This window comes from Ochotona curzoniae, unplaced genomic scaffold (genome assembly GCF_017591425.1).
Source record: "Ochotona curzoniae isolate NIBS_2020 unplaced genomic scaffold, NIBS_Ocur_1.0 contig_908, whole genome shotgun sequence".
Lineage (NCBI taxonomy): Eukaryota > Metazoa > Chordata > Mammalia > Lagomorpha > Ochotonidae > Ochotona > Ochotona curzoniae.
In genome coordinates, this window is record NW_024466607.1 from 24,102,308 (window position 1) to 25,109,696 (window position 1,007,389).

General features: G+C 41.9%; 3 protein-coding genes and 1 pseudogene across 6 annotated transcripts; 3 read left to right on the forward strand and 1 right to left on the reverse strand.

Annotated features, from left to right (window-relative positions):
• Positions 1–193,396: 193,396 nt before the first annotated feature.
• Positions 193,397–194,155, forward strand: LOC121166002 (annotated as a pseudogene).
• Positions 194,156–234,455: 40,300 nt separating this feature from the next.
• On the forward strand, positions 234,456–912,503 carry PTPRG (protein tyrosine phosphatase receptor type G). Of its 3 annotated transcripts, XM_040994746.1 has the most exons (30): positions 234,456–235,272; positions 422,948–423,052; positions 635,380–635,559; positions 647,240–647,388; positions 713,530–713,625; positions 764,355–764,421; positions 784,036–784,193; positions 796,770–796,962; positions 815,630–815,814; positions 818,540–818,648; positions 824,138–824,187; positions 825,807–826,578; positions 838,566–838,698; positions 852,024–852,107; positions 863,891–863,982; positions 876,184–876,275; positions 884,213–884,309; positions 888,132–888,214; positions 888,407–888,541; positions 889,466–889,600; positions 890,708–890,880; positions 892,616–892,751; positions 893,195–893,341; positions 895,151–895,244; positions 895,928–896,004; positions 896,495–896,623; positions 900,194–900,340; positions 901,005–901,147; positions 907,542–907,677; positions 908,168–912,503. In XM_040994746.1, the coding sequence occupies exons 1-30, from the start codon at positions 235,188–235,190 to the stop codon at positions 908,312–908,314; spliced, it is 4,329 nt and encodes a 1,442-aa protein (XP_040850680.1). In that variant the 5' UTR covers positions 234,456–235,187; the 3' UTR covers positions 908,315–912,503. The 3 variants fall into 3 exon arrangements, with proteins under 3 accessions (XP_040850680.1, XP_040850681.1, XP_040850682.1); XM_040994747.1 differs by lacking the exon at positions 852,024–852,107; XM_040994748.1 differs by lacking the exons at positions 234,456–235,272; positions 422,948–423,052; positions 635,380–635,559; ... (9 more) ...; positions 838,566–838,698; positions 852,024–852,107 and adding an exon at positions 863,160–863,288.
• Positions 912,504–931,728: 19,225 nt separating this feature from the next.
• On the forward strand, positions 931,729–950,588 carry CUNH3orf14 (chromosome unknown C3orf14 homolog). The gene is made up of 5 exons (XM_040995054.1): positions 931,729–931,808; positions 933,358–933,441; positions 934,822–934,945; positions 947,788–947,862; positions 949,706–950,588. The coding sequence occupies exons 2-5, from the start codon at positions 933,386–933,388 to the stop codon at positions 949,826–949,828; spliced, it is 378 nt and encodes a 125-aa protein (XP_040850988.1). The 5' UTR covers positions 931,729–931,808; positions 933,358–933,385; the 3' UTR covers positions 949,829–950,588.
• A 34,888-nt stretch (positions 950,589–985,476) lies between these two features.
• On the reverse strand, positions 985,477–989,419 carry FEZF2 (FEZ family zinc finger 2). 2 transcript variants are annotated; one of them, XM_040995057.1, is made up of 5 exons: positions 989,149–989,419; positions 987,874–988,769; positions 987,410–987,544; positions 987,045–987,177; positions 985,477–986,146 (listed from the first exon to the last, which is right to left on the reverse strand). In XM_040995057.1, the coding sequence occupies exons 2-5, from the start codon at positions 988,714–988,716 to the stop codon at positions 985,887–985,889; spliced, it is 1,371 nt and encodes a 456-aa protein (XP_040850991.1). In that variant the 5' UTR covers positions 988,717–988,769; positions 989,149–989,419; the 3' UTR covers positions 985,477–985,886. The 2 variants fall into 2 exon arrangements, with proteins under 2 accessions (XP_040850991.1, XP_040850989.1); XM_040995055.1 differs by having other exon boundaries at positions 985,785–986,146; positions 987,874–988,763; positions 989,139–989,195.
• Between the last annotated feature and the right edge of the window lie 17,970 nt (positions 989,420–1,007,389).

Here is a 1,007,389-nt window from a genome sequence, read left to right on the forward strand (position 1 = left end):
ACATAGATCAGCACGTCAAATTTTCCATAGACAAGAGTCATGATGTTAAACCACATCTACAACATCTTTTCATCCTTATTTTGAATGTAGGGTGACTTAGAGACTCAGTTCTAACAGATAAAATATACAGAGGCGCCAATGTGTAACCTTCAAAATCAAATCATAACATTCATTTCAGCTTCCACATGGCTCTCTCTTGGAACACTTCCCTTAGGTTGTGGAAGTGTGGCTCCTCAAAAAAAATGAAGGATTGTGACAGTGAAAACATTTAAAATCATGCAGAAACAGGATCATTTTCTGCCGTTTCTTCATTTGCCTGAAAACAAGACCAAGTTTTCCAAAGGCAAAAGACCTCTGTCTGTACTCTACTCTGCCATTGAGAAGAAAATTCAACCAGAAAGAACAGCTTTTAACCCTTCTCAGCCCTGCATGTAGAAGAATTTCTATTAACTTTCCACATACCAGAAAGGGAAGGTGTGATACCTATACTATCCCATCAAAAGGATCATGACCAACACTCCTAGAACAAGACATGTCAACAAGAGAAAGCATATTAAACTTATTATATGATAAGTTTATATGGCATAGTAACCTTTACGGTGAAAGAACCAGGGAAAACTGTCTATTTTTACACTTAGGTTTGATAAAGAAAAGACAGCTGTGTAGAAATGTGATTGTACAAAAGGATGTGATTCAATTCTAAGAGACTGGATTAAAAACAACAACAACAACAACAAAACAACCCCTGTTGAGATTCACCTTGTCCTCTCTGCATGGCATTCCTGCCACTCCACTATGGGGGCGGGATGTCCCTGGAACGAATGTCCACGAGAAAAGGGATAAGTGGAAGCATGAGCTTTCTAAGTTCACAAGGCCCTTTATTATTATGTTCTGAACCCCGATTTAAACATTGGACTTCTGCCTCCCCCAACCCCAACCTGCCCAAGCTAAGGTTATACAGAATCAAGATATTTTGGTCCTTCTACTACTCTAAACTGCGCTGTTCTTTGTAGATACTATGCAGGCATAAGCTGAAATTGAAAGTAACCACTTTGCCAAGTGCTCATTCTGTACAAGTCTTTCGTGTCTGTCTGAAACACAGAAGTTAAAAGCATGTGCTTCTTTTTCTGGTGTTAATCTGTCAGTTTAACAGAGTTTCCTTCCAATTGTGCCTCCCTGGGAGATATTATTTCCTTCACAGGTTGAACCACTCACCATCACATAAAACAGTCCTTTGGAAAAGCCCACATGATGAAGCACTAAGGCCTTTTATTATCAACCATGTAAACAAACCACCTTGGAAATGAGCCTTCTAGCCCCAGTAAAGATTTTAAAATACAGTCCTAACCTATGTCCTCTTCATTTGTCTGAGGGACAGAGACAGAGAAGGACATAGACCCAGAAGGGGAAAGGTCTCCTTCGTTGGTTCATTCTCCAAAAGCCTGCAACAGCCAGAACTAGACTGATTTGAAGTCAAGAATTGGAAATTCAGAATAGGTGTCCCTTACATGTGGAAGGAACCCATCTATTTTGGTCATCTGTGTACTCCTAGGTATGTATTAACAGGAAGCTGGAATTTGAGCCTGAGCCAGGTATCAAATCCAGGTATGCCTGAAAGAATGATCTAATAAATATGTGAACTTTGAGTGAGAATATATGTTTTACTATGCAAGACATCCACCATTTTATCGTAACAGTAATCAAGAGCCTAGATTATTGCATTATTGTCTTCACCCATCCAGGATGTTTTTACAGCTTTGCTAAAATAGTGGAATATTTTTGATGTGGAAACTTAATCTCAGCTGCACCCCAAATGTTCCTCCTGTGGTGAACTTATTTTACATTATAATGAACTTACTCGTACCATCACTTATCAATTTCATTCTCTATTAATCTCATAAAAGCTATAAAAGTCTTAGTAAGTTGTGGTGGAAAATTATTCAAAACGTCTTTGTCATTAAGGTAAAGGAATGATTTTATAAAATCTGTATAAATTTCTGAAATAAACTATGTGCAATTATACCCAATCTCAAAAATAATGTAACAAAATGTGAGCTAATCATAAAAAAATTTTTTTTGTCAAAATACTTTAGTTTTCACATCAACAGTAACAATCAGAAGTGGTTTCTTACATTAACAGGTGAATGATGAACTTCAATAAAAGTTAGTGACCCTAAGTGAATTATTTCCAGAAAGATATTATTGTGTTTGTTTCTGTAATTTCTTATTTTTTTAGTTCAATGGCTAAAAGGATTTTTTAATTTTCTCAACAATGGAGCTTACTGTTTCAATTTTTTTAGAGGTATGATTCTTCATAGTAACTGATTTTTTTCCTTTACATTTTAATTTGACACTACAGATTGTTCAATTTGTTGAAATACAGAAGGCTTAATAAACACATTAATCTGTTTTTCCAAAACTGTGCAGCTCCTATAGTGTCTTCTTAAAATTTGCATAATAAAAAGTACATCTGTAGTATTTCTGAGGAATAAAAAAAAATTCCTGATTTAGCTATTAGGAAAGTTCTTCTATACTTTTATAACAAAAGAACTTCCTGAGAGATAAAGCTAGGAAAATACAAGCACCATAAAGTCGGTTCCTCTACTCCCTCACTGTATTGCTACGGAATTATTTGTACACATGGCTGATTTTCTTCCATGCTAGAAAAAAATAACTATATAAGCAGACCTATGCTTTTACATGTTTAAAATTTCTTTAAGTCCCAACTGACTCTCTCAAATTAAATATCTCTCAAAATAAAACAAGTTTTTCATGGACTTTTAACCATATAAGGCATGAGTGAGTGATATGTGAAAATCTTAAAGCTTTTCATTTACTCATCCATTCATCGAAAGCATCTATGATTAGATTTTTGTAAGTTTTCAGTCTTCTGTGATAGAATTATACATGAAATTTCACAAGTCTTTTTCGTTGTAAGAAAACATACTTCTGTTCCTTGCTGATATCCAACTTGGTCAATGATATGGAGAACTCAAATGTGCTTGCATAATTTGCCTCGTCTCTCTCACTCCTGTTGTTCCCCATGAGTTTCTCATGTGGGTATCTGCTATCTCAAATGGGGATATGAGAAATGTGGAATAAATTTGAACCCAATATGTTCATTTGATTCAAGCTCAACTGGGTTTAGATAAGCATAGCAAAACCCCAGCCAAAAGTAGATATGTGAGCAAAACAAGATGAAATGCTTTCTTTTGTCAGGAACTGTTATTGTTACACAGCTTTATGGGAACAATGAATGTTATTCACATGGCTAGTATATCCTACCCCATTAATTCTCATATCTTTGTTAAAAATATTAAGTGAGTTACACATTGCAAACATTCAATATGTGTTGGTTGTTGTTATTCTGCCTAACCTGCCTTATGGATATAAGTTATAAGTTGCGAGAATCAAGATCCCAACTGCTCAGAAATATGCCTATTCCTCTGCTATAAAATGCCATTCACTTGTACTTATAATAGAGTATATAGTACATGGCATAGATGACTTCAGAGACAAATGAACTTCATTATAGGAAAATTAGGATTCAAGAAAAAAATCTGAGCCCCACTTCAAATGTTGAGAAATATATTTCATGAAATCACAGGCAAGTATATATTTTTTAGGCGAAACAGGAGAGTTAAGATAGATGATAACTATGCCTCTATTTATTAATTCCATTTCAAAAATCTACCTATAAAATTTTAAGAATGAATGTCTATTCTACCTGGACATAAAAAAATATAGTTATCTCAGCATTGCTTTAGAAGCTGACTGAAACAACTTAACTCTGCACAAGGGATTCATAAAGAAATTATGAAATGGACATACAATAGGATAATGGGAAACTGCAACTTTCCAGGTGTAGAAAAACATAATAAAACATGGAAGGGTGTCCATTGTATGAGTCACAAACTGATAATTCCAAATTAATCTCTCTTTTTTTGTCTTGTTTTAGATAACACATGAATAATAAGACACAAAGAAACCCAACTTGACAAACTTAAGGAAAACACAAATAAAAACTATATCGAGGAGGCCAGTCTCTAGCCTAGACGTGAAAGCATTCATCAAGATACCAGCATCCTTAATAAAGTACCTACGTTCTAATCCTAGCTTTGGACTCCAGTTTCCTATTTATACAGACCCTGCGAGGCAGGATGCTGGCTTAAGTAACTGGGTTTTTCCTACTCCAGTGGGAGACCTAGATTCCATTCCTGCTCCCAGCTTTGATTTCAGCATCTCTCTCTCTTCCTCTCTCTTCCCACCCACTGATTTTCTCTCTTTCTCTCTCTCAAATGAAAAATAAAATAAGCTATTGTGGAATGCAAAGTCCCTACCTAGATTTATTTCAGGTTTTGTCTCCATGTGAGGTTACCGAGACACTGATAAAGTGCAAGAACAGGATCAGAATTTATTATTTTGGGGGGGGGGTAAATGTGGGCAGCCCCATGAGGAAAGATGCTACTAATGAGTTGAGAAGTACAGCCCACCTCATTATATGTTATGATGTCTTCTCCCTGGAGGCTAAGGTACATCATGAGAAGGTGGGTGGGCTGAACTGGCATGGAAGACAGTGGAGTTAGGAGTACAGGGCTGCTAGGAATAAACTACTAGAGACCTCTCTACTCCTTTGTTCGCTCACACCTTACCAGCCCATATAAAAAACACATCAAGAACCATTTTTATCTTTTAGATTGTCTAAGTCCAAAGTTCAATATTATATATTAAAGAGTTGAGAGAAAATATACGATTACCTACATAATTTGGCAAAATGTATCAAAATTGTACATGTACATTTTTTGACTGAGCGATTCAATTCACATTTTAAAATATTTGTTTCAATTTTAGACATTTATCCCAAAATACATCTTAGTATGGGTAATATAACAAACATACATAGTGCTTTGGGTTGAAATATATTCCCTCCAAATGTGTATGTTTAAGTTTTAAACCCCCAACACCTCAGAATGTAACCTTATTAGGAAATAGGGTCTTGAAAAGGTAAATTAAAATGAAGTTATTAGAGTGGACTCTTGCCCAATGTAAGCTTAGAAGAGAAAGAGGTGTTGGGAGACGAGGACGAAGCTCCTGGCTCCTGGCTTTAGATCCGCTCAGCTCTGGCCATGGCAGCTATTTGGGGAGTGCACCAGCACATAGATCTTTCTCTATACCTCTATTTCTCTCTGTAAATCTGCCTTTCCTTCTAATAAAAATAAATAAACCTTTTTAAAAAGTCGGGGCTGGGGGGCCCAGCGCGGTGGCGCAAGTGGTTAAAGGTCCTCGCCTTGCATGCCCGGGATCCCATATGGGCGCCGGTTCTAATCCCGGCAGCCCCGCTTCCCTTCCAGCTCCCTGCCTGTGGCCTGGGAAAGCAGTCGAGGATGGCCCAAAGCTTTGGGACCCTGCACCCGCGTGGGAGACCCGGAAGAGGCTCCTGGCTTCGGATCGGCATAGTATCGGCCCGTTGCGCTCACTTGGGGAGTGAATCATCGGACGGAAGATCTTCCTCCCTGTCTCTCCTCTCTGTATATCCGCCTTTCCAATAAAAAAATAATAAAAATAAATCTTTAAAAAAAAAAGTGGGGGCTGGGGGAGAGAAGTTTTAAACACAGAAACACAGTCACAAAGGGGAAAATATAAGAAACACAAGAAAAAACATAATCATTTACATGTCAGAGAGAGCATCCTGAAAATGATCACCCCTCACAGTTCTCCAAAGAAATCAATCCTGCTGACACCTGACCTTAGATTTACAGCTTCAGAACTGTGAGACTAGGGTCTGGCATCAGGGCTCAACAGGCTAATCCTGCACCTTCAAGTGCCAGCATCCCATAAGGGTATCGGTTCATGCCCTGATTGTTGCACTTCCCATCCAGCTCCCTGCTTCTGGTTGGGAAGGCAGTCAAGGACGGCCCAAAGCCTTGGGACCCTGTCTCCATGCAGGAGACCCAGCAGAAGCTCCTGGCTCCTGGCTTTGGACCGGCTCAGCTCTGTCCATTGTGATCATTTGGGGGAGGGAATCAGCAGAAGGAAGATCTCTCTCTCTCTCATTTTCTGTAAATCTGTGTGGTCTCTGGTGTTTTTTTTTTATGAGTTTATTCATCACTGACTTGCAAACAAGCAAGGTTTGGAATGATTCAAGGAGCCATTATATACATTAAGGTTATAATCTGTATCTGTACATATGTAGTGATGTATACATTTTCAGTTTTATACCTCGTTTTAAACAGAGGATGCTTTCACCATTAATTTAGAAATATGCCCAAAGCAGATGGTTACATGGAAAGACACGGCACAATATTAACCTACCGTTATAGGGAGTGGGGATGTCAGGAAATACCTACACAAATAACTCTTTTGATCTAGTTAACCACTATAATTGTGAAGAAACAGAAGCCTTACCTTTCTGTGTAGGATATTATTAGTCAACTCTTTTTTATTTGAAAGGCTGTTTCTCAGAGGAGAGAAATTAAATTGAGGGCCCATATTTTAGCTTTTATCCGTTCATTAACAAACCAACAAATCTGTCTGTATAATGAATAACACTGCAGGACTTTCAGTGCTAAGACAACAGCGATGTTATTGTACATGGAGCACAACATTTCCCATAGCCATGCTCTGAGATAAACCAAAAGGAAAGCTCTGAATACTGTGAATTTTCATGTTGATCTTGGGAAGATTTTCTTTTTCTGTAGGATAATTTAGGTCAGCAATAGACCTTCACAGATTTGCTCATATTAAAAGTCTACAGAAAGAAATTGCTTACATATAAAAGGCTGCACAATTTTATTCCCTTGATTTTACAGAGCAGACAACATATCATTCATAGCCATGTATTTATCTTTAATATGTGGCTATTCAAAAGTGAAGTAGTTCAAATGGATTTTTCATTTGCTGAGTTAAAAATAGAATCTTGTCAAACTCAGTAGAGAATTTACAGAACACTGGATTGGTTTTACATTACAGGTGGATTTAACATCCTAATTTTTTGAGTCATAGCCAAACAATTCTCAGTTCTTATTCTTCTCACCCTGTAGCAATTGGGATAAAATTCTTGGCTTTCCTTCAGAAAAGACATATTTTAAGCTAAGCCTAAGTGAAGAGCACTGAAGTGGAATCATGTATCTGTAATGCTGTCCATCATGAAGAATATTGAACCATCTGAATGGTAGATTCCCCCCAAGAAATTACCTTGGACAACAAGAGGAAGTTACTTCCAAGTCTCTGCAGAAGACCTTTCATGAGGATTTTAAAAACCTGTCTACAACTTCTTTACCATTGATCCTAAGAGAGATGATGTGTATGTCCCTTCCCTTTGAACCTAGACTGCTATTAACAGTTTGTGTGTAACCAGAAGGTACGTGCCATAGAATTAATACTGTGCAGTTTTGAGACAAGGTTAGATAAGGCTATGTAGCTGCTGCTGATTCCATTGACATATTCACACTGGGAAAAACCAAGTGTGATTGTTACTCTGACATCACTACTTCTGTGGACAGCCTCACTGAGCTCCCAGCCAAACATCAGCATCAGTTCAACCATATAGATGAGTCATCTCAGATACCCTGCTCAGGTAAATCTCCAGATGACTAAACCCCTAAGAGTTCCCAATGGAGAACTGCCCCACCAAGCCCTTCTCCAATTTGTAACCTACAGAGCAATGAGAAAAGTAAAACAGTTATTTAAGCTGTTTAGTTTTGAGTTTGTGTATTAGATAACAATAACAATCACAGCAAGCCTCTACACAAACCATGGGAGAAAAATATAATATATAAACCTTTTAATGTCTCTAAGATATCCAATCAGCAACCAACCTTTGGCCCTTAAAAAGTATCAGATATCTTTCCAATCTGCTCTGATACTTCAGGGCTCTCAACACTCCGTTGACACTCGAATCTGGAGTTTAAACTAGGTTTAAAAAGATTGGGCAGACATGCCAATAGTTTCAAGAACAATTGTTGGTCTCATTTACCAGCCAATGCAATAGATTTTTCGTAAAAGCTGAGCAAATGCTACTTTAGCAGATCAGCACCAAGGAACCCATTGTTCAACACATGCTTAAGGGTCTAACAATATTGACTATTTTAAACAAAGAAAAGAAAAACCTCACTTGAATTGTGGTGCAGTGGGTTAAGCTTATTTTTACAATGCCAACATTGCATTTAAGCTCTGATTCAAGTCCCACATACTCTACTTTCAATACAACTGTCTGCTAATATATTTTGGAAGGAAGAAGATGGTCCAACTCTTACAGCCCTTACCACACATGTGACAGACCCCAGATGGATTTTCAAGCTTCTAGCTTTAGTCTCGCCTTGCCCAAGCCATTGTATCAATTTGAACAAGTGGATTGAAGACCTCTCTCCGTTTCTGTCTTTGCCTATGCCTCTCTCTCTCACTTTTTCTCTCTCCCTCCCTCTAAACTGTGTCTTCTAAATAAATAAAAAAAATTTAAGCAAACGTAACTTAAACACAAGCATGATCTTCATGTCTTCTCTTGTTCCTAAACTTTTTTTTTCTCTCTCTTTTTATATTAGTCAGTCAGACTAAAGTTTTGGTTTGATTTGGTTTGTATTGGCATCATAATAGCCAATTTTAAGGTTCATAACATAGGGTACATCTAGAGATGGTAGAGTTTGCAACAAAACTTAGCATGTGGTCCACAGTTTATCCACAAAATTGATAGTCACAGGACATTTTAAGCCCCTAACCTAAGATTATCCTACCTAAAGCTGGGATGATTACACCTATTCAACAAGGTTCAGTTCTCACTTGATTTGCAAGTGAAGGTAAGAACTTCCTGAGATGGGTGAGCATTTGTAAATGATAAATGGCAATGCACCCTGACCACATGCATTTCAATAACCTTCACATGGTATTAGGATGAACTCAGGCAAAACAGACTGACTGAATTTTACAGCTCTGGGTCCAGTTCACTCCTGACACTTGTCTCATCATACTGATAAATTCTCAAGCAGATAAGCAGGGGACTCATACCTATATCTCAGCTGAGAAGTGATTTTAAGAATCTTTCCTGAGTTATAATATTCTATGTGAATAATGTGCTGCTTCAAAGTATTCTATTGCAAAGAAAATTCAAATTCCTTCCTTACAGCATTTTAATGATTTTCAATCACCTAACTTCTTCCTAGATCACTTTCTTTATAAATCAAGTGAAATTCAAGTTACTGGATAGAAGAGGTCATTGAAAACTATTCAAAAGCAGAGGTTAATCAAAATTACAAATTGGTTTTGGTAATCGGAGACTCTCGATAAAAGAATCCTATATGCTAACAGTTATGCGTACCACCCCCTCTGAATGGTTGATACAAGACAGACATCTGCTACATTTTCCTGAACAGCATTTACTTCCCCTTATTATGGTTAAAAACAATCCTTGATTTCCTTGGGAATAAGTGTCCCTCCCTCATCTTTGGACACTATATTTTATGCAGGCTAGATCCCATTCCTATCTCTAGTTTCATTTGTGGGAATGTGACACAGGTCTTTGTAAATCACAACTTTCTGGTAATAGTATCAGGGACCCATAGACAATGGTGACTGCACAGTGAGCTCTTTGGCCAGCAGAATTCAGCAGACAGAGTGAGGGATTGAACCCTAGGATGTCTGGACTTTGTTCTGGTGCCATCTAACAAGAGGTAAGGCAGGGAAGATATAAGATCATTTTTGTGCATTGTCGTGAATGTGTGTCAGAGCTCAAGAAGGAATCAAGAATGCCAGTTGGAAACTGCTATAGAAATCCCAGCACAAGATGTTTATGTCCTGAATCAAGGATGTGGTTAATGAGGATGAAGACAAGAAATACTAGGGAGGCAAGAACTGACTGTTAGTTGAGAAGATGGGAAGACAGACTCTGGCTGCATATTCATGAATACTATTCGATCAGCATTGTTTTCTGGTATCATCCATTTCTGATTTACTTCAGTATCATTTAAGCAGGTCTTGTTTGAGGGACAGGTGTTTGGAACAGCATTACATATGCTCCTTGTGAAGTACACAGCCTTTTTGGAGTGTCTGTGTTTGACACTCAGCTCTAGATCCCGAATTCAGCTTCCTGTTAATGCACACACTGGGCAGTAGGGGCTACGGGGCAAGAAGTGGGGTGGGGGGGTCTCTATCACTCATGCAGGAGACCTGGATGGGGTTCCTAGTTCCTATAAGCAGCCTGTTCCAGTCTGGGTTATTATGTGCATTTGGAAAGTGAAACAGTTGTTAAAAAAGACCTCTGCTTCTCTCTGTCTTTGTGTCTCTCTGCTTTTCAAATACATGAAATAAGTAACATCTACAAAACAAAGAAGTCTTACTTAAACCCAATGTAGGGTGAGTGCCTGGTTTGGAGTCATACCTTTACCACTCATTTGTTGTGTAACTCGTACAACTTAACAGTTACCTTTGTGCCTCAAGTCCATAAAGTGCAAGAAGGAAATAATCATACACATCTCACAAAATTGTTGTAAATATTAACTGAGCTATTCTATATATGACACCTAGGAGAGTTGTAGAACATGTGCAACATGTGCAAAGTCAGTGTTAGTTGCCATTATTAATATTATATTTTAGAATAAATATTATAATAATGAGCTGACATTGTCCCCCCAAGTAAAAACATTCCAGAGGAAAATGAAAAGATACTCTGTCACATAATTTATCTTGGTTACCTGTTCCTTAGTGCTGAAATGAAGAAGGGCTACAAGCTACTTCCTGTTCAAAAAATATTACAACAATATTTTAACAAGACCAAAACCAAATACCCTGACAGAATAAAAAATCACTATTAACAGGCCAGAGTCAAATTGGGAAAAGCAGGGTGCCAGCAGGCAAAAACAGAAGCACATGCTATTTAATATCTTTATTAATGATCTGAAGCACAAATAAATTGTGCATTATTCTTATTTGCAGAAAAATCATATACAGTGAAAAATAGCTCAACAGCATGGAATAAACCAAAGACCTTGGAGAGGCACACCAGTTTAAGTGTGATGAGTTCAATTTACAAGAACATAAAACAATACACTTTGGGAAAAATACCATGAAGCCCAGACATAAACTTAGAGTTCCTCTATAGAATAAAAATGCTTAACAGGAATTGAGGGTGATAGTCAACTACAAATTCGCAAGAGCTTACAATATTATACAAATAGAAAAAAGGCAGAGGAGGTAAATATTCTAAAAGAGGAGTAACATGAAATTACTGGTATTGAGAATGAGGAATAATACATGTAGTAATCTAAGGTATTCTGAGTCACCCCATGGTTTCCCAATTTCTGACTTAGAAAAATACATAGTAACATACTCCTCACTATAAAAAAAAAACACTTTGTATTTATATTTCAAAAATAGCAAAGAATCATAAGAAATAAACCAAAGAAAAGCAACAATAGTAATTTTCACAGTAGAAATAGGGTTTCTAAATAAAACCAGTCCTTTAAAAGAATTTGAATAAACAACAATATAACAGAGTTGTAAGTTAGTTGGCTATGAAAGAGGTGATCTTTGTTCTAGACATTGAGTTTAGCGGTAGTTATCTGTAGTGAGAAATCCAAGGAAAAGCAAGTATGCATCCATCCATTTACTCACTCAGTAAATGTTATAGAGCAGCATTATAATAATAATGAAATCAGGTGTTGTGCAATGCCTAGAGTCATGGGCGTATTAAGATAAAATTCACTTGCAACCAACAGTCCCTGTAGTTTTTCATTGTAATACAGTGTGGTAAACCCAGTGGGGACATAGGCTTAAGCACCCAGGCAAAGTGACTTCTGATCCCAAGTGACCAGAAAACAGGGCAAAACTAAGGTGGAAGATACTTCAGGCCCTTTTAAGACTGGAACATTATTTTTGGGCTGAGTGACTTGAAAATAAACACCAAAAAAAAAAAAAAATCAGATGTTTAAGGGGTCACTGGAGTGCAAATAAAGGCAGGTGAAGAGAGAGGCATTTGGGCTTTTTACGAGGATAACACTGGCAGCTAATGTAGAGTTGAGGTTGATTGAACAACTGAAGAGAGCAATGGTACCTTCGAGACCAGAAACCAGGTGTGGGTTGCTGTCAGTGACAGCACCTCCTCCACAGGTGATCACTTCCCTTTGGGAACTGCATCTTAATTTTCCTTAAAGATTTTTCTCCACTTGTTGCAGGCTTGAGGGAAGACAGAGGCAGGAATTTTAAGCTATGCTAATCCCACTCAATTCAGTTCACTATTCCATTCAAGCTACACTATTCATTTTTCTCCTTTCACTCAAATTTAAATCATTAGCCAAAGCACAAATGGATTAAAAAAAGATTGGAGACATTTCTCCATAGCATGATCTCTGTTATCTGCACCTTTACATTTCTTTCTTGCGCTTCCACATGCCTTCTTGCTCCTGAAGCTTCAGCATCTTTTCTGAATTCTGAGACCTTTTTCTTTTTCTTAAGTGTGCCAAATTTCCATTCTGTGCCTTGCAACCCAAAAAGGCAAATAATAAAGATCTAAGAATTATGAGCTAAAAGAAGCAGTGCATAATTGCTGTACATCAAAGTACTTTTTGATTAAGAAATATGATGAGGACTATAATCGTAAAAAAACATCAAACTGCAAATATTAAAAAGTCCTAAAACTAGCACCAAAAAATCTTAGCAAACACTTACAAGTTCTTCAAATGAATCACTGAAAAAAAAATTTGTGTAATTTCAATTTTTAAGACAGAAATCAATTTAACTTTAAAAAACATTGGGTTTCCCCAATTAACATCCAAAAATGTTTAAAGTTCTACTCCAAATCTGTTAAAATCATGTTGAAGAGGCACATAGAATCAAGTCATGACATCAGGAGAACTATTGAACAATGAGCTCCCCAAGCGGTTTCCCTTAGGGGAAGTGGGTAGAGTACTTAAGCTGATTTTTTCCCATTAGGTATGGCAATGAATCAACTTGAAATTATTGAGTAGTCGACATTGTAACACAGAGAAATAATGTGCTGGAAGTCTCACTCAAATAACTGACATCAGATATTTGAAAATGAATGACTATGAAATCTGCCCACAGGTAAGATACCATGTATGCAATTATTCTTTCAATTTCAACTAGTGAGACATGCTTTTAAGCTTAAAATGAAAGTTTTTTGTAATTATACTGCCCATTGTACGTATAATTGTACAATGATGGACACTCTATTTCTCTTGTAATAGGGTATATTAAAATGAGGACCACTTTCATTCAGGAGTCAGGCACCAGGTAAATACAGTAACTCTAGCCACACTCCTTTTTGAAAATCTTATTTTTTAAATATAGAGAAGGATGGTGGGGAGGGCTGAAGAGGAGGGCAGTAGTGGAAGACTGGAGAATGCCTTTGATCTGCAGGTTCACTTACCAAATGTCTACAATAGTCAGAACTGGGCTAGAAGTAAGTCAGGAGCAAGGAACTCCATCCACAGAGCCCACATGAGTAGAAGGGAACCAAAACTTTGGCAACTTCTGGTGGTTCCCAGGAACATCAGCAGAAAGCTAGGTCTGAAGTAGAGCAGAGTGGAATGAGCACTCTGGTATGGGGTGCAGGTATCCCAAGCAGTGGCTTAACCCTCTGTGCCATGCTTCTCACCTTCCTGCCCACAAATTGAGAATTCTTCATTTTCTAAGGACAAGTCTGCACAATTGATGCACAGCTTTCAAAGATACCAATCATCAGTCATCAGGGTACAGCATCTTTCAAATTCCAAACTGAAGAACTCACCGAAGCATTTGCAGCCGTAATCTACTCTTGCCTTGCATCCCCTTCTTGTATAAATTTCCCACATTACCATGATCTGTCTTCCTGTCTATCCAAACCCAGTGAGCACTCGAAGCTCACCTCAAAGTGTATCACTTCTACCACCATCACCGCAGCCACCAAGTCCACCTTAGCTTCCTCCTCTTCCAATCCCCCTCTGAAGCTTATATCCATACCCTTCACTGGTGTTGATGGGACATCATCTTCTGTCTTTCTCCTGTTACCTGTTTACCCAGCACTGCTCTGGCTAGAACATACATTCACTCACAAATTAATTCCAAAATCACTACTACTAGCTGACATGATCTTCTGTACACAGAAGTGAACGATAAGTAAATAGGACATAGGTGTGGACTAGTAAGAGGACGGATGCTTTTATTATTCAGACAATTGCACAGCTGAGAATAGAATTAAAGACTCCATTAAGATAGCTCTGCTTGCAGTAATAAAAAATCTGCACTTCACATTGACAAAAACAATATGACCATGCGCCACCTCCCCTGGGAAATCCAGCGCCAGGTGGCTGTACTTGCTGGCAAGTGTGTCACAGCTGCCCTCCACTCTCTGTGGACCGCATTCTGAGGCTGGTTTCAAGATAACTGTAGCCGCTCTAAGCAGCTCATCACGGTCAGCAAAGACCAAAAAAACCGAAGTTTCCTTCTCAGTCCTCTTCTTAACATTAAGAAATACCATTGCCACAGTCACATAGTATACATTTTTTTGGTCCCATTGCCCAAATTGGATTATATACCAACCTCTTTACCTACAATATTTATTATGAATAAAAAAATTCCCATTCCCCAGGTCACATAAGAAATAGTAGAAGAGGCTAGCATTGCTGTATAGCGCGTTAACCTGTCATTTGCAACATCAGCATCCCATATTGGAGAGCCGATACAAGTACTGGCTATTACACTTATGATTTAGCTTTCTATAAATGTGCCCATGGGACAGCAGCAGATGTTCCAAGTGCTTGGGACCCTGTCACTGATGTGGCAGGTGCAAATGGAGTTCATGCCTTCTGGCTTCAGTCTGATTCAACCATGGCTGTTGTTGTGATCATTTGGAAAGTAAATCAGGGCATGGATGGATGGAAGATCATTGTCTCTCTCGCACGCGTGGGCTCTCTCACTCACTCTCTCTGTCTTATATTGCTCTCTGCCTTTCAAGCAAGAATAAATAAATCTTTCTAAAAAATGATGAATACCTATAAAAAAAAAGTTTGTGACTACAGAAGAGAGGTGATGATGAAGGATAAGCAGTCATCACCTGGGCCTGAAGCAGTTAGCTACTAAGTATTGATTAGAGCTGACAAAAGGAAGAAACGTGATTCCTTGAGAGGCAAGCAGGGGAAAACAGGACCTGGGCTGCGGTACAATGAAGGAGGTGGTCACATGGGTAAGATATTCAAGAGGTAACATTGCCAGGTCTTGACAATGAATTGCATAGCCCAGCTAGGAATTTGGCAATCGCAGAAATTGGCTCCAGAGCCCAACATGGTAGCCTAGTGGCTGAAGTCCTCACCTGGCACATACCGGGATCCCATATGAGCGCCGGCTCCAATCCCAGCAGCTCCACTTTCCACTCAGCTCCGTGCTTGTGGCTTTGGAAAGCAACCTAGGATGGCCCAAAGCCTTGGGACCCTGCACACGCATGGGAGACCAGGAAGAGGTTCTGTGCTCTTGGCTTCGGATTGGCACAGCTCCGGCTGTTGCAGCTGCTTGTGGAGTGATTCAACAGACAAAAGATCTTCGTCTTTGTGTATCTGACTTTCCAATAAAAATAAAATAAATCTTAAAAAAAAAAGAAAAGAAATCAGCTCCGGCTTTCTGATTGGTATTTGCCTTGAGTGTATCAGATGGATGCTGAGGCATTTCCTGAGATGGGAAACTCTGGAACAAGACTGCATAAGAAAATTGAGTCATAATTCCAGTTCCATGCACGTGCCATTTTTTTAATCCTTTGAGACATCTAAGAAGCAATGTCAGCAAGGTAGTTGGGTATATGATCTGGTCCTAGAAGAGTAATCTGAGATGAAAATATACATTTTGGGGGCTAGAACTGCAGCATTTCAGGCTAATCCTCCACCTGCAACGTCAGCATCCCATACGTGTGTCAGTTAATGTTCCAGATGCTCCACTTCCAATTTAGCTCCCTGATGACGGCCTGGGAATGCAACAGAAGATGGCTCAAGTCCTTGGACCTCTGTATCCATGTGGAAGACCCAGAAGAAACTCCTGGCTCCTGGGTTCACACAGACTGTTGTGGCCATTTGGGGAGTGAACCAATAGACAGAAAACCTCTGTGTGTGTGTGTGTCTCCTCTCTCTGAAAAATCTATTTAAAAAAATATAGTTTTGAAACATCTGCTTATTTAAACTACAGAGATAAATAAGATTTTTTTTTCCAAGTAGAGATGGGAAAGAAGAGAGCTCTGGACTGAGACTTCAGGATCTCCAATATTTAATGACCTGAGAGAAAAGACAGCTGAAAAGAGGATGGAAATGAGTTTCCTAAAGGGCAGCAAACTTGGACAAATACCTTTTCATACTCTACTGTTGCTCCCACAATCCCTAGCACATGCCTGACTCGTCGCAAACACTTAACTAATGCTTTGGTTTGGTTACAGTTACTCATCCATGTTAACTTCACTAATTAATGATCCCCAGAGTTCACACCTGTAAACCAATGTGGCTGCTCTCCAGTTCTCACCAGTATACAATTTAGCACTGCAGTCCACCCATGCTTGCTGAAGTTGTGAAAACCTGCACTTTCCCAACAGTCAGTCGATCTCCTTCAGCACTGGCCAGCAGTACAGCCTCCTTCTCAAGATCTCGGCACCTTGTTCTGCTGACAACAGTAGTCTTTCAGTGGATAGTTCTGGAGTTTACTTAAATGCATTCTGTCACTCACCACACATGTATAACATCCTTAATTCCAGGCAATGGAGAAGTCCTATTGTTCTTGTACTGAGTATAGAGCCAGGCCTACCTTACATTGTAGTTTATAAAGCAAACTAAGATGAGAAACCCAACAATCCATTTCTGCGGTCGAAATTATAAAAAAGCTTTTTTTAAAAAAAAAACTATGCCTTTTCCATTTAATACGCAGCTTCTCATTATTTTTTAACAGAATGGTTAATAATTTACCAAGTAAAAAAATGAGGCTTGTGACTTAAAAGAAACATGTCCCCCTATTTTTTTTTTAACCAGCTAATTGCTAATATCATTAGACTACTGTCAATCAGTCGACACCATTCTAATTTTGTGCTCCTAAGTGCATTAAGGTTCATTTATTCTACATCCATCTAATGGCCAAGATTTGAAATTAATTTTGGAAGTTCAACAGATAGAAACTTTAGGCTGCCCCACTAAGATTTATTTTACTTGAAAGGCACAGTTATAGAGAGGGAGATAGGGAATAAGGGGAGAAAAGAGAGAGAGAGAATCTTTCATCAGCTGGCTCATACCCAAAAAGGCTGTAACGCCTGGAGATGGGACAAGTCCAGGTCAAGAGCCAGGAGCTTTTTGCAGGTTTCCATGTGTGCTCAGGCACCCAAGAATCGAGCATGCTACTGCTGCCTTCTCAGGCATACCAGCAGGAAGCTAGATAGGAAATAAAGCAGCTGAGACTCAAACCAGTGCCCTCTGGGCTGGTGGCTTCGCAAGTGCTGCTTTTACCTGTTATCGCAGCATGTCAGCCCCCAGCTTCCCCACTTCTAAGAATCTGGGACATGTGGGCCCAGTGCGGTAGCCTAGTGGCTAAAGTTCTCACTTTGCACATATCAGGATCCCATATGGGCACCTGTCCTAATCCCAGCAGCCTGCTTCACATCTAGCTCCCTGTCTTTGGCCTGGGAAAGCAGTCAAGAACACCTCAAAGCCTTGGGACCTGCACCTGTGTGGAAGACTTGCAAGAAGCTCCTGGCTCCTGGCTTCAGTTCGACGCAGCTCTGGCCATTGTGGCAGCTTGGGGAGTGAACCAGAAGATGAAAGTTCTTCCTCTCTATGTCTCCTCCTCTCTGAATATCTGACTTTCTGATAAAATAAATAAATCTTAAAAAAAAAAAAAACAAGACTTGTGATCCCCCAAAGAATACCGCTCTTCCTTGTGCTCTCCAAGAGAGACTTGACATTGGCAGTTGGTGTGTGAACCCACAAAACTGTTTTAAATAAATAAGTAAACAAAATCTATGCAAACAGGAAACAAAAAAAATATTGCTATGTGACTATTATGAGGAAAATGTTTTGACATTTATAGTCAGAAAGACAAAGGCAGGGCCTAACCATTAATGCACAAGAGAATTGATCAGTACCAATAATACATTTTGCAAATAAAATAAAATAAAATAACCAAAAACAGAAAGGAATTCCAGAAGAGTTCTTTCCAAGTCTCTGTTGGAATTTCAAAGAAACATTAGTAAAAAACCTTGCGCCTTACCTTCACCATTTGTGGGTTCAATAGGAAAGAGCTAGGTGTGTTAAACGAACTGCACATCAAACTACACAATTTACCTGCTTTGTATCCTAAAGTTTTGTGCCTAGGAGGCTGTCAGGCTGTCAATCAATCAACCCATACTGAGAGCCTTCTGCAAGGCCATGTGGAGAGGAGGCGAGGATGGGTAGCAAGCTTCCCAATCTGGTGCCTTTGTCTTTGAGTCTCTATATTAAGATAAATCATTTCATGTCCAGTCTCTCCTTTAAAGAGTGACAGAACTCAACCATGCAATATTCATGAATTCCTTTTGGCAACTCCATTTTGTTCATGGAAAATCAGATAAGTTCATGAGCAATTGTTAGACAAATTATAAATGTCCAACTTTTCTTTTCACTGCATACACGTACCCTCCTCGGTATGACTCCGCAGTTACAGAAAAAAAGCCATGCAGTTGCCATGAGTCAGTCAATCCCCACATAAGAGTCAGTTTTCCGGTTGCAGCTGCTATATGTGGTATGATAAGCAACTAGGTGCTAGAACTTCTTTGTCATATTTCTTCTGATGTTTCTTCCCTGCAAAGTTGTACACATAGTCCTCACGTATACTTACCCAAAGGAGTGGGAAGTTTTGGAGGATGGAAACTATGTATCACCTTTACAGGACCAGAGTTAAATTTAAGTGTCAGCTTGACTGGATTATAGGATACCCAGCTAGCTGGTAAAGCACTGTACCAGATGTGTCATGTGAGATAGTTTCTAGAAGAGACTTGGCATTAAAACCACTGGGTTCGGTAAAGAACCTGGGTCTTCATCTTCTCTGGGTGAGCCCTATTCAATAGCCGAGGGCCCAGACAAAGCAAACAGGTGAAGGAAAGTTCAATTCTCTGTTCTTTTGTGTATGAAGATGGACATTCTTCTGCCTTTGTATAACAGAAAAAGTTTTTGTGAGGGTTTTTAGACTCTGATCCTGGCACCAACGATCCCCCCAGAACCTCAAACTTGTAGCATCAAACTGAGAGTAACACCCACAGCCCGCCCTGGTTCTGAGACCTTCAGAGTCTGAGCCCTGTTTCTCACTTCTCAAGTTCTTTGGCTTCTAGATAACCTACCGTGAAACTTCTCCGCCTCTACTTACAAAAGCCACTTCTCCGTGTAAATGCATTAACCATCTATCTAATCATCTATTCACCTGTCTGCCAACTATCTACTTACCTATCTTCCTAACTCATGTTTGTTCTGTTTTGTTTGTTTTATTTCAGAATCATCCATATATTTTTCTGACCAGCAATTAAGAAAGAACTCTATAGTGGTGAATGTAAGTGCAGGAGCAAGGATGAGGAGCGCTCCAAGAACCCAATGGTCAAGTTAAATAAAATTTTCACACAACATTTTTTGAATGCCAATTGGTGTCCTACAACAGCCTTTGATTTATAAAGTCTTGTTGGAACCAAAGCCAGCATTAGGGTGAAATGACTGAGTTTGTATCACACACATGCAGTCAGGCTGGTGTCTTTATTCAAAACATTGATATTCTGTTCAGTATAAACTTGTCCAAATTCATTTTGAGTCCTCAAAGTATTGTAATGAGAAAAAAAAAAAAGTTATCCCAATCACTGAGTTGTACGGTGTCTCTCACGACCTTAGTCCTATTCTTGACATCAGTAGCCGCCCTGTGGTATTTGAGGTGAGATGCTGTACCCACACCAGGCCTGTCCCTTGAAACTTTCACTCTGCTTCCTTTCTTCTACATGCCTGCTTCACATACTTTATTCCTGTGTGGTTACACATTAGCATCTCAAGTACCCAAGGCCTCTTTTTCTTCTCCCGCAGAAAGAAGTGAACTTGTACAACAAAAGGGTATGGTATTCTGAAATGCCAGGAATTTAATGTTTCAAGCAGGAGCCCTCAACCACAGAAACAGTAGTTTGTTAAAAAATGCCCACAGTCTATACATGGATATTTCTTCTCAAAGGTTGCTGACAAACAAGGAACTTACAAGACTTGGATGAAGAACAGAGCAAGGCACTTGCCCCTCAAGCAAAATTTAAAGGGACAGAGGTACTCAAAATTCAGCATGGGAATGTATTGTATTTTAATGCAATTTCTAAGACACCATGCACTCCAAAGCTTAAGGATCCTGTAGTGATCCACTGAGAACCCTAGGTTTGTTATGAAAAGTATTTTTCTGTGGAAACATTTGGGATTCAACAAATGCAGACAGAAAGCTTTTCACAGCTTCCCTTGTCTGAATGAAAGCAGAAACTCCTAGGAAATGAGACTGCCATGAATTCCCTCTTTGAGGCAGCACCTGCCATAAATCCCTACTCCAGGAGAGTTTCATGGCAATGAAGAAGGAAAAAGACCACTTACCCCAGCACGGGCCAAGCAATTTCACAAGCTTTATTAACTCATTTATTTTTCTAGAATCTCATTAGTCTGTCCTGAAGCCTCTAACTCCATTCACTTTTCATTTCCCAACCACATTTTTGGTAAACTTCTGTAGGCATATAAACAAATGAATTTTTCTCATGTTAAGCCTTCTTTTGTTAGTTAAATTCACAAGCCTTCAAGTAATGCATTTGTTAGGACAGAAGAAAAGTTTTTCTCCCTTCTTGTTCCACATTAAAATCAACATTGGGGACCATCCCATATGGGAACCATCTCGTGTACTGGATGTTCCGCTGCCCATCTAGCTTCCTGCTATTAGCCTGGGAAAGCAGTGGAGGATGACTCAAGTCTTTGGAGTCAGGCACAAAAATGGAAGCCCGGAAAGAAGCTCTTGGCTCCTGGCTCCTGGTTCCTGGCTTTGGACTAGCCATGCTCCTGCAGTCACAGCCTTTGTTGCAATTTGGGGAGTGGGCCAGAGGATGGAAGGTCTCTTTTGCTCTTCCCTATCTGGAACTCTATCTTTCCAATAAAAATAAATATTTTTTAAAGAAAAGAAACATTTGGTTCAAAGAGATAAAAGTCTTAAGCTCTGCATCAGAGCACTTCAATCTCAAAGTAGGGCTAGAAGCTTGAGTTTCAGAATGTAATAGTAGAAAAAGGGACTAAAAATGAAGAAAGAAGTCTTGTTCAACATGAGATGAACAAAAAGATTCAACTTGCCAGAACTCTTTATATTTCCATTCCCAATATCATAACACTTCTTCCTAACAACAGATTACTTACTTTATATGAAAATGATGACCACAATAGCTTTGAAAAACAGACAATGAGGTATAACCATACACATTTGGCCCAAATTTCATTTTTTCCCCTGTTAGGCAAAAGCATTTTTTACTTCTTTGTTAAGAGAGGAAAATAAATCCAAATATGGAAAGCAAGGAAAGTACTTCTATGTATTTTAGTTAACTTGCTGTTCCTACTCAACCTCATTCTTAAAAGAAAGCCAAATAAAATCTGTAAAGAGCATGGGGGAATGCCTACTTCCGTGTCTGTTGGAAGAACTCACTTTTCTTGTTTATCCTCCAAGCGTTACAACGTAGTAAATGGAAACGTAAGATTTTCTCTCCATAATCTTTCACAGCTACACAAGATTTTAATATCTCCCTGTCCTCGCCAGTTTTACCTCACTTCTTCATTGAGCCAACTGCTTAGGAAAATGTGTGGCAGTGCCAAGAGGGATTGGAGAGAGGCTTTCTGGAACAGAGACGCATGGGAACTGTAGTTTGTTTTGTATTTTGCTCTCAAAGCTTCCATAAAAAAACACTTTATCCTAAGGCAAACAACATACCAGGCTTGGAAATACAAAGCATCTGTCTTTGCCCTGTCAGAAGTACTGCATCTTCTCTTACTTTTAATCTCCATGCTATTTTCTCAGAGAACTTATATCCGCTTATGTTAGCATCTCACCGAGCTGCTTCTGTTCCACCTGGGATACAATCTTCCTCCCCCTTCTCATATCTGCATTTCACCAGTACTGCCTCTGTGATTATAACATGCACTTGCTAGCATTTTTTTTTAACTGTACCGATACCTACCAGTCAAACAGACGTTAGGCTTCATTCTATTTGCTTCTAAAATCTAGAGGCACATTCTCAGGAAAGCCCATGCAGAAAACACTAATGAAAGTCAATAATAAGTACAAATAGCCTGGGCGGCCCACTAAAGTCAGCAATCCTCAGATAGCCTTCCTGGAAATAAGAATACGCAGTAAGGGGATGTTTTTCCTCTGAGTAAAATTCCAATACATTTTATTGAACTCCATGAGCAACTCAACAAGAAATTAAAAGATGAGCAAGATTTCTTATTTTTTCCCCTCAGCAAATATCATATCCTATTAAGCTACATTAACTGACTATAAAACAAATCCCATTTTAATATAAGTTAGATATCAAAGAGCAATAACGTTTTTAAGGATCAAGAAGTACGTTATTCAAAGTGCTAACCATATTGTGTGAAGACCAAGGAGTGGGTGTTGGATTGTTAAAATGCGTAAAAGTTCAAAGAGCTTACTCAAGCATAAATGTCGCCGCTGAAGAAAATATTGAACAATTTTACACACCTTGAAATGTAAGTCATGCCAAAGTAATTTAAATCCTGGTGGAGAACACCTGTTGGAAAATTAATCCTAAAAACAAGTAATGAACTAGTGCTATTAAAGTGAAATATTCATTATAAGAAATTGATCCAATTTTTACAAGATTGTATAAAAGGGTCATAGTGGAAAAGCTGTTTGTCACTTTACCAGTGTGCTTGCAAAAGTAGAATTCCCTTTTAACATTTCAAAGTCCCTCATATATGTTTTTAAAAAGCAAATCCAGGGAAGGACTTACCACATTGCTCCAGGAATGACACATTCTGGTCAATTTAATTATCTAGAAATCTCTTTGCTCCAACCTTAATGTTGAGATCCTTACTAGATTTCATTTCCAAAAAAAAGTGTGCTGTGCTTCATCTAGAACTAAGAATCTGTCATATTGGCCTACATTTAGAACTCTACTAACAATACCCACTGGCATGGATGTGGGAAGAAAGGCACCCTCCTTCACTGTTGGTCGGAGTGTAGATTAATACAATCACGGGAAAGTCACTATGGTGAGTGCTAAGAGAAATGAAAATTGGTCTACCGTGTGACCCAGCTATCTCACTTCTGGGCTATACCCGAAGGAAATGAAATTTGCCTATGAGAAAGGAATCTGTAATCCTATATTCATAGCAGCACAATCTATATGCAAAGACATGGAAACAGCCCAGATGCTCATTCCAAGAGAAGCGGATAGAGAAACTGCGGTACAACTACTCCATGAAATACTATTGAGCCGTTGAAAAGAATTAACTTCTACCATGTGCAACCATATGGTCCCAACTTGAAACTATAATGGTCAGTGAAATAAGTCAATCCCCAAAGGACAAATATCATATATCCTTTCTGATACAAAGCAGTCTTCATGCAAAACACAAGATCATTAACCCTTTCAATGATGTTTTTGCTATATCTCAGGGGGTTTAATATTTTCGTTTTCATTAATTCATTAATTCAATAACTTTTTTTAAATTAATTTCCTACTGACTCATAGGTCACACACTAGCATCATTTGCTTCAAGAAGGTTCTTGATTTTCTTTCTTCATTTCTTCAGTGACACATTGGTCATTCAGTAGCATGCTATTTAACTTTGTGTTTTTGTTAATTTGCTATTTTTCCTTTCTGTTGTTGATTTTGTTTTGTGGCTTTTCATTTGAGGGGATGTGTAGTAACTGTAACAGAGACTATCAAGTTCAGATGTGAAAATACAGTGCAGTCTGCATCCCTACTTTCAAATCAAAGATGGGCTCCCAATTAAGCTGTTAAATATATCTCAACAATAGGATGCTGAACTCTCTGCGATTGTCCATACCTACAATGCCAGGACACATTTAAATAGCAGAATGATGGACTTATGACTGCATAATGAAGGATTATACTACTGTAATGATACAGGTTTAGGAAGGAGGGTAAGGGAATTCCCAAAGCCTATGGAACTGTATCATAAAATAATAAATAAATGAATGAATAAATAAATAAATAAATAATCTATCATGTTGAGGACCCAGCATGATAGCCTAGTGGCTAAATTCTCACCTTGCATGTGCTGGGATCCCATATGGGCACAGGTTTTTATCCTGGCTACTCTACTTCCCAACCAGTTTCTTGCTTGTGGCCTGGGAAAGCAGCAGAGGATGGCCCAAAGTCTTGGGACCCTCAGAATCAGCTTAGTTCCTTGGGGAGTTGCACTCCGGCAGGGAGTGAACCAATGAACAGCAGTTTTTCTCTCTGTCTCTCATTCTCTCTGTAAATCTGCCTTTCCAATAAAAGTAAATAAATCTTTGAAATAAAAAATTTGGGGATCTTTTCCTGCCAGCAGACCCCTAAGACGAACGAGTAGGTGAGGCGATGATGTTCTCAGCCACAAGAACAACTGGGGACAGTCTGATGGAGCAAGTCCATTTATTGTAAAGTGAGCACAACTCATAAACACTAGAAAAGGGGATTGCAGAAGGGTGTTCCCCAGTGATCCTCCCACTTAACAATGATACTGTCACTAGCTAGAAAACATATCTGTCTCTCTGGAACCTCCAACCAAGTCACAGGTCATTTTCTGCAAGCACGGCTGGAAGCTGTGCCTCAGGTCACATTTGCCACGTGTGGCTGGTGAGCAGGCTTTGGGTTGCATTTGACTTCTTACAGTTACTCATCAAAGAAGCTCCAGCACAGCTTGTCCAAGGACAGAGAGGAGAGACTGGGGTGCAGCTCACCACTCTCAGTGTATGCCCAGTTAACAGGCCAGGTTGAGGTCTTGGTTAGCCAAAACAATTGTCAGGGGGTTTCCCCCGCACACAGTGTGCCATGTGCCTATGGCTTTCCACATGGACTAAGCAGGCAGAGATCCAGGGGTGATCTCCCACAAAAAAAAAAAAAAAAAAAACTTGTCATGTTGAATGCCTGAGTATTACACACAACTCTGAAATAAGCGAAGTATCAGTTGTATTACTACAGATACACTCAATTTAGTGGCATGGGGGAGCATTATTAGGCCATATTTCGGCCCCTTCTTCTCCTTTGGTCCTACTGAAATATACAAACCTGTCTAGCACAAAACAGGAGACAGTAGTGGGTGTTCAGTGCAGAGTTTAAGCCACCACATGAGATATTTGCATGCCACATCAAAGTCATGGGCTCCATGCTGGGCTCTGTAACTGACTCCAGCATCAGACTGATGTGCATCTTGGCGGCCAGCAGGTGATGGTTCAACTTGGGTCCCATCATATGAGAGTTGAAACTAAATCCCTAAGCCCTGGCTTCGTTCAACCCTGACTGTTGCAGACTCTTAGAGAGTGGACTAATGGAGGCAAACGCACACACACACACACTCTCAGAAAAACACAAACATATATTTTTTTAAGGAATTGGATTTATTTTAAGGAATTGGCTATGTTAACTGTGGAGCCTAGTAAGACTATAATTTGCAGGTTAGGTGAGCAGACTAAGCCTGAGGAAAGTGTTGATATAGCAGAGTCCAACATCAATCTGTTTATCTCCCTCTTAAGACCTTCAATGGATTGGGTAAGGACAACCAAATATTAAGAAAATCATCTCCATTACTGGATAGCTACCAATGCAAAAGTCAGTCTTTGAAAAAAAAAGAAAAAAAAGAATACCTTCACAGCAACATTTACATTACCATTTGGTCAATATTTGGCTACTGGGAACTGTCTACATTGGTAAATGAAATTAATCACCATTAAGTGGGACATTCTTGAAAACATCACAATATCCTCATCAGGTGGAAAAAATACATGGAAGAGAAAGAGGGCAAGTTCATTAGTTTTATCCAAATAGCAAGATAAGAGTAAATAAGACAGAAAGGTTGCTTTTATGCAAACTAGCCAATTTCTTTTCTTATTACTTGCCAGCTGGCTTAAGTATCCACTTAAATGCTGAAAGTATCAGTCCACATAATCTGCTCGTTGCTCCATAGGTCTGCTCTGTAAATCCTGTAAAACGTATGAGGTGTGACAGAATGATCCCCGAAAGGGCAAAAGTAGCAAAAATGATTAAATGTTAGACCCTTATTTTATTTCGCCCTGATAAGTGCACATTGAAGTGATTATTAATGTATGTATCGTAGTTTCAAAAATAAATAAATGGAGGACCAGAGGTGTAAAATGACTGGATTAGGATTGTCTAGCAAGGGAAAGGCAGAATAGTAATTTATAGCCCATGCAAATCCCAGATCCGTTTTCCCACACGCTACGTCAGACTGCGTGTCTGGGTGTTTTGTTGTTTTTTGGTTTTTTTTTTTGTTCTTTGTTAATCCTGAAGCACATCTCAACTGTGTACTACAGATACATTTATGTTATTCTGGCTGGAGACAAACAGGATATGACAAATGAGATTGCTGCTTGTCTGCTGTTTATCTGTTTCTTCAGTTTTCCTACTGAAGAAACTCAGCCAAGCAGCAGGTGTTGTGGGCCAGCTGGTTAAGGCATCACTTGGGATGCTCACATCCAGTATTGGAGTACCTGATTTGAGTCCCTGGCTACTCAACTTTCAATCCAGCCTCCTGCTAATGTGCTTGGGAGATAGAAGAGGATGGCTAAGTAGATCGGTCCTTGCCATTCATGTGGGATACGGGAGTGGAGCTCCCAGCTCCTGGTTTCTGCCTGGCCCAACTCTGGCTTCTATAGGTACTTGGGGAGTAAGCCAGCAAAGGGAAAACGTCTTTCCCTCTCTCTTCTCCTTTTGTTCTGCCTTTCAAGTAGATGAAAAGACAACGTTAAAAGAAAAAAACAGAAACAGAAACAAAAACCTCTGCCAAACCATAATGCGTGCCAACGGTGTTAGTCACTTCCATATATATTTCCATCACTGGAAAATGAAAATTTCCATCACAGTAAAATGAAATCATCACTTAGCCACAGAAAGGCAGTTCAGTTATACACTGCCAAAATGGCCCAGTGAACAGTATAATGTGAGGTACTATGGGACAGTATAAAAAATTTGCCATCACCCAAAGTCTACATTGCAGACACATTCAAATAATTTCATTCCTTTATTCTGCTCATAACAGTGAACTTAGCAGACACTCAATTGTACTTTGAAGTACACACTTGCTGGAGAAACAACACTCACACACTTGGAGAAATAAAACTCCAAAGACAAAAGAACTATTCCAATGAAATGAAGCACCAGAAGTAAATGTTTCAAAGGCTCTGAGGGGTAAGACAAGAAGATGTAGGTGAAAAATTGCACTTAATAATGCAGCTCCTTCAAGAGAACTCTAACAAAAGTAGGATGCCAGCCAAAAGGTGAAAAACACAGTCAATAATACCTTTCCAAAGGGGCTAGCTCAGCCAGGGACTTCAATATTGATTAAGTTCTGATGACAATTTATCAGACAACAACTTTTCATGACTTCCTAAATAGCTCAGCTGTACAAACTTTTCCTCCACAAGCATCATCTAAGGAGATACAGGACCATGAGTTTTATCAACAGTATGTGATACCATAGCCAGGTAGACAGTGGCTGCTGGCTCAGCTAGGTAGCACCTGTGGATGTAGACACAGTCCAGGGAACCCTGCCTATGTGTTATTTCTTTTACTTAATAGCTTATTAAAATTATGTATAGATAGATCAATTTTGATATATTTGAAAAGCAGAATGACAAAGAGGTCTCCCACATAGGTGATAGAGGAACAACTATTTGTACCAATTGCTTCCTAAAGTACACATTAGCAGGATGCTGGAATGGGAGCAGAGCCAGGTATGAAACCCACACTTTTTAGTGTGAGATATACATGTGTTAAGCAACATCCTAACTGCTGTGCCAAACACTTGTTCATGTGTGTTTCTGCCTTCTTGATGGCAGGCTTTGTATTTGCTTCTGTGCCTCTAGTATCTCAGGCATTGCATGGCATACAGTAAGCACTTATTTAAAAAGGAAGCCATTAATCAGATGAAAAATGAGAGTTAAGGGAGGATGGTATTCACTGCTGCACATTCTCCCTTTGTCTTTGCAGTCATTTTGAAACAAAGTCAGACTTTTGGTTTTGTTGTTTTAAAGGAAAGTCTGAAGTTAGCAGCCATTTCTGGCTTAGATAAAAACCTGAAATCATCTTAGCAATTGTCATGGTTTTCTGGAGATGATGGGGAAGACAGAAAGTAACTAGAACAGCTGTAGGAATGAAGAAGTTGTTATTTCTTAGGGAAGATGGAGAAGCTGACAAAGAATCTTACAGAACCCGGATTTAAGGTCTATCTGGGGAGCTATAAGCTGGACACCAAGGGGTTTTTTAATTAATATTTTTAAATTTTATTTTTATTGGAAAGGCAGATATATACAGACAGGAGGAGAGAGAGAGGAAGGTCTTCCATCTGATGGCTCACTCCCCAAGCAGCTGCAACGGCTGGAACTGAGCCAATGCAAAACCAGGATCCAGGAGCTCTTCCAGGTCTCCCATGAGGGTGCAGTGTCCCAAAGTTTTGGGCCATCCTCAACTGCTTTCCCAGGCCACAAGCACAGAGCTGGATGGGAAGTGGGGCTGCTAGGATTAGAACCAGTGCCCATATGAGATCCTGGCTCATTCAAGGCAAGGGCTTTAATTGCCATGCTATCAATCCGAGCCCAACACCAAGGTTTTACCTCAACTTCAATGTGAGCACTCCAAGTCCAAGAAGGTGATGCAACCCAATAGAAATGGTGTCTGTCCAACATGTTCAAGCTCTTCGTGGGACAATGTGATATTAGGCAAACCTTGGTACAAAACCCAAGTTGGGGAAACATGGGGAAGAAAAGTGTCCCAATAATGCCAAGAATGAAACTAGACTCACCCTGGGAAGATAAGAAGACCTGAGAAAAGATTTAAGGAAATCAAAATGGCAATCCTTCTTCCACCTATGAGGCCACAGATACAAAGGCATACCTGCTACAGAAATTTGGTTTACAAATTACAAAAAGAAGTATAAAGCACTAAACTGGCATTTTATTATCTGATGAAGCCCAGTGAGTTAGTAAACCATTTATCAAGAAATACATCCACGTAGAGCCATGAGGGGGTGTGTGGATGCTAACATCAAACCTGCTGTGGAAAGGCCTTATGACCCTAGAGCTCTAATTGGGAACACTGGGGCAGGAAATATCCATTCACAGTCACATTCAGCATTTTCATCAGTCTCTTACCCTTGTGTTACTATTCAAATTAATGTCAGCTCCCAGGACTTATAACTTGTTTCACTGCTAAGGTTTCTGGTTCATCTTTTTAGGCATACTATGGCCTACTGATTGGCACCAAACTTGTGCTACTCATAACAATGAAATCAACAAAAATCATGATGAAAATAACAGAAACAAAAACAGTGATATTATTCCATGCCATTCCAGAGTTTTCACAACCTTCCAGAAAATAGCCAATCTCTTGACACACATACCATTGGGCTGAAAAAAAAAAGGCCTCTTAAGTTGTCATTGTACACAGAAGATTCTTCTATGCCTGTTTTATAGTTGAGGAAACAGCCTTAGAATAGTTTTAAACTTGCCCAGGAGATGGCAAATGCCAGATTACAATTTAGGAGATACGACTCCAGAGTCCAAGATCTTTTTGTGTGTGTGTTAGTTTTGTTGTAAGCACAGTTCATGTGACATCTGTCCCCTGAACCACCTTTTAAATGCACAATATAATGTTGTCTAGAGTTACAGAGCTCTCCAGAATGTATTCATCTCGCAAAGCTAAACTTTGTACCTGTTCATTAGCAGCTTCCCATTTCTAACTCCCACCAGCACCTGGCAACAATTCTATTCTCTGCTCCCATAAATTTAACTATTTTAAATACCTGATATAAGTAGAATTATATAGTATTGTCCCGTCAGTGGTTTGTTTCACTTAGCATAATATCCTCCTTCGTTCCTCAAGTGGTTGTATGTGATAAGAATTCCCACTTTTGATTAAGAGTGAATTTTGTATTATGCATGTGGTATTTTTCTAAATTTGCTCAGTGTTTGACAAACATTAAAAATGTTTTGATAGGTTGTTTACTGTGAATAGTACTACAATAAACATGGGACTGCTAGTACCCTTCATAATCCTAGTATCAACAACCACAAGTGGGATTGTTAGGTCTATGTTACTTTCATATTTAATTTTTTAATAACCTTTGTAGAGTTTTCCATAGCAGCTGCACCATTTTGCATTCTTACTCACAAAGTCACAAGTGTTCATGTTTCTTTATATCGTCATCAGTACTTGGTATCCCGTGTTGCTGCTACTTAGTCATTCTAACAGGTATGAGACACTATCTTGCACTACATTTTCCTGATGACTGGTGACATCAAGCACTTTTTATTGTATCGGTTGGTTATCTTTATGTTTTCTTTGGAGACATGTTTATTCAAGTTCTTTGCTCATTTTGTAATTTGACTTTTTTTTTTTGCTGTTAACTTAAACAGAGCGTATATTTTAACTGCTAAAAATACTGCCTTACGATTTATTAGCAAACCAATTCTAGGTACTAAAAGAAGGTTCCAGGTTTGAAGTAACAAACTCTCCAGCCACGAAGAACCAGGGCACCAATTTTGATATAGCCTCTGTGGTCCCAGATTCCTGATGCTGGAGATACAACAATCACAACCACCTGTTTCCTTGCTTTCAGGTCAACTCCCCTAGAGTTAGAGTACTCTCTGCCCAGACTCCTGGTACTGCATACTCACAACAGTTGGATTTTTCCTGCTAGATCTAAAGTACTCTACCTTAGAGGTTCCCAAAAGGGTTTAGAGCAGCTGGCCTGAGAAGAGACATTCTATCTGTAGGACTTGTAATTTAAATATTAAATATGGGCAAGCAGGGTGACATGCAGGCTAATCCTCCTCATGCAGCCAGCATCCTAAATGAGCACCAATTTGTCGCGGCTGTTTCACTTCTGATTAACCTCCCTGTTTAAGGCCTAGAAAAGAAGTGGAATATGGCTCAAGTGCTTGGAACCCTGTACTCCTGTAGGAGACCCAGTGGAAGTTCCTGGCTCTTGATTCTGGATTGGCTCAGGTCTGGCTGTTGCAGCCATTTGAGGAGTGAATCAGTGGATGGAACTACATATTGTTTTCCTGTCCTCTTACATAAACCTATTCAAATACACGAACATTATCCTAGGTGATAGGAAGATCTGCAAGATTGGTGATTTTCAAAAGATGTGGGGATAGCTTTGCTCAAGAGAGCCAATATCCTTTATTGCCAGACCTTTTCTTTGAAGTGATCCTTGTCTCATTTTAGGTTTCCAAAATGAGAATCATAAGAGTTACAAAGGGTTTCCAAAGATTCAGGAAGTGGCATAGAGAAAGAAAGGGAAGGAAGTCATACAAGCCAAGTCTTACTTCAGGAGACTGTTTAGTCCCTTGCAGGAACTCTGGACGTTGTGTGGATAGGGACAGCAACATAGGCATCACCTGGGAATTTGCTAGAAGGGAAAATTCTCAAGCTCCACCAGTGACCTGCTGAGAAACTCTGCTTTCAGAGCCACTCTTCTTACAAAAACACCGGCATGAGAGGAAAGGACAGAGACACTCTCTTGCCATTCATTGCTCAGGGCCCCTGCTCTCTCTCTGAATTTTCACAGAATAATTCAATCATTCAGATTAAAATACCAATTATGCATATTTACACAGCAGTCAGCTTATCAAGCAACAAAGCTGTTTCCCTTGTTTAAAGAGCATCATATCACTAACCTAACAAGTCAGTAAAGCATAAGAATTTCTTAGAATTTTATGGAGACAATTCATTCTAAATAGAAAATCAAAAATGGAAAAGCTGGCCTTCTAGTACAATCTGTACTGGTATCTATTTATATATTCATGAAAGGAAGCATAGGAAATGAAGATTATATAAATTTGTTTTGTGAGTAATCCAATATAACTGCTTGGGAAGAATCATGATTGATGGATTTCTAAATAATAGCCTTTCTTTGTACCAATGTAGAAACACTTACAAAACTTGGAGAAGAGCTACTTCATAAACGTGATTATTTAGTGCAACTCATTTACAAGCTGCCATATGATATGTAGCGTAGCTTCTCTCAATTTTGCTTTCATTGTTCCTCCAGAGTCCAAAGACTTTATGCTGCAATTTATGAGTTGCACAAATTCTTTATATTGCCACTTAAATTGCCATCAAAAACTGGTTTTTACCAGATAGAGAAAGAAAACTCAACTTTGTACTCACAATATTTTTCTCCAAATACTGGTTTGTAATTGAAAGCTTAATAGAATTAGATCCTAGATGGTCACTATGCATCTGCAGTTAAAGTCATCATGTATATTTCAGAAGGTTCACCAGTTTTTCTTGAACAGAGTCCTTATAATCCACAAATATGTTTAACACTATGCAGTAGAGATCAACTCTTGCTACTCATAATTCCTTGATCAGCAGCACTGGCAGCACTTTGGGGACTATTAGATATGCACAATCTTGGACTCTCTATGCCTCTTCTCCCATTGAAGTATAAATCAGGCCAAACTCTTACTTAGTTTCCAAGATCAGGAGATATCAGGTACATGCAGAGTGGTATGGTCATTGACTCCATCCACACCTTCTGAGTAAGAATCTGCACAGTCCATCCCAGACAGATCTTGGGATGGACTCTAATGCCAATGCTTAATCACATGTGTTATTTAATCTACCCAAACTTCAGGATTCTCTTCTGTAAATGAAAATGGTCATGTAAATCCCCACTTAAAAAAAATTTAAGACAGGGATTAAAGAAAAAGGAATGAACTGAAAAGGTGTGAGTCAGACAGTAGAACTCAGAGCACCAAATAAATATTAAAGAGTACATAGAAAAATCTCATTATTCAAGGTGGTTTTACATTTTAGCCAATAGAAGACACATGTTCAAAAACGCTCTTGGCTGGCAGTGCCTTCGATGTCTGGAGAATACACTCGATTTCCTACTAATTTGTTAATGGATAATAGACCCAATATTGATTTGCTTAATGGCAATGTGTAACCTGAGAGTTTATCAAATTCTCTGTGCAGTGTAAGTAGAATTCCAGAAACAGAACTTGAACTCTACTAGATAGAAAAGTGCTTCTGATTGCTGGTGAAACGAAGAGAATAAGTTGGAAAGTCTCCAACCAACAGAATTGCACTCAAAAGACAACTTAATCCCTACAATTTATATCTTCTCTTTAAAAAAAAAAAACCCTAAAATATTGGCTAATATTTTAAAATGTAACATTGAGTCCATTTTAATGTGACTGAAATTAAGCCTCATGCATGGACTCATCACATCATTATGGCAAGTTCTCATGTAACTGTCTTTTTAGTCATTGAACAATTGACAATTTGACACTTTTCTTGCTTTCCGAGGAAGCCCCAGTTGAGGTTCTGAGAAGTCTCGCTCTTGTATCAAGGAATCTGCAGGACAGACACTGTAGCACCTGAAGTTAAGCAAAGTGCCCCTTTCCATCATCAAAGTGCCTATAACAGAGTCCCAATTACACTCCCAATTCTAGATTTCTTTTATGAATCTTAGGAGGAAGGGGATGATGGCTCAGGCACTTGCATTGTTGCCACCCATGTGGAAGATGCAAATGAACTTCCTGTTTTCTGACTGTGACCTGTTCTCAGTCTGGCTGTTAGTGGGCATTTGGGAAGTGAACTAGCAGGAGAAAGAAAGAAAAGGACAAATACATACATACACAAATAAATACGTACATACAAAAAAGTCTCAAAAGAAGGGAAACTGTTTAGGATAGAGATGAAAGTACCCAGGATAGTGATTGTTAGTTCACTTAGCAACTCCTGTTACGCATCAGCATAATGATGTGCTTTCCTGTTTTCTGATGGGTTCACACACTTTACTGGTACTACTTGGAACTTTGCTTTGCTTCTAAAACTTGGATGACACAAAACTTCAAAATCTTTTATCAAAGAGACATATTTTCAAATGGAAACTCTCTCTTCTCTGCATCCTTTGAGAATCTGGTTAGCATGTCTATTAGATGAATGACGCAGAATCACTGAAATTCTGAAACATTTTATTCTACTCTTTTCCAGGGTGGACAAAAATTATTTTGATGTTTTACTTTTTAAGAACTAAAACAGAACAATTCACAAAACAAATCAAGCACAGCTGACTGCTATAGCAGGAACCACGCCTGGAACTTGGAAGGTTCCATAAAGATGTATGAAACAAAGACCTTTCTTCACTACACACTAGAAAGTCCAAAGAGTCATTCCAGACTCGAAGAGACATAATAAGTAAATACATCATGGGATTCCCAATTGAATGTGGATTGGAAGAAAAAGCAGTTATAAAACATATTATTGAGATAATTGGAAAAATTTAATATAAGCAATAAATTAGATAGGGGTCTTAAAGTTAAATGCCCAAACACAATCATTGTATTGTAGTTATTTAACAGGATTTCCTTGTCCTTAGAAGATGATCGTTGGAGTATTTGTTCAATAAGTCTCCAATGGCTCTCAAAAGTTTTACATATATATATGAAACTTATATATGTGTGTGTGTATACACATTTACATTTGTGTATATAAAAAATAAATTTATTAAATGTGGGATGAGTGGCATAGCACAGTGGGTTAATCCACAACCTATGATGCCAACATCCCATATTGGAGTACGACTCCAAGCCCTGCCTGCTTTGCCTCACATCCAGTTCCCTGCTAATGTGTATGGGATTTCAATAGGCACAGCTCAGTTTTGCCTACTCTGGAACATCACATACATTTACTAGCCCAGGGTATACTCTTTTATTTATTACTATTTTGCATGTGATATAAGCTATGTTTTCCTTCGAAAGCACACTAAGGCTTCCAGTAGATTTTTGATTAGGTAGATTCCTAATCTCTTCCTGGAGTCTTTTCATTAGTGCTTTTGTTACTGGAAATCCCTTGTCTTATTTGTTAGTCACTTATTTGTTTCAAATCAATTTTCTGGATGTGTTATGAAGCTAATGGGCTGTTTCTAACCATCTTTTAGAAACCAAGTGATTACTACTGTGTTGTTCTACTGAAAGAAAAAGCATGGGTGTGGGCATTTAAGTCCATCCTCTAGAAAAAGAACACACAAGAAGCTGCAGGGTGCTCTTATATAACCACCAAGCATTATTTTGCTATTCAAGGTTTAAAGTACAAATGTTTCCTTTTGGTGGAAACAAAGCCAAAAATCCAATTTTATAGAGTTTTGGGAAAAAGAATACTCAGTATGAAGAAAATATGACTCCAAGAGATAGAGGTTGAAAGGGCAGAATTAGAAAGAGAAAAGAGGTAAGAAATTATGGTGAAGCTTTCTAAAACCACAGTAAGACATTATGCCCAGGAAAACTAAGACTACTTTTGCAAAACCAGGCTGAGAGAAGATAATGAAAGATGCCAGGGAGAGTGAATATGAAGTTACTATTATGTTTCAGCCTTTACCACAAAGAAAGAAGGAAGCAGAAGCTGAGTGAGATAAATATTAATGAGTCTCTGGGAATATCAAGAAACAGAATTAATGAGAGGCAGGTAAAAGAATACTTACACAATTTAAATATTCATAAATCAGCAGAGCTGGATGAGATTCGTTTGAACATTTCCAGTGAACCGGCTAAGGCAGGATGCACCTCCAATACTAGTGTGTGTGGTAGAGACTTATGTACCAGGGAAATTTTAAGCAGGCTGATTTAATGTTCAAGATAAAGCGGCCAAAAGCAGGTCCTGGAAAAGGTGGGCTAGTTAGCGTATCCAAACTACCAGTCAAAACTCTAAATGAAATCATAAATCAGTCCATGAGTACCTTGAGGAAAATAACATACTAAGTAACAGCCAGAGAGGTTCATAAAAAATAGAACCTGTCAAAGCAACTTCATCTATTTTTGTATATGCTAAGAAACCTGGGGAAGGTAAAGGATGTTATCAACACAGTTTAGGGAGGTCCTGCTGAGGCCACTAGACAATTCACATGGACCATTTCATTGATACAAAGACAGATGCTTTCATCATTTCCAGCCTAGAAGGGCAATTTCATTCGCACATTTATTATACAACTGCAAGCCTCTCTATTCATGCCCCATGACACTCCAACGGGAAATTTAGCTAGTGAATAAAAAAGTCAACGCCCCAAAGTACTTGTTACAGCAGAGTGAGAGATATGGATAATTTTGGAGTAAGCTGGACTGACAGCTCTTGAGAAAAAAAAAAAGTACATTTTTTTTTTCTTGCTTGAATTGTTCATGTAATTATGAAAATGAAATGCATGTGAAAACAAAGACGCTTTTGCAGAATATGAAGACATGGTCATTTCACCAAGCTCTGCTGAGGCTGTCCAGTAACTTCCCGCTGTACTTGGCCCAGCTTCTTTGCCTGCCCAGGTAGCCTGCACCCATATTTCCCCTCACTCTGGGCAAGACAGGTAGCTATTCTCACTTTCTTTCAGTTTTTCCAAGATTCCCCGTTGTTCATACCTGTGCCTGTCCACAGGCTTCCCTGTATGTCACCAGAAGTTATTCATTCTTCAGCTTTCTACTCAAATCTCCCTTTGGATTTGTTGGGAAGGAGACCTTTCTGACCTTCTCAGACTATCAGATTTTCATTGCATCTTGATAAAACCACATTTAATTTTCAAAAGCCTTAATTTTACAATATAACTTTACGCTCCCTTTAAAAGGGGTTACACCATCCTCTGCCATTAGACTTGCAAGCACTACAAGAGTAAGGAATGAGAATAGTTTCATTAAGGATTGCATGCCCAAAGGGACCAGCACTGTGGCACAGCAGGTCAAATGGCTGCTTTCAACACAAGCATCACACAATGGTTTCCAGGTTTGAGTTCCTGAAGCTCAACTTCTAAGCCACCCACCTGCTAAAGCACCTGGGAAATCAACAAATGATGCCACAAATATCTGGACCCTCATCGCTGACATGAAAAACTGGATGGATTGCTGGCTCCTTGTTTGGCTTGGTTCATTTCTGGCTGTTGCAGGTATTTGGGGGGGGTAAATCAACAAATGGATGATAACTCTTGTTCTCTTTCTTTCTATCTCTCTCTCTCTCTCTCTCTCTCTCTCTGTCTCTCCCATTCTCCCGCTCTTTTGCGCTCTTGTGCTCTCTCTGCCAGTCTGCCTTCAAATAAATAAGCAAATCTTTAAAAGAAAAAAGGTTGCATTGGGCCCAGCACAATAGCCTAGTGGCTAAAGTCCTCACCTTGTATGCGCCAGGATCCCGTATGGATCCCATTTGTGTCCTGGCTGCCCAACTTCCCATCCAGCTCCCTGCTTGTGCCCTGGAAAAGCAGTCAAGGATACCCCAAAGCCTTGGGACCCTGCACCTGCATGGGAGACCCAGAACAATCACGTGTCTCCTGGCTTTGGATTGGCGCAGCTCTGGCCATTGTGGCCGCTTGGGGAATGAATCAGCATACGGAAGATCTTCCACTCTGTATCTCCTCCTCTCTGACTTTCAAAAAAAAAAAAAAAGATTGCATTGGGTCTGGAGCGACAGCTGAATTAGTTAATCCTCCCCTTGTAAGGGCCCAGGAATCCATATGAGTACCAGTTCATGCCCCAAGTGCTCTACTTCCAAACCAGCTTCCTGCTTGTGGCCTGGGAAGACAGTGGAGGATGGACCAAAGCCTTGGGATCTGGCACCCATGCAGGGATCTGGAAGAAGCTTCTGGTAACTGGTTTCAGATTCACTTAGTTTACCTATTGTCGATATTTGGGGAGTGAACCAGCACATAGAAGATCTTCGTTTCTTTCATTCTTGTGTTTGTAAATCTGCTTTTCCAATAAAAATAAAATTTTTAAAAAAAGATTGTACCCTCAGGACCTAGCACAACATCAAGTGCAATAACTAGCCATAATCAGACCAAAAATAAATAAATACATAAATAAGCTAATAAAGAACATAACTACTTCTATCTATGGATAACACACATGTCAACATCTCTATCTTTATATCTATTTCTGTCTAAGCCCCCTTCATAAAAGTTTAGCCAGAGGGCTTGGCATAGTAGCTTAGTGGCTAATGTCCTCACATTGAATGCGCTGGGATCCCATGTGGGTGCTAGTTCATGTCCCAGTTGCTCCACTTCCCATCCAGCTCCTGCTTGTAGCCTGGGAAAGCAGTTGAGATGGCCCAAAGTCTTGGGGCCCTGCACCTGTGTGGGAGACCCAGGAGAAGCTCCTGGCTTTGGATCAGCTCAACTTTAGTCGTTGTGGCCACTTGAGGAGTGAACCAGTGGATGAGTTTTTCTGTGCCTCTCCTTCTCTGTATATCTGACCTTCCAATAAAAATAAATAAATTTTTAAAAAGAGTTTAACCAGAAAATACACTTTCGTATTCTGAACACATCGTAATTGTTCAGTTTTCCTTTCAAGTAAAATAATAGGGAAAAGTTTTTAATGAGGGTCTTGTTGACAGAGGTGTAAACACACAAGGCAGGTAAAACTTGAATTGGTGAATTCTACATTTGCACATTATCTTTATCTCTGATGTGTTCCAAAATTTCATTTCATGGTGATAATGAATGTGTGGTAAATTAGCATTCTATCATACAGGAGAAAGTTAGTGAAGATTTTCTAGACTATGTATTGTGTAGAAAACAAAACATTTGCCACAGGTTCAACTTTGTAACACAACCTTATTGCCTTAAAAATGTTCATCTTCACACTTCATGTAAAAGTATACCTGGGATTGGATTCCAAGGTCAGTCACTGTCAGGGAATCCTTTCCTTGCACCATAATGCTTGGATGGTTATATTTTTAAAATAGGAGTTTGGAAGTGAACAAACTAACCAGTCCTCTGTAAGCTTAGTTTTGCTGTTTCTAAGGTCATATTGACTAAGATGCACTTAGCAAGGACTAGACCTTAGATTACCTGTTTCGGTCCATTTTTTTTCCTTCGTGCACTCAGTAAATGGGACACTGGTTCCCAGGAATATGACACCGTGCTGATCACAGGAGAAACAAAGATGGAGAAACTGCCTTTGTCCATGTGGGATTCACTATTCAATGAGAGAGATCAGGCAAGAAGGATGATAATGCAACTGTGGTGAAAGTTGTTTTTATGGCCACTCCTAGTGCCCTGGGCTGTCTGCCCTCAGCTCTCGCTCAGTTTCAGTCACAGCTCTGGGTAACAGCACCTGTGCCTGCAGACAGCTTCCTCCTGCTCAGAGATTCCTTCTAGAGACGCTTGCTCACTTTATCCCAGGCAGCCTAGACCAAGTGATGATTGAGAATATTCCTTTCGCAGAGAGAGATGAGAACAGGTGGATCATGGTCCATACTTCTCTCCCATCCTTCAGGAAGATAACACAGATGGTCATTACACATTTCCTGAAAGGGTTCTCCTCTACAATGACCTCCTCATCAGAAGATCTTACTAACTTTTCCCCTTCCTATTTATTCTCTCTGTTCTCCCTCACTTCTGCTTGCTACGATCATCCTCCAGTCAAACTTGCTGCACTAAAGTCCTTGTTAGGTGCTATGATTTTAGGAGAACTAATGTCAATATGTAACATTAGTGAATGAGTGAATGCGGAAGTCTCCTTACAGCCATGATTACAAACTTCAGCATCCTAGTTATTTGAAAGATAGATTTACAGCGAGACAGGGAGGAGACATAAAGAGAGGTGCTCCAAATTGCCACAATGGCCTTCCCCAAGTTGGGTGACTGGGACCCAAACACTTGAATCATCTTTCTCTGTTTTCCTCATGTAGTTAGCAGGGAGCTATGTTTGAAGGTGAGCAGTCAGGACTGAAAGTGGCACTCAAATGAGATGCAGACACTGCAAACAGCAGTTTAATTTGCTGCATAACAGTGTCAGTCCCATGGAGTTTTGCTTTGTTGTTGCTGCTGCTTTTATTGTTGTCTGACCCACTTGAAAATCACACTAAGTACTGAAAATAGGGACCCAAAGTTTGAGAATCCAGGTCAGTGCTGAAGTGCTTCTTGACAAAAACAAAGCAACTTAAGTGTAGACAGAAACATCCAGATTTAGGAAGATTAGGCTGCTGCATAGATAGTCTAGGCAGAAAAAGCAGAAGAGACGGCAGAAGAGAGGCAGAAGAGACAAGGGTTGCATGTGGAGAATTGCTTTGGGTAAAGGCGATGTTTGGATGCTGCAGCAGAACATCCCCTGAGCTTTTGCCATTAGACACTATGTGCCTCCCATGCTCTGAGGATCACGCACTCAGGAACATGACTTCAGAGTCAATCCACTCCTGGGAAATGCTGCCACTCACCAAGACCGTCACTAATAAAGGACAAGGACTGAGAATTCAAACAGCAAAGTGGAACAAAAAGCCAAGCAGGGCTTGTATTGCTCAGACTAATTTTTTTTGTAGGTGTTTTTAAAATGTACTTTGTTATTATTGACTTGAAAGAGAGAGAGCAAGAAAGAGATTTATCTTCCACCTGCTACTTCATTGCCCAAATGGCCTCAACTGATGTGGATAGGCCAAGTGGAAGTGGGAAGAGTGACATTCAGTCCAGGTCTCCCTTGTGGATGGCAGGTACATCACTGCTATATCCTTGAGGCACATTAACAGAAAGCTGGAATAAGAGGCAAAGACTTGAAGCCAGGTACTGGGATGTTTGGCTATGGGATGTGCACATTCCAAGAACTGCATCAAACACCAACTCTATTAAGCATTTTCATAAAAATTATTACTTATTTATAAGTTGTGTTTTACAAACCAGAATTGAGATTTGGAATGAGAAGAATGCATCCAATCAAAATGAATCACATCCAGTTTCTTCCCAGTGATGCTTCCCACTGCACTAGGATGATGTCTATGTTAGAACCCTGGCACCCAGCACAGTATCTGGCACACAGAGTTTTCAATACAGACTTATGAAAGAAAATTTGGAACAAAAAGAAGGAATGAATCATATAATCAGATGTTCAGTCAGTAAGTCATCAACCAAAAGGTTCTAACAGCCGTGCAAACTCAAGATGAAGGACAGAACCCAGGCAATTAAATCAGCACGAGGATAAAGGGGATAATGCAATCCAGGATCACTCCGTATCCTTTTGATTAGGAATGGTCATGGACTTTGAGAACAGGCTCTAAGGGAAGGAGATTATGTTCACCTTAAGGAAGTGGGAAAGTTTTTTCTTCCTTTGGAAAACATAAGTAGGTAAAATGATGCTGTCTTCCAGGTAATGAGTTATGGTTTCCTTCCAGAAAGTGACAGATCCTTCCAGCAAATCCTGGGGCTTTTGATGTGAGCACTGCTAAGAAAATATCTACAGCAGCGCAAGCTCAGAAGAGAAAGTTGAAGAATATATTTCATGTTCTTCTGTACTGTGACTTTGATAAGCACAAAGGATTGAGTCCCCGAAGATGAACACTTTCCCCTGAGTAAAGCTTTGTTCCATATTCCCCATTGAGCCACAGTACTGGTGAAGAAGTGATAATTATAGGGTATTCTCGTTGTCCAAATATTCATTACTCAAATTCCCATAGGCAATAGGTTTTTAAGAAAAACAAAAGTCACATAACCCAAAAATGTTGACCAACAAACATAACATTCAGAATGTTGATACTGAGTTTAAAATTTCTTGTTAAGGACATTTATCTACATTGTACGACAAATTCCAAGTAAATCAATTACTAAGACAAATTGCAACTTTTATCAATGATATAGTTTCATGAAGTCCACTTCTGTGGTCATCTGAGCCATCGATGAAATACCTCTCTCCTCTCTCCATCTCTCTTGGCACACACGCGCGTGTGTGTGTGTGTGTGTGTGTGTCCCTGTCTCCATGTAGCTTTGACTTTCAAATAAAAAAAAATACATCTTTTAAAAATCTGCATTGAAAAATCATGCAATTCTGATTCAAAAATGTTTTAATGTATACAATGTATTCACTTGAAAGGCAGAGAGAAAGGGGAAGAGAGAGACACACACAGAGAAATTATCTTCCATCAGGTGACTCACTCCCTTGGATGTCTGTAACAGTAAGGCTGGGCCAGGCCGAAGCCAGGAGTTCATTTGGCAGGAACCCAAGTATCCAGGCTGTCACCTGCAGACTCGAAGGCATATTAGCTGGAAGATATACTAGACGCAGAGACAGAGCTTAATCCCAGACACTCCATTATAGAATATGGGCATCTCGAGCATCAGCAAACTGCTTTCGCTATGATGCCTGCCCTCACTCTTAAATCATAGTTTGTGACTACAACCTAAATATTTACTGATGTGATTCAAAAACAGGAGTTTAAAAACTAAGTTTAGTTTTCAAGCTGTTCCAATCAAGTCTTTTCCCCAATATTTTACTTGGAAAAGTGGCCCCCTTATTAAATGATTTCATTCTTAGTGATTTCTTCAGATATACACTGTACTAGCATTGAAAAAAAATACTGTTTCTCTACTTCTACATCCATGGTCATTTCTCATTGAATTATTACTGTGGCCTCCTAACACCCCCTGCTTCCCAGTTATCTTCCGTCCTTCATCCCCAATGTTACAACAGGCCATGTTTTCACATGCAATTGGCGCAAGGTCACTAGCCTATCTGTAACTCTTTCATGAAACTCATTTGCTCTTGATATGCACACTTCTTGGCATATAACGCAAGATGCTTTACAAACGAGCTCCTTTCAATGGTCAAGTATATTCTCTCCCCAGCATTTGAGCAACTGTTCTGTTCACTCCAGCTACTCCTCTTTCTTGAATTAACTACTGTCCTATAGTCAGGCAGTTCTACCTGATTAATGCCTTCCTAGCTTTCAGTTCTCACGTTAGAGGCTACTTCTGTTAGGGAGATTTTCTGGAGAATCCGTATTGTGTGTCCTTTTTTTTTTTTACAACTCCGCAGCACTGTATGCCAACTGATTATGATGACGCTCTTATGATGTTGTATCGCACTGTCAGAGGAGAGAACACCTGACACTTCTAGTGTCTTGCTCCTACAGGACCAGAGCAGACATCTAGTAAATGCTTAAGAAAGGAATGAATTGGGCCCGGCACGGTGGCGCAGTGGTTAAGGTCCTCGCCTTGCACGCCCGGGATCCCATATGGGCGCCGGTTCTATCCCGGCAGCCCCGCTTCCCTTCCAGCTCCCTGCCTGTGGCCTGGGAAAGCAGTCGAGGACGGCCCAAAGCCTTGGGACCCTGTACCCGCGTGGGAGACCCAGAAGAGGCTCCTGGCTTTGGACCGGCATAGCATCGACCGTTGCGCTCACTTGGGGAGTGAATCATCGGACGGAAGATCTTCCTCTCTGTCTCTCCTCTCTGTATAACCGCCTTTCCAATGGAAAAAAAAAAAAATATATATATATATATATATATAAAAGAAAGGAATGAATCAATGAATGAATGAAGCACCAAGCAAACCCAAGAAAAATGAGTGAACCCATATTATGAAAAGAGTGAAACCACATAATTAATCTGAGATAGACTGAAGTCTCAAGGATAAGAAATCTGAAAATTAAGACATCAAAACTGTTCCTTGTGCTAACTTCTAAAGAGCGTAGTCTGGGAACTATGAGAAGGGAATTTCATCTTTTACCATAAAATATTGAAAGCTTGTTTAACATTTTCGCAAGTATGCCATGTCATGATAATGAAAACATTTAAAAACAAGTACCTCTGTTAAGTGCTCATTGTTTGTTTTTTTTCTAGAGTTTATTTACTTATAGATTGATTCACATGAAACCCAGAGTGATACAGAGCAAAAGATGACTTTCATAGGCTGATTCATTCCTCCAAAATGGCCCCAATATTGAGGACTGAGTCATGCTAAAGCCAGGAGCCAGGAGCTTCACTGGATATTCCAGGAGGGTGGCAGGGACTCAAGTGCTGGACTCATCACGTTCTGCCTCCTGGGGACATCAGCAGGGAGCTGTATCAGAAGTGCAGCTGCTGGAATTCAGCACGGGACTCCAACGTGTCTGGTGGCTTAATCTGCCCCTGCCATTAACTTAAAATCACAGGGGATGAGCCTCTGGTAACCTTCCACTTCTCAATTTGAACACTTGTTTTTCTCATAAATCACTCAAAGATACGAAAATTTAGAAAGGATACAAATTATCTTGGGACGACATTTGGCATAGCAATTATAAAATCATTAAGGAAGCCTGAATCCATGTCTTGGCTCCACTTTCAATTCCAACTTCCTGCCAATTCACACTCAGGGAAGCAACAGATGATGATAGCTTAAGGACTAGGTCCCTGGCATTCAAATTTAAACAAAAGATTGTACTCCGAGCTTCTGGTTTTGGTCTGGTCAAGCCCTAAGTACTGCAAGCAACCTGGTACATACACTAACAGGTGGAAGATTTCTCTCCTTGTGCTTCTCTCTCTTTCCCCTGGAATCTCTCTGCCTTTCAAAGAAATGAAAATTAAATCAAAATTTACCATACATATTGAAAAGTTGTCAAAGAAATGAATTATTCTAGAAGTTTTAGCTGATTTAGCGTATATTTATATGACAGCTCAAGAATCATTGCCTGATTTGAAACTTGGGATGGTTCTAGAAATAATATGTCCCCAAAATTCAATGTTATTTCTTTAAGAGAGTGAGATTGATCAGGGATAAGATCAACGTTGTATTGTTTTTAGAAAGAGACTTCAGCTTTTTACTCTATATTTTTCTGCACTTACCAAAATTTTTACAAAAAACCCATATTATTTTTACAATAAAACAAAAGGTATTTTAAAATGCAAAAGAAAATATTGGCAAGAATATTTTACAGCTTTTAAAATGCATTAAAGTGTCCGGTGTGGTAGCCTAGTGGATGAAGTTCTAATCTTGTATGTGCTGGGATCCCATATGGGTGCTTGTTCTAATCCCTGGTGACCCTGCTTCCCATCCAGCTCCCTTTTTGTGGCCTGGGAAAGCAGTCAAGGATGGTCCAAAGACCCATAGGAGGCTTCTGGCTCCTGGCTTCAGATCAGCTCAGCTCCAGCCATAGCGTCCACTTGAAGAGTGAAATAGTAGATGGAAGATCTTTCTCTTTGTCTCTCCTCCTCTCTGTATATCCGACTTTCCAATAAAGAATAATAAGTAAATCTTAAAATAAAAATGCATTAAGATTCTTGGTACCTCAAGGTGGATACTATCTTCAATTTTAAAATGAAGACAGTAAGATTCTGAGAGAATTTCTGCAACTTGTCCAAAGTCATAAAGTTAATAAGTGGCAGACTGAGGACTTAAATACAAATCTGACTTTAAACCAAGATACAGCTCTTTTAAAAATGTAATACATAATCTTTTTCTTTGTTTTATTAAACAAGGAGATAGTGGTTTGCTTGGAGGATAAATGTGTTACTTTAAGGATGGAGAGAGATTTATTTTTCTTAGTTTATGGCAGCAATAAAGCTTAGAGCTACAAAATAAATGCTTTCCTGGACTGTAGGACCAAAAGAGGAATCATATTAGGTGCCAAATTGACAACAAATTTCCTGCTAACACTATTAGTAGTATCTTAAGTATTATCGTATTTCCTAAATATTATCTGCCAGCTCTGGCCACAAAACCTTAACCATACAGCCTTGCATATAGGAAGTAATCAATGCTTATTTAAAATGTGTTTAAAGGTATGTGTGTATGAATATTTACATCCATATCCATATACATGCAGATTTTCCTAGGAATGTGTATTTGGTATATTATGGAAAATAATACAATTACTTTTCATTGTTAATGTCATTGAATGATAAGCACACAATTAACTCCTCTGAAATGCCTTACACATTCTCTGTTGTCTACAAGGGATATTTCTTGCGTTTGTAAAAATAAAAATGGTAGAGCAAGTGCTCAGGCTAGTGGTTGGATCATCTGTGTCCCATGTACACATCTGCGTGTGGAGTACATGGGTTCATTTTCAGACTCTGATTCTAGATACCCAACAATGCAGACTGTGGGAGGCGGCTGTTATCACTCAAAGAGCTGCCACCCAGGTGGAAGACCTGGATCGAGTCCTTGCTGCTAACTTCAAGCTGGCCCAACTGCAGCGACTGCAGGCATTTGGTGAATGAGCCAACAGATAGGAGCTTTGTGTCTCCCTCTCCCTTTTTGCCTCTCAAAATATATGTTTTTTTTTCTTTTAAAAAAGTAGGACTTTTTCTAAAAGATAGGAAGAACTACTGTAAAACCATATTAATTTTTCCTGGCATGGTAGCCTAGTGGCTAAATCCTCACCTTGCATTCCCAGGATCCTATATAGGTGCCAGTTTGTGTCCTGGCTGCTCCACTTCCCTTCCAGCTCTCTACTTGTGGCCTGTGGTAGAGGATGGCCCAAAACCCTGGGACCATGCACCCATGTGGGAGAACAGGAAGAAGCTCCTGGCTCCAGGTCCGGATCAGCTCATCTCTGGCCATTGTGGTCAGTTTGGAAATGAACAAGTGGATGGAAGGTCTTTCTCTTTCTATCTTCATCTCTCTGTATATTTGCCTCTCAAATAAAAATAAATAATTTTTAAAAATTAATAATTTGGTGCTTTATTTGAATAATAGACAAATTAAATAATGGAACAAAATAGAGTCTAGAAATAGGCACGACAATTGAATATATGACAATGGTGATGGTAGTAGTGTGTGTTTAGTGGTGGGGGAGATCCAGGTGGAAGATAGATCAAGAAAATTCAAAACACTTCACTGGAATAAAAGAACTGTTTTCCATAACAGAAAATACAATTTTGATTCATGACCTCAAATCATACTCAAGAGACAAACATATGCCTATTAAGAATTTGTATTAACAATAAGAATTAAGAATTAAGGAAAAGCTTTAAACTAGAAAACAGGAAAGCTGGAGAAAGACTTATTAAATATGACACAGAGTATTAATCATTAAACAAAAGACTGCTAAATTCAACTCTATCAGAAGAGTGAACCCACTGTAAGAATACCCTAAGGAAGGTGAGCGAAAAACCACAAGCAGGGTTTTGCAAGGGACACTTGCAATGACAAAATGAACTCCTATACATCAATATGAGAAGCAATGAATTCATTAGAAAAAATGGGCAAACAGCATGAATAAAGATTTCACAGAAAGGAGACACATATGGCCAATTCATACAAAGAAGGAACAACTTATTTCAAATAAGAGAACTACAGATCAATCAAAGCTAAAATGCATTTTTATGTAACCTATCTTAAGAAAAATAAGAATACCAAATGTAAGAGACAACGTATTTCAGTGCAAAGCTATATACAGTCTGGAAGAAGGATAAATTATCACAGTCACACCAGAAAACAATTTCATGTTACTTCTTAAAGCTAAATATTCATATGCCACCAACCTAGCAGCTCTACTCCAGGTGTCCTTCCAAGAGACAAAGATCTGGTTCACATCCCCCTAAGGACATGTTTGAGAACATATATGGTAGCATATTTAAGCACAAAAATGGAAACAATCTAAATGTCTATTGGCAAGAAAATAAATCAATATGCCTACAACAGTGCTTGGAGTATAGTAAATGTTCACTGAACAGTAGCCATCATTATTAGCTCTGATCATATTTGTTTATGGATCATTTGGCAACAATAAAACTCATTCTACAACAATATACAAAGAATTAAACAAGGAACATATGTAAGCTGTTGGCACATGGAATACATGTGGTAAATGTTATGATTTTCTTACAAACTTGAGACAGGGAGGGTGCCATCATGTTTGGATGGATGGATGCAAGGCAATTTTACTACAAATCAAGGCCTACCATGTATTACACTTTCAGTGCTACCTGTTTGAGTCAACTGTTCAATGTTTACTGTATACCTGGAAATCAGTTTCTGAGTACTACTCCTCTTTGCGTTATAAGAGCTGGGCCGTTTTACACACTTGCAAACAGTGCTTGAGACCTGAGCTGACTCTGTCCTGGGGCGTACCACCTCAGAAGGAGTACATCCACACTTGAATTCAGACTGGCTCATGAATCACTCGCAAAATCAGCATTCTCTACTTTCTTTATGCCAGGAGAGCTCAGTGCCATTGAGGGTACCTGTTAACCACAGTAGAAAGCCAAGAAAAACACTCAACTGACAGAATTCTTCTAATACTCAATATCCCAGCAATGGGGTGTGTGGGGTGTGTGTGTTGGGGTGAAGAGATACACCCAGGTAGACTAGTTCAGTCCCCTCGGTCTTGACAACCAATGGGATAAACTGGACAAAACTTTAGGAGCAGAACCTGCACAGAGTCAAAGGCGTTATTCCCTGAAGGGCATCAGAAAGGCAAGTAAGCAATTCTTGACCTTTCAGAAGCTATTACGAAGAAAACATAAAGAAACAATTTTGCAGGCTTAATGAAGGAATGCTGAGAAAAGTGTAATGGGCTATTTGTGCACATCTCAAAAGCATCATATAATTTGGCCCAACTGGCAGCCTATTCTTTAGCATGACCAAGCAGGGTGTTGCTACTTAGACCAAAGTGCTTTGACCAATTCAGGTCCCCACCTCCATCTCTTCTCTTACACCTAGGGTTTCTATGACTTGATTTCCAAGCTTTACACATCAGCGGCCAAAATGCGACATGGCACAAACACACCATGTTTCAAAATATGAGGCTTATTTTGGTTTGTTTTGGTTTTGTTCCTATATAAATATAGTTTTTTTCTTAATTAAATTTTCAGGGGATTGGTTCTCTAAATTGACGCAACTCTTCATTATTTTTGCCAGGGGCTGGTAGAAGAGAAAGGTAGTAGAATATGTCATTATTTTTCAAACTGGCCTTTGGTCATGTTTGATTCCCATATTTAATTGCAAGTTTCATAATAACACTTAGTATGCAAAGTCTGTGTGTAAGATCTTCAGTGGCTACATTATTAGCACAATGACACTATTAGAGTCATGCCAGTCTACCATGGAAATAGTCCATGAACTATACAAGTTTATAAGGCTAGAAATATGTACAAATATATTTTAACATTTTCAGTAGAAAATTTATTCCTCATTAGGCTTCCTCCCCTTTTTCTCTGTTCCTGAACACACATGCAAAAATAACAAACAAAGCCAAGAAGCAACATTCCCAACTATGTTTAAAGCTAGGAGAAGGTTGGGGCAGTAGTTCCACCAAAGCAATGATTCTCAGTTAACCCTGGGGCTCAGTCTAGGTTTGGCTTCCATACGGTTTCTGTTGCAGAGTCCCCAGAGCCTTCTCATTCCCAATGCGTGAATATGGAACATGTGCACAGAAAAAGGAAATAACATTGCACTTTATAAACACTGTATCTAAGTGACAAATGCAATGTCTTAAAGAAACCTATATTTTAAATTGGCAAAAAAAGGAAATAAAAGAATAGCATATGGCATTGGGGGTTAAGGGTTTTCTGGCTTCTGGAGGACTGTGTTATGACTTTATGTTACTATCTTTGTGCTGTGTGTGTGCCTATTTCAAGCTTTGGAACATATTGAAATTGAGTGATAAACGCAGGATGAAAAACTGGCACATGCATCTGCAAAATGTTGACCTTTGATAATCAGCTTCATTAAGGCATGGAAAACCTGACCTCAGACAGACAGAGATCACAAGGTGGAGAGCAAACTTCAATGCCTTCAGTGGCCCCCATGATAGACAAAAACAGCAGTGGAGTAAATTTAAATGACAACAGCAACATGCCCTGGACATCTGTCACTGCTTGATTTAGATCATTCCTTCTTAGCAGGACAGCCTTGCTCTTCACTTCTGGCACCAGAAGATAGACTGTGTTCTTAGAAACAGAATATTCAAGCTAATGGTATTTTTTAGACATCTAGAGAAAGGCATGTTCTAGGAGGAGAGCACCAGCCATCAGCATTTGTCATCTGTCCCTGTCAAGACCCAAGAAGTGATTGTAGAAATCCATAACCAAGACAAGCACAGAACAGGCAGGGAGACATCAGTGAATAAGATATCTCAGCACATTTCTCATATGGAGGGTGAAAGCTGGTTCATGTATGAAAACTAAAGAAAGGCAGAAGTGCAGTGCATGTAGGAGTGACTATAGAGAAAAGAAATAATTGCCCAGGGGAAGAGTGAGGATGGTCAGAGTCAGCTCAGGATACGAATGAGGAAAGGGGAAAATGGAAATGATCTTAAGAAGGATGATTTCATTCCCATTCACCCTCTTAAGGATTTATTTATTTGAAAGTCAAAGTTACAGAGAGAATAGACACACAGAGAGGTCTTCCATTCGTTCCCATCCACAAATGGCTACAGTGGCAGGGACTAGGCCAGAATGAAGTTAGTGGCCAGGAGCTTCATCCAAGTCTCCTATATGGGTGCAGGAGATCAAAGACATGGACTATCGTCTAATACCATCCCAGGTACATCAACAGGGAGCTGGATCAGAGGTGGAGCATCACGGACTCAAACTGGTGCCCATATGGGATACATCATAAGTAGCAGTCCAACCCACTATGCCCCCATTAGCTCCCTCTCCACCTTTCCTATTCCAAGCAATGCAACTCTTGTACAACCAGCAACAGTGCCTCCGTAGGCTTTCCAACCCCCAGCTGCAAGCAAGCAAAGTTAGATTTCATTCTACTGCTACCACCTTGCATTTGGAGCATTGACTGCCAGGCTGTGAAACCACGTGACTCTGTTTAAGGAGTTAGTGTAACTGTCTGGAGAAGACAGAATGGTAATATGTATGCAGACTCTCCAACAGCACATATTGCCTCGTTTCTAGTATTTGAGACCCTTTAGTCTAGAGGCCAGCTCCCTGTCAGGTCACTTTGAGATGAAGCCAGCTGAGCAGTAATCTTTGCACACTTCCTCAGAGTTCCCAGGGAGCCTGTTTATAGGATGATGATTCTGACACTTACATGGGCAATAGTTGGTCATCACTGGAAATACAATTTAGCCTAGCAGTTAAGATACCCCATTCCACAGTGGAGATCTGGCTCTGGGTCCTGACTCTGGTTTTTTGTTAATGCAGACCCTGGGAAGCATTACGTCTTGTTAATTAAGACCCTGGAAGGCTCGAGTCATTGGGTTCCTGCCATCTACATTGGACACCTGAATTGGGTTCCCAGTCCTAGCTTCAGCCCTAACACATTCGTGGCCTTTTCTGGCATTTGCTAGGTAAACCAGCAGATAAGAGCTCTCCTACTCTCTCTTGCTTTCTCTGACTTTTCCTCACTCCCTCTTTCCTCCCTCTTTCAAATAAATAAACATGTTTTAAAAATTCAGGTCATCCCTGAAGATGTTGGGGGCTATATCATAATTTTCCACCAATTTTGTAAATTAGCTGTTCTCTCCTGATAAAAAGCAATTCCCCCTAATTCCTCCCAGCCAAGACAACACATTCCAGTGGAAGCTGAAGACTTTGGCACAGGTTCAGTTTAAAGAATTCTAGCCATGGTGTCTGTCCTTTTTCTCCATCTCCAGGTTCCATCAGAAGATATGAAAGCCTATCTAGTTCTGGGTAGCAGTTTAGCGCAAATGATCACAAGCAAGGACCAGCATTTTTAATGCTACATCTCACAAGAAACTGGGTTTTTAAAGTTTTCTAATACTGTGAAGATTCGTTCAGAAGGAATATCACACTCTCCATGTGAATCACTGACTTTAAAACATGTGTATGCAGTGATGAAGGAAAGGGTATCCCAAGTTTCATGATTCCAACATTCCTAGAATTCTGTGTGGCAGTCTTCTTTAAGGAGTTGGATTTATTTCCTCTAAAGGAGCTTGAATTTTGGGCCATCCTCACAGAAATGCAATATTTAACATTAACCTTATTACAGGAGGAATTCCTGGAATAAACATAATAGAATCTAAGAATTAGTGTAGTCAAGCTGCAGGTCACTCTAATTAGGAAAGTAAAGAGTAAATGGAATGCAAACAATTCTATTTCACACTAAATGGCTCAACGAGGGAAATCATTTCAACATAATGACATAAGACAGATTACATTCTCAGATGCACAGGCACAACCCCACTGACACTGGTGCGTGTCTAGAAACAGTTCTGGGCCTGGAGTCTGTTGAAGTAAATTGTGGGAATCAGTTCAAAATACTTCCAGATGTTTTTTGTTTGTTTTTTTTTTTTTTTTACTCTGAAGATGAAAAGACACTGGATGAGTATGGGGAAAACCCCGCAGCCCACTTGGCCAAAGAATAGCAGATGAAGTTTTATATATTGGGTTCCATTGACTTCCTTTCATATCTTACTAGCTTTATGCGGAGCCTCCCCCACAATCTACACCCAGTTTCACTTTCCTTGGTTTGTTACTCACAGTCAATTGTGAACCAAAGGCACTACCGTGGAAAATTCCAGAAAACAATGCACTGTTTTAAGTGTTATGCCATTTTGAGTGGTGCGATGAAATCTCACACCTTCCTGCCCATGTGGCATGAATCATCACTTTCCTCCACTGAATTTACACTATATATGTCATCCATGAGCTATTCACTTGGTAACCTCCTTAGTAATTAAATCTATTGCTTCATTATTGCAGAGTTTGTGTTCAAGTAACCTTTATTCTACTGTATAACATTGCCAAAGTATAAAAAAACAAACCAAAACACTTCATAAGCCAATGAGAAACCATAAACTGAACCATAAAGTGAAAAGATGAAAGTATATTATTTTGAATGGATAAAAGCCTAGCATATATGATTTACGATGATCCATTGTTCCAGACACCCATTGGAGTTCTTAAAATATACCCCTTGCGGAAAACGGTAAATGGTATCTATCTTTTTCTTTTGTTTCTTTCATTTCTCTTCTTTTTCTTTCTTTCTGCATCCAAGAGCTGACATAATGACATAACTGTCTAATTGTCCACCTGCATTGCTGATACCCCGTCTGGACAACAGTTCCTGTCCTGGCCACTCCACCTTCTGATCCAGTTCCCTGCTTAGCCTGGGAAAGCAGCAGAGGATGGTTCAAGTTCCTGAGCCCTAAGCACACACATGGAATACTCAGAAGAAGCTCCTGGCTCTTGACTTCAGATCAGCTCAGTCATTACCATTGTGGTCATCTGGGGCGTGAACCAGTAGATAAAAGATCTCTCTGTTCCTATCTTTCTGTATGTAAGCCTGAATTCCAAGTTACATAAATTGAGTCTTTGAAAAATATCCAAGACATTCTTTCAACTGAAAGAATTTTAGAAAAACCTCTAATATTACAGAACTTTGAAAAAGCCAAAGATACGTTAACATAAATTTAAATATTAAGAACCTCTAATTTTTTATTTAGAAAAGAAACTAGTTTCATATTGTCAGAATTAAATCAGGGCAGACATAAAGAAATAACCACAGAGGTTTAAAAAAAGTTGCCTCCAGGGATTTTATGAAAGCATTATTGTAGTGAGAAACTGCATTAGATATGGAATAGTTAAAAAGTATTTTTTAATTACCTATTAGTGATGATAGAATAGTTTGTATCATTAAAAAGGATGTTGCGGGAACTATTTAAGAACTTGGAAAATTATTAGCTGAAACAGCACATAAATAAATACCATCCACTTTGGAAAGAAAAGAAAAATATCTTTACATTACTTTGTTTGCAAAAGGAAAAGAAAAATATTTATCAAAATATTAGTAATGCATATTTCTCAGTGGTATAATTATGAATGTTTGTTTTTCTCTATTTTTTTCTGGCTAAACTATACTTTTCAGAATAAACATTCATTATTTTTAATACTAAAAAAAGAAGTAAGTACAAACAGTTTGGGTTTTAAAAAAAAAAAAAGATTTATTCCTTTAAAAGTCACAGTTACAGAAAAGGAATGACCTCCCACGCGCTGGTTCACTCCCCAAGAGAATGCAACAGCAACAGCTGAGCAAGCCGAAAGCCAGGAGCCAGGAGCTTCTTCTGAGTCTCCCACATGTGTGGGCCAAAGTGGCCAAAACACCTGGGCCATCTTTGGCTACATTTCCCAGACTATTAGAGGGAATTGAATCAGAAGTGGTGCAATCAAACTAGCACATACATGGGATGCAGGCAGTGCAGATGATGGCTTTATCTGCCATGCAACAATGCCAGCCCTGAACACTGAGCTTTAAGAAGGTATGGATAGAACAGAAAATATTAGAAAAGGGATAGAAGTATATTGAGACAGAAAAAAAATCAAAGAGTAGAGTTGGAGGAAATTATCTTGGAGCTGAAAAAATAGTGCAGAAAAAAATGAAAGCTAAGATCCTATCATGGATTTGTCACCAAGGTTCTGACCATGCCCTTTGTGGAATCTTATTCTAAAAGAACCGCAGTCCCCTTCTGCATCCACATGCTCTGCTTCAGTGAATTATACCAACCACAGAGCAAAAACACTCAGAAAAAATCCGGCCAGTAGTAAACATGGATATATCGTTTCCTTGCTGTTATTCTTACATAAAATACAAGAATTATTTAGACAGCATTTGCAGTTCACTAGGTGTTGTAAGAAATCTAGGGATGAGCTATATCAGCATTATGCAAAATCATGTCTGGGATTTGAGCATTCTTGTATGTTTCTATCCTTGGCAGGTTGGAACCAAGACACTGAGAGGATACCAAGGGTTCAGTACCTGCAAGGCTTCTGTGATGCGTGATTTTGAAGGGCAACGTCCACGTATAAATCACCCTCCACAGTGATGCAACCTACAGGCTTGCAGGCAATGTTCTTATTCTTCCTTAAATCTAACAAAAGAAAAAGGAGGCAGCCTGGCATGGTAGCCTAGTAGCTAAAAGTTTTCACATTGCTTGCGCCACAATCCCATATGGGATCCGGTTCATGTCCCAATTGCTCCACTTCCATTCTACCTCTCTGCTTGTGTCCAGGAAAAGCAGTAGAGGACGGCCCAAATCTTTGGGACCCTGCATCCCCTTAGGAGACCTGGAAGAAGCTCCTGGCTTTGGATGAGCTCCTCTCTGGTCACTTGGGGAGTGAATCAGCAGATGGAAGATCTTTCTCTCTATCTGCTTCTCTCTGTAAATCTGCTTTTCCAATAAAAATTAATAAATCCTTTTGAAAACAAAAAGGGGGGTAAGGAGAGGAAGAAAGAGAGAAGGAAAGAAAGAGGAAAGGGCAGGGGAAAAGAGGCAAGGGAAGGAGACAGAATGGAAGGAATGTGAAAGGAAAGGCAAGGCAAGGAGAAACAAACCAGGGGAAATCTGACCAATACATTGCTCTAGATCAGTAGAATTCTACCAATCTGCCTCAAAGGCATGTGATCGAGGTAGGTTTCTGAAATGGGATTTGAACTTCTCTGTCTCTCCCACCCACTCCACCCCCAGGAGCCACAGTCAGCTACACATTTTCCGGGGTTAAAGCTGTGAGCCCTCTCCTGCAAACTCTGGATATGAATGTGGTGGCAAGGGCCGGGGGGAGGGGGTGTGTGCAAAATACATGAAGGAATCCAGACTGTGCTACTGTGGTATAGCAATTAGTTTGTGTTGTAGGCTGTGGAAATCAACAGGTGTCAGTTGAGCTATTGTTTCCTGCCTAAAAATCAGAGATTCCTAACAGAATTCAACTCCCTGCCAGAATAGCCTTTTGTATCAGAGAATTAGTGGCTCATGTCACCAGGGATTAGATGTCTATGCCTGATAAGAAATCAGCTAAACAGACCTTACTAAAGTTAACTTCACCTTCCAATTAAATGCCCCACATTGGTTTTTCCTCCATCATTTCCTACCTTCTCTGGTCCCTTGAAACAGTACTCAATCTCATTAAGATGTTGTGTGAGCTCCAAATCCTACACACCTTTCTGAATCACATTTTTCTTTGAGCTCCCACATACTAATATGAGTAGAAACCTGCCCATTTTCCTCCTAATGTGTCTTTTAGCAGTTTAATTCCCAGGCTCCCAATTAATGAACTTAAGAGTACAGAAGGAAAGTTTTATCACCATGACAATTTTAAAATTTAAAAAAAAAAAACCTGAGGACAGGCATTTGTCATAGCAGCTAAGATGTGGCTTGAGATGCTTGTATCCCTTACCACAGTGCCTGAGTCCGAGCGTCCACTGTGCTTGTAAGCCAGCATTCTGCTGCTGTAAACCCAGGGTGTAGCAAATGATGGGTCAAGTGCTTGGGATCCTGCCACCCACTTGAGATGCCCAGAATGAGTTCCAGATTCCAGGCTTCGGCGTGACCCAGTCCTGAGTGTTGTGCGCATTTAGGGCCATGAACCTGTGGAAGAAGTTTGTCTCTGTCTTTCATTCAAAGAAACAATACTGAAATTTTTTTAAAAGATTTTTTTTTAATTGGAAAGGCAGATATACAGAGAGGAGGAGAGATAGAGAGGAAGATCTTCCATCTTTGCTCCCCAAGTGGCCACAATGGCTGGAGCTCAACTGATCTGAAGCCAGGAACCAGGAGTTTGTTCCATGTCTCTCATGCGGGTGCAGTATCCCAAGGCTTTGGGCCATCTTCTACTGCTTTACCAGGACACAAGCATGGAGCTACCTGGGAAGCCAGGTTACCAAGATCAGAACTAGCGCACATATGGGATCCCTGTGCGTCAAGGCAAGGACTTTAACTGCTAGGCTACCGTGCTGGGCCCACAATATTGAACATTTTATGGACTTTCCCTATTGATTTGCTTTTGTGTTTATTTGTTTTCCTTTTAGTGCTATTTTAAGTAAAGAAAAATTCGGGGTTTAAATTATTAGCATTAACAGTAAAGTTCATCTGTGTAATGTGCAATATAGTTTAAATTGTAAATGTAAGAGCATTTCATTCTTACACAAAATCAGCAAAATTACACAATTTGTAATTTGCAGCTTGTTCATGCATTATGTATTTAGTTCTTACAAGAACATCCATTTCTGTCAAAACAGTGCACAAAACTGTCTCAACCATTTCTAAATTTTACTGCTTGATATACATATATTCTACCAATATTCCTAACCAAGGACTTACAGATGATAAGGAAGAATTGCAGAAATGAAAGCTACTGGTTGCTTTATCTTTCTCTTTCCCTTTTTTCATCATTTGCAGTGCAAGTGGAGGCTGACACAGAAAAGCAACATGAAAAGGAAAGAGTATGATCATGTTCCTTCGTTCTTATGTTGCTTAGAATCTCATTGTCTCCTGAGTTAGAAGCAAGTTTTGGTTCAAATACAAGGTGTAACTTTTAAGCCTCTATCATCTCAGCTTCAGAAGCAACATGCTTACTTTCTCATGGCTTTGAGCCTTGCTGAAATTCCACACATAGAGAATCCCACACTCTTTGGGCAGCAGCCAACCTGGCATGCATAGGGGGCAGCTATGTGCAAATCGAAGAACAAGAGATGCGCTTCTAGCATACCATGCCCATGTGCTCCTGTGCGTTATTCCATTGTCCCCTTGGCTTTCACTTACAAGATGTAAATTTAAAACAGAACCATTAAAAATCTTGGGGTAGTGATAGCAGCCTTTTAAGCTATGCAGAGAACCCAACGAATGAGGGACTCCGTGCAATTGCACACGCAAGATACGCCCAGAAGCTGGCCCTGTCCACATCCACCGCAAAGCTCCACATGGGGTTGTGCTTAAAATGTCAGCTGAAAATCAGATTTAAATAGTTTTTAAAGTGGTAATCTAACTTAGCTGACAAATTCGAATACCTATGGGATTGGGAAGGTTACACAAAGAGCCAAGCCATTTTTTTTAAGTCTCTCCGTGTATTGAGAGATGGGGGACATTTACTTCCATTTCTTCTTAACTGTATCCTAACAAAAACAGAAACTCCAATGTTCCGAAAAGCAGCAGCTAGCCCTCAGTTTCTGTGTCCAAGGACACTGGGGATTGTTGAGGGACAAGGAGACAGCAGTGGGCACTTGTTCTTCCAATCATTGCTCAGGTGAAGCTATTGAATGTCATGGGAGAAGCAAGCCCTGTGTTGTTAAAGCATCCAATTTTTCAAACAAGACTGGAACTCCAAACTCTCATGGAAAATATCCCAATTTTCCATTGTTATCAATTAATAAAATGTACTTTTCTATGGTAAACCTTAGCAAACAAGAACCTGGAACCAAGGGCACTGTGCAATTCAGTGGGGGAAAAATGATCTGCTTAATAGATGGTGCTGGGAAATTAGCTCTTCCTGTGGAGAAAAAAATAGTATTAAACCCAAGAAAAATAAAATGCAGCCTTGACGGGACTCCATACATGAAGAATGGGACAGTGAACACAGAAAAAGTAATAGGAAAAAGAAAAAGAAAAATATCATGGATAAAGACCTCTTTAACAAAATTTCAAAAACATCCCTCATAGAAAAAATTGTAACTAATGAATATGATTACAACAAAAGCCACTAAGAACAAACATTGAAAGGTTTATAACATATTAAAAGATAATTGGAATGGATAAAGCAACAAGAGTTTCATCTATAAAGCAACTCTGTTCAATGGAAGTATTATGTATAAGACACACACACAATTTTACTGCTTAATATGGCTGTACTAGAAGAGTAACTAAAAATGCACATAAATTATTTTAAATATTTAGATCATTTCAACATATAACTCTTATGATTTTTGAGATATTTTATCTTTTCTAAATACTATATTTAGCAAATCAAGTGTATTTTACACTTAAAGTATATCTGAATTCAAACTAACCATGTGTGAATTATTAAAGGTCACATTAGGCTAATAGTTACCACAGTGGACAACAGAGTTCTAGAACACAAAAACATTCTTTTAAGTAAATGATGAACCTTCATGTTAATTCCCATCAAAAAATGGGCAAAGTATATGCACAGGACATTTAAAATACAGGAAGTACTACAAAGATGCAAAGAGCTATTCAAACTCACTACCAATTTTTTTTAAATACCAAATTAAATCTCTGTACACCTGGAAAAAAAATCACAAAGTTGGGTGATGTTAATACTGGTGGGCATGGAGTTGTGAAGAGTCCCCATCTATGCTAGGAAGGTAGATGTATACAGACTTTATGAATGGGTTTTCATCAAGGTAAACAGATGACAGCACTTCACCCTGCTACTAGGCACTGATCCTAAAGAAATTCTTGTCTTCTGCACTGGCCTAGAGGGATATTGTTTTGGCCTTCTATCTCCAATGTTGGGCTAGTGTTGACACATAGTAGGTGCCACTTAAAGATTTGTAGAATGACTGGATTATGTCACAATCAAAGAAGAAATTCAGCCAGGTATGTATTTCATAACAGAGGACTTGATGAAAATGGGAAGGACCCTCCACCAAAAGGCTAACATGTTGGCTTGGAGTATCCTCATCCCTATCCCAGTGACTAGGTATGAGGTTCCAAACCTCATTTCAGTGGGAATAACATGGAGCTTGAAGGACACTGGCTTTGGAGTCAGCACTAAGCTAGAATCCTAGTTTTCCTTCCAGCTATGGGACATTATGTGGATTACATAAGCATTCCAATCCTTGGGGTCCACAGCAATCAAATGAGGAGCCTAAGTGCCAAGGGTAAAACGTATTTGGTACAGAAGTCAAGCTTCCACTCCGGATTTGCTGATAATGCAGACCCTAGGAGAAAGCAAGTGATGGCTCACGTGCTCGGATCCCTGTCATTCATGCGAGACCTGGTACGAGTACCTAGTTTCTGGCTTTGACCGAGCACAGACTCAGCAGATGGGATCTCTTTCCCTCTTCTTTCTCTTCCTCTCCATCCCCGTGCCCCATCTGTTTCTGTGCCTCTCAAAGAAACAAATTTTAAAACTAAACTTGAAAAACCTGAAGTTCAAGGAAAGTATAATTAAAAGATTTGAGCACAAATTTCAAATTCATGCAAAATATTTTTCATAATACACATTCCTCATAAATTTAGTTGAAAATCCCTCATAGGAGAGGAAATAAATTCTCAAACATTGCATGAGTGGTCACCAATTGAGATGGGGTTGATGCATGGCCCAGCAGCCAGTCTGACTCCTAGGCATTATCCATTCACTCTTTCAACTTTTCTCTTTGGGTATCTCAAAAGGAAAATCAATCTCCATTTTGAAAAGAGAAACCGCATTATCACATTTGCAGGATCGAAGCTATAATATGACTACATACAGTCTAAAGCTATTTGAGTAGGATTCCCTCTAAATTTCTTTAGATGTTCTTGATCATGCCTTTCCAGCAAACTTTTATTTTAAAAGGAGGGGGAGGAGCAGAAAAAAGAAGAGGAGAAAGAAAAGCAGAAGATGAAAACACAGAGTGGGGAGGCAGGTAGGGAGGACCAAGGAAAGAAAGGAAGACTTAGGAACTGCAATACACATACAGCCTTTGTTCTACAGATTTACACATTTAATAACAAAACAGGCAATATCCAAGAAAAACAAGTCACAGCTTCACTTTACGGTTTTATTGTTATAAAGGCTTAACATTTACCCACCTGCTTGCACACTTGTTGGGTTGCTTTCCTGTTCTCTTCTAGCTCTGATGAGTTATCTTCAGAAGATTATTTGAGTACTTGCCTCATTTTCTCAGTTCTTTTGGGCCCCCCATTCCTTGGCAGGTTTCACCCTATTTGACTATAAGTACCCATTCTGTATCTCCTCTACATTTGCTATTTCATGAATAAGTGCTAACTAACTTTGTAGCAAAACAAATCCATCTGGAAATTGGCATTTCCACGAAGTGTTTTTAAAACTGCTGTTCATCATTCCCAGCATGTACGCATGTGTGAAAAATTCAGAATACATTTAAGCAAGAAGCTCTGGAAGGACCTGGTGCACATTTAGAAGCCAGAATGCCTGACACAAAAGGAGGCTGTGCTCTCAACACTCTTAGAGTTGACAGCTGCTTGTGACAGGCATGCTAATATTTGACCATTTTGACCAAATGCTATTAGTCTGAAATATTTCACCTCCTCTATTTTATCAAAATATTATTTCCCAACTGGAAAAGGACTACAGACATAAAAACAAAATACATACATCTTTTTGTTCATTAGTTAGCTCACAGATACACAGCTCTCCTAGTTGCAAAAAGGGTTTGCTATACCTAGTAAGCAATTTCATGGAGTGGAGTATCCTGGGGAAAACTGCTTTCCTGTGTGAATTCCTATTTCAAAATGAATGAAAGCAGTAAAACTAAGAACAAAGTAAAGATTCAGAATCACTAACATGCTTTGAGTGTCTAGCAATGCCGAGTACTTTCCATACATCTTCTCTTTTAACCCTCACAATCTTTTGATGAAACACAATGTGGATCCCACTTCATAAACAACAAAATCAAGTTTATAGAAGTCCAAAACAATGTGACTTCTCAAGGAGGAAGTTGAGATTGGAAGCCAAGTCTTTTTCGCTAAGTCTCCACCTCAGCAACCCTTGGCTACTTTTTGTTGGAAGTTTTCCTAACTAGTTAAAAAGTTCCTAGTCACATGAGTCCAAGTGACCCTTCAGTGACAAAGCACAGGAGATACAAGACCAGGACTGAAGGTACTGAGATAAAACACACAATTATCAGACCCAGCACAGTAGCCTAGTGGTTAAAATCCTCACCTTGTTTCCAATGGGATCCCATTTGGGCGCTGGTTCATGTCCCGGCAGCCCCGCTTCCCATCCAACTCCCTGCTTGTGGCCTGGGAAAATGATTGAGGATGTCCCTATGCCGTGCGATCCTGCACCCACATGGGAGACCCAGAGGAGGCTCCGGGCTCCTGGCTTCGGATCAGCACATCTCTGGCTGCAACAGCTACTTGGGAAGTGGATCAATGGACGGGGAATCTTTCTCTCGGTCTCTCCTCCTCTCTGGTGTTTGACTTCCCAATAAAAATAAAACAAATCTTTAAACACACACACTATTAACTGAAGCTGGCTATTCATATCCCATAGTGGGGAGCAAAATATAAGTAGCTCCTATGCGCTCTTGTTCCCCAAGCCTTTCCTAGGACCTTATGCTTATGATCAACCTATTTTATTGCCATATAGACCCAATCCATTGCACACGCTTGGTATCCACAAATGCCTACTATTCTACTAGTAAGTCTTCCAACTCAGAAAAGAAACCTTTTAAGAATATTTATAGAGCATGTCTGGAGAGATACTACCTTCAGAAACTAAAGCCTGGAGCAGGCGGCTTAAAAAATTCATCTTTGATTGGCAAACTCGTAGATGGCACCCTGTGATCCCACCTCTGGATAATCACTTGTTATTTTACCTCTTCTTCTTGATGATAAGCCAGACTTACTGATTTAGTTCTAACAAATAGAATACGGCACACATGATAGAATGTCATTTCCAATATTAGATTTTAATAAGACTGTAGCTTCTGACTTGCACTAGTTCCACCTCACCCATGAGGAATAAGTTCCATCCACTCCCAGTGGATGCCTTGAATCGTAGACAGCATTGAACTCTTCCAGAAATGTGACAGCAATTTCCTCATCACTATATGCAGCTTATTCAGTCATTTTTATATTTTCAGTCCAAACCATTCCTGAATTTGTATACCATCCCCTATGATAAATGGTCTCATGTAACTCATTTCAGGAAATTCCTTGCTAAAGTCCTCCTATAGGCTCAATGTTTCAACACATTACTCTCAGTCAGGACACATTTTCTATTCATGCCTCCTCTCATAAATGTGCGTCTTTCCATCCTAACCAAGTATGGATCACACACTATGGCCATGACTATTTAAATCTGAGATGTGATAGTAAAGCCAGCATGAAATTCTGTTTCCTTGTTCACAAGTTTATGGCTAGAAGATCCATTCTTAATAGTGATGGTATTTCTTAAGTTGAGAGCTTTTCCTTTTCAAGTAAAAGAACATGAGGCAGCCTCTCTAGCATAGCCAATTTGCCAGCATCACACATCTTGCATTTAGGGGCCATTATTAAATAAAACAGGGATTACTCAAATACAAAAGCTATGATATCAAGATGTAGACTTGCCAACTAAGATGTCAGCCAAACAGCCAATACGCAGATACTATATGAAGTGTGACAGCACTGGACAAAGCAGTAATTAGCGTCCAAGAGGGCAGCAAGCAGGACAACGTAAGATCTCCTCAGAATACTCAAAATTGATTATAATTTAAAATTTAGGGCTTATTTTGGTAAACATTTCCTCACATTATTTTCAGACCCCAGTTGATGAACATAACTAAAACTTCTAAAGCAAATTCAAAATTGTTGATAACATGAATTCTGCAATCTCTTTCTGATTCTTTCTCTCTCCACCTTCCCCTCTATCTCAGCTTACCACTGTCACATTATGTGGACATCCAGATAGCCAATGGAAAAAAGTATGCAAACAAAACAAAACAAAAAAAAAAACAAATTAAAAAAAGGACTAAAGCCTGCAGTGTTAGCCAGCAACCAGACAAGGAAACTAAGCAGTAGATCCTAGGAGACCTGTCAGGGACAACATGCATACACTTGGAAGTGGATATTCCAGCCCCCATATGTGCCTTGCAATGACTACAATCTAAGCTGTAGACACGCTGCCTACAACCTCCCAAGACACTGAAACCAGAGGAATCAGGATTCTTATTCCTGACCCACAATAATTTTGAGACAGAATGTGCTTATTCTTTTCAAGCTGGTAGGTTTTGGAGGAATCTGTTATGCACCCATAAATAACAATTATTATTTTCTGATAACTTCCAGGGAAGTGAATCAAAGAATATCTGTGAAAACTACAGCTATGAAATGGATTAGGAAGACTTAATAACTTTTGTTTGCTTCTTTCTGGTTGGTTTCCCCATGCCGATTAGCTATAAATATACAGAAGGAATCACGTGTGAGGGAAGCAAAGAAGTGGGGGAAGGCTGACAATGTTTGGTCTCATTCCACAAAATGGGCTTGAAAAGAAAGGATATTCACTAAATGAATATGTATTCAGTTTTGGAAAGACAGACAGGAAAACTCAAAGAACATGCCCAGAATTTAGTTAGTCCTGTGAAAGACTCATTTTGTTTCCCCAAAGCTTCTAACACCAAAGTTGGGTGATCTATCAATTCAGATTAGTTTCAGTTATGTGGTCAGTAAGACCCTGAACAATAATGAAAAACCAGTGTAAGGCAAGTCATGTGAGAATTCTCTCTCTCTCTCTCTCTCTCTCTCTCTCTCTCTCTCTCTCTCTCTTTCTCTGTCTCTCATATCCTGCGACTAGTTCTTGGCATTCTTCTTCCACATCCAACTTGTCTATTTGGTTCTTGCACTTAACCCTCATTAATCAATAGATGTGGGAAAAGGCAAAGAATAACACATCCATTCTTTGAAATGGACCCAGTGCAGCCCCCTAGTGGCAAGAGTCCTTGCCTTGCACATGCCCTGGATCCCATATGGTTCTTTTTATTTTTCCCCATATGGTTCTAATCCTGGGGGCCCTGCTTCCCATCCAGTTCCCTGCTTGTGGCCTGGGAAAGCAGTAAAGGATGGCACAAAGCCTTGGGACCGTGCACTTACGTGCGAGACCCAGGGGAGGATCCAGGCTCCTGGCTACAGATTGGTACAATTCCGGACATTGTGGCAGCTTGGGGAGTGAATCAACAGATAAAAGGTCTTCTTCTCTGTTTCTCCTCTTCTCTGTATATCTGACTTTACAATAAAAATAAAATAAATCTTTAAAAAAATAGACTTCTTGATCTCCTATCATGATTTGTTTATATCTCACTGCCCATAATTTACTCAAATGATACACTTCATTGCAAAGGAAGCTGAGAAATCATACTAACTGAAATCCAAGTTTCCATTACCAAAATGAAGAGAGACAATAGCAATTGGTTCTGATTTTTTGATGGAATTGTACACGAATGAGCCCATCATTGTGGGCTGAAAATAATATAATTTAGGGGTTGACATCGTACAATGGATGGAGCCACTTCTTGGGGTACCCACATCCTATATTGGAGTGTCAAATTTGAGTTCTTGCTCTGTGCTTCCAATGTACCCTCCTGCTTAAACTGCCTGGGAGTTGGGTCATGGGGGGCAAAGATGGTCCAGGATTTGGATTCCTACCCTGCATGTGGGAGATCTGGAGAGAGTTCCTAGTTCCTGTGTCTTCAGCCGAACCTAACCCTGCATGTTGTTTCCATTTGGAGAGTGAACCAACATATGGAAGATTGGTCTCTTTCTGTTTCTGTGTCATTTTGCCTTTCAAACAAATATATCTTTAAAAAGAGAAAGTAGGGCCTAGTACAGTAGCCTAATGGCTAAAGTCCTCACCTTACATGTGCCTGGATTCCACACCAGTACCAGTTCAAGTTCCGACTGCTCCACTTTCCTTCCAGCTCCCTGCTTGTGGCTTAGAAAAGCAATAGAGGACAGCCCAAAGACTTGAGACCCTGAACCTGCTTAAGAGGCCGGAAAGAGGCTCCTGAGTGCTGGCTTCAAATCAACTCAGCTCTGGCCACTGCGGCCTCTTTGGGAATGAAGTAGAGGATGGAAGCTCTTTCTCTCTGTCTCTCCTCTCTGTAAATCTGACTTAGCAATAAAAATAAATAATATTTTAGAAAGGAGAAAACACAGTAAAAATGTATTCAATTCATAATGGCTAAGCAACATAGTGCAGTGTAGTATGGTCATTTACTCCTGGGACTCAGAGCTGCCTGGGAGCTGAGGCTCACTCTCCCTGCGCACCATCAGGAATGACTATTTACCACTGATCACTAGTCTGGGAAAAGAGCAAAAGGAATAATTTAAAGGATGGTTCTACTGAGTAAAGATGGTGCAAAAGCGTCATCTTGAAGTTACAAAATGTTCATTTGAACCACTGTCATTTGGGGCTACAGTAAGCTCTACTTCAGTTCACGAGAATAAAATACCAAAAGGTTTGTCACTGAGCTCACCATAATTTGACCGTCTTCAAGTATTCCTCTGCTTTTCAATTTCATCACACGGAATTAGGCACCATTTTCCAAGCACCCTCAAGTTCACACCTTTGCTCTGGGGTTCCTGTCACCTACATGTACCCAGCCCCAATGGCACTGCTCTGAGATTCTTTGTTCCTTCACCTCGTTCCTCTGGAAACACACTGCATGATTTGCACTTTTGTCTAATTTACTATGTAACACATACTTTTCAATGATGCAAGAACGCAAATGGGAGTAAGATAAGGACCCAATCTTCAAAAACCCCACAATAGTCAATCAATGTTTGTTGAATAATGGGTGGTTAATCAGCTTTACAGTGTTGTAGCAAGTTTTATAATGGTTTTGATAACCACACACATCACAGCAAGCAGACTGTGTTCCTTGAACATCTATTTCAATAATTCTGAGATACTTGACATAATATTTCACATTTGATCCTCCTGTCCCCCATTCACATGTTTATTTAGTATACAATGTGCAGGATGTGGTACACAGCTCTGAGCATAAAAAGAAAGGCTTGCTCCCTTTCCTTGAGAACTTGCAGAGGGACTAATAATAATAGCAACAACAAAATAGAGCATCACAATGCAGTAACTACAAAACCAAATCAGTGATCACAGTGATTAAAATATCCCATATTAGAAAAAGTCATTTAAGTTTCCAGGAAACAATAACACTTAAGAATGAAAGAGAAACATGATTTGATCAAGCTTAGAAGAGATAGAACTGCATCCCAGGGCAGAGGGAATATCATCTATAAAGACACGAGAGGTAGAAAACAAAATAGAACACAGAGATTTTTATAATACAGAAAGTAATTTAAGCAGCCAGAATTCAGCACATCAGGTAGGGAAGAAATAGGACAATATTGAAGACAGAAAGGTGTGCCCAAATCAATAAGAACCTACACTAAATTGGACTAACAGATTTCCAACAAGAGTGCTTTAAATGAGCAAGCTTTGCTACAACAAGGACTTCAGAGTGAGCAGTCAACGGTTTTGCATGTAGTCACAGTGCCATGAAGGACTTAAGGTCTTCCCATTGCTCTGCTCAGCATTAGCTTAGCATGTTCTGGATTCTTTTGGTTACAAGAATGTGCAGAGACTAGAGAGAGGAAGTAGGGAATAAAGCAAAAGATACATACCAGCTGAATCTTCCTACCCATCATAGAATTCTGATCTCACTACTTGTTTCCTATTGGCCAAAAGAATGCCAATTGTCCCCAGCAAGAACAGCAACTACTGCCAATGCATTTTTAGCTGGGCCGTTGCCCATAATTACCAGGGCCCTTCCAGAAGGAGAGAAGGGATGGTGGGAAGAAAAACATTCCTGTGTTCTCTAGCTGCTCTAGGAGAGCCTTGGTGGTCCAGAGGGTGGGATCTAAGAAGTAACTGACTAGATTTGCATTCTGCACAGGTCCTGAACATTAAGTAAAGTGTGAACTGGAAGTCAGAATAACAAAAAGAGTCAAAGATGATCATCAGGAAGCTGTTGTAGGAACTGGCATCATGGCACAGTGGGTCATGATGAATTCCATATCACACTACCAGTTTGAGTCCCAATGCTCTACTTAAAATCCAGTTCCCTGATAAAATGCCTGGGAAAGCAGAAGATGATCCAAGTGCTTGGGTCCTGTCACCCATAAAGGAGGCCCTGTTAGAGTTTCAAGCTACTGGCCTCAGGCTGGCCCAATCCTGGGCATCACAACCATTTGAAGAATGAAACAGAAGAAACAAGATTTTCTTTCTCTCTAGCACTCTGCTTTTTAAATAAAATAAATAAATCACAGAGAAGAAGGTGACATTGAAGATGGAAGTGAAGGCAAAGAAGGTTCAAGGACACAAGCCCCTCAAGACACAAGCAGTTTTACCTTAGATCTACTAGAAGGAACCAACTTCAGTGACACCTTCAGCTGTGACTTCCTGACTCTGGAACTGTGAGAAAATCCACTCCTGTCATTAGAGCCACTAAATTTGGGACACTTGGTTACAGATGTTCTAAATAATGATACCAATTTTAAGAAAAATACTAAGATGCAGCATGAACAGGACCGAATGGGTGCCAGAAGAGACTGGTTTCTGATCTAATCAACTGGATGAATAGTGATGGTACTTTCAGTGAGATAAGGGGCACAGGAGAAAAGACAGCACTGGGAGAGAAAAACAGATACTGCTGCAAGCAAGTTGCTTAGGAGGTGCCTAAGGGACATACAAGGGCAGATCTGCAAGGGGAATAAGCTTTAGCTATGCTTGAAATTATAAAAGTGGATTCTGTCTCAAATTCCGAATATTTTTCCAGTGATATGAGACTTACAAATTGAACACAATTCACAAACTTGTAAGAGAAGATGTGTTAAATTGCTAAAATGCCAGCTATGACTATTTCTACATATTAGAAGGAATTAATGGAAGGTGGATAAATGACCCACACCTACACTAATGAGCAAGGTTGAGTATTTTTCCATGTGAGGTTGCCCAGGATTTTGCATGTATATATATTCACTCCTCACTTTTAAATAGATCCTGCTCTCAGTTGTGCACTGTATTTATGCTTCAAATTCTTTTTTTTTCCTCTCTCAAGATTTATCTTTATTTGAAAGGTAGATTTACAGAGAGAAGGAGAATCAGAGAAGAATATTCCATCTGCTGCTTCACTCACCAAGTGACACAATGGCCAGAGCTAAGCCGACATAAAACCAGGAGCCTGGAGCTTCCTCCCAGTCTCCCATGCGGGTGCAGAAGCCCAGGAACTTGAGACATCCTCTGCTGCTTTCTCAAGCCACTAGCAGAGAGTTGGATTGGAAACAGAGCAGCCAGGACATGAACCAGTGCCCACAGGGGATGCTGGTGCTAGCAGGTAGAGGATTAGTGTGCTACACCACCACCATACCTATGCTTTGAATTGTTATTTCTATGAGGGCAAAGACTTTATAAAAATTGAGTTACTTATGCCCATAACAAACTCACTATAATATTAAGGAGTGTGAGAACCCCAGAAATAAACATTGGAATCTCATTCTCCTGACTTTCATAGAAGGCATTCCACATTGGTGCACCAGAACAGGAAGCACAGGGTACAGTCAGCTGCTGGTGACTTCCATAGGATGGAGCAGAAACCTGAGGCAGAAAGGGTGGAGAGCCAATTTGGAGAAGGCAGAGAGAAGACATCCAGAATACTCCATTTGGCAGATGAAGAAACTCAGATCTGAGAATGTCAAATCAATCCTCCGGTACATATGTCCTTAATCACTATACTATGCAACCTCTCAAAGCAAGCAAATGCTAGGCAGAGTTCCTGATAAAAAATATATGCTTCACAGATGTTCTTTTCCACTTCATTTTAGCTTCCTCTGGAAAAGAGAAACCATTGATAAAAACCAATGCCAGACCTTCACCAGGCAGGGTGCTCCCCCCAGCGAAGACACTAAGGCTCCTTTTCCCCCCCTGGGGAGTTAATTCACATCTCAAAGTCGGTAGGGCTCCACAGCACCTGAGCCAGCACAGCAGACATGTAAAAGACGTGCTGCTCTTCCTCTCTGTGCTTCTAAGCCAACTTGAACTGCAGACTGAGCCATGAAAATAAATCAAAAAGTGAGAGTCTGTGAACAGTTCCCATTCAAGGTTCAATTGATTTGTTACACAAAGCACACATGGTAGCCAGAGCCCCACACAGACTCAGTAAACAGAGTGACTGACAATATGCACATATTCCTGCAAGCAGAGCCTGCATCTCCCCTCTCTCCAAGAAAATCAAAAAGTTCGACTTGCTTCTTCCGAATCCAATTCATGCTAACTGCGCTCTTGTTAAGAAAGGTGGGGGGTGGATATTATTTATCATGCTGGTGTCACTGGTGGGCTGAGAAGAGTGACATGATTTACCTATTGTCAAACAAGTTTTCCTTACAACCTAACTCTGTTTGACACATTCTTTTTAGCAAGCCAAATATGCTGTCGGTCCATACAGTGAATGTGTCAAAAGAATTCACACCCACATCCCTGTCCCATTTGATACAGTAGGGCTAGTCACTTGGAAGAATTGATGCAAAGGTTATTCAGAGAGGAATAATGCTGAAAAATTGCAGCTATAGGGGTTTCCTCTTTCATGGCTGAAGCTGATAATTAATTATAATCCTGCTACATATATAGTGCCAACAACGGATATGGAACTGCTACAAAGTCCTGTGCTTCTGTGAGCTTCTTAAAAGCTCACAAGTATCCCAGGAAGAAGAAGTTCCACCTTTATTAGGTTCCAGGAAGGAATGTGAATCTAAAGAGATTAAATAACTTTCCTGGAGGAAGGACCCTGTGACCTTGGAATGGATCTGCTAAAATTTTCAATAACTTTTTCACAATGGGACCAATATTTCCCAATGCACTATGCACATAACATAGCTGGTCCTGCCTGGAGATACATCTTCACAAAGACCCACATAGTACATCTTGGGCACTGTGCTAAACAGAGGGGATCAACAGTGAGCAGACATTCAATTTCATGGAGCTGCCTTTGCACCAACAGAGAAAGAACTATGAAAGGAGCAGCAAGGTGATGACAGATTTGTAGGGGTGCTGTGAAGAAAATTAAGTGGAGATAACGAGGAAAAGTAAGCAGGCATAGAGCTGTGCAGCCGTGGGAAAATCTCAGGAGAAGAAGGGACGATTAAACAAGAGGAACACTCAGAGGAGCCATCCTGGCAGGAATGTTGAGTATGGGTAAAGGACGCATTGGATGAAAGACCAGAGAGGAACCTCAGGTGTGTTACCTGTCTGATAGGAACTAACACACAAACACACATTCTGAGCAAAAGTTTATAGAGCTAGTAAGTGGCAGTATTAGGAGGAACTCTGCAATCATCCAGCTAGAGAGTCTTTGGTGTAAGCCAAACTTGGCAAAGTGGGTTGGTTTACTATGGCCATGGGCCACATCCATCCCTTTGTTGGTTTTTGTTTTTTTTTTTTTTAAGATTTATTTTTATTATTTTTTGATTGGAAAGGCGGATATACAGAGAGGAGAGACAGAGAGGAAGATCTTCCCTCCGATGGTTCACTCCCCAAGTGAGCGCAACGGGCCGATACTATGCCGATCCGAAGCCAGGAGCCTCTTCCGGGTCTCCCACGCGGGTGCAGGTTCCCAAGGCTTTGGGCTGTCCGCGACTGCTTTCCCAGGCCACAGGCAGGGAACTGGAAGGGAAGCGGGGCCGCCGGGATTAGAACCGGCGCCCACATGGGATCCCGGGCGTGCAAGGCGAGGACCCTTAACCACTTGTGCCACTGCACCGGGCCCCCTTTGTTGGTTTTTGTAAATTCAATTGTATTGGAATATAGGCATGCATTTTCACTTTTTTTCTTTGAGAGACACTGTGAGAGTGAGGCAAATGATTGACAAATGAGAGAAATCTCATCTATCTGCTAGTTCATTCCCCCAATTGCCCATTACAGTCAGGACTGAGATATGCGAAACCCGGGCCTGAGTGAAGCCAAGGACCAATCACTCAATCCAGGTCTCCCAATGGGTGATGGAAACCTAGCTACTCTAAACATCACTTTTATACCCTAATGTTTGCATTAAATTGGAAGCTGAAGCCAGGCACTGAGCCCAGGTATTATGAAGTGGAATGCAACCATTTTAACTCATGCCTTAACCACCAGACCAAACATCTAACTACTCCTGTCCATTCATACTGTCCACACTTCTTGCTATACCAGCACAATTGAATAATTAGGGATGGCAGTCATGAAAGGACATACAAAAATATTTACTACCTTGTCTGTTATAGAAATTTTGCTGACCTCTATTCTAAACCATCATTCTACAAAGCATAAATATGATATGCAGCTATTGATGTAGGCACTAGGGTTATGGTAGCAAACAGCACTAAATGAGGATCCCACTTTCACAGTACCAATCATTAAAGAAAGGATTTGTGTGTGCACAGTGAAAAAAAACAACAATTTAAATATAGATAATCCCTGACATCTTATTCTCTTCTTTCAAATAAAAATTCAGTGGCAGCATATCCTTAGGTGTCTTAAAATGACTTTGGAGGAGAAACTGATAAGATTTCAGGGACTTGTGCTTATAGGTAAGAAACAAAGAGCCTGGCTGTAATTCAGCAGGATAATTTTTGCATACAAAAATATACATGCCTATTAAAAGTGTAAATTTGGCTCATGCTTAGCAAGTATGATAATGATAGAATAAATAATAGAAAAAATTACTATAATTGGTAAATATTTATAATAATCCAAACTGAGCTTACAACTAAAAGGAGACCTGGGTAATATTACAGCAGTTAAATGGTTTTGCGTCAACTCGCATCTACAATAATTACTTTGCCCCCTCATCCTCAGCAGATTCTGTTAAGAATATATGATTGTCAAATTACCATGGCAACCTGTTTGAGAAGGGCTGCAAAAATATCCCGATAGCTGTCATTCACCAATAATGCTTATCTTTGACTAAATGGATAAAGTATATAACTTCTTGATGCAAGCTAGACCAAAACATTTGATTTGTGGGTTTTGTTTTCTTGTTTTTGGCAAAATATCAGATAAAGAAGGAATTCATTGCATTCCTAACATGAGCCAAATCCTCTAAGATGTCATATCTGTAATCAAAACACGTTGAAAATCCATCAATAGACAATAGTTTGCTGATTATATTATCCTAATTATTGACTGACTGATAGATGACATTATCAGTCTAAACACACATTTTCTTCTCTTTTTAAAAAATCACTCTGAATTCTAACTTGTGGCCTTCCTTTTTCATGAGTTTTATGGCCATTAATTTGGATTTGTGATTCAAATTAAATCAAAATGTATCGAGTACCTACAAGGTGCCACCACAGGTATCTTTCCTTTAATTCTCTTAGCTATGCACACATTTTGAGAAGGAGGTCTCATCATAACTAGTTTGTACATGTGTAAACCTGAGCTCAGAGCACTTCAGTAACTTGCACATGATTACTCAGCAAGGAAAAAAACCTGAACAAAGAGATGAACACATCTCTATTACTGACATCTCCAAGCCCAGATGATATCTACCAGTGGTTAGCAGCATTTTCTTCAAAGATTTCAGATATATAGAATGGAGGGTATTTTAGCTATAAAAATAAGTGAACCAATTATTTTTGAAACATAACTTCCCTACTCATACCCTTAAAATGTTTGTGTTTATGAATAAGTCTGATTCAAAAAATGTTTCCAGACAGTATTTGATATACCATTTAAGTTATTTGATAACTTTGAAAGAAACTGCTAAGTATCTTTCAAACACACTAACCCCCTTACAGCTGTATTCTGTGCTCTGGGAGGACTTCCTGGCCCAACAAGGCTTTCTTGTCCTCTGGCTTCTTAATAGGTTCAGTCAATGGGCTGCACCATTGGAGGTCAAAAGAGTAGAAAGTTACTCAGGATGGCTATTAAGTTCCTGGCTTCTGTCCTGTGCTTTGGCAGTGGTTCCATTTCTCTAAAAATAACAAGCTTCTGCCACTCCATTTCATCCTAGAGTTAGAGTTCTTACAGGGTTCCTTAAAAGGTCTCTTCCCTTTTGTCTTAAGACCTAAAAGTTGCTGCATTTTCTACTGATGCTGAACTTGAATGCTTCACAATCCCTTGCTGGTTTCCTTTGAGACTGCTCATCAACTTCTCCCCATTCAAAACATAGGTTCTTGATGTGTGACTTCCCTCTTTCCTAATACAACATTAAAGCCATAGATTTTCCTCTCAGCACTGCTTTGGCTGCACCCTGCCTATGTTGATATGCTGTGTTTCATCAGTTCATTTTTTCTTAAAATTTCCCTTGAGATATCCTCCTTGACCTGTGTATTATGAAGAGATGTATTGTTTGGTTCCAAGAGATACTTTTGTTTTCTTTGTTATTTATTTCAGTATGAGTTCATTGTAGTTTCGTAACACATTCTATAATGTTTAATTCTTTTAAACTTCTTGAAATGTGTTTTATAGCTCACTGTATGGTTTATTTTAGTATTTGAATATACATTGTGAGTACATTACAAGAATATGTATTCCACTATTGTTGGACAGAATGTTCTATAAATGTCTAATAGGTGCTGTTGGTTGATGGTATTGTTGAATTATTCTGTAGTCTTGCTGATATTTTGTTGAGCTAATTTGTCAACTGCTAAGAGAGGGATGTTGAGGTTTTTCACCTTCAATTCTGAATTTGTCTATTTGCCATCTACTATCCTTTTTTAAAAGCATGGTTACTAGCTATGTTGATTGACACTGTAATGACAGACTGCCAAGGACAGGATCCTGAGTTTTCACTAATTTTCGCTGGTGGGGGAGTTGTGTGTATGAGACAACACATTTTTTTTCTGTGTTATTTAACTACTATAATGATTGGTTTCTAAAAGTTTTCCTTCTTCCTAAGTTGCCCTTCTCCCAGTGTTTTAATTAGATAAAGTGATTTTTAGGTTTTTTTTTTCATCTACACCCATTGGCAATTTAGAGCTGCCAATTTGTCCAGTATCCAGTATCAGACATATGAGGCAAAAAGAAAATTATAGAGATGTATCATCATATTGTTAAATGAGTTCTGATACCCCTGACAGGCCTTCCTTCTTCTCTTTGTCTTACACAGTCTTTTTGTTGTTTAATGCAAATTGTCTAGGCATTTTAATTATACCTACCAGAAGAAACAGGGTAAAGTATGTCTATTCCATCTTCACAGAAGCAGATGTCTTCCTGTTATGTCATTTTGTGAAAGAATGTAACACAGGAGCTATTTAAAAGCCTGAAAGAAGTGTAGCACATATACTAACATACAACCTAAATAACCACAATATCATCAAGTGGCTACTTCCCTAGGACTGGAGGCAGAAAAAAAAAGTTGATGGACCAAGGAGGAAGGAGTTTACCACTGAGAGCCCGAATCATGAAGGGGACACAACCAGTCATAAACTTCCACTCGTCATCCCAGGTTGAAACAAAGAGTTATATACGCTCTTTCCTTCCATAACCACCTCATTTCCTTCCCAGTGCCTTCCCAGTCGCCAGGGGGAACAGAATCAGCAGGCATCAGCAACTGGATAATGAATAGAAGTAAGAAGCAGGGTTAGTAGAGAACAGGGGAAAGGAAAACAGGCAGATAATTAGTACATAGTTGTTTACGAGTTTTCATAGAAGCCCTCATTGGATAACAGCAAGACATAGTAAACAGACAAGTGGCCACGGGAAAATACCACAGGATGACCTAGACTGTGCTTGCAAAAGGAGGAAGAGCAGTCTGCGGCCCTTAAAACATCCAGGTAATCTTAACATCCACTGTCCTCCAATTCCAACTGCCTGGCTTGAAAAATAATAAATCTGAATCAATTGATTTTAGAAGTCTATTACCCTTAGACTCCAGCATGTTGATAACTGAGAAGAAAAAACAACCCTATAGATCTCAGATGGGCCTTCCTCAGGGATTCTTCCCGGCACTAGACTGCAATGGCTTTTTCCTTCAACCATTGGTAGAAGCAATTGTCTGCATAGCAGTTTCCATATATGCAGGTGATCTGAATAGAAGTGAACTGTGCTTTCACTTTCAGATGGGTAAATGAATTTGAAGAATTTAAAGAACTTGAGTACTTCCACAGGGTAAAGTGAAATCTGCTACCAAAATGTATCCTATGCCTAGAAATTCCATGAGTAGAGAAATTACAGAGGAAATCAACAGGCTGCTGACAGACACCACCAATACATTGAAGATATTAATTAAAATTTCTCATACATGGAAGGGAGCTACAGAAAAGATTCAATCAGTAGAACTCAGCACAAAGAATGACAATTGGAAGCACCTATTCAAACGTTTTCATGAATGCTTTTGAAACATCTGTTTTAATAATCAAAATTCAAAGCATTTTACCTTACTTGGGAAATCTATTTCCAAACCTGAAGGAACTAAATCGATATTTATATAGAAATATTTGGTACCTTAGATTTGTTAATGTATTTCTTTCAATGGTATTGGGGTTTAGTTCCAAGTTATAGGAAGCAGTTTATGTACAAGACAAGTAAGTATTATCTATTCTCTTAAGGGAGCGACTTCTTTGAATGACAGATTTTTTTCTAATTAACATAGCAAACTGTATCTGACCCTACTAGTATTGGAAGCCCAGTACATGAAATTATGCTTCAATTGTCATTAAAAACAAAATTCAAGAAGGAACTAAACTTCAAGTAGAGGGGAAGAAATACAGCACCCGTAGCTTATTAATAATGTACAAGGATGGCCAACACAGCACTTGGATGAGATGGAGGTGACTAAAGTCAATTAAAATCTTGCACCAGCTTTTGAGATACGGTATATTAATTAGAGAAAGTAACTGCAGAAGACTGGCATAACCAGACACACATTTGAAAATCTTGTTTGTAGCTCAAGAAGCCATTTTTTTTAAAGAGCATTTGAGAGACTGAATAGATGCAACTAGAAAGAAGCAATTAAAATAATTCAGAACTGAAAGATGTCAGGTCAACTTGGCCTGTGTAATTCCAAAGGATACGCTGGTCAGCAGGGCACTCCAGGAAAATGACTAGGACAGCTACTTTAACTTCCATGGGATTCTTTAGTACTTTTGTGGGTTTTTTTTCTGGTAAAGGCCACTTGGAATACACAACCATGCAAAAGGCAGTTACAAGCATATAGTGTCACAAACTATTATGAATTGCCTCTTTCAAGCAGAATTGAATGAAAGGCCATTTCCGCTCTGGTTAAGCAAATCATATTTGTCTTCAATAGGATTAGAGATGTCACAGACTTGGGTATTTCTGTGACAGGATGTCTGCCGTGTGAAAATAAAAATAACATCATTTAAGAGCCTGTTTGTGTATTAGGCACTGCAAAATGCTTTCTAAATGGTTATTTCTTCCAGAAAGTATGCTACATGAAAGCAGGGTATTTTGTTTGTTGGGAAAAATACTGTATCCCTCATATCTGTCACACAGTAGCTACTCAGTAAATATCTTTACCAGTGAACGGTGTATGCTTATATGTTTTAATTTTCTAGGTCTGTAATACTTTCACAGTTGAAAAAAAAAATTAAACAGTGGCTGACCACCTCTTAGTGATTGTGTCCTTGTGAAAGCTCTTGCCCTGGAGGATAGGCAAGACCCACTGGTACAATGGAAACAATACTGAAAATTAATAGGATGTCACTTCAGAGAATCAGTGACAAAACAACTCTGATTTTTGTCTTTGTCCTCTCCTTTTCTTTCACCTGCTCATCCAGATGGAAGTCAGCTACCATGTTTCAAACTACTGAGTAGAGGCCCAGGTGCCAGCAAACTCAGGGAGGGGCGTGCTCAACCACCACTGAGGTACTGAAGTCACTAGGAACTGGATCCTACCAGCAATCCCATGGAGGAGCACAGCAAATTCTCCAGCCCATGCTGAGCTTTGAAGTGACTGTGGCCCTGGTCCTGTAATCTAGTGGGAAACCCAGAGCCAGGATTACTTACCCAACCCATGTCTTTATTCCTGACAAACAAACTATGAGATAATAAATATAGGTTTGTTATAAGCTGCAAAGTGTATGGGATTCACTTCTTACATAGCCATAGATACTTAACATATAAATCTACAAAACAGTGTGGTTTTTTTTTTTCGATTTGATGGGTTTTTTTGCAGTGGCATTAAGAATATACTTTCTGCTCTTCATGGAATATATCATTGTTTCTCAGGAATTGACCCTGATTTGGTAATGTGAAAATAGCTGCTTCTTCCATGACTAAGGAAAAAAACAGGTACCATTTTGACTGAAAAGAGGTTTTCCCATTCTAATATGACAACCAAGCATACTGATCAGAGAGCCTTGAATGATTCCAAGAAAATTTTAGATAGTTAAAGTGGAAAAAAACACACTTTTAAGCCCATTAGGTTGATTCAACACAGCATTGTGCATTCATAATGATCCTAAGTGCTAAAATTCATCTCTAGGTATCTTCCTATTGAATTTGAATGCATGGATCTCCATCTAGTTGTGTCTATGGCATTCTCTCTCTCTCTCTATTTCTCTCCAATATCCAGCAACAACTATACAAATGAGTTCTGTAGATTTATATCAGTTCACTACTCCAGTTTAAAAATAGTTAATTTGGGCCTGGCCTGGTAGCCTAGTGGCTAAAGTCCTCACCTTGCATGTGCCAGGATCCCATTAGGCAACGGTTCTAATCCTGGTGTTTGCTCTTTCCATCGAGTTCCATACTTATGGCCAGGAAAAGCAGTTGAGGACAGCCCAAAACCTCGGGATCCTGCACCCATATGGAAGACCTGGAAGAAGCTCCTGGTTCCTGGCTTTGGATGGGCTCAGCACCAGCCATTGAGGCCACCTGGGGAGTGAATCAGCAGACAGAAGATCTGCCTCTCTCTCTCTCTCTCTCTCTCTCTCTCCTCCCCTCAGTATATCTGATTTTACAATAAAACTAAAATAAATCTTTAAAAAAATAGGTTATTCATTTTTTGTCCCTCAAATTCCAAAATCTCCTGGGCATTATAGCTAACACAAAATTCTATTGGATATACATCATGCAATATTAAAAACAAGATAATGTATTCTTTGAAATTTTAAGGCTCTTAAGAACTATGATTATGTATAGCATGTACACACCTAACCAGTTAACATATACCACTTACATAACTTTACATTGGCCCTTTCACTCATCTTCCTTCAGAGTGGAAGTATTCTGTGCTATCACTGAAGAGCACCTGGCATAGAAGAGACACTCAAAAGTATAAGCCTAATAAGCCAGCGTCAGGATTCTGCTCTCATTTATTCATTCAACAATACTCCAGTGCGGTCTAGCATTAGTAGACAGAGGAGCAAGTTCACAAATATTCATGATAGTAATTACTCTGGGAAATATTCAAAGTTATATATTGGAGATTTATTTAAAGATATGCAGATTCTCAAGCTGTGGTCCCTGGATGAGATATTTCATTTAATGCTAAATGTTTAAATTTAGCATAGTTTATGAGCCATGGCATAGATCAGAGGTTGGCAAAGATTTTCCAGAGAGGCCTAAAAGCAAATGTTTGGGGCTGTGCAGGTCACATAATCCTCACTGCAGCAACTCAATTCTGCTATTATATTACAAAAAGCTACTACACACTCTATATGAATGATTGGACATGCACCCTTCCAATAGAACTTCACAAATGGTAATTTAAAATTTGAATTCATTAATTCCATATAATTTTGACACATCATGAAATATCCTTTTAAATTTCTGACAAACTTTTAAAGATGTAATAATCATTCTTGACTCTTGAGTTGTAAAAAACAGACAGCTGGCCATGACGTTTGGACCACTGACCACAATTTGTCGGCCTCTGGCATAGATGAAAGAGCACGGACTCTGAGATCTGCCTGACCAAAGCTGATGTTCCCAGCACTGTCCTTCAGTAGTCGGTGACTTGGGTGAACTACTTATGACAACTGAGTTTGTTTATTCTTCCTCTGAAATGTGAGGAACTTCAGTAATAAGCACTTCATCCTTGAGATGTCAAGAAGTTGAAGTTAGAAAACCAAAAAATAGACACAAAGAGAAAGAGGCTAGAAAGCATATGTGCTAAAACAACAGCTAAGCTACTTGAACTATCATAGTCAACATGTTTTCTTTTTATATGCCAATCAGGGAACTAATTTGGACATGGGATTTAATTAAATGCAGTTGGCTGCATCACTAATATACTCCTCTCTCTTCATCATATTCTATTACATAGTAGCAGTCACTTCGTTTTGCCATTTGTTATTACAATGTGATGAGACCTCAACACAACGTGTCATGGAGTGCACAGGAAGCATCTTTTATTCTTATATGACGAGGTTTTAATGGGATTTCACAATTTAGTTCTAGGATGTCTAGCCTGCCAAATCAGTCAGCAAATGCTAAGGAAGTTGTCTTAACTAGCACACTGCAAGTAAACGGTTCAATTTAATATATCATAAAAATAATTTTAAAAAAGGGAAATACAACGGGCAGAGGAAAAACTATTTTAGAAGAAAGCCTGGCTTTCTCCTAAATTAAGATTTTAGGAAACAAATTTTTATCTTTTACTTACGACAGGCATTACAGTTATTGCACTGCTAGTTTCTCTCCACCATCATTCCCCGCTTCCCAAAAAAAAAATACATTCAGAGTTTAATCGCATTTCTTTTAGAACAGGCCTAACACGTGGTCAATCACCCAACCGTATTTCAACAACTTTTCCCCAAGAAAAGAGAGTCATGAAAGAATTATGCCTTAAATGAAAAGAATAACTATCTCAGCAAGACTGGAGGCAAAGTGGGCGGTGCTGGGCATAATGAAGCAGTAGAATGGACGCTAAAAAACAAGCCCATTCCTTTTATTTGCTCTCCTGGGCAAGAGAACAAACAGCAACCACAGAATATGATGAGAGAGAAAGTGGGAATCAATCCAAATCCCACCCTAGACCCTGCAGCCAATACATGACTTGTCCAGCTTGAAAGCTTGAAGCCTGCTGGACCCGATGCTAGCACAGATACGCTTTACAGAAAAGGGTGCTAGACCCAGGCTCAGTCCCAGGACATCCAGGTAATGTCTGCAGTAAAAAACTATCAGAACTCATATTCACATCCAGCAAGATTTCAGGAAATAAGACCAAATACAAATATCAACTACATTTTTTCCAGTAGCGATGAACACTGAAAACCAAAACAGAGTATCATTATTGTTTCTCAGCATTTTGAATAAGATAAATTGCAAAAATGAGTGTCAAAAAGAGTGAAACACTTAGTGCAAGTTTCCACTGCCTGTGGTGGTATCATATACGTAAGTATTTGAATCCTAGCTGGACTCTGAACCAGCTCCCTGCTGATTTGTCTGGGGAAGCAGCAGATTACGGGACTGCTGACATTACCGGAAGCAGGTTGACCTGCTGCACCACAAAATCAAACCCCATATTCATTCTTAAGCTGTAAAATTATAAAACTCTTATAAGAAAACATGGTAATAAATCTTAAAGACCTTGGCTTAAGCCAAGTATTTTTAGATGCAGTATCAAAAGCATAAACAGCTAAATATTAGGTAAATCAGACTTGATCATAATTAAGACTTATGTGCTTCAAAAGATACCATCAGGGACAAATAACAACCCACAGGGTGGGAGAGAATATTAGCAATTGAAGGGTGGCAGAATTTACTTCTTCAACTTATGCCACTCTGGGATAAGGATTATTTTGACCTGAAGGCAATTGAGAAGAAGCAGATAACAGAAAAGCTCTCTTTCTTCCCCCGTTCCCTAAACGCAAGACATTTATACAGAAGTCAATCATTCACAGCCATAGAGCCTTATCAGTAAAAGATGCAACCAGAGGGCTCCATGTGACAAACTTGGGGACTAGCCCTTACCCTACATTAATTCCCACATACTTACCTTCACACATTTGCTTATGGTAAACAGATAAGGCCCTTCTTCTTTGTAAGTTCTCTGACAATTTATTGTTGTTTGTACTTATACTTAAGATGCTGTGTAATCCTACATTCTAGGTACCTATTCCAGTTACTTAGATTTCTTCTTCGTGTCTATGAAACATATATGCGAATACATTCTGTTTACAATACTCATGTTAATGTCTTTTGCCACATAGTCCCAACCTAGAAACTAAAGGTATAGAAGAGGTAAAAAATCTTTCTCTCCACCTCCTACACAATTATATATCTTTTAAGTGATATGTGTCCAGAATATATTAAGATTTCTTACAACTCAATCTTAAAAAGACATTATTTTAAATATTTCTAATACAAAAAAAATTTAAGTGGGCAGAGATTTGGATAAAATTCCTGCAAAGAAAGTTCAGAAATGACCAATAACTTATTTACTAGGGAAATGAAAATTCAAGCCACATTGATATACCAATTCACATTCATTAGGAAGGTTATAATCACAAAAACAGAAAACAAGTGTTGACAAAGATGTGAGGAAATTGGAAACCTCATACATTTCCAAGTAAGAATGTACAAAGATGCAGACACTTTGCAAAACATTGTGGCAGTTCTTAAAAAATGTAAACAAGGAATCATCATATAACCTAGCCATTCTACTCCTCCATATCCCAGGAACATGGAAAAGCATACCCACATATACTGAACTTGAATGTTCATAGTAGTGTTATTTTTATCAGGCAAAAAGAGAAGACAACACTGATGTTCACTAATGGATAGGTGGACAAGGGAATATTATTTGGTAATGAAAATGGATAAATGATTAACCCATGCTGTAATGTAAATGGACCTTCAAAAAACCTGCAAGAATTTATTTTCAAGTAAATAAAAGAAGCCAATCACAGCATTGTTCTGCCCATGATGCCGATATCCAATATGGGTTCCAGTTTGCATCCCAGGTGGTCCACTTCTCATCTAGCTTTCTGCTACTGACCTGAGGCAAAAAGAGGATGGTCCAAGAGTCTTTTCCCCCGACATTCATATGGAGAAAGGGACAAAGCTCATAACTCTGGCCTGGCCAAGCACTTGCAGTTATCTGGATAGTGAACCAGTGGGTGGAAGATATTCTCTCTCTCTCTCTTTCTAATTCTGACAATAATGAAAAATATAAAAAAATATTTTAAAAGAAGCTAATCACAGATACCAGTGTTACGGTACACAGGGATAAGCCACCACCTGCAAAGCTGGCCTGTCTGCTAACATGCCAGGGAAAGCAGTAAAAGAGGGCCAAATGCTTGGCCTGGCCAGTCACTTGGGATACCTGGATAGAATTCTCAGCTTCTGACACTGACCAATAAAGCTAAACGTGTAATGACCCAGCACTTGGAAGATCCCTCTTTCTATCTCTACCTCTCTATATATATCCAGAACCCTTTCAAATAAATAAATAAATCTTTATTTAAAGCCAACCACATAATACCACATACCATATGATCCTATTTATGTAAAACATCTAAAATAGGTAAATCTGTAGAGATGACAAATTTGTGACTGCTTAGAACTGAGAAAAATGGGGGGTGATAACATCTTCTAAAACTGGGATGATGGTTGCAGAAGTAAAAAACCACTAGAAATCATCAGACTTAAATGGATAAATATTTCATGCTACATAAAAATATCTCAATAAATTTGTTTTTAAAGAATTGTACCAGAACTGGCATTGTGGTACATTGAATAAAACTGCCATCTGTGATGCCAGCACCCCATACGAGCACCAGTTGATCTACCTGCCATCCAACTCCCTGATACTGTGCCTAGGAAAGCAGCAGAAGATGACCCAAGTCCACAGACCTCTGCATCCATATGGGAGACCCAGAAGAAGTACTTGGCTCTTGGCTTTGGATATACCCATTTCCTGTTTCACAGTCATTTGGAGAGTGAACCAGTGGATGGAAGATATCTCTCCACAACCAGCTCTGTCCCATCTCTCCCTCTTTCTTTCTGTAATGCTGCCTTTGAAACAAATAAATTTTTAAAAAAAGAGTTATATAACCACCCAGTTACCTGAGGAGTCCTCTACAAAGACAGCTGCTTAGAGCGACTCAGGAAACAACTTGAAACAAAAGCCATCATGGCTTTCAGCCACAGTGATGTAGTGAGTCAACGAGTTGCCCTGACCCTCACACTCTTCACCAATGCACATGGCTTAAGATCAGGTATTTTCCATTTTAATGTATTTAATGTATACTCTATGTCAACCTAAAGGGTCTAGGACATCAATCGCCAAACTTCTTAAAAAGAAAAAGACAGGTAGCAAGTATTTTAGGCTTATAGACCATACATAGATTTATATAGTCTCTGACTAGAAAACAGTTTGTCAACTCTTGGTCTAGTGAAACCTTGAGCTAACTAAAAGAACTGTAAGACATAGATAGTTCTGGGAAGAATAAGAATTTCAACCTGGAACTCTAATTACACAACCTTTGACTTCCACTACTGTGGGTGGCAGACTACGCTGGAACTATCCATGCCACTGAGAGAGGATCTCAAAAATTGAAGGGAAAGAAAGTAGATCCTTTAGAAAGTTAGACATCCCCCAAATCAGAGAAATTGAAAGACTCAATGAAGACGTTGACCCATGTCCCATTCCCACACAGAAGCTGATGGGTTGACAAGCGATTCGATAGAATGTGTGAGTCTGAGAACTAAACACACAGATTAACACTAGCAAAAGATGGCATGAGGTCCCAGCATCCATGTCCTACCAGGAAAAGGAGGAAGGAGGATCCTCAGAGCTACCCTTACTTCCAGGGACACAGTTAGGGAAAAATAGAACAATCACCACTAACTGGTTTACCTTGTCCTCACTGAGTTCCTAAGACCATTGTTCAACCCTTGGAAAAATGCTGAGGTATGAGTGGGACGTGGCTTCATTTGAAAAAAAAAGAGGGGGGAGTTTTCTTGTAACCAAAGAAGAGCAAAGGGAAACTGTAATGATGAACCCCAAATAAGAAGCATAAATTTCTTATTTAAGGCAGAGAGGACCATTGAAAAGATTGATTTTGAGGGGTACATGGTAGAGAACAATTGAATTTCAAATTGAATTTTATGATAAATGTGTCTACCCAAATAGCTTTATTAAACCATGTGTGCATGCATACTCATCTGAAAACTTAATAAAACTTCAAAATATATATTAGTTATAAATGTAGTGGTTACTAGGCCATTTTCCCCAACCAAAGAAGCTATCATTTGTCTTCAAGGATTTAGCGCTAAAATCAATGTAATAATGAACTAACAAACATCACAAGCTGTGTCCTCCATTTGTGTTGCATTCACCTCAAAGTCACAGGTTAACAGGAAGACTGTACAGGCACAGAGATGAGGCCAAAGAATAAACAGTATTTCCAGAGCCCATGCATCCTTCATCTGTCATTCAAGGATTTCCTGGTTAATGACTGTCTATGAAGAAAGCTAAATGAATTTGGGATTGGGTCCCAATTCTACTCTCCCAACCATGCCTGCTTCCACCACACACTTTCCTAACCAATTCTTACACTTATTTCTTCTTCAAAAAGGAAATAACATAGGAGAAGTAATTCTTGTACCACAGACCTTTTCTTGAGTCCCAATTACTTTTCATATTTAAGCTTTAGAGAGGAAATTCCCTTTTCAGATTGGAAACCACCACACTTTCTGCCTAGCTGCATCTTGAATTTACATATGAAGCGCTTTGCTTTGAGGGTCTGTGATGGGGTAAGCACTTAAAGACTTGGAGGAAAAGCTGTGGAAGTCACAGGAGAGATATGGAAGAGTAAATGTGAACACACTTCTTTTCAGAGAAACATAGGTCTATGAAGAGTTTCTTTGAAAATGCGTTTCTAGTGGACCAATGTTGGGCCACCAGTCAAGTTGCCAGTGAGGAAGTGCATGCATGTCCCATATCAGAGAACCTGGGTTTGAGTAATGACCCTAGCTCCCTATTCCAGCTTCCTGCTAATACATACACCACAGTAAACAACCAGCGATGACTCAAGTAACTGGGTCCCTGACACTCACATGGAAGATGTGCATTGCATTCCTGGATGCTGACATCAGTCAGGCTGTTTCAGCTGCTGTTAGCATCTGGGGCATGAGACAGCAGATAGGTCTCTTGTACTCTCTCTCTCTCTCTCTCTCCCTCACAATAAATAAATAAATAAATAAAACTGAAAGTACATCTCTGGATACACACATTCACATAAGCATCATATACAAATCCCTTCTTTGATGACAGAATATAAAACAAGTTGAGTCTGGTTCCCATTCCCTTAGTCCTTGAAACAAAAACTGAGTCAAATTTCTCACCCCAACTCAGAAGGCAACCTCAGAAATGGCTAACATATACTTTTATGACATTGATGGCCATTTTTTTTTTCAACCTTAAATCCCTGGTCCGGGTGAAGTTAGTAGAAATGCTAGTAGATTTTTACTCAGTATCCACTCATTCAACAGTATCTGTAGGACAGCAGCAGAGGATGCCCCCAAGTCCATGTGCTTTTGCACCCATGTGGAAGAACTGGAAGGATCTATACACACCTGGATTCCAGGTGGCCCAGTCCCAGCCACTGCAGCTATATGGAAAGTGAACCAGTGTATAGAAGATTTCTCTCTCTCTCTCTCTCTCTCTCTCTCTCTCTCTCTCTCTCTCTCTCTCTTTCAAGTAATTAAATTAAGTCTTTAGAAAAACACAAAACTCTGCTTTGCAGTGTTAACATGCCTGTGGGCATCAGTTCTGGTTCTGATTGCTCCACTTCCAATCCAGCTCCATGTTTATCACCTGAAAAAGCAACAGAGGATGACTCAAGTCATTGGAGTCCTTGGGTCACCATAGCTATGTGAGAGACCCAGAAAGAGTTCCGAGACCCTGACTTCAGATCGGCTCTAGTTATTGCAGCTATCTGGGGAGTGAACCAGTGGAAGGAAGACCTCTCTGTCTCCATTTTCTCTGTAACTCTGCCTTTCAAATAAAAATAAAATAAATCTTTTTTTTTTAAATGTGATGACTAAACATATATAAAGAAGTGTGAAACTAAGTTCAAAATATAATTTAAAAATCACAGTTAGTGGTAGACTTTCTGATTCTCTTTAAACATGTCTTTAAATGCCAACAAAAAACTAAATTTGGGGTAGGCATTTTATGCAGCAGATAGGATGCCTCTTGGGGTGACTGCATCCAACGACAGAGTACCTGGTTTCAAGACCTGGCTCTACCTCCAGCTCCAGCTTCCTGCTAATGTGCAGTCCAGGATACAGCAGTGCTGATTCAAATTCCTGGGTCCCTGTCACATATGTGGGAGAACACATCAAGCTCTAGGCACTTGGCTTGAGCCTGGCCTACTCCCAGCTTGTTACAGGTGTCTGAGGAATGAAAATTGCAGCAAGATTTCTGTGTCTATTTTTCTCTGCCCGTCTTTCTCTGTGCTTTCAAATAAAATAATAAAGTTAACAGAGAGTAAGTAACTTGAGGAAATATACAATGGGAGAAAATTTCTATGGTTCTAAAACCTTAGCGAGAAAAAAAACAATGCAAAACTCTATGTACACTTTGTAAACAAAAAAGCATCTAGTGTTTCAAAGAAGGAAAAGATATTTTATGAAATAATCCAAAATATTAACTATTTAAGATTTGAAATTGTTTTTATAATTTTACTTTTCCATTTTTCAGTTTTTTGTATTAAACATTTATCTTTAAAAAAAAAAGATTTATTTATTATTGCAAAGTCAGATATACAGAGAGGAGGAGAGACAGAGAGGAAGATCTTTCATCCAATGATTCACTCCCCAAGTGACCACAACGGCTGACACTGCGCCAATCTGAAGCCAGGAGCCAGGAACTTCCTCCAGGTCTCCCACACGGGTGCAGGATCCCAAGGCTTTGGGCTGTCCTCAACTGCCTTGCCAAGCCACAAGCAGGGAGCTGGATAGGAAGTAGAGCTACCAGGGATTAGAACCGGCACCCAGCTTGTTCAAGGTGAGGACTTTAGCTGCTAGGCCACTGTGCCGGGCCCTCAACATTTATCTTTTTAACAGAGAAAAATAATCATTATGTTAATTCTGCATCTAGTAATACAACTAAAACTAAGAAATGTTCAGAAAATACCCTGGACTGACAGGCCAAGCAATTTCTATCTAACCTATCCTCAATAATACAGAAGTTGTGATGCTGATATTTCTCAGATCTTGTATCTAGGTGGTATGAGAGTTTTGGTCCTCTATTTCCAGGAGGAAAGCAGAAGAAACCTCTGGAGCAGCACAGTCCAGGCAATAACAATGAACTTGTTTAAGCCAATGTACACCTGGCACTGCAGGAGCTCAAACTCACACACATTTGGAAATGTTCAAACAGCTTCTTATTATTTTTATTTCATCACTTCATGAGCTCATGAAACTTGTAATATTACATACCATCTTTAGTTTCTGTAAAAGAGAGTTTTCCTTAAACATAAATAGTAGGCATCATAAATACAACTAGGAAAGCAATTCAAGGGAGTTTGTGGAAAATAAAATTTAAAGGTAAATATATTTTGGCACAAAAAGCATCTGAAACCCATGCACTAGCAAGAATTTTCAAAAAGTTCATGGTAAATGCAAATTATGAAATATCATGCACGGATTTCAATTTTTTTGGTACCAATTATGTTTTAATTCCATTTTCCACAAACTTTAAGCTATCATTAAAACCATAATGATTGCAGTGATTGTTAATAATCTTGCCATGTTCACTATGTTCTACGATTGTGTTATCCATTATCCGGGCATTATTTTACTTAATTATGAATTCATCATTACTATACTTAGAGAGACAAAAAAAACTGAAGAACTCACTCAAGACCACAATGCTGGGTAGAAGAGGTGACCATAAGCCTGTATCTAGCTGTGTCTCAGACCTGTGATAGCCAAACCTCTTAGTTACTGATTGCTGTTTACTCTTTGTCACCAATACAAAGATCAAGAGGAATATTCAAAAAAATTTTTTTCCCAAAAACTAGCAAGGGAAAAAATGCAAAGTTTTGGGACTTGCAGGGTGGCTCAATTGGTTATTCCTTCACTGGAAAACATCTGTATCCCATATGGACACCAGTTCATGTCCTAGCTGCTCCATTTCTCACCCAGCTCCGGCTAGATGGAAAAGCAGTAGAGGATGGCCCCAAAGCTTCAGAACCCTGCACCCACAAGGGAGATTCAGGCAGCTCCTGGCTCTTGGCTTCGGACTGACTCAGCTGCAGCAGTTGTGATCATTTGGGGAGTAAATCATCAGAGGAAAGATCTTTCTTTCTGTCTCTCCTTCTCTCTGTAAATCTGCCTTCCCAATAAAAAAATATAAATCTCTTACAAAATACAAAATTTAAACTTTAAGAACTTCTAATAACCTTTTGTCTTCCTTTTCTTAAGAACACAAACGTGACAGCTTAAGAAAGTAGGTCTTGGGAGAAGGAAACACCCTGAGATAACTTATTAAAGGCTGGAAAAAATCAGCTGTTACATGTCACTTAATCCTCTCCCCTCACTTCTTCTTATTCACCTTATACTGAAAAAACACCTGCCACACCACCTTTGTTATCTCTTTATCAGTCTCAGGAGGTTCCACCAAGAAAAATTGTGTAGGCAGAATCATAATATTTCTGATGAATTTACTATTTTAACTTAGTACTCTAAATGGAGTAGAAAGAATCAATAGGCATATATTATTGGGAGTCAAAATTATTTAAACAAACTCAATATTTCTCTTGCGTATATGTTCAACCCATCAACATCTTGTAATTGGCTGGAAAAGGATCTATATATACCTTAAACATCTCAGGTAAAATAATAGCTCATGGGAGATAAACTACGTCAAACTATGACACTTAGTGCACACTCAAGGAGCATTATTCTCTTCTATTATTTGACATTGGGTAAACTTGGCACTTCATTTATTTAGATAAGCTTTCACATTTCTGTTCAAACTCATTACAGCAAAAGAGACCTTGAAGTCCCTCAAGAAAATTGAGCATCACAGACTCTAAATTCAGAGGCTCTGTGTATTCTGAGACCATGGAAGTGTCTACCGGACAAGCTTCCTCCAAGATTTGGACACAGGAGACACATGATCCATACTTTGAGAAATACTGTTGTGAACCACAGTGAGCATGAGCTCTAGGATGGTCCCTATCGTGCTGTGAATTATGGTCTTCACTCAAGCACAGGGTGTCCTTTGTCAAGCAATCTGTCTCTTGGTCTCAATTTTTATACCTAAATGGGGAGGACAACAACAGGTGTCTTTCAGAATTACAGAGAGAGTTTTTAAAAATTATGTATTGTGGAAATACAATTTATTAGTTCAAAGGACAGGTCCTCAAATCTCTATAGGCAATTTGCTGGCTTGTTTCCTTTACAAAGTCTTCTGACTCTCCTCTCAAAGAATGCTGGTTCGTCTTTGCATTTTCTCATAGTTAAATATTCCATGAGTTCATTTCAGCTTGCTTTGGATAGGATGTCCCCATTTTTGTAAAAGCCTTATTAGGTATTCAAACAGTTGTCTACTTTTCAAAATGTTATAAATCAGGAGAGTTTATTGTCTAATTTGGTTTTAGTTGGTACAATAATTGTAACTCCTCTCACCAGATCTGCTCATGCAGTGAATAAAATAAATCCCAAACCACAGAAGACCAATTAAATTGATGCAAAGTATTGTGCAGATGTTTTCTAATAAAAATATTCTACATAGCTATTTGGTTTAAAAGACGCACACACACACACACACACACACTAAACTCCCTTATCAGTTAGTACTATGTTAGTTGGATTTTCAGTTTCTAAAATGTGCAACAGTATTTGCAAAATCATTATGCAATAGTTTTGTAATGGGTGAAAACATTTTAATATCGAAATTTAGATCTTCAGGGGATTTGTCTTTTTTATTTTTTCATTGGAATACTCGTGCAATATGCACACAGTTAACAGCACAAACCTTAAAGGCACTGCTGAAAGAACTGTGACAAAATGAGCACACGCCTGTGAACCTTACTGAGATGCAGAGCTCGACTACTACCCACAGCAAAGATGTCTGCTTCTTGTCCTTCTCCATCATTACCTTCCCCACAGGTGAGTATTACTCAGGCTTTCACCACCAATGATAAATTCCAGTTATTTGTAAACTTTGGACAAATAGAGTTACAAAGTATGTACTCTTTTCAGTCTGCACTTCGCCATCAATGTTATGTCTGTGACCTTCATCCACACTAGCTTTCATTTCATCATCCATAGAAAATATCCTATTGTGTGTCTGAATACAGTTTATGGCCACAGAGGTTGTTTCAATTTGGAGTTATGATGAATAAACTGACAATGAAACACAAAGTTTTTGGCGCACATGTGTAGCTAGAGTAACCACTAGAGTAGGTATTTTTAGTTTTAGTTGGCAGTGCCCTCTTCCCAAATTTAAATACAATTATTTTGTCATTTCCCAACCAATAAGAGTACATTCCTACAACATGTCCACATCTTAGCATTTTCTGTTTCCCTTGAAACCGTAGTCAAAAATGTATAATGAAAACACAGTAAGATTTTAACTTCAATTTTTCTCATGGTTAATAAAGTTAATGTCTTGTCTGTATTGAACATTTTGATGTGTGTGGGGTTTTTTGTTTGTTTGGTTGATTAGTTGGTTGCTTAGATTTTATGTTCTTCTCAAAGTTTTACTCTGTTTTCTTCTGAGTTACCTTTTTCTTTCTCAACAGCTTGGGGATAATAATGTTAGATTTACAGAAAACTGATCATAAAGACAGAACAAGGCTTTTCCATATACCTACTTTCATTGAATGCTAACATTATACATTACCACAGTACATTTTTCAAAATTTCAAAATCCGTGTTTGTGTATTACTGTTAACTAACCTTCAGGCTGGAAGAGCCTTTCTCTACTTTTCTTTCTGACTGTAATATCCTTCTTCTCCTATAATCTAGTCCAAGATATCACATCACACTTAATCATTGTACCTTCCTGGTTTCCTCTGATCTTTAGTAATTCATTAGTTTTTTCTAATTTCTCATGTCCTTGACGGATTTGGGAATTATCAGTCAGGTGTTTTTTACAATGTTCCACAATTTAAACTTTTCTGATTTGTGTTCATAATTACATGGATATTAAAGATTTTGGAAGAAATATCACACAGATATTTATCTATGTTTAAGACATAGATAAACACATTTCATGTATTTTATATATTATATAAGTGAACTTTTTACTAACATCCCTGTTAGTGTTATGTAATATCAATATGACACCACAGGGATATTAGCTTTGAACTGTAAGTTAAGATAGTGTTTACTATAATTACGCTTCTCTGCAAAGTTATATTTTCCTTCTTACACTCTGTTCCTTCGAAGGGAATCATTAAACATAGCCAACTCTGAAAATCTTTTCCTGTAATATTTGATACATACACGTTACTTATCTATATTATGCACAATGAGAAAGTAAATATATTATTTCAATTCTTTGACATTTGTCAGTACTTTCTTTATGACTATATGTGATTTATTTTAAGAAATGTTCTATGTACACCTAAAACAGGAAAGTGTGCGTTTTTCAATTGTTGGGTGAAGAGTTACATCACACACACACACATTTACTAATAATGTAATAGTCTCTACTTATCTGTGAAGGGTATACTGCAACACCTTAAACGGGTGCATGAACCATGGATAATACTGAATTCTATATATACCATGTTTCTTCCTACATGCATCTTAGGTTTGTCATATAGTACCACAGTTCATCTCTCTTTCCATGTTTTATACTCTGGGGCCTCATTTCCATCAACATTCTTGCAATCTGAGACTATTATTAGGTAAAATATACCTTAATGAAACAGTAACACTATAACATTATAATAGCAGATCTGATAACCAAAGTAACACTAAGGGATGAATGGGTAGTGTACACAACATGAGTATGATGGACAAAGGGATTATTCATATCTCAGGGGAGCTGGAGTGACACATCATTCAGAATGGTGTGCAATTTGAAACTGAAGAGTTACTTCTGCAATTTACCATTTGATAGTTTCAAACTACGGTTGACTGCAAGCAATCAAAACTGTGCAGACTGGAATCTCCATGGATAAGGAGGACTGTTGCTTTGTTCAATTATTCTCTATCCATACATTTTTTCCTGGGGGATGTGCTGAAAGCTGTCATGAAGACTGCCATATCTTCTGATAATCACTATGAAATAATCCTCTTGGCAACAATTTTTGTCTCAAAATTTACTTCGTCTACTTTGGGTATAGACAAAACACCTTTGGTTTAATGAGTAATTTTATATTCCATATAATTTTCCAACTTTTGAATTCCATCTTTCGTAAGTGCTTATGTTTTAGGCATGTCTCTTATAAACCTATATACCTGGATTTTAAAAATTCAGTCTGACAATCTTTCCTTCAAATAAAAATTTCTTGTTCATTTACATTTAACATAACTATTATTTTCTGCATTTAAATCTGACGTTCTTACTATTTTTTGAGTTCCTTTTTTCTAATTTCTTGCATTCTTAATAATGAATCAACTGATCATTTCATTTTCTTCCTTCTGTTAGATTGCTAGAAGGATTTTTGGTCCATTTCATAGGCAGCCTGAATATTATTATATCTACCTTGGATTTATTAATCTACCTTGAATTAATAATTATATTACTTCCCAGTTATTATAAGAATGTCCTGGTACTCTAATTCCAATTACTCCTCTTCTACCATTTGTGCTATTTTAATTCCACATGTAGTTTAAACATGCAATACCTTACTATTGTTGTTGCAAAGAATCAACACATATTTTAATCTACTCATATATTCACCTTTTCTACTGTTCTTTCTTCTGTATCATATTTCCAGGCTTCCATCTAAGATCAGAACCTTTCTACCAAACAACATTCCCTTTCCTTTTTTTAATGTGGGCGTGCCAGCAATAATTCCTCTCCTCTTATTTAAATAAAAATGAATTTATTTCGTCTTCATTTTGAAAGGATAGTCTCACTAAAGATTCACAAATATTTGGTCATTTGCTTAAGCTCTTGAATATCTAAAATGTGCAAAATTCCCTATTTCAAAATCTCTTTTGCCTATTAATTACATCTAATTTTATACTATATTTCTGTTTACCTCGATATATACTTATGAGTCAATTACTATTGCGGTATTTTCTACTTTCTTGGCTTTTGTCATCTGATTCGATTTCCCAGCAGAGCTGGTATTTTGACAAGGAATCCTGACGTCATGCCTGGGTGATTGGAGGGACTCTGGAGGGTGTTATAACCTCCAGAGAGATGTGCTTGTCTTCTCCCTGAGAGTCAGGAGATGCGGATCCAATCACAGACTGAAATCATTGGAGGCAGTTTTTAAGACCTTGTGGAGGCCGATCTATTACTGATTTATCCCTCTCATCAACCATAACACCTAGAGGTCTGATTTAAAAGCCTGGGGAATTTATTGGAATCTTTGGCAGGTTCTAAATTATCATTTTTGTTTCTCCCAGCACTGTGAGACTGCCAAAAGTTCTGATGAGCCTTTTAACCTTTTAACAACTTTTTTTTTTCTCTATGAGTTCCTTAGCCTCTCACTCCGTTCATTCCCAGTTCAGGAATCAGTTAATTTCTCCAAGGGAAATTGGAGAGCAAAACCTTGGGATTCCTCACCTGCAGGATGCTGATTGCCTGAAGTCTGGAGCTCTGGTTTGATTGCTTCACCTTGATGAAGTTCCTGCAGACTCTAGGTCTCTACTTTCTCTTCAATCACTCTGTCCTGAAATGCAAATGAACAATTGTTTCAAGGACAAAAATGTTAGGAAACTTAGGACTCACCTTGTGTTTTTCCTTTTTCTGTGAAAGCTTGACCTCCCAAGTGCTGGCTAACTTTGTTATTGCCTGATGGCCTCAAACAGCTGTGATGTTGTATTTTGTTGAAATTTTATGATTCTTCTCTATGGGAAGATTAATCCTAGGGAGTTTGAATTGCACAGTTCAACCACTAAGGAAGTGGAAATCAAGTTTTTCAAAGGGTGATCTATATCACAGATGTTTGGGATGGCTCTGGTACTTGCTTTTTATCTAAGAGTATTTTTACAACACCCTATTATAAATAAATTTCATAATTCCCTAATGCTAAGGGTGAATTTTCCTTCTTCCTGTATCCATTAAAATAGCTATTACTTAGTTTTCAGGAATAACAACGTCACATGAGTAAATTATATAAAAAAGAGAGATTTCATTATTATGTGTACATGTCCTATAATTAGCATTTCTATTTACTTGCCTAAGTGTTGTACTACTGAGTCCAACAAAATTCACTGCTAAAGATCAAGGAAATATTCAAATCTTCGAGTACAATTAGTACAATCTATACCTATTCACAAAAGTTAACTGTTTTCGTGCCTGTATAATTTTCAAAAGCTTTAGATTCAAAGAACCTGTAAAGACCATTAACTTAGCCATACAACTCTGTCCCTTTGCACAGAAACATTTAACTCCCCCTAATTAGTTTATGAAGACATAACGTATAAATCCAACATCACAGACAGATCCCAAAATCATTTGCTCCCAGTATGATGCAATTTCTTTCTTAAATATTGCCCCGCTCAGTTTTTTTCCCTTTCAGCAAATTCTTCCTACTCCTACAACAATAAATATTCCCTGTTTCCATTTCCCCTACACAAGGACAAAAAGATTTGGAAAGCCTTTCATAGCTACATATAGAAGACAAGATATCTACTTCCTTCAAATTGTCTCAAGTAGCCATCTATATTTTTACTCGTATTTTTTTCTGACATACCTGTTGGATAGCCCCCAAGGATTCAGAAATGCAGATGGTTCATTAGGATTCTTTGTTTATCTCAACTGGAAGAATTTACAGAGCATGTGATTTATTAGGTAGCTGCAGTAGACACATCTGGTGCCCTGAGTTACATTTGCCTAGTCTTACATCTGGTTGGAACAGATAATTCAAGACAACCCTAGACGTGTTTATCTGATAGCATCTCACCTCTAGCCCACAGGGAACATCTTTAGTTTCTGTGCCACATCTGTCTTAGATTTTCGTAGCAGGGATTTTAAAAAAATTTTTGTTGTTGTTGTTGTTTTGTTTAGCCCATACACATGCACAGAGAAATATCAGGGAGAAATCTTGACCAAAGGGCAAGAACTAACGAGAAACCTTCTTGTCTGTAATCCATTGTGTGTATGCTTGTGGGGGTTGTTGCACATGCTTGTTAGAAGTTCTAGTAATAGCCAGCCTAATACCCTTAGCAACATTCTTGAAACATCACCCTCATGTTTCTCCTTTGTTTCCTTTCCAATCACTTCCTACCAGTTCCCTTATTCCTATGCCCAATATCACCTTTTGGGGATAACTGAAGCCACATAAAATCCAAATGTTAACTTCTAAACCTTTTAAGTCTTCTATCTTCAGTGAAAGCTTCTCCTGGGGCTCCTGTTTCTATGGCATGTCTTCCTAGACAGCAAAGGATAATAACTACAATAAATGTGTTCTATTATAGTGCCATCTAGTGGCAAGGATGAATCAAAGTTCATGGCATCTAAGTGAACATGGTGTAAATATTAAACACTGATAATTTCGCATTAAACAAGATGGATAGGTGCACTCAAGAGCAGGAGATCTTGCTACAATTCTACTGAAGGTCAAAAAGATAAATGTTTGTGGCATAATGTTAAAAGGTGGGAATAATTTTATGATATGTAGTCAGCATAAGCTAAGATGATGAAAAGATAAATAAAGTTCCATGCATGAAAAGCCCAAAGTTAATCACAGACAAGGTCAGGTAGAGCTTTACCTCTGTGTTTTGGATCAGCTGAGCAGAAAACCATGTTAAACACTCAAAAATGGTTCTCACAGTACAGAATTCTGTCCAAGCAAGCAGTACTAATGAAACATCAGGACAGAAAGCATGAGTAGCCTTATGAAGCAATAACAGCAGCTACCATTTAATGAATGATTATTTTGTTCCAGACTCTATGCTAACAATTTTACCCATGTGATCTCATTTAATTTATATTACACAGCTACTCTAAAAGGTAGACATAGTGATAACCTCATTTTACAGATCAAGGAAAAGGGAAAAAGAAGCTTAAAAAAAATAATAAAAAACTTAATACTTCCTAAACCATACAATCAGTAAAAGGCAGAAAGGGATTCAAAGGTGATCTATTTGATTATAAAGTTTATCCACTTAATTAATTCATGTTTCATTCTGCATCATAAATCAGAACTAATTCCATCCCAAGTACAAGTGTATTGTTCGTGATCAGTGTTATTTATAATTAGGACTTCTCTGTTTAGTAGATGGAATACTGAAGTAGCCACAGTTATATGTTGCCTTAGGTCAGTTGAAAAGCAGAGGTCTGCTTGAATTATGAGTTTTTGCTCACTGGACTCTCATCAAAATAGATACGCTTTCTCTTGACTGATTTCTGCCAGCAATTAATTTATAACCTCAAGCAAAAGCTCTGATTGCCTTATCCTAGATTGTGTAACTGAAAATGCTATGAATAGATAAGATTTTCTCCAAAACTACGGGAAAAATCTATTCCAGAGATTTCAATTCTGTACCACTATTTGACAGTGAGTTCACAGGTCTGCCAGCATACAGGATCCTAACAGCTCACTCTAACACTAGAATCAGAGAAGGATTGCATTTACCATCACGGCACATATGAGCCTGATCACAATATGAAATATAATCTCCCCAGTTACAAACATGTCTTTGCTTTTTTTAAAAAGATTTATTTTTATTTATTTATTTTTTTATTGGAAAGGTGGATATACAGAGAGGAGACACAGAGAGGAAGATCTTCCGTCCAATGATTCACTCCCCAAGTGAGCGCAACGGCCAATGCTATGCCGATCCGAAGCCAGGAGCCTCTTCCGGGTCTTCCATGCGGGTGCAGGGTCACAAAGCTTTGGGCCGTCCTCGACTGCTTTCCCGGGCAACAGGCAGGGAGCTGGAAGGGAAGCGGAGCTGCTGGGATAGAACCGGCGCCCATATGGGATCCCGGGAGTTCAAGGCGAGGACCTTAACCACTTGTGCCACCACGCCGGGGCCAACATGTCTTTGTTTTAAAGAAAGATGAAAAAAGTTTTGGGATTCAGTTGAGTAACCATTGGTGCAACTTTGGATGGGATATTCAAACTTTCTGAGATTTGATTTTTAACATCTGAATATAAAAAATAAACTTCACAGAGAGGTATTGAGGATTTATCTACATAAATAACCAAGAACAACACAATGTACAAAGTAAAACTAAGACATTCTTTTTCTTCTTGTTGATTCCATAAAGAATTTGAACTTCCATCAGTCTAGAAATTAAGATATTGCTAGGCTGGAATACTCGTGGCCCATATCACAGGCTTCATTGGCTCCATTCTCAATTCCAGTTTCCCATTAATGTGGATGCAGGGAGGTAACAAATGATGATTTAAGTGGACGCATTCCTGCCACACGTGCGCAGGATCAGGACTGGACAGCTGAATCCCAACTGCCATGTGATCCTGCCTTGGCCACAGCAGATGCAAGCAGAATAAACTAAGAGATGTCTTCTCTTTTTCTCTCTCCAATTAAATAATACGTATATGTTATTCCTCCCTTCCTCTGATTCAGTGAAGAAAAGTTCTTATAGCAAGTTGAACAGCCTATAGGACTTCATCAAGAAAAAAAATACAAATAGCATGTTATCAACAATTGTAAATGGAAAACAATGGAAGCCTTGGAAATGCTAAGGCTTTTTATTTTTATATCTTTCATTATTTCCCATCATATGACTTGTGTAGGTATAGGGATCCCCCACCAATTTTTCTTCTTCTCTTCCTTCAAAAACAGTCACAAGCCCAACTTTCTGCTATTCAAGTGTAACATGGCATTTTTGGTGTAGAAAAGGGTAGAAAATCCAGTATCATATTGTTAAAATACACTTAGCAGTTTCATTGGGAATCCTCCTTTTATTGGTAGTAAAGATGCATGCTGCAATTTATCTTCACTTCCCAGTATGCTAGTCTCCATTATACAGTTCATCTATGAAAATATGTATATACATGTTTACCTAAATACTTTTTGGTCTGCATTTTGCACGAATGTTGCCTTATATCAGAGGGAACGTATAATATTTGTCCTTTTGGGATTGGCTTATTTCATTGAACGTAATGGACACTAGTTGGGACCAACTTGCTGCAAATAGTAGTATTTCATTCTTTTTAATGGCTGAGTGCTATTCCATGGGGTAGATGTACCACAGTTTCTTTATCCATTCCTCTTTCACCAGGCATCGGAGATGTTTCCATGTCTTTCCTACTGTGGATTGTACTGATATAAATATAGGGTTGTGGGTCACTTTTCATATGCAGATTTCACTTCCTTTAGATGTATTCCCTGGTGCGGGATATCTGGGTCATGCAGTAAACCAATTTTCATTTGCCTTAGCACTGTTCATACTAACTTCCATAGTTGCTGCACTAGTCTAAGCTCCCACCAACAGTGGAATATAGTACTGCTAAAGCATTTTGATCTAGTAATTCTATGTGTGGTAATTATCCTATATATCACTGATTTTTGTACAAGGTTATTCATGACAATACCACTTTTAAGAGGAAATTGCATGTGTGTTTGTGTATATTTATCCCCACATGTTTAACATTGCATTAGGTAACAATGTTAATAAATGGCAAGTACCAAATAATAATAACAAAGAACTGAAGAAAATAAGCAAACAAAAAATCAGCTACTATAATTTCAAAAGGAATTTTTTGTTAAATCTGAGAACAGAATTCCAGTTACATAAATTTGGTACAATATAATTTTAGAAAAGGGAATATCATGCAGCACCAAGAAATGCCAGGATATATTTTTAAGTGATGAAGGCAGAGAATGGTACACAGCATAGTATGCCACATTATACAAAACAAGATGCTTGTTCACACTCGCAGAGACACTGGAAAGATTTATCAGAAACGTGTGGCTTCTGGTACACAGCAAATGGGAATCAGGAGTGAAACAGCTAGAGAGAAGATTTTCACTCTATTTCACCCTTTTTCAAAAACCAATAACAAAAATTATTCAAAGTAGTAGAACTTTTAAAATATATTTAACTTGGCTTTAAGTTGCAAAACCTATGAAAACTTTGAAATACATGTTATCTCACGGAGCTGCTGACAGACAAGTGGGCATTCTGAGCCATAAGCTATACTAGATTTTCCGTATAAATCATCACATCCCCAAAACAAAGAGCTACCCATGTCTAAGACAAATCCCATTTTTTCCGTTTTCATCACAATTGTATTCTCTGATGTTCTTCCAGAAAGAGAATTATCTCATTGCCATTCTTAAGAAGAACACAGTTTTACCACTAACTTTCAGCATAACTGACAACACATGCCACACACCAATTAGCTCCTCGTTAGTCCAATTTAACACAATGAAACTGTGAATCACATTACTAATCTATGAATACGGCAGAAGCTTGCATTTGCTGTGAAACAAAGCTCAGAGAATTCCACGGCAGGCCATCCTGGGATGGTATGTTGTAAGACCTCCTCCTTTTCCCCTCATGTGATTTACTTCAGCATGAACGGTATCTCCACTTTGAGATCCTGGAGACAGCCGTTTCTCAAGGTTAGTGACCACATACATCCATCTCCCTCAAAATGCACACAATTGTTTCCTTGACTTCTTACACTCAGTTTGTTGCTACTCAAGAATTCCCTGTGGTTATGCAGCACTACCATTCACACAGTCATTCACAGGAAAAATCTTGGAGTTTAGCTTAATTACATGCTTTCCCTCATGCCCTTTATTTAATCTACTAGCAAAACTTGCCAACTCAATAATAGAACATAAAAACCATAAATTTAGAAATTAAACAATATACTTCTAAATACTCTATAGATCAAGGGAGAAACTTTCCATATTTCAAATCAAAACAAAGAAAATTTGTGGGATCCAATCATAGCGCTAAGAGGAGAATTTATAGCTTGACGATGACACTAAAAAAAATTTTTTTAACCCAGTGATTTAAATTTTCATCTTAAGACTCTAGAAATCAAGCAATTTAAGTCCAAAATAAAGCCACAGAAGAAAGCAACAGCAAAAACAAATTAATGAAATAAAATACTGAAAATATTAAAACTAAAAGTTCTATTAAAAAACTAATCAGATAAATAAGGTTTTTTTCAAGATGGATGAAATAAAGAAAAATGCAGAAGTCATTGAAATCACGAAAAGTTTTCACAAAAGTCCTAGAAACACTAAACTAGTGAGATTATCACTAGCCATTTAATGTCCATACACTTGGCAAGATACATAAACTAAAAATTTTTTATTTAAAAAAATAGCAAATGATAGAGAAAAAATAAAATTCTGAGCACCTCAATAGCTAGTACAGAAACTAAAATTAAACCTATAAAAAAATCTTTTCATAAAGAGGACGCTAGTTCCAGATGGTTTAACATTCAAGCGTTAAAACAAAATCTTAAGCAAAATTTTAAAAGTAGGAGAGGGAACACTTTGCAACTCATTTTAAAAGGCCAATATTACTTGGATATTAAACCCTGGCAACAACACTACAAGAAAAGAAAAGCACAGGCCAGTATCTCTTGTTAATACAGACGTCAAAAATCTTCAACGAACACATATGGCCCCTGACCTAGTATTAGACATAATTTTTGAACTCTTGGATACTGTGAGAATCATAAACATTCAGTGAAAGTGATACTTCACATTTTAAATTCTGACCTCCTCTGAGGGTTGTGACAGGCAGTAGGCTAGGTGTTCATGTCACGGTCTGCAACAGCAAGCAGTATCTCCCAGGCATAAACGCCTTCACCAATGTGTACTGTGTTGCTAAGCCGTGATATTCTGTGGGTTAGGTAAACTAAATTCATTTTTTTTACTTAATAACTGCAAACTGAGTACCATCTGTATTTGTAAATTTTTAAAAAAGATTTATTTTTATTATTTTTTTATTGGAAGTATTTGTAAATTAAACCTAGGAGTACCCAGAAAGAATTTCATATTATGACCAACCGCATGAAGTTCATCTCAGGAACTTCATTATTGGAATATTCAAATACTGGAAAAGCAAGCTAAAAAGAAAAATCCTACAATTCTACAAATGGAGCATTGCAGACAATTCTGTAGAGGCGTCAGAAGACAAGGAATCTAGGAAACCTGAACTTAAACTTCCTGGAGCATAATTAAATGAACGTGACAAAAATACCAAAAAATGAAATGTAAACAATATAGGCCATGCTTGCGAGATCTCAGGAGGAAACCTTTACAGAAATTGAAGCAAAGGCTTCCTTTCTCATCCCACTGAAAAGAGCTTGACTATTTGATTCATGCCCTATGGTTATCCAGAAGGAATTATGTAGGTACTTTTGGCCACTTTCAAAGCAACTGAGAGCAAAAGCAAACAGGGTGAGGAAAATGGAAAAACTCACAGCCTCACAAGGCAAACAGCAAACAAAGAGAAAAAAACAACCCTATAGATCTACGATGGGTCTACGGCCATACCACCCTGAACACGCCCAATCTTGTCTGATCTCGGAAGCTAAGCATGGTCGGGCCTGGTTAGTACTTGGATGGGAAATCTCAGATGGGCCAGTGACAGCCACTGTCTGAGGCAGAAAGTGAAAGGCCAGCATCTTGCCCACATGTGCAGCAGTGAAATCACCTGGGCAGGCCAGAGAAATCAGGGACGAGCTAGATCTAGGGGAGGAGGTTGTGACTGAGGAACAGGGTCAGATCTAACAACCAGAGGGAGTTGGGACGACCCGAGTGGGAAGAGGCTGTGGGCACTAGAGCAGCTTACTAACCCTGGTCTTCCAGGGGTTGGCCCACTATGATCATTTCACAGCTTTCTAGGGCCTCAAAGGTTGGACAAAACATACCTCTGTTCCCACACTGAACCACTAGAATAGAACTTACTGCATTCAACAGGTAGATGACAATGAGCTATGGAAGAGGTGACAGAAAACAGTATGAAAAAGCAATTAAAAACACATTCAAGTCCTGCAGGCCTTCCTGGCTTCGGGACCTTTGCACTTTCTATCCTCTCAGCCTGGGGTGCTCTGCCCACTGCAATATTACTCTCAGTGTCTTGCTTCTGGTCCTTCCAGACTTCCTTTTCGCATAAGGGCCACACCACCATGTGGTGGTGTGTATTTGATGCTGTATGCTCCGTCTCCCATGCTAGGCTGGTTTACCTGTGCCTACTTGCCTTCCAAATCAGGCCCTGCAGTATAGGTAATCCAGGAACACCATCCAGGTAGAAGAATTCTCAAGACTGTCAACATGTCTCAGATGGAGGTAAGAGCTGGGTTTTTGTTTCTGTTTTGTGTAGTTTTTGCTGTGAGTTGAGCCTCTGGCATATGCCTGACACAGCAGGGAGGGAGCCCAGAGAAACAAAATGAGGTGACACCATGGAGGGGACACACAATGAAGCTAACACACTGTGACAGAATTGCTCAGGGCCACAAAGACCAAGTCAAGCTCAGGGGACAGGCATGCAAGGCTATGCTGGAGTGGGCTGAGATTGGGCCGCAGTGTGATAGGAGATAGCAATGTCAAGGACTCTGTGGCTACTGTGAGGACTCTGGGTCATGAGGGGAAGTGCAGCAGGTGCTGGGCAGAGGGAGCACAGAACCTGAATGCCATGAAGTGGGCAATGGGGAGGGGCAGCTAAGGTGAGGAAGGTTATTACTGTAGATCGGACAGGTAGGGAAGGTTTCTCTGAGGAGCGAGCATTTGGCGAAGAGTCCTTGGATTGACCATGTTTCTTGCTTCTCTAAGCATAAAGTTTAAATATCTGCCCTAGTTGCACATCATAGACTCCACTGTGGACAAACCAGGGTTGACATGGGTCTCCCTGTCTCCCTCATCACCCTCTAAGGCCCCCACCTGCAGTGAGCCCACTGCCTGCAGGTGCACAGCTCAAACACAAGTCAGTCAAGTGTCCCTCCAAGCCCTTCCTCCACTATGCTACCCTGGTGGGGCCACTCTCTCGGCCTAGTCCTCATAGGGCAGGAACAGACCACTAGGATACCTTTTGTCTGGAAACATTATTTGCTCAGCCTGGACCCTCCTATGCCTGCTCATGTCACCAGCCCTGTACCTTTCCAGGGACGCATAACAAATGCTCCTGTCCTCCGTCCCCTCTCCCTTCTGCCTGCTGGAGTCAAGTAGTTCTACAAATAAAGAATATACATATATGATCTATGTTATATATCTATCTACACTATTTGACCTTTTGGCTAAGATCAAGTGAAGGATGTATAAGCACTAAATCTGATTTCAAACCTGTTTTAATGCACATCTGTGCCAGACCCTATATTGGCAAGCACACACAAAAATCAGATTAAAAAATCAGGGATTACCTCAGATAAAGTTTCTATAGTGATCCCCCCAACTTAATTGCTGGACTCAGAACCACAACCATGAAGAGAACTGCAGGTTCCATGACCTCACCGTGGAGTGCATGTGTCAGAGCTGGACCTCCTTAGTGGCTTAAATGGAGCAGTGGACAGCATATCCAGGTGCACATGGAGGATATGGCAGTACACTGGAGTCTGCAGAGGACACCTGGTACCACAACAGAGAATAGAGGGCAGAACAAATTGATCAACTACTCCAGCCAAGTATTGGCAGTGATTAACTGGGCAGAAACTCTATGGTGGACTGTGTCAACCGTGAGTTCTATAGAGATTTCATCATGCTTGGAGTGGCGATACCAGCAGTAATTTGGAACTGTTGAACTATCAAAATCTCATGAGCAGGACCCTCAGAGCATGCCCCACATCGGGGACCCTGGGGTGGTGCTCGGTGGCAGTCCTCCATCCCAGGGTGCAGAGGCATTTGGGAGGCTTCTCTTCTTGTCTCCCCCTCCCCCCCAGATGCAGGAAGGAAAAGAGAATGTAGAAATGGTGATCTCACCCACCTTCCTGTAGTCCTTGACCCTAATCATTCTAATCAACTATGTAAAAATCATCAAAAGTAAAAAATAATTCATAATCTTTTTAAAAGAATGAACAAGCCAATGGAAAATCTCTGCCCTTTTCTGTGCTTGTATGTGAGTGTGTGTTATACACGTTTGCCTGGCTTCCAAATTAAAAACAAATACACACTTTTCTAATATCAGAAAACATTTCACAAATAAATAAAATTGGAGCCTGCATTGTGACATGGTGACTAAAGCTGTATCTGGCATATGCTGATTTGTATTCTGATTGTTCCATTTCCAATTTAGCTCTTTACTAACAACCTGGGAAAAACAAGCAAATAAGCAACATACATGATAGATAGATAGATAGATAGATAGATAGATAGATAGATAGATAGATAGATCGCAGTTAAAATGCACTTGACATAAAATTTACTGTTCTGTTTTTAGTCGCACAATCCAATGACACGTCCAGGTCATGTAAAAGGATGGTTCCAAACACTATCAATGCAGCTCATTCTCTATAGCTTGTCTGCTTTTGTTCTTTGAATGTGTACTTCTGCTTTAAATACATTTTGCTTCTCTACTCTCCTTTGTCTATGTTTCCTGAATTATGTCTTGCATGTAAACAAGAACTGAGTTCAAGCCTAGTCAGGGGTCACCCCAAAACAGTACATGAAAAGTATTCCTGATACATTTTTGAAGGAAATTAAGTTTGAAATGTTCAATCATGGACTTATCAAAGATGCCACTTGCATGTCTCCTCTGATTGTCTATTGATGGTTATCTGCAGCATTATGTCAAGAAGGGTTCTGAAGTCACATAGAGGCCTAGCAGGAAGGGGCATTAGAACTAACAGTATAAGTGCAGTCTGGAAAGATCTATTTCTAGCATGGGTGCTAATTACTGCAGTTCTAACATTCCATAGAGAAAAATGTCAGTCATTTTTGCCTTCAAACGTCATCCTTAATATTTTAGTCTAAACATCTTATCCCTTCTTTATTAGTAAGTTGACTGTAACTATGTTGCAGAATTCACTGGCAATATTCCCTCTTCAGTCTACATTCATAGTCCTAGAGCTTACCAAGATCAAAAGTTCCTTGTAGAATTCTTCATGGCTTTTACAAATCAACGTGATTTTATGATAATATAAGGCTGTTAGATTTGAAATGAATCACACTGCTTTCATCTGGGGATGCATTTTTATCCAAGTAGCATTCAGAGACAAATATATACAGCCCACATTTTCATTTTATTTCTAGTTTTATGTCTGGTTTTATTTATAAAAACCTATGCATTGTTCAAAAGTGAAAACCACTTGAATATGTTTTATTAGATTATTTTTTTCCTTTTTAAGTGGTCAGTTACTTACTAAGGAATTACTGGCTATACTAAAAAAATTAATGATGTCTCAGAAGGAAGACTAACAGGACACATTTGATTGGGAATCAGCAGTTGCTATAGCATTCACTTCAGAGAAAAAGGCCAGATAAGTATAAATTAAATGTGGGTATGTTATTATCCAGGTGGGTGACATAATCTGTTGGTTTGTCGCAGTATTAATTTACCAACAGACTGAACAAAATGTGCTGAAAACGGACTGGCAGTGTTGCTCCCAGAGAGATATTTTCATTCGTGTTGTTCAGATTTCTGCAAAGATGACAAGAGCTACCCTCTTCCTTAAACTTGCCCCAGAAAGGAGTAGAAACAACAAATAAGGAATTGAAAATCTAAGTTATATCACCTTCATAAAGGAAGGGAAACAATTACTGTTTCTTGAGCCTAGGGAAAGAATACTATAAATGCATTTGTCACATGCATATATGTAGAGAGGAGCAGATAAACAGTGAATAGGACAGAAAATAATTTTGCAACCAAGGCACAAAAAAATATTTTTCCCTGAACTTTATAGCACTTTTTTTTTTTTTGCTTTTTAAAAACACACTCACATCCATTATTTCATTTTATCCTCCCAAGAAACCTGTGAAGCAGGTAAGTCAGTTTTCATTATCGCCAAGATTTATCTAACACTCTCACCACCATGACTTTATTATAGGGTTCATGGATCCAGGGAGAAGTATTACTTGTATTATGGCTGTATCTGGTGACTCACAAGAACTGGAGAAATGAATTAGCTAGAATACATTACAAGGACCAAGGACATTCTTTCTGACTCTGCATTCAGATTTCCTTCATAAACATCAGAGCAATTGGTGCTAAACATATTTGTTCTACTGTATTGAAATGAGGATTTCCAGACAAATTTCTCTTGATTTTCCATAACAGGAGACACTAAGATGTGATCTCAACGATTTTTAAGTACACTGGGCCATAACTCTCTATATTTTTCTTAATAGTGCTTCATTTTTAACTCTTTTTTGGTCTCTAAAAGATTAAAAAGCAAAAGGTAAGAATAGAAACTTTTTGGGTGAAACAATACCCAGTGTCGATAGAACTCATATTTCCATTAAAATTGAAATTAAGTATGTCTTGAAAGGTACTGTGGCCTAGCAGGTGAAGCTACCAGCTGCAATTTTATTCCTCTATATGTGTGCCTGTTTATGTCTTGTCTGCACTGCTTCTGCTCCAGCGCTCTGCTAATGGCCTGCGGAAAACAGCAGAAGGTGGCCCAAGTGTTTGGACACCTGCATCCAATGGGGGAGATTCAGAAGGAGCTTCTGGCTCATGGCTTTGGCCTGGCCACATCTTATTCAATAGGGCCAGCTGGGTAGTGACGTAGCAGATGAAAAGTTTTTCTCCTTTTACCACTGTCTATGAAACTCTTTAAAAAATTTTTAATTAAAAAATCAAAATAATATGCCTATTATTTTCCACAAGCCTTTTTAGAAAAAAAAAAAAAGAAGAAGTGAAAAATGCCAGCACAGTAGCATAACCTGTGACACCAGCATTTCATACAGGACTGGTTCGAGTTTCAAATGTTCCTTATTGGATCCAACTCTCTGCTAATGCACTTGGGAAACTAGCAAAAGATGGTTCCAAGATGGTCCTAGCCCCTGGTTCATTCTGGTCATTGTGGTCATCTGAATAGTGACCCAGTGTTTGGAAAACCTCTCTCTCTCTCTCTATCTCTATCTATCTATCTATCTATCTATCTATCTATCTACCTCTCTGTGAATCTCCTTTCATCACCTTGCATAGGGAGGGGTGAGGGGTGGTTGTTGCTCCAGGGTCAATTAGGTTCTGAATCCCTAACAGACTGCCATAGTCATGAGGATGTCATCTGTCCTGGATCTGAATATCAAACTCAGTTCTTTGGCACTAAGACTGGATATCATATTACATAATATTACTCAAGTGTAAATCTGGCAACATTATAGGATTCCTCCACTGACTACTGCTGTGCCACAACTCAGCAAACCTTACAAACTCTTTTCCTGCTCCCTGTCTTTCCAGTCATCTCAGGTTGGGTGGGCAATACGTTGGAAGACCACTATTTGAGTTCCACCTATCAGTAGTGTACTACTTGGCAGTGAGAGGGGAAAGGCTGTACTTCCCAGCGCCATGGTTAAAGACCTGGGTTCGGCAGTCACAGGAGCCCAAGATTTGTATTCAGCCTTGTTCCCTTTTAAACTGAATGATGGCAGAAACAATGAATTATGTGGGCCTTACTTTCCTGATTTCTGAAATACAGATGCTAAGAACCTGTGTAAGAAGGTAGTGTGAGAAATGAGAAATGCTGAGGGCACAGGGTGCAGCAAGTGCTAAGCTCTAGTAAGTATTACAAGTACACATTTATACCTATCAAACACTGACCTTAACTCTCAGCCATGATAGTCAGCAACTGTATAAGTAGAATACACTAGTCTAATCTCTCTCTCTCTCTCTCTCTCTTTCTGCCTCAAATACCGACAATAGTGAGGGCTGAGTTAGGACAAAGTCAAGAGCTGAGAACTCAATCTAGATCACCAGTGCATGTGGCAGGGACCCAACTAACTGAGCTATCAACACTGCCCCCAAAAATCTGCATTAGCAGTAAACTAGAGACAGGATTCAGAACTGGATAGACCTGAATTAAATTCTCAGCTTTGTTCTCCAGTTCCATCAACCCTGGACTTTGGGAAGTGAACCAGCAAAAGAGAGCTTTACTTGTCTGACTGTCTCCCTTGCTTTGTCTTGCTGCCTCATAGATAAATAATACATGCCCATGCTTGCCACTGTTACAGACTTCGAATTCGTTGATTTATCTGCTCACTTCTGTAACATTCACATTCTAATGTTTTTGAATTGACATTTATAATCTCAGTAGTTGTAATCATCACCAAATATGGTGTGTGAGGGATTATCCACATAGTGTAACTGGGTAGATCGTGTGTACTTACAAACATCTCCCCATACACTGGCTTTTGTAGCTCAGGTTCCCACATCCTTTTATACGTATGGCTTAAAGAAGAACTTGTTTAATTATATTCTGAAAATGTGTAAAGATTTCCGGACTGTACTTCAAGGACAACAGTGTTAAGGAAAGTGAGGAATGATCAAATAGTCTTTGGGTCATTCACCTGCCACTGACACCAGAGAAGTTTTACTTTTATCTGTTGTATGTACTGACGTCCATATGTGAATTGCTTTGATGAAGAGTTCTGTCAGAAAGAAAAAAAAATTCAGGGCTTATAGTGTCAAGGCATCCAAGGCCCTATTAAAGCCTTATTATGTCATCTGGGAAGGCATCATGATTGTTTTGCTTGAAGGAGAAATATCGTAAGCAGGACGGCACTGGTTCTCCTATATCAGAAGGCGGTCACCCTGTGGGTCCAGAGAATCAACAAAATGCAGATTTCAATGTGAGAGATAGATGGAGAAGTATTGCTAGGATTCCAGCTCTGCTTCCAGCAATTCCTACTGGGTGCACTGCAACCCTGATGTCTCTGGAAACTTCCTAGCAAAGGTTTTAGGCAGTGAGGGCTAATGCGAACTGATTGTCTCTCAAGGATAGCATGGTGGGTTCTGGTGGCCAAAATGAGATCAAAATTCTAAAATTCTGTGATTCTAAACAGCATAGCAACACTAATGTACTATGCCCTGGTGAGCTTCTTAGTGAAATTTTAAGCCTGTGTTTGATTCCAAGAGTGTGGCTTTAAAATAATGTGCCATGGGCGGCTTCATTTTGAGTTAATTTGATGTTTAGGGCAAAGTTTTGAAAACATTATGAAACTTTTTCAATATTCCTCCTGTAGCTTTTCTAATTGCTAACATCTTACTCCACTATGCCATGACACAGATCTCTAGAGAATCTACTTTCACGACTAACATTTCATTAAAATGCTGAAGTCTGGACAACAGCACCAAAGTCATTAACAAATGAGTTCTCGCAAGGATATATGTTAATAAATTGTAAGGGAACCAACACTGTGGCACAGCAGTTAAGCAGCTGCCTCCGATGCCTGCATCAAAGTTCTCTGGCTCTGGTAACTCTGTTGTACTCTCAGACACATAATCCTAAGGATGATAAAGACTCCTTGTGTTGTAATACCCGGGACACTACAACATTGTGAATTTCCCTAAACTATGTTGATCACCTGGAAAATAATCTGTCTCTTTCTGAAGTATCATGATTCCACGCACCATCTAACACTCTGACAGACACACATTCAGGAGGACAGCAGCTGTAGTTGTACTGTATGACCCATAATTTATACATTAACTCAAATTTTCTCATTTAGTTTGTGATATAAGTATTGTAACTTCCTGTGTGACAGATGAGAGAATGGACACTCACAGATGCAGTAACTTGAACAACATTCCACTGCTATTAGTGACCTAACTGACATGAGAAGCAAGATCTCACTGGTCATAGTGGGTGTCCAAGATACCTTATTCCTGTCCTGGACTAAAACTTCCACTCTTGATGTCTAATAGTTTTGCTCTACAAAGCAGCTGAAATGTTTGGTCTATAGAGCTAGTAAAACTGTTATGAGAAGCCAATGAAATAATAAGCTTAAAAAAAAAAACAGAGAAGTTTGAATAGAAAGTCTTGGAAGGAGCTGGTATAGTTAGTTAAGTGAGCCAGAAGAGACAGCTTTTGGCCTTCCTTCATTTCCCTGCCTCCTTGATAAACTCAGCAATCTCAATACGAGGCCAGGCATGTGGACCATCATCTCTCCTCTGTTCATGTCACAGACAGGAGCAAGTTTTAGAAACATGCGGAGTGACTATACAGAAGCAGATGCAAAGTGTTTGATTTAATGCATTGTAGGTAAAAGGTAACAATATGAGAGAAAGATCATTTGGCTGGGGGTGACACCCCAGAAGAATTCAATCCACTTCTCTAGCTCTTTTTTCAGTTTGTCCACCTGCCCCTGGCTCTTGGTCTATCATTTAACTGGAAAATTTAATGGACAATTGTGATTTTCCCTGTCTACATTCTCTTTTCTTCAAGCTACAAGACTTGCTTTCCATTTAGGGGTATGTTCCTCCCATACTTTTCATCTGTATGTTTCATGTGGGAATCTATCTTCCAGGGAAAAGCAGGTGACCCACACTAAAGCTGTATATTCTGACCATTATAGTTGGCCTGTAATAGGACACTTGGTCAATTAAAAGTGAGACACATTTGTGGGGTTCAGGGGCAAAGAAGTCACTAAGTTAATAAGATGGCGACTAACAGTCCAGGTCACTGGTGGGCAAAATGGCAGCCAAGGACAGAGCCCTGAGCATGAACCAGGGCAGGAGTAACATCTTTTCAAAGAAATAGCGACTGGCCAGGGCCTTTTCACTCACCTACTCCTGGCCTATGGGAGGTGGCTTCTGCAGTCATGCTCCTAGTAATTGGCACCTAATTTCTCCCTTCCTGGAATTCCTGAAATTCCTGGTCTGAGGCTATCCCTTACCCTATATAAGAATCTGAATTTCCCCAATAAATCGGAACTGCTTAGACAGAACCCCTGTCTATCTGTTTGTCTCTCGCGGGCCCTGAGCCTGGGTAGCCGGCAGCAGGCTCATCCCCTCCAGCAATGGGGTACTTGAAGAATCTGTGGAGGAGACCCCGCACACAGTGAATTTTTTCCTTAGGAGAATCAGAGAAAGAAACAGTAGGAACTACTGCTTCCATATTACCATTGGAAGAGAGAAACTTGAGCCTGAAAATGAAAATAAGCTACCAGAATACAAATTGGAAAGCTTTGGATTTAGCTGTGCCTGAAGATGGCACTGGAATTGTACTTTGTATTTATTAAGCCAAAAAATTTTGCATTTTGTCATATCATAAAAAGTCCCAATATGAATAATGAGTCCACACATTTTTCCATAGAAAAAGTCTGAATTTAAAAATAAATAATAGGCATTTTTGCAGTTACTAAAAGCTGTTCCAGAGCTGCATTGCTCTAGCCTGTGCCCCATGAAGGAACAATGTTAGTGATAGTCTGGTATAACACAAAGGCAATTCACGTGATAATCACTTCTAAATGGAATAATGGGGTGGTTGAGGTTTGTGTTTTTAAACACATTCTTGTACAATTACTTCCCTATGAAGTTTGTATAGCAACGTGAGATTGGAAATCAAGACTAATCTCATATAACTACTAAATGAATGAGTAGAAAATCAACATTGCCAGTGAATTGACAATGTAACAAAATTCCAATATAACTAATTTCCAGTGGCTGATGCTTTCATTATTTTTTTAAAAGCCATTATTTGAAAATTTTGGAACTGTCAGTCATTTATTGATTAGCTGTTATTTAAATCATTCTTTAAAAATATTTATTATTTATTCATGTATTTATTTCAATGGCAGAGCCAGAGAAAAAGAGAGAAGTTCATCTGCTTGTTCACTCCCTAAAAGGCCATGATTCTGATGTCTGAGCCAGGATGAAGCTAGGATCCAGGAACTCCATCCTGGTCTCCCCTCTAGTGCTGCCTTCCCAGCTGTATCAGCAGAAAGCTAGACTGGAGCTGGAGTGGCTAGGACTCTAACTAGCTCTCCAGTATTCGATACTAGAAAGCCAAGTTGAGGCTTAACCTGCTGTGTCACAGTGCTAGCACCTAAACGCTTTCTGTTCAATTTGATTCCTAAATTTTGACTCTTTGAATTTTAGAATACAAATGCTATAGGGCCTAGCACTGTGGTCTAGCAACTGAAGTCCTCACCTTGAAAGCCCCGGGATTCCATATGTGTGCCGGTTCTGATCCTGGTGGGCCTGCTTCCCATCCAGTTCCCTGCTTGTGACCTTGGGAAGTGGTTGAGGACAGCCCAAAGCCTTGGGACCCTGAACCCACGTGGGAAACCTGGAAGAGGTTCCTGTATCCTGGTTTCAGATGAGCATAGTACCAGCTGTTGCGGTCACTTGGGGAGTGAATCATCAGACAGAAGATCCACCTCTCTGTCTCTCCTCCTTCCTGTATATCTGACTCTCCAATAAAAATAAATCTTTTTTTATTGTTTTTTAAAATTTTTTATTGTTAATAACATTAAAAATAAATCTTAAAAAAAAAAAAGACTACAGATGCTGTAAAATAAGCCAGCACTTTGGTTTTACTTGGAAGATTTACAACTGTTTTTTCTTGAAGCATAGTAAGACAAATTGTTCTGTATTTTTCATATAAGCTCACTAAGGTATAATTACAAGGTGTCCAACATATGGCCTTGGTTTATTAATAAAGTTACACAACCATCACCACTGTCTAATTTTAGTACATTTTCATCTTTTCCCAAAGAAACCTCATATCTATGAGTGCTCACTCCCTACTCTCCTCACTTTGGATCCCGGCAACTCCCTATCTAATTGATATGTCCATGGATCTGCCTGTTTGAACACTGCATAAGGATGTAATCACACAATAGATGGTCTTTTGTAATTGACATCTTTCTCTTAGCACAGTGTTTTCAAGATTCATATATGATGTGGCCATCATTCGGATGAGACTTGAGTGCACCGCTGCTAGCAGCTTGGTCTCCAGTGTGGTAATATGCAGAGGCTTGTGCGGTAGTTCAACAAGCCAATCCTCCACTGGCAGCACCACTATCACATATGGGAGCTATTTCTAGTCTCAGCTGCTCCAATTCTGATTCAGCTCTCTGCTTACGTTCTAAGAAAGCAGTAGAGGATGGCTCCAGTTCTTAGACCTCTACACCCACGTGCGAGACCAGAAGAACCTCCTGGCTTTGAATGGGCTCTGCTCTGGGCATTGCAGACATTTGGGAAATGAACCAACAGACGGAGGATCTCTTTCTCTATCCTTTTCCTCTGTGAATTTGTCTTTCAAATAAAAAGAATTTTTTTTCAAAAAAAAAAAAAGTGGAGCAGCCAGGACTCAAGCCAGGGCACCATTGTATGGGATACTGTTGTCTCAGGTGATAGTGTAAGCTATTGTAACACAAGACTGGTCATCAGAGTGGTTTCCAAAACAGGGAATGAATAGATGGAGCTTCAATCTGCCTTCAGCTTAGCTCATCACACCAGTCTACCCACCAGCCCTGGCAGGTGCCCTCTTCTCTTCACTCAGTTCCCAGTCATACTCCTTCCAGTCAAATATATCTCTTCATTCCATCCCCAGCCGCAGCTGTTCTTCTGTCTCTTTTGGTTAATTCTTTCAGATTTCAATTCAAGTGTCACCTCAAGTCTAGGTCATGTTCCTTAATTACTTTTCTGCCTAGCATTTACTCAATCTGTACTTATGCCCTCAGTGCTGTGACTATTTCATTAATTTTTATATCCCCCAACTAGACTATAAAGTTCCAGATTATAGTGATGATGTCTGTGTGGCTCTTTTTTTTTTTCTTTTCAAATCACCACTTTTAGCACATGGAAGTGCTCCCTTCGGCTGAAACTAAAATATTTTAGTTTTGTTTTTATGACTTTTGAGTTTATTACTGGAAAAATGCCTTGAATTCTAAAAACTGTCAACTAGAATATTGGTTTAACTTTTTTCTGACCAGGTTGTGTAACATAATTTGCCATTCTTAGTTTACTGTTAACCATGCCGACCAATAATGGTTATTTAGAATCTTGCTGAGAGCTAAGGAAACGTGTTAACAAGAAAAGCACCTGAAGTTTTGGGTTAAACACCTCCACGTCTTCTCTCTCTCTCTACCCCCTCTTCTCCATTCCCACCTTCTCTCCTAGCCAGAGAACAGCTTTCAGATTAATTTTTAGACCTCTTTCATTTGCAAATGAGAATCACCACATGCATATGTTTTTTAGAAAACAACCCTACATTTTTATAGAATAATAAATGACATGATCTCATCTTTTTATAAGGTAATTATATTAGAAAAACACTTAAAAGTTTTATGTACAGGCTATTAAATGCCTTTACAAACATTATGAACTATGGCATATTTGTTCCTACAAGGGCTAATTAGTATCCCAAGGGACCAAAAGATAAGTTATGGGAATTTCTGCCATTACAGGTATTACACAATTCAACACCGACATTGAATATCATTTTATACCATTGGACAATCCCATCTTCCTCATCCCTGTCTCTAAGGAACTTAGGGAAATGTTGGGGATCCTTTTTTGCCACAAATAGTAGGTACAGGGAGGTTCTGTCATCAGTTCAGTAGAGGCCAATGACACCTCTAAATACCCTACACTTTTCAAGACAGATTCCCCAACAAAGAATTGTGAATATAGCCAAAGTCAAAATACTCCGATCTGTATCTAGTAAAGTATTTTGAGCAGCTGTTAAGTGGTCACTTAATGAGCAGGCACTTGGCACCGTGGTTGAGACGGCACTTGGAATGCTAACATCCCATTATCAGAGTGCCTGGATTTGAAGGCTGCTTCTATTTCACTTTCAGAATATTGTTATTGTATACCCTGCAATACCGCAGGTGTTGGCTCAAGTGCTTGAATGCTTGTCACCCACAGGAGAGGAGACAGGTGGAGTTCTGAGCACCTGGCTTCTACCTGTCCTAGATCTGATTGTGACCGGCACCTATGCAGTGAATCAGAGGGTGGTAATATCTCCGTGTCAAATAAAAGTGAAAATAAATAAATAAAACATTTAAAAGGTGGTCATTAATTCCTTCACTAAGGACCACTTTATAGAAATTCTAGAGTAACAAAATAAGCTTTTGATTAGTCCAGCAGCATTTTTTTTTTAAAGATTTGCTTATTTTTATTGGAAAGGCAGATAGACAGAGAGGAGAGACAGAGAGGAATATCTTCCTTCCGATGATTCATTCCCCAAGCGGCTGCAATGGCTAAAGCTGAGCCAATCCGAAGCCAGGAGCCTGGAGCTTCTTCCAGGTCTCCCATGCGGGTGCAGGGTCCCAAAGCCTTGGGCCGTCCTCAACTGCTTTTCCAGGCCACAAGCAGGGAGCTGGATGGGAAGTGGGGCTGCCAGGATTAGAACCGGCGCCCGTATGGGATCCCGGCTCATTCAAGGCGAGGATCTTAACCACTATGCTATTGCGCTGGGCCCTCCAGCAGCATTTTTAAAAGCAACTTACTTATTTATTATCTTACTGAAAGCTAAGGAAATGGGGCGTTAATAATAAAAGCCCCTCAATTTTGGGGTTAAATATCGTGTCTTCTCTCTACCTTCCTCTCCTCCACTCATGTCATAAGCTTAGTTAAACACTACAAACAATTTAAAATACATGAAATTTACAACTCAGCTACTTCTAGTTAATAAGACAGAAGAACTTGGGTTTTGAAATACAAGGGTGATTAAGAACGCAGCATAGTTGGGATATTTTCCTTACATTTAAAAAGAGCTTCATCGCCTGAGCTTCAAAAAAGTTTCTTGGAGGACATGATATATATGGAGCACCCCTGAAGGTGGATAACATTTAGACGAGGGAAGAAAGGGCCCGTCTGGCAAAGAGACTAGTACAGCCGATGGAGGGGGGTGGAAGTCAGTAGCAGAATCAACCGTGCAAGTGTGTTTATGCTAACAACATAGCATTAAAAGTAAAGAGAGGCAAGAAATAAAGCTGAGAAAATATTTAAGGTAGGTCATAGAGAGTCTTGGATGGAAGTTGAGAAAATGCAGAGAAGCAGAAGAGAGATACAGATTTTAAGCATTGGATTAACATCCAATAGGTATTTTATGTCAATATCTCTGGCAACCTTGGAAGTGATGTATGTAGCAGAATGAGGTTGGATGCAGGGAGACCGATGAACGGCCATTATATTGGCCAAGAAAAGATCACCAGTGCTCAGACTTGAACAATGACAATGTGATGGAGGAGAAATCCTGGATTGAGTGATAATAATGAGGCAGGATCTGAGGGCTGAGGAAGACCATCTCTGCAAGGGCTCCCAGGTTTCTGGTGCGAGTGAGGTTCTCAGTGTGCATTTGGAATAAAACAGGGAAAGCTAGTGACAATTCTGCTTGATGCATCCTTCTGGTATCATATGAGAAGGGGTTGAAGAGGAAGGACTAGAGCTGTTGGTCTGGGAGTCTTCAGTGTAGATTCAAGACATAAACTCAAGAGAATATGAATCCGCACAGACATGTCTGTCTCCTGGGGCTGCAGAGCCGAAGAGTACATGCTGGGGCTTGAACTCAAGTCACGTGTTTTCTCACAGTTTTAGAGGCTGGAAGATCAACATATCTGTTAGTATGGTTTCTCCTGAGCCCTCTCTTCCAAGCCTACAGATGGCCACTTCACTGTGTCCATCTGGCCTTTCCCTTATTTACTGGTATCCTTTGTAGCTCCCTCTTCTTAGAAGGACACAATTATATGAGTTTAAGGCACCCACTTTTACAACTTTGTTTCACAACCCAAAGAACCTATTTCCAAAAATAAACACTGCAATGAATCAAATATTTATGTTCCTCTGGGATTCATGTGTTAAAAACCTCATCTTCCATGTGATAGCATAAGGAAGGGCGGTCTTTGGTAGGAAATCAGGTCATGAAGGTGAAGATCTCACACATGGGATTGGTCCCCAAATAAAAGAGATCCCAGAGCTTTTTTCCTGTCTCCTTCATGCAAGTAAAAACACCAGATGTGGGCAGTCTGGTGCCTGGAGAAGGACCCTCACCAACCATGTCAGTGCCCTGTTCTGGGGTTTCCAGTCGGCAGAACTATGACAAGTAAATCTGCAACTTAAGCCACCTCATCCCAGGTGTTAGTAGTTTGAGCTAAGATACAGGGGAGGTTAGGGTTTCAGTGTATGAACTGGGGCCAGGAGGACACAATTCAATTTATAACATGGAACAAATAGAAAGAGAGGGCATTGGCATTTGCCCTATTGCTTACAATGCCTCTTGAAAGGCCCACATCCTACATCAAATGGCCTGGGTTTGAGTCCTGACTGCATCTTATTCCAGCATCCTGTTAATGTGGATCAACAGAGGCAGAAGGGATGGCTTAAATCTTGGGATTCCTGCCACTCATGTGAGACATATTAATACTGAGTTCTCATCTCCTGGCTTGAGTCAGGGCCAATCCTGGCATTTGGGTTGTGGGCATTTGGGAAGCAAATCAACAGACAAAAATATCTCTGCCTCTCTTCTTTTCTCTGTCTTTCTGGCTTTTTAATAATACAAATAAATAAGTAAATAAATTTTAGAAAAGAAGAGGAATAATAATTTAAAGATAGAGACCCTAGGGACTGGTTCTGTGGCTCAGTGAGTTAATCCTCCACCTTCAAGTGCTAACTTCCTATATCGGTGCCAATTCATGTCCTGGCTGCTCCACTTCCCATCCAACTCCCTGCTTGTGGCCTGGGAAAGCAATGGAGGATGGTCCAAAGTGTTCCCACTGCACCCGCATGGGAATCCTCAAGAAGCTCCTGGCTCCTGGCTTTGAATCAGCTCAGCCTCAGCCATTGTGGTCACCTAAGAGTGAACCAGCCGATGGAGATGTTTTTATCTATCTGTTCTCTCTGTAAATTTGCCTTACCAATAAAAATTTAAAAACTAAAAATAAAAAAAGGAATAACCTTAACTTATGTATACATGCCCAGCCATGAGAGCCTTTTAAATCTGTTCTCTATGATTCCAAAATCATCTATTTTCCTCTTCTTGGGAAATGTAAATAGAGGGACTGCGGACACTCGAGCCACTCACCACACATCCTTACCTGGTCACTAGTCACTGGCCACTTGGCAGCCCAGGGGTCATCTGCAGAGGCCTTTACAGGGAACCCATTTCCATTTCATTCAAACAGTTGGTCCCTCCAGTCAATACTTTGCACACAAAGACATTTCAAAAGGTTTGTGGGAAAACAAAAGTGAAATTTCAAATCCATGTACAATCTTTCCATTACTGGGATTTTTGAGGAGAATTATATGGAAGCCAGAATTAATTTAGGGAGAATTGACATCCTGATAACATCAAGTCTTGTAACCCATAAGTGTTTCATTTACTTACATTTTTTAAAGATTCAGCAAGATTTTATAATTTTCAGTAAAAGGTTTTGAGTTTCTTTTTTAAAATTACAACTAAGCATTCAGGTTTTTTAATGTTGTTGTAAACAGTCTTGTTGTAATTTTAATTTTCATTTGTCTATTCCTAGTGGATTCTCTTTCTCATTCTTTGTTTCATTTCTATTTAAGAGCATACTTGAAAAAGCCAAATTTTCTCTTAAAGTGCTAGACTAAGCCCACAAGAAATGAGTCTAGTCCAGTGAGTTGTAGTTTGGTCCGGAGTCATACATTACAGATCTTGGTTCTCTCCCGCTCCCAAGGTCTGCCTAGGATTACTAACCCTAAAGTGGGATAGTCCTTAACTAACTCACTCCATACATGGGGTAACATCATCACTAACAAATCAATAAGAATATTTAAGCAAAGTGTTAATGTTGTGTTTTTAGGTACCACAGCAGGAGATCTCTCTGTGGCTGTGGGGGAGGACCAATTAAAAAAAAAATCTCACACTAAAAGTGAAGTATTTATTTCTCTTGGTGTCTCTAAATACAACCATATGGTCCTACAGGCCAGAGTGTTACAAATTCCACCTACTACAGGAAAGACTCAGTTCCTAGGAGACCATATGTCTAATGATGTCTCTCAGCCCTTTAATTTACACTGTAGTCTGTCAACAACTTTGCTTTTAACTGGTCTGCTGAGCATGGAAGACAGTACAGTTCAAGGGGTGCGCAGTGTAACCAAGAGGGATCTCTGCTGAGCATGTCTCATCGAGGAGAACTGGAATTTTGTGAACAGGCCACAATCTACAAAGAAGTACATCTGGACTGTATGGTAGTGTTAAAGACAGGCATTTAAAACTCTAATCAACTTGGCTAATGAGGATGTGTTTCACATAGTTTTTGTCCCTTGATTTTGTCTTTTTTCTTTTGTTCATTCAACAGATATTCATGAGGAAATTCATCGAGTCTCAATGTAAAAGAGTCAGCCTAGAAAAGAATATGCAAAACTTACAATGCAGAATTCTCATTTTTAAGTAGAGGATGCACAGAGGCAAACCAATATAACATGAATAAAGATACAAAGTAAAATATTTGACATAAATTTTTGTAAGATATAAGGCACAATCCAATGTCTGTTATTTGCAGCTTGAAAGAGGAGAAAACCTTAAGGACAGTAAGGAAGGTGTCACAGTAGATGGGAAGGGACTGGACCTGCTTTTGCAGGTGAACAGGCATTCCTTTACCATGTGAGAGGACATGTTTTGTTGGCCCACTACTCCAAAGAGTTTAGTGCATTATAGTTCATTGAAAATGGAAAGGAAAGTCTGACTGGGAGGTATGATCACACCCTCCACTAAGAGAGGGAGTGTGCGCCCTCCTCTTGAATGTAGGCTTCATAATTCCTATAATGTCAATCAAGAGCTTGGTAGATACAACACTACTTGTAAGGTTAGGTCACTGCCTTCTTTTTCTGACCATTTTCCTGGAATACTCATAAATGAGTCCATGTAAGCATTGTCAGTAACCTAAAGGTGCCATATTGTAAGAAAGGTCAACTCAACCCACACAGAGAAACATGGCTAGCCCCTAGCTATTCAGGCTCCTGCCACTTTCTGAATATACATGCATGACAGACACCAATGCAGAACTGCCCAGCTGAGCTCCTCCCAAGTGACCTACCCACAGATAGCGTCAAATAAAAAAAAAAAAAACAAAGCAAATACCCCTGCTATATGGTAATGCATTAAAACATGCCTGATTGCATTTTTGAAAGACACAATAGTATGCAGACATGTAAGTAACACTGAAAAATGATCATACCACAACATTTGCAATAGCTACAGCCATAGCTAAAAGGGAAACAATCCAAAATTTAATAAAGCAATAGATAAAATGTATTACTGGATGAAGTGAAACATTCCCAAGACTTATTTTAGCTTATAAAAACATCTTAAAAGCAGTTGCTAGATATTTGTGCTTTTAAACAAGTCTGTAACAATTAAAATATTGTCAGGTCTTCAAGAAATATGACTGATTATGAATTTTATAGATAATCTTCAATGAGGATCTAATATGTGTGAGGATCTAATTTGTTTTCAAGTCCTCTCGTATCACTGAAAGATATATTTGAGAAACAAAGCATTTGGTTAACAATTACTTATCAAATAAGCTTGAGGTTGAATATTTTCTTTTGATTATTTATGTATTTACTTTCATTTCATCTGAAAGATGAAATGAAAAAATGAAGAGATGCCAAGACAGGCAGACACAAGGAGGCGTTTTGTCTGTTTGCTCATTTCCCAAATGCCTGCAGCAGCCCAGATTAAACCGAGCAAAAGCCTAGACGGAATCTGGAACTCCAACTAGGTCTTGTACTTGTGTGACTAGAACTTAATCACATCAATCATCACTCTCTGGTTCTCAGGATACACCTCAACAGGAAGCTAAATTACAAGTGGAAGAGTTGGCTTCCAAATCCAGGCACTTCCACATAGAATGTAGATGTCTGAAGAAGTGTTTCAAATCAGTGCCTGATGACCACTCCTACAAAGGGAATTGATAATGATACTTTCTGCTGTGAAAAAAATTCAACTTGAGGTGGGTGCAGTGGTTAAGACACTACTTGATATTGAGATAACTACAGGCCATGTTGGAGTTTTGGGGTTTGAGTCCCTGCTCTGCTTCCCATTCCAGCTTCCTGCTAGTGCACATTCTGGCACACAGCCATGATGACTCAAGTACATGTGCCCCTGGCACTGACTTGGGAGACAGGCTGAGTTTCCAACCTAGGTCAGCCCTGGCTGTTGCAGGCTTCTGAGGCTAAAACCTGTAGATGAAGGATCTTTTTGTCTCTCTTCCTCTGACACTATGCATTTCATATAAATAATTATTTTTCACTGTAAATATATTACATTATCCATTTTCTCTCCCTACTTCTTGGATGTATTTGCTTCAGCTCATCATAATTTGCTATGAATTACTTTAAGTCTGTCTCGGACATACACACACAAAAAAATACTTACCATCAGCAATGAGGACAAAATGAGAGTAGAAAAACTAATGATAAGCTCCTCCTGGAGAGAGTTTCCATCTCATGCTGTTTCTTGGTTGTATCTGGCCTCCCTGAAGACCCTCAGCTCTCAAGCAGGATTAACACTACACACACATTTGCCACTTGAAATGGGGACAGCGCCAAGCAAGGCGTTATTTCCCTCCCGCACCTCCTCCTTTTCTCTGACAGCCCAGGGACTGAGGACTGATTTGAAATGTGGATGGTGGGAGAGTGGGAGGTGTTAACCAAAATCCACCCTATCGCTCCCCCTCCATTTCTGCACTGTGCCACTGCATACATTATGCCCCTCTGCCGCTGTGCACCATCCAAGGCGAGAGCATATGGAAACTCCCAACGTGTTTTATTCAGTTCTCCCTTCTTTCTCACACTCAGGAGGAAACCAGTAAGGTTAGATAAAATGGCTACTTAATAAGGGGTTACTGCATGTGTAATTGCTCTCAGAGTGTTTTTAGACTGATGGTCCATTTATAGCAGTCAAGCTTACTATAAAGAATCTCGCTAAACTGCCCAAAGACTGTGACTCTGTTCATTGGCAGTTATGTAAGTAACACATCAAAGACTGAGGAGCACCATAAACTAAAAGACTTTCCCTCTCACCTCATCTCAAAAAAGGTCAGCTAATTCAGAAATTCAAGGTCTCCTTCCTTGGATTCGGGAATGATTGGGACTGAAGTTAGTGCCAAGATTTCTTCAGAACCGCAAGAAAATGTAATAAGCAAGTAGGTAGGATATTTGTATTAATCTCATGTAAATTTTTAGAGCTGAAGTGAGCTTCAGAATCAAAACCATGTTCACAAACTAGATCATCCAGTTGAGTGCAAAGTTCTGCCCAGTACTGATCTGCTGTTTTTGCTACATTCTCCCAGGATGGGTGTGGCCTCATCTGACCTGTGCTACAGTAGTCGAGGAGGGATGGGCACAGTGTGACTCGGCAGGTAGCTTCTGTCAAGTTCTCACTTGGCATTATTATTTCTCTTTAAAGACTTACTTGTTTGATAGAGTTACAGACAGAAAAGACAGAAAGAGAAATAATTCTTTCATTGCTGGTTTATTACCCAGATGCCTGCAACAGCCAAGGTTGGGCCAGGCTGAAGCCAGGAGCCAGGAGCTTCTTCTAAGTCTACCATGTGGATAGTACAGTCCCAACATGTAGACCCTCTTCTGGTGCTTCTCCAGGCCATTAGCAGGAATCTGAATCAGAAATGGAGCAGCCTGGACTCAAACAGGCACACAAGTGGGGTCTTGGCACACAGTAGTTTTACATACTAGGTTCCATTGTTTCTCTTCCTGAAAATTTTGCCAGTTTCTCATTTTCCTAGTACTAATAGGATATTTTCCCCTGCTTCCCCCATTTTTCATTATTTTTTTAATTGATGTATTCTTATTTGTGATGCAGAGTGACTCAGAGAACAGAGAGATCATGCATTCACTAGTTCAACCCTCAAACACCCATAAAAGGCAAGAGTGTGCCAGATCAAAGCCAGAAGCTAAGAATTTCATCCTGTTGTTCCATGTAAGTGGTATTGATTCCCAAGTATCCCAAGTGATGACTTAACCCACATAGTCGTCCTCAAGGTTTTCCATTCAATACAAGTCTAAGGCTATCAGAAGGAGATGGGACAGATCTTTATATTTTCTCACGGACATTCATGGAGGTCATGTGAATCCCTCAGCAGTGCATGCTTCCCTGTGTGATTAAATCACCCGAATCCACATCACTCCACCAGTACAGGGCTGCCTAGTACAGAAGTGAGTGCACTTGTATTTCCTGGAGTTTTTTCACAATGGATCATGGGATTCCTACTTCCTCAGGAGAGGCAACCTAGTCAGTCATGCTCACTTCACCTTCTTTCCCAGAACCACGCTCAACATGCTTTGATCAGGACAGCAACAAAAATAAGGAACCCCTTGGTGTGCTGGGTTCTCCATATTCAATTGGTGATATGTGTTAGGATTTTGTGAACTCTACAGTCAATGTTTGAAGTATTGGAAACGTAAAGGCCAGCCTCAAGCCCAGCACCATCCTTCCTCTCACTTGAACCTTGGAAGGTGTTTTTCCTGGTGATAATTCTTCCCCTGGTGCTACTATTCTGGGAGTATATTATCTATGAATGAAAATTCTCACAAAATGACAGGCAGCATTAGAACAGAATAACCACCCACCCTGTGGTGTCAGCATCCCACAGAGGGACCAGTCCATAGATACTCCACTTCTGATTCAGCTCTTTGCTTATAACCTGGGAAAGCAGTAGAAGATGACCCAAGTCCTTGGGACCCTGCACCTACATGAGAAACTCAGAACAAGCTCCCAGTTACCAGGTTCAGATCCGCTTAGCTCCAGCCTTTGCAGCCATTTGGGGAGTGAACCACTAGATGTAAGGCCTTCTCTTTCTTTCCTTCTCTCTGTAAAATCTGCCTTTCAGATAAAAATTGTAAAAATCTCTTTAAAAAATAAAAGCAACCTACTCAAAGGAACTCAAATGAAAATGGGTTGTGGGGGTGTCTTGGGATGCTCCTGTATTGTTATAAGAAGAGGCAACAAAGGAGACTTGGACATGGTGCACACAAGGGAATGGAGAGCAGAATAATCACTGCTTCTCTGTGTTGCTCTCCTCCATTCTGTATGTCAGAGTCAGCATATTCCTCTTCCTTTCACTTGACTTCTGCTTACACATATGGTCCAGGTGTGATATGCTAAGGCCTCAGACAATAAAACTTGGCTGTTTTATTTCCCATCTTCAGTGATAACTGGTTTGACCAAGTCTCTGAGCAGACAAACTCATCTATTCTGGGCTAGTGTCTCAGAAGCCACAAGTTGTTGCCCAAATAATGAAATATAAACTTTTCAGTCCAGTGTTCATCTCCAAGCCTATCCTCAGTGGCCAATGGCAAGGGGAGTAGTAGTAGACATATCATCTAGAAAGCTTCAAGGAAAATAGTGAAACACATCTAGTACTTTTACACCTCACATAGTCTACAAACTTGACGTTACAGATACAATTTGTTCCTCTTTGCATACTTGACAACTAATACAGGGGCTGGTGCATGGTAGATATTCAGCAGTCATTTGGTGAACAGCTAAATAATATAAAGATTATATGGATGCCCACTAAATTGTAGAAGAGAGCATGGCACACATATAAGAATAGCTATTATCAAAAAGACAGAAAAACTGAGCCGCCACGCACTGATAGCAAGAAGAAAAATGCTACAGCCTTTTTGAAAAAACAGTAAGTCTCTTTAAATGCTAAATATAAATTTACCATATGACACAGCAAAAATCATTCCAAGGTGTCTAACCAAGAGAATCGAAAGCATATGTCCACATAGTAGCTCACATACAAATGTTCATTATAGCATTATTCACAAGAGCCACAAAATGGAAACAATTCAATATCTATCAACTGAGCAATGGAAAAACAAGATATAGTACATTCACAAGGAAACACTATAAAAGTGATCTACTGATGAATGCTACAATGTAGATGAACCCTAAAAATATTACACTCAGTGCAAGAAGCCAAATCCAATGACCACTTACTGTATGATTTCGTTTATATAAAATTTTCATAAGAAAGGAATCTACAGAAACAAAAAATCAGATTCCTCATGGCTGCCTAAGGATGAATATGGAACAGAGTAAGGTAACAAACAAGCATTTCTTTTTGAGAACATATCTGGCAAAAATGTCTGAAAATTAGATTGTTGTATAGTGACCCAATCATAAATTTACTGAAAATCATAGGATAATATACTTAAAATGAGTGAATTTTATGGTCTGGAAATTTTACCTCAATAAAATTCTTATCAAAAACTCTATGGGATTGGGCCCAGCACAGTAGCCTAGTGATTAAAGTCCTTGCCCTGCATATGCAGAGATCCCATATGGATGCTTGTTCACATCCTGGCTGCTCTACCCCCTTCCAGCTCCCTTGTGCATCCTGGGAAAGCAGTAGAGGACGGCCCCAAGCCTTAGGACCCTGCACCCACGTGGGAGATTCAGAAGAAGCTCCTGGTTCTTGGCTTCAGATTGGTTTGCCTCTGCCCATCGCGGCTACTGGGGAGTGAACCAGTGAGTGGAAGATCTTTCTATCTCTCCTCCTTCTCTCTGTAAATCTGACTTTCCAATAAAATTGTATAAATATTTGAAAAAAAAAATCTATGGGACTAAAAATGGCCTTACAGGCTATCTCAGATAGCCAGAACATTTAGCTGAGTCTGTATTTTATTTTACTCTGCGTGGGGAACAGATTTACCCAGTTCACTATTCATTTTACATTCTGTGTGCAATCTAGCTTGTGCAAAAGTGATACTGACAAAGTAAGAGTGGACAGACCACTCATTTGAGGCTGTAAAGGGCAACTGAATTGTGTCCAGATCATATCACCAACTGCAGCTGAGATAGTATTGTTTGCTGTAGCCTGTCATTCATCTTCATGGCCTGCATGCACAGTGAAACCATTCCCCACAATACAGACATCTTCCTTACTTGGGGAGGTATTATACACTGATACAATATGGGCCATTACAGCCATTTTTATATAGGGCCAGCTGGCCATTTGAGGCATCCATAAAGACTATACTGTAATTGCTCAATGAAGAACAGAATATTACCATATAGAGAATTCTAAATATTACACTTTTTTTTTACCAATACGTATTGTCTTCTATCCTCTTTAGCAGAATTTTCCATATGGAAGCTGTTAAGCGATAACATGAAAAAATATAGCAATAGTCAAATTTTTCTATAGCCAACAGTACTATCCTTTTTTCTGAGTGTTACAGGAGGGTGATACTCAGTAAATGACATTTTTGAAAGATTTATTTTCATTCTCTGAAAGGCAGAGTTCCAGAGAGAGAGGGAAAAACAGAGGGGCGCAACAGAAAGAGAGAGAGAGAGCATTTCCATCTGCTAGTTCATTCCCCTAATGGCAGCAACAGCTAGGTCTGGTCTGTACCTAAACCAAAGGCTTCCTCCATGCCTCCCACATCAGTCATCTTTCACTGTTTCTCAAGCTCATTAGCAGAGAGTATTAGATCAGAAGTGGATCAGTCAGGACTCGAATCAGCACCCCTATGAGATGCTGGCATCACAGCCAAAGGCTTTATCCTCTATGCCATAATGTTGATCCCAGAAATAGCAGTCATTTAAGATAATAGCATCATGGAGCTGGCATTGCCCAGGTTAAAAAAGTTAAACCATCTATTTACAATCCTGGCATACCATATCAGTGTGCTGGTTTGAGACCGGCTGCTCTGCTTCTGATTCAGCTCCCTGGGAGAGTAGTAGAAGCTGGCTCAAGTACTTGGGACCCCTACCACCTGTGTTGGAGAGCCACTTGGAATTCCTTGAACTTGACCTCACCCTGGTTCAAATCCGCCTACAATTAAAAAAAAAAAAATAACAACAGCATCATTAGAACTTTATATATTTATTAGCTTTCAGGCTTTAGAAAAAAAGTACACATATGCCTTCAAGAGATCACAATTTCGTCCTTGTCATCCACATGGGGCATGTATGCAGGACACATAACTCTAGATGATGTAATGTCACTTTGATAAGCCAATTGAGCCAATTAATGCTTGTCCATTACAAATAAGAAAGTCATGGGCACACTATAAAATAAAGTCATGGACAGAAAAGATAGTGATGGGACATCCTATTTAAGCAGATGACCTTGAGTCAACAGGACGCAGCCAAGTACCAAGCAAAAAAACACAGAAGCAGTACCAATAGAAAATGAAAGCCTAAAAGCTTCTGGCCAGCAAAGGGTTAAGGATTCTTAAATGGAAATAACATGATAAAATGTTTCCTGATTAACCAGAGCACTTTATAGGAATTGATTCTAACTTAGGAAAATAATAAACATATTCATCATAAATCAAGGCAGAACATAATTCTTAAGGCATGATGAATGGACAAAAAATGGGCTGTATTTCTTAAAAGTTCAATGCAAAAATAAAAAGGATTTCAATAATAAATTATTTATACTTCCTGTTTATCATGTGATTTCTTAAATGACATAGCTCTTGAAGTGTAATTTTCAGAAGCGGAGATACTGATCTTATAAAACTAATAGAAAAAGAAAGGAAGGAAGAAGGAAAGAGGGAAGAAAGGAAGGAAGTGAGGGAGGAAGGAAGGGAAAGAAGGACGAAAGGGAAAAAAAGGAAACAATCACTCAAAACATTTCATGACTCAATATCTTAAGGAGATAATGAGAGAATTAATAATGAAATTTTGATTCCAATTTTTTATTTTTGCTGTAAATAGAAAAAAGACTGAAATTGAGGTGTCTGCCTTTAAGAGTTTTCGTGCAGGATGGGTCTCTTTATCATGATTCTTTTAAAAATACCTTTGCTCAAAATAAACAGAAACAATTGCACGTCTAAAAACCTAAACTAAGAGAATAGCTTTTCAGTCATGTGAAATAAAAAAGCAAGTATTCAAACATGCGTAATATTAATTTGAATTAATCAGAATGAGACAGTCTAAATTAGTAAAATATTAACAGAGACAATACTTAAAAGGGAAACAAATGTGTTTTTCTACTACAATCCTTTAAAAATGGAAAAAAAAAAGTAACAATGCGCTTGACCTGACAGTATGGTTGGTTTTAATGGATGAAATTTGTTAGTGAATATCCATTAATCTGGTTATGTGGCTGAATCAATCAACTGTTTCTGAACTCTCTCCTACTTACTATCTGGGAGGAGAAAGTAAAGGACTTTGTACAACTGGCTGCTTTTTTAGGGAGTCATTAAAGTTACTGAGTGACTCCTCAATTGGTGGAGTAAGTACTTCAAACAAGTCAGAAACTCCCTCCCATCCCAGCTCACATTGCAAAAGCAACACATTTCACAGAGACATTGTTAAGGGCATTTGTTCCCTGTGCTCTCCTCCCATGATACCTGCAGCAACTCTGAAGGAAGGCAGCATCTTTCAGGCACTTCCAGCCAGTCTCCTCCAGCATCTTCAACGGTTGCTGTTCTGCTTCTGTCACCACCTTGACCCCTTCTCACAGAGCCTCCACACTACAATGCCTGAGCTGTACTGTCATTTTAACCTTTCCTGAAGTCATAATTATAACAATAAGCATTCCTATATGCCAGCCTCTAGGTTAACCTGCTGTGGTAGCCACACATCTTTTTTGCCTGAGGGCTCCATTTTCGCTTTCTCTGGAAAGTACATTTAGATTTGGCTTTGAAGAACTTCTCTTACCCTGCCTATGGACACTCTTTTCCTTGACACAGACACATACTTACAACTCATAATTTAAGTCACTGGATATGGGACTCAGGCTGGACTTCTCAAAACAGGTCATCTCCCAGACATAGTTATTATTCTGATATGATGCAGAATGATTCAATGGGAACTGGATTCAGTTTCACTGAAACTATTGACAACTAGATTGTAAGGATAATAATACATGCCTAAGGGAGAATTGAGTCAATAGGTAGCACTTATCTCCCATTTGGAGCACCTAGGTCCTATACCCACATCTAATGTTCAATTCCAGTTTTGTGCTAATAAAGATCCTAAGAGGTAGCAGTATGGACTCATATATTTGGGTCCCTGACACCCATGTGGTATACCTGGGTTGAGTTCCTACCTCCAAGTTTTGGTGCTGATCTAGCCTGTACCATTGAAAGCATGTGGGGAGTAAACCAGCAGATGGATGATTCGCTATCTTGCCTTTCTCTTTCTCTCTCTCCATCTAACCCTTCCTTGTTCCTTCTGTTCCACAAAATATTTAACTAATATTAAGTTATTGCAAATGCTTTATTGAAATGATTTTTAAAGTTATTCCAAGGCATTTCAAAACATTCATGGAAAATAGAATTGAAAGTTAATAGGAAACTCTGGTTTCCTAGTAATTAGGAAAATGCAAACAAAAAATATATTGAGGTTCCACCTAACTTCAGTGAGACAGGCCCATATACAGAAATCTACTAAAAACACCTGCTGGCATAGATATGGGGGAAAAGATAGGCTATTCCATTGTTGGTGGGAATTTAGACTAGTGTGGCCACTATGAAAGTCAGCATGGACAGTGTTAAGACAACTGAGAATCATTTCTCTATCTGACCCTGCTATCCCATTCCTGGGAATATATCCAAAGGAAGTGAAATATGCATATTAGAAAATGCAATCTTATAACAGCATGATCCGCAATAGAGAATAGATGGAAACAACCCAGATGTCCTTCAAAAGAGAAACAGATAAAAAAAAAAAACTGTTGTACATCTACTTCATGCAATACTACTCAGTCATTAAAAAAAAAAGTCTACCATTTGCAACAAATTGGTCTCAATAGAGACTATTACGCTCAGTTAAATAAGCCAATCCCAAAAGAACAATTATTATTTGTTCTCTCTGATATAAGGCAACATTCATGCAAAATACAAAGCAAATAGATATATAGGTAAGCATGCATAAACATATATGCTCATACATGAACTGTATAAAGAGCACTAGCATATTAGGATATAAAGACACATTCCAATATGCATCTCTATTCCTGAATAAAAGCAGGCTGTCCAATAAAACTCTTACGTATATGTTGAATTATGATACTAAATTTTTCTACCATTGTCTATATCAACGATGCCATGATACACTTAAATAGTAGAAAGTTAAACGTATAACAATTACTAAAGTACTATACTTCTATAATAGCATGAAAGGAATGGTGGGGGGGGGGGAGAAGGAGGAGGGGGGGGAAATATCTTTACCTACCAAACTGTATCATGGAAAATAGTAACAATAATTTTCTTAAACTTAAACATTTTATTCCAAAAAATAAATTCCCGAGTAGCTTTTTCATAATAAACATTTCCTATGAACTTTTTGAAGTGCTCTTGCATGGAAGAAACCAGAACCTAGAGATGGAAAAAGGCAGAATTTTTAACATTAAGTTCCCTGGATTCAGCTATTCCTACAGAACTTTCAAGCATATGAACCATTACAGTCTGTCTCTCTTTTTTGATTATGTCATTTTAGGTTCTGTTTCTGACCCCTGCAACTAGGAATATCTATCTAATAGACAATTGATCTCATTTCATTCGCATAGCAATCCTCCAGAGAAAGATACTAGAATTACCCATACCAGAAATCAAAGCCACTAAGTGACAAAGTCACTGCTAAAACCTAAGTACACGTAACATCAAAGTCCATGATCTTAATCCTTGAAGTCATCTTCTATGATGCATCATTTCTCTCGGTGACCTCAGGGTTGAACTCTGGCTATGACATACCCCAGGGCCCCATTTATATTTAAGGCTTAGTTGACATCACAAGAAAGATGAAGAGGCTTTCCTGACTAATGAACAAAAGCATATAATGAAATAGCTAAAAGAAAATAAATTGGAACATGGCATAAGAGATGGAGGAGAGGAATAAGAGAAAATTTGACTATCAATCAAATTTAGGAGAAATTCTGGAAAGCAGCTCAGCTAAACCCATGAAATGTTTTTTATTTTTTTGATTCTCAAAAGCGGGTTAAACATATACCTAATGCATATTATTTAGCTGATGCATTTACTAAATAAAGCATGCTTCAAAGAAAATACAAAAGCAAACTTCAGAATGGTGAAATTTATCTAAGTTTTTAATTAATACGGCAGATCAACATATTTTCCACAATATTTAAGACAAGCCTTTCCATTATGCTAAAAAAAAAAATCCAAAAAAATGACATGATTTCTTTTTTAACTCACACTAGTTAGTGTTCCCAAAAGAGCCAAGTTTCTGTTCATGTTCTAAGACATTTGATGCTTATCTGAGAACAAACTTCTTGCAGAGTTCAAAGGGAACTACCCCCAGATATGCTCTGTGGAATTATGTAACAAGACAAGAAACAGCTTCTTAAACAGGAATTCAGACACATGTGTCCTAATTAAACAATATCCCACGTAGTCTCTAGCTTCATGGTACCACAAGATGCAGCTCCAAACACGACTGGCCACAAAATATACACAGACACGTGAGGGCCAGGACTGCAGAGCAAGGCAAAATCGTGCTGTATGAAAAAGGCTGCCAAAAGTATATCTATGTCATGGATCTCTGCCAAGAATGGCTGACAAGCCTCACCTGTCTGTTTCATTTGTGCTTTGCAGGTCTGAGTCCATTAGGCAGATGATGGGGGAGTGAGGCTAAAGCAAACTGAAGACATTAAAACCCTACATGTCCATGATGATTGCACCAAGACTCCATCCCAAGTGATAACCCAGGAAGCAAAGAACTCACTGTGAAACCCCATACATTGCCCTTATTATTTAGCATATGTAAACTATGTGAAACCTTATCTCCTTCTCATGAAATCCCCCGACAGAGTTGTTAAACTGGTGTCATGCCATTTCCAAAGCAAGGGTTAAGTAACCTGTACAAGGTCACACACCTTGTAAATGACAGGGTGGGGTTCAATTTCATGCCTAGCTGTCTCTGGAATGAGAGCATTTAACCTACTGCGTTATACCATCACCACTAAAAATCCACACACTAAGATGTTCTCTAAAAATGTGATTCCATTCAATTGCACTTCTTTTGATCTTTTTATCATCATAAAAAATACATGATATAAAGTTTCCAATTAAAGCCATTTTTAGGCTTACAGCTAAATAGCATTAAATACATTCACACTGTGGTGCGGCCATTACCGCCTTCCATCTCCAGAATCATTCATCACCCCGTGAAACTGCACACATTTCACAAGGACTCCCTGCTTCTCCCTCTGCACAGCCTTCCCCCCATATTCATATTCAATTCCATTCTCTACCTCTATGAACTTGACTCCTCCAGGTCTCTCACGTAAGTGGAAACATAAAAGACATGTTTTTTTGCATCTGGACTTTTTAACTTAGCATGAAGACTTCAAAGATGTGTTCACATTTTAGCATGTATTGGGATTTCATTCCCTTTTAAGGTTGTATAGAACTCCACTGTGAATGGTACCCATTTTGTTTGTTCTTTTCATCTGTCAATGGAAATTGGGATTTCTTCTGACTACTGTGAATTGCACTGCCATAAACATCAACATATAAATTAAAATTTGAGTCCTTGCTTTTACTTATCTTGGGTATATACCCAGAGAGGGAATTTCTGGATCATACGGCAATTTTGTTTAACTTTTTGAGGAAACTCTGAACTGCTCTGTAGTGGCTACACCATTTTAATTCCCACTATCACAGACTAAGTGTTACACTGTACCCACATCCATGGCAATATTTGCTGTCTTCTGAGGGTTCTGTTTGGGGGGTGTGGTGATGTTGACGTGACTGATATCTCATTGTGATTTTTACTTATATTGTCTCCCTAATGCATCACCATGTTGAACATCATTTTGGATCCTTATTTTTGTCACTGATATATCTTTGAAGAAATGTCTCTTCAAGTCTTTTATTTCTGTTACTATGGTTGAATTGCAAAAGTGCTTTATGTATCTTGGATATCTATATTAGTGAATTTTTTGCTTCTGCAACTAAATACATGATACAGACTATTTATGAAGCAAAGATTTTGGTTCATGATTTTAGATGTTCCCGATTTAAGACCAATCAACTCCTTTGGTCTGGCATTTGATGAGAATGGTAGATGTGGAATGCATTCAAAGGAAGAATTACATGCCAGACAAGAATAAAAAGACAGGGAGTACATTGATCCATGTCTAAATGGTCTCTCCCTATAAAGCCACCATGATTCTATCAAGGGGACTCCAGCTCAATAACCCAACTCATTACCACTCCTTTCCAAAGGCCTCACCTTTGGGGACACTGATTAGATTAAGTTGCCACACTTAATCCATTAACATTCATCTATGAGCCATTAACATAAGACTTTGGGGACAGTGTCTTTAGCACCTGAGCCTTTAGGAGACACTCAAACTGATCCCTACTATATCAAAAAGATCCCTTACTATAAATATGATTGGCATTTTTTTCCTCCCATTCTGTGGGTTGCTACTGCCTTAGATGTAAAAGAGTTGTCCAATTGCACTTTAATGAAGACATGTTCATCTCATACAAACACAGCACTGTGAACAGGAAGAGATGGTAAGGTGGGTGACAGAAATCCTGCCCTTTAGACAGTCAATTAACTAAGCATAAAAAAATACTATTAAGGCCAAGTGGGAACATAAAAGGTGTTTGGAACAGGAGGGAGAAAGTAGCAGCTCATATCAACAATATTGTTCTGAAACGCCTTCCAACAGTCATCTCAGGGAGGAACTGCTGTGAAGAGGGTATAGAGAAGGCGGACAATTGATGGCTGCACAGGATTTAGCAGGAATGTGGTGAAGGAAAAATTGAAAGAATCTGTTGAGAACTGTACAGTACTGCTGTGTACTCTGGTCGATGTTTGTGGGGGTTGGGGGAAGTGTATACTTAGCATGAAAAGACCAGCAATGAAGTCCAAATTCTACCAGGAACCAAGTGTGAGGTCTGGACTAGTCATATAACATTCCCAATTCTAGTCTTCTCATCTCAAAATTGGGGCAGGAGAACCTATTCCATCTACATTTGGGTTAGGTGAGGTCATGCAGTCATAAATCACAACACAGCATGCTTACAGAACTGTGAAAGGCAAGAAAAAAGAAACCAAGTAGCAGGACAGGCTCAACTGTTTAATACTTGACACAGAGTCTAGTAATGGAAGACAGAGATGTGGTCATCTAGAGGTGCTCAGAGTCTAGGCAAGTTTCACCAATGGCAGAACAGTAGGAAGCAGACACCCTACTTCCTAGGTGGAAGAGCTCCTAGGAGCAGAAGAACTGAAGTCCACTGAGATGGAGAAAGTTTTCAAGCTATTTGGTGATGGTAATTCGGGAAGGAAGGAGGATGGTGGGAAAGTTACTTTCCCCAGCGATCCCATAATGGATAGATCCCATAATTTGAATGATATACAGTTATCCTCACAAGAATCTTTTTTTAAAAAAAAATCATTATTAAGATAATGTACACAGCATAAACATTCACTTCTACCTGCTTGGTTTTAAGGTTAGAAAAGCTTCAGAGGAAAAACAACACTGGCTTGGTTATACAATGAATCACAAATAGGATTCTGCTAGCTTCTTGGGAAGGCACGTGGCTAGCCACATAGGAACTAGACATCATAGGGCTCTGCATTTTGGTTTAGTGTCCTGCTATCACAAATTCTGAGAATCTTAATCAGTTCAAAACAGACACTATCGTTTTCATTTTCCATAGCATTCTGAAAATGATGTCACTGATGCTGGTACCACTCAGCCTCCCAACTCTACACATTACCCTTTTCTGATCACAATGTATTTCAAGAGTGTAATTTTCAATCACCTTAGCAAACTCAGATTATAGAAGTTGACATTAGAGCAGCCTCCATGTTTGAATTTCAATATCCTTTAGAGTCAAAGACATACACTTTTTGTACTGTACTAGCACAACTAAATTTCTCCAAGATTTAACTAAAATAGCTATAATTTTGTTTTTCCCGTGATTCAATCATTCTCAGCCCAACTGTTGTCTGGTATTTGTTTCAGATTTCACATTTCTCCAGGACTGGTAAAACATAAGAAAACGATTCAGTAATTCTGCAAGTTTATAAATTAGGGACAGGTTCTTTAAAGTGGTGTCTATTTTTAAGACATCTTTCTGTGGTGATAATTGAAATGAAAGCATCATAATGAAGCTAGGCTTGAGGCAAGTCATTTTTAGTAAAATGCTGACCACAGATTAAGTTGCTTCCTCCAACCTAAAACTCTGTCCAAAATAATTTAATCCACAAAACTGAATTTAGGATGGTCTGGCTTTGCGGCATAGCATATGGGTACCAGTTGGTGTCCTGGTTGCTCCCTTCCAATGGAGCTTCCTACTAATGCATGAGGGAAAACAACAGAAGACAACTTAAGTAACTTGGACCCCACTAGTCATTTGGGTGACCCAGCAAAAGCTCCTCGTTTCAAGCTTCACCGTGACCCAGTCATGGGTGTTGCAACCATTTGGGGAGTGGACCAGTAAATAGAAGATCTCTCTTGGTATCTCTCACTCCCTCCCTCTCTCTCTCTTTCCCTATAACTTTACCTTTCAAATAAAATAAGTAAAACTTCAAAAGGCTTTTGAACTTAATATATACAAAAAGAAGACAAATTTAATCACAGGTGTCAGTACAGCCTCCCATTTTCTGAAATGTTAACACATTCAGATAATGTTTGATTTTTATGTGGCCTAGGATTCTAAATTGTCCTAAAACATTTTAAGTAGCTTTTCTTTCTTGCTCTTTCTCATTTGCATTCTTTCTTTCCATTCCTCTCTCCCTCAATCTCTCCATCTCTTCCTTCATTCCTGTCTTCCTTCCTTTTCCTTCTCCCTTCTCTCCTTCCTTCTTCCCTTCTACGCTCTTCCCCTGTTTCCTTCCATCCTCTTTTCCTTCTTTCCTTTTATTCTATACCTCTCTCCTTCTCTCCCTTTTCTTCTTTGGAACTTTTGCCATTTTTGTAAACGACCACAGTAAGTGCTTACTATAGCATATTTCTAAAGCAAAGGTGAAGGAAAATAAAAACATAAAACAACCTATCATCTACCACTCACTGGGAACCATGGTTAACATCCATTTTCATCATTACTAACATTTCAAATATGTCTTTTCTAGTCATTTTCCTCTGCATACATAAAACTTTTAAAAACAGAATCTTATTATGTACTGTTAAAAATTTGTTTGTGAATATATTCCCTTGTCTTTATTGCTCTGCTACATTGCCATTTTAATTGCTATAGTTCACATCATTTATTTAACCAATTCCTCTTGTTACGCATTGGTGTTATTTTTAACTTTCAGCCATTCAAAAAAACACTGCAATGATCATTGTCATAGGTATATTGATGCACACACCTGTGTTTCTTTTTTATTTCATTTTACATTAAAGGCTGAGAGAAATCGTTTTTGATGTCTGTGATTACACAACATCTCATTTCCATAACACTATTGACAAGGGAGCTTGGATAAAAATATACTCTCATATGTAATTTCAAACAGTTGCCTAGCGCGGTACCTACATATAGTACTTGCTCAACAAGTGATTACATGAACAGTATCAAGAGACTATAGCCTCACTGGCATCGATTTCAAAGGGAATTATTCTTGTGTGCCATTTATAAATCTCAATAGACTCTTTTTTAAAGAGAACTTAAACAGTTGTTTTTTTTATCACCTCTTAGAAATACAGGTTTCATCATTTTAATACTTATGTGAAAAAATAGAAAATCGTTTTATTCCACTTTTATTTTAACATCCTCTTCATCCTCAGATTTCAAGATTGAATAAATCTGTCTTCAGTATTGGAAAGATTTACAAACACTTCAATATTTATAAGCAAATCAGGACACGTTCATCTATAGAGTTCCTTTGCTATTATTCTCTACTATTATTATTATCCTGAAAGGCAGACAGATAGAAATTTCCCAGCTACTAGTTTATCCCTCAATTGGCTGATATGGTTGGGAATGGGCCAGGCCAAAGCCAGGAGCCAGGAACCCAATCGAGGTCTCCCCCTTTGATTGGGGGTGGGGGGACCCAGCTCCTTGAGCATTCATCAGTGACTCTTCATTGTGAAAACAAACAAAAAATGGAATCTGGAGGGCAGCTGGGACTTGAACCCAATCACTCCAAAATTACCCAAAGACATCCCTGGTGGTATTTTTGTAAAGGAATTTATTAATATATTAGATTCTCAGGGTTAAGCAAATGCTTGACAATTATTACAACACAATACTCATCAGTTTGCATGCTAATGTGATAGTAATACAAAGAGGACAAACTCAGTAGTTTGTAGACACAATTCTTTTTTAAGATTTATTTATTTTTATTAAAAACTCAGATATACAGAGAGAAGGAGAGACAGAGTAGATGATCTTCAGTCTGCTGGTTCATTCCCCAAGTGTTTGCAATGGATGGAGCTGAGTCAATCCAAAGCCAGGAACCAGGAGCTTCCTCCAGGTCTCCCATGCAGGTGCAGGGTCCCAAGGCCTTGGTTCGTCTTCAACTACCCTCCCAGGTGACAAGAAGGGAGCTGGATGGGAAGTGCATCATCAGGGACACAAACCGGTGCCCACACGGGATCCCAGCATGTGCCAGGCAAGGACCTCAGCCACTAGCCCACTGCGTCACACACCTCCCCCAGACACAATTCTAAGGTTATAATATTTCCCTCTCTTCCTTTTCTCTATTCCATCTTTCTTCCTCCATTCCTTCCTTTCTTCTTTCCTGCCTAAGCGCTGCCTGAACCACTGTACCAAACACCTGCCTCACTATTCTTTTGGAAAAATTGCGAAACTTTCAGAAACAAAGATCTAATCCCTACTTAATGAGGATTAATAAGTGGAAAGGATTTTCCATTTTTATGTTAAATACATCTAAGATATTTATTACAACTGGCAGGTAATTTTAATTTCAAGAAAATAGATTAAGTTCTAATAAGAATATTACATTTCCTCCCTGCTTGTTCCAATATTCTACAACGGACTTGAGTATTTTAGCCTTTCCAGCAACCAATCTTCAACCATGGCAAGTTTTCATTTAAGTGTCAGCAGAAGGGTCCTGTGTAACAAAGGTTTTCTAAACGTGTCTAAAATAATCATCTCATACACATTAAAGACTACCTTGTCTCATGTTGTAGTTTAGCACACAATTTAAAGCTGAATATATAGATTACAATCTTAAAAGTACTAACAAAGAAGTTAATAAATCAAGGTCAGCAGGTATGGCTTTTGCTCTTAATCCCTGGGATAACTTTACTTAGAATCAACACTAACTCATAACATCTCCAGTCTTCGTCTATAAAATGGGGATAGTGCCTCAGAGAATTCTTGTTCAGTAATTTACTATATATAAAGTATCTGCCACCAAGCATGGCATTTAAAAAGCCCTTGGCAAATAATGAGCAGATCCTGTGTTAGCATAATCATCATCATTGCTTGCATCATGATCTTGCTCCCATCATCACTCTCACCATCCTCATCATCATCATCTGTGGATGTGAATTCCGTCTTCCCTGGTACACTTTTAAGTTAGGAATAAACTTTAGTTTCTCCTTGACAAAAAAAAAAAATTAGTCTACTAGAATTGAGTCTTCAATACATTCCTTTCCTGAGGGTACAATGTAAGAGGGAGCAGAGGGAGAGAGGAAGCCTGTTCATTTGGGAAAAGCAAGATGTTCCAGAAAACCTTGGCCTAGCATATGAGAAAAAAAAAGGACTTAGCAATTCTAGTTGATATGAAACTTGTGTTTTAGGAAGCCAAAGGCTGGAACCATACAATAAAACAATTCCAAAATATCAAAAGACCACATTGGGTAGCCTGCCAATGGATTAGAGGTATGACTTTTATATTGAGAGAGACTGTCTGGCACTCGATCAGAGGAATTATATGATTTGAACAGCAGGGTTTCAGCAGCTAGTTTGGTTTTAAATTTAAAAAATCAAAAGTAGCAAATCAGTATAGCATAAAAAAAACCTAAAAGATTTGTTTTGTAAGGTGTAAAGGAAGAACAGGTCCTATAAACATCAAACTCTGCAAGAGAATGCTGGGGGTTTTCTTTCTGTCACTTCTCCCAGTGCAATGAAATTTCTCTTGGAAATAACTGATTTCTAGGAAGACATTTAACATTGCAGTCTGGATGGGAACATTCTTTGAGATAATTTAAAAGCAAATTCATCATAAAAGCTCATTTTCTCATTATCAAGGGGAAAGTAAAAGATTGCAGGTTGGAATGAGATGTATCATTGTCCAGGGGAGGGAGAGGAGAAATTCCAATTTCCTAACAGGAAAACAGGAGGGTAACGTAGAAATGTCCTTTGAAAACTACACTTCCAAAAGCTAATGAAAAGCTACTACATCTACACCGATGGCTAATAAATAACTAGTATTAGATATCTACTGGTTCAAAATGGAAACAAAAGTATGTACACACTCTAGCCCAAAACTGCTAAGAGTCCAGTGCTGCTTCCAGAACTCAGTTGCTTGCTGCTCCCACTCTTGAAACAGATTACCAAGCCATGTTCAGTTCAAGTTCTAAATTCTTTTTTGTAGCAACCACAGCCATTTTTCATTCACAAGAATGCAACATATACAAAATGTACAAGCAGCAAAATGGAATTCTGTTTTAAGATGTTGAAGAGCCAAGCCTTCTGCTAAAGCAGGTAAATTATGAAATACAAGAGGAAATCAGCACTCAAACCCAACACAAATAATCCATCATTTCTCCCTGGGAGCTTTCAAAATGATTCTGTCAATGAGTTACTTCAGGCTAACAAAGAACACACTTCTGATCACTGTAGAGGATGTTGCTGCATGTGCAGAAAGCTTCTTCAGGAAATGGATCGTTAGGTTACGAACACTTTTACTGTTTAGGATTGGAGTTTGATCTACCTGTGGGGTTAAACATGTAAGACAAGCGATACTCTTTTATGCCGCCATGTCTTGCAAACAGAACATGTCTGACTGGAGATGCTTCTACTCCTGACCTTTCGATTATTGTAGAGAGAATGTGTGAATGACTCCTGATTGTGGCTAATGATCTCATCTCCTGCCATATATTTATACACTTTTCTCACTCAGCTGACACTGAGCTTTCCATCACCAATCTCACTTCATTCTGTTAGTCCTACACAAGTAATACATGTGTTCTAAGTCATATTTAATCTCAAAATCTCAGGATCATTTTTTTTAAATCAATGACAAACCTCTTACTGGATCCAAAATCTTGATAACCACTTTTAAGAATGTAGATGTTGGACATTTTGTAAACACTCCACTAATTTTTGTAACAACTGTAATACTTTAAAATTGTTAAACCAACACTTTCAAATTTATCTTAAAGCACCTATACTGTGGCTCTTCAGTGACTGAGTAAGCAATATTAGTTTTTCCTGAGTACAGCAAATACATGCTGGAATAACTGTTTTCAACGAGATATAATTAATCCTTCAGGGGACATTTGGCAGTGTCTGGAGATACATTTCATGGTCACCCCAGGAAGGATTAACCTTCATCAACAGAGGACATCTAAGGATGCTGCCAAATACCCCCCTATGGCAAAGGACAGACAAAAAAAAAATCAGACTCCATAAGAAAATAGGGCAGAGTTAAGAAAATCTGGGGGAAAAAAAGAAGATATTTTGCAACTATGACCATGAAGCCCAGGTTTAGAGATTCATTCTACAAATTAGAAGCCAGAGATTGATGGAGCAGTGCTTCTTGGAACTGCCTTTGACTTCATTTAGGATAACACCAAATACTAAAGGAGGAAACAGGACACCACGCTGCCAAGGAGGCACACCTGGGAAAGTCGACTCAGCTTTTAGGCAGAGGAAGGGGTAAAAGAAAGGAAGGGGTCAGAAAGAGTTCACCAAAAAATTCAAGAGTGAATGACGTTGTAGTGCACTGTGCTAAATCCTCATGTGAAGCACTAACATTCCATATGAGAAATAGTTTACATCCCAGCTGCTCCACTTGTGATCCAGCTCCCTGCTAATGCACCTGGGAAAGCAGCAGTTGTTCCAAGTGCTTGAGCCCCTGCCATCCATGTGCAAAACCTCTGTGGAGTTTCAGGCTCCTGGCTTTGACCCGGCCAAATCATGGATGCTACAGCCATTTGGGAATAACCAGCAAATGGAAGATCTCTCCGCATCTCTATCCCACCTTTCAAATAAGCAAGAATTACAAAAATAAAAAGGAAGTTTTCCCACCTAACAGACTTCTCAGCACAGGAAGCCTAATCCTGTAATGTTCATCCTCATGAAGACAAGGAGGTCCTGAGAAGCCACTCTCTGTGAGCTTATACTGACAAATTCTTCTGCCATTTCATATTCTAACACCCTCCAACTTCACCTCTTGGTATAGTCATTCATCACCACACCTTCAGCACAAAGACACACTTGGGAGCCAGGCTGAGTTAACGTGGGAAAAGGATTGCTATAATCACCATTTCATATATGTCAAAACTCAAACCTTAAGATCTGAATGGGCTTTTCCTTTTTTTTTTTTTTTTTAACCTTTGGAGATGGGCTATGACATAAGCTAATTTCACAAGTGTCCAGACAGGCAGTAGAGTGTGTCTGCACGGTACAGAATTTGGCAAGAATGTGGAGGAAAAGGAAATGTCAGGCACAATGGTACTGACTTCCCTACAGGGTCAAAAGTCCAAGTGGGGAGATTTTTGGAAGACAATAAAAATATCACAGAGCATGAAGCAGAGGAAGAAGCCTCAGGGATTTGGGACTAGTTTCCCACTTACACTTCCTGAAGGAGGTAACTTTTCAGAGTACCTCTGCAAATTTGCAACAGTGAAGGAAAAGGAAATGTGACATGTCTAGGGCAAGGAGATGGCCTGGAAGGATCCAGAGATTCCTACAGGTCCCCAACAAGAAATCGAAAACAGCTCAAGGAGAGGTGATTTTACAGGTGGACAGACTTTGGATTCAGAGGCAGGCAGCAGCTGAGACACAAGAGATCCACACCAAGAGGGCTCACATTCTTATGAGAAGCGAGAAAAACAAAACTATCCAAGAAAATAACACAGGTGTTTTACTACCTCTAAAAGTCCATTGGTGAGGGCCAAGCACATCCTCAGGAGGCCAGCAAAGACTTGAAGGAACCAGGCTCATGGACAAGAGGTCCAGCCCCAGTCAATGAGAAGGCAAGCAAGATGAATCACAACCTTAGCCTAAGAGGAGGAAGAGGAAGGGCAGATTTGATACATGCAAGTCTCTTCCGATGTCTGAGCAACAATAAGGGGATGGACCGGCATGAAGTTTAAATAGATGATGAGAAATAGAAATGCTGAAACACTCTGCACATCTAAATTGTATTGACTTTCTTTCCACCAGGAAGCTTGAGCCTACAGAGTGCAATTATGAGGAAACGAAAGCCCAAAAACATAACTGAACTCACCCAGGGTCACAGAGCCAGTAGCAGAGCAGCCCTGGCTCCAAAGGCCGGGAGCTTTAATCTGCCTCTTCTTATCACAACATCCAGCTCACCGGGAACAGTCTGGCCCCACCCTACATGACTGGCCATGGCCACCATTTTCTCCCTTGGCTTTACTCACAGATTATTTCTCAAGCATGCCACATTTCTCTCCTGCATGATTTAAAACAAGTTTTATTTGTTCTGTTTTGCTTTGTTGTTGCTGCTTCCACTAACATCAGAATTACTCTCTTTGCTCCCACAGTGTATTTTCTTTTCTAACCATCTTAACACTTTTGGGTAGGCAAGAACTTTGTTGGTGGCAAAAAATGGGAAACACTGAAGAATCAGCTGTCAAAGTTCAATGTTATCATCCCACGTGATACGGGTTTCCTGGATAAATGTGCTGCCAGCTTTAGGAAGCAAAGCAGCATGGACTAACAATTACACACTTGACATTCACTGGCTGCAACCATATAAGCATTCAGATCAGTCATTTCCCCAGCTCTGAAGACAGTTTCAACTCTTCTGTCAGACATATATCTGCATGACTTTTAAATCTTGTTCCTCTTCTACACACCTTCCCAATTTCTCCCAAATTTTGCACCATGCTGAAACTAGCCAGACCACCCACAGTTCCTGTGTATCTTATTTGCAAATGGATTTTCTTGCATCACATCCTTAACATGAAATGGAAATCTCTCCATTAGACTTAATGAGAAGTGCCTCAGTTGGATTGATACTGTGGCACAGTGAGCTAAGCTCCTGCCTGTCTCCCATATGGGAGTACTTGTTCAAGCCCCACACTGCTTTGCTTCCAGTCCAGCTCCTAGCTAATGTGCCTGGGAAGGCAAGACACTGGATCCCAAACAACTGGGTTCCTGATTTACACGTGAGGGACTGGAATGGCGTTTTAGGATTCCAGTTTCAGCATAAACCAGACCCAGCCACTGTAAGCATTTGGAGAGTGAACCAGCAGATGGAAGCTCTCTCTCTCTCTCAATCTCCCTACACCCCCACCCCACTCTCTCTCTTTTTCCAATAAATCTTCTGTGATGATAGACTGACTACTCTATGTCTATGCTATTCAATGAAGGACACAGGTGGCTACTGAGTCCTTAACAGTGTTAGTAGGGATTAAATGTTAAGTTTTATTTAATTTTAATTAATTTGAATGCAAATATCTAAATGTGCTTGGAGGCTATAATGCTAGACAAGCACAGGAGTGTAAGTGTATGTCTAACAATGCAACACATAGAATATTTCCAAACATATACATCCACCATATACATTTGTATGCCTACTAACCAGTCCGTCTAATATACTTTGTACTTAGTGTGGTTTCCATCCACCAATACAGATTTCCCTTTTGTTAAGTAATATTTATCAGCTATTATAGCCAAACCAGAAATTACTCCTTCGAGGAAACTTTGTCACTATAGAAGTAGCTATCACTCCTTTTCCAAGACTTGCCCAGCATTTATTTCTATATCATAGAACCCATAACATTGTATCAATTCAATATTTATACTATTTTAATTACTTACCTTGTGATTGATTTGAGATACAGAGACACAAAGAGAGATCTGCGATCTCGATTCACTCCCCAAATGCCCACTCAATGTAGAAACTCAATGTAGGTCTCCCACATGAGTGGCATCAAGAAAACCACATGAGCGGCATCAAGAAAACCACCTGAGCCATCACTGTTGCCTCCTAGACTCTGCATTAACAGGAATCCACAGTCAGGAGCCAGGACCAGATATCAAACCCAGATAACTGATTAAATGCTCAGCCTGTTATTTGTATTTTCCCCTGATTCTGTTGAATTATGCCCTCTGTGAAGGAGAGGAGACTCTCTTTGCCTTTATGATTTGTTACCATATAGGGCAACCATGGACATATATTTTATACAACTAATGGATAAATAAACAAATAAAAATAACAATAGATTTGTAGAAAATCTACAGCTATTTATTTAAGTAGGCATTGGAAGAATAAGAATTAGCAGGACAGACAACAAATATTTTATCATTTTTGCACTTTTTTTCTTTCCACATTTCTTTTTATGGAAGTCACTGTGATCTATTTGATGGGTGATGTAGAGTTCTAATCACTAATGAGGCCTCTGAAGAGGCCAGCATTAGACACAGTATTTAGTTATCAGTTATCAAATGTTGGTAGCATATGTGAGACAACATGCCTGGTGGAACAGTTCTCACCACAGTTGTCATCCGTACACACATCAACCCAGAACATGTTTCTGTCGGTTTCTGAGTCACAGTTACTCTGCTGAGTGTTGCCGTCACTCTGGGTCCCCTCCAAATCCTTCTCCAAACCACTACTTCATTTTGAATTTAAATGCAAATGCTGCTGAGTCATGTTCATGACAAAACCCACTTTGAGGGCCCGGCGCGGTGGCGCAAGTGGTTAAAGGTCCTCGCCTTGCACGCCCGGGATCCCATATGGGCGCCGGTTCTAATCCCGGCAGCCCTGCTTCCCTTCCAGCTCCCTGCCTGTGGCCTGGGAAAGCAGTCGAGGACGGCCCAAGGCTTTGGGAACCTGCACCCGCGTGGGAGACCCGGAAGAGGCTCCTGGCTTCGGATCGGCATAGTATCGGCCTGTTGCGCTCACTTGGGGAGTGAATCATCGGACGGAAGATCTTCCTCTCTGTCTCTCCTCTCTGTATATCCGCCTTTCCAATGAAAAAATAATAAAAAAATAAATCTTTAAAAAAAAAAAAAAAAAAAAAAACCCCACTTTGATCCAAACTCTTTACCATGAGTTACAAGAGGCTGAGTAATAAGACAGCCCACCCAAATCTTGGCATCATGTCAGTTCACACTCCCTGCTTCAACCACATTGGCCCTTCCTGGAGGCCTCATGGTCAGCATGAAGGTCCTTCAATATCAGAGCACATACACTTTGAGCTCATGTTCCCTGAAATGTCTCTTCATTCTCTCTGCTTAGTTAATGCCAGCTCATCCATCAGTTCTCATCTCAGACATCAATTAGCAGGCGATAAATTTCCTGATATCTGAATAAGACCAGCTCCTCCTCTTATAAACAACACTTACCTCTTCATAATATGTATCACAAATGAATTCATGTGAATGCATATATATATAGTCTGTAAATTCTGTAAATATATATAAATAATATATAATATATTATAAATATATACAAATATATTCTGTAAATTCTGTAACTATATGAACACACACACATATATATATATATACACATGAATATTTAACACATTTCAATCTCCACTCCAAATGATTATTTCCATGTGGACCTGAACTATGTTAACTTATATTTACCATGTGACTCCCTGGCCTCTAGCTCCATCCTCAGCACATAATGGACACACAATAAATACATAGGGCATGAATGGAACAATGAATTCCTCCTTAATATAAATATGTTCCCTGAGCAGTATAGTCTCAACATATAAATATTGTTAAAGATCACAACGCCGAGCACCATAAAGAATAAACAAACCAACCATAATTATTAATGCAAAAGCAACAACAGTATCAATCACTCTCCAAAGAATAATAATAACCTATAAGGTCCCTTAAGAGAGTCTAATTCACCAGAGGTGAGTCAGCAGAGATAATAGACCACAATCTGCAGTGACAAGTTCAATCCTCCTCAGGTACATGAGAAGCATCTATGTTAAAATACCCAGAGATTATCACAGTGGATTTTACTTAAGTGATTAAGAGTATGCACTTGTTTAGTTTAAATGTTTCTTAATTATTGAGACAAACCCAGGAAAATGGAAAGTTTCACTTTTTAACTTCTTTGTTTCTTCTTGTGAATATATTGTGTACCCTCTAATTTTAACAAAATCAATTTATCTACCCATGATATTCTTCAAACTATGTCTCTTAAGTTAAAGTTCATATCTGTTACTTCCAACTCAGGAAAATTGTCATTGAAAAGATAACAAAAGAAGCTGAGAAACAATGTCAGACCAGCTAAAAGACAGTAATTAGGACACAACCCAATTCTAGAGCCCTCTTCTCGTCTCGGAAAATGATGTACCCCATAGTGCTGTGGTTCACAGGGTAAATTCAAATGGTTTTGAGCTCCTCTAAAACTTCACTAATGTGCCAAAATCACTTGAAAAGCATCCACTCTTCCTGTTCTTCATCAATGGACTAAAAGGGTTTCCTAGATTACAGTATGGGAGTGTCTACAAGGAATGGGTAACAAGAGGTTTGTGAGTAGAATCAGCCAGAACCTCTCAAGCATCTATAACTATCAGTTCAAACTGATATAAAAGTAGATGAATGGTCACTGGCAGTTTCATAGGGTTCTACTACCTAGAAATGACCTGGGAACCAAATCAGCTTCCAGCCTGAATACTGCCCCTGGATTTTCTCTCCTGTTTCCTAGCCAGAGGTTTGTCTAGTTTGGAGGAGCAGGAATATTCACCTTGCAAACATGGCATCTATACCTTTGGACCAAAAGCCTCTTGCACCAAGTCTTGAAGTTTTTGTGGTCACTTCCAAAATGAATGACAACCCTGGAGGAAGAAAACGGCCTCCAGAGAATAAGTGAGAAAGCACAGAAAGAGAGACAACACTCAGTGAAGGTCTTACTGTGTCTCATGACCTTACCCTAAAGACACACAGTGATACTTGTGTCTTATAATCGCATAAGCATCTGAACTCTGTATAAAAAATACACTACTGAGTTCAGTGAAGAATCCAAGAGCATTTCTTCGACTGTGTTGGTTATGAATTTCTCACACATACAATAACAAGTTTCTAGCTTCTCTGGCACATATGTTTGAGCAATGTGTTGCTGTATCTATGACAGTTGGTGACATTTCCTTGCAGTCAGCAGGATTCTCAAAGAGGATGTGTGTCCAATGAAGAAATTAACATCCTGAGTCCTTCAGTTTTCTATTTGTCATCATTGGTGTCTTTATCAAAAAAAAAAAAAAGAAAGAAAGAAAGAAAGAAAAAAGAAACACTAAATACCTACTGTTTGCTCTGCCTCACCAAAGGTGAATCTGAAGTTGTCATTGCTCCCTCAAAGAAGCAGGACATAAACTTAAATAACAGTTCAGCTCAGTAATAGTATTAATAAGCACAACAATAATTATCATTTATTTGAGACCTTATACTATGCCAGCAACTTTTCTGTTTTGCATGGGATATGTCTTATCTCTCATCCTTGTGGCAATTCTGTTATCATATCCATATAAAGATTAACAGAATTGATAAGTTATGTATTCCCAATATCACATTAGTACAAGAACAGGAAAGATGTTGATCTGAGGAGGTTTGCTGTGAAGACAGTGTGTGCGAGTGTACATGTCTGCAATTACATTGTATTGTGAGCTAGTGTGAAGAAAATGTGAGTGAATTTCTTCACTCAAAAATCATTGTGAAAAAGAACAGAAAATAAAGAAAAGGACAGGAGAGAAGTGGAGCCGGAGAGGGAAGTGGAGGGAGGGTGAGGAAAAGAGAGGACAGGAAAACAAAGGCATTAATGTGAATCTACCTCTGTCATCTCAGGATTGCTTATGAACCTGCAGGTAGTGATAATAAAGAGCTTAGAATTAAATCGATCTCTCTTCAGTGCTCAAGAATGTACATTATGTTGGTCTGCTGTGTTTGAGATCTGGCAATTCTGTAAATTGATTAAACCAAATGAAAATTCTGCCAGAGAAAAGGTTAATAAAAAAATCTGATACTTAATTTACCTTTTGGCCAAATCATTATTTTTCAACTGGGTAAGACTTTACATACAAGCTGATCTACCACTTTCAACTTCAAAATAAAACAATAAAGGAACCTAAATGTAGAAAAGCTTGTCCAAGTACACAGACTTCAGATAGAAGCCCAAACTGACCTTCTTCTTAAATAGAAATGAAGCTATTTTCTATTTAAGAAAAAAACTTGATTCAGTATAACAAATACATGAAGTCATGCTTGACACATACACATTTTTCATTTTGAAAATATGTGTTTACCTGTGAAATCATGACCGCAATACAGATAATTATTTCCATTCTGCTTAAAAACATTTTGTCTTTGTATCCTTCCTTCCACCTCTATTTCTAGGTAATTACTGATCTCTTTTCTGCTACTCTAAATTTGCATTTTCATCAAATTTATATATATTAAATTATACAATATGTACTCTTGCTGATTGGCTTCTTTTGTTCCTATAACTGCTTTGAGGCCCATCCATGCTGACGCATCATCTTGCTCCTTTCTTGCTAAAGAGTATCATAGGGCTAGAACACAGCTGTACACTCATTCATCTGTTAATGAATATTGGGTGATTTGTAGTTTCAAAGTATTATGAATAAAAATTTGACAAACATCATTGTACAAGTGTTTATGTAGATCTAGTTTCATCTCTCTTAGATTAATATCTGGGAATAGACTGATTAGCTCGTAAGTATATAACTTTTAACTATCAAATTATTATCCAGAGTTATTCCATTTCACATTCCCACTAGAAGTATATATGAACTCTAGTTGCCCAATACCCTCTCCAACATTTAGAATCAATTTTTGTTTCATTGTTACTTTCAGAGGCCAGGAACAATTCCCTTGATAACTAGCTAGAAAAGTCTAATGCTGCATTAAAAAATAGTGAGGCCTGGCATGATTTACTTACAACTCTACACTTTCCTTGGCTCTACTCATCAGTTTTCAGGGGGATAGTTCTTGGTAAAATATAATTTTAAAAGAGCAGATGTTTCTACACATGATGTCATTATGCTTAACAGAAGTGAATATGAAGGAACAGAACTGTAACATTATCACCAAACTGGCATTGCAAGCAGCACTCAGAATCTCCAGCACTTGGTGTCAAGATCCCAGAGCATACAAGGAAGGGACTCAAGAAGGAGGCTCTGGGGCCCAGTGCAATGGCCTATCAGCTAAAGTCCTCACCTTGAACGTGCAGGAATCCCATATGGACACCGTTCTAATCCTGGAAGCTCCATTTCCCATCCAGCTCCCTGCTCATGGCCTGGGAAAGCAGTCAAGACAGCTCAAAGCCTCGGAACCCTGCACCAGAGCGGGAGACCTGGAGGAAGTTCCTGGCTCCTGGCTTCGGATTGGCACAGCACCAGCCATTGCAGCCACTTGGAGAGTGAATCATTGGATGGAAGATCTTCCTCTCTGTCTATCCTCCTCTCTGTAAATCTGACTTTGCAATAAAAATAAGTAAATCTTAAAAAAAAAAAAAGGAGGCTCTGGTTGGCCCATTTCACATGCTCTTCACCAAGCACAGTGACTTTCCTTCCCCCAGATCCTGAGAGTAAACATCTTGCCTTGGCCATGCACATTAGCAATCCATAAATACATGGGATTAGTTATTTAATCATCATAACCACTAACTAACTAACAGCATCAAGGGTCACAAATTGTGCTATGAATTTCACATCCATTGTCACATTTTAATGTTCAGAATGTTCATTTGAGATTGAGATGACAAATTCTGTTTTACACAGAGGAGAATGAGTCATAGAGTCACTGGGTCATGATCCCCAGAGTAACCTACCAAGCTCAATTTGAATCCAGCATACAATGGGAAAATGAAGAGAGAGAAATTGAGAGAGAGAGAGAAAAAGAAAATCTTCCATCTGATAGCTCACTTCCCAGATAGCCACAACAGCCAGGGCTGGGCCAGCTCAAAGCCAGAAGCCCAGATCTTTTCCCAGGTTTACCATATGGGTACAGAGGCCCAAGTAGCGAGCTAGATAGTAAGCAAAACAACCATGTCTCAAAATAGCTCCCATGTAAAATGTCAGCATCGCAGGGAGAGACTTATTACACACAATGCCTATCCAAAACTAATGGTTTTAACCTCTGAATTCACCTATGTTTAGATGATTGAGTATAACATGAAAGTTGCAATACAAGTGAATAGCAAATGAGAATGAAATGCATTCTAAAGCTAACTTTCACTAAGCCTATTGTACTATCATTGATTGATGGCAGTCATTGATTATCAATTATTCAAAGAATTTCTGCAATCTTTCAATGGCCACCAAGAGCAGGTCTGTTCTCTTTGTTCCTTCTGTAGAGAAGAGGAATCCATGTTTAGAACCTTGATAACAGATCACAGCAGTCTTGTCAACTCTAACAGCAGACAGGAAACCAAGTACTTAAGCTGTCACGGCCACTTTTATATATAAGTATTGGCAAGAAGCTGGAGTCAGGAGCTGAAGCTAGGAATTGTACCCACGCATTCTGATTTGGGATACATGTATTGCTATCATGAGGCTAAATACTCATTTCCTGCTCATCAGTTTGATGCTCATAACAGCATCATTACCCCAGTACACCTCAGACAATTTTGAAACAAATGAATCAGCACAGGTCAGCCACTGAGAAACACTGCTCTTACTTTTCAGGGTTTTCTTACTTGATCATGTTGGGAAAGGATGTGCTACTACTACTAGCACTATCCAGTCATCAAGCCTATGTAAGCGAACTTGTCAAAATTTTTCAAAAACTTTTGCAACATCTTATTCTTCCTCTTTCACATGCATTTAATGTGGATTTTTTTTCCATATTCACTATTAAGCTCGAGCACCAAAATACTGCTTTTGGACTGGCTAACTCAAAGTTATGCTTGCTAGTTTTTCTATAATTTGTGTATCTCAAGAACCTCTGTTAGTCTAAATGTAGAAGAGTTGGGAGAACCAAGGAGACATGTGACAAGCCACTAATTATCTTCCTAGTAATGTGTTGTTGTGGACCATGACCTCAGTGGACTGATTATACTGCAGAGATGCATAGGAAAGCTTGGAGAACCAAAAGAGCACCATTATTAGCAGCACTGTATGAAATGATGACATTCCAATGATAGCAATAGATGCTAATTGTCCCCACAAAGGAAGTTTCTATGGTAATAAACCATGGTCACGGATTTCTAGATAAAGAGTTAGTCATTGCCGAATAAATCATAGCAGAAAGAATAAAAGCTGTGGCCATTTTTTCCCAGCTAAGGCCAATGGACATCATTTGATGTCATCTAATGTCACTAACAAGCAAGTTCTAGATGCAGCAGTAATGCTGATCTTCAGAAAAAAGGACATCTGGTAGGAAGCAGACTTTTGAGGCCTGTGTCTAATAATTCATTATTACTCTGAGAGTAGCATTTCAGTATAGGTCTGGAAGAGTTTCATTCCAAGATCACAGTCCACATAGTTTCAATGGGATTAAAATCATCTCCTTAGCTCCAGGGGTGGACACACACCCAGACCTCCTAAGTTAAAACATTAATTTCCCTGGCCACACTGATACAGCCAAGATGGACAAATGACACATACAGACAAGGGAGGCTTAGAACTGAGTTTTTACTGAAGCCATTAGAGGTGTTTTCTTCTGAAATTGTTTAGCTAGTCAGATCATTAGGAGTCAGTCCACTTAAGAATTAATGGCCAGAAGAATGTAAGGCCAAGACATTGAACAAGACATATCCCTGAACCCTTGAATCCAACCATGAGTGAAATAGCACTGCTCACTGGGATTTTCAAATGCACTAGTTGATACTTACTTTCGGGCTGCCCTTAAATTGTTTTTGAATTGAATTTCTGTCACATGCAACCACAAAAATCCTAACACAGATAGGAAGCAATTGAATGACTTTCACATGGGATTTTTCATGAGGAAGTTAGCCTATTATTTATCTGGAACCTTCTAGATGATTCTTTCAGGTCTAGGAGGAAAAGTGATAAAGGCATGAGAAAAGGACAGGAAGCTTATATAACGGCACCTTCTTGATGCAAACACTCTCCAACACATTTCATAAGCTATGCAGTAAAATTCTGTTTCCTTGCCTTCCTTACACACAATGTTTTCAAATTCAGAACATATGCTGAAACATTCTAAATGAACTTGACTTTTTCTGTTTCCTTTTTGGGAAGCCATTTTATTTTTTGTGGATTGAGCAGATTCTCCGAGCACTATGATGCCTTCCTTCCAGTAGTGATTTCTTCAAGAAATCCTACCAGGGCAAGTTCAGGTCAAGCACTGCCATTCCACACCTGAAACAAGTCCTCCATCAGAATGAATCAGAGAGAAGACAGGTCAGGGTTGCCTACATGGACTCATTCTGTTGTACATACTCTGCTCCTAAATAAATTCACACCCCAGAGAGGGACTCTAGTATATTCATATTTAATGGCCTTTATGATACGATGCAATAGAACTCTCAGCATTCCAACATGCCTCACTAGTGTGAAGTTATAAAGTCAATTTGCAGCTTATCACCACCCTTGACTTCTCACAAGCGATTTATTGCCAAATCCTGTGATCTCTCTCTTCAAGGAATTTAAAATGAAACTCAAGTGAGTTAAAGAAAATTCACAGAGATTTTTAACACCAATGGTTCAGGGTGTAAATGACCCCAAGATCATCTGCTTTAGATAGGATTTTATAAAAACTCTAAAAACTGTGTGGACAATGGCTAGAGTCAAAGGAGAAAACTGTGGAAATGGAAATGGAAAATGGGGAAATTATTACATGTGTGACTTCAAAGGAAAATGCCAGGAGGGAATCATGTTGGAGTTTCTTGCTTGCTTAGGAAATCAGACATGAAATGAAAGAGAACCATGAATAATATCTGCCAAATTTTTTAAGTATTACTTTGGTTCACTACAAATATAATAATGATTCATTGTAGAAACCAAACTTATGCTGCCCATGGATGAACACAATTTCATTAATATATTTCTTTTATGCCTAGACAGACACCTGAGTTCATGTGATTTATTATAATCTGTTTGTTTAAGCATAGTATTTTCCAGCATTCTTGTACATTATTAGTAATTCTATACATGACTTAAAGTTTCCTCTTCTAGTTAGTCAACATTTCAGATATACTAAGACAAATAAGGAATGAACGTTCAACTTGAGAAAGGAAACACTGTACACGCAATTGAAGTTTTACATGCCTTCCTCTCACGTGGAATTCTATTCTCCAATGGTAACCACTTGACCAGTAACAATGATTTCTTCTTTTTTCACAATGTTCCATCATGAAAATGCACCATAATCTATTTAACCAATCTCTTGTCGTTGGGCACTTGTCTTCATTATTAGTAACACTGCAATAAAGTCATCATGTACACATTTTTGGCACACTAATCTATTTTTACTTCCTTAAGGCAAAATCAGAGAAGTAAAAATCTTGTTGGCTGGAGGTAGTACCATTTTGTAGCCTCAATTACCATTGATGTGCCCTCCAGGAAAGTTCTAAACAAGCACATGCCTATCATAATCTCCACTTTATGAAACAGCTTATAAATTGCTGCATCTGGAACATGGGACAAGCCTCATAAATTGCGTTTATAATTCACATGTTCCGTGAGCAAACAGTGTCCATTCTGTGCCAGGTTGTGTGGATACAAAGGCAAGTGAATCCATCAATCTAGTGGAAAAGAACAATACTGGAGCAGGTAGCCTCATACAGTCCTTCAGGGCAATAACTACACACCTGCAGCTTGGACAAATTATTTAATTCCCCTCTGCCCTAATTTCTCTATATGTACAATAGGAGTCATCAAACTTGTTCAGCATAATACTTAAATGTAAAAATCCAAAACGCACAATGCACAGTGTAGGTCACTTAAGACATAATATTAACTCAACTCTATGCAAAATCTCTTAGCAAATAGCAAAGGATAGCAAGGGAAGCCTGAAAAACTCATCCAAGTCTAAAAACAAGCAGGAGAGCAACAAGGTCTGTGTTTATTGCACAAAACACAATTACCATCCCAAGCAAGAAGTCCCAGGAAATGTCCTATGCCAGGTTTCCTGTGTTCCTGTTAGTATGTGGACTTCAAAATGGATTAGCAAAATGCTTCCTGACTGTGATCCATTCAGCCTGCTTGAGGCTGCATCTGAGTCATACAGAAGACAAGTCACTGAAGAAGCCTGGCCTACTGCATAGAAGTGTGTGTTTGCTGTTGCCAAGAAAGAAGGAAAAATGCTTTCTCTCATCACACATCCAGGATAATCTATGTGTACTGATATATTCCACATTTCATCACAGAGAGAATAGCACATTGCAGACATCACACTGCAACCATTTATATATACAAGGTAGTTTCAAAAAATGCATAGAAACATGAAGTACATACTAAGCTTATTTTGCTGCAAAGATATTGAAACTCAAGCATTGTTTTTTTAATAATATCCATTTTCCATAATTTTATGCAGATTCCTCATCCATATAAAAACAATAATTCATATATTCATATGCTGACTCATAAAAATATTCATCATATAGTAAAGGCAATGCTAAATCCTGGAGCATATAATGGGAACAATAGGATACTTCAAAACTTTCAGGGAAAGGAGAATTCTAAAATGAGTTTATTTTAGAGCAAAATAAGTTTGAAATTAAGGAATACAAGGGATCTTCAGAACATTGATGAGGAGCACACTTTAGAAAAAAAACAGACAAGGATATCAAAACTTTTTTGCAGCTAAATGGGCTGGTCTTCCAAACATATCCCCAAACATCTAGTTCCCTTGTAGGGTTCTTGCCCTCAGTAACTTTCCGTTCTAGCAACAGAAATGGACAATAGGTATTTCTAGATTGCAATAGTGTTTGATATTCTTTCTGATAATAATTAGGTATTGTTAATGCAATAAAAATGTTGTAGATTTGAAATGATTAGTGTTTTACAGCAGGTACAAGACAGAGGCAGACAAAAGATGAAAATGCAATAAAGTATTATTACATCAAACAGCAATGATCTAAAAAGAAAAATACAGGGTAGAGAGTTTGATCCAGTGATTAAGATGCTTGGGAATATACCTGTATCCCACATCACATCCACATCCCAGTGCCTAGACGCTACACCCAGCTCCAGGCTCCCAGACAACCATGTAGAAGATATGCACTGAATTCCTGGCTTCAGCCTATGCCCCAATCCAGATATTACTGGCATTTTGGGCTTGAACCATAAAATGGGATATCCAGCTCTCCATCTCTTTTCCATAAATAAATAAATAAATAACTTTTTCAAAGTGCAGAAACATCAGGAAGGACAGTGAGTTAAACGAATTTAAGGGCCTAGCGCAATGACTCGGTGACTGGATCCTCACCTTACAAGTGCCAGCTCCACTTCCCAGCTGCTCCACTTCCCATCTAGCCCCCTGCTTGGGGCCTGGGAAAACAGTAGAGGATGGCCCAAACCCTTGGGACCCTGAAGCCACATGGGAGACCCAGAAAAACCTCCTGGCTCCTGGTTTCGGATCAGCTCAGCTCTGGCTGTTGCTGTCACTCAATGTGTGAACCAGTGGATGGAAGATCTTTCTGTCTCTCCTCTCTGTAAATCTTCCTTTCCAACAGAAAAAAATGTTGATACCCTTGCTTGTTTTTTTGTAACACATGCTCCTCATCAATGTTCCGAAAAAAATAATAAATCTTCAGCAAAGAAGAGTCTCATTTAATAGTCTATTCTACAACAGGAATTGGCAAACTTTTTCTGTAAAGGGCTCAATAGCAAATATTTCAGGAATATGCAGTCCATCGGATGTTACATAAAATCAACCAGAAAATCTGCTAACAGGCGAAAGATAGGAAGTTCATATAATTTTCATGTGTTGCAATTATCATTGTTTCATTTCATTTCTTCTTTCAGTGATTTAAAACTATAAACCAACACCTAACTGAAGGTGCAATAGTCCATTGTGTAGCTTTTCCAAAATATTTATTCACTCCTTGGTGACATTTTGACCATTTCTAGCTTCTACCTATTGCACAATGCAGTGACGGATATCCTTATGTGTGTATTTTTGCACTCTTGAGTGTATAAATGCTTATCTTCTTCCTGGCTCAGAATCCACACCCATATCCCCCATCTCAACCTATTTGAAAGAATTACTTGGGAAGGGATCTTGGGATGAAGGTCCCGCCGAACTGGAAATACAGAGGCTCCTTAATGGCTTTTATTCACCAACCTAATAATTCTGTTTTTAAAGGGCTGTCACATTGCCCGACATGAGTTATTCCTCATGAACCTGCTGCTTGTTTTCGGTGATTCATCGTCCTCAATGTTTATGAAATGTTCTGGGATGGACTTGAAGAAGCTCAGCAGGCGCTGCTGGAAACACTCCTCAGCCATGAGTAACCCTCGCTCGCAGAAGAGGCCTTCTCCCAGGCTCCCCACCCTACTCAGTGTGATGTAAGGCTTCCTTCCTGCTGGCCCTTCCTGCTGGCCCTGGTATTTGGGACATTATTAGAGTTTTTCCCCCCAAGAATCCTGAATTTCTATTTATGCACATAGCTATCTCTGTCCTGTTTACAAGTCTCTAGCTTTTTTTTCCCTTTGTCCAAATTACTTCTGATTTTTAAATAGGTGCCTTTTAAAAGCATTTTGGTAAGAATACAGTGTTTTTGAAAACAAACAAGAAACAGATAGAAGTCCATTAACACCACAAAACAGGGGCCCAGCGCGGTGGCGCAAGTGGTTAAGGTCCTCGCCTTGCATGCCCGGGATCCCATATGGGCGCCGGTTCTATCCCGGCAGCCCCACTTCCCTTCCAGCTCCCTGCCTGTGGCCCGGGAAAGCAGTCGAGGACAGCCCAAAGCTTTGGGACCCTGCACCTGCGTGGGAGACCCGGAAGAGGCTCCTGGCTTCGGATTGGCATAGCATCAGCCCTTGCACTCACTTGGGGAGTGAATCATTGGACGGAAGATCTTCCTCTCTGTCTCTCCTCTCTGTATATCTGCCTTTCCAATAAAAAATAATAAAAGAAAATAAATCTTAAAAAAAAAACCACGAAACAGACTGAAAGACCTCCCCACCCGTAATACCCCACAGAGACTGCAAAAATGCTTATCTGTGTGAACTTGGCCAAGTCACTTCAGTTGTCTGAGCCTCAAGTTCTTGATCCAACAGAAGAATAATTCTTACTAAAAACCTCAGAAGGAAATCCTGCCTACAAGCATTCAGCATTTAGTTCAAATGTAGGCGTGTACTAAAATACTCAAAAAACAACAGCCAGGTTAATACAGCCACTAAGAGTTTCATATTATCCTTCTTGTGTACAAGTGCTATCATAATATTGAGCATGATGTACAATAACAAATGACATCATTCTAAGCATGTTTCACTTTTTTATTTGTTTTTCTCACTTTTGTTTCTCTCTTTTTTTTTTTTTTTTAAGTCTGGAATGCCTGGCTTGTTTCTAATAATGACTATAGAGTTCGAATGCATTGATTCTCCTCTACTTGTCTCTTCATTTCACTAAGTTTTCAATTCATATTTTCAAACCTGAAGAAAACGTTCCTGAAAATACAAGTCTGCGACTTTATAGGGATATTTTCTTAGGATGAATTCCCAAAATAGAATTGCTGTATTAATGTATCTTTATTAATACAAAGATACAGATATAGATATAGATATAGATATAGATATAGATATAGATATAGATATAGATATAGATATAGATATAGATAGACATCTTTATAGTAATTATGCTAAAAGATTTGCTCATCTTCCAGAATGTTCCTGGATTTCTGCTTCCCTGAGTCTTACAGGGCTGTCTTTCCTAGCCTCTTGTTTACAGAAAGGTCTTGTGACGTAGCCAGTAAATTGCGAGCACAGAGAACATACATCATCACCATTTTCTTCCCAAGTTGAAACCTTCCAGAACTGCCTCTATCAGTTGCCACAATGTTCAGCAATGCTCCAAATAGCAACTGCTCCACCTGTCTGAGTTCTATAGTGAGGTTCTCATGGGACTGTGTCTCAATTGACCTGCCTAGGTGTATGAAACAAGCAAAAAATGAAAGCACATTACGACACCCTCATTTGGGGGATGTTGCATTCACTGTGACATAGCCTGAGTGTTGCTCCATTAAAAGCTCCTCCACCAAACTGCATCAATTAATCCCCATTCCCACGCCAAGCCTGCTTGCCGACATTCTCCCTTTTAGTTATTTATTTATTTTTGCAATTTTTCTTCATTTTGCAAATTTTTCCATTCCATTAGTCTTATTGGAGAGGATTAGGAAGGAAGGTGTGAAATACTTTAGTCACTTACTGAGGACCCATTAATTTCACACCAATTCTTATTTATTATCAAATTCCATTTTCTCAAAAAATATCTCTCCATGCTCATATGTAGCTAAAAGCCCTTCTCATGCTCTTAATTGCTTTTTTTTTCTCTCAACATTAACTAAGTTCTCTTTTTTTTTGCTGTGCTCAATCAATAGCTTAACAAGTGTACTGTCACCTTGCCTGTATCTCTGTTCCCTAGCTCAATTTTCTACCCACACATAAAAGAGCAAAAGTGGCACTTTATATATGACTATTTTGAACAGTCCTGTTGAAAAACTCATGTTAGGGTCCAGTGCAGTAGCCTAGTGGCTAAATTTCTCGCCTTGTCTGCGCCAGGATCTCATATAGGTACCAGTTCATATCCCTGCTGTCCTGCCTCCCATCCATCTCCCTGTTTGTGGCCTGGAAAAGTAGTCGAGGACGGCCCAAGATCTTGGGACCCTGGACTTGCAAGGGAGACCTGGAAGAGGCTCCTGTCTTCAGATTGACTCAGCTCAGCAATAGGCCGATGTGGCTAGTTGTAGAGTGAGCTAATGAATGGGGAATCTTTCTATCTGTATCTCCCTCTCTCTGTACATCTGCCTTTCCAATAAAAATAAATAAATCATTTTTAAAAAGAAAGAACAAAACACTCATGTTAAATCCTCCATGTCTCTTTTCACAGCAAGGGAAAATAGCTTTAGATGCCTATCCTAGTGATTCTTGAGGGACTAGCTCCAATGCTCAGCTTAAGGCAACAACTTCTTCCTTGAAATCTGTATATGCTTTTCTCCTGTTGGCATCACTCACTGTTTTGACTCACAGTTAGAAGGGTCTGTCCTAGGTCCCTGTTACAATCACAGCATCTCCATTTATACGGAACAAATTTCACTAGCATTGCATCACATAGCTCTATCACTGCATAGCAGCTCCTGCTGGGCACTAGGCAAACATCAGAATATCAGTGTAAAAGCAAGATCTTCCAAAAGATCTGGAAAAATTCTAGAAGCCTTAATATATGAATGCTCAAATTCTCAAACCCCAATTGCATTCTTCATTTTTTCCCTTACAAACTAAATGATCCTTCCACCAATGAAATCCATCATAAAGGGAAATAGAAAACATATTTTACAATCAACTTTGGTGTGTATACATTACTAGAAAGCTGGTTCCGGAGGGAGGTGGAACTCAATCCCACTCCAAGCATCTTAGGAGACATTTTCTCCTACTAGAAACCCTTATGTAGAATGTTATTACGTAAAATGCAAATTCTTGTATATAAAATGTACATTCCAAGAAGGCATGCAGTAGTTGTTTCATAATTGTTTAATACATAATTTAGTAGACTACCTTCACTGCAAACCTCATTGCAGTAAAAATGAGCCTAGTCCCAATCTGTCACATATTCATTACATAAGCATACCTCAGATAACAGAAATTAGAAGTCACATGACCTTGTTCAACAAATTCTCAGAGCACATTCTTTTTTTTTTTTTTTTTGCACAAAACATTCTTGAGACAGACACAACAACATTCTTAAGGAAGTGTTTGGCTAACCCCATAGGCAGCATCAGGTAACCAGAAGCCCCTCAAACTAATGGAAGGAATCAGGAGCATATTCGAATCAAGCTGGAATAACCATTCCAAAAGCTGGAGGGTAAAAAGCTGTCCAGAGTCTAGACTGTCTAGAACTAGTTTCCTGTTCATAAAAGATTGGGAAGTCTCTCTAGAACATTTTTTGTACGTCTAAATATTTTTAATGCCAGTCATTTAACCAATGAAGACTCATTTCTAATATCTATTAAGCTAATTAACAAGGCTAAGAATAGTGAATCACCTGTGCTCGATTCAGCTGCAGAGTGAACTGAAGAATAAATGCGAACTGGCCGCCTGTGGAGTATATTATCAAACTGGGAGACAGTCTGCCTCTCGGGTATAGATTAAAATTAACCAACCACATATTAGATCACACACTCTCCACTGACATAATTTTCAATCAATTCCAGAGATCAAAACAGATGCAGTCACTCAAGTAAGATTCTCTTTTATTACTTTTTTTAAAGAAGCCTCTGTTTGCTTTTGGGCATGAGTGCTGGCAATTCAAAATCTCTTGTTCCTTAGGATTGATTGATTTACATGGAAGCGTGACAGAAGAGAGATCTTTCATGTGCTGATTCACTTCCCAAATGGCCATAAAAGACAGATCTGAGCCAGGCCAGAGCCAGGAGCGAGGAACCCCATCCTGCCCTTCCATATAGATGGCAGAAGCACCAGTACTAGGGCTGTGCCTTCCCAGGTGCATCAGTAGGCAGTAGGATCAGAAGTGGTGTAGCCAGGACTCGAACTGAGACTCCATACAGGATGCCGGCATCATAAGCAGTGGCTAACCACACTGCACCACAATATCAGCCCCTCACATAAGATTTTAAAGCACAACAATTAGGATAGGATTGAACCCAGCTCTTATTTATGCTGTGGTGACCAATAAGAGGCTCTTTAGCTAGCTCCCTGTGCATCACTGGCCATACTCACTTCTGTGACCATGAAATTAAAAGGCAGTTTATACTATCTGTATATATAGTGGGGAGCCCTACCTGGTGAGCAACAAGACACCATCTCTGGCAGGGAGACTCCACCTTATCCCCAACACTGTTTCACAAACATAGGAGCAGTAAAAAATACACCAAACTAAGACTGAACATGAATAGCAGTAGACAAAGTATTTCTTTTCTTTTTTTTTTTTAAGATGTTATTTTTTAGAGCTATTTTTTTTTTACAGACTCACAGGAAGTCATTTTACCACCCTAAAATTTCTCTGTGCTTTGTCAATTCACACCAAGGATCTTGTTAGCTTCTTCAGTTTTACATTTTCAAAAATGTCATATAGTTAGAATCAGCCAAAACAGAGAGCTTTCAAAAAGTTTGTGGAAAATAGAATTGAGGATAATGCTAATTTTTGATAAACATTTTGAAGCCTGCCCATAAGTATTCTCTCCAGACTAGCTCCTCTAGTTCCTTTGTAAGGGATATCAAAAGGGGAAGACCTCTTGGGCCCTCATTACATTCTTCATTCTCATCCCAAATCTGCATCTCACTTCCTCATTACCATATGCAGCTGACACAGATGTGCAGTTGAAAGAGGGGGTTCTGAACAATCCTCACTGTCCTCTCAACCCTCCTCCTCCTCATCACAGCTTTTCTCACTAAATAATGTCGTTCTGTGGCTATGATATTTCATGCAACATCTCTTTGTATCTCCTTAATTCCTCCATTAAGGCAAGTGTAGACATTTGAAGGTACAAATGATGGCTCATGGCCTTTTATTATTTCTGCAGTATTTACATAATGCCTGTTAAGTGTTTTCAAAGTGTGCTTTAGGTCAGTGTTAATGGATTTAAAAAAGTGTTGAATAATGGCTCTCAATAGGTATCTCAGTTTTTCACAATAATTCTTATGGAAATCATTTTCCATTATAAATTCTTGTATTTTTCATGGGATGTAGCCATAACAAGTGATTCAGACCTACTCCTCTCCCTTTCCCCCACATACACACATTTACAGGCCTAACTTCTCTCCCCAATAGAGATGGGATCTATAGCTCTTTCAAGTCTGTATGTTCAACATCTGGCTCAATGTAATGGAGCATGACAAACCTTGAATAGCTATTTCTTAAGCAGGCAGAGGGGTGCTTGGGTGATCACCAGCAACCTCCATTTGTATGTGCTTAGTTTGGCTGCCCTTCTGGCCATCTTTAGATTTACCATTGTCCTGAAATTAAGTTAGTATTCTAGTGTATTTAATGGTATCCTAAGGACACTTCAAAGACATGTGGAGTGTAGCATATTTTTTTCTCATACTACATCTTCAATCTTACAAAAGGGTGGGTGGTGGGCATTATGCCAACCTTACAGAATTTTTGCCTAAAATTAAGTCAGAAGTTGCCATTTTTTAAAGGATTCTGAATCACAGGAATTGGTAACTAAGCAGCTTTAGAACCAGAAAAAGGCCTCAGAGAAGGGTCAGTAAGACTGGCTTTATACTTTGCATACTTACTATGTGCCAGGCTTTGTGCCAAGTATCCCCAAGCATGATTTCATTTTATCCTTTTATCTTTTGGTCTCAGGCACCAACATGACTTGGCAGAGATCTGTTATTGAACCTTTCCTTTTCAAAACTATTGACATATCATACATTACACATTTGTTGTATTAACATAATTTTTAAATTACAGTACAAAAACACTATACATTTAGCCTAGAAGTTAGGACAACCATATACTACAACTGAGTCCCTGGATTCAATTCCTTGTTCTGGCTCTGATTCCATCATCTCACAAGCACAGACCTTGCAGGTGGCAATGATAGCTCAAATAACTGGGTCCCTAATGCCACAAAGGAGACCTGGACTGAGTTCACAACTCCCAGCTTTAGCTTGGCCTAATCCAGGCCAACACAGATATCTGAAGAGTGAACCAGAAATACAGCACTCTCTCTATCTTTTTCTGTCGTGTATGTGTGTGTGTGTGTGTGTGTGTGTGTGTGTGTGTGGACCTCTCAAATTTCTAAAACTCTCAGAAATTTTAAAATGCATATTATTTATTTTGATTGCTGCTTTCTTGCCCTTCACCTAAAACATATATCTTGGAAACGGATTTAGACGGCTGACACTACAGACATCTACCAGTAGTTGCAGGGGATTTGTTCCAAGATCCCATCCCTCAGATACCAACGTCCCTAGATACTCAAGTCCCTTACATAAAATCATGTGATCAGGGCTGTTACTGTGGCATAGGCAGGGGGTCCTTGTCAAGACTCCACTAGTTGGATGAAACTTGGACCCTAGCGCGCTGGCAATAAAATTCCTTTGCATTTGCATTATCTCGTGTGGAACTCCTCTGTTTAAGGCGGTGGGATAAATTCCGGACCCAACACTGGCTGCTGCCAGCATTTGAGCAGTAAACCAGCGCATGGAAAGTCGCAGTCTTCCTCTCTCTTTCAATGACACAAAATAACTAAACACTTAAAAAGAAGGAGGAGGAGGAGGTAGGATAAGTACTTCTAACTTAGAAGTATGTCTTAGAATTTAAGTAAGGACATGTATGATACCCTGCCAATATAAGGTCTTGAGAGCTTGTTTTTCAGCTTCCGAGCTACTTTACTGGAGGCTTATTTTGAGCCTCCGCGTGCTCTGTGGCGTGACCGTTCCTACCTGTGGGGAGCTCCAGGGACGATCTGAGGAGACCCGGAAGCCAGGTAGGGTGAGTTGCCGTCCCAGGTAGGGTGGGTTGTCCTCATGGGGTATCCTGATAAGGGCCTGTGAAGAGGGTGAAGTCGGCGGCGGGAAGCGCCTGTGGCGGGACGTGGCTTACCTCGCGTCAGCCCCGGCACTCAGCTACCTCAGGTCAGTGCCCCCCAACCCAGGAACTCACCTACCTCACGTCCGAGGCCCCCCACCACCCCAGCGCTCGCCTACCTCAAGTCAGCCCAGGCATTCAGCTACCTCAGGTCAGCGCCCCCCCCTCCGCCCCGCACTCACCTTCCTCAGGCATGGCGCCAGCTGGGAGCTCCGGGTGTGTGAGTTCAGCCTGTCCCGGGCATTGTCTGAGCAGCCCCGGCCCTCAGGTGCGTCTCTTGCAGGGATTGTTCGGTGAGGGAGGCCCGGGGCGGCCGTCGGGGAGAGCCTGGTCTGCGGGGTGAGGGGAAGCAGTGGCTCCGCCCTGGCACGCTCTGCACTCGACCTCGCTCTCGTCGAGTCTTAGTGAGCTTTCCGGTGCTGAGAAGCAGCACGTCTGGCCGGTCCGTCACCTGGACAGGCCTCGGCTGAGAGCGCTGCGCGAAGCTCGGGCGTCCTCAGGGATTCCCGAGGAGAGCGGGGCAGCCGCCGGGACCGAAAGTGCGAGAAACTGAAGCCATTCTGCCTCCGCATTCTGTTGTTGGTTCCATGAACCGATAGTATTTTTCACAGAAGGTTGTTCTCAGTTTGTGAACATTTTAAGGGAAAGGAAAGCAGAAAAACTACTGAGGAGCTGATATAAAACGAGAGATTTTTGTGCCTTCATTTGTACCTTCTTTACGTTGGAACTTTTTGTCAGAATGGGTTTGGGTTGAGGTTTCCCCTCCTGTCCCTCCCCCCCCTTTTTTTTACATTTCAAACCATTTTATTTCGTTTTATGATATAGTTCTATAGGCTCTGGAGTTGCCCCTGCCCCTCCCCAAGGTCCCTCACCCCCACCTCATTGATTCCCTTCTAGTTTTACAATAGTCTGTCAGGCTGTCACTGACGTGTTCCCCGACAATGTAGGCATACACATTATCAGAGAGTCCGTCTTCTTACTGTTAGGATGTATTCAATTCTTTCACTGGGCATCCATCTTTATGAGGGGGCCAGCGCTTCCCTCAAAAATGCACAAAAGGTCACATCAATCCTAGAGCTGCAGGATAAAAATAATGAGGAGCTCCCAGATAGAGAATACAAAAAAAAAAAAAAAAAAAAAACTTGTCATGAAACTTAAGACAATGAAAAGCGTTGGGTTCCCCGTTCTTATTTGACAAGCTGGTGTGTCCTTGTCTTATTCCTTATGGTTTCCTTGTCCTAAGTTCAGATTTATGTTGCCCACAGCTGCATTTGTGATGGGTAGTGAATTTCAGCATCTTGTGTACTCACTCAGAGTGAGTGAAACATGAGGCTGGGCACTTCAGTGAGGCAGCTGGAAGTCCTGAGCCTGATGGACTCTCCTGATATTCCCCTCATCTAACGACCTAACTCCTGGAACAGTGGTCTGGCCTAGTCCCACTCATTGGATCTAATATGGGAGTGAACCATTAGACAAGTGGATGTGTGTGTGTGTAATTGCATTCCAAATAAACCTGAAAATAATAAATAATCATATAGACTTAATGCCTTAGAATATTAGGCTTCTCTTCTGGCAAAAAAAAAAAAAAAAGAAATTTGCTATTCAGTCTTTTGCTAGTTTAATCTAGAATAATAAAACTCCAGCCCTGAAAAGTTAAATGTAGATATATATAAGGGCAATTCAATAAGTCCATAGAAAATGGAATTAAAAGGTAAATTTTAGATTAAGTTTATTTAATAGGTACTAAGTTGTAAAAGTAAGGAAGTCTGATGTTATATTGGACAGCAAAATAACTATAGATGAAAATAAGGCACTATATATCTTAAATTTTTACAATAAAATATTTTGAATGTTTTCACTATAAAAATGTTTAGTTTTATACATATATATGTGTAAACTGACAGACCATGATATAATGCATTCATGTATAAAACACCAAGATGATATCACACAAATAAATGTAATTTTCACATGTCAGTTGAAATATTTAAATTTACTTCTTAAAGAAGATAAGTTCGTTTGAGTGAAAAAATTTTGTGGGATCTATGTATATTTTTTTCCTAATGTGCATTTTGTTGAACTTTTGATTCCTCATATGCATAGGCTTCCAATTCTTTTGCACCAAAATAAAATCTTTTAAGAGCCAGTGTTATAGGTAGGTAAAGCCCACATACAGATACCAGTTCCTGCTGCTCCATTTCTGATATAGCTCCCTGCTAGTGGCCTGGGAAAAGCAGCAGCAGACGGCCCAAAGACTTGGGGCTGCCACCCACATGAGACACCTGGAAAAAGCTCCTGGCTTTGGCCTGGCTCAGTGTTGGATGTTGGGCCATCTGGGGAGTGAGCCAGTGCATAGAAGATCTTCTCTCTATGTAACTCTGAACTCCAAAATAAATAAATATTTTTAAATTAATTTTCAATTCCACATTACATAAACTTTCTAAAACACCCTCATATATGTTCTGGCTCCAACACTAGGATAAATTAGTGAAGTCTTCAAATGCACAAACACACCATTGCTTCATCTGAAAATCAGAAATGTCCACAATATCCAGGCTAACAAGTTGTCCTGTTGATTAAACCCAATGATAAAAGCTATGGTTAATATCCATAGGGGTATTTACCCTCAAGGTAGAGCTTGCTGTAGAGCTATGGGGATTCAGAAGCAGACAACCCAGAGGTCAGTCCTCTGGTTTAGCCTTAGCTATAGGGAGCTATGACACAAGGCCAGGCTCTTCCCTGTGCAGCTCAAATCTTGTGATTTGTTCAAGATGGAGCAAAGCATTAGTATAATGAGGTGACTGTCTCAACATAACACAGACCATCTGAGAGTCAGCATTCAACTCAGAACTCCTTAGCAGGGCAAAAGTTTTCAAACTCCAATCAGGTTCAGCTTGTTCCTCTACTTTGCCCAACTTCCTCCTCTACCTTTCATGGTGTTAAATACTTTGTGCTCCAAATTCCATCTCAGTCTCGGCCTCCGAAGAGCCCCACCAGAGACATATCAAGTGCCCAGCACGGCACATAACACCTGGGACTTAAATATTCAACAGAGGCTTACTCAGGGGCCCACACGTTAACTCATCACCTGTGACACCACCATCCAGTTTGGGTTCCAGATTGAAACCAAGCTGTTCCGCTTATAATCCGGCTCCCTGCTAATGCGCCTAGAAATGCAGCAGAAGATGGTCCAAGCGTTTGGCCTCCTGAATTCACATGAGAGACCCAGAAGAAGCACCAGGCTCCTGGCTTCAACCTGGCATGGCCTTGGCTGCAGTCATCTGGGGGAATAAACCAGTAAATGGTATGGCTCTTTTGCTTTTTTCCCCCTCTGTCTCTCTGTAGCTCTGCCTTTCAAATTAAAAAAAAAAAAGTGAATCTTAAGAAGTTATTCCATATAATTACTATCCTCAGTATCATCATACCTAATGGAGAGAGTAAATTTTTTGCTCGTTCTCAATATGATATTCTTCAATGTCCTGAGATGATAGTTTTTTATTGTTGTGTCAAGGATGTTTTAATCTAATCCTCTTTCTCTAGAACTGTGGATTGACTCATTCATTCATTATAAAGTATGAGTGACTACTATGAACCATGCTCTGAGATAAATGCTAGAAAGAAGATACAACTAGACTTCCAAATGCATTTTAATCCACATCAACTGATCACAAAGGTGAGGACGACACTTATTGCTCTACCCACGTAGCCTTGTGCGTGTTTAGCTGCTTCTCCCGGAAACGAGAGTCTTCAAAGAAAATGAAAGAGAAGCGGAAGTGTAGGTGCACCACAGAGCATGGCAACAGCACATTTTTGCACTTCTACTTGCAGAAAGGGAAAATCTACAAACAGCACAAGCAATTGCGTCTTTTACTGTCTCCAACACTTTACTCTGGCACTTCTATACAGAGATGGAGAAAGCACACAGCTCAGAGAGTGAATGAGAATTTTGGTTTCAGCAATGCCTCACATTGAAAAAAAATAATGTGGCTATGGCCCAAAATATACAAGACCCATTGCAGAGACAGGAACACTTCTGAGGTAACCAACTATTTCATTCAGTCATTTCCTGAGCATATTTAAGGCAAAACCCAGTTATGACACTGAAAGAGACACAAAATAAATGAGAGGATCGGTCTTTAGTCTCAAGAACCCCACAATCTCCGAGTAGAAAGACCTATACACACTATGTACACAAAACATAGAGTATCCTAATGAATGTTTGAGGAAGAACACCAAATATGCGTAAAATAGGGATTTTAATTTCCTTTCAAAAATTTATATGCAAAAAAAATGAGCCTTAAATCTCAGTCCTTATCAAATCTCTCATTGAAGGATATGCACCCAAATTTTTTTTAACTACTAGGGTTTTTTTTTTAGATTTATTTTTTATTGGAAAGGCAGATAAACAAAGAGGAGAGACAGAGAGAAAGAACTGGTTCATTCCCCACATGGCCACAAACACTGGGCTCAGTCAATCTGAAGCCAGGAGACAGGAGCTTCTTCCAGGTCGGCCACATGGGTTCAGGGTCCAAGGCTTTGGGCCAATCTCTACTGCCTTCCCAGGCCACAAGCAAGGAGCTTGATGGGAGGTGGAGAAGCCAGGACACAAATGGGCACCCATATGGAATCCTGACACATGCAAGGTAAAAATTGAGCCACTAGGCTATCGCACCAGGCCCCTGCATCCAAATTCTTAACTTGGCAAATGAATCACTAAGCAAAATATGAACTTCAAGTTGCTGCTTCAGAATGATTATGGGGGCTGGAAGGATGTGATCATCTGATTTTTTTTTTAAACTTAAGTGGTACACTAAAGGTAGTTTTTTGTTGTTTTTTTTTTTTGTTTTTTGGGTGTTTTTTGTTTTTTTTTTTAAGATTTATCTTTATTTGAAAAGCAGAACAGATTTACAGGGAGAAGGAGAGACAAAGATTGTCCATCTTCTGGTTCACTCCCCAAGTGGCTGCTAATTGGCCAGAGCTGAGCTGATCCAAAGCCAGAAATCTGGAACCTCCTTCAGGACTCCCACAGGAGTGCAGGGTCCCAAGGCTTTGGGCCATCCTCTACTGCTTTCCCAGGCCACAGGCAGGGAGCTGGATGGGGAGTGAAACATCCAGGACACAAACTAGCACCCATATGCGATCCCGGAACTTGCAAGTTGAGGATTTGGCCATTGAGCCATCACTCCAGGCCCATGACTTTTTTTTTAAATAACTAAGATTTAAGTCAGATTTTAAAACCATGCCTCGATTTACAACCTCATAGATCCAAGAGCCAGATTATCAACAAATCTTTGCAAGGCCAATTTATAAAACAGTTCAGGACCTGCATGACAGCAGGGCATATACAAGATACACAGCAATGCTAAATTAAATAAGAAAAAAACCTGAATTACAGACACAAAATGTCTGTTCAAGTATTTTGCTGGACAAAGACAGAAAGAATGATTCTCAGGAGGCCAAGACCAAAAAAAAAAAAAACTGAGGTTCCCAGGAAACACTCTTCTAAGAAGAATGACCTTGAACTTTGGCACAACCAGTTGCTAGTACTGAGCACTCGAGGAGCTAGGGTGGCGCAAGATGCCAATTTGTTATTCCCACAAGAAGTTAACACCAAACTGTGCAAGAAGCAAGAGAGAATAAGCCTACTTCAATGGTGGAAACCAGAAGAACAAAGCCCTGGGTAAGGCAGGTAAAAATAATTCCCCTGAGAACTTGTAACTGTTCAGCCTTCACTTGCCTTCTATGTTCTATCGTAATGATCCTCAAATATTTCTGGAATAAAATAAAATAGAACATAGGATGGGGTAATTTAAGGTTATATCTTTTTCAAACATAATATTACAATAATTTTTCAAAACATTAATGTCTTTGTTACACATGCATACTAATCAACTATAAAAAAATACACAAAAGAAAAATGATACTTAAATGTTCAATAAACTCTAAATATCCATCTGAATCAACAAGAAACCATAGGGGCTGGCATTGTGGTTCACCAGGGAAGGGTTAAGCTATCACCTGCTTATACTGGCGTGCCTTAGCAGTGCCATTTCAAGTCCTGGCTACTCTGTTTCCTAGCCAATTTCCTGCTAACATTCGTAAGAAGGCAGCAGGTGATAAGCCAAATAATTTGGCCTCTTTCACTCAAGTGGAAGACCAGGATAGGTTCAGGGCTCTTGGTGTTAGCTTTAACTAGCTCTGACTCTTGTAAAAATTTGGGAAATAAACCATCAAAAGCAAATCTCTTTGTCTCTTCTTCTAGCTCTGTCACTTTGCCTTTCAAATAGATAATTAAAAAAAAAACACAAACCATAGAGTTTTAAAAACAATGTTAGCAAAATGCTTTAAGGCTGAAGCAGGTAAAAAAAATATAATTAATTTGCACATCTTTTGTTCTTCTATTTTTATTTCATAATGTTTGGGAATATGTTGGAACAAACTGACATAATGTTGCTGTCTAGTTAACTAAATTAATGACAAGAGATAATTCTCTTAAATGCTATCAAGAGGCAAGCTCCACAAGAGTGACATAAGACTTCCCCTGGATGCCATGGGACTGAACCAAGCACTTGACATTGAGAAGATGTCAAAAGCATCTACAAGACAAATGGGCGGAAGAGATTCTAACCTGGTAAATACTGAAATCACTCAGGACAGTTCCATGAGCACAGTCATGTGTTTCTCTAATCATCAACCCCTAGTCTTCCAGATATCCAGATTTGCTTTCATTGTTCAAAGTAAACCAGCAAGGTCCATAAAACACATCGTTTAAGTTATCAGGCTCCAAATTTCATCCAAGATGGTTTTTTTTTTTTAACTCTCTTCCACTTTCACCTCCCTGTCAACATTCTTTTTGTGCACAAATTCCTCCTATATAGACAATCAAATAATTTAAGCATTGCCGTATATTTAGCTGTTGACAGTGAGAAGAGACAAATGGTTATTACCAATGCCTAAATAATCAGAAACTCTATTAGAGGACTGGTATTCAGCTTGAGATGATTTTAAATTCCACATCAAAATGCCTTGATATGGTTCCCTTCAAGTCATGATAATAGGTCTGCCTAGCATATCATTAAACATCATGACACTTGTTTGATAAATCAAAACTAATCACCTTTCTTTCTGAAGGATGTCTTTAATAGAAAAAGTTGGAGCCCACCCTCTTAATTTATTTTCAGGCAATCCATAATAAGTGGGAGGATGACTGTTCTCTAACTAAAGTCATATTTCTAGACACACCAAAAGCTGGCAGAAAGATTACACCGCACTGAAATTTGAAAAACATTAAAAAGGATTGTACCTGGAAATACAAAACAGCATTTTGCAGAGAAACATTTCTTGGTATCCTCTTCTGCATATGTTGTAATCTTCTTTAACACAACCTCATATTTCTCAAGCATGAGTTTTGCTTAAAAGGGAAATTTCCCAGGAATCTGAAGGTAGGCTCTCACTGGCTTGTGTCAGTCAGTGTACCTTTTATCAGAGTGACTTTAGGGATGAATCCTGAAAAAGATGTGCCCTGGCTTTCTGGTGAAAACTACCAACAGAGTACATTCGCCATCTCTGATACAGCAAAAAACTTTGCCCCTTATCCTAATACCAGCCTTTTGTGACTGTGAAGGATGTCAGTCTTTAAATGAAATAAATGAAATTAATAAAGAAGATGGAGATGAACAATTATAAAGGATATATGATCTCTAATGATAGAATTGAGCCAATGGTTCCAGCTTGATCTACCACTGCACTAAATTCCTCTTTATTTTTTACACGTGCATCTGTGTTGAGTGGTTTGCTACTTGCAACCAAATCATTCTCATTCATTACTAATGAAGGTTGGGCTTAGGTTAGACAACAGTCATCATTTGGAAAGGTAAGGGGAGCATTGAGATGCAATGAATTAACCTGCCGACTTGAGACACCCATATCCCTTACTGGAGTGCCTGAGATCAAGTTTAACCTTTGATTTCAGTCCAGCTTCCTAGTAATCCCCATGGGGAGCAGCAGATGATGGTCCAAGTTCTTGGGTCCTGGCCACCCATGTGGGACACCATTATGGAATTACTGGATCTTAGATTTGGTCTGACTCATCCCCAGCTTTGTAGGTACAACTTTGTGTCACTATAAAAACCTATATATCTTTTAAAAATAATTAAATTAAAAAGATAGGCATCCTTTTAAAAGATGCTTTTTTAAATTATTTTCCATTATACAGTTTTGTTGTTATAGGCCTTCCCCTCTTTCCCCCTCTTTTCTCCTTTACCATTCCCCGCCTTTCCATTTTATTATTGCAATAATATAATCCTTCAGCTGCATAAAAGATAGAGTTTAACAAGATTATATATTTTAAATATTCATAACTTGGGTGGTAAATAACTGTAGCATGGTGCTTAATAAAGTTGAATCTATTACAAAAATTTTCAGCCTGAAATTTAGAAAAGTCTATTATTGTTGGCAGAGTGACAGATTTTGTTAAAATGCTTCAGCATGGAAAAAGAGCTGAGGCTAATACCTCAGTCCATTTGTATGCAAAGGCTTCAAAAGAAAGAAAAGAAAGGCCAAGATCATCTCCAAAACAATTTACACATTCTCCATCATGACGTGTTATTAAACAACACTGTTAGTTTTTGTTTTCAAAAGAAAGATATCAATACACAAAAATATTTTCAGACAGTCAAGAGGCAGTAATTTTGTTCCCTTTTCCTTTCCTATAAAATGGTGCCAATGAAGTGGCTCCTTCTGAGATTTTCTTGATATACTATATACATCTCAGTGAGTCTAGCTATACATCTGTCTCCCTTTCTTCCATCCACAGCAGACCAACATTGTTTTCCTGGCAGCTCTGATTAGTTAACAAGTCGCTGTCCAATGGCTTCGGGTTACTGGATCAGGCATAATTACCTGTTCCATTAAGACATACAATCTCTTTCCCAGAAGTTAGAATTTCAACTAAAGTGGTGTGAAGTTCTTGCCCTAGACTCCAGAAGATAAGGTTAAAAAAAAAAAAGCAGGAAGTCAGTAGGATTGAGGGGTCATTTTTAAACTGTGTGGATTGGCAAGTTAATAAATGAGAATTCCAGTGATGTGCTGTAATAGTAAAAGTCCAAGAACAAGACAAGTAGTTACTAAGTGCTTACTAAGTGGCAGGCACTACAATAAAATCCTTTAATGTATAAACTACTTAATGTTCCCAGCTACCTATGAAAAAGCGGCTAATATCACATCCATTTTTAAAAATGAGTCCACCAAGTGATTAAGTAAAACCTCCAAAGATCAGAGGTCTAGGGTCAGAACAAATGTTCAAACTCCCCCCAGCTGCTTTCAGACCACCAAGTTCCATTCTTCATGTCATCTTGTACTTGAGGTTTAGATGTACCTCTCTGAATTCTGTAAAATTACTCATTATTTCTACACTAATGTTTCCTTTTAGCTTAGTTTAAATTGGCTTCTGTTTCTTGGAAGCAAAAATGTCCTAAGAAGTACATTACTGACAATCAAGAACAAATATTCACAGTTCCCAGGAACTCAGCTAACAGTGGGCAAGTGGAAAAATGGACACCACAGAGTCCCCTCTGCAGTGAGCTGCTCAGTGTCACCATTCACGCCAACTTCAGACTCAGTCACTGAGCAATGATTCTTGTTTGTGCCCTGCACACAGCAGATGCTCCATCCTTGGGCCTTTTGGGAGTAGGTGGATGATTTCCTGGAACTGGAACATGTTCTTGAGATGAAGCACAGAAAATGCCTTCCCCTACAGTCCTGGCATTTTGAAGGACAGATGTAAGACTCTGTCAGTACTTAGAATACACAGGAAAATCAGATTGAGATTGAATTTTTGAAAAATAGTCATACTACTTATGGCAAGATTAGTGCAAGGCTGAGAATATGGCTTCAGAGTCAAACAAATCTGACTTGGGAGCCCAAGGCAGCTTCAGACCACACAGTTTTGTGGCAATGCACAACTTTCTTCATGTTTCTGAGTTCTATAATTTTTTGTAATAATACTTTGGGAACTGAAAAATTGCACAAAGGATGCATAAAAACAGAATCATTTCTCCCTGTACTAATTGTCATTATGTCTTAGTATTTTTTGCCTTCAATTTCTTAGCACTTCTCATTAGGTTAGTTGGCTGAGAGATGAAAAATCATATAATAATACTAATAAAATGATACACATTCATTATGAAGAATCCAAATAATGCAGAAAAGTAAGAGGAACACTTATATTAATCACCCAAATTCTGTCATGTGTGAATGAATATTATCCATATTAGGTAAGCACTATTGCAGAAATTTTTCTGTGTACAGCTAGAGGTTTGACCAAATAAATAAATTGGTAAATAGATTACACAGATGGCTAGAAACATTTTCACTAAAGATCTACTTAAGTTTTTTATTTTCCTTTTGAAGGTTTATTTACTTGAATGACAGGGAGAGAGTCATAGAGAGAAAATGAGATCTTCTAGTCACTGGTTTGCTCCCCAAATACTGCCAATAGTCAGGGCTAAGCCAACCTGAGGGTAGAAGCCAGAAACATCCAGATGAGTACAGGGTTCCAGCAAGTTGAGCCAGCCTCTGCTGCTTTCCCAACCCATGAGAAGGGAGATAGATCAGAAATGGAACTAGGAATTTTCCTGGTTTTCCACATGGGTGGTAGGAACCCAAGTACTTAGGCCATCATATGCTGTGTCCTAGGCACATTAAACTGGAAACTGGATCAAAAGCATAGATCAAATAAGGCACCCCAATATAATGCCAGGATGCCAAGAAGCAATTTAACCCACTGTGCCACCATGCCTATTCCTCCCAGGTTTTTAAATGAAATATTAACTTTAATTTATTTTATTTCAAAAAAAAATTTTTTTTGGAAAAATAAGCTAAAGAACAATAGGATGTTACTGCTGAACAATGTAGTTTCAGCTTCCTTTATTTAAAGTCCAAACTGGGGTTAATGCAGTGGCCTAGCACACCTATCCTCTGCCTGCGGTTCAAGCATCCAATAGGGACACTAGTTCATATCACAACTGCTCCACTTTTGATTCAGCTCCCTACTAATGACCTACAGAAATGGCAGAGGATGGACCAAAGCCTTGGGCTCTAGCACCCATATGGGAGATCTGGAAGAAGCTCCTGACTCCTAGCTTCAAATCAGTATACTTAAGTCATTACAGCCATTTGGGGAATGAACCCACAGATGGAAAGTCCCTGTATCTCCTTCTCTCTATATATAAATATACCTTTACAATAAAAATAATTATTTTTTAGATAGGGTCATATAGTACTGTCACTTTCTGTGTTGAGTTTTTTTCATTTAGCATTTTTTTCAAGGTTCATTCATGTGATAGTAAGTATCTGTACTTCACACTTAATGAATGAATAATATTTCATTGCATGAATGTCCCACATTTTGTATATCTGTAAATACTATCAGTTGATGATGGGCTTTTAGTTTATTTCTATCTTTGGGCTATTGGTAATGAAGCAGCTATGAATATCCACATATCAACTTTTTTCTAAGATTTTATTTATTATTTATTGGAAAGGCAGATTTACAGCAAAAAGGAGAGACAAAAAAGAAGATCTTCCACCTGCTGATTTCACCTCCCAAGCAGTGGCAACAACCACCAGGGAACAATTCCAAAGCCATAAGTCAGGAGCTTTCCCAGGCCACAAACAAGGAGCTGGATGGGAAGTGTAACAGTCAGGACATGAAGCATGAATTGGCACTAATATGGGCTCCCAATGCATGCAAAGCAAGGATTTAGCCACTAGGCTATGGCCCCAGGCCCCGTATATCAACTTTCTCTATTTTCAGTTCATTGGGGATATATACCAAGGAGTGAAGTTTCTGGATCGTATGCCTAACATACTAGAAAACCAAAAAACTTTTTTCAGTAGCAATTTCTCTATTTTACATTCCATGGTCTCTTTTTTCATCATTCCTTCCACACCTTCAAGGACTTTCTTTTAAAATAAGTTTTAAAAAAAAACCCTAAGGCCAGTTCCAGTCCTAATATCAGTTCTAACCATATTTTGTATGTCACATGACTGTTGTCACAGTCTTTTAGGCAAATCTTACCCAAATGTGTGACATATTTCTATCTAATTGGCCTGCCTGAGGCATACACTGCCAATTGCTTGGCCCCTTCTCTAATCTTGGAGCAGCTTCAGAATTCCCAATCTTGTACCCCTAACTATCAAAGAGGAACCTTATAATTTAAATGTTTTGTTCACCTTGCCTTAAGCCTCCTGTTATCCTGTTATCCTGTGATGATGAAGTCTTTCTTCTCACTTGGAAAATGCAACCCGCATCCCTGAACTCTGACGGCCCCACGTTAAGACTCAGATCAGACCCTCACCATTTTCTTAAGCACTCCAGGACCCCTAGTGTGGATCGCAGAACTCCATTTGCCTGTACTCCATAGTCAGTGCCCTCTCTGTACCTCTTAATGTTGACGACTCTAGGTACGCGCTCTGCACAACTCTTACCGCTGCGCGGGTTCAGAGAGTAAAAGACAGTCAAGCAAAGTGAGTAGAAACTGAATCAGATGAGTCGGGTAGCACATGTCTTGAGCTGCACACAGCCCCAAGACAGATCCACTATTTCACCTCCAAGAGCCGTGTCCACTTCATCTCATTGGCATGGAGAAGAAGCTGCCATTGTAGATTATCCTCCACTACCTCCCACCAGACTGCATTTCTAGAATGATTTGGAAGCATGCAGAATTTTACCTCATCAAGTACAACACAAAACTGTATATGAAGAAGAGGCATCAAGGAAACTGTCTTTAGCATATGTTTTTTTTAAAATACCTATTTCTATTTATTTGAGAAGCAGAGTGACAGAGACACATTGAAAGAGAGAAAAGAAGACACACTGATTTCCACCCACTGGTTCACCAGTCAAGTGGCCACAACTACCAGGGCAGGCAAATGATGAACCCTGAACTCCACACGTATGTACCACACGAATGGCAGAGGACCAGGGAGTTGGGCCATCGTCTGCTTACTTCCCAGGCAGATTAGCAGAGAGCTTGATCTGAAACAGCAGCGGGACCCAAGTCAGCATTCAGATATGAGATGTTGGCCTCACAAGCAGAAACTTAACCTCCTACACCACGAAACAGGCCCCCAACATAATCTAGGGAAGAGAAGTGAAAATGAAATGCCATAAATGCTCACATACCCTATTTAAGAGTGTCACCGGAATTTAGGTAGTGCTGATGAAACTGTGTTACGTCAATGAGCAACAGTTTTCACTTCCTCTTCTCATGAACATTGACAAAAACCCAATGTGATTGTACAGTCTTTTAATCGGTTAACTGATACTTATAGAACACAATTTTGTGTGAAGCGTTATGTCTGGCAAAGTATCCTTGAAATCTGTTAGAAGAGGGTTTATGCATAGATTTCACTAAGAGATGTATCAAGTGTTTCTCAAAATCATAAAACTTGCTTCAAACATTATCATGTTCTTCTAAATAGAACTGGTAATTAGGTACTAGGAATGAGGTTAAAGAGAAACTCGAGTTTTTATTAAAATTGTAACACTTTCATCAATATTATTATAATTTGACTAATAGTTATCACTCTTCCAATGTGAAAATTAAATGTCTTAAACATCAGGAGTTCACTTTTTTTTTTAATCAAGTCAAGATGGAATAACTCAAACATGTTGTTAGAATAAGAACATACGGGCCCAGCACAGTAGCCTAGCAGCTAAAGTCCTCGCCTTAAATGCACCTGGATCCCATATGGACATCAGGTCTAATCCCAACAGCTCCTCTTCCCATCCAGTTCCCTACTTGTGGCCTGGGAAAGCAGCCAAGGACGGCCCAAAGCCTTGGGACTCTGCACCCGCGTGGGAAACCCAAAAGAGGCTCTGCCTCCTGGCTGTGGATCGGTGCAGCTCTGGCCGTTGTGGCCATTTAGGGAGTGAATTAATGGATGGAAGATCATCTTCTCTGTCTCTTCTCTCTGTATATCTGACTTTCCAGTAAAAGGGGAAAAAAGAATGAAACCATACATACTACATGTTCTTACATTCTTGCAGTAATGGACAAAATAACAACCGTCTAAAGTGTCCACATCTTCACCGTGGAACCCGGGAACAGTTGTTCTCAGGGACTTTAGAGGTGTTAGAGAGTATCATGAGACGGAAGATGGTCCTGGCTTAGCTGAATGGACCCACATGATTGTAAGTGTCCTGATTAAGCAGAAAGCAAATGTGATGACAAAAGCAGAGGTTGGAGTGAAGTAGGACTCCACTGACACTTGTTCCCAACACAAAGAACTGTGTGCAAAAAATATAAAGGGCACTGAAGATAGAGACCTGCCTGGGCTCTCCATTGTTAATATTCTTTCTGTAACAATGGTGTCTCCCTGACCAAAGAAACAAAAAAATTCATGCTGTCTTAGAAGTGAGGAAAGGGGAAATGCTTATGATCAGCAGGGTGGCTCAAACCATGGTGTGCAAAAAAAAAAGAATGAAAAATCTAATTTATGTGTAAGTCAGTGTTCCTAACTTACATACAGTGTCCCACAGTATGTTTCCATACTGTGACCTCCCATACCATAGATGCCTTGACTTTTTCAATATATAAATTATAAGAACCATTTACCTGCTCTAAGGGTACATTGCCCAAGAGAAATATATTTTACAAACATGAACATTCAAAAAAAAAGCACAGAAGAAATTTAGTAAAACTTTGTGTTCAAGTGCTGAATGGTGTAAGTTTCAATTAATGTGGTTCAATATTCAAAATTTTTATTAAGTAACTTTTTCAACGTGTAAGACAGAAGATGACCTGTTTTCAAAAATGCCTCATTTTTATTTTGATAACGATCAAGCTCTTTGCATTTGGTTGCAAATACAGGATTTCAATGTCTTTTAATTGTGATACAAATAAAATGTATTATTATTAAGTGCACAGTGCAGCAGAATTATCTTCAGATCATTGTGCAGTGGTTGCCACCAAACTCCACAACTTTTTTTAATTTGCAAATTTGAAAACTCTTCCATTAAAGAAGCATGCCCCATTCACACTCCTCTCAGTAGCCAGTAAACACACTGCTATTTTGTCCTTTTGTTCCTTGATTACAGTTCTTAGTGCAATGTCTTCAAGATTCACCCATGTCGTGTCATACGTCGACATTTCTTTCCTTTTGAAAGCCAGAATCCCATTGAGGGACATGGCATGTCTTGCTTCCTCATTCTTTGGACACTTATGTCAAACTTACCTTTCAGCTATTGTGAACAACAGCCGATGAATGTAGATATAGCAAATATGGTTTTTACATGTTCAAGTCATGGTCACTGAAGGACTCACTCATATTTCCTTGAATTCTGTGCATATTTAACACGGAGTCCAAAGCCATTATGAATATTCTTCATGGGCTGAATATCATCACAGATGAACCAAATTTGGTAGTTACAATCATTGGAAGTAATCAACCTAGACCAATTTGCTACTTCTGTTAAGACAAAGTGAATAGCTTTCTGTTTTTATCAAAGCTATTTATAAAAGTCCACAGGGATGTAGATTAAGAATCAAATATTAGAGAATTGGCAAAATGTAGCTATCATGGGCTGGAATCCAGAAATGAGGAGTTCAACTCAAATGTTGACAGGGGCCCTCTATGTCACATTGGAGAACTGAATGACACACATTAAGAGAAAAGAAACCACTTATAGTTAAAGATCAGAATCATCAGAGTCAATACAAGCAAAAATGTCAACTGGCAAGCAGTATTTACCATGAATAATTAAACCTGGGATTGGCTGAAGCCAGATTCTAAGCAATCCCTTGATGTAAAACCAAACTCACTGAATAATCTCAAGGGAAGATCTGCATATGTTAAGTGCAAACTTGTGTTCTAAGATCTGGACCATGCTCTTGGACACAGAAAAAGCTGGTTACATCTCTGATAGTATCACCAGAAAGTCTTGATCACCTGCTCAGAAGCTGAAATGCTCAACCTTTCTGTTATCTCAAAGACATATAAGGAACCAGCATTGCAGACAGTGAATTAAACCTGGATAACACTTTTGTTTCTAATCCAGTTTCCTGATAAAGGATTTTGAAGGAAATAGACTATAATCCAAATACCCTGGTTCCTGACATCCATGGGGAAGACCCAAATGAAATTCTTGGCTTCAGCCTGGCCCATTACTGACTTTTGAACATTTAGGGAATAAGTCAACAGCTGGAAAATCCTGTTTCTCACTATGTATTATAGACAGATAGATGGATAGATGGATAGATAGATAGATATCTTTAAGGATATCAAACTCTACCATTGTGGTACAGCAGGTTAGGTAGTTGCTTACAATGACAGCATCCCATCTCAGAGTTTAAGGGATAATGTAGACAATTATGAGAGAATTCTTTTCATCACAGAGCACACAATGTAGAGAGACTTCAAAACATAAGTGGGAAAAGGGGGATTACAAGACACATTTTAGTGAAATAAAAGTTTTGAACATTCCCTCATCCTAAAAATAATTACAAGGGTAGGTGTGTGACGTAGCTGTTGAGATGTCTCTTGGGTTACCCATATATCATTGGAGTGCTTAGATCTGACTCTTGTCTCCTTCTCTCTGTCTGTGTGCACCCTGAGAGGTAGCAGGTAATGGTCAGAGATTTAGATCTCTGCCTCTCGTGAGGAAGACCTAGACAGAGTTACCAGCTTCCAGCTTCACTCTGGCGTAGCCTTAAAGGTTGTGGGCGTTTGGTGCGAGCAGCATCATGAACTTTTGGGAAACGAACCAGTGGGATTTCCATCTGTCTTTCAAATATGTAACTTTTAAAATATATACATATTCATTTAGGGGATTGCATGGTGACATAACAAGCTGATCTTCCGCCTGCAGTGTTAGCATCCCATATGGGCTCCGGTTCGTGTCCCATTTGCCTCCCTTTAGACCCAGCTCTCTACTTATGGCCTAGGAAAGCAATGTGGGATGGCTCAAGTTCTTGAGCCCCTGTGTTCATATGAGAGACCCAGAAAGAGGCTCCAAGCATCTAGCTTCAGATCTGCTCAGAGAGTGAGCCAACAGATGAAAGATCTCTTTCTTTCCTTTGCTCTGTAAATCTACCTTCCAAATAAAAATAAATAAAAATTTAGAACAATATTTACTTCTTTGATAAGTTACAGAAGAAGGAGAGGAGAAAGAAGAGGGTGGGGAAGAAAGAAAGAGAGAGAGAGAGAAATTAGGAGCCAGAAGCTTCTTCAAGGTCTCCCATGTGGATAGCAGAGCCCAAACACTTAGACCTTCCTCTGCTCCTATCCTACGCACATTAGCCTTGAGATGAATCAGAAGTGGAGAATCTAGGACTCAAATTGGCATCCATACTGGATGCTGGCAGCATCTTTACCAGCTGTACCACAATGCCAGTCCACAAATAAATAAAATTTGAAAAATATTCAAACATAAAAGGAATTACATTAAACTATAATAAATACGAAACAATGCGTTTTCCTGTCCAATGATAGCAAGAATTTTCTTACAATGTAGACTATTCTGAGTCATTTGAGTCTACATTTTTAATTTTTACCTTACCTGAAAGGCAGAAATACAGAGAAAAACAGAGATGGAAACAGAGACCTTCCATCTACTCGGTTTTTCCCACAAAGACCACAGGAACCAGGACCATGCCAGGCTGATGATACAAGGTGTCCAGAACTACATCTGCGTCCCCTGTGTGGGTGGCGGTGACTCAAGTACTTGAGCCGTCATGTGCTGCCTCCCAAGATGTCCACTAAAAGACAGCTGAGCAAAAACAGAGTACCCTGTTAGGAGATAAGGACATCCCCAAAAGTGACTCTAGTTCCTGTGCCAAACACTCACACTCCCACACTTAAATCTCATTTTTTTTAAGGTTTATTTATTTTTATTGCAAAGTCAGAGAGGAGGAGAGAGAGGAAGATCTTCCTTCTGATGATTCATTCCCCAAGTGACTGCAACGGCTGGTCCGAAGCCAGGAGCCTGGAACTTCCTCCGGGTCTCCCACACGAGTGTAGAGTCCCCAAGCTTTGGGCCATCCTCGACTGCTTTCCCAGGCCACAAGCAGGGGACTGGATGGGTAGTGGAGCTGCTGTGATTAGAACCGGTGCCCATATGGGATCCCAGTGCGTTCAAGGTAAGGAATTTAGCCACTAGGCCACCGTGCCAGGCCCTAAATCTCCTTTGTGAATATGAAAGCTATGACTAAAAGTTAGGTGAGATTATATTGAATGTATAAAGTAACTTGGAGTAGATTATCACCTTAATAATATTTCATTTTAGAACTCACATGTAAGCACTGTGGCATAGTAAGTTAAGCCTCTGCCTGTGATGCTAAAATTCCCATAAGGGAGCTGGTTCATATCCTAGCTCCTTGACGTTCAGTCCAGCTCCCTGCTGATGAGCTGGGGAAAGCAGAGAGTCCTTGGGCCCCTGCACCCATGTAGGAAACCTGAAAGAACATCCAGGCTCCAGGTCTTGGACTGCCCCAGCTCCGGCTATTGCCACCATTTTGGGAGTGAATCATCAGATGAACGATCTCTCTCTCTCTGTAAATGTCCATTTCAAATAAAAACAAACAAATCTTTTTTAAAAAATCATGAATATTGTGTGTGTATGTTTCCATTTATTTGTATCTTCTTTTTTTTTAAAAAAAATGCTTTATTTGCATTTATTTTAAAGGCAGAAAGAAATTTCATCCACTGGTTCACTCCCCAACTACTGAGGTTGGGCCGAACTGATGTCAGGAATCAGAAACACCAAGTTTCCCATGTGAGTACTGCAGACCCAAGTTTGAGATCTCACCTGATCTCTCCCAGGAATTTCACTAGCAGAAAGTTGAATTGCAAAACAAACCTGGGACTCTGACATAGGAAACAGGTTTCTCAAGCTACAACCCAAGCACTGTGTCAAAGCCTCCCTTAATGAGGATATAACATATGTGTGCATATGTATCACAAAAGCAGATATAATTTTTACTATACATGGGATAAGTTACCCTGATTTTTTTTAAATTTTATTTTTGATGTTTACATGGTTGATCAGGGTGGAAAGGGTCAAGGATCATGGGAAAGTGGGCAAGACCAGTATTTACATATTTTCTTTTCCTTCTTCCTGTTTCTGGGGAAGAGGAGGGTACAATGGGAGAAACCACACCCAGCCTCCCCAGTACCCAGTGTCATCACAGGGTCCCCATTGTGGAGCATATTTTGAGGGTTACCCTCAAGAGACTTCAGTAGTTCTGAGGTGCTGTTGATATGGCCGCTCCAAGGATAAGGAAATCCTTCCAAGGTCAGTTGGCTGACATAGGCCACCTTGAAGTCTCCATTGGCCCACAAATGTGCTGTCAAATTTCATTGGGGTAGTTGGTCAATTTGTTCCACCCTCCTTCCTCTGCAAACCAATAGGTGCTGCAGCCAACCCAACCCTGCCACTACACGCTCAGCCCTCATATACACCAGGGGAAGCTGCAGCCCAGTCACAGTGACCCCAGTAACCCTCACTGGACCAGTCCACTGATTGATTTTTTAATGTTGAATCAGTTTTGCATTCCTGTAATAAATCTCACTGAATGTGATATAAAAAAATTATATATTGCTGCATTTGCTATGTTAACATCTTCTTGAGAATTTTTCTCTCTAAGCCTATGAGGAATTCAATTTTCTTGCTAGGGTGTTTTGTTTTTGTTAGGGTGTTTTGTTTTGTTTTGTTTTGATTTAATTGGTTTGGTATCAGAGTAATACTAGCCTCAAAAATGAATTGGAAAATTTCTTTGTCTGCTTTCTAGAATAGTTTGTAAATAATTGAACTTAACCCTTCTTCCGATTCTTTGTAATATCCACCAATGAAGCTATTTGAGCCTGAAGATTTTTCAGAAATCTCTTCATTATAAATTTAATTTTTTTAATAGGCATAAGCTACTAAATTTTCAGTTTCATACTAGTTGAACTTAGGTAGTTTGTGATTTCTAGGGAACTGACCCATTTTTCTGAAGTTGTCCAATTTATGATAATAAATTCACTGATATGATTATCTTATTTTCTTTTTAACAAGTAGGATCTTTAGCGATAGCTTTTTAATCCATAATACTGGGTATTTTTTTTCTTATTCTTGTCATTTGCACCAGAGGATTATGTACGTTATTAATATTTGAAAAGACTGAGAGGGATTTTGTCCCTGTTGGTTTTCTGTATTATCTTCCTAGTTTTAATCTTTATTCGTGTCTTTCTCAAGTTTGGGTATGAAGTGGTTTTATTAGAAAGGCAGATTTACAGAGAGAAGGAGAGACAGAGAGAAAGATCTTCCATTTGCTGGTTCATTCCCCAAGTGACGATAGAGGCCAGAGCTGAACCAATCCAAAGCCAGGAGCCAGGAGCCTCTTACGGGTCTCCCACGCAGGAACAGGGCTCCCAAGGCTTTGGGTCATCCTCTACTGCTTTCCCAGACCACAAGCAGGGAGCTGGATGGGAAGTGGAGCAGCCAGGACATAAACCGGTTCCCAGCACGTACAAGGCGAGAACTTTAGCCACGAGGCTACTGCGCCAGGTCCTGGGGATTAACTTTATGTTGGAGTCATAAAATTAGTAGGAGAGTATTATCTTCTGTCTTTTCTGACAGAATATTGGTTTCATATCTTCCTTAACTGTTTGATAGAAAGCAACCATAAGGGCCAACAAGGCACAGCGAGGTAAGCCATTGCGTGCAAGGCTGACATTCCATCCAAGCATCGTTCAAATCCTGGCTGTTGCACCACCATTTTAGCTCTTTGCTGATGTGCTGAGGAAGGCAGCAAAGGAAAGGCCAAGTGCTGTGTCCTTGCTTCCATGTGGGAGACCAGGGCGGAGTCCTGTGCCCCTGGCTTCAGCCTGATTCGGATCAGTCCCAGGTGCTGTTGCCATAGAGTTAAAAGTGAACCAGAGGATAGAAGATCGCCTTCTCTTCGCTCCTCCCTTTCCCCATCCCCTCTGTGTGTAAACTTGCCTTTGAAATAAATAGATACTTCTTTTTAAAAAGATAGAAAATGAAATCACCAGTGAGAGCATCTGAGTCTGGAGGGTGATTAATTTGTGGAAATATTTTTAATAATGCATTCAATTTTTCTAATAACTGTGGGGCTATTAATATTTTCTATTTCATCTTATGTCAGTTTAAGTAGGTTATATTTCTAAGGAAACACACCAATTTTACGTAGCTTGTCATATTTATTAGCATAGTATTGTTGTAATGCTGTATTATCTTTCTTATACCTATAAGATCTGCAATAAGAACATTTAGTTCTTGACATCAGTAGTTTTATCTGATCTTTCTATATGGGGTTTTCAATTTTGTTGATCATTCCAAAGAACCAAACACTTTAAAATTATCTATTTGCTTATTTGAGAGACACAGATGCAGACTGACAGATTAACTTTTTGAATAGATGTTTGGAGCCAAGAATACAGTCCATGTCTTCCATATGGATGACAGGAACTCCAACACCTGACATACCACCATGGCCTTCCAGGGTCTGCATTAGCAGGAAACAGGATCCAGGTGACCAAGCTATGCATCCAACTCAGCATCTTCACCATGACATGTGGATATTTTAACTGGTCTTTTAACCACAGACTATGACACTGGATCCAGATTCAACTTTTCAATTTCCTTATTTCATTTGGGTTTTAAAAATTGATCTGCTCTTCTTATTTTCTTCTATTTATTTTGGTCTACTTTGCTCCTCTTCCACTAACAATGTAAATGTACAGCCTTTGGTGATAAGATTTTTTTTAAACATTTATTTACACAGTCAGGGAACTAGATGGGAACTGGAGCTGCCAGGATCCAAAGCAGCAGTCATGCAGGAGGTCAACACTCGAAAGTGGAAGGTTAACTAGTTGAATCATGGTACTGGCCACACTGGTATAAGAATTTAAGGTGATATCCTTTTTTTTTTTCCAAAGATGTGTTTATTTTTATTGGAAAGGCAAATCAGATTTATGAAGAGAAGTAGAGACAGAAATATTCCCCATCTGCTGGTTCACTCCCCAAGTGGCCGCCAAAGCCAGAGCTGAGCCGATCCGAAGTTAGGTACCAGGAGCTTCCTTTGGGTCTCAAGTGTCGGCGCAGCGTCCCAAGGCCTTGGGCCATCCTCCACTACCTTTCCAGGCCATTAGCAGGGATCTATGTGGAAAATGGAGGAACCAGGATACGAACCAGCGCTCCTATGGGATCCCGGCACATGCAAAGCAAGAATTCAGCCATTAAGCCATTGTGCTGGTCCCTTAAAGTGATATTTTTACATATTCCTCCAAATACTGTTTCAGCTTCATTCCACAAATTTCGACATGCTATATGTTCTTTGTCATACAAATTCAAACTATTTCCTAGTTCTCCCTGGGATTTATTTATAAATATTTATTTATAAATATTTCATTCAATTTATAAATGTTCAGAGTTTCCCTCTGTATTGTGACATACATTTAATTTCATTTCACTACAGTCAGAAAATATAGCTTATAAGATTTAATGCCTTTAAAGGTGTTGAGACATTTTGTGGTCTTATTTATGGCCTGTTTTTGCATTCACATACTAAGTCCTTGGAAAATTAAAAGGTGTACTTCACAGCTTCTGATCTAGTAATCTATAAACATCAGTTGGACCACTGTTATTGATAGAGTTATACAAATTTTCCCCATCTTTACTTCTTTTGTCTATTTCTTCCATTCGTTGTCACAATGGATCATTAAAATCCAGTACTTTAGCTGAGGAGTCATCTTTCTCCTTTTAATTCTGTCAGTTTTTCTTTGTGTGCTTTGAAGCTTAGAAGTAGAAAACAGCAGGATGTAGTCAGGAAATCTACATTCAGAACTGAGTAAGGCTAGGCCTGAAGCGATGCTGGAGTTATTAATTTTCATCTTTATTAAATAATGACTGTGTGGGTAGTAATAACAACAATATCAAGCTGTTCCTGACTAATGCTGTAAGACATTATTACAATAAAAATGGTGTTATCAGAAGGATCTCCAGGCACTTCCAGAACAAAATAATATTTAGATGGAGTTTGAGTGAGATTCTTTATAGAAAATTGGCTTAAAATGCATACACACATGTAGGAGGCATAATCATCATCACCATTAACAAATCAGAGAGGGAGCCACTTCTAACCAATTTCATGCTGCAGAAAGTTATGTTCCATCAAGATTTTAGGATTAATAAAGTTTATTAGAACTGTCTTAAAACTCTGTAAAGATTCACTATAATGTTAGTAAAGGGAAGATCTTCCATGAAAATAAAAGGAAAAGTATGGGAGATAAGAAATATTCTGAGACTTACAAAAGGTATCTTTTATAAAATATAATATCATAATAAATGATTAAACAAATCTGTGCATTAGTATATGCAGAGTTGATCAAAACAGTATAGAAGAGTATAGAACAGCATAGAAGGGTGCTCAAAAGATTCATAAAAACTTTGGTGCAGAAACAAGTTAATATCCATGAATAGTTTTTTTAAGTTAATTATTTTGTTCGTTTAAAATGCATATCTACAGAAAAAAGGAAGAAGAGAGAGACATGGTGAGAGTTTCCATCTGCTGGATTACTCACCAAATGACTACATTCACCAAGGCTTGCCCAGACCAAAGCCCGGAGCCAAGCGCCTTCTCTGGATCCCCCATATGGGTGCTGGAATATAAGAACTTGGGGCTTCTTCTGCTGCTTTATTAGGCACATGAAACAGTCAAAAAGGAAGCAGCCAGGACTCGGATGGGTGCCCATACAGGATGCCGGTGTTGCAAGCATTAAGTCTTATCTACTGTGCTATAATACTGACCCCAAAGGTTTTACATATTTTTTTTCAATTAACTTTTTGAAGACTTCCATTTGCTTGAACTTCAAAAATTTTGCACCAAAGTAAAGTTATCTTTAATTTCATTTCTAAGATATTATTTAGTTAGTTGTGTGTGTATTCGTTTGAAATGCAGAGTGACAGAATGGGGGAGAAAGAAAGACAGATTGTCCATCGAATGGTCCATCACTTAAATGCCCACAATAGGCCAGACCAAAGCCAAGACATTCATCGGACCTACCACATGCCTGCAGAAACTCAAGTACTTGAACCATCATCTACTGCCTCCCAGGCCTTTAGAACATGAAATAGAGGAGCCAGAATTGGAGCCAGTGCCACGTAGGAAATAGATGTCCCCAGCAATGGCCTAATCCACTGTGCTAAATGTCCACCTGCCAAGACATTTTTAAGAGATTCATATAATGTAGATCATCAAAAACACACAACTCTGGGCCCAGTATGACAGCCTAGTGGCTAAAGTCCTTGCCTTGCACACGTGCTGGGATCCCATATGGGCACTGATTCATGTCCCGGCAGCCTCACTTTTTCCTGCCCAGCTCCCTGCTTGTATCCTGGGAAGGCAGTTGAGGATGGCACTAAGCTTTGGGATGCTGCACCAATACAGGAGACCCATAAGAGGCTCCTGGCTCCTAGCTTCGGATCGGCTCAGCTCTGGTCTCTATGGTCACTTGGGGAGTGAATCAGCAGACAGAAGATCTTCTTCTTTGTCTCCTCCTCTCTGTATATCTGATTTTCCAATAAAAAATCAATACAACTTTATAGATACATATAGTATAACTAGATTTATTTGCTCCAGCCTAGTTCAGCCGTAAAGTTGTTAATGGTGATGCCTCCGGGGAGGAGTACTCAGAAGGGGGAATTTGTTGATAAGGAGAATGAGGACAGGAAGTGAAAGGGGTCAGGAGAGATAAAGAAGGGGATACTTTCACTTCTCACGTTCGACACTTTTATGCTCTTTGTGTCTCCTTTTGTAACCAACAAAAACTATCAAACAATAACTACTGTCTTTTAAAATTTGACCAATAACAGTAGGAAGTGCATATCCACAAAGGGTTAAACGTTCTACCACTAGGCAGAACACATTTTTACAGGAATGTGCCTCTCTAGAGCAGGGCTGGATAAAATCAGTGAGTTTTGTTTTTGAGGTTTTTCTTTTTCATAAACCCACGAAAATAATCTGCACTAAGATTAATGATAATGACATACTATACCCTATTTGTTTTATTGGATTTTTAATCAAACTTTTAAAAAAAATAAGCAAATACAAAGCTATCCCCTGAGCATGGCAGAACAAAGACAGCCCTTCTCTTGTGCTGTCCTTTATTAGATTAATTAAATTAAATTGGTTCTTAGGGGATCAGAAATTGCATAGAAACCTAAAGGGAGAAGATACAGCGGCCTCTCCAGCTGCTGCAATATTGAATAGGGATTGATTTTGATCTGGTGGTGAGTGAGAAATGAAAGAATGGCACACAAACACTAGCGTATCTGTCGCAAGATACGCTAGTAAGGGGCAGGCATGTAGCCTAGCCATAAAGGCATGGGTTAAGATGCTCATGTCCCAGCACCACCTCCTGACTCCAGCTTCCTACTAATGAGGATGCATGCTACCCACATGGGAGACCCCTGTGAATTCCCAGCTCCTTCCTCTGGCCTTGCCTGGCACTGTCGTAGCTGTGCAAGACACTTGAGAAACAAACTCTCAAACCTTGTCACTCTTGGTCTCCTATTCAGACACACACACACACACACACACACACACACACACACAGAGCCAGCACTGTACCACGGCATGTAAAGTCACCCTCTGCTGTGCTGGCATTGCATATGGGTGCCAGTTTGAGTCCCAGCTGCTCCACTTCTGATCCAGCTTCCTGCTGAGCAGCTGGGAAAACAACAAAAGATGGCCCTGGTCTTTGGCCCCTTCACTATATGAGAAAATTAGAAGAAGCTCCTGGCAACTGGCTCCTGGCTCCTGGCTCCTGGCTCCTGGCTCCTGGCTCCTGGCTCCTGGCTCCTGGCTCCTGGATTCGGATTAACCCAGCTCTAGTCATTGTTGTCACTAGGGGAGTGAACCACAGGATAGATCTCTCTCTCTGTAACTCTGCCTTTCAAATAAACGAAAGAATATCTTTTTTTAAATGCACATTAATTCTTTATTAGTTGTGTAATTTGCAAATATTTTCCCTCATTCTGTCAGCTACATCTTCATTTTGTTGAGGGTTTCCATTGCAGTGCAGAAATTTCTTAGCTTGAGGTAATCTCATTTGTCTTTGCTCTAGTTGCCTGTGTCTGGAGTCTTTTCCAAGAAGACTTTGCCTATGCCTGTGTATTGCAGAGTTTCCCCAATGATTTCCTCTAGTAATTGGATAGAATCAGGCAGTAGATTTAAACTCCTGATCCATTTTGAGCTGATTTTTATGTAAGTTGCAAGGAAACTTATTTCATACTTCTGCATACACAGATTAAATTTTCCCAGCACCATTTATTGAAGGGACTGTTCTTTCACCAGGCATTGATTTCAGCTCAAAGATTAGTTAGTTGTGCATGCATGGATTAATTTCTGGGGTTTCTCTTTTGTTCATTAGTCTACATGTCTACCTCTGTGGCAGTCCCAAATAGTTTTGATTGTAACTATCCTGTATTAGGTCTTAAAGTGATGCCTCCAACTTTGTTTTTGTTTAAGATGATTGCTATAGCTATTTGGTGTTCCTTGTTCTTCTATCCCTTGCTTTAATGCTTTAAAATTTTCATTCTTTTACCTCCTCGGTTAAGTTTATTTCAAGAAACTCACATTTTTTGTAGCTATTGTGAATGTGACTGATCTTGCAAGCTCTTTCTCAGCCACAGCATTGTCTGTACATAAAAATACTATTGATTTTTTTGTGTGTTTTTTTTATACTGCAACTTTATCAAACTCTCTTTTTGAGTTCCAATAATTGCTAGAGATAAGGTGTTGGGGGGAAGGTACCATAATCCACTGTTGGTAGAAATGTAAACTAGAGTAACCATTGTGGAAGGCAGAGATTTAAAAATAGATCTAGCATATGAGGCAGTCATCCCACCCCCTGGGAATTTACCCAAACAAAATGAAGCATCTGAGGCAGTTCTTCATATTCCCATGATTGCTGCCACTCAATTCACAATAGCTGAGGTATGGAATCAACTGAGATGTCTATCAGCTAATGACTGCAAAAGAAAATGTGATATAAATAAGGACAGAATACTATTCAGTCATTAAGAAAATGAAATCTTGTTTTGCAACAAAATAAATTCATCTGGAAATCATGAAGTTTAGTGAAATAAGTCATATGTTCTCTCTGATATGTGGAAGCTAATATCAAACACAAAAATTGTACAGGAATGAAACGGTCACTTTGGGATATGATTATCTATCTTAGCCCATGTTTATACTCCAGTAAGACTGTGGTATTCCAGCTTTTTTTTTTAAAGATTTATTTATTTTTATTGGAAAGGCAGATTCACAGAGACACAGAGAAACAGAAAGATAATTCATCCACTGGTTCACAAGTGGCCACGATGGACAGAGCTGCACCTATTCGAAGCTAGGAGCCAGGGGCTTCTTCCGAGTCTCCCACGCAGATGCAGTATCCCAAGGCTTTGGGCCATCCTTGACGACTTTCCCAGGCCACAAGGAGAGAGCTGGTTAGGAACCGGGGCTGCCAGAATTAGAACTAGTACCCATATGGGATTCTGGCCCATGCAAGGCAAAGATGTTAGCCAATAGGCTACCATGGCTGGCCAGAAAGAAAGAAAGAAAGAAAGAAAGATTCTTAAGAGAATTTTCCAAAAGGTAAAATCTTATTCTTACATAAATATGATATGAACTGTCTACCTTGATCAATTCATCAATAAAGAAGCCAGCAACACATCAAAGCTAGTTTAAGAAGTATTTGAAAAGCTAAATATTTATCGACAGTATTAATATGAGGTTGTTATATTAGATACAAAACTGGTTAATTTCATTCAGCAAACCAACCTACAGATTCAAATCCCCATTAAAATCCCAAATGACTCTTTTGAAGAAACAGATAAAGCCTATCCTAAAACTCAAGTGGAATTTAAAAAAATCAAAGTAATCTTTAAATGACAGAACAAAGATGAAGGACTTAACACTTTCTGATTCCAGGTCTTATTTATTCCTACAAAATTGTGGCAATCAGAAAAGTTTGTGACTGCCATACGGATATATTAATGAAACTGAATATAGATTCCAGAAACCTATATGTCTACCAGGCAGTCCTTTAAAATTTGCAGATAGCTTTGTGGCTCCAGAAAGATTCCCAGGTGAAAATAAAACACCTACTCTTTGTAATGTTGAACCAACCAGAAAAAGCAAGCTAAATCTGTCAAAAAGCTCTATTGCAGCTAGTCCAGCTAACCCAGCCATAGGCAATGTCCTAGTCTATAGCTTCCGAATTCTTGAAAAGTTCCCCAAGTATATCAGATTGCTCTCTTTGATTTCAAGATTTCCCAAAATGAGAAAATCAAATTGGACACTGGGAAGAAAACATCAAAGAGGAGAGTTTCTTCATAGAATTTCTTTTTTGGAGTTTCATTATTTTTAACTGATTAGCCAACTATTCATTTTGGGAAAAAAAGTATTTTGGCTTTTCTCTGCCACATTTATTTGCTTAGTGTCTTTCTTATGTACACAGATTTCTGGCTAATGAAAAGCTTTATCCAGCGTGCAGTTCAGTTTTAGGCTAAAAACTTAATGAAGTCTATAATTAATCACCATCACTTTTTTCTCAATGTGAATACTTTTTATGTGTCTTTAAGTCCCTCCTACTCACAAGCACATTATTTTCATTGGCTAATTCACTTTTTAATTACTTATTCCTGCCATACTATGAGAAAAACTTTTAATTGTTCTTAATAAACCTTGGACTACTTTAAAAAATTTTCAGAATGGCATTTTTTGAAGGGGTCTAAATCTAAAAATAAAATTGACTTGGCATGCATCATTAAAGGGAATAAATTTCCCAGCTTCAGTTAAGAACATAATAGCATCAAATGTCATGGAAATTCCTTTTCTATGCCACTTTTGTCATTATAAAGTTTAAAGCACAATTTAAGGTATGTTTTAAATGTCATGGAGTTGATGAACAACATTTCTGGAAAGATGAAGAAAGAGCTGTAAAACAGAGCTGGGGTGATCACTTACCATGCACCAATACCCGGTGTGAGTTTAAAACATCAAAGCTTTGTCCTTTCTCTCTGACCCAGTAACTACTATGGTTGTTCTGATACTCAGTTCTGATTGGCTGGAAGTCTGGGGTGATCAATTGCTCTGGCCTGAATATAATTTGTACCCACTGAAACTCATGTTGAGCCTGAATGCTCAGTGTAATAGTACCGAAGTAGTGAGGAATTTGTAGATCTGCCCTTCTGAATGGATTAAATCTTTTCCTGAGAGCCTGGGGTAGTTTTCTAAGACTGAGGCAAGTCTTACAGCATTGGATTAATTAAGAAAGCCAGATGTGGAGGGGGCATGTATGTCAGGACCTTCTTCTGCCTGGACCCACAATGCCCAGGCTGGGTCCAGGGTGCCAAGGGCTCAAGCACTGGCCACCCCACCAGAAAAATGAGTGGTAGATTAACTCCAAGCAAAAGCACAGTGTATGTCTCCAACTTGCCTTTTTCCCTAACAATGATTTGTGATGGATATTTCCAAGTATGGAAAAGTTGTAAGTGACTACAATGAAAGATAAAGATATGAGGAACAGTGAAGGGGTTACATTCACTTTGGTTTTAGATGAAGACTGCACAGAACTGCAAGAGGGCAATACACAACAAGCAGTTACTTAATACAGTGATTTAAACCAGCATCGCTATCGACAATGGAAGGGCAGCTGAGTTCATCCAAAAGCAAAACTGCTTTGATAAATGCAAGTGCTATGACTGTGGGGAAAGTGGACACTAAAAATATGCTTGGAGAACATCAAAAAAATATGCTTGGAGAATATCAATCAAGAAAGGAAGGAAGGAAGGAAGGAAGGAAGGAAGGAAGGAAGGAAGGAAGGAAGGAAGAAAGAAAGAAAGAAAGAAAGAAGGAAAGAAAGAAAGAAAGAAAGAAAGAAAGAAAGAAAGAAAGAAAGAAAGAAAGAAAGAAAGAAAGAAAGAAAGAAAGAAAGAAAGAAAAGTCCCTGAACCAGAACAAGAAATGGAGGAAGTAGAACAAAGTAAAGATGACAACCTCAGCCAGGCTATCACCTTCCAAAATCAAAGAAGAACAAAACAGATGGAACCCCAGTTCAGGGGGTCCCTCAACATGAGATGACTCAAAACCATGAGGATAAAGAAAAGCACATATTTCAGCTGCAATGAGGAGCTCAGTGGCTAAGAAGATATTTGTTGTGTAAATATTCTAAAACAAAAAGATCTTGGAACACAGCATTCAGCTGAAGATTGAAGTTGCTATTAGAATTTGAGCATAAGAATTCTTAAAACCAAACAGTATTTTACTGGCAAATAGTTCACTGGGAATTTTAAAATACATAAAAGGTATCATGTTTCCATGTTAACTTAGCACAGTACAGTTTGGGTAGCCCTAATCTGGAATATGCTACAAAATCTGGCAGATTTTGAATGCCAACACAATGTCTCAAATAGGACTTGCCACACCGTGAAGCTCTTAGATGGTATTGATAGCACATGTCCTGTGCACAGTTACCTCTAGGCTGGGTATGTGACGTTTACATAAAGCACAAACGAAGTTCATGCTTAGCCCAAGTCCCACTCCCACAATAGTTCATTATACTTATGCAACCACTCCAAAATCCTGAAAACTGGTGTTCAAGGTACTGCCAGTCCCAAATATTTCAGATACAATACATACAATCTGCGCCACATATCAGAACTTGCTAGTAATAATCTCGAAAAGAACTCGTTTTGATAAAAAGATAAGTAATGCTACTAGTTACAACCAACAAGAAAAAGCTCTTAAAATCATTTAATATGCTCATTATAAAATTTTATTCCTGTCTGATTGCTTTATATGGCTTTTCAAATTTAATCTTCAAAAAAACTTGATCAAATGTTAAACTTTTCTTATTTTTTTTTTAAAAGATTTATTTATTTATTGGAAAGTCAGATATACAGAGAGGAGGAGAGACAGAGAGGAAGATCTTCCGTCCGATGATTCACTCCCCAAGTGAGCGCAACGGCCGATGCTATGCCGATCCAAAGCGAGGATCCAGGAACTTCTTCTGGATATCCCACACGGATGCAGGGTCCCAAAGCCTTAGGCCGTCCTCGACTGCTTTTCCAGGCCACAAGCAGGGAGCTGGACGGGAAGTGGAACTGCCAGGATTAGAACCGGCGCCCATATGGGACCCCGGGCGTTCAAGGCAAGGACTTTAACCATTAGGCCACACCTCCGGGCCCTTAAACTTTTCTTAAAAAGAACTTTGTTTCTGAAAAACGTAGAGAGAGAGAGACAGATGTAAGGCTGGGATTATGACTGACACTGTGGATTAAGGGCACAGAGCAACCATCCCATATCGGAGCAATGGAAAGTAGTCTAAGATGTTCATGTACTTGGGCCTCTGCCACCTCTGTGGGAGACTAGGATGGAATTCCAGGCTGCTAACTTTGGCCTGGCCCCAAAATGAAACTGTGTAAAGAAAATATTCTCTCTCTATAGTGTTCTCCTATATGGAGTGTGTCTCTCTGTCTGTCTTTCTGTTTGTCTGTCTGTCTTCCTATCTCTATTTCTCTCCTCTCTGAGTAAATCAATAAACAAATCTTTAAAAAAGAGAGAGAGAACAAGACGCTGAAAAGCAAAGCGTTCAGCTTTCTAGGACTCCCTCTCCTTCCCGTTTCCTCTATTACAATAGGATCTCTCTGAATCCCATCCTCTCTACTCTAGAGCAACTGACACATGATGCCATCTACCCTAAAGTGCTCACCAGAAGTCAGTGCCAATGCCAGGGTCAGCTTCCATAACTGAGAGCTAAAGAAATCCCTTTCCTTTACAAAGGTCTTTGATCAGAGCAATGCTCCATGAACAAATGCAGCGACTCATCCCTGGCTGCAGGAGTTACTTTTAGCACTGAAAGTAAGGTATCCCCTTTGGGTAAAGGAAAATGGGGACAACCTGCGACCCTAATTACTCTTCTCAGAAAAACCCAACATTACTAATTTCAAAGTACCTTAAGCTATACACTCTAGATTTTTTTTATAAAGATTTATTTATTTTTATTGGAAAGGCAGATAAACAGAGAGGAGGAGAAACTGAGAGGAAGATCTTTCGTGCAATGATTCACTCCCCAAGTGGCCACAACGGCCGGAGCTGAGCCAATCTGAAGCCAGGAGCCAGGAACTTCTTTGGATCTCTGATGCGGGTACATAGTCCTGAAGCTTTGGGACATTGTCTACTGCTCTCCCAGGCCACAAGCAAGGAGCTGGATGGAAAGCGGGGACACAGGAACATGAACCGGCACCCATATGGGATCTCGGCGCATTCAAAGCGAGGACTTTAGCCACTAGGCTATTGCGCCAGGCTATATATATATCTTTTTTAGTATACTCAAAACTCACTTAAGAACAGAATGGAAATTATATGAGTATTATATCAGAAAAGCTTGAAAGCTGGAAGGTTAATTTGCATTGGAATTTACAATGAAGAAAATTTACATATCATTCATGAAATCAAAAAACAAAGGTTTTTTTTTGTTTTGTTTTGTTGTTTTGTTTTGACAAAAAAGCAGATTTGGAGATACCTAAAAGACACTCATTTGAGGAAAATATAGAATTTCTTCGATATCTAAGAGATGTTATTGTTCTTAAGTTTGAAATGTATAGATTCCAACAGGTAACAAATTTACATACTACAAAAGTTCAAAGAAAAACTGTTGTACTACCATAGATTAAATCGCCTGTGACACAAACATCCCATATGGGTACCAGTTAGTACTCTCCTCCGTTTCTGATTTGGCTCCTTGCTAATATTCCTGATAAAGCAGTAGCAGATGCCCCAGGTGCTTGGATCACTGCCACCCATATAGGAAACCTTGGTGGCGTATGTCTGGGTGAACCATGGTTGTTGTGGCCATTAAGGGGTGAATTACAAGAAGAAAAAATCTCTCTTTATCTGTAAACGCCTTTCAAACACATAATTTTTTTTGCAAAAGTTAAAAAAAAGAAAAAGCACATAATGACACATCTTCCTCCCATGTGTTCAACCACCCCCAAAAATCATGCATATTTCCAATATCCTGTGCAGAAATACTCTATTCCAGTATAAATAAATAAGTAACCATTTCAGAGATAAAATGATCATTACTGAAGATGAGTTTGGAGGACTAATCTGGAGCAAGTGTTGGAGACACCTCCTGTATAGGCTGGCGTCAAGCTGGAGGACAGGAGTTAGCTAAGTCAGGAAAGCAAGGAAGAGCAAAGGTGCAACACCAAGGCGACACGGAGCATTGAGGGAACTCAAGCCGTCAGTGGAAAAGGTCCCCAAACAGCAGTGACATGGAGAGATTAATCTCAAGAGGCAAGCAGGATCAGAAAGCACATTCTCTTTTTGAATGACAAGAAAATTTTTTGTTTCAAATGCATCAGTCAAAGCATAGCAGATTACTTCTGTCTGGAGGTATAGGGGGAAAAGGCAGTTAAAGGTATTAAGAGGCCATCCATTCTCTTGATGCCAAACGCAGTTGAGAGCAACCTCTGAATAAAGTGTTAGGTGCTATAGTGTAGAGGAGAGAGAAAAAGATTTATATTCAAAACCAAACTGAGTTAGTTACTCATGTCCATCTCTACTAAGAGACCCTCAGTAAGACTTTGACAAGGGAAGACACTAGGAGGAATAGTTTCAGCAAAGGCCCCCACTTCCACTCATGTCACAGTGTATAGATCATTTTTTAAACTGTGTAAAAGGCAGAGTTACAGAGAGAGCAGGAGGAACACACACAGAGAAAGAGATCTTTCATTTGCTGATTCACTCCCCATATGTCCACAACAGCCAGGGCTGGGTCGGGCAAAATCCAAGAGCCAGTAACTTCTTCCAGGTCTCCAACACTATGCTGGCATCCCAGGCACATTATCAGGGAGATGGAAATGGGATAGCTAGGACTTGAACTGGTGTCTATATAGGATGCTGGCCTTGCAACCCAACCCACTATACCATAACATGGATACCTATAAATCTTTAGCTGTTTGGAAAGTGTTCTCTTACATAGTTCTCATCAGTCCTGCCTCCTACTCACATAGTCCAACAGGTGTCAAAAATGGGATCTTAAGAAGGCTCTCTCCAGGGGCCAGTGTTGTAGCACAATGAGCTAAGCTGCCTTCTGCAACAATGACAGCAATCCATATGGATGCTGCTTCATGTTCTAGCTATCCCACATTCTATCCAGCTCCTTGCTAAACACACCTGGGAAAGCAGTACAAGATGGTCTGAGTACTTGGGCCCCTACCAAAATGTAGGAAACCTGGGAAAGGCTCTTAGTTCCTGGCTTTGTCCTGGCCTAGCCCCAGCCATTGTGGCTTTTGGGGACTGAACCAGCAGATTAAAGATTTGTGTGTGTGTGTGTGTGTGTGTGTGTGTGTGTGTGGTGTGTGTGTGTGTGTGTGTGTGTGTGTGTCTTTCTCCCACTGTAACCTTTTGAACAAATAAATGCATAGAAAAAAAAAGAAAAGTAAAGGTTCTCACTTTGGGGCTGTCAGTCTCTTGAACAAGTGTAAGAAACAGGTGTCTCTCCCTCTCCTTTCGAGAGGCACCCCACCTCCTGGCTTTCTCTTGGGAGCTGCTTTCCCCTTCCCTCTCCCTTCCTGCTCACCTAGTCCTTTTGCAAATGAAAACAAGTTTAAGAAACACCACCATCAGTCATATAGTCTATCTGTATATCAGGCTTCAGATCATCACAAACATGTTACTGTTGCTGAACCAGTAACTAGGAACTTCTGTCCTACAGGAAATGTCTTGTGTTTCTGCACAGCAACTATTTTTCTTTTAAGATCTATTTTTTATTTGAAATGCAGAGTTACAGAGAAAAGGGGAAGGAGAGAGAGAGAGTTCTTCCATCTGCTGTTTCACTCCACAAATGGCTGCAACAGTCAGAGCTGAGCTTATCTGAAGCCAGGAGCCAGGAGCTTCTACCAGGTCTCTCACATGAATGCAGGGGCCCAAGGACTTGAGTTACTTGTAATTATGGAGTTGGATCAGAAGTGGAGCAGCTAGAACTTAAGCCAGCACCCATGTGGAATGCTAGCACTGCAGGCAGAAGCTTAGTATACTGTGCCATGGTGTTGGCCCCACAGCAACTTCTAATCAAGTAAAGGGAATTTCCAAATGATATAAGATACAAGTTCCCTGAATTGGCACTCTTTCATTGTCATTTGGAGAACTGAAATGAAAAAAGTAATTAGGGTACCAACTTTGACTTACCAGCTCAGAACAAGGGAAGAGTGATAAAGGAATGTCTTCATTTGTAAGACATTTTTGGAGAAGAAGTGAGATAGACTGATAGAGCTCCCATCCGCTGACTGGTTCTCCAAAATCCCTGAGGGGCCCTGGTAGAAGCTAGAAGTCAAGAATGCAATGGAGATCTCTTACACAAGGATAGGGGCATCACCAGCTGCCCCCCAGGATTTGCAGCAATGGGAAGCTAGAATCATGAGTGTAGCAGGGAAATCAAACTTGGATATTCTGAAACTCAGGCATCTTCACTGGCTGTGTCTCAACTGTAGGCCAAAAGCCTACTGCTGTCATTTTTGTTTGTTTTTAAAGTTATCTCTGGGTTATAGTGATCAGATTTGTTAGGCTCCGCCTGCTAATCCAGAACGGGACTGAATCCTCCATCAGTCTTGTATAATCACAGAACACTTTTCAAATGAGCCTGATTGCATTGAGATAATTGGAAGGTTTCTGCAGACGGGTTGGGAGACTAACTACCCAGCAATTTGCTAGCAGAGGAAATGACCAGTGCAAAGTAACCCAAGAATGATAGATCATTTAACCTCCCTGGTGCCCTTTACGTGGCAAATGGATTTCAGGGGGAAAAAATGAGGGGGAATGGCGGGAGGAGTAAATAAAAACTTCAGAAAATGTTTAAATGTACAAGGAGACCCAGAGATCTAATGTGTTGTATGAGGCATTTTCAAACCAATATTACACTTTCAATGTAGCAAATGCTCAAGGTAAAAAAAAATGCATATAGAAGAGAGGGAAGTAAGAGCTGACAATTACTTCTTCCCCTTCCAAACAATCATTTGTAGCCCTTTCCGGTTTCACAGACATTGTCAGTGCATATTCCATTATGTCTTGATAAAATTTCTTCACATCTTTTCCTTATCTACCCATACATGAGATGGTGATTGCTCTGTTAGGAGGAAGAGAACCCCATTACTCTAACAGTGACTGAATAGTTGCATCACAATATGGATGAGATATGGAGCCTATTTCAGAATCTGAATGATTTTCTCTCTCTCTCTTTTTCTCTCTCTCACACACATACTTGTGCTCCCATGAACATGATAAATACATCCTTGTAAATAAATATTTATAATATACAAATATAATATACATACACACACATACAGGATAATTTCCTGAAAGTGAAAGACTTTATGCAGACAAACTTGGTAGACACTGCCAAAGAGTATTCTCAAAAAAGACGCACCAACTTCCACCCCCAGCAATGAAGTATGACAGTCCCTCAGTTTAGGCCTCCTGACATCTTCCAGTTACCAATGTGCTTGATCCTGAACTGATGAATAAGTGACAGGAGCATCTCATTCTTACTTGAACTAGCATTTTAGTGAGTGAAAAAACTCAGGGTCCCAGCCTGTCATTTACTTGCATTTGGGTTCTACTGACAATGTTTTCACACAGCGGGAAGACATTCTTAAAAGGGATCCTTCAGCTGCCATGAAAGATCCAATTCTAAAGTTTGAGTTGTCAGAAATCGGCCAGAACAAGTCATCTTCAGGGGATAATCATACATAGGTCACCCTTATTTTAAAATAGCCATTATCTGCACCGGTTCTATCCCCGTTTCTCACCAAGGCTTTTCTGACAAGAGGTTGATGCTCATTGTACCCCACCCTCATAGAGCTCCCTTGCTTGCCCAAGTTCTAGCATCCAGCCTCACCACTCTATTGAATGTGTATTCTGGAAAATCACCAAGGTTTCCTGACTGCTAAATTCCTAAACTTGTGCTGTGCAATTCTCCTCTGTTTGTAGGAGGCACTTGGAGACCCCACCATTCTTTAGTCCCTGTAATTCAGATACCTCCAGAGGTACTCATAAGAATACCCACTCTATTTTAGGTTTTGTAGAAATTTTAAATGAGAAATAGTAGCATGCTTTCAATGTTAGAAAACCCTACATAACTACAAATAGTTATTATGGTGCACAAGGGACCCTGCTGTTTCCAGCACAAGTTTAAACTTAGAGAAAATCATTGTTATTAATATCCAAAAAAAAAAAATCTCTCAGTTCTCTCTCTCTTTCAGTTTTCTCTCTCTCTTTTACTTATATTATATACCTAGCAACCTACTGGGTATTGGGGAAACAGCAGTCACCATTAACAGGAAATTTTCCTGAACTGTTTACAGCGTCTGTGCCACAGTCGCACCTCCCAGAGCATGGGATAACGAAGCCTGGTCAGTGGGACAATTCTCAGAGGCAAATATCATTTTTATCCCTATCTAAAACATAAATATATGACAACTAGGGAGGTTAGTAATGTATCCATTGTTACTAGGTTAATAGTGGGCAAGCTGGTTTGAAGCCTTTAAAACTCTACTAGAGATTACTATTATACAGCACACCCAATGGGATGATGTAGCTGTGTAGGTGCTAATAGAAGGTACACTCTCCCTAGCTCCAGGATCAAGAATGTCAACACGGATCTCTCTGGTAAGAGCAGGTTCTAGACAGGATTGACAAGAGTCAGTGCACAGGCCTGGGGGCACTTTGATTTTCCAAGAGAGCACAAATGATGATGAGTTTATGCCACAGCCAATTACCCGTTTCCTCTTTCTGACACAGGAATCCACAGCCACACAGGTTTCATGGCCTCTCACTTGAGGGAATAACAAGGTCTGGTGTCACATTATAGACCAGAGCCTGGAGAAAGGCTTTCAAATCAGGTCCCCACAGGCAGAGAGTTGAGTCGGCCTCCATGGGAGTGGAACTTAAGCATATATTGTGTGAATGGCACCAAGAATGAGAGATTCTGGATCATCATGCAGATCTATAGGATAAGTCAAGGAGAAAAACTCATCACCAAACCATCATTCCAAAAAAAAAAAAAAATGGACAAGTTACCCATCAGAGTAGTTCAATCAGAGTCCACACGACTCAAGTACTGTGATGCCAATTACCACTGCCATTTCCCATAAAAGGCAACATAGGTCACACATGGCACTTCTACCGAACAGCTAAGGGAAAAACTCTGCTAGTTAAGCTGCAACACACATCGCATTCTAAGATGCACCCTGATTTTGGAAAAGGGTAAGAACATGAGAAATATGGTTCAAAATTAGCAGAATCTGTACTAGTAAGAATTGGAATGTTTTCCCCATGTTGCAGCATCCCAGGTGGTTCTTTTACCTCATTTCATTTGACGTTCATGACCCTGGGAAGGAGACATTACGCTCCTTCTTTCACAGGCAAGGGCAAGGAAAACTGGAAATCACAAAAGGAGCCACATCCCACGTTCAGTATTGGATTGTATCACCACATCTCCATATCCAAGTGCACTGTGGTCACCAGTCCTGGTTGGTTTTAAAAAAAAAAAAGATAGCATGTTATTGAGACCGTCTATCTCACAACACCCAATCACTAAGAGCAAGTTGGAGAGTGAATGTCGGTAGGAATGTTGCCTGGAGTAGCCACCTGCCGAATCAGACTGGGATGTGCTATAGAAGACATGTTTGGCTTCCTCCGTTTCACCAAGGTCACCGAATATCTGAGCACACAAGAAAGGCCCAAGGCAAGCACAAGAATATAGTTTAGGAACAAACCATTGCTAATCTATAGCAGTGATTTGACAGTAAGAATGACAGCAGTGAAGGAAGAGGGACTCCCTCACACATCCTTGCTTCATCCAATGTGGCTTAAATCTGGAATGCTAGGAGCACCTGCAGCTTAAGCTGCTGGCCACTGCAGAAATAGAAAAGTTCTTTTTGGGCCCAGCACGGTGGCCTAGTGGCTAAAATCCTTGCCTTGAACTCACTGGGGTCCCATATGGGTGCCAGATCTAATCCCGGCAGCTCCACTTCCCATGCAGCTTCCTGCTTGTGGCCTGGGAAGGCAGTGGAGGATGGCCCAAAGCCTTGGGACCCTGCACCTACATGGGAGACCTAAAGGAAGTTTCTGGTTCCTGGCTTCAGATCAGCATAGCTGTAGCTGTTGCGGTCACCTGGGGAGTGAATCATCGGATGGAAGATCTTCCTCTCTGTCTCTTCTATCTGTATGTCTGACTTTGCAATAAATAAATAAATTTAAAAAAAAAAAAAGAAAGAAAGAAAGAGAAAAGCTCCTTTGAGCATATTCCCTGAGAAACCTCCACAGAGTGCCCAAAAACATTTCTTGGAAATAAACTCATCTGCATATCCCGCACTACCCATTACTTTCAACTGCTCAGTCCCTCATCCCCTTAAATGAGGCTGTCCTACCCCTGCGTTCATTGGTTGAGGAAATAGACCAGAAGAAAGTCAGGCATATAGGGATCACAGTCAAATAACAAAGTCTCTACCCAATCCCATTCAAACCAGTTTGTCATCCTAGAAGGCAGCTGGATGCTTGGACTAGGGAAATTATTCTTGTGATTAATAAGGGACAGCGACGTCCTCAGGTAATACTCTGAGCACACAAGACTTAGAATTCACCTGGGACATCTCATTAAGAACGCTGAGCCCTACACCCTCTTCCTGCAGACATACTACATCAAATCATTCAAGAGTAGATTCAGGAAAAAAAAAAAAGGAGTAGATTCAGAACCTGTACTTTTAAAAGCTTAAAGCGTACTAGGTTGAGTCTCCTGAGCAGGCAAGTTGGAAAACTCAACCTGCAGGAGGTTCTTGCTTCAGTGACGCCAGTCATCCAAACAGGCTTCATCGGAGAAAGCCAAGTTGATAGACCATTGATTGACTTCTTGAGACAAAGGGATCATTGAAAGACTCCTGTTTCTCACCTATTTTCTCTCTTAAAAAAAAAATGCCTCCTCCAGCTCATTTTCCAGAATTGCTTAAGGAGGTCCTGGCATTGCCCCCCCAAAGGATGCAGGAAAAACAGGAAACTCAAGAACTTTGCATTAGACAGTCACTTCAGTGGCTCTTGTGAGAGGGCCCAAGAGCAGGTGTGTTTCGCATTTTATAAATGAGGATTCCAACTGCTGATCATAGAAGGTAGTAACTTTCTAAAGAGTCAAATGAGATGAAGTTGATGGCAAAGGATGAGATAGGAGGTGTCTCAGCTGGAAATAGCCAATTGTGTAAATATAATTTCAAGCTGTAAATGTTACTTTAGGCCTTTTAAAAAAATCATTAAGAGAGCCAGCATTTGGTTTATGAGTTAAGATGTCAGTTATTGAGGCCCTGGCACAATGTCTCAATTGGTTATCTTCCCCCTATAAGCACGAGGATCCCGTAAGGGCATGGTTTGTGTCCCAAATGCTCCACTTCTCCCTGTTTGTGGCCTGGGAGAGCAGCAAAGGATGGCACAAGGCCTTGGGACCCTACACCCACGTGGGATACCTGGAAAAAGCTCCTGGCTTCTGAGTTTGGATCAGCTCCAGCTATTGGAGTCACTTGGGGAGTGAACCAGCACAAGGAAGATGTTTCTGTTGGTCTCTCCTCTGTGGCAATCTGCCTTTCAATAAAACAAATACATTTAAAAGAAAGAAAGGGGAAGAAGCGGAAACCGTTGGAGTGATTGAGTCCTTGCCATACACATCAGAGTCTAGGACTGAGTCCCCAGCAACTGGCTTCAGCCCCAGTGGGGAATGAACCAATGGAGAAGAGTTCTCTGCCTCTCTGATAAGCAAACAAATCATTAGGCTTTGAGATAGAAAGGAGTGAACTCTACTCAAAAGAAAGTTAGATTCTAGGTCTGCCCTTTAAACTCAAACAAAAAAGATACCAACTCCAAACATCACAGGTGTCATGTAGCATATTTGTTTAAAATTCATGCTTATTTCCAAGTATGGAAAACCAAACATTGCATTTTAGCTACACTCATCAGCAGTGCTAATTGTCAAGGATCAAAGGCATAAGCAAAGACTTTATCGTCTCAAAAAAAAAAAAAAACCTGCTCTGTCCTTGGGAGTGTTATTAAAATAGTTCTTTACCTCTGCTGATCAAATCTCAGGCTGCAGAAGAAACTCTCTTACAGCTTTTTAAAAATTAGATTCCTGGGGGCCCAGCGCAGTGGCGCAAGTGGTTAAGATCCTCGCCTTGCACGCCCAGGATCCCATGTGGGCGCCGGTTCTATCCCAGCAGCCCCGCTTCCCTTCCAGCTCCCTGCCTGTGGCCCGGGAAGGCAGTCGAGGACGGCCCAAAGCTTTGGGACCCTGCACCCGCGTGGGAGACCCGGAAGAATCTCCTGGCTTAGGATCAGCATAGCATCGGCCGTTGCGCTCACTTGGGGAGTGAATCATTGGACAGAAGATATTCCTCTCTGTCTCTCCTCTCTGTATATCCGCCTTTCCAATAAAAAAATAATAAAAATAAATCTTAAAAAAAAAAATTAGATTCCTGGGGCCTGGTGGCGTGGCCTAGCAGCTGAGGTCCTCGCCTTGAACACACCGGGATCCCATATGGGCATCGGTTCTAATCCCGGCTGCTCTACTTCCCATCCAGCTCCCTTCTTATGGCCTGGAAATACAGTGGAGGATGGCCCAAGGCCTTGGGACCCTGCATCCATGTGGGAGACCCGGAAGAGGTTTCTGGTTCCCGGCTCTGGATTGGCACAGTACCAGCCGTTGCGGTCACTTGGGGAGTGAGTCATTGGACAGAAGATCTCTGTTTCTCCTCCTCTCCGTATATCTGACTTTGTAAAAAAATAAATAAATAAATCTTTTTTTTTTTTAATTAGATTCCTGGACCTAGGATCTTAGCCTAATTGATAAGATCTGAGGTGAGGCTCAGAAAGGTAGTTTAAAAAAAAAAAAATAGCCCAGGTGAGTCAAATAATGGAAACCCATTTATGAGATTCTGCTTTAGTAAAGCTCATTTGCAAAGGCTTTGCTCTCCTCCTCTCTTTTACTCTGAGGAAGCCTATTTTTTGTATTGCATGCAAGATTGTGACAAGAGGCTGAAAGAGTTCCAACTTTCAAGAAAAACAGGTGAATTACCAGCAGAGATTTATAAAGTGAAATAACTTACTCATCTAGGCCAATCAGCTCCCCCTTGTGGAATGTCTTCGATGGCAAGTACGGGCCTCGTGCTTGAGCCACAAGTCTTGGTGCTGAGTTGATTGATTCAATTCCTGTGCTATTGGAGCTGGAATTCTGTGAAAGTCCTTAAGTTTCCTGTTTCCTATTTCACTTGATTTCTTGCATCTGATCTGATGTTTGGAGTTCCTGTCTCATGGATAGCATTATAGAAATTAATTGAATTAGCCTGTCTCCAATTTTCATCTGCATAAACTAGCTTAGCATTTAATGCTGCTATTTCTGCTTTCCTCAAAGTCCTCTCTTTCTAGAAGTAAAATCCCTAGATAAACAAACCACCAACAAAAAGATTTTCCCCTTGACTAAACAAATTTTGTGAAGCAGGTTCTCTCGTCATTTCTAAAACAAATACTTTTTTTCCAAAATCTTTTAATTCTATGATAATCTCTTCTAATGTGTGTTTACTGTTTTATTAAGATTACTCAATTCTGCAATGGGAAGTAAGAGAAGCAAATAAGAAGAGATGAAACTAAGCATACAAACAAGCTGCTTATAAGACACTTTAGGAATTAATAAGGAAAGTGAACAATATATAGGCTAAACATAGATAAGAAGAGATAGAAAGATCAAAAGGCATAAAATGTTTCTGCTGCACAAGTTAGTTTAAAAGAGGGTGTTCCATAGAAAATTACATTATTGGGATGGTTGCTTCCAAGGATACATGATGTTGCATCGTCAATGTATAGCTCTGGGAGTTTCATATTGGAAACACCCATCCCCTCCCCAAATATCTGCCCAGAATATACCCACCATTGCTTATCAAGATTTTGTCCAAGCTGCAGATGTTGGCCAGGGAGTATTTACAAATGTACCTCCAACTGAGCAAGTATATGCTATGGTTCCATACATCTGTTGGGTGGATCTCACTGAAACCAAACCTATGGTTTTTGTAAAGACGCTCTCAGTGGAAAGATTGATGTAGCAGAGAAGGATGGTGGAAAGGTTTATCAAAATTCAGTGATTTCAGGTGGTGTAAGCCTTTCACCCCTGGTTCTGGAGAATGAATATGTCCACCTACCACATCCCTCCTCCCATTCGTGATGCCGCTTGAATTAATTTGCCTTGTTGAACAACAGAATTTAAATATCTTGACTTGTGACACTTGGAGATAATGCCCTCTTAGCTTGCCTGATCGTATATTTGGTAGCTCTCCTTGCATCCGGATAATTTCCCATATGACATCTTCCACTTTCGTCTTATCTGTAATTTGTTCTAAAGCGTTACAGAGACAACATGTGTGTTTAAGCTAACCTTCCTCTCACACCCCAGTTTGGCGAGTTAACAGCCAGTGTGCCCTGCTGTATAGAATCCATGCTCAGTCAGCTCTTGGAACACCCTAATCAGTAATAAACACACCCAAGAGCTTCAAACAGCCCCCTCTGAATCAGCACCAAAAGTTTTATTAATTAGCACAAGAAAGGTTAAAAATAAGTTTCCATGTGTGAAATGACATGGAGTTGGCAGGAAACTTCAAGCATCTTCACTCTGGCATGAAGGAGTGATAATTGGTGGTGAGCCTAGAAACTCAGTATTCTTAAAGTGGCACCAAATATCTATACCTAGCTCAGCTCTGTCATTTCAACTAACTTGCTAAAGGATTTTTTTTTCCACCTGATTTGACTGGAAGGTTCTTGGGTCCTGCTACCAACTACAGTTAAATTGGTCTCAGAATATACCTTTCATACCAAATGCTAACAAAGGGACTAAAGTGACAGGCAACATGGACTTTGCTGAGTTCATGCAACTCTGTGATCATGTTGTGTCTGCTCATTTGGCTGGCAGAATTAGATCAGAGACTTTCCGTCACTGTGTTCACTTAGTAGTATGGCCCGGAAATCAAGCTAGCACCCTTTCCTACCCTACTGTAGGGGAAAGGTATCTATGAAAAAAAAAAAAAGAAGAAGAAGAAGATACACATTATGGCAACTAAATTTGCACAGGTTAATTTGAGGAATAAAGTTAGCTATCTATGGTTTTGCCACTAATTATTCCAAGACATAATGGCTTGAAACAATGACCATTTATCTTCTCATGGTAATGGGAGTCCAGCAATGTCTTCACTAGTGATTTCCATTCAGGCTCTTCATGATGTTTCAAATAAGAAGTCAGCCAAGGCCTCAGTTGTCTGAAGGCTTGAGCAGGCTGCAGACATCTTCATATGCCTGGCAAAAAGACACTGGCTGGAGACAGAAGTCCTTAATTCCCTTCTGTGTAAGGCTGGATTTAGATTAAGGGATCCCAAGAAAACAAGGTGAAAGTGTCACTGTCTTTTGATAATGTAGTCTCAAGCATCACATTAATTGTCCCTGCAGGGAATAATTCAGTCCACATTTGCAGGAAGTCTCTACAGTTCACAGAAGTGCCATGTACTTTGTGGTTCTATTTTGTAGCTTACATAAGGCACTTACTTATTCCTCAGCTTGCAAGTTCAGTGGAATTTGTCCCAACCCCTCCACATTCTCACAAATGTTTTTTGAACACTTTCCACATCCCGGAGTGGGCTACAAGTGCCAGGAAAACAGCTGTAAGCAAAGCAGATGATGTTGGGGTGGGCAGGATGGAGGTAAAAGCCTGTCTCCCACAAAGCAAGCACAACTGATGCAGCTGTGCAGTGTGAAGGTATAGAATTGTGTAGACAAAATCACAGATAATTGAAAAAGGCATTCTCTACCATGTCTGGAGACAACCATTTCTAGATCTTCTGAGTTTTCAAGAAAAGGTAGAAATAAGTACACATATGGATATTTCTTGAATTAAGAACACGTATGTTTCAGTGAGAGAGATTGAAAAAAGTTCCCATCCACTGCTTTGTTCCAAAAATACCCACAACTGCCAGCACCAAGGCAGGGTCAGAGCCAGGAGCTGGAAATTCAGTTCAGATCTCCCACATGGGTATGCCTCACAGCATCTGCATTAGAAGAAAACAAGTCAGGGATTAGAACGTACGCTCAAACCCAGGCTCTCTATTGTGGGAACTGAACAACTTAACTCCTAAACCCAACTTATATTTCCAGAAATTTATCATTAGTAACATACCCAAAATACTATGAGCAAAAGAAAGTCAATGGGTTAACTTGAACCGAAGTTTGCCATTTTACAATGTCTAAACTTCAACATATAACCTGAGCCCATTTTCATTTGCTGTAATTGAATACCACCAAGTAGTTATTTTATATTTTAAAAAAAGGAAGAAAGAAAAAGAGAAATATAAATCCTATTACTCTGGAAACCTAAGAGCATGATATTAATACCCACTAGGTTTCTGGTAGGGCCCTTCTACTAGAACCATGACCTTGGGCGGAGCATCACCTGGGCAGAGTACAGGCCTGCAAGCTCAGACTCCTCCTTACAACATGACTAACATCATAGGAGCCCTACTCTCATGGAAGCACCTAATACTTTTTTTTAAAAGATTTATTTGTTAAGCCGGGGGGGGGGGTACAGTGTAGTAGGCGAGTGGCTAAAGTCCTCGCCTTGCATGTACTGGTGAGATTTATATCAGATGTAAATCTGATTTGCCTTTCCAATAAAAAAGTAAATAAGTAAATAAAGATTTATTTATTGTTATTAGAAAGAGTTACAGAGAGAAGAAGAAACAGAAAAATATCTTCCATCTGCTGGTTCACTCCCCAAGTGACCACAACATCTAGAGTTGAGCCAATCTAAAGCCAGGAACCAGGAGGCTCCTTCAGGTCTCCCATGCAGGCGCAGGGTCCCAAAACTTTGGGCCATCCTCAGCTGTTTTCCCAGGCCATAAGCAAAAACTGGAAAAGGAAGTGAAGCAGTCAGGACACAAACCAGTGCCCATATGCAAGGCGCTTGTGCAGGCAAGGCGAGGACTTTAGCCATTGAGCCATCGTGTTGGGCCTGAAACATCTAATCTTAATCATCTCTCAAAGGAAGCCCCTGCCTCCAAATCGCAAAGATTAGGGTTCCACCCTTCTCATAGTTCTCAAAAGCAATTAAAGTTCAACATTTAACTGTCCGTAGCACAATGCAAAAAGGAAAAAACAACCTCAGGGTGATGCATGCAAAAGTAACAGACTGGTTAGCCATTCCAAATAAGAAAGGAACACGTTAGCTAAGAATTCAAAGATGAGAGCTCCATCTAAAAGTATCAGTAGACAAAAGTGTTCATATAAAATAATGAAGTCTTACACAAAAGTTCAGATAAAAGCTCTGTTGTTACCTTTATACTGCTGGTAAGCTGGAATACTGATAGATTTTTATACTTCAAAATAATGCCAGTATTTTTTTTTAAGCTTCAAAACAAAAATCTCTGGGAAATAGAGTAGAAAAATGCTGAAGTAGTAGAAATTCAGTCTGCATTCAAATTAAATGAATTTTTCTAAAGATTTATTTTTATTCGAATGGCAGGTCAGATTTATGGAGAAAAGGAAAGACAGAAAGATCTTCCAGCCGCTGGTCCACACCACCTCCCTCCCACCCGTGAATGGCTTCAACTGGAGCTGAGCTGATCCAAAGACAGTATCCAGGAGCTCCTCTGGGTCTTCCACATGAATGCAGGGTCACAAGGCTCTAGGCCATCCTCCACTCTTTTCCCAGGCCATAAGCAGGGAGCTAGATGGGAAGTAGAGCAGCCAGGACGGGAAACAAAGCCCATAAGGGATCCCAGTGCTTGCAAGGTGAGGATTTAGCCAATTGAGCCATCACACCAGACCCCATAAAATGAATTTATAATCAACTATGAACGCCCGGGATCCCATATGGGCGTCGGTTCTAATCCTGGCAGCTCCACTTCCCATCCAGCTCCCTGCTTGAGGCCTGGAAAAGCAGTCAAGGACGGCCCAAAGCCTTGGGACCCTGCATCCGTGTGGGAGACCTGGAGGAAGTTCCTGGCTCCTGGCATTGGACCGGCATAGCATCGGCCGTTGCAGTTACTTGGGGAATGAATCATCGGACGGAAGATTTTCCTGTCTCTCCTCCTGTCTGTATATCTGACTTTGTAATAAATAAATAAATCTTTATAATCAACTATGGATAAAATATCCTGATAACTTTTTGTCCTTTCCCTTAATGGTAAATAAAAGAGTGTTTATTGAAGTAGACAGGGGCAGGCATTGGGTACAGAAGTTAAGTTGTCAGAGGATGTGCACATGCCACATAGGAGTGCCCCATTCCAGCTTCCCACTAATGAGTACCCTAGGAGGAAACACAATGGCTCAAGCACCTGGGTCCCTGCCACCCACATGAGAAACCCCGATTGAGTTCTGGGCTGCTGGCTTCAGCCTACCTGGGCCCTAGCTACTGCAGGATATTGGGGAAGTGAAGCAGCAAATGGAAGATTTTGATATTTATCTATCTCCCTCCTTTCTTCCCTGTATCATTAAAATGAAAATAAATTTTTAAAAGATCAATATAAGGATCCAGAGCAGTGGCCTAGCAGCTAAAGTCCTTGCCTTGCACACCTGGGATCCTATATGATCGCCGGTTCTAATCCCAGCAGCTCCACTTCTCTGTTTGTGGCCTGGGAGGGCAGTCGAGGACAGCCTAAAGCCTTGGGACCCTGCACCAGCATAGGAGACCTGGAAGAGCTCCTGGCTCCTGGTTTCGGATTGGCTCAGCACCGGCCATTGCGCTCACTTGGGGAGTGAGTCATCAGACGGAAGATCTTCATCTCTGTCTCTCCTCTTCTCTGTATATCCACCTTTCCAATAAAAATAAATCTTTTTTAAAAAAAGATTAATATAAGAAGAATGATCAAAATTCTTACTTCATCATTCAATTTTCCCCAAAATTATTTTGTTCTGTTCTAAGTTTGAAGTGTACAAATGAGAAAATCGAGAGAAATAGCACATCTTGCTTTAATAACGTAAACTTAAAGTCAAAAAGATTTAAAGTATCAGTTTTAAATTCATTTTATGGCTGCTTTATTTAGTTGAAATAGAGAGAAATCTCCTGCCTCCTGGTTCATTCCACAAATTGCCACAATAGTCAGAACCAGACCAGGCCAAAGTCAGGAAGCAGGAATTCCATCAGAATCTCCCGCCCAGGTGGCAGGGGCCCATGTACTTGTGTCATCATCCACTGCCTTCCCAGGCATACCCACAGGATGCTGGATCAGAAAAAGAAGCATCTGGAACTACAGTTTCAGATCCTTAGTTCAAATTGTAACCTTTGACCTTCAACAAATCATTGCATCTTCAAAGTCTTTTATTGTTTAGTTTGTAAGATGGAGATAATTAGAAAACATACTTCAAAGTATTGAGGTAGTAAACTTATGCTGATCTTTTTTTTTAAGATTTATTTATTTATTACAAAGTCAGATATACAGAGAGGAGGAGAGACAGAGAGGAAGATCTTCCGTCCAATGATTCACTCCCCAAGTGAGCGCAACGGCCGATGCTATACCGATCTGAAGCCAGGAGCCTCTTCCGGGTCTCCCACGCGGATGTAGGGTCCCAAGGCTTTGGGCCATCCTTGACTGCTTTCCCGGGCCTCAAGCAGGGAGCTGGATGGGAAGTGGAGCTGCCAGGATTAGAACCGGCGCCCATATGGGATCCCAGGCGTGTACAAGGTGAGGACTTTTTAGCCACTAGGCCACACCGCCGGGCCCAACTTATGCTGATCTTATACAAATTGTCGATACTCAATAAATGTCAGCTATTGTCAGCAAAGGGTCACATGCCTTCCATTTGGCCGCCCCCTCTAAAGGAGAAGGCCACTCACTTTATCAGTGTTATTATTATTATTATTATCTTACAATTTTGTATAGACTGGGATTCCCCCCCAAACTTCCACCTCGCATCACACTTTTCCCATTTTGTTACAATAGTGTAGTCCTTCATAAGAAATCATAATTCTATCAGTGTATTATTTAAGTGTCTTCCTTATGCTTAGGATTCACTGGATTCCTTGTAGTGCACAACGTGGGCCCACAGTTCCTTTCTTCAAAGGTAACTTAACATCATCAGGTAGTTATTTGTCAAGTCCCTGAATAAAGTACCTTAATGGTCGCTGTACAGGTTCAAATCTTGGAGTTCTTTCTGTGACCTCCTCTCCTGGAAAGGTTAAAATACTTAAACTCTAGCTTGTTTGCCTAAAGAAAAGCATGAAAGGCACTTTCCCAACTGTGATACTAATTAGTACAAGTAAAATGTTCTAGAAATGCAGAGCATGGTTACTTCTGAAAGGGTAAACCATAAATGTGAAGCTCGCTGGGGGTTTTATCATACAGTAGAAGGAGCCTAGCTGTCTTAATGCGTCTTTGCAGGCACACATTAGATGGTGGTGGTAATGCTGAGCTTTCACAGACCTGGGTCTCTTTGCAGCTGAGTTATGTAGAAGCTGGGGAGATGAGCCATCTTTTTAAAAAAAAAAAATCACAATTAAGACAGAAACCAAGGAATTTTTTTTATAATTGCTTTCCTTACGAGATCTCTCCAGCAAAAAGTAAAGTTTGTTTACGGCTTCCAAAGACTTCCATTATTGAATATTTGTATTCTTTACTATGGGCATAACAGCACTCAAATTTCCTCTTTGTCAGTAGGGGCCTTTCTGTTGAGGATTAAATTGCTCATTTCACTTGTGGAAGCGAGGGTCCCTGAGTCACCAAATCAATGTAATGAATTTTATGAGCTGGTTTATATCAGTGAGGTGCTCTAGAATAACGACTTGCATATGGAACTGTTTGGCTTTGCGAAATGGAAGCATTATCCTTCTGATCAATAAAATTCACAGAAATTTCCAAGGTAGAAATAATTATTATGGCCTGCATGGAAATAAAAATTGAAAGTGAACAAAGATATTGGCTTATTTTTATTTTTTAAAGAATGCTGATTTGAGAAGGTGAGGTTAGTGTAGCAGTTCAGTTATGTTGCTGCTTAAGATACACATATTCTGTGTCCACGGATGGTCCCAGGACCAACTCCTCCACTTTCCAATCCAGCATCCCTCTGTCCTGCCACTGCAATCCCTGGGAGGCAGCAGATGAGGGCTAACATCCTTGAATTCCTGCCACCTATGTGGGAGACCTGGGTAGAGTTTTGGACTCCCAACTTCAAGCCTGGCTCAGCCCTAGCTGTTGTAAGGTCTTTGGGAACTGAATCAGCAGAAAGAAGTTTTTTTTCTCTGCCTGAATCTCTCTGTATCTCTGCTTGTCAAATAAATTGAAAATGGATAGAGAGATAAATAGATGATAGATAGATATGTAATATTTTTGCCAGTGTTTAGAGTACACATTCAGCCTTGAGTTAGGATACCTACATCCTGTACTTGCGTGATTGTTGGATTCCCAATTTTGACTCTTGACACTAGCTTTATGCTAACACGGACCATGGAAGGCAGTCGTGACTGCTCAGTAAGCCGGTTCCTGATACCCTTGTTAGAGACTTGGGTTGAGTTTCCAGCTTCAGCCCCTGCCTGTCCATACCATTGCAGGTATTTGAAGAGTGAACCAAAAGAAGAGACCCTGCCTGGCCCCACTATCGCAGGTATTTGGAGAGTGAACCAATAGAAGAGAGAGCTCTCAACTTCATACTCACTCTATACTCCTCTCTCTCACTCTGCCCAAGTAATGTTTTAAGAAGCTTATTGATTTTTATCACAACTTTTACAGCTCCCCAGAGCAGTATAGTAGAGAGCCATTATGCCCACCATGTGCAGGAAATTGGGGCAGTTGGGTTTGGTGGTTGACTTTTCCTGGGTTTGTGATGGAAGCCAAAATTAGAATCCTTGAGTTCCTGCCCACTCTCCCTGCTCTGCTGAATCCAGTTCATTCCAGGCAAATGCACTTCACTTTACCATTTCCTGTTTGGTCTCCGAGGAGCCCAACCCCTCCCTATTCCTTTTTCTTTTGTCTGACCTTCCAAAGACAGGGATATTTATCAATGTCCTCTCTCCAAAGATCTGCCCAGCAGCAGCCGTTCTGAGATTTTACAAAAAAGAACAGATTGGTGACACCCCGTGCTTTAGTGAATTTGTCTCTCCGAAAAGGGACAGACGATGCTTCCGAGGACTGGGAAATGAGTCCTACGTGACAAGGTTGGAATTAGCTGAGAAAAGGGAAGCACAACCTTAAGAAGGCCTAGAAAAGGGCTGGGTTCCGCAAGGACTAAGAACAGGAGCTGGAAATTGAAGCCTCCATGGCAGGAAAGAGGCTGAAAGAGGAGGAGAAGATTTGTTTCCTAGTTCTGAGTCGCTGGGTAGGCGGCCTGATGATGCTGATCTACTTGGAGAATTTGAATGCCATATTGCCTGGGGCGAGGGACCTGACTAGAGGAGCCTGCTAGGCCTCTGGGAGTGTCAGGGTTTAAGACTAACTGAACCTGAGTGGCCCACAGAGGTACAGGGATCTTGATCAGAGAAGACAATCTGCGTTTCTAACAAAATCCCAGAGCATATTGTCATTCCAAGTCAGTGCACCACGGTGTAAATAGCTCTAGAATGACACTGTTCAATAGAAGTATAATGTGGGCTGGATACAGAATTAAAATGTTCTTATGGCTATCGCACAAAACTGAAATAGAAAAAAAAAATGATGTATTTTATGTAACACAGTATTTGTCAAATGTTATATTCTTATCATGTAACTAATATAAAAAGTATTGATTTTTTTCATACCAAGTCATCGAAATCTGGGGTGTATTTTATAATCACAGAACATGTGTTTGGCCAGAGCCATATTCTGCTAACCACACATGATTAGTTGGTGGCTTCTGAAATTGGTATGCAAATCTAGACAACTGCAGCAAAATTTTAGGATTGTCAAGATGCTGTTGGCATTCTGTGAAAATTATGCTTTTGTTATTTTATGTAAAAGGCAGAGAGCCAGAGATCTGTTGGTTCACTCCCCTGGAGTGCTCACCACAGCCAGGGCTGTGCCAGCCTGAAAATAGGAATCTAGGATTACATCCAGGTATCCCACATGGGTGGCAAGGACCCAGGTGTTTAACCATTGTCTGCTGCCTCCTGGAGTGTATGTTAGTGGGAAGCTGGATCTAAAGTTACAGGAGCTGATCCTTGAATCAGGCACTACAATTTGGGATACAAGTGTCTTAATTAACTCCTGCACCAAATGCCCACCTCGCCACTGCACTTTTAGCACTGGAACCCAGTTGCACGGAATCCGAGCAAACTCGGGGATATAATGAATTCATTGTTCTAAATTTAATCATTTACCAGGATGCCTGAGGACAAGGTTAAATTGCAGATTTCTGGACTCCACCTCTGGAGATTAAAAGGGGAAAGAAAAAAAAAACCTTCATATATATATAATTTTAAGAAGTGAGCATATATACAATTGAACCTCTTCTCCTTCTTCAGTCTCTCTGCTAGAGAACCTGGGGCGTCTGTCCTTCATTCTCAACTTGGTTGACTCATCCCAATAGAGTAGTTTCACTTGTTGGTGTAGTCCCTCTATTCCCACCAAAACAGGCTATTATTGCTGAGTGCTGATGAATTTAGAAGTCCCAGCGATTGTGATTAGAATACAGATTTTCAGGCCTGGTGCAGTAGCCTAGCAGCTAAAGTCCTTGCGTTACAGGCGCCTGGATCTCATGTGGGCACCTGTTCTAATACCCGGCAGTCTCGCTTCCCATCCAGCTCCCTGCTTGTGGCCTGGGAAGGCAGTTGAGCACAGCCCAAGGCCTTGGGACCCTGCACCCGCATGGGAGACCCAGAAGAAACTCCTGGCTCCTGGCTTCAGATCGGCACAGCTCTGGCTCTTGCAGCTGTTTGGAGAGTGGATCAACGGACAGAAGATCTTCCTCTCTGTCTCGTCTCCTCTCTGTATATCTGACTTTGCAATAGAAATAAAATGAATTTTTTAGAAATAGAGGGTTTCAATCCTGGTTCTACCTGAGAATCTCTTGGGAGCTTAAAAAAGTACTGAAGCCTGCTCCCTCCCCAGAGTTTGTCATTGAACTGGTATGGTATATGGCCTACACACCAAGACTTTTTAAAGCTTCTGGGTGGTTCTGCTGTGCAGCTGGGCGATATGCTATTAGATTATTACTAATTCTGGTTTGAAACAAGACAAGGTTTCATAAAGGGCTCTAAGCAACTTCTCTGTCTCCTACCTTGTTGTTCTCTTCTGGCTGCTGCTTCAAACCGGAGCAGATACCACTGAAATGCTCCCAGAGCAAACCCTACAACAGGCTTATAGGTCTTAAATTCACATTTTTTTAAACATTTTTTTTCTTTTTTTGGAAGACAGAGTTATAGAGAAATAGAAAGACCTACCACCCACTGGCTCGCTCCCCGATGACTGCAACTACCAAGGCGAGGTCAGGCCAAAGCCAGGAGTCTGGAACTCCTTCCTGGTCTCTCATGCAGTGGCAGGGGTCCAAGTACTTGAGCCATCTGCTGCTGTCTTTCCAGGCACGTTAACAAGGGGTTGCATTGGGAGTAGAGCAGAGGGACTCAAACTGGCATTCCCGTAGGGGATACCAGTATCATAGGCAGTGGCTTAACCCTTTACAACATACTACTGGCCTCAGTGCTTAAAATCTGAGTCACCTGCAGAGTGGAAAAAATACCAGCATCTACACTTCATCCCCATGTCATTTGAAAAATTGTTCAGGCTGGGCTCTAATATCTTTGCTTTTAACGTGAAACTTGGTGGATTAGACATCTAGTCTGCTGGTTAAAATACCCATGTGCCTCATTAGAGTACCTGGGTACTGTTTGCAGCTTTAACTCTGATTTCTGACTGTAGCTTCCAACCAACACAGACCTGGATGGAGTGCCTGACCTGGGTGGAGGTCCAGTTCCTGGTCCCAGGCTCAGGTATGGTTTTTGCAGGCATTTGCAGAGTAGATAAGAGCTCTCTGGTTTTCTGTCTCCTCACCAAAAATTTAAAAAATGAATAAATAAAAATTAAAGTTTCCCCCCTCATAATCCTAATGTATCAGAAATTATTATTTGGGGCATTTCCTCTCTGCTATTCTATTCTATTCTATTCTTTTCTTTTCTATTCTTTTCTATTCTATTTTTTGAGAGGCAGGCAAAGAGAGAAAATATACCCACCTAGTTATTTATTTCCCAAATATCCAGGAACTGGGAGGGAAACCTGGGAGTAACTCACATCTCACAAGTGGGTGGCAGGGATGCAACTATTGATTAATTACAACTCAAACCAAAGTACTCAGGGATGGGAGGTAGGCACTTTAATCCATAGGCCAAATGCCAACCCAAGTTCTTCTCAAATATGAAGGAACATCTGAACCTTCTGGGAATCTCATTAACATGCAGATCTGGGCTCTGCAGATCTGAACTAAGCCCCAGGTTCTTCCTTCTTGTTCCTGGGTTCTTCATTCGTCAGGATGCTGATGCTGCTTGCTGCAAATTAAGTGGCAAGAGTGCAGAAGGTCATAACACATTAGAACCTGTGAAAGGATCACCTCCACTTTCTGTTTTTGAAAATTACTAGGTTATGTGACTTGAGGCAAGTCACTTCATCTCCGAGCCTTTGTCTTCTCCAATAAGATGGTGATGGTGCTAATACTGTCTACCTTTAGCACAAAACCTTGATGGGTGTTCAGTGCAAAGTGGCCTAGAACAGCCTGGCATGAACAGCTCAGGGTTGTGGCTATTGAGTCTCTGAAATCTTTTCCTACCAATGCAGCATCATTTTCAGGAAGTTTAGATCCTTTGTTAAAAGCATCAGATCGGCGCGTTTAAATATTCTGAGGCAGCATCTGTATTCTGTTTGGAGCCAGACTTGGTGCTTGACAAAGCAGAATTGGAAGTTATCCATGACCAGCGATGTCTCTTCCCTTCTCATGCTCATTACCTCTGATCAGATTCTCACCCACTTTGCTTCCCGCAGGGCTCTGGATTAATTGTCTTTAGGGTGTCATAAATCACAGCCAGCACCACGTGCTTGTGTGACTTTGTAGAAATAAAAATCCCTCTTTTCTCACCATCTGCCTGACTTTCCCACATGTCTGAGTCTCAGTGGGCTCTCAGTGCCCTAACTTTCAGCACCCAGAACACACGCCAGGAGGAGCACATCTTTCTGGAGCGTGAGAAACTCCTGTTAACTTCTGAACGACAAGTTCGGATCCTCTATTTTTAGCCATTAAGAGCAATTTGGAAGCCTGTACATCACATGATTACGTAAATGAGTTCTTTTGTGCATTTTGTAAAAAGCTGGTGTTTACTCTGTTTTCCAAAGTTGGCAGATCAAGAACAGCATAAAAAATGGTTTGTTCTGGCTTCCTGGATTCACACATATGCCATACAAGAACTTGTCAGTCTTGTTCTGAGTGCTTACAGGAGAACTTGATCATCACCATTATCCGTTTTCCACTCTAACAGTTGGCGCTCTGCTTTTCTTTGAATATTTGCCTGTTCTCAATGTCAAGCTCCCATAGTATTTTTTACTTTGTGGGAGCAAATAAATTAAGACTTTGTTTGTTGCCTTGTAAAGATGTCCTAACTCTGAGTTAAATGACTGAAATGTGTTTTCTGTTCAAATTAGAGGAAGGGGGAAGGAAATATCAGCATTTTTAAAGCCAACTATGTATTAGCTGACTCAATAAGCAATTACTGTGTGTTTTGCTGTGTTAAAAACACCATGCTGGGTACTAGGGAAGGAACCTACAGAGATGAAAATACATAATCTCTGTTCGACAGGAGCTGAAAACTAGAGAGAGAAAGAGAGGGAGGAGAGAGGAATCTACAAATATGCCCACCTACAATATGAGTCTAGTGGAAAGGTGTTTCTCAGTGCCTTCTCAGGTCCCCTGGAATAACCTTTTCAGGGTCCATTCACATGCTAATAGCACTCAGTGTGTCACAATCAGCTATCTGTTTCCAGGTAGTGGCATACAGGTTGTAAGAAACCTTATCCCAACATCACTGTAATCAAAATAGGGTTTGGTAGACAAAGAGTGTTTGATGCGGGGCTAGCATTGTGGCAAAGTGTGTTAAGTCACTGCATCCTGTATCAGAGCTTCAGTTCAAGTCCTGGCTGCACTTCCCTGCTGATGCACCTATCTTCAGGAAGTGGGTTTGCTATTGGCATACAGTGAGTAGAGGCCTGAGTTGCTGCTGAGCGTTCTACCATGCGCAGGACTAGCCCCACAGCCAAGAATTATCAGGCCTACAATGTCAGCAGTGGTTAGAGCAGTAAATCCTGAACCAATGTGATAGACCCTGGCATGAGACTTAACTATTAAGTCAAGGAATGAAAGACAAGGTTGATGAGCCTGGAGCATGGAGCATCATGAGGTGTCAGGAGATGTGGAAGGTTTTAGAGAGAGAGGTGGGGGAGACATCACGTGGGGCCTTCTTGGCTAGGGCAACAAACATACCTGCACTGTGGTGGCTGAGCACAACAGACATGTCCCTCCCCACGTGCCACACTCCTATTTTAGGTGGAGAAAGTATTTTCTTTAATAACATAATTAAGGTGTTGTTTATTATTGCTATCCTCAGCTCTTTTGCATCCCAACAACGGAGCAAAAATTAAAACAAAAGCAAATATGATTTCAGGACCATTTTCTTCTAAGAACTCCCAGAAAATTGGCCCCTTCTTTCTTCAGATCAACAAAATTTCTGCAGCAAAGAGGGACCCCAGAAACAGAAACTTATTTAACCTTGTTTAATCCAATGCTCCAGTCTCCTGTCATCCATCTTTATGGCTCTTTTGCCCACCCAAAGTGCTAATGTGGAAAGAAAGACACGTTCATTACTGGGAACTCAGAGGAGATGGATGATGATGTAATGATTGATTTGCTGTTGTTGGAAAACACAGCTGTACATGTTAAAACCTCAGTAGGGAGAATCAAGATTGAACGGGAACACGGCTATTAATGGGATTGCAGAGAAATATGAAATAATGTGTCTTTAGTGGCTTTTGATGTACACAAAGGGGTAAGTGCTTAGTTATCACTCACCTGCATGCAAATGACTATTAATGAGCACCTGGAAAATGCATATGATATTAAAATCTGGGAAAAAAGAGCCCTTGGTTTCAAAGATTTTGTGGTTTGCAGGTAAGATGTCACATAGTCCACAGAATTGAGGAAATGCCAAGAGGGAGTCAGGGGTATCTATAGTTTCTGTTTTGTTTTACAGCAACTTGATTTTTTTTTTTTTTTTTGAGAACTGCTGCTCAAGAAGTTTCAGAGCACATGGCTTAGTTTAACACTCACCTTCTTTTTTATTTTTTTTAAAGATTTATTTATTTTCATTGCAAAACCAGATATACAGAGAGGAGAGACAGAGAGAAACATTTTCCGTCCGATGGTTCACTCCCCAAGCAGCTGCGACAGCTGGAGCTGTGCCAATCCGAAGCCAGGAGTCAGGAGCTTCTTCTGGGTCTCCCACATGGGTGCAGGTCCCAAAGCTTTGGGCCATCCTCTACTGCTTTCCCAGGCCACAAGCAGGGAGCTGGATGGGAAGCGAGACTGCCGGGGTTAGAACCGGCATCCATATTGGATCCCGGCGTGTTCAAGGCGAGGATTTTAACCACTGTGCTATCGCGTCCGGTCCAAGATTTGTTTTTTTAAATGTTTATTTATTTATGTATATTTATTGAAAAGGCAGAAACAGAAAGAATAATCTTTCATTTGCTGGTTCATTCCCCAAATGGCCCCAACATGCAGTGCAGAGCTGAGTTGATCCAAAGCCAGGAACTAAGGGCTTCTTCTGGGTTTCATACACTCCATCCAAGGTCCCAAGGAGTTGGCCATCCTCCACTGTCTTCCCAAGCCTTGAGCAGGGAGTGGCATGGGTCGTGGAGCAGCCAGTACACAAACGTGACCATTTCGAATCCTGGCATTTGCAAGGTGAAGATTTAGCCAATGTATCTAATGTATCAGGTCCGCTGAAAGCATTTGTTAACAAGTCAGTCTGAACTACAGTTTATCACAGTTTACTATTAGCTAATGTCATTGCTGTGATATCATTGGTATGCTGCTCTTTATTCTGTATTTGCTTTGAATATTCATAATTAGATCTAGAAGCTTGAGCAGAGTCACAGTTATCTTTTGGGAGCTTATGGGTGTTGGTGTAGCCTTCCCTCAGAGGCAGACATTTGCTAACCCCTTTAAAAGTAAAATTTCTCCAGATACTCTGCCTACGGAGTCTTCCACTTTGGTCTATTGCCTAGAGCTTAATCATGGGATTCTCCCTAGTTGTGAAGATAGATGGAAAAGCAGCTACAAAATGACCAGACCTGGGGTTAGGAGCTTCAGCATTCTTCACCAAAGCATATGACGTTAGCCAGGACAGAGGGGCAAAGAGGGATGGTGTGGCTAGTGAATATGCTTGATGATAACCTGTCATACTATTCCTTGTATTTGTTGATGCTTCAAATAAATCCACCTGTATTTAGTGACATGTGGTAAGTACACTCAAAATGGCAGCTTTCACTTCATTTGCGTAAAGACAATTTGCTCTTCTAAAATGCCCCCTAAGCTTCTCAGCATTCACTAGTTTGATGTGCTGAAAGGGATGTGTCTTAGCTTTTTGAGAATGCCCTAATGAGTACTAGTCAAGCAATAAAATTCATGTTTTCACACAAGAATAAGAATTAAGTGGGTTTACTGTAAATCTAAGAGAACTATAGTTTGACTTTCTAATTTTTCTCTGTTCACATAAATTTCATGGCATTTTATTGAGATAACACTTTTGAAGCATTTTAAAATATATATGGCTTTGCTCCTTTGTGGCTAACATGGAGCACTGGATGGCATGCCCAGATGCACATGGAGGATATGGCAGTCCACTGGGGCCTGCAGAGGACACCTGGTATCACTGCAGAGAAAGAAGGGCATAACAAATTGATTAACTGTCCAAGCTAGGCATTGACAGACAATATCTGAACGAATACTTACTTTAAGGTGGACTGTGTCAGCCGATGGACTGTAGAAGGGTTTCCTCATTCTTGGAGCAGTGAGATTGACAGCATTTCAGAAATAACAAAACAATTTGAGCAGAACCCTCAGAGCATGCTCTACATTGGGGACCCTGAGATGATATCAAGTGGCTGTTCCCCATCCCTGGATACTAGGGTGGTTGCGAGATTGGGTATGACCTCTCCCCTACTCTCCCCTGACCAATTCTGTTCCCACAGATACATTAGGAAAAAAGGGAAAAATTTGGGGGCCCAATGTGGTGGCCTAGCAGCTGAAGTCCTCACCTTGTATATACTGGCATCCCATATGGCAGCCAGTTCTAATCCCAGCAACCCTGCTTCCCATCCAGATCCCTGCTTGCAGCCTGGGAAAGCAGTCAAGGACAGCCCAACGCATTGGTACCCTGCACCCATGTGGGAGACCTGAACAAGCTCCTGGTTGTTGCCTTTGGATGGGCTCAGCTCCAGTCTGTGCAGTCACAGTGAATCACTGGATGAAGATCTTCCTCTCCTCTGTCCTCCTTCTGTATATCTGCCTTTCCAATAAAAACAAATAAAATCTTGTTTTTTTAGAAGTCTCTATATATTGTTTTGCTTTGAAATTTTCATTTTAGAAAAGCTTAGAAGGGTAAGAAATAGGAGTAGACATGTACTCAAGCAATGAAGACATTCATGTCCCAGCTTGGCCCCAGCTGCCTCCAGCTGCTTGCAAATGCAGGCCCTGGAGGAGCAGTGACAGCTGAAAGAACTGATTTCATGCCATCCATGTGGGAATTCTAGATTGCATTCCCATCTTTCAGCTCTGGCCCCAGCCCAGCCTTAGCCATTTGGGGCAGTTGGGAAGTTAGCTATTGCTTGAGAACTCTTTCTGTCCTTGAAATCAATAAATTAAAATCATGAAATCATGAAAATAAATGAAGAAAACCCAGATCCCTGGCAATTTACCATCCTGGAATGATCATTCTAATATTAAGTGTATGTCCTTCTAGTCATTTAAATATGTATGCGGATTTTTTAACATAGGAGAATGCGTTTAAATTTATATGTTGACTTTACCATTTAAACTAAAGTGAGTATTTTTCTCCATTTTTATAAATAATAATTTAATGTCTATAAAGCAACTTATTATGCTGGTAGCAGCTTTTCCAACATATTTGGTATATATTTATAATTTGCCATCGTGAGTGCTATTTCAAGGAAAAGCTTTGCAAGATTTTTTGGGAGGTTTCCATTTTTTATTGTTTGTTTAAAACCTATTTATCAGAAAGGCAAATTACAGAGCGAAGAGACACAGGGAGAGATCTTTCATCAACTCATTTGTTTTCCACATGGTCATAATGGCTCGACTTGGGCTTGTCTGAAGCCAGAAACCAATAGCTTCTTCCAGATCTCCCACATGGTTGCAGGCACCCAAGGCTTTGGACCATCTTCTCCTGCTTTCCCAGGCCACAAGCAGGGAGCTGGATGGGAAGTGGAGCAATTGGAACTTGAACTAGCACCCACATGGGATGCCAACCCTGCAGCTGGAGGCTGCCCAGATTCTTTAAGAAAGAACAGCATAGGTTGGGCCCGGCGCGGTGGCATAAGTGGTTAAGGTCCTCACCTTGCACGCCCGGGATCCCATATGGGCGCCGGTTCTAATCCCGGCAGCCCCGCTTCCCTTCCAGCTCCCTGCCTGTGGCCTGGGAAAACAGTCCAGGACGGCCCAAGGCTTTGGGAACCTGCACCCGCGTTGGAGACCCGGAAGAGGCTCCTGGCTTCGGATCGGCGTAGCATAGGCCGTTGTGCTCACTTGGGGAGTGAATCATCGGACAGAAGATCTTCCTCTCTGTCTCTCCTCTCTGTATATCTGCCTTTCCAATGAAAAAATAATAAAAATAAATCTTTATAAAAAAAAAAGAAAAAAAAAAAAGAAAGAACCAAACGTTTAATTTTTGGATCAAAAGATACAAAGTGTTTGGACCCATCTTGCTTATAAGACATTTATAAGAAAAAAAATAAAAAAATAAATAAATAAGACATTTATACCAATTCATATACTACATGTAGCCAATGGATTCCCATTTCACTGCATATTTCCCAATTTTCCCTATTAGTAATGAATGTTTTACATGTGAACTTGTTTCCTTCTTTCGGAGGTGGAGGGTTGAGTGTTTTTTTCTAAGGGGTTGTGTTGCAGAAACTTACTTGTGGAAAACCAGCCATTTCAAGAAAATTCAGCAGGCCATTTTCTTTTAAAAATACAGAAAACCTTAAGCAGAAAATCCATGCAGTTTACATTCATGGTTTTGAAGTCCAACTTAATTTCTGCAATAGTGGAAATTATTATTATGCTAATATGAAAACTGTTTCAGGTTTTAACAATTTAAAAATCATCATGAATGGCAGTATAATATTTTCTTAAATGGCTATATAATTTTGTAATTGACCCCAGATCAATGCTCCTTTTCTTCTATTTGAAAACCAGGTACACACACATATATACACACATAGAGAGAAGAAAGAGTGCTGCCATCAGTTGCTGGGACTAGGGGCAATCCAGTCCTTCTTATGTGTGACAGGGACTCAACTACTTGAACTACCTCTCAGGGTGTGTGCAGCTGGACTTTAGAGTGGAACAGAGATGCGAACAGGCACTCTGGTAGAGGATGCTGGTGTGCAAGCTGTTTCTTGAGTTCTGTACCACATGCTTACCCCGGGCTTCACACTAAAGTAGAGGCAGTGCTGTGGTTTGAGTGTCTAGCAAGAGCCTATTCTAATTGAAGGTTTTGTCTGCAAGGTGGCCCTGTGGGTATTTGGTAGAACCTCTGAGCGCTCCTTGGTCACTGGCAGTGCTTTAGAAGGTAGTTCTTATGTAATGCCTTGAGTACTTGAGAGAAAGTAGTCCTAAAAAGAGCAAGCCTGGCTGTACCTGGACTTGTGCTCCCCAATCCCATTGGCTTGCTCCTACGTCAGTTCTACAAGCCTACCCTTACCAGGAGGTGCTTCTCAGATCTGAGCTGATGGCAGTGCCATGCCTTTGGATCTCTGAAACTGTGAGTTAAACAGACCTCTCTTTCCCAGGGAACCTGTGGCAGACATTTCATTTCAGCATTGAATAGCTGATCAATCTAGACAGTAATAGATCCCACTTTATAGCACTATGGCTGAAGCGTAAACAGTATTGCAGCTTCTCCCGTTTGCCTGTTGCTACGTATCCTGATGTCCCTCCAGCATGTTGATAGGAGTGAGTGCTGTCTTTACCACCAGCTTGGCAAAATCTAGGACCCCAGTCCAGACAATGTACAATGTTGATCAAGGTACAAGTTCGGGAAGCATTATGAACAATGGGAAAGAACAGTAGTCTCTGGGAAGCAGGGGAGGAAGCCAAAGCCAAGGAAAGCAGAGCCGTGGGAGAGTCAGAAGGAATCTGGAGTCAGGGTTGGAGCTGCTGAATCCAGCCCTACCTGGAGCTTTTTACTTCCTGCCAGTAATATGAATCAGTAACTTCCTCTCTTTGTTCTAGTGGGTTCATTTTGGGCTTTTGTTTTTTGTTACTGGTAACCAACCCAAAGAGCCTTATCAGTCATAATTGCCATGATTACTTAATTGTTCTTTTTAAGTAGTCTATTAACTAGCACAACATGTATTTATTCTTTACAGCTACTAACCGTGGACTTGATGTCACAACAAACAGTAGTATCAGAGGGTTTTGAGGTGAGGTTTTTTTTCTTTGTTACTTTTTATTTAGTTATTTATTTTTTTTGGAATCAACTTGCTTTGTAAGAGCTTATGTTCCACTCAAATAAATATTACTCTCAAATGTAACTTCAAGATGCTTAAAATGGGTTTGTTGTTGGTGTGGTTTTGTAAGCCATTCACTAACAGGATGAAAACCATCTATGGGGAAAAACTAATAGGTTTTGTGCTAGCTTCCTAGTGCCTCTCTAACAATGCAGCATACGCACCACGGGGCTGCAGAAAGCAAACACAAAGCTCCACGCACACTGGGTAGCTTCCAAAAGCAAACATTGACTGTCTCACAAGATGGAGGCTGAGGTGTCCAAAAATCAAAATGTCAGCAGAGTGGCGCTCCCTCCAAACCCTGCAGGGAGATTTCTTGCTTCTTCCTAACTTCAAATATCTGCCAGCAGTCTTCAGTATTCCTTGGCTGTAGCTTCATTATTCCAGACAGGGAACTGGGTTTTTGCTGTGTCTTCTCCTCCTCTTCTCAGTGTGTTTTTTGTTTCTGTGTCCAAATGTTCCCTATTTATAATGATAACTATCATATTAGTTGAGAACCTACTGGGATGACCTTATTTCAACTTGATTACCTCTGAAAAGCCCCATTTCCGAATAAGTTCATGTTTCTTATCTACTGAGGGTTAAGACTTTAACCTGTTTCAACAATTCAACTCACCAAAGGTGCCATTAAGTTTTTTTTTTTTTTAAGATTTATTTTATTTTTATTGCAAAGTCAAATATACAGAGAGGAGGAGAGACAGAGAGGAACATCCTCCATCCAGTGATTCATTCCCCAAGTGATTTGCAATGGCCAGTGCTGCGCCAATCCAAAGCTGGGATCCAGGAGCTCTTCTGGGTCTCCCACATGGATGCAGGGTCCCAAGGCTTTGGGCCATCCTCAACTGGTTTCCCAAGCTACAAACAGGGAGCTGGATGGGAACAGCTGGAAGTGGAGCAGCCAGGATTAGAACCGGCGCCCATATGGGATCCAGGCGCTTTCAAGGTGAGGACCTGAGCTGCTAGGCTATCGCGCTGGGCCTACCATTCAGTTTTTTAAAATTACTTTACATTTTAAAAATAGTTATTTATTTGCGATACTGCTTACCTATCTGTTGGTTCACTTCTCAACTGCCCCAGTGGCAAGGACAGATCTGAGTTGAAACTGGGAGTTGGGAATGCAATCTGGATTTCCCATGTGGTTGTCAGGGACCTAGAGGGGAGCCATCTCCACTGTCTCCTGAAATCTGCCTTAGCAGGGATCTGGAGCCAGGAGGTAGAACCAGGTACTGTGTATACCAACAAGAGCCATGAGTATCTTAACTGCAAAGTTAAACACCTGCCCTACAGTTTTAACAGTTGATGTAAAGGATTGCTTGCAAAGAAGGCCACAGTTCCTCTCATCCTTAAAGGCAGTTCCTTTTGCTGTGTGCCTCAGCTGTATCAAAATTTGGAGTATTCCTACCTCCTCTTGAATCTGATCTGAGATTATGATTTGAGTTGACCAAATTAAGCGCGGTGAGGTCATGGATCTGCTGCATTGAGGTCTCAAGAAACCTTCCCGGTATTACTGTCATCATCTCCCTGTCCTGACATCTTTTTTGTGAGTAATTCTAATGGACTGCTGCAGGCTGCAGTGAATGAGGACGAAGGTCCCCAAGTCAACAGCCAACACCAGTTTGCCAAGCATGGGTCTGAGGCCCTGTGAGGCCACACAGAGCCAGAGGTCAGCAGAACTGCCCGGCTGAGCACAACCCTGGGGAATGGCAAACGAAATGGTCGTTCAAACTACAACATTTGGAGCAACTTGCTACACAACCATGAATTGTGGTTAAATAAACCTCTCCTTCCCAGGGAACCTGTGGCAGGCATTTCGTTTCAGCAATGAGTAGCTGATCAGTCTAGACAGTAATAGTTCCCACTTTATAGCACTATGGTTGCTACATGCTGTCTGGGGTCTGAATCTTGCATATTTGTTGTTTAACCTAGAACTTCTCAATTAGATCAGTCACCTTGCAAGGCCATTTTAATTCTTTTTTTAAAATTAATTAATTTATTTTTATTGGAAAGGTGGATATACAGAGAGGAGAGACAGAGAGGAAGATCTTCCATCCGATGGTTCACTCCCCAAGTGGCCGCAACAGCTGGAGCTGAGCCAATCCGAAGCCAGGAGCCAGGATTATTCTGGGTCTCCCACGCAGGTGCAGGATCCCAAGTCTTGGGCCGTCCTTGACTACATTCCCAGGCCACAGGCAGGGAGCTGGATAAGAAGCAGAGCTACCGGGATTAGAACCGGCGCCCATATGGGATCCTGGCGAGTGCAAGGCGAGGACCTTAACTACTATGCTATTGCACTGGGCCCAACGTCACTTTAATTCTAATAGCTCCTGTTTTTCTCTTTTCTTTATAAAATTGTGGATAATTTACTTACTCGTCAGCATCTATTCCAGGTTTTCCAAGTTTCAAGTTTCAAATAATAAAACTTATCTCAAAGGGCATAAGGAGGAAGAGGAATTTCTCAGTTAAAGTAACTGAAAGTCCAAGGTTTGAACTGGCTTCAGGCATGACAATAACCCAAGAAATCAAATGAAGACACCATAGGTTTGGTAGCTCCCATCTCTCCATTCTGCTTTCCAAATTGGGCTCTTCCTGTAGTTCAAGGCTTAAGTTCATCCAGCTTGGCAAATACAAGAGGACATTTGATACTCATTGGGTCAGCCTGTGAGAAGCACAAGGTAGTCCTAAGTTAGGCAAACTAGGGCTATGAAATGTTGCTGACAGTCAAGGTCTGAGGTGGCTGCTCTGTGCTGAGCCTGGGAGGTGGGGAGGCACAGAGGCCAGAGGGGTGGGGGTGGGGAGAAAGGGTTAAACTCATCAGGATCCTCTGGGGAGACTAATGTGAAGGAACCTGGGGCTCTACTGCTCAAAGCAATGAAGGCTGAGCAGGTAGCAAATAACAGATGTTCACTCCCTATCACATAGCTGGGTGCACTGATAACAGTAATAGCTTACATTTGTTAAATGCTTATTAGGTGCCTGGCACTGCTTGAAGTACTTTATGTATATTAATTCCTTTTAATCCTCTCATTTAGAAAGAGGTACAGTTATTATCCCCACTTTACAAACAAGGAAGTCAAGGCACAAAGTGGTTAAATGGCCTACAGTCACATATGTTGAGGTAACACCAGAACCCATCAGAATGGCTTACGGGTTGCTGTGTGTAGCCCCCACAGATGGTACTGGATTTAGGGTCAGTTTTCTTGAATTTACTATAGTGCTGAAGTTTATGCCCTCTGTAGAAATGGTACTCCAGATTCTGAATCTGCAACGTTTTGCTGTCTGGTAATGCGTTGTTAGATACTCTCTTGCAAAACTGGGCAGCAGCAGTAAGGCAGCCTTTAGTCAACCCTTTGATCACAGGGGCCAATCATCCATACTTTACAATGGGTCACATTGCTATTCTTCAATGTTTCATAGGTTAGGGATATGAAACGGATGTTTCACTTGTGATATTGGGCCACAACCCATTGTCAAGCCAGGTAAGACCTATACTCAAAATAGGTCGCCAGCATTTTTGCAGGTAGAATTCTAGTTTGCTCTCCAAGATTCCCTCTGTGTTCTGTGGACATACAATCCCCCGTTTCTTTCTTTCTTTTTTTTTTTTTTAAGATTTATTTTTTATTACAAAGTCAGATATACAGAGAGGAGAGACAGAGAGGAAGATCTTCCATCCGATGATTCACTCCCCAAGTAAGAGCAACAGCTGGTGCTGTGCTGATCCACTGCCAGGAGCCAGGAACTTCCTCCAGGTCTCCCACACGGATGCAGGGTCCCAAGGCGTTGGGCCGTCCTCGACTGCTTTTCCAGGCCACAGGCAGGGAGCTGGAAGGGAAGTGGAGCTGCCAGGATTAGAACCGGCGCCCATATGGGATCCAGGTGTGTTGAAGGCGAGGACTTTAGCTGCTAGGCCACCGCGCCAGGCCCAATCCCCCCTTCCTTAAAAAACAAAACAAAACAAAACACACACACACACACACACACACACAAAACCCAAAAAGCAAAAACCAAATTTTAATTGTTTTTAATAGAAAGGAAGATTTTATAGAGAGAAGGTCTTCTATATGTTGCTTCATTCTCTAAATGAATAGATTCTCCATTATCCAAATGAATTCATTCTCCACTCACTGCTGTGACTCTAACAAAACCAGGAAGCACCGAATTCCAATGCAAACAAACTCACAATGGCCAAAGCTGAGCTGATTTGAAGCAAGGAGCCAGGAGGCTCCTTTGGTCCCCCACATGAGTACAGGTCCCAAGTACTTGGGTCATCCTCTGCTGCTTTCCCAGGCCACAAGCAGAGAATCGGATCAGAAGTAGAGCAGCTGGGATTGAACTGGAGCCTATGGGATGTCAGCACCAGAGGGTGAAGGATTAGCCTGCTTCCTGTGAAAGTCAGGGAATTGCTACTCCCTTGAAAGGTCAAATTGTATGGCCACAGTGATCCTCTGTCTGTGGAATTCTTCACAGTCACCTGTACAGGATTTTCTTGCTGGCCTTTTGTGAGAGGACCACATGGCTGGCACTCCTGAGAACAACCATTGCCAACAGTCAATGAGAAAAAAAAAGATGGCAGGAGTGTGACCTCAAGGAACTATCTTCTGGCCATCACTTGAAAAAGAATAGAAGTGGAACCACAGTTGCAAATGGCATATAGCTTGGAGTGTAACTTGATGTCAGTGAGATGATGCCTTGAGCAGAGGATTCAGAGAGCTGGGAGACACTAGGCATGTCGTTCTGAGGGCTCTTTGTGGCCAGCCCCTCCCAGCTTGGGCACTGTCAACACCTTCCTACCTCCACGGCTGGCAGTGTGGTGCAGGCCTCACATCGCCTGCAGGGAAGAGCTGTAATCACAGGTGGGGGCTTGGCAGTGCACTGTCAGCTGACTTTTGGGCTGCCAGCCCTTGAAACAACATCTGATGGTTTGCCCTGTAATTGCCTGTAGAAGCAATGATAACAATCTATGATATATGCCTGTATAATTTTATAGGAACTGGTGGGGTGCTTCCAAGAGAATTTTGGGGATGCATTTCATATTGGGAGTCCCTGCAACATTCATCCACTGAGACCTACTTTTTTTTTTTCCCTTTAAACATTATTTTATTTGAAAGTCAGAGTTAGGTAAAGAGGGAGAGAGAGAGAGAGAGAGAGAGAGAGCCAGAGAGAGAGATATCTTCCATCAGCTGATTCACTCCCCAAATGAGTGCAATGGTCTGTGCAGCAGCCAGGAGCTTCCTCCGGGTCTCCCATGGGGTTGCTGGGGGCCCAAGGTCTTCAGCCATCTTCTGTTGCTTTCCCAGGTCGTAGCAGGGAGCTGGGTCAAGAGCAGCTAGGATTCAGAACAGCAGCCATATGGGATGCTGGAGCGCCAGGTAGTTTGTATATCACTCTGTCAGCCAGAATGAGACCTGTTTTAATGTGAATATGTTACTATACAATCTCCTGTACCTCACCCATGTTAAATAGCTCTCAAGCTCTTTCATTTGTTTTCAAGCTATCTGCCCTTCTCCCCCTTGTTTTCACAGCAGAGGAAACAAACACGCCAGTGGGTTCAGAATCTCAGCTTGGCTACTCACAAATTGGACAGTCCTCATTTTACTGCCCTGAGCATGTTTGCTTTGTCTAATGGGGAAAATACCGGCGGCAGGATTATGGGGACTGCAGGAGAGGACTACAGAATGTACACGTGCTTGAGGAGGTAAGTTTTCCCCCAAAGAACCCTGGGGTCTTGCTGCTTTTGTTCATGGCTGTGTTCCCAGTATGCTCCAGCACACACAGCAGGTGCCCAACACATCATGGGCTGAACAGACATTCGGATTCCGTAGGGTCTGCTGCATCGCGAGCCATGCACAAAGGGCAGCGTTTCCTACCTCCATTTCACCGAGCACGAAGCTCACCTGGGGATGGTGGCCCACACTTTCGGCTAGTTACGTGCATTTTTTTGCCATTTTATTACTCAATGTCTAAGAAGATAGTCGGGCACTCCGGTGTCATTTTAATCTGCTTTGAAGCTCTTTAGGGCGAAAAAGAACGGTTCGTGATTCCAACACTTTTAAGAAAACCGGTCCTCGCCGACATTTAGGAGGGAGCCGCCGCGATTCTAACAAAACCAGGAAGCACCGAATTCCAAAGCAAACAAAACTCGCCTGGCTCCTCACCCTGGGGGCGGGTGTTCACCCCCATCCCGCTAAAGATAGTGCCTGGGCCCTCACCGGGAACTTCCTGTCTTTTATTAGTTTCTAACTTTTCAAAGGTCTTTCTCTTGGAAGTGTGGGTGTGAAACTGCTTCCCTAATCACATCTCCGAACATCTGTATGGTATTTGAAACCTAGCATTCGGGTGGGAATGTGCGGGTGGGTGTGGGACCCTGCTGGGGTGGGACACCACACACACACACACACACACACACACACACCCCCAAGCAAAAAAACCAGGTTTAAGACCACGTTTAAATCGAGACAGAAAAATTAGACAAAAATTATAAATGGCTAATTACCTTGGCTCCATTACATTATTCATTAAAAAGGCCGCCTCCTCCTCTTTTTGCACCCCGGTACAAGGGAAAACGGGGTGCTCAGAAGCCTTAAGTGGTAAAGATCGCTCAGACAAGGCTCATTTCAGATAAAGTCGGGTCCCTCCCATTTCCCCGGACGCCTTTCCCGGCCCGCTAAAGCAGCAGCGGCTCCCTGGGTAGCGGCCAGTTCAGCTCTGCCCCGCGGCGCAGCTCTCGCCGGGCTCGCGGCCAGAAGCGCACTTCCTGCAGCCTGAGCGGGGCCCGGGGACCTTCTCCCAAGGAGTTGCGAGTTGGAAAAAACTCAGCCACCGATCCGCCTAGTGGGGCTCCAAAGGGCTGGATTTTGCAAGCCCGGGATCGATCCCAATCCCCTCCCCCTTCTCCCCTGCCGCGGACTCGGCCAATGGAAGCCCGAAAAGGGTTGGGGGTGGGGAGAGGTTGGAGTGGGGGAGGGAAGGGAATCAAATCCCAACATAGCCCGAGTGCAAAGGCCGCTCACTCGGCTTTGTTTCCAGGCGGGAGAATTCGCTGGGCTGTGGGCGCGAGCAGGGGGGCTCGAGCGGTGCGCCCCGCCGCGGCATTGCCAAGGCGGTGAAGCTGAACACGAACCACTCTGGCAATAAAAAGACGGCTAGCTGGCCCCCTTCTTTCCCTAGGACCGGGCTAGCTTCCTCCACCCCGCTCCCACCGCCCTCCAAGTCGCAGATCTGTGAGCTGCGTGGTCGCGGGAATTAGCCAAACCCGCTCGGCGCGCGGGGTCTTTGAGATCTTGCACAACGTAAATTTGACCAAGACGCTCAGGGTTGCTCTAGAAGGCAGTTTCCCCCTCCTCTCTGCAAAATCCAGCCGGAGTTGTGCCTAGTCCCTTAACTGCCCCTGCGGAGCTTGCATCCCCAGGGGCCCGCTGGCCACCGGGGAGCAGCTGGACCCTTGGAAGGCGGGAGTCGAGCGTGGCTGCTTTAAGAGCGCGGGGCGCGCGCCCGCCGCCAGCAGCTCAGTTCTGTGCGCCGGCGCCGCCGCGCGTCCCCGACGCCAGCGCCGTCGCGCGCCCCGCGCTCGTTCTCTCGCTCGCTCGCTCGCCGGCTTTAAAGTCTCAGCCAGGATCCATGCTCACATGTTACTTCCTGTATGGAGGCATGGCCAGTTTCCAGCCCCGCGCTCTCCGTTCCTCCCCAGCCTGCGCCGGAGCCACAACTTTCAGGAGCATGGACTGAAGGCGCCCTCGCCCCAGCGCCCCTCTGAGAGCCTTCGTGGTTTCCTCCGTTTCCTCCGGCCGTTTCTATTTTGGGGGGCTGCTCGCTCCTCCCGCCGCTCTCCTCCCCTTCCCCGCTCGCAAACATGCCTCCTTCCTTCCCGGGGCCCTGGAAGGAGCTGCCTGCCTGAAGCCGGGAGACACCGCGCCGCGCTCAGCCCCGCCGCCGCCCGCCGGCTCTCGGGCTGCGCGGCGACTCAACTTGGGGATCCTTGGCCGCTCGCTGCCGCCGCCGCCTGCGGTCCCTGCCTGCCCCGCGCCCCGGGCTTCGCGGCCGCCTACCGCCTCTTCGTCCTGCTCGCGGCTCGCTCCTTTTTCAACGGAACGCAACCTTTCTCCTCCGAGAGGATCATCTCCAGCGTGACTTCGCGTTCCCGGTCACTTTTTTGAGAGGAAAAAAAAAATTTTTTTTTTTTCCGGAGTCGCTGGGTTGCTTCCCGGATTCCAGGGAGACTCGGGTCGCCGAACGAGGGGGCCCGTGGAGCAGGAGAACCGGAGAAGCGCCCAGGCTTAGGGGAGGCTTGTACAGAAGCAAGAACTTATTCAACAAGTTTACCCCCCCTGCTTTCCTCTTTTCGATGTGCGTTTTCGGACATGCGGAGGTTACTGGAACCGTGTTGGTGGATTCTGTTCCTGAAAATCACCAGTTCTGTGCTCCATTATGTCGTGTGCTTCCCGGGTGAGTGCTGGCCTCTGAGGGGACGCGGCTCCAGCCGGCGCGCGCGGGAGATGCAGAGTTGTTACCGGGGCGCGGAGCTCGGCGGGCGTCGGTTCTGGGGACGCTGTCGAGGGTGGAGGGGGATCGGGAACCCCGCACCAAGAGGGATCTGTTCCGCCGGCTTTGGAGATGCTTAGGGAGTCTGGTAGTTGGGGAGGGTGGAGACTGAGACTGGACTTGGAGGAGAAGTAGGGACCCGGGGGTCTCTTGCTCCTGCTTCCGTTTGTGGGGCATTGAGGGAGCAAAGGCGACTTGGCTTTACTGGCCAGTGGCCATTCAAGAGGACTACAGTTGTGGAGTGGTTGGGGAGACTGGGGCCTTAGGGGGATGTTTCTATAGGTTTGGTGGGGCTGGGGTGCGGATGGGAAGAGCTCAGAAAGGGTGGTTGTTTTTCTAGTCCATGACCCTTGGGGAGGGCTGAAATTTGGGATGGAAGTCGGAGGCTGGCTGCGGAGGATTGAGGATGTGGAAAAAAGGTGTCGGAGGCGGGCCCCTTTCTAGCCCCCAACTCGGGGCCAGGGGCATGGGCTGTTTTTGGCTACTGGCGCCAGCCAGACTCCCTGAGCACGGGGGAAAGACGGGGAGCAAGCGGTTTAGGGGGATGCAGTCTCATCCTAAACCTCGGCTCCAGGCCTTCGCTCCTCCGCTCTGCTCCTCGGGGCCATGGGGGTCTGGTCGGGGTGGGGAGGGGGGCGGGCCGGCCCTGTGGCTGTTCCGTGCTGGGGTGAATTTTCTCTTTTCTCACGCGCCTTTCCTACCTTCATGTTTGCCTTTTGCAGGCTGTTCGCGGCTGGCAGACCCAGACCCGCTGTCTTCTGGCCAGGTTAAGACAGGAACAATATTGGCCATTGATGACAATAATAAGTCATTGCACGTAGCCGTGTGCAGCTCGGCGACCCCTTCACTTCCAGCCCTGAACCAGCAGACCCATCCTTCCCCTCCAGGAGGGCAGTGGCCATCCGTCCTGCCCTCCTCCCCTTTTTGTGGGGACTCGGGACTACATTCCTGATCTGCTATGAAGCTGTCCAGCTTTCTCTTTGGGGATGGAGGCCACATCTCCTGTCCTCCTCTGGGGAAGGGGACACTTCCATTTTCACCCCTTGTTCCTCTAAGGACGAACAATCCCTCCAAGCCCCCATCTCCCTTCACACGTTTTTCTGTTGTCTATCAGCTCTGGGGATACATTTAGGCGTGGGTTACCTAAAGCTGAGAGAATTGGATGCTTTCTGCTTTGCCCAGTTCTAGCCGCCTGTCCGCAGGCGGTCAAGTGCCCGGCTTTGGTGCAGCAGATTGCCTAGCCCCGTGCGTGCTCCCTGGAGCGGTGCACAGGCATGCTCACTGTCCCCACGAACCTGCAACAGGGACACTGGCAGCAAGTGCCCACTTTGCAGGCCCCGGAGTGGCCTCGGGGAGCAGAGAGCCAAGGAAAGCCTCATCTTGGACACTCCCCCCCCCCCCCCCCATCCTCTTGGCGCAGCATCCTCCTGTCCCCGGAGCCGCACCAAGCTCCTGCCATGGTCCAGAAATCCCCAGCCGGAGGTTGGACAGGGACTTGGACGTGTGTCCACACTTGTTTGGAGGCCTGGGTGTGCCCAGCTTGGGGTTGGCATGCAAAGGAGTGGGATCGTCGGAGCTCTTCCCTGAGAAACAGCTACCTGCCCTGTCCCGTGAAGACGGCTCAGTGTTGGCATTAACCGTACCCCCTGCTACACGTGTAGTGTGTCCCCCATGTACCCTCCTGGTCGTGGACTTGCCCGCCGAGTGGACTCAGGTGTACATGGGGACAAGTTTAGCGATGGGCACGCGGTATTGGGGTCATGGGAGGTAGCGGAGGGCAACGTTGTGAAATAGGAGGCTTTGCCGCTGCCGCCTCTGGCTTCCTTACGTTCGGGAATGCAAGCCAGTGGGCCCACCACGATGTTCATTTTCTTGGTGGCCGAGGAAGCTGGAAGTCCAAAATATGACCACCAGAGATGCTGCTTTCACGGAGCTTGGACCATTTTCATCTTCCTCATTCTCTTTTCGTGCCCACGCTGTGAGGTAAATAGCCCGTTCTTTCCTCCAGCTGCTCCGTCGTGTTGGAGACGAAAGGGGCAGAGGTGGGAGGTGCAGGGTGGGGGAGAGGGCAATTGGAAAAAGTGCCACCCGAGAGGGTACCGCCGCCTTTGGAGCCAGGCAAAGTAATAATGCCACAGTCCTGGGAGAAGCCGGCTTTTCCGGTAATTTTCCCCCCCATTACTGAGGTGCCGCGACGCCATTGGACCTCAGGGGGCGCCTCAGAGTCACTGGTCGGGCTACTGGTACCTCCAGTGGTCAGCCGTGGCCACCTCTGCGCGGCAGGCATGGGGTACGCGCCCGGGTTTCAAGGCCGGTGGGGTGGGGTGGCGGGGCAGCTGCCGACGTGTCTTGGTGAGAGGAGGTGGCCTTGACTCTGCCTGTTTCTTACCGCCCTGAAACCGGGGAGCTGCACTTAGCTTTGGAACTCCCACGTTCTGTCTGCCAGAGCTTGGAAAGCGTTTTATCTGTTTGACACCAAGGAGAAAAATGTTTGTGATTTTGTATTAGTGCTTGTGGGCTGTGGATTCAGATCCCTTGTTACTTACTTTAGATCCTAACCAACTTTTCCCTTGCATGGGAGTCCTCCGGCCAGAGTGCAGGATAGCAGTAGTTTAGGGGAGTGTTTTGGAACCACAGCCTGACTTGGGTGCTTTCCCAGTGGATGGGAAACAGTAGTGGCCTTTAATCTTTCAACAGCACTACTGCAGGTGTAAAATCAGTCATGATTAGTGCTTCCAACACTGCTTTCCAAGTGTGAAACGGAAGTATCATCAGACATGATACTAGGCGCATCACTAGCCCCTGCATCTTTTAGAACACATAAAATTAGAAATACATCATGGACCCCACTCCTGATTCTTCTTTCATCTGTACCCCAATCTCCCTAGTACCTTGTTATTTTATTATTTCACAGCAACTTCTAGCTAGAGCTCTTTTTACGTGTTTGAAATGTCTCTTCATTTATTGGGAATGTAATGGCTCCTGACAGTTATAAAATGTTGCTTGGGAGGGTTAACCTTTTATCTGTTTCTCATTCAGTACAATCTTATTATTAATTTTTTTTTTTCAGTCTTTAGAGTAAAACTTTTCTCTTTGTCTCTGATACATTTTGATTCATAAAGCAATCACAGCTCAGATGCTGCTCCTGGAAAACCTACGGTCGGATCAGGCCAGCTGTGTACCTGGGCTGTGTCCACTTTGGGCAGATCCATGATTGATGTCTGGCGAATCACGTATCTCCTGCTAAGCTTTGTTCTTTCTCTATATGCAAGCTTCGCCCTCTTGGGCTTTCGTAGTAAAAGACAAGAGTGATATCTAGAAGTCAGCCGTGTGACTCTTGGGAACAGGGTGAAAGATCATACACTTTTTTTTCTGCCCCTCCTCTTTAAAAGACTTGCTTGAAAAGAAGGAATCTTATCCAGTCTCTGAACTGGGTCCCTCCGACACAGTTAGTGGATAGAATTTATAACGTTTCCTTGCGATGGATGCATGACTGGGTTGGTGAAATTAGGACATAAATACGAGTAAGCTGTCTGGGACCCTTTGGAACTAAGGCATTGTACTTGTTGCAGGTTGCAAAGGCCACAGAGGCTGGGCCAAGCTGTGAGAAAAGGGACTGTGTCTTGGAGAGGCTTTGTGTGTGTCTCACCTGAATCGTGGACTTGTTTTTCACTACGTAAGAGTTGGTGTTGTTTATCTGGAGAGATCCGAGGAATGCTAATGATTTCGGTGATGCACCGGCAGCAAATGAAAGTCCTTTAGGATTTACCTTTCCCGTTTTCTGGAAAACTCCAGGTTTAACAGCATGATCACTTCCATCCCTGCACCAGCAGATGGAAACTGTCTTGCCCTTGGCAACACATCTCCTTAAAATGTTCTAGAGCACTTCCTGAGGAATCTATTTTGTCCCTTTGCTAGGCATGTGTTTAAGAAGATGGTCTAGGCCCTTAACAATACCTTTCTGTAGGTGAAGAAAGCAGAAGCAGCCCAGCTAGAGGGTGTTGGAATACTTCTTTCCCTTTACAGTGGAAAGTGGGTTGCTTTACTGTTTATGATTTTCTTTGAAAGGGAGAGAGAAAGAAGGAAGTCCTCTTTTACCTATCAGTTGATTTCTCAAACACTGAAGGCAGGATGAGGAATTTGATCTGCTCTCCCGTGGGAATGGCAGGAACTGAAATACTTGAGACATTGTTATCGTTGTTTATTTGTTTGTTTTTTAATCATATGACTTAGGCTAAACGTAAATGTGACAGTGTCAGGTTATTTCAAAGCAGGATAAGAATTATAATATGAACATCCGTTCTGCACTGATAGATTGCAGGAAGTTGGATGAAGGTTTTCATCTCGGGGACACATCTTTCATGGAGTCCTGTTTTATAACCCAGAGAGCTAAACAGGATGCCTTCAGGGTATGATAACTTCCCTTAAAAGCATTTGAGGCCCTCAAACTACGCCGGGTATGCTTTGCTGTTGGATGGGTGGTCACCCAGATGTGGCATTTTGTGCTCTGTCCAGAAGAAAGGGCCTGCGTGCTCATAGCTAATGATGGAACAGAAGCCAGGAAAGAGTGCTGTTGAGGTTCGTCGTCCTCCATCTGGACTTTAGGAAAGGCCAGCCACCACTCTGAGCTCAAGAGGAAAGCTTGGAAAGTTTGAAGGACCTTCCAACTGGCAGTGAGTTTCTTGGGCGATGTGACAGCAGTGACTATCCCCAGACAAGCTTGCCGTCACACACTTATACCATGGTTGCTTTAGGCCTGTAGTAAATATTTGCAAGTGATTCAAAGGCCAAATACCTGTGTCTCCCTGCCTGGGAAATAGAACGACCACGTCGCTTGGAAAAGAATGAATACAGGACCATGGCGGTAATGTGTGCCCATTGAGAAATCAACTGTACAAATGGAACAAAGTGCCTTGTTGTTGACTTTTCTTTGACTTGTTTGTATATTTCATTGACAAGGAGTTGCAGCCAAAATAATCACTCCGAACAACAACAACAAAAAGCTTAAATGCATCTGAAAAATTAATCTTCACTCTCTTTTTTATTCCCTCCAGTTTTTCTGTGTGATGTTTCCCAATGTAGGTGGAATTCACTTTCAGAAAAGTCTGTGATGAGTGCAGTGTTCTGCATGTAAATCCGTGGTGTACGCCTGTTATGAAAAGGATTGTTAAACTTGAAGCTGATGACTGTGCTGGATTGCTTGAAGTAGCTAGAGGGCTCTGTGAGCAATTGTCCGCTCCTGTAGGGACACCTGCTCTTGGAAGGGCTATTTCTCTTGTCATCATTTGTAGTAAAATGGTTGGTGCTTTGACAGAAAACTTATCTAAATGAGGCAACTTGCCAGGACTGTGCAGGCTCAAGGTTTTATGATTGCATCATTTGATGATGTGTCTTAACATTTTTAAAAAGATGTATTTATTTATTTGAAAGGCAGAAAGCATGAGCAAAAGAGCTTTCATCTATGGGTTTTCTGCCTAAATTGCTGTAACTGCCGGGCCTGGACCAAGCCCAAGTCACAAGAGTGGAGTTCCATCCTGGTCTCCGACATGGGTGGCAGAGTCCCACATATTTGGGCCACCTTCTGTTGTTTTTTTCAGGCACATTTGCAGGGCGCCGCACCGGAAGTGAGGCGACCAGGATTTGAACCAGGATTGTTGGGGGATGAGGCATCAGAGGAGGCTGCTTACCGCGCTGCTCTGCACCACTGGTCACTGAACTTTTATTTGTTTATCTGTGAAATGCTCCTGTGTGTTCTTGGTTTTCCTTTTGGAAATTCCCTGAGTAAATACAATGGTGTTAGTATTTTGCTTGGGGTGAGTAGGATTGGGAGGCAATTTACACCTTGAATTAGAACTTTGGCATCTGTCTGCCTGCTTATGGGTGTCTGTTTTGTCAGCAACTAGCAAGGAGAAATCTAGGAGCCTTGAACTTGTTAATGTTTTAATTGTTTTCTAAGCTGAGAGTTAGGCAGAGTATTGTGAAGGGGATAACAGCATGCCCTCTGGTGCCAGCCTGCCTCCTATTACTAAACTGTGTTTCCTCTGAAATGCGGTACTAACTCCTAAGTCTTAGGCTTGAATGTTTGTGAAGAGACCACAGTGCACAAGGTTAAATGGACTCCAAGAATGAGCTGTTTCTTTTTTTTTAATGCATGTTGAAGAGGTGTGGTTTGGGGATGGTATAATTGCGTAGCAAGCTAATCTTCTGCCTGTTGCAGTGGCATCCCACATGGACACAGATTTGAGCCCTGGCTGCTCCACTTCGGATCCAGCTCCCTGCTTATGGCCTGGGAAAGCAGCAGAGGATGGCTCAAGTCCTTGACCCCTGTACCAGGTGAAAGTACCAGAAGAAGCTCTTGCTGTTTTTTTTGACCATTTGGGGAGTGATCCTGCAGATGCAAGATCGATCTTTCTCTGTCTCTCTTTCTCTCTGTAACTCTTATTTTTTTTACCTTTTTTTTCCAAGTAAAAATAAATAAATCTGAAAATAAGAGCAAGATGTGATAGGGTTAGATGGCAAGAGGAAAACAGAATTAAAAAACGGCACCTGTGGACCTGGTGTGATTGCTCAGCGGCTAAATCCTTGCTGTGCATGCGCTGGGATCCCATGTGGGTGCCCATTGGTGTCCTGGCTGCTCCGCTTCCCTTCCAGTTCCTTACTTGTGGTGTGGGAAGGCATAGAGGATGGCACAAAGTTGTGGGATCTTGCACTCGTGTGGAAGACCTGGAAGAAGCTCTTGGCTCCTGGTTTCAAATTGGCTCCATTCTGGCTGCTTTGGCCACTTGGGGAATAAACCAGTGGATGGAAAATCTTTCTCTGTAGATTTGCCTTTTCCATCATAATAGTAAAATTTTTTCAAAAAATGTCACCTGTATGTACAAAAAATTTTTAATATATACAAGAATGTATGTTGGGGTTTTGTTCCTGCCTTGGCGGTTTTGAAGGTGGAGAGGGAGGGACTGGCATGAAGGGCTTGGATGTGTAATCATAATGGTTACATCGTGAGGCCTGAGGAAGTGTGACTCCTCATTGGGGTCTGATAGCTGTTTGGCTGCACCACAGGACAAGGCTCCACTCTCTCGCTCAGAACGAATGCTCTCTGCAGGCTTCCAGTGTTCTGCGTAACTCTGATGGCTGCATGGAAGGGTGTCCTGGCCCACTCTGTGCTGCTGTCATGATGGGGTTTACATTGGGTTCCTCTGATCCCTGTGCATGTTCCGTCCTTACCTGGAATGTGACTACACTTGTGTTCATGTCTCTGTACTTTGGTTTCAGTTCTGAAGAGTGTGTGACAGGGAACCACATACCCCACTACAGCTCCGGTTTTCTGATCTTTTTTTTTTTTTTTTTTCCAGACTGAAATCAGCGTGATGATTTTCTGGTTGAACAACAAGATGTGGCTTTTAAGACACTCACTTTAGCTATTTTGGGGGAATAGCAAAGTGACACAGTTGGCTGCTAAGATCTGGTGACGCAAAAAGGAAGGCAGGAAGGCAGAGTTCATGGAATATGTTAACACTTCTATGTAAAGAAAATAGGACAACTGGTCTTATTTTTGGGTTGTGTTACTATTTTGCTAATGAGGAGTGTGAAGCAGGTTGTTATGTAATGTAGTGGGTCTACTTTTGAGGAATTCCTTATCAGTCACTGTATGAATCTAACATATTGTTGATTTCACTGCTGCCAGGTAAATCTGCAATGTGTTAAATCACACGAAGTCACTACTTTGGAATAATTTGTAGAAAGAGACAGAGCATAAGCCATTTTATGGATTGGTGAAGGATTGTCATTGATTGCAAACAATTTTTTTGTTTGTTTTTACTTACTCATTTGGAAGGCTGAGATGAGAGAGAGAGAGGGAGAGAAAGGTCATCCATTTTTTTGGTTCATTCCTTGAGTGCCTGCATCATCTAGGGTGGGGCTGCGTTGAAGCCAGGACCTATAACTTAGTCTGGGTCTCCCACTGGCAGGGACTTCTGTGGCCATTACAGGCAGCTGGATCACAAGCCAGGAAGCCAGGAAGCCAGGACTCGCAGTGCTCTATTATGGGATGCAAGGATCTTAACTGCTGCACTGAATGTCCATGCTTCGTTGATTTTAAGGTTGTCTTTAAGACTTCTTGTCAAAAGGACTTATTTACAAAGCAGTGGTTATTAACAAAGGAATTCTACCTAGTTAAAGTGTGACTGTTACCGAAGTGGATTTGGAGGTCAAGAGCTGCTGTCTGGAGTCTTTGCTCTGTCACTGGGTAGCTGGGTCTTCTGAGAGAGTTACCTGTTGTTTTGTGCAGGTGTGGTCAGGCAGTTCTTGGGTCTGGGAGTTCTGTATATATTGACCCCTTATTCAGAAACCACAACAGCACCCTGGTAATCAAGGTTGAAATTCTTGGCCCATTGCAGCAGTTATCTTGGGCACATGGGCCTCATCTTTTAATCTCTAGAAACCATCTTTACTCCCACTGTAACATTTTGCTTTTAATGTTTATTTGTGCATTTCATTTTATTTGAAAGAAGACGGAAAGATAGATGGAGAGATCTTATGTTCGCTGGTTCCATTCCACAAATGGGTGTAGTAGGCAGAGATGGCCAGACTGAAGCCAGAAGCCAAGAACTTAGTCTGGGCCTTCTGTGTGATTCACAGGTAACTAGGTACTTGAAGCATTGCTTGCTGCTTCCAGAGTATGCGTCAACAGGAAGTTGGAGTGTCCTGGACACAAACCAGGAATTCTGGTGTGGGACAGAGGCATCCTAAGCTGGAATCTCCATCGCTGCACCAAATCTGGCTCCTTAGGTTCCCTTTAAGTTGAGAATACTGGTGAGCTGGCATTGTGGTCTACTGGCTTAAGCTGCCACCTGTGATGCCAGCATCCCATAAAGGCATCAGTTTGGGTCTTCACTGTTCCACTTCCAATTCAGCTACCTGCTAATAGGCCTGGAAAACCACAGAAGATGGACCAGACACTTGGGACCCTGCCACCCAAGGTGGGAGACCTTGGCTTTTGGCTTCCGCCTGGCCCAGCATTGGCTGTTGCTGCCATTTGGGGAGTGAACCAGCAGATGGAAGAACTCTGTCTCTCTTTAACTCTGCTTTCCTAATTAATTAATTGAAAGGAACCCCAAATCTGAGGGAGATTTGCACTTCTCTAAAGTTACATGGGTGACACCAGTGGCTATAATGTTTCTTTAATCATCTCCTAGATTATTTGAAATTTCAGACCAGTTGCTTTTTTAAGACAATTTGAAAGCTGTTTTTCTTAATAGCACAGGATGGCCTATTGAAAGACAGACTCAGCATTTACTGTTACTTTGTTCAAGTGAGTACCATTGAAACTGAATGAAATAAAGGTGTCTTTCTGTGTTTGCTACAATTAAATAAGGAAGTAATACAATTAGCATTGGATTTGATTTGGTTGCTTTGAAGAGAAGACCTTTCAGCAAATTACTTTTGCTTCTGAATAAGCTGATAATAACTGTGGATAGAGTGTGAGTTTGTGGGTGAGGTTGTCTTTTGGACTCTCCTCTTCAAAATAACTTAATCAATTTGGCTTGTAGCTCTAGAAGTTTTGTTGGGGCCTTGAATATAGTCACCATGTGATAATGTGGTATTTCACTATTCTGTGGACCATCTGAGTGTGGGCTGCAGGCTCTGAATCACCACTTCAGGAATGGTCTGAGGGGGTTGTGTTTGGCAGTGGGTTGGTTTCTGGATTTTTTTCCTCCAGAGTTTAGAATTAGTTTTGTTGGCCAACGAGGCCAGCTGTGGGATCTTGGGGTAAGATCCTCAACTTTGGGGGCTGGTATGGTAGTTTAGTGGCTAAAATTCTTGCCTTGAACATGCCGGGATCCCATTCGGGTGCCAGATTCTATTTTTTTTTCCTTAAGATCCCATATGGGCACTGATTCTAATCCCGGCAGCTCCACTTCCCATCCAGCTCCCTGCTTGTGGCCTGGGAAGGCAGTAGAGGATAGCCCAAAGACTTGGGACCATGTACCTGCGTGGGAGACCTGGAGGAGGCTCCTGGCTTTGGATTGCTGTAGTTGCAGCCATTGCAGCCACTTGGGGAGTCAATCAACAGAGAGAAGATCTTCTTTTCGGTCTCTTCTCTCTGTATATCTGACTTTCCAGTAAAAATAAATCTTTAAAAAAAAAGATCCTCAACTTTGCGGTTGTTTTCCTAACTCTTACCTAAACAACTTCCAACATTTTTTGGAAATTTCAGGAATTTCTGATGCCAAGCTGGAATGTTGAGAAGATTTTTGGAGTATGCAGGTCAAATGCCCTGTGTACCTTGTGAATTGTGAAGTGCATGTCTTATTGATTTTTTTTTTTTCTTGTTGCTTCCTATGGTGCTAAGAATCCTTGGACTATCTTGTTATCCTTGCTGCAGTTTCACAGGGGAGAATCTCGCAAGGCTGGAAGAAGATTGGGGTTATTGACATACCTATAAACCACTTACTTTTTTTTATTTTTAAGATTTGTTTATTTTTATTTGTAAGTCAGATTTATAGAGAAGGAGAGACAGATCTTCTGCTGGTTCACTCCCCAAGCTGCCACAATGGCTAGAGCTAAGCCAATCCAAAGCCAGGAGCCAGGAGCCAGGAGCTTCTTCCAGGTCTCCCACGCAGGTGCAGGGTCTCAAGGCTTTGGGCTGTCCTTGACTGCTTTCCCAGGCCACAAGCAGGGAGCTGGAAGGGAAGTGAAGCAGCTGGGACATGAACCAGCGCCCATATAGGATCCCTCTGCACATGCAAGGTAAGGACTTCAGCCACTAGGCTACTGTGCCACGCCCAACTACTCAAAATCTTTTTAAAATTATTTACCTCATGAGTCAGGTGTTGTGGCACTGTTTGTTGAGATGCCACTTGAATGCCCACATCCTGTATAATGGTGCCTTATTGTTGTGCTGGCTACTTGCCTTCTGACCAAGCTCCCTTATGATAGGCCTAGGATATAGGAGGTGGTGGGCTGAAAGAGTTGGGTCTCTGCTTCTCACATGCAAAACCCACATGGAGTTTCTGGGTCTCAGCTTCTGTACCTTGGAAGGTGAACCAGCATGTGAAGATGAGAATCTCATCTGTCTCTTTGCCACTCTGCTTTTCAAATAAATAAATCTATTCATTTGAGAAGGGGGAAGGAGAGAGAGGGAGAGGGAAAGAGAGAGAGAGTGCTCTTGTCTGCTGGCTCACTCCCAAATGACTGTAATACCTGGAGTTCAGCCATACCAATGCCAGCAGCGGGGAATTCAGTCCAACTCTCCCGGGTGGCTGGTAGGGATCCAACTACTTGAACCATCCCATGCTGCCTGGTAGGGTGCATGTTGGCAGAAAGCTGGATCAGAAACAGAACCTTGGACCTAGGCAGTGCAGTGTGGGATGTGGTTGTCTCAAAGGGCAGCTTAACCATCATACCTAGTGCCTTCTCTGAATTGTTGTATCTTACTGTAAGCGTCATTTCTTGTAGAGCTCATTTGAAGAAATCAAGTCCTGCTCATATTGCATCAGACTAGTGAATGGCCTTTCAAACTGTTGTGTGATTGCATTGGAGTGGTGGAGACTGGAGTTTCTGCCTAGGAGAAGATCACAAAGCTAATTTTAGATCTTGTGTTCTGCTTTGAAAAAAGGAATTGGAGAAAGACAGACATTTGTATTGTCACTGGGGCATCCGGCCAGGTCTTTGCTGAAGACCTGCTGTGTGCCAAGCGCTGGGGTGGCAGTGGTGACCTGCAAGCACCTGACTTCATGATGACTTCCTGCAAAGCTCAGGGTCGCCCTTCAACACTCTGGAGGCGCTGTAGCCTAGAGCCTGTGCTCTTGCTTGGCAACAGCAATAACCCAGAGTTAGTGCCTGCCCCTTGGGATGGGGTGCACACCTGCCTGCAGTGGTTATTTACAATTCCCAGCTCTTCCCTGGAGGTGTTGCCAGCCACACTGAAGTGCTTGCTCCTCCTGAGACACGGACATTTTATGTATTTCTTGTTACTGTTGCTTGTTGTGGGACTTTGTATTTCTTGTGTTGGTTGTGTACAGGTGTGTGTGTGTGTGTGTGTCAGTAGATGGCTGCACGTGGTGGGTGGATTACATGGTGTCATTCCTAATAGTGTGCCCATGAAGCTGACACTCAGTTATGGTGGTTATTTCCTTTCCATACAACTTGTTTATTTTTGCTTATTGGAAACGCAGCGTGTCAGACGTTTTCTGTTCATTGGTTGGTTCTCCTAGTGCCCACAGCAGCCGGGGCTGAACCAGGTCGGCGAGAGAGAGCGTTGACACGACAAATCGTGGCTGACCACCTTGTCTCATTACCCTCAGTTAGACAGATGTTGACTGTTGCATCAAGGTGATTCCAGATGTGTTAGAGCAGAAGCAGAGTATTCTGGAACATGTTGCTAGTCAATACCTGCTCTGTTTTATCCCTCTTTCAGCAAGTCATTTTTTAAGACTTGTCATTTTGTCTTATGTGTGTGTGTAAAGGCCATGAGTAGAAGGTGTGGAAGATCTCTTTGACAGCCTTTCATTTTCTCAATTGGTCCATTTGGGCAGAAGCTGCTCAGATTGTTCAGTGTAATAAAGAAGGTGGGCATGAGAGTTCTTTCAGGACATTTTTTTTAGGTTGTGCATTTTGGAAGAAAAAATCATTTGCTTTCGAACTATCTTGCCTGCTATGATGATGCTGCTGGTTTTTAAAACATTTTTCCCTTTGTTTGTGATATGAAATGGAGGAGAAATTGATTTCTAGGAAAAAAAATGTAAGCAATTTAACCACATTAACAGGAAAGTTTGAGGAAATGACTCTTCTATGCCCTGGGACCGTTCCATTGAGTGTTTGAGAAGGGGTGAAATTTGAAAATGGGTGGATTCTGACGAAAGAAGTTGTCTAACACTGAGTGAGTCCCCGCTTTTTCATTTACAGATTTAGGCTATTCACTTTGTTTTCCTCATCTGTAACAAGGGTATGCTCAGTACTACAATCTCCTAGGGTCTTTGTGAAGATGAAATAATTAGCGGTGGGAAAAATTATAAAAGCATTACATGTACAATGTGAGAAGCACTACCTCAAGACTTATTTTTTTTTTTTTAAAAGGTGACATAAATGCATTAAATGTTCTCATTTAATGCAATACAACTTGTGAAGAGATGGAAAGCTGAAGGGGTGTGGAGATCTCAATATTAATGAGGTGGTAGGACCAGAATCACAACTTATTTTCCAGGTGCCAGATAAGTTTCAGGTGTTTAGAAAAGCTAGCTGTTTATATATTTGTTTATATTTATGTATGTGTGTATGTAAACTGAGAGGTGAATAGAGATAGACTCCCCTGCTGGTCATCCCAGGGCTGGAGCCAGGGCAGCCTGGAGTAGGGAACGCAGTCCAGGTCTCCATGGATGGCAGACACAAAGCCCAGTATCTGAGCTGTCATCACGGCCTCATCTGCCCCAGGAATTTTTTAACAGGAATGTAGCACAGATGCCTATCAGGGTTTAAATGATCCTGTAGACTCCCAGCTTGAAGGAAAAGATGTGGAAGCTCACCTTAGTCGTCTCATTGCTGATATTGCCCATGTCTTACTGTGTTTCTTTTTTAGTTTAATATTTATTTTTAAAAATTGGAAACACACAGAAAAAAGGAGAGACAGAGGCAAAGATCTTCCATCTGCTGGTTCACTCCCTAAGTGGCTAAGATGGCTAAGCCAGGAGCTTTTTCTGGATCTCCCATGCTGGTGCAGGGTCTTAAAGCTTTGGGTAGTCCTTCACTGCTTTCCCAGGCCACAAGTAGGGAGCGGGGTCAGAGTGAGTGGAATAGCCAGGGCTTGAATTGGCATCCGTATGGGATGCCGACGCTTACAGGTGGAGGATTAGCTTGTTGAGCCATTGTGCCGGCCCTTCTATGTTTCTCTCTGTTTATGCAGGCTCTGTCACATTCCCTGGGTGGCTGTGAGTGGGAACATTTAATGAAAGAGATCAGTAGGCATGTTCTTGCTCTGTGGTGTTTTGTTTTCTTTGTAGTTTTTCTACAGGAAGATTCAGAATTGGCATTTGAGCTGATGATCCCCTTTCTTGTATCTGTGGCAGATATTGCTAATCACGTTTTTTTTTTTGTTTGCTGGTAAAGGAAGAGTTGGCCTCAGCTAGGCTTCTGTGCCACTTGTATGCTCTCCAAAGACAGAATGGCCAATAATAATAAGTATATCTAAGAGGCTTATATCCTTGCAGATAGATATGCTACTCAACTGGCAATTTTTAAGGCTTCCTAGGTCATGAAAGTGGTTTAGGCTCATATTTAACTTATATTTATTTATTCAGGCAAAAAAAAATCCACCTTCCTGATAGTGTTACATCATATTCTAATTGGCGAGATTCACTAATGGAGGTTTAGGGAATCTGCAATTACTTGCTCATTTTCCTTTCCTCAGAGCCCAGAGGTTTTAACATCAGAGTATGACATTTATAGGACTGTTTGTGTTCCAAAATGACACCTTTCTGAATTCTTAGCTATTTAAGTAAGTGTTAAGTATGGGCTTGGTGACAGCAGTTGTGAAAACTGTGACTGACTGAGTGGATCTGTTGCCCCTGCTGTTTATACCTGGTGAAGCATCTTTGTTTACTGAATGCAGTGACTCTTAACCTTTAGAGTCATTTGTTTCCATATTGGAGAGCACTGCTGTTTTTGATAAGGAAACTGGACAAGAGAGATGAAAGGGGAAAGGGACTGTTTGGAAACTGACAGCAGCTACGTGTTTGGTGTTGGGTAACCTGGCGAAGTACTAGGAAGACATTGAGGAGTCTCAGATCTGCTTCCTGGATGTGACTGTTTCCCTGAAGGTCCCTTCCGCTGGTGAGCCTTAGGTGATTTTCTGTGAAGTATCTATAGTGCTGCCATGTGCAGCCTCCCTGCTTCCAAGTGCAGCCGCCCTGCTTCCAAATCACGTATGGTTGTTGAGCATATCAAGTACGGCTGTCCCAGTTGAGATGTGTTTGAGGTGTAAAACACAGTGGTTTTCAAAGATATGCAACATTTTTGCATTGATCGCCTATGAAATGTTAAGGATCTCTCATTTGTTCATGCCCCCAGCGTCTGTAACAATCGAAGCTGGGTGATACCCAGAGCCAGGAGCTCTGTCCAGGTTTCCCCTGTGGGTGCCATGGATCTAAGTACTTGAGCCATCATCTGTTGCTTACCAGGGATCATGTTAGCAGAAAGCTGAAGTGGTAGTGGAGCTGGGATTCAAACCCAGGCACTCTAGTAGTGTGAGACATTAGTGTCCTCAGTCGTGTTTTAACTACTGCTCCAAATGCCTGCCTCTGGAATGCTAGTGTTTTAGATATATTGAGTAGAAAGTACTCAGGTTTATTTTGCTGTTTCACGTGACATCCATAAAATTCACAGTGCCATCTTTTTATTTTAATTTTAAGTGAAATCGTAATTGTGGATTGCATTGTATTTTTTTGACAGTGCTTCTCTGGGGTACTCCTCCTGACCTTATCCCAGTTCTCAGCTGTGGGCTGCTGTGTGGCATTAATGACCTTTTTTTCCTCCCCTACGTCTAACAGAGGACCAAGAGAAACTGGGTTCATTGTCAGAGAGGCTGCTTTCTGGAAAACTCTGTTGCTAGCAAGCATTCTGAGTCCCATGATAATAAGTTGGGATCATTGGATTTTATGGGTTTGTCTGTCTGTGAAATAGGATCCCTGTCCCAGTCCCGGGGGATGATTGGAGTGAATGAGGTGAACCATGGCAGGCATTTGGCACAGGCTGGGCATATAGGTATGCATTTGAAATAATAGCCGCTCTTGTAACTTATTTGGTACTGGGCTTGAAGGAGAGTTGCTGGAATTGATTTCTTTTTGCGACTGCTGTGGTTGATGCATTGTGGGGCCTGTGCAAGGTTGCAGACTGGCCTCTGGTGCCCAGAAAATCCAGGGATAGCTGGGATACCTTGAGCTTTCTGTTGGAGCTCATGCACAGAGCAGAGCTTGGAGGCTTTCAGGGGTTGCCCTTAACTCACAGAAGTTCCTTAACAAGGGGCTCATTCATTGTAGTGCTTCATTTCCTCCTGGCTGGAAGTGGAAATTAAAACCAATTATTTTGGGGTAAGATTTATTAATTGAACAGTGGTGTGCCAGAGAGAAAGGCAGACAGATTATCTGTCATCCACTGGTTCGCTCCTCAAGTGGCTCCAAAAGCCAGGAGCCTTGAACTCCATCGTTGCTTCCCACATAGGTCACACAGGCCCATAGACTCAGGCCTTCCTGGGCACCTCAGTAGGGAGCTGTATCGGAAGCAGTAACATTGGTGATCTGATCTGTATTACATGAGTGGTCTTGGAGGTGCTGTACGTTTTTTTTCCTTGTACAGCATCTTCGGTCCTTGGATTTTTCTATAGTGAACTCCAAGTTTCCATTTTTGGTTAATAGGTTCATATGACATCCAGGCCATGGCCTCTGGGTTATTACCTGGGGTACAGGCTCGAGGAGAGCATGGATCTCTTTGGTCACATGGCCCGGGGTGTGGTCTCTACATCCACACCATATGGAGACTGCTAGCAACTCGCTTGTTAGGCTTTTAGGCTCTTCCTCGGAATGTAAATCAATTTTTTTTTCCCCAAGTGGAATTGGTACCTGGTACTCCCCTCTGGCCATTTAATGTGGAGTGGGGAAAATGGGAGGATGTAAAAGACCCATCCTGTGCTCTTAGGAGAAAGCACCATTAGGGCTGCCAAGGGCTCCTTTTGTGTTGCTCAATGGGTGTGTCTGGAGGGAAGGGTGCTGTCCAGAATGCCGGCAGAGATGTTGGTGCCAGCGAGGGAAGTGGATGGAAAGCTGGGAAAACCCAGCCCTGCCTGTGTAATTGTTTTTCAGGTTCCCCTTGGGAATGCTTCTCTCCTAGAGAAAGCCAGGCAGCATGGACTTCAGCCTGCTGTTTGCTACAGGTGGTAGGAATCTGGCTCCTAGTTTTAAGTTCTCTTTTTATCAGGAGAGATCAGCAAGGGTATTGGCTTCTGTCAGGGAGGCTGTGGAAGGGGCAGGTGCTCCAGGATCTTTACACAGCATGTGGGCAAGCCCATGGGAGAGTTTCCAAGGGCAGCTGTGCATGTCCACAGGGGAAGAGAAGAGCAGGTGCGCTGCCAGGATTCTAATTCTGCAGTGAAGCCAGAGTGGCTGTCAAAGGAGACTGTGCCCCCAGACCTTTCAGTCTGCGCATGGCTTTGGCAGTTTCCCTTGTCATCTTGTGAGGCAGACTTTCCTTTAAAGGAGTTTTGTTATCAACTGTTTCTGCTGCTGGTAATGCCTCCCACCCTTTTTGACCTTGTTTTCGAAGCACAGAGCCCTGGAGGTTGGGGGAAGGGGAACATATCCCTCTCCAGCCGGTCTTGGGGCATGAGAGAGGTATCCTCAAATCCTCCTGTCATTTTTTCTGCAGGTGATGTTACAGTGTGGCTAACCACAAACCCCCAGTTACTGAGAACCCACTGTGAGCATGAGCCATTGAAATAAAATAATAGACTGGTTTTTGGGACTGGATACAACCTAGTCTGTCATTTATCCTTGCTTTTCCCAGAATTGCAAATAGGACATTTGCTAAGTGAAGGAGCTTGCCCAATATGGGGTCATCAGGAAAGTGGTAGACCCAGCCTTGAGACATTGAAGCCAGCTGCCTGTAAGAACACCCATTCTGCTTGTTCATAGATAACCCATGTGCATCTTGTGAATTCATGGAACACTGGCTACCCTAGGATTTCATCACCAAATTTTGAAAAAGGGAAATGGTTAGGTTGAGAAAGGGCCAAAGATGTACTTAGACCATTGTCTGAGTTCTGTGGCACCTGGCTCCAGTACGGATGCCTGATGGGATCAAGTTTTGTGTGCCTTCCAATGGACTACCTTTGGAGTGTCCTGAAAGATACATGTGTTAATAAAAGTGTTCCGATGGGCCCAGCAAGGTGGTGCAAGTGGTTAAGGTCCTCGCCTTGGACGCCCGGGATCCCATATGGGCGCCGGTTCTAATCCCGGCAGCCCCGCTTCCCTTCCAGCTCCCTGGCTGTGGCCTGGGAAAGCAGTCGAGGACGGCCCAAGGCTTTGGGACCCTGCACCTGCTTGGGAGCCCCTTATTAAGAGGCTCCTGGCTTCGGTTTGGCATAGCATCGGCCGTTGTGCTCACTTGGGGAGTGAATCATCGGACGGAAGATCTTCCTCTCTGTCTCTCCTCTCTGTATATCCGCCTTTCCAATGGAAAAAATAATAAAAATAAATCTTTAAAATAAAAAAAAATAAAAGTGTTCCGAAAGCTCTTACCAAGTATTTGTGTTTCTGTGACTGAGAGTAAAGTGAATGGACTTAGAGGGGATTATTTTGTTTGGGCTGGAGGACCCTTTTGAGTGTTTTTCATAAGTTACTTTGGGTAATAGGATGTTATCACACCCTCATCTACAGAAGGCGTGTCAAAAGGCGACTGTCCAAGTTATACTGGTTTCCGGAGCTTTCCAGGTAGTTACAGAGAAATAACATCTGTCGACAGAGAGGAAATATTTATGTTTCCCTCACTGCTGTCTTAGTGCTGGAGCATAGCCCTCTGGCTTCTTGCAAATTTCAGGACTTGGGCCTTTCAGGTGTTTTCTGGTCAGTGGTGTTGGTGACCTGTGTCTGTTATTGGGGAAAACAAGCGAGGAACCCAGGATGAAATATTTAGTTTTAACTCCGCCCCTTCCGCCCCCCAGCGATGCATGTTTTTCAAGGATGCAAAGGTGGCTGCTGTTTGAATAATGAATCCCATCTCGTGTTCTCAGTCCTATCCTAGAGGGGCTGTTGTAAATCCAGAGTCAACAGTTCCCTGCGAGATAGTTGCCAGGTTCCCTTCTTTCTTGCCACACTTGTTAATTAGTTCCCAGCACTGGCTAATGATCAGACTGTGAGTGTGAAAGCTCTGGGAGTGGGAAGCCAGGTCAGATCAGGTGTCTTCACACAGCAGCTGAAGCTGCTGTTGTAGTAGAAAGGTTTCTCGATGTTTCTTTCTGCCCTTGGTTCCTTGGTTCAGTATGTGAATCTTTTCTGACTGCAGGCTCTGCATAGCCACAAGGCTTTCCACTCCTGTGACGTTAGCTTTCTGCTTCCCAATTTGAGCTCTTGTGGCTGTGGGAATGTGAGTGGGGCATGATGGAGGCCAAGAGGTGCAGAGTCAACGCCAGAACCCAAAGTGGCTTGCTTCTTTAACTTGGCAGTGGCAATGCCCTTGTTTACTTTTAGCTGTGAGTACTGAATATATAAATGTAGATATATCATAAATGTAGAGGTTTAGTGTCTTATCTGAAGTGATTGAGACCGGAAGTGACTTGGATTCTGAATTTTTTGCCCCACGTTTGAGAATATCTGCATATTTGAAGGCATTTTAAAAAAATTCATGAAAATGGGGTCAGTATCATGGTATAGTAAGCTAAGCCTCTATGGCGCTGGCATCCCATATGGCCACCAGTTTGCATCCTTGTACTCCACTTCCAGTCCTGTGGCCAAGTGAATGAAAGATCTTTGTCGTCTCTGTAACTCTGCCTCTCAAATAAATAAAGTTCACGGCAGGATGAGTGTTTCGTGTAGCAGGTAAGATGTGACTTGGAACGCCTCTTGGAGACACCCGTGTCCCACACTGGATTATCTGGGTTTGATATTTGACTGTGGCTGCTGACTCCATCTTCCTATTGATGTATATCTTCAGGGATAGTTTTGATGGATCAAGTAGCTAGGTTCTTGTGGCCCCCAAGTGAAATAAGTGAAACGTGCAGTGAATTCTTAGCATTTATCTTCGTCTCAGCCTGGACCTGGCCATCGCGGACATCCAGAAGGTGGGAACTTTCTTCTCTCTACATATCTCTTTATTGCTGGCCCTCAAAAAAAAAAAAAAAAAAAAAGAAGTAAAGGTGCCTAGAAGAGACTGCATACCTTGCTTAGCTGGATATCGTAGAATGCTGGAACATGGATTCAAAACACACATACTCAGGAACGATAGAGAAATGAGGTAAGATGCCTTCCTAGGACTAGGTACTTAGCAAACCTTTGTAATCTCAGCTGGCATTTTATGTGTTCTATGAAGTAGGGGAACTAAGGTGCAGAGGTGATAATGAGCTTGTTAAGGCAGTTTGTTGATCAGTAGGTAAATGGACCTCTGGCTAGGGCAGACTGAAGCATGTCTGGGCCGTGGACAGTATGGCTTGTATCTTAGCTGCTTGCTCCTAACAGAAAGCCCTTAGTCACTGCCGACTTGCCATGATTCCAGAGACACATGTGCCAATGTGTTGTCTGGTCCCTGAACTCCAGGCAGAGGAGTTTGAACTTCATTCTGGCATCCGTAGAAGATCACAGGAAAAAATTTAGTGACTAATTTGTGGTGGTCTTGTGCTTGGAGACTGTAGTTTCTCTGTGCTTTGTGGTGGATGAATTAGTTCTGTGTTCTTAGTTTCTGATTTCCTCCTTTATAAGATGCGAGAAGGGTTCCTGTCAGAGTTGCTGAAAGAGTTAAATAATGGTCGGTTGTACCATCACCTATCATGTTTGGTGTCCCATATAACTGGTAGTTCAAAAACCCAGATGCTCTAGTTTGAATCATGTGAGAGACCCTGATGGAATTCCATGTTCCTTGATTCAGCCTGGCCCTGCCCTAGCCATTGTGAACATCTGGGGAGTGAACCAGCTCTTTCCCTCACTCCTAACCTTTCTTCACTTTCTGCTTTTGCTTCTCTTTCTTTCTCTATAACTCTGCCTTTGAAATAATCAAGTAAATACGTATGTATTTTTAAAAAGGCTGACATGAAAATATATGTGAAATGCTGGTTATTAGCAAGCATCTGACTGTTGCATTGCTGTTGTTTTGTGTGCTTAGCATCGCTTTGCCATGTTTTCATAAAGCACTTTTGTTGTTCTTGAGATTTTAAGATCTTCTTTGATCTTGAGGGGACCATCTCTTGGTCCAGGCTCTGTCCTCTGCTATTTGAGAGAAGAAGAAAGCCCGTGCTAGGATGGTCACTCTTTTTGAGCCAGACTTGATAGCAACGTCATTGTTTGCTCTCTTGGTTCTCAAGGACCACGCTGGTTCTTGGCCTTGCCTGAAGCTGGACTGTTTGGCTGTTGATTGGATTTTTTGACATGGCCATGATCCTTTAAAAAATTTTTTTTTGATCTCATTAACCCAGGGATGATTTTTTTTGTAAGTCATTTTATACCAAGAACACCAGTATCAGCTGGAAGCCCTTAACAGGAGAATGGCTCAGTATGTCGAGGACAGCATCCTTCTCCCCTAGATGCCCGTCCTAGTGGTTTTATTTCTCCTCTTGGCTTTTTAGGTTCCAAGGACTTTTATTTTGGAGCTAGAGACAGGCTCTCTTGAAGAGACATGCTGATAACACTTAGCCTTAACTGCTTCTCTTTGATTTTATTTGTAAACTAGAATCCTAAGGATCTGTAAGGAAATGAGTAAAACTTAATTGGACCGCATTTAGAGCCTGGATTTACAAAAATAATAAAAGAGATCTAATGTAAGAGGCCCTGGAGGAGGCGCTGGAATGCCAAGCTGTGAGTCACACCCAGTCCTCAGGGCCACGTTTAACTTCCTTGGAGAGGGGAGGTCAGCCGAGGGTCTCATTGCTTCCAGAGTTCCTCGTGCTTATCGCCTCTCTCTCCCTGTGCATGGTTTCTGTTTACTGGCATTATTGGACAGCAAGTGTTCCAGCCTAAATTAAAATCAATAAGAAGCAATTTCATTTGTGTTTAACTACGAAGACAAGTGCTTCCAGCAGAGCACTGTACTTTCAAGGAAAGCTCAATTCTGTTGTTTTCATCTTGGTTTGGTTTTATTTTACTCTTTCAAGCAGGTGGCCCAGGTACGTTCATTTTTCAGCGTAAGACTGTGCTGAGGTTGCTCTGCTTTGCCACAAGACCTTGCTGCCACGATCATTTCTTTAGAAATGGGATTGTTACAGTGGCTGTCTGGCCTGGTGGTTAAGAAGCCCGTGTCTGGTCTGCTTAGTGCCTGGGTTTGATTCTCATCACTGGGTTTTATTCCTGCTTCCAGCTGCTGACTCTGGCTTCTTGGCTCAAGGGGATGCCTCTCTGCCATCCCCCTGGGAGGCCTGAATTGAACTCCTGGTTCTTAGCTGTGGCAGACTTTGGGGAATGAACCAGTGGATGATGGGAGCTCTCTTTCTGTCAGTGTGTCTCTCTAATACATAATAATAAGAAGGAAATTGAAAAAAAAAAAAGCCCTGGGATTGTTGGCATCTGATTTATTTTTGTGTTTTACAGATCCTTAGCAATCAGAGCACACTGGGATTGCTAGCTCTGAGAGCCAGGTTGTTACAAATGCAGGCTGTCTGCCCTGCCCTGCCCAGTGGAATCATCATTTGCATTTCAACAAGATCCCCAGGTGATCTGGGGCCTCTTGGACTCTGACTGCTGCCATCTCTGTGTTTGAGTGGGAATGTTATTTTAATCTCTTTGTTTTTCGTAATTTTTTTCTCTGATTATTGGAGTGTAACAAATGTTCTTTATGACAAACAGGAATTTACAAAGGGACATGGAAGGAGATAGAAGTCACTTATAACTTAAACATAATGACTTCATGTTTGGTTTAATCACCTTGGGTGGACTGCTAACACATTCTAATAACAGTATTAGAGTCCTATTGTGAATGTTAGACATCGTTTATTTGGATTGGAGCTTAATTTTTAGTAAAAGATGAAGATTGAGGTTCTCCTTTGGTCTGTGACAGAATTTTTTTTTCTAAAAATAATGATTGCTTATTTAAAAAAGTTTACTAGAGAAATAGAGAGCTAGAGAGGGAGGTACCATCTGTTGCATCTCTTCTCAGATGCTTGCAACTGCACCTGCCCTCCCCCCCCCAGCTGAATAGTCCACGTGTCCCACCTGGGTGGCAGGGACCCTGTTATGTCAGCTGTCACCTCTGCTGCACAGGATCACAGGATCTGCATCAGTGGGAAGCTGGACTCAGGAACCGGAGTTGAAATTGCATCCCGGCTCTTATAAGCAGGTGGTGGGCGTCCTAAGTGCCAGGTGGCCCCATGGCAGATTATGGAAGTAAAGCCTTCTGTTCTGCCAGACTCACATCAATGGTTAGAGACCTACTGTGTGCCAGCTAGTCTTGCATGCCTGTGGAGCCATCTGGTCTATAATCACAGAGGAACATGGAAGCAAAGGCACTGATTAAGCACTTGAATCCTAACATAACAAAAACAAAGTTTATTAGAGAGTGATGACAGAGAGAGAGAGAGAGAATCTTTTTTCCACTGTTCACTCCCCAAAAGCCTATAATAGCTGAGGCTGGGGCAGGTTGAAACCAGGAGCCACATTCATAAAAATTTTATTTGTATCACCTATATGAATGACAAGGGCCTAAGTACTACGGCTGTCATCTACTGCATCCCAGTGTGTATATTAACAGGAATATGGATGATAAGTAGAGGTGGGACTTGATCCCAGGTACTTAATGAGATGTAGATGTCCTCAGTGGACAGTTAACCTGCTGTGCCACAATGATGCTCCTTTGATGAAATGACCAGACAGTTGAGGCACATGAAATTATTAGTATGATTTGCTTGTCCTTGCCCATCCTACTTTTTTTTCTGTTTTGTTTTGCCAGTGTGTAATTTTTAATTAATTGCTTTCATTAGGTGATAGGGTCTTTTGGTTGATGAGACAATTTCTATCCCCAGGTGTTCAAAATTTGAAACTTGAGGTCAGTCAGGAAGGACAAGATCTTGAAGGGAAGAGCCATGGCTGTGTTGCTAGTAGAAACTTACTAATTACACTGCCGGTTTGTAGTATCTGGATGGTGGAGGCACTGGGGACCCAATTAGCAGATCGTTTTCATGAACGAGTTTTGGGATTTGACTCTGGTGTATGCCAATGATATGGCAACCAGCAAACAATTTCTCAGTGCAGGCGATTTGAAGATGATTTAGATGTTTTTGCCGTGGTCACCATAGGTCATGGGTAGGAAACTAAAGCTTGACTTCATCCGAGTCAGAACTGGCATCTGAACCAGCAATTTTTTATCCTTTTAAATAATTTTAATTACTGTCATTTTATTTGAAAGGCAGAGAGACAAGGAAAGAAGGTTTTTCCTTTCCTTACTTCACTCCCCAGTTCCCATAACCGGCAAGGCTTCGCTATGTTGAAGCTGGGAGCTAGAAGCTCCATCTTGGTCTTCCACATGGGTGGACAGGACCTCAATACTTGGGGGTCTTCTGCTGACTGCTAGGTGCTCTGGTAGCAGCTGGATTGGAAGTGGAGGTTTTGGGGCTCATGGAGTGCTGCCTCTCTAAGCTCTGGCTTGTCCCGCTATGCCACAATGAGTGCTCCAATTGTTGTTGTTTTTGTTATTGTTTAAATGTCTTCCTGGCTTAGCATCCAAATTCATGATGTTTCATGGCTTTGGGGTGTCCCGTTATTGTTCTCAAGTCCCTGTTTGTCCTTCCTGACCTTGTCCTTTGAAGAGACTAGACCAGATATTTGTGGACTCTTCTTCCTTTAGAGGGCTGGGATCTTGCTTCAGGCTAATGTTCAGGTTGTTCTTCTCCCTAGTCACCTGCTTGTTTCTGAAGCAAGGCTTGTAGAACTTGCCCCACCTCTTTCTGATTGGGTACTTTTTTGTAAGAGAAAGTTTTGGATATATGCCCTTAATGTGGCTGTTTTTTCTAAATTGCAGCTGTACTGTTATCAAAGTCTTACATATTGAGCAATCTCTTGCTATCCACTGATAATTGATTCCAGGACTCTTGCACCCCTTCTAGATAAATAAAATCTGGAGATTCTGAAAATTGTGTAGTTTTAGCATTGACAGTACATGTACTTCTGTGCAACGTATATCATCTTTCGATTACTTGTCATGCTACAATATAAATACTTTGTAAATGGTTTTTATGTTGTATTGCTTAGAGAATGATAACAGGGAAAAAAGTTTGTATGTTTTTTTGTGAAGATACAACCTAAGTACAGAGTATGATACCAGCTGGTGGAGGAACCACAGATCTGGAGAGCTGACTGTGCCTCCTAAAACATCCCAAGTATCAAATGTAAGGGAAATTAATTAATCTTGGTGTATCTGCATGCATAGTCTCAGATACATATATATACACACATGATGGTTCTTAAAAGTTCACAGAGGATTTTCATTTGTCTTTCAAATAGATGACTGTGGGTGCATAAATGTCCTTTTTTTTCCCACTTTTTTGGAGGGGGGTAGCCCATTGCTAGGAACTTGTACAACCAACAGCAAGGCAGTCAGCTACTACAGGAAGTAAGCAGTCATAGCACTGGGGCTGGGTTTTTTGTTTTGTAAGTTGTAGGATTGCGTTTAGTGCAAAGGTTGGCTGATTGTTATATGTGACTGCATCTGGCCCACTGTTACCATTGCACAGTCAGTGAGCTCACAATATTTTCCCACCTATAGATTGTGGGTAATAAGGACCCAATTCTTTGAATCATCACCACCCTGCCTCACAGGGTGTGTATTGGCAGAAGTTGGAGTCAGGAGCTAGAGCTGGGATTGAACTGAGGCTGACATTCTGATGTGAAAATGGGCATTTTATTTCAAGATATATTTATTTTATTACAGAAAGAGCGAAGCAGAGAGCTCTTCCATCTTCTGGTTCACTTTATGGATTTTCTCCACAGCCAGGTCCGAGTCTAGGCAAAATCAAGGACCAGGCACTCCATCTGAGCCAGCACTCTAATATGGGAAACCACTGCAGTACAACACTGACTCTGACTTTGTGGGTCTTAACCAGCATCTCAATGGTTATACTAAACAGCAACTCCATATTTATTATTGGTTGAGACATACAATATTGTGAGACACATTAAGTCATAATGTTCACATTTCAGATCCATAAGCATTGTTTTATTGGAATACTTCCACATTCACTGTGTACAAATAGTGCCACAATAGCAGGGTATGATAGAGTCTGTGTTCCTAAGATCTTTGTTATATGGAATGTTTCAGAAAGAGCTAGCCAACTCCTACTCTTCCAACCAAAACTAACACTTGTTGTATGATATGTTCCAGGCTGTCCCCTTATCTCTTTAGAAACCAGGGTGTTTCAGAGGATTTGTGGAAAATGGAATTTGAAGATAAGTTTATTTTGGAGCAAAATCTTAAAATCTGTGGATAATTTTCTCATACTAATGTTTCAATGAATTTTGTGAGGTAGAAAATCAAAAATTGTGGCACAAATTAATCAGAAATACACGAATTGTTTTTACATAACTAATACACTATATATAATTTGTTTCTTTTAATTAGATTTTAAAAGGATATTTCATGTTGAGCCTTGATACATTTAGCGTAATTCTCTTAATAACAGTATAGTATTCCACTGTTACAATATACCACAGAAATTAATTAGTTAATTTCCTGGTGATGATCAACTTTAGAAAACTATTTTCATTGTACTTGACACACAGTTAGGAATCTTTTTATCTCCCCAAATGCCTATAACAATATGGACTGAACCAGCTCCAAACCAGGAGCCAGATTTCAATCTGTGTCTGCACGAAGATGTCAGAGACTCAACTAATTGAGCCATCACAGGCTTCCTTCCTAGGATGCACATCAGCAGGAAGCTGGATTGGAAGTAGAGCTGAGATATAAATCGGGCAATCCATTATAGGATGGTGACATCCCATCTTAACTTGTGTTTTGATGGCCAGCCCTACAGAGAACAATCTTTACGTTTATCTTCCCTGTACTTTTGCATGTTTTGTTAGATAACAGGATCTTCAGAGTCACAGGATCATAAAAACAAGTGTCTTGGCAAGCGCTTCCCCTCTCTGATCCTGGGGTGTCTAGTGTATGCTTCCGTTCTTTCCTGTTATTCCTTGTATTTCTTTTTTGAAAGGTATATATATTTTGTTTGGAAGGCGGAGTTACAGAGAGAGGGGGAGATGGAAAACTTCCACCTGATGGTTCACTTCCCAAATGCCCACAAAGGCTGGAGCCAGCTGGTATGAACCGAAAAGCTAAGGAGCTTTTCTTGGGTCTCCCATATGGGTGCGGGGCTCCGAGGATGTGGGCCATCTTCTGCTGCTTTCCCAGGCACATTAGCGGGGAGCTGGATCAGAAGTAGAGCAGCTGGGACTCAAACCAGTGTCTATATGAGTTGTCAGAGTTGCAGGGAACAACTTTACCTACTATGCCATAGTACCCCACCAACCAGTTCCCCCACTAATGCTTTTTTAGTTGTACTGTTTGTAATATTTCTGTTTTTTTTTTTTTTTTTTTTTTGCATGATGAAAGGGCACAGACCTGAGCTTGCTGTGCTACTTCCAGGCTCAGTGCACAGGAATGCAGGCACATTTGCATTTTGTATCATCAGCTTCTGGATGGTGTTTCCTCCCTTCTGTTAGAAGTGACAGAAAAAGGCATATGGAATTGGTTCGTGACATGCTTGCTCAAAGTCCAAGTTTTCTTTGAAACAGGCAGAGCCGATGACATTCTTTCCAGGTCAGTGGTCTGCAGTCCAAGTAGGGAAGCTGTGGCAAAAAGGAAAGGTCAGTAGGAAGGATGAAAGAGCTCCGGAGAATCCTGTGGACATGGTTTTGATTTTGGCAATGGAAGTGTAACGTGCTCCTCCTATTTGGAAAGAACCACAGCAGCACTGTGTATACTTACTGGGAATGGAAGGGCAGTGGTGTTGGCTTTGGAAATGAGTATATAGATTTTTAAAAATTAATTAATTTTTATTGGAAAGACAGATTTATACAGAGAAACAGAAAGCCCTTCCGTTTAGTGGTTCACTCCCCAAGTGGCCGCAGCACCTGGAGTTCAGCTGATCTGAAGCCAGGAGTCAAGAGCTTCTTCTGGTTCTCCCACACTGGTGCAAGGTCCCACGGCTTTGGGCCATCCTCCACTGTATTCCCAGGCTACAAGTGAGGAGCTGGATGGGAAGTGGAGCTGCCAGGACATGAACTGGCACCCACATGTGACCCCAGTGCTTGCAAGGTAAGGAAATAAGCACGGAATCATGGCGCAGAGCTCTGGATATACAGATTTGGTTTCAGTTTTGTTTCTAGGCGTAAGCAGCCTGTCCTGAACCTGGCTTTCCTGAAGCTACATCCTCAGAGGGAGCAGAAAGTTATTGCAGAAGCTAATGAGTGTGAAATGCCACACATGAGGCAGGCCACTTAGTAGGCGCTCATTGTTGATTCTCTGCTATGTGCCTGTTAATGTGTTTTGTGTGACATTGGAGAGACTAACTATGATGTACTGAGGCCTTTGAGTGCTCACAAGAGAGCAGAATCGAATGTTGCCGAGTCTTCAGTGCTTTGAATGTGTAGGTAAAGGCACAGGTGAAGAAAAAGGATCACCCAGGCTTGTGTTTCTCTAGAAATTAAACTGTGTCATAGCAAGTGGGCTACTGCAGTATGCCATTCTTGTTACCATTCAGAATGATTTCAAGCTTTTTTTCTTTCCAAAACATTTTATTTACTCAAGAGGTGGTAGTGAGAGAGAGAAACCTTCTGCTGGTTCACTCACCAGACAATGACAATGACTGGAGCTGGGCTGAGTCCAAAGCCAAGAGCTGGGAATTCATTCCAGCTGTCCTCCTAGGGAAGTGGGGACCCAAGTACTTGAGCCATTGTTGTTGTTAAGGTATGTGTATGATATTTATTTCCTAGGTTCTTGCCTCTTAGTTAAAAAAAAGTAAGGCACTGACACCATTTAGGCAAGTGGTAAGAGAATCAGTTTTTGCCTGCAAGTTCCATCAAGAACCTTGTGGCTGACTCTTCCTGGACTCAGTGGGGGCATGACTCCATCCTTGACCTAAAGGATTGAAGGCCAGGGCATTATGCTGAAGGGCTTTCAAAGGGAGGATGCGTGCTCCCAAAACAACATAGGATCTCCGTGGGCTGAGAGAGTTGTGTTGTTTCTCCAGTGTCAGCGGTAGAAGCGTTAGCTGGGAGCTTAGGAGACACGCACCATCTTAGACTCTGAGCTTTCCTTTCAGGTCTCTTGGATCAGAATCAGTGTTTAATCAGATTGTCCAAGGGCACAGTGAAATTTGAAACACACAGGGCTGGGACAAGTCCGGGCAGATTTGCTCACAAACATGCATTCCTGCTTTGCAGTGCATCCTGTTAACTCCTCAGGTGTCTCTGTAACCCTCAGGACAAACACTTTTTAAATCCCAAGACTGGATACGTGTGTGTCAAGAGAGCCCTGCTAGAGTGAACTGCTTTTGGGTGGCCCTGTAGTTTCATTTCATTCTGAGCATTTCCTTTGTTAATGAGATTTACAAAAAAAAATTCTAAGTTTTCCTCAGCAAAATAACTGTGGTTACATGGTTAAGAATTGCTGCTCAAAGGCTTAAAGTTGATTCCTTAAAAATCAGCTGTGTATACAGTTCTCTTTTCTTAGTGCAACATTTGAAATGGATTTCCAAAATTGTACAGGAGCGAGGTTTTTTATAATAATCACTTGCATTTACTCATCAGCTTTTGGGCCTTCATTTTCTTTCAGATCAAGGCATTTTAATGAGGAGAGGATTGAGAAGAAAAGAGGGTCAGGGAAACAAAAAGACAGAAAGAAAAATTTCTGTTGAGCTCTGTTGCTATTCTCAGTTCTTTAAAGTGCCTGAAAAGTAATATTTTGTTGCTACTAAATCTAATTAATAGCTAGCTGGTGCTCATCAAGACCTCCTTTCTTTCAACCTTGAAGGCAGTTGGAAAGATATGCAGTTCTGTGTATTATCACAACCAATGAGTTCTCTTTTTCCCTTAATCACTTAGAGCTTTATCATCATGTAGACAGCAGACGGACAGCTGTGTTTAAAAAATAAAATGCATCTCATGGTGCTCACTGCGGCATGTAATGAATGTGTATTGATTGTTACAATCACTTTCTTTAAAAATATGATTTTGAAAACAGAGCCTAAACTTTGTACGTACCAGGACTTTTTAAAAAACTGATTATCCAGTCTGTTCCTGAGTCATCTGAACTGAATGAAGCAGTATTTGAGCTTGCTTGCCTCTGTGTGGCGTGTACCCATTAGAATGCCCTGGACCACAATGGATTTGAATACTAAATGAGGGTGAAGATAATTGTTCAGGGCGGGGGTGACGGTTGGACTTCACAGTGAAGCCCTTGCTATGTGCCTGTTGTAGGGGGCACCTGTGGATGATTTGTTATCTGGGCATTGCTTGCATTTGTTGATGGAGGGGTCAGGCCTTCATTGTTGCTGGCACATGCAGACAGTCCTAGCAAAGAGGAGGCTGTGTTTGCAGAGGCTGTTTATTTAGAGGACAAGAGCAACTTCAGAGGGATGGGTAAGTATCTTCTTGTCCAGATCAGTTGTTTCCACTCTAGTACACCCAAGACTTGATACAATTTTTTTAAAAGAATTGCTTATTTGAAATGCAAAATAGCAGGGTGGGAGGGGAGGAGGCAATGAGAGAAAGAGAAACAGAGAAAGATCTCTTTTCCACTGGTTCACTCACCAAATGGCTGTAAAAGTCAAGACTGAGTTAGACTCCATCCTGGTCTTCCCTTTCGGTGGCAGGGGCCCTATCACTTGGGCCATCTTCTGCTGCCTTCCAGGTGCATCAGCTGGGAGCTGAATTGGAATCTAAGTAGCTAGGATTGTTACTGGCACTCTGATATGAGATTCTAGCATTGTAAGTAATGTCAGTTGGCTGGGCTGTAGCTCTGACCTGAGGATTGATAATGTTTTCTGTTTGATAGGAAGAATTCTTCTCAGTCTGCCAACTGCTTTTTATGTAGCTATTTTGTGCCAGGTCCTTGGTTTGGATTGCCAGCGTGCTATTTGGTTTTAGCAGTGGCACCCACATCCATCAGCAGGTCCCTGCAGGACACCATGCTAATCATCTGGAAACCCAGCTTTCAGGCTGGCTGTTGACAATAAAACAATGGAGAAATCTGTATGATGAGTCTGGGGATATTGTGTGCAGGAAGCAATGCAGTGTTGCAGGAAGATCAGTCTGATTTAAACCATAGTCAAGATTTGAAATATGCAAGGGATTATTACAGTTAGTACACTGTCTTACTCCACCCAAAACCACTTTGAGTCTCTGGAAAAATGAGTATGTTCTTCATCTGAATGGGAAAAGTGAGAAAACTGATGTGTGTGTTTACAGATGTTTGTCATTGCATCAAAACAGCCAGATGACAGTAACTTGATTTCCATCTGGACTTGTTGCACAAGTCTGCATGTGAAGAGCAACAGTCCCCTCCCCCCTCTGCACTAACCAAGTCAGATGGGCTTGCTTCCTCTCTGACCTGAGTGTGGAGGCTTTGCCCCCAGTCTTTGCCGATGATATTCATTTCCATGCTAGGCGGGTGGTAGGATTAGCAGTTGCGTTCACATGGAAAGGAATCTGTTCATTGTACTTTGGCAGGAGAAATATCTGAGCCCTATTATATCAACTCATCAAAGAACTGAAGAGAAGTAAAACATTAGGAACATCAAGGTGACTTTTGTTTTTTAGAGACTTATTTATTTATTTCGAAGGCAGAGAGAGAGTGGGAGAGACAGAGATCTTTCATCTGCTAGTTCACCCCCCAAATGGCTGCAACAGCTGGAGCAGAACAGGTCTGAAGACAGTAGCTAGGGACTTGTTACGGGTCTTCCCTGTTGCTTGTGCCATCCACTGCTTTCACAGATAAATTAGAAGGGAGCTGGGTTAAAGTAGAGGAACGGGGACTTGAACCAGTGCCCATATGGGATGCCAGTGCCACAAGCAGCAACAGTGCTACATCAAAGTGCCATCCTGAAGATGTCTTATCTTATAATTGGGAATTTGTTCTCACAGTCAGTGTGCACCCACGAGTGCCAATAATGTTACAGTTCCAAGAAAGAAGTTTGATGTCAGGATCTGGGTAACATAGGCATTTCCAAAGGCTACATGAGGGAAGGAGATAGAAAATCTCATTTGTAGCTTAATATTTTGGCCCTAGGCCTTGACCCTTTTACTGAGTAAAATAACGTCATGCTCATAAGCTGGTGGACTGGGCACTGTCTCCATACACAACAGCTGTCACGCTGTGTGGGGGACTGTGTGGAGACTCACATACACAGCTGGATAGGGTCTTTTGAGTGTTTATCAGTTTAATAGATTTGGGTAACTGGTTTATATAATAGCATGAACCGAAAGTAAAATTCTAATCTAGTAAATGTTCATTCCAGGGGAAAAGATTAGATAATTTATGTGCTGTCTTTCTTCAATCTGTTTTCTCACAGCAGAAGTCTGAGGCTGCTGTACACTGAAGCGATAGCATTGTATTCTTGAGCAAGGCTGGCAAAAGCAGAAGATATTTTTGAGAAAAAATACCCCCCCCCCCGAGCCCATCCATTGAGCCTTAAAAATCCATTTAAGCAGAAGGATAATTCATTTTGAAAACATTTGAATCGTCTTGGTTTTAGAAATGGAAAAATGTATTCTTTTTGGGTCAGAACAATGCTTGAGGACCGAAAATATTCTTCACAAGTTGCTTATTGGGGTGATCGACATTTTGGCCTATGGAGAAATTGGTACTTGGAGATGCTTGCGTTCAGGACCCAGCTCTGTTCCAGACCCCAGCTCTGTTCCAGACCCCAGCTTCCTGCTAATATGCATTCTGGGAGGTGGCTGGTTGAACACTCCAGTACTTGGGTCCTAAAGTAAGTTCCCAAGTCCCACCTTTTTTCTGACTTGCCCTAACTATTGCTTCCTTTTTAGGGGCATAAAACAGTAGATAGGAGCCCTTGTGTCTTGCAGATAAATTCAAACAAACAAAAAAAAAAATCAAAAAAGTTCTGTATCCTTGAAAGACTTTGATAGAAGTAAAAAATGGATACATGGTCACCCCCTGAGTCTTGGAGTCCTTATAGTCATTTTACTTTGTGTTAAAACCCTGGGTATGTGCAATTAGCTTAACATTTAGTAGAATTTTATTTTAGGTTCATACTGCTTTTATTAAATATAGGTAAGATACATACTTATGTATACAAGCAGTAGAATTTTTTTTGTCCAAAAAAAATTAAATAAAAACAAGACCAGATGTTACTAGTACTTTTTAGACTTTTTTTTTTCCTTTTTGAAACAATCCTTTCTTAAGTTTGATTTTTTTTTTTTAAACATCTTTTCTTTTTGATGAAGCATGGTATAGGCAGCAGGTCGCAGAACCTCTTAATTTGACAAATGGTTGGGTGGGTCAAAGTGGTTGGTATCTTGGACTTTTAAAGACGTTGGTTGTCCCAGGACAGTATTTCTCTCATTCCTGGTGAGAAAGCTGGGCTCCAGGAAATCTGAGACCATTCGAATTCACTGTGCTTTGCTAGTGGAAAATGGAATTGAAACCCTGATGAGAACTGCTTCTTTGTAATTGTTACCACTTTCTCAGATAGATGAGCAACAGTAATCATTGCATGAGTAAGAGTTTAATCCCAGGTTTGTTTTGAAAGCAAATAACTTTCTCAATAGTTTTGCACAGTGTAACTTTTAGGAGGTTGTGTGCAATAGAAATCAGTGGCATCTAATACAATGTTAAGTGTCAGTTTCTGTAGTGTATTACTCGAATCCTGCCACCTGCCCAAATTGTCTAATACAGTCAAGTTCATTCATGAAAGGTCTGATCCAGTACTATCAGAATTTGGGTTTTAGGTTGTTGTCTTAAATTTAATCAATCTATCTGTTTGCTTACGTCATGGTTAATTCAACATATAAAAATCAGCAAACTTACAAGGACCTTGAAGACCTCGTGTATCTTTGAAAATAGCTTTGTGAGCCATTCACTTTAATTTTTTTGCTATGTATTGATATTTATGTGAAGACAGATCGACAGGGTGGTTTATGTTAGCTGTAATTAGGGTCATTTTGTTAATAGGAAGTTTATTGCCCTAAAGTACTTGAAATTGTTATCACGGAGTATAAAACAAAACAAGACATCATTCTAGCTTGAAAGATCCAGTGAAAGGGCATAGTTGTTGCCACGGTTTGTTTTTCCTTCCCTACCAAGATACGACTTTAAAACTAAGGGACACTGGCCTTGGGAGGGAGGTATTGGCACTGAATGAATAGACATTGTGCACATGCTTGTTTTGAAACTTGGCTACTTCTGTTCAGGGTTGACTAGTCTCAGTGGTAAAGCTTAGAATAAAATAGTGCCTTTTTGCCAGCACCATCTTGATTCTTCTTGTATGGACTTCTTGAGCCAATGTAACACATAATGTAGAGCAAAACAAGGAATCGATAAAGCCATTAAGCAGCTCACTGTCTGGCTGGGAATGTTGATGAATGGGTCTGCGTTTCCCCCTGGGTGTTTTTATTCACAGTGGGGAGAAAAAAAGTCAACAAATTGGAGAAATGGAGACCGGCCTTTCTCACCTGGGTGAGGCAGGATAGCCGGTGTCGCCGTCTTCTGCTTTGGAGAATCCTTCTCTTGTCTATGAACTTGGTTATGAGGTTGTGTCATCTTGTACAGTCTCTCTCCTGTCACTCACTTTCTGGCCTTACTACCTGAGAGAGTGAGGAGATGGGAGACACACTCTGAGTTCAGCCATCGTTTAGGATGCAGTCCCGTTGAGAATCCCGAGAACCTGAGTGATGGCTGTATAGTGGGGCCACAGGAGAAAGTATGAGCTTGTATGGTATTTATGGAGCACCAGCTAACAAAGTACAGCAATTTTGTGGCTTATAAAATAGAAACTCAACTACCTCAAAGCCAGGATTTTGAGTTTTAAGATGTGACTTTTGCTTTACTCTGAGGGCTGTGGGGCCGACTTGGGGACAGTGAAGGACCAAGGCAGGGAGTACTGTTACCTGCTACTTCACTCCCCAAATAGGTCAGGCTGAAGCTGCGAGCTAGAAACTCAGTCTGGATCTCGCCCATGAATCAGGCTGGGAACCAATTCCTTGAACTATCTCTTACTGTCTGCTCATGGTCTCTACTGAGAGAAGATTGGAGTTAGAACTGAGGCACTCTGGATTACAAGTGTCTTGGTTTTTTCTTTTTTTTTTTAATTTTCAAAATATTTATGTATCTATTTCAAATGCACAAGTGTAGTTAGATAGATAGATAAAAGTCTTATCTGCTGGTTCACTCCTCATATGACTGCAACAGCCAGGGTTGGTTCAGTCCCAAGCTAGGACCAAGGAACTTCATCTGGGTCTCGTATGGCGGTGACAGTGGTCCAAACACTTGAGCTATCATTTGCTGCTTTCCTAGGCATATTATCAGTCACTTGGACTGAAAGTGGAATAGCTGTGACGCTAGTTGGTATCTCTGTGGGCTGCCAGCACTGCAGGTGGTATCTTAATCCCTGTGCTAGAGCAAGTCCTTCTTAAAAGATGTCTTAACTGCTCTCCTAAGCACCTGCTGCTGGAGTCTTCACGGCTTATGTCTGCAGCGACCCTATCTCCCAGGAAGGTTAAATTCTGGGGTGTTGGGGGTTAGGTGCTGGGTTTTAGGACATGGAGATCTTTTGGGGACACAGTTCAAAACATAGTATGATAGCTAGTTTTATATCCCCAGCATCTCAATTCTGAATGACTCCAGTCAAACAGCCAAAAGATTCCAGATGAGTAACATCTGTTCCATGCCAGCTGCAGTTATTTCCTGGGTGCTTTCACATATCCTGCCTTCCTTACAACAGCAAACAAATGTACTTCTTGTCTGTGAGGTTGCAGAGGCTTTATATTAAAATGAAAGAGTATGAGCCCCACAGAAGAGCAGGCACACTTTAGAATCTTTGGCTTTTCTGTTCTCCTTTAGCTGCTGAAAGGCATAGTAATGCTAATCCTCAGTCACCTGCTTGAAGACTTTGATTTTAATCAAGCTCAGTGACTGGCAAATAGTGGCATTACACAAAACTTGTGCTCTGTGGTGATCTAAAGCCAGAACTGTGTTTATCTCTTTGGGTGAATGAAGAAATAGTTTTTTGTTTGTTTAAAATCTGTAAATTTTTTTTATTTGAAAGAGAGACATGCATGCATATAGAGAGAGGTATCTTCCACTCACTGCTTAACTCATGAATGGATGTAAAGGCCAGGGGCCTGGAATAGGATGAAGCCTGCAGCTGGGGAACTTCATCTGGGTCCTCTACTTAGGTCCCAGGGGTCCAAGGAATTGGGACATTTCTCCTATTTTCTCCAAACACATTATCAAGGAATTGAATTTCAAATGGAGGATCTGGGTCTTGACGTAGCACTCCTATGGGATGCTGGCATTGCAGGTGGTGGCTTAACCCACTGTGAAGGGGTCTTTTAAATGTAATGTTTCCTCATGAAGGGGTGTTTCAAATGTAATTCTAACTGACTGGAACCTTGTGCACTGTCTTTTAAAACACGCTTTTAATGCTAAGTTATCCTTGAAAGATCTTTCCAATCTCTCCTATACTGATGCTCTCTGCAAATGTCTGCAACAACTGCATCTGTACTGGATAGAAGGAGTTCCCTCCTGGTCTCGCTTGTGGGTGGTAGGGGCCCAGAGTGCCTGAACTGTGTCTTTGACCTCCTTTGCAGACGCTTTAGCAGAGCTGGACTGTGAGCAAGCAGCCGGAGCCTGAACCGGTGCTCCAATGTGGAATACCATCATCACAGGCAGAAAAAACTTGTTGTGCCTCAGTGCCAGCACCTGTGCACTGACTTTTAAACTTCTTTCTCAAGTTTGACGATATTTTTTTTGTTGTTTTTATTTCATGTTGTAGGGAGAATAGGCCATGTTGCATCACCTCTCATGTGTCAGTGCACGTGAGAATGTGCTTTAGTTGGAGGCTGAAGGCGGCAGCCCGCGAGACCAGTTCTCCTGTGTGATTTGCTGAAACCTGCTGTTGGAGGCATCACTGCTGCCTCCCAGAGTTTACATTACCAGAAGTGGGAATCCAGAGCTGAGTCAGAACTTGAATCTAGACATTTGGAAGTGGATTGCTAGAGTCCCAGCCACCTTCTTCACTGGCCAAACGTTCATCACCTAGGCGTTGTGTTTGTTTTTTTAGGATTTATGTATTTTTATTGGAAAGGCAGATTTACAGAGAGGAGAGACTGAGAGAAAGATTTTACATCTGTTGGTCCACTCCCAAATGTTTGCAGTGGCTGGAGTTAAGCCAATCCAAAGCCAAGAGCTTCTTCCAGGTCTCCCACACAGATACAGGGTCCCAAGGCTTTAGGCCATCCTCCTCTGCTTTCCTAGGCCATAGACAGGGAGCTGGAAGGGTAGTGGAGCAGTTGGGACACAAATCAGTGCCCATTTGAGATCCCGGGACATGCACTGTGAGGATTTAGCCACTGAACCATTGCATCTGGCACACTCAGGTTTAAGATGTGTTAACTTTGGGTGTATTCAAGCCTGCTTTTAGCAGCACAACCTGTTTTGCAAGTAAAAATCAGAATGTATTGAATAGATTCACAAAGAGGAGTTTTGTGATTGAATCATGGTAGAGGATTCTGGTCAACCTTGTTTCTGGTAGAGCTCACGCGGTCAGAATGCAATTGGAGCAGACATTGAGAAACCAGAATATGAATGTGTGTATCTGCCGCGTGAGGAGTTTTATCACCTAGAAGTTGTAACACATAATGGTATTACATCCTTTGTGTAATGTCAGGTTATTTATGGCCTCAAATCAGCATTCATGATGTATGCCTTTGTTCATTTATTGAGTGTGATTCCTGTAAGCTGCTGAAAATTCCATTATCAGTGAGGTACAGTGTTTTCCATTAGAGGTTTTTGTATCCATTCATTTGTGCCTTGCTTACATTTAATGAAGGAGTGCCCCTATATGCCAAGTCCAGTTTGAAGCACTTGGAAAAGTTAGAAAACCAAGAAAGTGGCCTTTGTTTAGGGAGACCAATGTGTATTAGAATATGATGAGTCTCAGAAAAGAGGAAAGAAAATAATAGGGGAAATGGGAGTTTTTGGAGGTGGGGAATGGATAGTTTCCACTTATTCTTTTAATATTTTTGAAAGATTTATGTCTTTGAACTACAAAGTTATACATATAGAGACGTGGTGGCTTAACCTAGTATGCTACAGCACTGGCTCCTGTTTATTTATTTGAAAGTTAGACTGATAGGATGGGTTGGAGATGGAGATAGGTGGGTAAGTACTCCCCAAATGCTTATAACAGCCATAGCTCTCTGAATCAAAAACTAGGAGGTACCTAGACCTGCAGCTTGGTCTTTACATGGTTAGCAGGGACCCATATATGAAGACCATCATGCACTACTTTCACAGTACATTAGCAGGAAGTGTAATTGGAAACAAAGCACCTGAGACTCAAACTGTTACTCTGCTGCAGGAGGTTGGTGTTGCAGGAAGTGTCCTAATCTGTAGTGCCCTGCCGTTTTCAGTAGGACCTCTTTGGAAACCGATAGCATTTGAGCAAACCATGATGGAGGAGAGTTAAGCATAGAGTATATGTGAGTGGAGGGGACAAGCCCATTTCTAGACAGGCCCATCCCATGCAGGATCTCATCTGGGCCCTTCAAAGACAGGTACCAATGTGGTCAGCATTAAACCAAGGCTAGAATTGTCTGCTGGACAGTTGTTGGAAAGTCCCCACCTGTGAATAGTGTCTTTGTGAGATGCAGCTGGCTGAGGAGCCCCGCCTCTGTGCACGTGTGGGCGTGTTCATGTGCCTGTGCCATTGGGGCCTTCCAAGGCTTCTGTGGCAGGTGCTGTCTGGCTTTTGCCATCATGGTGATGCCAGAAGGACCCAGGCTTTGACTCTCTAGCTCCCAGGGGTCTCAGAGTGCCTAGCTCATAGCTATTGAGTGGCGAAGGATGAGATGTGGCTCCTACCTTGTGTGTCAGAGAGCAGTTCAAACAGTGAAGGCTGGGGCGGTAACCCACTCCAGAGAGGAGGGAGACCTGCTTCCTTATAGTGGTACCAGTCAACCATGCAGCTCTGCTCTGCTGGGGGTCCAGGTGGCTGCCTCACAGATGCAGGATTCCCATTTTCTCTGTGGGTCACACTGAACAGTCCATTGTTCATCAAGGAGGGCGGAAATTGATTTCAAATTACTCCAGTATTGGTTAAAAACCCAACTGCCACAAATGCTTTATGGGTTCAGGAAGAAGATAGGCCCAGGGTTTTAGCTGCAATAAAACCTGCTTAATTAAGCGCACACTGTTGCCACCTGACAGCGAGTGTCACCCCCTCCCCCATTACTGCAGAGGGACTCGGTTGCCAAGGCCGGGTTCCCAGGGTCTGGTGTAGTTCAGATCTGGGAGGATGGGATGTTTATGCTTCCAGCACATCTTTTCTGCTCTTTGTCTTAGTCCTGAGTCACAACTTGTTTAGACTCAGGGAACCTGATTGTTGCATTTTCAGGATTTTTGAGCTGGTTATTAAACAGAAGCTTTCACACAGTTGGGTGAACTTAGTATTAATCAAGTTATCTTTAAGAAGTAATAAATAAACCATATCTCTTCCTAATTACTTCACCTCAAGTTACTAATAGTTATGCTCTGGGGGTTAAATGTCTATGTGTGATAAATGCTAACAGGTGCTGTCATGATTTTTACATTGCATTGGTCATTTGAAATTGAGAATGACATATTGGCAAGCAAGGAAACCAGGGCAGAGGGCTGGCCTGGTCAGGGTTATTGGGAGTCTCCCCAACTAGGCTGCAGCTCCACTGGTTTACATGGCCAAGTGTGAAGTGGGCAGGTTTGAAATGGGCTCCAACACCAATTGTTTTGTGTAGAAGACGGGGCCAGAGGCAGATGTGACCCAGCAATTGCAGCCACCAGAGTATGCATAGGCTGATTCGGGGGATGGTCTGTACTGGACCCTATTGGCAAGCACAGACAAGAATTTGGTCTGAGATCACTTCAGACGAAGTTTCTTTGGGGTTCCCCCCAGTCGAACTGCCAGACTCAAAACCCCAATCACGAAGAGAATTTCAGATTCTATGGTCAGGCTGTGGAGTGCATGTGTCAAAGCTGGGCCTCCTCAGTGGCTCAGACGGAGCAGTGGACAGCATATCCAGGTGCACACGGAGGATATGGTAGTCCATTGAAGCCTGCATAGGACACCTGGTACCACAACAGAGGACAGAATAAATTGATCAACTAGCCCAGCCGAATGTTGGCAGTGAAAATCTGGGCAAGTGGAGACACTAAGGTGGACTATGTTAGTTGGTGGATTCTGGAGAGATTTTATTGTGCTTGGAATGGCAAGATTGGCAGCAGTTCAGCACAGTTGAACTATTGAAATGACTTGAACAGTGTCCTTGGAGCATGCCCCACTTTGGGGACCCGGGGTTGTTGGGATGGTGGGTGTGGCTTCTCCCTTTGTCTCTCCCCTTCCCCCAGATACAGGAAGGAAAGAAGAGAATGTGGAAACAATGGTCTTGCCCACTTTCCTGTAGCCCTTGACCCTTTGAGCCCTAATCAGTTATGTAAAGATCATCAAATTGAAAAAAAAATTGAGAATGAATTTTTCGAAGTTTATTATGTATTTGATTTGAAGAGAAATAAAAGGAGATAGAGACCAAAAAGAGATACCCTATTTGCTGTTTCACTAAGTGGCTGCAACAGCTGAAACTGGAGTTGGGTCAAATCAAACCCAGGAGCCAGGATCTCTGTCTTCTGTGAAGGTAGCAGGAACCCAAATACTTGGGCCATCATCTGCTGCCATTCGGGATGGACATGTGCAGGAAACTGCATCAGAAGTAGGGGAGGGAATTGAGCCCAGGCACTCTGAAATGGATGCAAGTGTCCCAGTGACCAACTTAACCCCTGAGCTAAATGCCACCCCAGTGTTGGGAATAGTTACACTGTAAATCACTCCTAATCAGCTGCCCTCCCAGAGCTGGATGGTAAATATTTACCAAAATACCACTGACTGGCCTTTCCTTTCTCTTCCCCTCCCCACCCCCAAGGGCTGCTAGCAAAATGTGCCAAACTGGGTACCTAGGATGGCAGAAATGTATTACCTGATAGTTCTGGGGAGCAAAATCCAAAAAAATACAAGTCTTGGCAGAGTTGGTTCCTTTTCGAAGGAAGCTGTGTTTGTTGCATCTTCCAGGCTCCTTGTCCTAGCCAAAGCCCTTGGCATCCTTTGTGAGGCAGCTGTGTCCCTCCATGTCTCTGCCTCTATTGATGCGTGGCTTTCTTTTTCTGCCTTCCTTGGGGCTAGCTTCCTTCTCTGTCTCTCTCCCCTTATTATAAGAGCAGCCAATGCAGTGGATGAAGTGCTCATCCTACTCTAATGTGGCCACATCTCATTATGTCATTATGTCTATTATGACCCTCTTTACAAATCACATCATATTTGAAGGTACTTGGGTTTAAAATTTAACATGCCTTACTGAGGGGTGACGAATTCAGTTTTGTGGGGGTGGGAACACAATGTAACCCTTGTGCCGTCTGCCTTTGCCTGCTGTGTGGCTGTCTCCACCTAGGGACATTTGCTTCTTCAAGGCCAGTGGGAGTGGGATGGGTGGTGTTTTTGCTCTCTTAGTTCTAAAAACTCATCTGATCATGCTCATGCTGGGTACATCTCCTTTCCATTAAATTAAAGCCAGCTGAATAGGGACATTAATTCCTTTTGTATATACTTTCATCTTTGCCATTAAAGGTGTCAACGTTTCCATCCCTAGTCCAGAGGAAGGGCAAGAGGAGGTACTACAAGGGGTGATGCACCAGGGGTTTTGTGGTAAGTGAAATAGAAAGACAAGTCCTGCTTGTTCTCCTTCAGGTGTGGAAAGTAGAAGTGTCAGATTTACACACACTGCCTGGAACTCTTTCCCAGGAGGCTGGGCTGGGTCATAGAGGGGAATGGAGAGATGTTGGTGGAGTGTATACAATTTAGAAGATGGCTAAGATCTGGGGATTTGTTGTACAACAGGGTATCTGTTGTCGACGATATTGTATTGTAGACTTAACAGTGGAGTGTTCCACACATACACAAAAGGTATTTGAGGTGATAGATGTGTTAGCTGTCTCAATGATGATAACCATTTGACAGTCTATTCTTATGTCAAGTGTTGTGTACACTTTATATTTGTACAGCTTCATTGGTTAGTTTCATCAGTGAAGCTGGAGACAAATGCCAGGCGCCATGCTGGAATCCTGTGGGTTATCTGGAACGCCCTTCTGCCTCTTCAACCATTTTGTGTGTGAACCCATGTTTTCCACTTAGTTCCTTCCCTTCCTTAGCAAGATTGGCCACAGGGCTCCTGTTCAAGTCCCATCTTGAGGACCCTGGATACTTAGACCTTGGCAGGCTTGTTGGGAAACACCTCTGCTATACTTTGCACTTACTATCAAGTTTACATAGCTTCTGTGCATAGAGTATTTGTTCTCCGAATACAGTCTCTTGAGGTGTTTCTGCTTACAATCATTTAAATATTCAGAATTTCACAAAATGAAGGGACCTGTGCATTGATTTCTCAGTTGAAAGAGAAGTCATCACCAAATAGCTCAAGCACATAAAAAAACTTAAAAAAAAGAGATACATTTATTTTTATTGTAAGGCAGATATACAGAGAGGATGAGAGACAGGTAAACATTTATGTGTGCTGAGTCATTGCAAGTGATTGCAATGGCTGGAGCTGAGCCAATTCAAAACCAGGAGCCAGGAGCTTCTTCCGGGTTTCCCATGTGAGTGCAAGATCCCAAAGCCTTTGGATCATTCTCTGCTGCTTTCCCAGGCCACAAGCAGGAAGCTGGAAGGCAAGTGGAGCAGCCGTGGCAAGAACCGAAACCATATGGCATCCCTGTGTGTGCACAGTGAGGGTTTAGCCACTAGGCTCTTGTGCCAGGCCCACATAGAAGAACTTGTTAGTGCCGTAACGCAAGGAAGTGGATTCAGATGTGGCTGTGCCCAGGTTTTCAAACCCTGGATCAGGGCTGTGTTTTGTTTGGACTCCTAACAGTTCTTGTGATACAGTAGAAGATGACCAAACTCGCACTCTTAATACCTGCAGACGTGGCTCCTTAATCTGTGGAGAGAAATCTCCTAGATTTTATTGTCACTTATGGCTCTACACCTGTGGACCTGTGGGAATCCCTTTGACTCGCCTCAGCCTCACAAAATGTTTTTTCTTAGGAAAGAGGAATTTCTTCTAAGTAAAATAAAACAGAACAAAACAAAACAAAGCAGTTGGAACTTGGAGGTACTGATGCTTTCTGTGCAGATCACCTTGATGTGATTTCAGGCATCTGGAATTGAGTTTCCGTGATCCTCCTCCCTAGACTTCATAGTTCGTAACACAGGAAGTGGCATGGACAGACCCCTGTGCAGTAAAAGCCTTGGGTTAAGTACCAGTTCCTGCTAGGTTTTCATTTTGGTGTCATTCCTGTATCTTCTTGATGTGGGCATTCTTTAAATACTTTTGAATATTATCCTGAGAAGATGCTCACGACTTTGGAAGTCAGATCAAAGCACCTTCTTTGGGATTTGTTCAACGGAAATGCCTGGAGCCAAATGCTAGCCAGCTGCATCCAGTGCTGTAGTTGATTGGAGCCATGTCACTCTGCAGCTCTGATTTTATGGAATTCTCTCTTTGCAACAAAAAGACGTTTCCATAAACTCTGTAAACTGCACAGTGCTTGCTTGCTTGCTTGCTTCCTCAGGGAAGGCACCTGAATGTGGCAAAGACACCAGAATGTGGCTAGAAGTCTAAATACGAATTTGACGATCCTCTCCTGATTCTCCTTGGAAATAAATTCTGTGGAAGCAGCCTGGTGATGGGAGTTCTGGCTAGTGAGTTGGATGCATTTGAGGGCCCACTTCTTTAGGGGTGGGAGTTGTCTGTGAGAGTTGTAAATGCAAATAAATGTTGTCAGGCTCAGGGAGCCAAAGTCCAGGAGTGAGGTAGGAGAGCAACAGGGAGTGGCTTGCCTTGAATGACTGGACACAACTTCTGCCGCCTCAGTGGCCAGCCCACAAGGAGGAGGAATGATTACTGTGCTGTGAAGAGTTTGAGCCAGAACTGCTGTTAGAGTGTTCTCAAGAGAAACTGGACATCTAGAATTTCACCTAATTACTCTTAGTTTTTAAATTTTGATTCTGAATTCAGTGTTTTTAAAAATTTTATATATATATATTTAAAGTTTTTTTTTAAATTTTTATTGGAAAGGCGGATATACAGAGAGGAGAGACAGAGAGGAAGATCTTCCGTCTGATGATTCGCTCCCCAAGTGAGCGCAACGGCCCATGCTATGCCGATCCGAAGCCAGGAGCCTCTTCCAGGTCTCCCACGTGGGTGCAGGGTCCCAAAGCTTTGGGCCGTCCTCGACTGCTTTCCCAGGCCACAGGCAGGGAGCTGGAAGGGAAGCGGGGCTGCCGGGATTAGAACCGGCACCCATATGGGATCCTGGGCGTGCAAGGCAAGGACCTTAACCACTGCACCACCTTGCTGGGCCCCTGAATTCAGTGTTAATTACTATAGTTTTTGTTTTTTAGCTTGGCTCATCCCCTGCGGGCCAGTTCTGATCTCTGGTATGTCTCTTGCCTAGATTGGAAGTTATTCTGTACCTTGGCAGTATTTGGCTTTTTGACTGCCTTCTTCTTGATGGGCCCTTGGTTTTGCATAGGTATCGGCCTGCTCCATGAAGCCTTGTAATTGAACAAAAGCTAAATTCCAGCTCCCAGGTTGGGTTTATTTGGTTTGTGCTCCTTATTGTTGGTTGATTCAGGAATGACCTTGTGATCTATCTCCACCCAGTGGAATGCAGTGGGTGCTGGCTCCTGCCACAAAAAGCCAGCTTTCGTTGAAACCTGCAAGCTATGTTCTTTCTGGTTGCTCTGGTACTGTCAGGGTGTGCCATTCACAGCTGCTACATCTGTCTGCTGCCAGGCTGAGGATGAACTTCACGTTGAGGAGAAAATACTGGGTTCTGCATGTTGACATCCTTGACCTAGTCAGTCAGCTGGCTCTGAAGCCTGCCCTTCTTCTGGGCTTGATTTGTGTGAAATGATGAATTCTCTGTTGTCTTTCCTTACTAAGGCAGCCTGAGATGGCCTAGAAGCAGGAGCCCATCCATTTTTAGACCCCAAGAGCTACAGGTGATAGTGCACTCCCTGTGGCTGGGCTGGGCTCTCATTGACTCAGTGAAGAATGATGTCTCTGCAGCTAGCTGCCCCTTGCTCATGGCCCATCCTGGGTGACTTTTCAAGACAATACTTTATCCTTCTGTGGAGAGGGAGACCTTCCTGCTGGGCTTGGTAGGAAAAGGGAGTAAGATTGCTTATATCTGCAGCAGGGACTTCAGGGTGAGTAGTGTTTGCCATACATGGCTTGGGTCACTCTGAACTTGGTAGTGACTCTTAGTACTGGCTGAACTGTGGCCTTTTCCATGTGTGAAAATCATTCTTCAGGATGCAAAACCTGCATGGAAAGAGCCTCACCATCAAGGAAGACCTGAATTGCATTCAGTATAATTGGAAAATTTCAGGCTCTTCTAGGCGCTTGACTTCTGGTTTTCTGTGAAGGAAATCACCTAGCAGCATCTCGCATTCCTATCTAGACAGGTTTCCCCTTATCCTTTGTAAAAGTAGTAAATACCATTGCATTTTAAGAAAAACATTTTTTCCCACATATGTAGTTTGTTTCTCCCAATCTTTTTGCAATTGGTTAAAAACTTAAGATGATCTTTGTATGAATAACACAGGTGAGTTTTGAGCTATCATTGATTTCCACCCTTACGCGTTTTTATTTGTATTTGGTGTGGAGTCACAGTGAAGTATGTGAATAAGAGCAAACTCCAGAGTAACTTCTTCCTGGAATTTCTTGCCTGTGGGACCTTGTATATAGCTCAGTCCTTTTGTGGCTCAGTGTCCTCATTGGCAAAATGAGGGTGATTGTGGTAGTAGGTAACGCTTTGGTGCCTTAGGACATTTTAAGTCCTAGGAGCAGTGCATCATACATTGTAATGATGTGTTTGCTACTGGGTGTGGTGACAGTAATGATAATGAAATCTGCAAAACCATTTTTGGCTGTGTCATCTGTCTTCATTAAGAGATTTTGGAAGACCCAAATCGTTTGATAGATGCAGTGTCATTGTCTCTGGGATTTTAAGTGATTTATTGCTGGATAGAAACAGTTGCCCTGGAATAGAAATTTGAGGGTGGGAGGAGGAATTTTTCTGGGGCAAGGAGGAGAGTGGCCAGCAGTCTTCAAAGCAGATGAGTGGAGATTCTATAAATTAGCTTGCCTTGGTGGATTTGATGCATCCAGGATGACAGTCAGTATTGGGACTGAATGTTATTGAAGCACTCAACACGAAAGCCGGTGGCAGTGACCGAGACAAACATTTCTCTGTTTAAACGGTCGCTGCTTTTATAGGTAGGTAGCTCTTTCACTTCAATACTGTTTATTTTTTCCATGCTCTGTTTTTCCTAGTGGCCAGAGCTAAATGAGTTTTTGAGCAGAAGTCAGAGTGTTAAGAGTTGAAAGGGATAAAGTTTAAGGTGGCTGGAAACTGGGCCTAAGCTCTGAAGAGGTTATGTATTGCTGGGAACTTGTGAATGCATGATTCGAATTCCTTTGGTCTCAGTCTTTTAATCTATAAAATGAGGATAGTCACCCCTCCTATCCTTGCTGTGAAGACCAAATGGATCATATATGCAGAGTGACCAGCAGGGTGCCTTCCTCAACATCTTTTATTTTCATTTTTTTTCCCCTGCTCTATTTGTAACCAAGCATCTTGGCTACCAAGACAGAAAACTCAGAATCTTTTTTGAGGGGCTTTGTGTAGGCTGTGCTGTTTTTGATTATTTTTGCTGGTGGAATTTTCTGAGAGAAGCCTATTTGGAAGGAAAAGAACCTTATTTTTTTCTTCTTGCAGTAGTCATTATATTCTGCAGTAGGGCTTTATTTGGAGCTAGTTTCCTGCAACCTGAAGCTGAATGAAGACAAGCATTGTTATTTCTGAGAAGGGGCAGTTAATGGACATTTGGGGATGATGTGTTTGAATTGTATCTACTCTCTACATTGTAGTGCAGAAGTCACCACTGGCAGCACATTGACAAAGATGGCTGTGCTCCAATGCATCTTTTAAAATGGACATTGAAATTGGAATTTCTTATGCTTTACATGTGTCCCAAAATGTAAAAATTGGAGACTATAGAAAAGAGGGCAGTCAGTTGGAGTTTATTGAACCCTGCATGAAGGTTTTGATGAACTGCGTCATAATCTGTGCAGAGAGCCTGTCTGGGAGCTTATGTTGTGGCACAGGAAGTTAAGTCGCTGCTTGTAATGCCACTATTGCACTTGAGCTTTGGCTCAAGCACTGGTGGTTTTGCTTCCATCCAGACTCCTGCTAATGCACCTGGAAAGGCAGTGGATGATTGTCCAAGGACTTCAGCCCTTCCCATATATGTGAGACCCAGAGGGAGGAGTTCCTGGCTGCTCGATTCAGCCCCAGCTTTTTGGAGAGTGAACCAGCAGATGGAAACTCTCTGTTCTCCTCTCTCTGACACTTTGCCTTTCACGTTAAGAGAGAGAGAGAGAGGGAGAGAGAGACAGAGAGAGAGAGAGAGAGAGATCATGTCTGGCTGGCAAGTAAAGAGTCTTAGAAAGCAGAGCATTTTTTCTGGAGCGTTTACACAAACTGGGCACTTTGCTTGAATTGAGAAACTGTTTCCACAGATGGCCTTTGCCCAAAGCCCGCTATGCACACACGCTTCCGGTTTGGTTCCAGGTAGTTTGGGCAGTGCAGCATGTGCCTGGTTTCCAGGTAGAAGTGTTAATGCTGTGAGCCTGGGTAACTGCTGTGCATGAATTGCCTGATTGTCTCCCTGAGAAGCCGTTAACATCTCACTGCTTTTGAAAGGAACTTCAGCTTTATGCCTTCTCCTGTCTCTTTTTGTTCCTTTGGCTCCTTGCCCCCTCCCTTCTCTACATTAAAGGTGCATTAATGTATTCTCAGCGCAACACTTTAGAGTTCTTGGAATGGGCCGAGAGCAGTTATATCCCATAATGGCAGGATAATCAATGGAAAGAGATGGATTGCCAGGTTGTAAATCTTTTGAGAGGGTCTGATGGTATCAGCTTCAGGGGAATGGGATCCTGTTACTCCTTCCGAATTCTTTGGTTCCTGGAATTAATTTTTTCTTTTGGCTGGGGGGGGGGGGAGGAGGAAGATTGAAGAGTGGAGTACTTGTAATCATTTGGTGGGACAGCCTCTGCCATGAAGAGGAGGGTGACAAAGAAAAGCGCAGCAGTGTCCCGCACTTTCTGCTCCTTCTGGGGGAAGTCCTGACTCCACCTTTGCTGAGAGCTATTTTCTCTGTAGCTGCAGGCAGCTCTGCAGAATGGCTCATGCTTGGACTGTGTGAATCAGAACATTTATTCTAACATATTCAGAAGTGAAGAAAATCACACCCTGTAGTCTAGGGCACTCAGAAAACCTAGCAGCTCCCCAGTAAATGCAGTTGCTGGCAGTCGCAGTGGACTTTCTGTATTTTTAGGAGACATCAACTGTGCCTTTTACTTTCTGACTTAAAGCAGAAGGAGAAAATTTTGCTAAAGACACGTTTTTGTAAAGGCGTAGGCCAGAGAGTGTTTTAGGACCTTTTCATCTTGTAAAAACCAGCTTCCCTTGAAGCGAAATATCCAGATTGCTTCAATATTTAGGTATTAATATTCCCTCGCGGCTCAATCAGCTCTTTGCAAATGAATTTCTCAGCACTGCTGTCACAATTAAAGACAGACATGCTGAGGTGAACTGGAGTTTGTGTGTTTCTGAGATTGGAAGGATGTGTTGATTCAAATGAACACTCTCTCAAGGTTAAATTATCTATTTAAATCCCTCCCAATTACAATGCCAGGTACAATCTTTGATGAGATTCAGGGAGGAAAAAAATGACTTAACCTGTGGGAGAGAGACATTTTCTTTGTGTGAAGGAAAGTGATGAAATCAGACTGAACTGGACGTTGTTTATTGTCAGGGGAAAATGGTTACATAAATGGTACACGGTGTAATTTCAATAAAACATGAGCCATTATTGGGCTAGTGAAGGCTCCTAATGGGAGATAGGAAAACGACGGGGCTTATTTTCTTACTGACTGCATATATGTGTTTTGAAAATGATCATGAGGTCCCCAGAATCAACACCCAGTGGCAGCAGTCACTGTGACCTCTCAGTGTGGAGTCTCCCCCAAGGCATTTGGGTGGTGACTGCAGCGTTATTTAGTAGGTGACCTCATGGCTTGATTTGCAGAATAATCACTTAGGTGCTGATGGCTGTAGCTCCAGAAGAAGTTTTGAATCTTTCTGGACAATGCTCTTCATCTCTACTATGGCCAACTTGGTAGGCCATGATCCTACCTGAGTTAAGGCATGGTGGCAGCTGTCTGTACTAAGAAACATCTTCCTATTACAGGCTCTAAGCCATGGGCCAAACTCCACCCTTCACCCCTTGTAGTGTTCTTCTTTCATTCACAAACTTCACTCTTCAGGACTTGGGTGGTCCAAGGAGCCTGACTGCAAACTGCCTCAACATTGTTTACAGTTCAATTGCTTGAGGCAGGCTTGATGATACAGTTAAAGGACTGTGGCGCCAGATTATAGGTTCAAATCCAAGCTGTACTGCTAACCAAGCCTATGACCTTTGGTGGATTTCTGAAACCTTTTTTTCCCTCATTTTTTATTCTTATTTGTTTTGTTTATAAGAGAAAGAATATGAATGAGCATGCCTACCCTCTGGTTCACTCCCGTAATGCCTTTGGCTGAACGGGAATACGGTCCAGTTCTATCTTGTGTATGCCAGGAACCCAATTGCTTAAAGCATCCCCTGTCCCTTCCAGGGTCTGCACTAGCAGAAGCTGGATACTCCCATGTAGATTAGAAGCAATCCTAACCACTAAGTAACACTACCTGCTTTCAGAAACATCTTCCTTTTCCAGACTCTTCCCCCAGGAACTTGTGTATACCCTCACGTGTCTCATACTGTTCATCATCTGCTCACTGGCTTTGCTCTTTGTGTCTTGGGTGCTCCAAGGGACTTGGATTCAATCTGTCTCAACACTCTTTTTGCAGTTCATTTGCTTGGGGTAACCTTGATGTTATGCATTCCTCATTTTAGGTTGGGTATCATTGTAATTCTACCATGACAATACTTAATAATTTTACTTAGGCTTGTGTTGAGATGTAAATAAATCAAACTGTGGAGAGAACTCAGATTACTGGTTTATATTTGAGAAGCACTTTACAGATGGTATTTTGTTATAAAATCAGTATTGTAATCTGTGTCTCTTGGATTTCTTATATGGCAGCTTCTTCTCTTAGGTGTTTCAGCCCAAGTGTCCTTGTTCTGAATGATTACCTCCCGCTCCACACACACACACTTTGTAAAGAAACTCACCACTTCCAAAATCTCCTCCCAGCCTACCCACAACAGGTCAGATAAAGAGCAACAACATTTTGCAAGAACTTGAAAAAACTTTCTTTCTTTTTTTTTTTTTTTGTGAAGCTTAGATTCATTCCCAACTTGGTCCCTTGTCACCTTTGAAGATTTTAATGTGTATTTCAGACAAGCAGGGGCATTCTCATTCTGTATCCCAAAGTATCCATCGACACTGGGACATTAATGTGATCGCACGCTATTGCCCGGTCCTCAGATGGCATTCTGATTTGCCCTGATGTCCCAGGACAAAAGGAACTGTTGAGCTTTAATGCCCACCATTACTCTCCATCAGATGTGGAACAGTGTCTAAAACTTTCCATAACTTTGATGACCTTGATACTCGGATGCTAACAAAACAGTAGTTGTGTAGACCATTCCTCATATTTTGTTTGTCTGAGGTTTCTTCACAATTATATCCAGCTTATATACCATGATAGAAATGTCAGAGATGTGATTTTTTTTCCTTTTGAATCATCTTAAGAGGCACATTATTTTTTTTGTCCAATTCTGATGACATTAATTTTGATGACTTGATATAGGCAGTGTTTGTTAGACTCCTCTTTTTTAAAGTTGTCTCCCCCCCCAATTTGTAATAAGTCATTTATAGACAACTACACTTGAAAATTTCAACTTATTTATATCAACTAATTAAAGTTGAACCCATGGACTGTTATTGTGATATGTTACTACCGTTGTTTTGATGATCAAGTTTCCTTACATTTATTTAGAAAGTAGAAGGTCCTTTCTGCTGTTTGCCTTGTGCTTTCAAATGCCTTCTACGTTATTGGAGTAGCTCCTCACTTGCTGGAACAAGGAGTTCTGAGTATGTCTTGTATCTTGCTGGCCCCAGCTGTAGAATTGGCCAGGGAACTGATTGTCTTTCGAGAAGGAGATTATTTAAAAGCCAAGACTTGAACATTAAGTGTGTCTCTTGCTTCACTCTGGGGCTGAACGAGAATACAGAGAACAGAACAAGGTATTAAATAGGTGTTTTATCAAGTTTGCGGAGAAATGCAATTAGAAGATGCTGTTTTGATGTAAAATATAACCTATTCATAGGTTTTTCATGATAACGTTTTCCACAAATGTTTTGAAGACTCTTTGTGTATGGGTTGGAGTTTTATATGAAAATAATCTCATCTTTTAGTTCTGTATTCTATTAACTTTTTGAAGTATCATCAATCCAAATCTCTACATACACATTTAAATTTGTTTCTTTTTGCATTGTTATGAGTTGAAAGTCATTAACTCATACTTAAATCTCCAGTTCACTTCCATAATCCATGATTTATTTTTAATTTTCTGTTTTGCTCTTTTTTAAAATTAGTTTTTGTTTACTGGAAAAGGTTGAAAGAGAGGGAGAGTGATAGGAAAAAAATGTTACATCTGTTTCCCTCCCTCAGCACCTGCAAGAGCTGAGACGGGCCAGACCCAAGTCAGCAACCTGGAGCTCCGTTCGGGTCTTCTAGTGTGTGAGGCAGGTATCCAACTACTTGAACAGTCACCTGTTGCCTGCCAGGGTGCTCATTAGCAGAAGGATAGAATTGGAAGCATGGCCAAGATTCAAACCTGGGCACTGTGATATGGGGTTTGGGTGTCCCAAGCACATCTTAACAGCTATGCTAAATGTCTTCTTTCAAATTTTTTCAGATGTTTCTTGAATGCCTTATATAGTAAGGAAAACTTGGTCATTACTCTTTTGAGAATATGAAGGCTTTTCAAAAAGTTGATGAAAAATGTATGCTTTGAAAAAAAACTACATGGATTTAATTTTTTTTTTAATGACATGGATTTGAATGTTTTCACCAAAGTAAGGTTATCTTTTAATCTCCCTTTTCTTTATTTGGGAAGCTAAGTAAGAGAAAGAGAGAAAGGAGAATAAGAAAGGGAAACTGAGAACTATTTTGCTTCCATTAGGTCACTTCCCAACTGTTCACAATAGCAAGAGCTGGGCCAGGTTCAAAGTTTAGTCATGAACTCCAGGCCCTCTTTCTTTGCCTCGCAGCAGTGTTATCACAAAGCCAAACTGAAAGTGTGGAATAGCAAGGACTCCAAGTAGGCACTTGAATATGGTTGGCTGCAGGTGTTTCAAGCAGCGGCTTAGTAGGCTGTGCCATTATCCCCACCTTTCTTTTTAATTATCTGAGAATCAGAGAAATAGACATTGAAGGAGACAGAAAGCTTCTGTCTGTGGAGTCCCTCCTCAAATGCATGAAGTGGCTAAAGCTGGGAGTGAGAAACTTCTCTGAGTCCCAAGTATGATTGACAGGAACCCAAATCATTTAACCCATCACTACTTCCTCCTGGAGTAGCAGGAAGCAGGAGTCAAGAGCCAGAGCTGGGCTTCAGTCTCAGGTATTTTGATATGGGACACAGACATCTCAACTGTTGGAACCTGGTGTCTGAATGGCTAGGCTAGACACCTGCTAGTTCCATGCCCCTGTGTTTGTCTATTCAGTACATCCCATTACATGTAGGTTTACTCTTCCATGTAAAAATCTTTCTCAGTTTGCCTAGACATAGATTTTCCACACCCAGTGCTCCCCCACTGACTACAGATGACTTCAGATTCCTCTGGGGTGCCTCTCCAAAGCACTACATGCCTTTGTGCAAAATAAGTAAGTAAGTAAGTAAGTAAATAAATAAATAAATAAATAAATAAATAAATAAAATAAGGCATGTCTTTCTCCTGGTGGAGCTCAGCCTCCAGTTGAGGTGTTTATCTTGCCAAATGGGATATGTGGGTGGAATTGACTACAGCTAATTGGTTGAGGGTTGACTCCACACCGATTTTGGGAATGAATTGCAACTGCCGCAGATTTGCTGTTGTGTGTTGAACCAAAGTTTGAGAAGGAGTCTTGTTGATAGTTGACTTTCTGACATTGATTCTAGAGGATGGAGAAAGCTTGATTCCATAGGGTGGAAACAGAGTGGAGAAGTGTTGGTAAAAAGTGGGGATTTCATGGAAGGACTGAGTGCCCAATGCTGGTTTGTGTTTGAAGGTAGCTGTATTCATCCCTGACCTTGATGCATGAGGGACAGTCCCATATTCTTATCTTAGCTCCCAGAGCAGCTGCAGATTACTTGATGATTGTCAAGGTCAAGGGACAAGGAAGTTCACTGTGGGAGGAACTGCGAAGTTCACTGACCCAATAACCGAATACAGGGGCTGGTTACTCAGTCTGCTACCGAGAGGTCAAGTTGTTTGACAGATGCTTTTTTTTTTTTTTTCTTTTGCTCATTTTAAAAGCTTTATTTGATAGAGAAATAGAACTGCTCCATCCACTGGTTCCCTCCACAAATGCCTGTAAGCCAGGAGTGTAATCCAGGACTCTGACAGGTTATAGGAACTCAGTTCCTTGAGATAACACTGTTGCCTTCCAGAGTCTGCTTTGGCAGAAAGCAAAAGTCAGGAATCAGTGCCAAAAATCAAACCTAGGCTCCAGTATGGAACCTGGGAATTAAAAAGAAAAAAAAAGCTTTTATTTATTTTCCTCTACTGCTTCATGCTCGATGCCCACACCAGCCAGTACTAGGCCAGACTGAATCCAAGAACATAGAATCCCATTTAGGTCTCCCACGTGGGTGGCGGGGTCCAAGCACTTGAGTCATCATCTGTCGCCTCCCAAGATTGATTAGCAGGAAGCCAGTAGCTGGGAGCTAGAATCAATAGTCTCATATGTGATGCAGGTGACCCACGTGGTGACTTAATCTGCTGAGTCCCAGTGCCCACCCTAACGTGCACATATTAACCAGAGTTAACTGTTAGGCTAAGCACCACGACCACCTTCCTGTTAAGTGATGGAGTTGGGAATCGGTAGGCCATCTGCTGAATTAAGCGGTCTGCATTTGATTGGTCTTCAGTTGCTTCAGGAGAAAACAGTTGGGGACTTAACCTTCATGTGGATTTACCATGATACAGGGGCAGTTTAAAAGGGATTTCCACTCTTGTCTTCTCCTGGCATTTTGTATGTCGGAAGTTTACTTAGAAGAAGACAGTGTTAATCAGATACAGAATTTCCATGAACCAGATGGCCTTCATTTCTTTCTTTCTGATTAGCTATATAAAGCTAATTGTCCAACTGAGAAAGGCTTAATTTTACAGGCTTACGGGGAGGCAAGCTTTTTGTTTACAGCTTTCTGCCCCCCTCATGCCTTGCTTGCCACAGGCTTTGCTCCAGCAGGGAAACCAGACTCTTAACACTCAAGGATTGTTTGCAAGACCTTGGATTTTCTTTTTTTTTTTTTTTTTAAACCATGAATTGCCTCGTAAGGGATAGGTAGAAAAATTTCTGTTCTCAAAGTTAAAAGTATGCTGTCTGGTTCTTATAGCTTTCATGCTTTCTCCTTTGTCATGTTTTAAATGACTTTGACCAACAACAGGAGTGTGTATAATGTTTCTCTGATAATGCCTCCATTAATATCCTATAGGCAAAAGCATGGTAGCGCTCAAGGCCATATTAAGGAATTGTAACATAAAAATTACATTGAATTATAAATGTGCAAGGAAACATTGTGATAAGTAATTATTATGCTTACAAAAAAGGCCAAGTGGTACTTGGTGAAATTCATTATTTAGTGTGGTATAAAACCTACTTTTACATCTATGGAAATATTAACCAAAGTTGTGCCTTTTCTGAAGAACAAAGATAATAGTGGCTGGAACACAGGATTAGCCATGTGTTGTGTGGAAAGTGGTAGGCTTAAAAAATTCATTTGTATTTCTGGCAAATTATTTTAATATAATCCACATGCCTTTCTAATTTAAAATCTAAAAGTTAAATGAAGTTTATACTGAAGCTATTTTCATTAAGAAACTGGTAAAATAGTATGTCTCTCAAGCTTAGACTAAAACATGAGATGTTTGTGTGTGTGTGTGTGTGTGTGTGTCCTGCTAACATTTGAATTGTGAATTCAGATTGCATTCCCTCGCAAGGATATGCCATTTTTAATTAAGACTAAAACATGGTGGGTATTCTAAATTAGGCCTGATTATAATTGCAGATGGCAATTGAGCTTTTGGAAGCTGGTTTCTTTAACTGTTAAATAAAAATTGTCTTTTTTTTTTTTTTTTTTTTGCCAGTATTGGTTTGCTGAAGTTCAGCAGTAGTAGTTTAAAGGAAAAATAATCTCTCAGCTCGTTATTTCCTTTAAGCTAAATAGGCAGCTTCTAATAAATGCATTTGACTGTGTAGTAATGTTTAGGATTTTACTAACAGTTGAGCAAATAAAAATTATTGTTACATAAAGTTGAACTTTGTGGAATCCTTTAATAAATAAAAAAAGGTTAGAATAGAATTTTCCGGGCATTCTTTGGATGGTCATTGAGTTCATGCAGTGACAAAATGGATATACTTTTTTTTATTATTAAAAGTACATTTTACCATCATGAGACTTTGAGAATACAAAATCAGTACCTTAGCTTGGCAAAACTTTCTTCTCTTGGTGGGCCAGCTTTACTTTATTCTGTGCTTGGGAAAAGTTTACCAATATGGTAGACTACAGCATAGGCATGTGATGAATTTTTGTACGGAGTTTCTTTGTAGAGAAATCCTGTTCATACAATATCTGTCTGCTGTTGTCTGTGTGGACACACTCGACTGACCATTGATTCTCAACTGGGGTTTCACAGCTTTGACTTCCATCAGGACAAGTATGTTTGGGAATATACTTGATTGTCAAGATCCAGGTGATCTTGTTACCTGGGTTGGGTGGGTTGACTGTAGGATTGCTGCCAAATTTCTTGTATTGTATTTAACAGCCTCTGCAGGAAAGACTTAATGCAAGTTAAGACTGTGGCTGTTGAGAATCAAGTACCAGAACTGTGAACCTAAAATGACTTCATTGGTAAACCGTTACAAAAATGGGGATGGGTTATATCCCTTCAGTATAGTACTGGTGAGTGGTGTCTTAAGTTTTGAGCTGAAAATAAATAGTATTTCTTGGAGGTATTAACAAGGAAGTCAAAAGTTAATGAGCAATCTGTGATGGATCAGGCAAGTGGTACCATGGACAGAGCCAGAAGTTTGCTATAGGTCATGTGATGGATTTGTTTATGGACGTTTGGCATGTAGACTGCTTGAAGTTTTAGAGAGTCAACATTTGTTGGAGGGACGTCACCTTTTAAATGCTAGTTCTTAAAAGTTTTGGGCTGGCGAAGTGGTATGGTATGCTAATCCTCTGCCCTGTGGTGCTGGCTTCCCATATGGGTGATGGTTTCTGTCCCAGCTGCTTCACGTCCCATCCATTTCTCTGCTTGCGGCCCGGGAAAGCAGCAGAGAATGGCCCAAGTCTTTGGGACTTGCACCCATGAGGGATACCAGGAAGAAGCTCCTGACTTCTAAACAGTTTAGATCTGGACATTGCAGTCTTTTGGGGTGGGAACCAGCAGATGAAGGCTTGTATATCTCTGTGAAAATCTGCCTTTGCAATAAAAAATAAATAAATCTTAAAGTGAGGTGTCAGCACTGTGCATCAACAGGTTAATCCTTTACCCTATGGCAAGGCATCCTATATGAGTGCCAGTTTGTGTCCCATCTACTCCAGTTCCAGTCCAGTACTCTGCTTATGGCCTGGGAAGGCAGCAGAGGATGGTCCAAGTACCTTGGACCCTGTTCCCGCATGAGAGATCCGGAAGACGTTTCGGGCTCCCAGCTTCAGATCATCTCCCCTCTGCCCCTCTGCAACCATTTGGGGAGTAAACCAGCAGATGGAAGACTCTTCTTCTCTCTGTGTGTCCTTGTCAATATACTTGATCTTAGCCATAAGGCCGAGAAGTGATGTGTCTTCTCTATAAACCTGCCTTTCATGAACCAAACAACCAACCTTTAAAAAAACTAGTGATGGGTTTTTTAAAAGATACCCCAAAATGCATTTTAAGAAGTAGCATCACACAGTTGTGTTAGTCATTTTGTTTAATGAAGATTGACTGTGTATAACCACTGCTGATTAATTTTGTTGCATTTTGTATACACAGCTCAGAAAATTAAGAGACCAGTGAACTAGTATTGAGAGGAATAATAAAAAGACTCTTCTTTAATGGTGGCACTGTTGATTTTTCCCCCTGCCTTACGTGACTGGAAGAATAAGGGAGAAGGATGTCACGGGGGCCTCTAAACAGCTGATAACAACAGACTTCATTTATACTTTGTAACTTGTGTATCCAACCCCCCTTCCAGCACATGCGTGGGGAATTGAAATTGCAGTTTGCCTATTATGTGTTGGCAGTCATCTTTCAGAAAAAATTTTATGTTTCAAAATCAGGCAGCCAACAGCAGTCGCCAGTGATATATTGGGCTATTGATGTGAATTGAATTTGCAGAGGGAAAATGGGATTTGGTTGCAGTATGAACTCGTAATGAGGTGGCCCCACAGATTTGTAATGGTCAGCCATTGTTTGTGCCCAGAATCAGCTAGGAATCAAATGCCTTTGGAGGACAAACTGAGAGGAATTTTTTTGTTTTCCACAATGAATACAGCAGTCTCAATGTGGGATCGATTTGTTTTGCTTTGAGGGATGATCGAAGGAAGCAAAGTTACCCTTTTAGTAACTGTAATGTGGATTAGTGGTCTCTATTCAACCCATTGTCTTTATCAGAAAAAAAAATGAGGCTCTTGCTTCCCATGTATGTATGTTTCTTTTTTATCAGTTATCCAGATGTGTTCTTACCCTATGGATCTTATGTAAGTTCTCAAGCATACGAAATGAACAACTTTAACTTATATGGAGAAAATAGATGCTTGCGTATTTTTTCTCACATCCTCAGTGTCTTTTGTACCTCTGCATTGTCAGTGCTGGAAATGCTGCCTCCTGACAACACTGTGGGTAAAAGTGTGACGTACAGGGTCTGCCCTTCCATCCATAACACAGGCATCTCACTAAACTATATGCCCTTATTTTGAACCTTTATTGTCATTATTGGTGTGAGTGGAGGTGGAGTTGGATTAGTACTAAAGACTCAGAACCATTCTTCTCCCTGGATGGAAAGTATGGACTACTAGAAAGACACCGAGTGCACTGAAACGCCCCTTCCGGTGTTCTCTGGATGCCGAGCCCTAACAAGATTTTGCAGTGATTTTCTCTTTTCCTCTCCCTCCAACATTCTCTCTTTCTCCTTCACTCCCTCACTGCCTTCTTGCCTTCTTTTTTTTTGCTCCCAGGGGAATTGTGACACAATATCAATCCCAAGTGGATTTCTTCCCCGATGTCAGAATTTGTGTGATATAGGTATGGGGTTTATAGTTGGAATAATTACAGTAGTTGAGTAAGTGAATGAATGACTCAGTATATTTGTGCTTTAGTGTAATCTGTATTGGTTAATTGTTCTTGAAGATCAAGCTGGTAAATTTTTGATTTTCTGCTTTCTTATGTGTGAGATGGAAATGAGTGCTAACGGCTGCAGTTTTCTGTGGGGTCTGAGTAGATACCTGTGAACTGGCTAGGATGGGCTCTGCCAGAGTGAAAGTGCTCATTTAGTTTTATTCTCATTGTTCTCTCGACACTGTCCCTCTCCTTCTTAGAGGTCTTCAAAGTGTTTCTGGAAAGTCTTCACCCAAGTTTAGGGCGTCACACAAAAGAAAATGACAAAGCGCTGTGGGACTAAGACTGTTCTTTCTTCCTTCCTCCCCAATATTGCTCTGGGTCATCAGAGAACTAACCAATGCAGATTAAACTAAAGAATGCCATGTGTCAGGTCCAGTGAGATTTTTGTGTTTAAGTGTTTACCTTTTGGTTGAATCTGAAGATCTGCTTTCAAATGATGGAAGATGGATGAGGAAGGATAAGCTGGGAAGATTTCAAGCAGGGCAATTTCTTAATTGTAGTTAATGTCGGCCAGAAGTTGGTGTTTATGTAATTTTTCCATCGTCAGTCACTTACGATGATATGTTTTTTGGTTATTTATTTATTTTTTCTGAACTTTTATTGTAAAGCTAAATATACAGAGAGAAGGAGATACAGACAGAAAGATCTTTACTATCCAAGTTGCCTCAATGGCCAGAGCTGAGCCAATTTGAAGCCAGGAGCCTAGAACTTCTTTTGGGTTTCCTGTGTGGCTTTAGGATCCCAAGGCCCTGTGCTGTCCTCTACTGCTTTCCCAGACCACAAGCAGGGAGCTGGAGCTTCCAGGATATTGAACTGGTGCCAATTTGAGATCTTGGACATACAAGATGAGGACTTAGCCACTAGGCTACTGCACTGGGCCCTTTGTTATTATTTTTAAGCAACACATTACACTGCATATTTCAAGACCTACCACCCATTTGGATTTGGAAGATTAGGTTGTCACAACTTCAGATACTAAAAGTAAAGACTTAATTTTTCTAACAGGAATATAGGAATGTTCAATGTTGTTTTCCTCTTTTGGCTCAAAGTGATTTTCTCTGGTTTATTGTACAAGTGATTGCACATCTTATAACAAAGCAAAATAAACCTTTTTGTGTCTGAATAATCTGTTTTCTAGTGGGTTACCAAGAAAACATGGAGGTTGGTTTTTTTTTTTTGTAAATTTCAGTGAGCAACTGCGTCTTAATGAATCAGATTAAGTGCCTCTGTCATTTCTTTCCAAGTCATCTAACATAGTTAAAGGGAGGCTGTTATTTTTCTGGAGTAATGTTCTTATTTTCCTGATCTAGTGTTTCAGGCATCATCCCTTGCAATTGAAGGAGATACTGATTTCATATTATGTATTTTTAAAAATTGTTTCAAACTCTGGGGGCGTAGGGGTAGGGAGGGAGGGAGGGCGGTGACAGAGGGAGACCAAGTTCTCTCTCATCTGCTTCATTCTCTAAATGCTCACAACGGCTCAGAGTGTTCCAGCCGGAAGCTGGGACCTGGAAGCTGGAAACTCAATCCAGGCCTTCCCTGGGGGTGGCAGGAACCTGATTACTTAAGCCTTCACTGCTGCCTCCCTGGTCTGCGTTATCATGTAGCTGGCATTGGGCCAGAAGGCAGAGCCGAGTCCAGGTGACTGCTGTGGCGTGTGTTTTCCTAACCGGTGAACCAAATACCGGCTGTCTACCCCCTCGCTCCCTCTGCGAGTCTTAATATCTGAGGAATATCTCACATGCATGTTTAGCAGATACAACAGGTTTCTTGGCTGCAAGCAGTGAAGTAGCTTTTGAGTGACATAAGCCTGGGGTTGGCTTTGGAAGGGCACCGGGAGTTTGTCCTCAGTGGAAAGGAACAGTGAAATAATCAGATCTTGGAAAGGGAAGGATCCAGGACCGTGGGAATCCATGGCCAGCTGGTATTGTTACAGTGAGTTGCTCTTTCATGTGTGCTGTTTGGAAGGCTCACATGCCTCCCTGTGAGAGGTTCTGATCATCTTGTGGGAAGGACATGGCCTGTGCGTGGCTAACAGAGGAATACAGGGTACCAGAACATAGAGAGATATAGGGGAAAGTACCTTCAGGTTGGCTGTAGCTGTGACCTGCTTTCTTTAAATTTTTCCAATAGAGGGCTTTTTGTCACAGATAGGAGCATTAAATGTTGGTGCAGAAAGGAGTGTAGACTTCCTCAGAAAAGCTCTGAAGGAGTGACTTGGGTCAGCTGGTATAAACAGGCACCACTGTTCTACCTTGGTGCTAGGCTATAGAACTTGGTTCCAGAGTGATGCTATGTTAATTAACATCGGGAAAGAAAATCTGTTTCAAGTAGCAGAGAACAAGTACCTTGTTGCAGAGTGGATACCTGTAAATACAGACCTTCTATAATTGGAAAGGAACAATTAAAAAGGACACAAAGAAAACCTCCAGTTGTGTTTGTGGAAGCCAAATAAAGGGCTACCGAGCAAAGGCTTCCCGGCTTGTGTGTTATGAATAGCATTTGAACAAACAGGACACCTGAAAGGCCGGCAGCAGGCAGGCTGAGTCTGTTCCCAAGTTTTAATGCCAAGTACTTAATGTGGTCTTTGTGTTTTCTTTAGAGAATACTGATGTTTGGGGACACATCAGATGTCCTGCTGGCATGTGTGCTTGCTTGAAGTCATGTCTTTAAAGGGCCTCAGTCTACCTTGAAATCCAAAAAGAGATCTGCTCATCAGCTGAGTACCAACTCTGGGGGTGGGGGTGGGAGGCAAATCTCTCTCCAGCCTTTGCTCACTCAAGACCACCCCTTGAAAAACAACTTCTGGGCCCGGCGCGGTGGCGCAAGTGGTTAAAGGTCCTCGCCTTGCACGCCCGGGATCCCATATGGGCGCCGGTTCTAATCCCGGCAGCCCCGCTTCCCTTCCAGCTCCCTGCCTGTGGCCTGGGAGAGCAGTCGAGGACGGCCCAAGGCTTTGGGACCCTGCACCCACGTGGGAGACCCGGAAGAGGCTCCTGGCTTCGGATCGGCATAGTATCGGCCCGTTGCGCTCACTTGGGGAGTGAATCATCGGATGGAAGATCTTCCTCTCTGTCTCTCCTCTCTGTATATCCGCCTTTCCAATATAAAAATAATAAAAAATAAATCTTTAAAAAAAAGAAAAACAACTTCTGCTTTTTTCTGGGGGCTTAGGTTAGCATGATTTCAAGCATGGGTTTGGGGTTAAGGAGTTGTATTGGAGTTATATTCGTTATTTTCTCTCTCTTTATGAGACAGTTCCATAGGCTCAGCTATTTCTCCTCTCACCCACCCCATTCTACCTCCCTCCCACTGATTTCCCCTATATTATTACAATAGTATAAGGTTGGAATTCTTAATCTCCCACTTTAAATGTTGTGAATTTGGGCAAGTGGGTCTCTGTGGAGTTGCCTCATCAAAATTTATTTCCTCTTTTCGTCTTAAGTGAATCCTCATGTTGTTGGGGGTGGTAATGAACCCGTCTTAAAAAAAGAAAACCCATGCACATCCCAGCTTTCTATGCCAGTAGGGCTGTTGATGAGTTACATGTGGAAGTCATTGTTTGAGACTTCCAGGAAAGTTGTTCTCCAGGGATTCATTCATGTGGGAAGTATGCACATTTTTATTTTATTTTTTTTTTCACATTTTGTGCTTCACATGTGGAATACAGATGTGATGGCTTGGGGCTGCAGCATTGATTTTGTGCCTGTGAGAGAAAGGTCAAGGTTGTTGCAGAGGCTTGACCATCTGGGAGCTCGTGTATCTACCTGTAGGCGCTCACTTCTACACTTTTCTCTCTGTTCAAAGAAAATGAGACTCTGTGTTTTTGAAGCCCTGGGAATTGGGGTCTTGTAGCAGCTGCAGAACTAGAGTGCCTGGTACCACAGATCTCATCAAAAAGGTGAGGGTAACAGCTTACCTGTAGCATCAGTGTAAGGCTCTGGGGACAACAGGGGCAAAGCTGCTTTGCATGACTTATTTCTTTATTTAAATCTTTGTTACCATTTTCACATAGTTTATAGCACTTCACGTGTTAGTTTGTAGACGTTCACGTGTTGGTGACTATATTTGGAGTTCTAGAGACTAAACGTTCCGTCTGAGTGTGTTGGCAGGACTGGTTCGTTTTCAAGGCTGAAGGGTCTGTTTCAGTTCTCTATCCTTGACTTGTTGACAGCCATTGTGCCCTTGTCCCTTCACATCTTCCTCTGTGCTTGTTGCTGAGTCTGAATTGCCTGTTTTTACACAAACGCCAGTGGTAGTGGTGTAGGGTCCCATCTACAGGACCTGATTGTATCCTGGTTACCTTTGTGAACACCTTGTCTCCAAATAAGGTCCCATTCTCCAGCACAGTGTCCAGGTCTGCGACTTTGGGGCCACACGGTGGAGCCTGTGAAGTCTTTGAGCAGCATATCATCAGTGATTATTTACTCTTATTGTTTGTTAGCTACAGAAACTCTTCCTAGAGAAATCAAGTACTTCCTGAAACATTTCCCTCTTCTTACCCAAAAAAAGGATGTTCTGTTTTATAAATGACTGTTCTGGATTCTGAATAATAAGGACTTGCAAAGAGGACATTTGCATTGGAGTTGTGGTTTTGGGTGGCAGCTCTTAGGATGTTGTGACTTTGGGTATTCATTTGGTTGCATTTCAAGGCTAAAACTAAGAAATAGAAGAGGCTGCATTATTATATTTAAAGATTTATTTAAGTACCTGAAAGGCAAAGTTACAGAGAAAGAGGGAGAGGGATCCAAAAATAGACATCTTCTGTCTGCTAATGCACTCCCCAAGTGACTGCAATGGTCAGAGCTGGTTTCATTCAGAGCCAGAAGCCAGGAGCTTCTTTAGGGTCTCGCACATGGGTGCAGGAACTCAAGTACTTAAGGCCTTTTGCCTTCCCTGCTTTCCCAGGGATTTTAGGAGAGAGCTGGATTAAAAATTTAGCACCTGGGCATTGGACCTTGGAAGGATATCCTCATCCTTGGAGCTGCAAGATCGACAGCTTTTCAGGACTACCGAAACCACTTAAGCAGAACCCTCAGAGCGTCTTCCGCATCGGGGACCTTGGGATGACTTTGGGTGGCCATTCCCCGTCCCCGTGTACTGAGGCAGTTGGGAGCCTGGGTATGGCTTCTTCCCTTTTCTCCCCCTTCTACCAGATACAGGAAGAAGAAAAAGAAAATACGGAAACAATGGTCTCACCTACTTTCCCCTGATCCTCAGCCCTTCCCAACCCAGTTAACTAAAAATAAAAAAAATTTTTAAAAGGAACCAGCACCTATATGGAATGCCAGCGCTGCAGGTGGCTTAACCTGCCACCTTGCTGCTGGCTCCATGATATTTTATATTTAAAAAAAATAGATATATATTTTAGAATAAATTGCCAGTCTGGTCACACACATAGATGTTGTGACGTGTTGGCTGTGTTGTGTGGATTTGAGAGACAGGGTAATTTTCTGTTACATTGCGCTGTAACCAGGACCAGAGTTGGGAGACGGTCTCTGTGACCCACCTGCCACCTGTGACTAACCTCATTTGCAAGAAGATGGAGTCATGGGCCAGAGCTGAAGGACAAACCCAGGAATGGCAGTGTGAGACAAGGCTGTCTTAATGCTGGATCAAATGGCCACCCCCTCTGAACAGGGAAAGCGTCTGATCCCTCGTAAGCATTTCAGTCTGCAACAGGAATTCATAAGGTGGGACTTGCTTAAATCGTGATTCCACATATTGAAACTTCAAATTGCTGACATTTTTACGTTTTTAAAGAATTTCTTGAACTCTGTTGAAATCTGGAATTCAGTGTTCCCAGGACTGCTGTCTCTTTTCCTTTGCAGATACTTCAGGCATTGAGACCAGCACCTTCTGAGTGAAGCAGAGTAGCCCATGCATTAAATAAATAAATTTCCTGTCCCAACAGGACTTTTTTTTTCCAACTCACTTTTAAGAGGCATTATATGTTTGTAGGGTCTTGTCTTGAAATAAAAGACATAATTGTAACACAGCTGAATAGAATTCAAGAGTGTGATTGAGTGTAAGGAAAAATTAATGACTTCCTTTACTACTTTATAGATGAATTACTTTATGGTGGCCTATTTCCTGATAAAGCTCTTTTTAAAAAAACTAAAAATGCATTTTTCTATATACTAATTGTCCATCCTGACAGCAGCAGAAAAGAAACTCCTCCACTTTTTTGCCTTGCTTTAGCAGTGGTTGTAGAAAGTGCTTATTGCTTGAAAATCTATATTTGCCTGCTGGTATGCCATTAAAAAGGGATTTGGTAACCTGAATTCCATTTTTTACTTAACAGAGGACATTAGAGGCTGTGTTTCTCATATTGGCAGACTGGTATGGGTGGGTGATTTGAATGTGATCCTTTTCACACGGATTATTAGTATTCACAATCAGTTATGCCAGGGAACTGGGGACATTTAAAGATGAACTGGCAAGATGACATTGGGATTAGTTCTGTCCGCAGTCGCTCAACAGTAACCTGCTCACAGTCATGAGCGCAGCTAAGGAAGAAGTAAATTCACAGCTGGTGACTGTTGTCGTGTGAATTCTACAGCTGGATACTGGGGCATCCTATTGGAAACTGCCATCCGTGTCAAGGGTGAAGGCTGGGGGCTGTGTGTGTGTGTGAAGCTGGGCCGTGGGAAGCTCATTGACAAATCGTCGTTTCAACAGTTCCCATCTAGTTCTTCTGATCTGTGTGACCTCCTGCCACATGTTCTTGGAAGGATTAGTCACTTGAATCAGATCAGGCAGCTTGATCAAATGTTTAGATCAGGCATACTGTACATGGATACACCTGAAATACAGTCATGAAAACCCATCATGAAGGACATTCCGTATTGTGGACAACCTGTTTGGGTCTACAGGTACCTTCTCTGCTCAAAAAGGAAGAGAAATACAAGTGGAATAAGAGATTAAGATACTTAAAACAGATGCACTGTGGAGACGTTGAATTCTGATTTAAACAAATATGATGTTCAACTTTCACAAGAAGGAGTTTTGGATAGTGAATGCTAGGCTGTTGGTTGCATTTTCCCACTTGTGAGGTGTAGGCAGGAAGATGGTGTTAGGATGACACTTTTACAAGCGTCCTTACCTTTCAGTGATGGATGCTGAATTAGCTGCAGGGGGAAGTGAGGACATCTGTGGTTCATTTCAAGAGAACTTAGCTGTAGTAGGGAATGGGTTGGAATAAAAAGAAATAACATTGATCCTGTGTGATCATTGTGGAAGGTAGAGAATGGGTTTGGGGGGAGGATGCATCTATCTTTGAATATAGGAAATTTTCATTATAGAAAAAAAGTAACAATGACTTACCTGCATTCTGATATTCATCATGATTGCTGAGTCACATGACCTACATCTTAGGTGTTTGTGGGGTAATGCATATTATATATATATATATAATTTTTGTTGTTTTTTGATACAATTTAGTTGGCGGTGGGCTCTTCCCTCCTCTCTGTTCTCTCTAGAATCATAATGTGGGTAACAAGTATTTTACTCTATAGCCTTTTGCCTCCTCCCAGTAATCTGGGTCTGACTGTGGTCACCAACTGCAGCAAGCAATTCTTGCAGAATTGACAGGTTTTATTTAATGACCCTTTCCCCTTTATTTGAACTCAGCCCTATGGAGAAACTTGGATGTTTTATTCATTAGATTCTTCTTCTTTTTTTTTTTTTTTTTACATTTTTAGAATGCCTTTGTAGGAATTAGCAGGTGTTTAATTATCAATGGGAGGATTCTGAATTTGCTGAATCTAGTAGAAAGTCATTAGAAGAAGCTGAAAATATGAAAGAGTCAAGTTGGAGGATTTGGGGGGGGGGAAAGAATAAATCTGTTCTCCCGTGTGCTGAGTTTATTAGTGTCAAGTGAGGTGTGGTTTAATGTTCTACAGCTTCATTGTAAGCCAAACTAAGGCAAGAACTCACTACCCTCTGGCCAGACATTCCTGAGTAAAGAGAACACCAGCTGAAAAGGAACAGTGCCAGGGTTTTGAGGTTATACCTTAGAGCTTAAGCCTCGGTAGTTGAGATAAGCCAGGATTTATGGACAGACTGATCCCATCTCAGGGTTAAGCCATTAGTTCCCGTTTTGCCTTTCCTTGCATGTGATGACTGCATTTTATAGTACCTGTGGGACATTTAACTCTGTGCCTGGCACTGGGGGATAAGACAAACAAAACTTATAGAGGAGGTCTTCAGAAAACTTCATGGCAATACATTAGCTTTGATTTGCTCTTGTCTTAAATAGCTTATATTTTAATTCTGTTTTCCAAGAACTTTTTGAAGTTACCTGATACAGATTTTGCTCCTCATACAGATTTTCTCCTATTTAAGTTGTCACTATCTACTCTCCTTTTTAACCCGTCTCCCTTTTATTGCTCTATCAGCTTCTAATTGAATTTCCATGGTGATGGCCAATAGTTTGAGTTTGGGAAAAAGATATAGTTCAGTTGGTATAGCATGGTGGGGAGGTGAATAACTACCATTGATTCAGCACTGTCCCTGTGGCTTATCCTGCACAAATAGAGGTCTAGTTTATTCTATTCCCCAATCCTGCAAGATAAGATTGAGTCTCTTTTTACAAGGAAGGAGAAAGAATAACTAAGTAATTTGGTCAGGGTTTTAGGGATAAGTGTGTTAGATAGTAAATATCCAAGTCTTCGTGAAGTTGTGCTTGTAACCAGCATCCTGTGTGTGGTCTCCATGGGGGTAGGGAGTATGAATGGTTGTCAGTGAAACATGCCCAGCTCTTTTTACGGTGTTGCTTGTTACTGATGCTGCTTGGGAGGGAGGGGTAGGGGCAGCTAGGGAGAAAACTGAGAAAAAGGGGCATCCGTACGTATCTTCAGGCGGCTTGCTCAGGGATACTGCATGGACTTTAAAATACTTTAAATTAAATCTATGGTTCCAGTACGTGTTGCGTACAAGAAAACCTGAAAGGACAGACTCTGTGGGGCAGGAGAGCTGGTGAAAGGACTTCACCATCTCATTTTCAATATTGTTGCTTAATCTTTAGCCTCCAAGTTGAGGAAGACTGCATACTGTAATAGAACAAAGCTTTCTGCAAGCCTGGACAATGCCAGGAAATCGCTATCTTCCGAATGCTTGTAATTGAGATTGTTTTGTGGTTTCAGGTAAGAGATAAAAAGGATGAAGGCTTTCTGTAGGTTCTTTTGAGGGCTGTGGGGTTGATGAAGTAAAAGATACAAGACAGATTGCAGCTGAACTCCTAAAGACTCGCCTTGTTCACCAGCATTTTGGTGAGCTTGTCTCGGCTTTGCCGCCCACTGCCATCCAAGGACCCTTCTGTCCAGTGGATGCAATACACAGCGGGGAATAGAGTCTGATGTCAAAATCAAGTGTTTGTGAAAAAGAAGGTGGATGAGAAGCAACATCTTCAAGTAGTGGGCAGTTCATCAGAGACTTGGAGCACTGACCTGGGCCGAGAAGTTGTACCCAAAGACGCTGAGTACAGCCACTGGCAGAGATAGGCATTTGAGTGGTGTTTCTTGGTTTTAGTGTGGTAGCCATGGATTGGCTGGGCCTTTTCTTTTTTGCCTTTGAGTTTCAGGCTTTGAATTCTTATGTTGTTTATTTCATTTGAAAGTCAAAAAAAAAAAAAAAGAGAGAGATTTTAGCTTCATTATACAAATGCTTGCAACAGTCGGGGCTGGGTCAGGCTAAAGCTGGTAGGCAGGATGCAATCTGATTGTCCTGTGTGGATGGCAGGGACCCACCTGTTTCGGAAGTCACCTGCTGCCTCACACTATGTGTTTCACCAGGAATGGGAAGAGGCAGCAGAGCCAGGACTTTACTCAGGGCACTCTGACATGGAGTGTGGGCATCGCAAGCAGTATGTGTAACACTGTGCCCCAGCATCTGTGTCTGCATGTGCGTTTTCAATGGATACTGTTATTGGTAGAAGGTAAAATGATGAAGGAGAAAACAGTAGTCTTGCTTCTTGGGCCTCATTCCAGTTGTTTTAAATGGAATTCTTAACCCGGAACAGATTTTGCAATAAGCAGTCAGCTATTTGAAGGGATTGTCATGAAATTCATTGTCTGAGAGGCGACTTGAGCTATCTCACTGTGAACAAATTCCATTGTTCTCATTTTCCTCTTCCTTTCTGAAATTGAAAGCCATGTAAAATAAACCATTTAAGTTTTCTTTAGTGTTTTTAAGTACTAAACTACAGAGTATCTGGTTGACACTTTAGTATTTTTTGTTTTCCTATTAAGAGTAACCTTTTTTCCCAGGGCAAAGATGTGTTGTCATCTTCCCAAAGTTAGAAAAAAGAAACAAATAATTGCTGTCTTTCTTTGGAGAATTCTTTAGCTGATGTTCTTTAAAGATTGACTGAGTCAAAGGAATGTTTTAGGTCAGCTAACATTCTTTGCCATGTGTATGTGGTTTGGCCTGGTTAAAAATATATTCATCGTCTTAAATTTCTTTGATAGTAAAGGAAACAGAGAAATAGTATGCCTTCCTGAAAATGTTATAGTAATTGCCAACTTCTTAAAAAACTCTACTTTTAAAATTCAAACCTTCTGTCTTTTGGGGAGCAGGGACCATTACTAAGAGTGAAGAATCAAAGCTGACCACTGCTTGTTTCGCTACTTTGAAATTTTGCAATTATAGTAATAAAACAGTATCAGCAGAATTTTACTGATGTAATGATCTTCGAAGTTTTTCAAATGAGCATTAAATTTAAAATTAAGATTTTAAATTTGAAGTGTAAAGGGATACAGACAGAAGGAATAATTTTCTGTTCACTGGTTCACTTCCCAGATGCATACGACACCCGGTAATGGGCCGTGCAAAAGCCAGAAGTGTGGAATTCAGTTTGCCATCTCTGATGTGGATAGTAGGGACCCAAGTACTTGGCCTATCGCCTGCTGCCTCCCAGTGTGTGCATTACCAGGAAGCTGGAATGGGAATAGGACTGGGATTTCATGCAGAGCACTCCAGTAAGGGGACATAGCCATCTCAAGCAGCACTATGACTGCTGTGCCTAATGCCCACCCACAGCTGACCACGTTATTTTCTTTTAAAGATTTATTTTTATTATTATTATTTTTTTATTGGAAGGTGGATATACAGAGAGGAAAGACAGAGAGGAAGATCTTCCATCTGATGATTCACTCCCCAAGTGAGCGCAATGGCCAATGCTGTGCCAATCCGAAGCCAGGAGCCTCTTAAGGGTCTCCCACATGGGTGCAGGGTCCCAAAGCTTTGGGCCGTCCTCGACTGCTTTCCCGGGCCACAGGCGGGGAGCTGGAAGGGAAGTGGGGCTGCCGGGATTAGAACCGGCGCCCATATGGGATCCCGGGCGTGCAAGGCGAGGACCTTAACCACTGTGCCACCGCACCGGGCCCGACCACGTTATTTTCTAAGAATTGTTTGCTACCTACAGATCTAATTTTATACAGTGCTTAAGTCCTTTGTTTTATTTTTTAAAAAATTTTTCTAAAAATAGCTGTAGTACTATTAAGGTGTTTATATGAGCTGAGAACGTAACTTGTTCATTGGAGAAAAGGGGAAATTGCATGCATTTGATAAGCTTCCCTTGGGTGGTTCTGTGCAGGCAGTGTAGGTACGGGAACTGCACACACAGAGGAGATGTGGAGCGTCCCTTCAAGGAATTCAGAATTTAGTGAGAAAGAGATTAGCAACTCATCACTGGGCAACAGCAAGGTAGCTGCTCTCCTTTAACTGGCTTTGGGGTCAGTAAGCAGTTCTGCAAATGTGAGATCTGGGCCAGAATATGCTGTTTACCGGAAGTGATAATTACTAGATAATGCATATGTTATTTTTAGTTTTTAAAAATTATTACTATTTTTATTGGAAAGGTAGATATACAGAGGGGAGGAGAGACAGAGAGGAAGATCTGTCCAATGGTTCACTCCCCAAGTGAGTGCAACAGCTGGAGTTGAGCCAATCTGAAGCCAGGAACCTGGAGCTCTTCCGGGTCTCCCATGTGGGTATAGGGTCCCAAGTCCTTGGGCCCTCCTCGACTGCTTTCCCAGGCCACAAGCAGGGAGTTGGATGGGAAGCAGGGCTACTGGGATTAGAACCGACGGCCATATGGGATCCTGTTGCGTTCAAGGTGAAGATTTTAACCACCATTCTATCATGCTAGGCCCATCCTGGCGCTTTCAAGACAAGGACTTCAGCCGCTAGGCTATTGTGCTGGACCCTATTATTATAAAAACAGTTTACATTTTATATGAGAGGCAGAATTATCAAAAGGGATTGAGGGAGGGAGAGAAAAGAGAGGAGAAAGAGAGAGAAAAAGAAATGAGTCTTCTGTGGGTTCAATCCCTAAATGGCTGCGATGGCAAGGATAGGCTAGACTGAAGCCAGGGATATGGCACATCATCCAGGTCTTCCATGCGGGTACAGAAGCCAAGCATGTGGGCCATCTTCACTGCTTTCCCAGGTAACTTCAGTGGGGAACTGATTCAGAAGTGGATTCTGGCATTGCCAGATGTAGTTTAATCTGCTGGTCACAGTGATGGCCTGAAACACAGGTTGAGAAGTGATACTAAATAGGTCAGCAGACAAGGAATATTTCATTTCTTGTTGTCTATGAATGTGTGTGCAGGAGCTTGATTCTAGGACTTTATGTGGATGCCCAAATCTGTGGATGATTGAGTCACTTGTACAATAGTTCAATGTTTTTATATAAACCATGCACGTTTTCCTGTAGGCTTGAAATCACCTTGAGATATTTTAATGCCTAATAAAATGTAAATGCTACCTGAATAATTATTGGTTGTTCCTTTGGAAAAAATGACAAGAAAAAAGACCTAAGTACAATGGTGTCTATTCTCACGTGGTTTCCATCTGTGGTTATAAAACCTGCAGGTAGAGCTGATTGCACTTCTGTTTTAGTAGGTCTGTGCAGACCTCAATGAAGGTGACGATGATTTTGCTTTATCTTCAGCAGCAATTTTCTGTTTGCAAAGAGCTTTCAAGTTAGTCATTTGCGCGTCCTGTGGAAAACATGGGGCTCAAATGAGATAAATGAGATAACGGCTCTGAAAGGTAGAGCAAGCATCCCCCGGGACACACTTTTAGTGGTTATGTGGATGTAGTTTGAGTTGAGCATTTCTGATCCTTCATTCTAGGAAGGACCACAGTCATGACATCACGACTTTTCCTTCGTCTCCTTTGTCAGGCTCGTCTCTTTGGCCTGGCCCAGCCCTAGCTGATGTGATCACTTGGGGAGATAACCAATGGAAGCCTTTCAAATAAAGAAGTAAACAAACAAATGAACCTTTAAAAAAAGTCTCCTACTTTGTGATTTGGCTCCCTGTCAGAATATTTCCTGTCTAGGGAGATTTCTCAGACTTTCCAAACATTCTCAATCTTCGAACAATCTCTTTCATCCCATTCTATTTGGTTATGGCAGTTCTTACTATGAGAAACTACAACTATCTGTCCATTTGTTTATTGTCTAGTATTGATAAATAGAATACAAGCTTCGTGAGGTACAGTGGCAGGGATTCTTTTTTGACTTAACTGTTACATTTCCATATGCCTGGCTGTGGGAAACATGTGATTAGCTTTTATTAAGCCAATAAGTGAGGTTTTCGCGGCTTAAGAGGTGATCCAGCTTGTTTCACAAGAGTGAAATACGAAAATTATTGCTGGTGACGGGGCACATCATTGTGCCATAGTGGGTTAAACCACTGCCTATGATGCCGGTATTCCATATGGTCAGTGATTCGAGTCCCAGCTTCCCATCCAGCTCCCTACCAATGTCCCTGGGAGGGCAGTGGCAGATGCACCTGTACCCATGTGGGAGACCTGGAAGAAGTCCCTAGCCCCTGGCTCCTGGCTTTGGTCTACCCAGCCCTTTGAAAATGACCTGGTATAGCCATTTGGGAAACTAACTAACAGATGGAAGATTCTCTCTCTCTTTCTCTCTCTCTCTCTTTCTCTCACTCCACCTTTCAAATAAAATAATGAATCCTTACAAAAAATTATCTAGTTGACTTCATAGTTTCTATGTTACAGATTAAAAATTTGGAATTTATTTAGGATTGAGTGATTTGAAACATAAGCTTTTAGTTTCATTTTTCAGATTGACCTCTGCTGATGTGTAGAAATACACGTATTTTGTACATTTATCTTATATTTTGTAACCTTGGGAAATTCTTACGTATGATTTGATCATCAGCAAATACATGTGACTTTGCTTCTGGTCTGGATGTTGTGTATTTTTTCTTGCCTTATTATAGGGGCTAGATCCTCTAGTGGATAATCAAAGTGGTCAGAGCCGGATGCACTCACCTTAGTGACTCATAGCCTGTTAGGAACCTTAGGAACACCATAGCCTGTTAGCGTTGATGACCAAGCTAGTCATAGGTTTTTCCTAGGTGTCCTTTATTAGGTTGAGGAGTTCTCTTTTATTTTTAGTGAGCTGAATGTTTGTTTGATCACACATGGTGTTAGATTTTGTCTTGCTTTTTCTGTGAAACCATGACTTTCACACTAAAAAGTATCTTATAGCACAGATTACAGGACAAAAGTTTTCTCCTGACTGCCCCTCAGCTGAGCCTTGAGAGCTTTCTCTTCTCAGGAACTGCCTGTGTGAGGCCACATTTGTTGCAGGGCTAACTGTCCAATCAGGGCACCCTGTGTTTGCTCTCTGGAAAAACTTCAGTGATAAGATGTTTCTCTGTCAACCTCAGACACAAACTGTTAGACTGTGTTGCCACATCTGTTGCGCTCACCTTCACCATCGGTGTGTTTGCTTTGCAGGTGTGACATTGTCACAGTCCTGTTGAGTGGACAGCTGATAGAGCCGAGACTCTGATAGTTGTCTGATCTTGAAGCTTTAGTGTTTGGTTGCATTTGTTTGCCCTGCAGATAGTTCATGGTGTTCGTGATCTCAAAGTGAGACTATATCTACAGCCTGCATGTGTAACAGACAAGCTTCCCAAGAACTGCATCCACATCTCTCACTTGGGTGGTAAAGTCCCAACTCCTTGAGCTGTCGCTTGTTCCTTCTCAGGATGCATTGGGAGGGAACTCAAACAGAAGCAAAGTAGTCTGGCACTCTCATATGAAGGCAGGCATCCCAAGCAGCAGCTTCACCCCCCCAGTGCCAGTCATGTCCACCCTGAGAACTGTTAGTGTTCATGTAGAAATAGCATCAAGTAAAGTGAATCACTGAAGAAGAAAAAAGCTGTCATGCCCGAGAATGAAGGAAACATGGGATATACTTTAAAAAGAAGTGTTGCGTTGTCAGTGATTTCATTCATTGGAAGTGTGTTAGTTTTTTTTTTTTTAATTGGAAGAATTCTGTCTCATACACTCACACAATACCTGTATGCCTTATAACTTTTTTTTTTAAGATTTATTTTTATTATTTTTTTATTGGAAAGGCGGATATACAGAGAGGAGAGACAGAGAGGAAGATCTTCCGTCTGATGATTCACTCCCCAAGTGAGCACAACGGGCCGATACTATGCCGATCCGAAGCCAGGAGCCTCTTCTGGGTCTCCCACGCGGGCGCAGGTTCCCAAAGCTTTGGGCCGTCCTCGACTGCTTTCCCGGGCCACAGGCAGGGAGCTGGAAGGGAAGCGGGGCTGCCAGGATTAGAACCGGCGCCCATATGGGATCCTGGGCGTGCTAGGCGAGGACCTTTAACCACTTGCGCCACCGCGCCGGGCCCTAACTTTTGGATATTTACTGGAAAAATGTAATGCCCTGTTATTTGGGTCTATGTTTAGCATGGGATTCTGCCGCTTTTAGTCAGTCAGTGAATGGTGTTAGATGCAATTTTTGTATTAGTAAAACATTATATATAGATCACAGTAGAGTTACTGAAAGTGGTATTCCAGTGAGGTGCTATGAGAAGAATCTTTGTTGTTTAGTTTTTACTCATTATCCTGTAAAGTATTAATTTAGCTTATTACTACTGAGCTTATTTTGCAAAACAAACAAGTCTTAGGCTGATGGCTTTCCTAAGGCTAAGGCACATTCTGAATTTAATTCCATGTTTCTCAAATATGTCCTAATTCAGTGGCTAATTCTGTACTGACATGTGATAGCTCTACTGAGAGATGTCATAGGATTCTAGCCAAATGAAATGTTTCCTTTGTAATATTCTTGACCCAGAGTTAGGTAGTCCTTGCTTGAAGGCTTCCAGTTCTTCCTTATGTCGATCCATTCATAAAGTCAGGTTTACTTTCCTAGCAGTTATAACATTTTGCCATATCCAGGAAGACCGCTAAATGCACCAGATACTTTTTTTTTGGTAGTGGCTTGGTTGAAAAGCATGCAGTCGTACAACCATTTAAAACTGTTTTCACGTTCATGGTTGGACTTTTACACCACTAATCATCAAAATGGCCTTGGACAAGACACTAGAAGCTTGGCTAATTTTCTCATCTGGAAAGTGAGCATAAGACTTTACTCACAAGGCTCTTGAAAACTCTAAATGAACTGTCTTCATGTAACCCTTGTTGTGTGCTGAGCCCACTGGGTATGCTGTATTTCAGGAAAGAAAATGGAAACCAGAGAATTTTTTTGTGCCCAAGCTGGAGTTAACACCCACTAAGCTGAACACTCACTGTGCCTTCTTGAGCTTGAACCCTTCAGATTTCAGTCTCCGTAAGCAGTGAAGCTGGAATACACTTGTGGACTTCAGACTTGTTAGGAACTAACTGACCAGGGTTGATTTCGTCTTCCTTCCTCAACAGTGTTGTCAGCAAAGGATTTGGCTGTTAAGTTTTTTTTTTTTAAAGATTTATTTTTTTTATTATTTTTTATTGGAAAGGTGGATATACAGAGAGGAGAGACAGAGAGGAATATCTTCCGTCCGATGATTCACTCCCCAAGTGAGCACAACGGCCGATACTATGCCAATCCGAAGCCAGGAGCCTCTTCCAGGTCTCCCACGCGGGTGCAGGTTCCCAAAGCTTTGGGCCATCCTCGACTGCCTTCCCGGGCCACAGGCAGGGAGCTGGAAGGGAAGCAGGGCTGCCGGGATTAGAACCGGCACCCACATGGGATCCTGGGCGTGCAAGGCGAGGACCTTAACCACTTGCGCCACCGCGCCGGGCCCGGCTGTTAAGTTTTATATTTTCATTTTCATTGTATTTTTAAGGCAGAGACACAGAGAGAGGTGTCCTATGTGGGAGACAGTGATCCAAGTAGCTGAGCTAACTCCTGCACTTTCCCAAAGTGTGTATCATCAGGATGCTGATTTGGAAACAGAAAAGCCAGGACTCAAACCAGACACTCTAAAATGGGATGCATTCTTCCCAAGTGGCGGTTTAACCACTGTGCTAAAGTCTGGCTTGATCCTGTACCATAGGCAAAGACGGGTCATATCTGAAACTCTTGCTTTTACCTGATAGAGAAACTCCTCGCATCAAGCCCAGACATACCTTTAGTGACATGGATAAATTAAGATGGTCATCTTATGATTCAGGTCTGTGAATTATTATGTATTCACACTGTAACAATCTCATTAAGAAAACTGTGTGTAACCTCTGCACTGTAATCAGGTTTCAGTAATCACTTGGAGCTGTGCTATCTTGAGGGTTTTATTATGATGTAATTTTTAAAAATTCTGTTTACAAAGGAGTTTATTGTTCTGAGACCTACTGAATCTTCAGGTACTGTTTTTAAAATTGTACAAAGTTCTTACAGGTAGGCTGTCCTTAATCTGAAATGCTGTGTTAGATCTTGGGATGTTTGCTGGATTTGGGGTGGTTCTGAAAATTGCAAAGATGCCATAACTCAACCTTTGAGTAGTCACATTTCTGCTCCAATAGTTTGAGATTTTGGAGCATTTCAGAAACAAGAAAGGCCCCTTTTTGCTCATTCTCTTCACATACTGTTATGAAAGTGACATTGACATGTTCTGTATTCAATCTGCATCCAGTAACATGATATTTAGATTAATACTTGTGTGTCATTGTTTTCCTGTTTTGTTTATCAAAATGTCAAAACTGTACTCTAGAGCAATATTCCTCAAATTTAATTAATGTGTAGATCCCTTCTCAAAGGAAAGAATATCTTAACAAGAATCCTCGAACTTCATCTAAGCTTCATAAGCATAAGATATTCCAGATTCATTTTTGAATGCAAATGTCATTTGCTTGCCAGTTATCAGGGTTCCGGACTGACTTGGTATTGATAAATGGGAATATTCTCATTTTACATGATCACAAAAATGAACTTTTGGACATGGAGAATACCTTGGTGGTCTTCCAACTCTGCCTTGAAATACTCTGTTCTGATGAGGAGCACCACGTCAGAAGGGGGGCTGGAGAACCCCAGGAAGACAATGCACATTGGCCATTCATTGAGCTCTGTGGTTCAGCTACAAGACATGATCTGTTCTTCTGGGATTGTTGCAAAGTTTGTGCAGAAATAAGATGATAGTTGAATATATATACTTGTCTGTAATTCAAATATGCATTGTATTTATCAGCTTCAAAAAGCAGGTTCTTATCCACCACTGACATCATGACTCCTTAAACTCCTCAAAACCATGCTTGCCATCCTGTTCTGTTCTTGCCCCTGTTACTCTGGACTTTCCAATTGTTGGTCATTTTCTGACAATGCCTGGTCCCTGCTGGTTCAGTTGCTGGCTCTTGCAGCATGTCAGAAAACAGGATTTGACTTGCCTGAGTGTATACTTAGTGTGTGAGGTGGGCTAACTTGTATTACTTTTCTGGGACTGAAGAGCAGGTTATCTTGAACTCGGTGACTTCAAACTGTCTTGACGGTTCTGAAGAGCTGAAACCAGCAGCCAAGGCGTTGGCAGGACAGCGCGCTGCCCGGAGACTCTGCAGGAGAATCTGTGGCTTGCTTCTTCTGGTTTCAGATGGCTTTGGGAATTCCTGGACTTGATTTCTCCCCTTTCACCTGTCACTACTCCCTTGTTTGCAAGGATCTGGATCCTTGTCATTGAATTTAGTGGCTGCTCGGATCACTGTGGATAAATGCTTCCTCAAATGCCCCGTGATGGGTGGTACTTACTCTTCCACTGTATTGGAGCACATTGCCAGGTTCCAGGCAGTAGGACTTGGACTTCTCTTTCAGGAGGCGGGTTGCACTACTTGAAACACTACGGTGGACTAAACCCCTGGTTTGCTTGCTTTTATTTGTCCAAAGGACAGGAGAATGTGACTCACTCTCTGTTGCTGCCACTTGCTCTTCAAGGGAAGTAGGCCGTGTGCTGATTCTGCCTTTTTTTTTTAATTAATTAATTTATTTATCGGAAAGGCAAATATACATAGAGGAGGAGAGATGGAGAGGAAGATCTGTCCAATGGTTCACTCGGATGGTTCACTCCCCAAATGACCGCAACAGTTGGAGCTGAGCCAATCCGAAGCCAGGAGCTTGGAGCTCTTCCGGGTCTCCCATGCTGGTGCAGGGTCCCAAGACCTTGGGCCTTCCTCAACTGCTTTCCCAGGCTACAAGCAGGGAGCTGGATGGGAAGCAGGGCCACTGGGATTAGAACCAGTGACCATATGGGATCCTGACACATGCAAGGCGAGGACTTTAGCCACTATGCTATTGTGCTGGGCCCTGATTCTGCTTTGAATCATTCAGTTGTTCATTCAGCCAGAGCTCAGTGTGTGCTCACTAATGCTGTGTTTCTCTTTAATTGGGTTTGCATTCCAGTAGAGACTGTGTTTGGTGCCTAACCTTTTATTTTGAATCCCAGCCCCTTGCCAGATATTTCCCTTGCTCATTTTGCCCTCCTACAGTCCTGCCTAGGGTGCATGATTGACAACCTGGCTTCCCAGTTGCAAACTTTATGTGAACATGAAAATTCATAAAAGTCTTCAGGGAGAAATGAAGCTAATGCAACTGATAGGCAAGGGACAGCTAGCACTGTCTTGTCTTTTCCCTTTACCAAAGCTGCCCTCTGGGGAATCCAAATAGGCCAAGGGGTGTGCAGCCTGGCCCCTGTATCACGGAAATGGACTTTCCCCCCAGGGTGTGATTTCTCATCATCTCCCTTACCACCTCTTTTTCCACGTCAGAACATAAACCAAAAATTAGACTCTGGTCCAAGTGCTCTTGGCACATCACTGTGTTTAATTTTCACACAGTTAGCTCCTGTGGAACATATGAGGAAAGCAATATTTTGGAGAAGTCACCAGCTTACCAGCTGTGTGGTGGGCAAGTGTCTTAGCTATCATGTCTGGGGCCTGATATTACCATAAAACAGTCCTGCAGTTACCTGCCAAGTGGAGCTTCAGATCTTAAGAAAACAAAGTGTGGGCCCAGCATGGTGGTCTAGCGGCTAAAGTCCTTGATTTGAACGTGCCGGGATCCCATGTGGGCGCCGGTTCTAATCCTGGCAGCCCTACTTCCCATCCAGCTCCCTGCTTGTGGCCTGGGAAAACAGTCGAGGATGGGCCAAAGCCTTGGGATCCTGCACCAGCGTGGGAGAGCTGGAGGAAGTTCCTAGCTCCTGGCTTCAGACCAGTGCAGTGCTGGCCATTGAGGTCACTTGGGAAGTAAATCGTTCAACAGTAGATCCTCCTCTCTGTATATCTGACTTTGCAATAAAAAAAAAAAATCTTAAGAAAAGGAAAACAAAGTCTTCAGCCTGACACAATGGTTTAATTGGTTAATCACCTCCCTTCAAGCATTCAGATCCCATATGGGTTGTGGTTTGTGTCCTGGCTGCTCCGCTTCCTATCCAACTCCCTGCTTGTGGTCTGGAAAAAGAGCAGAGGATGGCACAAAACCTTGGGATGCTGCACCCATGTGGGAAACTGGAAAGGAGCTCCTGGCTCCTGGCTTCAGATTGGCTCAGATCCGGCAAGTGTGGCCACTTGGAGAGAGAACCAGCAGACCAAAGATTGTTCTCTTTGTCTCTTCTTCTTCCTGTGTATCTGACTTTCCAATAAAAATAAATGAATCTTAAAAAAAGTGTCTGTAGTTACTTTAAAGGCAGTTCACTGTTCGATTCAAAACCCAGTCACTTCTGGATGTTTGGTGTCTTCACTTCTGGCTTTTTCCTGGGTCAATTTTGGGTGATACAATGGGTGTTAGGGACACAGAGCCCCAGTCTGAGTGGTTTGTGTTGTCTCCCTTTAGGACCTTCCATGAACGGGTGTTTGCAAATCAGTGGAGAAGCAGGTGGACTGCGTGGTGCCTTTTTCTGTTAGTGGGACTCTCGGGAACTTGCTGTGAATGTGGGAGGAGATCAAGGACAGACTCTTCCAGCCTAACGGGCATGTACAGAAAGATGATTTCCTGATGATGTAAAACTAGAACCATTTTTTCATGGAAGAATTTGGAGCTTGCCTTTTTTTTTTGATCGTCTCCTTTTGGTGTCCTGTGAACTTTGAAGTACTCTTGGTTCAGAAATGAATCGAATTCCTACTTCCTCTTCCTTCTTCCTTCCTCCCACTTTCCCCTCCCTCCTTGGGATTCCTATATAGTAGTGCTTGTAGGGTCTTGTTCTTGTACTGAGAGTATCACAATGAGAAGAGAGGTAAAACCCTTGCCACTGGGGGTACTGCCCGAAAATCTCCCAACATTTCTCCTAACTTTCTTTGTATGCCACCCTCTCCATTGATGTCTTTGTTTAAAATTTTAGTTAATTAATTTGAGACACATTGACAAACAGAGGTCTCCCCTTTGCCTTTTTATTTCTTACATGCCCATGACAGTCAGAGTTGGCCAGACTAAAACCAGGAGTCCAGAATTCAATCAAGTTTCCCTTGTCAGGGTGGCAGGAACCCGACCTCTTTGAGCCATCACCTGCTGTTTGTAGGAAGCATAACAGCAAGAAGTTGGATTCAGCAATGGAGCCAGATGCAAAGCCGGGCACTGCAGCATGGAATACAGGCCATCTAAGTGATGTCTTCACTATTATGGCAAGCACCTGTGTCCTTATTGCTTCCCTACTGAAAGAAAATCTCATGTTCAGGTCTTGGTCTTTTAGGTAGATGGTTCCATTTCACTGGAGGCTTATTGGCTTCTGTGATTTGTCACACCACAGATGGGCTTGTGTTTCTGTTTAGAAGATAGGCCATCAGTACCTACACAAAAACAGTCCAGGTGTAGGAGTGTCAACAGATGTCCTCATGAAATCTGGCAGCATTGAAAAAAAAAAAAGCCCCACATTTTGTTTGTTTAGTTTGGAAAGGGTGATACCAAATCTGGAAACACAGCTAGGAGTTATAATTTGTAGTGTTTCTACCTTCCAGAAAGATGAGAAGTAGGGAATCAACCCTGCCTGCTGCAGAGATTTGAGCTGTAGAATGGATGGGCCTCATTTTATCTGGTGTTCTATTTAATGGCCCCAGGGCCCTTTGCTGGGAGTTGGTTCACTTAGCTACTGAACACCCTCTGGGAGAATGGTCCTCAGTAAGGAGGGCATGCCCAGCCTTCCTATCTGGAAACCCCAGGGAAATTCAGTGAGGCCATTGCAAGCCTTACCTGTGGAGTTGTTTTTCTGCTCCCTGCCAGCCTGGATTGTTAGTTTATAAAATTTAAGGGGGAAAAAAAAAGGACCAAGGCAGAAGCCCAAGTGTCGACCGTGAGTTATTAAATTGGTTCCCCCGGCCATTTTTCTCAGCCATGGAGCGGCGCGCTAGCCAGAGGCCCTGATCCCGTGCAGTGGCATGTGCTGTTCTTTGCCTGAGGATCCTCAGACTTCCAATTTGTACAGCTATTGCTCACTGAACTGCAGAACAAGGATGCCATTTTCTTCTTGTGCAGATAACAGTGTGTTCTGCTTTGCTGCCCTTGTGCAAGGATCTTTCTTGCCCAGCCTTGCTCCACTTTCTGTTCAAGTCACAGATGTAGTTCAGGGTGGCCCATCAGAGCCTGCAGTCTTCAGGCAAGGTCTGTGTTGAGCTCCAAGTGCAGCAGAATTAAAAGAGGGTGGGAGTTCTCTGCAACTCCATGTGTTCTTTCTGCAGCGAGTGAAGAGTGAAGAGATTTGGTTATGTCCATCTTAACTCTTGAGGAAACCCTTTGAATCCCAGATTGATCTTGAAATACTGATACTTTTGGATATGACTCTGGTCATGCTATTTGTAGTGGAAACTTAAATGTGGAATATGTACGCATTTAAATGCTTACTTGGTTTTGTTTGTTTGCAATCCCTTCAACAGGTGGGGCTGAGGCAGGCCAAAGCCAGGAAGCAGGAGTTCTGTCCACATACCCCATGTGGGTGGTAGGGATCCAAGTACCTGAACCATCACATACTCACTCCCAAGATGCTTGTTATCAGGAAACTGAAACAGAAGTGGAGGCAGGACTGGACTCTGGGCATTCATACTGGATGGGAACAACCCAAGGGCCAAATTAACCAGCTTTGTGTCTACTTTCATCCATATTCTAAAAATTAGGAGTAGTTTTTATGATTGGGTGATCAACTGCAGGTGAGGGGAGGTTTTTGTTTTGTCACATTGTTCTAACTAGGAATGAGGACACATTGATGGAAACAGAGGATCAGAATTCTGTAGCCCATTAGTGAACTGATAGATGCAGGCATGGGATATCCATATCAGTTACATCCCCAGAGAAACAAACAGCTGCTATCTGCCTCTGGTGGTACGAAATTAAAAATTACAGAGGGCAGCAAAACATGGTGAACAGCTTCATGGGCAAACAACTGTCCAGTTCCTGACTACAAGAGACTTGGTTTTCTTACCAAATATATTGTAAGAGATGAAAAACTATAGACCATTTAAGATACTGTCTGTAGGGGACTTGTTTGGATACTTATTCAAATGAATTTAGTAGTGCAAATTGGGTGTTTGACAATTGGATCCCTGATTAGAAATGGGACAATATAAAATGTTGCTCAATTTTTGGTTTTGTGCTTTTGTTTTTAAAAGCTCCCATCTTCTCAGTGCATACATGTGAAATGTTGTAGCTTTTATCTGTTTTAAGTAGTAGGGAAGGGAGAATGCGGCTGATCTTTGTGCAAGGATTGGCCATGGGCTTGTCATTATTCAGGGCTGGCAGTGGGGATGGATATGGGGACTTGTTTAGATTGATTCTAAGTTTTGGAAATTTTCCATAATTTAGTTAGAATGAGATATAGTGAAGTGTCACCAGAAAAGCTTTTATTTTCCTAAAACAAAAGCTTCATCTTCATGTGTTTAAGGTAATGCATATAGGCAGACTAAATCTATTTTAGTAAATTATTTTGAATACCTTGGCATACTTGTGTGTGCATACATATCTCAGCTTTTCCTTTCAAAGAACATGATTATTCTGGTATGATGTTGCAATCTGGCCTTTCCAATGAACCTTTTGAAGCCATTAAGCACTCTTTAGAAATCTTTGGAATGGGCTGTGAAGAGATGTTTGATTTAATGGCTATATTCTCATTTTGTTTAGCCATTCTCTTATTGTTAAGTAAACATTATTTTCAATTTTGGATATATTAATAACTGCTGTGAAAAAAAGTAATTAAATGTCAGGCCTTTTTTTAAAGTAAGTTTCTTGGAAATGCTAACGCATTATTGGTCCATTCTGAGAGAGGCCCTTTTCATTTGGAGTCTCTTTTCCTTCCAGAATTGGAAGCTTCTTGAAATTGAGTCCCCTCTTTTCCACACCCCTGGGGTTCCATCAGCTGTGCTCCCCTTAATCTTCATTCTTGCTCTAGGTCAGCAACACAGATGCCATCTTTGTTGCTTAGGTGTGGTTATGCAGCAACTGTAAGAGAAAAGAACATTAAACATTTCTTGAAATCAAACTAAACCTGATCAAACTAGAACTGAAACTAGTGTTGGAGCACCAATTCTACCTGTAATCTGACACGGGTTAGTCTGGAAGTAAAATTTCCCTTGTCACCTAGGATGCAAGTCTGTACGGTTCCTCTTCCCTGCATGCTTGGAAAAAGAACTTTTCATTAAATACCTTCATTCTTTTTAAAATTCTTTTGCTTAGGTGGCTTAGGGTATAATCAGAGTGAGTGGTGGGGTGTGTCTTCCCCTACCTTTAATTTTTGTTTTTCCTGTTTTCATGCTGCCTGTGTGGCATAGAATTGGTTTAGGTTGCCAGATTTTACCTGATTTTTCATCTCTCTAAAGAAAGTTTAGTACAAGGTTGAACATCTCCAATTCCCAAACCTGAAAACTCCAAAGTCTGAGATTTTTTTCAGTTCTGACAGGCTGCCACAACTGGAAAATTTCATGTTTGATTTCCTATGACAGGTCATAGTCAGAACTTATTTGCACAGAAGCATTCTGTGCAGTGACCTGCAGGCTGCCTATAAAGTGTACACAAAACACAGATGAGTCTTCAGTTTAGATCTGAGGTTCCATCCTCAAGATACCTTGTTACCTGGGCCCAGTGTGGTTAACTAGTGGCTATAGTCCTTGCTTTTCATGTGCTAGGATTCCATATGGGTGCTGGTGTGCATCCCGCCTGCTCTGCTTCCCTTCCAGCTCTCTGCTTGTAGACTGGAAAAGCAGTCAAGGATGGGCGGAAGCCTTGGGACCCTGCAACTATGTGAGAGACCTGGAAGAAGCTCCTGGCTCCTGGCTTCAGATTGGTTCAGCTCTGGCCATTGTGGCCCCTTGGGGAGTGAATCAGCGGATGGAATATCTTTTTCCCTGTCCTTTTCTCTGCAAGTGTGACTTTCCAATAAAAATAAAATATATCTTTTTAAAAAAAGATAGCTTGTTACTTATAACCGAATCTTCCTATGGACTAACTGAAAGCTGAGATATTTCTCTTCCCAGTCATTTTGGGTGAGGAGTACTCTACGTGTAATGGTGCAATGAGATGCTTGCTTTGGAGAATGAGTCCATGGCGAGTTGTCATTTGTAGAAAATGGAAATACAAGTTTTGTTTTAACAATGAAAATAGGGTTGGGTGCTGTGTGGCAGTGGGTTAAGCCAGCATACAGTGTGCTTATGATCGAATTTTGCCTTTGCTTCCAATCTTCTTCTTGCTAATGTGACTCAGTGGTAGAAGATGATGACTCTTGGGCCCTTGTCACTCACCTGGGAGACCAGGATGAAGTTCCTATCACCTGGCTTCAACCTGGCCCAGCTCCAGGTGTTAAAAGTAGTAGGTGGGCCCAGGGCAATAGCCTAGTGGCTATATCTTCACCTTGCATCTGCCAGGATCCCATAGGAGCACTGGTTTGAGTCCAGGCTGCTCCACTTCCCAACCTGCTCCCTGCATGAGACCTGGGAAAGCAGTAGAGGATGGTGCAGGGCTTTGGAACCCTGCGCCCATATGGGAAACTCAGGAATTGCTCTTGGCTCCTGGTTCAAATCAGCTCAACTCTGGCTATTGCAGCCACTTGGGAAGTGAACCAGTGGATGGAAGATATTTCTCTCCATCTCTCAGTGAATCTGACTTCCCAATAAATAAATAAATCTTAAAAAAAAAAAAGAAAAGAAAAAGCAGTTGGTGAGTGAATGAATGATAGAAGAAATCTGTCTCTCCTTCCCTCTCTGTCATACAGCCTTTCAAATAAATAAATACATCCTCTTAAAATAATGAGAAAAAAATATGGTCTAGAGATGAAGTCATTCAACTCAAACCACTCAATGGAGAAAAGGAAGCTCCCTATCCCTCACCCAGTCTTATGTGAAGGCAGCCAAGTGGGCTGCAGTGCTTAGGGGAGAGCTGCTTCGCCTTGCAGAAACTGTCCTGTGTGGGGTGTGGCACAAGGCTGTAGAGAAGAGGCTGACTCTAGCTGATGATGTAAGGGAAAATGCTGTTGAGCAGCACTTAGCCTAGCAGGTAATATGCTCCAGTTCCTGACTCCAGTCCCTGCTTCCAGCAGACACTGGGAAGCAGTGGTTGGATGGCTTGCAATCCTGTGGGAGACCTGGATTGTGTTCCCAGCTCCTGTCATTGACCTCGGCCCTGCTGTCACATTAGAGGCATTTGAGGGATGAATCAGCAGATGGCAGGTGTCTGTCTCCGAAATAAGTGATAGTAAGTGAACACTAGAGTATAGACAGCACCGAGTTTGAATCCTAGCAGCATCTCTAAGTTCTGTCATCTTAAAAAAAATGATGACACTCTTGCCTCATTTTCTCCATTTGTAAATGGTAAATATGAAGAGATCTGCCTCAGAATGTGGCTGTGAGGGATATATGAAGTAAGAAATGAAGTAATACATATCTTCAAAATGATTAGGATAACTCCTGATAACAAATAGTCATTGATATACTGACTTTTTAAGAGGCATTTTGAGACACACAGCACAGGAGGTCAATAAATACTTGATACATACCTGGACGTGTTGGTGTTCAGTGCAGTGGTTAAGCTGCTACACTGATTCGCCACAGGAGAGCATTGTCCAGTTCCTGCACTGCTCTGTGTACACCCTAGGAGATGGCTCAGATTCGGCCCCCCAGCTCTGGGGACCCAGCTTTGGCTGAACTGTTGCGGGCATCTGGGTAGGTAACTAGAGAGTTACCTTTCTCTCTTCCTATCTATCGAATAATGATAACAGTTCAACCTGTTTATATGTAGTATATCTGTATATATTACATTTCTATAAGATGTGTCTGTAGTTGGAAGAGGAATTTGTCTTTTTTTCCTAGGGTGACCATTTATACCCTGTAATAATAAATGGATTAGGTTTTCATTCCTCCCCCCCAACGAAATCCATTATGTGTACAGCACCTAACCTAACGGAGACAGTGATGATCACATTTAAATTACGCTGTTCACCTACTGAGTTTCAGCAGATGTGTGAATATTCAGTTATTAATATCTAATTGGGTGCTAATTATGTGCCCTGGAGTTCTCAGAGTTGATAAAGAGGTGTCACCTACTGTGTCAGGCCTCTGTCTTGTCAGCTTTGGAAAATCATTTTTGGCAGATGTACTGAAGTTAACTTCTGAGCATTCAGTTTTGAATATCACCTCCCACAAGTTTTTTTTTGCTGTATTTTTATGTGACATGTGAAACCTTCCTGTGAAGCTGATTCAATTTCTCATCAGGAGAACTTTCACGGACCATTCTTATTTTCAGGGGAGACCAGTATGTGGCCATATCATCTCATTTCTAGGGGAGATAAAAGAACTAGGTTTATTAAGAGTAGTCCCAGAGAAGAACTTAGTGTTGTGAACAGGAAGTGAGAGGTGATTCTGAAGTTCAGTGGGATTTTGTTCTGTTTTTAGAGATCCCTTTTTTTCTTCTTTATTTATTTGAAAGGTGGAGTTGAGAGAGAGAGAGAGAGAAAATGAACTTTGTATTTTCTGGTTGACTCCCCAGATGGCTGCAGTGGCCAGGGCTGGTTTGAAATCAGGAGCCTCTCTCTGGGTCTCCCATGTGGGTGCTTTCCCAGGTATATTAGCAGGGAGCTGGATCAAAAGTGACTCGAACTGATGCCCATATGGGATGCGTTCATTGCAAACGGAGGCTTAACTTGCTATACCACTTCACCATCCCTGAGACACCTGTGTTCTTAAAGGGCTGTGAACTTGAATCTTGGAAAACTCAGCTGCAGCACCCAGGATATATGTGTTAGATTTGTGCCCTCTGCCTAGTGAACTGTGTTCTCCATTCCAGTTGGAAATGGCTTGCTGTTGGTTGACTGAAAGGAATCCTTGAGTTAAAAATCCCAAACGCAAGCTGGGTACTAGTAACAGACTGTGATGTCTCTGTTAGGACATGTGTACCATGTGCAAGAGATATTTTGAATGAGATTGTCCTTGAAGATACCACCTGTATCAGTCTGATTTCTTTTCCCAAAATGTCAGAGAGGAGGAACACCTCAGACAGGGAGAGAAGCTTTGTTTTCATTTTCATTTTAGGCCATCACAGTCCAAGCTCGGGTGGCTGTAGTGGTTTGGCTGCTGATAGAGGTTGTCAGTGTTGGGGGATGTGTAGACGAATGAAGCAAAGGAAGAAGCTGGACTTAATGTAGCTTATGTAATCACTTCTTACCCAGGTACTGCCTTCTGAGAGCATGGCCCCATAACCTGAAGACCTTCCACTCAGCCCATTTCCTAGATACCATGACTGGCTTATGTTAACACCTTCACTGTACCAACCTTAACCTGTTAGCCATTGATATGAGACTTTAAATGTCTGCATGGGATATTGGGAGTCAGATTCTGCCCACACCATCATGCTACTCTCTTCCCCTGCTTTAGTTCTAGCTTTGTAAGCTTTGAGTTGCAAGGACTTTTTACCTCTTGCTGTGAACAGACAAGATGTTCCTTTGTCTTTAAGTCAGTTTAAAGAGGAGAGAAGGTGTTGTTTCATGGTTGATAGAACCTGTTTGCTGCTAGAGGGTGGTTAGAACATTAGGGCTGCCTGGCTTGCTTTGTCTTTTAAAATTAGCTTCAAAAACACAATTTGAGAGACTCTTGAACTACCAAACGAAGAGCATTACAAGATAAATTTAAGCTTTAAACGTAAAGGTAAAAAATGTAGCGTGAGAGAGAATGTGGCAACAATCGTCTTGCTATGTAAAGATTATGAAAATAAAATAATAATTTAAAAAAAGTAGCATGAGAGGCATCAGGGAAAACTGAAGTAGAAAGTAAACAAATAGAAGTCCAGGCTTAGCAAACATTGCCCATGATTAACAGCTCCTGCTGGTCACGTTGGCAGAAAACTTGGTGTTTGGTTTGAGACACAGAAAGTAAAAGATGTCCCATTTGTGTTATGGCTAATAGTTTTGTTCACATTCAGCATACCTTTTATCCTGTGATTTTTTTTTTCTTCCTTCCTCCTTTCTAAAACTGCTTTTTAGAATCTGGCCTTGTCGACTAGCACTGAGTCTTAGTGGGACACAGAATCTGTTTGGTGTTGAGGTTTTCAGCCTCCCTTGCAGTTAGTATAGAGGCATGTGACCTGGACTTGACCAATACAAGCGTGTACCCCTAATTTTGGATGTTTTGGTAGTTTCTTCAGATATTAGCACAGAGGAAAAACCGTTTTTACAATAGCTACAGTAGTGGAGCCTCATTTTCTCAGCTAGTCAGATTTCTGAGCTTGGCCAACTAGCCTAGACTCAGACCTTCGTGTGTGTGTGTGTAATACGTTTACTTTGGTGGGAAATTTTCAGATACCATGCGTTGTTTTTTCATAAAAATATATTTTTCATGTGAACTCTTTGAGAAACTCTTATATGCTTGGACTTCAAATATTTTTTTGCTTACAATAGCCTTACCTTTTAATTGAGTTTTAAATAGAACTTTTAAGTTAAATTTCATGTATTTAAAAGACACACAGAAGCATAGATACCTCATTTACTAGTTCATTCTCCCAATTTTTCCAAGAGCTGGGGCTGGATCAGGCCAAAGGCAGGAGCTAGGATTTCAACCTGACTCTTCCACATAGGAGTCGGGGACCCAGTTATGTGAGGCATCACCTGCTGTCTGCTGAAGTACACCTTGGTAGGAAATTAGAATTAAGAGTGTAATTATGTATAAGATGTGAGTGTTTCAGGTGGCATATTAACAATTATACCATGTGCCTCCCTTGCTGCTTCCATCAACTTTTGAAGGACCCTCATGCAGTTATTGCTGAAACCATTTAGCTGTATGGTAGTAAAAGCTGCCATGGACGACATGCGCTTGAACGGCTCCTGGCTTCAGCCTCCTCCTTAGGACTTTTGGGAAGTGAACCAGTAGGTAGGAGCTCGCAGTCTCTGCTTGTCACTCTGTTTCTGGCTTCTGAGGAGTGAGCTGGCAGGTTACTATTTCTTTTCTGTTGATTAGACAAATAAATAAGAAAGAAGCAACATATACAAGAAAAAGAACGTAGTTGTGGAGCTGTTACCGTGCCGTCCTTGTTCTGTGCACAGTTGTCATCATTGGCTGTCAGCTGAATTCCCTGTCGTCATTATTAATTCATCTTTTTCACCCTTGCATACCTTCCTGTGTTTCAGGCACAGTGCTAGGCTCCACAGATCCAGGTATATGACACTCATTCTGCCCCTTGACGTACAGTTCATGGAGGAATAACTGGTCAGCATGAGAAAGAATTTGTTGTGGAATTGCACCTCTTGAAATATCTTAGTTCCCTCAAACAGAAGGGAAGCTCTCCCATTTTGTGCTGGCAGCGAAATGCAGGGTGTTTTGAGGGTGAATCAGGCTAGTGCTACCCAGGAAATACCAGCTCTTCCTCAGCTTTATGCTGAAGTACAGGAAACGCACACTTCTGACACATTCATTTAAAAAAATTTATAGTGTATTTGAAAGGTGCGGAAACAGAGAGAAATTCGCCATCCACGGTTGACTTTCCAAATGCCTGTAATAGCTGATCTGAGCCAGACCAAATCCAAGAACCCAGAACTGAGTCCCCATGTGCCATATGCAAGGCAGTGAGTGACCTGAGTATTTGAATCGTTTGCTGCTGCCTCCTTGAGTGCATGGCAACAGGAAGCCTGAGTTGTAATGGGAGTCAGGCGTCAACCACAAGCACGCCCAGATGGGTTGCAGGCTTCTCTAAGCAACATCTTTGCTGATACACCCAACACTTATGTGGAGACATATTCATTTGGCTGCCATCTGGGATACACTCAAGGAGAAAGGGTGGACATTTGGAGTTTTTTGCTGCCCAGTGCTGGAAAACTAATGGCACGTTGCTTCAGTGTATTCTAAGATGTCTTTGTGTGCTTCATGTTTGTTTCAAATTTAAAATAAAAAGAATAACAAGGGCGATAGTGGTGTTTGTGAGTGTGAATATCCTGTTTCAATATTATGATCTTTGTTGGGTAATTATTTATGTGACTAAATAAAGAATGGCTTTTCCTTGAACTCTTTCAACAAGACTTCCAATGTAGGAATGCGTGCAAGATGAATGTGTGTTTATCACTGAGATTAAAAAATCCAGGTGATAACCTTAGGTTTATCCTAGTCCATTTGTGTTGTTTCAACACAAGTTAAAAGTCCAAGTTTCAGAAAATGATTTCTCTCTGTTGTGGAGGCTGAGCTGTCCCCGAACAAGTTGCTGGCAGGTTCTGTGTGTGCTGAGGCGAAGCTGCATTGCTGCATCCTCTGCAGGAAACCAATGCTGTGTGGCCACCAGGGCCACGAACCCAATCCTGTGGGAAGCCTGTCTGAGAAGGGCCTCAATATCATTTGCGAGGGAGGGCCCTCAAGTTCTAAGCATTTCCTTTTCATTTTTTACTTTAACTTTTTATATAAAGGGAGCAAATTTCGTGTGTTTATTGCGTAGAGTTTTTAGAACATAATGATACCTCCCACCCTGTTCTGCCTCCCTCCCTTGTTTCCACTCTTTCTCCTCCTTCCTTTTATTTTTTTTCTTCTAATTTTTACAATGACATCCTTGCAGTTATAATCACGGGCTTAACCCACCGCTAAGGAAAGAATTCAGTAGGCAATAAGTAGACAAAGCACTGTCCCTCAAAGAATACAGACAAGGGATATGAAGAATAATCACACCCCAGAATGTCAGTGTTGCTCATATACATTATGATTTGCTTTCTTAGTCACCTCTTTAATGGCCTACCTACCCCACTGGTGACATCTGAATTTTGCATGAGAAACATTCACACAGAACAGGGCTCTATCTGAATAATGTAAAGTAGGGTTTCATTGCGTTGCGTATCATGTAAGTTACTTTGCTTGAGTCTTCTTAGACCGGAATTTTATTTCATAGAGCAGACGGACACTTCAGAAAGTTTTAGTTTGTTGCTCTAGACTACATGACTGGTGAAAGAACTTGTAATTGGTAGAGCCTGTGTTTCAGGCTCAAATTCTCTTATTCTCTTCCTAAGTGCATTGTTTCAGCCAGTGTGCTTGCTATGTTGTGGCTCAGCAAGTCAGCCAATAAAGAACACCTTTTACAAAGAGCAGACTCTTAAATAAGAGACTGATGGAATTATGATTTCTTATGAAGGACTGCACCATTGTATTAAAATGGGGAAAGTCTTTTGGGGGGTGAGGGTTTGGGGGGAATCCCAATCTATATGATATTGTACTACATAATTCAAAAATTAAAAAGAAAAAGGGTAGACTCAGTGCCCTCATAAGCTTGTGTATTAGACCACTGTTCATTATGTTAAGTGAAACACCCAAGAGGAGATTGTTGGGAAAGAAGAGGTTCGTTGCAGTTCATGCCTTGAAGGTTACAGCCCAGGGTTGTGTGGATCCATCTTCTGGCATCTGTAGAGGCTGATTGTGGTGGGAGGTGGAGCCATCATCGTGGTGAGCCTGGGAGAGGGAGGAAAGTTAGACACAGAACCTCAACTCAACCCTGTTGTGGGAACCACCCTCACAGCATGTCCCTTCCACCAAACCTGCTGATCCTGTTTCCTCACCACCACAATTAGATCAAGTCTTTCTGCTTAACACATCAACCAGCAGCATTAAGGCATCAGAATGGAAACACCTTCATGAGGTTTGTTCAGACAAGGCCTGCTGGACCCATAACAGCATAGTACTGCCTTTTAGGATTAACCTTATTGATTTCTCTTTCTCCTTACTTCTCCCCTCACTCTTCCCTAAAGGGACAAGTAAACCTATGGCATCAGGGATTAAAATGGTGGTAATTTTTTCTCCCTGTGTGCATGGAATACTACATAGTGAAAAACATGAAAAGCAGAGCTGTGCATGCTGCTAAGAAATTACCTTCCAATGCACTAGCCTTTTTAAAAAAAGATGTATTTTTAATTTTTATTGGGAAGTTAGATATATAGAGAGGAAAAGAGACAGAGAGGAAGATCTTCTGTCTGATGATTCACTCCCCAAGTGCCTGCAATGGCCGGAGCTGAACCGATCTGAAGCCAGGAGCCTGGAGCCTCTTCCAGGTCTTCCATGCAGGTGCAGGATCCCAAGTCCTTGGACTGTACTCAGGTGCCTTCCCAAGACACAGCAGGGAGTGGGATGGGAAAGCACGGCCCCTGGGATTAGAACCAGCATCCACATGGGGTCCAGGTGTGTGTAAGGTGAGGACCTTAGCTGCTAGGCTACCGTGCTGGGCCTTGCACTAGGCTTTTAAAACCAAGTCAAGGAAGCCAAGAGAGCGGGATTCTGTGTGCAATAACCTCACAGATGTCAAATGCTAACAAAGCATTTTGGAATTGGCCTTGGCTGCTCCTTGGGAACATTCAGGGGAATGTGTACAAGACTTCTGTGGACTGAGGCTTGTATCCAAAGAGCATCGTGGCGTATACTACACGGAACTGCGGAGATACAGCCAGAAACAGAGCACATGACTGATTGAGCTCTGGCCAGGGGAGGGAAATCTGGTACCTGTTGGATTAGGAGGCAGTAGTTATCCAGGATTTGGCTATCTTTGTAGTTTTCTGGGGGAAGTATCTAGGACTTATCTAGGAAGTATCTAGGAAGTGTCTAGAAGTTTTGGGTTTCAATTCAGATGTTCCTGACCAGCCGTCTGCTTTTCTGTAGAATAAATGCCTCCCAACACCAGTGCGAACATTTCATCAAATAAACATTTCATCATCGGATGCAGAGTCAAGTTTTATTTTAAAATTTATTCATCTGGGCCTTCTTGGATGCTGTGTGTTTTCAGTCTTGATTTGCTAAATGAGCTGCGCTGTGATATTTGTATGGCTGCAAGGGTCTTTCACCACTGTTTGCCTTTATAGCTGCTGCTCTAGTTTCCTTTATGTTGTAAACTAATTTTAACTACCAATAGAAGTTTTAGGAATCCTATTTACATCTGAACAATGATTCAGCAATTTGAACCTCTGGTTTCTTTCTTTCTTTTTTTTTTTGCTGTGGAGTTGTATAGTAAAGAGTTTATAAGACTCTGGTGGCTCTTAATGGCTCAGATAAATTACGTATTTATCTGCGTGTATGTTTATATTTCTTTGCTCACTGCCTACACTTTTAGAACCCTATTCATCAACCTCAGTTACACGGGTGTATTTGGATACTCTCTTCTCTCTCTTTTTTTTTCTTAAAGGAAAAAAACATGATTTCTATATGCTACCAGATGGGACTGTTGGCTGCAAGATAAAAATCCCAAAATACTTAACTGGCCATCTGGTATCTTGGTAAGGTTTATTTGATTAAGTTCTTGTGTATTGATTTTTCAGTCTTATCAGAGGTAATCTTATCCCACTCTGGGTTCCAACTTTTAAAAAATATTGTTAGTGGTTTTCTTTTTTTAAAAGAACTTTCATCCCCACCTCTCTTAAACCCAAAACAAAGCAGACCAAAATACACACACACACACACACACACACACACACACACACACACACACACACCCCAAGCAAGCAAAAAACCACTGGTGGTAGATGACAGCAGCCAAAAATTAATTAATTAGAAGCTAGAGTTATACGGAAGAAGCAAGACTTAGAGATCTTTAACCCACTGGTTTATTCCCCCAAAATGGCCACAACAAGAGTTAGGAGCTTGATTTGTGTCTCCCATGTGGATACAGGGGCCCAAGCACCTGGGCCTTCCTCCACTGCTTTTCCAGGTGCATTAGCAGGAAATTGGATTGCCAGCGGAGGAGCTGGGATAGGGAGTGGGGTCCATTTGGGGTGCCAGTGTGCCGTGCGTGGCTTACCAGGCTAAGCCAAGACTGCGGCCATTTATCTGTAAGCTGATGCAGTCATCTGTTGAGTCGTGGTAGGCTGACCTGAACAGGCTTGACGAGACTAATGATGATGCTTGATTTATGGGCCAGCATTCTGCAGATGATAATGGATCCCTATGGAAATGAAGCTTGCTTGGATTTGCTGGCTTTCAGCTTGAAGTAGCACTAAACCTAACTTCCATACTCTGGCTTGTTGCAAGTTTTTTGGTGTGTTCATCGGACTTAGTGGGCCACCTCCTAATGCTGCACTATGTTGGGCCATGTTAGAAGCTTTCTTTGTATTGACACATCTAAGTCATGCAGGAAAGAAATAGCTAGGACTGTTGTTGGCACAGTGTGTCAGGCGTGGTCAGAGCTAATTTTCAAGTCCTGATGTAGGCTGCCGGAGGCTGGAGTTGGCATTTCCTCTGTGGTGCAGCTGTGTGCTCCCATGTGGACAAGATTCTTGCTTACCCCTGCAGTGAGCCAAAAACTGTGTTAGGAGTTAGTTGTTCTGTGAGAAACAAATGTTCTCCTTCTCTGGGCTACTGAACCCTTGTTCTTCTAGTAATAATGTAAATAGTGTTAAAAATACGGTTTCTGGCTACACCGCAGTACCTGATGCGGTACTGCAGCATGCTAATCCTGTGATGCAGTGCTGGCATCCCACTGGGCACCTGCTTGAGTCCTGGCTGTCCCACTTATGATCTGGCTCCCTGCTTGTGACCTGGGAAAGCACTGAAGTGTGATTTCAGTTGTTGAGATCTTGCTGCTGCCTGTTCCTCCTCCTCTTTCCTTTCCCCTCCCACCTCTTCCTCCTCCTCCTTCTAAAGATTCATTTATTATAAAGGCAGAGTTACAGAAAGAGGAGGAGAGTCTTTCCACCCATTGTTTCTCTCCCTAAGTGTCTGCCATGTCCGGGACTAGGCCAGGCCCAAGCTAGGAACTAGGAGTTTCCTCTGAGTCTCCCGTTTTGGTCAGAGACACAAGGACTTGAGCTGCTTTCCCAAGTCGTTAACGGGAGCTGTATCAGAAATGGAGAAGCCGGGACTTGAAGTGGCTACAGAGTGACCCTGTCAAAGCATAGTGAAGGGAGGCTGTACAACACAGTCCCTCAGTATTGTGCATATAGAAATGTCAACCTTGGGCCTGGCGCCATAGCATAGTGGTTAAGGTCCTAGCCTTGCATGGGGATCCCATATAGTCACCTGTTCTAATCCTGGCAGCACTGCTTCCCACCCAGCTCCCTGCTTGTGGCCTGGGAAAGCAGTCAAGGACGGCCCAAAGCCTTAGGACCCTGCACCCTTGTGGGAGACCCAGGAGAGCTCCTGGCTCCTGGCTTCGGATTGGCTCAGCTCTAGCCATTGCAGCCACCTGGGGAGTAAACCATCGGATGGAAGATCTTCCTCTCTGTCTCTCCTCCTTTCTGTATATCCACCTTTTCAATAAAAAAAAAAATCTTAAAAGAAAAAGGAAATGTCAACCTACAGATTGGTATTCCCTGTAGAATATAAGTACATTAAGAAACTCAAATTCAGTTTAAATAAATGCTTATGAGCAAACAGGAGGAATATTACAAAATTATCTTTTTTTTTTTAAAGATTTATTTATTTATTGGAAAGTCAGCTGCGCATGCTGCCAAGAAATTACCTTCCAATGCACTAGCCTTTTAAAAAAGATTTATTTATTTTTAGTTTTTATTGGAAAGTCAGATATACAGAGAGGAGGAGAGACAGAGAGGAAGATCTCTGTCCGATGATTCACTCCCCAAGTGAGCGCAACGGCCAGTACTGTGCCGATCCAGAGCCGGGAACCATATACCTTTTCCGGGTCTCCCACATGGGTGCAAGGTCCCAAGGCCCTGGGCCGTCCTTGACTGCTTTCCCAGGCCACAAGCAGGGAGCTGGATGGGAAACGGGGCTGCCGGGATTAGAATCGGTGCCCATATGGGATCCCGGTGTGTGCAAGGTGAGGATTTTAGCCGCTGGGCTACTGCTCTGGGCCCACCCTTCTCTCTCTCTCTCTTTTTTCTTCTTTTTTATATGTGTATATAATTTGAGAGGCAGAGAAAATTTCCACTCACCAGTTCATACCCCAAAGCTGAAAATGACCTAGCTCAGAGACTAAAGCCTGGGGTTGGTCATTCATTCCAGGAATGTCACATGGGTGGCAGGGACCAAGATACTTTGGGGCATGACCTATTGCTTCCCGGGGGCATGTGAAGATAGAACTGTGACCTCAAGTGCAGCCAGGGCTTGACTACAGGCTTTCTGATGTGGCATGTGGGCATCTCTTGCACTGTCTCATCCCTTGGTCCAAATGCTCAAACCCTTCTTTTTCATCATTGCAATATTGATAATTTAATGTGTCAGTTCTGTTCAGAATGACACTTTGATTTACTTCCCAAATATTCACCCATGTGCTGTTGTGTGACAGAAATTTCTGCTTTAGGGATCCAGGGTAGAACAATGAATAAAACAGATTTCTGACCTTGTGGATTGTGGTCTTGTTGCATGCTTGTAGCTAAGTCCTTGTTTGTATCTTTGCTTTGTTTGCTTGGGACTCATTATCTTTTTGGTGGGGGGGCTGGTGGGAAGTATTTGCTTACCTCTAACCTGTTAGCCCTCTTTGCTCATCAGGTCAACCCCTTCTTCTATAAGGGCCCACCTCAATAGAAAGCTCTACAATCTGTTTGCTTAGGAGATTAACATTAACCTTGACTTCAATTGCTCTCCGTTTTAAAGTGAAATAAGCCAGTCTTTCACAAGCAGGCTCTGTGTACATTGATAACTGTGGAGAACTGTAATGCAACATGGAAGGCTGAATGATAATGATAAAAGAACAAAATCTGCTCAATGGAGAATTGACTGAACTGTGTCTTTGTAATGGACATCATCATGAGAAATCTAGTGCAGCCTGGGAAGGATAAGTCTGGGCAGGTGGTTATGTTTTCCCTCCTTGGGTGCTTTTTCTTTTTCTTAAAGGTTTGTTTCTCTCAACATTGGTTTACTCCCCAGATGGCCACAGGGGCCAGGAATGGGCCATAGCAATGCCAGGAGGCTAGAGCTCTATGCAGATCATGCACATGGGTGACAGGGGCCCAAGCACTTGAGCCATCCTCTGTTATTTTCTCAGGTATGTTGGTATGGAACTGAATTCAAAGTGCCGAACCTTGAACTCACACTCATATGGGATGCTAGTTGGCATTGCAGGTTGCAGATTAATCCACTTCAACACAGTGCCCGTCCTCTCATGGATTCTTCCTTGGGGCAAAGTGCTTCATCTCTGTGGAGCTTAGTCTGCCATTGAGTCCCAAAGCATGGTCGTGAGAACTACAGTAGACTGTGGAGTGGTATTTGCAATTGGAAGTTGGAGTTGCCCTAACGGTACCATTAGACAATGTGGGAATGGCTCTGGTGGTGCCTGCTGTGTGCTGGGTACTTGATGTGATGAGTCTTCTTGGTGCATTTAAAAAGAGGTAGCAGGAATTCTGTTAGCTTTAGCTTCAGATATCTTGAGGCACCTTGGTTCAGTAGATATACATGTATCCCTCTTCTGATCCCCCAATAATTCTCCCTGGAGTCTTGCCTTTGGCTCAGGGTTTCATTGTTTGAACTTCCTGTTGGTGACAAAGGATTCATCTGTCAGTTTTGTTGCTGTTTCTGTTTTATTAATTTATTTATGTATGGTTGGGTGTAGAGAAACAGAAAAATAAAGCTCTTGTCTGTTGTTGTTCTTGCCAAATGCCTGAAACGGCCAGCTGAGGCTGGGGCAGGCTGAAGCTGAAAGGTGGGAATGTGGTCCAGGTTTCCCATGTGGGTAAAGGAACTTAGCTACTGCGCCGGTGCATGTAGTAACAGGAGCGAGAGCTTTTATGGGACACGGACATCTTCACAGCCAGGCTAAACACCCTGTCTTGCCTGTATTTTTTGATGAGTCTGTAGAACTGTGGTATAGGAGCTTGTCTTGGTGAATGATCTTGCAGGTAGAAATGTTGGTTCTGAGTCCTATGACAGATCCATCTGAAAATGTGCATGGGAGGCAGCCCTTCTTAGCGACAGGAAACAGACATTATTTCCTCCTCCTGTGTCTCCTTACTTCATCCCTGATTTCTGGGCATGGAGCCATATTTGAAAGGCACCATTTTTATTTATTTGTTAACCTGTTCATGATATGCTCTGCCCTCAGATTAAGGTCAGATTTGCAGGAACTGTATCAGTGTTATTCATTGTCTTGTCTTACATTCGTAATGCAGTGCGTGACACATTACAGATACTTTGAAAGCTGAGTTTGAATGAATATTATGGTTGGAAGATCTCAGATGTTTATTATATAAACCTTGTACTGTTATGTTTGCTCATTTATCAAAGATATATACAAATTATTGGTGCTGCAGGTGGTTGCACATTTTGACTGTTTCACTTTTAAAATTTGATAGCAGTTGTTTCATGAAGGCTTTTTAAAAAAAGTGTTTTCTATTTTTGCTTTGAGTTTGTATTTCCAGATCAATGCTATTATTTTAAAAAATAGCAACTTTATTTTTAAGTGATTTTTTTTAAAAAATGTTTTACTTTTATTGGAAAGTCAGATGTTCAGAGAGGAGGAAAGACAGAGAGGAAGATCTTCTATCCAGTGATTTGCTTCCCAAGCAGCTGCAGTACCTGGAGCTGAGCCGATCTGAAGCCAGGAGCCCGGACCCTCCTCTGGATCTCCTACGTGGGTGCAGGGTCCCAAGGCTTTGGTGCCATCCTCCACTGCTTCCCAGGCCACAAAAGCTGGGAGCTGGATGGGAAGCAGGGCTGCTTGGATTAGAACTGACACTCATATGGGATCCCATTGTGTGCATGGCAAGAACTTAAGCCACTAGGCTACCACACTGAGTCAAGTGATTTTTAATTAAAAATGAGTCTCACAAAGAAGGGAGAACATGTGATGCTTGAACATCCTCGTGCAAGAGAGGTGAGCTGTCACAGAGAGCGGCCTCAAGTCCCCTGTCCCCATCTACATGTGAAATAGATAAGAACGGTCATCTTAGAAAACAGGAAATTGCTAGAAGTAAGTTTGGGAATAATCCTGAAGTGAGTGAGTTTTCAAACAAACTCTAATAGCAAGACTTGGAGTTAAATAATCTTCATACACTGTTACTCTAAGTTCAGGCCTTCTCTCTATGTCCTCTGTAGTTTGGTTGGCTTCAAGATTCAGAGGCTGCCAAAGCAGCCAAAATAGGAGTGTTCTGCATTCGCTCAAATATATCTGGGCTCCTGTGTATTTGTAAATGGTCATGCTGAAGCTGCATGCTGAGCATGGATGTGCATGACCAGAGAGTGATTGAGTTAGGTCCCAGGATCAGGTACAAGGCATGAGGAGGCAATGCATAGTCATAACCAAGAGTTTGGGTTGCCCTACATTCCGGTAACTATAGATTCACATACCAGCTCTGGCCATTGATTGATCTGTGTGCGTAGCAGAGTTAGTAACAACTTAAGCTTGTCTCCATCTTTTAAAGGGGCTTCTAATGTTTAACTTAGCTTCCTGGTTTCTGTTTTGTCTACCTTACCTGCATTACAATTTTCTTTAGTTTTCTTCTCGTCACGTATCTCTGAGACAGTAGTTTGTTTTATTCTTTGTTTCCCACAGCTAAATACATGTTCTTTGATTCATCTTGTTTCTTGCGTATTCCCCACACCTAGCAAGGCAAACTACTTACAGAATGAGAAGATGAATTTTCTAGAGGCTTTTGGCCATGACCTTGTGCTTTCTGGCCCATATTTCTTGGATACATGCAAGAAAAGATCATCTTCAAGGGAGAATACACTATGTGCCTGTAAAAGTTGTCGACGTCATGGATTCTTCTTACTATGCCCTTTGTGCTTGACTTCTGAGTCAGTGTTCTGAGCAAGAGTGTCGCTGGACTGTTTCTCATACCTTGCCTGGGAAGATGCTTTGTGAGAGTTGTTGCTGGCAGCCACTCTACTCAAGAGTGTGAGCTTTGCTGGAGTTCTCCCCACACTGCCTTTCTCTGTTCGCTGTGCCTCTTTCTCAGACAGTCCCCAAGGCCTGAGTGGGACACGCTATGACTCTAGTAGCCTGAGAGCCCTGGCAATCCCTGCTTTTTTCATGTGCTGAGCATGGCCACAGCCTAATAAACATCAAAGACAGGATGCTGATTGTTTCTATTCTTGCAGCTCCAAAAGTGTCAGCCTGATTAGATGTTCTGAGGGCTCTGTACAGGCATACCAAATGTATATTTTCTTTGCTCAACAAAGGCTGTGACTGTGCAAGTCCAAACAGTGCCACTCAGTTGAATATTTTCTAGTTCAATTTTGGGAAGTTCTTGACTGACTGTATTCTGCTTCACTGGAGAGGAAGATGGTTTGATGATGCTGCACTCAGTTCTTGAAGTGGAAAAAGCCTTTGCATTGTACAGATACTAGGATAGAGCAGGAAAAAATTAGAGGATAGGTATCTACGCCCTGATTTTAAAATTTGGCCCAACTCCAACACTTAAGGCTGCTTGAATATCAACTTCCTCTTTTTGTCCAGGGAATTTTATTAGAGGCAGTGGTATAGCTAGTAGATTTCATTATGCGTATCACTAATGATTAATCGATAGAGACTGCTCAGAACACTGTGTGGAGATGGATTTTGAAGTCACGTCTGGCACCAGTGGGAAAATGTTAAGATAGACTTACTATTTTAGGTAATTGCATAATCTATACCAAATGATACTAGTTGTTTGTATTTATTTTATTGGAAAGTCAGATATAAGGAGAGGAGGAGAGACAGAAAGGAAGGTCTTCCGTCTGTTGATTTACTCCCTTAGTGGCTGCAATGGCTGGAGCTGAGCCGATCTGAAGCCAGGAGCCCAGAGTCTCTTTCCAAGCAGGTGCAGGGTCCCAGACCTTTGGTGCCATCCTCGACTGCTTTCCCAGGCCGCAAGCAGGGAGCTAGATGGGAAGTGGGGCCGCCAGGATTAGAACAGGCGCCCATATAGGATCCTGGTGTGTGCAACGTGAGTACTTTAGCCACTAGGCTTCTGTGGTAGGCCTAAATGATTTTGGTTTTAAACCTCTTTAATGATGAAATTTGCTTCAAAGATAAATTAATCTGATTGAATGGAGTGTGTCAATTTCAAAAATAAGGAGTAAGTTAAAATATAGAGAACATGTGGGAATGTTAGAAATTGTGAACATGTTTTAAGAAGGCATGACATTCTAGAAACACCAAGGAGATGTATGTTAACCTGCCTCACGGAATTGATTTGGGGATTTTCATGTAATAGCAGGTAGTTGTGGTTTCTGAGGGCAGGATTCAGGTATTGAACTTATAGTTAGATCAGGAGGAAAGCAAGAGTGAACCCACAGCCTACCCATACACCCTTGGAGGCTTTGTGTGTGGGGGTGAGCTACTGTGTAGAATGGTGGTCTCAGCCAAGGTAGTAAACCAGCTTGCCTGGGTTGGAGCACCCACTTGACAACGCTCATGCAGTTTGTGGGTGGTAAGTGATTTAACTTCCTTGAACCTCAGTTTCCTCTTTGGTAAGAAGAAGTAATAGTATGACCCTCTTGGTGTTTATAAAAGGATTAAAGGGGCCATATCTGAACAATCTTACAATGCAGGACCTAGTCCAATGTGATGGAGTGTCTGCAAGGTGATAATGATAGTGATTATTACACATGGGAAACCTTGTTAAATAGTTTTGAATATTTCCTACCCCTCCCTTATTTAAAAATATTTGTTCATGCAACATGGAGAATGTTCAGAGTCACATGATTGGGCTGGGCTAGAGCTGGGAGCCAACAATGAAACACAGTAGGCACTCTACTGTGGGATGATGGTATCTTACACATTAGACCCATCCTCTTTTCTACCATGTTTTTGAAGAGGGATGATTGGACTTACTGATGGCTAAGATTGTTCTGGTCTTATACTTTTAGAAAATTATAATTTGAAACATTCTGTTTGAAAGACTTAAGAGAGAGAAACACATTCATACAGAGATCTCTCTTCCATCTACTGCAAGATTATTCCTCAAATGGCAAGTGGCCATGGCTGGACCAGGACTGGGCTAGGCCGAAGCCGGGATCTAAGAATTCCATCTGGGTGGCAGATGTCCAGTTACTCAGGCATCATTGGCTGTTTTCCTCAGCATATTACCAGGGTGCTGAATTGCAATTACAGGGGCTGCCTGTACTTGAACCTGTATTCTACAATGAATGAAGGCATCAGAAGTGGCAGCTTAACTTGATGTGCACGATGTTGGCCCCTAAAAGGTTTTTTTTCCCCCAAAGTGATTTCTGAGTGGAGGAGTAGCAGAACTTGACTTTGCTGTGTATCCTGTTTCTGTATGCTGTTTCTTGTGCTGTGTATATGATTAATCTGGGTGCCTGAGGCAATTTAGAATGTGTAAAAACTTGTGTGCCTGAGTATTTCTTAGAATTATAGCAACTTTGGTGATTAACTCCTTCTAGGCTGATATTTTGTCATTCTATAAATACTGAAGGTACTAATAATTAAATAAGAACTTTGTTTATTAATGCTCTTTCTTTTATTTGATGTCAGAGACTGGACTTGGTTTATTGGTTAGTCACTTCTTTTATCTTGCTGTAGAGTAAAAAAAAAAAAAAAAACCAGACCTTGCTTTGTGCCTAAATATGACCATTCTTATATAAAGAACACAGCCCCGCGTGTAGAAAAACCCAGCATGTGTGAGCTACTTTTGGAATAGCGTTAGGGAAAGGAGAATAATGGTTTTTGGCTTAGGAATACTGGCCTGTCTCAAATAAACCCGATCCTGTAGAGCTTCTCTTTATTTAAACAATATATGTATTTATTTACTTTTTGCTTATTAGAAAGACAGAGAACAAGATTGAAACTGAGACATCTTCTGTGATATCCAGGGTGCAATCAGATTCATGTTGAGAGTCTGGAGTCCAGTCTGGCTCTTCCACAGGCGTAGCAGCACCACAGGCCTCAGGGCATTCCTTGCAACCTTCCAGGATCTTCCTGAGCAGGAAGCTAGAATTGAAAGCAGAGCAGATTCATACCCGGGCCCTTTGGTATGTGAGTTTCTTAAGTGATATATTTTTTTAATTAAAATGATTTATCTTTGTTGGAAAGACAGAGTTACAGAGAGAAGGAGAGCGTTCTTACATCTGCTGATTCACTCCACAAATGGCTGCAGTTGCCAGAGCTGGACTGAAAAGCCAGGAGCCTCCTCTGTGTCTCCACATGGGTAAGGATGCCTGAGGACCTGGGCCATTCTCCACTGCTTCCTCAGATCATGCTGACATTGACGGTCTAGGCTTAGAGTACTATATGCCCTGGCGTGGGTTCCCTTAAGGGGCATCCCAACTGCTGCATCAAACGCTCACCTGTAGTTTCTCTTTCTCAGATAAACAAGTTTGTAAGTTTTAGTTTGTATACTGAGGATTAATGACTGCCATCTTACAAGGTTATTGTAAGGTCTTGAGCTAGTGTGTTTAAAATACTTTGTAAAATGTCAAACCTTTCATCACCTAGTATAGATTTCTCTAAATTAAATTAATTCTGCTTCTGATGGCCATAGAATGAATGTGGAATTAGATCATGTTGTAATTTCTGTTTCCTCATAAGTTGATCTGGGTAGTTCAGTTTCTTAAGTTGTTAGTGATGAGTTAAGAAAATGAGCTGTTGTATTTGGCTCCACTGTTGGATCTTATTAAGTGGGTGATCGCCAAGCTCTCGCTCTTCATGCTCCTTGTAGTCAAGCTGATGTCACACCCACTCTCATTTCCAAGAAGATAACATTACAATTGTGAGTCATAGTTATTTAGCAGAAAGCCCCATTTATTGTGCTGAGCTTTCTTTATACATTTGAGAAGCAGGGACTCACACATACACACAGCACCTCTCTCTGCTAGTTCACTCCACAACTGCCCTCGACTACTGTGACTTGGCCGCACTGAAGCCGAAAGCCAGGATTCAATCCAGGTTTCCAGCATAGATGTCAGAGACCCAATCTCTTGCATGATCTTCTGTTTTCCAGCTTGTCTAAGGAACCAGAGGTGGATATTGACCCCAGGTACTCTCCTTTGGAATGTGGGCATCTGAACTACTAAGGCTAACTCCTATCCCAGATTCAGCCCTTTGCTCAGCAGGACCAACACTCCTTGGTTATTCACTAAAAATGGTTCAGTTCTGTCTTTATGCTGTGAATCCCATTTATGGATGACAACATTGTTGTTGAATAGAGCGTAATGGGAAAACAATGAGCAGGAAGCTTTTGTCTAAAAGACTGTGTGGAGCTGAACAAGTCATATATCCCTTGTTTTTTATTAAGGTGAACTATGTATTAATGGAAGATGATAGAGGAGAGAGGGAGAAATTTTAAAAAGAGAGAGATTTGCTACCTGCTGGTTCACTCCCCATACATCGAATTATTTTTGCAAACCTGGTTCAACTTGTGGCTTATGAGTCCCTATCAGAGACACTGAGTTTTATGGAGATGATGCCATGAAATAGTAAGCTAATCCTCTGCTCTGTGGTGCTAGTATCCTGTCTGGGCACTGACTCGCACCCCAGCTGCTCTGCTTCTAATTTAGCTCTCTGTTTTTGGCCTGGGAAGCAGCAGCAGCAGGTGGCCCAAGTCTTTGGGCTCCTTCACCCAAGTGGGAGACCTAGAAGAAGCTCCTGGCTCCTGGCTTCTTATCAGCTCGGCTCTGGCTAGTGCAGCCATCTGGGGAGTGAACTGGCACAAGGAAGAGTTTTTCTATCTCTCTTCTCTCTGCAAAATACTGCTTTTCAAATAAAAAGAATCTTTTCTTGTTACCAAAAAAAAAAAAGATTGAATTTTAATAAATAAATCAATGCCTGGAAGTTTATGTCTGTCTGGAAAGCAAATGTTCAGATGAAGCTCTTTAAGTGAGAATTTGGTGTAACGCGTTTTTGACAAGTCTGGAAAATGAAGGAAATTAGGGTATACATTGAAAAGTTTTTTTTTTCTTTGCGAAAGAAGATGGTTAATTATTCTGGGAACCAAAAAGCAGTGGCTTTTTATCATACTCGGTGAATAAAGAACGATGCTAACCTCTGTGGAATGCTCTTGGCTATTGAGTTTGGGCCGAGAAATCCTATAAAGGAGAAAGAGCTGCAGAATGTAATAAACTCCCAGGTGCTCAATAAAAGCCCCATTCGTCTTAGGCTGCCTGGTCAAGATCAAGGGCTCTGCCGCAGAGCTGCTGAAGGGGCCTTACCAGTGTGGAGGTGATGAGATTTCTCTTCTGCCATCTGTCGGAATTACTTCTGAGTCTGACAGGCGTGGGGACTCTGTTTCATAGCAGTTCTGAGACTTTGACTATCTTATTTCCTTCAAGTTTGAGCTACTAGTCTTCATTTGCCCAGTAATTTCAGCTTCTGGGGAGCATGTGTAGTAGATAATTAGGTTCTGTCCAATCCTCTACTGTCAATGTGAGGTTGTGGGGCCTGGAGCTGGCAGTGAAACTTCCCTGTGCCACCTAATGTGGCATCTCCCAATGAATCAAGGGAAGACCAGCTGGGTAGGGTTGTTAGGAAACAAGGTGATAAACCCAGAGGAGGTGCCCAGTGGTTATCCTGCTGCTGTTTTTGTGTGCATGGAAGCCATGGTTGCTTCAGCTGATCACTATTCACATGTTGGGCCAGATAATTCTTTGCTGTGGGTCCATCCTGTGCGTGGTACGTGACTCAGCAATACCCACGATCCCTCTCCCTTTCCAGTTTGTGATACCGAAGATGTCCCCAGACGAATATGTCCCTGATCCCTGGTAGAAATGTACTTAAGAAAGACTGATGTCAGATCTTCCTTTGTTTAAAAATGTTGTAGAACAGTCCTTGTAATGAATAGGTGACTTCAATTTAGTAATTGCCTTTACATTTAATAAAGCAATTGTATAATGGTAGCAGGTCCCTCTTCCACCCTCTCCATTCATTGAAGTGATGATTTAAAAGGTGCTTTTAAAACTTAGGCTCGGCCATCTGCTTTTTCCTGTTGCCTTCAACTGGCTTTAATCACTTTAGGATGGCTTGGGAAACAATTGCAGAAATGGTCACCCATGACCCCAAATCATAACAGAGGACCTAAATCCTAAGAACACCACACACAGCTTATGGATAAGCTCAAATTTTTAATACGTCCCAAGCAATTTAAATGTTGATTGCATAGCTGATATATTTGATTTTTCATTTGAATGTCTGTAAGCTCTTTAACGTGCTTCTGCTTTTAGGGTGCCTAGCTATTCACATAGTAATGTGGAAAAACCTTTTCCCTGAGGGTCATGGAGTAAGTTGCATTGAAAATAAGGCTCGTAGGGCCCGGCATGTGGCCTAGTGGCTAAAGTCCTCCCCTTGAATGTGATGGGATCCCATTTGGGCACCTGTTCTAATCCCGGCAGCTCCACTTTCCATCAAGCTCCCTGCTTGTGGCCTGGGAAAGCAGTTGAGGACAGCACAAAGCCTTGGGACCCTGCACCCGCATGGGAGAGCTGGAGGAAGTTCCAGGTTGCTGGCTTCGGATCAGCGCAGCTCCAGTTGTTGCAGTCACTTGGGGAGTGAATCATCAGATGGGAGCTCTTCCTCTCTGTCTCTCCTCCTCTCTGTATATCTGACTTTGCAATAAAAATAAATAAATCCTTAAAACAAAACAATGCTTGTAGTAGATAATAGACATTACTTATGCTGTTAGTTTAAGTACTTTCTCAGTTTTAATTTTTCTGTTCCTAGCAATAATCTACCTGAAGATCCTAATATGCCTGCCTTTTCCTTTGTATTTTATAAACGTTCTGAAACAGTTTAATAACTTATTGTCAGTTATTGCCCAACTAATAAATGTCATTCTGGCCATGTGTCTTGAATGTCATTTTGGTGATTTTAAGACTGAATTTACAAAACCAGGCTTTGGCAAATCGAGAGAGAGATGGAGAGAGAGAGATAGGGAGAAGAAGCAGCAGCAGCAGCAGCAGCCCCTACCCCCCTTCTGTTAGTTGATTCTTTAAATGGTTGCAGAGACTAGAGCCAGTATGGGCTGGGCTGACCCTGTGGAATGGAAGCTCAGTCTCCTCCATAGGAGACAGGGACCCAAATAGTTGAATCATCATCACTGCCCTTACAGGATCTGCATGAGTTACAAGCTAGATTTGGGAATTGAAGCCAGGACTCAAACCCAGGTAATCTGATGTGAGATATGGTTGTGTTAGTTGCAAGGCCTATGCCCACTGCGGTATGTGCAGTTTGTCTGGCAGTCTCACTCAGCCATTCACTGCCTGAGGGACCATGGCTGCTTTCTGGCTACAGTGGTGTAGCTCACTCATACTGCAGAAAGCACAAGATTTAACAAAGGTTTTGTTATCTTTTCATCGTTATACATGTCCATTCTCACCCATATGTATGGTCCAAAAAAAAAAGGCAGGAAAATTAAGACAAAATCAAACTATAATTCCTCAGACCTCCAGATTCAATTTTGTTAAAGTTCCTGATGGTCTTAGTGTTTTGCTGCCATTCTGTGTTAAGACGGTTGTTTAAATTTTCACAGGACACCTTGCTTGCTCAGGACATTCCCACCTGTTTTACCAGGAAGAGAAAGAAGGATCATAAAGTTAAACCTAGGGAAAGTGGGAGAGAAGACATCTCTGTCTTCCTCTTGCTGTCTCTTGCTTTCGAATGGATGAAAATAAACGAATGTGAAATAAAAAAATTCTAATTCTTTCTGTCCTTCTGCAGCAGCTTCCTAAGGCAGTTGGCCTGCTGTTATAAGGAATACATAGCGATATACAGGCTTACTCTTTCAAATACAGCAGCTCAAGGTGTGGTGGGAGGAGGTCAAGAAGTGAGTTTCTTTTGTCCTGTGGGGAATTATGTGCATTTTTACAAAAAGTCGTAAAGAAAATGTGTAAAGCTCTAATTGGTTTTATGGTTCTGTCGCTTTCTTTTTTTTTTAAGATTGTTTTGTGAACATTATCCTCTGCTGAATATTGTCAACAATATTGTCAACGATGAGATCTTGGAGCAGATTCACAACAAATGTGGTTCTCCCATATTTTCTTGAGAGGGAATCTTGGGCTGGGGATGTGCTGCGCTGAGGCTCTCCTGTATTCCGAGGCTTCTACTCCACCGTGTAGGCTTCTTTTCATCTAAAATTACTGGGAGCTGCCACAGAAAGCCTTTTGCTCAAACCAGATTCACAGAATACTTATTTAGCATATTCTAAATCAATGATGGCCTAGTTTTTTAGACTCATTTATTATGCTGAACTTTAGTTAATATAGCAATGCTTTATAATTACAGTTTTGTCCCCTGGTAAAAGTAATACTGTGCATTGCATTTTTATTATTGACATTTTCTCCCAGGCCCTGGTGAGTGAAGGATGTTGGGCTGCTCTCCAGGACAGATTAGCTTAAATTTTGATTTTTGTTGAAGAGTTGACTGAACTCATGTAGATGAAAATGAAAGCACTGTCGTTTGGGGCAGAGATTTTTTTTCAGTGCCTTATTTGCTACTGAGCTGATGGGTGATTTTTTTGTTGTTGTCGTTGGGGAGCAGGGTGGGGGCTGCGGCTTAGAGCTGGAGATGTGAATGAGTAGTTTGGTGATACCGAGAGTCAAGGCGGAAGGGCAGATTCTAAGCTGTGCAGTGTGCTTGGCTGCTGGCCCCTGGATTAAGAGTCAAGGCCTGGGTGGACATGGAATATGGGATAATAGTGCACTCATGTCACCAACCTGCCTGGAATTTACAGTGTCCCTAGGATTGGCCATGCCTGTTCCTCCTCACCCTTTCTACTTTTTTTTCATAGACTTGACCCTGTTAATTACTGTTATTACAGTTCTATGTCCATTCCGAGAGAGTGTGCTTGCCCAAGTTTGCTATCAGACAGCAGTGTCTGTACAGTGTATTGTTGAAGGAATGAAGCCTTTGATTTTTCTTCCCTTTGATGCAAGCAGTTTCCTGCTGGGACTCACGTTGTGCAGCCTCTTAACATTCTGTGCTACCTTCAAGGCTTTTGTGGTGCGTGTCCGTCATTGCTGCCAAAACTGGTAGCACAGAACAGGAAGGGATCCTGGCCTAGCTGGGTGGGTGTTCACCTGCTGAAAGGTCTCTCAGAGGAGAACAAGGCTGTGCGTGCATGCAGGCAGAGGCCAGTGTGTGTAGGAAATAAGCCATTTGATAGGGTGTTACAGACCAGTAGATGGATTATTAGGTCCAAATTCTGCCTCACTGGCTCTTTGACCTTGGACTACCTTGATCAACCACTCTGAAACTTAGTTGCCTTTCCTATAGCCACCTTCCCCATCTCCCCTTTTATTTATTTGAGGTAGAACTGAGTACCATCTGCTGGTTCACTGCCTAAGTGTTTGTAACAACCAGGGCTGGGCCAGTCTGAAGCCGGAAGGTGAGAATTCAGTCTCTATCTGCCTTGTGGGTAGTAGGGACCATACTACATTAAATATCTCTTGCTCTACCCTCTGGTGCACATTAACAGGAAGCTGGAATCCAGAAGAAAGATTGGCTCTAAATCCAGCCTTTGTATATGGGATGCCAGTATTCCGACTAGTGGCTTAACCACTTGGCCAAATGGTTATACCTTCTTATCTTTTTGATGGGGGTAAATATCTTATTCTTTCACAGTCTTTTGGGCCTGGTACACAGTATATGCTTGGTGTCAGCTTTTGTTGAGTCTGATGTTAAATGACTGAATTACACTGGGACTCAGTCTAGAATCAGTAGCTAAGAAAATGTAGGAAGACCCATGAAGCAATTGACTTTTCCCCCAAATCAGATTCTTTTTGAAGTTTTGGTAATGCTTTCAGGCTAGCAAGGTGTCATCTAAGAGTGCCAAAGAATTAAGTAGTTCCCAGGAGTCTTAAAATATCACTGTGGCCTCCAACATGCTTGAGTTATTCTTCAGAGCACCTTGCCTGGTAGGAATGCATTTTGTAACATTTGTTTAAAATTATGTTACAGCGCATTGCAGACTTGTAATCTGTTTTCAAAATGGTATAATCTGTCCCTGTATTGATCAGTGTCACATCTTTTACTTTCTTATCTCTGCTTCCCATATGGTCATACTCCAAAGCTAGACATAGAAGAGACCCTCTAATTCATTAGCCTTTCTGACACAAAATATAAACCTTCCAGAAGGAGACTCTGCTGTGGGAAGCCAAGTGTTTCAAATCTCTTTAAGCCTTACTGCACTTCCCTGAGTCTTGGTTATAGACCATAAGCATGGTGTGTTTTCGTGGGGGAATTTGTCACAGTTGAGCTCATGCTGTCATTTGAAAATTATCGCATAGTTCCTTGAGAAATAATTAAGGAGACTTGCCAAAAAGAACCCCTTTATTGGCAATTTTTATTGTATTAGGGCTGATGAAATCCCAACCTGTTAGACTATTGATTTTGGGTAGATGTGAAGCAGAAATTCTGTAAAACAGAAGCAATCATGCTATGAAAACACCATGTTTAATTTGGCTTCAGTTGAGAACATAATACAGCTTGAAAATATATTGATACCCGGGCCTGTTGCAATAGTGTCGTGGTTTAAGTCCTCGCTTTGCACGCGCTAGGATCCCATATGGGTCACTGGTTCTAATCCCAGTGGCCCTGCTTCCCATCCAGCTCCATTCTTGTGGCCTGGGAAAGCAGTTGAGGAAGGCCCAAGGTCTTGGGACCCTGCACCTGCATGGGAGACCCAGAAGAGCTCTGGGCTCCTGGCTTTGAATTGGTTTAGCTCCAGCCGTTGCAGTCACTTGGGGAATGAACCATCGGATGGAAGATCTTCCTCTCTGTCTCTCCTCCTCTCTGTATATCTGCCTTTCCAATAAAAATAAATACATTTTTAGAAAAAATTAAAAAGAAAATATGTTGATACCGATTCAGGTCTGTCACGTGGTAAGGGAGAGAAAGAAGGGGGAAAGTCATATGGGTCCAGCCTTGAGGAGCAAAGGTAGCTTTGAATGCTGGCATTCCATTTTGAAGTTATGGTTCAAATCCAGATTCTTCCTCTTCCACTAGGTTTTTGCTATTATACCTGGAAAAGCAATGGTCGAAGGCTCAAGTAATTTGGCCTCCCATGGGAGAGACCTGGATGGAGTTCCAGGCTCTTGGTATGGTCATGTGGGAGTGAACCAGCAATGGAAATTCAACCACCCACTACCATGTTCTTCATTTAAAATAAATAAAATTTTCACCAGATGTGCTTTTTTTTAATTGCAAAGGCAGAGTTAGAGAGAGAGAGGCGGCGGGGTGGGGGGGGGGGGTAGGGGGATGGGTGGTAGTATCTTCTATCCACTGGCTCACTTCCCAAATGGCTACAGTGGCCAGAGCTGAGCTCAGTTGAAGCCAGGAACCAGTAGTTACCTTCAAGGGCTCGAGCCATCCTTTACTGTTTTTCCCAGGCCATAAGTAGGGAACTAGATCAGAAGTGGAGCAGCTAGACCTGAACCGGTATCTAGTTTGGATGCTGGCACCACAGGTAGAGGCTTAACCTATCTACCACAGTACCAGTCCCTGAATTAAATAATTTTTTTTTTTACATGTGATAGAAGAAATGACATAATTTGTGTGTCTTAGTCGTTGTTGTTGTTGTTTCTCCTCCTTTGATAAGATACCTGGGAATGGATAATTGATAAAGCAAAGAGCTTTAATATATTACATTCTTAAGAAAAAAAAGATTTACTTGGCTCACAGTTTTGGAGCTTCAAAGCCCAAGTTTGGGTCATTGCCCTCAGTTTGGCTTCTGGAGACGCGCCCCACTCCTTGATCTGTTCCATCGCAGGGATAATATCATGGCAATAGTGCTTGAGGAGGGAGAGATCTCATAGAACAGCAGAGGGTCTGAGAGATTGTGGATCCGGCTAGCTCTTCTCTAATAACTCCTTCTTAGGGAAGAATGGCCTTACTCCCTTCTCAGGACAGTGTACAGGTGAGCAGGACACCTCCCACCCTTTTAAAGGTTCCACTGGGAACGGATCCTGAGACACCTGAGCCCCCAGACACAGACAACATCCTTGGCCACTGTGCCGTGGGTATGTTGGGTGGAAAGATTGGAGTGCTGTTCCCCCTGTGTCCTACCTCATTTTGGGGTTTTACTTAAGGCAAACTCTTTTAAGTACCCTCACTTATGAACGAAGACAGGTGATAAGAGGAAAAGATCCCTCGCCCCTAGTTCTCCAAGAATGTAGATTGATGTGCTGTTGAGTACTGTTCTGTTGTGCAGGTGATTGTGAAATGTCTGTATGTACAATTGTTTGAAGCTAAATCAAAACTAGTTTTTTTCTTGCCTTTTTGTCTACGTTTACATCACCCGATGAGATGGCTGGAAAAAACTTGGAATGTCTTTCCGACTCTGGGTGGCAAATACTGTTTAGAAGTTATCAACCATTGTCACTAGGTGATAATAACCCCTCTGTGTGAATGTCATGGTTACAGTCTGCTTTTTTGCCTATATTTTTTTTTTTTTGCATTTAAAAGAACAATTATATTCAAGAAATTTCCTAGTGCATTTAAAAACAGCTGGGTGAAAGTCATTTTAAATCCCCAAATCCAACACATTAGTTCTTTTATGCATTTAATTAAGCAGAAGTTAAAATAAATTGGAACAGAAGAGATTCAGTGCTGATTGTTGAATCAACAAAGCAAGAAACAGCCTAGCATTACCCTACCACAGATGTCTGTCACTCACTGCTGTTGCCTTATAAATTTGTATCAACCCTTAACTTTTTTTGAATAATGATTTCTAGTAAAATCTGGCACGTGATGTATAGCAGAACAGTGTTCTTTACTTAGACTGTATCCTTGTGTCTGTGTTTGTGTATATAGTATATATATATATATATATATATATATATTTTCTCTTGCTCATGATATTTTTACATTGCTTAGCTTGGGTAAAATTTTTTTAGGGGTACCAGGAAGCAGGGTGTGGGGGCAGAGGGATGGATGAGTTGGGCTAAAATGGTAAAGTTTAGGAAAATGTAGAAAAATAAGATTAGTTGATAAATTTGAATATTATCAGAGGAAATTGCTGTTGATGTAGTTGCACCTCTAGTACTGCCATTGTTAGGGGACCAAAGTTAGACCCCAGGCTACCGGACACAGAGATAGGAGTTGACTTGGGCAGTTTGTCTAAGACCAGCTGGTGGAAGGCTGTGCTCTTGTCCCAATTTGCAGGCTAACAGGATGATTTCTCTCTCTCTCTCTTTCTCTCTTTCTTTGTTCTAAGGTTATTCCTTTTCATTGGAAACACAGATTTACAGAGAAGGAGAGATAGAAAGATCTTTATCCGTTGACCACTTCCCACAGGGCTGCAAAAGCTGGAACTGAGCTGAGCTGAGCTGAATCTGATCCAAACCCAGCAGCCAGGAGCTTCTTCTAGCTCTGTCCATGCTTGGACAAGGTCCCAAAGCTTTGAGCTGTCCTCTACTGCTTTCCCCGGTCACAGGCAGGGAGTTGGATAGGAAGTGGAATAGGAAGACATGAACTGGCCCCCATGTGGGATCCTGGCATGTGCAAGGTGAGCATTTAGCCACTAGGATAATGTGTTGGGCCAAAAATAAATAAATCTTAAAAAAGAAATTAGTCCCAGGATCCCAAGACCAGTAGTTAGTTTTGTTTGCTAAAATGTGAGGAGGGGACCTGGCATGGTAGCCCAGCAGCTAAAGTCCTCACCATGAATGCACTGGGATCCCAGATGGCTGCAGAATCTAATCCTTGCGGCCCTGCTTCCCATCCAGATCCCTTCTTGTGGCCTGGGAAGGCAGTTGAGGATGGCCCAACGCCTTGGGACCCTGCACCTATGCGGGAGACCTGGAAGAGCTCCTAGCTTTGAATTGGCTCAGTTCCAGCCATTGTGGTCACTTTGGGAATGAACCATTGGATGGAAGATCTTCCTCTCTGTCTCTCCTCCTCTCTGTATATCTGACTTTCCAATAAAACTTAAAAAATCCTTTCTAAAAATGTGAGAAGGAGGAAAGGGTTTGCTATATAGTATACCCTTCTGAAGGGCAGAGTGAGATTAGCTTATCTTGCGATAAGATGTGGTTCACATATCAGCCAGGAACTGACCCTCTACCCTTAGTGCTCCTGAGTGTCATTGTTAGCATTGTGTGTAGAGCCTTCGTGGTGTGTGTGCATTTGGTTACTTATTTATTAAATAGGATTATGCTTTGTAGGCAGTCTTCCTGCTTTCCCCCTATTTCACAGAATATCTTGATTGTTACGGTATTGACTGTTGAAAATCAGGAGGCAGGTGCAAAGGTATGACTAGTAGTCCAAGGGCAACAAAGTCAGCTAGGGTTTGGGAAAACTTTTGTAACTGGGTTATGCACACATAAGGTTTGACTATACTCTGACACATTCTACATTTTTAGTTTTTCTTAAAAATTTTTGCGTCATTCACTCATCAGTATCTACTCAGGCTTCTGCACTTATATTGATATTATCATTATTAGGAGATGTATATCCTTGCATTGTGGCTTGAACCCTAATGTAACCATCACTGTTATTGTTCGTTATGCCTTTTGTCAGTGTTTCATGTAATCGTCCTGGCTGAGCATCATTTTCCTTTTGAGTTTCTGGATGAAATTTTTTACTTTTTTCATTGTCTAACAAAGAATCCAGAATTATGGTAATCGAAGAGATTGTTCAAATTTTGTCTTGCAGCTAAAACAAATCCAGAAGTCTTTATTTGAAAAAGTTATTAATGTCTGTGACATTATAAGTTTTCTGAATATTTAGTTGTAATTCGGTTTAATCTTGTAGTTTCACATACAGCACACGTACAAACATACACACACACACACACACATTTGAATATAATGAATAGATTTTTTTTTTGCCAGATGTTTTGGTGACTAACATATTTTCACATGTAATGCAGGTGCATCTGACTCTTCCGGAAATGGAGCATGAGTAGTTCATGTAGGGTCTGTCCTCTTCGTGTTGTTTATTTTCCACCAGCTGTTAATTTGCATTTCTCCACATGGAGTTGGTCTGGACCTTCCCTTTGTCAATGCAGTGTAGCCAGCTGGAATTGAGACTGAGTAGCTGTTCCAATGTGGGCCACATGTTTCTTTCCATTTTATTTCTAAGTTGTTAAAACTGCTACTTTTTGATTTTTAAAATCCATTTATGAATTTAGTACAAGAGATTAAACACAAATCATGGTGAACCTGGAACCAAGAAATTTCACTGCTTTTTTTCTTGTCTGCTTCTCTGGGTAGTAGCTTGAGAATTCTGAGTGAGCGATACTATGTGTTCTGTTCTGTAAGTCTCTATTATTTTCAGTAACACTGTTGTATGGAAACTTCCTACCTCAGGGCAGGTATTGATCTGGTGGTGATAAGGTCTACTCAGTCCACATCACAGTGACTGGCTCCTGACTCCAGTTTCCTGGTGGATTGTCATGAGGGCTCGAGAGGATTGAGTCCCCTGTGTCTGCTGTTGACTCCAGTGCATAGTTAGCCATTATAGGCAGTTGGGAAATAAACTAATGTGCATAAGATTCCTCTTATTTGCTCTGTTTCTCAAATAAACAAAATCATTCCCTTATGTGTGCTTAACATGGGAGAATTGATGTGTGCGGTCTGGCACTTGCTTATCTAGCTGAGCCTTGAGAACAACCATCAGAGGCCATCCTTGTTAGTCTCCTCATTTTATAGGTAAGGAAGGGAAGCATATAAAGATAAATCAACTTTTTCAGCTAAGGGCCTACAACTAGAGGAAGGTTTTTTTTTTTTTTTCCTTTTCTTTTGTTGTTCTTGTTGTGAACCTCTCCAGCAGCTGGGATCCACATCCCAGTGAATCAGTAATAAATTTGTTTTGTAAAGGTGTATTTACTTAATATTATGGTGTAGGCAAAGGAAAGTCCTTGACAGGTATGAAAATCTGCCCATACATAGCTTATATCTAAAAGCTTATTTCCTCTTGCCTCAATAGCAATAATTTGCCAACTTTCCATTTTCTTTCTCTTCTTAATTTGATCTGGAGCAAACAATGTCTTGAATGCACAGGGTTCCAGGGTGGTGGAGTGGTGTGCTGATTTGATAAATTTCTTTGGTTAGCAAGTTCTGAAAGCTGGCAACACCTGTTGATGTGGAACACCAAGACCATATGCCAATTATAAGGAGTTTTTAAATGATTGGTGGGCTGCAGAATGTGAGGGTCAGGGAAGTGACCTGTTGAGTTTTGGAAGTGGTTTGTATATCGTCCGTCCTAGTGACTCAATATTTATGAAAGCTGTTTGGGAAATTCAGTACTGAGAGGTACAGATGCTGTGTGTAGAAACACAGCATGTTTTGTGCAGAGTCTGAGCAGAGAGTCTTGACGTTGGATAGATTAGGATACTTTATCATCATTAGACAAGGAGTTCTAAGCCAACCAGGAAGGAAGGGGACCATGGCTGAGAAGAGCAGCTTCCAGCTGCAGCCTTGTGTATAAGCCAAAGGCACGCATGTGGCTGGCTTCCCCCAGGACGAAGGAAGATGGATGATGACTGTTGCTTCCAAAGACTTAAAAACCATCAGCTAAGGGGACTATTACAAATGCCTCATGTGGTAACCTGATGGGTTTCAAAAAGTAAAAGAAGAAATATGTTTTACGGAAGAATGAGCCCACGTGTGTTTTAAAATATCTACTTAAGGGCCATTATTGTGTCACAGTGGGTAAAACCATCATCTGTAGTGCCATGATCCCATGTGAGCACCAGTTCAAGTCTCAGCTGCTCCACTTTTAATGCAGCTCCCTAATAATGGGAAAAAAAGTTGAAGTCAAACCAAACTGTTGGACCTCAGGTAGGAGACCTGGATGAAGCTCCTGGCTCCAGGTGGCCACCTGAGGAGTGAGCCAGAGGATGCATGATTGTCTCTCTCATTTTCTGTAACTTAAAAATGAACAAATAAGTCTTCTTTAAAAATGTCTTGGTAACAATCTAGTCTTTGTGCAAATTTACACCTGGGTGGAGTCAGGTGGGATTGAAATCAGCAGGTGCAGTCAGCTGGTGTTTCCCCTCAGCCCCTTCTTGTTTAGGAAAAAGTGCAATCTGTGGGCGCTCTCCCCTCTGTCTTTGCATCTGTTATCTCTCCAGTTTGGAGCATCCATCCCCAGACAGGAGGACCATCTCCCTGATCAAAGATTCAGTGGCTGAAAGCCCAAAGTGAGCTGCTTATTATGGCTTCAAGGTTTCTCTGCTTGGCACCCTTCATGTCTGGAAAAAGATGATCTGAGCAACTTAACAGTCATGTTACAACCATGTCCCATTTTTGATATTTAAAAATAACTCCAGGCTCACCCATTTTTCGGTTGGCTGTTTGAAACTTTATTTTTGTTCTCCAGCAGTGAATACCCATGGTAATTCTCAGTGTGCTCTTTCAGAATTGTTTCCCATACCTCACTTTTGGGGTGCCTCTGAAAATCTGTCACTACATTAGAGACCTCTGTGTGAGATGAGTTTTTACTGCTTTCCTTTTGCTTTCTCTAAAAAGCTTTTCTGGAATGCTTTTTTCCCCAAAAGGGGAAGATAATCATCCTTACGTTTATGACACTAGGAGATGGAGTGAATGGAGTGAATGGATGCCCTTCATGCAGGGCACCCATCTCCTAGGACTGGAAAGACTGATAGACACACCACCAGATTGCTGTGCCGTGAACTTGGATTTTCTGGAAAGCTCACTGCCTCAGAGTTGGATGTCTGTCTAAGCTCCCAAACGATACATTAATTGATTTTGATAATGTGACTCCAAAGCTGGAGCATCTCAAATTGTTTTCAAACTAATGGCCCCCACAGTTAGCAAGGAGCCCAACTGTGCACTAGGTTCATTATAAAAGGAGGTCTTGACAGCTGGTCAGGAGATTGGGATTCATGCTAGGTGTCTGAGAATTTGCCCAGTTTCAAGGGACTTTCTTTTGTTTTTCCTTAAGAGGTACAGGAAAATGAACATCCCCACCAGGAAGCAGGTCTGTAAATGACAGCATGGCCCTTGATGGGCACACATGGGCCAGGAACCATGTGATCTGAAGGTCTGCTTATAGATTCTAGCTAATCAAACGTCTGCTGATCAGAGCTTCACAGTGCTTAATGGAATTCAATGAGATTTCATGAAAGATTCCCCAGGAGAGGTTGAGCCCGTGACACCTTGCCTCCTACTTGTCCCACTTTCTCAGAACTGGCCCTAGGACTGCAGCGTTCTCGCTGTCTCCATTTTGATCATCCCCTTAAGCGATTTACTAATTAGACTTTAAAGCTTCCTATTCTCTCAGTCCCCATGCAAAACTGATGAGTGCAGCAAATGAAACTGTCCAGCTAGAAAAGAACAAAGATGTATCTGATATGGACCATCAAATACAGAGTCAGAACTGGAATCCCAGTGGAACTCCCCAGGAAGGGCAGGTTGCCCTGGTGGTGGTGTTTTCAGTCTAAGTTTAGGTCTCGTTTAGATACTTCATCAGGAAATCCCTCTAGGAAAAGGTGTTGGTGAGGTGAGCAGAGGACTTGTCTTGGGACAGCTTCTACCACAGTGCTGGGTGAATGCAAAGTCGCTGTCACCCCACTAGCATTTTAGTGGATTCTGGGGTGTCAAACTTTTAAAGTGTTGGCAGTTATCCAGCTTTATGCAAAACTACAGGGGGCTCTCAAAATAGGCCACAAATCGATTGGTTGCTTTTGAATGACTTTCTTCATTCTTTCCTTCAAAACAAACAGTGAGTGACCAAAGGTTCGGGAGAGAGTTCATATTAGTGTGCTTTTTCTCACTACAGCTAAAAAGGGAGCTACTTACAAAGGGACGTTTATGCTCATGGCTTTGGGAGGGTCACAGTCCAAGGTCAGGTGGCTTGTGCTCAGTCTGCTAGGAATCCAAGGGGAAAGATAGAGATAGAGAGAAAGAGAGAGAGAGAGAGACAGAGACAGAGACAGACAGACAGAGAAAGGGCAGGGAGGAAGGTAGCACACCTTTTCTCTTTTTCTGAGGTATAAAATCACCACGATTTACACCAGTCTACATACCAGAGGCCTGGTACTCTCCAACCCCAACCTCAGCAGAGGGCATGGAGACACCAGCACCTGCATGGGGTGTGGTGATATAACAGTGAGCAAACTGCTTTTGTAGCTCCCTCTGATTGTAAGGTTGCAGTAATGGGGTCTTAGGGGTGACGGCTATGAGTGAAGTATGTAGAAGAATAATTGTTGGATCTAGTTGGTGTTTGGTGCTTCCAGGTGTCACTCGCCAGATGATGCAAATATATGTTGTGTCCATGGAGGAATGTGGCTAATATGTTGGAAACAAAAGTGACATAGGAATCATTCTTTTCCCATGTGGTCATGGCTTTTATGTGAATCTCTTTTCCCTTCTACAGCCAGTTTAGATAAGACTGGTTTTGAGTCAGGTTGGATTCACCTCTTATCTTTATGTTCTTTTAAATGTGATAATGCCTGTTCTACCCTGAAGCCCCATCTGCTTCTATGAAACAGGCGATTTAGGGCCCTTTCTATTCTAAAAGCTTTTAGCTTGTGAAAAGCTGCTTTTCTTGCTTTTAAGGCCTTCAGTCTATGTTTAGAATAAATGACATTCCCTGGATCAGTTAAATAGGCAGTTAACAGCCCCAGAAACCACCCAGTGCACACCCAACCGTAAACACCTTGCTCGGGGTAGGGGGGAGTCATATTGGGGTATTGTGTGATGATCAGCTGCTGAAATGTTACAGTCAGCTGTGACCCTGCAATCTGCATGCTTAATCACTGTCTGCATTTACAGTGGGGCATTGATCCGCACTGAGCTTGCCCTGCAGGTTGACTGGGTTTCCGTAATCTGTTCATGTCAGGCTGCCTGTGAGGACGAGTTTGAAGTCAGCTCTTAAGGGCAAGCATTGTCATAGGGATCAGACTCGGCTGTTTCACCTCGATGCATTTTCCAATATCTGCTTCATTCTCTGGGTTGGCTTTCCTTCCTCTTGTATTAAACACGGGTTAGAAGGACTCAATACCCCATGACATTTTGGGGAGGTTTTAAGTGGGTTAATTCAAGCCAGATGCTTCATGCGGGCATATTCTTAGGCATCTAAGAATAATAACTTGAAATTTCTCCTGTTGTTTTGCATTAGTGACATAGGTGATCAGGGAGACAGTTATACAGAGCTGTTGGTTTCTTTCTTTTCTTTTTTTAAGATTTATCTATCTTCATTACAAAGTCAGATATACAGAGAGAAGGAGAGACAGAGAGGAAGATCTTCCGTCTGATGATCCATGGCCCAAGTGGCCGCAATGACTAGAGCTGAGCCAATCCGAAGTCAGGAGCCCAGAGCTTCATCTAACTCTCCCATGCTGATGCAGGGTCCCTGGGCTGTCCTCGGCTGCTTTCCCGCCACAAGCAGGGAGCTGGATGGGAAACGGGGTTGCAAGGATTAGAACCGCTGCTGGTATGGAATCCCAGTGCTCAAGACGAGGACTTTAGCCACTAGACCACCACGCCAGACACAGTTGGTTTCATTATTGAGGTGGCTGAAAAGCACATGGGTCATGAAAACAAATGATGTCAAAGAGATTGGGGGGCAATAATTTATAAAATGTGAACAGTGTACTAAATATTAGGTCTTTTATTTTTTATCGGTGTTAAAGTTCTGGTAGCGGTGGTATGATTAGGTGAGGAATGTTATTATAAGAAATGGCACTCAAGAATCTGTGTTTGTGGTGCAGTTAACTAAACTGCCTCCTACAATGCTGCCATCTCCTGTCACAACAGTAATTCGAGTATTGGCTACTCCACATCCAGTGCAGCTCCTTGCTAATATCCCTGGGAAAGCAATGGAAGATGGCCCATCCATTTAGGCTCCTGATACTCATGTGGGGAACCTGGATGGAGCTCCTTGCTCCCGACTTCAGCCTGGCCACATGCTGACCATTACAGCCATTTGAAGAGTGAACCAGTCGACAGAACATCTCTCTCTCTGAGCAGATGGAAGATCTCACTCGGTATCTCTGATACTTTGTTGTTCAAATATATAAATCAGTCTTTAGAAACAAAATCCTCCAAAAGTTTTAAGTAGAAAGAAATTTATTCAGATATTGGGATTGAAGATACTCTGAAATATTTGATGTTTATGTATTTGTATATAAGCACTATGGCTTAGTGGGAAGACTATCCCATACCTATGCTGGTTTCAGTTTCAACTGCTTTGCTTCCAATCAAGTTCCCTGCTAAATGTGTCTGGGAATGCAATGAAAAATGACTCAAGTACTTGCGCCCTGTCACCCACCTCGGCACCCTGGAAGAAGCTCCTGTCTCTTGATTTCAGACCAGCTCATCTCTGTTGTGGTCATATGGAAAGAGAACCAGTGGATGAAAGATTCCTCATTCTCCATCTCTCCTGTATTTCTCTTTCTGTAACGCTGCCTGTCAAATAAATAAATAAATCCTTATTTTAAAAAAAGCGATTGGAAGCAGGCACTGCCGCATGTTGGCAGTCGTGGCTGTAGGTGAAGGGCATGTAGGCGAGTGTTCAGCATAAAAAGCTTTTAGATGAAGATAAGTGTAGCTGATGAAAAGTTCTGTTTCTTCACCAGGTGAACTGCTGCTGGTTCTCATAGAAAGTGCCTTCCACAGCTAGATTTCTCTCAGTTTCTTCATCCTTTCATTCCCCCTGTGTTCCTATTTGTGATTCCTGGGGAGGGTTATTGGGAAGGAGGAAGCCCCTGCACCACGGTGAGTGTCCCTGCTGTTTTGTTTCCAATTCCCAGCCCTAATCTTTTGTTCACGACATTATAATCATCACCACTAGTGGCTAATTGTGATGTCACAAACGGAGGATTAGGACTCAAATGAGGAATAAACAGCAGGGTTGGATTAATTCCTAAGCAACGAAAGAAGATTCTGTTTGGTGTCAATGCCCTAGGGTAATAAAATTTAAAACCACAAAAAGGCAAGGGAAAGACAAAGCTGAGCATATGTGACCTATTAGCCAAACTGTCTGATTGGAAAGCCTGTCCCCTGCTCATTATTTATCTTCCACTTGGTGTGAACAGTTCTTCCATGGTCGCTAAATAATAACTTTGCTGTTTAGGTCTAAGGAAGTTCAAGGTGTCTTTCTGCCTAATTACAGGGATGGCCCCCTTGGGCTGAAGAGTGGGTCATGATGGAGCCATTGAGGCATTTTTGTTTACCATAAAGTTGAATTGTTTTGCAGGCAGCTTTGCTAAAACCAGGCTCTGAGGATCATGGGGGCAGAAGACAGCTGCGTGGAGAAGTGACAGCTCACAACCTGGAAGGCCTGGATGAGCTAGGATGCCAGGCGTTGCCCAGGAGATGAAGCAGTGGGAAACAGCTGTTGGCTATGGATTGGCCTTGAATTAGCAGTCAATTCTCAGTGGAACTGTAATTTCCAAACCCATGTCCAGGGTATATTTTCTCCCCTTTTAGGAAATACGAGGTTCCCATGCTGTCTGGTTAACCTAGCATCCACATTCTCCTCCACAGATGACCTAACACTCTTGAATTTGTTTGCCTGTCTTGGAAGTACTTATGAGTTTGTGGTCTCCTCTGAAACCATGGCTTCAGTGGCCAAACTAAATGGGAAATTCCGTTGAATTGTTTTCCTCTTCGTAGGACATAGCGTTCCCTTTTCCTGCCCATTATATTTAGTTCTTTTTCGTGCTCTCTTGACTTATAACTTAACCTTCAGTATCGGAAACTGTTTTGAAAAACATCAGTGAACAACTCTAGACCACGATTTGGTGTTTGTGGTAGAGCAAATAAACCCACATCTAAAACACATGGTATATTTAGCTGGAAAGGAGACTTCCCATTTGAGTCTAGGCTTTTAATAATAGCCTCCATGCACAACATAGAAATTATGCGATTATTATCTTGGGCTGTGCTGAGTCTGTTGTATCGACGATGCAGAGAAATGTGTAGCTTCAGTCCTGGCAGGCACAGCATCAGCATGCTCTTGTAGTAAGGAGCTTGCGGCTCCCTGTAGAACAGGATGCTTTGAGAAAGTCTTTCTTTTGTCTCTTGGGACATTCTCCCTTGTGTTCCAAAGTGGTCAGAGAGGTTTCCTGGTTTTTAAGAGCTGCTCAGACATTTTGTCTTTTCATTTGTCCACCAGGGGTCACAGCCTGTCTGTCCCCTTTCCCAGCTGGTGATATATGTTTGGTTTTGTGCCATGTCCATGTTCATATCCTGCAATCAGGGTCTTGTTCATGATGCCTTGGTCAACACACCTGTAAACTCAGGTGTGCGTCCACTGAGTGAGTGGTTGACTTTTCTTCCAGAGTAAGCATTGAGTGTTTTGAAAATCTCATGGGCAAGCCTTTATAGCAACTCACAAACATGTAGTTACTAGATTGCCTGTTCTGAGACAGTGTTTGCCATGCTCCAGTGATCCTGGGACATGTCCAGTCCTAAGGGTTAGTCTCAGCATGTGACACAGATACTCCCATGCCTGAGGTCATGGCTGTTGGAACTGCATTAGCCGGACTGTGGGAAACACAAAAATCACAGAAGCAGTGACCTCTGATCCTGGGGGCATTTACAGCTCAGTTGGGAGCCAAAACCTGGCCTTGTGAAACAGCTTAGCACGATTTCTAAACCAGGAATTAGCACTCATGGATTAATACGAATTAAAATTTGCTGTAAGGTTCCAAGGGATTTAAGTATTGCACTTGTACAGTTTACAAAGGGAGACTTGTTTCAGTCACTCACTGTGGGAACCAGACTTTTAATAGATCCAACACAGTGTGGTGAAGGTGACCATGATTTTCACCTCCAGAGGCATTTGGAAATGACTCCCTTCCCAGCCATCGACTGGCTTCACATACGAATCATCTTAGATTGCTAGTGGGGATCTTCAGTTGGTTCTGCTTCTGTGAAGGTGACAAGGTTGTATGCAACACTGTCACACACACATAACCTCGTTTGATCTGGCAGTTCTGCTCCCAGGTGCTTATCCTGCCATTGTACTTGTCCACAGGTGCAAAATGACTTATGTCAAGGTTATTCATTGCAATCGTGTCTGGATTTGGAAAGAGTTGGAAATAACCTGACAGCACATTAATAGGGGCTGCTTTTAATAAATTAGGCTATGCAGAATGATGGCACATGTGCAGCTGTTACAATCAGTGGCTTGTCTCCTTCTAAACAGGTACATATGGTTGTCAGTATAGCTATCCTTTCGTAATATCTTGCTGAGTAAAAGAGGAAAGGCAAGGGATACCCCAGAGTCTTTTGATTAGGCTACTTTTTACTTTTAATTATTTATTTTTAAAGGTCGTATTCATTTGTTGGAAATGCAGAGAGATGGAGAGGAGAAGAAAGGGGGGGATGATGTTTTTCCATTGACTGGCTCATCCCTCAGATTCCTTGTCGTAGTTGCATCATGCTAGGCAAAAAGCCAGGAGTCCAGAACACTTTCCGTGGCTGGGATTCGATCCAGCCACCTCCATGTTGCAGTGCTGCTGCTCTGCTCCATGAGCCACTGCTGTCTCTTGAGAACACTGTCTAGCTCTCCCATGTGGGACAGGGACCCAAATAGTTGCTTCTTCCCATGCATATTAGGCAAAAGCAGAAACATGAATCATTCCTGATGTGGACTTTGGGCATTATAAGCAGGGGCTGTCAGGGTTAGAACCAGCACTCATATGGGATCCTGCTGTATTCAAGGCAAGGACTTGAGCCACTAGGCTACTGCGCAAGACCCAGCTACTTTTTAAATGGGACACATTTTTTAAGTGGGCCATTAACATTCTGTGGTAGAAGTTGCTGTTATTGGTGTGGGGATAGAACAGCAAAGATGTAATTTTATCATTCAACATTTTGTACTTTTGACTTGGATTTTTATATTATGTTCCTGTGTTATAAAGAAAAACCCATAAATAGCTAACCAGAAATGAGTTAAGCACTGGCTGTTGGGAACAAGAAGATCAGGTGAAACTTCCTGCTAGACAATAACTTCTGTGAAGTTAAAGGAAGTATTATTAATAGGTGAAAGAAAAACACCTTGGAAATCTTTAGAAAAAGTTGAAATTCAAATTATTTGGAAGAATGAGAGAAAAAGTACTCTTAGCATCTGTCAGAATCTCTCTCTTTGTAAGGATTTGTTTATTTTTATTCAAGAGGCAGCTTTAGAAAGAGAAAGATCTTCTGTCTGCTGGTTCACTCCCCAAATGGCTGTCCTGGCTGGAGCTGAGCCTATTAAGCTGTAAGACAGGAGCTTCTTCCAGGTCTGCCAGGTGGGTACAGTGTCTCGAGGCTTTGTGCCATCCTCCACTGTTTCTCCAGGGAGGATGGCACAAAGCAGTGAGCTAAATGGAGCAACTGGGACATAAACCTTCGCCCAGATGGGATAATGACCTTTGCAGGTTGAAAATTAGCTTGTTATGCCATTGCACTGTCCTTCCCAGCCCCCCCTTTTCATTTTTTAGGGTTAGATTTTTTTTTTTTAAATTTAAAAAGCAGAAATCCAGAGAAAAGGAAAGACTTGGAGAGAGATATTCCACCCGTTTGTTCACTTACCAAATGGCTGCAATGGCCAGAGCTAAGCTGGTCCGAACTAAGAGCCAGAAGCTTCTTTTATGTCTCCCACGTGGATGCAATTGCCCAGGTACTTAGGCCATCCTCCGCTGCTTTCCCAAACAAGCTACCAGGGAGCTGTAGCAGAAGTGATGCTCTGGCAGCAGCCCTCACCCATCTTCACATCTTCTGGTTCACTCCCCAGATGTGCACAACAGCTGGGGATAAACCAGGCCAAAGCCTGTAGCCAGAAACTCGATTTAGACTTCCACGCAAGTGGCAGGGACGCAGCTGCCTGAGCCATTATGTGGTGCATTCAAGGATGCACATTAGCAGGAAGCTGGAATGGAGAGCACAGCCAGGATTCCTATGGCATGTGGGTTATTGCTGGGTGCTAGCAAGTTCAAGCCAGAAATGTCTAAGGTATATTAAGGAGTCTTTATTAACCAAGTTTGGTGATAACAGGGCCCACTAGAAATAGCAAATAATAAGTCCATATGGCAATCCAATCAATTGTAACCCCAAGAGGAACAAATGGTCATTACCCTGAAGTCCATCTGTTAAACTAAAGACTTACGTCCCAGCTTCCCCAACACTAGAAGTTATCCTAAGAGACATGCAACAAATAACCTGGGCACACTTACAAAGCTGCAGACACTCACCTTTCCCTGGCTTCTCTGCCCACATTGCACTACTGTTAGTTCTCACCTCTCCTGGAACTCCTGATAGTACACACATTAGAAATACAAAGCATCTCAGTATTGCTATCTCCACTGTCCCTCCCAAGCAGTGAACAGAAGGTGAGGAATACAGACACACAGGGGCCATGCTCAAGGGATACCTGTCCTCGCAGGTGCTGGGGAGGCCAAGAGTCGGAGTGCCAGAGCAACAGAAGCACAGGACCAAGAGAGTGAGCCCCTCCTTATGATGAGCCTTCATAGGGATTTGTGAGGGGAGTGATTACACAGCAGTGCGATACTGTCCCCCTTTCAGGTGACAGGTGAGAGTCACAGGTGGGCAGGAGGGAGCATCTAGGTGGTGGGGGAGTGGCTTCCAAGCTCTGACCCTGAACGAGCTGCCTACCTCACCACAGGGTGTTTGCAAGAGAGGCTTGGAAGCAAACACTTCTATACACTTAGAACATGTTTGTCAAATCTGTAGGGAATGCTGTGCATGATACCACTGGAAAATCATTATCTTAGGATGAAATTTGCTTTAGGGGACCTTCTTTGTCACCCCACTTTGATCCTTAGCCATTTGCCAAGATACCCACAGACTAGAGTTGCAGTGGAAAGCAATGACCATGTTAACTGTTCAGGACAACGGAAAGGTTTATTCAGAGAACCTTGACAAATGATTCTTCTGGGCAGCTTCTTCCAGGTACTGTTTGTCAAGGCTTCAAATGGACTGTAAGGGCAGACCGGAGAGACACCTGCTTGACACCACTCAGCATGGTTTGGGGGAGGTCTGAGAGTTGCCACTGACACTTGGGTTCCCCCAAACCAAGAGATTACAAAAAGATGAAGCAAAACTATTCATGTTCATTATGGGAGTGTTCAGAGTGAGGAGTTAGGAAAAGCTTCAATTATTTTTAAAGCAGGACTTCGTAGGTTCATTGGTCATGGAAATCTTTTTATTAACACATTAGACAAATTCTTTAGAGGCCAATTTGCATTCACTTTGAGAAACATTTGTGGGGGTGGAATATGAATGTGGAGCAATACCCACTCTTTTTGTAGCAAATCAGTGGGTTGACTAGCTCTCAGAATATGACAGCTCTATGGTTGGATTATGACTTTTTTTGTTTGCCTGTCTGCTAAAGGACTAACAGAATAAGACAGTTTAATCACATGCCATTATGTTGATAGGGGTATAGGAGCTCAGACTTGCTTCTAAAAGAGCAATTGGGACCTGACTTTTGTATGCTTTTTTTCTTAGCAGAAGAATGACAGGCTTGGGAGAGCTTCTCACCCAACCCCTTCTCCTAAGGGTGTGGCTCTCTAAGCTGGAGCTGACATCACCTTTTGTACCTCAGGTCTGTTCAGGTTGTCAGGGGAGGTGTGTTGCCAGGTGAGGAGGCTGTCTCCAGGGAGACAGAGGGAGAGAGATTACCCAAGGGGAAATCCCCATTTTCAACCACATTTGTATTACTTACAGGGGGTTCAGCTGGGACCAGGATTTAGAAGAGGCATAGAGAGCCCTGAAACTTTGTTTTCAGACCTCTGGTCCAAAGGAGCTTCCTGTTGACCACCCTACCAAGCAGCCTGCGCTGTGTGCAGGCATTTGTCACCTCAGCAGGGGCTCTTCAGCCCTGATGGACCCTGAGACCGCCTCTTCCCAGAGGCTCTGAGGCCACCTGCAGAGGCAGCAGGGCTCAGCTTTGTGGGTGATTAGCTGCACAGTGTGGAAGGCTCTTCACATTCCTCTCTGTTGTGGAGCTCCTTGTTGGATTGGCTCAGTCTAATCTGGCTCCTTACTGAGCAGCATGCAGGCAATTCAGTCAAAAAAAGGACCCCATATCTCCTGTGTTTTCCATAGCGAAGGAATTACTGCCTGTGTTTGCAAAATCCCATTGTCAACGCTCTTGGCAGCTACAGCTTCAAATTCTCTATCCTTTGCTTACTTGGGGGTCATTTCCTCCTAGCAGTAAACACTGTGGCAACCCGGGTTTCTTTTCCTGGGTTGTCTCCTGGGGCCCCTGTCAATGCCTCACGATTATGAAGGGTAACCTGACCTTGACTGACTTACCATATTCACATGTGCCTGTTGGCCTTCTCTCTGCACTGGTGCAAAAGCAAGATGTGCAGCATGACATTCACCATGAAAGGAAGTGTAGAGGTTGAAGAATTTCAGCCTTCTGCACCACACCTAGCCTGGCCCAGATTTCTTGGTTTTTGTTTGAGGGTTGTTTCCACTGCCACAGTTCATTATTCTGAAGTTTGTATTATAGAATTCAAAATTGTGCTTACTAGTAGCATAACCATTTAAAATTCCTGTTTGGGCCTACTGTAGTGAGTTCTGTTGCTAGCCAGCAGCGATTTGATGATTGGAATGAATGATTTGGGGCGAATTATTCATATAAATGCACTATGATCATCCTCTGTAATAATTGCTTAAACTCCTTATACATGTGTACATTCACACATGCCTACAAAAATCCATCTGGAATTTGTTACTGGGTCTTACAAAAAAAAATTCCAGATGGATTTTCACTAAAAGTTAATGTGTATTTGCAGTAGGGAGAAATAAACCATGTGCCAGGTGTGAGATCCTCTTTTTAGGGGATTTTAGAGAGCACTGTAAATTAAAACAAAATTAAGATTTATTTGATTTTATTGGAAAGTCAGATATACAAAGAGGAGGAGAGAGACTGAGTGGAAGATGTTCTGTCCACTGAGTCATTCCTCAAGTGGCCCCAATGGCCGGAGTTGCACTGATCTGAAACTAAGAGCCAGGAGCCTCTTCTGTGTCTTTTACTCTTGGGTACAGAGTCCTAAGGCTTTGGGCTATCCTCGGTGGCTTTCCTAAGCCACAAGCAGAGAGCTGGATGGGAAGCAGGGCCGCTGGAATCCTGGCACGTTCAGGCTGAGGGCTTTAGCCACTAGACTACTGCACCAGGCCCAGTAAATAAAGCAATTCAAATAAATAATAGATGTTGTCTTTAAAAGAAATTGAAACTGAACTACAGTGATTGATGGGGCTTCTTCCTCCTCTAGAAAAGCCAGTTTCTACTTTAGAGCCAGAGAACTATGGTGTTTTTGGAAATTTAAGCTTCAAAAATGAAATTTGTAGAGTGGGATTGAGTTGTAGGCATTGATGAGAACTGGGGTAGCATCTCAGCAAGGAGCATCTTCCGGGTCTCCCATGTGGGTATAAGGTCCCAAGTCTTTGGGCCGTCCTCGACTGCTTTCCCAGGCAGCAAGCAGGGAGCTGGATGAGAAGCTGGGCTGCCAGGATTAGAACTGGTGTCTACACGGGATCTGGGTGCATTCAAGGCGAGCACTGTAGCCACTAGGCTACCGTGGCAGGCCCAGCATTAACATCTTTATTGTCCTTCCCAAGCAGTGAGCACAGGGTGAGGAAAACAGATGCTCAGGGGCTCCCTGTCCTGGAGTCTGCAGGAAGCCAGAGAGCAAGCAGGTCCTGAGGAGGCTAAGAGTCAGAGTGCCAGAGCGATGGAAAAATGTGACCCAGAAAGAACTCTTCCCTATCATTGGCCTTTATGCTGACTTGCAGGGGGAGTGGCTACTCTACAATGCAGTCTCTTCCCCCTCTCTGGTTCCAGATGATGATAAGTGAGCATCGTAGATGGGCAGGAGGGACCCCATAGGTGGTGGGGGAGTGGTTTCCAAGCTCGTGACCCTGAACCAGCTGCCTACCCCAGAACACAACAAGAGGACCCAGTCATGAGAACATCAGCGTAGAATATGGGCATCGCAAATGTTGGTGTTTCAGGAAACTTGACAAAAAGGATGGAGACAACCTTGGTTCTTGTCTCACCTCCAAGAATTTTCATGTGAACGATTTCAGTGAGCACAGTGAGATTTATTAAAGATAGAAACGTCTTGTGGCAGCATCAGGAGTGGGGCGCAGAAAGAGCAAAGGCATTGAGAAAGTAGTGAAAGTGGTGTCTTTTAAGCACAGTTCAGTTGAGTAAAGCAACAGTTAGTAGTCAGTCAGAAGGTGGGGACAGAAAACTCAAAATGTTATAGAGAATTCAATGTGAAAAGAGAAAAACCAACCATGTCTCTTGTATCACATGAAAGAAGAATTTTCTTGCGGAAAAACTTTAGTGTACACAGCAGGATTTATTTAAGAGAATAAAAGGAGGTCTTGCCACAGCAACAGGAGGGGCCTTCAAGGAAGGAAAGACCCCAGGAAATGGTGGAAGTGGTGTTTTCAGGGAGCTGGACAAAGGGTAGAGAGGGAAAAACTCATTCACAATGGGGCTGTAGTGCCTTGTCCAGAACCTAAGGACTTCAGAAGGGCTGGACTGTGCGTTCTGCCTCCCATTCTGATGATAAGCTGAAAATTCAGGCCCCATCTCTTTGAGAATAACCCACAGGTGGGATTAGAATGGGCTGTTTCTCCTTGCTTTTGTCATGACAACTCTAAGACATGGGAAGTGATATGTTGATTCTGTTCTCCCTCGAGGGGCAAGCAGTGCTCTGGAAAGGGTAAGAAACAGGGAGAAGCATGATTCTATGTCTTAAAAGGTAACTTCACAGGGACCAGAGACCCTAACTGCCTATTATCCCATCTGATTCCTTACAAAATGGTAGAATTGTAGCCTTATCTGGCTTGCTCAAAAACAGAAAGGCATCAGAAGAATATGGTTGGTTAAATGTTTTCTGTTCTAATAAGCTCCACAGTTACTGACAAACACAGAACAGAAAAATCTTTAAAATTTAAAAGTTTTATTTTTAATATTATTTACATATTTGGGATGACTGTGTGCCCATGAAGAAGGTGAGTAGATGGGTGGGAGAAAATATTTTTTTTTTCCTCTTGTATTCACAGGGCAAGAGGAGTTAGGGAGCTAGTTCTTGTTGTCAAACTACATCAGAATCTGGCCAGGCCTTCAACCCCTTCCTGGCTCGCACTGGTGCAGATGTGCTGTGGACTGACTCTGCCCAGTCCGCCCCCCAGACCAGGCTTACATACGTGACGGTGGGTGTTGTGGCCTGCCCTGCTTTGCGCCCAGGCCCTCTCCAGAGGGAGCTGCAGCGTATAGAGGAATACCCCAAATTTTCCTACCAAAGCTGTTCCCAACCCTAGATCTCATGTGTGCCAGTGGGTGCTTCTATTCAGTTTGACATGGTACTCACCAGCAGGTTCCATGTTCTACTCTGAATGGTCTGTACCCATTCTGGCTCTCACTGACAGATGCTACAGCCTGGCCCAGCCTGGCCCACCCCCTGTTCTGGCTCTCATGTAACTTGGCAGGTACACTGGCCTAGCCCAACCTGTCTCATACCTATTCTAGCTTTCACAAGTACCACTGGGTGCTGGAACCTAGTCCAATCTGCCTCTAGACCCAATCCACATGCTTGTGGATGGGTGCTGCAGTGTTGCCTAGTCTGGTCTACCCATAGCCCTATTGTGGACTGCGAGCAAGATCACACCAGATATTATTTATTTATTTGCTTTTATTGCAAAATCAGATATACAGAGGGGAAGAGAGACACAGAGGAAAATCTGCCATCCGTTGATTCACTCCCCAAGTGGCTGCAGTGACTGGAGCAGCGCCAGTCCGAAGCCAGGAGACAGGAGCTTCTTCTGGGTCTCCTACACAAGTACAGGGTCCCAAGTCCTTGGGGCATCCTTGACTGCTTTCCCAGGCTGCAGACAGGGAGCTGGATGGGAAACAGAGCTGTTGGGATTAGAACTGGCGCCCATATGGGATCTGGGTGCATTGAAGGCAAGGATTTTAGCCTCTAGGTTACCATGCTGGGCTACAAAGTGGGATTTCAGGCCATCCTAAAGAGGGTTTTAGCCAGCTTGAACTATTTACTTCTGCAAGCATTTTTAAAATCTCAGTTGATTTGTTCTAAAAACGTTGCAGCTAGTCAGCATTATCAGGGTTTAGAATAGTGTTTTTCTCTTCTGTTCTGGTAGGAACGCATTTCATTGGAACACCATTAGTCTTGGAGCCCAAGGCTAGAGAATCTCGTTTTTGTTCCCGTGGTATTGTTCCTCTCCCCTTCCTTTCTCTCTGTGAACTGCCTTATTCCCTGACTAGGTGAGGTGAGCAGGAGGAGCTTTGACAGATGTCATCCAGGCATTGGCCCCAGCCATGCAGTGGGTTTGAAGGCTTTGTGAATATCCCCAGTTCCCTTTGTTGGCAGTGAATAGCCTGCAGTGCAAATGCAGTGATTCTCAGACTTTGAACTGAAGTGCAGAAGCTTCAGTGAGAAAGGTGAGAATGTGAGATTACGGATACTTCCAAGAGGCAGCCCCAGGTTATTCCTGGGTGCTGCCAGGTGATTCATTCATTTGCCTGTCTCTCTGTAGTACTAAAGCCAATGCTGCATACAGCTATCTCCTGGACATCCTATCCATGCAAAGTGGAGGCAGTGTGGGGAAGGGTTGGAAATAAATTGGACAAACAACAGATAAAATAGTAAAGGTTGTATCTCTTAAACAGTTTTTTAATCTGGGCCCAACGCGGTAGCCTAGTGGCTAAAGGCCTCACCTTGCACGCACTGGGATCCCATATGGGCACCAGTTCATATCCTGATAGCCTCACTTCCCATACAGCTCCCTGTTTTTGGCCTGGGAAAGCAGGTCGAGGGCAGCCCAAAGCCTTTGGACCCTGTACCATGTGGGAGACCTGGAAGAGGTTCCTGGCTCCTGGCTTCGGATTGACTCAGCTCCAGTGGTTGAGGCTGCTTGGGGAGTGAATCATCAGATGGAAGATCTTCCTCTCTGTGTATCTGACTTTGCAATAAAAATAAAATAAGTCTTAACAAAAGAAAACACTGTTTTAACCTGAGGTCACTGCTGGAGTAAATTCCCTCCCTCTCATTGTGCTTTTTCTGTACTCCATATCCTGGAAGAAAAGCATTTACTCGCATGATTTCTGCTGGTTGACGCCTGCTCACGTTGAAACGTCCTTCTAAGTATTTGGCCAGAAACAGCCCTTTTTGGGTAGCAGCAAACCTCTCTTGGCTTCTAGTCTTGTGTCAGACTTGTGCTACGGAGTGATTTTTGTACTTCAAGGAGATTAATAGACGAGACGCTCCTTGCCAGACAGTTTCAGATCTCAGAGCTGTCTTCCTCGACAGGCACATTATTGTTTCTTTACATCTCTCAGATGAAACTGCTCACGGAATGATTGATTTTTGGAGAGAATTGCTGTGTTTTCACACGGACAAGGTAAAACTGCGCAAGCTTTCCAGGGAGTCGCTAAAGATGGCGTTCCTAAAAGGAGGAAGGTTAGGTTCCCACAAAATGTGTATGCTAACATGGGAGAATATTTAATTTGTCGAGTGATTAAAAACAAGTTGCAGAACATTAGGCAAAATGATTCTGTTTGTGCTATATAAATGGATGTCAGGACCAGCCTAAATGTGTGTGTGTGTGTCTCTGAATGTGCATGTAATTACTTAGAAAGACAATATGAACAAAACTGTATTCCTTTAGGAACATGGGGTAGGGTTGGATAATAAAGGATAAAAGGTGAGCATTGTGCTTTGTGGAAATCCATATGCTGTCTTAAATCTCATACAGAGAGAATATATTGATGCATCATAGATATGGAAATTCTGAAAACTGTCCCAGCAGGGTTAGTAATGCAGACCCTAGCTTTTCTGAGTTTACCTCTTCTCTCTGAGGACAGAGGGTCACGTTCCAGAAGGTTTTAATTCCATGGAAAGCTTTCCTGAGTGAGATCTGATCGGTACCGTAGAGTCACATAGAGAACTTGGGTTTGAACCCTTGATTCATAACAGACCTAATGATGGGAAGGCACAGAAGGGTTGTTTATGTGTTCATAGGTTGAAGCTAAATGCATTTTAGTTTGTATAAAGTACATAAGGTAAGTAGAATAAAGAATGAGCGTTCCACTCTGCACACATGGTATGTGTATGTGTGTGTTTGTATACAATTCTATACATTATGGTGCTAAGCAGCGAATTATACATACTAAATAATGATTTTTTTTTTCCTGCACCTCAGTAGTACCTCCTCCCTAAGGATTCCACTGCCCTTCGATGGTTATGATGCAATTAATGCTTTCATGGAGAGTTTTATGTTGCACAAAAGTTGAAGAAAACACTTATTCTGTTTGCATACCCCATGGGATTGGATAAACTGGCATTCAAGTCTCCATTGTGTAATGTAGTAGCAGCACATACTCATATTATGTTTTATAGTTATAGAATCTTAATAATAAGGTTGCCTAACTTGTAAAGTTGATATATTAAATGTAATAGTGCAAAAAAATCAGAAATATCTTTTTTGCACATGTATTGTTTTAAGATTTTTTTTTTTAATTGGAAAGTCAAATTTACAGAGAGAAGAGACACAGCAAAATGTCTTCCGTCTGCTGGTTCACTTACCAAGAGACCACAATGGTCAGTTGAGCTGATCTGAACCCAGGATCCAGGAATTTCTTCTGGGTAGAGAATTTCTTCTGTGTGGGTGCTGGGTCTCTAGACTTTGGACTGTCCTGTACTGCTTTCTGTCCACAAGCAGAGAACTGGAAGGGAAGTGGAGCAGGTACGCTACGAACCAGTGCCCACATGGGATCCAGGTGCATGCAAGGCAAGGACTTTAGCCACTATGCTGCTGCGCCGGGTCTGGCACATGTGTTTGAATAGATACTGGCCTCTGCTACTGTTTGTTATATTGTTAAAACGAATTACAAGGTATGTGGCAAAACACACACGAGAGCACTTGAGTGACTGTGGCTGGGTTGAGAGGTAGTAGTATTTGGAATAGCAGTTAAGATAGCTTTAAGACACAAGAGTCCTATAGTAGAGAACTTGTGTTTGTGTTCTGGCTCCCAATTCTAGGGCTGCTTCTATTCCCAGCAGCCCTGCTTCCCATCCAGCTCCCTGCTTATGGCCTGGGAAAGTAGTTGAGGATGGCCCAAAGCCTTGGGAAAAGCTGTACCCTTGTGGGAAGACCTGGAAAAAGCTCCTGGCTCCTGGCTTAGGATTGGTGCCGCTCGAGCCTTTGCGGTCACTTGGGGAGTAAATCAGTGGATGGAAGATCTTCCTCTCTGTCTCTTCTCCTCTCTGTATTTCTGAGTTTGCAATAAAAATAAATAAATCTTTGAAAAAAAAGTTTCTTTGGGTGAAAACAATTTTGAAATCCAAGCATATAAGGGGTCTTCAAAAAGATAATGGAAAATGAATATCAGTACAAATTTGTCCTTGGATTTTAGTTGTTTTAACCCATAAGTATATTCTGTTTTATTTCAGTTTCCCATGAAATCTTTCAGTTTCCTCAAATTTTTTTTTTGTGTGTTGCAAACATGCTTTTCCAATACATATTAACTGTTTTAGTCACTGTTGTTTTTGTAGGAATTGGATGCAATAAAAGACTTTAGATTTTTATTAATTAGTTGCTCTTCTTTGGGATAAGAAATGAAAAAAAGATTAATAGTGGAAGAATATTAAAAATGCAGTTTTCCCTTTCATTACATCAGATGGTTCAGTTTTATGGAGAGGAAGGAATCCCATTAAAGTTCACCTATTTAGTAAGATGTATAATTGATTAATATATGAGCAATTGTGAATTTAATACCTCTCCCCAACTTGTAGAATAAATGATTTTTATGTTTCCATTAAGTTTTGTGATGGGAAATAATATATTTCATGTAAGAGAAGATTCAAATATTTCTGCTTACTACCCAAGAAGTGTCCTTAAACTTGGCACTGCATTCTTTTTTTTTTTCTAATATAGTCTGAACTCTTAGAGTTACATTTGTAGATAATGTGTTATAATTGAATATATGTCCATATCGGTAGTGCCTGTTCACTGGTGTACAGTTGATTCTGCAGATAATCTGTGGCTGGTCTTAGCATCAGTGTAGCATAAAGAGAGAGTTGGGTTCATGCTCTGGGAAGGTAAGTTCCAAACTCAAGGGAAAAAAAGGAACTGAGTGGTTCAGGGCAGAAACTTAGAAAGGTATCTATGTTGAGTGAATCATGAGAAGATGGTGTAATGAACTTTGATTCTGGATTCTTGTGTGGGGAGGAAATAAAAGAGGTGAGACTCTGAAAAGCAGAGGAGGCTTGGTTGGGCTGGAGAACTAGGTAAGGAAAGTGATTTAGATACAGGGAAGAGCAAGTACCAGATAAGTGTTGGGGTGTTAACTGAGCCTGCATGAAGATGAAATACAAGGAAGGTAGGCAAGGGCTCAATTCATGATTAGCTTGCGAATCTTTCATTAAGAATGAATATTGTGGACCCCTGAGGTAGCCTGCAGGCTAAAGTCCTCACCTTACATGCACTGGGATCCCATGTGAGTGCAGGTTCTAATCCTGCCAGCCCTGCTTCCCATCCAGCTCCCTGCTTGTGGCCTGGGAAAGCAGTCAAGGACGGCCCAAAGCCTTGGGACCCTGCACCCTTGTGGGAGACCCAGAAGAAGCTTCTGTCTCCTGGCTTCGGATCAGTTCAGCTCCAGCCATTGTGGCCACTTGGGGAGTGAATCATCAAATGGAAGATCTTTCTGTTTCTCCTCCTTTCTGTATATCTGACTTTCCAATAAAAATAATAAATAAATCTTTAAAAAACCAAAATGAATCTTGTAAAGAATTATCATAGGAATAAGTTTGATCAAGGCCTGTATCTATTAAAACCACAGGAAGAAAAAAGTCCTTATTAATTGGCAAACATTAGCATGTTTGATTAAAAAGGAAAGAAAAACCTTATGATTGCAGTAAAAGTACTGTAGGATTCCTTTATGTAAATCTGCAGTGAGACTCATGGGTGTGTACTTTTGTGGTGGAAATCTTTGAGAGGCAACTTTTCAGTTTTCAAAAAAAGTAAAACTAGGTGTTTATTTGACTGTGTGATCCTATTTCTAGGAATTCATTCCTTGGAAAAATACTTATCATGACTTATGAATGAAGCTGATCATTGCATTGAGTATGGGAATAGCAGAAAATTTTAACCTATCTGTGATTTGGATGGTTTTAAAGTGTGAAACATAGTTAGGTATTGTATAATGATATCTTGCTCAACACAGACCACGTGCATGTAAGATTGTGTCTCCTAGTGATGTCGTCATAGCTCTCTTGGTTTGTGGAAATACACTCTGTGATATTTATGCATCTACAAAATTGACTAATGCAAAAATGCCTAATGCTTGGAACATCTTCCCTGTATTCATGCAATGGGGCTTTATGTAGCCCTTTTAAGGAAAGAGGCAATTTTGTGTGGTTGGATTTAGAATCATTTTTCATCTATAATATTGAGTAAAACATACAACCTAAGGAATTTGTATGAGATTTTGTTAAAAGTTTGTGGGAGGGGAAGGATTTAGAAAAATTATTAGCAAAGGTTGCTTCTGGAATGGGGCGGTATTCTTATAGCCACAGACCTTATTGTACTGTTTGCATTCTTACAAAATCTTACATTTGTTCAGAAACAGAAAAAGTCTTGTGTTAACACCAGGCTCCCTAATGTCTTCTGAACACTGAAATGGGTGAATCATGAGAGCCTCCAGTGCTTTGGTTGTTCTTAGTTCTCAGATATGGCCTGTGAGAACAAGTTCATTTTGCACAAGTGTCTTCCCTTTCTTTGCCACCTCTGAAATTCAGAGACTTTTCAGGGTTTGTTGTTATACCCCTTGATTTTTAGGCAGGCATTTGAGATATTAAAATTCATTTTTTTGCCTGCTGAATATATTTTTTATAAAATCTTTTTCATCTTCATTTTTCATGTTATGTTTCTATTGGCTCAGGGATTTACCCTTTCTACCCTTCCTTTTCCCCTCCCCCACTTTGATTTCCTCTGTGTTGCTACTATAGTGTAGTCCTTTAAGAATGCTCACAGGTCCATCTTTTTGCTATTTCAGTGTGTCTTGATATTAAATTGTGTATTGAATATTTAAAAGTTTTTTTTTAGAAATTTATTTCTAGCAGTAATAAGTAGGGAGGGAAAGGCACAGTGATAGAGATCTTCCGTCTACTCGATCGTTTCCCAGATAGCATCAACAGCCCGGAATAAGGCAGCCACAGCTGCTGGAGCTGAGCTGATCCCAAGCCAGCAGCCAGGAGCTTCTACTGGATCTCACACACGGGTGCTGGGTCTGAATGCTTTGGACGATTCTTGACTGCTTTCCTGCGCCACAAGCAGGGTACTGGATGGGAAGTGGGACCACAGGAACATGAGCTGGTGCCCATATGAGATCCTGGTGCATGCAAGGCGAGGACTTTAGCCACTAGGCTGCCTTGCTGAGCCTGGGTTATGATATCTTTAAACTAAGAGCTTGAGGGAAGTATGAGAACAACCGTATCATTTGGTATTCCATGTACTTTGGTTTTTCTGGTTACTCCTGATGCTTATGTGATCTTGCTGTTTTGGTGTTGTTGGAATGGGTCTCTAAGGATATCTTAAAGTGTTTTTCCATTTAAACGATTTCTAACCATATGCTCATTTCTAATTTGAGCCCATGCTTAGATTTATAAGGCTTTCTCCCCCATGGGCTTTGTCTTAGTATCCACACTGGTTGAGTCCATTAGTGAAGGGGTGCAGGGAGGAGCAGGTGGCTGGCCTTCAGAACATTTCTTTATGGTGTAATGGTGGTGTTTTACTCTGCTTGCAGTCCTCTGCTATCTTTCATGGGTAAATTCCTCCTCTGGCTTTTGCAAGAAGGTTGTGTTTTACTTGTGTTTTGAAGAACGTTTGTTTTCTTCTACTTGAAAGGAAGACTCAAAAGAGTTATGTGGAGTGAGGAATCTTCCTTATGTTGGTCTTCCTACTGTGGCACCTACAATAGCCACACCTGAGTAGTTCCAAAACTAGTGGACTGGAACTCTATCCAGGTCTCCCATTTGGTTGTCAAGGGCCAAAGTGCTTCAGCCATCATCTACCTCCCAGGTCGAATTAGCATGAAATTACATGAGTAGTGCAAGTGCTGGGATTTGAACTTGATCTCTGACATGGGATATGCTCATCCCATGTGGCAACTTAATCTGATCTGCTGTTAACACCCGCTCCCAAGAATGGGTTTTGAAAATTTAGCATATTTAATGTTCATGCTTTTTGATCTTGATGTCAGGTTGGGGTTTCAATTCTGCCCTCTAAAGTGATGCACTCTCATTGCCCCAAAGCCCCTTAAACTTTCTAAGCTTTAAGTTTTTTCCTTGTGCAGTGGGATGATGAGAGAACTTTTTCATGGAGTTATTTAGAAACATCAATTTTGATGGGATGAGGAGGTGCTACTCTGACATGTGGTATCTTGGCATCGACCCAATTGCTGCAGTAGGAAAGTCATGTTCTCTTCTGTCCCTCCTCTTCCCGTTCTCCCCAGAAGTGGTCAGAAGTCACTTGTGTGAGAAGTGCCCTGCTTACCCGCAGATGAAAGGAGAATCCCTGACACTAAAGACATGGAGACAAACCTGGACAAGTCTGTGCAAGCAAGCCTTGTCAGTTCACTTCTTGTTACCATTGTCTCATGTCCTTTTGCATGCCAATGATATTTCTCCATAAGCCACACCTGAAAATACAGAGCTTTACCTATTAATGTGATTGTTTCCTTGTGAAGTTCCCTTTGTCATTTTTTATTAGGGTCATCTTGTCACTTAATTTTTTTTTTTTTGCTGTTGTTGTTATTAGTTTGATGTTTTAGGAGCCTCTATCATGATTTTAAAATCAGAAGAAAAGATACTTGTTTTGTCATACATTAAAACATTTTTTTTCCTATTTAAAAAAAGATTCATTTATTTGGCAGTCAGAGAGAAAGAAAGCAAGAGCAAGAAAGCTAGCAAGAAAGAGAGGACTTCAGGGATTCAAACTTCTAGGCCATGCTCTGCTGCTTTTTTGTGTACCTTACCTGATGCTATATTGGAAGCTAAGCAACTGGGGCTCTGTAAGTGTTCCCCAATGGGATGTTGGCATTGCAAGTGGCAGTGTACCCTGCTACTTGACTATACTGGCCCTTTCTGTACAATTTGATCCATAGTTTAATGTGACACATGGAAATTGATCAGTAAATTGATCACCACTTGCAAACTGCTATCGTATTTTTCTAAGAGCCAGATAGTATTTTTGGCTTTAAATGTCACCGGGGTGTCTATTAGAACTTCTCAATTCTGCTCTTGCAATTTGAAAAACAGAAAGACAATATGTAAATGATTGGGTGTGGATATTGTCACCAGAAATGCCTGGTGGGTTCTTTCCTCAGCTTAGTATAGAAATAAAAAGCCGGGAATCTGTTGCAAATAGAAAGGTTTGTTTGCGAAGGGACCAGGTTAGCAGGGAAGGGAGGGAAGGGGAAGCACCTTCAGAGAGAAAACCTAGAGGTGGGGTGCCTCTCGAAAGAGGAGGGAGAGACACCAAAGGTTTGAGGAAGGGTCTTGGGATTTTAAGCTTTCCTTGACCCCTCCTTGTTGGGCGGGGAATCTACAGGTAAGATGTTCCCCATTGGTGGTCTCTTAATTAATTAGAAAATGGGTGGGCATTTGCTATCACCATTTTATATTGTCGGGGCTTTCACAAAAACTTTGGAAGACTATTAATTTGTTGCATATTAACATAATGCATTCTTATGAAACTAGAAACTCTAGTGGGTGTAATGGTCTTGCTTTACATTTTTACAAATCTCTTTAGAGTCTCGCTCAACAGAAGACAGCTGGATTTTCCTGTATTCAATCTGGTGCCTGCCATATTACCAGTCATGTCACATCTGGAAAGCTCTTTTGTACCTCCTGAAAGTATTTGGGGGATGTCTTTTCATTAAGTCGAATTAAACTGGGTAGTACCTTGTAAGCACCAGCTAATTTTAACACCCATTTCAAAGTCCCTTTGTCATCTCTTTGAGCTACAAGTGCCGTTGCTGTGTCTTCCCTCCCCGCCTGCTGCAGAAGACTTTTTTTCCCCCCATGGTAGGAGTGGAGAGGGGTTCAGGTTTGCTTTAATTTCTGAAAGGATTGTCACCTTCACTTCATTTTCCAGGTGCTGCATCACAATCCCATTTTACTATTGCAGAGAAACAAAAGCCAGGAGATAGTCTGAATTCACTGGAGTAAAGGGAACAAAAGAAACAGCTTCAGAACAGGAAAATGCCTGTGATGACAAAGGCATCCTTAAAAGGACGATTTGCATAAACCAAAACACTTGAAAAGCTCCTGGAAAATAATGTTAAATCTAACAGGGGACTCAACCTGAGAGTGCTTGCTCTTGAAAGAACTTTTTCAGGATTTTTCAAGAACAAATGATCTGACTTCCCTTTTGAGAGCCCTTGAACTCTAGGGCAAAGATACTTGGAACTCCAGATTCTTTGGGAGTAGGATGGTGACGGGGAGCACTTGTCTCTGGTTGTCTGCGGGCTTGATCCTTGTGTGATGAAGAGTTGGCTCAGAAAATCTTGAGGGTTGTCAAACCATTGACTCCTCACCCTCAGCCCCGCCCCCGCCCTCAGCCACTCACCAAGGGTTTCCACTTGCCCTTAGGCTGGTAAAATTTGACTTTTCCAGCTAACAAATAGGTGACTCCTTCCCTCATTCCAGGGGTGAAGAACCTTTTTCTTACCAATGGCTATTTGGATATTTATACCATCATTCATGGACCAAACAAAACCATCAGTTTAAAAACAGTATGCTAAGGATTCATTGAATTTTGAGTCTCACTTGTGGTTACCTTTTGCAGGCCATTGCTGAGTATCCCCAGCCTTGCGAGAGCTTCCTGTTAACTTATAGAAATAAAATTTTTTTGTTACAAAAGAGAGATAGCATTATGTTTTCCAAATCCCTTTTCTTCTTAGTTAACTATGAGTAAATAAATGAATTGGAGAATAAAGCCGCACCACAGGCTAAAGATATTCAATATAGGATTTCTCTTTGCCCTGACTAGATAGAAATGAATATTAAAGTCATTTAGCACAGTGTTAAAAGCTGGTACCTAATTGCCTTTTCTTTATATTTAGCTTAACTTTAAAGGAAATTTATAACTAAATTGGGCTCAATGAATTCCCTGGTCGCCTACTTTTATTACCCATTATAACATATTTCTGTTTAATTTAGCTCTTATAGCCATGATATTTCAGCAGGGATGTGACGTTATATTGGAAGATGGCAAAGTGAACTTGACTGTCTTTGGAGGTTAAATTCTGCTGCCTATCAAAAAGTAAAATAAAATTAAAAAGGCAAGGAAATAATCAATTCCTTCAGATTGTTCACAGTTTGCAGTTCTCTTCTGCAGGTAGAGAAAGAATCACCCCCACCCCCTCCATTTTTCTCTCCAGGTTAGCTGTGTCGTGTTCATTGTGTTCATTCTGTATCCTATTTTATGGTGTCTGTTAGTTATAGATTGTGCTGGGTGTACCTATGATACAAGCTGCCTGTTTTCATACAGTCACCTGTATATCCCTAGCATAAAACCTACAGCTCTAAGCTGTGATTCCCATCTGGTCACTCGACCCAACCTTAGAAAGAACCCCAGCAATTAGCAAAGAAGTGGCACTAGGGGGAGAGACTGCTGATTTTCTGGGAACAACCACTGCGGGAGGATGCAGCGGCAGTGACCCACCGTCCCTCTAGCTTGTCCCTGTGTTCTGCTTACTGCTGGCTCGGTGTTTCTTCCTGTGTGTTCTCCAGTCACTCCACCATCACACCATATGGGCTTTTTTTCTCTGGTGATTAATCAGGTAGCATGCTGGGCTTTCTGATTCCTCAGGGACTGTGTTTCCTCTTGGTCTTGTCAGAACATGCACATGAGCCGTGTGATGCTTCTCTCATTTGCACCCACTGCTAACAAGGTAGCTGACAACTCTTCAAAATCACGTTGGATGCAGCACCCGGAGAGGCTACTGCCCGAGTGCTGTTTAATTTTCAGATTTCTGGTTCGTCTGCATTGAGGAGGCCCAGGTCACATTTTCTTATTTCTCTTGCAGCTTCATTTTTATGTGATTATGATAGTTATGTTTGTTTAAATTTTTTTTGGCTGAAGGAAGGAACAAAACCTACACCTAGTGGCTAATTCTGTAATTTGTTTATGTGTGTGTGTGTGTGTGTGTGTATGATTTTATTTGAAGGGGGAAAAGAGAGAGAGAGAGAGAGAGAGAGAGAGAGAGAACGAGAAAGATTGACAGTCTGTTCTTTCAGTTGTTGTTCCATTCTCCCAAATACTGCTAGGTCTGGGCAGGGTAAAGCTGAGAGCCAGAACTCATTCTAGACCCAACACTTGAGCCGTTTATCCTCTGGTTCCCTTGGTGCACATTATCAGGGAGCTGAAATGGGGGCAGAGCTGAGACCTCAAGCCTGTTATCAGGCAGCTGGAATTGATAACAAAACCAAGACTTGAACCCCAACAATCTAAGATGAGATACAGAAGGTCCAAACAGCATCTTTAACTGCTCTACCAAATGTCCATCCCAGTGGCTATTTCTTAACCTCTATAGTAAAGTAATGAAAAAGGTGCAGAAATATCTTTAAAAACTGTTAGCATAGTAATAATGATGATAGGCATATTATAGCCTGTACTATTAATTTTGTGCTGTCAAGCGACAAAATTACAGTAGATCTAATTGACTTCCTTTTCTCAGTTTGTGATTTGAAACAGCCTCAGTTCTGCAAAATGGAATATTTGATATAAAATGAGAGGTAGTACTGGGCAAAGGGAGAACAGTATACTTTGTGATGTAAGGATAGTAGAGGGGAAAAAAGGCTGTTCAGTGTCAGACTACTTCCTGACTTTAAGGGTTAATGCAAACGTCCTTATTAAACTATTTCAGGTTGACTGGAAACTTATGTTTTCAGGAAACACTGGCCAGTTTTGGAAGCTTTTTGCTTCTCTAAAGCTTCGATTTGATGATGTGGCTGTTAGCTTGAATGTTTCTGTTCTGTGCTGTCCATGGGCTCAGTTTAAAAGCCTCTCTCAGTTTTTCTTTAGAAGTTATTTGAGGCATCATGCCAGGAATTCACCTGTTAAAAAAAAGTAGTATAGTTTAGCATATACCATGGCTTGATGAGAGTAGACATTGTTATTTTTTTTTTTAATCATTTTAACTTTTTTTTTTTTAAGATTTGTTTGAAAGGCAGAGTTATGGAAAGGTAGGAGGAGAGACAGAGAAAAAGAGAGGTGTGTTCCATTTGTTCCTTCACCCCCAACTGAATACAATGGACAGGGCCAGGGAATTTTTTCTCCGCTGAGGGTGAAGGTGCCCAAGCACCTGGGCTTTCCCCGTCCATAACAGAGAGAGCTATATTGGAAATGGAGTAGCCAGAACTTGAATCAGTGCTCCAATAAAATGCCAGCCTCATACCTGGAGACTTAGCCCATGGCTGTTTAAACTTAGCAATGCCAACTCCTTATTTTCTTTATAGAGAAAGTCAAGTCCCAGCAAGTGAAATATCTGTCTTATATGCCTTAACTGATAGTAGCAGAGTCACATTTTTACTTTTCACTCTTTAAGAGTTTCATTTTTTAAAATTTTTATTTCTTTATTTGTTTTTATTGGAAAGACATACAGAGAGGAGGAGAGACACAGAGGAAAATCTTCCATCTGCTGCTTCACCACTCCCAAAGTAGCTGCAATGGCCATAGCTGAGCTGATCTGAAGGCAGGAACCAGGAGACACTTCCGAGTCTCCAACGCGGGTACAGGTTCCCAAGGCCCTGGGCCATCCTCAACTGCCTTCCCAGGCCATAAGCAGGGAGCTGGATGGCAAGTGGAGAAGCTGGGATCAGAATCTGCGCCCATAGGGGATCCTAGTGAATGCAAGGCGAGGACTTTAGCTACTAGGCTACCATACCAGTACCAACATACATTCATTCATTCATTTTCTTTCTTTCTTTCTTTCTTTCTTTCTTTCTTTCTTTCTTTCTTTCTTTCTTTCTTTCTTTCTTTCTTTCTTTCTTTCTTTCTTTCTTTCTCTCTCTCTCTCTCTCTCTTTCTTTCTTTCTTTCTTTCTTTCTTTCTTTCTTTCTTTCTTTCTTTCTTTCTTATTTTAACTGTGTTAAAATACACACATGTAGAGTTCACTTAAGGGGCTTCAGGAAGTTCTTGCAAAATATAAATCAAAAGTAAGTATATTTCAGTAGGAAAATATTTGAAATGAATGTATATTTTCTTCCTTCCTACTCTCTTTTTCTTTGGAGAGATTGATTTTACTTATTTAGAAAGCAGAGTGACAGAGTGAGAAAGATGCTTTCTATCTGTTGTTTTACCTTTCACATGTGTGCAAGGAGGCAGGAACTCTCTCTAGGTGTCCTATAACATAGATGGTGGTGGTCAATCACTGGTTTGTTCCCTAAATGTCTGCAGTAGCTGGGACACGGACCAGACTAAAGCCAGGAGCTGGGAACTCCATCTAGGAGTTGTGGGGACTTGGGTGTCCAGGCCGTTATCTGCCGCTTCCCAGTCACATTAGCAAAAGGCTGTATCAGAATCACAGAGTGACTGCGACTTGACACAGGCATTATAATATGGGACCTGGACACCCCAAGATGTGGCTTAGCTCACTGTGCTACAACACTTTCGCAGTCTAACTTCCTTTCCTCAGTCTAGTGCCCATGAGATTCCCACTTGACATTGTGGAAGGAGATCATTGCAATTTCATTGATTGCAATTTTACTGGTTGTAGACCTTTGTTTTAGGAATGAGGAGCCTTTGAGTGTCTGTTGGTACGCATTTCTGCACAGTTTGCTGGGTGTACGATTATACAGGGATGTACGATGTACGATTGTACAGTTTGCTGGGTGTATGATTATACAGGGATGGTGAAGAAATCACGTTTGAACCTTGATTCCTATCCTCAAGAGCCATGGCACTTGACCACGCCTTCTGCTGCTGCTGCTGCTGCTTATAATTTAAAAATCTGTCTCTCCTCAGGTGATGGAGTTGTAGACTTTTAAATGAAAGTTCAGCAGACCAGCAGTTTGAGAGGTTTCTTAGCAACTTGTGTTTGCCCCACTTACATAGGCACCAGGCAATTCAACTGCCTATCATTGTCAGATTGATAGCTTTCTGTAAAACTGCTAAAAGACACTAGAAGAATGCATCTGATTATTTAAGTGTTGCTTGTGCTGAAATGGTGGTGAGCAAGTTTCAATTACGAGACTGTCAGATTCCATGAGATTGGTTGGGAGACAGGAACTGTGTTTAGGCTGACAGGTTTTCAGTTTGGGCTTTATTTTATCTAATGGTCTTAGTCCTATTGGTTGAGTAATCCAAGATCAGAAACCAGAAATAGGATTTCTGAGATATTTTATCAGGTTGGGGGAATTGAGGACATCTTTTCCTTTTACTCCTGTTTTTACTCTTTGGTTATGTGGCCTTAACAAAGCCAAATTGTTTCATTTCAGTGGCAGCAGATCACACACACACACACACACACACACACACACACACACACACACACACACACACACACACCAGTTGGGGGTGTAGGTAGTATGGCATCCACCAGTTCACTCGCCAGTGGGTCATAACAGCACAGCAGCTGGGACTAGGCTAAGCTGTTATGAGTTTTCCACATTGATGACATTGATGATGGGGACTTCATTATTTAACTCATCACCTTCTATCTCTAGGATACACATCATCAGGAAGCTGGAGGCGGCAGCCAGAGGTGGGGTATCCATTCTGGGCCCTTAAATGTGCGACAAAGGTGTCCTTAACTGCTAGGCTGAATACCTGCCTCCAATTTGTGTCAGATTTTATGTGGGCATATTCATACATTTTAACCCCGGGTTCCTTAATTGTAAGAATTTCCGATTTTAATATTAAGTGAAAGTTCATCTCTCTGTCTTTGGAAGAGCAGTCCTTTAATGCATTGGGGTTGCTGTTCAGTGACCCAGCAAATACTCTGTGGCTCAAAGCAAGATGGTACTCCCTGACACTATCTAAAAATCAAAGTGAGGGGGATGTGTCCTTGGTTATGTGTTGCCTTGAGCTGGGAGAATGGACAGGTGAATCTTACTCCAGTTCCTCCCTTAGAAGGTGAGCAGTGCAGGTGAGAGATGAGCTGGCAGATAGCTGTGTAAAGGAAATGCCAATGTGGGTTGCCTTGAGACTAGGGCGTGAAAGGTACAAAGTGCAGCTTCTAGAGAGAATGGGCTGGGCTCATCTCTCATCTACACGGCTTGTTGTTTAAAACCCTCTGCCTCGGGCCCGGCGCGGTGGCGCAAGTGGTTAAAGGTCCTCACCTTGCACGCCCGGGATCCCATATGGGCGCCGGTTCTAATCCTGGCAGCCCCGCTTCCCTTCCAGCTCCCTGCCTGTGGCCCAGGAAGCAGTCGAGGACGGCCCAAAGCTTTGGGAACCTGCACCTGCGTGGGAGGCCCAGAAGAGGCTCCTGGCTTTGGATCGGCATAGTATCGGCCCGTTGCGCTCACTTGGGGAGTGAATCATCGGACAGAAGATCTTCCTCTCTGTCTCTCCTCTCTGTATATCCGCCTTTCCAATGGAAAAATAATAAAAATAAATCTTTAAAAAAAAAAACTCTCTGCCTCAGTTTTTCCATCTATCAAAAGAGCCTAATGAAATTCTACCCACTCTGTAGGATTGTTGGAGTCTTACTAAAGCCAGTGTAGGTTGTCTCAACCTGACACTGTTGGATACTTTGGGTTGGATGATTGTTGAGGGGGTTTTGGGGTGTGCATTGTAGGATGTGTAACAGCATTCTTGGTCTCAGTAAATTTCTTCAATGTGGCATCCAGAAATGTCTCCAGCCATTGCCATTTATCATCATGGAGGGGGCAAAATCACATCTGAGGAACCCTGTCTTGCAAATGCTGCGGTAAAAATTCTTGGTGACTTTATGAAACCCTCTTCTGAATGAGCCACAGTTCTCTACCTGGTGCCACGTGGATGGATACAACAAACACTGGAAAAATTTAGACCAGAGTCTGTTTCTGTTCACTTGCTTACTGCAATTATTAGTGTATTTTCTGCCATAAATTGCTACAGCAGGAGGAATGCTCACCATCTTGCCTTTCTTTGTTGTTCATTATGTAGTTATTTGAACAGCATAGATATTTTCTCTCTCTCGCTCTATCTAATTCTCTCTCCGTTTGCTGTTTCACTCCCCAAATGACCACAGTGGCCCAGGCTGGTCTATTTTGAGGCCAGGAACCTGGAACTTCATCTTGGTCTCCCCAATGAGTGACATAGCCACTTAAGCCATGATTTGCTGCTCTCCCAGGCTCATTAGCTATAGTGGACACAGAGCATCTGAGAATCAAATAGGCACTAGATGTTGACATTGCCAGCAGTGTCTTAGTTCTCTGTTCCACAGTATCGGCATCTTCTCACCATCTTATTGGAGAAGGGCAGTTTCTGCCCATCCCTGCCCTGAGTCCCCTGCTAATGTGACACCTCTGCCACTTGCCCATTTGCAGCCCAGCTTCCCTGGTTTCCAGCAAGCAGCCCTATTTTCACGATGCTTTTGTGAGGCTGACCTGTAAAATCATATTAAAGACAGGTAGCTCTGCTGGGCTCCAGCATGCAGGGAGGTGTGGAGACAGGTGCCAGGCAGTGGGTGGGACTTAGCTAAGGGTGTTAAGAGGGCTTTGGGTGTCTCATTTCCAGGTGTCTGCCATTAATGAGCACACACCCTACAAGTATCCACTAAGACCTGGTGTTTGAGCTCCTGAGCCTTGAAGTTAAGTGAGTAAAGATGCCTGTGATGGGTGGGAATAGGTGAAAATAGTCATGCCAAGAGAGTACCTGGCAAGTGGGGCACCAAGTAGCAATCTGTTATGAGCTTGGGGAAAGGGATAGGATGAGTTGATTCTGATTCTTTATCCTCAGGTTCTTTGTCAGTTGTTTCAGGCTTGGATGTTTGTGAACTAGTTTAAAAGGAAGCAGCAGGACTGCAGTAGATTAACTGATCTTCATATTTGTCTAGTGAGAATACGTAAAGGGAAAAAAAATAGATCCCATTACAGTCCCCATCAGTGTCTAGACTACACCACTTTCTAACCAGCTCCCTTTTAATGTGCTTGGGAAAGCAGCAGAACCTGATGCCAAGACACTTGGACATTCATGCAGCTTTTTCCCAATGTTCATTGTCTATGAACTTCCCTCCAGTGATGCCTACAAAACCGTGAGGAACAACAAGAAAGTTTACCCTCTCACCTTGCTACTTCCCAGGGAGGACTTGTGCAATAAACCCTCAACACAACAATGATGGTTCTGTCATATGCTCATGCTTCTTTCCATGATTTTTCCATACATGCATTTGTTTACTCTGCTATATGTATAAGTATGCATAAACAAAGCAGCATACTACTTTTAGGGTATGGAAGTGGAGACTTAAAATCCTCTTTAAAAAAAAATCTTGTGAGCAACTATGATGAAATATTAACATCTGTTAAATATGTATGGCATATTTCTCTATGCAAAATTTTACATAATTGAACATTTTAAGAATAATTGATAGCTAAACAAGGACTACACAAGTTTCCTAAGAAAATAAAAGCATCATTAATATTGTACCTAACGGGTCATTTGATCCCATAGTAAAACTGTTCCAACATTACAGAGACAGGTAAGATTCATTCAACATAACTTCTAAACAACTGCCTCAAATGATCTGAAGCTACCTACTACTAACCAAGTGATTTTGGCAAGAGTTGTTTCAACATTCCTCTCTAAGCCTTTGTTGAGTTACTTTTAGCAAAGATGTGGTGAAAGATGTTTGGCACAGTGGTCAAGGTACAACTTTGGTTTGAGTGTTCCATTCTATTTCTGATCCAGCTCTCCACTAAGGCACACCCCAAGAAGTCGACAACTGAAGTACGTGGGTCCCTGCCACCCACGTAGGCCACCTGGATTGAGCTCCATGCTCCTGGCTTCAAAATGGCCCTGCCCCAGCTGTTGTAAGAAATATAAGGGGGATGAACCAGAAGATGGAAGATCTTTTCCTGTCTCTCTACCTTCCAAATAAAAATAAGTAAACACAATTTTTAAATAAGAATACTATTAATTAACTTCTTGGGATTAATGAATATCAGCCATGAAACTACTAAGAGAGAGAAGAGCCCAGAGCCTGAATATGGTAAATAATTGTAATTGACGCCAATTATCATCACTTAAGGAAGAGGTTCAAATAATTATCCAACCACACGGGTGATGCCTATGTCACAGGAAACTTAATGCTCTGTGCCACACTACAGTCCCCATATTTTTCTTTTTCAGTTGTTTGCTATGATTTGCCTTTCTGGTGTCTTAAATTCCTAGAATTCATGTCTTTGGATTTAGAGCCATAATTTCCTATCAGAGTTTTGATGGACTCTTTGAGGCAACAATTTTTATTAAACTCCATGTACTCGGCAATTTACTAGGCAAGGGATATATAGTAAAAAAAGAGACATCTAAATAAATAACCTTTATCCCCAGAGCTTTTATTCAGGTTATTCTGTTTTTTTTTTTTTTTTTTTTCTTTTTTCCTCAAAATGTAGTGTAATACAATTCTCTGAAAGCTGGTAATTTGAATAGTTGCAAAAGATTCAGGCTTTCAGTGCAGGCCTCAGCATTTGGTTATGGCCACCATCTTTCCTGTGCACAGCACTAAAAGTATGTCCCAATTTTGGTTTGTAGAAAGTGGTCACCTTATCTATTATGTGGCAATGAGGCATCTACACTCTCATTAAATGGACTGCAAAAGTTATGTGCCTATTTCCATTTGTTATTAGACATTGTGCTAATTGCATGGGTGATTTAAATGTTAAAAAGGCATTAAAGCATTTGTTGTAATAATTAACAAAAGGACTGGTAGGTTACAAATGAATGATAACGCCATATTTTAAAAATATAGCATTACATACCTGTGCAAAGTAGTAGAATTATGAGGCATTAATATCCAAATGAGAGATTTGAACTGAATGATCTCTAGGACCTCCTGTAGTAAGTCCTTTCTGGTTGTCTAATGTGTGAGTCCTGCAGCTATTAATAAGAATAGATTTTGTGAGATGTCACCTGGGCTGAACTTCTGAAACTTCAAGGAGAGGCTACAGTCTACTTTTTGTTATACTCTGGTGTATCAACTCAACTCTAGAGAATGAAGTGAAAGTTACTGATTGTGTTTTGTTTCTCAAGAATAGAAGCTGCACTGTTCTCCCTTCCTCCCTCTCTCTCTTCCTTCCTATATTTTTATAAGAAAGTCAGATAAACAGGGGGGTGGCGGACAAAGATCTTCCATCCACTAATTCACTCCCCAAGTTGTTGCAAAGGCCACAGTTGAGCCGATCCAAAGCCAAGAACTTTTTCCAGGTCTCTCACGTGGGTGTAGGGTCCCACGGGTTTGGACCATCCTCTACTGCTTTTCTAAGCCACAGGCAGGGAGCTGGATGAGAAGTGGGGCAACTAGAGCACAAATGGGTACCCACATGGGATCCTGGTGCATGCAAGGTGAGGACTTTTAGCCACTATGCTACTGCTCAGGGTCCCAAAGCCCTACTTTTCAAAGTGAGCAAAATATTGCCTGGAATAATGACCAGGTCTTTAGGCCCAGCATTGTAATACAGTAGGTTAGGCTGTATTTGTTACATTAGTTCAAGTTCTGGCTGCTCCGCTTCTAATACCCATTTTCTGCAGTGGAAGGCAATGGATGATGGCCCAAATGCTTGAATCTTTGCCACCCTTGTGAGAACCTTGGCTGAAGTTTCCGGCTCCTACCTTTTCACCCGACCCAGACTTGACTTTGGCAGCCATTTCTGCAGTGAACCACCCCATGAAAGACCTATTTCTGTAGCTGTTCCTTCTTTCTGCCTTTCAATTGAATAAATAATTTTTGAAGACCAATTTTCAGCCTCTGTTGTTGTTGGTTGTGATGTAAGTGCTGATTCGTAGACTGTGAACTGAAATGGTGTGCAACTTTTGGGAAATTTTCTTAGGCCCAGGATCTTTGCCTCTTTGTTTTTTTGTTTGTTTGTTTGCCTTTTGTTGTTGTTGTTTATTTGTTTTGCCTGGCCAGATCTTCAGCAGCCATTTGGGACCATGATATTGGTGCTGTGTACTGAAGACAGTAGAATCACAAGATAGAGGTGGTGTGGATTCCACTGTGTATTTTGTTGTGTAGGTTATTTCTTATTCAAAGGCTCCCAGCTAAGGGGGTGGGCACTTAAAATTTAACCCAGGTTCTGTTTCCCATGTTGCGTATGTGGAAAAGTTTAAGCTTTTTACTTTTCATGAATGCATTATGTGATTGATAAGCTGTATCCCTGGAGGGTTCTTTTCAGGTACATGGTTTTCATTCTCTAAGTTTTTCAGAAACCCTGTCTGACATCTGGTTAGGTGGGGCACCCCAACATTCCCAGATATCTCTGCTTCTGAACTCTGTTGATGTGGGACAGACAGAAGTAACACAATCCTCCTTTAGTCATGTGCTACCTGGTGCTGTTTTGATTGACAATGGACCGTCGTAGTATCATGAGATTATCATGGAGCTGAAAATTTTTGTCATCAGGGCAGGCACTCTGATGCCGTTGGTTAAAGCTCTGCGAGTGATATGCACATTTCATTTCAAAGTGTCATTTCAGTCCTGGCTGCTTGGGTCCAGTTTCCTGCCAATGAAACCTGGGAAGCAGCACGTGGTGGCTCAAGTGCTTGAGCCCTTGCTGGCCCCTCTTGGGCACATTTGGGGAGTGAATGAGCAGGTGGAAGATCTCTATTTGTCTGTCTCTGTTACTGTCACTCCACCTTCCAAGTGATGAAAATAATATTAAAAAGTGAAAATTTGTATTGCCTAGTGACACTCTAGCTTTCATGGTGTTGTAGCACAGTACGTTACTCTCATGTTTGTGGTAGTGCTTGTTCAATGAAACTCATTGCACTGCCAGTCACAGTATGGCACAGTATGGTTATTTACAGTGCAAAGTACTTGATAATGATAGTAAATAGTGATGTCACTGATTTGTCTATTCGTTTTAATTTTATCATTAGTTGATATCTACTCCTGTGTATGAGAAAAAAATAAAATTACAGTGAGACAGACTGCTGCATGATGGTGGCAGCAGCTTCCTGCAACCTGTGTTTCCATCAGCAAGCTGTGGGGGCTGCATGCTAAGGACAAAATTAGTAAGTTGTGAAATAGTGTCTTATGTTAGACATGATGTTTTGGCATGTGGTATCCAGTACTAATTCTGATTGATAAATCTTTGCAAAGGTTGCTTTGGGTATGTTTGTTTGCTGTAGAAACGAAGTTTGGGTCAGTTAAGCCAGCTAAAGGTTTTTAGAGTTCACAGCGTGAAGGGAGTCTGAAGGGTCCTGGGCAAGAATGGAGGGGATTGCAGAGGCTGTGAAGTGAGTGCTAGAGACAGAGCTGGCACCCAGTGGTCACAGGCAAGGCACTTGCACAGGGGCTTGAGTCACCAATTCTGTCTCTTCCCTCAAGGAGTTGATTCTGATTCAGCAGTGTCACGATGGCCAGGCCCACATGAAGTGTCTTGTCCCCAACTCTGCTTTGGTAGGTGGAGGAAGACCCTGACCCATAGTAGAATCATGTGTACCTGAGTGGGTGTTTACTCACCTGCATTGGAAGGAGCACCTTTTTCTAGAAAAGAAATAAAGCTGCTGACAGGATGGGGATGGATACTGCATGGCCACAAAGGGGAAAAAGGGAAAGAAAATGTCTACTGAAATGAGAAGTGGAATATAACATGTTTCCTGTTGAGAGCCTTCTCTTCTCTAGGCAAAGGGTATGATGCTAAATGTTCACTGCAACCCCAAAATGCGTGCTAAGTTTGTATTAATTTATTCATGGGTCAGTGAACAAATTCTTATTGATCCTCTGCTCTGTGCAGGATCTTCTGCTGGGTCCAAGGAGGGCACTACGGCCTAGTTGGTGCAGAGGGTCCTCCTGTGACAAGGGTGCTGGCAGTGCTGTGATGTGTCTTTTGCAGTCATATCCAGAACCTCAGGGGGACTGCAGCCATGGGTCTGAATTGGAGGCTGCTCGGCTTTGTAACTCTTTAGGGAATGGTGTATTGGCTTTTTTTCCTCTGAAATGGGGATTATGTGTGTATTCTGAGGTTCTCACATCACCTTGAACCCTGCAGAAGTGTGTTTCTGCCTTTGAAGTGCTATCTTGTGGTTATCTTATGGTTTTTCTTTATGAATAATTTACCTGTAGAGTCTGAGTTTCTTTGTAAGACAGTGAATGTGGGTGTTTATCAAGGATGTGTCTCAGATAGAAAAGAGAAATTGATTTCTTATTGCTAGGCGTAGCTAAACAAAGGATCATCTACCATCCAGGAAAAGCCAGCTTATAATCCCATCTGGCTCTTAGTATTTGGATTGTTATTGGCTGGATTGCAAACAAAAATGATCCTCAAGAAGAAAGTGGTGTCTCTATTACTGTTCTCAGTTTTTTAAAAAAGATTTATTTTGTTTTTATTGTAAAATTAGATATACAGAGAGGAAGATCTTCCATTGAATGATTCACTTCCCAAGTGGCTGCAATGGCTGGAGCTGAGCCAATCTGAAGTCAGGTGCCAGGAGCTTCTTCTGGATCCCCCATATGGGTACAGCATCCTAAGGCTTTGGGCTGTCCTCCCCTGCTTTCACAGTGCATAAGCAAGGAGTTGAATCTGACATGGAACAGCACTCACATAGGATGCTGGTGCCACATGGTGGAGGATTAGCCTGTGGCGCCTTGGCACTGGCCCCTGTTTTTAGTTTTATCCTCATTCTATGTTCTGGTTGGTTGGTGATGAAGTACCCTATCTTCACAGTATTTCAGAGACAAAAGAAAAATCTGTATTTAATTAAAACACCTTTTTAAAATTACTTACCTGCTTTTTTCCCCTCCATAATTCCAAATTCTTGGTGATTTGTTCTTTATCATAAACTCTGCTAGCACTTATCATGAAAGATCTGTTGGGGCTGTTGTCTAATTTCCCTGTGAATGCTGCTTGGAATGGTTTCATGTGCCTCCTAAGTGAAACAATCCATGTTTGCTGTACGTGTGCGTTTCTCTCTTTTTTTCTTTTCTTTTCTTTTGGTGCTTCATCTCTGAATGCCCAAAATGAAGGAGGAATCATAGAAATAATAGAAGAATTTATTAATTCATTTTTATATTCAGTGTATTATCTGATTATAACCTTAAAAGGTGCAAATGGTCATTTTCCCCTGTTACAAATGAGGAAATTATGGATGATATCCCCAGGACCAGAGGTGGTAGACTCTGAACTTGAGAAATCTGTGTCACCAAACAAATTTTAGGAAAATCTAAAATCATTTTCCTTGCTTCCCATAATGTGTGAACTTATTTTATTACATGAAAATACAATGTGGCTGTAAGACATGATATATGTTCACTATCAATCTTAAAATATATTAAGATACTTTTTGATTAAAACACATATATTTTTTAAAGATTTACTTATTTATTGGAAAGTCAGATATACAGAGAGGAGGAGAGACAGAGAGGAAGATCTTCCGTCTGATGATTCACTCCCCAAGTGAGCGCAACGGGCCGGTACTGCACCAATCCGAAGCCAGGAGCCAGGAGCTCTTCCTCGAGGTCTCCCATGTGACTGCAGGGTCTCAAGGCTTTGGGCCGTCCTCGACTGCTTTTCCAGGCCACAGGCAGGGAGCTGGATGGGAAGTGGAGCTGCCGGGATTAGAACCGGAGCCCATATGTGATCCAGGCACATTCAAGGTGAGGACTTTAGCCGCTAGGCCATGCCACCGGGCCCAAAACACATATTTTCAAACAGGAAATCTCAGAATCTGTTTTAGAAGTTCCAACTTCATTCCTCTGTTGCTTGTAAGAACTTGTTAGATTAAAAAAGTGATATTGCTCACTTTATTATTTTGTTCTAATTGAAAAATTATTTGATGACCTACATCATGATGCTTCAGGTTAAGCCACTGTGTGCTAGGTCAGCCTTCTGTATTGGAAGGCCAGTTTGAGTTCACCTGCCCTGTTTCCCATCCAGATTCTGAGTATTGCACCTGGGAAGATGTTGATGATGACTCCAAGTATTTGAGCTCCGGCCGGCCATCATGTGGGAGACCAGCAAGTACTTTGGCCTGATCCAGCCCTGAATTTTACAATCAACTGTTTAATGAACCATTGCGTGAAAATTATTTCTCTCTGCCTGTCTTTGTCAGTTTGCCTTTGGGTTGAGGTGAAACTGGAAGCTGAGGTCTCAGTCAAGTCTACAAAGTAGATGGCAGAAATCCTATCACTCATCCATCCCTTATCTCCCAGCATCTGAATTCTCAGGAACATAAAATTATGAACTGTAATGAGGTATTCTTCAATCATGGTATTCCTTTTCTTCTCTTTCAAAGATTTATTTGTTTGTTTATTTTAAATGTGGAATTTCATCAAAAGCCATTGGGAGACAGAGCTTTGATCCTCTGATTCACTCCCCAGATGGCTCCAAATGGCTGGAGCTGGGCCCATGCAAAGCCAGGAGCTTAATCTGGTAGGTGTTAGGGCCCAGGTATCTCAGCTGAAATAGCTGAGTGTGGAGGCTTTCCTCCATGCTGTTGCTCTGACGTGAGCTCAGGAGCTCTTACGTGTTGAAGAGGAGTTTGTGTTTCTACTTCAGTGCTGCTGGGACTTGGTGGTTTTCTTTGGCAAGTAGATATCAGGACCTTTGAAAAGCAGAGAGCAGGGAAATCAATAATCCAGAGGCCCCTGGGACAGATGGATGTGCTTGCTGGTTGGAACTGAACTTTGTGCTAAGGCTTTGGATAACCCTTTTGATCTAATGGCCTGTTCTTCTCTTGTCCTTTCCCATTGGTAATAGAAGCAAGGAACTCAATGCTATTGACCTGCAGTGGTCATTGAATGGTGATGCACATAGAGAATTTTAGTTTTGTTGTTTTAAAAAGGAATTTTCAACATAGGATTCTGTCCCCAGTGACCCATTGTGGATGGTGTGGATAATGTCCACCATTTGGCTTCCAGAAAGTCTTAGAAATCCTCCAGCCTTCTTGTAGGCAAGGATTTCTGCTATTGCTTTTGCAAAAGCTTTCGCAAATAGCAAGGGTTGCACAGAAGTAAAGTGATCATAACATTGTTCCGTGAAAGAGCAGATCAACTAAATTTTGGGATAGAATTTATTGGCTTTGTATACATATGAAGATATAATGAAGGACAAATATAGGCCTAACTCCCTCAGTTAAAAGGACTGCAGTTATTCTCAAGTATCTAGGGATTGCCCTTGGGCTGGATGGGGCATTGTGGGGTGACTGGTGTGAAATCTTTCTCTCTTCAGTGTTTGGAGAAAGCCCCCATTCTCTGTCCTTTGTATTCACTCATGGCCCTCCTGACTCTTTCTGACTTAGTCCAACTCTCTGGTACAGTCTGATAGGATCTTTGGTGACAGGTGTGCAGTGGCAGAGAAGGGAACAGGGTGCCAGTGGGATGGACTTGTGCATTGATCTGCCCTCTGCAACTTTCATTCTTCTTCCCTTTCTTTCCCTTGCCTTTAAAAAAAAGGGGATTTTATATATTTATGTACTTATTTTTAGTGTTAGAGTTATAAAGTAAGAGGGAGAGACAAAGAGGGAAAGATCTACCATTCACTGATTTACTCCACATACAGCCACCATAACCAGTGTTAGGTCAAGACAGCTTCTGCCAAGTCTCCCATGTGGATTGCAGGACCTTTCTCCGTATTTTTCTCAGGCCAGTGGATTGGAAGTGGAGCAGCCAGGACTTGAATCAGCACCCATATGGGATGCCGGTGTTGCAAGCCGCAGGGTTAGCCTGTTGAGCTATACTGTGCCAGCTCCCAGATGGTGGTGACTTTTGTTATTTTCTTTCTCCGTTGTGTCCATAGCATGCACTAGGCAAAAAATAGACATTATATGAATCAAAATAATATTGACAGATAATCCTAAACATTTGATTTTGCAGGTAGTTTTATTTCTAAATTTCAGAACTTGATTGAGACACACACACACTCTTTAATAAGTTTATTCCCCAACTGGCTTCTAAAACTAGTTTTGGGCCAGTCTGAAGCCAGGAGCCAGAGCTTCATCCAAGTCTTCCACGTGGGTGGTATAACACCAGACAGCTAGGCTGTGTTAGACTTCTGAAGCTGGTCTCTCCTGAAGGATTAATTTCAGCCCTTGAAAAATACATTTAGAGTCTTATGTAGTATTACTCAGTTGCAGAAAACTGGCCATTGTAACTTAAACAATTAGATTTTTAAAGAAAGATTTATTTTTTTTATTGGAAAGTTATATATATGGAGATGAGAGACAGAGAGGAGAGATAAAGACCTTCCATCTGCTGATTCGCTCCCCAAATGGCTGCAGTGACTGGAGCTGAGGCAATATGATGCCAGGAGCGAGGATCCTCTTCCAGGTCTCCTACATGGGTGCTGGGTCCCAAGACTTTGGGTCGCCCTCCACTGCTTTGCTAGGCCACAAGCAGGGAGCTGGAAGTGGGGCAGGGCCTCCAGGATTAGAACTGGCAATCCACATGGGATCTCGGCAGATTCAAGTTTAGGACTTTAGCCACTGGACTACTGTGCTATGCCCAGGCAATTAAATTTGTCACTTGTTTCTGCTGTTTTGGCCTTGATTATTTATGCATTTTACCTATGATCTCTTTAAGTCTTCTCTTTTTGCTAGTAGTTTTAATTTATTATCTTTTCTATTTGCTAGACACTTAATCAGACATCTCTCTGGTGATTGTCTTACAGGGACTATTTAACTTCTTCTTGCCTTTCAACTACATTGTAAATTTAACCAAGCATAATAAATTTGCACCAAATGTTACTCTTCAGGCTGGATTCTTTCCTAGCTGGAACTATTGTACATTTCTGTTTCTGGTCACTGGCTGCTCTCTGGCTCTTTATGAGAGTTGCTTACTGTTCCAGATGGGTGCCTTCATTAGAATTGCAACATGAATTGTTTCAGTGCTTTAAGTAATAGAGTCAGATCTGATTCTATTACTAACCATTTGGGGTTTGATGTTGAGTTCAAGGATGCGGTGGCTTCCGAGAAGTTCAGATTAGGGCTGTCTCCGGTTGTAAAGATGTCCACAGACTCGAGGATGTTCTGTTCTCTGCGGAATCAGTGTGTATTTTTATCTAAGAAAACGGTTAGTGAATACTCAGAGGACAGGAAACCTTTTCTTATTTACATAAAGTCCCTGTATAGGCTGACCTCAGTGCCTGTCTCTATATGGTGGAATATTATGCTACTTCTAAAAATCAAGGAAAAGGAACATTGTAGTTTAGAAGGGTTATGTGCCTGCTGTTTCTTGTTAATATCATCCTTGTATGTTTTGCTATGATAATAAATGCCTTGAGGTTTTGTTTGCCTTAAGACTGCAGGACCCATACACCTTGACGAGCTACTAGGTGAGCAAGACCCTTAGGTTGGTCTCAGCTATACATAGGGTGGTTCTCCTGCAGGTGGCAAAATTGTCACATGTAGACTAGCAGAAAGTGCTGGTGTCCAGTTCAGAATATCCATTGTGTGCTGTGAATTCTTGCAGTAACACTTGGGATTCTTCTAAGTCTGTTTTATTCTGCTGTAATAGAACATGTGAGACTAGGTGATTTATTATGAGCAGAAATGTATTGGCTCATGTTTCTGGAGGCCACAATCTAGAATCCACTGATTGGCATCTAGCAGAGCCTTGCAAGAACAAATCTTTTTAAATCATAGATTTCTTTTAAAAGAAAGACATTCTATACTGTATGAAATGAGAGAGTTGATGTCAAATTTCTAGTCCTGTTTTACTTGAATTACAATAACAAGTTAAACTTCAAAGTGAAATTTTAATTTTGGCTAGGGAATTGATCATGGTAAATTTCCTGTTAATTTTGGTTAAATTTTAAAACACTGGTTTTAACATTTCTGTTAAGACTTAATACAGTCTTTCTCAGTATTCATAGAGGATTCATTCCAGGAACCCAGCACTACCAAAATCTATGAATGGCAATGGCCCCTATGTGAGTATAAAATGTAGTATTTATATATAACCTGTACCTGTCTTGTAGTGTGGATTTAGTATCATTTGAGGACACACAGGGAGGAGTTCCTGTAAATGGGCTCACTCCCCAGATGTCTGTTTGGCTGGGGTTTAGCTGCTCTGCCCTGGGCTGGGCTGAGCTGGGCAGAAGCTGAGAGCTGGGTGCTCAGACCAGCTCTCCCATGTCAGTGGCAGGGACCTAATTACTTGAACCAACACTACTGTTTCCCAGGATCTGCATCAACAGGAAGCTGCAGTTGGCTGATAGAGGTAGCCGTTGAATTCAAGCATCTTAACTGGCGTCTCAGACACTGGCTAGCCCTACCACTCTAAGCTTTTAATCATCTCTGTATTATTTATGGTTCCTAATAAAATGTAAGTGCTGAGTTCCTAGTTGTTAGACTATGCTATTTAGGAAATAATGGCAAGGAAAACATATCTGTACTTGTTCAATTTAGATGCAATTTTCCCCCAAATATTTTGTATCAGAGATTGAGTTAATCCACAAACATGGAACTCGCAGATATGAGGGCTGACTGTATATTGTCTGGCACATAGATGCTTAAGACACACTTATTTAATCATAGAAATTTATTTTCTGTTTTTAAGAACTGTGTAATGGTGCCAGCCTCTATCTTGGGATTAGGAAAGTAATGTTTTAATTTGAATGAATTCAAAGAGCCAAATGAAACTGAAAGGATTATTTGAGGAGTGGGTTTTGGGGAGTGGGCGCATGTAGATGATTCAAAGAGTTGCTTTTGGAACCTGTGCCTGGGTTAGAATAATTCAGTATTCAGCCTAGATCAAATATTTATGAGTATTATTATTTCCTCTTGCCACTCTTTTCAGGAAATGTCTTTGTGGTAGAAATTATATAATCCATCCCTGCTGGTATGTCATTCAAAAACCTGGTATCATGTGATAACACACTTCTGTTTACTTTCCCAGGATTGTATGAGGCGATCACCAGGAAATCACAGATTTAAAGTCAGGTGGCTTTCTGCTTTGTTTCTCCTAATGTGGTATCCATGGATTTTGTTGTTTTGTTTGTTTGTTTGTTTTGTCTGATCATCTGTGAGGATATTTTTCTAAGATTTGCTGAGCTTCATCTGCTCTTACCCTGTTTCCTCCTTCACTCTTGCTTCTACTGTTGTCAAGAAGATGGGTAGGTGAATTTTTGATGTAATAAGAACAGAGATACCCCCATGGTCTCAGTCTCTTTAAACATGTTTTTCCTTGCTTACTTGTGGAGATGTCGATATGAGTGGAATAGAAAGCAGGGTTGTGGAAGGTCTATGTATGATTGTGTGTGTCCTGGCATGTTTACATTTGTGCAGATGCTCCTCTGCTTATGATCTGTTTCCATCTAGATAAACATGTCATGTCAAAAATGCATTTAGGAGGATGGGCTCTGTTGTGCTGTGGATTAAGCTGCCGCTTGGGATACCCATATTAGAGTGCCTGGTTGGAGTCTGAGCTACTCTGTGCTTCTCATCCAGCTTTCTACTAATGGGCATGGGAGGCAGCAGATCATGGCCCAAGTACTTGGTTTGCAGCCACTCACTTGGGAGGCCTGGATGAATTTCTTACTCTTTGATTTTACTCTGGTCTCGCCTTGGCTGTTGTAGCCATTTGAGGAAGCAGCAAATGGAAGATCTCTCTTTTTTTTCTTTGCCTTTCAATTATTTAACTAACTAAGCAAATCTTTCTTTTTAAAGATCTATTTATTTTTATTGGAAAGTCAGATATATTGTTAATTGTGCACATTCATAACTTTCCCACTTCCTGTCTGTGTGTGTTTAAGAGATTGAGCTCCTATCTGCTGGTTCACTCCCTCCATACCTGGAGCAGCTGGGATTGGGACAAGGTAGACTAAGGCTGGGAGCCAGGAACTCATTCCAGGTCCTATGTGCATGACGGGAATCCAGGTATCTGAGCCATCACTGCTCTCTCCCAGGGTCTGTGTCTGCTTGAAGCTGGAAGGAGGAGCTGAGCTGGGCACTGAACCCAGGCACTCTGATACGGGACACTGATGTCTCAACTGGCAGCTTAACTCCTGGGCCAAATGCCCAGGTCTGTGTGACCTTTGAGGTTTGCTTTTTCCACTGAGCATAATGCCCTTGATCTCTACCCAAATTGTGTGAACCAGCACTTGCCTCAGCTTTGTTGGAAAGTAGTATTTCATGAAGTGAGTGTGTTGTATTTTGTTTAATTTCTAATATGTTTTGAGGAATTTTAAGTGTTTCCTCTTCTTGGCTGCAACAAACAATTCAGTTAACATTATGTGTTGGGTTTTGGGCGGGTTAAGATTTCCTTTCTGTAGGTTAAGTGCTCAAGAACAAAACTGCTGGGTTGTATGCTATGTATGAGATTTGATTTTTCTCTTTTTTTGGAGAAAACTGCTAGGATCTTTTCCAGAATTCATTCACCATTCCCCCGTTTTACTCAACAATCCATCAGAGATCCAGTTTGCCTGTAGCTCATCCTTATCCCCCACACTTTATAGTCTTGCTATCCTGTTTTAGTTTCATTCTCTCCAGACACATGTGCAGTTGTGTCTCAGTGTGGTCCCAAGTGCCATTTCCATAATGGCTCAGGATGCTTGATAGTATCTCATTTGCTTTAGTTGCCATTCTGTCTTTGTGTTCCCTGCTTACTTTGTTATTGATTGTCTCTTATCATTGTTGAGTTTTGTGAGTTCTGTGTTTACTCCCATACTAGACTCCTGTCGCATGCATGGTTTGTAAACTCCGTTCTTGGCTTGGAGCCAGTCTCCTCATCCTCTCACCACAACACTTTCTTGACTCTTCTGATGAAATGTGATGTTTCATCCCTTCTTCTGGATCAAACTTGTGCTACATTTGCTTGTTTCTGTGCTGTTTTCCAGAAATGCAATATTTAAGTCTACAGTCCATTTTGAATTAATTTTTGTGTAAGGTATGATGATATAATGGTGATGTTGAGGTTTATTTTTCTCCTAGTCCCTCCCACCATGCTATGCTATCCACTGCCCCCCTTTCTTTCTTTTTTATTTTCTTTTTCTTAGTCTTTTGGCTATCCAGTTGCTCTGACACTAAAAGCTAATGACAAAAATCTGTCATTCCTTAGTGAAGTGCTTTTGTGCTTTTGTTAAAAACAGTTGCCTACAAAAAGAACTAGCAAATTTGGAAGCAATGAGTTCACCCGATTTTCCCTAATTCTCAATCCTTCCCACCCTGATCAACCATGTAATCATTATTAAAACATAAAATTGAAAAAAAATAGTTGCCTATGCCATATGAGTTTCAGGTTATTTGTGTTGTCTGTCTTTCTGCCAGTACTATGCAATGTCAATTGCTTGACTTGTACCTTGAGAAGTCCTCGCTTCAATGTGAAATATTTATCCTGAGGGCCAGTCCCAGTGGATGGGAACTGTGTGACAGCTATTTTATTTCATTTTTTTTTTTATACTTAAAATTCAATTTTGCGTTGGGTGGGATAGAGAGGACTAGGTCTGGCTTGGCAGGAGAGTGTTAGAGCCTGGAATCCTGTCTGCCTCGTGTCTACAGAACACTTGTGTTATCGCATGTTGGTTCTTTGCCCTACTGATACCAAGTAAGACACTGTTGAATGTAAGCTGGAGAAGAGCTAGAGGTTACCACTGGCTGGGATGGGTCAGTGAGAACAAGCCTTCCCTCATATCTAGTGCCACCTGTTCAGGTTGAATATTTCCAGTGATTCATTTTGCTCTGTAACCTGCCAGGAATTGCCATTTTATCTTCAGATTTCAGTCTCTTTTCCTGACTCTGGGTTATGTGTATTGGCTTTGTCTTATTTTTTATCATCTCTTTCAAGTGCAAAGATCTTTTCATTCTTGAGTTGGTGGGGCCTTTTTATTTTTTTTTATCATGAATACTAAACGTGTGTGAATTATGTAGAATTTGATGTTGAAAGTATATCTCAAGAAACTGATGAATCATTTTGGGGAGTGTAATATAATCGCATGTATGTTTTGATTTTTTTTTTATTGTGGAGATACACTATCAGCAAATGGATTGAAAAATCACTAAACATACCTTCACACCTAGGGCATTTAAGAAATCCACAAGGTGATTTTATAATCCATTTGATACAACTGATACAGTTATTATCTTCTTTAGTGCTTGCCCTTAAATTGCCTGTTTTGGTACCTAAAGACCCACCCTTAAGGGTTACTTTTTATTTTTGCATCTTTAGGATTTATATTTTCCCTGAGTTTGTGATACATAAAGCTATTTCTGCTTATGGAGATTGAACTGTTGAATTAAAGTGTGATGATGATGATGATGATGATGATGATTATTAGTAGTAGTAGTGGTAGCATTTCTCTGAGGTCAGTAATGAAGGTTTGGAGAGGGACAAGGCTGATAGCCCAATCTTGGGAAAGTGGTTTATGTCCGTGCCACTCAAAAAGATTAATTTCCAAAAAGTTAAAACATGACTCTTACATAAACATGGTGTATAAATGTCAACTTGTAATCTTTAAGAAGTTAATCAAAATATGGTAAAAGTGATTGAAAGAACACTTTAAGAAAATGGCTGTTCCTAGGCTACAAAGCAGTGCTGGAATATAATTGCCAGGTTAGATTTATCACTGGTTAATGTCTTACAGGATAATAAGCCTGTAATCTGTTTATCTTTCTTCAAATTGTAGGTAAACCTGAGGTTAATATGTAACTTCATCAGAACCTGACTTTGATCATAGTGAGTAGCAAGTCAGGCAATTATGTAACTTGGGGGTGAGCTCATTAAATTCAGTACCATAAGGCAGTGAATAGGCCTGCTGCCTTCCTTTGACCGTATGTCCATGGTATGGGTATTTTTGCTCACCTGCAGTTTTTGAAGTTTCCTGGTTTTGTCTACTGCACAGCTTTGCTCTTAGCTGGTGCCAGAGGCTGATGTATCCATGAGCAAGGTGAAGTTCTTTACAATCTGCATTGGCACTTTTCTTGTTCTCTATTGACCTTTGAAACTCCTTGTCCTATCCACATCCTCCCATTCTTTCTGAGTGCATGTAAGCTTGTTAAATTTGCTTATCATGCTGGCATAGAACAGACTATTAGAGCAGGCTGAAATACAGACTTGTGCACTGTTTATTTTCTTTGCTCTATTGAAGTTGGAGTTATCAGACGTGTCTTGGTCACATACTGTTGATAGGACCTGGAACAGGACACCTTAGCTATCTAAACTTTTTCATTTGAGGCACTGAAGTGGGCTGAACGATGGTGCTTACCTTGTGTATGTGCTACCGAAGCGAGCACACTGATGCTTACGTTGTAGGGAGTTTGTGAAGATGAAACCAGTCGGTGCCTGACATGTAATAAGTTTTCATGTAACATTGTCTTTAAGAGTTGTGTATGAGGATTCCTTTTTGGTATCTTTATGATTTCATCATGAAGGGGCTTTTTAAATGATTCAGAAATCAAAAGAACTCATGGAACACATTGGCCATAGCTGAAGGAACTTCATCCTAGGAGGATAGATGACTGGTGCCTGACACTTGCTGTCCAGCTTATGATATGGCTGGTAGCCAAGGGGAGAACATTTACAGAGGTGGCCCCACACTGTAGCTCTGAGTATCTAAACCAGTTGTTGCCATATGGTTCAGTATACTTGGGTTTTCTATAATTTTTGAAAGAAGGCTCAAGTCTAGATGGTCATGAACTTGTTCTCCTTTGTAAACATTGATAACTGAGAGTCATTAAAAAAAAGTCCTGTACTCCTCTGGGCTGCATAGAATGTTTCACTGGTTCTGCATATTTGCTCCAGCTGACTTAGTCAGTCAGTGAGAAAGGTACCCTGTTTGCTTAAATGTCCCTCCCCGGCCCACCCTGACCACACCTTCAGTGACCATAGTAGCCATTTGCACTGTTCCTTGTTTATGTAAATAAAATGCTTGGGTTTTTGCCCAGTCTTTTGGCCTGGAGGTGGTGGTATGTTTATTTTTCATGGAAGTAAGCTTTACTTGTTATGCATTCTTCCATGGATTTAAGACACAGACTCATTTTGGAAACTTTCACCATTCATTTAGAAATAAACTTATTGATTACTGGAACAGGGGCGGGAAATTCACCAAAATTTGAGCAGTGGTGATGGTTTATTTTCATTTTCTTGTTTGTGCTGTTTATGTACTCTCCTGTCTACTTAATGTACTCTGCTCATTAATGTACTTTGCTTAATGTGCTTCTTTCACAAATATTTATTGCTTTTACAATCAGAAAAGGCAATAAATGCCATTTAAAAAAGGACTTATCCTGGGATTACTTAGATGCGTGATAATACGTTTATTGATCAGCCTCATGGTCCTAAGACTGTTGCCAGCAGTCTGGGTTTCATTTTCTCTAGTTAAAAATGATGGCTCCTGGGCCCAGTGCGGTGGCCTATTGGCTCAAGTCCTCTTCTTGAATGCATCGGGATCTCTTACGGGCACCGGTTCTTATCCTGGCAGCCCAGCTTCCCATCCAGCTCACTGCCTGTGGCCTGGGAAAGCAGTTGAGGACAGCCCAATATCTTGGAACCCTACACCTGCGTGGGAGACCTGGAAGAAGTTCCTGGCTCCTGGCTTCGGATCGGCACTATACCAGCTGTGGTGGTCACTTGTGGAGTGAATCATTGGACGGAAGATCTTCCTCTCTGTATATCTGACTTTGCAATAAAAATAAATGAATCTTTAAAAAAAAAATGATGGCTCCTCTTCTTTTGCTATGTAGATGGATTTTCTGTGGGTCTTCAGTGACTGGTTTGATGGAATGGTTTTGCCACCGCCATGGGGCGTGTAAGTTTTTCCTGGGCAGCTTGCCTGCAAGCCCCACAGTCTGTTCTGACCCTTCCTGCTGGAATGGAGCCCGCAGACTGTGGCGGCTACAGTGCCTCAGCTGTTTTGCTTTTGCACGGACTGTGATAAGCAGTGCAGACCTGGATGGTTCATTGCAGGCCACATCTGCTGTAACCTTCCAAACCCAGACCAGAAAGAAATGCAGCAGGCAGTGCTGTGTCTCCAAGATCCCTGCTGAGTCATCGTTTTAGAACATTGACTTTTAAAATGTTTGTCTAGAAATTTATAAATGATTTTCCCCCGGCCTTCCATTATCAGTGAAAATGTGTTGTTGAGAATTGGAACAAATTAGTGTTGCTCAGAGTGTAGGTTTTTTTTTTTTAAGATTTATTTATTTTTATTGGAAAGGCAGATATGCAGAGAGAAAGAAATACAGAAAGAAAGGTCTTCTGTCCACTGGTTCACTCTCCATTTGGCCACAATGGCCATAGCTAACCCCATCCAAAGCCAGGAGCCAGGAATTTCTTCCAGGTCTCTCATCCAGGCCATAGGCAGAGTTGGATGGGAAGTGTAGCAGCTGGAATTAGAACCAGCACCCATATGGGATCTCGGAGAGTGTAAGGCAAGGAGTTAGCCACTAGGCAACTGTGCTGAGCCCCAGAATGCAGTTTTGGGAGGCAGATGTTGTAGTGCAGTGAGTTAAGCTGCTATTTGCAATGCTGGCATCCCCTTTTGGAGCAATGGTTCATGTGCTGGCTAGTTGCTTAGCTCCCTGACCAGTTTCCCTGTGCAGGTGCCAGGCAAGGCAGTAGAGGATGGTCCAAGTACTTAGGCAGCTGTCACCCATGTGGAAGTTCACCATGTCCTTCCTGGATCCTGGCATTGGCTTTGACCAGACCTGGATGTTGGCAGGCTTTTTTGAGTGGTGAACTAATGATTGCGGGTCAGTGTCTGTCTCTCTCTTCTTCTCCCTCCCAAACGCTGACTTTTCCTCTCTCTGATGCTCTTCTTTTTCAGGAAATAAAGGAATAAATTTATAGTAGCAATAAAAAGGATTGAGGAATGTTGATCACTTGTGTGATCCTGAAATGATTTGATTGAAAACTGGCATACAGCAACAGGATCACAATCGATCTGAAGGGAGTATTTCTCAAGCAGTGTTTTCAACCTGTATTTGGGGCTTGTGGGCATTAGGGCAAAGGGATATTTTCTTTTCCAAAGTTAAGCTTGAAATTAGGAAGCTGATATTCAGTTGAGTGGTCATGTGTTAAATTGAATACTCTGAGAAATGTGTAGATTTCCTGAATAGCTTACTTTTATTTACTTATCATATTATAGAGAATGTGAACGTAAAATTTATAGAAAGGTCTTAACGTCACGTTACCTACAAAATATTCATGGACTTTGGAAAAAGGAGAACTGTATTGATCCATTGGCTATGCTTTTCAGAAATAGGAATGTCGAAAATGAAATTCTTCTCTTGTCTGTATATGCTGTTTGCCCCCTCCACTGAGTTTACTCTGAAAAACTGTTGAAGGCTGTGCTGTTGTAGGGGGATTCTTCAATGCCCAGCCAAGGTCTTAGGCCTCTTGATGGATTTATGAGCCTCCCATTGCCAATACTAAAGCCATGAATAGACCTGGGAACCATTTGGCTTGTGTAAAAAATATTCTCCCTGCTTTTGCCACTGAGTTAGCAGTGCTTTGAATAGGAAGAGAGGAAAAACAGAAACTGAGTTCCCCTAGTTTGTGGGAATCGAGTAAGCAGAGAAAAAGAAAGAGGAAATGAAGTTGTTTAATGGGAGGCAGATGCATTAGGGGAAGGATGCCAGGAGAAGGGCATGGGAGGTGATTTTCACAGCGTTGCACAAGGCTTTGAAGCAACATGTCTCAGGCATTTTGAATGCAGCAACATTTTTTCTCCCAATTATTTTTCTACCTTTTTCCCCTGTTACTTTCTATGTTTTGGTAGAAATATGAATGAGAGTGGCTCACAAAGTTCATGGAAAAATGAATTACAAGGTAAAGTTTATTTTGGTCCCAAAATTTTAAGATCTGTACATAACAAGGTGTCTTAAATGCATATCTTATGGGCCCAGCACAATAGCATTGTGGTTAAAGTCCTCGCCTTGCACGTGCCAGGATCTCATATGGTTGCCGGTTCTAATGACAGCAACCCCGCTTCCCGTTCAGCTCCCTGCTTGTGGCCTGGGAAAGCAGCAAATGATGGCTGATGTCCTTGGCCCCTGCACTTGTGGGCGAGATCCAGAAGAAGTTCCAGGCTCCCTTTTTCTGCTGATCCAGTTTAGTCTGTTGCAGCTATTTCAATATCCACCGAAGCTAGATCTTTCTCCATCTCTTTCTCTATCTTTGTCTTTCAAAAATAAATCTTTAAAATAATTCATCTGATAAACTCTTAACGTATTTTAAGTCATTTGAAAATGTGATCCATAGGTCAGCATTGTGACAGAAAATTCTCCACTTGCAGTGCTGGCCTCCCATGGTGGAGTCCTGGTGGGAATCCTGCTGACCCTGGTTCTCATCCTGTTCCCTGCTCATGTGCCTCAGATGGCAGCACATCTGAGTGCTTGGGCCCCTTCCACTCCCTACCATGATCAATGAGGACTTTTTGTCTCCCGGCTTTGGCATGGCCCACATTTGCCTCTTGTGGCCATTTGGAGAGTGAGCTAATGTGGAAGATCGCTCCCTCTGATTCTCCCAGTGTCATAATCCCTCTTTCAAATAAGTGAGTTCAAAAAATTTTAAAGTAATCAAAACATACAAAGCTAATAGATTTTTTTTCACCTTCTTTTTTCCTTTTGAGTATTTAAAAATCTTGTTTGTACACTACCCTAAAAGTGCAGTTGGCAAGAGGTTCCTGTGTCAGTGCAGTTCTAAATGCCTGTTCTGGAGAGTTTCTACTTCTCAGTTAATATGCGAACATATGCCTGCATGAACAGTCCCTTTTTTTTTGTTTTAAGCAAAGTGTATTGTTTTCTCAGCAGTGAGTTGGTGTTAGCATAATGCCTTCCTGTGTATGCTGTAGTGTTAGAATTCTCTTTGCAATCCTTCTAATAATATTCAGGAGTGATCACTTTTATTATAGCATTTAAAAAATTTTTTTAAAGATTTATTTATTTATTGGGAAGTCAGATATACACAGAGGAGGAGAGACAGAGAGGAAGATCTTCCGTCTGATGATTCACTCCCCAAGTGAGTGCAACGGGCCCATGCTATGCCGAACCGAAACCAGGATCCAGGAACTTCTTCCAGGTCTCCCACATGGGTGCAGGGACCCAAAGCTTTGGGCTGTCCTCTACTGCTTTCTCGGGCCACAGGCAGGGAGCTGGATGGGAAGTGGAGTTGCCGGGATCAGAACCGGCGCCCATATGGGATCCTCGAGCGTGCAAGGGGAGGACCTTTAACCACTGCGCCATCGTGAAGGCCCTAAAATTTTTATTTTTGATGATGATTACAGAGTTGAGAAAGGTACATGCCCGTGTCGACCACTGATTAGGGTCAAAGGGTCAAGGAATAAGCGAAAGTGGATGAGACCATTGTTTCCTTTTTTTTTCTTCGTATGTTTGGGGCAAGGGGAGAAAAAAGGGCAAAAGCTGCACCCTGCATCCTAACTGTGTCAGTACCCAGGGATGGGGGACGGCTACCTGATGTCATCCCAGGGTCTCTGACGTGGTACATGATCTGAGGATTCAGCTCGAGTGGTTTTGATAGTTCTGAAATGCTGTTGATTTTGTTGCTTCAACGATGAGAAAATCCTTCCAAGGTCTGTTGGCCGACCTAGTCCACCTTAGAGTTTCCATTTGCCCAGATATGTGCTATCAAAGCTTGACTGGGAGAGTTGTCCAATTTGTTCTGCACTCCATCCTCTGCTATGGTATCTGATACCTATTGCAGGTCCCAGTGGACTGCCATATCCCCCATGTGCATTTTGGCTTGCTGTCCATTGCTCCATCTTCAGCATCTGAGATGGCCTAGTTCTGACATATACACTTCATGGTCAGGCCACAGATCTTGCAATTTTCCCCACTGTGGGAGTTCTGAGTCTAGTGGTCCAGCTGTAGGAGGTCCCCAAAGAAACGTCATCTGAAGTGACCCCAGACTTGAATCTTACGTGTGCTTGCCAGTATGAGGCCTGGCTCAGTCTGTCACCCACATCAACCTACACACACACTGGCCCTCCAAAATGACCACAGCTGAGGCCATGCAAAGCCAGGAACCCAGAGCCTCTTTTGAGTCTCCCACATTGGTGCAGGATCCTAAGGCTTTTGGCTGTCCTCGACTGCTTTCCTAGGCCACAGGCAGGGAGCTGGATGGGAAGTGGGGCTGCCAGGATTAGAACCGGCATTGATATGAGATCCTGGTGTGTGTAAGGCAAGGACTTTAGCCTCTAGGCCACAGCACCACGCCCTCCAGCTCCATTTCTTATACAGACAGGTTCCCACAGTTTCTCTACTAGGCCTACTCCCAGCCCTGGATCTTGCACTTTCCAGGTGATTGTGCAATCAAGCTTGATAGGACCTGCCCCCTATACTTGCAGGCTGATTCTGTGGCATAGCTCAACCAGCCTGTACCAGTTTTGGCTTATGCATGCACCAGTGGATATGGTCACTTAGCCCAGCCTGGCTCACCCCCTAACCCAGCTGACTTGCAGGCCAATGGGTGTTATAGCCCTGCCCAGACTAGTCTGCCCTGAATCCCAGTTCTCACACTTAACCAGCAAGAGCAGTGGCCCAGCAGTGGAGCCCCTGCTATCTCTCTACTTAACTTTACCCTTCCCACCACCTGCTCCCGGGTCTAACATGTGCTAATGGGTACTGTGCCCCAAGCTGGCATAGCTTGCCTTACCTTGGCATTTGCTAGTTTGTGTGCACAGGGTGCTGCAGTCTTGCCTGGCCCAGCCTGCCCCCAGTTCTAGCTTATACTGGTGGTTGCTACAGCCTAGCCCAGTCTGGATGCACCATAGTATTTTTTTTTTAAAGATTTATTTTTATTATTTTTTCATTGGAAAGGCGGATATACAGAGAGGAAAGACAGAGAGGAAGATCTTCCATCCGATGATTCACTCCCCAAGTGAGCGCAACGGCCGATACTATGCCGATCCGAAACCAGGAGCCTCTTCTGGGTCTCCCACATGGGTGCAGGTTCCCAAGGGTTTGGGCCGTCCTCGACTGCTTTCCCAGGCCTCAAGCAGGCAGGGAGCTGGAAGGGAAGCGGGGCTGCCGGGATTAGAACCGGCGCCCATATGGGATCCCGGGTGTGCAAGGCGAGGACCTTTAACCACTTGCGCCACCGCGCCGGACCCCCATAGTATTTTTTAATATGTCTTTGACTGCAGAATTTAGACAGTGTGAAATCTCTTAAAAGGACAATCAAGAATACATTTCCAAGTCAAACATTTCCCAAGGAAACTGTTACATATATCTTGACAATAGGATGCTGGACTTTCTGTCATTGTCCATACATAACAATGTCAGGATACACTTACGTAGCAGAATGATGGACTTAAGATGGTTTTTGAAAGAGTAAGCTACTGTAATAATATAGACAAAATGGGTGGTCAGATGGGATTTGGAGCAGGGGGTAGGAAATTCCAGAACCTATGGTACTGTATTATAAAATATATAAAGAAAAAAGAAGAATACTCTCTGTTTGGGGCAGAGGGATAGAGATCTATCTAATGAGGCAGAATTTGTAAAATTAGACTTGACCAGGAGAGATTGTTGGTTCACAGGTCAGCTGATGTCTGTCCAACTGTGTTCTGTGTTGGTATTTTACGGTTCATTGCCGCTGTCTGTTTATTTTAAAGGGACCTGGATAAGCGTCATTCATTTCTAATGTTGCACTCCCCCAGACATGATAGAGGAATCTCAGTGCAACTTCCTCTCCTTTCCTTTATCTGCTTAGGATGTGTAGGTGTGAATTCCTTTCTCTGGCTCACAGGGTGATTCTGGCGTAATACATAAAGTGCTTTGGTTGCCTGGATTTTAAAATGGGAACGATGCGATTTATGTATTAATGTTCTGGCAGAGGATTAGATGAGACAATCCAGTAGCCAAGCTCAGCAGGGGTCCCCCTGGTTCACAGGAATTGCTACAGTATACTAGTTGTCACCAGAACCTTTATTAATTACTTTTGTTAATTTGAGCAACTATACATGTACATGCAAGAGGAAGTTTAGGAGTGTATTTATTTCTTGGGACATTGAGATGGAGCATTAAAAAAACTAATCTTTCCTTTTTCCAACTGGGGTTTGTACAACATAGTAGAAATCTTTGTTTCCTTCACAGTATCTTGAGGCCCATTTGCTTAACTCCTCTTCTGTTTTATCCTGGGCTTGAACCTCTTCTCTTGGAGTGCATCATGTTCATCAATGTGCTGGTTAGAGCTGTAGAGACAGAAACCCAAGTGCATTTCCCAGAGTGCGGCTCCTTATGCTGAGTACCTCAAAGATGGGTTTCTGAGCAAACCTCAGGTGCTGTCTGTGGTTTCTTGAAATCTGCAGACTTTGTTTCCCTCAGTTGTTGGTTTCATTGTATTAAATATCAAAGAATTCATTAACCAGAGTGTGATGGCTTGGAAGAAGAACCTGAGGTTCCTGTAGGTTTGTAATATCCTCCACTCTTTCATCTTTTCAAATACTCACACCCTGACTAGGCAGAGGTGATATTTGAGAGCAAATCTGTTTGATAAACCTTTGTAAGTAGTAGGTAAAGGAATGTTTTTTGTATTAATATTTTGTTTAGGAGCTCTGACATGTACAGTCTTGTGGTTTTGCACATGTGCTACACCAATTTGTTCCAGAATATATCACTGCCTGCGCCACATCTGTCTCATTTGCTGTCCAAAAAATCAAGGAAGTAATTTGTTTCCTTTCATTTTGCCTAATAGGGAAATCCTCAAAGAGATGACATTTCCTTTCACTGTCTGTGTATTTAGGGGGGGAAAAAAAAAGAAGCTGTCTGTTTATTCTCCCTCCCACCCCAAGATTGATTGGGTGTACTGCAGAGCCATAAAAGGATTTAAATTCGTAGTTGCAAAGTCTCCTTGAAATCGATTTTCCTCCATATCTTTTGTACAAATGGGTATTGAAAAGGATTTAAAAAACCCACAGATATTGGGCTTGAATTTTCAATTTTAAATTTAGCTTTTAAAGTCATAAACGTGTTTTTCCACTTGGCTCTCCCAGGATAGCTGCTCTGACCCAGAAGTTGTAGAAAAACCACAGGCATGTGAAGAAGTGGAAGAACAGTCTTTGATGGTTTCCATCAAAATGAAATGATACATGTTTTAGGTGATGCCAATGCTAAGTGCTTTCATCTGATCATTAGATGTTGTCCACATGCATTGAATTGTCACACAGGAGCCCATAAATATGTTCACTTATTGTCTGTACACTGAAGAAAAAGCAGAAAAACTACAAGCGGAAAGGAAAATAATCCTGCATATTTAATCATTATAGTTTCGTTATCAGGAAAGGGCTTTTGGTTAAATAGGTCTTTTTTCAAAAAAGAAATGAAAATTTTTTCCATATAATTAATTAAGAAATTGCTTTTAGAGCTATTTAAGCAGACTTCGAGATAAGTAGTTTAGCCATCTTGATGTGATCTGGTGAACATTTTTATGTGGTTAGAATTTTTTAATTAAATCATTTTAGTTCAGATTGCAATAGTCCTTTTAAATCACTATCCTTGCGACATGTATTGTATGATTCGAAGTTAATAATGCCTCTTCAAGGAAAGCAAAATGCAAGAAATTTCTCCTGATGATTTCTTTTTTGCGGTTGAAGAGAACAAAGCCAGCCTCACTGTTGCTGGAGAGGAAGCAAATCTTAATACCTAATAAAAATGGAAACGGCAAAAATGAACTTGTCTTTCTGGGATATCCTGATTAGTAACATTAAAGTGGTTTCCCTGCCAATACTAACCCAATTCCTTAGGTCATGTTTGTTCTTCTAAATGAAAAAAGGGGCAGGTGGATATTCATGAATCCGAGCAAGCCAATGAGCGGCTGAGGGAGAAATGGTCCTGCAGAAAGTGGAGCCTGGCAGAGGGCACAGTGCTCGGTTATTTATCTCCCTGCCAGCTCCTGAATGCATTTGTCATTCCAGTCAGTACGGAGCAGTTGCTCAGGACAGAACCTTGCTCATCTTGCAGAGACAAATGATTTTAAATGGAATATTTTGCTGGATCTTTCCTCAGGTTGCTTCTTTCTGTTCCCTTTACACACATCTGTTTGTTATAGTTTTTTTTTTTTTTTTTTTTTTGGTAAGAGCTGATTTGAGAGTTGAGGCCTTGGTCACACATCCCTATTTAAGCAGTGATAAAATTGCTGGGACAATGTGATGGCTCAGCTGGCTAATCCTCTACCTGCAAGTGCCAGCATTCTATCTGGGTGCTGATTTGTGTCCTGGCTGTTCTACTTCTCATGAAACTTATGAAACTTGGAAAGCATTGGCGCATGGCCGAAACCTTTGGGACCATGGACCCACGGCAGGGAGACTTAAGAGGCTCCTGACTCTGGATTGGCTCAGCTCCAGCTGTTGAGGTCATTTGGGAAGTGAACCACAGTGGATGGAAGACATTACTCTGTCTTTCTTTCTCTATGTTCTGCATTGCTAATAAAGTAAATGAAACTTTGAAAAAAGAGAAGTGATAAAATTGTGTGAAACACAATCAGCTACCCAGGCTTCTTGGGATATTAATAATCAAAGTTTCTGTACCAATACCAGTATTGTCTGATAATCAGTCAGGTTTGTTGTTGTTGTTGTTGTTTTCTCATGTGATGTTTAGGACATTGTTCTCTGTACTGGGTAGTTTTAAGAGAAAATATAGTGAGTATTAGTAATCTTCCCTTTTTTCTTTTTCTCATCTTCTTTGTAAATACTTACCTCTGCTCTGATTCTTATAAACTGCAAATCTCCACTCTTTCTTAATATATATGAGTAGTTCTTGGCAATTTATACACTGCACAGTAGAGAGAGCATGAGTTTTCATTTGCTGGTTAACTTGCCAGTACACATAACAGCTGGGTCCATCCTAAAGCCAGAAGTCGGTTGCTCAGTCCAGGTCTTTCAGCGGTGATAGGAATCTGATCTTCACTCATCACCTTCTGCTTCCCGGGGTGTGCACTGGCAGGAAGCTGGCATCAGGAGATGGAGTCAGGATTTGAACTCAGGTATTCCCAAGTGGGATGGGCATTTTCACTGTAGCCTTAATTGTTAGGTTAAACAGCCACTTCAAGTGCTTTATATCTTGGCCCATGCTAATTCAAGTCAAAAAGGACAGGAGAATAATTTGTGACAATAATGGCAAAAGAGAAACTAAAAATAAGTTATATGTGTAAATATTGGGCTAATATGTATTTGCAGTCTGATTTTTTTTTTTTTTCCTTTTAAGATTTATTTTCTCAGGCCTAGTGGTGTGGCCTAGTGGCTAAAGTCCTCGCCCTGCACGCATGAGGATCCCATATGGGCGCCGGTTCTAATCCCAGCAGCTCCACATCCCATCCAGCACCCTGCTTGTGGCCCGGGAAAGCAGTCGAGGACGGCCCAAAGCTTTGGGTCCCTGTACCAGTGTGGGGGATCCGAAAGAGTTTCCTGGCTCCTGGCTTCGGATCAGTTCAGCACCAGCCGTTATGGTCACTTTGGGGAGTGAACCATCAGACGGAAGATCTTCCTCTCTGTCTCTGCTCGTCTGTATATCTGACTTTGTAATAAAAATAAATAAATCTTTATTTTCTGATTTGAAAGGCAGAGTTATAGAAACAGGGGTTGAGGATGGAGTGTCAGAAAGATATCTCTCATTTGCTCATTCACTCTCTACTTGGCCACTGTGGCCAGGACTGGAGCAGACAAGAAGCCACTTATGTGGAATTCTGTCCGTATCTTCCATATAGGTGATGGGCCTTAAGCACTTGGACCCTTTTCTGCTGCCTTCCCAGGCACATTAGCGGGGAGCTGGATCAGAAGTGTGTCAGCCCAGGGCTGTATCTATACTCTTACGGTTTGCTGGCATTGCAGATCATTGCTTAACCCTTTATGCCTCGACACTGACCCACACTATGTTCCTTCTAGATGCTTCCCCACTCCTAATCCCACCTTTGGCACCTGTACAATTACAGCCAATGTTACATATCTGTGGATTCTACATCCACAATTCATCCAGCTGTAGAATGAAAATTATTTGGCAAGAATTGTATTCGTCCTGAATATATATATATATATATATTGTTTTGCTTATTCCCTAAATAATATAAGAGCACTTCAAAAAAATAATCATGGGAAAATGGATTTGAGATAAGTGTATTTTGGTATCAACAGTTTTTGAAATGTAGGCTTTTATGTGATAAAACACATTTGCTAGGAAATGTTTGAAATTTTGACTACAGATTTAGCAACTATTTGCATAACAATGTATTAGGTATAAATAAGGATAATATAAGGTGTACAGGAGGGTATGCCTAACACATCCTTGGATTTTGGTGTCTTTGGGTCGAGGCTGACGGGGACAGGTGGGATTCTGGAACCAGTCCTCTATTGTTAGCAGAGGATGACTGTGCGGCCAGAGTGGATGATTTGTCTTGGCCTGCTGTGGAGTCTGATTACAAACCACTGCTTTCTGCTCTTGCCTACCTGCTGGTCCCTCGTCTATCCCCTGGATATTACAGCCATCTATTAAAGGCATGCATTGGTTTAAAAAACAGTTCTAAAATGAGATTATAACAATGCTTACACAACTCTATAATTAACACTAAAAACCATTATATCTCCATATAGCTGTTTTAAAGGAAAGCATCCATTTATCAGACCATACTAACTACTGGATTAGAGCTCCTTCATTGCGTTCCCAAGCTTCTTGAAAGGCCTGTAGGATCGGGTTCTTGTGTATTCTCAGTCTCTTCCTTGCCAAGCTTCAGCCTGGCTGGCCTCCTTCTGCCAGGCTTTTCCTGCCTCAGCAGCCTTCTGCACGCTGATTTTTCACCTTGAACTCTTGCTTCCCTCCCTAAAAATGCCATCCACTAAATTGATATTTCTTTTTCCACTCTGTCTCTTAAGGATATTATCCCCTTTTTTTGATTCCCTTTGTCTCTATCATGTTTTGTTGTGTTTCACTCCCATGTTTAGCATCTCCTGCATGTAGCTTTTAATGTGTTTTTAGTGATTGGGCCATTGGGGCATTGCAGGTTTGTTCAAGAGGATGGGTGTGGTATGGCATATATGAAGTTAAATGCCATGGTGTGATAGCATCCTACAATGGAAAGACCATGAAACTTTCTGACTCCTTCCAAACTCCCTAAGAATTCTCTTTTCATCCAGGTGTAGTTAAGGACCATCGCAGATGGTCCGTGTGGTGGTGGAGTTAGATGCTTTGCCAACCAGATACACAAGTGTTGAGAAGTAGACTGCTACAGGTGATTTAGTGGCTGACCAGCCAGGACTTAAGTAATATCTTCAACCTAGCCCTGAAAGTCACAGGTCTCTGGATTTTCTAGGAAGGAGGCTTGGAATCTGTTTTATTCCTTTGTGATAAGTGAAGGGATGTCATGATTGGAATGTCAGATTGATGTACCTCCAAATGGAGGGCTTCAAATTTGTGTCTGCACTGTGGTTTGCACTATCTTCCACTGTTGCAGATTGTCTTTGTGATTGTTTTTCTTACTGTGTCACTCACTGGGATGCTCCTTTTTCTGTACCTATCACTAAATAATACGCTCTGGGTTATCTGTGAAGTAAAACCGCCTACTTAGCTCATCTTCTGGAGGCAGAAGAGGCCAACCGCATGGCATCTGGTGGGAGCTTATTTGCCGCTTTGTAGTCTAGTGGAGGCCATCATATGGCAAGACAATACAAGTGTGCCAGAGACAGCTTTTATAACGAGAATACTTCCTTGCTAACTCATTAATGTTTTAATCTTTTATCTAACTGGATGTTCATGACTCTTCCCCAAAAGCTGGGTCAGCGTTCATTTAGCCTATTGTTGTCCCTTAGGAACAGATCTCCTGTAAAAATTAAAAATACCAACACTGAGTGTCTATTTTGGGTGTTTTCACGCTGGCAACTAATTAGACACACAACAAGAGGGTCGCCAACACATGCGTTGTCTTGGCTGCATTGGCTGATTCTGTCCATCATTAAGGATTCAAAGAGGTGCCACAGGTGTAAAATTGGAGTACAGATCTGTGGCATTTGACATTATATAGCACTATTCATGACTAATCCTCATTTTACTGGTGACATTACAGAATGAAGAGAATTGATTCTTTGAGAAGCAAGCAGCATTACAATGAGCTAGAAAAGTTGCCCTGCTCCATTCTGTTTAATCTTTTAAAATATTTGAAGCTAGTGTCATCCTACTTTCATGTTCTACGAGGGTGCTTTTTTAGGGGAACCCCTGAACTTTTCAGATTTTGGCTGCACGTGTACAATAATTGGCCTCTTGAATTCTGTTTCTTGAGTGACCCTTTTCCCAGAGTTGTTGGTAAATATGTATTTTGTTTCCTTTAAAAAAAAAAAAGATTTATTTATTTTGGGCCTGGCACAATGGCCTAGCCACTAAAGTCCTACCTTGCACACACCGGGATGCCATATGGGCACCGGTTCTAATCCTGGCCGCTCCACTTGCCATCCAGCTCCCTGCTTGTGGCCTGAGAAAGCAGTCAAGGAAGGCCGAAAGCCTTGAACCCTGCACCGCTTGGAATATCTAGAAGAAGCTCCTGGATCCTGGCTTTGAATTGGCTCGCTCCAGGCTTTGCAGCCTCTTTGACAGTGAATCATCGTATGGAAGATCTTCCTCTCTGTCTCTCCTCCTCTTTGTATATCTGTCTTTCCAATAAAAATAAGTAAATCTTCATCTCCCACATGGGTGTAGGATCCCAAGACTTTGGGCCGTCCTTGACTGCTTTCCCAGACCACAGGCAAGGAGCTGGATGGGAAGCGGGGCTGCTGGGATTAGAACTGGTGCCAAATGAGATCCGGTATGGAGCAAGGCAAGGAATTTAGCTGCTAGGCCACCCTGCTGGGCCCAAATGGGTATTTTGTGTCTCTGAAATTTCACAACAGAGAGGGATGGCGGGATGGCTCTGTTTTTTTTTTTGTCCCTTACAGTCTTGATTTTTTTTTTCTTCAAAAACTTCTGTCTTCTGGGATTTGTATTCAAGTAAAATGGTGAGGCGAAGTTCAGTTTTTCATTTCGCTACCTGATTTAACTCATTTTTACAAGGCTGTTTTGTGTTCTGTTTTCCCCCTAGGATACAAGTTGGTTGTGTGATTTCTCTTTCTTTCCAATTGTTCCTGAGTTTTAGTAATTTGTTTTATTTAAAAAAAAAAACAGCTCTATATTGGGTCTCTTTATCATTGTAGATAATGAAAAAAATTTTTTGTAGTTGGGACAATAGTACATTTGAATATGACAAAATAGGTAATCTACTGTAATATAATCTATTGTATTTGAGGTTAGCTCAGTATCACTAACAACCAGAGGGACTATGTGTAATACAGTGGTTACAAAGGAACACACTTGTTGATTCTACTGTTTGGGACACTCACCAAGTCCATTTCATTATAATTAGTTGAAATACAGTCACAATGAAGATGAGAAGTTCATCAGAATATTTAATTACTTTTAACTATAATTTGATGCTTTTGCCCATTGTTGGCATAAAAAAGCTAAAAATTTATTCATTTTAGGCTATTGTGTGGATTTAATGTTCTTAAATGAGTGTTAAAATGTGGAGAAAATTGTGCTTGATGGAGATTTTGTAATCCTTGAGGGATCTTTAATTTGTTTGTTGTATGAGCAGTTATAATAGATAAAAACAGCCTAGTTAACTGCTTGTCTACCATTCTCTGAACCTGCCTTCCGAATTTGAAAATGGTAGTGCCCATTGCTTATTTTTAGTGGGCTTATTTTTGGCAGTCTGGTCAAAGAACTAGGACTCCTCGTATGAGAGAGAGCCATCCATCCATCATCCGAAGTAATTTTCATTTTGGCACTGGGGAACCAGAACTTCTTTGTTCTGAGGTTTTCAATTTGGGGTGTATGCTGACCTATTCTCCCAGGCTTCTCAGTCCTTTGGAACGACCTACAATTGGACATAGAGTGAGGTGTCAATACCCTCACCGTGTTTCCTGTATGATTTTGCTTTTGCTTTTAGAAATGTGACCATACTGCCGACGGATCTCAGCGTTGTTCTCGTTCTAAACTTGCTCTGGTTTCACCTCTGCACGGCCATTGCCATATACCTCCCCTTCCAGCGGCCCCTGTGAATGTTACTAGTTCACTGTGACAAGAAGAATACGGTGATTTTTTTCCCCCTTATGGGCCATTTCTTTTCCTTTCTTGATGGCACTTTAAGTCTTGTATTCACATTCAGAATTATAAATACCAATGTGAATGAGCCACTTTTGTCCAAAACCCTGTAATATTAGTTGTGCTCTGTAATTTTGATTCATGCATTTACAATTTTGGATGAAAAATATTCTCTGTCAGTATGTTCTTCCCACATGCAGACTGAGTGAGCATTTCTTCTTTTGATCAGTAAAATCCAAAAGAAGACATGCCTATCCCTAAAGTTGTTTAGTGTAGCGCTCAAAAGATCTGGCTGCTCTTAATGAAAACCATTCAGCCTGCAATTAACACAGAAGAGTTAATATAGTTGGAAAATCTTTTTCTCCCCCAAAGTCAAAAATCTTGTAAGACACCTAGAGTTACAATTCCACCTGATCTTCCTGAAGGTACATTAAAGCAGATGGGATAAGCATCTGCTTTATATTCCCAGAACAAAAAAAATTTATTCTTATAAACTGTGTCCAGTAGCTCTGGGAAATTAAATCACACATATAGGAAGCCGTTTCGTTGATACATTCAGTGGTAGGTAACTCTTAAGATATTTTTATAGGAAAGGATTGGGCCTTTGGGTCTGGAAACATTTTTATCTCTTTCGCTTCAGGCTGGAAATGAGGCAGGCTCTGTAGAAGTTCTGAGACGAGATAGAGTTTATGAAAACTCCCTGATGAAAATGCCTGTCACTCATTTAAGTCTCTGCCTAGCAACTGACTTGACTTGAGATTCCTCCTGCTGAGTGAGATGTAAGCTTCATCAGCTAGTTAACACTCTTGCCTTGGAAATCTTCCCTTTCATCTTGTCAGAAGTGGGAGATTCAGATTCTCTGGTGTGCTGGGAGGAGTGACTTGGTTTGTCCCTGGGTCCATTTTATTATGACCATACGTAGATCACTGAGGACTGTTTAAATTGACAGCCCTCACACCCGGGTTTAGCAGCCCATTGGTGTACTTGGTTAAAATGGCACGTTTGATGACCTAGGAGGGGAGTGTACAGCAATGCACAGTATAGATGATTGGGCTTCCAGTGTCTGACCTAGCTGCTGCTCCAATTACTTACAGTTTTATAACATGACTAAAAGCTCTCCTGAGTTTCCTGCTGACACATGACTTCAGCTCCATAAAGCATAGTGGGTTTGGTGCTGTAGAATTTGATAGAATATTTGCTGTAATGACATAGTCTCCTTTCCCCAGTTATTCACATGGTAACCACAGGTTGATTTACACTCACTGTCTGTTCTGAGGAGTGAAACTACCTGTTTTCAGATGCATGCTCCATTTTTAATTGTGTAATTAAGTTGCTGACATAAGCAGGTATGCAATTTCACATTAAGGTAAGGATCCGTAAGGCATGCATTTGCATAATTTAATTTTCTGCACAGAAGATATTGAAAATCAATAACATGATTCATAGCCATACCGTATCATGGCCATGTTACTGTTGGTTGGCTGTTAGAGCTTAGAGCAGTACAAAGAATATTAAAATGGATTGGATTTGGTGTGCTGACTATGGATCTGTGCTTAGGAATCACACACAGTTTCTATTTGCAGATCTCTGATCTGTGCCAATGAAATATTAAGTTACTTAATATACTCTGTATCATTTTTGACTGCTGTAATAATAATTTTTAAAAAATTGTATTGTAAAAGATCATCTCATAATTGATTCAAATACATTTGAGAAAGAGATTTAAACTTTTATTTTCTTTTAAATTATGCAGGTGCCTGTGACATGTGAATATATTCTTATTTAGGAGAGAAGAAATCACACATTGTCGACATAGATGATATGAAAGTGAAAACGAAATATAGTCACCTTTAATGAATAGTTTATGCATTAAAAACAAATGTGGTGCCAGGGTGATGGAATTCTTTGCTCCCCTATTTGTGTGTGAGTTGCATAGGAAAAAAGAACCCATATGCATTCCATGCTGTTCTCTGTTTCAAACCTCCATTGCAAGTCTTTGCCACATGTCTTCTGTTGGTAGGTGGAAACATTGGCTTTATGAACACATGGCATTCATTGAGTCCCGTGGTGGTGGTATGGTGGCAGTCAGGCACATACATGTGCTTGTTATATCCAGGGAGCTTAGAGCCCTTCTTTGGCCAGCCAATATGCCATTCAGAAACAGCCTCTTCTCTCAACATTGTACCCCAATAATTTAGAGACATTTTCCATGGGATGGCCCTATCAATTTGATTACTTCTCGCTGATTGATGAATAGACAGCAATGTCATATTTTTTTTAAGGTTTGGTTATTTTTATTGGAAAGGGAGATAGATATACACAGAGAAGGAGAGACAGAGAGAAGGATCAGTCTGCTGGTTCATTCCCTAAGTGACTTCTATGGCTGGACTTGAGCAGATCTAAAGCCAGGAGTCTCTGCTGGGTGCAGGGTGCCAAGGCTTTGGGCCATCCTCTACTGCTTTCCCAGGCCACAAGCAGGGAGCTGGGATGAGAAGTGGAGCATCTAGAACAAAAACCGTGGCCCATATGGAATCCCAGCACATGCAAAGAGTAATTTAGCCACTAGGCTATCAGACCAGGCCCAGTATCACCCTTCTTAACTTTGTCCCTAGCAAACTGCCTTTAGATGTGCTTGCTGCTTGGCACAGAGCCTTATGCCACTGTGTTATGCACATGCATAGCTGGGGAAGTATCTGGCCTTTGGGGTATGGATGCAATTGCATTGTAGTGTCTTGGAGAACCTTCTGATATTAACCTTTCTTGTTTCTTGAGTAATATGTATATGTTTGAACATATTCATTTTCATCAAGTACTGAATGGGACTGAGGAAGGTATCAGGAGTAGGGTCAGAACTGGTGACTTGTATCAAGTCTAGTTAAACATTCTTTGAATTAAGGCCTTTTTGTAGAAGCTGGGATGTTCTTGCTGTATGTAATGAGCCTCTGTATTATTTGCTATGATCTACTGAAGCTACCAGGTCTGAAGTTGCTCCCATAAGAAGTGGCTCTGAGGGCCCGGCGCAACAGAGTAGCGGTTAAGATCCTTGCCTTAAACATGCCGGGATCCCATATGGGTGCTGGTTCTAATCCCAGCAGCACTGCTTCCCATGCTGCTCCCTGCCTGTGGCCTGGGAAAGCAGTTGAGGATGGCCCAAGACTTTGGGACCCTGCACCCATGTGGGAGACCTGGAAGAAGCTCCTGGCTTTGGATTGGCTCAGCTCCAGCCGTGGTGGCCACTTGGGGAGTGAATCATTGGACGGAAGATCTTCCTCCGTCTGTCTTCTCTGTATATTCGCCTTTCCAATAATAAGTAAGTAAATAAATCTTAAAAAAAATAGTGGCTCTGAGAGTTTGTTTTCACAAATGATCTGGGTAAACAAACAAAAAAAATCGTTTCTTTTTTGGGGAAATATAAAGGTAAACTGAAGTAGATATTTTAATTACAGATTTCATGTTTTGTGCAGTGCATTGGAATCAATTACCTTGAAGATGATGCTGTTCTTTACTTTTCTACCTACTCTATTAGCTTTCCAGTTAAGAGCTCTGTTGTGCCTCAATTCAGATGTTTGTGCAAATTCTGAAGCTGACAGCACATCATTGTCATTTCCACTGTAGATTGTAGCTTTCTGCTCAGCCAGCCCTTGAGAGGTGTGGACTTGGGTTGTCAGATCACAGGCAGTGAAGCCAAGAGTGGAGATGTTCAGGGTTCAGTGGAATCTTAGGTCCAACTCAGTATATGCTCGGTTCTCCTGTCAGTCTCTCAAATATTACCCAAAGAACTTAAAGAACAAAGCACTGGTATTTGCATTCCATCGCAGACTAATTAAACCTTTACTTCAGGGATGGCATTCCCAGTTATAGGGAATGTGAGTGTTATCTATGTGCTTAAACATCCAGGTCCGGGTCTGTGCTCTAGTGTAACAGTGGCTTGTTATGGTTGGCGAAATTGATGATCAGGAGTTGAAGTGACTTTAGAGTGAAAGACACCATGGATATATCATCTGTGGGTTGATAGAGTCAAAGGAACTGAAAAAATGAGATTTAACTAGTAATGGATTGGTGTAACCAAAAAGAATTTGGCAAGGCTATATTCAAATTGGTTTTGCCCAGAGCTTCTTTTTGCCAAGAGAAATTGGCCTACATTTTTTGCTTGCTTCCATTTTTGAACTTCTCTGTTGGTGGGTTACTTGATCCTTAGCTATCTTCAGGAGTAAAAAGGGGACTCTAACTAGCTGATTAGATATCTTTATTGCCTGTGTACCCCACTCTGCCATAGTGATAGTATATGCAGGTCTACTGGCTGAAGCCAAAAAGGGCCAACCCTTAGAACTGGGGAAGTGGTGAGATGGAATTAGTTGGCCATGACTCATGACCAGGTGCAGGGGGTTATGATGATGGCAAGAATGGAGGCTCTGCCACAAATCCGTTCAATGTTGTCAGGCATATACCCAGTGGTGAATTTAGGATTCTGCTCAGAGTAATTTGTGTTGTCCTCATAAGCATTCCTTGGGGATATTTTTGGCTGTACAGACAGGCGAAATGAGGCTCACTCACATATTTAATTGAAACCACATTTATTACACACGTGGTCAAGACACTATTGTACTCATTGTCTTTCCAGAAAGAGCGAGGATTTATTTGGGAGCAATTATTTGCAGCACAGTAAACAGATACATAATAGGTTCTCCTACATGCACAGAAAATAAACAGGCTTTACAAAATTAGTTATTTAATGTGCTTTAATGGAAGGAAAATAGATTAGGATCCTAGGAGATGGGAAATTTTACTTGGCATCCCTGAAAGTCAAATTCCTGAAGTTCTGAGTGGCTCATCAAAAAACTGTAGAATGGATTGACTGACTGATACTTGAGCTTTCGTTGTACTTTAAAGTTGGATAGTAACTTAGAGTTTAACTTTGTCATTCAGGTTGTATAAAGCAGACCTAAGTGCTACTAGGTTTAATTTTTAGATATGTGTTTGGTATTTACAAATTTCCCATTTCTTTATAGGGCAAATCTGTGTAGAGAATATCTTTGTTCAAACATTACGTATCTTAAATCTAGTCTTAGCAACTGAAGTAAAAGCCCAAGTACTTGACATGGTTCCTAGATTTTCTGCATAACTACCACATTGTCAACAAACCTAATGTGATGTGCAATTATTATTATTATCATCCCATTGTTTGTTTGGAATAGGAAAGTTAGTATACTTTCCTTTTTCCATTTTGGTTGCCATCAGTTGTGTATTCGGGTCTTTTTATGATTTTCATTGCTTTTTGGAAGCATAGTTGATTATGTTTTGGCGTTTAAGTATTAACATATTTAGCTAGGGTGCATTGTTTGAGTATGATTCCATCTTTAGATTCTGGGTACCCATGATATTTGTCTTATGCGCCGGCATATTCAGGTTATGAGCGCACACAAAAAATTTGCATTTACAGAGAGGATGGAGGGAGAGGACTTTTTACATTCTAACAGGCAAACCTCTTCGTAATGGGAGAGTAATTTTACTTTCACTTGCACTGGTTTCATTTTAAGTTTTCAGGAGTTTATCATTAAGCAGTTTGTTTACTGAGCATCATTGGTTTTGGATGAGCTCTCATTTCATATGCGGATTGTTTGCCTCCTGGAGCTTTGTGGAAGCCTGGGTCTCACTTGGGGAAATGTCCAAGGCCTCAGACTATGTTACATTGGGTGGAAGAGGCCCTTGTTTGAATGTGGAGGTTCAGTGGTTGTTTTTCTGATCTTCTGTATGTTTACCTGTGTGCCTTGGAACCTTTATTGAGTCTGAAAGGAGAAAGAATGACCTACACTCTGAAGCCAGAGGCCTATACGCCCAGGACAGATGCTTATCCAGGTAGCTGGAATCCAAGCCCCCTGGTTCTGACACTTGTCTGACCTTGGTTACATTAAAACTAAATTCATTTCTCCAAGCTTCAGAGTTTATTATAGGGGTATTGTATCTAGGGCCTGTTGGTGTGTTGCAGATCAATTAAAATAATTCATGTGAGATATTTAATGTATAGCTTTTATGGCTCAAAGTCAAGTCTTACTGTAAGTTGTTACTGAGATCAGTAGTAGCTATGGTAGCCATGACCATTTCTGGAGTATCCTGTAGTTCTTGAAATGAGGTTCTGTTCAGTCACCCTCCAGCTTTGTGCTTTGTGCTTCTACAAAGCTACCCTTTCTATGTGCAGTAGGGTAATGACTTTGACTCATCTCTGGTCTTTTTGTCTTCCAGCATTGACTGAGGGCTACGTTGGGACCCTGCATGAGAACAGACAGGGCAGCTCCGTGCAAATCCGCAGGCGCAAGGCTTCCGGAGACCCATACTGGGCCTACTCTGGTAAGTGGGGCTGTTCTGGTTGGGATTGCACAGCATCCAATTAAAAGTAACCCGTAAGCACTTTCCTTGCCTGAGTTCTATTTGTTCAAACCTTTTGTAGTTAAACTAAAGTCTGAAATATTCAAGGCTGTTTTTCCTGAAGGTAAAAATGCCTTCATTTATCTTTCCCTACTATTTTCTGGACATGTTTTTTTTTCCCCCTTGTCAAATTGTGTTTGTTTACAAACTTTCCTTGTTGATGAGTTGTTGTAACAAACTTGTAACTTTTTGAAAGATGCAGCCTTTTCCTTTCTGTTTGTTTCATGGCAAAGATTCCATAGAACTGACATAGGACTAGTGTTGAGCTGCTGAAGTATCTAGTAAGTATTATACAGCATTGATATCAAAATGCTGCTTTATGTTGTAAGCTGAGAAATACAACTTTCTCTCCAAATCAGATCTTGTTTGGAAAATTTTCTTAGCCTTCTGCTCTTCTGTATTCTTCACTTCTTTCATTTTTGTTTTTACTTTCAGCCTTTGAGGCCAGGCAGTTGGGGAGAATATTATTGCAACTGTGTTGAATTTTACATTGAAAATATTATATATATATTATATATTTATAAATATATGTTATATATGCACATATACATATAATATATGCATATATTCATAAAAATATATATATGCACATATATAATATATGTAATCATATATGTAAATATATATGTAAAGGGGAAACAATGAAGATGTGCAGCAATACACGGACCTTTCTGCATTACACTTCCTTACCCTCAAATATGTTAGAGATTTTGATGTGTAGGAATATTTGGACAATGGATCATAGCTAATTAAGGAGGAATGCTTGAGGAAGATAGGCTGCTTAAGAAATTGTGTTGCCACTGAATCATTCCAATTCTCTGTTTTGAAAGGGCTTGGAGGCACAGCATATTTGTCTTGGTAATAAATCTATGCATTAGGTAATGTTGTTGCATATAAACCTGAAGGTATCCTTTTCATAATAATGGCCTGGTTTAAATTCTGAATTTCCACCTGCAAATCCTGTTAAATTTATGTCAGTGTAAAATTTATAGGTCTGATCTTTAATTACACCTTATCTATTGGCTTTTTGCATCCTTTTGTCTATTGATAAATCTCCTGCCCCTACTGGGAGAATTGCCTATCTGTTTTGTTTTGTTGTGAACAGATAGTAACACTGAAGTCTTCAATCACCTCCAGTTCCTTGTGATTAGAATTATCTAATTAGAGCCCTTTTGTCACTATTTCTGATAAATGAAGGAAATTGGGAAATGAAAGCCAGAATTACATATATATAGCTTCTTGCCAAGAAACTCAAAGAAAAATTTATCATTTTGTACTCTGTGGTTCTGAGATCAGTCAGGAAGAGGCATAAAGTGACTTGCTATTTACAGTTCATCAATTTAGAATAATAATGCTGATAGTCAGGAAATGGGAAGGTACGACCCATCAGTATCTCCAGTTGCAAATGGTCATGAAAGCTTGAGAGGCCAAAACTTTTTCCTTTACTGTGTCAGGAAAGGACCTAAGTAATACCAACTTTGTGATGGGGCCATTATGAAGGAAATTTGATGGGCTCAAAGAGTTCTTCCCTTTTTGTTTCTGCATTGTGCAATGCCTGGATTGGGAAGTTTCCTCTGTCACTGGAAAGGCTAAAGGCTTCAGAGTTGATACACTTTTCTTGTCCAGATCTAGATAGTGAACTTCTGAGGATTATCAGACCATATGGTCGTTACTGTATAAACACATCTCCGCCATCTTAGCTTAAAAGCAGCTATAGGCTATCCCAGATACACTGGCCATGTCATTGGAGTCTTTTTCATGGACCCTGGAATTTGTATAAATTATAAATCATGTAATTATCATGTACCAGGAAATGCCCTTCTTCTTTTCTAGCCATATCATTCTTACTTTGCAGGAGTGCAACAGCCAAAGCAGCAGTTGGAGAGGGTCCATAGTCTACAGTCTGTTATTGCTTTTTTTGATTCATTTTTCTCTGGAACTCTGGTCTTGGAAAAGCTGATGAAGTCACTTGATAGTTCTGAAGAAGGAAGTAAGGAAGAAAGAGGCAGATGTAGTTGATGGCACAGGCTGATTTTGACTTAGTCTTTCCCTTCAGATGGAGTACCCTCAGTAAGTCTTCTAGGTAGCAGTAGGTAGTTTCTCTGACTTTGCTTTTGGAAAGGACTTGAGTGGAAGATGAGTGAGGTGGAGTGGAGGGGTGAGTGGCAAGCAGTGGATTTGGGAATTGGGCTGCTGTTGAGTGTTCTGGGTTTTCTTGTCCTGGTTCTGAGGTTGCTTTTGTATGTGTAGAGTTTGGTAAATGATGCTTATTTTTTGGGGAAAACTTAAAATTTACTTTGTTGCTTAAGAGGAAGAAACACACACACACACACACACACACACACATGAGGTTGACAGGGCGAGAGTGATCATATCTGCTGGCTCATGGTCTGTATGGTCATGGCTGGGCCAAGCTGAGGCTGGAAACTCTACATCTGTGTGAGTGGCAGTGACCCAATGATTTGAGCCATCACTGTTGCCTGCCAGAGTCTACTGTTTTTTATCAGGGAACTAGAATTGGGAGTGGGACCTGTGAGGTAGTCATCTTAACTGCTGTGGCAATTGCTTGCCTCCTGCTGTTGGTTAGTGCTTATGGTGTTGTATTCTAATCACTGTGCAGAGTTTTGTGTAGGAGCTGTTGTTAGCGTGTTTATAAGATACTATTATGACAGTAGTTGTGAATTTAAGGAGTTTTTCATTTTTTACTTTATATCGCCTTGAATCGTGGAGACATTCTGTATTTGAAATATTTAAGAATTCTGCTTTTGTATGCTAATCAAACAATGCTGTTGGGACCCCTGCAACATTAGCATAGAGAACTGTTTATCCAGGAACCTGATGATTTCCATCACGGGCAACTGAAGTTGGGTTATCTGCCTGGGTCTTCATTTAGTGTACTGTAAAAAGGGAACCATGGTATTTATGGATAGAAAAAGTATCCCACGGAACATATTGTAAGATTAGTAATAACTGTTAATAATATGAAACGTTCTGAACATTTACTATAGATTTTTTTCCTTATGCTAACATATTACAGAAAAGAAAGGAATGACCTTTTATGTATTTCATGCAGAATTACTCTGGGAAAAAATGCGGCAGCCTCAGAGTATGTCACTGGAAACATTAAAACAATTTCTTTTCTGTTAGTTTTACTCAACAAATATGTAGATATTTTTCTGCATTTCTTGAGGTGATGACAGCTCATGAATTTTGGAGCTTTCCCAGAACTTCAGTAATTATTACACAAAGAAATCTTACTTGCTAGGTAGGGCATCCTTGCCGGAAAGGGAAATGAGAAACAAATCTGGAGCAAGTTCAAGTGGAAATTTCAAGCATTTTTTTTTTTTTTTCCAAAGTGTGGTCTGTTTTCTCTCCTCTGCCTCAAGTACTTGGAGGAAAACAGGCCATGGTCTGCTACTTCCTCAAACCCCATGCCCTCACCTCCTGTCCCGCCAGTTCCTCGATCCTCTACCTACTTTTAAATTGTTTGGTTTTCTGTATTTTAAATAATCTCCAACTTATGCTCCTTCTATATAGAAAGAGTTTCTATAAATCAGTTTAAGGGCTGAGGGGAAACATTTCTCTTTGGTTGAGGAGTCCAAAATTGAAACATGCAGTGACCAAAATTGCCTGCTAAAAGTATCTGGCATTGAACTCAGTGAAGGTCAAAGAAAATTATCCTAAGAGGCAGTTCTGCATTGGCTAGGGAATATTCCAAGTCTTGTCTAATTGTCTTTGGGGCTTGAATGATTTACTCAGCTGCAAAACAGAGATTAGGAGAATATCTGGAGGGATGGATTGAGGGTTAGAGGTAACGTATTGAAGCACATGGATTAAGTTTTGGTTTTAACCTTGGAAGACAGTAGGTGTTACCCATTTGGTTTTTAATTATATGCTACCCCACTACACTGTTCATACAAACATCTTGTTTTGTAACATCAATGTCTGTGTAGGTGTGTGTCTCATTTCTCTAGCTAAATGTAGACTCCTGAAGGCAAGGATTATATCTCATAATTCACCATTTCTCCTGCTGTGTGCCAGAGCATCTCATTTTGTTCATATTAAGTGCATATTTTTTAAGTGGGCAAATGGATAGATGGATAAATGAATGCATGCCAGAATCTGTTCTCAGGAGTTTGCTGAGGGGGGATCCTGCCATGAAATTCAGATAAATTAGTGGGTAATTTTCAAAAAGTTTCACTGTTGGATCCCTTTAAGTAACAAGCTCCCCTGGTGAACTTAAGATACAATTAAATTTCTAAAATTATATTTTCATGCCTATTTTAAGAATGTCTTCACAGAGTCGATCAAAATACACATGCCTGCTAAGTCTGCTTTTTGTCATTGGAAGAATGGAAGGCATGTGGAACCTCAAGGTTTTGTCTTCATGTTGTTCTATTATTTGCCTCTCCTGAGAAGTCTCCCATGGGGGTCTTATAAGGGAATGTTTTTCTGTAGAGGTGTTTCTTTCACAGCCACAACCTTTTGTCTATTGAAGCCACACCAGTGAGCAGGAGTCGGTCTTGGGACTCATCCTCTAAGTGTACAAATTTATAAATGTTTATGAAATCACCTCCAGAGAGAAGATGCCAAAAACCCTTAAATCAAAGGGAAGGATCAAGATGGTTTTTTTTTTTTTTAATGAGAAAAGGAAAATAAAATATCCTCAACCGAGAGAACAATTTCCTTCCAACAGAAGAATTAAAAAAAAAAAAGACAATCTCAGCCAAGCATTGAAAACATCCTCCAAGTGTCTTCATCATATGGCCAACACATTTTTCTCTTTTATACATAAAGTCCTGATTAGTGCATGACCATATGTGTTTTTTCTCACCCTATCTATCCTTGTAACCACAGATCAAATATAAAACAAGAAGAATACCTACAAGAAGCAACAGTTTGATCTTCACTTGCTCCCTACCTGAAGGTACTGGTTGACCAAAAACATTTAGGTAGGAACAAGGAAATCCAAGAATTAACTGCAGATAAGGGTTCCACTCAAGTAGCATAAAAATCTAAAGAGTGTATTAATTATGGCCAGAGATGGGCATGTGGTCTAGCAGTTAGCAGCCCGTGTACTTAGAATAAGTAACTGCATTCTCTCAAGTTCAGGCAGTTTTGTTTGTGACCATTTTGAGGGGAAAAGAAAGAAAGAAAAAAGAACCTCCCAAACCCTGAAAGGAATCCAGAAAGGAAAACCTTTTGTTTCCATAATTGGCTGTATCTACATTTTTGTAGGTGAAACATTTTCACTAGCATTTCAAATTTTATAAAATGCTGATATGCCCCATGCAGAGACTAATGAACTGATATTGATTTAGTTTGAAAATGAACATGAAGATTTATTGAGCCAAGCAGTAAATATTGACCCAGGTGGAGATAAGGTCAATATTTACTTTGACATCACATAAATCCTAATATTCATTAATCTATAAATTTTGAGGGGCTACATAAGGCCTAGAGAGAGTTATCTATAAGTATATATTTTTCATATCTGTGATAGATCAAAGTCAAACTTTTTTTTTTCTGGTTATAAATTTGAAAGCATGATGTTACCTCCTTTGAAGCTAGCTTCTCGGAGAGAAAGATGAGGGGGGGTGTGGGTAGGTGGAAGGACATGAGTAATTTAAAGGTTCCACAGAAAAATACACCCAGTAAAAGTGCATGCCTAATAATCAGAGCAATAAGTTGCATGTGGTCTGTGATTTATTTAAACTCTACAGGTCTTCCTTTCTAACCTTACAAAATGTATTCATTTATTATAACTTATTTGGTTCATAGAACACAGCTTGTGATGATAGCAAATGGGAATGTTTCATCTTTCCCGCTGGATATTGTTAGGCTGTGTTGTGTGGGATCTTCTTCTACAAAAAGAATACATGTGGAGGCACACTTCATCGGCCTTTCTGTTGTTACAGTTACTGTTTGTATGAATTTTTTGTCCCTCGGCTTGTCTTTTCCACTTCTCTAGTGTGTTGGTTTTGTTAGCCACATTAACGTAAGGAAAGACAAATGCTAGAACTCCAGCCACCTTTGTGTGAGACCAGATGAAGCTTCTGGATTCTGTATTCTGCCTAGTTCAGCCCTAACTGTGGTGGCCTTCTTGGAGTCAAACAGTGGACAGAAGATCTCTCTTTTTCTTTGCATCTACCTCTCTCTCTAACTCAAATAAATAAATCTTTAATCTTTTTTTTTTTTTAATGGAAGATGCCTTTAGCCTCATGGGTAGAATGCCCGTGTCCCACCACAGAGTACCTGGGTTTAGTTCCTGCCTTTGAAACCTATTCCACCATATGGCAAGTGTAGACTTAGAGGGACATGTCTGGCTCAGATGTCCTTGTCACTCAAGTGGGAGACTCTAACTGAGTTTCTAGCTCCCCACTCTGGCCTCAGTCCCACTCCAGATGTTGAGTGTGAAGCAGTAGATGGTGCTGTTCCCTTGCTACCTCTCTATCTCTCAATGCCTCCGTCTGCAGATAAATTAGCAAGGAAGAACACTGCTTTCCTGGATTGTGGATGTTTAGGACTTCCATTATATAGCTTAGAGAAGTGCTGAATCTATGCCTTCAAATCGAACTTTCTCCTGTTATTTACTCACAGATCACACAGCTACCAGTATTCTTGCTATTTGAGCAAAAGTCTTGATCTTACCTGATGTTGTGTGGTCAGCATTGTTCAAGTGTGAAGTAGCCATTTTAATCTTTAGAGGTTTGTGAGCTGGTCCGGAAATGATTCTCACTAAGGAAAGAGAGGGCATGACAGAGAGTGAGAGAGATCTTCTATCTTCTGGTTCACTTTCTAGATGGCCACAATGCCCAACACTGGACCATACTGAAGCCAGGAGTTAGGAGCTTCGTCTGGTCTCCAGCTTGGGTGGCAAAGACCCAAACACATGGAGCGTCTTCCACTGCCATTAACAGGGAGCTGGATTGGAAATGGAGCAACTGGAATCTGAGCTGACACCCATATGGGGTGCCAGGGTTGCAGGAATTGGTTTTCCCCACTGTGCTATAATGCTAGTCCTTGTGTGATAGTATTTTTTTAAATAATTCTTTTGAAATAAGCTGTGTTAAGGTGAATGTCTCTTTGTGTTGATCTTTTGTATGATTAGAACTTGCCTGTATTAGGTTTAATTTACTTTAGCCCCATTTTTATTGTGTAAATAAGGCCGGCCATAAGTGTGTTAAAAACCTATCACTGTATGTACATAGTTTAAAATTTTGCCTTATTGAGAAATGTTTTGTAGTAACTTGAGAAATCCTTATTTTTAATTATATCGCCATATCAATGATTTCCCTGAGTGTTAAGATGGAATGTGATTTTGTTTTGCGTTAAAAATGACTACTATACTGCAAGGGTTTGATTTTTACATAATAAAGTCATTTCTTCTTGGGTTCTTTTTAATCAGGAAAGATTCCCATTTTGGTACAAGTAGGTCTTTTAATGCCTCCCTGTCACTTGCTAGTCTCTCTTTTCAATAAGGAGATAGTACTTGCCCCCAGAGTCTTCAGCTAGGAGTATATCATATTATCTGATCCTGTGGGTTTCATTATTTTTTGGTACCCTTCATGTCTGGAATGCCATCTTAGTTTTCTATCTTAGTGTGTTAAATTTACTATTAAATTACTTGTCAGGAGCAGGCATTGTGGCACAGCGGGGGTCAGCTGCTGCTGGCATTCCATATCAGGTTGCTGGTTCCAGTGCCTGTGGTTGTGCCTTGGTTCCTGCTTCCTGATAATGTGCCTGTGAAAAGAGCAGCAGATGACCCAATTTGGCTGCCGCTGGGTTTGAGGCTTCTGTCTTTGGTCTTGTCCAACCCTATCTACTGCGGGTATTTGGGGAATAAGCCAGGAGAACAAAGATCCTTCTGGTTCCCCATTTCCATATCCCTCTATCCCTTTGCTTTTTAAATAAGCAAAATAAATCTTTAAGGCAGTATTTAATATTTTATAAAAGTTGGACAGTTTAAAACAAGATGTATGTATGTACACCCTCTCAAAGGCAAAGTTATAGAGAGAGAAAGAGTGGAGGGAGGGGGGAGAGAGAGAGAGAAAAGGATAGAGCAAGTGAGAGAGCAAGAGATGGATCTTCCGTTTGTTGCTTCTCTTCCCAGTGGTTACAAGGGCCAGGTCTGGCTGGTCTGAAACCAGGAGCCAAGAACTTTTCCCACAGTTCCTATACAAATGTTAGGCCATCCTCCACAGCCTCTCTAAGCACATTAAGAGGGAGCTGGATAGCAACTGGGGCAGCTGGAACATATGCCCAATTGGGATGCCAGCATTGCAGGTAGGAGCTTTACCAGTTATGCCACAGCTCCTGGCTCTGAAGTTGGCTGATTGAAAGAATGATTCTAAGCAATAATATAGTTAGCATTTCAATATGGCAAAATAAGTCATATTTTATAGGAGAAATTATTGTCTTCAAAATCCTTTCATTGTAGATCATAAAATGAAAGTTTGTGAGGTGAAAAATTGGAAAGGACATAGCATTCATGAATTGGTTGAAAAAAATTAAAGGATGTATTTAGTGTGTAGGTTCATTATAAGTGCTGATTGTGATACAGTGAACTAGATTTTCAGATATCCTAAAATACACTGATCCAGGCTCCGTGAATTCTGCCTTTGGCATAGGCAGGATCCCATAACCCTCTTCCTTGAATTTGAGATCTCCTGACTATCCTAGAATGAACTGTGCACCCAGTTGTCACCATCTATTATAATTGGTTATGATCTCTGATTTTTTTGATTTGTCACATATTTTAAACATCATCTCTGCTTATCTGAGAATTGCAGAATTTGATGATCTGACTTGGTGGTGTCTTAGGATATAGTAGTCTGCCACCACTTAATGTTTTCTGTTGATCCTGAGATCTTCCCTGGATTGGGGAAGCTACTTGATCCAGATTTCCTATTTATGTTATCCCTCTTCTTCCAGTTTGAAGAATATTCCCCTTGAGGAAAACAAGTTTTTTTCTGGAAGATACATGAAATCTTTCTGCTCCCACGGTCATCATTCAATAGTTCTGCCCCAAATATTATTGGCATCTTTCCCTCCTAGAATCCATTTGTTTCTGGTCTCCCCTTCTCTCTGGTACGAAATATTAGGAACGTGTTTCCCTTAAGTGGGGTATGTATATCATTAGTACAGCTGGACTTTACTGGTTGTTGAGAATTTTAGCAGGAAAAATGAAATTGGAGCCTTTGGTAGGCTGTGTGACATGTACGCCCTGAGATGAGCCGAGTAAAGCCATTTTTAGCTTGTTTGTGCTTCTAGGGCTTACTGTGATAATGGGGAGTATTTTCTTCTCACCTTTGTGAAGTGCATAGTCCATGCTCGCCTCTTAGGGAGTGATTTTGACACTTTCTGAAGGTCCTGTTGCTTTCACATTCTGACACCAGCTCCTAATGAGCCTTTCTTTAACATCCTTTTTGGGTTCAGATCGCCCTTTCTGTCACCATCCACTAGGGTGTGAAAAGCAAGTTTCCATACTTATGGCCCATCGGGCTGCTTACCTGCTGTGCCAGAAAGAAATAGTCAGATTTGTCTTACTATGTTATCTAAGTCCACTGTGGATAGCCATAGTATCAGGATTCCATATTCGCCCCACCGATTTCCATGGAGCTAATTTCCAGTAGTGTGCTTGGATATGACAAAGGTTTTTGAAAAAAAAATCCGTTGCAGTTTTTCATAAATACCTCTTTACTGGATGGTTTAATAATAAGGGTGGTTTATTGTTGCATATATCACAGAATACCTCTGGGTTTGTTTTTGTGCCCTGCCATCTTTAAGATTTGTTTTTCATGTTTACCTTTGCCTGATTAATGGGTAAGTTTGGTACTCAGTTTCCATGTGGTATAATATGGCTTCAGGAATTCCAAAAGTCAAATGCTGAGTTTAAAATCAAGAGAAAAGGTGAGGGGGTGGGGAAACAACTGTCGTGTGCCTTTGTTCAGAAGCAAATGAGATTTCGATCAAAGCGTCCCACCCCCTTGTTCAACCTTTATATTTCTTTGGTCAGACTTAAATCACATGTTAAAGATTAGAAGAATCTCTGAAAAAAAAAAGTAGAGTTAGTATGGTTGACATACACCAATTGGGATTTAGCTGGTTGGTACATACATAATGCATTGTAGGCATATGCTGCTCTTTTCAACATTTCCAAATTTTTTAAAAAGATGTATTTTTCTTTTTTATTGGAAAGGCAGATTACAGAGAGGAGAGAGAGAGAGGAAGATCTTCTGTCTGATGGTTCACTCCCTAAGCGGCTAGCAATGGCTAGAATTGAGCCAATCTGAAGCCAGGAGCTCTTCCAGGTCTCCCATATGGGTGCAGGGTCCCAAGGCTTTGGGCCTTCCTCAACTGCTTTCCTAGGTGACAAGCAGGGAGCTGGATGGGAATCAGGGCCTCCAGGATTAGAACCGATGCCCATATTGGATCCCGGTGTGTGCAAGGCAATAACTTTAACTATTATGCTATCACACCGGCCCAATATTTCCAAATGTTAAAGGTTAAGCCACACCATGGCACTTAACAGTGGAAGAACTTATAGGACAGAAGTTTGTTTGCATTTGCAAGAGCGTTTATTTCAGAAGCCTGATACTGTTGGGCAGAATAGAATAAATCTCCCTGAGTTTAGAGTCCTTTAATGTATTAATAGCAGTGTTGTTTATTTCTGCAGCCACTAATCAAATGAGGCTATTTAATTAAAAGAAATTAAATTGAATTTAAAATTTGATTTCTCAGTCTCACTTGTGCCACGTTTTAAGTTTGCAGTCACTGTGGGTGGCTATGGCTTTCCTTTTGTACTGTTCAGGTACAGAATATTTCCATTCGTGCAGGAAGTTCAGTGGGACTGTGCTGAATGTAGACGTTAAGAGGAACCAGCAAGTTGTATGTAGTGAGCATTAACTCTGTCCCAGGCCCAGGGCTGTTTGCGCTCTGTCTCTGACATGTTCACACCAACCCCTGAGATGGGTCCTCTTTGCCAAAGGGGAGAAGTTGGGAGAGGTAACCTCATGGAGTCCTGTGTTGGGTACTGCCATGTGTGTCCTGGCCCTGCCCTCCCAGTCACTGATGCTGCGACATGGGACAGATCTGCTGCTTGAGGATGTTCTTCTAAACGGGAGGTATTTGGTGCAGCTGTTGATTTAAAGAGCTTTCCAAAAACCTTGCCTTGTGCCTCCCTAATTTCGGAGGGCCAGGAACAGAGAGATGGAAAGGGCCTGGCTGCACTCTCTTTTCTGTCTTCACTTGTTGAGCCTTTTGCTGAAAGAATATCAAATATAGGCTAGGTAGGGAACTGACTTCCAAACATCGGACTGCAGTAAAGGATAAAACATTTGAGAAGCTTACAGAATGTTCATGGAAAACAAATAAAGGGGGAAAATGCACAGATTTCAATATTTTTTACATTAAAATAATCTTTTAGTTCTATTTTCCCAACATTATGATATGTGTAAGGAGTGATTCCAACATCCCACCCTGAACCCGGCACCATTTCCTCCTCCTCACAGCTCACGAAATTACACACCTGTCCCCCATCCACCAATTAGATGTAACCCAGCATTTCACCTGTGAATCCTAACCACGGTCTCTCTCGGCCCCTCCCTCAACCCAGACCAATAACCAATCATCCTTAGGCAATCATCTGTGACAGTCTCATGCACCAATCCCCTGGGGGCTTGCCCTCAATCCCTCCCAATCCCCGCCCCAACACCTGATGGACTCACCTGAATAACATAAAGGCCCCTCAGGCGCCGTCCCTCTTTCTGGCTCGCCACCAACGCCCAGTTCCTGCCCCGCTGGAATAAATCTCCTGAAGTACCTCTTTGTGTCTGATGTCTTCGGCTCACCATAAAAGAACTTGATTTCGGGAATTAGCTCCGCATAACAACGTAAGAGCGGTAAGAACTTTATGTGCTTTTAAATAACTAACAATATGCTCTTGTATGCAGTTTTTTTTCCCCCTTACTGATACGGAGATGGACAGTGAAGCAAACTCAAAATATTGCGTAGTTTCAGCATACCAGTGCCAAAGATGTTGATGGTGTGGGAAATGTTCTTTTAGTTTTGAAAGACACCTCTGATAAGGTTTTACTTGAGCAAATATAATGAGAGGCTGAAAATACATGTTTGTGGAGTAAGCATTGTAGGCAGAGAGAAGATGGGAGACAGCTGAACCAAGCAAGCGAAATGATGGATCCAAAGTCACCCTGTTGGGAGTTTCCTTTTGGCAACTTCTGGCACAGTATTCTTGCTAGAGATACATTTTCCTTTCTGGTAACGAAATCCTTGTCAACTGTGGACTGATTTGCCCCAGGAGAGGGTATTTGACAAGTCTAGGGGTGTTCGTTGGTTGTCACAGGTGGTGCTAATTGTGTAAGCAAACTCCATGTAGGGGGCTGAGGTCCAGGATGCGCCTCAGTGTCTTACGTGGCACAGAACAGCCCTGGTTACTGTGATGCTGTGATCCTCAGTTGTGTGACTGTTTTTATTGTGCAAGGTGATATTTGCAGGATGCCTAAGGTATCGGAGAATCCAATTTGTACCATGGTGTTTAACGCTCTTTGGGGACTGAAGAATAGAAGTCGAAAATTTGGCAAGCTGACCATTCCATCATCATATGCCTAAAGTCCTAACGAAATGGGGCTGGACTTTCGGTACAGCATTTAAGACTCCACTTGGGTGCCAGCGGGTACAGTGACTCAACTGGTAAATCAATTGGCTACAGTGCTGGGACCCCGTATGGGCCCTGGCTCTTGTTTCAGTGGCTTCACTTCTTGATACAGCACCTTGCTTATGGCCTGGGAAAGCCGTAGAGGAAGGCCCAAGGCCTTGCGACCCTACACTCACCTGGGAGAACCAAAAGAGGCTCCTGGTTTCTGGCTTTGGATCGACTCAGTTGTGGCTTTTATGGCAATTTGGGGCGTGAACCACCGGAGAGAGAATCATTCTGTCTCTCCATTCTCCATAAATCTACCTTTCCAATAAAAATAAATCTGTTTTTTTTTTTTTTTTAAGACTCCACTTGGGATGCCCATATGCCATGTTGGAATTGGGCTATGCTTATAGTTACACTTCCTGATAATGTGTACCCTGGGAAACAGCAGTTCATAACCCGAGTACCTAGTGTCCTGTGACCAAGATGGGGAACCTGGATTAAATTCTCTGCTTCTGGCTTCGGCCTCCCAAGCTTTGGCTATGGAGGGCATTTAAAACAACAAATGTCTGTCTGTCTCTCTGTGTCTTTACTTGTAAAATAATAACAGAGGAAATGGCCTGAACTTAAAAAAAAAATGGAATGAATTTCACTCTGGTCATGGTGTGGCACCTACCTCTTTTGCTTTGTATAGTACGAATGATGGCTATGCTACATCAAAGACATTGTGAGATTACTCTTTTTTTAGTAAATGTTAATGTTTAAATAATTAAAAAAATTTTTTTTTAAATGTGTTTTATTTGTAAGGCATGGAGAGAGGGAGAGAGACAGCAACCTACAGGTGTGAGCAGAGACATTGATAGGGAAAGTGCGGTAATTTAGTGCCTGTCATAATGAAGGCTGGTCAAGGCTGAAGCCGGAGCTAGGGACTCCATCCAGGCCTCCCAGGTGGGCGACAGAGACCCAAGGAATTTGATCCATTCCCTCCTATCTTCCTTCCAAGGCTCTGGAGTTTTGGAATAGAGCCAAGCCTTGAACCCTGGAACTCCAAGATGGGATAAAAGGATGCAAGAATTAGAAGCCGCCCTTAATGTTTGCCCCTTGCTTGTCTCTTTCTTTCTGTGGTCCCCTGTGGGTGTTCCATGTGTCAACTGTTTAATGTAAAAAACTCTTTGTGAAATAATGTCCTCCTCAGTATTGCTAACCACCAGAGATATCTTGAAAAATGAACTTCAAGGCTGTGAGAAAATTTTCATTTTTCCGGTTTGTAAGCTTTGACAAGTCACTTAAGAGCTGAGTCCTGTTTGTTAAGTGATTTTCTTTTTTAATAAAGGCATTGGTAGGGAAATAGCAAGCTGTGGATGGTGATTGACAGCCCTTGCAGTGCAGGTGTTTCACGTGTCAACACCTTAATAAGGAGTGAGGTCATGTGAGTGCTGCTGTGATGCCCACGGGCTCCTCCTAGAATATTCTCTACCTCTACGCTGAGGTTAAACAGCAGGTACCTAGTGACAGGGTGTGAAGGCATGTGCGTTTGTTTCCACGTGTTCTGATGCCCTTACCGTTCCACAAAGCAGGTGATCCCTATGTGCTGATCTGCCCCATGCCCTCTTGTTCCTGTGTCGGTATCAAGATGGTGTTTTCAGTTCTCCGCCCTCAGCTAGCTCAGAGTCTTTGAAAATAGGATGTTATTCTTCCTCTCTCTCTCCTCCTCTCTGTGTATCTGACTTTGCAATAAAAAGAAATGAATTTTAAAAGAAATAATACGATGTTATTGTCAATGACAGCCCCTGACTTTATGGGTTAAGCATGCCATGTTCCTCTGTGGTTATTTTCATATTTTTCTTATAGGTCTACAAAAAGCTTGAAATATGTAGGATCATTCCTTTTCTAGGTGCTTCCAGAAATACTCCTACAAACTAGAATGACACCTTATGGATGCTTTTTTAAAAAGATTTATTGGTTTTTATCGGAAAGGTGGATATACAGAGGAGGAGAGACAGAGAAGATCTTCCATCCAGTGATTCAGCTCCAGCCGTTGGGGAGCTGAGCCAGTTCAAAGCCAGGAGCCAGGAGCTTCTTCTAGGACTCTCACGAGGGTGTAGGTTCCCAAAGCTTTGGGCCGTCCTCTACTGCTTTCCCAGGCCACAAGCAGGGAGCTGGCTGGAAGCAGGGCTGCTGGGATTAGAACCAGCGCACGTATGGGATCCCAGCACGTTCAAGGCAAGGACTTTGACTGCTAGGCTATTGTGTTGGGCTCGTTTTAGATGCTTTGACATAGCCACTTAGTGTTTGTACGTGTGTATCACTCCTGTTCTCTACTCCGGCACCTGAGAGCTCTGCTCCTGAAGCTTGTTGATGGTGAAGGTCCCACAGAGCTCATCTCTGCTCAAACAAGTGCTGGGGTTGTTTTAGCACCCTTTCCTGCCCTGGATTTCTGCTCAGTCCTGCAGACATTTCCAGAGTTTGCCCATCACTGCTGTGGACAGGAAACTTTTAGTAGTTGTGATTGTTCTTTGAAGTTCCTTTAGATTTCCAGTCTAACACCTCTAATGTATCCCACATTTTGCAGATCTCCATGTAACTATAAAAGGAGTAGAACTGGGATTTCAAGATTCTGTGGTGAAAATGAAAAATGCATTATAATAAGAATGAAAATGTGTGGCTATCACAAATGTGTCAACATCATTCTTTTTTTTTTTTTTTTTTTTTTAAAGATTTATTTTTATTATTTTTTCATTGGAAAGGCGGATATACAGAGAGGAGAGACAGAGAGGAAGATCTTCCATCCGATGATTCACTCCCCAAGTGAGCGCAACGGGCCGATGCTATGCCGATCCGAAGCCAGGAGCCTCTTCCAGGTCTCCCACGCGGGTGCAGGTTCCCAAAGCTTTGGGCCGTCCTCGACTGCCTTCCCAGGCCACAAGCAGGGAGCTGGAAGGGAAGCGGGGCTGCCGGGATTAGAACCGGCGCCCATATGGGATCCCGGGCGTGCAAGGCGAGGACCTTTAACCACTTGCGCCACCGCGCCGGGCCCAACATCATTCTTGTATTAAAATGTTTTTAATTAAAATCGCATGTTACAAAATGGCCATGGATGATTGAACCAGATTGCTTTGGAAATGGAAGAATTGGTAGAGTGCATTTGTTTTAGTAAATAACTTTTAGTGGCAAGAAAGCTGCTTCATGTACCCACACTCCATTTGCTTTTGGCTCATTTAAACATACCTTGATTTTCCTGTAGAAGATAAATTCTCCTAATTTTCCCCATGTAGACAACTAAAAATGCATACACTCTCATTTGAATAATGTATCTCAAGATAGTTCCAATGAGATTTACCTTTCACAAAATTTGTTTCACTTTGTATGCAAAGTATTCTTTGATACTAATTGCTTGAAATTTAGGTATTTTGTTTTAGTAAACTAAATACAGCTATAGTCTAAAACGTGCAAAACACAAATTTTCAGTGTTCAAAGATGTGTCCATGGAATAGAGAATGCTTAAAATGCAAGTTCAGATGAGTATTTAATGTTTTCTTGAGTTCTTAGAACTGAATAGATTTATGCACTCAGAGGCCAGGAAATGTAATAATTAGAAATGTATTAATCGGTTTTAGATTTTTGTCTGTAGAATACGAGTCATAAATACTGTGAAGAATTCATGTTTATGGTCCTGGAATTTGATCGAGACAGAGCGTTATTCATCAAGAAAACCTTCACTGCTCTCGTTTATCACAACTAATCATGAATTTATCTCTCTGTAACTCACAGGTGTGATGTATGTCTTTTTGTGGTAGGGACATTTACAACAGGAATTAATTTCAGACTTTGGGAGACTTTTACGGCCAGTTTAACTGTTCACCACCTAGAGATTTACATAATTTTACTCATTTCCTGGCACTAGCGTCTGGGAGCAGAAATGGTCTGCACAGGAAGAAATCATCCATATATAAATGCCGTGGCCCTGTCTGGCTGCTCCTGTTTTGAGTCTTGGCATGGCAGTGGCCAGGCAGGGAGCTCGCGTTGCCCCAAGTCTGTGCTGCAGTGAGAGTTGAGCAGGCTGTGAATGGGCTTTGTGTGTAAGGAGTGCGGTCACAGAAGGCAGAGATAAAGATATTAATGAAATGCACTTCGCTGCAGGGCTTCTCAGAGCCTTTAATGAAGAATGGGAAAAATCATTTTCATTGTGAACTTGAACATTAAGTAAGGTTATAAACAGAAAGGAGGAAAATGGGAATGTGGGGAGAGTGCGTTTCCAGGGAGGTTGAGAGGAGACGGTGGAGTGAACACCACATGTTGGCTGAGTGTCGGCCCTGGTAAGGAATTCTGGTGCTGCTGGATGTGATGCAGTTGGGGGAAAGTCATTGTTTAAGGCTGAGTTGCATGTTACACACCCACGATGAAGCAGTGAGAGGAAAAGTGATGTCATTGTACATCAGAAATAGTTACCTGTTATCTATAGGGAGGGGTGCATTTTGTATGAAGGGATTCCTTGGAGGGGATTAGAAACCATTTCGTTTACTGTGCTGGAATTATGCATCCTAGTCACTGTCAATGAAAATCTTGTAGGAATGACTAAGAGCCTCCTGAAAAAATGATGGTGTAAGAAACTGTAATGTTTTTGTTTCATGTTGTATTTGGACTAGAGTTTGAGAGTATGGGAAGAGGAAATAAGATACGGTGATATGAATCTGTCATTGTCTTTTCCTTCTGATCATAAAAAGTAGCACTCCACTCAGTTGGGGATAATTAAATGTGTTTCTACCTGTTGCCTCATGGCCCCTGGAAAGGTAGATGGGGCCAGTTTGCCATTTTCTGGAAATCGCCTATACAGAGCATGTAAGAAATGATAGTAATGGGTAGTAAGTAATAGCATGGAATAGTGCAGAGTGATGCAGCTGACAAATTTGTTCATGATTTAGAATTTGAAAACTTTATTTAGATTATTTATGTCTTTTTAAAAAAATTTATGTGTTGTTTTCAAAGATTTATTTATTTATGTGGGGTTTTGTTAAGATTTATTTATTTATTTTTTTATTGCAAAGTCAGATTTATAGAGAGAAGGAGATTTAGAGAGAAAGGTCTTCTGTCTACTGGTTCACTACCCAAGTGGCTACAGTGGCTGGTGCCAAACCAATCTGAAGCCAGGAGCCAGGAGCTTTTTTCTGTGTCTCCTATGTGGGTGTAGAGTCCCTAGGCTCTGAGTTGTCCTCCACTGCTTTCCCAGCCCATAAGCAGGGAGCTAAATGGAAATTGAGACAGGACACAAACTGGCATCCATATGGGATCCTGGCGCATGCAAGGTGAGGAATAGCCACTCAGCCATTGTGCCAGTGCTTGTCCTGCCAAAGCCAGGAGCTTCTTCTGAGTCTTCCATGTAAGTGCAGTAACCTAAGGACTTGGACCATCTTTTCTGCCTTTCCAGGCCATAAAAAAGGAGCTGGATCTGAAATAGAGCAGCTGAGACACAAACTTGTGCCAAATGAGACGCTGGCAGTACAGGCAGAAGCTTAGTCTACTATGCCATGGTGCTGACTTGCCCTCTGGCTCTTGTTCTCATCTTTGGGCTGCTCCATGTCAGCCTTAGAGACATGCCACTTTTTGCCACTTCTGTTTGTCTTTCTCATGGGGTAGGTAGGGTAGAATGACAGGTTGATAAGGGATGAAGGTGTTGAAAAAGAAATTGTACTGTTACTGTTTTAGCACTGAACTGTGCCTTTTTGTTGTTGTTATCAGATAACAGATGCACGATAAGGAAGGTCTGACACTTTTAGAGATGAAGCTTTTGGTTCCCATAATGATGAGTGAAGTTTATAGAATCTGCCAAACTTCTTCATCTCTCTGTTGAAGTTATGGCACCTCTAAGGAGGAAAACCAGGGATTCCAAGTCTTGAGAGTCACCTTTTTTTTTTTTTTCTTTTGCCTTGAAAAGCAAGCAAAACCAAAAATATCTAGGCCACAAGGGCTAGAAATCCATGTTCTTATGGTCCTTTAGTTGCATTCAGAATACAAGCTGAGCATTGCATGTGGTTTCTGTCTTTGTGTTCACTCGTACTTAGAGGTCTTGGGCCTGTTTGGGTTTCTGGTTCAAATCCATTGTTATCCTAATTCATTTTATACTTCAGTTCCACAGAGGAGAAATATGAAATGTGATACCGAAAATCGTTCTTGTGCTTATGCGTCTCGTATTTTCTACTGTGACTGTGTTCTTATTCCAGTAGACACATGGGGACGGTTGGGGACAAGTTGGGACAGTTGGAAACAGTTTGAAGATGGCATTTCCTCACTCCCCTATTTGTTCTTTCCGGAGCTGTATAATAGGGTTGGGGTAGTTTGAGCAGCTGTGGAATTGTGATGACCTCTGAACTGTCCTGCTGTTCTCTCTTGATCAATTTCAAGTTGGACCAACTGGAGAGAAAATCAGGGTTCTCTTGGTGGTGAAAGGCTGCTGACTGGTGGAATGAGGTAAGCCAAGTGCTGTGCTGTGTGCCCTCTCCCTGTCAGACTTGGGGAGTCACTGGGTTAGCATTCAGTGGGGATTCCTACACGTGCCAGCTTCTGTTGCTACGATTATCATAGCATGGAACAGTTCTCTTTCTTCTGATCTGATTCTTGTGCAGTTGATATGTTTTTTCCTCATTTTTAAAGAAAGTCTTCTTCTATCCACTGGTTCACTCCCAAATGGCCTCAGTGGCTTGGGCTTTTCCAGGCCAAAGCAGAAGAATCTGGAACTCTGTGTGAGTCTTCCCTGTGGGTTGCACTGGCCCAAAATTTTTTCACCACCTGCTGCTGTTTTCCCAGGTGTGTTAACCAGGAGCTTGATTGGATGTGGAACAGCTTGGGTTCAAATTAGTTCTCGGATATGTGATACTGGCACTGTAAGAGATGGCATAACTTACAGTATCACAACAGCAAGTTATGGTAACAGTGTCTGTTAACAATGCATGGTAGATATCTACATGGGTCATCCATAAGAGTACAAGTCTTTCTATAATGCCAAATACCATGCGTCACTGAGATACATCCATAGTGATGGGCATTTGCACTATCCTCTTGCTGGACATAGCCAAAGTGTTACTATATCCCCTCTCATAGGCCAGTGCTTTTATGTTTTAATAAAATGGTCAGAAATTGGATTGCCAGATCAAAGACTATGGTGTCAGTTTCCCCCATGCCCTTTGGTACATGGCTTTTCAGATTTTATTATTTCTCCATCATAAAGAAAATGAGAAAAGAATGGAATAGCTTCGTAACAGTCTGAAAATAACTTGACTGATCAACCATGAATGAGTTGCTTTCACAGGCAAAGACAGCATTTGAAGCATCAGATGTTAGTTTACTGAACTTAAAGGCAGAACACACCAGCAGGTACATGTCATAGCCAGTATTAACTGTTAAACATTGGTGGCGGGTACAGTACTGTTAGGTTTGTGTTTAAGAGGATGGAATACAATCTGTAAGATATTTGGAAGGATATCTAACAAATGTAATCCTGTGGAAGTTATCTGGCAAAAAGGAAGTAAGACAAAATTTTCTGTGATTATTAGAGGAGATAAAATATTTGAGAAGTTAAAATGGTCCATTGGTTTACTTGTTTTCTTTGGCGTTGTCCACAGATTTAAAAACTTTTTCTTTCCCCTGAGACTGAAGAGGGACAAGGTGACTAGAGATTAGTGATAGCAAAGTGAAAAAAAAAAAACACTATAATTCGGTGGAGAAATACATTACAAAGTTCCAGGGTACCATGCATTTGAATGAGTGACCCTTGGGCGATCTGTGATACTTGAAGGGAGTGTTGGTGTTCACTAGATAAACAGTTAATTTATGGGTACTTTATTCTGTCCATAAGAGTCATTTTCCCCACCAATCCCCCCCAAAAAAGGGTTTGATTTTTGCTACTGTGGTGTAGGTGGGAAAGTTAAGAGTTAGAGAGCTAAGTAACTGACCGAGTTCACTTTTGAGAGCATTACAAAACAGCCTAAGCTATCACCCACTCTCCAATATTGAAAAACATTTTTTACATGAACAAAAGTCTTATCCACATTTAGGAAATATCTAACAGATTGAAATCCTTACCCTAAACATGATATTAAAGGAGGATTTTTATTTAGAAAAAAAAAAAGGAAATTGATTCCAAAAGACAAAGGGTAACTGAGTTTTGTGCCTGAAGAGTCAACCAAGTGCGAGATATTCTTGCTCAATCTGACCATCCCACTGGGAAGTTTTGTGTGGCTGTGTTAATTCATTTATGGATTTTGTGAGTGATTCTAAGCACACTTTTATGCCCCATTTGGATTTGCTCTGCTGGCGTTTGGAAATCTGGCTTTCTTGTGAGTAATGTGAATGCCAGTAATGACGCTGTTGCCCGAACAATTCACAAAGGCAGTCAGATCCATTTCAGCTAAAGGAGAATGGCAGTGGAAATGGCGAGGGCCGTGTGGATCCTGGCAGCTTCTGTTGGATGCAAATCTAGTATGTTTTCAGTGTACGAGGCTGAATGTGTCTTGACCACTCTCTTGGGAACTTCTGAAGCTCAAACCATTACTGTATAATTAGGTGATGTTAAGATCATTGGCAATTATACCATCATCAGCACAGGGAGGATATGGCATGGATTTGTACAAGTAGGCTGAGGAAAATAAAGGATGCTTGCTTGCCTGCTTGTGTCAGCTCTACCTGCTGTCCATATGTGACTATTTGAGCTGCTGCTGAATTTACTGTGAAAATACAATCTTTTAAAGCTAATTGGTCAAAAGAAGGTTGTACTGGGTCCCAGTCCCCGGGATTGCACTGTGTCTGGTCCATCCTCTTGAAAGTAGAGTAAAAAAAAACTTTTATTCTTTCCTCTCCATTTCCATTCTTAGTGGGGACACTATTTTGCCACAATATCAAGTTAATGTTTTTAAAATGTATGTATTTATTTGAAAGGCAGGGAGAGGGAAGGGGGGAGGAATTGAGAGGGAGAGGGAGACAGAGAGAGAGAGAGAGAGAGAGAGAGAGAGAGACAGACAGACAGACAGATGGGAAGGCACATAGATTGTCTCTGTTCTTATCCACTGTTCACTCCCAAAATGTTTGCAGCAGTCAGGCCTGGGCTCTGCCTGTGTGAGGAGCTGATAATCCAAATCAGGTGTGCCATGTGGGTGGCAGGAGCCCAGACCCTGAAGCTGTCACCTGGCTCTCAGGACCTGTGAGCTGCAAGCAGAGGCATGCGGTGTTGAACATGGGCATCCTAACTAGCACTTTAACAGCTGGGCCAAATGCTCACCCTAAAGATTGGTATTTTTCACCAGTTTGTGATCATGTGCTACATTGTAGGCTTTATAAACTTTCACTATTTTTACTCTGGCAAGGTTACAGCAGTAAATTGGTCTTACTCCATATCTTCATTCTTTCATTCAAAATTTTGTTATGGGGAGTGATTTGGAACCTGAAAGATACTGTTGCTGGGGAAATGAAAATACTGACCAATGCCAAAATACCCTAATATGTGTTTGGGTGGCAGGTCTGGGATTTAAGTTGCTTGAGAGTTCAGTAACTATGTGACCTAAGTTATTATTAGAATTGGCAGTTTATTATTAATTTTTAAATTAGAAATGCAGAGAAACTTAGATGAACAGAAAGAATGTATGCTAGCTCCCATATGCTGGTTCAATCCTGCTATGCTCCCACGGTGAGCCCTAGCTGTGGTCAGGGGCTGGAAACTCAATCTAGAGTCTACCCTGTGAGTTACTTGAGCCATCCTGATATCTGCCTTGCCGGAGGCTGGAATTTAGAGCCAGAGCTTGATATTGAACTTGGGCTCTCCAATGCGGAATACAAGCCTCCATGCTGACGTCTTCACTGCAAAGCTAAAAACTGCCTTTCTATGTATTTTGCTGAGGAGATTGGTGTTTACATTAGTGTTTTTCGCATGTATGCCAACTGTGATAAGAAATACCAGGGTATCACCTGATTATGGAGAGAAATAGTTTATGTCTGATGTAGCGTACTATCTGTTGCTGAGATGAGATTCTCAATGTTGGAAACCTAAAAGAAGACGCTGTCAGCAGAGCGCAAGGAGGGTGTCTTCTACCCTAAGACCTACACAAGAAATCTCATCAGTGCTTTCAGTCTCAAGGTGCTTGATAGTCTCTGGTTAAAGTGATCCTCTTTTGTACCTTTATCATTGAGAACATTTGTCATTCTTGAACATTCTTCAGCTTTTCCTGATTCCCATACGTTTTGAATCTAGAATGACTTATCTGTTAAAATCCTATCTGTGTTGGGCCTGGTGCGATAGCATAGTAGTTAAAATCCTCGCCTTGCACGCTCCAGGATCCCATATGGGCTCTGGTTCTAATCCCAGTGGCCCTGTTTCCCATCCAGCTCCTTGCCTGTGGCCTGGGAAAGCAGTTGAGGACAGCCCAAAGCCTTGGGACTCTGCACCCACGTGGGAGACCCAGAAGAGCTCCTGACTCCTGGCTCCGGATTGGCTCAGCTCTAGCCATTGTGATCACTTGGGGAGTGAACCATCAGATGGAAGATCTTCCTCTCTGTATATCTGACTTTCCAATAAAAATAAATAAGTAAAAAAATCCTATCTGTCCTAAGAGAGTGTCTCAGAAATCACTTTTAACTTAAATATTTTCATGGTTTTTATTTTGCACCATCCCCCAAGTTGAATTAATGACTATGAACCTGTGTAAATTTTCTTATTTGTGCGTATTCGTGCTGAATTTTTTGCTACATACTGACCAGTGCTTTGCATACTGGCTTCCAGAAATTCTTCAGGGTCAAGATTCAAGACTCACTTTTCTTTGATTTTCTGCTGGGTTTAACTTGGAGAAGTTAGACCTGCACTGAGAAGTTCCCAAATAAATACTTGAAACATTTTATTGAATTAAGTGTTTTTTTTGGAATGTCAAAAATAACATCTGTCCTAGCCATAAATAATGAAATGCTTACTTGGTAGCTTTATTTTATAAAAGTCTTAGAAGCACTGTCCAGGAGAATTCTCTTCAGTAATGGAAATGTTCTTTCCTGTGCTCAGTAACATGCTAGCCACTCGTAAGTGGCCATGGACCACTTGAAATAGGGCCAGTGGAAGAATGAAGTTACATTGAAATCGCCACCTGTGGCCAGTGACTGTGGAAGTGAAGGTAAAGTCATTTCAGTGTTGATCTTTACTCTTTGATCTCGGCCATATTTGTTAAGCAGCTGTTACAGAGAATGCATTTTCTAGCCTCTGGAGAATACCAAAAAATTAATTCTAGACAGTGTAGGTCTCACAGTACTCTGTTGTGGTTGTGCTGGCAGATACAGTCAAGAGAGTAACATCCACAAAATGGTTATTAATCCCAAGTGGTGACTGACAGTATATTCATTGCAGAAATGGGGACACACACACACACACACCCCTCTGAAGGGAAGAAAGCTTGTAAAGTTTGGTCCACCTTAGAAGTTGGAATACTTCTCAGGGTCAGGTAGCTATTTTGAGATACCATCATTTTGACCATAGATTAAAACCCATTAAGAAGCTGGATAGAGTTCTACATTCTCTGGGGTGTAGTTGAGGCCAAGTAAACTAGGGGAACATCTGATGAATCCTTGGAGAGCCAGAAGTAGAGGAGATAGTGCTTCACAAGTAGGTCTCAACTCCAGGTCTAATTTTAAGAGCGTACCTCCCTGTGAGAGACTGTAATTGGCCAGAAGACTGTGATTGCTCCTAATTGCCTTCCTAATTGCACATGCCAGTGTTGGGGACTGAAGGCCTGGTGCTTGGCACTGTACATCACAACTGCCTTGTCCCTGGAGAGATGGGACTAAAATATCTTCCAAGAATTAGTTTTTTAACACAGACTTCCTGCCAGTAAAGATGCAGCTAGAAGTTGAGGAATGCAGGTTATGTGAATGGTCTGTGCTAGGTAGACATGAACCACTTCCACAGTAAGCAGCCTGCCAAAGCTTCTAGATTTTGCAAGGTTGCCTTCTTAATAACTCTTCTTGCTTTAGCCCTTGCTCAATATCCAGCAAAAGGTGGCTATAGGTAGATGCTGTGAGGACCCTTCTGATTTCACATTTCTAAGCACTAAGCATTTGTTTTTCTGGCACATTGTCTGCCTGTTTGGCTCTCATGGTTAAGGGCTTGCTGAGCTTCCAACACCTCCACTTGGTGATTTTGAAGGCTGGTGTGTGTGTGTGTGTGTGTGTAGGTGTAGGAATTTATGCTCTCTGGGCACTTTTGAGTCAATTATGGATCTGACTTGGATTAATAGCTACTGTTTTATTTCCTGATAACCTATTGTTTCCTGAGCCCATTCCCTAAGAAAGACTGTACTGAATCTTTGACTCAGGATCTATTCTGAGAGCCCTCAGACTATGACATCTTCCTTAAGAATACTCGACACAGGAACTTTTTGATTCAGACTTGATTGGCACACATGAAATCTACATAGCCTAAGTGTGCTTCTCTAAACCAGACAGGATTAGGTTACTCTCCAAAGTACAATCAAGTGATGCCAAGTTACTTGATATTAGTCATTTGATCTAGAATGCAGGATAATGACTATCAGACTTTGTTTCATGATAGGGATTATTTTATGAAGTTGACATTTTATCAAGATTTTGGAATCTTGAGTGGGTAACAAACAGGCAGACACTTTGACCCTCACTAAAAATTTCGGCAGTGCGTAGTGGAACTGCTGTGAGTTTAGACATGAGACTGAGTCACTGGCAAAGTAGGTTTCTGATTGGGCTGCATTTGCTCTACAGATAGCTTGTTTTTCTACCAGTGTTTTTAATATCCTTGAATTACTTTCCAACATTTAAACATGGGCGATTTTAATTTAAAAGGCCAATATTAATATCTTTCTTAAATTAAAATCACAGCACACACATTGTTAAATGAAACAGTAAAACCAAACATCAGGGAGTCTGCATTCCTGCTTGACAATGTTGCCTGTTAGTCTGTCCCTAGGGCTCAATAATAGCTCATCTGCTTGGCCCCTTGAAACTTTTGAGTTTGTATCCATGATCTAAGAATTTGTTTTCAGTTCATTAGCTTCTTGGAGAAATGTAATTCTTAGTTGCTCTTGCCAATTAGTTTTAAATAAAAAGATAGAAGATCTATGAAATTAAAATGTGAGCCCGTGTCCATCCTCTGTTTTGGAGGGTGATCCACTTGATGGTGTGATACAATAAATTAATGGGATTTGCTCACAAAAACATTTATTAACTCAGGGCTCTCTTAGAACTCTGTCTCCAGAGAGATGAGGAATTGTTGTAATTCTGTCACTCTTGGAATATCTGACTGGGTTCTTTTTTGTTGTGTGAACTAATTTCAGATGACTTCAGAGTGTCTGCCCAAAGTTAAGCAAACACCATGCTGTATGGATTTGGGTCGCAAAGACCCAGTAGTGACCCTTTGTAGGAGGAAGCAACTTTCGATAGTGGCTCCTTTACTGCTCCCTCCATTTGTAGCATTCTTAAATCTGAGTAGCAGAGGTGGCATTTGCAGTGTTTCATACGAAACAGTTCAAGTTGTATGTATTTTTCACAATAAACATAGAAGGAATGAGTATCTGAGCCTTTAGTCTTTGTTTTTTCAGAAATAGGTAATAGTCTAACTTCAGCTTCATGATTGTTCTTTGACTATTTCCAGTCTATTTTAATTTTTTAAACTAAAGAAAAATATTCTGTTGTGTATATTAGGCGATTTGGGACAGATGTTATTTCTTCCCAGTCCTGATCCCTCCTATGAATAAAATTTTGCTCATAACCATTGAAAGGCTTTTTTTCTAACACTGTGAAGCTCTGAATGTAGGCTAGCAGTTGATTTTCAGTGGAATTGTTATTGGGATATTGATTCTAAATCAGTATAATATATAATATAATATAATATAATATAATATAATATAATATAATATAATATAATATAATAATTAGTGGTTCTCCCCTCCCCTCTCTTTTCCCATCCTTCCTTCCTTCTTTCTTTCCATTTGTAAAACAGAGAGAGAATGAAAGAGAGAGAGGGAGGTAAGAAGGAGACAGAAGGAGAAAGAGAAGGAAACATCTTTTATGCTCTGATTCACTCAGCAAATGGCTACCAACAGCCATGCCTTAATGACTAGAATCAGGCAAAACCCAACAGTTAGGATCTTGGTCTTCCACAAGGGTTGCAAAGATACAAGTATCTGAGCCATCAGTGGCTTATTTCTGGGTGTGTATTATTAGGAGGAATTGAAATGTAGAGCGCAGCCAGCTCTTAAATCCAGGCACTCTGATTTTGGATGCAGGTGCCTCAAGCAGGTGATTAGCTGCTGTATCAAATCCCTACTTGCCTGTTTTTCTTAGCACACACCATTTACAACTGTCCGCGTTCTGTTCTTCCCGAGGTGATCAGTGCTACCTCATCAAAAGGATATATGTGGTGCTAAACAAAGAAAGACATGGGTAATGATTTTGTGCAGGCTGTGTCACAGAAGGAAGCATCATTGTGAAGTTTCCCTGTGGCCTTAAGAGCTCTGACAATGAAGAGTAAGGTGCTTCTAGTTTCCATTTTCCTTGCTTTTTCATGAGAACCAGTTGTAAAGATAAACTCACTTAAATGTATCTACCTGATCTACCATCTCCTCAGTGTCAGATCGTGTTTATTTGCCAAGATATCATTTAGCTAATTTGACAAACCCATCAATGCTAATTTAATAATAGATGAACACAATGGTTTATTCATCAGTTTAGTCATGAGTTAAATCAGTCAGAAAATTAACTGTGAACCATCAGCCAGGCTGATGAACCCTGCCTTCCCAAAATTTAGTTGATAGCAAAGACAGACATTAGACAAACCATTTCATCAGTTGTTGATTGAAAAGCAGGATGTGTGCTAAGAAGTTTGATGTGCAGCTAAACAAGAGAGTAGAATGAGCCGGAAACAGATTTTCAGGAGAGAGGTAATTGATGTTAATTGAGGCAGAGTGATCTAATGAGACAAGAGCAGCAAGAGAATATTGAAGAGGGATATGCCATGCAGTTGTATCTTTCCTTGCTGGTGTGATGTTTAAAGCTGAGAGCGCTCTGATCTGTTCTTCCAAGATCATAATTGCACGAGTATGATTGTGTATTTCATTTGTAACACACTCTTTAAAACATTACTGATCACTTAGTGTTGGGCATTCTTGAGAGTGCTCAAGTACATTGCAGATAATGTGTGAGAGAACTGGTGACCAATCACATAGTGCCATCCTGTGATAATTGCAGCAGGATGAGGTGCATAGATTGTTACAGGAGCCAGTTCTACTCTGTCCCAGGGTGTTACTTGGTGTGTAGGAAGATTAGTGTGTATTGGCTAGTACTGTGCTTCGGGTGATGGTATGTGTTGATGTTTGAGGCTGACTTTGTACTAATGAGAGTGGGTTGGTGGCAGTATGTTTGTTTGGTGCAGTAGCTAAAGCAGAAGCATGATGGGAAGTCCCTGAAAGCAGACATTGAAGTTGGAAGAATTGGGACTGCTAGGCCAGGGTCTTGTGGCAAGCCTCAGTGTCATGTTATGGGCTTGATTCAAGAGCCATGAATTAAGAGAGCTGGGTCACTGGAGGTGTTCGCTGGATGTGCTGATGGAGAAGTCTAGCCACTCGTTGCCTGTGTAAAAATAAAGTTTGGATGGTGAAAGATTTGGCGTTACCTGAGATGATTAAAAGAGAATTTGTGGAACTACTCCCCTTAGAAGCATCCATGTTCAAGGGCTGGGAAGAGAAGAAGAACCCAGAAAGGGACGCCTGGAAGTGGTGAGCGTGCACAATGCAGAGGGTAGCATGATCCAGGGATAACTCGGCAAGTTTTATGGTGGCAACAAGTGACGGTGTCAGGGAAGCAGTATTGCTAGGAGCTGCTGATCTGACTTGAAGTGCTACATGCAAAGTGCTGGAGTTAGGCACTGTTGGGTTGGGCAGAAAGCAACTGTTGTTGACCAATGGTTTTCTTCCTTTCTACCTTCATTTCTTCTTCTTTGATTTTTTTAAAAAAATTTTGTTTTATTTATTTGAAAAACAGAATGACAAAGGGAGTAAAGAGAAAGGGAATGGGAAATAGTGGCAGTGAGCGAGCAATTCCATTCACTGGTTACTTCTCAGATGGCCACAAACCTGGTAGGAGCTAGGAACCTCTTCTAGCTCTTCCAGGAGAGTACAGAGGTCCAAACACCTGAACCATCCTTGCCAGGCATGGTAGCTGGGAGATGCATCTGAAGTGGAGCATTAGGGCTGGGAACCAGGGACCATGTTCCCTTAGGATACTGGCGCTGCAAATAGTGGCTTAACATGTTACACCAACAGCAACACTCCTCTTGTTTAATGTCTACCATAATATGTAAATATTTTGAAGTTATGGAGATTTATTTTAAACCTCAGAAGAGTGTGCTATGTATAATCAAGTGGGAGGAGTACTCTGATTGGGGAAATTGAGGCTACCTTAGAATCCAACAACTGAATCTGGGTTTCTGGATAGCGTGTGTGTGTGTGTGTGTGTGTGTGTGTGTGTGTGTGTGTGTGTGTGTGTGTGTGTGTGTGTGTGTGTGTGTGTTACTGTGAAATTAAGAGGCTGGCAATATCATTGTTTGCTCATGATGTGTTTCTTCTGCCTTTCCATTTTTACATGAAGAAGCAAATATCATTAATAACCAGAATGATTCTGTTGGTCTCATTACAAGACACAATTCTTTTAAAAAATTTAGTATGCATGTCCTTGACCTTTTTTGGAATTAAAAATTATCTTGAAAATTTACCTCTACATCTGTAATTTCAGCGATGTGCTCAAGAACAACTTAATAGTCTGAAAACGGATGAATTTAAAATTAGAGAGATGAAGGTCGTAACCCAGCAGTGATAACTCAGCTAATGAAATATTCATTTCCGACTACGAAGTGGCACTGTATATCAATATGTTGTCACTGTCTGTCTTTGTTACGTAGCACGCAGGTATATTTATGCATTTATAAATAGCAAAGAGGAAAAAAGAGGCTAATTACCATGCTGGAGTGCTGCAGAAATTTTCATGGCTGTGCTTCTCACGGGCAATAGCTAACCGTTTTTTTCCAAGCCACGTTTTTTGAATTAAGTATAGGTTCTGCACATTAACCTCTGCTGTATTTGGTTTTTGGAATGATGCAATTAAGAGGAAGATGATTCGGAATATATAGGTGCTTTTTAAGGCCATGTCCACACCAGAGGTTTGTTTATATAAATGTAAAATGAAGTGCACAGTTTAATGCTTTGCCTAGAAAAATTAAGCCAGAGCCTTTTTGGTTTGAAAAATCTAGAACATTGTTGATGAGATATATATTTATATAATTAGCCTTCCCAATTAGATGGAATTTACTTTAGCAAAAAATCAATGTAATTATCCAGATAATTCAGGCTCATTAAAGTCCTTCCCAAATCCTCAGACTTTCATTAGCCGTATGCTTCTGTTAAAAACAGATTTTTTTGGTGTTAAATTAGCTTTGTGCTTTGTATCATTCTTGCTCTATTTTGGCGGTATAGACCTGGTTTCAGCTGATAAACAGTTGTTCTTCAGGGAGGGGAAAAATGGAAATATAGAACACAGCACATGAAATCCAAGCAATATTGTAGTCATCTTATGAGCTTACCTTCTTAGCACATTGAAAACAATGGAAAATTCACAATAAATCATGTAAGCACAGTTTAACACACCTGTAGGATTATGCTAGCAAAAACTGTAGCATCCATCCTCAGACACACATACACAACTGTGTAACTCTTTTTCTCTCTCAGTACCCTTTCCCACATTTCATTCGCTTGACCTTTTCATTGCAGTTCCCTATGACTGCTTCTTGTGTTGCTTCATCTCTAAAGAGGAAGCAGCAGTTACTCATTAGGTTTATATGTAAATGCCACCATCCATGAGTGACATGTTTAGGCTTCCTAAATCATAGGTGCCTCTGGCTCTTTTCTAGCCAAGCAGGCTAACCTGCTATTTGTGATGCCAAATGAACATCCCTTTAAGCTTTGGCTGCTTTGCTTCTGATCTAGCTCCCTGCTAATACGCTTGTGCTCTTGTTACATGTGTTGGAGATCTGAATGTGTTACCTGTCTCCTGCCTCTGGCCGTTGAGATCATTTGGGAAACGAAAAATTAGAAGATAATGTTTTCACCCCCCTCCTTCTCTGCTTTTCTGATCTATAAATAAATCTTTTAAATGATAAATAAAAACAAGCCTTATGGAATTCAACTTTTAAATCCATCTATTCTGTTTTCCAGTACCCCCTAAGTAAGATAAATATGGATAAAGAAGGGAAGACTAGTTCCCAGCTTTGGAAGATTGTATTTTCTGTTGAAGTTCAGGAACATTACTTTGGAAAGAAACCCCATAGTAAGAGGCATTTTAGCTCATGTTCTTCCACCCTCATCTGCCCTTTCCCGGAATGAATCTAAAGCAACTTTGGCTGAGTTATACTGTCTCCGAAAACCTTCGCTGTGTTTCGTTTTTGTGGATGGGCCGTTGACATTTGCCGTGGTGAGGATTCCTAGTGGTGTCTTTACAGTGTTGCTTTTCAATGATCTGTCAAGTCACAAGTCCCCTGGAAAAGCATGACAGCACTGATAGGAGCTGAATCATTGTGGACTTCCTTTCTGGGGAACTTGTAAGTGCCTGATTATTGGTCCCAGGGGCCACAAATCCCCACCCTTCTCCCATCCGCGCTGATTTTAAATGTCCTTTTTTTTTTTTTTTTTAAAGTTTCTAATTTGATTTTGATGGACCCAGTTAGATCACAGTAGTTCCACTGGGGTCATTAAAGTAAATTTTTTTTTCCTTAGAAATTTCTTTAAAGGACAATTTATTCGCTTGATGGGCTGTAAAGCTTTTTCTGTTTATTACAGGAATCGCCTTAGCTATGCGTTCATGGCCACAATGACTTCCCTGGTAGTCTTTGTCACCCAGTGGAGCTAAATCGTAGATTCAGCCCATTCATTACCAAAGGATCTTTTTCACCACTGGTGTCCATTTGTTGAAGATGGCATCTGATGTGGAGAGATCTACCAACTGTAGGAAAATACATTGTGTGTGAAGACAGTTGCTCCCAGTTGAGAGGCTCCTGCTAAGTGGCTTCTCTCACTGCCCTGGAAACTGGCTGTGTTGGAAAACCTTCTCATTTTCATTTTAATAGAAATGGGTTCACATGGTTCAGGCTATTGTTTTTCACACAACCTGAGTGGCTCTAGGTCCTCTAATTATCAAGGCAAAGACTTGCCATTCATTCCTAGAGTTTAAGAAGTTCAAGTGTGTAGGACTATTATTAGACTTACAGCTTTTTTGTTTATGAGTAATAAACATTATATAAAGGGAAGGAGCAATGACAGTGAAAGAGAGGGGGCAATTTTCCATCAAATGGAGGACTCTCTAAACTGGCTGAGCCAAGCCAAAGCTGAAACTGCAACCTTGCTCAGTCTCCTGTGTGCTTGCCATGAACAGAAGTACCGGAGCTGTCACCTGCTATCTTGCAGGGCGAGCATTAGTGGGAAGCTAGCATCAGGAGCAGACGTGGGATTGAAATCCCTGGATTCCAACATGCAATGTACATGTCCCAAGCAGCAACCTAACCACTGTGCCCAATGCTGAGCATTTGAAGAAATACTTCTAACTCTGTCAATCAGAATATACTGGATTAAAGATGGGAGTAATCATATTGAAATGGTTATCAAAATATTACCATTTATGATTGGCAATCCATGAACATTTTATTACTACATTATAAGATCGAGTACTCAGGTCTAACAACTCTCATAATATTGAAGTTGTCATGAGTGCATGTGACATTTTGTGATACCTGAAGCAACTGTAATTTTGAGTGATTTTCTGATGATGACAAATTCTGAAGTACTGCTCGTAGAGCTGTGTTTTTCTATATTCATAAATTGAAGGATATGCTGAATTTAACAGCCAGGTTGTGATTGTTGAAAATAAACTTCTTTTTCTCTGCATGTTCACAGATCACTGGAATTCTAGCTCTGGTTTGTTCTAGACAAGAGATCATAAACATTTTCTGGGAAAAGCTACCTTGTAGATGTTTTTGGCTTTCTGAGCCCTGTAATCTTTGTTGCAGCTGCTTAGCTGTTCTCCATAGATGCACCCATAGATAATATTCAACTGATTGTTTGAGCTGTGTCCTAATAAAACTTTCTTTAGAAAAGTGGACAGTGGGCAAGGTAGAGCCCTGGGCAAAGCTTATTGACTTCTTTGTGGATGAAGGTGCTTGCCAAGACTTACTCTCCAACATGACTGATACATTCTCAACCTTGGAACTTAATCATCATTACTGTTCTTTATAATCCCACATATGTCTCTTTTTATATTTTTTGGTGTTGTGTCCTTTATTTTTCTTTTCATTAGGAATCGTTTATTTGCTTTAAAAGAAGAATGGATTGTAAACTGAGAGAGAGAGTCCATCAGCTGACTTACTTCCTGGATGGCTGCAATAGCCAGGGAAGAGCCAGCCTGAAGTCAGGATTTTGACCATCTTCCACTGCTTTCTCAAGCCTATTAACGGAAAGGGAGCTTCTGAGACTAAAAACCAGCACCCATGTAACATGCTGGCACTGCTTATGGTGACTTGATCCATTGTGCCACAGTTCCAGCCCCAAGGATGCTGTGTGCTGTACTGCTTTCATGTCACATTCAATTTAGTGGTCATTATCTTTTGAGCACTGCTATGCCTGATTGCTCGTAATACATACATACATACAACCTCACAGAACTTCGTACTAGCTGGTAGACCAATACAATTGCTTAAGTGTAAGTAAAATACTGTAATTACTACAGTCGTTGAATAGAAGATGTTATTGAAGTAATGAGGAAGACAAAAATTAGGGTATCATCAACATTCTTGAAACCATTGGTGCTTTGCATGCAGTAGCTATGCATATTTTTTTCTCTCTGTTACCTTATATATCTGAAGCTCACTGTGCCTATGTTTAATAATATTATTTGAAAAGGGCAAAGAGTTCAGAAGTTACTAGTATTCATAATATGGTATTGGCAGTGTATTCATAACTAATAATAGCAATACTTTGGATCACTTTATTTCAAATGAGTTGGTGGCCATTTTAGGCTAATGTTGTAAATGAGGTGAGATAAACATAATGCTCAGAAACCATTTCTTTACTTTGGGAGAATAAATTTTAAATTTTGTCCACACAGTGTTTCTGTTTTTTGTTTTTGTTTTGTTGTTGTTGTTTTCTTGTTGATACTCTGCTTCAGTTGTGATGTTGTGTCTTTACCTTGTTCAGGATCATTTCTAGTGGCTTGCCAGTGGCACATTTACATTAGTGTGGCTGGTTGAGTTTCATTTGCTGGTCTTACAACATTAGGTAGTGGGGCCAGCATCCTAGCTCAATTAGCTAATCCTCCACCTGCAAGTACTGCCATTCCATTTGGTCACCAGTTCATATCTGTTGCTCCACTTCCTATCCAGCTCCCTGCTTGTGGCCTGGGAAAACAGTGGAGAATGGTCCAAATCCTTGGGACCCTGAACCTGTGTGGGAGATCTGGAATACATCCCTGGCTCATTGCTCCTGGCTTTGAATTTGATCGTTGCAGTCTTTTGGGGAGTAAAGTAGCAAATGGAAGATCTTTCTCTCTGTTTCTTTTTCTTTCTATAATTTTTCCTTTCCAATAAAAGTAAATAGGTGCTTTTAAAAATAGGTAGCATCTATCAGAGCTGAGAAGAACCTGCAAGGTATGTATGAGTTTGGATGGAATTGGCTGGTGTAATCACCCAGCCTTAGCTATTTTGGAGAATAGAATACCAGAAAGGTATAGAATACCAGAAAGAGATGGGGAAAGAGTGGCTGCCCTTTCCCCATCTCTTCCACTATGCTGAGCAAACTCTGGGAATTGGTTGCTCTCCCTTTAAGATGGAAAATGCTTGGTCCTGTAATGATACTGGACCTATTGCTAGATGGACCAATAGGATCTTACCTTCTCCCTTTACCCTTTATCTTTCCCTGCTGGTGTGCAGAGGGTATTTGAGAGCCATTTTGTCTCTGTTGCCACCTTGGACACATGTTCAGTATAATCTTGCTCTTGTATAGGAAGTATTTTCATTCAGCATTTTAGGTTCAAATCAAACTTGGTAATAAAACTCAGACAATCTTAACTTCCACTCTAAATATCAATACCAAGTATTTTTGAGCTTTTATGGGGTAGAATCGGAGCTGTGAAAGAGAAGAGACTTGTTGCTGTTTTACTGCCATTCTTGATAAAATTCTATTCTTTTTCTTTTAAAATTTACGTGTAAAGTTCTAAATGTGTGCTTCCCATGTGTATGCACATGATGAAGTACTGGGGCATAGGCCCATGATGAAATATTAGAGTAGAACTTTTATAATGATTCATTTTATCCTCAGTTTATATAAATAGTTTTAGAAAATAACTGTTTAGTGTCAGAATCCCTTTCATTTCTAAAATTCTGTGGCTTGTTTGATTAGGGGTTTTGCTGTAATTTTTCTGGAATTCAATTGTATCATGATTTAATTATTTTATCATGGAATGTGTGTTTGAACATGACATTCATCTCTACTTCAGATAGGCTCAATTTTGGATTTGCTGATAAATCTTTGAGTATCAGTAATATGCAATGTATATTAAAGTAGATTTTTTTTAATCTATTGAGTATTAGCAAAAATTATCTTGGTTAAAATTAATTATAGGTCAACACCTTTCTTTTGCCTTTGGTGTTAAAATGTCGATCTTCAGTTGAAAACAGTTCAATCAATGCTTGTCATGTTGCTAAGTTATTAATGAAAATGTGAAGAAGTGTAATGTAATTTTTATTGTTTATCTTTCCACGAATGCTTATATATAATTGATACTGAGCTATTAATCTCAAGCTTTGAGGATAGTTTTGGGATGCCAGAAATCATAATTTCTCAGTGGACAGGTAAAACACAATCAACATTTACCTTGTGCACTGAGAATTTGTTGTGTTTTAGATTGGCTGTTCTGGCTTATTCCCACAGAGACTGGGAAATGATTTCTTGTTGCAAAGATGAGTTCTTTGAGATGTTATTTCAGCATTACTAAGTGAATTTAGCAATGAAAATGATCCTGGTATCACATAGCTCATTTGAGGCCAAGGTTAAGCAGGCAATTTTAACAGTTTTGTATGCCCACGGCTGCTATATTTGCAATAAGTTTATTTATAATACTTACTTAATGGCTATTCTTTGTATAAACCGAAAGTCTGTGTGAGTTCATACATTATTTTAGGTACACTTGTGTTTCCAGAGATACTGTGTATTAATACATTTCTTTTTTCTTTATGAAAATTTATTATTTGGAAAGCAGAGAGACAATGATCTGTTGCCTGATCCAGTTCCCATATGCCCGCAGAGCTGATTGGCACCGGGAGGCAGGTTGAAATCAAAGCCTGGAACTCCGTATTGCTCTTGTACACAAAGTGCTTCAGTCTAGTGGTTTGGATTCAAATCAAACTTAATGATAAAACTCAAGCAATCTGCTCTTCCACTGAAAACATCAATATCAAGTATTTTTGAGCTTTTAGAGGTAGAATAGGATCTGTAGTAGAGAAGAGGGTTATTGCTATTCTACTGCCATTCATGGTAACAGTGGTCTTTTCCTTTCTTTTAAATGTGTAAGGCTCTCAGTGTGTGCTTCCCCTGTGTATGCATGTGATGAAGTACTGGGGCATAGGCCCATGATGAAATATTAGAGTAGAACTTTTATAATGATCCGTTTTGCTGGTCTCCCGGAGAGGAGGTATGGACCCAAGGACTTGAGCTATCCTGCTACCTGCCAGGATAGGCATTAGTAGGAAGCTGACACCGAAAGCTCATCCAAGATTTGAATCCAGCCACTCTGATGTGGAACATAGGTATCCCAAGCAGCTTCTTAAACCTGGTCAGTTTTCCACACCTAATGATGTGTTTTCATTTCATCTTGTTGCCTTAGTTTTGTCAATTATCTGTCCAAAGTTAAGGTACTAGGAAGGCAGAATACAGAATATTTATTGCACCTTCATGAAGAATAGGTAGGATTCTGAATTTTAGAATCGGAATTCCTCAGGTTGTTGAGGCTTTGAAGAACAGAGTTCTTTTGGAGAGGAGGGTGGAAATGGGTTTTGTGGTTTTCTTTTGGTGCAGTGTCACTCAGGGGTTTCTCCAGACACAGGTATGCAGAACTTCGTTTTCCTTGATGTTCAAGATATTATGGCTTTGCTTAACTTCACCCTTCAGTCTACCATTTGTCAGTTCACATTGGTCCCTGCCACGTCCCTCTTAGTTCTTGACTCTTTCCACCCACGAATATAAGAATTTGAGTTGGTAAAATACAGTAGTTCTTTGTTGCATTTTCCTCACATCTCCCCCATCCCCATGCCCCTGCTATGGAAATTTTGTTTTAAAATTTCCCCCCTGTTTTTGTTTAATTCGTTAACTAGAAAACTAAGAGAAAAGGCTTTGAGGATGGCACATCAATTGGTTGGAAGGTCTTCGAGATTGGATAGTTTGGAGAATTGGAGGTATTTCAGGAAATGTTTCTGTATTGGTCCCGCCTATGCCTTTCCCAGATTCCCTAGGATCGCCACTGTGCACAGGTGAGGTTGGACTGTCATCACAATGTAATATTCTGGCTGCCTGCCCAGCTTGGTCTTCTCAATGAGTGCCCACAATTGTTGGGGTACCTGGCCACCGCTGTGGGTTTAGGATTTGTAATGTGTCTCCAGCAAGGCCAATGACTAGCTTTTTTGAGTTGACTAGTCCCTTCAGAAGCAAGACTTTATCTTCTTTTGGATGTATTTCTCAACCAAAAGAGAGTGTGCTGCAGTTTCAGTTTTGGAAAGGCAACTTCTTGGCCTGGAAAGTAGGAAGAGATGTGGAACCGTGATGGTGCCCTTTCCATAATTGGGACCACCTGTGTTATAAACTTGATTGTTTAAGCCAATCAATTCATTTTTTCTCTTTATTATTTTACTTTGATTTATGTTCCTTAAGCAAGAGACACTCGTATTACTGCGCTATGGAGAGGGACACTAAATCACTGAATCAATCAACAATAGCAGCAACACACTAATGCTACCTTTGCAAGACTTAAAACTGATAATTGGCAGAGGTCCAGGTACAAATTTCTGGATGCTTTCTACTTTGAATTTTATTTATTAGCTTATTTTTTGAATTTTTTCTTTATTTTGCCTTGCTATAAAAGTCATATTGATTCCACTCTGTGCCTTTGCTTGAGATCCTTGCCCACATACCTTCCTAGTTTCTTTTGAGCTGAAAGGGTGGGTGTAAATTATGAGTTTGGCTGGATTGTGTGCAAAAAGCTCTGAGAATCACCTGCCATACAAAACAAATGTCTTTTGGTTATTCAATTAGAGCTAAACTCATGTTTTTCCACAGCATGTGGACATTTTTTCTACCTGATATCTTACTGGAACCAACTGGCATCTCCGGAAATGCATGACATAGATTTGGTGTATCTGCTTGATGCTGGAGCCCCACTTCTGTGTTCAGTTTGCCCAACTGTCTTATTTTTTAGAGCATAGAAGATTATTTTGCATTACCACTTCATCTCAATCCTGTCTTCTCTACCACCCCACTTCCATTTTACTTCTTAAAAACAAGAATAAAATTTATAATGGTTTGCCATTATGTATTTGTGTTTGGCTGCTTTTTTTCCCTTTGGAGAATGTGCTAACATTACTATTATTTTTGAAATTCTCCTTCTCTCTCTCTCTCTCTCTTTTTTTTTTTTTTTGCATTGCCATCTGTTCACTTAAATATTCTGAGATTGTTTACAGTTTTGGTTTTCCCTCCATACATTTTTCTGGCATTTGCCTCTCCTTTCCTGACACTACAGGTCAGGCTTTGAAAAATCTGGCCCTTATGTAATTCAACTTTTTCCATAGTCAACATACTGCCTGTGCCATTGGAAGTCTTTCCTCTCTTAGGTCTTTGAGCAGATGTTAACTGTTTCAATATTTTGTTGTTTTGGTTTAAAGAAAATGGAAAAAAATACGTTAGTGATAGCATGCTTTGCTTGTACCACAGCAGATTGCAACTTGCAAGTTGAATATGCAAATACCTTTAAAACATGGCACCGTCCCTTATGCAGTTTAACTATGTTCTACAGGTTGTGTACTCTGAAATATGAGTTAATTCAGCAGGTTATGATAAAGATGTTTGTCAAATCTGCAGCATATTTAAAAACTGGTGTTTTCCATCTCTGAATTGTGTGGTTTTCAATGATACAAAATTTGGCTTCCAGTTAAGTTCAGGTTTCCACTTGTTAAGGAAAGAGACATCAGGTGTCTTTTATCTTCTGAAATTTCTGGTTCATTTTTTGGTAAGCGATGGTATTCACATTCATCTGATTACAAGTAACTGAATAGTGAGTTAGTGGTAGGAAAAGCCAACTTGGAATATGACAGTGCTGTTAGTAGCTGCACCAGCTTATATCACTGCCATCTTGGTCACCATCGTTATTCACTGCATTTTAAGTGTATTCCTGACACTTTGCCAAGCTGCTTACTTAGTCCTGTGACATTCTAAGGAGTTGATCTCCGTCATTATCCCATCTTACAGAAGAGGGAAGTGAGGTTTCAAATAGTGAAAAATAGCTTTGTCAGAGTCATATGAATATTGTGACCAGGCTGGAATTTTACCTTTCATGGACTCTGTTCCTTGGTCATAGGGGTAGTCTCTGTGGGGCAGCTGTTTATTGTGCTTTAAGGCTAGAAAATAGAGGAAGTCAAGAAGATATAATATCCCAGAATCTTTCAACCAAAAAAAGCAAATGGGGATAGTATCTGCCTTCAAAATGTTGAGATGTGAGGTGACAGTGTACAGATGCCTACTCAGCAAGTACTCAATAAATAGAAAGTGTTATTACTTTGGAGGCTATTGATTATTGTTAAACTGCAGAGCTTTGCATGTACGCTGCCTCTCATTCCCGTTAGGAAGGGACCTCTGGGTAGTAAAAATTCATCGTGGCTTCTAGAGTAATTATATCTTTTGGTGAACACTGCATCACCACCTCTGTCTTACATGATATATTAAATAATGGAGCTGCAACCTATATCCCTTAAACTTTATTCAGATTTTGTCCTTGGCCTGTTCCCCACCAGCCAAAATGAGGAGAAATTTGTAGCTCGGCTCCTCAAGTTGAAAGTAGGCATTAATATTAGCAAATTCTCTTCAGTAATCATCACATTAAATTTGATGACCAGAGGGGATGTCCTGGTAGCTTATAACGGAAAAATAATGTCTGTGAGAGACAAGGGAACGTTTCCCAAATGTTAACTATTGAGCAAGATTAAAGAGATAGATGACCCAGGAGACTGATGTTCAGTGTTGTTAATCTGATAGTCTACACTCAGATAACTCGTGTTTCTTTTCCGGAATATCCATGACTTTTCCATCTTGGCTGCAGATGTAGAAAAGAAAGTTGTAGAAACCTATCCTGGAGCAAAAATTATTAATATTATTTCTTCTTGATCAACTCAAAATTAGAGAACTGTCATCAATCAAGGCTTTGATCCATGGAGTTATTGAAGAAAAGCCCTTAAACCCGACTGCCAGTCCTTAAGCCAGAACAGGCAGAATTTACTTCCTCCAGGAAATGGGAATTTCTAGCAGAAGACATAGCCTGACTGCCTCAGGGATTTAACCTACCTCTCCTCCATTCCCCCACTCACTGAATTCCCCCTTATTACTACAGCAGTATAGTCCTTTAAAAACAGTCACAAGTCCATCATTCTGCTATTTAAGTGCATTCTAACATTGTAGACAGTGGGAGAGAGTTCAGCAAGCTACAATCAACAATCCCAAGTTTCATTGGGAATCCATCTTTGATTTGAAAGTATCTTCAATTCTTGGTAAGATAGTCTTTTATACAGTTCCTCTAGATAACTATATGTTTACCTACATAGCCATTGTTCTTATATTTTGCCTTAGAACATATGATATTTGCCCTTTTTGGACTGGCTTATTTCACTGAATGTTAGGGTCTCTAGTTGAGGCCTTTTTGTTGAAAATGATAGAATTTCATTCTTTTTAATGATTGACTAGTATTCCATGGAGTAGATATACCACAGTTGCTTTATCCATCACTCTTTCAACAGGCATCTGGGTTGATTCTGTAGTGTGCCATTTACATTGGAGTTTTGCCTTAGTATATTAAAGTACATCAAAAAGAAATTAGAAACATGGAAGTAACAGGTATTTTAGTACACACTATTTTTGAAATTTATGAATAATCTTAACCAGAATTACCATGATAAAGTAATTCCATGCCTGGTATTATTCTCAAAGAACCCTTCTCAGCCTACCAAAGAAAAAACTGTCATTTGTTCTCACATAAAGTATTTGGGGGGCAGCTGATGTGGTGCGGAAGAGCATCCTAAACTGTAGAGTTGACCCTTTAGGCATTCGCAGCTACACCTGTGTCCTCTGCTGTCCCCAGTCATCTGGAATGTTTCTCTGGTATACCACATCCCATACAATCTATGCCTGGCAGCAGTAACTTGAGAGATAAGTAAAACAATCATCTGTACTGCAATGTGGGTGATTTTTTAAATTCTATTTTTATTATTATTTTTTTTGGGGGGGGGTGAATATTTTTTAAAAGAATCAGGTAATGTTACCATAACAGAACCCAACAGAATTAGAAGCTTGGATTCAATAGTCACACTCCAAATCTCTACTCGCTTTCATCCTGGGAAGAAAGATCCATTGACCTTTTTTTTGTTCTCTGAAATTCTCTCTCTCAATTCTTTTTTTCTTTCATTACTCCCTGCTCTCTCATCTCCCGACCTCTCCCTGCCTCCTTCTGTCTCTCTCTCACTCACTCACTGAAAATGACAGCTGCCGATCAAGTATGCCAGGAGAGAAACAACAGGGCCCTCTTCTGACTCCTGCTCCTCTCTACAGCACGCTCACAGCAGTCAGCACGAAAGGTCCTTTTTCTATGTTGAGCTGTTTGTAGATGGAATTTGTTAGATTTTTCCACTATACATTTGTTGCCCCACCTGTAGTCTTAGAAAAGAAGTCACTATGAATAACCTAAACTTAAGAATCAGGGAGTTATGCTCTGTTCCTTTGGAGTAATTTTTGCATCCCTTTCCCCTTGAGCAATACATGTGTTTAATAGCAAGGGTTTGTATTTTAAATTTAGGAAATGGTATACTTTCAAAGCTAGCAGTGTGGACACTGAAGCCAAACAAGTGTAGATGTAGATTCCAACCCTGTAACTTCCCAGCTGTGTCCCCTGGGAGAGTTATGACAAACTTTGAAAGTCAATTTCTTCATCTATGGTAATGGCTGTAATAATAGAAATATATTAAGGATTAAATGAATAACGTGTGATACAATTCCTTATCCTATATTTGGCACATTCTCTTTGTGTAATAAAACTGTGATTGTGTAAAGGAGCTTATCAAAGTCAGGGTTAATAGATATAATGTTGGCTTGAAATGAGTTGAGTGTGCTTTTCCACAAAATGAAGATGGTCTTGTTCTAGAGGTGTGTTGAAGATGGTGGGTTTGCTACTGCAGCATGCACTGGGGATTGTGTGCGTCAAACATATCCTGATACTGGTAAAACTTGAGTATAGTGATGGGAAGAGTAGTAGATAGGGACTTGGAAGGTTGCTCCTGTGATCTTTGCTGGTATAGGGTTCATCCTTGTTTTTGATGATGTCCAAGTTACTGCAGATTCTAGGAGCTCCATGCAGGCTTGGCATTGTTGTTAACTGCTGTCTCTTAGCATTAGTATTTTAAGTTCCGTGTACAGAGTCAAGTTGCCCAGAGGTGCAAGGGGTTAAGAAGGGTGAGCTACAGTGTTGCCACAACACTGCTACAATTCCTAGTAGGGAGGAGAAAGATGGAAGGCAATGGGTTTGTGAATGCTTTGTTTGCAGTGTTCCTGAGGCAAGGCTTGGCCCTTCCTGCTTCAGTTTCCCTCTGGGAAATGATTTCCTCTTGAGGTAAAACATGTGTGTAACCAGCTGCTTTTGTAAAACAGATGCATCGGTGGCTCACAGGAGTGCTTGTGAGGTGGGAAATGGCCTCTGGCTGCTTAATTTAGCTTCAAAAGCTCACGTTTTCATGATCACTCCCCAGTGGTCTGTATTTTCACACAGTCACATACATATTCTCATATACCCTCAAGGCACAGACTGGCAGGAGGGAGGATCATATGTGTGTACCAAGATTATCTTTAAAACCACACGTATGTACAGAAAGAGAGGAGAGAGATGGAGGAGGGATGAAAAGGGCAGGCGAGATGGGGAAAAGAAGGTGAAGGTGGTTATTAAATGAATAGCTTGTGTCAAGTACCAACTCGTGTTCTGCAGTGCTGCATGCTGCCTATAGTTTACAGTAAGTAAAAGTTTTGTGAAGAACTGGGAAGAGAGGATTTCAGCAACTCCAAACTCAAAGAAATGAGAAATGTAGATGTAGATTGAAATACTCATTACTCTGATTTAGTCATTACACTTTGGATGCAAGTATTGAATGAAGACACTTTACCCCATAAATCTGCACCCCAGCCAATCCTTAGGTGTTGGTTGAAAATGGAAACAACTGCAGTTGGTGTCTACCACAGTGGGCAGTAATGAAGTTTGTGTTGGCATCAGAGTTGGTTGAATCCAGCATCCACAGAGTGTCAGGGATTCTTCTGGCTTCTGCCATCCATGCTATGATGGATGGGTGATGGGGTACAGATTGCTGTTCCAGTAAGGGTCCTATGGAAGGACCTTTCTCATGGCCCAAGGCCCAGTGTTTTGGATGCATGGCTGACAGTCTAGGCTCCAGTATTTGCGCAGTTGTGACTCTTACAGTTTGGCAAAATCTTGGAATTGTCTTTTAACTATAGAAATAATAGGCAATGTACTAAGGGAGGAGGAGAATGAGCCCTCATGTTCTCATTAGCTAGCTTTGGTGGCGCTTTTTTTGTCATCAGTTCATGCAGTGGATGGGAAAAGGTGTGATCCAGGCTAAACCAACATCGTTAACACAGAGATGTGAAGTGGAGGTTGGGCAATGTTCATTGCACAGTATTAAGAGAATCCAGCCATGGTAGATATGTCAGAGGAAGGGTTTGTTTAATATCAACACAGGGTGCTATAGACAAAGTGTCATCAACAGCTTCCCTAATGATTTATGTCTGCATCTTGGGGAATGTCAACCAGTATTGTTTTTTATTTCAGGCTGCTTTTCCTTTATCGGTAGGATGTGTGTACACATGCTGGTTGAAACTTCTTATCTAGACATAATAACATTATATCTCTCCTTTCATCCTCAAAATTGATTTGATTTGGATAATAAATGATGTGGTCACCTTACTCTTCAGTCCTTGGCAGAAATGCACACATCTGGTTCCCTGTCTCCCAGGATTGCTTCTGAGTGACACCAGCCCTGCAGCTCTATAGCCCTACATCCCTACAGCTAAGGCTCTTGTGTAAAGACCTGTTAGACCTAGGAGGTGATGGAAACTAGGCAGACATGCATTATCCATACCAAGTTCAAATTTATCTAAAACTCATGCCAGCTACAAGAACACATTGCTAAGTTCAGAACACTGGGATAGCTGTGTTCATCTTTATTGTAAACTGCTCATTTTGTAGATTTCATGTAGACATCTAAGTACAGGGTCCAGATTCAGATGCCAACCAGTTTAGTGCATAAACTGTTAATGAAACACAGTCATACTTTTTGGTTTATGCTATATCCATAGGTGTTGGATTCTTTCTACAGATGAAGCAGATACTTACAAAAGTTTGTTCTTCTAGAACTCTGTTGTCCCAACAGCAATATCATGTAAGTTGCCAATTCAAGTCACACACACAAGTTAAAATTTTTTAGTGGTCATATTAAAAAGGTAAAAAGGAACAGGTGAAGTTAAATTTCATAGTATGTTTTATTCCATCTTTTATCTCCAAGTTATTATCGTTCCAACATGCCATCAATAAAAAATTATTAGGGACATATTTTTTATTTTCTTTTTCCTGCTAAGTCTTTGAAATCCAGTGTGTGTTATACACTTGGAAGCACATCTCAGTTCTGGGTAAGTTGCATTTCAAGTATTTAATTGACCATATCTGGCTTGTAGCCTGTGTATCGGCTGACTTCCTTCACTGATGGTATGTTTGAAGTGTTTCTTCAGTCCCTTTTGAACTTTAGTTAGTGTTCATTGCCTCCCAAAAGATGCTCTTTTCTAACAAACTGTGTTGAGATGTAAATGTCCAGTGGTTAGATAGTTGCTCTTACTGGGTGATATACCAGCATGTACTACTAGCTTTTTGGCACTGACAAGTCATTTCTTCCTCTGAATATTTTAAAATCCCTATTTGTCATGGATCCTCTGGGTCTGCTAGAATGATCATTTAGAAAGTAAAAAGTTTCAATGCTTGGGTCTTTTGTGCTTCCTCTGGAACATAGCTGTCAGGTATGAAAAATCTACCACAGTAAGATCCATTTGTTGTATTAATCACTACCTTTATCTTATAGTTTATTTGCAGTTCATTGAGAAATCCTAGAGAATGCTTAGTGCCAACAAATCGTGTTCATTCACGGAGAATAACTGGAATGTAGCTGTAAGTGAAGAAAAGTACCTTTTCCAAGGCCACTGCCAAAAGGAATTTGGTCATTTCTATTATCATGGGCTTTAGTTTCTCTTTTTTCTTCCTACTTCTTTGAAAACACAGAGAGAGAGAGAGAGAGAGAGAGAGAATGATACAGAGGTAGAGATACGTCTGCTAACTCCTTCCCCAAATCCCTGCAGAAACTGGGGTGTTGTTAGGCCACGCTAGGAGCTAGGGGCCATTGTAGCTGTCACTTGTTATTTTTGCAGAAAGTTGGAATCAGGAGTGTAATTAGGATTTGAATCCAGACAAGTTGAGAGAGGTGCAGGTGTGTGAAATGGGAATCTTATCGCTGACCCCAGAGGGTTGTCCTGCCTGAACTTTATGTGTGTGAACTTCCATCTTCTGTTTTCTGTGTGGATCTTACTGCATCTTACACACCAATGAAGGAGGTCAGGGCTAATTGTCCAGGGCTGATTCACTATTAAAAGTACTTTGGAGTTGATCTCATGTCTCCATGGCTGTTTGATGCTGATAGGCAAAGATGCCCTGCCTACAACTCCCTTTCTTCTCCCTTGGAAAGATGGTAACTTCCAGGGGCTAAGAGTTAATGTTTTGAAGTAGTTTGTATTCTTGATGTTGGATGCTAGTTGCTGCCACCTGTGTTATCCCATTTCCTAGTCAAGGGAGTCATCTGAGATTTAGGCTTTCAGGCTGCCAGATTTGCTTTGCTTTTATATCCCCCAAATGAAACTGGAATCTTCCTTGTTCCGGTGGTACTTAGCAATAGGCTGTATTTGCCAACCTCTTATGCCAAGGGGTTAAAATAAATCTGTCTCATCAGTGTCTTTTTGTTTAAGGATAGCTTCAAAGTGCTGATCATTGCCTTTCTTGTTCAGATTTTCATCTTTTATTTTTACTGTTAAGATTTACTGGCTTTTTCATTCTTTTAAGAAAAAAGTCTCCTTCATCATATGCAAAAAAGATGAAAAGATATTATAAACACAATTTGGCTGTCCTGTTTTGTGTTTTGCCCACTATCCCCTTTTAGAAAAAGGTCTCATAGCATCACAAATTTGCCAAAGCAGCAGTTTAAAGCATAGAATTTTCCCCTTCACCATGTGCAAGGGATAACTCTGCTTTGCTCCTTTGTCGGTATAGGCAGTTATCCCTTTTTGGATTTTAACTTTATATTAGAAAATTAGGAGCTACTTGATAGGACCTTTAAGCTGAAGAACTGCTTCAAGATCTGCTTGTTGGTGGCTTGATTGGTGATGGGGACAAAGGGGTTGCAAATACACAGAGGCAGAGTGGATTTACAGCCCTTTTCCAGCATTGTAGGGCTCACTTTAGTCATTTCATAGTGCAGTTCCCTTTTGCTCTTAACACAGTGTGGTTCATACATGGAACCATTTTACCTCTTAGAGGGCATTTAGCAGGAACTGAAGGTAATTTTGATTGTATCATGGCACTAGAACCTGTAGTATCTAGGGGGTGGAGATCAAGGATGGAACTAATGTAATGTACAGATGCGTTCCATCATTGAGAAGTGGTCCAAAATGTGAATAGTATTAAGTTTAAGAAACTTCTCCATAAGAGATGCTTTTGAGGATTAAGTAGTTTTTGCCTTGTTCTGTTTGCTTTTTAAAAATGCCAGTAAGTCAGGGCCCGGCACGGTGGCGCAGTGGTTAAGGTCCTCGCCTTGCACGCACGCCCGGGATCCCATATGGGCGCCGGTTGTATCCCGGCAGCCCCGCTTCCCTTCCAGCTCCCTGCCTGTGGCCCAGGAAAGCAGTCGAGGACGGCCCAAGGCTTTAGGACCCTGCACCCGCATGGGAGACCCGGAAGAGGCTCCTGGCTTCAGATCGGCATAGCATTGGCCGTTGCGCTCACTTGGGGAGTGAATCATCGGACGGAAGATCTTCCTCTCTGTCTCTCCTCTCTGTATGTCTGCCTTTCCAATAAAAAAAATGCCAGTAAGTCAGATGTTAGGACGTTGTTAAGATGCCCACCTCCTATATTGGCGTGCTTGGGTTTGATAATCCACCTGTGTGTCTGACTTTGTTTCTGACACAGACCCTGGAAGACGACAGTGGAGGCTCAGGTTGAGCAGCTCTTGCTGCCCATGTTGGAGACCTGGATTGAGTTCTTGGTTCTCCCCATAAGTGGAGCCCACGGGGCAGTGAACCAACAGTTCAGAGGGCTTTCTCTAGCTGACTCTCTTCCTCTCAAATAGGTGAATTATTTTTTAAAAGCTTATGAAAGAATTATCAAAAGTGCTGATAATAAATCATCTCTTGAGAAAAACTCCCAATCTATTCTTCCAAAAATGAAAAGCATGCAAAACCATAGTGATATGGTTCTTACTGGTGACATTTTCCTCTGACACCTGTTTTCTGTGTCTGGGAACCCAACCTGAAAGATCACAGAGTTAAGAGATGTTAGTGATTCAGATTGCCAGTACACTACTCTGCTGCAATGAATGACAATGGTGATTAAATCCCATCTTGTATTTTGGAAGGAGAGAAAGGAGAGTTGCACTCGTTCATCGTTCTGACCTAGAGTGAAACCTAATTGTAGTAATGTGATTTTTTTTTTTTTTGTGAAGGACAGATGTTATACATTGAAAAGAAGAGGAAATGAGTTTACAGATCTTGTGGTTTACCAAGTAGGACATGACCTTTTGTTTTTCTAATGTGAACTGTGTTTTCTGTTACGCTGTTTGTCATATTCTCTTTTTGCCATTTATGCAAAAGAAACTGCTGACTACTCTGTGGATTTTATTACATGGTAACCACGTTGGGTGGGAAGATTGCTAAAATTCTGTGACAGGTTTTTGGAGCTGATTCCTTTTTTAATTGACAGGTGTCTAGTGCACTAAGTGTAATTTTGTATACCTAGGTCTCTACTAGAACTTGCATACCATTTTTAGCCTAAGTTTAGGAGATAGGGGAAACTGGAATGATATTTCAGTATTAACATTTTGGTTTCTCGAGAGTGGAGGGAGAGAGTGGGAGAGTGCAATGTTCCAAGTACAGCAGGCAGACTTGATTGATCTTAAAATGAACTTTGTGGGGAATAATGGTATTGGAAAGAAACAAAGCTGAGTTTCTAAAGTTACTGAGCTTGTATGTCTGTCAGTAAAGGCTCATCTGGGCAAAATATCCTCAGAAGAACTCAATGGTTTTTGTAATTGGGTGGCTTAAAGATTCATTTTTGTCAACTTCCTTGTCGAAGTTCTAAACACATATGCTCTGCTTGCTCTGTGGCTCATTTTAGATGCAATGAATGGAAAATTGAATTTAATGATTAAGTCTCTTTGATTTCTAAATCGTGTATGTTCTTGGGATTTTTGTGAGTCTGGGTTTCAACTGCATCTTAATACCTTTTTTTTTTCAGTGTCTCAAAAATGTGATAGAATAGTTAGTGGATTTTTGGTGGTTATGTCTGTGGGAAAAGGAGATGACAAAAATAGGCTCCGATAGATCGGTTTTTGTACTAGAAACCCCATAAAACCAGCAGCCACCATCTATCTGATTTTGCTGTTGATGTAATTTTATAAAATCAAATGAGCCGAGATGGAAATTAGGTTTCGTACTCTATGGCTCGTGTACCCCTCTCAGTTCTATTAGGTTTAATAGAAGTTTGGCAGGTGGAGTCACAGCAGGACCACAGGCTTTCATCACTTCAGAAAGGAGCGCCTTCATCAACAGAAGACAGAATCGTACCTTTGATCTTGGCATTTGAAAAGTCTGCGTTTTCAGCACCTAAGTTATTTATCACCTGCACGGAAAGGACAATTCAGGATATTGTATTTTGAAAATGGGAAGGAGAAGCATTTGAAATGCCTGTTTGAATGAACTGCACAACTTTGCTTTGCTTTGCAGTTTCTGAGATGACTTGGAAATCATAGAGAAGAAAGAGCATCAGCTTTTAGTTTGGGGGAAATGGAGGCAAATTTATTAGTTTGTTAAAGATTAGTTAGAGCAGGTTGTTGGTCTGCAAGTCCCTTCCTAGACGTGCAAGTGTGGTTTGGGTCACAAGAACTTGTTAGCAGATAGAGTTGAATTAAATTTGTGCATCATTACTGAGGTTTGCTTCTACCCTGTTTCTAGGACATAGCAAGTGATGGGGAGGCCACTGATATTGTCAAAAGTTAGATTTGAACTTGCGAGCTATGCAGAAGCTTTCTTTTTAGTCTTTCCTTGTTCCTGTGTTATCATGTTATTTTGTGCATTTTGAAAAATCTGATGTTGATTCAAGTAACTGAAGTAATTTAAGATTATTTGGAAAAATCTATATATAGATACATATGTATATTTGCTTGTGTGCAAGCCCTGTAAACTCAAATGTATACCAATACTATCTTGATAATAGAATCATATACATGTATATAATACGTGTGTATATTCATGCATATGTGCATGGGTGTACAGTTATGTTTAGATATGTCTCTGAAGGCTCTTTAGAAATTCATGGAAATTTTGTATTAGGAAAAATCTATGCATGGATTTCAAAACTTCTTTTGCACTGAAGTAAGCTTATCTTCTAATATGTTATTTCTTGAACGTTTAAAGGTAGGCATGTATGCATGTATTCCTGAATCTTATCAGATGTTTTGCCCTTTCTGAGGCTGCACTGTGCTTTGAGACTGTTTGTACCACTTATACAAGCAAAGCCCTTTATTTCCCTCCTATGCCTGCCAAGAAACTGCAAGAGTGACTTTATCTGGGAGACCGCCTTTCTGATCTTGTGTAGCAATAGGAGCACTCTGACATACGGTGCGGCAAAGGCTCGAGAGCTCAGGCATCCAGTACTCTTGGCACTTCTGTTTATCAGATTATTGAAGGGCAGGCCGCTTGCTACAGAATGTGCCTCCTACTCCCCAAGTTTCTGTAATCCTATCCAGGCATGGACCAGATATCACTCAACAAACACAACTCTCAGCAGACACTACTGAAATTCATAGGATGAATTCTCTAGGGTCAGGCTCTTTGTGGGATATAGATAAATAGGTGGGAGATCTCAAAAATCACAATCATGAGCTTTTCCAAATGGCAATTGTTGGAGGATTAAGCTGTGAATTATGAAGAAATTCATTTTTTTTCTTGATTCGTTGGTTGGTTATTTTTAAATGAATGAGTAACAGAGGCGTGGAATCGTCTGGGATGCAATAGTCGCCAAATCTTGTAGCTCACCAGAATCCACAGTAAGCACTCTTAAGGGGACCCCACCCTTATTCTGTAACTATGTCACCAGTGTATTTTTCTTTTGTCCTCTTGAAAGAATTTGACCTTTTAAAATGATATGTGTTATGGAAGCTGGAAAGGAGAGCTAGAACTTAAACCCAGGCATTCCTTTGTCAGTTGCAGGCATCCCAAACTGCATGTTTACTGCTACAATAAATGTTTTCCTGCCCCACCAACATTATTTTTTTAAAGACTTATTTTTTTTTTCAGAAAGGCAAATTTTCAGAGACAAGGAGGGGGAGAGAGATACCTTTTCTCTGCTAGTTCTTACTCTGAATGGCTGCAACTCCCACAGCTGAACCAATCTGAAGCCAGGAACCAGAAGCATCCTTGGGGTCTGCCACTTGACTGGAGAGGCCCAAATCCCTGGGTCATCCTTTGCTGCTTTTCCAGACCATGAGTAGGGAACTGGATCAGATGTGGATCAGCTGGGATTGGAACTTGGTGCCCATGTAGAATGCTGGAGCTGTAGGCCGTGGATTAGCTTGATAAGCCATCAGCCACTCCCTCCTGGCTTTCATTTAGGTGATTCCTTGGTTTTATTTGAGAACTTCTAAAATAGGTTATCAAGCTTATCATAGCCCTCTAGGCAAGAATCAGTTACTTTGAGCACAAGCTATTTAAGTTCCATAATGTGATATTGTATCTAAAACAGATTTATTTATGTAGGACAAAGCATCCATTTCTGAAAAAAAGACAAAGGTTTCAAGTTAGGCTGAAAAAATTAAAATATTTCGTGTATTTGTGAGGAATCCCATGGCCTAGAAAATACTGAATTAAACTCCTCCCCTTCCAGTCCTCCTGCATAGAATTGGCAAGGGAACCCCAGTGAAGGTTATTCTTTAACCAAGCCTGTTGTTCAAATCTGGCTATGAAAAATCCTTTCAAACTTGGGTTCACTCTTAACAGAGCCTTTTGATCCAAATGCTTTTAAGTTTAGACCTTGTATAGCTCAGATGATGAAAGCAGACTTGTTACATCATGTGCATTTTTAGTTATTTCTGAAAAAAAGATGTGTTTCAGCATGAATTGGTCATGTCTTGGGTGTGTGCTGCTGAACACGTGACTTAGGTTTTTTGAACTTTGCTTCTTCAGCTGTGGAATCTTGGCTATGGCGTCCAGAGATCTGTCATAGCAATAAATAAAAGAGTATGTTGTAAATTGTCAGCTCACTGCCTTCCACATGGGAAAGGCTCAGAAACTGTTGTCTCTTAATAGTAGCTGTGAGAATAGGTACCATTACAAAGTGATTCTACTCAGACCTTCCCTTAGTGAAGGTGACTGCAAAATCTAAACGGTGCGATTGTGTCACTGTGGTACAAGTCACAAGGGCTTGGGAGTCTGTGAAGTAAGAACAGAAAAGCCATGAGTGCTGGTGATATTTTGTTGCGTTGTGAGTAGAGGCATGTGGTGTGAAACGATTCTCAGCTGATCCCAGATGCTCTTTGGTTGGGGAAACAGCACTTTCCCAGAAGCCCCTTTGCACGCTGCCTCTCATAGGTCTGCATAGGATTGTATTCCATGCCCATCCTGTAGCTGCAAGGGAGGCTCTGAAAGTGTGTTTTCACTGTTGGGCTTCGATAGTGTGGATTAGTTTTTGTGTACATGCCATGGATTGTTCCTTGCTTCTAGCCTGGTGCCCACTGACTGTATCTGGATGTACAGTGGCACATTAGAATATGGTGTTTACTCTGCAAGGCTTGCAGGGGAAAACAGGAATATATTGCTGGTAGAGGGATTTGGACGACTAGAGGTTTAAAGACGTAACTGTTAAATTCAGTTATAGACTCAAAGTGAGTTCAAGGTACAGGCAGAGTATCCTAGGAGAGGAATTCACAGGCTGGGGTAATTTAGGATTGGAGTACAGGTATGGGAATATTCATTTTGGGACTGCTAGAGTCCCATGTAAGGAAGGATTGGAGAAGATTAGCAAAACAACTGAGTAACTGGCCTCAGTAAATTACGTCTGTTCAGGGTCTCTTCATGGGCATTGGCAGTGCCTGCTGGTGCCTTAATTTAATCATTTTCTAAACCTCTGTGTCTTCCGTATAGGCCCTTGACCTCAATGAAAAGCTGCCATGTGGTTGTTATGCAAACCTTACTGGAGGTGGGGTTCCTTATCTGTCTGCTTGTCACACACCTTTTCCCATTTCTGGACAAAAATGTCTTGGCAGTTTTCTCTGCCTAGAAGTTTAGTAATATTCAATTATTCCCTTTGAGGAGGTAGCTACAGAAGCCCACTGTACTAATTAGAATGGACAGGAGCATGGGAGATCCTGTGGTCTTTAAGAAGGCTTAGAAAGAGGGTGCTTTTATAAGCCTTTGCTTCATTGTTTGACCTCAGGGTGACACCACAGAGAGAATGGAAATCTGAGATACCACTTGGTATCCAATGAGTGATCTTTCCTGCTTTTGAATCTCTCTTTAGTCCACCTGAGGTGAGAAATATGAAGCTGTTGGTAGGAGGGCAGGTGAGGGTTAAATGGGTACCTTGGTATGGTTTACCTGGTAGCTACTTTATTGTGTCTCCACTGGGTCTTCCAGTTGGGCCAATTGCAAATATTTCACTGCACTGTTGACATTGGCTTGGACCCTATGATTCTCTTTCATCAATGGAATTAGTGGAAGGTATTTGAATAGAGGCATGGAAGTGTATGTATAATTTGCCTTGGTTTTTCTGCTTCTGCCGCTTACCATAGGAAGAGCATGTCCTAGGGTCACAGGGAGCCGCTGATGTCAGAACCCAGCACAGTCACATAGTACATAAATGGTTATTGTTGTCTGTCCTCAGAATTCCTTTATCTCCTTTGCCCCACAGTGTTATTACTGTGGAAATCTAACCTGTACAGCAGGTAAGTTGACAAGTGTATCTGTTCCTTAGCCAGAAAATCAAGAATAGTCACTAATGTGCAAAATGAAACAGTCCTGTCTGGGGTCACATAAACTGCCCTCCACTTGACCAAATCAGAATTTCAATTATACCTGCATTCATCCTTCTTATGTGATATGCTTTCGTCTAAGGCACAACATTAGCTGTAATATTCTGATTTTAAAAGGCAATATACATGATTAGACTTAATTTAAAGGTGTAATCAGCTGTGTCATTCAGATACGGGGAGGAGGGAGAGGAATAGAATGGTGGATCTTTTCCAAATTCCCACAGGCTTAAAATATAAGAACTTGCTCCAAAGTGCTGACAGCACACCTTGCCTGCGAGGGCAGCTTGAGTTCTGTTTTGTTCCTGTGCCAGTACCAGAATATCATTAGGTTACAAATCAGATCTAACAGTTTAAATTACCGTTCATTGTGAGCTCTGCGCGTTCTCTGCATTAGTTGTGGCATAACAGAAATAATTTAATTTATTAGTATGCCCATCTTCAAAAAATAGCCATTTTTCCCCCCTAAATGTGCTGCAGCATATCGGGGAAAGAAGTGGAGTGTATCCTCATTGTCTTATGAATTAAAATTACTGGGATATGACAGGTTTCAAAACACATGTGGTCTTGAAGGATGAAAATATTGTACCCTGGGGTAGTGCATCCTTGCTCCAAAAAAAAAAGAGAGAAAGAGAGAGAAACCACTAGTTTTCTTTGGTAAGTTATTTCTTTTAGCTCAATTTTTTTTCCTTAGCATGTCACACTATGATGTTAAATTCACTGTCTTGAGGATAATTGAGCAATGGTGCTGACATTCATTCATTTATTTGTTTATCAATCTGCCTGTCAGCCACTCAACAAATATTTATTCTTTTCAGGGCATGATCAATTTTTCTACTGTACATCATAATCTTTCATACAGCTTGAAGATTCAAAGTGGAAATAAACGTTTCTATAATACCATGAAAACTCACCAAGTGAAACTCAGATTCATTATGCAATGCCCTTTTCCACATAATGGCTCAATTAATTTCTTTTCCACAGTAGAGATTACAGATTATTCTTTAAAATGTTTAAAACTGATAGAAAGCTTTCCTTATTTGAAAGGTAGAGTATTGGAGATGGACAGAGATGGTTTAGCTGCTGGTTCATTGCCCGACTACCGAAAAGACCCATGGCTGAGCCAGACCAAAGCAGACAGCACGTAATTTAATCCGGATCTCTTGCATGGCTGGCAAAAATCTAAGCAGCATTGTGGTCACTGCTTCCTCCTAGGGGGCATGTTAGTAGGAAGTTAGAATTGGAGCCAGACCTGGAGCCTGAACCCAGGCACCCTTTTAAGGGATGCTGGCATCCCAGATCATCTCCTACTGTACAAAGTGCTCATTTCTGAGAATTAGGTTAAGCGGATGCATACACTTTTGCTTGCCGCCTTAAACACACATTATAAGGTCTCTGGAGACATTGTCCGTCAGCTGCTTTCTGTGGTAATGTTTAAGGGGCGGAACCTCTGGGAAATGGCTCTGGTTCTCTAAAATTCGGTTGTCTTTAGGGACTCTCTGATGCCCACCTGCAGAACTCCTGTCCAGTTTCACCCGCCTCTGAATTCACTTGGGTGATGTGCATGGAAGAGTGGGAAATACTTGAGGAACTGAGGCCGATAAAAATGCTGTGAGAACTTAGTTTGCTGGTTTGATGAATATTTAATGTACACCTACCTGTTTCGGATGCTGAATTCATCTCAATGTGCATAATTGCCTGTAGGCTCTTAAATGCGGACTGGCTTTATGGAGATATTGAAATTTTATGCCCTGTAAGCATTGTTATTACATGCAGTGAATAATTGTTTAGATTATTTAAAACAGTCCCATCAGTTACTGTTTAGCAGGGACCATTGTCTTGGGATTCTGGGTCAGGTGACTAAGGTGGAACATAGTGAAACTTCTCTGCCACAAGAGATTACATATGTCTCAAGCTAATGGTGTGGATAGCAACTAAAACTTGCAGGGATGAGGCATGTCCAGCACGTAGGCTATAAAAGACAAAATAATTTGATCTAGCCCTACCAAAACAACCACTGGCAGAACTCAAAATTCAGTGAATCTATATAGCATGCCAGTTTTTTTTTTTAATGACACAGTTTAATAAGCACTGGGGTCTCCCTTTGCCCTCTCCAAACTTCCTGCCCTCCCCTTCAGGCCAGTTTTTACGTTGATAATTTTGTATGGTCCACAATTATGTTATAAATATCTGAAATGACCCTTGGCAGACAGAGGTTAGTTACCCCTGCTAAAAAGAGTAAGGAATTGAAGAATGAAAATCTTGTTTTATTTTAAGGCACCTGTCCAAAGTCAAACCCTTTGTCAATGGTGCAGCAGGAATTGAATGAACAGGGCCTCCTTGTGCTCCACTCTCCTGCTAAGAGCTTATGCTCAATAACCAATGCATTCTTCTACCTCGTGCATAAAAACAGGAGTCAAAGATAGGTTTTGCTTGCTTTTAACTACAACAACAACAAAAAAATCTGAAATTCACCCAGAACTGCAGCGGTTGCTCACCTGCTTTAATAGTATTTGGCTCAATGTCATTCAGTTCTCTTTGTAGTAGCCCCATAGGTTTTCTGCTCGCTTGTTTGTTTACACAAGGTCTGCTCTTAAGGATTCTTCAGACCTCAGGGAACTCAGAGTTACACAGAAGACTGCTTAAAATTCTGTAATGTTAGGGTTAGCTACCTGGGTGCCTCATCTTTATTTCATGTGTTAGCAAAAGGAGAAAAAAACATACACACAGAACAAAACTTGGGTGTCCTAATAGGGTATCTCTCTTACATTATATCTTCTTCTTTTTCTTTATTTTAGTTCATTAGGGTGACTGGGATGGGCTCAGGCAAATAAATTCCATTATGAGATTGCTTTGTACGAAAGCGGAGTTCTTTGTGGCCCTAATCTCATTCACCTGTGCAGCAGCTCTGTCAGAGAACTAACAGCTTTTACTCCCGTTTCTTTATAAATAAAGATGCTGAAGTTTTGGGTGGCAAGTGCTAAAAAGAGGATTTAAACTTGTATCTGCCTACTTCTAAATCTAGTACATTTTCTTCTCCGTGGGACTGCCGCAGACTGATGTTCTGTGTGTCCTGTTTGCTAGTTAGATCGTTAGTGGCTGCTGCTCTCCCAGATTTACTTTTGTTTATTATTAAAAGAAATCCCATTGTTTCATTTTACTGTCTCATTTGGCTGTAAATTTGTTTCCAGTGCAGTCTTAGAAATGGAATACATTACAGTGGGGAAAACCATTTCCCACTGTCATCTCTCATTTGCGCTAATCAGAGAATATGAGCTTTTGTATTGGCAAGATTGTGGGGGATCCAGGGATAGTAGGGCTTCATTGTTTCACAGCGCTAAAGTATTTTATCTGTTGTTTATTGCGAATGCTCGTTGAGAACCATATTGCTCTGTGGTCTCAGTCATTACCAAGCAAGATGAAGGACACAGCGGTGGTTTATTAAGTTAAGGGAAATCCATTGCCTCCTTCCAATCAATATTTATAAAACCCCTGTTACATGGTGGACAATGTTACAGTCACTGGGGGAGTACAGGAGTGAACAAAGCATCATTAGACCTAGAAACTTATTTACTGAGTGGAAATTCTAGAATGGGCCTTTATGATATTTTGTTATTTTTAATTGCATTGCAGGCTATTTTACTCCCTAAAATCACTGATGCTAGTTGTCTTTAACCCTTGGAAATATTAATACAAGTGAAGGTCTTTTGATAGCAGAAGTGGTGCTTTCAATTTGATGTGTGTTGTTTGGTTGCTGTTGAGTAGGGTTTTCATGTTATGAGATCTGTATGATGCCTTTGGTAGTCAAGCTTCTGCCTTTGTCAGGTGTTGAAACTGAAACCTACAGAGGGAGCTTTTATGTAGTGACACATCTGGGTTCAGAGTGGGCATGTTGGCTTGCTGCCACTGTGTGTGAACAGAATATAAAAAACAAAATGAAACAAAAAACCACACAGAAAAGGATGATGAGCTGTTAGCTCTATTCTACCCATTCCTAGATGGCTATAGCCCCACTGGTTTTTAACATTTAAGTTTATCTTTCCCAGAAAAATGCTCGTAGTGTGTGTTTATCTACTTTCACATTTTTATCTGTCTTCACACATTTTTGGGGAGTGGTTTGAAGGCTTTTTCTGGAAGTGATCCTGACTAGTTTAGTGAGGGTGATAATGAGGCATGGAGATGGTCAGATTTTTAAAGATTTCTTTTTATTGGAAATATATCAGATTTACACAGAGAAGCAGAGCCAGAGGGAAAGATCTTCCATCTGCTGATTCACTTCTCAAATGACCTGAAACCAGAAGCAAGGAGCCTCTTCTGGGTCTCCCTCATGGGTGCAAAGTCCCAAGGTTTGGGGCCATCCTGTGCTATTTTCCTAGATCATAAGCAGAGAGCTGGAAGGAAAGTGGAGCATCCAGGCCACGAACCTGTGCCCATATGAGATATCGGTACTTGCAAAGTGAGGATTTGTCCATTGTGCCATCAGAAAGTATATCCATCCAGGTCAAGTAGTCTTGCAAACAGAATCTGGAACTTTCTTCTCATCAAGCTTTCAGATCTGTCAACTGATAATAACTCAGTAAACTTGTTGAGTGATAAATTAGGTGTCAAGCAGAACTAGCCAAATCTGAGGATTGGAAAGGTTACCAGATAGGGATAAAATTTACTTAGTGTTTATGCATGCACACACACACACACACACACACACACACACACACACACACAGAGAGAGAGAGAGAGAGAATTAAAGGAGATAAAGGTAGAACTGATAGCTTCAAAGAGAATTAGGAATATGTTGGTTTATCTTGATTGTATGGACTATATTTCAATCATAATTAAAGCAAGCAAACAGACAGTCATTGTAGGGGGTAAGTGAATATTGGAGTTTTAGGAATTGCTGGTTCATGCATTTAAAAATGTCATGATATTTTGGTTCTTTACTAATGACATAAAAGAATAGATTGAAAAAGGTTTAGTGTACAAGTAAAGAATCTGTAAAACGGATTGATTCAGCTGATTGATTCAGGTTGTGTTAGAGTTCTGCAGAGAAATAGAATCGGGGGAGACAGATGCATTTTAGTTTCTTTTTTTCTTTTTAAATTTAGCTTCTCTTTTGTTTTCCTGTTCCACTTCTGGATACTGCTAATCTAAATCGAGAAAAGTCATCTTTTTCCTTGATGTTGACAATTTCCAGTAGTAATCCAGAAACAGCCAGATGCGTGTTTACAAATCTGAATCCTTCTTCCACACCTTTGCCCATCTTGGTAGAAATATCGCTGTTAGATAAGTTTCTCAATCCTGTATTCTTTTTGTCTTTGTAGTTTATGTAATCAAAAGGTCGTTAACATGTTGCCTCAGTTGGACAAAGCAGAATTTGCTGTCCTGTAGATCAACAATCTCAGCCACCAGTGATTGGATCGTTCAAGTAAACAGCAGCGACCTTGATCTTCAACGATTCCTGCATTGTGCTTGCTGTATTACTATGGTGGGAGATTGTGTGCGTGAGAATTCCTCCTGTTCACTGGCCGCTCTGGAGAGCTTGAATTGCTTGTTAGCTTGAATACCTTTATTCATTGTAGCATCTTTTGATTCAGTGAGCACTTGCAGGTTTTCTCTTGCCTGTCCATCAAGCATTTGGAGAATTACTTAATCAGAATTTCAAAACGTTAGGATTTCTTAAGAAATTAAAAAAAATTTTTTTTGGAATGGTACCTTAGTTTGGATTTACCATAGCTAGTGATAGGTGCTGCTTTAACATTGAGAGTTTTTTTTTCCTTAAAAATTGGTTTTTGAGTGACAGAGCTCCCCCAAATGTTCACACCTCCAAATGCCTCCAAGGCTAAGCTGAAATGGGGTCCCTAGAATACTAGCTGGTCTGTCTTAGGCATTGAGGACCCTAATTACTTAATGCATCACTGTTTTTTTTTTTTAATCCCAGGGAGCTAGAATTGAGAACAAAGCCAGGATTCAAACCCCAGTGCATGGATATGGGATGCTCTTGTCTCAAGGACTGTCATAATGGTTTGTCTGAAACACCTGTCTTCATTAGTAATAAGAATACAATAAAATGATCCTTGTGATTCGTTCTCATTTGTTAGCTTTTCTCATGTTGATAGAAGCATAATTGTACCTTTTTAAAAATGTTATTTAATATTTATAAATATCTGTGTTTCATTTATTTCTCCATGCCAGAGAACTGAGGTTTAAATGGTAAGTGACTTGCTATGAATTCCAAAAATATGATTACCTTAAGGATCCGACAAGGCGTGAAATGAGGGAGGAGATATTAGGGTTCATAGGTGTGAACAGTAGGAAGTTGGGATTCATGTGTTAGACGTCTCAGTAGCAGGATGAGCGATGGTAACACAAACGTACCACGAGACGTGCTGAGAGCGTCTGCAGTGTGACATTCCTGAATTCATGGTGCCTTTAAGAGTTAGCCACAGCAATTTCTTCCATGTTGCTGATGAATAAACAGAGCTGCTAAGATGTTATGTGACTTGCACTGGACAAGCAGTGCTGACTCAGGGCAGGGCCATGACTCCGTGTGACCCAGCAAGGTACCTGCCTCTCCAGTGCACCACCAGAACCTGTCTTTGCTCCATCTCCTGAGGAGTCGGTACCCCTACACAGGAGAGTTCAAGTAACTGGCCTGAGCACTTCCTTTTTAGTCAGTGGTAGAGGATCTGTGTTCTCTGACAGGAAGCATTATGACTTTGCCTCACTTGTCGTTTTGGAACATTCTTGCCTCGTCTGTTCTGTTTCTTGGATTTCCCTGTCTGATTCTTTCCTGATTCTTTTTGTTCTTTTTTTTTTTTTTCATTCATCGATATTTCCCGATTTGAAGCGACATTGAGGTTTCATGTTTTAATTGGAAAAGGTAAAAACCAACTTGGTTATAGTTCTGGGCTGTTGGAAATGTCAGTATGGAGCTTGGAGAAATTTGTGAAATGTCACCAAATTTTTAGAGTTAACGTTTTCCCTAATGAGGGACTAACATGATAATGTTGTCCCTACGCTTTATTCACAATAATTTACCAATGGAAGCACTGACAACCAGCTCTGGTAATGAATGTGGAACAGTGAGCTGCTGTTGAAAAAGAAAGAAAAAAACCTTTGCTTTCCTCACAAGGGATACTTCCTGTTTGGAAAAACCAAATGGACAAGAAAAATAAATCAGGTACTTGAAGGAGGGAAGCTGCATCCTCAAGGACATGTTTTGTTTGTGATAATTCTCATAGTCCTGAGGTTTTCCTTTGCAATTTAAACTCAGAAGAATTTTGTAATTTGAAGCTGTTTTTACATGCCCCCCTAAGAGGAAAGCTTAGTGTTGAAATAGTTACTGGTCCTTGGTAGAGCAGCTTTTATTCTTTCAGTGAAATGTTTTACTCTTCTAGCTACACACAGTAAGGGAATTTCTGTTATAACAGTGTCCCAATGTCTTCCCGGGACAAGGAGAGCTGGGAAAGGTAGCATTCATTTCAGAATTGGTGCTTAGCACAAGTTAGTGTGCTTGCAAATATCTAACCTCTCTGCTTGCTTGATTACTTGAAAGGCAGAATGACAAAGAAAGAAGCAGAAAAGTCTTGCATTTGTTGATCCACTCCCCAAATAGATGCAGTGGTAATTGTTTGGCTATACTGAAGCCAGAAGCCATGGTCTCCATCCAGGTCTTATAGGGGCCTAAGTTCTTGGGGGCTGTCTTTGCTTTCCCAGGTGCATTAACAGGAAGCTGCTCAGAAGTGGATCAGCCAGGACTTGGTGCTGACATTATACGCAGTATTTTTCTGGCTGCACCGAAATGCTAGCTTCGTGTCCTTTTCAAGGGAAAAGAGAGAGCAAGTACGTGTCCATTCTCCGCATCCCTTCTTTTTTAAGAAAAACAATTTTGTTTTCCATGATACAGTTCCATAGGCTCTGTAATTTCTCTTCCCCTCTTTCCAAATTCCTGCACATCCCCTCTCCTCTAATTTCCCTCCCGTCATAACAATAGTAGAGACCATAGCCCTACACAATCAGTCGTAACTCCACCATGCTGCTGACATTGTGTATCCTGACATTGTAGGCATAAACAATGGCAGAGAGTCCAGCATCCCTTCTTTATTGTGTTGTATTTCCCAACTTGGAATTCAATTGTTACATTTCATTACCCTGGGCTAAATGTTTTCTATTGTCCACCCATTCTGCTGTTTGTACCTTTCACCCTAAAGTTTATTTGATTAGGGGGTTGATGGAGCTGGGATTAATGAACCAGTTGTATAAAGGTTATTAATTACTGAAATTATATCTCTCAAGGGTCAAGGAGGAAGCAGAACTTAAATGTAGTATGCCTTTTTTGGTGTAAGCAATCTGAGTATTTAAAATGGAATGAATTTTAGCCTAGCAATTATTATGGCAATCCTGTAAGACAGTGGTCATCATTTACTATTTTTATTGTGTATCAGCTACTAAGGTGAAAAAAAAAACCAAGCCTCTTTGTTTCATGGAGGTAAAATTTACATGAACTTACAATGCACACAGAAGTTGATACAATGAGTAGAGCAATGGGGAAAACTCTGTATTTCTTAGATATGTCTGCCCAGCAGTTTTACTGATGATAAGTATCAGTGGTATCGTGATTTCAAAAACATGACTTAGCTGTTGGGAGCTTCGAGTCAAATTTTGACCAGTTTTATAAATCTGACTGAACTATTTCTGTTCAGTTCATATAAAATATTTTGTAGGCTTTTCTGCCAAAAAAAAAAAAAAACACTTGTGTTATTTATAGGTGGTTGAGTTAATTTTACCTTGGAAGCCAAGTTGAATGTTAATCATTTGTTTCCTTGGCTATTGTGATTCTGTTTCTTAAAAGCCTAAGAAACCTTCACACAGTCCCCATACAGCTGCCTTATGTCGGATTACTCAGAATCATTTGGAAAAAAGCAAACAAGTAAGCAAACACAAAGTCTACACTGGAGATGGCTCCTTTACGTCAGGAAAATCCAGCGGGACAAGTTGATTCTACTGTGGACATTTCCCATATGTCACTGGAATTCATAAGTGAAATTTTGACTTCTAAATTCTAAAAAAAAAAAAAAAAAATGGTGCTAGTGGAGGCTGAGTGTTCAGGCTACCTGTTATTATGGAAACTGAAGGTGTGCATCTCATCTGGGAGTTCCTGGTTTTGCATTTCTATTCTGCTTCCAGCTTCTTGTTCATATAGAAGCTGAGAGGCAATAGTAGTGTCTTAAACAATCCCATTCCAATTCCCTTCACATTGACATGGGAGATTTGGGCTGAATTCCCAGCCTCTGCCTCTGTCCTGGCTAAATATGGACGTTAGGGGGATTTCATGCGTGAACCACAGGTTGAGAGCACTCTGTGTTCAGCTGCCTTTGGGTGTATGTGTGCTTTTACATACAAAACAGAAAATTGTGCATGAGCTATGCTGGAACCCTTTAAGTGTCCTTCTTGTCATGTTGATAAGCCAAAGAAGGTCAAACCTCCTTAGATTTAAGAACCTATTAAAGATAATGCCATGGGATGGTGAGATGCACTTCTTCCTAACATTCACTCGGTTTAACCAGGAATAGCTTCTGAGTCTGGCAGAATGGTAGCATTTCAGAACTCAGAGAAGGCATTGTTTTCTAACCCCAATTCCTTGGTCTGCTCTGAGAGGAGGTGGAAATGCTGAGGCTGCACCAGTTAGTGTACTCCGAGGTTTACAAGGCTGCAGAAACTTTCGGGATCATTGATTGTGTGAACTCAACACTGTACATCCCTGTGGTTTCTGATGCCTTCAGACATCACCAGTGAAGAGAAAGCCCATCAACCTTTCTAGCTCCCCAAGTTTCATTATGTAGTCAATTTTGTAGATGCTTCAAGTATGAGACTGGTGATAAGGAACACAAATTAAAGAGAAATTACAGGAAAAACAATCTAAAAAGGAGCTGTGGTCACATCAGTCTATACGAAGGACAAACATGGAAATGTTCCATCTAGTTGTGTTGGTGATTTTACAGTGTGTATGCTACTTTTAAAACAATTTAAAAGCTGAAGTTGGAGTTTGTTATTAGAATCTTAGGTATGAAACAAGAAACATAATCCCATGATAGTTAAATACATTTCACAAATTGTAATACCAAGGTGTAATCCAAAGTTGTACTACTTGTTGATTCCATGATGTTATTATTAGTCTGATGCTAATTTTTACAGTTGTGTAAGATTCATAGAAACAATGAATATAAATAACTTATCAGTGTGCCTGGCACAGAAAAACTTCTCAGAAATCCTTATGCACCATTGTCAGTAATAATTGTTTGCATCATTCCATAAGGATACAACAAATGTCTGATATTAAAAAAGATTTTTGCATGTAAAAAAATGGAGGATGTGGTGTTTATGTAGTATGAACAGAGGAAGCCTTTCTCTTAATTCCTCTGTGTTAAAGGACCCTCCTTCCACTTGAATGATGTGTTGCGTGGTGAGAATATCAGTGGGAAAGTGGAGGACTAACCTGCAGTGATGCTAAGTGTTTCTGACATGGTAATGACATAGAGGTTGTTGATAATTAATCCATGGCACTGGAGAATCATTGAGAAATGCATTTGTCCTTTCATCTAACCCTCTCGCTCCCATAAAACTAGATGACAATGCTCATGGCTCTACTCCATTTCTTCACATCTTGAAGGAGTTTTAAAATGTAATGTCTGTATTATTTCCTCTCCTCTCTTTTGATGAGTGCTTATTTATGAAACATGTAAGAGTCCTAGAGGTGCTGTGTATGTTTTAGTGACACTCTGGAGTTCAGAATGCGATTACTTTATCATGAGGCCAAATGCTTGCTTTTTCCCTATTGATTTCTTAAAATACTTGTCACACTCTGCTTCTTACCCCACGCTGTGTAATTTGTGTGTGTGTGTGTGAGCAAATTTACATGACTCCTCTGTTTCTGCTGCGTTAAGTGCTATAGGTCTACAGTCCGCAAAACAGCATGCCACAATATAAAATGTTCTGACCATGGAACAGATTTTCTTAATTCCTTATATGATGTTAGCAACACCTAACCTGCCTGAAGTCATTTGGTGATTGATGTAGTAATGACTGCTTCCAGAAAAGCCTTCAGCTCTCTACAGTCTGCAGGCCTGTGGTTTGCCCTCTTCCAAGTTGAGTGTGTCTCTCAAACTTTATCTGACAGCTGGAATGTGAGTGAGTATAAAGAGTATTTGATAGGGAAGACTTATCAGTAAGGGCACACTTTCCTACACACCTCTTTTCTCTCCCCTGTAGTCAGGAAAGTATGAAGGTGGAGCTTCCCTGGCTGAGCTTAGTCTCCTAAATGGTGCATTTACAATATGAGTGGTGAAGCGCTTTAAGTTTCTTTTTTGGAAAATGGTTTGCACAGCATTACCAGAGTGACATTGAGAAATAGGGCATAAGAATAAGGCTCTCACATTTAACCTTTCATATAATTTAATATGCCAAGGATTTCAGTCCTAGATTCCTGACGTCCTCTTTCTTAGTACGCCTTGTTCCTGACACTGCATCTCCCCTCTCCATAATATCCCACGTCGTACCATATAAGAAGGACAAAAGCTGGGGTCCTGGCACTCATGGATCTTATTTCAAAGATCTAGGTCCCATTTAACATTTAATGGTTTGTCTCATAACTTTGTGACATCCTATGATGACCCTCATGTGGGTTCCAGTTCATGGAAATGTTCCTGGCTATAGTCATAACAGTTTTTCTTTCTCTATCCAACCATCTATCCATACATCCATCTACCTACTGCTAAATATAAGCCTCTCTCCTATCATTTGGATTTACTACTTTTTTTTAACTGATATCAAAATTATATAACAATACCAAGTACGCAAAATAGAAAGGTTTTCAATACTGAGCTATAGATTGTCACTAAAGGCCCTGTCCTTAACAAGCTTATTTGGAGATCTAAGGACATAAGATATTATCTACTTATTAAAATCCTATCAAAAGTAGGGTACCTACTTTACTCATTACTTAATAGTTTTTAAATAAGTAGTAGTAAAATGTGGGATATTAATTCATATGTGTCACTTAGAGATAATAATACTTTATTTGGGAATTTAAAGTATTTTTCATAAGATTAAAAATATTTTCCATAATTCTTTAAATAAATCTATTAGTGAATCTTGGATCAAGTCAATCCAGCAGTCATTTACTAAGCTTTAATGTTTAAGTAATTTTTTTTTTTTTTTTGCTGTCAGAATGGAGCCATTGCTACCCTATGCAACACGCCTGTAATTTTACCATAACATATATCCTTTCATAGTATATCAAGGTTTGTCATAGGGGTTCTGTATTCTAACCATTTCTGTGAAAGGAAATCCCTGTTGCTCAAATTTTCAAAATTTAAAATCCTAGCTTAAGAAAAAAAAATAAATTACTGTCTCACGTTAAGGTGAGCCTGGGTAACACAGCACAGAAAATATTCAGTGTCTGTACATCTTTGTATCCTCGAGTAAGGAGTGCATTATACAGGTATAATGTGCCAGGTCTAGTCAGTATTCTAGGTGTGTACAAACAGAGATGTCTGAAGTCTTAGCCATGTTGTGCGAGGATGTCGCTAGATCCTCTGCAAGATACAAATGATCTGTTTTGTATATGGCTTGATCCCTCTGTTTGTCCTATACCCAACTCATGGTTAATACCAAGTGATGAGGTGTGGACTTTAAATGATAGTCATTGTTAACGCACCACCAACTTCTTCTCCCTGTATGAGGTACTGTGTGGACTCAGAGGGGGACAGAGACAGAACATTGTTGGGGGGTGGCTTTCGTTGGAAAGGATGTGAACCCATGGGATTTGACTTGATGAAGACCTCTAGGGGATGGAGTTATTTGTATTCCCTGCTGTGGCAGCTGTTTGTGTGAAGGCATCATGGGAAGGATTATGTGCAGAAAGGAATTTAATGCATTTTTCCATTTCCTGAGGGATCTGTTTATTTGAGCCAATAGCTAGGCAGAGAAAGAGAGGAAGGGAGAGAGATTAATATACTGACTGACCTCTCAAATACTTCATCAGCAGCTACCTGCCAGGTTTTGCATTAGCAGGAAGCTGGAATTGGAAGTGAAGTCAGGACTTGAACTCATGTACAGCGATATGAGATTCAGAGGTCCCAGTCAGTGTCTTAACCATTGTGCCAAATGCCTGTCGCAGGCTAATAGCTTTGATATTTCCTTTGCTTCTCTGACAGGAGTGCAAGATAAGTAGATTGATTCGCTACTCAGAAGAACTCAAAGCCCAGACATGGATGTTTTCTCTCATATTTCTAGTGTGCATGTTTGTGTCTGGTTGCACTGTAGACTGAAGTAGCTTTAGCACATGGCATGTATGTGCATAGTGTGTCGTGCACAAGGAGGAGGTAGGCCCAACCAGCCTGTGATGCGAGAGAAAGAATTCAGTGTTCCTTCAGATTCCTGCAATCCCAGCCAAAGAAGAAAATGTCTCTGTGGTGTCCCACATAAAACATGATGCACTAAATAACATTGAGAGCACCTCGCTGAGCCCTCCACGAATAGTACATTAATGTCAAGGAAGTGTTGAGGAATTCCCAGAGAGCATTGTAGTCCAATAATGACCGTTATTTATCACAAACGCGGATGCTGTTTGTTCACATTGGGTAAATGAATGACCTTTCTGTTTCTGTGGCCGAGGCCAAACGGGCCTCTGTCGACACGGGTACAGGCTGTCAGCCATTTATCATGCCTCACTTAGCCCTATCACTGCCTCATAGGATGCCACCAGGGAAATACCAGAGCTTAAAGGATCAGACCCCAAAAAAGCCTTTATGGGTTAACTGCTCCCAAAGCAAATATTCTCTGACCCTGTCTGCTGTCTTTCTCTCTCAGACTCTTAGTAAAGTGTTTAGATCAAACCAGAGACAAAGAAAAGTGTATTTCCAACATTGATGATGATGTTTACAGGATTTTGCCATTGTGCTAATGTTGGATGACACACGTTTTTGTTTTGTTTTTCCCGTACAAAATTTTCATCGTTTTTGAGGATTGAATGGTTCAGAAATTGCTTGGTGATTGTATTGGTTTGGTGTATCCTGATTTTGAACTTGCAGTAGTAGAGAACACCTGTGTATTTTACTGGTTGCTTGTTGTCTTCCTTGTCATCCGTTTGTGGCTGTGGGTTTAGCATGCAACTGCAGATGACTTGTAGGTTTAATAATGAGGTTATACGGTGCTTATCTCACAGAAAAGCAGAAAGGGGGAAAAAGAAGCCTTTTGCACAAGGTGATTTAAATACTGCAGTGTGATGATAGCCTTTTTTCTAAAACACAGTAGCTGTCCTTAAAAAGTTAGATTTACGTTGAATGCTGGTCAAATTTATTCACTTAAAAATGCATTTAAAAGCCAACTTTGAGAAATGCTGTGATGTCATCTGGCATAACCCTGGGAACACTGCCAGTTCTGAAAACCTGTGTAGCAAATCAAAATTGCCACAGTTTTGGAAACTTTACTGTGTTATTTTTGAGACTGTTACATTTTGGAAGTGTGCAAGCTGTTTTACTCCTTTGTAATAAAGAACACTGTTAGCTTTTGGGTTGGAAATGTTTAATTTAGTTGATTGATTGTATTTCAACCATATAACCCCAAAGAGAAATCTTATCTGTGTCTTTACCTGTCTATCATTGCTCTATGTTTGAGAAATGTTTTTAATTTACTTTTTTGCTTTTGAATATGAGAGGGAAATAGCGACATCTTTCATCCACTGGTTCTCCCCTCAAATGTTTGCATAGCTAGAATTGGGTCAGGTTGAAGCCAGGAGCCCAGAACTCTGCTGAGGTGTCCACATGGGTGACAGGGGTCCATTCGTGTGAGTGTAAACAGGAAGGTGGGTAGGGAGTGGAGTGGAGTGGGTGAAACTTGAGCCAGTACTCCAGTATGGGATGTGGTGCCTCATCAGTGGTTTAACTCACTGAGCCTATGTCCGTTCTCAGTGTATGTTTCAGACTGAGAACAAACTTTAAGATTTGTCTAGGCTCTCGGAGTTTTGCAAAATCGTTGTCAATTTTCTCCCCGTCATCTGCTTGCATTTAAAACTGGTGATCATCTTAATCAGGAGCTTTCAGTTCATCATCAGATGTTGAACTGAAGTGAGTGTTGGGCTGTGTTTTTGCTTTTGTTGTTGTTTGTGTTTTAAACAAAGATCTAAATAGAATTTGTAAGTGGGAGATATTCTGGCCTAAAGTTGAAGCCTCATTGCCCAGAGTGCTGATGTGATCACATGTTTGAGGAGAGTAAATAGAGTACTGGACATTTAACTGAAATATAATTATAATTCATATACTTCATCTCTGCTGTTTCTCTGTGTTGTCCATCCTGTATAAATGGAAGGGTCCTATTTAGGTCTTGCATAGGATACTCATATTTTTGCAGACTTTTCCACTGAAACATACTAACACTACATGGAAACACCCGTGTCACAACTTGTGTGGAAGTGTATGATATCCAACTGTGAATAAACTATCAAGAGTTCTAGCAGTTATGTGGACAGTTTTAAGCCACATTAACCTGTGTACAATTACTGCAGTAGGTTTTATTTTTGCCTATTATTAACAATATCACATACAAAAGAATCTTCATTCCATTTTTATTTCAGGCAGCATTCTGTTTTTTACCTCATGTCACTTCCCCTTCCACAATGCTCAACTTGGGTGAATGTGAATTTAGATTCCAAGCTACATTCCTTCTTCTGTTGTGAATGACTCCCTTCTGTCATCTTTTTACTGCCTTAGTCCAATTAGTGTTGGATTTCCACATTAATGATGGGAATTTTAGGAATGAATGAGTTGGAAAAATACCAATAACCATTGAAATAGAGATAAAATTTGTAACTTTTGCATTTTTTTACTTTATTGTTTTATAAAATTATATTTTTGACTTTTGCTACTTGACAAAAAGAAATAAATTTAATGGAATTGTTGGTCCAAATTGTGTCTGGATATAACTCAGCACTCATACATAACCATATACAAAATACATACAAATAGAATAGGTATTGATGATGATAAAAGTTTTTTATTTCTTTAGATTAAAAGGACAAAAACTTACTTCCTGAAATTATAGAAGAGAGGAGAAATTTATAAATTACCACTGTGCTAGGTGGTATTTTTAAATTTAATATTTAATGAATGTTTCTGGATGAAGGGTTACATTTATACATTGATTTATACAGTTATATTTTATAAGTATCCCAGAAAGTCAATCAAGAAATTATATCTGCCAAAATAAGTGTAATCATGTTGTTGAGCCTCACAAGGAGGAGGAAGTGGTTTGCATGCACAATTCCATGCAAATGAATTTACATTTCCATTTAGCTGTTATGGCCATATTTCCCCCACAGCTGTGCTTTTGCTTTTGACATGATGATGGAAGCTCCACTTTCCAAGTTACTGAATTTTGAAGTAGAGTTTGGAATACTCAATTTGCTTTCTAAAACAATAGCTCTTTAAAAAAATAAAATTGAAACCGTTATTACTTGCCAGGCATTTTTCTGAACCCTTTGGTGGAACCTGTTTGATAGTCTTAGAACTCTAGGAGCTAGATACTATTACAGGCTGTGAAAAGGTATCTTGAGACAGAAAGATGTTTACTGTTCAGAGAAGAAAACGTTTGGTTCAGGATTTGCATAGCTGGTTAAGACACGGCCCTGTACCTGAACCCAGACTTTGTGACTGTACATCTGGCACTGTTAATTATTGTTGGTATCAGGTGCTTATATGACATGACCTCATCTATTTTTCCCAGCGATCCTGTAGCTAGTGTATTGTCTCCATTGATCAGATTAGAAAATTTAGTCTCAGAATAATTCTAGTGAGACAAAAAATAGTTGAAACTGTTACCATCTGTGTTTTCCTGCCTTTTTATTGGAAAGGTGCAGTCAAATTGGTCTGAGATTCAGGTAGAGTATGTTGATTAAAATTTTTAAAATATGGAATGAACATATGATTTATGCACATATTTTAATGTTTATAATCATACAGGGAAATTTCCCATATCTATCAAAAGTAATTGTTTATATTAAAAATTTTATTTTTATTTGAAAAGTAGAGAAAAGAGAGAATGTTCTCATCGGTTTGTTGATGCCCCAGAGCCCTCAATTACCAGTACTGGCTGGACTAAAGTCCGGAGCCCGGAACTCAACTCAGGATTGCCACATAGGTGGCAGGGATCGAATTACTTGGAGCAGTACCATTGTTTTGCAGGATCCACACTGAGTGGAATCTAAAGTCAGGAGCTGGATCTGGGAATTGAAACCATGTAGTTTGATATGGGTTGTGGGCACCTTAATCCTTGACTAAATGCCTACTGTCAAGTGTGCATAATTTTGATATTGTAAATCTGCATAAAACCTCACAGAAAAAAAAAAACCTCAAGAGCTTTTACTGGCTTAATCTTGCTTATTTCAGAAACTTGGATTTCATGCTTGGGATAGTGTTGTGGCAGTTCTAGGTTAATGAGAGAGTCCTTGCAAAGATGAACTGAACATGTGTGCTCAAGCCCTGGTGGAGCCTTTGTCCCTGGGTGCCTCTTCTGCACTCCTCTGCACTTTATTCCTGTAGTGCTGTAGTGTTTTTCATAGAAATTCTTCTTTAGAAGGATTGCTCTGTGCCAATGTTAGCTATCCTTAGCCCAGGGGTATGAGGTTTCTTTATTTCTCATCTATATTACTACTTCAATTAAACACAGCACAATATCTCAATATGATTAATAGAGGTCAAGTTTAGGATTGCAGAAGGTAATTTTTTTGTGTGAAGCAAGCATTATAGATAGCTTATTCTTATATTCTTTCTTTCAGGTTATTTGTCAAAAAAGACATTTGCCTTAAAAGGGGGTTATTTGTTAAAGTATCTTCTTTTGACATGTTGCCTCTCATTAATCATTTCTTCACATGCACACGCACACACACACACACCCACACACACACACCCTCCTGCAGTTAAAATTGTTAGGTTGAGCTTTGTTGAAAATGAATCTCTGAATGATCTTGAATATTTATATTGTCAAGTTTGTTCAGAAAGGTGGTTTTTCTGGCCCAAGATTCTATCCATCTCAAAGAGATCCTCCTAGCAGGAAGGCAATTTACAGTACATACCTCTGTTTACTGTTGAGTTCAATTTAATTAAAAATTGGGTTCTGCTATGAAATGTTGATTTTGGCAACTCTTTCTGAAAGTTCTTTTAAGTGAACCGATCGGGAATCCATTTGATTTTTATGTCAGCAACATTGTCATTCCAAGCCAATGAAGCTCTACTTTTCCAGGCTTGTTATTGCTGGGTTTTCAGATTTGTTTTATATTTACAGTTCGTTTGTGCTTCTCATTTTTGATCCTGCTAAATATAAAAGTTGTAACTGAGTATACCTACACTCTTAACACCATGAATGTCAAGACTGTTTATAACTTTTATGTTTATTCAGAATTATGTGAGGCTTGATGGTTTATTCGCATCTCTCCTGCTGGCTTAGGGACAGGCTCTCCTGCCCTTGGAGGGCTGTTTCATTTGCATTCAGTTACCTGGTGTGCCTCTAGGGCTATTCTACCCTAATGCAGACCCCTGTAAAATGGAAGTTGGTTTTCTTATTCGTTTGAATTGTCATTGTCATTGTCCAGGTTCTTGCTTTGTGCCAGCCTGCAGAGTGCATCCGTTGCTTTCAAGCCTGCCTTTAGTCAGGATTGCTTTGAGTGTGAGTTCAAATTATAAGTACTTGGGCCTCATTACAAGTTGATGATTCTTGGGGTATTCTGAGGCTTTGAGCTGTGTGGGAGAAACACTGGTGGATCTTTACCTCCCCTGACTCTTCTTTCCAAACCATTGTTGTTTGCTGATGCATTTCTTTTCTTTTTTTAAATATTTATTTTTATTGACAAGTCAGAGATATACAGAGAGGAGGAGAGACAGAGAGGAAGATCTTCCGTCCAATGATTCACTCCCCAAGTGACCACAATGCCTGGTGCTATGCCAATTCAAAGCCAGGAGCCAGGAACTTCTTCCAGGCTTTCCACGTGGGTGCAGGAATCCAAGGCTTTGGCCCGTCCTCAACTGCTTTCCCAGGCCACAAGCAGGGAGTTGGATGGGAAATGGAGCTGCCGGGATTAGAACCGGTGTCCATATGGGATCCTGGCAAGTTCAGGGCTAAGACTTTAGCTGCTAGGCCACTGCGCCACCGGGCCCTGTTGATGCATTTCTATAGCATGTACCCCCAACCCTTTTTAAGAAAAGATTATTTTTATTGGAAAGCCAGATTTACAGAGAGTAGAGACAAAGATATTCCATGCACTGGTTCACTCCCCAGGTGGCCACAATGGCCGCCTGGAGCTGAGGCAATCTAAAACTGGGAGCCAGGATCCTCTTCTGGGGGTGCAGGGTCCAAAGGCTTTGGGCCATCCTCTGTTGCTGTCCCATGTCACAGGCAGGGAGCTGGAATGGAAGTGGGGCAGCTGGGACATGAATCAGCATCAATATAGAATCATAGTGCTTTAAGAGAGTATTTAGCCAACTGAACTATTATGCTGGGCCCAGCATGTACCTCTTGTCTGTCCCATCAACTTCCCTTCTACCTCTCTGATAGATACCATACACGTCCCTATATATTTTCCAAGTGTGCAGCACATAGGCAGTTCTTGTATAGTTGTGGACATCGTTTGAGGTTGTAACATTCGGGGGACTGGAGTGAGTGTACAAGACTAATAGCCTCATTCCCAAACAAGCCACTAGTTCAGGAAATTGAAATATGAGTTTTCTTAACTTGCTCAAGATAGCACAGTCAGTACGCAAGGGAAGCACAGCTTGCATTCAGGTCTCTATGATTTCAGGTTTTGAGCTTTCGGCAATTAGCTGAAGTACTTCCTGAAATGTGTGAGCATGTAAGACTGTGGAGTCAGTCATGGCAGCACTCGTCTTGCTAAATGCTGGGGAAACAAGGGGTACTGATTGGTTTCGATGGATCATCCAAAATAGGTAAAAACAGTGGTGCCCAAGTATGTTAATTTCCTAGGGCAAGAAGTATCAAAATACTACAAACAGGGTAATTTAATAGCAGAAAGTTATTTGTTCCTCAATTTGAGAAGGTGGAAGTGCAAGGTCAAGATGTTGATGGGTATTTCACCTTGCTTTGCAATACTAGCTAGCTTCTCACTTTGTCCTCGCACAGACTTGCTTTTACTTCTTTCTAAAGCGTGTCTGTTTACTTGAGGGGAATGGGATGAGAGAGTGATCTTCCTTCTGCTGGCTTAGTCCCTGAATTGCCACAAAAGCAGGGACCGGGCTAGACTGCAGCCAGGATCCAGGAGCTCTAGCAGGTCTCCCGTTTGGTGACGTGCAGACAATTGTGTGACATTATCTGTTGTTTCCCAGGTGCTTTAGCAGGGAGCTGAAGAAAAGATTAGCAGCTTTCTGATATGGGATGTGGGTCTTCCAAGTACTAGTTTAACCCACTGAGCCACAGTTTCCACCCCCCAAGTTTACCTGTTTCTAGAAATTACTGGCATTAAGTGAATAAGCCAAGTACCCCGGATGTGGTTTTCTGGCCTAAAGTCCAGAAAATCTGATTTTCCTATGAAATTCCACATAGCAGTTTATGATTACAAATCCCTTTTGTAAAATGACTCTATACATAGTGATGTTTTAAATTTGCTTGTATGGATTGAATCTTTTATAGCCACTGCCAAGGTAGAAGGACTTGACTGAGTATTAATTCTGTGACACCATAATATTCCATATCAAATGACTGGTTGAAAATTGAGAAACTGGGTGTTCTTACCAATCTCTCTAAGCTTTTTCTTCTTCAATTGCTTTTCCTGCTAAAACTGTCATTTGGAATTAGTTCTTGTCTCATGTTTCTGTAAATAAAATTGATAGCATGTTATTAGTGTCTTTGTTTCCAGAATTCTGAGAGTTTGCATTTAAAAAGGAGCTATATAAAATCTAAGCTTTTCATACTTAATGCGCTGGTCTTTAAGTGAACAATAGCTTTGAGCTAGCACCTATTAATTAAAATGTCTGCAAAACCTGAGCTTTATGAATTTAGTAATGTTTCTGACATAGATATCAATACCAGAGAATTTTTAAAAAAAAATGTTTATCTTTTAAATTGAGAGAGCAGATTTTTCTACCCATGGATTTGTTCCCCAAAAAGCATGCAATAGCAGGAATAGACCAGGGGTCAAAGCCAGGATCTGGAAACCCAATCAGGGCTTGCCAAAAGAATGGCAAGATCCCAGTTACTTGAGCGTCATCACTACCTTCTAGTGTGCATTAACTTGAATCAACAGCCGCATCCAGAATTGAACCAGATTGTTCTGATGTAGTTTGCCAGCAATCTAACCCGTATCTTAACTACCAGGTCAAATGTCCACCCCTTATAGAATTTCTGGTTGTAAACAAATATGAAACTAGTAAGGTGTGTTTAAGGGAAACTAATCAATGGTTTTCCACCGCAAGATCCTGGCTCTGCTTCCAGCGCATCTTTTAAAGAGTGCAGGAGGCAGCAGGTGATGCTCAAGGACTTGTGCACTTATCACCCATCCGATTGGACTTCCAGCCTCTGGCTCCAGCATGGTCCAGCCCCAGACCATTTCCAACATCTCTCTATAAATGATAATCTTTGTGTGGTAGGCTTAAAAAAATCTTGAGAAAAGACTTGTCACAGGAAATTACTGACATCAAGAAAAGCTTGTTTTATGTATTTTTAAGTATATTTGAACAGCTTTCCTGTGGATTATCCTGGAAAAATGTTTACTGTTACATGTGGGTTTGTCCCCTGTAGAATGTGTGCTATTTTCGATGGACAGAAATCAGCGGACACAAGAGAATGGGCTATGATGTTGTCCTGTTTCTTTAAAAATGTGTTCAGCTGCTTCTAGAAAGCCCAGATCCGCAAGGAAGACAAACACAGAAAGAAACTAGAGTGAAGTGGGAAGTATACTCCAGCTGCCAAAAGTCTGAAATTTCTAGCAAGGATCTGTGCCAAGACTCACAGAATGAGGCATTTTCAACTGAAATTGACAGACTTGGGACTTGACTTGAAAGATAGGAATTTACCTGATAATTCCATGCAACCCTGTATAACCAACATGACTTCCTTGTTTGAAAAAAATACCTTAAAATATTTTGCCTGCTGTTGAGCTTAAGGCTGCAGAATATCATATAATATGGAGAAGTTAGAAAATAGAAATGTAATGAAATGTAAATAAGTTAATTGCATTATTTGAGAAAGTACAGCGTTTGGCATTTTACATGTCTTCTTTCTGTTCTATGCTTTCACCCCCATCCTCAAAATCCCCTACCTCTACCGTCCTACCCTGATGCGCAGAACACTTTCTTGATGATCACGTCCACACCCCATACCATACACCAGTTGATTTTGTAATCCTAATGCATGTTGGAGTTCTTTGTGTTTTATGTGGTACTATTTCTTTTTCCTCCAAAAAAGTTGCTATTAAAATGACTGTGTATTTCAGAATTCATTGAATCTTAAAATTTAGGGAATATGCATACATATATTTATGTATACACTTAGAGTTTATAGGCACACATATATTTAGATGTGTGCCTGCATTTTCCGCTTGATATTATATTATAAACATTTCCTAGTAGTATTAAGGTTTGGGCGCTTACCGTGGCTGGATCACATTACTTTTATGTGATTGATTTGATTTTGCTGGAGTTAGTCACTTAGGCTGCTTTTGGTTTTTGACTAAATGTTGTGAATTTTTTAAAAAAAACATTCTTGGTTAATTCTCTATATCTAGGACTCATTTTGTTGTATATTCATATAACCTAAGAAGTACATAGCTCACACATTGAATAATGATATAGGCAGATGTCTCTTACTGTTCTAATGTAAATAAAAACTAAATTTTCATCTCAAGCTGATTTCATAAGCAGTTAATGTTTGAATACTGAAAATGACGATAATGATCTCATAGTATGTGTTGTGTGGCAATTCTTTGCTTTGTTCAAGCCAATGTGGGCCATAGAAACAAATATATTTTAATTTCTTTTAAGTCTTCTTAAAGAAATGTTGCTTTCTACTCAGTGAATTCTTGAGTGACTGGTTCCTCTCTGGAAGGAGGTGTCTGGAACTGAGGGGCTTTGAATTTGGGTAGTTTATATTGGGATGTGGGAGGTATGGCATGAAGACAATATTCAGGTCCACAAGTTGTAGGGTCAAGATCATTTCCAGGAGTTATTAGAGCTGTACCGTCCCTCACTTCCACTGATTGTTTTTACCAAGCTTAACATATAGCACTGATATTGTGACTGTTACTGAAATCCAAACAAAAAAAAAGTTTGAGGTCTCTTCCATGTAATTGCTACAGTCTTATTCTACTGAGCCAAGTAAAATTATTTATGCGATCTTCTGAGTCAGGTGACTGTTGAATAGAGTTATAGCAAAGACTTCAGTCTACTCTCTGGGAAGAGAGATTAAGTGCCAATTGTTTTCTTACAGTGATTTCAGTTTTGTGAGGGGAAAAAAAAAAAAACAACTTTGTCCTATAGGTACAAAGCCATTACATGTGTTATTGGGGCACTGAACTAATTGAAGGTACAAGGTGGCCTCTTTTCTACTGTCATGTAGATTAACTTAGCCCATCCTTGACTCCCTGTCCCCTTTATCCTCCTCTTCGCAAGAAATGTTTTGATGGTTACGAAATGGAACTGTAGAAGAACAGCCAAAAATTTCCATCCGCTGCCGATTTACTAAGCAAAAATAAAAGAAACAAAATACAATGGAGTACTAAAGCTACTTGAATACACAAAAACATGTGACAAAGGTGGTTACTCAGTGTGCTATGCAAGTCCTGTTCACTGACCTGGGACATGTGCTCCCTTTTTGGAGGTACACTGAGGAAGCCAGAGCGAAAGAGTTCCTTCAGGTCATGTGAACTGTGAGTTGAATAAAAGCCGAAACCTTTGTAGCAGAAGAGGTAGAGGAGTCCTGTTCCAGACCTGGTCTGCAGGAGGAAACTGTAAGACAAGGTTGCAGCCAGGCCCCATGAGATAGTGTAGTGGTTAAGGTCCTTGCCTTACACACCCCGGATCCCATAGGGTTGCCAGTTCTAATCCTGGCAGCCCTGCTTCCCATCTAGCTCTCTGCTTGTGGCCTGGGAAAGCAGTCAAGGACAGCTCAAAGCCTTGGGACCCTGCACTCACGTGGGAGACCCAGAGGAGCTCCTGGCTCCTGGCTTTGGATTGGCTCAGCTCTGGCCGTTGCGGTCACTTGGGGAGTGAATCATCGGACGGAAGATTTTCCTCTCTGTCTCTCCTCCTCTCTGTATATCTGACTTTCCAATTAAAAAAAAAAATCTTTCAAAAAAAGAAAAAAAAAGGTTGCAGCCTTGTAGAATGTTCTAAGTTTTACACACTATCTGCTAGCTGGCAACTTTGGTGCCCTGATTGAAAGTACAATGTAGGGGTGGGTGAAGGCATGGTTTGGCAAACAATATGCAGTGAGATTCCATTTGCTGCAAGTTTTCAAATGTAGAGTGTGTGATTTTGTGTAGATTTTAGGCTATCCCAATGAACAAAAGTTAAACCCTATTCTATAGAAGTTGGCAACCTGATGCTAAAATGCATCAGAAATGTAAAAGATGTAGATGAGCCCAAAGAAATGTGAGAAATAACAGAATTGTAGGGATGAAGCTGTCTTTTGCCAAGACTTTTAAGTTGCTGGAATCAAAACCATGAGATACAGAAACTTGGAAGTTCATAAGAAGGAAAACCTGGAAGCAACTCAGATATCTAGTAACTTGTACATCCATATAGTTCTTCAACAGAAAGGGTGTTACTGTAAAAATATCCAACAACATAGAATGGAATCCACATGGATACATACAGCAACATGTAATTATCTTAAAACAGTATGTTAAATGAAAGAAGTCATGCATAAAAAATTTGTCCTGTAACGGTACTGAGGAATTCAAAGATTTAAGTTTATTTTGGTGCAAAACACTTTGTAAAAAAATATTTCTATTGGAGGGGCAGATGTACAGAGAGAAGAAACAGAAACAAACAAACAAAAAGATCTTCTGTACGCTGGTTTACTCCCCAAATGGTTGCAATGGCCAGAACTGAGCTGACCCAAAGCCAAGAGCCTCCTCTGGGTCTCATACATGGGTGTAGGGTCCAAAGGCTTTGGTCCATCCTCTACTGCTTTCCCAGGCCGCAAGCAGGGAACTGGATGGGAAGTGAAACAACTAGGACATGAACTGATACCCATCTGGGATCCCCGTGTGTGCAAGTCAAGAATTTAACCACCAAGCCATTGTTTTTTGCCCACAAAACATTTTTGAAATCTGTGTGTAGTTTTCACAACAAAAATCTAATGGTATTTTCCAGGAAGTTTTTCAAGACCCCACTTATGATTGTACTAATACCAACATTTTAGAATGGATAATGCTGTGATGACAAAAATCAGATCGGTAGTCTTTGAGTGTTAGGAATATGTCAAGAAAGAACTTTACTTGGCACAATGGGTGGGGAGGAATGATAGAAATGTATATTGATGTTCAATGTTATTTTGTCTTATAATCAAGTAGTTCCCTTAGAATAAATACTTTTATGTGCATATCTTTATAAAAGTTTTACTTTATTTTTATTTGAGAGATTTAGAGAGAGAGAATGTGAGGCACAGAGAGAGATGTTGCATTTGGTGGTACATTGCCCAAATGGCCCCATCCTCCAACAGCTGGCTCCATCCTAATCCAATAGCCAGGAGCTTGGAGGTTTTCTAGAATCTCCTTTTTTAGTTTGCGGCCCAAAGACTGGGCCCTCTTCTGTTTTTCTAGGTATACTAGCTGGAGCTGGATTGGAAATTGAGCAGTTGTGTTGCAAACCACCACCCAAATAGGATAGTAGCACCACAGAAGGAGGCTTAACCTAAATCACCATGACACCAGCTGCAAAAGATTAGTTATTAAAAAGTTGATTTTTGTTGGTGGGAGGGAGGAGGGGTTGGGAAGGAGTGGAATCTTCCATCCATTGATTCATTCCCCAAATCACCGAAAAGGTCAGAGTGCCAGGAGTAGTGTGGGGGCCCATGCACTTGGCCATATTCCACTGCTTTCTTAGGTACCTGAAATGGGATCTGGTGGCTTTATTTGCCATGCCACAGCACAGGCCTCTCTGTTTTGTCTTAATTCAGTTGTTTTGAAATGAAAATGAGAGGTTATTATAACTTTCTGGTTTGTATTTTGAAGTTGGGCTTCAACTCTAGAAATTGAACTTGATATTTTGATGATACTTGAGTATCTCAACTAATGAGCTAAAAACCTACTTGATTTTTTTTTTCTTTTCTTCTGGTGGTTGTTGCTCCAGGTTAAGTGTTAACCTAGCCTGTTCCATTTCCAAGTATTGACACCCAGTGGCTTTTGAAAGCTTATACAGAGGAATACTGGATTTTCCTTGTAAAGTGAATCAATAAAGAATCAGTGAAGAGACCTTTTCTGTTAAGTGGGATGTATTATAAATCAAGCCAGAATGACAGAAGTGTAAGAAATGCCAGGTATTTCGTAAAATATAATTTGGATTTCCATTTGATTTGCCTTGGCTTTGGGATGTATTAATAATGCTTTCACATTTTAGTATTTCAACAGAAGAAAAAAAAAATTTTAACTCATGCAAAGTCAGTTAAAGAGGTGGAGCAAGAGATTAATAGCTAACTACAAGTCGTCATTCAAAATCCCAAGCTCCTTCTGCCTTATGGCTCGGCTGTTGCCATCTACCTTGGGAACATTTCACACATGAGGTCTGGAAGCAGCACTCCTTACTTCTGCCTATAAAGTGTGCTATCTTTTGCCCACACTTACCTTGCTTTGAGCAAGGTTAGGAAATTCACTTTTTGTGTCACAACTGTGACAAGTAAACAAGTCGAAGTTTCATCTGCAATATCACTTAAATAGCTCTCCTGCACATACTAAATATAAATTGGGCTGAGTTAATGTTAGCCTTGACAATTTTTTTTTCTCTGCAGTCTTGAAATATAGTTGAAGGATGGTGTGAAAGTAGAATGGAAAGGTTTTGCCTTGGGGGACATTTCTTTACTCATCAAGGCTCTCACATGCACATGTGTGTAGTTGTGTGTGGACATGTTACAGTGAATCACCTCTTTCCTCTAGAAATAGAGATTCTGTTGCTGTTGAGTGATGATTGCACAGAACTCTGATAGATGCTTGGGCAGAGTGGACAGATTACTAACTGTCACTTTTATGGATTAAATGTGGTATAAGGGGTGACAGCATACTCAAGGACTGGCTTATTTATCTCTTGCCTTGTATAGCCAACACTGCACCAATTCCAGAAACTGTATTTATCAAGCACAACCAGAAATCACAGTCCCATAAAGAAAGCGATAGTCAAACCTTCCATCAGTTTGGTCACTCATGAACGTTAGTGTGTTACATGGTGCTGGGGGACACCATTCATAGCAACAGGCATGGGTTTGTGTGGTGCTCCATGTTCTCTAGTCTCAAGCTTAAACAAGAGGTTTGTACATGCTAATTTGTCTGACGTCATTAGCTTTTTCAAAAAAACACATTTATTTATTTGATAGGGTTACAGAAAAGAGAGCAGCACAAGATCAGATAGGGTCTCTGTGAATTGTTAATCTATTAAGAATTTGGAGTAGGTGCTACAAAAAGTAAGGTCTTATCTGAATGAGCAGCTGGTGGCTCCCCTGTTGAAATTTAACAGAAGGAAATTTAGGCTGCAGATGAGGGAAAAAATCCTATAGTGAGGATGAGTGCATTGCATGGGGGCCTCTGGAGGCCAGTGGCAGAGACCATAGCTTTAGGTGAATGTCTCCGCTGGGAAGATATCTGTTGATGTTACTGTCCTGGGATTTGAAATCACATTTCAATTTTCTTCTTGAAAACCCATGATGTTGTGTTTAAGAGTGCCTGCTGCATCCTTAAACAATACTGTGACTCTAGGTAAATCTCTCTTACCAGACTTATCTAAAGGAACACACTCAGTGTATAGGTATAGATTATGGGGGATAAGAACAAAGAAAACCGCTTTAGTTTTCTGTGTAACGAGAGTGGAACCTTTGTAAGATGAATCCCTTTGGAGATTGAAATGCTAGAATGTAGTATTTTCCATAGTTTTTCTTGATATGTAATAATAAGGTATGTAAAGTCAAGTGGTAGAGGAGTATGACAGAGGAGTTTTGGAATCTCAGTCTATGTGAGTTTGGGTCCTAAATGGACCATTGATTTGCTCTGTGACTGGGAGCAAGCTGCTTAATCTCTGTCTCCTTTTGCTAACCTATTGAATAGGGACAACACTAGTCATTGCTGTGAGGCTCGAAGTAGATCTGGAAAAAGCACTCATTTCCATGTCTGGCCTATGATAAATGCTCTAAAATTTTGAATTGCTATATTTTATTATTTATACGGATAATGCTGAAGAGATAATTGCCGTTACCTTGTTGAGACTGAAAGCTACAATAGCAAGTAATTAATCTGTACAATAGCAATTAATATCTGAGTGATGAATTGTCTTCCTGTAAGAGGGAGCTAAGAATGCAGTCATGCATGTGACTGTCACATGTCCCAGGACACTTTAAGAGTTGATGTCTACAGGAAGCAGCTATTGGAGCTGCTCAAGACATAGGACACCTGTCTAGATTCATATCCTGCTCTGACTCAGTAATCCATGAGGCTTGTTGACCTTGAACCAAGTACAAGATGCTTGCTCTGAGCATAGGCTATGTCCCCCCTGAGTCACTGAGGATAGCTGTACCTTGCTCCATAGAGCTTGCCTCCATCCCTGGGTCATGGCAGGCTCTAGGTGAAGCAGCACAGGGATTGGGGAACTTGCTGTGGGACTGTACTGTGCACCAAGGTCATCGCTAAGTCACTAGGTGTCTCCTCAAATTCCCGTGAGTATGATCTAAAGTTGAAATTGAAGGCTTCAGAGTCGTGAGTTGAATTCTGCTCTGCTTATTTCTCAGATTCTTATGTGCAAGTCTTAACTCCCAGTACCCTCAAAAGGGTACTTTAATCTCAAAAGGGACCTGAGTTGTAATTAGGATCATAATGTAAGTTTTTAGATGGGGGTTTACTGGAGTAGCATGGAAGAATGGTATTTTACAAAGGGGAAATTTGGGGGACAAATACACACTTTGGGAACTTCATGTGAACTTGAAGACAAGGCTCAAGCTAGAACATCTGCCTGTCAAGATATACCAATGACTGCCATCAGACTACCAGAACCAGGCCCATGGCCTGCATGCAGATTTTTCACACATAGCTCAGCAGACTTAGAAAATTTTTTCTGAGATACAAAGAGAAACAATCTGTCATCCATCTGCTAGCTCACTCCCCAGTTTGTCCTAATGGCTAGACCTAGTCTAGGGAGAATGCTAGAAGCAAGGAACCTAACAGCTTGAGCTATTGTTGCTGCCCGGGTTCTGTATTAGCAAAAAGCTGGAACAAGATTTTTTTTTTTTAAGATTTATTTTATTTCTATTGGAAAGTCAGATATACAGAGAGGAGAGACAGAGAGAAAGATCTTCAGTCCAATGGTTCACGCCCCAAGTTTCCGCCAACGGCCAATGCTATGCCAATCCAAAGCCAGGAGCCAGGAACTTCTTCCAGGTCTCCCACACACAGGTGCAGAGTCCCAAGGCTTTGGGCCGTCTTTGACTGCTTTCCCAGGCCACAAGCAGGGAGTTGGATGGGAAATGGAGCTGCCGGGATTAGAACCGGTGTCCATATGGGATCCTGGCAAGTTCAAGGCAAGGACTTTAGCTGCTAGGCCACTGTGCCAGGCCCTAGAACTGATTTTTTATTCCAAGGTCCCCTGAGGTGAGGCATGCATATCTTAACCTGCTTCACTGAGCATCCACCCTACATTCTATAGCTTTAAGTTGCATAGGGAGTGTACTAGCGAGCCTTGGTTATGCAACCTTTGCACATAAATGCGTTCTTCTCTCTAGCTAATTTTGAAATACTAGGCATCCTCATTTGATAGCATCTTGAATAATGAAGGTACTAAATGGCCAGCCCTGGCAGAAAATTCTAATGGAAATCATGCTTTTGGGGATCCCTGGCTAATCATCTAATCATGGCTCTAAAGCTCAAGCAAAAAAAAGGAAAGGCTTGAAAGGGTGATATTTAATATATGTTGTTTTTGTTTGGAGGGTCGTGAAATACAGAACAAAGCATACAAATGACTTAAAAATCAAGCAAGCAAGCAAAAAACCCTTTGCATTAAAAATTGGTCTGATAGTGTGGTCAAATATTCATAGGAACTTCCTGTCCTGGAGGAGTCCAAGACACTAGCCAAATGGCCTGGCTTTTTCTCCTGTGCGGGGGAAATTTCTTGATTTGACTTCTGTGGTTAAGCATTTGCAAAATTGTGTTCTATATATAGATCTTCTTATTGTATCTGCCTTTGTTCTTCTCCTTGTTTTCACACCTTTGTAATAATGTCTGCAAAGCCTCCTGAGCCTTCTGCTGTGAGCTGTAGATGGTGGGGCTGCTACACTATGTTTCTGGGGTGTGGAGTCTTTTCTGCTGAGAACCTGCTGTGAAATCCTTGAGTTCCTTTGACCTTGGGTAGAGTGGGGATGCTTAAAGAACTTATCTGCCAACTGGCCCAAGTCACAGAACTTGCAGGGGCATATGTGGTCCTGGAAGACCATCGGAAACCCCTTTATGGAGCTCTGCCTTTTTCTTTTTTCAAATAATAAATTCATTTTATTTTTGATGTTTACATAGTTGAGAGGGATACATGCTCTTGTGGCCCACTGATTAGGGTGGGGAGGGTCAGGCATTGGGGAAAAGTGGATGAGACAACTAACTCCAATCTCCCTTTTTTGTCCTCTATCTGGGGAAAGTGGGGAGAGGAAGGGAGGGGCATGCTCCCAGCAGCCCAACCACATCAGTACCCAGGAATGGAGGAAGGCCACCTGATGAAGGCCATCCCAGTGACCCTGATATGGAGAATGTTCTGAGGATAGTGCTAAAGTGGTTTTGATAATTTTTAGATGATGTTGATTTTGTGGCTCCCAGGTTGAGGAAATCCTTTCAAGGTCCATTGGCTGACCTAAGTCCACCCACTGTAGAGTCTCTGTTCACCCACATACTTCCTGTCAAAGCTTGACCAGGAGAGCTGTACAATTTATTCTGTGCTCATGGTCCTAAACATCATGTTCAGGCCTCACGTAGTACCCCACGAGCATCTGGGCATGCCATGCACGGCACAGGCTTCAGCAACCTGGAGACCCAGTTCTGACATATGAAGTCTGTGGTCAGGCCACAGAGTGTTCTTTTACAAAATAAAAATGTTAATACACTTTGTATAGCAGCTCAAAGGATCTTTAAAATATATCTTTCTCTTTGCATGTCAGAAGTTGTTTCAAACTATTTTTATTTATGAAGTCTTTTATTGAACTCAAGTTGTTCCTATAATAAACATAGAACATAAACCTTATTCTTCCCTAAAAAGCTCAGTACAGTGTGTATCTTGAGTTGTTTTATAGCCAAATTAATTTTCAGAAAAAAAATCCACATGTGCACACCCATACATATGTGTAAAATACATTTTTGTGCTCCTGCTGTATACCAGGCACCCTGCTCAGCACTGTGCATACACTTTAATTCTTACAGAGGTTTCACCTCTCTGACTCCGCACTCCCCATTTACTGGTTGAGGCACCTGAGGTTTTGAGAAGCTTCATAACAAGTCCCAAGCCTGGAGAACAGAACGGGACCCAGGTGACATCGCAACAGCCCCTCCAGGAGTGCTTGTTGAATAGTGATCTCATTAAACATTGTGGAGGTCAGAATTGTGTTTGTTGCCGCAGTCCCTGGAGCATACTGAGTCTTTTGCATTTGGGACAAACCCATTTCCTTCCTCAGTGGGAAACACTCCAAGTTTTCCTCTTGAAACAAAATGCTGGGGAGTATTTTTGCAGACTTCTGTAGAGTCATTTTTTTTTTTTTTGGACAATACCCTGGAACAGGAAGCCGTGGTTTCTCCTAAATTTGTACAGGATGGAAATAGATAACATTCTTCATGTGTGCAGGGCCACAATTAGTGCTTTCAAATCAGCATGGTGCTGCATGGTTGGCTTTGCACGTATCTTACCTGAATCGATCATTGGAGGCAGCAGCGTGGGAAATTCTTTGCATCCCTTTATAGGATTTTAGTTTATAAACTGGAAATGCAATTAAAATATATGTGCAGTGCAGGAGAAAGGCTTCTGCATGACTCAAACTATGTGAAAGCTTTTCTTGGAAAGTGAATTTGAAATAAAGCAGGTTGTGAGAACGTAATTTACAGTGGCTACCTGAAACCCAGATACTGCTCAGTACTGTCGGAGAGTATGTGATGAACTTAATTGTGTAATGGAAATTTACACCATAATTAGAAAGCTAGTGCATTTAGAAACGTGGCATTTCTGTTTGTTTTGCTGCAATAGTGTAGCCAAAACCACACACAATGAAATTTCCAGGTATACCTAGATGCTATAACATGCTTAACTGGTTAACCCCAGACTTTGTGCCTACAATCATCTTTCCTTAACAGCTCAAACTTTTTTTTTTTTTTTGTTATAGGTCAGTTTTTGCAAAGCTGAATTGGAAGTTTTAGGGCTGGGCTATTCTATCTGCAAGATTAACTATTTATAAATATTTTTGTTTGCCCAATTTCTCCTTTTGAAACAGGGAGGGAGGGAGAAAATGAAAGAGAGGAGAAAGGAGAGACACACACACAGAGAGAGAGAGAGAGAGAGAGAGAGAGAGAGAGAGAGAGAGAGAGATGTATTAGTAGGGGGCTGGATTGGAAGTAGAGCAGTCAGGACCTGAACCTGTGCCCATATAGAGTGGTGACATTGCAGGATGTGGTGTTACACACTAAACCGTAGCATCAGCCCCTCCTTACTAAGCAACGCACTATTGTATTCCAAAAAGTGGAAGTGTTTTGCACAAACCTCATTCCTCTCTTATGCTGAACCCTTTTCCTTCTGTCTCTGAAAATGAAAGTTGTCACTAGCTTGCTGTGTGTGCTACTGATTTGCTTTTAAGGTGAATGTGAATGTATTTATATTTCCTTGGGGTATGTTTTTTATGCCTAGAAACTAAATGTTTCTCTGTGCACATGTATGCATATCAATAACTCACTTTTAAAGTATATTTGTTTATTTTGAGAGAGAAAGAGAGAAGAAAAAGAGTGAGTTCCCATTTACATCCTTCACTCCCTAGTTGCTCACAACCAGCTTTGGGATTGACACACAGGACCCCAGTAGTTGAATACAGTACAGGTTTTCAGTGGAGTGGTTCAAGTCATTGCCTGCTTACTCTGTACTAGGAGGATTGTGGGTGATGAGCAAAGTGGGGCTTGAGATCAGGCATTCTGATACATCTTAACTAGAGACATCCGCACTGCTGAACTAAATGTCTGCCCCAAATGATACACTTAGGAATTTTGCCCATTTATGCCTTGTATGCATCTACATTTGTGCATATCTGTGTATGTTTTTCAATGTGTGTGTGTAGTCGTGTTTCTCTTTGTTTTAATTGCTGTGAAATGTTTTCATATTGTGGCCACTCCTGGCTTTTTTATTTGCTTTTCCATCACCGGATGTTTAGATTTTTTTTTTATTTTATTAACTTTGAGAATGATGCTTTACCAAACATCTGTTTCTATGTCTCCGTGTGCACATATGCCACTGTTTATGGTAGGTGCATTTAAAATTTTAATAGACACTGCAAAAATTCAAAGCACCATCTTTCAGCAAATGTTAGAGAAGCTTTTTGCAAATCAAACCATGGCATTTGTATGAAATAAGATACATTGGAAAGAAGATCTGAATTTCATTTCCTTGTGATATCTGTGGCGAGAGGAAGCCTATGTGGGCACTTGCAAGGTATAGCACCAAGATCGATGGTGGGTTAAGTAGAATTATCAGAAGGTTCAAAACAACTCCCCCTCTTTTCATGTGCTCACTGATAGCAGAGTGCCCTGGCTGATGAACAGTTCTTGTCGGGTGCTGAGACTGGCTTCATGGATAATACATAATTACGCTGTGTCTGATGTCCATGGAGGCAATGGACGATTGCTATGTCTAAGCTTAAGTGAAAGTGGACTCTGCGGGAGAAAGGTAGGAGACCTGGCAGAATCCCAGGTCAGCAAGGGACTTCATGGAAAAATGTGATCTAGGGTCTAAGTTAAAGTATCTGTCAGGGCAATGGGCCTCCTCTAGAAAGAATGAATACCTTGTTTGGTGTCTGAATTAAGGGTCACATTCTATTAATGTGAAAGAAAATCCAGCTCCTTGTAGCAGAGGGAGGGATACAGATGTCATATACACAATAGGCAGGATCTTCAGAAAGTTCATGGAAAGTTTATATTATTTTAAGAAGGCTTACGTTATCCAAAACTTTTTGTATGAAATTAATCTATTCATATAATTTTTCCATGAACTTCCTCATGCACTCTTGTATTATTTACCAACTAACAAACTTGCTAATGTATCTCATAACTCAATAATTTGAACTTAAAAAGCAGAGTGACACAGAGAGGCTTTCCAAATGCTGGCTCACTCCTCCAAATGGCTGCTACTGCTAGATCTGGGTCAGCCTGAAGCCTGGAGCACAGAGCTCATTCTGTGGGGTCACAGCTACTTGAACCATCTTCTGCCTCTAGAGTGGATCAGCAGCAGAGATGCTGGGCCTTCAACCACTTTGACAGTGGATTGCCAGCATCCTGATCAGTGACTTAACAGAAGCACTACAAACCCACCCATTGGTAGAGATAAATTCTGACAACCATTTTCCTTTTACCTTCAGTAGCATAATTGCCACTAAAAATTAGTAGTTAAGAAATGGTGTTGTGGTTAGTCATTTTACATTTGAGCCAAAAGATTGTCTGATATTGTAGATTTGTAGTTATCTGTATTTCCTGATTCTTGGACGGTGTAGTATAATTAGTGTTAGTAGTTTTAAGCCACTGGGTTTTTGGCACATCATTGTACAACAGTATGCAAGTGATATAGCATCCATGCAGTTACAACTGTATTCTTAGTTGATAGCAAATAGTTCCTGGTGTTTTAACAAAACCGTCTATGTTAATAGTCTTCTTTCTAAAATTTATGATGACATTCTTCGTCTTTTGTTTTTCTTTCTGTTTCTAACCTTTGCTAAACATAAAAATTTGAATGACGACAGTTCAGCTTGTTGTTCATTATGCTGTTCCAAGAGGGACTAGTTCAATGTTCTTGTCTATGATCAGTTATAATGTTATAATGAGGATTATTTTGACCTTTTCGGCAATCTGTCATTGCGAGGATATTTCAAGCATATGGTGCAATGATTATAAGGTGGACTCAGTACTTAGAATAGCAGTTTCAAAATGGTTTTTGACATCAAGATGCTTGTCTCTGTTTAGCCATTTCTACCTGCAAAATTTTAATGTGTTATCTGAACACTGTTGTAAAAATTTGGTCCTGCAGTGTTAGCCTCTATCTTCAGGGGTGGCATAAGTGGGACTAGGTCTGTGTTATGTATATGTGACCGCTTGCGAGCTTCAGAACTGATTCACCCACACATGAAGTAGTGAACTTCCCATTTAGAAAGAGAAGACATGAATTGAGAACTGCATTTCCAGGCCACTTACTGCCCTTTGCATAATGTGACTTTAATAAAGTTCAAGTTGGCAAAGAGAACTATCAGCTTTGATTACCAGATGTGTCAATACTATGCAACCATGTGCTTTGTAAAAATTGCATAATTCCTGCTTGTTTGAAGGGGTCCAATGTTTTGTCTTTCCAGAAAGCATGGCGTGATACATGCATAGATTTGCAAACACCCTGAAACCTGGGCTTTTCAAAACCCTTGACATCATGAATGCAAGACATCATTTACGACTATGTGTCTACATCTGTTTCCCATATTTTCATTTCTTCATCTTACTTCCTTTTATTGAGTGACTTCTTTGAGCCAGCCTCTGTTAGATGCCAGGGAGAGAAGAGTGAACATATCATCCCAATCTCCTGTCCTTGTGGAGCTTACATCCGCCTGTAGAAGAGAGGCGGTTGAACAAGGCGAATGAATAAAACATGATAAGCAGGGACAAGTTCTAAGGGGAAAAAGTAAAAGCAATAGGGCACTAAAAAAGTATGAGAAAATCACAGTGGTAAAGAAAGGATGTGTTGGCTCAGAATAGCCCCCAGTGATTCTCACTTCCTTTGTAAGACACCCTTTTTCTAGATTTTTCCTATGAAGAGGCAGAGGTGAGGTGTGTGTGTGTGTGTGTGTGTGTGTGTGTGATCCTATAGCAGTGGAGAAAGTGTGTCACTTGTAAGACAGGGCCATAAAACTTCCTTGTTCCTCCCTCGATTTCATGGCTATTTCCTTTGGAACAAAGTGGGCTCTGCGATCTTAAGGACACGGGGGAAGAACCTAGGCTATGGTGGCAATCAACACCATTTCCCTCTTTGTATGAGACCTCTTTGGAAATGCATTCTGCCATCCCAAGTCATCCTTACATGGCTGGAGACCTCATGGCCTTGGCTGCAATCTCAGAAGGAACCTTGAAGCAGACTGAACAGCTAAATCCCTGTGATAGTTAAGGAGTGTTTATTTATGTGTGTAGTGCCCTAGTGTTGTTATGTAGGTTTGAACAGTGAGTGCAGGTCACTAACAAAGTGCTTAGAACATACATGCCTTGGGGGGGAAATAACTGTTCCGCTGAATTGTGATCTCTGGATTGTTGTGTTCTCGAGTGAACTCTTCCCACTCTGGTCGCTAGGAATGGGTATGGGACTCAGGTTTGATTATATGTGGTGTTAAGTTAGTTTGTTTTTTTTTTTATAGAAAAAAAGATTTTATTAGAAAGGCAGAGCTTCAGTGAAACAAGAAGTGAGAAATAAATAGCACAGAGTAATAGCCTAGAGGCTAAAGTCCTTGCTTTGTGTGTGCCTGCATCCCATATGAGTACCAGTTCCTGTCCAGCTGCTCCACTTGCCTTCCAGCTTCCTGCCTGTGGCCTAGGAAAGCAGTTGAGGATGGCCCAAAGCCTTGGGACTCTGCACCCACGTAGGAGACCCAGAAGCAGCTCCTGCCTCCTGGCTTTGGATTGGCTCAGCTGTGGCCGTTGTGGCCACTTCAGGAGTGAACCAGCACATGGAAGATCTTTCTGTCACTTCTTCTCTCTGTACATCTGACTTTCCAATAAAAATGAATCTTACAAAGAAAAAAGTGACAAAGACAAATCTTACATCCACTGTTTTACTCACCTGCTGTCCACAACAGCCAGGGCTGGGCTGATCTGAAGCCAGGAGCTATAAGCTTTGTCCAGGTCCCCCACATGTGCCTCCACTGCCTTTCCAGGCCACAAGCCGAGAGTGGATAGGAAGCAGAGCTGCCAACAGCTTTATGGGGTACTAACGCAACAGGCAGAGCTTAACCTACTATGCTATGTGTTGTCCTGAACTGTTTTGTTTTAAAGTATTTGTTTATTTATTTATTTATTTAGAGAAAAATGTGCAGATTGCTGTTGGATCCGCTGATTCATGCTCCAAATGGATGGCCACAATGGCCATAGGTGGGCCAGGATGGACCCAGGGACTTCATGCCTTGCTTTCATCTTGGTAGCAGGGGTAACTTCTGTATTTCTCAAGCCATTAGCAAGGAAGTAGGTGGGAAGTAGATCAGCTGGACATGAACTGGCACCCATCCAGGGTGTCAGAGTCCCAGGAAGCAGCTTCAGCCACTAAGGGACATTGCTGGCCTCAGTATAGCTTTGGTAAGATCAAAGATGGCTACATGACTCCAAGCCATTCCTTGTTTTTCTACAAACCTCTGTGTTAAAAATCATTTCTTGTGCTTTTTATACTGATGGAAACATAAGCTAGGAACTGTCTGTCAAGAGAGGGAAGGCTGTGTGAGGGTGAGGTTAGCACTGGAGGACAGACTGAATTAACAGCAGAAAGTGTGTTACTGAGAACATCCAAGCCCTGCTTTTAGCAGTATGTGCACATGTCCGTGAGGAGTACCCCTGAATAGTTCATTTCTATGAGAATAGGCACACCCTCTCTTGCCTTTTTTTTAATGTTGTTTTTACACTGTTTGGAGTTTTTTGGTTTTTTTTTTTTTTTTTTGTCTTCTGCTTTCAGCCCAGATCCTAAGTTTTTAAAATCACAATTACACAAACATCAAGACTTGATTATTTTCATCTGTAAAGGGGCCTGATTTCATGAACTTGTGGTGTACTTATGTTGAGAAGTTAAGAGAGGGTATGTGAAATACCTAGCAGGAAATCGAGATTCCTTTGTCTCTGTACTCTGCTTTTTCCTCCTTCCAGCCATCTATTTTAAATCACACGGTTTGCTTTTCACTTCGACTCTGCCTCCTGAAAGTGTGTGTGTGTGCACATGTGTGTTCACACATACACATAATTTTTTAAAACTTCTCCATTAGGAAAACTGCACTTGTGCCTTATAATATATGTGACATTGGCTGTTGGCAGGCTTATTAAGTGCTACAGTAGTGGACCAGACATAGATATAAAGCCAAAAATGTCATTTCCTGTAATACCAGCAGTCTCAGTGGGCAACATGTACCTGTGGCTGAAACTAGGTGTCAGGTGTAACAAGAATATATTTTAACAATTTATCACATAGAATCCATGGAACAAGTTTGATGCCACAATCAAGAGGGATCGTATGTATCTGTGGTTTATTGATAAGGCTGTAGGTATATGTGTATGCCACATTTCTGAATTTAAGATTCAAAGTCCCATGTCTTCCAAGGGTATTATTTAATTTTCTGAGCTGCATTTTTGCATGAATTGTTTTCAAAGAAAGCTGGAGAGATCCTGGTTTGAGGTGGTATGAAATCTTTTTAGAGAAAATGGATAGTTTTTGAGTGATTCTGGGCTTTGACAATAAGTCTGCCCTGGCTCATTTGGCGCTTAGCCATGTGCTCAGTACCTGACATTGTCACTCAGCTCTATTGGGTCGCAGTCACTGACCTCAAGACATGAGCACATAGAGGAGGGAATATAAGGACGTTACATTTTCACTGCCAGAATCATATCCTTGCTCCTCTTGGCCTTTTCTTGTAGAAGTTTATGTTTTCTAAGCTCTCCTTTCAGAATTGTTGGTTTTATAGTGATGGCACTGCAACATAAACCTTCAGTCTTGTAATTGATGACCTCTGGGATTTCATGGTTTAGACCCCTTCTGAAGAAATAAGATAGGTGTTTTCCAAAGGTGTTCTATCAGTGGGCATGTAGCCTACCGGTCAACAGGCTTGTGTGCAGCAGCAGAGTGCCCAGATTTGAGTCCTGGCTCCTGCCAGTGATGCAAACTTGTTATTAATGCAGTCTCTGGGAAACAACAGTAAGGGTTCAAGTACTGTGTTCCTGCCAGCTGCTTGGGAGACCTGTAGAGTTCTCAGCTCTGGTCTTTGGCTTGCTATAGTCTTGGCTATTGTGAGCAGTTGGGAAGTGAACCAGTATGTGGTGGCCCTGCTGTCACGCTCTCATTATTTTTAAAATTCAGTGATTCCAGAATATTTTGAGGATATATGCTGACATTCCATTTTCCTCATTGTTTGCCTACCTGTATATCCCTATATATTAGATATATTTCCTGGCTGCTTTTGAATGTGGAATGATAGTCTATAGATCCTTTTACAATTGTTTATACAAAGGTAAAGAAATAAAGCAAGTTGTAGAGAGATACATGGAGATCTTCCGTCTGCTATTTCACTCTCCTGATTCTTGTAATAGCCAGGGCTGGCCATACTGAAGCCAGGAGCCAAGAACTCCATCTGGTTCCCCCATGTGGATTGTTGGGACCCAGGGACCTGAACCATCACTTGCTGCTTTGCAGGAGTTACCTTACTAGAAACCTGATTCAGGAGTGGAGACAGGATCAATTCCCAGATACGGGATATGGGTTTCCCAAGTGGTGATTTAGCCAGCTGCATGCCACTGCTTGCCTCTACAGCTAGTTTATTGTGAGCATGTTTTATGAACATTTCTCCAGGTCATGACAAACAGCTCTAGCTCATTCATTCTGTAGCTTTTAAGCATTTTGTAGTGTCAGGAGTCCATGAATTATTCAGTCATGTTGTTTTTGAAGTCCTTTCAGGATTTGATAATTAATTTGAAGAAAGACTGGACATTTTGAATTAGTCCTTTTGTGTGTTCAGGCCCTGCACCTCAGAGAGTGACTCACTCACGTCACATTTGCAGAAACAGCACAGCTCTGTGATGCTGTCATTCAAACTGACATCTTCTAGTTCCAGTCTTGTAATTTTCTCTACAAGTTGTTCGTTTATTTTTAAACATAGTATGGCAGTTCTTTCGTTTCTGATCAGTTCCCATCCTGTTCTCCCCTTCTTGTCTGTGTCTAGTCTTCCTTCCACATAGCTTTATCCCTTTAGTATTTGGTAATTTTGCACTTGTACAAATATTTCATAAGTCCTGATATCTCCTACTGAATCAACTTGTGTACAGTGAGGATTAAAAAGTCCTTTTAAGATCTTTTTGTGTACAAAATAAAAAAAAAAAAGACAAACTCAAAGACCCTGTGGTATATGTTGTTTAACTGGGGAAAGTAAACCTGCAGAGTTTCAAGGTCAAACAATCTTCCAGTGGTCTAGGCAAGACTTGAATTCCCTTCTCCTGGTTTCACAGCCCATCATGGAGTCTCTCCTGTGAGGACTCCATCTAGCAGTAGTGAATGCCTAGAGCACCAGATGAGAATCAGGCCAATTGATAACTAATATCTGCCAAGAATTAGGTTAGAAAGGAGCAAGGGAAGGAGTGGGAGAGATGATCAAGTGTTGGGACAAGCCCTGTGGATTGGCTGTTCTCCATCACGGCATGTCAGTAGTGATTCTTGAGTGTACATACAGAATTACTTTATTTCAAGGACCATAGGGTTCAGCTTGGTTACTAGTCACGACATTGAGACCAGTTGGTCAGCTTTTGCTTGTTAATTGCTGCTGTAGGTATTGCTTCCTGTGACTCTTGGGAAAACTTATATGCTTCTTAAGGTTTTTGCAGATATGAATGTTGTTGTCAATGTTGAATTTTTGAAATCTATCCATGTCCTCTCATGTGGGTGATGGATACAGATGTATGTGGGCTGCTACCCACTGCCCTTGCAAGTATGTTAGCATGGCACTGAATCAGAGGAGAAGTAGCTTGTACTCAAACCATTGGTCTGATATGGCATATCTTTGCCACCTTACAAGCTGTTCTTATTGACAGTATTTTAAGCCACTATCCTACTACACAAACCCTATACTCCCCATCCTTAACCAATGTAATTTCTCCAGACAGTGCCAGATATTCCTGAGGGAAAAATCACCCTGTGTGAGAATCACTAGGTTAAGATGATGCATGTTTTCAGTGACTTGTAGTGCATTTTAAAAAGGTTATTATGTCTGTGTTGCATTTATATTTCAGGTGTTGCAGTAGTGACAGAGGGCAGATAAACACTCATTATTTTTAGAAGGACAGTGGCTAGCTTTGCTTCCTGGTAATACTTAATTGAAAAATCTCAGATACAGAAGTTCATTTTGCAACAATAGGTGGCACACTCCTACCAGAAGCCTAGTTGCAAAAAGTAGATGGAAGAGACGGTTCTGTCAATGATTGCATTACAAGCGATTTTATTGACAGTATTCCCAACTCCATTTTATCTTTGTTTGAAAACATATTCTGCTTTAACACTACTTTTAAAACTGATTTTTTCTTTAGAATGAGCATTACTTGCTTTTTAGTTTAAAAAAAAAAACACAAACCTGCAACCAGTATACTAGTGTGTATGATAAAAATGACAATAATCATGAGATTAAACCGTTAATTATGATGCATCAATTATTTTTGCAGTACAGAGTTCTTTTAGCCTTTCCTAAAGGATTAAGTGTCCTGTGTTTGTTTAGAACAAGTAAGTAAAAATTTACTCTCTATTAGTACTTTACCTCAGCAGTACACTCTAGTGTACCATAGCATGATCAAAAGAAATAAGAGGAGATAGTTTTTTTTTTCTGCTGTGACATACAAGTATAGTTGTTGTTTTTTTTTTTTTTTCAAAAATAGAAACTTTTTAGGTAACTTATCACAGGCAGTTGTATAAAACAATACAGAATTGTACCTTCTATACTCTTCTTGAATGCATGTATTAAGTTTTGTATAATTTTATCACCTGCATTGGCCAATGTGTCTATGCCACAGTTAAGATTCTGGTTCATCAGCATTAGAAGGGTCATCCTTTATAACCACACCCACCTTCCCCTGCCCCACTACATCTGTCTAAACCCTGTCCACCATGAATCTGTCCTTCATTTCTAAACTTGTCATCTCACAGTGCTTTGCAAATGGAATCAGACAATAAAAAACTTGGCATTGGATTATTTCAGTTAGTCCATTTATCTGAAGAATCATGTGAATTCTTGAGAACATCCATGACTGGCTCCTTTTATTTCCAAATTTTGGCATATGAAATGATATTTTAAGATCCTTTCGTTGCAGAGAATTTCACATGAAAATCCAAAGGTAACCTCATTCTTGTCACATGGAAAAAGAATTTTCCTGTGGACAATTTCAATGAGCAAAATTTATTAAAGATATTAAAAATGGAAACCTCCTGCCACAGCAGGAGGAGGGTTTTCAATAAAGAAAGACCCATGAAAATCATGGAACTGGTGTGTTTTAAGCACAGTTTCCAGAGAGACAAAAATTAGAACAGCAGTGAACAATCGCAGATCAAAATTCTAATCTTGTCTACCTGGCTCAGAAAAGGACATTTGAAGGGTGTGGCTGAGAGCATCCTTCCAGTTCTCATGATAAGCTGAAATCTCGGGTACTGTCTTCCTGCTTTCTTAGTATAAAATGCAAAGTGATGGGAATTGACACTTCGATTTGGCTGAAGATAGTTTGGGGAGTTCCCAAAGGGACTTCTGGGCTTAGTTAAAATTCGGGGAGGTGGCATTTATATTCCAATTTGGGCTCTACCACTTAAGTCCAAGTTACCATGCTTATTGTAAGGCAAGGGGCCAAGGGGGACATAAATTTCCAAAGGGGTGAAATGAAGGAGAAACAAGATTTTCTATTTTCAAAGGAAACCTTCACCAAGGCCAGAGAGCCTCAACACTACCCTTACAACTTTAAATTGTTTGATTGACTTCAGGTGTAAAGCCAAATTGTTTACTTTGATAATTGTTCCCTAGAGTTTGCACTGAGCAGTTTCTCTTTCTCTCTCTTTTTTCTTGTAGTTAAAAACATAAATAAATAAAATTAACAAAGGCATTGCTCCTCACATCTTTTGTCAAACTGAGGACCAAAACCCAAATCCCATGAAGATACAGATCAAAGATATCCTTGTGGAAGCCAGTCCCGGAGCGCAGGAAGTGCTGTCTCCTTATACTGTGTGGTATTGTTGACTGTTAGTAGAGTCCTGCCCTTTGTCTTCAAGGCTTTGATGCTCCACATAAAAGAAAAGCAAGCAAGGGCCACTGAAGAGACTGGTCTTTGTTGTTGCATATGTGAAAAATATCGTTCCGTGCAATTGGCAAAGTAATTTTCAGCTCCAGGTGAACCCAGATCAGTCACAGTGGTTTTCACAGGCCTGCTAGGAAGGCCTGAGTGGTGTTCATTTATCAGAGGTGGGAAACGGAGGACTTAGATTGGCACACATAATCCGCGAGGAGTTCTTTCACGTGGTGTGGGGCATTTCTGAATTGGCATTGAGATGGTAGTGCAGTCAAGTGTGTGCTGCTGCTCCTGTATCTGACTGTAGTATTTCCGTTTTCTGCCCGATGGGAGGAGAGCACTGTTATGTTTGAGATGTGTAATTAGATGGAAAGAACCCAGTAGGACAGAATGGGGATAGAACACGAGCAGGGGTGGAAGGGGCGAATGTTCTTACACTGTGAAGTTATGTCATCGTGCAATAAGTCTGTTGAAGCTCTTTGATATTGTCACATAGAATAATGGTCTCCCTTGGACTTTGCCCAAGAAACTACTAAAAGAGAATTCTTGCTAATATGAGTATTTACCAGTCTTATGGGTAGCAGAATGCATTGGGTTTTTTTTTTTTTTTTCACTTTTTTTTTTTTCACTTACCTGAGTGGTTTTTATACCTACTTGTAAAATTCTGTTTCAGGGATTTCTTTCCTGTCTTCTTAGGTTCTTTCTGATGTTGACCAATTTTTTGGTGACTCAGTTGGACTCACTGTAGTTTATTGGAAAGATCCAAGTCCTCTCCTATTATGTGACCCTAAGTGTGACATAGAACATTTGAGAGTCTTTATTTTGCCAAGTGTAAAGCAGAAGATTGCATTTCATTATATGTCCCCTAAGCTCTGTTCTTAATAGTCAAAGTCTGTGAGTACCCTGTGGAAGCCTTGGTGGTACATTTTCCTCAAGGAAAATTGGTTATACAGTACTGGTTCTGTCTAGTCAAAGGTGCTCTTTAGGTTAGGAGATACGTTCCAAAACTCCCACCAAATGTCTGAAACCATGGACAGTGCAAAACCATATACGTGATTTATATGAGTGCTTATCTATGAGAAAAGTGTTTATAAACTAGGTTCAGTAAGATTAATATCAAGTTAAACAGTGTGATAGACTTGACAGTAGCACTACAGTTATTCTTCAGACTATTATATTATTTTTCAAGAGGACATTATTGGTATTATCTTAGGACCATTATTGTTATTGTGATTTTTAGACAGACATTGAGAGCACCCATTAATTGCTTCATTCCTCAAATGCCTACAATAGGTAGAGCTTGGCTGTGCACAAACTGTGAGCTGTGAACTCAGTCCACCTATCCCAGGTAGGTGGCAGGGATTGATGCCATCACTTGCTGCCTGCCAAAGATAAACATTAGAAGTAGGAGTTAGGGCAAGTTGGGGCTCAAACCCAGATACTCCAATATGGGACATGAGTGTCTTATCTGCTAGACCAAATATCTTTGAGGCCGTTATTATGTGAAATAAGATTTACTTGAATATCAACACTGTATTACTTCTACAATCATCTGTTACTAACATACATGACATATTAGACAAGGGATGATTTATATCTAGTAGTGTGAGCCTATGTCATGCATCTCAGAATGGCTTGCAATTTAAAATGGATGTATTAGTTCATCTATGGAATTATTATCAAATGTAAGGTGCATTTAAGTTGAGGTAAACAGCAAACAACAGAAATCAAAGTGAAGTTATGGGTAAGAGTGAACTTGTGCATCTCATTGAACCGTCTGTACCTAAGGCCCAGCGGCAGGGCGGGTGGTCTGCTGTTTGAGAAATGAATTGATGTCCGACTGGTATTTTGGACTGTCCTTCTTTACACTTCTACCTGAGTCACATCTAATCTCACCTACCTTACCTGTAGGAAAACATTTAGGTGTTTGGACATAGAGGTATTCCCTATAAAATTCGTTCATCTCTGTGGTATGTTTGACTGTTTTGTAATAGTAGGAAAGTTAGAGTGGGAAATTATTTAAACTGAAGGGAACAAATCAGATCAAGCAGTTCACAGTATATTAATCCTTTAATTCCTGGCCTTCATTGGCTACCGTTTCTCTGGAGCACGTAGTATGGGTGGTGTGGGAAGGCGTAGTAGCAAGAGGAGACCATCTTTTCCCTTTGCATTCTCTGCTCATTTATTGTGCAAAGCGCTTATCCAGATTTTCACTGATGAGGGCTCAGGGGTTCTCTTACACTAAACAGTATGACTTTGGGCTGCTAAGACAGAACTCTGCTCCTTTCTGCTCTTTGCTTCTCTGTGTAAGCCTTGGGTAAGTTCGATTTCTTTTTGTGGATTTTTATAGAAGTGTGAAATGCAACTAAGCTGGGTGAAAGGAATGACCAGTTTTGTGTGTACTATTCAACCTTTTTAAAAGGGGTGTATGCATTTATTTGGAAGGTAGAGTTATGAAATGGATGGAAATGACACACACACACACACACACACACACACACACACACACACACACACACACACACAGAGAGAGAGAGAGAAAGGAGCAGAGAGAGAGGGAAGGAGAGAGAGATCATTCATTACTCCCCAAGTCATCTCAGTGGCTAGTACTGGGCCAGTCTGAAACTAGGAGCTTGGAATTCCATTATTGTGGTCTCCCACATAGATGGTAGGAGCCCAGGCACTTGGACCGTCTTTTTCTGATTTCCTCAGGCACATTAGGAGGGAGCTAGATTGGAAGTGAATAAAAAGGGACTTGAATTGGTGGTGCTCACATGGGAGGCTAGCATTGCAGGAAGCAGTTTCACCCCTTGAACCAGTCCTCAACCAGTCCTCAACCTTTTATACTTTTGTCTAGAGTCAGCATTAATATGGCCTTATGCATTTAGCAGGGCTCAAGTATCAACATCCATATTGAACAAGTTACCCAAAGTTCATTAGGTTAACATAGGTGGAGGAATAAAACCAGGGAACAGATAGGTCTGGATTCTGATCCTGAATCTGACCCTGACCTCAGTTGTGTGACTGGGTACTCACTTAACTTCTGAATTCTCAGTTCTTGGCCATTGTGCAATGAGTGCAGTTAAATTCCCTACCTTGTGGGTGATTATGCACACACAAAAAAATTGATATGAGGTCCTCCATTTAACCTGTTGTTGATAATTCATGACAAATAATTCTGTATGATAGACTTCTGCCGAATGATTTGAACCCGTTCTACCCTTTAGTTCTTTTTCTGTTAACTCCTTAAGGATTTTTTATTTTTGATGTTCCCAGAGACAAAGGTTCCCCAGTAAACCCCCTCTACACGGAACTGTAAAGGATTTGTCATGATGTTGGTCTCTAAAGAAGTGCTCCTTTGTCTGCCAGACAGGGAAGGAGACAGGGCTGTTCTGTCCCCTGATACAAGGGACAGGGCTTCCCAGCCTTCTAATTCTGTCCAGTTGCAAGCAAAGAAACCAAATTGAGCATCTGAAGGATTCTGGGAGAATTAATGCAAATCCCAGAGGGATTAGGAAATTGGGATCATTTGCTTGTCGCTTGATCTTTCTCTAATAAACTCTCAAGTTCAGCTTTGCATGGTGAACTAAATTTGTTTCAGCTCTTAATTTTTCACCTTGCAGCTGTAATTCTCTGCAAGCTATTACTGTCTTTAAATCTGCTCTGCCAGCCATCCAGAGCATTCAGTAACTCAGGCGTTTTAAGGTTTTCTCTGCAACATCTGTGCGTTGGAAATGGAGAGCAGATTGAAATGTAGGAATACGTTGGCAGGGAGGCAGGGTAGTCCGAGGGATCCATTGGCTTGTGATGGATGCTATTTTCTTATTGTTTGGAGGTTGTTCTGTAGTGTTCCTTTGCATGTGTCTTACACAGGTTTCGTAGAAGCTCTGTAATGCTATTATCAATGTCATAGACAAGTCCTCCTTGCCAGCATGCCTCTGTCACAGTTGCTCTATCAGTCAATGCCTTGCTTACCTGCTGTAACGCTGTCTTAAGTTTTGCAGTCTGTGTTGTTCAAGCATTTGGCTCTGTCTGGAGCTCTGGGGTCATCTTGACTGATTGGCACAGGTGACAGCGCTTTTTTTCCTGAGGCAAAATGGGGAGTTGTGCTGTGGCCAGCACAGAAATAGGTTCCATACTTGTGAGTTGAATATCAGACAAGTTAAATGCTGGAAGTTAGCACCTCAGTTCCATCCTTGTGTGTCCAGTCAGTACAACAATATGGTGGTAACAATAATAATAGCATTCAGCAGATAAAGAACTCCTTAAGGAAGACTGATGTATCTCATTTAGTTCTCCATACGTTCTGTGAAGAATGGTGTTTTCCCCATTTTTCTAGCTGAGAAAAACAGCTATGAGAGGTCTCAGTCCAAAGCATAGGTTTGGTAAATGGTGAAGCAGGGCTATCTCAACTTGATATGCCTGTTTGTCCTTGATACGCCTGTTTGTCATTCCCTACTATTATCCTGGGCTCCGGGGTAGATAAAATTAGGGACTGTGTCCTGATATGACTGGCCTCAAACCTGGTCATAATAAAATCATCCTTTTTTGGATTTGGCCTCCTCCCATGCTGACAGGGCAGGTGTCTGCAAGCTGCTTCCACCCCATGAGCACGGCAGAGCCCATTTGCCTTCAAAGTGACTAAGTCCTCCTTGTTTTGTGAATATGTGTCTTGTGCCATGAAGTCAGATTTCTCAGTCCACTGCTCTTGGAGAAGTGTGTCTCTTCTGATGGCCGAGTCACCACTGAAGGCCTGGGGTTAGCATCCTGCTTTTCATTTTCTGCTGGCTGCATCTGTGCTCTTACAGAAAATGCCAAGATGCAGCAGTTGTTCCAAAGGCAGACATCTAATTATCATCCTCTAGGTTCTTGCTATAACGCGTCTGTGTGGTTAAGTCCATGCTCAGATAGGCTTCCTTTGCCAGCATAGAGGCCATCGTTTATTGATGTAATCTTGAACTCCTTTGGCTGCCCAGCCTGAGGGCATGTAAAAGGCTGAATGGGGGACAGCCTTGCCATTTAACTAGGGCATACTTCTGTGCCTGCTCCTCTGTGGCAGAGATGACTCACAAAGTGCCGTGAAGCTACTAACTTTCCTGTCTCCACTCTTTAGGGATGCTGTCTTCTTCTGCTCACTATCGTTTTACTGTTCTGCGGTATCTATCAGACACCTGGACTTCCCTTTCCCCCCACGTTGATCTAGAAGAAACGAGAAGGAAATTTTCATTTTGCTCAGGGTAACACACACTTCTGTTGGTGCAGAATCATGATCATTTTGACTTTAGCTTCACAGAACAACAGACAGTGGTGTTGCTCAGGATCTGGAAAACTGTGCCGCACTGCCTGTGCTGGCATGCATGAAGTCAATTCAAGAGGGGAAAGGCAGAACATTCCCACTTGTAGAACTTCTGGGGAGGAGTTCAGGGAAGGATGTACACATAGCTTCTTTAAACAGAAATTCCCCTTGTTTAGAACAAGTATCCTAGTAGACTTGTGTTTGCGGGGACGAGGGGAAGACCACAGGGGTGCCAGGTGGGAGCGGACATCTGGGAGGGGTTTGACAGGAGTTTCCAGCTTCTTTTTGTCTAGGCAGGGTGTCATCTTTGCAGCCAAGACTGGTTTCTTGTTGGATTGCCTGAGATTGGAAAGGGGTGGTTTACCAGATGGCCTCCTGGTCCCAGAAGTGCCTTCTGGAGCTGAGCAGGGTTTTCTTGTCATTGTGATTCAGTGACAGCAGGCATTGATGGCGGCCCCATCAGGTGCCTGGCATGGCCGTGTGCCCCCTGCCTTGTAAACCTACAGATCTCCTCCATGGCCAAGGAGCAACTGCCTGCAGAGACATACCACCAGCCCCTGTTGAGCTGACTTGGTTGCCTGAAGGGAGAATGGTTAGATGGATAATTGATGGTAACAAAAAGCCAAGGGAAGCAGGTGCCTGCTGGGTAACTGGTTGGCTTAAGAGCCTGTGTGTTTATAGCTGAGCCATTCCAAGGTAAGTCTTTTCTCATCTCCTTTGTTCTCTTTTCATTGCATAGTAATAACAACTTTAATAATTCATTGCTTCTTATGGGCCATGACTAATCTCTTTACAGCTATAATTCACTCCAACGCTCCATGAACTCTTCCTATTCAAAATGGAGGGGTCGGCATGGCTTGGGGTACCCAAATTCCATATTAGAGTGCCTGAGTTGAGCCCTGGTTCTGCTGCTGATGTGTACCATAAGAGAGAGCAGGTGATGTCACAAGCATGCAAGACCCTGTCATTTATGGAAGATGCACCCAGATTGAATTCCTGCCTTCCAGCTTTGGCCAGGCCCAATACAAAGCAGTTTGTAGGCATTTATTTGGGCAGTGAATTGGCAGATGGAAGTTCTTTGTCTCTTGGTCTCTCCCTGCCTTTTAAATAAACAAATAATTCTACTATTTTTAAAGTAAGTAGGGGAATTGGGGCGCAGGAGGGTTAAATGTCCAAGATCATACATTTTGATTTCGTGGCAGAAATGGGGTCCCTGGCAGGTCTGAGATTTTCCTCTTTTGGCATTCTGAATTTCAATATCCCTTCTCTTTCTGCATCTTCCTCTTCAGTTCTTTTTTTTTTTTTAAAGGGATTTTCTGAACCCTTGTCCTCTGTCAAGTTAGTAATAGCATTCTAGTGTTAGAGGTTGTAGGGCTTCCCCTAAAGGACTCTTGTTCTGTAGCTGTAAGGCCAGTAATTTCCTTTTTCTCTTGGTGAAGCACCTGAACCTGGAACCTGCAGCCTGCAGATGGCTGGAGCACAGTGATGTTTCTCTCATGGGAGCCTGGTTCCTAGGGGTGTGCTGGGCTCAGGATACCCAGAACAAAAGATTTCCATGTGACTCCCTTGCCCTGTGGCTGTGCTGTTGATGTGGTTTCATGAGCTGCATTGATTAGGTACCACATGTATGCATTCCTGTTTCACATAAACTGACCTCTTAACTCAGTGAAGAACTGCACAGAAATGAAGAGAAGCCTGTTTTCAAGCCAGCCTCTGGACTGAGCAGTTCCAGTATTTAATTATTTTATCCAGGGAGTCTTGAAAAACTTCATGAAAAATCATGCATTATGCAAAAGCTTTGCATGCACTTCACAGTGTACGGAAATAACTATATTGTAAATTGTACTTTCTGTGAGTTTTTGAAGTCCCCTTACATCAATGTCTTAAGAGCTGTATGGAGTGGATCCTGTTAACATCACGTGGTGGGAAAATCCCCAAGATAATAGAATTGAAGGCATCTTTATATCCCTTCTTGTCTGAGAACCCTATCATAATTTCTTGCCTTCCTCAAATTGACTCCAAAGTTGCTAAGTGCCAGGAGAGGCCTTACCTCATCTAGTTGGTGGTTGCTTCGTTGTCTTCCATCTGCTCTCTCCCTATCCCTTAGCTTCTCTGAAATTTTCTATAAGCTGTTTAGCTCTCACCATGGGCGTTTCATTCTGGGCTCACCTCTAGCTCGCTCTGCCCTTTCCTGTTCATCTCCCCACTAGGCTCTCTCCCTTGTGCTCAGTTGTCATTGAATGAGTTTGAGAAATAATGTTGGGCAAAGTGAATGCATTTAGCTTATGGAACTACCCTGAGGCTAATTTGTAACAGAAAATGGTTTGGTAAGAGATTCTGTTGTTGCTGTTTGAGTAAGCAGGAGTGAGTCAAGCGATTCAGGATTGAGGTCAAATACCATTACCTTCTGCGTTTCCTGGTTTTTTAAGGCCAGGCTCTTCTGTTCTTGTTTTGACCTCCTTTGGGATTTGATCTTTGTCACCAAAATAGCCTCTCATTTAATTCAGTGTAGCAGTTTATACTGATAGGCAATTTGATGACTTGCTTGGAATTTACTTCTTATGTCATTTTTTAATCAATTATATTTTTATTTAATTTTTGAAAATATTTTTTAGGGCTCATTTTAACATTTTATTTTTACTTTTTGTAACAGAGAGAAGGAGTAGTATTTCCATTCATTGGTTTACTCCCCAATTGGCCATATCAGCCAGGGATGGGCAAGACCGAAGCCAGAATCCTGCTGAAAGTCCATTTGGGTATCTGCTGTGGTCCAAGAGTCCAAGCTCTTGCAGTGCCTTCTGTTGCTTTTCTAGGCACATCAGCAGGAAATTGGATTGGAAGCAAAACAACTGGGTTGGCTTCTCTTTGTGAAGTTTCGAGTTGAGCACAATCATTGGATCTTCTGGCCTTGGGAGATCACTTCTGTCTAAGGGTGTTTTTGATAAAGCCAATCTGATCTTCGCTGTAGCTGCCCTGCTTTGCTGATCATTACCAGGATGGAATGGCACTTACTAGTCACTGTGGCCTTTCCTGCTGCTCGTTCCTTTAGAGCTGTGAGGGATCTGTTACTGTTCCACTGCTTGCAGCTTGTACTGTGAGCGGCACCGCCCAACCCTGGTGCTGCCTGCTGGGACCTGGATTCTGAAGAGGAGTAGCTCCTGGGAGTCAGTAGAGAGATGCTCCCCTTCTCGGAAGCATCTGCATGTGATTTGAACTTACTTCAAGTTTCCTTAGCCAAATGCCCGGGTGTGGCTGTCTTGTGCAAGAAGCACAGAATGTCTTGTGGTCAGTCTCCTGGCTGATCTTTCTGAGAAATACAAGCATGTTCCCGGATGCTGGCTGCATGACTGAGAAAATAGTTCAGACCCATTTGGGTATTTGTTTTCCACTCAGGTGGATTGCAACATGTGTCAGGTGACCCCAACGGCTTCTCGAATGCGTCTGCCAAGAACAGTCCAGTATCAGCATTGCTGGGCCATAAAGCCCTGATTATCATTCTGGATGAAATTGCCTACAGAATTTCTGCAACTTTGTCCTGCTCTGTCCTCAGTGCCACCATGACATGCCCGCCCATCACCTTCCTGTTTTTCTTCCCATGCTTGGCCATCATCACTGCTTACTGAGCTGTGAGCTAACACTGGTCTTATGAATGGCCCCTACCTCTCATGTCCTTACATTGAGTATTAAACTTCAGCATCAGTGCAATGGAGAGAAACAAACATATGTTTGATAGAGATACAAAAGGCCCAACATGGTAGTTTTCATAATCTGAGAACCCTATCATAATCTGAGGCCACAAATGCACATGTATATTAATTTTAAAAGTATTTTCTTTTCTTGGTTTAAATTGTGTATGTATATATGAATACAAAGAGTTTTCATGTTGAACATACTTTGCTTATGCTCTGTCTTTCATTATTCAGTAGGAGAAATCATTGGTGCCTCCCAGTTTTGAGCATCACATCATTATAAAAAATCTGTGAAAATGCTGTCTGTGTAAACCGTGAAGTTCTATTGAAATGTTGGTGAAAATAGAGACGATCATAGCAATAACCGAGCAGTGCTAGGCTTCTGTTTATGAAACAAATTAAGATCATTTACTGAAAGCTTAATTAATGAAATTGGGAATTTTTAAAATCACTGTTTAGAAATCAGCAGTGGGGTATAGTTCCTTACAGTTGAGGATTCAAACTGGAGGGATTTTAGGGGGTTACAAAACTGAGAGTAACTTTTTGAAATTTTGTCTTACTGTGTGTCAGCTTCGTAAAGAGTTCTCTTTTTATTGTTGTTATTATTAAAAAAAAAAACACGCTGTCTCTTCATCATGTGTTTGATTCTCATAGGAAAAAAGTTATGCCCAATTGGATACTGGTTGATGTTGTTTGATAGTCTTCTAACCCAAGAAGAAGAAGATGGTTTTGTGGATGGGAAGATTTTCTTACTGGCCTTGTATTTTAGAATTTGCATTGTGCTGATGATTCCAGGGCCAGTGGCTTTGCTATCTGGGCAGCAAGGCCTGGAAATCACCAAGACCTTTGGGAATCACAGCTCCCACGCAGCATTGCCTGCTTGCCTTCTCTTTTGAAGGCGATAAATTGCATTCTCTGTTTCTGTGTCTTTCTCAATAAGCCTAAAAAAACCTTTAGTAGTCATAGGCATTTAGGATCCAGGGACCTGTGTTTTAGACTGAGTGTTCCTGGCCAGCCTTTCGGAAGCCCAGCTCCGAGCCAAAGCTTTCAAAGCCAAGGTTCTGGAAAGTTGAAATACCCTGTTACTCCATTTAGCCAGTGAGTGATGTCTGCTGCTAGAAGAACAGGACTTTTCTCACATATTCCATTGCCGGTTGAAACTTCAGTAATGGGAACACTTTTCAGAATTTCTGGTTATAGAAAGGACTGGGCCAAATAAATTTTCCGTGAAAAAGGGAATGTGTACTTGCACAAAAAGGCACTCTTCCGTACAGCTTATTTTGGAAATGCAGTGAGAATGATTCGTTCTGGAGTTAGGATGAATTAGTTTCCAGTGTGTGGCCTTACAACTCACTAATTTTGTGATCTTAGAAAGTTACCTATTCTATCTGTGCCCTGATTTCTGCATCTCTATAGTGGGACCCACACTTAGTTCTGGGCAGGGATGGGTGATGCAGCAAGATGATGTGGGCAGTGCCTGAGCGGCCTTACCCTTGACTAAGCACTTCTTACACAGCAGCAGTCATGGGGTTTGGTTTTGTGATCAATCCTGGAAAGCTTTCTAATTCACCTGGCTCGGAGACCTGCAATCCGGTGTTGTTTTCAGGAAGAGAACTGTCTTGTGGCCTGTTTGGATGTGAGTCTTTTGAATGTGTGGTTACTGTGTTCCCAGAATAATCCGGAAGTTGGGGCAGAATTACTAGCCTGGTAAAAACCACTATGTTCAAATAGGAAGATGCTTTGAAATCCAATTTTAGCAGACTTGAGACACAATTTACAATGCCAGCCTATCTGTCTGTGGAATAGGGAAGACCCAAGGAAGGAATTAAAATTGTAAATGGTTCTCTGTGTATGTATGTATGTATGTATCTATCTATCTACCTATATGATAAATGATTATGTTGGAGTCAGTTGCCCCAGATTTTTTGAGGTGATTACAGGGCAGGCGATTGGCACATTCTTTGGTGTATTGCTTGGAGTTCCTACATCCCATATTGTATGTCTGGCTATAAAATATTGACACTGCTTCTGATTCTAGCTTTTTACTAATGTGTACCCTGTGAGACAGTGATGATAGCTTAAGTACTTGGGTTCCTGCCATCCACTTATGAGAATGGGATTGGATTCCAGGTTCCTGACTTCACTGTGGCTCAGTTTTGGGCATTAATGGGGAAGGAACAAGATCTTTGCTGGTCTCCATGCTTTTCAGAAAAAAAGTTGGTAACTGCAGCTTTTGACAGGGGAAACCGGCAGGACCCTAACTGACTGTGATCAGACCAAAGTATACAAGTACTATTTGTGTTTGTTGTTCTTTTATATGCTGGGAAAGTATGCAATGCTACAAGGATAGATAGCTCCAAGAGATGAATGTGTGTACGATTTCAGCTTTATGTATCAGATTCCATATCTGATATATAAAAGCAGATCAGAAGCAAAAATTAGGAGAGCATGAATCTCATTAACTATTTGTGATGACTCTATACTTTTGCTAATATTCTGTCTGAGAATTTAAAAGACTTTTTAATTTTAGATACGTGGCTAAAAAAATGCTATAGGATTGGCTCAGGTTGTATTTGGTGTTGAATGTTGTGTTTTAAAATACTTATTTTTCTTGAGAAAAATCAATTGGCAATATATTTGCATCATGAAGTGTTTTGTGTCCATGTGGCTATTTTGGGGGTTAAGCGATGGCTTTGTCACTACATTCTTTGTTTATCAGTTTTCTCACTGAATTACTATTATGTTAATTAAAAAGTGACATATTCAGAGGATATGCTCAATGAGTAGCCAAGTAATCAGCATGAAGAGTTTGTCTTTCTGGTTCATGTGCCAGCTCCCATTCTTAGTGCCTCAAAGCGATGAGGCAAGAACCTCAACTTCCTTCTGCCTGATTGCTTCCCCTGTAAAGCTGTGCAGATACTACAGGAAATTGAACTGGGCTGTTTCAGTTCATGCAAGTATTGCCCAGCACATGACAGGGAACCAACGTTAGCTGCTCTATGTTGCTCCAGTTTGATATAGGCAAAGAAACTCCACCGTTGCAGTGCCCCAGTGACAGGAGCTCTAATCTGATGCTGTCATTTTCACAAAGCTCTCAAGTCTGTCCAGTCTGTATCACTGATCCCAAGCCCTCGCTGTTCACTCCTTCTTTGTAGCTCCAGCCCTCCTCGTGAAGTGCATACAACAGGTGCCATCCTTTACTCTCTGAGCCTTGGAGGTGACCCATAGGGTGTCTTCCTTCAGCCACACGTGGCAGTTGCATCTGTGACATGCCAAAGTAGAAGGAAACTGTTAGCATCTAGCAGTTGGAGGCAAGAAATGCAGTCTCATCTCCTACAGTGTACAGGACAGCCTGCTACTACAGCAAAAAATGATCCAGTTGAAAATGTTCATAGTAGTGAGGTTGATAATCATGGCCTATGGTCTAGCATCCAAGAGCATCTCTTATGCAGAACTGAAAAACCAAGCAGGTCAGCAGAGATGCAAACATGCAAGAATGGAAAATAGTTAGCTTTAAACAAGTCTCCCTGCTCTTTTCTCTGTGCTTTGGACCCTTGTTAAACAAGGGAGATTCTGAGTGGATAATCTCCTGAAATCTTGTGCTCTGAGTTTCGAATCATCTTCTCATTCTCCTATTTACGGTGTACAAAAATCGTGTCAAACGACCAAGCTGCTTAGAGGATATCCAGAATGCTAATTGAGGCGGAAGCTTCCTCTTCTATGCTTTCTGCTTTGGCACCTGACACTTGAGGAGGTAGTGTCTATTGCTGCCATTCAGGGAGCAGCCTCACAAAGGCCCTGGTCCTGCCCGAGGATGGTGTCGGCAGCACTTGACTCCATCTGTGAGGCCAAGTGCTTTGAAAGAGAGAGCACAAGAGAGGATCCGTTCTAAAGCAGTGCGATGCTTTTGGTTTGGGGATACTCGGTTAATCACTAAAGAACCCTCTTTAGACAAATGACAAACTGGGAAGTGTTTCAAAATCGAGATTGCCTTGTGTCTTGTAGGAGGTGTTTGGGCTGTATTTGGATTGGGACTTGTGGAGCTTAGTGATTGAGACATTTGTCAGAAGGAGGGCTGTCTGCCTGCCAGGATGCAAGCCTCAGCTGCACATACATGTGTGTATGTGCTCGCGCTCTCTCTGTCTCTTCAGATACTGTCCTCGCATGTTTGCAAAGGTCTTTCTATTGGTGATTTTTAAAATTACTTTTTCTTTTTATATGTATTTTCACTGGAAAGACAAATTTACAGAGAGAAGTTAGAGGTGTAGGGAAAGACCCTCCATCCGCAGAGACGGGGAGAAAGATCCTCTGCTGGTTCATTCCCCAAGTGGCCACAATGGCTCTGAGCCCATCTGTAGCCAGGAGCCAGGAGCTTCTTGCAGTTCTCCCATGCAGGTGCAGGGTCCGAAGGCTTTGGGCCATCTTTTATTGCTTTCCCAGGCCACAGACAGGGAACTGAATGGGAGGTAGAGCAGCTGAGACAGGAACTAGTGCCATATGGAATCTCAGTGCAGGCTATCATATGAGCTGGATCCAGTAATCTCGTTTCTTAAGGTTATAAATGAAGAACAAGTTATCATAGTAGCTAGGCTTTTCTTCTTTATTTATGTTATTTTGCTTTGCTTTATTTTATCTGTGCTTCTACTATGTGCCTGGAATTAAGATGTGGTAAAAGCCACATTTCAAATATTTTTGTCCATTTTGTTAAGATCCCAAGGTTAAGAATGAAGGCTAGATAGATTTTCCAGGCTAGGAAACCTGTTTATACTTGAAACCCACTCCCTGCTTTTGAAGGTGTTATTCTTTGTTAAAAACAAAATTTGACAGGTAGAGTGATAGAGTGAGACAAAACTTGTTCATCTGCTAGTTCACTCCCCAAATAGCTGCAACAGGTAGGGCTGGGCTAAGACTAGGACAAGCCAAAGCCAAGAGCATGGATCTCCATCTGGGTCTCCCACAAGGGTAGTAGAGGCCCAAGTGCTCTGGCCTTCTTGCACTGCTTTCCCAGGTACAACAGCAGAGAACAGATTGGAAGTGGAGCTGCTGGGACTGGAGCCAGGGCTCACTTGGAATGCTGGGACTGCAAACAGTGGTTTAATGACACCGTTGTGTCACAACCCCAGTCTTACTTTTGTGATATTCTCACAAAAATGCACAGCTTCATGCAGGTCTCAGAATGACATCAGATATTCCCCAGATGTTTATGGTATCTAATCAGACTCTTGATAGCATCATGAAATAAATATCAAGAAACCTAGAAGCTTTTATTTTGGAGAAGGCTGAAGAGCAACTAAGTACAGTTTGGGATACTAGATGGGATGCTGGAATTTGAAAAGGCAATTAGGGAAGAAACTGGTGCAATTCAAGAAAAGTCAATCTTTCCATTCCTAGTTTAGTACCATGTGAATTTGCAGGTTTTGATCATTGTACTGTGATGAACTTAGATACCCATGTTTGGAATAGCTTGCCAGGTTATACAGAAACTGTTATTTTTAAAACTTTTGTCATAAATCTGATTTTTAAAAATATGTACTTTATTGTTAAAATAATAATTAATAGACATGACCAAATTGAGTTCAAGTTTCTGTGGTTTTCCCATGAGACAGAAAATTTCAAATACTATTTCATATACATAATCATGTTTTCACAAATGTGTTAGTTTTGCAAATTAACGAACCATGAAAATGTTGTTTCCATTTAGTAAATGATAAATTAATATTCATAGTTGAGAAAATACACTTGTAAACTTCCTTGAGGTTATTACCTTGCATTTAAAAAATGATCTAGAAGTTACCAGTTTATAAAAATCTAAACATCACAAAGTAGAAGTAAGAATTCTGTCACTCAGATCTTATCTCTATTCCTTTTTACACTGACATCATATTCCCTCTTGATGGTACGGTTAAGTACAAAGCATTTTTTTCTCCTGCAAACATGAGTTTGCATGATACACATGCATGAGAAAGAATCACATGTGTGCATATATCTGCGACTTCCCTCTTCCTCCCCGTCTTAACAATAACTTGTGACTTTTGCAGTACTTGTATGTCTACTCACAAGTTATGTGCTGTAAAATACTAATTTCTTAGTCTCTCCTAATGCGTGTAACTATTCAGTTTCAGCAGTGCTTAGTAGCTCATTGATCAGGTGTGAACATGCTTGTTCTTTCTATCCCCCTAACCATTTCTCCCCCTTGTTTTGGACATGATGAAATGAAGTGCAAGTTATCAGAAGGAGAGCCTAAGGTCTTCACTGTTCAATCTCTGCTTTTCTTTCATTCGTTTTTGAAAACTTTTATCTGGACATATTTGTAATCCTTCCCCCGCCCCCTGACACACACACTTTTTTTGTGGGACGGCAGAGAGAGAGGATGACAGAAAAAAGAGTTCTATTCGTTAGTTCTCTCTTACAGTGCCTGCAGCAGCCAGATCTGGAGCTGGGCAAAGCTCGGAGCATTGGGACTCCATCGTGGTCTCCCAGGACAGTGGTAGGGACCCAAGCACTTGAGCTATCAACTCTGCTCCCCCAGGTACTCATCAGCAGGAAGCTGGCATCACAAGTGGAGTCCAGATTCCAACCAGGCACTCTGATGTGGAAAGCAGGCAGCTCCAGCCAAGCCAAAAACGGATGCTCGCACTGAACATTTTTACTTACTTTGTTTCTAAAAATAGAAAACCTTAGACTATCGGGGTCTGATTACCAAGGGCATTGTATATTTTAGTCTGCAAAGGAGAAAGAAAACTCCAGGTAACATCTTCAGTTTCCTGTTTTGTTTATTTTTTCGACCACACTACTTGTGCGGTGCGTGCAGATGTAGCCCTTCGCCTTTGATCATTCCCGAGGTGTGGAGAACACGTTTGTTCCTCAGCAGTGCAGGGGTGTGTGAGAAGTTAATTTTGTGTTTTTCAACTGTGATACAAATGCTTAGGCTCCAGGCAGGGGGTTAATAAGGAAGCCAGAGAGAAGCCAAAAAAGGTGCGTACTTGTGGTTGCTTTGTAGTTTATCATTAAACCAGAAAGCGAGAACAGTTGATAACACAATAACAGGAAGTTATTGTGTTTGAATGCCTAATAAAAATATGCTAAGCAGAGTGTCTCAGTGTTGTTTGTGTACATCTTGGTGGAAAGAGTCGTGATAGGACATCAAAAACACGCTCATGGGGACACTGCCATCTTTATAGACTGCAACTGACAAGAAAGTGGGACTGAACTAAGTAAAGTGATGATAATAAAAGGGAGAAAACAAACAAATGGATGCTAGTTGATGAGAGAAAATATGTCTTCGGTTCCAAAATATTTAAACTCCAAGCAGGCTGTGTTGTGGATTTCTTTGGGTTAGTGACAACAGCTTTGAAATTTAGGAAGAACAAGTTGTGTTCTTGATTATAGAAGGCTAGCATAATTACTGCAAGTACAGTCAATGTCCCTATCGTTCTTTGGGTTTAATCTTAACATAATTAGCTCCTTGCACAATAGAGGGTTTAATTTGAAAAGCTGCCAAGGCTCATTAAGTAAGAGAAGTACTTCCTGAGATCTCTGTTGTTAAATTTGGAACTTTTTGTAAGAGATGAATTTCACTGAAAGTGTCAGGGTACCAGAATTGTTGCTCATATTCTAGCATTTATCACCCAAACTCACTGAAACACTTAACATTTTCAGTGTTATTGATGGAGCCTTTTATGAATATTGGGAACTTTGCTGCGTCATGTAGAAAGAAATTAATGTGGGGAGACTTGACAAGCCTTCTGGGTGATAGATCCATTTGCCCTTCAGAGCCTCTTGATCCAGTCACAGTCGTGAATGTGAGTCAGTGAAATTTCATTCTTGTACCATTTGTTGGCGTTTCTGTTTGATTGCTGATCTTTGCATGAAATTAAGCAACAGAATATGTAAATGCCTGTAATAATATGCAAATGCTGGTTTTCTTTCATTTGTGTTTCTGTCTTTATTGTGGCCTGACATTGCCTCAGATTTATAGAATGCCCTGCAATCCTACAGAAACTCTCAGGCCCTAGCACTGCATTCCTGAGTATGCTTTGGCAGTTTCTAAGTACCTCAGGTGATGGGGTTTAATTAGTACTGGCTCTTATGCAATAGGTCAACTAGCCTGTGCCACAGTGGGACACTCAGGTCTGCTCACCCATTTACAGGTAGTAACACAAAGGACATCAAATCAAGGGTTTGGAAAAATGAACAGTTGTCATCAATAGGAACTGATATAGATTCCCCAGAAAGAACTCCTGTTGCATTTAATCCCATTTCCTCCGGGTGTAGTGTGAACCAGAGTTCTGAAAACTTCCAGCAGAAGTCATGGAAAAGGTGTGAGTTCTACAGCCTCACACTGTTGTCTTCTCACGGGTCCAGTCGGCCTGAGTGTTGATAGATCAGGCAGTGCAGACCCTAGAAAGGCTGTTTTCGTTACCTGGTTTTACTGTTTTCACCCTGATCAGCTCTAACTGGACTGTTGAAGCAACTTCGAGCCTTCTGATAGATGAAAATGGGCTATCTTTCCTTAACATTTATTTAGTTCTTCATTTCTTCCCTTTTTAAATGATTTTCCATGTGCATTTTTTGGTGTTTCTTTTGTTGCGTTTATTTCTAATCATTCTATGTTTTGATGCTCTGTGGAAATAGAACTATTTTCCTGATTTGACTTCTGATTTCCTCATTGGTAGATTCAGAAATGATGAATTATGTTGGTCCCATATCCTGCAAACTTGGTGGGTTTGATTGTTAGCTGTAGCAGTTATTCTTGCGGATTCTGTAGAACTTCCTACGTAAAACACGATGTTATGCATAAAGAAGGAACTTTACTTCTTCCTTTCCAATCTGAATGGGTTTCATTTTTCTTAGCCAAACCTCTGTCTAGAACCCTCAGTACAATGTCAGATACAAATAGTGAGACTACAACTCCTTATTTTCCTCATGAAAAAATCGACTTCAACAAACACCTGGTGATGGATCCATTTGTGTTTCCTGTGCATCTCGACTGCGTTGCAACGTGAGACAGAGCTCATCAGCCTCCATGAAATCCAGCCAGCGATTAAGGACATTCTAATTCATTTATTCATCACATATTTATTGAGTGCTTCCTAAACACCAGGCATAATTGATGTTCTTGGGAAATCATAGTTAATAAGAAACTCAGGAGTCTGGTTGCCAGAGGCAGACCGATTAATATTTGAATCGATAAATATGAAATTTGTTTAGAATATTTATCTCTTCTCTCTATCCTAGAATTCATATTTCAAAATGCATTCAGAAAGGGTCCTGTGTTCTCTTAAGGATGGCTGAAGCCTAAAAAGAATTGTGAGGAAGAAAAAGAATGAGTGACTGGTTGTGTGCTGTTTAGCCAAGAATCTTGAAATACAGAAGGGAAAGGAAGTTACAGAATGGTGGCTGTAATTATTTGTCCTCTGGACATAATATTTCGACTACCATGGTGGCTAGTAACAGGAGTTTCTTCGTACTAGATTTTTTTGTGCTGAGCCCATTCTACTGAGCTCTTTAGCCACAGCAGGCTTTTTTTTTTTTTTTTGCCACAGTTTGTGTCATTCCACATTGACTTCCATTTCACTCGTTTCAAACCTTTGTATCATCCTTGTAATTTTTTAAGTCCAGTCCTGCCATTTTGCAAGATGTTCCTAGCCTTTTGAGTTCTTGTGACCAGTTAGAGTAGTGGTGAAGCACCGAAAGTGATAACAACTATAGAGTTGACTAAGTTTATTTTCAGGCATAGAATACTTCGCTAAATATGCTTCCGTAACACCTCCAGTCCCTCTCCTTCCGGTTTGTAAATGGAAGTGAAACACAGTCCTATCCTTCTGCCATCCTTTCTTTAGTCTTATTGATCCTCAGAAGCCTCTTTCAGACCAGGGATATCATGGGTCCTGGTCCTTTTTGTAGCTCTGTCTTCTACTCCGATATTGTTTGTCAGTCTCAGTGGTGTGAACAGCCTTTGTTATGGAAAGCAGTTATGCGCACTACACAACATTGCTGGACTTTACCCACTAGGAGCCAGTATCCACTGTGAAAATCAAAGACATTTCCCCAACGTTTCCAAACATCCTGGGGCAAGGAAATGTCTCGATTGGTCTTGTTTGAGAACCATAAGGAGGTTGGCTATTTCTTTCAGTCTGAGGTACCCATGTAAGAACATTTGTGTTTTGGATGGTGAAACATCAGCTTTTTTGAAGACTGATATGGTTTGCTTCTTTTTGACTTATTTGTAAAATGAATTTTTTTTTTTCCATAGGGCTAATAAAAGTTAAAAAAATCTCTCTCTCTCCTATTCAAATAAGTTATTTTAAAGAAAGTGGTCCATGGCAGTGTAGAACCAGAAGGTGAAGTATAAGCACTAGAGCGGATTGTTTAGGATGTCTGATATGGTTTTATTTCTGAAAAAAAAATAAGAGTTGTTTATTTGTTTTAAAGGCACAGTGACAGAATGAGAGAGAGAAAAAGAGAACCACCTGCTGGGTTACTCCTCAAAAGGCCTCAGTAACCAGAACTGGTGCCACAAATGTGGCAGGGGCCCAAACACATGGGCCACCATTATCTTCTGAATGCATTCAGAAATTAGTTGGAAAACAGAACAGACAGCTGGAACTGGTGCTTTGATAATGGCTGTGGGCATTGCAAGTAGCAGTTTAACCTACTACACCACTCTTCCGACTCCTGACCATTTTTTGTGTAGGCTGTTTCTACACATACGCTTTGCTCCTTAAAAGCACTCTGTGTTTTTTTTTCAGAGTTTAATCCTCTTTCATGGTACCCACACCTAATGCCACCTTCAGGCACTACACATACAACAGGATGCTGCTTCACCTCTAGGGTCTCAGGTGTAGACAAGAAGGGCTCCTGGGAAGGCAATGACACATTGGATGAAGCTCCAGGTCCATGGCATCGGTCCTGCCTGTGGTTCCCCCCTTCTCAAGAAAAGCATGCCAAATCTTTCATTTCCTGAGAACATAAGCTGGGAGCAATTTCCCAAATGGAAAAATCATTTGGCATTTTGAAACATCATTAAAGAGCATCTGGGTAACTCATAAATTGTGGGTCATTCAACTGCAATGTGCTGCTCCCAGAGCGCCAGTGGCTTGCTGGAAAACTGTGTTCTCGCAACCGAATGGCCCGGGTTTGCTTTCCAAAAGTTAAGGCTTGGGAAATAGATTTCGTGCCTTATGTTGAGAAGCCAGAATGTCCTGGACACAGTACTGTTCTGATAAGGTAGATTTTCAAATGGCATGAATGATCTTGCTCCGTAGAATTACGTTAGAAGATGCATCCTTGATCTAAAATGTGACCATTTGCCTCGGGTCAATCTTGGTGATGCAGTTAGAATGCGGTACTAAGGGCCTTTAAGCCATGTGCTGTTTTAATCTGTACTTTTTTTTTTCCTAGAAAAATCCTGCACACTCCCATGAAAATCCAAAGTCCTAAGTGTTGCTAAGTTGTATGACCTTGTATCTAAATACCATACACCTCGTGCTGTTTGATATCTTTAATTCTAGAAATGTTCTCCAAAATCAGGGCCCTCTATTATTATTATTGTTGTTGTTGTTGTTGTTGTTGGAGAGTCAGATCCATAGAGAGAAGGAGAGACAGAGTGATCTCCCATGCGCTGATTCATTCTCCAAGTGGCTACAACTGCTGGAGCTGAGCCTATCCAAAGCCAGGAGCTAGGAGCTTCTTTTGGGTCTCCCATGCTGGGCACAGGGTCCCAAGGCTTTGGACCTTCCTTCACTGCTTTCCCAGGCCACAAGCAAAGAGCTGGATGAAAACAGGGCTACCAGAATTAGAATCTGCGCACATACAGGTTTCCTGTGTATGCAGGATGCGTATTTAGCCCACTAGGCTACTGCGCCGGACCCACAGGGTCCTCTTTATATCCCTCTAGAGCATAACCCTCACTCCTTGCTTTTCTTCCCCTCCTACATCATGGAGTGTAGACAGGTCTTTGTGGACTGTTTCTACATCATGCTTGTTTCGGTCAAACTAGATATACAGGATATGTTTGCTGAATCATGGAGTGGCCCCATCTCCTGTATTCTTCCTCCAAACTGCTCTCAATGCTTGGCCTCCGTTTTCTGTTTCCTCTGCGGCTGTGTCAGGTTTCTCCTGTCTTGGCTGAGAGATGCTCACAGTTGCTCTCTGGCCACCTCCTTGGTGGCCTTCCTCTTAGCCGACAACACTCACTTTGTCACCTTCCAAAGTTCCAGCATCCAGAACTTTGTGAGACAGCTGCTAATGTCCACAGATCATTACCAGCAATTGAGGACTCATCCTGCAGGTCATGTATCCCTCTTAGAGACTTGTTGTTAATTTGCAATGGTTAACTTTAATTTACCTTAGGGAGCTTTGATTTAGTTTAAGGAAAAAATTATATGCTGAACTGAACCCTTCATGACCAGCCCACTCAACTTTTTTCTCTTGTAATGAATGAGCCCTTTGCTGCGTGCACATGAGTGAGGCTGCCTGTGTTGCCTATATCAATATCCCTGTGCTTCTCCACCTGCTTAATTCCCACCCATTCCCACCCATGGCAACCCGTGCTAAACTCTGATCCCTAAGGTAAGAATTTTAGAATGGCATGTTTGGGTACCTTAATCCCGGTTGGGAGTGCTGATTTGAGTCACAGCTGCTCTGCTTCTTATCCAGATTCCTGTTAATGTGCAAAGATGGCCGAAATACTTGGCTTTCAGCCATGCATATGGAAGACCTTGGTGGAGTATCAGGCTCCTAGCTGTGACTTGGCTAAGTCCTGGCTATTGTTGGCATGTGCAGGATGAAACAGTGCATGGAAGGTTCTAGGGATTTGTGTCAACAAGAATTCTATGGGAACCAAAAAAAAAATATCTTTGGCTATAACATAGGACTAGACATGAGATTAGTAATAAAATGCATGTGATAAATATTGAAATAAGTTTACATGTTGCGACATGTATCTTGTTTTCTTAGTTACATGCATGTTGTGTTTCGCCAAGATCATTTGATACCGGAAATGGCTAATGACAATGAATTCTATGACATTTTTGAGACCTTTATAAAGTGTTTGCTTTTCTCTAAATTGTATAGGAAATTTCACACTTTCTCCTCCTGCCGTCTCCTTTTTGCAAACTATCGTGGTGATCACCAAATGACTCTCTATGTATTCACAATTCAGTGCTGTAGGAGACAGAATGTGGATTTAATGCTTGTGTTTAAGTCACATAGTTTGAAGGTACTTGCATATCTAATAGCTGAAGTGAGTGTTAGGTTATCATAGCCAATATCGAGTCTCCCTCTGGGGACTCAAGTCCTGTAAGCTGCACAAAGTAAGTGAAAAAATAAAATATGTGGAAAAGTTAGGAATTGTGTGATTTGTCAAGCAAAGCAAGTTCTGAGACAGAAGGAAGGGACTGAAAGGTTGCATATGAAATTTTTTGTTTTGTAGACTGTTGTTCCTGGTCAAGGGAGTAGCACATCCCAAAGCTTTATGACTGACGAGAATCAAACATATTGAAGAACTGAGGAATGTCCACTTAATAATTTAATATGCCTCTTTTTTTTCTGCAAGAGTTGAAATTCTCTTTAAAGGCATGAGGTTCATCTATGAAAAGTCTGCTTTATTTTATGGGCAAAAGCAGGTGTTCATCCATAGCTTCATCTTGCTTTGAATTTTCCACCTGCCACGTTCACTAAAACCTAAGGGAATGATCTTCCAATCTGAATCCTGGCAGATTTAAAATGCCCCTAGCAAAAGGAAACCCTAGAGGAAAAACATGGTTAAAGCTTGGAAAAGTGGGATGCTTCAGGTTTAATCAGGATGCCTGCTTTCATACATCCAGAGCCACTTACAGACCTGTCCTACCCATGCAGTCCGTAAATAATCTTGACATGTGGTGTTTGCTCTCACTGTTGGCTGGAGCGCTGTGTCATTTATTTCACTTTGCCAATTTGAAAACCATGCTCTTTTATGAAAATACAAGTAGATGAGCTGTAAAGGTGGGCTTTTTTTTTTTTTGGTCTTTCATGCAATTTGCACATTTCATAGATAATCTAACAGGGTAAACTGTGACATTTTTGCTTAAAACCTGACATTGGACAAAATGTGACCTGAGTTTTACTTGCAAATCTCCATTCTGCTGTTTTTTTAAAAACAAAAAGAACACCTATGTGGATTTTCTTTTTTTTAATCCTGCAGAATGTTTGAGAAATAGAGTAGCAGTCACATCTCGTGGGATGTTTTTTTCTGTGGCTTTTTTATCGGGTGGGGTATTTTTGTTTACATTGTCCGGTATTTTGGTTTGATATCCTAGAGACATTCTTGGAAAGGTTAGTGATTAAGGGTCAGATTTCATCAGACTGATTGGTCTGCTTCGTGTACCTCGTTGTTAGCATGTGTGGAAGACAAGGACGTCAGTGTAGGAAGATTGCATTGGGTCTGTGCGAAGTTCAGGGCCAGGCTTATTGGACGTTAGACATGTTGAAGGTACACTCCCTAGTTAGTCGTGGCCCGCGACCATTTTGAACTACATTAACTAGCCCTTCCATTTTCTGTTTCTTTTCAGACTGGTGTTTTATAGATAATCTTCCTCCAAATAGAAGGGTTTTATTTTCTGCTTAATTGAGTGTAAACAATTGATTACATGTTTGCTTCACCAACTCTGAGTGTTGTGGCATTTTTCTTCTGTTGGAGAATTGATCGGAAGAGAACTGTACTTTTTTTTTTTTCCAAGTGGAATTTTGATTGGGGATGAAGTCAGAGCACAGTGTTCATGGGCGATCAGGCAGACCAATGAAGCATCTCGTGTGCTCTGCTAATAAGGGCGAAAAAAAAACTGTGGCTGCAGCTTTCTGATTGTTTTGCATTGAAACATTATCTGTAGATACTGCTTCTAAAGTATAAATAACCATTTCATTTTCTTTTCAAGTGCCACCGTTAAATGCTCATTTCATCCCAGTCAAACAAATTCAGCTCATGGTGAGAAGTAGAAGGAAAGTTGAGGGGAAAAATATATGGGATGAGACTCCACTGTGATCCCTAAACCCCTTGAAGTCGTCTCTGTGTGTTAACCAAGAGCCATTACACCAATTTTAACAAGACCTCTAGACACAGTGAAAAACATGTGCTAAGAATAAAGAATGCAGAAAAACTTTGAAGACTTTTCTCACTTAGAGATTTCCCAATGCACTATTTAGAAACATGTTCCCAGTTTCAAAGTATATTCAGATTTCTTAAGGCTAGGGAAACAAAAAAACCCACAGCAAAGCACATACCCACCCCAGAAGGGAAGTTTCTTGACCAATTAATGAAATTCTTGAGACTTTTGATGTAAAGTATTATTTAACCTCTTGCTTGCTGTGAGGTGGTTTTGATGAGTAATTGCATTACTTGGTTTTGCTACTATTGTTTTATAGATTTATGGCCATATTTTGGCAGAATCGAATTCTCAAGGATGGCTTTCCACAAGTTAGAAAAGAAAAAAATAAAAGCTGGTAGGTTAAATGATCATTTATTATGGGCACAAAAGAGGTCCTCAGAGTATCTTTGCATAAGTTATTTATTCCTAAACAAAAATTAATGCACCACTTAGCTAAAAATTACTGAGGGCACATTCCTGGACTTGCATAGATATTAGAGGAACATTACTCAAAATCCAGGTTTTTAAAGGAGCAAGCAGCATTTTAGATGGGATCAGAGAATTCTGGAGAAAACCAAAACTGATTAAGGTACGATCAAATAAGAGAGATAAGTTAAAAAAGGTGAGTGATAGGAGCAAAGTCACACACACACACACACACACACACACACACACACACACACACACACACACATTCAAGCAGGTGCTGAGGGTGGTTTATTGATCTTTATTACCATTAAAAGGTGTTGAAGTACCTTCAAATTTTTATATAGTTTTAAAACTTCAAGAAAAAGACTATTGTGAAAACCATCGCATGCCCTTGAATCCACATTTCCAAGTTTTAAACCAATTTTCAATGTATCAGTTTATTTATTGTATACAAGCTTAGGAATATGCTCATTTACTTATAGGTGTTTGGGTATCTACTTCCCAGGAAAAATGAAAAATGGTATTTTTGTATATAGCAACAGTACAGTTATCTGGTATAGAAAACTCGGTGTTGGTGTGATACTGTCAAGTATATTTATTATTTTATATTCACTTTATGGCTTGTTTTTCTTATATCTTTTATAGTAGATTTCTATCCATTCCAAGATCAATTCTGGGACCAGAGGTTGCATTTATTTGCCATACCCTTTTTGTCTCATCTAATTTGCAATAGTCGCTGAGCCTGTCTTTGTATTCTATGAAATTGACATTTTGAAGAATAGAGGGTGGTGGTTTTACAGCAAGTCTCTCAAATTGGCTTTCCCTGATATTGCCTTATGATTTGATTTAGGTCATGTAGAAATAATTGTAGGTGATACTTTGTTTTTCTTAGTGGATTCTATCAGGAGACACTGAATATCGGTTTGTAAATTATTGGTGATGTTAACTTTCGAAGAAGATGTCACCTAGGTTTCTCAAATTTAAAAGTATTATTTTCGGAGAGATTTTTGAGTCTGCATAACTCTCCTATTTTTGTCAAATTTTGAAAAGATTTATTTATTTTTAGTGGAAAGGCAGATACACAGAGAGGAAGAAAGATAAGAGAGAGCTTCTGTCTGCTGTTTTCCTCCCAAAATGGCTGCAGTGGTTGAAGTTGAGCTGATCCAAAGCCAGGAGCACTGTTTGAGTCTCCCACATGGGTTCAGGGCCCCAAGGTTTTGGGTCATGCTCCACTGCTTTCCCAGGTCGTAAGCAGAGAGCTGGATGGGAAATGGAGCAGCCAGGACATGAACCAGTGCACATATAGGATGTACACGTATAGGCAGAGGATTAGCTAGTTGAGCCATTATGCTGTCCCCTGTTTGTCAAGTGTTTGTCCAGTAGTTTTAACATCGGTAAATAATTGCTGCTGTTACTCTGATGGGTGTCAAATGGTAGTTTTCTAACCCCATCATTCCTTTACATCTCTTGGATTTTACTAGAAGGGAAATGGTGTTTTTTCTTCAATTGTTCATTGACCTGGTCATTGACTGACTGGCTTTCTTCAGTGGGTTATAATCTACCACTGTGGTCATTTTGGTGTTTAAATAGATGTGTTCAAGGTTTGGGTAGTAAGATTCCTTTACCTTGATTGCTTTATCACTTGTGCATGTCCCATCTATTATGCCCAACTTTATTAGGAGAGTTGAATTTTAACGCAATGAATGCTAGGGTTCTTTTATATGACAATGTGGAATCTGAACTATTTAAATGTTGATCTCTTTCTATCAGGTTTTTCGTTATTTTACATTGCTTGTATGAGAAGCTGCTATTTTTCGTTTGTTTGCATGCTTGAGCTGTTTGCTGGTTTGGACTCGATAGTGTGCTAAAAGTTAATTAATATCATCTTAAAATGGAATCTCTCAGTAAGTGGCTGGTTCTTAGGGGGACAGCAATGCACTCTGTCCTCAAAATTAATCCTGCGCTGCTGAAGTCTTTCTATAATTAACTGCAGATGTGATTTGGTGTGTGCTTTCTTCTTGTTTTTGTTTTTTTTGTTGTTGTTGTTTGCTTTTTGTTTTTTTAGTATTTAGTTTATTTCCCTTGTCACTGCTGCGGCAGGACAATATTCATAATCTAGATTTAATTAAAAGCAGGGATATAATACAGGAGCTTACCTGCAAACAAGGAAAGAATGTCAGAGGATGTGGGGAAGGAGCAGTTTTCCCAAAAAAGTATTGAGTCATTTTTGCAAGTTTTCTGTTAAGGAGCCACCAAATTGTGAAATTTTGCACATAAGTATTCTCATATTTTTGTAGAAAGATATTTTAAGTTTTTCCCACTGAAGTTTTCCCTCGGGGTTTCTGAGGACAGCTGTTGCGTTCTTTTTAGTAGCAGAATGTGATTCATTTTGCCATATGAAGGTCATATTTGAAACTCAATTATTATCCTTAAGGTATCTATTGGATGGAAAATAATCCATATCTTGATATTTAAGGTTAACTGGCCTGCTGGATTTAATGACAGGAACAGTTTAGTAATGAATGTTGTCATTTCTCTGTTCTTTTTGATTTCTCCTTGTCTTCCTTAGTCTGACATTTTAGCATGCATGATGAAAGGTGATAGAACTACTTGTGATTGTTTTGTTTTTTGGTGTTATTGTGGTCAGGTTTTGTCCGTTGACTTTTTCTGGGTGCTAATTTTATACCTCCTCCGTCTTGGATAAAAAATGCCTGGGAGTTTTGGCAACAACAAAATTAAAGACAATCCTTGAAATAGCAATTTATAAATTTTTTTTTAAGATTTATTTTTATTTCTAAGGAAGAGTTTCAGAGAGACAGACAGACCTCTTCCATCTGTCTGCTGGTTCATTGCCCAAATGACCGCACCAACTGCAGCTGGGCTGATTCGAACCCAGAAGCCAGAGTTTACTCTGGGTCCCCATGTGGGTGCAGGAGCCCAAGAACTTGAACCATCCTCCGCTGCTTTCCCAGGCTGTAAGCAGGGAGCTGAATTGGAAGTGGAGCAACCCAGAAACAAACTGGCTCTCATATGGAGTGTGAGCACCACAGGCAGAGGTTCACATTATTGTACCAAACCACTGACCCCCAAATAACAACTTTACTGCCTTCCATCTCTTTTTGTTCTAAACATAATTACTATTATGTAGTGGTATTATAAACATAGGTATGACCCAGTCTCTTTCTCAAACTCCTACATTTGAGAAAAGGATTATGATATATGAAGTTAACATATGTGTATATTTATATTTACTTTTTTGAAAAAGAGAGAGATTGATTTTCCAAACACCTGTAAAAGCCTGGCGTAGATGCAGCTGAAGCTGAGAGCCTAGCGTACAAGCTGGTGTCGCACATGGATAGCCAAGTTCTGAACCGCCATCATGCATTCAGAATCTGCATTCGTAGGAAGCTGAAACGGAGTGGAGGGGAGCCGGAACCTCGGCCCTCCCATCTGGGCTGTGGGCGTCCCAAGTGGCGTCCTGACCACTACACCAAATGCCCACCTCTAAAAAGGAACTTTTTAAATACTATATAAACCCAGACTGAGCCCCACTTCAGCATTCTGTTTTGGAATCCACCTCCATTTTCCTTTTTGAAAAGCATTCCCACCTGCCCTTGAGTTTTCGACTGAAGTCGTTGCTTGTAGAAGTGTGAGAGAGAATGAACAGTTATCCTGTAAACGGCGTTTGAAGTGTTATTTACACCAGTATAGGAAGATAACTCTTTGTTTTATAATTAGTAAGTACTTTTGCACACTTTCCTGATTTTAGTATTATGTTTGGTTCTTGAAAATTTTTTGTTTTTCTGAATAGGAACTCTTGGTGTCAGATGACTGTTCTATTTTAAAAAAATGTAGACTCTCATCTCAGGAGCTGGTCTTATCCTTCATGTTGCCCTGCATTTGTTCTCGGCTAGCTATGTTCTACCCCATGGAAGACCATGTTTTCTGAATCTTCAGAAAGATACAAGCCAACACGGAGATTTTCTGAGTGTAAACCATTTCATTTTTCTCTTGTGCAGAGAAGCTCTACAGACTTTGAAATCTTTCAGTCATAGGCATTTTGGGGGTGAGTTAACCTGCAATTGCCTCTTGATGGTCAGAGAGACCTGAATCAGAAAATGAGGCTCAAGGTTGAGTAATGATCTTTTTTAGAAGTGTACCAGGAAAAACCCCCAGGAAATTGGGAAGGATGAGAGGAAACCAATTGTTGATTTTAAACTAGAAAAGCCATACTCATCTGGATGTGTTTTTAAGACTTTTTTTTCTATGGGAAGAATCACATCATGACTCTCATGAATATTGTCTATGTCTTCATTCAGTTTATATGTCAGTCCTGGAGGTTAACGTTTCTCAAAGGATGTTTGCATGATTTCACTAAATAATTAATAGAACTGATAAGTTTGAACTTAGTTAAGGTTACCTGATCTCTAAAATAATACCGTAGCCATTACTATGAAAACAATAATTAAGCTTTACTGAGTGCTCATAATATACTTTAAAAAGCCTTATTTGAAAACAGTGTTGTAGAGAGAAAGTGAAGGACACACACATACATTCTCTCTCTCTAACCTCTCCCCCTTCCTCCCAATCTTCCACACAGAATCTTGCATCTGCTATCTGCTGGTTTGTTTTCCAAATGACCGCATGGCCAAGCATGAGTCAAGCTGAAGCCAGGCACTCTAGCTGGGTCTCCCATATGGGAAAAGGACCCATACCTTTTGGTTATCTTCTGATGCTTTCTCCTGACCATCAGTAGGGAGCTTGGTTGGAAGTGGAGCAGCCAGGATATGAACTGACCTTCATATGAGAAGCTGGTATCACAGGCTGTGGTTTTACCTACTATGTGACAATGTCAGTCCTGCTCTGTGATCAATATTTTTAAGATTTCCAGTGAGTCTTCTGAACAGTGCTATGAAATAGATTTTTGTCTGTATTTTACAGATGAGAAAGGGTGTATCAGAGAACTTAGAGATATTATTACACAGTAAGAATCAAACTTGATGCATTCAAAACCTCCATTCTTTGTTTCTAACAGTGGGATATGACAGATGTTTCCACATTTGAACTGTTGCTTTGATACGTGGCACAGTATTATTGGCCACATCTGATGAAGTGCAGATGAATGCTCCTGGGAACCATATGTGATAGGGGAGGAGATTCTAATTGGAGTGCTTGTAAGAGTGGAAAATTGAAGAACTCATGAAAGTTTTCCTCCTAAGAATGCTTTGGGAAAGTGAGTGGGTATGCGAGCTGCTGAAAGATATCCTGGCTGGCTCATTGAAGAATCAAGGATTACAATATGCAAAGGCTGGAAAATTCCAGTTCCTTTGCTAATATAAAGATAATAATAGCTACTATGAACTGAGCAGCAGACACTGTTCAACTGCATTGCATAGAATGACTAGTTTAATCCTCGTAAGAAATCCACTAATGGGCATAACTAATTTATTTCTATAAATACTTATTTGCTTAAGATTTTGAGCAAATACAACCCACTATGATTATATCAGAGCAAATGGACCACCCATGATCTGACTGGTGTCCATTTTGTTATCTGCTTTTAGTGCAGCCACCTCTGCAGATTTGATGGCTCAGGTAAAAGTCCATTTAAGGACAGACACTTCCTTTATTAGAGTATTCTTCATGGAATTGTTGCAGTGGTAGATTTCAATGCTTTTGGTATGAACATTTTCTTCTAAACCATGACTTCTGTGGAAGTGGGAGTCATGCCTATATTTCCCTGTAGTATCCAGTCCAGGTTTTCAGTGGCATTCATTCAATTAATATTGGTTGGCTGCATTTGTATTAATGAGCAGGGCATCTCATTAGGATAATTAAGGTTGAAAAAGAAAGGTTTATACAAACAACTGTTAAGGGATGTTTCAAACATTTCTTTGGCGTCAGCAGCTGAATCACTTTCTGTAAAATACAAAAAGTGGCGCTTTTTTTATTGTTCAGGGTTATCCTTTATTTGGATATGTTAGTTGGCTGAGTTAAGTGTCTGTTAGGGGTGTCTTCGGTGTCATTCGTGGACCAACTAACTGGCCAAAGCTTATAGGCTAATAAGTCACCAGCCCTTACCTGGTTGTTAACTGGAACTAGTGAAAAGAGTGACCAGAGTTACTCTTGAAACGGTGGTAGATCAGGAAAAGATTTATCCTATTGGCAGCTACGAAATAAAAGAAATGAGAATGGGAGAGAGTTCATTAATAATAAGAAAGCATATTTATTGTTTGTGACTTATGCTACATTTTCTGACAGCCATATGTTATTTATTTTCATTGCTAACAACTCTTCAGGGATAGAGCAGTTATTAATCGCTGTTACAGATAATAAAAGGAGAGTTGCCAGAGGTAAATGCCTAGTTTAATGTCACCCAGATCTTAGGCTTGAAAACTAGGATTCTTCTTGGGCTTTATGTATCCAGACTTGGTGCTCCTACAAGCAGATTAACTACAGTGAACATCTTTTTCCTTGGGATGAATCCAACTGATTTTAAAAGATCAAGAGGGTAACAGGTATAGTTGCTCTTGGAAGACAACTCAGCACTAAGTAGCTCCAAGTTCTAAGTTCGGTAACGCTCTTGTTAGTATGTGTCAATTTTACTCTTGTTAAACCCAATCAAGTGTCCTTCTGCATGAAGAAGGTTCAGACTTGAGTCTTCTCCACATACATTTGATGACATCATCATTGTTGTTCAATAGGAGGCTGTGCTTTGTAGTGTAGATTTTCCACAGTATCTCTTTCCACCTCCACTCCCACACTACTTAGCACTTTGGGAATGTCTGTAGGCAGATCATGCTAAATGACCTATGGGGCAGAATTAATCCTGTTGAGAATTGTACTCTGCAATAAAAAGATACTGATAAATAAGTAAATATTTTAATAGGAATTCTAGATTTTCCATGTGTGTAAATGCCCCCTTTTGGCTTATCACCATGTTTCCTCCTGAGCATTACTTTGATATAGGATGTCTGTGTGGGAACCAAGGAATCAGTGATGGATACAAGTTCGTGGACCACAAAAGCTTGAACTTTCCATCCTTGCGTGCAAGCCAGTCTGTAAGCCTTCCTACTTATCAACAGAGTGTAGTCAGTTCATGGGCATTAAATGCTTGCCTCCTTTCCCTTTTAATCTTCCTTAGATCTTCCCACCTATCTGGCTAGTGATTAAGTTTACAGTTCAGCTCATGATTTCCTCCAGGTTTTCCAAGCATAGAAAGTTGCATGCTGTGCATACAAATGTGTAGGATTTTTTATCTTATAAACTGAGAAGCCATTACCCATGTGTCTTGAGACAGAGGAGCCATCTTTTTGAGTTTGAAAATATCACCAGGAGGGCATTTTATTTTTGGACATCAAGTTTTGTGTTTCTAAGTGTCAGTTTATTGGGCTTCCTTCTATCAGTTGAAGACAAAATTTTCTTGTGAATAGGGGTTGAATTGACTGGTGCAAGTAAAAATTGGAATTTAGTGATATGATCTGTGACTTTTCTGTTGCACTTGTTTCCTGTTGGTGCAGATAAACAGGGGTTGGTTGACTGGGTTGAATTTTGCCAGGATTCAGGGTGACCTGTCAGGAAGGCATTGGATTAAGTGGTCCCCTTCCCCCCTTGGTCTTATAATGCTACTTAGGGTTTGACTTTGACAAATCAGAGAGTAGTACATTTAAATTTCTGGGAACCCACTGTTTAACATTTCTGTGAGTTGTTTTCATGTTTTTTTTAAGATTTATTTTTTTTTATTATTTTTTGATTGGAAAGGCAGATATACAGAGAGGAGAGACAGAGAGGAAGATCTTCCATGCGATGATTCACTCCCCAAGTGAGTGCAATGGCCAATGCTATGCCGATCTGAAGCCAGGAGACTCTTCCGGGTCTCCCACGCGGGTGCAGGGTCCCAAAGCTTTGGACCGTCCTCCACTGCTTTCCCAGGCCACAGGCAGGGAGCTGGAAGGGAAGTGGGGCTGTCGGGATTAGAACTGGCACCCATATGGGATCCTGGGCGTGTAAGGTGAGGACCTTAACCACTTGCGCCACTGCGCTGGGCCCTCATGTTTGTTTTTAATTTAAATTTTTTCTTGACATTGTAGATTTGTATGTAGTTATAGAAAATAACCTGTAAGCATTGCCTGTATAGTTGTCCACTCTGCCACGGGTCATTTTCTGTGAAATTAATATGATACATCGCATGTTCTTGACATCAGTACAATCCACTGGCAAGATTCATACTTCCTGGATTTAATTTATATTCTTGTGTGTGTACATGTCTGTGCACGTGTGACTGTTAATTCCACACAGTGTTACCACTATGTAAAGCAAGGATCCACCATCATAGCTTGGATCTTCAGCACTTCCAATGCCTTGAGAGTTCAATGTATTTTTGTAACCACACTCCTCTGCTCCATTTCCAATTCTTGGAAACTCGTAATTTTTCTCCATTTCTAAATCTTCTGTTATATGAGCCTGGTGTATGGGATACTAGCATCAGGGCTAGCATCAGGGCACCTGGGCTTGATTCTTGGTGTTGCTGCTAACTCCAGCTTTGTCTTTGGGAAACTTGCATAACCCGTTATATATCAGAGTCCTTCAGAAAGTTGCGTGGAGGCTATTAAAAGATAAATTTGTTCTTTGCACCAAGCAGTTTAGAAATCCATACATAGTTTTTTTGTTCATAATATTCATTCTATTTGTTTTATGAAGTACTGTCATGGATCTATTTTTTTTAAAAGGTTATTTTCATCTACTTAAAAGGGAGGGGGGAGAGAAAGAAAAAGAGAGAGAGACATCTATCATTCATTAGATTTCTTCCCGAATACATATAACAGTCTAAGCTCAGCCAGACTGAGGCCTGGTACCCAGTGGAGACCAAAGACTCAAGAACTTAAGCCATCTTCTGTTGTCGTCCTGGGATGCGTTGTCAGGGAGCTGGATTGCAAATGGAGGTCCCGGGACTCTGAACTGGCTCTGCAGTACAGGATATGGACATCTTCAGCAGTGAGGCAGTGCCGTGCTCGCCTTGTAAATTGTTTGACCTTGAAACAGAGCCAGTCCCTCTTGGGGTGGATTCAGTGGACTGGCCAGGACTGTGTGTGCTGTCCCTGAGTAGCAGCTGCTACTGGTCATGGTGTGTTCCGTGCATGTGGCCTGGCTAAGGCATTCTCATGGGGAAAGAAGGAAAAGTAGAACATGCTGGCACAAGGCTGAGAGAGTTGCTAATATGTTTAGGTGAAGGGAACCTAAGACAAATCTTTTGAGGAAAATAAAAACCAGAATGCCTGAAACCATATGTTAGATGGTTAGGCAAGTGCTGCCAATTGGGAATTCAAAGTGGTTCCTACTGGTTTCCTTCTGTTTTTTTCTTTTTTAAAAGCTGCCTCCATGAGTGACAGTCATCCATTTTTCCTTTATTGAGATCTCCACCTTGATTTGAACATTGCTGTCTGTTCAATCCTGCCTGTCAAGGGAGGGCTGTTCTATTGGAGCAGTCTGCTACAGGCCCCAACTCAGACTGCCATGTAAGCTCAGCTAGGGCACATTGGCTACTGGATTTTCAGAACCTATGGGTTCTAATCTGATAGTTTAGAGGTGGTAGGGTAGGGATCAGTGTATATTCTTCAGACCAAAAACAAACTCCCCATCACCCCCCCCCCCCGACAAACACACACAACCCAAATTTAGATTATTCTAAAATGAGGAATCAAAGTGAATAGGAATTACTGGGATAATGTCAGCTTTTGGGATTAAGTATTTGTGGCAGCAGTGCAAAGTCTGGAAAAATCTTTGTGTACAACCCTAGGAAAACCACTTAACCTTTTTGTACCTTCCTTGACTCAGCTTTTTGAAAGAAGAGGCAGGAGGGATAGTAACTCTGACCTACTTTACATGGTGGTTGTTAAGAATTACTTTTAAAAACGACTGCAAAGCACTTCCCAATAGAAAATTGCTCTATAGATGCCTTTAAAAAAACGTTATTTTCTAATTGCTTTAAGCACAAACAGCCTTGTTGAGTGCATCAGCTCACAAGTATCAAATGACATGGTATGATGGCTACAACTTGTGTGTGTGTGTGTGTGTTGGAACATCCAAAGTTGGAGGCAGTCCGGCAACATCATCGGGTTGTAATGGCTTCTTTTATATGTTGCATCATTAAAACATAATGCTGACGCTAACCTCTAACACTCGCATTTCCCTGTTTGTTTTGTTTTGTATTTTTAATAGGCTACTCCCACCAATTTGAGAATTTAATTAGAAAAATAAATGACTTCTACCATTGCTGCTGTGCTGGAAATTCTCCTCCCCTCCCCAGTCACAGTCTCTCAATTAAAACCTTGCCCCTCCAGTCACAGACACTTCTGTGGATCTGTGAGAAGTCTGTCAATGCGAGCACACCTGCTGAGTTGGCAAAGACACTGTTAGGCACTGTCCTCTGAGGCGAGGTGTGCTCTCCTGTCATTCATTGAGCCCTACACAGGTGTCTGAAAACATCCTCTTCTGATCAGCCACAGTGCAGCTCCCAGACCACTCTAAGAATGCAACGACTGGATGCCTGCTACAGGGTCTGTGGGTGGGATCTGCAGATTGTGAGCTCCTGTGGTGGTAGTGGTCGAAGAAGGGGGAACCATGGGAACCAAGAAGACGTTTATTTAGGGTACTTGACACTCAATATAGGTGACATAGGTTGTGTGTGTGTGTGTGTTAAGGATCATCTATTTGAAGGGCAAAGTGACAGAAACAGAGGGAGAGAATCTATTGATTTACTCCCAAATGGCCTCAGAAGTCGGGCCATTAGCCTGTAACGTGGAAGCTTCACTTGGGTCTCACCTTGAGTAGCAGATGCCCAAGCCTGTGGACCATCTTCCTCTGCTTCCTGAGATGTATCAGCAGGGAGCTGAATCAGAAGCTGAGTAGCTGGGACTCAAATTGGTGCCTTGAAGTGGGATGCCAATGTTCCATGCCGTGGCTTAACTCATAGTACCACAGTTCTGACCTGTGTTGTGATTTAATAATAATAGTAATAATAATAATGATGATGATGATGTAAAATTGAATAGTGGTTTTATACACATGTCTCAGCTCTGCTGTGGCTTAAGGTAAGGCCTCAGAAAGTCTCCATGACCTCATCCTTAATCTAGAGATCCTTAATCTAGGGATGCTTCCGGTGATATTTGGATTCATGCACAGTGAAAGTCAACGGACATTAACCTTGACAGTTCTTAGTTTGGTACACATTAAGCGCATAACCAAGTTGAGCAGTTGTACCTGCTTATAGTTGGTTGGCACTCTGGTAGGCATAGAAACTAGGTGATGAGTATGTCATCAATATTTGCATTTTTGAAAAGTCATGTTTGCCAATAAACTCACCTATGTGTGTGTTGCATTTTGCTGTGTTTTCACTTATTCTATGTTACTACCATGCCCTTGTGCCTTTGCATTTTTCTGTGCTGATATAACCATGGAGTGCTGCCCTAGTCTTTTTTAACCTTGTGCTTTTTTACAAACTGTGTGAAAGTTGATCCTCAAAGAGCTGCCTCCCTTTTTGAATTGTTATGCATAAAAGTATAGGATGGCTTTCTACTTGTAATTAATTTCTCTATTTACTGCTGGTGCTAAGAAAATGTTATCACTTCCTTTTTCTGGGGGATACAGATGGAGTTCAGGTAGAATTACAAATAAGATGAGAAAAACCTTGGGTGTAGTGTTTCAACTCCCTGGAAATGAGAAAAGAGGAAGGTGAATTTCCAAGATACATACAAGATACAGATGCTTTTCAGTTCTGTTTGGAGATCTCTCAACCTCTCAACCCATTCAGCAACATTTTGCTTTAGTGCTGTTGATTCAGACTGAGTTAAGTGTTAATAACATCCTAGGCACTTCAACCAGGGAGCTGAAAGCCTTTTCACACTGCTTCCTAGATAAGCCAATTTGCCAACTGTTCCCAAAGTGTGACCACCTGCTCCTGGGGTCTGAATCATCCTATTTTAGATAACCTTGAGATCCATATGCTTTTGCTTTTTCTTTTGGTTTTCTTTTGTTAACATTGATATCACTGCCATGTATCTTTGATTTAAATAAAAACCAGGGAGAGTCTGTTTATTTAAAAACAATACTTTCAGTGATATCACCTGGTAGTAATGATGAGCTGTTCTTAAGCATTTTTCTTTAATGATTTTTTTTAAAGTATAGGCAAAGAGTGAAGGGTGATTAGCTATTTTTTTTGAAAGACATAGTTATTTTTATTGGAAAGGCCGATTTTACAGAGAGGAGAGACAAAGAGAAAGATCTGCAATCTCCTGGCTTATTCCCCAAGTGCCTGCCATGGCTGGAGCGAAGTTGATCTGAAGCCACTATCCTCTTCTGGGTCTCCCACGTGTGTGCTGGGTCCCAAGGCTCTGGGCATCCTTCACTGCTCTCCCAGGTCATAAACAGAGAGCTGGGAGAAGTGGAGCAGCCACAATGGAAGTGGAGTAGCCACAACGTGAACTAGTGCCAGTATGGTATGCATGGAACACAGGTGCTTGCAGGTGAAAGGATTAGCCAGATTTACTTGAAAGGCAGAGAGAGGTCCTTCTTCTGCTTGTTCATTCCTCAAATTACTAAAACTGCCAGAACTGGGCTGGTCCCAAAGCCAGAAGCCAGGAGCTTCTTTCAGTTCTGCCACATGATTGCAGGCAGGCAAAGCCTTGAGCCATCCTCTGCTGCCTCCTTGGGCCATCAGCAGGGAGCTGGTTCAGCAGTGGAGCAGCTGGGACAAGTGCCTATGTCCATATGGAATGCTGGTGTTGCAGGCAAAGGATTAGCTTGGCTAATAATGAACCTTGATGGTAGAGAACAGACTGAACGGATAGATCCTGACTTGTCCTACCTGCTTGAAAAGGAGAACATGAAAAAGTTAAGTATCTCCTACATGATTGGTTTTTTTGTAACTGGGTTGAATTTTTGCCATACCTCTCTCCATTGGGGGGGTACTACAGACAAACCTGTAAGTATGTTTTGAAGCCTAAAGCAGCGTCAGTTTCTTCTGTCTCCAGCCTGATTAAAATTGGTGAGCACTGGATTTGGCTGTCCGTTTTTCTGTTTGCTTGAGACTAAGATATAACATGGTAAATTTGCAGTTGCTGTTATTGTCTCAGGGTTGAGAAGGCATTGGCTACTGGAGCAGGTGGTTGGGAGCAGGTGCGTCTAGGCTCAAAGAAATAGATTTCATTCATGGAACTTTCATTTCTATCATTTGTACTTTGAGATTAACGATCACAAGTGGGAGATATTATTCTTCTACAAAGGAAGGAAAATCACTACTAATTAAACTATGCTATCTTGCTAAAATATCACCACTCATAGGACTTCTTTTGGTTTCTGAGAGAAATTAAAAAAAAAACTGTAAAATGTAGGACTGTATGATGGCTTGGTGGATAAATCCTCACCTTGTTCATGATGGGATCTCCAATGGACACTGATTTGTGTCCTTTCGGTTCTGCTTTTCATCTGGCTCCCTGTTTGTGGCCTGGGAAAACAGTACACGATGGCCTAAAACCTTTGCACCCTGCACCTGTGTAGGAGACCCTGAAGAGGCTCCTGGTTCCTGGCTTCGGATCGACTCAGTGCCAGCTGTTGCAGGTACTTTGAGAGTGAATCAGCAGATAGAAGATCTTTTTCTCTCTCTCTCCTTCTTTCTGTAAATCTGCCTTTCTAATAAAAAAAAATCTTAAAAAAAAAGTCCCTGTAAAACATGAAAGCAGTTGTGTCATACATTTCTAACCACTTCATTAGTTAATATCTGGAAAATGTCATCAGTGTCCAAACAGAGTCAGCACTTCGTAATCGTTAATTCTTTTCCCACAACCTCCTCTGCCAGTCGTGTTTTCTGCTTGATTGGTAAATCGTTCTGTGCTCATAATATGTCTCTGGCTCTGGTCTGGGTGTCTGGGTTCTATCTGTGACGAGTGGCATAAATGTGTTACATTGCTAAGTGTTTGCCTGTGTTCAGCTTCCCTGTCCAGCAGGAGGCGCTGCTGTAGCTGGCATGGGGTCAGGGTTCTGTCTGCTGGTGTGTGGCTCTTCCCCCATGGGAGGGCTGCCACTCTCCCTACAGCCCCGTTACCCTGCTGTGTTTAGTGAGCGGGACTCTATCTAAGCAGATGGTAGCCATTACCTTTTACAAACCATGCCTGCCCCATCTCACCACCTTCTCATGTGCGGTGCTGTTCTCTTCCTTGGGCATTTTGGATCCTTTGTTTCAGTCTATCCCTGAAACTATTTTACTGCTGATCAAACCCTTCCATTTACCTGCCTCCCATCTACCGTAGGCCCTTGCCGTGGTACTGCTTTGCATTCATTTTTCAGATGCTGTCCACTGATGTAGTGTTCACAGTCTTCTTTGCAAGTCCAGACACCAAGAGCTGCAGGCTTACCATCCCTGTTTTCATTAACACCCTGAAGTATATAAATGTATCCAGTAGTCCTTCCATACACATGGGAGAATATGTTCCAAGATCCTGGTGGATGCCTAAAACTTTAAATAGTGCTGATCCCTATGTGCTATGTTTTCCCATATGTCCATACATATCAAAAAGTGTAATTTACAAATTAGGCCAGGAAGACATGAATAGTAATACCCGACAGTAGAACATTTGAAATAATGGATTGTGATAAAAGGTATGTGAAGGTGATCCCTCTCTCAAAAGTATATGTTCTGTTTCTGCACTGTACAGGTAGTGTCTACAGCACCGGACGTGTGGATAAAGGGTGGTTGTCCCCCAAGTGGGTCAGGGCAGCATGGTGTGTGCTTGCATCACGCTTCCCACAGCAGTGTACAGCTTCCCACTTCCACATTTCTGGAATTGTCCATGGATCAGTTTTGAAGCATGATGGCTAGTTGGACATTGACACCACAGAAAGCAAAACCGCACAAAACAGAATGCTACTGCCTTTGTTATTTTAAACAGGTCAACTCCTGGGCCACAATGTCAGGTCATAGGGCAGTTTGCACTCACTCAGTTATTTTTAGGTTTTATTAATAGGAAGTGTGTAATCAAACACTCGCGCTCTTCTTTTTTTTTTTACACGTAACTGTTCTGTCTTCTGCCATGTCTAGATGAGCTGAAGCTTGGACTGCACAAGGCTGAATGTCATTCAGACCCTGGCAGGAAGCACTTCTGTAAATAGTGTCTTTGGCATCTGGGGCTTCAGTTTTTCTCTTGCTGGCGTTGAAGGAACCGTTATGAGCTCTGGTTTTTTGTTTTGTTTTTCCGTACTCAGGTCAGGCCCAGCGTGTGCTGCTCCAGACCTTGGCCGTGGCATTAACCTCCCTGTACCCTTCTTCAGTTTTAACGCCCAAGTTCAGCTACGGACTGCATCAGCTTCAGCTTTGCCAGTATCTGCCACTTGAAAGTTGAACCCTGCTGTGATTCTAAGCCTCCATGCAGAAACAGCTGGCTTTTTTTTTTTTTCCTCCCCCTCAGGACTCAAGAGACTGTGAAAGTCTCATGAAAAGGAAAAATTTTGTGCCAAGAGACAGAAGTGCAAACACCCTGTGTTTTGTGCCTCTCAAGCAGGGCCAGCGGTTTCCACGGCAGTGTTTTTATGTCATTTGCCAGCCATCTCCCCATAGACTCAAGCAGATGCGGGCTGCGCTGATCAAACCCCCCAGGACTCTTTGAGAGTTGGTGTGCTGTAGCATTTGACTGTTTGAAGTGTGACTGCAGACCACTTTAAAAAAAATAGGATTTAAAGCCTGCCTGTTGATGCCCACAGGCCTCTGGTAGTTCCAGTCTCCCTAGTTGGCTGGTCAGTTTTCTACCTCTTACATAATCCCTAAGCATACAGCTGGGTTTTTCACTGCCTTTAAATTGTGATTCCAAGTTTAATGTAGTCTTTCTGTAAAGCTGTCCCCTAGGTGGTTTAAAAAAAGGTGTAAATTCAGTCTATAAAATCCATGAATGCCGTATAGATGAGTACAGTTGGCATTTCAAACGTCACATGTATGTTTCTTCCCAGTTGACAGAAATCAACGTAGTAATTTTATCCTGGGGTTTCTTCACAGTAAACTGTTAAATATTACCAAAGGATTAAGTGGCTCTTTAAAACTTTTAATATGACTTTTTTTTTGATGCTCAAGAGCAAAACTGTACATGGGTAGAAAATTGTACATTTGGTTACTGTCATCTGTCTTTTCCTTTTCATGAAAGAAATTTTTTTAAAAAGATTTGCTTATTTGAAAGAGCTACAGAAAGAGAGACAGAAGTGTTCTATGCACAGGTTCACTGCCCTAGTGGCCTCCATGGATGAAGCTGAGCTGATCCAAAGCCAGGAGTCAGGCGCTTCTTCGAGGTCTCCCACGTGGGTGTACGCACACAATCACCTAGGCTGTCTTCCACTGCTTTCCCAGAAACATGAGCAGGGAGCTGGGCCAGAAGTGGATTAGCTGCAACTTGAACCAGTACCCACATGGGCAGCTGATACTGGAGGCCACCCTTTTCCCCCTTAAGCTGCAGCTCCAGCCATAAGTGAGTGCATTTTTATGAAGCCCACAGAGGAACAGGCTTCCCCTTGCCCAAAAGACTGCCCCACTCAGAGAATTAAAAATGAAGGACAAATCAAAAAGTTTGTCCTATAAGCTTTTGTGGTTCATGCAATTAATTATATCCTCAGTTTGCTGTCACAGAAGAGTTATTCAGGATGTATATCCTTCAGTGGGTTTAAACTGAGGTTCGAGGCAGGGTGAATGGAACATACCTAAGACTCATTTCTTCTCTCTCAAAAATGGCCTTGTGATGCATCTTGTGGCACAGGTGATGTCACCTTTGCACTGATAGTCCATGTGGGTGCCACTTGTGTCCTTATTGTTTTACTTAGGATCTAGTTCCCTGCTAATGGCCTGAGAAAATAGATAAATGGAATATCTCCGTATAAATTTAATACTGAGCTTCTAGAATTTCTGAACCCAGACAAGTTGAGATGTTTGCCCTTCTGTGTTCACCTTTTACTCTTGCTCTCTTGTTCTGGCGGGGCCAGCAGTTACATGTGAGATGGACTACTGGAAAATTTTAAACTGAATAAGTAAAAGTTCATTGAAGAAGCATTATGTCTTATCTGGGCTCATTTGACTTTCTGGTTTTGTCTTTTTAAAAGATTTATTTCATCTTTATTGAAAAGGCAGAATTACAGAGAGAGGAGGATAGACAGAGAGGAGACCTTACATCCGCTGGTCTATACTCCACATGGCTGTGGCAGGCATGGCCGAGCCGGTCCTGAAGCCAGGCGCTTCATATAGGTTTCCCGTGTGGATACGGGTTCCTGCACTTGGGCCGTTTTCTGCTGCTTTCTCAGGTACCTTAGCAGGGAGCTGGATCTGAAATGAAGCAGCTGGGAATAGAAGCAGTGACCATATGGGATGCTGGCACTGCATGTGGAGATTGAATGTGCTGTGCCACTGTGCTGGGCTCGTATTTGACTTTGTAATAAATAAAAGGGTACTTCATGAAGTGCATGGAAAAACAGAATTAAAAGATAAGTTTACTTTGGTCCAAAATTTTGGAATCATTAACAAAGGGTCTTTGGGAAATTTGTGAACAATTATTATACATTATTATAAAAATGTATATGTTTCACTTTTCATACTAAACTTGTTTTTAATATTTTTCTACTAATTTTTTAAACTCTTAATTTCTCCTCTGGGCGAAGCAGAACATATTTACTATGTTAAAAGTAACTTCTAATAGGTTTTATGTCTCTACCAAGAATGTCCCTTGTACTGTGGATAAAATATTTTTATGAGAGAAGAACTTATGGAAAGATCAATGCATTTAATTTCATTGTTCAGGTTTTACTTCAGCTGCAAAATTGAAATTAGATCGTGAAAGTTGGAGAAACTCTGTTTTGCCTCTGAGGAACTGGGGTCATATTTGAAGAAAGCATCTCAAGACCTGAAAAAATGTTGGAATTTTATTTGTATTGTGGAAATCTAAGCAGGCTTCTAAAGCTCTGTCTGATGCCTGTTGCTCCTGGTAAACTCAAAAAAACCGTTGCAGGTTTCATTTTGAAAAGAGCTTTATTTTTTTTCCTTCTTAGAAAACAGAATTATTATGTTTTTAAAGATTTATTTCTTTTTATTACAAAGTCAGATTGACAGAGAGGAGAGAGACAGAGAGGAAGTTCTTCCGTCCAATGATTCACTCCCCAAGTGACCACAACAGCTGGTGCTGAGACAATCCGAAGCTGGGAACCAGGAACCTCTTCCGGGTTTCCCACGCGGGTACAGGGTCCCAAAGCTTTGGGCAATCCTCGACTGCCCTCCCAGGCTACAAGCAGGGAGCTGGATGGGAAGTGGAGCTGCGAGGATTAGAACCAGTGCCCATATGGGATCCCGGCACGTTGAAGGCTAGGACTTTAGCCGCTAGGCCACGCCGCTGGGCCCAAGAGAATTATTTGAACCAGTAAGCCAAGTTCATAGTTTTTTCATCTGAAAGATGGGATTATAAGTAGAGGACTGCAGAAACAGAATGTGAGATCTGTCTGCTGGTTCTCTCCCCAAACGGCCACAATGTCTGAAGCCAGGACACAGAGCTGCCTTGTGTGTGCCCTAAATCGGTACAGAAGCCCAAGTACTTGGGCTATCTTCTGCAGAGAGCTGGATTGGAAATCAGTTCGCTGAGGCTTGAACCTGTGCCCATTGGGGATACTGGCGCAGTGGGTTTTATCAGCTGCCTCACAGTGCTCGGTCCCCAAAGTTTGAAATTCTAAAGCATTTTTTTTTTCAAGCAGAGGTCATCTAAGGCCGTGTTTTCTGTCACTATGCACTACTAGTTCTTCCCTCTTGTCTTTTTAACACCGTGACTTCCTAAGTGTTCACCACAGACTGTTATAGTCCCAGCCTGGTATTGCGTGCTGAGTTTGTGTTCTTGCTAAGGAAAATAGGAAAGTGACTTAAATCTTTGAGTAACACCGAAACACTTAGCAAAAGCAGGTGTCTGATCTGCCTCCACTGTGTCCCCTGGTCATGGAAAACATCACACATCGGTCAGGCAGCCTTCCCGGCAGAGCCCTGGTGTGCCCTCCGTTTGTTCTCTGCATCTTAGTACAAATTGGTATCAATCTGCATCATGTCAAATTGGTACTTAAGTTGACTTTTGTTCCTTATTTTTGTCGAGGCTTCTGTTATGAAGAGGTCCTTTTCTAGGCAAAATCCTGAGCTGAAGAGAAGTACAGAATATCCTTTCTTCTAGAAATGTGTACAATCATAAGCAAGGTGCAAACAGAAGCTCAAATGATTCAGAGAACAGGGAAGATGGACCTAGGAGCATCCTCACTTGTTCTGGTTTGATCTCCAATGAGATTGTCAGTGAGTCATTCTCAGTTGTGTTGAAGCTGAACAAATGTGTTTCCTGGGTGACTGCCAAGCACAGACGCAGGCCTCGGTTTGATTCAGTTTAGACCTGGGAATCTGCTTGTGAAGCACATGTCGGGAAGTTGTGGGCTGCATTGGGCTCTAGTGGTGCATGTGAGCCTCAGAAGACAAGGTTAGAGCTGAGTAATCTAAGATCATAGCATAGTGACAGCTCAGCAAGGAACCTGGGAATCTCCCACTTGGTGATTTCTTCTCTTCAGGAATTAAGGGTTCATAGAAAGCAAAGATGCGTTAATCTGATTTTATGTGCTTGTGCAGGCATAATGGGAATCTCTTGGTGAGGTGTAAGTTACTGGCCATCTACATAAAAATAAATAATACTGACATTAGAAGAATGAGCATTAATTATGCTGCAGTGATGTCAGATGTAAACCATTTTGGACCTTATGCTTACACATCAGGATCTCAAAGTTCCTGGATTCAGTGGATGTTCAAGGAAGCCTCATTTAGGTGGAGTGAGTCTACAGTATTGGCCTTCTTTTTCCAAGTTAGATTTCCTGCTTTTTCTTTCTTTTCTCTTCCCTTTTCCAAAATTGTCCTTTCTTTAACTAATGCTATATTTTCTATATGAAACTAGCTTTTGTGTTTTCAAAGAGTAAAAGCGAAATGAGCCTTTGATCACCACATACTTCTAATGGTAAGGCTATTGTTGCCTTTCCTCTGATGTCAGTTTTGATACTTCTCGGCTCCTGCATTCTAAGTGGTAATTCTGCAGTAGACAAACTCTGAAATCAGTTATCTGGAATTCTTGGTTCCCTGTTTTAAGAGGCCAAGAAATGATGCAGGTTTTCTAAGCTCTTCTGGAGCAATGAAGGAGCTGTTCTCTAAGTGTATCTTTTATAGTCAGTTAATAGGTATCCCTGTTGACTTAGCGACTGTGTGGCCTACATATGAGAGGGCAACAATTTGAGCCTCTGAGATGCTGACGCTCCAGTGAGTTGTATTCTCTCCACTTCCAGTCCAGCTCCCTCCTATGCACCTGGGGAAGTGGCGGAAAGTGGCCCAAGTGCTTGGGTCCCAGTCACCACTGCGAGCTTCCCTAGTTTCAGCCTGACCCAGTCCCAGATGTTGGAAAATGAACTGACAGAGGCAATATCTGTTCCTCATGGTTATTGTGTTTCTTCCTTTCTGTAAACCTGCTTCTTCAAATAAGTAAAGTTAAATTTTAAATGAATAAATACATGTAAAGGATAGCAAAATAACCATAGGAAAGAGTGGTACGGTTTGTTAAGAAAAATAAAATTGCCAGTAGTGTTGCCATGATACTTGGGTATAATAAAATCTCGAATACGATTTTTATCTCTGAGAAAGATTAAACTGTATTTCCAAATGATTTTAAAGTATTTAGGTTCAAAATTTGGAGGTCAGGGATGCATTGTGTGATCCAGCAAGTTGTGTCACAGCTTGCGATACTCACATCCCATATTAGAGTACTGAACTGGATTGTAGGCTGCCCCACTTAGGGTCCCAAATCTTGCTAATACTTCCTGGAAGGTTGCAGGTTATGGCTCAATGGTTGGAGATCCTGCCACCCATGTGGGAGACCCAAATGGAGTTCCTGGAGCTGGGCTTCAGCCCTGGCTGTTATAGTCATTTGGGGAGAGAACCAGTAGATTATTCTCTCTCTCTCTCTCTCTCTCCACACACACACGCGCACACACACACACACACACACACTTACTCTGACTTTAAAATAATTACAAAAGCAGAGAGAGGACTTAATTATCATAGTCTTCGTGGTATGTTACCATCTTTGCTTTCATGATTACTTTCTTTTACTTGACTTTTCATGTCACTCTAATTCTATTCTTTTTGTCCCCAAAGACAATGATTAGTAGTAACCTTAATACACCTCATTTTTTTGGTTGTAGGTCTCAGTATGTTGTTTTGCATTTTTAACCACTCCCATCTATGAGAACTGTCTGCGTTGCCTTAGCTGTGTCCTCCTTGTTGCTTCTGAAGGCTGGGTAGTATCCAGGTATACATGCATCCGGCTCTGCTTACTCATTCTTACAAGGAAGGCTGCCCAGGTTCTCTATAACTTGTTGCTTCTACACGTATGAGCACTTTGATGCCTGTAACGTGATAGATCTTTACGCATACATACTCCCTACTCCCACTAGGAAAAGTTCATGAAAAAATGTATGTAAGAGAAAAAAAACTATGCACGAATTCAAAAAGGAAATCCCATCCAAATATTTTAATTGCACTTTTTCTTGATCTTTTTTCATCTTTTTGAAGTACTTTTATATTTTACATAATTTATATGTGTAGTACATAATCTACTTATAGTGTGCATGTTTGTATGACATGATATGTATGTCATACTTTAGGTTCAAAATTTGTATGTCTGTGACTATGTATTTGTATATCTACCCTGTGCATCCATCTAAAATCCAAAATTGGGTTTCTTCAATTACTGGTGAATTAATGAGTTTTATCATCTATTGAGTTTGGCCATTACTGAATTTCATGGAAATCTCTGTCAAGGTGATAGAAGATCAGAATGCATTGTCATTCTACATGTTCATGATTTGCATATGAAACGTTACAATGAACTTACCTGCCTTCCAACCCTGGAGTTCAAAATAGTACTGTTTTCTTCTGCAGTTCTCTTGTTGCCTCTGAGAGTAAGCACAATTGTAGGTCTTATAACCATGAAATTTTTGCCCTGTTCGCGTTTTTTAAAAATTGTGCTTTTTTTTTTTCTTCTCATGACTGTGTTTGGCTGTACTACAGTTCAGTCTATGATGGAGACAGCCCTGTAGTCTGGGGCTCAGAGCTGTAGTGTGAGCTCGCTTCTGTAGTTCCTTATTCACAGCTGCCTGCTCCACTTATCCCTGTGCAGTTGTTTCTCGGCTGTCTTCCCCCAGAGAAACCACCGCCTCCCTGCCAAGCGGCCAGTGAGGACATGGGATCAAACCTTGGACAATCACTCCTTTCCCAGAACTGTCAGTGGCTTCCGTCTCTGCTCTTGGGAAGTGGTTCCGAATCTCTGCCCTACTCCAGACTCCTCCAGCATGAGTTAACCTTAACATGCCCCCAGACCAGCCACAGGACATGCTGGATTTTCCAGTGTTTTCTCTGGCCCCAGCACATCCTGTTCCACTGTCATTGTTCCCACCCTCTTTCTTGTGGGTCATGTCTACGTTTCCAGCTTCTCTGAGTGTCTTCAGCCAAGTCCCTGGAGTCCTTCATATGGTGCCAAGCCTCTCTGTGTCTGCTGTGACAAGCAGAAACTCTTTCCATTCTTAGACTGGGTAATGTAGTATTTAACACATGCTGTGATGACACCGTAGAGAGAGGCAGGGACTGCCCTTTGTCAACTCCCTGGGGGCACTGTTCGTGCTTCTGTTTCTCGCTGTCTCCTAGGCATCTAGCCAGGTGCTTGAGACCTGGAAGCACGGTTGATGTGTGTTAATGGGGACTAAAAAAATGTAGTCCCATGAAGTGCTAATTCCATGCCTTTGGCTTCCTGTCTCCTTTTTGTAAACAAACGTGCTTATTTGTAATGAGAATCTACTTTTGATTCTGATTTTTACATTTACTCTGTAAATATATATTTAATTGCCTTTTGCTTGTTGATTAAATAAATATACTTCTTTCTTTCTTTCTGTTAACATTGTCTCCAAGTTTATTTTTGGTAGGGAGGTGTCGCTCACGTCAGATATCATTATATACTGGGCTTCTTTGTTATGGCTTATATAATTGTTTTCCTATTTCGAAGCATTAAGTTGTTTTCAATTTCATTATTTTTATAATGAAATGTAATATTTCTTGGTATAAATTAATTTCTTTTCCCTCCGAGTTATTTCTTTGGAATTACTGCTTTGGAACAGGTCTTATTAAAGGCTGCTAGATCATTTAGGAAGATTGAAGTGGGTTTCATTCCTAGCAGTGTATACCTGTTTATGTACGCGCTCCACCAAAATTGAGTTTTATAATTTCATTGTATTTTAATAGCTCTGAAGTGTAACTTTAAGGTTGTTTCAATTTGGGTTCCTTTCATTGCTGGTAAATCTGAGCATTTTTCACCAGGATGATTTACGCCCTCAATTTTCTCTATTTAAATTGTCAGTGTGCATTCTTTGATATCCTCCTAATGCAGTCACATCTTTTCTGTTTTGTGAGAGGTATAAGTAACAAGGAGTCAGGGTCTTATCTTGCCACATGTTATTTTTTTAAAAAAAAATATTTCTTAGAGCCCTCCAAGATTTGCTTCTGAGACAATTTTTGCTACTTTTACAAAATATGCAACAGTAGAGTCAGCTTTAAAAATATTTATTTGTAATAAATAATTCCCATTTAAATGTAGTGATAGCCCCTTACTGCTAAGATCATACCAGGGATAAAACAAGCAGACTTCTCTTCAGGTAGGGGAAAAGGAATCTGCTGAAAACTTAGTCATTTGTATTGCCACAGATGTGTACTTTCCTGGTTTTCCTTTAAATCTAAAAGTTATTTATGGGTTTGCATTCCATAGTGTCTCAGCATCAGTTAGAATTAGCTTTGCTTACTAAGCTCAAATTGCAGGGCTTCATTTAAGCATGACATAGTTACCCTTTAATGTAATAAAAAAGAAAAGGAAGAAAGAAAGAAAAAAGGAAAAAAAAAATCCATCGGAATTTGTCATTATGATTGATTCTTGTGCATGGCAATCTTTTCCAAAACTTTCATGTCTATTTTTTTGATCTTTTGCCTTTTTGTTTGATACCCTTGAATCATCTGCATAGTTTTGATATTTAATTCCCCTTATTCTTGTCAATTGGGAATTGGGTTAGGGGAGTTGGCATTTCTTTATTCTCCATGTAGTCAGGGTTTTCTTTTAAAACATGCAAATTATGCAGAGCTTAGAATCATTTCAAGAGTGGTTTAGTATGTGGATTTTGGCTAACTGGGAGGAAGGATGGACAGTATGGATTTGATACTAGTTACAACTTGACACTCGGGTTTTATATTAGTTTTGTTTTCCCTTCACTTAAAGATGTATCTGTTTTCCATTTTTTCACTTTGCTATTTTATTTATCAATCATACTCAGGCATGAACCTTTAAGTGTGAAGGGTTGCAGTGTACAGCTGTGCAACCCACTGACAGTTCTCTGTACAGCCAGCCGAAAAGGAGCTGGTGGTGTTTCCAGAGCCAGGGCACCTTTTTCTAGTTCACAGTATGTACTTGGAGCTTGTCATCGTGCCCTGGGTATGTGGCTTCAGTAGTTGAGCTTGGATTTCTATGTTAGTTTCTTTTCCTTCATCTTCTTTTGTTTTTATTGGAAAGTTAGATATATAGAAAGGAGAAACAGAAGAAGATCTTCCAGCCATTGATACATTCCCCAAGTGATTGCAAAGACCAGAGCTGCGCTGATCTGCAGCCATGAGCCCTGAGCGTCTTCCAGGTCTCCCACATGGGTGCAGGGTCCCAAGGCTTTGGGTCATCCTCTGCTGCTTTCCCAGGCCACAAGCAGGGAGCTACATGTGAAGCAGGGCTGCCGGTGGTAGAACTGGCTCCCATATGGGATCCTGGCGTGTGCAAGATGAGGACTTCAGCTGCTAGGCTACTACACTGGGCCCTCCTTCATCTTCTTATAATCTTGTCTTTATGGTCTTCAGAAAGGGGTATCCGGTGGTCTGTTCCTTTTTTCTCCACTTATGGTGCATCCCTTTCTCAGTCTAAAAAATTGGTTGGATCAGTGTTTCTTGGTCCTTTTACCTAAAGTTAGTGTACTCAGTGATATGATTAATCTTAAAGGGAAGACTCGGCTTTTTTTGCTCTGAGCGCAGCTTTCTTCTCACCGGAGGGGATGTCTGGCTTCACAAAGTTCTGTAAGCTGAAGGGCATGGTCTCAAGTTTGCTGAAGAGTCCTGTATTGTGTCTATGTAAAACCAATGGCAACCATCACGCCTTTTTCAGGGGTAATTGAGTATATTTCATGGTGTGGGATCATTGAAGCTTAGATTTATTTCTCATCTGAATGGAAATATTGGATCAAGAAGTTATTTTGTTGTTTTAACCCCACATTCTTCCGTAGTTGCTGCCATGAACCAGAACAGAACTCACGGTAAATAATCCTGAAACTGAATTCAGAAAAAGCTGGAGATGAAGATTCTACTATTCTTTGGCCTTTTAAATTTCTACACTCACAATTTTTTGTTGTTGTTTTTTTTAAAAAGAATCAATTTTACTTGACCTAATGTTTCTGTTGGCCCTATGGATAAGATAAATAGTTCATCAGTGTTCTAAGAGTTGAATCCTGTACATTAAGACCTGGTTCAAATAAATTTCTGCCCCTGCCACTTTTTCGTAAAACGTATGTTATGGACTCTCAGCCATATCTTGCCACTGGGTGATTATTATTGCCTGTTTCAGGAGATGAAGATGAGGCAATGTGGGAGGCAGGTACTTGCCTATCTCCAAGTGCAGGCATCTGGTAGTATTCCTCGTAAATGAGTTGGAATGATCTGAGTCTTTCAGAATACAGATACTGGTCTGACATGGTACTGGTTTTCCCTCTTTAGAGTCAAATCTACCCAGTTTCATTCGGGCCATTTTCTTGCCAGTTTGAAACCTGTGTTGTAAAATGTTGACCCTCCAGAGAAGGTAGCGTGACCTCAGTGTAGACACTTCACCATAACAAGGGAGCTGCATGCATGGGCTCACGCAGAAGATTGCTTCTGCTCTGAGAAGGAGGAGGATAAGATAGATAGGGAAGATTGTGCGGACTGTATTTAGAACGCATTTTTGTTTGTTTGCTTCTCTGAATTATCATCCTGTTGTTTAACTTTTTAAAATGTGAATCTCATTTACAGAATAAAAGATTTTGAGCATAATTTTCAGATGGATTTTCCTGTCAAGTCTTCCTTGCCTTCCTTTATGAGTTCTCGAACAGGACACACTTTCTCACTTTCCTTCTGCTGGGCTTTCTGAGTATTTTAGGACATCGCTTCTCCTCTGTTGGCTTGAGTGTGGCAGTGGCGGGGGAGTTGAGTGGAATCCTGATTAATGTGGAAGTGTTCGTGTGTCTTTCCCATTTTTAGCAAGCGATGGCTTGAAATTGGGGAAGGCGTTGTTGTTCTGCAATTAGAGCTGCAAAAGATATCATATTTGTCATCATCTTATTATTCCTTGGCCTGTTTCTGGAGATCGGCACAGTAAAGTTTCGGAATCCTTTTTAGAAGCCATCGTTTGAGCCTTAAATCGATGAGAACTTAGAGGAATTATTTTGATTTTGTTTTTCTTCGCTTTTTTTAAGGAGAGAATTTCAGGGAGCATTACTTTTTAAATACTTTCTGTAAATGTGCATTAATTTACCAATAGGGGCATGGCATCTTAGGATGCACCGCAAACACTAGTGTTAGCTGCTATCTATTACTTGATTTACAAATACATTCATGGGGTGAGCATTTGGTAAATGCTACATGAGACATCCTCAACTCAGATCAGAGTGTCTGGCTTCCAGTCCTAACTCTCTTCCCCATCCAGGCTTCTGGAATCCATTCCCTGAGTGCCCCTGCGGTGGAACCCCTGCCATATATGTGTGAGACTAGTACTGAGTTCTTATTTACCTGACAAGGCCTGGTTGTTTGTCGGCATTTGTGGCACAATCCAGTGGAGGAAAGAGTGCACTCTCTCATTCAAATAAGTAAATGCAAAATTTTTAAAAAGAAATACTTAAATCTGAATAATACAGGAAATTCCAGATAATGACACTCATTTGAAGACAACCTGGGTTGCATTTATAACCACCATTGGAATGCAAAAAATAATTCTTGAATTGATGTTTCTGGCCTCTATGACTTCGCACGTAGAAAGGAGAAATAGGTAAACTATTCAGCTATTATTAATTCTTATGAATAGAAAATGCCTGCTAACTCAGATGTGACAATTACAGCACTTGAATCCCTGTGCCCCAATGGCATCAGCTGCATTTGCCACTGGAAAAACTTTACTCTGTAATCAACATATTGAGGAAACAGTCACCCCTTGAGCCATTACATGTTGACCATATGCTTTTCTTTATTGGCATTTGTAAACTGAGTTTTTCATAAGCTTCTCGACTTATTTTTGGCTGTGTGCATAGAGCCATGACATTTAGTGAAAGCATCGTTTGATTAAGATGTAAGGCAGCGTTACTGAAGATTATTTTAGTAATCATACTTATCATAGTTTTAGATTATTTTGAAAATTCTGGGGTAGGCATTTGGCCTACTGGAGACTCCCGGAGAACAATTGAGTCCCTCATTGGGCCTGCTGCAGTCACAGTCCTGAATCTGTCTCCTAGTTCTGGCTTCATGCTAATGTAAGACATGTGTAAGACTCTGGGAGGCAAAATAGTGGTGGCTCAAGTGGTTACTCCCTGCCACCCATCTGGAGCTGGATGCATTCCCAACTCTGAGCTTGGGTCCAAATCAGACTCAGATGTTGTGAGAATCTGAGAAATGAACCAGTGGATGGGAACTCTTTCTGTTTCTCTCTGGCTCTCTCTAATAGGTAGAAGGAGGGTAGGTAAGTTGGTCCTAACTTTTGTGCTATGTTGCAACCAATAGACCACATGTGTACTGACACCCATCATACTCCGTATTTTTATAAATGATTTTCAAAAAATGTTTATTTTGGTTTGAAGGGCAGATTTACAAAAAGGGAGAGGGAAATAGAGAGAGGGAGGGAAAGCCTTCTTTCTACTGATTACTTCCCTAAGTGGCCACAGCAGCAAAGATCTAAGTACTTGCATCATCATCTGCTTTTCTTCCAGGCTCATTAGCAGAGATATGCAAAGCAGCCAAGACTGGAACCCACAATCTGATATGTGGTGCAGGCATGACAGCTGGTGTCTTAATCCGGTGGTATGACAGCGTGGTGTCTTAATCTAGTGTACCACCACATTGGCCCCATACTCATGATGTATTCTTAATTGCTAACTCGTATGGGGTTCTGGACATGTTTAAAATTCTTATAGAATTGTCCTTCTGGCCCCCTCTGAAAAATGAATATGTCTCAAGACTCCAGGTGGATGTGTGTGAAACTGTAGATTGTACTCATCTCTATGTAAGCTATGATTCTTCCTGTATATCCATACATATAAAGTTTCATTTACAAATCAGATACAGCCAGAAATTAACAGAAACATATAGTAGCGCAAACTAGGACCCAGTATAGTAGTATCTGTAACAAATTTGTTAACACCATTAATCACGTGATTTCAAGCAATTATTCTATAAAACACAGGATGTAGAAGTACAAACCGGAGATATAGTCACTCTAGTAAGAATGCTTAGGTGAGAAATGTATAAGGCATGGATATGATGCACAAAGTGATGAGTCACTTTGTGTTCAGGATAGAGCCGGACAGTGAAACATCTCGTCACATTATTTGGAACTTCTAGGGTGTTTATTGCTAGAATTTCACTTGATATTTTCAGATTACGAAACTGTGGGTGACTGAAAGCAAGGAAACAGAAACCATGAATGAAGGGCACCGTGTGTGATGCTATGTACTTAATCCTCATGGTAGCCCTGTGGTGTGTAGCTACTACCACCATGTCTCTTCTGAAAGTGAAGGACTGGGACTGGCGCTAAGGCATAGCCTGGTAAGCCACTACCTGCAATGCTGGCATTCTGTTTAAGTGTCAGCTTGAGTCCCAGGTAGTGGACTTCTGATCCTGTTCTCTTGCCAGTGCATCTGAGAAAGCAGTGGAAGATGGCCCAAGTGCTGGCCCTATGATATACTACAGTGGGAAACCTTGGTGGGATTCCTGATTCCTGGGTTTGGCCTAACCTAGACCTGGCAGTTGTTGCCATTTGGGGAACAAACCAGCATGTGGAAGAATGAACGCTCTGTCTGGACCCTGGCCATCATTCTGCTTTTCAGATAAATTAATATCTGTTTTTAGAAAATTGAGGATCTGAAATGTAGGAATATGAAATAATTGGCATGGATGTGCAGCAGACTGGTCTCTATTCCAGTTCTCCAGCTTTCATATAGTTAATTGTTTTTCCAAGCTCTAGCCAGCATCTCTGTAAGTTTAACCACTATGTTCTGACTATGTCACAATACGGAAAATTAAAAAGGTCACAAATGGCGCCCCTTTTGGTGAATGGCTTTTTCCCTCGTGTTCAGAATGATTCTTTCAGGATGGTTCTGACCTATCTTCATCCCAGCGATGGTGGTATAGGGGCTGCAATGCCTTGGAATCAGCATGACTAGCTGCTGGCAGATGTAGCTCGGGTCAAGGTGGCAGCCAATGCGTTCTGGGTCCCCTGCAGCTGTTGAGACAATATGAATCTGTGTGGTGGAAATCTGCCAAGTTAGACTCACAGCTCCTCATTATGCTTCGGAACTCGCACTTTCCACAAACCTCCTGCCCTGCAGTGGCTCACATCAGAACATTGCTATGTCAGGCTGAATAATTCGCAGCATTTAGCACTTAAATTGGCTCATTGCAGACAATCCAATTAGAATAAAGTCTATTATCGTTTTGGTACCTTGGAATGAAATGGAGTGTTTAAGCGATGAACATGCCACGTTGCCTGGCAGTTGCTTGGTGTCTAACTCATCTTTGTCTTGCAGGTTCTTTGCCTCTTGCTAAAATGATGGCTAGCCTTGGTGTGAGCCATGTGTGAAGTGTGGCCACACATGCTGCTTGTGTGAGATTTCTTTGATGCCCTTGTACTTGGGGATTCCCAAGAGTCAGGCATTTGTTTTTTTAAATCTTGGTTACATGGCCTGTTAACAAGGGACATTTAATTAAGGTTACATTTCAGATTAAAGTCAAGAATCCAAGCGGGTTTTGATAAAAGAGGAGGCAGCATTTGCCACTAATAGATCTTGCAGCTAAGAGATCAGTGTAATGGAAATCTCAAGAAGTTTACAGAATTCTTTTATTTTTACACCATTAACTTAACTGGTGGTAAATGAAAAAATTGACAGGAATGGGGCCGACATTGCATAATAGAGAGATGAGACCTGGATAGGATGATGGAAATTGTGTGTTGGCATCCTTGCAAGATTAACTCGGAAACAAAAGAAAATTAAATGTGGTTGTTCCTAAATGATATCATAAAGACTGTATACTCATCAGGTTTATAAACAAGGAAAAAATAGATTATTCATTGGGATATATATCTATGTAGAATATATATGTGTATATCTTGAATATATATGTGTTTGTATGTATTTTACTATAAATTTTACTATAAATATATTTTACTATGGATTATATGTTACCTTATCATGTGTTGTCAGATTCTAAAAATACCACTGGTGAAAAAAAAATGCCACTGGGTGCTGGAAAGCACAGCCTTGGCTTGGGCATTCATCTCTATCCTTTTCTAGTTGGGTGACCTTGACACACACCAATTAACCTTTCTCAGCCTCATGTAAAAATGAATGTAATATTCTCCTACACTGAGTTCTGAGGGTAGGAAATAATATACAAAAGTTCATTGTAGTTGGTAAAAATGTATAAATGTGTGTGTTTCATAAACTGAGTTCGGAAAGCATATGAACAAAGGAGGCACCTGGAATAATTCCCTTTACTTGTACCTTTCAGGTTTCAAAAGGCTGTTTTTGAATGAGTCACCATGAATGGATTTGGGAGGGAGGCAAGAATGCCCTTTCTGTCCATTAAGTATGGCAGTGATTTAAACTTCTTCTCTCTACCTCTCCTTCCTTTTTGTCTGAGGTGTGTTTTATATTGCTCACCAGCTGATCCTCATTGATTTATTTTACACAGTGGATGAAAAAGGCTACCTCATTTCCTGGGGAACGCATGGTTCTGTAAATACCCTTTTATCCCCCTGTAAATGCTCTTAATGGCTTCTAGAGGTGAATTCAGAGGCGGTGAGAAAAGGACTGAGAAATCTCTGCATTCCTCTCCCACAGTTTAGTCAACGAATTAGTTTTTAGCTTGGTCCCCTTTACCCGAGGTATTCCCAAAGGTCAGGGCAGTGGTGTTTGTCATTCTTTTTGTAATTCCTGCATTCATTACCAGTGACCTGTTGTCCTCTCATGCCACTGTGCTGAACCTGGCAAGCCAGCCTTCAAGCTGCAAAGCCAGTGCTGTCTTCACCTGGATGCCATGTGGTGGCTGGGAGATACAGATGCGTGGATCACTCTTGGTTCAGTGGAAGAACGTTTGAGACTTCTCCTAAATAAAGAAGTGGCAGAAATAGCAGTGTATTCAGAGAATGGTGAAACACTTGCTCCATTTTTTTTTCTGCAACGAACAGAATGCCAAGAAGCAGGTCATCTGCAGTGTGTGTATCTCCCTACTTTGGGACTACGGGTGGAATTCTTGGGGCTAAATGGTTCCTCCCCTGCCTGCTCCAAGCTAGTATCTGTCTCTTCTTGGAGGGCAAGATGAACCCATGAGAATTTTATTCACAGCATGTATAGGCCGTAGAATAACTGCTTCATCTAGGTGGGGGGAATGTTGGCCAATGAGAATGGTCCTGAGCTGTGCTGTTCTTGTCCTTATAATGGCAGCCAGTCATGGAAAAAGTTTTCTTTGTTTCATGTGCCTCTTCAAAAGAACAAGTTTTCTCTGATTGATTTTTAAAAGATGTTTAAGTTTTTATTGTGAAGTCAAATATAGAGAGGAGGAGACTCAGAGTGGAAGATCTTCCCTCTGTTGATTCACTCCCCAAATGGCCACAATGGCCGCACCTGCGCTGATCTGAAGCTGTGAGACTGGAGCTTCTTCCAAGTTTCCCATGCAGATGCGGGGTCTCAAGGCTTTGGGCCATTCTCAACTGCCTGTCTAGGCAATCAGCAGGGAGCTGGATGTGAAGTGAGACTGCCTGGGATTAGAACCAGCGCCCATATGGGATCCAACATGAGCAAGGTGAGGACTTTAGGACTTTACCCGTGGACCCGGTTAGGCATTAATCTATCTACCCACAGTACTAAGCACATAGGCTTCAAGACTTTGATGAAAGGTTCATGTATGCGCTTCCTTTCCCTCTTCCTCTTCACCTGTATACATAACTTGTCCATAATGGGGAGTCCATTGGCCTTTCAGGGCTTACTAGGAAGTAGCGGCTAGTGGTTGCTGTTTTTAAGCCTATTACTTACCTGTTAGAAGAGAAATCATAATGTGTTTGGACTAAGATCTTTAGTCATCTCCCAAAACTGGACTATCAGCTGAATTAACTGACTTCCAGATGACAGTCAATTGGACTTGCACTTGACCCACATCTCAGTTCAAGAACACCACCTCTATTCCATACGTTTGGCATTGTGCTTTTTGGAGCATTTACAACTCCGTGTCTGTGAGAGCCTGTATCCAAATGCCATAGCTTATACCTGGATGAGCTTTTGTTGAGTGTTTTGATACAGATGCTTTTAAGTCTTATAAAATCTTGTAGGACATTTAATAAAGGTCAGCTCTGAAGGAGTAGTGCCCTAGAATTGTTGAAATGATTTTTTTTAACCTGTCCTGTTTGGTTTTGAGCCTTCCCAAAGAAAAAAAGGTTTCTCCCCGCCCCGCCCCACTAAACATGGCACATCTTGGCTTATATAAGCACTTTATTTAGCAAATTCATGGTCTTAGTATAATAAAATATGTAACAGTCTCTTTATTTCTCTTTTCCCCCTTCTCTTCCTGCTCCCTTCCTTCCTCCCTGTCCTATTGAGCTTAGGGAAAACAGATCAGAGAGATGACACATCTGATTTCAAGAAAGTTTCATTTGGCTTGATTTTAATTTAATCTTTGGGCTATTGGAAAAGATAAATCTTGATGAAAAGCTAATTGATGAAACACAATAATGAAGAAGTCGGATTGTACATGAAGCGTTTAGAGATGATAGGAAGTCAAAATACAAAAGAGTATGCCAAAATGGAATGAATAATGAGATGGGTTGTAAGCCCTCACTAAGTGTGCCATCCTGGATTCCATGCTTACATGCTAGGAAGTTTGTTCATTTCTCATAAAATTTTTAAATAAAGCAAGAATCTGTGCATATAGGGCTTCGAAACTATATTGTATTATTTGTCTGAGTCACTTTCCTTGAGATTTTATAGCTGCTATGCGTTTAATATGTTACTTTCAGCACCCAGAACTGTTCTTTGTTGCCTCAAGTGTGGCCCTAGACTCAACTTGTTTTTGTCTGAAATGTAAGTTCTATTCAGTTACCCTTGTTGCCATTTATAGAGCTTTTTTCTGCATGGATAACAGAATCTTCAAATGCAGTGGACATGAAGTTGGCAGCAGTCTACTGTGCTGTTTTGGGAGCCAAAGAAGCCCCCAGCTGTACACACCTGGATATGTGTATGTTTGCACACCTGTGTGTCTCTTATTGCCTTGTCATTCAAGGACAGTTCTACGAAACAGGCTCTGAACGCTTGCTGCTACCTTTAATCACACTTAGCGATTGGTCCTTCCATCTCCTTAGGTTGCGATTCTAAGCTCATCTTCTATGAGTTGTCAGCTGAAGGGGCCTCTGCACCCACTGTTTCTCTCTTTCTCTGTTTGTTTCTTCAATTTTAATTCCCTCTGTTGAAATTATTCCCACTGGAGGTTGTAGGTGTGTTGTCTCACCGCTCCCATTAGGACTTACCTCCTTATGCCCTTTTATTTTCCTACCATCCAAGCACATTTGGTAATGATTAAAGTCAACTACATTAATTAATGCTGATATGTCAACTCTCTATTTCCTGTAATGTGAGGCCGTTAAGTATTGCATCTGTTTTCCCTAAGCTCATCTGTTTTTTTGCATGTGTATAGCTAGCGGTCCTGAGTTTTGTGATGACATGATGAATAGTACCAAGAGTAGACTTTAAAGATGCATGCTATTGGTTTTTCCTATGGATTTCTTTATTGAGTGAGGAGTAAAATCATGAGGGATTTTCCCTCAAAGTAGAGGGAAAATTGAGGCTGCAACTTTTGTATTTCTTTTTCCTTACATAGGATGAACCAGAGATAAACTGCAATTGATTAGTAATCGATCAGCTTGTGTTTTTCCTAGTTATATGCTTGCAGAGATAAATAAATAATATACAGAAGGGAGGAAAGGAGAAGGAAATTCAGGGAAAGATAAAAGCAGGAGAGAACTTGAAGAGGGAACAGGGAAATGTGGGAAGAGAGAGATGTTTCATTTTGGAAACTATAGTAATATCTTTCCATCGTCCAGTGAATATTCATCTCACGAATATGTAAGGTCAGGGCACGTGTTATGGTGCAGCTGGAAGCCAAGCTGCTCTACTTTTGATTGAGCTCCCTGCTAATGGAAGCAGTGCATCATAGCCCAAGTGCTTGAACCCCTGCCACCTGCAGTGGAGGACAGTGTGGAGTTCCTTGCTCCTGATTTGGTCCTGGCCCAGTCTGCTTTCTCTCTCCCTCTCTTCTTTCTCTGTACCTTTCTTCTCTCTTCATCTCAAATTAATTAATCTTAAAAAACAGATAATAGAAATAGTATTATTATGCCTTTTTTTTTCCTGTTATGAATTACTGAGTCTTTGCAAGTCCCAGTGATTGACTCAGGTTTCTATGCAGCAGCTCCAATGTTCTGACATCGGAGCATGTGTTTTTGTTTTTATCTCAGCACTATTTTGCTATAAAATATTAAAATATTTGTTTTTGATAGTACATAAGAAGCGTCCATTTACATCACACTATTTTGCTACTAAGCAATTTAATACATTATTATAGTTCTCTTTAAGGTACACTGAATTAGTTCTTATGCTACAGAAAGTCAGTGATTTTACCATCTTTGGCCCTCATTCTAGTTTTCAAGATTTATGTTTCCTCTTGACATCATAAAGGGCTGGCTCCCCTGGTGTCCTCTCTGCGCTGTGACTCAAGTTGGCTGGACATCGGACTCTCATCCCACTGTTTGCCAAAAGGATCTGGTGGCTTGCAGATTCTGACCTGCACTTCTGGATTGCTGGGTCAACTGTTTCTTGTTGTGGCAAGATCAGATTTGTTGTCTGGATTCCCTTCTGCCCAGAAGTAGCCATGGAGGAAGGAAATGGAGTTGGTAGATGATAAAAAGCAGGCTGTTGTTATTAATGGTAGGTTATATTAAGAACTGTCATTTTTAGCAGATCTTGAATCGGTGTATTTGGAAAGGGTCATAGAAATTCTGAAACATCTTGGTAAAAGTGAGTTTAGTTACAATTTGCACAACTTTTTTAGTGTCTTGGATGTTCCTGATACCAGGCTAAGTACTGTTGTGTCGTCAAGTGAACAAGTCAGCTGTGGAAATTATGGTCCAACAAGGAAGGCAGATATGGAAAAATAATTCCTAGTTCTGGGAGTGTTATAAAGGCGAAATAGAATGAGAGATGAGATTTTCGGCAGGTGAATTAAAGCTTGAAACCAGGGATCAGTATAACTTTTCTCTGGAAAAGCATAGAGAGTAAGTAGTTTAGACTTTGCAGGACTTACGTTCCATGGTATAGTAACCTGTACTTACCATTGCACTAGGAAAGCATCTTTTGTAGATTGCATGTTTCTGCCACCCACGTATTCATACCCTGAAGCTGTAATGCCTCATGTGAAATTGTTTTGAGGTGTGGGACCCTTGGGAGGATTTTTGGTCATCAGAATGGAGCTCCTAACTCCGTGTCCTGATGCATCAGAAATAGGGTCTCTTACACAGGTCACAGCAAGGAGGTGGCTCTCTTAAGTCCAGAGGAGAGGCCTCTTCAGGTCCCTCCAACGATGCTGGCACCATGCAGACTTCCCTCGTGTGTTGTCTCAGGCACCCAATCTCTAGTGTTTTGTTAGCACAGCACTTACTGATGGAGGGAACAATTGTAAACCATTTTAACAAACTGAAATGATCTCCCATAAAACCTTATTTACAAGGGTGAGCATTGTGCCGAGTGGTCAAGATAACCATCACAGTTCTAGAGTTGAGTATGTGGCTTTGGCCCCTGACTGTTGCTTTCTACTAATGCTGACTCCGGGAGGCAACAATGATGGCTCAAGTAATTGGGATCCTGCCACTTATTTAGTGCTCTAGATTTCATCATTCCCCACTCCTGGCTTTGGCGAAACTCTGGCTGATGTAGGCATTTGGGGAGACAGCAGAGGACAGAAACTGTCTAGCTATTTCTTAGAACAAAACAAAATAGCCTATCTTAACCGAAACAAATACATTGGTCGGTGAGCCATCATTTCTTAAACTTTATCATGGTTGTTTTTTGTTTTGTTTTGTTTTTTTAACTTCACTTTCTGTGACTTTTTTGTGCTATTCTGCTTTCATTCTTGCTACTCATGGACCCCGTGTAGCCGAGCTTCCTATTGCAGGGTCCAATGCAGGAGCCAGAGGAACAAACAAAACCACTTGTTCATCACAGATACCCCAGCTGAGTTCCCCTTCAATTGCCCACTTGTGCACCAGTGTCTGCAAGTGGTGACTGGGATGTCCAGAGCTGATCTGACTTTTGGGTTGTACACATTCCGGTTCTAACAAAATGAAGATTTCTTCTTCAGCAAGTCAAAACTGAGCAGTTGTTCAGAAGGTAACCAGTAGTGTTCGATGGCAACAGAGCTCCTGGTTACTCCCAGCCTTGTCCTCTGACCATCAGCCTCCCCATCCAGAACTACAGCACTTCAGAAACTGCCCTAAATCCTCTGGATCAGAATCAAGCCTGCATTTTAACAATATCCCCAGGTATTCTGCAGATAACCGTGGAATTTAAGCAGTTAAGAATCCTGCTAAAGGAACCTATGATTAAACTGAGTCTTGGACCCAGCAGTTCCTCACACTATTCATGATATTAGCAGGTTTCAACAGGGCAGGGGTAGGGATAAGGGAAGGATCCACCACTAAATATCCAAGAATAAGAAAAACAATTCCATTAATTATCTGTTGTAGCAACATATTGGTGCATAAGAGTCACGTGGCATTTCTTGTCTTTATTTGAAAAATAATTGGCTATCATTCATTATGTGCAAACTGTGTGTGGGCCTTAGACTGTCAGATGTCTGGGTTCCACTTTTTAAGTACAGGACACTGCACATTTAGGTAACCAAATTTCATTGTAGAGTGACGATTCTACTTAGTGTTCACTCAGTTGATTTTACCTGTTGGTAGCCACATCAACATCCATCACTGAAAATTTTCCTTCTCCCCCAGATACATGCTCTTTTCTAAACACTGAGGACCTCTTTGGAAATAAGTGCCCAGCAAAGTGGAAATATGTTGGTCTCCTGCTACATCTTCAGTGCTGTGCCCCCAGTCATGTCTGCAGGGCATCAGAAAGATGACCTCCCAGTTGCCTTCTGGGATTTCAGTGGCTGTGCTGTTGGGAACTAAATATGGCAGAGGGTTATTCACAATTGCCCCTGCCAGCTGGACTGTTGGGAGGATGGTTGTACCCTATGCTGTTGAAACAGGATGAACTTGGCCACCGGTGTCGGCCAGAAGTCCTCTATCCCATATATGAAACCTTGCTGGCTTGAATAGAAGAAGTGCATGATTTCATTTGGGAACTTGCTGTGGTTTGCTGCTAACCATCTGACTCTGTAAATTGATACCTTTTGAGCATGACCAGGACAAAATAACCCTGGGGCTGTGTTTGGTGTGGTTTGTCTGTGAGGTTTTAAAAGCTCGCTATAGGATTTTCTTGCTCTATAAGATTGAGGCCTCCTTGGAAGTTATGTCATTTTTATGGTTCACAAATCAGATTATCTTCCACTTTGTAAGGCCAATCGTTCAATGTTTAATAGAAACAGGAGATAAAATTCTCTGTTAGGATTTTATAATTGTTTGTTGATCAAGTTGGCTGTTTCCCCCTTAAGTATGCTTGTTCTCAAAGAGATCTTAAGACTGGGTAAGGAATGGCGTGGGAGAGGGTTGCCAGTGATCCAGAAGCTGTCTGTATGGATTACAGGTGCTTTTCCTGAATCTGAAGAAGCATTGTCCATGAAATTGTGTGAGGAGACACATTAGCCAGGTTGGGGTTTACATACCAGCCTTCTTTAGCCTGAAGGGACTATGAGAGGTTAGGGACTTCATCTGTCTGGGAGGATACAGCAAATAGTCCAGTGTCTTTCAAGCTCCCCTCTTGTTGCCCCACGCAACCATTCCCTTTGTGCCTCTGGATCTTCTTTTCCCTTCTGTTGGCCTGAGAACATGGCCAGCAAGCCTGCAAAGTGTGAAGCACATGCCTGTGTCCCCTACGGGTACATACATGCAGCCTGCTACCCAGCCACCTCCCCATGAAAGATCGCAAAATGCTGAGTTCACTTCACGGTGCTTGTTAACCACTCAGACTTACAGTGTGGCAGTTTCCCACCTCAAGTGAATGTAAAATGAAACCCAATCACATTTTCCAAATCAAACTTGTTATTCTGTTGAGTCCATTTTGTTATCCCTTACTTTATACTTGAAAGATCAAATTATATGAATTTATTGAAAGAGAAATCATAGCAATTGTAAGGTAGTAAGAGGAGGGGATTTATTCATCTTTCATGGAAGGGGCCAATATTTTCTAGAACAAATTGCTGAAGTTTATGAGTTTTTAAATTATAGGATGCTGTTTGGGAGTCTCCATTAAATGAAAGCTTTTATTATTATTTATTTTTATTACCGTGATAATATGACCCCTTGAAGATAAAGAGATACTGGTGGCTTAGTTTTGTTGTGTTCATTTTAGTATTTACTTGTAGTTTAAAAGCTAAAAATTTGGTTTCCAACATTGTTGGCAAGCAAGGGGTTAGAAATACCTTCTTTCTATTCAACCTTGAGACATTTACATAAAGACATTGAATATATCATAACGGTCTGTAGGCCGAATAAAATGTCATTTCATTCTTCAATAATTGATCAGAGTAGTTGGGGGGAGGTGATTTCTCTCTGCCTGGACTCTTGATGGTATGTGGCACTGTCAGAGTGTAAGACAGGTAGGTGCTGGCTAAGCCCCTCGTAAGGCACCGGGCACTCCTTAGTCTCAATGTTGTTTTTGGCCCCAAATGAGAAAAATTGCAATGATATGACCCAAATCATTGGTTCTGTCCTGCACTTTTTACTGTATAAAACAGTAGACAACTGTCGTGTTTTTGCTGATTTGTGGTACTACTTTGTATACAAAGTACAAAAAATTTAATGTATATGAGTGAAATTGACATTTTGAGATTTGACTGTTCATTTCAGCTTTTGCCTATACTCATGATGGACAGTGTTGTGTGTGTTTTTTTTAACTTTAGATGTTGGATTCTTTACCTAGTGGATGGTTAAGCTTGTAATTATAAAATAAGCTGGAAATGTGTAATTTTAAAATTGAAGGAAAAAGGAGATGAGAGTAAGGTAGATAGTATTATGTTCTTATGTTTGTGTCTATTAAATACATGAAATTTCTTTTCCTTATATAAATATTTTTTCTAAAAAATTACTACCATATGTGGCCCAGTACCATGGCTCAGTTGACTAATCCTCACTTTACAATCCCTGGGATCCCATATGAATGCTGGTGTCCTGCCTGCTCACTTCTCAGACCCAAAGCCTTGGGACCCTGCATCCACATGGCACATCTGAAAGAATCCCCTGGCTCCTGGTTTCACATTATGCCCACCTCTGGCTATTGGGGCCATCTGGGGAGTGAACCAGTAGATGGAAGATCCTTCCAACTCTCCTTCGCTCTGGCAGTCTGCTTTCAGATAAAAATAAATAAATCTTTCAAAAATTCCTAGCATATGTCAAAAATGTATCAGCCATTATCACATAGTTGGAATATTATTCTTTATTTCATAACTTGACAGGGAATGAAAGAGAGTGGGGAGGGAGGGAAGGAGGGAAAGAGAGAGAGAGAGAAAGAGCTGTTTCCTAGCTACCTGAGCCATCATCTGCTACCTCCTAGTGTCCACAATATGAGGGAGCTGAAGTTGGAAGCAAAGCTGGGATTTGAACCCAGGCACTCCAATGTGAGATGGCAGCCTTCTACCAAGTTGTACAGTAGTTCTTACAGTAGTTCTCTGTGTATAAAGGCTAAAGTACGATTTCACATAATCCAGTTCTGGTTTACTGAAGAATTATATCTATATTTTTAAGAATTACATGACAAGATTGAGGTTTTTTTTTTTTTTTAGTAGAATTCTCTTTTAACCCAGTACTTTTCAAATTACCCTTCATGTAGTCCTGAGAACCCAGTGTTTAGTTGTAAAACGAAAAGCTCATTTTGGGTCCATATGCTTTTCTTCATGTGCTTCCTTGGAGAAAAACCCATTAATTGAGCCAAATTGTTCTTTGGATGTTAGTTTTTCGTTGTGGATCACTGCCCAAAAGCTGATGAATTACATTGTTGAAATCATTTTAAGTGTGACCTGAGATGAACAAAAACATATTTGAAAATTGAAGCCCAGATTGCTCAAGAGACACTGTGCGCTTTCACATTTCAGGGTCAATGCAAGATGTTCATAGCTGCTTTAACCCTGTGGACTGGAGCAATGGCAAGCGCTAGCAGTTGGTTCTTCGTGGCATGCCATGCGCTTGCTCTGAAATGGCATCACCGTTTTCTTGTATCTACTTCTAGGTTCTTGATTTGTGTTTCCAACATGTTTCTCATGGCATATGAATGCATAGTGATGCGTAATTGTTTAGATTAAATAAAGAACATGGCATCGCTAGTTAAAGAATATCAAATTTTGATTAATGCTATTTTACTAATGCCCTTTCCTTACCCTATGGATATAGTTAATGATGGAATCTGGCTTGTATCTTTTTTACTCCTACAAATTGATTTTGAATGCTTGATGATGTAGTTGACAATTGCCAGTGTCAGTATTTATAGAGAATGATAAAGATGTAGCTACCTGTACAATGTCTGTAAATACTGCCATACATAGAACATCTGATGGTGACAGACATCCTGCCTGGATCACATGTGCATTGTTTAGAAGATTTACCTAATTTTATTGGAAAGGTAGATATATAGAGAGGAGGAAAGACAGAGAGGAAGATCTTCCGTCCGATGGTTCACTCCCCAAATGACTGCAATGGCTGGAGCTGTGCCAATCCGAAGCCAGGAGCCAGGAGCTCTTCTGGGTCTCCCACGTGCGTGCAGGGTCCCAAGGCTTTGGGTTGTCCTTGACTGCCCTCCCAGGCCACAGGCAGGGAGCTGGATGCGAAGCAGGGCCGCTGGGATTAGAACTAGTGCCCATATGGGATCCGGGTGTGTGCAAGGCGAGGACCCTAACCACTACGCTCTCACTCCAGCCCCAGATGCGCATGTTTTGAGGAAGGTTTGAATGCAACAGATTTCGATTTATAGAAGTGGTTTCTATGGGTATTGTGTGTGGTGTCTGACCTGTAAGACTGCCTTTGACCAGGGGCATCACAGTTCCATCTGGATGAATGTGAGTGCTGTTCCAGAGGTCAGAACTGTGATGATGTCTGTCTTCAGGAGAAGGAGGATCAGAGCTTACAGAACAGGGATGTGGGACTGAATCTTACACATGACGTCTTTGTTGGTATTTTTTTTTAAGTAAACAAGTATTCTTCAGGTGGTAGGAAGCAGATTACAAACAACAGAAGATGGAGACTACTGAAAAGAATTTGAAAAGCAGAAGACCTCAAAGCTGAGCATGTGGGAGCCTGTCAAGTATCATGGACATTATCTTGAAGTGTTTCTCTGTTTAACTTGTAGTTAGAGCAGTATGCTGGTAATAGAGTTATTGATTCATAACAAGAGAGTTCAGACAGAACAAGGCCTATAGGGCCCAAAGCCTTTATGGGCCCAAAGGCTGTGTGATTGTGAGCTTCTGTTGGCCCTTTTCATCTTGTGTTGTTCTGTCCAGTCCCTTGCTCATTTGCCTATAGCAGCACTTACTGCTGCTGTGTCTGGAAGGCTCTGGAAGGTTCCTGTCATGTTGTGTTTGCTACTTTAATTCCAGGCTACTTGTGCTGAATTATTAGAATGATGTTGTGTTTTTCTTTTCCAGCGTTCTAAGTTCTTGGGGGAGAAAACTTGTCTTCATCAATCTATTCTGCCCACAACAGCCCTGTGTCTTACCTCCATCCACATGGGGAGCACTCAATAAGCATTTGCAGAATGGATCAAATTTTTCATACATTATTCCAATAATTACAGTCTTAGAATTTAGCAGATAGACATTCATTTTACTGGAATTCCATTTGAGGGTATTTGATAAAGAGAATGTTGTTCGATACAAAATGCGTTTCTATTTCTTTTTATAGGAAGTTGGCATGTTCATGGGCTTTAGCTAACTGATCATATGACCCTCCCTGCTATTTGTGGAATTAAGTCCACTGGATGTTATGGGAAAGTATTGTGTGTGCCAGGGCCCAAGTAGGCTGTTACTGCTTCATAAATCAAACTCTCCCTGGTACCCTCCTTCCTTCCCACCCTCCACTGCTGCTGCTGAGGTCTCATTCATCATAGAGAGTGTGATATTGAAGTTGGTGACCCACCCTGATTATATTTTGGATGACTCAAGTTAACAATGGAGTTAATGCTGCTTACTTTTTGGTGTCTTAGAATGAAGAATGTTTGCCTCTTAAGAGAAAAAGAGAAAAGTTAAGGAAGGAAAGGAGGGAGGATGGGTGAGAGAAAGGAAGGAACAAAGGAAAGGAAGGAGAGGAGGGAGGTGGGAGGGGAAGGAAGGAAGGAGGAATTATAGAGAAGAAGGGAATATAAAAGATAGCTAGTAGATGGTTCAAGAACACTAATCATAATGTCAAATCTGCATAAAATCCATGAGTGGTATTAGTGAGATGTGGGAAACTCATCTTCAGCACCAATATGCTGCTCCTGTTCTTAGCTTCGAAGTGAGACCTTGGACTCTAAAGTTGAAACTCCTTGGAATATTACTGTTTTAGCTTGCCTTCTTTCCTCATTAACCTTTTTTTTTTTTTTGCAGCTGTAGATAGGACAATTATTCACTACTTGTATTTTTCTTTTTGCTATTTAAAACATGTCATTTCTAAAAAATATGAAAAATATTTTTCCCTGTCAAAATCTGTCTGCTTTATGAAAATGAAATAGGATTAGATTTTCTCTGCAGTTCCGCTAAGTATCTGCTGCTAAGTGTGTGTGATGAGGTCTGTAGACATGAGACTGACTGGCTTCTTTCTTATGCTGACAGTTTGGTTAAGCTTTGCCAGCCTGAGAGCTGCATCTTGGAATTGGATATTGCATAGATTATTGTTACACAGCACTGCATGGCATTATCCCACTGTGGGCATCAGTGTTGAACACAACAGACCATAAAATTCCATTTCATTTCTGTTGCATAAACATAGGAGCACAAATAGTGTGATTATTTCTGGCAGCCTTGGGCATCTTAGCTAAGAGGGAGAAGTAGGAGAATGTGAATGCTTAAGTATATTATAAGCTTCCCCACATGAGCTGACCCAAGTGCCTTTGGCACTAGCTTTTAAAAGGGTCAAATACAAAAACAGATAATACTGTTGTTTGCTGAGTTGCTACCATTTGTGAGATACTATTTTCTTGATTTAATGTACCATATAACAGCTAGGCTTCCAATCAACACTGTTATATTTTTTTCTTACCTTACAGCTTTAGAAATGAAATCCAGGGAGGGTAAGAGCTTTGGAAAAATTTGCAGTATGGGAAAGGGCTGGGTTTTGAACCAGCCCTTTTGACTTTTGACTCCAAAATATATGACCAGTGCAATCTAGGTCACTGTGTTAGTTTTTTTTACCACTACAGTGAAAGACCTGAAACAAATCCCTTTATGAAGACAACAGGTTTGTTTGCTTATGCTTTTGGAATTTAAAGTCCAAGGTGAGGCAGCTACATGGGTTAGGAGAAGGTGAATGGCAGTGACCGATCGTGTGTGGAAGAGATCATAGGTGGCCTGAGAAGCAGGGAGGAGCGGAGCCAACTGGGACGTTGTAATCCATCTCTTGCTGAGAATTACCTTCCAAGGGCTTACAACCTAATGACCGAAAGACTTCCATGAGAGCCATCTCTTGAATACCGTCATTAGAAGAAATTTCTATCCACTTACTCTTACTTTGGGAATTAAACATATATTTAACAAGAATCAACCAATAGCAGTCATGTAATCAGAAGTAATTCAGTTCTGTCATCATTTCTTTGGTCTTAATTGGCCTTCCCTGGTGGAATTTTCTGTTGTAATATACTCATGTTCTCCTTGCCTTCAGGGTCTCTTAGGAGGAATTTGGGCGGTGCCCCACAGCCATGAGGAAGGCTATTCTGAACCTAGAACACAGCCGTAAGAAATCACTGGAACCTCCTCCCTCATTGCTTTACTTGTGACTAAGGAAGTTCAGAATGCTGATGTTGACCTTTTAGAAAGAGGCTGCCAATTAGGAAACCCATATGGTTACAAAATTATTGGCAGGCAAGAACTGCCTTCTGCTGTGACCCTGTAATTGGGGCTCCTGAACGTTATAACTATATAACACACAGGAGATACAACGCAGGCAGAAATTACGGTGCCTCGGTCTACATTCTCCAACTTCAGCTGCAAAAAGCAATGATAGCAGAATGCAGAGAATTTGGTGACCGAGTGTAATGTTGCTGAGTTGTAAGTTTTTGTCTTCTACAGTTCGAACACAGGTTTTCCAAGGCAGAGACTTGGTCGTTTGGGTCTCAGTTATTGTAGATGTTACCTGCTTAGTGAATGAAGGAATAAGTCTCAGTTAAGCCTCAGTTTTTCTATAAAAAGCCATGAATACTGTTCAAGCTCCAGGGACAACATATCATTGTAAAAAAAAAAAAAAAGAAGAAGAAGCTTTACTTGTAGTGCCAAACAAGTGTAAGTGATAGCAGAAATACTGGCTATTAATAATATTTCTACTGATCAATTTATTGGTTATTATCTGTTACTTGGAAGGGTATTGTCAATTGCACTTTATTTGAATGTGTTAAGCTTTGGAAAAGATCATGTAAGATCATCAATATACTGGTTTTTTTAAATATTATTTTATTTTTACTTGAAAGGCCTGTACAGAAGGATCTTCTGTCCAAATTCCCTCCAAGGCTAGAGCTAAGCTGACCTGAAGCCAGGATCCAGGAGCCTCATCTGGATCTCCCATGTGGTTACAGGGGTCCATGGATGTGAGCCGTCGTCCACTGTTCTCCCAGGCTATACGCAGTAAACCAGTGCCTGTATGTGACGCTGACACTGCAGTCAGAAGCTTGGCCCATTATGCCATGGTGCTGGCCCTTCCTGGACTGTTTCTATATTCAGTGTCGCACCAGTAGCTGTGATGATGTAATAGGATTCTAACTTGTCTCCTCCATGATAGCGGTCTTTCCTGTCTTTGACATTTATATCAAACATATAATCAGTAGATCAGCTAGTTTGAAAATAATCTCCAGTGCAGACATTCACCCCATTAGAGATCTGTCTTATCAAGCCGAGGGAAGCAAATTTCCTCTCTGCAAGGGAGCCACATGTGGGTCAGGCAAAGCCCAGTCTTTCACTCCTGCACCTGTGTTTCTGAAAGCCTGCACATTTGATGTGCTTATAGATGTAGTTATAATTAACTCACTCTGTGAACAAATTTAGCTGGTTCTCCTGGAACTTTAAATTCTCAGTGGAAAGGAAGAACTCTGTCGTTCATATCGTAGCTAGAATGAGTAGAAAGGTGTCAATCTTATTACAGCTTTATCATAGTTCTACGTATGCAAAAAAGTATGTGGAAAATGAAATAAAAATGTAACTATAAATTTTTTAAAATTTGTACTTTTTTCGTAATAGACATTTTGCATTTATTTTTTAAAGTCCCTTATGTATGCACTATCTGTCTAGCTATATGAAATAAAATTAGAATCACTGACATTGCATTTTATAATGAACATCACAGTATTCCAGGTGATGGATGCTTAAGGAGTCTACACAGTGGATACTATTCTTGCCTTTTTTTGTTAAAAAAAAAAAAAAGAATTTTCTAATATTGACTCTGCCATTCACAAGACCAAATTATCTTTTTTAGGAATGTGTATTATGAGTGTCGTTCACACACTATAACCATCACAAATAACAATGTTTCCACAATATTGTACATTTGTTCAAATGCAGTGAAATTCAGGTGCAGATCTGGAGACTGGGTGGGATGCCACACTGTTATTATCATGTCACTCTGCTATTGGTGGCATTTCTCATGGTCTCAGATTGGAGTCCCATGGTCTCCCATCACATCTGCATTCAGCCAGCGGAAGTCTCTTTCCATTTAAGAACATGTGCTGATGGCAGCTGTGTGACAGTGGTTCAGATACCTGTTCCAGTATCCCATTTCCGATTGCCTGTATTTGATGCTTGGCTCTGGTACCTGACTCCAGCTTTCTGGAAGTGCACAGCCTGAGAAAAACCAAGTGACTCCTCAAGTTTTTGGGTTCTGGCCACCTACTTAGGGAAAAGATTAAGTTTCAGACTTCTGGCTTGTGCCCTATTCTGTGCCTTTAAGGTGTCAACCAACAAATGGCATTTCTGTCTTTCTTTTTGCCTATTAAGAAAATAAAAATGGAGCATAGTCTGTTCCTCTTCGCTGTTGGGCAAAAGTCACTCATTGGCACATTCCTTTCTGCAAAGGAGGCTGGGCAGTGTGGTCTTAAACCTGAGTGGTCATTAAATTAGCTGAAAATTAGGGATTTGGTACTCATGTTTTTCAAGTAAGAAGACAGTCTATATTTTTAAAAATTTTTTAGAGATTTATTTTTATTAGGCAGATACAGAGAAAGATCTTCCATCTGCTGGTTCACTCCCCAAGTGCCTGCAATGAACAGAGCTGAACCAATCCAAAGCCAGGAGCTTCTTTCAGGTCTCCCACGTGGATGCAGGGATCTCAAGGCTTTAGGCCATCCTGTACTGCTTTCCCAGGCCATAATTAGGGAGCTGAATGGGAAGTGAACCAGCCAGGACAGAAACTGAAACCCACATAAAATCCTGGCACTTGTAAGGTGAGGATTTAGCCACTGAGCCACCGTGCCATGCCCAAGATGTACTCTGTAATCTTCCCTCCACAAGCAACCCCTTTATCCCGTTCACTGTACTGGCCCTGCTGTTCAAAGCATTGGCTGACAATCATTTGTGCAGAAGGTGTTTGCTGAAATGAACTATGAGATGAAGCCCAGCTCTTCTTTGAAATTTACTGTGTGTGGAGTTCCAAATATACTTCTTAGTTTCGTTTTGTTGTCTTTTTTTTTTTTTCCCCTTCAGTCCGGGACTAAGCAGAATGTTCCTCCCCACCTTTTCATGTGTGGCCTTTCCTTGGTTGGAAGATGAGTGCCAAATGCAACTTTCCTCACTCGCGCTCCCAACCCCCACCGTCTCCTGCCCCGACACCCTCGTAACCTGCAACTGTTCCGGCGCTTTTGTACGCGGAGGTCCTTTCCCATACTGTCTGTCACCTCCTGTCCAATTTGCTCATTTGTTGTTTGAAAGTGTGATCTACAGCATGGAGCACAGCTTCTCGGTTTGGCAAATAACAGATGGACAGAAGGCAGTCTGTTCCCTGTGCTCCTGATGGACACCGTGTCATCTTCCTCCTCTTATAGCAGCTTCTTCCTGTGTGGCAAAGATATGTGCATGAATATACATATACACACACACTGGCCCACAAGACACACATTATTAGATAAACTGCACTGCAAGTGGGAGGAATGTAGTTTTCTATTCCTTCATTAGAAGGTAGAGGAAATAGCACCGACGGAGTACAGAGAGCATGGCGGGGAGCTGGTCTACCCTGTACCGTGTACCACTGTGAGCCTGCTGCAGCCTATGCATGGTTTTATTTGCTTCTAATGGCCTTCTTCTCCCCACCCCACCACCCCATATTCTCATTCTTAGATGGTCTTACTTTTAAAATATTATTTTTAAACTTTGAGGGGTGCAGATACACAGAGAGAGAGAGAGAGAAAAAAAACTTTTATATTGTAATTCATCGCTTATGATCCAGTCAGGCAATTCATTCACCTGCAATATTGTAATTCACCGCTTATGGTCTGGTCAGGCAATTCATTCACCTGCAATGGTCCGGTCAGAGCCAGACCACAGCTGGCAGCCAGGAACTCAAAACAGGTTTCTCATGTGGGTCACATGGACCCAACGTCTTGGGCGATCACTGTTGCCTCTTCAGTCTATGTCACCTTGAAACTGGAGTGAAGGGGAGAGCCAGGACTCCAACTCAGGAACTGTGGTGTGGGATAGAGGGATCCCAGACAGTGACTTAAGCAGTATGCCTGTCTTCTTCCTTTTTCAAAGTATATATTTAGCCTATAGTAGGTATGTGTATCTTAGAATTATGAGTAATTCACTCACCTTGTCCTGGATTTCTCCTGGGCATCGTTCTTGCCATTTGGGGTGGAGAATTTAATTTAATAGCTCTTTGTGTAGGTACAGTTTTTATTCTCTGTAAGAGAATGAAAATACATAAACACAGCGAACTTGCCCAAGATTCTTTTTCAGGGACAAGATTCAATACCAGGTGTCCTGATTCCTAAACTCATGTTCTTGAGCAGTGTTTATGTTTCCTGTGCATGAACTAAAGCAAATCCAGGAAATAGTCAGTAGCTAAAGCTATTCACATCTCCCTGCAGAGGACACATAGAAGCACCAACATATGTATACATATCCAGGTATTAACGTCTCCTGCAGATCCAGGGGAGCGACAAAGGGAGAGCTGTGTGTGTGTGTGTGTGTGTGTGTGTGTGTGTGTGTGTGTGTTGAGAAGGGATGCTTTGCACTCCAGTCCCACCTTTGGCTTTTCCTTAATATATCTGTAGTGAACTGGGGATAATTGATTGCTCCTTCCTGCCATTGTGAGGACTCTAGGTCACACCTCAGGGCCTCAGCTTCTGGACATGGGAGTTGTGATTGGTAGCTGACAAATGAACAAAATTATCAGGACTAGTAAAAGGAAAGGAATATTTCTGTGGTTTTCTTTTATCAAAACAACCACTGTGATAACAAACCTCTTTATCAAAGCCACATGGAGGAGCAAGGTGTTTGGTTAGAAGAAAATGTGATCCTCAGAGAAGTTCAGAAAATTGGTTTCCGGTGAAGACAGGCTTCTAATCCTTCCAGGTATCTTGCACATCCAGTGACTGGCCAGATGAGGCTTCCTCCTGAGGCATCCCTCAAGCACTGTGAGCTAAAATGGGAATCATTTTCTCTAAATATATTTGCCCTGCCGCTTAGGTGAGATGGAGAATCCAAGGAAAGCACTGGGGAGATTTCAGCTGCTCAGGCCTTTTCCTGCTTGAAAGATGCACATCTTGATAGAGACTTCACAGAGTGGGGGCCTGATTTCTGGGCAGTCCATCTCAGCACATAGTGGGATTGAAGGTGCCCACAAGATGGCGCATTCCTGACACTTCTTGAGGGCAACTGCAGACCATTTCGTTGTTAACCCTGATCTCCAAGGTCCTTCCGGTGGGGTCTCCGGTATTGCTTCATATCCTGGAAGTGATAAGCTGCAGTCATCTTGTAAATGGAACCCAGCTTCGGGACCAGGCATTCTCTGGCCATTTTTTCAGGAGATCCAGAGTGTAGGGACCACTTCAAAATGTGAAACCAACTTGTCTTAGATGGAAGCAGCTGAAGCAATCCACACGTTTTACTGGTTCTCTGTTCTGTTGTTTAGAGCTTGTTCACAGCTTCTTGCTTATTTTAGAGGCAAGAAACATGCAGTCAGAGTGCTAACATTTTTAGATTTATAGCAGGTGATAGTGCAAGGAGAACACTGCTCATCGCACTGCTAGTGCCACTTCCAACTCTCAGCTCTGGTATATTTATTAACATCTTTGTGGGTAAAGTCTTAAAATTATCTATTAAGCACAATTTTTCACCCATTCTGACAGATTACTGGTCCTGCCAAGAAGCTTTTAAGCTGTAAATGAAAAGGAAAAACAATCCGGCATTTGATCTTGAAGGGTTTTTTCTTCTCCCCTTAAGTGAATTATCTTAGAATAGAATTTTGCTTGGAGTGTTTTTTTTTTTAATTTAAAACCATATTACCACATTTTCCTTCTGTCTGGACTTAGACTTTCCTCTGCTCCAAAACTTCATTGGAAGTTATCTGCCCATGTTGGTAAACGCTTTTTAAAATACTATCCTTTTTCCTTTACATTCCTTTGCTCCACAGTTAACCAAAATCAAATGACACAATTCATTAAAGCTTTAAAATCCTCCCCCTTCCCACTCACATCAGCTTTTCATGTCTTGCTCCTGTTCCTATCTTTTTTATTTCAGTTTTTACTTGAAATTTTATTTTCCAGATCTAGTTGGGTAACCACCTGTATAGGGTTTTTGTATGACCTTAAGCTTCGAAAATGGGCTTTAAGAAGCATTTGGATATGAGAAATTTTGTGAAATATGTGAATTATGTTCTCTTTATGTTAATAAAAATTTTGAAAAAGGTTAGAAAGAAAAGGAAGAAAAACTTTTCTGAGCTGGAAGACAAGTTTGAGTCTGCTTCCTATAGTTCCCTGGAGTTTTATGATAATTAGAATTTATTATGAATCAAATTCTATTTTAGGTGGTCTTGAGGAATCTTTAATTGCCAATAGAGAAGGAAGCTGATTTCGCGTTTCGTCACATTCTATGGTGTGTATTGTCGTGTTTGACATGTAGAAGTGCCTGACGGACACTAGTTGTTTTCCCTATCGATCTTTCAGAGTTTGCTAATGGAAAGAGTGCCCAGTTTTTGCTTTTGTTTCTTTCTAGAATGGGGTCACTTGAAATACCTGCTGTTGCTCCAGGTTTTACCCAAAACTGAGTCTGAAATGGCAAGTGAGCATTTGTGTGGTCATGTTCTATGTTACTAGAAAAAATGGGTGGCTAGATCTTTTGGAATGAGGAGCATTCGTATTGCTTAACATTTTCATCGTTCAATATCCAGGTGTAATTGGTTTCTAGAATTTTGCTTTGGGCTGAAAACCTTAGTAAGTGGCTATTAATTTCTACCATAAATAATGTAAAAACTGCTTTTTATACCTGAGTAGAAAGATGGATTTGGATATCAGTAACATTTGCTGCAGATGACCTGCTGCAATGCAATGTGAAAGTGTTGTGTTTGTAGTGTGTATGCAATAATTAGTGAAGCAGCTGCAGAAGCCAGTGCTTGATAATGCTGCCACATCTATAGTCAGTGCGTGAGCAGTTGTGTCACTACTATGCAGATGAAGCCAAACTCATAGTCACTCTTGCAATATATTCTAGAGCAGTTTTTGCAGAAATTCAGAAATCTTCTTAACAATAAAAACACTATTCTGACATGTAGCAGTTCTGTATTTCTTCTCAGGAAGATTGCAAAGCCCAGGGAAATAACTTGACATCATGTGCCGCCTGCCAAGGACCATTTGGATATTTATAGCAGCATTTGCTGGCCACACACAATTATCAGCTTACAAATTAGCCTGCTATAGGTTTAGTGAATGTTGGTCGCCCACCTGCAGTTGCCTTAGCAGAGCCAGACCAAGTGATTTCCTGGACTGCGTGTTCCCAGTCCCTGCAGACCTCAAATGAGGCCCTTATTAAGCCCCCTCGTTCCTTGAAGTTTACAAAATTAATGCTGATGTTACAAAATAAGGTAAATAGATCAAGGACTCACAAATCTTAACTGATGAATCATAAAGAAAAAGCTGATGGTTAATGAAATCTCAATGTGAAATTACATTGCTGAAGTTTGTCAGGATAGATAATGATAGGCAAATGCACAGTCATTGTCTGAGATTTTATAATTTTGTTTGAAATTTAGACAAGTAAATGAAATAAGGTGCTGAAGAATGCAGAAGATGGACTGCTAGTGCTTAGGTATAGAGGATAAAATGGCCTGAGAAAATGGTTCAGCTTTGCTCTTCTGCTTTGTTCTGAAGGTTCTGACGAGCAGGTTGAATTTGTCATTTTGCTGCTGCTGTTTTAATTTGGGAGACAGGTAGAATGGAGCAAGGGCTTATTTGTTGAATGGCCCCAAATGCCTGCAAAGGCCTAACCCTATTCTAGTTAGAGATTTGCACCATATCACTTTATTCTTATAAGCCTGTTTTCTAGTAATGCAAATATATAAATGCGAGTAAATGTAGTTCTTAGGACAGATATTGTGGCATGCCCATGTTTGAGACACCTGCATCCCTTCTCAGGGTGCTGGACATGGAGTCCCTTCTCTGCTTCTCATCTGGGAGACTGGGTCCTTGCCACCCTGAAGGGAGACCTGGATAGAGTTCCTGGTTTCTACCTTTGCTCTGACCTTTGTGCACATTTCAGAGTGAACTAGCAGATAAAAATCTCCCTCTCGCTCTCTTTCTCTCTCTCTCCCCCCACTCCTTGCTTTCAAACAAGCATAAATAAAAGGTATTTCTTCCCTGTATAAAAGGTACTTCTTTACTGCTTGTGCAGTATAGAAGAACACATAGCAATGTAAAAGATGTCAACATGGGGCAACTTTCATTGTGTCATTGATTTGCTGTCATCATGTCATGAAATGTTGCCATTCTCTTGATAGAATACTTCTACTTTGTGTGTGTGTGTGTTCCAGTCACATAAGAATGAAGCATGAATTTCACATGGGTGGCAGGGGCTCAAGTACTTGGGTCATCATCTGCTGCCTCCCTGGTACAGTAGTAGCAGGGAGCTGGTTTGGAAGTTTAAAAGTACATGTGTTATGGAATTCAGCTTAATCTGATGTACCACAACTCCCACCTGTGAGGTTATTGTTTGATAATGTCCCTGTTCCACTTACACTAGAGTGGATTCATCTTTTTATGTTGATATGTACTGCAGTTAGATGTCTGGACTCCAGCAACAGATTTCCATCTAATTACAACAGGATTCTTCAACCTCACTGTTACTGACATTTGGGGCTGGGAAATCTTGTGGAATTGTAGGGGTTGTCTTGTGCCATGCAGGACATTTAGCAGTGTTTTTGGCCTCTGTTCATTAAAACCCAGGAGTATCACCTCCCAATTATAAGAACGGAATAATTCCAGACATTGTCTAAATGGTCACTAGGCAGCATAATTAACTCCAGTTGAAGAGTCCAGGGTAGCATCATGCACAGTTTGTATGTGTTAGTGTCACCAGGGCTAGTAGCAGTGACTCTTCATGGCATGTAGCATCATGCAGTACAGTAGATGAACACAGTGCTTTAGCTGTGAGCCATTTCCTTCAGTTCTCTTATCAGAGCTCACACTCACCCAGCTGCAACGGAAGACTTGGGACCAGGATGGGCAACTCAATTTGAGCAGCTCTGTGACATCCTCATGTTATGTGTTGATCAAACTATGTTTGAGTCCACTGGATTTGTTAGTGAATCATCTAGATTATTGTCAGCCTCTGCCTTGCCGAAATATGACCTTGGAAAATTTGGGGTTTCTTTAGTTATTGTCTGTTACCGTTCCCTCTAGGATGTAGTATTGTTGACAATAAACTGTTTTTAATTTGGGGGGGAAAAGGCTTATTTATGTGATAGCCAGAGTGATGGAGATGGAGAGAAAGATCTGTCTGTGGATTCATATGCCAGATGTATGGTAGCTGGGGCTGAGCCAGGATGAAGTCAGGAGCTAAGAGCTCCATCTGGGTCTCCACAACATCTGACCAGCCGACACCAAAACTTCTTAAAAGGAAAACCTAAATCTAGATGCAACTAGAAGATGGAGTAAACTCTGCTGAGAGCCAGGAATTTTTTTTTTTTTCTGGAAGACAGTGACAGCACACTAACAGAAGCTTATCTCTATTCAAGTAATTTTTGCTAAATTGATAAGATCAGCAAGCGCAGTATCATTGACTGCGAACTTAATTTGTACCTAGGCATTATGCTGAGAACTCGGAATGTAGAATTAAAACTGACGCTGACTCTGAAGAGAGGCTTAGCCCTCGGCCCGATTGCTCTTCTTGCCTAAATAACAGTGTTGAAGCACTGAGAAATGCCAGTCAGTATTTTTATAACATATCAGTGTTGAAATTAGTTCTCTTTTACCCAAAGTTCTTGATTGACTATCAATTTATTCATTCTTCCATTCATTCTTTTCCAAAATATTGTCTCTGTGACTTGCAACAAATTATGAATTATTGCAGAGAATATGGAATGAATTGGTTCAGTTCCTAAAGATTCAGACAGTATGAAATTGAAAATTTTACTGAAGGTTATTGACATACAACTGGGGACTGAAATTTTTGTCTCCCTCGTACAATCCTAAACTTGGTTCTCCTCTCCCTAGTAGATATTTTATTTTATTTAACTCACACTGGATAATAAGTTTCCATTTTTCTATCAAATATCTGATCAAGGCTGTGCTCTGGAAATACCTCCAACAATTGGCAGAAACTGAGAGAAAGAATACATTTTTTTTTAGCTGATAAATAAAAATGTTAATTCTTGCTATGCCCGAGAGGTTTGGAGCGGGCAGAGGAGAAGGATTTGATTTGGAAACGATTTCATAAAGGACTTAGGTTATAATTAAGGGTTTTGAAGGGAGAGCCTCAGGACTCAGAAGCCCACCTGTTTTGTGGGGCTGTAGGATAGTGTGTCTCCTCCCACCTTCAGATGTATCCTCTGTCCTACAAGCGTTGCATTGCGCATGCCTAAATCTAGGTGCGCTGCATATCCACAGTTAAGTCAAACACAGGTAAGATATTCCATTGCATTAGATTTAGTTGCCTTAATTTTGTAATTGAGAAGCCCAAAATACCTGTGCTCAGTAATTAGCATCTTTTATTGCACCAGCGTGCTATTTTGGCACTGCTTTCTTCTGTTGCAGGAACATGAAGACATCTGTTTACTTTCAGCTCTCTCAGACCTTCTCAGGCACGCTAAATTGGTAGGACGTGAGCTCGTTCTTGCATTAGCGTTCTTTGTAGTACCTTCTCCCCTCTAGAACATTTTTACCGAATTGTTCAAAATTTGTGCAAACATTTGAACAAATTTAGACATGGTATGATGAGAAATGACAGCTCCTAATAAAGAAACTTGTATTCTGCTGAAATCTCTTCTTGGAGGATGTTATACTTGAGGTTAAGTAAGGAAAACTTTCAGAGGGTTTTTTTTTTTTAAAGCAGAGATTTATTCCTTTCTAAAAAGGCCCAGATTCCTTTTAAAAATCAGCAAAGTGGACCAACCAGGGTGACAGTGCTTTTATTAGCAAAGATAATTAGTGCAGTTTAATCACGCCTGTATTTGGGCTTTTGATCCCATGCTAATTTGTGGGCCTGCAGCAGGAGATAAACTCAGGTGGGCTAAAAGGTCAGTTATGTGGTTGGCTTATAAAATGAGCATCTGTGCAAAGTATAGAAAATGATTGTTTAAAAATTCACAAAACTTCCTTGTGGTGCAGGGGACAGTACCTGATTTATACCCAAGGAAGGGATAGAGTAAAATCCCTAATGCTGGGAAGAATTCATTTCAGCACTCATGATTCTGAACAATGGCTTGGCAAGCTGGGAACAACAGATGGCAATAAAATGCAAAGAGGTACTTGGTAAAGGGATGGTAGTGATGTGCATTGCACAGATGCAAGGAATGACTAGTCAGCATGCCTCTGCTTGAGTTGGTGTCCTTCAACCTTTCCTTTTGGTGGTGTGGCCATCCTTAGTCTTATCTCCTCCTCAGAACTTGCAGTGCCTATTGAATCAGAGCTTCTTTCCTAGGATTTTGTCCAAACGTCTTCTTGGTTCAGTCATCTCTGTATCCAGTTGGATACATATGTTTAATTGCTAAGTTTGCACTTCCGCTTGCCTCATTTTTCAGAGGTGCTCCTTGCATCTTGCTTGCCTTTCTGAAAGACTGAACATGGATGGAAGGAATTGATGTCTAAAAGTGGCCATCAGGAGAAGCAGTGATGCTGGCCACGCAAGGACAACACCTGTCCCATAGTAGAAGGAAGCTGTTGTCGGTTCATTTATTTACTCAGCCTTTCCACAAGGAATTACCATGCACTTCCTGTAACCAGCATGTTCAAGATGCTAAGAGTTCAACAGTGCATGAAACAGTTCCAACTCTTTTTTTTTTTAAAGGGAGCTTGTCATATTACCATGCTATTGTTGATGGTTCAGGACTTAAGGTACTTTCTCTAGATATGGAGTGATTGGTTGCTATAGTTACATAAAAAGGGCATTGAGGTGACTGATTCTGGAAAGAGAACGTAATCAAAGGAATGGAGTGTATTAGAGTAAGGAGGGAAAGATATGTGAATGACTCTCAAGTGGAGGCTGATCATGGATGTTTGGAGTATTTTATCAAGCACACAGAGGTTCTACATAGGTATGCAAAGAAGGTTTTTATTAATTGGAAGAAAGAATGTATGTGTTTACCTTTGAGGAAGCCATCTTGATACCGTGTCATTTGAGATGCTTCACCTGTCCTGGAAGACACCTGGAGTTGGCGATCTAATAGCTTGTTACCACTGTGAATGTCTAGGATTATCTTTGGCACAGTGGGAATATAGCTGTCAGGGTCGGAGAAAGGCATTTCTCTCTCACTTTAAGCAACAGAGCTCAACTTGCTGACAATCTAGCAAAGAGGCAGATGCACTTAGCAGGGGGAAAAAATGATGTGAGCAAGAAATTCTGTGGTACTTTTCTGTGTGTTGATTTTTAATGGAAATGCTCAAATGGTCTTGCTAATGGCCTAAACTTTTGCCCACCAAGGGTCTTAGTTCTTTAGAACTAATACTAGTCAAAAACACCACAGCAAATCAGCTAAACAAACCCAGGTGTAAAACAGGTGTATATAGAACCATGAGGGGAAAAAAGTATACTTATATGAACAGATGGAAATTTAAAAATAAGACAGTTTTTCTTGTTGATAGCAGATTCTGCAATTTATTTTGAGAGATATGAGGGTACTTCACACAAAATTCGTGGAAGAGTTAATTAAAAACATGAGTTTTTGTGCAAATTTTGTGTGTCCTTTGCATAGTTTTTGCATAAATAGGTATTTTCTTCATATTGTGTAAAATAATTTTTCTTCCAAAATAAACTCAATGGTTCTAATTTGATTTTTTACAAAATTTTTGAAGTATTTCTTAACAAGTATGACAGGAACGAACTGATAGAAGCTGCGTGACTAAGGAAAATATCATCAGAAATTAAATAGTGAGGGAGCCATTTGGTGCAGTAGTCAGGACTCCACTTAGGGTACCACCATCCTGTATGGCAGTATCTGGGTTCAAGTTTCAATTCCATTTGTCATTGCATCCTCCTGTCCATCTGCACTCCTGGAAGCAGGTGATGGCTGGAGTGCCTGTGTCCTTGCAACTCATGTAGGAGATCTTGAGTTTCTGGCTTCCTGCTTTGGCCAAGCCAAGCTTTCAACAGCTCTGGACATTTTAGTAGTGAACCAACAGGTGGAACAACTCTATCTCTGTACGTCTTTTTCTCTGCCTTCCATTGTTAAACATTAACCAAACTGAGGCTTTGTTAACATTGCAAGCTACACTCTGTCCTTTTGTATAACTCAAGCTGCCTAGAAACAATATTGTCCCAGTTTTCCATATGAGGAATTTGTGACAGAGAAAAGTTAGTGAACTCAGCATTTAGGCAATGAAACTGAGGACATTTCTCCATCTTCCTAAGCCTTTGGATATTTTGTTTTCTTTTGGTTTTTGCCTTTTTTTTTTTTTAAGCCATGGACTTTAGTACATTGGTTCATCAGTGTCTGTAATGGACCAGTTCTCAAAACCTCCCTCACGCTGCTGTGGATACTAAATCCGAGAGTACTTCAATTCCTTACATAAAGCAATATGTTGATGGTGATATAACCTATTGATATGCTCCCACAAATGTTAATATTTTTAAAAATCTTGTTCATTTATTTTAGAGGCAGAAAGACAAAGAGATAGAGCTCTCATTATCGCGTTCATTCCCCAAATGCTCACAGTGACCTCACTTGGACTGAGGAACTAGAAACACAAAGCCAGGAGCTAGAAACACAAGCTAGGTGTTCTACGTGGGTGGCGGGAACCCAGTTTGATGAGCCATCATCACTGCTTTGTGTGGTGTACACTAGCAGAAAGTTGGAGTCTGGAGCCAGTGCTTGACGGTTGAAGACAGATACTCCATGTGGCATGTCTTAACAGCTGTGGCTGTTCACCTGCTGTTACTGTTCATAGACTGGAATACTTACACTATCTGATACCATATAAACATGTTGGAAATAGTTGTTTCACTATATTATTTACCATATTGTTTATTATTTGGACAATGTCGCATTCTTGGCAAGGATAAGAGGCTATTTTATACACAAGTCTAACCCAAATGTACTCTTTTCCAAATTCTTCTGACTTTTGGTTGGTTGAATTCACAGATGCAGAAACTGCACACATTCAGGGAGGATTGTACTTCATGTTATCTGGTTACAAAATATGGTCAGGACCCTTTTTCCAGAGATGTGCTTGCATAGCCTGCAGTGCTAATAAGACTACAGATTCCTTTTGAGGTGTTTGCCTGGCATGCTTTGAGGTCTTCTGCCTAGGACAGAATTGTTTTGGCCCTCAGCTCTCTTCCCATCTGTAACTTGACACCATCTTTATTGTTTCCTCCTGTGTCCGTACAACTATGTATCTCTCCTAACAGTGATACCTTCAAATTGCAGTTTTCTGAATGTCACTGGGGGCTTCCATGAGTTCCAGTGTTGCAAAAATTAACATCTAGTTTATTTTTTTTTACTCCCATGGTTTTATTATTTATTAGATGTTCAATGAAACAAATATTGAAAGGAGTGATTAAATGAAAGGTTGGATAGTTTTGCCACATCTTGATATTTCCTTCTAGAGAAGTTGCCTTAAGGATAGAACACATTTACTGTCTCATGCCTGTAGTAATTGGATGAAAACACTTTTGTTCACTTGGAAAAAATTAATTTCTACCCATACTTGATTATTCAAGCTCCTTAATTCTCCCATATTTGTGCCTGCTGCTGGAAATATGAATATGGCTATTTTCAGGCTCATCATTGTACATTATTAATATATGATGACTGAAACTGAAAGAGCTCTCTTCCTTTTTTGGGTATTATCTTTATGCATTTTTATGTATTGGCAAGTGGAGTTTTGTGGTAGATTGGAGGTTCTGCAGTGTTCTAAACCTACAGCATGGACAGATATTTTCTGTAAGGATGAAACCAGGCATCTGGATTTCTTCTCAGCAGCAGTTGACTAATCTTTTACAGAATAGAAACGTTGTTGCTTATACAGTTGTTCATTTGGTTCTGTGAAGTATTTTCTGTCTCACTGGTGTTAGCTAACAACTGGAACACAAATTTAAAAAGAATCCCATTGGTCCTCAGATTTCAAATATGGAAGGAGTACATATACAGCAGGCGTAGGATGTTCTGCAAACCTGGAGTCCAATAAACTTTTAAAAGACCATCTTTACACCTGGCATATAAGCTCTATGCTGAAGATTATTTGGGCAACTTTGCATTAATCTTTGAAGGAAAATTGTTTCCAGGTTTGCACCCAAGCTGTCATTCATTTCACATCAAGGCGTTGAAATACAAAAGGGTTGAATCACTAGCGTTCATTACATTCATTAATTTTAGAATTCCTCTTGAAATCAAGAGAAGCCCCCTCTCTTCTGCAGCGTTTTTCCAGTCAATATCAAAATGACTAAGATGTATGTCAAGAACACTTTCAAATTTGCATTATGGTTCCTCTTTAACCTTTTCGGTTCTTGAGGCACCTTAAAACCCTGCTCAGTGTCTGTTCCCTGTCCCCCTCTTCTTCTCTACCGTTAGTCGTCTTTTTCAGTCTTTCCCTTCCCAGTGAAATGCACAGCTGTATGTCCACGTGCATTGGCCTCACACTGGGCTTCCTCTTCCTCTCACCTCCATCAGCATTTACCATGAGTCAGCTCCTGGCAGATCACTCCCTCTGTCTCTTCTGTTACTCACTGCCAGCACTCAGTCATAATCTTTTGCTTACAAAACTGTAGAAACCTCTGATTCTCTCTCCCCGGTGGGAATCCCACTGTTTTCCGCAGGATATCCACAGGATCTTTTAAACATGGAAATATAATTTTGTCACTCCTATACTCACTCATAACCTCCAAAAATCAAAAGCAAAAGCAACTTTTTGATGGCTTCCTATCAATTTCAGGATGCTTCCCTTGTCCCAGTATTGGTTTGGCCACGTCATTTCTCCCTGTCCACCTCTCCTGCTGGACGTGGAGCTCATGGTGTTCCCTGCACACCCTATTTCCATAGCTGTGTACTCTCAGAAACTCATCTTTCCATCCTTGACCTTCAACTTCCACCTGGCATCAGAGATAAGGTTCTATTTCTTCTTTCAGGAAGCATCTCTTGACCCAACTAAGTCAATCTTGTTTTTCTCTCACCTTCTCTGCAGTACCTTGCCTTGCAGCTGACAGTTCAACATTAGTTAAAAGGGGCAGAAATAGAAATGAGGAGGTACTGGCACAGGCAATCAGGCGGAAGGGAAGCTTAAAAAGTGACTGAGGGTAAGCTTTGCTATTGTTGACTTGATATTTAAAAAGCAAGACAGAACCCCTGGTGCTCTGCTCTCCCTAGGAATAGGAGCACCTTGGAGCACCTTGGACACCAAGCAGGACTACTTAAGGACCCCCTTGTAGATTACTGTTAGATATTGTAATGGTAATTAAGCCACAATAATAATAATGATGATGATAATAGTAATTGTGGTTGTTTTCTGGGGTAGGGGAGTCTTTTCAGAGGCTGGGGCCCTGCTGCTTGTCTAATTAACACAATTTCTAGCCCTGGGCTCCTGGCTGCAATTTTCTCATCTAATGCCGAAGGCTCGTGGAGATACACCGTATGTTCTTTCAGTGCACTGTAGTTAGTTGTACTCAGGAGGGCAGGAAGAAGGGATCACAGTGTTTTCTGTGGATTTGATTCACTCAATTTTATGCTCCAGTCTAGCGCATACTGTGGGACTTCAGAAAGTTCATGGAAAATGAAATTAAAATATGCTTATTTTGGTGCAAAATATGTGTAATTCATGCAGTGTTTGTTATTCTCAATGGACTTTTTGAGGACCCCCTACTCTAGGTTTCCCGTGTTGCTTCCTCAGATACTGTAGCTGCTACATTCAGCACTTGCTCGGGTGAGTTTAAATGAAAGGGCAGATCTGTTGCCAACCAACTCCTGTGTATCAACACTGCACTGTGCAGAGTGTGGAACTGGAGTACTGGGTAGGGGACAGATACATTGGTTTTCCGATTTGTGTGTCTAAAGGGTTGGAGAAGTCATTTTGAAGATACCATGCTTGGTTTCACAGGCCATGCTCACTTTACTCCCCCAATCACATCCATGCCCAAGTGTACTGTTCCATTGCTGAGGTGCACATGTATGCAATATTCCCTCTTAATAGCTTTCACTCTTGTAATGCATCAATCTTGGTGATGATGTGCAGGGAGATTTTGTTAGTGATAAATGTTCATGCTTATTTTCAGGTGACTGCAATGTTGAGAAAGGCTGGATAGCAAGAATTCTAGACTCCAAGTGTTGAAAAAACAAAACATACATAATATGTGCTCCCAACTTGCCGATGATCTGTGTACAACAAAATGATAGGTAAAGACAGGGCTGGCCTGTAGTGCATTTCTGTTTAATAAAGAATGTGAAAGGGGCCTGCAGAGATTCCAGGGGAGGCATTTACTGCAGCCCCGGAGAATGGCAGGGAACATTGGAGGAAGAAGATTGGACACGAGAGAAAACAGGACAGAATCTAAGATGAAGGTTTTTCAGATACTGATACTCAGAGAATAACTTTGCTTTATATCTTTACAGAATTCTAAGCTACAAGTGTTAGGCTTTCTTGGTTGTTAGCATTGGTCTACTGGAAAACATTTTATGGAGAGGTAATGGGAATCCAGGAGCAGAAAGTAGAAAGATCAAAATGTATAGGCGAGCACATCTTAGTGAGATGTGGAGTGGAGCACTTAACAAATCGGTAGGAAAAGGAGAAGCTTGAAGGGAAATCGATGCAGGTAAAAGGGCTTTCCACGCATCGGAGTTTGATTGAACTACACCAACATCTGGGTGTTGAAGAATGGAAGCTTGCTTCTGATGAAATCAACTTGTGATAAATCATTGTCATCATAACATTATTTCAATTTAATGACCATACATAATGGCATTTCACAGCAGTTATTCCATCATTAACTCCCAACTTAGTTCTTGAATGTAAGCTATGGCTTAGGTGAAAACATGATAGGGAGAAGTTACCTTGTTCCTTGGACCCAAATGCAACCAATCATATCATACTTGAATATTTTTATTTTGGTGGGGGGGGTCAGTCTTTTCTAAATTATTTGCCAGACCAATTATTATTTATGTCCCATTAGGATATAATGTGTATTTCACTTGGTTTTTTCCATCTTCTGAGATGTGAATATTATGTAAATGAAACTTCAAGGCTTTCATTGTCTCAGAGCCCAATTTTTAAGAGTTAGGTGATGTTTGGATTGCTTTTAATTTTTAAATAATACTGATAACCAACAATTTGGGGTATATAGTCAAAAACCTGTGGACATCTGCATAAATATACTTGATTTAGGCACCACAAATTAGATGATAAGAAAGTACAACTGTGGCTTTAATGCATTTATATATGGTTGGGCCTAAAGCAATATAGGTATCTGGCTGGAAACCTTCCTCTCAATTATGAATGTCAAATTCCCCTACAGTTACCCATGATTAAAATTATCCTTGTTTTAAATTTACTTTTTCAGAGGAAAGTGTGTGATGTTTATCAGACTTTGTTACTCTAGGGAGTCAGAGATGTACATTACATTTCAGTTCCTCTAAAATAATAGCATTCCCAGGTATACACACATATATATATACCACTGTACTTGGGAAAGTTCTCTTTGAACAATAGCTGATTTTAATGTTGTCTGAAATGTTTTGTTTCACATCACTGTGGAGTGTCACAGAATTCTTTAGTATTTTCATTACTCCTAAAATAGGTAACACAACATAATATGTTATGCTAATTAAAAAAGCAGAATTTCCATTTCTGAGATAGAATTGCGAAGTTCATTATTTCTGGGGGAAGAAACAAATATTAGCCCATTTAGTTAAGCCTCAAAGTGAAATTGCATATGGAGAAGCATAACATTTATATGCATATATATATAAGTATATATATTTAAAACTACCGAGTCTTTGAGTTGTTTTGTCTAGCTTTATTTCCAACAGATATGCGAATCCTTTCCTCCAAACTGAGCCATGAGGAATGAGTTTTAATTTTCATTCTCTTGCTTATTTTTACTGGGTATATCACCCTAATACTCAGTTCCCATACTCACCATACATGCTCACTGCACTCATTTTTTTTTTCCTAGAGAGAATACAGAGAGGCAAAATGATTCAGAACCTCATTACCACAGTATTAGTCTAGTCACTATTGCCCCTTAATCTCACTGTTCATTGAAAGGTATTTATAGAGCCTGGGCAGCTAGTAGGTCACAGTCTGATCTGGGAAGACTGTTCATTTGTTTACTAGTTCTTATTCCAGATGTGAGCTCACCGTTTAGCTTGATTGGATATACCACATCTGCATCATGACTGTGGAGAAATGGAAAGAAAATAAGGAAAGCAAAGCAGGTCCAAAAGTATTGTTGGTGATGTGTGAACTTGACACAACACATAAAGACTTCCGTTATCGACGTATGAGATTTTCTTCTTTCTCAGCAGTGGGAGAGTTCACCTGGATGTCTTTTCAGAGCCAGCTCAGGATGTATAAACGTTTGACTGGGTAGGTTGTGTGAGCATCCAGCATGTTCTTGGTTACTGGCCTTTTTGGTGTCGTTTTCAATCAGAAATAGCCCTACAGTGGGTCTCTTACTTTCAACATCTTTAATTGCTTTGAATCACACATAAAGTTTGGACTCATCTCTGTGCTATTGTTGACTTATTCAGTGTGCCTTGGAAATGTGGCTGGCACACATCTTGATGTTCCAATTTGATATGAACAGGAAGTTTCTCACTGTATCTCTCAAATACTACAAATAAAAACTGATACTCTGATGCATGTTGTCTATAAATACCACCTGAGAAAGAGAGCAAATAAAACCGTGTAGGTTTAACTGGGAAACAGTTGAGAGTTAATGTTAAATTAAAATATTGTCACACAGATTACCAGAGGCATCCGCAGTCGGTCCCTGATGCCTTTCTCTTGACTGTGAATGCTGAATAATAATTATTTTATGAAGGTAGTGCGTTGTAAATATTTATAAACAGCAATGTAAAACAGTGAGACCCCAGTGAATAAATTATTTTGAAATATTCTAAAATCCAGTTTTTATATGCGTTTTAGTAAAAAATTATTCATGATGATCAATATTTCTTTCTCACTTGCCATCTGCTCCGCTTCGTGGGCTGTGCGGTGCTAGGTGAATGATGCCCTGTTCCGTATGATGCACTGCACAGATCCATGGACCTGACGGATAGCGTGCAAACATGTCATCACCAAGCAGAGGTCTTCGGTTGGGTAATTGCCAGCTCTTTCCCATCTACTGAAACAATTAGGTGATCATTAGGCTTCCAGTGTGATGTCCCTGTTTCGTTTCTGGGTGCTGTGTTACTCAGTTAATTCTCTATTGGAAGGTAATTCTCCGTCAGGAGGTGGAAGAAATCCATTCCACCTAGCCCTGCAGTGACTGGCTGAAAGTATTTCATTATGCATCTTGCAAGAAGCTGTGCTTATTTGTGGAAAGTGCCTGTTTTCAACTAGCTCTGTTTGAATTGACTTGCAGCATCCTGTTTTGCACTATTGAGCTAGCCCCATGAAAGCCTCCGATGGGGTCTTTGGGCTGGAGCAACGGCACTTCTGTGGTTTGACCTCCCCCTTTCTTAATCTGGAAACAGATGCCTGTAGCCAGTTAATAATCTGTGACTCTTATAGTTTCTTTTCATTTTATGTGGTTTGGAGGATTTGCCTAAATGAGGTTTATCTGTTTTGCTGGTTTGGTGAATACCCTTTGCATCCCTCCAAGAAAACTATTATAGGTATTCTTTTTATTGCTGCCCACAATGGGTTGGTTTCAAATGTTCATGGAATTTTCTTAAGCTGACTAAAATAGTGACAGCCTGCATGTTTTTGAGGACAGGTGAAGGTTAAAAGTTCTTCAGGTTGTCTCTTCTATGAAGGCATTCCTGGTGTTCTTAGTTTAAATGAATTTTCCCCCTCTTTTTGGGGGGGTGCTTTCCAAGTCTTGAGTTTTCCCATTTCTTGTTCTCTTTTATGAGTCAGCCTTACACAAGTAGCCTTTACAACTGTCTTCCCTGCTGGGTGGGAAAATCCTCAGAGACAGGGATTGAATCTTACTCATTTTTGTTTCCTTCTGAAGAGTCAGTATTCAGCATAGGCACTAGATAATTACTTGTTAAATTAAACACAGTTGAATTTTTTCCAGCCTAAATACCTTCTCAACCCTTGTTTTTGTCAGTCAAGAATCATTTGGTGGCGAGAATGCAGTTTTACACAAACTTTCTTTAAGCATAGGATAAAGTTTATTTGGAGACGCAGACACCTTGTTGGGCTAGGGTTCTGGGGAATGTGAGCAGTTGTGGGCAAATCCTAGGTGCCTCGCTCCACTGCCCTGTAGATCAACCTGTCTTAGACTATTGTTACTGCCACCCCGTTGTCTTAGCATGTGGCAAATGAACTTTGCGTGTTGAACTTTGTTTTTCTTTCTTTTGTAGCCACCAGCAGCAATACTCATGTGTTTCCCTTAGTTCCCAGAAATTCAAGGCTTTGTTATAATTTATTGATGCAAATTCCCTCTAGAGAGACTGTCTTGGCCTTCCTTGGGTCTGGCTCATCTGGGTGAAATCAGCCAAGATTCTGGGGAAAGAAAGCTGTCAGAGCCAGGGTGCCCTGCTTTGGAGAAGCACTGCCACACGGGCAGGCAGGCATGCTCTCCAGGGAATGTGAAATGATACGCAGAGAGTGAGTGGTTGGGGCAAGTGGTTTCTGTCTGCTTTGAAATTCTGCCACCGAAGATGGTGCTGTGTGGCTGTATTTGGCTGGAATAAAATAGCAACTCTGATGATATTGTTTTTGCTCACCCAATGTCTTGCCTTGTTGAGGCATTTAGAATATTTTCTTTTCAAGAATACCGTCCACACCCTTGTACTTTATTAGTGTCCTGGGACCACTATGGCCTAGAAAGAGCTTTCTCTTCTTTGTGCTTCTTTTCATTTCACATTTGCTGCTGTTCAACTGTGCACTGTGTGTCCAATTCCTGTACCTGGACTGCCCCTCTACTCATCTTCATCTGTCCAGACAGACTCAGCTTGGGTCACCTGCTCCCAAGAGCCAACGTGCTGTGGAATCTCCCTCATGACATTGTTTTTGCATGTTAGATTCATTCTTTTTTTTTTTTTTTATAATTTGCAGTTATGCAAACTGGAGCTAGGTTACTTGAGTGATGCTTTTCTTTTTAAAATTATTTTTATTTGTGAAAGAGAGAGGAAGAGAAAGAGATATTTTCATACACTAGTTCATTCCCCAAATGGCCACAATGGCCAGAGCCCATTTGATTTAAATCTGGAGGCTAGGGGCTTCCACTGAGCCTCACACATGATTGCAAGGATCCCAACATTTGCGCCATCTTCTACTGCTTTCCCTAGGCATCAGTAGATATGTCATGGAGCACGTAGAACTTGAACTGGTACACATATTGGATCCCAGAAGCAGCAGGAAGTAGCTTTACCCAGTACACCACAACACCAGACCCCAGGTAATGTTTTCTCTCCCGCAGTAGAACACAGGCCTCGCACTGTAGGTCTTTTGTGGACTTGTTCACCCTGCATTTCAATGCTGAGGGTATGGTAGGAACCCTGCGAGTGTCTCCATAATACACTATTGTCTAGCTGTCATTCATCTTCTGCAAGTGTGACACTACCACTTCTTGAGCAACCTAAATCGAATCCTTTGTTAGGCCATCTGCCTCAGGGTGATAAATTCTCTGTTTGTATAATCAGCTACCCTCTATGAACATGGCACTATAATGTGCATAATGCAGTCATTTAGCTTTTGGGGGTGTTTGCATCATTGGATCAAGTCATAAACCTAAGTTATGAACTCTACTCTGGAGACTTAGTCTAAGTAAAGCACATCAATGGGGTGTGTCTCGGGAATGAGCAATTTAATATCCTCTACCTGACAACAACTGACTAGCATCATTGTTTTTTGCTTCCCAAATGCAGGACTAATCAGTCAGATCTGACAAGGTTGGGCCCTTTAGGTTAACATCTTATTCAGTTTTGTTCCCCTGTTTCTGGGCCAGAGAGCAAGATGGTTTTAGATTTTTTTTTCTTCCTTTTTCTGGAAGTAAGAAATTAAAGCTTGCAAAGAGGACTTGAGTGGTATCACCATCCCTGTGTTCTGACCAGTGTACTCAGGTACCCCAAATTCTGAGATTTCTACCATTCAGGACAGCTTATGGTGAATTCTCAGACCCTAGGAAATGGCACTCATGGGCCCTTGAGCAATAGCCCAGTGGCTAAATTCTTGCCTTGTAAAGGCCAGGATCCCATATGGGCATCAGTTCTAATCCCAGCAGGTCCACTTCCCATCCAGCTCCCTGCATGTGGCCTGGGAAAGCAGTAGAGGACGGCCCAAGGCCTTGGGACCCTGCACCTGTGTCAGAGATTCGGATGAAGCTCCTAGATCCTAGCTTCAGATTGACTCAAGGCCACTGTGACAGTGAATCAGTGGATGGAGGATCTTTCTCTCTGTATCTCCCTTTCTCTGTATATCTGCCATTCGAATTTGAAAGAAAGAAAAAAACTATAAAGAAAGAAATGACGCATTCCAATCCCTGCACTAAGCAACTGTTACCTTGGGCTGACTCCTTGAAATATATGCAAAATGAATAAAAAATGTGTTCTTCATTGTAAAATACAGATGACAATAGTATTTCCTCAAAAGTGGTCCAGGAAGGTTTGTTTAATAATAAGAGAAGTGTTCCCAACATGGAGTCAAATGTGCAGTGACATGTTTCAAAAACTTTTCTATCATCAGGATCATATTGTGATCATCATCACCATCGTCTTTTTACTAGGAGACCCTCCAAAAGTGGTACTTGATGTTATTGGGAAAGATGCCAGGAAAGCAGGAAAAGGTGGCAACAATACTCATAAACACAAGCATGGCGAGATAGGATTTTTTGTATCTGAACTTACTAATTATCACTCATTGTTTCAAACTTTGCCTTTGCTTACTGTTTCTGAACGATTCCTGATAGGGACTCCATATTTGTGACAGGTTTTTTCTTGATGTAAGTGTGGTTTCATGCTTTTCTTCAAATCCTAAATGCGATTTTAGCCACCTTGGTTCTGAGGGTTGTACCTGTCTTGTGTTATTCCTTTTGATCTGCCTATAATTTTAAAATAGAAATGGACTGAGACATACATCCTATTTTGAAATACCTGAAGATTTCTCTGGGGCTCCATTTGTCAATTCATTAGTTGACTAGAACTGAATATTAACTTTGTTTAGCCCGGTTGTTCTCAAAGTGTGATCTCTAGAGCAGCAGACATCAGCATCAAATGAAGACTTGTAGGAAGCGCTTTGTTCATTCCACCAAAAAACTTTTCAATGAGACATGTGCAACAGCTTTGTGTACTGTGAGCAAGCCCTCAGTGACCATGTGGCTAGCATTTGAGATGCACTATTTTAGACAGGATTTGTGTTTTCAAGTTCTCTACTTCACCTCCTTTCCTACGAGCCTCCACCTAACTCACATTGCTGAGATAAACAAGCTCCCTAACGCTCAGAGGCGTTTTTGTCTGGGGGCTGTTGAGGATTTTAGGGTTGGGCTGTGTATGTGTTGATACAAGTTCTGCCTCAGTAGATCTGACACCTTAAGCTAGGTTAAGTCTCTTAAGCTCCTCTAAGCCTGAGAAGAAATACAAGGTGAGAGGGATGTGTCTCGAAGAGCGTGTTTAACATTGTGGAAGACCGTGGACCACTGAGCTGGCTCTGTACACAGGATCGGGATAAGGCGCTTTTTAAAAAGAATGTGTTCATTTTATCCCTTAGGTGTAAGGAAATCAACCTTTCTTAGATAAACTAGAAAACTGGGATTTAGAATTAGATGCACTTGGCCATGACTCACACTTTTCTCTTTAATTTGAGTGGTCATCATTAACTTCTCTTTGGGATACAACTTTCCTTATCTTTGAAAAGAGTGTTGTGCCACCTATCTCAAAGAGATCGGGGAGAATTAAGTGATGCATTTATATGAAACTTCTTGCTTTGAAGGTTGAGTTTTTGTTGTTGTGGTTGTTAATAGCCATAAATCAAAATGTTTTGAACTTTTCTCAAGAACATACTTCTGGAAATATAAGGGTTTTTTTTCAAAAGGTTTGTGAAAAACACAATTGTGGAAGACTATGTAAATTTCAAACATTTCTTGAACCAAAGTAAGCTTTGTTATTGAATTGCATTTCCCATGAACCTTTTGAAGTAACTGCATGATCAATATCTGGAAACTCATGTATTGATTAATAAATAGGTCATTAATTTAGTTATATATTAATTTCCATATATATGTTACCTTTAATTCTGTGTTCATTGGTGTTTAAAACACTTAATATGCATCAGACATGATCTGAGAAGGTTATCAAAGAACTACTGAGACAGAATCATGCCTTCGGGCCTGGCGGCGTGGCCTAGCTGCTAAAGTCCTCGCCTTGAACACACCAGGATCCCATGTGGGCATCGGTTCTAATCCCGGCAGCTCCACATCCCATCCAGCTCCCTGCTTGTGGCCTGGGAAAGCAGTCGAAGACAGCCCAAAGCTTTGGGACCCTGCACCTGTGTGGGAGACCTGGAAGAGTTTCCTGGTTCCTGGCAGCATAGCATCGGCCGTTGTGCTCACTTGGGGAGTGAATCGTTGGACAGAAGATCTTCCTCTCTGTCTCTCCTCCTCTGTGTATCTGACTTTGTAATAAAAATAAAATAAATCTTTAAAAAAAAATCATGCCTTTTCAATACATTCCATTTTATAGGTGGAAAAAAGAAACTGAAAAAGTATATGAATAAATAAATGAAAGTGATTATACATAATTCCTTCACATAACTTTGAAATGTACTTTAACCGCACTTGCTTCTTTTTAATGCATCCAGGAAGCATGGAACTAACTGGAAAACAAACTTTATTAATTTAATACAATTGGCAAGCATCAGATGACATTTGCTTTAGAAGGTGTAGATCATGTTTGTTGAGATGTTATCTATTCAGAAATGTAGAAATAAGTTGATGGCCCAGAGAAAACAATGTTTTCCCTTGGATATTGAAATGATTTGGAGATTTTCCCAAAGGTATTGGCAGGGTGACTTTATAACATAAACCATGGTTTAGAACCGATTGTGTTGATCAACAGTCTTCAGTGAAGTGTGAAGGGGTGACAGATCAGGTGCAGGCTGGATCGGGTGTGCCGTACTCGGACACTGGGAGGATTCCTCAGTCAGCTCCGTCTGTGGTGTGTACTCCTGGATCGCACCGTCGTATGAGTATGTATGTCATGAGGTGATGACTTCATGATGTACCTCCACCACTGCCACCAGAGCAAAGTGTTTATTTTGAAAATATTTGTATATATTAAATTTGGTTGAATCCCAAATTGTTGCTACCCTTGGCCAGGAAGAGAAATGATGCAACTTTGTTGCGTTTTTTTCCTGAACTTTTCAAGCCAGTAATTCTCCATTCATGGGACTCTTCTTGTCCTCATTGCCTCAGCCTCTTTTCTCTACTCTCTTTCATGGCTCCTTTGTCCATCCTGGGTGTGTTGCCTTACACACAGGGCTTGCCTCAGCTTGAGGCTTTGTTCTCTCTGCTTCTGTAATGCCTTTTTTGATGAGTCATTGGATCGTTCCAAGTTGCATTGTTGTCATTCGGTCACATATTTGCTCATTGACCTGAAATGGTATAAGGAAATACAGTGGAGAGTAGCATCTCTGAATTGTTCAGTCTTGAAAGAAAGAAAAAAGGAGTTGGGGAAGAATAGAAATCCAACTAAAATGAAAGAGAGACACAGATAGTAAAGAACCCAGGATGGCAGCAATGTTATGTTAGGGTCTTTATCCTCTGGTCTGTTCCCTAAATGTCCAACTGTGACCTTTTTTCACTTTGTGTTCAGCATTGGTTAATAATACTAAAGAGTAGGAGCTTGCATTCAGTACACTAATTCAGTTGCTGCCTTGCACACTCATACCCCATGTTGGGATGCTTGGGTTGAACTTCAGTGTCTCCTTCAAATTCCAGTTTCCTGCTGATATGCATCCTGGGAAGAAGCAAATGACAACCCAGGATGGGACTTCTGGCTGTTGACTTTAGCCTGGCTAGCCATGATGGTTGCTGACATTTGGGGAGTGAATCAGCAGATGAAAGAACTCTATCTTCCTGCCTTTCAATTAAAGTGAAAATAAAATCTTGTTAAAAAAATTGTAGTGGGATAGGTTGTATTGAACCAATGCCAATTGATGTGTATAAGAGTTGAATGGGATGTGGGACAGACTGGTCTAGTCCTCTGTGCATACTGGTATGCATAGGATCCAGGGCTGGGAGGTGGAAGGACTTGTTGAGGGTTAGTGGGGGTCACTCCAACTAGGCTGCAGTTCCCGCTGGTGTACATGAGGGCTGAGTGTGCAGGGTGCTGGGTTGGTCTGGACCACAGCATCTATAAGTTTGCTTAAGAGATTGGGCTGTATACAGAACTGACTCAGCAACTGCAATACCAGTGTGTGTTTAGGCTGATGTAGATGATGGACTGAGCCAGACCCCATACTGGCAAGTGCACACAAGAGTCAGTTTTGAGATCGCCTCAGACAAGGTTTCTTTGCAAATTGCTCAACTAAAATGCTAGACTTAGAAGTCTAAGCATGGGGAGGATTGCAGGTTCCATGTTCTGACCATGGAGTGCAAGTGTCAGAGCTGGGCCTTCCCAGTGTGTTGGATGGTGTAGTGGACGGCATAACCAGTGCACATGGAAGATACTACAGTCAATTGGGACCTGCACAGGACATCTGGTATCATAACAGAGGAAGGAGGGCAGAACAGATTGGACAGCTACCCCAGCCAAGCATTGGCAGCGTATATTTGTTGGGCAAATGGAGATTTTAATGTCGACTGTGTCAGCTAATGGACCTTGGAAGGATTTCCTTATCCTTGGATCACAAGATTGGAAGCATTTCAGAACTATCAAAACCACTTAAACAGAATCCTTGGAGCATACTCCACATTGGGGATCCTGGGATGATACCGGTTAACTGTTTCCCATCCCTGTGTACTGAGGCAGTTGGGTGTGGCTTCTCTCCCTATCTCTGCCTTTTTTCCAGATATAGGAGGAAGGAAAAAAAAATTGGAAACCATGCTCTCACCCACCTTCACCTAATCCTTGATGTGTCCCACTTGATCAACTACGCAAACATCATTTTTTTTAAATGGCAAACTTTCATATGCTTTGAGTACCCGAGGAGCACACTTCTGGAAGCCCATTCTTTGGATGTTCTTGTGAATTTTGATGATGCACCCTTGAGTCACCACTGCACTGATGGCAGAGCAGGTCAATTCTTCCTTTCGGGAGGCAACCTGTGGGACTCACATTTCAACATGACCTTTCAAACAATATAAACTCAACTGGAGTGAGATGCATGGAGGACTTCCCAGAAGTGACACTTTTGCTTCAGATTAGACGCAAAGCCTTTCCTTGACCTGGGCCACTGTGAGACTAAATACAGGGCTGCATACTGATATCTCAGGGCTGACTATGTCCTTGAAAGGTTGATGAATCTGTATATGAGGGCTTCTGATTGTCTGTGATCTGATTTCTCGCACTGAACTATAAAGGATTTTCAACAGAGTAGGCAGGATAGAATGTTAAAAATCTACACTAGAAAGGAATTTTATTGCTCATTTTATCAGCAGGACCTTTAGTTCATCTCAGCCATTTCAACTCCCTAATCTCTATTCTTCTTGTCAGAAGTAATAAAAAATATTAATTCCCCCCATAGGAATGCTCTCAACTCTTGTTTCAAATGCTAGTGATGCATTATAACCCTAAGACTTGTGTAGCTGGACATTCCAGATGGCCAGATTCATTCCTTTCCTTGGGATGAAAGGTATGACAAAAAGCAAAAGAGTTAATGACATAATAGCTTAGAAGCATGACCCTCTAGTCAGAAATAAGTGACATTATTGCAGATTTAGGGCATGTGATGGCTACTGAACACTGATTATGGATTTCAGTAATTTGAATAGGTATTTCCTTGTTAGTTAAGATGGCTATTACCATCTGGCTGTTGTAGGAAAATATTTGAAATTAAAATCTTGAGCCAAAATGAATACACATTTTTAACATGGATGATTAGATATATATAGAAACAAAATATTCCATTTGTTGTAGTGAATATGTACATACTTCTATATATGTGACTTTAATAAGCATGCAAAACTAGTATTTTAAGTAATTATAAAAATGATACATGACTAACTTTAGATATAAGCTCTTGATCTTCCATGGGGTGGTGAAGCTGAAGAACATTAAATTGTATCAAGCATGACTTATTGGAAGGGAGCCAGAGAAAGAAGAAATTCCTCATACTGACATGTTATTCTTGCATGAAATAATTGCTTCTGACATTAAGCTAAATGGTTGATGTTCCTTTGATCAGAAGCAAGTACTATATTTGGCCAATAAAATGTCCTGTACCCTTACGGGTGGGGAATTTTATGTTACATCAAACATGTGTGATTTGGTGATTTTTATGATCATATCTATGTGATTTCACATTCAGTCTTTCTGCATTGCGTTGTCATATCCGCTGCCGAATGGTTCTCGCTTACAATTCAGAGCAGTGTTGTATTTCCTCTAGTGAGGATGCCCTCTCATTGGAACAGGGAGTTTAATTCTTTGCTTCTTGGCATTAAGGGTAAAGATGTCTTGTGTATCTGTGTGTATTTCTGAATTACATTTTCTTAGATGCCTACATTCCAACATCTGTAGGCACTTAAATGTGAAACTGGCTAAATCTTTAATAACTATACTAAAATGGCTCCCTCAAGTACTCAAGTACGTAGGCTGAGCTATGGAGCTTTGGCATTGAGAGGATACTTCTGTTTGACCCAGGTCTTAAACACGATAAAATCAAAATGAGAACCATTTTTGTGTTGTCAGCCTTATTTCTCTCATCAGTTAATAAATGTAAGGTGAGAGAGGGAACAGTAAGTGAAGGTGGTCGTGGAGATGGATAGCAATTATAATGCAAGAATTATGAAGAGAAATTGTAAGTTGACACAAGTAGCTGGTGTTGGAGAACATTTTTGGCTTGTTCTCATTGCTTAGTTTCATTGAAGTTCTGAAGTCCTTTGCGATGCAGTGTCTTTACCAAGCATATTTTACTGAACAGATGATGATTGGAGTGTTTATGACCAAGGGCACAAACCTGAGTCTCCGATTACTAGAATTTCTGTTTCACTCCTTTGTGCATCCATTTGCATCCTACGCTATGAGGGATGCACAGCTAACATGAAACTGAATGGGAGGAGGAGTACCAGGTAACAATACAGATTAACCCCTGAGTTGGTGTTAACATGAGAGTTAATACTAGCCACAGCCATTGCAACAGAGCGCTTTCTCTTTCAGCAGTGTGAATCCAGGGTGCACTGGATACAGGGCTCAAGAAACACCACGCTAAAGAAAAGAACTTGTATCAGTGTTAGAAGCAATAAAAAATAATTTCTGAATGAATGGAATTTTAATGACAGTCATGACATAATAGATAATTAGGCTCATGATGATACTGATTTCTGTTACAATTTATTTTTTTCTCAGAAAAATTAATTCCCAGAGGAAGATGTCATTTGGAGGGCAGGCTAAATTAAGGTGGTCAATGGTGGAAAGTCAAGGTATCAGGAGTTGCTGAGATGGATCTGGTCTGGACTAGCTTCACCTTTGGGGAAGCTTTTTCCACTAATGCATTGTGCACGTGATTACTCTCCACCATTCCCCCAGCTTCCACCTCATCTTGCATATGCTTGGCAGTCTTGATGAGCACCTCTGACCATTAAATGAAACCATTTGGCATCTGCCAGTTGCTTGTGACCAACCTGGGCAACAAATTGCCTGGCCTGGGAAACCTTGAGCCTGGGTGACTTGAGAGGTGGTGAGGGATGATGGATTTCACCTTGGAGAGCTGCCCTTCATGATGGGGCATATCCTTGGGCTCCATTGTACCAGCAACAGAACAGATTCATTTCTATAGGAATGTAAATTGATGTTAGATCTGTGAGGTGGTTTTGAGATGATATGTTTTCAAAGTAAGGTTCAGAAAACTTTTAGCTAAATCCTTAGGCATTCTGTGTTCCTTCATGGATTCCTATCGCTCATTTTTAGCACAGATAATTATTCATTTGATTTCAATCATAAATATTCCTAAGAGACAACAAAATGCTGCTTTGAGGCACAGTATGGAATGTATTTTCTTATTATTTGAATGTGTGTTTTTTAAGGGCTTGTTTATTTATTTGAAAGGCAGAGAGATAGACAGAAAGATAGCCAGGGCTCTTCTGTCTTCTGGTTCACTTCCCAAGTCGTCATGGCAGCTAGCCTAAAGCCTAGAACTCTCTCTGGGTCTCCCACATGGATTCCAGGGACCCATCTTTTTAGGCCATCCTCAAATTGCCTTCCCAGGCACACTGGCAAGGAGCTGGATCAGAAACCTGCAATCAGGACTCAAGCCAGAGCTCACATATAGGATGTTGGCATCACAAGCAACTGCCTAGTCCACTCTCCATTTTTGTGATGTAAAATGCGAATCTGACCCACTGGCATCAAGTGTGGCTTTCTGAATGGTGCTAAGAAACTCCCTTTCTGGTAAGGGCAAAGAATGAATGGTGTTAACACCTTTGTCGCTCCTGAGTTTTAGTGTAGAGAGGAAGAACACTCTTACAGAGTTCACCCTTTTTTCCTTGTTTTGAAAATTTACCATCGAAGAATTGTGGAAGACAGAGGGAAATAATGAAACCCAAAGAAAAGGCAATCATCTTTATTTCTCTTATTTCAGGAAGCTAATTAATAACTATCTGCAAATCATAAGTAATACTTGAAAAGACCAGTGCTCTGTGTGTGCTTTGCTTTGAAATTATCATTAACATGCAACAAATTGCCCTGAAATACACGAAGAGAAAAAAAAAAGACTTTGGGGGCTGGAAAATCATTTGGCATAATTAATAGCCAAGGTACTTTGGTAATGATTGCTTCTGACTTCTTTAAAAATTTTGATTTGTTTATTGCAGAGGCAGAGAGACAGACAGAACTCCCATTGTTAATTCACCCCACCCTCCAAATACCTGTAGTGGCCAAGGCTGAGCAGTGATGAAGCCAGAAGCCTGGAACTCAGTTCAATTCAATAACCACATAGATGGGAGGAATCAAATTATTTAAGCCATAGTTGTTGCTTCCAAGGGAGTATATTATCAGGAAATAAGAGAACAGCTTGAGCTAGAGTAGAACTCCACTCTGGGATGCAGTTCTAACAATGAGCCTAAATGCCTATTTCCTTAACTGTGATTTTTTTAAAGTGGTTTCTTTATGACTTATTTCAACTAGAAAAAAAGGTCTAGGATCTGGATCTGCATTTTAAAGTTGTATTTGTTGACCTTTTTGTCCTTGAGGTCTTCAATGATGCTTTAAGAAACACACAGTAAAGGAGTTTGGCCAAGTGAGCTCATATGGAGGGTTATGCCTGCCATTATTTTCCTGCAGCCTTCTATGACCCTGAGTTTGGAGTGTGCATATGTGTCTGGCAGAGCAGTTGAGGCACTGTTTTGGACAGACATATTCCATTTTGGAGTGATGGTGTTGTCCAGGCTCTGAAACCCATTCCAGTTTCTTGTTAGTTTACATCCTGAGAGGCAGCAGGTAAGGGCTTAAATGCTTGGACCACTGACATCCTTGTGGGAGACCTAGCTGTTGTAGGCATTTGGGGTATGAACCAGTGGGAAGAATATCTCTTTCTCATCTATATCTTATCTACTTTCTCTGCCTTTCAAATACCTAATAATACAAATAACTTGGTTTTAAATCCTGAGTTTGATAGTTCAGGACTTGTTCACTTGTTGCCTGTACTACCATTGCTTCATTAATGTTACAGTGTGGTTTGACCATCAGTGAGAGTTTTAAGGAGCACAGGTTTCTGTCCCAGTGAATGGATGGATGTAGGGTTACCATGGTGACAGAGCAGCCCTGAAGCTATCTGAGGACAGACCTTTGAGGAACCTGCTCCCACTGAGACTATAGCAAGCTACTTAGGAGAGAAAACATTTTCTTCATTTGATCAAGATAATGCTGTGGAGTCAATATTTGTATAGATGATTTGTATTTTGGGGAAAAAGGGCAGGATCACCTCTTCTAAAAGATTTATTTATTTTTTGAAAGGCTAATTACCAATAGGAGAGACAGAAAAAAGATCTTCCCTCTACTGCTTCACTCCTCAGATGGCTACATGGCTGGAGCTGAGCTGATCTAAAAATCCAGGAGTCAGGAATCTTTCCAGGACCTCCTGTGTGTGTGCAGGGAGCTGGAACAGAAGTGGAGCAGCCATTCTGAGATACTTAGTAAATCATGACAGCGAGACGGCAAGGGGAGATTCATTCCATTGAGGGATTTTTGATCAGGTGTCTTCGGAGGGTCCCCCAGTTTCTTCAACAGCTTGTCCTCGGTAGTCGGAACTTTTCAGGACAAAGAAGAGTGCTGGTAAAGGTTTCCTGTGACTGCATGATTCACTTCTTCTCTCAGAAGGTACATGCATGCATAGGGAGGATCTGGGCTTTTTATACAAATGTGGCCAAGAACAATGGGGGTATAAATTCCACTCAATAGTCGTCTTTGCCAGAAAAGACACAATCGGTGGAGTTTCTGCTTTGTTTGTTTATCTTGGCATTTTGTAAGATCTTTTTGGGAAAGAAGACATCAATCCTAGTTTAGTCTGTCATATAAGAAATTCCCAGTGAAACATTAAATACAGTACTTTAAGTGATAACTTTGAACCACTATAGTTTGCAGGTCTCTTCATGTGACTTAGTTCAGCAAAATCTGGTTAAGGCTACTGCTTAAACAAATGTGTATAGAAACCCAGGTTGTTTTGTTTTGTTTGTTTTTGTTTTTGTCTTTTTAACCTCTTGATTTTCTGAGTTAGGTGTTTTGGGAATCATTAGGGGAAAAATATAATGCTAAGAAATGAAAGCAACTACTGCTACCTAACCACTCCGAAAGGTCTCCGTATCCCCTTGGAAGAACTCTTGGTTATCTCCCAAGTCAGCATGCTTCCTTTTTTTTTTGTCCAGCATGTCCTGCAAATGGTTTTGTTACAGTGAGATTTTCTGTGCATTAGCAGTTTTGTCTACAAGGGAAGAACTTCTAATAAGTTAATTAGAACACTTACTTTTCATAACCAGTATCCAGCTGTTTGGGAAACCACCAAGCATTTTCTCTGGGATGTTAAACTCCTAAGCTAAAGATTTCCAGCTAAGCTCATCAATAGAGTGGACAGGAATTGACATATGCTGGCTTCATTCAGTGTTTATTGGCAAAATCTAGAAGGACGAATGCTGTCTCCTGCTTAGTCACAAAGTATGGATCTTCAGTGTTGTGTTAATCCCATTGGTCCTGAAAGCTTTTGTTTTTACTTCTCCAAGAATTCATACAAAATGTTCTAGGTCTGTAAGATTTATTTATCTTCATCTTCTGGTTCATCCTGGTTAATTTGAAATAAACATGATTTTTAAATTTAATTTATTTATCTTATGACACAGATTGATAGGCACTGGGGTCTCCCTTACTTCTCTCCAAGATCCCCTCTCCTTCCCCACCCTGTCTCCCCTCCAATCTTACAATGGGTATCTTTGGTGAATTTTCACAAGCCCATCAAGCTGTCACTGAGGTGTCTCCCAACAGTGAAACATGATTTCTTAATTCTCTCTGCTGTTAATATTTTTGTGCATTCCACCATGTACACTATTCATGAAGTATTTCTTGATATTTCACATACCCTTGGAAAAAATATAGAAATGACTTCTCCTTTCATAAATTAAAAAAAACCCACAAAGTCTTGATTTTATTATTTGCTGAAGTACCTTTTCCATCCACTTTTCATTCTGTCTTAATTTTGGTATTTATGGCATTGGTTTTCTCAAGTTCCTGTGCTAATTATAGGCTGTCGCATATTTTTGTTAACTGGCTATCTTTAGACATCTCCCCCGAAAATCAGTTGCTTGTTCGCCTTATTTACTTTTATCCACTGACTTAGCATTATTTGCACACACATATTTTTATTGTAATGTTAATATTTTTGCTGATATTTTGGTAATTTTTTCTTTCCGAATTATGAGGAGCCAAAAACAAAGGTAGCCATTGGCTGTTGTTGATAATCTGTAACACTGCTTGAAAGAGCCAGTGCTTGTGAAGTGCTTGAACACAGAATCTGCCCTCACCATGCAATCTGAATTGAAATTGACATTTAGATTTCACTAATACCAAAATTGCCCAGAAGTGCCCACACAATAAATCTCATAATCAAGGAGCAAGCATCATGAAGTTGTTACCTAGGATTCCTGCATCTCTTATATGAGTACTTTGAACTCAGCTTACCATCTAACTTCCTGCTACTGCATCCTATGAGAATGGATGATGGCTCAAGTGCTTGGGCCCTTGCCACCCATGTGGGAGACCCAGATGGAGTTCCAGGCTCCTGGCTTTGACCTGACCCAGTCCTGGCTATTGTGGTCATTTGAGGGTGAATCCTGAAATGAAAGAATTCTTTCATTCTCTCTGTGTCACTCTACTTTCCAATCAATGATAAGAAGTAAACATTTAAGATACAATATAGCATATTTTGATGGGAAATTCTGAAGTCTCTGGGCTAGCAACTTGCCTATACTAATTACTCATGGTATTATCTGAATAACAAAACAAATGATCATTTTAGGCTACAGATTTTTCATTTATAAAGTAGAGATAATAATGTCAGGGACTAATAAGATAATCTGTTGGCTGTGATACATTGTTACTGCCCTATAAATGTCACCTGTTAATTAAGGGTATGAAGTGGAGGAATGATGGTGCTCAAAGTTGTTTATTGTGGTAGAGATCATGGGCAGGATGCTTAACCCTTTTATCTTAAATGCCTCATCTACAAAACAGGATTAGTAGTGAATAACTTATGGCTGTCTTTGTGATTTATATATAAGGACTTCGCAAAAATTTTTAGCAACAGCTGGTACTGAATGTCAGCTTTCAGTTCTTAGTCATGCTCATCATTCTCAAAATACCATTACTTTGGGGATGGTGTTGTGACTCAGGGGTTAAGCTGTTGCTTACACTGCCAGCATCCTGTAGCAGAGTGCTGGTTTGACTATTGGCATTTCCCATTTGATTGAATCTTGGAAGGTAGCGAAATATCTGAATACTTGGGTTTCTCCCAGCCATGTGGGGGATACAGATAGAGTTCAGGCTTTTACCTGGCTAGACCCTGCCGTTGTGGCCATTTGGTGAGTAAAGCTCAAGAGTGGTGACCAAGTTTCTCTGTGTCAGTCTCTTTCAAATAAAAACACGTCTTACAATGACCAATACAACTCACACAATTACCTTGACTTACTACTCTTCAAGTGATATGGAGGCTCAGCATCGTGTATTTTGTTTTAAATAGTTTCCTAGCCCCTAAACTCCGTACTTCCTAGTATTTGTTTCAGCACTGGCCTTCTTTGATAAGTTGACCTGTGTCTCTTTTAAATCTTGAAATGCAAGTGGTTTTCACTTGCAAATAGAATTCCAGGCATCTCCCTGCTGGATGCCTTTTTTATGCTATCCATGTTGACAGTATGAATATATCTCTTCTCTACCTCTCTGCAATTGAATTTGCTTCATTCCATCATGGATCATTTTTAGGTCCTAAAAGTATAGCAGTTATTACAAGATTATATATGGAGGTTCTCATCAAATATTTCATGTTGATGACAAAATTTAGACACAATGAAGGATAACAGATTTGTGTACTGGAAAACTTTTTATGAGGGGGAGAGAGGAAGAGTGAACATGAGATAGAGCTTTACACTGCTGGTTTGTTTCCCAAATGCCTCTAGCAGCCAGGACTGGATTTCAGTAAGGTCCCAGGTATCAGGAGGACAAAGCTCTGCATTTGGGAGGCAGAGAATCCCAGTACTTGGGCTTTCATCCATTCCCTTCCAGGTACTGTACCAGGAAGCTACATGGAGGCACAAAGTAGCTGAGACTCAACAAAGTGTGAGCTACCACGACATGGAAATTAAGGTGTGTTCTAACCTTGAAGAACTATGTTCTGATACTGCACAAGGGAATGGCTCCTCATATAACCGTGCTTTTGAATAAAAACATTGCTAGGTTTACAAATGCAATCTATTTGGGTGTCTGGATTTCAGCAACTGATAGAATAAATCCTGACAGTCTGAAAGCTGAAATGGAGGCATAAGGATTTATAATAGATTGAAAAACTCTTGCCAAGGAATTCTGAAGAATGCCCCACTGTAATGATGGAGTTCTATCTTTGGCCCTGGCCTTTTGGGCATTTTTATCACACAACTTGACAGAGGAGATGGATATATTACATTTATGAATGGTATCTTTCTGGGAAGGATAGGGCAGCTACTAAGAGGGGTGTGATAGGAAAAACATTCAAGGCAGTAGAGTAGCAACAGGTAGCACTACAGAACGGAAAAGTTATACAGAATTAGTTGAAAACATGTTTCTACATCTAATACATGAGTTGTCTGTTTATAATAATTTGTATGTTATTGACTAACACGTTTTCATTTGGACTTGTGGCAGTTGGCTTGTTTGCCTTACCCTTATGATAGATTTGAAAATGGTTAAGTCTCTAACAGAATGGAACTGATTTTCTAGTTTATCCAGCCGGGTCAGAGTCAGACTTTCTTTTTTTTCTACTAACTTTGTCTAATTTTCTTTCTGGGTCCCATTTGTTGGAAATTGAGTCCTACAGATATATTGGAAGAGAATGAGGACTGAGTCAGAGTCCACTCTACAGCATGATGGGAAGGCCCTGGATTCACCGTTGCTTGGCTTTTCCTCATCAGTATGGCACTGTATGACTAGCCGCTGCCCCAAAGAGCTTTGATTAGTTCATATATTTTGGGTCATACGTTCCTCCTTTGATTGTTGGCACAGGAAGTGAGTTAATCACTCTGCCTGACCCTCTGAAGTGTTTTCTAGTCCCACTGCTCAGCCACACCAGGCCCCTCAGCTGCTGTGTGAACGCCTCACAAAGCTGTTTCTAATTTCTTGTTCCCTTCATCTCAGCCCTTATGTCAGTGGCTTGGTATACAGGCTATCCGCCCTCCCAAGCACCAGACTACATAGCTGAATCTTTGAGATTTTTTGTTTGTTTGTTTGTTTTATCTAACTATGCTTGGATTTTCTCATATTCAAAGGAATATTATGGAAGGAGTTATTGATGATTGAGTAGTGAAGTGAAATAGCCCTTTGTACAAACACAGGGAATCCCAGAAGTATGGGTTCCAGACCTTAACTGTTGGCCTTGTTTGGCTGTCTGGAATGCAGCCATGACCTTTTAGAATAATTCACTGTCCCCTCAGCGAGCCTGGGCCAGTGATAACTTGAACCACGCTGTGTCTCTATGTAAGCACATAGGTGAGAGGCAACCATTCTCATTAAACGTCTCACGGATTCTTGTCCCATGACCCCGGTGCTAGCAGAGTAAAAATTTACAGCAAAGGGCTTTAGAGCTTGTTTCTTCTGCTTTTGTCTAAATTAGATCTTTACACCCTTACCCAAGTTTATCTTTCTTTTATAAGGGAAGAAGATAGAGAGAAAGACTCAAGAAGGAAGGGAGAATCAGATGTTACCTTATATATTCCATCCAGAATGCTCTCTTGATTTTTATCTTTATAATTTGACATTTCCATCTTAGTGATGAATGTAGAAAGCATTGAATAATTTAACTGTCGGCTCTTTTTTTTTGTAACCAACATCCTGATTATCTCCTGCACTGTTAGTTGCAAATAGCAGAAAGCACATACAAGCGGTTCTAAATACAATTAGCACAATGGAAAAATCTTAAAGCAAAATTTAAATCTCCTGTGTGGTTTCCTCACATGCCTGCCCCTGTTTCTTTTTCCTCTCTCATTTTGCTGTCTTTTTTGCTTGTCAGCCTGGCTTCCAGCTGATTTCCTGCTTCTGCAGGTCACTTTGTTCCCTTCTTCCTCCTTCATTCTCATTCAAGAGAGGAAAGCTTGTTCTTCTCCCAGGCTTTGAGCAAAAACCTGAGCCTTGCCTCCAACCAGGGAAATCCTATGTGCTGATTGGTTTAGGTGCTGACTCAATCATTTGTCAATAGGAATTGGATTCTACTGATTGCAGAACATTGATCAGTTGCTACCCCTGGTTCTTGGAATGGGTCAGGTCATCCAAATCTTGGAGCTGGGATGTAGTCCTCCAAAGAAACTTTGGACATTCATGTTTATTGAGCACTTACTGTGAGCCACATACTCTTGGATAATTTGTTTAATCCTCATCATGTCCTTGTTGGAATGCAGCTGATACGACTTAGAGATTATCTGGATGGTCAACAAACATCTGCTTCTTAAAAAGATTTCTTTATTAGTGAGAGAAAGATCTCTTCCATTTGCATCCTCATTCTCCGAATTACCATGCGATCAAATCAGGACTGGGCCAGGAACAAGGAATTCTTGTCTCCCACATAAGCTGCAGGGACCTATCTGTTACTTTCTCAGGAGTATTAGTAGGAAGCCAGGTCAGAAGTGGAGCAGATAGGACATGAATCAGCACTCAGATAGGAGATGTCTGCCTTGCAAGTTGCTGCTTAACCCAGTAGATCATGATGCTGGTCCTAACAAATGTCTATTTGATTCTTTTATATATTAAAGAGAATTCTTTATGGAATTTCAAAATTCAGAACTCTTAGGAATTTTAAGATGATCTGTTGTGGCTCTAATTTACATGTAAGAGAACTAAATCTGTATTAAATGAGTACCATTACATTCAACTATTTTTCACGGTGGAAACTGGAGTATAAGGAGCAAATATGTAATGTTGCTGTAACTGCTTGAACTTGTGACATCCTTGACACATCTTATCTTCATTGATAATCATAAAATCTCTCAGTCGCTAGACTGGTTTACAGCTGATAGGCTATTCCTTGAAGTCAAACTCATGCTGTTCACGACTTTGACCATGGCTCTTTCCACTGTGCCTTGTGACCTGTTAGCCCTTGGGTGGTTATTTCTGTTATGTGTTGTATAGACAGAATTCCCAAAGGGCAGCTTTTTCTCAGATAAAGTGTATTGATGATTTGAAAATGGACCTGACTGGTGATTGAACCTTCAGATCAGAATCATCCTGTCTGCATTTCATAACCATATAAAATAGGTTGGCATTGGATAGTAAGAATTATGATCTTTGTTTAATAGCTGTAATGTTTGTTGTAATCAATCCATGTTGTATCCACAAGAAATAAAATTAAAGGTGGCCCAGCCTGAATCCAGAGTAGTTAGATTTTCAGTCAATGATCACCTTAATTAGTGATAGATGTTTTTGTTGAATGCAAGGGTGTGGAAGAGATTAAGCTTAAAAGATACAGACACCCAAATACATAGATGGCTAGAGACTTGATGTATATATGAGAGAACTCCAAAATCCTCCAGTGTGTGGAGTACACGCATGCTCATGCTGCCTGCTCTACAGCTGTCATTTACTCGCACATGCAGACACTGCTGTCAGTTCCCAACCTCGGGGTGTGCAGCTCAGAATTACCAGGTGACTGTTCATTACTTTCTGCACCACTGTCATCTTTACTTAGAATGAGTTTTGAAATTTTGTTTCAGAAGCAGAGTAGATGTCTCTGATCACTAGATTCAACCCTGGACCGAACCAAGCTAAAACTAGAGTTACATCTGACTCTCCTGGGTGAGGAGCAGGAACTGAAGTACCTGGCTTGTCACTTACTGCCTCTCTCTTGGCCTGAGCATTTGCATAAGCAGGAATCCAGAGCAGTACTGTGACTTGGGATGTGAACATCAAAAGTTTGCCCCAGGAATGCTATCCTTTCAGAACAACTGAAGGAGGCTTCAGAGAGATCCTTATCATTAGGATTAGACTCTAGAACACTGAGCTTACAGATTAGAACCATGTCAAATTTTATCTGAAACTAGCTTTGATGTCTAGTCCTACAAGAGACACCCTGGGAAATTAAACAAGTGATACTTGGAATTAAAAATAAATTAATTCTTACTTTCTGGGGTTATGTCTAACATTATGGTTAGATGTTGTTAATTTCTTGAAGGTGCACCATCAATATGAGATGCAAGAAGGAAGTTTTATATTTGAAATGTTAAAAGCAAAAACTTTATGAGCAATTTTATTTTTTTAGAGGAAACTGTACATTGCCTAAATTGACTTCAAAATTAGAACATTCTTAACCCAGTTGAACAACTTTGTGATTATAGCAGAATAAAGTAAAAATATTGAGAGCTGCCATCTGAATGCTTTTTTACCATTTTCATTTTTCACATTCGTGGTAGTAAGTGCATGAAAGATAACTAAACTAGCAGTACTACGGTGTGCAAAAAAACCGTATAGCAAATCCCAAAATGAATTTTAATTAAAAAATTAAATAATTTAAAGATATGTGTTTAAAGATATGTGTTTGGGAGACAAAGCATTAATTATAATACTTTACGAAAAAAAAAGTGGAAGCTCATATTTTGGGATTGCTACTGTTGATTAAAGTAGACAAGATTCAGGTAATACTTTTAATGTAAATTTCTTGAGGGATACATTAATATGCATTTTTGACTGGAAACAGCACATAACATGTATATTAGTTTTGTTTTTAATTAGATTTAGACAGAATTCATTATTTTTAATGGCTTTTCATTAGTGAATAGAAACCATTATTTGGATCTATTGTGGTGAAATAAATTCAAGGTACATGCTTATTTTCAGTCAATACCTCTTATGTATTTAAGGAAACCATTGTTTGGAATGTGAATCATGGATTATTATTTAAAGTTCCCTGTTTTGAGGTGAAAATATGATTTGTATGCTGTAAAATAAAAATTATAGCTTCCTTCCTCAGGCCAGTTGTTGATCCAGTAATGTACTGAAATGCAGCACCTAGTTGCCTCATGGAGAAGTCTTACTTGCTGACCAGTTGTGCTCTCCTTAAAGTTTCTCCAGTGTGTTTGGTGTGAGTGGTGCAAAATTAAATTTTCATTTGAACAGAATTCTCTGCATTGGCTTAAAATGAGTCCACATGGGAGCCAGCATTTGTTGTAGCCGTTAAGATGCCATTTGAAACTCCTGCATGCAGTGTACAAGCACCTGAATTCAAGTCCTGGCACTGCTCGTGAGTCCAGGTTCTTGATGATGTAAACCCTACGAGGCACCAGAGATGGTTCCAAGAGTAGGGTCCTTCCCCTACACATAGGAGAAGTGGACTCCGTTCCTGGGGCCTGATGGCAGCTTGCCTGACTTGGCAGTTGAACATTTGGAGAATGAGTTAGCCTTTGAGATTTCTCTCTCTTTCTGCTTTTCAAAGAAATAGGTAAATGTATGTACTTCAGCCAACTTCTTTAGGATAAATCTACTTGAAAAGAAAAATACTGAGCATCAAATGGAGTCTCAGGAGCTTGGATTCACAATATTTACCTCTGATTTGACATAGGGAATGTTGTCTGCCTCAAACAGGCCAGTTGGAATTAATCTCCAGATGTGTGATTTATTTTCCCTCTTAGAGAAAATGTCTTGCTGATGCGAATGTGTGTAATTCTGGAATCTCAAAATGAGGAAAATGTACTGATTTGTTAATGACACACTAAGGAAGCAAGTGGGTTTTTTTAATATACAAGTAAGCCATAAATGATATTAATAATGTTTCATGGCTACCATTTTAAAAGTTTACTCAACTTTTAAAATATAAGATGTGTAAAAATAATCATGCTTCTCAAAAGACAATGCAAACAAATGTCATACTACACCCTTTCTTTATCCAACCGTGATTGGTGTTGGCAGGGTTCTAAAATTTGCACTCAGATGCTTTTGTGCACATCACTTGGGCAGATCGTTGTACCCTTGTCGGTTTAATTTAATGTGTTAGTAAAGAAAGGGAGCATTCTGAAACTGACCTTCTCACTCAAGGGAGTAAAGCCATTGTAATAAGAAGTCAGCAGATAGCTGTGTAAATTAAATGCAAAGTATCACCGGAAGGTAAAACATAGCACTTTTTGATCTCTAATACCAATTCACTTATTCAAACCCTAAAATTGATGTTGAGGTTTTATCACCTGCAAGACCATGTGCTAGGGATTGGCATAAAGGTACAAATGACACAGGAAGAACTAGTGGGGAAGAGTGACTTCCGATAGTGAACTGTAAACTATGGCAGGGATAGTGAAGTCAGAGGAAACCAAGAAACTGGTGCCAGGATAGCACAGAAACCCTACCATCTCTGACAGAGGCACACTGAATCTGAGGTCTTGCTCTTGGCTTGGGTTTCAGATGCATTTATTGAATTCTTAAAGAAAATATTTGTCATCAGGTTGAATGAGAAATGCCATTATATTCCCTTGGTAGTTACAGCTTGACAGGGTGTCTCCATTAAGATCTCATTCCTACAACACTTTTAACAGGCAAATGGGAGATTGCTTTTGGCACCCTGGTCTGCCCTGTGGCTTCCACTCTCAGTAACCTCGTCCATAAAGTTGTAAAATAGGAGTTTGTAAGCAGCTCGGAGTAGATATGACTGCTCAAATGCAAACATCCTGCTCATGCTAAGAGTTTGTAGAGAAAACTAAAGTGCAAATGATTTTCTTATTTTCAGTGGGTATTATCATATCGGAGAGAAGCCTTCTTGTTGATTATTTTTTCTCTCCAAGCTGGTTATACATTAAGCACAATCTTAGTGTCATGTTTTTTACTTAGAAGCATTTATTCAGAGCTCTGAAAAACAAAGCATTCGGTTTCATGAGATGTGTGCAACTGCAGATGATTAATGATGTGATTCTCAGTCCTTTATAAAGTGTCTTAGCACCAAGGAGATATACACAGACCAGAATGGCAGTGCAGCTCCGATGTGAGAGTAGGTAATCAATACCAGCAAGCTTGGAGGAAGCTGTTCTGTTTCCTCCGGTGATGACATAGGGGTTTTTGCAAGGCAGTGGTGTCTGGAGCATGAAGAACTCCAAAGAAGAATTAATTTAAAATCTGAAGTGGAAGATCAGTTTCAATTAAAATTGCACTTGAATGTATATTGGGTGGAAGTGTGAAAGCAAGCATGTAGTCAAGCTTAAATCTTCAGATGGTTACCAGTGAGTTAATGGATCTTACTACTAGGAGCTCTGATTGTATTTTTATTGAGTGCTAAATTATGTTTCACCTGTGTTTAGAAGATTAGGAGAAATTAGGTGAATGATAGGTACTTTTCTTACGATGTGGATTTTAAAAATTGCTACTATTAAGATAATTATATAACAAAACGTCTGTGTTTACAAATGAAGGCTTGCATGTGTTATTCCTTTAGAGTTATACATGTTTTAATTTATTTTATCCTGTCTCACAGCATTATTTTACATGGAGCACAATTTAATTACACCTAGTACATTTCTGGAAAGTGTTTTATATACATATACATATGCAATATTAAAACAACATTTTCCATAATTTGGGTGTATAGACCCAATTGTAGCCAACAAAAATTCACATTTTGGCACCCCAAAATTATACAATAATCACTTCATTTAGTTTCTGCATAAATTGTTTTGGTGTCTGGTCAAAGCTTGAACGATGTAGAAGAGAATTGGAGTAATTTACTAGGTTGGATTTTCCTCCCCTCATTCCCTTCAAATAACATGAATGCAGTATGAAATGGAGTTTGGCTGAAAATCATGCAAATGCACTCTCTGTCCCTTTATGAATCATCATACTCTTAGTGAATTTGACCAAGAGTTAAAGCATGAGAAGCCCTTGACATTTCTTAATTCAGTTAGAGTCCTACAATAGACAAAATTGTGATGTTATCTTTGTCTAGAAAGTGTTATGGTGCTTGTCTGTGACTTTTAAAGCATCCCCCAAGTAAATAAATTAAAATAAAGTGTTCCAAGCTTGCCAAATCTTGACCAATCCATGGTCAAGTTCTCTCTGATTGTGTTTATCTTATTGCTTGCAATGAGGCTTAGAGGAAATGACCCAGATGTTCGGAATGAAATACCTGAAGTATTTGCCAGATAACAAAATTCTGAGTCAAAGACTTGGCTCCCGCAATATTTTATTTTGTGTTCTATACCTGTGTATCTGGTATACCCATTAGATTTATATTCTAATTACACTCTTCTCCTTTATTTCTCTGTCCTTGTTTATTCACATAAACTGAGTTTAGCATGGAGATAGCTTTCTCCATCTTCTGAAAGAGAGCCGAAATCCAGAGGAGAGATGAGTGTCTTAACTTTCAGGAGTGCCAATTGGGCAAATTGAAAATTTTTTGCAGTTAAGTGGAAAAAATCCGCCTTGCTACTACTCCATCATTTGTAATAACTCTTGTCCAGTTGTGTGCTGTTCTTTTTTCTTTTTCTTATTTATACATTTGTATGAGTTAGGAAGAAAGTATATTCAGTGCACAGTAGCAAAAATAAGGGATGAAAGCACTTTCTTGTGAATAAGTGCTCTGTTTATTTTAGAGAAACTTAAACGCTTTCAAAACTACAAACAATTCCAACAACTCTTGTATAGTTGCTTGAATCATTGTTAAATGTAAATTGTTAGCAAATATTTAATTGCAAGTCAAGAGCAAGGCTATTTTAAGTGACATATTTTTCTGAAATCTTGCTTTGTCAAGCAAATGGCTTTGCTTCATGGTATTCAGTACCTTGGTGACCTATTTCGAATGGGAACATGTTGGGAAATGTACTTTGGAAAATATAATGCTTGACTTCTGTTTTTGTCTATCTTACATTGCTATAACAAAATACCTAAGGCTGGGCACTTTGTAAGGCAAAGAGTTTTCTTTTGCTTGTAGTTCTGTAGTCCCAATAGCATGGCAGAACCCCTGGCTTCTGTTGAGGGCTTGTGACAGATCACATCATATGCATGCAAACTTACATATACCCCAGAGGTATCACACAGCAAGGGTCAATGGAGGGGGCAGCCTCATTCTTTCTAACAGTGCTGCTTAGTAAGAAGTTACTTCTGCAAGACTACCCTTAATCTTTTCATGGGGCGATCATGACTCAATCACCTCCTACTAGACCCCATTTCATAAAAATCCATCTACTTCTCAGTACAGTTACGTTTGAGCTAGGCTTCCAATGCATCCACCTGTGGTGATAGTTGTATTCAACGATAGTGTGTTGCTGTATTTTGCCTGTTTCTTTCATGCCCCTTGAACCATGAAGACTGAAGTGTTATTTTCTCTCCATAGGTGCCTATGGTCCCGAGCACTGGGTCACCTCTAGTGTCAGCTGCAGAGGCCATCACCAGTCTCCTATCGACATCTCGGACCAGCATGCACGTGTCGGGGAGGAATACCAGGAGCTGCAGCTTGATGGCTTTGACAATGAGTCCTCTAACAAAACCTGGATGAAAAACACAGGGAAAACAGGTATATGTCTTTACCTTTTTTTTTTTTTTTAAAGATTTATTTTTATTATTTTTTCATTGGAAAGGCGGATATACAGAGAGGAGAGACAGAGAGGAAGATCTTCCGTCCAATGATTCACTCCCCAAGTGAGCGCAATGGGCCAATACTATGCCGATCCCGAAGCCAGGAGCCTCTTCTGGGTCTCCCGCGTGGGTACAGGTTCCCAAAGCCCTGGGCCATCCTCGACTGCTTTCCCAGGCCACAGGCAGGGAGCTGGAAGGGAAGCGGGGCTGCCGGGATTAGAACCGGCACCCACATGGGATCCCGGGCGTGCAAGGCAAGGACCTTTAACCACTTGTGCCACCGCGCCGGGCCCATGTCTTTACCTTTGCACAGGTTAAAATCAGTATTTTTGGATGTCTTTTTTACTTACCTTAACCACAAATCCTTAGTCTAAATCATTCTTTCATTTGAGAACCAGCTATGGGCTTTGGGCACATAACTAAACCATTCTGTACCTTGATTTAAATGTTTATATCTATCTTTTTATATGTGTGTGTATATATACATAAAATATGTAATTGTATATATGATACAAATATACATATATACACAATGTGACTAATAAACCTCATGGGTTGTAATGATTAAATAAGTTAATAGCTGTAAGGTGCATAGAATGGACCTTTACTAATTTGCTCAATATGGTAGCCGCTAGCAGAGTGTGACTGATTTGAATTGAAGTTTTAAATCAAAATTTAGTTTTAATTTCAAAATTTAAAGTTTAGCTCTTCATTTGTAGCTGGCTCTCTGCTTTATTCCGTAATGCTAGCTACCCCACTGGGCAGGCAGTACAGACTGACAGTATTACACCGTTGTGCAGTGTTCTGGCAGATGGCCAGGGTGTAGACAAAGATAGAAAATTCTTATCTTCGGTGACATTTTGCTTGGTTGATATTTCTTATTGTCACAGAGTGTCGATAAACTGGCTCAGCCCTTTTTGTATCTAATGGGTAGTTTGATCTTCCCCATTCCTTTGATTCAGTCAGTTGTCATTTAGAGATTGGTGACTGTGTAGCATCACCTGTTTTTAAACATGGCTACTGCAAAGTACTACCATTTCCCACCTACCCCGATCCCCTGCTAATTACTGTTCTGTAACTGTTGGTTATAGATTGTTCGTGTAAGTTCAGAGAATGCCTTGCTGCGCCCAATATCCAATTTAAAAAATAAATGCTAGGTTGTCATATTGCATCTCTGCTCCTTTCCACCGTCCTTGACTCATGTCTTGAGTAGCTGCTCGGGATAAACTTGTGCACCTCTCTGTTCCTCCAGCATTGACCCTGTGCTTGTCCTCACAATTCAGTTTCTCTGTCTGTATTCTTGCTTCATGTTTTTAATGCAAATGCTCTTATGAGGCCTGTGGTGGGAATTTTGCTCTTCAGACTATCTGAATGCAGTAGATGAGAACTTTGCCATCCTGGGTGTAATCAGATTGGAGTTGAGTGCCACCCCGGCACCGCATTCCTGAAGGCTGCCAAAGGCAATGTGCCGGACCCTCTGATCCAGTTTTCTACTTGACTTGCAACGCTTGACAGCCTTCTGCACAGATAACATGCTTCCGTGACAGCTTTCAGCCCAGTATCACCAGTGACAGGTTTTAGACGTGTGTAGAGTTCACTTGATGCAAGTTGATTCATGACCTTGGTCTTCCAGAAGCTGATTATCAATCTTTGTCACTCTACTGACTTCTGGAGTGATCGGCTACTTGTGGCATATCTGAGTGCTTGTGCCTGAATTTAGAGCCTCCCTCTCCAGCTACAAACACATCCAACTCAGAGATTTCGAAAGCACAACATTCTATTTTTTTTTCTAAGATTTATTTATTTCTGTTACAAAGTCAGATATGTAAAAAGAGGAGGAGAGACAGAAAGGAAGATCTTCCATCCGATGATTCATTCCCCCGGTGACCGCAATGGCTGGAGCTGTGCCTATCCAGAGCCAGGAGCTCCTCCTGGTCTCCCATGCACATGCTTTGGGCTGTCCTCGACTGTTTTCCCAGACCACAAGCAGGGAGCTGGATGGGAAGTGGAGCTGCCGGGATTAGAACCAGCGCCCATATGGGATCCCGGTGCGTTCAAGGTGAGGACTTTAGCTGCTAGGCCACTGTGCTGGGCCCAGAAGCACAGCATTCTGAGAAGCAGAAATAAATTTGATTTCTTCCCAAGCTCTGTTGAGCATGGTAAACCTCATGATATATCCCTCAGTATTGCTGAGGTGAGATGACTCTGTGACAAAGGAGCTTAAACAGTGACAACCATTTGTGTGCGAAATCAGAAAGTGGTTTTTGGTGATCTTTTGAAAGTAGCTAACGTAGGATAGTTTAGAAGCTTAGATGTAGAAATCAACCTTTTTATTTTTAAAATTTTTAATTTTTGAATTTTATTGTACAATTTTGTATAGTCTGGGTTTCCCCTACCCCAATTTCCACTCCCCAATTAGAAATCAACCATTTTTTCTCTTTCTCTTCTTAGCACAACAGTCTAAAACTAATCCTGATGTGCCAAATTGGTTCATATAAATATTTTGGAGAAATTAAGATTCAATTGAATTAGGTTGAACAGAACACATTAATAGTTTCCACAATGAATAATAATGTTTGGCAACTTGTATAGTTGCAGTTTTTTTAAAATCACCATCATTTTGTTATGCTTTTAAAAATGTAAGATTGGAGGAAATAGAATGGGGGGACATTCTGTCTCTGTGTTACTTCTTAATGAATATAGAATCATCAGGAAAAAGACTTTCAAAAATCCATATATTATAAACCACATGATCTTTTTTGCATTCATTCATTTTATATCTATGTTGGACACTTTGATGAACAAAAAGCCATTCTTAAATCATTAATTTTGAAGCAATTTGGTTTTTTTTTCATCTTTAAAAAGTGTTTTTTTAAATCCCAAAGTTCTAGGAAATTATTTTAGGAGGGATTATTTTTTTTTCCTGATGGAAGTTTGCAGGTCACAGATCTGTATAATCGACGGTCCTTTAGATATTAAAATATGAATATGGAAAGTTAATATTGGGCCTGGCAGAGTGGTCTAGCAGCTAAAGTCCTCGCCTTGAACCTGCTGGGATCCCATATGGACGCCAGTTCTAGTCCCGGCAGCCCCATTTCCCATCCAGCTCTCTACCTGTGGCCTGGGAAAGCAGTCGAGGACAGCCCAAAGCTTTGGGACCCTGCATCCGTGTGGGAGACCCAGAAGAAGTTCCTGGACCCTGGCTTCGGATCGGCATAGCATCGGCCGTTGCGCTCATGTGGGGAGTGAATCATCGGACGGAAGATCTTCCTCTCTGTCTCTCCTCCTCTCTGTATATCTAACTTTCCAAAAAATAAATAAATCTTTAAAAAAAACAAAGTTAATATTTAAAGCATCCCATTACATACAGACAGTAACTTTCCCATGAAACAGTTTTAGTGCTCAGCTCTGTCTTAACCTCTAAGAGTGCTGTATATCCAAACCAGCATAATCAATACAGTGGCTGGGTTTGACTTCTCCCACTTCTCAGAAGTTAGCTAAACATCTTTCCCAGACAGGCAGCATCTCTCTATTTCTTCTTGAGGAGCCATAACTGTCTATTGTGCCAGTGCCTGTTTGATCTCATCTGAAGTTATTTCCCTTTCTTTCATTTTTAGCGGAATAGAAGATAATGCATTCATCAAGAGTGTTTCCAAGATAATCTTGCTGTTCCTAGCATTAGCTTCTAAATTAATGGTCAGAATTTAAGATTTAAGCTATGGCCTCTCATGAATTTTAAACATTTGATAGTTTTTTTTTAATCTCTAGCCCCTCCCAACAGCAGCCCCCACCACTGCAACCTTTCCTTTCTCACACATTATTTTCCTATATCCTACACTAAGGATAAATAGAAAATGTATTTGCCATAATTCATCTACTTGCATTTACTCCTTTTATATTGGTTGACTTTCCCTGTTCATTGCCTGCATCCTTCCTTATTTATTCATATTTACCCTAGTGTCTGGCAGAGATGTAGTCATGCTGGATGCTAAATTACTAAGAAAGAATTGATGGAGAATAATTGAGGTATAGATAAATAGGTCATGAGCCAATTCCTAGTGTTCTGCTGAGCCCATAAAATTAAGTCAAAGATTAGGAGACTGTAACATCCACTCTATTTTACTTGGCTTTTGTAACTCTTGTAGTGGAGCGGCACCATAAGAACACACTCTTGAGATAAGAAATGAGCAAACTAATGGTAAGCTTGTACAGAGAGCAACATAAAATCTTAATCTCAGTCATTTCTCTGTGCTGTTGCCCTGTGTGAACCGTGATAAGTGTCTCAGGAAGATATCACTTTTCCGCTCTGCTCACACACAGGGATAAGGTTTCTCCATATCAGGAGAATGACAGCGTGGAACAATAACCTGCATTTGGTTGTGCATTGCTGTTCATGACTCAAGCCAACTGGTGCTTCTGCGTGGCTTGGGAGAATCATTCATCTCTTCTGATATTAACAGATATAAGTCGAACTGGGAGTTAGCAATGGACAACCACTCCAGGCTGTCTTCATGGTGCTTAATCCCTCCAAAATACGTGAACTTTAATTCTTAGCCCCAATGTGAGATGTAATTTCATAATCCTAGCATTGTTGCCCAAAAATACAGGCAGAAGCTTTTCACAATTTGGAGATTGGAAAGAAAATGTGAGAGTGTCTTTGATTGTCCTTATATTGTTCTGAACTTTCTTTTCGGTTTCTATTCTTTCTGTTCAGTTATTGCTCCTGGTGCGTCTTTCTCTGTGTGTTCCTCCATGAGCTTTGACTTAAAAAAAAAACAAAACATGCAATTATCAGAAAGGCAGCGACAGCAAAAGGATAGATAGAAAAGAGAGAGAGCTTCTATCAACTGATTCACTCCCTGAGTGATCACAACAGCCAGGGATGAGCCAGTTCAAAACCAGGAGGCCTCAAACTTCATCTTGGTTTTTCACTTGGGTGATAGGGACCCCAGGATTTGGGCCATCTTCTGCTGCTTTACTCCTTAAACAGAAGCTACAACAACTGAAGCTGGGCCAGAGTGAAGCCAGGAGTCAGAAACTGCTGGGTCTTCCACACGGGTGGCAGGGACACAGGTCTTGGGAACATATTCCATTGCATTCCGAGGAACATTGGCAGGAGCTGGATTGGAAGTGAATGGGATGCTACGTGGCAGGTGGTGTCCAGAGCTTTGACTGTTTTGTGGTTTCCTCTCATCCTGCCTTTTGTTTCTACCTCTTTCTTGACGTGGTGCTTCCTGGGACGTGTTTGCCGTATCACCTGTTTGTGCCTGTTCTCACAGCCTGCCAGCATTAGCCTTCATGTTTCCTTTCTTCCTGCCTTCCTTCTGCATAGCAGGCCACAGAAAAGAACTGAAAATTTTTTCTTAAAAAATATTTTTATTGGGCCCGGTGCAATGGCGCAGTGGTTAAGGTCCTCGCCTTGCACGCCCGGGATCCCATATGGGTGCCGGTTCTAATCCCGGCAGCCCCACTTCCCTTCCAGCTCCCTGCCTGTGGCCCGGGAAAGCAGTCGAGGACGGCCCAAAGCTTTGGGAACCTGCACCCGCGTGGGAGACCCGGAAGAGGCTCCTGGCTTTGGAGCGGCATAGCATCGGCCCGTTGCACTCACTTGGGGATTGAATCATCGGATGGAAGATCTTCCTCTCTGTTTCTCCTCTCTGTATATCCGCCTTTCCAATAAAAAAAAAATAATAAAAAAAATAAATCTTTAAAAAATATTTTTATTACCTATGGTGGGCGGATTTTGGTGTTGTCAGTAATAATCTAAGTATATTCTCCTTTGAATAAAACCTCTTTTGTCTCTGATAATGTGGAATGGGAAAGGGTCTGGACAAAGGATGTCATCGATTCCGAGTGTATTTCTTGAGATTTCCAAATTCACTGACACCATTTTTGTCACTGAGACCAGTGTGGAGTCATGATTTCTGAATCAGTTTCTTTCTGAGTGAAGTTAGTTTTTGTCCATACCAGGTTGGTTATTTTACTTACAAAAGGACTGCCACATATTCTGTTTGAAAGTAGAATGTCAGGCAAGTAGGCAGGTGGCTTGGAAACATTTGAGTGTTAAACATTTTTTAAGTTGTTTTTTTTTTTTTTTTGCCCAACCCTCTGCTTGTAAATGTCCTAGGGGCCTCCCTGATTAGCTCAAGGCAGCCCCAGAAAGAAAACTCAAGTTTAATTTTTATTTTTTTTTAAAGATTTATTTTTATTATTTTTTATTGGAAAGGCGGATATACAGAGAGGAGAGACAGAGAGGAAGATCTTCCGTCCGATGATTCACTCCCCAAGTGAGCGCAACGGGCCAATACTATGCCGATCCAAAGCCAGGAGCCTCTTCCGGGTCTCCCACGCGGGTGCAGGGTCCCCAAAGCTTTGGGCCGTCCTCGACTGCTTTCCCGGGCCACAGGCAGGGAGCTGGAAGGGAAGTGGGGCTGCCGGGATTAGAACCGGCGCCCATATGGGATCCCGGGCGTGCAAGGCGAGGACTTAACCACTTGCGCCACCGCGCCGGGCCCTCAAGTTTAATTTTTAAAAATTGCTAGATGACCTTGTGTTAAGATGGCAGGATTAGCAGAAGCTTAACTAACCAATTAGCCTTTTAGGGCAGTTTTTTAATCATCCTTTTGTTTTTAGGAGTAGAGTCCTCTGCCAGGCTGTCATCTGCCATATCTCTGCCATATCTTAATTTGGCTCAAGGATTGACTAATGCCCCTTGTTTCTGCTGCTGTGACAGGTTACCTGAGTCCTTAGATAATCCTGTGGCTTGTCATCTCTTTGTTATCAGAGTTTGGTCCTACTGAATATGTCCACTGCAGACACCTAACTTCTATGTCTGTCACCATCTAGTATTACTCTCCTCCTGGGCCTTCTCATAGTAGCCAGTGTAACCTGCCAAGTTCCCTAACCTATTCCTGTCTATTTCTCTTTTTCTTCTTATTTTCCCCTTTCCCCCAAACCTATTAGGGATCACTGCTTTCTCTTGGGCCCTGCTCACTGTCTCTAGCCTCATTGTATGTCTCATTCATGGGTTGGCATCACTCTGGATTTCTCTTCCTCCCTCCCACTACCCCCTGTGCCTTTGCACAGACATGACTCCTTTTTTTGCTCCTCTCATCAGCACTTCCCCAAGGTAGCTGCTTTCACGCTCAGCTCTGGTAATCTCATTAGGTCCTGATGCCCCCAAGCCCCTTCTACCTACAGTTGATTTCCTCTTTTATACTGCTTGTAAGTTTGTTTGCTGTGGGGGCCACTCTTTCTAACATGAGTGTTGCTCTTTTACCCAGAGGCCAGAGACATCTCCTTGATAGACGTGGAATTCTGTTTGCTGGGATCCCACAGTTATTATCCAGTGAGTGCTAGGTTTTCCCTCACAGTCTTGAACATCAGGGACGGGGGATGACAGTAAGCAGCTCTTGTTTTCTTCCCTTGCATTTTTCTTTACCTTTTAGCACCTGCTGCTGTTTACTCAGATTTTGGTGTGAACATTTGCTTTAGCCCTGCGTTGTATACACACGGTGAATTTAATCTATAAACAGTTGGTGGATGAATTGTAAAGGAGCGGTGAATGCCAGGTACTCTCCATTCAAGCTCAGGAGAAAGCTCATTTTTTTTTTATTCAAGTTACAAGCCAACTCTAACTTCTCTGCTGTCCCTATGGAAGTAGTCCCAGACACACGGAATCTCGTGATAAGTGTGGATCCTCTGCCTATGATAATGGCCTGTGCAAGCAACATTTCCGCAATGCCAGCTGTGTTACATCGTATTACACATAAGCTCTTGTTCTGGTCATTCTTCACCTGTCAACCTTGGTGAGCCTCCTCACAAACCAGTGTGGTAGCTGCCATCTTCTCCCAAGTTAATAGCCTGGAAACTGAGGGACCAATAAGTGTAGTCATTTTCTTGTAGACAGACAATGGAGATATTGTACTCAAAGCTACATTACTGGTTCCAGAATCCACCTCATCCATTCCCCATATCTAACCTACTCAGAAACTTACTTCTTTGTCAGCAGAGCATAGAACTAAAGTCTATAGGTGACTACTATTACGGCCTATTGAAGCCCCCAGCTCATTCTACTCTTTCCATCATTCTGTTTTGAGTGTAACACGATCCATGTTAGCAGCTAAGACACTGGAGGAGCCGATTCTGCCAAGTCCTCCCATTCGTTCCTCTGTCTTGGTATGACATGCTGTTTTACCAAAATACTCTAAACCCAGTGGCTTCAACTACAAGCATTTCTTGCAGATTTCAAGGTTGGAATTTCAAGATCAAAACATTGGCAGGCTCAGCATCTGAAAATGGTGCCATCTTGTCCTTCCCCCAAGAAGATAGGGAAAGAGCTCTCACAGGCCTCCTTTATAAGGCTGTCCGTCACATTCATGAAGTTTCCACCTTCACAACGTGATCACTTCCCCATGATCTCCTAATACTTTCATAGTAATGACTATTGGCTGCACATGCTCATTCGGTTTAAAACACCATTATTGTTCCATCTTTAGCGACTTGTTTGCTACCTTCCTCATTTTTGCCTTATCTAAATTCAACCCTTTTTGCTATAATTTTAGTAAATTAAGATTTTCATTTTTGTTACTCCCGTAGTATTAATTTGCTGTTTGTCTTTCATTTTGCTTGTTTTACTTTAACTAAATGAAACAAAGCTTAAAACTTTTTAAAATAAGAACCACAGAGGGGAAAACCAATTGTTTAATACAGACTTAGCACTATGTATGTGTCTATAACCTATGAAAATCAATCACAGTTTCCTGTGTTGTTAACTTTAAATTGAATATCTGCTCTTGGATAAAAAGGAGAAACAAATGGGAATCAGGGAAATATGGCCAATTATACTAGCACCGCATTGAAATTCTCTTTGATGTAATTTAAAGTATAGAAATAGCCCAATAAACTCAAGTGTCTTTTTCACTCTGTGTTTTAGTGAAGAAAATGAATTTAATCTCAAGCTGCAGGCATGCTTTGCTGTTTCTCCCCTGTCTAATGACAGTTTGTGTTTTGTGGAAAGGATGGTATTGTGTTAAATTGGGGCAGTATCTTCCAATGGAATTATTGTACCTGTGTTGTAGCTGAGAATGGAGTTAACACGTGTGTGCCGCCCTTCTGTGCAGCACAGGGCTCTGCTTCAGTCCTGGATAGGCATTTGGTAGTAACTGTCATTGGTAGTGCACTTGCTGAGCCCACGTCATTGTGTTAAGTGGCTTTCAGAGTGTGATTTTATTGAAATAACCTGGCAAAGTAGGAACTTCTATTGTCTTTTGAACCTTTGTGGAAACTGAGGCATGGAGCAGGCAGATAATCTGCCGAGGCCTGTTAAGGGAAGCAGAAGAGAACTCCAGTATCACTTGACTTTCTGCTTGTCAGAAGTTCTGCGTCCTGTGGTAGCCAGTTGGGAGCATTTGGCTTTAGTACACTGTTCATTACCTGTAGTCACCAGAAAATGGAGAACAGTGGAGCTGGTACAGTTCCTACTTGCAGAGTTTCATATGTAAACAAGAATATAAGCTGTTTTGGTAGAGGTATATATGCCTGTAACATGCTGTGTGCTCTGTTGAAAACTGCCATGAAATGAAAAATGAGATTAATGTTTCAGATTGTACAGTTCCCTAATTATGCTTTTAATTATTCATATAAAACAAGTAAAATGACCCCTGACAGAGACATAAATGATTTAGGTGAAATCAAATATTTATAAGAGGATGCTGAGTCCCTGGTATATTGCAACAGATGCTTTGCCTTCGTCCTGGATGCAATATGTTCGACAGAGAACTTGCAACAGGCTGAGAATCATCGCCGGTAGTTAAGACCCCACTGAGCTGGTGCCTCTGTGTTTTGACATTGGATTTAAAGGCATATGCTGATATAATCTGAGAACATGTAAAACTTGATATATAAATTGTATTTTACAGATATTTACCAGTTTAGATAATATTTTAACTTCTAAGATATATTTTGGGGATCTCAAAATGATAGCCTCCCTTCCTGTTTGCTGATTTTAAAATAGTTGGAAGAAACTGAAAGGAAAGTAATATTCTATTGCATATGTTGATACTTTCCATTTCAAATCTCATTGGGGTTGCATATAATTTGATTGAAACAAAACCCCACTCATCATTTGCATATTGTCTTTGGCCATTCCTTCATCATAAAGCCAAGATCAGCTGGTTACACCAAGAGATATACCAAGCCTGAAATATTTGCTGGCTAGCCCATAGCATAGGGTGAGCTTGCCAGTATCTATTCAACAACACAGAGTAAAGGTAGAATATCACTATAGCATGTTTAATTGGGACAAGAAACACTTGCTTTTACTTCCTTTTATCCTTTAATTCACTGTCCCGCTAATTGAACATTTTACTGTATATTTTTCAGAAGTTGGAGAAAAACTGCATTTTGAATGCAATAAAAAGGGATTTATATGAGCAGGGTTCCTTCACTTGCTTTTAATGCTGCTTTTATATAGAGAAGTACTGAAACTAATTGCACTGTTTTAGAAATGGGTCATTAGTCTAGTCCCTATCTTTTATGGAGACCTAATTTTCATGCAGGATTTCTCTCTAAAGCTCTAACTGGGATTTCTTTAAGAGGAGGATACAATGACGACACAAGAGCTTTCCCATGCCTTGCAAAAGCTGAGCTTTTGATCAAAAGCATTCAGCATTTTAGTTGTCACCTTAGAGTATTTAGCAGCCTGTAAGTATTTGTTGAATATATAAATGAATCCATTTAAGAAAGCGGAAGAGAGAACTCTATCACTTGTAGAATAGAGACCATTTTTTTTTTTTTTTTGTTCACCAAGGAAATTACATCCTTTTGGAAAAATATTTTTTTCTGCTAATTAAACCCTATTTTTTCATGGTTTCTCCTTCCCATATTTCCAAGCAAGAGAGGCGTATTTTTGAGGTTTAGCATCTGAATTGGTTGATATTCCTTATATATGAATTTTTGTATGTTATTCTTTTGGTTGGCCTAATACAGATTTTTTGATGGTTAGAATTTAAAACAATGGAGATTATCCAGTATTTGACAAACTTAATAAGTTTTGTACTGCAGTTGCTTACACATAATGAGTTACAGTATCTACAATCCCAAGAACCTACTGTCTCCTCAGTATTGTTGCCCTTGAAACTGAAAGAAGCCACATGTTTTGTTTAATGATACTGAAATGGTTCTCATCAAAGAAGCATGGGTGTTGCATCTGACTTCTATTTCCCACCTCATTCCACTCCTTGAATTCTGGGGTAGCTTCAAAGTCAGTCCTTGAAGAGAGTAAAGTCTCACTCAACTTAATTTTGATGATCCAGGAGACTGGGCAGACACTAATTCATCCAGGCTTACTCAGTCACTGTATTTGTTTATTTTCTAGTCTGTTAAATAGTTAAATGGAATTCTGAGATCCTTGTGTGAGTCCTATCACAATGTAGAGCCAACTAAAGATTCAAGAACATTTAGCAGCCGAACTTTTACTTACTCAGAATGATGTCATTAGCCACATATATGAGGAACTAGTTCATATCACTACCATTGTGGACTATTTTGGAAGCCACAGAGGAAATACTTGGTTTTGAGACTCACTTTGTTTTATCCACTTCCCTTCTGTGTTGCAGTCGCCATTCTTCTGAAGGATGACTATTTTGTCAGTGGCGCAGGCCTGCCTGGCAGATTCAAAGCCGAGAAGGTGGAATTCCACTGGGGTCACAGCAATGGCTCAGCTGGCTCCGAACACAGTATCAACGGCCGGAGGTTTCCCGTTGAGGTGAGAGAAATACAAGATCTCAGTGTGTAATTGTGCTTTGGGCCCTAACATTAATAGGAGGCTCTATCCTTTCCATAAGCCATTTTGCATGTCAAACTTAGACACTGCAAATCTGTTCTTCAGAGCACAGTAGGTAGGTATCAATCCTCAAGTCACTTACCCTTGTGCAATGGGAGCAACAAGGAGAAGTCACAGACGTTGTGGTTTGAATAAACTCACCTCTGGTCAATGATGTTCCTCGTTTGTTTCCTATGACGCAGCTTCTTTTCACTGTCTGCTTTCTGAAACCCAGCTTTCTGAAAGTGGTGACATTTTGTCTGAAACTTGGGTCACTTCATTGACACGCTTTACAAAACAGAAAAGTTGCTAATCTGTCGAGGCGTCTCAGATCTTTCTTTCTTCTGTGATATTACTTGAAACTCTTTTGTTTTGCTTCGTGTTGAGAGAGAGGGGCTGTGCCCAATGATGGTATGCATTTGTTGACTGCCCTGGATTTAAGGTGACATTTGGCTTCCACCTTAAGACCATTTGGTGTTAGTATTCTCACAGCCTATACAGACCTTTGTGGGCTATGTCACATGCTTGTGCGTATCTGCTCTAAGGGGTTCAGAAAGAGAGTGTATCTCCATTTCTCTTGTTAATGGTTTTACTGTTAACGTTTTTTTTTTCTTTCATTCATGATTAGCGTGTAAATACTATTTTATTGTAATGAACCTGTTTGTTCTTTATTGGTTTTTCTTACATGGATAAACATCATCCCAAGTTTGTGGAACAACTAACTGGGTCGAAACTGGCAGCATGTTTTGATCAACAAACTCAGTGGCCAAGACACATTTTCCTCTCTTAGTGTTTTGTAACTTCTTTTAAGTCATGTCCTGTTTGGATTATCAGATTAATACCTAAGACTCGGTTTACAAAGAAAACAGATGTGCAGACATAAAGTATCATATGATGGATAGGGTGTGCTTAGGCCTATTTGTGAACTCTCAGGATCCATGAATTTGGCTGGGGAGGGTAAAAAAATACAAAATAAGAAATTAATAGCATGTTTATACTGTCCCTGTAGAAACCAGAAATTCTTGGGAAAGACACTTCATTTTTGTTTCTTGCTTAGCTGATCATTTCTTGGTACCAGAAATCTCCCTGCAGTGAGCCATTTCTATCTGTGAAACTTCCCAGCCCAGTCACAGTAATTGTGTGTCTCAGGGGTAGAGCTTCTGCTTAATGGGCTCCCCTCTACCCAGTAAATAGAATGAATCATTTCTTAGAAGTCTCAGCTTTATTTGTGCTTATGAAGCCTGATTCCTAGAAACAATTCAATGTGATGTTTCTCCATGTGGGATCTCCCCTCTGGTCTTGCTGACAGTAGTATGAGTCAAAGGGGATACTTATAGCTTTGCTCTGACACCTCTTTGTCTTAGAATTGGGCTGACATTTGTTCAGTTAATGTAGTTTTGGACAGAAGACTTGTGCATTACACTTGAAAACTTACCCTGGTAGCTACCTTGGCAAAGAAGGACCCTGCAGTTAGGAAGTGGGAGCGTCAGCTTCGTTCGTGATCACATTCCCCTGATGCCAAGGCAGGCTTCCCCCTCCCCGACTTGATTATGGAAAAATGGGTGAAGTGGATGTGTTTTATTTGGAAATCTTCTGACTTTCAATGAAATGTGTCAGTTCTCTTTTACTTAAAGGGAGCTATTGAATTTGGAAGCTAATTACCAGTGGCAGCTATGATGCCCAAATTTGTTGTTTGACCAAATTGTTGGGCTGTTTTTCAAGTCATATCAGATGGCAAATCTGTCTATATTAATTGGATTCTTCATTGGAGTCCATCTGGTTCATTCATAGCTTGCTTTCTTAAAATGTGACAGAGTTGTTAAATTACTCAGTGATATATTCGGAAGAAGTTGAATGTAAAGGTAACTAACTAGATCAAATTTAACTTTAAAATACACACAGGAAAGTTGTTCACTTTTGTCCCAAACATGTCTAATATTATATTCTAAATCACTTTGCTTGAGCTCTTATATTTAACATTGGGTCTCCCTGAGATAATTATACTATTTGACCATCCCAAGTTTGGTCTTTCTTTTCATATAACTACACTGTTGTTTTTTTTTTTTTCCTGAAGCTGTAATGAAAGTAACAAAAGTGTAATTGTCAGCAATAGAAACATCTTGTGTTTGCCTTGCATGCCCTGTGCTTCAGGGCTACAGAAGGTGTTTGGTGAAAGTGGTGCTGAGATTGGGAGGACGCAACTAGCTTTCACCGTTGAGACAGCATTTCCCCCTTGGACCACAGGCAGCATCTGGAGACACTTTGGGTGTATTGTTAGCAGTAGCATGCTGCTGGTTTTTAGTGAACTGCTCTCAGGGAGTCTACTAAGCGTCATGATGCATAGGATAGTTCCCCCAATGAAAGAAAGCATTTTCTAGAACGAATATGTCACTGTTGTAAGTACATGGAATAGAGAAAGCGCTGTATTTAGTGCAGTGAACCCATGCTAAGCTGATATGGTGTCATTTAAAATGTGCTTGAATAATGAAGATTTGTTTTTTGTGAAGTTACTTCATCTACCTGTGTTTACAGAGGAGGTGTACCTTGCCTCATGCGTAACGGCATGGCTGTCACTGGCTCATTTAGACTGTTCTGGAGATACAATCATGACCTTGGGAATTTAAGCAACCCCTTCACTACTCCAGCTGTGTGGGCTGAATATGAATCATATACCCCTACAAGAAGCTGGATCTGCTCCCCAAGGGCAGATTTCAAGAAACCCAACTTAATATGTTTCGCTGCTCCCCAGGAATTCTTTGAGGTCCCCTACAGGTTTGTAGCCATCCCAAAATTAGACCTCTACGATTCCCTGGCTGAAATCCTGAATTTAACTTCGTTGTTCCTATACCAAAAACATCACGACAAAAAGTCCTTGATAAAGCTAGGGAAAACAAAAGCACTTCAATATCCAGTGTTCCTCACAGCTCAATTACAGTAGGAAAAAAGCACTGGAGGCAGATTACAGTGACTTGGCTAGCAGATGAGAATCTGTTTCAGATCTCTCATGCCCTCATCCCTATTATTTAGCTTGATTTCTGGCTGTCCCTCATCTTCTGTTGTACAGGTACTGGGACATAAAACCCAGAAAGACATGACCCCTGCTCTCAAGGTATTTGCATTTTAGTGGGACACACAAATTATATAGGTAGTCGCCTAAGTAGCTGTGTCATTTTCATTGTGATACAGTCTCTGAAACAGAAAGGAGGATATTTAGCCAGGGACAGCAGTATTTATTAAGATGAAGGAGCTGACTTGGAGCATACCAGATCATCATGCATGCACAAAGGCCCTGAGGCGGGTGGTATTTGCCAACTTTAAGTACTACAGAGAGATCAGCTGCGCGGGCGGGGAGGGGGGGGAGAGGGAGGGAGAGATTGCTGGATAAGATGTTGTTCTCCTTTCCCTCACGGTGCTCCACTCACTAATCCCTAGAACCTATGAACATATCATTTCACGTGTCGAAAGGACTTCTTTGCAAATGCCTTTGGGTATCCTTGGAGGTTAAAAGTTCTAAATGTACTAAGATTGCAGCTGTGGCGTCACAGTGCCATGGTTTCTAGGCTTTCTGCTCCCTGCTCCATCATTTATAGCTAGCAAGTAATAATGACTCCTACTTGATCCGAAGTCCCCTCCCTTTTTCAAACTGTTTCTGTGTTCTTGCAGTTAGTAACTTAAAGGTTCATATAACTCTAACAGGAATGGAACCCTGCCATCTTTCCACTAATAGCTAATGCTGGAGTTAATTCCAGTGAAACCTCCAGATGAATCAGCCTCTCAGAGTGCTATTCAAGCAGAGGTTCATTGCATGCCTATTGTCTGTGGTAATTAAAATCGTATTTATTACAATGAAAGATCACAGGAGTTGTTGATTCAGACTTATTGGTGCTTTATGAGTTGAAGTCTTCAATAAGCATAAATGATCCAAATTGATTGTGTGTGCCCTTTCCAGTGAAACTCACAGCTGGCTCATTTCAGCTCTGTTTAGAACACCTTAGCAAATGAATAGAGGCGAAGACATTTTTCCTAATACATAGCCATGTACACATTACCATATGGTGCGGGTCTATAATCCCTTATCTGAGAGCATTGAGGACAGATGTTTTCAAATTCAGAATCTTTTTTGGAAAGGTATTCTAGCATGTGTGCTGTATCTTTTACAGAAAAAAAATATCATCAGTGCATTAATATCTCTGTAGCAGGTGGGTGAATAGTCACACTGAGTAGAAATAGTGCTCTAAGCACTAAGATTTTTCACTGTCAGATTCATTTTTTTCTCAATGTAAAAAGAAAGTAACGTTTGGTTTTAAAAAGGTATCCCAGCTGTTTGCATGTGTCCTGGTTTTATTTCATGGCTTTGGAGGTTGATATCCCAGAGAATACCAGATAGATACAAGCATGACACAAGCGTGTCATTTGTCTAACCGGAGAACTCCTACACATGTTGTAGTGGGAAGCCAGTTGTGGTTTGCTCTGCCATGACTTCCCCCCGATAGCAAAGGAATTTGTTGAAATGTAGTTAATGCCTTTATTGAAATAAAGATTCCCTTTTAGAACACAGTGTTTTATCCTTTGCTAGTGAAATATTTATTTTCCATCTGGCTAAACTTTTATGTGCATTTCCTGTTCTAATTAAGAGGAACAGGTGAGGAGGCTGCTACTTTGAATTTGAAGAATGTGGAGAAATGAAAACTTGGTTGTACAAAACCAGAGAGCAGGATTTAGGACATGAGAGCAGCTCTGTCCCTAGAGTGTAAATTTCTTTGATATCTGACAGTCACCCTAACTGTCATCCACTTCAGAAATGAACTTGACTCTGGGCTGTTTGATGACATGTCATTGACATGTGGCATGCTGATGACCAGTTGAAATGCTCTGAGGACATGCTACACTGTGAAAAGCAAACCTGGCTACATTGGAGATGGAAGAGAAGGGTGGGGCTGGAGATCAGAGGTGCCGCTGGTAAAATATGAATTTTTTAAAAAATTTAATAAATAGCCAATGTCAGATACTTTGCATGTGTTTCCTTCCTTGATTTTCCAATCCTACTTACAAGACAGGTGCTATTACCAAACAATCCCAAAATGGGGTAATGGAGCTTATGCCATGCTTGCTTAAGTGGCTTGACCCAGGTTAGCTGTTAGCGCACTGGCATCTGGACTCCAGTGTTTCAACAATCTTCACCAAAGTCTTTCTACTTGATAAGCATTTTCACTACTACTTATCATTGCTCTAGGCTTTATTATTATTATTATTATTCTTTTAAAATTTATTCATCTTGATGACTTGGAAGACAGAAGTTTTCCACTTTCCAGATTCCCTCAACAGCCAAGGCTGGACCAGGACAAAGCTGGAAGCCAGAAATTCAATATGAGTCTTCCAATCAGGTGAGATGGTCCAAAGTACTTGGGCCATCTTATCTTCATTTTCTGCCTCTGAGGAAGTACAGATTAAAAAAAAAACTACTTATGCAATAGAAGCAGTCTTATTAGAATCTTAGCTGCCATTACCTAAAATGAGCGAAATGAAAGAACTTCGAATATTTTAAGATGTTTGGGCCTGTGTAAGAGATATGAGGGCTCTTCAAAAAGTTCTTGTAGGCAGGTGTTTGGTGTGGCAGCCAAAATGCTGCTTGGGATGCCCACATTCCTTATCAGGGTACCTGGATTCCATTCCTAACCTTGGCTCTTAATTAGGTCCCTGTTAATGCGTAAATGTCTGGTAGATACCACGTGACAGCTGGTTCAAATATTCAAATACTTGGAGTGCTGCCATCCTCAAAGAAGACCCCGGTTGAGTTTCCAACTCCTGGCTTTGGCCTGGCCCGCCCCCAACCATTGTGAGCATATGAAGGATGAACCAGCAGATGAGGGTATTGATCCTCTTTTCGTCTCTCTCCTTAAATGAATATCTAGAGAGATAAATGGTTTAGAAAGTTTATGTGGAATTCATATTACCAGGAAGTTAAGTGCAGATTTAAAATTTTATTGGGTACCAATATTGTTTTGCATAAAATTTAAGTTTCCTCGAATACAGAGATAATGTACAAAAGAAGGAATATATGTCCACTTTTTCTTTAGAAATATCCCTGAAAAATATTGCCCTTTTGTTGGACTTCCCATGTCAGGCTATATTTAATCACATCGAGCAGCTCTGTGTAATAGAACATATAATGTCGGTTGTCCATTATAATTTAATATTTTGGAAGCTACACTGAAAGAGGTAAAATGAAGCTGGCAATTTTAACAACTCATTTTATTCGCTGCAATCTATAGTATGTAGTAAGTATAATTATATCATCATAAATGAACATTATAAAAGCAATTAAAATTTAATGGTTTTTAATAATCTATTATGTTTACCTTAATATATTGTGAACGTTATCATCCCAACATGAAATCAATACCAAACTTTGGTTTATGGTTTTGTTACAAAGTCTTGGAAATCCAGTTTGCAGTTATAGCTCCAGCTGGTCTGTGAGTGGAGTGATCACAGGCGTGGTCCATATATTCCACAGCCACATGCAGGTAGCAGCTACTGTATTAAACATATGGGTTTAGGGAGCATGCAGTCCTTGGCATTGGAAACTGGTTAATAAACTGGCCCAGAAACTACCTGAAATTGTTCAGGAGTTATTTTTTGCTTTTGTTCATCTTGACTTCTTTTCTTCTATAAATATGAGGTCCCTGATACGGAAAATAGCAGAGAAGTAGGTTGGACAAATCTGATGATCCAGTGTGTACAATATATGGACTATAGTTAATAATAGTATACTATATTCAGGATTTTTGCTAAATCAACAGATTATCACTTCTCTTGCCGTGGTGGGGTGGGGTGCGGTGGGGAGATGAGTGACAATGGGAGATGATGGATATGTTAATGTATTTTATCCTAGTAGCCATGTTACCATATATGTGTGTCTTGAAACATCCTGGAGCATACCTTACACATGCATAATAAACCTGTTAATATGTACATGCAATCAAATCTAGTAGTCAAGTTTATCAAAGTCTTATTTTTTTAGAAGACTTTGCTTAGATACAGTGCAGGAATTTTTTTTTTCTTTATTAACTTGGAAGTTTCCCCTTTTGCACAACATTTGTTCCTGGAGCTGTGAACACCATTCTTCTCAGAATCCATTTCCGAGCTCAGGAGCTCAGATAAAGCTGGCTGGAGAGACCTTTGTGTGCTGAAGGTAAAGACCTCAGGTGGCGCGATCAGATGTATTGTAAGTTCAAGTTGAGAGGATTTATGGGCCTGTGGCTCAGCCACACCACCTCCCCCTGTTTTTTGTCCTGTCAAAATCTGAGCAGGAAGATTTCAAGCCATCTTAAATCTAAAGCCTTTAGCAAGTTCTTTCGTGCCACCGTCACTCAGAAGGGACAGTCGAAAAGATTTATAAAGAATGGAAAGAAGCCACATTTGAAAGAAAGTCTATTTTCTCCTTCCCCTTTAAATCCCTGGCATAGAATTTCACAGCAGCTCCCCGTAATGGAATGGGAAGGAGAATGTTAAGCCTTGCCCGGCCGTACTGTAAGGCCTTGTGTGGTGCTGAGCTCAGATATTACCTGGGATCCATGGACTGTGGTGTATGAAGACCAACTGAACAAATTCACCAAAACACTGTTATGTACAGATATAAATCTCTACTCTTGAGTGTTGGATAACATCATAAAAGACACGGAGTTTATAACTCCTGTTAATACATGTATAATTTTGGGGTTCCTGCCATTGCAGATTTAGCTTTGACTTCTGACTCTCCCTGTGAACACCTTTACTACACTGATGGAGTTTTCCAGGGACTTTTCTTAGGATATTTCTCACTGTGGGCCCTTCCCTGATCCCCGAGGGCACGGAGTGAGGGAAGGGTCATCCCGTGAGAGGTTTGCCATTTCTCACTCTGGTACCGTGTGTGCTTCTGCCTTTGAACTGGTCGCCATCTCACACTCTGTCTCCACATCTTTGCCCATCACTGTTTATCTCAGCTATTAGCAGGACAAGCGTGAGCCGCTGGAATGTCATAACCATCTAAATATGACGGTCTTAGGATATAGGCCCTAGAATATTTCATGAATACTTGTTAGTCTAAATGCTCTGTATAAGATGGATCTGTCGTCAGGTATGTTTAGGAAATGCTTCGTATTAGATTTTCATTTTGTAGCTTATTTATTCATGGGTGATCATAGTAAGAGTCTTGACATAAGGCAGTAGAGAAACCCACTTGGTTGTCACTTAACTGGTAGTCTCTCAAACTTGATTGACCTTCAAACTCCTTTTTTTTCCAATCTATGTATGCTCTGGGAGTTGCAAGGGGAGAATACCTCAGTACTTGCTGTCTCAGGTAGTTCAGTAGAGAGCTCTTTTCACGCCCTTGCTCATAGAATGTTCAATTCTTTCAACATACTTCACCCCAGATGCTAAATGGTACATAGCCTTTGAGCTTTCCATAGATAAGCCTTTTCTTTTTTAAAAAATAATTTAAAAAATAAATTTTATGTTTTTTTTAAATAATGATTACATGGTTGATCATGGTGAGAAGGATCGAGATTTAGGGAAAACTGGGTGAATTCATTGCTTCCAACTTTGCTATTTCTTCTTGTTCCTGGGGGGAAGGAGAGAGACAAAGAGGAAAACCGCTTATGACTTTCCACATGTCCCAGTACCCAGGGATGAGAACCCCCCACCTTATATCAATCCAGAATCTCAGTGTGTACATAAATAGATGAGCCTTTTCTGCAGGGGATACAGAGTATCCTGTCCACACAGTGCTCCATCAAACAGCTGCCAAGGCCCAGAGGCGGGAGTTCATTGAACTGAAGCACTGCTAGGATGCTAGACTGCTGTAGAAGAGAGAGGGGGAAGCAGAGTAACGGGAGATACAGCAGGTGACATAGGGGAGGTTTCCTGCTAATGTGAGACCCTGCATTCCAGGACAGGCTCTGTGGCTTGTACTCCAGTGAGGTGGGAGAAGGTGGAATGTTCTCAGCAGAGAGCAACTGCATCTAATCCCCTCTTGCATGTTGCATTGTTCCTCTGGCTACAATCCAAAGTGGGGAACACCTTGCGTGCTGTGGGTCGGGGAAGAGAGTTCAGGAGATGTAGGTGATGATGTCATGGGCCAGGGGTGGGTGTGTTGAGAAGAGATAAGATTCCCCCTTGTGTCCAAGGAAGAAGGTTCTCACCCTGGGGGATGTGAAAGTGTTGTTAACTCAGCAGATAAAGTGTGTGTTTCCGCTTAACAAAGGAACAATTTCAAGAGAAAATAGTAGGTAACTCACTTGCTTATAATAAATTGTAATATTTCACTTGGATTATTTCAAGAATGAGAAAATGTAACTGTATAATATGTGCTATATGCCATACTCATTCTGTAATACATTTTAGATGCTAAAAAAATAACAAAGAAGTGATTATTAAGCATAAAATGAATGGAAGAACCCCCATTTCCTTCTTTCAACCTTTTACTATTCTTAAAATTTTTATCTTATTTGAAAGGCTGACACGGAAAGATCTTGTATCTGCTGGTTCACTCCCCCAGATGCCTGTAGCAGCCGAGGCTGGGCCGGGCTGAAGTCAAGAGTCCAGGACTCCATCCATCTGCCATGTAGGTGACATGGACCCTCATACATGACCCATCACCTGCTGCTTCCCAGAGTGCACTGAACAAGTGCACCTGAACAGGCAGCTGGAATCAGAAGCAGAACCAGGACTCAAGTCCGGGCACTTGCAAATGGGATGTGGATGTTTCAAATGAAATCATAACTGCTTTTCCAAATTCCTGCCCCCAGTGTTAAATGCTCTTAAAAGATTCTCTTACTGCTTACAGTCTGCTAATCATCTTTCAAGGAAAGCTTTCATAAACATTTGAACTGCCTAGAATTTTCCAGTGGTTTCCCACCATATTTTGGATAAATCTAAAGACTTGGGTCCTCCAAGGAACAGCTCCCGGTGGCTTATACTATTCCCTCTCCCCTCATCAGACTGCCCCCATGCCTGTTTTCTTTGCTGCAAAATATTCTGTTCCCGATTAGCCCTTCTCATGGTTCCTTCCTTCCTTAATCTTACCCATTATAACGCTACATGCTCCCTCCTCTCCCAATTCATCCACTTTCTTCCCTATTACCCACTTTCATTTTTCTTCATAGCATCCATCACTCTTTGAAATTGTGTATTGATTTGTTTACGTGTTTATTAGCTCTCCTCCTTGGCCCAGTCTCACAGTCCTGCCAGTAAGCTCTCAGAGAAGTGTTTGTCTGTCTGTGCGTTGTTAGATCTCTGCTGCTAATGAATACAGTCCCTCAATACTATATCCAGTTAAGAAAAGGAGGCATTCTTCTGTTGTATTCTCAACAGTGTGGTGGGCACACTGGATTAAACTCGCATTTCCAAGAACTTTTAGTTCATTCACCAAAAAAAGGCTGTTTAAAGAAGTAAATCCTTTCCTTAAAGTGCTTCTTAAATTAGGGAAGTAAAAAGACCCACATAAATTAGTTACTCCCAAATAAACACATTCATCCTCTTGCTTCATGCTGCGAGACTGAGGGTTGGTTGTACAGCTCAGAAAATGATCTCTCCTGTTAAAGAGCTCTGTTCTTCCAGAGTGTAGCTCTTATATTAGCAGCCATTACATCCACATATCAAGACAGATTGTTCCAATTAGTCGATGAGGTCCAGGTTTTTGAGAGCTGTTAATATGTACATGAACAATTACTGTAGCAGAGTTAAAAGGCATACCTTTGGGAGTTGTAGATTGAGATGATCTGTTTCATTCATGAGCTAAAGCAGTAGCCATCAGAGGTGGACATAGCATTTCATTGCAGATTCATTCACTGGATGTCTCCACCCACACAGAAAAGATAACACAGTGCCAGAATCCTCTCCTGACTCGCAGACCCCAGCATTCTTTTGTGTTCCCTGAGAACCAGCCTTTGTGCTAGGCATTTGAGAATGTCATACTTGCCAAGAGAAACTGGTCTCTTCCAGTGGAGTGAATCTTAACTAGGATTTGCATAAAATCACGTGAGAGTATTTTATTTTCCAAAAGCAAAATTGAAGGCATTCTTGTTCATTCCTCAACTGTGGTAAATAATAACAAAACCACTTAACTTAGCAGTCTGTTTTCCCATGTTCCAGTAAATTCTCTGTGTCTTTTCTATGAAAACCATGCATCCCTGTTGTGCTCATACTTCGGCGATTTTCTTCCCAACGTTTACTAGAGTCTCACGTATTAGGAGATGTCTCAAAACATTTTCTATGAACTTTGAAGACTCCCCTCATGAATTTCACAAGTTTTTGTGCCAAATAAATTTTATTTTAATTTATATTTCAATGAGTTATTTGAAGATCCGATCCATTAAAAATTCACCTTTAAATATTGGGGACTGGGCCCAGCCAAAAGCAAGAGCTGGAATTCAGTCCAATCACCTTTTTGTGAGTGATTGGCTTGGACCCAACCGTGTGAGCCATCATTGCTGCACGCTTGAATCCATTCATAGGAATCTAGAGTCAGGAATTGGGACTGGAACTCAAACCCAGTTAAGGTTCCTCCAGCAAGACAGGTAGATAATCTTCACCAGCATCTTAATCAACAGGGTGCCCTAGCCACCTACCACGAAATATAGTATTATTTTACTTAGCTGTAGTCTACATTTTTTTTTCAAGTAACACATTTTACTTGAAGATCAAGGAAAAAAATAGCATAATAATGAGTCTAATTTAATGTCATTTCCAAAACCTTATTTTTCTTAGTAAATGCAAGTGTAAAGTCAGCATGTAAAAGCACAAAAATAATCTTTTCTCAAAATGCAAATCGTTTTCTGTCTTGACTATCAAAATAATATGTATTCATTATAAAATAATTCAATATATGAGCTTAAAAAAGGAAATATGTGTTTGTCTTGCCAATACATAGGTTTCATTAGAAATGGCAATATACTGAGCAGTTTTATGAACTCATTTGCACTCAGTGGATGGTAGTGTTCTACCTTTGTCAGGAAGAGGCTGTCTGTGTGAGCTGCTCAGGCCATGGCACCCAGGCCAGTAACAGGTGCTCAGTAGGGGTTCATCTCTGGGTTTTTTTATGCTGGTAGCCACAATTCTGGAACCAAACAACTGGCATTCAGTAGGGTCACTATGACTTTGTGACTATAGAAATCTGTTTGATTTACCCCATCGTTAGTATCAAACTGGTATTTAATACTAATCTATCTGAGGAGATTGTTTTTGTGAGGATTAAAATTGAAGGGTTCATAAAGTGCCTAGTTTAGTGTCATGCAGTAGATGATTGACAAATTTTTTGTTTCTCTCCATGATGTGGGTGCAATGTGATATATTTTAGCAAGGCAGTGTTGATGGACATGTTGACTCTTCCCATTAGCCCCTGTTGTTAACAACACAAACTCATGGGTCGTATAGCTCAGGGCCCCTAGGATCAAGACATTGGACGGGAAGGAAAAAGGTAGGAATTGGCTAAAATACTAGTAGATTTGTGGATATTTGGGACTCCAAGCCAGCGTTAATATGCATTCTGACTTTTCCAAAATGAGCTGGGAATCTTTTTTGAGAAGCCCCAAGGTGTGTATTTATATGTATACTATGTATCTTTTATATTTAAATACACTTTTTTGTGCAGGGGTATCCATTGTTTCTTGCAGATTTTGATATTGTTTTCTGAATCCCCTTCTTTCTCCTTCCCCCAGAAGTAAAGCAGAGAATGCAGAATGGTCTCTTTTTTCCAATAGGGCTAATATGTCTTTTATCTTTACAACCGAATATAGAAAATGTACAGAATATAGAAAATGTACATAAATTTTATTCATACCCTCATTATTATTCTAATGAGTTTTCTTGAGTTCTCAGAACTTACAGTGAAGGCTACTATGAGTGACTGTTTTACGAGCATCCTGTGGGCAGGGACAATTACTGTCTCACTAATTTCTGTAACCTCAGTGTCACAGTACCCAGATACATTGTCAATGACTTATTTTGATTTCCTGTTGAATGAGAAAGAAATGAATCTGTTACTCTTCCTCTTAGTTAATTTTGATATAAGGGAAGTCTCCCAGCTCAGATGTAGCTGTCCTAGATTAGAGAGTGTCTGTAACTTTTAGTCAGTTGTGATTCCAGTGCAGACACTGCACACACCAGGGCCAGTAGTGACAAGTGTGTTGTTCTAACATAACTGGGGGAAAGAGTGCCCCTGTGTCATCTGCTGTTGACTCAGGCAAAGGTGGAAAGTCCAGCAGGTCTTGTCCCACAGATATTGTTCCACTTAAGGAGATGATGGTGTGAAGCATGGAGGTGGAGATCAGAACTGGCAGGGAAGTGGGATTTGAATCAGACCTTGAGTTTATTTGACATGTCTAATGTTCTTATGAGCAGGGACGGAACCCTTGTTTTGGGTGATAGGTAGAAAGATTGGCTCCAGGATTGATAGAGTCTTGGCTGGATTAGTAAATCGATTTGCTAAGAGTTGGAATAATATACCTTTTGGGTCTGAAATTCACCTGGCAACAGCTTAAGATAATACATCTTAGGGCACTTGCATTTCAGAGGCGTTTTGTACATAAGCTGTAAGTGGCTTTTCTCTGCAACTCATTTTCTATAGAAATAAAAACCATGATTTTACTTATTAAGAAAGTATAATTGATTTCTTCATGATTTTTCATTTATCTCCAGCCTTTGTTTTTCCTGGTTGCCTTTAAAAACAAGAAATGTGTTCTTCAACCTTATGTATCTTCAATCTTCAATGCTTGTATTTCAAATAATATATATATTAAAAACAAGCTTACTTCTTAAGAAAGCACCAACAACTTCAAGTTAACCTCAAAAGACTACAGTTTACCTTTTCTGCTTTATTTGTTATGATTGAAATGCTTTTTCTAAATAAAAGGAAACCAGAAAAAAAAGGCAATCATATTGCACATTATCTTGTCAGTAAATTGTTCTGGGATCGACTTCTGATGTTATATATATGCTAATGAGCGAATTCTATGGTTCTTACTTAGGATCTTGCCTAAGGTCCTGCTGGACTGTGTCTTTTGTACTTTTTATTTGTTGAACTCTCACTTTGTAGAACCGTTAACCGCTTGACTAAAGTGGAAACTTAAAATGTTATCTTCCAACCAAGCTTTAAATGTCTTATAAAAATAGTAATAGTGTTACAAAAATACTGCGCGATAATCCCTTAATAACAGTGTTATTAACCGTGTTATGTTGAGAAATGGTTGATTCCTCCATGAAAATCTTATTGTAAGACATATTCTAGTTATTTTCACAGCCAATGAAGGATTCAAAGGATACTGGCATCTGGTCATTTTTAGAAACACAAATGAAATTAAGATGTTCCTAAAGAGTCTGGTACTTTTTAGTTCTTAAGTAATTTAAAAGCTGTGTGTGTGTGTGTGTTTTAATGTGACAATTTGTATATGGCCAGCTGTGTGGTGTTTTGCTATTTGTTGTGGAAAGTCTAGGTTCAGCTAATTAGCATGGCTGTCTACTCATGCTGCACAGTTTCTACTTTTTGTGAGTCCTTCTTGCCATGATGCAGTACTTTGGGTTTAACCACTTAATGATGATGAAAAGCGAGTTTCCTTTTTAGGAGAAGTGTTGCTGGAGAATGTCTGTCTCTGCACTTTTCACGATGTAACTGATTTTGGCAGTAGCAATCCTGAAAGTCTACCACTTTACCTCTGTGGAGTTTTGTTAAAAAAAAAAAAAAAGTTAGGGAACGCGTGATTTTTCATGCCAGGAAACTTCAAAAGAATATTTCAGAGAGCAGGTATGTAGTCTATCCGTGAGAACACCCACGTGGGAGTGCTATTTTCCTCATTCTGGCTTCTGCCTCCAGCTTCCTGCTAATACAGTGCCTGGAAGGCCGTGATGATGGCTCGTTCAGTTGTATCCCTGCCATCCACTTGTAAAACCAGTATTCATTTCCTGACTTCTAACTTTGGCTCAGCTCTGTTCCAGCCATTGTATTCGTCTGGGGAATGCACCAGTGGTTGGAATCTCTCTTTGTCTTTCCATGTCTCAAGTAAATAAAATGTTTGAAAAGGATATTTGACACTATTTATCATTGTCATTAGCAGATTTTGAGTTTTTATTCCATCAGTGTATTCCGTAGGATGCTTGGATCTAAATTTAAGCAGAAATGGATCTGAAAATTTAGTCTAGTTGGATTTCTTTAGCTGTGCATGGATTTTCCAGTTTATGTCTTCTCTGGAATATTTTGATTGTTTCAACATTCATCAATCACCCTTTTAACCCAGTAGGATTTTAAATAGATAAATGTGGGGGGATGCAAGTTCTCCTTTTCTAACTCCTAACATCTTATCTATTAGGAAAGGATTGATCAATTAATGAAGCTGTTTAAGCTGACTAGATATGAATATTTTATGGGTATAGTATGGGATTTAGCCTAAATAGGGCTCTGTCTTGTGGGGTCTTACAAGAGTTACCCCAATTTGTCAGATGGGAATTTATTCACTATGTAATTTTGGTGATAATTTGTCATTAAAAACAGGTTGTTCCTTTGTTGTGTTTTACCCAATCTTAGTAATTTCTTACTGTATATTGGCCTAAGAGTTGTCTTTCTGGATTTTGAAAGTCATGCATATGACCCCAATCAAATGAAAAATGTTTATGTAACAGGCTTGGAGTTGGACCAGACGGTTTTCGTGTGTGGGCAGTGAAGTCGGAGTTAGATACTCCAACAGGGAGTGGGATGAAGCACTAAAAACTTTGCTGTGTGATGTCTTAGCTGTCCCTGCCACCTCTGCGCTGAAGAGATGAACTTATTGTTGAACAAACTTATACATCCGGATGCACAGACATAGCAACATATTCCTTCTTGATACAGATGTGTTTATGTCACTGTGGAGAACTTTGCTTTTACAATTTCCTCTGGAAGCTCAGAATTTCATTTTGTGTCCTACGCCAAAGGAATGGGAAGGACTCAAATAGTTAAGTCAATTTTTTAAAGAATCTTTCAATTGAATATCATGAAAAAAAATTTCTCCAGTTCTGTTGAGGTCAACTTTTCCTATTTTATGGCAACCAGATTACTGTGTACTGCTCAATAGAAGCATGAGAGCCTCATCAGGATTTACAAGATTTTGTTTGGTTGACAGCTGTAAAATGTTGACATTATGGAATCATTTTTTTCCCTTTGCATAATTATCATGAGACCTTAGTATCCTAATGTTTTTTTCCCCTTATCTATCTACCTGTCCTTGAAAATCCCCAAGTCTCAGAAAAATTATTTTGTCAACTAATGTAGATTTATTACTGTTGTAACAGACAGGCTCAGTGGAAGACAGTCTGGGGAAAAAAAAAATGTTGGATTCAGATATGCCTACTGTAGGCCTCAAGGATGACCTAATTTTTACCTGAATTAGAAGAGAAAGCCCCTTGTAGAGACTTCCTCAGGTATTGGCTTTTTGAAAGCAAAATTATTTTTATGCTTTCTCGTATTTTACTGATACATTTCTAATCACAAGTTTTTCAAAAGGTTAATGGAAATTGCATGCTTTATTGTCATAATGCTTTACTGATTTCTTTTTCAATAAAGGGTACGTTATTAAAGAGAAAAATGACTTTGCAACCCCTGCATTAAAGTATGCAACACTATCTGTCTTAAGTCTGAGTAATCAATGGTGTGAGACCCGTTTATTTCTCATGGATTTACTAGCATTGCTGCATAAATAGCCATAATGGAATTGATTTCTTCAACTGAAGCAGCTTTTATCACATACACGGGTTTATGATGACTGTATTAAATACCGGCCTTTGATTAGTCTTAGTGTTTCTTGGATACAAAGGTTTCAGAAACTTTATGCTTAAAAATGGAAAATGCAGTATTTTTTACCCTCACACATATTTTAATTGAAGAAAACCCTTTTCAGTTAGCAATGTTTACACTTTGCTTTAGGTAGATCTGTTTTTCCTTTTATTGAAAGGCAAAGAGAGGAGGAGAAGGAGACAGAGTGAGTGCTGGACCATGTCAAAAATCCTGAATCCTGCACTGTTATGGCCAAGTACTCAAGTGCTTGGTTTATCATCTGGAGCCTCCCAGTGTTTTTTGTATTATTTTTCGTGTCCTTTTTCTTTTTTTTAACTTCATCTGCAAGTTCTTCTGTCCCTTTTATCTTAATTTTTCTGTATCACAGGCAAGTTTGATAGTTACCATGGACACCTCCTTTGTGCTCTCTGAAGCACACAGAATAATGCTGTGTGTTGGACCTAAACTCTGGACTCAAGCATGTGTGAGTGAGTCTTGGCCCCTTCTCTACTACCTGCATGACTTAGACATGCAGTTTTACTGCTGTAAACCCCCCGGTTTCTTATCTTAAAAATTAATATTCTAAAGCCTAGAAGAATATTTTACAAAACAAATAAAAATGTGTTAAGACTCAACAAGGTGCACGAGCTGGGACAAATAATAGGAATTATTATTGTTTTTGTTACTACTGTTGCAGCAAAAAAAAAAAAATCACTCACGCAGTCACTAAAAGCAAGGTGTTCTTTGAGTTTATATTCATGCCCCCTCCTTTGATGGAAGTCCCTTCCTCGCCTATTGACTAATTAGCTGGGCAATTTAAGGTTGAAGCTCACAGATTATCGACCTTCTGGGTAGATCCAGCTCCAAAGAACAGTGTGAGGAAAGGGTATTCTCTGCTCTGTCTAGGGCCCCATCTGCCTCCAGAATGGTTCTCTTCCTCTCTCGCTGACTTCCATCACATACACTTACACTTTATTCTGGTTGCAGGCATAGCAGGTACCTGGCAGCCTTGCTTCTACTTTAGAGTCACCACATTCCTCCTGCCCTCTTTCTCCACCTCACACAAATGCAGCTTTCTATGTCTGCAGCAGTCAGCCCCTTGCATACCCCATTCTGCAGCCAGAGTTTCAGATATTCAGAGTCCTGGCAGAAAGCAAATGTCTGCTTAAAATAATTTGTCACTTACCTGAAAAAAAAAACCCGCTATGCCATGCTAAATCTAATTTTTCCAGATATTTTCAAGTGCCGACTCGTGGTTTAAAGGAAGCAGCTGACAAAAATTTACCTGCAGGGGTGCTTAATCAGATTTTACTCTGGTCAGAAATCTAGCCAAAGAAATAAGCTTCCTTTGTGAGCAGAGACTTCCAAATCTGTCCCAAATGTACCCTAGAGCCACTGTGAATTTGTGTTTTAGAAGGATTTACTGAATGATCAACCGAGTTAATATGTGTATTTACTTATAGGGCAAAGCCAGGGGTTAGGAAGAAATTTTGTGTGTGTGTGTATGTGTGTGGGTTTCAGTAAGTCATTTTTCCTTGTTATAATAAAAAATCACATCACTTCTTGGAAGCCTGGTTGGTGCCCAAATGCTCCGGGCAAGTGTTTGTAACTCGTCATTATTTATTCTCCAGATCCTTTTAGATGTGCTATGTGTGAATCAGCCCAGCCTGCATTTAAGGCTTGAAAAATGTTCTTTAGGATTCCTTGGTATCAAAGCATCCATTAATTACTGAAAGGACAAGTCAGTGTCTTTACTGGAAGTCAGGATCTTCGTGTTCCTTATTCTGAAGGGGAGAAAAACGAGTCCAGGTAGCAAGGAGAGCTCCTTTTTTAAACACACCTGTCAAAATCCTGTTGAGAGATAACCCCGTCTGGTTTTCAAAATCAAAGTCATTTAAAAATGATCTTTCTGTGGAGCCATCCATGTTATGCTGGAAAAGCTATCTTGCGTTTTTGGCAACGATACACTAATTACTGCCTCTACGTTTTTAATATTCTGGGAGAGGTGTGATTCTGATTCCAAACAAAACTGAAACGCATGACCAAATGCATTATGAAATGTGTGGTTTCATTAAATCCTGTTAATTCCATCAGAAGAAAATTGTTTAGTTCAAATGAGGAACAGGACTTTGGAGGTGTTATGATTGGATTTCTGCTTATGCACGTACTATGCCATTCCTATCTTGTTACCATATCTGCTAGTCATGTTGAAGTAGGTCAGGTATTATTCTGAAAGCCAAGTACTGTTGTATATTGGGACTTTGATTGTTTTTCTTGGGTAGTTTGTAAAGGAAACCCTTATCTGTCACTTTATACAAAGAAGGTTGGCTCATCGTAAACATTTAAGAGGATCTCATGGAAGCTACAGGTACAGGGGTACATAACTTCTTGCTTCTTATCTTTGCTATAAATATGTTTTTCTCTGATGTCATGGAACCAGTTTGTGGGTTGATGTAGTCCTTTGACCCTAATGTCAAAGGTCCTGGAAGGACCACCTGATCTATCCATCTTGTTCAGGTGCTGCACACCTCTCCCAGGTGACCATGGCCAAACATGCTGGAAGTGGGTGTATTCTTGTGATCATCTGTATGGATGTCTATAGAGCTAAGGTGCCTGGGAAGAGTTGCTAAAACTTCCAGGCTGTTAAGATGTCTTAGAACTTTTTTATTCTTACATCTGAAAGGCCACATCTGCCTAGAATCTCAAGAGTGACAATCATGTGACATCTCTGTGTATACCACCTGGACACTTTTTAGGGACTGAAGGAAACAACCTGCACATGTCTGAATTGGATTCCATCCAGATAGGCTATTACTTCCTTTTCACAAGTGCATCTCTCACTTGCCCAAGCTTCCATTTGGTTCCCCAGAACAGAAGGGGAAAGGTGTCCATTAGTTAACGATAGACTCATTACCGAAAGGTGACCAGAAGTTGTCCTCCTACAATTCACATTCTTTGCACGATCTTAAAAACTGCAAAAATATTTGATATTATTTATGAACAAGTCAAAATAACAGCATGTCCTCTGAAGGGGATGCTTGTCTTATTTATTTATTAATTTATCTGTCTCCACTGGAAAACTTACCATCTGGATGCTGTCCACATGTAAAAAACACATAAATTAAAACTGAAGGCAAATTGACTACAATATGGTTGACCTTCAATCCTCCTCTTATTCTAGCCAACTATTTTCCATTCTCAATATGCTTAGAGAAGGAAAGGAAAAGGTGAAATATGCACACATATTGATTTGGCTTCTCCTGTCTTTCTTTTTAAAATGTTGCATTTACTTTAAACTTTATAAGGGATGATAACATGAGAATTCTGAATACCATGCAAGAGCAACATTCTTAACATAAGGCATTGTGTCTCATATTGCTTGGCTTCTTTCCACCTGTCACAAGGCATTGTCCAATCTGATTTCCCACCTTGCATTTTCTGGCTGTGGTTGAATGACTTCATAAATTGCTTTCACGATTATCCTTACATTCTTCTAAAGGATATGGATTTGATGAATAAATATGTTGTTTACAATTTCCCTCTATCATTTGTATATCCCGAGTTACTCAAGTTTTAAATTGCATGAGGCTTTTAGTGAAGCCATGTATATCCAAACATAGGTTTAACTTTATGCAAATATGTATCACACATATATATAGTTCTAAAATGATAGAAACTGTTTCCCTATGTGCTTAAATTACAGTTTGCATTTTTGAGCTAAATTCATACTGATATACTAACACAAAAAAAGTTTAGTTTTCCAAAACTCATTAATATGTATCTGTTTTTATAGAGTCAACACATCAGATTTCTTCAAAATTAGTTGCTTATAAAAGCAGTAATTGAAATATTGCTTCAAGGAATTTTTGGAGGTAGAGTGGAAGATGAAATATACATAAAATTAATTAGTTTTTTTTTAATTATTTGAAAGTTAACAGAGAAGAGGGAGAGACAGAGATTAGAGTGATTTTTTTACTCACTGGTTTACTCAGCTGTTTGCAACATCCTTCTCTGGGCCAGGCTGAAGCCAGGCGCCAGGGACTTTTTCCAGGTCTCGCATGTGTGTGGTAAGCACTTGGACCATTTTCTGCTGCTTTTCACAGATCATTAGCAGGAAGCTGTATCAGACATGGAGCAACGAGGACACAAACTAATGCCTGTGTGGACTGCCCATGTCACAGGTGACAGCTTTATCTATTAGACCAAATGCAAACCCCTGGTAGCATTTTTTTTTCATGGTGGTACATCTCTATAAAGTAAAACTTCAGAATTGGGACTTACTATAAAATTGTGATTAAGTGGATGCTAGTCATCTTCAACATGATGTATAAAGATGGATTATGTGACTCCAGCTTTTGCTGGAAAAGGAATCAATGATCAATCAGTTGACCAGCCAGTGAATACTGAGGAAGTATAGATCTTGGTGTGATAGGGATTCATAGAATCCAGTTTGGGGGTTGAGATGAACTCATGAACAGATAATGACCAAAAAATAGCATAGAATGAAGAATACTATTTTGTAGACACATGTGAGGATAATTCAAGAGTCTCTGTAATGGTGTTGATTTTGCAAAGATAAACTAGACAAATGGTTATTGGATATATATAGGATGTATATATATATATAGGATATAGACTGATTGATTTATGAAGTGGATCAAGAGCTAAGGTAAATGTTTACATAATATTTAGTTAACAGATAGGAGCTGAGCACGGTGTGCCAATGCATGCACTAGATGAATAAGGTAAATGAGTACCCTGAATATAATTGTCATGCAATAGGTGACCCGCAGGAAGAAAATGAACTTACCTAGGCTAGCAGCTCATGGATTCTTTCCTGACAGATGCTAGATGTCTTCTGAAACCTAATGATCATAGGAGACCTGTATAAAGACCATGGAAAGATAATAAGCAAGTAGCCTAGAAAGGTAAAGTGAGATGTGGCAGTAACAGACTTGGATTTCATCCAATGAGAAATGAAAATGCTTCAAAAATTTTTCAAGAAGGCAATAGCACGATCAGGTATTTGATGAGAAGATGATTAAGAAGGCAGCTTGGGCAGTGGGATGTGTTGAGCAGGCCTACAGTTTCTTCATGTGATCCAAAAAGTGAAGACAGTTACTTAGATCTGACAGGAGGCAGGGACCACAAAAATAAGTGGACCAACTGATGGGATGTTTAGTAAAAGAGGTAGACAAATGTTGGTGCTGGTTATGAAGTGATCAAAAGAGGTGATGTCAAGGCTTTTGTGCAACAGTGCTCCTTTGGGGCACTGAGCCCTGAGGAGTGGCAGGCTTAGGCGGAGGAAGAGGAACTTTGTTTCTGATGTCCATGTGTGTGTTCAACTGGACATGTCTAGGAAACCAGCTGGTCAATGGGTCTGCCATTTAGTGGGTAAATCATAGCTGGAAATAAAGACTTTGGAAGCATTAATGTGCACATAGAAATTAATGCCTTAGGCTGATGAGAGTCACTCGGGACAGCTGCAGTGTGTTTGTGCTGCTGCCACAGAGCCCTGATTTAAAGCAGCCTTTAGGAAAGGCTCACCGAGAACACCAAGATATGGATGGCTAGAGAAGTAAAAGGGTAAGCTTAGGCTCACCCCGTCAGTGGATACATTTGCTTTGAGAAGTGCAGGAGTCGTCAGCAGTGCCATATACGCCTTCAAATCACACGGAGAGGACTGTGATGTAACTCAGCCATGAAAAATCTTATGGGGGCCTTTCCCCCAAGCAGTTGTTTTAGAGTTAGTCAGTATGGATTTGAATAAAAAAATATCCAGCATGGTATTTGTGGAACAAACCCGAGAATCAAAGACATTGCTCTAGGTGGTTGTGAAGTTTTCAGTGAGTCAACTGGCCACCCCGTTAGAACCTTTGTGATGTGAAAGGAAGAAAACAATGGGATGTTGTTGAGCATTCCAGTGTTACACAAGTATTGAAAGAAGGAGGGAAGCAACAAATCTGATTTAGTGAAGACATTTTCCTTGACAGCAAGATTTACTCCTGGGTTATAAATTTGCCATGATCAAGACTAAAATGCAGTGAGAGTTAAATTTTACCTATATCTCATTCAACTCCTAACGTGATTTAAATGACAAGATCTCAGAAGTGACATGTAGCCTTGGCTCTAAATATATTTTTATGGTTGGAAATTTTAATTTCAGATCAGTGAAAAATCATGACGCCTCTTCATGTATAAGACGTGAAGACTGGAGTGTTAGGGCTGGTGCAGATGGTTTTGTCAGGCAGAACTATTAATGCTAAGGGGAATCAGGTGGCAGAATTTGCACAGGCTTATCTATAAATTCGCTCCTACTAGATAATATTGAAATGGTTGAATGACCGACCTCGTTCTAAGCTAGAGACACGATGAGTTCCTCTTGTTTTAATCTCACGTTGGGTGTTCAATTTGCCTGTGACATACAGGTGTTGATGCCTTATAAAAGTATTATATGTGCATGACCCAGTGGCGCCTGCCTCCCACCACAGCTGTATCTGGAAAATACACTCTCCTATTTTTCTCTCTGTTCCAATTCAAATGTCCAGAGTTTCACTTCACACACCTCTTTGGGAGGAGGCCTTTTCTTGCCTCGTTGTTCAATTTGGGCTTTCCTGTTATTGACTATAAGGAGCTTTTATATTTCATTGCGTGTATGCAAGTCAGAGAGGGAGATAGTGTAGGACCAGTCACTCTTACTACTCTTTTGTGGTTTCTTGCTACCTGATGACTCCCTTAGAAAAACTAATGAAACAGATTCATGTTTATTGAGAGCTCTGTGCTAAAGAACTGTCACGGAAAAGCTATGAAGTCTGTTTCACTTTCGTGTAGATTGCAGGAGAATGCTGATATGATGAAAGCAGGAGCGCCTGCACACCCAGCTCTGTAGTAGGGTGAGTGACTTGATGCATTTCAGACCCTCTGCAAGGTCTGCTTCTGAGGGCTTTTTGAAAAGGCCACTGCTCGAAGCCTTTTGTTGAGTCTGTTGATAGGCCGTGTCTCAAATCCTTGTCTTCCTACATTGTCAGTTACACTTTGCTGCAGATGGGTGTCCTTTAACATTCTTACCAGCTTGTCTACTTTTCTCTGTTCTGATGTGTGAGTGCTCTAGGATAGCCAAGCGTTTGAGGTAAAGCAATTACAGCAGGCCAAAGTCAGCAGGTCCCCACCCGGAAGAAAGTTTAAAAGTGCTCATGCTAGCAGAAGAAAACGATGAATGATTGAAACATAAATAAAATCAAAGCCATAGCGTCGATGGGTTTTCTGCGTGTTTCTCCATTAGTAGACTTGGACACCTTAACACCCGGCTGTTGGAGGGGCCGGTTCAATAAATGTGGTGGGAGCAATCTCACTCTATTACTTTTAAATTAACTTAGTGCACGTGGCTGTCCTCACCACGGCTGCTGCTTAAGGAGCAGCCCTGGCCCATATCGATTCAGCTGATAGGTAAGAATGTTAAACATTCTAGGGTCGGACAGGAGCCCCACAATGAGGCCAGACCCCTAAGTCTGTTGAGTCAGGGTGCCGTTCCTAGACCAGGAAAGGACAAAATCCTCAAGTCAAGATGAAAATGTGAATATCCATAGTCTGTCCAAGGCCCAATTTCCAGTCTCTGCCTCTTTCAGGCTGCTTTCTTGCCTGTCAGAGCTAGAAGGGACTGACATGAACTCATGGTCATCGGACCTGGCTGATATTTCAGAAGCCTGAACATCACCTGGAGACAGAGACAAGTTCCTTCAAACCTACAAGTTGTTCCAAAAGGTTATCGTTCAGCTTGCTCACTCTGAGGACTGGATGAGGTGGGGAGGGGGCGGTGGTGAGATTGTGTGTGGAAGCTCTCAGGATCCTGCAGAGGGAGGGCAACAAGAATGCATGAAGATGTCCCCGGCTGAAAAGATTAATTGAATTTTCCTTCTTTATTTCGTCCATTAATTTGCCTTTGGTCCCATTTTCATGATCTTCTCTTTAACAATACAAGTAGTTCCGTTCTTCCCAGTCCTCAGCATTCTTTCACAGGTTCGTTATTATTTCAAAGTGACATGTGAAACCTTGCCACTGACATTCATAGACTTATAATCTCACTCCTTTCACATCTTTATCAATGCTTTGGCTTTCTGCATATAAGCCAGCACATTGAAAGCCATCGAAACATTCTGATTGTGACAATGGCATTTATCATTCTCTAATGGAGGAACTGTAGCTTCTTGCTGGAATGTTGGTGGGTACATCCAGTGCGAAACTCCTCATTTGAAATATAGTTCATGTTCAGCTCAGTTTTTCTCCCAACTGTTGGAAAATTCTTGAGTGTCACATAAGTGTGCACCTATGTCCAGCAATTGGTGGGATTCATTGTTTATTGTTAACCATAGTGTTTATGGGTGAAGAATTGATGGCATATCAATTCGGTGACATATTTAGCATATAGCCAAGTGCTTTCTCTATGCCAGACACTGCTCTGTGTACTTGAAAGATAACATTGAACAGAAAACTACTCTTCTTTAAAAAATCTATTGTCTATTCCTTTTAAAATTTTATTTTTGTTTTCTATCAAAGGCAGAGACTAAGGCAGATGCAGAATTGTCTTCATTTATTATTTCACTTCCCAAAAACCCGCAACAGCCGGGACTGACCCTGGTTAAGGCAGAGGTTGGAACTGTTTTAGTCACCTGTTTAGATAGCTGGGACCCAAGTGCTGGAGCCATCTTCTACTGCATCCTATAGTGTGCATTAACAGAAAGCTGGACTAGAAGCTGAGTAGCTGGACTTGAGGCAGGCACTCAGGTATGGAAATAGGGATATGTCAGGCACTCATTTAACCATCTCCTGCCCAAGATATTTTGCCACCATGGAACTTCTCATCTATCAGGGATCAGACAGACAGAGAACATTATAAATAGCTTTGTATGTTAGAGGCCACAAAGTACTCTGAGTAAAAATAGACATTAGCAAACATGTAAGTGAAGAGGAATCAGATGTGCCTGGAAGTTGGAGGTTGATTTTCATTTAAAGCTCTCATTTAGAAACTCACATTTAAGCCAGCCCTTGAAGGAGGTGACTGATTAGGACTGTCTCAGAACCTCATGGGGAATTCTAGATTAGGTCATAAAAAAGTAATCGTGCATACGGGAGAATATTCAATCCTAGGCATTGTACGCTAAATGAATTTCCCATCTCGCTTCCCAACTTTGGAATTCTCAGTCCTCTCTGAGCCGTGATATTATCCAGAAACAGTGACCAGCCCTCTTGCTGTTCCTCACTGTCATGGGAATCAGACAAGATCAGAATTCAGAATGTGACATTTATGTTTGACCCTTTAAGTGTATTGTCATATCCATTGAAGAGTTAAGTAAGTGGAGGGTGCTGTCTTCAGGCAGGCTTTCGCTTCACTTTTATTGGCATTCAGTGTGATTCACTGGCCCGAATCAGTTTTAAAGGTTCACTTATATATGCAACTTCTTGCGAAGGAAAAAGATAAAAATGTCCCTGGAGCAATGTTACTGAGATTGTGGTGCACAAGAAAACGGTGTAAATAAACAGCAGGAAAAGCAGTAGCTAAAGCAATGTGTTGTGGAACAAGCCGGAAGACAAACGCTGCATAATTTTTACTGTCCTCTGATTAAATGGCCATGAGCAAATCATTGGGGCCTCTAGGGCACACTCCATTCCTCTTTGTGGTGACTATGGGATGACACACACCCGTGCATAGCTCTGTACTTGCATTACTCAGGCCCCATTGTAAGCACTTCTCTGCACCAGCTCCATGCACGTGGTTTCCCCTAGTATGCAGCAGTCAGTAGTGGTAATTATTTAATAATAACAAGCTTTGATTGCTGTGGAAGCCTGCTTTTCATTACTACAATAAAATCATTGAGACTACTTACGAAGGATAAAAGAGGTTTCTGTAGCTCATGCAGTTGGAGGTTCAAGCTGGAGAAAGACCTCCTACCCTTGGAATCTGATGATGGGGGTACAGAGATGACAGTGATGGAGTGCATGCCGAGGAAGTATCCTGTGGTGAGCCAGAAAATACGGGCCTGTTTCCCAGGCACCATGAGTGGATTAGGCGTCTATTCTTCTTGTTCCATTAACCGAAAACTTATGGTTTAAAGTCCTCCATGTGTTCAGGAGACAAATCATGCTCAAAGTATAACCACTGCATTGTCTGATCTCACCAATTTGTACCTGAGAAGTGTTATATTGGGGCCACCATTGTGGCTCGGTGGGTTATATTACTGCTATGACACCAGCTTCTGAAATTTTTGAGTTCCAGCTGTTCTGTTTCCATTCCAGCTGCCTAACACTGTGCTTGGGGAGGCAGCAGAGGATGGCCTCCCCAGCCCTCACCTCCCATGTTGGTGATTTGGATATCATTCCTGGCTCCTACCTTTGACTTAGTCTTGCCCTGGCCCTCTGCATTGCTCTCTGTTGCTTTGCCTTTCAAATAAAGACCTAAATAAATCTTAAAAAAAAAAAAAGGTGGGGAGAGCAGAGGTAGAGTGTTTATTTTAAACCCAGTTCATACAGGTGGGACTTGAAGCCGTGATGATGAATTAGCAATGCCTGATACATCCTGCCAGCTAAATGATGGGGTTAGAGTGGGACCCCAGGGATCATATAAGAACACATCTCACATATGCAGTTAAGTCGTTAAAAAAAACCAGGGGCCCGGCGCGGTGGCGCAAGTGGTTAAAGGTCCTTGCCTTGCGCGCCCGGGATCCCATATGGGCGCCGGTTCTAATCCCGGCAGCCCCGCTTCCCTTCCAGCTCCCTGCCTGTAGCCTGGGAAAGCAGTCGAGGACGGCCCAAAGCCTTGGGAACCTGCACCCGTGTGGGAGACCTGGAAGAGGCTCCTGGCTTTGGATCGGCATAGTATTGGCCCGTTGCGCTCACTTGGGGAGTGAATCATTGGATGGAAGATCTTCCTCTCTGTCTCTCCTCTCTGTATATCCGCCTTTCCAATGAAAAAATAATAAAAATAAATCTTTCAAAAAAAAAAACCAAACACATTATTTTATCTGAAAGGCAGAATAACAGAGACAGGTCCCTAGTCCACTTGCTCACCCCCTACTTAACAGCTGGGGCTGTTCCTGACCCAACCCAGGACCATAGACTCAATCCAGGCCTTTTTCTGAATGACAGTGACTGCTACCTGAGCCAGCACCAAACCTGTCACCTCTCAAAGCGCTTTTTAGCAAGAAGCTGGAATTGGAAGTGAAGTCAGGGATTGAACTCAGGACCTGCTGTGCCAATCATCTCCCCAAGTGCAGAGATAAATCATTTTTATTGACACGATGCTGGAATATAGACTTGATGGAGTTTGTCTGTTGAGCCTCTGCTTCCTGATTGCCTCCAGTGACATCTTCACTCCTCACCTGTTACCTTTAATATTCTTTTCCAGGTTCACTTGTCATGTGTGAGAAGGATGTTTTTACATCATCCCTGGTCTTTATCTTCAGTAGTAGGGGCCTGCTCCAATTAGGACAATCCTAACTCGTTGTCCTGGCAATGCTGTATCTCCTGGGGACCACATCTCCCCCAGAACTTCTAATTTAGGTGCTCAGATGTGGAGATAAGCTTGCATTCTGTTGCTAAAACTAAACTCTTTGTGTCTAGTCTGATTTCTGATCCATCTTAGAATGGTTTAACTGTAACCGAATCAATGGGACTGCAGATGATACCAACAAATGCCACAGATAAGTAGACATAAATAATAGGCATTTATTTCTCATGCTGCTTACTGGAAAGCCCAAGGTCAAGGTTTAGGCAAGGTGGATTTCACTTAAGTCCTCTTTTCTGGTTTTGTGCATCCACAGTTAGAGTAAGCATTCTTGTATCCTTTCTCATAAAGACAGTAATTCTAGACCTGCACATTGGCTCAATTGGCTAAGATTTTTCTGTCTCTCCTTCTCTCTGTGAATCTTCCTTTACAATAAAAATAACAAAAAGAAAGGACACTAATTTGATGAGAAGAACCCTTCCCTGTTGACCTCATCTAACTCTATCTCCCTAAGGTTCCTTCCAATAATAACTCCATGTTGGGTTTGGGAGTCACAACATATGTATTTGGAGGGGAGCACAAACATTCTGTGCACAGTGGTAAGCTTTGATATATTTGCTGCAGAAAGAGCATAAAGTCAAACAGACCAGAGTTTGTCCATGTCCAGCACTATTCCAGTGTTTGGGCAAAGTATTTTACCTTTGTTAGTCTATTTCCTGACATGCTAAATGGGCACATAACTGTTTGCCTCAGGGGTTGCTAGTACAGGTTAAACGAAATGACTCATCCCAAGGTGTGTTACAAGAAAAATTATTTGTCATTCTTTTCTCTCCAGAGGTCTCCACCCTGAGTGTTGCAGGCTTACTTCCAAAGTTAGGAAACACGACATACATATGTACATACATACATAATATTTTTTTGCACTTAGGGAACCTTTTGCAGTGCATTAGATTAAGTGTAATGTAGCAAATGAATGCTGTGCTTTATTTCTGAGCAGAAATGTCACAACCCAAATGAGATACTATGGTTGAATGAAAATTTCTATCTACCAAGAATTTTTTCATAAAGGAGTAGAAGTGTTTATATGTACAACTTACTTTTTTTTTTTCCTTTTTAATTGAAGTTACTGAGAAACTTCTGTAAAGTTCTTTACCCTCTCTGGCAAGAATTAAGTGCTTCCCCGTGATGGGGGAAAAATCCTTTTTTTCCTAATAAATTGTGGGAACAAGATGAGTCACAGCAATGCAAAAGCATCGAGTGTTTGCCAAACTTCATCATCTGTGTTTGTCCTTCATTTTCCAGGCCCGTAAGGCCAATTGCGGTCTTGTTCACAAAATTGAACTCAGATCCTGCATTTTGGTAGTACTGAACAGTGTGTACGTATGTATGGAACTCTTACGGGTCATCCCGAAGCTGTTAATGTCCTAGAGGATCCATGAAACAAATGTGCTATGTGTTAAATTTACTTTGTAAATGCACTTGGGGTGATGGGTTGTAGAAGGACTTGCACAGCTGGTGAGCCTTAAATCTGCATCAGAAGGGTTCAGTCTGCTGCCAGCACAGCTGTAAACACTTGATGTCTTTGCGGTGTTGCAGTTATAATGCTTCTTCCCACACCCTTCACCCCCCCCAAGCATTAGAGCATTGCTAATAATTAAGTATGTTTAATAAAAAATATCTGCACAGTCTCTGAGTGACTCTGTGTTAAATATTTTAAGAAGTTATTCTACTCAGTAAGAGGCTGTTGATGTTAAATAGATTTAATACTAAATTGTTGGTTTCTGATGGTTTTCAATGTTAAGTATTCTTTATAAGTAGTTACTTTTCTAGCCAACAACCATCTCCAAGTGCTTAATATTTTAAAAGTTGCTTTTATTAGCTGTGTGGTAGGTGCATCTGAGTACAAAGCATAGCGTGAGGAATGTTGTAAATTTTCAAAGAATCTTTCTCTAATGAACGTAAGAAAGCGTTTTCATTTTCTGTGCATGTTTATATTTCACACACTGAAGTACATTCCTGGTTTCAGAAATGGAAACCCTACCCCCAACTTCCCAATACCGATGTTCATGTCTTGTGCAATGGCAGATAACAAAGAGCATTTAAAGAAAGGTAAGAATCCAGTGTTGAGCATCTGTGTGGAATGTGCTGCAGATAATAATTAAGACGAATGATGTGGAGTTTGTCAGAGCTGGCAGGTGGCTTGAGTTAGGGTTGTAAACACATCTTGCTTCTCATTTTGGGAGATCTTCTGAAAGCTTGGATGTGACCTTTGTGTGTGAAGCAACTTCTACTCCCAAGTGCTCGTGAAAAGTGTTAGTAAAATATGCTTCTCTTGGTGTCAAAGCATTTTGGAAGCTCGACATGAAGAATCCTTGAAATTTTCTAGAAAATATTTATTATTTTTAAAAGGGTGGAGTTCAACTTTTTTGCACCCAAAGTGCATTTTTCATAAACATTTTGAAGAGGTTTCTTTCTGAAATGAAGTTGAAGTGTGTCTTCCTGAAGCAGGTGAGTTAGTGAGACTGAGCACTGGAGTGGTTGGGGTTGCTGTAGGGGCTAGCTGTGGAAACGAGGTGTGATCAGAAAGTTGAATAGACAGAACTTTGAATCCTGACCCTGCTCACTTTTCTTAGTAAATCTCCATCTAAACATTTTACCTCTCCAGTGTCTCAGCCCTTTCATCCATAAAATCTGAATTCTTGGCGTGTTTGTAAGAATTAAATGCACTGATGCACGTTGAAGTTTCTGCTTCCAGTATCCACCATATATTAAGTATTCATTAAATATTTAATGCTGTTTTTCTATGTAATTGAAGAGCAGAGTTAATCCTATTAGCAAATCAGAGGACTGGCGTAGAGATTTGAAAGTTCTCCTAATGATTGTGGCTCTTGGAGTACTTGAAGATTGTCTGGGGAGATTGATGTCAAAATTTGTAATGATACCATCTGTGTATTGTAGACACTTGCAGGACAGGACTTTTAATCAAATTATCAAGGAATTGTCCTTGAATGTTTCCCTCTTTGTCATGAAAGTGTATGTTGAAAACCTCTTAATTCAGATGCAGGTTCTGACCCTTAATGCTGAATATTCAGACTTCTCTTGTTACTGCTTAGAAGTCATCTTTTGGCTTCTCTGCACCTTCCAATCTGACATTCTGGGAGATGATCCAGAATTAGTGTGGTAACTTACAGGAACGCTTCATTTTTCCATACAAATCTTCCATTAGAACTTCTATACCCGGATATCATGGTGATAATGATAGCTGTGATGAGGATGGTCATGATATGGATGATGATTTGGATTTTGATGTTGATGGTGGTGGTGGTGGCGTTGATAATAATGGTTGTGGTGAGGATGATGGTGGGAACTTCCTAATGTCAACTATTAAATCTGACTAGCACAGTGATGAAGCCTTCTTTGCATTATCTGATTGAAACCTTTTTGTATCAGCTCTCCCTCTTCAGTAGACAGGATTTTGTTAACCCAAGGAAATGGAGAGCTGAAACTAGGATCTATATCTCCTTTAATTCTTCATTGCCTTTCATGCTGCCTCTCATAGTATCCCAAATAACCTACGCAGCTCGTGTGCCAGTTCCTTCCAGGGCTCCTAGAATTTGGGGCAACCTGGAGCATTAACACCCGTTGTGGGGTCCAAGGTGAGAAAGATGTTTCCAGTGTGGCCTTGTGCTCTCCTAATGTCATGTTCAGTGACCACAAGCTTTCAAATCTCAGTGGAAGGTAGCCCAGGGATTACAGTGTGTCTTCATCATTACTAAAACCTTTTGTGAATTGCCCCTTCAGATCTTCTGACTGTTACTCCAGGTTTTCCCCTGACTTTCCATATTATGAGTTTTATATTAATGGTCTTACCTGTTGTTCCTTGGCCTGAATCTTTCTTGCTTCGGCTCCTCCACACTCAATGCCCCTGCATTTTGATGATGCATTTTGCTCTGGGTCTCAGCTTTTACCACTTCGTTCTGGAAGTCTTCAGGTGTTCGTTTCCTTCCCTCAATTCCTCAACTAGGTAGTTGAAACCTCTTCTTTGATAACCTCTGCTTCTGTGTTGCGGATGCCTTTTTATTTTTTTAATGGGAGCATGAACTTGATGATACTCTTTTAGTCCTATTCAGCACTGTGTGCTCAGCGATTTCATATGCCTTGGCCCAAAACCAATGCTCAGTAAAGATTAATTATTCACTTGGATTAATTCATGTGTATGAAGATACCTCAGAAGTCTCATGGAAAATTAAATTGAAAGTTAAGCTTGATTTTAGATAAGGAATTTAAATCTGTGAATCATTTCCATAAAATACATTTTCCACGAACTTTTTAAAGACCCTTATGCTTGGGTTTCTGAACTTCCTGACATAAAAATAGTTTTTTTTTTTTAAATTCACTTTCCATGAACTCCTGATGGGTCTTGATGTTTATACCTCAGAAAGACATCACAATCATAGATTAGGAATAAGGATTGTGCTTCTTTTTGCTGACTCTCATCTTGAAAGGATGAGATGCTTTACTTATATTCAATTAACTATGCATGATTAAAACAGATTGTAGCTAGAACATCCTCCAGGTATAAAGTCTCTGGTTGAGCAACTAAAGTCACAGTTATTGTACTAGGTCATGAAAAGTTCATCTGCTTGAAGTTTTCTTTTTTTTTAATAGAGTCCTAAGGAAAGGCAAAGCACGTTTTCCTACTCTGTAATTTGGTCATATAAAATGATCTCAGCAAGTGTAAGGAGGAGGCTCAATATGATTTTCCATCGGGTTTCTTTGTTTATTTTGTGGAATCAATTCGATAGATACACTTCTGGTGTTTTGTTTTCCAAAATGCAGTATTGTTTATTTTCATATCCCGTTTTCTCTCTCCAGCAGCACACATCAAGACTTTTAAAATCAACATTTAATTATCAGCAAATGACTTTCCTGCCTTTTTTAGAATGATTTTAATGTGGTTGTGTTTATTTGATTAAAAAATATTTTTTATATCTGCTTTTAGATAATAAAATTTAAATTGTTTTCCCCCCTTATGCAATCGTTGTAGAAGAAATTAGTGAATGGCAATGGAGGAGCAAACTTTTGAAAGAGCAGATACAGCATTGTTCTGAGGCCAGTATTGTGACACAGTGGGATAAGCTGCTTGCAGTATCTGCATCCCATAGCAGAGTACAGGTTTAAGTCCTGGCTACTCTGCATCTGTTCCCTGTGAATGAGCCAGGGATGGCAGTAGATCATGAACCAAGTACTTGGGCCCCTGCCACCCATGTGGAAGACACAAATGGAGCTACTGGCTCATGCCTCTGTTCTGATCCAAGCCTGTCTATTTTGGCCATTTGGGGTACAAACCAACAGAGGGAAGATATGTCTTTGAGTCAGTTCCTTTTCCCTATCCTCCACACTCTGCTTTTCAAATTAATAAAACATAATATTTGGAAAATAATTATTCTAAAATTTAAAAGATTTTTTTGTTTTGGCCTTCTATTGTATTTGATATATTTCAAGGAAATATATCAGTGCTTTGAAAGTTAGGAAAGCTTGATTTAGATATGAAAGAATAGCTTTCCTCATGGAGCAGACTTTTTTTTTTCTTCAGGTCTTCTGGATTTATGACCTGGGAGAAGGAGATGGGGTCTCTTGGGTTATAAGCAGGTGAAGAACACAACCCCTGTCCAAGGAATGGTATACTTTCATTATTCAAAAAATACTCAAAAGTGAAGCAAAGTTCTCTATGAAAGTTGAGTTCCATCAGAAAACAGAGTACTTGTAGAAGAGTGGCCCAGTGTGGATGGTTGTGATAAGTGACATGAGCAAAAATCTAGGGGCAGCATGGTAAAAGGTGGAAATTTAGTTTTGTGAAGTGTAGTTTTTGGCTAAGTGGTGAACTCTGTCCAGCCTTGAGCCACTCTGTGTTCTCATCCTTTCTTCACATGCCTTTTTCCAGAGGTGCTCAAAGATTCCAGATGTGGAGTAATAAGGAGAAGGAAACATTTTTCTCATTTCTCCATATATATCAAATACATTTGTCAAATATGTCATGTTGTACCACATAGATGTGTGTAGTTTTTTAGTATTCATCTCAGAAATGTTTTTAAATACTTAAGGAGATGGAAATGCTAGCTAAGCAAGTCTGATCATCACCCATGGACAATGTGTGGAATTAATGCACTGTAGCCCATTAAGTCCAAATGGTTAAAAAACATAAATAAATAATTTTTAAAGAACTGTTCTTTGCTGTTACATTTCAGATCATTGCTGTTTTCAGATAGGAGTGTAAGTGTCTGGCTTTGTCTGCTGATTGCCTCTTACTAGCTGTGCACTGTTGAGCAAGAGACTCTTTCTGCTAAGGGTCTCTGCCTTTAATCTGTGTTACTCATGATGGTTAGAACACACTAAATACTCCTGAAATCTTAGCTGTGACCATTGATAGAAAGATAATCAGCATCAGATGTTATGAAACCATATTTTCATTATTATTAATATTCTAATTTCTTATAGACAGATACATCATTGCTCAGCCCAAATACCAGCTCTTCATTAAGCTTTCCTTCATCACCCACTGGAATTGATTACCCTCCTGTATCCTTATTTACTTTTTCCTCTATGTTTATTATAGCCCATAATACTTAATGGACTTCATTATGTATGTCCTGGAAGCTCGGGACCATTTCTTATCTGTTGTTTTAATCAAGCCTGAATGTAGTAGTTACTTTAAATTAAACAGCACCTTGGTGGAGGGAAGGGTGAAAGAGTGTGACCTAGATCAGTGTTTGCATTTGACGTCACCACAGGAAACGGGGAGTAGAGTTGGGGTAAGAGCTGTCACCTCACAAAACTCGTCCCGGGTCCGACCTGGACTGAATTTATACGTCAGTTTCAATTCCAGTTGCTGCTTTTCAGATGACCTGTCTTCAGTAGAATATTCATTATCCAACTCAGGAAGACACGTTTCCTCAGATGGAAAGCCTTGAATTATTTATGCAGTGTTTATCTCTGAGTTTACTTCCTATCATAACCAATTAAGACTATTTGGTTTCATTAAAAATAGCATTTTCTCATTTGGGAAAACATTTATCTGAGGGAAATTTAAACTTCCTGTCTTGGAGTCCTCAAAGTTGGTGTCAGGTTTGCAATACTATTCCTGGCTGAGGAACAGAAAAGAAAATCAAGGGGATTTTTCTCTCCTCACTGTACATTTTTTTTCCTGTTTAATTCTTCAAAGGACATGAATTAGTAATCAAACTTCATTTTGTCTAGCTTTTAGGTTTAAATCTTTGGGAATCAGTGAAGTATAAACAACTTTCCAAAGTAGATTGGGTTGTTCTGAAGGCCGGTGTTTTTGTTTGTTTGTTTGTTGTCACAGACTCTTGGTAACTTGTTACAATACCTTACTACAAGGGCCAACATTGTGACACATCAGGTCATGCTGCCTACTGCAGTTCTGGCATCCCCAGTGGCGGGTAGTTCAAATTCTGGCTACTCTACTTCTGGTCCAACTCTCTGCCTGGGAGAAACAGAAGATGGCACAATTGTCAGGGCCCTGGACATCCACCTGGGAGACCCATATGGAATCTTTGGCCTGGGCCAGTCTCTGCTCTTACCTCAATTTGCAGCATGAACCAGCATATGTAAGATCTTTCCATTTCTCCCTCTCTCTCTCTTTCTGTTTCTCTCATTTTCTGCCCCCCTCTCTTTGTAATTCTGCCTTTTAGATAAATAAACAGAAAAGTAAGTAACTTAGCTCATGGGCAATAATAGCCATTGCCCACCAGTAGAGATCACCTTGCATAAAATGTTAAGTCTTCTCTTAACATATCATGGCCTCCAAAACAGGTTTCTGAGCTCTTCCCGCCTCTGAGACAAGATGGTATTCTACTGAAAAATATGCTCTGACGCTTCACCTTTTCTGATGCAAGCTTTGCATGGAATTCATAGGTGAAAATTTTAAAATAAGACCGAATGGTGAGGTTTTTTAAATAAGAGCACTGGTAAAGTTAAGAGACAGAGCCAGGCAACACTGAGTGACCATTTAGCCAAGTCTCAAGGACTGGGTTCTAGATGAGCCACCACTAGCTAGAGTTCATCAATGGTTGACTTCTCCAAGATAGGCCCGTCCCCTTATCCTCTCCCTGCCATCTTGGCTTTTGGGGAAGGCCATGATTCCACACTTCAGGGTGTTGTATTACTCCATCAGGGTGCCATTTCCTACAGTAGACCTTCACAGAAGGCTGATTGTAACTTGTGAGGCAAAATCAGAATTGAAGAAAGACTTAAATGGATACTGTGTTGACTGATAAAATACAAAGGGTTTCCTTTGCAGAATCTCATCCACTCTGCCTTATCTGTGCTTTGCTGATACCTTTTGGGTGAACCCTAGAGAAATGATTCTGTTTCTCTTCCTTCTGTGTGACTGCCCCACTTTCATTAGCCTTTTCTTTAAAGAGGTAAACACAAGTGTATAATAGAAGAACAATAAATACCGTAGGTATACGCTGCCTGCACCTACACTAGACTCTATCATTTCTAGAATCCCTTCTCCTTCAATCTGATAGTGTTTCCTAATTCTACATAAAGGTTGGAGCCAAGCAGCCACCACCAATTAGCTGGCATCACTTGCTAGATTAAACCTATTTGCTACCTTCAATTTAAGTTAAAGTCTTTCTTCATTGCATTCAGCCTGGGAGACCTCTTGTCTGTTGTCATTTGTGCTGATGTGTTTTTTAAAATTCAAACTTTCAGATTTTATGTATCACCTACACTCTGTGTTAGTCACGTTTTCCCATGCAGCTATTCACAGCTGGAGTGTTGAAAAAGCCTTCTGAAAGCTGTCCTTAAATGTATCAGATTGGTTTGGTCCTTCCTTAAGTGACAGAAGTCTTGGGCTTGCAATATGCATGGGAGAAATATGCTCATAGCAACCATTGCCTTTATTGCATGCTTAGAGTAAGATTGTCTGGTAAGTTAATTACAAACATTATGCTGTGTAATTCTCACCAATATGTTAAGTAGGTGATAGTACCAAGCCATATTATGGATGATGGAAGTGGAGCTTTGGAGAAGGTAATTTGCTCATTTGTGTCATTGCCAGAGCTACAAGTGAAACCCAGAATTAGCATCCATCTTTGCCACACTTAGAGGCTTTATTTCACATTTAAATCATCCTCTCTGGTAAAAAAAAAAAAAATGCTGTGCTAGGTAACACCATTTACTTCCATGTAATCATCCAATGCTGCATTTGACAGTAGCTTCTAGAATACAGGGGTGATTTGGATTCTGTGGATCATTTGCTCAGCTTCCTATCTGGAGGCCTTGTTCACGGTTCTAGATTTGTACCAAATTCCTGTTTTCTTAAGACTCCTTTAGACCATTCAACTGCCACTTTAACTTCCATTTTCCCCTCTCATTGCTGGACGTTAACGTTGAGTTCCTCAGAAATGGTACATGCCTCCGATGGAAGCCTCCGTTTTTGCTTAAAAAAAGTCATTCCAGCAGAGGTTTTTGAACTCATAAATGCAATAAACTTTTCCTTTCTCTACCATTCCGTCTCCCACAGCTCTTTTCAAAACAGACTCCGGTTGAGGCTTACATTCATGCAAAAAAAAAAGTAAAAATTAAATAAAAAAGCCAGCACAGTGCTTTCGATTCTGTCTATGGTTGGAACAGTGGGATGCATAGCTAATTTCACTTATACTTTTTAAAATGTGCATTAGTAACCTGACACTCCGTTAATTACTATATTTCATGTTGGGAAGCTAAACTTGCTTTTCTTAGAAACCTGCTGAAAGTGAGACAATTACCTCTGCAAGCTACCTCTGAGCATTGCGTATTTAATACAACATGTTAACATAATAATACTGTTTTAAGGAGAAAAGAGGGTGAATTATATGCTGATGATAAAAAAGCCTACCACATAACAATAAAGAAAGAAAACAAGGAGACAGTGGTTGGTATTTTTCTAGGAATCGAGACAATACAGCTTCCTGAGGCAGTGTCTACACAAGCTGGCAAATTCCAGTCAGGTTGATGTGAGTAACTGTAACTGTGGAGTAACTTGTCTGTGAGTCTTTTGATGTAAAAAAAACTCACAGCACTGCAGAATACCCTTTTTCTTCTAAATGCCTGTAACTTCTAAGCATATACAGGAAATATGGGACTGTGTATGCACGGCAAAGCTCTAATAGCTCTTGGAAGTAGTTTTACTTAAAGGTGGGATGTTGGATGACAGTAGTATTATCAACAGGAAGAACAATACCCTTTGTGTATATAAGCCTCTGTATTCTTGCCGCCCAGTCTTTTTCAACCAGTATAGACTGAAGTAGAAGTAAACCTTTGTACTAATTAGTAGGGCTGTCCTGAGAAATGTCTGTGGTTCTTTGTTGCACACCTGCAGTCATCTGAGTTACTTGCATTACATAATTGCAGTGTCATCACATTTTATTTGATCTGTGAAGGTGAATGTGTTCTTTTTGCCCTTCTATAAGGAATAAAGCTGGAGAATATATATAATTCAAAAATGGGTCCAGCAGAAGCACATGACTTTCATTTAATTAAAGGCACCGAGAAAAGGAAGTTTGAGATAAGATTGAACAAGAGCAGCTGCCTGTTTCTCTCTCTCTAGCCTTTTCAAAAAGGACACAATATATAACCGACTATTTTGTGAACTGAATGAGGAAATATTTGGTTAGAAAAAAGAGAAATAACTTGGACACAAAATCAAAAGCGATAACCTTGAAATAGTGAGAAGGTGAAGATCCTAAAAAGTTTCAAAACTAAAGACGGGGATTGGAGGGAGTCTCTTGTTGCCTTTCCTCTAGGGCCCTTTGCTATCTGATACTCCAGCCTTTATTCCATGAGCATTTATAGTCTCGCTCCTGTGAGGGGCATCTTTCTGGTTGGAGAGTGGCACTGCCAAGTCTGCATGCTTTTTGTTTGCGGGAAATATGTTTATGTTTGTAGTGTTCTCCATTAATTAGATGCTTAGCTGTTTGGTATGCTAGGTACAGAAAGGTTTATTCAGTAGTGATTTTGAAAGGTTTAGTCTGGGAAAAAAGTCTTTTCTATTTACAGTATTTAAATGGCATTCTTCTTTCAATGAAAGTTGGCTTTGAGTGATGCTTGCTGTTTCATGTCATCAAAATGTACCTTTACTCAGTAGTTTTCCAAGTAATATGTAGAATTTTTGTTGTCTTGCACCCATTAAAAACATAGACTCCAGTGGAACGGGCCAGATATAACACAAAAGATGCTGGGACTTAATTTGGTTTTGAACTTGGATAAATTCACAGTCCTGGAACATGCTGATGAAAACATTTCTGGGGAAACTTACACGTAAAACATTTTATGTGTTCTGAAATATCTAGCCAGTATGGTAGGTCAAAAGAAATTCAAAGCAGGGCAGGAAGTTATTACCGAACTGTTCAGATGAATAGTCAGGAGAGCTAAAACTGCTTGGTTGAAATTCATGGTGGTTAGGAGGTGATTTTTGAGTGCCTATGTATGGAATGTCTTATATTCTGTTGTTTCTCATAGACCTTGAAAAGCAACCCAACTTGGTGTTGCATTGGGAAATATTAGAAATAGTGAATGAGTAGTTTAAATGACACCAAGGAAGATTTTTTTAAGCTGCCAGTAGACTGGAAAAATTAAGTCTGTTGTATTTTGGTGGATCTCAACTCTTTCCATAAATTGTCAGTATTACTAGAGAAATTGCTAAAAGAGGTACAATTGATTAAATAACAAGTCAGTTATATGAAGAAAATATCAACAAAACCCCTTGAATTATGTTGTGATAATAGAAATAGTAACAGGAAATGAGGAAAGACCCCAGTGACATGTTATTTAGATAAAGAAGTCGAGAAACAATGATATTGAATATCCTACCCAGTTGTTTTTAGCTTTAGTTGGGAAGTATAGAATCTATCCCAGTCTAGCTGAAGAAGCATGTTGAAAATGCAGTGGGTCAACAGAACTGAAAGGATTGGTTGGTAGTTAGGAAAATAGCTTTTCAGGGATCTGTATTGATTCTAGTTTTCACTGAATTTCCCTCGAGCAGGCTGTCATCTTTAGGTTCCCTACAGCAACTCTAAATTACACCCATTTAGAATCAAATTTGGTGGAACACAGACACCTGTACCTTTCTGAACCTTTCTGGAATGTTCTCATAGAATTCCTCCTTGTGTAATGGATCCCATTGCTCTCCTTGGAACAGCCCAAGGATCCAGCAAAAGCTGCTGCTTTCTTCTTTCTTCTTCTAGCTTTTCTTCTAAGAGTGGGGAAGCAGTTGTTCCAAAGAAGTCATGATTTTTTTTTCTGGAAATGTAGATCAAATGCACAAATGAGGTTTGGACTTCAGATGTACCTCCAGATTTCTTGATTCTGCCTCCATCAGGCTGCCATCCTGTCTAGTAGGACTGTTAGTACAACTGTTTACTGTGTTTTTTTCCATGAACAAAATGCAGGCAGCACTAGGAGTCTCACTGTCAAGTTGATTACAGTGTGAATTGGAGAGGCACTAGATACCAAAGTCGAAAACCATGTATTCTGGGACTCATTTGGTGTGGCTTCCCAGAATCTGCCTTTTATGTTTTCAAACTTGAAAAGCAAAATGAAGAGAATGCCCATCTACTGTTTTACTCTCCATACATCTGCAAAAGCCAGGGATGGGTTGCTGCTGAAGCTAGGACTCAATGATTCAATCCAAGTTTCTTGTAAGGATTGCAGGAACCCATTTACTTGAGCCGTTACCATGGTCTCCCAGGGTCTGCACTGAAAAAGTTAGAATCTAGAGCCAAGGCCATCTTCATTTTAACCACTGAGCAGAAAAGTCCACTCTTAGAAAAATGTCCTTTCAACAAGCCTGCTGGTGAGTCTGTTGTGCAATCAGGTTGAGGAATTGCTATGAAAACCAGAAATGTTGTAAATAAAAATAAATATCCTTATAAACACCACTTACAGTTATTTCTATCATTCTTGCAAACCAAAAGGGAGTTTCTTAAAGCTAAGGGTATTACATACCTGATTTGGAAATGTGTTGAATCCTATCCTGTCTCTCTACTCTAAACCTAATCGAATTTCTCAGCATGTATTTGATGCTACCCATGTGAATGAAGTCTAAAACGTTGTAAGATCATTTTGCAAAATGGGAAACACAACAGTGAATTATTGAGGCCTGGATGAAGGTGCTGGTTAAAATGTTTGGTTTTTTTTTTTTTTTTTTTTTTGTGGGACCAACACAATGGCTCAGTGGCTAAAATCCTTACCTTGTAGGCACTAGGATTCCGTATGGGCACCAGTTCATGTCCTGGCTGCTCCACTTCAGATCTGTATCTCTGGTAGTGGCCTGGGAAAACAGTAGAAGATGGCCCAATGCATTGGGACCAACACTTGTTTCGGAGACCTGGAAAAAGCTCCTCTTGGCTCCTTACTTTAAATCGATTTGACTCTAGCTGTTGTGGCCACTTGGGGAGTGAACCAGAAGATAGAAGAACTTTTTTTCAGTCTCTCCTTCTCTCTGTAAATCTGACTTTCCAAAAAATATAAATAAATCTTTTTTTTTAATAATGCTTTTTGTTATTTTATATTTTATCAATGAAAGGAAAGCTTTATTAATATTTGATGCGTATGTTCTAGCTGGCATTCTTATGGTTATAAGCCAGGCGATCACATGTTTTATTTGGCAGGTATTTGACGAAAAGAAAGGGCATACCAAACTCTGTGTGTGTGTATGTATGTATGTACGTATGAGCAGTCACATGTTTTCAGCATATTGTCATTGATTGCACTTTACATCTGCCTAGTATAAGTGATTCTGAGTGTGTAATATTAGAGTTGTTACTGAACCATCATTTCTGAAACAGATGAATGATTTAATCAAAATACTTCCTGTCAGCCAATTTCTCCGTTAAACAATGCAGACCTTAAAAGATTTGATGTGAAGGTGGGCATGAAGATTTTAAATTATCAAGATAATTTAATGTTTGTATGCCCTTATCCTTGACTAGTAAAATCATCTGAAGTATGTTTTTAGAGTTATTGCAAAATGGTAATATAAAGATTAGACAATTTAAAAACAAGGTTTCCTCCACTTTTACTGTATCTATTTTGTTTAGCTCCTGTTATGTGTGATTTAGAATGAATATATGTGTCATTATAGTAATAGAAATATCTGATTTTGTCATTAAACAGGAATGAGCAGTTGACCACATGGTTAAGCCACAGTCAGGGATGCCCATATTCCCTGCTGAAGTACCTGGATTTGAGTCTGCACCTTATTCTATCTGCCTGCCCAAGCATACTCTGTGGGCTACAGGTGATGGCTCAAACACTTTGAACCTGTCACCCACATGAGAGGCCAGGAATGAATTCTGGTCTCATGGCTTCTGTTGGTTCCATCCCAAGCTGTTGTTACAGGCATTTAGGAAATGACCCAGCACATGGAAGATTTCTCTCTCTAAAAATAAATAAGCAGGGCCCGGCACAGTAGCCTTGAAATTGCCAGGATCCCATTTGGACACCAGTCCTAATCCTGGCAGCCCCGCTTCCCTGCCTGTGGCCTGGGAAAGCAGTCCAGGATGGCCCAAAGCCCAGAAATCCTATAACCATGTGGGAGACCCAGAAGAAGTTCCTGGCTCCTGGCTCCTGGCTCCTGGCTCCTGGCTCCTGGCTTTGGATTGGCTCAGCTCCAGCCGTTGTGGCTGTTTAGGGAATGTACCATCAAATGGAAGATCTTCCTCTCTATCTTTCCTCTCTATATATCTGCCTTTACAATAAAAAATAAATCTTCATATAGATGTTATATATTACATATTATATATTATAAATAATATAAAGAAAGATAGGGCCAATCTTTGGAACATTTATGCTTATATTCTGGAACACTTGGCTAGCCTTCCATTTTCCTTGTCATTTGACTAAAAAGAAAAAAGTGAGGAACATAAACTGCTATACAGTGTTAGATTTAAGCCCCAAGGAAAATACTTCATCTTTATTTACATGTTAATAAATTGCCTTCTTTCCAATTGTCAGTTTCATTTGCATATTACTTGGTTGCTAGAAGAGGAGGTGGGATGCTTAGAGTAGCCAGGAAACTCAGTTCAGTCACACATTAGTTTTTAAACCTTTTTTTTCCCCACTAGGTCTCTTAAGTCCATTTGCTTTTCTGGTTTCAATACCATCTAACAAAAAGAATGCGTTAGTGTGCATTCCTCTGGCTTTATAAAAAAAAAGTTCCCTAAGGGTACAACAAACTCTTGACAGATATTTGAGTGTCATTTTTCACGGTTTAATATAGACTGTATTCATATTTATAAATGTAATTGCTCTCCAAAGGAAATCAGTAATTTGAAAGTGATTATCTGAGTTTCGAACTTCACTGCCTTGCTATTAATGCATTTGGAACTTCTCTAACCGGTGCTTAGTATTCTGGAGGCATGAAGGTGTTTGCTGTAGGAAAGATGAGCATGGCAGCTGCGTCACACCAGTGGGACTGGGAATCTGGAATCTGGGCTCCCTGAGGACATAAGCTCTAATCAAAATGTAAAGTGCAGACTCTTCCTACTCATAGTGGCTCGTAAAGGTCCTAAGACTGAGTGGAGGTTAGATCATTTGACTTGCAAACCTTTGTGGAGAGATAGTTGCTTTGTTGTTGTTGTTGAAAGATTTATTTGAAAAGTAGAGAGGAAGGCTGAGATGCAAAGAGAGAGAGACAGACATCGGTCTTTCCACTGATTCACTCCCCAGATGCCCACTACTGCCAGGAACGGGCTAGGTCAAAGCCAAGAGTCAAGAATCTCATCTGGATCCCTCAAGTGTGTCGCAGGAATGTAATGCTTTAACCACCATCTGCTACCACTCTGGCACATTAGCAGGAAACTGGATCAGAAGGCTGGAGTAGCTGGAACATGAGCCAGGCACTGCCTTCTGGGATGTAACTATCACAAAAGATAATCTAACGTGCTTCACCACAATGCCCACCCCAAGTTCGATGTTCTTAAACTTTCTGTTGAAGTTTATCCTGCACGTGCAGCCTGTTCAGAGAGTTCATGGGAAATGGAAATTAATCACTAGTTTTATTTTGGTGTCACATATTTTGAAATCCAAGTACAGTGTTCTCAGAATACCCACTTGCCATGAGCTTTCTAAAGACTCCACACACGTGTAGATTTCCAAATTCTCTTTGCACTCAAATCATTTATTTACATCTTCTGAATATCTTCACACAAAGAAGTCCTCAAACACTGTATCTGCAGCTTGATGAATTTAATTGTGTGTTTACCCCGGGAACCACCATCTGGATGAAGTTATCAAATACGCCTGTCACCATGAGAACTTTCTTGTATCCCTTCCCAATTCACCCCTGAAAAGAGCTACCATGCAGATTTAAGTCCCCCCTTTCCCTTTTTTCCATTGATGAGTGCTGCTATTAATGTGGAGCTACTTGTGTTAGAATGTTATTCTGGGGATACCTATAGCAGATTTTTAAAAAAATTTCTATAGCTATGATCTAAAGAAAATTATGAAATTATGACTTTTTAGACTTTTACTTCTGGTAAAAGTTCAGTAATATTCAAAGTATCTATTACTAGTTAACTACTACTTTGAATCATGGTTTCTTCCTCTAACTGGTCTGCTCTTACCTGTTAGTCTATAATGTGTGTATCATCTTGCGGGAATACCTTCTCAAGGCATTGTTCTTCATAAGCTCATTTGAAAGGACCAGTTGACCTGATTAGCTACATGTTTTCTAATAGTGTATCCCCCAGGGAAAGAGAGAACTTTGCCAGGTAATTTAGTGAAGAGAAATAATCAGGAAAGTCACTGGTTCTTTCAAGGTCACCTGACTTCACTTAGTTGCCAGGGAAAGTTAGAAAGAAGAGGTGAACAGGAGAGCATGGAGCAGCTTCCCACTTCCATGTCTCTTAGAGGATGGTTGGATTCTTCCAGGTATACAGAACTGGAAGCAAAACTGGGACACCCTATTATGGTTGTATCTGTTTTGAATCACATTCCACAGTCTTAACGAACCTGCCTTGTTCCTTCATTTATCAAACACTGACCATGTGAGGCAGAGTATTCAGAGTTGTGGTTTCAGACCATACAGTGCTTATGTAGACGAGACAGGTATGTTACCAATAGGTTTACAGAGGAGGTACAAAGACTGGATTACAGATTACCTAGGGAGCCTAAAGTAGTCACTGCTTCTGCAGTAATGCGGAGAGTTGGGTCAGGAAAGTGACTGCTTATTGGACTGGAAGTACTTCACGTAGCAGATAGCATTGAATTTCAGCCTTGAAAAATGATGAGTAGGAATTTTCCAGGTAAATTTTATCTTTAGCTTTTCTGTTTCTGGTTGTTCTGAATTGATATGCTCACATCACAAATTGCTATTGTGGTTAATATTGTAATTAAGGCCCAATTATGTTTCAAGTATTAGCAAAATTGAGTCCACACTTTCACTGCATTTCAAAATTTAAAGCAGTAATTATTATAGGACTGTTATTATAGCATTATATTCATTTTAAAGATGACACCACGCTTTTTTTATATTTTGGATTAGAATTGCAAAGCATGTTAGGAAAAAAAGAGAAGGTGCCGTAGAAGCAGAGCTGAAACGTCTGAAACCATTGAAGCCGTACTTGCTGATGGAAAGTCCGATCCTGTGTGTGGAGCGTCTCACACAGGCTCTTCAATCGCTTTCACTTCCACAATTGATTTCCACAACAACCTGAAGGACTAGCCAGGTCCTATTTGTTTATTCTTGCTTTTTTTCCAGACACAGGAAACTAAGATGCATGTGAAGTTCTCTATTGCTTTCCTGGAGCTGTCTGAGTAAAGTATCACAGAGCAGCTGAGATTTACTGTATCACGGTTTCAGAGGCTCCAAATCCAGGATCAAGGTGCAAGGAGGGATCACTTCTTTCTACGTAGTTCCTTCATTTTCTCTCAGTTTTACATGGTTTGTTGGTTGTCTTTGACATTTCTGGCTTATAGACATATCACCTACCTTCATCTTCATGTGACATTTTTCCCGTGTCTGATTTTATATTAAAATTGTCCCTTAGTATGAGTTCAAAGTCGTATTAATTTAGGAACCAGCCTCATGGCCTCAGCTTGATCAACTGAAACGCCCTGTTTCCAATCAAGATGGCCTTCATGGGTAAAAAATGTGAGGACTTAAGTGTATTTGGGAGTGGGGAAACAGTTCAAATTATAATATGGGCTAGGCCCATTTAGACATTAAAACACAGAGATAGAATTCATACCAAAGTCCATGGGATTCCATCTCCCAAGGCTCTAACAGGTATGCCATTTAAACGTGTGGGAAATGCATCTCTAGCCAAGGCTACTGTGCATTATTTAGCAATGAATAGGCAAACATCATGAATAAACATTTCTGTTCATCAGATTGACTTGGCAATATGCTGGGGTAATAGGAATTAGTCCAGTAGTCATTGAATTGCGGGATTTTTACATCCTCTGAAGCATGTTACTTGCTGTCTGTGCAAAGAACAGAGTGATCAATTTAGGCTTTGCAGAAAACAGGTTTTCTCAACACTGGCATTTTGGTGCTGGCCAATTGTGTTGTGAGTTGCACATTGTGGGATATTTAACAACATCCTTAGTGGATGCCAATTGCACCTCTACAACCAGAAGTGTTCATTAGCATTCACAAGTATCCCTTGGTGCACAGTCATCCCTTGGGGAAACACTGACTTGGAAGAAAGGCATTGGGATTGTCTGTGCTGACCTGGCATTTGATGCCATCTGCCCAGATCTGGTGTTTCTTTAGTGTGCAGGTAGGATGTGAGGAGATAACTCTGAAGTTTTTTTGTGGCGTGCGTGGGAGCGAGAGGGACAAAAAGGAGCATTGCAAACCAAAAGCACATTATACATGCATGCTGAGTGAGCAACTTGATGTTTTGAAAGTGAGATAGTATTATTTTGGAATAAATCAGAGATCAAAGTAAAGCTCTTTCATCTGAACAATAAGGGATTAGCCATGTTTGTGGTGGAGTCGGGTGGGAAGGGAAGTGAACGAGTTGTGATGGCAGACTGGAAGTTTGTTTTTTACTTAATATTTGGTGAAAACAGCTGAAGCCAAGGTTTGAATGGGCCTTGTATATGAGGGTAATAGCAGTAATTAACTGCTTATTTCTGTTTTTACGATGTACTGATTTATTTTGAAAGTTTCAGAAAGATATATATAGGAGAGAGAGAGAGAGACAGAGACAAAGGGAAAGTCCATCCACTGATGTACTCCTCAGATGGCCACAATGGCCAGCACTGGGTCAGACCAGCATTTGGGATTTTCGTCTAGGTCCCCTGGGTGAGTGGCAGGGGCCCAGACACTTGGAAGATCTGCTGCTGCTTTTTCCAGGGCATTAGCAGGGAGATGAATCACACGTGTAGCACCTGGGGACATGAACTGGTGCCATATTGAGATACTGGAACCACAGACTGCAGTTTACCCAACCATCACAGAACTGGGTCTTGTTTCTTTTCTTCTTCTTCTTCCTTCTTTCTTCTTCTTCTTCAGTTTTACTTAGAAAGGTAGTGTGACAGAAAAAGAGGAAGAGACACAGACAGTTTCCACTCCAGAATTAACCACAGCCACTTGGGACTGCGCTGGGATGAAGCCAAAAGCTAGGAACTCTGGGTGTCTCATGTCAGTGTCAGGGACTTGAACACTTGAGCCACCATTTCCTGCTTCCCCTGGCATATTAATTCGTCAGAAATGGAGTAGCCAGGACAGGACTGGGCACTCTGACATAGGCATCACTAGCAGTGTCGAAACCCGCCATGCCCCTGTGCCAGCCTGGTTTGGAGATTTTGATTCTGATCTTCATGTTAAGAAACTAAAGCATTTCTCAGGCAACCATTGGAGAACTGTCAGGCGATCATGACTTCAGGTTCCCCTGTAAATGTCATCATTCACTTCTAGCTGTTTGTGACTACTCAAAAAACAAACCACAAATGGGAAAGATAATTCCTCTTTTCAGAAAAAAAGGAAATTCTTTTCTACATCTCCCAAAGGACTTGGCATTTCATGAGAGCCCTGCAGTGGTCTGCACCTTAGTCAGAGGTATTATTGTGTCCCCACATTAGTCAGTGTATTTTTCTTCAACTTCAGCCATTAATAGGATCGCATACACTGGTCACAGAGCAAGAGGAAAAATACACTCAATTGCTTCTCTGCAGAGAATGCCAGCTATCAAAAATGACTCTGCCAAAGCAGTGCATGGACAGGTGAGCCACAGTAGTGATGGCGTAGAAACTCAGGAGATGGGAAGAGAGAGACGAAGGAAGGGATGGAGGGAGGGAGGAAAGAAAATAGTAAAGGAAAGGGGGAAGAAATGCATTTACTGAATAGTTATCATTTGAACAAAGTAATGTCCAGTGACTGCAGGTGGGTCCTGTGTGCTGTTTAGAATTCACAAAACTCTGAGAGCTCCAAGTTCTACATCACTGTATGCTCTCAGACTGGGAACAACAACAACAAAAATAGGATAACTTCAAGAAATACAAATATACAATCATGTGGAACAATCTGTGGGTAGGAATTATTGAGCCAGTGTGTTAAAAATACGGGGATGTAGGCGTTTGAAGAAATAATAAGGTCCAATACTCTAACTCTTAGAGTGTGACATGGAGCTTTAATAGGATGGAATACAACGTCTTGAATAAAAATACAACCCCTACCAGAGACCCCTCTGATTAGACAGCAATGCAAATGTAGATGTGCTTCCTTCAGCATGCACATCCCAGGCCTCCCCCTTGCCTTACTGCCTCTTTCATCAAGGCTGTTTCTGAGGATGGAAAGTTAACATTTACCTAGCTATAGCTCTTCATGTATGCTCTTGTGTCTTTGTCGTATAGTGTCTGGTACAATCCCATTCCCAGTCTCACCACATGGTTTTAGGAGGGAGTGTAAAAGCATTGTATTAAGTCGTTGACGCCATTTAGATAGTTACTTGTTGGTCTCCTCTTCCCCCATTCTTCATGTCCTACGAATATCTTGTAAGGACTGGGCAGACTTCTCTTCTTGCCCTGTTGATAAATATGGGGGGGGGGGGTTTCTTCTTTTGGGACACAAAGCCCAGGGGCAGTTGTTAGTATGGCCCCAGCAGAATTGTAGGGTAGAACTTCATTCTGACTCATGCACCAGTTGAGACATGCTGGTTCTATGCCCCTTGATTAGTGAAAGCAGAGCCCCTAACATCATAACCCTCTGAAGTGTTCCATACTGTCTGCTGACTGTGTTCTAAGAGAGACCATCACGCCAGAAAGAGCTAGACTCCCAACAGAACTCTGTTATTGGTGGATGGAAGCAAATGTGGCCAGGTACAGCTCCATCTCCACATGTTCCATCTGTTGGGAAAGAGTACAGATAGCAGAAAATTTCACATTGCTCACCAGCTGTGTTCCTGAAATAGTTTCTTCACTTGTCTAAACCTCTCTTTCCCAGTCTTCAAAATACTGGCTAGAGGGAGAGGTATTTGGCCCAGTGATTGAACAGCCATTTAGGGGTGCCTCTGTCCTGTGTCAGAGCACCAGAGTCCCTTATTCATCTCTGACTCTCACTTCTTGTTAATACACACCACGGAGGCAGAAATGCTATCTCAGACACTTAGATCATTGCCACCTCAATGGGAGCCTCAGGAGGATTCTCACCTTCTGACTTTAGCTTGGCCAGTCTGGACTGTTGCAGACATTCATTGAATGAACTAGTGGAAGGAACCCATCTTTCTCTGTTATTGCCTCTCCCAACCTGGCTTCTTGAATAAATAACTAGCTAAGGAAAAGAAATAAATGGGCATTTTAAAAAGAAAAAACACACAGAGAAGTGAACCGAGGATAGTGTTTCCTAACAACTATAAAGTACATGTCTCTGGGAATCTCATAAATGGAGCTCACATAATTATAGCCTAGGAGATTTAGCTTTAGTCTCTCCCATTGTGGTTCTTTAGAACCCTGCTCCATCCACCTACTAGAGTGGCAACTTGAAAATGTAGCCTGTTAAGGCTCTGATGCCATTGTCCCCGTGTCTTTATTTCTCTTAAAAACAGCAACAACAGCAAAATGTATAAAGCAGAGATCAAGAACTCAATTTCTGATCTTGGGTCTGTCAACCTGGTAGGAAATGTGGAATAAGGGCTGATGTGAAAGGATTTGTCTTAAGGCATTGTGAAACCTCAACCCGATCGGGGAATGACAATCTTGTCCTGAGAGTCAGGGTATGACTACCCTGGGGTGAAGAGAGTGACCCACCGTGAGTGCCCAGGGTTTTGGGGTATAGGGCACAAGTAGTGTTCCCGTTCCTCACCTGGGTGCCGATTATACAGATGTGCCTGCTCTGCAGTGTCAGCAAGGTTGCTGATAATGGCTTTTACAACTCCTCATCATGTGGTGTATGTGTCAGTATTTAGTAAAGTTTGAAAGCAGATCTTACCCATGTGCTATTTGATTTCTGCCTTAATCTTTTTTTGTGTGTGTGGTTGTTTTCTTGAACTAATTATTTGAAATATTTCTTTAATAAATGATCATTGAAAACCCAATAGAAACAGGATTAAATGATGTATAGAGTAGGAACTAAAGTTATTTGTGCATCCTTTCCCACTGTATTTTCAGTTCTTAAAAGTACTGCAGTTACATTTCTCATACGTGTTCCTGCTCCCCACTCCCTGTGCATGTCTCTATATTTTTCTCATTGATTGAAAAATGAGATAATTTTACACATAGCGTTCTGTCATGTGTCTCTTGAACTCAGCATATATTGTGGGATTTCTTACCTATAAGATCCACAGTCAACATCATTCTTTTCAGTCAATGCATAATACTCTACATAATGTCCTCTAATTTATCCAGTCACTCTCTTGGTGACTGGCACTGAGCCTGCCTGTTGTCTTGCCGTTGTAAATATTTCTACTTGAACTTCTTGTATCTCTCTTCTAACAGTAATGACACTGCCTGAATCCCAACGATGGCACTCACCTTTACACATGGTTTGAATTAGATAATGAACACCTTCTTTAGTAGGATTTGGGCTGGAGATTTCCAGTCTGTGACTCTTTGTAGAGATGCAATTTCAGATTTGGAGATAATGAATGAAGTATCCGGGGAAGACTTCTTGGTATATATGCTGTTACAGTTTGCATTTTAGGCCCAAGACAAGTAAAAAAAAAAAAAACCCAAAAACCAAAAAAACAAATGTTTGAGTGCAATTATATTGTCAAATAGTCTCTCAGGATGCTTTCTATATTAGCAAATCTGGATGGGTCCTGAATAGAACCAATCAGCAGCATAATGATTGACTCTGTCTCCTGAAGGCTCTTGGCTTCATAAAGCCATGGCTTGGAAATTTAATTTTTAATCCCCTCCCTTAGTTCAAATTATTAAAAGTTCCCTGGTGAGATTTATCTATCAGCGTTCCAAGATGTTCTCATTAATTGAGTTATTAACCCCCTAGCAAGCCAGCAGGGCATCCTCTGGCCTGAAAAACATCTCTTTGTTTCTCTTGTTGCTGAGGTGACCGGTTTGACACTGGCTTGACATGGGAGTGTACCAGTCTTTTTTTTTTTTTCTTTTTTCTTCTTTTTACTTAGAATTTAACACATGCCTGAATAATAGAGAAATACACTGTTGTTTGATAATGCAAGTATATTAAAATGGTGGTGGTAGAATCTAGTTGATGCATGTACAGGCACTTACATGCTTTGCTTTTTTTCCTTTAATTTTTTTTTTTGAAAATATTTATAGGAAATATAAATAGAATGGAATAATGGGTAGTCAACACAAGCTCATCAAAAGTCATGTAAATAATGAATTCACTATCAACTAACACGTTCAACAGAAACATCTATTTTTGAAGAATAAGTTTGATGGAATAATAATACTTACTGTATACCAATAATGAGGAAGAATGTCACCATCATCCATCCCAAAGTCTTTATGGCATCCTTGTTTTCTCTGTCGTATTCTGCCCCAAACCCAAACTTGTCTAAGATTGTACTCAGACTTCAAACCTGTGTTTAAGCCATTAGCATCTGAGCTAAACTAGTAACATTGTCTCTGTATTCCAGAATACTGAAGGAATTGTCCCTGATCTTAGCACCACAGCTTGAACATGAACTTCACTTTTCTCCTTGTGTCTTTTCTAAACCACATATGTTTTTTTCTCCTATGATGAAATGCCAAAGCCCAAAGTCATGCTCTGGGTGATTTACACAAAGGAAGGTCAGTCAGCCAAGAATATTCCCATTTGTATTAAAGGGATGCTGGGGGCCTTTTAGCCTCCACACCCCCCAAATCTCTCGTCACTTTCTGAAGCAGAGCTCTGAGTGGTTCCTTTCCGGGACAGGTATTTGACCTAGCAGTTACCATGCTCTGTTCCCCTTTTGGAGTTCTAGGCTGAATTTCAGGCTCAGGCTCACAGTTGCAGCTTTCTGATTATGTAGATTCCCAGAGGAAGCGCATAATAGTTCCCATGTGGGGAGACCTGGACTGAATTCAGGCCTGAAGCAGCAGCCTGCCACAATACTAGCTGTTGTGCCAATTTAGAAAGTGAACCAGCCAATCGGAGATTTTTTTGTTTTGTTTTGTTTTAAAGGAGGTTTATTGATTTCATCTACTTCAAAGGCAGAGAGAAAGATTGGAGATCTTTTCATCCATTGATTCACTCCCCAATTGGGTGCAGCATTCCCCCAGGGTGGCAGTGGCCTAGCTGTGGAGTTGTCATCACTGCCCCCCAGATTACATTCTAAGAAAGCTACATTGGAAGGAATAGATGGGACTGAAACTGGCACCATGATAAGCTTCAGCTGAAGCTGCTGCATTCCTAATGCCCATTCCCTCTCTTGTCTGTCTGTCTCTCTGAATACACATACATGTGTACACACACACATACCGCTGTTTCGCAAATACATTTAAAATAAATAAATCATCACTGTTAGGTTTGCTCTTCTAATCCTTTCATGTTTTTCTGAAGAAAATATGATCGGGAGAATTAGTACTTGTGTTTACATAAAGTCAAGTAAAATTACAATAGCATTGATTTTATAGCTAGCAAGGAAGAAAACCATTAGTTTAAATAAACATACTTTCCCATGGAGGACTGTATTAATGCAGAGATCAGAAACAGTGACACAGTCTTAACTTCTGCCTGCTGTTGCATGTTCATGAACTTGAGTCTCTGCCTTGCGTCACAGTCAGAAAGAAATGAAGAATGCATTGTGTGGAAGTGAGAACAGGGAACAGGCAGATCACACTGAGTGTGATGTGGAGTCTTCCCTGGGGGCAGACGGATTCACACCTTAGGAGTACTGTGCAGATGTGGTTGGGTTCTCAGTTGAGCTCCAGACCAGTCACCCCTACCCTCCCTTCTCTGGAGCAGTGCTGGGAGTATGTTTTTTGTTATTTTCTTTTTTTCTATTCTTTTTGTTCTCATTTCAAAGGGATTTTTGTCTGTCGATAAGCTATTATTTAGAGCTGGTAAGTATTTTAAATTGTGAGACAACAAACACTTTTGTAAGCCACATTGTAATCTGCGCCCCTCCCCAGAGAAAATAGTGTGCCTGGTATTGTTTTTTATTGTTCAAGTCTTTGCCTGCCTGCCCTAGTTCTGTTGTATTTGTGCAATAGATCTGTAAATATTGTGTTTTATGCCATTTTAAAAATCAAATGTGGTCACCCTGCATTTATTTTGTATTTTGACATTCTGTATTACTAATGCATCTTTCAGAACTTAAGGAAAAACTTATTTATTTGAAAGAAAGAGAGGTGTGATTGACATTTTCTGCTGGGTATGTGCCAATTGACCGTCATAGAGGTGGGCCAGGCTGAAGCCAGCAGCTAGAAATTCCCCGTGGATCTTCCCTGTCAGTGGAGGGGATCCTGATACTGGAGCCATCATATTTTGCATCCTGGGGAGCACATTAGCAAGGAGCTGAATGGACAGTAGAGGTAGGACTAGGTCCACGTCAGAGGGTCACCTGCCGTCTCATACCGCAGTGCCTGTCCTTTGTCTTTAAGAACTTATAACGCTAGCGCCTATTGATCAATGTCCCCACGTACTTTGTAAGTTTATTTCACTAGTTCTCCTCCCTATTATGCACATCAAGTGTTTCCTCCCTCTACCAACAGTGATGCAGCATAGGTAATTGTGCATCTCAGAAAGCTATCAGCACGTGTTCAAGGGCGAAACCATGACAGTTTTTCTAATGGAAGTGGTAGATACCATCTAGTGCACACAAGTACAGCCTTGGGCTGAATTTCAGGGGATATGCAGCTTGTTGGAAATTAAATTCATAGCTTCTACAATTTTTCCCCCTCAAGCAACTTCCTATTAAATGATAGAGGATAACCTGGGGAACAGATACGTTTTTTAGAGAGCAGATGTTCAAGGGTGAGTGTATGTTGCAGTGGTTAACCTACCACTTGGGGCACCAACACCTGTATCAAAATGTCTCAGTCTCCGTCCCAGCTCTTCTTTCATGTCCCTCACGCATGCCCTGGGAGAGAACAGACAATGGCTAAAATGCTTCCGTGGAAGATCCACTTGGAGTTCTTGGTTCCTGGCTTAGACTTGGCCCCGCCCCAGTTGCAGACATTTGGGTGGTGAACCACCTGAAGGAAGATGGCTGTCTCTTTCTGTCCTACCTTTTAGATAAATCAAATAAACAAGAAAATAAATAATAATAAATAAAGAATGGATGTTCTAGAACAATTTATCTCTCATCTTAAAAGGGCCTCCTTATGGAGACTGTCCTGGCAGACGGTATGGAATGAATGTCTAAGACTCAGAAGCATGTAGGAGTGCACCCAGGGCATTTCATATCTGTTCTCAGAAGAGTTTGGAATCAACCATTATTTTCTGGATGTGATGATCTTCAGCTACATAGGGCAAAATGCAGTTTTATGGGTAATAGGTATTATGGTACACATGTTCAAGAAACTTCAGCTAGAATATGGGGCGGGGGATAGTGCAACCAATTGTATACCTGTGTTAATTTTATTTAGCTTAGTTGCAAATGTATATAATCATCATTTCCTCCTAAAACCTATAATGGAATAGGCAATGCAATATAGAAAGTGAGGAAAAAACTGTAATGGGAACTTTGGGTAAGTAAGTAACAAATAAACTCTATTTCAGGTTTCTTGTATTTCAAAATGGGAGACATATTGCTGATTCCTAGTTGGTTTTGAATGATTTATAACCTTTTATTTGTGGTTGAGTGTTGCAGTCTATGTTGTCATGGAAATTCTATTGAATTTATAGGTCCATTTATCCAAAATGATTTTCCAGACTTCATTTCATGGTGAATCATGTGGCTGTTACTCCCAAGTACAAAGCAATTTCTGAAAAGTTTCATATTACAAAGGGCACAAACACTGCAGCGGTTACTTTCCTGTTTTTGAAATACAAATGAGTTCCAGATGTACCTAGGGCCCCTTCCTCCTCCACAGTATCCAAGGAATAAAGCTCCACTGCATTTCAGAACTAACCTTACATATAAAATAGCTACCCATAGAAGGAAACATTGTTTTAATAGGAGCAAACATGATCATTACAGTAACCTCAGGAATAGGTAAAAGCCACCTGGAAGTCACTAGCTTTGTGGATAGGCACCAAATTGGCATTCTTCACACCTCTGTGAAACAAGCTGCTTCTTCCCAACTCTGAGTTCAGTAGCAATGGCAAAAGGGAAGACAAAAAAGAGCTTTGCCATGTCCACTGACAGGGCCTCGTGTACATCAGAATTTGTGCCACACAACTGACAGTCCAGGCAGGGTAATTTCTCTGTTGAATTGGGCTGCCTTGTGTATTGTAAAATGTTTAGCAGCATCTCAGGCCCCCTGCCAACTCCATGCCAGTAGCATGCCCTCCAAGAATGACAAGTAAAAAGGGCTCAAGACATGGCCAAGTTTCCAATGCATTGCAAAACCAACCCCAGAGTGAGAACCAGTGTCCTGGCAACTACTGGCTAGGATCCTAGAGAGAAATAAATAGATTTCATTGCTAGTGGGAATTCTGGTTGGGAAGTTGTATAATAGAGGAACTTCAGTGTGGCTTTTGCCATAGAATGCTTATGTTTAAATCTCAGCTGTATTTACTTGTTAGACAAGATCCAGTGTCTGCAGCCAGTGTTGTGGCCTGCTGGATTAAGCTGATGCTTGCAATGCAAACAACCCACATAGGATCACCAGTTTATACCCAGGCTGTTTGTGCTTCTGATCCAGTTTCCTGCTAACGCACCCTGGAAAGAAGTGGGAATTGGTGCAGATTCTTGGGCTCCTGCCACCCACTCATGGTTGGGACCTGTGTGACCATGAGAGTATTGGTCTGTAACAATCCTGGCCATTGTGGTCATTTGAGAAGTGAACCAGCATATGAAAGATCTCCTTGTATCTCTCTCTCTCTTGCTCCCTGTCTCTCGCCTTTCAAGTAAGCAAAATGTTTTTGTGCGGTTTTAAAAAAAATATATTTATTTTGTTTCTATTAGAAAGCAGATTTACAGAGAGAAGAAGAGACAAAGATCTTGCCTCTCTTGGTTTATTAACTCCCCAAGTAGCCACAAAGGCTGGAACTGAGCCAATTCAAAACCAGGAGCCATGAGCTTCTTCTTGGTCTCCTATGCAACTGCAGGGTCCCAAAGCTTTGGGCTGTTCTCCACTGCCTTCCTAGGTCACAGTCAGGGAGCTGGATAGGAAATGAAGTAAGCTGGGATAGGAACCAGTACCCATGTGGGGATCTCAGCGCGTGCAATGTGAGGATTTAGCCACTGGACCGAGCCCACAAAATGATTTATGAAGAAATCTAATATGTGCACCTTAAGCCCTTTTTTTATGAAATAGGAAAAAAAAATAACAGCTGCTCTCTCTGATCACCAACAGAAAGTGATGGTAATGAAGGAAGAAATTAATTGATAGAAAATATTGTTAAGAATTTAGATTCATTGAACCAGCCCTCCCAGAGTGCTTCACAGATGAGGCTGCTTAGCTGTGTTTGCAGTGTCTGCCCTGGAAAAGGGATGAGCGGAGCAGGGCTTGTGTCAGTTCATTTTTATGGGTGCTAAGCTGGAATGATTCTACACACTTTCGGTTATATGTCACAGTAGCTTGCTCTGTCAAGTAGGAATTCCTGTCTTGTTATAGCCCCAGGTTTTTTTAGAATAGCCAGTGTCAAGTTGAATGCATGCAGAAGAGTGACACATGCTTGGCCCTGTCCTTTTGTTACGTGAGAAGTCAGTACTTTTGATCATTCTCATTTCAAAAATCAGTTATGCTTGTAATGTTTAGAGTCACTATAGAAGTATCATGTACAAAGAAGAAAATTGACAGATGGCTGCATGGCTCAGGCTTGTGTTGGACACACCAGGTCAGATGCCGCTTGTGTGTCTGAGTCCCAGCACCATTTTTTTGTAGCTTACTGCTGATGTGCACCAAGGGAGGCAGCAGGGGCTAGCTCAAGTAAATAGTTACCTATCTCCTCCAGGAAACATCTAGAATGTGTTCCTGGCACCTGCCTTTGGCCTGGCCTAGCCCAAGCAATTCGTGACTGAACCAGTTTATGTGAAATCTCCATCTTTCTGTCTCAGTCTGTCTGAGATAGGAATGAATAATTTTTATATAAATTAACTTTTAAAAGCATACATTTATTTTTTTTTATTTGAAAGGCAATTCTAAAGAGAGTGAGTTCTTTCATCTGCTGATTCACTCCCCAAATGGATGCAACAGCCAGGCTGGGCCAGCCTGAAGCAGGAACCCGGAAATTGAATGTGAGAGCTCAAGCTCTCGGGGCATCATCCACTACCTTCTAAGGCACATTGGTAGGGAACTGGACCAGAAGTAGAGCATCTGGGCCGTGATAATGCCCATGTGGGATGCTGGTATTACAACCATTGTCTCACAGTATACCACAGTGCCCCACAATACTAGCCCAATTAATCTTTTTTTATAAAGAAAAGTGTGTACCCCAAGAAATATTCATACCTTTGTGACCAGCTAGTGCCCAGATTAAAAATGTGATTTGTATGCATGCCCAGTGATTCTTCTCTAACTACTGCCCACTGGGGTAACTGTGGGTCTAAGGCATAATTGCATGATTTTTCTTGTTTTCTACTTCATTCCAATGGGATCATACAATACATTCTTTTCCTTTTGTAGTATGTCTGGCTTATTTGGTTCAGATTTGTTTGTGAGGGTTGTCTATATTATCAATTGTGGCTGTGGTACATTGTTAGGAATCCTATTAAGTGACTGTCACCGTTTGTCTTTCCATTCCAATATCAGCATTTGGGGAGGCTCCAGTTTGGAGGTATTGCATGTCTAGTCTTTTGCTCATTACTTTGTATTCTCCCCTCATTTCTTCCCTTTTCTCCTCCTTTACCTGAACGTATTTACAACTTGCCGTGTGCCAGACAAGTGTTTTGAGTTACTGCATTTAATCCTCAGGAAAACCTGGCTACATGTTTTTTTAGTTGGTTTACACAGTGAAACATAAAGGTTCAGACTGTACCCAACTCTCACCTGGTCACACAGCTATTCAGTGGGAGAGCTACAGCTTATTGCTTTCTATAATGGCTGAACAAATAGCCAGATAGTAAACCAACACCCTTTCCTTCCAAACCAAAGCTGAACTATAAGAAATAGATCTTGATTCTTGTATGGAAGACCCCTGAGAATCTGACCTTTTTGTCATTACCAGGAGCTTGAACTCTGGGATGAGAAGCACAATCAAATAATTTTTTGATTAGTCAAATGCATAGTCAGTGAATGAATAGTCCTATAATACATTGCTCCAGAGAGCAATAAATAAATTGTCGACATTGTCCTAGTACCTGTGTGTGTGAAACGTGAATTTTGCTCCAAAAAACAAAGTTGTTGTGAAAAGTAGTTTATGATAATTCTAAATTCCTGAAAAGGGGAAAAAACAAACTGAAATGATTAAAGATTAGTGCTTTCTGTGATTAATGATACAGTACAAAGCAAAACAAAATGTTTATTAAATGCTATGTTGTGTAAGAGATGCTGAATATGTTCTAAAGATAGCTTCAGTGTAACCTATATTTAGTTTGCATGTACGTTTCTTGGCTACACCTTGTGGCATGGCTCAGTGGGAGGCTGGCTGGCCCAGGGAAACTTTTTTCACCTTAATTTACATATTCACTCTAGTCTTAAAGAAACTAATACATAATAACATATACTTAACGATAGAAACACGTTTTTCCATGATTAGTTCTGTGCTAGGGCCAGAGCCTTAAAGTCTGGCTACAGACGTACTTCCTGTTTCTATGTAATGAAACTGTCCAAATTCCAGAATTACGACCTAGTCTGTTGAGAGTCAATTAAGTACAAAATAATTTCAAAATTGGGTTTATTAAGAGTTTATGATACAGAACACTCAATTCCTATATCATCCTGCACAAATGATCCAAATAAGTAGAACCAGTTGATCAGTGATTAGGTCTAGATTGTTCTCCTTCATCTCCATCTCATGCATAATAGAGATAAAGTATTTCCTGTCCACTATCGCATCCCCAGCTGTTGCCTTTCTCCAGGTTATCACCAAGCATGGTTGTTAGAAGAGCACTCCACATCATCTTTTCTGTGATCTTCTGCCTCCTCAGTGATTTTTGATTCTGCTGTCGCCTTTTTAGTCACTCTCTTTTTCTCATCCTGTTTATGTCTCATCCCCATCTGTTCTTTTCTCTAGCTTTTGCCTCTGTGTTCTTCCCCTCTGTTCAAAATTCCCAACAGTATCTTGGAAATGTCTTCTGAATCATTCAGCAGGTTGCCTTTCCACTGAGTTTTCTGTGTGCTGTTTCCTTACTTAATTCATCATGATTTTTTCTTGGGCTGTGTGTGGGGGACGTGTGGGAGAAATATTAATTTTGTTTTTAGAAACAGATGAGCTTTCTAAATCCGCTGAGATGTCACTTGGATTTTCCATTCTAGCCCTGGAAAGAGTTGACTCTTTGCCTCCCTTATTACAATGACCTTAGAACTACGTTTGGTGTAACTGTAACATTAGAGAAAGCTATTCTTGCAGAAATTTCTTTCACCCATTGTCTCTATCAGTTTAGTATTCATTTGATGTACACCTTATTTGACCATGAGCCATTTGTTTCCTTTTGCTTTTTTGTGATATTTTAAGTAAACTTTGGTATTCAAAGGAAGAGTTATGCTTAACTAATGATTGTTTAGTTTTCTTATATGTAGATTGTGTTTTCATCCTTGATATGCCTTACTCACAATAGGAACTAAACCGATATTCTTGCCAACTTGAAAGGAAGCACTGTGATTAATAATGCCTTGATCCCTGCAGTTCTGCATGATTTTTTTCTTAAAATTGAAAATGAAAGGATTTATTTGAAAGGCAGAGATCTTCCAAATGCTTTACTCTCCAGATGCTGACACAAACAGGGCTGTGCCACATGAAGTCAAGAGCCTAGAACCCCACCCAAATCTCCAACATGGGCAGCAGGTACCCAAGTATTGGGGTCACCACCACCTTTTGCCTCCCAAGATGTGTAATAGAAGGAAGTTGATACTTAAGTAGAGTTGGGACCTGACCTCTGGCATTCTACATAATCTAGGGGCTCCCAGCATTTTCACAACTGTGCTACCAAGTACCTGTCCCAGAAAGAATGTTTTTCTATCTCAACTCTACTTTCTTTGCTTCAGAACATTTTAAGTTCTGGAAATGATATATTTTGGAAATCCTTGGTTTTGTTGCCTATAAAATGAAGTTTGTGGTGGTACCTACCACATGACATGTTAATCCTATCACCTGGCCTCAGATAGGCAGTCACTAAATAGAGAAAAGATTTTTGATTTGTTGCTCTCCATTCATTCAACTTAACATGAACATTGATACAGATTGGAAAATAGACATATACATATTTTATAATCAAATTGTAAAAAAAAAAAGTCGTTTTAAGTATACAAGCCAGATTTAAAGAGACGGAAATGGAATTTTGTTGTGACTCTATGTATGACACGCTAGTACCCTGACAACAAACTATTAACTGTATTCACAGAGCTCATTTCTTCTGTGTCTTAATAGCATTGCCATTTGCTAACACCTTTATCTGCGTGCTTGCCAGTTAGTCTTGAAGCTTTGTGTGTTTTATTTTTTCCATGTAAAATGCTATCTTCCTAATATCAGTTTACCAATAATATCATCATGTAGTAATCTTTCACTGAGTCCAGCCAGGCCTGCAGGTGGGGGTGGATGGGCCATCCAGCTCTCAGCCTTGAAAACTTGGGCAGAACTGGTCCCGTGGTTATATCCTGTTGCACACTGGCTATGAGTGAGTTTAGCAGAGTTTCAAAGTAATTGAGTTCTGTGGTTGGAGAGCCAACCACATATCATGGAACTCTGTTAAGGAGATACCTGCTTATACAAAATGGTCTAGTTTTCCTTCTCTTGCGAAGAAGGCCTTAGGTAGAGCAGGGTCACTGACTTTTAAGCTGTATTAGTTTCCTGAAGAGGCAAAATATTCTACTCTATGCATTTTTTTTAAATACTGAATTAAAATTCTTGGGTCTTTACATAACAATTCCCACTAAAAGGAAGCAGGCCTTACTCAAAAACTGACCAATTCTATGCCTGTGGTTAAAAACAACAACAACAACAATGGGAGATGAGCCCCAAGTCAACTTGCCTAATATCTAGGCAGTGTTAAAAACAACATGGTACACATATGGAAAAATACCAGAGGAATTCTTTGGAAAGGTCTCCTATTGGCCATTCAGGAACTATTTGAACATCAAGATAGTATTACTGTGTGGTATAATAATAGATCCAAAAAATAAAAGCACATGCATGAGTTCATATTTATATAAATAAATGAGTAAATAAATGAATAAACCATGGAAAAGGGCAAGCTTTTCTTAGAAATAGCCAGAAACTCACCAATGGATTTTTTGCAGATAACATTTAAGTGATGAGTAGCATGTTTATGTAATCTTTAAAGTACTTTTTCATTACAAAAGAAAAATCCATAACTATACGGTAAAGACACCTGACAGACTCTGCATCGACAAAGTGAAGCAATCACGAACCACCCCACTCCTGGCCACCTTGCTCCGGGGAGCTGCTGTTCAGTCAGCCCTGCAGATAAGAGGTCCACGTTCCACATCCAGGGATGGGAGTTCATTTCCCAGCTCTGGCTTTGACTCCAGCATGCCTGTGAAGCTGTGATGTTAGTTCCAGTGGTTGGGTTTTCTGTCTCCCATGTAGGAATACCTAAGGTGATTTCCTGACTCCTAGCTTCAGCCTTAGCCCAGTCCCACCTATTGTAGGTGTTTGAAGAAGGAACCAACAGATGAAAGCTTGGTCTCTGTTGCTCTGTGTGCTTCTCTGCGCCTCTGAAAAAAAAAAAAGAAAATATTAATACAAAATAAACACCCTCAATGTTGCACAGACTCACATTATGTGGTTTCTGATGCACAGAGCAGACACAGTGGTTCTGCTGTGATAACCTGTTCCAAATGAATATAATCCTTACCTTTAGGAAGACCTCACTTCTGTGAAATAGCTGGCGCCCCACACTTCAAATCATCAGAGTTAAAGAAAGCCACAGATGAGTCGGTGTTCAAGGTGAAAAGTTGGTGGGAGACAGATAAAGAGACAGGAGGACAAAATGTGATGTTTGATCCTTGATTGAATCTTGGACTGAGAACTAAAAATTGACTTTATTTGGGAGCCTGCCAACATTTGAAAATGGACTGTGAATTAGATAATAGTGTTGTGTCAATGTGGAATTCACTCATTTCAATAATTATAGTGTGATTATATAAGATAATGTCCCTATTCTTTGGAAATAATACATTTGAGTATTCAATATTTAAGTATTCAATATTTAAGTATTCATTCTGTTATCTCCTACTTAATCCCAAATGATTGAGGGAAAAAAATGTGTGCACATGCATGCATAGGCAGAGTGAAATGTAAATGATCAGTTGTCCTGATCGCTGGATTTCTCAATTCTTTCTGCCTTTTTGCAACATGGTTCTTCATCACAGAGCTTGCAGTAAAGTAAGCATCACTTGAATTAGCGTTAAGAGAAAGACTATACTTTTTGTTAATAGGTTTCCAATTTCCACTCAAATTTGTCTCATCAATAACAATAAAAAGATGGTAAGTCCAGTTTATTCATCAAAACCTCGTCACCTTATTTACTATCATGTTTTAGGTAGCTTGCTATGTTAACATTGCTCACTGGACTATAACTTGAGAAAAGTAGCCAGGAAAAAAAAAATTGCGTTTCCAAGCCATGCTTCTGTTCTCTTTATGAGACATTTGATTATCGAAATGAGGGGGAGCCATGACTTAAATACATTTTCTGAAAACGCATTTCATTACCAACCCATAAATGAAAATGTCCTTGAAGAGATCTTCCAGTATTTTGTTTCATATGGCATTCAGGTGATGCATTAAATAATGCTGCCTCTGTTTATGAGCCAAAGCAGAAGAAAGTCTTCTGTGAAACTACTTAATTTGAGACCCTGACTTTTAAAAGGAAAGTGAAGTGTAATTTTCTGAATGTACTTCTGGAGTTTCTTTGGTTTGTAGCAATATACTGAAAGCAATTTACGCAGTATTAGGCTGTTTTAATCTGCACCTCATTGAATGGATTTTTCTCCGTGTAAATTCATGATTGTCTAGAGCTGTCCAAACCTAAAGGCAACACATTTGTAAGAAACTGCCAGAATCTGTGGGCACCCCAAGTCTGAATGAAAAGGAATTGCTCAAAGAAAGAAAGTACTCTCAAAGAATGTATGCATTCTATTCCCATCCATTTGGGAACCTTACATTTTACTGAAAGTGTCCTGATGCTTTAGAAATTTTTTTATTTTTTTGTGTGTGTAAGAGGGAGGGAGGGAGGGAGAGAGAGAGAGAGAGAGAGAGAGAGAATGAGAGATTGAGAGAGAGAATCACAACAGCTGGGACCTAATCAGGTGAAAGCTACATCTGAGAACTCAGTTCAAGTCTCACAGCTTTACTCAAACCTGTGGCCTCCCTCGATACCCATTAGCAGGGCTAGAATTGGGGTGGAGTTGGGAGCTGAACACAGACACTCTGATAATGCAAATGTCCCAAGCTGTGTCTTAATTATAGTGCCAAACACTTGTTCCAGAAAGTGTCCTGATTTAAGTGTTTGAGCTACCTGATCTCATCCTGCAAGAAAGAAATATTGCCATGTTCCACGCATCTTAGTCAAAGCTATCATCAATATTATTTTGCTTTGACCTATACTTCAGCTAACTGACTGAGCTTTTTCTGCTGCAAGCTTTTTGTTCAATGTCAAATCTACAGACTCTGTTTTGAGATGTGGTTGCTCAGCCCTTTACATCTTGTCATTTGGAAAAGTTGTAGAAGAGAACTTATAAAATGGGAGATCTGATCTTTCTGTAAGAGTCAATGGAGTTACATCTTTCTAGAAATGTTTTATAATCTGTTTTAAAGATTTATTTGTATATTCTAAAACTAAGGAATCAGAGAGAGATATGTACACCTGCAAGGAGAAAGGGAGAGAGATTTTCTGGGCACTCATTCTCCCCTCAAATGCCAGCAACTGTTCGGGTTAGACCAGGATGAAGCTAGGAATCAGGAGCTTCATCTGGGAATGCCAAGTGGGTGGCAGGGAGCCCAGTCCTTGGGCCATCATCTGCTGCCTCCAAGACTCATCAGCAGGACGCTAGCTTGGAAGCAGAGTAACCAGGACTGTAGCCGTCTTCCCCATCAGTGACAACCTGGCACTCCACAGTGCTTGCCCCTCTCTGGAATTTTTACCTTGTCTTCTAAATGTTACCCTTGACATGGGATGATGACGATAGCAGTATATTGGGTGTTGAGGAGGTCTAGGGATGGTGTTAGATGCTCCTCACTCCACGGACCTGTTTGATCCTTAGCATCACTTTCCTAAGTAGAAATGCTTGACCTTGTTCATGAGAAAGCTGCTGCTCAGAAAGTAGCTGATCTGAAGATTCACAGGAACAAGAGAAACTCAGACCTATCCTTGTTATTAGACGGGTAGGTCCTATACTTTGTGGTTCATTTCTGTTCTCTGATCTTTTTAAATATCAGGGCATTTTCAAACATTAAAACTGTACAATGATTTCAAGTTGATTTAGCTCAACTCTGCTCTTTGGATGGCAGAGTCTAGACAACTGCAAGAGAAGGTATGAAAGTGCCTGGATTTGTAGACTCTGTGGTGTGGAGTTTTGTTCAAGTTAATCACAGCTTTCTAGAGCACAATGTCTTCTGAACTGAGTCCGTGGTAAAAAGGATTAAATGAAATCATGTATGGGATGGTTTTCTACAGATTGTAAAACATCTTATCAACAACATTACATTTATGTGTGGATCTGCTGAATTTGAGCCATTTGGGCTTTTTCTCAAAACTGCTACAATTTCTCTTCATATTCTTGTAAATTAATATGCAAGTTATCTATTAAAATGAGCTCACTTAACTGCTTATAATTACAACATATTCACAGAATCTCAACATGTTCACGGAAACTCATACTGTACTACTTTAAGCAGTAAGTAGGCCTTCGTATTATTTCTTCTAGGTGGCACAAATGTGTGGTAGTTATGTGAGAAGGTGTAACATTCTACCACACATGTGTGGGTGAAATGATAAGCTGTTGGAGGTGTGCTTTCCAATACTTTAGCAAAGGAAAAATAGGGGGAGATATAATTTTGAGCAAATCTTGCTGGGGAATTTGGCCCCATTATACCACTCACTACTTTGGTGGAGGGCAGGAAATTTTGCTCATGCATGTTTAAATTTTTCTTTTACAGATGCAGATTTTCTTTTACAATCCAGACGACTTTGACAGCTTTCAGACTGCCATTTCAGAGAATAGAATAATTGGAGCCATGGCCATATTTTTTCAAGTAAGTTAACAGTGGCTGAAGTGCTTTAGCCAGTGAGTTCTCCGAATATATTTATATATTTTTGTCAATTCACCAAATTGTTCCATGTTTAATGAATGCATCTGTTTTTTAGTTCACACCTGTCTCAGTGAAAGATATTTCATATTGTCTAATGTGTGATTTAAAATGTAAATAAGTATGTTTAGAAACATAATGAAAATTTTTGCATGAATTATTCTGATTTTATTGCTACTTGACTGGTGCACAGATTGAAGAACACATTTATCATCGAAGTTACTTCACTGCTGAAGCGATTTGAGCAGGTTCCTTCAGCATATTAAGAAGCTGATGTTTTTTTAAAAAGGTGATTTTATTTGAACCAACTGTAAAATTTGACATTACTTGCAACTAGATAAATAGCACCAGTCACTTCTCTAAAGAGACCCCCTTTTCTTTCAATTCCAGAAATCCCCATGGTAACTGAAGTTGTTGGTAAAACTATTTTTCAAGTTATCATGTCTGTGAACTCCCATCCTTGATTTCTCTCTCCCTCAATGTACCTATGCTGATGAGTGTTTTTACAGCTCAGTTGTTGATTTTACACAAAGAAGCAAATCTTGGATTCTTCATTAGTTCTACTTTCCATGTTTTTAGTAAGTCAGACTAATTTAAACTGTTGGTTGGCGAGGGTCTTGATTAACTTGCCTGTGGGGGACATGGTAGTTTGTTGTGTAGAAGGTAACCTGACTAGTTGATAGGCATGTGATTTCTGTTTCAACCTTAAAGTTTACTTTTAAGACTGTATACAGGTGTTCGTTTTACTCGTCAGTCATTGTCAGAAAATGGTGTCTTCCTGACAATTCAAAGGAACGTCAGTGACATCAAAACCAAACTCAGCACTTCATACAGTGCTTGAGTCACTGCTTGGAATGCAAGAGTGCCTGGGTTCAAGTACCTGCTCTACTCTGGAATCCAGCTTCCTGTTAATGTGCATGCATCCTGGAAGGCTTAAGTACATAGATCCCTGCCACCTATGTGTGCGAGTCAACTCACATTCCTGTTTCCTAGCATTAGCTTCCTGCTCTTCCCTGCTGTAAGCATTTGAGGATAAGATGAGCAGAGGGAAGATCTTTCTCTCTCTCTCTCTCTCCCCCCAACATAGACTTTCAACATCAAGCTCTATGAGCCGACTTCTTTGTCCTTGAGACAGTTCTGTTCTTTTTGGAGTATGTTAATTTCAGTGCCCTTTCTAACTGGTGACACATGATTGACAATTCTCTTCATTTCTTATCTCATCCTTTTAACCGCCCTGCTTCCCTTTTCTTTGCTGGGATAAAGGCTCAATTGGATGATTATATGTGGGAATTTGAAAAGCCTAATATTCTACCTAATGTCAGAAATCACAAGAAGAGTGGTCAGGGCTCATTGTGCATTGGTTTTCAAGTGGTGAGTTCTGACCTGCTATTTGGCTGTAAGATCATTTCAGTAAGGCCTGAACAGCATTTTAAAAATAATGAAATAAAAGAACAGTACATGACAGTGAAGGAAAGGCATATTAAATTGTATCACATGCAATAAGGATAAATACTTCTGTAGAACACTTTTCATTGTTCATACACAGTAATACACACTTGGATGTGTACTGAGTATGATGTAGGCTGTGTTATCTGTAGGTAATGGTAAGACATTCTGAAAATTGTTTATAGTGTATTGGGCTGATCTCCCATTGTTTTTCAGTACATATCCTTTTGCTGATTACATTCATGAACCACAGTACAAGATAAGATTGTAAGAGCTTATTCGCTGGAATAAAAAATACTTGCTTTTGAATCCCCTTCTTATGCTTAACAACTGCATAATGATGAGTTGTTATTTAAACTTTCCATCCTTAGTTTCCATTCTTTTTTATGAAATGAAAATCACCACCAGTATACCAGGACTGTAGGAATGATTAATTACCAAGTAGGTACTTGGTAAATGCCACATCATATTTATCTGCGCTCATCCACCTGTTTCTGTGGATTGGAGACCCCCTGATGTGCATGTCTTCTTTTCCATGGACAGAGGTGGATTCCAGTATTTCTGGGAAACTGCTTCTTTTCTGGCTGGAGGTCTTGTGCTTCTAAGCTATGACTAATTTGCCTCTGGCAACAGTAGGATCCTATGAAAGAGTGGTTGGCATTTCCCATTCACCTGGATAGCCTCTCAGAGTCCTATACACATCCAGCCTCTCATGGGACTAGACCTCACCTCTGTTGTACCCATGTATGTAGATCAACCATGCTCTGCTTTGTAGAGCACCTTTCCTGTTGGAAAGTAAATGTTTAAAATTTTTTTTATGAAAGGACTAGTTCACAGCATGCTGTATCTGAATACTATCTGTTGTTGTGGCTCTGTAAACTCGGTTTAAATGTAAGAGCAATGAATCTTAAACAAGCCAGACATGTTGGTATGCAAACCACCAAAAACACCTCGGTGGGAAGTCTGGGTTTTGAGTTTTTAAAGTATTTCTGGGACACGGGTCCTACTCACAGACAAGGAAATTTGATGTGCAGTTCATTTGTTAGATCCCTTTCTAAATTTTGGCTTCCTATCCTGTCGACATAAAATAAAGCTCAGATAGTAAAAAATAGAATGGCATTTTATTTAGTTAGCAGCTGTGTTGAGCTGCTTCCTTTGTTTTCCTTACAATTCCACATGTGTGTTTATACTTTGGAGTTCACAATGTGTCATGTAACGGAAAGAAAAAAGTGTTATTGTTATTTTAATTTGGCAGTCTCCTTAGATCCTGTATTTTGAGATCTTTGTCTTTTGAATTTTTCTATGGGAATGATAAATTCAAGAGTTTGGAATTTATCTCCCCAAATAATCACATAAATCTTGTTACATATTCCAAATTCAGACCTAGCCTTTCTCATTTCAATATTGAAGAATTATTTGTATCTATTAAATACAAATTACAGTGCCAGGAGTGTTTGCTACATTAAATATAATAAACACAGTTCATCCTCTGTCCTGAATATTGTCACTGTTGCAATCCCAATGACAATGCCTAACAGAGATGAACAGAAAGGCTTCTCTTCTGGTAGGGAGACTGTCACACCCAGTGCTCATAAACCACATACTCAGCATCCAGAATAGCACAGTGCAAGTGACCCACAAGTGCATGCCTAGGGAAAGTTAAGTTGCACCCAGATATTGTTACTCTTGATGCTGGCTCATTCCACATTCCAGAAAAGTGTTCATACCCCTTCAGGTTTTCATTGCCTCTGCCTGTTCTGGGTAAGGTTGACTGTTTGCCTTTGCAGTTGTTAGACCTGAAGAAGTTCACAGTGTTGCTGAAACAAGTACAAATGCAGCAGGCACACATTTGACAAAAAAAAAAAAAAAGTGTTGGCCTTCCCTAGTCCACTGTGGCACACTGCCATGATTTGTGGAAACTGCACGGTGTTTCCAGTTCTTTGGTTCGTTATGGAGGCTTTGACATAGAAAGTATTAGTGGTTATCTCTACTTTGGTTTGGAAGGCGTATGCATTGCCATTGGAAGGGTCTCCAACCTAGCTTATCCATTTGTTCATGTCAGCGTGATCTTAGCTTCACTATTTTCTGGTGTTGATCTGACGTGAATACCTAGAAAATAGTAGAAGTAAGTACCATACTGTTTTAAGATAGTCTTTTGTTCTGATTTCACCCTGAAGGGATTATGTGCTTAAACCTGTAACAGGTAACAAAACTTAGGTTTGCATTAGATCGAATCTGTGGAATGATTAGGCAGTTTGTGGAAGGATGCTTTGTTGTTATAATAATCTACAATCACACTTAATTTTCTTAAATTTGAGTTTACAAAATACCCAGCACTCAGAGTGACCTTTCCTTTAGTTAGAAGTGTATTTTAACAATTTTTTTCAACATCAGAAAAAATTTTCACGGACACATACAAATTGTACAGATTGATGGGGCACTATGTGCTATTTCAGTAGGTGTGTATATTGTATAATATGCCATCGGGGACACATTGCTTTCTTCAAACGTCCAACATTTCTTTAGGCTGAAAACGCTGAACATCCTATCTTCCAGTTGTTTTTCAACACAGAAATATATGATCCATTGCCCATTGTCACCCTGCTGAGCAACGAAATTGCAGAGTTTCTTACTCCTGCCTAACTGTGTTAGTGCCTGTTTATCAACCTTTCCCCATGCCTTACTGCTCACTTCCTTCCGCAGCTTCTCCTAACACTGTTGCAGTTTTGACTTCAAACCTCATTGTTAGACTCCATGTTTGAAAAATACCCTGTGACGGTTATCCCTCTGCATTTGGTTGAATTCACTTAACATAGCGACCTTCAGGTACACCCTTGTTGTTACATCTGACAAGTTGTCAATCTCCCTATGGCTGAGTAAGAGCTGAATCAGAGGTGGAGCAGCCAGGACTCTAACATCTGTATGGGATGCCGAGGTGTACTCTGGTATGCCGCAGCACAGGCTGCAGATACAGGGATCTCTGAGAACATCTGTATGTGGAAACTTCTGTAACATTCTGACCAGCTTCCTTTTAGGATGAAACCTCTGAATCTTCTCACCAATCACAAAGATATAGTTGTGAAACTGTGTTTATCCTAAGACCCAGTCAATAGGTGTATTTTTTATACAGTTAGATTATGAGTTCATCTGACATACACACATATATATTATAAGTTGACTTTCTTAAAGGTGTTTCTTTTTGCATCTTATACAAATCAGTTGAGATTTCCTCATTTAATGTGAGCAGTTCTTCCACTGGGACAGTTGTACGAGTATACTTTTTTTCCCATTGTCTCTGAAATTCTACCCGGAGTGTGACTGTAGTCATTTCGTTTTCCCTGAGGTGTACACAGGCAGTTGCCTCCTTTCATTTCTGCCCTTATTTCATGGTTGCAAGGAAACTTCAGAACTCAAATGTTGCGCAAGTTGCTAACCCATTCTTTATATCATGTCGGTGCTACAGACGGCTTAATTATTTTTCTCCATCTGGAGAGGCTTAGTAATTAAATGAAATGGCAGCACCTGAGATTATTTATAGACATTAAGAAGTCAGGAGGAGTTCTTGATGACTCATCCATCCATGGCCAGCGAGGAAGCCTGTTTCCCCCACTCCCCCAGAATTGCACCTCACCACCCTCCCTCCCCCAAGCAGAGGTAGAGGATTTGTCCTTGCTTTGACCCCTGGTGACTATTTTATCTTGTATGAAAGCTGTTGTTTTACTTGCTTCCGTCTGCCTTTGCACACTGAGGGTTGAGAATTTTATTCATTCATCCTCTTGCATGTGGCTCACACTGTGGCTTGATAGTGTAAATATTGAATGGAATTTAGACTCTGTAATCGCAATTGGAAAGGAGCACACAGACAGCCTTTTTCATTGCCTCTGCCTGTATTTTCTTCCCAGGGTCCCTCCACGGTAGATAATGGGTTTGCTTCTTTTTGTTTTGGTACACCTCTATGTGTGTTTCTTTGCTTTTTCTTACTCTATTGGTTCTTTGCATGCCTATGTTTTTTTTCTCCCTTTTTCCCCTGTTTTCTCCTTCATGTTCTCTAACTGAACAAAATGGTGAGATTTCTCACTTATTTATTCATTCAGGTACTCATTTGCTAACTCGTTTATTCATTCTGCATTATTTATTAAGCACCTTCACTGTACCGTGCTACATGAAAATTGCAAATATCCTTCGAATTGTGTCCTGCCCTCACAGTAATTGAGAAGCTTAAGGTTTGAAAAGGGCTGGCTGTTGAATTCTTTTCATAACGTGGTACTATTTCCTCGCTGGGAGGTAGGGAAGAAGAGATCCAGAGATGAGATCAGGCAGCTGCCTTACCAAGAGTGAAACTTAGAAAACTGTGTTAGGTAAAATCTCAAAATGATGTATAGCTCACTTTAGAATGCAGTGTGACTAGTTCGAAATTTTAAGAGTTGGCTTCCTCTCGCTCTTTCTTATTCCCTCTACTCTTCTACCAAGCCAGCCACTAATTAGGTTTAAATCCTTGCTTTTATTCATGATGACTTCAATCTTGTTTTTTTTAACCATTCCCAATGAGGGTTTTTTTCCCCATTTTTTTTAAATAAAATTTCTATCATTTATAGGTATTTCAAATTTTTTACTTCATCACTGGTTCTGGTGGCAATATAGAAAAAGGGGCTTACAAGAGAGAGAACACATTAGTAGTTTTTCAATGTACCAACTCCCCCGTCTCAAAAAACTCTGAAAACATGTCAGTTTCTATAAGAGAGTGGTTGTAGCTTGTTTAAGATTTCCTTTTTAGGGTGCTTTTCAGGATAATTGTAATGAACTAGCAAATTTCTTAGTTTATCCCTGTCCAGTTGGTGCTATTTAAATACCATCCTTCTCACATTTTCCACATCCTTGGTTTTAGCCAGTTATAAGTTCAATCCTTTCACTTCATTACCTAGAAGTACGATTTCAGAATGTTTTGGGTTGATTAAGATGACTTTTTTAATACACACACAAAAATTAAAATACATATGTTCCAATTAAGCTATTTTAACAGCTAATTGATTTCCGAGGACTTATCATTAAATGAAGGCCAGAGTCGCTCTTAACATTCAGATGCAATTTTGGAATAGATTTGTGGATGTACAACATTGAATTTATAGCCTATCAGGTGTTTCCACTGCAGCTCCTGTCTGCAAATGGCCTGTAATTCAAATTTCCTCTTAGTTGGCATTACAGAGGACTATTTAATTATTGGTGAAGCATTACATAATTAAGAGACTTAGTTCTTTGAATGTGTCCATGTGAAAATCTATTTTAATTAAATCACTACACTTCAAGGACAGTATCAAGTACTGTGTTTCTGTGTATCGTTGAGTGAGAATGTAGAATTATTTTGGGCATTAGTTCTATTAAGTCATAGAATCAAATTGTCATAGCCCTCAGAGAAGATCTTAGGCCCTCTGGAATGACCTATGGCAGGTGTGGCTCTCTGAATGGCTATATGATTGACCACAGAACCATAAGTCCTTGCAATTTAGCAAGGTGAGAATTGGAGTTTTGCAACCCCCCAACTCATTGTTTTGTTTTTCCCAAATATGATCTCCCTGGAGTGTGATCCAGTCACAATACTTAGCTGATTGGGTTCCTTGGGAGAACTATATCTGTAAAATATATAACACTCAGAGTTTCAAAGTGAATTGCAATTCTTCTTACTCCACCACTCCTGTCCCAGATAAACACGCAGAAAAGATGTTTCTAAAAGCAATACAAACAGTACAACTAAAATAACCATTTATTCAGAACCTAATCCATGCAAACTGTGAGTAACAAAATGTTTACTGTGTATTATCTTGCTTACTCCTCATCAGGACCTAAGTATTATTGTCTCTATTTTACAAATGTAGAAGCTGAAATGTGGAGATGTCTCCTATATACATTACTCACAATTACCCAGATCAGTAAATGCTGGAGACTGCATTTCAACAGTAACTATATTGCCTAGATAGGAAAATTGAGTTTCCTATTGAAGAAGGAAATTGGAAAACTACATGTCATTCATTCCAGTTAGCGTCGTGTTTCTGTGTTTTAGGCCCTCCCTTAATTTTGCTGGATTTTGAAGAGTTCATTTCTTCTAGCTGAAAATTATTAATTTTTTTAACCATAGTTAAAACCTTTGATCGTAAACTTTTCTGCAGTTCTGTGCCTGTAATTATTTTATGGATTTGATGACAGCTTTTGTCTTTCGCTTCCTCCCTTTTATGTAAAAGCTATAAAGAGTATTGAATGAGTGGCATGGCTAGATAAGGATACTGTCAGGGAATGAAGCAAAGATTTAAGTGGTCATTTATTAACTTTTATGGCTGGTTCTCATGGGTGGAAGGAAAGACAGTTGGCTCCCCACAGGATAGGTGACCATCTCTGGAGACACTTGGTTGTGACAACTGGGGCAAAGGTTCTACTGGCATCTAGTGAATAGAGACCTTCCATGTTGTCAGACATGGTACACAACACAGGAGACTTCTATCACAAAATTAACAGGCCCCAAATCTCAGTGAAAACTTGAGGTTGAGAAACCCTGCTTTAAGATTTACTAAGTGGTTAAGGGGATGGTAATGTTTTAATTGCAGTAGAACGGGTTGATACTGGTTGCCTGGATTATACCGCAGGCTAATGGTCATAGCAGTTATTAAAAATAACTGCTGGTCCTAGAAATCCTGTAGTCCCTGACTGAACACTGTGATTCCAGCAGCAAGTAGAGATTTCATTTGCCATGGGTTTTAATTTTGACATATTTAAGGGCATCGAAAGTTCGCCTGTGTGCGTGTGAATTGAAGAGCCCACATAGGCATTTGTTCTAGACAGAGCAATGATTTTTTAAATCAAACACCAATTTAACAGAATATTCACATGAATACTGACAAGTAAACAAAGGTAACAGCATGAACAAATGCCTTTGAACTTAAAGCAGGGAGCCCTACTAGGAGAAACTTATAGAGGTTCCCTTATGCAGGTTACAGGACAGGCTGCCTGTGCAAATCACAGCCCTAACTGTTCCCAGTTGGAGTAGGATTTGTCCTTCTGCAGTTTTCCACCAGTTTCTCCTGCATAACTTTGAAGTCTCTTATTGTCCCCTCTGAAATCTTTTTACTATCTAGCCATCTTAAGCATTGAAAGTGAGAGCTACTTACTATTATTGATTCATATGATTTCCAGTATTGTCTTCCTGAGGGCCTACTGCATAAAATTGCCTATTTCCAAAGAAGCTTATAATTCTCTTTTGGTTTTGCATGTAGCATTTATGTAGTAACCACTTTTTATTTTCTCCATCTATGATATTTCAGTATATATATATGGCTATGTCTGAATTTATCAAAAACCTAGAACTTTCTGTTTCTTAGTCTGATATGGATAATGCCTATTTATCTCTGAGTTCCCTTGAAATAAAAACCAGAAGATTTATTTGAAATTCAGTGAGGAAGAGAGAGAAGGAGATGCAAAAAGAAAAAAGATCTCCTGTTGCTGGTTCATTCCTGATGGTCAGGACTGGACCTGGCTAACGGTGGAACCCTGAACTTCATCCAGAGCTCCCCCAAGGATGTCAGTAACCCACATACTTAGGCATCTTCCAGTGCCTTTCCAGGTAAAACAGCAGTCAGCTGGACTGGAAGTAGAACAGCCTAAACTCTAGTGCTGGCACTGCAGGTAGCAGCTTAACCCACTGGGCCATCAGACCCCATTCACGCCCCTAGAATATCCTTATGACCATACCCATGCAGCAGAGACCAGTTTGCACAGATACTTCCAAATTGTTGGAGATCCATTTAATTCATTTTATATGATTTGATAGGAAATCTGGAAGAAGGTTAATTTTGTTTATCCTTGTGTGCTAATTAACTGAATAGAATACCTGACACTGGATGATGTGTGAAGAAAGTAATTTTACTTGGCTCATCATTCTGGTGTATGCAAGTCTAGATATCATAGAATATATATTTGCTGATGCCTGCTGGCCACATCACAGCATAATGGATGCCATCACATGGTTAGAGAAGATGTGAGAGTGGGGGAAATCTAGGCTCATTGTTTCATAACTTATTTTCCTGTGAACAAATTCACTCCTTTCAGACCCATGTTAGTCCCTTCATGAGGGCAGTCATGACCTACTTACCACCAACAAGGCTACACCTGCTCTAAGTTCCAACACCTTTCATTGCAGGAGATTGGGGGCAGGCATTTGGCGCAGGAACCTTTGGAGACAAGCGAAAGCCAGACAGTAGCACCCTGTGTGGTTTGCTTTGATGTCCTCCATATTCCTCTTTTACTTTTAACACCTTTGTCTTTTGTTTTTAAGAATTATTTATTTTTATTGGAAAGTTAGATATACAGAGCCAATGAGAGACAAAGAGGAAGATCTTCCATCCAATGATTCACTCCCCAAATGGCCACAATGGGACCAGACTGAGCTGATCCAAAGCCAAGAGCCTGGAGCCTCTTCTGGTTCTCCTACACAGGTGCAGGGTCCCAAGACTTTGGGCTGTCTTCAACCGCTTTCCCAGGCCACAAGCAGCGGTCTGGATGGGAGTTGGGGCCCCCAGGATTAGAACCAGTGACCATATGGGATCCCAGCACATCCAAGGCAAGGAACATAGCCTCTATGCTACTGTACTGGGTCCAACACCTCCGTCTTGATGACAATTTTTGCCAACTAAAGTATTTTTTCAAGAAAGGAGCTTCTGTATTTTGTGAGGGATTAGATGATTCAGTTGATTAGGAGAACATACATATTAGAAATAGTTTATTCTAAAAACCTTTCAGTATCACCTATAAGCAACCAAGTATGGCATAGAAGAAGGTGCAGTAGCAGCCCTCATCATTTGATAACCTGCTTAGGTGTCTTTTGGGAAAATTATTAGTATCAAATCCCTATTTTAGATTTCATGGAAGCTGTAAAAAAAATATCCAGGCATGGACTAACCCAGACACATTTGTGTAGCAGATTCTGCTTTTCTTAACTCCTTGATTTCTTTGTGTGTTATGCGTTTATTTTAAGTGAACATGAACTGAGTGTATCAACATTATAAATAAAATGGAAGAAATTGTTTGAACTTTGTAGGGCGTTGTCAACCCTGTTTCTTGGAGGATCATTTTAAATCTGGTTATATAACCTGATTATGTAATAGCTCTCTTATTATTTATCTAAATGAATTTTGTGATGGTTGCCTCAAAGACAGTGATTTATCTCTTCAATTGGGGAAATCTGAGGCTTCATTTATGGGGCTTGTTGATCCATGTTACTTAGCATTTGCAATATTGTCCGTGGTAGGTTGGCATCCTTATACGCTGTTCTAATGTGGTTTCAGTGAATAATTGTTATTTTTAGGCACTTTCCAAAGGTAGCTTCCAGGCACTAGTTCTATTTTCTGAAAAAAAGAAAGAAAAGCTGAGCTGATTACAGGTTTTGGTGCCAGATGCTTTGGAAATGCAAGCAGCTAACTGATAGAAAGCCTATTGCTAAGTGTCCTGGGACAGGGCAGAGATGTTTAAGGGTCATGTCAGAATGAGAAGCCCCAGCTGCCTTCCATTTTTCTCTTTTCATGGCAATCAGCCAAAATGTTTATGAGTCCACCATCCATGTTTTTAATTCTGCCACTAAAAGGTGTCCTCATCCCTCTAAAACAGATCAGCAGATAGAGGACCAAGTTTGATGAAGAGAAACTTACAATGTCAAATTCTCTCTCAATATAAACAGTAATAAAAATCACAATAGGTGGTATTTATGCACTCTGCCCCCGGGATACATCCTTTTCCAGTTCTTTGAAGCAGTCTCCATGCATTACCATTTTTAATGTGCCTAGCGACTCTCTGAGAAGGAGTTTCCAGTTCCCGAAAAATCCCTGGGTTCAGTGTCCCTTTGATGATGAGATCAATGTCCTAGGTTTTAGAGGGAGGCATTGTGCTGAAATCTGATACGCCACGTAGTGACATTCCTTTGAACAAATCTACATAGTCCACCTCCACCATAATTCCTCTGCCCATAAAATCTGATTGATTTGTTGTAAACTTCAAATGAGATAATGTATATGAAGGTATTATGGAGAACTCTTTGCTGCACTCTATAAAAATCATTAAAATACTAATTTTGATGAGGGCAATTAGCAGTGACTTCAGTTGAAATAAAAGGGAACAGTTTGAATCATTACTTTCCCCTTCCTGAAGCTTGGCCCAGAACGTGCACACTGAAGTACCCATAAAGCTGCCATACGTCAAACACGCCGCGCATCCCCTGCCCACTTGTGTGTTTGGTGGAAGGTACTGCACATCTCTGATTGCCTTGGCTCTGAGACAAGGTCTTAAGTGGTTGTTATCAGTGCTATAACTTGCTAATTCAGTAACCAAATTCCCCTTTCCTCAAGGAGCATCTACAGGTCTGTCTGAGTGCTGTAAAGAGGAGCTTTGAGTAATTAGTCATAGCACCTTGAGCAGTGAAATATTTAATTGAAGGAAAGGAAGTAACTCAGGGATGTGGAGCCAGGCTGTTGGCAGGTGGGGCTGAAGCCATTTGGAAGGCATAGTTTGCCGTAAGATTTTCCCTTGGACTCTGAGGAACTGTTCTATTCTTACTAGACCATTCCTCTCCAGGGGCAAGGTTGTAAAGCAGGAATCCATTATGTGGCTTTGTCTGTTTTGGAACTGTACCAAATGTACCAAAATGTACCAAATGTACTGAAACTCTACAATGGGAGTCCCTATTTGTGTTTATTGGTTAGAAACAATGCAGTCTTCATCAGATTGTAATCACTGGAGACTTAAAAATACTATGGCATATGAATGATTGCCCAACCTGGCAACTAATTTCATTAATCCTGGTGTTTGATTTGGAGAGAAGGTGGGAGTGGAATGTGGCACTTAATGTTCCTTTGTGCATTCTAGCACTTTGGGGTCTGGGTCCCCACTAGCCTAAAGGTACAGGATTACCCCTTACACATACCCTTCCTTCACCTTTCTGGCTTTTCTCTTGCCTTTGTTTCCTTTGCAAAGTTGTGGAGCCACAATGATGTCTGCTAGTCGGTGGGCTTGCTGCGTACACAGTGTTCATGTCATTGAATGAATCACGGATCTTGACTTCATGGAATTTCCTCCTCCACACCACCCCCCCATCCATTTGACTCCACTTCACATCTCTAAGCTCTCAAGACAGGAACTGTTTCTTGTTGGGCTTTTGTGTTCTCAATGTCTACCCCAAATATATGTAGTGAAAATAAGAATCACTTTTTAATGCCAGCCTGATGAAGAAGAAAATGGACTGTCAATCCAGATAGCTTAATTGAAGTACAGTTCTGCCCTGTAAGCCTCAGTCAGTTTCACTCCATCTTTCTTCACCTTGGTTTCTTCATCTGGAAAATGGGTTAATTATCAGAGCTGCCTGAAACTGTTGGTCTAAGGTTTGCATTCATGAATACCAGTGGAACAGACAAATGTTAGACTCATTGTTTTTAGCGTTAGTACCTTATGTCATATAGCCAGCAATAAAAATTAATGATCAGGTACAATAGTTGTGCACGGGATAGATTAAGCCGGCTTCTGAGTGACAAGCGGGATTTGTGGTGTATTTCCCATGAGTGGCGTTTCCTTCTTTTCTAAACACAGTGATCTAAGAAGGTAGAGAGTAATTGTGCTCTGTCGGGGCCATACATTGGACTGAGTGAACAAATTTTAAGTAATAGGGATGTGAGTTCCCTGCTGGGGTTCAGATGTAATTGTTTTAGGAGGTTACAAACTCTGAGTAGCACTGGTGACATGGCACATCAGGGATGTGTTGTTTATTAGTTTCCCTCCAACCCTGGCAGCTCTCTGCTTAGGCTGTGGACAAGGATTCTTTCAGGTTTTATTCTGGAGCATCTAGTTTTCTTGAGAAAAAATGTTTTTAATTCCTAAGACTTACGATCCTCTCTCCTGCCCCTTCCAGAGGAAGAGCATTTAGATTTCTCTTTTCATTTTATGGTGTATGGTTCAAGATGCTCTATAGTAAGAAGTGTGCTACTCTGTTGATGTCCTCCTTTGTTTTGTTATCAGAAACACTTATTTTTTTGCTGAGATTCTTGCATAGTAGTTGAGATGTTGTTTGGGATGCCTGCCTCGCCTGTTGGAGTGCCTTTGGTTGAGTCCTCACAATGCTTCCAGTACAACTTTCTACTAATATACACCATGGGGACAACAGCTGATAGCTCAAGTTCTTGGGTCCAACTATTGGGAGTGCTGGTTGGAGTTCCAAGCTCCTGGCTTTGGCCTTGCCCAGCAGTGATTGTTGGAGTCATTTGGAGAGTTAATCAGTAGATGAGAAGTCTCCCTGTGTCTCTGAACCATTCAAATAAATAAGATGAAGATTTTTGTTTTTTAAATACAGTTCAACATGAGTTTAAAAATACTCCTAATGATGGTCTCCTGATCACTTGCCCCTCTGCCTGCTGTATGGTGGATGCTACTCCAATATGAATTAGTCCTCCTGCCTCCTTCCTTGGGGTGATGAGCAAGCAGGGCAGGGCTCACCTCTAGCTGTATATCTGTATCTGATGCTGGAGAAGGAATTGAGTCTAACCCCCCTGGCTTGGATGTGATCTGATCACTGGCAAGAAAACAGTGGAAGGTGCTGAGCTTGCTTTCTTTGAGTGAGCCAGGATTAAGGTGGCCCCAAGCCCTGTTGAGAACATTAATGGTAGGAGGACTGAGGCAGCAAAGTGTACATCGCCTGCAGTATTGTTGCCTTCTGCTATTTCTGGTGAGCCCAGGAGGGAGTATGGGAAAAAGCCAAGCTTGAACCTCCTCTCTTTCTCCTCTCGCCCCTATAAATAACATTAAAGGGGACAGGTTTCTTCTTCTGTTTGTCAGTTCATAGCCGTTATCTCCTCTGATGCCTCAAATCTGTGAATATGAACTTCTCTGAATAACTGACAAATGAAGAAACACAGAAATAAAGTTTTCCATGAAGAAATCAAGGCATATAGGCATTCCATGACTTGCCCAAAACCACACAACCAGAAAATGGTCAATTTGAACTTACGCCTTTCTTCCTTTAGAGGCCATTCCTCCTTTCTCAGCCTCTATACTATGCTGCCTAATGATGTACCTGGCTCCCTGGGCAGTTAGGGCTTTGAGGAAAAGTAATTTTTTTTCTCTTAATAAAGCACTTTTTCCAGGCATCCGCACTTGCTGAAGACTGCATGGTGCTGAGGTTTAGTGAATTTGTGTTTGCCTCTAGCCTGCCTTTCCAAAACCCATGATTTTCATTGGTTACCTATGGGACCACATCGCAAGCTTATGAAAGTTGGGTTTTGAATGTGGCTGTCATGCAGCTTTCCCTAGTTCCTTTATTTGTGAGTTTGGAGTCTCTCCTGGGCTGTTCCATACGTTGGCAGCACCTGTTAAAGAGCTCAGTTCCCAGAGTCAGTAAAGAGCCAGGCGTCTCCCAGCCCAGTGTCCCCTCTGAGGCCTTCCAAGGGCCAAGATAAGGATTCCTTTCTGCATTGGGCCCAGAGAGAAGTTTGTCTTGGGAGACTGGGGAGGCACAGAGGTGTTTTTGGGGGTGGATGGACCTTAAAGGGCTACTTTCTGGAAACCCAGAAGCAGTTGCACTTGTTTATGGTTCTCTTCTGCCAAGAGGCATTTGTGCGTGTCCCCAGAACAGAACGGCTGTGACCTGCTGCAGAGAGGCGCTTCTGTCCACAGGCTGACTGTGCTGGGTAGGGTGATCTCTCTTCTTGCCTGGATCTTCCAGAGCCCAATATACTCATCTGTCCAGCTGTACAAAGGAGGAAATATTGCAGTGATTCTCCGTGGAGCAAACATGTACTCTCAGCCCTGATGCTCAGCAGAGTACTGTGTATTTAATCCCTGCCTTGTGAAAAATGCTTCATTTAAAAATGCTTGGGCTGTAAAGCAAAGCAAGACCCCTTCTGGTGTCAGAAGGATCTTTGGTATGGAGTGTTGCTGTAGTTACTGAGAATGCCAAGTCTTCCTGCCCTATGTGGCCTTTGTGTGACCAAAGAAGGATGTGGGGAAAAGGAAGGCTTTGTTCCAGTCCATGTGGATGTGACCTGAGGACTTGAAAAACCTCTATGAGCCACAAATGGTAGTATTTGGATACCAATACAGGAAACCCTGTAATGGTCCCGCATCCTCTGTGAAAGAAGAGCATTGGTGAGTGCATCTATCCGTTCACCAAATAGTCCTCTTGCCAGGTGTGAGACGGTTCCTCTGCTAGGTCCTGAAACTGCCCTGGTAAGGATGTAACCTGTATGTTCTTGGTCTTTGTGAACATCATAGTCTAATGCGGGGATGGGCAATAGCCATCTTCAGTGCCAGCACAAAGAGACATTCAGTGCTTGGAGAATGTGTGATAGGGCTTGGTTCCAGTTTGGGATCAGGAGGAACTACGCAGAGATGATGGGATGGAGCTGAAGTTAAGCAGGAAAGGAAGGAGGTTCTGAGGGGCACCAGTTACCAGCCCTAAAGGAAAGGCACAGCTGATGAGCTAAAGGCACAAGAAAGTCGTGGTAATTGGAGTACTGACCTTCGTGCAGCCTTGGCAGCTTTGAAGGACACTGACTCTGGACTTTTCTTGGGAAAACTACTGCAAAAACTGGTGGGATGGGAAAGGGGGCTCTTCCTGGTTAGCATTTCAAACAGGTTGAAAACACTGACAGAGAGGGAGGACACACTGGCTTCCATGTGTTATTAGATGGCATTGGTAGCTGGGACCTGGGGGAAAGAAATGATCTCTTTCTATTACCAAGACTGCAAGAATTTTATGTTCTAATGTAGGAGGAAGAAAATTAGTTCCAGGTTCTGGGAGTGTGCGTTTGAAGCAAGTTGGTGACTAATGAAAATATCACTTGAGGGGGTAGGAAAGCAGGTCGGAGGGGTTTTATGAATGCTGCTCACAGCCAGGTTTGCAGGAGCTTCTAAACTGCTGTTTGGATACTGGCAGGTTTTCTGGGCTCAATTTTCTCTACATTTCTCATCTGACATTTTGTCCTGTTGTGTTTCTTTCCTGATTTTTTAATGGATCGTGTGTGAGTGTGCTGAATGGGACCTCTTTTCTTCCCTTGGTTCTGTCTTTATTTTGGAGAGCTAGACCGGGGCTGTGATGATGATTTCTGGTGGCTGTTTACTTTTTCCCGTATGTCATCTCTACAAGTACAACTGACCACTCTCCCCTCTAAAACTTAATGTTGCAGCAGTAATATAAAGCCACAGACTGAGCTTCTTGGGGAGTTTTATTAGTGTGCTCCAGATATAGCCCATAGATGTCCAATATATACAATGGGCAGTCGTCATTCACTCCTCCCACAGTGTCTTAAGACATGTTGATGACCAGGCTGAAGTCTGCATGTAATTATCTGAATAAAGGAACAAATTAGGTGGATGGAGCCCAGCTGCAGTGGCCGTTACGATCGCTCCCATTTTATTCTCTGTCACAATTTACACTGCCAAAAACCTTCCATTTAGGGTTTGTTTGTAGCACAGAAGGATTGTTTTTAAGTGTGTGTAGTTTACCAGTTCATGTCACAAACACAAAGCAGAGACAGCTATTTTAAAAGTGAAATGGTGAGCCCAAGCTGATATAACAACGATGCCATTAGGAACCCACTGTTAAAAACACAAAGCAGCCCCCAGCCAGCCACTACCATGATCACATATTAAAGCAAAGGGCAAACTCAGTCTCTGCACTGATTGCCTTCTTCCACTTAGTACTCTAGAGGAGATGGTGGTTGTAAAACCGGACTGTATGAAATGGGCTTGATAAAGCATGGCCTTCATCCGTCCTTTAATTGTTGCTCATGTAATCTTCCAGCTGAGAAGTGAGATTTGACTACTGTGAAATGCAGTCCAGGGTGTTGTGCCAAAGGCCGTGTTATTCTAGAGCTATGTCAGTTCTAGCAAAGCAGCACTTCTGGGTCAAGCATTTCTGTATCAATAAATGAATCCTTAGCATTCATGGGAAATGTTGATGAGCTCCTGAGGCTGGTGTATAAATGTAAAATGGGGAGCATGTCTCCTTGGGGGGACAAAATAAGACCCTTTCCCATCTCCCCCAGATTAGCAAACACCATCATGGCATTCCAGGAACTAGTCAGAAGCTAAATTTCTAATATCCCCCGCATGAAATAAATCTTACTACGTTCTATACTGTCTGTATTTAGTGTGTTCAGGAAATAGAACGTCCCAGAGCCTCATTAAATTCACTGTGTTCTATGTATTAAATAATAATGAAAATAATATTAAATTGTCTATTTAATAAATAATAAATATGAACTAATACAGTGAGAAAGTACCTTAAAACCAGAAATTCATTTCCCCCATGGACATCTTCAGCATTTCCAATCTACATTCTTTCTACTTTGAAACTTGGGCGAAATTAAATTATGCATTTTTAATAGCAAGAAATGGTGTTGATTTTCCTCTTCAATCTTTTCCATTTTCTATTATTTCATAAGGTACACAAAGTATATTATTTATGTTTTTAGGAATATTTTAGCGGGATGACATGCATGGCCAAACATTAACTCACAAAATCCTTTTTAGAAAGAAGAGGCTTCGGGCTTCTCAAAAATGTTTTCAGTGAAATATTTCTAAATGTATAGAACAGTGCCAGGAAATTATCTTAGGTATTAGAGTAAGTGCTAAAACTCTCAGATTACTAACTTCTGCCCTGAACCTGCCCGGGCTTGAATGGTTACTCTCTCTGAGAATCACTAATCCTAATTAGTGATTATCTTCATTGTTTGTTATTAGGCTTTGGAGCGATTACATGACCAATTGGTAAAAGATCTAGAAAATGTTTCAGTATCTCTTTAATGTTTTATCAGGTGCTCTTCTATTATTTGTTCATTGAGAGTAGTATGCCAATAAGGTATTGCAACTTTCACCCCAGCATCCACTTGGGCCATTTTTCCATGTAAACTCAGTTTAAAAGCTGATCAGAGGTTAAGTGACTTGCCCAAGGTCACGGAGCTAGAACTGGCACATAGCCCTCTAGCTTTTATTCCCGAGTTTGTTACTGACTTCTGGGAACCCTGACTTTTCGATAATTGTTGGCTTTTTGTTAGGTTTCCTGGGTGGACAGGTTTAATGACTGTTCTGCAAGACACATGGCGTATTTTTCTGTTTACCTTCAAGAAGATAGATAGCTAAGTTAGGTGGCTTCTAACCTGCCATGCTTGTAACTCAGCATTAACAAATGGTAGAAACGAATTGGATTCCTGAACTTGAAATGCTGTAACCCCAGAATGTCCTCTGCTTTTCGGGAATGGGAGTGTGAAATGTAGGCTTAGAGACCAAATTGCACGTTGTGGTGTCATTGGAGAAATGATGAGTTGGTTACCTTCTATCCCAACTTAAAATGTACAATGGTTTGAGACAGGAATTTCTTCCTTGTGCTTGTTAGCTGTGCATACTGATTTGCTGTTTAAATTCCTACGATTAGGAATTCTCATTATTGGGCCTGGGATTTCACCATATGATAACTGTAAGGAGGATTTTTCTGTGCTTATTATTCAGTAGAAGCACTGGAATCTCCGCCTGGCTTAGTTTAGCATTCTCACAATCATCTGTTGCCACATAAATTCTGGCTTAGGAAAGCTCACTATGAAATCTTGTCTTAGGATTCCTTATCACCTATCACCATTTACTAATTTTTCAAAATGGTGTTTTAGTTCTCAAAATTAATTCTAGGAAAATAATTTAAATGTCAGACACAAAAGTATTCTACTCCTATGGGAGTGAAAGTGATAGGCAATGCAGACGTCCAATAGTTTGGAAATTATTAAATAAACTAGGCCTACCCCTGAAGCTGACATATTGTGTAGACATTAGAAATTATGTTCTAGGGGAACTTAATTGTATGTTACATTATGAATACTACTACATGCAAAATATGCATACTGTAAATATATACAGCAATTAAGAACAGCAAATACAGATATAGTCATTACCAGATGAATTTTAACATATAGTAAGTTTCCTTGAAGTCATGGTATTTAGGAGATTATTCAGTAGCTTCATTTTTACATAAGAATACTCAGTAAGCAAAAAAAAAAATCAGGATTGAGATCTTTGAACTCTGTCATTGCTATTGTTTTGCCCAATTTAAGGTGCATAAGATATGGCTGAATCCATGACGTAGTATGTGTTTGTGTATTATAAAAGTTGGAGGACCTAAAGCCCATTTTCCAGATGTGGAAATTAGCATGGCTTATTCCTGTTCAGACTTTTCTGTCCCTTATGAAGAGTACATAATCTGCTTGTGTTTATACAGAGTATAATGAAATCTAAATAACTTCATACATGCTTGCTTAATACCTCCTAGACTTCCCTGGTCACGGAGTGAACACCCACCTTTACACCCACCCCTGTGATTCTCACATCTTTGATTTCTGTGAAAACAAACCACAGGGACCAGATTTCTGTACCACTCCTTTGGCATTGCATCAATTCAAGAGTGATATGGGTACCTTACCAGATTTGGCTGGATGAATTTTGGCTTTCCAAAAGGGAGTGAGTTAAGTAAATTCTGGATTCCTCACTTCCTATATCATAGTTTTCTAGTTGGTTTGGCTCAGGGCTTGGGCATTTTTGCCATGGAATAAATACTAGTAAAGACTTTATGAGCTAAATGATGAGAAGCATTGTCAGATGGTGTACGTTTCTGTTGAGCTGTGTACAGATGGGTTGTTGATACACTGTTTCAAACAGCATGTGGCATCCTTTGTTGTTTTTTTGCTAATCATGTATAGAATCAGGGTTCAGTTATTTTTTTCCCTCTCTGCTAAAATTTCCACCATATTTAAATATGTGCCTCTCTGCAGCACCCACTGATGTGGGTAAAGACGGAGTCTGTGGTGGGCTAGACTGGGCTGTACTAGGCTATGGCACCTGTCAGTATGGGAGAGAGAAAGACAGAGTTGGGGGCAGAACTGATTGGGGCATTAACTGTTATGTATATAGCTTAGTGTGTGGTTTTGACAGACCAAACTTGAGTTTGCACCAGATGGCACACCCAAGAGTCGAGTCTGAGGTCACCTTAGGTAAGGTTTCATGGGAGACCTCCCAACCTGATTGCTGGACTCAAACCCAAGCCACAGGGAAAGCCACAAATTATATAGTCCAACTTTGCAATGCATGTATCGGGACTGGGCTTCCTCAGTTTCTGATGCCTTAGCAGTGGTCAGCATGCACAGTTGCACAGGGGCATGCTCATCTAGACCAGCAGAGGATGTTGACTGCCTCGTCAGAGGATGAAAAGCAGAAAAATTTGGATAAATCCCCTGGCCAGGTTCTGGCTCTGTGGATGCACTAAGGTGTACTTGAACAGCCAGTAGACCTTGAGGAGATGTTCCCAACCCTGATGCAGTGAAGCCAATGACATCTCAGAACTATCAAAACCACTGAAGTTTAGCATCCTCAGAACACTCTTTCCAATGTTGGGTCTTTAAGGCCTGGTCAGATTACTGTGCTACACCCCTGAGTACTGATGTCATTTAACAGCAAAGAGCAGTCCCTTCCCGTTCCCCATTCCACCAAACACAGAGGGGAAAAAAAAAAAAAGAAAGAAACATTTGTCCCACCAACCTTCATCCATACCTTAACTCCCCCCCACCCTAATTGGAGACCCACATGAGCATGCATCCTTCTCAACTATGTAAACAATATTAAAAAGAAAATTTGAAAATTTGAAAAAAATGTGACACTAGGCATTGTAATTTGCTATGGTAAATTGATCTGTATATACTATGGGAATCTATTAAAAGACATTTGAAAATCTCTTCTTGACATGTATTTGAAAATATTTGCTAATAAAAAATGATTGAAGATTAGTTTCCACATAATTAGAGAAGTATGAAGATCGAGACAAAAGATGATTTGTTATGAAGCAGAGCCAGGGATACACAGGAGTTTATGAGATTTATTGTTCCTACTTTTGTTTATGTTGAAAATTTGTCATCATAAAATATTAAGCTGTCACTTAACTACTGTCATAGGAATTCCATGACATCATGCGATGCAGCAAATTAAGTTTGAAAGAATAATTTTCAGAGAAGTTGCATTTGAAGGTACTTCATCAAGTTTGTGGGAAAATAGAATTAAGAGATAGGTTGGTTTTTTTTTGTTTTGTTTTGTTTTGAGCACACAAATAAAAGAGTACCGATTTGATGACTAGAAAGCAATGTCCTACTTTGAGAATCATTGAGCACCCCTTGCTGGGGTCATATATTTTGAGTCCTTTTGAATTATTTGGAACATAATATGTGGTTTCCATGAACTTTTGAAGTGTCATCCTTGAGCTTCTGTCTAGAAAAAGCCAAAAGCAATTAAGGTATGAGAAAATTTCAGTAATCTTAGAACACTGTCTACACATAAAATCTATACCATATCAAAGAATAATTTGGCTGTTTTTCAGCTCAGTTAATGTTACAATAATAAAATTATGCATTAGGATATATTGAATTATGACATTTGAGCCTGTACTCTTATAAGCTGTAACTGCCTTATCTCAGGCTATTGAGACGCTGTGTGAACAAGCCACATTGGTTGGGAACTCTCTCGTCACCCTTACATCTTCCCTTTCCTAGTAGTTGTCTTCTTACATTGTTAACCTTTCTGGAACTTCACAGTGGCCTGTCACCTTTGAGTTAAATCCAGGTGTTTTAGTCTTATCCAAACCTAACCCGGTAGATTGATTGCTCGTACTGTAAGCAGTTTCTAGGAATGCAATCACATGATCCCGAGAGAATTAACTGTTTAAAAATCCTTCACCCTTGGTTTCAAATACCCTTCTAAGATGGTGTTCACAATTGTACCTTCCCACTAAAGATGCAAGGAAGCGCATCTTACCATCCCCATGGAAACTGCATTATTGTTCATACTCTCCTCTGATAGGAGGACCGTTGGAGTTTGGAGTACCTTTCCATGTTTTCCTTTCTTTCTCTATTTAACATACATTTTTAAATATCTTCCGGAATTTCCTGGGGACATCTAATTTTACACCTATTGCATCCCAAATTCCCAGTCTGCTGCCTGTTTACTCAGGCATGGCTACTAGAACACATATTTTAACAACTTTCTTTTTTAAAAATATGAGAAGAATGATGCCCGTTTGGGTAGAAATTTCTGAAATTTACTTGTTGCTAGGAAATCTGCCGCCCACCCCCACTCCCCCGCAGAATAAATCATCAGCATTCTTGATACGTGACCCCCCAGAGAGGTCTAGGGAGGGCAGAGACTAAAATCACAGAACTAATGTCCGTCTGATTTGTCAGCTTCCATCTCCCTGCCAAGAGCCTGAGGTAGAAAAGGTTGTGTATTATGCTGAGATTTGAAAAGTTGCTCACATTACATGTCACCTACGAGTAATTTCTTTTGCACTCCTGCCATCGTCTAAATTGAAGGTGCTTAGTATGATTAGCAAGTTCCAAAATAACTTTTTTAGCTTGTTGTTCTAGATTGTTTCATTAGCACTTTTTCCCCCATGTGGATATGAAAAGGCAATTGTTGATCCTATTAGCCCATCTCTCTAACTTTCATTCATCCATAATTTTTGGTCCTGTAAGATCTCTTTTTAAAGTACTTTTCTCATAAGTCATGTTCTTTTGCCATTGCACATCAAGGATTGTGGGTTTTTTTTTGTTTGTTTGTTTTTGCATCACCAGTTATGGAACATTTATCATCAAGACTTCAGTAGTCCTGAAGCATGTTTGAATCCTTGTAGGGTGAGCCAGCCCATCCAGGGATCCACTGTGCTGTTGTGGGTGCATTTCATGAAGTCTCCATGAAATGTTGTAGCATTTGTTTCTGCCCGCTTTCTACCAGTTATAGCGCAAAGCCCAGCTTTGGCTTATCTTCCCACACATTTACCGTGAATTCTGCCTCATAGTCAAAGAAGAGCAAAAATAAGAGTCCTTGAGATTCCAGTCCGTGTGTGTGTGTGTGTGTGTGTGTGTTTAAACCTCTTTCCTGGTTTTATAAATTATTATTTTTATTACTATTTATTAATTTAAACCTCTTACAGAAACTTAAGCAGACACAAATATTCATACATACAAAGGGACAGACTCACATGTACACACAAATCTATCTTGCATCTGACAGTTCATTCCCCAAATGGCTACAATAACTGGGGCTGGGTCAGGCTGAAAGGAGGAATCAAAAACTCCACCCAGATCTCTTTCATGCATGGCAGGCACTCAAGCCAGCATCAGTTAGTTCCCAGACACGTTAGCAGGAGGCTTGATTGGAAGCAGAGTGGCCAGACTCAGATGGGGACTCCAGTATTGTGCGCAGTCCTCTGAAGTGGCAGCTTGACATGTTGTGTCCCCAGTGGCTTTATGTTCTAAGACTGGCCCTTCTAGGCACGCTTCAGATTGCAAAATAATAACAATAGCAACATACATAATCAGTGATCCGTTCTGTTCTGTTTCCTTGGTTCTCGGGAAGACATTTCAAACCTAGGATGCCCTCTCCTGCAGCTTCTCTCTCTCTCTCTGCTGTTGTCATTCTGTGACAGCTAGTACGTAAAGGCATCCAGCCAGCCCAGGCCAGGTGGCAAGAGTGTCTGCTTGCATTTTGATGGCACCTGTCACTGGAGAAGGTAGGCAGACACAGTCTCAGGTGGAAGCTGGGGATGAGGTAGAGGCAGTGGACAGCTTTGAAGCTTCAATTGAGGGATTATTCTGTGGTCTCAACAATTTACTGAGTTGCGGATGTAATTTTGCAGAGAGTCCCAGTGTTTAAACAAATTTCATTTTGCACAGAGTTGCTCATTGTTTAAATCATATTTTCTCTCACTTGCTGTCCGCATCATCGGGCACAGGGTCCCGTTGCAATAAAACTATAAAATTAATAAAAGCACAGTCAGCATTATGTCAGCCTTCTGGATAAAACACCATAGAGTTTAGGTTCTAGAGTAGCAGGTGTGTTTTTGGTGCCTAATTGATTTTCCAGCATAATTCAGAATTATGCTCTTGTAAAAAAAGGAAGTTAGAACTTTTTCCCTCCAGGTATGCCTGCTACCAAGTCTGCATTGCCATTTTGCAAGTCTGACTTACATTGATCTGCTTGTTCAGTTTTTCCTGACTTCTGATTAAGGTGACACTCTAGAAGGGTGTACAAGAATAATGGAACAGATGATTGGGCCCCTTAATGGCACAGGCTTTAGTGATGCAGAGCAGGATAGAGTGAGCTCCCATTCTCAGCTACTCCTTTCAGTTGTTCCTTTACAGTTTCCTGTGGCTGTCTCTGTTTTTCTCAATGTCTCTCAGTGTCACTTTCTTGTTCTCTCTGTTTCTGTTTCTCTCTTTCTCTCCTTGTTTATCATTTACCTATATCAAGCCAGGCGCTAGAGTGTTCAAAAATCGACAGAATGTGTTATGAAAATTATGTATGCATTTCAAAAAGTGTTGTCTCTTTGGCAGCAAAGTGAGCGTTTGATTTCCTTTTTCTGTGTACTCTGATGTATGTTTATGTTTAAAAGGAAGAGATTGTGTGCAACTGTTTATCCTGAATTTTAGGTACTGAAAGTCTCTTGAAAGTTATCAGTAGTCTGTTCTGACGCTTCTGAAAGACAGCATCGATTGCACCGTGCCATTGGTAATGGTGGTGGTAATCTGCCCACATCTGTAATGCCATCCTCAGCCGTGCAGCTCTGTGGTTAGTGCATCTCCCTACGGTGCATGTGTCTTCTGCTTCAGGGCAAACACCAAGCCTATCCCAAAAGTATTGTTCTGTGGGAGGGAGCTCTACTTTTAGCTCACTTCCTGACAAAATAGAAAATGCACTTTAGGGTAACACAGGTGTGGAACTTTCCAGCAAGGTTGTTGCTTGCAAGTGGCACTCGTGCGTTGTTGCAGTACTGTATTACCCTCACGAACGAGAGTGTCATTTCACCTTCTGTCCTGGGCTGCCTTCCGTGGTTTGCTCTTATTGTCTGCTTCAGCTTTGTTTCATCAGCCAAAGGTGAGGTGAAATCCTACAGCTTTAGAAACCCCAGAATACTTTTCTTCCTTAAATTTTTTTCATTCTATTTGAAAGGCAAAGAGGCGGAGAAATCTTTTGTCTGCGGTTCATTCCCCAGAAGCCCTCAGTAGCTGGAGTGGGGCTGAGCTGAAGCTAGAGCCCTAAACCCAATAGAAGTTTTTAAAATGGGTGATGTGGGCCCAAGCACTTCAGCCATCACTTACTGCCTTCTAGGGTGCCCATTAGCAGGGTGCTAGGTTTGGCAGCGCAGCAGCTGGGACTCAAATTAGGTACCCTGTCATGGGATACAGATGTCCCAAGTGGTGTCAGCCACTGCACCAAAAGCCTATTCTTGGAATGCTTTTCTAATCACACAAAACTAATATGCAGTTTCAATACTAAAATGTGCAACCTAAAGTGCTTTGAATCCATTGCATTGTTATCTGGAAATTGTCTTGCTCTTGCTAATTAGCTAGGCTTTATTTTTTCATTCAGTCATTCATTTAGTAAATTATAATGACATCTACCTAGTTTGTGCCATGCACTGTTAAGCTATTTCATTGCAATTTCAGTGTCCACTGGAGAAATGCAAATTGGTGATTGTGGTTACAATGTCAAGATCCACTTATCATAGCGAACATGAGCTCCAGTCTCTGCTTGTCCATTAGACTTGCTTTCATTTAAACATTTCATTGGGGAAAGGCTTTCCCACATGCAAGCACTTCATGAAAAAAAAAGGCACAGGAAGAGGAGTTCATCTTCGTGCCCGACAGTTGACATTCAAGCATAATTTTTTTTATGACACATTGACTGTAAACTTTTTTAAGAGCACCCCACGCTTTATACCACTGGCGATAAAGAAAGCTACAACTGTTTGCAAGGCCAGGTGTTACCATGTATCAGATGTTTGCGATTACTGCATTGAAAAAAAGAACAATATCAACCAAAATACTGGATTTTTTTTTTATTTTTTAAGTTTGCCTATGAATATTTTCTAATTCATGCAATTGACAATTCTTAGGAGAAATGAACATTATGTAAGCAATATTATTGAAGGAAAAAACACTTCCATTGCATATGTGCAGCTCTGTTGGAATTGAGGGTAGTTGTATTTTTTACTAATGGATCTGAGAACTTCTTGCTGTGACTTGATGTGAGGGGATGAAACAATTGTCCGTGGATATTTATGGCTAGGACTACTCTAAGACAAATAACATATTTTAGTCATTGTCATTGGGAAAATTCATTGTGTTTCCAAAGCAGTTAGATTAGTAACAGTGGCCAAGTAGTGATATTAATGTTCTGGTGTGTGATCTAGGTTAATTATTGTCATAATTTTATTAGGCTTTGACATAATTTCTTTTCAGCAAATAAAACTCAAGAAAATTCAAGATTGGTATTCACTATGTTCCTGCAAATGAATTTCTAATACAGACAACTAAAATTAACAACTGTAAAACCACAGCGTCAATAGGAAAAGGCAGATGTTCTCTTGTAAGCATAGCAGAGAAAGAACTCCTCTAGTATATATCTGTGATTCATGTTAGCTTACTTGCCTAAAGGGGTAGTTTGAAGATAGAAATTTCCCTGATGACTTTCTGGAGAAGAGACTGATAAAATTGCCTTTGAGTGGGTAAGAATCTAGTTTAAGGCAGAATACAAATATAGTAGAGTTCCTGTGTGGATGGACCTGGCTTTTCCAATGCTGGCAGTTAAAGGTCTGCAAGCCACAGGTTCATCAAGTCCTAGAGATAATACAGAACTGTTGAGATGGGATGTGAGAGTCAGGGGCTAATCAGTTACCTAGTGGTCCAATGGGCACCATGTCCTAAGCAGGTCAGAATTAGCACCTTGACTCAGGTAGGGAAGAGAAGAGGCTGGAGGAGAGAACTGCTCCATATTGCCTGACCTTCTGAAACATCAACATGGAGTCTGGGATCTCAGTGCTTGCAAGAGAAGAATTAGCCAATTGAGCCATCTCACCACCACTACCACCTCCCACCCCACCTACCCGCAAACTCTTAAAGACCTCCTGAGATCTTAAGAAAAATAGTGGTTTTCATAACAGAAGAGCTACTAACATGTTTTATGTAGCATAACTCCATCCCATGTAGCAGTTTCATAGCTAAAATCCTTTTGTCTCTTTTGGTAGCACTGAATATCTTAAGGAATGTAATTTACCACCAGTCTTCATTCTAAAGGACTGTGTGGTTTCCACAGGCAGAATATAATCATTTATATTCATAGAGAATCTCACCAAAAGGAATATGGTAGCTATCTTCTTGATTGCCTTCACTGGAAAGTCAGTGTCATTGCCACTCCCAGTTTTAAGAACTTGATTTCCTAGGTTGAACCAGAATCTGTCTCACCTGTTCAAGAGGTGTTCAAAGTGTTCCAATTAAGACTGAGGATGGGAGAAATGTGAAACAGTTGTTGAAATAGAAATTACAGACATATGGTTGGTTATATCTCACTTTCACAGTTGGCATCCTTATGATGGATTATGTCTCAATCAAAATTTTGTCGATAGAATCAGATTCTGGGATGCATCGTGGGAGCCAACTGTTCCAAAGATATGTATCATAAATCAGCCATACAATGACGCATACGTCTATGGAATGATTAATCACCTCCTAATTTAACCTGAACTTTTCTAGAATGCCTCTTTTAAAAATATTAAATTTATTTATTTTAATTTATCTGAAAGAGAAAGTGAGAGAGAATCTTTCATCTTGTAGTTCACTTCCCAGATGAAGGCATAGCTGTGACTAGGCTATCCTCAAACCAGCAACCTCTCCATTCAGGTCTTCCACTCGAGGAGCAGGGACCCAAGTACTTAAACCATCTGCCACCTGCCAGGATGTGTATTAATGAATGGGAAGCTGGATCATAAGCAGAGATGGGACTCAATCCCAGGCATTCAAATATAGGGTGTGCCCAAATGGTGCCTCAACCCACTGTGCCAAATGCCTACGCTTAGCTTGAAACTTTTGTGAACCCAAGTAATAAAGTTCTGATCTATAACATAGAAAAATGATGTGTGTAAAATACTGTTATAACCAATCACCTGGGATGAACGTAGATTTCTAAAACTCAATCAAAATGTTGCAGTGTCCCAGACTGTAAACTGTTATTCCAAGAAACACTTTTTTTTCTGTTGTAAATGCCACCATGTAAAATAGATGAAGAGCTCATTGGGCTTTTTCCTTATGAATTGAATTTTAACTAATATGCATAACATAGTGGAAGCTTTATTTAACTGATCTTGTAACAGAGAGGATTTGCAAAATGCACATTCTAGTGTCTACATAATGATATCCCTCTTAGTTTCACAATATACAATAAAATACCAAAGATATTTACTTATTGATAATATTCAACACTTATATTTTCTTATTATCCTGTTACAGAGAGGAAAAACATCTCTGATCGATGCTTTAGAGAATCTTCATGTCTGGTTATGATAAACCAAGCAGAATCCTCTGCCTTCTCATTTAAACTCTAATGAAAAGTGAGCCAAACCCTATAAAACATTTCTTCTAAGATATCTGGTGCAGTAGCAGGCTGAGAATATAGAGGGCGGTGGCGAGCACTGCTTCCTTCCCCAAGCAGTTGACCAGCAACAACTGCAGCCCACATGGACAACAAATTTCCTCCCTGTGAGGTGAGCTGTTCCTTCTGTCTCAACCACCCATTTCCTTAACAGTTCCTCTTGATCCACTCAGGCAGATCCACAGCCAAGCAAACCACTTTTCTGGAAATGTTCTGACCAACTCTTGGTCCAGCAAATTTTCGCACTGCCCAGTGGGCCATTCTGTGGATGCTCACTAGCAGCCCTGTTATTTCCTTGCCATGGATCCTGTGGTCCTATGACATCCAAGCCTTATTTGAAGGCCCAAATTTTGTGCTTCATGGGAAGGTCCCTTTTGGATCCCTTAGTTTCTTCCCTGCCCTGTGTGTTCTAGAAATAGCTGCCACTTTTTGCATTAGGTTTTTTTGGTACTGTATTTTTTTCCCCTTTTCTGTACTTAATTGCCTATTACTTGCTTACAATTCTTTATGTTACATTTTCCATGTTCAAATTACTGGTATGGCTTCCTTCCCCTCAAGAGACCCTAATGAAAGGGAAGGGGTAAGCGAAACACCGCCATGGGACAGAATTAATCACTACTAAACTACCAACTTGTGACCCACGCTCTACTTTCTTTAACATGCTCAATAACTGATTTTATTTTCGTATAGATTACATCAGACATTCCATAATCAGGTGCTGAATATTCTCACCAGCATGACTGCATTGAGTACAAAATAAGTAAATACCCTTTTATGCCTCCGTAATATGCAGGCATTTATCCACTCAGCAGAGATTTATTCAGCAGCGTCTGCATGCTTGGCACTGGAATAGATGCTAAAAAAAGGAATGATAGTCAAGCCCTGCCTTGCAAGTTTGTCAGGGAGACAAGACCTGTGTGTGTGTATGTGTGTGTGAAAAGTTAACCAACAGTGTGCTAGTTTGCAAGGCAGCATACAGTCACATTAGCATTTGTATTGCTTCGTATTTTCAGACTAAGTAATGTTGCAGAACAACCATATTGTGTTCTGTAGACTCCGTTCACATCCCTATGTGCGTGGGCATTCATTCACTTTTTCAATTGTTTTTTTCATTTTCTGCATATATACAGCACTTGGCTAGTAGGGACTGCCATGACTGTGAGTTGGTAAGTCCTCTGTAATCAATGAAAATAAATACCTGATGACACTAGATCTTTGCAACCATTTCTGAATATGGATACTTTGGGGCTTGAGGAGTCATCTCTTTGTACAAATTATTAGGAACCAGCTACACAGGATGGAACAAGAGTGTTGTGTGGTTTGCAGAGTGTGGGGTTCTGTGTGACCTGATTCTAGTTTGGGAACCTTTTTACAGGCAGGATTCTGAGAGCCACATACAGAAAGTCCGGTGGCTCTTCCTGCATGTATTCTGTACAGAGTAATATTTAAGACATTATTATCCTGGAATTGTTCTCATGAGCCCCTCAAGTGAAACCGTGTTTCCCTCTCTGCACAGTTCTGGTGGAGAAGTTAAATCACCTTGACAGGCACTGCCATTGGAGCTCGGAACCATTGCCCAAGGTGTTATTCTGGAATTCACTAGAACAACCTTTCCCCAAATGTCCTTTGGGGGGTGCTGCTCCTGGAAGACACTTGGCCTTCTTCACATCCTGGGAAATGCTGCCTAGTATAGTTATTCTTTTTCTTCAAGACTGACAGTGTGGTTTAGCATAATAAAGCCTCTCTGATAAGTCCTGAAGGAAAAAGGACCTGTCATTTTTCTCATATAGTATTCTTGAAATATTCAGCTTGGCTCATTTTTTCCCCCTTAAAGACCCATTGTCTTGTAGAAATGTGACTTGACTTATACTGAAAGGCAATCTGATTGTTGTTTTTGCATGAGTGGCCTCCAAGCCCTTTCTTGTCTGTGTAAGTGTTAGGGGCTGTGTGTGTATGTGGTTGTGTGCACATGTGTGTCATGTATGTACATGAGTTTTGGTGACATTTTAAGAATGTTTGGATAGTCCCTTGTGTGCTTGGGGTTGAAAGCATATGGAAGATTACGGAAGGGAATCTGACATAGGCGTTGAGATGAGGAAGACAACAGAGTTGAGTTTGTAAAACCATTGCCTTGGTTCAATCCTACCATTTGGAAGACCTCTAGCACTCTTGAAGACTTCATTTCCTGAACTGTCATTTGAAAATGGTGACATGTTCTTTTCCCCATGGGGCTATTGTGGGTAAAGTAAACTAATGAACACTTGGGAGCTGCAGGGTCCCCTATCAGCTCCCAATACGTACTGATTGTTAATGATTTGAAAAAGAATGGAGCATTGCCAGATTTGGGCTAATCTTACCTGGATGTTACAGAGAGTGAAATCAAGTGAGCCAGATTTGCAGAGGTCATGCTGGTGAAATAATGGCTTTGTGATTGATACTGGGTTAAACTGGAAAGGTTACATTACTCAGTTGTGTGTATGTGTGTGCGCCCCTGATACATATGAGTAGGGGTCTCAGGTAGAAAGAAAGAAACCGAGCCAGACACCTCAAGGATTGCTCCTCCAAATTGGTATCAGATGTCCCTGCTTGACCAATTGCTGCTGAGGTTCCCCTGGGGTACAAGTTCCTCAGGGCTTTTGTGTGTTTTGCAACACACCATATTACCTGAAATCCTGCTGTGAGCAGGGTGTCATGTACATCACAGATCATGATGAAGAAAGTTATGATTCTCTTCTGAGAGCTGATTTCGCTCTAGGCCCCTCTTTGGGCAAAATAACCTCTCGGGCTTAGGGAAACATTTCCTCATCTTTCCTGCCCAGGCCAAGTTGAAGGCTCTTTAAAAACTAAGATACTAAGATGCTCAGGGTTGGCTTCTTGCTTCTCCATGTAGGAGGAAAGGCAATTGTGCAGTAATGCAGAGATACCCATGTACCTTTAGTTTTGCAACAACCAGTGGTGTCAGAAACAGATAGCTATAGACCAAGGCCGCACAGTTCAGAACCCTGGGCTGGTCTTGTTCAGACACTTGTTGTTTATTTACACATGGTAGCATGTGTGTGTTTTTTGTAACTAGGCCAAAGTATGTACAAGTCAAGATCACAAAATGCGATACTTATACAAATATACCATCATTGATCTATGAGACTGCTGCCAAAGCTTGTGGGAGTTAGAATTCAAAGATAAATTTGACTTGATGGAATAAAATTTTGAAATCTGTGTGCAACTTTTTCATAGTATGCTTTCCATAAACCTTTCGAAATACCGTTGTACAAAGTATATCATTGTTTGAGTACAGTGTTGTTTCACAATGCAAATAACTTTTTTCTGCTTCTAAAAAGAATCACATGTGTACAGATTTTAAGTAATAGGGAAGAGTGTATTAAAGAGGGATGTGGGATGCCCTTCATCCCACCCACTGGAGGATGCCTGATATATACTTTTTTTTTTAATGTCAGAAGTATTAAAAGCATTTATATACACATCCTACGTAGGTAGGATGATGATCTGCTATCCACTGGTTTTGACCCTAATAATATCCCATGACTATGTGTCTTCTTGTTCTAGAGATAGATTTTTCCTTTTCTTTTTTAAACCACTTTGTAGTGTTAAAAACTGAAAAGTGATACTGCAATTCATTTAATTATCTATTAATGGACATTTTGAGAGGCTTCAAATTTTTTTTCTCCTGTGATGAATAACTCTGAAGTAACCACTAACGTACATTAAAACCTTTTAACATTTATTTAAAGGCAAAAAAGAGAACCAGCTTTGCTCATTCACTCCTCAGATGCCCACCATCTGGGAGCCAGGAACTCAATTAGGAGCTCCTAGGGAGGTGGGAAGAACCCAATTCCTTGACACATCTGCTGCCTCCCAAGATCTGCAGAGTCAGCAAGCTGGAGCCAGAGAGGCCGACACAGAGCCCGTGTGGGATACAGAGCCCAGGTATTCCCAAGGTGGGATGTGTTTGGCTCAATTCTTGCCCTCCCACTGACTCCGTTTTTTTTTTTTTCTCTACATAAATTATTCCAGGTAAATTGCCTGGTTCCATGAATATATTCAAGTTTAGTTCTGAAAGACTATCATGCGTTATACCACCCAACTAAGTAGGCCAACACCCAAGCCATCGTGTTCTCCTTAGCACTGGGTATTTTGGACTTCTGGGTCACTATTTTAGGTTCTAGTATTAATTATTAAATCTCAATCTTCACCTTTTCTAGTTGTAGTAGCCAAAATACTTCACACTGTTATGTAAAAAGGTCAGTAAAAAACAGAATGAAGAATGTAACTGTTTTTTTAAACATAAAAACATGAGGCAAGTATTAGTGGACACAGTCTTGCTACATTGGAATTCCACTGAAAGCTCCAGTTGTCCAGAGACATGCTTGTCCAAGGCACAACCAAAGCTTATAGATTTCCAGAGCATTAGGAAGTATAGATTTTTAAAACTCTACTCTTATTATCCTACCTGCTGATTATGCTATTCCCTACTGGCCTGACTCCCAATCCTGTCAGATTTTTAATTTCCTTAAGGGTTCATAAGAGGTGATACACAGAGAACCTAAACTTCACCACTAAGCTTTCTGTTGTTTATCTTCTCAAGAACAATACAGATGACTGAGAATTCTTCAGAGGAAAATTTATGCTTATCTTTGGTGTAGAGTTCCAGCTGGAATTTGGTTCTGTAGCATGTAGAATAAGCGTTCAAGGATGTGGCAATGTAAGCAGGTGAATCACCACTCTGTGATAAGTGATTGGTACAGGACGAAAAACCGTGAACTCAACGTTTGCTCTACTGACAGGCTAAACCCAAAGAGGAGAATTAACACGTCATTTCTGTATCTGCTCCAAGTCAGAATTATTTATTTCTGTTTATTACCTAACATTTCCAAAGAAAATTATAGAACAAGAGTGTACAAGCATGATATTGATGGATGCAAGGCACGTTCTAAAAGTGGCAGAGAATGTAAGAGGGCTGTGCAACACTAAATTTACTATGATATGTTTAATTAGGCAATCAAGCTCTCCATATATTGAAACCAAGTTTTCCAAGCATACCTGTAACCAGTAGTTTGGGGTGCTTATTCAATAAATGGATTGTGATATCAATTCTCAAAACAGCTATTGTTGAGGCTGTCTTAATTTCAGCCTTGATGGAATGAAGTGGCAAGGAGATTAAGTGCTTTGCTGAAGTTTGCTGTTTAACAAGGGCTCAGAACTGAAACTGAACTTAACTCATAAAAGTCCTGGTCTACGGCCATGGTGCTCTGCTCACTTCCGTGGTCATGAGACAGACTGAGAATGTTTCCTGGTCCTGGACAGGTCTATGATACACATCTGAGTGGAGTTCCACTTCGGTATTGTTGCTGTGTTGCCTTCTGCCCTGGAGCAGTGCACCTCCCTGTAATGTGCTTTGCTGAAAAAGAAAAAAAAAACCTTGCCATAAACTGCAGTGAGTTAGTGATGGTGCATACAACATGAAGAGAAAGAGTTTTTCATGAAGGTAGCAAATGACTGGTTAGCTCAGTCATGATATTTTCATATGAAACAGTTCTTCAGAGCGGTAACAAATGAACTGCTACTTAGAACAGTAGGTAAATCCTGAAGATACAAGAACTGGTAAAGCAGCTGAAACAAGAGAGTGATGTGAGTCCATGAAGGTCTATAAAGAGGCCACTGCCTGGGGCATTAGTTGTAAGGAAGCTTGAGGGGTATGGTGGATGTTTACCATCACCTGGCTGGTGTATGTATGTGTACATACATGAAAATGTATCCAGTTGTGAACTTATCATCTATGTACTTTTCTTTAGTTATATACCTGTTAAAACTTAGAATGCAAAACAAACCAGATACACATTTTGTCTGCAGCCTCAATGTCTATGTAACTAAACTAGAGACTTCTTTGTCTTAGTAGCATTGTTGGGTTTTGTTGTCATTTTGAAATTCGGTTTTATTCTGAGAGAAAGGGGGTGCGGGGAGAAAACACCCACAGTATCAGCCACTTAGTCACTCCCCAGTGAGGTGTGGTTAGGCTGAAGTCAGAAACTCAGCCATATTTCTCACATGGGTGGCAAGGACTTGGGTACTTGAGCCAACAGCACTGTCTCCCAAAGTCTACATTAGCAGGATGCTGGAGAGAGGAGACGGTGCCAGGGATCAAACTTAAACACTCAGGTGGAATGCTCACTGCCCTTTGAGCTTTTCAATATGTGTTTTTTTAAAGATTGATTTTTCAGTTGAAAGGCAGGATTTTGTGAGGAGACAGGGAGAGACAGAGGGAAGGGTCTTCCATGCACTGGTCCACTCCCCAAATGTTTGCAATAGCCAGAGCTGATCCAATCCAAAACCAGGAGCCCGGTATCCCACATGGTTGCAGGTGTCCAAGGACCTGGATCATCATCTACTGCCCTCCCAGGTCATAAACAGAGTTGGAAGTGGAGCAGCTGGGACACCACCAACTGCCACATGGGATGCTGGTATGGCTGGTGGAGGATTAGCCCATTTTGCCACCACACCAACCCCAAGTGCGACCTTTCATTGTTGCTCACTTACATGACAGCCAGTTATCTGATGAGATTAAGAAAACAGCCAACAATTTTAAAGCAATTTTAAAGGTGCAGAGAAAGCAGTGCACACGTTACTATACCCAGGTGCTGAAGCGCACACACTATACCCACTGAACCACTCTCCTGAAGAGTCAGTCTGTCCCTTCCTTCTGAAATACTCAGCACAGAGCTTACCCTTGGAGACTTTTGCTTTATTACAATCTGGCCACCCAATTATTATTCTCAAGGACCTTCTTAATCATTTGCAGAGGTTTAAATTATATTCAAGAAGGCAATGGAGCATGCAGTGTGCTTTATAAATAAAGGTTTTATCTGGAATTAGAAAAATAAAGTTTGGGAACTTAACAGGCCTTCTCAAGTTAGCTGACAAGCTGCCTTCGGGCAGGTCGGTCTGTGTACTGTTGCAGCCTGAGAATTCTTGCACAGTGCTTTAGGGGTCAGGGTTGTGCGTGGCCACATTAGCATTCTCAGAGCGCTCTCACATATCCCTGTGCACTACCAATGTTTTTGAATCCCCTTTGCAGTGATACCAAGGCCTGAATGAACATCATGCCCATGATGAGTTGTTTCTGGGTTTTGGAGCTCTTTGTATATGATGTTTACAAATAGACATGAAAGATCATCTCTCAAGACTGATGCCATTTCTGTGTTATTGTTGGAAGCCTGCTTGGTTATGAAACCAAGTCATCATCAGTCATTCCCCTAAAGATTTTTGAATGCAATTGCTGGGCAGGCCCTAGGCTCCCTGTTTTAGTACAACTTCAAACAAAGTGCAACTGATACTTCTACTGACATAGCACTCAATGCTGTGCCTGTTGATACTGTTACAAAACACATCGACTATGAGACCTTATGGACAAAAAAGTTCCATTTTCTGTTTTTGTTTTTGTTCACCTAACTGCTATATTGGTAGTTCAATATATCTGAATGGAATTGTTGGTACTTATTAGCTGCTTAGATGACATTGGTTGAATGTGTGAGTTCTTGAGTGAGTTGATGAATTGATGCAAAGATGAGTAATGGTTTAGCATTAAGCAGTTTAGCAATGATAATAATAATTCATTTTTATAAAGAACCTTTTAAAATGAATTGATGATTCATGACTTTATTTTCATGTTATTTGAAATGCAGAGAGTGAATCAGAGGGACACAGAGAGAGGGAGCTTCCATCTCTTGGTTCATTCTTCACATACCTGCAACAGCTGGGCCAAACCAAAGCCAGGAACCAGGAACTAAAGCCAGGGCTTTCTACCTGGGCAGCAAGGATGCAAGGGCTTGAGCCATCACCTGCTGCCTTTCCAGGGTGCATATTAGCAGGAAGCTGAAAATGGAAGCAGAGCTGCGATTCAAACTTCCATTCTCTGTTAGGTGATGTGATATGCTATGTGGTGTCTTTAAGAACTGTACCAAAGCCTTGCCCGAAGGTGGAATGTTATTGAAGTCTTTCTGTATTCCTAACCCTATGCTTCTTTCCATGAATTGACTCAGTTGACTAAGTTGACAGCCCTATAAATGAGTCAGTGTTAGAAAGTCTTTTTTCCAGATTGAGGAACCTTAGATTTAGGGTTAGGGTTATGTAACATACTTGCTGAAAACTGGAATTGACAATAGTTTTCTGCAAAGGGCCAAACTCATTGCAGGCTGTGAGGTCTCAGGCCCGAGTGCACAGTCCTGATGTTGAACAGAGAAGCCATTACACATGATCTGTGATGAATGAACTTGATTGTGTTCCAGGAAAACTTAATTTTCAACAGCAGAGAATATGTGGGATTTGTTCCCAGGTCCTAAGTACGCTGACCTTTGTTACACCTTAACAGTGATGGGACTGTGATGGGTTTTTTCCTAAGCTTTTATTTTTAAAGATTTAAAGAGAGTGCTCTTCCATCCATTGGTTTATTCCACACATGGCTGCAACAGTCTGGGGCATGTTGGAGCCAAGAGATAGGAGCTTCTTCTGGATCTCCTGTGTGGGTACACTGTCCCAAGTACGTGAACTTTCTTCAGCGTCTTTCCCAGGAACATTTGGAGGAAGCTAGAAGGGAAGTGAAGCAGCTGAGACTCATACCAGTGTCCATATAGGATGCTGGTGCTACATGTGGCAGCTTTACGTACTATGCTGAAATGGTGCCATGGCACTTTGATTTGAGCTGTGACAACATGCCTTTGAAGATCAAGGAGAAGCAAATTCTGATGCAGAAAAGACTGGAGGCTTAATTATTTGGCTTTCAAACTGTTTTTATGATTTTCCCTTTCCAAATATCATCCTACTTTTTAATCATTTCAGAAAGCAAAACCAAAGCCCACCTTTATGATTTGCTTGGAAGCTGACATTGAGACAGTTCATTACACTCACATGGAGTTGAGTGCTCTGAGGAAAGAAGTGTCATTTGAGTGGAAGAGAACTGGATAAGGGTAGTGGGAGGTATGTAAGGATCCACAACCCATGTAAGCTCCAAGGCCCCTGCGTCCTGGCTTTCCTTCCAGGCACCCACAAACCAGTCTGCACCTTGAGCTTCAGGAATTGACAGGGTGAAGTGGTGCTTGGAAGGAACAAAGAGTGCTGGGGAAGTCGTATGAGTTGAACTGAGCAGCCATCTGCAGAGAGCCAAGAGACAAGCATTGTGGTCAGCAGGAATGGCACAGGCCATTCACTACAGTGAAATGCTCAGATTGAGGCACTTTAGAAAGTTCAAGAAGGAGCCAGCTCAGCGCGGGGTTTAAAATGCCCACACCCCACAGAGGAGTGCCTGGCTTAAACTCCGAGCCTGGCTCCTCACTCCAGCCTCCTGTTAGTGCAGATTTGGGGAGGCAGTGGTGATGGCCCAAGAAATTGTGCTACTGCCACCCAGCTGGGAACCCTGCATTGAGCTTGACGTTCTGATTACCATTTCTGCTTTGGGCCAGCCTGGGCCATTACATGCTTTTTTTTTTTTTAAGATTTATTTTTATTATTTTTTTATTGGAAAGGCGGATATACAGAGAGGAAGATCTTCCGTCCGATGATTCACTCCCCAAGTGAGTGCAACGGCCCATACTATGCCAATCCGAAGCCAGGTGCCTCTTCTGGGTCTCCCACGCGGGTACAGGGTCCCAAAGCCTTGGGCCATCCTCGACTGCTTTCCCAGGCCACAGGCAGGGAGCTGGAAGGGAAGCGGGGCCGCTGGGATAGAACCGGCGCCCATATGGGATCCTGGGCGTGCAAGGCGAGGACCTTAACCACTGCGCCATCGTGCCGGGCCACATTACATGCTTTTATGAGTGAATCAGTGAATGGGAGTACTCTCCTCTCTGTCTGTCTGTCTCCACCTCCTTTTCAAATAACTAAATTATTATTTTTTTTAATGTTTAAGGATTGTAAGTAACCTTGCATGTCTGAGTAGCTGTGAAGTCCAATAGTAGGGTTTTGCACTTGGGTCTGCTAATCTCATTTCAAATATCTTGCACATGACCAATGTTCTTACATGAGGATACATTTAAAAGTTAAGGGAAAATAGAATTAAGTTTTTTTGGGTGCGAGACATATTTGAAATTTAGCAAAATTTTTTCATAGTACACATTTTCCATGAACTTTTTGAGGACTCTTCATATTCAAAAGTTCTTGCACCAAAATAAACATCCTTTTATAAACTTTTTATAAAGATTTGTTTATCTAAAAAGGCAAAGCTACACAGAAAAAGGGAGAGACAGAAATCTTCCATCTGCTAATTCAGTCTCCAAGTAATGGAACAGGACCAGGCTGAAGCCAAGAAACTTCATACAGATCTCCCCCTGTGGGAACTCACATACTTGGGTCATCTTCCGCTGCTCTCCCACACATATTAGCAGGGACTTGGAACAGAAGTTAAGTAGGTGGGAGTCAGCGTCCATATGAGATGCAGGTATCACGAGTGTGGCTTAATCGATACCACATAAGTTTGGCTTGTGCTGTAAACTTCCGAGTACCCTCATAGGATGTGAGGGTGATCTGGCTGTGACATCTGTCACCCCATTGGTCCTCAGGGTGGAATCAGCTGATCTGGCTGGCTAGGTAGGTGTTGCCTCCTTCCCTCACCACTCCATGTGTGCCTCCCCCCGACACTGTGGACTCAGTCTAAGAGGACGACCAACCCCACTAGAGAAGGACCAATCTTTTTTTTTTTAATGATTTTTTTTATTTATTGGAAAGTCAGATATACAGAGAGGAGGAGAGACACAGAGGAAGATCTTCCGCCCAATGATTCACTCCCCAAGTGAGCACAATGGCCAGTGCTATGCCGATCTGAAGCCAGGATCCAGGAACTTCTTCTGGGTATCCCACATGGGTGCAGGGTCCCAAGGCTTTGGGCCATCCTTGACTGCTTTCCCAGGCCTCAAGCAGGGAGCTGGATGGGAAGTGGGTCCACCTGGATTAGAACCGGCGCCGATACGGGATCCTGGTGCATTCAAGGTGAGGACGTTAGCCACTAGACCATGCCGCCAGGCCCAGGACCAATCTTTTGTCAAGGTTAAGCGAGTAGCTGTGCTTGCCTGCTAGAACCTCCAAAAAAGCTTTCCAGGTCCAATCCCCTCATATACACAGGTAGCCATGTCAAATGATCTGATCACATTGACCTACAGAAGATTATCTACATTATTTTCTAAAGAACCATTTAGTCCCAGGTTATTTGTCAACATCAGTTTATGTAAAATAAGCCTCTTCCTGCCCAAATATTACATATTGCCTCCACCTTCTCACCAGTTATTTCAATTGAACTGTCAGTAGAATTGAGAGCATATGAGCACTGTTGCTTAAAGAAATTGACTACATGCTCTGTAGAGAAATCATATTATTTTCCCAAAGGAGAGCAAGTCAGCCCAGTGACACCATGATTACTGGGAACAAACTTTTCTTGTTTTCCGTGTAGTTACGCAATGAATGTCACGTTCTGTCAATCAAGACCTGCTGGGAAAGTTTCTTTTCCCATTGCCATTTAATGTTATCCTTTGTTGAATTCAAGTACATTTTAAACATAAAGCTGGACTCTTCAGTTAGCGTTATTCTGTGTTCTTCCAGAGATAGGCATGGGCTTTGTGTAGACTCCTCCTTAATTGCAAGGAGCCCTTCTCATTCATGGATTTAAAGATGTTTGTTTGTTTAATCTGTTTGTACTCTCTGCTTAACTAAGAGGCTGCAGCAGGTGCTCTGACAATGTTCATGGAAGATCCCTAAAAGCAGTTTATACTGCCTTGTGCCTGGATCAAGTGCAATGTTCAGAGATGTTAACTGGTTTATTTCAAAGGATGGTGTTGGGGAGCTTAAATGACAATTACAACATCAGGCAGCAAACCTTACAGGCATACATGGTTGGAATAGGGACTGATCTCTGAGGTATTGCTTCAAAGAGGGAGTTGATACTTAATCAATCTTTAGAGTCCATGTTATGGTGGCAATCATTCAGTGCTCCAAAAGGAATCAAGTAAAAATACTCCTTGTTTAAAAAGCATTGCCTGTGTAGTTCATTTGCACTGAACTTGGTCACGGTGAATCTGAAACAACAGTCTCAGGTCACTCTGTCATGCCCTGCACCTTGCCTCGGGACATCTTCCATTATGAAGACCTCTTGCACTCAACACTACAGTGTATTATTTTCCTCTGTTGGTTTCAGTTGCAGAACTGCTGGGATTCTGTCCTGGAATTGATCATTGATGCTTCTTTGCTCCACGTGGGGTCCATTCATTATTTTTTTAAGCAAGTGGACTGGAAAGAATTTTACATTCTAAGCCTATCCCTTCCTTTCAAACTCTAGACTGTGATGGAACATAACAGCTGTGCTCCATCAAGGATGAGAGCTGCTTCAGAGGGTTGGAAATGGCTGGTGCAGAGGTGTAAGCAAATTAGAATTAGTGCAAACTCTTTCCCAAACCTGACTGTGTGGGGTAGAAGTAAACCATCAGGGCCTGGCATGATGGTTCAGTGACTAAATCCTTGCCTTGCATGTGCTGGGATCCCATATGGGCACCTGTTCATGTCCCAGCTGCTGTATTTTCTTTCCATCCAGCTCCCTGCTTGTGGCCTGTGAAAGCAGTTAAGGTGGTCCAAAGCCTTGGGACCTTGCGTGCACATGGGAAACCCAGAGGAAGCTCCTGGATCTGAGCTTTGGATCAGCTAGCCTCTGGCCATTGTGGACTCTTGAGGAGTGAACCAGCAGACACAAGATCTTTCTCTCTGTAAACCTGCCTATCTGTTAAAAACAAACAAAGGAAGTAGACCATAAGCTCTGTGAGGGGTGAGCACTGTGCTCTGACCAATAGCTTTTCCTGTTCTGTAATCTGGTTTTTGGCATGTGATCCATCATTTATTGCGTACTACAAACTTAGCATTAAGCAGTGCACAAAGCATACTGGTTATCCCAGTGTCTGTGGGCCCTCTGATCCTTTGCTTTTCATAAGGTTGGGAAGGGTTGCAATCTCATCTGAAAGTTCAACAAGGGAGCCATCTGCTTCCAAGCTCACTCAGGCTGTTGGTAGAAACCAGTTCCTTGAGGGCTTTAACTAAGTTCAGAGGCCACCTTTAGTCCCTTGTTATGTGGACTTCTCGAACCCGACCATTAACTTCACCAAAGCATGCCAGCCCAGTGGGCAATAGTGACATCTACTAGGAAGATGGAGGTTAGAATCTTTTGTAATGAAAACATCCCTCTGCTTTTGCCTCATGTTACTGGATGAAAGAAACCTGCTCCATCCAGCCCATGCTCAAGTGCAAGAGATGACACAAGGGCCAGAATAGGAGTGTAGGAGTTTAAAAGAGAAGGGTGCTTATGATTTGGATTAAGGGCATCCTGCCACGATGTACAGTTGCATCAGGTCATCTCAACCTTTTATAGATGACACCTATGGAGTATTTACCTAAATCTTCCTCATCCCTAAAAATACAAGCTGATGTCCTTAGCTGCTCCTAAGGAGGCGCCTTTACAGCAGACTATCAATCTGGCAGCCCCTTTGATCCAATAAGCCTTGTCTCCTCTCTTCCTCCTGCCTCGTGCATGGAGCGAATTTGAAGCAGTCCCCACACAGCACTTTCTGGATTCTCAGTCTTTTGTCTGTGGAGTGCCCTGAGCAGCTTTTTGCTTGGAGGGAATGAAAAAGCATGGGTGAGAGTTCACATCTAACGTGTTCTGGTTGAAGTCCCTTGCTCTGTGTGGACACAGTGGGCTCTGCTTTCTCCCCTAAGCCTTTGATATTCTTGGGGCTTTTCAGAACATGGACAGGTTACTAACAAGGCAAAGTTGGACCTGTCCCAGACTGCAGAGCGACTCCTGAGCTATCTGGAGACACATCTGTGTGCTGCACATAAGCACCTCTTCCCTGAGGTTCCCCCTGATCTCACACTTTTTCACTTTCTTAAAAAAAAAAAAAATTCAAAGGTCGTGAAGTGATTCACATTGTGGTTTAGGACTGCACAGTATGCTTTGCTAAGTCAGAATTTTCTTTTAACTTCTTTCCAGTTTGGGAAGACCTTGACAATGCATTAAAAAGACAAAGGACATAATTCACCTTGTAACCCCCAGGGCAGGGCTATTTGCCAGGTGCTCCAGGCTGCCTCCATTCTCTTTTTCTGCTAGTTCCCTTAGAAATGGGCTGCTGGATGAGTATGAACCCATAGGAAATGGACCTGCACACCATGCACAGGACAGTTTGGTCCCCGTGGGGATGAGTAATCACCCCTATGGCCAACAAGCAAGCCTGCTGCTGGTGAGATCTTCAGCTGTGCAGATTTTCTGCCGGCCTTGTTGCGGTTGCCCAGAGCAGTTGGTTTTTTCAGAAATGGCCTTCTCCATGCCAAATAGGAGGGTTTGAAGTCAGATACTCTGTTGGGCTGGAGAGTTGAAGCCAGGGCTCAGAGAAAAGTCAGCTGAAGCAGACTCAGGGCACAGCGTTGATCTCCTCAGTTGGCTTTCTCTGGCCACGAATCTCAAATCCCTGGAGATGAGTAAACTTGGGAATTGACTAGTTCCCACTAATAGTATGAATTAACAGTAAGTAAACCATGGCCTTGCTGAAGTTTCATTTAGAGTGAATCCTATCAGCGTTTATAATTGTGTTTCCTTTCCATAATAATCCCTTCCTGTGACAGGAATTAGGAGGGTTGTCCTGTGCCCAGGGAAGCTAATCCCAGGAGTCTGTCCCTGTCAGGTGCTGGCAAATGAATGACGATTCTGGGCCATGCACTTCCCTCTGACAGGGGCTCTGTGAGAAGCCTCTCGGGTGTTTTACATATATATTATCTTAGGCCTAATGTGTGATGCTGGAATTGAGGAAGCTGAATGTGAAGCCCTCCTGTGGACCAAAGATTCCACACTTGATTACTTGATGGTAGTTAACTCTGGTGACGTTAAAATCTTTTCATTTCACAAAAGTCCTCCAGTGCTGCAGAATTCATTTTTGTTGTTGTTGTTGCCTCATTCTGAACTGTGTCTCTGGTTTGCTCTCTGACTCCAGGCCCTGACAGCTTGGGATACCCCTGATTCTGCTTTCTATGATGGCAAACAGGGGAGAAAAGAAAATGATGTTGTACTGTTAGAAGGGAAAAGAGAACTTTCAACATCGGGAACTAGATCTATAGGCTTTGTAAGAAGACAGGTGCTATTTGTGGGCATTACAAAGAAGGGTCTGGAAAGAAAGAATGCTTGACATATGGCATAGCGGTGAGTGAGGTCATCACAGAATGGTTGCCTTGGACATAGGCATATTCCTTAAATGAGTGACAAGTGTTTAATTTATTACTAGAGGAGGCTTGCGAGTATTCTGTCTCCAGGTAAGGGTGAGATGAAATGCAAGGGTGTGAAAACAGCCCACTTCAGAATGGTTTATGCCAGGAACTTTTAGCAGCAGCTGGAACCAAACGCTGGTGAATGGTAACCAAAGATGCTGACATCGGGATGATGGAAGTCCCAGCAATCTTTCTGCAACAGGAGAGAGACAGATGTCACAGGAAAGGGCTTGTCCCCCCTCCTGAGATCCTGAACCCCAGTCACTGGCTAAACCATGAGGGTGACAGATGAGCATCTCAGCCATTAGGAAGCCTGTGCGGAGACTGTCACTTTCCCCCACAGCCATGGTTAACAGAAAAACCATTCACCATCTATAGCCATAAATCCCTTTTCCCAGCAGAAGATACTGGCTAAGTATGACATTCATGGAACTAAAGGAGCAGCTGGCAATGTCGGATTCAAGGCAAGTAGGTTATCTTGGCCATCCTATTTAGCAGATGGCCAGGACATGATATATTGAAAATTATTAGGATCTAAGACAAGGGCCAAATGGCACAGGGGGCAGGAAAGACCTTGGCAGCCACGTGCAGGCTGATGGGGCCTTCCTGCCTCTGTGCCATTTTGCTTGGAACAGAAATAAAGGAGGCTGCTGGCGAGCCTGGATCACAAACACATCTCTTGGAAACGATTGGCAACGTGACACTAACTTGACAGTTAGTTGCTTGCTTCTTTACGGTGAGCCCCTATTTCAGAAGAGAATGTTGGAAAGGGTAGATGTCATCTGCATTCATATGAACTTGGCCTTCAGTGTAAAAGTATGAGTTAGGATTTCCTGTATTGCCAGTCTCTGTGTACTTTGGTTATATCTAAAACAACTGAAAAGCTTTCATTCAGAGCCCTGTGTCATGTCTGTGTGCCCTCTTTTTGAAGATGACTAATGCCACGGAAAGCTGCCCTGAAATGAAAGTGCCAGGAGCAAAGTTTTGCCATGAGAGCACCAACTCTGCGGGAAGAAGGATGTCTGTTTCTTCTAGTCCATTTTAAGTTCATTTGTACGATTATTGCTGTCTCCATATTACTGCAGAACTCCTTTGATCTTAAAGTGGAAGGAAGCAACTTTCAAACACCAGGAAAACTCTCCATGTGGCTTTAAAGGGAGAAGCCTATTACAAAATTGAGCACATGTCAAATAAAACATACATCTGGAATTTTTGAAATTTAAACTCAGACAGAGGTATTACTTTGAGTATCATGCACATTGAGGGGCCCATGGTTAAAAAGGCTTTTGGACATTCATTTAATTTTCAGCATTTCTTGGGCCCGGCTCAATAGCCTAGTGACTGAAGTTCTCGCCTTGCACACGCCAGGATTCCATATGGGCGCTGGTTCTAATCCTGGCAGCTCCACTTCCCATCCAGCTCCCTGCTTGTGGCCTGGGAAAGCAGTTGAAGACATCCCAAAGCCTTGGGTTCCTATACCCGTGTGGGAGACCCAGAAGAAACTTCTGGCTCCTGGCTCCAGATCGGCTCAGCTCCAGCTGTTGTGGCCACTTGGGGAGTGAATCAATGCACGGAAGATTTTCCTCTCTGTTTCTCGTTCTCTATATATCTGACTTTGCAATAAAATTAAATAAATCTTTAAAAAAAGATAAACGTTAGCATTTCGGGTTGGGTTGACTTGTTACCCAATATTATCTACCCCTTAGCCAGTACTCTGTAGTCAGCATTATATTCTAACTTTCACACATTTCATCTTCATCATAACACTATTAGATTGTATCCCCATTTCTCGGATGAGGAAATCAAGCCCTCAAAGGGTTAAACATTTTGGCTTTCCTGTCTCTAGACCTTCTCTAACCTGGAAGAAGAACAGAACAAGAACGGCCGGTGAAGCTGCCTTTGTTGTTGTCATGTTTGAAAAGTCGCACAAATTGCTTAGCTTGTGTTCAAGGATATTTTTAAGCGGCAAATCAGTTGAAACAGTGAGTGGAAGGAATTAGTTGCGTTTGTGTTGTGCTTTGCTGGAACAGATTCACTTATTAGCATGCTATTTTGAATCCTGAGCTTTGGAACTAAGGCATGAACGGGAACATGATCTCAGCATTATTAATGAGTTACTCGGGCCAGCCAATCATCACTGTTCTTCTCTCTGCATTTCCCAGCATCCCTCTTCTCAGTGCCAACCGTATCAGCCAGCAGAGTGAGGCTGGTACGAATAGTGGGGAATAATGTGATGACTGCTTAGAGTCTGGGGGCTGACTTTGGAGCTTGGGTGAGGCCTGGCTTGAGTATCAAACTCAGAGAAGGTATGATCACAAATGATCAGAGATTGCACCTGCCTGGGTTGCCTGCTGGTTTTCTTGGATAGATTACAAATATTGCTGGTGAGTGTCAGTTGTGGAGGAATTGGGAGCCTTCACACCATCAGATAAAACTAAATGTATTAAAGCTTTCTCCTAACTGCAAGCACACCCCCTTTCCTTTGGGTGCAAGTTCAAAGGACAGGTGCACCCCCTTATCCATAGAGGATACATTTTAGTGCTCCCAGTGGGTACCCAATACTTGAGATAACACTGGCCGTAAATGCAGGCTGCTTCAGAAAATTATGGTTTAAAAAAAAAAGCATACAAGACTTTTGATCCAGAAATGTTTTTGATCATGCATGTATAGCATCTACCAAAATTTCATGAGAAAATGGTTATGAAAAAATTAGGCATGGATTTCAAAGTTGAAAGTACTAAAAGAAGCAACTCTTTAAAAATTAACTACTGAGGCCAGTGTTGCAGCATGGTGGGTAAATCTGTCAACTGCAGTGTCAGCATTCCACCTGGGCACCAATTGTAGTCCTGGCTGCTCTGCTTTCAATGTTACTCTGTGTTGATGTGCCTTGGAAAGCAGCAGAGAATGGCTTCAGTGCTTGGACCCCTGCATATATGTAGGAGACCCTGCAAAAGCTGCTGGCTCCCATCTCGGGTTGGCCCAGCTCCAACCCTTGTGGCCCTTCGGGAAGTAAACCTGAATCATCTCTTTCTGACTGCATCTCTCAGTAGCTCTGCCTTACAAATAAATCATTTTTAGGAATTAGTGACCTATTTTGTTTGAAAGCCAGAATTTAGAGAGAGAGCTCCCATTCTCAAACTCACTCCTCAAGCAGCCACAGTGACCAGGGCTCGGCCAGCGTGAACCCAAGTGGCCTGAACTCTGTCCAGGTCTCCTATTGGGTGGCGAGGGCCCAGGAACTTTGGCCATTCTTCACTGCTTTTCCAAACATTATTTTAGCAGGGAGCTGAATGGAAAGTGGAGCAGGCAGAACTCAAATGGGATAGGAATGGAGCGGGCAGTACTTTGCTGTGCTGCAGTGCCAGCATCAGAAACTTACCTTTTAATTCCATCTTTCATGAACTTTGTGAATTATCCTCGTATATTGTGGGGTTTTTTTAATGTATGATAAAGTTGAGTTTATCAGTTTATCACAAAAATACATAAGCATCAACAAAAAGGAAGTAGAACAATGCAAGCCCTGTGATGTGGTGGTTGATCTGAAGAGAGATGGCTGGTCACTGTCTAATCAGCAAGTGACACATACATTGCAGATATTCTCGGCAAAGCATTGGTTCACTTTCCAGGCAACACAGGATGGGACAGCCCAAGATTTCATCGTATTACTCAGACTGGCATGCAGTTTAAAACTTAGAAAGGATGTATTCCTAAATTTTCCATTTAATATTGTCAGACTCTGGTTGACCATGAGTAACCAAAACCTCAGAAAGCCAAACTGGGGATCAGGGGGCTACTGTGGCTGAGGAATGATGTCACTGGAGGAGTCAAATGAGCCAATCAGGAGGCAGCAAATGTGCTGAGTCTTGTGGTGTGGAAGCCCATTTAGAAACCTTTAAGACTAACCATAAGCAAAGTATGTTAGTGAACAAAAGTATTGCTGTTGTAGCCCGTCCTCCATCTTCTACCTCTGCGTACACTAAATAGCTACTAAATTGTTCTCAAACGGGGTCTGTTTATTAAAACCGGAAGCAACCAGTTTTAATTTTAATTCTATAGGTTGTCTGGTCAGTTCTGATTGTGGGCAGCTTAGATGGTCCCTGTGCAGAGCCAGTGTTCACCTGAGACCTCCTGGTCTCAGACTCAGCGGTCCAGTAGCTGGCAGTATCTGACAGGACCTCCATCGCCCCTGCCTGTGCCTGCATTGTGGTCTCTCATCTTCTAGAAGACTATCTTGAGATATGGGGCATTTCTTTGGACTCTTACTTTATTATACTCCAGGCTTTTGAAATTCAGACACATATGCCAGTTAGTTTTTCTTATGTTGCATTTTTATACTATGAATCTGTTTTTGGCAATGGTGCAAATAAGATTTTGATTATTTGCTGTGGGTGTTTGTCTTCAAGAATGTTTCATGCATCAGTGTGTGTCAGGCCCCTGGCTTGAGGTATATTCATGCCAGCTCCCAGAATCCCACCCTTGTGATCTGGTAAAACTTGGGTCTGTTCAGTGGTCCTTTCTCCATACTTACAGCATTCACAATACAGTACGAAACTCTCTGTCATGTCACTAGTCTATAAACACTGCATGATAGCACCTGTGTTCTGCATTTAGGTCTAAGTTGAGACTTCAAATAGCAACGTGTAATCATGAGTAGCACTTAGAACATCTAAATAGTATTTCTCAATTCCAAGCTCTACACCATTAATATTGGTGGCTCTTTTATAGAATTTTAAGGTGCTCAGCAGTTACCCTAGCTCTACTCCTTTTCTAATAGCTCTTCATCCTTTTCTTAAACAGTTAACCCATAGCTGTGATGGGCAAAAATGTTACCAGACACAGCCATCCATCCTCCCAAGAGAGCACAGCCAGTTTCATCTGAGAACCCGTACTCCCACCTGGAGATGCTGGTACAGAGAGGGATGTGTAAATGTGGGTTTCTGTTAGAACAAACCAGTAATGCACACTACGGGGGTGTTTGTACAAGGGAACGTGGATGCCAGTCGGACTCCCTCTAAAGGTGGCTCTGGAACCTTCTGCATCAGGTTGGGTCTTGCTGCACAGTGAAAGGTTTGTCAATATGTCAACTTCATTATGTTAGAAGTGGATTAAATATAAATACCATTCCTGAGAAAAAAGAAGGGCAGAGAGCTTGCTGATCACAGATAATGGCTTTTGGAAAAACTCTTCATTTTGGAAATTTTTTTCATGGACACAGAAGTAAAAGAGAATGGAAGCATGTCCTGTCTTTGTACTTCCCACTCAAGGTCATACATGATTGCTTCAAGGTCACTCTTTGTGCATCTGTGCTCCACTCACTCCCCCTGCTGTCCACTTTTGGACTCTTTTTGCAGCGAGTCTAGACACCATTTCCTTTCATTTATAAATATTTCAAGGGATTTCGAAAGAAAGAGTCTTCAAGCCATAACTGTAGTGTGCGCATGGGATTTTAATCTTGAAAAGGTAGGAGTGGAATTTCTGCTCAGTAGTGTCAAGAAATTGACAGTGGAAGAGATCAAACCAAGGAGACTTGACTTTGGCAGGGGATTAGAAAGTCCAGAAAAGGAGTCCGGTGGATTAACCTAGTGACTAAATCCTCTCCTGGCATCTACCAGGATCCCACATCACTGCCGGTTCGTGTGCCAGCTGCTCCCTTTTCCATCCAGCACCCTGCTTGTTGCCTAGGACCCTACACCTGTGCTGGAGACCAGGAAAAGACTGCTGGTTTCTGGCTTTGAATCAGCTCAGCTCAGCCTGTTGTAGCCACTTGGGGAGTGAACCGGTGGATGGACGATCCTTCTCTCTATTTCTCCTTCTCTTTGTAAATCTTCCTGTCCAATAAATATAAATAAATCTTTCAAAAGTCCATAAAGAAATGAGGGTAGGAGACACTGTCTTTCTAAGATGCTTTTCCATTTATCTTTTGCTTTGAGTAATTCTGAGAAGGGCCACTTTAAGTGTGTGATTTTTCACTGGAAATTGGGAACCTTATGAATGTAATAGGCTGGCAGGGAACTGATGCATTTTCCAAAACATAATCCCAGTCGCCAGAAGGTACTGGCTGACTTGGTTAATGATGCTTTGCCCTCTGATGTCTCTCCATGACTTTTTAGCCCATCAGGACCTCCTCTTAATAAAACAAGGCAAGCAAAAAGTCTTAAGGTTTTGCTGGTCTGTGTTGTTTCTCTACCGTTATAATGTATTCTGAGAAGTTTCTTTTGATTTAGACTTCCGCACTTGATTCTGTTGTATCATAAATCTCTTGCATTTGGGGAAAGCTATGCTATAAGTGAGACCTAAGCAGCTTGCTAAATAACATCTATTTTTTGCCCCATCTCTTTAGAAGATTAAACTGAAGCTGTTGTGTCTGATGTCAGAATAGATTTAACCAATCATGTTTCCTTTACATGTAGGTCAGTCCGAGGGACAATTCCGCGCTGGATCCTATTATCCACGGGTTGAAGGGTGTCGTACATCATGGTAAGTAAGCCACATGTATTTCCTTGTGCTGGGATGTGAAGGGCTCAGATCTCCACCTCAAGGAATCGGGTTATCTGGCAGGATACAGAGGGTGACACCCATTTCTCATCCACTGATATTGAAGGGCATTGGAGCCATTATTTGATGGGTAAAGAGCACACCTATTTATTACTGGGAAATAGGTCTGGGTTAACAGTAAGCAATTTGTTTCTCTTCGAATACCTCTTTGAATGCATAGGTTATCAATCAGAATGTCCTGAGAGGTACTGTTCCTAGGTGTTGAACCTGCTATCTATCTCATTGTCTCCTAAATATATGCTTCTTTCCAGTCACTTTCCATTATTAAAACTTCTGATTTGCTTCTAGGATTTAGGGGGAAAATATAAGTAGGTAGGACAAGTCATTAAACTTTGGAGCTTGTGGGCCTGGCATGGTGGCCAGGTGGCTGAAGTCCTCACTTTGTACATGCCAGGGCACTGGTTTGTGTCCCTGTGCCCTGCTTCCCATCCAGCTCCCTGCTTGTGGCCTGGGAAAGCAGTGGAGGACAGCCCAAAGCCTTGGGACCCTGCACCTGTGTGGAAGTCCCAGAAAAAACAACTTGCTCCTGGCTTTGGATCAGCTCAACTCTGGCCATTGCAGCCACTTGGGGAGTGAATCAGCAGATGGAAGATCTTCCTCTCTTTGTCTCCTCTTCTCTGTATATCTGACTTTCCAATAAAAATAAAATAAATCTTTATTTTAAAAAAATTTTGTGGAGCTTGTTAGGAAGCCTTATGCAGCTACTAGAATGAAAAAACATTAGACCAACCTTCTGTACAACAGACTTCTTAAACTCAGATGGAAAACTGGGAAAGAAAGTAAGATAAATGACCTCTGTCTTTTCGAACTGGTTTTTATTGGAGGAATTTCTCTGCAAGTTCATTATCAGCAATGCATCATTACCTGTGACATGAAGATCCTCTCATTTAAAAACTACCCTCATTGCAGTGAGGTGTGGAGCACATATGTAATGTCATGATTTGCAAAAGGTTTGATCATCTAATTAGAATTCCAAAGACACTGATGTAAGTTGCATTAGTAACTATCATAAATCTCTCCTTGATCCCCGCAGCTGTGATAAAATGCCTCCCCCCTTTTGAGGAAGGTTGTACCTGCACCAGAGTGAACTATGTAGTGCATACATGCTGGTTGTCAGGGTCACATGGAAGCCAGCAGAATTTGGGATTGATGATTATGTTCAGTTATATAGCGAATAACAGTAATAAACCTCATGGAAGTAGAAAAACGAGGTAAAGCCAAACGCCCTCTAGAGGATTAACTTGGGAAGTATCTATTTGTTTCTTCCCAGTTCCTGATTTGGCAGAGGAGAAAAATCTCATGCGTGCCCCACCCTCAAGACTTTGTTATTTTCAAAGGCTTTGGATCAGCTAGGAGTTCCGTAAACAAATCTGGGTAGGGGCCCAAGTACTCTGGACGTGGGAATGTGGGAACCACTGGCTTCAGGAGGCTTACAGAGATGCCTGGGATGTAGGCTCAACTCTGTACCTTGATTGGGAAGTCATGGAAGATCTTCTAAACTGAGCTGCCCAGAGAGCAAGTTCATTTACATATTCCACAAAATTGTACTGCCTGCCTATTTGACTACCCCAGAATAGAGCACTGATTCAGCCCAACACCGGCAGCCCTTGGGGGCTCACAAGGGAAGTGAAGTACTGCCCTGCGAGCCTTTGTCATTTCCTCTACTGTAAGACTTCTTCTTTGCTTGTAGCAAAGGTATATCTCAAATGTCACGTGTCTGTTCAGATCTTGCCTCCTTATAAAAGCCCTGTTCATTCCCAAATCCCCATCACTCCCGTCACTGTCACATCATTCCACGGTTCATTCTTCAAAGCACCAAATGTGTCTGAAATGACCTTGTGTGTGTATCTGCTCATCTACTGACCACCAGAGCTTCATAAGGGCCAGAGAGCATGTGTGTTTGGCACATTGTACCTTGTAAGTGTCCGCTTGGTAGATGTCAGCTGAGTTTTCAGATGAAATACAAATACATAAGTGAGTGCAAAATATAAAACAGGATGAAAGGAAGCCGACAAATGTCCACTTGGATTTTGCTTTGATTGGGAAGAGGAACGAATAGGCACCTATCATCCTTATGAAAGGAAATAGACATTTGAAATAGTTAAAAAGAGAACTTGTGCTGGAATTAGAGGCATTCTCAGAGGAAGGTCCTAAGAGGGATTTGTGTGATCTGTTAATTTGAAGGGACATAAATAATCATGCCCTTCACAGTGTCTCGGGTTGGGAAATGGTGATGCAGATGTGCAAAGGGAAAAATCAATATGGATTTCTGTTGCAGATCAGAAATGGCTTTTATTTCTTTAGCTCTGGGAGTCATATCTCACAAATGTTAATTTCTCAGGAAAAGAATTCATTTTTTAGGAAGAATTTTACCTACAGTGATGTTTCAGAAAACTCCGGTGCTTGTCCTAGAGGGTAACTCATCAGTTAGGATACCCACATTTCATATCAGGGTGCCTGGGCTCACTGTCTTACTCTGCTTGAAATTCCAGCTTTCTGTTAATGTGGACCCTTGGAAGTAGCAGGTGATAACATATTTGGGTCTCTGCCACCTGTGTAAGACACCTGGATTGAGTTCCTGGCTTCCAACTTCTTCCTGTCCTCTTCCTCACCCTCCCTGTCTCTCTCTCTCTCTCTTTAAAAGATGTCCACGGAAAATAGAGTTTAAAGATGTTTGTTGGTAGAAAAAAATTTTTGGAAGTTCATGCATGTGAGGAGTCTTGATTCACAGAATATGTGTTTAATGAAAAAGCATGCACTGGCTTCTACTTTTTGCACTTAGTAGAGCTAATCTGTGAACACTATTTTCCACTCTTTGAAGTCCCCGTGGGTGTTTTATCAGCTGAAATGACTCTTAGGACCACACTGTGAGTCTGACACCTCCACAAAGGAAGATGGAACTTCCAAGGATGGGTTATAGGCCGCTTTGAGAAAGGTTCTGCTAGACCACAGAAGACCCAGAAGGAAGTGTGCATTATGCAGGATTGGCCTGCCTCTTATTCCCTCACTGTGTGAATCCAAGAAAGAGCGACTCCAGGGTGCACACTAACCAGAGTCCTCAACGTGTACTTTGTCACTGAAGTGAAGACCTCACGGGTACACTCCCATGGCTACCCAAGACCTTGTCGCTTTCCTTCCAAAGACACCTTCCTAATCACACTTGGAAAGGTTGTTCTTGATCTCTCCTTTTTACGGCATTTAGAGGATCTTAGAAACAGCACTGGTTTATTTTGTCCTCTGTTGTTAAGGACCTAATAGAAGTATACCACAAGGGTAGGTATAAAGTACATGTAAACACCCTCCTAAAGTTTTCAACTTTTGGGAAAGATGAGTTTCACAGCATTAAAGAGTGGGAAGCAGCAAACTTAACTCCGACATGGGATTAGGCAAGTGGACATTAAGATTGTCAGGGCAGAAAAGGAAGCTTAGAATTCACTCAAGACTGGTAGAGGTGGAGGTTTCTATAGGAGAAAATCTGGCATGTTCTAGGCTGTGATCCCTGTAACATTGTCTCTGGCACTGGGGAGAGACATCCTAGAAACCCATGGGTCCCATGAAGTCCAATTTCTGGTATTGTTGTCCTGTGTATATTGTGTTCTCCATAAGCTCGAGAGCCACGAAGAAAAACAAGTGGAATACTGTGAGACAATTTGCCATTGATTGTGGTTCTTTGTGTGTAGCCATTCAGCAATAATTGGGCAATAATTTGAAGCAATTAATCATTCTATTTATCCTTCCACCAATATCCACTGTGGGCTGCATTGATTTCATTATAGACAAAGTTTTTTGACTGTGATGAGCAGTACTTGGGAACAGTCATACCTAACCTAAATATTGTAACCCAGTTCTTAAACATATGCACACAATGATATGGAATTTGCCATAGAAACACAGAGCTTCTCCTTGTGCCTTTCTTACCTACTTGGTCGATGTTATGTTATGTTCTTTCTTGACTAAAAAATATGGTTTTTTTCTTTCCTGTTTTGGGCCTACCATTTTATGGTACCCACCCAAAGAAATTACTGGGGGCTATTTTGTATGCATATTCATAGTAGCGAAACATGCCCATACTAAATCAGTCTTTTTTTTTTAATCGTTTTTCTGGTTTTAGGTTTGGGTTTTTTTTTTTTTTTTCAGAGGCACTGGGAGACAATTAGAGAACATGCTCTTCCATTTGACTGTTTGTGCCCCAAATGCTTGCCGTGGCCTGCCTGAATCCAGGACCCCCATGTGGGCCATCACCACTGCCTCCAAGGGTCAAAGCCCATCCCCACTTTCCTGTGCCTGAAAGGGGCTGTCCCAGTGCTGGCTGCTCAGTGGTTGGGTGTCATCTCTTTGCTGCTCTTTGCCAAGGTCACTGTCCTCTTCCCCTGACTGTGACACAGGAAGGCTTTTCCTCCTTCAGAGGATGCTTGGGAGCAGGGGTTAGAAACTGCCCTCAGACAGCAGGAAATCTTCTGGTCAGAATGAGGCAGCTGTTCTCCTTATCTTCCCTCTCCAGGCTCTTCCAAGAAAGCAATCAATCAAAGGACAAAAATAAATTATCACCTATTAATGTCACAGAATGAGGCTCTTGCAAGCCTTCCTACTCAAAAATCCAGCCATGGAAGTGGAGGGTAGGATACAGTCACAGCTCTCCTTGCAGAGTAGCATCTTTAAGTGACTAGTTTGCTGCTGAATTCACCCTTGGGAGTTTCCTCTCTTAGCCCCTTCATCTTTGACTTCATCCTTTCTGTACCAAACCTAGTGTCATTCCAGGTCTGTGGTGGAAAAGGAGAAGAGTCAGGAATGTGCAGGAAGGTGTGGACCACCTGCATGAGTGTTTCAGGGAGGCACTAAAGCAGACCCTCCATTCCCGATCTTGTTTGCCCTAGCCTACCTTCTGGGACCAGGGCTCCTGTGACAAGATAAACGTGGAGACACCTACCGACCTCGTCACTTCTGACGTCCTTCATCTTGCACAGTTTTGTCACGTCACTGGTCAGGATGTATTATGGAAGTTATAAACAAAGAAAGGTGTTTAGGTTAGCAGTGAAGACTCCAGCATCCCACACTCACAAGGAAAACAGACCGACTCCAAGCTGGAACTTGCTGCATGCTGGAAAATGCAGATGGTACTGCTTGTTTGGAAGCTGCAGTGCTGTTTCTGCCATCCCCACACCAGCATTTGTTGTTTAGCGTGGGAGTTGTCTCACTTCATAATAGTCTCAGGATGGAAATAACTCATACCTGTCAGTGGGAGCACGTGTGTTGTGATGTTTCTGTAATGGAATAGTATGCGGTGAGTTAAAATGATTAATGATGGACACCAAAAAACAAGAGCACATAGTGGCTTCCTCTCGGTGAAGTTCAGGAAGAGATCCGTTAACCAGCGAATCCATGATGGTAAGAGGCAAAGTAGTAGGGCTGGGAAGGGATACAAAGAGATTTTCTTGAGTAATAATAATATTATGTGTCTCTTTGCAGAGGATAATTGCATAGGTATGATACAAAAACTTAACACATAATTACCTTAAGATTCAAGGGTGAGGAGCATCTGACCTGTGGGCCGTCCAAAATCATTCTGTTTGGCCCTGCAAGGGCAATGGCAGTCAGGACTCAAAATTTACTAAATCTATAGTAGGCTAATTATTAAGTTGATTATTTGGCCCACAAATGGTATTATAAACTTAAAAATGACCGTTGGCAGAAAAAAAAAAATTTCCCCACCTCTGTTTTAAGTTTATCCATTTGACAGTTTGTGTTAAAAATAGCTCGTATGTATTTTACATTAGTCTCTCAAAAATCTTGCAGCCACAGAGCTTTAACAAAAATCTTGCAGGCTATATCAGCCTATGCTAAGTTCTGTTAGTGGCAAGGGTTGACAAGGATGTGAAGGGAAGGGATTCTGCGAAGTTTCTGGAGAGAGGCTTTTGACTCTTTGCACACAATCTAACTCTACATAAGCTGGCCTTGGAGTCCCACTCCTATGGCTGTCCCTTATAGAAACTCAGATACAAGTGTACAAAGAATATTTGAGGCACTGGCTTTCCTAGTTACCCATACCTAGCAATGCCTTAGAGACCTGTCATTAGCAATCCTGGATAAATATAGCAAGGAGTAGTCACAGAAAAAGAACATCTCACCTTGTTGAAAAAATGCATCCCTCAACAACACGGGTACTTCCAAAAACCATGAGATGGAGCACACGAAACCGGATGCAGAATACTTTCTGAATCCTTATTCTTCGACTGAAAGTTCCAAAAATTGTGAAACGTAACCTATATCATGTAGGAGAATGTGTGTGGGTGCTAAAACTAAAATGGAAGCGAAGTGATGGTTATTTCGAATGATCTGGCAATGATTTTGCTCACCTTTCTGCCTGTGTTTGATTTTACCATCAAAGGAGACAATTAGCATTAGAAAGGAAGAGATTCAGACAGTGCTTTCCTCTGGGACAAGGGGTATTATAACAAAGAGAGGAGTGGCTGCACTTCCTTAAGTATTTTTGCCATAACTGTCCCGACAGGCCGCTTATTCTCTCTACAAATTGATTGTGGGCCAGTGAAGGTTCTTTGGCAGCATCAGGATTGTACTGTTGCGGGGTGACTTGGGAAGCCAATATCCCCTGGTAATGTTTAGAAAAATACAAATCAACCAAGAGAGGGTGACTTCTAACATTTCTAGAGACACAAGGTGCCTCACTGCAGCTGTGCCGTTGCTGACTCTGCCTCAGGAATGAGTTTGTTAGTCCAATGACATCTCTGAATCCAGTCGAAACCCCCTGAGGTACAAGCACCTTGGTCTCCTTTCCACTGGCAGGCAGGTAAAACAGGTAGTTGCACCAAGCTCATGGTTGAAGAAGTGACCGAGGCCAAAGTTACCAGCAAGGTCTTCATGATATGCAGCTGGCTCTCACTGCTTCCAGACTGTCTTGTGTTCTGCTGTCTGCTTGGCTTCTCACATGCTTGTTCCAGTCCTGAGGAAAACACATCACACACTTCCCGTTGGAAGAACAACTGAAGGGACATTTACTAGGACCACGGTCTGTCATCATCACCCAGGATCCTCACTCTGGACTCCCAGATTTCAACATACTTCCTGGCTGATGCTAAAGGAAAGTTTCTTGCAAGGACTTTGGAGGAAAAGGACCAGTCTCAGAACCGGGGGCTTTGGGGAATCATAAATCTATGAGCTGTGATGCTCATCTGCATCGTTACAAACCAGCAGCAAGGTTGGCCTGGAGTAATATGAACTCTAGCTCCTTAAATCCAGAGCTTGTTTACCAAGTGCCTCATATATACTAGTCAAGGTGCCAAGGCGAAATAAGACTTTTCTTGCCATTCAAGAAATCTTTGTCTCATGGAGAATATATATGTATGTTTGCTTTCTATCTCTGCCATTCTTGGTGCTGCAAAAACTACAGTTATTTGCCTGTGTAGTGATTGCCTGTGCTCACACACACATGCCATTGGACCTTGGAAATGAGCTTTACAGAAAAGTCTGCATTGTGGAAACTTTTAACAAAAGAGGTGTTTGTCAATTTTTACTTGCGAGATGTGATCGTTATATTTTTCTAAAGCCATGCTTGCAGTGTTCAGGTTTGTTGTGCATGAGAGTGCTGGAGCTCTAACTTGAGGACAGTGAGATCCTGTAGAAATTGCTGAGTCTTTCTGTCCCTGAGTTTCTGCCTTGTAGAATGAGGATAATGAATGTGGGTACCTTGTGAGTGATGCCACTGAGAGCATTGAAACAGGGAAAATCTAAAGAAAGAAGGGTACCAAGAATGTACCAACTGCCCTGTTGATCAGGGTCAGCAAACTGTTATCTATGGGCTAGTCCAGGCCACTATTTACTTTGGCAAAGAAGTTTCATTGGAACACAGCCACGCTTGTCTGTGTACATACTGCCTATGGAGCTTTTGTACTGGCAGGCAGAGTTGAGCAGTGACATGATAGAGGTTGCTCAGCACCATACGTTTATTCTCTCCTTTTGTGTAGAAAACGTTGGCCAGACCTGCCTCATCTATCGTGTGGTTATGTGACAGATCTGCCAGCAGCATTCCCTTCACCTCGTAGTTTGTTTGAACTGGGATAATGTAAATACTCAGGTCTTTACTTACCATTTAATAGACTTCACAGAGATGGGCTTCAGTTTTGATCTTGCCCAGATCATCACGTAATCCAAGTGTGTTTCAACTGAACTAATGAGGGTTCTGTTTTAATGGTGACCTCAAAGAAAGAAATCATTGCAATTAGTTCCTTCATTTTGAATAGGAAAACCGGTGCTGTCTTATCTACAGCTCACTGATATTTTGAACATCTTATCATGCGACAAAATTTCCCGTTTGAAGTGTATGTTTCCAGCATCTAATTACATGGAACTTTCCTGAAGTGTGCTATAAATATGCAGCACTGTAGTCTTGGCTAATTGGCTCATGTCTTATACGAATTCGGGAAGAGCTGATGCTTATCTGAGCACCTTTGATCTCAAAATCTTCTAGAAACAGGCACACTTAAGCCATTTCCACAGTTTCCTGGATATGGGAGCATCCCATCCACCACCATCAATGTGAGCTATTTCCACTTCTTTTGTTAGCTGAAGCCAGGAAATGGCATAGGGCAAAGCTTCTGTTTTATCACTAATAGTGTTGTTAACAATGATGTGAACACATAAAAGGACTTCCAATTGATGCTTTTGTGGTTGGATTTGAATTTGAGTCACACATTCATCTGGCCATCCTTCTTTCTGAGTATTTTATCATCTTTTACTAGATGATGGAGTCCAGGGAAATGTCCTTTTCTGGATTGTTTCAGTGGGCTGTGAAGAGCAAAGACAACATTTCTGTTGTCTACTGCAAACATGCTTACTAATAGACTTAAAGCTTCCTCGTGTGACTTCCTTTTTAAAGATTTATTTATTTTTATTGGAAAGGCAGATATACAGAGAGGAGAGACAGTGAGGAAAAAGATCTTCCATCCGATGGTTCACCCCCCTAGTCAAAACAGTTGGAGTTGAGCCAATCCAAAGCCAGGAGCCTCTTCCATGTCTCCCACGAGGGTGCAGAGTCCCAAAGCTTTGGGCCGTCCTCGACTGTTTTCCCAGGCCCTAAACAGGGAGCTGGATGGGAAGTGGAGCTGCCAGGATTAGACCTGATGCCCATATGGGAACCTGGCACATTCAAGGCGAGGACTTTAACCGCTAGGCCACCATGCTGGGCCACCTTGTGTGACTGATTTTCTTACTCTGCCTCCTGTTGCATGCAGTATGTGTGGTACCTTGGTCTAGGAGAGGCACCGTTGTGTGAGAGCTCCAGCTGTGTTGTAGAATACCAGTCCTGCTAGATGAGTTGTACCCTCTGGATAGTGTGTGGCTTAGTTTGCTTAGCTGTCAGTGAGATCTGGGTTATACCTGCCTTGTGGGTTTCTCTTGAGTGTTCTGTGCCTCAGCATATGTCACTGTGCATAGTACAGGGTAAGCCTCCAGTGCTGGCAGTCATCTTTGCCTCCCTGCCCCCACTGTGGTCATCCTTATTGTTGTTACTTGTTGATTGGAGGCCATTTGACAACAGGGAGTGACGGTAAAGCTCTTGAGTTCTGCTGCCATTGCCACCTGGCTGTTTGCAATTAAATCTGTATTGCATGATGTAGTTGAGCTCCATAAAAATGAAATGATGAAGACAAGAATGACAATGATTTGGGGTCACTAGGTCTTTGGGGATCAGGAGGAAGGATGGTGAGGTGAACAAGCATTAGCTTTTCCTCTGTTCATCCCACACTGTGTACCCAGCCTTGGCTGGACAGTCACTACTGTCTCATTTAGTCCTGGCAGCAACACAGTGAGATCTTCCTCGCATTTCACAGATGAGTAAAATGGGATCTAGAAGCTGGGGATAATGTATCTTCTACTCATACACAAGAACAAGGATTTGAACCTCATTTGCATTAGGCTCTGAAATGCATTTTTTTTTTCTCCTCTGTCAGCCCAGGGTCTAAATCCCAGTGTCAACTAATTTACTATTGCCAAACTCACTTAACTCCTGTGTCTTCCAGTTCCTCCATTGCAAATTAGGTCACCGACTGAGAGTTTTTAAAAATGTCCATCTCATATCCATTAGGCTTACAACAGCCCTATCAAAGAGAGAGGAGAGCAGTGCCTTGGTTCATTGGCAGTCCTGGACCTGTCCTTAAATTTGAATGTTCCATGATTTCTTAAATATTGACAAAAAACATGATCTTATAGTTTGTCTTTAAGTATTGAAGTCAACATACCTTTCAGCCCATCAGCCCTTCAATCAAAATGCTGCTGTGCTTGGTCCACTGAAATCATTAGCAACAGTCAGTGGAGCTGTATGTTTTTGGAACCATGGTGGGTTGGCTTTTTTGTGAATGGGCTCCTTCCAGGTGCTTGAATATGGGAGTCTGATCAAGCAGGTGGACTCTCTCCCTGCTTCCTTTGGTTAAACTTCCTAACAACACTAGAGATTTTTGGGGTTTTGTTGTTTTGGGATTTTTGTTTGTTTGTTTGTTTGTTTTGGTCATCATGGGCCTCTGGGGTTCCCTCGAAAGTATGCCTGTAGGGAACATGAGGAGGTGTGCCTTTAATCCTCTGCCCGCAGGTAGAAAGTGTTTCAGAGGCGAAAATAAGCTCCATGCTTCCTGCCTCCCCATGTAGTTTGCCCTATTGAAACTTGCATGACATTGCTTGTTTCTATCGCTCTTAAATGCTCTGCTCTTCTGTTAGGAGCAGGGGTTAGCAAACTTTCTCTTTAAGGGTACTGAAAGCAAATATTTGAGGCTTTGCCAGCCGTGTACTCTGTTGCAGCCACAGAGCACAGAAAGCTATGGACATGAGTGTATGCCAGTATAACATCCGATTGTACGGATTTGGCCAGATTTGGCTTGTGGGCCATAGTTTGCTTAATTTTGCATTAAACTTATTCAAGAAGTTAGTTTGATGTATTTCTTTCAGGCATGCCTAAAATGAAGCCCTATGTTGGGTGCTGGACATATAGCTGGGTGACACAGTATGGTTGTAATGGAACCTTCTACAGTGGGATTTCTTTGTAGGATCTTGTTTGCATCACAGGGAAGAACTAATGGACCTAGTACCTGGGATCTGGGACCAAGATTTCCTCTCCATGGTCCTGGGCAAACTCAGTCCTTGCCTTTTCTTCTTTGAGACTTGTTTTCCTCCTTGGCCTTCTAGGACATTGTTTAAACCCAGCCATTCGCTGGGGTTTGGTTCATGGACAACTTAGCCAGGATGGACCTGGTTATAACTGAAGTCTAACACTTCTTTCCTAAGATCATTGGTCTTGAAACCCTGAAGATGGAAACAAGATGACCCTGTGTGCTTGCCTTGCATGTCTCTGTCATCAGAGCAGTCAGTGTTGGGGAGGTGACATGCTGTGATAATCAGCATTGAGTTCTGAAGATAGGGTGATGTTACCTGTGTATAGATCATTGAGTAAGTTCCCTCAGGACTTTGCAGAGGCCCCCATTGCTGCTGTCTTTATTATAATCAACTGCTTCCATCTTTTTGGATATCACACTCGGAGGAATTCTGGATTCCACATCCCCAGGCCCTGTCCTTCTTCCCGACTTCCCATTGCTGTCCCAGCATTTGGCAGGCCCTCCTGCCACCATCCATTAGACCAAAACTCCTCCCAGGTCAGCTAACGCATTTGTGACAGATAGAGACTTAATCCCAAACTGCTGGCTCTACATCAGATATTTCATTTCATTGCGTGGCCTCGCCATGAGCTGTTTGTAAAAATGTTCTGTTTTGTTTATTTGCAAAGAAAGGTGACAGAGAGAAAGGAAGAGAGATTTCTGTTTATTTGAAAAACAAAGTCACAGAGAGAAAGGGAGAGACTTAGGGAGAAATTGCTTTAAGCTACGTGTTTACTCCCCAAATGGTTGCGCCAGCCTTGCTAGGCCAGGCTGAAGCCTGGTTGCTGGAACCCCAGTGAGAGCCCCCACATTGAGTGGCAGGTGGCCAAGCACTTGGGCCCTCTTCCACTGCCTTCCCAGGCTCATTAACAAGGAGCTGGATTAAAAGCAGGCTATCTCGAACTTGAACATGTCAATATGGGATACAAGCGCTTAACCCTATGGACCACAATGCCGGCCCCTCCTCACTGGTTTTAGCCAAACTGTAGATTGTACTTATCCGGCAGGTGATTCCCATCTCCTTCCTTGGTCTTACTGAATTCGAGATTACTGAACTTTTCCTTCTACTTTCACTTCACTTCATTCCTACCACATTCCAAGCAGTGCCTTTGTGCTGGCTTTTGTAACTACCTGAAAAGTTTGTTACGTCCAACACTTACTTGACTTCAGGTCTAAAGTCAAACTATTCCTTCTCAAAGAGCATTTGTTTAAAATTGTAATGTACAAAACAGTTACTAGGGCCATTGTTATTGCACCAAATTAAGTCACTGTCTGCATCTCCAACATGCCCTGTGAACTGAGTCTCAGCTGCTCCACTTATGATCCAGCTCCCTGTTAACGCTGCCTGGGAAGGCAGCAGATGATGAGCCACAAGCTTGGTCCCCTGTCACCCATGTACAAGACCCAAATGAGCCTCAAAGCTTCTGACTTCAGCCTGGCTCAGCCTGTGGCCATCTGGGGAGTGATCGAGCAGGTGGATGATTTTTCTCTCACTCTCCTGTTCCCGTTCCCCCTTCTTCTTTTTGTCTCTTCTGCCCCTCTGTAGCTCTGTCTTTCAAATAAATAAATTTGTTTAAAGTGTCAGGGTAGACCTCACTGAGAAAAAGTGCAAAGGCCCTGTGATATTAGCATAGCGAAAAGGCCAGTATGGTTGTATCTAAGAATCAGAGGCTGTACGTGGATGAGGCCACAGAGGATCAAAGCCCATCAATATAGTCTCCGTAGGAAGTGGCCACTGGAGTGTGCAAACCAGCAGCATCACATTATTCAAAAGACCGTATTCCACCCAGAGTGACTCAGTCAAAATCTGCATTTTCAGGAGTGTCCCAGGTGATCCACATACACACTGCAGTTTCAGTACTGCTCTTATAAATCTCCCTCTATGGAAAGATGTCATCGCCCAGTCTTTCCTCTGTTACTCTTTCCTTTCTCTCCAACATGAAAAAAAAAGTCTGGTCCTGCCCAGATTCTTAAGTTTTAGAGAAAAAAATTCATTGCTTTTCCTTAAAAAAAGAATTTCAGACAATCTTAAAGAAATAAAGCAGTTGCTAGGCTAAAACGAGAAGATTGGACTCAAGCATTTCCCTAAATTTGTTGTTGCCTTGTTTAAGAGTGCTACAAGACCTTTTAAAATTAAGATTTATTTATTTGCTTGAGAGCAGAGTAGTGTGTGTGTGTGTGTGTGTGTGTGTGTGTGTGTGTGTGTGAGAGAGAGAGAAAGAGACAAAGACACACACAGAGAATGAATTTTTCATCTACTGGTTCATTCCCCAAATGGTCCCGGTGGCAAGGGCATCAGGCCACAGTCAGGAGCATGGCACTCCTTCATGATCTGTGACACTGGCACACTCACACATGGTTTCCAAACACTTGGGCCGTCTTCCAGTGCTTATACCAGGCCCTTAACATCAGTTTGGAAGTAGAGCAGCTGTGACTTGAACCTACACTCCTATGGAACATTGGCATCACAGACGGCAGCTTAACCAGCTGCTCCACAGTGCCAACCCCAATAGAGACATTTTGCCCTAAGAAACAACCATATTCCGTCCATTGTTCCAGTGAAGTAGCATATTGCCTGTGCGTGTGCATGTTCTTTAACCTTTAATTCTTGATTATTGCTCAGATTTCTCCTGGGTATATTGATGGCTCAGCATATTTTATAAAGAGCTTCCTTTTTTCCCTATATAACCAAAGCATTGAAAATATTAGGTCATTAACACACAAAAAATGCAATCAATCAAATGATTATCATCTAATGTTTTAATGATCACATTTTTAATCCTATTATGCATGTTTGAATCTTTCAAATTTTCTTTAATTAAAAATTGCCTCCTGGCACTGCTATCAGAAATAAGAAATTGAACAGAATCAGCCAGATATAATTTAGTGTTGAAAAGGAACTTCAAGTATAACTGGGCTGTGCTTGGTTTAATGGTTGACCATGACTTTAAAGGCCTCATACAGAATTTCCTAATTGATAAGAAAAAATTGATCATCTTCAGATAGACTCTGTTTGCATTCAAATAGGATATTTCCTTTTCTAAATAAACCTCCCCAACTGATTATTCATATTGTCATTCAAAATGCTTAAAAATGAAAGACAGGGCTGGGTGAAATATAGACTACTTAATACAGTGTGTGTTTAATATAAAAGTCATACATTATTCATTCTGGCAATTTGAATAACTTTGAATTTAGCTTCCCTGTTCCTCATCGTTTTCTTTGATGAACAATTAATTATTAAAATATAATATTGTCTGCATACAGCACCCAGAATCCTTGAAAGGAGAGTATGAGACTCATGCCTTTTCAATTCTTTTATCTAGTAATGCACAGTGCCTGCTTATTATGCTATAATAAAATGAGTAGTGGTATAAGTAGTGTTTGAAATATTTGTCTCAACCAGTAAGTGGCTGGGATAGGAATGTTTTGAATTCAAATGACTAATTAGGATTAAGATTAGAGCCAGAATGCTCTGACCAGGATGGATCTGGAACTACACTATTCTTTTATACTGAGATTCATTTAACAAGTGCTCACGTACTTTTTGTCTATACCTGGCACTCTCCTAAACCCTCATCTAACATTAACTCATTTTATACTCAGAGCCTTGTACCGTCAATTCCATTATTATCCCATTTTATCAATGAAGAAACAACTGCAGAATAGCTAAATAACTTGCCTAGTTCAGATCTTTTAGACTGGTTAGAATTCAAAACCAGAGGGCCTAACTAGTGCACCTCCCCCCATTTTATTCTCAATTAATTGATCTGATGGACAGAGAGATGGAAATGGTTCAGTACACAAATATCTGGCCCCCAGGGAACTCCATGCAAGTTTCTCATGTGGGTGGTATGGACCTGGTGTTTCCCAGGGAGGGGAGCTGAAAGTCAAACCCAGCATGTTAATGTCACACCAGAAGCCTGAACCTCCCCCCTTTACAATGTCTACCTGTATTCATATTTTCTTAATGGAGGACCTTACACTTTCAAATGAGAAGTGCATTCTTCATCTTCCTCAGGAACTCTCAGCCTTGGGGAAAGCCAGTTGAGCACCTGTAGCTTACGTCAGCTTCCTGGCCAGTACCAGAAACATGACTATAAATATCATTTCTAAAATTGTTCCTAATTTGTAATGAAACCTTTTGAGCACCCCCATTTACCTGCTGAGCACTGCCCTTGGATTAGGGCAAGAAATGAACTCCTCAAGAAGATCAGCGTATCATGATGTTCAGTTTGAACTTAGAAAACCTTGCTGGTGGGGAGGCTGTCTACAGTTTATTTTGCAATGTGTTGTTCACAAGGATCTTTGAATGATAATGCACTTAAACACATAGCTTGCATTCCCAGCCATTGCCATGGTGACTCTGGCTGTAGCATTAAGGTGACTTTCTAAGATTTGAGGATCACCTGTTATACACTACACACTTTTGAGTTAGAACCAGTAGGGTAAAATATTGCCCAAGAACTAAATCCCTTCCTCTGCCCAATTTTATATGATCTCAGAACTCAGAATGGTTTTTATGTGTAATCCCTAATGAAATGAAATGCTATTTGACTCCAGAAAAGCTAGATGTATTTGAAAATTATGCTCTATTATTATTAGCATTTTGAATATCACTAATAAAGGTGGTAAAAGTGTGTTTTTTATAAAAGTTACCTACTCAACACCTTTCATTTTTTTCATTTTGGTGTGCAAAATCTGATATTGACTATTTCATGCTTTAGAGAAAATGTTTGCTAATCCCTGGATTAAAACACAGAGTGAGCCAGTTTGGACCCCTGAAAGGCCAGTGTTGGCCACCTGCTTGTCTTGGTTATCAAGGCTCACCAGGGACAAACATTGTCCTTCTCATCTTTTAGCTTCTCATCTTTTTAGTTACTGCCACAGCAACTTTGAGGAGTATATATTTTCGTTTTTCCCATTTTACAGATAGCAGAAATAGCTAAGATGTCTTAACTTTAGGTCACGGTAACTGTCCATGTCTGCTGGGGAGCAGTTGCTTGCCCCAGGGGCTAGGATCCTGTGTCCATTTGAAAGTGCCTGGTTTTCATACACAATTTCACTTTTAGTTCCAGCTTGCTGCTACCATAGGCCCTGAGTGGCATCAAGTAGCTGTGTTGCTGCCACCCAGCTGAGAAGCCTGGATTGCTTTCCCAATGCCAAGCTTTGGCCTCATCCAATCCCCAGCTATTATAGGCACGTGACTAATAAATTATGAATGGGAGTTTGTTCTCTCTCTCTCTCTAGCTAGCTATCTCTATCTCTCCAGTCTCTCTCCTAAATAAGTTATTTTGTTATGTCAGTTTATTGCCAAGCCTATGCTAGTGCTGTGGCGGGGAAATCCCAAGCCTGTACTGCTCAGACTGATGGAATGACAGCAGATGTGGTATACTTTTAAGTCATAATCAATAATGATAATTAGCATAAACATCATATCTGTTATTATGAGATGTTTGTTATAGACACTTTCTGAGCTCTGTGCTTATAGTGACTTAGTAATCACAGCAGCCTGTGAAGGTGTGGCAGGTGAGGCTGAGATTAGAACCCGGGCGTGCCAAGCATCTGTTCTTCTCACTGCCTTCCAGGGAAATGGAAAAGCGGGTGGTGTTGAGGGTTTGAGAAAGGAGCCGAGATCAGAAAAAAAGAAACAGTGAAGTCACCATTTGCTGATTCAGTCCCCCAACTGGTAGTGAGAGCAAAGGCCAGGCCAGGCTGAAGCCAGGAACTTAGAACTCCATCTGGGACTTGGATGGTAGGGGCCCAGGTGCTTGAGCCATCTTCTGTTTTATCTGTGTCCATGAGGAGGAATCTGGAGTGAAAGTAGAGTAGCCGGGTCTCAATTGCAGACACTCCAATAGGAATTGTGGACATCCCAAGCAGTGGCGTAACACACTGCACCACAACATCCATGAAGCTGCCTGGAGAGCTTGTTGGCATAGGTGGCACAGGCCACGCTGGCCTTTCCCACAGGTCCTCACCAAGCCTATGGTCCTAATCCTACTGGAGAAATGCTTCCTTTTGAACTGCAGCCTCCCTCTGTTGTTGGGGCAGGCATTTCTACTTAATCTCTTTATGCACCTGGCAGGTGACACCTGATGCTGTGACTTGGGAGTCCTTGGGTTCACTTCCCGGCTCCAGTTTCTGATTGCAGCTTGTGGCTAATGTGTGCCCTGGGAGGCATGGCAGTGACTCACGAAGTTGGGTCCCTGCCGCTCACAAGGAAGACCGAGACTGTGCCTCTGGCTCTCAGCTTTGGCCTGCCCAAATCCTGGCTTTGGAGGCTTTTTTTTTTTTTTTTAACAGTAAATCAGCAGATAGATGCTTTCTGTCTCTCTGTCTCTGATTAAAAAATATACCAACATTCCCTAGATGGGGGCTTAGCTGCCACAGGTTCATAGCGTCCTGTTGGCATACAGCATGCCCCCACTGCAACCTCAATAGTGGATCAGACCCCTGGGGGAAAAGCCTGTTGGTTTTTTGGCTCAGTCAGCCTAAAGCCCTTGATCCTGGGACAGGTTCGTGTGCTGCCCTGTGATGCCAAGCTCACCTACACCAGGAGGGGGGCATGAAAGTAATGGTTTTGCCATTGGTGATGCCAAGGCCTACCACACACCCTCTGTTTCTTCAGGTTTTGCAGAAGCTGCAAGCAAAGGCCAAGATACTTCCTCCTCTGGGCCAAGCCCGTCCTGCCAACTCTTTTGCTTGCAGAGATTCCCCCTATTATTAAGCTGCTGGTAACTAGGTTTAAATTAAAGCCCAAGCTTGCCAGTGGGTGGAAGGGCAACCCCATTATCCCCAGCCTTTTGTCCAGGAGAAAACACTTTACAATTTTGATTATGGAATCCTGTGATTTGAAGACTTTGCTTTTATTAGTTAGTACTTGAGCTTTCCTGTGGAAAAATGTACAAAGTGAGGTGAATCATGAAATCTGGATTTGAACTCAACTACCTGTAAATAGGACCAAGGTCTTGGACGTATCTTGAGTATTAAGTGAATTAATCTTTACAAAGCTCTCAGAACAAGATCTGGCATGTATAGTCGTGCTGCCTAAATTTCTGGGATGTGTAAATACTCAGCAGAGTACCTGGCTTATAGTAAAAACTAAGTAAATGTTAAGTCATGTTCATCAAGTCTTCTTTCAAAAGGGGAATGGCAATTTTGATTTAATGTAGTTCATTTCTCTTGGAGTTTTTTACATTATCCATCAGTTAGCTAGACCTCTTGATTCTAGGAATATGTTAGTCTAATCGCCTTCCCTGGTTGATCTGCATGAAAGAAGGAATGAAATGAATTTGGGAAGATTATGCCTATAAGCTTAGGTATGTCCAGGAAGTAACCTGGGGACCCGGGGAGTCCCAGAAATACCCTGGGAAGCATTGTAGAAACCAAAGAGTTCAAGTGGACCTCAGCTAGAAGCCTGCAGATTCTTTTTGAGACCACAGCTTTCTGTACCCCATCAATGAAGCTGGATGGTATGCTCAGCCTATTAGGAGAACGGAGAGCCTATGTACTAATCTTTGTTGGACTATCTCTCTCTGCCTCAGGACATTTGAATCTGTTTTTTCTACTGCTAAAATGCTCTTCTTTGATTCTTCTACTCCCATTCTTAAATTTTCATCTCTAACTTCTTTCTTAGCTTTTGATTGGAAGTATGCAGACATTGCTGTCATGATGCCTGGAGTCACATCCCAACTCTGCTTCTTTGGAGCTGTGTGACACAGGGCAGGCACTCACTAAGTGCATGGCTCATTTCCCCTTAGAGGTTAGCTTTAGGTAGGACATTTGGATGCCAGGTTAAATAGCATTTCTCTGTGTGGGGGGAAGATACCTCTACAATATGCTAGAAAAAAAAAGGAAACCTAGTTTTACTTGTTTAGGATTCACTTTGATTTGCATAAATCTTGGGTGTAATCACAATGGAAGGCAGCCAACTGGAACTTATGGTTTACATTTTCATTTGATAGTTTTTCTTTCCTTCTATCCCAAGTATGTTTCGCTCATTTTTAGTTCACAGACATTAGACAGAAATGAGGACCGTGGTAAAACTAGATGGCTAGATATGGGATAATATAAATCAAACTCATTTGTTTGCTGTGGGACTTCTTAAAGATTTGATGGGTGTAAAGTGTGTTGTCTGCTTCTGTTTATTGTGCGACCTGTGTGTGATGAACTAGCGCACGGTGCCCATGTTCTTGGGACAGAAGCATCCTGGGATATGTTGCCATGTTGGAGACTCTCACACCACCAAATGCTACAGCTTCTCTGCATATGAACAAACAGAAGGCTTGTGAGGTGGTGCCAGCATGTCAGCTGTGTCAGCTGTGTGTGTGCAGCATGGAACAGCTCACCGTTGTGCTTTTTCTTTCCTTTTTCCCTCCAGAGAAAGAGACCTTCCTGGATCCCTTTGTCCTCCGAGACCTCCTGCCTTCATCCCTGGGCAGCTATTATCGATACACAGGGTCTTTGACCACACCCCCGTGTAGTGAAATCGTGGAATGGATCGTCTTCCGGAAGCCCGTCCCCATCTCCTACCATCAGGTATGTATTCTGCCCTGAATGGGGTTTCTGAGTTTTTTGTTTGGCCTCAACTACCCATGGCTACTGTCGTATGCCATCAGGATATTTGTTAGATGTTCTGCTCTTCCTTTATTTATTCTCTACCTTCCCCACCAAAAAAAAAAAAAAAGTTGTTAAACCTAAGCAACTATAAAAGAATAAAATTTGATTTATCCGGTGCACATTACCTAGCTGAGATTACATGAAAGCATGAACTTAGAATTATTGAAGGAGTCAGTCTGGAGAAGGTAACAATAGTATTTCTCCTCCCAGCTCTTTACTTGTGCTATTTCATTTGCTCTCCGTGCACAGCATTCTACTAAAGGAGGAACTATGTGCAACACCATTTTATACAGGAGACCAAAAGACACAGAGGACAGGTAGCCAGCATAAGATCACACTGATGATAACTGGGCCATTTTATCTGATCCCTAAGATCAGATACTCTGGCCACTAAGCCAACCACAGTTCAGATAAGAAATTTGTATACACAAAGCAGTGAAATCAGATATGCTCTTGATTGAGCTCTTTCTGTGTCCCAACTCTTTCACTAAGCACTTCACTTATGTCAACTTAATCATTGGCAAAACAACATTGAGAAATGGGTGTTACACTAACAAGGTATATGTGAGACATCATGACATGGAGAAATGAAGTAACATGCCTAGTGACTTATGGTTAATAAATGTAATGAAGCCAGAAACCCAGCCTTAGATTGTCTTATTCCAAAATCCGTGTCTCTGATAACTACACTGTATTTTTTTCCTTCCAAAGATGAACTGAACACATTTTATAGGAAGGCAGAATTTCGGCCAAGGAATTAATTGTGAGTGGGAATTGGTGAAATGGAAATATGGTTGGGATAATGTCAAAGAAAGGAACTACCATATAAGTGAGGGTTCTTAAATCATCTTGTGAGGATTCATGGATGTAAGGGAGGAATTGGTGTAAGGGATATTTGTTACACAGTATGCACTGAGAGAGGAAAAGAGTAACATCTCTTATGCATAAGTCTATAAAATGGAGCCAGAAGTGAAATGTACGATTTTTATCTTGGTAGATTCAACCTGTTAACCGAAACTACCCAAACAATGTAATGTGTTTTATCAGGGCCTTCCATTGATGTGACTTTTCTTCTGCCCGCTTGACATCGCCGTCTAGAGATGTTCTACAGGGAAAAATGAAAGTTTGAAACACTATGATCATATCAGTAATGTTATTTACCATCCAGACAGCAAGACTCTGACCCTAGCTGGTGTGGGGTGATAGTCCAGAGACCTCCCTAACTGGAACAGAGCTGCAAAACAGGGGTTTGGGGCTAGGGTTGGATGGTGCACTGATCAGGTTCCTGTTGAGTGGAAGGAACAGAAAGGTGCTTAAAGTCACTCAAATAGGGGATATATGTTAGAAAAAAAGAGAGAGAGAGAAAGGGAGAGAGAGAGAGGAGGAAAGGAAAGAAGGCGGGAGGAAGGAAGGAAAAGAGAAAAGAAAGATTCCTTTATTTTACCATTAAAGTCAGAGTTAGAGAGAGAGAGAAATATCTTCCATCTGCCAGTTTACTCCCGAAATGGCCTCCATGGTTGGAGCTGAGCCGGCCCAAAACCAGGAGCCAAGAGTTTCTTCTAAGTCTCCCACATGGGTTCAGGGACCTCACAACTTGAGCCATCTCTGTTGCTTTCCCAAGCTATAAGCAGGGAGCTGGATTGGAGCTGGAGCAGCTTAGGAACGAACAGGTGCCCATATAGGATGTCAGTGGGCTCTGGTGCCACAGGCAGGGGATTAGCTTTATATGCCACCACACCTGTCCCCCAAAGGATGTATCTTAAAGAAGTGATAGTAAGGGCCTTCTGAGATGAAGCTGGTTGTGTTTCTTCATGGCCAGGACCATCCCTAGAAAGTGAAACACATGCTTTTTTCTTGACCAGGTAACCTCTTACCCTTTGGAGCTTCTGACTCACGTTTGTGATTAATTCTGTACTTAGCAAAGTACAGAATCGCTTCTGTTTCCCAGCTTCTTTTCTCTGGGTTCTGTGGCACAGTGCAGTTGCTTTTAATACTACTACTGAGTGCAAAGGCTGGCTACCAACTCACCATAATCTAGGTCTGTCTGCAGTCAGATGCTGAAGAAGATGAAAGGAGGTGAGCATTTAGCTGACTTCTTAGAATGCTGATTGATAGTCCAGCATCTGTGCTGGGGCCTAGTGTCTACTCCAATTCCAGCTTCCTGCCAGGGAAGACCCAGAGAGGCAGGAGTGATGGCTCAAGTGACTGGGTCCCTGTCTTCTCATAGGAGACTTGGGTTGACTTCCCAGCTGTGGGCATTGACCTGGCTCCTCCCCAGCCATTGCAGGCATTTGGGGAGTGAATTAGCAGAGAGCTCCCCTTCTTGCTCTCATTAGATGAATCTGAATAGATACAGAGCAGCAAGTGCTTGGCTGCTTATCCTTGAGTGAGTCTTCAGAGGTGTTGGCTGCTGCTCTTCTGAGGGTAAAAGGACTGGTGATTTGATTTCTGAACAGAAAGCACTGACCTTTAAAAGATCATGGAAAAGGGAGAGAAATGAGTTTTCTTCCTCATGGTGAGATCAACATTGTATTTTAAATCTGAAATAAAATCGTAGCCCAAATTTTTCTATCTGCAGGTTTGGCAGAAGAAATTTTGTGGTTATTTTAAGGGGGTCTTTTTTATCACTTATGATAAAATGCTCCCTGAGCTTTGAGTTAGTAAGGTTAAGAAATACAGGCTAGGCCACTCTTAGAGTATCAAGTGAAGCTAGAGACACAGGGTTGTAGTTGGTTTGCTAAGGAGAACTCCGGGCCATTAACACGTAACATGCTTTATTGTAACTCCAGAGTTTTAGTGGCTTCAAACAGAATGCGGAGTTTGAGGCTTGGATGTGTTATCAAGGGTTTGTCAATTGGAAGCATTTTGACATTTGGTAACTAAACCGCTTCAAGAACTGTTGGTTAATAACCCCCTTTGTTCTTCTCATCTCTGCCACTACTCCACTCAAACAGAAAAAATATTGCAAGAATTTTCCTGACCTCCCGATATATTATCTCTCTGTAGATAATTGTGTTGCAAAGAAATAGAGAAGAAAGGAATTAATCATATTTATTTTCCAGTTTCTTTACAATAATCCATCTTCAGATAATATGCCTTTTAGCGGGCACTGCCTCAAACCGCCCTTTCTCTCTCCCAAGAGAGGAAGACAGCTCATAATCCTGTGGCCAAACTGGATCCTGGCTGACTGGCTTTGCAGAGGTCACAGCTGTGTCAGCCCTTGGAAGGGAAAGCATTGGCTCTCCAAGTATTATCGCTCCAGACCTCCCCACCCTGACCCTGCCAACATTCTTTGTGAAGCCAGCACAGAATGTTCATTTTAGAGAGGCGAGCCATTTGGAAACACCAAGTAGTCAGGAATTCCACGTCTGCTCCTATCAGAAAGAAAACATTCCCAAGCTTTCAGTCTTCCACTGCTCTAAAATCTTTGTCTCGCTTTTCCTTCCCATCTACTGTGCGTGCCTGTAAGCAGTAGACGTGAGAACAGCATAAAGTATAGGAATTAACACAAACTGTCAACTTGTATGATGTGGATTTCTCTGAAGCCTTACAGAGTACATATGAGTAACCATGTGTTTTTTTCTCTTGTGAATTTAGTTGGCCATTCTTACCAGCCTTGTAACTAGGCAATTCTATCTCTACTGACTCATGTGATGATGTAATCAAGATAGCCCTTGCCAATTGATCAGTAGTTAGGATAATGTCACTGCACATCTCTTGCAAAATACCAGGCAAAAAACTTGGCCTCAAACAAAAATGGTGGCAATCCCAGGCTTGGTGTGGGAGGTCACAGGAGTAGCACTTGGTACTGCTTCCTGTGACATGTGCATAATTGGTTGGGAAAGATAGTTGTGTATGAGACCAGTGTCTGAGGGGGTTCCTTTTATTGTTTTATTCTCAAATGCTGATTTCTTTGCCCATTGGCAGCCACGCTGATGCTTCCTTAAGTTAAAATAGGGCGTTGCCTGTACTTTACCCAACACAAAATTCTGAGTGCTCATTGAGTTGTTATGAAAAAGGTAATAAATAAATCTAGTGTTCTTACCTTTGAATATTTTTTTCTCATGCCAAACTGGAATGGATAGGGAAGATTTATTTGCATGACCCTTTTAAAAAAATTATTTATGTTATTATTCCATGATAGAGTTCCATAGGCTCCAGGATTTCCCTTCTGATCCCTCCACAAGTCCATGCCCATCCCCTACTACTAATCTCTCCCATATCATTGCAATAGTATAGTTCTTCACTCTGGCATAAGTGCATCGTTCTTGCATGAGCCTTTTTAAACTCAGGTTATCTCTGTCGTGCAGAGCAGAGCCTCTCTGTGAAGCCAAGTCCAAGACCGTTGGAAGTGGACTGCATGAGCTCCATTCCTGGCTCCATACATTCACCAAATCACTCAACTTCTGTACTGCTTTGTTTCTTGGTTTTGTTATGCATACAATTAAGGTAACAATTTCTACCTCATGGAATCATTATGAAGATTAAGTAATGGAATGTGGGCTTAGTCCTGGAAGAGTGCCTGGCACCAAAAAGTGCTTAAGAGATCATCAGTCTTGTTTTTTTGTTGTTTTTGCTGCTGCTGTTGCTGCTGCTGTTATCAAATAGTCACCAAATCGTTAGAGAAATACTGCTCAGTAGATATAAGACTTGCCGTGTAATTCATTTTTAATTTCCTAGTAGTTACCTTTGATGTACTTACTTTCTTGAAACACAGAGTGACAGAAAAAGAAGGAAGAAGGATCCTCTCTCTGCTGGTTCGCTCCCCATGTGGCTACAAAAGCCAAGTCAGGCCAGGCAGAAGACTACAAGCAGGAATTCCATCACAGTCTCCCTACAAGGGACCCGAGTGCCTGGGTCATTAACAGCTGGAACAGTACCAGGAATTCAGTTACGGAATGGAGCAGCTAGGACTCAGACCAGCACTCTGTCAGCTAGTCGCAAGCAGCACAACTCCAGCAGTCAGATTCTTAGAAGTGTAAAGAGAAACAGATAAAATTAACTCTAAAAATTCTGTTTATGACTGTTTCTTTGTTGAAGCTAGCCCGTTGCTGATAAAATAGCTACATGAGGCTACTGGCTGTCACAGCTCTAAAGCCTGATTTCAAGGCCACAACAACTGGTGACTCTTAATACAGAATTTCTGTTCCAACACTATATATTGTGTGTGAGTGAGGAAAGCTTCTACATGGTTATGTTAATCAGCTTTTCATTACTATAAGAAATATTCAAGGTTTATTTTACTCACCATTGTGGGAGTTCAAGCCCAATATGAGAAGACTCCATCAGTTTGACCTCTGTTAAGGGCATCCGATGGCACTGGTAAATGGTGGGAAAAAGACAGTGGAAGCATAAAATAATGCAGCAAGAATCAGAAAAACATGGGCTCAAGTGCAGGCATTGTTAACAGTGCTCGCACAAGAAGTGTCTTCCTCCAGCATGTACTGTGTATGACCTGAGGATGACTCTACTGGCTCCCAATAGTATCTACCACCTAGGCCTTTTGAGCACATTCAGCATCCCATCCATTACCCAAACTGTAGCAATGGTGGGGTGAAGGCAGCATCATTCATCCAAAGAGATCACTTCCTTTTATTCATTTTGTTTAGGACCATTCGTTCCTACAGGAGGCCTTTCAGCACCTTCCTGTCAGACTGTAGCTACAGCAGGGACATTGCCTGGTGTTGAACAAGTGGGTTAGTTCGCTCACCACAATCCCTGAGGGGAGTTTCTTCAGAAAGAACAGATTCATTTCAGCTTATAATTTGGAGATTGCAGTTCAGGGTCAGGTGGCCCTGTTTTCCAGTGTCTGTGGAGGCTGGTTACAATGGGTGTGCAGGCATAATCATGTGATGAGGCAGGAAGCAAAAAGAGAGAACTAGACAGACTATGCATGCAAGTAAATCAGTCCTCTTTCGAGAACCACCCTCCAGGGGCACCCTTCTCCACCCATGACCTGGTGACTTCCAACAGACCCCTCAGACACCGTCACAAATGGAATCGCCACCTTTAAAATCCATCAGCCATTAGCATCAAGAAGTCAGAGTTTTTGCTTGAGTTTTTGAAAGCAAGTCATACTCAACCCTAATGGCTACTTATTCTTGGTTTTTATTTTTGCAGCAGTGGCTCAGTTAGTAATGCTTACGATGCTCCCAGCTATTGGGAATTTAATATTCTGTCATGCTTGTCTCATTTAATAACGAGGCAACAAAACAGTGCCTGCTCTGTCTTCCCTCAAATGTATGGTGAAGCTTAAGTGTCTTTGTGACCTTAGGTGAGGCCTTGCAGCCCCTAATGCTTATCCTTGGGTTTCTTATTGAGCTGGTAATGGGCTATAGTTTTGTTTAATTGCTATTTTATACCCATCCCTTCAAATAGTGTGCCTATCAAAACTTTAATGGTTCATAATTATATCACTTGTGGTTTTTTTTTTCTCAACACTCCTTTTTAGCCACAAGAGTCCCCTTGCCACATCTTGTGGATGAGAACTTTTGCCACAAATGAATGACGTAAATAGATGTCAACTTTCCTTTGATTTGAACCGACAGATTAAAAACTAATTATTCTCTGTAATACTTTTATAATAAAAACTAAGTTGAAATGATTTATATGTACTTCCAGCCAACACATTTGCAATTCAAGGTTAAAATTGTTCTTAAAACAGCACCAGTTAAAATGCAGTTATAACTCCCCAAGCAAGGATAAAAGAAAGAAATGTTTTACACCTTCCCTTCAAAAGTGAAAAAGTCAATTTAATATCCTAGAAATAAAAACTTTGATCTATTTTTACTAAATAATAAAGACTCCATTAATTGTATTAAAGGAAAGAGAAATCTGAGTGTGTTCATTACGGAGCTCTGGAAACACATGAGTATCACCGGATACTTTGGAAGGCTCTGGGTGGTGGTTTCTCATGGAGCCCGCCATCTTGTTTCACACTTTCCAGTTCTTCCTGTACTGGGCCACCCACAGTTGTAGTTTCTTTTCAAAGCACATATTTATGTTGCATGTGTAGCATACCTGTGTGGAATAGCCCAGGGTCTGCTAAAGGGAATGGTTTGGAGTCTTCTGTGACCATATTCAGTATCTACACTGCAGTATTAATCTTGCACTGAATAATTCTGAAGGTCTGTTATGTACATGGGATAAAATCTTTGAAGACATGGAAAATAGAGTCATACTGAACTGGGTTTCTTTTTTTTTTAAGTTATTTATTTTTATTGCAAAGTCAGATATACAGAGCAAATGAGAGACAGAGAGGAAGATCTTCTGTCTGTTCATTCACTCCCCAAGCTGCCACAATGGCCAGAGCTGAGCCAATCCGAACCCAGGAGCTTCATCCAGGTCCCCCATGTGGGTGCAGGGTCCCAAGGCTTTGGGCTGTCCTCCACTGCTTTCCCAGGCCACAAGCAGGGAGCTGGATGGGAAGCAGGGTCACAAGGATTAGAACTGGCACCCATATGGTATCCTGGCACTTGGCAAGGCGAAGACTTTAGCCACTTGGCTATAGCGCAGGGCCCAAACTGGGTTTCTTTTAAATATACATAGTTACTGTATTTAATAGAAAGGTAGAATGATAGAGATAAGAGGGAGAGACAGAGAAAGAGGTCTTCCATCTGCTGGTCCCTCCCTAAATGGTTAGGGAGTGAACATCCAGGACTGGACCAGGTGAAAATAAGGAACCTGGAACTCCACCTAATCTCTCCAGTGAATGACAGGGGCCCAAGCCCTTGGGCTGTCACCTGCTGCTTCCCCAGATGCTTCAGCAGGGAACTGGATTGGAAACAGTCTGGACTCAAGCCATCTCTCTGATATGAATGGTAGCATTGCAAGCATGGCTTTGCCATGATGGGTCAGTATGTTTGCAGCCCAACCGACTGTGCCACAACACCACTCCTAAGCTGGATTTCTAATCCTCAGCTTCACCCCTTAGTTATAATGAACCTTAGGCAAATTACTTAATGACTCTGAAGTTCAGTTTTCTTATTAGTCAACAATACTATACTTATACTTATCATTATTTTTGTTATTGTTAATGTCATTGATCTTGTGGAATTTCCATAAGCATCAAGTAAGGGAAAGCACACACCAGTTACTCTTCATTAAATACCTGCACCTTATAAGCTCTCAATAAGTATTAGCTGCTAGTGTTTATGATAGAATAATAATGTTATTAGTGGTAATTACTTTAAGGGTAATATTTTAATTGGGAAGGAAGTTAGAAACCAGTATTATAGCAAAGTATTTGCACCTAGTACGTTGATAAAAGTGGATACAGTATTTTATAATTGTAATCAACACAAAGTAAGTTACTGTATTCTTCATAAAATAATGAGAGCAATGGTAGTATCTACTGTGTCCCAGCAAATATTCAAAACACTCTGCTTAGAGCAACTTAATGAGTAGTTCCAATCACTACACAACATAGGTAATGCCAGGAAAGGCACAAAAAGATTAGTAGGTTGACCAAAATCATACATTTAGCAAGTAGTATTTTAAAATGGGATTTTGAACGCAGGTAGCCATCATAAGTTTTCAAGTTGGACACGTAGGCACAGGACATTTGAGCCCCACAGTTAAAGAAGGGAGGACTCTGAAAGGTATTGAATACACATGGCATAATTTCATTTACATTAGAAAAAGTTTTTTTTTCTTTTTTTGAGAGAGAGAGAGGTGAATGCAGCTCCCATCTACTGGCTCACTCCCCAAGGTGCCCACAAAGGTCCTGCTTAAGCGAAGGTCAAAACCAGGAACCAGGGACTTAGTCCTGGTCTTCCACTTGGGTGTAAGGGAGCCAACTACTGGAGCCATCATCTGCTACTTCCCAAAGTGTGTTAGCTGAAAAACAGAGATGAAACCAAAGCTTGAACCAGGTCTCTCTAATAGGAGATACGGATGTCATAACTGCTAAGCCAAGCCCCATTGCTTGTATACATCTTACAATGATTTACATGTAGTTGCCAACCAGGTCTGGAAGGATTGGAGAGAAAACACACTTAACATGTATACTAGTGAGAGGCCTGCACAACTGTGCTGTATAGATTATTTTATGGCACCAGCATTGCCCAAGGCTGCCATGGCGCATAACTCTAGGGAGTATTTTCTCATTGTGTTTTACAGCATCCTTAGAATAAAGCAAAGTGGAGGTGTAAGGTAAGAATAAGGATCCAGGGATGGTGTGAAGTGCTTTGCCATGGTGTATCATATTTGCAGGCCAAAATTACCACTGCTTACCTGCCAGTGTCAATAGCCTACACTTCCCAGCAAGCCAGGAATTGTGGAGGTTCCCACTCAGTGGCCACGCATGCCAGTTACCAGCAAGGCAGGCCAGTGGCAATTCTCATTCAGCCTAGAGGAGTGACAGGGTTTTAGTGAATGCTGCCAACCTACTGAAGGACATTTGATGGATCTGCTCAGCTTGTCCCCCTCCTTAAGCTCTTTTGTAGGACTGTCAAGTGAAATTGCGATCCAGCTGACAATATAATATCATTCGGGTCATGGTCTCACTCTCAGAACCGTCACATCCTTTTTTGCAGAATCTTTGGACAAGTTGAATTAATGACAAAGAAGCAGCCTCAGCATTTAAGCCATAGCACATAGTTAAGCTGTAAGAGCAATTTAAGCGAAAACATTTTGAGTTAGATTCAGAACCTGCCTGTTTTTACAGTTCTATGACTAACTCTTTTCTGAAGTTTCAAAAATAAACTTTCTCAGGAGAAGGTCTGGCTGTGAAAGGAACAAGCATTCTGGAAAATGAACAAGCCATGTTACTGCAATGAGAGGCTCCTAGACCATGCTTCTCTGGCTCCTCTGGGAAGAAGCTGTTCTCAGGACAGGTTGCCATCTCTTCCAGAAAATATCCTGTTGAACTTGTTTTGTTGAGCAACCCAATCCATTTTTAAAAATCACCCTGAAAGCAAAGGAACCCCTTCCTCTATTCAATGTGTGTCTCTAAAGCTTTAATTTAAACTAATGTCCTTTCCATTGGCCCTCTTGGGATGCGAAGATGAGCTGGTCAGCATCTTTCAGATCCAGGAGCCTCTCCTGTAGCTGTCTCAAGGGATTTGTTCTTCATCCTTTTTATCATTTCAAGTTAGCATTTCCTAGATTGCCTCCAGAGAGACTGTTAATTCCTATTGAGAGCTAGAGAATTGGCTCTAGAGGATCTTGAACTGTTGGGTCACTCCCCCAAAGCCTGCAACAGCCAGGGCTGGACTGGGCCAAGTCAAGGAGCCAGGAACTCCATCTCTGACTTCCTCCAGCTATCCAAAGCAGGTGACAGACGCACAGAGAGTTGACCCATCAGCTACTGCTTTAACAGGAAATGGGATTGGATAAGGAAGTAGCTGTAATTCAAGCCAACCACTCTAATATGGAATGCAGGAATCCCAGATAGTAATTTAAACCTCCATTCCATGCTCTCTAAGGAAATCAGAAACCTGCTGTTAATGTATCCAATGATGATGTTGGTAGTACCCTCAAGTGAACCCTCATAACTCAGTTGAAGTGATTCCCATTTCTTTACTTGCCTTTGTTTGAGTGAGTTGCTTATGGACAACGTAGCAGTCAATGTTATGAAGTTTTCTGCCACTTATCCTTTCTCCATTGTAAATGAAGAATAAACAGCATAAGGAAGAAAGAAAAGGAAGGCAAATGTTGGATAGGAGATGGTGCGTTGGTGGGAGGAGGAATGTGACTCATGGGGAATTAGATCACACAGGTTTAAGGGACCAATTTTAATTTTGTGCTGGTTGAGAGGCCATCCTGTATGCATTACTGTGGCGAAAAAGTGAAAACATCTTCTGAACTTCTTAACATTTGACATGATCAGTAAAATTAGAAAAGAGGTTGAATGTGGATCAATCCATACACTGAAATGATTTTTTTCTTGGACAAATGAAAGTTCATCACATTCTTATACGAAGGAAGGGGGCTTCGCGGTGTTGGGAAACAGTTCATTTTCTGTGTGGAAAACAAATAGGGTTAGTCCTAGGCTTCAAGATGACCAATCAGAACTTGCACAAATCCAGTCTGTGCTTGATGCTACGTGTGAGTGACAGCTAGCTTCTGGCTTGTGTGAGCCTGTGGAAGCCATTCAGTACCTGCTTCACATCTTCTTAACACCATCCTACCTGTCATCACTTCAGAAAGCATCCTGACTTGGCCCTGAAGGAGCCACCTGGCTAGAAAACTGTTCTGTTTTTGTTTTTCTCTTTGTGTCATTTTATCCCCCTACTTATCACATACAGGGAAAGACAGAGAGAGAGAGAGAGAGAGAGAGAGAGAGAGAGAGAGAGAGAGATCTTTCAACCACTGTTTCACTCCCAAATGGCTACAAGAGTTAGGATTTGGCCAAGCCAGGCGGCTGGAACTCTGTCCTGGTCTCCCATGTGGGTGGCATGGTTCCAGGCACTTGAGCCATCTTTTGCTGCTTCCCCAGACACATTAGCAGAGAATGAAGCAGAGAAGCCAAGACCTGCATCAGCACCAATTTGGGATATTGCATGTAGCAGCTTAATTCACTATGCCACAGCACTAATTCCCTGGTCAGTAATTCCTGTGGAAGATACTTCTTGATATCACTAACACTAGTGGTAGCTGTTAATCTTTATTGAGAATTTCCTGTTTGTTATGTGATTTATCCAAATTTTAATCCTTTCAGCAAGCTTATAAGATACATACTATCACACTTGTTTTACAGATAAAGAAAGTTGAATTATAGAAAACTGGAGTAGTGTTTTGAACTTGGATAGTTTCAGTTGCCCATGCATTTAGTATATAGTGACTTGGTGTCTTTGCTTAACTTGATCCCTGAAGATATCTGTTAGATAAGAATTTAATGACTAAAAGTTATTTGGAGATGGGAACTGTTTTCAGAATTGTATATGGGTTGGATATTTTGCCAACAGTTAGTAGTCAAAATCACTATTAGGTGTGTCGTGTTGTTGAATATGACATTTTATCAAGGAGAGTCTCTGAGAAGCTACGTAGCTGGCCAAGGGTCCCAGAACCTGGAAAGTGACAGAGCTGGAGTTCATCCTGAGGCAAGAACTCCAATATTAAGATCTCTGCATCTCCTTTTGTGGGGCAGGCAGCATTCTTGGTGACATCCACACGAGGGGAGGACTCCATTGCAACTGTGTCCTGATTAAATACTGAAATACTACAAGATCTTGTCTTGGGGTGAAGTGAGGGTCAGGGATGCTGCCAACAAAAGGAGTGGCTGCCATCCGAGACCCAGAGCTCTGTGCACGGGAAGTGTTTTCCTAGTTAGTTGGCAGGATAGAAACCACACTGCATTGGCAGTGATCACAGCGGACACCCTTGTGTCCTGCTGCTCATGTCAGCCGTGGCATCGGGTACTTCCTCCCGTTTTTGTATCCTTCTCACATGCCTCCACCTGCTTCAGAGCATGCTTAGCTTTTCTGATGGCTGTGTTTTCTTTTCTCCCCCCCCCCCCCGCCCACTCCCACCCCTCCCTGGTTCTCTGTTCAGCTCGAGGCATTCTATTCCATCTTTACCACGGAGCAGCAAGATCACGTCAAGTCAGTGGAGTACCTGAGAAATAACTTCCGACCACAGCAGGCTCTCAATGACCGGGTGGTATCCAAGTCAGCAGTCCGTGATGCCTGGAACCACGACATGGCAGACTTCCTGGACAACCCTTTTGGGACAGAAGCTTCTAAAGGTATGCTTGGATTAAGGGCTCTGACCCCAAGCAAGATTCCTTATCACAAATCACTTACAGGTAAAAGGAGTTCAGAGCCAGCCAACCACGAATCAGCATGTGGGAGGAACAGCCAGTGTTTCTCTGCTGAATGAAACTTGTCTGGATTACAAATAGAGGCAGTTGTGGATCAGCATTTGTGAAATAGAAATGTTCCAAATTCTTCCCTAGCATCAGATCCGTCACGCTCTCTGTAACTTCAGAACTAAGTGGGAACATCTAAGAGGAGCTTTCAGAGAAGTGCTTCCTTCATAACTCTGCCTACTGAGAGCAGTAGGTTAACTCTGAAGTCAAACGTGTTGACTTCTGAGCTGCCATGTACACCCCAGTACTGGGCATTCTGACAGGCTTTGGAGAGCTCCCACTCCAGACCCACCCCAACTGGAAATCACTCACTTTTTGCAACTATTATTGAACAGGTTAGTTCCCAGCTCTAATAAACCTGAATTAACTGCTTTCCAGTCATCTTGATCTTTTGCTATCTTTGTATACAAAAGAAAGGTGATATCTTTCCAGCGATCTAGAAAGTCTTCTGATGTTAAGACAATGTGCTAAAATTGTTATAATTGTGGCATGGAGCTTAGAAAACACTCAGGAATGAGGTTGACCAGGGCCCTAGCACTTGAAATAGAGAATGGAAGAATAAGGAGCTTTGTTACTGTAGCAAGAGACAATTATTTTTAAACATAGATGCTCCTTCTTCAAAACTGATCTTAGGGAAAATGGCAAGAGATTGTGTCACTCATCTATCCTGGAAATAGACTGTGCTATTTTTGTGTTCAAAGTTCTGTGGGGAGGTTTTGTTTCCAGAGGGCCTCTGGTCAGTCCCACCAAAACGGGTTTTTTTTTTTTTCCTAAGAATGTTTTGGGGAAATGAGGAATGAGATTATATGCCATCAATCAGCCACATTGGCATGCTCTTTAATGATAAGAATAAGCCCATTTTCCGGACTGTAGGATCCAAAAAGGAGCTGAAGGAAGAGGAAAGGGAGTTGGGGGAATGTGATCATTTCCTTCCTGTCTGTGATTTTGTTTGAGAACACTGAGTAGAAGCTCATCTGGCCAAGGTTGCTGTAGAAATACTTGAGATCCAAGTTATTTGGGGCTGACACCTTTTCCAGGGCAATGTTCCCGGGGAAATAGTGGGAGAATTAACAAGCTCACAAACCTGTTAAGATGCCTTGGGTTGGATTGGCACAGGAAACCTCACCTGGGCTAATTTTTTTTTAACCTAGCTAAAAATAAATAACCAAATGCAGAGGCTTTTTTCCCAAGAGAACTTGCTTGGGGAAAAAACAAGGTGCACAGAGGTTGACTGTTTTATGAGAGGTGAATGTAGAGGGCATGTGCGAATGAGGAATTTATATCATGAGTAAGCATAGGATCTGGTAGCCCTGAATTGCTTAGATTATGCTCTTCCCTAAAAGATGCGCTGAGTATGTGATATATCTGCTGTGTGGAGGAAACGCATGGCCTTTATTACCTATGGAAGTTGGAACCGATAATGGGTTTTGTTGCATTAGATTGTTAAAGTGGGCAAAATCTTACACTGAAACAGCTCTCTCACTTTGACCAGACTCTGAAATCTATCCTTCAATATGGACAGTCAGCTCTTCACTTCATGAGATTTGTCCCAATTACCATAGTGTCCAGGGCTGACTGCTAAGATGCAGGGACATTAGACATTTTTATGATGTTTCTAGAAGTAGACTCAGTCTTGTATATATTTTATAAAAAAAAAATTATATGTGAGAGAGAGTTCCTGTTTGTTGATTTATTCAAAAAATGCCCATGATGAAAACGAAAACAAAATCCAGGTTCCAATTTCTAGAGCCATGACTGCTGTTTCCATGGGTTCGCATTAGCAAGAAGGTAGAGTCTGGAGTCGGAGCCAAGAACCCAATCCATTGTAGGATACACACAAGTTAACACCTTCTTTCCATGTGTGTCTTTATTTGGAAAACAAAGTGACAGAGAGGGAGGGAGGGACATAGGCAGAGAGAGAGAGATCTTTAATTCACTGGTTCACTTTCCATATGGCCACAGCAACATGGGTTGGGCCAGGCCAAAACCAAGAGCCTGCACCTCCATATGGTTCTCCAAGGTGGGTATGGAGGCCCAAGCGATTGGACCATTCTCTGCATTCTCTGTGATTTGGTGTGGAAGAATTGCCACAATGTGTTCAAAGGCCACAGCACCAGTTCACATTCCCGTCCAATGTGTGAAGGTCCAGTGTCTTCACATCCTTGTTGATACTTGGGATTATGTATCTTTTTTTTTTTTTTTACCATCCTAGTAAATACAAAGCCATTTCTGTTTGCAATATCAATTCAGTTTCACTAGTAACAAAGCATGTCCTCCTTTGCTTTTAAATATATCATCCTTCCCCCCGAAGAAAATACAGGTTCTTCAGTGGCACTCTAAGCAAAAAGCCAGTCACAGATGCTAACAATTCTGAAAGACTTCGATTACTAACCTTGAGGTTGTAGATGGCAGTGACCCAAGGCTGTGGAGGAGTCCTTTTCTGTCTCCAGTCTTTGGCAGGGTTAGAGGGAGGAAGGTTTTTAAAGAAAAGGTTATATTCCACAATTTGCAAGTAATTATAAAAGAACAAAGCGTGATTGATTAGCTTTCTCTATCTGATCATCATTAAATGATTTTGACGCTCAGAAGAGCTGTTGATATTTTGTGCATCTGTTGGTCTGTTGTCATCAAAGAAAGGAATAAATTAATTATGTATCTCGAGAGTCATTAGACTTTCCTGGGGAAAGGCCCAATAGTCAATCTTCTTGGCTTGGCAGGCCAGGTGATTTCTGTAACAGCTATTCTTCTCTACCATTGTACCATGCAGACAGCCACAATCAATGTGAAATCGAATGAATTTAGAAAATGTTTTCCAGTACAAGTTTATCTTTTAGAAATAGGTAGCAGCTCAAATTTGGCCTGGAAACCATGGTTTGTTGACCCCTGCTTCAGGGAATGACTCAAGCCAGGATGGAGAAATCATAGGCTTGTTTCAACGTAAATACTTCCTGAGTTAGAGGGGGTGGTGGCCCTGATTGTGAATGGATTGGTGCCAGTGTTCCATTCCACTCCAAGACCTGGAACCAACCTGAGATCTGTTGACCTGCTAATCAACCACCTGGTCACCATTTGCAACAAAGGCATAACCAGAGCCTCACTGGATTCAGGGCTGTGATGATGAGCTGCAGCGCTGCTCTAGTGGATGCCTGAGCCCAGGCATTCTGGCCTGCCCTTCTGACGGGGTGATTGGATGTACTGGAAGGAAGAAAGCGTGCCAAGCACCAGAGCATGGAGATATAAAACACTCAAGGAAAGAGGAGGAAAGTCATCTTGATACTGTATTGTTGCTGAAGAAAGACTTATAAGGGGTGTCATCCATAAAAAACAGAAAGCTTTAGTTCCAGTAAATGGAAACAATATTTAGGCTTGGTGGATCATTCCAGGGACATCCAGTTCACCACTCTGCCCTTTGTCGGTAAATTACTTGGACAGACTTTAGGATTTAATGGGCTGTCATTTCAGTTATTCTGCAACACATGCCGGGCACAAGGAAGATCACTCCATGATTAAGTGCTGAATACTGTCTATTGTGAAGACTCTTGGAACAGGGAGCAGAGAAAAATAGCTTTCCTTCCAACAACATGAAACATATGGTTTATTAATTTAGCAAAACCTGTTCAAACCGCAGTGGAATCAAAACCATTTGATCTGATCATTTGATTTGATGGCTTAATTAAAGTGACACTGTATAATGTCATAAAAGCAAAGGACACAGGCTGTGTACCCCTCAAGTCCTCTAAGCCTGTGACCTGCTTTTTGGAGAGCAGCTTCTGCCAGTCAGTGGGGTCTGCTACATACACCACTGTGTGAGCATCCATGAAGGACTGGTATACTGTAAATCAGATTGAGAAAGAACATCACATTTTCCACCTAAATTAGCAAAGAAGGGAATCTATGATTGCCTTTAAAAAGAGCTTGACATTGAAAACTTGGTGTTCTGTTATTTTTGGAAAAGATAAGAATGTTGTTCTATTTTCAGTTGAATCATTTCCACTCACTAAATTAATGAGCTTGAATCACTTTATCTTATTAAAAGAAGATCTGATAGGAGCCTCTAATTCCTTGGTAGTCCATTGCTCTCCCAGATAGTCTTTAAAAAGTTATCTTGTGACCTGCAGGAAGTTACAGCAAAAGAAAGTGCCAAGAGAAAGTTTTGAGGAGGTCTTTTTGGAGCATTGATTGGTGAGAGAATGTTGGTGTTTTGCAGGCATTTAGTGGAGTATCATCTTAGTTGATCTTCTGCTGCTCTAACACAGTACCCAAGGTTGGGTATAAAGCAAATAGATGTGTTTCCTCTGGCGGTCTAGAAGGCCTTCACATCTCTGTGAGGGCCTCAAGCTGTTTCTCATACAACAGGAAAACAAACAAGTGTGGTCGGAAGAGAGGGACAAAGGAGCTGAGTTGCTTTATGAAAATGAATCCATTCTTGTTGAACCTCATAATCCCTTCATAAGGGTGAAAGTGCCCGTGACCCAGTGTCATCTTAAACGTCGCACATTCAGACCATGGTGAGCATTCAAGACTTTGCTTCGTATTTTGTAGCCAGCACATTACTTTTCATGTGTCCGAGGTCTTCACTTGCCAATGAAAAACTCCAGGAGCTGTGTTCCAAGCACACATACTTAAAAAAAAAAAAAAAAGCTATCAGAAGCTTTAGGGTGCAGATGCTATGCTAGTTTGTACCATTCATCTGTTTTTTATTTAGGCTTCAGAACAACTTCTGCCAGGATTCACGCTTCATTCGTCAAATTATTGTTGATCCAGTTCTCAATGTTGGAAGTAAAGGTGAAAGGCTGGATGCATCTGCCATTCCGTTTGTATTCTAGAGAGGAAATTCAAAACACACAGACACACAGATTAACAGAGTTAAGACTTCAGTGCTGTCCTGAAGGAAATGAAGTCAGGTAGTATTCTAAGAGGACTGGAGAGAGAGAGAAAGAGAAAGAGGTCATCCTTGGATGGGCAAGTGGTAAAAAGTGCCCACTCTGCAAAGACCTGGGGAGGATGCCCTGAGGCATGGGAACCAGCCTAGAGGAAAATAAAGGGAAAGCTAGAGACTAGAGAGGTGGACCTTGGGGAAATCTGCCTGAGAATTCTCGAGAAAAGGAGAGAGGTCGAGGTTGTGCTTTTACAACAGTAGCCACCTTTGGGAGGTTTGCTGCAGGGCTGCGCAGTGACCTGGACAGGTGTGAAAACCCATCATGGGCTGTTGTGTGGAGAATGTTTGCAGAGGGCCTGTGGTGGAGTCTGCAGGAATGGCAGGTCACTGATGAGAATATTCTGGGTTAGGTGAGGGTGACCTAGGTGGAGTGTAGCAGTGAGGAGTGAGGAATGGAATGCAGAGGAGAGCTTCAGGACTTACCAGCGTTTTGATGGCAGGTGGGTGCCGGTGAGCAAAGAAAGGAATACAGTATTACTACTTTTCTTTAGCTGGCGAGGAGGGGTCTAAGACGCAAAGCAAGGAATTCCTCCAGCACCTCTAGCCAGGAGGTGCTGAAATACCAACTAAGGTCATCCATGTCCACATTCAGTGTTCTTTACATTGTCTGAAGAACTGAGGGGCATCTGCAAGTGGAGTCCTTTCTGGTTCCTAAAAATGTATTTATTTAATGATTATTAAAATTTGTTTGAAAGGCAGTACAACAGATCATGAGAATGGACTTGTCTCTATGTTCTGATTCAGTCTCCCAAATGCCCACAGCCTCTAGTGCTGGGCCAGGCTGAAGCCAGGAGCCAGGAGTCTTGCTGCCTCTCTCATGTAGGTAATAGGATCCCAAGTATCTGAGTCCCTGTATGCTGCCTCCCATGATGCACTTGAGCAGGACATTGGGAAAGAAGCAGAGGCAGGGCTCCCTCTCAGGCACTCCAGTGTGGTATGCCAGCATCCCACGGGGGATGCCTGCACCACCTCTGTTACAGGTGTGGTCGGTAGGCGTGTACAACACAGTCTACTACTGCTTCCCTGAATGAAAGCACTTCGAAATTAAACAAGCTTGTGTGTATCAGGTACTTTTACCTTCCTAAAAGGAATCACTTGTCTCTGCCTTTATTGGCTTGGCCAGATTTTCTTGACTGCTGAAAGTGTAGGCTGCTACAGCCCAGACAGTGGAGTCAACCCCTGGGAGGAATGATGTATCCACTTGATCTGTATCCCTCAGCTTTCTCAGCAGAGGATCTTTGTGTATCCTTGAATCAGCAAGTCCTGTAATACTACCCAACACATAATAGGCACAGTTACACAACCAATGAGACAAGGCAATTTTCGTATTTAGACTTGGACTCCTGGCTTCCCGCCTCGGACTGGTCCAGCTCCAGTCATTGGAGCTATTTGTGGAATGAACCAGCAGATGGAGAATCAGTCTCTCTCTTTCTCTGTAGTTCTCACTTCCAAGTAAAATAAATCTTTAAAAATAATAATATAGACTTTGAGGTCAAGCAAAGCTGCACTGAATTCCTAGGCTACCTATATGCTCCATTTATGACTTTGCTCAAGTTAACATCTAATCCCCCTTCCGTGGTCTCTAAAATAGAACAATTACATGCAAACCTTCATAGTCTTTGGCCTTTTAAGTGAAACAAGCTGTGGAACAAAACAGTATGTGGTGAGAGATACGACGCATACTCTGAAAGCAACTGTACTTTCCAGATCAGCAATGGCTTTGTTATATTCTCAAGACAGCCTGTTGTATGTGACTTCATCATTGGAGTTCACATGACAGAATAAGGGGGCTTTGCTTCTTGGTAGAAGTAAGAATCCTTTTCACTGAAATGCACTTGGCGTTACAGGGCCCACAGTCTAAGTTCTGTCTGCCTCACCACCTGCTTTGCATGTCTCTTCCCTTGGCATCTTCCACTTCAGTCCTCCAGTCCCAGCAGGCTGGTCCCTCTCCTGAGAACAGGACTTAGTCACTTGTGTCAGAGCACTAGCACCTTTCCTGTACAGCAATTATATCCGTGGGGATTAGACTGTTTGGGGAGGGGACTCTATGATCACTCCTGACTCCTCAGTGGATATTAGACCGAATGAGAGGATGGATGCAGGGACAGATGGGTGGGTGGATGGACAGATACATGGATGGACCACAATTTAGAAGGATGGATGGATGGAAGGAAGGAAGGAGAGAAAGGATGAAGGAAGGGAGGGAGAGAGGGAGGAGCTAAGCTAACTCACACCTATGAGGAGGCTAGAGATACAATATCCTTGGCACCAGAGCTGGCACTGCTGGGACACGGTGTAACCCGGGCTGGGTGCTCCGTGTGGGAGCATAGTCAGGCAGGTACAGTTCATTCCACACAGCTTTCAGTACCTGAAATGACAGAGGCTCCTGGGGTTTGTGAAGCCATCTTCCGCTCTGACCAAAAGCCACCTTCAGTGGAAACGTTACTTTTCAAAGCACCCATCGACAAAGGGCTTTCCTCTTAGTCTCAAGGAAAAGTCCAAAGGCAACGAGTAGTGGTATTTAAAGGAGGAACATGCAGGGGGCGTGGTGTTCTGAGACAGCACTGCCATTATGGATTAGCAGTGCCTGAGCTGACACTGGCAGTGGGCACCAAGGGCTGTCCATCGTGTTCGCACTCTGTCAGTGTAACCTAATTACTTCATCTCCTCTGTCTCCAGGCAGGTCGGCAGAGTTTGACCTTCAGGGCCACCTTAACAACCCTGCTACACCTTCTGCTTTTCTTTGCTCAGTAGCAACATCTTCTCTGCAATTGGGTTTCTTTGTGTGGGCGCTGTGGTGCCTGTGAACACAGCCTGGAAATGAAGAAAGACCAATGCATCCTCCTGAAGTGGCCCATTCCTCCTTTCTCCCTAGCTAGCATTCCTACCCATTGAAACCTGGACCACTGGGATATTTGCATGAAACCCCAAGAGCCCTGGGAGGAACCACTTTGCCTCCCCCTCTTCCAGACAATTTTCCTCAGAAAAACATAGGTTGGTTTCTACCAGTGTCTGTCCAGAAATTTGCACCGAACCCTTACTTTCTCATATTATGAGAAACAGTTTCACTTCCCTTGTCCCAGAGACCTGAGCGTTGAAAGTAGCTGAGCAGTCAGACAAAGGAAAACCTGTTCTGTTCTCTGCAGCCATCCTTCTCAGCCCAGCCTGTCCTCGGCACGGCTCCCGTCTTCCCTCCTGAGAAGGTTGTCTTCTAGTTTTGTGATTTCCAAACTCTGGGTTGGACTGAAATGAGTGTCTCATCTGGCACATTTCAAATCCTGCGTTGAGATGGCACTGCCTTATGTCTGATGTGAAGTGCTGTCGGGCATCAGCAAGCGCACAGAGCCTTACAGTTTCCAGGGACCCAGGCTAGCTCCAGGAAGGGCTTTCCAGAAAACAGCAGCCGCCTTAGTGAGGAGTGTACTGACCGCTCCCATCCTGTGATTTCCACCTCTGGTTACAAAGCCTGCTGCCAATGGGTCAACCAACATGCCTCAGTCTCTTCAGGTACTAAGCAGGTCATTTCCAACAGAAACCACTAGGAGACGCTGTCCATAGCCTCTTTGTTTTCCAGTGTTTTCCAGGCCCGCTCACTCAATTTCCTTCTTGGGCCTCTTTGACCAGGCCATGTAGGGGGCTGCCTTAGGGAACCCCAAGTGCAGGAGACCCTGAAATCCTTACCAAATGGCAGTCGGTTCCCATGCCCCATCGGGAGCTCAAATTGAGTTGAGAAATCCAAGCAGTGGAGCACATTATCCCATCCACCCCCATTTACTCAGAACTAGAACCAGTGAGAGCAGCAGGGAGCAAGGAGGAAGCAGAGATTCAAAGCTGTTCGGGAGAATGTCGGGCAGCAACTGGAGCATCGCTTTGAAGAAGAGTGGGTAGCAAGCTTTGGACAATACCTATTTCAAAGAGATGGGTTATTTTAAGGATCAAATGGGAAACAGATCAGGGCACCTTAACTACTTGAATCCTAATCATCTAGATCTGTAAAAGCCTGGCTAAACCCTGTGTGTGTGTGTGTGTGTGTGTGTGTGTGTGTGTGTGTGTGTGTGTGTGTGTGTGTGTGTGTGTGTGTGTGTGTGTGACTAGCTGATTTCTTGATATAACTGTTAGAATCACTTTTGGAAGCAAGTCATAAGATCTGAGACCACTGATGGTGGTTAAATATCCATCGGTCCTGTATTGCAAATGACTCTGCGCCAAGTCACCCAGCTGTTCCTTTAGGGACCTGAAATACCATTTCAGCAGGACCAAGTAGGAAACTATGCAACCATATAAGGGGGGGCAGGAGTTTGGCTTTCCAGAATCTGCAGCCTGGCTTTGGACCCAGACTCTGATTGGAGCCCGAAGCAAGAGCTGAGCAGTGGAAGATTGGGAGGGGAAGTGGAGAGGTACCACACTTCGTGCATGCTGAGCTCAGAATGCACTGTGTCCAGGTTACTCTCCTGATAGAGCAGTGCAGCATCTTAAAGGATAGGAAGGACCCCAGGGCACATGGAATCCAGTCTTCTCCCCATGCCCCACCCCCAGTGTCCAAGTTACAGATGTTACCACGTGGGGCTTGGAAGACACATCTTTGGAAACTAGGTCACCTCCCTTAGCACCGAGCTGAACAATGCACTTTCCTGCCCAGGACACGGACACCTCCCACGGCCTTCAGCTCTCAGGGGAAGAGGGCAGTCACATAGAAGAAAAGACTGTGTAGAGGCAGGAGAGGTCAGGAATGAAGTAATGTGGGGAACCCAAGCCCACATGCTTGGAGGTGTAGAGAAAAGAATCTCTGTCCCTGCCACCCCAATGCTGTCCGTCTCCGGTTTCCCAGAGAGTGCCGCGCTGTTACGGGCACTGGTGCACACCTAAGGAGGAGTTTTCACACCTACTGCCTTCCCTGGTAATTGCAGCATAGCACATCTGATGCTTGAGGAACTGGGAGTGCAGGAGATTGCCAAATGGTGTGGGAAACAGAAAAAAAAACCCACTGCATGTCCCATTGTTTAAGACCCCCCCCCATTTCATGCTTGAAAGTAGTTGTGCTGCCACTTGGCAGAACTTGGGGATGACTCCAGCAAGGGTCACCCCCATCAGAAGCAGCAGCAGCCATTCAGCCGATTCTAGCCCCTAGAGTCAGACTCAAATTCCCATATTCCACTTCAGAATACCTGGGTTTGGTACCCAGGGCTGTCCCTAACTCCAGCTTCCTGTTAATACATACCCTGGGATGCCAGGATGATGGTTTAAGTCGTTGGGTGCCTGCAACTCACTTGGGAAACCTGAGTTACTTCCTGACTCCTGGCTTGAGCCTGAGCCAGCTCTGACCATCAAGGATATTTGACAAGTTGAACAAGCAGATGAGAACTTGCTTTCTGTCTGCCACACACACACACACACACACACACACACACACACACACACACACACACAAAATCATATTTCAGATTTTCAAATTAGGAATGCTCAGCCTGGACTAATTTATCTGCTTCTTGATGAAGGCATTAAATTACAAAGATCTAGCAGCAGACCTAATAACCATTGTAATGTTGAAATAATGATGAACAAGGAAGAAATACGGGATTATTGGCAACCGCTGCAATTTAATAGGAATATATCTGTGATTTCTATTGATGATGTCACACAGGTGCTGCCAAGACTACTGCAGTTGGTTGCCAACATCCATGATGGAAGGAAATGCCACATTGTAGCTAGATATTAGCAAAAGTAGAAATGAGTGCCTTTTTGCCATCTAAGAGTGGAGGCCTCTGAGCTCTCCTCGGAGCCTGTAAGAATCTCTAAGAACTCAGATTTAGGAGTTAAGTGGCTGATATCTGTTCCCTCCTGGGCTGTTATCCTCAGGAGGTCAGGGACCTTGTCATCCTGGGTTCATACCTATCCCTTGGCAAGGGCCAGGCAGCAGGTGCTCAGTAAGTGCTTAACAGTAGCTCTTCTTATAGCATATGTCTAGTGTGACAGTTTGTGTGCATTTTATGTACGTATTGTGAAAACTGGTATACTCAAAGTTCACACAGAACTACATGGCTGGTACAGACCTGAAGCGGTCTGAAGGAGTAGCCCTCATAGGTCCCATTCTCTAAACCAATGGTAGGGGTGGAGCCAGCAGTTGAGTGTATGAAATGTGCTAACTCCGCCCAGAGCCAGGCTTATCAAGGTGGGATGAGTGAAATACAAGTACAGAGTCAAGGTCTTGGGGTGGGCCACCCTGCACCACTGCATGGTTCCCCAGCAATCTCCTGTGGCATGGGAGACCATGAATTCCACATGCATTTCTGATGGAGGCATGGTGCCCACAGGAAGCATTCAGCTTCAGAGGCCTTGAAGGTGCCGGTGGCTGCCCTGCGGCAGGGAAGGGACCGTACATGCTGTTGTGCCATTGAGAGAAAAGAATGGGGAGGGATGAGAGATAGGGAGTGAGAAGGACACTTGTTGCACAAACCTTTGATTAGCAGGTTGCAGAGACCGCCCTCCTGTGGCAAACACAGTGATGTGCTGTGCCTGCATGGGGCACTTTGAGTTGTCCTTCTCATGTCTGGCAGATGGAAAAACACGTGGACCGAGCGTGGATGAGAACATTCGTGACTGCCCCACTATAGGCCACCCCCTTGGTTTCAGCATCAGGCAGGCCAGGGCTGGTTGGACCCTATTCCTCCCCCAGCCTCTCTGAACTCCCTTGTCCTCCTCTCTGGACAAGCAGCATGTCTGTATCCACTTCTTGGATGCAGTCATTGTGTCAGAGGGTAATCTGAGATACCTGCCTGGAGCCAGGCCCCAGTGTGCGGTTGGCAGCAGGCAGCAGTCCTTCAGAAAGGGAACTGCTTCCTTGAGGCCATTTCTTGGGAAATTTTCCCTTAAAGGACTCCCTAATTAGCAGTCTTATACCAAGCAAGAGTTCTAAAAAAAGTGACTGGCATGTAGGCCATTGAGGCAGAGCCCAGGGTTGTCATTCCCATGGACTCCAAGGAAAGACAACTTCCTGCTCTCTCTCCCCCTGCTGGGGCCGGACAGGCCCTCGGACTGAGCTGGTGTCCTGACAGCATCCAGTGGACTAGGTGATGTCACAACCCCACTCCACCCGAGGGGCAGCAGCATCACGTCCCTGGACCAACACCGCGAAGCAGTGCACCTGCCTCAACACTCAGTTAAACAGAGCCCTTCCCGGTGTCCTGACCAATAGTTGTCTTGTTGCCTCGGGTGTGACCTTCCGATGGGGCAGGCCCTGGGAGGAGGCTGAACAGCAAAGGCGCTTGGAGATGATGCTGATGTGCAGATACAATGCATCACCTCCGTCTAAAGTTCAGAGTGCCAAGGATTGGGGGGAGGAGCAACCTCCCATCCATCCATCCCTTCGTGGAACCACTGAGCAGATAGCCTTGACCTTGGTTTAGTATCAGAGGACCTTGGACTTGCTCTGCTAGAAGCTTCTTCATTGTTTAATGAAGCCTGGGGTCCTAGTGAAAGTAGTTCAGTGTAGGAGGTAGAAATTCTTGGAGAAGTCAGTGTGCATGATGCTAGGAAGCCAGCACACCGGGAGGGGCGGGGAGAGGAGAGGTAGACAGCATGGGAGAGGAGGTGGCATGCTGGGGGCGTAAACAGGCCCCTGAGCCAGGCACGCCTCACAGGGGATGCTTATCTAGAATGTTGGGTAGGGACACCTCCTGCATGGTTAAAAGGTTTTGATTTTGTGCAAGAGGCTACGTCGAGACGCCCCACACAAGTGCAGCTTGCAAGGGGCCATTGTCAAAGGAAGGAGATATGAAATAGTGGGTGTCTGTGGCTGCCAACAGTGGTGCTACCAGCGCTTGTTGGAGGCCAGTGGGACACTGCTTGGCCTTGAGATGTCTTCCATGTGCTGCAAAGGGAAGGGGGCTGCCTGGAGGCCGGGCGGGGGTGGGAGTCAAGAAAGGGAGACTGAGCAGGCCAGCCCAAGTGCACAGCCCCAGTCCGAAGAACACCGTGGCTCTGCTGCTCGCACTGGTCACTGCGGCGTCAGATGCAGGCCCTGTTTAAAAAAAGTTGTGCGTGAGATACAGCAACTGTGTATAGACACTGTGAGATCCTGGCCACGTGGACCCAAGGTCCCTATCATCTGTTATATCCACGGTATTCCCTAAAATCCTTACGTTAACCCAGAGTGGGCGATCTTGAGGTCCCTAGTCACCCATTTTCCAGATGGGAACACAACAATTTCAGTATACCTGGTGCCCAAGCCCATTCTTTATCATACCAGCTTTTTTCTAATAGATCCCTAAGCCTCCCTTCATGCTGCTTTTGTCTGATCTACATTTGGATTTTAGGGGAGATTTGATTTGAAAGGGGAATCTCTGTATTTTGGAAAACAAGCGGAACCTTGGAAACACAAATCGTAGTGCGTAGCATCCTGCCTGCTTGTTTGCACAGACTTGTTCAAGGATTATTTACATGAAAGACAGAGAGGGGGAAATCTTCCATTCATGCCTTGTTCTCCAGAGGACCACATTTGGCTGGGGTTTGCCTGGCCAGAACCAGGAGCTCCAGCTAGGTCTCCCATATGGGTGGCAAGATACTGAGGACTTAAACCACTCTTGCGCTGGCTTCTGGGTGTGTTAGCAGGGAGCTGGATCAGAAACAGAGCAGCCAGGACCCGAAGCAGCACTGTGATCTGGGATGCAAGCATTGCAGACGGCTGGCGGCTTGGCGTGCCAACCCAAACCACTATTTGCACAAATCCTTTGGCAAGTTGACAAGCACCTGAACACTTTCCCCTGCGTCCAGCTGCAGACTCTGCTGGGATTTTTGTTTCCTCTCTTGACCCGAGTGGTTTTCCTGGTGAACAAAGGTGTGAGTTAAAAGCTGGGGACTTCCAAAGTGACCCCAGAGAGGACTCCTGGGGCACTGACTGTGTAAATAGGAGCATCCTTAGTAGCCTAATACAAGAGCAGCGTTCCTTCTTTCATCCCATCAGCAGAATTTGATCCTTGCTGAGGTTCTTCAAGGCCAAGAACTCATCCCTGGTCTGCGTAGCCAGAGTCAGGATACAGAGGTAGACATTTGGGGAGGTCACGGTATGATTGGCAGCCCTAGGGGGAGTGTGATGGTGAAGCGGGGTCTTCAAGAAGGCCAGGCTGAGCATGGCCGAAAAAAACACAACAGCCACGAGGCTGGCCCCGTGGAGAGGCCTCAGGCCATGTTGGTCCCATGCAGCAGTGGATAGACTAAGGATGTTGCTATGGTGTGCAACCAGTGGGCTGCTCCCTCAGCAGATGTTTACCAGGAACCCACCGGGAGCTGGCCACTGTGTCCAACCGCAGGGCAACGTATCAGACAGGACAGAGCAGGCGGCACCCATGAGGAGCTTAGCTTGGTAGGGGGAGGGAGATTATGGCAGAACTCAGTGTGCACAGTGAGTGAGACGCAGCCTGGGCTCAGTGGGGAGTGGACCCGGCCAGGCGTGCTGAGGGACAGGATCTCACATGGAGAGTCCAAATGCAGCTGATAAACATATTTCAAATAAAGCCTTGGCCTCACTTGATCTTCTGAGTCTAGAATCAGCAAACCACTGATCCGGAAGCCAAAACTCAGCTGCTGACAGTTGGTATAGCCAAGAGCTAAGAATGGTTCTTTTTGAATAACTGGAATAAAAATCGAAAGCATATCTGTTTGATTTCAAATGCATTTATAGTATTTAGTTGAGGGACAGAGAGAGGGGAGTGAGGTTTTACCATCTGCTGGTTCCCTCCCTAAGTGCCCACAACACCTGAAGCTGGGCTGGGGGCTGGGGGGCTGTACCAGGCCGAAGCAAGGAGCTGGGAATGCTGTCCAGTTCTCCCACACGGTTGGCAGGAGGCAGGATATGCATTAGCAGGAAGCTGGGGTTCAGAGCCAAGTTTCCAACCCAGACACTCCAATGTGGGATGCAGGCATATCCACAGCGAGACCAAACGCCCACCATAGAAGGAAATCTTACAACAGGGGAAAAGCATCAGAGATTGAAATGTACTGTCCACTGAAAGGCTTAGGGAGGGGGCCCACTCACTCTCACATTGGTCCATGCTACCGTGTGTTGCACAGGCAGTGTCCTTGTTTGTAGCAGTGGCCATGTGGCTTACGGAGCCAACTCTATTTGGGAAATGCCGGCCATCTCCTGTCCCACTTCCCGCTACTCCTGAGTAGAGGCCACATCCAGATTGGGCCCACCATGCCCAAAAATCCCCAACCCCCTATGAGGCCGAGCGATGCACAGAACAAAATGAATCTTTAGAATGGACAAATGGCTCCTCCTCTAGGCATGGCAGCGACACCGAGGCTGTGGGCCCCTCGCACGGGGAGTGTGGGACAGACAGCGGTCCTTGGTGGCCCCTCACTTCCTGACAACCCATCAGAGTGAGACCCACCTGACTCCTCTGAGAGCCCCACTCAGTATTTTCTAGTACTCTGAAGCAGCACCTTGATTCAAGATAATAATCCCATGCTGTACTCATCGGTGGGGAAATGCATGCATGGCTCCTGGAGTGAAATGCAACAGCAGCATCCGGGACAGCTACTCATGCCCTGCGCCATCACACCGGGCGTGTGGCTCTGACATGGGAATGGAGAATCCTTGGGCATCCTAGAGAGTTCAGTGTTTTCGTGATGGGTATTGAGAGTTGAAGGGATGATTTTTTTTCCCTTTTGGTGTAACTTGCTTGTTGAACGAACACGAATTCTCATCTTCTGCACAGCAGATCTCAGCTTTGTAAACACATTATGGTTTGATTGAGAAGCACGGTGAGAGAGAATGAGAGACAGAGTCATAGAGAAACACAAGAGAGAGAGAGACTCTGCTAGCTCCTTCCCCAGTGGTCCCCATGGTCCCAATGGCCCCAGTGGCTAGGACTGGGCCAGGCTGAAGCTGGGAGCCAGAAGCCCTGTATTCAGCTCCATGTGTGTGGCTGGGACTCAAGCACCTGGGCCACCATGCACTGTCGGGAGCTGGATGGGAAACAGAGTGACTGGGATGCTGGCTTTGCAGGCTGCTGCTTTCCCTACTGCGCCACAAGATTGACTCAGAACCCTGCTATTTTTTTTTTAATGAATAGATAAGAATAATGGTTGTGGTGCTGGTGTGATGGCTCAGTTGGCTAATTCTCCACCTGCAAGCATAAGCATCCCATGTACACACCAGTTTACATTGCAGCTGTTCCATTTCATACCCAACTCCCTGCTTGTAGCCTGGGAAAGCAGCAGAGGATGGCCCAGAGCCTTGGGACCCAGCACCTGCATTGGAGGAGGTTCCTGTCTTGGGATTGTTGGTGTGTCTGAGATGTGGCACTTAGAAGTACATCCCATTTACCGCTCACCTCCAAAATGCAAATGTGGTAGGAGGGCAAGAAGGCATGTGAGAAGTTAGGAAATCAGAGATGATCATCATGAAGAGGAATAAAGAATTCCCAATAAGTAAATCTCCGTGATCCGTTGTTGGTATTTGCAAAGATGCAGTGTAAACTTTTTCCAGCTTTTCTCCCCTCTCCTGTCTTGGGAAACAGGAAGCTTCAGCCATGTGGGGACGTTAAAAACAGTAGGATGGCGCCACCTAGTGTCCATGCTCTGTCCCTGCGCCCGAGGGAAGCCTCCAACCCTAAGCTCTGATGTCCCTGTGCAGGGGGCGCTTGCCTGGCAGGCCAACAGTGCAGTGCCTCCCCAGGAGATCCGTGGGGCTGAGGGAATGCCTCATTAATTTATCCCTGTTTTCTGTCTCTGTCGCACGAAGCGTGCATCTCTGACTGTGCTGGGAGCTGGTAGTTGAACAGCAAAACGATGCATCCTTGTGAAAATGCCTGGTCTTCATCGCCACCCCTGCTGCCCTGGCTGCACAGCTGGCCCGTTACCTGCTCTCTGGCTATTGGGTAGGAAGTGAGGCTGGTAGGCTGCTTGACCTGGGGCTGGACTGTGGGGGACAGCCAGCCATGGACCCCCTGTGTGTCCTGCAGCCTGTTCAACTCCCTCTTGCTCAAAGCCTGCAGCTGCAGCAGCATCTTTCCTCCGGCTCCTCCCTCCCTCACCTGATTCATGTCAGTGCCCCGCCTCCAGGCTCCCTGCTGCCCTCCCCCCAGGGCCCTTTTCTGCTCAGCTGAGCTCCAGGGATCTTTGCCAAGCACCAGCCTGATCGCGTTAGCCTCAGCTTCGGATTTTTCCAGCGGCTTGCCAGGGCTTGGGGACAAAGATGAGAATTGTAATCTGGGTCCTGAAATGCTCAGTGCAGCTGCCCCTGGCGCCCTCACCTGCCCTCTTTCTCCATGCCTCGCTGTCCTGCTGGCCTTCCTCAGTCCCAGAGCCTTTCCTCCTACAACCCTTTCCCTGCCTGGACACCCAATTCCAGTCCATCTTCTCTCCAACAAACAGAGGAACCTTCCCCCACGGGTGCAATTCTGCCAGTCTCCATTCTTCTTTGGGTCTACAGCTTCTCACACCCAGGAAACTGGCCCTGTGGGAGACCTGTGTTAACATCTGGGGACCGCTTTGCAGTGATCGGAATCTGGGTGCAGCTTACTGCTGGAGTAGCATCAGGGGATTGGAGGCCAAAAGTGGTGCTGCCCAGTGCACAGGAATGCTCTGGCTCCTGGGAGCCTGTGGGCACAGCGGGCACAGGGATTGTTCTGCACTTTACCAGGTCTGTCTGTGCGAGGTATTCAGAAAGTTCGTGGAAAACTTTTCACACGTTATAGAAAAAACTATGGGTAAATTCCAAATTTTGGAGTCACATGAATTTATCTTTTTTTGAGATTATTTTTATTTGAAAGGTAAATTTTACATAGAACAATCTTCCATCCACTTGATTTGACCCCAGATGGCGGCGATGGACAGAACTGAGTCGTATTTATTTAGAGTCCAGTCTGTTTACAGTAAAATTTTCATCTATAGTAAAATTTAATTACTTGGGGACACAACACAAGTCGGATGGCCTGACTTCTTCAAAAATGAATCCACCATAAATCAAGAGGCCCAATGATTATGCTATATTAAAAAAAAAAAGGTGAAGGGACTGGCATTGCAACCTGCAGGTTCAGCTGCCACTCAGGCCACTGGCGTCCCGTAGGAGGGCCACTTCCAATCCAGCTCCCTGCCACTGTGCCCGGAAAAGCAGTAGAAGATGGCTCGAATGCGTGGTCCTCTGCCACCCCTGTGGAGACCCCTGGCTTTCACCTAATCCAGCCGCAGCTGTTGAAGCCATTTAGAGAGTGAACCAGCAATGGGACACATTTCTTTCTCTCTCTCTCTAGAACTCTGCCTTTCAAATACACAAATAATCAAAGTAAAATGATAACTAAATTGAGAGGCAGCCACTATCAATGATTAAAAAAACAGTTGGAAGATTTTGAATAAGCAGCTGAGTTTGGTGCATTTGGCATGAAAATGGTCCTTAGCGGGGCAGGCCAGGCAAGGAATGAGGTGTGCGATAGTCTGCCGTTCTCACTGGCTTGGCTGTGATGCTGTCGTGGGTGTGCAGAGATGGGACAGTGTTGGAGGTGGAGGGTTGTGTGGGTGACGCGGTGCTGGGGTCTCTGGAGGTACAGGCAGTTGAGCCGCCTGCTGTGTCTGCCACACCCTGAGCCCCACTTCCTGTATGTTCAGTCTGCAGCTCCCCGCCCGTGCACATGAAGGTGCAGCCACTGAACCAGACGGCACTGCAGGTGTCCTGGAGCCAGCCGGAGACCATCTACCACCCTCCCATCATGAACTACGTCATCTCCTACAGCTGGACCAAGAATGAGGACGAGAAGGAGAAGACGTTTACCAAGGACAGTGACAAAGACTTGGTGAGGCCCTCTTGTGCCCCTGGTGGTGCTGACGGAGGAGGGAGAAGGGGTGCTGGGCTTCTACAGCAGCTCCACAGCCTGCGAGCTGCCGGTCTCCTTGTGATCTCCTTGTGATCTCACTGCCTGACGAGTATGAGGACTGCATTGGCCATGTGTCCTGCGATGGCCACTGGGTGGACAGGGTACCGGACCAGCCCGAGTTGCAGCCTGACCTTGCGCTTGCCAGTGGTATGAGCAGGAAGAGCTGACCAGCATCCTGGTACTGACCCTTTACAGCTGACAGCTTTCTCTTCCCTTATTGAAACAGAAATCTAGGAGACCTGTGTCCCCTCTGTCCCCAGTGCCACCCACCTGTCCCCAGCCCTCACTTCTCCCTTTTGCCTCATGTGTCCTGCCTTGCACATCACTGCTACCCACTGGGCCCTGTGGCCCCGATCTTTGCTTACATCTGCTCTGTGGTTCTCAGATCCTCAAGCACATATCCTCACTGGGAACTGCACATACCCAGTGCAACTCTTGTTCATATTCACATGTATGTTTTCCAGCACCCAGGAAGGCCCTTCGGAACAGGTGCTTAAGGAAATCATCATTTCCCCCCATGACCAGCAAGCTCTCCCACAGGCTCTATAAGTGACACATTTGCGTCTGAAAACCTCACTTGCCTTTATTGTTAATCAAAGGAGGGCTTTGGGATAATGAAAGCTGTCAAGGCATCCTTGTAGGAAGAAAGGCAACAGCACTGAGTGGGATTCTTAATAACTAGAACCATTTTCTCTTTGTCCCAATCCAGAGTCCTCGGGGCCCATTCAATCAGGTTTAGAATAATACTTTTCATATTCCTTTAGATGAAGCTACTTTGACTTCATTTCCATTTATATTTTCAATTTCCCAAGTAGACGTTGTTATCTGGGTCACGTTGGGGGAACGGGGAGCTTTCTGAAATCCAAGAGGCATCTATTGAAAGGCTCCCAAGGTTAGGATGTGTTTCAACCTTTCTGCCGTCACCACCGGAGAGTCCATCAGGAAGGGATCCCATCAGGAAGGGATCTTTCTCTTTGTGAAGGAAAGAGGGCTCCCATTCATCAGTGGCGAGTGTCTCGGCACTTGGGCAGTTTCTTGTTTTTAAGTGGAATATAATTAAACATGCAAAGATGAATAGATACTGACTCGGAGTGAAATCGAATGAGTGCCGGCATCGATAGAATGGAAAGTTTGTGACAAGCAGACAACGGGGTCAGAGGTTTAGAGAACGAGACATAAATTAGTTTCAGAGAGAGAGAGGGGCCAGTGGAGGGACCACGTGCTGTGTGACAGCAAGCTTTCTGGGGAGAATTTTAAGGGGTGATTCTTTTTGCGAACCCACAAAATTAATTTTCCAAAGTCCTCAGCGAGCCAACTATGCTGCGACCCAGCAGACAACGCTGCCCAGAATCCTAAAGGCAGTGCTTCATCTCCACACTGCCTCTTCTGCTTCCATCCCTCTCCCATGGCCTCATCGTTGGAGTGGATGTTACTACCCACTCTTATGCAGGAGATGGATGAGGCCCCAAATTCCACGCCATCACGCTCACCTACTGCATTCACCCCAAAGCCGTCTTCCTGGCAACAACAGCGGATGTGACCACAACCGCGTTTTCACACCCACGCAGAGGTTTTGTCCTCACTGCTTTAGAAAGCCCAGCCATGTGCAGGGTTAAGCTCACCACTGCATGCATCTGGCAGAATCTCTGGGATCCACCTGATTCTGTTGTGTGTTCTTGGGCAGCAAGTGCCACCTGCTTTTTAGGTATTTCCCATTTACTCCTGTCTGAAGGCTGCTGGAATGAAACCGTTGTCAATTTTATTTCATGAGAGTTTCAATGCACAAAACAAATTGTGAGCTGCTCATACAGAATTGCCTTGCATTCCTCACCCCATTTCTCCTATTAACCTCATCTGTGCATATCTGTCGCAACTGATGAACCATCCCAGCTTGCCCTATTTTTTTTTTTATTTGAAAACCTTTTCCCCTCCCATTCTTCCCTCTGTGTCTGGTTTATCTCACTCAACATCATGTCCCATAGTTCCATCCATTTTGCTGCAGCTGACCGAATTTCATTTTTTAGTAGCTGAAGAGTATCCCGTTGTTTATAAATACCCCATAGTCTTGCTCCATTCATCTGTCACTCTGGTTGATTCCATATGTTGGCCATTGTCAACACTGATATTGTAAACGTGGTGGAGCAGGTGTTTCTGATAGAGTGAGCTGGTACATTTTGAAACTCTGAGTCTCTGAAGAGTGGGTGGTACTGGACAGCATTTGGCGGACTGCATAGTCAGCACCTGGGCTTTGTAGATCTTCCTTCCAGAAGGAGCCTTCAGTCCACGGGGAAGCTCTGTGTCTGTTGGGCTCTGCCAGGGGACTTCGAGTTTGGCCTCAGGATGCAACGTGTGGGAGAGAAGCCTGGACTGGGGATGAAGTTGCCTGCATCCCACATCATACGGCTTGGGTTTGAGTCCTGGCTCCACTGGCTGACTCCAGCTTCCTGGAGACCCTGATTGGATCCCTGCCATCCACACCCTGATGCTATTCTCACATTCTAGCTTCAGCTATAACTGGCTGTTGTGGTCGCCCCTTCTCTGCCGCTGCTCCCTTCCCGCATACACACCAACCAGTTTACAAAACAAGCGAAATGGACGCTGGCCTTCCAGATCAACTCACTGCCTTGTGTCTCCTCACCCGCAGAAAGCCACCATCAGCCACGTCTCACCTGATAGCCTCTACCTGTTCCGGGTCCAGGCCGTGTGCCGGAATGACATGCGCAGTGACTTCAGCCAGACGATGCTCTTTCAAGGTGAGCTCTGGTGCTCCCTCCTCCAACTTGGAATCACCCCTGAGCCCGGGAACCTGGTTGGACAAAAGAACACACCTGCCGTGAGTGGCAGTATAGGGTTTTAAACCTTGCCCGGGAAGCCCTGGGAAGGCACATCTGCAGATCTTTCAGCTTAGGGGATTCAAAAGTCACAATAAATTGCCGACTACACTCATGCTGCTGTGCTGTAGAACTGAACTATAATTCATCCTCCCCTAGTGCATTGTGCCACCTGGTTTCCTGCCTCCCACCACCCACCTGTCTCTGCCATTCTGTCCCGTTGTACTCTCTGCTTGAATGGCACCAAGTGTCTTGGTTTGTCTTTCCGTACCTGGTTTGTTTCACTTAATGGGACGTCCCCTAGAGACCTTCAGTAGCTTCAACACTTAGTGCTTACATTTTCTGTGCTAATGTTCGCGGTGACTTCAGCCATCTATTGGAATGAAATGTGCATAATTGCATTTTTTTTTCTCAAAGAAATGGCCCCCCGCTGTGCCCAATGGTACCCAGAATATAGAGCTAACTAGCCCTATGCGGAGTTGGGGGCACAGGCCAGGGCCACGTCAGTACCCCCAAGGAGAGAGATTGCAAGAGGACAGCCTGGAAAGCCTGCTGAAGCAGGCCCTAGTGTTACTAGCACAAAAATCAGGACGAGGCATCCTGTGTGCTCTGACGACAGCCTGGAATATGCTAAAATGCGTGGTGCAAAGGGCCCTGAGTTCAACGGTGTCTGCGTGGACCTTGAAAAGTTTGATGTTTGTAGTGTAACCCCTAACCCATCACTTGTGGCTTCTCAGTGCAAGTGCTTCCAGTATCTGACCACGGTGCCCATTGAGGGTGGCCAGGCCTTCTGCGTCCACAGACGCTGTGCTGGGTGCTGCACCTGAATTTACTCATGGTGTGCATTGGGATTGATCTTTCCATGCTGGAAAAGCAAGGGACAAGATCCTTAATTTACACCTGCCCATGATGGCTTTGGTATCTTTCCTGTACCTTCAAAGGAAGCAGCAGGAAAACCTCAATCAAGGTGAGCTAGCTTCTTTTCCGGTGAACCAGATGGGAGTGTGTAAGCCACAGAGGCCAACATACAAAACAGATCAACTCTTAGGGTGTTTGTTTTGAAAAGCAGAGAGAATAAGAGTGTGCTGGAAGCCTTGAACCCTCCGGTTTATGCCCCCAGATCACGGCAGGCAGTGCCTGACCATGCCAGACCTAGGAGTCACGGACTCCGTCTGCTTGAGCCATTGGCTCTCACTCCCAGGATGCACAGAGCCAGGACTGAAACTGGAATACTCCAGAACGCAATGCGGGTTTCTCCAGTGGTGACATAGCTCACTGCATCAAATACGGACCCCAGAATTTAAGCTTTAAAAGGGGTTGAGTCCCTCTCAGAGGACCTGGGTTTCGAGACCGGGCTTTGCTTGCTGCTCCAGCATCCTGCTGCTGCAAGCCCTGGGGGCAGTAGTAGTTGATTGCAGTCATTGAGTGCCTCCCATGTGCGTGGGATTGCCAGTCTGTGTTCCTGTCTCCCATCTTAAACCTGGCCCAACCAGCAACTCTTGCTGGCCAGTGACCCAACAAGTGGGTGCTCATTCTCTTTGTCTCGTCTCTCTTTTCTCTGCCTGTCTCTTCTCGGATTAAAAATAACTATTCCAATAAATAAAAGGGAAAGAATAAAGCTTAGCCAATTCCATAGAAGCCTTGTTCAGAATAAATGAAATTCACTATAATGAATTTATATCTGGCTTTGAAGCATGAGGAAGCTGAATATTTACCTTATTATGGTAAATACAACAATATTTATGGTTTATAGAACATGACAATAAATATGTTATATTGGCCTTCCTGTGGCAAGAAAATAATAACAATAATAATGGCAAGCAAAATTTGTGACATGACTCACAGCTACGGAGCGTTTTCCCATAAATTGTCTCATCGGCACCTCACTTGGTGGCAGCTTGTAATGTAAGTGTTAGTTTACAAATGGGAAAATGATGTTCTCCAGGAACAGGAGAAAAATCGCTCAGCTGCCCAAGCAGAACTGGGTTTCCTACTGTCGATTGCAATCGTACATACACGGTAACGGGCAACCCCACGGAGTCCGTGTTACCCAGTACCCCAAGCCTTCAGCCACAGGGTGAAAAAAACAGATGCCCAAGCATTCAAAAAGCGTTTCTGCCATCAACAGCCATGCAAAACATGGCCTACAAAACCCCCTAGAGTCCCCCCTCGGAGTGCTTTTAAATAAAAACACAAAAAAAGGAACCAATTATATCCTCATGCCTTTGTCAAAATGTTTGGAACACATTCGCAGTACGGTTACATATGCCCTTTTTAAAATAAGCGTTGGGTAGCAAGTGGTCTGTTAGCTGCTGTGATTTCGGGGTAGTGGTGGACATGAGTAGTCCTCCTGGCATAGTCTGCAGGGCAGTGGGAAGCCAGCAAGCAGTGCTGAGATCGACTCCCTGCGCCGACCACCGAGGCTCAGGAGCAGGCCCTGCGAGAGCGGAGTGACAATGCCACTGGGGTTTGTGTCCTCGTGCTGTCACTAGCCCTGGTGTAGGAATGAAAGGCTGCATGCCGACGGAGTGGCTGCTTCAGTGCCGGCCTTCATTACAGTCAGTGCAAAGAGCACGCAGAGGAGGTCTCTGGGAGCTGTGTTCACCTGCCTGAGCCAGGGAGAGATGGGCCCAGGAGCAACACTGCAGTCCTGGAGCGCTGTGTTTAGTCTTGGCTGAGACCGTCACGGTGGCTTTCTGGACTGGCTTCTTTGACCTGGCATCTGAAGGGGTACTGAGATCTGGTTCCTTCTGTTCTCTGCATGTTCTCTGCCTTACACACTTTGCTGTTGACTGTGCCAGACAAATGCATGCTCCATCAAGGGTTACAAAGGCAGGTGCCCGTGGGACTGGGGATGGTGTACATACGAGGAAAGGGTGGGCCAGGAGCACTTGGAGGTCACGTGTTCACAGAACAGGGGATCACCAGCAGCATAGCGGCATGCCACCCCCCTGCATATTGGGCAATCCATTTTGCTAGCTGATGTGGTTTGGTGTAGAAGCCAGAAATTGATGTGTCGGTGGCAAATGCAGTTTGTAAAAAAAGAAGCTTGCGATCCAGACACATACATGCAGGTCACTTGCCATCCCTGGTTCAGTACACACCCCAGCGGGAGGGAGTGTGAATCGTTTTGGGAATTAAGATCTCTGCTCAGTGTTCAGTGTCATGCATGTTTAGGAGCGTGCTTTTCTAAAGTTCCTGGAAATACTGAGTTGAAAGATAAGTTTCTTTTGGTGCCAAACATTTTTAATTCACCGCATGGTTTTCATATTCTGCATATCATGAATTGTCAAAGATCCTCTATCTATGCCTGGCTTGAAGGGTTTTTTTTTTTTTTTTTTTTGCCCTGGATAAACCAATCCCATAGTTTGATTTTCCATGAGCTTTTTCAGCATGCTCGTCACCCAGAAGTAGATTTATACACTTGAGACACTACTACTCGTCTTTGAAATAACCAGAGGCACCGCTGAGCAGAGTGGTTCTGTTTTTGAAATGTCACTGTTTACATTATTTGCAGTAGTCAAAAGGCACGCACCACCCACAAGTGCACCAAGGCGTAAAGCAAAGGCCGCGTCGGTGCTGTGCGGTCTGATGTGGAGAGGGACGTTGTGACAGGTGCCACAGGATGAGTGGGTGCCTCTTGACATCCTGCTCTGTGAAGGATGCCAGTCACTGAGGGACAACAGCACGTGACTCCACGTCCAGGGAGTGTCTGGGCGAGTCAGGTGCACAGGAACAAAGGGGTTACCAGAGCTAAGGGGAAGCAGGCGACAGGGTGTTAACTTCAGTTCTTCAAGATGAAGAAGCTCTGGGAAGTATTGTGAGTCACAAACTGTCTTTAAGATGACAAATGTATGTGCATTTTACTACATCAAAATACATTTTTTTAAAACTCAGTGTTAAGTAGTTCAAGGGGAAGGGGCCTGCGTTGTTGCACAGCAGCATAAGCTGCCACCTGCAAGGCTGCCCACCCATGTCAGAGTGCCGGTTCAAGTCCTGGCTGTTCTGCTTCCAAGGCAGCTTCCTGCCTACGTACCTGGGAAGGCAGTGCTTGGGTCCCTGCCCCCACGTGAGAGATCTGGGTGGGGTTATGTTTCCTGGCTTCAGCCTGCCCCAGCCCCTAGCCAGTGAGACCATGGAAGGCATCAACCAGCAGATGGAAAATCTCTCCTCTCTGTCTCTCCCTCTCACTCTCTCACTTCTGTGTCTCTGAACCTGCCTATCAAATAAACCTTACAAAAAAAAATTGTCCATTTAAAAATAATAAAATTAGTGGGAGATCAGAGCTATAGGAAGTAATGAATGCGAGAAACTGTCTGGTTTAATAGAAAGCCTTCAGAACTGCTAAAGCAACAACAGTGTCATATGGGGTTTTAACGTATATGAAGAATAAAACACCACTGAACAAAGGCTGGAGCGAACGGACTTCAATGTTTACACAATTCTGACATGTTTAAATGGTGAAAGCACTACATTAAGATAAGTGGTAGTTTGTTTATTCTGCGTATTAGAGTCACAGAGTATAATCCTTTAAGAAATGAGTACCAAGGTCCCTGGCGGCATGGCCTAGCGGCTAAAGTCCTCGCCTTGAACGCGCCCGGGACCCCATATGGGCGCCGGTTCTAATCCCGGCAGCTCCACTTCCCATCCAGCTCCCTGCTTGTGGCCTGGGAAGGCAGTCCAGGACGGCCCAAAGCTTTGGGACCCTGCACCCGTGTGGGATACCCGAAAGAGGTTCCTGGTTCCTGGCTTCGGATTGGCACAGCACCAGCCATTGCGCTCACTTGGGGAGTGAATCATTGGACGGAAGATCTTCCTCTCTGTCTCTCCTCCTCTCTGTATATCTGACTTTGCAATAAAAAAATAAAATAAATCTTTAGCAAAAAAAAAAAAAAGAAAGCAATGAGTACCAAAAGTAGTAGAGAAGGAGCAGCGGAACAATATGATCCTACTTAAATGAAGTTCAAAAAACGCTGTGAGAGGCCCTAACGGTGGTTACCCCTGGGGGCTGGCTGGGCCGTGAGTGAGTAAGGCTTCATGCAAGCCTTCCAGTCTACAAAGCCCTGGAGAATGTCTGCATCTTAATAGGGCTGGTGTTACGTGGGTGTAACATCTGTGAATTGAGACATACGACGATTCAGGTACTTTACTCTTAGTTGAACCTCAGTAAAGCGAAAAACGGTAACAAAAATGAAAGCAGTGCTTAAGACAGGACAGCAAACTACTGTCCATGCCCAAAGTAAGCCAGCCAAGAAGTGTTTTATGGTTTTAAATGGTGACAGCTATCCAAAGAGCATAGTAATTTGTGACATGGGGAAATTACAAATAATTTAGACTCGTGCCCCTAAGTAGAGTTTTGTTGAAATAACAAAAGGCTGTATTGATTACAATGTAATTTCTTTATTTCTTAGCTAACACCACTCGAATATTCCAAGGGACCAGAATTGTGAAAACAGGAGTGGTAAGTAAGGAATGATAATTGATATGGGTGTCTGGTTGTTAATGTGCAGTGCAGAGTACGACCACAGGGTGGCGGCGTAATGTTGATAAACTGCTCAATGGGAAGCCATGAAAAAATCAGGACAAAATAACAGGACTCATTCTGTATCGCTCAGTACACGATAGAAACAAATCAATTAGCATCCCTAAAGGGCCATTTTATATACTTTCGTTGCGGTAAAAATCCTCTATACTTTTAATTATGTTTAGAATTGGTTAATATAAGAGAGTCAAGAGATATATCTGTTGCAAGCCTGCCATCTGACATATGCCAAAATCCACAGGTTGTCACTTGTCCAAAATTACCTGACTCTTGAGACTTCTCTTGAGTCGTAATTAATACATAAGTTTTCCCATTCCTGACACAACTAATACTGCCTATACAGGAATAATAAAAACAGTCCAGAATTATCTAGGTACTTTCTGGATTTCAGGCACATACAGTTTTGTTGCTTCGTCCTTCGGGCAACCCCAAGGACATTGATATTCCCACTGTACAGATGAGGAAACCAAGACCCGATGAGTTAAAGTCCTGTGCATCGCTGAGAGCAAGGGAAGGGTCCCCCAGTCAAGCCAGGCTGCCTGCCGTCTGCAGCCAGCACCCTCTCCTTCCTGGCATTTAGTTTTCTTTCCCCAATTTGAGTACTTAACTTTGCTCACTCAGATCTTCTCTAAGTAGCCCAGTTTTCCCACTGCAACCAGCTGATGATGTTACAAAGTCTTAAGCTCTCATTCTTGTTCTCAGCTGAATGCATGATAGATCGGAACAGGGGATGCCGGGTACCAGTTCCTAAGAACCCACTTGAAGTGAATGTGTCAGAGCCCGTATGAATCAAATCTCACAGCCAGGTCTGAGTGTAGTGTACTGGGGCAGAATGAACTGAGGTTGGGGTAGGCAGCCGTGCACCTGCAGCTGCCTGGCCTGCATCTAGGATCGGCTTCAGTTGAAATCCACGCATGGTTTTTCTCATGGTGCACGTCTTCAAGACCCTTGTGTTGGGGCGTAGGTTTTGCCATGGACAAACCCAGAGATTCTGGAACATGCAGGGCTGCACCACTGCCTGTGTGGAGGCATGCAGTGTAAGAGCGTTTCCAAAGCTTCCAGCATGGTGCGTGGCTGATGCACCTGCACACCTGGGCACACCCTTTCTTTCTTGGCGCACACACACACTCTGCAAGGGTGTGTGCGGAGATGCCCAGGATCCTTGCAGACCTAAGAGCCAGGAGCTGTGCCCAGGGAGGGAGCATCTGCCTCACTGCCACCCCAGGAGATGTGTCCTTCACACTCTTCCTATTGGCTACTTCCTGTTCCTTCTGACGGCGCCTTGAGTAGCCTTCACTTTTTTGCTACTTGCCCTCCTGCTGAGTGGCATCAGTGGAAATTTGAGCTTGATAATCCAGTTAAATGTGTCAGGTGAACAGTCATGGTCCGTCACTCCCGGTGTTGGCCCCTAATGGTTTTGGATGCCAGCTAGAATAGAGATAGGACAAATTAACGCCTCACGCCCAATGCACCCAACTGACACACTCCTGCTTTATCTTCCTGCCTTCCCTCCACCCTCCCTGGGGGCCCCTCTCAAGCCCACAGCCTCACCTGCCTCTTCCGCGGACATGGCACCCATCAGCTCGGGCTCCTCCACCTGGACCTCCTCTGGCATCCCCTTCTCCTTTGTTTCCATGGCGACTGGGATGGGCCCTTCCTCCAGCGGCAGCCAGGCCACCGTGGCATCGGTGGTCACCAGCACGCTCCTGGCCGGCCTGGGCTTCAGCGGTGGTGGCATCTCTTCATTCCCCAGCTCCGTGTGGCCCACGCGCCTCCCGACAGCCGGGGCAGCCGCAGGGGCCAGCAAACAGGCTGGCAGACCTGTCCTGGCCACGACGGAGGCCTTGGTTTCCCCGGGTCCCGATGGTGACTCGGCACCGACCAAGGATGGCGAGGGTACAGAGGAGGGGGAGAAGGATGACAAGAGCGAGGGCGAAGAGGGAGAACACGAGGAGGAAAGCGAGAAGGACTCGGAAAAGAAAGAGAAGAGCGCGGTGACCCATGCGTCTCGGGAAGGGAATGAGACGGAGGCCAGCCCCACTGACGTGGCTCCGGGAAGGACTGGGGAGCAGGGCGGCCATCAGACTATACCTGGGCACGGACAGGACCACGCTGCCATCGCCACGGAGCAGCCAGGCACCGCGCAGGACGTAGCCCCAGACCTGGAATCAGACATGGTCACCTCCACCCAGGAGTCCCCCACAGCCACAGAGGAGCAACCCTGGAGTGGCCCAGAGATGCCATCTAAGAAGCCCATGTCCCGAGGGGACCGTTTTTCTGAGGACAGCAGATTTATAACCGTCAACCCAGGTGAGTGGCGCCTGCCCGGCCAGGCTGCGGTTGTGGGCTGTTGGGGGCCGGGGTGGAGAGGGGAAGTGCTTCTTGCTCTTGCAGCTGTTCAAGGGCGCTTGGGAAAGTTGGTGCAAAGTGGAATGCAGGTTTGCTGGGGTGTAAAAGAACTTGCACTGACACATAACTCCAAGTGTCATCGAAGTATATGGTCTGCAAAAGCCACTCCTGGGTTTCGTTGTGTTTTGCATGAAAATAGGCTTTGCTCTTTTTCTAAATGTATGTATTTGAAAGGCAGAGAGAGGAGGGGGTTGGAGGGAATCCATCTTCCTCCTGAAGGTTCATTTCCAAAACAACCCCAACGAGTCAGGCCTGGCTTAAGCCAAGTCCAGATTTCCTGTGAAGGTGACAGGTCATAAGCACTTCAGCCAACTTCCACTGCTTCCCCGGGTGCCCTAGCAGAGAGCTGGTCCAGAAGAGGGGCAGCTGGGACTCAAAGCGGCCCTCATATGGGATGTTAGCATTGCAGTCAACAACTCATGTTGCTGTGCTGCAATGCCAGCCCCTGGACTTAGCTTCCAATTCCACCAAGCGTTTCCGGTTCCCTTATAGATTGACAAATGCATGTGCATGCTTGCATGTGCCTTCATATTTTGTTATAACAAGAACCTGTTCTGTTGTCTTTGCCAGAATCCGTCTTTCCTTAATGTTAAGTTTCCTTGTCTCAAGAAGACTCTAAGGACTCTGTTATAGCAGGACAGAGTGAGTTGGAAAGAGGGCCTTCTCGGCATGCTTCCTGTAAAAGGATTCCTTCCTCAGTTATTCTGCAGGTCTGTGAAGGCAGGGCCAGTTTTGTGCTGGGTCCAGGGCTGGATGCTGTGCTGGGGAGGCTCCGTCCCCGCCTCTGGCTACCCACAGCATCACCTGGAAGATGGCGGCTGGCCAGATTACATGCTGGGAGGTTAGGCGACAGGACCCTCAGGAGGCAAGGGACCCAGCAGATGAACTAGGGTTTTTCACTTGTGCAGTGGTAGCAGAGAATAGAATGCTGTCAGATTGGCAGGGACACCAAGGACCTGTTTTAACAGCAATAATAGTAATAATAATAATAATAAAGCCACTCATAGAAGTGAAATGTGAGGGCTGGTGCAATCGCTCAGCTCGCTGGTCCTCCACCTTCAAGCTCCAGGATGCCTTATGGGCACTGGTTCATGTCCCGGCCGCTCCACTTCCCTTCCAGCTCTCTGCTTGAGGCCAGGGAAAGCAGTGGAGCACAGCCCAAAGCCTTGGGACCCTCCACCCACGTGAGCGACCCAGGAGAAGCTCCTGGCTCCTGGTTTCAGATCAGCTCAGCTTCGGCTGTTACAGTCACTTGGGCAATGAACCAGCAGATGGAAGATCCTTCTCTCTGTCTCTCTTTCTGTAGATCTGCCTTTCCAATTAAAATGAATAAATCAAACAAAAAGACAGTGGAAGGTGACAGCAAAGGAGCTGTCTGGAGCTCACACTGGCTGTGTGCATGAGCGGGTTTATAGCTGGAAAGGCCAGGGCCTTGCTCATGTGGCCCCACATACGGGATGCTCAAAGCTTAATGAGCACCTTTAGTAGTTTCTGCAAGGTAGCTGCAAGTGCAAGGGCTTGCTATTGTTGTGAGGGATTTTCTTAGTAAAAAAATTCTTCATTTTGCCAGGCTACAAGATGTTTAGCAACAATTTTTTTTTTTTTTTTTACATCTAAGCTGTTGTGGAGTTATAAGCGTGCAAAAAAAAAAGCAACTGGTAAATATTTATTTGCTTTTGCACTTGTAAACATTAAAATTCATCTAAAGCTGAGATCTCGTATGTTAAGATACAACTTAGAATAAATTTTCATGCTTTGAATTTTCTTTCCTTTTAAAGCTTGTATGGACTATCTTTTTTTAAGTTGGGAGTCTCCTCTGTGTATGGCATCAGCGAGTGGTACCCAGTGGCCATCTTTGGGGTAAAGGCAGTCTGAGGTCATTCGTGAAGCTATTCCTGGGTGAATGTGACCTTCTCCCTAGGGACTGCTGTGAAAAAGGAAAACGAACTTGTGCATTTAAAGTTAGCAAAGAAATATCATTTAATGAAATGCTCACTGTTTGTTAGTTGCTGAGCACACATTGGGCATAGAAAATACAACAAGACAGAGTTCCTCTCTTTGGAGTTACGTATGCCAGTGGGGGACCTGGAGGATGGTCTAGTGAACAGACAGAGGGCTTGAAAGGGCATTCGTTGCTGCAGCTGGGGAGGGGGAGAGCGTGACACTGAGTAACAAAGGATGCAGACCCCGGTGGTGAGAAGAGTCCAGTCTTGTGAAGAAGCAAGGGGCAGAATCAAGATTGCAACAGCAGCGAGTCCAGAGACCTGTTCAATGGGGGCTGGAGCAGGGGCTATGGAGCAGCTCTGCAAAGGCTGGTGTGCTGGGACCCCAGAGGGCAAGCAGAAGTGAGGGACAGCAGGCGGGGGAGCACAAAGGGCTTGTCGCCCATGCTGCAGATCCGATGCTACTTGAAACAGGAAACAAGGGGTGGCTTTGGCCAGGACAATGATGCACCTGGTGAACTTGGGTGGAAAAGCACCCAGAGGAGGTAGGAGGGTTCAGAATATCCTGTTAGGAGCCGGCTCTCCACACGGCCTTAGACCCATGTGTCTTCTCCAAAGATGAGTGGTCAACTTGGAATTGGTTGTTGAACCCTCTGGAATGAGGGCTCCGGCAAAAACCATGTTCTCACCTGTTCTTCTGCACTGTTTCTTGGACCACACTCTTAGGAAATGGGAGCGTTCGGAGCTTAGGTCAAGAGCATTCACACCTTAAGTGACTAGATAGGGGTGTTGTCTGGAACTGCTCCAGCTAAGTGCGAATGAGTTACTGTCAACATCTAGACTCCAGAGAAAGATGGGGGGAAAGGATGGTGCCCTTGGGGACTTCCAGCCTCAGCATGCGTCTCCATGTTCAAATCCTAAGTTATCTGAATAGGTCTCCATCTTGGCAGAAGAGGCTTTTAGATTCCGATCAACCCAGTAGGCTCTGCTCATTGTTCAGGCAAGGTCCATGGGCAGATCTCAGCTCGTCGTCATCAGCTGTAAAGTGGGACAGTAATGTACCTCAGTGCAGGAGGTGTCTGTCTGTGACAAGGACAGAGGAGCTCACCGTAGCCCCAGTAGCACACAGGAGTGGAGGTCACTGCAGAGGCCCCTATCAGGTCTCCTTGCAGTCATTCATCATGGATGTTACAGAGCATGGCAGTAACGGTCCCCAGGTAGTTAGTAAAATTGACCTCTGTAGCGTGGGCCTTGGAGTTTGGACAATGGGTTTGATTCCCAGCTCTGCCTCCTGATTCTGCAGATGGGCACGCTGGGAGGCAGCAGGTGCCAGCTTTGGTAGTATATACCTCCTACCTGGTATGGGAGATCTGGTTTGAGTTCCTAACTTGGGGTGTTAACCTAACCCAGTCCTAGCCACTTTGGGGTGAAGGCAGTAAGCTCTACCATCAGTCTAGGACCCTCCCACGTCCTACAGTGTCTCTCATCCCATCCTCCACCTCCCCTTCTCTGCTCCCTCCAGCCCAATTTTATCTTTCAGGAGATCACCATCACTTCAATATTAGTAGTGATTTGTTTTAAAGAGTGTAGATACACTTTTGCTTTAATCTGTTTTACTTGTAGTTTTTCTTCATGCCAAAGCCAAAACAACTCATATTAATCAATATTTATTCCCTTTGAAAAGAGCGATGGTTAAAGTACAGATGATGCTACATTTCTGCAGGTAGCTGCCAAAGAGTCGTTAATGTTGGATAGTCCTTTTCAGTACCATAAAGCTAGTAGCTGTAGCATCCTCTCCCCGGGGAGCAGAGAGGGACTTCTGTGAAGTCAGCCACCTGCTATTATGCAGGGTAGGACCCAGTGTGGTAAGAGGCAAACAGACCATATCATTTCCTCTTTCCCTAAGGACTCTGTTCTAATTCAGCGAGAATACCTAGCAAGGCAGAAATACAGGGAAGGTTACACATGCCGCCCATTTATAGGGTAAGTTCTGACATTAAAAGTATTAGCAGAGGCCAGTGTGGTGGCATTGGTGGCAAAAGCACCACCTGCAATGCTGTCATCCCATGTGGTTGTGGTTCCTGTTCTGGCTGCCCCATTTCTTATCCAGCTCCCTGCTAATAGCACAAGAAAAGCAGCAGAAGATGTTGCAAGGGCTCTGGCTTCTTCCTGGCCCAGCCCTAACTGCTTCAGACATTTGAAGAGTGAACCAGCAGATGGAAGATCTGTCTGTTTTTCCATCTTGCTCTCTGTAGCTCTAACTTATAGATAAATATGTCTTTTCTTAGTGCATTTTTTTTTTACACAGTCCAAATTAAATACATCTGAGGATAGTTAGGAACCACTGATGTTTGATCTGTACTGTAATGTCAATGGATGTGATTGCCACTGCCCTGGCAAGTTCTTTGAAGGATTGGAGGCCTGTAAAAAGGCACTTGCTCTCAGCAGTGCCTTTCTCTAGCATCTGTTTAGTACAGAGCCCTCTGCTGGCCGTGTGCTGTATGGAAATCCAGTCTAGGGTCCCTCACTCACAAATCCCAGCCTAAGCATGGAGGTGGATCCAGAAGCCAGATGATGCAAAGAAATATCCTTGGGGCAGCGTGCCCACATATAAGTGTATATGAGCGGGCACAGCACTGCTTCCTTATATCAAGGAAGCTCTCTCCAGCAGACACATGCTTCTCAGAACCCCAGTGTATAAACACAGACCCTCTCAAGGGTTGGTGGCTGCCTTTTCCAGGTTGAACCCAAGCCAGGTCCTACAGGGATGGGACCAAGGTTCAAGGCCTAGAAACCCACAGGTTACAGGCCAGATCCTGCCCAAGGGCCCCTTTTTAAAGTCCCAGGAACTAAAAGTGGACAGGGTTGGGCAGACATAAGTTTCTGTTCTGTGTTGAGCCAGCATGGAAGGTGCTGAGCTCCAAACACCCCATTTCTTGGGGCAAACCCGGAGCTGCCTGTTTAGAGCCTTTGAGTTCCAGTGGATCTACCATGGGAGCCTGTGGTTACAGAAATAGCATCCTCCATTCACATTTATTCCATAGCTTGTGTCACATGCTCTGAGACATTCTTGCGATGGCTGTGCTGCCATCACTGTCATCCCAGGCCTCTGGAGGTTAAGGAACATGCACATGACAAGATAGGGCTCAAGTCTGATTCTGAGTCCGCAGTTCACGGGAGTCCAGGCACATGATGCTGTCACTTGCTTGGCTTGGGAACTAGCTCCCAGAGTGAGCAAGGCAACATGATTTCAGATGAATGTTATCTATGTGGGGACTAGTTTGATGTGTGCTTCTAGAAGACTTACCAGTTTTCCATTGGCAGAACAGAAGTAATGTTCATTATTTATAGTTCAAGTTGTTTGCTTATTTGATTTAAAAGGCAGAGAGAGACACACACACAGAGAAATCTTTCACCTGCTGGTTTCACTGTCTTGATGCTATTAACAGCCAGGACTGGGCCAGGGTGGCATGAGGAGCCAGGAACACAATGTGAGTCTGTGACATGGGTAGCAAGGACTGCATCCCCGGAGCCATCATCACTGCCTTGATGGGAAAGATGAGATGGGAATGGGGAGCTCGAAGTTCAACCCAGGCATCCTAAGATGGGAAGCTGGTGTCCCAAGCTACATCTTAACCTGCCGTACAGAACACCCACCTCTCAAGTTTCCTTTTTGAAGTTTGCTTGAAGGGGGGAGATAGAAAAAGTCGGCATTTGCAAATAATAATGAGTAGTCGTTCAGATTCTGAAAGATAGGGTGGAAGTCATGAATGCAACGGCTAGCTAGCTGCCTAGGCTGTTGGCAACATCCACAATGAGCTTTATTTAAAATCAGTGATATGCAGTGTTGGTGTGGACTGCCAGAAGTGAAACCTAAGGCAGGTCTGGTTGACCAGTTGCCTTTCACTGAATGGACGGCACTTGCTCTAGTGTGTGGCTTATCCCTGCCCTGGGATACCAGCTTCCCTACCAGGACGGTGAGTGCTAGCTCAGAGGAGGCCAGCAGACTCTGCAGCTGCCCACAGAGCTTAGTTTTGTCCTTCAAGATATCTGAGACTTTGCCCTATAAGTCATCCGTGAATTGTGACAGATGGTATGCATCTTGCAGCAGGAAGGCCTTTTGCCTTTCCCCCTACTTCCCCCAGGACACTTCCTTTCAAATGCATGCATATATACAAACATACTTATGTCATCAATGTGAGAATAGAGTTAGTACCCTCTTGTCCTAGATGAACCTGGAGGGTACAAGCTAATGCAGCAAACCAGCCAAATACTGTTGGACTTGGCGTGCATATGGGGTCAAGACTGGGCCGACTCAGGTAGAAGGGCAGTTTCCAGGGGCTTGGGGAAGGACTGGGACAATTAGTTAGAGGAATCAGTTGCATAAAAATGTATATTTGCCCAACTAAACTGGTTGAGAAACACTCAGGATAGTAAGTTACATGCTTTTTTTTTTTTGTCCCTGTAATCTTTTTTTATTGCATTTTAAAATTTTATTTTATGATACAGTTCCATAGGCTCTAGGATTTCCCCCTTCTACCTCTCTTCCAAATCCCCTATATTATTACAATAGTGTGGTCTTTCAGAAACAGTCATAAGTCTGTCATTCTGCTATCCAAGTGTATCTTGACATTGTAAGCGTGGAAAATGGCAGAAAGTCCAGCACCCTATTGTCAAGATATATTTAACAGATTTTCTTTATTTGAAAGAGAAAGAGAAGCTTCTGTCTACTGATTCATTCACTTCCCATATGTGACAACAGCCAGGGCCGGGCCAGGACGAATCCAGGAGGCCTGGAACTTGACCAAGCATTTGTGTCATCACCTGCCACTTTTTCAGGTGCATTTGCAGGAGAATGGGCCTGAAGTGGAGCAGCTAGGGCTGGAATTGCAACTTCTGATAGGAGATGCCAGTGATGCTGGTAGTGACACTCCTGCTGGCCTACAATGCCAGCTCCACAGGCTTATTTTTTTAAAAAGCAGCCCCCTTACTTCCCAGACATAGGTCTTTTTTTTTTTTTTTTAAGAATAGTAGTATTCAGAACAAGTGCAATGAAATTGCCAGTGCTGGGGAACATACTGTATATTTATGAGTCTAATTCATCCTTTTCTTCATCTTTCTGGAAACATGAAAGATTCCTGCTTTTCCCCTACTCGTCCGAGTGGTCTTTCTGCCCTCAGCTTGTTTCAGTTCTGAACGTGTGCAGGCTTCCGTACTGTGGCACACGTGGAACCCATACCACGGGATACGAAGCGGCTCCGTGGCGTCCATCTGATGCATTGCCGCCTGCAGCATTTTATAGTACATTGTACTCCGTTTTTATCTGCTTCTACTGGGATGAGAGCCAAGCCAGTAAAAGGCAAACAGCATTAATTCAGTGATGACATATGCCACTGAAAACTGTTTTTCTTTTCTTTTTTTTTTTAAATTTTTTTTTTAAAAGCAGAATGGAGGCACTTGACTCATTCTGTCTGGTGCTGAAGTTACAACAGGGAGCAGGAAAGGCTGTGCTGATACCACTGCACCTGGCCCTCTGCAGAAGCTGAGCAAACGCAACATTTTGCCCCAGGTTGCATTTGGAAGATATTTCCAGAGCAGGTGAGGGCTCTGCACCCAGGCCGGGCTCCTGCCCCTCCCAGCACCTGTTTGTCACGTAGCATATTCGGTGCTGGGAGAGTGTCGTGAAGACCACCTGACACCCTTTGTCCAATTTTTATTTTTCACATCAGCAAGAGGCAGTGCTGAGAAAATAGGGCAAAGATGCAAGGTTCATAATAGACTGTTGTTAGTTTTGAGTTAGTTGAAAGGAAATACTTTCCGCTGTGTTGAGCCAGGTTAGAGAACTGTTAGCATCAGGATTTTTTGCTTTTGGTCGTAAAGCCTTTTAATGTATTTTAATTTTTTAGAAGCTTATTTACAAGACAGGGAAAAAGATATTCATAGAAAGGGAAAGAGGAGAGAACAAGAGACAGCGAGTGAGGACTGCCCCTGTAATAGCCAGTGCTGGGCCAGGCTGAAGCCAGCAGCAAGAAACCCGAACACTGTCTCTCACATGGGTGGCAAGGTGAGGGCCACCTCCATGCTGCTAGGATTTGTGGGTGTTACAAGTCACTATATCAAACGCCCACCCCGTGAGTCTTCAGTTGTGTTAAGACCCAACTTTGTGTTGTTTTGCTGATTTATTGGCTAACAGTGCCACCCTGAGGCTGATGAGACTGGTTAGTCCTCAGGCCATTGTCTGCTGCTTTCTGTGGCTCATTAGCAAGAAGCAGGATTACAAGTGGAGCAGATGGGACTAGAACCGGTGCTCCTCCAGCATAGGATGCTGGCATTGCGAGCGGCAGCTTAACCCACTGCACCACAATGCCAATCCCACTTTGCTAACATTTGAACTGTGAGCCCATGATGTTACTTGACCTCTGGCCATATACATTCTGTAGATATGATTTGTGCAACTTATGAGATTATAGATTATTATGATATTGTAGATTATCTCATTTAATCCTTTGGACTATGCTGGAGAGGTTCTGTCATCTCTCTGCCTCTGACAGATGACAAAATAGGAACAGAGATGGCCAGTCACTTACCTAGAGACACACAGCTAGGAGGGTCGGAGCCAGAATTCTTCCTCAAGTTGGCCTGTGACACATAGATCATAGCACATAACACATTGGGTCAGGCGTGCCAAGGGGCACACAGTGTGAGTCTCTGCAGACCACAGCATGGGGCAGGTTGGGGGATTGTGCTGGCGGGCTGAAGCCACACGAGGGGGCAGGTGTGTGCCCCAGGTGCAGCATGCCGCGCTTTCCTGCCAGTTCCTGCAAGTGTGTTGTTTTATCATTCAGATCGGCGGGGGAAGTTTGTGAGGGCGAGATGTGCGATGCAACCTTGTCTCATGGCAGACCTGAAGGTTCCGGCTTCTGACCAGCAGGCTCATCACACGCAGGCCGCTGTGAATGCCTGGCCTGCCCAAAGTCTGTGATCGCCCCGTGCCCGGCCTCCATGCTTTCATCTGTTCCAGGCATGACTCAGATCCAGTAGACACACAGGGAGAGCTCGCTGTGCTGGGACACGGGTAAAGGTGGTGCTGATGGTGGGGATGGAAAGGGCAGAATCCCTACCGCTGATGGTAGGACAGAGCTGACGATCACAGACATCAGGTGCTTAGAGGTACCAGTCAGCAAGAGTGTGTGTGATTTCTTGAAGCTTAAAGTACTGCAATACAGTAAGGAATAAAATCATCCTCATTTACAGAAGAGGCAGTGAAGGCACAGGGACGTTAGTTAGCTTGTCCCAGAGTTGCACAGCTAGTAGGAAAAAGCAGGTGTGCTGTACTTGTGTACACAGCCCCACCTTTGGGGTCCGACAGAGGAGAGAACCATTACACTCGTGATGCTTGCAGTAGGAGCCATAGGAGATGATGAGGATAATGATGCCAGACATGCTTTCGGAACCAAGATGGGCCAGCAGGGACAAAGGCAGAGAGATGAGACCTCAGCCCAGCGTGGTCAGTGGTAGGGTGAGTGTGGCCAGACCACTGCAGGATATGGGAAGACGCCACTGCTGTCCCTCCTGTTCAGAGACTCCACCTTACCAGGAGGGCAGGGAGGGGTTAGTTCTTCAGGGAAGGGGCTGGAGCAGGTCACCCAGGAAAGGAATTCAGTTCCAGGCTCTGGGAATCAGGAAGACCAGACCCTGCCGTGAATTTGAAAAAGCGAAATGAACTTCACCAGGCCCCTTATGGAAATCCACCAGTGCCATTCCTTTCTGCCTGGCCTTTATGTATGTCCAACACTTGAGCAGATTCAGCTGCCTGCCTTAAGTCAGGCCCCAGTGATCCTGTTAGCAGATTAATGTTCTTAGGTCTTCCACTCACTTGCCAGGGACTTGCCAGGGACTTGCCAGGGACTTGCCAGGGACTTGCCAGGGACTTGCCAGGGACTGCCTGTTTGGAGGCTGGGACTTCAGAGAGTATGTAGCTGCTCTGCAGCCTCCCCCAGGAAAATAAGGACAGCGTACCTGAAGCCTGCCCTGGAGCCCAGCCCTGAGCCAGGCGAGCGCTGACTGCAACACCCTGTCTTCTCTGGCCCATTGCTATCTCGTGTCGTAAGAAGGAACGTGTCTTGGTGGACACAGTCTTCTGCGTTCTGTGGGCATCAGATGAGGACTTGAAACACTCAGCTGTGGAGAAGGAAGGAAGGACAGATGTCACGATCAACACAGAGCTTTGCGTGTGATTTCAGGGACCCTGGGAGGGACCAGTCAGCATGGCATTGCTAAACCCACTCGATGGACCCACGAGTGGTCAGTGTTTTCTTGACCAGGGACCTGGGTTTGCATACAGGTCCCCTCTCGCCCCATATGCTGCTGGTGCCACCATTTCCCCTGTGTGCTAATGACTGGGTTATATGTCCTCCTATAGCCCAAGGGGCCCATTTCTTCTGGTCTGTATCAATAGCCAGGTGTTCCTGGTTTTGTCTTACCTGTGAGTAGGGCATCAGCCTGGCTCCACCTGAAAGGAAGGAAGCAATTAGGGGCAAGTGTGTTACCACACGGTGAATGGTGCCATCACGTGTGTTTTTGTGACTCTGGAGTCTTAGCTCTTTAAATCTCTGTTCTCAAGGCCAATTATTATTATTTTTTTTTTCCTGCTCAACCCACCTTTTCTCCCTGGGAAATGCAGCTGATTAGCCCTGCAGTGGGACAGACTGGGCTGGCTGAATGCTGGCCTCATTTTTGACACAGAGCAGGAGGAATCCTTGCTGAGCCCAAGTCAAAACCAGCAGCCAGGCTCTTCAAGGACTTTGTACCTTATGGCTGCCGTCAGCCCGAGCTCCCCGCCCACCAGCCTCCCGTGACTGCCTCTGTGCACAGGTGCACCTGTGCTCTTCTCAACCTCCCCCCCCCGTGGGAGCTTAATTGGAGCCACCTGGTGGTTTACAGGCATCCATAGACCTCACTACCAGGTTCAAGGGGATAATAGGAGCCCTCGCTGAGACTCCTGGGAACTTCTAAAGATCCTCGGCCCAGCGACGTGGAGGAAGGCGCTGTCTGGGTAAGAGGTTGCCCAAGGGAGAATCCTGGCCGACTTTGAACGCCTAGATGGTGGCTGCTGCTGTTAAAGGGGGCAGCTGTGTGCCTGGCAGCTGGGCAAGACCTGGCTTCTGGTTTGGCGGTTTTTTTTTTTTTTTTTTAAGGAAGGACGAAGTGAGTAGGTGATGGGATGGGAGGAAAAACTGGGGAATTGGGTTGGAAGGAAACCAGGACCTCAGGGCATAAGGGTTGGGGGAAGAGACATGCAGAAGACCCAGGGTGCTCCTTCGGGCTGTGCTGAGTTTCTAGTTTGGCTCCAGGGCATGAGGACCACTGCTGTAGTCCAAGTCCCCACCATCACCGTTGGCCAGGAGGATAGGGCTTTTTCCACCGTGTCTGTCAGGTGTTACAGGGGGAGGGATAGTGGGTGCTAAGTCGACAAAGAAGAGGCAGCTGTTTACAGAAGCCTTGTTAAATCCACTGTGCTCTTCCTCCTGCCTTTGTCCGGGGGGGGGGGGGGGGGGCTTGCAGATTTATCTCTTCCCAAGGACTCGGACAGCTTCCTCCACGATTCCAAAAGCCCCTCTAGATTGTAGTGCTCTTGGCGTTGCAGCCGACTGTCCGTCCGCGTCTTGTGACTACTCTCATTAAAAGCCAGCTGCATTCCATCTGCAGCTCCATGCCACTGGTGGCTACAAAAGGGAGTCTACAGGAAATGACCAGTGTGGGCTGGCACCAGGTGGGAAATGGAGAGAGCTGCGGAGTTGCCCCTTCTTGCCCAGGGACAGCCGCTAAGCCAGCAGGCCAGTTCTCCAGACACACCGTGCCCTGCTCGAACGGGACTCCGCGTCCCTCCCTGGCTCCCCAGCTCCACTCGCGCCTCCCTCTAACTGAGCCGGTTTCTCTCTTTAGCAGAAAAGAACAGCTCTGGAATGATAAGCCGCCCTTCTCCAGGGAGGATGGAGTGGATCATCCCTTTGATCGTGGTATCAGCCTTGACCTTCGTGTGCCTCATCCTTCTCATTGCTGTGCTAGTTTACTGGAGGTGAGTAAGCCGGCGGGCATCCACAGGGTGGACATATGGGGGTCAGCTGGGAAAGGGGGAGCCCAGGATGTCTTCCTTTAGATAGATGAGGCAGCTTGAGCTCAGGCACCTGGGAGACCCTGTTGTCCCCACCAGATGGCAGCCCTGAGCCCCTTTTTGAAGTCCTGACCCTTCTTTCCATCTGGATTTATTGATTGTGAGTGAAGGATTGGGAAGATCCAAGTTCAAATCCCATTTCCACAACAAATTGAGGTGATGAACCTACAAAAACTAGTCTGAGTCATTGCACTTCCTGTTTTCTGAAACCACGATGTAGTTCAGATTATTTTTTGCGGGGAGGAGCCGTTTGCTGAAAATTAGAAAAGAAGACCATGCTGTGATGTTGAGTACATGTAAGAGGGAAGTGGCAGACTAGATGAACAATGTGGCTCTTACTATTATTGCTGAACTTGTTCTCCACTACTTGAAGGAGAGAACCGGCAGCCTCTGTTTTTAAGGCCCTGAGTTTTTTTGCTGTCTCGTCTTCTGCAGTTTGAGTGATCAGACTGGCCTGCTTGGTTGGCCTGGCTGCATTCCTCTCTGATCAGTGCAGAAACCTCTGCCCTTTGCCTAGTAAGTTTCACCAGTGAGAGACAGGGAGCATGTCTTTCACTCTTCTTCCCAGCTTCTTCTCATTCAATCAGCTCTGAGCCCCTGCTGTAGGCCACACGGTATTGTAGGCACTGGTTATAGAAAAGTAAGTAAGATTTGATCTTAGTAGATGAGACAGGTGAAGCCAACAACCTGAGCATCTAATTCTCCAGATGTCAAGTATATCATGAAGAAAACAGAATCTGAAAAGAGATTGGGTTTGCTAGGCCTGAGGGATTGTAGTTCAGAATGCACGCCAAAGGCCTAACTGGGAGATGAAGTTTGGTGAAATACTTTTGAGGAGGGAACCAAGTGGATTCCATCTGCGATCAGTTTAAGCAAAAGCAGCAGCCTGTTCTGAGGCACAGGCAAACCCACGGCAGAACAGCCAGAGTGGCAGAAGACTGTCAGGAAGAAAGGGGTAGGGATGTTGGGTGTTGCCCAACCATTCTTAAGGCATGACCTTTCACCCTGATGGGCAGATTAGTTCAGAAGAGTCTTGTTACCTGACTTGAGGATCTCTTGGGCTGCTATGTTGAACATAATCCAAAGAGGAACTAGAGCAGAGATATAGCTAAGAAAGTACAGAAATAGCTAAGAAAGAAGTGCTTGTGGTTTGGTGTGGTGGGTAGTGCAGGCACTGAGAATAGATTACATGTGAGTGTGGAGGTAAAATCCAATGAGGGATTGGCTATGTGGCTTTGAGGATGTTCTCAGCTGGCTAGGACAGGAGCACTAAAAGAGTGGAATCGTCTCAAACTTTCACAGGCAGCTAACCATAACTGGAACAGACCAGCTACAAGGTGAAGGTCAGTGTGTCAGGGGGTTGCCCAGAAGCACTTGATTGATGTCCTGCTTTTTCTGGCAGAAGGTGGTTTCTGAACTAGTATTTATGGAGCCCATTGGGAAACTGGAGGCTGCCTCAAGTGAGATTAATGAAGGGTACAAAATTGCACAGGCCTGCAGGCCCATCTCTGGGCTCTGTCCAGTGCTGGTGGCACTAGAGTCCCTGTGTCTCCAGGTGGAAGCAAACAGGCTCAGTGAAGCACTGCTAACCAAAAACTCGGGAGCTCAAGATTATTTCTAATTGGCCCAGCGCTGAGCCCAGGAGACCCTGCTCTGGATCATTACCACAAGGTAGACCAAGGACCATGTCTCCAAGCAGGCATAGGGACCAGGCCTGCCAGATCCCAAGTGTTCACTGCCCGCTTCTTACAGTAATGAGCTGTTTGCTGTGTTCAAGACAGCTTTTGAAGCCTTCCGTTCAGAGTATATTTTCCATTTGAAAAATTACAAGTGCTTTTACTTCCAAGAGATTAGTGAGTCCAAGAGGGAAGTATGAATTGAATCATACAGCAAGAGTTCATACCTAAAATGTTATAGTATTATAATGTTCATACACATATACAGGGTCTTGAGTTTATGAAAAATGCATAGCTGAGGCATGAATTTCAAAATGGTTTTTTTGCCCTAAAAATAAATTTATCTTAGAGTTTATTTTCTCCAGACTTTCTGAAGTATCCATGTGAGTGAGTGTACATGTGTGTATGTGTGTGTTTTCCAGAGCTTGGTTTACAGGAACCAGAGCCCTAGCCTTCATTCAGTGGCGTCTGGATTTGAGCCTTTACCAAGCTCCTAATGCCAGTAGTACAAGAATGAATATGAAAGGGAAAAGTCTAACAGAGCAAGGGAAATAAAATTGAATTAGTGTTAGGGTGGATGAGTTGGCTAAGTGTGAGAACAGCCTGGAAGGGACAGGGACCTCTTTTCTATCCAGCTCTTTTTTTTATTCATGTGAAAGAGGGACATGTTGGGGAGCTCGAATAGCAAATGGGTGAATACAGAGGAGACATGTATTTCCCGTTGGCAATGCAGTCCTGGAGCAAGAACAACAGTCTTGTCTTCTGCCTGCTGAGGCACAATAACACCAGATGATGGGCAAACAGACTTGACATAAGTAGAGCATTGAGACAGCTCAGAACTTTCTGGATGGTTTCTTGGGTGGCAGGTCTGGCATCCAGGGGCCCAGACTGGCTCACTGTAGCAGCAGTTTCTCCCGCAAGCCAGGACTCAGTCTTGGCTGTCAGTGCCTGTTTCTGGGATGGTCGCTTGGAGTTGTTGATACTGTCATTTCGTGGATTCTTGTGAGCGTAGAAGATGAAGCCACACCTCTGGATCTTGGGCTGCACCAAGTACCCCTGCTGTACGGTCCTATCTGTATTTGCTGATGCTTTGGCAAAGCCTTCTTGGGTACCAGGCTGTGTGCCAAGCACTCGAGTGGTATCATCTCAAGTGTTTCTAACGGAATTGTAGAGAAGTTGCTGTGGCTGTCCTCATCCTCTGACCTGCTTTCTTTGACAAGGGAGAGAGAGAAGGGAGTAATGTGTTGAACAGCTCCTGTGAGACTGTCAACCCACTGTGTTGTTCAGAACCCGTTTCAAACTGCCGTATATACAAGGAGTGTGTGTGGGAAGAGGCGGAGTTTGTTGAATCTTGAATTAAAACAGTAGGAAATAGCAAGTCTGGCTTGTTTTGGAAAATGGACCAAGGATATCTAGATCGGCTGGTGTGGCTTCCCTTGCCTCTTGGGGCAGTCCTCTATACTTTCTTGGACGAACTCTGACTATTTCTACCCAGCAACCTTGGGCCATGTCATTCTTACATCTTTCCATCCCAGTGGAAGGGATTCTCCCTTCTCTAACAATTTTGTCTTAAGTTGTACATACTCACAGTCTTCCAGGGGCCAGAGGGATGAAATAATTTGGCAGAGCCCAGGACTCAGGAATGGTATCGATGTCACTGCCATCCATACAGTGGACAAGGGCAGGTTTCCCACAGGACCAACGAGCCCCAGAGGGAAGTCTGCACAGAATTCTTAACCTGTTACTTCAGAAATTGAACTACTCTGCTCTTGCATGAGCACTGGACCCATTTGCAGCCACCTGCTACTGATGCAGTTTACAGAGATTATGGCACACATGGTGTTCAACCTAGTGAGTCAGGGATGAGGTCTCCTGGCCCTCAGCATGCCTTGGAAGAGACAGAGGAACAACTTAGTAAAAAAATCTTGGGGAGTGTTGAGAGAAGGATTAGTCCAAGCTGCTCTGACAGCTCGTGGGCAGGACTGTAGTTCAGCCTTAGAAGGTGATTTGTGTGAGGTAACACTTGATCTAGTAGTGTCCAAGCTGAGAGTGAGTGTCCACAGGGGAAGACGGTATACAGAAATGAGACTAGAGGAGGCCTGACCTGTTACAAGCAGGTCCATGGGATTCAGCGATGCATGAGTATTGTATGGGAGCAGTGAGTGGGGGACAGCAAGGTCCTGGAGGACGCTATCTGAAAGGATTGTTGTCTTGCCCTGAAGATGACTGAATGACATTGAAAGAGCTAAAGCTGCTATAGAGCAAGGTCAGTGGGAATAACATAGACTTGATTTGGAACAAAGCTAGAGAACATTCACTACCTGCTTGGGCACAGAGCAAACATTCTTAACAGGGGAGATCGTATTCACAAAGGATTGAGAATTGATGGACGTGCTGTTAGGGTGTGACTAGAGTATGGTCCAGAACCTATGTTGTAGATATTTAAAGTTGAAGCAAGAGAGTCTTGTGGGTGATGCCTGGACGAAAGACACTTGATCCAATTGTGGTGTTGTGTTGAGGAGGGAGCCGACTGGGAAGTGCTTAGGTCACTGCCCATGAAGTGCAGTTCCCAGGAGAGGATGGATTATAAAAGCCAACTTGTGCCACTCTGCTTCCTGATTTGCCCTGTGTTGGTTTCTGCACACAAACACACAGATTATTCAACCATCTCTCTGCTCCATCTTCATCACACAGCCAAACCAAATGGGTCCACCCAGTCTTGCACTGTGAACCTCCAAAGCCATAATCCCAAATCAAATCCATTCCTTCTTCATAAGCATCTTGTCTGGGGTGTTCTGTTCCAGTCACCAAAAGTTGACTAATACAGGAACAGTACCTACAAGTATACTGTGGATTAGAGACATTAAAGTTGTACTGGGAGGAAAGGACTGTTTTTGAAAAAAAAAAAAGTCTATAAGGTCCCACGGGAGGGGGGAGGTGGCAGTATAAACAGATTGAGATATACTGCTTTAGAAGAAAGCATACGTCTCCACTGCCTTTGTTTGCTGATCTCCAAAATATGGTGAAGTACGTCAGAGCTCATGTGAGCGATCATAGTAAGCTAATGTGAAATGTCTGCCCTGGTGCCTGACACATGGTGTTTAGACAGGCATTTAGTGCACTCTGACCCCAAACCCAGCTCCTAGGTAAAAGAGGAACTTAGTTATTGGCCCTGGTTGCCTAAAAAGAAGTTGATTCCTTTTGCTAAGAATTAAAAAAAAAAATCAGATCTATGATGAACATGACTCTTGCCCCTCACATGTAATTACGCTGTGTGGATTAGTGACATTAAAGTTGTACTGGGAGGGAAGGGCTGTTTTTGGAAAAAAAAAAAAAGTCTGTTCATAATTTCCAAAATTATGTTCCTTGCCTGAAACACTTCCTCAAAAAGAACGTTGGGAAATTCTTCCCAAACTTCGTTCTTTCAGACAATCTCAGTTGTGCAAAATATTCTAGAAATAGCTAGAAGTCACCTGTCACAAGCTAAATATAGTAGAAATGTAGGTTAACCAATGAGGCAGAACCACTTTGAGCTAAAAGAAAGAAAGAAAGAGAACTATAAAGATAGTGACTGTGGTTTGGGGGATGCTCCTGTGGACCTGAAGGGAGCTCCAGAGGAGGATACCCCTAAGTAATGGGTTAAAGAGATGACCCCAGCTGCCCACCCCCTTTACCTGACCAGGGACCAACTGGGCAGTCAAGTGGCAAGCCCATTAAATCAGGACTAGCTGTCCTTACTAAGCCTCACTCACTGCTGCAGCAAACATAGCGTAGCACCGCAGTGGTTCAGACTCATGAAGAAGGGTCAGTTGTCTCTTGCTTGAAGTCTGACAAGTGGAAAGCCCTCCTCCATGGTGGCTCCTGTCTCTAAGATGCATACTGTAAGTTGCTGCAGCAGAAGTGGAGAGAGGGAGCGTGCACTCGGCTCTCAGCTGCTTGGCTCATCAGTGGAACCCTGCGCTCCCACAGGCGGTCACACGGCACCAAAACATAGAGTAGGAGAGTGTACAGAATCTGAGGCAGTGACACAAGCATCCCATACGCAGACATGTTAGTATAATTGAGTAAATCAGAGCCCCGTCATTAGCCTCATTACTTTAAATGTTAATGCACTAAAGATGCTGAAACCTTGGTTATCTCTCCGTCCAGCAGGGGTAGGTGGGGGAAATTTGCAGGCAGCCACATGGCTATGTCAGGAGAAATGTGTTTCAAGTAGTTAAAACTTAGGCATACAGCACTGCGTGTCTGCCTTCAGTGACCCTTGCAGTGATCTGCCTTGAAGAGACGTAGAGACGAAGAATCTGTGACCATGCAGAAGTCACTAGGAGAGGGATTTGGGACAAGGGACAGGTTTGTGGGGCCATGAATACAAATAAATTCTGAGTCTCAGCTTGCCTCCTTGCATAAATGGTGACCTGTTGTGTGCCTTCTAAGTGTTGCACTATCTGTCATGCAGTGGTTAAGAGCCTCTGTGAAAGTGAGTAAGAAACATCACATCTGGGGGATGCAGTACAATGGCCAGTGGCTAAATCCTCATCTTGGATGCTCCAAGATCCCACATGGGTGCCAGTTTCTGTCCCAGCTGCTCCATTTCCTATCCAGCTCCCTGCCTTGTGGCCTGGAAAAGCAGTTGAGGTTGGCCCAAAGCCTTGGGACCCTGCATCCATGTGGGAGACCCAGAAGAGCTCCTGGATGGCCCAAAGCCTTGGGACTGTGGAGCTGAGTTGGAGAACCAGTTGGAAGAAGCCTCCTGGCTTTGGATTGGCTCAGTTCCAGCTGTTGTGGCCACTTGAAGAGTAAACCAGCAGATAAGAAATCTTTCTCTGCCTTCTGTAAATCTGCCTTTCCAGTAAAAATAAAGAAATCTTTAGAAATTTAAAAATGGCTCAGAGCAAATGAAAAAGGAAAAAAGAATCCATGATAACTGAAGTTGGGAGAAGAAATCCATTTGGTAGTGTTTGAAGTGTGCCATTTTGGCTTCCCTGCTCAAGATGGTAACCAAATACACCTTGTGAATGACTGCAGTCAGAAAGTGCATTCCAAGAGCCTCAGCCCCTCTGCTCCAGGACAGGCTGTGAATATGGCACTAATGTGCTGCCACTCCTCCAAAGGCAGTGAGCAGCTGCTGCAGCTCAGGCAGCCAAGGAACGGTCTGGGAAGGTTGCTCCTGGATTTGCATAACTTGCAGTTGCTGCCGGGAAAGGAGCCACGTGCTACATGGCAGCTTACTGTCCTGGGGCATGCAGGTTGTTTATCTGCTGTGCTGGGAAATAGCTTAACCACTGTGAGAAAACAAAAGTGTCAGCTAAGAACTGTGGTCGGGGCAAAGATGTGTGGGTTTGTTTTTCTCTTTCCCTTGTAATTGCAAAGAATGTTGCTTTCCAGGATCTGTTTTCCTTCGGAGAGCAAAATCTTACCTCTGATGTGGATACCTAAAACCTGGATACATTGAGAACCTTGTGTTGAATATCTGCCATGCTAGGCATGTGCACAGCATATATATTCTATATCCACCTAGGCATAGATTAATTAACAGCATTGTGTCTGTGTAGCGGATCAGCAAACCGAGATGGGAAGATCAGGTGGGATGGCCAAGTCACAGTATGAATCTTTGGCGCATCCTTCCTTAAAATCAGCTAATGCAGCTTGAGAACCCACTCTGAACCATCACGCTGTCTGACCTCAGTGAGAACTAATATGCCCAAAGGAACTTCCCTCCTTGTGTATCAAAAAACTGGTCTATTTTGTTGCAAAACACAGGATCCCATTCATATTCACAGCTGCTTTTCATGCAGTTGGTGACCATTAATCTTAGTGAAATGAACTGGTCCCAAATAAGAATATATCGTAAGTCTCCCCTGACGTGGAGTAACTCATATGCAAACTAACCCCCCTAAAAATGCAATAAAAGCAGAATCCTCATTTTAGGATCTTTTATGGTTTACAGCCCTTGTCTACACTCTTGAGGAACAAGTAGTGTTTCTGTTGAATTGGTTTTTTGTGTGTGTGGAGGATTGAGCTTGTGACATAAAGGAAATTGAATGTATGTCATTATAGAAATTACAAGAAAAGTAAGGGAGGAGGGAGGACAGGATCACCTAAGCTGACAGGTGTCCTGGAAGTAGAGTAGGAGGTATCCTCTCCCCAGTAGTACCTTTAACTGGAAGAAAGTTTGATGCTGGCTTGTGGAACGTATGTCCTCTGGCGACTTAGGTGACTACTGCTAGCTTTTCTGATGACAAATTGGGTGTCTTACCACAGTTCTAGCTCAGGCAAGGACTTTACATTGATGTTGACAGTAGTCCTCTCTGATTCAACTACATGGGATTCTGGACAGAAAACTGGAAATTGTGGGAGTGGTAGCACGTGGCCTAGGCTGGCCTCGTTTGGTGTTAGAAGTATCTCATCCTTCTCTCTAGTTGGTGCGCTGTCTTCAAGGGCCGTGACCGAACCATCTGTAAATTACTATTAAATCAGGCAGTGCCAATGTAGCCACATGGGGCTAATGTGTCTTTTTTACAGACTTTCAGAAATTTTCAGTGGTTCCCCATTAGTAATGCTGTTCCTGAAAACAAGCAAGTCTGTTGTTTTACATTACAATTTTTTTTTGTCCTTTCCTGAATGTTCCATAGGAGACAATGTGCAATAAACATGAAAGGCTGCAGAGCACAGTAATATGTGTTGTGTTTGTGTTGGCATCTTCAAGGCTCAAACAAGCAGATGTGTGTGAAAATCTGCTGTGGGCATGCAGTAGCACCCTGCATTGTTCGGATGACTGACCACACGTGTCTGGCTGGGCCATGGTCCCTGCCTGTCTTCCACCAGTAGCAACCAGGCACGCGTGCTATGCCCATCTGTCCAACACACCACACTTTCAAGCTTGCATGCTAATAGCTGGATTGGGCTGAGATGTTGGTCCACCCTCCCCCTGACCCAACCGCCACCGTGCAAAGTCACAAAGGAGGCAGCTGCGAGAAGTCATTGTCCTCACGCAAGTGCATGTGGGAAGGAGCAGCACCGCCAGTTACCTCCAGCAGCTGTGCATGGTAGGCATGGCAGCAGGAAGGGAAGCACCCTTGCCCAAAGAGAGCAGAGTTTCCAGAGAGAATTGACTTGCACGGGGTCAGACACTTGGCTGGTGTATTTTGGAGTTTCTTGCATTTCTGCTTTTGTATCGTGTATTGACTGTTAACATCTCTTATCACTGGTCCATTTATTCTTTGTTCCATTTACTCAACAGTTCCTAAGCACCTTGCTTGTGCCTGGTGCAGAAAATTAGCCAAAGAAACGGTTATTTTTTCCAGAGGCTCCTAGCCTTAATGAAGACAATACGTAGATAAGCAAAGATTATGCCAAATAAAAGTCAGAAGCACTGACCATTTTTATTTAACTGACACGACTATTTTTATAGTTTTGAACCATTTGGGAAATAGGAAGAAATGAGTTCAAAGCTTTGTAGAGCTGGGTGCTGGATCTACTAGCTGCACTAGCTAAGGTGCCAGTTAGGCTGCCCACATCCAGTATTGGAGTGCATGGGTTCAAGCTCTGGCTTCACTCCTCATTCCGGCTTCCTGTTAATGCGCACACTGGGAGGCAACAGATGATGGCCCGAGGAGTTCAGTCCATGGCTCCCCGCTTTAGCCTGGCCCAGTCCTGGTGTTTGTGGGAATTTTAGGAGTAAAACCAGCCAATGGGAACCCTGCCTCACTGTATCTCTTCCTCTGTGTGTCTCTTATGTGAAAAATGAAATAGAATTTTAAAAATTAGAAGGATCAAAAACTCAGCTGCCCAGGTTGTCCTCACAGGTTGGGAAATGCAGCAATTCTATTTTCATAATTCCTTATGTAGCAATACTGTTCTCATGTTTCCTTGTGGCACTCATCGGGCTGGACAGAGAGCCAGCTGTGCAAGTTCCTGTTCAGGAAATACTCACTGGCCCATTTGCTGGTCTCTGTGCTCCCCATAGGTCACTGCTGCCCAGTGTGCATCCCTGGGAGACACTGTTTTCTGAGAGTGACTCTGACTCTGACCAGAATAGAATGGGAATGACAGGAAGACTGGCAGTGCTCCTGGGCTTTAGTTTGTCCACAGGAGCAAGGGGGCAGGACACATGTGCCAGGCAAAGGTACTGTGAGAACAGCCCCGGAAGGCCTGAATCGTGACACCCTCAGTATTGCACACTGCCCTACCACTGCAAAGAAAAGACCACTGCAATGGCTGGAGTCAGGGTCTGTTCTCAGGGGTGGGGTTCAGCATGCGCAGAGGCACGGGGCAGACCGAATTTGATCAATATTGCATTGCACTGATAAAGGAAAAGAATGGGTATCGAAAAGATCAATGTGTATAAAACTTAATCTGAAGTCTAGCTGAGTCTGGTCATTTGTTCTGGCTTTGTACAATCCTGTCTGTCTGGGCTGGAGACAGACTGTTCTCAGGATTGCCGTTGTCCTGTTTTTTTCTTTTGTTTTTCCTGTGCCACTTACCTCTTTGTAGAACCTACACCTTTGGCCAGATTTCAATATTTTTTTCTTAACCATTAGGAATGATTTTTACAGTTTGATTCTTCGAAGACCGACAATGTGTCAAGCCACAGAGGGAGACACAGCACATTTGGCGCTGCCTTAAGATGGCCTGCCCCGTAGGATTGGAGTGGATGACTCTATGATTGACACCATAGTGTGAAACTGTCTCCACTGGGATGCTGAAGGGGACAGGGGGAGAGGCGTTTGGAGCTCCACAGCTGCTCCTTGAAGTGGGCACTGCCTGTGTGTGATTGCCTGGACAGCTGTGCCCAGGGAGCCCAGGATCACGTCGTAGCTAAGGCAGTCGATCCCAGACAAGTTTTTTTTTTTTTTGCTCAGTAACTGTTTCCCAAATGGCTACTCGGAGGGGCCTTTCAGAATTCACCAGAGCTGACAGTTGTTATAGTAACTGGACCCCTGCTGTCGAGTTGGCCCTGAGATGCCAGCCAGAGAGCTCTTGGAACAGGCTAACACACAGGCTTTAGACAAAGTGGGAAGGGAGTCACGGCCAAAGGTTGCTATTGAAGCCTGCTCCTGGAGACTGCACAGACTGGCCTGATCGGGTAAGGAAGGGTAGTCGGACGCATACTAAACCAGGCTCACTTTCCAGGAAGGGTTAGCTGCTTCATCATCCAGTCTGTCGTAGGTACACACAACCCCTGTGTGTGGACTGTTCCAAATCCAGCACCTTCTCTCGCAAGCATGAATGTGATAGATAGATCTGTGACTGACTCGTGGTATTAGTTATTGATCGTGTGGCGTTTGCTTCTCAGCAAAGTGTTGTCAGCTCTCGGGTGGGAGTCTGAAGCGCCTGTGATTGTGTGTGAGGAAAAACTGCGGAGATGGCCGGCTCCGCTCCAAAACACCCGCAGGAGTGAATCTGGCAGAATTCAGAGTAAGGCTAAGGGTTGAGAAAAAGTCTAAATATTTTAGGAAGCTGCAAATTTGAAGTTTTTCTGAAAATTCGTAACAACATTCTAACACGCTGGTGATGTCTTCAGATGCACATTCGTAGGCACGCCGAGCATCTTCCCTGGGAGGGAGACCATGAGGTTTTGGTCACCATGACCCCTCTTTCTATCATGTTCCCAAGTTCTGGCTTCTCCAAATTGTGGTTACTGCACCCAGCGCTTTGACCCAGGATGGAACCCAGTGATGACTGAACATGTGTAGTTAGGAAGAAGGGCTTAGAAGATGTTGATCCTGGAGGTCAGTAGCTGTGCAAGCCAGGGAGTGACTCAGAGGTTAACAGAGAATGTTGATTGTTTGGGCATGAGAGCGCTCACAGGGGAGTTCTGTAAGGGACTCCACAGAGCTGTCACAGAAGGGGGCTGTCTCTGTATGGAAGGGTCCTTCAGGAAGCTCACAGAGGTGGGGCTAGCATTTAGATTGGTGGTTAAGACACAGGTTGGGCTGCTCACATCCTGGGTTGGAGGGCCTGAGTCCAAGTTCATCCTCAACCCCCTCTCCCAGCACCAAGGACCATTTCTGGCTAAGCCACACTCTGGGAGGTGGTGGGCAATGGCCCAAGTGATTGGGTCCCTGCCACCATGGTGGGAACCCTGGATCAAGTTCATTGATGAATAAATTAGTGGATTGATGATCCATGTCTCTAACATAAATTAAATAAGAAATAGCTAAAAAAAGTTTTTTTGACTCAATAGTTTTTTTCAAGTTCATGGAAAATTATCTTCACAGGTAATTTTGGTGCATAAACATTTACGATCCATGCTTGAGGAAATACACTTTCTGAAAAAAAAATTATACATGAATTTTGAAATATTTTTGTATCGGGCCCGGCGCGGTGGCGCAAGTCGTTAAAGGTCCTCGCCTTGCACCCCCGGGATCCCATATGGGCGCCGGTTCTAATCCCGGCAGCCCCGCTTCCCTTCCAGCTCCCTGCCTGTGGCCCGGGAAAGCAGTCGAGGACGGCCCAAAGCTTTGGGAACCTGCACCCGCGTGGGAGACCCGGAAGAGGCTCCTGGCTTCGGATCGGCATAGTATCGGCCCGTTGCGCTCACTTGGGGAGTGAATCATCGGACGGAAGATCTTCCTCTCTGTCTCTCCTCTCTGTATATCCACCTTTCCAATGAAAAAATAATAAAAATAAATCTTTAAAAAAAAAAAAAAAAAAAGAAATATTTTTGTATCAAAATAAACTTCTGTTAATCCCACTTTTATACAAGCTTTAAAAATAAAATCCTCATATCTGAGACTGTCTTTGCTGTCCTATCAACAGAGTTTGGACAGAATAGCAGTCTTTTTAGTGTGAAGTCCTATGTCCCAAAGGGTTTACTAGATTAAATATAAGAATAGTACATAAAGCTTCCAAGTATTGTTGTGTGACTAAAGTATGGTCTTTCAGATGCTATAGCCTAGTCTCTGGTGGATGTGGTTATTTAAGGGAAAGCTAAATATAGGACCACAATAGCAATGCAATAATCTCGTGCCAACCACTGTGCCCATCTCCGTGAGATGTCTCTACCGTACAATCTGCACTGTGGAATAGCAGAGCATTTGTCCAGGCCAAAGAGGGATGCCTGAGGTTAAGAGAAGCCACAGACTTGTCCAAGGGCACCATGTTGAAGGAAATGCCTTAGGAGGTAGCCGTGAAGGTTTCCCAGTAGATTCTCAGCAAGTCCTGGTGGGTTCCCGTGACTTCAGGTCATCCTGGATCTCGGAGGGCAGCATGGCAAAGGTGAAAGAGTAGGCATGTAAATGAGCAAGTTCATGGTTCTTTGAGACCCTTGTCTTCCCTGTAACACCTGGGTTGACACAGTAGGTAAAGACAGCTCAGAAGAACAGAGTTCCCATCTCCTGTCTCTTGCTACCTTGGTGTGGAAGCCTCCTCTCTTGACACTGTCCCAGATAAGCACTGACGCCGAGGTAATGTTGGTGTTTGAAGGGAGGGTGGGTGTTGATGTGCGACTCTTGGTGGCCAATTGAAAATGCTGTCTGCTACACCTGTTCTCTTTTGTTTTTTTGTTTTGTTGTTGTTGTTTGTTTTTTTTTTTTTTTTTTGTCCATTCAGAGGGTGTAACAAAGTAAAGTCCAAGGGCTTTCCCAGACGTTTCCGTGAAGTGCCTTCTTGGGAGAGAGGAGAGAAGGGGAGCAGGTGAGGGGCGGTCAAGTTAACGGGGGTCTCAATGGCCGGGATTGGCTTGCCTGATATTTCTTTGTTTTGTTGCTATTGGAAATAAAGGCTTGTAGACCACAGATACTGAAACTCACTTGGTCTACTTCAGTTCTTAAAGCTGAGACTTGAAGATATCAGTTCAGCTTGTGGATACTGATGCCAAGTACAATCTGCCCTGTGTGTGCTTGCTTTCTGCTTCATTTCTCTGTTTGGGGGGTTAATTTTCGTTTCTAGTTTAGTGCATAAAGGGGTGCTCCTGCTCGTGTGTCTGTATGTGCTGCATCCTTTTGCTTTTTCAGATTTCAGATGTCTGCATGTTTTAGAGATTGCATGTTTTAACCTTGTAAGTGAAAACTGTCTTACAGAAACAAATTTATAGATAAATTAGGATGAAGCGTAAGAAGTAGGGGAGAGGGCTGAGCGAATGTGCAGCTAAGTGTTTTACTATAGGAAAGATGAGACTTTAAAAAAAAGTAGAAGTATATGGATTCTAGATAATTTAAAAACTTGCAAAAATGATTGCCTTGAGAAGATTTGTAATAAACGTTAAGAAGTCATGATTGTATAACCTTGACCGCCACACTTGAGCTTCTTGCTAATATTTCTGTAAAGCTTGTGTTAGGCAAGCTGTATTTAATATGAATGTGATCATCTCTTAATATTAAATTGCTGATTAGGCTAATTCACTCACCCGTATTATGCCAAGAGAGGTCCCTTTTTGCTTCCAATGCACCAATATCTAAAATTGTCATATGCCATGATGTGTCTCCCTTGGCTGTGAGCAAATCAGATTATGAAAATGAAACGTGAGATAACCATGCGTTCTAACCGGCCCTTCCTATGGTAGCTGAGAGGGTGCGATGCAGGCACCGTGACAGATGAATGGCAAGGTGTAAGATCTACTTTGAAGCACTGCAGTGCAGTTTGGGCCTTGTGGATAAGGCAGTATCAGTTAACACTGGTGATGTGATTCAGTGAATCATCCTATGATCTCCTAGTACTTCCTGAAATCTTCCATTTCTAATAAATTTTCAAAACTCTGTATTAAAAACAAATTGAAACTCTCGTGTATAGCTTTGGATTCAAAGATCTAAAGAGAAAAAAATTCACACATCACTTCAATGCACAACTCTCATACCCAGTCTGTTATAAATACTGCAGGTTTTTGTCTGCAACCCTTTTTAAAGAGCCAACATGCCCTCTTGGAGAGCAGAAATACAAGCACAGACCTAGTTGCAGAGTTTTCCCAAGAAATGAGGTTGCAGCCTGCTGGACAAGCTCACTTAGGCCTTTGGCCCTCAGAATGGCAATAAGTTCATTGCATACATTGTCTTATTATTATTATTATTACTGATGGAGTCTTACTTGAACTACAAGGATAGAGATCTTACACCTGCCGTTTGAATCCTCAAATGCCTGTACCACCCAGGTCTGAGCTAAAACAAAGCCCAGGGCCTAGAACTCAGCCTGGGTCTCCCGTGTGAGTGACTGCAGGCCAGGTACTTGAGGCATCGCTGGATAGCTGGAGAAGGAAGCAGAGCCAGGACTCGAACCCAAGTACCTCAGTGTGTCCACAGACACCCCAAGAAGTCTTTTCACTTCACTACTGTGTCAAATTCCCTACCCCTTACAAACTTCCAATCATAAGCAAGTGTTCTATTTTGCTATAAAGTACCCAGTCCCTCTGGTGTCTGCTCACCTCTAAATGAGGGAGACTCAGAGCAGGGGAAGCAGTTTCTTCTGCCAAAGAGTTGAAAAATGACAGGTGTTTATGGCTGCACACCTGATTGTGACTCATAGAGTTTACTTAGTCTTAACAGTTTCCAATTGCAGCTCTTCCACTTTTTGGCTCTTAAGACCCTCAACTTCCTCACTAGAAAAAAGAGGTCTGATGATAGCTTCTTTTCATTGGGTTGCTGCGAAGATCAAGGGAGGTGTGCTATGCAAAATGTTTAGTGTGTGGATGGCATCAGCCCATTGAGCAGATGGGACCACTGAGGCTCAGAGGAGGTAAGTCACAAAGCAAAGCCAAGGTCCCTAAGTGGCTGAGGTGGGGCTTCCGGCCCCTGCTCTGTATGCCATGCTCACAGCTCAAGAAGGATGACATGGACACGTGCAGATCCTTCTGCAGAAGGCCACAGCCTCTGCTCTCCCTCTCACCACTTAGCCTGCCGTGGCACTGCTCCCCCAACACCTGCGCTCTGTCGCCCTGAAGATCTCTGTGCACTCAAGACCAGCATTCCACATTCCCTTCTCTCCTCTGACATTCTTGTTGCTGCCTCCTGACTCAATGCTACCCTGCCACGGTGCTGTAAGATGCTTTGCAGGTAGCGTGTCTTCGTGCCTCTGCCCAGCTTCTGTGGGAGGCTGGCCTCAGGCGGGGGATGCACATGGACCAGCCTCCCTGTCTCCCACCTTTGCCTCTCACTGTGCACTCGTCTTTCCGCCCTCCTTGCGTCTCCATCTGAAACACAGCCAAAAATCAGGTAGGAAAGCCCTGCAGGGATACCTTCATGGTAGCTGTTAGAAAGTTTGTGTACCTGAACTTGACGTGGTGCTGCCCGCTTCCTTGCCTGTCTCACTGTGCCTACCTTAGGACAGCCATGGATGAGGCCAAGAGAAAGAATTGCCAAGACTTGATCACTGCTGATTTCCCCCGCAAAAAGGAGACAGAAAAGGAGTAAAAATCAAAAAGGCTGATAAATGTTGAATAGGCATTATTTGAAATGATTCAAAATCAAAAAGTTGAAATGAGTGCCAAGCTGTTTGAGCTCTGATCTAGCTGCCTGCTGATGAGCCAGGGAAAGCAACAGTGGATGCTCAAACTGATTGTGTCCCGTATCCATGTTGGGAATCCAGAATAAACTCTTGGCTGCTGGCTTTAGCCTGGCCCAACTCCATTCGTGGAAGTCCTTTGGAAAGTGAACAAGAGAATGAAATACCTCTCTTCCTGTCTGTTAATATAACTGTATTTATACACATCACACATACACGTGTGTATATATAAGCATTTGTATATGCTTCAGAAATTCCATGGAAAGATGCATGTTACATAAAAATTACTTGAAGTTTTTAAACAATTTTTGCACCAAAGTAAGTCTCATTAGTTCCATTTCTCATGAATTCTGTAATGTCCGTTCACAGTTACCTCATTCTATTTCTATGGAGACATGCTTTCCTTTGTACAGATGTGTCAAACTTTATTTAACCTGTCCTCTGGGCTATCATATCAGTTGCTCCATTGTAAACAGTACTGTGAATACCTTTTGGGTGTTTTTGTTTTGTTTTTTTTTATGATATAGTTCCACAGGCTCAGGGATGTCGCCCGCTGTGACTATGTTTTGTAAATGTGTGCTTTTCGCAAGTGGATAAGGCAAATGCAGGTCAAGTTCAAGAAATGGCTATATCCCAGGGCACATGCATGTGTAATCTGTATGGATTGTGCCAAAACAGCAATACGGGGTTCCACAGAGCATCCCCCAGTATAGAGTGTTCTCAGATTTTGGGCTTTTTACCAACCTCCTAAATGAGAAAAAGTGGTGCCTTGGACTAGTTTTCATGTATTGTCTTCCATTTGTAAGTGAGGGTGGACTAGTGTTTTTTTATAGAAATTTGTTTAGTAGCTTTGGTTCACTTTTTCTTAGGGTTGTTGATGTCGGCAAGACAGTTGCTCTCTCCCCTCCAGGTCGCAGTTTGCCTTTCAGCCGTGTTTGTGTTGTTGCTTTGATGTCTATATCATGAAATGTGTCCATGTTTCCATTTTGTCATCTACCAATGGGGTTGTCTGTCCATTCTGAGTTGACTTGGGTGAAGCACTTTTATGGTTTGAGAGTGTCATTGTAAATCATTTGGAATGTCACCTGGGTGCTAGTGCAGTATCAAAATCAACATTGTTTCCCAGGTGGCCTTAAGTTCTTCAAAAACACTGCAGTCTGGGGCTGCTTAGTGAAGAGTTACCTCGTGCCTTCCTAGAGCCTTAAAATACCGCTCTTCCGAGCAGAGCACACTCCATCTGTATGTTAATGGGATGTGTAGTTGGCAAAGGCTTTTACAAGACCATTTTAGATGATAAATACTGAGTAATATGTGCAGTAAATAAAATGTGAATTTCATTTCCTACCTCCTACCCAAAGCTGCAGACCAGCATTGTTGCATGGCATGCTCCCAAGTCGGCGGGGGTGAGTCAGTGCCTTCAACAGTGGTAAATGAAATGGAACTTCCCTTAACTCCAGACATCCAGAACATTCCAGACAAGGGTCCCAAGGATGAGAGAAGTGCCACAAAGCCCATGACATTTTCATCCAAAGCCGGGAGCCTTGTGAAGTTCCTTACAGCTTCTGTCTTGGAGGCAGCCGTGTTGTTAAAAATTGCTGCTTTAGGGTTTCTTGCACTTGGCAGTTATGAAGTGACCTCTGCTCTCCTAACTTCTCCAGAGCACTTGAGTCATGACTAAGTGTCCGCACTTCATCTTAGCTGAAAGGCTGAGAAGCAGTGTGGTTAGGATCTGGAAGGGCGTCTCAGCAAACAGAATGTTTCGGGAGACAGAATATTGTCTGGATGTCATCTCTGTGTTTGCCCTCCACTAGTGTTTTCCCATCTTCTTACAGAGGGTAAGCTGTATGCAGCTTAACTCATCAGATATAAATCTCACCCCAGGAATGAGGTTTTTGTCACTTTCAGCTGTATCAAGTTGAATGGGACATGTCGCATCCCCGTGTGAAATGTGAAAGATGCTGAGACATTTTTTTTAATCCTCTTGTAGGTTTAGTGCATTCCTCCTCTGCCTTGCGTGCGATACTGTTCTCCTTTTTCTCACCTGCTTCCGGTCCTCCCTGGGCAGCTCTTACTCATCCCGAGTCTGACAACCATATGCCCCGGGACTTCTGGAACAGCCCCGATGTGAAAATTGCCATGTGATGATCCCCAAATGCCCATTGCCATTTGTCAGCTAGCGTGTCTCCTCTTTGGCTTAGGAGATACATCCAACAGCAGCGTGTCTTGGTTTCTGAATTTTTCTCTGTAAAAAAAATTCCTTCCTGAAAAGATACCATGATCGTAAACTGACTTTTGCAAACTGAATCATTTCATAGCCAGCTAAGAAAACTTCGCAGCAGCTAGTGAATTGTTGTATATGGGGGGGAAAAAATTGCAACTTAGAAATTTCAGCTTGGCCCCTTTGCAGGTGGAACCCGAGAGTTATTTCGGAGACTCTCTACGAAAGAGCCCGACATGACCTTTCTTTCCATTGTTGTTTTTGTCACTTTGTTTTCTGGAAAGAGTCTGCCCTAATAAACCAATTCATGTCTTTCTCACACAGCTTTCAGTCATCCTCCTGGGAGCCGTGTGAGCGTTCTAACTTCCTATTTAGAAGGAGCTCTTACCCATTGAGGGTCTGCTCCACAGTTCCAATTACAAAAGTAAATATTAATGTGATTTCTGTTCTCAACAGCATGTGAATGAATGAGATTGTTAGCGGGTAGGTTCCGGTCAATTTAAATGAAGGCAATCTATAAATCAGTTCAGATTGCTTAATTAATATGCAGTAGCAACCCAGCCAACTGCCCCCACTAATCTGCAATTAGAATTTTGAGCTGCTCACTGCTAACAAATTCCCCCTTACCCTGACGTGATTAGAGAACCACTGAGCTAAATTGGAAGACAGAGACTTGGTTTCTAATCCTTATATTTCGAACATTTAGTTAGTTGGTTATTTGGTGATTTTCATGTTGGGATTGTCCCGCCTGCGTATGCCCCAGCCGTCTGCATGCTGTTAAAGGCGGTGCTGTGTGGTCAGCCATGGTCCCTGGAGGAAGAATGGTGTGGCTTCCCAGGCTTGTCAGACCAGATGAGCGTTTCGAGCTGGATGTCTGCAGGCTTCAGTGTCCCTCCGCTGATGTGGGATTTGATGGCTGCCTTTGAACGAGGCTCCCTGATCGGCAACAGGGATGAGTGAAATTCAGATCAGGCCAGTGTTTGCTTTCCTGGCCTCAAGAGCTGCACTCTGCTCCCTGCTGAGTGTTGGTTATGTACACTGTCATGGGAGTCTTGTCAGCAGGTCAGTAAAAACCAGAAGAAAGCTGTGAGCCCGTGTGAGAAGCCATCTAAGTGGGCACTTGGGAAGGGTAGGAGAAAGCGGGCGTTCGTACCGAGGTCTGGTCGTTCTGCATGTTCTGCCTTGAGGATGCGTCAGATTCCTGGAAGGCGATGATAGAGTCACGAGTCAAGAGGTTTTCTGCTCGTCACTATAGCTTGCTCTGGGTTGTTTGAATAGCAGGCCTCTGTAACCTGAATGTTGACGACTGCTTCTAAAAGCACTGTCAGGGGAGCTGGGCTCATGTGTGCGTGCGTGCGTGCATGCCCATGCCATTAGTCAAGAGGGCCAATTAAACAGCCCGGAACCTGCCGTGCACTGCAGCACGTGTGTTTCAGCTGGGAGCCCAGGAACAGCTAGCACTGATAGATGTGTGCTACTACTTTGTTTTTTTTTTTTAATTTTGTGATACATTTCCATAGGGTCTGGGATTCCCTCCTCCACAAATTGCCACCCCCCCCAACTGATTTTCCCCATATTGTAATAATAGTATAGCCCTTAATAAGGAGTCATGATTCCATCAGTAGGTTATTTAAGTGTGTCCTGACATTGCTGGTACAGACAATGTCGGACAGTCCAGCATCCCATTGTCTAGGTATGTCCAAAAGTTTCATTGGGAGTCCATCTTTGATTTGGAAGCAGGGATGCATACTGCATTGTATCTTCACATCTGGATGTGCTAGTCTCTACTACGCCGTCGCTATGCATTCCCTTAAGCGAGAAGCCACGAAACAAAGTCAACAGGGTGTACTGCATCATGGCGAGGTACCTGCCTTTCCAATAAAACAAATAAACAAATAACAACAAATTCCCTGAACAGCCTGAGGCTATGGGTCACAAAAATGCGTTCTTGGATTAAAAATTTGAAGATAACTTCCCATTCTTTCATATGAAAGGGAATATGAGGATAGAGATCTTCTAAAAAAATCACAAACTCCGCTCTTGAGAAAGCAGAACGCGTGGGTCCAGGTGGCAAATGACAACGGTTAGAGGCTGAAATGTGTGGTGGGGTCTGAGGCCGTGTATTTTATAGTTAAACTTGTAAATGTACTTTCATTGTTTCAAGCACGGTCTGCTTAACCTTTTGCTCTTTTGGTGGCACTTGAGTTAACAAAGATTCATTTATGAAGAAATTACAATTTTAGACAAGAGCTGTTCATGACCCTAGAAATGTGTTTCACGGAAGGTAGGTAGTTGAAGGAACTGGGCCCAGATAAAGTCCCCTGTTCAGAGACACTTTTTGGACAATTACAGATATTTCATCTCCCTTCCCCTGAGTTTGAAATCAGAGCAGTGACACCTCTCGGATCATTTCAGAAGTTGAAAGGCATTAAAATTTGCAGGCTTTTTAAATTCACATTACTTCAAAAATCCCTACTTTTATTATTGACAGATGTATCTATTTTTATTGAAAAGTCAGATTTACAGAGAGGAGAGACAAAGATCTTCCATACGCTGATTCATTCTCCAAGTGGCTACAACAGCCAGAGCTGAGCTGATCTGAAGCTAGGAGCCAGGAGCTTCTCCAGGTCTCCTACAAGGGTGCAGGGTCCCAAGGCTTTGGAACGTCCTCTGCTGCTTTCGTAGGCCATAAGTTGGAAGCTGGATGGAAAGTAGAGCTGTTGGGATACAAACCAGCGCCCATGGGGGATCCTGGCGATATAAGGCGAGGACTTTAGCCACTAGGCTACCGTGCCGGGCCCTATTGCTATTTTTATTCCTGGTCACTGCTAAAGGTCAAAAATGTTGTTTTTCATGAAATATCTGTGAAATGAACCAGCTTCGGGTCAGTGTCATGTGATTGCTGCTTTCCTCAGATCTTGACCCCAAAACTTGTACAGGGATAGTGTTAGTGATAAGGGTAGCACATCTGACACAAACCTAGCACCTTTCCCAGCCCCTGGTACATGATTGGACTCCAATAAAATACAGCAATGTAGTAGCCACACAGAAGAGGAGACGAGCATTAGTAATGAGGCCATAGGATTGCATTTGTTATCTGGCAAAACATTTATGCTGCGTGTTCATTTTTTATGTTTATGTTTTGAAAAATCTGTTAACTTCTCTTTTTGAGTGGTTGAGTGACAAGGAAAAAGGGAGAAGCAGAGACACAGGTCTTCCATCCCCAGGGACTGCAACAGCCAGAACTAGGAAGTTCATGCTGGCCTCACACATGGGTGGCAGAGACCCAAGCACTTGAGGAATCTTGTATTGCAGTCTCATGCAGACTTGCAGGAAGCTGGATATGAAGCGGAGCCATTGGGACTCCATGCCGACAGCAACAGTGATGGTTTAACATGCCGCACCACAAGGCCGGCCTTGCATTGTGTTTTTGAAACAAAAAGAAATGGGAGCGTTTGCCTCTATTTTGCCAGCATTGTGACAGCAGCCCCCTGCTGCCTGCTTTTCCTTGAATCAGTCTTGTCACTGAATCACCCATTAGTCTCAGAGCCACCCAAATTGGCTTTGTGAAATAGACCAGATGAAAGCCCTCTAATGATTTCCTTAGCTTGTAGGCACCAGTTCTCTGTGGCCTATTGGATCTGGGACATTCTGGCTGTTGCACACCTCTTTGAACTCCTCTGCAACCTTTCTCTTCTCTTGCCCACAACTTCGTTTCTGTTTCTTAAACTGGCCTCCCGGTTGTGTCTTGTGTTGTTTAACCATTTCATCCACTTAAAATAGTCATTCCCTATGGCTTCCCTAATCAGATCTCAGATCGAATGCCAGCCACCACCTCAGTCCCTTCCTCCACCCCTCCTTCTGTTATTGAGTCATTCTCATCTACTTTCTTCATAACTCTTGACTATTTGACACTATTGATTACTCATATTATTGACTTTCCACCATGAAAATCCAAATGTCACGAGGGCAGGCATCTTCTCTTTTTGATTCTTCTGCTCCTAGCCCTTCAGTGCACATGAACAAGAATTAGTCAATAAAGAGTAAGGGAAAATGCAAAAGGACAAATCCCAAAATAGGAATAGTGATCATCGCCAGGAGGAGGGTTTTGGGTGATTTCAATAGATGGCTGTTACCATTCATTTGTATTCCCTTTACTTTCTGCAAAGATAACTTTCTAATTAGATCACTCTGGCAGGCTTAAGGAAGTAACCCTGTGGATTGTAGGTGGTTGCTGAGAGTGGGCTGTCTGTGAAACCCAGTGCTGTGCAACGGATGCTTAACCCACACTGGCTGATTCCACTGACTTCTGTATTCTAAGGGGAGCCCCCTAAAAGGTTCAGTAGCAGGTTGCCCACCCACATCTTGGAGGAGGAAGGCATCTGACTGGCAGCATGGCGCAGACGCACAGGGCCTTGTCCTCAGGTTTCTGACCGTAAGCCCCAGTTGTATGCTCTTCCGTGGCCACCACAGAAAGCCCATTCTAAACAACAGCACGCGGGGCACTAAGGTGCAGTTTGCTCCAGTACACACTGCTTTCTCCAGAGAGAATGTGGGGCCTTGGGTTCCCTGTGATAAATGAGGCACTGGCTGAGCTGTGTCTGCCTCTTTCCTCTAGCAAAAAAAAAACACCCACAAGACAGTGTTTCCTTTCCAAGTTGTTTCACAGTGACAGTCACTTGGCTTCTAATGATTCTATTGATGAGGGATCTTTCTATTTTTGGAAGCGGAGAGGCATGCTTACTATGCCTGTCAAGCTGGAAGAGTTACTTCTGTTGGTTTGTTTTTTCCACCTGTTAAAGGCTCACCTGGTGAAGGATGTGCCCATCGTTTCAGTGAGGTAGAGCACGTCTTGGCTCTGCTGAATGACATCAAGGAAAGCAGGTCAGCTCTAGCTGTGATGCCGGGCGGTTAACGTCCTAGCTCGTTTGTGAAGTCCGCAAGTCGTGCCTGAACACTGGTGCTCCATTCCAGGAATCTTGGCAGATGAATGAGGCAGAAGAGGGGAGGGAGGACTCAAAGAGCAGAAAATTTAACTGTTAATAGCTCTGAATCTTAGCAAAACTCACCTTCAACATCCCAATCGTAATTCTTGCATATGGATTTGGAATATCTTAATAGAATTAGCACCAGCGCCTAAATATTAAGTGCACTCATATCTTAAATCTGACCAACGTACATGCTTTCCAAATAGAGGGAAAGGCAGCTCGGTGGAAAAGGAGGAAAACTTGGTGTGTATGTAACCAATGCCAGGTAATTCGGAGAGCCAGCATGCTTTCCCTAGTGCCCTGCAAGCACCGTCCTGTATGACACATTTGTCCCTGACACTCCTGACGATCTCTGTTCAGAACCCCTGCTGGTCTGGAGTAGCAGTCCAGTTTAATCTATATAGGACCAGTTAGTGCTGGTTTCCATACGCAAATAGACACTGTCAAAATGCTTACCATGTTGTGCGATCGCGTCTGTCTGTCTGTGTAATCCCCCACGCATGTAGCTGAGTAGGAAAGAGCTGTTTTTCTACAAGGTCTCTTCCCTCCCCCAAAAATCTCTGGCTTGCAGAGTTGCTTGATTTTCTTTTTTGTTTGTTGTGCTTTGTTTTGTTTTTTTTTTCCCCCCAGCCCCTTAACTCACCGGTGACCTTTCACACTTCATAAAAACACGATCCGCCCGACAAAACCATCTCGGGCCACTGTGCACGAGACGAGCAAAGTCAGTTCTCAACACAAGTTCGCTTGCTCTGAGAGTTGGGACCTGGCCCCCAGAAGAAAGAGAAAATAAGAAAACACACTAAAAAAGCAGAGCAAGTGTTGCTTCGGGGGAGATGCCAAGGAGTGGGACGGGTCCCAGAGACACTGGGCAGCATAAGGAGGCCGCCTGCTCAGCTGAAAGACCCAGCAGTAGGGCCAGCCATTGTCAAGCCCCTCTGCCAGATGAACAGGGACCCTTCTCTGGTCACAATAGCCATTCATGCTGAGCGGCCTCATTAAATATTCAGCCTGTGCTTCCGGCAGCTCATTAGGGCCGCAGTGAGCAGTGACGTGGAGGCTGGCGAGCCGAGGCCCGGCCAGCATCAGGAGGCAGAGGCTGAGCGAGCTGCTGATGGCTTTTCTGTTCACTGCCTGTCCTGTGATGTCCAGTGTATGCTCCCTGCTTTGCCTCAAGTCCAGGTAAAAAGAAAACCAGACAGCCCAGTAGATGACACCCCAATTCCTTCCCTAGGACTTGGATGGCCAAGGCTTCTGATTCTGTGTGCTCCCCCCTGCTCCCACCCTCTCTGGCAGCCCTCTGACCCCTTTTAAAGCTCTGTCTGAGGCTTGGGGGCTGGGGGGCGGGCGCTTTGCTAAGCACAGACAATGTGGTGCTATTGTGTGCCTGGATTGTTGAAGGACTGCATTTGGAACGGTTCGAGGTGTGATTCTGAGCTTGGTCCTAGGGGGTTAGGAGAGCAAAGTATTCCTCCGTGAAACAAGCAGTTTGGAAATGTTGTGGAGGGCCTGGGGGAGCTCGGTGTGTGCAGCAGCTTCGCTGTGTGTCTGCCTGAGCTCCCCCCCCCCCGCCACCCGAGCAGCCCCACAGTCAGCCTTTCCCGCCTCCCTTGTGGGTCGGATGTGCTCTGCCTCCCTCGTCACCTCCCTGGGAGTTTGCCCTCAGCGCTGTGTGGCATGCAAAGCTGGGAAAAGCTGCAAAAGCAGCCCTGGAAAATGAAGAACTCGGACAAGTGTGTTTCTCTGGCCTCACTTCTTGACATGTTTTTCTCTTTCCCACACAGAAAATGTTTCCAGACAGCTCATTTCTACGTGGAAGACAGCAGCTCACCACGGGTAGTCCCCAACGAGAGTATCCCTATCATTGCCATTCCGGGTAAGTGGCACTCACTGCTGTCCTCCTGGGCTGCTTGTGTTGGCTGCTTCTGTGGGAGAGCCACGACGACACTGCGTTGTAGACAGTCACTCACTGCATGTAACCGAAGGAAACCTTTGCTCCTCAGAGATCCTCAAAATAGTACAGTCCTCCTAAAGAGATAAATATCCGTGAGTCAGACTAGTACAGAAGCTCATAGGGGAACGTAGGAGAAAAAGGGGGAGGGGGACCATAAAAAATAAATATTTCTGATCGACTTGGATTAAATTTCAACTGAATTGGCAATTGTGCTTAAGTTTTTAAGATCTCAGTTGTAATACTTCTTTTTGAAAGAGTTTTCTAAAATTTTCTACTCTAAAAGTTGGAATGTTGGAAATTCTGGTTTGTGGGGAGTTGATGTGAAAGTGCAAAGATCCCTTATTGGTCCAGAGTGCTTCATTTGTCCCGTGGTGAGAAGACAGATGCTGGCTTCGTGGTCCAGCCTGGGAATGGTGGAGTAAGCTGCAGTGAAGCCTAGCCCTCTGCATACTCATTTAGAAGTTCAGCTGTGGGTTACTTGGAGTGGGACATGGGATCTGAAGAGTCACCCACCATTTTTATCTGACATTCCTTACCTTTTGCTGGATTTGAACATTCCGAAACCTCTGAGTTTGATTATGTTTTTGCTAATAAACACCTTCACACATGTCTTCTACCTCTCTCTCTCCTTGGTCAAGTTACTTTGTAAATGTCTGCACCCCTGTATTGTAATGCCCTCTCCACACCCATGACACCCTCCACCTCCTTGCTAATGTGTATTCTTCTCCAGAACACTTCTCATCAGCTCGTACACAACTTCTAATTTTACTTGTTGGCAGTCTCACCCGACTCGGATGAGAGCTGTGTAAGGTCAATGGCTGTGTCCTCAGTGCTAACACTTAGCATGGGATGTACTTATTAACTAACTGTCGAATGAATGGATGGAGTCAACGAGTGTTCCCCAAAAGATTGTTAAAGCTCGGAGCTGGGACAAACAGTCATTTCCCTTGGAAACAAGAGGCATGCTTCTATTGTTTGTAGACTGTCACTAGGGGTGGCTATGGCTGAGGGCTTAATTGGCTCTTTTTATGTTTATAGATATCAAGCCCTTAGAAATTGTTGAGTTTGTCCCCATCCTATTTGTTCTGCTCAGCTTCCCTCCCTGTCACATGCAAACCAGAAGGATAACAGAGAAGTCTCCACTCAAGTTCCTACTGGCTCATTTTTTGGCTGTTAAAATGTTTCCTATAGAGCTGTTACATTAGGCTTGTATGGATGGGGGTGGAAATTGTACTCTTACCCTAGAAGAGGAGCAGTTTACCAGCATGAGTGTTCTGGGTCTTGCACGGGATAAATGGTTTGATTGAATTTCCTGGATTCCTATACCTGAATTCTGCGTTTCCTCCTGCAAAGCAGCTAGGGCTCCCTTTGCCTCTGTCCAACACCATGTTGGATAGTAGTGCAGTCAAAACCCATTTTGAAAAGGTTGAGTGCTCAAAGTGGCGTACTTTGTTAGGATTCTCCAAGTTTTCATTTTCTCTGGCCACTGGATTCGAGATCAAAATCCTGGGTTTTCACAGTGTGCCTGCCATTCTTGCCGCTCAGGCGACGCTTTGTGTGAGAGCACTGTGGGAACCCTAAGTTAGGGCAGAAGTCTAGGATGTTCTAACTTCCTCTTCCAAATCCTGGTGGTGGTAATCCCAGCAGCTGGAGACAGCAAGTGTTTTCATGCTTCTGATGTTAAATCTTCCCTAACTCAGACCTGCAACCCCTGGTGCGGGACTCACCTCCGCACTGTTCTTTGAAGTGACCATAAACACTTCCAGTTCACTGGAGTCTACTACAGATGCATCCATTGTGTCTGCCTTGCCACTGAGTAGGAGTCCTAAAACCAGCCGTTGTTCTCCATTTCCCAGCTACCTATGCACTTATCAAGTGAGACACTCGTAACCCACAAAGAATTTTTTACATGTGTCTTTTCCTCCTTTTTGACTTTGGGATCCTCCTAATTCACACTGACTGGGAATATAAGTGTATGGAGGAAAAATGTTTTCAGTGAAGTCTAGGATACTTTTTTGATGAGTTGTGACACATTGAGTTACTCAAAATAATGTAAGCTAGTGAGCAGCTATAAAAGGTCTTACCCAGGGAAGCCAGGCTGAGTCTTGGTTCTACCTTAGCTTTTCCTACTAGTAGTACCCCCAGAAAGATGAGCTTAGCACGCCCTAAACTAGGAAGGAGTCATCCTCAGTGACCCTGCCTTGAAGAACTTTCAGCATGAACACAGTTTTTGTTTTATGTTTCTTAAACCTCACAATCATTTTTAGCAGTTGTAACTGTCAAATAGTTTCCTTAATGAATCATTTTCAGCCGTACATTACTCTGTTTACTCTCACAGTTTCTTGTAGATAGCAGTGCAATCATGTCTTGCATGATGAAATTCAATGTGAGGAAAATAACTTTTAATAAATTAAGTTTGTGGTTTGATCAAGTTAAATGAACTCTATTAGAGCTTTCACTTGAACTTTTCTTGGATGGAATCACCCCCATAGGATCGTGTTATCTCCAGATTGATCTAATTGTCCTTAGTCCTAAATAAAGAGATTTAGAGAGCTCCTGCCGGGTAATTTCCCACTCAATCTCAAATTATATTTTAATCCTTGCTCAAAAACCTAATAATAAGAACACTGGGTCTTGGATTTAGGAACCTACTTTACAGATCGCTTTAGCTCTTCATTTTCAACAACTGGCATTTTTGGAAAGATATTTCCAGGAGCAGATGCTTAGCCTAGTGGTTAAGGCTTTTTTTTACATTCGCACCAGGGCCTTTATTCAGTTCCTGGCTCCTGCTCTGGCTTTCTTTTTCCACTAATGTCAACCCTGGGAGACAACACCCGTGGCTCATCTTCCTGCCACCCACATGGTAGACAAGATGGCATCCTTGTCCAGTTCCTGGGTCCAGCCCTGGCTCGGTTGTTGCAGGTGTTTGGGAAGTAAGTTACTAGATGAGATGTGCACATTTTTTCTCTCTCTCTATGCCTTTCCAATTAAAAAGGTAGACAATGGGGCGGGGGGTAGGAAGCCCTGTATTTGTTAAAAATGTATGGAATGAAATGAGATTGAAAATTTTAGTACCAAACTTGTAAAAACAGCAGCAGGATCCTTATTTGGGAACACCAAATATACACTGTTCCCACATTTTACCCTTAGCCTTTCTTTTAGTATTGAGTGTACCAAGTGCTGTATTGATTTTTGCTACCATCCTATAGACATATTCACAGTTGATATCCCCATTTTATTGGTGAGGAAACCGAGGCTCAGGGACAGTATTTAATTTACCCAAGGCCCCTGTAGCTAATATTGTGACCTTCTCTCTGACTTGAAGGCACTTGAAATGGCTCTCAGCTCCTGGCGTGCTACTCTGACAGTTTTGGTCCCCAGACTTCATGTTCTGTTTTTGAGTTCTCTGTCTTTACTTTTTTCTTTCACCAGCAATGACCATCTGTTACTCCAGTCACATCTTCCTAAAGGGATTTCCTTGGCCCCAATTTCTGCCCTAGTAAAAAAAAAAAAAAGTTACCTCTCAATTCTGTTACAGCCAGATATTTTTGTTCTCTTCCTTCTTGAGAGGCAAAGCTCACTCAACAATACTTCCAGTTCCTCTTGTGAAAAAGGTCTGTGTGCATGGCATGTGTAGGCAGTTCACACGTTAAGTAAGACACAAATACAAAGGAATGCGCAGTCGGCACCTTTTAGATGATTCATCTGTGGTTAAAATTCTTAAGGACACAAGCCTGGTCTTTAAATCCCAGAGCATACATGAGATCAGTTGACTCATGAGAGGCTTATAGAAGAGTCAAATGAGTAGAGAGAGCTTTGCCGACGGTGTGATGTCCCTCCCTTGGAGAGAGCAGCTTCTAGGACCAGTTTGAAGGGTTTCAAGTTCCTGGGTTTACTAATCCTAACTGAAATCTGGGAACTTGGGCTCCAGGACGTGTGTCCTTTGGCTAAAGAAAGCAGAAGCAGTGCTTTGAAAAGGAAGATGGTCGCCCCATGCCTCCCCACTTCACACATGTGTAAGATGTATATAGAGACCGTGTATGCCATGGCCAGGGCTACTTAAGTCACATCTGGAAGAAAAAAAAAAACTCAACATGCAAGACTATCTGGCATAAAAGAAGTGCCTTTGAGATTACTTTTCAATCACTATACGAAATGGCATTAGTTCTTGCACTAGGAAAATGTTGAATTGTAGTACTTAAATCATCACTTGATATCCAGGGAAGGCAAGGGACCCGGGTAGAGGTGGCGACATCAGTAAAACTTGTGTCCTCTGCAGGAAAATGAAAGAATCTTTGATTCTTAATACTTTCCACTAATGATTTTTCAAAATCATATTCCATGTTTCTGGTTCCCCACTGTGAGGAATAAGCATAACCGAATGCAGTAACAATGTGGTCACCTCTGGGTATTCTTTTTTTCAGTGATAATTAAGCCAGCAGGGCTTAACGGGGCAGGTCATCCATCAGGACCAATGGGCAGCTCTCTGGATGGGTGAAAGAGACAGAGTGTCCAGTCACTTAGACTAGGGTCAAGCCTGGTTATAAAGTTTAAGGAGGAGAATACCTGACAGGCCAGGTAAAGAGATCTGAGTGCTGACAGTCAGAAAACAGAGTTTGAGCCCTTCATCTCCCTGTGGCTTCTCCTGAGGATGTCCCATAGGAAGATAGAAACTAGCCCGTGGATGTGGAAGGGGCCTAACAAAAACAAAGCATCAGTCAGTGGCAGCAGCCTCGGAAGCATTCCTTGATTTTCGTTTGAAATGACAAACGTGTAGGGCCGATGTAGTGGTGCAGCTAGTGAAACTTCTGCCTTGGTGTTGGCATCCCAGGTGGGCACCGGTCTGTGTCCTGGCTATTCCACTTCTAATCCAGCTCCCTGTTACTGACCTGGGAAAAGCAGCTGAAGATGGTTCAAGTGCATGGGCCCCTGCCATTCATATAGTGACTCCAATGAGGCTCTTGGCTCCTGGCTTCTGCCTGCATCCATCAACACTGGATGTTGCAGCATCTAAGAGTAAACCAATGGATGGAATACACTTCTCCCTCATTCCCTCTTTCTCTCCTTCTTCTCTTCCTCGGTAACTCCAATTTTCAAAATAAACAAGCAAATCTTTTTTAAATAGGAAATTTGAATATTTTCATTGCAGTTCCTAAAAAAAGCATTGCCAATACAGCCCAACTAGAAATTAAACTTTCAGCATTGTATTATCTTGTCATTCAGATTTTCATTATAGAGAAACTTAAAAATCAAAGCTCTACTCAAGAAATGATCCTGTTGCTAGAACATGTGGCAAGAGCTTCCCCAAATGTGCAAATGTCCCTACAAATGTTTTCTTCTCCGGAAATTGGAAAATCTTGCTAATAAGAGCATTCTAAAACAAAATGTTGCTGCTAACCAGTACCTTAGAAATCCAGAAATGATTCATGCCTTCCCAGCAGTTCAAATGCATCTTAATAATTTGAAGGTCACTGGCTTCAGCAGGGTGCCAGCACATAAAGGGGTTTTAAACACACAGTTGAAACCCATTGGGAATAACCCGACCTTGTTGGCATATTTTATTTATACAGAGATTATCTCCAAAGGCGATTCATTGGTCTTTTGACAGTGATGAAACCCTTACTTTACTGACTTCATTGTGGCCCAAATGAAGAAAGTTCTTTTTATATTAGGAAATAAAATGTTCCCATCGCCATACCACTCCCTACATGCTAAGAGTACGATTTAGATAAAAATCTATTGCTGAGCCCTCCCTCAGGAACTATTGTCTCAATACTGTTCTATTTTCTGATTGCTTTGCCTTCCAGAATTGACCCAGAAACAACTCCAGGTGGCTTATGGGAACCTGAGAGGGCAGGCCGGAGACAGGTTGAGTTCCTCAAATGGAGCTCTGTTCCCTGGAGCTTCACAAGGCCTGCTCAAAGCCCTGTTGAGGTGACCAGGATTAGGGAGACAGGCTGGGTGGGTGACTAAGCACGGAGCAGCACTAACCTGAGCAGGGACTGGAATGGTAGGGCTTGGCAGCTTCTCCCTGCCCTCCATCAGATTGAGTTGGAATTGGAGATAGGCTTCAGAAATCAGCTAAGAGCTACATGAAGGTCGCAGAGATTGTTTGCAGAATGCATGGCCTAACTGGAGTTTTTATTGTACAACTCTCAGAGCAAGCACGGAGCTATCTTTCCTTAAAATAGACCATAAGCTGGTCAATTCCAGGGCCTACGTGTCTTGGCAAGGAGGTGTTCCAATGCAGTGTTGACCTGGCATCACCAAGGTGGACAGTCTACCAGTTTGAATTTTCTAGTTAACTGAAGTTTAAAGTTGAAGATGAAGCACATAATTTAGCCTCCAAAAGCTTTAAGTATTAGTGATCTCCCTATAATAATTCTGAAGACTCAAGAAAAACTAACCCCTACCCATAGATGTGGGGAATACTGGTCTTTGTTTTTGGTGGTGCTGCACGTGAGGTCAGTACTGTACCTGCTTGGGCACTTTGCTTGCAGAAGCTGCTGTCATCACTAAGGATGACAAGGATCCTCTTACAAGGATCTGCACTGGGCACTGACAAGCCAAAGACTAATTCCTAGCTTCACAGCAGCACCAAGGCAGCAGATGAATCGAAATAAAAGGCCTCATTTGCAAAGGTGAATTGTAAACTAATACAAGTGAAACTTGGGGTGGGGGAGTATTTGATGTCGTGGTGAAGTCATCCTTTGGTACATCTGCATCCCGTGATGGAGTCAGTGCTGGGGTCAAGGCACGGCTGTGTCCTCGGTTACAGCCTTCTGCTGTGCTTACCCCGGGAGGTGCCAGGTGACGCCTCATGTTCTTGACTTCCACATGGGAGACCCCGATTGGGTTCCTGGCCTGGCTTAAGCCTGGCTGTTGGAGGTGTGTAGGGAGAGGGCTAGCGGAGAAGCGGGCATTCGTTCATATCTGTGTTCTCATTCTCTCTCCTGCCCTTCCCTCTTCCTCCCTCCCTCCCTCTCAAATAAAACGCGTCAAAAGCTAAAATGTTGGAATTAGATCAAATATTTCATATTAGTTGGACTTAGGGAGAACAGTAGTGGTCTGGTGTTTTTTTGTTGTTTTTTTTGTTTTGTTTTGTTTTGTTTTTGCCTAATTTAAAGCTTTGGCATGTGAAAATTCCCCAAACAAAAATACCGGCACAACATCTTTTAAAAGATTTATTTATTTATTTATTTATTTTTAGATTTATTTTTTTTTATTGGAAAGGGGGATATACAGAGAGGAGAGACAGAGAGGAAGATCCTCCCTCCGATGATTCACTCCCTAAGTGAGCGCAACAGCCAATGCTATGCCGATCCGAAGCCAGGAGCCTCTTCTGGGTCTCCCACGCGGGTGCAGGGTCCCAAAGCTTTGGGCCGTCCTCGACTGCTTTCCTGGGCCACAGGCAGGGAGCTGGAAGGGGGGAAGCGGGGCTGCCGGGATTAGAACCGGCGCCCATATGGGATCCTGGGCATGCAAGGTGAGGACCTCAACCACTGCGCCACCGCGCCAGGTCCTAAAAGATTTATTTTTATTAGAAAGGCAGATACACAGAGAGGAAGATCTTCTGTCTGAAAATTCACTCCCCAAGTGACCGCAACGGCCAGAGCTGAGCCAATCCGAAGCCAGGAGCCTCTTCTAGATCTGCTGTACAGGTGCAGGTCCCAAGGCTTTGGGCCATCCTCCACTGCTTTCCCAGGCAACAAGCAGGGAGCTGGATGGAAAGCGGGGCCGCTGGGACTAGAACCAGGATCCCGGTGTGTTCAAGGCGAGGACGTTAGTCATTAGGCTTCCGTGCTGGACTCAATACAGCATTTTAAATATTTTATCAGATTAACCAGGGTAAATTTTTGGCTACTTGCTGTGTGTATCAAAACCATTGGATTTTGAGTATGAAGACAAGCAATATGGCAGAGAACATCATGGTATAGACTTTGGGTTCAGTAAACCCAGGTTCAAATCTCAGCTCGACCTTTTGAAATAGGTACCTGTTTCCTAATGGGTATTGTAAGACTAATTAAGCTCCTTTCACTTAATTCAAACAAGATAAATGTATGAAACACATTGAGCGCAGTCTCTGGCAAGTGTCAGGACTCAACAGAGGTCTTGTTTGACTAGACCAACTGCATGACACTATCAGTACTTTGATGCTGGCATTCTTCTCCCGTTACCTCCACCACACGGATGATACATATGCTCACCAAAATCATCATATCCATCCTATTCTAGCATTTTTAATCATTTTCAGAAATCCATGTACTATTTATGTGAAAGGCAAGTTGGTGGGGGTTGGGTCAGAAGAGAGGGATGTTCCATCTGTGATTTCACTCCCATTAGCACAAAAGGCTGGGTCGTTTGCAGCTCAGTTCACAATAGTGAAGATGGGAGATCGCCACGATATCCATCAATTGATAAGTACATAAAGTGTGGAATGTATACATACATGTTGTGAAATACTACTCAGCCATTAAAAAAAAGACTAAAATCCTGTATTTTGCAACAAAATGGATGCAACCAGAAACCATTATTCTTTGTGAAATAACCCATTTCCAAAAGGACAAATATTACGTTTTTTTTTCTGGCTCATGGTGATAAATATGGAAAACAGCAATGGTGTAACAAGGAAATGGACACCTTATGGTGTGATGATTCTTTTTAGCCCCCACTCTACTCCTGTGGGCCAGAGCTGCTTCTGCTTCTTGGGCTTTGTGGCTAGTGGTGTATTAAGTCTGTGGTTATACTGTAAATTGAAAGACTAGTTTTGCAAAAATGAAAGATTTTTTTCTTCAAAAAAAAAAGAGACTTGAGGGTAAGTTAAAGGGAGGGATGGAAGTACAGGTATTTCTTAGAATCATAACTATAAAATACCTATAATATGAAATCCGTTATCTTTATGCTAACACACTTTAATAAAGAAGCACAGACTGGGTTAGGCCCCAAGCCATGAACTTAACCTGTGTCTCCCACATGGGTGGCAGGGACTGAAGTGGCAGCCATTAGTGCTGCCTTTCCAGGCACATTAGCAGAAGACTGACTGAGGAGCAGAGTAGCCGGCCCTTGAACTGACACTCTGGTAAAGGATGCAGTCATCAAGAAAAGTGTTTCAACCCCCTGTGCCACAACACCTGCCCCAAGTGTTTGTACTCTGCAGGATGTTGTTACTAGATCGCTTTCTTGCCATCACTTTTTGCGTTCCTCTCCTCCCCCGTATGAACACCTCCCGAAGCTGCAGTCTCCATGAGACCTCACTGCATCCTAGGCGGTTTCCCATTCCTTCTCTGAGATCCCTCGGGCAAGCAGCATCCGCTGAGGTACCTTAGACTCGGGTGAAACCAAACTTGCTTGCTCCATAGTGAGAGGAGTGTGACAACAGAAACTCTTCCAATAACATGTTAATACATGTAACATCCTTGAAATATTCTCCGCAATCTTTAATGAAACTCGGGTTCAGATGGAAATTGATAATAATGTCTTGTGCCAGATAGTATGTTTCTGGACCAAACCTGAGCAGGTCATATCTAGAATACTCTCCTAATTGCCTGACCTTCTGCCAGTTTCATTAATTTTACAATCGTTTGGCTCATGTTAGGAGAATTTTATGCAAATTGGAGCGACTAGTGAGTCATTCATTTCCTTGATTATCATACTGAGAGCTGTGAAATTTTTGCAGCTCCAGCCATGGGGGGTAGCAGGCGGTCTGAATGCTGAGTGTGTGCGACATTCGCTTGGGGACTTGGCAAGAAAAGAACAATAAGTTGTTAACCTGAAGGCATTTATTTTAGTGATCTAAGGTGGGCTGTGACCTTGAAAGTGCCATGATTTTTACCTTAGAATCAGGAGATCTGGAAAAATGCCTGACACAGAAGAACAGCTCTGCGGCTGATGTGTTCGCTGACTTTGAGTTACCGCCCACACCCTTTGTCATGACACCATGAATTTTGGGGGAAGCTAAGATTCTTGAGTGTCGTGGAATAAATGTCATGCTCACTCCATTTTACTGTTAATGGTATCACTGGTGCTTTTGAAAGCAGTGTGATATCTTTTCCTGGGTAAATAAGAGCACTGCTGGTTTGTATATACATGGCCGTTGGCGGGGTTGTTTCCCATGACACTACTTGTCTTTCCTTCTTCACCAAAGATGAGTTTATCCTTGCACTTCTCTCGCAAAGACACTGTGTGTGTGTATGCACATACATTAATAATATATAGAAACTCTTTGTTCAACATACCTCAGAATCATTTCACTGCCATCAGAGCGTTATTACAGAATTTGCTTACTTCTGAACATTTTAAGTGAATTGATCAGAAAATTTTGGAAATTTTCCTTGAACCGTGCATTCTGCTAAATATTCTAGGGAAACATTTTGGCTCCGCTTACTTTGTTAATGCTGGTTACATCGTGGGAGCTATAGATTTCTTGGGCATACAAAATGATTGCATATTCATGAACATCTTCGATCCTGCAATATTTGTAAATAACTTGGCAATTTTTTTCTTAAGGTTGCCTATTAAAATGATTAGGGTTTTAATTGTTCACACAGAAAAGAATTAGTGCTTACAGGGTACCACCTACTTGATAAGCAACATTTCTATGCTAATCAATTTTGGGTTATGAACATATAAGTCACCTTCCTTAAAGTATAAGAGATGCTATTTTCCGCTTAAGAATGATTCAAGTTTGAAAATGTCAATAGATGCAAAAAGCCACCCTGGAGCTTTGCTCTCTCGAAAGCAAGTAGAGAAGGAATGACATAGTCAATGTTAACTGTCACCAGATGAAGAGAAATCAGATTGTCAGGCCTGGATCTATAAAATTCTTGCCAAAGTAGGACCTCATTTACACATACAGATCTTCATACCCTTTGCTAAGAAAAGCATCTGTGGCAGTTTAGATGTTTGTGCGTTTGCCAAAGATCTTTCACTCTGAATAAAGTAAATGTCATGTCTGTTGTTTATCTCAAATTCAGCAGAGTATTTTTAAAAGGAAATATTTGCGGGGGAGGGTCGAGGAAGGAAGGAGGAAGGAGGTTGGGGAGCCCCAGTTGATTGGATGTTGCTGTTGTATAGCACAACTCAAGTATCAGACTGTACCTGCATCAATATAATTAAAACACACTTTGGGGCTCTTGAACTGGAAATATCCTTTGGAAGTGACAGTACAACAACAAATTGGAATGTGGGGTCTTCCTGAATCTATACCTAGTCTGTAAACATCAAAAACAGTCCAGTAAGTCAGTCTGATTATTTGGCGTACAGCTGTCGGACTAAAATTCTAACCCATTGAAGGGACTTGCCATTGAACCCAAGACTAGCTGGTACATGTTGTCTGTAATTAAGATTTCTCAGTAGGTTGGAAGTGGGATTTACTTGGTCCAAGTCTATGTTTGATCCCATTGAAAACAACAGATAGAACATGGAAAGAGAAACCCAGACTGTGACGAGCTTTATTAGCCGATATGTATCCTTGGTGAATTGACCCTTCCAGGACAGCAAAACATGATGCAGTTGTTTTATTATGTTAATGACCTTGAGCATAAAAATGTGAAAGGATTTGTGTTTGTACCTTTACGTAAAAATAAAGAGGTCTTTGAGAGGCAGAGTAGCAGGGGCAGGGAAAGACAGATACCTTCCTGCTACTGGTCACCCCCCACCCCACCCCAGCCCCGCCCTGATTTGCTGCAGCAGCCAGGGGAAAGCCAGGGGTCTGGAACTCCAGCTGAGTCTCAGGGTCGCAGCAGTTCAGGGACCTGGGCTGTTAGCCACTGCTCTCTGAGGTGCCTTGAATCTGAACCGCAGCAGCTGGGACTTGAGTTGCTGCTCCAACACGGGAAGCTGGCACCACAAGCAACAGCTCTATCCAGGTGCCACAACACTGCCCTTCCCACCCCCTTGGCCGCCGGTCATGCACCTTCTTTGGTAACCACTAACCTGGCAGGTAGGCAGGCATCTCAAGTTCTCAGGAGAGCCTAACGTGAAACAAATCTGGGGGCTCTTCTTCAGGACATCTATTTTAGGTGGTCCAGTTCTGGAATTGTCTTCAATGTGTTCCACTGTGTCAGTGTCATGTATTGTACGGAAGCATTCCTTGTGACTTTGAATACCATTTTATTCCCCCAGATGACATGGAAGCCATTCCTGTCAAACAGTTTGTGAAACACGTTGGTGAGCTCTATTCTAATAACCAGCACGGGTTCTCCGAGGATTTTGAGGTATGTTTGAAAATCTAGATCACTGGCTCTTAAGTCACAGATTTGTATGCACGTTTTTCTGTTCTAAGCCAAACACACAGTATATCTGAAAAGTGGAGATTTTTGTTCTTTCCAGTGACAGCCTTTGCAGGCATTCTTTTTTCTGTGAAATTAGGTGAAGGGGAGTTGAGTGCCCTTGCCCTGAGCACAAAGCTGGGAGCAAGCTCCGGCTGGGACTGTGTTTCAGGGTCTTGTTACCTCTTCATTCTAACTGGGAACAGCAGTCATAGCCGAGATCCCTGATTCTGCGTGATTTCTACAACACACACCATGTCCTGGAAGCAGCGGGCCTGGCACCCAAGGATGCTGGCGCCAGGAGACAACTTTGGAATCCTTGGGTCAATCACCTCTTTGATGCCCACTTCCCCCACTTTGCCAAAGGGTGCGAGTGTCACCGGCATTCCTAAAGTTACTGGAAAACAAGGAATTAAGCATGTATGAAAGTGCTGAGTTAATGATTAGAAGTGGTGCTACCCATGGTTGTTGCTGTTGCCATGATTATTAATCGCTCAGGGAAAAGACGTGGATTAAGACAGCCTTCTGATTTTAAGAACTGGTGTGTCGGAAACAAGGTGGAGAGCAGCAGGCACCACCCTGCCAACTCTGGGTTCTGTGCCAGTTCAGCAGTGACAGGGCGTCAATGAGGAGCTATTAAACAGACTGCCCTTTTCTTCACCGAGGCGCATCTCTGGCAGCTAGCACTGTGCCGCCGAGGCCAAGTTTTCATGGCAGCTCAGCTGTCTTCTAGCTCTGTGGGTAAGTCAGCTGCTTCCTCTGTCTCATTTCTACTTCAAAAATGGAAAGGAGGACGGTGATGATGGCTGACCTACCCACTTCTTGTCATCGCGTGGTTGTGGGGCTCAGGTGGAATGCCAGACAGTGAGTGCATGGGAACCACCTAGGGGCAGCTCATCCTGCGTATGCAAGGGGAAATCCAGAGAGGACATAAAGGCCTTGTCTCTGTACTGATTTGGAGTCCCCCAAAACTATCAGAAATGCCACCCTGTATAGACAACCCATTTTAAATTAGGTTGCCTACTAGGTTATGTTTCTGTTAGTTGTTTTTTTTTGTTTGTTTGTTTGTTTTTTACAAAGATGGTAGAGAGAAAGAACCCTTCGCTTGGACTCTGCCAAGTGGTACGCTTTACACAACAAAAGCCAGTCAAGTATCTAATGCTACTGTTAGATGCACACCCCCCAAAAGGTGGCTAGCCAGTGAGAGAGAACATGGCTTAAGTCAAACATTTTGTATGCATGAGGACAACAAATGTGCGCGGTGTTAAAGTGATTTCGTTCAATTGACTGTTGGCCGGATGGCTGAGCAAGAATATTGAGGCATTTAACCATGTTGATGGTATGCAGGACAAACATCTATCCTCCAGAGAGCAGAATTTGATCAGGATGATCAAATGCAACTCGGGTTTCTCAATTATGTATGATTTGAGACCCCAGTGCTATTCATCACAGCTGGTTTTGACACCATTTAATTATTCAAAATAATCAGTTACACCTCTGTAAACTTGATCTGACTTAAAATGGGCTTTTGTGCCTCGAAATCACGCCTGTTAACAAATCCCGAGCATCTGTACGCTGTTGTTAAAACTGTGGCTGAAATCTCCAGTCCCCTGCACTGGGTTTTATGGGGAGAGTGCTGCTGGCTGCAGTGACAGAAGTAGAATGAGGAGGGTGGGCAGGCAGTGACCTTTATTCTGTTGTCATCTCACAGTCTTGCCTGGCTTGCAAGATTTACAAATCAAAGCCATTCAGATCAGGAAGAATATTCTTTCCTAAAAAGCACAGTGAAGCGGCAACAGAAAGGGGGAGAGTCACACGGTCCCAGTGCTCACCAATAGACTGTCGCTTTCCAATTTAGCAAAAAATCGAAATATTTTTAAACAGTTGTACTACTCCCTTTTGGTAACTGCTAAAAGGCAGCACTGGTAGCAGGCTACATAAGAAAGTAGTTCAGCTGTTTTATAAACACACAGTAACAGCCTATATAAGGAAGGAGAGAAAAAAATTTTTGTGCAATTTAAAAAAAACTTGCATTATGGTTAAGAGAGGAATTATCTCAGTGCCCTATTTCCAGATGCATTTGTGTGAATCCTCATGGCCGGCATCTAGTTAGCACTCCTTGCTCAGAACCACCGCAAGAGACAGGTGCTGTTCTGTTGTCCCCATGTGCAGGTAAGAACAGCGAGGCGTTGGTTGGTTGGCTGCGTTTTGAAATGACAACAGTGCAGTGCAATCCCAGGGCTGCCGACTCCCCTCGCTTGGCGAATCAGTGATGCTGCCCAGACTCTCACTCGCGCCCGGACACGAGCTGAGCTGATGTCACAAAGAGAAATGAGCTGCATTTCCGGGGATGGTCTCAGAGTGATCCAGACTCTGTGACTTGGCAAACCAGGGTGGGAAAACTGGGAAGGAGGGCGAGATCCACCCACTAGTGAGCAGTCATTGATGTCCCAGGGCCTCTGTGACGGCTGAGAATTAGACATGGAACTGTCTTATCCAGCAGCGAAGATCAGATTGCACAGAATTATATTGAATAACCGCTATTTGGCTTTCAAGCGGTTCACATGACAGCGTGTGCCCTTCCCTACACGGGATAAGGCACAAAAATGGACTTGACACAATCCTAGCTCTCGAAGAACACAGTCAGTGAGGAGACTAGAGTGTCCAGAGCTACGTTAGAAAATAGGCAGGATGAAAGCAGTGCCCTACTCTGGTATCAAGGTCAGAAGCTAGAGCAGGTCCAAGTCTAGAGCAGCAAGATGGCTGTGCATTTTGGTTGGGCATCTCCAAGTTCTGTTTGCTTCGTCTTACTTAAAAATCTTGGGAGTGAAAAATGTAACCGTCACCATTTCAGATCCCTGCTGCTTGGGGCGAATGATATAAATAATCGATTGGTTATTTGGAGGCTGTGTCTAGAGGTAAGGTTGAAAGATAGCTTTTTGTCCTTGACAGATACGTGGCGGTAACTGTGAGAAGCTGGTGACATCAGACCCCAGCAGATGTTGCAGTCATGCAAAGTAACATCTGTCCTTGACTCGGGCTAATGTTTGCTGTCCCCGTCTCCCTGACTGCCTGAGCTGTCCTTCCCAGGGAGTGACCTCCCGGAAGAGTGGTGACGGATTAACAGCCTGTCCCCCAGCCATCACAGTTACACTGCACAAAACTGGCCAAGATGCAGTGGGGCGCATGCTCTTGGTAAAGGTGGAGAGATGCAGACCAGTGTGGGTCAGCGGGATGAACAGCCAGGGCCTAGGAGAATCTGATTTCTAAAGGCTTGAATGCCCAGATGAGGCCAGAGGTCCACAGGCACTTCGCGAGAGCCTTGGGGGGATAACCCTATTATAGTTAACCAGCTGAGCAAAATTTGGGCTGGTTGTTCATCTGAAATCAAGAGAACAGAGCTTCATCCAGCTGAGCCCAGGCTCTTGAGGGACCAGTGGCCACAAGCACTTGATGTAATTAATGGAGACTTGCAGGGTTGCAAATGACATAAAATGCAGGCTTCTCTGCAGTGAGCTTTAAGGCTCCACAAACACCAGTGTGTGCAGAGTGTAGGACAGGACCCTGTGGGGCTTCCTGCGACTCAGTCCCAAGATATGAGTTTGTGTCTTTTACCATATAGAAAAAATAAAATCCGTAGGCGGAAAGTTGGTCATTTAAATTGAGGTTTTGATGAAGACTGAGAAAAAGGAGAGAGCTAAAATGCAGAACGGTCATGCAAAGTAATTTCTACATTCTAAGGCAGCTGCAGAATGACAGGTGCTGGGTTGTGTTTTCCAAATGGGTGTCTCTCCTGGAGGGAAGAGGGACTCGGGGAAAGGGAGACGCAGACAGAAACAGGCCTTCCTGGCCAGGCTAATGACAAAAGCCAAGGGCGGGAGACCATGTGGCATTAGCACAGGGCACAGAGTCTAGTCCTGCTGGAGATGGGAAGGAGTTTGCAGAAGGTGCGAAGGCGACCTGGGATGCCCGCCTAGGGAAGCTGGAAATTACACAGAGACTTTTATGCAAGGAAATAACAAAATGAACCCAACGCTAGGAACAGTCAGTGCACAGCCCTTTCTGGCCTGAGTAGAAGCAAGATAATGCAGGGGAACTCCTAGGGGACCAACCGGTGTGTCTGACCCTGTACGAGTGCCAGGCTGCAGGCATGGGCCAAACCAGTTCATCCTCGGTTAGAACAGCCCTCTTCGCTCAAGGCACAGGCTTCCTGAACGCTGACAAAGTGACATGCAAAAACTCATTCTGCCACTTGGCTGCCGGTTCTAAAACACCTTCATCGTGTCTTGCTTTGTGAAAGATTTCTGAGTCATCTGAAAGACTTCTGCGTAGTCTTTGTTGTTGATGATGATTTTTTTTTTTAACTGAGCCCTGGGACAGGACAGTGCTTCAGCTGCTATTGGTGCCGCTCCCAGCAAGGACTGCATGCGGCCTGATCTCCAGAGAGTTTTACATCATGTGCTATTGCTTCTGTTTGTTCATTTAAAAAATATCTTTAGTATTATTTGAAGGGCAGATTTACAGAGTGCTCTTACTTTAGCTGCTTCATTCCCCAAGTGGCCACAACAGAGCTGAGCTGCTCCGAAGCCAGGAGCCTGGAGCTTCTTCTGGGTCTCCCACGTGGGTGCAGGGCCCCAAGGACTTAAACTGCTGTTCCCTGGCAAATTAGCGGGCAGCTGGATCAGAAATGAAGTAGCCAGGACTCGGACCAGTGCCCATATGGGAGACCGCCACTGCAAACAGAGGCTTGACTTGCTAAGCCACAACATGAGCCTCTTGTTTGTCCATCTTTTTGATCTGCACTTCATCTTAAACCTGCTTTCCACAGGCCCTATTCTGAAGGTAATTACTGGTTAATAGTCATAAACCTCAAGTTCTCAAAAAGAATATTCTAATACAGATAAGTTTGAGTCCTGAGCGCTGTGAACCGGAGTACAGAATAAGTAACTTTACTATACACATACCATCAGCCAGTGCCACTTTGGAGGGTTCTGACACCTACTGAAGTCGCATTACCTTTGAAATACCGGTTCTGATGGACTCCAGGACCGGATGATATGACAGCATCTCAGCCCCCGCGGCACTGCGAGGAGTTACAGATGACATTATTATCCACAAGACAGGATCACAGGGCCTTAGGCAAACCCCATGGGTTCTCAGAAAAGCAGACTTAACTTCATTTATGACATTCCTTTGTTCTCTGTCATTCCCATAATGGGGAAAGGGAAATGGAGGCAATGGATGCGACCAGGAGTTTCTGATGACAAAGAGTGTGACTGACCGTGTTGAACGCCCGCCTGCTTTGGCCAGTGCACACAGCTGCTCCCAAGCAGTCATGGCCTGTCGCACTATATGACAACAGAGCCGCAGCCCCAGTGCATAGCTAGCGGGATCCAGTTCATACAGCCCGGGGGGGGGGGGGGGGGGGGGGGGCGGGGGGCCAGTGACACACTAAAGAGCTCCAGGCTAGGATCTCTGGGGGTAAGTTTACCTGAATAACCCAGCCCTCTTCAAGCCCGAAACAAAAGGTGGGATTTGTAGACCGAGCACATGGATGCCATCCAGAATTCCAATCTGTGTTCCAACGTCTGTGCCCCTTGAAACTGGTCGAGCAGTGTGCTCGGCGAGGGCCCGTATTCCAGGTCGGGCTCGCCCCCTTTCTGTCCCGCTAGAAGTGGACGTGGCGTGCCGACGCTTCACTATCTCATTTTGGAGAAAAGGGCCAAAAACAGGCTGCTGAGACCGGTGTTTGCCGAGCAGTAGATTATGAGCTATTTGAGACCAGGAGATAGCAGAGCCTGTTAGATCTCCTTGAGATACTGAGAAGAGCTGCCACGTGAGGCATCCTCGCCCCAGAGACACTAGTAATGCCTGTGAGTGCAGGCTTTTTTATGGACAGCTGGGAAGAAGCACAATTGTGAAAAAATGTTAATATTTACCTTGCAAGAATGCAGACTCAGCAAATATGAATTCTTTGAACAAAAAGTAATTCTTTGTTTCTATACCTTAAGTTCTTTGATTATAACGAATTTTTCTTTGACGAGAAGGGGGCACTTCTCACCGGGAGGAACTCTGTGAATATGAAAGACAGCCAGTTCCCTGTTTTTGTGAAGACTGGTGTAAATCTTGTGGAGAACATCCCATAATCGCCGTGCAACTCTTTTGTGAGAACAAAGTCTTCAGGCTCCTAAACTGTTACATCTGTTATATGTAAAACATTTCTCCTGATAATTTTGTGCTACTTTGCGCCTGTTCTTTGTGGCAGCTGTGCCCTGCTAATGACTTCCCTTATTAGTTTTTGCCAGTAGTTTCTTGGGGTACAAAGCATAACAGTGCAGAAACATTGGGCTTTTCAGCAAGCCCGTAATGAGCTCATAGATGGCGTTTATGTCCATGGCCGCGGTAGTGACTTGCTGTCACTTCTGTTTTTTGGTCAGTTGTCAACAATTTTATTTGAAAGGCAGAGTTAGAGAGACAGAGTGATCTGCCTACAGGTTCATGATCCAAATGACCCAGTCACTGTTGCACTGATTGAAGGCAAGGACCCCCAACGGGTGGCAGGTCCCTAACACCCGGACCATCTTCCTTTGCTTTCCCAGGCACAGTACCGGTGGGACGGACCTTAAGTAGAACAGCCAGGACTCAAACCGGCACTCTGACATGGGATGCTCATGTCTGAGTTGGCAGCTTCACCTGATATGCTACAACATCAGCCCCAAAGAAGCATAATTTTTAAATAAAATTAGCATTCCCAAATACTTTGTCAGAGCCATAATTGTCTGATCTACACACTGAAAATTATTTGACCTATATGCAAGGGAGTTCAAAAAGTTTGTGGAAAAATGTGATTGAAAGTGGGGCTTTTTTCCCCTCTGTAGTTCTGTTTCTAATATTTTTTCTTTTTAAAAAGTGGGTTTTTTAATGCAGAAAGTTAATGAAATCTGAATTTTTTAAGGATTTATGTGGTTTTGTCAGAAAGCAGAGTTACCGAGAGAGACAGAAAAGGAGCTTCCGCACTGTGGTTCTCTTCCCCAGGTGGCCGCAGTGGCCAGAGCTGAGCCGATCCAAAGCCAGGAGCCAGGCACTCCACTCCAGTGGCCAGAGCTGAGCCAATCCAAAGCCAGGAGCCAGGCACTCGTTCTCCCCCACGGGTGCAGGGTCCCAAGGACCTGGTCCGTCCTCTGCTGCCCTCCAAGGCCGTAAGCAGAGGGCTGGGTTGGAAGGGAGCAGCTAGGATCCAGGCCACTGTGCTCACGAGGCACCGGCACCGGCGCCCAGATAGAGCTCTGCCTGTCTGCAAAAGCTTCGTATCCCATGAGGGCGCCTCCTGCTGACATCATAGGCAGATTGCATGACGGTGTCATTTCAGGATGGAGTCTTTCTAGTCAGTTCGCAGGCTCACGGTTATAAAAGAATGCTATGCCTCCAAGCGTGTTATAAATCAGCAGAAATCACATTTCTTGGAATGTCTCACTATGAATTAAAACTCAAGCAAGTTGTCATCTGCTGTCTGAAGCTTTCCTGCCTCTGTCCTCATGCTCCCATCACTGGTTTTTAAAAATCTCTTTTCTACTGGTGAATTTGATAGATGCTACCTTTTTTTTTCTTAAACATAGATGGTGACATTCAAAAAGAGGTCTCTCTTTGCATCCTAACGCTTACTTGAAAATCCTAAATGAAGCAGATGACAAATTAGTAAAGAATGAAATATTTATTCCATGTTTGTATTTTTCATATGTTTATTAATATTTCAGAAATGACGACGTTGGGTTTGGGAAGGAAATGGTGGCTGGCTGGGGGCGAGGAGGGACCCGGGTCCGTGGGTGTGCTCGGTGCCTCTGTCTCGGTGTGTCCGAAATCTTGCTGTTTGTTTTTCTCTCCAGGAAGTGCAGCGCTGTACGGCCGACATGAACATCACTGCGGAACATTCCAACCATCCGGATAACAAGCACAAAAACCGCTACATCAACATTTTAGCATGTGAGTAATCCATGTCACACTGTCTTCAACTCTGAGGAAACTCCATTTTTATACTAGGTAGAAGTTAAAGGCCAAGAAACGAGTACCAGCTGCCAGGAAAGGGAGGCGGGTGGAAGCTAACCTTCCATGAGACCATCTTCCACACTAAGAAGAGGGGACATCGTGTGTCCCCCTAGTCTCTCACTGGCTCTCAGTATCTGACAGCTTAAGCAAGTGACTGGGAGAAAATGTTCTGAGCGTCCCCGTTTTCACATAATGTCATGTCAGATGTTGGCAGCCAGAGTCTGCATGGCACTTGGCTATCTTGGCACTGTTCTTAACCAGCATAATCCAAGTCTTTTTTTTTTTTAAGATTTATTTTTATTATTTTTTCATTGGAAAGGCAGATATACAGAGAGGAGAGACAGAGAGGAAGATCTTCTGTCCGATGATTCACTCCCCAAGTGAGCGCAACGGCCAATACTATGCCGATCTGAAGCCAGGAGCCTCTTCCGGGTCTCCCACGCTGGTGCAGGGTCCCAAAGCTTTGGGCCGTCCTCGACTGCTTTCCCAGGCCACAGGCAGGGAGCTGGAAGGGAAGCGGGGCTGCCGGGATTAGAACCGGCGCCCATATGGGATCCCGGGCGTGCAAGGCGAGGACCTTTAACCACTTGCGCCACCGCGCCAGGCCCAATCCAAGTCTTTTTAATACAAATTGAAATACTGGAAATTGAGTCAACTGAGCTGAATTCAGAGAGCTAAGGCTGTGTCCATGGATCTTAAGTGATGAGCCTCTAGTCCTTTGTAGCCCTGTCGAGCTATGGGTCAGGATACCCATGAGCCACAAGTCCTGGTACGGCTGGAAGGCCACTTCTGATGCGGCAGCTGAGTCACTGGTACATGACACACACTGAGCCTCTCTAATCTAGGAAAGCAAGCACAGTGCTCCAAACATGTCGGAACATTCCAGATGACATACTGCCAGACTGTGGGTGCTCACCGCTAGTAAAGTGTATGCACGTATCCCCAAATCTGAAAAACCCTGGAAGCTGAAATATTCCTGGTGCCCAGAGTTGGAGATAAGTCTGTTAAGCAAGGACACAGATGGTCATGGTTAATACACACTTTAGTAAGATCTAGTAAGTGGTGCATTTGCTTTGCGCCACTTAAAATGGAAACTATTATAATCGTATTATAAGATAGCTGTAATAAAATGTATATACTACATAAAATTCGTGAAGGAAAGGTACAATTCAGCAGACAGTAGAATACTTTCCAGTACATGGTACAGTTATTACCACATTCTAGGATTGGAACATTTTTTTGGCACCTGAACAAGAGAGTTGATCCTATTCATGTCCCCTACAAAGCACCGACAGACATATGCTACAGATTTCATCTCAGGGAAATCATACACTGTGTGGCTTTCATGGTTGACTCCTTTCACTTAGCATAATGTTTTTAAGAGTCTTCTCCGTTGCACCATGTTCCTTTGCATGGCTGAATAAGTATTCCTTTACATGCATAATATCCTGTTGTTGATTCATTCATAATTTGATAGACATCTGGTTTTGATTCTGAAGTTTTGTATATTACAAGCCATGCTGCTTTGAATGTCAGTGTCTAAGGCTTTGTGTTGGCATATTTGCAGTGCTTCTGGGTACACAGTATACGAGGAAACTGCCTCCTAGGAACAGTCACCATCTACAGTACCCATGTCAGGGTTTTCTTCTATTTTTATTGTTTTTTTCTTTAACAATGTCCTAGTAAGTATGGTGATGGTAGTTTTGATCTGCCTTCCTCTGATGGCTAATGGTGCTGCTGACTGACTGTGCTCACTGACCATTTGCATATATTTTTTGAGAGATGCTTATTTAAATGCATTGCCCATTTTTTAAACTGGATTATTTTGATTGCTGGATTGTAAGCGGTCATTATTTATTCTGGATACACATCTCCTGTCAAATGTTTAGTATATGGTTTGTAAATATTTTCTCCCATTCTGTATCTTTTTACTGTCTTAATGGTGTCCTTTAAAGTTCACATTTCAGAATTTTGGTTACATCTCATTTATCTATTTTTCCTCTTTTTGCCTGTGCTTGTGGTGTCCTATTTTAGAAATATTTTGCTGCCTATTCCAAATCACAAAGATTTACACCTCAGTTTTTAAGTCTAGAGTTTTAGGATTTCGGCTTGCACATGGAGATGTTTGATGCATTTTAGTTAGTTTTTATAGATGCTGTGGGGTAAGAGATTGCCTTGATTCCTCTGGGTGCGGATGTGTAAGTACCTCAGGGCCACTGGTTGGAAAGGCGCTACTTCGTCCATGGAATGATGTGGGCAGCCTTACTCAAAGTGAGTTGACGAAAGCAGGTTATTTCTGAACTGTCAGTTCTGTTCTGCCCTAATGCCAGTACTACACTGTTCTTCATTACTGAGGCTTTGTGAGAAGTTTAGAAATTAGAATGTCCAGTTCTCCAAATTCAACAGTGAGACCTCTTTTGCATGATGGTGTTAGGGGCTGGTGCTGTGGCACAGTATGTTAAGCTGCCTCCTGTGATACCAACATTCCATAATGGAGGTTTAAAGTCTCGGTTGCTCTGTTTCTGATCCGGCTCTCTGCTGATGTGCAGGGGAAAGCAACATGAGATGGCTCCAGTAACTGGGCCTACGCCACCCGCATCAGAGACCAGGCTGGGGTTTCCTGGTTCTTGGCTTTAACAGATCTGGCTGTTGAAACCATTTGGGGAGTGAACAAGCAGTGGGGAAGATCCTTGGCTCAGTTTCTCTATCTCAAATAAATGTAAAACTACGTACATACATAAATGTGCTTCTAAAAGATTATTGTGGCTCTTCTGGATCCCTCACGTTGTAAAGTAAATTTGGGGATCAGCTTGGCCAGTACAGCAAAAAACAGCAGCAGTATTTCTTGACAGACTTCAGTGAATGCGTTGATTAATTTGGGGACCTCTGGCATCTGAATAGTGTCTTATATTCCATGAGCATAGAAGCTTCCTACTTACATACTCTTCAGCTTGCCAATCATTTAGAGTATATGGTACACCATAGTTTAGAGATGTATTCCTAAATATTCTTTTCTTTTTGATGCTATTAAATATAGAATTGTGTATCATTTTATTGCTCACCAACAGTTAAGAGAAAATAAAGGTGATTTTTGTGCGTTGGGCGTTACATCCTGTATCTTTGCTGAACCCATTTTTTATTTCTTTTTTTAAAAATCCACCTGAAAAGTGAATGAGAAGAACAATCTCCCATCCCCTGGCTCACTCCACAAATACGTGCCAATAGCCAAGCTGTGCCAGCCCAAAAAGCTGGGGCCCTAACTCCAGCTGCATCTGGGCAGCCAAGTGGGCGGCAAGGGCCTAAGCACGTGAGCCATCGTCTGTTGACAAGGATGCAGTAGCAAAATGCTGGATAAAAAGCTGTACCTGGGATGTAGGCCCGTGCCCTGACTCACCTGTAGGGGTGTGTGTGTGTACCCATTTTACATTTCTATATACAAGATCATGCCATTTCTGAATAGAGATGGTTTTACTTCTAGGTAAAATTTTAAAAGATCTTTAAGTTACTTTCAGTTAGGACATAGAGGTTAACATAAAAAAGAGAGAACAGGAGGAAGAAAGACTCCAGCTTTAGTTTATCTCACCAGCCACTGAAGGGATTTACTCTGGACTCATTGGGTTGGGATTGCATATACAAAATTAAAAGGATTGTGAGGAGTTGTGGGATCCTGCAGCTGACACAGGAATATGTAGACAAACGCCTTACACACACCCATACTTAATGTTCTGACCAGCATACTGTTGCTCCCCTTCTCTGTAGACGATCACAGCAGAGTGAAGTTAAGACCTCTACCAGGGAAGGACTCGAAGCACAGTGACTACATCAACGCCAACTACGTCGATGTAAGTCAGAAGCGTTTTTATTACCCTGTCTGTGAACACAGAACACTGCAGCAAAGGCTCTACCGTGTATCTCATCGCTGCGCTGAGCCTTCCCTGAAAACAGCCCATTTGGTGTGGAAGGCAGCTGAAGTACTGAGTGGGTTTCTTTGATAATGCTTTCCTGTGTGACTTTGTGCTGTGTCATCTTTGAAGGGTTACAACAAAGCGAAAGCCTACATTGCTACCCAGGGACCTTTAAAGTCTACGTTTGAAGATTTCTGGAGGATGATTTGGGAGCAAAACACCGGAATCATCATCATGATTACAAACCTTGTGGAAAAAGGAAGAGTAAGAGCCTCTTGCTTATTAAGTTGATCCTGTGTTTTCCTTCACAATATGCTGATGGGATACCTGGTACAAACCAGGCATGTGTGGCGGCGTGGGCTGTCCAGCTGAGACAGGTGGGGAATGTGTGCTACTTCCCCTCACCTTGCAGTCTATTGTGAAGTTCCCCTTTTCAAGCTATTGTGGACTGCCCCTATAAAAACCCTATGAGTGTTCTATTTGTGGCCACACTCCCGGTAAGGGGTGTTGGTCCCGGCCAGCTGGCTGGCCAGTCAGTCAGCCAGCTGCCTGCTTTCAACCAAGAACCCAGGCTCGGATGTGCTGAGCTTCAATAAACCATCCTTGTGCACTTGGAAAAAAAACTAGGCATGTGGCCAGGTTTAAAGACTATTAGGCAGAAAAAAGTAACTTCTGCGTGCCTAGTGGGAAAGAAAGCCAAGACTTTACAACTGGGAATTAACTGTGACAGTAGGGATGGACAGTATTATTTGGGAGGCTGCCAAATAAGTGAAGACATCATTCTTAACTGCAGTGAGGTTTGAGTGACAACGAGTCACATAGCTCAATAATAGGTAAGAACATTCTACATAGAAAGAACAAAAAATAGAATACAAGCAATGGGAATGGCATTGCAGTACAGTGAGTTAAGCTGCCAACTGCAATGCCAGCACCCCACGATGGCACCTGTTCAAGCCCCAGCTGCTCCACTTCTGATCCAGCTCCCTGCTGCTGTTCCTGGGAAAGCAGGTACATTAGTTCTCCTAATCTTGCAAACAATACTTCAACTTCCTTTATAATATGTCTTGTGTCATTTAGAATACTAGTGGCCTTCTGAAGTACTTATGTAAGGCAGCATTATAGTATAGCTTTGTGATTCCAATTCTTACCTAAACGGTAGTTATAATGTACAACATTTTTTTCTTACAGCGAAAATGTGACCAATACTGGCCAACGGAGAACAGTGAGGAGTACGGGAACATTATCGTCACACTGAAGAGCACAAAAGTACACGCCTGCTATACTGTTCGTCGTTTCTCCATCAGAAACACGAAAATGAAAAAGGTACTGAGGGAGCCGGGGGGACTGCCAGAGCGTCTCTTTTTATACTTCTGTGAAAATTACTGTACAATCAAGGCCAAATCTCATCATCCACTTTGTTTTTAAAAAGTATTTTTGAAACGTTGCTTCACGACTCTTTTGATTGACACCAAGGCATGGCGTGACAGGTACTGGCAGGGCACAGAACAGAATCTGACTGGCCTGATTGCGTTCATCTCTGCATGAACAAAGACCCCATTTGTAAAACAAACCAAAAGAAAGCATCCTCTTTGGTTTTGGTAATGCTCACTGAAGATGGCAGCTTCTGTTTGTGGAGTTAATTTTTTCATTCCGATCTCTGACAGCTTTTAGAGCCAAAGAGTGTTCCAAGGAATTCTAGTCCTACAAGATGCTTCTGAGAAGCAGGTTCTGTGCAGTAAGGATGTAGACAATGAATGCTACGTAATAGACGCCCTCCCTTTCTGAAATGGAGAGCGAGTACACATGTTCAGACTATTGGGCGTGAAGAAGCCCGAGCTGGTTGCCTTGTTGCCTTGTGTTTTGTGATGTGACTTTGTAAAATCCTTCTCTGTAGAACCGGTACTTTCCTGAAGATCACATAGGATGGATGTGCTGCTTTCAAGCTGTATGCATACCTCTGGTTTGAAATCCATTATCACAACAAGAATCCAAGACTGTCCCAGACAAAGGCTGATTAGGAGAGTGTAGTTACTGCACAGCAGCTTAGTATGCAGGTGCTTATACTACAGGATCTTAGTACTTGCTCCCCGACTGTAGTCATCCTTGAGAATGTGTTACGACTCTTACCTTGCAAAGGTTCTCATTTCCCCATATTTTTATATGTGATTTTTGTGACTCCAAAGCCAATCTGTCAGGGTTAACTGTTCTTTTTACATGTAAATTTATCCTAAGATGGCAGAAATATGTGAAACTCAGTAGCACTGTGTCCTATCAGATAGGCAGTCAAGTGGCATGAAAGTTGGCTACCGGGATGAGATAGCTTAGTCCTGGAACAGTAATGAGAAAGAGCGGGATCACAGGTCATGGTTCCTGATGTCATCAGGCTGGTTTTTCTCTAAAAGCTTACATTTTCTCCTACCTTTCTCCTAGGGTCAGAAGGGCAATCCCAAGGGCCGCCAGAACGAGAGGGTCGTGATCCAGTATCACTACACTCAGTGGCCTGACATGGGGGTTCCCGAGTATGCCCTCCCGGTCCTGACTTTCGTGAGGAGGTCCTCTGCAGCGCGGATGCCAGACATGGGGCCAGTGCTGGTACACTGCAGGTAGGACTGTCACCTTTGCCCTCCTGCCTGGGATTCAGCCTCTCACTTAGGCAGAGCTGTGCCTGGAAGGCCTTGGGAACACGAATCACAGTAACGCTTCTGCTGCTTTGGTTGATGATGTGGGTACACCAGGGCACTGAGCCTTCAGTGCCTGGACCACAGCAAGCCAGCCAGTGCTTTGACTTAAGCCGAGTCTCCCCTCGAAAAAGGGATGAATACGAATAATACATAATCCTCAAGTGACTGCATTTGCATCATAGTCACAGATCATCTTTGTTTCTGCATTTTTTTTTTGAAAGGCATAGTTAGGGAGGGAAAGAGATTCCATCTCTTGGTTTAATTCCCCAAATTGCCATAATGACTGGAGCTGGATGAATGGATCTGAAGGCAGGAGCTTCTTCTGGGTCTCCTACCTGGGTGTAGGGGTCCAAGTATTTGGGCATCTTCCCCTGCTTCCCACTGTGTTAGTAGTGGCTGGATTGGCGGTGGGGCAGCTGGAACCTTGACCTGGCACCCATATGGGTTGCACCGTTTTTTAAACTCACTAAGCAACAGCAATATCCCTACTTACTCATTCTTCTAAAACATATTCTCAACCAGCTGTTTCTAGCCTTTATAAACTCATGTTGCTGATTACTAAAACACACATTTTCTATAAGGAAGCTGTGTAAGTTGATCCTAATAAGTAAAAAAGCTAACCTTTGCTAGAAGAGCTCTTCACACCAGACTTGGAGTTTGTGTAAGTGGCTTTTCTGAAGGATGCCTAGTGATGGCATTTTTAGCATAGATAAAAGGACTGTCTCTAAAATTCTTTAAATGGTTACTTTATATGCACTATATGCAAAAATCAAGAGTTCGGTTTGTGAAGCCTATTTTCTCAGCTAATTTAAGGATTTAGGTTTTAAAAAATGCTTTCATTTTTTAAATGAAAGTGAAATGGTCCGGGCTGGATGCTAGTTGCTCTTTGATGCAAGCAGCACAGCTGCATGGCAACTTCTGAGCATCTGCTACGATCGGCTCTTCTTGCAAAGGCTTCTACAAAGGGAGCCCACTGCCGAAGCTCCTCTGCCTTTTTGTTTTTGGACACAAAATGGAGACAAAAGCCAAAGTATGGACAAGTACGTACCGGATGGGAGTACTATTGGGGAATTCCGCCAACAGATGTTGCAGAATTATTTTTCCTGTGTTTTCTTAAGAAACATACAGTTTATATACCTAGATTACATCCCTTCAAGCAAGCACTTGCTAATGCTGAACCAGTTAGTTAGGGTCTGAGCTGTGAGCAGCAGCAGCAGGCTAGGGAGCAGTGCAAACAATGAGGTTATTAAAAGGAGGATGGCTGCTAACAGAATAGATTGAGAGAAAGGGAGTGCCCATTGCAGGTGCCTCCTAAGATGTGGCTGTGGTGTGCAGATGCCAGCCACTGTGACGGGGGCTGGGATGTCCCTGTGCATCCCTGAGTTGGCTGCACTTTTCCTTGAGCTGCATGGAAGACTGAGGAAGCAAGCCCACAATGTTCTTCCAGTGCTACATTAAGAGGGAATAAAAATCCATTTCCATTTCAAGACGTACAATATGAATATCCCAGTAGCTTCACAATGCTACCCTCACAATAACCTAGTTTGACCATCCTGTGAGGTTATCTCAGCAAGGTTATTTCTGAGTGTATTATGTTGTATAGCTCATGACACGATAATATACAAACGTTGCAGCTGAGTGCCCTCGTGTCTTCCAGTGCCGGCGTTGGCAGGACAGGTACCTACATTGTAATAGACAGCATGCTGCAACAGATCAAAGACAAAAGCACAGTCAACGTCCTGGGATTCCTGAAGCATATCAGGACGCAGCGCAACTACCTCGTGCAGACGGAGGTAAGGGGTCCCGGACGCCCTTCTGAGACACAGACACGTGCTGTGACTGAAAGGGGAGTGAGCATTCACTCTTCAGGGTTTGAACAGGTTTCTGTCACAAGAGGACCACCTTCTCTTTGAACCTGTTTTCCATTTCTGATTGGACCTTAATATTTGGATTCCTCGGCCACTGCACAAGTAGATAAGAAAGTTACATTGAGGGCCGTGTAACGATGACTGGCCCGAGACATGCCTGACAGGGGTGGACCTGAAGTCCCTCATGGGACCTCCTGGGGGTGACAGGCTGCACTTGACGCCTTCTCTCCCCCGACAGTGGGGAAGCCAAGGGGAGAAAGTAACCTACACGCTTGACGGGCTTCTCTGGAAGGTACCTCGTAGGGGCAGAGTGAAGGGAGACGTAATGACTGGGTAGTCTGCCCCCTGACACCAGTTGTGCCTTTCAGGAGCAGTACATCTTCATCCATGATGCCTTGCTGGAAGCCATTCTGGGAAAGGAGACTGAAGTGTCCTCCAGTCAGCTGCACAGCTATGTCAACAGCATCCTTATACCAGGAGTAGGAGGAAAAACAAGACTGGAGAAGCAATTTAAGGTGGTAACATTGTGAACACATTCCTTTAATATGAAGCAAGGTATTAAAAGGTGGCCTTGAGTTAAGGGGTCACTCTCAGGTAGACTGAAAATGGATTATTAACTGTGTTCCTTTAGTGTGAGGCATAGGAAAATGAAGTGTGACAAGTTATGGTATTCAGATAGTTGTAGTGCGCTATATTTTGTATAGAATGTACACCTTATACAAACATCAGCTTCTTCATTAAAACTGAGGAATGAGAGAAGCGTCACGAAGCAATAATGATAAGCAAAGAATTCACTTTCTCACTTTTTGGCAGTTGAAACGCAGGTGAGGTTTACTATAAGCACTGCTGCACAGCCATCGGGTTCAGACAGGCAGTGACCGTCACCAGCTCCATTTCTCCAACCTGTTGGAGATTTCTATTAGTTTAAAATTTTATTTTTTGGCACACTGTTCTACGTGCAATTTCTCCTTTTGTGTTAAAGAGGGAAGAATAAGGTAAATCTGTGAAGTTTTAGTTTCTGTGGTAAAACAGCCCATGGGATTTGAAGCCTTCTCTGGAACCTCAGTGCAAAGACAGATTAGGCAAATCGTACCAAGTGACGTGAAATGCACTACAGAGGATGCCACTATGCTCAGTCTGAAAACCCAGTGGAGCATTTTAAATGTTTAAAATGACGTCTTGGGAAATAGTTACCAACATGTCTTAAATTTTTCTATTTGTGTAATAGAGGCTAGACCTCCTTAAATCAAAAACCCAACATGCTCTTAAAGTCTATAGCACAAGTGGAAATTTTTGTTAAGAATTATTTATTTGAAATAGTTGCAGAAAGAGGTGTCTTGCATTCGCTGGGTCACTCCCTGAGTGCTCACAATGGCCAGGAGCTTCTTCCGGGTCTTCTGTATTGAGGGCACATGAGCAGGACCGGAAGTGGTGCCTCCAGGGCTCCAGCCAGTGCCAGTAAAGGATGCTTACATTTCAAGTGCGAGCCTAACTCACTGAGCCACTAAATTAGCCCCTTGTGCACAAAATTTTGTAAAGTTATCCAAAGTTATCATTTTGGAACTCAAACCATAGAAAACTGAAAAACTACAAAATGAGATTTCATCTAGGGACCCAGGCAGTAGTACTAAAGCTTGGGAACAGACTGTTTCCACATAGCATATTAGGTTAGAAGCCTGCACAGAAAGTAAGAAAGACATAATTATTGTGCTTAGTAATCACAGTGGCCTTAGAACAATGTAAGCTCAGTTCAACAGAAATATACCCAGAGCCTGTTCACTTCTTTAAGAAACAGGATCGGGGCCTGCGGCATCAGCATACCCCAAAGAGTGCCAACTCAAGTCCTGTTCCAATTCCAGTCCAGCTTTGTACCAGTGAGACTACGTAGCAGAAAATGGCTCAAGTGCCTGGGCCTCTGCACCCTGGGTGAAGACCCAAATGAAGCTCCTAGCTTCGGAATGCCCCAGCAAACAGAAGGTATCTCTCTGTAACTCTGCCTTTTGTATAAAACCAAATCTTAAAATTGTTATAGCAGTAAACAGTCATGTTCACCATTAGGGAAGTAGTCAAAACAGCAGTTACATCAGGGAACAGAAAACTCACACTTCACCTATCTTCAGGACACATAGGGCGTGACAGGAAAGTGACAACGGAGCAGCCAGAAGCACCGTGAAAGGCACTGATGACACGAGGAGCTGTCCTCTGGACTCTCGCAATCATCAGTGTCTAGCAGCAGTAATCTGGTTACTGGTGTCCTTTACGAACGTTGACAAGCAAATGCAATCAGTTGTGCCATGGAGACTGAAACTTTGCTTCTCTTGCAGCTCGTCACACAATGTAACGCCAAGTACGTGGAATGCTTTAGTGCCCAGAAAGAGTGTAACAAAGAGAAGAACAGAAACTCTTCAGTCGTGCCATGTGAGACCTTAAATCAATGTGACTACTACCCTCATGTAAAGAGCAGCCAGTACCACAAAGGAAATCATGATGTTTAGGGCAGCTTAAGCAAAGTGGGAGAGGTGGCACCAAGCTGCTTAATCTGTTTAGTAGGAAACAGAACTTCATTTCATCTGGAAATGAAAAAAATTTATCCTAAAAATGTGATCACTGTGGCATTAACACTCCTGGGAAGTGTAAGAGTGCCAGGAACAGTCTATCTGGCAGGTGTCCATCACTGAGTCACTGTGGCTGTTGAAATGGAGGCATTAGTGATTGTTAGTGACCTCCGTATAAATAACTCTGGGTATAGCCGAGTAAGCCCAGGCCTGGCTGATCCTGGAGAGTGGGAGCTGGAGAACAATCCTGTCTGTTGGTGCAGCTGTAACAGTATCAAATGAGGGTCCAAATGACCTGACAGCCCCCCCCCCCCCCCCCCGGGACTACAGAGGCAGAGTATTCCCTGACCCCTCCCACGGCAAGAATGTCATTGCTAAAATTCCTGTGTCGTCCTTTTGCATTCTGCCTTGCTCAGGTATGAGCAGCAACGCTGCAGAGAAGCGGGTGGCCAGTGGAAGGGGTTCTTTCCCCAGTGAAGCGCACAGAGTGGCTGGTTCTGTTTGTGTGGTACGGCTAATGTGGTGGTTTTGTTTCTCCTGTGACAGCTGAGCGTGCTCGAGTGGGTCTCGCGCCGGTGCCTGGAATGAAAGGAACAGATTATATTAATGCTTCTTACATCATGGTGAGAGTCAGCAGCTAATTATAAATACATTCAATTAAACTGAGAGGTGTTAAAGAGCCGATACCACCTAGTGAATGATTTTATTTTTGAAATAATTACTCAACGTGCCATATCACAAGCATCAAGATTTCTGTATCTTGAAACATGCAGCAAAAGCTTCCTGATCAGTGGGGGTACGAAAAAAGAAGCAAAATGAATCTTAGTGAATCGGTTTGATTCTTTACTTCAGCCATTTAGTTTCTGCATAGATGTTGAAATGGCTGTTAAGTAAAAACAGCAGGGGTAAATGGAAGCGAATTGCATGTAGAGAGCAAAATTGTCTGCGCAGTGGCAGCAGAAGCATATCTGAAAATTAGCCAAAAGTACTGAATGCTTTTCCCAATTACAGCACTGTGGTCAAAACAATGCTTATTTCATGAATACATTTTACCACCACCAAATTTAGAATGAAACACTCGTAGTAACTGCTTCTTCATCTTCCCAACTACAGGGCTATTACAGGAGCAATGAATTTATTATAACCCAGCATCCTTTGCCACATACTACGAAAGATTTCTGGCGGATGATCTGGGATCATAACGCACAGATCATTGTCATGCTGCCAGACAACCAGAGCCTGGTAAGTACAGCACATCTGCTATATATTAATGAGCCCAGGAGGCTACAAGCATAAATTGCTTTGATACCTTGCCACAGGGCTGTAGTGTCTGCTGCTAGAGAGGGAAATTCCTTGCAGAACGTCCCAATACTGCCCTGCTTGGAGCAGCGCCTACAGTCCTTAGTCAGTATCCCCCTCTAGTAGTACTGTCGGGGTCCTCCCGTGTGGTAAGAGGCTCGCAAAAGATGCACTTACCAACCTCGATATGACTTTAGGCCAGCATCCCGCCCGCCACGTGCCGCTGAATCTCCGCAGCAACTGGTCCTGTAAACAGCGGAGATAACTGAACCAACCTGTCCAAGGGCACCCGCGGTCAGAGCAGGAATGGGACGGAGACATTGGTCTCCAAAACCCATTCGTTTCATGACTTTAGCTCATGTCCCACCTTAGATCAGAAAAATCTTTTCCAGCTTCCACATCAGAAGTGCAGTTATCTCCCTATTCTGTAGGGAAGTCATTTCAGAGATGATACGGAAGTGCTACTTGGTTGCAACTTGAAGGCTTCTTTAAGACCTGGATGAACCTAAATGCTTATTTTTGTGTAAGCAGTACAAGGATGACTGAGTTACCTGTGCTCAGATCTCACGCCTACTTCAGTTGCAGAATTAGCTCAATTAGTACATAGGCTTGAGAGCCCACAAAGGTATAAAAAGTCAAAACCCAGAGGATCTGCCTTCCTGAATGAATGTGGGACTAACGTGTTTCTTGATCGAGAAAGAACAGCATGTGACTGAGCCCTCGTCTTGATGACATGCATTTGACTGTGTGCCCAGTCAGTGGGAACTTCACATTGCTGCCGCATTCTGCTCCAGCTTCAGAACACTGAGGCTGCTTCTGTATGATGGAATGGCAACAAAGTTGAGAATCTTAGGCTCAAAGCTGGAGTGTAAATTTTCAAATTAGCTGGCAACTGGGGTCTATTCTGTTTGGCACGTGGAAATTGGAGGCATAGCGGGTTGTGAAAACGTTCAGTTGTTGGATGAGTCAGTATTTTGTTACTGCCACTCCTCGGAGGACAGTGACCAGTTCCCGTCCACTCATGGGCCAGGCTGGTGTGCAGAGGTGCTGGGAGCGTGCGCTGAGCTGCAGACAGGAGTGAGCCTCAGCCCAGCATGCCTCTCCTGCCGGTGACAAAAAGTTGGAGCTTGCAGTTTTTCTTTAAGATGATATATCTAGATTCTTCTTTTACATGGTTACTTTAAACTACTATCACTTTGCAAGACCACAGTTCTCTGCGTAGTTCCTGACTCAGAAGGCCCTGTTACAGATGCCCAGACGTCGGAGCTAAAAATCTCTTTGTAAGCCAAACAACCATTCGCCAGCATGCCTGCTGAGTTAAGCATTTTGTTTAGTCCTTCCAGAGGAGCACTAGTTCAATATCTGTATTCCAAAGTTGGTTTTTTGGTCTTTATTCTATTGTCACTAAAATTCCTTTGGTAGGCTTTATGCTAGTTTGCTATTAAATGCTGAATGATTCATCTTGCCTTAATACTATTTTGAGATAATCTGAAATTGTTCTTACCATTCTACTATGGAAATTAAGACACAGATATAATAGTTTTAGGCGGCTTCACAAGCCCATGCCTAACCTGTGCATGACTGGTAAGTTTAGATGCCCTCTCTGTTATTCCCTTAGCTCTTCAATATCTGTGTGGAAGGTCAGGCTTCCATTTCCTTGGGCAAACATTAAAACCCAAGACAGTTAGACTTCTTTTGTATAGACTTAACCCAATTGCTAATCTGTTTCCCCTTATGCTGAGCTTTAAAAATGAAAATGTACTTGGCAATAAGTTATATTGAAACTTGAAAGGTTGATAAGTCTTATTGCAACACTGAAAGCCTTAACAAAGCATTCTTTGTTGAACATTATTCAGAATTATTTTTTACTTCAATGAGACAAACTAGGCATTTTTCAGGAAAATGACCACAGAAATCTACATACTCCAGTTTGCCATTTTAGCTGGGGGGCAGTGGGGGAGCTGCAATTACAGTAATAGGGCTCCTCCCAAACTCAGCAAATTTTGTAACAATTAGCTTTTTCTGGAGTATCCAGAGTTTGTAGGGATAAATTTCAAGCCCCAAGGCTGAATATCTATTTTTAATCAAGTTGGATAAACATTTGACGCTTGCTGGATTCAAGTGTGAAAGACTGTTATGAAATTTAACATTGACAGATTAACTTTGAAAAGAGTGGTTTGTACTAAGAGCCAACAAGCCTGACTGATGCCAACTTTCCCCCCAAAAAAGTTCTGTCCCTTACCATTTATTAGATGTATGACTTTAGACCATTTGTGAACCTCTTGGTGCCTTGATGTTCTCATCTGTAAAGATAGAAAAAATCCCATTAATTATAAAAACCTCATTATCACTCCTGCTTTTTAAAAGGTTACTCATTTTTCAAATAAGGTGACTAAAAAGTGCATGAAAAGATAGCACCACTGTGAGATACCTCCTCACTCCTCGTAGAGTGACTATTTCTATAAATTCAAAGGAAAAGCGCCATGTCCAAGAATTCTGCCTTTCCTGCTGTGCCCTCAGCAACGCTGGCTGTCCTTTAAAGCTTAACATATGACCCAGCAGCCGCTCTTATGCACCAAAAGGAGATGGGCTCATCACCCTGGAAGGGAACCTGCGCTCACCTATTCATTTCAGCATTTTTCACAGTAATCTAAGAAACAATATACACGTCTGCAGATGAAGCACGTTATGAATATACTAACTCTAGAAAGATGTCCTGCCATCTGTCATGATGGGGCACTGAAGGACGTTATGCCAAGCAGTAATAGTGATAATCGCACAGACAGGTGGAATCAAACAATTAGAATTTACAAAGCTGGAGTCCAAAGCAGTGATGATCAGGAGCGCGGGCAAGGGGGAAGGAAGCACATGGTGCTCAGAGGATACAGAGTTGCAGGTGTAAATAATGTGGAGTCCAGAGAGCTAGCATTGAATACACAATGTACTGAGTATGTAAAATGACAAATATTAGTTTGCCTCATAGTAACTTTTTAAAATCTAGAGGTATCCCAAAATATCACATATATATCTTAATACATCCAATAAAATTTGAAAGGCTATCCCCCTATCTTTAAGATGGACAATGTTTATGACAATCCTTTGCAGAATATTATTCAACTATGTAACTGTTACCGTAACTGTATGAAAGAACTCAGCGTTCCTGGGCTGGCTTAGGAGCATCAGTGGCCCAAGATCCTGCTTCCTGCCGGGCACCTGGGAGCACTGGAAGGGTTACCTCTCTAGCGGGGTTTGACAGCCCCTGCACAGGGGGTATCTGGCTGTTAGAGGAACAATTGGAAGATGCTGGGAAATTCGTTATTATCAAAATATATTTTAACACAGAACACAATTACCATCAAATTTCCCATTGGATAGGGATATAATTCTATCAGTCCAATGTAAAAGACAAATTGAGGGTCACAAAAATGGCAAATAGCAGAAATCATTCTAAAATTTAAATCAACTCTTCCAGGGGACTGCCAAGGTAATTTTTTTCTTCCTTGCTTCCCAAAGGCAGAAGATGAGTTTGTGTACTGGCCCAGTCGAGAGGAATCCATGAACTGCGAGGCCTTTACCGTCACCCTTATCAGCAAAGACAGACTGTGCCTCTCTAACGAAGAGCAAATCATCATCCATGACTTCATCCTTGAAGCTACACAGGTAACCTGAACGCCAGCGCCTTCTAAGTCACAGTGAAGTAATTTACCGCCCTCGAGATGGGCCTGGGCACTTGAGGGAGACTTAATCTTAAACACATACATTTTTCCATTATTTTCTTTCCTCAAATATTCTTCCAGCTAGCTAGATGAAACACAACGGTCCCTCTGTTTCAGCCTGCATACAAATCGGTCTGCTGACCTAGTTATAAAAACAATATACTACAGCTCAGTATTTTCTCGCTATCAGAAGTGCAAGCCTTGCAATGTGCTGCAGAGATAATGGCACATTTTTCAGTGTTGTTTTTTTCTTTTCCTAGTAAACATTTAGCTGCATTACAGCTGCCTTCCTGTGGAATGCATAAGAGGGAGGACCCTCTTGAATTAGTGACTTGCATCAAGACTCCTCTTACCCTTCCTTGCTTTGTTTTTTAGATAAGTCACACAGGATATTGTTACTTGAGACACTTGCTTCAGCAAACTAACATTTTTCTGTTTCACTGCCGTGACCAGCAGTAGCAATGGTCAGTCTAGCATTTTCAGTCTTACTAGTTGCACTGTGGCTAACCTAACTTTGTTCAGTTATCTGTGAGAGATCGCACAACAAAACTTTGCTTTCTGAGAAGAAATGGAGGACAGGCTCTGACTCTCAGTTGTATTGTTTCCAGGATGACTACGTCCTAGAAGTTCGACACTTCCAGTGTCCCAAATGGCCAAATCCAGATGCCCCCATAAGCAGTACCTTTGAACTGATCAACGTTATCAAGGAAGAGGCCTTAACACGGGATGGCCCCACCATTGTTCATGACGAGTAGGTATCTCTTAACTTTTCAGAAATTCAGGTATTTGTTTCTGTTGAATTGCTATAGTGGAAGGGAATCAGTGTTAAAACTTACCCTCTCTCAACTTGTGACAGTTTTCTGCTTTATGAAATTGTCCAAATATTGAGGTTCTGTTTATACTGCAACATGCAAATTCTTCCAGAAGTCTTCAAGTTCACCTACAAGGTATATGCTAGAGGAAAAAAAAAAAACCCATAGCTTAGTTTTCCAATGTAGACTTGTATGCCTTGAGCTGTCAATAGCTTATACTGGCATATTCAATTATATTTATCGTTGTTGATTATAAATATTACTGAATTTTCTAGTAATCCTTGACATTAATTAGTTAACTTATTTTTAAGTATTTACTCTGAATTTTAGCAATTATGGGTTAGGGAAGGAACTGTTTAATCATGAATGAGTTGCTGTATATGGTAAATTTACTGCTTTTCATCTTAGTATTTAGAAGTAATGATGCATTTCATTGATTTACTTGAATTTCTAGTATAGTTTTTTTTTTAAGATTTATTTTTATTATTTTCCTCATTGGAAAGGTGGATATACAGAGAGGAGAGACAGAGAGGAAGATCTTCTGTCCGATGATTCACTCCCCAAGTGAGCGCAATGGCCGATGCTATGCCGATCCAAAGCCAGTAGCCTCCTCCTGGTCTCCCACGCGGGTGCAGGGTCCCAAAGCCTTGGGCTGTCCTCGACTGCTTTCCCAGGCCACAAGCAGAGAGCTGGATGAGAAGTGGGGCCACTGGGATTAGAACCGGCGCCCATATGGGGGCCCAGGCGTGCAAAGCGAGGACCTTAACCACTGCACCACCGCGCCGGGCCCGAATTTCTAGTCTAGTTTTAAAGCCTCGTTGTTAGGTACTTCCTCTTAACAGTGGCTAAATACAGGGCAGGTTACCCATAGAAAGGCCCCAGTATTCCTCTTGCAGAGCACACTCCATAACTGCCTTTTCTGACCACAGACAGTTTTTAAAAAGAGCTGAGAGTAAGTTAAATACTTGCCAGAACTCTGACATGCCATTTACAAGCAAGTCACATTCTTTGATTACAAGGAACCAGAGGTAGCTGGCACAGCATCACCAGTGCCACTTCCCGACCAGCTCTGCATACTGCCTGGTAAGGCAAGGCATGAAGGCCAGCATCCTGCTACCCACCTGGGTGACTCGGAGTAAGCTCCTGTCTCTGGGCTGGACTGGTCATGGCCTTTGCAGTCGCTTAGGGAGGGAACTGGCAAGTGAAGATTCTCTAACCCAGTTTCAAATAAACAATTAAATCTTTCAAAAAGGAACTAGATAAACCCCCTTGCAAAATATGAAGAATTAAATGGTAAAATCAGGGCCAGCACAGTGATGTAACAGGCCAATCCTTACCCTGTGGTGTCAGCATTCCGTTCGGGCAGCAGTTTGTGTCCTGGTTGCTTTATTTCCCATTCAGCTCACTGCTTATCATCTGCGAGACTGGCAGACAATAGTCCAGGGCCTTGAGGTCCTGCCCCCGTGTGGATCCTTGCAAGAATCTCATGGCTCCCAGCTTCGGAGCAGCTCAGCTATGCCATTGCTGCCCTTTGGAGAGTGAACCAGTGGATGGAACATCTGTGTCCAAAATGAAAAATAGATCTTGAAAATTAAAAAAAAAAAAAAAAGGATTGGGCCCGGTGTGATAGCATAGTGGTTAAAGTCCTCACCTTGCACACACCAGGATCCCATACGATTGCCAGTTCTGATCCTGGCAGCCCTGCTTGTGGCCTGGGGAAGCAATCAAGGACAGCCCAAAGCCTTGGAACCCTGCACCTGCATGGGTGACCCGGAAGAGCTCCTGGCTCCAGATTGGCTCAGCTCCAGCTGTTGTGGCCACTTGGGGAGTGAACCATCAGACAGAATATCTTCCTGTCTATCCTCCTCTCTTTATTTCTGACTTGGTAATATTAATAAATCTTAAAAAAAAAAGGGGGTAAAACCACACTAATGGAGGGGCGAAGGCGTGTAACTTTAGTCTCTATCTAGTGTAAGAGCTCACTCTGAAAATACAGGAAGGAGAAGAGCGTTACTTGATTCTTTGAACCTCAAGGAGGAAGTAGTCGCCATATTCTAGGGTTATTGTGAGGCTGAACCTGCCCACGTGAGATACTGAGAAGAGACCTAGACGCACAGTGTTCTACCACAAATTACTTGTTACTAAAAATTGAACAAAAACACATTAGGGCCCACCAAATCCTGACGAATGCTCTCTTTCAACAATGAGAAAGGTTTAAGCTAGCGTCCTCTAAAACAAGCAGACAAGGGGTAGCATCAGAATGGTTGATCTTAGCCATTTTGCATTCATATTAAAATGGCTAAGTGAAATATCAAGAAAGCCCAGTGTATTAAAAAGAAATGCTAATGAAGAGCTGGTTAAACACGACCACCACACTGTATGTGAGTTCAAGGCATTATTAAGATACCTAGATTAAACATTCATACATACTTACACATACTGGAAATAACACCAATCCATGTTGTTCCCCCTCCAAAGAATATAATTTTAGCAATGTAAAAATAGAAAGCATTCTATTTTGATAAATGTTATTTATCAGTGCCCAGTAAATATTCTTAACACTTAGAAATTTGACCATTAAAAGATACACATGGTACCTGCGGTCAGCTCAGGAATATAAAACTGACCTACCTGCCCCCTCAAAAAAAAAAAAAAAAAAAGAAGATTAAGCGTAGACATTGAAAAGAAGCAAAATTTATATTGGCAGCTAAAGATGTGACCAACTAGACCCAGAGAGGTGGCCTAGCAGCTAAAGTCCTTACCTTGAACACGCTAGGATCCCATATGGGCACCTGTTCTAACCCCAGCAGCTCTGCTTGCCATCCAGGTCCCTGCTTGTGGCCTGAGAAAGCAGTTGAGGACGGCTCAAAGACTTGGGTTCCTGCACCCGTGTGGAAGACCTGGAAGAGGTTCCTGGCTCCTGGGTTTGGATCGGCGCAGCACTGGCTGTTGCAGCCACTTGGGGAGTGAATCTTCGGACAGAAAATCTTCCTCTCTGTCTCTCCTCCTCTCTGTATATCTGCTGTACCAATAAAAATAAGTCTTAAAAAAAAGTTGTGGCCAACTACCTAGAAAATCTTACAGCCTAAATACAGTTCTGCTCTGTGATTAAAGTTCACCTCGTGAAAATGAAGAATTTTCCTATGCATCAAATAATATTACACAGAAAATACTCCAGGAAAAGGCGGTTAGGAAAACCAGAAAAACTTAGGTACCTATGGCTTAACATAAAAACGAAATTGGCAAGCATTGTAGAGAACAAAAGATACCCAAGAAGTAGAGAAAAAAAAAAATCACAAACAGAAAACTCAAATTGAACAGAATTATCTATGTGTGCAAGCTCGGCAAAATCCCAGCTAGTTTTGTGGTCCTTAAGTCTAACTTCAAACTTAATGCAAAAGAAGATGGGAGTAGGTGAACACTTAAAAGCATTTACCTTGCCTACAGCTACAGTGTCATGAAATGACTGTGCCACTGCAGTAACACGGGGGGAGGGGGAGGGTATTCCTATACCCCATGAAACTATCATGGAAATAACAATTTTAAAAGGGGGGGGGTAGGGCCCGGCGCGGTGGCGCAAGTGGTTAAAGGTCCTCGCCTTGCACGCCCGGGATCCCATATGGGCGCCGGTTCTAATCCCGGCAGCCCCGCTTCCCTTCCGGCTCCCTGCTTGTGGCCTGGGAAGGCAGTCGAGGACGGCCCAAGGCTTTGGGACCCTGCACCCGCGTGGGAGACCCGGAAGAGGCTTCTGGCTTTGGATCGGCATAGCATCGGCCCGTTGCGCTCACTTGGGGAGTGAATCATCGGACGGAGGATCTTCCTCTCTGTCTCTCCTCTCTGTATATCCGCCTTTCCAATGAAAAAATAATAAAAATAAATCTTTAAAAAAAAAAAAGGGGGGGGGTAAGCATTTTGAAATGAATGTTTAAGTGAAACTGAGATGTGGTAATATGTACATAACACTAAAATTTAGGACGAAATGATGTAGAGAAAACCAGCCCTATTAATAATAGGAATGTAGTTTCACAGATATCAAACCTATTAAAGGATCTATATTAAAATAAGTATGGGGAGACACAAGCATCAGATTAATGAATCGGGAAAAGATTAGAAACAGACCATGCTTGAAATCTTTAGTCTGTAATAAGAGGCCAGCTCAGGCCGGCTCTCAGGGGGCTGGGTATTTGCCAGTGGTTAAGCCACTGCTTGGGACAGCAGCGCCTCCCATCAGCGTGCCTGGGCTGCAGTGCTGGCTGCACCTCTTGTCCCAGCTGCCCACTGACATGCACAGCGGGAAGCAGGCGGCGACAGCTGAGTGGGACAGCTTGACACTTGTGTGGGAGATCCAGAGTGACTCCCAGGCCCTGGATTCTTCCAGGATCAGCCCTGTCTGTCTAGACTTGGGGGATAAAAGCACTCTCTGCCTTGCAAATACATAATGTTTCTGAAAAGCTAAGAACTAACATCGGATCACGCCTTACATTAAACCAAAAATAAGATTCAGATAAATCATTAAAAGAACATGTAGAAAAGTATCTTTCAAATGCTGGGCTAGAGCATTCTCAAAACAACCAAAACATCCAAAATTCAAAATTTAACTTAATTATGCATACTTCAGTGTAACTAAGACTGAAAGACTACAGTGTTGAGAGACTTAAGACTGAAATGCAACATAGACTATAGATAATATTTCTTATAATCCCATTTACAAGAGATATACTTAGAAGTTATGCAATGGGAATCTATTAAAGCAGTTTCTGAAGAGGAAAAGACACGGTCACTAAATCAACCTCCCTTGTAGTCAAGGAAAGGAAAATTAGAACATTAAGGCAAAAATTTTCACCCAATAGACTAACAAAGTGTTTAAAGTTTAACACAAACAACATGAACAATATTCTCATGCTAGCTGCAGTGTGAATGGTGACGATGCTTGGGAAAGAAATATGGTAGTATCCTTAGAACTCAAAACAGACATACATATGACCCAACTTTTAAACTCATGATTTCTTTGCTAAAGCGCACAAACTACAAACAAGCCAGAAGGAAAGGAATAAGTACGGTGTGCTTTCCACGGCTGAAACATTGCACAATATTTAAATGTACCAATAAGCCAAAATATGGCATGCATACCAAATTTTACCTGTGAAGTTGATCTTGTAGATAAAATGCAACTTGGACGTATTTGTGCCCACATTGAACGTGTAAAGCCAGCACAGTATTTCAATTAGACATGATTCCACACGTTCCTCTACTCAGTGGTTTCTAAGAGAACAGTGGGACATGGCACCTGAACTGTAATGTCATCCCTACAGTTAGCTGCAGTGCCACGCAGCCTAGACGGAGGCTATGTGACATCATAGGTTCCCATAAAAACTGCAGTTAAGAATCTGGCCTTTGTATATGTGAAGCAAAGAGAACTACATCTATTTTCCCAAGAATTTTGTAAAAAGAATCCTCATTTGTATTGCACTTCAATGCAACGATAGTTAATATGAAACTATCTTTGACAATTCTGTCACATGGTTTTGAACCACATGTTTCCATTGATGATTTTTCCTATTTTGTCAACTCAGTTTAGCTTTGGGCAATTGTTAAAAAAAAAAAAAAAAATTCCTCAGGGCCCAGCATGGTAGCCTAACAGCTAAACTCGTCGTCTTGCCTTCAAAGCGCCGGGATCCCATATGGATGCTGGTTCTAATCCCAGCAGCCTCACTTCTCATCCAGCTCCCTGCTTGTGTCCTGGGAAAGCAGTTATGAACATCCTAAAGCCTTGGGATCCTAGGCCCATGTGGGAGACCCAGGGGAGACTCCTGGCTTCAGATGGGTGCAGCTCCAGCCGTTGTGGCTGATTGGGGAGTGAATGGAAGATTTTCCTCTCTCTCTCTCTCTCCTCTCCTCTGTATATCTGACATTCCAATAAAAATAAATCTTAAAAAAAAATTCCTCATAGCCCTTGATACATTGTCATTTGTCCAAAAGTCTACAGCCAAGTCTTACCATTTTTCTATTGTACCACCCACCTCAGCCCAACATTAAATCTTCTATTGTTCTCTCTAGTCTGCATTTTTCCAAAGGCAGAGAGAAAGAAGGATCTATACACTTTGGATACTCCCATTTTATGTTAGGTATTGAGTAAACACATCTGACAACTAGTTTGGAAGATGTCATACGCAAGTATCATCTCCATGCTAGCTTCTAAATCCTTCCCTGTGCAGCAATTTTAGATGTTAATACATTCTTGGTTTCTTTTCAAGGCAATGCCTGCTGGTGATTTCATCCCAGTGGATTCAGTCTCAGTAAATCTGACAGCATCCTTTCCCTCCTTCCCCCCAGGTACGGAGCAGTTTCAGCAGGAATGTTATGTGCCCTTACCACCCTATCCCAGCAACTGGAGAATGAAAACGCTGTGGATGTTTTCCAGGTTGCAAAAATGATCAATCTTATGAGGCCTGGTGTATTCACAGACATTGTAAGTAACTTATTTGTAAAACCTGGGCAACATCAGTTAAAACACAAAACTCACAATTTAGAGCAGTGCTTCTCAACGGAGGGTGACGATGCTCTTTGTGGGATGTTTGGCTGTGTCAGGACACTTTTCTGATGGTCACAGATGCAGACGGCAGTCAGGTGTCTAGTGACCACGGTTTAGAAATATTGCCAGACATCCTAGAGTGCACAAGATATCCCGGGGTAACTCAATACCTGGCCCAAATGCCAAGTAATGCTGACGGTGAGAAACTCTGCTTCAGAATGACAGTCCATTGTTAATGACCTGTGTGAACACATAGAACTGGTTGGTCCCAGCAGAGCAAAGGACATGAACAAAGTAAGGAACTTAATTATCAAGTATTTCAGTTTCAAATATCTTCAGTCTCTCTAGAATATCTGTCATAGCTGCTGCCTTAAGGGGAATCATCAACCTGTTCTTTGGCTCAAACTCTCTTCCTCCTGTTTTTCAGGAACAATACCAGTTTGTCTATAAGGCTATGCTCAGCTTGGTCAGCACGAAAGAAAATGGAAACGGTCCCATGACAGTGGACACAAATGGTGCTGTTCTAATTGCCGATGAGTCAGACCCTGCGGAGAGCATGGAGTCTCTGGTGTGACTGCAATCCTGAGAGGGCACTGAATTTGTAAACTTCTTGAAGACTGAGAACTTTTTTGAGGCCTTTTTTGCCAGACTCTAGGTTATACAATAACACAGTTACTTTTTTACACTGATAAAAGTTTTGATATTTATTTTTTGCCATTTTATGTCTTAATGGTATCCTACTGAGCATTTGCACCTCTGTTCATTTCACACAGTGAAACGCAGTTTTACCTAGTTTGCACTATCTGATCAGTGTTACTGCCTATAATCTAATACTAAAGCAAACCCTGACGTGACATTCCATAACACATGCTACTTTTTTCGTTCAGTACAGTGCAGGTCTTTGTCCTGACAGTGATTCTTGCTTTTACTTTTTTATTGCTCAAGCAGTTGCATTTTACTAGCAGGCATTGCTCGACTGTCCTGAGTTGTCCTCTCCTGGTGTTATTTTTTTCCCTAGGCACTGCTCAATACCGTATGCCATCTGTAATTGCAAGGAGTGGATGTGAATTTACTTTTGCAGAATAGCATGCTATTGAGTGCTACACGGAAGGTTGAGTAGGTCATGGCCTTGAATACAATTCCACTGATGATGGCTAAGAGATCAAAATCAGGAGGCCTCACAGTTGCTTCAGAACAACATTTCCTATTAAGTTACAAAGTTATTCGAAGCTTAAAAAGTTGTGTCAAAATAAAGGATCTCTCTGTATTACAGCTTTCACAGTAGCTATGTGGACAGTGTGTTATTTCCATTTCGATTCTGAGGTAGCTGCACCCCAAGTTCAGGGCTATCTAACAACAGAGATGGGAATATCTGACACAGGTGGAAGATCTTCCTTTACTCTTCACTAATGTTTCTTGGTTTATCATACCACACGTCATGACAGGAAGAATGAACATTTTTGGTGTATAGTTTTTGAACTAGTCCTTTTAGAAGTTCCCTATTACTCACACAGAAGTCTAATAAAAAACTACCTATATAGTCAACATTCTTTTCTTTCCTTTTTGCCAAATGTTTGATAATAAATTTCTTGATTTTACACACCCTTACTATTTAATTGGATAAACACTGTATTATTAAAACTTTGGGACTATCTAAAACTACCACACATGGCAAATCTAATTTGGAGGGAGGAAACCAGAATTATGCAAAACAGGTGTTATCTACATGTTCAGGTAGTATCGAAGAGACATTTTCGTTTGGTTCTGTGTAATTCAGGCTCAAGAACAGCTACCCTTCAGGAAAAGCAGCCTGTAATCATTAGAAGCCAGAGAAGTTCTCTGCATCACCTTCCGGAGCTATGTTCATACTGCAGTGCCCACTAGAAAAATTAGAAACATTGGCAAGAAATATCAGCAGAGTCTGTTAGAAAAATAATCTACTTACCCTGACTCATTTCTTCCACTGTATGTCTGCTTCTGAGAGATGGCTTCTGTCAGAACTGAAATGAGCCCCAGAACTGGGCCTGCAAAGAACAACAGAATTTTACTCATTTTAAAATGCCTTTTATGGCTGTAACCTTCAACAAAGAGGCCACAGTAGCTGCTACAAAACTGTCTGGGTAGGCATGTAAGCATGAGTCACCATGAGCATGGACGCTTTATTATACTGAGCTGGAGGACCCAGAGAGAGTCTACAGGCCAAGTCCAAGGGTTTATGTGCATAGGCCAAGTCAACAGAGATTTGGAGAACTGCCTAACAGACCAGGTTAAGCTCATCTGTTCATCACATTAAGTTCAACAAAAGAGCCCTCATTTCAAAACAGACAAACGCTTGGTGTTTGGCGTCTGCTGTTAGTTGTGCTAGACGACAGGGATACCTTTTCAAGCCTTCGGGTTTCAGCAGAGGTGCCACACGAAGCTCCATCCCCCGCAGCTAAGCCTGAACCTCACGGCTGCTACAAGGCTCACAGGTAGCAGGATGAAGGCCAGAGTTGTAGTTGTTAGCCAAGTAAGTGAATTCAGCTGTACAGAGTATGGGTTTGAGCACTCTTTCCAGTCGAGGGCCCAGTGGGATCGACATAGGGAAAGATTAAGTTGGAGATCCACTGGTCACTCTAGTTTTTCTTCATGAAAGTATATAGCGGTTGGAAGACAGGTTTCAAGCACTCCCTTCTGGATTCAGTTCATAGAGGTGTATACCGTCCAACACAATTCTGTGATGCTTAAGGGTGTCAGAATCAGGATAAAGGAAACAGCCAGCCAGTAAAGTGGAAAACACATTGTCAAGATGGCTAAGGAGCTCCCTGTGAGCTCTTTTCATGCTGACAGCAGGCTTGAACCAGTTTCCATATCCTGACCCCACTAACCTGCAAGAAGTCGCTAATTTGCCCACCTTGCCAAAGGAATCCAAACGCATTTCAATGAAGTCAGCTGTACCTCTGCCTTACTTTCACCAGTGTTTCCAATTATTAGTCATTTATTATTCACAAAAATGTATCTTTCCATAGGCAAAACATTTCAAAGACAATACTGTCTTTGAGACATAAGCACACTGCTTAATAACAAGGGTATTGGCGCTTGTACTTAGGGGGAAAGGAAATAGCTACTGCAAATTAATGTGTACTATCTATAAGCTACAGTGTGTGTGTGTGTGTGTGTGTGTGTGTATTTGCGTGTGTCTGTAAATATAGCTCCAGACAAGCAAAATGCACGCATCATAAACCTGAACTGAAATAGGACAGAGTAGTCAGTCATGCTGGACATCAGAGAAGACGCACTTGTTGCCATCAAGGGAACTCATTCTTGCATCCGATAGCCATAGCCGTGATGCTTAAAAATGTCAACAAACAGATCTGAAGTAAGGGCAGTTTATTTGATTTTTCCTGATTTTTATGCTTTATAGTTTCAAAGCCCATTTAAAGTAAAAAAAAAAAAAAAGTCTAACAAAGTTGAAGAAGGTGTTCAAGGTCAGGCTGTTGGGAGGTTTTTAGCCCAGAGTCACATACTGCAATCAATAAATAACCTTAATTATTTTATAGGGACACAGCACAACTGCCTTGTTATGACTTTTTTAATGCATATATATTGTATTTAAAACTAAAACGCAGATACCAATTTACCAAAGATACATATTACTAATTCTAAGCAAAAAAAAAAAAAAACCTTAAAAAAAATCATAATTTCAGAAAAAGTAATCGAACAGACTTCAGTGGTTGTTACGGAAAATGCGTTTTCAACTCCTATATTCTGAAAGTTATGTTCAAATGGTGCCAGTGAATTTTTATATGAAGGGAAAATGCCTGCTCTTTTTTTTTTTTAACAGCTCTAATTTCACTTAACCCTTTGCACTTCCCCTTTGTTGTCATTTAACATACACAACAGTGGCTTTTCTTATCTCTAGAAAGAAGGCATACTACAATTAGAAAGGAATTGTAATAATGATATTTGGCCACTACTTTTGTCTTAGCTGTTAAACTGTTTTTAGTATTTTTGTTAAATATTTGCAAAGGGAAGCATTTTTCTACAGAGGATAATTAATTTCAAGAAAAAAAAATATCTTGAGTTTTAAGAAATAAACATCTCCAAAAAAGGAGACAGACAATTTTATAAAACGTCGCAACTCTCCAACATTTGGGGTAGTGACTCCTTTTCTGGTAAGGCATTTAAAACTAGCAAGCAGCCATCGTTTCTAAAGAACCCAGCCTTCGTGTTGACTCATATTGCTTTGACTTCATTGTAAAATTCCTAAAAATCATTAAAATTGTAAATATTTTGTTGCTTGGGTAAACATCTTCTGGGAACTTTGTATCTATGGTATAAAATCATAGAATTTTATATTTTCATATAAAGCTAATTTTTTTCTAGTTTCAACTCTGTCATAGTTTTTTTTTTTCCATTTTGGTGGTGAATATGTGAGTTCAAATTTCTGTGTATTGAAGTAGCAAGAACCATCTTTGCATTCCAAAAAGAATCCAACATGTGTTATTTCTTTGAGGCAGTGATTGTGAAAGTTGGGTTTCCCATTTTGATTAAATTATCACTTGTGCAATAGGAATTACATAATTAGTCACTGAATACATTTGTTGCATTGACCCACATGGAAAAAGTGATTTTTTTTTATTTGTTTCAACAGGGGGAGGGGTTTTATAACCTGAATTTTTTCCCTTTTTTCTTCTGTTTAAGACTATATCAAATCATTCTATTATAGTGTTATTTAATATGTAAATTGTATTGGTATACATAAAATAAAGTATGGTTTTTGATGTATTCATTGTATTGAGGCGTTCTATGAAAATGTCTATATCCACCAAAATAAGTTACTAGTTTTCCTTACAACATCACAGTAATATCATCCATCCCGCTCTTAATTTTCAAAATAGTAAAATGCAGATTAACAGTCATTTCCACATTGGCAGCAAACTAAGAAGTGTCCTTGCTATGCTTATTTATCAAATTTTTAAAGTAAATAATGATAGTTTTTAACCTATATATTTGAATCCAACTTCTTTGTTTTTCAGACTCCCCTGCTAAGCTGTAAAGAGATTCTTCTTCTCCTACATGTCAATTATATTTATAGCAACTTGTCCCTGTCAGTATTCACTGTGCAGGATGAAGGATTCATGCTGGGCATCAGTCCATTTTCCATTACTATAGTGACGTACCTGAGTCTACGTACGTTATACAAACAGAGGTTTGTTTCTCCAGCTCACAGACTTGGAAGTTAAAAGTACAAACAGCGCTGGCTGGCTCTGGCAAGGGCCCACTGACATTACGCTGGGGTGCTAGCACATGCATGATCAGAGCTCGCATGTTGACACGGAGAGCCAGTTCACTGTCTACGGAGCCCAGACTTGCTCTTCTGTAACTGCTTGCTCTCCTGACAAGAACTAAGGTTTATGGAGAACCCTGTTAATGCCTTTCATGGAAGCCATCCCCGCAGCATTGGCCTCAGCCACATCCTAGTACACTCCCATCAAGATTCTACCTCCTACTAACATCACCACAGTGGGGAGACAGCTAGTGACACATGAAGCTTTGAGGGATAAATCACACCCAAACCATGGCTTCTGGCTTTCCTAAGAACTCAGTCATTTCCAAACAGGTACAGAAGTACTGGACCTAGCAGCTTTGTTCTGTTATTCTCTTAGGTTTTAGTGGTGTTCCCACTCAGTCAGCCCTCAGTAGGGGGCACAGGCCACATTGCTCCATTCTGTGGAAGTGCAAAGTAGCCAGGAATTTAAGAAACAAAGTAAAAATTGTGTGAGTTTTTTGGAAAAACAATCACTGCACAAAATAAGTCTGTAATGGCACAAACCTAGTATCCTTCAACTGTACTATGTGACATAGTAGGTCACATCGATGGTCTGTAGACTGTGTTCAGTCCACAGATATATCTAGTCCTTAATTTTTACATTTTGTCGTAGTTGTATTTTTAAAATGATAATTTTTATATTAAGATACACATGCCAGGTTCTTTCCAAAAATGTGAGTAGTGTTACTATGGTATTCTTACAACCTCTCAGGGCAAAAATAAAAAGGAAAGGACTATCAGTTGCCCTTCTGTGGGGTTTACACTCTCCGTTTCACTCAAGTCCACATCCCTCCCTATCACCTTACATTTGATCATCATTAGTTATTTCATTAACCTGCCTGGATCTTGGCATCAGCTGCTTCTGGGACAGGAAGAATTTTGAGACCATTTTCCATCTGAAGCCGCAAGTCAACTATGAAGGGCAGTGGAAGTGCTTAAATTGGGGCAGGTATCTGGAAAGCAGAGCACTGCTTGAGACGCCTTCATCCTATGTCAAGGTGCCTGGATTCAAGTTCCAGGTCCACTTGTGGTTAGCTTCCAGCTGATGTCAACAGATGATGGTTTCCATGCACTTGGGGGACTGCAGACAAGGCCTTGGCTCCCAGTTTCGGCCCGGTGCAGCTCTGGTAATTGCAGCCATTTGGGGAGTGAACAAGTGGACGGATATCTGACTCTTCCCCTCTAAGTAAACAAAAGAAATCTTGAAAGAGAAGCAACCAGCAAAGGAATGCTATATACTGCCATACCACTGAAATAACATGCTGCTTTGCCTAAAAAGTCCAAAAGTGTACAGAAAATCACCCTCAGGCTCTGTTCATACTAAACAAAACCAAAAAGGCAGAATTAAATCCAGTACTATGGAAAAGTTAGAATTCTTCACAAAAACATCAAACTAAAATTGATATGAAGATGATGTATTGTAACTAAACATCGTTTACTTCCCTATCATCTTTTAAATACTTTTATCAGATTTTTTCCAAAATGAGAATTGTTCTACAAACACCACTCTGACTCTGAGATGGCCTATACCCTACTTCCTAGGGGCAGATCGAGGTCAGTCTATTTAGATCTTAAGGGAGACTTTCAACTGAGAAATAAAAATCCCAGGGAAGGTAACACTTTACCACTTATTGCATAGTTACTATGTGACCCTCTCTGCACATGCTAAGCCCTGTAACTGGAAAAAACCAAAATATGGCCCCTGAACACATACTATATGCTAGACACCTGCACACAAGATAAAATCTTCAAAGTTGAATAACAAGGTATTACACTCATTAGATCTGCAAAAAAGCTTCAAAAAGAATATGACCTCGAGACCTGAAAAGGTGGAGATACGTCATGACAAAATAAGGGAGGCTGTCCTGTTTAGGTGAATAGTGCAGAAAAGCCTCCGATAAACAAATTTTTCACATAAAAAAAATCAAATAAAGGGTCGGCACCAGATCAAGTGATTAAGTCATCGCTCCAGACATACACATCCCCTGCCAGAGAGCATGGCCGGTGTCCCAGCACCTGACTTCCAATCCAGCTTCCTGCCAATGTTTAGACCAAGAGGCCACAGATGATAATCCAAGACTTTGGGTCCCTGCTGCCCACTGGGGAGACCCACACAGAGTTCCTGGCTCCTGAGTTCTGCCTGTTCTTGTCTTGGATACTGCAAAAATTTGCGGAGTGAACCAGCAAATAGAAAAAGCAAATTTTTTAATGATTTTTTTAATTGGAAAATCAGGTTTTCAGAGAGAAGGGGAGACAAAGATCTTCCATCTGCTGGTTCACTCCCCAAGTGGCCGCAAAGGCGGGGGCCGAGCCAACCTGAAGCCAGGAGCAAGGAGCTCCTTCTGGGTCTCCCACACAGGTGCAGGGTTCCAAGGCTTGGGCCATCCCCCACTGCTTTCCCAGGCCACAAGCAGGGAGCTGGAACAACCAGGATATGAACCAGTGCCCATCTGGTATCCTGGCACATGCAAGGCAAGGACTTTAGCCATTAGGCTACCACTCCAGACCCCAGATACATGCATTTGTATCTCTAGTGCTGTCTGTCTCTACCGCCTTTGTCCCTTCCTCCCTCCTATTCTCTCCCTCTCTTTCAAACACACACACACACTGAGAAGAATTAGAAAAAGCAAATTGATATCAATACAATGAAGACTTTAAATAGCAAAGTAAAGCCTAATGAGTTTGGAACCTACTCTGACTGCAGGAAGAGCTACTAAAGGACAGATTTCTACATTTTTTTTTCAACCTAGAAAATATTTCTCTGCTCAAAGACAGATTCTGTTAACACAGCTTTTAATAAAGCTGACTACTTAAGAGTACCAAAGAATGAATAAGAAAATTAAACACAAATAATACAGCTCCCTTTTTAAACACGAAGTCAAAAACAAAGGAAATCTGCTTCATGCAAGTACGTCTGGGGATTAAGAGTAGTGTCATTCTGTGCTTTCAAAAAATACCTCAAAACCCAATAATTTCTTAATTCTACTCTCCAGGGAAACTTTGCTGTGTAAGTTTTAGAAACCTCAGAAATTAATACACTATTTACGTTTTAGTGTGTTTCCAAAAATCTTTTAAGTTCCAGAATGAAAAGGGAGTACTTGGGAACAGTATTTCCTAAAAGACGCATGGAAATCAGTACACAAAATCCAAAACCAACCATAAAGCTGAAGGCACCACTGTAGTTTGCTATCATTTGCATATTTAGAAAATGTATAAACATCTTTATGCACATGCTAAATGCGTTTTAGAACCTATCCGTCTTTTCGGCTCATGTTATTACAAAGATGAGAGAAAATGTTACCTCTGAAAACAGAAGAATTAGAAACTTGTAGAATAGATCAGAACACACACCAGTCTTACTACCAAGGAGAGCCGAGGCTATGAGGTAGGTCCACATTCCAAACACACCTGTAGTGAGACTGTACTAGCCCTTGGCACCATACTGCGGTACACTTCATGAAAACGCCCTGTCTGACCCTTAGTGTCACTCTAGAATAAATGTTTCACGTGTGACAGCGCATCTCAATTCTGAAAGTGCTTCACACGCAGTACCTCGGCCCTCAAACACAGCCAGGAAACAGTGAAAGGAGGCAGTACTTTCCCTTTCTTACCCATGAGGAAACCAGTTTAAGTAGTTAACACAGAGCTATAATCCGCATATTCTAATTGGAGATATTGTCATTTCCACACATTTTTAGCTAAAATCGGAACAAAGTTCCAGTACATTTCAGTTGGAAAGGTCAAACTTCTTCGAACTGTTCACAGCATTAACTTGGTTATAATTTCTATTTCTGTCTGTGACAGGAAGATAACTTACTTTTACATTTCTCTGTACTTGCTTAACAGTAACCTACCTAGATTCAATCAAGGTAAATTTTTACATGAATATACACTGTTTATCTGTGTAAAAGCCAGAAGTAAATTTACATTACTAAAACTTTCACAGACCCCACAATAAAGTGACATAGGTTATACTTATGTATAGCTTATGTAAGATTATACTTAAAACTACCAATGAAAAAGCATAATCTGGAAAAAGGAATTTTGAACATTCAGAACTGTCAGAAATGCATTTGAACCATAAAATTATACAGCTTTGGGAAACATTTTTGACAAATTAACTGAATGAAATGTTTCACAGTCACACTTCTAAATCAGTTTTAGAAAATGTGCACTACACACTCTATGTAGAAAACACTGTAACAAAAACTATTCAAGAAAATCGTTCCAAAATGCTGAAATTGTTTACGTAACTTATTCTCTATGCCATGTCTGCTGTAAATTTCTATCATGAATTTATACAAAGTATATACAAAGCAAACACAAAACCATGTAATCATTTAACTCTACTTCTAAATCCTTGGTTATCTATTACTAAATATACACCAGGATTTTATTTTTCAATTGCTAACATTATCCAATTGATAAGGGTATCTTTCTGATTTTCTGTGTTATTATGATAGTTCACGTGCAATATTCATACTTCATGAATTTAGTAGGTTAATTTGTCTGAATGTAGTTCCACAAGCATGTTTGATCTGTCACTTTTTTTAAGATTTGTTTTTATTTGAAGAGCAGATTTACAGAGAAAGAAGGAAACAAGAGACCGATCTTCCATCTGCTGGAACTTCCCATGTGGCCTCAATGGCTGCAGTGGAGCTGCTCTCAAGTCAGGAGCCTCTTCCAGGTTTGCCACTTGGGTGTGGGAGCCAGAGGGGTTGGTCCACCTTGTGCAGTTTTCCCAGACCAGTAGCAGGCAGCTGAAGTGCAAGTGGAGTGGCTAGGAATTGAACCAGTGCCTCCGGTGAAAGCTTAATCTACTACATCACAGCAACAGCCCATGACTTAACATTTTTCTTAAAGATTTATTTATTTTTTATTGGAAAGCCAGACATAGAGACAAGAGAGACAGCTGGTTCACTCCCTAAGTGGCTGCAACAATGGAGCTAAGCCAATGCGACGTCAGGAACCAGGAGTTTCCTCTGGGTCTGCCAACACAGGTACAGGGGCCTGAGACTTTAGGTTATTCTCTACTGATGCAAACTGGAAAGCTACCCTGTTTGAAGATGACCTGATTCCCTACACAGTAGAACCAAAACACTCTACTGAGACTATCGGAACTTTAAAAAGCCTGATAAAGTCGCAGAATATAAATAAATAAATAAATAAATAGCCCTCGTATACACAAACAACTCCATACATGAGAATTATAAGATCAGTCCCATTTGCAACAGCTACAAAAAAAGAAAACAATTCAAATAACTTGGACTAAATTTAACCAAGGATGTGAGAGATCTCTATAATGAAAATTACATAACATGAAAGCATGAAAATTCTGCAGATTTCTGAAAATAGACCTACCATCTGACCCAATCATCTCACTCCCGGGAATTTACCCAAATGAAATGAAGTAAGCACATGGGAGAGTCATCTGCACCCCCACATTATTTGCATCTCAATTCACAATAGCTAAGAAACAGAATCAACTCAGAGGCCCACAGGACTGGACAAGGAAAATGTGAGATACACACACTGCAGAATTCTACTCAGGAATAAAAGAGTTACATCCGGTCTTTTGAAAGTAAATGGATGCAACAATCAACCCTTAATATATAGCTGCACACTTCACAATAGGGAAGACTTGGAAACAACTCAAACAACCCTCAGAAAAGGAACCGATAAAGAAGCTGTGACACATCCACTCTGTGGGATACTACACAGTCACTGAGAGATCCCAACTGGAAACAATTATGCTCAGTGAAATACGCCAATCCCCAAATGACAAATATCATACGTTTATGCAAACACCAAAAAGATATATAACGGAACAAGTATATGCATACGTTCTTGTACATGAACTATCTGACACAGCCTAGCATGCCAAGCACTGAAGTTCTAGTAGGTAACTACTCTCAAATAAAAGCAGGACTCCCAGTGAAACAATTAAATGTACCTTCACATTATGAGACGAGACTTTCTACCGTCGTCTGTACCTACAATTCCATGATATAGCTAAACAGCAGACACTACTAATTCAGTAAGATTGGGGAAATGACGAGAGGCAAATGAGAGAAAACGGAGAGAAAGGGGAGTAAATCCTACACCTACAAAACTGTATCATGGGAAATAATAAAAATAAAAACAATTTCAAAAAAGAGAAACGAAATGGATGCAACTGGAAACCATTATGCTTAATGAAACAAACCATTCCCAAAGACAAATACATGCTTTTCCCAACCTGATAGATAACTAGGCACAACAAAGTTATCTGTTTGAGAGTGACAGTCTGGGATTCAACTGGTCTTTATAACCTTTGTTAATACTCTCAAGGAACAGATTTTTTGTCTTTTTGGCATTTTTATTCATTGTTATTATTTTTCATTTTCCTTGTATTGATATGATTACCTAATGCACTGTTAAGTCTATGAGGAAAAAGTGGAAAAAAAAGACCTGGATCACAATCATAAAATTATTTTAAGCCATCAATTTTATATCATATGTAATTTTTTAATAAATGAGCTACAAAAACAAGGATGACAAGGATGCTATATAATAAAGCAAACTGCCAACTGTTATGTTTTAATTTTTCTGCTCTATAGTTATTAATTTATCAATTGTTTATTGGCTAATACTGAGATATAAGATGTTTCTGCATGAAAATCCAGTTTTGCATCTTCACTAAAAACAAACAAACAAACAAACAAACAGCCCCGGCACTTTTTATTCTTGCAAGGCAGCAATCTGTTAGAGATAAGCAACAGCTCTAGGTTTTGTTGTAACACTCCAGCAGAAGCTTCACTAAAGTCAGTTAACTCTTGTACTTCAACTTCTGGGTAATACAGTACTGTTCTTACATTCCTTTTCCCAGCAGACAGTCTTTGTCTCTAAATCCTGTGTAACTCTGCCGTCCAAACAAACCAATCTTCAAAAACACAAAAAAGGCCTAGGGAGTGGGGAATCCATCTGATGAGTGAGTCAGTGTACAGACACTGATGCTCCCCAGCAGTGCTCAGGCTCAACAGCCAGCTCCAGGCCCGGACTCCCACTTCCTGCCAGGACATCCTGTGAGGCAGCAGATGACAGCTCAATAACTGAGACTCCCACTACCAACTTGGGAGACCCACACTGAGTTCCCATCTCTTAGTTTTGCAGCCTTAATACTTTTTTAGTTATTCAAAAATAATATCAAGGGAGGGAATCCTCCCAAACTCCTATGATGCAGAGAGCAGAAAAAATGAGAGTCTCAGACTATTAGCTCTCATGAACATGTTTTTAAAAACGCTCAACAAAATATTAACTAATCAAATACAACACCACATCAAAAAGATCATTCACCCAGACCAACTGAGAATCATCTCATAGATGAAGTTATGGTTCAACATACGCAAATCAATAAGCATGATACATCACATCAACAAACGAATAAAAACCATAGTATTATCTCACGAGACCACAAAGCATTTGATGAAACACAACATTGCTCTGTGATGCTAAAAACAAAACAAACAAAACCTACTGCCCGGAGCTACAGCTCCATGGCTAAATCCTCACCTAGCAAGCATGGGGATCCTTTACGGTGCTGGTGCCGGTTCATGTCCCAGCTGCTCCACTTCCCATCCAACCCCTTCTTATGGCTTAGGAAAGCAACACAACGGTCGAAAGCCTTTGGACGCTGCACCTGCTAGCAAGATCCAGAAGACACTCTGGCTTCAGATCAGCTCAGCTTTGGCTGTTGTGGCCATTTTGGGAGTGAACCAGCAAAGGGAAAATCTTTGTCTCTCTCTCTCTCTCTCTCTGTAAATCTGATCTGCCTTTCCAATAAAAATAAGTCAAAAACAGAAAAAATATTTTTAAAAACTTAAGCAACTGTGTGTATAGAAGGAATATACCTACACACATCAAAGCAGTAGCTGACAAACTCACGGAACCAGTCAAGGATAATATTGTCAAAAGTATTATTCTCAGTTTTAACCAGAGCAATTAGGCAAGAAAAAGAAATAAAAGGGGGGCCCGGCGGCGCAGTGGTTAGGGTCCTCGCCTTGCACTCCTGGGATCCCATATGGGCGCCAATTCTAATCCCGGCAGCCCCTCTTCCCCCCTTCCAGCTCCCTGCCTGTGGCCTGGGAAAGCAGTCGAGGACGGCCCAAGGCTTTGGGAACCTGCACCAGCGCAGGAGACCAGGAAGAGGCTCCTGGCTTCGGATTGGCATAGCATCGACTGTTGCGCTCACTTGGGGAGCGAATCATGGGACAGAAGATCTTCCTCTCTGTCTCTCCTCTCTGTATATCCGCCTTTCCAATTAAAATAAAAATAAAAAATCTTAAAAAAAAAATAAAAGGGGTAGAAAGCAGGAAGTCACATTATTGTATATGCAGATGACATGATACATAGAGGAATCAAGTCTCCACTAAGAGACAATTAGAACTTGTAAGACACTTTGGCAACAGCATTTGTATGCAAAAGTAATGCAAGAACTTTTAAGATCAGTCCCATTCATAATAGTTATGGAAAAATGTAAATACCCCTTAGGATAAATGTAAACAAGGCTGAGAAAAATGTCTACAATGAAAACTACAAAATATGAAGGAAAGAGAAAGAAGACATCAAAAATGAAAAAAAAAAATCTATGTTCATGGATTGATGCTATCAAAATGTCTGCACTATACAAAGCACATTGTCATCCTAACTGAAGAACCAAGGACACTCACTGTTCTGAGATTTAGAAAAAAAAAAGGACATTAAAATTCACATGAAAACCAAAGAGACCCCTAATAGCTGAACAATCGAAGCTGGAGGCATCATGATATCAGATTTTAAGACATATTACAGGAAAGACAAAATCAGAACAACCTGGAACTGGTACAAAAACAGATGTGTTGACCAATAGAGTGAAGACAGACCCCAGATACGAAAACATATAACTGCAACCAATCTTTGACATATGAACTAAAATCATTCTCTAGAGTGATTCTTCAACAGACTGAACAAATGGTGCTGGGAAAATTTTATCAATGCATGATGAAACAAAACATACCTAACTTACATTTTGTATACAAAAAAAAAAAAAAGACTCAACATAATAGCCTAGTGGCTAAAGTCCTCGCCTTGCACACACCAGAATCACATCTGGGTGCCGGTTCATATCCAGAAGCCCCACTTCCCATCCAGCTCCCTGCTTGTGAACTGGGAAAGCAGTGGAGGATGGCCCAAAGCCTTGGGACCTTGCAACCGAGTGAGACCCCAAAAAAGCTCCTGGTTTTGTTCGGCTCAGCTCCAGCTGCTGCGGCCTCTTGGGGAGTAAAGCGGTGGACAGAAGATCTTTTCTCTCTGTAAATCTGACTTTCCATAAGAAGTACATAAATCTTCTAAAAAATCAACTTACAAAAAACCAGGATCTATACCAAAGACTTGAAGCCATCATATTTCTAGAATAAAACACAGGAGAAACCCTGCAAGACCCTGGCATAAGTGAAGACTTCTTAAGGAAAGGATCCCCAAAGCATAGGAAATAAAAGAAAAAGACAAATGAGATTGCATGAAGCTAAGAAGCTTCAGCACTGCAAAGCAAACATCAACTAAATGATGAGGCAACCAATGGAATGGGAAAATATAAACTATACACTTAATACTAATATCCAAAATATAAAAGGAGTTCAATAAACTCAACAACAACAAACTACCACGAAATGGAAAAGGGCATGAACAGGCATTTCTCAAGTGGCCAAAAGACACATGACAAATGCTCAAGATCACTAGCCATCAGTGAAAAGCAATTTCATCTCACACCTGTTAGAATTGTTATCTTCCACAAATCAAAAAATAGTAAATTCTGGTAAGGAAGTAGAGAAAAGGGTACCCTAACGACATGCTGGTGGAAATGTAAGCAAACAGAACCATTATGAAAGGCAGTGTGAAGATTCCTCAAAAGTCATAAAACTAGTCTACTGTATGAACCAGCCATCCCACTCTTCCGAATGTGCCCAAATGAAATGAAATCAGCATACTGAAGACTTAACTCTCCTGCTATGTTTACAGCAACACAAATCACAATAACTAAGATTTGGAATCAACCAGATGTCCATCATGTGATGAACACATAAAAAATATGGTACTTGCACAAAATGGAATACGATTCAAATAGGAAAAAATATATAATCCTGTCTTTTGCAATAAAATGGACATAACTGGGAACCACTATCTTTAGTGAAATAAGATGGCTCAAAAAAGTCAAATATGTTTTCTTTTATTTGTGATAGCTACTTCACAAAATACATAGAGTGAAACTGACATCTTGAGAGCTCGTTCCTGTTTTTAGCCCTTCTGTATACTCCTGTGGAGCAGTGGTCTTGCTACTTTCTACTTAAATTATTTAGTATAGGCTTAAGCTTGGGACTAAAAAGTAAACTGACAGTATACGATCACAATAATTAAAAGAAGGGAAGGAAGATGGGGACAGGGAGAAGGGGACTGAGGGAAGTATGATTATGAGCTTAAAGCTGTACATATGAAATACATACAATTTGTCCTCTTCATATAAATAAAAATCTTTTAATAAGCCATGTTCTCCCTACATTTATCAGGAACACACTGTGATCCAATACCTGCTATTAGAAGTTTAGTATATCCAGCACAGTAACTCAACAACATACACTCTGCTCAACATTTATTCTCTAGCAAACCAAAAGGCAAATGCCAACTCCCAGAACTGAGGTATTCAATGAGGTCCTAGATGTTGAACACACTGCCAGCACCTTTATTCCTATGTGCCTGAGAACAACACTATTACAACTGCAGAAGCCCTACAAAAGCAAGGATAGCAAGGTTCTTGGCTCTGGACCTCAGCCACTACTTCCATCATCATGCATTATCTAGAGAAACACTCAGGGCCTACATTTACTAGCAACAGCACATGATCATCAAATCAATCCTCTTTAAAGAATTATTCTTTACAAAATCCACAATAAAAAAAGTTAATCAAGTCCTTTTTCTTTTTTAAAACATTTACTACACTTGGAAATCAGTTACATACAGAAAGATACGGGGAGAGACAGATCTTCCATCTGCCGGTTCACTCCTCAAATGGTCACAATGGCCAAAGCTGGGCCTGTCTGAAGCCAGGAGCTTCCTGCTGGTCTGTCTCCTGCACACAGGGGACCAGGGAATTGGGTCATCTTCCACTGATTTCCCAAGCAATTACAGGGTGCTGAGTTAGAGAAACCAGAAACCAGGGGCTCCTCTCTGGGTGGGCTCAGCTCCATGTTGAGGCCATCTGGAGAGTCAACCAACAGATGAAAGATCTTTATCTCTCCATCTCTGTAAATCTGCCTCTCCAATTAGAAAAAAAAAAAAAGAAATCTTAAAAAAAACAGGGAGCAGCAGGGACCAGAACCAGTGCGCATGAGGGATGCCACCTCAACAGGTGAAGGATTACCTCGCTACACCACTGTGTTCAGCCCATCCTTCCACTTCCTAAGCTATCTGACGAGTCAGATGAGATTCTTCAGGCCCACTTAACTTCTTTTTTGCACTATTTGCTGGACACAGGATCAAGCAGTCATAGTCAACACAGCTGCACTCAACTGTCATTTGTCAGAGAAATGACGGTCCCCTCAAAGAGCTGAGACCATGATATGAGAACAAAGTGTGAGAGGAGTAAAGCATGCTTCACCATTCCTCCACGTACGCCACCATGGCTGCGATACCTCAGAACACAACACGTTAACATTACAAATTAAAAACATATTTGTTAAAACATACATTTTTTAATTGAATGCAAAGGAAAGGATCGCCAATGTATGCATGACTATTTTTGGCAGGTGGCACAGTGAACTTTAATGGAACACATTTCTTTATAAAAATAAGCTTTGTTTCTACTGAAACATCTCAAATATTAAATATGTAATAGTTTTTCCAATGGCATATGGCTTGCATTGGTAAATAATTATACAAAAAATGAAAGTACACTGAACCAAATGCCAGTAAAAATGACAAAATATAAGCAATAAAAGTCAGCACACAGGTGTATGCCAACTTAAGTTAAAAAAAAATTGAAATTACAGGTCTCAGCTATTTCTTCCACTTGTATCTAATTACCTTTATGTATGCTGTTGTGTAATAGCAATCCGAGACATCATTTTGAGAATATCATTAATTAGATGGTGGCACAGCATGTATGTGTGAATCTGTTTTACTATTTTTGTGTTTCTACATTTCGAAAAACTTAGTCTTTGTTAGTTGTGTTTAACTGCCATCTAGAGTTAAAATGATTCCATTTCTTTTCCCCTCTACTAATCCTCATCAAAATTCCAGGCATGTAAGTCAACGTGCATAACCTCTATTTTGTACCAAATAGTCCTTGATAACAAAATTGCAACAGAATAAATTCACGCAAATTTTCAAACTGCTCTATACAGTACCACCTGCTGCAAATATATGAGGCTGACTAAATTGAGATTTGCTCTGAGTCTAATTAAAACAAGACTTCTGATCATGTAAACAAGTAATGAGGAACCTCACATACATTTGAACATATATTTGGACTTGGAACAATATGGTTAAAAAGTTACAATAATTTTCTATTTCTATACCTTCAAATTTTTATTTCTGGAGCCCAAGAAAAGATCAAGATAAAAAGTAAGTTCTATTACCTCTAAAAACTCTGGTTATGAAAATTAAATGTATATTTAATTGTTGTAACACCTTATTTTAAAAGTTGCTAAGGGGGCATGGCCTAGCGGCTAAATGTCCTTGCCTTGAACGCACCGGGATCCCATATGGGCGCCAGTTCTAATCCCAGCTGCTCTACTTCCCATCCAGCTCCCTGCTTGTGGCCTGGGAAAGCAGTCGAGGACGGCCCAAGGCTTTGGGACCCTGCACCCGTGTGGGATACCCGGAGGAGGTTCCTGGCTCCTGGCTTCGGATCGGCATAGCATCGGCCATTGCGCTCACTTGGAGAGTGAATCATCAGACGGAAGCGGATGGAAGATATTCCCCTCTGTCTCTCCTTCTCTCTGTATATCTGACTTACCAATAAATAAATAAATCTTTAAAAATTTTTAAAAATTAAAAAAAATAAAATTTGCTAAGGAATAAACATAGGACGTGTTCAAAAAATTCAACAGAACATATTATTCCAGCCATTTTTCACATTAACAAAGGGCATAGGTCTTTTCTGTGTATGTAAGTGTGTAATCAATTCTTCAAACTGCATGAAACCACAACAGCTTTTTTTGGACAACATACATCATTTGGTCTTGAAACAAAGGAAGCACAGTGCAGTAAAAACTCCTGTTTGTCCAAGAAAATCATATGGGTTCTTCCAAGTGTAGGCGCACGGCAAACCACCTCGATGCAAAACTGGCTGGCATGACACGCCCTGAATGCATCCCATAAACTCACTGCAGAACATTACAGGACGACGGAACGACAGGATGCCATGATGGCCAAGTTACCACGCACATGTTAACATTCTCAATTGTTTGCTCGGAAATGGATTAATAACAAAGGTGTTGCAGGATTGTAAGAGCAAAAGAAAAAAACAGGTGGGAATACCATAAATGGGGGTGGGGGGATGCCTACTTCACAAAACCAGGCCAGATTAAACAGTTAAGAGACTAGCGAGCGTACGGAGAATCACTGGGAAATCAAGGTAACAAGATGGGGGAGGGGAACACACGCAACACAAACTTGCATAAATTAACATAGCTAGAGATGTGCTGCTGTAAGACAAAAGGACTGTGTGAGCTTTACATTAAGGGAATTTGCAAGGCGGAAGCATATATATATATATATTTACTATACACACAATACACAAACAATTTCCTTAAAACTAACATGTTCTCATTAGAACTCTGATGTTTAAGTGAATTTCAACACTAGAGAGGCTTTTACTTTATTCTCCCAAGGAAGAAACAGACATGTGCAAATTCTCATTGGAAATCTCTAGAGCTTTATCAGCAAGACGTGTTTTCTCAGCTAAGCATGTCTCTAACCCAGGCCCCAGCTGTGATAATGACTTCCCTAGCGCAGCACATTATGTCAATGGATCTAGATTGACACCTGTTTCACTTCTCAAAGACTCCTAAAAACGTATCTGGTTAAAATTTGCTCTGGTCAAAATTCACCAAGGGCCAATGTAAAGCAGTTCAGATTCACTGTGAGTGCAGACTAGTTCTCAATGCTAAAATGAACAGAGCACAAATATGCAACAAATAAAATTTCCATAATTTCCAAGGAGAAAAGCAGCTCATCAGATCCACATTGACCGATTCCTGAAACAGGGACAAAGCCCAACCCCATTTTAGTCCTAAGTCCTTAGCCAAGTTAGTACTTCCCCACATCCAGGAGGGTCTGAAAAGATGGCTCCTAAATGAACTGTGACAGCATTTACGGCCAGTAACTCAGTCAAGGGTTCTGCCATGCTTTTTCCCTGTTTCATGCCTTTAAACCTTGTTCCTTCTCACACACAAATTTCCCTGTTTTGTCCTTATTTCTCCTCTACAGTTTCACCTTCTCCAATTATTCCCTCCACTACTGTCAAACCTCCACTTCCAAATTCTCTAGCAACAGAAATTGCTCCTTCAAAATTTGGGAAAAATAAAACACATTTTCCACCTTCCTTTCCTGAGGTTGAGCTCTCGTGCGCAGGTCTATGCACCCAGCTTCTTCCACTTAGAACACCCCATCATCACACTCTCCCAGCACCTGAGAGCCCGTCACAATTACAGCCAGTTCCACACCCACTCATTCCCAAAGCCTGTCCCAGTTCTCCAGAATGCTGTCGACACTATTCCAGCTTACAGGGCTCTCCTAATACCCTCACAACACACAGGACATTTCTTAAATACACATTCTCTGAATCCACACAATCACACTAACACCCGACAAGCTAGAGTTTTGCTCACTAGTCATGTGATCTGAAATCATTTTCTCAATTCCCTCAGCTTTAAAATTAGGGCTAGTGGGCCCGGTGCAACAGTTTAATTAGTTATTCCTCTCCCTTGAAAGTGCAGACATCCCATTTGGGCACAGAATCATGTCCCAGCTGCTTCACTGCCAACCCAGTTCCCTGCTTGTGGCCTGGGAAAGCAGTGGACAACAGCCCAAAGCCTTGGGACCCTGAGCCCACATGGGAGACTCAGAAGACGCTCCTGGCTTCGCATCGGCTCAACTCTTGACACTGCAGCCCTTTGGGAAGTGAGCCAGCAGATGGAAGACCTTTTCCTCAGTCAATCTGCCCTTCCAAAAAAATAAATAAATCTTTTAACAAGCAATGGGGACAGTGAGAGTCCAGTACCTTTGCTCACGTTATGACAAATAATTTATGTGAAGGAACAAAATGAGGACACACCGGTATTAATCCATTTTATTCTCTTAACAGCTCAGCCAAGTTTCAACATCGTGGCAGAGTAGGTTAAATGTCACTTACAATGCCAACAGCCCATTCCAGAGTGTCTGGTTGGACCCCAGCTACCCTGTGCTTGCCATCCAGCCTCCTGCTCCCGACACCTGGAAGGCACTGGATGACAGCCCAAGTCCGCAGCTTTGGGCTGGCCTACCTCTAGCTGTTGCAGATATCAGGATAATCCAATGGATACAAGACCCCTCTCTCCCTGTGTCACTCTGCTTTTAAATCAATCTTTACAAATGAAAACAAAACAAAAAGTCATCCATACTGTGCTCTTAAGAAAACACTATATTCTTTTTAAGATTTATCAGAAAAAAAAATTTACTGGAAAGGCAGATTTACAGAAAGGAGGACAGAGAGATCTTCCATCTGCTGGTTCACTCCAAGTGGCTGCAACAGCCAGAGCTAAGCCAATCCAAAATCAGAGCCAGGAGCTTCTGGGTCTCCCACATTGGTACAGGATCCCAAGGCTTTTGACCATCCTGCTTTCCCAGGACAGGGGCAGAATGGATGGGAAGTGAAGCAGCCGGAAAACAAACCAACACCCATATGGGATCCCAGTGCGTGCAAGGTGAGGACTTTAGCTACTAGGCTATTGTGCTGGGACTAAGACTATGCATTACAGAAGCTTAATAAACACATCTTTATAGAACATATGACAATACTTCCTAAATTATGAGAATAAAGGAACAACTGCAGGTTTAAGAGACAATAAGTATGCTGGTGCAAGAAAAGGCCCAGGAATTAGGAAACATCGACTTCACTACACACTTGCAGACTATCCCATCCTGTGCCAGTGTTACTTGGTAGGTCGCAACAATTTGCTTGATAGGCCATGAGTGACTCACTCCAGAAAGTACCTAAATTTACCTAAGAAATGCAGAAGCCAGAGTCATTGGGACCTGTCATAGAATTCCTCATCATCCAGGTGTCTCACCCGACAGTCTCCCATAAAATACTCCACAAAACAAAAGAGCTACCATAGCATAGCTCTACAGACAAGCATAGAAAAAACACCTCCACGGTACTCCGAAGAGTGGTAATTTAGGTAAATTTAGGTACTCTTCGCTTAAAAAAATCTCAAGACTATTTCCAAAAGTAGTCCTTGGTTTTCTAAAGCCGACAATGACCCGAAAAGGCCAGAGCAGAAAAAGCTGGTTTTTTCTACTGCAGTACTATGCAAACTCCACACAGAGGAGGACAGAAGCAAAATTTATCTTAACACATAAGTGCCTTCACGTGCAGCTCCTCAGATCTCTATTTCATGCAATTCATCACCAACTTCAGAGAAAGAGACGAGACTGCCTTGTAAACACACAAAAATTCTACTGTATTCCAAGAACATAAGACCGTTCAAGGGTCATTTTTACTAAGCGGCGTGATAAATACTCCATCAATTAAACTGGTCTCAGCAAGTGAAAACAAAGCTCACAATTACAAGGGTAAAATTTCATTTGGGACGGTATCTCACTTCAGAAATATTTACTATACTCTGCGTCAGGCACCCCTGGGGCTGGGGGTACTTAAAGCAATCAAGGAGAGGCCAAGAGGGTCAGGGCTTTAACTAGCTATTGAGATGCCACCTGGGAAGCCTGCATTCCATGTAGGGGTGATTGCCAGGGACTGAGTTTGTTGCTGATCCCAGCTGCCTGCTAACAAATACTCCAGTAAATAGCGGCTCCAGAAGCTGCGCCCCTGCATGGCTAACCTGGATCAAGTTCCTTGCTCCTGGCTTCAGCACAGCTCAATTCCCGCTGTTGCGGGCATCAGGGGAGTGAACCAGTGGATAAGAGATCTGCCTTTCCACCTTGCAAAATAAATATTATTTATTTGGAAGGCAGAGAGAGAGAGAGAAAGACACACAGAGAGAGGTCTTTTCAATGCATAAAAACGACAGGGACGGACCATACCAGGAGCCAGGAACTCTGTCTCCCACAAGGACAGAAATCCAGGTTATACAGGTCATTTTCTGCTGCCTTCCCAGGCACATTAGCACCGGGCTGGACAGGAAACAAAGTAGCTGGGACTCAAACCAGCACTACACTATGGTATGGCACCACTGCAAGCAGCTTAACCCACCTGGCCTTCAATAAATTCAGAGACAGAGATCTGGTGCAATGACCCAACCCTCCATTTCCAAGTAAGGCGCAAACTGGCTAGTCCCCATCTCCAAGCAACAGGATCTCATAGGGGCACAGGTTCATGTCCCGGCTGCTCTACTTCCCATCTTCCAATCCAGCTCCCTGCTTCCAGCCTGGGGAAGCAGTGGAAGATGGCTCAGGTCAGTAGGACCCTGCACCCAGCAGGCAAAAAAAAAAAAAAGCTCCTGGCTTCGGATCAGCTCAGCTCCAACCACTCTGGCCATTTGGGGAGTGAACCAATGAAAATAAATCAATCTTTTAAAAACGAAATACCTGTTCACACAAAATACAAATTCTAGCGGTTCGTGCACTGATAAACGAAACAACAACCGTCGACGCAAACGTTCCGGTGGGGTGGGGGAAAGCCAGCAGCGAGCCAGGTGGCGGGGGTCTTTCAATTAGGGCCGAAAGGTCTGGCCACTTTACATTTCTAAGTGTGTGTTGACAGGGCTTTCAAAGTGGAGGAACACGAAGGACCATGGAGTCTAATACCCCAGCTTTCTGCAAACATACCAAGAGGAGACCGACTGTACCGACTGAATAATCTCTAGCAAGACAACAGTCTCTCCCGACACTCAGCTTCCTGCTCCGTAAAACTGAAGGACCAATAAAACACCACACGAGGGACTACCAGGCATGGAAGGGGTAACTGCCGACGCAGGTGCTTTTAAGACGCTGGGGGATTATTACCAAGTGTGTAGGAGAAGCTAAGGCCCTGTTGGCTTCCAGCAAACAGCTCCACGAACCACCACAACTTCCTGCCTGCCCCGTAAACGGAGGACGAGGAGGAATTCCCTATCCCGCCGCCCCGCGAGTGGGGCATCCACGGGAGCGCACGTGTAGACACGGCGCCGGCGGAGACCTGACGGAGGAAGCCGCTCCCTTAGCACCTGCTTGCCTCATAACATACGCAGGTGCCAGTTAAAACCGAGCAACCTACCGCACGGCCCTTTCCCCGACGTCCGCCGGCCGCTCCAGCGAGGCGCCGCAACCCACTCGCTTTTCGCGCCAGGCGCCCGTCCTTTATAAGCAGCCCGTGACGTCATCACGCGCCGCGCGTGCGCACAGGCCGCGACTCCGCCCCGGCCCGCCGCGGTGGTCCCGGCGCAGGCGCACTAGGCAGCGCTTGCCCGGAAGAGCTCCGAGGCGGGTTTGGGGGATGAAGTCCACCCGCGGTGGCCGCCTGGACTGTCGGACGGTGACATCGCAGGTGTCCGCGAGGCTGCTGAGGAGGAGGCTGGGCGGGACAGGAATTGGGCAGATGGAGGGAGAAGGTTCATAAACCCTTCGGGTGTTAGCGGGAGTTGGACGGCCGGTGAGCTGTGAGCTGTGTTTGAGTGTGACCCTGTGCGGATCTTCAAGGCAAAATGGGCGGATTTTGTTGTTGTCTGAAGCGCTGGCGGCGGGCATGGCGGGAAAGTTGCTCAGGGCTGACTTTCCTGCGTTTCCAGCGGTCGCCTGGCGGAGCCGGGGAGGGTTGGCGTGCGCTGACGTTGCGGTGTCCCGGGGCTCGCCTGGCGCGGGTTGCTGTCCGCGGTGCTGGAAGAGGTCAGCGCTGGGCAGGGCTGGGCAGTGCTGGGCAAGGCAGGGCAGGACTGGACAGGACTGGGCAGTGCTGGGCAAGGCTGGGCAGGACTGGACAAGGCTGGACAGGTCACGGCAGGGCTGCGCTGGGCAAGGCAGGGCAGGGCTGGGCAGGGTTGGGTAGTGCTGGGCAAGGCAGGGCAGGGCTGGACAGGGTTGGGTAGGGCAGGGCAGGGAGGGGCTGGACATGCAGGGCAGGTCACGGCAGGGCTGGACAGGGCTGCGCTCACCTGGCAGGGCAGGGCTGGACAGGGCAAGTCTGGGCAGTGCTGGATAGGGCAGGGCTGGACAGAGCAGGGCAGGGCTGGACAGGGCAAGACTGGACAGGGCATGGCAAGGCTGGACAGGTAAGGGCAGGGCTGGGTAGGGCAGGGCAGGGCAGCGCAGCTGTCTCCCCGGCTCCTGGTGAGTGCTGAAGGACCAGCTCAAGACTCTCCAACGCTTTCCTACAGTTCTCACCATCTAGGACAGCCTGCTTCCACGAAGGGATTCTCAGGCTGGTCTGTGTCTCCCCTCAGCGCAGGAACCTTCCTACTCTTACATCCACGCCCCGGGAGGTGTGCCTTGTGTGGAGGGGTGACCCTCAAAGCATTTCAGGTGATCTGTGTTCAGTTACAGGGCTAGCTTAAAGCCGAGTGGCCAGGATAGGATCAAGGTAGCTTGTTGCGCTTTTCCTCGCAGTTATGCATGGGGGAAAAAAGCATTTTTCTGTTTGGAAGAGAGCTGGTGAGACTGGGCAGTCTTCCAGTAAAGGGAAGACCACGAGTTTTCCAGTTGGTCCTCTTACTTGTTTGCTTTTCTCTGTGTGTGTGCACGTGCATAAATGAGGGTGTTGAATTTTACAGAGTGGATTTTCCCCCCCTATCTGTTGATACAATAAAATGTTTACTAGTCTTAGCACCAGCTGCTTGTTTCGTTTTTATCCCGATGAAGGTTAGAGTCTGGGGAAAAGGGGGAGAAATATGAAATATGTTGATTTTACGTAACTCCTAGTGTTTGGTGTATACATCTAGCATATGAAAAATTATACATGAGAATAATGTGGTTACACGCTTTCTTTTATACATTTTATTTTCTCTACTGAGAAAAAACAATGTTTTGAGATACTAAAAGGATCAAATGTTGCAAAACTGAGGACATGTGGTAGAGTAACTTTACCTGTTTTTATTACGTAGGAGAGTCCTTAGTTCACAGCTCTGGTTAATGATGACTTCCTTATTCACTCAAGAAATTCGCCTTTCTAAAAGACATGAAGAAATGTAAGTGTTTTTAACAAGGACAATCCAAATACATGAGTTGTTATCCGTGAAACATTGTGTGCACAGGAAGTCAGAAAAATGTAAAAGCTTCTAATTCTGATTACCTGACATTGACGAGATTTTGAAGTTAGTGAACTTCACGGTTTCTTAGAAACTAAAATTAAAGGATGTAATCATGTCGTGTGTCTTTTTACATTTTTTTTTTCCTTGTACCTATATCATATATCCTTATATCTTTTCTCTCACACTTTGTCAGTTCCATCTTGGTATTCAACGAACTTTCCTAATGCCCTTACCCAGGGCCAGCTTAATGCGGATGTCACCTTCCAAGGGCCCTGTGGTTGGTTGCATGTTCTGCTTCAATGCCTTACGTCATTAGGCTCCACCAACTGCATAGCCAATCCTGATCTTGTGCTGAGTATTAACCTGTGTCTCTCTATGCCCTCAGATTTTCCTTTCTTTTAATTAACATGCTCTTCCTATTGGTCTTCTAGATGTCTTTCCTTATCAAAGAATGACTAATGAGAGACCTGGGTTTTTAATTTGACCTTTAAGAAAGCCCTCTGAAATGCTGAATTTCTTGAGAAACCTCCACAAATATTTGGGAAACCAGCTATTCTATATACATCCCTAATGTGCTTTTTATTGTCTGTCATTTTCCTGTTAATCACTTCAGAGGGTCAAATACTTGTAAAGTGAGCCTTTGACCAGCAAGAAACTCGTGCAGTGTATCATATATAATTTAAAAAGACTTTAAGAATTTACTTCTAACTTTCCCATCTTTCTTTGATTACTGTTTTACCTTGCAAGTATGCATACATATACATTGCCTCTCAGTCATATATCAAACCATCATCCTTCTCTTGGAAAAAGAGGGAAAAAATATTTTTATTGCTTCTTCAAACATATGGAAGTGTAGCACAATTCTAAATGTGTAACATGAGATTCAGGGGTACTGAAGTGTTAAGCAGAAGGTTTCATATAGCAAGTTCTATCAATGTATGTCTGTGGGGAGGTATATATAACTATGTGTACAAGGGGATATGTATTACAGTTTGCATTTTCACTAAAAATTAAAACATATCTTCAACACTCTAAAATAATTTCAAAAGACCAGAGAGGCTAAAAAACAGAAGTCTGTACGTATGGCACATATAAAGGATATGTTAATGAAAATAAAAATAATTTTACCCAGACTCACTCAAGACTTGCTAAACTACTTAAGTTTTTTCTGCTAGTAGACATGATAGTGGACTTTCAAGATAGGTCAGAGTTGCATGGAGTGCAGTTTTAACATGCACTTTTTTTTTTAGTCAAGCAATGAAGTGCTAGAATTTATACTTTTTAACTTTATGTAATCTTCATTTTTTTTCCTCCTAGAGTATCACAAAGATTAATGTTGCTTCAAAAAATGGAGAAAAAATTAGAAGACCAAAATGCAGAAAGGGCATCTCAGCTGCAAGCCATGGAAACTGCTTTGAAAAGGAATCATAATCTTTTAAAGGTAAGTTTCCATAACTTCAGTATAAATATTTCTTCTACCTTCCCCAAAAAGTTTGAGGTGAATGACATAGGTTTGATTTATGTACTTCCTTTGTTTGTATTAACAAGTAGAAGGGAGTAGCGTGATTTTTTTAAAACCCATGTTAGTTAGGTGAGTTGCATTTGGAGTCAGGTTTATTTTAATGTAGAACATTGAAAGTTTGCTTAAGCTAAATGTTTAGTCAACCAGGTAATCTAATCAGTACAGAAGAACTATTAAGATCACCTTTGTGTGGAAGAAGTCTGAAGTAAAGCACACACTTTTTCATCTTCCATCTTCTGCTTTTGAAGGGAGATCCTTCAAGTACCTGCAACGTATTTCAATCCAGCTACAAGCCATTAGACATGATAAAAACAAGAACAGTTTGATTTGGCCCTAATGAGGCTCCAGTCAACACATAGAATTCTATCTCTGATGACAGATTTCCCAGAACTCTTTTGGTGGTTATGGAGGAGGTGGTCAAAGTGTGGAACTGCGTAGGGCCTCACCATTTGGCCAATGTGCCCATTTGGAGTAAAATCATATGTGTAGCATTTTTGGCTGCTTGCTACACTTTGCTTCCAGAATTGTATGGCTTCATCCATAATTAAAACCCTCAAGTTTGCTTCCATTCAAGCTTCCAAGAGATCCTATGACTAAAACATTTGGTAGTAAGACTATATTATTTAAGTTATAAAGCAGTGTTTTCAGTTTTTTATTGTTAAATATTTTCATCGATAGGCACCATATAGTTATCTTCTGTCTTCCCTAAAGGATAAAGGGAGAAGAAAATTCAGTTATCTTCTCAGCTTCTGGCAGTTTGATCCACAGTAATTTAAGTCACAGCCATAGTGCTACCAAAGCATTCTATATTGCCATATGTCTTACTTGCCCAATGGTGTTAACAATATTTATTTTTAAATGGAAATATATAGGATAATCTGGAATTTGCTGTGAAAAGTTAGAAAAACTAAATTGGAAGGCCTGATTGCATCTACCTGCAGCTCTGGCTGTGACATTTGGCTCTCACGTGGCTTCCTTTTCATGCAAAAGTGGTTTATGAATTACTAGAGGTCCATGCTACTGCGCTAGTTCTAGGGAGAGAGTGAAGACAACGGGTGATGTCAGTTGGAGTTGCAGACTTTTTTGTTGGTCATCGGAGGTTGTAAGCTCATTGGTGCGCAAAGCTCTAACACATCACATGATCAGACATTAAATTACATGGCATGGAGTTGGGAACCAAAGGAAATACAGCAGGTAAGATTCTTGAAAACCAGAATGTTCTAAAGAGATCTCAGGAAGCTAACTTTGAACAGTATTTAAATAGGCAAAAAGCAGAGCATTCCCATGTATTCTTGCAAGAGTCAACACCAGAAGAATGGATAGTCCTCTTGCAAATTCATAGGAATCAGGGTTGGATAAAACTCCATTTTTTTTCTTTCTGTGAGCCAAAAAATTAAGACTCATATGTAGAGACACTGTCTGAGTAAAATCATGTAACAAGAGCTTTATAGAGGAAATTTAAGATTCGTTTGCTGTTTCCATGCAAGGTAAGAGGAAAAAGTCTAGATTGAGAAGGGTAGATAATATCCTGTGATCCAGCAAGCCTACTGCAACACATGGACCCAAACAACATCCCACTGTCTGTTGAAGAGACCTCTGCGCTCCCTGTGACCACGGAGCTGCTCCCAACAGCAACGGGTGGGAGCCGCCCGGCTGTCCAGCGGGTGAGAGGGAGACCACTGAGGCTTTTTACAAGGTCGAAATCCTGTCATTTCTAACAACGTGAATGGACGTAGAGGAAATTCTGTCAGATGAAAAATTCCAGGCACCGAAAGACACTCATGTTAGAATCAGGTTCATATATGGAATAAAATAATAAAAGAAAAAACAGTGGATCTGAGTTGAAAATGCAATAGAAGGTGAGGAGAGGAGTGTATGGGTGTGTGCACAGCGGGGTGTGGAGTCGGTCAGTGGGAACAGCGTTAGGTAACTAGGAAGAGTGGGTCTTGGTGTTCTGCTGCACCATAGGGTGATTTGTTTTAATATTCTCCCCACAATGAAATGGTAAATTGTTTGAGGTGATAGTTGTGCTAATTACGGTCATTACGCTATGTATACATGTATCAGAACATCACATTATACTCATTAAATATGTACACTTAGGTAGCAATCAAAAACAAAACAGTAGGAGGCGTGTGGTAGAGATGTTAATGTGCAGTGTGGCATGGCCACAACTAATCTCGGAGTAGCTACTCTGAATCCCAGCTCCTCTGGTTCCGATCCAACTGTGCACACCCCGGGGAGCAGAATTTGACTCGGGTATCTGGTCCCAGCCATCCTTATGAGACACTGGACTTGAGTCCCTGGCTCCTGGCCTTGGCCTCTGCAGTTCTGGTTGTTGCCAACAGCTGCAGAGTGAACCAGTGGCTGAAAGATCCTTCTCCACGTTTTGTTATCTCTCCACCTTTCAAATTAATGAAAAGATTTGTTTAAAGGGATTCCCCCTAAGTCCCCATTCTTACAAAATAAATAAAATTCTTAAAAAATAAAACAAGGTAGCTAAAAACACTATTACCATATACAACAATAAAAAGAAGATAATGAACCTGTTTTCATAGTTGTAGTAAACATCGATTCGCTAGCATATTTACTCCTCAGTATCCGCCACATACTGTCATTGTAGAATAATGTGAAAGGGTAAAGATGAGATGCATATCTGTTTCATCCTACCCAACTAGAAATGAGAACATTTTTATCTGTTTTGTTGCAGACATTTAATAAATACTTACTGAACACATTTTACATTGTACGCACAATGCTGGCTACAAGAGATGTCCTCCCTGTCTTTTGTTTTTTATATGTCTTGAACAATTAATTGCCTATACCATTTTTTATCCTGTTTTCCCTCATTTTTTAAAATTGGGAAATAATATTTATATCATTGTTGAAACCAAGATTAATCGGACTTGAATATAGAACTTTGAGGTGGAAAAGACTTTAAAAGGGCATATGTATCAAATTCTCATCTAAAAGTTTTCTTTTTTTGTTTTAGCACTGAAACTTTTCAGTTCCACCTCCCTTGCCTGCCTAGCTGTGGCTGTTAGTAATTATGAAAAACACTAATCTGGGCTAATTCCTTCATTTAGGGATGAAGAAATTCATTGAGAAAAGCTCAGTCATATCTTGGATAAAAACTTCAGATTTACAAGACCACACACTTTAAAAATGCTTCCATTAAAACTTGACCCCATTCCTATAATGCTAAACATAAAACAGAAATAACCTCTATTAACATGCATTATTAGACCTTAGATGTTCTATCCAGTAAATGTTACAAGAATATGAGCTTTAATTTTTGAAAAGGAAGATAGAACAGCATTTATAAATGATTTTATATGCTCTCAAAAGCCACATTTGTTTTCAAACTACTACACTATGTGTTGAGTAACATTAATGGGGAGGGCTGGGTATTTGGCACAAGGTTTCAGACAGCACCAGCATCCCATATCAGACTACCTTTAGTCCGAGCCTCCCTTCCTCTTCCAGCTTCCTGCTAATGCTGACTGTCCGGGACCACAGACGATACAACTACGTGAACCCCTACTACCCATGTGCAAGCATTTGGGGAATGCGTCAGTGGATACAAGATTGCTCTGTCCTCTCTTTCTCTACCCATCAAGTAAAATAAAAGTTTTAAAATACATCTAAAGTGAAGTGAGTCGGCCAGAGACGTGGCATGGTAGACTAAGCCTCCACCTACAGTGTCAGCATTCCATATGTACACCAGCTGTAGTCCTGGCTGCCTCACTTTCTCTTCAGCTCCCTGTTTGTGTCCTGCGAAAGCAGCAAAGGATGACTCAAGTCTTGGGTCCCTGTACCATGTGCAAGGCCCAGAGGATGCTGCCGGCTTCTGGCTTCGGGTCAGCCCAACTCAGGCAGTCATTTGACGAGTCAACCAGCAGATGGATGATCTCTCAGTTTCTCCTCTCCAAACTCTGCCTTTCAAATAAAAATAAATCTTTTTTTTAAAGATGCAATGAATAAGTAAATAGTGCAGAAATCAATTGGAGCATAAATGTAGAGTTAGAAACATAAAAGATGACATTCACATTAGCAATAAAATTCTACAATATTTGGCAGTTTTGTTCTACAAAATCATGATAGGTGTAAAGACAATTATTAGAATGAATAGGAGATTTAAAAGAAAACTTAATAGGACACATATGCTTTAATCCTAAGTGGATAGACTATTGTTTTTCTAAAGTCAATTTTCACAGTTATTTATAACTTTTTTTAGCGCAACAAAATTTAACTGACCTTAATAAAATTTAACTGTAAGTGCATTAGAAAATTAAACTAGCAAGATAATCCAACATGAAGAATTTTTTTTTTTTTTAAGAAATAAGAGGGAGCCAGCCCCGGGCATCACAGGCAAAGCCATTGCCTGCAGCATCAGCCTTTGATACGGGTGCCGGTTTGAATCCCAGCTGCTCCATTTCCAATCCGGCTTCCTGCTGATGTGCCTGGAAAAACAGCAGAGGATGGCCCAAACACATGGGAGATCTGGAAGAATTTTCTGGATCCTAGCTTCAGACCAGCCCACTTCTGGAGGTGGTAACCATTTGTGGAGTGAACCAGCAGCCAGGAGATCTCTGCCCTCCCTCTCTCTGCATTCCTGTCTCTCTCTCTCTCTCACACGCACACACACACACACACACAAATCCTACCAGATATCCAAATATTATCAGTAACTAAGTGGATATGACGATAGGTAGGAAAGAAAACTTAAGTTTTAATATGTAAATATAAAAAAATAGTAGGTTCTGAAAACAAAAGCTAAATGATTTTTCTCTGTTGGTATCAGCAAAATGGAGTTTATCTGCTTTTAAAAATAATGTGATTGCTACAAATTTGAAAGTGAAAGGATTTATCTTGGTCTGTGATATGAACTGTCACCTCTGACGCCCTTCTCAAAAAATGTTTTGTCCAGAAAGGCAAATTTGGGGGGAAAAAAGCATCATGTCATGAGAAGAATACACTGAACAGGGAAAACAGTGGGAAAATGCTACCTCAAGTGAGAAAGAGCAGGCACAGCCAATGACCCATGCCCGGGGAGTTTTCCTGGGGCAGCGTCCAACAGGGCCTTCGCCACACTGCCACCAGGAGGACCAGTGTCTGGAAGGACCCCATGCATGTCTCCTCTTCCCTACTCACGCCTCTCTCCAGTTCACTGAAGATTAATGAATGCCTCATTGCTGTTTATACCAGGGTTTCCTATCTTTTTTTTTTTTTTTCAGGCCCAGAAATTGGCCTTCCCTCAGATGAAAAGATTTAAACCATGCTCTGGCCATAACTTGGTTCACTATTTTTATTATAACGAGATATATATTGCTGGTTTAGGAGGGAGAAGGGAAGAGAGAGTGCTTGGCAAATGACTTCCCTTGCTCTTCTGTCACCTTCCCGGATTGTGAGTCAAATCATTTAATTAGTCTTTGGACTCCTGCCACATCTTAACATTTACATCTTTATCTACTGTGGGAATTTGGTTTTGAATTGTTAAGAAAACGTCCAAGCTTACATAAAAGAGGGAATAGAAGAATATACTTTCAATATGATTATTACCAGATTCAATAGTTGTCAAAATGTAGCCAATATTGTTTCATCTGTACACCTCTTCCATCCCTTCCCAATTCCTCAAATTATTTTGAGGGCACAGATCATATTGTTTCATGTGTAAATAACTCAAGTACGTATTTCCATGTGTTTCACTAAAAGAACCATTTTAAGTAAAATTGCATTACCATTATGAGCCTAAGGAATTGGTAATAATTCTGCAAATACCTAATCAGAGTTGAAATTTCTCTCACTAGCTTATAGACTTAAAAAAAAATTGACAAAGGGTCCCATAGTGAGCTGGCAAATGTTTAACATTCGGCTGTGTTGTGGGACTGGAGAAAGCCCTTATTTCTAGTGTTTTCCTTTGTCTGTGGTTCAAATGCTCCCTCCCAGCGTGGACTTCTTTTTAAAGATGTGTTCATTTGAAAGGCAATCACAGAGAGGGAAGGAGAGACAAAAAGGGAGATCTCCCGTCCATTATTCCCCCAGATGGCCACAGTACAGTGCCAGGCTGGAGCCAGGAGCCTCATCTGGATCTCTTCCTTGGATTTCAAAGGCCAAACACTTGGGCCATCTTCTGCTGCCTTCCTGGTCATAAACAGGGAGCTGGATTGGAAGTGAAGCATCCCAGACTCAACCTAGCACCCATATGGGATGCCAGTGCCACAGGTGGAATCTTAACTTACTATGCCATGGCACTGACCCTTAAAATTTTATTTATTTATTTTATTTGAAACAGAGATGGGGATGTTCTGGGGCAGATCGATAAACATCTCCATCCAGTGGTGTATTTCCAAAATACCCACCAACAGTTGGGCCTGGGCTAGGTGGAAGCAAGGAGCTAAGGGCTCAGTTTCTGAGACGAGAATGGCAGGAGCCATCACCCAGTGTCAGCCTTAGCGGGAAGCTGGAATCAGGAGGAAAGCCAGGATCTGGATGCAGGTACCAAGTCTGGCATCTCAAACAGCATCTTGATTGCTAAGCCAAATGCCCATTCCCTGTTCTCGGAAGAGACAAATATAGACAGCTCCCCAAATGCCAAATGCCCACAATTGCTAGGGCTTAGCCTTTAGACCTGTTTTTACATTTAAGTCAGAATCCAAATAAAAGCCAACAGTTCAATTTGATAAATAAGACTCTAAAAGACCTTCCTGCCCTTTTTTCCCTACTTGTTGAATTTGTTTGTACAAATAGGTCTTTTTGTCCTATAGAGTTTCCCAGTCTGGATATAGCTAATTCTATATCTGAAGTACCATTTAATATGTTCTTCTGTTCCTTGTTGAAAAATGTAGAACTGAACTGTTCGAGCAAAATATTAGTGTAAGCCACATGTGTATGTTTTCATTTTCTAGTAACTACGTTAAGCACCATCAGTGCACACTTTCACTTAAAGCACATCTTAATTCAGACATACCACTTAGCAAGTACTCAGTAACTACACGGGGCTGATGGCCAGCATATTAATGATGCAGATCTAGAGACCTGATCACTTCCATCGTGCCTGGTTGTCTCTCTCTGGAATGTCGGCAGTCATCACTGAAGATTATTGCCTACATATATTCATGAGAGGTCACAGAAAGTGCTATGCAAATTCACCCACTCCCTTCTTGCATTCAGTTTCTGATTGTTTATACAAAAAGAACCTTTCCTTTGTCAATTCTTTGGTGAGGTACAGTTCAGAAAGGAATATGATGGATGTTTGATTCCTTCCCTATGTTCAGTTCTCAAAATAGCAGCGTGGTTCTCTAGCATCCTTCACAGGTCACCAGTGAAGTATCGTCTGGTTTTGTTTGGAAGCTACCTGGGATTTGAAGTGTTTGGGTCCCTTCCAGTGGTCATTCTGACTCATGCTGTGCTGTCTCATTGTTACCAAGTGGAACTTTCTCCAGTTCACCTCCTGAAGGCCTTTCAGACATGCTCTTTACAGTCTTTGACAGAATTTTGCTTCTTTCTTTCAGATATGTTGGTTTTTTCAGGCCCTCTTCATGCATTTGCTTGTCTAAACATGCGTTTGGCCATTGCTCTAAGAAGGCTTCATTCCTGTTGGCAGGCAGTACATCTAGGTCTCTCAGTTGAGCACTAAAAGTATCTATTGGAAATCATTTTTTTAGTTTTGTTTTTAAGATAAAAATACATGAGGAGTTCATGTAATTTCAGTACAATTATAGGACAGCACGGTTCTTAAAGCATTGCTGCCATGCCTCTTGCTTCTTTTTCTGGTAATTGTCAAAGAACTTTCCAACACTGATATAACCTCTTACACTGGTTCCCCCTCCTTACTGACAGGATATGTGTTAGAAGACCCCCCCCCCCACTGGATGCCTGAACCAGAAAATAACACAAAACCCAATTTTGCATTGCTTTGTCTGATACTCATGTACATGCCTTTGACAAAATTATATTTAAGTTAGGCACATAACACATTAAAACTGAACCGTTATGAGAGTTTATTGAAATAAAAATTTTGTAAATATGGCCTACCTGTCAGCATGCCGTCTTTCTTGTGACAATATGAAATGACGCAGTGGCTGCATGACGAGGTGGACGACACAGGAGGCGGGCACAGTGATCCCAATCCCGAGCTCTGCAGTCCTGCGACAGGTGACCCGACGTGGCGGGCAGCTGCTGAGTGACTGGGCGGCGGGGGCGTGTGCAGCACAGCCACCCCGACAGGATGAGCAGTTTGGGTTTACCAGACTCTTCACAAGGTCTTGCCATTTAGAACTTTTTTTTTTTTTAATTTCTGCAAGTTTCCACTTAATAGTTTTGAACCACAGTTGTCTGCAGGTAAATGAAAGCCTGACTCATGAAACCACAGATAAGGGAAACTGTGTCATTGGCTTTATCCAATCATAAAGCATCGTGGCCGGCACCAGGCGGATTACTGAGAATGGTTTCTAGTAAGATACATTTACAGTTAGTTTTTAGGGCATATCCAAGTATGAATGCTCAGTCAGGATTGTGCTGAGAATACTGAATGTGTGATGATGCCACCAAATAGATAGCAGGCTGGTATCACCGGATTTCCAGCTCTTAGGAATTGCTTTGTTTGTTCTGGAATTATCTAAAATTTTAAATGGCTCAGTGGGCAAGCCTCTTAGATACAATGACAAAATATGACAGAGTCCCTTTCTTTTTATCACCTTTTCTTCCTTTCTCCTTTTCCTGTGTTGGGTGGTGTGTGTGTGTGTGTGTGTGTGTGTGTGTGTGTGTGTGTGTGTGTGTTGGGTGTGGTGTGTGTGTGTTTTAAGTTTCCAGCTTATATTCTGGAACTGACATAGTCCTGACCTACTCACTTAAGCCCTATGGAAGTGCCCAGTACACCCCCGCACGCGCTAGAGCCTAAGGTACGTACAGCTTCTATGTGACGTAATCCTTGCCTTCTGGCAGTGTGTAGTCAAAAGGCTTGTTCTTCCATGGCAGCAGTGGGATGGAACCTTCTACAGAGGCTCAGATGGCAGAATTGTTTTTTCACTTGTGCTGAAGAATTCATGCTTAGTTTTCTTGGGTTAAGAAATGTGAGCTAAGAAAAAGGGTTAGCCCTCCCTCCGTAGTGATGGTTAGTTGAAGCTAGATAAGAGACCGTCTGGAAGGGAGATAAAGTAAAAATAAGAAGACAGATGTCACAAGTCTTAAAAAAAAAAAAAAATAAGAAAGCCCACACTTGGGAGCAAGGAAAGAAAAACAAGCCAGTCCAGGAGGAGACAGATGAATCAGAGAGGTAAGCAAAACATCCACGAAAGGTGGCACAGGGAGTTGAGCCACTGCCTGAACACTGGCATCCTTCCTGGATGTCAGTTCGATTCCCAGCTGCTACACTTCTGATTCAGCTCCCTGCTGATCTGCCTGGGAAAGCTGAGTAAGAAGACCCTGATGCTTATGTCCCTGAACTCGCATGAGGCCACGAAGAAACTCCTGGATCCACTGTTGCCATCTGTGGAGTGAACCAGTGGATCTAAGATTTGCCCCTACTCTCACACCAGAATCCCATATGGGTACCAGTTTGTATCCCGGCAGCCTGGCTTCCCATCCAGCTCCCTGCTTGTGGCCTGGGAAGGCAGTAGAGGATGGCCCAAAGCCTTGGGATCCTGCACCCACGTGGGAGACCTGGAAGAATCTCCAGGCTCCAGGCTTCGGATTGGCTCAGCTCCATCCATTGCAGCCATTTTTGGGGAGTGAATCAATGGACAGAAAATCTTCTCTTCTGTCTCTCTTCCTCTCTTTTATCTGACTTTCCAACAATCTTTTCTTTAAAAAAAGGTCTATAAAAGTATATTAGTACTTAAGCAAACAGTTTTTGAAAGGGGTGCTGGCAAACATCTTTTCTAAGAGATATTCAGTATCCTTCATATAACAGTCTTCAAGAAAAGTTTATAGGTCCCAGCACAGTAGCCTAGTGCCTAAAGCCCTCATCTTGCATACACAGGGATCCCATATGGGCACCAGTTCATATCCCAGCTGCTCCATTTCTCTTCCAGATCCCTGACTTTGGCCTGGGAAAGCAGTTAAGGGTTGTCCAAAACCTTGGCATCCTGTACCTACGTGAAACCTGGAAGAAGCTCCTAGCTTCAGAATGGTTCAGCCCTGGCCATTGAGGCCACTTGAGGAGTGAACCAGTGGATAGAAGTTCTTCCTCTCAATCTCCTTCTCTCAGGAAATACTGGAGTTGCAGGTGGTGACTTAACCCACTGTACCACAACACCAAGCCCCCAGTGACTGGATTTACCTTTTTTTTGTAGTGAGTTTTTTTTTTTTTTCCAGTTTTTGAGATGTAGAGTTACAGAATGAGTGAGAGACAGAGAGAGATTTTCCATATGGCTACAATGGCCAGAGGTAAGCCATTCTAAGACAAGAACCTTCTAGGTCGCCCACATGGCTGCAGGGGCCCAAGGACTTGGGCCAAATCCCAATGCTTCCCCCAGGCCATACGCAGGGAGGTGGATGGGAAGTAGAGCAGCCAGGACATGAGTTCCTGCTCAGAAGGGATTCTGGTGCCTCGGGCAGCAGTTCAGCCTACTATACCACAGCACCGGCCCCTAGAAGTACTTTTATTTACAGTTTCCACAAGCTTTCTGAAGAACACTTACAACTACTACTACTAATTGCCAGTAACATTATAACTTCTCACAGAATAATGGCTGCATGTGGGTGTGGTTATGGCTTACATAGTTTTTCCAGAGCAGGCGTGTCCTGACACTGCCAGTTAGCACGCCTGTGTCCCAGGCTGGAGGCTGAGCTTCCAGGCCCAGCTCCACTCCTGACTCCAGCTTCCTGCCAATGCAGAGCCCGAGAGGCATTGCTGAAGGAGTCCTAGGGGATTGGACTCCTGCCAGTCTTTGAGGGACCTGGATGGAGTTCCTATCAGCTTCGACTGGCCCGAAGGACATTGCCACCGGGGACATTTGGGTCGGGAACTGGCCAGCAGGTGAGAGCGCTCTTACTCTTGTTCCTTGTACCCGCCTCCCTTCTGTGTCTCTCAAATAATACAACATTTTTAAAGTACTTATTTTTCCGGGACTTGATAAAAATCTCAATGTGATCCGAGAAGAGCCAGGCTTCTGTAGTGGTAGCATTGACAGCAAAGCTCTTTAGCATGTGTCTTAGCTGTAAACTTCTGCCATGGGATAGACATGCTAATGGCTCAGCTTTTGAATCCCTAAATTGATATTTTCCCCTTCAAATCACCTTCCTGTGGACAGCAGGTGCATTAATGGTAGTGTAACTTTGGGGAGTCCCTTTAGGGAATTTCCTGTTTTTCCCTTTTATATTTCACACCCATTCCTTGCTCCCGCCGCCGCCATCTGCTATGTCTTTTCCCTGTTCAGCACTGGCTTCTTCACACCCCACTCCCACGCCCTCTCCATCTCTCTCCGTCTGTCCAACAGCCCTCTAGTTAGATTGCTCCAGTGCTTGTACATGGATTGGATCTGAGAATTTTCTCCTTTCTGTTGACTCAGTAAGCTCCAAGGAGAGAGGATTTACATCCAAGGCCTCCATGAACTTGACAAACAAAGTAATTGGGCAAAAGACAACATAGGCACGGATTGGAGGAGTGATTATTAAACTGGGCTCAGATGTTTCCATGAAAACTTGCCGAGCCGTAACATTTCTGGCACGTGCCTCGTGCATGTATCAAGGCAGAAATTATACAAGAAATTAAATATAGTTGCCCCGGTGTTTTTACAACCATCAGAAGGAAGACATCCATGTGCAAGTCAAACTAGAACACAATACTCGAGTACCATCAGCTGAATGGTACACTACCAAGCTTGTCATTGAATTTTAACACAGACGCCTCGTATTTAAAGTCTATGTAATAGCGGGAAACGCCTCAGCTCCCTCAGTGACCTTGTAGTGATGTGGAATGCATGCAAAGGTATACAATTTTACAGTAACCACGAAATGCATGCGGCCAACATCCCATAAATGTCATCTACCACCACTCTCACTCTTCTTTCTTAACATTAGTAAATGGAAGGTCTGAAAATATCAATACTTGCATATCTGAATATTTGCTCATTTTTCGCTCTGGCTGTTTTTAGGTGGTTTTATAGCTAACTTGAGGCTCTGAGCAGTTTTAAAGGAAGCTTTGCACAAATTACTGGCATTTACTAGCTAAAGTGAAATGGTAGAACTTAGAAAGTAACACTCCACACCCCCCTATTCTTAAAGAAAAAAAACAACTATACTCTGATTTGCAACAGGTTAACTGAGCAGGGACAAGTTCTCCTGGCTCACTGTCTTACCATCAGTTCAAACTCTACATCAAGGGTCCAGCGCGATGGGTTAAGATGATCTACAGTGCTATATGGGCACTAGTTCAAGTCCCAGCTACTCCATTTCCCATCTAGCCCCCTGCTAATGCACCTAGAAAAACAGCCGAAGATGGCCCAAGTGCTCGGAGCCCTGCACTCAGGCGGGAGACCCTGATGAAGCTCCTGACTCAGCCTGGCCCAGCCCTAGCTGTTGTGGCCATCTGGGGAGTGAACAAGCTGATAGAAGGTCTCTCTCTCTCTCTCTCTCTCTCTCTCTCTCTCTGTTTGTGTGTGTGTGTGTAACTCAACATTTCATATAATATCTTTATTTTTTTTTAAAAAAGGAAACTACTTGCAGGAAAAAGGAGAGAGTTGCAGAATGTAAATAGCAGGTACAGGTGTCCCTAGTAGCACACAGGTTTGGCTTTCCAATGCTGCTGTCTGTTCCAGGATGTAGAGGCGGCCGAGAAGTCCCTGCAGGCCAGGCTCCGCTCACCCCCGTGCCCTGAGCTGGTTTCTCTAGAGGTGAGTCTTATACAACAAACCGGGGAGACCCGATCCTACTCATAGGGCACTGTTAAGTTAAACAATGAGTACGTGTGTGTAGGTTTCACAGATTTATTTTTTCCCTGAACAATATGTATTTGATCCTTACAGATCCACAGTACCATGGTTTATACAAAGAAGCCAACTGAGAACATCTCGATTCAAAATTACTTTTTATCAAATAGAATTCTATGAAGATCGGTCTCCTTCCCTTGTCCCTTAAAGGAAGCAACTGTATTGTTGAACTGTGACAGATAATGGATTTAAATGTTAAAATGACAGCATGATGGACCAAAGTGCTTTTCCACTGAAAGTGTTAGAAGTAGCAGTTCAGTCCCCTTCAACCAGACTTAGCCAAAGCTATTTAAATACATATTATCATACAATATAGCATGAGTCTGGTCTGTTTTGTTTTGCTTAGCTGAAGAACAGATTGGGAAGACGGCTGGCAAAAAAAAAATAAACCATATTTAGTATATGAATGTATTTGTGATGAATGGGAATTTACTACCTATAGAAGAGTTGTATTTTATAGTTTCAGTGACCTTTTTCAAATAGCATGTTACTTTCCATCCAGCTGGGATATGAATAGACTCCAAAGCAAAGGCTGAGAGTTTGACCCTCAAATTTTCTGTGTCATCAAGGATAGTAAGGAAAGGCACTGATCAAGGACTGGTACAGAGTGGTGCCCTGGGCATGCCTTTTTCTTTGTTGAGTTTCCCAGTACCGTCCCCTGGCATGTCCGGGGCCCACACAACAGGGGTTAATTCAGCCGTGAATGTCAGAGAGACTCCCCAGCGCAGGCCTGCCTGGCATTTCTCTTAGCCAGCCCTGCACAGCAGGATGAGGTCCATTTTAAGCACTTCAGGCTGTTTTTCAGACCACATGCATAGTCAGAGACGCACAGAGACTCAGCATTGTTAACTTTCAGAACCACTGGACTTGCACTCCAGTGACTATTTGTTCCTATTGCTATCTAACTCGTTGGCCAGATTGCTCTAAATTGAGACTGATCGTGATGACAGACAGTGCCCCGCTGTGCCACAGAGCCAGGGCAGTGTGGTTCCCAGTGGCCTCCTGAAGGCAGTCACTCCAGAAAGCAGCAAAGCTCCTGGAGAGAGCATGGCTTCCGCAGCCTGCTGACCACCACACTCACAGCAGCACTGTGTCAGCTCAAACGCCACGCTATTTATAAATGTTTTCAGGGGTTAGGTTTCATTGAGTTTTATCATCAGGAAAATATTTCTGAGAAAAATTACAATCTCCCTTGGCAAGTATTCTTCTAAAAAGATAGATATGCATTTCACATACCACTAAGATACTACTTACATTTCAGTTCCTGAGCTCATCCCAGGTCAGCTGTTTGGATGCTAATTCTGAAGAATTCATTCCTGTTTGGTTAATGCCTTGTAAACTTTCAGAACAGGTAGTCATATGATCTGGAATTTGGAACATCAAACAAAAACATTTAATGATTATATAGCCATAAATAGTACTACTGGCACTAATCCCAAGGTTGGCCACAAGAGGGCGTGTAAAATCACAATAAAATTTTTAAAGCTGTATATCTGCCAGGCTCTGGTTTTACTGAGAAATTTGAAAATTAACACTAGTAAGTAGCCAGATTTTTTTTTTCTAAAATTAACATAAAATATTCTGTAGAGGAAATGCATTCTCTGTATGTGTGTGTGCATGTACACACATGCACGCACACACACACACACATACACACTTAAGTGAATAAACATTTAGACTATTATGGAGAGCCAAGTTCAATTGCTTGATATGCTTTTTTACTTTGGGTTGTTTTTTTTTTCTCCAGACTCGTTACTGGGCATCAGTAGAAGAATATATTCCCAAATGGAAACAGTTTCTTTTAGGCAAAGAACCATATCCTACTGGTGTTGAAAGTCCAAAAGAAGCAGAAAAAAACCTTTCAGCATGAAGCACAGCGATAACTCCTTCCGGTGCTGTTCCAGAGCGCTTGCTTCAGGAAGCTGCGTGTGAAGGCGTGTGTAGGTAACCCTGTTATCTTGAGGAGGTGACTGTTCTCCTGCTGTTCCTTACCTCCTTCGGGAATCTTCTGGGAAATCTCAGGTTATCACTTATTTTTCAAAGTCATGCAATGCCTTGTATTAAAACTGTGGGTGAAGAAAAACTGAGAGAAATATCATTCCCCTACTCCTGTTTTAAAATAATATTAATAATAATAATCCTGTACTGTGTTCATTAAGTGAACTTCAGATGAGCGTTGTGTTTTTAAGAAAAAAAATTAGAATTATTCTCATCTCCACCGTCATATGACCATCGTTTTAAGTTTTCCAGAATCTTGACTTTTCACTTGTTTTATTATGGAGACAAGATACCAAAGGAGTTACCTGCTTAATAACGTGGTCGCTCGTGGCAAGTGAAGACAGCGACCCTCTGTGGGCCTTCGTGTCCCGTTCATCACAGAGCCCCGAGATCAGTGCCTCTCACAGGAAGAGTCCTCCAAAAGTCCAGGTGGCAGCGGGCGCCAGGCTGTACCACATCTGCCAAGCAGTCGGTCTCCGGAGGGCACAGACTTGGTGCTGGAATCGGAGAGCTATTCAAAATAGGAACAGTTACTGGATTTCAACACAGTTACTTGGGATTGGCAACCAAGCAAATGCAAAGACACCTCATTCTCACCTTTTCACCTTTAAACTTGCCCCTTTCCCTCTGTTCAATCTGCATTCTTTCTGAAAACATCGTGGGGCTGAAAGCTCTGGGTCACCAGCCTCCAGGGCTCCGAGCTTCCTCAGCCTCCCACTGCTTGAGCAGTTGGGGAGGGGAAGGCGAGTCTCATTTCTAGCTGCAGAGGCGGCTTCTGTTGCTACAGGGCATCACGCTATATTCCAGTCCAATGTTTGAAGCCAGGTGGTTTGCGTTGTTCAGAGAAGACAATAGGACAAGCTAAACACAAACACCAGGAAAGCTACACTGCAACGCCCACTTGGGCTTCGAGTTCCGCTAAACCACTCTCTTGGAAATACCCTGTGGAGTGGGTGCTGGTGTGTGGAACAATAATGTTGTTTTCATAATATGTGCTGGCAGAGTAGCACACTTCTCTGCAGTGTTAACAGTTGTAATTAAGGCATAAACAGCACAGGGTGTCAGTCCGATGACAATTTCATCTATAGTGTCACGATACAAAATGTCACAAAATATTAGAACTGTTATATAACCATAAAAAAATATCAGCCTAAAAAGCTGAGAGCCTTTTAAAATGAGAAGACAGAGAAAGGAAACAAAAAGAAAACTGGCATAGCCACCAGACAATTTTATACCTTCTCCGGCATACTCTGTCTTGAAAATAAATTGATAATTTTTTTTTCCTGTTCCATTACAGTTTGGTTTCTAGCCATCCAGTTGATGTAGCAGGAGAATGCAGGATTTCTTAGCAGCTTTGAATTGGTAAACAGATTTAGATGGAGTAGAAAGGAACATGAGGAAGTTGTTTTTTTTTTTAACATCCAATCTTTCCCAGCATATGCACATAAAAAGGTGAATGAAGCAATGTGAAACTTATTTCTCTTTAGTCAAGTGGAAAAAAAAAAAGGCTAAACATTTGTTAGATGGTAAAATATTGTGTCAAGCAAGTAGGCACATTCCAAAATGAAACAGTGGTTGATACGTTAACGTCCTCAAATATTTGAGCGTACACTTCCTTTGAGATCTGTAAATTAAATCACCAGTAGGTTAGATTAAAATACAAAATGAATGGCAATTTCACCATCTCGGGGAAGATTAGATTTCTCCTTTCCCTAAATTGACTAATGCTAAGTCGTTTTTCAGAAAGCAGCATCCGTGTAATACATCCTGGGTTAAGATCTGGGGCAGAAGAGAAGGTATTTCTAGCTCTCAGCTCTACCACTTTTTCCTATTTTCGATAATACCTCAAAAACTCCCCAAGATCACTATATTCCTGGCCCCTGCCGAGCGCCCCCCTCCTCGTAGGCTATAACAGATTGCACCACATGGTGTCTGTTTAAAAAAAAAAATTCCCACAGGGACCTGGATATCCCGTTAAAAAGCTTTATATTTCTCATGGCAAATTAGTTTTACATAAGAATTTCTAAATAATGTTTTATGTGAAGAAGTAAGGAATAGTCTATATACTTTTTGCTACAATTAGTAAGACCCACACAGGAGAACGAAACATCACCTCCTGCAGCTTGATCCCTAATTCAGTGTCTTGGGGGGGGGGGCTCTGCTACGCTGCAGCTTCTCGACGCAAAGTAAATTTGTAGGGGGTGTGATAGTGAATTTTAATAGTTTTTAACAGTGGGTTTTGAAAATTAAAAAATTCAAAAGGCTTTCCTGAATTATTATTGCAAATGTCTGAATTTTGAATAAAGCTCGTTTCTATTCCAACACTTTTGGGATTTTGAAATTGTTAGACTGTAAAACGCTAAAGGAAAGATTACAAGGAGCTAGGTTCTCTCCAAGCTTGAAAAAAAGTAAAGAAACCGTCAGGAGTAAGAAGAAGGCCTAATATTCCAGAAAGACATCCTGTCTTTCTCGTTTGCGAGGAGTTTGCTCACTTCTTTTTATAGGTTACCCCTATTTTCTATCCATAATAATAATAATAGGTAAATGTGTGGCATCTTCTGAATCAAAATTAAATCCATAACATGGCCGTTAAGACACCAGTGACCCATATCAAAGTGTCTGGGCTCAATGCCCCACCGCAGGAGCCGTGCAGTGGTGTAGCAGATGAAGCTGCTGTGCCAAAATCCCATATGGGCACCAGTCCAAGTCCCAGCTGCTCCACTTCCCATCCAACTACCTGCTAATATGCCTGGAAGAGGAGCCTAAGCGCTTGGGTCCCTACACTCACAGGAGACTCACAAAAAGCTCCTAGCTCCTGGCCAGCCACTTGGGGAGTGGGCCAGCAGACAGACGATCTCTCAGTCCTCTCCAACTGCCCTAGAACTCCTCTCCCAACTGCAGCCACCTGCCAGTGCACACCTTGGGAGGAAGCCTGCCAGACCGGACGCCCTTGGGAAGGTTTAGGGAGGGAACTAGCGGAAGAGAACATGCACTCTCTCCTGCCCTCCTGTTTCTCTCCCTTCCCTCCATCCCTCTCCCTCTCAAATAAATATGTCAAAAAAACAAAATCATGTGTATGTTATGTGGCCACTTCTGAGGTAATGGAGACATGCATGAACATGTATGTGCACGCACGTGTGTCTATATCGACAGAGTTTCACCAAATTCAGAGGAAGATGTTCAGCTGTAAACTCACGGTGAGGGCTGCCATGAATTTGGCTTCACTACAAAATACGTTCTTTCCTTTCCCTTCCTCAGTCCATGCATTTTATCTTTTTATTCTAAATCGATTTACATCGTTTTACTTTATTTTTAAAACGCAAGTCTTATTTAAAGACAAATCTTTCAGGGCGGGTGTTTGGCACAGCAGTTCAGCTGCCAGTTGGGACGCCCACATCCCGTGTCAGATGCTGGAGTTCAGTTCCTGGCCCTGCTTCCTGCTGAGGTGCACCCTGGGAGGCAGCGGGTGAAGGCTTGAGTAGCTGGGTTCCTGCTGCCACCCACAGGGAAGACTCGTATGGAAATGCAGACCCCCTGCCTATTGTGGGCATTTACGGGGTATCTGTTTCCCTGTGTCTGGATTTTTAATAAATAAATAAATCATTTTTTAAAAGAGAAAAAGGAAAATCCCTAGAATTTTAATCCCTAGGAATTCCCCTATTGTTTCAAGAACTATAATGACTGCAGGGTCTTCAAGCGTCACTCTGCTTCTGAACTCAACCAAGCTAATGATACAGGAATATCACTTCTAAAGAGCTGCTGACCAAAATCAACTCCCCTGAAAAGGCAGTAACCAGGTGATGAATTCAAACAGGGAAGTCTTAAAAATACAGAAGAAAGGAGGAGACACATCACTTGGAAAAAGCTTCAAGCTGGAGTGAGCCCCTCCCCCACCCAGCAGTGCTTCTTGTTTTGTCTCTCTCATGACCTAGAAGGTAATCAGTGCTCACAGGAAATTCAATTCCCTTCTGTTAATAAAAAGAGTGTTTAGAATTTTTCCGAGACCATCCCGGGGCCATGTCAAGCCTTGGCAGTTAAGGAGAGGATTGGTTTGGGGTTTTGACACCAGGCATTGTGACTTGCGTTTCAAACAGGAACTGAGATTACACACTTACGAAAAAGGAGAACCACTCCTACAAAGCCCGAGGAGAAAATGCTTCCGGGCCTCACCTTGCCTCACAGGGTCAAGTTTCCCCACTTGGAGGAAGATCAGGATCCCCTTAGTTCTTACAATACTTTCAAGTCCTTGCTATGATAAAAACATGTAAGCTCGTGCCTCAGATAGACACGGGGATTCTGCTACTCTCAGAACCAACAAGAAGCGCTGATGCTGACTGCATCAAGATGAAACAAATGCTCTTATTTTAGAAGGTGATGAGTTTGCTCGCTTCTTTTTGTAACTGATTAACCTCCATGTGAAAGCCAAGCAATTTTTACTTATTATTCCTCTAGTTTAGGTTATCAGAATAGAAATTTTTTTAATGTTTCACAAAGCTTCGTTTGAGGAGTAATCAAATTAAAAAGAAACAAAATACCACTCATTTTTGTCTAATTTATCTCAATCTTATTTCATCTCCAATATCAGTTGTTTTCCACACCTTACTTCTAGCCATCGGTAAGGATATATCATTTATAAACATTTCTTTGTATTACAATGCTCTACCCAAGGAAACAAAGGTCGACAGAGATGAATCTAGAGCCCCTGAAAAGGGTATCAAAGTGACGCTTGGTGCAATGGCTCAATTGGCTAATCCTCCCCTTGCAAACACCAGGATCCTTTATGCATGCTAATTCATCCCCAGCTATTCCACTCCCATCCAGCTCCCTGCTTATGGTCCAGTAAAGCAGTACAGGATGGTCCAAAACCTTGGGACCCTGATCCTGCATGGGAGATCCTGAAAAAGCTCCTGGCTCCTCCTGACTTCGAATCAGCTTAGCTCAAGCTATTATGGCTCTTTGGGGAATGAACCAGCAGATAGAAGATTTTTCTCTCTGCTGATCCTTCTTTTTGTAAATCTGCCTTTCCAATAAAAAAAATAAATCCTTGCAAAGCAAAGAGGTATCAAGTTGGAGTCAGCACTGTGGCATTGCCTGAGATGCTAGCACCTCATCTGAGCACAGGTTCAAGACCTGCATGCTCTATTTCCAACCCAGCTCCCTGTTTAACACTAGAGAAGGCAGGTATCTGAGCCTCTGCCACTCTTGTGGAGGACTCCTTACTCCCAGGCTCCTGACTTCAGCCTAGTGCAGCCCCAGCTTCCCCAGCTGCCCCAGCCTTTCAAATAAATACATAGGGGCTACAATCATGGCACAGCTGGTTAAGCCACTTCTGTCCTGCCACCATCCCATATGGCTGCCAGTTCAAATCCTGGCCGATCCACTTTCCATCCTACTCTCTGCTAAGGCACCTGGAAAAGCAGTGGAACATGGGCTATGACTACCTGCCTGAGAAAGCCAGGTGAATCTGCTGGTGGCCTGGTCCAGCCCTAGCCATGGTGACCATTTGGGGAGTGAACCAATAGATGAAAGATTTCTCTGCATGTGTCTTCCCGCTCCCTAACTTTGATTTTCAAGTAAGTAAATAGATAGATACACACATAAATAAGTAAATCTTTAATGGTGCATGTAGACCGAGGTGGACACGCTATATCACTCATCCATGCAACATGGCCTACTGATTGTTTACTTTGTTGCAAGCACCATTCTAAACACCTAGATTACAGCTGGAAACTAAACTGTTAAAAAATATTTCATGTCTTCTTGGAATGTATATCTTGGAAAAGGTAGCGGGAGAAAGGAGCTCAACTGAAAGCAGAAGTGAAAAGAGTAACACATGAACTTATAGCTGGTGAGTTGGACCAATAAATATGAGCATCTAGAACATTTCTCAACACAGCAAAGACTTTGTAGTTTCACAGATGACAGAATCAGACAAAAGTCTTTTCTCCTGTGCAGAGAGCTTAGGTAGAGTTTTCCAGTTAAGCAACATTTCTACTACTCACTTAGAAACTATATAAGCTTAATTAACAGGTTTATAAGAAGTTTTTTTGTTTGTTTAATTCTCATTACTTAAACTTCATAGCAGGGCAAGTGTTATGGGGTAGTGGGTAAATCCAACATGCTGGCATTCCATATAGATGCCAATTCAACCACCAGCTCTTCCACCTCCAATCCAATTGCCTACTAGTGTGTTGGGGAAAGCCTCGGAAGATGGCCCAAGGATTTAGCTCTTGCCTTGGGCCCTTGCCACTGACATGGGAAACCCACTGAAGCTCCTGGTCCCCGGTGTCAGCCTTGCCCAGCCCCAGCTGGTGTCGTATAACTCTGAAATTAATGCTTTTTTTTTTTTTTTGCATACACTGAGTTTTCAAAAACATTTTAAAGGCCCCTACTGTACAAAGATTTCAAGATGTTTTTGCACTGAAATAAACATTTTAATTCCAACTATCTGTGAACACCTTAAATTATGCTTATATGATAGGATATTATTCAGCTATGAAAAGAAGTTCTGATACATGCTACAACTTGGATGAAACTCGAAGACAAAATTCTAAATGAAATTAGTCAAACACAAATGACAACTAGCACGCAACTTGACTTAGGAGAAATCTGTAGGTGATCAAATGGATACACACACAAAATGCAATCCGGATTGCCAGATGCCAGGACAAGGCTGGGATTTAGCATTTAATAGGTAGTCTTAGTTTAGGAACATAAGAACATTTGGAAACAGATGATATTGATGAAATTATGTGACCATGCCTCTAAATATTTAATTCAAAATTATTTAAATGGAAATTTTTATAGTATCCTTTACCATGATTTTTTTAATTACATAAAATATACATAATTGGGACACTTCCATAGTACAAACTATGTGATTTTAATCTTATTTTTGATGACCAAGCATATTTTAAAATATCTTTTAATTTATTAATTAAAAGGCAGACTTGAAGAGAAAGCAAGAGAGACAGAGAACAGCAGCTCTTCCATCCACTGGCCTACTCCTCAGATGGCCACAAAAGGCCAGGGGTGAGCCTGGCAGAAACCAGGGGCATGAAGCTTCCTCTGCATGTCTCCTGTGGTACAGAGGCCCAAACACCTAGCCTATCTTCTACTGCCCTTCCCAGATATATCAGTAGGAAGCTGGTCAGAAAAGGAGCAGCCAGGTCTTAAACCAGCACCCATATGAGATGCTGCTATCGCAGGTGGAAACCTAACCAATGACACCACAGCACCAGCCCAGCAACCAAGCATGATGAGCAATACTAATTCTTTCTAGAAAACTTCTCCATAAATAAATAATACATTATACTCTGTGTTTACAAATTTATTTTGAGATCTGTTTTTGAAATGTTCATGTTTCAGGGGTGGATGTGTGTGTGTGTGTGTGTGTGTGCTAGCTCAGTTTTCTAAGTGAGTTGAATTAGAAAGAATTTCATTGTCCAACAGAGCTTTTTGAAATGGTGAAAAGCTTCTATATCTGCACCTTCCAGTATGGCAACCACTACATATGTGACAACTGAGCACTTGCAATGAAGCTAGTTCAACTGAGAAACTTACATTTTACTTAATTCTGATTGTTGGGGGAAAAAAAAAATTTAAGTAGGCTAAGAACAACCTGAATGTGAGAATCTACTTTTCCAACTATAAATCTTATAAAATCTAAAGAGAATTACATTGACATTTCCAAAGACAATGGAGCATCCAGAGACATGTTGTAAATATGAAGCACATATTGGTTTCAAAGTACAAAAGATTATAGCTTAAGGACTTTTTGTATTGATCATATAATAAAATGTTTCCAATATATTAGGTTAAAAAGTACATGATTAAAACTAATTTCACTTACTTTTTTGGTGTTTTATAAAGTACTAGAAGATACATAAATACTAAAAAATCCACAATTACATAAGTGATACACATTATATTTTACAGAAGAGTAATACACTGCACAGTTCCTTAGAGCTCTCACTAGTCAGTCAGTGACTTTGGGAGTATTTGTAAGAGCTCACTCTAACATTGAACTCCAAAGCTTTGGATCCACTGTTTCATGGAAAATAAAATTGGCCTGGAAGAAGCTCCTGGCTCCTGGCTTCGGATCAGCTCAGCTCTGACCGTTGGGGCCATTTGAGGAATGAACCTGCAGATGGAAGGTCTATCTCTCCTCCTCTCTGTATAAAATCTGTCTCTCAAATAAAAACAAATGAAACTTCAAAGATCTATGTCTATAAAAAATATTTACATATATATATTTATTTGAAAACCTTAGTGACACAAAGAAAGAGACATTCCATCCACTGATTCACTCTCCAAATGGCTGCAATGGCTGGGGTTGGCCAGGCCAGATGGATGGTACGAACACGAGACTTGGGCTGTCTTCCACTGCTGGCCCAGAGCGGGCATCGGCAGGGAACCAGATCGGAAGCAGAGCAGTCAGGAACTGAAATGACACTCTAATATGGGATGGTGGTGTTCAAACTAGCAACTTGACCTACTGGGCCACAATACTGGTCTCCGCAATGTTAAGTACAGCTTAATATAAGAGGGAAACAATCTCTTTTCTGTGGGTAGAAATATAATTAAGCACAGCCACTTTGGAGAACAGTAGAGCAAACATGCACACATCTTGTGATCCAACTTATCCTTTATATACTAGAGAAACCATACAACTATCAACAAGTCCCGGGGAGGGCGCTGTGGAGTATCAGGCTAAGCCTCTGCCCGCAGCAGCATCCCAACATGGGCACCTGTTCAAGTCCTGGCTACGATACTTCAATCCAGCTATCTGACTGGCCCATGTCATCGGGCCCCTACACCCATGTGAGAGACCTGAAAAAAACTCTGGACTCTCGGCCTTGGATCTGCTCAGCTCTGGCCATTATGACTGGTCGGGGAGTGAAGCCAGCATATGAAAGATCTCTCCTCTGCATCTCCCTCTCTCTCTCTGTACCTCTACCTTCCAATAAACATTAATACATATTTTAATTGTATTCTACGTATTTTAATTGTATGTATGGGGTCATCTTTGTGGCACAGTAAGTTAAACTGCAGCCTACAATGCTGGCATCCCACAAGGGGGCAGGTTTATGTGCCAACAGCTCTACTTTTCACTCAGCTTGCTGCTACTGGCCTGGGAAAAGCAGCAGAAGACGGGCTCAAGTATTTAGCTCTCTACAACCCACACAGATCTGCATGAATCTCCCCGCCCTTGACCATGGCTTGGCACATTCCTAGCCATTGTGGCTACATACCAAGGGAATCGGCAGATAGAAAATCTCTCCCTCTCCCTTTTGTGCTCGCTCTCTCTCTCTTTGTCTTGCCTTCTCTCTTTCTGTAGCTCTTTCTAGTACGTGAATATATCTTTTTTTTTAAAAGATTTATTTATTCATTGGAAAGTCAGATATACAGAGAGGAGGAGAGACAGAGAGGAAGATCTTCCATCCGATGATTCACTCCCCAAGTGAGCGCAACGGCCGATGCTATGCCGATTCGAAGCCAGGAGCCAGGAATTTCTTCCGGTATCCCACACAGGTGCAGGTTCCCAAAACTTTGGGCCATCCTCGATTGCTTTCCCAGGCCACAAGCAGGGAGCTGGATGGGAAGTGGAGCTGCAGGGATTAGAACCGGCGCCCACATGGGATCCCAGCACATTCAAGGCAAGGACTTTAGCCACTAGGCCATGCAGCTGGGCCCCACGTGAATAAATCTTTAAGATTAAATACTTACTGAAGCTTGATGCCCACATCTTATAATTAAAAAAAAAAAAAAACTAAGTCAATTTGGAATAAAAACATTAGGTACAACTTAGATGTCATCATTAAAGGATTTAGGAATATAAATCCACACATACTTTATTTACACAATATACTAGTTTACAGTAATTAAAGGGCATGTGTTAACATGGACATCTTTCCAAGACAGATACGCTTTTATTTTTTTGGAAGGCAAAGAGACACACACAGGCCTATCTTTCATCTTCTGGTTCACTCACCAAATATCCACAATGGCCATAGCCAGCCCAGAATGAAGCAAGGAGCCTGGAAGGTGATCTGGTCTCCCGTGTGAGTGGGAGGGGCCTGTAACTTGAACCCTTGCAGTTGGAAGAGGAGCTGGGACTCTTACCTAAGCACCTGACATGCGCTGCGGGCTTTTTACCTCACAAACTTCAGCCCTCAAGAAGTATTTTTAAGTTCCTGTCGCTCTTTCATCCAGCTCCCTGCTTGTGGCCTGGGAAGGCAATAGAGGACGGCCCAAGGCCTTGGGACCCTGCACCCATGTGGGAGACCCGGAAGAAGCTCCTGGCTCCTGGCCTTTGCAGCCACTTGGGGAGTGAACCAGTGGATGAAAGAGCTTTCTTTCCTTCTCACTTTTAATATGCGTTTCCCAAGACTAAATAAATCTTTAACTAAAAAAAAAAAAAAAAAAAAAGTTAAGGGCTCAGCGCAGTAGCATAGTGGCTAAATCCTCGCTTTGCATGCGCCGAGATCCCATATGGTTGCCAGTTCTAATCCCAGCAGCCCCGCTTCCCATCCAGCTCCCTGCATGTGGCCTGGGAAAGCAGTTGAGGATGGTCGAAAGCTTTGGGACCCTGCACCCACATGAGAGACCCAGAAAAGGCTCCTGGTTCCTGGCTTCAGATCAGCTCAGCTCTGGCCATTGTGGTCACTTGGGGAATGAACTAACGGATGGAAGATCTTCCTCTCTGTCTCTCCTACTCTCTGTATATCTATCTGACTTTCCAATAAAAATAAAACTTTTAAAAAAAATAAGTTTAAAAATGTAAAAGCACAATATTACCATATTTTTAAAATAAATATTTGTTTATTTCTTTCTTGGAAAGGCAGTTACACAGAAAGCGGGAGAGACATTGAGAAGCCCACGCACTGGATCCCAATTCCACATGGCCACAGTAAGCAGCACTGGACCGGGCTGAAGTCATGAGCTCCATCCTGAGCTCCCCCACAGCTGGCAGGGGCCCACACACTTGCGCCATCCTCTGTGACCACGAGCAGAGAGCCGTATCAGAAGTGGAGCAGCTGGGACATGAATCGACACTCCTGTGGGATGTCAGCTTTGCAGGCTGCGACCTCACCTGCCACACACAACACTGAGCTCCCACTAAATGTCTCCCAGGGAGATAATACAGACTTGTAAGATGGAGGACACAGGAGCAGGTGACTTTTCAAGGGAACACTATCTTTTTATTTAACATTTACCATTTAAAAAAAATTATTATTATTTTGAGAGGCAGAAACAGAAAAAAGAGTGATCCCATGCATTGAATCACTCTCCAAACGTGTGTAACAAGCAGGGCTGGCCAAAGCGAAGTGTCAGGAACTCAGCCTGGTCCCTCACATGTGTGGCAGGAACCCAAACACTTGACCCTGACCTCCAGTCCCCCCGGGGTGCACACAAGCAGGAAGCTGGAGTCAGGGCCAGAGGCAGAGGTGGAAACTGAACCATGCGGGACATGGGTATGATAACCCCACAATATCCTCTTGCTCCTAAACGTATCTTTCCATCAGATTTTTTTTTCCATGAAATCTTTGCTGTAAGTTTGTGTGTGTCTGAAGAATACCTGCAAGCAGAGTTTAATTTCCACGTAGGGTTGTGGAGTACCTTCAAACCACATCAGGGAAATTGAGAATTAGAGGAAGGATGGGAAGTATGCAGATCAATGTCATTGTCCTTGAGATGGAACAACACAGCAAAAGCTCCGTGGCTAGAACAATACGAGGCTGATGTGTCAACAGGCCTATACGAAAACAGTGACTGCAAAAATTATGTCTTGCTGTCCTTTTATTTATTGGCTCAGAGAAAGATGCACAGAGTATAAATTCACTGTTAGCCTAAACATTTAGCCTTACCATCTTCCCCTATCCTAAAGCTTTTGATAGCAGACAAAGCTCTCAACCCAGGACCTGTTTAGAAATGAAGCTCTTGAAAGTCAAATCAATGGCCACTGAGAATGAATGGCTTGCGTATTCTTGAAATAACAATTCTGATACTGGGGAGAAAAAAAAAATAAGCATTTCTAGAGCATTATTTGGAAAGAAAAAAAAGCAGTTGATAGCTGAGATTTTGTTTATCTTTTTGTTATCTCCAAAAATTATTTACTAGAAGGAAAGCTTGCTCCTGAGTCCCCAAAGAAAATGTGTCAGTGTCTTTCAAGATGCTTTTGGACTGCAACCCACATGAAAAAATCTATTTCCCACTGTGGCTTACCACAGACATACACTTTTTTAAAAAGCCGAATCTGTGTTTCAAACATATGTAAAAATAATTATTTTTAAAAAGATTCAACTGGGGAAAATCTAGAATGTAGAGTGCATGTTAACATATCAAAGATTTCTGAATTTTATTAACAATAATAATGATATTAGAATTATTTAAACACAAAGTCTTTATCTCCTGATGGTATAGAGTGAAATATACAGGGACAAACAAATCAATACCTGAGGTTTGCTTTAAAATACCTGGAGAGCATCTGGCACAGCAGCTAAAATGCTGCTTGAAACACCTGCCATCCCACCTCAGGGGACCTGGATTCCAGCCCCAGCTCCACTTCCGATCCCAACTTCCTGTGAATAAGCACCCAGGGAGGTGGCAGATGCGGGGTCAAGTGTCTGGGTACCTGCCAGCCATGCTGGAGACACAGAGCGAGTCCCCGGCTCCTGAGACCCCGGCCACTGAAGCCAGTTGTAGAGTGAACCAGCAGATGGAAGGTGTCTCTCTGTGTGTCTCTTGCTTTCTCTCTTTCTGCCGTTGAACCAAATGAAAACAAAAAAATTAAATATGCATCAGCAAAAAAAAAAAAGAAGATATTTTTAGGTAGAAAGAATAAAATGAAGAAACCTAATCATAAAAAAATTGTCAGACTTGGGTATAAAGGATTTCTTGTATTATTCACTCTACTTTTATCTATACTCATATTTCCACAATAATAAAAAATATTAAGTTCAACTGAAATGAAGCTACTCTTTTATTAGGACTAATGCATTCTGGGATGTTTTTCTCTGGGTTTACCTTGTTCTTGTTTGTTTTGTTTTGAACTAAGGAGACTTTAAGTAGATTTTGTGATTCACAGAAGGCTTGGAACGCATGGTCAGAAAAGCTAGCTACCTCGGTCACTCTGCCCGTAAGAAATCCTTCTCACCAAAACAACACTTTCTGGTCACTTGAATGCAAATTGAAAACAGAAAGTCTAATTCTCAGTGTTTCCAACTTCCAATAATGTACCGCTTTTGACATTTTCATAGTTGCCTATTTAAGTTCATTGTAAATAGCTGCTGCTACTTTGGGAGTGCCTGCTAATGTCTCACAGAACAAGGATCTGTGTCTCTCTGCTGACATCTAAACGTTGCTCTTGTAAACCCTGCAGCAACACATAATGTAGTACAAAGAGATGCCAAGGAGCATCAAAAGCTTTTTTTTTTTCCCCTCAAAATCTGGGTTTAATCTAGATGTCAAATCAAATGTAAAAGAAAACAAATCACAAAATGTGTTTAGATCATTTCAGCTAATTAAGTCACTCCATTGATCGTGTTTTGAACTTAGGGCACAAGGGTTAGATGACTGACTTCTGTGGTTCCGTGCAGTTGCTAATTTACAGAGCAGTTAGATCTTGTAAGCTAGCATTTTCTGGAAGATGATTCTATTTTTGAACTAAGTCCAAATGTCCAATGTTAAATAAATCTACATCCAGTATTGTCTTCGTGCTGATCTGTGGATTTTTAAAATACCCTGAGATCCAAATGATAAATACCTGGGTCACAGTAGTGCTTTGGCTAACTCAGGGGAAACGTTTGCGAGTTCTGAAAGGCCAGTTTGTCTTTGCGACTCCCTTCCTAGGACTTTTCCCCCAAACCATTCATAGCTCAAACAGTTGGCTGGCTACCTAGCACTCTTCTGAACTGAAACTGTTTCATTTACACAACACCTTTTCAGAGATACCAAGGACTTCAGGGTGGCCATCCTGCCCCTGCAGGCCATGGGGCAGGAGGACAAGTCAGGCCAGCGTGGGTTCTGGGGAGGGTTGAGAGGCAGGCAGTTGATGTAACAGTTAAGATACTTCTGGAAAGGCTGCTGGAATCATGGTGCTGCAGATAAGCAGCCAGTTGCATCAAATGCATCCCATATCGAAGTGTTGCTTCCAGTGCCTCTTGCCCCATTTTGATCTTGCTTGATGCTAATGCAGCCGGAAAAGCAGCAGAGAGTGGTTCATGGCACTCAGGTGGGGAGTCCAGGACAGAGTTTCTGGCTCCTGGCTTTGGCCTGGCTCAGTCTAAAGCTTTCTGGCCATTGAGGAGTGAACCAATGAACAAAAAGATCTCTGTCATTGCCGCCTTCTCTGTGTGCCATTCTGGTTTTAAGATGCCCCTTGGGAGACCACATCCCTCCCAGGGTGTGCCCTTGGTTGTAGCTTTCTACTGGTGTGCAACCTAAGAGGCTGGAGGGGATGGTTCAAATAATTGGGTCTCTACCGTCCACATAGGAAGTCTACACTGATTTTCTAATTTCTGGCTTCTGTTTGACCCGGTCCCATGGTTGCAGGTATTATAAGAGCAAACCAATGAATTACTCATTCTCTCTCTCTTCAAATGAGTTCCTTTCAAATGAATAAAATGAATTTTAAAATCCTGTACAAGACAGCAGACTTTGTTGATCTGGACATTGTCAGAACTGCTCATGAGGCTGGAGCTTCTGGCATGTTGCTAACAGCCTCTCACAGGAGGCAGCCAATCTAAAAGAGTCACAAAGAGGCAGACTCAGACCCCTGGTTTAGGGCTTCTTGGGATACAAATCATCACTTTCTATATTCCTGAAGCCACTCACGTGCTCTTGGCATCAAAGGGCTCTGAATACTATATTCATTTCGTAGAATTACAGGCAAAATTCCAGAACCATTACGTGCGAAGCAATTTGTAAGATTCAACTAAGAGTATATTTGTGCAACTCCACAAGAGCTGATCATTTCCGTTCAAACACAAGCCAAGAGAGTAAAAATTGAGACAGTATCATGGTATGACCCCAGTGGCACAAGTCTGCAAAGTTTAGGGGAGCACTAGGAAAAGAAATTAAACAGAGGGAGCAAAAACAGCAGACTACGAGAGAGGTGCCTGCACAACCCCAGGAGAACAAGGGACCAAACGAAGCCTCACACGTCAGAATCTCGCACATCATTCTCCCCAATTTATTTGGAGGCATGACTATAAGATATCAGCTGCTACCAAGAAAGATCTTAGCATTCTGGCTAATTATGTGACAAGCTGTCCTCTAAAAAGGATGTCCAAATGGCTAAAGTTTTGAATACATACAGAAGATAGTCTGACCTATATATTTCATTACATGGTGCTGCTCAGTGCATGCATGCAGGCAGCTCCTGAGGGTGAGGATCAGCAGAGGAAGAGACGGAGGCCGGAGAGACCACAGACCGGATGTCGGCAATAGTGTGTCTGGTCCCGAGGTGGGCCATGAGGCCATCCTCATTTCACAAATGAGGAACCAGCACAGGGCAGGGAACGCTCGGCAGAGCTGTGTCCCTTCCTAGCTGACTTCAGCCGAGGCATGTGTGTGTGACCCCTCTTTTCCAGGTCTGATGTTTTAGGAAGGCCTGGCTGGTGGAAGAAAAGGCAGGTAGGACTTGGGTGTCATTCAGGGGAGGGGGATGGTGAAACGTCAAGAAGAGAAACATGTTTTGACTTTAAAAAAATCTCGAGCTCCTTGAAAGAAAGGAACTGCACAATTTAAAATGGGAATCATTATATATTTTATGTAAAAGAGCTATATGCTTTTGATATTTAAAGCAAAATGATCATAGCATATGTCTGATGTATAGGCTCTGGGAAGTGACACTCTGAGAGCAGTGCCTGGCACACAGTAGGCACACAGATATTGGTGCAAGGAGAATTTGTGCACTAATCGCTAGGAATAGGCCAAAGAAGCCCTTTTTAGCGGCAGAAACTTCCAAATAAGTTTAAATGCGGTGGGTTTTTTTTTGCAAGATATAACTTTAGAATAAATTATTTCTATTATTACCTTTGAGGGTTTTTTTTTTAAAGCTGACAATTTTTTGAACCGGCAAATATATTTTTAAACAGTTTCTAAAACTAAATGTAGCTTGATAATTAGGTGTAAATTGAGATGTGAGTGGCAATTCTATTTAAACTCTTTAAGAACCCTTTCTAAACTTGTCAGTATTCTTAATACAAGATTTGAATTTCAGAAGAATTTGAATGGGGATCATGTTTAGGCATTAACATCATCTCTACACTAAGCAGGCTTCTGTGAATTTATTTCAAATATATTTTTGCTTTGCTGTCTTTAAAATCCCTTAAAATACATCTAATAGTTCAACAAGATTTAAATGAGCAGGGCCAGGACCTGATAAGCCACATGGAAAACTCTACAAAGTACATTTCATTTTCATCTGACCCATACATGTAATTACTTCTTAAAAGCTTATCAAATCTAGGCCTTTGAAAATGCATACAGTGAAACAGATTTCTTAAAAACATGATGGAAAATATATACCACCCAGCTAAACATGCTCTTGATTTAGAATCGAGGCCTATATGTTTCTATTTCCATAGTGACTATTGCTGTGGAATCGACATGTTTTAATTTAGATATGAGATTATAAACATCATTTGGAGGCAGAATTTATTTTCTTCTCCTACAATTTCTGAAAAATTGATCAGCTGAAGAGCTGAACAGAAGCACATTCTGGAGCAAGATGTAGAATGTATTTGCCTAAGAGGGCAAGTGTGACTGCCCGGCGGTGACTCTTCAAACTCCAAATTAAATCAAGACATGTAGGATTTCTTAATCCGAAGTTCTTTTTTAAAAAGTGGAGAATTCTCGTATTTGGTAAAGAAAGAGTTTGTAACCAGGCCTCCCTCAACAGCATTTGAATAGTATTAATATTAAACTGCTGAAAAACAGAGGGGTTAGGTAAGTACAGATTTTGTTACCATTTTGGTCTAAGATTCCTGAAATTTCAGAGGAAGACATTTTCTGATTAAGACTCATTAGGGTGCCACAGTTAAGCTTTAAAATTAAAACAAACAAAAAACTAGCCATGAACCCACGAACAAAAGGAAAAGAAATCAGCAGAGTCCACGAAGTTATTCATCTCAGTGGACTTCATGAGTCCTTTTTATCCCCGTGTTGAACAGGCTCTTAGGTGCGGCTACGCAGAGTGAGGTCCAGCCAACCACGCGGGGCTAGCGTGCGGTGGAGACGCTGGCTGCGTGGAGGATGAGGCAGAAGGGTAGCCAGCGAAGACATGGTTACCCTAAGAGGACAGGTTTGGCCTTAAAACACACAAGCAAAAGCCTCGGAGATTTTGATGTAACAGCTTTTGAAAAGCCGTAGGCAAGGGAAGCTAAACTGCAACCTTTTGTTTGGGCTAGCAGGGTTGGGAAAGCCCTTCCTAATGTCAACCTTTGCAACTGCCTGTTGTGTTTCAATTTTATACTTTTATGAAGTCTTTTTCTTAAAAAAAAAAAAATAGTCCTCGTTTTCGTCTATTTGAAAGGTTGAGCAAAAACAAAAGGGAGTAGCTTAAGGGGAAAGAGAATCTGCCATTCACTGTTGCACTCTGCAAATGCCTATAACAGTCAGAGCCAGGCCAGGTCACAGCGAGAAGCTCTCAACTCCATCTGGTTTTCCTGCAGAGGTGACACAGACCCAACCACTTGGGCTTTGTTTTGTTGCCTCTTAAGAGCTTTAGCAGCGAGCTGTATCAGAAGCACAGGCAGGACTTGAACTAGCACTTCAGCAGGTCACGCACTGAGAACAAGCAGCAGTTTCACCTGCCGAGTCATAAACCCCTAACTCTTTCTGCTTTTTTGCTTTCTCTCCTCAGAACCAAGGCAAAAGCAACACAACCCAAGATTACCAGAGTTGGCCCACTTTGGGAAGCCAGCTCATCAACTCAGACATTATTTGCAAAGGGAAGAAATTGAGTCTGCAGAGAGGAAGCCGCAAGACATGATAGCGTGAAAGAAGAATGAAAGATGACATTATTTTGTTTAATTGATCATTTGCCAGACTCATAAATGAGAGAGGAAAGCACACCTCAAAGGCAGAGGTGGGGAACCTTTTTTCAGGCAAGGGTCACTCCGACGGGGGGAGCATTATTTGGGGGGCATGCGGAATGCGCTACTTACAAATCAGCCTGTTGTGGAGTTCTTGAATTTTGAGTTCTGCCTAGGACTGCCTTGGATGGTTTCTCGGGCCTTCTCTGGTCCATGGCCCGGGTATTCTATGACCTCACAGTATTTTTTCAGGCGTGGGTTTTCACTGAAGGTCCTGCAGAGGTCTGCTGAAGCCCTCGAGCAGCTGACCGGCACTGGAGTCAGCGCCGTACGACTGTACTTAGTCTCCCGTGTCAGGTTCATTTGTTCTTCGAAGTGTAAGTCAGTGAAGCTGCGCTGAGCACACACAGGCCAGGAAGAGCAGCTGGGCACGTGGGAAGGGACTAGACAATCATGCCCTCAGTGCGTTCAGGATACCTACTGCATACCGGGTCCTGTTCTGGGATCTGATGAATACAACTGAAAAGACAACATGCTGGGCTCCCTACCCTAAATGGAACTTACAAAGTGGGCGAGGAGGATAAGGAATGTATGTTAGGGGAGGAAGGATGAAGGAAGGCAAACTGAGAATGAATTCAAGTAGGGGAAAGCTATTGGTTTTAAACAGAAAGTGGAAGACCTACCAGGGTCTCAGATGACAAGATTAGAACAGAGATCTGAAGGAAGAGCAGGAAGACCCAAGGCTCAAAGGAGTTCCACAGAAATGTAGAGCATATGCAAAGGTCCTGAGGCAGGAACTTGCAGACTTTGTGGAAGCCAGAGCAATTGAGGTAGAGTAAGGGAGACCAACTGGGAAGGACCAGTTGGAGGGGTTGGGACTGGGTTTCTGACAGTGACAAGTGAAGATGCATTACAGAATCTTCAGCATTTACTAGGCATCTATTGCGGGTCAACCAGTGTGCTGGACTATATTCCTTTTTTTAAAAGATTTATTTATGTGGAAAGCAGAGCTACAGAGAAAGGGAGAGACAGAGGGAGAGCTCACTACGGGTCTCCCTCCTTCTGAAATAAATGAAATACAACCAGCTCATTGAACAGAGAGAACTGTGTGTTTATAATGATCTTAACAAACAAAAGTATGTGACTTTTTGGGAAAGACACTTGTTCAGCTTGTTTTCAGAGCATGAGGAAGAGAGGAAGATGGGGTGAGGCTGTAGCCATGGCCTAGAGCCAGAATGGGCCGGGAGAGAGACCTAAATGTGAAACTGGTGACTCAGGACAGAAAAAAAATGTCAGACATCATAACAGAGGTATATAAAAAGCTTTGTGTTTTGAAGAAAAACAACTCGCAGGGGCATTTGGAAGGAAGCAGTGGCCACACTGCACTTTGCGGATGCACAGAATCTGGCACTGTCCAGAAGGGGAGAAGGCATCACCGGGAGGTGTGAAAGGCACAGATGGGGACTTGGAACCGACTTCAAATGCTGCTGGGCCAACCTGGAGCCTGTGGGAGCTGTTGTTCTTCCCCAAATGGAATCATGACATGTGCCTTGCAGGTGAAATGAAAAGTAGGAGGACCCCGTGTTGTGGTGCGGTGGATGGGGCCACTGCTTGGGACACCCACATCCCATACTGGAATCCAGTCTCCTGCTAATGCATGCTGGGGCAGGAGGTGAGGGCTTGGGTCCCTACCTTCCACACAGGAGATGCGGATGGAGATCCTGGCTTAGGGTGCCAGCCTGGCCCATGCCTGCCTTTTGCAGGCATTGGGGGAATGCACCAACAGATGGGAAATGTCTGCTTTTGTTTCTCTGTGTTTCTCTCTCTGTCTTTCTCCTCCTCTTCTTCTCTCTCTTCTCCCTCCATTTTTTTTTTCCTGTCAAGTAAGATGAAAACAAACATAAAAATGAACAGAGGTGGACACTATGGCAAGGCACGTTAAGCTGTCACTTGGAAAGATTGCACCCCAGGTCAGAGTACCAGTTTGAATCCCAATGCTTCTGCTTCCAATCCAGCCTCATACTGGTGCATTTGGGGAGGTAGTAGCAATAGCTAGGGCTTTGATTCCTGCCACCTACAGTAAGCCTGGATGGAGCCCACGGCTTTTACCTGGCCAAACTCTGGCTAGTGATTGCATTTGGGAGTGAACTAGTAGATGATCTCTCTCACTCTTGTTTAAACAGATAAAAATACATCCAAAACAGTTAACAGCAGGGCCAGGCATGATGGCTTAGTGGCTAAATCCTCACTTTGCATGGACTGGGATCCCATATGGGTACCAGCTCATGTCTCAGCTGCTCTGCTGCCCATCCAGCTCCCTCCTTGTGGCCTGGGAAAGCAGTCAAGGACAGCCCAAAGCCTTGGGACCCTGCACCTGCATGGGAGACCTGGAAAAAACTCCTGGCTGCTGGCTTCGGATCAGCTTAGCTCCAGCAGTTGTGGCCACTTTGGGAGTAAACCAGTGGATGGAAGATCTTTCTCTCTGTCTCTCATCTCTGTAAATTTGCCTTTCGAACAAAAATAAGTAATTCTTTTAAAAAAAAAAAGTTAACAGCCATAAAATCCTCTATAAATAATAAATCTGAATGATGGGTAATAGATAATTATTATAATAGAATATAAATTTTATTGATTTGAGTTTCTCCCCCCCCACCCCCATTTTGAGGGAAAGCATGGAATCAGTATAGGTATAATATGATCCTGGCATATCATGTTCTGTTAAACTCATGACTAGCCCAAGGAGAATTGCACAGCCTCACTTATATTCAACCTTGACTTCGCATGCCCACACTAGGCCATACATGCAGATCAGTACGAGTAACATGAACCTGCACCGTGGGACCTTCCAGCACCAACACACGGGACAAGGAACCACAAGAGGACTTCTCAAAGTCTGTGGAGAAATGGAATTGATCCATTTATTTTGCTACCAAAACATATGTTTAAATGTGCATAGTGCTTTATAATATACATTTTTCCATGAATTTTGGAAAACCCTTCATATGTAGCTTATGACAGGTGCTGTGAAGGAAAAGAACTGAAAAAATATGGAATGACTGATGGGAAAAACATAGAAGGGATCTATAATGAAAGGAAAGAAGGGAGATTAAAAAGTTCTTTCTAAACAAGTATTGCTATGCATGCAGTGTATTTCATACCTTCCTTTCTAGAAAATGCTTTGCTGAGGTGTGCTACCCCCCGAAGCAGGAAGAAGGACCCACATTCCTTGGAAGAAGCAAAGGAAAAGCTTTGTTCCAAACATCAGGGACGGGAAAGCTTAGGAAGCCAGCCAGCCTTCAAGAGTCCTTGGGGCCACTGCAACATCCCAGGCACCTTCCCTCCAGTAAACACTTTAGCACTTCTTGTCCCAGAAGATGGAAGGTGTAACACTGACTATCGATTTCCCACCATCTAACCCGGAGTGATGTGCAGAGTACTTTAAGCTTCGAGCAGCCACTCGTGAGTTCTACAAAGCCGCCCTCGAGGGAGGCAATTACAAACACCAGCACATTCTTTTTCCAACACGATATTCCATTGCGGTAGGTCAACTGTACCCTATGTCAATTTTATAGATTTGAGAGAAAACCATAGAGACTCTGTACATCTTCAAATTAATCCTACACCTACACTTTAATCCCACGTTTACCCTGGCTCAACTCACAACATCCGACACTTCCTGCCTGCGTCCCCAGAGAAACCCTGCAAATTTTATTATAGATGTATAAGCTATGAGAAATTGACATGAGAGGGGAAAAAAAAACCAGCCAAGAGGACAATTTTGCTAACGAGCCGTGCATTTTCACGAAATCAGCCACGAAGACCACAGAGCTTAGGCATCCTGTGCTTCTTTTTCTATCAGCTCAATTCCATTACTGATACAGGCTGGCACTTTCTAATCGCCGTTGTGCAACCCAGTTGGCGATAACCTGTAAGAACCTCATCTTACGGGAGTCTAGGTGACAGCTGACGAGCCTGGCCCTCCCATGTTCAAGGTTGCAGCAATAGCTTGAAAGAAAAGTCTAAAAGAGAGATCTGATCCAAGAAGCTGTTCTTCCCACCGCCCCCCCACCCCCCCGTATCTCTGAAAGAATACAAGGACTATATAACTTATTGGCTTGTCCTTGTCCTCACTTCAAGAGAACCAGTGTCTGAGAGAGCCAGAACTCTATTCAGACCAGCACATTTTCCTTTCATTCATTTCCTTCATTTTTTATTTATACTGATGACTTGGTGACTAGCTAGAGTTTTAGGTGAAATCATATCAATTCTTTCTTGGAAGGCAGTAAAGGATATATAAAACTTCTTGGGCCCGGCGCGGTGGCACAGTGGTTAAGGTCTTCGCCTTGCACGCCCGGGATCCCATATGGGCGCCGGTTCTATACCAGCAGCCCCACTTCCCTTCCAGCTCCCTGCCTGTGGCCCGGGAAAGCAGTCGAGGACGGCCCAGTTTTGGGACCCTGCACCCACGTGGGAGACCCGGAAGAGGCTCCTGGCTTCGGATCGGCATAGCATTGGCCGTTGCGCTCACTTGGGGAGTGAATCATCGGACAGAAGATCTTCCTCTCTGTCTCTCCTCTCTGTATATCCACCTTTTCAATAAAAATAATAATAATAAAAAAAAGGATATATAAAACTTCTTGCCATCAAAGCAGCCCATCTCACAGAGGAACTACAGGCAGCTATCTATTTTTCTGTTAAGGTCAATTTATGTATACTGAAATTCAGAGTTACTGAGAGAGGGGGAGAGAAAGAGAGAGAGAGTTCTTCCAGCTGGTGGTTTCCTCCCCAGACAACCACAATGGCCAGCACTGGACCAGGTCCAAGACAAGAGCTGGGAGGTTCATTCAGATTTTCCATGTGGGTAACAGGGACCCAAATAACTAGGCCATCTTCCACGGGCCTTCTAGGCAATCTGCAGGGAGCTCAATGGGAACTGGAGAAGCCAGGACTTGAACCAGCAACCTGCCTGCCCCAGGTATCTTTCTAAAGTCTACATAAAAAGACTCTCTTTCTTACTGCAATATAACCCATAAATTGTTCTCACATCATGAAAGTACTGAGGGAAGAATAACCAAGTTATGTCCTGAGAACTCTTTCTAGCAAAACCAACCCAATCCCTTTATTATTGTTATGCATTTTTTAAAAAGATGTATTTATTTTCATTGGAAAAGTAGATTTACAAAAAGGAGGAGAGACAGAGAGAAAGATCTTTCATCTACTGGTTTAATCCCAAAGAAGCCACAATGACTGGAGCTGAGCTCATCTGAAGCCAGGAGCCTGAAGCTTCTTCCTGGGTCTCCTACAAGGGTACAGGGTCCCAAGGCTTTGGGCCGTCCTCTATTGCCTTCCCAGGCCACAAGCAGGGAGCTGGATGGGAAGTAGAGCAGCCCAAACATGAACTGGCACCCAAATGGAATCCCGGCGCATCTAAGATGAGGGTTTAGTCAACAGGCCATCGTGCCAGGCCCATCATTCTGTGCTTACAGCCTCTCTTCTCTGGACCACTTGAGCCAACCTCTGCCCCTCCTTCCTCTGAAGCCATTTTAATTCTAAAATAAGGGCTGTGGATTTATCTTCCTTATAAAATTTGTTTTCAAGAAGCAAAACAGAGTACTATGTATGCCTGAACTGCAGAAAGGGATCCAGGAAGACCAGAAAGATGCTGGGAAGCAAAAGTCAGTCTTAAACTTCCGATGACCAAGTACTAAGGACTATACAGAGAAATTGAGTCAAAGGTTGGTGCAGGAAACTAAGCTGTCCCTGCAACTCTGGCATCTCATCGGGAGTACTGCTTGACATCTCCACTGCTCTGCTTCCAATCTAGCCATCCCTGCTAAGGCTCCCTGGAAGGCAGCACAAGATGGCCCTGACACTCACAGGAGAGAGCTGGATGGAGCTTCTCGGCCCTGGCTGCAGTACGGTCCAGGCCTGGCCACTGTGGTCACTTGGATAATAGACGAGCAGATGAAAAATCTCTCTCCTGCACTGTCTATCTCCCTTTCAAATAAACAAGTAAAATACTGTGAAGAGAGTAAGAGAGAAAGTAGGTCACAAGAAGATGGCTACACTAGTCTATATCTTCGATTGCAAATGACAGAAAACAACTCTGACCAATTTCTGTGGCGAAAGAATTCACTGGACTGTTACGGGCGGCTAAGAGAACAAAGGGAGGACCCGGCACAGTAGCCTAGTCACTAAAGTCCTCGCCTTGCACTCACTGGGATCCCATATGGGCACCAATTTGTATCCTGACTTCCCATCCAGCTCCCTGCTTGTGCCATGGGAAAGCAGTCAAGACGGACCAAAGTGTTGGGACTCTGCACCTGCAGGGAGACCCAGAAGAAGCTCCAGGCTCCCAGCTTTAGACAGCTCAGCTCTGGCCATTATAGCCGCTTGAGAATTAAATTAGCATACGGAAGATCTTCCTCTCTGTCTCTCCTTCATTTTGTATATCTGACTTTCCAAAGAAAATAGATAAATGTACAAGAAAGAGAGAGAGAGAGAAAAAACAAAGAGAAGGATGTATTACCAGAGTTGAAGACGCAGACTGGGGATTAACCAGCTGACCCACAGCCTTCACTCCTGCCTCAGGGGAAAGATCTATATGACATGACTTGGGTGCCATGTTTGTCCCTTGGCCAGTGGAGATGACATGGTCACAGTTCCCCCAAAGCAAAATAAGAATGCTGAGAACAAGAGCAAGGAAACCTGGGGGCTCTCACAGGCCAACACAGAGACCTGAATACCCTAACATTTACATAACGTTTACCAGTGGAATTCATGGACACAGAGACATCCTACAGATCTCATCATTCTACAAGAGGCACCTCAAAACCCTTGCGGAGAAAAAAAATGAAATTAAAAACTAGAGCAAATTTTCCGTGAACTTTCTGGAGCCCCCTGATGTGTGTCTGTGTGACACTTCGCTCCATCCTTCCCCTCCGCTGACACGGCAACGAGGTCTCTGACTTCTGTGACTTCAGGAAGTGTGAGGGAAAGAGTGGGATCCTGGAAAGCTCTCACCCAGAAGTCTGTTAAGAGTCTCAAGTTCCTAAGACAAGCAACCACCTTCTTGTGGAAAAATATGGCCTACCCAATATAACTGTTAAACAGTCACATTTAAGTCAAGGATGTGTTGCTTCGCTGATGCCATCTGGAGACTTGGCTGGGAAATGCACGGTTTAAGAACATGGCAGCAGTATCTTTCTATAACATTTTTTCACTTTGATCAATTACCATTCCTTTCGGTGGGAAAATGGTATGTGGGTCAATGGCATCACACACACCATCCCCTACTGCCCAAGGTTGCTCTTGGCTTTCTAGGGCAAGCCTTGAAAAATTCCTTCCCAGGCTACCAAACAGAACTGAGCTGGACAATTCAATGGACAATTTGAACCTGTGGGGGAGGGGAGGGTATTTTCATGGAATGCAGGCAGATTGATTTAAGGGGATAAAAGTTAACTTTAGTTGCATAGCTCCTGCGAACCTCAGGAACTTGAACTGCACCCAACTTGATACTGATGACCTATTTCGAGGAAACGTCTCCCAGCTGTGTCCTGTCCACTTTCTTACTTCCATCTTGGTGTCCTCATGATCTGAAATTATCTCATGATTCTCTTTTTCTCTTTGATCACAGGTTCCTACCACTAGAAGGTCAGATGTACCAGGTCCAAGTCTGTCTTGTTCACACTGGTACTCCCACCAACATGACTGACAGGAAGCAGGTCTTCAATATATGTTTTATGACTGTGAATTTCTACAGAAAGAACTTCAACATGATTACCCAGAAGCATGGGCTGGGTAACCTACTGACCTGTGAAAAGGAATGGAAGCAGATACTCAAGCTTTACTTTCAGAATACGCCTACATGCCAAGCATCAGACAGAGCCATCAGCCAAGCCAACTCATCTCTGCCTTGCAGTACTTCAGATGCTGTATTTGCTAGGGGAAAGTCCAATTGTTCTGCTAACTATCCTAAGATTATTGAAATGGTAATAACAGTAAAAGAAATAATCAGACAGCTTAACAGGTATAATTCATTGACCATCTATATGCCTGGCATTTAATGCATTTAATCTCATTTAAATTCTTCTAACAGCTGTCTTAAAAGTAAAAATTTTAAAGACAAAGCAATTAGGTCTGAGAACATTAAAAGGAATCACTTAGGACCCGTGAAGCTGATGGAAGTTGCAAACATGAAACACGTATTTAAGCCCTACTGCTCTGCTCAGAAACAGGCAGGCGGCTACACAGAGGGTATGTCTCCCTGCCCAAATGCAGATTCCCTGGCCTGTGCTGTTGCTTAGTGGGTAAAGCCACTGCCTATAATACCGGTATCCCATACGGACACAGGCTTGTGTCCTGCTGCTCCACTTCTAATCCCTGCTATTGGCTTGGGAAAAGCTGTAGAGAATGGTCCAGGTACTTGGCCTGCTGCACTCAAGTGGGAGACCCAGATGAAGTGCCTGGCTTCAACCTGGCCTTGCACTGACTATTGTGTTCATCTAGGGTAACATGGCAAATGAAAGATCTCTCTCTCCCTCTCTTCCTCTAACTCTTTCAAATAAATAAATCTTCAGCAATACAAAACAAAACAAATGTCGAGCTCCAAAAGACTACTCTATGGCACTGTTCTGTCTGCCTCCCCTTTGGCAATGACAATGACTTACCTGAATGAGAGCAATGGCCCAAGGTTTCTACTTGCCCCGTTGCAGTGCACCCTTCTAATTACCCCATATGGCAGATATGTTATTGTGCTCATTTTGCATAGGAGGAAGCCAAGGTTAAGGCACACAGTTCCAGCACAGCTAGAGAAACAGAGCTAGATCTCAAAGTCAACATCTCTTGACCCTAAGCTCAACCTTCTGAATGCCACAACTAGTTGCTACCAGCCTATCCTGCCTTCATTCCTGTGTTTCCATGTCAGCTACCTGGGCTCTGCTTTCCTCGCCTCCTGCATGGCTTCACACCTGCTGCTCTTGGAAGTCTCAACTCAGACGTCACTTCCTCTAGAAAGACATCTGGGTCTTTATGCTCTTCCAACCAGGATCAGACATGAGTCTTAGGGTAGAACCCTCTACCAGTGCAAGTGTCTGTGAAGTTCATGGGTGCATCCGTTGAACACACAGCGGTGTCCCGGTGAGATGTCAACTCCTCCAACCTACTAAAGGTCTCAGTATAGGAAAATTCTCCCTGAACGTTATAGCACCTACTCATAAACCCAGAAGAAAAGGGCTCTGCCCTAGCCACAGAGTCCCGAATACAACTCACACTGGCTCCATCTGAGTCACATGTTCAAGCCTGAGCCATTCCTTGTGGACAAGACACTACTGTACTCTGACTGGCCAAGCATGGGTCACATGTCCACCTTTACCATATGGACTGAGAGTGCAGGAAAAGGAAAAGTTGGTTGTTGGTACCAGACAGGAGGATGATCAGCAGGCAAAAACAACAGCTGTCCATCGCACTCATCAACCCAGACTGGACCGAATGCCGGAGTTCCTCTTTATAACCAGTGTTACATGTGTTTTTCTGCCCTCTAAGCCGTAATCTCTTTCAAGGCGAGGGCTACATCCTCCTCTGCAACTCCAGCATCCCACAGAGCCCCTAACACTTACAGGGTGTTCAAACCCTAAGTGTGGAACAGATATTTTCATTCATTTACAAAGAACAGATCACAGTCTTCCATCTTTCCACGGCAACACCACAGGAGACAAAAAGAACACTGGTGCTAAATCAGGGTCCCCAGGTGCAGCTGGGGAGTCACCTACCTCAGATTCAAGTACAGAGTCCTAGAGCATATAGCTGGTCCATTGTTTCACCGTCGCAGGAAATGAGGCCCAGGAATCTACACTTCTTGAAAACACTTGGCAGTTCTCGGGCACTTCCTGTTGGAATGGTGAATCCACAGTCGGTGATCTTTCAATCAGCTACATTCTATTTGAGTTATGTGAACTAAAGGAACGGATACCCTCACAGTAACTCAGTTTGCTCCTCTTTTAAGACAGGGCACTGTGGCACAACACACTAAGTCTCGGCCTATGGTGCCAACATCCCATACAGGTATGGTTCGAGTCTCAGCTGCCTCACTTCTGATCCAGCTCCCTGCATATGGCCTGGGAAAGCAGCAGAGGGTAAGCTCCTGGTTCCTGGCTCAGCTCCAGACATTGTGGCCATTTGTGGGAGTGACCTACCAGATAAATCTCTCTCTCTCTCTCTTTCTCTATAACTCTAATAAAAACTATAAATCTTTAGGAAAATCAAAATGAGGCGGAGAAAATCAATAAATATGTAATGAGGAGTCGGTAAGATAGCAGGGACTTTCTTCCTCAAGTTTTGCTACTTGCCATCATTTTCTTTCTCGGCTTCTGGAAGGCCTGGCTTGTCAAGTGAGAGTGGGAAACATGAGACCTGTAAGCTGCAGAGGCCCACAAAATCATTGTGACTTGCCTTTGCCAAGGCAATCGCGGCTACAACTCAAAATTCTGTGAGTCTGATATTTAAGTTGATAATATTGTGTGGCTCTTTAGTGAATGAAGGAGGCTGTAAATATTCAGATGAGCCACAGCAGAAAAAAGCCCCCCCCCCCATAGGTGGCAGATACAGTTATAAAATTCTAATTATATATGTTAATTCAGTTAATTCTCACAATGGCTGAATAAGGTCCTCTTAACATTGTCATTTTTAAGACGCGGAAAACAGACACAACTCATCTCCAGGGTAAGTGGCTGGGCCAGAATTTGAGCTCAGCCATGCTGATGTCAGATCCCAGGCTCCCAATCACCCAGTGACCTCCTATAGCCTCTCCTTAGGGGTCATATGCTGTTTCTCCTTAAGCAATTTGCCACCAGCCACTTTGGAGGTAAAACAAGAATAAACTCTTTAAGGAAAAATAGCTCTAACTCAGACCTCGGCGGGGCAGGGGTAGGGTGTGTGGCACACAGGATTAAGACACCTGTTCTCAATAGCACAGTGCCAAGCTGCATGTCACCACTGGGATCCCAGGCCACCTGCCTTCTAATTTGTAAAATGGGAAGCAGCGGGTAATGGCTCCTGAACCTGGATCCCTGCAACCCATATTGGGGATTCAGATTGTGTTCCCCGCTTGGGCCTGACCCAGCACCTGGAGCCTTTAAGGAGAGAACCAGTACTTAAGAGGGTCTCTCTGCTTTTTTTATTTCAAATTTTTTTTTACTGGAAGTCAAGTTTCAGAGAGGAGGAGAGACAAAGATCTTCCACCCACTGCTTCACTCCCAAAGTGACGGCAATGACCTGAACTCAGCTGATCCAAAGCCAGGAGCCAGGAGTTTCTTCTGGGTCTCCTATGAGGGTGCTGAGTCCCAATGCTTTGGGCCATCCTCAACTGCTTTCCCAGGCCACAGGCAGGGAGCTGGGTGGGAAGTGGAACTGGAAGAGAAGTGGAACAGCTGGACACGAACTGATGCCCACTGGGATGCCAGTGCTGGGAAAGCGAAGACTTTAGCCACTAGGCCACCATGCTGGACCCTCTCTACCTCTTTTTACCTATTCCTCTCTCTGTGTTACCTTGCCTTTCAATTAAGTAAATACTTACATGTTTATAAAGATTTCTTTCTATTGGAAAGGCAAATTTACAGAGAGAACAAGAGACAGAAAGATCTTTCATCTGCTGCTTCACTCCCCAAGTGGCAGGAACTGAGCTGATCCAAAGCCAGGAGCCAGGAGCTTCTTCCTGATCGCCCATGTGGGTGCAGGGTCCCAAGGTTTGGGCCGTCCTCCACTGCTTTCCCAGGTCACAAGCAGGGAGCTGGATGGGAAGTGGAGCAGCCAGGATACCAACGGGCACCCATCTGGGATCCAAGGACTTGCAAGGTGAGGCTTTAGCCACTGAGCCATTGTGCCCGGCCCCAAAAAATAAATCCTAAAAAACCTGAAAACAAATAAACTTACTTAAAACTGAAAAAGACTGAGAAAAGGACAGACTCTAGGGCATGGTGTCAGGTCACAGGGCTTACACAGGATGGATGTGCGGTGGAGAAGCTGACGTACCAGGCTCTGGTGTAACCACAATGAAAAGTCTTCTTCAATTTCCTTTCCCAAAATGCACCTTTCTAGAATCCGTAACACCTCTGTGCTTTGAAAACGAGAACTACTGTATAATCTCCACCGACTGTTTGCATCCTGACGTGGCATGCTTCTCCCCCTTCCATACTTCTAGACACCAATACACTTTTTTTTTCCCATCTAACATAATCGAAACCCAAAGCGCAAGCCAAGCCCTCAAAAATGTGATAGCTGTTTCTGAGGCTCGCAGAGTAGGAACACAAAACCTAGAATCAAGACCAAAATGCTGCACCTCTGTATCTGGAGATGGCACTCGTCCGACCTCCAAGATGGAATAAGTAAGGCATCAAGAACCCAAAGATTTTGCTGTGGCTGCAAGGCAGGTAGATTCCCATGAAAACCCCATCACACCTGTCTGGATTTTCCTTACCTGGCAGTATTGAACCCCAGCTGTCAGGATACGTGGCTATTCATGGTTCATTACAAGGCAATATTGCTTCATGCTGACATACACCCTGGACCTTCCTCGTTCAAAACAGGAAATCCTACAGTGAGGTGAACTCTTCAGGCTAGGTGAACAACCATGGGAAATACTTTATAGATGCTCCATGACCTGTACCAATCAGCATCTTCATTTCCTTGCCACTTCCTCGGGAAGCCAATCACTGGTTTGTGAATGGTCACTTGGAGGAAGGTGGGTAGACAAACTGAACGTAAGTTAGTAACATATGGTTCCCTCTGGAAGAGGCGGGGCGGAGGAGTGGGTTGGGGGGAGGGTTAGGGGGCTACAGGAAAGATGAAAGCCAGGGGGATAACAGCCAGATTAGCAAAACTTTGGGGGGGAATCCCTCAAATGCCGGCCTGATACATTTTGCAATCATGAAAGGGATATTCAAAGACTAGGGGCTTGGGCCCCCAGAGCTTCAGATCACCACCACCACCCCAGGGGCAAGGGGGTGTGGGATGGGGGTGTGTGGGGATGTGCCTGGCTGGAGCTGGCTCTTAGATGGGGAGCCAAGATCTTTACTGCTTATTTCCCTATCTGGGGGGCCCCAGGGAGTTCCCTGCACTGTCTGTCCACTGTCCACCAAGAGGCCTGGTTGGGGTTCCCTTTCCTTGGGCTATGTACTTTTCACCAGTTTTGAGCAGCCCCATTTCAGATTGGCCTTTTTATGTTTGATATAAAGAATAGTTGTTGGCCAATTTCATCTTTTCATCGCTGTTCTCTAGGCCTGAATCCAAGCAGTTTGTCAGATGCTCATTAACTCCCCCTTTGGCTCTTTCTAGTGTGTCTCCTAAGCTCATTGTGCCAAGAACTAACGCTTTCTTTTACACGAGTCTCTTTCTCTGCTCCATCAGGGAGACAAATTACTTTCCAAAAGGGATCGCCAGGGATGGTTTAATGAGAATTTCTTTGGGGCTAGGCATGGAACGCAATGTAGTTAACATTCGGTGGACTTAATTGGACTTTTCTTTTCTGCCTCTTTTAAAAAAAAATCTGAAGCTATCCTGTTAATCTCTCATTTGTAATCAATTGTGTTGACTAAACAAAAGTCTAGGTCGTCTTTTCTTCCTGTGGCAGACAATCCTTTGTTGCCTCTAAATGCCTCATTCTTGAGTGATCCTGGTCGCGTAGATGGGCCCGATTGTTGACAGTTCATTATTGCGCTTTTGTCCATTTAATCTTTCTTGCTGTGTTTTGCATGTGCATGCCTTAATGAGCTCCGTTGGCAATTAACATGTTTCTAGGAGCAAACTGGTTGCTCAGACGTTTGAGAGGGAAGTGCAGGGAAAAGGGCAACGCAGCTGCCTTGAGGTTGTTTATTTCCCAGCATTTTCTCCAGACTCTGGGTCCTCTCTCTTTGGTAGAACCTCCCCTCCCGGCTCCAGCCTCTCTCTCTCATTGCCCACTTCCCTCCCCCTGCCCATTCCCTATGGCACACCTGGTTGTCTGCCACCTGCCACTCTTAGCTCTCCTCCCAACCTCCGTCCTCTTGGGAGCTCATCAGCAAAACGACCGACCCACTGGACCCACTGGACCCACCATCTCGACCTGCTTCTGGACGAGAGCAAGCACAGTGCCCTCCAAAACGTGCCGGGATGCTGGCACCTCCTCTGTGTCGCACTTCGCAGAGAGGAACCTCTACCCGCCTAAGGCAATAGGACTGTACAATCTGTTATGTACAAGGCTGTGGCTTTGGAAGGGTTTTTTTTTTTTTTTTTTTTTTTTTGAGTCTTGCTGGCAAGATTGCTGAAGTGTGAGCAGTCATGGACAGAACAAACATCTTGTAGGGGAAAAGATAATTGGAGCCTTTTTGTGTCTGTGGCAGGATTCCCCTCCCCCACAATTTAATTTAAAAATTTTTTTTTCTCTTAAGGGCAGCCTCTTCAATTTAATCAAGGTTAGGCTCTTAATATGGAGCTGATGACTACCTTGTTTAAGTCATTTATTAATATTGTTAAGTACAAGTCATGCAAACAGTTTCATTTTAAGAGTGGAAAATGAGAAAACAAAGCCTTTCACCCCTCCATTCCGATGCATGGGGAATAGCTAAGAAGGCTTAGAGTTAGGAAGGTTCCTGAAAGAGCTTAACACCGGCTGGCTTCTAAAACCCATGCTGCCAACGATAAGGTGTTTAGCAATTCAGGCAGAAGGTGCTTTCAGCCCCTGACCCCACTGACCAGGTGAAGGAATCCTCACTACATCTCACACCCCGTGGAGGCAAAGATCTCCAACCCGGGAATGACTTCAACCTGTGGAAGGCAGAGCTAAGCCTCATAAATACGGAAGCCCTCTGTTTAGCTACAATTACCGCCAGATGCGAAACAACACCTTCTCAGGTGAGAGCGATTGACAGAAGCCGGGAGTGAAGGTGCAGCAACCATCAAGTTGTGAGGAAACAACATCCGAGCGTGCAAAGTGTGCAAGAAACCCTGCTCAGGTGCCCCTCGGAGCCCCGCGCGGTTCCCCCCACACCTTTCCCTGACTGCACCGCAAAGATGAGCAGTCCAACCAGGAACTGCCGCCCACTTTTCCCACGAGTTATTTGCTGCCTAATTTGCAAGCAAGCAATCTCCAAACTGTCAACCAGGAAACAGATTTTTCCAATTCCGGGAGACTGGGTGACCCTTTCCCTCTCTCTCCTGGGGAAAACTTTTTACGGGGGCGGGGGGTGGGAGGGAAGTCTCACAAACTTCTTGCACAGGACAACTGAACATGATTTTCACAGGCAAGTCCACCTGGTCCTGCCCCTCGCCACCCCCAACTTCCACACCAGGTTGTCAGCGGTTCTACCTAAGCGGGCTGGCTGGAGCTAACTTGCCTCTGGTCCCCAGAAACCTATCCACGAAGGATCCCCTGCGCAGGAAATCAAGTGCTGTGGTCGACAGGACTGTCCTGGGGCACCTGAGATCTACGTCCCGGAAACGTGGGTGGACCTTAAGGTCAGAGGAGGCCAAAGAAAGACTGTACAGGAACAACCCAAAGCGCTGACTCCCCGAATCCACCCACCGTCTCCGCGGGGCACAGGTGTGGAGGGGGGAAGGCCCGGCGCTGCTGCCACCTCCCTAACCGCCACCCCTCCCATCCCGGGGTTTGTGGCAAGCAGGAAGATTTCGGAGTGAAAGCCACGCATTCCTCTGGATCCCAGTCTCCCCTCGGCGAACCGCAGCCAGAACCAGCTAACATTTAAATTCCCTCTCGCTTCCTCGTCCCCCTTCCCCTGGCTGCGCCTTCCTAGACTTAGGGGGAGGGGGAGGAACACAAAACGAGGACGCTCTCCTTTCAGGAAATGGAATTCTAATGTGCGCGTTCCTATTTCTGAATCGGAGGTACTAAAAATACCCCCGCGACAGCCTGAGGAAGCTGTCGCCGTCCTCTATGCAAACAAAATCGACAATTCTCCTTCCCGGCGCAAAGGGCCTGCGAATCGGGCGGGGGCCGGCGAGAGCGAGCGCTTCCCCTCTGCCCCCGGCGTCTTTCCCGGCCCGAGCCCGCGATTCCTCCTCCCGCAAACCCGGGCTGAAGGCTGCGACGCTCGGCCCCCAGAAGCGCGCAGTTTTCCTGCCCAGGGACTCTGGCGCAGGTCACTTAGCTCGTCTCTGCCTCGATTTCTTCCTCCGTTAAGTGGGCGCAGTCGCCCCTCAGCCAGCAACTTGTTGTCAGCAGTCGAGAGAAAGTGTTTCTGGCGGAAGAAGCGTTCCGGAAATGAGTTTTTTTTTTCCTTTTCACCTGTGCAATCCCCGGGCGCGCTGAGCGCCAACTGTATACCACGAGTCGGGCTCGCCCACCTACGCTCAAATCACTGTCAGGGTTGGGGGGTGGGGGAAAGGAGGGTTGCTCCTTGCTCTCCCACCAAATAGCCGTCGCTCGCAAGTGGCAATCCGCGAGGGGTCAGCGCCCTCCTGCCCTGGACCCTCGGCGGCGAGGCTGTGTGGACGCGCACTGTTGGTGGGCCCCACGCAGCATTTCCTCTCGGCTCTGGGAACACTGTTCCCGAAGACGTGGGCTGAATGGCGGCGAAGATATTATGTGTGTGTGTGTGTATTTGGGGGGGAAGGGAGGTGAGGCCCGACGCGACGCGCCAGTAATCCGAGCTCTTGATTATCAGATTCGGATCAAACGGGGCTGCGGCGGCCGGCCCCCTCCTGGGAATGATTAGATGATTAATGTAATGCTGTTTGAAGGGTCTCTGTTTTCTCTCTTAATTTGGGTCATTACTTAGAAAGCAAGCGTGAGATCATTTCATCTGCGTGCTCGGTGGCGGAGATAGCTATTCAGGAAATGGGCTAAGTGCGCGGTAATCAGAGCCCGGGAGGCGCGGCGCGGGCGAGCGCAGGGAGACCCACACGCCCTCCCGCGGTAGGGCTGACGGCACAGGGTGGCCAGCCCCAGACCCGAAGCTCCCACTGGGTCGGAGATCCTCACCTCCAAATCAGGCCGCAAGGGGAGACTACGAGTGTTGGCCACCCTCCTTGGGTTTTCCTTGGAGGAGAGGCTGGGCGCACACAGCAGGGCAGTACCGAGTGGCCGGTGCGCGCACGACACTGTACTCAGGAGCGTACCCCAAAGCTGCATCAACACTGAATCACTTTGTACACCCCCCTTTCTTCCCCCCCTGCTTCTCATTTTCTCACCCAATAAGGCACCAGCCAGAAATCCCAAGCTTGCAGCAGTCGCCAAATAAAACCTTGGCACTTCGTGGAGGCTGAGGTGGGCCTTGATAACCTTTAGCGCACGGGGTGTCTGAGTGCACAAAGCCTCTCGTCTGACCTCACCCTGGTCCCAGGGCACCCACGGAAGTGGCCTGTGGCAAAAGAGAAGTTACACATGCCCATTTCCTTCTCGATTCAGGAGGTGGCCGGACTCCCCACAGGGCGAGATGGGAGTGGGGGTGGAGGTGATGGGGAAAGAAAACGCGCACTAATGATTCTGTTTATTGGGTCATATATATGTATATATTCCGTGTTCGCTCGTACAGGAGGATCTACATAGCTGTGTAAAGATGGCTGAGGGGCGCCGCTCTCTTCTGGGGCGCTCTCGCTTCCAGGCTGTCCGAGGAGAAACCCAGGCCTGTAATTAAATACGTCTCGGCGCCCTGGATTTAAATAAGTTTCCTGAACACACGCAGGGGTGGAAGCCACGCGCGTTTGCTGCCGGTCATCGAGGAAACGTTTAGCTTTCCAAAAATATGCTGGTTTCCATAAATAAATTTTAACCTCTCTGCTATAGTTTTTTTTTTCCTTTTAGTTTTTAGAAATAAGTTTATACGTGTGATCTGGTTTTTTTTTGGGGGGGGGGAGTATAGGGGTGAAAAGGGAGGGCCAGGTGAGGAGGTGGGGCTTTCAGCTCTGCGCTGTCCTGGTTAGATCCTTTGCGGAGGGAGTGGCGGGGCCCATGCTGTCATGGAGTTTGCGCACGTGTTTCTTTAAGTCAAAGTTTCTGCAAAACCCTTTGCCGCAAGTGGCGCACGTGAAAGGCTTCTTGTCGTTGTGGGTGTGCATGTGGAAGGTCAGGTTGTAGACCTGGTGGAAAGCCTTGTTGCAAATGGTACATTTGTACTGCTTCTCGCCGCTATGCGTCAGCTTGTGGTTCTTGTAGTTTCCTACAGCGGACCAAAAACAAACAACAGAAAAGTAGGGGAGGGGGAGGCATATAGAGCGGAATGAGGGGGTACCAGTACCCAGGAGGCTGGGCAGGGAAGGGTGGCTTAGGTGCCCAAGTAAAGGAAGCGACGCTTGGCTGGGCGGGCGCGACCTCTCCGAGTGAAGAAGTTGTCAAACTTCGTCTGTGTCAAGCGGGCCGAGCTCCCGCCAGGGCCCAGTCCCACCAAGCTGCCCTGTGCCACTGCTCTGTGTCCCCCCCCCCCCAAGCGTCCCCTCCTGCCGCGCTGGACCGGCAGGAAAACTTTGGCGCGACCCACAGACGCACTGCATCTTTGGCGGATTGCATGCCTCCTCGCTCGAAGAAATTCGCACAAAGCCGGGGTTCATCCCTCAGTGCTTTTTTCTCTTCTCATTGAAGAAGTTTGTCCCTTCCCCCGCTTCCCCGACTACCTAGGGATCCAGGAGCACCGTGCAAATTCAGAACCAGTTCCCTAGTCTGAGAGCACTGGGGACTGAACCAGTATCCCCCAACCTTAAGTTCTTTCCAGTAGATGCACTTGGTTTTTGTTGTTGTTGTTGCTTTTTTTTTCCTTTGAAAAGGGTGTCAGCTACAACAGGATTGGGGTGGGGGTAAGGCAACATCCTCCTTTTCCCACTTCTTTTTCTTCTGTATCATTTCTCTTCTAGTCCACCCCCAAAATTCAGATTCTCCCTTGCACCCCGTCAGAATCGAGCCAGCTCTGCAAACCCTGCGGGGAGAGCTTCCCCGTAAACTCGACACAGCCCGACTGTAAAGAACTGCCGCGCCCCAGCCTGCAGCTTGCGCGCAGCCCCTTCCAGCCGCGACCCGCGGGATTTTCACAGGTGAGGCGAAGGCCTCCTCGCCCAGTACGTTACCTTTTTGGTGAAAGCCTTTGCCACAAAATTCGCAGACGAAGGGCTTGTAGCCTGCGTGGATACGGATATGCGTGTTGAGCGTGGAGCTCCGGTTGAAGGCTTTGCCGCACTGGTTGCATTTATGCGGTTTTTCCTGCGGAGAGGCGCGCGCACAGTGAGGCCGAGATCCTGAACTCGGGAGCGGCCACCTGGAGGACACCTCTAAGGGGACACGCCCCCCTCCCCCATCCCACCGCCAGTTAAGGGGAAATTCTCGGCCACCGAGTCTTCAATTCTTGCTCTGTCTCCGGGAGAGGGGGCGGGGGATTGGTGCGGAGGACTGCCAGGGGCGAGAAGGAGGTTTGTGCAGACCCAGGGCCACATACCTGGGTGTGGATAATTTTGTGTCTGCAGAGCGTGCTGGCCTGTCGAAACCCTTTGCCACAGACCTTGCACACGAACGGTCGGGCTCCGGTGTGGACTGGCATATGGCGAGTGAGGTTATAGTGAGCGTTAAAGACCTATGAGAAGACACGGAGGGGGCCTTGCGATACTGTCGCTGACTCGGGGAACCTGCCTCGGGAGGCTAGAGTCTACCTCCCCTCTGCAGAGGCCAGAACCCCTGCCGGGTTTCCAAGTGCTTCCCAAACCCACTGCCTATATAACGTCAGCTCTGTGTGGTCGCTCACAAGCACATCCCCATCTTACAGAATAGGAGACTGAGGCCCAACTGAGTACACAGCTACTTAAGGGAACTCCTTAGCCTGAGAAAGGGGGTGTTCCAGTCTGTTTCCAGGAAAGCAACCCAGTTGGTCGCTCCTCCCGGTCCCCCGCCCACCCTGGGCCTCACCTTGCCGCACACCTCGCAGGTGAAATTTTTAGGCTTCCCGTCTGCCGAGCCCCCGGGCAGTTTGCTGTGGCCCTTGACAGCACCGCGTTCCACAGTCAAGGCCGAGTTCTCCTTCAGCACCTGCTCCAACGGCGCCGGCAGGCGTTCCTTATGGGGGTAGGGAGCTGGATGGGGAAACTTGTCCGCGGCCAGGCCAGCCAGCTTGGCGTTCTCCAGCAGAAAGAGCTTGGGGTGAGCCGCGAGGGCGGCCGGGGCCTGAGCGTTGAGGAGGCCGGATGGGAAGAGGTGGCCACCTAGGAGCTCGGAAGGTGGGTAAGCAGTCGAGTCCAGGTAGTTGAAGTAGTAGAGCGAGCCGCTGGTCGGCAGCCCCACCGCCTGGTTGATGACCTGCGGCTTGATGATCCTGCCCGCAGGCAGCGCAGACGGCGCCAGGCCCAGCTCGGCCTTGCAGCACACGCCACAGTTGGTTTTGCACAAGCCGCTAGCGCTGCACACCGGGGCCCCCCCGCCGCCACCGCCGCCTCCTCCTCCACCGCCGCCCGCCCGGAGGCTGCTTTTCCAGAGCTCGGAGTAACTGAGCAGTGTCTTGGACGGCACCTCGTAGCCAAGGGGCTGGAGGGGGATCATACAGGGCAGCGGCGAGCAGAGGTTGAGCAGTTTCTTGCTCTGGTTACCGTCCGCCTCTAGCGCCCCAGGCCGGGGCTCAAAGGGTGTGCGGGGCTCCGACGTCTTGGCCATGATGCGCTCGATGGAGAAGGCCAGCGTCTTGGAAGTGGCCGGTGATGCTCCGGCCCGCGGACAGGCGGGGGGCACCATGGTCTCCAGGGAAGCCGAGCTTGCCATGGCGCGCGTAGCACAGCCGAGCCAGGCTGGGCCGGGGTGCAGCTTCTCTAAGTCTGCATTCCGGAAAAGGCAAGGAGTGGGGGGGGGGGGGGGGGGGGGGAGAGAAAGCCGCAATTTAATAAGCACCTAGTCGGGGCCGGGTCACCCATTTGCATTCAAATGAACAGAGGCAGAACAAAGTGCACCCAAGGGTACCAAATTACCGCCCAATAACCCCGGAGCACCAAGGAACCCACCAGCCCCTGCCCTGGGACTTTCAAAGAGGGACGAAGGGGGAGGGTTTGCAAAGGAAAGGGGTGGGGGGTAAGAAAGAAAAGAGTCTCAAAATATCCCCCCCACCCTGGCCCTAGGCCTCCGCCGCGCGCGCGCTGGGAGCGGATGGACAGTCAAGGGGCAAAGTTATAGAGGCCGGGCAGAGCCACCTTGTTTTACCTCTTTCCCCCACTGCCAAGGAGATGCGTTCCGAGCCATGCAGCGCGTCTCTTCTGTCACATTTTGATAGCAAACATCTTCCCCTCCGTGTGAGATCACTGTCTTTTACATTCAGCTGACATCACATGAAGTCACTTGAAGTGGAATGACATGGGCGGCGTTGCGGCTCCCGTAGCGGCCCTTGTGTTCCCCCGCGCGCCTGCCGGCCGCCGCCGCCACCCCTCAAACTTTAAAAGGAGGCAACTGGCGCCCGCGCTCCCCTCGGGAAAGTGCGAGCGGTTTGCGAATCGGGAAGGAGGGAAGAGATGGGAGGGGGAGGGGGGAGGAATCGTGATGGTTTTGCCGGTGGAAGGAAAAGGGGGGTGGGTGGGAACAGCCCGAACCCAAACCCAGGCAGAGTTCCTTGCGTGATTCACAACTTTGGGGGCCTGCGGGCTTGGGGGATGCGGGGAGGGCGGGGGGGTCCCGGACGCGCCGCTGCGACCAGTCCCTGGGTGTCCGTCTAGTCGCCCAAAGTATCCCTTAGCCCTCCGCAGCCGAGTTGGGCATCGTGCTAATAAACTGCCATTTACCCACGGAGCCGGCGCCAGCCCCGAACACGCGCAAATGATAATTACCTCATTAGGATGTGGCGCAGGGACGCGGGCGTCGCGTTTGGAGGGGGGGGAGACTTGTTAATGGGGAAATATTAATTTATGCGAAAGCGACGAGCTCGCCTTGGCTGGCGTCGGGGGTCGGGAGAGCGCTGCTGAGGACGGCTCCCAAACAAGCGTCCTGGAGAGAGCGAGGCCGGGAGGCCGGATGGGAGTGTGGTGGGGGGCGGGGAACGGGGATCCCGCGCCTGGCCCGTGCGCCTCCAGCTTTCCGGCCAGCTCCCTGCCTGAAGCTGGGGCAGCCTGCACTACCGGCTAGAGGGCCCTTGGCGAGATCCTTAATCGATCAGAACTGCGGATTTCTGATCCGGTGGCTGCTGATGCAAAGCCGGCTGGTGTCGCCGGCGGAGGGCTGCGCATGGGGAGGATGGAGGGCAGTCTCCTCGCCGATGGGTACTTACTGTTTGTATAATTGAGAAGGTCCAATCTCCACCTGTTTAAGGAGCAGATTGAAACAGCAGAACCTCCCCTGGATCCTATTAAAACGTTTTTCCTCCTAAGGCCATTCAGCCGAACCAATTTTCCGAAGTGATTCATGGAGCTGAATTCTGCCAAGGCAGCTCTTTCACTTTTAGCCACTAAAGCACTGCGTGGAACCGGGTTTTGTGTTTTTCTAAAATAAAGAGAAGGATTATCAGAAGGGGAGAGGGAGGGGGCCTGAAGGGGGGCGGGCAGAGACTTAGTGTGGCCAGAGGTACAAGCCGTGCAAAGAAAAGGCCCCTTTCTAGACAGGCCCCAAGTAAGTTCGGAGGAATTCAGCGTTTTGTGCCGGGCGCACAAAAGCAGCCCGCTCGGCGTTTCGTTTGCAGGGGCTGAATTCATCTGTTTGCAGACCATTCCACCTGCGTATCACAACAAACCGCTCAAAGACGCTCCCTCACTTTCAACAGGCGCTCTGGGCAACAACAGAAGCGGTCCAGGCTGAGAATTCTTAGGGTGGGTGGGTGGGTGGAGGGGTGCATGGAAGCTAGTGAGAGGGTGTGAGAGAGAATTAGGTTTAGGAAAGCAGAAGGGGGGGTTGTGAGCTTTTTTTTTTTTTTTTTTAAGTTTTGGCTGGTTTTGTCCTTGGGACAATAATATCTTGCCAGCCTGCGTCTGCAAGCCCATGGGCTTTGTAGCTGCCACCGAGTTTAAGAGGATTACAGTGGGTCTAATATGAGCAAACAGGGTTGAGGGTTTGATAGAGAATTCCTTCTCCAAAGATACACGGTCATGTGTAACCAGAGAGTAAACCCTTCCCTTCCTCACTCAGGAACAGGATGTGAAGGGGTGAGCTTCCTTCATAGAGCCCTCTCCCCAACCTCTACACACACACACACACACACACACACACACACACACACACACACACACACACACACAATCACCATCGCCACTCAACAGAGCTGTACAACTTCCTGGGCAAACTGTCCCGAGACAGGACAAGGAAAGCTTTCTCCTGTATCCGTTTGCCCTGGTGACCCATCTGCTGTGCCCTTGGGGTAGGATGTGGACCTGGCAGGCGAGGGAAAGGCAAGGTGTAGCTGCAAAGAAAGGAAAGAAGAATAAAGCAAGGTCACTGGGGAGAAAATGCTGTGGCCCAGAGGGGGCCTGCCAACAGGTTCAGGTTGTCAGCCTGCCAAGTCCTGGAGCTGCCCTTACATTCAGCAGTCAGAAATCTTTAATACCTGCCCCCGCCAAGACACACACACCAGTTTCCAGATTTCCAAGGCTAGAAAGAGCCTTGCTCGTCTGGAGGAGAATATTTCCACACAGCCTGTTTCATTTAGGAGATGTTCAGATACAAAGAATTCCAGACTCATCACACAGACCCCTCCCATCCCAACCTGCATGTGAACACAGGTTGCTGTCCTCTCTCCTCCACATCCCCCAAACTGGAAACAAGCCAACCACCCCCGACACTGTGCAATCCCAGTACACCTGCAGCCTCAGACACCCTGCGCTGCTGTCCTGACTTTTCAGCCGCTCCTGCTGGTTCTAGGCACCTGCATCCACTCCAGTTCCCTGTTCCAAAGTGGGCAGTTGTTCATCTCTGCAGCAGTGAGAGAGAGAGAGAGAGAGACGCCTGTTTGAAAGCTCATCACGGTGCAAGGTTTCCAGGAGCTTCCTGCGAACCTGCCTTGCCATCCCTGGCGCTTTTTGCATCAGGCATCTCTCTTTCCCCAACATCACAAAGGAGTGCTACCTCCGCAGAAAGAAAACATTTGGGCAGAAACAAGTTGCCCCTAATGTGCCTCTCTTTCCAAATGTTGGGTGAATACACTGGCTTTTATGAAAGTATTTAATTAGCTTCCACCAACTTCTCCTTCCCTTGCCTGCAGATTATATTGAAGTGGAGGGTTGGAAACTATTTTACACCTTGCCACTCACATGTTAATTAATCTCTATCTAACCCTAATTGCAGTTTATTCAAGCACCGCTCAACAGCTCACCCACACAATAAACACTGATCCTACTTTTATACATATTACTTCACGTTAACACATTGAGTAATTAACTCCAGTACCAACTAATAGTGCAAACAAATATTTTCTGTAAACGAGATGATTTCAAGCAGAATAATAGAGGACTGGGAAAACAGCGCATCGTGCAGCCAGGACGGAATTCTGGGATTTGCATTCGGTGTCCCTAACCCTCCACCAAATTCTATTCTCATAGGCAGCACCTTTTTCAGTGGTTGAATTAATATTTTTTTAAAAAAAGGGCAAGTGTGAAAATGAAAATTTCATACATTTGTGGAGTTGGTGGGGCATTTTTCTACCATCACATCTTTAGCGTGTGTGTGTGTGTGTGTGTATGTGTGTGTGTGTGTGTGGGGGGGTGATACAAAATAAGCTGATAGAAGGACTGACTCCAGGGATAAACCCTGCCTCGGGGAGGTGGGTGTGTTTGTGCCAAATGAAATTTTCTGAAGCGGCTTGGTTTAAAGGAGTCTTTCTCACTCAAGGATGATTCTCCAGGAGAAGTGGACTGAGGCATTCATGATAGTTTGAAAGTTAGGTTCCCTAGCCAGACTAGCCTGCGGGGGACTCCACTTCAGGAGTGCCCTAGTGGGCTGGTTGCACTGGGTTGTGGCCTGGTGCCAAGCGCATCCTCTTACCCCTGAGCCAGATTCCCAGGATGGGGTGGGAGGGGACCCCAGGGACCCTGGAGCTCTCCGTGATCAGCCTTGCTCAACAAATGGCATGGGCTGCAAAGGACTGAGCAGGGTGGCTGAGCCGGGCCCCACCCTGAGCCCTCCCCGCCCCAGGCTTCTGCTCTAGGCCTATCTGATTCGGAGACACTGAGCCAAAAGACAGACCCGCTTTTTCGCCATCTGGCCCTTGCTAGGGGCCTTGATACCAGGGCTGCGGTGAGGGAAACCCCGCCAGGGTTAGGTGTTGGAGCTTTTCTCCCACCTTTGCCCTTTCCCATGCCACAAAGCAAAGCTACGAGGCCACCCCGTCTGAAGCTCTGTGGGGCCTGGCCAGGGACTGCGACCTCTCAGAACCGCGCCTGGCTTAGCTGCACCCCAGCTAAGCAACTCCCACCACCGACTGGGGACCCGGACCCAATCCCAAGGACTGGAGCACAGGGTTTTTGTTGAATTCGCAGGTTCCAGCACAGCTGATGGCTGTCTGTTGACTGCGGGCGCTTCCCTGGGAAGAAGCATATTAAACACGTGCCAGGCCTGGCCTCTCCTCCCAGCCTGTCCCTCTGGTCATTTTAAGGGCGCTCACCCCAACTACTGTAATGATGACTGTTGTTACAAAACATATATTTTTCTTTAAATGCCAGAAATCATGCTCACTTTGGATTGTCTTGCGGCGGGGCAGACAATCTCAGAGGAAAATCCCTGTCTGGTGTTACAGCTCACACAGTTGCAGCACTTCTGGGCTCACTGATGGGAAAGGCACTCCTTTTCTACTCCAACAGGGGGCTGCAATTCCAGCCTCGGTAGGTGCTATCTCTTGGTTCTGGATGCTGGCAAGGGGCGTTATTATTTTGAAAAGCAGTACTAGCATCTCCTCGTCTGGGTGCTGCACTCTGTCCAATGCCATCCTGCCAGGGGGCTGAGCAGCGGGGGTGGGAAGGTATGGAGTGCTGTGCAGATTTCAGTTCCTCTCGCCCTGACCTCTGTTGGGGAGGTGGGGAAGAACAAAAACCCCAAACCAAACAAACTTTTCATTTCCCCCAATCCCGCCCTCGGTTCTTTCTTTCCTTCCCCCGCCCCACCAAAAATCTGATTTACTTGGTGCCAGCTTAACCGCTGCTGAAAATAGATTTAACTTCTGAAGAGATGACTTCTGGTCCTCTCCTCCCTCCGGGTCCGTCCCCCCACGCCCCCACCAGGGCAAGCATTTTATTGGAAACATCCGAACATTCGAAACAGGCTTGGCCCGGGCGGCTTTGGCCAAGGCTGGGGCCTCCACCGCCTTCGATGCGCCCTTTTTTTCAGATCAGTGTTGTCGGGAGACAAAGAACCCAGATACCCTGGCCGGGTGAAACCAGGAGCACCCTAAGAGCTGCGGGGCTCCGGGTGCCGGCCGCACAGGCCTGGGCTCAGGCCTGCAGAGAAGGGTGGGCCGGTAACATCTACCCACTTCCTTGGCGAGGCTGAGGAGCTCCCCGACCGGGTGGCCGGGCGCCCGCCCCACTACAACCATGGGTTATTTCATGTCGCCTATTTGCCTTCAAGGACTAGTTTGTAAATCTCAGTGTACCCGCCCGCCGACAGGGTGTTTACCCTTGAACAAAAAGGGCTGGCCCTGATCAGCAAGGGGCAGACTGCTTTGCAGCCTGGGGCGGGGGCAGGGCAGGGCGGGGCGGGGGGGGAGGGGAGGTGGTGCAAACCTACCAAGATTTCTCGAGTTTTCCCAACCCCCTCTGCGATCACCTCGGAGGACATTCGCTGCATCTTCGGAAATCTGCCCAGTGTAGGCGCTCCTAGGCCAGAGGATGTATCCCCAAAGAGAAGATCTGCAGGCTTGAGACGTGCGAATTTGCTGCGCCCTCCTCTTTGCCCTGGATGCATATATAATCACAAAGAAATACATGCATAACATATAGATGCATATGTCTGCGTATTGTGTCTATGCATGCCTGTATATATACTATATGCATACAGGCATTTCTGTACTGCTGGAAATACCATTTAATCAGGAATCTGATCCAAAACCAACCCCCCTCCCCTCGCGGCAATTTGCCAGAGGACGTGCCATTTGGGGAGACGCAGTGAGGGGAGGAAGTCGCCTTTAGCACCTGGGTTTTCCTTTTGTCCCTGGTTTTTGGCGTGCGATCCAGAGGAAATAATCGTTTATAAGGAACAAGTTCGCTCTACTTCATATATAATATTACAGAGGTACTTACACGTATATGGGTATTGGAAATAACAGGGGTATTGGTATTTGTGGGCCTTGAGTCGTTGGGAGATATGGACTTCCGACTCCCTGGGTAGACGGCTTAGGATCCTCCGCGTTATTTAACTTGGCAGCTGGCTAAACTCCGCGGTGGAGCCTGCCCAAAGGTATTACCGTTAAGTGCTGAGTGCTGGAGTTAAGCCGGCTAGGGAAAGTGGGGGTGGGGGTGGGAGGTAGGGGGTCGGACAAGGGTAAAAGGTGAGAGCAACCGATTTCAGATTCCTCTAAACTTTACTAAGTTTGCCGGCCGCGTGGCTCCGAGTCGCACGGGGCAGCGCCTGGGCTAGGCTTTGTCTGGCTTTGACGCGAAGCTGCCCCGCGCGTGCCAATGGAGCGTTCCTCCCCGCTGCCGTCTGATCTTCAGCCGAATCCTTTTCTTTCCTGACCCGAGTAAGCCTCCCTGGCCGCGCGTTCCCTCCGCAACTTTGTAGTTCGACTTAGGGAAAGGGAGGTGGGAACTGCAAAAAAAAAAAAACGTCTAACAGGGGAAGAATGAAGTCAATCTCTGCTTCCATCGCGTTCTCACATCCCCCTTCCTGACCCTGCCCACTTTGCAGGCAAAGCTAAGATATCATTAAAAATGATTGCCTCGAAACTCAAGACCTGTCGGGTGCCAGACACAGCACTCAGTTAAACTGCCACCAACTCACTCCTCACACGGTCCTAGAAAGTCAGAATCCATAACCAAGTTTTCCATCATACAGGTATGAAAATTGAGGCGACGTAATACTTGACTGTTGAAGCACCCAGAACCGGTAAGAAAGAGGTGTTTTTGTTTTTTTTTTTCTTTTTTAGAACCTCGTGTTTTCAGAAATGCCATGATAGGTTAGGAGCTCAGACCTGGGTATAACAAACCCGCACTACTGGTGGAGCCGGGGTTGGGACAAATACTTTGGAAAACTGCTTGGGAGTAAGTGTGGAGGTTGGGTGTTGGCATCACACAGGTCTCTTCCATTCCACTCTTTAGTACCCGAGTTGTCCAAGACATATAACAAGAGTGTTCCTACCAGCACTATTTTAACAGCCTTAAATTGGAAACTGTCAGAATAACCAGCAGAGTGGAAGATGTGAGTGAACAGTGCTAGGTTTACAGAATGGAATGGCACGAGTCCACTTTAAGAAGTTAATGAAAAATCGCAGTGAAGGGCTGGTGTTGTGCTGTAGGGGTTAAATGCAGTGGGAGATATCTGTATCTTTTGTTTATTTTTAAAGATGTATTTATTTTTTTAATTGGAAAGGCAGAATTACAAAGAGAAGGAAAGACAGAGAGAAAGACCCTCCATCCGCTGGTTCACTCTGCAGATGGCTGCAATGGCCAGACCTGAGGCTATGCGAAGCCAGGAGTCAGGAGCTTTTTCTGGGTCTCTCACGCAGGTGTAGGGACCCAAGGCTTTGGGCTGTCCTCGACTGCTTCCCCAAGCCACAAGCAGGGAGCTGGATGGAAAGTGGAGCAGCTGACACTCAAACTGGCACCCATATAGGATGCTGGCACTTGGAATTGGTGGATTAGCCAACGGAGTCATCGCGCTGGTCCCAGGGTATCTGTATCCTGGATGGGAATTCTTGACTGAGTCCTGGTGGATTTATTTCTGCTTCCAGCTAACGCCCACCTTGGGAGGCAGCAGATGATGACTGAGTTGTTGCCACTCCTGTGACAGTCTGATGAAATTCTGGACTTTCAGCTACAACCTTACCTAGCCTAACTTCTACAATAGGCAAAATCTGGGGGCACCCGGAGGGCTTCTGGGTTGTGACAAAGGTCTGTTTCGTGGTTGGTGTTCTGATTTGTGGGTTCCCATCAAATTGTATTTGTGTATTTTTTCCTATTACCTATTGTAAGCCATATCTCCATTAAAAATACAAATTTGTTTACATTTCTATATTACAAAGATGCTTCAAAAAGGTCACCAAAAAAAACGGAACTAGGAGACAAGTAGATTTTCTGCAAAAATTGGAAGCCCATGCAATTTTTCATCATATGCATTTTCTAGGAACATTTTTGAGATCCTATGAGTATATTTTAGTACTCATGTATCTGTTAAATAAGTGAACATAAATTTTGAGCTCGTCTGACCCATTCCCAACTCCCTCTGCTCTCTACCTGTCTCCTAGGTAATGCTTCCTTAATTTCTGTTCTGGACCAGACAACCACATCAATTAACTGGCTTCTTATATAGACTTTCAAATCAAGCAGCATCTAGTGGCGGGCTTTGTGGTGCAGCATATTAAGCCATATCTTGGGGCATCTGCATCCTGTAATAGAGTGCCTGGTGTGAGTCCCAGTACTTGGCTCCCAATTCAGTGTCCTGCAGATGCACCTGGGAGGCAGAAGATGACAGCCCTGATTCTCCAGTTCCAGCCGTCCATGTGGGAGAGCTGAATGGAGATCCCGGCTCCTGGCTTCCATCTGTAAGGTTATTTTGGGAGTGAGCCAGGGGATGGAAGACATCTAACACTTTCTCTCTCTCTCTCTCTCTCTCTCTCTCTCTCTCTCTCTCTCTCTCTCTCCACCTTGCCTTTCAAATAAATAGCTAAATCTATAAAACACAAGACAGGCTGCACCTAACCTTCCTAACCTGGTTGTTGTTGGGTCTGGATGTTTGATCCAGTCTGCAATGAACTCACACAAGCTTAGTCAGGGGAGCTCACCTGAAGAGTTCTTCTCAGGCATGTCCATAGCCAGGGGGTGGCAATCGGTACACAGAATTGCATACTTGGCCCTGGGCTCCAGGTGCATGACCTCAGGTTAGGAACTGCCTCAAACTTGCCAGATGTGCCATCTCACAGGTTGTATGGGAAGGTGTAGTAGCTGGTTGAGGGCAGAAGGACAGCATATGAAGTGTTTGTGGAACTGGCATTAAGAGAAAGCCTTGGGGCGTCCTTGTAGAGCTCAAATAGCCATGTCTTGCCCCTAGATATGCCCAGGGGACAAAAGACAAAAGATTTTTTAAAGATTTATTTATTTTTATTGGAAAGGCAGATTTACAGAGAGAAGCAGATACAGAAAAATCTATCAGCTGATTCACCAAAAGTGGCCACAAAGGCCAGAGCTAAGCTGATTCAATGCAAGGAGCCAGGAGCCTCGAGCCTCCTCTGGGTCTCCCATGTGGGTGCAGGGTACCAAGGAATTGGGCTGTCCTTGACTGCTTTCCCAGGCCACAAGCAGGGAGCTGGATGGGAAGTGGGACAGCTAGAACATGGACAGCATCTACCATGGATCCTGGCATGTGCAAAGCAAGGATTTAGCCACCAGGCTATCGCACTGGGCCTGAAAAAGACAGAATCTTGGCTCCGGCAAGTGACCCAGTTAGTTTGCTCTGGGAGAGGATGGGAAAGAGTATTTTATCATGAAATGCAGAAATCAAACCAAATTTTCTACAATTGCTTTGTGCAAATCCATGCCAAATTCTGCCAGTGGTGCCAGTTGCAGATATGACCTCAGCACTTCAAGAAATATGCTTAGAACTCATAACTGAGGTAATTTAGGTGGGGGGTGGGAAGGAATTAAAAGGCAACATTCTAATTTAGATGAAGGACAAAGTAAATAACCTTACCTAAAAAATCGAGAGAAGATGGAACCCAAGGCAATAGAATTCACCCATTCAAACACCTGTGTGCGGCTTTCTATGCTGGGTACCACCTAGATACCATCGGATGTGCCTTCCCAGACACTCACATTCCCTGTCTGCCATCTACATCCTACCACTCAGCCCACAGACTTGCCAAAGTACCTTCTATAACATCACTAAGTGTTTTGTGCTAGAGAATGGATTCTGTGCATGGTTAGGGCAATGCAAGACTCTACCAAAAGGTAGAATTAGGTGGAAAAGATAGCAACCCAAACAGCAAAAACCAACCTAAAGAATTCTCTGGTAATGAGAATAGAAATCTAAGAGACTCCTCACCCCAATAGCAGTTTCAGGTTGCAATCATCAACAATGGTTTCTGGTGGGCATTTCCACGACCAGGGTGTGGTGTCGGGGGGTGTGGGCGGCGGAACAAGGGAGGTGCGGGTGTGTATGGGGCAGAGACTCACCCTTGGCCAATTCGTTGCCCGGCTTGTGTCCTTGAGATGGGCCTCTGTTCGGAGTGAATGTGGATTTTTCTGAACACCGCATTTCTTAAGCTATTCGAACAGCATGCAGCGCTTCGTTGGGATTTGCAGAGAGCTGACGTTTTGGAGGAAGTGTGGGGTCTGAAATCAGATTAAGTTGGAAGCCTGACTCAATCATTACCTGTGTATCTACAGGCAAATAATTAATATTCTTTGCAGTCCCAAGTTACCCATATTTTAAGCGATTTACTGATTTATTTCAGAGGGAGATAGGGAATGGGAGGAAGGCAAGGAGGGAAAAGGGACAGGATCTAGTGGGAGAAAGGGCTGGGAAGGGAGTGGGGGGAAGTAGGGGAAGAGAGGGAGAGGAAGAGAGAGGAGAGAGGAAGGAACATGAGCTTGAGTGAGCGAAGAGCTATTAGCCACTGTTTCATTTCCCAGAATCCCTCATTTGCCCACAGTGGGAGAGGCTGGGTTAGGCTGAGACTTGGAGCTGAAAACTCACCCCAGACCTCCCACCTGCATAGCAGGGACCCACTGACTAGAGCTAAGACTCAATTTGGTGCCTATCAGGGTGCACAGCCATAGGAAGAGCTTGGAGATCAAGTGTAGGCATCTCAACAGGCTAAATGCTACCCCAGCCCTCTGCCCCCCGCCCCCCGTCCCCATCGCCCATCTTTGACAAGAGGTGAATGCCCACTTGGTCGCAGAGTGAAGAGGTCTGAATGAAACCATGCACAGAGACCTCAGTGAGCAGCCCGTGGCAAGCTGTACGCTACATGTCAACCTGACATGGAAAAGAGAGGGAAGAGGAAGAGAAAAACAAACAAGCAAAACTATAAACCTTTTCTGTTCTGTGGTTTGTAAATAAGGTGGTTTCTTTTTTTCTCTTTTTTTTTTACTGATTTAAAAAGTAATCGATGGAGAAGCTTTGGGGAAAGCAGAGAATTAAACAGAAGAGAACTAAAGCTGTGCACAACCTTACCACCCAGAAATCACAGACAATTCTTTAGTGCACATTGTCTCTATGCATTTCCAAGACTGCCATCATATGCTATATGTGGCTTTATAATCTGCTTTTCCATTTGCTATAGCATGAATATTTTCCCATGTTTTATTTTCCCCATATTTTAAATATGCTACCAAGACATGAAAGACATGCTTTTCATCTCTCTGTACTACTTCACAATGTCTTTCACGTAAGTTACACTGGATACTTAGTTTGTTCTTTTTTTTTTTCTTCAATAATTTCTTTAGGAATATTCTCACACAGGAATTTTATGCATAGCCATTCCCCAAAAGATAAATTCCCGGAAGGACAAATTCTATGGCAAATCATAATGTACAGTTTAAAAGCTTTCTAGGGGTCGGGCATGGTGCAGTGAGCTGTTGTTCCTCGTGACACCAGCATCCCATATCGGAGCACTGGTTTGACTTCCGTCCACTCCGCTTTGGATCAGCTCCCTGCTAATGTGTCTGGAGAGCAGTGGAGGATGGTTCCAGTACTTGAGCCCATGTCACCCATATGGGAGACCAGGATAGAGTTCCTGGCTCCTGGACTCAGTCTGACTCAGCCCTGGCTGCTGTGGCCATTTGTGGGAGTGAACCACAGGATGGAAAATCTCCCTCTGTCTCTCACTCTACCTTTCTAGTAAATAAACAAGTGTTAACATATAAACAAAAACTTGCCAGTCTGGGTGAGAAATGGCTTTCACAAGGTGGCTTTTGTGTGTGTGTGTGTGTGTGGGAGGCGGGAGTGGGGTGGTTCCATTGTTTTCCTCACTGTAGCCAACAGGATATGATAATTTCTCTTCTCTAGCACCTTCACTAATCCCCAGGTCTTGACCTATCATGATGGGTCTCTAATGATTTCTTGTTGCTCTTTTCCTTCCCCAGGGCAAACTCTCATAGGTGCTGAATAGAGAAGATGCAAAGTAGAAATGAAAGAGAGCTGAGTGGCAGATTACAAGACTACGTTGGGGAAAGGATGTCCATTGGGAGCAGAGATCATGGTCCCATGGTTTCTGCCCCCAGGTGGCTCCAGATGGCTGTAGCCTTCCCACATTTCCTAGAGAAAAGCTTCACTCCCCTGCTTGTCAGAACCTGGCTGTCAGCAAACAGGCTGCTGGCACCATCCATGACTTCCCTCCTAAGCCCTGTGTGTGAATATTGAACTCTAACTGGGGAGTCAGCCAGTGAACAGGTGCCTTCAGCTAAGGAGGCTAGGGTTGCTGTGCTTCTGTGCTCTGAGCTTGTCCAGATGTTTTTGCAAAAGCAAGCTGGCTGACCAGAGCAGGACACTCCAGGCCAGTTCAGGTCTCTCACTGAGTCCACAAGAGAATCAGAAGCACTAGGGGAAGAAAGGACCAGAAATGAGAAGAGGGGACTTTCTGGAACTCTGCAGAGGGAGGTGAGTGAGAGGATTATTTACCTGTAAGAGTTACATATTTGTGCTGAATTTCAGTTCCCTTTCAGTCATAAGGCTACAGACTTTGAGTTATCTCTCTAATTTCTGCTGAATCTCTCCTGATGATGAAAACATAATCAAATTGTATTATGAACACAGACAAAAGAAGTGAAAAATAATGTGATCAACCAAATGCCATTACCCAGTCCCAATAAGATCAATTCATGGTCAAACCTGATTTATTACATAACCATCTACCACCCTTCAGAGTCTTCTTTGAAAGGCAGACAGAATGACAGGAAAGATACACACACACACATACACCTCCCACCTGTTAGTTCTCTTCCTAAACAGAAGCAACATAGGGCCAGACCAGGCTAAACTCAGTCTAGGTTGTCCTATGTGGTTGCAGGCATCCACCCACCTAAGCTACCACCAACTGCTTTCCAGGGTACATATTAGCAGGAAAACACATTTGAAGTGGAACCAGGACTTGAACCTAGGTATTCTGATTTTGGAAGCAAGTGTCTGTTGGGTGCAGCACATCCCCTCCCCTCCCCTGCTCTGCCCCCAACCCCACCATACCCATATTATTCTAAAGCAAACCACAGACATCATATTTTGCCATGTAAGCACACTGGAAGGACTCTCACCTCATTCCTTGGCATCACAACATATTCACTGTTGCAATTTCCTATTTTTAAAAGAAATATAGATTATGAAGCCTTTTTTTTTTTATAACAAAAATCATTGTCCAGATAAAGGACACACATTCTGGCTGATGCTTACGCCTTTAATTTCTTTTACATTTATATGTTCCCCTCCTTTTAATTTTTCCTTAAAATACATTTTCTTAAAAAGAACTCTTTCCCCCTTTTCTCTATTGAGTTTTCCACAATCCGTGTGTTGTTGAGAGTGTCTGTGTGGTGTAGATTTTGAAGACTGATTTCTTAAGATGCTGCCTTTCTGTCACTCCTTCTTGAACTTTGCTGTTGAAGCCCTATGGCCTGTGAATTCGTGGAGGGCAGGGATCCTCTCTTGGTCGGGGGCAACAGGTATATTTGCTTTGTGGATAAGTCACATGCATAAACATATTACATTCTCTTTTACAGTTCTGGCAGAGACACAAATGAACCCAGCTTGTGGCGTTGTATTTCACGATACTCTCTCCCTCTCTCACTTCCTCCTCTCTCCCTTTCTCCTCCCTGCCTCCTTCTGTCCTTCCTTTCTCTCTTCCTCCCTCTCCCTCTTTTCATTTCTTTTCCTTTCTTTCTTCTTTCCTTCCTTCCCTTTGCTTCTAACATTTTTAATTTTCATGTGGTTACCATCTAAGAAGAGAGCAGGTTGTATGCTGGTTAAAAAATGTACAGTATCTCTACCATCCTGTGGGCAACGAGGAGCACAAATCAAGGTTAGTAATTGGAGTAATCAGGCAGACTGAGATCTTTCATTTTCTAAGGTTCTGGAATATACATTGACTCATTCATTCTCCTTACTAGTATTTAAATAGGACTCGTGTTTCTAAGTGAAGGAAGCCTTTTCAGACCTGTCCTTGGGTAGAGAGGAAATATTTGTTTCCTTTTTAGCGTGAAGAAATCCCTTACAGCTCTCCCTCCCACTTGCACCTCCACAGGTTCCTTGGAGGGGGAGCAAAGGAACGTACAGAAGAAACAACGTGCTATAAATAAGAGCTCACTTGGGGAATGAAACAAGAGCCCAGCAAGGAAGTCTCTAGCCCTGTTGTTAAATTAAATTTGAGCATCTGCTTATTTAACATAGTTCAGTATGGTAAGTGTTCTCTCTTTCTCAGTTTTTTTTTCAGGTTTTTAAAATAATCCTTATTTTTTTTTAAAGTTAATATGTACATTATAGGAAGCCACAGCACACGAAGAGCAGTGCACGAAGTCCTCCACAGTTAAAGCGCTTATAGTCTGATGTGTCCCTCTAGGTCCTGTGTGTTCTTACAGAGCATCCCATTTTATGTGACTGCAATTGTTCAGCACGTTTCCTATCTCTTGGTTCATGTTTATAGATCACATTAGGCTGTTAACCTAGAGAACATTCATGAGTAGGTAAATGAATATTAATCAACCATGGGGTGATCAGTGCATCATTGTCTTGTTTCCAAATTTTTTGGATATAATAATAATTATTCACACAGAGTTCAAGTGTCATAGTGAAAAACAATGATGAAAAACCTTTCTCCTCATTTTTCAGCCCATCACTTCTATCTCTGGAAGTAACTACTATAACTAATTTCTTATCATATTCCAGGTCCCTCAAGCTAAGTAAATGTTAGCAATTATTATTATTTTATACACACATGATCCTATAAGGCAGACGGACAGTTCTCATGAAGTTAGCAAGATTGTGTGGGTATTAATGCATAGCTTACAGCCACATGTTGAGTTGAAACGCAGAGTGAAGTGTCCTGCCTAGCTAGCTGACTTCCCATGTCATTCTCTGTTTACCACTATGCTATTCAATCCAGAAACGAAACAGGACTGTTAAACATCTTTAAGCAAAACTGTAGGCTATCACTTGTCCGATTGTTTTGGAAAGTTTGATGTAGTTTGGATAGAAAGGGAAGAGACAGTGTTTCTTTTTGGATTGGACAGGGTGTTAGGCAAAGAATCAGTAGATAAAGCAAGGAGTAAAATGGGGACAAGATGAAGGGATTTGGAAGAGCTTGGCATGCACATCAAGGACTCCCCTGGCTGTCTGGTTAGCCTAAAAACTCTTTCTCAGAAGGATACTGTGGTACCCAAGGAATACCAATCACACTAATACATAGTTGTCCACATTTGTGTTTGGAATGGCACATTGGCTCAACTGGCTAATCCTCCACCTTCAAGGGCCGGTAACCCATATGGGTGCCAGTTTGTGTCCCAGCTCTTCCACTTCCCATCCAGCTCCATGCTTACGGCCTGGGAAAGCAGAGGATGGCCCAGTGCTTTGGGACCCTGCACTGTGTGGGAGACTGGGAAGAAGCTCCTGGTTTCAGATTGGCTCAGCTCTGGCTGTTGTGGCAACTGGGGAGTAAACCAGTGGATGGAAGATCTTTCTGTCTCCTTCTTTATGTAAATTTGCCTTTCCAATAAAAAGATAAATCTTAAAAAATTTTTTAAATGTGGAATACAGTGATACAGGTATGTGTGTATTCTTCAAAAACTTCACAGAAAGATGGAAGTAAAAGAGAAGCTTATTTCAGTAAAAAAATTAGTAATATTCACTTTAAGAAACAATATGTACATTTCATGAGCTTTTTAAATGATTCTAAAAAGCATGTATTCATTTCAGAAATTTTAAACATTAAAATAAACATGTTTAATTTCATTTTCTACAAAAATTTGGAATTACCCTTGTATACGTCGTTTCTGCTTTTAAAATTTAGATTTCCAGAACTTATCCTTCCTGTCTTACTGAGGCTTTGTTCTGTCTTATTCATGTTCCTCCCCTCCTAGGGCCTGGGACCACTGTTTTATTCTCGGTTTCTATGAGGTTGATTTTGTTAGATTTCACAGTGAGATCATGCACTATTTATTTTTTTACGCCTTATTTCGTGTAACTTAAAGTCCTTTAGTATCATCCAGGTTGTGGCAAATAACAGAATTTCTTTTTTAAACAAGTCTTTTGGCAGTATTTCACGTAGAGACACACAAAAAAACAAATTTTCTTTGTCCACTTATCTTTTCTTGGACACTGAGGTAGATTCCATATCTCGGTGAAAAATGTTCCAGTGAACATGGGGGCAGTGTGCAAATATCCCCTTACTGTTACTACTCTCTTCCTGTATTAGGTAAGATCTAGTTGCTGGCCTATTAACTAAGGTAGTTTACAGGCCCTGAGACAGTGCAGTAATGATTCCACTATCATGTGAACCGCAACTGTAATACGATCATGAAAATACATTGCTTTTTATTGGTGACTGAGTAAAGAAAAAATACCATAAATACTATCAAGGTGTGCTACCTATACTGCCTGTCCCCCAGTGTTATTCAAGTCTATGGTCCTCTGGAATTATAGCAAGAGTTACAAGACATGAGAAGAGATTACAAGGTCAAGCCAGAGTCATATGGCTACCGATGGCCACTGGCTCTCTGGTCATCCTGACTGCAAAATCCATGCTTTTATTTGCCTCTTTTTATTTGCTTTTGCCACAGTCACCCCAGAGTCTATCCAGCCTGCAATCTTTTGTGTTTATCTTTGCCTCAAGACCCACGAAGTGGTCTGAATCCCCAGCGTCCCAAGGATCATCTGTGTCCAGCATACCGGGGAGCTGGGGGAACAGGCATGCCCTTATGTCTACTCTCGATTCAGTCTCTGTTCTCACCTCTGCCCTCACTTAACGAAGCCTCTTCCCTAAGACATGCACCTTTCCCCTCTTACAGTCTTCAAAATAGTATGAATTCAGCAATGGATGGATAGCAATCTTGTTCCAGAGGCTTGATGGTGGCAGAAGGTAGATAGAGCCTATATTTATCTCTTTACAGTGGAAGGATGCGTTCCAATTTTAGAGCTCTTAAAAGTGATTAAAAAAAGTTTTGTCGGGCCCAGCGCGGTGGCGCAGTGGTTAAGGTCCTTGCCTTGCACGCCCAGGATCCCACATGGGCGCCGGTTCTATCCCGGCAGCCCCGCTTCCCTTCCAGCTCCCTGCCTGTGGCCCGGGAAAGCAGTCGAGGATGGCCCAAAGCTTTGGGACCCTGCACCCATGTGGGAGACACGGAAGAGGCTCCTGACTTCGGATCGGCATAGCATCGGCCATTGCGCTCACTTGGGGAGTGAATCATTGGACGGAAGATCTTCCTCTCTGTCTCTCCTCTCTGTATATCTGCCTTTCCAATAAAAAAATAATAAAAATAAATCTTTTAAAAAAAAGTTTTGTCATAGAATCAATGAGGTATGAGAATTGATTGGACCACAAGAAGAAGTGAAAGCATCAGAGATGGGCTTACCTGTGATCGATGCAGAAAGACACCTGGCTCCTTGGGATGGGTTTATCAGCTGATTTTCATCTTCCCACAGTTTCTTTTTCAGGACTATTCAACTACTCTGAGTTTTGGAGAGAAAAACATTTCCTTACCTTGCCAAAAATCACTTCCTAGACATTCAACTTTCAATATTACAGAAGTTTAAATTGTTGTTTAATTAAGGCTCTGGAGAGTGCATATATAGTTTCCAAAGATACCATGATGTCAATACTCTCCATATGCTCTGAATCTTTTTTTTTTTGGTATGATTATTGATTTATTTGACAGGCAGTGTGACATATCAAGAGGAAAAGACACACACACTGCCTTCCTCCACATTCCAAGTGTGCACAACAGCCAGCAGCCTGGAACTCCATTTGGGTGTCCCAAGAGGGCAACAGGAACCCAAAGACTTGGACCATCACTTGCTGCCTCTTAGTCCCATTAGCAAGCAGCTGGAATGAAGTAAGGAGTAGCTGGGACGTGAATCAGTACTCTAAAGGGGATGCAGGTGTCCCCAGCACTGGTGTAACTTGCTGTGGCACAACAACTGCCTATCATCTTGAGGTTTGATTTTTCTAAAGGATACTTCTAATGCAAAATTAAGTTAATTGGACCAAATGACACTGTGGGGGAATTATTCTGCTCTAAGCCATGTTCCAAGAGGTTCTGAGGAGGTTGAATGAGGAGCATAACTGATGGTCCCATTTACAATAAGGTAGTGACACTGGAATTTGAAACAAAGCCATTGTTCCCGC

What these genes read in the sequence shown, in the direction of transcription:
- PTPRG (XM_040994746.1), top strand. Translation starts at nt 235,188, where the DNA reads ATGCGGAGGTTACTGGAACCGTGTTGGTGGATTCTGTTCCTGAAAATC. An exon ending in CTACATCAACATTTTAGCAT is followed by an intron (nt 884,310 to 888,131) that starts GTGAGTAATCCA and finishes CCTTCTCTGTAG; the next exon opens with ACGATCACAGCAGAGTGAAG. An exon ending in TCATCCTTGAAGCTACACAG is followed by an intron (nt 900,341 to 901,004) that starts GTAACCTGAACG and finishes TATTGTTTCCAG; the next exon opens with GATGACTACGTCCTAGAAGT.
- CUNH3orf14 (XM_040995054.1), top strand. Translation starts at nt 933,386, where the DNA reads ATGATGACTTCCTTATTCACTCAAGAAATTCGCCTTTCTAAAAGACAT. An exon ending in GGAATCATAATCTTTTAAAG is followed by an intron (nt 934,946 to 947,787) that starts GTAAGTTTCCAT and finishes TGTCTGTTCCAG; the next exon opens with GATGTAGAGGCGGCCGAGAA. An exon ending in CTGAGCTGGTTTCTCTAGAG is followed by an intron (nt 947,863 to 949,705) that starts GTGAGTCTTATA and finishes TTTTTTCTCCAG; the next exon opens with ACTCGTTACTGGGCATCAGT.
- FEZF2 (XM_040995055.1), bottom strand. Translation starts at nt 989,187, where the DNA reads ATGGCTCGGAACGCATCTCCTTGGCAGTGGGGGAAAGAGGTAAAACAA. An exon ending in GGGGAAAGAGGTAAAACAAG is followed by an intron (nt 988,764 to 989,138) that starts GTGGCTCTGCCC and finishes ATGCAGACTTAG; the next exon opens with AGAAGCTGCACCCCGGCCCA. An exon ending in CAAAGGCTTTCACCAAAAAG is followed by an intron (nt 986,147 to 987,044) that starts GTAACGTACTGG and finishes GGTCCGCTGTAG; the next exon opens with GAAACTACAAGAACCACAAG.